Raw genomic sequence first — 1,045,749 nt, 5'->3', positions numbered from 1 at the left:
TCTCTGGCACACTTTTAATTTTCAGTGTTTGTTCTGCTGCTACTACGTTTAATGGTCGGGCTTTTAAATTGTCATGGTGTGTTTTTCTCTCCTTGCCTCACAAAAGACAAGTTTGCCGATACAAACAACTTGTGTCAGAAGGAATATTTAACCCGGTAATGTCTGCACGAGCTTTGCAAATGAATCCAACAAATCTGGAACAACAGACGGTACACATGGTGGAAGTAGGTGCTTGAAAAATGAAGATTAAGAGAGGAAGAAGTTCAAACACACCATTGCAGAAAGAGGAATGAAGAAGAAAGAGGAATAAAGAAGAAAAAGAAAGAAGAAAAAGAAGAAAGAAGAAGAAGAATAGAAAACAAGAATAAAGAAGGAGAACAAAGAAGGAGAATAAAGAGGAATAAAACAAAGAAGAAGAAAGAAGAAGGAGAATAAATAAAGAGGATAATCAAGAAGAATAATTAAGAGGAATATAGATGAAGAAGAATAAACAACAAGAACAAAGAAGAAGAAGAAGAAAGGAGAATAAAGAACAAGAATAAAAAGCAATAAAGAAGAAGAAGAAAGGAGAATAAAGAACAAGAATAAAAAGCAATAAAGAAGAAGAAGAAGAAAGGAGAATAAAGAACAAGAATAAAAAGCAACAAAGAATAAGAAACGGGAAGAGGACAGAAGGAGGAGAAAAGGAAGAAGAAAAAAGAGGAATAAAGAGGAAGAAGAAAAAAGAGGAATAAGGAAGAAGAATAAAGAGGGTAAAGAAGAAGAATAAAGAAGAAGAAGAGAGGAGAAGAAGAAGAAAGGAGGAGAATAAAAAAAGAAGAAGAAAGGGGAATAAAGAACAAAGAAGAAGAAGAATGTATCAGAATGAATATTTAACCTCCTAATGTTTGCACGAGCTTTGCAAATGAAACCCACAAATCTGGAACAACATGATGTAAGTCGCTGGTTGAAAATAAAGATTAAGGGAGGAAGAATTTCAAACACACAGCAGCTGTAGAAAGTGACTGTCGTATTTCAGAAAGTTACGAAACTTGTCAGCCGCAGCCCTCTACCAGCACTTCCTTTGAAAAGGAGGTTTCAGGCACCATTAGACAATCCATCAAGCAGTTCATTTGAAACAAACCAAGGCCTTTACATGTCATTTTGAGCCCTGCGGTGCTTTTAAACAGCATTCGATATGAATTCTTCTCTGCACTTGACACTGTGCATACGCTAACAAAGTGAGGGAGCGGGGTCCGAGGAGACCTTTTAAATTGAAAATAGAAGGCACTCCATCTCATCTGTCCACTTCACTAATGATATTAAATGATGAATCGTGAGGCAGCTGTTTGCTCCAGTTCATTGTTCAGCTGTTTGAGGTGCAGTTTTGCTGTTTTAGGTCACTGTCACTGCTCTCTGGAAATCTGACTCCAGGAGGCGGCTGTGCACTACCGGTTCAGCACCAAACAGCAAAACAACAACAATAATAATAATAAAAAAGAAGAAGAAGAAGAAAGAGGAAAAAAGAAGAATAAAGAAGAAGAATACCTAAGAAGACAGAAGAAGAAAGAAGAAAAGTATTGAGGAAGAAGAAGAAAATGACTAAAGAAGAAGAATAAAGAAGTAGAATGAAAAGGAATAAAGAAGAAGAAAGCAGAAGAAAAAAGAAGAATAAAGAGGAATAAAAAGAAGAAGAAATAATAAATAAGAAGATTAAAGAAGAATAATGAGCAGGAATAAAGATGAATAAAGAAGAAGAAGTAATAATAATAATAATAATAATAATAATAAACGGAATAAGGAAGAATAATAAAGAGATACAAAGACGAATGAACGGGAATAAAGAAGAAGGAAGAAGAATTAAGAAGAAAGAGGTATAAAGAAAAAATAAAAACTGAAGAAGAAGACAAAGAAGCATAAAGAGGAAGAAGAATCAAGAAGAAGAAAAAAAGAACAAAACAAGAAGAATAAGAAGAATAACAAAACAAAGCAAAATAAAGAAGAAGCAGCTTTAAAAACAGAAGTTACAAAGTGCTAAATCCACAAAAGATGCTCCTCTTTAAGACAATATTACAACAGAAATCCAGTCAGACCAAACAGAGAGAACAATAAAGACCGAAGAAGCAACAAAGGAAAAGAAGTAGAGCTGAAAAGTAAAAGATACAAGATTCAGAATTTCAATTTAAATAAATTAATAGAACAAACAGCATGTGCTAAAAGTATGAAGAATGACATGGCATATTACAGGAAAGAAAGAACACTGATCCCTTGGTTATGGGAAAATAAAACGATAGAAAATAGGACATAAAACGGGCAAAAATGTGAGAAAGTTAAATAAAAGAGACAACATCACATGAAAGCAAGCCTCTAAAAATGGATTTTAAGAGGTGATTTACATTATATCTGCAGATTATCTGACGAATATCGTGGAGAAAGAGATCACCCCCAGGAGTTAGTTAAGACCGAAAGTGGGCTAATAAAGAGCTGCCAGGAATATAACTCCAAATATATGCTAATGTTGTTCTGAAACTGCTGTAAATAAGCAAACGTGTGCTAATGATCTGATTCATCACGTCTACTTAGAAGGTCACAGCTTGTGTCTACTGCCCAGCTTGACAGCGAAGAAAGTAAACAGCATTTCTATTATTATTTATATTGTCAACAGTTAACAGCCACAACATTAAAACCATGTCTGATGTTGTTTAGATCCTCTTCGTGCAGCCAAAACGGCTCTGACTCCTGAACTGTTTTGTCTGGACATTGGTAGTGGATCCTTTCGGTGTTGGGAGTTACAGTTTGGGGCCTCCATGGATGTTCTGGTACATTTGATTCAATTTTATCTGTATAGTGCCAATTCACAACATATGTCATCTCATAGCACTTCACATTGCAAGCTAAAGACCTTACAAATTTAAATCAAGGAACAGAGAACCCAACAATCCAAAGTTGGTGACGGTGGGAAGGAACCAAAAAGCCCCTTTCTTTAATAAAACCAGGCTCAAGGAAGGCAGCCATCTGCTTTGATCAGTTGGGGTGACAGTGGGGATGAGGTGATTGGGGATAGCAGGATAATATTCCATGGGTGTTTGATTTGATTTGGATGTAGGTGTTTTGGATTGTAGGACAAAAAATTGAGCTCTTTGTCGTGTTCATTGTTCTGAACAAAGGGTGTATTTTGTCTGAAATGTTGTTAAGGGGGATGCTGGGTGTCAAATTGACAAGATAAGCACTGTCATTAACGTAACCTGTCTGGTTTTAAAGTTGTAGATGATCAGGGTATAATATTTCTGGGAGGCAAACCTTAAATCATTTAAAAATCAACTAATGCTGGTTTTCACAACCACTCAAGCATGGTGAGTAGACTTTTATACTTATCAAGTCGACATCCAGAGTAAAGGAATGGACTCTTCTGCGGGGAAATGAATATGCAGCCAAGCACATGTAGGTGCAGGTGACTGGGTTAATGAAGAGCACACTGATTGGAGATTGGCTGTGCAGGACGGAAAGAGTGTCTAATTGTGAAGACTATGAGTCACCACTTCCTCCCATTGTTCTAAAGCGAAGCCAAAATATCTCAGAAGTGGATGCTGCCATTCTGTGCTGCTGATTTTCAACCAGAATCTGATGGTGAAGATGTTAGATGAAGATGACAGCTTACATATAACAACATATTTTGGGCTCACCTTTGAGGAGCTGCCATTGCATCCATCTTTACATGCAGCCTGGGAACTAAACCTCATTAATTATAAAAATCACTCCTTCCTCTGTGAATGTCAAATAACCACCATAATATCATTATGAATTATTTTATTAGACTGGTTTGTCAGTTTTGCCCCCTCCTGCAACAGCTCATAGTAAGTTAATGACAAGACATGCTGTGTATTCACCCCCCTTACAAGTCTTCTTTACACTGAATCATAGTCGACATAATTGTATTTTTGTGAAAAAGACTCATTCATGTCAAAGTGAACAGAGATCTCTACAAAATAATGTCACTTAATTAAAAACACTATGCAAAATAAATGGTTGCATAAGTATTTCCCCCCTTCAAGTCATTACTTAGTAGATTATTCAGACAATGACAGCATTGAGTCTGTTTGGATAAACACATTTGGACACTACAATTATATCCCATTCTTCTTGTCAGAACCGTCACATTGTAAGAGAACGGCCCACATTTGTTTTGCGGTTCGCTTCAAGTCACCGTTCCGCTGGAAATCAGATTATCTTCTAAGTCTCAGTTCTCTTGCAGATTGCATCAGGTTGTCCTCCAGGATTTTCCAATATTTTTGTGCCTTCAATTTACCATCTACCTTTACAAGCCTTTCAGTGTCTGCTGCTGAGAAACATCGTCACATCATGCTGCACCACCGCGCTTCACATCATGATGCTGCTCCTGCCGTGTCATGATGCTGCCACCACCATGCTTCACATCATGATGCTGCCACCACCATGCTTTATGATTAACAGTGCCTTTCTCTTTGCTGAAGCTTTTAACTCCATCAGGAGTCATAGGTGTCTTGGTGGCCTCCATCACTTGTCTCCTTCTTGCACAGTCACTCAGTTCTTGAAAATTGCCAGATCCACTCAGATTTACAGAAAAACAACTGATTACTTTCATTTTCGAATAATACATTTAACTATAATTTAAGATATATTTTGTGACTTGGAAATTTCTTGACTTACAACGCTAATCAGTAACCTTTGTGGGGTAATTGCTTAGAGTGTTCTTGTGCCTTCATGGTGTAGTTGTCAGCAGGAGTAGTGACTTCCTAGTGATTGGACCTTGGAAAAACAATGGTCTTTATAGTACAATGACTAGATACACATTTATGGCACTCAGATGATCTCTATTACAACTATTATGCAATTTTTAGGACTAACTGGCTGCACTTGTCTTGACATATGCGAGTTACTTTAAAGATGGTAAACACTGACAGAACTGCTTATTTTACTTTTTTTTCCATTGAATGGTAATTACTTTGCAAAAATCTGTTTATTTTGCCATTTTTTTTGTAAATTGTTGTTTAAAAAGACAAATCAAATTGACCATGACTCAGTGATGAAAAGCCATAAAAAGGGAATACTTCCAAGGGACGTTGAATACATTTTACGGCACTGTAGCGTGTTTTATACACCAGCAGCTTTTTCAGCTAACCAAATCATCTCCCCTTTAACATCAGCTTTATAAAGCCTCCAGCCCCTTCTAAAATTAATGTCACTCCCTGCAGTGACTCCCTGACAATTTTGTCATTGAGAGCCCACACACTGGTTTCTCCTAAAAGGAAATTAATGTTCTCTGGGTCCAAAGGCTTCAATATAAAACCTCAAATATGAGCACCGAACACAATAAATGTGCCATCCAGAGGGGCTGATTTGCCTTCTGAAGTTCACTTCATGTTGCTGGAAATACAAACAAACGCTTTTCTGTGGGTAATGATGCACACCAGCAATTCCATTTTGGATACTGATGGCATGTCATCATCTCCCTGGAACTGTAGCTACTGAACGGCAGAGAAGAACGTCTGTGCAGCTTCGTTAGAAATAATGAGGTGTTTCAAAGTTGTGTATGGAAGCAGATATCCATGTCTATAAAATATGCTTCATTGTGTTTGTTTAATTGAAGTGATTGAAAAGCTTGAATTCAGGAATGCATCTGTATTCACTTGACGATGAAGAGTGTGAGACAACAATTTGTGTCTCAGTGATTTAATGAACTCACATCTTACATTCATCTTTATAATAAATAGATATTCTATCCCACTACTCACAAGCATAGTAATTTAGAAACAGCCCACCAGATTAGAATGTTGTTTGACGTGAGTGTGTTTCACTTGTTGCAAAATATCCTTAAAATCAGAGGCTGCAGTTATGCAGTTATTCTTTCTTGACTTTACTGCCTCAGTAATAAAAATTGCATGATCGTTTAATTGCAGTAAGAGTTACACTCTATGAATGTGTGTCTGCCAAGTTAAGCAACGAAAAATGCATGAACACCTGCAACTACACTGAAAGGTGATCTGAGAAGGAAGTCAAAATTATATTATAGCAATGTCTAATTTATATTTACTATCACACTGAAGTGTTGATTTAAGTGCAAGCAATGACACGGAGCAGCATGAATTTACTGAATGGAGAAAATTCCTCTTGTGCTCAACAGTATTACCGTTCTGTCAGTTAAGGTCACTGCACTTGTTCATCACGATGTGAAGCATGGTGGCAGCATCATGATGTGAAGCATGGTGGTGGCAGCATCATGATGAGAAGCATGGTGGTGGCAGCATCATGATGAGAAGCACGGTGGTGGCAGCATCATGAAGTGAAGCATGGTGGTGACAGCATCATGATGTGAAGCATGGTGGTGGCAACATCATGTATTTAAGCATGGTGGTGGCAGCATCATGATGTGAAGCATGGTGGTGGCAGCATCATGACGTGAAGCATGGTGGTGGCAGCATCATGACGTGAAGCATGGTTGTGGCGACATGACAAGAAGCACTATGGTGGCGACATCATGACGTGAAGCATGGTGGTGGCAGCATCATGACGTGAAGCATGGTGGTGGCGACATCATGACGTGAAGCATGGTGGTGGTAGCATCATGACGTGAAGCATGGTGGTGGCGACATCATGACGTGAAGCATGGTGGTGGCGACATCACAACCTGAAGCATGGTGGTGGCGACATCACAACCTGAAGCATGGTGGTGGTGACATCATAATCTGAAGCATGGTGGTGGCGAAATCATGACGTGAAGCATGGTGGTGGCAGCATCATGACATGAACCATGGTGGTGGCAGCATCATGACGTGAAACATGGTGGTGGCAGCATCATGATGTGAAGCATGGTGGTGGTGACATCATGACGTGAAGCATGGTGGTGGCAGCAACAGTTTTTAGTTAATGTGGTTAAGTGTCCACCTTAAATTGTGATTCAGACATCCAGACGAAATGTCCTCGCTGCTCTTTGAATGCATTTTGATTTGTAAGTACTGAGAACAAAATAATTATACAATCAATGCTTATGATAGGAAATGTCACAGATAAATCTGTTGTTGCAAGTTAGACAGTGTTCGGAGAGTCTGTTTGAAATTTTGCGCACTGTGTTGTAGATTTATTACAATATTTATAAAAGAAATAGGAAAATAGTCAGCTTCGAGACGCTAAAATCAAAAGGTTTCTTAGTGCAATTCAAAAGTCCGTAAATGAATAATAAAGAATTCCTTGCATTCCAATAGGGCAGGGGTCGGCAACCTTTAACACTCAAAGAGCCATTTCGACCCGTTTCCCACAGAAAAGAAAACACCGGGAGCCGCAAAATCCTTTTGGCATTTAAAATGAAGACAACGCTGCATATATCGCTTTTTTTCTTACCTCTATGCCCTTGTTAATCAGTCGCGATTACTTAATTACAAAGCCTCTAATTAGATAGATCCATTTTTAATTGTGTCCTTCCACTAATGTGTATCTTACTTGGTTAATGTCATTTTTGCTCTTGGACCTCATATGTTACATAATGTTAGCTGGAAATCAATATTTTGCGAATGCCTATTTAACTTGTAAAATCTATTTATCTTAAGCTAATAACTTTTCTCCGGTAAGTCGCTGACCTATTTTTCCAAGACGACACTCCTCTGACTCTGACCTGCTGCCTGGATGTGACATCGAGCCGTGTTCTTGCGAGTAACGTGTATTGCCCTATCATGAGTACTTTTGACTAAAGGACGTGTCTTTCTTGGAGTGGAGCTTTAATATACAGACTTGCCATTCTTGAGTACAAAGCGATGTGAAACTACAGGCGTTGCTTCTCCAGGAGTAAAATTTAAAAAAAAAAAAAGGCATGAAACGTGTGGAAATCGGAAGCTCCGTGTTGTCTCTTTGCATCAGCTTTGCGCTCTCATGCACAGGCACAGCACATCCGGTGGAGTGACACGTCAAAGTAAGAGCGGTAATTTCACAATAAAATTCTCTATATTAAAATGCATTGAAACGCACCTGAAAGGCAGAATAATGTATTTTCCAAAGTTACAGGGAGCCACGACAGAGGGCTGAAAGAGCCGCATGCGGCTCCGGAGCCGCGGGTTGCCGACCCCTGCAATCGGGTCTTTTCACCATTCGGTGCTCAGACCCTAACAAGTCTGAAATGAGAATCACAATGTTGCCTCCCAACCTATAGAAGAGCAAACTTTGAGCCGTAAGATCTTCCTCTGGGTTTGTTTTATGTCTAAATAAAATGGTTAGATAAAATCCATTAAATTTCAGCTAATGGGGAAATAATAACTGACCCATTACAGATAAATAACTCATTCTGTACTTATTATAACGACTTGTATTCTTCACAGTTATCATCATTAAAGGAGGACATATTGGATTTCCTAAATAAATTAGATATACCCACTTTGACTGAAACTGCTTAACAACAGCAGGACTTTACATTAGAAGAGATTAAAGCCACCATCCGTTCATTTCCAAATGGCATGTGGTCCTGATGAACTTGGTATTGAATTTTATAAAGCTCACATTGACAAACTTGCTCTGTTGTTGTTTCGGACGATAAATTCCTCTGTGAAAGAAGGTTATTTTCCTGAGACATTATATGACGCAAATACATTGGGTACGGAAAGTATTCAGACCCCTTGAAATTTTTCACTCTCTGTGTCATTGCAGCCATTTGCCAAAATCAAAAAAGTTCATTTTATTTCTCATTAATGTACACTCAGCACCCCATTTTGACAGAAAAAACAGAAATGTAGAATTTTTTGCAAATTTATTAAAAAATAAAAACCTAAATATCACATGGTCATAAGTATTCAGACCCTTTGCAGCGACATTCATATTTAACTCACATGCTGTCCATTTCTTCTGATCCTCCTCGAGATGGTTCTGCTTCTTTATTAGAGTCCAGCTGTGTTTAATTAAACTGATTGGACTTGATTAGGAAAGGCACACACCTGTCTATATAAGACCTTACAGCTCACCGTGCATGTCAGAGCAAATGAGAATCATGAGGTCGAAGGAACTGCCCAAGGAGCTCAGAGACAGAATTGTGGCAAGGCACAGATCTGGCCAAGGTTACAAAAGAATTTCTGCAGCACTCAAGGTTCCTAAGAGCACAGTGGCCTCCAGAATCCTCAAATGGAAGAAGTTTGGGACGACCACAACTCTTCCTAGACCTGGCCGTCCTGCAAACTGAGCAATGGTGGGAGACGAGCCTTGGTGAGAGAGGTAAAGAAGAACCCAAAGATCACTGTGGCTGAGCTCCAGAGATGCAGTCGGGAGATAGGAGAAAGTTCCACAAAGTCAACTATCACTGCAGCCCTCCACCAGTCGGGGCTTTATGGCAGAGTGGCCCGACGGAAGCCTCTCCTCAGTGCAAGACACATGAAAGCCCGCATGGAGTTTGCCAAAAAACACATGAAGGACTCCCAGACTATGAGAAATAAGATTCTCTGGTCTGATGAGAGCAAGATTGAACTTTTTGGTGTTAATTCTAAGCGGTATGTGTGGAGAAAACCAGGCACTGCTCATCACCTGCCCAATACAATCCCTACAGTGAAACATGGTGACGGGAGCATCATGTTGTGGGGGTGTTTTTCAGCTGCAGGGACAGGACGACTGGTTGCAATTGAAGGAAGGATGAATGCGGCCAAGTACAGAGATATCCTGGAGGAAAACCTCTTCCAGAGTGCTCAGGACCTCAGACTGGACCGAAGGTTCACCTTTCAACAGGACAATGACCCTAAGCACACAGCTAAAATAACAAAGGAGTGGCTTCAGAACAACTCTGTGACCGTTCTTGACTGGCCCAGCCAGAGCCCCGACCTAAACCCAATTGAGCATCTCTGGAGAGACCTCAAAATGGCTGTCCACCAACGTTCACCATCCAACCTGACAGAACTGGAGAGGATCTGCAAGGAAGAATGGCAGAGGATCCCCAAATCCAGGTGTGAAAAACTTGTTGCGTCATTCCCAAGAAGACTCATGGCTGTACTAGCTGAAAAGGGTGCTTCTACTCAATACTGAGCACAGGGTCTGAATACTTCTGACCATGTGATATTTCAGTTTTTCTTTTTTAATACATTTGCAAAAATTTCTACATTTGTTTTTTTCTGTCAAGATGGGGTGCTGAGTGTACATTAATGAGAAATAAAATGAACTTATTTGATTTTGGCAAATGGCTGCAATGACAGAGTGAAAAATTTCAAGGGGTCTGAATACTTTCCGTACCCACTGTATTTGTCTTTTATTAAAGAAAAGGAGGGATCAAACAAAATTAGCTTCTTATTGTCCTCTCAGTCTTAATAGTAATCAGAAAATTGTCGCTAAAGTCCTGGCAAATCAATTGAATAAACATATTGGTACTCTGATCCATAGTGACCAAGCAGGGTATATTCCTGAAAGGTTTGTATTTTCAAATACCCATAGACTTTTGAATATTATATACTCCAATAAGTTACCATATTCTGCTGTCATCTCCCTGGATGCACAAATTGAGTGGGAGTACTGTATATGTTTATTGTCCTAAAGAAATTCAGCTTTGGCGAGAGATTTATGGCTATTGCAAAAGTGCTCTATGCACGGCCCAGATCTTGCGTACTTACTAACAATAAGTCCCCTCCATTTTCATTACGTCGTGGTACGAGGCAAGGGTATTGGTTATCACCAATGTTTTTTGCTTTGGCGGTTGAACCACTCGCTATTGCCATCAGGGCTAACCCTGAAATTATTGGTTTTAGATATAATCTATCTGAATGCACTATCGGTCTGTATGCTGATGACGTTATTTTGTCTGATATCAGACGGTCTATTTCACCTCTTCTTGAGGTAATTAAGGAATTTGGTCAATTCTCTGGCTTTACCATAAACTGGGAGAAAAGTGTTCTTATGCCTCTTTCTGATGGTTTAGACCAGGGGTCTTCACATAAAATTTCAATGGGTCCACCAGGACGAATTGTCTGCAGGTCTGGGTCCAGGGATTTTTTTTTCGGTGCATTACTCTTGAAATATTTACTTTAATTGTATTGGCAATAACTGCCTTCTTTCAAATGAAATAAAGTAAACTTATTTTTTAAAGTCAACAATGTTTATTAAAAAAAATAAAAGTAGCATTTTACATTTGGTTGCATTTTATGCTTTTGTAAGTGGATTGTAAATAACATCAAGGCTACAAATATTTAAAATTAAATCTGCTTTAGGAACAAAATATCTTTTTAGGCAGGCACATCTGGGTTAAGTGCAAAAAAGTAGCATGAAATTCCTTGAAACAAAGTAGCTGAACTGGTACTGAATACATTTTGCTACTGAACAACTTCACAGAACATCCTCTCTATCATTGTCTCTTATTTAACTCTTTCCTATCGTCTAATCTTTTTATAACTCAATAGGAGGAGCTTGAGAGAAGCGGGCTGCATCTTTTCCAGCCAACTTTTTGAATCTGGGCTCAAAGGATGTCAGGGCCACCCTCAAACACATGTGGAGGTGATCATTAGTGAGCCTGTTATGATATTTGTCTTTGAGAATGTTCATGGTCGAGAAAGCTGCTTCGCAGCTGTAGGTGGAACCAAACATGGTCAAAGTGTACAGAGCTACTTTGCTCAGACCTGTGAAGCCTTTTCCTGGGACCATCTCCATCCAAAAGGTGGCAGGTTCACTTCCTCCAAATTGCTCTTTTAGTGCCACATCTGCCTGAAGATCAACCAGTTCCATCTGTAGAGGACCAGCTTTGGCCCATTTGAAGAGCTGTGTGACCTCCTTTGAGAAGCTCCTGAGATCAGTGATAAGAAAGGGATTCTGGATAAACAGGGTGAGCTGCTGTCCAAGAGGGAAGCTGTCAAATCGTTGGCTGAAGTTTTGACTCAGTTGATCAACAAAGTCCACAAAAGCAGACAGATCTCCCTGCCTCTGCACCTGCTGCTGCTGTACAGAAGGGAAGTGAGCACAATCTCCCTGCAGGTCTTCTCTGAACACCTCCAGTTTCCTTTGAAAGGAGTTAACTGCTGTCATCAGGTCACAAATGGTTTAGTTCTTTCCCTGTAGCTTCAGATTCAGTTTATTTAGGTGAGAGGTAATGTCTACTAAAAAAGCCACAATATCCATTTTCTCCTCTAAAAAACAAGAAAACTGAGTTGCCTTGTTGCTCCTTAGCTGTGATAAGAAAGCTCCAATCTCCTCCTGGATGGCCCAAAAGCGCTCCAGCATCCTTCCTTTGCTGAGCCATCTTACATTGTTGTGGAGGAGAAGGTCATCAGCTTCTGCCTCCACTTCACGGAGGTATTCTCTGAGGAGACAATTCTGGAGGGATGAGGATTCCCGGAGAAAGTTTATCATTCTCGGCATAGTGTCCATCAACTCAAGAGGAGAAAAAGAATTGATTGAGTCATATGTATTTGTTACCAGTGTCTGTATTATAATATTACAGCAATAAAATTAACTCAAGTTAGAGAGACAGAGAAACACACACACACACACACACACACACACACACACACACACACACACACACACACACACACACACACACACACAAAATGAGGTGCATACATTCAAATACTAAGAAAGTTGAAATATAGGCCTACCTCCTTATACTCTTCACTCAGAAGGGCACACAGCACAGACTGGTGAATGATGCAGTGATATGAGATGAGTTCGCCATGGTCCTCCTTCATCCTTGCCACTGCTCCTTTTATCTTCACTTTTTGTGCTGGTCTTTAGTGGGGTCACACCTAACAGGTCCTCACAGAACACAGTCTTCTGTTTGTTGAAAAACCTGACATAAACTAATAGTTGTGCGTTATCAGTCACGTCTGTCGACTCATCCACAGCTAGACCTACAGGTACGTCTTTGACTGCTTCATTCAGCTGTTCCAGCACGTCCTCGGTTAAAACCTCACATCTCCTTGTGGATGTTGTTGCTGGGGACTTCTGCCACTTTTTTTTTTTTTTACACAGTTCTTGTTGTTGTTTACCATCAGTCAAGGTTTTGACTATCTCGTGGGAACACTTTTTAACAACCGCACAGTCAGTGAAGGGTTTTTTGTTTTGGCCCAAAACCCAGGCGACACGAAGGGAACATTCAAGTGCGCACTGCTGGCCGGTAAAGGCACTGGTCACGATGCGTTTGGATCCATCAAAAACGGGCTCTTAACTCAAGTAAATGCTGGCTCTAAGAGTGGATTTCAGAGGGTAATCTCTCTTGAAACTAGCCCAGTGTTTTTCGTAGTGCTGTTTGATGTTGCTACTTTTCACAATGGCTACATGCTGGTCGCATAGGAGACACACGGGCTGTGTGCTCCCGGTGGGTAAAATGAACGCAAATAACTCCGTCCACTCGTCATGAAACACCCTATTTTTATTGTCTACCTTTCGGATTTTTGAAGCAGACATGATGTCCGGCTCTCATCTGCTTCTCCCTTCGTCTGCAACAATCGTCTCAAGTCTTCTGCAGGTTCTGCTGCGGTGGGCGCGACAGTTTTCAACATCGCAAGTGCTCGGTAATCTTCGTGTGCCTAGTAGGCTACGAGGTGTGATTTGATTGGGCAGAGGAGCGAGCAAAATGCAAGGGTACTGGCGAGATGGTAACTAAACAAGTGACCTTAAGCCTTGCCGAAATTACATGCCCAGTTCCCAGCTAGCGCGCACTGAAGAGACCAGAAAAGATGCAATTTTTTGCTCGGCAGCTTGACTTGGGCTCGGGTCCACATTGGCCTCTTGTCTGGTCCGGTAGTGGACCGCGGTCCGCCATGTGGGGACCACGGGTTTAGACTGAAATATTCTTGATAAATGACCCTTTAAAATTACGTCTGAGCACTTTGAGTATTTTGGAATCGCAATTCCCAGGAACCCTAAACTTCTTTTCAAACTGAATTTTATAGAACTTTTAAATAAACTTAGAGATATGATTGATAATTGGAATTTCTTTAATTGGATGAGTGAATATTGTCAAAATGATTATACTTCCTAAATATATATATTTATTCCAGAACCTACCCATTTTTCTTACAGCATCATTTTTTAAATTAGTTGACTCTATTCTTAGCCTCTTCATTTGGCCCAACAAAGTTACCTGGATTTCTAAAGTGCATCTCCATAAACCCTCCTTGGAGGGTGGTCTCGGTTTGCCTATTTTGAGGCATTACTATTGGGCCTGCAATGCTAGGGCTTTGGTTTTCTGGTGCCAAAATGAGAATGATTGCCAAAAGCCATGCTGGCCTACAATAGAATCTTATAACTGTGAATCCTCTACTGGTGCATCCTTATCGGCTTTATTATTTAGTAAACCAGACATCCCCCTGAAAACATTTAAACATGAGTTTGTTTTACACAATTCTCTAAGGATTTTGAAACAAATCAAGAGGATATTTCATCTTCCAGATCTTTCTATCTATGCACCTATATGTAAAAATCCTGCTTTTAAACCAGCTATATTAGATCCTGTGTTTAGGCAGTGGTCAAACAAAGGTATAATTTCAACTAGGGATCTTTACATTAATAATGAATTTGCATCATTTAGGCAATTGTAAACAAAGTTTAGTCTCCCACCTGGTCATTTTTTTTAGGTATTTGCAGATTAGACACTTTGTGAGACATTCTCTTACTCATTTTGACAAATTATCAATACAACATAATTTTTATGAGTTTTTGAGAAAACCTCCAACCTCCAAGCATTTGATTTCACAATTCATCAGTCTTTTTTCAAAACCAACTTCATCAAATCATGTTAACGAGGCTTGGACAAGCGATGCGGGAGGAGAGATCTCAGTTGATCTATGGGACAGAGCCTTAAGAGGTATAAAATGTAAATGAAATGACATGTAAATAAACCAACTCATAGTTTTAATCACACTCTTGACCTTGTCCTGACTTATGGCATAGAAATTGAAGAGTTAACAGTATTTCCCCAGAACCCTCTTCTTTCTGACCATTTTATGATAACGTTTCAATTTAAAGTAAAGGATTGTTTAGCAGCTGAGAACAAATATCATTACAGTAGGTGTTTGTCTGACAATTCAGTATCTAAATTTAAGGAAATAATACCCTCACTGTTTACTTCAGCAACATTTACTGATAAATCAGAAGCCAAATATTATTATTTTACCCCCACAGAAGTGGATTATTATGTTAATAATGCTTCAGCCTCACTGCGTACAACTCTTGATAGTGTTGCACCTGTAAAAAAGAAAGTTATATCTCAGAGAAGACTTGCTCCTTGGTATAATTCCCAGCTGCGGACTTTAAAGCAGGCATCCCGAAAGCTGGAAAGAAAGTGGTATTCCACTAATTCAGAGGAAGTGTATGTGGCTTGGAAAAATAGTCTAGTAATCTATAAAAAAGCTCTTCGTAATGCCAGGACAACTTATTATTCATCTTTAATAGATGAGAACAAGAACAACCCTAGGTTTCTCTTTAGCACTGTAGCCAGGCTGACAAAGAGTCAGAGCTCTGTTGAACCTTGTATTCCTTTAGCTTTAACCAGTAACGACTTCATGAGCTTCTTTACACATAAAATAGTTCTGATTAGAGATAAAATTAATCTGGCCCTTCCTATAAATGTCACAGATGCTTTTGAATTGGCTGTTAGACCTGATGAATTGTTATTTTTTTGAGTTATTTTTGACCAGGACATGTCCTTTAACTCACACATAAAGCAAGTCTGTAGGACTTCCTTTTTTCACCTGCATAATATTGTAAAAATCAGGAACATTCTGTCTCAGAGTGATGCAGAAAAATTAGTTCATGCTTTTGTTACTTCCAGGCTTGACTATTGCAATTCCTTATTATCGGGTTGTCCAAATAGCTCTCTCAAACATCTACAGTTGATCCAAAACGCTGCTGCGAGAGTACTGACAGGAGTTAGCAAAAGAGATCATATTTCCCCTATACTTGCTTCTCTTCACTGGCTTCCTGTTAAATCCAGAATAGAATTTAAAATCCTTCTTCTGACATATAAAGCTCTTAATAACCAATCTCCATCATATCTTAAAGATCTGATAGTACCTTATTATCCTAGTAGAACTCTTCGCTCTCAAGCTGCAGGCTTACTTGTTGTTCCTAGAATTTCTAAAAGTAGAATGGGAGGCAGAGCCTTCAGTTATCAGGCACCTCTCCTGTGGAACCTGCTCCCAGTTTGGGTTCGGGAGGCAGACACCCTCTCTATTTTTAAGACCAGGCTTAAAACGTTCCTTTTTGACAAATCTTATAGTTGGGGCTGACTAGGTGACCCACAGGGGTTCGGCTTGTGTCTTCATTGCACAGCTGACTCCCTCTTGGACGTCCCTTCGTTCTGCCTCTAGTCATGCTGCTATAGGCCTAGGCTGCTGGGGGACTTTTCTTGACGCACTGAGCCCTTCTCTATCTACCTTTACATTTAATATGTATACCGTTATTGCAGTACATTCACTCTGTTTCCCCCTGTGTTATTTCTCCGAGTGTCCCTGGTCCCAGAGCTGGATGCTTCAGATCTGCGGTTGATGTTCCACCAGCTGGTCCAGTCTCCACCATGTCCACTGTGGGATGTTGCTGCTGACCTTCCTCCAGCCCTCTGCTTCCAACTCCCTTTTTCCACCAGTCAACTCTGCATCGCCTTCACTATACTTGTTATGCTAACTTACATACTGTTTGAATTTTACTGCTAGCTATATATGGAGTATGTTTAATGTCAGAGCCGTACATCATAAGAGTAAACTATGAGTCAGTTTTCAATGTTAGCTTATACTTTGTCTGTGTCACATATCCTGTCATACATGTATCCAAATGTGTGTTGTGTTTTCCTTGCTTTCCCACCCCTCCCTCTTCTCCCATCCCTCCCCCTTGCCCTCTTCTGTCCTTCTCAACCCGCCCGGCCAGCAGGCAGATGGGTCCCCCCTATACAGAGCCGGGTTCTGCTCGAGGTTTCTTCCCTGTTAAAAGGGTGTTTTCCTTGCCACTGTCGCCTTTGGGCTTGCTCTGGGGTCAGACATATGGGTTCTGTAAAGCTTCTTGAGACGATTTGACTGTAATTGACGCTATATAAATAAAATTGAATTGAATTGAATTGAATTAAAATCATGTTCAATAAATGCCAAACTTCAGCTTATTCAGTTTAAAGCTGTACATAACTTACATTACTCTAAGCCTAGGCTTAATAGACTTTTGCCTTCCATTTCACTTTTGTGTGACAAATGCAAAGTGACATTTATTCTTTTTCTGTCCCTTGCTTAAAAACTTTTGGTCTGAAATTTTTCAATTGTACAGTACGGTATATAAGAAGACCATAACACCTGATGTTTTAACGGTGATAATTGGCTGTTCAGATCAAACTGTGTCATGCCCAGTCAGCTCAGCAAGCCATCATGTTTGGCATGACTACTGCAAAGAGGGTCATTTTGAGAGAATGGAAATCCACTATGCCTCCTAGTTATTATAAATGGCTGAATGATATGATGTCTTGGTTATATCTTGAGGAGATTCGGTATGGTCTGTCTGATACCCAAGATAAATTTAGAACGATCTGGGGTCCTTTTGTTGATCATATCAAGCAGAGGGGGACTCGGCCTGTAACCTCAGGGGACTGAACTGTGGAGTCTGCTCACTCTGGACCGCTGGAACTATTGCATTGTACTATGTGGATTGTATGCATTAATTTTTATATTTTATGTGAAGATTCCTTAGCACTGGCAGTGTTTGTGTTCATGTTTGGAATTTTAAATGTAAAAATTGAATAAAAATATATTTTAAAAAAATGATATATATAATCAAGTATTTGTATGTTTACTATCTGCAAGTTCACGTTTTTGTTGCTGTGCTTAAAGTGTGTACATTTCCATATATTTTATATTGTGGCTTGTGGAGCAGATTGTAGTTCAACTACATCTGCATATAGGACAGAAACAAGCAAAAGTTTGCTGTTCAAGTTATTTTTTTTTAAATAAAGATTTTGGTCAAATTCAAGTGGGTAACTCACCCATTCAGCAGAGATCCCTAGTGTACGAGCCCGGTTGTTTTTATGATGAATTCCATTGTCAATATTATATTCAGTCCATATTCCATCCAGCACAAATACTGAGCTGCTACCATTTTTAACCAGCTGTTTCTTTGATCGTTAGTGTCTGGAGAAAAATATCTGGGGAGAGAAGTTGGGCTGTTTTAACTCCAACTTCCTCCTCGCCAGCAAACCTCCCTCAGCAACCGCTAGCCATCACCTGGACGCTAACAAGGAGCTTTGTACACGCCCCAGTCCTGAAGCAGTCTTTGTTTACATGGCTGTTATTCAGAGCAGGAGCGCAAGTGACAAAAGGATAAATTGTCTCGGCCAAATTGCAAGCCCTGTCTGGAGAAATCTGATTAATGTTCTCTTAACAAGCGCTCCATGGAGGCTCTGCCACTCCGGCCACACAGGGACTCGGTGCAAATGAGGGAGTCAAGGGTAAGAGTGACCTTTTCAAATATTCTTGTTCATAATGTCCCACACCGACGCCTAAAATTCTCCCCTTAATTTCAGTTGCTCTCGAGACAGGAATGTCACTCACATCGGTCGATTAAAAAAGAGCCGGCAGTGTTGAATTTCTTTCAAAGAAAAAAAAAATAGTTTTCATGACCCCAGCTGCCCCTACAGATTAACATGAGCTCAGAAAAGAGACATCAGGCCTGATTGCTGTTCTCTCAGACTCTCCAGATGGCAAATCAGATCAACGTTATGTCGAGCAAAGTCTGAAAAGCTCAGATTCCTTTGTTCTTGAGACTTATGTGTTCTTGCTGAATGCGTCAATCTGTAGACTGAGAGGTTCTACATCACAATCATGTGTCTTATTGAGAGTAAAACACTAACACAGGACTGTCAAACATACATTACACGTTCAAAAGTTTGGGGTCACTTACAAATGTTCTTATTTTTGAAAGAAAAACTTTTTTTTCAATGAAGATAACATTAAATGAATCAGAAATACACTCTAGACATTGCTAATGTGTTAAATGGCTATTCTAGCTTGAAATGACTGATTTTTAATGGAATATCTCCATAGAAGTACAGAGGAACATTTCCAGCAACAATCACTGTGTTCTAATGCTACACTGTGTCAGCTAATGTTGTTGAAAGACTAACTGATGATTAGAAAACCCTTGTGCAAATTATGTTAGCATGTGAATAAAAGTGTGAGTATTCATGGAATACACAAAATTGTCGAGGTGACTCCAAATTTTTGAACGGTAGGGTACAGCCTGTGAGCAAAAACTGGACTGCCAGTGGGTCTAATCTGGCCAGATGACTTTTCAAAGTGTAAAAAGATGCCAAGTTCAGGACCAAATTAAACCTACTTAAGCATATTTAATATAAAATGCTGCTTCAGACACTCGTACACCCTGAAGAATAAAGTTCTGTGAAAATGAATCCTTGCTGTGGAAATGTTTAAAGACATTGAACATTGTGCAGTATGTCAGTCAGGTTTGGTGGAACCCTACTGTTCATGCACTGCTACAACTTTTTCGGGGTTTTTTTTATGTATAAATTTAGTACATTTACAAGGCAGGAGGTAAACGTAACCTTCTTCCGTAATAGTGAGTCAGTTCAGGAGGTGAGGATTACTATACAGACGTGGAAATGAACGTAAATTTGAAATAATTTCTTGATCTTGGCAAGTTGTTTTGATCACAAAGTAAAAGAATACACTGTTCAGTTCCAGATACCTGACTAAATGTTTTGTGCCTTTGTAGATAAACTGTGATCTGTAAGTTATAATGCACAAATTTCTCTTAAGAAATTTCAGATTTTTCATGGTTTGTAAAAAGATAGTGAACATTTTCACAATGTATTTTTTTGCACCAAAACAAAGAGAAAAAATACGTATTTATAGGCTATTATGCAATGATTTTACCGGTAATTTAAGATCATATTGGACTGTGTGTGATCCCTGAACTAAAATGAGTTTGAGACCCCTGATCTAACATAAAAATATCCAACTGAATGTGTGTGGATTGACTTAAAGACAAAAAGTACAATATACGATTCAGGGTGTGAGAATTTTCAGTTAAATGAAGTGTCTCTGCCCTCAAAACATTTATTCATAAGATGTTCATGTAAGACAAGGAGGCACAGAAACTCGCAGCATACAGTACAGAGATCCTGCCTCTAAACTATAGCGCTGCTAATGTCGCCCTCTGGTGGTTGCAATGGAAATAATCAGCGTTTGTAAATAAATCCACCACAGATTTTAGCATTCCTTCCAATGTGAATCCTGTAATCCTCAGGAAAAGCAAAGAATCAACGCAACTGATGCAACTAAGCAGTCAGATCACACACCTGCTTTTTATTCAAGGTTTTAACATCTCCACCTCCTGCTGATAGTTTCAAAGACAAACCAAAAATGTGAGAAAGCTCCTGTCTTAAGAGGGGAGTACACCTTATAGGCCTCAAAAAAATGAAAAAAATTTTAAGTGCTTAAACTATTCATTAGGTATCAAAGAAATGTTTAGTTAGTGACATACAACAGCTTGGCAAGTACTTGTGCATGGTTCACAATCTTTATCTGCCATTTTCTCAAAATCTGTATGTTTTGGGACAGGCGTTACATAAAACCGAATAACTTTTAATTGAGCAATCATGCTGATTTTTTCACAGATTGTTCTTAAGACAGTACTTCTTAAAATAACGGATGCTTTTTTAAATACTTTATAATCTGACCACTTAAGACTATTTTCATTCTGGGGTAAAGAGTTATTTATATTGAAATGGTTGCTGTGGCAATAAGAAAAAGAGTTATCCCCAAAGCACCCATTATTTGTTTCACAGTAGGTTACTCTATCAAAAGGTATAATAGTCATTAACCCAAAATTTATGGACTCTGAGTAGATAGCATCTAAAGATGGGTCACTGGGAAATGCGTATTGGCATGTTTATGACAACATTTTGTCCCCAGGGATCACTGCATGTAACTTCTAACTGTTAAAATGATCATTTCCAACTCATAAGCTTTAAAATGATGTATAGCATGTTAAATTGGGTCATATCAAACATTGTTAAGAGCCTATACAATATAATGGCTTTGCGAACCTGTGAAATAAGGTGTACTCCCCCCTTAACGGAGAGCAGCACCACTTCTATACATTATCAATGGATGTGGAAGTTACAGCTGAGGAGATTAATTTCAGACAGAAAAGACCAAAGCGGGAACATTGTGACTCAGTAAATCTTGATAATAATGTCCGGTTCTGGCTGTTGCTGTAGTAGAGGTATTGATTTAACTATTTATCACTGAGGCTCTAGTTTGCAGTGGTGCTGAACTGCATTATACCAAGAAGAGCTTCTGATGCTTTGGACACAAGATATTTTATAAAGGAGTCAGTACAACATCACCACTGACTAAAGAAGAACTGAGCTGATAGAAAAAGTTTATTTACAGAATTCATTCTTAAGATAATCAAGAACTGGACATTTTCATGCAACAAAATTAGAATTCTTACGTCTGATTATTCAGAAAAGCTAAAATCAGTGTTTATATTTGTGAAAATCTCCCCCAGGTCATTTAATGTCCCACTTAGGATTGAAAACAGTCCTTCACAACAGATACCTAGATTTAAAATTACTGGTCAAACCGTCATCTGCGGAAAACAACTGTCTGAAGAGGTAAATATCGTCTCTCTTGTTCAAGTGACTGACTGTAACTTCTGTACTACTAACTACTACTTGAAATTCATTTTAAACGTTATTCATTTTAAAAGTCTTGCAAGGGATTGTAACCAATGGAAACCAATGGAAACCACTGGAAACCAATGGAAACCAATGGTGTGTTCCATTTGAACCAGATAGTCAGATATTTTAACTGGAATGCCACATTTAGTCTGATTTCTGACTCAGCTAGTTAAAGCAAAGTCAGGAGGAAGCCAGGAAAGCAAAGGTTTTCCTGGCAGTGTCCATCTTGGTTTTCTAATTTCTTGTACTAGAATGTGGTCAGCTTTGATGTCATTTCTGGCTCTTCCAGGGTAAATGGAGTGCAGTAATGGACAGTGGTGGCACAACAGTTAAGTCTCTGGGCTACTGATCAGAACCCCGATGCTGCCATTGTTGGGACTTTGAGCCTTTCCTGCTCCAGGGGTGCTGTACCATGGCTGACCCTGAGCTCTGACCCCAATTGGAATATGCGAAAACATTGCACAGTGCTGGACAATGTGTTTGGGGCATATAAAATCTTCTTCTTCAATGCAGGTCAGACTCACGCTGACTGTGTTCCAGTACAAGTTGGTAAACCAAGATGGACACCTCAACTAAAAGACTTGTTTTTAGACAATTCTCAGTTGTTGATGCAGGAAGCAGGAAGGCTGCTCTGTGAGTGGTGGTTAAGGTTTGAGTAGATGTGGATTTTGGTTGGTATATTTTGAGTTAATTGGGTCAGTTCCTCAAGTCCATCCAATGTAGCCACAACTTGTTGTTTTAAGATCAGCCACTGTTGGAAATAGCAGTGGAAAACAATGCATTGCACAGTATTTTGTGAATACAAACAGTGTAGCAGCATGTCCACAGATAGAAGTAAGTCAGTACTATGTATATGACTGATTTAATGAGATACAATGACAAAAAAGTGCTACTAAATGGTACGTTACTAGTGTTGATGTGTTGAGCAGCCATTTTGGATTCTGGTGTTGGGGCGTGTGAGGTTCTTCCAACTTTTGGGGATGGAAATCTGACAACAGAAGGCATTCCAGCTGAAATTTCAGATTTAAAACTCATGAATCCTGACTCCCCAGTTCAAATTCTGACTCCCCAGTTCAAATGGAACACACTCCGTTCCATTAACTGTCCGAGACAACCATCCAGTGATCCAGCTAGCACAATACAGCTACCTGTCACTGGCAAAGCTAAAACGATTAAGGTCAGTACAGATGTTATTGATCACACCACAGCTCCTCTTGCTAGGATACATCAAGATTTGCCTTCCAGCAGGAGCTGCAGACGAACATTTTTGGAATTTGTAAGCAGTTCCATCCACTCTGGACCCTCTGTAACCCACCTGTTGCATGTATATTTTGGTTAAATCCTCTCCTAACAGTATGTAAAGACATAGAATCTCTGCAGATCATATTCATAAATGGCTGTAAGACATCAAATTGGCACAGGTAAGTCAATAAAGACGTTTCCTGCAGTATGTAAATCTGGATTTATACATTTTTTGGTAACTTGCAGGCAACAGAACAAACTGAAAGCAGGACAAGGACATTTTTTCAAATTAAACAGATTTGTAGACATGGAGATAGTCTATCTCTCATTTGAAGCCATGTTTTTGGCAACTTGATGACTGTGGGTCTGGTTTTTACAGTTTTTTTTCTTTGCTCTATGTTAACTCCTGAGAGAAAAAATTGTCTGTTTTGCTGCTAATTGGTTCGCTGTGTTCACCAGCTAGTTTCTAAATTTGTCTGTCTTTTGTTTGGTGTTGGGCCTGCAGTGAACAGCGAGTGTATCTGAGGTTTTCTGCTGGAAACCGCTGCCTGCTGGGTTGCTGTTGATAAAAACCAAATTGGGGCTTAATGAGCTAAAAGAAACTAAAAAAAAAACCAAAACAAAACAAAACAAAGCCCCAAACAGTTGAAGAGAACTACAGCTGGGTCACGATTCCCTGCAGGTTTTTCATGACAAAACCACCTCTCGCATTAAACACAGTGTAATAAACCATTTTTTAATATAAAAGCATACGAGCTTACGAGAAGGTTACTTGCAGAGTCAGATTGTTTACAGGTGTGAGAGCACATTCAGTCAGTAGAAGCCAATTTTCTTCTGTTTACCGGCATCTATATTTGGTCAGTTGCAGTTCTGGGAACCGGGAGCAGAGTGGGAAGGTTTGGCATGAAAACTGAACGTTTTAGTTCTTATGACTGGAAGTCTGACAGTGTTCTGGATCAGTCTGCTGTTGCTCACATTTACATTAAAAAGGGCATTAATTTTAGAGGTAACTCAGGGTTTGGCTGCCAGTAAAACATAAAGTAACTACTGTTTAGAGGGGTTGGTACTGTATTTCCTCACATATTGTACCGTCTTTGAAACACTCCACTGTTAGAGGTTCATAGACGGAGCAGCAACAATAATCACACATAAGTCTCTGGCTTCCCCCCTCATCTTTGTGTGGATTATTAGAATCTCCACCAGGATGTGACTTTGAATAATAATCACTCTGTGCCTGCTGGCTTTCCATTCATATCTCTGAGCTGCATGGATATATCTTAAAAATAACATTAAAAAGAAAACCAGTGGGCTTCACCAATCAATCTGGGTCCAATATTAGAAGCACACAGACAGATAATGATCATCCTCATGTCCTCTCTGATTGTCTAGTTCCTCTCTATGTCTTCCAATTTAATTTTAACAAACTATATACCCTGAAATCACACTGTCTTTCATCCAGTTATGTGTATTGTATATATCATCTATTGCGCCTGGACAACCTGCTCTCTGCCCACAAGCGTAGCACTGGATGCTACGTGCTCTGGCTCACCAAATGAATCATGCATGCCATTCTTCATGCAAATTTCACTGTCGAGTGTTTGTGGTGTTCTGCTAACTGCAATGTAAGATAAGGTTCTTGTCCATCCCTGACAGCATAAGTCTGGTGTTTCCGGCATTTTACAAAAATGTATTTTCAGCAAATCCCATGATGAAACCCACACAGTTAGCGCTCCGTTGAGTATTCATGACAGCAAGATGTTGTACGAGGGATTCGCTCAAAATAAGGCTCATTTATGTGCTTTTAATAGTTCTGTGGACCACGGTGGATCTCTATGACGCAGAAGAATAAGCTGCATCAGGCCGCACAGGAGATGTGAGAAGAAAACCTTATCCTTAGCTGTCACATCTGTCAGCACTGAACTTTCATTATTCAGATTATCCTGCATGCACCGTGACAAGATGGAAATCAGCGATCTTCACTGTTTCTTCACAAAGTTGACACTTTTACAAAGAAAGAGCAAACACTAAGCTTAGCTGCTGACTAATTCCATGTGACGCAGCCAGTACAATCCTAATTAAAAGCGTGCTTACCTTAATACTGGAACAACCGGGAGCAGGCGTGCATTTTCTCGCTCTTCTTCATATTTGACTTGTAGTTTACTTCCAGACAATGACGAAGCTGCCCCTCTGGAAGACAAAAATAAATAAGAATTATTGTGAAGACAAAAATAGTGAGTGATGCACTGAACAACAAAGCAGGTGGTTTAAAGATAGGACCAGCAGTCGGGAAAAAAATGTAAAAATAGTGACCCACCCCAATGTCCCACTTCTTACTAGTACTGATCATATCTATAAAGTATCAGAGGTACAGAGATTTCACATAAAAATGCTTCATTAATCTACAGATTTATCAGTGAATCCTTTGTTGAAAAGTGGATTTATCCATCTATTACTAAAGCATTTTCACATAGATGCATTTACATACATGTGTATATACACTGCTCAAAAAAATTAAAGGAACACTTTTTAATCTAAGTATTGCATCAAATCAGTGAAACATGGGATACTGATCTGGTCAAGTAAGTAACAGAGGAGGTTTTTAGTCTGTTTCAGCTGCTTTGGTGTTCATAAAATTAACAACAGATGCACTAGAGGGGGAACAATGAGACAACCCCCAAAACAGGAATGAGTTTACAGGTGAAGGCCACTGACATTTTTTTCCTTCCTAATGTTTTCTGACTGTTTTTCATTAGTTTTGCATTTGGCTAGGGTCAGAGTCACTTCTGGTAGCATGAGGCGATACCTGGACCCTACAGAGGTTCCACAGATAGTCCAACTCCTCCAGGATGGCACATCATTGCCAGAAGGTTTGCTGTGTCTCCCAGCTGTCAAGTGGGGCCTAGTTATTTGAGATCCCAGGAGCAACCACCACCTAAATAAAAGCTTTAAGCAAACCAATGAAAAGTTAAAATGAGAAACTATATAAGTTAACCACATGATTATGCTTATGCTTGATGCAAGAATGATTTTAATAGGCTGATATATATTCTGGAAATGATGATTGCTATAGAAGAGAATGATTTAAAATAAGTTATTTGATCATGCTAAGAAAAATGATTTAAAGAAGTGATTCAGTGTAACTAAGTGAGTTTTGAATGGAAGTAATCTGTGCTGTTCTGAGCTGTGTGCAGACAGGATGGGAAAAGCAGAAGTCTCCTCAGAAATGAGGAACTTGGAGTTTCCACAGGATGACAGGATGGGCTCAGGCCTACATTGTCAGGACAACTGAAGTGTGTGTAACAAGTGGATGTGTTAACAGAAAAGATGGAAAGAATGATGTATGCGTGATAGGAAGAAGGTTGTGTCTTAAACCTATGAATTAATTACCTGGGCGTACCTATTAGTTAGAATTGTGTGTGAAAATGTGTATGTGCTAAGCTGAAGTCGAGCTAGGGTATAAAACCCAGAGACACAGACACTGAATTCGGAGTTCTCCCCCGGAGGGGAGAGATGCTGCTCGCCGGAGCTGCCGGGGAGCATCGCCAGAGTTCTGAAGAGTCGACACCGGACCCTTTTGCCCAAGAGACGTGAAGACAACGCAGGACTTAGGCTCCAGAGTTCGCTGAGAACATCGTTGGAGGCAAAGTCTTTTTCTGACTTTGTTCAACAAGCGAAGACCACACTCTGCTGAAAGGAGAGTCCTGAGAGGTCTACAGTTACCCTGCAGAGATGAAGAGAAGACAGCACCTACGACATCCAGAGAGGCACAGGAGGAAGCAGCAGAGGGCTGCTCCACTCCAGGGGCTGGAGGACCCAGTGACCCACCACAGCCTGATGAGACGGGGGCTTTCCACCACCACCATCCGACTGAGAAGACAGCTGAGACGCCCGCACTTGTGTTCCAGCTGCTACTAAAGATAACTGCCAGACCAACGATTGGCTGTCGGGACCTCTCCACTCCCCCTGCCTATGAAGAACACCCTCTGCCCACAAAGAAGACTTCGTACCGAGTCTGCTGGTCCACGGAGGAGTTCAACTAGATGCAGGTGAAGACCGGGCGTGGCAGCTAAGGCCTGGCTGTCCGCTCTCTCTCCTAAATTTACTAATTAGAGAAGATTCTTAGGTACGCTCAGCTTAGTTTAATTTAGTTAAGTTAGAAATAATCAGAAATAATTAAATTGTTTAATCATGAATTAATGCTGTGCCCCTGCTAATAATTGCTTAATAAAACGCTATATTGCATTTAAAGAGAAGTCTAATGAAATGATTATGATTCACCTATTCTGCATAGTGGTAAAAAGTTAAGTTGATTGTGTGCATTAAATCTAATGGTTCTTAAAGGTTACTTTAATCCAACTAGTTATTTAAACATTACCCCTGAGGTTAGTTTTCCAAACCTCTAAAACGAACCTAGGAATATCAACAAGTGCCACAGTTTTAAGAGGAAAGCTGTCGTTAACAAACGTGTTCAATAAATCAATTCTACTACTTAGGAGGGCTGCTTAGTAAGAGAGTATTTATTGGAGTAAGAGGGGTAAGACGTTTGGAAGAAGACAGTTAGGACCTAGGCGAGTATTCCTCGACACCAGCTTAATTATTCTGCTGAAACTTGTTAGGTGGAATACTAATAGGCAGATAGAATCTAACCCTTTAAACGGAGAGCTGGTCCTGATTTAACCTGAGGCAAGGGTTAAAGAAGGCTATACTGGACGACACAGCACATTCTCAAGAGCATGGAGGAGATTCCAGGAGACAGGCAGTTAGTTTAAGAGAGCTGGACAGGGCTGTCGAAGGTCCTCAACCGATCAGCAGGACAGATATCTGCTCCTTTGTACAAGGAGGAACAGGATGAGCACTGCAATAGCTCTACAAAATGACCTCCAGCAGACCACTGGTGTGAATGTCTCTGATCAAACAATCAGAAAGAGATGTAATGAGAGTGGTCTGAGGGCCCAGCGTCCTCTAGTACCTGCTGTGCTCGCTGACCGGCACCGTGGAGCTCGGCTGGCATTTGTCATAGAACACAGGAATTGGCAGGTCCACCACTGGTGCCCTGTGCTTTTCACAGATGAGAGCAGGTTCACCCTGAGCGCATGTGACAGGCACGAAAGGGTCTGGAGAAGCCGTGGAGAACGTTCTGCTGCCTGTAACATTGTTCAGCATGACCGGTTTGGTGGTGGGTCAGTGATGGTGTGGGGAGGCATATCCATGGAGGGACGCACAGACCTCTACAGGCTGGACAACGGCATTCTGACTGCCATTAGGTATCAGGATGAAATCCTTTGACCCATTGTCAGACCCTACATTGGTGCAGTGGTCCTGGATTCCTTCTGGTGCACGACAATGCCCAGTCTTATGGGGTAAGAGAACTCATGCAGTTCCTGGAGGATGAAGGAACTGATGCCATTAGCTAGCCCCCATGCTCACCTGACCTGAAGCCAATAGAACACCTTTGGATCATTATGTTTTGTTCCATCTGACACCATCAGGTTGCTCCTCAGACTGTCCAGGAGCTCAGCGATGCCCTGGTCCAGTTCTGGGAGGAGATACCCCAGGACACCATCCATCGTCTCATTCAGAGCTTGTCCCGACATCATCAGTCATGCATACAAGCACATGGAGGCCATACAAACTACTGAATAACATTTTGAGTTGCTGCCAAGAAATTTCAGAAAGATGGACTAGCCTGCCACATCAGTTTTTCACTTTGATTTTGGGGTGTCTTGAATTTAGCCCTCCTGGGGGGTTGATAATTTTCATTCCCATCAAACAATGTGGCACTTTTCATTCCTAACACATTATCCAGTCCATATCAATGTAAATTTCCAGCTTATTTTCCCCACATTGAAATAATGATGTGTTTTCAAAGTGTTCCTTTAATTTTTTTTGAGCAGAGTATATCTTTGCATTTAAAACCCTTGGACAGTGTTCAGACTGCAGACCAACACTAAGCACTTACAATAACAGGAAGTAGGACTCTCTTTTGTTCATTTTTTAAATTCATCTAGTTCATAATTGTGAAAGTTATACCAAATTAAATCTCTTATCATTCAAACTTGAATTACTTTTTGACAGGAATGCCTCTGTGGGGTGGCCTAGAAACATAAAAACGAATGAATAAGTGAAAAAAAACACAAAAATATTGATTCAAAGTGATGCTATCAAACTTGCCTCTGAATGAGGGCTTCAAGGAAAACTATAATCGTAAACCAATACGAGGAGTTTAAACATATAACGCAAGACTGTGCAGATGCATGAGAGTGTAGGCTGTTCAATATCACTATTCCATCATGTTTAAGTTTTTTTAAATGTGTTTTTCTTTTTCAAAATTTAAAATTCAGTTTAATTATGATGAAATTACACATAGTCTGTTTATGCTGCTCAGAAATCAAGACGAATTGCTTAAAGAATAAATAGTCAAGTGATAAAAATTCAACTATTTCCACGTTGATGTGGAAGAATTCAGTAATCTAGCATTCAGTCTCATTCTAAAACAACTGCAGTGTTTTTCTTTCAGTTGCAACCTTGACGGTTTAAATAGTTTTAGGAGCAAGCAAAGAAAAAAAAAATCGGTAAAACATCATTCAGACTGATGCACAGTGGGCTGGGACCTGGAAATCTAGAAAACTTGACCCCCTCCAAATTGCTTTTATTTTTGTTTTTCTTATAGTAGAATAAAAATCCAGTTAAAAAAAATCAAGTCAAGTGGTCTATTCTTTAAAAAGTTAGGCCAGTAAAACAATTGATATTTGAGCTTTTCATTCTATTTCTTTTTGAGAAATTAATCATTTTTACCTGAGATTTTAACAATATTCAGGTTTACCTGCTCCAAACTTTCTTAACTGCTTAAATTTAGAAGATTTCTGCAAAGTTTGAAAAAATATAGTAAATTTTCACTCTTTTTTCTGAGACTATTTTCATGTACCACCCAGAATATTTTCACTTGCCATAAGCCAGATATGGGAAAGTATATATTTTCTGAAAGAATAGGATGTCAGGTGTTGAAAAATACAAGTGTCAGAAAATCTGGCTTATGGCAACTCTCACAGATCAAATTTTACTGAAGAAGGTCTAAGTTCCCCTATGTGGACCTTGGGCGATTGATGTTAACACGTATGTATCGAAATTGTAAGTAGTACTTCTAATATACACATACTTTGCAGTATAAAAAGACTTCTGGATGTCTAAGTGTAACAACTGCCTTCAAATTTTGAAAATGGTCATTTAAGGCATCAATTTAGGGCAGATTTCATTAAAAAATCTCCCTGCAGCCTTAACTTTTTAATATAATTTAAAGATATCTTTTTAGATGTATTTCCAAGTATATTGCGGTTGAAATGAGCCCTCAATCACCACCAGGGGATGATTTTTAGCCAAGATATTACATTTTTTCCAAAAAATAAGCCGAGCAGCCCACTGTGTGATGAGGAGACTTACGTACTTTTCCTGCAAAGGATCAATTTTACTGCAAATCATATGTAATCTATGTTCAGAAAGTGGCTTACAATGGCTTTAGAGTTTTAATCAATACCTATTTTAAGATTATATCACCATACAAATACCAGTAGAATAAAGAAGTGGCTTTGAAATCACTTGATAAAACTCTTTCTTTCCTCTCTGACTAACTGAGAATCACAATCAGTTTTGTCTTACAAATTATAATGAAATTACACTTGACATTCCTCGTAAATACAAATAATGGACTGACATAAATATATATAAAAACTAGTGCTGTCAAATGACCAAAATATTTAATCAGATTAATCACAGAGTTGCAGTGGATTAATTTCAATTAATCATAATTAATCTATATTAAATACGTTTCATTTTGCATGCACAAACAAACTCAAGAAAGAAGAGAATATACTTTACACTTCAGGTGTTTATTAAACATGTGGCTGTGTTTGAGCAGAAATGTAACCATTTTTTGTCATCTGTGCACTTCATGCTAGCTAGCATAAGATGCTACAATAACAAAGGTGCATTTATCAGCTGTGACTTAATTAGCTTCTAGCTCAGGAGTAGCAGTCATCCTGCTGTCTGTGATGCTGTGAGTGGGTTTTATTTTATCATGTGCAAGTATTACATTTTCATCATAAAATAGCCATCTTTTTTTCCCAGATCAGTGCCTTTCTTCCTTTTCATTGCCATGCTTGTTTAATTCTGCCTTCTAGAAATAAAGATGTGGGCCATCAGAATATCTAAACAAGCTTTCAGGTATACTATTTATTATTGTCGCCACCTTAGTTTAAGACAGGGGTGGGCAAACTTTTTGACCCAGGGCCACATTGACTTTGGAAATTCAACAGACGGGCCAGACCAGCATCAGATGGTTGGAGATTGTGCAAACTAATATGAACTACATGTTAAAGACAATGCAGACAAAGTAAAGAATCCTCACATTCAGTTTCAGTGGGAACAGTGTTGTTGTTCACCCTTTTTTGCCAGTGCATCAAAGTCTGGTGTCAATCTGGTCGTAGCAATTCTCAGGATTGATCTGAGGTGTTCATCAGTTAACTGGGATCTGTGGTGTGCTTTGTTGATGTTCATCACGTCTGCTCACACACGTAGGTAGATCCCAACAACACCAGCATCCTCTGTGCCGTCATCTTCACTTAGTGAAGCATAAAAGTCATTCAGTTTAAGGAAGCTGAACTTCTCCTTTCAGACGGAGTCACTTTGAAGATCGATCAGTTCCAACTGCAGCTCCAGAGGTGCTGTTTCTGGGTCTTGTGACAAAAGACATGATACCAGCTGAAGTCTTGTCAATTTTTTCAAAATCAGAGAACTGACGGCAGAATTCTCCGTGCAGGTCTTCTAGTGATTCCTTATATTTCATCACATGTCCACTACGGCCTCTGTCAGCGTTGCCAGTGTAGGGAAATGAGCGAAGGCATTTTTTCACATTTGTCTTGAGAATAAAGTCAGTTTGGCTTTGAAGGCTGTCACATTTATGTACATAACTTGCACAAATTGATCTGTCCCTTGCAGCTTCACATTCAGTTCATTCATGTGTGTCAGTTTGTCCATGGCAAAAACAAAATCACAGCCAATCTCTGTTGCACAGCTCAGAAAAATCATCGGTTTTCCCGATTAACTCCAAAAATGAGCTAATCTTGCCTTTGAGCTCCCACACTCGCTGACATACTTTCCCCAAACTTAACCAGCGGACATGAGCGTGGTAACGCAAGTCCTGGTGATCAGCATCAGTTTCTTCAAGAAACTTCATGAACTGACGATGCTGAAGCTCTCTCACTGTATAGAGTCAATGAGTTTTACGACTGGCTTCACGACATGATCAAGATGCAAAACAGACTTACAGAGCGCTTCCTGGTGGATTACACAGTGTAGGAAAATCACATCTAGCTCCTTCACCTTATTGTGGATTCTTTTCAGCAGCCCAACGTTTTTTCCTGTCGAGTTTGGCGATCCATCCGTGGTGACGTTGGTGAGTTTACACCACGGCAGCTTCATCCTCTGGATGACCCAAACATCCTGTCCTACAGTCCTCTCCATGTGTTTTCCCCTTCATGGACTCCATGGTCAAAAAATTCTCTGTTGTCTCAAAATGTTCATTAACCCCTCTAATAAAAATTAAAAGCTGAGCAGTGTCTTTTAAGCCATTACTTTCGTCCAGTGCTAATGAATATAGCTTGAAGGACTCCGCTTTTTCGTTCAGTGAGCTGGCTAAGTCTTCGTCCATTAGTTCAATACTCTACCTGCTGTCTCTACCATGCACTCTTTCAAGAACTCCCCTTCGGAGAAAGGCTTGCTAGCCTTTGCCATTTTGAAAGCTAGCAAATAACTTGCCTTCCTGCTTGACTCTTGAATCGTAGTTTGCAGAAAAAAACGTATTTTGCTGAGGGTGTAAACTGAGTGCCAGCCTCTGACCGTAGCTGTCCGTTCTTGCGCTGACTGGTTGCTAGTAGTTAGCATGCTTCGTGGAAAAGTGTCGGCTGATATTGTATTCTTTAAAAAACCGCAACGGTTTCATTGCAAATAAGACATACAGCCTTTGGACGAACTTCAGCGAAAAAAATATTTAGTAGTCCACTCCTTCTGAAACACTCGACACTCACTGTGGACTTTTCTTTTCTTTGATCCACCCTGTTACGACAGGGCTCAATGCAACTGCAAAGTAGAAGAAGAGAAAATAAACCAACAAAGGTCACTTGTGTCTGGAGCGCGCCATCTAGTGGGGACAACAGAAACGCCGGGTACTGCAGCGGAAGGCCAAATGAATGTGGTCTTTACTGTAATTTCGTCAATTCTAATATTGACAAAATTATTTCGCGGACCGGATTGAAAAGCCCAACCGGCCGTAGTTTGCCCATGCCTGGTTTAAGATGTTGCCAAGCTAATATTTGCTAATATCACTGAAGTTCAAGGCAATTTTAATAGTTGTACAGAATCAAAGTTTCATCTTGAAGATGATTTGACGTATGCATGCCAAATATCATAGCAATTTATGGAATGAAATTTAAACCTAATGGAACACAACAAAAAAATTTCAGCATCCAGGAACCATGAATATTTGTCCAATTTTGCTAAGATCTCTCAGTTTTTAAGATTTTATAGATCATTTTAAATCAATTTCTTGCTTTCCCAATGTCACAGATTAAATAAAGTCTGTTTTAATTTTGCTGTCAGCACCCTCAGCTTGCAGAATCTTTAAAGTCACCTCTTAAAGCTCATTTTTAGAAAGTTTCTGTTAGGACTTGATTTGTACCTCTGCTTGTGTTGCTTTGTCTTTTTCTTGCCTGTTGTTATTTTAGTTACTCTTGCTTTGTCTAAAGTTATTATTATTATATTAGTCTTTCTGAACCAAGGTAGACTGTCCATGTAACACCGAAATATCACCAGTTTGGCTAGAAGTTCTCAAAACAACTTCCGTTCTGCTTCAAATATTCTCGGAGCTTCTCGTTTATTCTTCTTTCCGTCATCCGTTGGTGGACAATAGTGTTTCGGGCCTCGAGAGCTGTTCTGACCTTTGTTCGCTGAAGTCTGCGGCGGTTCGGCCTGTTTGGTGATTCCACTCTGCTGCCGTCTGCCCTTTGAGTGTCGCTGATGAAGAATATGTGAACAACTTTCAGGGAACTCTCGTTGTGTGTTGAAAGTATCTTGGCCGTGCTGAATATTTTAAAAACAAACTTAAAACCTACTTTTTTAGTCAGGATTTTCATTGATTAGATAGATTTCATTCACTTATTACTCTTCTTGTAATTTATTTTTTGCCTATTTACAAATTTGACTTTTTTTTTTTATCATTTCTTGTTTTTATAGGGCTTTACCATTTTTGACTTCTATTTCTGCCTTTGTCCGGTTTTATTGCATTTCTATTTCTGGTATTTGTGTTGTGCTGCATTTTATTTGTATGTGTAAGTCTGACTGATTCATTGCTCATATGTCTTTGTTTTGCACAACAGAAAGAAGTCAGAATTAATCTTTAATGGACTAAGAAGGTACACACTTCCACTGATTGGGATTTTTCTTAAATACACTGAATTTCTGTGGTATTTTTTGTGTAGAATCAAGCACCTTTTAATCCACAGTTGAAAACAATCCCAATGACAAATGTACTCCTCTTTGAGTATTTGCTAAGAACTGTAGTGCTGAGCTGTTTTGGGATCCCAATTTGTCTTTTTTTTTTGGCTTGTTTGTAAAGATTTATGTCATTAGTAGGAACTCTAGGCTGAGAGGGCTAAAACTTTTTGCACAATTTGTCGACAATAACAAAAAAAAAATCAAATATCCCCAGTTTCATCTTTTAATTTCTCCACAGACAGCCAGGCCCCTACACTCTCCAATGTTTAATATTTCTACGGCATTTTACTTTCCTCACCAGCAAATAGCTCAATTTATTTTCCCTGGCAGACCATTAATCTCCCCACAGAAATGGCGATAAAGCACGCGGCTGCTGGATGTAATGAAGAGTCGAGGGCTGGAGAGGCGTTGAACTTTAGAGACAGTTTATTTAAACTTGAATTCATTTACAGCAGTTCCACTGGGGAGGGAAAAAAAGGGTTTCAATGACGTCCTAGCCACATTAAACCTATGGTCCTTATCTACTGTATGTACACGGAGGAGGATGCAGCTCGACAGTGCAGAAGGCACAGAGTTGGCTTAATACTCGCCTGTAAGCGCTGCTAACATGACAGAAAGGAGGAACGGGGGGTGAGTGTAACGGCAGCCGTATACTGGAGACATGTTCTCCTTAATGGAAAGCAAAGACCGCTGTGCCATGGTGCAACTCAGGAGGAGAATATGGCTCCACTGTTTTTACTCAGTGATATAGTGGTGGAGTTGGAAAACTACAAAAGCAAGCAGCTGCTCCTTTAAAAATCCATTCCTCTAAATGTACACTTAACAAGCTTTGAGCTTCTCAGAGCTCACAAGTGAGATTTATTTTTTGTATTTTTTTGTTTTGTTTTGTTAAACCGGTGTGTTTTACAATATCTGATATGTGAAAGTGAGTGAAACTGGACGATGTTAAGGCATTTTGCAATTAAAGAGATGCAATTCTGACCCAAAACAGGATATCACACGAGAAAGAGAAGGGGGGGAAGAAGCAGGTAAGTGCAGGTTACCGATATTAACGATGACGGTTTGGCGATAACATGGCATGCTTCATTCAGCTCCTTGAACTCAACACACACACTCTACCGTCCATCACCCATCCAAGAAGAGCTGCCACATCTTCCAATAAAGTCCAACTGTGGGGGCACGAGGATACAGTGCCGACAGTAAAAGCAACACATCCATGCTCGAATATGATACACGTCAGAATTAGGAAGACTTGTACTAGCGTCATTCAGTGTGAAAAAAAACAAACCACTAAACCCAAACACCTTTCAGTCATTCAGCAACATACAAACAATAAATGTAGCGTTTTGATTCAACAACATGACGAGATTCATTTTCCTCACAACAACAACAAAAAAAAAAACTTGTATGAACATCACTCGAATGAAAACACAATTCAAGTAAAGCCTTTCAAACAAGAAAATAAACTACATCATAAAATCACGTGGAATTCTTGCATCTCAGATTCAGATTATGCTGCTTATAAAAAAGTACATTCAACAGGTACATCAATTATGGAACAGAATGATAGCAGAGGTAAGTGACATGTATCAGTAATTGCTATTGAAAGAAAAAGAAATCATCCCGAACATTTAAGAAGCGGACTGTTTTGGAATTCTCCTGTTAGATTCAGACCGATAAATGCAATAACCCAATCTAATTCCAGCACTGTATTATTACTATTTATTTGTTGTTGTTCCTTATTGCAAATCTAATAGGCGCCGCTGTACATTTAGAATAAATGATTGTCAAAGTCAGAGAAAGTCACGACAAACGGGAAAGATTTCGCAGGTGGATGTTCTATAATTTCTGTGCCAGAATCTCTTAAAAATTTGAGACATTTGGGACCAGATTTCAGAGAATCTGTTTCAGAGAACAGTCGCTTTTCTTTGTCTAAATATTTCCCAAACTCACGCATTCACACAAAGAGTGAGTTTTTTTTGCACATTTTGTTGTACTAGAAAATAATAATAAAAAGTAGTAATGTAATCATAAATAGAATAATTACATAAATATAATTATATGCTAGTGTATAATTATATTTACTTCTACATGGAGGCCAACTAGTTTGGCAAACAGACTGTTTACATGTGATTTTGGACACAAAAAAAAATAAAGAAAAATCATCATCACAGGAGCAAATGACAAAATGTGCAAGAAATCCAAAGGTGCGCTAACTATGCAAACACTTTAACACGTGCAACTGATATTGATTTGCTTCAAACAAAAGCTTAAGTAACTCAAGAGCATCCCAAAATATAGTAACTCCAGGGCCGTTTGACATTTACACTAACAGGACAGACATCACAAGCTTGATTTCAAACCACAGGCTCATCATACTGGAAGAAACAAACAAAAGAAAATTAACAAAACAGACGTTTGGCTGTGGAAGAAGAATAAGGGATCGGTTAACGTGGGAAAGAGAGTAAATGAGCTCTCCGCCTATTTTCAAGCAAGCAAAAGTCCACCGTAGGTAAGGCAAGATAATGTTCTGTTTCATCCTGACTGAACGTCACTCAGAAAGCTGCTGCAGAAGCGACCGGCAGCAAATCAGAAAGACGAGAGGCAGGTGAGTGATGAAGCCACTGACGAAGGAGAACGAAAAAGGCAGAGATGTTTTCAGTGTAACGTCTACTTGTCCCGAAAAAAAAAAACACATTTTCGAACCGCATTGAACTGCAGTTACTGATAAGAGGAGACAAACTGAGACAGTGGGACTCGTTAATATATTAATGTGCAACTAAATACTTTGTGTTTATTGACAGAATATAATTTATGTGTTCAAATTGAATAAACTAATTGTGCAAAGCAACTTTGTAACGGACCGCATGAAGCGTCCAAATTCTGATCAGACTTTTGATTGCACCGCTGACTTATTTTCTTCCCTGTTTAAGCTGCAAATGACAAGTGCATACTGGAGATTTAATCTTAAATCAAGCATCTGAAATTGAATATATTCACTTAAACACACTTCAAGTGACTGAACGTCATGCTTCGTCTTCATAGGAGAGACTTTGTTTACAATCTGTTTTGAGATATCTTAACATTTACACCAAAAATGGACTTAAATCTGCAATAAATGCCACAAAATGACTTCCTTCTTTGATTAAATGACTGAATGACGGGAAAATGGCGGTGTAGCTCTCGGATGTGGCCTTCTGCTTTGTTTACATACTGCATGTTCTGACATGGCACAAGGGGGCTCAGGCAAAAGTAATAATTAACAGAAAGAAGAAAAAAAAAAGGTTTTGCAGAGAATATCAGAGTTCCTACAAATATTTACACCACAGATACAGGCACTTGTATATCTTTGGTTGGAGAAACCCAACATTGCAAGAGTAATGCATTCACAGAGCTTTTGTGTCCCTTATTGTATGTCCAGGGTTCACTAGGCAACTGGTATGTTTATTTTTATTTCTTCTGTCTCTTTGAGTTTTGTCCGTGTTACAGGTACGTTCTGGCATAGCTCTCCGACGTCTTCTTAACCTTCTGACAGCGCCACCTGCAACACAAGAGATGGAGCTTAGTGCAGATTACAACCTCGAGACAACAGAAAGAACACACATGACCAGAAACACCAGGAAAGAGCAGAGAAACCACGATGAAGGCAAGAGGACAGGAAAGAGTCTATGAATTTGCTCTCATCTGTAGAAGCGGTTCAGGTGCTAGCAGAATATGCAGCAATATTGTGCAAAGTGGTGCAAATGTGACAAGCTGTGTATTGTTTTAAGCATCTGTGCAAATATGGGGAATTTAATAAGGCATATCTTCATTTCTACAACTTCAGGAGAATCACCAGAGGTCTGTACTGTGAAGCAGGACGTGCGGTTAGCGAGCTAACTTCAGCTGTTAAGTGTAAAAGTAAACACTGTGTACGGCGTTAATGTAGTCTGAAGTGTCATTCTTGACACGACCACGAGCTATTTTCACATTATAAATGTAGTGAATCCAAAAATGATGCACATAAGGACTGCAAATGTCTTTACTAAACAGTGAAGGAGCCATAACTGTTTACTAAATGCTTTCAACTAGCAGAGCTGTTGTTTTACGGCTTCATTTTTAACCCTCTGAATCCCAAAAGTCATTGGTGGGTTTGGAAAGGATCTTTTCTTTAAAAACTCTTCAAAATTCCACCACTTGTTGGAAGTAAAAACTAGAAAAGCAGAATCCATTTTGCCATCGGTCCTTGAATTATCATCGGTGGTGCTCTGAAAACTCAACAAAATCTGTGTTTAAAATCGAGACACTTGTGCAAATCACTCAATTCTACATCTCACTAAAAAATTCACCAAAAACTAAATAGTTTACTCTGAGCAGATTCTCGAAAAAAAAAATCAGGAACTATTCAGCTGATCTGCAGGCAAAGCAAACATGGTAAGTGTATGTAAACAAATGTAAGTAGTAAAACATCTATGGTAAGTAGATCTACTACACTTTTTTAGTGTTTTTGTATTACGCATGGTAAGGTTGTTTTTATTGTTTGTACTCTTTTCATTGTATGCTGTCTCTTTTTGACAATAAAGTACATCCTATCTTATCACACGTTAATTTCAATAATCAAAATAACTCAAATGTAGTTTCTTCTCTTTATAACTTATGACATTATAAGGTTGTTAAAATGTTGAAAGTTTTGCACCATCAAACCAACCGAGGCTTTTATTGTGAAACAGCTACGGAAAATTGGCGTAATCATCTCGGCAGTCAACACAGCAACAGCATGGACCTTCTCTGCCCTGTTTAGTCAGCACATCTGTTCTAAATACTGCAGGGAGGAACAGAACAAACAAAGTCTGTTGACGCGAGCTCTCCGATGAAGAAATCTGCTGCTCAGCCTCGCCCCCACCTGCCCTATCCAGAAACTGTGTAATTTTCTCTGCTGTTTTTCTGCAGCAAAGTGTTCATAACCATCCATCTGACCTGACTCAGGCGGTGAGTCAGACTGGCCCGACCTTTCTTTAAAAGTGTTCATCTCTGAACCGGAGCAAGCTGGATCCTCGTACGGTGACAGTGACGTAAGGTGATACTTGTTGTGTGTACTGAGCAACGACAAGCAAAAGCGCAAGGAAAGACAATCTTCCATCACCGCTGGTGCCCTGGAGAGGTGAAATGCAACTGGCACCTACCACATACAGTCAAGGACACAACTATTCCAGCTTTTCTGTAGGGCTACCAACAACATATCTCAAGCTTCAATCATAATTATCAAATCAATTGTTTATGAGACTTTTTGGAAATAGCATTACTAGTTTACCTCTATTTCATAGTACATCTTTTCAGTGGCCAAGCTATTTCATTGATTAAGTAATGCAGAAGCATCCAGACAAGCTATTCTTTCCCAAGCATTTCTGAACTGTCAAGCAGAGCAGAGCTTTCACTGCAGTCTGGAATAAAACTACAGACCAGTGCAGGACACCACCGCAATACACAGACATATGCATAACCAAATGAGTTACTTCCATTTGGCTAAGAAATCACGTATTAATCAACAGTGCAGTCTACAAACACCAGCTAGCAGCTTGTGAGCAGCTACCCACTAGCTAGCGATCCATGCATGCATGTTTTTCCCTCTGCAGGCTGAAAATTCATAAAGTTAAACCTAAAAAGGTTTTTAAAATTAGCTCCTGATGGCATGCTGATGTAACTTAGCATGCTAGATTTTTCAGGAGCTAGCTTCAGTGTTACTATTACTTTAATTAACTGTACTTTGCAAGTAGCTTTCCCCACACCGATTTTTGCTAACAAAGGCAGTAATACCACGCATCTTTTATTTCTTGGTTTTAAAGAGAAAATGTGCCACAAAAATCAACTATAACTGTACAAGCAGATGTGAAATGATTCGGACAGTCAGTAGAAAATCAGCAGTGTGATTAGATTGTGTCTTTGACCGATGCAGGTCTCCCATAAGAAGTTTTGCATGCTAGTGGAGCTTAGCATGCTATGTTTTTCAGGAGCTAGCGTCAGTGTAACTACAACCATAACTCACTGCAAGTAGCTGTCCCAACACTGCTTTATGCTAACAAATGCAGCAATATTATGCATCATTTATTTCTTCTGCTATAAAGAGATAATGTGTCTTACAAAAAATAACCACAGCTGTACATGCAGATGCGAAGCATTTTGGACAGTCAGCAGAAAATCAGCAGTGTGATTAGATTGTGTCTTTGACCGATCACTGGTCAGTCGGTGTTTGGCTGAAACTACCTGTTGAAGTCATATAGCACTGCTGGTGTCTGTTGTACCTTCTCAGGGCAGAAGTCAGGGTTGGTTTGTCGTACTTTGCCAGGCCGCCCCTTTATGACTGCATAGCAGAACATAGTGATGACCATGACAAACAAGAAGTAGCTAGTGTGCATCAGGTGCAGGTTGATGAGGGAACGATCATCCTGGGAAGGAAAGAGTTGAAAAGACAGAGATTAACATCTCAGAGTAGCTGCAGCTTTGATTAGAATCAAACATCCAGACTTTTACTGGCTCACTGCACAAACCATACATAAATGTGATGTTACTGATGACAGCCAGCTCCTATCAGTGCTGTGTTACAGTGTGAAGTATGCTGCAGTACATTTCTTCTATAAACCGTGATAAAGTGTTGGGCTGAGTTAATCTTTTTCTCAAAAATATTTCTTCTTATTGACTTTTTTCCTTCTGTTGCACGTATTTGTGTGGCAATGCACCGTTTGTTTCATAGGGGATGTCTCTGACTTTCATGGTCTCAGCTTTTTCATACACAATACCAGTTATAATCGTGTTTTCATGTTTGCATTTGGTAGGGCATTGTGGCTGACCAGCAAGTCAATCATAACAATGGTCTTTTTATACTTTTATTGATGCATATAACTCCCTTAAGAAGTTTTGTATGTGTTCTCATAACAGCTGCAGGCCAGTCAATTAAATGCATTCAGCTGATATTACATACTATCAACTGAGTGCTTTCACTACATGTTTGAGCACACACCAAGTCTTTACATGTCTACTTGTCAGACCACTTAATACAAAATTCCGTGCCTTTGCATTCCTTTAAGTTCTTACTTCAGGCGTAATTTCAAATCTCGCTGTCAAACCAGTTATATCCATATAACATCTCTATAGGTATGCGCTTTAAATTGGCCTTCCTCAGGCATTAATAACTTAACGATTACACGATCAGGAGCTTTAACTTAATGGCCCACACACTGCGCTGTGCAATGACAGTCACTACCGGCTGCTTTCTGATATAATTCGATGCAAATTAATATTTTAATGCTAAGTATGTTAAACTGCACAGCAAGTCTGAATAGTACAGATTTTAAACATTGCTAGAAATAGAAGATTTCCACATTGGAGGAAGGATGAAGGCAGGTGATGGTGGTGAATCGGGCACCAGTCCTGAATTGTGTCTGTGTTCAGGTGGGCTGAGATCAGGTGACTGTGCAGGCAGCATATATTTTCAAACTGTCTCACTGGAACATTCAGGGCCCAGTTGTGGCCCGTCAAAGGGATCATTGTTATCCTGGAACAATCTACTGCCATCTGTATAGAAGTAAATGCCTTCCAGAATGGACTCTGTGTTTGGTCACATTTACTTATGAGGGGCTAAGGGAGTGATCCCAAACCCACCTGAAAACCAACACCTAAATAGTTATCATTGTTTCATTTAGTTTTGTGCTACAATGACTTCACAAAATAACATTATAAAACAGGAAATCCATGTGAATATTTCAAATACAGAGAGAAAAAAAATTTATGATCTGGAATCATATTTATTTAGATCAAAGCTGTAATGATTATTCAATTAAATGTCAACTGTTTAATCAATCAGCAACCTTTTTGATAGTAAATTAATCGGTTTCAGAATTTAGTTAAGGAAAAAGAAGGCTAAATTGTTCAACTCCAGCTTCTCAGATTTGCATCTTTTTTGTTTTCTTTCCTCCTCTATGACATTTCAGTGAATATCTTTGGATTGTGGACATTTAATCCAAACATATTCTACTTTAGTGCCTCTGCTGCTGATTACTCCACATAAATAATGTAGTTTAATGGCAATTTAATACTTTAAACATGCTGATAAACGTCTAGATCCTGATATTGAAATGAATCACCAGCAGTACTGTGATAACAAAACAGTATCATTGGCATTTACACAGCATTTATCCAGTTATGGGTTTGGCATTTTTCATCATTATCTGACATATTTTTGACCAAAAACCTCACTAATCAACATATTGTGACAATAAATATAATGGTTAGTAGCAGAAGTAGTTCAATCTTGTCCTAATTTTTAAATTCCTAAAATAAAAATGAGAAATGAATAATTTATGGAAATGAAAACAAGATTTGAAACATTTGAAAGAACCTCACATCTGAGAGAGCCTAAACTTTTGTTTCAAAGCTGGAAGTTGGTTTACAGGAGCGGCACTTTAAAGTGAGTTTGTTTTCCTAGAGGCATTCAAGGGAACATTCTTTTATTGACTCGGCCGCTTCTGTGGAAATGAACTCAGACCTCGGAATGGTGACATTAGATAACCGTGAGTCTGAATCACATTCGCTGTCAGACAGTAAGGAGGCGGTGACTCACGTCAGGAACAATGACGGTAAGCTTTGGGTTGAGAGCGTGGTACACCTTGCCGATGGCTCCTTTGTAACACCAGAAGGGGTTGTAGTCCTGACTGTACTTGGTGTCTGAGTCACGAACCGTGGTGAACACCTTGTACCAAGATGTGGCGTTGGTGTACGTCTCCGGCACGCAGTGTGGCGGCTGCCTGCAAACCGAAGCAAAGATTTTCTGTTGATTGGTGTCACAGCATGTTGGTTATGTCAGAAAACGTGAAAATACGATTGGAGAATTCCTTGGTTCACTGGCTCGGTATTTGCTTATTGGTTCACAAATGAAGCACTCGCCATTTTGAGGACCACAGAAGATTCAAAGGAAAGAGAAATGATAAGATGCAACATGGCTGCGGGATAGGAAAGCAAAGGACTAGATCTATGAAAAGCAAATACGAAGAGGGCTGGATACTTTATCAGAAACTACTTATTTATTATTATGTTTTTGGGCCATTTTGGCTTTATCTGACAGGTTAGTGTAGAGGCAGACGGGAAAGTAGGGAGAAGCATTTGTTAGACAAATATTAATATTTTTTATCATTTGTGTGTTTACATTATGCAGTTTAGCCATGGGCCACCAGAGGGCTCCAAAGCAGTATCCAAGGTAACTAATTTATCTCTACCAATTTAAGTTAGACCTTTCAGCTGAATGTCCACAACAGAAGGACAGATTCATCTAACACAACTAATATTTAACATAATTACAATAACATAATCAACACCTAACATCAGGTGAAGCTACATGTATCTGATGGGACCCACATCACACAGCTAACAGCTCTCAGTCTCCACTTCAGCAGGAGTGCTTTGGCTATTTATAGTTTCAGAGACTGACTAGACATGCTACTGCTCATCCCCGAAAGGCTCCTGAGGCGTGATTCGCCAAATTTACAACATGCAATCTGATGCGATTTGTGGCTCGATTCCCTGTTGCTCATTTTCACAGATTTTACTAATCAAAACAAACCGTGCATGAGCATGCAAGAGCCCTGCGGGACAATTTACGAGCATCAATCATATGTGAAACCTAACGCTGCCACCATGTGCAGTAATTATCTTAGATTCAGAGCTACTGTAGGAGTAGAAGATTTTAAGTGCTACATTGTTAGTGAAAAGCTGTCCTATTTTTGTAGGACTAACAAGTGGAATTAACATTTATCGAGCTGATTGGTTGTAAGCTTTAAAGAAAGAGCCTGAAAATGTAAAATGGTTTAACTACATGCAGGACATCCCAGCATAACGTCTGCTGTTAAGGAAAGCTACATGATGTGTTGTTAAGTCGGGAAATGTTGCCACATTTATGCTTAAAATCGTGACATCTCATCAAATTGCCTAATTTTAGACGTCTCTTGTTAATTGTGTTAATTTTGTGTATTAATGTATCCAAACTATTGACTGTTTGCAACAAATTCTACAGAAAACAACCAATTCTGCCTCTGACTTTGCAGATGAGCTGAGTTGAACTGCAGGAAGTGTTTACACAGAATAGACAGAGACATGTATGAAAACAAAAGTAGTCAATTATCTATAGTATGTAGAGATAGAACGTCCTTTCCCAGTATGAATACACCTGTGAGCACTTGCTGTACATGCAGATTACATTTTTTTAATAATCAAAGAAATGTAACTTTTATTTTTATGATTAATGGCAATCTAACTTTGCTGTATTTGCTACATTTTTTAGTATTCTTTTCTTCTAGATATGGTTGTGCTGTTTCCATAGAGGTGCAGAACTTTAGATTGCAGTGAAAAATGAACCCACAGTGAGTAAAAATATGAAAAGAGCTAAGAAAAACAGCAAGACATTGCTTGGGGTTCAGAAGCTTAACATAAGAAAAATATCTGTTCAGTTTTGAATCGTGATTTTGTTCCAGCCGAGTGTAAAGAAGAACACATTTCATTGTGTGTTTTGCCTTCGTGCTCACTCACACAGAAATTGTGACGTCTCAGGGACCACATTTTATCCAGTAATCATCAAATGTACCCAAAACACAGTCAGATATGAGGTGGAAATAAAAATGCAGGGAAACTGTACTTCATTTTGTCTGTATCGGCCCAATCTGGGCAGATACAAAGCTTGTTCCCATGAGTCAGGGAGGCGGTCCAACTCACACTGTGACTGGGAAGATATTGCTGGCCGCTGTGATGGTCATGCAAGTGCTGAACACCACCTGCTCGCAGTGACCGTGCAGCACGCAGTCGTCCGAGTTCCAGGACACGGGCAGGGTGAAAGTGATGTTTATTTCTTCATGGGCTTCCCGGCCTACACACAAAAACATGCGCGGACACAATGAGAGCACAACAGATTATCAGAAGATGTAAGCTTCACAATCTCACTGTCAGCTTTTCCTAATTTGCTCCACTTTTCCAGAGTTGTTTTAGGCAGACTTATGTGTTTAGGAAACCCACTCATAAGCACAATTCATGAGGTTTTAAACTGCATATCCATAAGAATGTTAAAAAAAACAACTCTCTTAGCTCTCAGGCAGCTATCAGAGCCTAGAACAGTCTAAACAGTATGCACACAACTCCCACAGCAGGAAGTCAGGGAGAGCCGCAGCAGCGATATTTGATGTCACACCAAGCTACTCCCCTGATAACGAATGACAGACTGACTTTGTAGGCTTATGCAATATTTATCAAACTGCAAAGGAGATTAGACGATTATCAGTCAAACTGAGTGGACTCCTGGGTGTGAGTAAAGATAGATGTCTCTATCCAGATGGGAACTACAATTGGGAGCCAAAAATAGTGCCAGTTCTCACCAGCGACGTCAAACAGCAAACGAAGGTCTAAAAACTGTTGAACCTTTCTTGCATCTTATCATTTTATGTGTACCAAATACACCTTGAGTTTAATTAGATTGGGAAGTAGTCAATAATTAAAATATATATAGAAACCATGTCGATATAGTATGTATTACTCTGTGTCATTTAAATAGTCTTGAGCAGTTAAACGATTATTCAAACTCACTGAGAGAGGAAGATGACAATTCTTAGGCACGTTTGTCTGTTTTCTACAGTCCTATTCAGACTGGAATGTTTGCTCAGTGTAATAAAATATTGGCGTGGCTCGTTATTTATTTGCTCATCCATCCTGGTGCTTCTAAAATGGAGACAGGAGTCCATGGCAAACAGCTCAGCCTGTAACAATTACAACACCATAAAAGCAAAACAATGAGAGCAAAAGTTTGATATTCAAAGTGTTAGGGAACCACATTTAGTTATCCATAAGATAAAAGTGCCTCAAAAGCATGGAATGTTCTCAAAAGCAAAAGAATAAAACTACAGATACAACCCATAAGAACTGGACGAATTTTAGGGAGTAGAGCTGTAAAGAAACATTTACTTGGAGCTTAAATGAATGCGATCACTGGTCTGACATCAGATGGTGAAATAGCATGCTGAAAAAGAAAGTGTTTCTACAGGAAAGCCCTTTTTTTTTTTCTTTTTTTTTTGCACTGAAACAGAATCACTAAACTAAAGTACAGTCTACTTCTTTTAAAGACTGAATCCGGGTATATATTTTTGCTGCAGGGAAGTATGAAACTGAATGTTATCTCCTCAGAGTAGATGCATAACTTTGCAATTTAGCCGATTTAAGCCGAGCCTGACGTTTAATGTTGCAGACACGTCTTCCATCCTCTAAAGTCTTTGCTCTGGGGAGCCGTACAACCAACACAGAATACATCAGAAGTGAAAGAGGAAGAAGACAAACGAGTATGTGTCATCACTCGAGACACAAGTAAAACTTCACAAACACATACATAAGCATGCAGACACGCTGCGTTCAGAAGCTCTGAGGCGCTTTTGGAATTCACTTTTGCTCAGCCTTTTAAAGCCTTTAAGTGTGAAACCTATAGGGGGGACCGATAGGGACAGCTTAAGGTTACACAACGCTGCCTCTGTTTGCTCACTATGTCTGAGTAAAGTCACTGCAAAAAGAGGTAAGTCAATACTCATTAGAAGGAGAATGGAGGGAGCTGAAGTCATATAGGAAGCACAGAAAAACAGTTCAAGTCACAACAGACTGCATTCATTTGTCGAGTAAGTAATAAGAATGTCTTTGAGTCTACGGTGCAGCTAAACATACTGTATTTGCAGAATACAATTTTGAGGTCAAATGAAAACAAGTGCTACACAACAGTTACATTAAATGATTGCAATTTGATACAGTCAAAATCATTCCTGCTTCTCTCTCGATTTCAGCCCACTGCTCTCTGTTTATGTCAGCTGGTATGAATGTGGAGTGTATTTACCACATGTGGCAACAAGGAGCCACTTTCTCATAGCTTAAATTAAGCAATTATAGGTTTTAAGACACCACTGTAGGGGCATGTTTAACAAACTGGTGACCATGTGCATGCTGGAGTTGTCATAATATCTCTCACATGGATACTTTTTAATGAAGTGGATTCATTCTCAGCTTCATGCAGACAGACACTAATTTCCTATTAAACACAAATCATTTCTTTTCTCCAACAATAGAGCAAATGAAATGAAATCTAGCAACGACAAAGAGAACCTACCAGACAGGCCCACTTGCTGCCCCAGCACTGTGGCGTACAGGTGGGTGATATTGCGAGAGTATCCTCCAAACGGGCGCTGAGGGTCCAGTGTGAGCGTGATGGGGACCGAGATGTTAATGGGACCCGAGTCCTCGAGCAGGAGGGGAACCTGGGTGCTGGATCGAGCCTGGCCGCTGGTCACCACCATGCTCTCTGGTGTGGTCGACTCGTTCAGGCCGTGCTTTATCGTTTCATTCTCCGACACACAGAAGTCCAGCTCGTTAAAGCGCAGCAGAAATGTGTTCCAGTCCTGAGAAGGAATAAGTCTGATGGATTTGTTTGTAACCAAACATCTATTACCTGATTTATACTTGGCATGTCTTCACCTGGGGACCTCTGGTAATTTGTAATAATTGCAGAGGTTATCTGTGATTTTGTCATAAAAATTCAAACACAAACTACAATATTTTGCCAAACACAGATCATATTACACTGATAATATTAACTGGGGGTCTTATTTGTGTTTTCTCTGCATCTTTCTTCTCCCTATTTCTCACTCCAGAATCATGGAGGCTGATTTTGCAATTATAAATTAAAGTCTGAAGTATTTTGAGTGTAAAATCAGAATGTTGCTACTCGGCAATGAGACCCATTTACAGCAAATCCACCCAAAGAGTGAAATCTCGAAGGATGATTATGTGGATGATATACGTGACAGTGCAGAAAACATTTGATGTTTTTCTGCAGCTTCTACAGTTATTAGGTAGCAGCAATTAATGCCACATCTGCAGCAAATTATGTCAGCAAATTGGAGTAACACACAGACTTCACTTATCCTGCACCATAATTTGTAAATCACATCAGGTCCCCAGGTGAGAAATCCTATTTAACTTTCCCATATCAAATTAAGGAACAGAATGCAAAGAACTTCCCTTGTGATATTTCAGCTAACTATTGGCAGACAAAATTAAACCTACTTGCTAAATCTATATCCACCAGCACACTTGCAATCCACTCAAGTATCATACTACCTCCAGCCTTGTTGATTTGCATGTGTTTCCTATTTAGATTCACATGCAAAGGTTTATTTCCATGTATGCATCTTCTCAATTTAAACTCGCTGTACACTATAGTAGCATGTAGCTGGGCTGAAGGCCTTGAAGCTCAAATTTACATCAGGAAATGGGGTCAAGTGGATTGTTTAACTTGCACAGCATGTTTAAAACACACTGGATTCACTAATTGTAATACTAAAATGAACAACCTTTTTTTATTTATACTCTAAAGAAAAAGTACAACATAAGAGAGAAAACATTCCACTTGTGGATGCATAACTGCAACAGCCATAAAATCACTCCCAATAAAGAGCCTATTAAAAAATAAGTCAAAATAAAAAAAACATTCAAATTAACAGGGTGAGTCTAGAAAACACTGAGTGGATCATAGTTCTAAGAACTGGATAAATGAATAACTGTGGTATAAAGCAGACAAAACAGGCCACAATCTGACATTTAGCATTAACAATGACCACAATACTTGTATTTGAAAGATACTTAAAGAGGATGACAATATAATTTCAACTCTTCTAAAGATCTGGAGGGCATACTTTACCTCTGTCAACTCTGGAGACTTGATCTCTTTAATCTTAAAGAAATAGCCTATGGTCAGGAAGGCGATGGCCACTGCACTGACGCTGATCATGAAAATGACCAGAGGTGGACGGTTGTTGATGTAGCTTCTCAGGTTCTCTACAGGATTTAAAAGGTACACCTGGACAAAGACATAATGTGGTGACATTTAAGCAACAGGTTCATTTTATAGGAGATTAATTAAAGATGACTTCAAAACCTTAATGCAGACACATCAAACTTTAGCAATGGACAACAGCTGCCTTGGCCTAAAATCTCACAATTTGAGCCAAATTAAAGCATCAACAAAGCTGCTGTATCACCAAAAAACAGCAGTGGTTCTTTGCAGCTTCACTACACTTCTAACATCTAACTGAAGTGTAAAATGCCAGCAAAAATAAATTACAGTGAAATAGGGGCTTTGTTTTAAATTCAGGATCAAGACTGCGCACATGACAAACAACAAAGAGTCTATAAAGTATCTAATGAGTGCTTACAGAGTTAACATGGTTGCAAATGGATGTTCATTTTGTCTTTTGCATAAAAAATGGGTATTATGCACTCTGCCTGATTAAGGCTGCATCAATGCACTTCATAATACATCATTCTTAGGACAAACTGATGAAGGATTAAGTCTAATCTCAACAAAATGAACACCAGCTTAGTGCTCATAATGGTGACATGTTCAAGTTTTTTTTTAAACTTATCTTGTGCTAATGTTAGTAAACAACAGCACAGTTAAATGAGACAGACTTGATAAGCAATAATGAACAATCTTGTAAATCTATTGAAAATGAGTTAGAGCTCAACAATGTTTTAGAGGAGAAAAATAAACATCACATGCAAAGATAAAATACAAAAGATATACAGTCATATACATGACATTTACAGGCAGCTGGATCCTGCAACCACTACAGAATATACAAGTATTTCTGGCAGAGCACTTTAAGGTAATTTTTGATGTTTGGAAGTAGTCTGTACATCTTGTATTTATAGAACCTAACAACAACTGGTTTAGTAAGATGCTTCAGCAGTGCTGTGATCCTTCAACAGGACATCTGCCAACAGAAATGCCTTTTAAAGCCACTCACTGAATTAATCAAATAAAGGCTTTAAAGGCCCCAAATGGTATTGATGTGGTTCATTGTGGTTTACGTTACGGATGTCAACCGACATGGCACAGACAATCTGTTATATAGTTGATGCAAAGAATTTTACACTGCTACACCAGAAGCAGAGCCGTGTCATATGCAGTATGAGTGCAGATGGAAGGATAAGAAACCTCTAAAAATATCACCCTGACTTTCATAGTTAAACTTTGAATCCAAGTAAGTTAACTGTTAATGCAAATTATTCCTGTTGTCTGAGCCATCTGTTCACCAGCTCCCTGCTTGTACATGCATTTTAAGCCACATTTCTTCCGAGTTAACATATTGTACGTCCAGTACTGCATGCAAAGGTTGATTTCCGCAGAAGCATGTGATTTTATCTTCCGCACGGTCACCAAGAAGACGAGCTGCAGCGTCCAGTTAAAATGTGGAAGTTGGGAGAAAACGGTCAATAACGTGACACTAACACGGACTCATTACAAAGATGTGGGAGATAAAAGCAGCCAAAGTAGAACACTTGGTACCACACGGGATAGCTCAACACTGCAAAGGCTGTTAAATCAACCTCACTGTTTGGCTTTCCTCATACCAGACACCGCAACCAGGTGACAGAAGCTGTCAACCTTGTAGCACGACATGCTAGCTACCTGGCCCTCAGAAAAATGTCCAGAGGCAAGTCAGCAAAATGACACATTTAGGATTAAACTCTAAAATGGATAAATAGTCTTGATAAAAACAACACAGCGGCAGTCCTCACCATTTTTTCTTTCTGGGCATGCGACAGATGCTAGCTGGGAGGGTTGATTACGGGCCACAATAAGGCAGCGGCTATGCTAGCAACTTAGCCTCTCTGCGAAGCTAGCCTGCACTGCTAGCTTGCTCGCGCTCCCCGGATCTAGTCCCTCCTGGATAAACGGCTGAAGAGCAAGAGTCGGTGTTCGGTGGAGACAGCCAGGCTTTCAGCGTACGAAGCACCGCGCATCCTCCTTCCCATTCTTCGCCCCGTTCGGTTCCCTGCGGCTCCAATAAGAAATGTACCCCCAGCCTGGAACAACGTCAATAATGTATCTGGGTCCTCCCTGCCGACATCTCCTCCGCGCACCCGCACTGCGTAGCAGAAGCGTCGCAGCGCCGCTTCTTGATATTTCCGTAGAAAATGCGCCCGAAAACGCTCGTACACGAGTCTATAATGTGGATGCGTACGTAGTTTACGTAGACCGGAGCGCATTCAGCATGTTTACAAAATTGTCGGAGGCTTTTGCTGCATTAAGGTACTGTAGGAAATATAGAAATCCAAGACAGTTTTGCTCAAGTGGACGTCAGTTATGTTTATTGTTAGTTTCTGTCATTGTGTATACATTAGAATTTCAGTTTAGAAAGCTTTAAAAAATCCATCAGTAAGCATTAACATTTATGTAACTTTTTATTCCTTGGGTCCTAAGGTTGCATTGTTTTTATTACTAATGTTTTTTGATTGTTTTCACAGTTTTATCTAATCTTTTATACACATATTTGTTTTTGGAAAGTGCTTTGGAACTCCGCTTTTGAAAGACACTGTAGAACAAAAATAATAATAATAGTAGTAATTTATTATGAGTAGTAGTATTGTTTTTATTATTATTATTATTATTATAGAATAGAAATGCTTTGTTAATCCCCAGGGGAAAATGGATATTATTATTTTATTATCAGTATTATTATTGCTAATTATTGGTATTCTTCTTCTTCTGACTGTTATTATTAGCATTGTTGTTGTCATTATTATTATTATTATTATTATTATTATTATTATTATTACTATTATAACTACTGCTACTACTGTTACTACTACCACTACTACTGTTTCTATTAGTACTGTCATTGTTGCTATTCTACCTACTACTAAGGCTACCTCGACCAATATTGCTACTACTATCAGCAATTCTGAATACTCTGTTTTATTATGGCTTATTCTACTGTATTTTGCACTGCATAATACTCTATTGTATTATAAATACCAATGTTGCAACAGTTTTTATTTTACTTTGTTGTAAATACCAATAACATTTTAGGCACCTTATTGCTATTTCGATGACCAGCATGCTCTGCATGTTAACTGCACATTCTTTTGGACATTGTTTGTCACTTCTATTACTACAACTACTTCTACTGCTACTACTATTGCTATTGTCAATACTGCTACTCTTTTTTCTAGTATTACTGCTATGACCGCCATTACTATTACGACAACTGTTTTATTATGATCATTCTTGTTCTAATTATTATTATTATCAATAAAAGGAAGTCTTCCACATCAAAAACTTTACAGACACAGGGTCCAAATTAAAAAACAACAACAACAACAAAAAAACAGACATCACACATAAGAAATGTCTAGAGCAGACAACTGTACCAGTGACGCCACAGTTCAGAATGATAGTGTGTGGCACTCATTTTGACATTAGTCAGACTCTTAATGATCATATTCTCACAGTGATTAAGCCGACAAATAAACCTGTACATAGCATTTCTCAAAACTGCATTAAATGTTTGAATCCCAGTAGAAACAAATAGGTGACTGGCACTCTCCCAACGAGGCTTCTTCAATATTATTCTTAAACAGTCATTGTATGCCACATTAAGTTTCCTTACGCTTGATTGTTTATAGTTACACCACAAGTGAGCCGTATATAACGATATACAGTATGCTTTAAAAAGTGTCTTTTTTACCTCAGTTGTACACATCCCAAACCTGCGAACAAGCATATTGGCCTGAGCATACATCCTGCGGCACTGCCGTTGCACATCTTCATCATCTGACAGTTCATCCGTGATAAAATGTCCCAGATATTTGTACTTACATTCATCATGTAAGTTATGAAGTGCGAAGTCCATTATATCTACCGTGTCCAAGAGTGTTTGAAGGAAACAATATAGTACCAAATTACCTACCAAATTCAGCTTTATTAACCCTCGTGTTGTCCTTACCAAACAAGTGTTGTTACCTTGTCTGAAAAAAGTCCAAAAATTCAGAAAAAAGTCCCCTACATTGATAAAAAAAAATTGTAAAATCTTCAGGCAGAAAATCCCCAAATTTGACAGCGAAATTCACTGGATTTTGGTTGATTTTTTTCTGAATGTTCTTAAACATTTTTTTATTTGTTTTATTCCACCAAAAAATGTTCAAAAAAATTCCTAAAAAAAAAATTGAAAATGTGGAAGTTTTCACTGTGAAAATATATACATTTTTTCCACATTTGTAAAACTTTAAAAGGGGGGTTAATCTTTTCATGCTGCCCCTAAATTAACAAGAAAATTGTAACTGAGTTCCTGATTTTCTGGATTTCCCTTTTGTACTACATGATAAAACAAAATCGATGTTAGATTTTTTAAATTACTATGCTATTAATTGACATGGATGCGTGTGTGTTTTTTGTATGCTTGTAACTTAAAAATCCTCCAACTTTCGTTTTATTACTAGCTACCCTAAATAGTTTAATCTGCTCCTGTTCAGCAGATGGCGGTAGGTCAGTAATGCTCCTTGTTTATAAAAGTCTATCAGCCAACGAGCACTGTCAAGGCACCGCAGCCTGCAGCCTAGAGATACTGTCACTACACCTTCATATCTATGCTGCAGCTCATGCTTTTAGCTGAAGCTTTTAGCCTTTTAGCTCAGTTGCGTCAAGTTATCTACCGTTAACCAGGAAGCCTGGTGGAGTACATTTTTTATGCTTTTAAATGAAGCAAAGTATATTTCCATTCGAAATAAATGAGGTACGTGGTGTTATCTACAATTGGAGGCAATATGCATATGTTTAATAAACATTGATTATTCAAAAGTTCCAGGTACTCTAAATATTAATTTAATTCAATAAATACAAGTTTCCCCTTAATATGGCTTTTATTTTGGCAACCCAAACCGGAAGTGTATTCTTTTTTCATATTATAACTGACGTTATCTTGACGCTGGTGAGCTGTTAGCTAACAATGAAGAGTAGCAGTTTAAACCGTACTACCAGAATTTCCTCAACCTCTATAAGGTACAGTGAACAAAAATATGTGTGGGGATATTAGCGAAAAATCCAGTTATTTGTGCTCGTTGATATGCAAACCGTTAGCTAGCCACGTTAACTGTTTTTATGTGTGTGAATCAGAGTTAGTACAGCTAATGCTAACATCCAACTAACGTTTGTTAGCCTAACAGTTACCTTCGTGTCATCAAACTTATCTTTGATGATACGAAATCTGCGCATTTATGTGATTAAACAGCTACGCAGTCTTTCAACATACAGACAGAATTAACAGCAAAATCGAAACTACTGTTGTGTGTCCAAAGATTCGTTTAACTAAAGTTCAACAACCTTTTGTTAGCATTTTTGTTCTACAAAAAGTGTAGTGCATGTTATGTAGTTCAGTGTGTTAGCTGGCTTAGTTAGCTATATGACAAAACTGTCTAAATGCATTCTGGTGAACTGTGGTTATATTAGCAGGTATTTCACTGAAAGCAAATAAACGATCATCTCTTTTGTCACCATCTGTGATCCTCCATTGGTCAGGATGATGTCTTCAAAACATAGATCAAAATTGGCAAATCCAAGAGACGTGCACTATTCCTGTTATTATGTGCATATCTGTCCATTTAATTTTTATTTTTTGTACTTTTTGCCATGTTATCCTCATTATTTAGTCAAGGGGTCTCAGTAAATTTCTGATATTATTGTTGATAACACAGCTGCTGTAAATGAGAAAACATGTCTCTAATCAAAATAGATTGGACTAAAAACACAGTAAAATGTTTCATCAGTTGCTTGTGGGACACGATGTCTTACTTCGTCCTATCATTCAGGCTATCTGCAAGTTTTTGAATGTCTAGAAGAACACTAATTTTAGTTTTCCCGAAGACTTGAAGGTACTAGATATATAATGCATGAAATTCCTAAACCCTGCTTCTTAACTGATACAGGCAAAGCTATCGGCTCATTTTGGGATGTTTATGTCAAGGTGCATTAACTGAAATAATATTGTTAAAATTATTTCTTATATGCTATTGAGAAGTACTACAAACTATTAATAATGATAAATGTTGACCATATTGTCCCTACTGGTTTAATAAAATACTTTAAAGTGCTTATATTATGCTTTTTGGGTCTCCCCTTTCCTCTCGTGTGTTGTCACAACAGCACATTTACAAAGCCCAAAGTCCATGTCAGAGGGACTTGTTCTCCCACGTAAAATGTTGCTCCTAACCTGCCTGAAATGCCTGCTTGAAGTCCAAGCCTGTTTTTCCACATCACCATATGTGTATTGTCTGCCTAGTGACTAGTTTGGCCATCAAAGAAAGAACAACTTCCTCACAGTCTGCTATTGTTTCCTCATAGAGGCTACTTCTGCCAGAGCTGCATCTTTCTGGCTGAACTCAGAGTGTATTCCAATATTAGATTGTGTCCCACAATGTAGTTTTTCAAGTTAGGTCTCGACAGTGAAGATAGCAATATACACACGTGGACAAAATTGTTGGTACCCCTCAGTTAAAGAAGGAAAAACCCACAATTCTCACTGAAATCACTTGAAACTCACAAAAGCAACAATAAATAAAAATTTATTGAAAATTAAATAATCAAAATCAGCCATCACTTTTGAATTGTTGATTAACATAATTATTTAAAAAAACAAACTAATGAAATAGGGCTGGACAAAAATGATGGTACCCATAACTTAATATTTTGTTGCACAACCTTTTGAGGCAATCACTGCAATTAAACGATTTCTGTATTTGTCAATGAGCGTTCTGCAGCTGTCAACAGGTATTTTGGCCCACTCCTCATGAGCAAACAGCTCCAGTTGTCTCAGGTTTGATGGGTGTCTTCTCCAAATGGCATGTTTCAGCTCCTTCCACATATGTTCAATGGGATTCAGATCTGGGCTCATAGAAGGCCACTTTAGAATAGTCCAACGCTTTTCTCTCAGCCATTCTTGGGTGTTTTTGGCTGTGTGTTTTGGATCGTTGTCCTGTTGGAAGACCCATGACCTGCGACTGAGACCAAGCTTTCTGACACTAGGCAGCACATTTCTCTCCAGAATGCCTTGATAGTCTTCAGATTTCATCGTACCTTGCACACTTTCAAGACACCCTGTGCCAGATGCAGCAAAGCAGCCCCAAAACATTACTGAGCCTCCTCCATGTTTCACCGTAGGGACAGTGTTCTTTTCTTCGTATGCTTGCTTTTTGAGTCTATGAACATAGAGTTGATGTGCCTTACCAAAAAGCTCCAGTTTGGTCTCATCTGTCCAAAGGACATTCTCCCAGAAGCTTTGTGGCTTGTCAACATGCATTTTTGCAAATTCCAGTCTGGCTTTTTTATGAGTTTTTTTCAGCAGCGGTGTCCTCCTTGGTCGTCTCCCATGAAGTCCACTTTGGCTCAAACAACGACGAATGGTGCGATCTGACACTGATGTACCTTGGCCTTGGAGTTCACCTTTAATTTCTTTGGAGGTTGCTCTGGGCTCTTTGGATACAATTCCAACGATCCGTCTCTTCAATTTGTCATCAATTTTCCTCTTGCGGCCACGTCCAGGGAGGTTGGCTACTGTCCCGTGGGTCTTGAACTTCTGAATAATATGAGCCACTGTTGTCACAGGAACTTCAAGCTGTTTAGAGATGGTCTTATAGCCTTTACCTTTAAGACGTTTGTCTATAATTTTTTTTCGGATGTCCTGGGACAATTCTCTCCTTCGCTTTCTGTTGTCCATGTTCAGTGTGGTACACACCTTTTCACCAAACAGCAGGGTGACTACTTGTCTCCCTTTAAATAGGCAGACTGACTGATTATGAGTTTGGAAACACCTGTGATGTCAATTAAATGACACACCTGAGTTAATCATGTCACTCTGGTCAAATAGTTTTCAATCTTTTATAGAGGTACCATCATTTTTGTCCAGGCCTGTTTCATTAGTTTGTTTTTTTAAATAATTATGTTAATCAACAATTCAAAAGTAATGGCTGTTTTTGATTATTTAATTTTCAATAAATTTTTATTTATTGTTACTTTTGTGAGTTTCAAGTGATTTCAGTGAGAATTGTGGGTTTTTCCTTCTTTAACTGAGGGGTACCAACAATTTTGTCCACGTGTGTACACCAACAACAGACACTTCATCAGTATTAATAAGACAATAGTTTGATGGCGTGCTTGATAACTTCACTTAAATTCATTAGATGCAAACCACAGTTAAGGCAGTTGCAACCTTCAGCGGATATACAGGGTGTCCGTAAAGTCTCTTTACAATTTTAAGAATTTATTATAAAGGCAGTTGATAAGATACCTTAACCAGATTTGTTTTATTGTAATCAGTGTTTATTAAAGTTTGTAATCACATTGAAATTTTCAGGTGTCCTGTTGGTGAAAGAGGTACTGTTAAATGAAACCCTAAAAAATGGCTACTTCTCAAGAGAAGGCACAATGTGTATCATTGTTTATTGAGACAAAATCGGATGTGCAGACTCAGCGAAACTACAGAACTAAGTATGGAAGATATCCACCATCACGTCCGTCAGTTCGTGCATGGCACAAGAAATTTATAGAGACAGGGACAGTGTTGGATAAAGGGAGGAGTGGGCGACCAAGAACATCTGAGGAAAACATTGAGTTTCATTCAGTTTCATTTAACAGTACCTCTTTCACCAACAGAATACCTGAAACACACAATTTCAATGTGATTACAAACTTTAATAAACACTGATTGCAATAAAACAAATCTGATTAAGGTATCTTATCAACTGCCTTTGTAATGAATTCTTAAAATTGTAAAGAGACTTTATGGACACCCTGTATGATCAAGAAAGTTTAAGCTTCAGGTGCAATGTCAAGATAGATCTTGGGTTATGATATGTAACTAGAGTTGCATTGCCTTCATCGGGTCAGGTGATAAATCAGAGCAGACTGGGCTTTTTCAGAAAGGGTATCTGGAGAGCCATGGCAGAGGTACTGCAGCAATATGCAGTATGAGAAAAATGATGCATTTTTTTTAACAAAACATGCAAACATATTAAAATAGAACCCCAAACTGAAATTAGAATGCACATAAAATGGGTATTAAAGTGCTTACTGGTGTTAACAATGCATTTAAAATCTTCATTTAAGTTTTGTGAACCTTGCAGAAACCCTGTTAGTGTGCATTGGAGAGCAGTGCTGCTGCTAGACTGGAGCTGCAGAAAGCTGAAATGTTGCACACAATTAGTTGTCATGAATGCAACGATTAGAGAAATCAGGTCAAACTGAGTCAGTGAACGCCTCTTTAAGCTGTTTTTTTTAGTAATGTTTGACATATCAAGGCAACATTTATACTGAACAAAAACTTACTACGTCTTTAATCTTTGTGTGTCTTTGCTTTTTCAGGTTCTAACTTGCCCACTGTGACAAACTTATGCAGAAAGCTGTTTTTCTACTAGTTCACAAGACTGTCAGTGAAGGTCTCCAACCTCTTACAACACTCGTCAGGTGTCAGCAGCTTTTGAAGGTGTGTGGAGCCTTTTCTGTTTCTTCATGCTCTACACATCTACTGTCACCTGTTCATTCGCAAAATTTTTCTGGGAAAACCCGTGATTTTTCCTCGGTATCCCATAAACACAGTCTCCTCCAAAGCTCTCCTCCCTGGATTTCCCTGCACCAGTGTTTCTGTACACAGCCAGATATGGCAGAACAGAGGTTCCTCGTGGAATATGCCAAACGCGGTACTGCAGGATGTAAGAAATGCAAGGACAAAATCCAGAAGGGCATAGTGCGCATAGGCAAGATTGTGCCAAACCCTTTCAGTGAGTCTGCTGGGGAGATGAAAGAGTGGTACCATGTGAAGTGCATATTTGAGAAGCTGGAAAGGGCAAGAGCCACCACGAAGAAGATCGAGGACATCACGGATCTGGAGGGCTGGGAGGAGCTGCAGGATGAAGACAAGGAGCTCATCAATAAACATGTTTCAGGTACAGAAACACACTCAAATATTAGTATATTTAAAACACTTATCTAATAAAATTGTCGCTCTTGTCGTCTTTTGTCTGTATATATTTTATTGTGGATTCTACGTGGTTCTAACACACACTGGAAAACTTTAACCTTTCTATTCAGAACACAAAAAGGAAGATTTTACCCATTTATGGCATCAATATTCTATCATATATGTAAGGAAGTCAGCAGTCAAAGAAACTGAGCAGAAACTGCAGTGTGGTTTTGATTAATTCACTACTGCTAGTAGATGAAGTTAATAAGTGATAGATACAAAATAAAAAGAACTCAGAGGGGCCATACAAACTACAGTATGTCTGAAACAAGTACTTCTGCTATTAATATTAATGTTTTATCCTAAATATTGAATGAGGTTACCATTAGTAATGTTTTTTATGTTCGCTTTGCTGCATCCACTGTCTGATTATCTGTTCAACCAGTACAAGCAATTAGATGGCCTAATCTACGATGAGAGCATACACAGTATTCACTGGATTTTTTCACATCAGATGAATGTTGTTGATCTTAATTGATATTTTTTCGACCTTTTGAATTATTCATTTTAAAACAACTATTTCCTATTGAGACATAAGTAAAAATGTGGTTTCCTCAAGAAAAATAAGTACTTTCAAATTCTGATTTAAAAATCTGATTAAAAAGAAAATGAATGAACAACAAAACGGCAAAAAAAATGACCGTGTAACATCATGTATAGATGCTTATTTAGACATTTAAGAATATAGAGTATGCTCTAAGTATATGTAGCAGTCTGCGTGAATGGGCACAACTTATTACTGGACCGTGGACCAGTAAACAGTAATTTTTTACTGGACCGAAACAGTTTTTACTGGACCGAATATTTTATGCACAAATGTACCAAAAGTTGATGTATAATTTAATTTTAATAATTGTTATACAAATTTACTACTTTATTAATTATGTCCCAGATACAACACGACGCCATGGGCGAAGAGAAATTACCGTTTTTATATAGCATAAACCATACAAAATTAACTATTGGATAAAGAAAAGCACTCATTTGAGATCAAAACATAAATCATGTACTCAACCATGCTAGACGTACTATAAATCACAGAGCAATGTGGCTGGGTCAAGCAGAGCGACCTTGTAGAAGCGAAATGAGGTGTGGTTTATTTATTTTCTGTTTATAGCATGCGTTTTTATCGCGTGATATCGCTATTCACACGAGAGCCTCTCTGAGGAGCAGCCCTCCCCATCCGGACCATCCGGACGGCGCGCCGCTGCGCTGCGCTTGCTGTGTGCTTTGCAATGACGTATATGTACGTCATTGGTGCTTTGACTTTCGGAGCAAGACAGCGGCGCTTCGTTCCGTTGCGCGGCGCGGCGCGATCGCATTATGTGGAACTTCGGGGTTACAGGAAAAAATTACACCGGACATGAGACCAGTAATGTAGTAAGTTTTACCGGACTTTTGGTACACAAATCGGATTTGACCGATGGTCCGACGTCATTGGCGCACACTGATGTAGGTGTATTTGTGTTCTAGGGCTGGACCCGAATATCTCAAATATCCGAATATTCGTTCGCTACGGCGGTATCCGGATATTAATTTTGGTATCCGAAAATGAGTACTTGGTCTTTTCCAAGCATTTAGGATAACCTACAGTGGCTGTCAATAGTAATGTAATATTTTTTGGGTGCAATATATTAAAATCTAAGATGATATAATTATGGCAAATGCTATTAAAACTGAAGAATAGAGTTAAGACGTGTATGAACTACATAATAATGAAGGTTCTAGTAATTACTGATGTTTTGATGATGTGTGTGAGTGTCTGTGGAAGACACACAGCTGGAAGATCAAAGTAAAACATGTATTTTTGGTGTACAGAGAGAAATGATGTATGGAGTACTCAAAACGTAACAGTGTAAACTTATGGCAGTATAAATTTTTAAAGAGGTATATAGGAAACTTAGCAATACATAATGGTATAATATCCATAAAAACTGTCTCAAGATAAGGATAAGCATACAGGAGGAGACTAGGACAAAGTTTGAACATGTCTGGGCATGTTCTCTGAAAAACATGACCTAATGATAGCCTAATGCTCATTTCCTCTGTAGAGTGTGAGCTAATGGTGAAATATGATAGCCTGACTTCATGATCTGACCAATAGATTTAGAAGAAATGACCAACTCTGACAGTATAAAAGACGGTGCACAGCTCAGTATCTTGAGTATAAATCACCGCTAAGAAATGCTCCTGGGTTTTTTGTGGACATATAAATCCTGCTGACTTCTGTTGGTTTTTTGAAGATCTTTCACCTTTGAACATCTTAGACTTCGGCCCATGATTTGGGATTGAATTTCCTCATCACCCCTCTCTGAAACCATTGGTTTGTCCATTCTGGGCTACTGTAGGAACCTGGTGGACTCTTACTATTTTTATGTAAACATAATGATTTGTACAGGCGCTTTACACCAATGAAAGCTTAATTGTAAATGCTATATTTCATTTCTGCCAGTACAAACGCCTAAATCTTACACATTGGTCCTTTATAGCCGTTTTTTTTTCACTTGTATTTTGAAGACTTAACAGCTAGCATCTCAGATTAAGGGGTTTTCCTGTTGGTTCTGCTTCCTTATTTGTTGTTTTACCTTCTAGACCTGATGGCCAAAGTTAATGCAAGTCCAAAGAAGAAGGTCCAGGCCAAGATGAACACCTCCGGTCAGCTGATGGCTCCTCCTGCTGACCCGTCTGTCAACGCTCCACGCAAGTTTTCAGGCTTCACCGGTAAGACGGGACATTCAGGGTCAAATGATTCCTGATTTATAGAAATCTTAACGGAGGAAATGATACAAAAAGCTGCTCAAACAAAAGTAATCAGTGCAGTTATTGCAATATAAGAGCAGGTGATTTCATTGAAGTGAATCAGGGGAGCATGTTTAATCACACATTTCACCGTTGAACTCTGTCAAACTGCAGACAAATTGATTCAAAGTCTACATCCAATCATTAGTTCAGATCTTTACTTTGCCACAACAAAGCACTTTTTCCCATTTCGGCAGCATTGAAACATAAATAACTAAAACGAATACATTAAAAATGCATTAAGGCAGTTGAAGACATTAGTAGTGCTGATGTTCGACTGAGCACTGAACTCAAAGCTTGACTGATAGAAACCAGCAAGAATTAGAGCTGCTTGATGAACTAAGGTGCAGAGTTTGCTGAAGTCAAATTAACATTGCACATAACATGAACAGAACCTGTTGCACCTGTAGGTCCACATCTGTGGCTGAAGGCGAGGATAATATGAATGTAAAATCTGATCTGACAGAGGTGTTGCTGCTTCCCTTTTGATTTTACTTTATCCCTTTTATATGTTACCCAGTAGGTTCCTGTTTCACATGTTCAAGTAGCCACTTAAACAAGTCAACACACAATCTGGACTGCAGCAGTAAACAACCAAAACTATTTTTAAAGTTTTAGCGACAGTGTAAGGTTGGCATAAACTGGGATTTGAAGCTTGAACAACAGGAGTGCAAATATTATTAATCCTTCAGCCTCTCCTGAAGGTGTGCCTCTGCAAGTAGGCTATTGTGTGCAAGTACGTCATTGCATTGCTAGGATATTTATTTCCATTACCCACTGAGCACATACTTTTTTAAATTGCTAAGTCATGGAGTATCTAACTTATGCAATAAGAATAATGTAAAATTTTGCTAAAAATTTTACAAATTGACTCAAAAACTTGTGAATAAAGAGAGAAAAGTTCTGCTGCAAAGAGTGAAACCTATTGATGGCAGACTGAGAAAACCTCCATGGATCTCCAAAAAGACTAAAACTTGTATAAAATTACTCAAATATTATATAACTTAAAACTTTGCCAAAATTACAAAAAATTTGGTTCATATTACTGAAAACTGTTTGCTAAAATGACAGGAATGGTTCAAAGTGACTCAGAACTTGGGGCCTATTCAAAAGACGAAGATGGACTGGAATGAAAATTTAATGGCTTTTAAGGATTTCTATCATTTCCAGATCGTCAATCTCAGCTTTTAAAAGTTAAATCAGCTCAGCACAGCAGCCCAAGCTACCGATATGATGTTAAAACATTATCTAAAATCAATGGAGAACCTTTTTAAGGTTGAATTCTTGCTTAACAGGTGCTTGATAACTCTTCATGTTCGCACGACTTCAGCTCAAGTTTCTAAAATTCAACTATCTGCAGCACGGTAAACTCCTCTACGACAGAGTAAAGTGCTACCACGAGTTCCTTAAATTTTAACGAGATAAAACCGCAACACGACTGTCCAGCTATCGACAGATTAGTGAGACACACAAGGTATCGACGTGACATGTGGGGATGAGCTCAAAGCTCGATGGACAAAATTTACAAAAACACCACAAATGTCGCTAGAAACACCCCCTTTATCCAAAAATATGCTCTTACAAATTTGTCCATCCAGTCGTAAAGTTTCTGAAGCCTTTTCTCTCTTTTTTACCCTTTTCAAAAAAATTCTCTCTACTGCCACAACTTTATAGTACAGTACATGTAAAAACACATTTGCACTACAGAATCTTATTTTTCTGTGGCTAATATAAGAAATTTGCAAGTATTGTTACGTTAAATGATGGACGATCTGGATATCCTAGAGCAGGGGTGTCAAACTCATTTTAGGTCAAGGGCCACATTCAGCCCAATTTGACCTCAAGTGGGCCGCACCAGTAAAACCACAGCATAACCTATAGTTTACAACAGTTCCAATGTTTTCCTTTGTTTTGGTGCAAAAAAGTACTTTCTGAAAATGCTCACATTACAGCAATTATCTTTTTACAAAACATCATGAACAACATGAAATTTCTTCAGAAAAATAAGTTCAGCTTCACAAACATTATGCTTCAGTTTATCATTTACACATTACGACCTACAGATCACAGAATATCTATAAAGGAACAAAACATTTAGTCAGGTATCTGGAACTGAATGATATAGTATTTTACTTTATGATCAGAATGACCAAAAACAACAATAACAAGGCAAAATATTACAAACACGAGACACAAAGCAACAAAAGGTGGACAGATGACACAAGCAAGACAAAAAAAAGACACAAAGCAGCAAAAACGAGGCAAAAAACAACAAATTAAGCAAAAGTCAAAATGACAAATCAGACAAAAAAACACAAGCGAGACAAAAAGGAAATATAAAAGGACAAAAACATGAGAAAAACAATAAAAGTCAGATAATAAACAAGGCAAAAAAAAAAGTGCAAAATACAAAAACAAGGCACAAATCGACAAAAGAACAATGAGCAATATAGTATTTTACTTTATGATGAAAACAACTTGTCAAGGTCTAGACATTATTATAAATTTACAGTTTTACAAATTTACAATTTGCAGTTAATGTCATTTCTGTAATTTTTAAACTTTACAAAGTCGTCCCACGGACCTGATTGGACCCTCTGGCGTTCAGCTTATGGCTCTCTTCCACCAGATGAATGTTATGACAGATTTTGGAAACAACCATTCCAAACTGTAGTTCCGAAGAAAGTTAAGAGAAGTTGCGTTCAAGTACAAAGGATGAAACTTCTCTGAAACCAGACTAACCCTTTGAAACAGTTCAGTAAACTATGGCCTCATGTGCTGTTCCATTTGATTCTCCTGTCAGCTGCAAAGGCTGGCAGCTCCAGCAGCCCTGGACCATCTTCCTCATCCTCCTCATCCTCCTCATCCTCCTCTACCTCCTCTTCGGCCAAAAGCAGCCAAGGCAGCGCTCTGTCCACTCGGCTCTGTGACCCTCAGCACAAAGACTGCCTCTTCAGAGAGTTTCGCAAACTCTGCGCTATGGTGGCTGAAAACAACAGCTACAATGTGAAGACACAGGTCATTGAGAAGTTCCTGAAGAAGGGCTCGGTTGGAGGTCGGTGTGTCTTTTCTTGATTATTATTTGTTTAATTATATCAACAGGTTTCAGAGCATCATATTCATCGTTAACTTCTCTCTTCTTAGATAAGTTCCAGGGGGATCTTTACCTGACCGTGAAGCTGCTCCTGCCAGGTGTCGTAAAAAGTGTCTACAACCTCAACGACAAGCAGATTGTGAAACTCTTCAGCCGCATATTCAAATGCAACCAGGATGACATGGTGCGCGATCTGGAGCAGGTCAGTCATCGTTTTACTTTTTTTTTTTTAAAGTTGTTTTTTTGGCCTTTTGTTGGCTTTATTAGATAGATTAGTAGGGAGAAGAATGGAGGGGAGACCTGCAGTAAAGGGCTGTTGGGTGGAATTGAACCCAGGTCACTGCGTCGGGGACGATAGCCCCTGTTTAGGTCAGTCATCTTTTTATTGTAACGCATGGCATTTTATGCTTTGTGAATATTCTAAAGTAGACCACATGCGAGGTGTCATGCAAAATGTTGACTATGAAAAAGCAAAACTGTACTTGATTTTAAATTTGCCTGCCTTCCCCATCAAATTCTAATTTTGTCCAGCGACGCACTGCTCCAAATGCTCTTCCAAATCTTGAAAGGATCCCTGGAAATCTAGTTATAGTCAAGCAGCTTCTTCGATTGAATTTTGAATAAATAAGAATCATGACCAAACTTTGTTCAATCTGCAGTCCTTCTCAGTCTTTAAGAAAAGATTAATAACCCTGTTCTTCACTGAACATCTGTGCACTTGAAGAAAAAAAAAAAATTCCTATTACATCCCACACTGCCTGTGGACACCACGGTCCTATTAACACATCTGAACTTGTCTTATGGCACTTATCCAGGTTGTATTCCCCTGACCGAGATCCTTGCTTGTATCTGCTCTCAGATGTACGTTGCTTTGGATAAAAACGTCTCCAAGTTATAATCCTGTGCAGCGACACACTGCTTCTAGTGCTCCTGCAACACTTGGGAGGATCTCTGAAAGTCTAGTTATGGTCAAGCAGCGACTGAATCTCGAATAAAAAAACGGCATCCTTTCAATTTTAATATAATTTTTGAGTCGAGTGGCCTCTCACACAGACTTAAATTGGGCGGATTAGAAGTGAGAATTGTGTTGTCATAGCAAAAAAACACAACATAATCCATCACAGGACTGTTTGAAGATACGTCATTCAATAAATGTACAGTTATCCAAAGCAGTCTCACTGAAAATGTCTGTCTCAGAGCCAATTATAGTGTCTTGACATTGTGTCTTGGAGATGGCAGAGGACCAAACTGTCCAAAACTCCATCTGTAAAATACAGTCTGTTTGTTTGTGCTTTAAGGGCGACGTGTCTGAGACGGTGAGGATCTTTTTCGAGGACAGTAAATCATTTCCTCCAGCCGCCAAGAGCCTCCTGACCGTCCAGGAAGTAGACGCATCCCTGACCCGCCTCGCCCAGCTGACAAAGGAGGATGAGCAGCAGACAGAGCTGGAGGACATCTCCAAAAAGTAAGGCTGGCAAGTAAAATATGACAAATATGGTAATTCACACGAATAACACCAGTGAGAGCGCCAGCCTTGTGCTTTGTAGCTGCTCCCTCCACATGCTGCCCTTGTTTTACTGCCAGCGAAGGTTCAGATAGCTCAGTAAAAGCCAGGGAGACATGTTTTGTGATTCCTTTTTGCAATATTTGTAAGTGATACTGTTATTTGTTTGCACTTGTTTTCTTGCATTGCCTTCTTACAGTTGGCATTTGTGCAGTTTTTAGATTGTCTGCCTCGGGCATGTCTAAGACACACACACACTCACATTGTACAGGCATCTTTATTTGACATTCTACCCTCCGCAGCAGCAGACAACATACTGTGTTTGTCATAAATTGCATCTTGCAAGCTGTAAGCAGACAGAACCATTATTTTGTGCTGCACTAAATAAAAGGTCTTCTTGCGTTGTATGGCATCAGCAGGGCAAAGCACACCACTTGAATTGAAATTGTATAGCTTCAAAGTTGTATATACAAGATCTTGAACGTTAATGGAGCAGGAAACAATCATCTTTTATGTAAAAACAGACGACTAATGGAGCCCTTTGTTATTTATTCTGTGCTTTGGTAACTGGTTTGGCAGAGAAAACATGCTAGTTAATGTTCGTGCATGTGAGTCCCTTCCTTTGAAACTGTCCTCCCTCACCTAACTGGAAATGTAGTCCAAAACTAAGTATTTTATTAATGGTTTTTTACCAAATTATGCACACTTGTTTAATTTAGATTCAGTGTAAGAGTCTCTACTGTTGTTTTGCTGCTTTTCTACACTTTTATCTGTTGTCATTGTGTCACTATGTATCTCTGCTGTGTGTCGTGGTGAAACAGACACATTTACTCAAGTTGACAAAAGCTTGTTACAGCAATTTATTGTATTTTACAGTGCTAGTGTGTATGTAATGGTTGTGGCTGGATTTTATACATTCAGATACATTCAAACCTAAGGAACCGATCCTGTTTTGGTGTACGTACCCTACCGTTCAAAGGTTTAGGGTCACTCAGGCAGTTTCATGTTTTGCATGAAAAATCACTCTTTTATTCATGTGCTAACATGATTGCACAAGAGTTTTCTAATCATCAGTTAGCCTTTCAACACCATTAGCTAACACAATGAAGAACACAGGAGTAGTGGTTGCTGGAAATGGGCCTCTGTACCCCATTAAAATGTGCCATTTCCGGGAATAGTCATTTACAGCATTAGCATGTCTAGACTGCATTTCTGATTCATTTAATGTTATCTTCATTGAAAAGAATGCTTTTTTTTTTTTCAAAAATAGGGACATTTCAAAGTGACCTTAAACTTTTGAGTCCTTGTACAAGTCTGAATTGTGCTAATATTACATCTTGCTATTGTGCAGCCTACAGTAGTTTTACAGTGTTTTAGTAGAGTTGTAGGTGAGCTACTGCTATGGAGGAGAAGGAGCGTGGGTGCACATTCTGGAGAAAGCAGTGGTATAGATTTATGTCTAAGCAATTAAAGCACAAAGGGATCATTTTCATGGAAACAGCTTCTAAATATCTAACTTTGACATTCCAAGATGAGTTTTTTGGAGTCCTTTAATCAGTTCTTTTAGAAGGACTTTTAAAGCATTTATCTTCAAAATGACTGGAATGAAGCAGGTTGTCTGAAATTGCACAGTTTCTGTGAATTGTTTGCCAGTAATCTTATCAGTGTATAGTCTCCACTTCAGTAATGTTATTTGGAGCCCTTAAACCTTTAGATTTCTGCTTCTTAAATGCTGTAATACTTCAGCATATGCCCTTCTGCTTTTACCCGGGTGATCATTTGCATTCCCTCTTCATCACAGATGCACCAGTAATGACCTGAAATGCATCATTCGTCTAATTAAGCACGACTTGAAGATGAATGCTGGTGCAAAACACGTGTAAGTGACTGTGTTCTATCAACACACCACAGAAAGAGCTTGTTTTTTTTTGTATTTTTTTTATACCAACCTTTCATTATTGCCTCTTTATGCAGCTTGGATGCTGTGGATCCAAATGCTTATGATGCCTTCAAGGCTTCCCGTAACCTGGGTGATGTAATTGAAAGAGTTTTGAGGAATCAGCAGGAGGCATCCAATGGTTCGGGACCCAGAAAACTCCTCACTGTGGAGGCCACGCTTATGACCCCCGTCCAGCCCATGTTGGTGAGTAACACCTTTAAACTGTGCCATATTTATATGCAGTGGTTCTTCCCCATTTCTCTCTTTGAGTCTTTATGTGGTGACATGTTTGATCCATTGTAACGTGAGGCACAGTTTGAGGTAATTTGGCTTAAAAACAGAAAAGAAAGTTTCTGACTGCGTTCAAAAGAGCTTTATAGAAAAGCACAGTGACAAAAACATTCTATTTTAACCCTTTAAGCTTCAGTGTACCGCCGGCGGTACACCTACTAATTTGCATAGGAATTTCAAGAATGTCCGACGGCTGCAAACACGATTATACAAACACTATACACCGATGGAAAGCTTAGATTCTCATGAATCCGCCGGTATAAACCACTTTCAGATGCGATTACCACAGCGGGTGAGAAAAACACATTTGTCCGACAAAAACGAATATTCATCCATCCGTTCTCTATACACGGCTTCAACGTACACAGCGCGACTCACATTTCCGGGTTCATTATTACACACAAAAAAAAGATTCCCCAAAAAACGGCCATAATCCAACCTTTTACATCCAGATGACACAAGCCAGTAAACTATTTTGTCCAAAACATGTCCTGAAGTCGGTATAAAATCCCCGAATCGGTCATTTTCAAGGAAATGCACCTCGCGATGCCCGTCCAATATTCCCTGTATTTTTCGTAATTTTTTTTATTTATAAATAGAATATTAGCGATTTTTTTGTACTGAAAACGGCTGGAATTGACTGAAGCTTAAAGGGTTAATCACTACCGTTACTGTGTTTACTTGTTTAAAAACAAGTTATTGCACAATAACCTACTGATGACATCAGATGTTTCTGACCTCATAGGTCACTTAAGACACACGAGATAGATAAAATGATGTGTTCTTCAAGCACTTAGTTTAAAGAGCTAATGTTATGCTTTTGGAGTTTTTTCTCCTTTCCTTTTGTTTGTTATAGTGTTTCTGTGCATGTAAAAGGTCTGCAGAGTTATAAATCCCAAAGTCCTTGCCAAAGAATCAGAATCAGCTTTAATGACCTATTTTGTCCACAACATGCAAGGAATTTGGTTTCGGCTGTTGGTGTCACTCCAGGAATAAGAAAAAGAGAATAATAAAACAAGTAAAGAAAAAATAGAGATATTTACTGGTGGTGGGATGTGATTAAAAAGAATTATCTAATTAATTAGAGACTTTGTAATTAATTAATTGTGATTAATCACATTTCGGCAAATAGCAATATTTGAGAATAAGCAAAATTTTTCGGTTGTCGACTGAATTGATGAATGGACATTTACGTGAACTGAAACAACAAAAATGTTAATGTTTCATTTATATTTATCTGTGGCATTTTAATTCACAGATTACTGCAAACTCAAAGTCCAATTATAGCGATTATATTCAACATTTTATCACTTTTTGGAAATTCAAGCACTTCCCAACATGCTCAATGCGGTCTCGTCTTCCTTCACTATTCACCAGATTTCTTCTGTATCTTCTTCATGGCTGACAAACAGACATTAGGTTCATTACCGCCACCTACTGGGCTGGAGTGAGCATGAGTGTTAGCAGTGTGCCAGAAATTTAACCTGGCAATAGCCAGATTAATAATTGTGTAGTACTTGATAGTACTCCACAATATCAATCTGGGACCGCTCCATGTAAATCCGTTCGGGGGAAAGAGGCACAGATTGGACAATGCAACAGTATGTCCCGCCTCTGACAGGTTTGTTTTTAGCCAGTCGCGGGATCTTCACAACGAGCGGAGCCAATTGGTAGATTAAACTCTTACCAAAACCCGTAGGTAAAAAAGCACAAACATCTTTACCATCCAGAAATGCGCAAAGCGCCTCTCGTTGTTCTTCCTTCAAAGAAGCGATAGGAGATTCAGCTAAAACTGACTTAATAGCAGCATCTACACGATCGTTGTCCTCCGTTGCCATGTTTGTTTTGATCTACTGGCGCTTGGTGTCGTCTTCACACCCGGATATCCCGCCCCACACACGAATACTGCTGCGTGATTGGCCCGTGCCAACTTGGCTCTGTACGAACAGTGAATGTGGGAGCGGTGCAAGATGGTTTCTTGAGAGATTTGTGAACTCACAAATATCGTGAGAAATCAACTTGCTGGCAAGGTTACCAGAAATTAGGGAACTGAGAAATGTGCAATTAAATGCGTTATTTTTCTTAACGGGTTATATTTTCTGTCATTTATTAATTGAAATTAACGCTTCAAAGTCCCAGCCCTCGTATTTACACATCTAAAGGGAGCTGTTCTCCCACAGAAATGCTTTGTTTTAAATCCAAGCTTTTCTTCCTTCACTTACTTACATCATCATGCAGTGCATTAGCATAACGCCTGTTCAGTGGCTAATTTGGTCCACAAACAAAGAATGAGCAGCTTCCTTGTAGCCTGCCTTTATTTCCTAGCTAGAGGCACCTCTAATAGAGCTACATGGAAACTGTGTAAACTTATAAATCTATGGATATGGTATGTAACCAACCAACGTTATCTGTTTTTCCCAGCTAACCAATAAGACCAGACATAAGACACAGGAACTAAAACGGAGTGTTTCAAACAGACTGAGAGAAAAGGTGTTACAGCCATTACAGGATGAGAAAAATGATGTGTTTTTTTCAGCATAATAACATACAAATATATTCTAGTAGACCCAAGAAATAAAACGACACACCTGTAAATGTGCAGAATATAGACCAGGGGTCGGCAACCCGCGGCTCCGGATCCGCATGCGGCTCTTTCAGCCCTCTGTTTTGGCTCCCTGTAACTTTGGAAAATAAATTGTTCTGCCTTTCAGGTGCCTTTCAATGCATTTTAATATAGAGTTTTATATTGTGAAATTACCGCTCTTATTTTGACGTGTCACTCCACCGGATGTGCTGCGGTTTTCCCCTGGGACATGAGAGTGCAAAGTTGATGCAGAGAACATGGAGAAGCAACGCCTGTAGTTTCACATCGTTTTGTACTCAAGAATGGCAAGCCTGTATATTAAAGCTCCACTCCAAGAAAGACACGTCTGGTCTTTGAGTCAAAAGTACTCGTGAGTACTAAGGTAAGCTACGGATAATTGTCTTGCTCAGTATGTACTCTTTGATAGGGTAATACACGTTACTCGCAAGAACACGGCCAGCATCCAGGCAGCAGGTCAGAGAGTCAGAGGAGTGTCGTCTTGGAAAATAGGGCAGCGACTTACCGGAGAAAAGTTATTAGTTTAAGATAAATAGATAAATAGATTTTACAAGTTAAATAGACATTCGCAAAATATTGATTTCCAGCTAACATTACATAACATTTGAGGTCCAGGAGCAAAAATGACATTAACATGGTAAGATAAATATTAGTGGAAGGACACAATTTAAAAAATGAATCTATCTAATTAGAGGCTTTGTAATTAATTAATCACGACTGATTAACAAGGGCATAGAGGTAAAAAAGCGATATATGCAGTGTTGTCTTCATTTTAAATGCCAAAAGGATTTTGTGGCTCCCGGTGTTTTATTTTCTGTGGGAAACGGGTCGAAATGGCTCTTTGAGTGTTAAAGGTTGCCGACCCCTGATATAGACTCTTTAATCGCTGATTCATAATACATTTTGTACAAAGCAGTAGAATAAACTCTTTTTGCTTTAGAGCAAGGTGCATGGCTTATCTGCTGGAACAGAGTGGTCATAGATTTCCAGTAAATGGCAGTAATTGCTGCTATACTATGTTTGGTTTCAAAGAGATAAAATGAGGTACAGATAATGAAACAAAAAATATGAGTAGTGGTAATTTAATGCATTTGTCTTTACTTTAAAGACTGTTGAACCTCTTTATTAATATTTGCTCAAAGGCTTCAAGTAGAACTCCAAAAATCCCACAGAACATTAAATTGCACATTATGCAGGAGACTTTTAATTAAACTTCATTAAAGAGAATGGAATTTCCCTGTGTCTATATTACATTTTACATTATGAGTAGCACAGCTCAATTTCCCGACGGTCCACAGTCGCACAACTTCAGTGCTATCAGTCTTAACTTTTTCTTTCCTTCACATTAGCTTCCAAAAGATGAAGAGCCACGTCACCCTATGCTGCTGTATATCCAGCAGACACATTAGGAAGAGGAAGGAAAAACAACTGAACTGAGTTTGGACAAGTGTAATTTAGCCTGGTGCTCTGTGAAATTATGTTAGCGTAGCGCGAGCAGAGCAGCAGGTGACTGTGCAGACACATTGTCAGCACAGCCATATCGATTAATGCAGCAATGCAATATTACTAGACCATATATCGGTGCAATATTGAAAGGAATTAATTAGGTTTTCAAGAACACCGACACAAACAAAAGTCCACAAATCTCATGATGAAGCATTGCTGAGCAAAGAACTGGCCTTGTTACTGTCTTGTTTATAGTTGTTGCTCTTTACTTAATGAAAAACTCAAACCTAGATGCAACGAGTGGGCCTTATTTTTGGACATCACATGCAATCTGTTTATCATCAGGTATTATCCCATCTCTGTACTTGGAGGTGGAACCAAATGTGAGCACACTTGAAATGCCCTCAATGCTTTCTTTCTGTGAAGGAAATCTGGTGAATGTGTTGATGTTACGGACAGAATGATGACCAGAGCTGGTAACCTACATGTAATAAATCTGTGAGAAGTTCAATATATACACTACCATTTAAAAATTTGGGGTTACTCAGACAATTACATGTTGTCCATGAAAATTCACACTTTTATTCATGTGCTAACATAACTGTACCAGCGTTTTCTAATCATCAATGAGCCTTTCAACACCATTAGCTAACACAATGTAGCATTAGAAGACAGGAGTGATGGTTGCTGGAAATGGGATTTTCCAGCTAGAATAGTCATTTACCACACGAACAATGTCCAGATTGTATTTCTGACTCATTTAATGTTATCTTCATTGAAAAAAAAAAACCGCTTTTCCTTCAAAAATAAGGACATTTCTAAGTGACCCTAAACTTTTGAACGGTGGTATAAGTCTGCTTTCAGGGGATTCTTTTCGTACGCATTTGGTTCTTTGCTGAAATGTTTGTATTTTCCTTTTGTGATTTCAGGCAGAGGCATGTAAATCAGTCGAGTACGCCATGAAGAAGTGCCCTAACGGGATGTACTCGGAGATCAAGTACGATGGAGAACGCGTGCAGGTCCACAAGGACGGAGACGTCTTCAGCTACTTCAGCCGCAGCCTCAAGCCGGTGTTGCCACACAAAGTCAGTCTTATCGCAGGCAGCACAAATGCAAACGCGCAGGCTCACAGCCCGTGAAGCTATTTACTCATTAGTATGACAATGCACATCAGCATGGAATGTCTTCAGGTTTTGCCCCTGCAGGATTAGCGGCTTAAAGGTATTTTCCCGGCGTGAAATTCCGACATTTCCCACAGCGATTTTCCAGCATTTTGCTTTCTCAGCATGACATCGAGAGCCTTTTACATGCGGGGATACACAGCTCCGCATCACATTCATTAGCGCCTTTAAACCACTAGATGTTGCTGCAGCGCTCACTAAACATCCCTCGCAGCGCTCTTCAAAGTGAGGACCGCTGAGAACAAGAGAGAAGCAGTATTATGGCTTTTAAACAGGATCTGCATAAGCCATCTCTCATCTCAGACGTAGAAGTTCACGCTTTGCTTTCTGTTTCTGATATTGTAAAACCTGCTCTTTATGGTGTCTCTGGACCAGTTTTAGCGCTCTGACCCGGAGGCTGCAGACATTTTGCCTCGTGTGACCAGCCTTGTAAATGCAGCCCATCAGCTAAACGGCTGATTATGCACCCTCTGCCACTGTAATTAGGCAATTTATGTTAATGTTAGGTTAGCATTCTGTGGAGGTGGGAGTGGAGTGTAATTACAACAGTCCAACTTTCCTAATGTTTTTTATTCTGATAAATGGTAAAGCGGCAGAACTGTGTAGCTCGTTCCCTAAAGACTACGAGGAAAAAGGAAGGAGGACACAGGCTCAGATGATGAAGACTCAATCTGACATTTCATCTATACTTTTTAACATTTTTAATCTGCATCAAGTTGAAAATAATGTGCCTCAGGTGTTCGATAAATTGCTTTTACAGTCTATCCTATTAGAGGCCAGTGGAGGTGCCAGTCTCTCAGATCTTGTTGGAATAGTTCTTTGAAATGCTTTTTTGTTTGTGCTCTGTAAGCAAACCTCCTGTTTGTGTGTCAACGCTGTGTTTCAGGTGGCACATTTCAAGAACTACATCCCTCAGGCTTTTCCTGGCGGCCACAGTATGATCCTGGATGCTGAAGTCCTCCTAATTGACACAAAGACCAGTAAACCCCTGCCCTTCGGGACCCTGGGGGTACACAAGGTGAGAACACCACAACCAATTTGTTCTTTTTTTCCCCCCCGGCAGAACAAATTTGTCAAGCAGCTTTTCGACCAGTCATTGTTGTCACACTTGGGACTTTGCTCTCCCTTCAGAAAGCTGCCTTTCAAGATGCCAACGTGTGCCTGTTTGTTTTCGACTGTATCTACTTCAACGGTGTGAGTCTCATGGAGAGGTAATGTCTTTTGTTGTTGCTCCACCCTTCTTTAAAAACAAGTTTGTGTTCCATTTCACAAACAATAACCCCTGATAAGATGAGTGCAGCCGTGAATAAGATGCTACGACCAAACTTTAGCAAACAGTTTGACTGAGTCATCGGTTCTGTCTTTGTGATTTTCTGTGTGTTTGGATTATGGTTTTATGTGGAGATTAGGGCTGCAGCTATTGATTATTTTGGTAATTGAGTATTCTGGCGTGTAATCGAGTAATTGGATTCTGCGTTGGCATGCACGTTACAGCATCAAAAGAGGACGTGAGCGCGCTGTGCAACAGAAATAACCGTCCTGGTGGAACATGAGCGGACATCTACAGCGTATTATACATCTATAGTATAGTACAGGGGTATTATACATCTATAGTATAGTACAGGGGTATTATACATCTATAATATAGTACAGGGGTATTGTACATATATAGTATAGTACAGGGGTATTCAACTAATCATTAAAGCCATGGGAACCCAACATGTATTCAATTGGTGATGCAGAAATCACATAAATATGTTTTTCTGTTTGGTCCATTTAAACTGCAGCTACTGCAGCTGATAGAACACAAATAAGAAAACTGATTATCAATATTTATTAAGATAATGATCCTTTATGGCTCCACATGTCAGGGGAAGTTTCCAGTGTTACAGATAATATTCAGTCAGTAACTTTATTTTCACTTTGATTTGACCACGAATTAAAGTGATTTCCTTCATTATGAGACAGTGTCAGACCGACATGCACTTCAGTAGAATATCATGTTTAAATATCTGAAGTTTGACAGATTTATTGTGCAGCTGTCTGTTAGGAATAAGCTGCTGCATTAATCAGTAAGTTAAATATATTCACGCATGTTTCACAGTTTTCTACCAGCATTCGTGTCTTACATATTTCCAGCAGCAGCTTTTTACCATCAAAAATGTTTTATGTTCCTCATTGTTGTCCATTAAAACAACCTGTTGACTGAAGCAGCTGAACACTATCATTTCATTTTGTGCAGGAAACGAGTCGAATGATCGTTAAACGCTCCTGTTTGTGTGCATGAGTTTGAAGCAGAAAGTCTGTTGCGACAAAGAAAGTTGAAAACCACCTTCATACCTGTTAACTCTGACTGAGGTTTCAGTTTTTGTCGAGTCGACTCACACAAAGAAAGCCTGACTATGTTGAACTGTCTTTGTAGTTCAGTCTCTGATCTGCTAAACGCTGTTAACATTAGAGAAGCTGCACTGGTTAAAATAGAAACATCCTGTCAAATTTAAAATCCCATTAAGTTTTTTGATTATAGGTCTAGATCTATATAGGATGAAGTGTGAGTCCAGTTAGTGGCCTAGGGTCTAGTATGCAGTGGATTAAGCAAAGCCTTGATTCAGAGAATGTGGCCTCAAAGAATTTTAGTGATCGAATCAGTCGAATAACTTGAAGAATCGTTTCAGCCCTAGTGGAGGTCCCATGTTAATTTCAGTCTATTTGAATGTATCTTTTTGCATTTTTCGGACTGATGAAAGACTTTGAGAACAACCCTTCACATCATTCCAAATTCACATTCATGTGAGAACCAGGCTTCGTGTAACAGGCTGCCTGCGGACTCTTTAAAGCCAAAATTAAATGATGAAAAATTAAGTCCCTAATCGCCCCGGAAAATTGCTATGAAGTCTTTCAATCCATCTTTTAGAGGTCTTAAAAACGCTGCAAATGCTACTTAGTTTTCATGAAACATTACTGACCCCTGTCAGATAGCGTTGGATTGCATCACCTTTGATTAGCTGCAGGCCTCGTTTGGAGAAAAGAGGATAAATCTGAGAACTTTCAGTTGTACTCAAAGTTTAAACTGGGAACATATAGAGATGGTGGATCACTTTTAGTGCTGCTTTGTGAAAACTGATCAGGAGTCTATTCTTTGTGTGTTATTTTTTGAGTATGTTGGTTAAACTTTGTGGGAGGATGTAGCTCATAGAAACATTAGCTGTGTAGCTGTAATAACTAACTTTACTGCAACTAAAACTCAGTTAAAATGATCTTGAATTAGCAGCCAGGGTGCTACAAAAGTTTTATACCTTCTGAACATGTCAGTAGAATTAAAATATGGTCTTAAAAGATTTTAAATTTAATATCTCGAACCTTGAAACACCCTGATATAAAGGGCTTTTTTATGTCTTGCTTTTAATTATTAACATGCAGTACATTCCAACCAAGACATTTCTATTCACTGAAATAATTATAAGTTGTACAGTCTGGCTCATGAACTTCCATCATGTCCCCCAGGCCTCTGAGTGAACGCAGGAAGTTCCTCCATGACAACATGGTTGAAGTCCCCAACAGGATCCTGTTCTCAGAGATGAAGCACGTCACTGTAAGTGGAACTCTGAGTTCAGTTTTCTGATGTATGTTCAGTGTACAGCTGTAGCTCACTTTGTTACATATATCTGTGTGTCAGAGGGCAGGAGATCTGGCTGAGATGATCACTCGTGTCATCAGGGAGGGACTGGAAGGTCTGGTGCTAAAAGACATAAAGGTGAGTTGCTTTATTGCTCATTACATTTCCAGTTGAGACAAGCTGATGACTGTTTTTAACCCTCCAAACACCAAGCAACCAAGCAATTTTTGGGTGTTTTGTTTGCTCCCGGTTGCTCATTTTTCACTGAAGCCCTGCACCTTGCTGTAGCAAAATTTCATTTGTGCTTTGATCAGTTGTATTTGCAATGTGACAATCACAAACAAGTCTGGGCATGACTGTTAATCAGAGCACATAATATGTTTTCCACTGTTTTAGTATGTGGTAATGTGGTGACCAGTGTGAAGCACTGACGTCTAATAACCATGAGACTCTTCAGCTGAGGATCTCTGTTGTCTTCATGAAAGGCAAAGCTGTGCTGTGTGAAAGACAGATACTATACTAAGTTTTCATTTGTTGTTTGAGTCTTGGTCAGATCTCTGAACATGAGCCTAGTGTCGGAGCTCTGCCCGTCAGCTGGAATATTCACTCTGCATTTTCCCTTCTTTATTATTCGTTGTTACTCCTTTTATTCTGTGATAAACTACAAAGACAAATACTGTTACGCCTTGACTGTTGATAGGACTGCTCATCCAGATTTCCACAACACACTTCTATAGAAACAACACAACCATGGCTAGAAGAATTTTAAGGCGACAATGGTGACTTCAACAACTGTCGCAAAGCTGAAAGCTCGTTCCATTTTTACAGTTTCCTGCTTTTCTGATAAATGGTGTCATTTTGGGGTTCATCAGAGGGTTTATTTTATTTTTGTCTCTCAGGGCAGCTACGAGCCGGGGAAACGTCACTGGCTGAAAGTGAAGAAGGACTATCTGAATGAAGGGGCGATGGCGGACACGGCTGACCTGGTGGTGCTGGGGGCGTTCTACGGGAAAGGATCCAATGGTATGCAAAGATTAAACCATCCACTACAGCAGACATATACTCGTTTTTGTTAATCTGACTGCAACTGAATGTTACAGCTTCACATCTCAATGAAGATTCTGTTCACTTTTTGGTAGAACTCCTACTAATATTTACATATTAGTTTCAACACAGCAAGCAGTCATCTTACCAGATAGACACACAGAAGTTAGGTACTCAAAGTTATGTTAAAGGATTCAGGATAGACTTTTATTTGATATTTTAGCACCGATATTGGTCTAAAAACTTTTAGACCAATATCTAAAAAGTTTTCTGACACAATCATTTTTTTCATTTACTTAGTCCTACTTTTTAAAATCTATTGCAAATTGAAATGTCCATAAAAATAAAAAGTTACTGCATACAACACAGACTTTAATGTTAGATTTTAGAGACTCACCAATAATGGAATGTAATCCAGGGTTTTAGCAAACGTTAATAGAAGCAGAAGTTCAGTTTGTTGCTTCCAGTTGTTGGTTTGCTCCATTTTCTTTTGCCCTACGGTTTCACATCTTGTGTAAGCGCCATTTTGCAATGTTGTTATAGTTTAGGAAATAATCATTTTGTTGCTGGACTGCAGACAATTGATATGTGATTGTAAAGTGAAATGGTTAAATTGTTCGACTTAACTGTAATCCTGTGAGGCTTCCGTAGGCTTGTAAATGCAGCCACGAAGAAGAACGTTGCCGGAAGTGTCACAATAAAGGAGTGGGTGGTGGAGAACCATGGTAGTTTTACCGTCATCGTTGTGATGATGTTGGTCAGTAAAACGTGTAAGATGACCTCCTGTCCCTCCTTTATGAAGTCGTTAAAGGGGAACTTCGTTTTTTTTTCAACCTGGGGTCTGTTTTCATTTGTCATTTCATACATGTGAGTGATGGAGAAATGAATTTTCCACATAGCTCCAGTATTTAGCCAGGCAGGCAGCTTCGCAGCTCAGCTAGCGAAAAGTATGGGGCAACTTGCCCCCCCCCCCCACCCCCCACCCCCCACCCCACCACACACACACACACACACACACACACACACACACACACACACACGTCAAAGTCCACCCTAACGTGCTTTTTTCCCCCACACTGACCGGCTCAGATAGTCTCAACGAGTGTCCCACAACATACTAGAGATGAGAAGTGAACGAAAACCGCCACATTACTTGGCGATTGCTATTTGTTGTGGTGTGTATCCAAGTCTCAGGACGCCAGAAAGCAAATCTTGTTCCGAAATTGCGCAATTCTAAATGATCCCTGACATGGAGACAATCACACTTTATCAACAGCTGTATTTGCATGTAGTCTTTTTGTTTATTGGGATATTATTATGCTTTATGTCCAGTCTCGCCTGTATACCAACTATTACCCATGAACTGTGGCTCTCTCTGTCATTTTAATGGGTATGTCTTAATGAAGCTATGAAGAGCATTAAGTCACCAGACTGATGCTCATGTAGCATGTTTGAAAAGAATCTGCATACATTTATATTGGCAATTCCCCTTTTCTTTTGTGCTTATCGCCTTCCTATGGGATGAGGAGTTCCAGCAGTTGTGCTATCACTGTTAATTTTTAATAATGCAGTATTATTTTAACGATGATTTGCAGTTGTGAACTGTGTATTTGGCTATTAGATGAACAAACCCTATCATATGATTGAGTATGAGAGCACACAGGGATTCTGCATGTGTTGTGTTTTGATTGAGTGAAATTAACAAGAGTGCCGCGCTATAAAACAGCATGAGGGCATTTCACGTGAAAAATGTGCGGATCCGATGTGTTGCGTAAAGAGATGACGCCACTGGGTGAAACACGCGAGCAGAACAGGATGTGCAGGAGGCTGGGTAATGAGCGTGTAACACAATGAAAGCATAACGAATGGAATAACAAAGGTACAATTCTCAAAGCGTGGCTAATGAAACGGCTCACCGCTAATAGAGCAGAAACAATGGATCAGATGAACGCTTGTTATACCATAAAAGGGACGCAGTAAAGAGCAGCTTGAGGAGGTTAGTTTTGTGGGAATATACAATGAAAACAAGTACATTTAGAGGTTTAAAGTTCCTCCTGATGCTACATGTGTTCTTCTACCCACTAGGGGGCATCATGTCCAGCTTCCTGATGGGCTGCTACGACCCAGACTCCAAGAAATGGTGCACAGTCACCAAGTGCTCCGGAGGCTACGATGACGCCATGCTGGCCAGGCTCCAGAAAGAGCTGGATGTGATCAAAATCAGCAAGGTCAGAGAGGATCCACTTAAAGGCTCGCCTGGAATATTGAGCTGATGTAATAAAATCGAAAATTAATCTTTTGTACCTCCGTGTTTGTGTGTCTTCGTGCAGGAGCCCAGCAAGATCCCCGGCTGGTTGAAAATCATCAAGAACTATTATCCAGATTTCATCATCCGCAATCCCGAGGTGAGATTTCACTATTCAGCACATTGCCGTTTCCCAGCGGGCCTGTTCTCGCAGGGCACAGCTGTATATCTGCGGGTCTGTGGACCTTTTAATGAAACGACCACTTAAAAGCATCTCGTGCGCGTCTGCGGCAATTTCTTCAAATAAATCGCCCGCAGAGAGCTGCACTGAGGAGCTGGAACTTTCTTATTTACACAAAAAGCATGAAAAAACTTGAAAGATTTTGATTAAAATGACCCCTTTTGGCTTCTGAAAACAGGATGTGGTAATGAAATCCACAAGCTGTTTTCCTTAAGCAGTCACTGTCGCTGTCAGGTTAGTGGCACAGACGTTAAGGAGGGGAAGAAGTAACTCATTTCTCAACCACCTCACGCTAAATTAACTATTAACCACCTCACCGACCACCCTTCAACACACATAATGCCCCTGTTCTTGTGCAATATTACCTCTAGAGTCATTTCACCTCTGTTTTCAGACCAACATGTGCAATATAACTTCTGTACACCACAAAATATGTGCAGTTTGCTTTCTCAGGGTATCTTACCTTCCCAGGGTATTTATTTTTAACACTTTTTGAATGCAAAGGGCTTCCTTATAATGTGTACTTGTCTTATTTTTAGAATCTACACCAATCAGGTATAACTTTATGACCGCCTGCCTAATATTGTGTTGGTGACCCATCGAGGCATGGACTCCACTAGACCCTGAAGGTGTTCTGTGGCATCTAGCACTAAGATGCTAGCAGCAGATCTATTACGTCCTGTTAGTTGTGAGGTGGGGCCTCCATGGATCAGACTTGTTTGTTCAACACAACTCGATTAGGTTGAGATCTGAGGAACTTGGAGGCCAAGTAAACACCTCAAACTGGTTGTTGTTCTCCTCAAACCTTTCCTGAACCATTCTTGCTTTGTGGCACGGAGCATTATCCTGCTGAAAGAAGTCATCAGGGAATACCGTTTCCAAGAAAGGGTGTCCGTAGTTTGCAGCAGTGCGTAGGTAGGTGGTACATGTCAAAGTAACATCCACATGGACGGCCAAGGACCCAAGGTTTCCCAGCAGAGCGTTGCCCAAAGCATCACACTGCCTCCATCGGCTGGTCTTATTTCCATAATGCATCCTGGTTCCATGTGTTCCCAGGTAAGCGAAGCACCTGGCCATCCATTTGAGTCATTTTGGACGATTGTTTATGCATTTTTGGACAAGTTTTAGTCATTTTGGACTAATTTTTATACAAACTTGGGTCATTTTGAATGGATTTCACCTAATTTTGGACACATTTTTGAAATTTCGGATCAGTTGTAGTCATTTGGAACATTTAGAAAAATATTTTTGACAAGATTTATGTAAAATTTAGACAGATTTTGAGTGATTTTGACAATGTTGTAGTCCTCAAGGACACAATTAGACTTTATTTTGGACTCCCATTTTTGTCATTTTGGATCAATTTTTAATAAACGTACACTACTGTTCAAAACTTTAGGGTCACTTAGAATTGTCCTTACTTTTGAAAGAAAAGCGACTTTTTCCAATGATGTGTGCAGCTAAAAGCAGAACAGTGCACACAAAGACATGCTATTTTTTCACCTTCTTTCTGCTATTTGCACTAATTTAGGGTCATTTCGCATGCCGGTTTTGGTCATTTGGGACAGATTTCACCTAATTTTGGACAAATCTTTTAGATCCATTTTAGTCATTTTGAACCGGGCCACCTTCTTCCATTGTTCTGTGGTCCAGTTCTGATGCTCACGTGTCCATTGTTGGTCTTTCAGTGGAGCACAGGGGTCAGCATGAGCACTCTGATTGGTCCCATACACAACAAACTGATGCTCTGTGTGTTTTGACTCCTTTCCATCAGAACCAGCATTAACTTCTTCAGCAGTTTGACTTTCATCTGTTGGATGCATCAGTGAGCCGTGGCCTCCCATGACCCTGTTGCCGGTTCACTACTGTTCCTTCCTTGAACCACTTTTGATAGATCCTGACCACTGCAGACCAGGAACACCCCACAACAGCTGCAGTTCTGGAGACGCTCTGACCGATTCATGTAGCCATCACAATTTGGACCTTGTCAAACTCGCTCAAATCCTTACGTTTGCCCATTTTCCTGCTTCGAACACATCAAGTTTGAGGACAAAATGTTCTGCTGAATATATCCAACCCACTAACAGGAGCCATGATGAGGAGATAATCAGTGTCACTGATTCACCTGTAGGTGGTCAGAATGTTCTGCCTAATCGGTGTATATTTGTCTGTTTTCTTTTTTTGCTGCTGCTCTTTCTCTTCTTTTAGTTTTCCTATGCATAAAGCTGACTCGAGGGAACACACCTGTACTGTAAACTTTATTCTATTTCTGGTTTTCTGGAAGGGCAGTCGTCACGTATTTACCAATTCATGCTCTGTTTTCTCTGCCTCAGCAAGCACCCGTCTGGGAGATCACGGGCGCCGAGTTCTCCAAGTCAGAAATGCACACGGCTGACGGCATCTCCATCCGCTTTCCCCGCATGACCCGAATCCGCGACGACAAGGACTGGAAGAGCGCCACCAACCTGCACCAGCTCAAAGTAAGATCATGTCGGTGCAGCTCGTAGAAAACGCTAAATGCAGCAAACGTGAAGGCGCCGTGGGAAATAAAGCCACCGCCGCACAATGATTACGTTTTAATGAGGGGGCCGTCATTAAAGGTGTCTCCTCAGAAAAAATCGGTCGCTCGTTTGATGCTCACGCATATCTTGTGGGAATACTTGTTGCTAATTGCTTTCCATTGTAATATATGATGGAGTGTGGCTGAGAAATGGGAGGCCGTGTAATATAGGTGAGGGGAGGAATTAAATAATTAGGCCCAGTGTTGAACAAAGCACCCGCGGGACTGCGTGAGATTTAAATGCCGAGGAGGAGGAGGAGCAAATCTGCAGTCGGGAGTCATCCTGCAAACATTGACAGATGAGATGAAGTATTGGCCGAGGCAGTAAAACATGCCTGCGCTAAATTATTGGAATCCGACACAGGTCTTCAATCTCGCCGTGACACAGAACATTACATCTCTTGGCTGCAACCCACGCTGTCATTTTCATCACTCTGCTCAGGAGCTGTACCGCATATCGAAGGAGAACTGCGACTTTAAAGTCACCGCCGGTCCGTCCAACGATGACAAGGGCTCTTCTGGGGGAGACAGCGGAGGAAACTCGCCGTCGTCCTCGTCCCACAGGAGCGCTCCAGCTAAGAAGACGAGTGAGTACAAAACCCAGCGGCACAGAGGGGAGGAGAACAACGGTGGGCTATGCTGTGGCTGCTGTGCGTTGTTTTTATTAACCCTCTGAACCCACACATGTTTCTGGGTGTTGTTTTGTGCCACATTTTTACACCTATGAGCTCATTTTTCACTGCAGTATTAAGTCCTGCACCTCTGCTGAAGCAGAACGATCACGACTGGAAGTAGAGAACTCAGATTTACGTTTTCTCTACTGACACAGTTTTAGCGGCTTCAATTATGCATTTATGTAGTAAAAAGTTTCTTTGATTAAAACCTGGAATCAGCTCCATTTTTTGGTCGACTCGGTACAAAGCTTTCAATATTTTAAACACCGAAAAGTTTTGAACACCGAAAAGTTCCAGGTTGGATTTTTTTGTGCTCCAGCTACAGTTTTATTCACTGTGAGCTCATTTTTCACTGAAATATAAAGTCCTGTACCAGTATGGAAACAGAACAACCATTAGTAGTAGACGGAACTCAAATATGTGTTTTCTTTACTGACACAGTTCTAATGGAGTAAATTATACATAGAAATCCAAAAAAGCTGAATTTCTTTGATGATTTATTTGTTTAACAAAACGTGAAAAATCTTGGAATCAGTTTGTTTTTGTTTTGTTGATTTGGTAGAAAACTTTTCAGATTTTAGCTCTTCCAACACTGAGCAGTTTCTGGGTGCTTCTTTTGATAGAGAGAATCAAATATACGTTTACTATATGCTTTCATTTTTTCCTACCTGCTCTGTGTGAACATTGCCTGCAGTTCAACCCAGAACACATGGCTACTTGTCAGGACAGCAGAATTTTATTTATTTATTCTACAATTCTACAATTTCATGTAGCAGATGCTTTTGTCCAAAGCGACGTACAACACAAGCAAGAATTCAGACATAAGGAAAAACCTGCAGTAAGTGCAAAAAGTGCAAAAAGTGCTTCAAGTGCGATTGGTCAAAGGTGTTGCCATCAAGTTGCAGAAGAATTGCCAACCACCTCCCCTCTTTTTTTTTTACTTTGTCAGCGCTAAATAAGTGCTGGGTTTTGGACCACCTGACTTATTCTACCCCTAAGGTGGAGTCAGATTAAGTGCCTAGGTGTTCTCTGAACAATTGAGTCTTCAATTGTCTCTTAAAAGTAGAAAGGGACTCAGCAGAACGCAGAGTTTGGTAGATTGTTCCACCATTTGGGAACAACAGAGGAGAAGAGTCTGGCTAGAGAAATCGAGCCGTGCTGGGCTGGAAGCACCAGGCGTCTCTCACATGCGGAGCGAAGTGGGCGTGACGGGGAGTAGACCTGGATCAGGGAATCCAGGTAGGCTGGGGCCGTTCTTGTAAATGTTTTGTAAGCCAGGAGGAGAGTTTTGAATTTGATTCTGGCTGCAACTGGAAGCCAATGAAGGGAGATGAACAGGGGAGTGGAGCTCTTTTGGGCTGGTTGAAGACCAGATTTTGCAAAATCTGTTGCAGTAGTTTTTGGCAAGAATAAAGAAATTTTGATGAAATATCACAATTTTAAACTTGGATATGGTTTATATTTCTGAGTGGATTGTCGTCACTTATGAGTTCATGCACCATCAGAATTTCTCTCTGTTTCTGTCTTCTTACAGCTTCTGGCTCTGATTGTACATTTTTATTTGTTTTCTACTAACTTGCCTTTCATACTTTGCGGGTGGGTTTTTGTTTTCAGATGGTTCAAATGTTGTGTGTTGGTGGCTATGGCAGTAATGGAAAGAAACGGGAATTTCTTTTATCAGTTATTTTACAAAAAATGAAAAAATGTGGAATCTTTTTTTTTGTTGATTTGGTTCAAAACTTTAAATATTTTAACCCTCTGAACACTCGGCAGTTTGGGGGGGGGGTTTCTTTGCTCTTGTCAGTTTTAGTCACTGTGGTTCATTTTTCACAGAATTCTAAAGTCCTGCACCTCCATGGAAAAGCAGAGAGAACTTACACACACACACACACACACACACACACACACACACACACACACACACACACACACACAAAGAAAAACCAAGTTGATTTCCTTTGATTATTCATCTAACAAACTTTGGAATTAAAATATGCATTTTTTTTAAAAAACTAATTTCACAGATGTTACAAATACTCCAAAAATGTTTGCTGTACATATTCCAGATATTTAAATTCTTATATTTTTTATTTATTTCCACACTTGTCTTTAACTCCTGTGTGTGAACACTGTCTGCAGTTCAACCTACAACTCCCTGAATTTTTGTCACAACTGTTGCTCACAGTGGATTCATTAAAGGCGTCTTTAGTTACCCAAATGACTGCAGAACTTCTAGTTTTCTACAGAACCGAACTGGCATACAAGGATTAGTTTTTTGGCAATTTTTTGAATGAGACGTGTAGAAGAAGTAGATTTTGATGAAATGTCACCATTTTAAAATTAGATCTGCTAAATTTTCCTGATAAATCCAAAAGTCACACAGGCTAATTTGAAAGACAGCTGGAAAGTGTTTTTCTAGTTTCCTGCTTGCATAAACAGTGTAATGCTGGTCATTTTAAAAATCACACGCTTTTTAAACCTGCTGACAGCTTTTGTTGTTCTGAGGGTTAAATCCTGCTCAGACTGTTAGGTGTTTTCCTGATTACATGTTTTTTACGTGTTACATACAGTCAGACATGTTGATCATAATTTAATTAGTGGTTTAGGTCAAAGATATTCATGATAAGATATTCTAAGGGGAAAAAAAGCAGTAAACCGTCCCATTAAGAGCCAGAACTGAGTTTAGTATATTTGCTTGGAAAAATGACTCAAAAATGATGAAAGGAAATGTTTTGCCTTTGTTTTTGGACATTGGTGTCAGATCAACACTCTTAAGAGGTAATTTAGCAACAGATCCGATGCCACCTTTTAGCACATGGACACTGTGGATTGAAATGTTCTCACTTGGCTCACATCCTCACTCTAACTGTGAGAAAACACAGCCATGTCAAAATGTCTCCATTATTTATTAAAAATAAAAAACCTGGTTTGAGTAAAGACATAGACTAAGCAGAGAGAGATGTTTGTGGGTGCAGTAAAGTGAGTACCAGCGCTGTTTATGCTGCAGCTGCTTCTTTATTTCATGCATCAATGATAACGTTCCTTCTCTTCACAGGCAACAGCACCCCACCCAAAGCGAAGGCGGTCAAATCCCAGCCACGTACCCCCGCCTCACAAGCTCCCAGTGCAAAGAAGGTATTTAATGCCCAGCAGACCGTCTGGTTTGCTCTCAGTGGACGACCAACTGACCGTCATTTGTGGGGTTTTTTTTCTTCCAGGTGAAGAAGAGCGAAAGTGTTAACGGCAACGGACAAACCAAAACAAAAGCAACCTCTGAGGTGCTGCAGCCGAGAAACGACAAGGTGAGTCAGCGACGGGTAAAGGAAAGGAAAGCTCCATGTACACGAAGAATCAGTCACCAGTTTTCCTCGAGGTTTAAACCACGATGAAAGCACTTTCTTACTCCTCCTGTGTTGTTTACTAGCAAGAAGCTAGTGTAGCTAGCATGTGTAGAGGCTAACTAAACATGGATGTCTGTACAGGCCAAACACTACCTCTAACTACAGTTTAGAGACTAGTCTGGACCCACATATAGAGATTTAGGTTTAGGAATGAAATTGTGGCACTTTATAAATTCATACTGGGGAGAAACTTTTAAAAATCTTCCATTTTGTGGAGGTTGGTGGCTTCTTGTCTGTCCCTTTTATCTATTAGATCCCATTTTTCACACCAGAGTAGCTGCTAAGATCGTAACAACTCATGAAACCCTCCCAGCTCATTTCATAGATTTTATTTTCAACTTTCACAAGATAAGTTTTCGGACGTTTCGACCTTTGAGGCTAAAGTTCATCTCTTTTGCAATTCATTCTCGCTTGTTTTCTCTCTTCTGGATTCAAATTTGTACCCACGAAACCCCCAGAATAATTTTCAGCTCAACAGTTGCTGCTGAATGTTTCACAGCAATCAAATTAATAACCAGACAAAGAATCTTCACTCCACTAACTTTCACTTTCTTGCAACCAAAGTTTGCTTAAATATTAATGTGGTTCCTTCATATCTAGAAGTTATTCTGCAGGGCTAAAAATATTCAAAAATTCAACTGTCGCAGATCTCGTTAAATGAAGCTTCAGAACGGAAAACCTACTTTTTTAAAATACATTTTGGCTGTCTATTTTCCCAAGAAGCACTGCTTTGTATTCCTTAAAATGTATGTGATGGCTTGGTACATTTCTCAAACTTTCACTGGCTGTAAGGACATTCAGTGGATTTATTTCATGGGTAAGTTTCTGTCCAGGTTGAAGTTTCTCCTCTGTTTTCTACCTTCAGCCACTGTCCGCTTTATTAGGTCTATCTGTGAAATCTAAGGCAATCCAATACAACACAGCGGTTTTGTTAAGTTTACGTAAAAATAGAACATCTTTAACATATCTGCAGTGAACATTAACCACAACCCTCTATGACCTGAATAATAAACATTAAAGCAGATTTGATGCTGACAAAAGCTTCAGAAATGTAGATTTTAGTGCAGTTCTGTTGTAATTCACAGGTAAGCTCAATAAAATGGACGGAAAGTTCAGGTATCACAGAGATAGAAAACCTTGCAGTAAACATAAACGCCTAGCTGTGAAATAAAACCACCAAATGTAACAGTAAAGTCAGTGGAAAATATGAAACGACAGCAATAACATTTTATTTTTAAGGTATTTAACCCTTTAAGCTTCAGTGTACCGCCGGCGGTACACCTACTAATTTGCATAGGAATTTCAAGAATGTCCGACGGGTGCAAACGCGATTATACAAACACTATACGCCGATGGAAAGCTTAGATTCTCATGAATCCGCCGGTATAAACCACTTTCAGATGTGATTACCACAGCGGGTGAGAAAAACACATTTGTCCGACATAAACAAATATTCATCCATCCGTTCTCTATACACGGCTTCAAAGCACACAGCGCGACTCACATTTCCGGGTTTATTATTACACACAAAAAAAAAGATTCCACAAAAAACGGCCATAATCCAACCTTTTACATCCAGACAACACAAGCCAGTAAACTATTTTGTCCAAAACATGTCCTGAAGTCGGTATAAAATCCCCGAATCGGTCGTTTTCAAGGAAATGCACCTCCCGATGTGCGTCCAATATTCCCCGTATTTTTCGTAATTTTTTTTATTTAAAAATAGAATATTAGCGATTTTTTTGTACTGAAAACGGCTGGAATTGACTGAAGCTTAAAGGGTTAAAGTAATCCTTGGAAAAGTACACAGTCAAAATACCTCAAAAAGTGTTTATTTCCAGCTCTGAAGCTCAGTTTTAAACTCTATTAGTACAGCACAGAACCAACGTTTAGACTCCAGGAAGTGGAAACTAGTTTTTAAATTTTGAAAATGTCAGACTCTTTGTTCAGGTTTATTATTTACAGCTGCCAAATTGCAAATGATCCTGAGGGATTTCTGGATGCTTGGCTCAGTTTCACACCAATCTGATGAAAGACGAGCGACTGCAGCGGCTCAGAAACAATGGCAGACACGATGAAAAGCTGCTCAGAGGGCTAAACTTCAAAAAGTCATCGCTTAAAAAAAAGTCAGTATCGAGGTCGGCAGAGACGCAGACCGAAAACTAAGCAGTGAACTGCCAAGGATCATTTAGCCTCCTAAAAATAAATCGATATGGGCTTAACTGTACACTATATTTAGAAGCTTTTCACTGCTTTACCTTGCCAAGAGACAGACGTTTTCTCAACCGTAGGACTCCTGTGGACTATATTATACTGCTGGACTAACAGTGTTTCTGCAGTGGACTGTATGGATGTACACACTACTGTTCACTTAGAAATTACACATGTAGTCGCTACTTTTTTCATAGGTTTTGAACCATGAGGCTTATTGAAAGGTGCGGCTGTTCTGTGGATTTTTCTTCCACCGCTAGGAGCGCTCTAACCGGAATTAGAACCAAAACAAAAAATCAATGCAACGAAGAATACGCTACTTTTTCTTTAGCAGATAGAACACGGATGACAAATTACAAACTGTTAATTATTTTCAAATCCTCGCCCCTTCATCATGGAACCCACACGAAGAAGTTCGTATGATGCAAGTTTTAAGTTGAAGGCCATCGATCTTGCTATCCAGGAAGGAAACCGCGCTGCTGCACGCAAGCTTAGCGTCAATGAATCTATGGTGAGACGTTGGAGGTGGCAGCGGGAAGAGCTCATGCAATGCCAAAAGTCGAAAAAAGCTTTTAGAGGACATAAAAGCAGGTGGCCTGAACTTGAAAATGTCCTGGAGGACTGGGTGAACACACAGAGAGCAGGTGGCCGAGGTGTATCCACTGTACAGATCCGACTTAAAGCCAAAACAATCGCCTGCAAAATGAATATTGAAGATTTCAAAGCGGGGCTGTCACGGTGTTTCAGATTTATGAAATGTAAAAACCTGTCCATCAGGACACGGAACACTCTCTGTCAGCAACTCCCCCCTGACTATCAGGAAAAATTAAAAACTTCCACAAATTCGTTGAAACAAAGATACAAGAACACTCCATCGGACCAGACGACATCACAAATATGGATGAAGTACCTTTGACGTTTGATCTGCCTCTGACCAGGACTGTTAACAAGACAGGCGCATCATCCGTGTTGTTGAAAACAACAGGCCACGAGAGGACGCATTTCACCTGCGTTCTGGCATGCACGGCATCCGGACAAAAACTTCCACCACTGGTGATTTTTAAGTGCATAACTATGCCTAAAGAACAACTCCCAAAAGGCATAGTGGTCAAAGTTAACACCAAAGGTCTAATGAAGGAATGATTAACGGAGTGCTACAGCAAGCACCCGGGAGGATTTTTTCACCAGAAAAAGCACTGCTTGTTTTGGATAGCATGAGGGCCCACGTCACAGATTCTGTGAAAGCAGCGATCAAGAAAACAAACTCTGTTCCAGCTGTGATTCCTGGAGGTACAACCAAGTATTTGCAGCCACTTGACATCTGTGTGAATCGGGCATTTAAGGCTGCACTCCGGGTTGAGTGGGAGACTTGAATGACAAGTGGTGAGAAGTCATTCACAAAAACCGGCCGCATGCGAAAAGCATCCTTTTCTGATGTCTGTCGGTGGATCCTAACAGCGTGGAGTGCTGTGAAAGAATCCACCATCACCAACGGGTTCCGAAAGGCTGGACTGCTACGCAAAGAGAGCGGCGCACCTTCAGAGCCAACTTCACCGGAGGATGATGGTGACATGGAGAGCGAGAGAGATGGAGACAGATGTGACGGAGCGCTTCTGAGGTTGTTCAACTCCGACACTGAAGAGGACGACTTCATGGGTTTCAGCGAAGATGAGTAAAGTGACTTGTGATTTCAAACACAGGAGAAATGAAGATAAACATATACTGGTTATTTTCTCTTGGTTCTGTTCTGTTTTAATCAGCAAAGTTGCTGCCGAGTTAAAAGGCACTGTTAGGAAAGAATCTGTTCTGGTACATACATGTACATTTACAGTTCAAAATCGTTCTGTACATATAGTAAATATCTCATTTTTCAACATAGATATCTGCGGCTTATACAAAGGTGCGGCTTGTATATATTTTTTTTATTATTTAAAAAAAAAAATAGAGCAGATGCGGCTTATGTACAGGTCCGGCTTATAGTCCAGAAAATATATATATATATATATATATGTAAACAAGAAAGTATAAAAATCATAGGCAAAAACTAGATATCTAGACACATTAATTTCTAGATGTACTCTACCGTTCAAAAGTTTGGGCTCACTTACAAATGTCCTTATTTTTGAGATAACATTAAATGAATCAGAAATACAGTGTAGACATTGTTCATGTGGTAAATGACTATTCTATACCTCCATAGGGGTACAGAGGAACATTTCCAGCAACCATCACTCCTGTGTTCTAATGCTACATTGTGTTAGCTAATGGTGTTGAAAAGCTCATTGAGGATTAGAAAACCCTTGTGCAGTTATGTTAGCACAGGAACCTGTTAAAGTAAAGAACTAAGAGTGTTCTAAATGTAGTGTACATCTCCATTAAAACATTCTCTTCTTTTAAGGTGTTTAAAATGTTTTGCAGCACATTGTTTGACCACTTCCTGTTTGCTTCTTTAAAATGAAGGCGTGCCAACCATCATCTACCGACTACAGATAATTACCTCATTCAGCACCACTTCACAGTAACTAAACTCTCTTTAACCAGCCTGCAGTGGTTTTTGGAGATAAAGTGAGAGCTCCTGAAAACTGGCCACGCTTCAAAACTGAGCTAAGATGTCGATGAGATGGTTTGAGTTTTCTGAAGTCGTTTTCTTTTCCAAATAGTTTTAACTAACCTGAAGGTTTGATTTTCTTGCCAATTTTAGTGCAGTCTTAGCAGCCACTGCAGTGTAATCTAAGCTAACCATTCAGAGCTGTGAAAATAAAAGATGGATGAAGCCACCAGCTGTCTTCAGTGACGGTAAAGTGGTGTATAGTTGGTATACTCCTTCAACAATGAGCCAACTGAATACATTTTAGTATCATCAATGTGACAGTGGACTGGGTTTTCCTGTTACATTGTTGATGTTTTACATTTTCTGGTAACAGGAGAATGTTTAATCTAGAGTTGCAACGAATAATCAATTAGTTGTCAACTGTAAAATTAATCCGTTTTAGTCATTTTTAGAGAAAATCAACAGCAGCATTCAGCTTCTTAAGTTTGAATTTGTTCCCATTTCTTGACCCCTCTGGGGCAGTAAACTGAATATCTTAACATTTAACAACATTATCCTGGACTTCGGTGAACACTCGTGAACATTTTCTAGCTTTTTACAGACCAAACTTGGTTAATTGAAAAAATAATCAGTGACAAAAACCATTGTAGTTTACAGCTCTATTTTAATCTAAACATTTGACAGGATACATTATTAATTAGATATTTCAGAGAATTTGTCAAAACTCTACAAAGATGTGTCCAGTTTAGTGTTTTCTCATCATCACAGGATATTTCCTCCTGTGACTGTTATGCAGTCTGAACAGTACTTAAAACCAGAGCACTTCGCTGTGATTCGGAACTCTTGAGAGCGTCTCCTCTCCTGACCTTCCTTTTGTTTCCCCTGCAGACGCTGCTGGACATCTTCAGCGGAGTGAAGCTCTTCCTGCCCGCCTCGGTGCAGGACTTTGACAAACTGAGGCGGTACTTTGTGGCGTACGACGGGGACCTCGTTCCGGACTACGACGCCGCCTCGGCCACGCACACGCTGGCCAAACCCGACGAGGACAGTCAGGCCCAGAGAGTGTCACCCAGCTGGATCTGGGAATGTATCCGCAAGAGGCGCCTCGTAGCTCCCTGCTAATAAAGGACAGACAGAAGGAAAACACATTTCATACTCTGAGTTTCCTAATCACACGTATCTGTGTTAAACTACACCGTTTTTCATTGTCTGTTTCATTTGGTTGAATCACTGCGACACCAAACAGTGTCCATATTTTTAGTTTCCACGGCTCTCAGGTCATTTTTATTTATCCCCATCGAGTGTTTTTTGCTTTTCTCCTCACAAACCAACAGGAGCAGCATACTTTACGTTTTTAATATGTGGTGATAGTCGGCCAATCTCCTGATGGTGTTTTTGATGAAATGAGGTCTCTTATGTATTGGTAGAACTTTTGTAAGAAATCTAGAAAAGTAGTTAAATCCATTCAGTAAATCATGAAATGCATTTTTCACATGAATCACTGGGCGTACTAAACCGAATCAAGAGAGGGGCTTTTAATCAGCGCTGGGCACTACCTTTTACTGCCGGAGTGGAACATTTTGTGAGGTATTAAACGTCAGCTGGTGAACTGAAAACACACTAATCTGTCTGCCACTGGGAATAAACAAAATGCTGATGAAGATCATAAAAATGTCTCGCTAACATTTCACTTTCATTCATTCGTGCCTTGGATTGCTGCTGTAAAAACAATGTCCTCGCAAATCAGTGAATGGATTTCTTATTGCATAACCGCCGCCTTCCCAAGCTGTGCGGATGATTCTGGAGAGCACTGCACATGTTCCACATTTCACAAAGATCACATGAGTGGAATCAGTCGTTTTAAAAGGCTTTGCTCCAGAGACTCTTCCCACAATCCAATGCTTCTCAGAATGGCTTTCCCTGGGATACTTCAGGATATGAAGTGGCTTAATTAAATGAACCTAGAGCAAAATCCACATCAAACCTCAAAGATTCACACCAGAAAGGACTTTTCTTGCCTCTCCTTTTCGAAAGGTGAGAAGTCTTAATGTGAACGCTGCAGTATCTAAATTTGTGATTTTCGAGGCTAAAACCCGCAGCAGCAGTCATTCTGATTGGAAGAACGTTTACACATGAACTTACACTTCTGCGGAGGATTACCGTCGCTCTCGTCAGGAATCTGTCTCATCCAGCTTCCTCTTTCTCGAGGACTCTTCTTCGGAGCGACTCCACCACCGCAAGTCAAATTCTGCTTTGATGTGACAGGGCTGTGAAGTGGAGCAGATGACGGTGTTGATTTAGGCTCCAGTTAAACACAACTCTGCCGCAGCTCGCTCTGTTTCATCTGACAGACCTCTTCTTTAACGCCGGAAGAGAAAACATACAGTTAATGCCTCTAACCCCGACCCTATGTTCAGTAGTAAGAAGCCAAAAAAAGCTGTTTAGAGCTAATTCAGTACAAAATTGGGGCTCACAGAGCATCTCGCTGTATCCATGGCAACATTTCTCCCTATTATTGCTGCACAAAAACCACATGAAGAAGTCGAAACCTTCCCGGTCAAACAAAGCAGACAATTTGAATATCAAAATCAAGTTTGGTCTGTGACCAGCTTCCTCATTTCCTGTTTTTGACTTCCTGAAAGAACAAAAAACAAGCTGTTCCATGATGCATAAATGAATAATAAAATAACTGTTCTGTCTTTTTCCCATTCTCAATTCAATATGAAAAGAAAGAATGAGTGATACACGGATGACAAAGCCTTAATGTGAAGCACTGCGTGGTTTGTATTAAAACCGCTGGTATGTACAGGCTGCAGCAGGCTTTCCTTTAATACCGAGAACGCACAGATAAGTGGGAGAATAAAAGTCTATTATGGCAAAGAAAAAAAACTAATACCAATTCAGGCTTTTTGTGAGCAGTAACCTTGGTTCATCCTTTCACAGATAACTGTTTGAAAATACCAACTTCCTTCGTTAATCCTGTAAAAGTAAACTAAGCATTTGTAGAAGCTAAATCAGTCAAACTTTAGAGCGCATTCAGGCTTTTCCATTTTGTCCCATCTTCTAGACAGACAAGTGTTCATATCTGTCATGTGCTGTTGAGCACATTTGTCGCTATTTTCAGGTTCAGCCTGTCTTCAGAAATATGAATGATGCTAAATAGTGACAGATCGATTATCCCGGCAAATGTTTGCCATTTTTCTGATTATGGATATAGAGCTTAACTGGCAATTGATATTTGTAACTGGCCAGTGGGGTGGCCAGCAGATTTGAAAGGGGTGGCCGCGGCCACTCTCGGCCACCACCTGGTGGCGCCATTGTTTACAGGAGGTCGTGAAAAACACTACAGAGCAGCTTTCTTTGAAAAAAAATCATCATGAATTTTGTCCAAAAAAACGTCATAGTATAGCATGTCAAAAAAGGGGATTTTTTTCAACATGTCTTAAAACATGCCATATGATGAAATAATGTAAAGTAGGCCATGAAAAACACTATTGAGCAGTTTTCTTTGAAGAAAGAAATCATCATGAATTTTGTCCAAAAAAAGCGCCATAGTATAGTATGTTGAAAAAAAAAAGGTGATTTTTTTTTCAACATATCTCAAAAACATGCCATATGATGAAACATCAGCAGTAAGGTAGCTTCTCTTACTGTGGTTAAGGCTACGCTAACAGCGAGCAGCTAAGTTAAAATTCTGCCACAGATCAACCTGAAACAAAGTCTGCAAAACAAAAATCAATAACACTTTACAGATATAAACCTTATTGGAAAATAAAAGCAATAGAACAGTGAAAGAGACACACTTTATACAGTTCATTTTGAGTAGGGATAGATTGATTATTATGGCCAACATTTGGCATTGTCCTGATTATTGGCGTCTGTATTTTTATTGACCGTTTATTGATAAATTAAATACTTCAGGTCTGATGCGGCCTCCTATATTCATCTGTTTCACTCTGTGGTCTCAGAAATGCCTCTCAAACTGAACAAGAAACACAAGTCAGGAAGCTAGCTTCTCTCACAGTGGCTAATGCTATGCTAAACGCTGGCAGGTAAGTTAGAGGCAGCCACAGACTGACCTGAAACAGAGTCTGGAAAACCAAAATTAACAATGCTTTAAAGATATGGACCTTGGTGGTGATGAAAGTGATAAAACTTAAAGACTAAGAAAATAGAGAAGAACAGCAGGACACAAAGTGATCAATCGATCCAACGGTAACAGAGAAGAGCCTAATTTATTCATTCCTATCTGAAGTTGTTTAAATCAATCCACTGGCCTTTAAGAAAGTTCCTTGAAGATGTTTCACCTCTCATCCAAGAGGCTTCTTCAGTTCTGGTGGTGGTTGGTGTTGCCTCAGCTTTTAAACCTCTGTGAGGTGTGTTCAGGGCTATTATTCCAACGACTGATACCAAAACTCATCTGACTACTCAACGATGGTCGTTGTGAGTATCGGTGGGGGTCGTTGAAACGCACAGATGTCACTGAGCCCTCGTGTGCTAATGGTGGTCATTAGCATGAGTCTGCTGAGTAGTTCTTTTGGGGAGTTTTGAAAGGACCTGATTGTAAATCGGCCCAGGGGGTGGTCTGCGACATCATCTTTCGGATAACCATGACCTGGATGAATGAGAACCTACACAGACATTTATTCATTCCTATTTCTATTTTACATACTTACAGTCACAATTACTATCGAAGAAGCCTCGTTATTAATGACAGCTTCTGTGCTATCACATGCTGTTAAAATATTCAGTGTAATTTTAGAATAAGTCTAATTCCTGGGTAGGTTTTCTGTGGTACAGACAAGAAAGAACCTAGGTTGCCAATGAAATCCCAATGTGAGGGATAATCTCCTTTTTCCTCAATATTTGTGCAATACTTCTGTCTCTGAAACAGGAAATGCTCTTCTAAGATGCAATTTTACATAGAATTTTTTGCACAAAGCTGTAACGTTGAATACATTTTTTTTCCCCTGTTGGTCGTTCTTCATCGCAAATAATCAGCATCAGCCCCATAAAAACCCCATACTGATCAATCAGTAATGATAAGACTGCTATTTTCCCTCTCAAATGTCCTGCTGGAAGATATTTTAAGGGAAATAAAGAGCTTCTTCATCAAACCAGACCTGTCTTAAAAAGGCCAAACACCAATTCAAAGTCTCCATTTTAACAAGATGTTTTGACAACAATAAACCCCACCCCACCCCTCCTGACAGAATCAGCAGAGAGCTGCATGATGTGCGCGTCGATGCTGTTCGTCGTACCTGTCTGGAAGACTTGATCAGCGTAGCAGAGCGCAAACCGGACGGGCTGACAGCAGCGGACGGCTCTGCTCGCTCCAGCAGGATCCTGGTTCTGGGGATGTGACTCCACGAAGCGCCGAGGCCCGGCTGCACTTCCCCGCTGCCACTTCTCGTTACATGGTTTGTTACCTGCGGGCCCAGACACCGACATATTTGCTTTTTTTTCCTTCCCCCTCTTCCTCCTCCTCCTCCTCTCTCAGGGGATTATCACACCGTTTCTTCATTCTGTTTTATGGTTTAGTACAGCTTGCCAGAGATAATACAAGCTTTAGAGGGGAGGAAAAAAAACATAAGTGGGACAGCCAGATTGTCCCACTTTTAATCAAACGGGACATCAAACAGGTCATCAAATTATCTTTATCTCACTTCAAATAAACTCATGAAGGCAAATTGTCTTTGGTGGAAGCTTTCTTACTGGGATTAGTTCCATTTTTTTGTTTTAAGCATACCTCCAGTTACCTGAACTAAAAGTTTGTTTTTTACTAAACTGAGTAACCTTTAGCTGCTTGCTTGCTTGGTTTCTCACCCCAAACAAAAGGTGAGACAACGTTTGGTTTTCATTTCAGGTCTTAAAGTAGTAACAAGAAGAAGTGGCTGGTGGAGGGTTTGGATTGACACTAGAGATGCTTCTTGCATTCAGAGCAGAGCACATCAAGGACTGTGTCATCCTTACCAAAGCAGCAACGTTGAAGTCCTTTGCCATCGTCTTAAGAACTCCTGCCACTTGTATCATCAAGGACATGCCTGCAGGCACAGGAGTTGCAGAGAGGTAAGTCCATGTATAGAATACTCTCAGTGTCTTTCAACGGTATTTTCTGAGCAATTTAGCTCGAGATACAGATATTATTGTGATATAGAAATGTCTTTAACAATCTCGCCAATGCAAATCAACATTTTTTTTACTATTTAGAGCAGACATCATGAGTGAAATAAGTAGCCATGGTTGAGGGTTTTTCGCCTTATAACTGCGGTGCACTGATGACCGTCTCCAAAACGTGGATCCAGGGTTTTGTATGTCACAAATCTTAGGAACCAATCAGCTTACAGGAGGTCGTGAAAAACACTACAGAGCAGTTTTCTTTGAAGATAAAAATCATGAATTTTGTCCAAAAAAACGCCATAGTATAGTATGTCGAAAAAAGGCGATTTTTTTTCAACATGTCGTTAAAAAATGCCAAATGATGTGACTTTCTGCATCTTTTTTCTTCTTCAGAATCAGTTTCCTGTTCAAATATACACAGGTGAAAAAAATGGTTCACTTTGGATGTGCTGTTCTCAAAAATCTACGGCTTGTGCTGTATGAAGCTGTAGAACTCCAACATTTACAGCCACAAAAGGGTTGTTTTCATGAACTTAAAATATGTAACGTTGATGAACACGGATGAGTTTGTAAAATCAACAACCGTAGAGGGACTTTAACATAGTTATGGTTGACTGATTTAGTTTTTTAACCACATTTTCGTCAGGCTGCAGGATTAACAGACACCTTGTAGCTCAATCGGCAGGTCAAAATATCTGTTTTTCCAATAGTTATAACCAAATACCCGCAAAACATCGACTTACTCTAGCGTTAATTAGCAAATATTTGTATGCTAACAAGCAAAGCTAAGCGACTAGATATGGTTACTTTGCCTGCTAATTGCTAAACCACTGCATGCTAACGTCAGGCCATGTAGTTCTTCCACAGAGCTGCTAGCATGTCTGCTCATCTGAGTCTCATCTCATTACTACATACACACTGTACTTTAGATTCAAGTACATACAAAATTTATAGTGTAGTTTTGTTTGCGAGAAGTTGCAGTTAGTATGCAAAGAAACTACTTCATGATATAAGGCTAACTGGAAAGTATAAAATATGCAACACATGCGCTGCTCAAAGGGAATTAAACTGCAGTTCAGTGTCTTGACTTGAAACAGAGCAGGCAAAATAGTACTTACCGCTTGTTTTCTGCCTAATTTTGGCACATCTGTGTTTCTGATTTATTCTGTACTGCCTTTATGCTTCTTTTTTCTCCTTGGAGCTGCTGTAATGGTGAACTTTCCCCAATGTGGGATCAATAAAGTGTATCTGATCTTCTTTCTAATGTGCCAAAAAACCTGCTTCAATTATCAGATTCATGACCTCCAAATATTGCTCTGTGCTTTAACTGAAGAGATTCCCCAAATTTTTACCTGTTGTCCAGCAGCAACAGGTAGCATCTTCATGTTCTGTGATGTTCAGTGTGTACTGTCTGCTCAGAATGATCAAATGTGATCCAAGGCAGCCACTTTAATCAGCCAAGACTGACTGATTGTGCCATATGTACAATGTCTATCTAGTTTCGTTAAAGAACAGAACACACAATAAGGTGTTTGGGGTAGTTAGCAAACAGTGTCATCACACAGTTTTTCTAGTAGAGCAGCTCAGACTCCATTGTCAACACTGTCAGCTCTGTCTGCAGCACTGTAAGCTGCTTATTTCTTTGTGATTGTGTTTATGCTGCTGGAAAGTTAAAAAAACAATGACCATGACGCTTTCCTTTTTAAAGACTGCTCTAATGTAATGTATATAAAGTACATCAGCTGATATACTGACATCAGCATCCACCCCAAAAGGTCAGAAAATGACCCAAAAAATGCCAACAATTTTGCATCTTTATTGTAAATATCAGCAATTTTTGCCCCTTGTTTCTTCGACCAGCACGATTTGCACATTTATTGCATGTTTATTTGTACAATACTTTCATTATCCATCCATCCATCCATCATCTACAATATCTTCTACCAAACTGAGCCCATTCTTTGTCTTTTTCCTCCAGTTTGGAGAAAGTCTGAATTGATTTTGCCACAATGCTGTCTCCATTGTGTTTTCGTGTTATGTTTTATTCGCTTTGCTTTTTGTATTCCACTGGACCTGCTCTGCTGTGGAGAAAACGAGAACCCTCCATTGGAAAATAACTGCATTTTTCTGTAAACAAACTCCTCTGATCTCCCGCTGGAGCCGGTCAGGTGTTGATTTATTCATGAATAAATGAGTTGCTGGTTGCTCTGCATACACAAGTGGAGTTTCTTTAAAGTGTCTGTAGCTTTCACCAACAAAAAATATATAATTAGCTCTCTTTTTGGACATTGTAAGCTTGAGTTATGTTGTTGCGTTCATTCATTTGTATTTTAGATCAACCGTTGATTTGCATCCTGCTTCTCTGAGTAACTGTTTAATTAGAATACAGTTTTGAAACCTTCTACAAACCAACTGTTGGAAGTAAAGTTGAACAAAGTGCTCTTGGATTAAAAGCTTCAGTTATGTTGACTCTCAAAAGGTCAGCCTCCAGTTTAAGCAGATTCACAGTTATTAGAAACAAGTCTACTTATATCTGAGCTCCTAATGTATCTGCAGTGGGTTTGAGCAAATATTCCGGTGTTATTTTTACACGTGGTTGTGATTGGATGCAGCTCGGATGTCGTGCTTGGAACCCTGTTGTGATATTTATTTTACGGATTTGTGGCTGCAGGTGTAAACACAGACTCAGGTATGATTGACTATGACGGACTTAGCAGAAAGAGATATCACCTTCATTGTGTTTGCCTCCCAGTAGCGGAGAGATAACGGCAGACACCGAGTCCACGATCACCGCCTTGACAGAGCCGCCGCCAACAGACGCCTAATGCCAAATGTGACAAAATCAGATTGCCCAAAATCAAAGGTTTTTCAAGGACTCTCGCAAGATTTCGAGTGTATTTTATGCAAAAGACAATGAAAACACAACAAACCTGCTGAAGGCCGCCACTGCGAAGGCCGTACAGACAGTCGAGCAAAGAGTAGACGTCAAACAAACGGAAGATTTGGATCCTCTGTAGAGCTGCCATCTGTAAGGTTAATAGTTCTTGTTTCAAATCATTTAAAATCACATCATGTAGTACAGGGGTGTCAAACATATTTATCGTTATTCAACCAGGAAGTCCCACTGAGATTAGAAATCTGTTTTATAAGGGAGACCTGGCCAAGGTAACAGGAAAACAAGATTTTAAAGTGATATAAAACAGACACGATGCACAGGTAAACAACAAACAGTAAAACAAATGGACAGCTGTTCAACGACCTCTCAAGAAAACCATCAGCATTCCTCCTCCACTCTTAAACTCATGTGAAGGTTTCTAACTTCAGAGTTTTTTGAAGATTAGGGGTGTCAAACCTACGGCTCACGGGCCAAAGCCGGCCCACCAGAGGGTCCAATCCGGCCTCAGGGAGGACTTTGCAAAGAGTAAAAAAGATGTCAAGTTTTGGGAGCAAATTACACAGTGAGTAAAGCTACTGAATGGAAAATGCTGCTTCAGATACATCCTGTGATCTGATAGGCGTAATGTGTAAATGATAAACTGAGGCATAATACCGATAAAAGTTCGCATTACAGTTCAGGCCAAAAGTTTGGAAGCAACTTCAAGTTTCTGTTCAGAATGCCTCTCTTAAAAACCAGCACGAATTCTATAGATTCTGGGATGCATTTACTGCAGACTTTGCTTTCATTGATGTGCACCATTTCCCTCTAATTTAGCTTCAGGTATACATTGACGTTACCAGACATTTGCTGAATAAATTGTAACAAGAAAAAGGAAGGGCTTAAGTTTTAGTGTTAAGAAGATTCACAAGAATCAACTTCAGTGCAGAAGTAAAAAAAAACAACAACAAAAAACAATGCATTATTCACTTTAGATCTTTGGCTTTTAAGAGTGTGCAGACAAAATCCCAATACATCTCAACTGTGTCCAGATCTCTACAACTACTACAGTAAGAAACAAATACCTGATAATTATAGTAAAAATCTATTCTGATGTGTGACTCTTCATATAATGTTTATTTGTTTACAAAGTACAACAATGAAACTATGATCTTGGTTCCACACTTTTGGCCTGGAGTGCATTTTTCTTGAGAAATTTCAGGTTCTTCATCATGTTTCATTAAAAAGACAGTTCACTAATTGTGAGCATTTTCAGAATGTACTTTTTTGTACTAAAACAAAGAGAAAAATGAGTTATTTGTAGGTTACTGTGCTATGATTTCACTGGTCCACTTCAGAGCTTATTAGCTCTATGGATCCTGAACTAAAAAGACTTTGACACCTCTGATAGTTTAGATTTCTGTCATCTCACCTGCTCTTCTGTGTTGCTTGTTTCAGTCTGCAGCATTTCGAGCAGGCGGCCGGCAGTCAGCCCTCCTGTTGTGTCGATATAAACCACACTCTGTTTCAGCTGGTAAGAAATGTGCACCGCAACCCCAAAGCACACCTGGAAGGCACGGAGAGCGTGCGGGGAATAGTTAAGAGACAGCACGGACAATTTGTGTTGGTTAAACAATAACTCAGAGAAGTATCATTTCAGCCCGAGCGCATTTCTTATTCTACAGGAGAAGAGGGAATTCTAAAAAGGGAGAATTTATGAGGCTGAAATTATCAGTGATGGAGAGGGGGAAGCTAGGAAATGTTCACCTGAGATTTGCCACTTCCTGGGCCTCCTGACAGCTCCGTTATCTCTCCAGTATACAAGCCAGAATCCAGCAGTTTATCTAAGCTGCAAGAAACAAGGCGCAATTCATTACTCACAACTGCCATCCCATGTAATAAACCATTAAGTCCAAGTGCAAACGCAGAGCCAACAGAAACTGCAGCTGGGTAAGCACAACACAAACCAGACTATCCTTAACATGTTTGGCCAGTTGGTGATTTCAGTAGGTGTGGGATTGTTTCTTATTAAGCTCGACCACTGGCTGTATCTTTCCAGTTAAATCTGAATAAATTTGCAGATACCAGAAACATTTTTGAAGGGTGGGTTTGCATGTTGGCCTTAATGAGTATACAAGTTTTTAGTTGTGGCACATCTAATAGTACTGAGGATCTATAGAGCCAATTCAAATTTGATTAAATTTAAATCCAAATTTAAACAGAATGTAGATTTCCCACAGTCTTTTATGTCAATTACAAAACATTTTACACCATCACAATACAGTTCATCAACACAAGTTTAGGACATTTCACACAGACATATTAGAGACACACAATAACGCTGCCATCACTGTACAAGTGCCTCTTGCTTGAGGTCACTGTGCAAGTATAAAACAGTTTATGGCAGAAGTTTGGTCAGTTTTATTAACTCGTATAAAAGCAAAGGGCGAGCTACAAGCGACCTCCATCAAATGAAATCCAATGTGACCCCACGTGGGAGGAATTTGTTGGCACAAAACAAGAAACCAAGTGGTAGAAAAACAACTCTGGAGCGCTAAGTCGAGGTCAGAACTCCACAGAGAACCTTCAATAGTCACTTCTTAAAGAGCTCATATTATTCTTTGTGGGTTTTTTCCCCCATTTCTTTCAGTGTGCTACAGCAGTTTCTATGCATGTAAGAAGTCTTTTCTGTGGGAAACGTTATTCTATTCCACAGACAGCAGAATTCTTACCTGCCTGAAATGCCTCGTTTAAAGTCCAGGCTTTGTTTCCACGACTTGTTGACATCACCGTGTAACATATTTGTGTAACACCTGACTAGTAGCTGGCTCGGCACACTTTCGAACACAAAAAAAGCCGTTTCCTCGCAGTTTGACACAACTTTTTTAACACATAACATTTACAGTAATTAACCAACGTCTGCTCGCTTTTTTCTAACCAGTTGCTCAATCAGAGCAGACTGGGATTTCAGGGGAGGGGATCGTAAAGTTAAAACAGAGTCTTTCTTTCAGAAGAGACGCAGCAGAAATGTTCAGTGTGAGAAAAATAACACATATTCAAAAAACTGTATTCATCCCGTAGGGGCAGTTCAAGACATGTAGAGGAGCTGCACATGGAATGGCAGCAACAACTGTACAACAGCAGCAGCAGCCATGTGGTCGTTAAAATAGCTGAATGAAAAATGGAATATGCTGAGTTATGAATAAAATATTATACTGACAACAAACAATGTATACAAAGGTACGAAAACGGTTCAGAGGATACATGCAAACTTGCTCTAGTAGACCCCAAAAGAAAAATATTGACCTCTAAATCATTACGTTCTGCCAACATTTTATACAGATTATAAAGATATATATACATCTGAGAGAATAATGCATGAGGAGTTGGATTTTCTGACACACAAGTTCTGCTAAATCTAAACTGAAACATCTAAATAACAAATTTTTTTTTTGGCTTACTATGAAATTCTGTCCACATATAAATGGTTACCCAGCAGAATGAATAGGAAACATCAAAAATATACAGCAGTGTTTAACCACAATTGTCTACTATACTGTACTGAACTAGGGCCTGCAGCGGTTTTTCTAGATAGCAGTGTTGATTTGACTTTTCTAGCTTCAACCATTGCAACAAGACAAGGCAATAGCCAAGACAAAAGCGAGTTTAAAGGCTCTGCAAAATTACCGTTCTCAAGGTCTTTTGACACTCTGATATAAATCATCTGTATCTGCCATCTTTAACACCGTCCTCTTTTTTTTTATTACTTTATCTGTTTCTTCCAGTGTTCTACACGGAGGACAATTACAATAAACTGCCAGCTGAAAGTAGAAGAAACATGCAAATGTCTGAAAGTCCTGCAGCAACAGTCAGAGATAATACTTGAATCGTCTTTATTCTCCGGGAGCATCGAAAGGTCTGTGTGCTGAAGATTTACAGCCTTGTCAGTCTTGTTATGGGTTCTTTGCTGCTGCTCAGGTAAATCTTCCCCAAGTTCCACCTTCATACACCCAAGGCCGTTTAGACGTGACCTCTTCCGGCCCAGTGTATCCGCTCTTTTTATATGTTTCGCACTGCAAGAAACTTAAGCAGTAAATCATCGGAGGTCCATTAACCTCCTATTGAACTGAGCGAACATGGGCTGGATGTGACGGTGGAAATGTGCTTAAAGATGACAGTGGACGAAAGCTTCACCAGCAGCTGTCACTAACATGCAACATTTCTGTGGTTCCTTGATATGACTTCGGTTTGTGAACAACAGCTCTGCCAAGGAAATGCAAACTAGGTGCTTGCAGCTGATCCCGATGTCCACAACTTTTGCTTGAAATACTACAGGGTTATTCCAGCTTCCACTGCAGTCCTCTGGTAAGGCTGCTCAGTCGTATCATTTCTGATGACTAAAATCTTTAAAAAATTCGTAGATCCAGACTCTGAGCTGCATCACTGCCAAATCAAGTCAATTGGTCCTTGTGTCATTTCTGACCTTCCCTGAAAATTTCATCTAAATCCGTTCATCCGTTTTGAGTAATGTTGCTGACGGACAAACAGACAGGCGGACAAACCAACACATAATAAGCATGGGCCTTCTGCTGGACCATCTCTAATCTGTTTGAAAGTGTTTTATCATACACTGTGGGCATTTAAAGCACTATCTGTGAACTTCTATATTCATCTATCAAGTACTTTCCGAGATTTAAAAAAAAAAATTGCCTATCAACCAACTTTCAGCACATTTTTTTTCACATTTTCCATTTCGAGACCATATTTGGATGACAATATATTAAAGATTTCAGCCTGTTTGATGGGATTAAATTTGGAATAAACTTGGCCTTCAAGATCAGTAAATATATATTTACAGCAGTAATTGGTGAAGACTTCAATCTAAAACATCTCTTCCAAAACGCAAATGAATTCAATTGTTCACTCTGTTTTCTCCAGCCCAGAAAATAGAGCTTAAAAATTAAAAACATGCCCATACATCTTACTTACATTTGAAGAACCACTTTAGAGAATTCTGTTCTTCTTGGACCTGGCTATAGAGCGGTATTGTTTTCGGTGGTACAGCTCGTCATACCTGCTCAATCATTTATCAAATTTCAACAAAAACAACTTATTTTTTTCAGTTTTGTGACCAAGTATTTTGAATTTAAAGTACTCTATATGTTTTGTGTTGTATTATTGTGAAATTCAATTATATATGGTTAAGAAATGACCACCATCTAATTTCTACATTCTAAAATCTTTTTATTAATGTGAGCTAAAAGATGGGACTTTCCATATTTCAACTTATACATAATTACAGATGATTTAATCAGCTTGTCCAGAATTGCAGGTGCTGAATCAATGGCACGATATGATAGCAGAAATAACCAGAAATTCCAAGTTTTTAATCTCCATTTGTCTAAATATTTAAATATTTCCAGAGATATCATCGTTCAAACATAACGTCAAATTTCAATATGTGAAAAAACATGTTGAAAGTGGGTTGATGGCAATTGAAAAAAGTAATAATAATAATACCCCTTTTTTCTGTTGAGCACTTTCCTGGGCACTCAAAGACACTTCACAGGCAAGTAACGAAAACAAAAACAGTCGGGAGAAAAAAGATTCATCTAGGAAAACACTGGATACATCTCATATATTGTGCTGTAAAAATGTCAAGTAAATCAGAGATGGCTAAATTTTGAAGCTTTGAGATGGAATGCCCCGACAGTAACACTAGTTCCAACACCTGTGCTCCATCCGTCATTACTGTCGATGTTTTGTGTCGTTTGTCAATTCTGCTGCCCACTCAGTGTTTGGTTATTTTATCATATAACAGAGCTTTACAATTGATTGAATATTACTCTTCTTGACTTCTTCTGCACTTAAATGAACATGACTGACTGCGATATTGACAAATTGAAAGGCTGCATGCGGAAAAAAAACCCAAACAAAAACCCTCCCTAAACTTACAGCTAATCATCATGTAGTGCTAAGAAATAGCTGGCGGGCCCTGAAAGTTGTGGCTGCAGTCAAGAGCAGGAGAAAGACCAGAAACCCAAAGGTCTGGTGCAGAAAGTGCAAGGCTTCCGTTGTTGGGAAGTATTTTTAATATACTGGAGAAAAGGGTCTAAAAAAAAAGATCAGATAATATGCAAACAGTACGTGAGACTTGTGTTTGTGCTGCAAATCAACACAACTAACTTGTTATAATGTTACATTTCTACATAGATTCAAGTGATTATTTAGTCAGTCTGCTTCATTTTGGACTTTGTTTACGCACCAAAGCAACATTAAACATTGATGAGTTTCAGCATGTTTTCTGTATTCCACTGAAATGCTAGTATTTCTGTCATCGCTGTGGAGGAAGGAGCGTCGTTTTTGTGCTTGTGCCTTGCATTTTAACGTTCCATCCATCTGCTCCGTCTGCATCGCGGCGTTTCGATTCGCCGCCGCTGATATTCAGGCCGGCGATGTGTGGACTTTGTGGAATCTCATCATCCCACTCGCAATGACGGATGTGACAGACGTGCAGTTAAATTTACATAGTCAAGGTCCTCCAGCCTGAAGGTTAAGCATCACTGCGGGCCCGATCGGCGGCCCTCACCACCCACGGCGCGATTGTGAGGAGAAGAATTGTTCGGAGTGGACTTATTTGCATCGCTGCTGCCTCCTCTGACATCAGCGCACAGAGGGTTGCGCCGTTGATGAAACATCCGGTCATGTTCTTGCGAGGACTCGGAGGCATGGAAGTGATTGCCCTTGAAAAGTCGCAGATCTAGAAATGTCCCGTGGGCTGCACTCATCAGTGAGCTCAGAGCGCTGTGCAGTCATTGTGAAAGCCCTCAACTTAGTGAAAGATAAGGAGAGGCTCAGATTCTGTTGTCTGCTTTTCTGTAAAGGATGACTTTTAGACTCCCGTGGATAGATATTCTCTTCCTGTGGTCATAGCCAGAACTGGAATAATAACTTAAACAAATAGCGGGAATTAGCAGCGTCTTACTTAAGGGGGCTGTAATACTTGTGTCTCTTTCTGCTTCATTAACTAACTGCTAACGCTGAGCTTCGAGGCTAAATTCCTCATGAGGAGCCTCCGACAGAAGAGAGTCTTCCAATGAGGTTTTAAGTGACTATCTTGATTTGATGCCAAATTTTATCACCCCCAAAACATCTCTACAGCGGTTTACACACAGGGCCTTAATATGATTGTGCCATCAACAAATATTCTGTAGGCTACATCGCACGCTAACGGACGAAAGCCTCCCAACCATTATCAGCCCTTATCATCCCTCCTGTTGGTATGAAAAATTACTGTGGCAGCCAGAAAAATCTGATAAGGTTTGTTTAGTTTTTTGCTCCTTTCTCTCTGCCTTGCTCTGTGCATATTATCTGATACTCTGAGTGGCTAAACAAGTAAATACCATTTATCATTCATTATCATTTTTTTCAATTATTACTTTGAAATGTGAGTTTTATTTATTTTTGGCCTGCCAAGACGTGCCTCCCTGTTGGTATTTAATGAAGCAGCTACTATTGTGGGAAGCTCAGAACTCTTTTTTTTATTACAAATATAATAAAAAAAGGCTCTATTATTTCAATTAGCTCGTTAAATTCAGAGCAATAAGCCTCTAATTCACCGTGCACGAAGGAAGGTAAGTGCCTCCACTGAGTAAGTTGAAGAAAATACACTCAAATATCTGCATGATCTGACAAAGACTGAATTCTTCTGTCAAACTGAGCTAAAAGACACAAAAACAGCAGCTACAACAGATAATTTCCCACAACTAATTCCTCGATTCTGATGCAGGAACCACAAGCAGAGATCTTCTGTCTGTGCAGCTTATCAGCCGAGCAAAATAGTATGAGACTTGGCATTAGCCAGGAAATATTCTGCATATCAAGGTCTAAAAATTCCCTAAAATATCATTGCCAGAGAATCACAACCCCCTACCAACTCTGGAGGTGGTTGTGGCAGACAAAACGTATGAATATGCTAATTAACACACAGGCAATGGCAGCACAGACAGCCTTACAACCACAATAATGTCTAATATAGAGTATTTTTAAAGTAATATCCATGTATTAACTGTATTTTGAAGATATGAGCAGCCGAACTCCACACTCTTGCTGTCACATGTAAACTTTTGGCAAGTCTCACTCATTAGACAGATACATGATAAATGATGGACTCTATGCTTGGGGTTCACTCTATCTTAATTTTGGAGAAGGCTGGGGGTTCATCGACAGCTTACATGCACATAAGGCTCTTCCATGCATTTTATCCCTTCTAAATTCAGCCCAAAAAACACCAAAAATAGTCTTTTATTTCAGAAAATGCTAATTAGGAAGCATCCTTCATGTTTAGTGGCAGTATCTGTCTGTATTAAAACTGACCTGATGCAACTGATGCTCGGTCAGAACCACCTCAGAGGTCACATGGGTACAAAAATCAGAAGTTCAATGATGCTTTTTTTTTACATTTTTGTCCATGTCTTTCTTAAATTTAACTACTGTTTTAAGCCTCTGAAGTTCACAAGAGCATTTAAATGGTATTTGATTTCAGGAAACCATCTTGCTACCCCTCTAATAGCTTACTATTTGAGCCTAAACATGGTAATGTCACATCTCATACTGTTTTTATCACCTTGCAATGGTGAAGTCATGGGTTATTTTTACAATCAGAATAGCCAAGATAGTGCTGGAACCAACTACTATATTCATTCATTTTCATATATTGATTGATGTATGTTTATTTTGTGTCAGAAAAATAAAAAAATATATCTTTATCCAGCACTTTTCATCACCGTTTTGTCTTTTGCAGGGTAACAGGTGACCATAAACTTTGACAAACACATACACATAATGTGTAGTTGAAGTAAGTTGTCCTAAGTGTTTATTTCAGTGTTATACCATACTATAAGTAGCACAACAATTCTTTACATTTAAGTGCCTGGAACAAGCAAATGTTTGGCATTTTTGCTGTAGTTTCTGTTGAGCATCTAGTTATTTTTTGATATGAATAGGTTTCCATTACAACAAACTTCAGGAATCGGCATCTCTACATTTTTATTTGTTATAGTTTAATTTTAAATTGACCTGTTTTGCTGTATAGCATGCAATTAAATGATTTGTATTTCCAAAGTTAGCTCGCCATTACATATTCTACACTGAAATGCCAGGGATGCCAATGATGCAGGGTAGTGAAACATTTCTGCAATAAGTCCAACTTTCTGCAATTTTTCTAGGCCAGTTTTCTATTCAGTCATCAAGTAATTAAGATGATGAACAGAGAGCCATTTCTAAAATTTTCTGTACTCCATTTATCATTATTATTACATCGATGAGATTACAGCAACAGAAACTTTAGCCTCAGAATTAGTCATAGTTAGCATAGCATGGTGTAGGATTGAGAGCAGGGCTGTTTTATTATTTTAATTGTATAGTCATGTTTGAAATTTAATAACTGTTTTATTTTTAGCTTTTGCCATTTGTAATTGCTTTTTTTTATTTCTGGAAATAAGCTCATCAGTACATGTTGCAGTCAAATGCTAATTTATTAGAAACACCTGGCTAAATGAAACACGTCTGAAATAAGTCCAACTTTCTGAAACTTTTTTGGACAGGTTTTCAGTTATCAAGAAATAAAGATGGTGAATAGAGAGCTGTTTCTAATATTTTATGTACCTCATTTATAATTATTATTTATATCAGTAAGATTACAGCAACAGAAATTTTAGGATCAGAAGTAGTCATAGTTAGCATAGCATGAAGTAGGATTTAGAGCAGGGCTGTTATATTTATTCCTTTATTTATTACATTTGTAGAGCTATACTTGGAAATTAACTACTATTTTTAGTTGTTAATATTTCTCATTAAAACGTTATTTGATATCTGGAAACTAGCTCATCGGCATGTATTACACAGTCAGATGCTAATTTATTAGCAACACCTACCTAAGTAACAGTGCTGTTCATTGAAACATTTCTGCAATAAGTCCAACTTTTTTTATTTAGTTATCTAGTAATTAAGATGCTGAATAGAGAGCTGTTTCTACTATTTTCTGTACCTCATGTATTATTATCATATTTATTACTTATAATATTACAGTTACTGCAACACAAACTTTAGCCTCAGAAGTAGCCATAGTTGAATCACTAAAATAGCATGAAGCAGGATTTAGAGCAGGGCTGTTGTATGTTTTACTTTTATTTGTGTAGTTATATTTAAAATTTAACAACTTTTTTGGGGTTTTGCCATTCAAAATTGCATATAAACTTTATTTGCTTTCTCGAAATTAGTTCAACAGCACATATTAAGTTGTATGCTAGCTTATTAGCAACACCTAGCTAAAACTAATGCAGCTCAATAAGCTATTCTGTAGTAAAAACCTACTTTGTTGTTTGACAGGTGGTAATTTAATTATATGATAATAATTAGGAGGCTGAGCAAAGAAGTGGTTCTAATATTTAGTCAATCTAATTTACTACTTTTTTACATCGATAAAGTTACAACAACACAGACTTTATCCTTTACAACTAACTGTAGTTATATAAGCAAATCACTAAAACAGCACAATGTAGGATGTTTCATTTTAACTTTTATTGCTTTGTTAATTTTACTTCATATTTTTAGCTTTTGATCTATTGTATATTATACTATACATTCAACTGCAAGTTTATTAGGAACACCTAACTAAAATTTAATGTTGGTTATTTTGGCGTTTACTATTTTGCACAGGTGTTGAACAACATTTACAGTAATTTATAGGCCAAACAAGGCAGCGTTTCTAATATTTTTTCAACCATATTTATTATGAGATCTATCAGGAAGTTGGCAGCATCACACAAATTGCCTCAAACTTAAGCCTCATTTAATCCACTACCCCTAAAAGGTAAGATAACCCTTTGTTTATCCATCAGTGAAAGAAATTTGTGTGTTACAGAGGCAAAGACAGTGCAAACATTTATTAGCTAAGCACAAGTAGTATTATTTCTAGTAGTATTTTAGTAGTAAAATAATTACTACTAAAAATACTAGATCTACAAATAACTTCAATAACAATTGTTATTGCACATATCAGTGGTTTTGCACAGATTTTTCTAAAGAACACAACCACTGATTTTAAGTATTACTATTGCACAGATTGACTATAATGCACAAATTGTACATAATTAGAGAACTAACAAATTAGCAGGTATTTTAGTGTATGTGGAAAAATATAAATGGCAGGTAGAATTTCTGGGAGGTCTGTTATATTAGACGGTATTACCTTGTTTGCTGCATGTTCTCAATAAACTTGTATCTAAATAAGTCCATGTTTAGTTACTCCAAAACAGAAGGAATCATTGTTTATTATTTTTTTCTGATGGTCCATGCAGTTCTGTTGGGAAAATGAACAAAATTCCAATTTAAAATCATGATATTCCATCAAAATCACTTTATTCTACCAGTCTCCTGTTTAAAGTCAGGCTGTTGCATTAGACAGCATTTCTTTCTTTGCTAGGTGTCCACAATAAACTTGCATCTAAATAAGCGCATGTTTAATTCCTCTATCTGCAGAATCTACAAATAGTTTACCTCTTCACCTTTAACTTTAGAAAATAAATAAAAAACCACCAAAATTACACCGTTTAGTAGAGCCTCAAACTGTGACGACAGAAGGAATCGTCGTTTTTCTGATGGTCCATGCAGTTCTAGGTGTCACCAATAAACTTACATTTAAATAAGCGCATGTTTAATTCCTCTCTCTGCAGAATCCACACACTTAACTGAGTGTTCAAGCTGAAACCTCACCCATCAGTTCACCTCTCCACCAGTAGAGGGCAGCCAAGACACACACAAGTCACGGCGACTTCACCCACATGGCCTATTCAGTTTCATATCACTAATCCAAAGCACTAACTAATTTATGAAAACCACTTAAAAAGAGCCACGGAGAGAGTAAAAACACCTGTGGTCATTAATTATGCCGAAACAGTGAGTTTAACTGCAGAAATGGTACCACGTCATAAATTACACTATACCGGCCCATTTCACACATTTGTCCAGAAGAGTCTTATGTCCTGGCTAAAGAACGTCTCCCCTCTCAAAGTGGAAGATTTATCCACTGTTCTCGGCGCCGTGACTGCAGACAGACAGCTGCTGGATCTTGTGTTGCCAGCACAAACCTGGGTGCCAACATTTCGGGCTCTGCCGCGTCTCAGTTTTACAGGTTAATTGTGAGCGCTGCTGTAACACGACGCCACGCCGGTCGCAGAGGGAACTTCTGGTTCCTTTCAAGTCATTAAATTTTGATTTTCTGATGCACCGCAAGAACGTCTTAAAGGACTTGTCAGTGGTGTGTTTTACTTTTTTTCTGTTTCAGTGGAAAGTAGTCGAGCAGTTGATATATCAGAGGCCACTTTAAGATGCGAGCCAAATGGAACAACAAGCAAAAGCTAAAATGTTCCTTCAGTGCAAGAAGAAGCTATTTCCAAAACACTCTGCACACTGTATTTTTAACAACGGCAGCCAAACTCCTGATGCATATTCCACCGTCACGGTTCAATGTGGATTGAATTTTTTAAAACATTGACTGCAGATAAAGGTTTTAGTTTGGTAACACAGATCGAAAAACATCTTTGGTTAATGCATGACGCTATTGACTTTACTTTATGCAGCGTCTGTACTGGTCTCCAAAGCTGTAGAGCAACTATTGCAAAAGGTAGTGTCTACAGATACGGACCCGTACCTGCAGCCTGTGGCCTACGGATACGGCACTTTCCCTTACCGTAAATATTAATGAGACGTACATGAATATTAATGAGCCGGCTGATGAACGCGCTTTGCAAAACATAATGAAAGCATCCGCTCACAGATGAATGTAATAAGACAAGATAGGATCAATATCAGTGGTTTTGCACAGATTTTTTGGTGGGTAGAAACACTGATAGAGTATTATTATTGCACATATTGTATGCAAGTAGAGAATGAATGAAACAGCATATATTCTAGTGTATGTGGGAAAATAAATATTGCAGATAGAATTTCTGGGAGGGATGTTGCCTTAGACAACATTATTCTACCTCTAAATTGAAAAAAAACACCAAAATTACAATATTTATTAGAGCCTTAAACTGTGACAACAGAAGAGTCACTGTTTTGTTTTGTTTTTTTAAACTTTCTGATGGTCCATGCAGTTCTGTTGGGATAATGAACCAAATCTAAGCTTTGCTCGGTGCAAACTTACATCTTTCTCAACACTGATTGCAGATGAAGGTTTTAGTTTGATAAAACAGACCAAAAAACATCTTTGGATAACGCATGATGCTATTGACTTCATGCAGCATCTGTCCTGATCCCCAAAGGAGCAACTACTGCAAAACATAATGAAAACATCTGCTCACAAATGAATGTGAAGCTAAGCTAAGCTAACCCATTATTCATCCCAACCTGGGGGAAAATTTGCAGTTACAGCAAAGACAGTGCAAACATTTAAGGAATGTAGTATAAAAATAAAAAAAAATTAAAAAAATACACGAGTACTAGTTCTACAAATAACTACTATAACAATATTTACTGCTTTATTCCAGTGTGTGTGGAAAACTAAATATTACAGGTACAATTTCTGGGAGGGATGTTGAATTATACAATATTGTTCTATGTCTAAACTGAAAAAAAAAACACTAAAGTTACAACATTTAAAATGTGAAAACAGAAGGAATCTTTTTTCCTGATGGTCCTTGCAGTTCTGTTGGGAAAATTACCAAAATCTAAATAACATAATAAGTAACTTTATTCTAGCGGTCTCATTTCTAACGTCAGGCTGTTGCATTAGGTGGCATTTCTTTGTTTGCTAGGTGCAAACTCGCATCTCTCAACATTGATTATGAATGAAGGTTTAAGTTTGCTAAAACAGATCTAAAAACATCTTTGGTTAATGGATGACGCTATTGACTTTACTTTATGCAGCGTCTGTGCTGGTCTCCAGAGCGGAGGAGCAACTACTGCAAAACATAATGAAAGCATCCGCTCACAGATGAATGTGAAGTGAAGCTAAGATAAATATCAGTGGTTGTGCACACATTTTTCGGTGAATAGAAACACTGATAAGAGTACTGTTATTGTAGAGATTGTACACATGTAGAGATCAAACAAAACAGCATATATCCTAGTTTTTGTTTTTTGTTTTTGTTGACGTGGGATGTTGTATTAGACAACTTTATTCTACCTCTAAATTTAAAAAAAACACCAAAATGACACCATTTACTAGAGCTTCAAACTGTGAAAACAGAAGGAATCTTGTTTTTTTACTTTCTGATGGTCTCATTTTTAATGTGGGGCTGTTGCATTAGACAGCATTTCTGTGTTTGCTTAGTGTCCCGCATAAACTTGCACCTTTGCATCTCAGCATTGATTGCAGATGAAGGTTTGAGCTTGATAAAACGGATCGAAAAACATCTTTGGTTATCGCATGACGCTATTGACTTTACATGTTCTGCAGCGTCTGTGCCGGTCCCCGAAGCTGTAGAGCAACTATCGCAAGACATAATGAAAACTGTCCGTTCACAAATGAATCTGGCACAGTGTGTAAAACTTTATTTAATGCCCTTTGACTCTCAGAGCAGACAAAATATTGCTGCCACCACAAACCAAATTAAAGACTTTAATCTGATGGCACCGCTGAAAAAGCCACCATATGAGTAAACAAGCTTGACAAAACCCTGGGGATGTGTCCTTGGGAATACATATTCGATTTTGGAGATGAGCCCTCCTTTAAGCTCTCGTGGCGCCGAGCCCACAGTTAAATCCCCCGGTCCCTGGAAGACAATGCAGCGAGCTCTGCTGTGTGTGCAGAATCGTCTTTACCTGGGATTTCCAGTGGAGAGGATGGCTGTCGAGCTCAGTAGTTCCTCATACAGATCAGCACCTGACACGGGAAACGCTGTGTGTTGGGCCAGCAGCACTCGGCGGATGGCAAGCAGAGCCTGAAATACAGAAATGACAGCATATGAGGCGACACTTTGGCTGTGCTCGTCTATCTCAACCAGAGCTGCACGGCTGTCGCGTTTTCTGCCCAATTAGGTCACTTTGATTATAATCCAGAAACAAAAAAGGTGAAATTTTGGCTTGTTTTGGTGCAGTTAAAAGGATTTATAAAACAATGGCCTCACTTACCGTTTGGGGGATATTTAAGCTGAATAGCTGAGCTTAATCTTGGTAATATTTCACCTCGTACTGCTTATATCACAAATGGTTCAGGACAGTGCTGGAATCAACTGATATTTTCACTATTTATAATCCTCATGGACTTCTGTTTACTCTGGGCCAAAAAGGGGTACTTATTTGCACTTCTTTGCAGAATAATGGGTGTCCAAAAACTTTCAAAAATACCAATAAGAAATGGAGTGTTTAATGCCAGTGTTATGTTGTAGCATTGAATACATTTTTTATTTTTTTTAATGTGAAATTTCCCGCATTCTGGTGAATCTCAATGCACTAATATTGTCTTTTCTGCCTGAATTTATGCTGGAAATGTTAATAAAAACACAATATTCAAGCACAAAGTGACACATTAAAGTAAAATGTGGATCTAAATACTCTGTAAATAATAGGTTCGGTGTTTGTATAAGCTCAAACTTCTTTAAAAATTGAGAGAAAGCAAACAAACCCGCCTTGTTTCCTCTCGGCAATGCAAGTCCTCGAATTTAAGACACTGCAAGCCAATTTTTAGACATGGCCATGAGTTTGTTTGTTTGTTTGTTTGTTTTAATACATTAACTAACTCCTCTGTTGTTGTTTTTGTTCAGCAACTAGTTTAGGAAATTCTTTAGACACTACAACGGGAGAAACATTAAAAATATTCAATTTGAAATAAAGGAAAAGTTTAAAGATTTTGTGTTTGTATTGTGTTAAAGTAGGACAAGCAGCTCCTTTATTTATTCTGGTGAACCTTTATGCACCAATTCGACACTTTCTGTATCGATTTTTGCTGGAAATATCAATAAAAACACAATATTCAAGCGCCAGGTGATAATTTAAAGCAATAATTACACTTTAAACAATAGATTTCAGTGGTTTAATCAGCTACTAATTCAAATTTTGAGGAAAAAAATGACCTGAGGCATTATTTAGTTTTTCGGTAATGGATAGAGAGGTTTTCTAAATTCTCACACTTCCCTCATGTTTGTATCACACGCATTTACAAATTCTTATATTTAAGATGTTGTAACAAGCAGACTTTTTCATAATAATTTCAGAAAATAATCAATTATTACACTAATTGTTGGTGATTCTTCTGTGCAGCAACTAATTCAGGAAACTGTTTAGTTACTGCAAGGGAAGAAACACTAATATTTTGTTTGAAATAAAGGAAAACAGAAAAGATTTTGTGTTTGTATTGTGTTAAAGTAGAACCAGCGGTCAAGCATGCTTTTTCTCCAGTATGAAAAGTAACTCTGATGAATATTTATGCACCAACTCTGCCTTTCATTCATTCTTTTACAGTGAAAATGTGTTAAGTCGTGTAAAGGAAAGCCCAAAATTCAGGCACCAGGTGACAATTCAAAATATATTGGAATACATATGGATCCAATTACATTACAAACACTAGATTCAGTCATTTTATGAACTCATACATGAATTTTTTGGTAAAGAAAAGGCCTGCCATTGCATCTATTAGCAATATTATCAAAGTTTTCCAACATTTCAAGTCTCCTGTTTCTCTGATGTTTGTATTCCCCCTCCCATTTACACTTAACTTTTGTACTAAAAGATGTTGCATGAAGAAAATAGCAGATGTTTTTTTCACCATAATTTTAGTAATTTGTCAGTTATCAATCAGATTAACTTTTGGTAACTCTTTCTGTTCAGCAGCTAGTTCAGGACACTGTTTAGATAATGAAAAGAAAGAAAGACTAAAATGTGCGAGTTTGAAATCAACTAAATCTCTAAAGAGTTTGTGTTAAAGTAGGAGGAACACTTTGATTTCTCCCAGCTACACCGATAACAAGCACTGCCCTACATACACCCGTCACATTTCCTGCCCATTTAAAACAAACTAAGTAAAACACCAACAGACAACAGATTTAGTCAGTTACAACAATATGTGTGTCGCAGATCCATAATTATGACCCTGTCAGCATTGATCTAGGAATAGATTAAACCACAGCTCACCTCCCATGAGGACAACCAGACCACAGGGGGAGTGTCTGGATATATTTTTCCCATTAGGACTGAGCTCATTGCTCCCTGCTGTAAATTTTGCCCTTTGTGAAGACTCGACAGCTGCAGAAATGAAGCTACTCTCCACACAATTGGCTGGCAAGTCTTATTAGGCTGTTTAAAGTTGCATGAGAACCGCAGTCCCGGCAAATGAATAAAAGTTGCACAAAGAAAAGTCACACATTTCTTGTTTTTTTTTTTAAAAATTCATTCATTACGAAGGGAAATACAGATCGTCTCAGGCCAACGTTAACCACTAGACTACCCACAGTGATGGTAGAGAAGACCAGGATTCATTACCTGATGGGCTTTTACACTGATAAATCCATCAGCCAACATAGTGGTGCCACAACCTCTTTCCTTTGAAGATGTGACCTAAAAACTTGGCTAAAAAAAAAATCCATGTTCTTATTCTTTGTTCCTATTAACCTTCAAAAAAAAGGAAATTATCTTTATAAAATAAATCAAAATGACATCATTTATTAGTGTTAAACTGTGAAAACAGAAGGAATCTTTTTTTATTTCTGATGGTGCTTGCATTTCTATTTAATCTAAGTGTAAAATCATATTTCATCAAAATAACTTTATTCTACATGTCTCATTTCACTATTCAGCTGAACTGCAGGCAGTGTTTACACAGAGGAGAGTACAGACAAGTATGGAAGCAAATTAGAACGACTGAGAGCAAATAAAACATGCTTGACCAACAAAATGGCTTCAAAAGCAATACACAGAGTTTAGGATACATTCAGCATGGTGAAATATCTTTCTAGAGCTGATGTGGCCAGTCTTGTGTACATAGTAGTTCCAAAAATGTCAATAATAAAATATATACAGTGGGGCCAATAAGTATTGGACAACTTAAAAATTTCCAAGTTCACCCATTTAAAAAGAGAGGTTTGTAATTTTCATCATAGGAACACATCAATGATGATTTTTAAACAATTTATTTGTGAAAATGGGTGGCCAATAAGTATTGGGCAGTCAGCTAAAGTTACTTTTAATACTTTGTAATGTAGCCTTGGTTGGCAATGACAGCAGTCAAACGGTTCCTGTAGTTCTTGACCAGATCTACACACACTTTAGTTGGTATTTTGGCCCACTCCTTTGCACAGATCTTCTCTAGAGCTGTGATGTTTGAGGGCTGTCGCTTGGCAACACGGAGTTTCAACTCCCTCCACAGGTTTTCGATTGGGTTGAGGTCTGGAGACTGGCTAGGCCACTCCAGAACCTTGATATGCTTTTTACGGAGCCACTTCTTGGTTTTCCTGGCTGTGTGCTTTGGATCGTTATCATACTGGAAGACCCAGCCACGTTTCATCTTCAGTTCTCTGACCGAGGGAAGGAGGTTTTTACCCAAAATGTCACAATACATGGCCACATTCATCTTGCCATTGACACGGACCAGTCTTCCTGTCCCGTTTGCAGAAAAGCATCCCCAAAGTATGATATTTCCACCCCCATGCTTCACAGTTGGAATGGTGTTCTTGGGATGCAACTCAGCATTCCTCTTCCTCCAAACACGGCGAGTGGTGTTTAAACCAAAAAGTAAAATTTTTGTCTCATCCGACCACATCACATTCCCCCAATCCTCCTCTGGATCGTCCAGATGGTCTTTAGCAAATTTCAGACGGGCCTTTACATGATTTTTGTGTAGTAGGGGAACCTTTCAGGCAATGCAGGATTTCACCTCATGACGACGTCGTGTGTTACTTATTGTCATCTTTGTGACGGTGTTCCCAGCTGTCTTCAAATCATTGACCAGTTCCCACTGTGTAGTTCTGGGATGATTTCTCACTGTTCTCAGGATCGTTTGAACCCCACGAGGTGAGATCTTGCATGGAGCCCCACTGTGAGGGAGATTGTCAGTGATGTTATACTTCTTCCATTTTCTAATAATGTTTCCAACTGTTGATCTTTTCTCACAAAATTGTTTACCAATTGCAGTTTGACACATCCCAGCTTTGTGCAGTTGTACAATTTTATCTCTGGTGTCTTTGGGAAGCTCTCTGGTCTTGGTCACAGTGAAGACTGGAGTGTGACAGTTTGAAGGTGTGTTCAGGTGTCTCTTATGCATCTAATCAGTTCAAACAGATGCCATTCATACTGTTAACGAGTGGAGGCCGGAATAACTTCTTAAAGAACAAGTGACTGGTCTGTGAGGGACAGAAGAGTTGTTTGTTTTCTAGCTGCCCAATACTTGTTGGCCACCCATTTTCACAAAAATTTTTTTAAAAATCATACAATGTGATTTCCTGGAAATTTTTTTTTTACATTCTGTCTCTCACGCTTGATGTGTTCCTATGATGAAAATTACAAACCTCTAATCTTTTTAAATGGGTGAACTTGGAAATTTTTAAGTTGCCCAATACTTATTGGCCCCACTATATAATATATAGCGCCATCTTTTTTGTCAAATATTAGTAACACCTGTAGGCACTGCATGTTGATTTAAGGTTTATTTGACTTTTATTTAAAAAAAAAAAAATTTAAAAATCAACTTTCATGCATTTCTGTTTCGTTTTATTGTAGTATTACTTTGTCATGGTGCACAAGACATTGATGAGTTCTATCTATCTCTAGCAGCACAAAACTTCATCAAAAGTATGTATGCATTTGTATGTTTATGGTTTACATATGTTTAATTAATCCTCTTAATGCCCAAAAAATACAAAAAATACAAAATTACAGACCCTATCTGTAAAAGCCTGTATCACATCCAGAAAACTAGAAGAGCACTCAAAGAGTGCCGTATTCTGCCAAGGCTGTTCATTCTCCCATATGGCATTGTCAGAAATGCTGATTTTTTTGTAGAAATGCAGCATCACTGCCAAAATCGAATCAATTGGTCATTGTGTCATTTCTGACCTTCCCTGAAAATGTCTTCCAAATCTGTTAGCAGATTTTTGAGTAATGTTGCTAACAGACAGACAGACAGATCAAGGTCGATCGTCACATAACTAAGCCGTGTTCCTCGGTGGAGTAACAAAACATAAGCATAACAGTTGTCAGATTTTCAACTTTCTTCTGGTCCTTGAACTAATCATGTGAGGTGTACATTCCATTGAGAAAACTGTATAGATACAACCTTAAAAAAAAAACTTTTTCATCTATTCTGCGTATTTAATTTAAAAAAAAAGTCAAAAATAAATCATTTGCAGTACCAGATTCAATACATTAAAAAAAAACAACCTCTGCACTCCTCTGTGAAACTAGAAAGCCATGAGTCAGTCAGAGGCGACCAACAGTCACATGACAAAAATTCAGGAACTACTCGGCTGAACTGCAGGCTGTGTTTGCATGGACCACGGAAAATAAATTGTCTGTGTAAAAATATGTATGATCTGTACAACCACCATTTTTCCAGTATTGATTACAGGTTTCTAAATTTTTGTAACATAAATATTCAAGAAACCTCAACTTTAATTTGGAAAAATTAGCCAACAATGAGTAAAAACTATAAGAGAAGCAACAAACAACCAAACAATGTTTGGATTTTAGGGAGTTAGTGGACCAAATATTTGAGAAAAGCCTTCTTTCTTCCCTGTTATTGTTCTATAATTACATATTTCCACAATTTGCTGGTGAAATAGTAAGTAAATGTGACTAAATGTGACTTGAGCTACAGCTGACTGTTAGCTTGTGGGCTACACTAGCTTGCAAGGAAATATGTTATTACTGGTCTGAGATCTTTTTTCAAATTTCTATATATGGCGGCAAAAGCTCTGTTTACCAAAACAGCACTGAAGAGGTCTAGTTTATTAATTTCTCTGCTGCTCTCTGATCTGAGGAGGTTGTGGGTAGAATACAATAAGACGGATCAATTGATCAGTCAGATCCTGACTATTTGCTCTCCGATTCCGTCATCCCATAAAATCATCAGCTAAATGAGCATGGTACCGCTTAAAGAACTCTGAATTAACCTGCAGTTTAAAGCTCACAGCAAAGATTAGCCGCCACTGGATCCTGCAACATGATATTAATCTACTGCACTAAATCACGGGGCTGATCTGCTCGGCATGGAAATTATACGGCAAAAAAATGTGTCGAGGAGTCCAGCTCTCTCTAGAAAGACCAATTAATGTTGTTTAGCAGACTTACACTCCGATTAGTCTCCCCTTCTGGGCAGAAAGGATTTCCTGCTCGACTTCATGCCCACCAGCTGAAATTTATTTAGGCAAATAAGCCAAATCTGTTGGGTCTCAATTAGTGGGAATGTTGGTGCCCCAATTTAAAACGTGGACTCAATAGAGAGGTGTGTTTTCACCATTGTTAGACCTTGTGCGGCTCGAACAGAACAGCAGGAAGGTGCGTCGCTCATATAAATGCGTCTGTACAGCTGACCGGCGTTGACCTGCTAGTCGTTGTAATGTGTGCACAAAACAATGGTTCAAATGAGCAGCTCATGGACCACAGGGATGCTGGGTTTCAGCTCATGGGATGCCTGCAGGCTGAAAGTGCAGCTCAGCCACTGGGATGAACCTGAAGCTGCTGCAGGTTTGAAAAACATAATGATCTCATGGGGAAAATCTTTGAAGTCCCTCTGAAGTCCGAAATGTATTTTGGACGTTGTAGCTTCTATTGGATGCTTGACCTTCGCTGAACAGGATGATGTACACGACTGTTCAAAAGTTTGGAGTTACTCAGACGATTTCATCTTTTCCATGAAAACTCACACTTTTATTCATGTGCTAACATAATTAAACAAGGGTTTTCTAAACATCAATTAGCCTTTCAACTCGGGCTGGGCACGTTAACACAGAAATACCAGTTAAGTATTAATTAACGCCGACAATTATTTTATTGTGCATGAACTCAATTTTTTTATTAATGTTATTATTGTAGTGGACTAATATTGTTGTTGGTGTTGCGGCTTCAATGTTTATTATTCAGTTCGAGATTTACCTAATGTAATGTATGTGCCATGTTTCGTTAGCTCACCTCTGATTGGCTCAGAGTCAGCAGTAGTGTGTGTGTTGAGCGAGAGAGAGCTAGGAAAGGTGGATAATTCTGGAGTTAAGTTACAAGGTTGTTGTAGTCATTTTGGTGTTGGCTACGACCAACAATAGTCTGTGTGAAGGTTCAATAAACGACCAGAGAACGAGATAAAGTCTCACTCATCCATCACAGAGGGTCACTACAATATTATTGTGAAAGTCTGTTGCTCACTGGATCTGAAAACACAGACAAACCATGGATCACAGAAGGGCTGGATGTTGATCAGGAATTGGGATGGGGGTCATCACATCTCACCCAAACTAACAGTGGAGGCTTCAGCAGACGGGTTGGATGCGGCGTGTGTGAGAAATAAGAGAAACTAAAACAAGACAAGCTAACAAATACCACAGGGAAGTAGTCAGCAATACACTACATTATGATTAGTATTGTGGAAGATGTCGGTCTGAGGAACATCCTGTAATCGCAACAAATGGCGGCACGTATGAGCCTCATCCTGCATCACTGGAAGGTTGTATGTGTGTAACGATACTAACCAGGACTAAAGCTCCCAACGCAGTGGCCACGGGTTCCAGCATATGGGTTCTGTAAAGCGTGTTGAGACGGTCTATATTGTAATTGGCACTATACAAACAGAACTGAATTGAATGGGTTCGAGTCCAACCCACAGCCATTTGCTCTTCTCTCTACATTTCCTGTCACTCTCCATTGTCCAATATATTACAGCCTAAAAAGGCCAAAAAAGAGGTACAAACATGGACTTCACAGACTAAAAAGTCTTCTGCACAGTCAGTCCCAGCTGTGTACTTTTTTGTGTTCGACCACTTCAACTCACTAACAAGGACAGCTGCTCCTGAACAGACTGTTTCTGCTGCTCCCTGATAAAAAGAAAAATGTTTCTTCTGGTACCTGTTCAGAGAAAAATTAAAATACAGATGTATTTGCTGTTGCTGGGAAGGTTCCTGTTATCATGTTATGATTGTGGCTCTCTACTCTGAGGGTAACTTGTTTTTCCATAACAAACCAGATAAAACGTTAATGTCCTTGCCGTGGCAAATACGAACCTTTGGTTTGGTTTGATGTGATTACATTAATGTTTAGGTTGAGATTTACATTAAATATTTGAACTGCTGCTGTGGAAAGAAAATACTGCTCTTTAAAAGCATTTTATTTGTTTAAAGTGTTTTCAAACCAAATGTCATTTTTGTTCCTATAGCAGTACTTTTAACATAAAAGTGTAGAATACACTACTTTTAAATTTCATTATTTAATCTGATTAATTGTGATGAATCACAATTAATAATTCTAACCGTTGCACAGCACTATTTTCAACACCATTAGCTAACACAACGTAGCATTAGAACACAGGAGTGATGGTTGCTGGAAATGTTCCTCTGTGTGTAGATATTCTATTAAAAATGAGCTGTTTCCAGCTAGAACAGACATTTACCACATTAACAATGTCTGTATGATTGTATTTCTGATTAATTTAATGCCATCTTCACTGAAACCTGCTTTTCTTTCAAAAAGTAAGGACATTTCTAAGCGACTCCAAACATTTGAACATTAGTGTACATGAATTAAAGTTGTTCTACATTAGCTAACGTTGATATTATTGGTAAAAGTTGCTCAATATCACTTAAAGTTGCTCCATTTTAGTAAAAGTTACTATATATAAGCTAAAGTTGCTCTATATCAGTTAATGCTGCTCGAAAATGAGTTAAAGTTGCTCTGTATTAGCTAAAGCTGTTCTAAATAATAAAAATAAGGACATTTCTAAGTGATCTCAAACTTTTGAACGGTAGTGTATGTTCAGACACAAGAGGGTTGTTTTCAGGTTAGTCTGCTGAAAGTTCCACAACAAAAACCTCCGGCTACATCTGCACATATATGTTTTCATTGTAGAATTGCATTTTTAATGTAATAAATATGTTCAATTAGACAAAAAAAATATCTTTTTCGGCATAACTTGTCATCTAAACCAGAAATACGAGTCAGTTAAACTAATTATTAATGTACAACACCATTACCTTGACCTGACATAAAACCATCAAATAAAAACACAGGTATAGGCTGTGTCTGAATAAAGCGTCATACAGAGGAGCAATGTTAACCTGCAAGGTGTTTTATATGTTGTTTGTTAAAGGTCTCACATAGTGAAATCCATTTTTATTGTGTTTTAAAGCTCTTCTGCCATGCCTCAAGACCACCTACATGTGGTTAGCTCACCAGCTTTTACAAGCATGGAGGAATTTGAGCCAGCTGCTGTGTAGCACATAACTAGGTAATAGTTGTCCAGCTTAAAGACGCCAACAGCGGGTTCGCTCTGAAGCAGCGTATTGGTTTTTACAACAAAAAACTCCACTGAAAACAGGAATAAACCAGGTATTATACAGTTGCAGTGAAGACACACTGTGGGGACGTGTGACACTTTAAATAAATTTGCTTTATTAAAGAAGCACAATATGGGAGATTCTCCTCTAATTCTGTGAGATGTTGTCATGCTTTGTGGGATAATATGCAATGATCAAGTGTTGGATTCAAATGGTTTATCCAGAGCTACATGAAAAATCTTTTGGGGATAATGTTTAACCTTTTCGATTAAATTGTGCTCAAATTTGTTGGTTTTCTGAGTGTTTAAGACTAATCTCAATTGGAAATTCTATTTAATCAACTGGGATATTAGTGTTTAGTCACGTTCCTAATATTAACACACCTGAAAACACCTAACATATGACTATTTATGAACAAGGGGCACACATGTTCCGGTGCAAACAGGTAGCAGAGGGTTTGTTGCATAGTTGCAGTGACTGATAAGGCCCGACCAGGAAGCAAACATGGACATCTACAGTTTTTTTGTTGTCTAAACATTAACATTGCAATTTCAGAATATCACTTCAGAAGTCAATTTTCAGCAGCCTAAAGCTGTTTTTGCAAGTGGGAAAAGAGCCAAAATGTACAGAAAAAGCACCTTTATGTCTGTGTTGACACCACCAGAGTTTGATGTTTCTACCTGCAAACAGGACTTGTGACTTGTGGAAATCTAAACACTGCACTGCAAACAATGAGGATGTAAAAGAAAACCTGCAACCAGTAGCTGAACTTGCTCAATAAAAAAATAATAATTGTGCATTCACAGATTCTGAATTTATTAAAGATTTAGAAGGTGTAGATGTAATTTTAAACCTTCATTATATTATAGAAAAATTACATATGTCAAATTCTTATTCAGAGCGGAGTGTTTGTTTTTTTCCTACATCTTTGCACATGTCTGGAGGGGATTTTAACTATTCAAACTACTCACCTTGATCAAGATCAGAGTTGGCATGGGGTCTAAAAATCACAGGAAGGCTTAATGACATGCAGATAACATGGAAATTTTCCTCCAAGTATGAAGAGAGTGCAATACATTTTACACTTGTCTAAACTTTTTCTTGTAATTTCTGAGCTTTTCAAGCCCTCGGGGTGGCAACGCTCTTCTCCTATACTTGCCCAGGTTGTATGTGCAGACATTATGGCCACAGAGAACGTTTCTCTGACTGAAATGCTGACAGTCATCTTTCTTTACCACGAAAGCTTGGGTTTACTTCGATGCCCTGTCCACCCACGCAATTATTCACTGACACACTTTTATCTATACGGCTCCCTCTGGGATTCCTTCATGATTATTTGCGCGCTTATATTTCTGAAAAGTTTTGGTGGAAAGCACTATCTATGATCTAAAAAAATAGTTTCCTGTTATCTGCCCATAAGGTCAGTTCTGAGCTAGTCAGAATTTCTTTCATGATCTCTGCTCTCTTTTTGTGGTTCCCACTGCACAATGATTTAAAACTAAGAGAGCTGACCTCTCTCCACAGGTTCAAACTGATAATGAAGGACTTTGTGGGAGAATCAAGAAGCAGGTTTTTACTTTTCTGCTAGCTAAAACTTGTTTTTTTTTCATTGTTTACTGTATGCACACTATTTCATATAAGACACTACCTTTTGCTACACAGGAAACAGTATGTCTAGCTGTAATTGCACACATAGAAGAAAATATACAAAACAGATGGGAAGCAAATGTGATCTTCAACCTTGATGTAAACCTGTAGCGTAAAACAATTTTGCCCAGCTTGTTAACCAGATGACCTCGGCTCGATTGCCATGGGAATACAAAATAAGCCCTGTAGGTGGTCAGCCTCCACTATGAGTGACTTAGAAAAAAAAGAAGTATCCCACTAGATATAAACCACTTACACAATGCTGTGTGTGGGAGAAAGTGAGCCTAAGATCAGCATGATATTGGTCAGGGCCTAATCATCCCACTCGGCTGTGTTTATGCCAAGTATAAAAATGTGGGTGTTTTCTGGTTTTCATTTGAATTCCTTCTAACAAGTGAAAGGAAATAGTTGCAACAAGGAAATGCTCTGGGTTTTAAGGGGCTTATTCCATGGCAGCATCTGGGTGCAGTGGGTGCAGCGTGTTGGGGTAACTGGCAGTGTTTACGTCCTGCATGGCAATCAGACATCTTTCCATATTTATTAAACGTAAGTCACATACCTTGTAGGACACAGAGCATTTCCGAGCAAGTTCCTCCGTGTCTGATGAGACTAGGTCCTCCACTACGAAAACAAAAAGGCACGTGTGTTATTGTCAGTCAGTTTAAATAGAATGAAGCATCCTCAAACTAAAAAAATACTACTTTTCACATAAACTGACCTGTTTTAACATCAGCAGCACGCAGGTCCCGAAGTAAACCTGCATCCAGTCCAGGACACATACCTTCTCTTAGGACCACCATGGTCTCACATTTTTAATCACCAATTCATATTTATCTTAATTCATACGATACAGCATCTATAAAAACGCAGCTAACTTTGAGGATGCTGCTAGTTACAGCTGTATTGAGCTAACGCTGCTGGTTGTTTTTAGCTTCGCGGCTAACTTTAGCAAACTTTTCTCCTTGTGTGGTCGTTGAAGACGCTGTCAGCGACTTTCTTGAAGCTCTTCCTAAAATTTAAACCGTAATTACTCAAACTAACGACATGACCAAACGTTTTCAACTTAGCTTCGACTTCGTTCACCAACTGCACAGCGCTTCACGCTGACTAGTTTTATAAACATTACGTGAAAGCTTAAGCAGCCTGTAACCTGTTGCTTGCCGTAGGAAAGTTCGCACGCACTGCCTTTCGGGTAATGTAGTATTCTTCCCTGAAAGTGTTTGGGAGTTGTTTATTTTTGCCAGTATTGCTGGGAAATATATTTTGAGTATTTCGTGTATTTTTTTTATTTCAATTAAATAGTGACATAAAGTTGTTTTTGTTCAAATTTGCAGCTTGTAATAAATTACAAAAATGGATTTGATTCTGTCAACAAAGAATAACAGCAGCAGCACACCAAAGTTTATATTTGTCAAGATATACACCCACCCAAACAAGAAAAATCGAAAAAAAACACATTTGATTCAACATTTCACATGTGAAATGAAATGAAAGAAAACAAAATAATACTAAACTACATAAAATAAAATAGCTTCATCATGTAGACAACATATTATAATAACAGTGAAAGTGCTTCCCAATAAAGAAATAATATTAATATTACAAATGTACCTGATTAATTTAAATATTATGGTTAAAACCCTGCAATTTTATACATAATACAATTTACCTGACAAATTTAAATACTAAGTATAAGATTCTAGAGTATTATTTATTAAACAAATGCATTACTCCCACTGCTTTAAGTCAGACGTATCAAAATCATTTCATTCCTCTCAAGCGAGCACTGCTGCAACTTCATTTTTAGTAAAGACATCAATGTAAAACATGAAAAATGGCAAATTTCAAGATGTCTTCACTAAAAATGAAGTTGCAGCAGTGCTCCCTTGAGAGGAATGAAAGGATTTCAGTACATTTGACTTAAAGCAGCGCAGTAATATTACTATCTAACTTAATTTGGATGAATTTAATGCAATTGCATGTTATAATTGAAGCAATTAATTAAGTTGATTCAACAACTCTCTTTTTCAGTGTACAATATAATATATAATGTAAATTTGCCTTGCAAATACAAATATTGAGGGTCAGACTCTACAATATATGCTACACAAATTTATCAGATTAACTTAAATATTCATGCTTAGACTCTACAATATATGTTACACAAATTTATCAGATTAAATTCAATATTAAGGTTTAGGCCCAACAATATATGTTACACAAATTTACCAGAATATCTTAAATATTAAGGTTTATACCATACATGAAAATCACGATAAATCCAGAGATGTTGCAGTCAAATGAGTCGTGTTAATCACTAATATTACTACCAATCACTACGTCAGCTGTCAATCAATCAATCAATCAATCACAGCCTGTCACGCCACTGCTGCGGGTGGCCTCCACATCTGCTTCCACACTTAGCGATCTCGTGCCACATGGGTCCGTGTGTTGCCGGCCTTCTCTTATAATAAGAATATTATTTGTTTCATGGTTGTAAAAAAAAAGGGAAAAGCGCTCCATAAACTAATTTGCAGTCTTTGTTCCTTGGGTCTAAAGGACTCCTGGGTTCACCTTGTCCCTTCAGAAGACTCAGTGTTATCACAAGTGCAGAACTGGTGGCAGCACTAGAGGCTGTGAGGACACTTGTTATCGAGAGAAGCCTCTAACTGGACAATACGCCGATCATAAGCCCTGACATTGATCCTCAGTGGCTCAAAAAGTCATTGACTTTGCCTCAGCCTGCCCCTCTTTAAGCGCCCTCTGGTTCAACGTCTTACCAGTTTGTATCAGTGAATTGTGATTCTGGAGTGACGGGTCGGCGTCATGAGAGGGTAAAGTGTCGGTTTGTTCCAACGACAAGCTCCTCTTCCAGCAGTCTTTTCCAAGTGTTAGCAGGGCGCTGAACCCTTCTATCTTCTTTTTTTTTTTTTAACTAATTATTTTCCTAATTCAGTCACGGGAGCTTCTTCTGTTTAAGCCTTTTGGAATTTCATTTAACTTATAGATGAAGTTGGATTTATTATTTATTCATTATCTGACATCCTGTGGAAGTTACACGAGAGAAAATATGATTCAAGGATTAATAAAGAATCCTCCCATAACCATTAATATGGTAATATAATTCTACCCAAATGAACTGAATTAAAGTTATGGATCAAGAGCTGATACTGTGTTAATCACTTCACTACGCCTGCATGTACGAGTAGTAAAACTGGGGAGCAGAAAATGTTCACTCAATTACTGAAGACTTATTTTGAAATGTTCCCTGAATAGTTCCGTGAAAAACACATGCATGTAAGCATTTGCAGCAAAACATAAAAGAAACCCCGAGTCAGCGAGGTTTACAAAATATATTACAATAGTTAAGCATTTAATATTGCATGTCATGTCATGCAGAATTACCTGATTGCTAATTTTACTTACTATGACTGGAAGTAGGTGTCAGTGTTTAGAAGTAGAAACCCTTAGAGTGACTCTGGTGCCCCTTTAATTTATACAGACAATCCCCAGCATTAATTTAATCTCCTACTGAAGTTTTTTCTAATTTTTTCATCTCAAACTTGGAATTGTCGCCCAAATAACCTCAGTAAAAGATAATATTTCTTACATGTTGCACCAGATAACATGTAATTGACACACATGTAGCATCAGCTGCTTTCATTATCACAAACTGTTTATATAAATGGATGAAACCTCATTGACCCGTGGGTTTCTTAGTCGTGGAGTTTCCTGTGAACAGCAACACAGTCATAACAGCCTGTCAAGTGTATTTCTGCCATAACATTTTAACCTGGTCTATGGGGATTGACTCACTGCAATCGTCAGCTAGCCTCTAGTGGCCATTAGAGGAGCTGCAGTTTGTTTGTTTTTTACTCCGCCAAGGAACGCAGCTGAATTACGTGACGATCAGCGTACGTTTGTCTGTGAATCCGCCTATCTGTCAGTGTGCAACATTACTCAAAAATGGACTAACGGATTTGGATGAAATTTTCAGGGAACGTCAGAAGGACCTCCTCATTAAATTTTGGCAGTGATGCGGCTTGTAGTCTGGATCCACGGCTTTGTTAAGGATTTCTCATTGTGAGATATAGCGGCCAGCACAGCGTAACCATGACAACAAGTGAACGCTGTCAGTTACCTGCTGACGATCACATGATTGACATCCTACAACACGACCAGGCCTTATCAGTCAGAAATGATGCAAGGAACAATTGATTAAATTGTGAGGGTGTTTCAGAGTCCCATCAGTTCCCGCTGCAGGCTACATATTTAGGTCACATGATTCGGTATCTGTACATAATGTGCACATGCATAACACATGCCTGTGTTCAGTGCAAGGTCATTTGTTTGTGGGTACATCTGTGTTAAATGGCCACATTCTGCTGTGATTTCTGATCATCAGTAAGTAATTGTTAAGGAATTAATTCCAGGCGTCTTCATGGAACAGGTAAACCCAACGCATCATAATTAGGAACTTCATCAACATAGATCAACAAGCAACAGTTTTCCAGTACTCACATAATACTTCACTTCTGGGTATCGGAGCACGCATCCTTCAAAATAAAAGTATGGCTCCAAACTCAATGAGTAAGGGCATATAAATTTCATGTTGCTTAACACTAATTTAAAAAATGCTGCATTTCTCCTGAGATATGCTGCATTTCTGGCAATGCCAGATGGGAATTAACAGCCTTGGTGGAGTACTGTGTGCTCTGAGTGCTTTTCTTGTTTGTTTTTTAAAACGCACTTCCATGTTGGCTTCATTTCTCAGCTTCAGATTTATAGGCCCTTGTGCCTTCATCAGTACAATAAGAAAATTACTCAAAAGAAGGTTCAGTAGTTACCTTTAAAAGCAGACCTCCATGAAAGTACAAAATAAGAAACTACAAAGTAAAGTTGCATGCAAAAACTCCAGAAGTGCTCCCTCGCTGGGTCTTATTTGCTTTGCTTATTTAATGTGTATCAAGTTACGATAAAAAGTTTAGAATTTTGTGTGTTTTCCATTATTGTAAAGTGTGTCTTGATAAGCAGGACAGAGCAAAGCTTCAAATTAAGCTGTTCTTCTCTCCTTGCCTTCACAATAGGCTAATAAAAAATATTAAGAATTATTAACACTGACTGATATGAGCAAATATTTCCTGATAGATTTATCAGCTGTATTGGCCCCTGATGAACTTTTCATTTTGTTTTCCAGACAAAAAGACAAATTAAAACAATGTTGTGATCCTTTTGTGATGCTATAACAAACCACTGCAAAGAAGTATTAATAAATGTAAAACACTTATCTGTCGGGCTGACGGGGTTCTGACAAACTTTCTGTGAACACAAGTATAAATATAAAGTTAATTAATATCAAATATTTAAATTGGCACTCTGACACAACAAAATAGGTGATGATTATTTATGCTGTTATTTTCTCATTTGAACAATTAGTTGTTGAAAACATTTTTTAAAAAGCAAGAAAATGGTGAAAAAAGTTGCTTCCAAAAGAACATCCTCAAATGTCACAACTTAAATATATTCAGTTTACTGTCAGAAAGAGGGAAAGAAATGTAAAAATATTCACATTTAAGGAGCTGGATTCAGAGAATTTTAAGGGGTTTATTTTCTTTGAAATTACTCAAAATAGGTGGCAATCAATATATTTTTCACAATTAATTATTAGATCACTGCAACTCTGCAACAAAGTTAGAATTAACAGGTTGCAGTTGACTAAATCGATGACTAATACTGTCTGAAACTGGATTTTGTAAACACTCTTTGCTTCAGAAAGACAGGAACTAGATTTAACTGCATCCAAATTGTAAAATTCATGAATTAAATACACATTTCTGGAGTCCTTGTTGTCTCTGCTGAATTATGCACAACATGTTGCCCTTATTGTGGCCTCAGTTTTTGTTTTGGTGTTCTGCTTCTTCTGTTCTGATTTGAAGGTGAGTTCCTAGAACCATCTGCACTGCTTCCAGGTAATCTCACAAGCTGCAGGTAAGTGCTGTCCGCTGGGATTGGTCAAGCAGATGTGGCGTCGCAAGAAACAACACAAACCGTTCAGACGCAAAACAGGCTGTTCGACACGCCGTTCGAAAGATGCACCAGGGGGCTTCTTAGTGTCTGAATAAGTGAATGAGTTGAAACAAAATCTTCAAGATGAAACAAGATTATAGAAAAAAAAGAAAACACTTTCTATGAATCGGCAAAGAAAACATCCACAATGTTCTAAACAAGCTCAGTTTGCAGGTTGATCTCAGCAGGAGCATTCCTAGACCCTCTAAGCGTCGGGTCGATAACATAGTGAGAAAAATGAAGAAGAACCTCTGCTTTACCTGCACCATCTCCAGTGAGCACCAGTTAATAATGCATAGTGCAGTTCAGAGAAAAAAACTTCAAATAGCTTCAACATTTGATGTTGAAACCCTGTTAAAAAGAGAAACAACCCTGTGATCTGTCAGCATCTCAGCCGTGTAGAGTAAATAATGGCTCAGGCCCATTTTCACCAAATGGAAGCAACACCGCCTCACTTATGCAGAGCCTGTTTTCACAAAAACACACCACAGACGTCCCAGTCGTCACATTTCCACCCAATTTCACGGCTATGGGAGAGTCCAGCTTGTTGTCTGAGACAGTAACAGCACAAAACCTCAGAATGGGGGATTCTTTTTCTTTTTTTGTGAGGGAATCATGTCAAATCTTTCTAGAAGAACAGCAAAGATGAAAAAGTATCCACAGCAAGAGTCTGTGAAGTTGTTTTTCAGGAGCCAAACACCATTATTTTTTGTGTTTCATTGTCCTCCAAGAAATGGGAAGACCCACTAGAACCACACAGTGTTGGTTTTTTTTAACATTTAATTGTGAGAAAACAACTTTTGGTCCGTTGTCTTGGTCCTGAGTTGTACTTAGAACCTTCTCTGGGAGGTAGAAATGAACTGAAAAGTAGTCCACCCTTTCATGCATGAATTATGATAACTTAACTCGGGATTTTTTTTTTACTAATTATTTTCATTCATCTTTAGGCATGAAAAACAAGGTTTGAACTTTACATTTTTTCTCAGGTGGACACCATGCATTTTGAGCTAAAAATATGGATTTAACAAACAAATGGATAAAATGATATACAGTGTATTAAACTGTGAGATGTGATGTGAACACTAAAATAATATAACTTATGCATAAATAATCAAAACGCCATGTACACCTGTATAGATTCCCATATTTCTCACTCATTATCCATCAACTGTCAGCCACATCAGCATGTACTGCCCCAGCACTTATAACTTACACTGAATGCTTTTATGGCTAGCTTTACTGCAAGGAAACGATTCTAAACTTTGCCAGCACATCAAAATCAAACTAAAATCTGTTTTATTAGTCAGGTAATAGCAGAAAAAGTATGCACACCACTGGCAAAACATTGGATCTGTCTCTGAACTGAGCATAAAATGACACTAATAATAATATCTTAGCAGGATATCTTGTGATGCATCCTCAGCCTCGTTTCCCTCAGCATCCTTTCTGGACTTATTGTCCTCAGCTCCACTGTCACTACTACTACTATTTACTAATCCTTCCCTTTCTGGTAGCCATTCCTCCTCACTTCTACTAGCATCATCCTTCTCACTTGACTGTAGTAATTCCTCTACTATCCTGTTGGCCTGTCTATTATGATCTGTTCTTGAGCTCTACAAAATATAAATGCACATAAACATTTAAGTTACAGTCTAAAAGCATTAAAAAAGCTTATTTACAGCCAAAATAAGTTCCTGCAGATGGCATATTTTCAAAAACAGTAGCAGTAACAGTGTAATTGTGGCCTGTGAATTGTAGTTGAAATATAGCTCGTGATGCATGATGTACACTGTAGTGGGCATGTCATTATTCATAGTTTCCTCCCAATATAAAATCAATGCTTGGAAAATTTTGCAGTTGCATGACTCCTTAGATGTTACTGGATGTCACCATATTTTTTTTCCTGTAAGGGTCTCTTTTCATAGAAGGTTTCAACAAAAGAAAATGAGCAACTTGGTGTTTCTGGCTGCCTGCCGGCCATCTTGGTTTGACTCTCTTTAAATGAATTTGTAATGGCTAACCAGTCACTGGCAGTGCATGAAATGATGCAAAAGGATCCACTGTATTGGCTGATGCCAACTATGCCATCAAAACTTATGCACATACAAGAAAACAGCTTTTGAATAGCTGTACACTGTAGTGACGTCTATGCATGAAAGGGTTTTAAAGTGGGTTCTTTTTACCGTCTCTTATGGAGGTCTCAGTAGGATTTTTGGTGTAATCTCAAACTTCCATTGAACAGACGCCTCCTACAAATCTTTAGACAGGCTTTTTTGAGGAGGCATTTCAAATTTTAAGGTTTTTACATTATCTGACAGAAGCCAAAAACATAAGAAGACTAGAGGCGTGCTCCCACTACAGGGGTTTCTAAAATCCAGACAGATATCAAGTTGCATCATAAAGACGAACCTCACTCATGCTCACACTATACGATTGGTGAAATAATGCTGCATGTTACGAAGATTATTGGGTCAAAAGAAGCAATCAGAGCGCAAAGCACCATGTCACGTGATCACAAGGGGAATCGGATGTAAACGAAATGGAGACATTGGTGCAACAACTCGCTGTCATGCTAATGATAGTTTGTGATTAGAAAAAAGAATGTGTGTGAATGAGAAGATGTTTAGTCAACACGTGACTGAGTGGTGGACTATGAAGCAAGATGAATGTTTTCTTTTAACCTACCAGATCACCATGGTGACTGATGCTGCACAGCTAACCTGGAGGATGTTCTGTCCAAAGTTGAAGATTTAATTGACTCTTCACTGTAGAGAAGTATAAAGTGAGTTTCACATGTTGAAAGTTTCACCCAACTGTGGCACTCAATGAAAAGTCAAAGGATCATCAGAGTCTATAAATACCATAAATGTCTGTTTTTTCCCATCCAGCTGGAGAACATTTTTCTATATCCAATCACCTACCCTGATCAGGAGTATTTCCTTCAATGATGTTGTAAAGTCTCAACCCGGGATGTCACGATTTGACACTATGTAAATAAAAGTGAACTGACTTTGGCTGTGAAGTTCAAATGTCATCCTGCTGGTGGCATCAAAGGAGAAGCCAGGTGATCTGCAGTCATTCCCATTCATTCCCGAGGCAACAGTCTGAGCCAATATTTGAGCTAGTCAATCTCGCAGAGATATTTGGGTGGACAGGTGGAAGTTTTGACCTGCTGGTCAGATGTGAAGAGTCTCTTTGATCCTCCTCTGGTCCTCCACTGACTCCCGGTTGATGACTTTGACCTCCTTCCTGCAGACGCTGCGAGCGCTTTCGGTCTTATTATCGCAGACAGTGAATGGGTTCTGTTTTTACTGTCTGTTCAGTCTCATCTGAAGCCAGAGAGCGTCCTTGGTTTGCCATCTTTCCGCATGAATATGACTTGTTGATGACACTTAACTGAAGCTGCATTCTTATCATGATCACTCCAAAAACCTGATTCTGAACAGGTGTGTTTTTAAGTGGTGCTCTGGCAGGAAACACAAAACTATTACAGTGATTAGAGAACGGCAGGTTGCTTGTAATTCAGGCAGCTTCTGAAAGACACAATGCTTTTCAAACCTCCCAGCATGTTTTGTGCTTCACAAATGAATACAACAAACAGGGCATAACCCTATGAATTAACACCATCTCCCCTTTGAAGAATAGTAGATGCAAAATCAGTAAATGAATTTTCTTCCTGATTCTTCGTGGACTATAGGTGAATTCTGCTCCATCAATCACTGTTTGGAATCCAGTGAATAATTTCAACTCTCTTAATATCCTCTAGTAAGTTTGATTCGTTATTAATAACTAATGCTAGTTAAAAAGGCCACTTCTAGTAGCCTGGAAATGCCCCAAACATTCATTATATATTCACTGTAATAAATCATCAGAGGAATGAAAGTGGCTTTGTTTGCTCTCCAAACAGCGCCGCCTCGGCTCTCCGTTAATTCAACACCGTCCCACTGTACGGTTGTTTTTATTACTTGTCTCATTTGTCCTGTACGAGACAGATAATCGGGTTTGGAGATTAAATTGTTGCAATAAAGGTGCTCGTTTTAAAGCGGCCACGGGGTGCAGTGAATGCCGAGGCCCTTTTTAAACCTGATGGCCTCGGTGCAGCCTGCTGGGACTGAAAGGGAGCTTTCAATGGAAAAATGAAGTCAGCAGAAAACCCACAATTCATGAGGTGAGACCCTCACTCGAGCTGAGTGAGAAACCTCCATGTGGTTTCTGGTTGTTTGTCTTTCAGGCCTACAGGAGCCTAAATACAAACACTGAATTGTCCTGATTATCATTTTAGCATTGAGCTGTGCTGATATATCCTAATGAGAGTTTCCCCTCCGGCTGCCTACAAGCAAAATGACTCATTTATCCAACCAGGACCAGTGGAAGCTCTGATGTGGGTGGCAGGTCTGTTATGTTACAATAAGGTTCCATTATGAGCACTTTCTTAAATTAATCTACGTTAAGCTTTTCTTGCACCTGGTAAATCATGAAAATGCATCATTTTTAAAATAGTCGTTCCTCCTGCAGGAGCCTGTATGAAGAAAAGAGAATCTGTCACTGGTAATAAAACAGATGTGTCAGCACTAAATACTCTGAAGCATTTGAAAGCGATAAACATTTTCTGTAAAAATACAAATCTTGGTGTCCAACTTGAGAACAAGAAAAGAATTCAGAGTGTAGTACTCCGCCAAAGCTGCTCAGTTGTTGGTGTCAAACCTACGCCGTTCTTCACATAATTCCGCTGTTCCTTGGTGGATAATTGATCTACTTTAAAGCTCGTGTCCGGAGTTTGAATCGCAGCGTCTCCCAAAACACTGTTGGTCCCTCCCTCCCTCTGATTTCGCCCCTTTATTTGTGCACGCGCGCAGTACATGAGAGGAGTGCCCAGAGTGCTGCAGCATCTCGCCTGTTTTGCTGTTTTCCCCTCTTCTACATTTAGTACATTTAGTAAATAATAAAGGAATTACGTTAGAATTCTGTATTGAGTCTAACTTGTCCTAATACCAAAATAACATGAATCTGCTAGGACGAACGAGTAAAGTTTCAAGATGTGATTACACTCGTGGATCCCTCTCGATGACGTTGTTTATCAAACTTAGTGCATTTACGCATGTATATGTGTTACATTGTTTATTTATTTCTATCTAGAGTTCAGAATTGCATGACTCCTCTGACGAAGAGTATGTCCCAGACGCCCCAACATTTTCCTCCAGAGGTCGGGCATCTAAACGAAGCCGTCAGGCGGGCTATGGAGGCTGTGGTCGGGGAGCGACGCGAGCACCCCGAGCCAAAAAACGTCCTGCAGTCTCTTGGCCTGACAAGCCGTGGGATTGGTAACTTTTCTGGAAGTTGCTGATCCCTGATGCTCTCTCCTCCACAAGCAAAACAAATGTGCGCGCGGTTGTGTAGTGCGTAGCTTGCCCACCTCTGCATGGGCTTGCTTGCTGTGCGCGTAACCGTTGATTGACAGCATGACAAAGCTGAAGCTCGAACTTGATTGGTCGGCAGCGACCGGCGCTTTTTGGAATAACATGGGGGTCTATGAGAGGAAGGCGGAGCTCAGGAATAAATTTTCATATCGCGTCATACTAACATTATATTATAGTATCGAACTAGACTAACACATTTAAGCTTTGTTAAACAGTGATACATAAATTGAAAACAAACGGAAACTCCGGACACGAGCTTTAAGTTTTTCTTGCACTTGTTACGTCATGGAAATGCATCGTTTCTTTGATAGTCTTTCCTCCTGCAGGAGCCTGTATGAAGAAAGGAGAATCTGTCACTGATAATAATAATGATAATAAAGCAGATGTGTCAAAACTAAACACTCTAAAACATTTGAAGGTGATATACATTTACTGTAAAAATACAAATCTTCATGGCCAAATTTAGAATAGCACAAACTCCAACACCAAACCTAACTGAAATGCATTTATTTATTTATGTTTTGTTAACCGTTTGAACCCCAAAACCTGCCGCTGAGTTTGAAAGGTATGTTATCTTTTTTTTAAAAATGCCAAAATTACATATTTTATCAGAGCCAGAAACTGTCAAACCATAAGATAGTTAGAGTGTCAATTTTTTATGTGAGGCGAATGGGGAAGCTTAAAATCGTGATTTTTCATCAAAATCACTTCATTCTACATGTCTCCTTTTTTTAAAAAAACAATGTTAAAAATAAACCCAGATACTGTAAAAAAACAAAAACAACAACTAAAAATTATGCACTCTTGTGTGAAAACGGGAAACCATTCATGACTCTGCTGTGACCTACAGTCTTCTGACAAAAAAAGAAATCAGGAACTATATGACTGAACTGCAGGCAGTGTTTATACAGAGCAAACAAGTGAGGGGACCTAATTTAAAATGGAAATAGCAAAATATTTATAGTACGTGGAGCCATTATTTACCTTGCAGTATCAGTAAGACTGTGAGTACTTATAAAAATACGATATATGTTGGGTGTTCCAATTTTCATGACATAATTATCCAAATAAATTCAACTTTCCTTTTGTTTTTTTAAGGATTTATGGTATTATAATTGAGTTCTCTATACCTCTAGTCATAGCTGTTCTGTTTCCACAGGGAAGCAGGACTTTATGTTTCAGTGATGAAAAATGTGAAAGGAACTGCTTGGAGTTTAGAGTTGTTTTTTTTTTTTTTTTTTTTAGCATTTATTCATCAGTGTTGACAGGCTATCATTGCTTAAGATCTTAGAGTGGCCAATACAGATATAGAGAGGTGGCTTATTTGGAAAATATCAAAAATAATGATACTGTTAATGTAAAAAAATACAGTAATTAATTTAATGACATGACTTCCAGTGACTGTTTTACAGTTTCTGCTAAAATATTTCCTAATTTTTACAATTTCTTCAAAATAACACACCTATCAAACTTAAAAGGACTCCTGTTGTCATCACAGGTCAGATTTACTGAATTTAAAAATCACAGTATTTCAGAAATATTATGATGTTAAGCTCAGGTTCAATATATTGTACTTTACTGACAGAACTTCATGTAACAGATGAGTAGTTCAGGGACAATCGGGAAGTTGACAATATAGTGCCTCATTAAGTTTTTGGCACTCATGAAAGTGGCAATTTTGGCAATTTCAGACCCAAAAGGATACCCAGTGTTATCTAAATTGCTTTTTTGTGTGTGTGCAGGGCTTCAGAATTGAAACTGTCTTTTTGTTTTGTTTTGTTTGTTTATTCACCTCCAGAGTGTTAAATTGTGACATTTCATCTAAAACAAAAGTGATATCGATGAACAGCATTTTAAATATTGATGTTTTTTCCCCAGGGTGAGGTAGCCAACCCTAAGAAATGGACAAAACCACATCATTAATCAGAGTCAGAAACTGTAAAAACAGAGAGAAGTACTGGATTTTGAACTTTCTGATAGCCCTCAAACTACTCATCGACGATATAAAGTTCTGTCATTTTAGTAAAATTCATCAAAGTTGAGCCTAAAATCAGAATATTTCTGAAATATCCTGATTGTAAACTTAACTACATAGTCAACATCTCAAAATTCTTAAATATTTTAAGCAGAAATTGTAAATAATAGTCACTGGAGGTCATTTCTGAGGCTCTGCACCCAAGCAGCAATTTAGATAATGATGTGTGTTTTTTTGGTTTTCCGGGTTTGACAGGCATTTATCTTTGGGTTCGGACTAGCTAACCCTAAGAAACTGACAAAATGACACGATTTATCAGAGGCAGAATCACTGGTTTTTGAACTTTCTGATGGTCCCTGAACTACTCATATATGAAAAGCTCTGTCAGCGAAGTAAAATTGATCAAATCTGAGCCTAAAATCATGATAATTTCTGAAATATCATGATTTTAAACTGAACTAAACAGAATTTTGGATAACAACAGGAGTCTTTTCAGATTTGACAGGTGTGTTATTTTCAAGAAATTGTCAAAATGACCACATATTTTAAGTATAAACTGTAAAAATGATCAAATATTTTAAGCAGAAACTGTAAATATAGTCACTAGAGCACCCAGTGTGGTTCCTCTGCAGCAGAGTTCACTGCTGGAGACATAAAGACGACAACAGCACGTCTTTTCTAATGTAAAAACTTAATCGATAAAGTAACTGAAGCTGTGAAACAAATGTAATGGAGTACAGAAGTAATGTTTCACTGAAGTACATTACCTCTAAATTGATCTTCTGTACAACACCTGAGTAAATGTTTTTCTACCGTACATTCTGTCCGTTGCTTCCTTAGATGATGATCTTGTGATTCTCTTCCTATTCCAACAACCTCACTTCCCCTCAAAAGAATCAATACTTTAATCATAGCCAGAAAATACTCGTCTGGATGGAATTGGCTATTTGCAACAAACGGTTCATTATTATCACCAGAGGAAGCGAGAACACCTGACTCAGACATGGAGGAGATGTTCGATGTCGCGGCTGCTTCTGTAGGAGAAAAAATGAAATAACCTACATCTCTTCTGGGGAAAAAAACCCATGAAGACATCCCGCAGGCGGTGTGGAGGTCTTCCAAGGAAGCTCAGCTGGAGGATGAGTGGGCCTTCCTCTATAGCTCACAGATGAATCATGTATTAGGTATAAATTATATAAAACATGTCTTCAGTAGTCATGTAACACGATTGCTTCACACGACAGCATGTAGAGCAGCACACGGTGTTTCACGGCCTTCACACGCAGCCAACTTCTGTCTTCTCTTGTTTCTTTAACTCGTCCCCCTGGAATAAAGCTCTACTGTTAATCTCTTTTAACTGGATTTCTTTGAGTTTCTTTGACTTTAAAAAGCTCTCCATGGTTCAAAAGTCAACTAATAAACTGAATTAAATAATTAAAGTATGAATGATTTGTTTTCGCTTTACATTTCATCTCCTAAAGAAACAGTTCTTCTTTAAATGTTTTCTCTTGTTTCTTCAACCCTCCCCTTAGAAGAAATCACTATCAGTCTCTTTTAATTGAATCTCTTTGAATTTTTGCCTCAGATAACATGGCCCGAACATGTCAAATAACTGTCTGTGGTTCAAAAGTCAGTTAATAAACTGTATTTAATAACTCAAAAATGCCTCAGTGATATTTACAGGCTGCCTTTAAAAATAAAATCACTTCACTGCAGAGGAAAATCATTAGTTTTCTCTTTACATTTCCTGGATCCACAGAGAGCAAATTATGAAATAAACTTTCTTTAAATTGAAATATTCTGAACAAAATAACTCAAAAATGCCTCTCAGTGGCATTTACATGGTGCTTTTCAAAATAAAAGCAGCCCTCTATACAGGAAAATAACCTATTTTCTCTTCATATTTCACCTTATAGATCCCTAAACAACAAGTTCTTCAATAAATTTTCTTTAAATGAGAATGTTCTGAATTAAATACTTCAATAATGCCTCTTGGCAATATTTACAGGCTGCTTTTAACAATAAAATTACCCTGTAATAGAAGGAAATAATCAGTTTTCTCTTTACAATTCATCTCTCAAGAGTATATTCTTCAATAAACCTTTAAATTAAAATGTTCTGAATTGAATAACTCAAGAAAGCCTCTTAGCGATGTTTACTGGCTGCTTTGAACAATAAGAAATCATCTCAGTATAGAAGAAAATCATTCCTTTTCTCTTTACATTTCATCTCCCGGATCCCCAAAGAACGAGTTCTTCTGTAAACGAAAACGTTGTGAATATAAATGTGTGAGGAAGCTTTTCCTTCCTGCAGAAACCTCAGTGGAAGCTCCATAGGTTCCTCCGTGTGTCCTACTTTACGTTGCTTTGTAGAGACATTGCGAATTAATTACATATGATTATGTGAGCCTCGCCTCATTAGTGCTCGTGTAGTCAGTTTCCTTTTGCTGTCTGAACCATGTTGTCCTACAATCTTCAAATAGCAGAGGGGAAAACGTGGACAGAAGTGATTATTTTAGGACTAGATGGCTTATTTATTGCTAAATGAAAGCAACAGAACAGGTCGAATCAGAGAGTCGTCCAAACATTGTGTTGGTGGAGATCAAGGAGCTTTCTAACTTTGCAGGCGTCCAGAGTTTGTGAATGTGTGACACCAGACATTTGTTTGTTCTGGTTGAGGGCTTATTTGCTTTCTTTGCATTCCCTCTCCTAGGTCAAGCTCCTACTGATGATTAAGTCGGACGTGTTGCCTCAGAGAAAGGCTCAGGGTTATCACCCTCTTGCAGAGGGCTCGCTGCTGACGGACGCCGACAAGACGACTCCCACCGAGGTTCCCTTTTTCTCAGACATTTGAGGCCGGTTGCCAACAAATCCGTCTGTGCTTGTGTGCTGCCATCTGTGTGGGCAAATCTCACAATTATAAATACTGAAAATCTCCATTTTTGTGTAAAATTTATCATCAGTTTGTGTTCAAACATTCTAAAGAGGTGACAAGTAGACGCTCAAGACTTCATTAAACAAAACTCACATAAACTACAGCAGGAATGACTTTACGTGATTGCACTGAAATGATCCAAACACGTCACGTTTATCGTCCTTTTTACCCAAAACTGCTGCATTCAATGTCATGTTTGACAAGTTCTTCTTTCAATGTTTTTTTCTCTTTTCTTTAACCCTTCTCCTTAGAATAAGTCACTATCGCTCTAATTGAACTGAATTTCTTTGAATTTTTGACTTTAAAATGCCCCAAATATGTCACACAACATTCTGTGGTTCAAAAGTTAATTAATAAACTGAATTAAATAACTCAGAAATGCCTCTTATTGATGTTTCCTGGCTTCTTTTCAAAATAAAATCACACTCCTATCGAGCAAAGTCCTTTGTTTTCTCTTTTTATTTCATCTTATGGATCCCTCAAGAGCAAATTTTTCAACAAATCTTTTTTAAATGAAAACGTTCTGAAATAAATAACTCAAGAATGTCTCTTAGTGTCATTTCCAGATCGCTTTTCAAATTAAAATCACCTCACTAAAGAATTCTTTTTTTATCTCTATACATTTCATCTTCTGGATCCCTAAAGAAAAACTTGTCCTTCAAATGTTTTCTCTTGTTTCTTTAACCCTTCCCCTTGAAATAAATTACTCCTAATCACATTTTACTGAATTTCTTAAAGGTTTTGATTTCAGAATGCCCCGAACATGTCAAATGTCACGTCAATGTCATGTCACATGTCTGTGGTTCAAAAGTCAATTAATAAATTGAATTAAATAACTCAAAAATGACTTTTGTTGATGTTTGCAGGCTGCTTTTCACAATAAAGTCACCACACTATAGAGTAAAAGCGTTTATTTTCTCTTTACATTTGTCATGCTCCGCCTGCTCCGGGCGGGGCGGTGTCACAATCAGCTCAACTATGAGCGACTGCGCGGAGAGCACAGCTGGCTGGAATTGACAATCACTGCTGCATATAAGCCTGCCTTCTTGCACAAGCTCACTGCCAGTTCATTGTTCCATGCTCCACGCTCTCACTTCCAAGCCCACGACGCACTTCGTTGGACCCTGCACATTGCTCCCCGTTATCTTCACTCGGCTTTCTGGACTCAATCACCTTTGGACTTTTTATCTGTTTCCCTGCCCTCGCCATGTCTCCCTATTTGTTCCATCTGTTTGCCCGCTTCCGCCATTTCACTCTGGACATTTTGTAAGTCTCCCTTTCCCGGTAACTTAGTTCTGTTTTATGTTTAGTTAAATCGGCCTTCTGGTCTGCCCTTAGTTAGTTCTGTTAGTGATCTTATTCCTCCCGTATTTCCCTCCAGTTTTTGTTATTCTTAATTATTGTTTCTTAGTTTTGTATTTAGTCTTTTTGTTCGGTTTTGTATTAAATCCTTATTTAATATCACCCACCTGTCTGTGCCTGCTGCTTGGGTTCACACCTCTGAAACGTGACATTTCATCTCTTGGATCCCTCAAGGGCAAATTTTTCAATAAACCTTCTTTAAATTAAAATGTTTTCTCATCTTACTTTTCAAGAATGACTCTTAGTCACATTTACAGGCTGCTTTCAACAATAAAATTACCCTATAATAGAAGGAAATAATCAGTTTTCTCTTTACATTTCATCTCTTGGATCCCTAAAGAATGACTTCTTCTGTAAATGTCTAAAATTTGGAATGAAAATTGAAAATATATCATCAGTTTGTGCTTTAATATTCTAAAGAGGTGACAAGTAGACACTAAAGACTTCATGTAAACTAAACTCACATAAACTACAGCAGGACTGACCTTACATGATTGCACTGAAATGATTCAAACACATGACTTTTATCATCCTGTTTACCAAAACCTGCTGCATTCAGTGTCATGTTTGCAGCTTGTGATAACACTTTGAACAATTCATAACACTAAGAGGGTGACACTGGAGCCTACGCAGCCTTCCAACATGACATGAACGCATCATGAGCCCAGCTGCAACTTCAAAGTGGACTGAGCTTCCCGGGCCTGCTGTGAAGGTGGCAATGGGCTAAAAACACATTTTCACCGTCTGAGAGGCAGATTTGCATGTCATTACATGGAGATGGCTGCACGGCCCAATGGCAATGGCCCAGAATTTCAGAATTTTATTCTATTTTTTGAAAAAAAACTGGGCTTCACTCGGTAGTCTGCGTGAAGTTTGGCCAAGCAGCAGCACCATCTGTGCAGATATTTTTATCGCTATTACAAGAAGTGATGAATGGGACCTGAAAGCAAAAACAGAGAGACCTTATGCAACAGACATGTGAATGTGGTTCCTGCTCTCAAACTGTGCAGTTGGCTCGCTTGCAGAACGTACAATCAACATAAGTTTGCAACTATACAGACCTTTAAAGACTTAGGTGGCAGATGAATTGGCCTTAAGTCTCCAACATCTGCCATTACTCTTATTTTAGCTGTTAGATTAAGGTGTGTCTGTTTATTACTTCCTGCTGTGAAGCTGGCAATAGGCTGAAAACACATTTTCACTGTCTGAGAGGCAGATTTGCATGTCATTACACAGAGAACGTTGCACGGCCCAATGGCAACAGCCCAGAATTTCTTTTTTTGGTCTTTAAAAAAAAAAAAACTGGGTTGAACCTGCATGAACTGCAGTATGGCTGAGCAGCAGCACGATCAGCGCAGATATTTTTACTGCTACTACAAGAAGCTAGGAATGAGACCAGAAAGCAAAAACAGGGAGAACTTATACAACAATCATGAGGCACTCAGAGAGGTCAGTACTCCAAGGCTGCTCATTGTGTCATTTCCAGCTGCTGAAATCTTTAAAAACTTTGTGGATCCAGACTATAAGCAGCATCACTGACAAAATCTAATCAGTTGGTCCTTGAGTCATTTCTGACCTTGCCTAAACATTTAATCTAAATCTGTTAATCCGTTTTTGAGTAATGCTGCTTACAGACAGACAGAACGACCAACACCAATCGTCACATTAAGGCTGGGTTATGCTTTCCACACAAATGACCCACACGGAAATCCAATCTGACTCTGCATCTCTTCTTGTATGAATTTTTGTGGGAGTAGAGGTTGAAATATCTGCGTAGATTGTGCTTTTGTGGCAGGAAATACCAAACATATAAACTTTAATTTAAAGGCTACAAGAAGAATAATTGCAGATGTTAGACACTTGAAGCCAGTTTATGCTTACACACGTTTGCAAGTTCAATTTCATCCTCCACCTTAGTCGTCTTCAGATGTTTGTTGCGTAAGGTCCCTCTGATTTTGCTTTCAGGTCCCATTCATCACTTCTTGTTTGGATTTTTGTGGGAGTAGTGGTAAAAATATCTGCGCAGATGGTGCTGCTGCTCGGCCATACTTCATTTCATGTAGGTACAGCCCACTTTTTAAATAGAAATTCAGAAATTCCAGACTGCTTCCATTGGGCCGTGCAGTGATCTCCGTGTAATGACATGGAAATCTGCCTCTCAGACGGTGAAAATGTGTTTTTAGCCCATTGCCACCTTCACAGCAGGAAGTAATAAACACATAAACCTTCATTTCAAAGCTAAAAGAAGAACCATTGCAGATGTTGAACACCTGAAACTAATTTATGCTTCCACACGCTTGCAAGGGTAATTGCATCTCCACCTACATCTGCAAAGGTACGTATAGTACCTTGTGTTTACTGTATGCTCTGCAAGCAGGCTGACTGCACAATTTGAGAGCGGGAAGCACATTCAGATGTTCGTTACTCCGCCAAGGAGGTGGATCATTGGCGGAGTAAAGCTTATTTTATGTTTGCCGCTTCCACAAGGTCTGTGTGGTCAAATTACGTCACTTTTTCAGCCACGCCCCCTCGAGCAACCCTTCTCGCATGTAAAATTTCCACGCTGCACAGAGTATAAAGCCACACTCATTCTCTCGCGTGGATTTCTGTGCGGCTCATTTCCACGTGACTCGTTCGTGTGGAAAGTATAACCCAGTCTTTAGGTGGGAGATGAATTGGCTTTAAGTTTCCAACATCTGCAATTGTTCTTTATTTAGCTGTTAACTTAAGGTTTACCTTTTTATTATTTCCTCTCGCAAAAGCACAACCTGCAAAGATATTTCTACAGCTACTCCCAGAAAAAATCTATACAAGAAGTGATGAAGAAAGCTAAACAGAAAGAGCGTATACAACAAACATCTGAATGTGGTTCCTGCTCTCATACGGCACACATCAGGCCTGTGGGGTTTGGCGAGCTTCCTGCGTCATCCCTGCAGTGACCTGACCGCCGATATGCAGGTGAGTTTTGGTCTGAACACACAATCTCGCACACATCATGGCAGGTATCAGTGAGTGGCCAAAAGCTATCTCGTTAAGCTCTGACTGTTACTTCCCTTAGCACCGTTGCAGTAGCCAAACAGACTCCTACACACTCATGTGAGCGCTCGCTGTGCTGCGGGGATGAAATGCCCTGAAACCGAGTGACTCTGGATAGATGTCAGGATGTGAAGGAACGAGCTGTCAGAGCTGCTGCTGCTGCTGCTGTGTGCATCAAACTCCAACACATACTTTGTCGTCTGAGTTATGATTTCAGGCCTTATAGGATGGGACAAAATGACAATTTTGTGTTTGGGTAAGGAGGATTAAATTTTTTATCGAGCGCTTCATAAAACATGCATCATTTGGTGAACTGTACAGTCGCACTCTGCATGGCTGCATTGTAGTTTCAGCGGGAAGAGACCATTGAAATGCAAGAAAAGTTACTGGAAAGATTCCTGTGATTCCTTTAGCTTGTACACTACAGTTCAAAAGTTTGGGGCCACTTAGAAAGGTCCTTATTTTTGAAAGAAAAGCTGTTTTTTCCAGTGAAGATAACATTAAATGAATCAGAAATACAGTCTAGACATTGCTAATGTGGTAAATGACTATTGTAGCTGGAAACGGCTGATTTTTAATGAAATACCTCCATAGGGGTGCAGAGGAACATTTCCAGCAACCATCACTCCTGTGTTCTAATGCTACATTGTGTTAGCTAATGGTGCTGAAAGGCTCATTGATGATTAGAAAACCCTTGTGCAGTTATGTTAGCACGTGGATAAAAGTTGGAGTTTTCATGGAAAACATGAAATTGTCTGAGTGACTCCAAACTTTTGAGCGGTAGTGTACATTTTCCGATTTTTGAATCTTCACACACAACAGAAACCTTGAAACTACAATTATGAAGAAAAAGTTTTCCCTCAACTTTCAAGGTTTTTAGTGGTCAAGGCTGAAGACAGGAAAGCCGTCTTGCTCACCATGAAGAATAATGGTTTTCATGTCCTTGGCAGCGAAACTGTCTTGCCTTAGCCAACAAACAAACAAGAAAAAGATTTATTTAAGAATCCACCAGCATGTCGGTAGCTTCACTCAGCCTAAGGCAGAAAGGTCAATTAAAATCCATCCATCCATGATCTATGCACCACACAATCGTCATTAGGGTCGCAGGAGGGCTAGAGCCTATCTCAGCTGACAAAGGGTGAAGGCAGGGTACATCTGGACAGGTCGCCAGTCTATCACAGAGCTGCATATAGACATATTCACATTTACACCTAAAGACAATTTAGAGTAACCAATTAACCTCAGCATGTTTTTGGAATGTGGAAGGGAGCCAGAGTACTCAGAGAAAACCCACACATGGATGAGGAGAACATGCAAATTCCATGCAGAAAGATCCCAAGAAGGTCGGGACGCAACCTGGGGATCTTCTAGCTGCAAGACGAAAGTGCTAACCACCACTGTGCAGCCCCTGCAAAAGTGTCTTTCCTTAGCAAACAAACAAACAAAAAAAGATTAATTTAAGAATCCAGCAGCATGCCGGTAGCTTCACTCAGCCTGCACAGTGAGTCGCTCTGATAGCAAAAAAGGAAATACATGCTGGAATGATGCAAGTGGAGCAGTGGGAGGACACACCGCTTTACCCAACGCTCCACAGCAGCTTCTGATTACACAGCATTTAAAACTGTGAATAATGTTGGTTACCTAAAGTGCAACGTTACCATGTCGAAGCTGCAGAAAACACCTGATTGTACTAAGGATTCCCTCCAAACTGCAGCTAGTCTTTAAGGTTTAGGAAGTATCAGAAACCTCCTGCTACAGTCTTCAGTTTGGCTCTTTCGTCTGCTTTGAAAATAAAGTCTATAGAGTTTGGATTTGTGATTCTCTTTATAGGACAGGAAGTGTCCTCTGGAGCGTTACCAGCTCTCCAGCATTTATTTATATCAAGGTTTGCACTTCATATTGAACACAGAAAAAGACACTTTACAGGATGTAGTAGCTTGTTACAGATTTAGCACCGTGTTAGTGATTAGCACAGTGGGTGGACATAGCACGGGGTTTCTGGAGAAATTAGAGCTTCCCACTATGTTTGGGTGCCGCTGGTGGAAAGCGTGGACAAATTAAAGTCCTACAGTGACAACTTCAACTGCAACTCTGTTAACGATGAAATATAAAAAAATAAATAAAATAAATTTACGACTTTACAGAATTTTGCAGAGTGAGATGGAAGATGAAACTGAACTTGTAACATGTGGAAGCATCAATTGGTTTTAAGTGTCCAACATCTGCAATTGTACTTCTTTTGGCTTTTAAATTAAGCCATATGTGTATCCTTTCCTCTTGGGGTTCTTCCTCTCCTTAATGGTGACCAACTAAGTTCAGATCTCAAATCCTCTAACTGACTAATTAATATCAAAGACAAACTTAAATGGTTATTTAGATAGCAGCTATAGTTGCCAGGTATGCCATAATTTCTTTTGAACTGCCCTCAAATGGGACACCAGCTGTATAAAAGATGGATATAGTCTTTGGTGAAATACCTTAAACCTGCATTCTTTTGAACAGCCAGCAGGGGGCAATCTGTCTGATTGTATACAAGTCTATGAGAAAAAGAGCCTTCTTCTCACATCATTTGTTGCCTTTGTAAACATTTTTTAACAGGTTTATGGTCTCAGTCAATAGTTTCAAGCCTTCAACACAGCACGGTGTTCATTTAGTAAATTATGGTTCTAATTTGAAGAAAATACACAATAAAGGAGGTTATATTTTAATCCTCGCCTGCAGGTATAGGAGGCGCGTTTTCTTAAAAAAAACAAAAACATTATTATCACCCAATTTATCAGGGTCAGAAACTGTTAAAAGAAAAAAGAATCAAGAGGTTTTCGACTTTCCCGAAGGCCCTTAAACTACCCATTTGAGCTACACGTGGCATTCAGTTGGTAAAGTTAACTAAATCTAACCAGTGTTGCCAACTTAGCGACTTTCTCGCTAAATCTAGCGACTTTACAAAGCTCCTAGCGACTTTTTTTTGTCAAAAGCGACCAGCGACAAATCTAGCGACTTTTTCTGCCGTTTTGGAGACTCTGACAGGAAAACTCGGCTCATTTTCCAGTTACTGTTTTCAACAAGCAGCAGGTGCTGCTGTGAGCTTCTCCCCCTCCCAGAGCACAGGCTGTCAGTCCAGTAACCCCACAGCAGTCTCAGTGAGGGGAGGGGAAACCCACGTCACTCCGCGGCCAGACGACAGATGAATCGCGTATGCGCAGTCCCTACAGATCCCATCCAGACTTACGGAGCCATATAAACGAAAATGTTTCTTCACTGTCATACTAAAATAAACCACAGCATTTAGCCTCTAGTACAAAAACATATTTTCATTGTTTTATACTCACCTTTTGGTCTCTTCCACAACGTTATTCCTCTCTCCTACAACGTTGATTACAATTACATGCAAACTGGGAAATATGCAAATTAGCTGATGGCGTCATTTAGCGACTTCTAGCGACTTTTAGGACAGTCAGCAGCGACTTTCCTTACTGAGGAGTTGGCAACAGTGAATCTAACCTTAGAGTTGCAATATTTTCTCGACTATAAAAACATGAGTTGCTAAATATCTATCATATGTAGAACCACCTTTTTTTGTAGTGTTGGCAACAATAGAAGAAAAGGAAAACAGTGAATCACATGAAACACTGGAATTAACATCATCAAACAGTTTTCCAAAAGAATGGATAGAGCAAAACTACGTCCTCTCTTCTATTTTTCATACTTTCATAACATTGTCAGCCTTGATGGAACGTCTCACTCTACCTCATGTTAACAGGATAAGACAAATTCTTTTTACTTTTTTCCATCAGTCAGTTTGTCCTTTTGGTCAGCAGTAACAGCTAGCTAAATATCTAGCTTCTACTGCTGAGAAAAAGCTAGCATCAGCATGGATTAGCAACCCTGCTACTGTGATTATAGTAGGGTTAGCAAACAACAAATAAAGCATGGACTAAAAATGCTACCATTGGTGTGTAAGCTGAGCCTATCAAGTCTTTGATAGTTTATTACCTATTATTGATGAATATGTAACAGAAAACTGTAAAACAGAAGGTTTATTTTTCAAAAAAACTTGAAGCTCAAATGTCCTCCAATTCTGGAGTGCAGTGAAAAATGAGCCCACAGTGAGAAAAAAGATGTGACAGGAGCAAAAAAAATAATAAAAAAAGAGCAAAAACTGCTTGAGTTCAGATGGTTTGTGATTGAGAAGTAGTAGTCAACAGGTGTCAAGCAGTGCACAGTGTTCAGTAAAATGTGAGGACAAGAACTACATATAAATTCACCTCTACGAGGTCATTTCATGCGTTTCCAGCAGTTTTAGTTAATCAGAGCCTCTTGCTAACTGTTAGCAACCAAACAACATCCTTCCTGGTGTCGACTTGTCGAGGAAAAACACAACTTGAAGTTCCTCGGTGCTCCTCGTCGTTGCTTCCCTCCCTGATTAATATTTTACACCTTAACACTGTTGGTGAGCGCAGACAGGTCAGCAGTTCACCCTTTAGTATTAATAATTTACCAGAATTACAAATGAACATATTTTTATCACTTAGGCTACCTCTGGTGGGATCCAAATGCTGCTGGTTTGTCAAAACAGTCGGGACCCGTCACTTTAATTAACACAAACTCCTTATTATCGCTTCAAAATTAATTATGATGTGTCAAAATATGTCTCTGGGATTTCATAAGTTATAAGCTGAGGTGTGAAGAGGATTAAATTATTGCACTGGAGTACTGTCACCACAGTGAAACTGTGCTCAGCTAAAAGTAGAATTAGTGAAGATGAATGAATAATGAGAGCCCCACTTCATATTAATGGAAGTCCTTAGTGTTGGTTGGCAGGGAGAGTATCTGAGGCACTCTGGTTTTAAATATGAAAATCTTTTATTAATACGGAGATGAAATGATGCATTTCACCTCAGAGAGACTTCAGAGTGTTTGATACCAACAATTTCCATTAATATGAAGAGGGACAGTCATTATTTTTTCATCTTTACTGATAACTGAACATCTGATTTAGTATTTTGTTCACTTTCAAACATTCATGTTCTCACTGATATTGTCTCAGCTTCTTTAAAAGTAATGTAAAACCTCAAAAAAGTTGAAATTTACTTTGAGGAAAAGCTACTTTTTAAATCCTGTGGTTGTCAAGGTTCAGGTTTTTGTATCAACTCATCTTCAGAACAGAAAATAAATCACTTGCACTCCTTTATTCACTAAAAACATACAGGTAGGACTGCACATTCTGTCAATGCATGAGGAAAACTAACTGAAACACATCATGCAGCGTTTTTTTTTTTTTTTTGCAATTTGACACAAAAAGAAAACTCTGATGAACATTTACTTCCATTTGTGCACAGCAAAATGAGCAAACAAAACAGTGTTACTGTTACAACTGATTTGAGAAATTAAATCTGCAACACAAATAAAGTTTTTGAAGTCATCTGGGGAAAATTCCTGTTTTTTTAATATCGCAACTTAAAGAAAATAACTCAATATGATTTTTCCCCAATACTGTGCAGCCCTGACAAGCCAATTTTATCATCAAAATCACATTTAACCAAGATACATCAGACTTAAATCCAAATAAATGCAGCATAATCAACGCTAAAAGCTAATGTTTATGGTTTCTTGATTGAAGTATGTCTACTTAAATACAGACAAAGGAACAAAGTGAAGGTATATTATTTGAGTTTTTCCATTTTCGGCAATTTTATCTGAAGCAAACAGTGGACTCTATGGTATTTAGCTACTTTTCCTGTTCTTGTGAAAGTCATGTGATTATCATTGTGTTTCAATGCATTTTTATGCCCTGTTATTTTAATTGTACAGCATTGTGCTTCAACTTGAGCTGCTTTCTGTGTGATTTATGAATAAAGTTCACTTTGAATTCTTCTGAAAGGATTGTGGGGCTTTACAGGTTGGGAACACCCCACTTCTTAACATCTAAAGCCAGTTAAAAATAAAAAACGATCCCTTTTTTAAAATTATCTGACCAATATTTTAGAAAAAATTGCCCAATCCAACAATCCTGTATTTTATATAATACTAATAATAATAATAACCCTCTGAAAAGTGTAAAATAGGGATGTTCTTCTGAGCTCATAATAAATAAATTTACAGATATGCAGTTTTTGCAGTTGGGCTCCAAACATATGATGACCTGACAGAATTGATGAGTCGCTGCAGATTAAAGTAGCCAACAGTGTATAAAGAAATGAAAATGAGCTCAGCTGAAAACATCCAGGGCAGTAAAAAGCAACATTAATGCAGCAAATGATACCCAAATGCATCATACATCATATAATAAAACACAGACAGGGAGCATTTTTCTGCAGAGTAAGTGCTTTATTCACAATTTCACTAGAAGCAAACATGGGCACTGTGGAAATGCAACTTACCTGCACAGGTCTGCAAATTTGCCTCCACGTCTGTGATGAAAGAAAGCTTCTCTTCTGGACTTTTAGTTGATTTGGTTCACTAATGTGCCAAAAAGTTTCTTCCAGATTCAGTTTCAGCCTCAGTTTTTTAAATGCGGACACCTTAGCCAAGCCATTATTGTTGTTTTTATGGGAAATGATCGTCATACGTCACTTCCTGTTGGCGTCATGGTGCGCTTTTTTAATTCACTTTTTTACTGAAACTATTATTATTGTTATTTAAGCAACACATTTATAACGACAGATTTTTATGCTTTCTAATCAATCAACAATATAAGCTCATCTGACAAACTGGTTTAGAAGGCGGAGAGCCGACAGTGACACGTTTTCTCGTATTTTTCGTGTCAGGATGGCCGAGCGGTCTAAGGCGCCAGACTCAAGGATCAAACTCCTTCCGCTGAATCGGGACTTCTGGTCTCCTGATGGAGGCGTGGGTTCGAATCCCACTTCTGACATAAACTCTTACTGCGTGTCAGGTTCTTAGTACTCATAATATACACAAGGAAAATTAAGTTATCTGATTAAACCACACCAAATCACCTGAGTACTTCAAATGATATCACTTAAATCCAACAGTTCTGTATTATTAATAATTTACCTGACTTATCTAAATACTAACATTAAGATCCAATAATCTTATGTTTTATTGTTTGAATATCCCCTGAATAATTTAAAAACTAAAATTAAGATCCAACAATCCTATTTATTTATTTTTTAACTCAACTGACTAACTTCAATGTTAACATTAAGATCCAACAATCACATATTTTATTTTCTACTTTCTAAATCATCTGACTAATTTAAATATTAAAATTAAGATCCAACAATCCTATATCATATTTTAGATTTCTTAAAATCATCTAAATTATTTAAACATTCATTTTTAAATCCAATAATTATATATTTTATTTTTTAATCACCTGAATAATTTAATAATAATAAGACTCAGCAACCCTATATACTAATGTAAATATTAACATTGTAATCAAACAATTCTGTATATTATTTAAAAAAATCCCCTGACTAACTAAAAAATTAATAATAAAATCCAACAATGATACATTTGTTTTGTTTTATAAAAATGTACCTGACTAATTTAAAAATTATCCAACAATCCTATACCGTATAAAAAATAGAATAATTTGAATAATAACATTAAGATTCAATAAATCTATATTAAAAATACTAAATCATTTCCTGACTAATTCAAATCTTGATATGAGGACCATACATCAGAATCAGAATCAGAATCAGAATGCGTTTTATTGCCAAGTAGGTTTTTACACTTACAAGGAATTTTCTCTGGTGCTCTTGGTGCAAGTACAGAAAAAATAAAATAAAATAAGATAGTACGTAAAGAGACGTAAGAAATATGGATGAAATAGACAAGGTATGTACAGTTACTACGCAGTAGTAATTAATATAGTCAACAGAGCTGATTTGCAGTGGTGCGGGCAGTGTTCATCAGCGATGCAGCAGAGGGGAAGAAGCTGTTCTTGTGGCGAGAGGTTTTAGTCCTGATGGACCGCAGCCTCCTGCCTGAGGGGAGGGGTTCAAGAAGTTTGTGTCCAGGGTGAGAGGGGTCGGCCAAGATCTTCGTTGCACGCCTTAAAGTCCTAGAGGTGTACAGAACCTGGAGGGATGGCAGGTTACATCCAACCACCTTCTCAGCAGAGCGGATGATGCGCTGCAGCCTGCTCTTGTCCTGAGCAGTGACTGCAGGGTACCAGACAGTGATGGAGGAGGAGAGGATGGACTCTATGATGGCCGTGTAGAAGTGCACCATCATAGTCTTTGGCAGGTTGAACTTCTTCAGCTGCCTCAGGAAGTACATCCTCTGCTGTGCCTTCTTGGTTATGGAGGTGATGTTCATCTCCCACTTCAGGTCCTGGGAGATGATGGATCCCAAAAAGCGGAAAGACTCCACGGTGATCACTGTGGAGTCAGAGAGCTTGATGGGAGCAGGGGGGGCTGTGTTCCTCCTGAAGTCCACCACCATCTCCACTGTCTTCTGGGCGTTGAGCTCCAGGTTGTTTCTGCTGCACCAGGTCACCAGGTTGTCCACCTCCAGTCTGTAAGCAGACTCAGACCCATCAGACCCATCAGAGATGAGTCCAATGAGGGTGGTGTCATCTGCAAACTTCAGGAGTTTGACGGACTGGTGCCTGGTGGTGCAGCTGTTGGTGTACAGGGAGAACAGCAGTGGGGAAAGAACACAGCCTTGAGTTGTTACATGGGTTCATCCTACAAATTTAAATGTAAAATTCCTACAGTAGCATATACTCCACAAATTAATCTGTTAATTTGAATATTACAGTTAGAACCCCACAACATTATACATTATATAGCTTTAACTAACTCATTTAAATTATAACATTAACACCCAGCAATAAAAGATTTAATCAAAATTTAACAGACTAATTAAAATGTTTAAATATTTTAACAGGATTTCATTACAGATTTGAAAAAAAAGGGAATGCCAGGTTGCAGCAGTCTTATAAGCAATAAGCAGACTTATTAGTGCAGAGTAAAATGATTTAAATCCATCTAAGTGAAACCAGTGACATCAATAAAACATTATATTTAAATCAGATAAACTTTGCTACCAGTTAAAGAAATTCATATAGATTTTACAAATGTATCAAACTACTGAAATGTTCTAGTTAAGACTCGAAAATAATATATTTTATATCAATTAATCTGACTAATTTAAGCATCAAGACTAAGACTCTGTGATATTATAAACATTTTAAATCGAAATTTAATGTAAGAACTAGATATTTTAATATTGTCATGATATTCTTTATTAACATTATAACCTTGCTAAATATATATTAAACTAATTTAATGAAGTCATTCATCAGGTTGAGGCCCTGTGGTATATTCTATTCATTTTTCTGAGAAATTTAAACATTCAAGTTAAGACCCCTACAGGAACATATAATATCTGAATTTATAGAACTAATTTAAAGAAACTACAAAATCAGACAATATTAACCAAATAAACTACTTTGAAATAAACATAGCTAAACGAAAGGTGAAATCACAGCTTTAATAAACATTCAAAATAGTAAAAATGCACCAAAAATGTACTTCTTTTATCGCTGCTTATAATTTTTTTTTTTTTTTTTTGCATTTTGCCCTTAAAATCAGAAACTACAGGCAGGAACTGTGAGGAACGCTCAGCCCAGCGTCATCTGAATAGGAACTTCTTTGTGGTGCTGACAGAATTAAAAAATAAGACATCTTTCAGAAACCTCGGGGTCAAACACTTAACCTGAACTAGTTTATTCTGGAAACAAACAACTTCCGATCACACTGAGACGGGTTTTGTTCTGTTAAGTGGATTTCTTTAAGAGGAACAGAAGCAGTGAAATAAACGACTCCTCCACTGCAGACGAGCAGGAGGCAGATCATTAGTGTTGATCTGTGATGTGATCTCTCTAAACCTGTGGCGGCTGGGATCTTCACTGCACTCGAGAAGTTAAAGAACTTTACTTTCTCGGGTTATCAAGCTCCCCCTGCTCCTGTCCCTCTGCTTCTATTTCAGGAGGTGATGTCTTACCTGATCTCTCAGGAGAAGGAGCTTTTACTTACAAGGATAAATATATATATGGATGGAGAACCAGCACAGCAAGAACAAGACTTTTTACCGGTTACATGAAGAGCAGTAGGCCTCCTCTAAAATGCAACATGTCTCGCCTCAGAATTGCATTGTGGTCTATGGAGGCGGCTGTCAGAGCGAGGCTGTTATCTCTGCTGCTGCTATGATGGATTTCTCCCCGTATGGCTGAGAATAAAAACTCCTCAGCCTAGAAAGAAGCCTCTCGCTTTGATTGGGGAGGGAATGACACCGAAATCTGACATTTACCGCTGATGTTTTATGTAGTTAAAGATATATTCCGGCTGTCAGGCTTCATTGTGGCCACTGTGGAAATATCTTGACATGACATCACAGCGTCTACGACTGGCCTGTTATCCGCAGGAAGAAAAAAAAAACACATCACAAAATAAGAGCAGAAATCTGAGCTGCACCACCAGCTGTCTCAAAGTGCTTTGTGATTTCTTTTTCTTTGGGTTCCAGCATCTTATATGTGAAAGGTAAGGCTGTAATTACACTAAACAAATGGCATTTAAGTGCTGCAGCTTTGTGAAAATATATGCAGCTTTTCTGAAGCAGCAGGGCTCCTCCCTGAGAGGTTTGGTGTGAATACTGGTTAGGAGGAAGTGGATCTTGATTACAGGTTAGGTATGAACGGCAGAAGGCCAGCGGGTCAAACCTGCACTTGAAATAAATGACTGCTGAACAGAATCTACTCTACCGACATGCAGCAACAGAAACATTATGCGCTCGGCTGCGTCTATATTCTGGATTCACTGCTTTACTTTCACCACTATGCATCATTTCATGTTTTAACACAGACAGGTGTCAAGTTACATGAACACATGAACAAGAGAAAAATCAAAGGAAAAAAACAAACCTAAAGATTCTTTATAAAATGTTGGACCCCGACTGTCTTTTTCACCACTTTACTTCTACTTTTAGCATCATTTCAGGTTTTAAATTCAACAAAAATCCCACAGAGACACCCATAGAGAAGCCTGTAGTGAGTCTTGACCCTTTGAAATCTGCATATACAGACTTTTGCAAACTTAAAATGCCTGTAATTGGTCCAAATATTTGAAATTTATTCACCAAATTCTTTTGACAGGACACTGTATCTGTCCTTTCACCAACACAACAGACTAGAGCAGGGGTCGGCAACCTTTACCACTCAAAGAGCCATTTTGACCCGTTTCCCACAGAAAAGAAAACACTGAGAGCCACAAAAACCTTCTGGCATTTAAAATGAAGACAACAATGAATCTGTAAATGTAGCAGACAGATAAATATAAATAACATATACTTGTGCAGGACTCTGCTGTGAAGGCGGAGATGTGCGGCGGTGGTGTATTTCAGCCCGATCTCACGAGGATTCGTGAACGAAACCAAAACAAAAATTTACGTGACAGTTTCACGAATCCTCGTGAGACCGGGTTGTGTATTTGCGACAATAAAAAGGAAAGAAATTTGAAGGAGCGACGGCTAGGATTTAGGAATGGTGGCTCGCTGCTGCTGAATGAATGTAGAGCAAACACTGGGATCCGAAGATCAACAGGACTCCAAATGAATACACTGTTAACCTTTCCTGGTCGGCTCCCGACTGTGGTCAGGAAGTCCAGGGGAGGACAGTTCTCCAGGGCCGAGGTTACTGTTGTTACTTCGGGGTTAACCCCTTCACTTCCTCAGCAGTCGTAGAAGGCAAAGACACAGGAGCCCGGCCTTATTGAAGAATACTGCAGCCTTTATTGTGAATTAACAGCGGCTGAACCATACAGTTGCGCTAACCCAGCAGCTACACACCTCTTCTCTCTTCCTCCCTGAACCGACTGTCATCTTCCTCGCTCGCGCTGCATTCAGGGTCGCTCGGACATCTCGCTCTCCCCCCCCCCCCCCCCCCCCCTCACACACACACACACACACACACACACACACACACACACACACACACACACACACACGTTTGTACTTCTATCTTAGTGAGGACATCCATAGGCATAATGCATTTCCTAGAGCCTTACCCTAACCTTAACTATCACAACTGATTGCCTAAACTTAATCCTTACCCTAACCCTAACCAAACCTCAATTCATACCTGTTCTCTAAAAACAAGTCTTCACCCTCAAACATGGCTGTTTCAAAGTGAGGACCGGCCAAAATGTCCTCACTTTGTAAAAATGTCCTCACTTTGATAGTTAAATGCAGAAAATGGTACTCACCATGTAGCAAGTACAAGAACACACACACACACACACACACACACACACACACACACACACACACACACACACACACACACACACACACACACACACACGCTGCTCTCTCTCTCCCTCTCTCATAACGGAGCCACACACTCTCATAACAACACGCAGGCCGGCGAGTGTCGGAGACTGACGGCTGGGACGCATGTTTTAACAGACAAAAATTAAGATGTTTTATTTTGATGTTACAAGATCACAATAATCTTCAAATTTAGAATTAAATTTTTAAAACTAACAAACTAAAATAAAAGAAAATTTAATTAAATAGCCTACCGATTATTTATTTTCCAAAGCTACAGGGAGCCGCAACAGAGGGACGAAAGAGCTGCATGCAGCTCCGGAGCCACGGGTTGCCGACCCCTGGACTAGAGATACTACTTATTCCTCCAATTGTCAGTAAATCCCATCAAAAAAGCAAAACTGCAAATGCATCCGGCAGTCAAGAGATAAGTTTCCTTATCTCCTGTCTGCCACTCTCATTGGGTTTAAATGGTCAAAATGGAGCATTGACATTTAGATAAAGCATGTCGGGCTACAAGCTTACAGTTTTATTTTAAACTTCTGAATGAAAATAAATATGGCAAGTCTGTTTAGAATAGAATAGAATCGAATCACTTTATTCATCCTCGATTATTTTTATATATAAGCTGAAGTCGTTTTTTCTATTTCACCAATCAAAATAAACGACCGCTGAGCAGAATCTACTCAGAAAACAACCAACATGTTGCAACATGTTGTTAAAAAAACATGTCTGACTATATCTGTATTCTGGCTTCTCCGCTTTACTTTCACCACTACATGTCATTTCATGTTTTAAATTCACCAAAAAAAAAAAAAATCATCACAGAAACTCACAGACAGGTGGCAAGTTCATAGAAAAACCAACCAAACATTTCTTAATCAGGATTTTCGGAAACCACGTGTTTCACTGCTTCTACGTTTATCATCATTTTAGACTTTAAATTCATCAAAGTAACACAAAAACACACAGACCAGAGAAAAATTAAAGGAAAACACAACCTAAAGAGTCTTAATAAGACGCTGGACCCCAACTCTCTTACTCGCCACTTTACTTGTACTTTTAGCATCATTTCAGGTTTTACATTCATCAGAAATCCCACAGAAACATCAACAGAGAAGCCTGTAGTGAGTCTTGACCCTTTGAAATCTGCATTTACAGACTTTTGCAAACATAAAGTGCCTGTAACTGGTCCAAGTATTTGATATTTATTGACCAAATTCTTTTGACAGGACACTATATCTGTCCATGTGACCAACACAACAGACTAGAGATACTACATTTTCCTCCAGTTGTCAATAAATCCCATGAAAATAGCAAAACCGCAAATGCATCACAGAGTCAAGTCAATAACTTCCCATTTCCTTATCTCCTGTCTGCCACTCTCATTGGGTTTAAATGGTCAAAATGGAGCACTGACATTCAGATAAAGCATGTCGGGCTACAAGTTTGCAGTTTGATCATAAAATGTTGCATGAAAATAAATATGGCAAGTCTGTTTATATCTAAGATGAAGTCGTTTTTTTTAATTTTGCCAATCAAAATAAATGACCGCTGAGAAGAATCTACTTGGACAGTAAATGATGTCTGACAAAAGAAAAATAACGTGTCCGGCTATGTCTATATTCTGGAGGGGATCACCATTAGAAAAACTTGTGGTGAGTCTTTACCCTTTGAAATCTGCATTTAGAGGGATTTTCAGCCATATAGTGCTCGTCATTGGTCCAAATGTTTGAAATTTATTTGCCAAACTCTTTTGACAGGACACTATATCTGTCCTGTGACTGATGTAACAGACTAGAAATACTACATTTTCCCCCAGTTGTCAATAAATCCCATGAAAACAGCAAAACCGCCAATGCGTCACAATATCACGTCAATAATTTCCCATTTCCTTATCTCCTGTCTGCCACTCTCATCGAGTTTGAAATGAGTCACATACATGTAGCAGGATTTTTCCAGTTTTCAGTCAACAACAGTAAATAGTAAAGATGCATGATTGGTATCAGCTGATATAAGCTGTAAAATGAAATCGCAACATTGGTCAAAATGGAGCACTGACAGGCAGATAAAGTCCATTGTGCTGCTTGTTTACTGTTTCATTTTAAACTGTTGCATGAAAATAAATCTGGCATGCCTGCTTATATAGAAGATGAAGTACTTTTCTTACTTTGCCAAGTGAATCTACATTGTGAAAGCATCGTGTTTTATGGGTGCAGCTGCCAGTTGGCCATCACATGAGAGACTTGATGTTCTCTGTAGTCACATAAAAAATATGTACGAATGTGGCCAAACTGAGCAAAATAATCTGTGCTTTCCTAAACAGTCACCAAAGTTCTTCAAATGCAACAACATAATGCAACACTGATGTTCTCTTTATAACTCTTCAAAATTTTGCAAAAGTATTTGCCCCCCCCTTACAGAAAACTTCTGTTTTTGCACATTTGCCACACATAAATTTTTCAGATCATCAAACTAATGTGAGACAAATATAACCAAAGAAAACTAATTGTAGGTGTTAGACAATGTTTCATATTTTTAAGGATAAAGGAAAAAGTATTTCGTTTGGCAGTTGGGTTTGGTTTCATCAGCCGCTCACATTTGATTCCTGCCAGGTTTGTTGAATCTAAACATAAATACTGTAATGTAACACTGTTAATATTGTCACCAAGCCATATGTGTACGAGATAATCATAGTCTTCTGACAGTATATTTATTTTTCATCTTTATTCTTCCTCTGTATCGTCTTGATTATTACTTTTCTGCATTTTTGTCCAGCTGCTGCCACATGGATCAATAACGTATTACAAGAATATTATCTATCTTATTTATTAGGAACTATGATCCGATGTATATTCTTGGGTTTACTTCTCCTACAGTAATGTTAATGGCAGGTTGACTCCAAATTTAGACAGGGTTAGATGGAGGCAATTGATTCGCTGTGGCGACCCCTGAAGGGAAAAGCCAAAAGGAAAAGAAGAAGAAGGTTGACTCCAAATTTACTGCAGCGCCCACATTTAGTACAAAAAAGGAACAAATTATGTTATTTTAACTCGAGAATGTGGTGTACTGATGTCTTTTTAAAGTTCCTCCTCAGCTGACACCTAAAAAACTCGAGTAAAAAGTTTTTTTTCGCGCATAAATAACACCTACCTTCCTTCACAAACCGCTCAAGCCCTTCAGCTCACCTTTTACTTTGCTCTAAGACTGTAAAATTACTGTACGTTGCTCAACAGGAAGTACAAATACTGGAGTAATTCAGCCGCATATGATTCTTAAGAAGAAAAATTTTGGTTTTAGTTTGTTCTGTATGAAACTCTGAAAGTTTAAATCTGTGGTTTTGTCAGCAGTGCACTTTGGTTTTATTGTGAAAATGTTCAATCAAGGTGCTGAATGTTTATTTTTCCCCAGTCCAGCCGATAAAAAAACAGCATATGGGATGCTAACACGGTAACAAACTTGATTTTCACCGTGTCAGAGGGAAATAAGGTGTCAATTACAGAAGAAATATTCACTTTAAGTAATATAGAAATAACTGAGGACCAAGTCAGGCATCCACTTATTTTAGGTTTGCAATTATTGCATTTTATCTGCGTTAGTGAAAAGCATTTACTTTATAATTTGTTGTGTTGCATATGAAATATCTCACATGAAGCTTCTGGTGTCTGTAAATGATCGCTGTTCCCTCAGTGCTATTTAGGGTTTAGAGAAAAAACTGCATCGTGACCTTTCCATATTACATGTGGAGGATGCATAAGCTGTGGCTGTGGGAAGCAGTAGGAGTAGTCCTCGCTATTTTTTTAGATTTACATATTTATTTTTAATCACCAAAAACAAAGCTGCAGAAGGAAGCAGTGACTTATCACATACACTTACAGCTTATTGCTTACATTGAGGACACTGTACCTTTCAGAACGGCGTCTATTTCCTTTATGAGAATGTATTTACGCTGTGTCAGAGGTCATATTAATCCGTTTTATGGGAGTTTGTATGCTGATAAATTTCAAATGGTGTGCAAATGCGATTGAGAATATGATGAACAAGACTTGGCATTTCATAATTTCTATATCAGTGATGTGACAATAGGCATTTGTATCGCATACATCACATTAAAATAGACTTCCTCGATGTTTAAAGATGGAATTTTATCCTCCGTGAAAACTTTGATTCTCATACTTTTATGCACTGACATTTTTTTTTATTCATACACGTAATGACATCCACTGGGTTATAGAAAACACATTTAGATGGTTGACAGCAGATGTAGCTGCTAACATTTAACCCGCATGTGTGATTCTTGCCATTTGATAATTGTTGTTTTTTGAAGATCGATCCAAGCTGCAGAGCAGAGTGCCGATCTTTGCTCGCAGCGATCAGATGTCAGCATCTGTCTCTCCAGCTCCACAAACCCTCTCGCTCCTCTCTAATGACCTGAGTGTCTTACCTGTGTTCAAAAGGCTTTGATCTCAGCTGCCCAAATGAAGTGAACTCAAGGAGTAAACAGTCCAGACTTCAAGTAAACACCTCTCCAAGTATGGATTGTGAAAACGGGAGGAAAAACACACTACAGCAGGTTCGTATACTCGTCTGTCTGAAGGATCTTCATGCGTCTGAAGGAATTACCAGCGAATTTAACAGACTCTGCACAGCGAGGGAGTCAGCCACAACATTAAAACCACTGACAAGCGAAGTGAATGACTTCGATTATCTTGTTGCTATGGCACCTGTCAGTGGGAGGGATTTGTTTAGATTAGTTCTTGAAGATTAACTGTTGAAATCAGGCAAAATGTGCAGCGTATGTACACTCAATAAAAAATATAAACGCAACACTTTTGTTTTTGCTCCCACTTTTTACGAGATGAACTCAAAGATGTAAAACTTTTTCCACATACACAATATCATCATTTCTCTCAAATATTGTTCACAAATCTGTCTAAATCTGTGATAGTGAGCACTTCTCCTTTGCTGAGATAATCCATCCCACCTCACAGGTGTGCCATATCAAGATGCTGATTAGACACCATGATAAGTGCACAGGTGTGCCTTAGACTGCCCACAATAAAAGGACACTCCAAGGGGCCGTTTACACGAGGACGCTTGCAGGTAAAAACGTCAAAATATTTCAACAAAACACCCTATCGTTTATACGAGGACGGCGTTTTGGGGGCTTAAAAACGCAAAAATTTGAAACCGGCCTTGGGAGTGGAAAAGTAGAAAACGCTCCGCCGTTACGTTTCCGTCTAAACAGCAAAACGCAAAACTTTGCCGAGATCTGACCACGTCGCGTACGTGCGCCGGTGCTTTGGTTTACCGGCCGGTACAAGGAAGTGAACAAAGATGCGTGATTGTTTCCATCCTTCGTACCTTCAAGCAACTCTGGCAGCTCTATGTACACTACAGGAGTCGTACCAACAAACGTACAGAATCTGTACAGATTCCATTCATGAACATTTACCGCGGCGGAGATCCAAAAAGGGAGATGGTACGCATGCGTGTAGACATGGCGGAGTTTTATCACAGCGCCACCCAGCTGCCTGGCATGCATATCCAATCGAATTCCACACACTATAGAGTCACCGTATATACGCAGATTTCCTTCAAAACCGCTCGTCTAAACGTGAAATGACAAGATGCCACTTTTGCGTTTTCTGTTAAGATGGTCCTCGTATAAACGTAGCCTGAAATGTGCAGTTTTTTTTTTTTTGGCGGGGGGGTTCTGGGGACTCAGAAAACCTAATCATGGTGTCTAATCAGCATCTTGATATGGCACACCTGTGAGGTGGGATGGATTATCTCAGCAAAGGAGAAGTGCTCACTATCACAGATTTAGACAGATTTGTGAACAATATTTGAGAGAAATGGTGATATTGTGTATGTGGAAAAAGTTTTAGATCTTTGAGTTCATCTCATAAAAAATGGGAGCAAAAACAAAAGTGTTGCGTTTATATTTTTGTTGAGTGTATCTGAATGACTTAGACAAGAGTCAAACTGTGATGACTGGAGCAGAGCATCTCCAAAACACTGAAACAAAAGCGAGTCAAGAAAAGACAACCAATGAACCAACGAAGACTAAAGACTTGTCCTTGTTTTCCGATAGAAAAAGCTAAATCCCATAGAAAAGATAACTCAAGCCCAAATAGCTACAATCTTGATGTAGCTATGATAGAATGGTGTCAAAGCACAAAAAGCATTGAAGCTTAAAAAATGAGTATTGTTGGAGCAGCTTCAATGGATTCCTTCAGTTGGTGACATGTAATTGAGCTAAGTTTATTCACATTAAGATAAGAAGTTATATTAATGCTGTAGGTTCAAGTCCGATGTGCGGTATCATTCCTCTCAGATGAACACTTTGTATTGCTGCAACTGATTTGAAGTTTCCCATTTTTCCTGCTTTGCTATACCCAAATGTAAGATGTAGAAGTGTACTGCTCTTACCTGTTCTTTACTCTGTAATCCAGAAGGTTGTAACTGAATGGCAACTGAGAACTTATGCACACCACTAATGGAGAACTAAAGCTATTTTTTGCACTTTCACTGTAATCAGAATGCCGACTAAGACGGTAGAAGACAGAAAAGTAGACTGCTACCACAGAACAAGACTAATATGTGAGGCTGAGTAGCTGCAGACCAGTCAGAGGGACCAGGCTGACTTGTGTCCATCATGGAGCAATGAAGGAAGGTGGCCTGGTCTGATGAATAGCGCTTTGTTTTACATCATGTCAGCCCGATCTCACGAGAATTCGTGAAACTGTCACGTAAGTTTTAGTTTCGGTTTCGTGCGCACCAACACGATTTCGTCATGTTTTTCGTGCCGCTCACCACGAAATGCGCACCAATGTATTTTAAACGGCGGACTTTTCGTGCCACTCAGAACGTATTTCAAAAGAATGTGTATATTATATTTTTAATGTAAAACCGTGGCGAATCCAACGCTATATTTTGCATGACATCGTTCCTAAACATAACCCTAACCATAACCATAACCATAACCTAACCATAAGCCGGTGGTACACTTACCAATTTGCATAGGAATTTCAAGAATGTCCGGCGGCCGGCGGCCGCAAACGCGATCACACAAGCAGTATACGCCGATGGACAGCTTAGATCGTCATGAATCCGCCGGTATAAACCACTTTCAGATGTGATTACCACAGCGAAAAACATTTTGTGGTGAGCGGCACGAAAAACATGACGAAATCGTGTTGGTGCGCACGAAACCGAAACTAAAACTTACGTGACAGTTTCATGAATCCCCGTGAGACCGGGTTGATCATGTACAAGTCTTTCACCTGAAAAAGAGACGGCAGCTGGATACACTTTGGAATGAAGGCAAGCTGGTGGAGGATACCGCTTCCTGTCACACCGCAAACTATTTGTCATGTTCCTCAAACCATTACTCCAAGAGGTCAAGGTGTTGACTTGGTCCCTGTTGTGGAAGTTCAGCGAGGTCGAGGGAGGATGAGGAGGCAGACACAGAGCGATTCAGATGACTTGGGCTGCAAGCAAGGTTTACTGATATCAGGAGAAGTGACACCAACAGAGCAGCAGTTCATGCAAGCAACGGCAGCATCAGTTCTGAGGATTCTCTCTGAAGTTTGGGTTTATATTGTAGTTGGGAGAAGGTCTGATTTAGATTACAGACCAATATGAAGACAACGCATCTGCTTAGTCAGGTCAGAATAGACAATATCTAATCCTGACCACAGCAGAGAGTCCGGCCATATTTTCCAGCGTTTTTCTGTCAGAAGATAATTTGGGATGATGTCAGCTAACAGCCCCAAGGAAATACCTTAAACAGGGGAAGAGTAATTTTTCCTTCACAGTTCCAAATTCCAAGATCTCACAAACAAGTTCAATCCATTGATCCCTCACGTCTGAACTTCCAGAACTTAAAAGATCTGCTGCTAACATCCTCGTACCACTGGACACCTCTGGAGGTCTGTGGAGTTCACGTCTTTACAGGTCAGAGCTGTTTTGGCAGCATAAGAGATGCCTACTTATTATTTGGCAGATGGTTGCAATGTTGTGGCTGATCAGTGTGTGGAGCATCAGCACACAAGCGAAACTGTCAGATCAGAGGCTTCATATTACATCGATAAAATAAAAAATGCCATTGTAATCACGCTCCTCCTTTCCTCGTCCTTGAATTTGACAGTAGCTTATAAAGTGACAAAGGTTTGATGTTTGTGAAAGTTAAAAGAACATATAAGCAAGCCATCATTTTCACAAACTATATAAAGCTGTTTCTTCCATATACTGTATAGATCAAACATGCTAATGTGATTTCTGTACCAATCCTCTTGAGAGACATTAAGAGCTCAATGAGCCAAAACCCTTCAAGGTCAGAGTGTTCCTTCATATATGCAGCTACTGGGCCTGAATTCCTGATATAATTCATGCTGACACACATTCGACGTTGTGCCAAATCATGGAAATGTTTGAAACATTAATAAAGAATAATCTCTTTCTTGTTAATGCTGGAAAGTGAAGAAAAAATGACACTGTGCCATTTGTGTATTGCATTTTCTTTAGTACTTTACATATAACGGGAAAATACAAGGGTTTGTCTTCAAGAGAATACAGTGCTCTGTACATTACAATATTATAGTCAGTGTGGTGGTTGCTTGGCACAGCCAACTGAGCCGTGCACGTTGTGCACAGTTCACCATGAGTGGGGCGTGGGGTGGGGATACAATTCAAGATCTTCATTTACATGTTGTAAGAAGACTAAGTTTCTATTAGCAGCCTGAAGAAAATACAAAATGAGCAACATGTGCATGTTACCGAAGCAGCATTACAAAAAAGACACCAAATGCACTGAGGAGGGGAAGCCAGATTTAAAAATGATCAAAAAATAACAACATATTTACACACTGTGTGAGTAAATCAGCAGGAAAAACCATATGAAGCTGCTATTAGACACTTAATCTGTAATGTCACCAGATTGGGCTGATCACGTCGACACTAAACACAACACAGCCAGGTTTAGTTAAGAATTCTACATTCATCCTGAGAGACCATCGTGTGAAGCTAAAACTGAAACGCTTGCAGCTGGCTGCGATTTCTCTCAAATCCAAATCATGTTGATGCTGTGGCTGAAGGAGGACGGGCTTGGACTGTCAGAAACAATATCTCCTCTTCTCTTCAGCTGCTAACACAGACTGAACATTGTTTAACACTAGAATCAGGTCATTTTTCATTTCAGCCACGTGGAACAAAGAGGGGGCATGCAGTAAACCAAATCCTTAAAGTCCCAATCCAGCATTTAGATATATCCACACAAAGAATACTGAAAGCTGTGGTTTTCTATGGGAAGTTATCTTATGGCCACTTTCTGATTCTGAGGTTTTGCTCCAATATTAACAATGTTGCTATGACCATTGACTTAGATCACATTTAACAGTTACATATAATCAATTTAGTGAACAAGAAGTTCACTAAACAAGTCCTCCAAGTATGCATAAACTAAGAGAGTTGATCAAGAAGTCTCAAGACTGTTTGAGTGGTGCATCGTGGACACATGTGGGCAACAGAACGAGTTAGCAGATGGTATAAAACGGCAATATCAATATCAGGACCTGGGTTACGTGTTTTTTTTCAACTTGTAAATGTGCATGTTCGATTTCCGTACATACTGCAAATTGGAGCAAAGAGGAAAACGAGACTTTTTGAATCAGTCAGTAGCCGAGACGACCCAACTGTCAAACTGAGGATCATCACTAGTAATGGGTCTGCGGCTACTACCATGAGAACAATTGTCACAGGAGAGGAGCCTGCAGTTTCCAAAATCATACAATCATACACATGGTTTGAAACATAAATTAGTCCCCTAAAATCAGATCGTCAAGTTTTACTCCATCATCTTGAGATGTCTGAGAACATTTGATGCAAATTACCTGAACTGTGGTGCAATGGCACGTTTTTTGGCCGCAACAACAAAATCACCATTCCCCACTTGCCCTGCTCACCAGATTTGACTTCTGTTGGCTTCTTCCTCTTCCCCAAAATGAAATTTGAGTTGCAGTTTGGATAAAGCTTAAGAGATTCACCGCTCATTCTAGATGGTTCTTGACACGCGTACATAAGAAGACTTCCAGGAAGCACCATGCATCACTGTGCAGGAGACTACTTTTATTGGATTGTTTTTGATTTCTGAAAGCACAATCTTGTAACTTTTTGATCAACCTTTTTATGTTTTTAATTTTGTCCAAAATGAAGCAGTTCTTTGTGTAACAGAGATGCCACAATGAGATGACAACAGTTCTGGATTGGGTCTTTACCAAGAGTTCAGGAGCTGGGGAGCAGGTAGGAAAGCAAAAAAACAACAACAACTAGAGCTCCCACTCATTATCACTAGAACTCGTTTACTCACAGGTTCACCAAAATCAGTCGGTTAACATATAAGAAAAAAAAACAAGCCCAAGCCCTCAGATGCACAGTACAGAAATGAAGGAAAGTAACATGGAAAGTAACTTTAAACTCATGGTTGTCTCATTAGTCCTAAAAAAGAACTTGTTTTATGTGAGATCAGAGTTGGAATAACATCAGCCTTCAAACGTCGTCTCGAGTTAGCCTCTCTAATACTACAAACATATGCTACGCTAACAGGGCAGCTGCAGTTAAAAACACTATTAGCTCTGCTCTCAGTTACGGTGCCTGGCTGCCTTGCTATGTTTTCGTTGAAGTCTCTCGCAGTCTTCAGATGCTGCATGTCAAACTGATGTACAGTAACCCATCCAATGCTTTAACTTTTTCCCGCTTTAGTGTATCAGGAATACCACTTCAGGACACATCTGCATAACAAAACTCGTCAATCACATCGCTGGCTGTGTTGATTGCAACCACCCTGACTCGTCAGTGAAGCCAGTCAGCATCCTGAGATACATTTACAGGCTCTCACAATCGCACTCACATCATCCTCACAGCTGCTTCTTTTATATTTTATTCCCCCCGCAAGAGCTACTAGTCTCATGCCCTGTTCGTATTATTCAGCTGAAGCTGATTTGTGACCTCTACATGTCGGTTCACTGGAACAGATAAACAAAATAAGGATGACATACATAACACGGAGAACAGCGTGACAGCATGGGATGGCCATGATTTAAATAATGGAGGAAAATCAATAATATATTCAGTAACCTTCCTGAACGGTGGATGACATTTCCTGCAGAGGATCTTGTGCTCAGTGAGAATGTTTCCAACTAGTACATTACAAGTTTTTTTTTTTTCTAATTTTATTTTCCCAAAGGCTGGAGGCCAGCGAAACTTGGGGAAGGGAAATAAATCATTAAAAGATTAGATCTGTTACAGTTCTGATGCATAGCAAATCCCCATGTTCAACAGTCAAACGTGATACCAGTTTGTTAAAAATCTACAGTTCTGTCATGACATTACCAAGGGGAACCTTCTACCCACCACAAGACTATAAAAATTTCAAGACCTCAACCAGCTTCCCACTCTTTTACCTCAGAGTAAGTAACTCGTCGAGCGTCGGTGCTGGAAGTGGTCCCAGCTCAGTACGGTATATACATATACTAGAGAGGAATGTCTGCATGTATGTAGGCCTGACATGGCATGCGTGTAATGCATGATAACATATTTAGTTTAGTTAATGTGTATGAATGATTATATAATTACAATATAAACATTTACAAATTTGGAGGAAAAAAAACAAAAACGTTGCTGATTGTGCCTCAAGATCCCCTTCCATGCAAAGACTGTTAGAGATCCTCACAATGCACAAGCTCTTTTCTTTTTATACCTCATGCTCGAGAGCAGCCGTAGTATTTTACATCGTCGCTCGTTACTACGCCGTCCCTAGCTATAGTGAGAAAACAGGGTGTCCGCGCTGATATAAGAAGTGAACTGTGACCATTTTTATAAGGCATTAGATTCGCTCAGGACCACGAGGACTAGTAGTAGGGCACTGCTTCTGACTACCTATGAAATGTAGAAAAATGCAAGGAATGAACATGAGTACAAATCATGAGTGTGCTGCACCGAGAACAACAATGAAGAGGGTTTCACCATTAAAAGAACACTTTTCCTACTTTGGCAAAAAACAAAATGATTTCTTTTTAAACATAGCTTTCTCGAGAGTCTTTGACAGTTATTTGTTCATCAAAGGCCTCTTTGTTTGGAATAGGTACAGTACTGCAGAGTCCCAATGAGCCACCGAGACACCACCTCTTCTGCTCTCCTGTCCATGTCAGGCTTTCTCTAGAATCAGATCCTGAAAAATAAGAGTCACGTCTGCCCATGGCTCAGCTTCCCCATGGAACATGTTTGCTATAGCCAAGATTTACAGATTCCTCCAGCGACTGAGATCCTCTGGTTAAGTCTTTGGCTTCCTTGCGTTCTCTTCTGTGTGAGTGTGTATGAGATTACAGCACTGTGCAAACTAAATGGAACAAACCCTAACCAAAACAACAGCTGGCCTTTTAGTCTGTGAAAAATTATCTTTCACTTAGGTGAAAAAGAGAAAAATAGAAAGGAACGTTTCTTTTTTTAATTTTGTATTTTTTTTACGTTTAGAAAGCTGAGAGCGGTGCTCCACACTGCACCTCTTATCTCAGGCTATTTCTTTTATTCTGCGCATGTAATCGTGCAGTTCCTCTGGGTCTTGAAAGCCCATATCCTGGCACACCCACTGAATGTCCTCCTCGTCTGCTATGGGGATGGAGTTATAGGGCAGCTCCTCTGTCGGAAGGGTGGTGAAGGTGGTAAACTTGACTCTCTTGCGCTTGGAGGTGGGCGAACTGGCGTCCTCGCCGTTCTCCTTCGTGGATCCTCCGGAGCTGCCGTCGCCCCGCCCGTGAACCTGGCTTTGAACACTAGTCTGGGAGCTGCCGCTGCTGTGGTGGTCCCCATGGCAGCAAGTCTGCACACCCTCCAAAGGGTTGCTGGGACTTTCCACCTGCTGCGGTGACAGATCGCACTGGGCCCTCAGCGGCTGGCCGTTTCCCAGGAACACCCAGTGGTGGGAATGGTCCATGTTGGCTTGACCCTCAGGCGGGATCCGCTTATGGCGGTATTTGAGCACGAAGACGATGCAGTTGATGAGAAAGACTAAGATGGCCAAGCAGAAGACTCCCAGCAGAGCGTACATGCCGATCTCAAGGTCGGTCATGTTGCGAGGTGAATGCACAAAATCATCTTCTTCCTCTTCGTCGCTGTCAGTCGGGCGCTCCTCGTTGCTCATGGTGGGGAAATTGGTGTAATCAATGGGAACGCTGGCCGGTTGCTCATTAGATGTCTCATAAATTCTTCCACTGATGTTTGGATCAATGATTGGACGCCTGGTCACGGGCACCAGTTCAATCTCGCCCTCCGTGGTCACCTCTTCCTCGGAGTCCTCCTCTGGGCCAAAGCGGACCTTGACATAAACTGCAGCAGATGCGATGACGCTCTTGCGTTTGGTCTTCTGGCAGGCCTCACAGATGGTCATCTCTACACGCACCATCTCACCAGATCCCTCCCCTTCTGCCACCAGCACAGGCCAGCGCTGCTGAGGCTCCTGGGAAACTGACACAACTTTGTCATCCAGCGTTGAGGCATTGAGGTTGTAGTCTTTGGGATCAAAGTAAGTCAGAGTGGCGGCTGTGTTGTCACTAAAAAGCATCCAGAAAGACAAACTGGCCTCCTGTCAGACAAAAAACAGAGAAACACAGTTTAGTTTCCACATTTCCACACTAGTTCCAAACATTTGAACTTCAAAACCAAAAACTTCCAACCAAAAAACATTGCATTACCTCCTCTGATTACAATATTATTTGAATAGTGTTTGAATGCACATGTGTTTTACTTTGTGTAAAAACTACGACAGCAAAGAAAACATCAGGGTCAGATTCCTTGCAGGTGTTCACATATTTAGCCAGTAAAAATTCTGATTCAGATATCTATTCAATCAGTTGTTAGATCAGGAAGAATAAGTGGTTATTTAACAATCTTGAGCATGTTTAACCTTCAATTGAAGGTGTTAGCTTATAAAAATTTAGGCCAAATCAGTGAAATAAAACTGTTTCACATCAGAACTTTCAGATCTATCCCTTTCTTGGTGTTAGGGTTAGTTAAATATCTAGTAAAATAACAATGTTTGGTTGCATAACTTTTATGTCTATCAATTTAGTGAAGGTTGTTGTAATAATTCAGGAAAAAATTGTAAAATAATGTTTCACAGTAAAACTTTAAAGCTGATTCTGATTTAAGTTTTCTTCAACATATTGAAGGCAGTTGAAAAATGTATTTAATTGAATTAAGATATTGCAATATTTTACTTTTATTTTTGCGTTTCTTGTTTGGCAGCAATTTCTGACAGTCATGTAATTGCTTAGTTTGGTTTGTTTTTCTTTTTTTGTTGCTGGTTATACCAGTAGTAGATGGCATCTCACAGATTAACCCTTTGACTTGTGGGGTTTACAATAGTGTCTCAAGATAAGAAACACATGAAGGACAGTCAGTAATGGTGTCATCAATCCAATTCCTACCTCAAGTACATCAATAATCACCAATTTTAAAAAAACAGTCAAAAAGCGGAGTCCACTTCATGCTCAAATCTCCCAAAGAATATTTCAATGCTACAGATCCTATTCTTTCATGGCATTGACCGTGATTTGAATATCTGTTCCCAACAGAGCCTTTGAAGTCCTGGACTCGCTCCAATCCCTAAATCTCCAGAGCGTTTGTGAACATCCGCAGCCGCCTGGGCTCAGTGCAAGCCTTGACATGCACACAGACGGCCGGCCTCTGATGTGCACACCAGCTAACCACTTTCAAGCTCTGAGGAGGAGGACAGGGCAGCGGAGGAATGGCTGTGCTGTCCTGAAGGCTGTAACACAGGTTTGCTCTGCAGCACAGGCTGATAAGGCGCATGCAGCAGCAGTGTGTGCTTGGAATGATGAGTCCATCTCTCTTTGTGTTAGCCGTGTGTGATCTTCTCATTTGGCATTTTCTATTACTCCTCACCACTGCATGTGCCGCCCTATAGAGAGACCAGATGAAGTGGCTCGATTCACTGACAACATTCATCTGCCGCGGACTAAAACCACAACACCGGTGTCCATGTAATCAAGGCTGCGTTTGACAGAACAGCCTTTTGTTCACAGCTTGCTTAAACATCAGCAAACCAGCCATTAGGACAGCCGACAAAGTGGGAAGATTTTGTCCCTGAAATCATCCAGCAGTTTTCAGGGTTTAGCTTCAGTCGGACGAAAAAAAAACAAAAAACGTTTGGTTCAGGTTTAGCAGGAAATTAATCAAATGTGGCAACTTTGCAGCAGCAGGAGGCTGTTGTCTCAGCACGACGGCACCGAGACAGGCCTTGATCTGGATGATTTAAATAATATATTGAATATGTTTCTATGAATTAATGCAATCCAGGCATTCACATCTTTGATTCCAACATTTTATAAGGTTTGCACTTTATGGCACCAAGGAATATGTATGGATGTAAACTCAACATAAACAGCATGGATTATGAAATATGCATAAGTAGTGTAAATATTATTGACTTGCAATGTACAGTAGATGTAGCAGCGTCATTCAAATATCTGTATTAGAGAAAAATAAGGTTCCTCTGAAGGCTCTTAAAGGCACCAAGTGAAGAACATCTTTAAGCTGTATATTTTAAGTATTAAATGACTAGCATTTAGTACTTAAAATATAAAATACACAAAGAGCAATCCCCCTACACAAAGACATTCTTCATGTATTTTATCTTTTAAGCACTAAATGTTCTTCATTTAGTACTTTAAAGATAAAATACAGGAATAATCTTTATGTAAGGGACTATTCATCAAGTATTTTATCTTTTACGAACTAAATGGTCTTCATTGTATACTTAGAAGATAAACCACATAAAGAACGTCTTTATGTAGGGGGACTGTTCTTCATGAATTTTGTCTTTAAAGTGTTAAATATCCTTCTTTTAGTACTTAGAAGATAAAATACATGAAGAACAATTCCCCTACATAAAAACGTTCTTCATGTATTTTATCTTTAAAGAACTACATGTTCTTTATTTAGTACTTAAAAGACAAAAATACATAACAAATAGTAGCCTACATAAAGAATTTATTCATGAATTTCATCTTTTAAGTGCTAAATGTTAGGATAAAATACATGAAGAACTAAATGTTCTTCATTTAGTACTTAAAAGATAAAATACATGAAGAACGTCTTTATTAGAGGACTGTTTGTTTTGTAACTGATCTTTTGCGTACTAAATGAAGAACATTTAAGTATGTGAAGAATGTCTATTTAGGGTACTGTTCTTTATATATAAAATACAAGAACAGTCCCTTAAATAAAGACGTTTTTCACATTTTTTAATCTTTTAAGTACTAGTAGTTCCTCATTTCTATTACAGTTATGTGGTGGCAGGTAATGGCATGAAGTTAGAGCTGCAATAATGAGCATTTTCTTTTAATCTGCATGCTATTTTCACACTCATTCTTAACTGGTTAATCATTTGTTTCATAAAACTTTAGAAAACAATGAGAAATGTCTGTCTCAATTTCCTAAAGCCCAAACTGGCATCTTGTGATATGTTGTTCTGTTTGGCTAACTGTCCAGAACCTCAAAATTTACATATATTGTGATGGAAAACACATACAGTGGGTACGGAAAGTATTCAGACCCCTTGAAATTTTTCACTCTCTGTGTCATTGCAGCCATTTGCCAAAATCTAAAAAGTTCATTTTATTTCTCATTAATGTACACTCAGCACCCCATCTTGACAGAAAAAAACAAATGTAGAATTTTTTGCAAATTTATTAAAAAAGAAAAACTGAAATATCACATGGTCATAAGTATTCAGACCCTGTGCTCAGTATTGAGTAGAAGCACCCTTTTCAGCTAGTACAGCCATGAGTCTTCTTGGGAATGACGCACCAAGTTTTTCACACCTGGATTTGGGGATCCTCTGCCATTCTTCCTTGCAGATCCTCTCCAGTTCTGTCAGGTTGGATGGTGAACGTTGGTGGACAGACATTTTGAGGTCTCTCCAGAGATGCTCAATTGGGTTTAGGTTGGGGCTCTGGCTGGGCCAGTCAAGAACGGTCACAGAGTTGTTCTGAAGCCACTCCTTTGTTATTTTAGCTGTGTGCTTAGGGTCATTGTCCTGTTGAAAGGTGAACCTTCGGCCCAGTCTGAGGTCCTGAGCACTCTGGAAGAGGTTTTCCTCCAGGATATCTCTGTACTTGGCCGCATTCATCCTTCCTTCAATTGCAACCAGTCGTCCTGTCCCTGCAGCTGAAACCCCCCCCCACAACATGATGCTCCCACCACCATGTTTCACTGTAGGGATTGTATTGTGCAGGTGATGAGCAGTGCCTGGTTTTCTCCACACATACCACTTAGAATTAACACCAAAAAGTTCAATCTTGGTCTCATCAGACCAGAGAATCTTATTTCTCATAGTCTGGGAGTCCTTCATGTGTTTTTTCAAACTCTGTGCGGGCTTTCATGTGTCTTGCACTGAGGAGAGGCTTCCGTTGGGCCACTCTGCCATAAAGCCCCGACTGGTGGAGGGCTGCAGTGATAGTTGACGTTGTGGAACTTTCTCCTATCTCCTGACTGCATCTCTGGAGTTCAGCCACAGTGATCTTTGGGTTCTTCTTTACCTCTCTCACCAAGGCTCGTCTCCCACCATTGCTCAGTTTGGCTGGACGGCCAGGTCTAGGAAGAGTTGTGGTCGTCCCAAACTTCTTCCATTTGAGGATTATGGAGGCCACTGTGCTCTTAGGAACCTTGAGTGCTGCAGAAATTCTTTTGTAACCTTGGCCAGATCTGTGCCTTGCCACAATTCTGTCTCTGAGCTCCTTGGGCAGTTCCTTCGACCTCATGATTCTCATTTGCTCTGACATGCACTGTGAGCAGTAAGGTCTTATACAGACAGGTGTGTGCCTTTCCTAATCAAGTCCAATCAGTTTAATTAAACACAGCTGGACTCTAATAAAGAAGCAGAACCATCTCGAGGAGGATCAGAAGAAATGGACAGCATGTGAGTTAAATATGAATGTTGCTGCAAAGGGTCTGAATACTTCTGACCATGTGATATTTAGGTTTTTATTTTTTAATAAATTTGCAAAAAATTCTACATTTCTGTTTTTTCTGTCAAGATGGGGTGCTGAGTGTACATTAATGAGAAATAAAATGAACTTTTTTGATTTTGGCAAATGGCTGCAGTGACACAGAGAGTGAAAATTTTCAAAGGGTCTGATTACTTTCCGTACCCACTGTAAATGCTGCAAGTGTTACTAAAGTCAGTGTGCCTATAATTTTCAAATTTTAGATTTTTAGTATGGATCCAGAAGGTAATTTGGGATTCTAGGGCTCTATCTTCCGCCCGATTGTCACTGATGTTGTGTTTTAATATTTTAATTGTCTGTAATTGAATGACGTAAAAAGGAAAGTTAATAAGCAACCAACAACTGTGTTCGTGTGCTTTTTTTTTGTTTTTTTAAATCCTACACCTAATTTGATTTAAAACAAACATTTATTTTGAAAACATTTTTTGAAAAACTATTTTTAAAAAGTCCTTCACTGAAGCAGGTGGTTGCACATCTTGAAAATGATTTCTCAAGAATCTATTTTTGCAAAAGCTCTTTGGAGCATCATTTATAATACCTTTTCTTTTTGGTTCTTTGAGGCACTATTGGGGGTTTGAAGAAATATTTCCTCATGGCAACATCACGAACAATCATTTTCATTTAGCACCTTTATTTTATGAGTGTATGTAAGTGAGCGGTGGATGAACTAATGTCCAGAAGGCATGAAGTTCAAGATAAAAGGCTCTTTAGAGCAGTAAGACAATGTATTATTTTAGTGTTGTGCAATTGTAGAGTGAATAAGGAATAATGCAGTAGTTTGGCCACCTCAAGAAATTTGATCTTTCAGATAACTTTTCCCAAAATCTCAGACCTTAATTGGCTTACTGGGTCTACGGCTCGTTCACAACCTTTGTTAATAAAGGCGAGATGATGCAACATTTTCCTCACAATCGGCAGCTCTGAGCTCCTCTCCACAGCTGCCTAACACGTTTAATGAAATAATTGATGGCCACAAAGCAGGAGATGGATGTAAGAAGATATCAAAGCATTTTCAGTTGGCGGTTTCCCTTTGTAAATAAGAAATGGCAGGAACAGCGGAGGTCAAATTGAGGTCTGGAAGACTGAGAAAACTTTCTCAGACAACTGTTCATATTGAGAAAAGCAAATCAGAAGCCCTGTTTGACTGTGAAAGACCTTCAGGAAGACTTAGCAGACTCGTCAGAGTGGTGGTTCCGTGTTCGAATGTGCACAAATGTGACCTTCATGGAATCAAAAGAAAACTTTTCCTGCATCTTCGTCACAAAATTTGACGTCAAGTGAGCATCTAAACAAGCCTGATGAATTCTGGAAAAAAAGTCCTGCAGTGTGATGAAGCTAAAAGCTTTTAAGCTGCAGTGAGCAAAGCGATGTTTGAAGAAAAAAGGTGCAGAATTTCATGAAAAAAAAACTCTTAAGCAAAGAGATGAATTGATCGTGGCTGGAGTGAGTGGAACAGAGAACGTTTCACTGGTAGAGGGTAGGACGGACTGAATCTGGAAACAAACATAACAGCATATGGAAAAGAGCTGAAGAGGAAAAGAGGCTGTCGTCTACAACAGGATCATGAATAGTATTATCATTAACATCACCAGAAATATGTGCATGGACCTACAAAGAGCAACAATCTTCCAAACAACAGCCTTACTTTAATTAAACAACACATTTAACTTAACTTATAGACACCGTTTAATGCTGAGTTATTTGTACTTTTATCCCGCAAGCTTGTTTCATTTAATAATACGTACTTGATTTTATGAATTTTACTGAACAGAAAGTTCAAATTATTATTTCAGAGTTTCCAGAGTTTAGACTTTCATTGTTGCAGATGTGTGTTTTCCAATGACTGTGTGAACGAGAACAGTGCAAAGTCACCATGACCATGACTGAGACGATTAATGACTTCTGGTCAGTGTGAAAGTTCAGGGTCATTGTTCAAATGTTAATTAACGCAGCACTCCTGTAGCTTTTCAATATTATGTGCAAGTATTTTTAACTATCTAAAAACAAATTTGATTTTGTGAGCTGATGTATTTTTAAGCCCGTTAGTCTAAACCATTTAAAGTGTATTTAGCTGTACTTTGGTATAGCATATTAGGTTCATGTCTTCCTCAAGTTTAAACATCTATAAAGAGGGAGAGCTTATTAAAATAACTCATTTTATTCTTAACATGTCTTTCCACACAACTTGATGCTGTATTTTTCATCTCCCTTTTGAGATTTTTGATAGCACTGACAGCGTGGAAGCCTTTTTGTGCAGTGAAAGCCTCTTAGCTGCTACAAAAAAGTGTTTACAAGCTGTGATCTTTGCCAAAGGGGGTGTTACTCAGACTGACCATGCAGGGTGCCCACATATTTCCTTTATTGTTATTTTGAAGCTGTAAAAAATGGAAACAAACTGTTAATCTTTCTTGAAATATAATAGAAATGTGAATTATTCAACCTTGTGACCCTTCAGTTCAAATCATCATTTACTCGCTTTGCTATTAGCAACAGAAATCCGCATGCTGCTGCATAATATTCCGATCCAAAAACGCCGTATTGAGTTGCGCATTTAAACAGTAAAAGTAAGTGGATCACAGCAGCAGAAATGGTTTACGATGATCCTTCAGACACCGAAGGCTCTCAGTTCGAAAAGGACTGAACTTTGTCAAGTGGAAAGGAGAATAATGCAAAGAGACCTTGATTGTCCGACTCTCTCTATCCATAGTTTATGCGTTTCATTCATTTCTAGAGTAATAGAGGACATTTAGAAAGTTTTTCCCGTGAAACAGAATCAAATGGCTTGAAATAGCTCCAGTAGTCCTCTGAGAGTTTTCGCCGGCAGAGGAATTGGCTGCCTTTTATGGCCCGGCCTTGGAGAGCACTTAGGACAATACATTACAATAATTAAATTTCAAGGTGGCCAAGAAGCGGAAAGCAAGAAAAATTGGAATTTAATGCTCGCTTCTCTCTCGCTGATGCCCGATGTGGTTGCCGTTGCATTTCTAGCAACGTGTGGGCCAATGAAAGGGCAAACCAGGCGAAGAACTGGGAGGCATGCTCAGACATCCCTCCCTAGGCGAATCAGGGCCGCCAATTAATTCTTTGCGGGAGAATTGCAGAGATTCTTCCTCCCGTGCGATGAGAACAGTGGCAAAGAGAAAGTTTTTTCCCCCCTCTCCCCTCCTACACATTTTCTCACTTGTCACTTGAGCAATAAAATCCATTTTGGGGGATGTATTTGGTCGTATCGGGGGTGTTTCGCCACACTCAGCTAATATGGAGTTTGTAATAAAACAGCAGCGAGGATACTTATTAGCTCGCTGCAGCTGCCTTTATCTGGAGCGCTCGCTAACAATGGAGGCCGGAGCTTAAAAGATTTAGCATGGCAATAATTTTATTGCTCAAAAGTGAAACTGGTGCCTGCTTGTCGATACACAGTTAAGCCACTGAGGGGATTTTGAAAATTAACTCCATTTTACCCCTCTGGAGGCAGAAATGAGGAAACAAGCTGACTGCTAAGAGAGGCCAACTCCTACTAAGAGCTGCTGAGTTTAAATATCAGTGATCATTTCCGTGTTTAAATGCATGAAAAAATCATTGCTATCAGAATCAGCTTTAATGGCCAAGAACGTACACAAGATACAAGGAATTTGGTTTCGGCTGTTGGTGTCACTCTAGGAATAAGGAAAGAGAACAATAAAATAACTATAGAAAGAAGAAGAAAGAAAATAAAACAAAAATAAAAAATGTAAAAAACAATGTAAATTAAAATAATTGAAGTAATAAAAATAGACACAAACAGAAAAGAATATATAAACACAGTAGTGCAAAACAGTAATTGCTACAAGAGAATAATAAAATATTTATAAAAAGAAAGAAAAATAAAAAACTAAAAATTAAACAAAAATTAAACAAAAAATTCTGTCAAAAGATACAAAGTAAATGTCTGTAAATTAAAAAAATAATTGTGGTAATAAAAATAAATATGCACAGATATTTACACATGTAGAACAGAATATATAAACAGAGTAGTGCAAAATGGTAATAGTTACAAGAAAAAATAAAAATAACTATAGAAAGAAGAGGAAAAATAATAAAAAATAAAATATTGTTTTAAAAATACAACAATAATAGTAGTAATAAAAACAAAAAAAGATACACAGATATTTACACAACAGAAAATATATATAAAAAGAGTAGTGCAAAATGGTAATAGCTACAAGAGGATAATAAAATAAGTATAGAAAGAAGAAAAAAATAATAAAAATAAAATAAAAATATATTGATTTAAAAAACAAAAACAATAATATTAGTGGTAATAAATATGTATACAGATATTCACAGGTCTAGAAAAGAATATATAAACACTGTAGTGCAAAATGGTAATAGCTACAGTAAGAATATAGTGCAAAAAGCAGAGAATTACTGTTCTTAGTGCAAAAATAATGTACATAAGCATTGGTAAATTGTATATTGTAGAGGTGTGGATTATTAGGGATACAGCAGTGGGGAATAATCTGTTCTCGTGCTTTTAGTGAACATGGCTCTGTAGCGCCTGCCGGAGGGGATTGGGGAGAACAGATTATGTCCACGGTGAGTGTTGTCTCTAATGATGTTCCCTGTTATTATGTTTAGATTGCAAACAGAAGTGTGTATTCACAGCTCTCAAATGATTCGTCAAATATGTCGACAGATAATCTAAGATCCAACGCAAAACAATACAAGTAACAACACGATACTCTGCAAATTCAATTCACCTGCACGTTAATATTGATCCAGCTGAGATGTAAAAGGATCTGATGCATGAAAGAAAAGGTCCAGAAGGGCCAGAACAACAGCAGTAAACATGTGCAGTGATGGGATCATCTTTTTTTTGTTTTGTTTTTTTCATTTGCCAGTGTCTAATTAGCACGACTTGTTCAGTGAAACGGAGCAGAGTCAGCATTGTTTACAGTGTCGGTGTAATCGATCTTCATTAGACACCGTCCAGAGTAAAAGCACTAACGGTTAACTGGGAGGTGTTCAGGGTCACGCTGTGAAATGGAAGCTTTGGAAGCTCTTAATGGTTGATTTTTTGTCTTTTTGTTTACCTGAAGTAGACTGGTGGTAATTTTAGCAGGGTTTGTGGTGCAACCTGCAGATTTTTATTACATACACACGTGGACAAAATTGTTGGTAACCCTCAGTTAAAGAAGGAAAAACCCACAATTCTCACTGAAATCACTTGAAACTCACAAAAGTAACAATAAATAAAAATTTATTGAAAATTAAATAATCAAAAACAGCCATTACTTTTGAATTGTTGATTAACATAATTATTTAAAAAAACAAACTAATGAAACAGGCCTGGACAAAAATGATGGTACCTCTATAAAAGATTGAAAACTATTTGACCAGAGTGACATGATTAACTCAGGTGTGTCATTTAATTGACATCACAGGTGTTTCCAAACTCACAATCAGTCAGTCTGCCTATTTAAAGGGAGACAAGTAGTCACCCTGCTGTTTGGTGAAAAGGTGTGTACCACACTGAACATGGACAACAGAAAGCGAAGGAGAGAATTGTCCCAGGACATCCGAAAAAAAATGATAGACAAACGTCTTAAAGGTAAAGGCTATAAGACCATCTCTAAACAGCTTGAAGTTCCTGTGACAACAGTGGCTCATATTATTCAGAAGTTCAAGACCCACGGGACAGTAGCCAACCTCCCTGGACGTGGCCGCAAGAGGAAAATTGATGACAAATTGAAGAGACGGATCGTTGGAATTGTATCCAAAGAGCCCAGAGCAACCTCCAAAGAAATTAAAGGTGAACTCCAAGGCCAAGGTACATCAGTGTCAGATCGCACCATTCGTCGTTGTTTGAGCCAAAGTGGACTTCATGGGAGACGACCAAGGAGGACACCACTGCTGAAAAAAACTCATTAAAAAGCGAGACTGGAATTTGCAAAAATGCATGTTGACAAGCCACAAAGCTTCTGGGAGAATGTCCTTTGGACAGATGAGACCAAACTGGAGCTTTTTGGTAAGGCACATCAACTCTATGTTCATAGACTCAAAAACCAAGCATACGAAGAAAAGAACACTGTCCCTACGGTGAAACATGGAGGAGGCTCAGTAATGTTTTGGGGCTGCTTTGCTGCATCTGGCACAGGGTGTCTTGAAAGTGTGCAAGGTACGATGAAATCTGAAGACTATCAAGGCATTCTGGAGAGAAATGTGCTGCCTAGTGTCAGAAAGCTTGGTCTCAGTCGCAGGTCATGGGTCTTCCAACAGGACAACGATCCAAAACACACAGCCAAAAACACCCAAGAATGGCTGAGAGAAAAGCGTTGGACTATTCTAAAGTGGCCTTCTATGAGCCCAGATCTGAATCCCATTGAACATATGTGGAAGGAGCTGAAACATGCCATTTGGAGAAGACACCCATCAAACCTGAGACAACTGGAGCTGTTTGCTCATGAGGAGTGGGCCAAAATACCTGTTGACAGCTGCAGAACGCTCATTGACAAATACAGAAATCGTTTAATTGCAGTGATTGCCTCAAAAGGTTGTGCAACAAAATATTAAGTTATGGGTACCATCATTTTTGTCCAGCCCTATTTCATTAGTTTGTTTTTTTAAATAATTATGTTAATCAACAATTCAAAAGTGATGGCTGATTTTGATTATTTAATTTTCAATAAATTTTTATTTATTGTTACTTTTGTGAGTTTCAAGTGATTTCAGTGAGAATTGTGGGTTTTTCCTTCTTTAACTGAGGGGTACCAACAATTTTGTCCACGTGTGTATATTTCCTATTATCTTTGCATGTTTTTGAATATCGATAAAATATGTTTACAAGAAGTAAGTTTAACTGATTCCAGCTTTTATTTTTTAAATTAAGTATATTGTCAAATTTTCAAAAGTATACATTAAGTGTATTGTTGTTTAGATAACACACAGAAAAATGTTTTTTGTTTTTTTCTTGTTCCCCTCTTACTGTATTATACAATAGTGAAAGAGGATACCATTTATGAGAAATTTAGGGTTTTTTTTTTTAAATTTTATTTTTTGATACTAGCAAATAAGCCTCCATATGTAAACAGAAAAAGGTCTGTATATGTATAGTGACGAGAAATGTATCGGTCAATTTATTTGTTTTTCTTGACAGGAATTTTCACTGAAAACAGATTTATGAATATATATATGAATGCATGTCCTTATTAAAAACAAGCTTATTTTGTACTGTCAGAACAACGCAGCTATTGTAAATAAACCACATGTGACTACAACTTTGTTGTGCAAAGTTTCGTAAAGGCTGAATATCACCGAGCAACACAAACAAGCTACTTACGCAGTAGGTTTTAAAATAATGTTGATATTGTTCTGGTTTGAACTGCAACGTAAATGTTGACAGCACATATAAAAAAAGTTTTAGCTTGTTTTTTTCTCCCTCTTAATAGTGGACATCTCTTGTGAAAAGTAAACTTTGTTTTTGTAGTTTTCATTTTTATTCCTTACCAGCATTGCATCCCAGGCAATTTCATTTGATTTATACTGACAATAATTCATTTAAAAAAAGACTATTTCATGTCAGAGTCAAAACTTTTTTCTCCAAGATCATGCTAATTCATGAAAAATATAACATTTTCATTATTTATTATTATTATTTGAGATGTTTTATTTCACTGCCAGTTAATGGTACATGTAAATGTAGATGTTATTTGAGTCTCATGTGAAACTAAATTTATATATTTTTCATCTTGTATTGCTTTTCAGCATTGGATTATGCTCAATTTAATTTGTCTTTCTTTTGACAAGAATTTACAAAAAAAAAAACATACATGTCAAAGTGAGAACAGCACCCCCCATGACCCTAGTGAGGATAAAGTGGTGTTTAGAGAATGGATGGATGGATAAAATTTAAAATTAAATTTGATTGTTTGATTGTTATTTATACATTAGATTTATTTTTAACTTCTAATGTTGCTGTTACTTTCACTGTGACATAAATGTTAAATAGTACAAACAAAAATCATTTTAGATTTTAATTTTATTTTTCTTACTCCCTTGTTAATGATGCATATCAGAAATTAATAAATATTATTTGAGTCTCATTAAAACATAGTTTTGGTAGTTTCCCCTTTTTTTGCCTTTCAGCATTGAATCATGGAAAATTTTATTAGAATTTTTAAGAAAGAGTCTTCACGTCATGTCAAAGTAAAAACAGATCTCTATAAAGTAACGCCAAATAATAAAAAATTAAAATGTAAAATAAGTGAATGCATATCTTATTTCCTTATTTTGTACTGTCGGAATATGGCATTACCTAAAACCATTTATTTTCGAGTTTATTTAAAGATTAGCAAGCTCACTTTTATCCAAGAGAAGACCTGGAATAAAAACTGACAGCATGTAGCGGTCAGGGAGTTTAACTATTTACTGTGAATATTAAGACCTCTTCATACAGTCTGTGATGGAGTCTGACATTTTATTCTAAGGTTGGATTTTTGTTGCCCTGACTTGCATTAACCTAACAGCTGATACAGTCTAGTTCACCTATACACAGTTCATTTCTAAAAAGAAAAGCGTGCCTACTGGGGTACTTGTTCGTTTCTCTTTTACTGCACACTGTTATAAATCATGCTGTACCTGTTTGGGAGCAGTGAGCGTCTGGAGGCCCGTTGCCTTGGCCACCATGGTGTGGCTGTTGCCGGGGCTGGGCTGCAGCGACAGGGTCAGGCCTGAAATAGCGTGAACACGCAGCTCCGTGATGGAAACCTTGTCATCTGTGACCGAGAACGCCGCCTCTCCCAGCACCGCATCGACTGCCAGCGGAGACTCCACCTGCAGAGGAAGAAGAAGAGGTGCTTTTATTGCTTCTGCACGTGACGGAAGGACGTCGTCTAAGTCCAGAATAGACAACGACTTTATTCTCTTTCTGAAGCTCATAAAACCCATGACAAGCCAATTTTGGATTAAAGTGCTTTGTGCTGTTGTTTGTTCCAGTGCGTCTTTGAATCCATGTGTCGATACCTCTCTGTCTATCATAGCGAAGAAGCAAACAAAAAAAAAGCCCCACTCGAGAGGGAATCCATCATCGACCAGACAACAAGGTACCATCCGAGCGCTTGCTTTCAAAGTGACGGTTAGCAGAAAACACTTGTGCCCATCGAAGTGTCATCGCAAGATACACCACAACCATTTAAAGACGGGGCTGCCTCTTCGGGTAATCCCAGGCTTTTGACAGGCCTCTGCACCCGGTACTCTGAGTACCTTTAAAATATCATCATTTCGCTTTGCAATTGCAACCAGAGGTCATGAAGGACAGGAACAAAGTAAAGAGACATTCAGGGAAGCGGTGGCCTTGTCCTCAGCGTCAGACGACGAAATCTTTTCCACCTTCAGCTTAAGTATTTTATAACTCTGGCGTCAGAAAGCGTGTAAAGCCAGAGCGGTGATGGCTTTGGTGCTCTGACAAGCTTCTCCAATCATCATCAGCTGAAACCTTGAAGCTGCAACACAGCTACATCAGTTTATACACATGCTGCGTTTCCACGGCATCTAGAAGCCTAAAATATCACCTGATTTGGGATTTGATGTGGAAATTCGGATTCAAACGGACAAGCGTGCAAACTGATAAATGTCAAATAAAATGACACGGTTCTTCACCTGAGGGAGGCTTCGTTTATCATCGTTTTCATCAGGGATTTTTTTTTTTTTGCTGTCGTTGCCTCAGATCTAAGTGCTGTGTAACTTGAAGTGATAATTCGTCATGTAATCTGTTGCAATGAAATTTTGTCATGTGAAGGCTTGAGCCAAATCATCTGCGAAAACAGATGCATCTGCAGGTGTCTGGTTTTATGAATCTGCTCTCGATACATTACGAATTCCGCTGCGCTCAGAATCGTAAACCTCCCTAATAAAGACACACATGTGCACATAAACACATGAACAGAGTCTCTGTTTATTACAGCTGCTGTAGCTTTTAGTCCTGCTCTCTTCTGTTTAGTGTGGAAGGACTGCAAGGTGCAGAGATGTGTTTTGTGCTGTTTCCATTATGGGATAAATGGATGGTATATATAATATTGTTGTCTGACGTCTCAGGTTGCAGTGCACTCCTGATCCAGTTCCTCTACACTGCTGTTTAAAAGTTTGGGGTCATCCAGACAATTTCATATTTTCCATGAAAGCTTGCACTTCTATTCATGTGCTAACATAGTTGCACAAGGTTTTTTTAACCATCAATAAGCCTTTCAACACCATTAGCTAACACAATGTAGCATTAGAACACAGGAGTGATAGCTGCTGGAAATGTTCCTCTGTACCCCTATGGAGAAATTCCATTAAAAATCAGCCGTTTCCAGCTAGAACAGACATTTACCACATTAACAATGTCTTCAGTTTATTTCTGATTCATTTAATGTTATCTTCATTGAAAAAAAAATACTTTTCCTTAAAAAAAAGGACATTTCTACGTGACCTCAAACTTTTGAACAGGAGTGTACCTTCAGGTGGTGGACCCACTGGGATTTATGTCATGTTTTTGTGCTGGTTGGGAGCTCCACTCTGAGACCTGGCTCCATGAGGAGGCCCTGGCTTCTGTTTTCTTGACGAGGTTCTGCCCTCCTTGTTTGCAGATTCATTGAGTATCCTAATAGCTCTTACAATACCGACATAGGAAGTAGAAAGCTCTCCTGAGGTCGATTTTGGACTCACTGGTGGCATTAACCGTCTTCTATTCAGTGATTTCCTGGGGCAGCAGACAGGAAGAGGCTAAACAAGCTGGTAAAAAGAGGTCGAGGCCCTCTCGACCCAGTGGAGCTTGTCGGAGGCAGAAGGATGGATCCTAAGCTATCATCCCAGTTGGACAACATATCCCACCATCTACAGGACAATACCAGGCAGCTCTTTCAGGGACAAGATGCTTCACTCGCATTCAGACTTTACAACCAGCACTGTACCCAGCAAACCTCACATTGAGAAACTGACACATTTCACGTTAGTCAACACATTCTACCTGTGCATTGTGAATATTTTGTGCATTTAAAAACTCTGCACAACGTCAGTTTTCTCCATGTACAAGAAAATATCAGAATGTTTCTACTATGGAAGAATTTGTAAAAACAAATATTTCTTATATTAGTATTTCTACTGAAGGCAGAAACTGTGCTATTGTGTATATGTTCCTCACGTCTGTGCCACCTTCTTGCTGCAAATTTCCCCACTATGGGATTAATAAAGGCTATCTTATCTTATCTTATCTTATCATTTCCCTCTACTATAGGATTAATTTGACCTGGGAGACCCTGCCTAGGGCTATTGCCCCCAGCTATAGGCTTCTACAATGACTGGGACACACAAACCTTTCCATCGAATCAGTTGGTGATTCTTTGGGCAAAGGTAGTAGGGTTCATCTGATGGATGGATGGATGGATGTCTGGCTGGATGGATCCATGGATAGATGACATCTGTAACATTTCAGGTGGTCGCTATGGAAACCATTATAGAGCACCATTATGGTCATCTTTATCAACTGTTAGGAAAATATTCCTATACGATCTCACTTTAAGGTCCATCCATAGGCTGTTTCCGGGAGTTTTAGACTGTCATCTCCTTGACTTTATGTCCGGATGGAGATTGTTCATTGTAATTAAGACCTCCCTTGTTCTCTGCTATTTTTATTCTGCTATAACAACATCAAAACTGGACTTGCGTTGTGGTCAACTCTAAAGGTTTAGTCAACCATGTTTTGGTTGGTTGTAGGAAAAAAGATTCAGTCATCATGGACATTATCTTTTCCATTGCTCGTCCCTATGGGTTGGGGATAGTAATTAGACATGTCAGGCAGGAAATCCAAAATGTGGGATCATTTCAGAGGTACAATTTCTACAATTTTATTTAGCTTCAATCCAAAGTGACGTGCATCTGAGAGTAGACACAGACTGGATAAATGCCATAAAACAAAGGGGTAAAGTACAACCCCAAGAAGATGACATGAAGATTCATGGTGTCCACTAGAAAACTTGTTTGGCCTGGCATCTGGGACTCAATGCCAAAGTCTCTGAACACACAGCACCCTGAAGGTCTGGCACACAGAGAAGGCTGGTGAAAACTTTATGGATTTCTTGACGGGCCACTGATGCGTCTTTTCTGATGGCAGGCTGACACGGACCAGCGACGGACTGATGGCAACATTAAGGCTGAGTCCTATAGTTTCTGTGATAACTTACCGAGGACGAAGTGCTCGCCGGCTGTGCTTCGTTGACCTGAGGTGCCTTTTGTCAGTAAACCTAAATGATTATATTTATTACCAAAATGTCCAGAACATTCAGAACCAGTAGCCGACTGCTTCTAATGCTGTTGCTGCGGTTCACTTTGTGCAAGTAATATTTATATTTCAAAGGCTCATTATTGACTCAAATCATTTTCTGATATCCTCCAAATACATATTATACAACAACAAATACGACATGTAATCAACTAATGGCTGGAATTGACTATTGCTCGACCAGGATGATCTTTGGCCAGTTGCAGCCCAAACATTTGTACTGTGTGATGTCCTCTGTAAGGTAACATCTGTTGTATAAAGTTGTGATTTCACACAAAACATTAAAAAATCGCCTTAAAAATATGCACACCACAGGTCAACGGTGATGTAAAACACATAAAGCAAGAACTATAAGAGGTTCCTTTTGTTTAGTCCACTTAATTGAAGTAACTCAAGGTTCAATTCTAACTTTTTCCAGAGTTTTGGACCAAACTTCACAGTGTTTGTCCGCAATATGGACTATACTCAGCTATTATTATGTTCTTTGGCCTTTTCCTGCTCACACACTTCAGAAACAGCTTCTACCAGCTGCAGCTGCACAACCTGGTGATTCATTAATGCCCACATTCCCCACTTCAGAACAAGATTCTCACCTTCAACGACACCTTCACTTCTTATTTTCAGTGTCGTGGCATTGTTACAACAGTCACACTAATTAGACGGCTCGACGACTTGTCAAACTTGGTGTTGCACAATTACAAGAATGATATAAGGCTCGCCGCTAATGTCCTTTTAACCTACAGAGGTTAATGGTTGGAAACAATTACATGCTGCTGTGTGAAAGCCTCTCTGCAGCTGCGTGTCAAAGTGTGTCCCGGACAGCAGCTCACCTTCGTTTGTTTTATACGCTGTATACTACATTACTACAAGTACTATAAAGTTATTTAACTAGCACTGAATCTTTTATAAGTAAATAGAAAATAATCCTCTGTGCTGCTAAATGCTAGCAGGCTAAAAATAGGATGGAAAAAAAAACCTTTCATGCAGCCACAAAATTCTGCAGCCAGGTTCCACTTCCATATGCATATTGTTTGTCTGTGATGGATTAATGTGCCAGAAAGGAGCGTTACGGTTCACTGGGCAACACACAAACATGTGCACATGCAACCACACACACATAGATACACACAGAAGTGTATGTGCTTGAAAAAAAAACCCTGAGGCATGATAGCAAATGGATGAACTGAAAAAGTTTTCACAAAGAAAACTCATGATGGATCACTCTCACAGCGGGAGCTCTTCTTCCTTTTTTTGCAGCAGTGACAAAATCTTTTGCATTTAGCGCGATTGTGGAACTTTTTATATCTGAGGACGGATTCAATTTGAGAGGAGAGTTAATACAGATGAAGCCCATAAGTCATGTTCTGATCGCTGACGGAGAGGTGAGGGATGCGAACAGAAGTCAGTTTCTGTGTGAAAACGCGTCTGAGCATAAATCCTGAGGAGGTCAGGCGGAGTTTGACTCCGTCTGCAAAAACTGCTTGCTTACGATTGATTTTCTGCTATTTCGCGTTCCATTCAGCCGTGCCTGATATTTTCAGGGGCCAATTAAAGCGACTAAAAAGCACATCTAACACTGTTAAAAATCAATATTGCCAACTATGTCCAAATGTCAAAACACAATTCAAAGACACATTGTACATTGATTGTATAAAGTAAAAAATGTAATCACAGAAACTAATCTCGTTCGAAGTCATGATCCAAGCTGGAACACATATTTATTCCCCAACTGTCATTTATCCAGTTTCAGCGATATTTAAGGAAAAATCTCATTGCGGCTATAAACCGGGTGCTACAGTTGAAGTTTGGTATCAGTGCTTGAACCTCCCACGGTCTACGCTATTTTTGCTGCTTGGCTCAGTATACATAAACCCTCAAAACAAAAAAATCTCATAAATCTCTTATGCCCATTATCTACAGATTTTTTACCCCAAATTTAACACAAATACTCGAATAAAACAGGCACAATCATGGAAAGCTACGATAAAAAAGGACCTATTTTTAACACAATAAGCAGGCAAAGCCACATTTTGGGAGAACAGTGATATTAATAGATGTGATGGCTCATAGCAGTTCCTGCTTACAGTTGCCAGTAGTTTAAAAAGAGGCTTAAAAAATATATTGAGAATAAATAACAGAAAAGCACACACCGTGAGTCATGATTCCTCCCTTATTATGTGAATAAAATTAAAAAAAATATGAGATGCTAAATGGATCTCAACACTTGATCTTACATTTAATTGTTATTAAGGATGAAGATTCTTCTTGATAATGTTAGTTATGGATTTGCACTGGTTGCACTGCTGCAGTCATGATGCTGTTATTGGTATTGAAGAACAGTGGTGGTAATGGCATGTGTTCACAGGGGCAGTTTTGAACGCTTGAGGTCGTGCCGCTTCCCAGTGTTGGATTCCCGATGCACGTACGACTAGGTGTTGTAATGATAGATGCTCTCTAACAAGAAACCATTCCACCCAGCTACAACTGTGCAAGTACTGGAAGAATGCTTCACCTGTGGTCGCCTGAGTTACTGAATCTGTTGTCGTTTTCTATCAAAAAAAGCTAGTCTGAAAGGTTTTCAGCAGTTTTTAGAGGTATAGAGTGTTAGATGGACACCTAGACTGTAAGTTTATGCAAATGAGGATCAGTCAACAAGTCTCTCAAAATACATCGCAATGCTCCCACAATGCATTGCATGACTGCTAACATACACAATTAATTGGATCGTTACATCCTGTAGACACGCACCATAATTTCATCTCTTCCCTATATTGGTTTCTCGATGGACGTACGACTAGATAGTATCACCATTTATCTCCAACAGAAAACCATTCCACCCAGCTACAACTGTGCAAATACTGGGTGCACCTTAACTGGAAGAACTCTTCACCTGTATTTTGGCTGCTGCTGGATTTGAAACATGGCAACTTGCTTTGAAATTTTCTCCTATATTCTGAATGCAGTTCAGCAAAATGTGTTTCTGAAAACATCTGAGGGGACAAACAGGTGGCACAGCTGATGAATCTGTCCTTGTTTTATATCAAAACCAGATAGTCTGAATGGTTTTCAGGAGTTTTTGGAGGTATTATGTAGTAGATGGACGCTTAGACTGTAACTTTATGCAAATGAAGATCAGCCAACAAGGTGTCTGCGTCCAAAGACTAAACGCAAAACTGGTTCCTGGATCAAAGCCGCCCCGGAAGTTTAAACTAAACTATTCCACCTACGGGAAAAGGCCAGAGGCAGGGCCGGAGTTCTCAGTGTTTGTGGGCGACTTGGTCACTGAGGTGGACGACTTCCAGCTGCATCAAGTTTTTAAGATGCTCAACATTCATCACAACGATTCCAGAGTGCATTGCATGGCTACTAACATGCACAATGAATTGGAAGTTTAGATCCTGTGGACAAATAATATCAATTCATCTCTTTACTGCATATTTGGGACTGTATTGATGGTATAAATCAATGTCAAAGATTGACTTAAAGGTGGTGTCTGTAACTCTGGAGAAAGATTGTTGATATTTAGCATATTTAGATAGTATGTGTCAGATTTGAAGTCCATTTCGCTCCCACAGATCCTTGAAGACAAACTTAAATGTGCCTGAGCTGAGCATGAACACTAGATTCACATGCACCAGACAGTAAGCAGACTGTGAGATGTTCACTAAACTCACATAATGTGCCTTTGATGGCAGCTAAGTAAAGACCTTTTTGCTGACGTCCACTGGCTGAAATTCCCACTATGCTGCAGTAATGCAGCATCAAACCTAAAGTGGGTTCAATTAGGAGTAATCTTGAGTATGTTCAGACATAAAAGGATCTTAAAAATCAATTCTAAAGCAGACAGGTAGCCAATGCAGAGATTATAAAGCTGGCCAATAGTGTACTCTCCATCTAATCTTAGTCAACACACATGCAGCTGAGTTTTGAAGTGGTTATAGTTGAGATATATTGTTCTTGAGGAGACCAGATAGCAGAGTAACAGTCAATACTGCGGCCTGTAGAAGCATACAGTTGCATCTCTGTACTGATACTCTGGCAGTGTTCTTCAAATGACAACATGCATTCATGGTTACTTTTCCAATGTGAGGCTCAAAACTTTGACAGGAGTCAAAAATGATTCTTTTACATGTTAAAAATTCATTAAACGATGGAGCTGCAGTTTCACCATCAGTAACCTAAACTGCAGTTTTGTCCTGATTGATTGAGGTTTAGAAAATTAAATCCCATCCATCAAAAAATAAAGTTGAAAAGGTCATCAGTCGGCTGGTCAGGTGACACTGCATCATAAAACTGGGTGTCATCAGCGTATCGATGTTTCAGTCGCTGCGTATAAAAGTTGAACCGTGACTGTTTCAAGCTCAACCATGGCGTTGACTGTTTATGCCACTCCTGATGTCTCTTCTAGCATATAAAAAAAACATCATATGGACATGCTAACGAGGAAAAAAATGATTGATTTTCACTAGAAAGGGCCTCGATGTTACTCTGCTGGCAATGAGAAAAAAAGAGAAATTGATCTACTTCCTTCCTTCTGACTTCCTACTTTGATCAAAAACAATCACTAATCCACATCTTGGTTTTGCCTGAATTTACTAAAATGAATTCATCGTGTATGAAAGTGTGTTAAGTTCAGTCACCACCCCTTTGAGCTCATTTGCACAATTCTGCTCTTATGTGCAAATGAAATAAACTCCAGTTTTTTTGAGGGCAGTTGAGTCCACCAGATCTAAGAGTGTGTATTAAGAAGCTGAAAATAGTTCAATGGCAGGACAGGAAGATTTTGGCATCAAGTTAATTGAAGCTGTCAGCTTTGAATCTATTAATATTTGGCAGAAATGCGAGGTACTGACGCTTCAGACCAGACCTGTAAAGAATCACATCACCACAGTCCCGACAGTGTCTCGCTTAAGAGGTTTATCTGTATCAGACGTCTCACAATGATTACCCAGAATATCAAATAAGGAAAAATCAGAGAACAGCTCTGGCCACTTTTATTATTTAATCTATTGGTGCAGATTAGTCTCCTGATTTTAAAATAATACTTGGGGCTGTGAACTGCTGAGACTTTTGGAGGAAAATTAAGCTTCAAACGCGCTTTTGTCACATTAAAAACAAAACCCCGGGAGGAAGGCTGTTATCAATTTGTGATGTTTGCGATGTGTTCCGGGGCGTGTTCGCTGATGAAGTGCAGCAATTTGGTTTTCATTTTCATTCAGATTGCCTCATTTTCTTTTCCCACAGTCTCTGATTTCCCAAGTTTCCCACGGCGTCTGTGGAAAACCCCCACAGAACGTTGTGCGACGTGCTGCATCCAGCGTGTGGTAATGGACACAGCATTGCTGATTGTGAAGAGATGAAAGTAGTGACTGGAAGAAGACCAAAAAAAAGCAAGATCTGACTCTAAACTCAACAAACAGGATGTTGCGGTTTGGTTGTAATCATGTCTAATTTCTGTCTGATATAATTAAAGATAATATTCATCGAGTTCTACAGTTTAGCTAACTTTAGCTAAGTAGAGCTAAAGTACAGCTGAAGCTGGTAGTCAGTTTTGCAGGAAAAACATATTTACCTGGTGGCAGCGTTGCATGAAAATTCAACCCTTTCCACCCTGCAGCTCCCTGTCCTGGTCCCAGACTCCATCTTTTATTAAAATACAACCTGCCACAGTTTTTTGAACGCTGCTGCGGGTGGTGCATTCAAGGAAGAAGCAGCAAGAAGCAGCTCAGTACGACTTAAACATTCACTGTTGTGCTTCATTTCTGTTGCATTTAATCTGCTGCAGTTGAGAATTTTTTTACGGGGTGTTTGTTGTACGTTGTTGCTGAGTTGTTGTTATAAATGCTGCTGCTATGAGGAAAACACTGGTGGTTTTAAATTAAAAATCCATCTATTCAGTCTGGCTTTCATGTGGAGTTGAATACTTTTATTGTATTTTGCCATATTCAATTTATTTTTTAATTTGGCGTCCTGTTGTTCCTTCTCTTCCTGATTGAAGCGGAAGGACTCAATGAAGAATCCCAATCATTTGAAATGGCCAAGGGCTCGACTGCAAAAATCACACTTTTAAAAACGTTTGATTCCATTTTTATTGTCAGACTTTTATTTATATGTAAAGGGTACAGGATGTAAAGTAGAAATGCATTGCTTAAACAGTCAATCAGAGCGTTCAACACGAGAAGAGTTGATTGATAGTTTTCTAGTTTTTTAAGAAAAGATGATGAAAGAGCAGATTTGGTTTTTTTAGTGTCCTGCTTGAGCTTTGTCTGTCAAAATACCATGTAAATTCTTGTTTTTAAAGGTGCTATTTAAAATATACCTATTATTGTAAAGTTTTTATCAATTAATATTATATTTTTATCAGCTTTTATGAGGCAGCTGAAAACATTTTTATTCAGACAGACTTTTGGTTGAGCTGTAGCTGCTCTATTTTATTTATTGTTTTTGTTGACGTATGTTTTACTGCACTCTATCTTGGCTGTTACTTCCTTGTTATATCAATTTATTACCTTTATTATTATTATTGTTTTATTATGACTGTAAAGCACTTTGTGATTTTGTGTCTGTGAAAGGTGTTATATAAATGAATTTTAGTTACTTGTATCGCTTGTACTTGTATTTAAAGGCACGTTATCGTTTAAACAATCACCCAAAATTTTATTATTAATAAAAGCCACAAACTGTAAATGCATAAAGGTTTGTTGGATTTTTAATATTCCAACTGTCCTTGAACTCACCCATCTGGAATACGACAATGCCTCAAAATCACTTCTTTTTTTAATGGCAAAAATAAATGAATTCTATAAAAAACAACAACAAAAAACTATGCTTGTTGGCACAACTACGAAGAAATAACTTAGATATAAGCAACAGTCATTTGTTAAAAATTCAGGGACTTTTCAGCTTTACTGGGTTGAACTGCAGGCAGTGTTTGTACAAAACAGGTATGGAGACAAACTAAAAATGCAAGTAAGTAGATGAAGTAGTATGAAGAGTTTTTTCAGTTTTGGCAACACCTGTGGATATTAAATATTGTAAATGTTGATTGCCGTTTTTGTATCTGAATTGTAAACCACCCACCCAAAATGAAAATATTAATCAAAGCCTCAAAATGCAAAAACATAAAGGTTGGTTGGATTTTTAACATTCCAACAGTCCTGAAACTCATCATGTGTTTTTCATCTTCAGTCTTCTGTCATTGCCTCAAAATCCTTTCATTCCACAAAAGTCTCATTCAAAAAACTGGTCAGAATTCAATGAATAGCAAAGGCCAGACTCTGTAAAATACAGGAAAATTCTACAGCTTTTGCCACAATTGCGATGAAATAACTTGGTCAGCTGTAAGCAACGGTCACTTGATAAAAACTGAGGGACTTTTCAGCTTAACTGGGTTGAACTGCAGGCAGTGTTTGTACAGAACATGTTAAAAATGCCAATAAGTAGACATCATTAATCTGTAGAGTCTCCATTTCCTCAGTTTTGGGAACACCTATGGACATAAAACGTTGTACATGTTGACTGCTTTTTTGCTTTTAAATTGTAAAATAAATAATCAAACAATGCAACTTTTAAAAAAATGATTTATGACATTAAATCTTGATCATACTGCACATAATAAATTAAATTAAATCTAATTCCCCTACTTCTAGCCACATGGAGGTCCAGGACTTTATACTGCAGGGAAAATGAGCCCACAGTGAGCTTCTTGGGGTTCATTACTCATCTCTTATCTTGTCATTCTAAACTGTTTTTGTCTAATTTTAAACTCGCATGTTGTGTCATTTGCTTGTTAAGAACTTCAAACTCCATTTGATTTGTTTGACAAGTGCAGGATAAATTAAGTTTGACTGACTGACTAATCAAGATGGTTACACTCTCTAATTTACAATTTGCAGTAAAAATGTGATTTTTTTTCTGAAATCTTTGAGCTCTCGCCTGGTGAAGGAGGAACAGGAACTTATTGCATTTCAAAACTCTCCCGAGTGTGTGTCTGATCCACAGAGCCCAGGTTTGTTCATTCTGACCTTACAGTTGTGGAGCTGTTCCCAACTAAATTTGGGGGATGTTTTTCTTCCTTTTTTCAGTTTCAGAAAATAGCCTGGGGCTTCAGGGGTAACCGGTTATTACAGTTCATCCCCAGAGGGACGAGCATGTCTGCACCACATTTAATGGCATTCCATCCAATAGTTATCAAGACATTTCACTTAGAAGTGCACATGTCAACCTGCTGCTGGTGCGGCTGCAGGAAAAAGTCCGTAATCACCAAAGTCATTTAGGACACATCTCTATGGAGCCTAATCGGCCATTTTTTAAATTTACCAGCAGTAATGGAGCAACCAGCCATCACTCACACCGAGCAGCTAGACGGCTAAAAATAAGTCCGATTTAAAAAATCGCACATTGTCAGAACAAACGAGGCTGAATATTTTGCAAGTGTAGCGACATGATTCCTCTCTGGCCTCGAACCTGTGAACAGAGCTGCTTGTTAAAAACATTTTACATTCTGTAGCTGCTGTGTTTCACCATTAATTTCCATTTTGACTGTGACTGTTTTCAGCTTAATTAGTAATTTGAATCTTTTGGCAAGCTTTCTGTAAGCTTTATTTTAAACTGAATGCGGAAGGAAAACTTGCATGAGTGTGTCCCTTTGACACAGAAAACACTTTATTCCTTACTGATTGTAGGTGATAATTAATGCACAACCTCCAACTTAAAAATAAAAAAGAGCCGTTTGTTCGACCTCCTAATATTATTTTTTCATCTCAGTGTCCTGACTTTGTAAGTTCTTGTCTTTAAAAGTACTATTTAAGTAAAGTTAGAATTATTTATCCATCATTTTATTTCCATTGATATTTTTTCATGTATTATTTTACCTTATATTTATTTAATAATAGAAACAATCATTGGATTTCAACTTTCCAGCTGTCCCTGAACTAATCATCTGAGACCTGGTTCTATCAAGAAAATCAACCAAATCTTTTTGTACTTATTTCATTTTGAAAAATGCCAAAAATAAGCCAATTCTGAGCCAAGACCAATTCTGACACTTTTTGGCTGAGGTGCAGGCTGTATACACCCCTGTCAAAAGTTTTGAGACAGCTTCCTATTTATTTGAATGAGAAAGTGTCTCAAAACTTTTGACAGGGGGTGTATGTCTAGTATGGAAACAAAAAAATGTAATTAGTTCCATATCTATAGTATGTAGAGACACCGTTTTTAGATAAATAAAATATATTAAGAAATAAAATCTAGTCAAAAGATTATACAAGCAATGCAAAATTCCACAAAAAATTCATTTATGAATGAACATTACTGATATTGGTATATGTTTGACTCATCGGCTTGTTAGCAGCAGGTTATGTTTTTAAAAATCACCAAAATTACATCATTCATCAGAGATACAAACTGTAAAAACAGAAAAATTGTTGGATTTTTTTGGAGACACATGGGTCCAAAAAAGAAAATCAACCAAATCTAAGTTTAAAATTGTGATATTTCATCATAAAGCATCTTTTTCTACCTATTTCATCTATAAAATGGCCTCTTGTAATTGCCAAATTCTGTAAATACCTAAAAAGTATGAGCTCCTGAACACAACTCACAAGAAATAAGCACGTCAGTTGCAACCAATAATAAAGTGACACAAATTCAGGGACTTTTTTGGCTGTATATGTCTAGTATAGAAACAAATAAAAAGAATGTGAACAGTTCCATGTCTGAAGTATGTGGAGACACAACTTTTAGATAATTAGAATATATTAATGAGTAAAATGTAATGCAAAATATGACAAAAAATGTAGCTATGAATTAACATCATTGACATTTTTATCTTTTATTTAATCTTTTATCTTTGACTCACTGGCTTGTTGGCAGCGGGTTATGTCTTTATTTAAAAACCTAATTAAACAGGGAAGAACTCTTCTACTCTACGCTATTCAACAACTACCTGAGATAATTAATACATGAACCTCCCACCTGAGAGCAAACACAGCTACTCTGACCAAACCCACCAGTCTGAGATAAAAATCGATTCACGGCTACTCCGATGTCTGCCGTGTGCGGTTTTCTAGCCGGCTCGTGGAGGTCAGCAGCTTCCGGCTTCGCTCCCGGTTCAGTTTGTCATCTGCAGGCAGGAGAAGTGAAGCGAAGCAGCAAAGTAGTCACACTTTACGTGTTCCTAAAGCAGCGGCTTGTCCGTCACGCCGGTGGAAGCACTATTTCACCGCCGCTCAGAGGATCAATAAAGCAGCAGATTGACACCGACCAGCAGAGTGTCTCCACATCATCTGCTTTATCCTTCACCTCTGCACTTCCTCTTCATCTCACATCGATAAATCACACTTTGGGGTTGTGAGGTTTCAGATTTATTCATGCAAGTTTTTCACCGGCGCCTGTGGCAGGAACACACCTGAGGAAAACAAGTCACCTCTGAGGCAGTGAAGCATCCTCCCACACCTACTGAAAGTTAGATCAGTCTGAGCAGCACCATGAACAGGATCATTAATGCCTTTTTTTCTCTCTACTGCACTGAAAGTCCAGCTCTGTTTCTTTCTTCACTTCACACCTTCAGTCAGACTTTAGAATTGTGCTTTATTACAGAAACTCCTGCTGGCTGCGAGTTAAAGTCAGCAGGATATTATGTAAAAGCTAACCGCTAATCGAGACGCTGCTGGACTCACACCATGTGCTGAAAAGTGACGCCTGATTGAGAGACTAGTGGGAGAATCACAACCAGAATGTGACATGATATACATACTAAAAGTGCTTCATATTTTCTGACATCTTTTTTTATTTACTCGCTGCCGCTTGGGAACTCGCAAAGATGTAGTTTTATGTTTGTTTTTGCAGAATATACACAGAGCTGGAAATTCACTACGAAAACAGGAAGAAAACACAACTCACAACTACTGTGTTTGTAGGTCAAATGAGTTGCTTTGCACCCGAAGAAAATTAATTTTCTACTTTGGAGCAATAAGACTGCAGAATTAATCTTAAGTACTTTAGAACAGGGGTATCAAACACGCGGCCCACGGGCCAAAACCGGGACGAAAGAGGATCCAATCCGGCCTGTGGGACGACTTTGTAAAGAGTAAAAATTTCAGAGAAAACACTGAGTGCAAATTGTAAATGTTAAAACTATGAATTTAGAATAATTTCTAGAAGATGGCGAGCTGTTTTGATCATAAAGTAAAATAACAGATTGCTCATTGTTCTTTTGTCATTTTGTGTCTCAGTTGTGTCATATTTTGTTTCTCATTTTTGTGTTTTCTTTTTGTCTTGCTTGTGTTTTTTGTTTTCTTTTTCTCATTTTGCGTTTCATTTTATTTGTTGTTTTGAGCATTGTTTGTGTCATTTTGCGTTTTATCATCTCGTTTGTGTTGTTCATCCATTTTTTTGTCCTTTTGTTTCTCGCCTTTGTCATTTTTGTCAGATTTTTGTTGTTTGTCCATTTTTTTGTCGCTTTCAAACTTTTTAGTCAATTTTTTGTTTCTTTTTTGTTTTGTTTTGTGTCATTTGTCTCATTTTTGTCATTTTGTTTCTCACTTTTGTTATCTTGTGTCTCATTTTTGTCATACTTTGTCTTGTTTTTGCTGTTTTTTGTCTGACTATTGTCATTTGTCTCATCTTTTTGTCTTTTTGTCCTTTCTTTTTGCCTCACATGTGTTTCGTCTTATTTTTCTCATTTTTTTCTCATGTTTTGTTTTATTGTCTCACTTTTGCCGTTTGTCGATTTTTTTGTCGTTTTGTTTCTTAGCCATTTTTAATGTAATTTTTGTCGTTTGTCCATTTTTTTGCTTTCTAATTTTTTGGTAAATTTTTGTCTCTTTTTTGTTCCTTGTCATTTGTCTCATTTTCTATCATTTTGTGTTTCCTTTTTGTCTTGCTTGTGTTTTTTGTCTTATTTTTCTCATTTTGTGTTTCGCTTTATTCATTGTTTTGAGCATTGTTTGTGTCATTTTGTGTATTTTTGTCTCACTTGTCTTGTTAGTCTATGTTTTGTCATTTTGTTTCTCACTTTTGCCGTTTTGTGTCTTGTTTTTGTCATTTGTGTCACCCTAGAGACGGTTGTGTGTGAAAATCCCAGTAGATCACCAGCTTGTGAACTACTCAGATGAACAACCACGCCATGTTCAAAGTCACTTCAACCCCCTTTCTTCCCCATTCTGATGCTCGGTTTACAGTGTCTACGTTGAGTTGCTGCCATGTGATTGGCTACTTAGCTGTTTGTGTTAACATGTTTGGTGTACCTAATAAAGTGACCGGTGATTGTATATAGCTCATCTTGAAGCCTTCCTCCTGTGGTTGTTGTTGAATCTTTTTTGTTTGCTAAAATAGATCTACACATGAAGCTGGGTAGGCCATGAATAAAGAAAACTCCCACCCCAAAATACAATTTACTATTCAGAACTAAATTAATCCACTTTTTATGGACTCTAGATGGCGGGTCAATTTATCCTGGTCCCAACTTTGACTTCTACACGCTCCGGCCTTCGTCTCGCAGACATGATGGGCATTTTTCATTACGCTTTCCATCGGGGTAATTAACGCTGACGAGCACAGGGATGTATCCTGCCTCTTTATGCTTGTTTGCACAGCCATGAAGTGCTTCTCTTCCGAGAGGATCAACTGATGAAATACAAACGTAATACCTCTTGAAACGCCGGCGAAAAGTGAAAACATGACACTCGCTGGCAACTTCCACCGCCCTGCAAACTTTCAGTCAATTACACGGCTTCCCACGTTGCAAAGTAAGTGGGTGCAACAGCTGCAGAATAAACCTGCGAGCCCCTCCTGCAAGGCGAAGGGTTCCCCCGGCAGCTCCTGAGCAGCCGGCCCACTGCTTTCCTAGCCACTTCAGTAAAATGACTGCCCTGGGGATGCCTTTTCGACTTTATTGGATTGGACAGATCAAAGTACACAGAGATGGAAAAGGGGGAAATGACACACGACACATCTTGGGATCTAAGTCGTGTTTTGCAGTTTCATAAAATCATGTGTCTGTTTGTAAGGGTCACATCCTGCATGCGTGTTTATCTGATGCTGTATCTGAGTATTTCATCACGTGGAGGATTTGGATGCTGAATTTGACCATTTGCTGAGGCTAAGAGGAAAACAAATAAATGAACGGATTTTTTTTCATTTTACGTATGGAGCTTCATGATTAAAAAGCTGTGGAACACACAAATTATGAAAAAATGTAATATTATGGCAGCTGTGTCTAAATAAATAAGTAAGAAATAAATAAAACTTGTGCCGTATCTACTCAGATGTGCGTTGCTTTGGAAAGCAGTCTGCTTCATGAAATTGTAAAATTGTAAATAAATAAATAAATACTTGATGAAATTAGTGTAATTTTTCCTAATTAAAATTTTACGTATAGCCTAAATTTGAATGAGATTATATTTGTGTTTTTGAAAATTATTTTAAATATGCAAATGTTATTGTTATTTAGATATAATTATAAGCAATTTTATGCTAGAAATGTAAATTAACAATGTATCGTGTAAGTACGTTAACATTTTAGTTAACATTTTAAATTTATTTATAATTTTATGCAAAAACTAATTTTTTAAAAATAGAAATTTCTTTATTTGGGATTTTATATTTTTTTAAAAATTATTTAACACAGGGGATCAATAAAGGATGCATCTGTCTAAATGTAATTAACAACGTACTTGTATAATTTTATTGATATGTTGCTCTGTTTTTAAAGTTATTTTACCCTGGAAATGTAAAAAAAAACTGTGAATTTGTGTAATTTCATTGATATGTTCCTGCAATAAAAACTAGTTTAAAATAATCTTTAAAAAACAGAAATGTCATTGTTATTTTGATTTTTGTATGTATTTTTAAAGTTATTTTACACTAGAAATGTAAATTAACAGTACATTTGTGTAATTCCATTACTATTTTACTGTATTTAAAAAATAAGTAAAATTTTGTATGAAAAATAATTTTTAAACAAAATATTATTGCTATTTTTGATATATATAATTTTATGCAAGAAATTAAATGAATAATAAACTCGTATAATTTTATTGATATGTAACTGTATTTTTTAAAAGTTATTTTACACTAGAAATGTAAATTAACAGTATATTTGTCTAATTCTGTTGATATTTTACTGTATTTCAAAGAACACAGTTAGTATTTATGTAAATTTTTTAATTGTTACTTAGATGTATCTATTTTTAAAAATTATTTTATACTAGAAATGTAAATTAATTTAATTGCTATTACATGTTACTGTATTCGAAAGAAAGATGGATGGAAAATAAAGTGGAAGAAAGACCGATGTAGATGTTATTTTGACACAAACCTTCCACCTTATTTCAGTTTAATTATTTCTATTGTCAGTAATGTATTGTAATTTTATCTTATTGCTTCTCTAGCAGGCTGATTCTGTTTTCTGGACAACATCAGGTCAAATAATTTAACTTCATTTTATCTTAAACAATGCTGCAGACCACAAACTCTTCCCAGTAAGACTACCAAACTGAGAACAGCTTGAGGAACATACCAGAGAGTTCAAATCCTTCCAAACTCCGTAGATCCCGATCTGACGGAGCATCTGCAGAATAACCAGCCAGATCCACGAAGGCAAAACCCCACGACCCAAACAATCTGCTGCCAGCGCTCCAGACGAGTCTGCTGTCGACGCTCCGGATCAAAGACGACCTACACAATACTAGGCCAGTGGTTTTAACGCTGTAGCTGCTCAGTGAACGTAAATCTGACTATGTTTAAAAGAAACGTGAACATAATTTGAAGAGCCTGACAGCACTGAATTATTGTCATTTCCATGCACTGATATTGTTGTGGGTGGAATTCACTCGACTCCATATTGATTAAAGAGTCATATTTCACCATAAAATCTATTCAGAAGAGTCAATATTCAAACAGGGATCACATTCCTGAGACGCGCCGTAAATACTGATTAAAGATTCGTAGATTGGACTCCACTTCCTGTCTGCTGCTGCTTCCGTCTGTCTCTGGAAGACTGCCTGTTTGCAGATATTAACCGAATAATCTCTGATCTGAGGACTGGCAGTGGATTCCGTCCAAGTCTGGCTTTTCACTTTGAGAAGCAGCTATTGTTGAGTAATCTCCCGGATTAAACCCTCCAACTCCCTGCAGGTTTCGGGCGGATTCTTGGAGAGTCCTCACTTCGCCCCTCGATCTCAGCATGTAAAGATACACTTAATATCTATATCTATATTTACATTTTAACCTCTGCAGCTCCGGGTCATCTCTTAAAGAGACCCGTCAAACGTAATGCAGAGAGATTTAATTCATGCAATAAGCACCGACCGCTCTGGCGGAAAGGGACAAATTAAATGACTCTCTGAAATATCGCACTAAATGGACAAAAGCTGCTTCCTTTCTTTATTCATATTCATGAGCTGGCGAACAATTTGAATGAGTCTCGTAAGACTCAGAGACTAATTCAGACCCGTCCATTGTTGAGACATATACCGTTCATTTACAGGAAATCAGCAGAACAATTTCACTGCAGATCTGCCAACTTCTTTGTGTTTTATAAGAGATCAAACATTCCTACTGGAGCCGGCAGAGATCCAATTTCAGTTTCCTTCATGGTGTTTTAACGCTGGACCTTTTCATCAGGGTTTTTTTCAGTCGCTCAGAGGCCGGAGGTGGAGTTTTAAAGCAGCTGGAGTTTCAATTTTTGTCTCAGTGGCCACTCATCATCTGACTCAACCGTAATGAAGTGACGTCCTGCTGAGAACTCTGACTTACGACAGAGTGGATGGAGAATGACATCCACCTAGAAACACACTGTCCTCATTTCTACCGGCCGTGAAGCTCTGCACTGTTTGTTATCTCATGCAGGGAGGCTGAGGTGATTTTCAGGAATCAAACCAAAGCTTACAAAGTAAAGCTGTGTATTATTTAGCAAAAACAGCTGTAATATGTCAACTAAAACCATGCTAATACAACAAATCTGACCAGTCCATGGCTTTATTTGCCACACCTTTGATCAACAATTAAAAACTGCAACTAAAACAAGGAGATGCATTAAATTTTAATTTTACATTCTCATATTTTAAAATTAAAAAGATATTTGTACAACCATTATAATAAGTGTGTATGTACAAAATAAAATTGTAGGGTTAATTAGATCAACAGGTATTCAATCTTATGTTTAAGTCGACATGTAATTGAAATTGTTTTCAATTTGGAAATGAATTTTACCAGTCACTAGATGTTAAAAATATATTTAAATTTAAAAAATGGAAAATCATATGGTTATATTATTGTAGTATAGGACATAGTTTTTTAATGTTTCATTTATATTTTCCTTTAAATACATTTAATAATATATGAGGAGGTGTATTAAACTTAAATTTGAGAGTTTCACACACTAAATGAAGAGGAAATTATCATGAAATTACTTTTCATGTGGAAATTTGAAGTGATTAAATGTGATAAAAATGTGAAATTATATAGTTATTTAGATATAGTGGGGGTCTTTAACAGTATTTTGTTAGAACTAATGTGACATCTCCTTACTGGCTGGAGCCATTCAGTATTCCATCCATAATCTTTAAAATTGCTCAAAGGATGAGGTCATTTCTTAACACCTTATTTATTTATTTATTTATTTATTGCGATTGCTATGAGTCGACGCAGCAAGTTACATCTGGTGGTAAATTGATGTATAATTATTCATACCCTTCAACAGATTATAAATGATCCATTGCTCATTTAAAATGATGGATCGGTGACTTATATCTTTCCTCCCTATCTCGCCGTGATCGGACGCATCCATCAGGCGACTATTCTTTCGCCTGACATGCTGAAACTGTGATCTCTCATGGTGATCAAAACTCTTGCCATCCGTTACTTCTCTCCGTCTCCATAAATGACCAGTGAAGCATCGGTAAATCAAAGCTGAGGAGTAATAACTTGTGCCGCTTCTTTTATAAGGACTTCTGAACCTGTCTCGGCTGACGCATTTAAATGCACTTTATGTCCGGCGGCTTCTTCACTTGAGAGACATCGACAGCTGAACACACTACAGGCAGACCGATGGGTTTTGTTTTATAATAGATGCAGACAATGAATAAAAAGTGCCGTGATTGTCCAGAGACTGATTTAACTTTAAATATAAATCTTGTTTATTACAAATGTGGTATGTAGTCTATAGTTTAGATCCTTGTATTGCAGTTAACTTTGGAGATTTGAGAACTTAGTAAAGAGGAAAACAACCAATCAAACCACAAAACAATGCAAACAGGAGAAAAGAAAGCTGAACACTAATGGATAGAAGAAGATAGAAAACAGGTGATTGCAGTAGGATGTTTCTAAATAGCGTGAGCAGAATCAAAATCAAACTTTCTCAATGACTAGAGTTGTAACAGTTCCTGATTCCCAACTGTACTCAACAGCTGCTATAAACTCAGTAAAGAACGATGAACTGTAAGTTTTTAATCTGTCTTCCTCATGTTTTTAACTCAACATCCTTCCATTATTATCCAAGGAACCTTTATAACTGATGGTATTCAAGGAACTTTGCTTGCTTGTGCAAAAGCTGCAAACCGCTCTGCTTCCAAACCCTTCAGTTGTTGTACGCTTTCTGGGTGTAACTTCTTGTTTGCTTTAGACAATAATATCACAGTCCTGACATTCTCTACCTCTAAGGTCCTTCATTTTTCACTGCTGATTAATGTGAACCTTCATCAGTGGAGTGTTAAAGACTTTACCTTGAGCACAGTGGATCCCAGCTCCAGGCCCACCAGAACCGTTCTGTCCACCAGCTCCGCTATTCTGGGGTCGGCTACCTTCAGGGAGTCCTGGACCAGGTCGGTGACGTCCACTTGCCAGTCGGGCCCCAGCATGGTGATGACCTGGTCAGTGCCCTCCGTGGACGTGGTGTGGAACTGGGTCAGCACCTTGATCAGGGCCCGCTGGAACTGCAGGGTGCAGCCTCGACTCACCCGCCGCTCGTCGTCCTCGTCGTCGGCATCGCTGTCTCTGGTGCTCCTTGGACAGAGAGAGAAAAAGAAGACGTGTAAATTTCCATCCATCCATTATCTATACACCGCGCAGTCCTCATCCCAGGTGATTTAGGGCGAAGGCAGGTGACATCCTGGACAGGTCACCAGTCTATCACAAAGCTGAAAAAGCACACTCACATTCATACCTACAGACAATTTAGAATCACCAATTAACCTCAGCATGTTTTTGGACTGTGGGGTGAAGCCAGAGAAAATCCTGGGACAACATACAAAGTCCACACAGAAAGAGGAAACATGAACTGGGGATCTTCTAGCTACAAGGCAACAGTGCTAACCACTGGGCCACAAACGCACACTGTGGAAAAGACACGACTTATGGGGCGCAAAGCGGATATACTCTGTATATTTTTACTGCAACTCCCAACGAGCAGCGTTTAGGAAACATCTTTAAATTGTAGTGTATGTTGATAAGAAGATGTTCAGCGAGTGATGCCTTTTGTCTGTGATAAGGTCAGAGGTGCAACCAAGTTAAAAAGTTAGTGTGCCTCCAGACAGTTAAGAACCACCAAATAACTTCAGCATGTTCTGGAGTGTGGGAGGAAGCTGGAGAACCCGGAGAAAACCCAGGGAGAACACGTAAACTCTATGCAGAAAGAACTGAGGTCCAGGCCGGAATGTGAACCGGGGATCTTCGAGCTGTGAAGCAACAGTGCTAACCACCGAGTCACAGTGCAGCCCTTAGAACGCTCTAGATTAACTCTTTTCAAAATATTCTTTTGGTCAAACACCTGTCTGAGAATACTGCAACTACCAAGGAGCAGCGTTTAGGGAACATCAGTAAATTGGTGTCTGTCGATAAGAAGATGTTCAGCAAGTGATGTCTTTTGCTTGTGATAAGGTTGGAGATGCCACCAAATGAGATGGTTGGTTGCACCCATGCTACCAGTGAAAAAGTAGTAGTCCAGCCTCCAGACAATTTAGAATCACCAATTAACCTCAGCATGTTATTGAACTGTAGGGGAAAACCCAGGAAGTATATGCTAACTCCACACAGAGAGATCCTAGGTCCACGCTGGGACACAAACCAGGGCTCTTTGAGCTGCAACAAATTTAGAAAGTGAAAACCCATGAAACATTCCTCTATGTGGTGTCAAAAATGCAGCAGATGGAGCTCTACCCTTAACCACTGCATTTGCCAATTTTAGATAGCCGTGAAATTTCCTGCTAAAAAAAAACAAAGAAAAAAAAGAGAAAAGGTAATTGAGGTGGCGGCGTTTAAGAAGCTCAACACCAATCACCAATCATAACTTCTTTAAACGGAGCATCTGCCGCTGAATTATGCTCGGCGTCGTGTCATGATGCTGTGTCTCAATTTGTTCCTTCTGTTCTTAAGGGTCTCCACTCGCTTTATAATTTGACATCACAGCGCTGATGAGAAACTCGGCAGCACTCCACACATATCCGTCACATTATCTGTTCTGATGCAGTGACGATGAGGAAAAAGTCCTCAGAACCGGCGGGGAGGGAATGATAAGCACCACAAAGCGGAGTTTTGGACGGACGCCCTTCTTATTTCACAGGAGCCCTGGGCAGCGAGGTTAAACATGCCAGGTGCATCCCCCACTGAGCGCAATCTGCTCCACAACAAGATGCATGAGCTACCCAAGTTCCCTTCGAAGGCTTGACAATCTGCCAGTTCCCCCTTAAAAAGCTCTCCTCTGCTTAGTCTCTGCTTTGACTTAACTCTCCAGATGACTTGGGATTCAGGAGAGGCAGCCGGCTGTCAGCCACCGACAAAGTAACCATCCCACCCATTAAGTCGGGGAGCAGGTTCGATTATTAGGAAAAGCACTTCTGTCCCGAGGTCTCATAAATGCTTCCAGCAGACCTCCCTGAACAACAGGATGCATTGTTGCTTGTGCCTTCAGACCCGTCCCACCTACCAGGCTCCATTATTAATTCATCTTAGCGCTCCACCTCTGAACACCTCATCATTCCCACCTCGACTCTCTGACTAGACTTTGTACTGGCAGGTTGCATTACGTATATAAACCGACTCGCAGGTCTTTGGAGCCTCCTGCATGAAGAATTTCTCCAAGATATCGAACAAAACATTTTTCTGAATAATCGATACAACACTAACTTCACCTAAACAAGAACATTCATTGATTTGTGACTATGATCGGATGAATATGGTTCCTTGAAATGAATGAAAACATAAAAACTGTTCGCAGATAATCAGGGTTTTAATTCAATATTAAGGAATTTATTGACTTGACGAGTAAAAACTACAAAAATGGAGGATAAATGTTGGATTATAAAGGTCAAAGGTCAAAAATATAGCACACAGAAAAACAAAAACTGAAAATCTGGCAACAACGGTGGCAGGAAAAATATGCTAAAAAATGGTGTAATATTTTAACATTTCAAAAACTGTAAAACTGTGAAAATAATGGAAATATATGTGCAATAATGATGATTTTAATTCGAATATATATATATATATATATATATATATATATATATATATATATATATATATATATGTCCATCCATTCTCTATACACCGCTTTATCCTCACTAGGGTCGTGGGAGGTGCTGGAGCCTATCCCAGCTGACTCGGGCGAAGGCAGGGGACACCCTGGACAATGAGACAACCCCCAAAACAAGAATGAGTTTACAGGTGAAGGCCACTGACATTTTTTTCCTTCCTAATGTTTTCAGACTGTTTTTCACTAGTTTTGCATTTGGCTAGGGTCAGAGTCACTTCTGGTAACATGAGGCGATACCTGGACCCTACAGAGGTTCCACAGACAGTCAAACTCCTCCAGGATGGCACATCATTGCCAAAAGGTTTGCTGTGTCTCCCAGCACATTCTCAAGCACATGGAGGAGATTCCAGGAGACAGGCAGTTAGTCTAAGAGAGCTGGATAGGACAGTAGAAGGTCCTCAACCCATCAGCAGGACAGGTATCTGCTCCTTTGTACAAGGAGGAACAGGATGAGCACTGCAATAGCTCTACAAAATGACCTCCAGCAGACCACTGGTGTGAATGTCTCTGATCAAACAATCAGAAGGAGATGTAGTGAGAGTGGTCTGAGGGCCCAGCGTCCTCTAGTGCCCGCTGTGCTCTCTGACTGGCACCGTGGAGCTCGACTGGCATTTGTCATAGAACACAGGAATTGGCAGGTCCACCACTGGTGCCCTGTGCTTTTCACAGATGAGAGCAGGTTCACCCTGAGCGCATGTGACAGACATGAAAGGGTCTGGAGAAGCCGTGGAGAACGTTATGCTGCCTGTAACATTGTTCAGCATGACCGGTTTGGTGGTGGGTCAGTGATGGTGTGGGGAGGCATATCCATGGAGGGACGCACAGACCTCTACAGGCTGGACAACGGCATTCTGACTGCCATTAGGTATCAGGATGAAATCCTTTGACCCATTGTCAGACCCTACATTGGTGCAGTGGTCCTGGATTCCTTCTGGTGCACGACAATGGCCAGTCTTATGTGGTAAGAGAACTCATGCAGTTCCTGGAGGATGAAGGAACTGATACCATCAGCTGGCCCCCATGCTCACCTGACCTGAATCCAATAGAACACCTTTGGAACATTATGTTTTGTTCCATCCGACACCATCAGGTTGCTCCTCAGACTGTCCAGGAGCTCAGTGATGCCCTGGTCCAGTTCTGATAGGAGATACCCCAGGACACCATCTGTCGTCTCATTCAGAGCTTGTCCCGGCATCGTCAGTCATGTACAGCATACAAGCACATGGAGGCCATACAAACTACTGAATACCATTTTGAGTTGCTGCCAAGGAATTTCAGAAAGATGGACCAGCCTGCCACATCAGTTTTTCACTTTGATTTTGGGGTGTCTTGAATTTAGCCCTCCTGGGGGGTTGATAATTTTTATTCCCATCAAACAATGTGGCACTTTTCATTCCTAACACATTATCCAGTCCATATCAATACTAATAGCCACTTTGTATTTTCCCCACATTGAAATATGATGTATTTTCAAAGTGTTCCTTTAATTTTTTTGAGCAGTGTATTTCAAAAGTTTAAATGTCCTTCATTAAAATTTACAAAATGTAAAAACATTAACTATGGACAATTTCTGCACATCTATGAGACTGTAAATTTTCATTATTTGCAGTCTATTGTTGACACCCCAGATGCTGAAATATCACCTTTTATTAAAATATTTTTTCACACAAATTTGTAAACATACTAATTTTCAATGTGGACATTATGTACAGTATTTTTAATGCAGTATTTACTTCTTGAATGTCAATCGAATGGATATTATGTGTAATTAGCAAAAGGGGAAAAATCTGGAACAACAACAAAAATATTATTTTTTGCATTTTTCAAATCATCTTTCAAATACTAGCAAATATCTGTAAAATATAATATTTTTTTCAGTCAAAATGTAGAAAAAAATCAAGTCAAATCTTGTAAATGGACAAATTAACAATTCTTAAAGCACAGATTGTTTGATGTGGACATGATATATAGATTTGATCTGTTTTATTACAGTGATTTTTGAATAAAAAAAATCACTAACAATTCAGAAAAAATACCCTTGAGCTAAATAGTAGGGACAATAATAACTGACTTATACACATGCATCATTGTAAACATAGAAAATATGCATACATGTGTGTATTGATGATCTGTAGCATTATCTTTAAATGACGCTTCCATGTACATTATAAACAATTATATTGGAGGGAATTTTTGAGACTAATTAAAAGAATTATGATCACTAGCAGACAGTTATTAATTCAAAAGCTGCTTCTCCTTGCATGAGTTTACAGACTTCTAAAAAGTTGCACATCTGCTGCATGAAGATTTAAAATTCAGACAGTGGCTACAGAAACACCATAAAGAAAGTTGATATCACAGTGTAGCATGTATAATTCTGAGCGAGACTATAATATCTGATGCATTTTGATTCCGGCTAAAGAAGAAAAAATCAAAACAAGGAGCAGAAGAATATCAGCATTTATTATAAAAGCGGAAAATCGACCCTTGAACTGCTTTGTTTTACAAATAATTCAGGGTAATTTGAAGTGTAACGCCATCAATTTTACACAAGTTCTGTCGTATCTGTGGCTCGTTGTTAAAAAGAAAGAAGCACAAAAGCTGAGGATGACGTTGGGGTTGTCTGAGGTTGGGCTTCGAGATCCTGTGTTATAATCTAAAGGTTTAAATGGAGGGAAGGTCTAACAAAAGGATACGACCAGGTGCATTATGGGAGTTTGATTCATGCCAGGCAGTAAAAGTGAGAATATCTCAGCCTTTTAAAGACTCTGTAATGTTACAGTTTTTTTTCTTTATTTTTGTACACAAAAATATCAGTAATATTGAAAGAATACACTGTGAATTTACATGTATAATACAATATACCAATAAAAACAGTCCAACTGGCACCTGTAACTGTAAATACCTATAAAAATTCATGTTTAAAAATGAGAAAAATAGGTTTTGACTTATATGACTAACATTTACAAATTTGTTGTAAAAGTCAGAACATCTGCAATGTGACAGAATTTTTCCTTCTAATTTCACAGATATTTTTCTGTATTTTTAAAATATACAAAAACGTCAATAACATTAAAATAATATATAATAGACATTTAGAAATTTTATGACACAAAAAATTAAAATATATACACAAACCACTGCAATTTATGTATTCTAGGTATTTTACAAGTGTAAATATCCTTAATTAATCATGGAAAAGCCTACCAAAATGTACAATATGTAAAAATTACCTGCTGAAATACTGAAACGTTATTCTTTACACGTGAAGACATATCTATAATACAAGTTGACAGTGAACTGTCTAGCTGCCACCAGTAACTGAAGAACTATAAAATTTCATTTTTTGAAGAGAAAAATGAAAAGTTTAAAAGCTGTCATAAGAAAGAAAGTAAGCAGTAATCAATTTTCTGTGCAGAGATGAAAACAGTCACCTTTTAGCTGGGAAAAAAGACACCATCACAAAGAATACACTTAAAATGCAAAGAAGAGTTCTTACAAAATCCCTGACTGAACTCCATGCACAGTATCAATCAGAGGTGGAACAGCATCTCTCCATGTCTTACAGACAGTTTGTCAGAAGGCGGCCTTTTTATATCAGAGCCGAAGGCCAGAGATAGAGATACATGTGCATGTGTAGAACATGAGAATATCCGGCTGTTGGTGAGCAAACTTGCCAAGAGAGGGATGTTGAAGACGACCAGCATTTCAGAATTGGTGAGTTTGATTGTTTGTGACCCCAAAAACAAAGCATGTATGGATCGTGTATGTCCTACGTGCTGCTTTGACGAAGTACAATTTACTGAGACGGAATGCTCTGAGGTTTCTTGGGAACAATGGGAGCGGGTAACTTCAACAGATGGAGAAAAAAGCTTTGCAAATGTTTTAAAACAAACATACACAGGGACAACCGAGGACCTAAAAGTTTTGTTCCACAAAAAGCTCGAAAATTTAGCCATACATCAGTTCAATTGGATCCACCAATCAGAAGAGTTTCACAACCTCAAACAAACTCTCACACACTCTGAAGCAGTTCTGCACATTGACTTTTCAGAAAACTATGCGTGCAAGATGAGCACTGAAATACAAGCTTATCATTTTGGAGGGAGCAGAAAGCAGGCCACAATACACACTGCTGTCCTTTATACAGTCCATGGCACAAAATCATACGCAACACTGTCAGACAGCCTCCGCCATGATGAACGGGCAGTATGGGCACACCTAGAGCCCATATTGAAAGAGCTTCGGACAACCTACCCACAGATTACAGTCCTACATGTAATTAGTGACGGACCTGTTACACAGTACAGGAACAAAGCTAATTTTTATCTCCTTAGTACTCTGCCTTTTCTTTCTGGCTTCAAACATGTTACATGGAACTATTCAGAAAAGTCCCATGGAAAGGGTGCCCCAGATGGCATTGGTGTCGCTTTAAAAAGGGATGCAGATCTCTATGTTCATCGAGGGGGTGAACTACAGACTCCACTGGACCTGTACGAGATGCTGGCCAAAAAATCTGGGTCAACAATTACTCATTTCTGGATAAATGAAGAGAGTATCCAGAAATATGATCAGCTGATACCAAACAAATTGATCGCTGTGAAGGGAACCTTAAAAATCCACCAGGTTTTTTCTTCAGAAGCAGCTCAGATTTATCAGAGGGAGGTGTCATGCTTCTGCAAACATGCAGAAATGAAGACGTGCCTATGTTTCCAGCCTGTAAAAGTAGACTTGAAGTGCACCACTGAGGATCCCTTAAGTTCCCCTGAGCCAACAAAAGAGCAACCTCTTCAAGATCTGTGTGGCAAGTTTGTCATCGTGACCTATGATGAACTGCCTTATGTAGGCCAGGTCCTTCAGCTGGTCGGAGAGGAAGTTCAGGTTACCTCCATGCGCCAGTCAGGTGAAAAGAACTTGTTCATGTGGCCACAAACACCTGATATTATTTACTATTATAAGAAAGATGTTCTGTTTGTTATTGCAGAACCTGAGCGAGCAACCTCAGCTGGTCTAAGTTGAGTAGCACAGACTGGGCAAAGTTCAAAAGTGCTTGGGGTTAGAGAAATCCCTCTAGTAAACTGTTGCTATTAGTTAACTGTTAAATTGTTAAAGATGTAAAGAAATGTTTATGTTCCGTAAACCTTCATGAAATTTTACTATAGCAGAACCTGAGCAGGCAGCCTGGCTGGGCAAAGTTCAAAAATAGGAGGTCAGAGAAATCCCTCCAGGAAACTGTTACTGTTAATTAATTGTTAAAGTGTTAATTAAAAAATGTAAAATATGTGTAATATTCAGTAAACATTTATGAAACTTTAATAAAGTCTGTTTTTGATGTGATTTTTGTGCAGAATTTCATTGTTATTTAGTAATACAAGGTCGTTCTGTCATTTGGTGGAACCAATCATCATGTGGTGCGACTGATTATAGCAATAGCTACATCAAATTCAAAATAAAATATTTAATTTCTGTAGCTGAAACATTAATAAGTGATAATATGCTTAGATGAATTTCATTTTTTAGAACATTTTTATCAGTTTTAACTGATTTACAGGAAAAATAAGTCAATTAACCACACATAAGAAGGTGACTGTGACATTGTGGAACTAAAATATGAGATCATTGCAGAAAAAAACTGAAAAGAAAAACAAGCACTTTGTTTTTAAACACTTGACATTACTGAGAACTTGTGAAAAAAAACTATTAAGCATGTTGGGAAAATGTGTTAATTCTGAGATAAATCATGGTCGCACCACATGACATTATTTAAGGCCAAGGCCAATTCATCTATATGAAAAAACACTAAAATCACTTAATTTAAGAACCTAATATTAATTCATGTAAACACAACATTCTCAATGTTTGAACAGTTGCAATTGATACTCCTACTTTTTGAATTTAAAAATTGGCACATTGAAAAGCCTTATACATCACTGACCCACTTACATTTGCAGATTTGTTGTAAAAATCTGAATCTCCAGAATGTTTTCAATCTCAGTCTCTGTAACTGCACGCCCAGCTTAAAAAAAAGAGCAAAACTAACCCACAAGAGAGTAATTTAAAAGAAAATTTAAGCCTAAATTACCCCAAAACAGCCAACCTGACCAAAAGCAACAACTGTCACTTTAAAAAGTTGATATAAAAACCACTAAACTGGGAAAATGTAACCTGAAACCAGAGAAACGATGCAGTTTTCTGCTTTCTGCTCTGACTGTCAGCTTCAGGACGAGCAGTCGCTGCTGTACTTAAAAGGCAAGTGAGTTAACTCCACAGCAGCAGACACTTAGACGGAAAACTCGCTCACGCATTCGGTTAACGGCAGAGAAAACCCGAAGAGACACCACGACTGTCAGGGAGCTTCACGACTCTGCGCTCAGGTCAGTGAAAGTTTACCTTCCCGAGTCCGCACCTGAAAATAAGGTTGATATTTTCTTTCCTCCTCCAGAAGAATATTGTCTGTTCTTATCAGAGTCTCTGACACGAGCGTACAAGCTGAAGCTCCAGTGCACACGGCCTGCCCGCCCGATTACACTGCCTTTCCTTTTTTAGAGCATGTTGCTGGATAATGCAGCCAGTGAGCAATTCTGCTGCACTGTAGCCCCACTGCAGGCCAGAGACCTCGCCGCCTACCGAGGTCCACTGTGTGTCACTTTGCAGAGGTGAAGGAACGTAAAAGACTGCAGGAAAATACGAGTTAAGGAGGAGCAGGAGGTCGTGGAGGTAAGGACGGGAGGATTCAGAGCGAAAACACAGTAATTCAGGCTAATAACCCAGATTAGCATCGAGGTTTGGTGTTATACCGCAGGCTAATGAGCTGCGAGAGATCTTGCTTTCCATCTAACTTTCAGGTGTTATTTACCCGGCTTCATGAGCCCTTTTGTAAACATCATCTCATTCATTATCGCTTCATAACGTCTGCAAACAAACAAGACCAAGGTCAAGACGAATAAAGACCCGCTGCCAGTGCTACTGTTGGCAAAAATGATGCGATGGCTTGTAAACCTCGCTGCCTCATCCCGTCCTCTTCGCTGGTGTCTTGGCACCGGACTTGATGCCGGTTTCGTGGACGATTGTTGGCTCTGGTCTTGTTGGGCTCATGTCCAGGTCACAAAGATGTTTCAAAGTCTTGACGCTCGAGTAGAAGTCGGATCTCGAGTCCTAAACTTCCGGTTCAAGTCCAAATCAAGTTTACTGACAGTTAACTGTACACCGTAAAAAGAGCTGGTCATGTTATGGGGTTTTTCCTTTTAATTTCACAGATTGTTTTTCTGTATTTTTAAAAAATACAGAAAAATATTAAGTTTATTACAAGAATATTCTGTGAATTTACAGGTAATGTAATATAGAATTAAACACTATTACTATTATAAAAGTGTTCTTTTCATAAAAATCTACCTATTTAATAAATGAAATTGTTAAATTCAAGTTTGATACTGTAAATATTATTTATCTATCCATCTGTTAGTTTTGCAATTATATAAGATGTCTTTCTTTTAACAAACAAACCGAGGTAAAATTACACAATGCATGAGTGCTTTTTTATTAATTGTCACGATTTGTACCTAATTTTAGAGTAATGCACCATGTTTGACTTGGATTGGGATAGTTTCACACACTAAATGAAAAGAAAACTTTTGTGAAATTATTGTAAATTTGTCATCTTATGTACAAGTCTAATTTCTTGAAAAATTATCTTTCTGTCAAATATATATATTACATTATGTGTCATATACATGTTAAGCATGTAAATATCCCTCAATCATTAAAAATCAACAAACTTTAAATAAAAATTCCCACTACTTTACAGCATATTTTGGCAACTCAGATAACAGAATATTACAATAAAAACATATTTCTGTTTTTTTAAAATGTACAATATACCTACAATATAAGACAACATTAGTGACCTGTAGATGTAAATAACTTAGAGAAGGTTAAAAAATGCAAACATACAAACCCAAAATACATTCACACATCTGTTGTAGGATATAAAATATGTCATTTTAATTTATTGTTTGTAATCTATTCAAATTATCATCATATATTATATGAAATTTCATTGTATTAACACATCTAAATATTCTTTATTAATTAGTAAAGAATATTCAACTAAAAATGAAATACACCAGTTTGAAAATTTTCAAATATAACAAAAAATGATTATAGAAAATGATTGTGTTTTTAAGAAATACTTATTTTTTTGGTATTTTAGTGTATTTTTCGTCCCCTAGCTGCTGGAATATTAACTTTTTTAAACGCTTTTTTGTCAAATCTGTCCTTTATCCTTTAACTAATCAAAAATTTTCAAATGCATAAAATTAATTATGGAAAATTACTGTGTTTTTATTTATGATTTTTATTTTCTGTTATTTTAATGTATTTTTTTGGGTAACCTAGGTGCTGAAATATTACCCTTTTTAAAGAAAAATTCCTTTGTAAAATATGACTTTTAGATATTTAAAATTCATTGCTGAGTATGATCAACACAAAATACACCTGAGAAATTCAGAATCCCAGATCCAGATATGCATTATACTTCTCACAGGTAGTATGTCCGTTTTCTGAGGATATTTCAGTCATTCTTCGACAGGAGACATACTGGAGAAGTTGTGATTACATGGTCAGCATCTTAAAACCCTGGGGCTACCATTAGACGTGAAATGCTTCTTCCTGACAGGACCCACATGTGCCAGGATGTGAAACTTCATCTCCAAGGTCACGGATGACGTGTCAAGTTCCACTCTTAAGTCGGCGTGGACGAGAAGTCCTGGAGGCGCTCAGAAATATCTACAAGAACATCCATGGCAAAACGAAGCGAACCCAATGGAAAGCTCCAGAACGACTGAGTGGGTGGACGTTTTAGTTGCAAACACATCATCCACATAAAAAAAATGTATGAAATTTGCATTTAATGTGAGAAATATCTGAAAGTCCCATGTGACTGTATGCGAATTTATAATGTGTGGTGATAGACTCACCATTACGGGCTGGAAATGCAAACATCTGTTTTAAAGCTACATGACCTCAACCAACACCTCTGGGCTTTAAGATACCTAAAATAGTACCTCAAATTAAACTTTTAACTACTTTCTGATGCAAAAACACAGCATATTTCAGACTTAAACATCAGATTTGTGCCTCCCTGCTGGGATACTGTTCCAGCTATGCATCAGGCAACACAAAAACAAAACATGCTACGCTGCATAAATCAAAAGATGTGTCCGACACCGCCGACAGAAATATCACCGAAAACACACAAGCCCCTGCGGGAGGGCCATTCTAGCCGGCATCAGCAGCTTCAGTAGTCTGTACGCCATCAGGAACAAGAGGAGCCGCCTTTGTCGGCAGTTTCCTGATGCGGCAAAGAACTACGGGGAAAAGTAAAGAATATTACACACTCTCAGTAAATCCAAATGACAGCATGCAAGAAAGAAACACTTCACCTGCAGTGAAATGAATTCCTTTTGGCCCGGCAGCGTGGCAATCACAGCCGCTGAAAACGGCTCACAAGGGGTCTTTGATTACTGTTTTCATGACGGCAGAGAGGAGGTTGTATACATGGAAGAATTGTTAGGATCCACGCTTTACGGAAACAAACTTTGCAATTTGCTTGAAGAGTGAGCGAGGTGTACTCCTCCAAGGGCTGCTAGATTATATACGCTACTGTTTAAAAGTCTGGAGTCACTTAGAAATGTCTTTATTTTTGAAAGAAAAGCAGTTTTTTTTTGTTCAATGAAGATAACATTAAATTAATCAGAAATCCAGTCTAGACATTGTTCATGTGGTGAATGACTATTGTAGCTGGAAACAGCTGATTTTTAATGGAATATCTACATAAGGCCACAGAGGATACTTGAAGCAACCATCACTCCTGTGTTCTAATGCTACATTGTGTTAGCTAATGGTGTTGAAAGACTCATTGATGGTTAGAAAACCCTTGTGCAGTTTTGTTAGCACATGAATGAAAGTGTGAAAAACATTAAATTGCTTGGGTGACCCCAAACTGTTGAACTGTAGAGTAATTTTTTGTTTTATTTTGTTATTCTTGATGAATAAACTGTTTAGAATTTGCACACACACCTAAATAAATTGTCTTGGAAAAGTTTACCTTTATAATACAAAAAACATTTGTGGGATAAGGCAGAAATGTAGGACGGCCACAAACATGGACCAGTGGCACTGCCTTTTTTTTTTTGGCTGCCTGTAGCGTCAGTCAGGTTCTTCTTTCTCTTGATTCCCAAAGAATAAAACTTTGAGGATCAAAATTGACTTTAAAAAAATTAATAAAAAGACTGCATTCAACAATAAGAAGCAACTTATGGATGTGAAAAGGCATGTTAAAAGAGCATTTCCTGTTTCAGTGACAGACGTATGACACAAATATAGTCAAAAATGAGGAGGTCATCCCTCATATTATGATTTCAATGGCAACCCAGATTCTTCCTCGTTTACTTTGTTTTTCCCCTACAGGATGTGAAGATGCTTTAAGCAGCTGCTGAAGTAATTGCAGATGTTTTCTGCAGGACACATTTGTTCACAAATTATCCAAGAAAACCCTTTTGTTGAAATTGATGTTTTTGAAGGAGAATAATCCTAAACTGGTCTGTCTTTTTTGTCCTTGATCTTGAAATAGTGAATGACTTTAGGTGGCTGAATACGGTCGGCATCTCATTTTATATATGATTTTAATAAAAGATGAGTTGATTGGATGTTTTCAAGTTCAAAAGTATGTTTTGCATTTTGTAGTAAGTCATGCCAATTTGTCATGTGTATACTCTGCTGTTTAAAAGTTTGGGGACACCCAGACAATTTCCATTAGAACACAGGAGTGATGGTTGCTGGAAATGTTCCTCTGTACCCCTATGGAGATATTCCATTTAAAATCTGCCGTTTCCAGCTAGAATCGTCATTTACCACATTGACAATGTCTAGACTGGATTTCTGATCAATTTAATGTTATCTTCATTAAAAAATCTGCCTTTCTTTCAATAATAAGGACGTTTCTAGGGAGCCCCAAACTTTTGAACGGTGGTGTGCATCAATATCAACTATTGATATTCAGGGAATAACGAAGGGGAAATCAAGACAACAAGTTCCCACAAATCTGCTAAAACCACGTACAGTAGAACTCTTCATCTGCAGGATCCTACTTTAATAGGCTGCGGCTTCTGCAAAGAATGAATGAATGGTGCTTAAGTGGGCATTTAAGACACATTCTGCACGTCAAAATAATATACCATCTACGGCCCATTACGGCCCATTGGGGATCTTTGAAGAATGAGGCTGTGCAAGATGTTTTCTGAGCTACTCTAGGTCATTTAAAATACCTTCATTCCTCAAACAACTCCGTAAACACGCCATTTGTATTCAGGTTGGGTAGGAATGGAATTGGTCTACAGTGATGTACTCCAGCGGTGGCGACAGCAGCCACCCGTGAGAGTGTTAATGCTCCTATTAAACATTTGTTGTGGGGTTGTGGGCCTGTTTGTTACGGCTCCACGCATGACAAGAATGCGCCGATATTTTAATGAGCCCAGTTTCCGTAACCTCAGACCGCATTCTTCATTGGGGTCCCGACTCCCAACAACCTTAATCTCCCACTGGTGCCATTTTTCCCCCCTCCCCACCTCTGAAGATGCTATTTTTTTTTTTAAGGCTTCTAGGCAACAGCTCATTCCCTATTTTATTGCCTGCTGGATTCTGGGTATTGACAAAGCTCTTGTAACACTGACACCAAGGCCAGGCAATTGGCCTTGACTCCTCACAATGGCAAAGGATGTAAACAGGACACAAGAATAAGAGTCACTGTTATGTGGAAAACACAGTTGTGCATCAACAGCCATCATTTTGGGTCGTGACAAACAGCCCAAATTACTTTTTTGTTAGTCATTATCTACACAACAATTATTCATTCTCAAAAGCTTTCCGTGCGCAAAGTCAAATTAAGTCGGTGTCTCGGACTTGTTGTACAAAATGGGTTGGCGTGGGTACGACACAAAAAAAAGCAACCTTGTGGATCAATTTGCACTTGAGAGCTTCATTTCGCAGGGTGCATTTCTGCTGTGTACCTGAGCAAGAGCATCTAATTGGACCAAAACAAGCGACTGGCCGTAAAATCCCGGATAACAGAGAGGAGGCTGGGCTGTTTTTTAGTTTCTAATGTGTAAGGCGGCAGGGTTCCGTGCACTTTGGATAATGAGTCCTCTTGTAATCACGCGCCAAAATAAAGCACATAGAAATACACATTGTACTGCGTCGAAAGCTTTCCGGCTCTGTTCCTTTTCACCACGGGGTTCAGATAAGAAAAAATAAAATAAGCAAAGGGGTTTCAGAGTTCTTCCTCCAACTGCATTATTACCATGAAATATACAGTTCTGTAGAGTTTGTAACCGTGAAGGAAAAACTTTAAATTTGAGGAAAGTTCTCTGACATCACTGACAAATTCTGGAGACACAATAAATATGCTGCAATCAGATCCAACGCCACAAAAAACTCAAGCAATCAGCCAATCAGACAGGCTGTAAGCAACCAATCAGTGGACAGTAAGCACTAAACCTGGCTTTAACAGTATGTATAGTGTATGCATTAACTATGACGAACAGTTTGGTTTATAATTTTACAGTTTCTTATTTGTTTCTTTCCTCATTTGACTTCTTCAGTGCCCTTGCTAAACCCACACATCTCAGCAGTGAATGTAATGAGTGCCGTTCTGTTGTTACAGCTACAAAAACAAGACCCCAGCTTCATGAAAATGTAATTTCAATGTGGAAACTATGTAAATACTGACAGTTGGCTGCTTATACCGTGGATTTCTGTTGTTCCGCGTTTTCATCAACATGGATCTCGTGTTATTGATGTATGAGTTATGCATGAGGGTGGTTTAATAGATTTTATTAAAGATACCATGTGCATGCTATTCTTGTCATCACCAAAGAAATGCAAAATATCATACATTTCACTCACTTTGAGTCAAAGTTAGGGGGAAAAAAACATCAAACTGCACTAAAACCTAAACCTGTGTGGTGCTGAAAGCAGGCAGCAGCTGCTATTTTTAAATGACGTTTCCAATGATTCATACTCTTATTAACCCTCTGAACCCCAAAACCTGGTAGCAGTTTTGGAAGGCATATTGTTCTGATAATGTGGTCAAATTTTCAATATTTATTAGAGCCAGAAACAGCAAAAACAAATCAGGATCATCTGATTTTCTGACAGTCAAGGAACTATTCATACTTCACTAAAATCACTTTATCCTAGAATATAGAATTTGACATTTTGCCCATAAATTTAACGTTTGTTTTAACCCGATTCTGCAAAACAAAAAACAATTCCGAGCTCCTCAGTGCAACTGTGAAACCTTAAGTGACTCAGCTGCAACCAACAGTCACAAAACAACAATTCAAGTACTTTTTGGCCCTGAATTGGGCTGAACTACAAGCTGTGTTTACACAGAGCAGATAAGAGTTAGTAGGGAAATAAATTAAATGTGTAAGTAGTAAAATATACAGTGTAAGATGGTAAACATCCCACTGGATCTAAAACTGCATCTAAAAAAAAGAGCCAAATCAATTAAAAGAAATGTTAAAATTATAAATTTATGAAGGAAAATTTAAATACTCACTGAACACAGTTGGATAATAGACCCAAAAGTGCCAGGACCAATTCATACTATGCGGAGCCACCATGTTCATTTTCTTTAAAAATCAGTAACGCTTGTGAATGCTTGGAAAAATGCCATACAATCATTTTTCTTCTTTGTTTTTTAAGATTTATTTTTCATCACTACTGCTCCCTTTAATCTGCACATTTTTTATTATGATACAATGTTTATACATTATGTATAATATCTTTAATCTTTTTTTGCTAATTGCATTTTGAAATTTTGGTACGTTTATTTTGTACAAACACTACCGTTCAAAAGTTTGGGGTCACTCAGACAATTTCATGTTTTCCATGAAAATTCACACTTTTATTCATGTGCTAACATAACTGCAGGGTTTTCTAATCATTTATTAGCCTTTCATCACCATTAGCTAACACAATGTAGCATTAGAACACAGGAGTGATGGTTGCTGGAAATGTTCCTCTGTACCCCTATGGAGATAATCCGTTGAAAATCAACTGTTTCCAGCTACAATAGTCACATTAACAATGTCAAGGGGGATTTCTGATTAATTTAATGTTCTATAATATCTATCTATCTATCTATCTATCTATCTATCTACATAGTTCGATAACTGCATTTTCTTTTTTAACATTTTTGTAATTGTATATAATGTTTTTCTTTTTTTGACAATTGCATATTTGATATGTTAACTTTATATGCTTAAGTTCTTTTTGAGCACTGATGTGGACGGCAGTCAAATTTTGTTGTACAAAAGTATGATTGCAATGACAATACAGATTTATCTCATCTTATTATCACTTTGTCAAACAGCACAAAAGACATTTTTAGTCATTCTGTCTACTTTTAGTCATGGCTGTGCTGTTTCCATAGAGGAGCAGAAAAAAAGTGAATAAAAATAGGGGTGTTAATTGGAGGAGTTCAGGGGTTTAATTAGAATAAAAGTTACAAAAGTTGTATCTGTTATTTGTGAGTATAAAAAGTGTGGGAGAAAAGTGAGCTGCCCCCCTCACCCCTGAGCCATGATATAATGTGTCATTTCTCTGCAACATCACATTACACAGCGGTGGAGCCTCACCTTCGGTCGGGCAGGATGGGAACCCTCCAGCCTTTGATGAAGCTCAGATTGTTGTCAGAAAGTTCCACCTGCAGGGGAAGTTTGGGCACCCAGACGGTCAGCTCCAGCGGGGCGCTCAGGTGCTCGTAGCTGAAGATGACCCTGGCGTTCATGGAGCCCCGCGTCTCCTTCCCGTTGACGAACACGTAGTCGCAATTCATGGAAACCTAGGACAGATCACGGCCAGAAGTCAGAGACCATCTATATGGTAATGGTTGGCTGCAGTGGATCTCAGTGATGTGTGATGATGTACGGCGTGGTATGGATGCAGCTGTCAGCGTCGCAATTCATACCAGAGCATCTCAAGGTTGATGCTTCACATGTATTTGAATGCCTGTATTTTCATTTCATAGCTTCACGCAAAAGTAACGACGACAAAAATACACTCACAGCTGAGCTCTCTGTCAAATGTTCACCTCCAACCTCATATAATGAACATGAATGAAATAGTTTTGTCACTTTCTAGATGTTAATTTATCTCACAAAATGTGGCTTTTAAAATCAGAAATCCCAATAGCAGCTTTAATGCCAAGCACATACGAAACTTTGACAAAAAGTCAGTGAGACCGCAAGACAGCAACAGAGTTAGAAGGTAATAGATTTGAAATCTAAAGTCCTAACAGATAAAACAACTAAATCTAGAGTTCTGTGCATTTTTCCAGCACTATGAGCATCACAAAGTCAGACTAAAGCTGTCAAACCCAAATTATCTTCACCGCCTTGATCTGAAGCTACAGTTTTTTTTAAACCTCTTTTGAGGTGTGTTCAGGGCTATTATTATTCCAACGACCAATACCAAAACTCATCTGACTACTCAAAGATGGTCGTAAGTATCGGTGTGGGTCGTTGAAATGCACAGATGTCACTGAGCCCTCGTGTGCTAATGGTGGTCATTAGCATGAGTCTGCCAAGTAGTTCTTTTGGGGAGTTTTGAAAGGACCTGATTGTAAATCGGCGAAAGATGATGTCGCAGACCACCCCCCACTGTTCGGAGATGGCTTCTCTACTTTGACATGGATGGCTTCTTTCACTCCTCTCTCAAACCGTCTGTCCTCCCTGTCCAAAATCTGAACATTGGTGTCCTGAAACGAGTCAAGAAGCCTCTTGGATGAGAGGTAAAACATATTCAAGGAACTTTCTTAATGTCCAGTGGATTGATTTAAACAACTTTGGATAACAGGAAGGATAAGCATGTACGGTTCCAGCACCTCTCCTGTCTGTCCACATCAATATGATCTAAGTTCAATCATCCAGACACATAACACGACAAGAAAAGTGTTTAGACAAACACATTTTTCATCTAATATGACAGCAATGTGGCATCCCATGTGAAGTTTAGCTCTCAACACCTTTAAATAAACACATTCATGAGATTATATCACTACAGCGACTACACTAAGCATGAATTCAACACACGGACGTTTCTAAATTTAAGTCTGCCGTTTTTAACTCAAAACCATTCTTTAGCTTTTCCGTCCAGTCAAATATCTCCAGCTCCATTTGAATTATCATAAATACTCGTCTGGCTCCGAACACTAAATTATTAACTACGATGGATCTGGAGGGCTTTGCTTTTGGGCTCCCCGTCGAAGATTTATCTAGTGTTGGGAGGTAGCTGGCATTGTAATCAGAGGATCTAATCTCCCGCAAATGGAGGTCGGGCTGGCCAGTCTTCTCAGGGCTGGGGATTCATCATAACTAGGAGGAGGTCTGGGTAATATAATTCCCCGCATGCAGACAGGGCCGGAGTCGGGGAGGAAAGGGGGTGGGCGGCATCTTAAAATGACAGTCTTTCCCTCTGGTTCGGTTAATGCAATTTTGTGAGGTCTGACCTTAAGGGCCGCCGCAGAATCCGAGCCTCCAGCATGCATGAACCGAGGAACAAAAGGAAGAAATAGAAGTGAGTCGACACAATGACCCCAGCCACCTTTGATTAATCACAGCATGACTCGTCGAGCGTAGAGTTGAGAACATCTGCCTGACATGTACTCCCTCCTAGCCTGAAGCCAACGCACACACAAACACAAACACACACACGCACCGGAGTGAAAATGTGCCCTTGCTGCAGTGCCACTTCAGCTCCTGCAGCTCCTGCCGCTGATAAACTTGGCTGGCTAATTGCAAGTCAAAAGCTGTTAGCAACTCTGGGTATCAGTGGCCCTGTGGGGGCTTGCTGAGGAGGGCTTTCACACACTGAGGCGCCACATGCCGTCACACTGCTGCTAATTCGCTGTGGCATCTTCCACGGTGCCAGCAGATTGCCTGGGTGGAGACGGATCATCAGGACAAGTGCGAGTGCCGCTCGCGTTCGGTCGCCCGCCGGTCACAGGATGCCGAACGGGGAGACCGACTGGGTTAATAAAGGTGAAGACACCTAAGGACCTTTCACACATTTATTCCATAACATTAACTGAATTAATTTCCAAAACGGTTCCGGAGAAAGGCAGCGGCTTCTTGTCCTTCAAGTGAGCGTCGCCTTAATGCCGTTTTATTGCGATGCGTGGCCGTTAATGTTCTCCGTTCGGCCACGTTCTGCTTTGATGGAAGTTAAACGCATTTGTTCGCATAATCCAATGTGGAACTTCAGCCATAATTTTATTGCGTTTTGAGCAGTCCGAGTGCCAGCACAGATTTACTGCCATTACATCACTGGCTCATTATTTACACATGACCCTATAAAGGGGTACTTTGGCAGCTTAGTTCTGGACTTCCACAAAGTGTGTTGAATTACAAAAGAGATTTTAAAAAGCTGCGGTCAGAAGAAATGAAGCAGAGTGCACTGGACTTCCCCGGTGACTGTATTTACAGATGGATGAACCCTATGTGACAGGTTTACCAAGCCAGTGTTGAAGCTCTATGTAGTGCCTAAGTCCTCCTAACTTACGCCTAATTCAAAACATTAGCAAAAAGATGAAGCTGAGGTTTGCCATACGATCTCTCTGAATCATGGATCATCTTCCTGCACCACCCAGTTGTCCCCTACAGCAGCCACGCCCTTAAGTTTACACAACTTTAAGCCTTAATACAATGTAAACAGGTGAGTTATATAAAAATTCATCTTCTATACAGGTGTCATGAGGGGCGAAATTAGCTGTAGAGACCAAAACCTTTTTCTGTACCAGGCTGTAAACATGTTAATCTCTACTTTAAATTAGGTAATTTTAACATGGTGGTCTATGGGGATTGACTTGCTTTTGGAGCAGCCTCAAGTGGCCATTTAAGGAACTGCTCTTGTTTTTAACATTAGCTTTATTTTTCAGGTTCTGCCTGGCTTCTGCACTTTCCAAAATGCATCTCAGAGCTTCCCGACCTAATAAACACTCACAAATTTCCAGCCCCAGTTTGTGAAATTGGCTTTGCATTAAAATAACGATGACTTCATCATCACTACAGCTGCCAAACTCCTTGAAATCTTCAGAAAACACTTACACTCACAAACTTGCACTCGCAATGTTGCAGAAAGACTGAAAACTAACCAAGTTAACTTCATCAAGCGCTTTTAAATTCAAACTGTGAGTTCTTGAGGCTGACTCCACAACGTGCACTTGTTTTTCGTAACTTGCTTGTAAATTACATTTTTTATTTATTTTTTTGCTTGTCTTTTGGAATTGCTGCTGCCAATTTTGGCTAGGACTCCCTTGAAAAAGGGGTTGTTAATCTCAGTGAGATTTCTCCCAGTTAAATAAAGGTTAATAAATGAATAACTGAATAAATAAATAAATAAATAAATAAATAAATAAGGTGGGTGGTAATGAGTGAAAGGCGCTTTAATAACCAAGACTGACTTTTTTTTTTTGGCACATAGCATTGGAAAACAAAAACAGAAGGACAGATGTGACAATATAAGATGCCGCACACTGCTGCTGAAATTCTTAATACAGAATTCCATTAATAATTCATTCATGTGAATAGAATAAGCAGGAGAATCAACAGGGAGTTGGTATGAGCAAGAATGTGTAATTACAGTGAAACAGCAGTCCCACTTTTCTCCACTGTTGATGGTCACTGACAGCAACAGCAAATATTTGGCTTTTATTAGACGGCACAGAAGGTTGCCATGGTCACATGTTATGTGGCTCTAATGTACCAGCCACCTGGTCACCACAGAGCACAGAAAGATCTTTAGAAAAAAGCAAGAAATGAATAAAACCAAGACGCAGACAAGATTCACACCATTTTCCAAGAGGTTATAAATTAAAAAGCTGAAATAAACCAGGCATGTTCTGCAGCTTCTGCTCCTGCGATGCATCTGCAGGTGATTTTATGCTCCTGCCTTCCTTCAAGTCCATGAAACAGGCGATGGAAGTGATTTTCTCTCCCACGTTTCAATGTCAAAGATAACAGAGAGCAACGTGGTGCAGATGAGGAATGGAGCTGTTGTTGTGACGGTGTTCACGTATTCACACTGCGTGCCATGTGCTGCCAAACAGAAACCACTAGTGTCCTGGATTTTATTTTCAAGTTGAAATTTTCACTAAATTAACTGCCATGACACGCTGCCAAATGGAGGCTCCATTTAGGGATAACGTATGTATCGGATCAGCGCCGAATGAAAGCTGACATATGGCTAGCATTACTGGGATTGTGTCTTGTAGCTGTTATGAAGTTTCTCTTTGTGTGATGGATGTTTGCTGGCTTCAAGAGCAGCACGACCAATGAGTTCATTTAGCTCTGTTAGCTAAATGAGCCAGCCCCCATTAGCCCGTTGTTGGTAGGATTAATGATGCCGCGTGGAAATGATCTGTTGTTCTGCAAAAGCTCGAACTTTGGGGCTTTTTGTTTGGATGTAATTTTTAAAAAAAAATCATCTTTTCATGTATTCCATACTGCAGAAATGATCAGAATCACTTAACCCTCTGAACCCCGAGCAGTTTCTGGTCATTTTCTCACATTTTTCATCACTGTGGGCTCAATTTCTACTGTAATATTAAGTCCTGCACCTCTACGGAAACAGCACAACCCTAACTACAAGCACAGAAAACTCAAAATATATCGTCTGTGCAGGTTAGAATGCAATAAATCACACAAAATACACAAGAAACTAGCACAGCTTTGATGATCAGTTTTCTTTTTTATTTAAAAGAATGGACTCGACTTGTACAATATTTTGCCAAGTACCCACAGGTCTTATGAACACTGGAAAAATAGCAGAGGTTGTACACAACCCTGCAGAGTCAGGGATTTAAATCAGTCTTTGTGTCAGCAATCCAAAATATGCAATGCCACTATTTGCATTTCTGGACTGATATGGTGCAAAAACCTTAAAAGCACCAGAATTAGACACTAAAACATGACCCTGAATGTTTATTTTTCTTGTGCAAGCTGCTAAGATGATGATGTTTTAGTTGCTAATCTAGTACTAATATGAGATTTCAGTACTCATATTTTAAACCGGCTTTCTTACTTCTTATGCTATCTGATCTTTGTAAGCACAGCCTGCAGTTCAGCCTAGTTCAACCACAAAATTCCCTGAATGTTTGCCATGTGGCTGTTGGTCCCACTCAACTCATAATTAGCTTCATGGTTTTGGCAAGAAGTGCAGAATTTTTTATTTTTATATATGGAATCTTGTTACTACAAATTGCGTATTTTTGTTGAATTTTTAAACAAGACTTGCAGATTAAAGTGATTTTGATGAAATATTGTGATATTAAGATTAGCTTTATCTGAAAATCCGACAGTTCTTTCTATCTTTACATTTTCTGGCACTGATCAATGGTGTGATTTTGGCACCTTTTATATATAGCATGGCTTTAAAACCAGCCTGTAGGTTTTGAGGTTCAGAGGGTTATAACATATACTGCATATATGAACTTATCTCTACTGGCATGGAGCCATTTGAGTAGTTGAGTGGTGAATTGTTTCTTGATTCAGATTATGTGAACAAAACTTGGTTTATGGTGAAAAATCTCAGTCACTTCTTTATTAAGGTGGAACTCTTGAGATACTAACTCCATCTAACATCAAAAACTACAGTCTGAAAGTACGTGGACACATTAACAAGTCATCCCTATTGAATCATTGGACATGTGCTTCCAAAGCCATGCATAATCTGCTTCTGTAGGAGCTTCTACTCAGTTTTAAGGCTTTCCATGAGAGGTTGGAGAACTGACTGCAGGCATTTGTTCCAATTTAGCCAAAAGAGCATTAGCGAGGTCGACCACTGGTAAAGCTGGGCTGGCAGGCTGCGTTTTGCTCCATCCCAGAGGTGCTGCATGCGGTTCAGGTCACGGCTATGTGCAGGTCAGTCAATTTTACCCCCATCAAACTGGGATAACCATATCTTTATAGAGCTGGCTTTGCACACAGGGGTGATGTCAAACTGAAACTGCAAAGGGATATTCCCCAAAATGTTGCCACAGAGTTAGTATGTTCAAAATACTACTTTAAGATTAGCCTTAATGGTTGCTAAGTGGCTTAGCAACCACATCCCACCAAATTGCCATTAAAGCTAATTCCAACCTGAGCTCAAGGAACGTTTAAGGACACGGCCCCTTGATGTTATTCACTCGGTCTCCTGGATGCTAAATTTGGACTTGCACTGAAGGTAAAATGTGTCACACTAACATGGAAGTGAGGCATGGCAGAAGGAGGAAGGTACAGTATGTGTGCAAGAGGACCACGGGCGTGAGACGTGATGTGCAGACACAAGGCCTTGTCTGAGGCTTCGGTGGGGTTATATGAGTCACAACGCCACAGGAGACAACGATCAGTAGGTGGGGGTCGGCCTCTGTTGTCTGCAATGGCCAGCGAGTTCCCCCAAACACCCTCTCTCAGCCTTTCTTTTTTGTGTGTGTGTTTTTTCCCACCTTGTGCAGCGAAGGCGCCTCCATAATCATTCCTGCACTTGCACACACACAGGTGAAGCTGTGCACACACGGTCTCGGCTTATCTGCTATAGGCTTCTGATGCACACTGCAGCTTAGTTATTTCCAAAGAAGAAAAGAACTAAAGAAATAAAAAGTGCAGGTGGAGAAAAAAAATGACAGCCTCTCACCTATTTTTACCCTCAAAAAAAAAAAAAAAATACAACAGCCCGTGGGTTGGCAAGTATCCAAATGAGAACGCTGGGCTGAAAATAAAGCTCGATTCAGAGAAGTAGTAGTTTTGGCTTAAAGTATGAGATGTGACAAGGTGCTGGAGAGCTTTGCGCGGTACGTCTTTTGCGTCTATCTAAAAAGAAAAGAAAAAACGAACAGTGCGCCTCGACGAAAACCAGAAAATCTGATTAGAATAGATCAGCAATACTTCTGACATAGAGAGTAATAGCATTAAAAACAACAACAACAAAGCCGAGCAGCATTAGACCTCTTGTCAGGCTCCCTTGAATTACCGAATCTTTTATTTCTGCGTTCTGGGGGCCTTTTTTTATTGAACTGTCATGACTGGTGTATTTCCTGGGCTTGAAGGGCTCATTTTAAATTAGCACTCCAATGTTCAATGGCAGGATCAGTGAAGCAGGCCCACTCGATATCACATGGCCCAGCGCCTTGTCTTTAATGGATAATGAAAAATGATAAATGACGTGCCGAGGCCAGCCGTCCCACAGCAACACCTGTTCTTTTCAATACAAAGCCTTCAACAAACAACCCCTACACTGGAAACTCATTGATCTGATGAGTTTAATTCATGATTCAATTTCTTTTCCCTCAAGTATCCAAGCTATTAATTGGCACTAATTTGGATACCAGATAATGTGGAGTGAATATATATTGGACAGATAGCGTCCAGTCTCGCCTGATATGATAAAAATCCTTCGTCTGACTCGGCTTCGTGGCTTCATGGCCTCAGTCTGTAAAATCTGCAATCAAATCTGCCTCACTTGACCTTCAGGAGCTGAGAGGATTTCATTAGTCTGACTTGATATGATGAGTTTTACTTTTCGACTTTCTGGCAGAGAACTGATTCAATATGCCTGAAACAGAGGAAATGAATGTGGTCAAATTTTAAGATCTCAGTCAGAAAGTAATAAGCTCGACGAGTTGATAGTGCGTCGACCTCCTGCCCACCAACGGCTGCTATTCATGAGTCAATGCGCTCATGTGCAGGTGTTCCATTAGCCACAAAACGTCAGAAATAAGAAGGAGAAATGTGATAAAAAGGTTGTCAGATTCTCAGGTTAAATCTACACTGCCTGTCCAAAAAATTAGTCGCAACTTGGATTTAACTAAGCAAACACGTAAGAGCCTTCCATTGGATTATTACTGCAGTGATGAAGACATATCCTGGGGTCATGGAAAGGATGTTGATCTGTTTCAGAAGGGTCAAATTATAGACCTGCATCAAGAAAAGAAAATAACAAAAGAGATGTGTAGTCAAGAACCATCCAATGCATCATTAAAACCTGAAGGATAGAACCATCATCTTCGAGGAACAAATGTGGTCGGAACAAACTCTTAGATGATCGTAGGAAATCAACAGTAGAACTCAAGGCAACGTTTAAAAGTGAAAGTAAGAACATTTCCACACGCAATGCAAAGAGAACTCAAAAGATTGGAACTAAACAGCTGTAACTCTAAGAAAACCACTGATCAGTGAGGCTAATCAGAAAAAAGATTTCAGTTTGCGAGATAGCATAAAGATTGGACTCTGGATCAATGGAAGAAGGTCATGCGGTCTGATGAATCCAGATTTACCCTGTTCCAAAGTGACGGGCCCATCAGGGTAAGAAGAAAGGCTGATGAAGTGATGCACTCATCATGGCTAGTGCCTACCAGCCTGTGGGGGTTAGGGTTATGATCTGAGGTTGGTCAGGTTCAGCAACGTTATGTTCTCAAGGAATGAGGTCAGCTGACTACCTGAAGATACTGAATGATGAGGTCTTTCCATCAATGGAGTTTTTCTTCCCTGATGGCACGGGCATGTTCCAAGATGATGATGTCAGGATTCATGGGGCTCACATTGTGAAGGAGTGGATCAGGGAGCATCCAACATCATTTTCACACATGGATTGTCCTCTACAGAGTCCAGACCTCAGCCCCACTGAAAGTCTTTGGGATGTTCTGGAGAAGACTTTGTCTGACTCTCTCATCATCAATTTAAGATATTGGTAGAATTTCTGCTAGACAGAAATAACCATGCCATGCTCAAAGCTAAAGGCAGTCCAGTGAAGTATTAGCGTGTACGGGCAGTGTATCTTTATCCAGAGAGGCAGGTTGGAATTCCTCGTAGGTGTTGTGACGGTTTGAAACATGTTGGAGTTGTTTGTTCAAAAAGAAACCTGCCTGTTGGGTTGTTCAAAGCGCTGTCAAATTCCCGATAAAGTGCTTGTTAAGGCAGCAAGAATGATGTTCAATCAGCGTCGCCTTTCATCATGCCACCATTGTCACCCGACAGCTGCGTCCAACATCTAGTGAATGTGGTAGAAATGTTTAAAAAAGGACACACCTTTTAGAAAGTCTTGTGTGGGAAGATAAATGGTTTTCTGAGATGAGGGTGTTTCTTTACCTTGCAATTTTAATTTTTCCTTTTTGTTATGTTGACAAAGCGTTTCTTTACTGTATGTAAAATACATTTTCTATTGTGGGGTTGATTACATTCTTTGCATTTATACATAAGACCACGTTTATCATAACATGAGACTGCTGTGAGTAAAATTAGCTTTGTTAAATTAACCAAACAAAGACAATATACAGGGGAAACCAGATGTTTACATACAGTGTATTTTTTTGTCACTGTGTGACATTACATCAGACTAAACTTTTCCAGTTTTAGGTCAGTTAGGGTTACCAAAATTATTTCTATCTGCTAAATGCCAGAATAATGCAAGAGAGATTTTTTTTTAGAGATTTTGTTAATACTCCTTTCAAAGTCAGAAGTTTACATAATAAAGAAGTAAGTAATAAAAGATTCCTTAAAAAAATCTGTCTCTCATTATTCTGGCACTTAGAAAATAGAAATCATTTTGCTAACCCATTCAGAAATGTGGGTTCTGTAAAGCGTCTTGAGACAATTTGACCTATAATTAGCGCCATATGAATAAAATTGAATTGAATTGAATGAAACTGACTTAAAACAGGATAATTAAGTCTGATTTCTTCTTCTGGTTTCAACTGTAAGTGTGATAAATTATAAGTGAACAGGTGTAGGGACTAAATTCAGTTCCAGCCTTTGTCATGATTGGAATTATTTTGGTTATTATAAAAAGAAATCCCCATGACATAATTCAATAAGTATTAAAGACACACGGTAAGTTTTCATCATGACTGTCTACAAAAACTAAGACCGTCTCGTGAGTTAGAATTTTCCAACAATGCATCCTGTAAAGCAGGGGTCCCCAAACTATGGCCTGCGGGCGGCATACGGCCCGCCTCTACATTTGGCCCGGCTCCCTGAATAACAGCAGAGACGCATTATGATTTTATTTTTTCAGCCTGGCCACGCGATCGAGACTAACACACGCATAGAACATGACATTCTACTAGAACCTACAAAAGGTTCAGTGTTTCCTCTAAGACTCCCCCCCCCCCCCCCCCCCCACACACACACACACACACACACACACAAAGATTAGATACTGAGAGCACCACAGTTATCTGGAGTTTACCTTAGTACCCGACACGGTGCAAGACTGCTGTGAAGGTGGAGACATGCGGCGTTGGAGTATTTGCAACGATTAAAAATAAATAAATTTAAAGGAGCGGCACTGGAATTTTAGTAGCACCGGGCGGCCGCTGCAGAATGAATGTAGCGGAAACCCTGGGATTAAAAGGAAGGAACACAGGACCTTTGAGACACTGCTCATATGAGTCATTTAAGTCAGAGATTCTGCTCTGACAACTAAGCTGAACTTTTACCTGTTAAGACTGTGCACGGCACAACAGAAAATCAATGTTCCACAGACTTTTTTTCTGTGAAGAACCCAGAGAGGGTAATTTGGTTATTATTTATTTCATAAATAGCGTTATTATATATTTCCTGACTTTTTTTTCTGTGAAGATCCCGGAAAGGGTTATTAATATTTGGTTATGTGTGGCTTTTTGGAAAACAATGTTTACGTTTAGGCACCCCTGCGATCATCACACTTTTACTGTTACAAACTGACCCCGGCCCCCCACCAGACAAGGGAAAAGTGATGTGGCCCTCACAGGACAAAGTTTGGGGACCCCTGTTGTAAAGTCTCCTCACATGTTAGCTTTGTTTCTTATAAACTGAATTTAATTAGTTGAGTATCACAGTTTACAGTGCACATGTTCCTTTCTAGTACCGAGATATGAGTAATACCTTTAGAACTAACTAGTCAGCAACAGGTACTAGGTCTGATCAAAAAGTTTTGAGACTGTCCTTAACCCTTTAAGCTGCAGTCAATTTCAGCCGTTTTCAGTACAAAAAAAATCGCTAATATTCTATTTTTAAATAAAAAAATGACGAAAAATACATTGAATATTGGACGCACATCGCGAGGTGCATTTCCTTGAAAACGACCGATTCGTGGATTTTATACCGACTTCAGGACATGTTTTGGACAAAATAGTTTACTGGCTTGTGTTGTCTGGATGTAAAAGGTTGGATTATGGCCGTTTTTTGTGGAATCTTTTTTTCTGTGTGTAATAATGAACCCGGAAATGTGAGTCGCGCTGTGTGCGTTGAAGCCGTGTATAGAGAACGGATGGATGAATATTTGTTTTTTGTCGGACAAATGTGTTTTTCTCACCCGCTGTGGTAATCACATCTGAAAGTGGTTTATACCGGCGGATTCATGAGAATCTAAGCTTTCCATCGGCGTATAGTGTTTGTATAATCGTGTTTGCAGCCGTCGGACATTCTTGAAATTCCTATGCAAATTAGTAGGTGTACCGCTGGCGGTACACCTACTACGCACTGAAGCGTAAAGGGTTAAACAAAATCAAAAATCGATTTAAATTCGTATGTCAGCACATTGAAGTTATTTCTTTGTGCAGCGTTTCCTGGAAGTCCTGTAATTTAATCATGTCATAGACCATCTTTTACATGGGCTGAATCTCCTGAAATGTGCTTAAAGGCAGCCTTTCGCCATGGTCCCTAAGGTAGTCCGGTTAATCTCCATAACTGACAATGCTGTAGGGTTGTAGCCTTAATAAACTCTTGTTTCTTCTGTTGGCGGTAGCGGCAGACCCAGACTGTGATCTTTGTTACCTGTTAGTAGTCATAAAATTTCAAAAAGTACTCTCTCGTATAGCACAAACAGTCCCAGAACTTTTTGATCAGCCTTACATGTGTTCATTAAAGAGAGGTTTGCAGTGTGCTTACATTTCTTTCTTCTTCTTACTTTATGTGTTGCCTTGGTAGCCACTTCTATAAAGAATTTGCTCTTCTAGGAAAGAACTGAAGACACCTCTTGGATTAAAGCTGGAATGTCTTCAAGAACGTACAAAGGAAATCCAGCTGCTTCTTTACTGAAGGACTACTTAAGTAAGGGTTACTGTTATCAGTATAATATCATTAAAATGGGATCGGATTCTCCATCTACGTCCTCTAAGGTCACATCTCCCCATCCACTGTCTATTTCATTAAAGCGACACTTCTCTCCGCTGCCTATACAATTATGCAATCTGCCTACAGTGCAATCTATTATGATTGTAATTGACTGGAGAAAATAATAACAGCGTAATCACAGCCTCTAATGTGCTCTGCAAGTTGCTGTGATCCCAATTTAATTTATTTAATCAACAAACGAGACTTGATACGATACTTGCAGCTTGGATTCCTCACGAGCCTGAGCACTGATTGCTCTGCATCCCGGGACGTTTGGCGTTTACATTCTGCCGACAGTCGTCGCTCTAAAGCGAACAAGAAGGGATGGCGGAGACGAGCAAGTAGGCCTGGTGCTTCAAAAAGCAAATAATGGCGCTTTTACTGTTTCTCTGCTGATTTATACCCAGAGTCCTATCAACGTGCATTGATTTTATCCAAGAAAAATCAAATCAGGACTACATGTGGAGCCCAAAATGAAGTTTTTATGCTTTCCTGATCTTGTGACGGTGGTGCTGTGGAGGAGGAAAAAGGATTACATTTCCTAAATTGACATCTTCCTGCCAGACACAAAGGTTGAGCAAATGAGGTTTCCTGTACCTTAACGATGTCTTCATTCGAGGACTTGCACTGCACGAAGGCCGAGACGTCGGTGACCGCCCCGTTCATCTCTATGGAGACCATTTTGACGGGAATGGCCACGGTGCGTCCGGTCAGGATGGCCGTGTTGATAATCTCGGTGTCCTGCGGAGAGACGAAATAGCCGTGGCATTCATGAAACAGTGAGAGGCAGAGAGTGATTTTCCTTGATATTTCATCAGCATTACTGATGTCCACGTTTAAGACCATTACCATCAGGGCTCCGGTGCCTACCAGGTGATACTCTCAGTGGCAGACCAGAACTCATTACTGTATACCGAGGCGTTTTTCATTGGATTTCATCAACTGACATTTTCATTTTCGAGAATACTTTCCATCCGCTGAGCAACTGAAAGCAACAGCAAATGGGGATGAAAAGGACAGGAAGTAATAACCTTAACTTTAATCATAAGGGGAAGCTTGCAAATGCTTCGTCAAGCATACATTTTCAACAAAAATCAAGGCATTTACTGTACTGATGCATCTAACCTTTATGCAAGTTTAGTTTAAGCTCTTAAATGTAAAATCAGACATAGATGCTTCACTGAAGTCCACAATTATGATGGAAGATGCAAGAGGAGGTGCTGCAGTCGCTTTGACATTTAAGAGCAAACTGTAAAAATGGATGTTAATAAAAGGACGCAAGACTAAAAAAACACCTCATATGTACCTAACGCACCTAATTTTTCTGTCTATTTAATGAATTATGCCATTATTTTAGTCTTAACCAATAGCCATGAAGGCATTTAGGTGGAAAAAAAAACGTGTTAATAAGAAACACTTGAGCAAAATAGGCATTGAGAGCAAAGAAAAAGCAACTTTTCAGATGTTCATATTCAGAAATCTGATGACATTTGATTTGTCCTTCAACCACTGATGTTTCATTTAACAAACAGCCAAAAAGAGATCATTTGTACTCTCAAAATTCTGTAAAAACTGAAAATTCTGTGCTCATTATTGCAACCTTGAAGCCATCACCATCAAACCACCAGGACTTTTCAGCTGAACTGGGCTGAACTGCAGGCAGTGTATATACAGCGTATATCATAGATAAGCATAGAAACAAACTAAAAATATAAGCAGTAAAATATTTAATTATCCCTCAGTATTAGTAACACCTGTGGGCAGTTAGAAAAAAAGAAAAAAGCAACTTCTCAGGTGTTCATATTGAGAAATCTGATGTGGTTTTGGCATTTGATTTGTCCTTGAACATGAAGAAAACCACAATTTGTAAGATACTTCAATAGACATTGCCAAACACAGACCATTTGCTTTAACAAGATTCTGTAAAAACTAAAATCAACTCATCAGAAACCAGCTCAAGAGTCATATAAATCTGAGGACTTTTCAGCTGAAATGTAGGCTGTGTATGTACAGCATAGCAGCGATCAAAAAGCTACGTCATAAAATATTTACAGCATGAAGATGAGTGATTATTTTTTTCTCCAGTATTATATAACACCTGTGGGCAGTTGGAAAAAAGAAAAAAAAAACTTTACAGGTGTTCATATTCAGAAATCTGATGCGGTTTTCACATTTGATTCGTCCTTGAACATGAAGAAAATCACAAGTGAAAGAAAAGCCTTTAACTTTTCCGTTCTTCGACTGATACACCTCCACTTGCTTCATAGAGAGCATGTCTGTTGCACTGCTGCTCACATTTTTCAATTGATCTGGATATCAAAGGGAGCTCTAATCCCCCTGCGAGCTGTACACAACGATAAATATAATCCTCGTGCTGCAATAAACTAACCACCTACAGTATATGCGTTTTGTTTTTTTTTTAAATTTCAAATGCACTGGAATGCAAACAGCCAATTAAAATACACACGAGTCACAATCAATTCATTATTCTGCCTGCGCTGATCATGTAAGAGGATAACAAGTTTCCTCATTCACGCAGCGACAAGACGAGAAGTCTTGTCAAGCTTCCAAAATCAAAAAAACAGCATATTTAAATTTCTGCCCAACACTCATCTTAAAGTCTTAATGAGGGTGCCGAGCCTGAAGGATGAGATTTCCCCCTCAAGTTTTCAACCACGAGGCTCCGAATTGTTTATGAATCAGGGGAATATTACACCCAGACTGAGCTTGGAGTTTTATGTTTTCTGTGTATCTTTCTATATGAAATAAGCATAAATGCCACCTTTTCATCACATTTTTGTAATTTTATTTGTCTGGTGCTCGTTATTTACACTACACCACCTCATGGCACCTTCTTCTTCTGCAAACGCTCAGCCTGCTGCTCGTGTGGTCGCTGCTTTGTCCTTTGTTCGGATGGAAAGTTGTTGAGTGTCTACAGGTTTCTGAGAAGCATGTGCAGCAGCGAGGTGGACTTCGTGCTTCTATTCAATACCATTTGCAAGTATATATAGTCGTATCGCCTCCTTAGCAGAGAGCACTTCCATCATCTCTTGAATCATTTATGTGAGCAGGAAATAAAAGGAGAACTAGTGTAGAACTTTGGGGGACTCCATTAAGTATGATAAGAAAGCTGGAGCCGCTGCACGCTACCTTTGAGCTCTTTCTGAAAGATAATTTACAACTTTTGTCAGACGTTTCTATGGAAATCAGCCTCCTCTTTGGCTTCCGATTGATAAAACTAACCTGCTTTCTGTCTCCGATATTAATATTAACAACTGTCAGTGCAACAGCAACTATGGATTCTGGAGAAACAACGACATTACTTTATAAACAGTTTAAATTAGTTGGTAGGTCGGTATTTGTTTTCAAACAGTATTGGCAGCACCTGAGCTCTTTCTGAAAGATAATTTACACGCTTGTCAGACATTTCTATGGAAATCAGCCTCCTTTTAGGCTTTTGATTGATTTGAATCTACTCTGGTTTCTGTCACTGATATTAATAAAAACATTCATAGCCTTCAATGCAACACTAACTGTGCAAATTCCAAATGGATGCTTCAAAAACAACAGCATTACTTCATAAAAAGTAGTTACTCTGTAGTGGTAAGTTATAAACATAGGACAGTAAGGTGGCTTCTACTAAACAGATGGAAGAAGCTCTGCGTGGGTTAATGTGGAAAATACAGCTACTCTCAGAAACTGGCATCTAAATTATCAAGGCCAGCAGCTTTTTTGTGTCACAACACTTCAAAATACATCAGCAGCCACACAATCAGCTGCACTGTGCAACACTTTGTCACATTCATGGAGCAACAGGACATCAGATGTTAGTCAAAACAAGTCAACAGAGCTTCAAATGCACCCTTCATATAGTGTGGAGCAGAAGCTTTCTTAGCCTCTAACAGAAATCCAGTCAGGATTGTAATTTATGTGTAGTAAATCCTTTAAAAATGGTCTGAAACACAAGTGTGCTCGATGCCAATCACATCATCCAGAAGCGTCTGAGTGGCAAATTCATTTATTCTGACTGAACCAGTTCAACTCTGTGTGTTTTATTTGCAAAAAAAGGGAGAAATGTGGTCAGCAATTTCCACTATTTCATCAGAAGTTTTCCTGTTTGGCCCTTTCAACCCCAAAAACAGCCGGCGGGTTTGAAAGGCATGTTTTGGGTTTTTTTTTCTAAATGCCAAAATGACACCATTAATCAGAGTCAAAAACTGAAAGAATGATGACATTTTAACTTTCCTTGAACTACTCATCTCTTCACATGCTGTTGCATTAGAAAACTAAAACAAAGCTAAGCTTACAATCATGACATTTCAGAAAAAAAGTCTTTTTTTTGACACGTCTCATTTAAAAATGTGTCCAAAATGAATCATTTGCTGTAACCAGATTCTGTAAAAAACTAAAAATTCTGTGCTCCTCGTTGTAGCCTTGAAACCATCAGTGACTCAGCTGAAACTAGAACACGTGTCACTATGAGATTGTTCAGCTGAACTGCAGGCTGTGTATATACAGTGCATACAGTAGAAAAGTACAGAAACGCATACAAAAATGTAAATAGTAAAATATTTATAGAATGGAGAGTAATGCTTTTTGTGTTGCAAAAATGTGGTCCAGTGTATTTGGTATTTGTTGTTGTCTTTTTTTTTTTTTTAAAGTAAAATAAATGCCACAGAAACGTAACTTTCGTGCATTTTTTAAATGATTTATGGCGTTCTATCTTTGTTATACTACATAGAAGAAATGTTTAAGTTCTCTGTACTTCTAGCCATAGTTGTGCTGTTTCTATGGAGGTGCAGGACTTTATACTGCAATAAGTAATATAATATAATATAATATAAAAGTAAAATGTTTATTGTATGCAGAGTAAGGCTTTTTATTCACAGCATTAGGCACTTGGAACAATGTAGTCCATGGTGATTTCAATTGTTTTTTTGTGCTTTTTTTTTGTAAAATAAATATTCACAGAAATTGAACTTTAGTGCACTTTTAAAATGACTTATGGCATTATAGTTTTGTTATACTACACAAAACACATGTTTAAGTTCTCTCTCCTTCTAGTCAAGGGTGTGCTGTTTCCATAGAGGTAAAGGAATTTATTCTACAGTAAGTAATATTATAATATAATAAAATAAGTAGTAATATATATATATATGTTTATAGTGTGTAGAGTAAGGCTTTTTATTCACAGTATTGGTAGCCAAATAGATATTGACAAAATTCAACATTTATTTTCTTTTTCAATGATTTATGCTATTTTAACTGTATCATATGACACAAAAGGCATTTTTAGGTTCTCTCTACTTCTAGTCATGGTTGTGTTGTTTCCATAGAGGTGCAGGAGTTTATATTACAGTTAAAAATTAACCCACAGTGAATAAAAATGTCACGGGAGCAAAAATATTTGAGGTTCAGAAGGTTAATTTTACACACGAGTCCCTGAATGCAGCTTTGTGTTTCTTTTTTCTTTTACTTTATAAAAATGAAGCAGATTTCTGGGAAGCGGAGCACAGCAGACCTCTGCAGATAACTGACTGGACTCTGGGGCGAAATCCTAATTGAAAGACATCATCCCTAAGCTCTCCTTGCTGTTTTGGCATCTGTTAAGTATTAACACTACACGAGACACTTTACAATTAAATGTGCGCTGCTTTGGGAGCACTAATTACGCTTACCTGAATTCAACTTGGAACCGAAATCAGTCATCGTTGCACACAGCTATCATTTCACTTAATTACCGTGTTCGGTAGGACGCGGCTAAACAGTGAGCAGATACGCTGTTTAACGGTAAAAACACTCTTTTTCAGGCATCACACTGAACTAAACAGATTTATTTTGGCTAGAGTGGGTGAATTCTAACACTATGGGGGAGCTCCCACCATCTTTTTTCATTTATTTTTAAAAAAAAGTTTCAGTGATTTTAAATTCATAGTGGTGTAACTGGAGTAAAACGCTGAATATTCTATCCCTTTCAATCAGCTGAGTCAACAAGAGGCACCTTAACCAACAATTTATGTGAAAAATGTGCAATATTTTAATTTCTACATTACAGAATTGGCAAAACGATGCATTTTTTGGGGGGCTTTCATGTAAAGATTTCCGTTGCATGTCTGTGCCCGCACGTTTTGCTCACAAATCACTTCCTTTTTGTCTAGACCGTGTTCACAGATTAGATACAGCAATTTGCTCGTAGTGATTGTCATCCCGTTTAGTGTAATCCACTGCCGTGCAGCTTAGCAGAGATTGCCCACAGGGTGTGGGTTCGACTGAGCCGGGGTTACGTAGCGTGGAAGACTTAAATGCTGCCATTTTCCACCTGCTTCTGAATATTGTAAACAATGCATTCTGCCAGATGTGTACATTCATGAGCACATAAGGATATACGTTTAGAAATAATGCGGGACTTCCAAAAGCTCCAGGGCCTTGTGCAACAAAAAACATCATTTCTTATTTAACATCTGGTAGCTTCTGTGGCACCGAGCGGCTAATGGAAATCTGAGCATAAATGCTGCTTCCCTTCCTGCTCTGTTTTCTAGCCTGCTCAGCTTCTCTTCTCTCAAAGTCACAAGAGTGTCCTGTGAATGATTCGGTGTTAATAGAGGCCTAAACTGCGTAATAAGCCCCGGGGTTGATTTAACCTCACTGTCCCAGGATTGTTTCTCCTCTCACATTGTAAATTCACCACTAATTCTGCCATTCCCATCCTCTTATCTGCAGCAGGTCAACTGTATTCGACCCTCGAGCCATGAAAACACTCCTCTTCTTCTTTTTGTTTCTGTTTCTTCAGCCTTTTTTCTCTCCTCTTTGCTCACCAGTCAGAAGCCTCTGCAGGGGTCCACTCGAGACATTCATCTCTGCTGCCTTGAAACACAAAATGTTCGTATTTTGGAGACAGAACCGACCTCCTCCTCCTCTTCTTCACGCTCAGCAGTTTTTTAGAAAGTGCTGATGTGTCGTACAAGCTGTCAACATCAGCTGAAAAGCGCCGCCTGATTTGCATCTGTCGCTAAACTACAGCAAAGAGCTGTGCGACTTCGAAGGCCGACTGTAGAGCTGCACTCACATCTGCATTTAGAGTTTTAGGTCCTTGACCTGGACCAACACTCATAAAAGCACTTGAGACGCACCGATTGATTTAATGAATACACAGTGGTCGTGTTCTCTGTGGTAATTACACCGCCAAGGAACACTGTGGAGTTATGTGACGATTGCCGTCGGTTTGTCTGTCTGTCTGTGTGCAACATTACTCAAAAACAGACAAACAGATTTGGGTGAAATTTTCAGGGAAGGTCAGAAATGACACAAGAACCAAGTGACTAGATTCTGGCACTGATGCGGCTTATAGTCTGGATCCACGGATTTGTAAAGAATATCTGTAATATTGTGAGATAACGGCACAGCATCATCGAAACCATGACAACAAGTGAACACTACGTCAGCTGACTGCTGATGATTACATTACTGCAATCCTACTACTTGTCTGTCGGAAATCATACAAGGAACAACTGATTAAATTGTGGGGGTGTTTCTGAGTCCCATCAATTCCCGCTACATATTTAGGTCACGTGATTCTGTATCCGTACATAATGTACACATGCAGAACACACACCTGTGCTCAGCGCAAGGTCTTTTTGTATTTTACATGGCCACATTCTCCCATCATGCACCATGGTGATGGAATAATCCTCAAAAAACTCTTAAACTGGAAACAGTCACATCCGTTAATGAATTTAAGAGTATCATAAAGAATACAGTGAAGGAGGAATGTCAGTGTTTTTATTGAGACGTCACTGTCCTTGAATAGCTGTCAATCTGTTTTATTGTTTAACTGTTTATTGTTTTTTTTGTGTATTATGTATCTGTTTTATATAACTTTTTAAAATCTTGTATGGCTGCCACCTTGGCCAGGTCTCCCTTGTAAAAGACATCTCTAATCTCAATGGGACTTCCTGGTTGAATAAAGGTAAATAATAAAAAATTCTATGTTGCTGTGACTTCTGGCGATCTATAACTAATAAACAAATGCATTTCTGCCAATGCCATATGGGGAAACAGGATGAGATAATCCTTCATTGCTCCCCACACCAGAAGAAATTTACATTGGTTTAGCATCAACATGAATGAATGAACAGCTTGGCGGAGTGCTGCGCTGTGAGTGCTTTTCCTGTTACAGTAAAAGCATCACTTTTTATATGTCGGTGCCAGACGGTGAAGAGCCCCAGAAATAAGCACCTGCTGCAGCGTCGCGTCCACAACTTTGGCGGCGTAATTATTGCCGCTCCGCCACTTAACAATCAACCATAATCAGCCTCGAAAACTCGACAACAAAACACAAAAGCATCCAGTTTTTGTCCTGCAGATATTGGCAGAATGCTGATGAGATTCTCTACAAATGATTTGAGAGTTGCTCATTAAAAGTGATGTGCTATGTCAAAAGTACCTCCAGTGGGTGGAAATCAGCATGAACAAAAATCAATTATGTCTTCAGTAGAGAGCGTTAATTCATGCTCTCTGCATGATCTTTATGTAATCAGCTACATGAGTTTGTTTATTAATTCTGATCCGTGAGAACAATTTCTCGTTTTTCAGAAATACGAGTCAGTCAATCTGAACTCCAAGAAGATTCTGGGTGTTCTTTTGCCCCTGTCCCAGTTTTTAATGCACCTCTACGGAAACAGAAAACCAAGACTAGAGAACCCCAAAATGTGTTGTCCACCATGTAACACAATAAAATGTCATAAGTCACAAGAAAGACAAAAAAGAACGTTGAAAAAAATAGAATCAACGTGTCCACAGGTGTTATCAACTCAGAAAAAGATGGAAAATTGTGACTCTATGTACTGTAAACATTGAACTACTTACTTCGATTTACTTACTTTGTTTTTTATTTCATTAGTTCGTTTAATTTAGTTTCTATGCTCGTCTCCTCTCTGCTCAGTGAAAACACTGCCTGCAGTTCAGCCAAAAAGTCAAACAAGATTGTTTTTGTTAATGTTTTAATTTTTTGCCATTTTTCTTTTAAATGAGGCATGTAGAATAAAGTTATTTTGATAGAATATTAAAATTTTAAACTTAGATTTGGTGTATTTTTCTGACAAAACCGGAAGTGCATTATGACGCATTCAAAGACAGGTGGAAACTCAAAATCTACAATATGTTCTTTTTCTACACTATTGTAGCGCTGTATCAAACCTAATACTTCAACCAATCAGTGTTTTTATTAATAATCAGCATCAGATCTACAATCTTTTGCAGCTTTCCTCTCTCCATTGTGAACCAGCAAGCTGGAAAGTGTGATAGATGACATGTAGGTAACAGGTTGTTTGTTCTAGAAAATAAGACAAAGGTTGTGTGTAAGCTGAGTCAAACAGGCATGTGGACATAAATCTGCAAGGAAGGACGACTATTGATGCTAACAATGCTAACATTCGCTTTGATCCCTTTCTGTCTGAACAGAAAATACAGCATCACAACAATGACTGTTCCAAATCTGACCTTACTCAACTTTGTTCAAGGCAATAGCCTAGTTAAAAATATTGAGCACAACCAGTGTTTTCTTACTTTTAGACAAGTTGACGAATATAAATCTAAGTTTGTCTGTCATTAGGATCATCCTTACAAACTGTCCTAGACCTCCCGTCTTCAGTCGTTATGAATGTTGCATCGTGGATGTCGCATCTCCTGTTGAGGCAGCTCCATCATCCCCTTTTTCTGATATTATTTACAGTACAGTCATGGGAGATGATGGATTAAATCATCATCATTCAAGGTGACCACGGCGGCTTCCCACAGGACTTAGATTTCTTAACATCTGGAAGTCAGCAAGTGTGTCCTGATGAGGAAACACTTTAACCCTTGTGTGGTCTGAACATCCTGAACACCCTCCTCGTCCTAAGCATCAAGAATGACCTGCCTCCACTGAGCCTCTAAAACCACTTTGTTTTTATTACGTCACACGTTAAAACCGTTGTCTCTTCTAAAGCAGGGGGTTATATCACTATTACTGTTGCTAAAGGTACTGTATAGGTGTGAACATTATTTGTTTAGCAAGAGGTAGTACTTGTATATCCAAAGAAAGGACTAGAAATGTGCAGAAAGTAGCTTTAAATGCTTTTTTTTTTTTAATGGAAACGCCAATAGTGTACTATACACAGATGAGCCACAACATTAAAACCACTGACGGTAACACTGATCATATTGGTACTCTGTGGTGTTCTGTTGGAAAATCTTGGATTTTGGTGTCCATGTTGATGAGACTTAGGCATCAAAGTAAACCCAGAATAAGTAAATTCCTTCATGCAAATGGAAATCCCAAATGTTACGCAGGAAAACACACCCCACCACATGACAAAAACATCCAACAATCAGGAACATCTTGAGGAACATGACAATCACCCAAGATGTTGGTTTGATCTCCAAACTTCCTAGAGCCCATTCTGATCAAGCATCAGCACGATGCAGTGGGACAAATTTGATTCCCTGAGGCTCCACTGCACAACCCAGAGCACCCAAAGGATCCACTGCCAGCATCCTGGATCCAGACCCCATAGGACATCTTGAGAGTTCTAATCCAGGCCTGATGGTTCAGAGCATTTTTGACCACATAAGAGGGACCAACACAATATTAGGCAGGTGGTCATAATGTAATGTCTGATTGGTGTATGCTTGAGTTCTGAACTTGAGCCTACTTTGGTCATAAATCCCGCGTTATTAAAGCTCTGCATGCTCAGTGGAGGAACTGGGAGCAAATTAGGTCTTACTGTTACTTAAAATCATCAAAAATCTTTTACAGGAATGTTCTTCTCTGTCAGGAAGAGTATTATTTATGGGACAAAACATCGATATGATAATATATCGTAGCTCTTTCTCTTGGGATGTATTATTGATACACTGGTGCGAGATATTGATTGTTTTCAAGGTTCCCATAACCAATTTGACCAACCTGAGTCACTAATTCATGACTGTTTGTGGTGCTGCTTGTAAAAAAAAAAAAAAAACGTAAAGAGGATGAAAGTTACATAACCCAGGAAGAAATTCAATGAGAGAGCAAATTAATTGATTTGATCCACGAATAAAATGAGATGCTACTGATAATACACTCACACACACTCTGTTTTTACACCACAATGCACTGGAAAAAATATAAAAAATTGGTGTACACTGTGCAATGGATCTTTCTGCATGGAGTTTGCATGTTCTCCCTGTGCATGCGTGGGTTTTCTCCGGCCACTCCGGCTTCCTCCCACAGTCCAAAAACATGCTGAGGTTAATTGATAACTCTAAATTGTCCGTAGGTGTGAATGTGAGTGTGATTGTTTGTCTGTATATGTAGCCCTGTGACAGACTGGTGACCTGTCCAGGGTGTCCCCTGCCTTCACCCGAGTCAGCTGAGATAGACTCCAGCACCCCCTGTGACCCTAGTGAGGATAAAGCGGTGTATAGAGAATGGATGGATGGATGTGCAATGGAATTCAACTGCAAAAACCCAACTACAAAATCCTCATCTTCTCACATCTTTTGAATCATTGCTCCCACCCCAAGGTTTAAAACCTACAACAATAATAATAAACGCAAAACAAAAACACGAAGAAGACATTCAACTCGAAATAGCACATGTATGCTAGGATGTGTGTGTGGACTTTGCAAATGTATTTCTCGTTCATGCTGGTAAACAATGACGGTGACACTCAGAGACCCCACAGTGTGAAACTCTCTAAACTGATCAAACCTGACTGTGTGCAGTTTGTTACAAATCCTTTGATTTCATTCAATTTCCAAATAAATGCAGGCTTGTTTCACTCTCACGCTGAGGAGAAAGACCAGCGATGGCCTTGAAATTCCCTGACAACTAAAATATTGAAGACGACCAGAATACCTGTCCCCTTTTACCGTTTTGTCCAACATGACTCCTGTGCTGAGAGACTGCGGCTAAAAGGCATTAAACTCCTACAGAAACATAAAGTATTTCTGCTCAGGAAGACGTACAGAGCAGAGCCCGCCTGCCGCCTCGCTTCAGGACCCAAGTTTTACAAGGCAAAGTCGCACAGGCAGAAATCTAATTCTGCAGCACAGCTAAACACATCTGGGTACAAGACGCATGCTAATCCCAAATGTCAAGGGGACCGGAGACATTAAGTGAACCTTATGTTACAACAGATGCGCCGTACACAAAGTCATAACTGCAGCTCGAGTATATTTAATGGAGCTTTGGATGCAGAACAGTCGCCATTATGCAAATATATACCAGCAAACCAAGAGTTATTATTCTGGCAGAAGTATCGAGCCTTACAAACTGTTGGTATGTGGAGAGATGGATTATTTAAAACACTCTTGCTGATGCATTGTGTGACTGACAGTAACAGCAACCTGCTACCGGATCAACACCTAGCTGCTCTCAGAGCTACGACGACGACCTTCGCCCAGCATAAACACTCAGAAAAACCTTTCAGCTGCTGCCAGACGTGCACACACCACCTGAATCCAGCCTTCTACCTTGTTTACCGTGCACGGTAACATTCAGTTACTGCTGTTTCAAAAGAGAAAGTTGAATTGCTTTGATTTGTATTAAAGTTTAAAGAAACCTAGAATCAGCATTTTTGGAAAAATAACAGAAAACTGGAGACACTACATTCTGTAAGTATTTGACTACTTATTTAGATACAATAGTTTGGTTTTTTTTTGGTTTAATTTAGTGTCTATGCTCGTTTCCAGTCTACTCTGTGAAAACTCTGCCTGCAGTTCAGCCGAGAAGTCACAAGACTGTTTTTGCTATTGTGTTCATTTTTGATATTTTATTTAAATTAGGCATGTAGAATAAAGTTATTTTGAGAACCTATTGGCATTTTAAAGCTTAGATCTGGTTTATTTTCCCGACAAAACCGAAAACCAACCAACCGTCGGAAACTCTAGAATGTACCATTTGTTCTGTTTTTATACTAACAAAAGGCTTTCAAACATGATGCTTTAACCAATCAGTGTTTTATTAACAGGCATCACCAGCTTATTATTGCTTCTACAAGATTTAGTAAACACTCAGAAAAATCTGCAGCCAGCGTTCTACATTATTTACCATGCATGATAACATTTAATTACTGCTGTTTCAACAGAGAAAGTTGAATTTCTTTGATTATTTATTTGTACAAAACGTTTGAAAAAAACCTAGAATCAACATTTTTCCAAGTGTTTACAGACAATGCCAACACACAAAAAAGACTATTTTTTATTTTTACTGCCTGCAGTTCAGCTGAAATTATCCTGAATTGTTGCCACAACACCGTTTTTGATATTAATTTTTTGAGCAATTTTTAAAATGAGGTACGTAAAAGTTATTTTTGATAGAATATGAACATTTTAAAGCTTTGAACTGGTTTATTTTCCCGACAAAAGCCAAGCATGATGCATTCAAAGGCCATCAGAAACTTCTAAATCGACCATTTGTTCTGGTTTTACATTTATAAAAGGCTTTCAAACTTGATGCTTCAACCAATCAATGTTTTATTAATATGCATCACCAGCTAATTGCTGCTCAAAAAAACCTGCATCCAGCATTCTACTTTATTTACCGTGCACAGTAACGTTTAATTTCTGCTGTTTCAGAAGACAAAGCTGAATTTCCTTGATTATTTATTTGTAGAAAAAGTTAAAATAAACCTAGAATCCATATTTAGAAGTGTTCACAGGCATTACCAACAAAGAAAATGATGGAAAAATGAGGACTCTACATCCTATAAACATTTGCTTACTTACTTAATTACTTTAAAAAATGCAGTTAGTCTAATTGAGTTTTTATTCTCATCTCCAGTCTGCTCAGTGAAAAGACTGCCTGCAGTTCAGCTGAAAAGTCACAAGACTGGTTTTGTTATTGTGTTTAGTTTTGTTATTTCATTTAAATAAGACATGTAGAACAAAGTTATTTTGATGGAATATTAGCATTTTAAAGCTTAGAAATGGTTGATTTTCCAGACAAAAGCCTATCATGATGCATTCAGAGGCCATCAAAAACTTCAAAATCTATCATTTGTTCAGTTTTTGCGCTTGAATGCATGGAAAAAAGTTAGCAAAAAAATAAAACTGGCTTTCAAACCTGATGCTTCAACCAATCAGTGTGCTATTAATATAGATCACCATCAACTGTTGCTTCTACAACATTTAATAAACACTCAGAAATACTGTTCAGTCGCTGCCAGACGTGCACACACCACCTGCATCCACCATTCTACATTATTAACCAAGCATGATAAAACTTAAATTTCTGCAAAAATATAAAGCTTTTCTATCAGGATTTCACCTAAATGACAAAATCAAAACAACAGGAGAGACAACATGAAGGAAAAAGCAAAGTTGGACTCCCTGCACCTCTTGCTGTCTCTAGAATCTGTTTACTGGCTCCACTAATCGCCACCTTTCACAAGATCTCAGATTCAAAGAGAAACAGACACTGGGACTGGTTGACTGGTAACAGTCAGACTGCAGACAGTGTAGGTGTTGAATACATTTATTCCTGCTCACTTCTGGGTCAGGACATGATTGTGGAAATGTCTGGTCTTATTCACTGTAAAGCCACAAACAGCCTGCTTCTACTTCTGGTCTTCATACAGTTGATTCTTTCACAGTTTAACTCTTTGAACCCTTAAAAAAACGCTGCAGGCTTGAAATGCATGGTGTTTTTTTTTTATCAGAGCCAGAAACTGTGAAAACAGAGACAATAGGCTGATTTTTTCACCAAATCTAAAATCGAGATATTTCCCCAAAATATCTGTATTGTACATGTTTTATTTAAAAATGATGTTGTCTTTAAAATAATCACCAAAATTACACCATTTATTAGAGCCAGAAACTGTGATAACTTAAAGAAAGTCAGATTTTCCCCTTTCTTACAATCTTTGAACTACTCAAGTGTGATGTATAAATTTCAGCAGGAAATTTCACCAAATCCAACCTTAAATTCCAGATATTTTGTCAAAACAGGACTGAAATAGAGGTCGTCTTTCCAAAAAAAATACAAAAATTGCACCATTTTTTACCAAGAAACTGCAAAAACACAGAGAATTTTCGGATTTTCAACTTTCTAACGGTCTTTGAACTACTCATATGTGGCCATAGAGAAACGACACAAATGCAAACACAAGCACTGCTTAAAAATTCACCAAAAATAAACTGTCTGTAGTAACCAGAGTTTGTATACGGAAAAAAATTCTGCATTACTCATCGTAACTTTGACACCTTAAGGGACTCAGCTGTGGCTTACAGTCACATGAAAAAGAATCAGGGACTTTTCAGCTGAACTGTAGGATGTGCTTGCACAGAGCAGACAGAAGCAAATAATACATTTAAATGGTAAACTATCTATAGCATGTCGATTCACTAGTTTCTTGAGTGTTGTTGATAACACCTGCAGGTATTTGGAAAAATGTTGAGTGTAGTCTTTCTTTCAATTTCTGTCATATGAATATTCAGAGAAATGATCCCCCAAGGTGAAATAAATTCTGCATAAAATATGTTTTCTGCTTCCAATCATGGTTGTCCTGTTTCCTTAGTGGTGAAGGACTTGAGATTATATTAGAAAATGAGCCCACAGTGAGTAAAAAATGGCTCAAATGGGCACAGGAACAAAAAATAAAAAATAAAAAAGCCCCAAAAGCCAAATTATGTCATTTTTTTTGTGTGTGTGACGATGTAGTAGGGAGCCACACAGTAAAATGTATTATTTCACAATGAATATCGCTAATAAGATCTCCTCTGTATTAGAGGAGTTGTGTTATTTCTCAATTTTGACACCAATATTTTCATTTTTTCTGGAAATACAGTTAATCTTGATTTGTAATCGTCAGTAAAATGAAACATATTGGTTGGCTCTTGTAAAGGAACAAAAGGACCAACATGATTTTGCTAAAATTCAATAAAATAACAGCCCACTGTTTGGCAGAATTCATGTTTAAAAGGAGTAAATTCTTTGCTCTTATTTTGTCTGCACAAACACCAGTCTGAAAAAGTAGTCTAACACAGTTCATTTACGAGCTTTTTCTACATTTTGTGGTTAAAAATGATCAGAAAATCCAGCAAAGAGACCTTGAGTTTAGACAATTTTAGCATTTTATACTCTCATGTATTTATTTTTGTTTAGTTAAATCAAACTACAGTGAAAAGTATCCGTTATGAAGGACCCTGAAACCACCTTGTATTCTACTGATCAGCAGTGAAAGCAAGCTGGCCTGTTTTTAGTCTCACTTACCTCAAGTATTTTGTAACATTTCTCAGGCTTTCTACACTATATCTGAAAAATAAGTGAAAATTAAAGCAACTTCTAAAAGCACTGAACTCAAACATTAGCAAAAAAAAAAAAAAGGCATTTCTGTTCATATTCTCAGTTTTGACAGCAATGTTTTGTTTCAATGGAAATGTTGCTCGTCAGTGCGCCTCATCAAGGTCAAACAAACTGAAACATTAACAAGTTTTCTCATTTTTATTCAAGGTATAGTTTTGGGAAACTCAAGGAACTTTGCTACAAGTAGGAAAAAATGCGACAAAGATCTTCCCTTATTTAGATACTTCAGTGGTCTTGTTCTTAATTTTGACCCCAATATTTTCATTTTTGCTGAAAATACTGTTGATTTCAGTCCCAAATATCAGTTATTCTTGATTTCTAATCATCTGTAAAATAAAACATGTTGGTTTATTCTTATAAAGGAGTAAAAGGAGCAACGTGATTTTGTTAAACTCAATAAAATAACTCACTGTGTTGCAGAATATGTGCTTTAAAATGAGTAAACGCTCAAATAATAGTCTGAAAAAGAAATTGAACAAAGTTCATTTACTAGCTTTTCTTGCATTTTGTGGTTAAAAGCCAGAAAAAAAAGTGTATTTCAATTCATTATTTTACAGAAAAATATAGATCTAGAAGACTTCAGGCATAAAAATGACATGCAAATTAAATGCATAATTTTCTGTTAATTCATTCAATAAATACATGAACTGCAGATCGTAGCTGGATAATGTAAAAAGTGTCGCCTTATTTAAAGATACATGTGAAGGCATCTGAATCGTGTTCCTTATGGTCGCATGAATCATTTAGATTCATGTAAATTTAGCAACAATCACTCACCATGGCCAGAGGGATGATGGCCTGAATGTCTCTCTGCACCACCGTCAGCTCCGTCACCACCTTCTCCGAGTCCGGCGGCGGGTTCTGGCCCTTGTAGTCAATGTTCCAGTTGATCCGTCTGGTCACCGACAGGCTGGTGAAGTTCTCCATCTCGAAATCCAGCTGCATCACCTCCACGTTTCCCAACACGTCCCTGCCACAAAGAGACAAAAACACCCGCAGAGAGATTCAAGATTCGTTCTCCGGTAACGAAACGGTCGACCGGACAGCCTTTAATTATTAAATGTGCCACTTTACATGCTGCCGGCACACTGTTCTACGTATGTTTTTAAAGTTTTATCCCCAAAGTTGGCTGAAGAAAGAAATAATGTATTCATTATGTCTTCAATGTGTGAAACAATGCAGCCAGAAAAGCTTTAAATCCGACATTTAAAGCAGGTTTCTTTTTAAATTAACAGGACTACAGGAGCTGAGTTGATCAGGAAATAATCTCACAGCTTCATTCTTCACAGTTTGGAGATTTCTCTCGGAGAAATGAATCAGTATTCACAAAGCTGCTCGGATGAGATCTCAGAATAAGAACTAGGATCTGGGTTGCTGCTGGAGTCGGTTTCTATCATAACGTTTCATTCAGTCATCAGCAGCATGAACGGCCTCCTCAGTCTGATTCTTATGTCTCAGATCTCCTGACAGATCCACTGCTGTACGATCTTAAAGGTCACACCGCACTTTTACAACCAGCAGCTTCCTCAATTCAGGAAAATCACCCCTTTACTCACGTACATTTTTCAAAACGGCAAAGAAAACCACATTAAGGAAACTCGGGTTTGATGTCGACAGAAAAGCTATTAAGAGACGAAGTTCTATTAGCAGCGCTGGGTAATGTCATTTCAACGCCTGGCCGTTATGATAAGTAGTTTTCAGTGTTTTGAGCAAATAAATTCAAGGTGAAGACTCTGCTGAATGATGATGCTGCAGTTTAATATAACATATTGGTGTCGTAATACTTTTGTCTAGTCACAAAAACTCCGAGCTAAATGTTCTAATGATGCATCCATGAACTGAGATAACCTGTTCTCATCGGAGTTTTGCAAAGTTGAGAAGAAAAGTTTCTCAGTCTTCTCACTTTAAAGCCTTGCAGATGAGTATATTAAACAGTAGAGCTTGATTAATGATCGGCTATTTTGCATTTTTCGACTTTATTGATAACACAGTTTTCAAAAAAATAACTGATGCCTGATCTAATTCATTTAAAAATGTGCTTCTGTGGCTCTGATGCTTCTTCTCTCTGTCTGCTGAGTTAAACGTCAAATTTCTTGTTTTCAGACATTATTTTAGTTTTTGGATTTGTTTGATAGTTATGTTTTTTTGTATTTATTTTCTCTTCTGTCTTATTACATTAAATTGTGTTGTGTCTGCAATAGATTTAAAAAAAAGATTTTTTTTAAAAATCTAGTCTTTTCTGCAATAATAAATGTTGAAACGTTCCTAAACTTAACTCCGACATTAGCAAACAAAGGCATTTCAGTATATAGTCTCAATTTTGACAGCAATATTTTCATTTTTACTGGAAATACTGTTTACATCTTCCCGAAATATCAATTATCCTTCATTTTCAGTCATCAGTGAAATAAAACACATTGGTTGATTCTTATTAAACAGGCATAAATGAACAAAAAGAAAAAACATGATTTTGCTAATATTTAGTAAAATAAAGGAGTAAAAGGGAGTAAATTCTTACTGTGTCTGCAAAAACACTCAAATAATAGTCTGAAAAGTAATTTAACAAAGTGAATTTAGTGGCTTTTCCAGCATTTTGCAGGTAAAAGTTATGGGAAAGTCGATTATTTCATCATTTTATACTCTCATGTATTTATTTTGCTGAATTCAATGAAACTACAGTGACAATTATCCATTAAGACGGACACTGAAGACACCTTGTATTCGATGTATTTGCAATTAAAGCAAGCTGGCATGTTTCTAGTCTCACTTTCCATAAGTATTTTCTAACATTTTTCAGACTTTCAAAAGCATATCCTGAAAAATAAGTGAAAATTTAAAGCAACTTTCATTTGCTTTATTGGAAATGTTGCGATGCTTGTAGGTGCATCCCGCCAAGGTCGAACGAACTGAAGCATTATCAGGTTTTCTCATTTTTATTCAAGGTATAGTTTTAGGAAACTCAAAGAACTTTGCTAAAGGTAGGAAGAGATGTTAAATATTAAAAGGCAAAAAAAGTGGAGAGAATGCACTGATTTATTAAATATCTAACTGAAATGTTTAAAGTGTTTTAGAGACAACAGTCTTGTGTCCTGTGCTCTGTTGACCCAACTATCCACCCCAACCTCCACCTTATGACCCCAGCCTGGTTGTTAATACCACCACACTGATGAAACTTCCCACAATCTTTGCAATTAATCATATACAGACACATGGTGTAGGAGATCTGGTTTGTTTTGTTGGTCAACAAATGAAGCTTTATGAAGAAAAACTCCATTGTTTGTTTTATTGAATTTTTCTGCTTCCATTCATACAGTGCCATGAAAAAGTATTTGCCCCCCTACAGAAATCTTCTATTTTTGCATATTTGTCACACGTAAATGTTTCAGAGCATCAGATTAATTTTAATGTGAAACAAAGATAACCCAAGAAAACTCAAAATGCAGTTTTTAGATGATGATCGTATTGTTTTTGAAGGTGAAATGCTGTCTCGCCCATCTGGTCCTATGTGAAAAAGTAATGGTCCCCCCTTGCTACCAATCTACTAAATGAACAAATTCAAGGAGATTCAAGAACAGATGAGAAACAAAGTTATTGACATTCATCAGTCTGAAGGGTTCCAAAGCCATTGCCGAGACTATGGCACTCCAGAGAACCACAGTGAGACATTATCCACAAATGGAGAAACATGGAACAGTGGTGAAGCTTACCAGGAGTGGACCAACGACCAACACTTCTCCAAGAACATCAATATCTAGTCCAGGAGTCACAAAAGAACCCAGAGGAACATCTAAAGCTCTGCAGACCTCTCTGGTGTCAGTTAAGGTTTGTCTACACAATTCAAAAATAAGGAAGACTCTGGGAGGAAATGGATCCATGGGAGAGTTGGAAGGATCAAACCACTACTGACCAGAAAGAACATAAAGGTTCTTCTGGCATTTACAAAAAAATATCTGGATGAGCTCCAAGACTTTTGGGAAAACATCCTGTGGACTGATGAGTCAAAGGAGGAACTTTTTGGAAGACATAGGTCTGTTCCATCTGGTGTAAAGCTAATACTGCATTCCACTAGAAGAACATGATACCAGCAGTGAAACGTGGTGGTAAGAAAGTCCACCTCTGAGTGGCTCAAAAAGAGCTAAATGAAGGTTCTGGAGTGGCTGAATCCAACTGAGATGTTGCTCTGACAAGACCTTAAAAGACATCTAATATCACAAAAACATCTAATATGATTGAAATAAAACTATTATGCAGAGAAGAGTGGACCAAAATTCCTCCATGGTGATGTAAAAGACTGACGACAAGCTGGAACAAACATTTATCAATCAGTTATGTTTAGGGGGGCTATTACTTTTTCACAGGGGCATATAATGATGTCAAAACTGTTGAGAAATGACAGTTTTCTAACGGCTATTATGATGAACTTATCCACCATGAATCGTCTTTGAATGAAAACGTCATGCAGGTCTCGTCAATAAACAATCACTGCTGCCTAATCTTATCGGCTAGCCTTCTTCTTCTTCTTCTTCTGTCTTCAGGCCTGAGAGCTTGTGTGAGGAGACTGCAAATTTTCTTCTGCCTCTCAATTTCGAATAACTGTAATTGCAGGAGCTGCAGATTTTCCTCCAACCGATCAATAGCTTTTGGTAGGTAACCTGATTATTCTCATGACACATCTGAGCAAAGTGAGGAGACTTCTGCTGGGATCTCAGATCACAAACACTCCAACGATGCAGCAGCGATAGCAATCTTCCTGTTATGAAAATCCAGCTTGTTGGGCCTGTAATCCTCGGCTTCAACAAGCCATATCGTTTCACTGGTGGCGAAGAGGCAAATTAATTCTCTCTCCACCCGTGACGAGAATCTCCCCACCGCCCAGGAGAACTTCACCTTTAGCGGATGGTGGAATTGCTCCTCACCGTCTGTCCTTCACCAGAGCAGAGACCCATCCCGCCGTTCAGTCTGAGAGGCTTTTAATGAAAGCCGGATCAAACTATCTGCGCCGTCCTCCGCCCACAAAAGGTTCCTCTCAGGAACACCGTGATGAGATCTCGGCCTATTTGTCTCGACATCACTCACAGAAAACAAACACCCCCATCTGTCTGCGACACACTAAAACTGTCATCAATATGGCCCACCGGAGTGATGCCGGTACAGCCGCTCAATACGACGCTGGAGGGAAGGAAGTGATGTTCACTATGTAGCGATCTGGGTTGGAGGGCATGTTTTACTTTGTATCAGAGCGGAGAGCAAAATTTAGAACGACAACTTAAAACATTTTCACCTCACATTTGATTCAGAGAGCTACAGTTACAGGTCAGGTTAGATAAGATAGTGGGGAAAGTTTGGCTGCGATATGTGAAAAAATACAGGAGAACTCACCAGATTACTGAATATTTATGTGTCTAAAAAGAAAAGAATTAATCATTTTAGATTGACTATAGTGGTTTTGTAGGGGAGTGTGTCTGCAACAAAGATTAAAATACATTTAAATAGCTGAAAAAATGCATTTTTACTTCACTTTTGATTCGGGGAGCTACAGTTTAGTTTACTGAGATAATATATTGGAAAAAAATTGACATTGGACATTTAGTTCTGCTGCAATATCAGAAAAAATACAAGGACATTTTGTAGATTACTGCAATTATCTGTTGGAAATGAACATAATTCATAATTTTAGATTAGTTAGGGTGATTTTGTTGTGGAAAACATCAGCATCAAAATTTTAAAAATACATTTTAAAAAAGGTGAAAAAGTAACACTTTGATTTACTTACGATATTAGGAAAAACTGACTTTAGGTCTTTAGTTTTTTGCTGCGATATCCTATATATGACAAAAATACAGGAAAATTCACCAGATAACTTAAATTATTCTGCTCAGAAAGGCCTTCCTAGTGTGAACCCTGTTTTCATCTGGCGTAGCTCTGGCAAAGGCAACAGAAATAATTGGTTTTGTTTGAGTTTTGCACAAACACACACCCATTTTTAGTCATTTTTGGTAGCCTTAACCATTTCCAGACAGCAACCTAGCAGCATGCTAGTCTATTTATCAAATGTATTCATTGTTTTAGAGACAAACTATTTAAAACGCACCTCTATGATTCAATATAATATACAGCCTGCATGTCATGCTATATTTCTGCAAATTTACAAAAATACATTAGTGAATGAAATGCAGCTCATAGAGGCAAAAAAATAAACAAAACTGCACCCAGAATGCCTCACTTGGTGAACATCCGCATATAAGCAGGCACTATAATTCACCACTGTTTCCTAAACACCTCTTATACAGGCTATGGTAGAAGCTAGCTAGCCGTCTGTGCACAGAGAAGCTTCTTGTCTTCACTCAGTTCCTGAGTGTTACACCAAAAATTACTTTAAAAGAATGCATTTGGGCGTTTTAATTTCACATTTACAAACATTGAAACTAAGTTGCTTATTTCTACATCATTTTCTTTCCAGAAGTATAATTTTATAAAAATTGTCAAAATTGCACCATTTATCAGAGCTACAAACTTTTAAAAACAGAAGAAAATCATTGGTTTCCAACTTTACGGCAGTCCTTGAACTACTCATCTGCGACGTGCTGTTCCATTGGGATATTCTAAACTTAAAACTTTGCCAAAGTGACCCTGAATGCCTCCCATACAGGCTACAGTAGAAGCTAGCTAGCCGTCTGTGCACAGAGAAGCTTCTAGTCTCCACTTATTTACTGTAGTACTGCAACTCTGACACATGCTCGACTAAAATGAGTGAATTTGGGTGTTTTAATTTCACATATACACAAGTTGAAACCAAGTAGCCTCCCTCTACATGCTTTGCTTTCTACAACTATAACTTTTAAACATTTTAAACATCAACACTGCAGTCGATCGTGTCCATTCATTTCAAATCTGCAACCAAATCCTCATTTTCTGTGTTTTATTTTTTTCCAGCCTCTTGCTTATTTTGCTGTGCACATGTGCAGCCTGCATGTCTCAGTGAAGCTAAGAGCCCTTAAATCAGAGTAAATTGTCTTCTGGCAGATATAATTCTCTTGTAAATTAGTCCTGGAAAATGAGAACCGTGTGAGTTTTTTTCCCCCTCCTGTATCAAGCTGCAAAAAAGGCTGTTACATGACGTGTTTGAGTGAATATGTTTCACTATGTATTACAATTACTGTAATGTGACTATTGCACATGCAAACAAAATGCCAATATATCATATAGCAATATAATTACATTTTTTACATTTTGACATAATTTTTCAGAACGTTCTGCTAGCTGCTTCAGATTTCTTTCCTCACTTTGTCCATATGTTCATTGTTCCCTTTATGTTTCCCTTTAAATTCAAATCCAGTCACTGAACGCATCATTATTCATCTGTATTACAAAAACAGAACGAGAGATTTTCCCTTTCGTGAGAGCGTTATATGCTGCAGTGTGCCTTTTTTTTCGAACATCTGGTATCACAGCAGTATAGGATGATCCCGTATGTTTTAGCTAATTAATGTCAGTTCAGTCATGAGGTTTCATAAAGAAAAAGAACAAATGCTCTGCAATCACAATTCAAAGAAACGGAGAAGAAAATGTCTTGAACTTTTCTTCACAGTGTTTTCATTATCTTCCATTATTAACACAATTTCAATTCTTCGTGTTGTTACTCACGATGACTCACTTCATCTTTTAAACCGTCTCGTATAAAAACAGCGTTAATGATGGACAAACAACATGAAGATTTTTTTTTTTAAGTAGTGGGCGGCGAAAACTTAACTGCGTGATTTCACACCAAAGGGAAGAGGGAAGGAAGCAAACACGCCTGGAGAAAGTCCGGCCTTGTTTCCATGAAGTTAATGATGTACTGTGTGTATAGCACAAAGCATATATTTTAAAAGCTGTAGCTCGGGGCTTTTTCAGAGCTCAGGGGGATTTTATTCTTTGATCAGAGGTCTGTTTGAACTGATTAACAGGGAAAGTTCATTGGATCAAAGCACCGCCAGGCAGGGTTACAACAGCAGAAGAAGAAAAATGGTGAACAAACAGCGCATGTTTAAGTCTACAGTGGTAGAGCACTTATGTCAATGATGGTTAAGGCGTTTCAAACAACAGGTAGGGCTTTGCTCAATTTAAAGGAACAGCTCAACAGTTTGGGGTATTCACTGTGATCTGTATGGGTAGATTAGCTTGGGATAAATACTTGAAAATGTGCTTCCCAAATCTGTTGAATCCCAAAACCTCTCAGCAAGTTTAAAACGCATATTATTTATTTTAAAATATCACCAAATTATACCATTTATCAGAGCTACAAACTGCAACAACAGAAAAAAATCAATGGATTTCCAACTTTACAGCAGTCCCTGAACAATTCTGACAAGGGTTAGACCTAGAATTACTCTAAAAAGAGTGAATTTAGCCATTCTAATTTCAGCAGTCTTTGAACTACTCATCTGTGACGTGCTGTTAAATTGGGATAAATATCTAAATCTAAACTTCATGCTTAATATTTTGCAATTTGCTGAACATCTGCCTCTCGACACAGAGAAGCCTCTAGTTTTCACTCATTTACTGTTCTGACAAGTGTTTGACCAGAAATTAATTTAAAAAGAGTGAGTTTAATTGTTCTAATTCACATTTTTGCAAGTTGAAACCAAGTGGCTTCTTTCCACAAGGGTTGCTTTCCATAAATATGACTTTTAGTTTTGAAAAATGCCCAAATTACACCATTTATCAGAGCTACAAACTGCAAAAACAGAAAAAAAAATCATTGGATTTCCAACTTTACAGCAGTCCCCGAATAACCCTAACAAGGGTTAGGTCAAAAATTACGTAAATAAGAGTGAATTTAGCCGTTCTAACTTCAGAAGTCCTTGAACTTCTTATCTGTGATGTCCTGTTAAATTGGGATAATTATCTAAATTTAACTTAATACTTTGTAATTTGCTGAATGTCTGCCTCTCGACACAGAGAAGCCTCTAGCCTCCACTCATTTACTGCTCTGACAAGTGTTCGACCAAAAATGACTTTAAAAAGGGTGAATTTAGGCACTTTAATTTCACATTTACACAAGCTGAAACCAAGTGGCTTCTTTCCACCAGGGTTGCTTTCCATAAATATGACTTTTATTTGGAAAAAAAGATCCAAATTGCACCATTCATCAGAGCTACAAACAGGAAAAAATCATTGCTTTTCTAACTTTACTACTTTTCATCTGTGATTTGCTGTTAAACTAGGGTAATTATCCAAATCTAAACTTCATATTTAATTTCATATAACTTAGAATACATCATCAAAATTACTTAATTCTTAATGTCTTAATTTAGAAGATTGCCAAAAAACCTGTTTGCTCTTACTAGATTTTGTAAAAGACTAAAAGTTCTGCACCTGTTGGCACAACTGTGAAGCCATTATTGACTTAGATATGACCAACAGTTTTGTTATTAAAATTCAGGGATTTCTTTAGCTGAACTGGGTTGAACTGCAGGCAGTGTGTACACAGACCCGATAGGAGAAAAGTATGGAGACTAACTGAAGATTTAAGTAGTAAAATATCTATTGTATTTAGTCCCTTTTATCGTTGTCAGTATTAGTAACACATTTGGGCATTTGGAAAATGTTGTACATGTTGATTCCAGACTTTTACATTTATTTGTAAATTAAGTAATCAAAGAAATTCAACTTTTAAATATTCTTTTTTTAATGCAGTTATACCTTAATGTTAAACTGCACAAAAGATGGTTGAGTTGTAAAAATGTGACGGGAGCAAAAAAACAGAGAATTTCTTGGGGTTTAGAGGGTTAAAAGTCACAAATGCACATGCTTTATCTTGTTGTGCAATCCACTGCATGTATAATTAATGATTTCAGTCAGATTTATACACTGTAATGGTTTCTGGAAACTTCTCTTCTAACAAATTCTTTACAAAACAAACAAACAAAAAAAAAACAAAAAAAAAACAAACTTAAGTATGCAAATACATCAGGAAACAATTCAGGGTTTTTGATGGCTAATAATGGGCTGTACAATAAAGATAATGAGTCTGTGGTGCCCTATTTGACAGAAATTGATGCCTTTTCCTGTTATTTCACATCATTTGATAAACAAAACTGTGTCTCATGCTTGAATAAATTAAACCCAAATTAACAAATCTGGTCAAAATTCTCCTCATTCAAAGGACAGTGGTTTTGCTTTGTCACTGGCTAAAACCACATTAGGGTAACACCACAAAGGTTCTATGCAGCAAAATCCCAGAACATATTGAGAAACTTCAGTCAAACAGCTGAAAAACTGCCAGAACTGAGTCGCTCTCTGCTCTGCTATTCCCCACACTGCAGACGCTTTTTCCTTTTTTTTTGGCACACAAAACAGACCTGCAAAGGAAGACGCATATTATACTTAATGAAAGATTTTCACTTGAGTGTGGAAACAATTTATGTAAACAACCCCAAGAGAACATCTATCGTACTAAAAACACATTTTCCTTCCCTTGCAGCTTCAAAATGGGCAAACATCAGTGATGATGGAGCAGCTTTGAAAACTTCTGAGTCCTGTTAGGAGTCAATATTTACTTCACTTCACAGTGTGTGTGTGAGTGTGTGTGTGTGTGTGAGTGTGTGTGTGGGTGTGTGTGTCTTTTCCTTGTTTCATCCCTTGTTTAACACTGAATTATTCAGAGCGCAGAAAATTTTAACCAGCCTATTAAATGATTATTTTTTTAGCTCCTGTTTCCACAGTTTCTGGAAACCATGACTAGACACAGAGAGAATTCATAAATGTCTTTTTTTACCAGTGTAATAAATGCATAATGCAATAAACAAAGAAACAAAAGAAAAACACTAAAGTTGGATATCTTTGATTATTTATTTTACAAAGAAACAAACAAAAACTGGAAATAAGATGCACAAATTTTTTTCTCCAAATGTCCGGAGTTGTTGCAAATACTGAGAAAAACATGTTGAATCTATATACTGTGGATATTTTATTACTTTTTCCTTACTTGTCTCCTATCTGTTCTGTGTAAACACAGCCTGCAGTTCAACCTAGTTTAGCTAAATACTGCCTGAATTTTTGTCATGTACCTGTTGGTCGCAGCTGGGTCATTAATGTCTTCATTGTTTTGTCTATAAACACAACTTTTAAAACTTTTTTTTAACAGAATATCATACAAGCCAATAATTATTTTTGTGACTTGCAGATTAAAGGTATTTTGAATAAATGTCATGACTTTAAGCTCAGATGTTGTTTACTTTCATACTTGGACTCTGCATTACACGACCAGCTCAAGAACGGCTGGAAAGTTGAAAATCCAGTTGTTGTTTCTGTTTTTAAAGTTTCTTGCTCTAACAAATATTGTAACTTTGGTGATTTATTTTAATTGTAAGATGCTTTTTGAACCTACCGTTGGGTTTGAAGATTCAGAGTCTTCATGGAAATGATTTGTTTGTTAATTGTTGTTATGAGCCTGTTAGTCAAAGAACTTTCACAGTTTTAAATTATCTCTCTTATCAGTTGAACCTATGAACATCAAACCAGCTCATTGTCTCCCAAGTTTCTCCCCAATAGACAAGTTTGGTTAGATTGAGGCATAGAAAAGGTCAACTCCATCAGGCTTTCTAACATTACACTGGAGGTAAACCGATCAGGCATAACTTTATGACCACCTGACTAATATTGTGTTGGTGACCCTTTTCCTGACTCATCAAGACATGGACTCCATTAGCACCCTGAAGGTGTTCTGTGGAATCTGGAACCAAGATGTTCGCAGCAGATCCTTTAAGTCCTGGAAGTTGCGAGGTGGGACCTCCATGCATCGGACTTGTTTGTCCAGCACATCCCACAGATGTTGGATTGGATTGAGATCTGGGCAACTTCGAGGCCAAGTCAACACTTCAAACTGGTTGTTGTGCTCCTCAAACCATTAGGCAGCGGGGTTAGGCGGCATGGTGAAGGGTAACCGAAGGGTTGCTGGTTCAATCCTCGGCCAGTCATGCTCATATCGAGGTGTCCCTGAGCAAAACACCTAACTCCTAATTGCTCCTGATGGGTCGTGGTTAGCGCCTTGCATGGCAGCTTCCGCCATCAGTGTGTGTGTGAATGGGTGAATGTGATGTATAATGTAAAGCACTTTGGGTACCTTGCAGGTATAGTAAAGCGCTATATAAATACAGACCATTTACCACTCCTGAACCATTGTTGTTTTGTGGCACAGAATATTGTCCTGCTGAAAGAGGCCACAGCCATCAGGGAATACCGTTTCCATGAAAGTGTTTTCATGGTCTGCAACAATGCTTAGGGAGGTGGTACAAGTCAAAATAACATCCACATGGACAGCAGGACCCAAGGTTTCCCAGCAGAACATTGCCCAAAGCATCACACTGCCTCTGCCTGCTTGCCTTCTTCCCATAATGCATCCTGGTTCCATGTATTCCTCAGGAAACCCACGCATCTTGCCATCCGTGTGAATTTCCAGTCATTACGGACAATTTTTTTGGGACATGTTTCATGTCATTTTTGAATAATTTTGGATAAACGTCTGTCATCTTGGACAGATTTCACCTAATTTTTGGGACATTTTAGGAATTTTGGATCAGTTTTAGTCATTTGGTACATTTAGAAAAAATATTTTTGCTGAGATTTATGTCACTTTAGACTAATTTTGAGTCATATTGAAAACACTGTAGTCCTTGAGGACACAATTTGACTTGATTTTGGACACAGTTTAGTCATTTTAGACTTTTTGGACAGATTTCACCTAGTTTCAGATAAATTGTACGACTTTGAAAAGGTTCTAGTAATTTTAGAATATTTTTAGGTAATTATTGACAAGATTTATGTCACTGTGGACACATTTTGAGTAGCTTTGTGTATTTACAATGATGTGTGCACCTAGAAGCAGAACAGTGCACACAAGGACATGCTATTTTTGCACCTTCTTTCTTCTATTTGCATGTTTTGGACTAATTTTGGGTCATTGTGGGCAATTTTCTAGGCATGCAAGTTGTGGTCATTTGGGACAGATTTCACTCCCCATGTGCATCAGTGATCCTTAGCCATCCATGACCCTGTTGCCGGTTCACCACTGTTCCTTCCTTGAACCACTTTTGATAGATCCTGACCACTTCAGACCAGGAACACCCCATAAGAGCTGCAGTTCTGGAGATGCTCTGACCCAGTCCTCTTGTCAAATTCCTTCAAATCTTTACGCCGTTTTTCCTGCTTCTAACATCAACTTTGAGGACAAAATGTTCCCTTGCTGCCTAATATATCCAACCCACTATCAGGAGCCACGATGAAGAAAATCAATGTTATTCACTTCCTGTCAGTGGTCAGAATGATATGCCTGATTGGTGTATATCTACTGTCTGTCTATACCAGCTCAAGTATTTTTAACTTTCCTCCATGTTTCCTGTAATGAGATGGCCTGTTGTTGTAGAATCCAGACTCTGCTTCAAGTTTTTGCTCTTGTTGTCCCGACGCCGAGTGTTTCCCATTAACACTATTTATCCAAAACCCACTGACCGCAATCAATAACGCACTGGTTCACGTAGCATTATCAACGAGCTGCTGCTAGGACGGGACGGCTCCGGATGGAAGGTGGCAGGAAGAAAAAATATGATGAATAATTCCAGCGACGACTCCAAAGTGTGATCTGATGAAGAGGGAAATCGGAGGCACGTCGGGAATACTAAAGAGGAGCGGAGTGATAAAGAGATCAGCAGTGAGTCACCTCATTTCCTCAGTCTCAGGTAAATCTGAGTAAACAAAAGCAGATGTTCAGACAGAACTCGTGCTCAGATGTGTTCTCCAATGAGATGCAAAATGATGCTGGTGTTTGTGTGTTTTATAGAGGGAGAGGGATGGATTTTAAGTGTACGAGGATGGAGGAGGCTTTAAATACTGAGTAGTAGACGAGACACGAGTGAGAACTATTGACGTTAGAAAACATATTAGAATTCTCCTTATTACTGCTTTTAATTGGGTGATTAGGGGAGGAATCGTCTTGAGACTTCATGTATTTTTGGGGCTCATTACTGTAAAGTGTGAATCTGAGCCTCCTGCAAAAAAACCAAACCCAAAAACAAATCCATAAAGAATGTGCGAGGAAATTTTCCACTCAGCGTGAAGCTCAACGAGAAAATCTGCCACCTTTCCTCAAACAAAGCGGAGCAAAATCAAACAAGACCAACACAAAGTCTGAGGCGTTTTGATGAATGACGACGTCACGCAGCAAACTCATTTCGCAGCGATAATTTCCCACATGAGATTCTCAAGAGCCGCTTTCTCTTTTTCTTTCTCGTATAGAAAGATTTCATGCTCACGTTCAGTCAATTTGATGAGGATGAGGCATCAAAAACAGCAATTCTCCGCTCTTTACCACTTCAGACGCCCATTGTTAGGGGTTTTTTGCTTCAGGTGGTCACAGAATCGAGCAGGTTTTTGACTAAATGTGGCGCGACACTCTGTTTCTCTATCCACGCTTGACCCCCTACTGGACATTTCCCACACGGTGACAGGGTGGCAAAGATTACATGACATGGGTCACTAAATATAGCAAGAAACGCTGCCACCGAGGCGCCGAGAAGTAAACAAGTGAGGAGACGCAGGACTTCTTTCCCAGGTTTGTTTTCCTTCCGTGGGGATGCCAGATATGTGGAGCAGCAGTTGCTAAAATCTGCGGCCAAACTCCCGGAGCGTCGGCGTCTAATGAATTGAACGCATCATGCGTCGTGATTTATGGCTGCTAATTTTTAGTTGCTTTCCCCACAGAGGCGGGCCGAGCTGCGGCGCCGTTAAAACCCATGAATGAAACGTGATGGATGTTCATTGCGCTAATGTGTGTGCACCTGTTTAAAGGGTCAGTTCACCCGAATTCCACAACAACAACAACAAGAAAAATGCTTCTTTTCATTGACAGAAGCATCCATAAGGACAGAGGAAAGAAATGATAATCCATAAAACAACAGGGAAAAACAATAGAAAGACTTTTTGCTATTTGGATTTTAAAATATAACATCAAAAGTTCAATTTAATTCTCTGAGCTGGTGGGTTTGTGACACATTGTTTCAAAATTTCAATATTTACTTAAGATGGTGCAAAAAGAACCCGATTTTCAACTTTTAGACAGTGCTTGAACTAAAAAAAAAACCAGCATCCATCAGGACAAAGTAGTTCAAAGCCATTGTAAACATCCAGAAATTTAGTCCTGGTCACTTTAGATCCCCAATTTAGACTGAAACACTTCCTACTAAGTAATTAGTAAGACAGCAGGTAAAATCTGCTGCTATTGGAATTATTTTTCACTGATATAAACATCAAAAGTCTCAATTTAATCCTATTAACTCAAAAACTTGCTGGTGGGTTTGTGAAACATGTTTCAAAATTAGAATATTTACTTAAGATGCTGGGAAAGTCCTTTTATTTTGTGGACCTCAAAACCTGCTGGAAGGTTTGAAAAGAATGTTTAGAGAAAAAAATGAAATAAAATGACCAAAATTACACTGTTTCTCGGAGTCAGAAACTGGAAAAACAGAGAGATTCTCTAGATTTGTAACTTTCTCATTTCTTGAACTACTCTTGTATTATCTTTGTCATATTTTTTGTAATTTTATCTGTCTTTTTTTAATTTGTCAAAAATCGGCTGTTTGCTTGAATCATATTAAGTAGAAAAAAACCCCATGTAATTTTAAAAAAATGGCAATAATTAACTAATACTTCAAAAAACGAACAGCTACATGACAAAAACTCTGGGATTTTTCAGCTAAACTGGGTTGAACTCCAGACTTGTTTATACAGAGTAACTAGGGGGCAAATACAGAAATTAATTAAATATGAAGGCCGTAAAATATTTCTAGCAAGCAGAGTCACTATTTTTCTCCAGTTTTTGTAAGCTGCTCGCACCCACATTTTTTTTTGATTTTTTAAAAATTTTTGCAAAATCAATATTTGAAGAAACCTAACTTTTATTTCCGCTTTTTAAATGATGCATAGGATAATATTTATTTTATATCGCACTAAATACATTTTTGAGTTCTTTCTACCTTTTAAATCTAATGTTTTAACTAATATAAACATCAAATGCTCTGATGTAATCCTCTTAGCTGGTCAGTTTGTGTGGCATGTTGTTTAAAAAGTTCAATATTTACTGAAGATGTTGGGAAAAAAGCAAACCCTGTAATTTTCTTGACCTAAAAATATCAAAATTCCACTATTTCTCAGAGTCAGAGAGTGTAAAAACAGATGTATTTGCCAGATGTTCAACTTTCCAACAAGTGCTGAGCAACTGATCTGTGGCATATTAGAGCAGAATTACTTTATTTTAAATGGTTTCCAAAAATAAGCCACTTGCACAAACCAGATTCTGTAAAAAATCTAAAATTCTGAGCTTATTAAGGCAAAAGTAAAGTCCTCAGCGACTCAGCTGTGAGCAACACTAACATGACAAAAATTCAAGGAGTTTTCAGTTGATCTATGATGCTCTGCAGGCTGTGTACGCGGAGGAGAGAGGAATTAAAGCTGCTGTCCGGAGTTTGAATCGCAGCGTCTCCCAAAACACTGTTGGTCCCTCCCTCCCTCTGATTTCGCCCCTTTATTTGTGCACGCGCGCAGTACATGAGAGGAGTGCCCAGAGTGCTGCAGCATCTTGCCTGTTTTGCTGTTTTCCCCTCTTCTACATTTAGTACATTTAGTAAATAATAAAGGAATTACGTTAGAATTCTGTATTGAGTCTAACTTGTCCTAATACCAAAATAACATGAATCTGCTAGGATGAACGAGTAAAGTTTCAATATGTGATTACACTCGTGTATCCCTCTCGATGACGTTGTTTATCAAACTTAGTGCATTTACGCGTGGATATGTGTTACATTGTTTATTTATTTCTATCTAGAGTTCAGAATTGCATGACTCCTCTGACGAAGAGTATGTCCCAGACGCCCCAACATCTTCCTCCAGAGGTCAGGCATCTAAACGAAGCCGTCAGGCGGGCTATGGAGGCCGTGGTCGGGGAGCGACGCGAGCACCCCGAGCCAAAAAACGTCCTGCAGTCTCTTGGCCTGACAAGCCGTGGGATTGGTAACTTTTCTGGAAGTTGCTGAGCCCTGATGCTCTCTCAGCTCCTCCACAAGTAAAACAAATGTGCGCGCGGTTGTGTAGCGCGTAGCTCGCCCACCTCTGCATGGGCTTGCTTGCTGTGCGCGTAACCGTTGATTGACAGCATGACAAAGCTGAAGCTCGAACTTGATTGGTCGGCAGCGACCGGCGCTTTTTGGAATAACATGGGGGTCTATGAGAGGAAGGCCGAGCTCAGGAATAAATTTTCATATCGCGTTATACTAACTTTATATTATAGTATCGAACTAGACTAACACATTTAAGCTTTGTTAAAAAATGATACATAAATTGAAAACAAACGGAAACTCCGGACAGCAGCTTTAAGTACGAAAACAAATAAACATGTAGGTAGTAAAATGTCTTCACTAAGCAGAGACAATATTTTTCTCCCGTTTCAGTAACACTTGCTGGCATTTGGAAGAAAGGATTTTTCAATTCTTGCAAAATAAATAATCAAAGAAACTCCACTTTCATTTTTACTTTTTAAATAATTTATAGCAGAATATTTATTTTATACTGCACTAAATGTTTGAGTTCTCTCTACTTCTAGCCACGATTGTGTTGTTTCCATTGAGGTTTAGGATTTTATATTGCCGTGAAAAATGGGCAAATTGTCAGTAAAAATGTTATTGGATCAAAGAAAGGCCCTGAAAAATTGTTTAAGGTAACTCAAGCCTTTCAGTCTTGAAGAAGAGCAAAGTTAGAAGGGAGTTTCCTCCACATGGTTTACAGGCCAAAGATCTGAGCTTCATTAGTTTCCTCTGGTTTCGCTAGACTCTGGTCAAACAGAATCCTTTACTGTCCCGACAGACACTAGATCACTGTCACTGAGTGTTTCTACTCTTTTGAGGAACTTTGGCATAATTACTGCACCCAGACAAGATCTCATCTCAAAGGTATTTTAATGGCAGCAGTGGATTCATCCGCCTCATGTCTCCACGTAAACTAAATTAGCCGACGCATGTAGCCAGACTAAACAGATAACATTTCTCCTCATTTAACTTTGTGGCATAAAGCCGAAGGTGCTTCAGTCGCTGCTTTGGGTCAAAGGTGTGTTTCATCTCGCTGGTGCAGTCACGAAGCGCTTTTAAAAGGCTGCCTTTAATCAGCCAGCCACCGCTGAAAATGAAAACCTCTTGGAAGCCTTTTGTTCGCCGTTAAGGAAGACAAATATTTTCGTCTTTGTGTGGCAGGAGCGGGGCGGAAATCAACAGCTGCAGCTGCAGTAGTTGGTGAGACAGACGCTGTGTGTTTAGGCCCGGGGCTGTTGACTTACCCCTGCTTCACTGCTTTGTTCTTGTTCACATCGATGGTGGTGATGGAATGCTTGGCGCCGGACTGCACCTCCCAGTCCACCTTCCACTGGGCGTTCTTTGACTTGGTCTGCAGCAGGTTCACTCCTTTTTTCGCTTTGACCCTGCAGGAAACGGCAGAAGGGGAGAAAGAATGGGATCAGTCAGTTTTATTAGAGGGGATGATTTACGGGCGAGGTCAGAGGTGAACGCCCTCCGTGTGCAGCAGACCTCCTCCTCGCGTTGCGTCGCAGCAAAAGCAATTCCACAGATGAATCAATAACAGAGATGAATGAGGATGACAGTGCAGTGATACATGGAAGCAGAAGGCTGGGACCACTTCAGGTCACTGCCATCACTAACACTTTCTATAAAATCTAATCTACGAGGCTTTGGACCGAACCCACCGGACATTTACGCTGTGTTTTTAACACCCGGAAGCAACTGCAGCTCATATTAACAACAGTTTCCCAAACATCATGACTGATTTCGAGGTGAAATCTTCCTTCCTTAACCCTCATCTCCTCAGAGAGAACTCTCTATAGGTAGGTCAAGGTTACCAGGAGAACAGGAGCCCTCCAGCTGACATGAATTCACATATTTCTTGCTCAAGGACACCTCAGCAGGGAGAACGTCTGAACCTGGAAGCCACTCATACACTCACACCGCTGCTTGTTAATATTTCAGGTGTTGGCATTAAATGGGCCAGAGGTGCAACAACACCAAGTGGAATACTGCAAACGCTGCACTGTTTTACTGCAACAAGCAAGGTTTTAATATTTAATTTAGATTTATTTTTTAATATATTCCCCATGAACTGTTTGAATGATTAACACTGAAGGACTGTACATCGAACTGTAAGTACAAATCCAAACTTGCAGCATCTCTCAGTCCTGCCCAACGGGGATAGAAACAGGATATGTGATGTACATGTACGCATCAATGCACCCAGCAATATCCACATGCACATACGTACACATACAGCCACACGTCTGCAGAGATTTTGCATGTTTTCATACCAAACCACCTGTGAACAGGATACATGCATAAATCCGTAGCATCTTTTCATCGTTTATGTTGCAACGTAACAGAAGTATGTGCATGTAAAGCTAATAAATATGAACTCCATACTGTAAATACATAAATAAGTGCATAAAAGACTCAAAAGATACAAGCCTTGAGTGTGATGCTGCAGTGAGGCATCCATTATGCAACAAGGACTTTTCTTTGTCAGGCTCTTATATCATATCATATTCTTAAATTATTTGTTTTTTTTAACTAAATTTGACATGTTTAGTGGAAAGGAAAGATTACTCTTCCTCTTTTCTAAGGTATTTCCTTGCAGCTGTAGGCTGTTGTCACCCCAAACTGTCTTCTGACAGGAAGACGCTGTAGGAGGAAGATGTGCCAGGACTCTGATCTGGTCATAATTAGATACTGTCTATTGTGATTTGACTGAGCAGACGAGTTGTCTCCATATTGGTCTGTAATCTAAACCTGACCGCTCTCGCAACTACAATATATACCTGAATATCAGAGGAATCGTCAGGACTGGTGCTGGCATTGCTTGCATGAACTGCTGCTCCATCTGTGTCACTTCTCCTGATTAGGGCTGGACCCGAATATCCCGAATATCCGAATATTCGTTTGCTACGGCGGTATCCGGATATTAATTTTGGCATCCGAATATTCGTCACGCTTCACTTCGTTGCATGAACACAAGACAAGATGCTGAAGACCTCCGCTGTTTGGCAATTCTTCAGTTTAACTGAAGACAAAACGAAGGCAGCGTACAAAATTTGCGTCTGGGAGACCAGACGAATGGATCTGAATACTTGGGCCGTCTCGTCTCGCCTCGTCTCGCCTTGCCTCCGTGGTTTTACAGACACATGCCATTCAGCTGTCCACTGACAGAACATCAAGCAGCAGCAACGAGGAAAAACAAAGCAAAAGCATTTTCTGCCCAGTTATTGTGATTTCAGGTTATTTGACCACAGAGCCACGCCCGAGACGCTTCCCTGATCCATGATGGGGAGGAGAGTTTCATCTGTGGACACGCACAGTCGAAGGAGATTATCGATCCGACCGGCTCATTTTCATGAAATACAAGACAGAGATGAATTATTAACGTATTGGGCTTTTGTTTGTCTGCTTTGTGCATCCAAGACTATTCATTACTACGCTGTGCTCTGAGACGCTGGGGAAATTATTCTAAATTCTGCATTAAGGCCTAAATAATAATGATATGGGAAGCATCAGACAGGATTGGCCGCTGGTTATGAAAATGTGAGTGCCAGCTTTCTGCTCTCCTGGAGGCAAAACTCTGGGGATCTTAATGATTTCTCCTTGTTTACAGGAAGACACAGCTGTTTTTCTGCTCCCGCCATGAGATCACTGCATTTCCACTCTGACAAACAATAGCTCTCTCTGAACAAACTCTCCGAAAGCATTACCTAAATCATATTTTTCCTCTCAAGCGTCTCATTTACATTCGGCAGAAAGTCGGAGGCTGCTGCGAACATCTTCCGGATCGTTCCATTTATTTCTTTGACAGATAAAAATTCTGAAGTCCCGCTGAGGCTTTTCCATTTGCTACGCTAACCTGAGCTCAGTGCATCGACCACTCAACCATGATTCGGGAAAAGCAATTGACTTTCAGCTGAAGCTGTTCAACCCTCTTAGCCAGAATAGGCACACAGCTCGTACACTATCTGTGTTTTAACGTTATCACTTCTATTCTTCGCTCTTTTTGCTTATAGTATTTAACTTGTAGTTAACTCTCTGAGCCTAGGAGCAGTTTCTGGATGTTAATTTGTTTTGCTCCTGCCATATTTTTCATCTCTATGGGCTCATTTTTCACGACAATATGAAGTTCTGCATCTGTATGGAAACAGAGCCACCATGACCATAAGTAGAAGGAACTAAAAAATGTCTTTGGTGCAATATGAAAAATGCATATTGTGATAAATCATGAACAATGATAACATTAAAGTTGGAGTTCTTTGATTATTTCACAAAAAAATCAAAAATAGATTATAAAAAATTGACAAGATTTTTCCAAATATTCACAATTGTTGTCCATACTGGGGGAAAAATGTTGGCTCTACACACTATAGATATTTTAGAATCAAAAAATCTGAATCAGAAAAGCATTTATTGCCAAATGAGTACACACAAGGAATCTGACATGGTGTATAGAGTTCAGTACCTAGCAACAACAACAGACAGTAAAAGAATATATTGCACACTGTTATTTAGGTATTGCATATGAGGTTGAATGTTGTGTATGTGTTGAAAACTGTATTTGAAGTGAAGCAGGAGTCCTTAATCATTTTCTAATTTATCCAAACTTGCCTCCTACCTGTGCAGGGTAAACACAGCCTGCAGTTCAACCTAGCTCAGCTGAAAATTCCCTGCATTGTTGTCACATAACTGTTGGTCGTAGCTGAATCATTAATGGCGTCATTGTTTTTCCAATAAACATTAAATTTGCAAATTTTTTTTTTACAGAATTTTGTTTGTACAAATACTTTATTTTTGGCCATTTTTTCTAAATGAGACTTGAAGATTAAAGGGATTTTGATCACATTTCCTGACTTTAAGCTTAGATGTCGTTAACTTTTGCATGTGGACTACACATCACACATGATTAGCTCAAGAATGACTGGAAAGTTGAAAAACTAATTATTCTGAAGGTGGGTTTCGGGGTTCAGAGGCTTCATAGAAACGATCTGTAATTAGCTGCTGTTACTAGCCTGCTAGTCACAGGTCTTTCACAATACTTTTATCAGTATAACCTACTAACAACAAAACAGCTCATTGCCTTTCAAGATTCTCCACAGTGGTTAGGTTTGGTTAGATTGAGGCACAGAAGCTACTTGGATAAAGGTCAGCTCCATCCAGTGTCAGCAGGCTTTCTAACATTATATTAGAGGTATATCTATAGTCAGTCTGCACTATCTCAACTATTCCTTACTTCCCTACATGTTGCCTGTAATGAGATGAGCCTGTTTTTGTAGAATCCAGACTCTGCACGTCCTTGTCTGTCATTGGCCCGCCTCCACAGTAACCCGGGTCAACGCCCATCCAATCGGGAGGCAGCCTTGGAAGCAAAAGATCACAGAGCATCCTTCTCGTTGTAGCATTTTCACTTTACAGCCCACCCTTTTCTCTTGTCGTGTGGGTCGCCAATTTCAAAAAATAATTGCACCTTCCCACCGCGCAGATGGCCTAGTTTTATGACTATGACTATGACTAGGTGCTAGAATTCGTCTTTAAGGTTAGAGGGAGATGCTGGTCCTAGTTGAAAGAAAGCTGACTGTCAGGCTGCAGGAAGTGGGATGTGAAGAGCAGCTGGTTGAAGCATTTGAACAAATCCTTCAGAATGCAGTCATGACAGACCATTAATTTGGTATTACCTGGAGAAAAGCTTATGACGCTTGTGGAGGTGCATAACAAGACATTTTCATATAAAAACATTATACTGCTGTGTGGTGTATGAGCACCAAGGACACTCAGGTCGTATCCTCAGTGGGAGTTTACACTGAGCGTGAATTGCAGACATGATCTTTTGGTTACTATTTTATTTTTCTCCACAAGAATAACCTTGGCTTTGCAAATGGCTCTGAGTCATCATTTAGAACGACGGGTTGAGAGATAAAAAGTGCATCCAATATTTTGAGCCTGGAAAGATCCCCTTAACCTTGGCATCAGCGTGTGTGATGAGCTCGGTCAACTTACAAGCTTGTTCAGAGCTTTCAAATGCATTCATCAGCCAGTGAAAGTGGCTCAGGTGTCACTGCTGCGACCGCTTGTTATCACACGACATAACCATCTCTATCTGAAAGCTGAGGGTGAAGCTCTGGAAAAAGCTAACAGAGGATTCCGGTTTATTTCAGTCTGCTGTGTGTCCCTTTAAAGTGGCTATTGTGGATCTGAAGGTGGTGCTAACTTTGCACTCTTCACCTTTGTTGTAGAGGTTTTGAGAAACACACAACAAACAGCTTGTGAACAGTGTTTAAACGGGGCAATTTAGCATCAGATCCCTGCAGCTTTCCAACTTTGGTTTTCAAACCGATTGAAGTTAAACACAGAAATTAGTCGCCTAGAAAGGGCATTTTTGTAAAATCGCCATCTGGGGGCATTTATCCATGCGTGCCGGTTTCTTTAGATGTGTGAGGCTGTTTTTTACTCTGAGGATGGAGACAGAAAGACATAATTTGGGAAACTTGTGGCTCTTTCTGATTGTTGCTGCAAAAAGTGGAACCTGTTGATGGCAAACTTTAATAAACCTCCACATGTCTGTGGATCTGTGGAACTGCAGCTAATGAATCTGCAGCTTTGATAGAGTTTCCTGTCCAGGAAATGGTTGTTTCATCTCCCCAAAAACCAGCGAACCGAACACTCAGCTCTCCATACGGGAAGTAAAAGCTAATGCAGTCAGAAAAATGTCAGTTCCAAGCGTCTAATTTCTAGTTTTAGACTTGAAAACAAACTCTGAAATGAAATCTAAATGTCATTTCCCTAAATCTCTACAATAGACTGAAAGATAATATGACAATTAGACCAACAAAAAGGCCCATGTGTTAGCAGCTGCAATATTGACTAAACCTATAATTACTGAACTTCAAGAAAGCTTTTCCTTTTTTCCCCCCTCGTCCTAAACATCACCTCCCTTCACAGACTGGAACCGAACAGACTTGTGTTTTACATTCAGTTTTTAAAACATTGTTTCTCGCTATTGCAGCTCTTATTTTGTTCTTTCATCAAATCCTCCACATTAGAGAAAATACAGTAATTATCTGATATAGCGCGTCAAGGGAAGATGAAACAGAAATATGTAACGTTTAAGAAACCATCCCGATCAAGCGCGCTGCCTTTGATGTGAGTTGAAAAGGGGAAACGTAATACCCTCAGTTGCTCGCTAAATGAGGTGACCCAGTTGCTACTTGATTACTGTAGCTTGTAAAAATACTAATCATAAAAGATGATAATTACACATTATTGTGGGGCATAACCATTTCCAGAGCATTTCCTGGGAAGGATGCAACCCTGATGAGTAATACTTTGTATTTGAATTCATTACCTAGCAGCTTATAAAAGCCACTACATATTCATCATCATCATCTTTTGAGAAAGTCCTCATATTGTACAGAACCAATGTTTTTAATCAGACACTCCTTTTTTTTCTTCTTGGCAGACTCTGGTTCATTTTCCCGCCGCAAATGAGAGGGGATGAAGCGCTACCCGTGGGAGCGCCACATGAGTCGAGACTCCCCGTGGAACAGTGTTAATGCTGATTAATGAAAGAGCATTGCAAATGGAGAAGCTGTACAGCAGCAAGCAGCAATATCACACGCCCAAATTCTCAGAAATCTCTGCTGCTTGCTGCTGCAGAGTGGAGAGGCAGTGTGAGCCACTTCAGCTAAGACTGAGCCATTACTTACTCATTCCACACAGATGCCTTCTGCCATGGCAACACCTATTAGACTCCGAGTCGGCTGCCGGACTGCTAAACAGGAGAGCTTTCGGTCAACACATTCCAGGCCAGATTTCTGAGCTGCCTGCTAGATCTCCTTGGAGCTGTCAATTTTTGTCTTGTACAATAAGTCCTGTCCTTGAAGACCGCTGATCGATACCACGACGTCCTAATCAGCTGCCGTCGACTTTCAGCATCTATTTTTCAGCGTTTGGAGGAAAAACTCATCACATGTTGGAGCTGTAAGGCACTTTAAATAGCTCCCCATCTGTCTGCAAAAGTGCCATAAACTCTGCATTAAAGACATAACACAACGAAATTACTCGACTTCTTATCCTAATTACAGTTTGCTTGCCTCTTCGTTGCAGCTCGCAGCGAGGGAGTTTAGATTGTTCTCCGCCGGGCATCAACGCCATGTCCTCATGACCCATTTATGACACTAGCTGCCAGAAATCATGTCAGCTGCCTCACCACACACTGTAATTTCATCTAACTGGCTGCTGTTAATAAATAAAATATGCAAACCAGGATTAAATCAAATTGTGGCTCCCGAGTCTCTGATTTTTCTTTAATGGCCCTCTTAAAGACTATTTATTGAAGACATTTGAAGAAGAACTTCCCCAATGGGCAGAGAAGTCACAAAAGTAGAATTTTTCCACTGTGTAATGAGACAGACAGTTAAAAAAAAAAGCATTGTTAGACTTTAAATCTTGATAGACCATGTAAGAATGCTGTATGAGATGTTTGTTACAAAAGAGCTATTCAGATCCAAACGAAAAGTCTGAGAAAGATGGTGAAAATGATGCTCTTTTGGATAATTAAGGTGTGTGGTTGCTTAGATGGAGGACAGTACCATCAACCCAACACCCGATGGCACGTTGTTGAGAGCGTTTAAAGAAGCCGCCGGTGTGTGGGCGTACAGTGAAAACAACAGGCATGGTGTTATAATATGTGCACTGAGGCACATGGCTTAATGATAATGCAGTATGGACATGCAGAGTCTGTAAAGATGCTCACTGGAATGCATCAAACATCTTGTTCCCAGCAATGTGTTGGATGTAACTCGCTTGAAATTCAGAGATCAATGCAATGATCCATCTCTGAATAAGGAGACAGACAGAAGGAAGTGCTAAAGTGTTCTCCTGAAATGATTGCATGAAAGGAGTCCACATTTTGCTCCTCATTGTTTCCTTTGTTGTTTGATACTGAAAGTTGTTGTGTTAACAGTGTGCTAAAGGGCGTTAACTGTGTGAACGGTGTGAGGAAAAGCTGTAGTAGTCTGCTGCGACGTCCTTCACAGCCGCTACATTCATGAACAAAAGTTTACATCCACTTGTAAAGACTTGTACATCATGGCAGTCTTGACCTTACAATGACGCCAATAACTCGACTTGAAACACAGGAATTTTCGCCACAAAGAACAAGCATGCAGTTTGGTTCTTTTTGTAGATTTATTAACGTTCTTATGGAAATAAACCAAAATCTGGTGTACGTACTTTAATGTTAACTTTTGGTTAAATGTCCCTTGGCCATTTTCACTTTAACAAGTCGCTTTGGTAGCCATCCTAAAGCTTCTGGTTGTATCGTTGAGAATTCCTCTTGACAAAATTGGTACATTGGTATATTTTTGACCCATCAGATGATTTTCCAGAAGATCTAATAATAAATATAATAAGGAACTAAAATGCATGATTGTATTTAGTGTGAAAAAAACATGGGTTGTAATGATTCTGCCATAAAAATCAGAGTTAAAGACATTATTAGAAACTCACGACTATACATGGTCGTTACAAGTGGATGGAAACTTTTGTCTGTGACTGTGGGTCACACCACACAATACTAACTATTAGACATCCATCCATCCATCCATCCATCCATCTTTCCTTCCATGCATCCATCCATCCATGAGTTCTAACCTGATAACCTCTGATGGTTGCCTTGATCTGAATCAGATGCTCAAACTACCTCAACTCTTGCGGTGATTCTATGCTAAGATCTCTCTGGATGTCCCACCTCCTTACCATATCTCCACAGAGGAAATTCTTTCTGGACGCTTGTATCCATCAATATATTCTTTAAGTTGCTACCCAAAGGACTTAACTATAGGTGTAAAGTAAGGTAGATCGACTGGTAAATCAAGAGCTCCACCACAACAGTCCGGTACAACGACTCCACCCCTAAGGATGTTGCACCAATCCATCTGTTCATCTATGGCTCCATTTGGTTTATGAACAAGATTCCAGTATATTTAAAGTAGTACACTTGGGGCAGAAAATCAGGCTAAAAAGGGCAATCCACCAATTTCCAGCCAAGTACCATGATCTTAGGTGCTGATTCTGATTATAACAGAACTAATTCGTCTGCAAAAAGCAAAAACGTGACTCTAAAGTTCCCAAAATGTACTCCCTCTTCACCTTGCTACAACTTGAGATTCCATCGATCAAAATCACAAACAGGATCGGAGACAAGTGACAACACTTGTGCCAAGAACAAACTTATCCAAACTTTAAGTTAAACTAAAAACAATCATCGATTCATAACATGTATCTGTAAAGCTGCTTTCCCCAGTTCGAGGCCAAAAAGAATCCTTGCTTTAATTGCAACAGGATGCACAGACTGGCTCGAATGTTTTGTACAGCCTGGTTTGCTGCTAATTAATACTCCAATTTCATTTAATTGGGATGGATACATATCTGAGTGTGCAGGTATTTGCCAACGGTTCTTTATTCAGCAGCAGCGGTCGGAGAAGCCAAAAAATGAATTACACTGTGAGTTCAGTCCTTAGGCTACCACACTACCTGGAACCGACCGACGGTTGCCTAAGGACACACGTCTACACGATGTTTTTTTAAAGAAAGATAATTAAAATAAGATTACCGAATATCTCAACTAGACAAACTGGACAACAGGCTTTAAAGTCAGGTTTCCTCAGTAATCCCCTTTAGCACTATGAGCTGCTCCGGGACTTTTTTATCCACCTTATTCTTCCTAAAAACATCAATAACCGCTTACACATTTCTCTGCCACTTTGCTTCCTATAGACGACAACTCTCCAGCGACAAACACCTCAGAAAAAAAGTGGCAATCTTATCAATCATCTCAAACACTTTGATATCTGTGGTGTTTATCTTCACTAGCAAACAGCTTTGAGGGTTTTTTGCTCGACGGCATCACACAGATGTACAGCTGGAAAACCAGACGGGAGTGCAAACCTGCCAGGGACAGACTTTTTAATGGGGAGGCTCTGAAAATTAGACTATGAGAAGCAGGGGAAATATCACAGAGCAGATTACAAATTTGAAACTGCAGCTGCTGGTTTGCACATGCTGGGCTGATTTATTTCCTGTATGTGAAAATGAAGCAATGCGGCGCGGTGATAAATGCGGCTCCTATGGCATAGTTAGCAAGAGAGAATTCCTCCTTATTAACAGCAAACTGTTTCCTCGCCAAACAACAAGACCAAGAACCAACCAAGTAGCTCCTGCAGACGCTCCTCTGTAATTATTACAAACAGTAAAGTCACATTCCGACACAAGGAATGAGTAAGCCAAATAATTGCAGCGGATCCAGGAAAAAGTTAAGATATTACCACAGTAAACACTGCCCTGACATTCTCTTTAAGTCTGAAGATTGATGCCGGAACATTTGTTTGCCGGCGTCCCCTCAGTAGCTCTATCCATCATTTTTGGAGTATTTGAAAATGCTGCCAGGTGATGGTTGTGATTGAAGAGAATAATAAGAGATGGAAAAAGCTTTAAAAGCATACAGGTGAAGCTTTTCAGGTTCCTAAAGATGAATATTTTCAAAATGAATATTTTATTTATAAAGCACAAATAGAGCTACATATGGTTAGATTTTCCAAAAGGGTCAGAAATGTGTGGAAACAAGTGCAGACTTTATCCAATTTCAATCTAACCAGAGGTAGAAGTGCATTCATTTATACAGATATTTAGAGTTTTCCTGAAGAAAAGTGAATGCAACACTATACACTGTAAAAAAAAAAAATGAGGACAGAAATTGGTTGCAAAGATATCCGAAAATATATGTTAAAAAAGTAAAATGCCATAAAATACTGTTCAAAAACTGGCGAAAGTAACTGCAAATGTTTGTAAAATAATGGATTTTTTTTCTGATTTAAATACAGTGGAACAGTGTCATTTTACAAAAACACATTTTATAAGAATAAATTATTTACATTTTTGATCTTGTACAGTTTTGGCCTGATTTTTACAATGAACATGTGAATTAACACCTGCTTTTTGTGGTTCTACTAAATAATTTAACAAAGCAGAGAAAGTAACAGTCTAAAAAGTGATTTAGCATTTTTCTTTAATATACTTAACAGCAAATACCTGAAAAAAATTGGCACTTTTTGATTATTTACATTTAATGTATTAATATAAATTACTGTTTATTATGGTTTACATGTGAATTTACTTTTTTCAGTGAATTTACTAGTTATTGTCTGTAAAATGACAGAGCAGGGAAAATCTGAAAAATGACAGTTTAAAGGTGTTTTGTGCAGTTTTGGTCAGTCAGTTTCAGTCAACATGTAAAATAATTAAAACATAAAAATAATTATACAAATAATATTTTGTGATTCTACTAGAAATTGATAATTTAACCAAATGGGGAAAACTGTTTAAAGTTTTTAAACATTTTTTCCTGAATATATGCAAATTTTCTTTCAAAAAAGAAAAATAACAGTTAAAAATTATTTACCAATTTTCAATCCTTAACACATTTTTTTCAAACACATAACTGCAAATATCTGTAAAAAAATATTTTGTCCTGAATTAAATACAGTAAAAACACAGTGTAAGCCAAATGTTTTAAAAGAATAATTTATTTGTAAAAACACTGAACTGTGAGTTTTGGCCAGTTTTTTATGGTTAACATGTAAATTAACACCTTTTCTGTGATTTTATCATCTGTGATGTGACAAAACAGGGAAAAACTGAGAAATAAGAGTTAAAAATTATTTGCCTATTTTTAATACATAATTTACTTTTTATTTCTTTTAAATAATGTCTGTGTTTTTTAATAATTACATTTATTTATTTATTTTTTTTTTTTAAATTTCTCATCATTATTATTTTAACCAATTTTCCATCTTTGACATACATATACAAATCATGGCAACTATTTGTGAAAGCACCAGTTTGTGCTGATTTAAGTACGGTGAAATTTTTTAAAAAACAAACCCATTGTGTTATTTAAAAGACAATTAGTTTGAAAATAATGCTGAATTGTGAGTTTGGCCTGTTTTTTTTATATTTATAATGTAAATTAACACGACCAAAATCTTCCTTCTAAAAGATCTATTCTGTGCTGATTTAAATACAGTGAAAACTAACAAATAAATAAACAAAATATTCTGAAAAGTTTTTTAAACAAATTAAAAATACAGTGAAAATAACACTGAACTGTTAGTTTTGACCGGTTTTTATATAGTTAACATATGAATTTAAAAATGTATTGCTTCTATATGGAGATTATTCTGTTTTGGACTTTCTACAGAGTCTGATTTGCAGCAGCAGGTTGCGTGACTCTGTTCACTGTCATAAAGCATTTGAACTGAAATAAAGACGTCTGGCACCGAGGAGAAAGCAGAGCATGCAGTAGAATCGATCCGTTGATGGTTTAAAGCCAGAAATCTGAGCATCTGAGGAAGAGTCTTCAAGGAATCAGCAACCAACAAGGTGGTCAAAACCCTAAAACTCCTTTAAGTTCGTATTTAACTTGTGAGAGCTTTGGGAGACCAGGAGCAGAAAATGAAGTTCAGTGTGACGCTACGTCTCAACATCTTCCTGTTTCTTCATCATATTCAGCGGCTCCCAAACATGTGGCAAAGATGCATCAGAGGAGGACTTTCTTAATTTTATTTCTATATTATTAACCACAGAGATGCTGCCGCTGCTCTCACCTTCTGAAGTCACGAATCGATGAAGCTCCTCCTCAACTTTTAGCTTCTTTATATAAATTCTAAAAAGATGCCAGTAAAGTAAAGCATCAGTGATGTGTTGTGAGGTCATTTTTCACTACCGAGGGAAATGTTTTATTAGTTACGGCACGAGAGCTTTCATCTGGGGCAGCTTTTTGATGTTTTTGGTTATTAGATTTGTAAAAAACACCAAAATGATGAAACATTTTTTGAACATTACATATAAAAGCGGTCGCTGACGCTTTCATCTTTACGAATATAAAATCATGACTGAGAAATGTTGCTTGAAAATGTCACCCAATTTTATTTATTGATTTCTCTGTGTATTCACTTATTTACATGTTTTGGTCTATTTAATTTGCAGTTTATTATTTAATTTTTTTAAATTTCTCATTCTTTTTTAAATATTTGAGTTGTGTTTGTATTTGTCTCTATTTTAATAACAAATATTTAATTTTTATTTTATTTTTTATTATATTTTTGGAAGAGGGTTTTGAAAATGTCATGACTGATATTATGCTGCATGGACAGGATTATGGAATTTCTTATTTTTCTCTGAAATTGAAACTCAAATCTTCACAATGTGGAGCAGCCAAGTTTTAAAAAATAACGCACAGTTAGTAATTTATTAATTTTATTTATTGATTTCTCTGTTTATTCTCTTACTTACATATTTTAGTCTATTAAATGCGCAGTTTATTGCTTTATTTTTTGTATCATTTCTTATTCTGTTTTTACAACAGAAATTAATTTATATTTATTTTACCTATATTTTTACCAAAACAGCTAAATCTAAAAATAAGTTCAACTTTTTTTGTTGATTTTATTGATTTATTTTTTACCAACTTAAAATCCTTAATTTACATAGTTTTCTTACAAATAATGACAAATATTTGTAAACAAAACAAAACAATTTGCTGATTTAGGTAAATGTGAAAGAAATATGCTATTTCACAGTCAGACATTGTAAATGAACAAATTACCAGTTCTAAAATATAATTTCTGTTGTTTGTTTTTACAAGTTTTTACATGTAAGTTAACAAAAAACAGGACATCAAAAATTGGTTGAAATTTATTTTACTTCATTTGAACTTTTAATCTTTATTATTATGGTTTTAAATAATTTTGATTTAATTAGATTTATTAATAATTTCTCCTTTTATTTCATTTATCTCATCTGGCGTTTCCTCCTTGTTAATGTCATATCGGACAGCGTTTGTTTTTATTTCTATTTTCTGTAAATCACCTTGTGCTGCATTATAATTGTATAAAAAGTGCTACATGAATAAATGGAATTTACACATCCAAACATTCTCATTTGCATATTCTGTCAGTTTTTTCTGTATTATATTTTATATATTTTTAGCTTGTTTCACTTGATTTTATTTGATCATACCTTCACTTTATAGCCTAATATTCTGTGTCATCTAATTGTTTACCCCTTTATTGAATATCTACGCTGCTGTAGCATCTTAATTTCCCTCCAGGGGTTAATAAAGTCGTATAAGTCTACAGTCTGACTGACTGACTGACTGATTGATTGATTGACTGACTGATGTATTTTTTGGTGTTCCTCACATCTCTCTTTGCTGTTCCTCATTAACTACGACTCCCAGCTGTGGTGTTTGTGCATTTCTGACTACAATTCCCTCAAATGAAAGGCAGATTGGACTTCAGCGTCTGACATTCACAAGCGACTTGTTGTTCGTACTAAAGAAACATTTGATCGCTTGTAGAGGCGAACGAAGCCCTGATGGATGGAGTCGGGCTCAGTCCCTTTAGCAGCGTACAAGGCAGAGTAGTAAATAAACAACTAAAATGTCAGCACTTGAACGTCTCAGAGGCATTAGCTGCACTCCCGTTTGCATTACGGCAGAAACGGGGGCTCTCCTCAGCGGCTAAATTTGGCCGTCGGAGGCAGAAGCTCCATTAGTTCCACTTTACAGACAACTGCTGCAGACACAACAAATTCCATTCCATGAAGGTATGCATAATTCAGAATAAGTGCAGATTTTCTGTCTGTCCTTGGCCTGTCGTGGCTTTGGTGCTTTTATGTGTCCAATGACATGTGATTCGATTACATACTCGGCTGTGCACAAAGTTTCAGCTCCAGCAGGTGAAGTCCTGTTTGACTCCAAATGCAGAAAAAGAGCTTTTTGAAGCTTTTCTGACCCGGTCAGTCAAACTGACAATCAATGATCAACCACTGACCTTCTATTTATACACAGAGCTTTTCTAAATAAATGTTTAGTCATACATAAAATAAATGCAACATCCTACACTGTAAAAAAAGACAAAAATCTTGATGTAAATCTATCAAAACAACAGGAAAAAATTTTAAAAAGTTTTTCAAAAGTCCAGAATTTTGCGTAAGGTTGTCAGAAAAGCTTTGTTCAAACACTGGTGAATTTTTTTGGCTTATTTAAGTACTGTGTAATTTACAGCAACACATTTTAAAAGAACGAATCAGTATTTGCAAAAATACAGATTTTTGACATTTTGTACAGTTTTGGCCTGATTGGTTTTCATTTTATTTTATTCTTAAAGTCAACATGTAAATTAGCATTTTTAAAAAGGTAGTTCAAAAATGATCTACAATGTTGTACTTAATATACATGTATTTTTTTTTTTAAAAAAAGCAACTATCTGTAAAATATCAGCATTGTTATTTACAGTTTATGGTCATGTTTTTATAGCTAACATGTAAATTAATACTTTTTTCCTGTGATTTCTCAAGTTATCTGTATAATAAAAAGAATAAAAATAGAAAAAAATAACAACTAACATTTAGATTTAAAACATTTTCTTACAAATAACAGCAAATATTTGTAAAAGACACATTTTTTTTGCAGATTTAAGTACATGAAAACTAGTGTAATTTAACAGTTATATGTTTGAAAAGGCCAAGTTATTTTTTAAAAATACAATTAATTGTAACAGTGATTTTTAGCCATTTTTTATCAAATGAATATTTTCATGATAACCACAGAAAAACATAAAAATAAAAAACAGTGTTTTTATTTATTTATTTTATTTTATTTTTTGTTTATTTTTACCAATTTCAAATCCTTAACCTAACCTACATTTTTTCTTACAAATATTTGAAAAATAACTTTTTTTTAATTTTTTGGCTGATTGAGGTACAGTAAAAACATTGTTAATAATTTATTTTTATGGTGAATATATACATTTTTTTCAGTGATTTTACTTATTATGTGTGCTATCAACCAAGCAGGGAAGACCTGTAAAATAGCAGTAAACTGTCTAAAATATTACAGTATATATTAGTGCTGTATTCATTGATGAACTCACTAAATGATTTTTGAACCACCCGATGAGCCGATTAGAAAGCACGAGAAGACTTACAGGAGTTTTTAGTTTCCTGGGGGGCTGTGAGTGCTTCATCTGTTCCAGCTGATGCATTTTCTGCTGACAACTTACTTGGTATATAAGTACAAATTTTTAAAAAATGCCGTGTAGGAACCAAACATGATCAACTGAAGCAGTAAAACTAAGGACGTCTCAGTAACTGCCTGAGGGCTGTGACATTTTTGACGAGTCTGACAGCTGCAAGCGTCTGGAAACAGTTTGCACGATAACAACGCAAAACTTGAACTGAGACTTTAAAAGGTGTTTTTTCTCTCTCTTTTCATTGCAAAGTCCCATAAATCAATCTCTGTTCTGTATGTCTGATGCAAATTTCAGCACCTCAAACTCCTATAGCGGGGGTGTCAAACATGTGGAACACGGGCCAAAACCGGGCCGCCAGAGGGTCCGATCCGGGCCACAGGACGACTTTGTAAAGACTGAAAATTACAGAGAAGACATTAACTGCAAATTGTAAATGTGTAAAACTTTAAAATTAAACTAATTTCTAGACAAGTTGTTTTGATCATAAAGCAAAATACTATTCATTGTTCTTTAGATATTTTGTGTCCCATTTTTGTAATATTTGTCTTGTTTTTGGTGTTTTTTGGGTTTTTTTTGTCTGACTTTTGACGTTTGTCTCATGTTTTTGTCGTTTTGTTGTTTCCTTTTTGCTTTGATTGTGTCTTGCGTCTCATTTTTCTCATATTGTGTTTCGCTTAATTTATTGTTATGTGTATGGCTTTGTGATTTTTTTGTCTCGCTCGTGATGTTTCTCTATTTTTTGTCGTTTTGTTTCTCGTTTCTGTCTTTTTGGTCTCATTTGTGTCATGCGTAATTTTTTTGTCTCATTTTTGTCATTTGTCCATTTTTTTGGTTGCTTTCTAACTTTTTTGTCTAGCTTTTTGTCTCTTTTTGTTTTGCTTCATGTCATCTCTCTCATGTTTTTGTCGTTTTGTTTTTCATTTTTGTAATATTTTGTGTCATGGTTTTGTCATTTTGTGTTTCCTTTTTGTCGCGCTTGTGTTGTTTGTCTATTTTTTGTTGTTTTGTTTCTCACTTCTGTCTTTTCTTGTCTCATTTGTGTCATTTGTGTAATTTTTGTCTAGTTTTTTGTCGCTTGCCCATTTTTTTGTAGAATTTGTCTCCTTTTTGTTTTGCTTCGTGTCATTTGTCTCATGTTTTTGGTTTGTTTATCACTCTTGCTTTATTTCTTGTGTGTTTGATTCTTAATGTTTTGGTCTAGAACAGGTGCACAATGCATTTCACTGTGCATTACACAGTGTGTAATTGTGTTTGTGATAAATAAAGGTCTTGAATGTTGAATTTCATTCTTGTAATATTTTGTCCTGTTTTTGTTATTTTTTTGTCTTTCATTCTCTGACTTTTGTTGTTTTGATCAGAAAGTAAAATACTATATCGTTCAGTTCCAGATACCTGTGATTAGATGTTTGTTACTCTGTGATCTGTAAGTTGTAATGTATAAATGATAAACTGAGGCATACTTTGGTTGAAATTTAATCTATTTTTCTGAAGAAATTTCAGGTTGTTCATAATGTTTTGCAAAAAGACAGCTCATTAAATGTGAGCATTTTCAGAATGTACTTTTTTGCACTAAAACAAAGACAAAAATGTGTAGTTGTGGTTATTTATGGATTATTATGTTGTGATTTTACTGGTCTGGCCCACTGGAGATGAAATTGGGCTGAATGTGGCTCTGAAGTAGGACGAGTTTGACACCGCTATCCTACATGAGCGGCAGACAAAAAGCCCAACGCGCTCGTCGTTATGGCCCAGAGACGAGAAGGGTGTCAGAGTGGATGCAGCGTCGTCGGTCACCAAGACCAGAGCAGCGATCGCCACAGATGTTCGCTTGGCAGAGCGATGCAGAAAGACCTAATGCTCATTATCAGCGTCGCATGAAAGAACGCCCCTCCGACAGTAAACGGAGCGGCCAGGCCATGCGAGAGGACTCGGCCAGCAGGGACATTATCAGCAGACTCAGTAATTCAGCCATTCCTGACTGAAATAATAAAAAAAGACAGATAGGGAGAGAAGAGAGGCTACAATGTGCAGCTCTCTCCGGCCCAGTAGTCAGGATTTGGCCTAATCTGACAATTCACTGGAGGAGAAAAAAGGAGTGGAAAGCAGGAAAATAATTCTCTTGTTTTGATGAGAGGCTTTTCTGGAGCTGCACACACAGATACTTTCTTAACTACTCATCTAATAAGTCTCTCGTTTAGAAATCGGCACCGTTTTTTTATTTTTATTAGGAAAACTTAAGAGAAAGTCCCGGGTAAGATCTTTCTGTGCCGAGCCCATTGATGTCTGCTGCCATGGAAAGGATCTAGACAATATAATAACAGGGTTTTAAGAGGCTCAACGTTCTCCTCTCAAGTTTGGGAATCTTAGAAGTTTTAAATCTCCGTCGTGTTCCTACTTGCTTTGACTGGATTCAGGCTTCTTACTGCAAAAACTCAATTACAGCCCTTTAAAACAGAGGCTGTTTGTCTCCGCAGCAGATGAAAAAGGGTGTTCTTGTCGTGGCTTTGTCCTTAAAAGAGATTCAGGGTTTTTTTTAACAAAAGTTTTCCTTTTGGAAATCTGTGCATAGTTTCTCTGCAGTTCCTGGCCACTGATCTTTGAACCCTCCATGTTGCAGTTCAAACTGACCCATTTTAAAGTTTAAAAAATCCTAAATTATGGCTGCACAGTGGAGTAGTGGTTAGAACTTTCGCCTTGCAGCAAGAAGATCCCCGGTTCAAATCCAGGCCTGGGCCTGGGATCTTTCTGCATGGAGTTTGCATGTTCTCCCTGTGCATGCGTGGGTTTTCTCCAGGTACTCCGGCTTCCTCCCACAGTCCAAAAATATGCTGAGGTTAACTGATAACTCTAAATTGCCCGTAGGTGTGATTGTGTGTCTGTATATGTAGCCCTGTGACAGACTGGTGACCTGTCCAGGGTGTCCTCTGCCTTCGCCCGAGTCAGCTGGGATAGACTCCAGCACCCCCCGCGACCCTAATGAGGATAAAGCGGTGTATAGAGAATGGATGGATGGATGGAAAATCCTAAATTATTTATTTAAACAATATTTTTGGTATGTAAGTTCTTCATCTTGGCTTAATGAGTGTAATCGACATATGCAATGCTCATGCTTAAACAAGCTTTCAATACAAATCCTCATGACTCATGAACTGTCTTGATTTTAAGTCAGTGGGTTGATTTATAAACGTCACTCCATAAAAAGACAAAAAAAACAAAAGGTAAAATATATATTTTTAAAAAATCTGTGTCATGTAAAACTTTTGTATTTTATATGCAGGTCTTTCCGATGTGCACTACCAGTCATAGTTTGGATGCACCTTCTTATTTAATGTTTTTTGTTCATTTTTACTACTTTCTACAATGTAGATACAGACTGAAGACATCAAAACTATGAAGTAAGATATATGGAATTATGTCACAAACAAACAACTCAAAATATGTCTTATATTTTAGATTCCTCAAAGTAGCCACCCTTTGCTTTGATGACAGCTTTGCAAACCCTTGGCCTTCTCTCCGTGAGCTTCATGAGGTGTCACCTGAAATGGTTTTCACTTCACAGGTGTGCCTTGTCAAGGTTCATTTGTCGAATTTCTTGCCTTCTTAATGGGGTTGGGACCATCAATTGTGTTGTGCAGAAGTCAGATTGTTCCACAGTTGACAGCCCTATTTGACAACTGTTAGAATCCATATTATAGCAAGAACCAATCAGCAAAGTAAAGAGAAACGACAGCCCATCATTACTTTAAGAACTGAAGGTCAGTCAGTTTGGACAATTGCAAAAACTTTGAATGTATCCCCAAGTGCAGTCACAAAAGTCATCAAGCGCTACGATGAAACTGACTCAAATGAGGAACGACCCAGGAAAGGAAGAACAAGAGTCACCTCTGCTGCTGAGGAGAGGTTCATCCGAGTCACCAGCCTTAGAAATGGAAAGTTAACAGCACATCAGATTAGAGCCCAGATAAAGTCCACACAGAGTTCTAGTAGCAGACACAACTCTACATCAACTGTTCAGCGCAGACTGACCAATCAGGCCTTTATGGTCAAACAGCCGCTAAGAAACCACTACTAAGGAAAAGCAACAAGCAGAAGAGTTTTGTTTGGAAGAAGAAACACAAGGAATACACATTAGACCAGTGGAAATCTGTGCTTTGGTCTGATGAGTCCAAATCTGAGATCTTTGGTTCCACCCGTCATGTCTTTGTGCATTTTAATGTGCATTTTTTTTATGAAAAATGAGTGAATTACCCTCATTGAACCATGATCTGTGAGAGATAAAGAACACCACAGTACTAAATATTGATGGATAGTATTGGTATTTATTAAGAATGAGATACAACAATGTTTATCGGGATATTTTTTCCAACACTTCTGGATAATTAAACATGGTCCAGCACCATTATTGCTTTTCCTGAGAAACGAACCAAACAGGAGGGTTGAAAGATTTTGAAAGATGTATTTTTCACACACTTAATAGACAAAATGCAAATGAGGCAAGTCCAGCAGACAAAAGCACTCGTTCCGACCCGTGTGACCGTCCAGCATGCTCATTCACGCTGCCAAATGCAAAAAGCTGCCGTGGCAACACAATGGCTCTGTTTGGCCAACTGGTAATTACGTAACATGCAGTCTAGCCCAGTCAGATGCGAAGTCAATTATCCTCCTCAATGCAGAACAATGACAACAAACAAGCACGACAAAGTGCTTAATAATAGCCGACGTTGGCCGACGTGTTCCTTCAAGCTGCTCGGGCGGTCTGGAAGTACAACACAGCCGGCGTGAAGCACGTTTCATTTAACCCTGGAGGGATGAAGTCAGCGAGCAGCTGCACCAAACATCAGAAAAGACTCACATTTAATTAAGCCGGCTGACCACATCCTATTGATGTTCCACCGAGTTTCTAAATGCATTAGAAAGCAGAAGACCTGAGGTGTTCGCTTCTTGTTATGCTGCAATGGCAAATTAACCACAAAAAGTACATTTGGGCAGCAACCATTTCCATTATTGATGAACGTCGACTCGTTTTTGATTAAATGAGTCATCGTTCGGTCGATGGAGAGGCTGAAGCGACTCAAGTTTCCGGAGCCGAAAGTGAAGCCATTAATGACTTATCAAAGTTAGTGCTGAATAATCTTTTGTGAAAATCATTTTTTGCATAATCATTTCAGTCCTTTAGGTTCATTTGTAGAGAAATATGTGGTTAAAACTAACAGAAATGTCAGATTTCAGCTCATATTTCCACATTATTTACCAGCACTTGCAACCTATTCTTCTGCTGCATCAAATGTTTAATCTCTAATATCTAATCAGCTGTATTTTGATGAGGATCTATTGACGTTAGTGTTGTGGATTTAGTTGCAAGCAGCACAGTGGCATCTCTATCTATAGAAATGTTGTTACTGTACAACTAAACTGCTGTTAAACTGCTTGCTAATTACATTTTGAGGGAAATGAACCTTCTGGATTAGTTTGAGATGCTTCAAAAACAACTTTAAATCAAAATGTCTTCATTTTGTGGCTTTGCTTTTGCTCCTTTCCCAGTGACTAATCACATATTAGCTATCATCCAAGCTAGAAAAGCTACAAGTCAGTCAGTCGATTGCATCTGATGGAATCGGTGACATGAATAAAGTTTTTCTCCCTCTGTCCAACACTGCAGTCAAAAGTTCTTTGTCTTCTAGACACATTTCTTTTTCTAGCCTAGGCGTGCTAAGACTACCAGCCCTTCAGATAGTATCAGGTGTCCATAACAACAACCAGCTGCTTTGTTGTTTCTCATCACATGTCCAGCCAGGGCAAGTCCACGTTGCCTTATAAAGTGAGCCTTATAGCGACTAGTTGGTGAGGTGTGATTTCCAGGAGATGTTATCTACCATCTGTATCATTCTGGTTTAAGTCTCATCAATTCCTTTTGAGAGTGTCTTTGTTTGTAACCAGAAGTCAGATCTATAAAGCACGATGGATTCCACTGATGACTCATACTCTGATGTTGCCATTTTAATTGGTATTACCCATATTTTTGACAGAGAGCCCAAGCTTTACCAATTTTTGTTTCTATATCATGTGCTGTGTTGGTGTAGCGTCCAAGATATAGGAAATCATCAACTTGTTTGATTTCTGACCCATCTAATGCATGCAATCTCTGTCTCCTCAGATGTTGGGTTAAGGTGCATGAACTTTGTCTTTCCAGCATTCAGGAAGAGTCCAGTCTGTCTTGATTCTTGCTCTACCAGATGCAGAAGGTCTTCTGCTTCACTGAGAGTGTTTTCCAGAAGGGCAATGTCATCTGTGAACACAATTTCTGGAAGGACTTCTTCAAGGATTCTTCTACTTCGATGACACTTTAGGGCCAGACCATCAAAGAGCAAGATTGCATTCCTCAGTGCATAGTTTAAACAGATGATGAAGAGGAAAGGTGCTAGAGGATCTCCTTGAAGTACTCCAGTGTCTATGGAGAAGAGATCTGTTGCCCTCAGGAGTCTTGACTACCTGAAAGCTACAAACACATAGTAAAAGGTTGTATTTCAACCCAAAACCTAACCAGACAAAACCCAAACCAAATAATGAAATAAAACTGAACACAAACCCCTCCATCCTCCACTTCTGCCTCTTTATATGAACTTAATGCCTCTTTCAAACTGTAAGCTCCATCACAGAGTGAAAATATGTTTGCGTCAGAAAGAAATGTTTGTTTTGAGAATGAGAATTTGGTTTTTCCTTTGTGGAGGACGGACACATTTTGGTTTTTAGGACAAATGAAAAATGAGAGCCCGCTAACTTGAAAGAGGCATTCAAAGGTGCTAATGCTAACGGAGCCATAAAATTAGGAGAAAAATGCAATTAAATCCTCCATTGCAATTATTTCTATGCAAATTAATCGTCAGTTAAAATTTGACGCCCTGTCCATGACGGCTAAACTCATTTTCATGTGTAAATGTGGCAAAGTATCCTTTAAAAAAGCGTTAATGCTACTAAGCTAACAGTGCCATAAAATTAACAGGAAAAGACCATTAATTCATTAATTGTAATTATTTATATGTCCTGACAGCCGCATCCGTGATGGATAAAGCCTTCTTTATGTGTAAAGTATGATTTAACCCCAGTAACTGCTCTGTTCGTCCACAGACAGCATCAAAGCAAAGCTTTACATTTACTTGTACTATTATGGAGCAGTTGTGCTACAGATATAAAGTCAAACACTGAGGCATGATGAACTGATGACAATACATCAGCGGATCGCAGTCAAACGGTGTTATTCATGCATATTGTATGAATCCCTCCACATTCCCTGCGTTTACATCTTCTAATGTATAGATCAAAGCAAAGACGGTGACATTTTGCTGCTGCTGTCGAGGCCAAAAAACATCCACAAATAAATCCGGTGTGGCCTTTCGCTGTTCCAGTAACACGACAGCCCCAAGAAGTGAACACATGTCGAACACGAATTGTGACATGTAACCTCAGCGGTAGCATCCCTTCCTCTTCCTGCCTCCCTCGGCCTCGTGCACATGCGGCGGGGGGATGCACATGCACGGCGTTCTTCTTCGGAGGACAATTATTCTAAGTAGTTTTCCCATCAGCCGCCGCCACGAGCACAAGACCCTTGGGTGAGCCAGAACCTTTCTGAGGAGGCAATCGGGGGAAATAGCCACTGTCCAATTTATTTGATAAGGCGAGTGGAGCTCAGACCTGCCAACAGATGCAGAGGGGAGGAAAATTGGGGGCTGTGCTGCAACCCAGTACAAATCGCTATGCATACACGGTGATTAGAATGATATTTCAGCCGGGGTTCAAGAGGAGGAAATTCAAAGTTCAGAGTGCAACGGATGACTGTTAGCTCTCAGTGTGCTGCACCGACTGGGGGATCGGAGCAGAGCGTATGGGTTACTACTACCCATTGGAGCATGAGATAGCGAGGCCGCCGCTCCTGTGCAGCAGTGATTACAACACAGTGAAAGTGGACAACCGAGCTTCCCTTCAAGGTGCCGACAATGGCGAGATTAAATTCAAAGATCCTTTTCGAGCGGAGGGGTGGGTGTCTGCGCTCCTGATGTTCTCAACTTTTCCCCCGAGGAACTTCTATTTCAAATTGGACAGCTCCGAGTAAAACTAGCTCCCTCTGGGGATCCTCACCCACACGGTGTAAAAAGAGATGCCATTCCTCTCCGGGGACACACACGAGCACTCCGGCTGACTCACCCACAGCCAGGAATTATGCCTCGGCGAGAAATAAATAAAAATAAAACCACCAAAAAGGAGTGATCCACAGCATGCTGTCATGTAAAGCTTTCAATTGATCGCGCTGCATTCTGCATTGACGTGTTTTAACCCCCCTGTTATATTGCCAATCAAATTTTGACGATAAAAAAATTGTTAAACGTACATTCTTGGTATGAATCGTCTTCTGCGTGGCTTAAGTGTAATCAACATATAAAATGGTTCATTTCACATATTTCTGGTTCAAAATCAGCTTCAGTAAACTTTCAGTATAAATGCTCATGACTCATTTGTCTTGATTTCAGGTCAGTGGGTCAATTTATCAACATCACTCCATAAAAAGAAAAAAATTCAAAATGTCATGTAAAACAACATACATTAAAAGTAAGTTTTAACATGTTTTTTATGAAAACAAGTGAATTATCCTAATTGGATCACGATCACGAACACTGTTACACTAGATATTAATCAAATTGGTTAGTAATAGAGTTAATAATGAGATATAAGCTATGTTTATTGGGATTTTTTGGTTTCTGACACATCTGGATAATTAACCATGCCACAGGAACATCATTGCTGCTCCTGGGAAACGAACATAACAGGACGGTTAAGATGCATAAAGTTTGGAAAATAAACCCCAAACACCCAATCTAACATCATAAATACATACCGGAGGCTGCCGTCTCCTTCATATTTCACCAAATATACAGCCACCGGAATACATTTGAATATATTTTCAGCAACTTTTTCTGAGAGAGCCAGAGAGAAAATCCACCCACATCAGAGTAAAGGTGGTCAATGCATCATTAAACTCTTGGATAAAAGGTTTCAGTTTCTTGTTATACCTCAGGAATCCATGAAAATGGAAGACTGATGCCACACTTACTACCTTTAAATAACCAAATATTCAGGACTCTCTTGAAAATTAAATGAGCCATTAGAAAGGGGTGATCCTTTGAGGCAATAAATTGTTCAAATGTGTCCATTTGGCTTTTTGATATTGCATAATTAAACTGTGAAAAAAAAATTAAAAGTTTGCAATCGCTGACAGATTTTTAAAGTCACGACGAAGGACATCAAAAGTTAACTACCTGTAATTTCGGCCAACTTCGCCCATTGAGAATGTAAAATGTCTCCAGAACTGAAGACATTAAGAGGATATCTGGACATGACAAAAAGTGGACTGTATTTTAAAACGAGGGTAATATCTCAAAGATGTCCTCAAGAGGTCTCAAAGTGCAGGTTGATCGAATTGACGAGGACACAAATGAACTGAAACAAACACCACATCATGTGAGCCGCAAACACTCTATGAAAATGCATGATCAATGCCCTTCACAAGCCAAAAAAACACCAGACAGACAGAAAAGAACCACTGCAGATTCATACTGGACCTGCTTCTCAGTCCTGCAACCAAGCAAAAACCATTACTGATTCACACAGCGGTGTGCCGCCTGCTTTCATGTGCCTCTCCTACAATCGATTTTCAAAACAGCCTCAGTAATCTGAGGCAAACACAACTCCTCCGACGTGGCGCTGGCAGCAGCCCTCTGAATGATGTCAATTATCCTGCAACAAATGACAGCAATACACCTGAGAATAGCTCAGAGCTTTCTGACATATCCTTACCTTGCAGATCTAGACTCTTTCAAATGCAAATCCACCTTTATTTTCCCCAGGCACAGGAATCCCTCCCTTTACACCAACGCTATATCAAATTGCTAGACAGACGGAGAGACATCCCTCAAGAAAGAGCCATGAGTATACAGTCTAAAGTAGCCAATAATACGCCAAAGAGAGACGCTCCTCCTGAACGAGATGCCTTTTGAGCTGTCTGGGCCGTGAACAGAAGTGAAGCCGGGTGCTCGAGGAGATGAGTGAAACCCTCCAGACATGAATACGGGAGACATCTTCAAGTGTTATTTCCAGAGAAATCATGTTGCAAAGAAAGTCGCAGCCCATGTTGCTGCCTTTACCTGGAAAAAGCGTACGCCGGTCCAAGTCCAGGCAGACGACAGTCTCTGGAAGGGGCTTCTGGTGTCGTGCCAGAAAGTGATCGTCTGTCAAAAACTGGATTTTAATCCACAAAAGCAATTCTCCTCGTGTCTCTGCATAAGTTTACCTCCTCTGGCTTCCACATTAATCCATTCTGTTATTTTTAACCAGTCAAACAGCTTTAAAGGACCAGGTCAACCCACATAGATTCAGTTTACTGTCAAAGGATAGAAGAAACGGTAAAATATTCAAATTTAAAAAGCTGGAATCAGAGAATTGTGACTTTTATTTCTTGAAAAATTACTCAGACAAATTAATCTGTGATCAACAAGCTGGCAAAAAATGTAATAGTTGAGAATTGATTGATTGTCCTCATGTCTTAATTTTACTCCTTTTGTGTTCCACATGAACCAATTCAGTCATTTTTTACCTGTTTAAATAGCTTTAAAGGGCCAGTTAGATTCATTGAATACCATTTTCCACTTACCAAAAAGTGACTGTCGCACCTACATTGTGACTGAGATGTTGGTTATGCATCAAAATGACTCGATTTCATTCATTGTTTTCATTGTTGATTAATCTGTTGGTTATTTTCTGGATCAGTTTATTTGAAAATGGTGAAAATGTTGATCAGAGTTTCAAAATGACGTCCTCATGTGTCTTGTTTTATCCACAACCCAAAGAGATTCAGCTTACTGTCATAAAAAATGACTCGATTATATATTTTAGATATAAAATATTCAAATTTAAAATCTGGAATCAGAAAATTTTAACTTTATTTTCCTCAAAAATGACTCAAATCAATTAAGCACTGACCAACAATTTGCGGACAAATTTACTACTTGAGGAGTGATTGATGATTCATTGCATCTCTGGTATAATGCTGACCTGATTATAACTGCAAACATTTCTTGGTCACAATTATTCAGTGACTAGAAGCTTTAAAGTCACTACAGATACAGTTATGACTGTTTGATCCACATACATGCAGCTGTAGATGTATATGAAATGAGTGGTGATCACTTTTTGGCACTTTTACATTCCTTCCAGACTTCTAAGGGTCTTGTAGAATAAAACTCCACCTGTCCTGCATGTCCTTGACTTCTTCAAAGGTTCATCTAACTCTGACTCCACACCAAAGGGCATCTTTCTATTTGAAACTGTTATTACCTCAAGGAATTTAGTATCTCCATGGGACCAGGGGCTCATTCAGTTTGTCCACTGCACTAACACGACTACATCCCTAATCCGGAACAGAAGTCCTTCTTCCAGCTGCATGTGTGACATTTTGATTTATTTTTCTACTTATGTAGCCAAAATCCGAGCAGCAAATTTAATTCTTGGGTTTTGCAAGATTTGTAAAGATCCTCACACAGATTTGTTATTCAGGATCGCAGATGGCCTTGACATAAAATTCACATGTTTTTGCTTCTTTTCTCCTGGTCAGAGCTACAAGTCCACCTCTCTCAAAAAAAAACTGACAAAAGAAAAACGTCCTACTGATCAGGCAGTTTAATCAGGTTTGCTATTCATCCAGTTCAAACAGACGCCTAAAGGAACACAAAGATTTGGGAAATTGATTGACTCAAATGTAAGGTGAGGAGTGGAATAGATAAAAACTGCCCTGTGGCATTTTGCACAATCAAAAGAGAGGAAAAATTAACCAAACATCTGAGGACAGTTTGAAATGGCGCTTCATCCCACAGTGCCTCCTTTACATCCTGCTCCTCTACATCATTAGAAAACAGCCGGCTTGTCCTCTTTACAGATCTGCCTTTGCCGTTTAAAAAAAAAAAAAAAAAATCAGATTATGTGCAAACTTTAAGCAGGTGGATAGGCCACGTTTTTCACTAGTTCTCATCCAAAAATACCAAAGTGGCTGTTATGTTATGGCAACAAACACATTTCAATACCAGGGAGAAATGGTGGACTGTTGTAGCAGCTCTGAAGGTCAGGAATGATGAGAAAAGATGTATAGAAGTGTGATATGACTGTAGGTGTAATGAAAAATTTTACAGATTCAACATCTGTCCTTCCTACCTACAACTGAATCCCTGCTGAAGGCTGTAAAAGACAGTTAGATAGTTATAAGCGCAGCTCACACGGAAATCAGAGAAACTTTGAGACATCAGTAGCTATTGCCAAAGAAATGTTGGATACGTTTTTAACTCTCTAAATTGATTTTTCCAACTACATTATGTTATGTGTCAGAGCCAGAAGCTGTAAAAACAAACAAACAAAAAAATCTGTGGATTTTTCCCCTTTCATTTATCCTTGAACTCATTGTATATGAAGGGAAATTAACCAAATCTAAGCTTACAATTGAGATATTTTATTAAGATTCCTTTGCTCTACGTATTACACCAAAAAATAAATCATGTAAATTGACTCGATTCTGTGAAAAGTCGTGCACTCGTGTAGGGCTGCTCGATTATGGAAAAAAATCATAATCACGATTATTTTGGTCAATATTGAAATCACGATTATTTACACGATTATGCCTTTGAATTTGGAACAGCATTTATTGAACAAGTTTGGAACAGCATTGAGTGAACATTAAATCTGTAAAGGCTGGTCAAACGTCCATAATAATATTAATGATATTAATAAATAAATACCACTGCAACAAACTATGGTATATTCTAACAATATAGTCAGTACAGTGGGTCGTGGTTCTAAAAATTAACATGATTTGTTTAATTTTTAACCAGTTTTCTATCTAGTCTGTTATTTTCATTGCACAACATACTTGTTGAGAATATATTTTTGAAGAAACATTTCATTTGTAAAAGTTGTTAATAAGTTAATATTGATGTAAAGTTAATGAGGTAAATATTTACTTAGAAGAAGACTGTACATTTCATTTGAATATTTGATTTTAAAGTTGTAAGCACAAAGGAAGACGTATTTGACAGCAGCATTACTATTTCAATAACATATCATCAGTAGGTTAAAACCTGGCTCACAACGGTTAAGTTTTCAAAAAAAAAAAAAAGGGCAATTAGCTTCTATAACGCTACTCCTCGTTAACTTACGTATCTTTTAACCCGATGTTTGATTTTAAGTCCAGGACCTATTCTCTTCATTTTTTTAAGGTTGTAAGACGAAGACGCAACAACATATGTACAACTGAATATTAATTAACAACGTCAACATTTTTATACGTGAGCTGTCTGCTCTGCTCCGCTCCGCTCGACACTTTGAAGGTAGCGATATTTAAGACTTGTACAATCTAGTGTCTTCACACTAACCACTTAATCGACACACATTAGGGGGATTCATACTCACCGACAACCAGGTGTAGTCTGTGCCCGAAACATTGCAGTCTAAACCAGTGATTGATCCCTGCAGCCAGGTTTATGTTGGCAGCATTGTCTGTTGTGATACAGATTAGCTTCTCCTCGTTCAGTCCCCATGCCGCTAGAGCTTCCTTCAGTCCACTGGCGATGTTTTGCCCTGTATGTCCTCAGAAATAAAGGCCGTTTGGAGACATCTCGCTTTCAAATTGAAATCAGCGTCGATGTAATGAATGGTGAGGCTGATATACGGCTCCATGGTGCGGCTAGACCAAAGGTCTGATGTGATGGCGAACTCTGCTGCTTTCCTCACCTCTTCTGCCACTTTTGCTCGGCATTTTTCATACATAGCTGGCAGAACAACTCTGCTAAAATGGTGACGAGATGGCACAACATAACGCTTATCCAAAGTATTGACCAACTTCTTGAAGCCTTCGCCTTCCACTGTGCTAATGGGGAACATGTCTTTAGCTAAAAAGTATCCAATGTCATCTGTTATTTTTTTGTGCCTTTCGGAACTTGACAGATAAGGAGTTGCACTGTACAGTGTGTCTTTGATAGACGCCTGCGTCGATGAGGAAGTTGTGCTCATCTTTCTGCCTTTTCATGAGTTGGTCATAAATTACCTTATGGTTGAGTTTGAGGTGGTTGAAGAGGTTGGTCGTGTTGCTTTGCGGTGCAGAACCCACGTTGAAGTAGATTTTACAAAATATGCATTTCTGCTCCACATCGTCTTGTTCGAATCCAAAATGTTCCCACACTAACGAAGTGGTTCTGCCTTTTTTATCAACTAAGTGCCGCTGTTCAGACTCCCCCTCTGCCATCTTCACGAGTACCGGTACTTAAATCACCTGGCTGGATCTCCACACACATGGGGGCGGGGGCGGGGGCGTCGCGGTTGAGTTTCGAATGCGCATCCAATAGCGGAAAACACCAACTAATCGTTTTTCCTCGATTACATTAATTTTGAGATCGCCTGGAGCCATAATCGTAATCGTGACAAATTCGATTAATTGAGCAGCCCTACACTCGTGTGACTTTTAGGATGAACTGCAGGCAGTGTCTACAAGTATAGACGTTTAAAAATATAACTACGAAAATCCATTTTTGTCCAGTATTAATAACACCTTTGGTCACTTTGAAAGATATTGTGCATGTTGACTCCAGTTTTTTTTTCTTTGTTTTGTTTTTCTATACATTTGGAAAAACAAGTACTCAAAGATATTCAACTTTTTTTGATCTTTTTGTTTCTTTTGTTGTGGCATATTGCATCCAAAACACATTTTTGAGTTCTGTCTACTTCTAGTCATGGCTGTTTTGTTTCCATAGAGGTGCAGGGTTGTAAATTAGTGTGGAAAAATGAGCCTACGCTCAGTAAAAATGTGAATTAGTGCAAACAAATGTCTAGAAACTGCTTGGAAGGCAAAGGTTTAACAATATTTTCTCAAAAAAATACCTTTGAAAAGTTGCATTTTGAACCATTATATCCATATACACCTAAAAGTAAACAAAAGGAATATCAGGAAGATGTTATTTTCATATCGTTTGTTATTAATTCTCACTTTTTGTTGAAAGTGGAACCAAAAATGGCACCAACAGCTTCAACTGCCATGTTTGGATTAGTCATCCATTATTCCATATAATCAAATTATGTAAGTTGTTACATAGTAAATTCTGGTTTCTTGATCTAAAGACAAAGTACAGGCAACCAAAGCCGAGTATGTCCTTTAACATTTATACTTTTAAGGAGACAAAAGTGATTGTATTCACATTTAAACTTAACAATTTAGCCAAAAAAAAGCTCAATAAAGCCCATTTATAGCCACAGACCGGCCCATCAACCCCTTTATAATGTGCCTTTTACAAGCCCACTCAGCAAGCCCAGCTCTGTTTACTCCAGCTCCTAATGACTCAGTAAAATTAGCTAATATTTAAACTGTGTGTTGTATTTAAATGCACCCAAACTGTCTGCTAATCAGCCGAAGGAAAATTACCTTCCTTAATTATGGCGTATTCGAAATGTGCACTACACCCAAAAGAACAGAAGGACACAGATCTACAGAAATTGGATAATAAAGTTGGAAGAGTACATGCATTTATACTCGGTCAGTATATAAATAGTATTCTTATAGCTATGCAAGATGCAAGTCTGGAGGGGGGAAAAAAGCTCGTTGTATGAAGAAGCCCGGTGATACGAGAGCACCTCCGCTGGGAAACAAGCTCTGTGGATTGTTGGAAGGTTAGCAGAGATCTATAACTTCTAACTTCGAAAGTCAATTAGGGACAAAGCACTCCTCTCATACAGTATACAGGCTGCTTCGGATGACTCCCTGTGGGCATCTCATTAAAATGCAAATAGTGTGATTGTGTACCGCTATCTCTAAAAAAGGGCACCATACTTTCTCTCTCCATATGCATTATCAGGAATCATGAATAATGATCAAATTATCTCCATGATAGTGGAGGTTTTGTGGTTTGAAGATAAAGATTTATCCTATAAAGTCCTCTGGTTTCTCAGTGGTTGCAGCTCCGGGTGTAAAATAGATGTTTTTGGGGTCTTTTTTTATAGTAAATTCAATACGACTGATTGTACACTTACACACAAGCAGCTCGCTCGATACAAAGAATCGTCTGCTAACGCTGGCAGCTTCCCAACTTCACCACCGGCAAGAAGAGTTTTCTTGCCTTGCTCAAGGGCAACTTGACTCATTCTGAGCACAAAGCCTCTCCTGTAAGTGTTATGTTACCTTGGTTTGAGGATTTAGGCATTTATTAACAACGGCGCAGCACTCAAAAGGGCTAAATTTACCAGCATTTCGTAATATATTATAAAAGTGCTGCAAGTAGCACTGATAAAATAAGATAAAGTGGAAAATTCACCCTGAAGGGAATTTGGCTTCTGAGAAGCTCTGCATACGTTGTAAAAATATATATAATGGCGAGTATAATAAAGGAGTGACAGCAAGGAGATGTGAAAGTAACTATTATGAACATTGGATAAAAATCGATGTCAGTTTTTCCACGATGCTACGTTAAAAATAACAGATCTGCAAAATGAATTCCAATTTTCCATTCAAGCTGTTGCTTCCTCTCACGATCTATGTTGACTCTGTTGCTCAGAGGCTTTGTCTTTACTGAAGAGGCTAAAATGTTGGACATGGTTTTTCCGTTGGCCTTTGGCTCCACGCAACCTTCTGACACCGCAAAAAAAAAAAAAAAAAATCATGAATTTAGCTCAGTTTGTAGTGGAAGAATCGAAGCTGCACAACAATCGTCTCTCTCTAAACCAGCAGACTCCTGGCAGAAAATCATAAAATACAGGGTAAAGACTGAAAATCTACCTCATGTGTTTGTGATAATTACGAATGTTTCAACATAAATGCTGCTATTTATTAACTGATGCTATATGTAGAATGAACACCAGCGTTTCGTTGTCCTAAAGCGATCTGAGCGTCAGTTATCTTCCACATTAGCTTCCACTCAATCTTAATGTTCCATCTCTCTCTATATCTTGTAGCTATCGTCATAACTGAGTGAAATAATTCTGCAGCTGCTGTTGACAGCCGAGGACATGAGGGGGCTGCTTTTCCTGTGGCGGTTGGAGCCGATGAAAAAAAATGGCATTATTTTCGTGCGGTTTATATAACTTCTCCGTCCACCTCTGTGTGCGCTCTGCCCTTTCACCAAAGAGCAGAAACAGTGATGCCGGATTAATTTCAAGAAGATATAAATGTCAGGTTGAGCACTTTTGAAAATCAATGAAATATCAGTTTCTCACCTTTGCATACTGAACATTTCCAAAGTCTGAAAGAACAGCGAAGGAGAAATCGCCACTGAAGTATTTTTCAATCACACCTGAATCGCTTCTTTTCAGAGCACAACCACACTCGGTTCTGCTTTCACATTCACAGTCTTGCTTCGGCAGACAGCCAATTCCGACTTGCTAGTGTTTAATTAAACCTCTACAAGACATGACTGAAGGCTCCTCTGTGTAATAAGCACAATAGTTTGTACAGATCACCAAACCGCTATGACGCGGCCCTTGGAATGAATGTAGCTTGAAATGGCAATGCGGTTTGTTCATCGTCTGCACTGAGCGTCTCGTGAAACGCGTTATTCATATCTTTACTTATTTACTTTTGGTAGAAAGTAAATTGTTGCACTCCACTTAATCAAATTGCAAATGGTCCACACTAGCATGGCGACTTTTAACCTTAGCTAGGTACCAGAAAGCACTTTAATATGTCTTTTTATTCACACAAACACATTTGCACCCAATACGGGGATCAAAACATTGACTTTACTGCTCTACCACCTAAACCGCAGCCACATGCAACACTGCCTAACAATGACGTTAAACCTTGTCGATGCCCACAAATGTTCTTTTAACAAGAACCGAGAAACACAGCCACATTATTCCTGTGTTAGCCCAGTTTCACCTACCCCCAATACGTTTTAGGACAGATTTTAAGATTTTACTTACCAATTGTAGGAGTAGTGGTGGCTCAGTGTTGGGCGTCAATAATCAAGAAAGTGAAGCATTATCTTACTTATTTACTTTTAGTAGTTGTGAAGTTGTTACACTATTTTGAAGCCAAATTGCAAATGGTCCAGACTAAATGGTACTTCATCAACTTTAACTAGGTACCAGAAAGCACTTTAAGATGTCTTTTTATTCACACAAACACATTTACACCCAAGACAAGGATCAAAACACCAACTCTACCAGCTAAACCGTAACCACCTGCAACACTGCCTTACAGTGACATTAAACCTTGTATATGCCCACAAGTGTTCTTTAAACAAGAGCCAAGAAACACAACTCCATTACTTCTGTTTTAGCCCAGTTTCACTAGCTCCCAATGTGTTTTAGGACAGAATTTTTGACTTTATTTATTAGTTGTAGCAGTAGTGATTGCTCAGTGGTTAAGATGACCAGAAGACCAGTGTTGTGGGTCATTACTCAAAAAGTGATGCATTACTTTACTTTTTAGTAGAAAATAAGTTCTTGTACTGCTTTGAAGTCAAATTGCAAATGGTCCACACTAACATGGTACCATTTTAACCTTAACTAGGTACCACAAAGCAGTTTAAGCTGTCTTTCTATTCACACAAACATATTTACACATTGGGTGGGAATCAAACCACCAACATCAAGATTGATATACAACTATACAACTCGACCAGAGCTGCAGCTGTCTATTCTTTTAACAAGAAACAAAAAAGACTACCACATTACTTCTGTTTTTGCCTCTTTGCGACAAATCCTAGTGTGTTTTAGGACAGATTTCAAGGCTTTACTGATCCATTTTAGGATTAGTGATGACTCAGTGGTGAAGTTTAAACCCTATGTGCTCCAGAAGCACCTTTGTGCCTGAAACCTAGCTTCCTGGACAATGGGAAAAGAAACTTTCCCCTCATTTGAGTAAATAAAAGTCAAAAGGATGAAAACTAAAGCCCTCAATGGCCTCTCTCTTGGTTGTATTTAGAATATTTTAGCCTTGCATGCACCAGATTACACTTTGAGATCCTGAAAAAGGGATCTTTTGTTTGCCTCAGGCCGAAAACTAAAAGGGACAGAATGTTTTCAGTCCGGGCCCTGAAATTCTCTAAGAAATCAGGTCGTCTGAGTCAGTGATCTCTAATAAGTTTCTCCTTAAAACATACTTTCATCGGAGAGAATTTCCTGATTTTATGTGTTTTTCTTTCCTTTGAAATGCAAATAATGTTTTAACCTCTTCTAATGCTGCATTGGTTTTATTCACCATGTTACACACGTGGACAAAATTGTTGGTACCCCTCAGTTAAAGAAGGAAAAACCCACAATTCTCACTGAAATCACTTGAAACTCACAAAAGTAACAATAAATAAAAATTTATTGAAAATTAAATAATCAAAATCAGCCATCACTTTTGAATTGTTGATTAACATAATTATTTAAAAAAACAAACTAATGAAATAGGGCTGGACAAAAATGATGGTACCCATAACTTAATATTTTGTTGCACAACCTTTTGAGGCAATCACTGCAATTAAACGATTTCTGTATTTGTCAATGAGCGTTCTGCAGCTGTCAACAGGTATTTTGGCCCACTCCTCATGAGCAAACAGCTCCAGTTGTCTCAGGTATGATGGGTGTCTTCTCCAAATGGCATGTTTCAGCTCCTTCCACATATGTTCAATGGGATTCAGATCTGGGCTCATAGAAGGCCACTTTAGAATAGTCCAACACTTTTCTCTCAGCCATTCTTGGGTGTTTTTGGCTGTGTGTTTTGGATCGTTGTCCTGTTGGAAGACCCATGACCTGCGACTGAGACCAAGCTTTCTGACACTAGGCAGCACATTTCTCTCCAGAATGCCTTGATAGTCTTCAGATTTCATCGTACCTTGCACACTTTCAAGACACCCTGTGCCAGATGCAGCAAAGCAGCCCCAAAACATTACTGAGCCTCCTCCATGTTTCACCGTAGGGACAGTGTTCTTTTCTTCGTATGCTTGGTTTTTGAGTCTATGAACATAGAGTTGATGTGCCTTACCAAAAAGCTCCAGTTTGGTCTCATCTGTCCAAAGGGCATTCTCCCAGAAGCTTTGTGGCTTGTCAACATGCATTTTTGCAAATTCCAGTCTGGCTTTTTTATGAGTTTTTTTCAGCAGTGGTGTCCTCCTTGGTCGTCTCCCATGAAGTCCACTTTGGCTCAGACAACGACGAATGGTGCGATCTGACACTGATGTACCTTGGCCTTGGAGTTCACCTTTAATTTCTTTGGAGGTTGCTCTGGGCTCTTTGGATACAATTCCAACGATCCGTCTCTTCAATTTGTCATCAATTTTCCTCTTGCGGCCACGTCCAGGGAGGTTGGCTACTGTCCCGTGGGTCTTGAACTTCTGAATAATATGAGCCACTGTTGTCACAGGAACTTCAAGCTGTTTAGAGATGGTCTTATAGCCTTTACCTTTAAGATGTTTGTCTATAATTTTTTTTTCGGATGTCCTGGGACAATTCTCTCCTTCGCTTTCTGTTGTCCATGTTCAGTGTGGTACACACCTTTTCACCAAACAGCAGGGTGACTACTTGTCTCCCTTTAAATAGGCAGACTGACTGATTATGAGTTTGGAAACACCTGTGATGTCAATTAAATGACACACCTGAGTTAATCATGTCACTCTGGTCAAATAGTTTTCAATCTTTTATAGAGGTACCATCATTTTTGTCCAGGCCTGTTTCATTAGTTTGTTTTTTTAAATAATTATGTTAATCAACAATTCAAAAGTAATGGCTGTTTTTGATTATTTAATTTTCAATAAATTTTTATTTATTGTTACTTTTGTGAGTTTCAAGTGATTTCAGTGAGAATTGTGGGTTTTTCCTTCTTTAACTGAGGGGTACCAACAATTTTGTCCACGTGTGTAAGTCTCTGTCTTTTAAATTTCGATGATTTTACAACTTGTCCGTTTTATTTTGCTGTCTTGTCAAGCAAGGGCTCTATGACTAAAGATGGTTTTTAATATTATATCGGCAAAAATTCATGTCCTTACAAGGAGGACTTTCAAAAGCTCTGTCCTTTATAGTTTTGAATGAAGTATTACCACAAAAGGCAGCAGCTAAGATGGTGAAAACCAGCCCAAAGAGCTTTTTAACAGAAAGGTGTCATGGTCAGAACAAGAGATTCAAGGTGACAGAAGCCTTTACCAATTTTCAAGTCGCTCTAAAGAAAGGCCAGGTATTTCAGGCTATACAACTTCTCTAAAAGAAGAGCAGTGAGCCATAATTGCAACTTCAATGGTCAATATAACATAAGACCTGCATTCATAGAATAAACGGTTAAATCTTACAAAAAGTGGTTAAAAAGTCTGCAGACTTTGGCCCAAACTAAGGTTAAAAAAGCATTTTTTAAACTACCTTCTGCTACGCATGTGCTTGCAACATGATTTGGTGGATGTTATCTGCCATTTTGGCATTGTGGAGCTCAGTCAGAGATATCCATTTAGGATTCTTAAAGTAGTAAATCTTTGAAACATCTCTTACTATGCTGTTTGAAAATTGCAATACAAACTTATTGCCAGGTAAAAAAAAACCCAGAGAGTATTGTGAAGAATACGGGGGAGGCGTGATATTTCAAAAATGTACAGATCGAAAAAGTTTGTCTAAAAACCACAGAGAGAAAATTAGCAGCAGGTAGCCTGCTGGTGGTCAGACAGAGCAACAATAGGAACAACAAACCTCAGTACAATGTACATTATCGCCTCTTGTGTTGCTAATTCAGTGTTTTAATTAATCAGTAGTGAGTTAATTTGCTTATATGTGTAACGACCTCCTCATAAAACCCACTAATGTAAACCAAAGACAAAAAGCCGACACTAAAGTAAATAATCTCACATCACGTCGAGCATGTAATCATTACCGCTTTCACCTCTTCACGTCTGGCTCTAATGCTGGCCGACCTGTCCTCGTGTCAACCCCACCTTAATGTACTTCCCCAGGCTCCATTTAAATCACTGCGCTCCAGTTCCCTCCATCCTCCGGACTCTTCCCTCCCCTTTGTCTTCATCTCGTTCGCTCCCTCTTCCTCTTCTGTCTCCTCACCCGGCCGCTCTAATTGCCTTGCTTTGCCAAATGAGCCAGCCAATTGTGCCTCCAGTTAAAAGCTGATGAGGATTCTGCCCTATCCAGCCCTCCAACTCGTTGGGCTTGGGAAGCTAAATAAAGAGGGGAGAGATGAATGAAGCCGGCCGCTGAATGCAGATGCCATCTCTGCATCTGCACCGGCAACCGTTGCCCACAACAGGCGGCCGGCAATCACGTTCCAGCATCCCACAAGAGTCAGTTTTTTCCCTGGCACCCGCGTCTTTGCAGTTTCAAACCTCGTGTCAGAGCTGTTTTCATGGATCAACTGATGCACATGCTGGGTTGTTGATATCTACAGGAGAGAGAATCTCATTCTGCATCTGAAAATTTACAATAAATTTAACCGTCTGTGTTGGAAACTTTGCCGGAGGACAAGCAGCGAACGAGGAAAAGGAAGAGCAAAGGACACGGTTGACACTGCTAAAGGTTTCTAACTGAGAATGGATGTGATAAAGAACTCGGTGTCTCCATCATTTTTCAGGGTCAAAAGTCATTTAAAAAACATGAAAGGTGTAAAGATGACATTTCACATCTCCAGTTATGTGCGCTGGAAAGCAATGACAACACATGGAGTTATTTATAGAGCTGCTCAGTGGCAGATTGAATTCCTGATATTTCTGCAAAATGATTGTATTGAACATATCTCATGTAAATAGCTTCCAGAAACAATCTGTTCGCATGAACCAGAATCTGTAAAAACAGAACAATTCTGTTCTCGTTGGTGTAGCTGTGAAACCATTTGTGATTTATCTGTGACCAATGGTCACAATGCAAAAATTTCAAATTGTGAATATTTGACTGAACTGCAGGTTGTGTTTGTGGTTAAGTCAAGAATGGAAAAAAAAGAAAAAGAAAAATGTGAATCCAAAAAATATCTATAGCACATACAGCCACCATTTTTTTAGTATGGAGTAAAATATCCACAGTAAGGAGAAATGTGTGAAAAATGTACATATTGATTACAGGTTTTCCCCAGTTGTGGTAAAATAACACACCCAAATTCAAATTTACTTCTTTGCTGTTCATTTTAAATTGCCATATTTAATTATAACTCTGTCAAACTGCACAAATGACATTTCTGAGTTCCATCTCCGTCTAGTCGTGGTTATTCTGTTTCCTTTATACTGCAGTGAAAAATGAGCCCACAGTGAGTAAAAACGTCACAGTAGCCCCAAAAAGGAAAAAAAAATAAAAACTTACAACACCCAAAAACTGCTTGGGATTCAAAGGGTTAACCTATGCTTCTAAAGTGATGTAAAGGGATTCTAAAAATTAAGAAACATATTTTAAAAATAATACTAAATTATATATTTCATTGTAATCAGATGTAAATGAGCAGCACCAACCAACATAATTTAAAAAAAGAAATCTAAAAATGAGTGAATTGTAGTTGTCTTTTTGGAGATTTGCCCTGTCTTTTGTACTTGAAAGCATTTTCTTGACTGTACTTAAAAAACAGTGCATTCAAACACCATTATCTATTCCTTTTCTCTTATTTCCTTTAAATGTCACTCGATTCGTTTCAGGCTTGGTGTGCACTAATTCACAGCAGCCAGGTTTTCTATATTATGCGTTCTATACAGGCTCAGGAGCTGCATGTGGAGCTGTGCTGTTTGCTCACTTCACCCTGCAGACGTGTCCTCCTTTATGGAGTCATGCTGGTGGCAGCCCTAAAGCTACAGAGCAACCATTGAACGCAGCTTTTTGAGATGAGACTATAAAAAAAGAAAAGAAAAAGAAACTCCCGACAACACTTTGACCAACTGGAACAGACAGCGCTTCAGCAAGTATTTCCCTTCTGCCTCTGAGTTCAGATCAGTCGCAGACAAACACAGGCTTATTGTTGATACCGATCCAACTCTCAGGTGAAGGTTTAAGGATTCTCTTGCAATGATCTTCCAACGTCGCTCTGCTATAAGAGATGTTTTGCAGAAAATCTGTACGTACACCCACTCCTATTTCTCCACAGTATACGAAGATTGAACATCCTGCAGCTTTGGTAGATAAGGTGTCCAAACATGTACACTACCAGTCACACATTTTTCCAGTTTTTAATTGAAATTCAAGCCGTTCAAGTCCAATGAATAGCTTGAAATGGTACAAAGGTAAATAGTGAACTGCCAGAGGTTGAAAAAAGGTAAGGCTACTCAAAACTGAAAAACTATTTTTCAGAATTATACAAAAAGGCCTTTCTCAGGGAACAAGAAATGGGTGAACAGGTTAAAGCTGTTCTGCAGCAGTGGAGGTTCATAAAGCCTTGAAAGTTGGTGCTACCAAATCTTGCAGGTGTCCCAACTTTTCTTGATAACTTACAACCCCCTCTGTCTGCATAAAGTAGTGTTGGAACACACCATGGCACTAAACCCTCCAGAGCATTATCTGAACAGTATTGTACTGTAGAAAGTAGTGCGTTGCTATAAAAATGGCAAAGAAAAGGCTATTAACAATAGAAGAGAGACAGACTATCATAACATTTAAAAATGTTGATCTTTAATACAGAGAAATTGCAAAGAAAATCAAGGTGTCAGTGAGTCCAGTTTTCTTCTCCATCAAAAGGCTCAGAAACTGGAGGAAACTCTGACAGGAAGAAGTCTGAAAGAACCAAAGCCACTATGGAATCAGAAGACAAGTTTCTGAGAGTCAACAGCTTGGTGATAGGAGCTCACAGGACAACAGCTTCAAGTACAGCTTCATAGTGGTCATAGTAAGAAGTCTCAGTTTCAACTGTGAAAAGAAGACTTGGAGTTGCAGGTTTGACAGGTGGAGTTGCAGCAAAAATCGACGTCGGAATAAGAAAAAAGAGGCTTGCCTGGGCCATGAAACACCACCAATGGACTACTGAAGACTGAAGAAGGTGTTATGGACCGATTCAAACTGTTTGGTTCACACAAGATTTTGGTACGCAAGTAGGACAAAGGATGGTTCCTCAGTGTGTGACATCAACTGTCAAACATGGAGGAGGAAGCATGATGGTCTGGGGCTGTTTTGCTGGATCCAGGGTCAGGTTAGTGAGAGATAGCCTGAACTAAAACATCTACCACAGCAGTCTGCAGCACCATGCAGTATCCTCTGGTATGTTCCTAGTTGGTCAGAGGTTCATCCTACAGCAAGATAATGACCCAAAACATCAGTCCAAGCTCTGCCAGAACTACCTTAGGAAAAAAGAACCAGATGGTGAGCTTGAAAACATGGAGTTGCAGCACAGTCTCCAGACTTAAACCCCATGGAGCTGGTTTGGGATGAACTGGACAGAAGAGAGAACGCAATATAGCCTGCATTTATGGGAACTTCTGCAACAGAAATGGTAAGAACCTTCTGAAGGATATTTGATTTCTATTGTGGAAAGAATACCACGAGTGTTCAGCTGTTATGTCTGTCAAAAGTGGCTACTTTGATGAGTCAGAAGTTTAGAATACAATTTGGTTTCAAAATAGTTTTTTTAAACTTCATTTGTTTATTTTTTTCCATGCTATTCATTTTAGAGTACAACAAAACGTTAACATGTATAATTTCCCATAAAAAAATGGAAAAGTGGGGTGTTCTAAAACTTTTGACCCATAGTGCACATACATGTGATGGTTATGTTTCCTGCAGCATCATGCATATTACATGTTGCTTAAGAATATACCCAGTAAAGTGTTTTTAGCAGGATAAACTTGCACTAGGACAACAGCAAGATGAGAGATACAGTAATACAAAGAGTTCTGGCAGTGAAATGGCCGAGGAACCCACTTGGGAACAGCAAGCACAACAGGAAGCTTTTCGGAGTAAAGAAAACCAAAAAACTATTGGACGTTCAGCTTTACTCTCCTCTTGGTTAAAAGAAGAGCAGCTATCTGTAGCTGACAGTGTTGGAGCTGATACTGGTCTTTTTATCTGACTCCAGGCAGCAAAGTGATGCTTTAAAAAAATATTTGAACTGCTCCTTTAAAGGTAGCTTTAAATCACAACAACAGCAGCTATTCTGATAAGTTCTTCTTTCATTATAATTTGCTGCTTATTTGCCATACATGTGGGTGATGCAGTAATCATAAAAATAGTGCAATTCCAGCTGAAATTATATACACACGTGGACAAAATTGTTGGTACCCCTCAGTTAAAGAAGGAAAAACCCACAATTCTCACTGAAATCACTTGAAACTCACAAAAGTAACAATAGATAAAAATTTATTGAAAATTAAATAATCAAAATCAGCCATCACTTTTGAATTGTTGATTAACATAATTATTTAAAAAAACAAACTAATGAAATAGGGCTGGACAAAAATGATGGTACCCATAACTTAATATTTTGTTGCACAACCTTTTGAGGCAATCACTGCAATTAAACGATTTCTGTATTTGTCAATGAGCGTTCTGCAGCTGTCAACAGGTATTTTGGCCCACTCCTCATGAGCAAACAGCTCCAGTTGTCTCAGGTTTGATGGGTGTCTTCTCCAAATGGCATGTTTCAGCTCCTTCCACATATGTTCAATGGGATTCAGATCTGGGCTCATAGAAGGCCACTTTAGAATAGTCCAACGCTTTTCTCTCAGCCATTCTTGGGTGTTTTTGGCTGTGTGTTTTGGATCGTTGTCCTGTTGGAAGACCCATGACCTGCGACTGAGACCAAGCTTTCTGACACTAGGCAGCACATTTCTCTCCAGAATGCCTTGATAGTCTTCAGATTTCATCGTACCTTGCACACTTTCAAGACACCCTGTGCCAGATGCAGCAAAGCAGCCCCAAAACATTACTGAGCCTCCTCCATGTTTCACCGTAGGGACAGTGTTCTTTTCTTCGTATGCTTGGTTTTTGAGTCTATGAACATAGAGTTGATGTGCCTTACCAAAAAGCTCCAGTTTGGTCTCATCTGTCCAAAGGGCATTCTCCCAGAAGCTTTGTGGCTTGTCAACATGCATTTTTGCAAATTCCAGTCTGGCTTTTTTATGAGTTTTTTTCAGCAGTGGTGTCCTCCTTGGTCGTCTCCCATGAAGTCCACTTTGGCTCAGACAACGACGAATGGTGCGATCTGACACTGATGTACCTTGGCCTTGGAGTTCACCTTTAATTTCTTTGGAGGTTGCTCTGGGCTCTTTGGATACAATTCCAACGATCCGTCTCTTCAATTTGTCATCAATTTTCCTCTTGCGGCCACGTCCAGGGAGGTTGGCTACTGTCCCGTGGGTCTTGAACTTCTGAATAATATGAGCCACTGTTGTCACAGGAACTTCAAGCTGTTTAGAGATGGTCTTATAGCCTTTACCTTTAAGATGTTTGTCTATAATTTTTTTTTCGGATGTCCTGGGACAATTCTCTCCTTCGCTTTCTGTTGTCCATGTTCAGTGTGGTACACACCTTTTCACCAAACAGCAGGGTGACTACTTGTCTCCCTTTAAATAGGCAGACTGACTGATTATGAGTTTGGAAACACCTGTGATGTCAATTAAATGACACACCTGAGTTAATCATGTCACTCTGGTCAAATAGTTTTCAATCTTTTATAGAGGTACCATCATTTTTGTCCAGGCCTGTTTCATTAGTTTGTTTTTTTAAATAATTATGTTAATCAACAATTCAAAAGTAATGGCTGTTTTTGATTATTTAATGTTCAATAAATTTTTATTTATTGTTACTTTTGTGAGTTTCAAGTGATTTCAGTGAGAATTGTGGGTTTTTCCTTCTTTAACTGAGGGGTACCAACAATTTTGTCCACGTGTGTATGTTGCCTGCTGCTCTGTAATCACACTGGCTGCGTGTTGCTGATATGTTTAATCCACATGTGCACATCCTCACACGGTGTGTCTGTGTGCAGCTGCATGCATGAGGTTTGTTAAGTATATCAGATCAAATAAAGTGTTTCCACAACCCCAAGCTTGGCTTTCACAGCAGGCAAACAGGGCCAAGTAGGGCTAACTCATTATTCATGTCGCCTCGGTTTCTCTCCGACTGAAATTAACGTGAATATGCTGCTAAAGGACATGATTCGTCAGTCCGGCCCGGGTGTCAAAATGACCGTAGTGTGTTTTTCTGCCTTGTGTGAAAGGAGGGTTAAGTAATTAGAAGGAGAGGAGGCGAGAAACGGGAGATAGAGGTGCGAGAAACAGAAGCTCAGACAGGTGAGGAGTGAAGAACAGCACCGCGATTTATCTTTAAAAAAAAAAAAAAAAAACCTTTTCAGATCGGGACAGCCGTCGCAACTGGGAAAGTGTAAGCAATTCTAGCTGATAAATGTGAGAGAAATTTGTTTGAGAGGGAGAGGGAGTAACACCGGAATGACCATCTTCCAGGAAATACTTTCAAAGAACCTTCCCTTTAGGAATTATCTTCGGGAACATGCCCAGGATTGATCTGTTGATTTATAAAATGAGGAACGTTATGTCCAAATCCACCTGCACCGGCTACTTCCTCCCGTAGTCGGAGCAGATAAGGTCAGACACAGAAACAAAGCCGATCAACTGAGAGTAAAGAGTGTTTACTTGACTTACCAGCGCTGTTAGTTTCATAAAGGGGGATGAAGTGGGACCTTTTGGTATTTAACAGCTGATACTGCTGTTTTGTTCCAACTGTTAATAGTGTTGAGGTTTGGGTGCCTTCATTACAGATTCAAGGCCAAACGCAGACAGCTCATAAACAGGAAGGAAATGTTCCAGAGGGCTCAAATATCTGGATTTTCATCTAATTTCCCCATCTATAGTCAAATTTAGTGAGGCTCGGAATTCTAAACCAAAACATAAAAAAAAGATCCCAGAGGCAGCAAACTAAGCTGCATTTGCTTGAGCAAAGGCAAAGTGGATGTAATTGTAACTGACCCTGATGATGGGAGTGATTGCTGGTCATTAAACCGTAAAATACCAGCCAGGGTAGGAGATAATAAATCTCAGACGAGAACGTGAAACTCAGCAAAATCAGCCAAGGCCAGGACTGTAGCGGCTGGAGGGGAGGGAGGGGGTTTAGTGAAGGACCGCGACTGAATTTCAATTGTGTCTCTCCCCCCAAACTCTGAATGATACACCTTTAAGAACACAAACGGAGCCACAGAGCCTCGATTATGTGTGCATAAAGCATGTTGCTATTAGCAGTGACAGTGACAATGACGGCCTCGCCCCTCCGAAGCATGAAAACACGAAAGCAGTGAGCTGGAAGAACATCCTGAAACCATCACCCCTCGTCACAGGACAATCTGAGGTCTGTGTTTCCACCGACCGGCCTCTGCAGCTGGTGGCCCGACATTTACTACTCACACTACAAGCTGTGTTTTTTTTTGGTATTCAGCAGGCGTGTGCAAAAAATAGAGCATCGTATTCTTTTGTGTACCCAGACTTCTATCAAAGTTGAGTTCACATCTCGGCTGTTATTTCCCTGCAAGGTGAAGGCAGCTAAAGATAAAAACCGGATGCCTGGTTTCCGGGCAGAGAGCCACGATCCGCATATGGCACAAATATGTACGCGTTCATTGTTCACCCGGACACTTGTGTCTGCGCTGTTCCGCGCCGTGAATGATGGCACGGCGATGCAACACACCGCTGCTGGCATTTTAACGCATGAAAAGGCAGCGGCGGTGTGCTGGTCTCGGCACTACATGAAAAGGTGATGTAGCACTGAGCCTTACTAAAAAAAGTAAGACTGTTTTTAGCTGACAGTACCGAGCGAGTTTCATTTAGTTACATAAATTACACCGAGCTGAGTGTTTGTTCAGCTAGTTGGAGTCGGTAGTCGTTGAGAATTGACATTTTCTGCTGAACTATTGTCTGCTGCGGTGCATCGATGTTAAATAACTGTTGGTAGATGAATGTTAAACACATTTGGGAACAGTCTCTGCTGTGCAGTTTGTGCCACTTAAACGATCTGTGCAGATATAATAACCTCTAAATCTAACTTTTCATGTGAATAAATCTGTGTGTCCAGAAGAAAAACAGGGGAAACCGCAGTGATTAGTTTTCTTGTCAACCTGGGTAGGAACAAGCAATCTACACAGCAATTTATGTAAAGCTTATGTGTGAATGTTTGCAAATGAGTCCACACGTGGAGGAAGTGATGCTGCAGAGGCATCACTGGACTTTCACCCACGAGTGGAGTTCATGCTCCATGTGGGACAAATATTTCTAGATTGACTTATTATTTAGTTTTTATTAATTTTGTGTCCTACTTTGTTAAGTATCATTTTCCTCTAAGCATCCCAGCTCTCAGGACCAGTGACCTGAGGCTTAAAGGGGAACTTCGTTTTTTTTCAGCCTGGGGTCTGTTTCCATATGTAATTTCATACATGTGAGTGATGGAGAAATGAATTTTCGACATAGCTCCAGTATTTAGCCAGGCAGTCAGCTTAGCAGCTCAGCGAGCAGCTCAGCTAGCAGCTCAGCTAGCGAAAAGTATGGGGCAAGTGGCCCCCCCCCCACATTAAAGTCCACCCTAACGTGCTTTTTTCCCCACACTGACCGGCTCAGATAGTCTCAACGAGTGTCCCACAACATACTAGAGATGAGAAGTGAACGAAAACCAAAACACCGGTTTTGGCGCGAGCTATCGCCTGATTTTGGAACGAGATTTGCTTTCTAGCGTCCTGAGCTTTGGATACAGACCACAACAAAGAGCGATCGTCAGGTAATGTGGAGGTTTTCGTTCACTTCTCATCTCTAGTATGTTGTGGGACGCTCATTGAGACTATCCGAGCCGGTCAGTGTGGGGAAAAAAAGCACGTTAGGGCGGACTTTGACGCGGGGGGGGCTCTTGCCCCATACTTTTCGCTAGCAGAGCTGCTAGCTGAGCTGCTAAGCCGCCTGCCTGGCTAAATACTGGAGCTATGTGGAAAATTCATATCTCCATCACTCACATGTATGAAATGACATATGAAAACAGACCCCTGGTTGAAAAAAAACGAAGTTCCCCTTTAACTGACCCAATTGTAGTGGATTGGAAATGCCTAGATAAAAACAATGCATTTCCTCTTTATTCATGCACTTATTAACTGAAATCATACGGTAAAAGCACAGTTCTTTAATTGTTTAACCTGAAACCTGACCAAGCATTTAAAACTACTAAAACAGACCCATTCATATCAGCAACAGGTCGACCATTTTAACCCTCTTAGGCACTCAACCGTTTTTTTTTTCTAATGAGGTCAGACTAAACAGTATTGTTGCTGAACTGTGTTAAAAAGCTCAGATCTGTTGCAATGTGATCACATTCACCCTTACTGATGGCTGCGCTCAGGTTTGGTCTGTTGTAGGGATCGACCAAAATGGGTTTTTAACTCTGTTGCCAATTACTGGACCTCAAGAACGACCAATAGCCGATATTTGACACCAATATACATTCTTCTTCTTCTTTTTTATTTCAAATCAGTACTGGGGTGCAATAACATAGTTCATACTTTTTACAACAAATAATAATAATTTTATATATATATATATATATATATATATATATATATATATAAGTACAAATTTACATTCCTGTGATTTGAAAAGGGGATGGAAGAAGCTTACGCTTATAAGGCTCCAGCCCCTCACTCGACATCACTCACAACAACAGACAATACAATATAACATTATTACAATCACAATCAACAAACACAAGACAATGACAGGCCCACACATACTCCGACCCCACACCCCTCTCTCCCAAAAGAGCACATGACAGACACACAACCAAAAGAAGCAGGCAGCAAAACTTGCTGGCTACTCCCTTTGCACAAGTATTTATATGTACAACATCTGTACATTACATCTGTTGTTTTAACAGCACATGACAGCAGAGGAGCTGTCATTCAAAACGAGCCTTTTTCACTAATAAGAGTGACTGTAACTGAATATGTGAAATAGAAATAGGAGTGATTATATTAGATCCTCTGTTTATAGGGGTCATCTGAGATTCATCAGTTTGTCAGTTCCATCTGTTATTCTTCTCTATTTTCTTCATGTTTCACTGTTCTGACACTTTTATTGTCAACTAAGGTTGAGCTCTTCAGGCATTATTAATCATTGATTTCCAGACTCTGTTTCAGTTTAATCTTTGGTTGCCATCTAACTTAGCTGGTAGCCGTTAGCATAGCGTTAGCCACTGTGAGAGAGTAAAGTTTATCTTATCTTATTTAATTTATCAATAAAAACAAAGATACAGATAATCGGAAAAATACTAAAGATAATTGGTCTATCCCTAATCTGTTGTACTTGACAGCCTGGGTGTAGTTACTTTTCAAAATTGTTAACTCAACCATCTTAGACATTGTTTTATAGATTGTTCTTACCAGTTAGAGAACACAGAACATTGCACCCTTGTAAACCAGAGTTTCCCTGTTTTTATCCTGGACACAGATTTATTCACATGAGAAGTTAGATTCAGAGGTTATTATATCGGCACAGATCATATAAGTGGCACACTGTTCCCGAATGTGTCTAAGATTCATCTACAAACATTTATTTAATATCGATGCACCGCTACATATAATAGTTCAGCAGAAAATGTCGATTCTCGACTACTGAATCAAACACTTGGCGTGGCGTAATGTTTGTAACTAAACCATCTTTTTTCAAATTAAGTAGTCAAGAGGTTGAGCTGCCTCAACTTAATCAAACACAAAATGACAATAATATTAACAGTACAAACTGAATAATAAGTCAAATACGTCTAAAAATAATGGTCCCACTCTCCTGTCATTGACTTGTACCTTTTCTGAATGTGGACTCATATGCTCCCATGTCATCCTGAGTCATTGGAAGTTGACTTATTTATCATCAAAATGTCTTTCAACCTGAGTTCTAGTCAAGCTGCCGAAAGTGGAGCACTTTTTTCTACAAATTCTTGCTGGGTATCATTTAAACTACTTGTGTTCTGGCACTGACGCTAAAACAAAACCTTCTGGGAATCTGAACCTGACTTTATTCTAACTTAACAAAAGTAGCCAAACTTCTCAAATGTTAAGAATAGATGCAAGTGGAACAAAAGTTAATATCCAATTCCGTCTTTTGCTGGTAGATTTCTGATGTTGTGCCTTCAGCTAAACTTTGTCACTAATTATTCCTGCTTCTGAACTTGAGCGTTAGTTAGATCAGACGTGTTTGCCCCACGTCAGTGGCGGTTAGCTGATGCTACAGCAGCCGAGCTAACAGGCTGGATTCAACCTGACACAAAATCGATCGTTGAAGTGTGGAGAATGCGGCAAACACCTGGAGAATCTACAGTATCTCAGGGGAGAACGGAGTCTGCCCGTCTTTGCTGCATGTCCCACTTGGCCAACGCGTGCATTTCCACATAAAAACTGCTGTAAAACACGACACATCGGTCCCAGGTGTTTGAACTCTGCATATACCAAACTATTCCTTCACACCAGTTATCGGCGGGCCCCTGGGGAGGCAGCACACAGCGGCCACAACACCAAGAGGTGGGCAGAGAGGGTGTTGGGAACCTGTTGTCACTTCCAATCAGTTTGCTCTCCCACACCGAGGTCCACTGAGGTAGCCGACTCCAGCCCACTTGGTTGTGAACAGAGAAAGGGAGGGGAAGTGAAACTGGAAAGAAAAAAAAAAGAAGAAGCCTCCTCCACATCCTGTCACCTCAGTCTGCTGGTTTCATTAAGCTTCAATTAAGTGCAGAAAACGATAAGATGCTGCTTAACAAGTTAATACATACGCTGCGTACTTAAGGCTGCTTTAGGATAACACACAATGTGATTGTTATTCAGACGGTTTTCAAATGACATTTTCCTTGCCACAGATATTCAGTTGTGACAGTAAGATGAGCACAAAAAATGGCATTTGCTGCACAAAGCGACTCTGTGATGTTCTGGGCAGCTAGAGTCGAATCACTACACGAGTCGCTCGCTGTGGCTGAGAGAGACTCCGAGCCGGAGCCAAACAATCCTCCGGCGCTCGCTATGAATTCAAATTCAACACTCGTGTCTATTACACATTTCAGCAGGAGAGAATAATTAACCCCCCTTCTGGTGACATGTAGCAATTTCCTTAAGTAAATGAAGTGCTAATATTCTGAACAAATGCAGCCAGACACCTTGCTGGGTTAGGCTGGTTGCCTGGTAACAGGGGGGGTTTATAAAAGAACAGTAAAACCCGATTTGATCTGAAGGAGATATGGTTTTGTGTTTATAATCCCGTATCATCTGATAACAGGGCCGCAAAAATGGACCGGTGATACATTATCTTTATGGAATTAATAGGCTTAAGTTTGATGGTATTTTAGACAGATATTGGAAAGCATTTGCAGGGAAATGTCACTCTGATTATTGCTTCTAAATATAGGCCATGTTTAGGAGAAAATACAAGACTGCAGGTTGTAGCAGTGAAGTTTTAGTATTCCACTAACAGCTGTGCATGCTTTATCTTCATGAAGATTTTAGCCATGACCTGTCAAAAAAAAGACAAAAAAAAGGGAAAAGGTATTTAAGATAACACTAAAAATCCACTATAATATTAGGATGACTGGTTTATAGGTGTTAAACATATACTCAGCATCAAACATGATGAAATATTAATGTTGACAGCTTGTATTATGTATATAGGGTTTCCCTTGGGAGCTTTTGCACTGTGTACAGGCTGTTTTTGGTTAATGCATTTGCAGTAGTTCGTGGATTTACTTCCTCAGTTTCCAGTCACTATATGATCTTACTGATGTGATTCCTCCTGCTCTGACACGTAACACTGAGGTTTCTCTCTATCACAATGTCTCTGCTCTAAAAATACTCTAACCGGGTAGCAGGAGTAGCAGTCAGTCTTTTGCCAAATGGATTATTTTCTTGTCAGAAAGATTTTTTGCAGCACGGTAAATATGACTTTGTCTGATCTCCGAACCTGAATCTCGGGGGGATTAAAGGGGTTGATGCAAATAGGGTTAAGCTATCGGCTTTCCAAGGCGGTGGCAGGTACTGTAAAAGAGAATGACAAATCACATGTCAAGATGGCGGGTGAGGGGGCTCGAGGGAGGTGGTGGGGGATCAGGATGGGGGGGTGTTTCCCTGGAGGGATTAATGCAGTATCACATATCATAATTACAGCTATTATGTAGATTTCACATCAATTATTACATACATCTAAGATAAACATGTTCCCAGATTCAATAAATGATGTTAGACAGCAAACAGACTTGTGGCAGCAGTTTTGCTTAAGTGGCTGTGGCCTCTAGTTTGTATGTTTTTAGTTTGTATGATCATTAAGTATGACATTAATTCCATTTCAACCCTGTTTAATAATAGTGAGAATCTGGATGTCAGATGACTGATTTTAAGAGGTGGAACAGAGATGACTTTCAAGACTGAATTGTCAGCTGATAGGAAAACATGAGTGCAAATGTGTCCAAACCTGTAAATTAAAAAAAGTGTGGTCTTGAAATATACACTGATCAGGCATAACTTTTTGACCACCTTCCTAATATGGTGCTGGTCCCCCTTTTCCAGACCCACTGAGGCATGGACTCCACTAGACCCCTGAAGGAGTGTGGTGGTATCTAGAACCAAGATGTTAGCAGCAGATCCTTTAAGTCATGAGGTGGGGCCTCCATGGATCAGACTTGTTTGTCCAACACATCCCACAGATACTGGATTGGATTGAGATCTGGGGAACTTGGAGTCCAAGTCAACACCTCAAACTGGTTGTTGTGCTCCTCAAACCTTTCCTGAACCATTTTTGCTTTGTGGCACGGAGAATTATCCTGCTGAAAGAGGCCACAGCCATCGGAGAATACCATTTCCATGAAAGGGGGTACGTGGTCTGCAACAATGCATAGGTAGGTGGTACGTGTCAAAATAACATCCACATGGATGGCAGGACTCCAGGTTTCCCAGGAGAACATTGCCCAAAGCATCACACTACCTCCAACTTGCTTTCTTCCCATCATGCATCCTGGTCCCATGTGTTCCCAGGTAAGCGAGGCACCCGGCCATCCACCAGATGTAAAAGAAAACATGATTCATCAGACCAGGCCACTTTCTTCCATTGTTCTGTGGTCCAGTTCTGATGTTCACGGGCTCATTGTTGGTCTTTTGGTGGTGCACAGTGGTCAGCATGGGCATCCTGACTGGCCTATCTATGCAGCTCCATACGCAACAACCTGATGCTCTGTGTATTCTGACACCTTTCTATCAGAACCAGCATTAACTTCTTCAGCAGTCTGTTAGATCGGACTACACGGGCCAGCCTTCCTCACCACCTGCATCAATGAGCCGTGGCCTCCCGTGACCCTGTCGCCGTTTCACCACTGTTCCTTCCTTGGACCACTTTGATAGATATTGACCACTGCAGGCCATGAACACCCCAGAAGAGCTGCAGTTCTGGAGATGCTCTGACCCACTGGTCTAGCCATAACAATTTGGCCCATGTCAGACTCACTCAAATCCTTATACTTGCCCATTTTCCTGCTTCGAACACATCAACACTGAGGACAAAATGTTCACTTGCTGCCTAATATATCCAACCCACTAACAGGAGCCATGATGAGGAGATAATTCGTGTTATTCATTTACCTGCCTAGCCTAGCCGCGCTAGACAACCCACGGCAACGAATTTAAAGGCATTATGGAGGATGTTTTTTTTGTTTAATTTGTCTGATTCACATAAAATGAATATACCTTTAGTGGACTTGTGTGTATGGTTTCTAAAAAAATTAAAAATTAAAAAAAATAACTGTGGACATGGCAGGACCTGAAAAACATCAGCCAATCATTGTGCTCGGACCGAGGCGTTTGCTTTGCTCCCTTTCCTGTCAATCAAAAATCTTCCGGCTCAGGCCTAGTTACATAGATTACGTACGCCTTGGACTTACGTGTTTTGTATGTGTTGCTTTGGTATAGCTTCGTAGTTAGCTGGCGACTTGTTTTGCTCATCTTTTTTACATGCTGGCAGATGAAGATCCAGGGGGACCCAGCCGTAAAAGAAAGGCATTTTTTGATGTCAGAGAAAATAAAAGACAACTGGATCACGAGAATGCAAAAACAAAAGTGATTAATGGTGAGTCATTTGGGCGATGGCGTCAGCTCAAGCAACAAATGGACCTAAAGACAGATGCCTTGGTTGCTAAATTCCTTCTGGACAGGTAAAATGTATTATTGTATTATACTGCGGCTGTAGGCAACTTCATGAGTCCTACGCAAGTTTATGGAGGGGGGCGTTTCTTCGTAAATGTCAAGAGGGGGGAGGTTGTATGTGCGCATGCGCATGCTACATTCAAAGTCGTAGGAAATAAAATCTCCTCTAATGCCTTTAATTCTCTGCCAGGAGTGGGTCTAGTTACCCTCGGTAAGCCTCAAGGTTGGATGCTCCTAAAACTGGCTGAAGAATCACCATGAAGTGTAGAGTCAGAAGGCGGGCGGAACTAAGTGACGACAGAGGCGCAATGATTCTGACAGAAACAACCGGAAACCACTAGCCTAGCCGCGCTAGACAACCCACAGCAACGAATTTAATTCTCTGCCAGGGTCGACAACAAAAACGACAACAGTCGTTGAGCTCCATTAGCACAGACTCTGAATAATCTTTCTGTTAACATGTCTGTAATATACTTGAGCTTCACCCGTTCACTGTATAAATAAGGCTTCACTGAACTCCCGCATCCTCTGATTTCTGGTGCTCTCGGAACTACGTCAGCCTATTCGTTGCGCTGATTGGTTGTATACCTACCCAATTGCTGCAGAGTGATTTGAAAGACAACCTTTTAGCCCGCCTCCCTCCCTGTCGAGAGCTCCTAGACCCTTGTGTCTTCAGACCTGGGTCTAGCGCGGCTAGGCTATCACCTGCCTGCACTGAACAATATATCATGAAAACAAACTAAAGTTGAGATATATGAAAATAATAGACAAGGTGTAGAAAAAAGGAACTCCCTTACACTAACTTAAAAAAGTAAAATAAACAAATAAAAAATGAAGCACCTTAAATTGTTTCTACTTGTTGTCAAACATGTTTCTCATCAGATTGACCTTAAGGTCAGTTTTATTTGCCAGTGAGCATTAATTGGTAACATTGCAGCTATTTTCAGATATAACTCCATTCTGCTACCAGTTCACCAAGCAGAGATGGGTATTTTCCATGGTTATGCTATAAAATTCCTCTTGAAACATAGATACTCAAAAGATAAGACATTGAACAAGCAGAGGATGCATGCACAAGCAGTACTGTCCATGCGCACACATCTTATCCACTCTGGCTAACTTTATCATAAAGCATGCTTATAATAACAATCAGAAGTAGTCTATGTGAGTCGTTTATTAACCCTCTGAACCCCGAGTAGTTCCTAGGTTCATTTGTCACTGCGATATAAAGTCCTGCACCTCCACAGAAACAGCTCAAACTAGTTAGAAGTAGAGAGAAATCAGAAATTTACGGCAGAGTTTTAAGTTATAATGCTCTAAACAATAACAATAATGAAAAAAGACAAACAAAAGTTGTAATATTTAAATTACTTATTGTATACAAAATTATAAAACTGGAATCAACATGTACAACAACTTTCAAAGTGTCCAAAGATGTTGTAATATTGGAAAAAATGGTGACTCTACATACTATATACTGTATATTTTACTGCTTACAGTCCAGCTAAGCTGAAAAGTATCTGTTTTTTCCACATGACTGTTGGTAGCAGCTGAATCACTTATAGCTTTACGGTTGCACCAACAATTGCAGAGTTTTTTTGTCTTTAACAGAAACTGGTTAGCACACATGGCCTATTTTTGACAAATTTTTGAAGGTGAGACAGATGTTGATTTTTTTTGATGAAAATATCACCATTTTCAACTTAGATTTACCAACCAAACTACATACTGCATACTCACATATGATTAGTCCAGTCTGGTAGTTCTGAATCTGATTATTGCTCGTGTTTTTACATTTTCTAGCTCTGATTAATGGTGTCACTTTGACACTTTCATGACACCGGCATGCTAATCAACCCCACCAGTGGGTTTTGGGGTGTTCAGAGAGTTAAGAATTACCATATTCACTTAAAAACATTGAGAGGTAACAAAACTACCGCATTCCGCTCTCTAGATTGCTATGAATATGCAGGAAGCTTTTTAAGTTTTAAACCTCGGGTAGGTGTCAGACTCATTTCAAATAGCCTCCACTCTGTGGGCTGTAACACTCGGTGATTATTGTGGTCCTGAGCTGTTGCTTTGTGGGTGGGCAGAGCGCTAATGGGGGCTATCTTGATGGAGTAATTAACTGTAGTCACTGCAAATACTAAGTAGTTTCAACTTCCTGCAGCAACTTTCTTACAAACTGCACATAACCAGTGAGGTAAGAAGGGAGAAATCTATAATGGTCTGTAGGGTGAAATGCAAAGCAATTAGAGGAAACTTCCTGTTTTTATCAACTTGTGTTCATGGCTTGTTATTATTTCTAGCTTATGATTATTCTTTACTGCTTAATTACTCACATGGGGATGATTCAAGAACACCTCCTTTGTCCATATCACTGAAACTATTTGAACAGAGGCATAAAACGAGCACAGAAAAACAATAGCAATGCAGGTAAGGCAGGAGAAAATGATGTGCAAAATTATGTATATTATAATAATATATAATTATATAACCACCAATTTGTTCTTTTTACTTTTGGACTATTGGATTATGAGGCACTCGACCTTTTAACAGTGAAGTTATTAAGTACAATTGCAATGCTGTGAAAATAAATTGCAAATTTCCAGTTCACAGCAACAAAAAATTAGAATAGAGGCTTCAAGCTGGAGCCTGAAATAACTACACTGCTCTCAGTTTCTCCTGGTCCCTGTGCAGCAAGATGCTTTCTAGAGCTACACAAAGAAGAATTGCTTTCTTAGACAAAACACTTCCCACAGAGGAATAAACAAAAGCAACCACAATCCCGCCACTGTGAAGAATTCTGTTCCGAGCATAGGCGTATGTTACCAATCCACTTCATACAGATTAGCTTAAACAGAGAGTTTCATGTACGCCCTTTATAACTTCGTGCTTACTAAAGCTGCCAAACATTGCTTAAAATGTAAGAGAAGGGGAGAAAAAAAAATAAATGTGAGAGTTCATGACTCAGTTTGGAGCTCTGTGAGGCTGGAGTGCTAAACAGCCATTAAGGAGCATGGGAGGGCATAGCAAATGACCATAACAAATCTGCCCTAGTTTGCTGGGAGGCATCAATTTTAAGGAGTGTGCTCAAAATTATTCTAATTTACATCAGCCTAACATAACAACCTTCCAGCAGCGGGAACCTCCACTCCGGAGCCCCAACTCCTCCCCCCAAGAAGAACAAAGAAACTGAGATGAAAGATTAAGAAGAAGAAAAAAAAAAAAGGAGGTTTCACACATGGTGGTATGAGGAGCTGTGTGGGGGAGGATGCAGGTGGGCGGGGGGTCACAGTCAGTCCTCTTGCACGGAGCCGGAGAAGCCATCAAACTGCTCGTGCACATAATAAGGACTACATAGAAATGCAATCTGCAGTTGTTATATGTCACCTCGGCGTTGTTAAAGAGATACAGGTACAATAGCCAGCGGCTACGAACGCCACAACCTCAACTCCCCTGCACCACCTCCATTACAGCATACATCATGCTTACACAAGAAATGGCTCCCACTGGAGGAAGGAACACCGCTTTTACACCTTCAGGTTGCTCTGTATGCAGATGGTGTCACCAGCAATTTTTAAAGACTTATAAGTTAATGTCAGTCTCATCTTATTAATATGTATGTGTGTGTGTCTGTTCTTCATATTTCTCCACAACCATTCGTCAGTTCTACTTCATACATGGCGGATGTATTGCTGGGGAACCGAAGAAGTGCAATGTCAGATATGGAACTGTTTGGATAAGTGTTTTTTGGGAATCGTAAAAATATAAACATAGATTAGTAGTTGGTGACTCAACAATCTAATCCTATTCAACAATGACATTTTTTAACAGCCCTGTCTCCAAAAAAATATGTTCTGTTACAACTAAACTGCTTTCTATTTTATAATTTTTAAAGAAATATCATTTAAAAGCTGAAAGATCTAAAGATTTCGTTGACATTTATGTGTGTGTGTGTGTGTCTGTTCTTCGTATTTCTCAACATCCATTCATCAGTTCTACTTCGTACTTGGTGGATGTATTGCTGGGGAAAGGAAGTAGTGCTGCATCAATTATGAAGTTGTTTGGATGAGCGTCTTTGGATGAACATCAAAAGACATCAAAAGAGAAGGCAGTGGGTTTGCATCATGTATGGGACAGCTATATGTAGATTAAAGTTTTGTTTTCAATCCTTGTTGACCTTCCATTTTCACTCAGTCTTCTGTTAGGTTTTGGCACTGAAACTATATGGCTAGCTTTAGGAAAGCAGTAGAGTTTGGGTTATAATACAAGCCTTTCACAACATGTTTGACACTTCAAACCAGTTCTATGCAATAAAGTATATGGCAAAGATATGAGGACCTTAAACTTCACAAAGAAACATAACACGACAGAAGTTTCCTCCAAAAACGTCACTGAAAATGCGGTTTATTTGTTTCAAAAAAAGGAGGTAATTTTGTATAATTTAAAACGTGAAAGTATTGGAAACAGGGACCAAACACAGAAAGGGCACTGCACTAATATATTAAGTAGAAAATCCCTAAATAAAAGCTTACCTCTAAAGCTTAAAACATGATTAATGGTACTTCTATATTTTGGAAATTGAAAGCAACATTTCAACCATTATTTCAGCAAACTCAATTGGGTTTATCACGGAAAAGCAGAAGAAGTAATATAAAAAGAATACAAACTATAATATACCAGCCAACAGCAGCAGCAGCAGGGGGATTCTAAAACCTCAATAACTAATTAAACAAACTTAAACAGGGTCATCAGCTATTTTGTAGCTCTGCAAAAATGTCTGTCTCTGTGTGGGCACATAAAAAAACAGACTGCACACACATGCCAAACTGTGTTTATGACCATGAGACATGTTGTGAGAGTGAATTTATGGTAATACTAGATCAGCCCACAGCTCCTGCATGCCAGCAGTGGAGTGATATTTACCCACGTCTGGCATTCATGGACACGCAGGCCTGGCCCGTCTCACTGCTGCAGGTTAGTCCACCTGGGAAATACTGCAGATCCATGGGTGGAGTCCAGCAGTGTCTCAGCCAGCCAAAGGTTGCCTTGCCAGTGTCAGTTTCTAGATAATTACTGTAGACCTTCATTTAAAATTCCCCTTAAAAAGACCCAGTGCGGATCCAAGTGTATGTGCCAACTGGACTTCAAGGTTTCTGGGCCAAAACACAACTTGACGTCAAACTGCACCCGGCAAAAAGTCATGTAGCTTTTTCAGTTGTCTGACATGGGAGCGAAAACAAGCTATTGTCCTTTAGTAAGATGGAAAATTATAATTTTAGGCAATACGCCGCTCCTGTGATTGCGAGCCAGAACACAATATTGGCAGGCAGGAGGTGCCATACATTGAGTGAAAAGCTCTTTTCCACTGGAGGACGTTGCTGCTGATGCTAGAATGAACACTGCCCTATTTCAAATGGAAATGTGTGAAGAGTAAAAAATGTGACAGGGCATATCATGCAGTTTGTGCCACCAGAAAGGAAGTGGAAAAACCAATTCATGCATTTACAATTATTAGATTAGCAGTCCTGGATGGCTGCCATGTTTTTTTTAATGTGCATTAACCCAATCATGTCTTTATCCAAATTTCTTCCATTGAGATTGGCTGGTTTCCCAGGTGCTCACAATACATTATTTTACCCATTATTAATTTACCATTACTCCCATTTTGCTGCACAAAAGGAGGAGATCTGCTGCCAAGGTGCATTTATATCGGCCTGGAGCAGCACGGCCATCATGAATGCACCGACTACTGTTTTACTCTGTGTTTGCAGTGAACACAAGGTTCAGAATAAACACGGTGGCCATAACTGAACAGCTCACGGTGTAAGAATTGCCGGAGCCGTCTGTTCTTTCTGGATCAATGCAAAGCAAAAGCAGCAACTTTGTTCTTCTTGTCAAACAATTCACTGTTGCTCTGTGCCTTTTTAGATTCAAGCCGACCGCACGCGACCTCTCAGGACAGCAGCGGACAGTGCATCTCTTGATCTTTGTATACAGGATTTGATGTGCAGCTTTGCAAATAACAACTGTGAAGAACACTCACTCAAGGCAGAGAGTACATCATTAAAATCAGAAGTTAGTTGTGGAGGGAAGATGCAACTTCTTCACACCACTGCCTCCTTTGAAACTGTAGCCTACTGGGCAGTACAATCCTTCACGCTGGGTAGAGCCGTGTCTATTACCGCAGATTGGCTCGGCAAATCTCTTGGCAGGCATCATATAAAAAAAGAAGAAGAAGAAGCAGGAAGGAGGGAGACGAGGGTGGGAGGGTGGAAGAGATAGTAGTAAAACCTCACCAATTTTTGTGTGAGACAACATGAAAGAGGGAGGGACAGGTAAATGGAGGCTGCCTGCGGTGGAAAATATGGCTTATCTTAGTCTTGTCCCTTAAGCCCCTAAAGGTTTTGAAGATAACCACATGAGGCTATGTGTGTGTGAGAGAAGGGCTGCTTTGTGCAGGTAGAAAAATGATCTAATGGAGGAGAAAGGGGGACAGAAATTTGATGCTGACTGAGAAATATGATAACCTCTTGCGGCAGATGCCTCAGTACCTGCCTACCAACCTATACATATTACTCACGTTTGATTTTCCACATTATTGCATTTCCCTCGCTGAATGTCAGCAAAATCTGCAAAAACTTACAGCGAGTGAACACATTCTGTCACTCATTTACTTCTTGAATAAAGTTACGCAACAGCCATTTCTGCTGCATAAAAAGGCAACTCTTCCTTAAGCTCAGTAACTGCTTACAGCACATTTAGCAGCAACGTCTGCAGCTAAACACTTCCTGATGGATTAATCAGTCTCTCCCAGACGTGTAGGGTAATTTGCTCCCTTCTTCATGCAGAACTGGGACATTTGGGTGTTTTTTTCCAGTATTAACCTGCTCATTTTATTGTTTTATTACTGTTAACCTCATGACTCATCTGTTTGGAGCAGGGGTGTGAAGCATGCGGCCAATCTGGCCCGCAGGACGACTTTATAAAGAGTAAAAATAACAGAGAAGACATGAACTGCATTAGCAAATTGTAAAAATTATCAATTTTAAATATTTTCTAGACCTTGAAAAGTTGTTTTGATCACAAAATAAAATATGATGTTGCTCATCTTTGTGATATTTTGTCTTGTTTTGTTGTTTTTTTGTAATTCTTTTGACTGACTTTTGTCGTTTGTCTCATGGGTTTAGCGTTTTGTTTCTCATTTTTGTCTCACTTGTGTTTTTTGTCTGATTTTTCTCATTCTGTGCTTCACTGTATTCATTGTTTCGTGTATCGTTTTGTGTTTTGTTATCTCGCTTGTGTCGTTTCTCTGTTTTTTTGTCGTTTTGTTTCTCGCTTCTTTCTTAATTTGTTTCGTTTTTGTCATTTTTGTCTCATTTTTGTTGCTTGTCCATTTTTCTGTTTCTTTGCGACTTTATCTATTTTTTGTCTTTTTTTGTTTAGTTTCATGTTGTTTGCCTTTTTTTTTGATCAATTTGTTCCTTGCTTTTGTCCTTTTGTGTCTCTATTTTTTAATATTTTGTCTTGTTTTTGTTATTATTTTCTGTCTTTTTTGTCTGACCTTTTTCATTTTGATCATAAAGTAAATTTTGTCTCATTCTGTTGCTTGTCCATTTTTTGTCACTTTGCAACTTTTTTGTCTAATCTTTTGTCTTTTTTTGTTTCTTGTTGGTTGTCTCATTTTTTAAAACTCATTTTGTTTCTTGCTTTTGTCCTTTTGTGTCTCATTTTTGTAATATTATATCTTGTTCTGTAAAGTACTATATCATTCAGTTCCAGATGACTAAATGTTCTGTGCCTTTGTAGACACTCTGATCTGTAAGTTGTAATGTGTAAATGATGAACTGAGGCATTGTTGAAATTGAACTATTTTTCTGAAGAAATTTCAGGTTGTCCATAAAGTTTTGTAAAAAGATAGTTCATTAAATGTAAACATTTTCAGAATGTACTTTTTTGCACTAAAATAAAGAGAAGTTGTGGTTACTTATGGGTTATTATGCCATATTTTACTGGTCCGGCCCACGTAAGATGAAATTGGGCTGTATGTGGCCCCTGAACTAAAATGAGTTTGACTCTCCTGGTTTAGAGTATTGAAGCCATTTTTAATGAGTTTCTAATACAGCAACAAATTTTCTTGTGACTTTCCAGATGATTAGTTTGTTATTTTATTGGAACACCCATGTCCAGGTCAGTAAGTGATGTTCCAAAGGAGCAATTACCAACACATCACTTTCAATGCATAAAGCCTCTTTAATTTTTCCGTCGCACACTATAATTAAGATCCTTCCCATATTGTCATTGCTGTCGCCGCCGTGAGAACATTTTAATAACACTCAGACTTAAATAAACTGCATAAATACAGTACTTTGTGAGGCTGCAGAATGGACCAACACATAAAATGCATCTCTATTCCTGGAGAGACATCACAGTATTTCAACTACTTCGGCTGCAGCACAATCGAACACATTTTTCTGGGAGGCTAACGCTGAACATAAACCTGTCCAGATGAGAACAATGAAATGTGTTTGGAAGGAGAACAAACGCATTTGGTGATCAGAAGATTTGAAAAGCATTTTCGTGGAAAATTAATTTTAAAAAGATAAAACAGTTAACGCAAGTCTGTGCGATAAAATGAAAAAACTCACTTTTTTCTTTTTCTTTTTATAGCCGGGGACTGCTTGTTTGATTAACTTCCAGACCAAAGAAATGAGGAGCACTGAGCTTTTGTCAATTTGTCTCCCAGGCTCCCTCTATAAACTAACACTGTGCAGGGGGATCTGGCAGTATTCAAATATGCATTGGAAAAAGTGAAGAAGCACAGAAAATCCTTCGATCTGTCCGTGTTTATCCATCTGTCAGACAAACAGACTTTTGATCAGCTGAGACCTACTTGCATACGAGCATATCGATACGCTGCTAAATATAGAAAAACTTAGCAGGGAAGCAAATCTTGGGGCAAAAAACTTGATACAATGAAGTGAGACTTGCAACACTGCAGCTGCCCTGAGAATACAACTTTCATTAGACCTATAATATATATAATGATGCATTTAGTCTACAAAACCACCTGAAGGAGTACAAATTACATGCACTACAGCGAAACATCTATATCCTGATGGGAGTGGTCTCTTTCAGAATGAACATAAAGGGTCACTGAATAGTCTGAGGCCTTCTCAGTAGGGATAAACTCATTATTGTGAATGATATTTGGCATTTTTCAGATTTTTTTTCTGAGCAATTGTTGATAAATTGATTGTCGCTCTAACTAAAGCAGCAAAACATTGAACAAGAAAAAGAAACCAGGAAGTAACTTCTCTCACAGTGGCTAATGCTAAGCTAACAGCTACCGGCTAAATTATAAGGCAGCCACAAATGAACCTATAACAACACAACACAATACAACACAATAACCAAAAATGGTTTCAGATATGGACCATAGTGGACAATCGAAGTGATAGAACAGTGAAAGAAACACACTTTTTACAGCTAATAAGAATAAGGGATAGTCTGATTATGGTGGCCGTAGTTTGGCTTGTTTCTGATTATCGGTATCCATATTTTTATTGACTGTTTATTGATAAATAAATTTCGCTTCTTCAGGTCTGATGCAGCCTCCTCTGTCCGTTTTGCTTTGTGGTGTCAGAAATGTTTCTCGAGCAGCAAAAACTGAACAAGAAACACAAACCAGGAAGTTAGCTTCTCTCACAGTGGCTAAGGCTATGCTAACAGCAAGCAGTTAAGTTAGCTGGAGCACCTTAACATGTTCCTAAGTCAGATTAACTTCGAAAAATCTGCTCTAACTGACAGACATGTCTTTCTAGCAGAGATACCAACTGGAAAAACTGTTCAAGAACCAGGAAGTTAGCTTCTCTCACAGTGGCTAAGGCTATGCTAATGGATAGCAGCTACGCTATAAGGAAGCTCCAAATGTGCCTGAAATCGCATCATGCAACACAATAATTAATAATGCTTTAATATCTGTATCTTAGTGGACAATAAAAGTGACAGAACAGTGAAAGATTAAGAAAACAGAGAAGAGCAACAGGAGACAAACTGATCAACCTCACTCGAGCCCCATAAACAGAGGACATGATTTAATCAATCCTGTTTCTATTTACATATTCAGTTACAGTTACAATTAATAATGAAGTAGCATAGTTATAAATGACAGGCTATCACATGCTGTTAAAACATTAGATGTAATGTATATAGGTTCAAAATATCAGTCTTTCCTGATCCAAGTATCGATGATGATCAGTATATGATCAGAATATGATCAGTATCGGCCCTAGGAAGTCCATATGAATCAACCCCTACTTCAGTCACCAGATCTCAACCCATTCGAACATTTAAATTAAACATTTTGGACCAACTAGAGGGACAGAGCCCTCCACAATCACCATCAAAATCTCCAAATGAGGAAATATCTTTCGAATCTTTTGGAAGTACACTGTTCTAGCTTTCCTGTAGAGTTCAAGAAAAACCAGGAAAATCAATACCATGGGACATTGAAGCAGTTCTGGCTGCATATGAGGTTCCAACACGTCACTAAAACACTTTAAATGTCCCTTAAATTTGTCAGCAGCCTATATATAGCACTTGAACAAATTCCCATTTCATTTAGCGGTTAATGAGGAAAAAAGTCCTGATTACACCATGTTCAGCTGCACCCCCACCCCCAGATGGCATCATTAAATATTGTTCTGTTGTTCAGTTGACGTTTGCTTCATTTTTTTTTCAACTTCCAGTTGTGTACTAGCATTAAAATTATTTCTGTGTTTGCCTGAACAACATGTTTGCTTAATAAGCCCACCCAGGGGCCCAGCATGGCTGACAAGGTTAATGAATAATAGCTAAAGTATAAGCCACTGGTCATAATAATAGTGGACAAATTAGTTGTTCCCACTGAGAATGTGATGTGTCTCCTGATTAAGCTCTCCTGGCTCACTGAAAATGAACAATATCTACAGGCAGGGTGGGAAGAGAGCGAATGTGAAAAGGTAGCAAGCAGGTAATGAGTTTACAGCTGCATCCTTGACCCACATGAACTCTGTGGGTTTACGTCGAGTTAGTCTAATTTAATTGGCTGTGCTTTGGGTCAGTGTTTGTTTGTCTCAAAACCAACAACAAACTGAGCATACTCAAAAAAAAAAGAACAACCCATCCCCAGTAGGTTGGAAATAAGAACCTTTCAAGCGAATACACAAGAATTACCTAATCAAAGTCACTCAGCTTGCCTATTCAAGGTTAGAAAGGGGCTGAATTACTTTAGTAATAGCCATGCGCTAGAATAAACCTGCATCGATATCTGCACTCTGCCGGCCGGAGAGAGAGAGCTGACACATGCAACTTTCTTTAAGCATTAAAAAACTAACTTGAGCTCAAAACAGCTCATTTCATTAAAATCTTGGCACATGCAGAACATGCTTCCTTATTTTTTTTTGCAATCTATGCCAAAGGACTTTAAGAGGAGATCTGCACACATTAAAGTTCACAATGGTGAATAGTTCCCCCTCCTGTTGCTTGATTAACCAGTTGAGAACGAAGAAAAAGACGGAGGGGAGCAATCAGCCAGTAGAGGAGGTGGTGGTGATTCAGCGTAATGTGGAAAGACTCTGGGAGCCTCTCCTGGCCTCCTCCTCTTCCTATCAGAGATGAGCACTGATAAACAGCGGTTAATTATGTCACTCGATGTGTCCTGACAAGACAGCCTGTGGCAGAGGCATCCCTTCTCAAGTCATATGATCTGAATGTGTGCATGACCCATGGTGAGAGGTGCAAACATTTACGCATTTAGACTACAAAACCATCTAGAAGACTACAAATCACTTGTCCTACGGCGAGACCTCTATATCCTGATGGGAGTGGTTGCTTTCAGGATGAACATGAATGTTTGAGGCCTTCACAATAAGGACAAACTGATTATTGTGCCAGATATTTGGCATTTTTCCGATTAGCATTATATTACTGACAGATTTTTGATAAATTAAATGCACTACTTCAGGTCTGATGCAGCCTTATCTGTCTATGTGTTTCACTCTGTGGTCACAGAAATGTCTCTGGAGCAGCAGAAACTGAACAAGAATCACTAATCAGGAAATTAGCTTCTCTCCCGGTGACTAAGGCTATGCTAACAGCTCGCGGCTAAGTTAGCTGGAGCACCTTAACATGTTCATGCTCAAAACAGCTCAGTTCATTAAAATCTTGGCACATGCAGTACATGCTCCCTTTTGTTGCAATCTGTGCCAAAGGATATTAAGAGGAGATCTGCACACATTAAAGTTCACAATGGTGAATAGTTCCCCCTCCTGCTGCTTGATTAAGCAGCTGACAACAAAGAAAAAGTTAGAGGGAAGCAATCAAGCAGCAGAGCATGAGGAGGTGGTGATTCAGCTCAATGTGGTCGAATGGAAAGACTCTGGGAGCCTCTCCTGGCCTCCTCCTCTTCCTATCAGAGATGAGCGCTGATAAACAGCGATTCCTTGTGTCACTCGATGTGTCCTGACAAGACAGCCCGTGGCAGAGGCATCCCTTCTCAAGTCATATGATCTGAACGCGTGCGCGATCCGTGGTGAGAGGTGCTGACATTTCCCATCAAAGCGTCGCGGGGAAAAGACGAGCCGACACTGACGGGCGACAGTGACACATGGGACAAGGAGCCGGGCGAGACCGCGGAGCCGGCAGGAAGCAGAGGCCGAGGTCAGGAAGTTGTCGTGTTCGCAGGCGAAAACGCCTTGCTGTGGGGGATGAAGACGCTGCTGCTGAATGTGGGTCACTCTCCCTGGATTCCGCCGCGCTTTCTCTCATCAAGCCTTTATTTGGAGCCAGGGCATCTGAATACTGCATGTTGTACCCAGGGCTCTGGAGTGCTGCACTGTTTCCAAGAGCCGTGTACAGTGCACATGGATGATGATAATAAGGATATAGTTTGTGTGTGTGTGTGTGTGTGTGTGCTGCAATGCAGCTTTGTTTACTTTGGCAAAAATGTCAGTGAGTCACCAAAATATAAATTGGCAGCTCATCATTGACTCCATTAATATGCATGCGGCGGCCGAGCTGCTGCTGAAATCCTCATTCAGGTTAAGCTACGTACACGAACCTCTTTGTATCCTGCAACTGAGTCTCATTATGAAAACACCAATAAACAAAATATTCCTCGCAGTTTGCCAGCTGCAGCTCTTTGGCAAAGCAAAGTGGAAATAATTATCATTTCATTAGCAAAAGTAATAGTTGCTGGAAATAAAAAACGCACCTATGAGTGCTCGCAGATGGCAAACCTGACAGAAACAGGGATGAAACACTTGTGTTGTGCCACATGGCACGATAAGACACATGCTTTACTCAATAAGTTTTTAATGATGCATCAGACTGTAGAGCAGCAGAAGCTGCAGTTTTGGCTCATTAAAATGACTTATTGTGTCATTTGTGCCCTACAGTCACCATCAACCTGCATCGTACGTGAATAAACTTCCCAGAGAGCCTCTTGTCATAGGAAGACTAGCTTATGTTTCAGAGAATTATTGAGAATTGAATATCGTTATATGGTCTCAATATTTGCATCTGAGAACAGAACATGGAATTTTCATGGTGTAAAAACCATTTTAGCGATTTACCAACTGCCACCAAGAAGAAGATGGGGCTGTGTAGCTACTAAAAGCTCCACTGTAAACACGAGCTAATGTCTGCTGTTTATTACAGAACAGGTAACATACAGGGAGAACATGAAAGCTTTTAAGATAAAAACTGCTGCAGGTGGAAATTAGATGCATGTGAACAGAGTTTGAGGACAAACTGAACATCCAACATTTCCATCTGAGAACAGAACATGGAATTTTAGTAGAATAAAGACCGTTTTAGCGATTTACCAAGAAGATCCCACTGTGTAGCTACTAAAAGCTCCACTGTAAAGACAACACTAATGCCTGTCTCCAGTTTATTACAGAACGGGTAACCTAAAACTGCTGTATGTGGAAAATTGATCCATATAAACAGAGTTTGAGGACAAACAGAACATCTCTACGTGTTTCACAACATATGGAGTCAGTTCAGCAACTGTTTAGATAATTTTTGACTACTAGAGCTTTGAGAAAAATATAAGTAAACATGAAAAGCACTGACAGAGCGCAGTACCAAGGCTGTTCAGTCATATCATTTGACAAAAACCTCTGAAATTGCAAAATGCAAAATTGTCAAAAGTGATCAAAATGTGTGTAAAAATGCTACTTTCATTGTCTATAATTGTTCTGACCAACCACCTATCACACATGCTGATATGAGCCTTGAAAGTCTACCCAGAATGCACCCTTTTTTCCCCTGAAACCTGTACAAAATTCCTAAAAAAAATGCACAAAATGACTCAATAGATGTCCAAAATACCCCCAAAATGATCAGAAATGTCTACTAAATTACCGGTACTCAGTTTTTGCTCAAAATGACTAAATATCTCCAAAATGGCCCAAAAATATCAAAAAAATTATCAAAATGTAGGTAAAAAAAGCTCCTTTCATTGTCTATAATTCTTCTGACCAACCACCTATCACACATGTAATCATGTGATCGTCAGCAGGCAGCTGGCAGTACTGGATCCAGACTATGAGCCGCATCACTGCCAAAATCTGGTCCTTGTGCTATTTCTGACCGTCCATGAAAATTTCATTGAAATCTGTTAGTCTGTTTAAAAGCTATGTCTGTTTTGAGCTATGTTGCAAACAGAAAAACAGACAAATGCATGCTGATTATCACATAACTCTGTCGCCTTCCTTGGCAGAGTGACTAGCATTGCATGGTCAGATCTATCTCCATAGTGCTGGAAGAATGGTCTGACTGCAAAAGTGTTTCATGATATACCAATACTAGAAAAAGTACAGCAATACTTTGCAGTTAAGAACGATACTGAATCCCATGTTCTTACTACTGAAACTTTAATTGATCAGCAATGTTTTGCTCAGAGCAGCCAATGGTTAATGCTGATGAGCCACAGTAATTCAGTGTAGCATTGTGCTTTCACTACCTGCAGGCATAGTAGGCAATCCAGGCGCTTTCATAGCCGCGAGACTTGACTGCGAATCCAAACCCTGATGCAGACTGGCCTCAGTTTGTTGATAAGGCGGCTGCACACAAAGCGAAACGTGGAATAATTTCGCCTACATAGCCAACGGTGAGGTGAAGCCCACGGACATCACAAAGCACACAAAATTTTTTTAGCATCGGACTTTCAGGAGGTTTAGCAAGGTTTGGCTTCATTTTTTTGAGCTTTGTCAAATATCTGTAGATGCAAATCACACAAGCTGCTTCATAAGTTTAGAGACTGACAACAAAAGATATAAAAGATCAACCGAATTCTTGTAGGAATAGAATAGAATAGAATTACTTTACTAATCCTCTAGGGAAATTTGGTTGTCACAGCAGAAACAGTACAGTTACCACCACCCTAAATGCAGATAAATGAGCAAAAATGTACAGTAAATAGAAAAAGTGCTGTCCAAGTGCTGAAGTATTATATGTGCAGTGCAAACAGTGAAAAAGTGTTTTACAAAGTGATTAAATCGTGCACTAAAGTTCTGCTGCATTGATCTCTGTGGATTTAACCTTTTACAAGCAGCAGTGTGAGGAATAAGAAATGCAAATATGTATAGAGCTGATCTTAATGAAGAATTTATAGCAATTCTCTGTTTTATTTGTCGCCTCCTTCTTACATCCTCCACTGCCTCACATTGACATTGTCAAAATGCTTTCAGTTCCTCACTTAACTTTTAATAAAAGTTCCATGTTCTGCTTTTTATTATTCAGCTACGTTCCCTGATGCTGTAGGTTTTTGCCTAAAACTTTTCAGTATCAGTATTGAAATATTTAAGTAGGTATCAAAGTCAGGAATTTGGTATCAGGGACAAACTAAGCTGCATGTCGTCATCATTCTGCTATAGGTTGAAAGAAAAGCTCTGGCTTGTTTATATGTCTTTTGAAAAATTACAATCAAGCTGCAAAATAGTGTCATGGCATGTAGGTTGCTTCTCGGAGGATGCCTTCATTATTGCGAAAAAGATTTTCAAATCGATAATATGCAAAAACTGGAAGGAGAGGAGAAATACTAGAGTTTATATCCAGTGAATCAAATTACAAGTGTCTGAAGCTGTGCAGGAGCTGAGTTGAAATGAGTTTAAACCATTTCCCACTAAAAAAAAATCATAGAGAGGTTGGAGTGGTACGCTGAGATTCTTGATATTTATCAGTCATTATCGTAACAGCCTTGCTGCTAGGAGCCTTTGTTTCACTTGTTAAAACTAATTCTTCTCCATTTCTTCCGCACAAAACAAATTCAAAACATCACTTTCTGTGCAACAAAGCGCTTTTATTTAGTAAAGTATCAATCTGATGATGGATAGAAAATATAGCAGATAATTACAGACCAGATTTTTGAATAACCGTTAAAGGAAATCCTTCAAAAATAAGCAGTCACCAGGACAAGCGATGCATGCCAAATCACATTAAAGCTACACATTATTGTATTGCCATGGTAACTCTCTGTCCTCCTGCATGACAATCCAACACACAAAGCATTTTTCTGACACCGAAAAAACAAGAGCAGATTCAGCAAGTGGCTCTGCTGCCGCTCTGCCCAGCATCCATCCCATCACTTGCAAAAACACGTCAAAGACCTTCAAAGCCGGACAACTGAAGAGCAGAAACATTAGGAGGAAGGAGGGAGGCCTTTAAAGGCGCTCCTTATTACATCTTTAATCATCTTCCTCAATGTGCAGGGATTTTAATTCACACCCTGTTTAGATGAGTCACTCAGGAGGCTCAAACCGGGCTTTCTTCTCTCTCTTCTCATTTTTTTCTTAAACTCTGCTGTTTTATCGCTACCCATTTCCATCCCTGCGAGGCTCAGAAACAGTTTCGCGGGATGCTAACATGGTCAGCTAAATGTTTCAAGAGGCAGAAGCTATGACAAATCCTTCCTCTTGTACAAAGCTTAACTTTTGGGACTTTGCCACATCCCACTTTGACTGACAACTTCTCAGAGTAACTGTTGTCTCTGATTTATATTTAAAAAAATTGAGAGAACCAAACATTTTACAGGATGGGGAGTCTTAAAGAGTGTAAATGTTACTCCAATTGCATACAGGCAAATCCCTAATTCCTGTGGGGTTGACACTTTGATGAATAAATGACTCACTACCAGACAGAGTGAGAATATTTTTAAATATACACACTTACACCAACTCCAAAGCATTAAATCATAAATTTCAGATGCTGTCAGCGCCCTGCTGCTTTCACTAAAGCACACTCAGAATCACTGGGTTCATCACACACCTTCCTGCAGGTTTCAAAAATGACATCAACTTGTGCTAAATGGGCCAATGATGATTGTACTCTTTTTCTAAACAAAAGAAACAGGTTCTTCTGACTGACTAGTACAACTCCATTCTGACTGACAAGCAACCAGGAAGCAACAAGTGGAAATGAAACTTAAATCGAATCATGAAATAATGAAAAATGAAAGAAACTAAGAATAAACTAAGAATAATGTCCCCTTGTTGGAAGTGAAGCCTCGGTGAAGGTCCTGTTGCCAACTTCCATCATTCCCTCTTCTTAATGTAAACTCAAAAGCTTATTCAACCTGGAAACCATTCCTACTATGTCACAGTCTTATCTTCCTTGTAAAATGAGACAAAAACAAGAAAAAAAAGTGACACAAAATTGCTAAAATTAGAGACACAAATGAGACATAAAATGAGAAAATTAAACAGTTTGAAAAAGAATTAGACAAAAATTAGACAAAAAAATTAGAAGTGAGACATAAAACAAGAAACATGAGGCACAAAATGGGATAAAAACTATACAGAAAATGAGAAAAAATGTTCAAATACAATATTTATCTGGATGAGAATGAGAAAAATGAAACATAAAACAAGAAAAATAAGACAATACCAGAAAAATGCAACACAAAATTATTAGAATAAGAGAATGAAGTTCAGTTGTATATAAACTTAATCATTGGCAGAGACGGTTCAAGTAGACACATCATGAAACAGACTGCGCTACATCGTCTATTTTACTCTCTAATATACTAATAATATACTAAATGAACTTCTTGCTGTATTGAAGGAGACCTGAAATTAGAGACTGAAACCATAAATTCACCAGAAAACATGTTTACTGAGGTAACAAATTAAGTGAAAAGTAGGATAACTTTCTTACAGACTTCTGCACAATCAGAATGCATTTGAGGTTTTTTATTGTCAAAAATGATAAAACTTCAAAGCACAGTCAGGAAGTCTGCTTCATTGTGCTGACTATCCATGAAAGTGGCAAAAAATTAAAGTCTGTGTCCCTAATTGAAGCATTATTACACCTGCATATGTTCATAAACATAAGTTTTGCTACCATTTACATTTGAACCAATATTAGAGTTGCTCTTTGTGTGTTGTGATTTCCCAAACACTTTGAATACAGAACAGTGTTGGTAGTTTCATTATTTGAATCTCTTATCTAATCTTTTCAGCGCAAAGATAAGAAAACCAAAAACACCAGCGGGACAATACACAGAATGGAAGCTAATCAGAGCTGGTATAAAGGTAGAATGTGCAAATGCATCCGCTAGCTGATATGAGGCTGCCGTTGAAAAATAATTACTTGGCGTGCCATTGGAAATGAAAAGGTTTACTCTTGCCAGCACAGAAAAACAACACTGCAGCATCTGGAAAGTATTACGGAAGAAATGTAATGCTGACCAGCTATGTTACTGATAAGATCAACCATTGAAACTGCATATGAAAGATGGGTGTAGGTCAGAAAAGCGAAGGCAACTAGGAAGTGTCTTAAACCTGCATTCTTTCTCATGGCCAACAGGGGGCGACTGCTTTGGTGATTTGCGTTTCCGATTGTGTAGAAGTCTAAAACAAAATGGTCTGACTTCTCACTTAATTTGCTCCCTCAGTAAGCATTTTCTTTGTAATATTATGGTCTCAATCTCTAGTTTCAGTTCTCCTTTAATACAGCACGATGTTCATTTAGTAAATTATAGCTCCATTTAGAGTAAAATAGATGGTGTAGCACAGTATGTTTTATGGCATGGCTACCTGAACCCTGTCTGCTAAAAATAAAGTTTATATACAACTGAACTGCATTCTTATTTATGCTTTAAAATAAACAGTTCCCAAAAGGAAGGTAAGATTGTGCCATCGTAGGAAATGTTTAAACAGGCTACAAAGTTCACATTAAGAGGACTAGTTGTCAATCTGTTGTATTGTTTATTGCTTATCGGTGTATCATGTGTCTGTTTTAAATAATTTGTAAATCTTGTATGCCTGCTACGTTGGCCAGGTCTCCTTTGTAAAAGAGATTTCTAGTATTATTGGGATTTCCTGGTTAGATAAAGGTAAATAATGATACAAGTTAGTAACCGAACCTTCACGCAGGGTTTGCTTCCAAGATGGAAACATTATTGTTCATGCTCCCATTATTCTAAAGAAGTCATGCATGAGTGCAAATATGAACAAAATGAACTTCATAAGTGAAGAGTTGTAATACAAAACAAAGATCCATTTTAGGGGTTCTCATGTTAAATTCAACATTCATGTCAATCATGAGTCATTTACCCTTTTAAACTAGAAGTGGTTTTCTATAAGCAAGTATTAGCATTACAGGTCTGTAGTTTTTCTCTGAAGATGCAACTTTGTGCAGTTTACTTTCATTATTTTATAGGTTCCACTAAGGTTTTCTACAGCTAAAACATGTAATTTTGTACTAATTATACAGAAAATGCAGGCAGTTGTTTGAGTCTAGGGAGGTTTCCAGGAAAGAAAAGCTCCACTGAAACCCAAACAACTTATTAGCTGCACCTCAGCAGTTAAATGCAACTTAATGTGATGCTAGAATTTCAGCTTCATTATTCTTACAGTTTTATTTCCACTCATTGCTTCCTCATGGCTAGTCTTGTTTGGTTGTATGGCAAAGAATGACGTTAAATTGTTGAGGAATGCAAGTTTTTGGGCGCAACAGGGCTGGAAAAGTGAAGCTAATCAAAAAATGTCTAAAGCTACGTTATTTCTAACAACAGCAGGGGGCAACTATTGTGGTTGCAAATAGAAGTCGGATTGTATAGAAGTCTATGAGAAAATTAATGATTTGTTACCTCAGTAAACATTTTCCTAATGTCTGCAAAATAGTGTCAGCCTGTAAGCTGATGCTCGGAGGTTACCAGTGGCTACTGCAAAAAAGATTTTGAAATCAATAATACACAAAAGCCGACAGAGAGGAGAATGTCACTAAAAATATGCACCAGAAATACTTTACTTTATATCCAGTGATTCAGACTACAAGTGTCTAAAGCTGTTCAGCATCATTTAAAGCATTTCCCACTAAACACCATAGTGTGGTTTGAATGGTACATCAACCTTGCTGCTAGGAGCCTTTGTTTCACTTGTTAAAGCTAATTTTTCTTTATTTCTTTCAAACAAACAAAATTAAAACTATCACTTTCTGTGCAGCAAAGTGCTTTTTTCATGTCAAGCATCAATCAAAGCACAGCAGATGATTACAGACCAGATTTTTAAATAACGTTTAAAGGAAAATCCTTCAGAAAAGCAGTTACTGCGGCAAACGATGCATGCTAAATCACATTAGCTACCACTATTTTAACTACTTCTCACTTGATATATTACCTCAGTAAACATTCTGCTAATGAGTTTATGGTCTCAAATGGTAGTTGTGAGTCTCCTTCAATACATCATTATATACATTTTTATAACTTTTGGTCTCGTTTAGAGTAAAACGGATGATAAAGCAGTTTTACAGTGTGGCTAACTTTAAATGAACACACCTCTCCTGTTGCATCACAGCACCAAGACCACGAAAGCCAAATTTCAAATTCTACAAACCACCTACATCTGCTTTTTTCTACATTCTATGTGTTAATGCGCACATTTCTTCAAAAAAATTAACAAGTCTTTTCAATCTGTTTGGGTCAGAACCTGTAGACTGTTTTATTGTGGGAAGAATTACTATTAATAAAATATTTCTGCAGGGAAAAGAAATTACACCGCTTGGATTTCAGTGAGAGCTTAATGAGTTATTGGAGCTTAATTAATACTCTGTGAATCTCTGCATCAAGGTCTGTAAGAGATTACAGCAATCATATTTACAGTGTGTTTCATCATCACTCCTCGGTTGGGTGATAGTGGCTTCCTGGCAATTCTATTCTTCTTGATGTTTTCACACCTATGAGCAGCACAGAGAAATTCACTGTCCTCCAGCTTCGTCAAGCGTAAAATAATCATTTACTCTCTAACCCTGAATATTGCGATGGCAGCCGAGCAGAGGAGAGGATTGCAGAGACCGGAGAGCTGAGTCGAGCCTCGAGTTCCCTTCGGCAGCATTTCCGCAGGCAGAGGGTCAAATTCAGAAATTTAACTCTGGCAAATATTATTTACTGAAGCAGCCATTATGGTCCTTCTGAGATACAGGTCTAATGTCAGAGAACATAAAAATGAGCACTGAAGCTCTGATAAAATGGGAGAAGTTTAAAAGCTGAAATACAAATGTGGTAAAGATGGCTTATTGTTAATGAAATGAACAAACTGATATCCGCTAATGGCTGCTTGAATAGACTTCATGGGCACAATCTCACCTCAAAGATTTTTAAAAACGTGACAAACTTTGCACACATAGGAGCAAAACAATGTAATTTAATGAGCTTTTGCCAAAATGTATGACATTTAAAGCTGGGTTATGATTACAAATCAAAACTAAGTGCTTTAATCCCAATTTGGGTTAAAATACAGCCCTTTCCCAACCTATCTGAAGCTTTTCCATTTTCTGGGTTACCATGGTGATGAGTCCAGCCCCATCTATAACATGATTGGTTGGCTGAAAAAGGAGCAACATTAGAATAATGAAATAAATGGCACCAAATGAAGTTGTTTTGGAATGTAATCAGTTAATCAGGAATTGTTTTAAAGCTGCATTATTTCTAACAGCCCGCAGGGGGCGACTCCTTTAGTTGCAAACAAGAGTCAGATTGGAATTAAAAAATGATGCTACTTCTCACTTGATTTGTTCCCTCAGTAAACATTTTCCTAATGATTTTATGTCCCTGTTGGCTGCTATTGCCAAAAAGATTTTAATGGTAATGTATTACGTTGTTGAACCTTTAAATTATGTGTTGTTCTATTTTAACACGAAAAGAAATTGTTGTAGTCGCAAATTTTGCACACATAGCAGCAAAACAGCTGAGCTGAATCTATTTTAATGACATTTTGCCAAAAATTGGGACATTCAGAACTGTATTTGACAGTTCAGATTAATTGTTGTGACAGAATTTAATGTTAAAAGCAAGTTAGATATTAGTCATTGGCTTATTTACAACACCATGTTGATGATTTTTACTTTTTCTGTTTACAAGATCATTTGTTGCTTTGTATTCCGTATGCCTCTACTGAATTGGATAACAAGTCTTTTGTTCACTCTGCATCTTTTGCATGGAATATGTTGCAGAAACTAACCGAGTTAATCTCACTGAGTGCTTTTAAATCCAAACTGTGAGTTCTTGAGGCCGATTCCACACTTGTTTTTCATCATTTGCATGCAGATTTAATCTTTTTTTATTAGTTTTTTCTCTCTTGCTAGTGTTTAAAAGGTTCTTAATCTCAGAGGGAATTCTTCTGGTTAAATAAAGGTTAATAAATAAATAAATAATGCCTGAAATAATATGTTAAATGGAAGTAATGCTAATGCTGTCGCCCACACTTTGGATTCAGTTTGTTCTCTGCTCCACTTGAAGTACCACAGTATACACTGCGGCAGGGCACTTCAGTAGTCGATGCACAACCATTACCTGGTCTTTAAACACAAACTGCTTTGAGGAGCAGCTCACTGCAAATTATTCATGCAAGAGAACAAAGAAATCTCTGGATGCAAGCCACCGTTTCAAAAGGTGAACCTTACAGCGCTGCTGCACTTTAACCCTGTCCTGTCTGCTTCATCATACCTGACTTTAATTACTGCTGGCACATCACTTGGCTCAGTGAGGGAAAAATTAATGAGAAGGATGAAATGTGTGATTACACGCTCATTTGTCTCTTCAGACCTAAAATGAACACAAATGGGGGCGCAATTCGTGTGCTTGAAGCCTGAAACGAAGAACACTGGCATTACATAATGTTGCCTGCACTTGCTCGCTCACCATGATAGGCTATCGTAAAATGCTGCAATTAATTTGGAGGTTATGTAAAAAGCTTTATCTGATTATGCTGCTTTGAATGAGGCTGATTATTAGGACTGTAATGAAGACATCCAGCGTGGTGGTAATTGTTCCATTAATGTGTAAATCCTATATTCCTTATGAGCCAATCCTCTGGGAACTTTGCAAGATGGAGCTTTCACATTGGACAGCTTTGTTTATATGCAGTCTTTCTGCCTGGAGCCCAAACCTTGAAAATATTGCAGATAATTATGTGTGAGCATAATTACGGAGGTTGATGTAAGATGGCAGTTTGTGACAGGGAGGAAATTACTCATGTTGGCTGAGATCTACCAGGAAGCAGCCGAGTAATCTATTCATCAATAATTCTTGTGTACATGATTGCATGGAAACATGAAAACCCGCAGAATCAGCCTCTGATCTGAATGTGGAATTTTTAAAATACCATTTCAGTTCTCAAGGGAAAGAAGACGTGTCGATAGAAACACATTAAACATGACACTGAGGATGGAAGCAGTGAATCAGCGCATCATGTTAGAGGAGACTTACTTGAGGGAGAACTGCTCAATGGTGGAGTTTGGCATCAAGTAGAGGAAGATTTTGAGGGTCTCTCCAGGCTTCAGTGGCTTTTCGGGCAGCCTGAGGAACATGTTCTTGTCTAACTGCTTGTCCACCAGCAGCTGCTCCTGGCTGGCCTGGTAGAGGCTGATGCTGCCGATGCGCAGTAGGGGGTGCTGTGACAGAGGTTCTCCCCTGGACGCGCCACCGCCCCTGTGACCCTCGCTGCACTCCCCATCCACATTAGGCTCGTGCAGCGTGTAGTAGAGCTCAGCCTGGAGGGTCTCGCTGGTCAGGCCGTCAAGGAGCCCGTCACCAGAGCCTTTCCTCCGACCCAGCGGGGCCACGTTGGTGTTAAACCAGGACGGCGGCAGCTCCAGCTGGGCCAAACACTGCGCCAGGTTGCCTTTCATGCGGCAGGAGGTTTTGATTTCACGAACGTCCCGGAAGGCGTGCAGGCGGACGCACGGCAGCTTATCCTGAGCCTTGAAGTCGTCCCAGTCGCGGCCGGCGATGTAGAAAAACACCTGGACAGTGGGGTTGCTGGAGAAGACCCTCGCCTGAACAATGAAGGCTCTCACCTTCCAGTTGACTGTCAGCTGGCCAGGAATATCCAGAGGACTGGCTGGCTGGAGCAGCTCCTTGGACAGAGCCTGGTCCCGGGCAAAAGGCCCAAAGCTTATGTTGATGGCAGGGAGGTCTTTTGTCTGGAAAACCACAAAACTCTCCGAGCGCTGCAGCGGGTGTCCAGTACTGGGGCTACTGCTGCTCCTACTGCCACCACCGCCGCCGCCGCCGCCACCGCCAACGGTTTGTCCTGTGATCTGAGCCTCCCGCAAAAAGAAAGCCAGTTGTGCATTGGACATTTTGAAGTTGGCGGGCAGGTACACGTTGGGCGGCGAAGGACTGGCTGTCATTGCCGAGGAACTGAGGAGGGCATCTGAGCTGGTTGGAGAGATTTTCCCTGCAAGAGCTGCGAAAGGAGAAAAGAGAAGGGAAAGATTAAACTTCTAAATATAGCTTCACTTTTATCACAAGACATGAAAAGAAAATGTTTGCGAGAATGAAAGTCAGAGACACAAGAAAATCAAAAAGTGAAACAGGTCAGTCAGCTGTAGAGGGGATAAGTGGAGGTCAACACACATTAATCAGACCATAACCGGCTGCTGTCAAGCATTCAGAGCTCAAGCTACCCGGCAAAACACTAACAAGATGCAAGACTTGATCTTTTCCTGCAACATGACAACACTTTTAATCAGTGGTTTGGCTTTTAATTAATTCTAAGGAGCACTTACAAACACACAAACCCTTTAAAATGTCAAAAAAATGTAGAATGTGCACCAATGAAGGTGACCCTAAGTCACAGAGTAACACCTTCCACATTGTTTTTTGATGCCACACACTACAATACAGAATAACAACAAGTCAAACACCTTAAGTCACTCCAGTGAAATCAAAGTAGGGCAAAAGAACAAATGGAATAAATGCGACATACTTATCAGGATTACCCAGAGCTGAACACAAAAACATAGTTGCCTGTCCCCATGGTCCAAATCATAGATTAAAAGTCCCATATTCCAAATGGTTTTATCATTGGAATCTCATCCTTTAAAAAAAATCTGGCTGTGGGGTGGAAGAAGAAAGAAAAAAATCAAGCAGATCTGTTTGAATTCCTCTTCAAACGTCTGAGCACTCCGCAGAAGTTTGTCTTCTCAGAGAATCTTTGTCCCAAAAAGTAAAAAAAAAAAAAGCCCTCAAAGAATGAATGAAAAAGAGAAAACACGCTCCTGCAGCAGCTCCTCACTTGGTCATGTTCCTGTTGCCGGCTACAAAGGTTCCACTGAGCTTCTTGAACTTCGTCTGATATTCCCCGTGGCTCGGCACTCTCGGTGGAAGAAGCGTGGCTCAGCCCCACACGGCGGCTCGTTCAATCCCAGACTGTGCATGGCTCCGGGACAGACGCTGATAGACAGCCGGAGAGCCTCCTCCCGGTTGGTGGGCCGTACGGGAAACTACAGACAAAGCCTCTGACGCCGCCCCATCTCGCCACACCTAGTCCCTGGTCTGTAATCACCATTTCAGCTCCCGGGGTCAGAGCCGAGACTCCAAACACAACGCAGCCGAGCCCTCCGAGGACTCGACCTACACCACGCAACACATGCAAAGGAATAACACTCTGCGAGCTCGATTCATTCTCCTTGGACGTGTCGAGGCAGAGAGTGTGTGAGGTGGTGGGGGATGGATGAGTTGCCTGAATGCCTCCAGGCAGGGAGAGAGAGTAAGAGAGTGAGAGGGTGAAGGGGGGGAGAGAGGGAGGGATTAGGTAAAGGTTATTGATGAATTAGCCTAGCTCCGCTTCCCTTCCTCCTCCTCCTCCTCCTCCTCCTCTTTCGTCTGCTTTTTAGCCCCCTTGAGAAAATCCATGAGAATGAGAGGAGGGGGGAGGGTATCTGCTGCTTCACTCACATGTGGCTGGAATTCCCTTAATAAAAGAGAGAAGAAGAGGGTCCACGGATCACATATGTGTGTGTGTGTGTGTGTGGGCTCCATAAACCGAACGGCAAACAAAAGGCGAAGCCACAGCCGAGGGGAAACATCCCGCACGTACAAATGAGCAGTCGTGGCCCTAAAGAAGGCCGGAGGAGCTGGAATGATGAGAGAAGCTACTCAGAGACTGTCTGGCTCTGCACCTCTCTGCTGTTTTCACTCACTGTTTTCTGTCACTTTTAGCTTCTGTAATTTTCTGTCATTGGTTTTCGTCGTTATTTTCTGTTGCTGTTTTGGTCACTGTTTCAAGTCTCTTTAGCTTCTGTGTTCTGTCACCATTTTAACTCGTAGTTTTCTGTCACCTTTTTATTTGTTTTAGTTTTTTTTAAGTTCTATTTTCTATCACTACTTTCCGCTGCTTTTTTCTGTAACTGTTTCAAGTCATTTTTAGTTTCTGTTTTCAACTGCTCTATCCTGTCACTGATTTCACTTGTTTTCTGTCATTGTTTATCGTCATTTTCTGTTTCTTTTAAATTTTCTGCTTTCTGTTGCTGTTTGTTGTCACCATTTTAAGTCATTTTTACCTCCATTTTTTTCTGTCACTATTTCATTTGCTGTTTTCTGTCACTATTTTCCGTTGCTGTTGTCTTTCACTGTTTTAAGTCATTTTTAGTTACCAATTTCAATTGTTTTCTGTCAGTGTATATTCCTTTTCTTTTTAATTTTCTGCTCTCTGCTGCTGTTGTCCATCGCCATTTTCAGTCATTTTTCATTTCTGTGTTCTGTTACCGTTTTCATTCACAGTTTTCTGTCACAGTTTTCGGTTGTTTTCTGTCATAATCTATTTTCTATCACTTTTTCATTTGCTGGTTTCCGTTGTTAATTTCTGTCACTGTTTTTAGTTGCTTTCTGTCATTGTACTCATTTTCTGTTTCTTCTTAATTTTCTGCCATCTGTTGCTTTTTTCTGTCACTGTTTTCAGTTGTTTTCTGTCATTATTTATTTTCTGTCACCATTTAATTTGCTGCTTTCTAATTCAGTTAGTGTTTTCTGCCACTGTTTTTAGTTTTTCAGTTGGTGCCTCCTGTCATTGCTTTCAGTCATTTGCAGATCTCCACCTCTCTGGAATGTGAGTGAAGAGAGCAGCTCTTGTCTCGGATCGCATTAAAAGCGGCAAATATGCACGAAATTTCTGAAGGGGCTCCTCGACCGGCTTCATTCTCCTCCATCCAAATCCTGCATCTCTTACGAGTCGCACGACAACTTCACAACATTGCTCCGGCTAATCCCGTCCTCGGGAAAAGAATCCACTGTGAGTGAGGACACATACCTAGCAACGCCTGCCAACTTGAATATCAAAGAGGTGTGTTTTTACCCCTCCACCGTTTAAAGGTCTATATGATTTTATTGCTGCATTTAAAAAGTAAGTAGACATTGTAGGCATCTATCTCACTACGTCTCGAGGCGGCGGCAGTCTGAAGCTCAGCCTTAAATCCTGCGACTTGCTGGGACTTTTTTTTTAATCAAGTGAAAGCTCTCAAACGACTGCTGAGGTGGCCTTGAGCAAGGCACTTAAAGGAATGTGTCTCCATGTGTCTCCACAAGCACCTGCTGCTGGCCAAACAGCCCAAAACAAAACACTTTCCAGCTTGCAACTGTTTATAATGGCGATTTGGCTTCAAGAGCAGTTTCCTTCCAACTCGGTCCCTCCTGCATCTGCTCGTTTAAACCCAGCGAGGCTGTAGGGCCGCATTAGGGAACTTAAGGTAAAACAGCTTGCTGACATTATGAGCGTGCGCGAGCCAATAACCGCACAGTATCTGACTGTTTGCATCATCAGCGATGTGCAATTTAACAGTCAAAGTGAATACAGCAGGAGTGAAGGGTAAATGAAGCAGGAGTTACATTTGGAGATGATGTTAAGCAATAATCCCATAATATTTAATGAATTAAAATGAAAATCACTGTTAAACATGCATGTTGTCGCTATCATAGAGATCAGATTCCGATCATGCAGTGTTTCTTACATTATTTTCAAATGTTTAAGGTCAGTATTCATGTTTTCATGTAATCTATGAGATCATCTCATCTGCTATAAAAACGCTGATTTCATCACCTACTGCCGTGATTAATGTGTGTTAAACAGTTTGGTCCTGCAGTATAAAAATGTGCCGTGTTCATTGTTTCTTACTATGATAATGACGGCAACAGTTTGCTGTTTTCTGTCATTTTCAACCACTGTTTACTGTCACTCCTTTCAGTAGTTTTCAGGTGTTGTTTTCTGTCACTGTTTTAAATTGCTGTATCTTGTCATTGTTTTCAGTTTTCCGTCACTGTTATTAGTCAGTATGTGCAGTTGCTGCAGTAGTTGTTTTCTGTCTCATTTTAATTTGCTGCTTTCATTTGCTATTTCTGTCTCTGTTTTTAGTAGTTTATTCTCACTGTTTTCACAGCTTTTTACCTTCTGTGGTCTGTCACTGTTTTCACTTGTAGTTTTCTGGAACTGTTTCTAGTTGTTTTCAGTTGCTATTTTCTGTTGCTGTTTTCTGTCATGGTTTTAAGTCATTTTTAACTTTTCTGTCACTGCTTCCTGTCACTGTTTTCAGTTAGTGATTTCTGCCAAAGGTTAAAAGTTTTTTTTTTTCCATTTCTGTTTTCTGTCTCTTTCAGTGTTTTCTGTCACTCTTTTAAGTCATTTTTAGTTTCTGTTTTCACTTGCAGTTTCCTGTCACTGTTTTCAGCTGTTTTTTGCTATTATTTTCAGTCATTTTCTGTCACGTTTTCATTAGTTGCTTTCTGTTGCAAATTTTAATTTCTGTTTGCTGTCACTATTTGCAGTTGCTATTCTCTTTATTGTCAGTATCAGTTGCAGTTTTCCGTCACCGTTTTTAACTGAAAACAGTGATGGAAAACTGTTACCGAGAATAACCGAAAACAGTTTTCAATCATTTTCAGTCATAGTTTTATTCCGCTGTTTCTAGTTGCTGTTTTCTGTCATTTCCAGTCGCTGGTTGCTTTTTGTTTACACGACAGATCTACTTGGTTTAATGTTGCCACCGAGGAAAAGACCACAGTTTAGGTTCAAAGACAGATGTGTAATTGCTAACCACAAAGCTCCGGTTGTTTTGTAGGTTGCTCGGGTGATGAAACATCTCACAACTTTACAGCCTTCTGTGTAAAAACAGAACATTTTGTACTGTGGACTAATAAAGCTAATAGACTGGGCTGCATTGTTCTGCCTTTACATATGATGACTATATAGAAAACTTCAATGCATGAGATGAAATTTAAATAAACACAGTGTTCTCGTTCATCTAGGATTGGAATAGATGAATGATTGATCGTAGAAGACGATGCATGTTGCTGGAAAAAAACAAATACTGCAAGAGTATATCCAAAAGCTCAATACTTTGTAGCCTTTGGCAAACTGCTGAGAACCGCCAACCCTAAACGACATCGACACTCTCGGCCAGAAGGTCACCTGACTGCTGCTCAGGAGACTCCTAATCCCTTTTAAATGCAATGAAAGTGTACAATGACAATACATGCCAATGAATGCCATCAAGCAAAACAAATCTTTGCCCCTTGCTCCGAAGCCCGAGGCCTCAGGACGTCATTGGAGAAGGTGATTACTGCCTATGATGCATCGGGGTGTGCTTGTCTCATTGTAGCCTAACAACATCACCATGTAGGTGGGTTTGAAGGGGAGCACGGACACAGATGGGCTTCCAGTGTGAAACCCTATCGCCTTCCTCTTCCACTTGATGTCCTATTAGACCCGGAGCCAAATTGAATTGAATTCTCTTCCTGTTGTGCTCCCATTACGTGAAACATCTGCTCTGTGTGTGTGGCGGCTGAACGAGTGGGTTTCTTGTCTGAAGGCGCTTTCCATTCATCAGATTATTTTGTCTAATGTCAATTAATGAAAACATCGGGCTGCTCTCAGGCTGAGGCGGTGCTATTCCACATCTACTGTTATGCCAATAACAGTCTGCTAAGAAAGATACTTTAGATAAGGAAACGGCTAATGACTCCGACCATGGTGCAGCTTATTTATCCAACTGGAAAACGTCATCATCAATCCACTTATTGCTTTTTATAGAACATTGAAAAACATCCCAAACTTATTTTTTTCTTCTCCAAAGCCAATGCAGGGAAGCACATTTGTCATGATTCATATAAGAAAAAAATGCAGCCGCTTTTGTTGCTGATAGAAAATTCTGAACGCAGCCTGAGGCCCTGCTGCTAATGGTGCAAAAATATGTAGGGGGGGAAAAGCCTTGCAAACACATATTCCTGGGACAATGTTTGCTATAATTGCGCAATTAGACACACTCTCAGCTCAAATAATCCACTAAAACACAACCACCTTCTTCACTTCAACCAGGTAAGCCGCAGAGTGTCGTGCATTTAAATTCTGGAGGATCTGAAAGTGGCACCATTTCATCTCCTCAAAAGCATTCAGCTGACTAAAGCGGAAAAGTCTCGTTCCATAGTTAAATAATAATACTAAAAAAAGACTTAACTGCGCTGCACATTTCAGAAGCTGTCAAACAAAAGCAAGTCTGCCAAGTCAAAGGGAAATATATAGAGAGGATGTTATGAGGAGGGCAGACATTTGATCTTGAGAAAGAGGAGTGCATAAACGTCTCTTCAAGTAAAAGGTCAGGAAAAATTGTTGAGAGGGTTTAGAGAGAGATGGAGCATCCTTACAGAATTACTAATGCTCCAGCGCAGAGGGTTTCCCTATCGATTCTTTATCTTAGCCCTCATTCCCTCCCTTCTTTTACTTCGCTGTGAGCATTAGTACACTGCTATTATTTGGAACGGTGAAATAATACCTTTCGAGTCACTCTGCGGAGCTCCACAGTCTTCAACTCGGCAAATGCCGCGCTTTTTTTTTGTTGCCATCTTTTAATTCTGGAATTCTGTGTTCACACTTTTATTTTTTCAGAGAGACTTTGTATGCAAATAAAACCCCATAATCCAAAATGGTTCACATTACCATTCAATTAGCAATGAATGCAACATAATATGCAGATGGAAAAGATATGCTAGCCCCAGGATGGAGGCTGTATTAGCACTTGAAACACTGATGCAGTTAGTAATATTTCTGCCCCATCTCTGTGGAAAGTCTGTTTCCATTTGAGTCAGACCCGGATAACCTTTGCCAACAGACTGCGGCCGGTTAATCTCAAACACACTTGAGATGTGTGTGGCTTTATATTCCATCGGTTTTCATCTATATGCATGGGGAAATTACATCTGAGCTTCAGTCTCGCTGGGGAAGGTTTGTTCGGCACATGAGTTTGCATGAAATCCGATCAATTTGATGATTTAGAGTAAAGTGAGTGAATCAGTCATTCTACAGGCTATTTGTCGTGTATTTCACTCCATTAAGCATCTCCTGAGGCGTGCGCACATGTCTAGCACATTTCCATCAGATTAAACGGATCTAAGGTGTGAATGAGCATGTCTGTGCTTCATCACATGCACCTGACCTGGCGATGAAGAAGAAACTCGGACACGAAGGCCAGCTAATAATGCTGTCTGCCTCTGTGGCGGTTATACCATGAACTGCCCACCAGTGGTGCGAATGGAAATGTGATACAGGGTAAGTAAAGGCCAGCCTGATGTTTGTTTGAAGTGCTTTTGTCAGACAGTTTTCTCATTTATCACAGTTATGGGTGAGAACATTGTGTGTTACAGCTACAGATTTGGAAACATAAATAGGCCACAGCGCTGCAACCGCATAGGTGAAAACAACAACAACAAACGCAGGAATTAGACAGGGAGGCGATTCAAATATATGTCAGATATCGATCGTCAAACAGCATAAGGCGGCTTTCAAAACATCTGGCGTATTTTTCTCATTTCGAATGTATGCACAGCGGCACGGTTTCAAGACAGAGAAAGAGAAGAAAGAGTTTTCCCCAGGCGGGGGTGAATATCAACTCACTGTCTTCCTTCAGGCCAAAATAGCCTCGGTCTGCTTCCCCTGCAAATGAAATCATATCAAAATGTGTGCTATCACATTACTGGTCCTGCATAGTCAGACCATTCCGTAGCGCTGACACAGCACTGCATAGAATGGTCTGACTGCACCTCATTATCATTTTGCTATAGGAGGGAATAAAACACTCCGGTGGTTGGTTTTGAGTTTTCAAACCAATTAAGCAAGTTGTGTTAGGTTGTTCAGCCCTTAAAATAGTGATGGGGGATTGTTTTGGTGAAATAAATGCAAATATGAAAGCGAGCATGTTCATTAAAATGGATAATTGGTAGAAATACTAGCAAGGCTGCTTTACTAGATGATTTAAATCCTCTGCAAAACTTTAAATTATACAGATCGTGGTTGTTGTGTCATGTAGTGAACTGGATTCTTAAATCTGTAACATACAGATAGTGTAAGAAGAGGAAAAAGACTTGTGAAATGTGCAGCAGAGAGCGAGTTTATACATGTAGTCTACATCTGGAGATTTAGACTAATTTTCTTCAACTATGCTCTGCTGATACTTCATAGACGAAGTTAATGGTCTAGTTAACAACTATGCTACCAGATGGAGAGTCAGTATTTTCAAAAGTCTAACTATTTGTCTGGCTTCCTTTAAACCAGCAGTCCCCAGCAGTCCACTGCTTTCAACAGATCTAAACATAAAACTCCTTAAACTGTCAAAAAAAAACCCAACAAACTGAAGAAAATTGATCCTATTTATATTTGTCCTTTAAAGCGCCTGTATGGAAGCTCCAGAATTAGAGATGCTGCCTCTTGTTAACCCAGAAATCTTCTTAGTCTCCTTAATGGTAATAAAACCCCCTATGGAAATCACTTATTAATATTCTATCCCCCATCTATCCACATACGTGACCTTTACAGCTAATTGGCATTTAATCTTTTCGAATCATTGTGTTGAGCACAGGTGGCCATATGTGCCGCATGTATGTGTGGAATCCGTTGGTGTGCATGAAGTTTCATCACACAGGGAAACTGTTTGTGGGAAACTCGTGAAATGATGGAAGATATTTTGACTGTAGCTCTGAAGCATTTCAGGAAAACTCAGACCTGACTGGTCCGAGCTACTGGAGACAAACAGACGACAAGAAGAACTGATCTAATGATCTAAGGATTGTCGGTCCTCCGGTTGATGCCATCCCAAGGGTTTTAGACACATTTTGACTTTCACTCTCAATTTTCAATCAATCACTTCCTTTGAACAGGAAATATCTGACACGAGGCCGTAGCTCGGTGAATCTGCAGGGTCTCAATTAGTGGAGATGGAATGTTTTATCTGTTCAAGTCTCACTTGGTAATTTAAGCTGATAAGAGTGGTGTATTTCCAAATTAAATTCATAGTGTAGCTTTAATGAGGCATAATTTGCAGATTAAAATGGAAGAATATATAACCAGCGTGACACCATCAGTGGAAAATGGAACATTTCATCACTGCTTCTTTATATGCGCTCATAAAATCATCCATAATTTATATTATGAGTCGTCGTGGTCCAGGAGGCTGTTTGGATGAAGCAACAGCTAAGCCGAGATGTAGTATGGTGGTCTCCTGATTAAAGGCCTGTGAAGGAGCTATCATTTAGTTACGTCACAAGCCCCGTTGAAAAGACTACGTATGACTGTTTGACATCAAATATTTACCAGGCAATTAGTCAACAGCTGAGCTTTAAAACAAGAAGCGTCGCTGTGGAAGAGACGATACGTTTTGTTTTAAGGACGCTTTGAAGAGACACAAAACATAACTGCCCACACATTTTTTCTTTTCTTCCTGCTTCCTTGTTTTGATCATGAGCAGTAGCGTGTGAGTCCAGAGTCAGCCACTGTTGTGCAAACACGAACGTGAAAAGACTGAACCGCCTGACTAATGATTGGAGGCTTTGCAGAAGAATTTCTCAAACAGGTTCCAGCGAATGTGAAGTTCACATAAAGCGCAGTAATAATGCATCACGCTGCTGTAAATAAATGTCAGCTTCTCCACTCTCAATCTTCTCTCAATCTTCTCGAAAGCTTTTACAAGCATCTATGCAAAAGCGCATTTATTCCAGATTTAAATCATGCTATATAGTTGTCATTTACTTCAGCTTTAACCTTTAAAGATCAAACCTCGTTTTAACTCTGTCAGGCTTGTGATTTCCAGTTATTTCAGTGTGGTGTGAGTATCTGTTGGCAGATGTCTAAAACCTGCCAGATAAGATACATTTTTAACCCTCTATACATCATCAGTTTCTGGATGTTCTTTGCTTCTGACACACTTTTACTCACTCTGACACTACTTTTCACTGTAATATTAAGTCCTCCACCTCTATGGAACTACAGCACCACTATGGCTACAAGTAGAGAGAACTTACAACTTTTCAAAAGTTTGGGGTCACCCAGACAATTTCTTGTTTTTCATGAAAACTCACACTTTTATTCATGTGCAAACAGAATTGCACAAAGGCTTTCTAATCATCAGTGAGCCTTTCAACACCATTAGCTAACACAATGTAGCATTAGAACACAGGAGTGATGGTTGCTGGAAATGTTCCTCTGTACCCCTATGGAGATATTCCATTAAAAATCAGCCGTTTCCAGCTAGAATAGTCTTTTACCACATGAACAATGTCTAGACTGTATTTCTGATCAATCTTCCTTGAAAAAAATGCTTTTCTTTCAAGAATAAGGACATTTGTAAGTGACCCCAAACTTTTGAACAGTGGTGTAAATGTGTATTCAGTGACTTTGTGCCATACAACATAGTTATAAAGCCACAAATCATAAAAAAAACTAAACGAAAATGTATTTGACTTTTCATTTTACAGAAATTGAGAAACATTTTTTCATATACCTAAAGGTTCTACCAATACTAGAGAAAGATTGTACTACTATGCAGATATTTTACTACTTAGATGGTTCATTTGTTTTACACTGCCTGCAGTTCAGACAAAAAGTGCCAGTAATTACCTCCGCCAGGAGGTTAAGTAATCACCGGAGTTTGTTTGTCTGTCCGTCTGTGTGTGTGTGTGTGTGTGTGTGTGTGTGTGTGTGTGTGTGTGTGTGTGTCTGTCTGTCTGTCTGTCTGTTTGTCTGTTAACAGCATAACTCAAAAAGTCATGGACGGATTATGCCATCTCTCAATTGGACATAGAGCTTCAAAAAATTCCTGGATCCAGACGGTGATTCGGATCACCTCCAAAATCTAATTGATTCTTACTCTTGCTCTTCCGGACATCCTGTAAAAATTTGGTGAAAATCCGTCCATGACTTTTTGAGTTATGCTGTTAACAGACAAACAGACAGACAGACAGACAGACAGACAGACAGACAGACAGACAGACAGACAGACAGACAGACAGACAGACACACACACACACACACACACACACACACACACACACACACACACACACACACAGACGGACTGACAAACGGCATGGCGGAGGTATGCGCTCTCCGAGTGCTTTTCTAGTTTGTCATGTGATTGTTGGTTGTAGCTGAGTTAACAGTTTCACATCTGTGCTAATAAACACATATTTTTTTTAGATTTTTATGAAATTTTTCTGCTTACATGTTTGATTCATACTTGTCTCCTGCTTGCTCCATGAATACACTGCATGCACTTCAGTTCAGTTCATCTCTGAATTTTTGTCATGTGACTGTTGGTCACAGTTTAGTATTAAATGACTTTTCGGTTGCACAGAGGACCATAGATTTTTGTTTTTGTTTTTTTGCAGAGTCTGTCAAAAGCAAACAGCTTTTTCTTGGTGAATTTTCAGATAAGATGAAGATGAATAGCACAGAAACTGTCCGAAAGTTCAAAATCCAGCAATTGTTTTTCTTCTTTTCACAGTTTCTGGCTCTGGTAAATGCTTGTTATTTTGTCCATTTTTTAAAGACGCCTTACCTTTCAAATCCACAGGCAGGTTTTGGGGGTTCAGAGGATAAAGTGTAGACTGAGTTGAAACTGTGCACTGTGCAACCTCATATTGATTATAAAGTTTTGACTTAAACCGATGGCTGGCTGCACAATTTAAACCTGCACAATAGCAGGTTTTCTTTTTTTTTTCAGCAAGGTGTGAATGCAGCGTCCACATCATCTTCTTTTAGGCTGATGTGGTGACGTGCTGGGAAGATTGTAGGACTGGTTTGGGTTTTTTTTCTGCAGAAAACAGGCAGCAGTTGCAGGTGAGTGAAATAAAACCGTAGATTTACAGTGCAGACAGCTAAACAATGCGATGATACTCATGATAAACTGCACTGGAAGAAAATGCACTGAAATTTTAAATCCATCATCAGGCTTGAATTTCCTGCAGCAGATTCTTGTGACGTTTTTGTTAATGCTTGACATTGCATTGTCAAGATGAAATTGAATGTATGGGTATATATATATATATATATATATATATATACACAGTCAAATGCATGTATCTGTATACATATAATGTATGTATCTATAGGTGCATCTATTCATGCATATGTGCCTATATACCAGGCTTTGCAAAAGTTCTGTTACACGGTTTCATGATCTTTAGAGACGTTTACATGTTGGAGTGAAAAATTCCATTAAACAAACTGAAAGTTCTACCTTATAGGCAGGTGTCATTAACACAAATTTGTTCTCCGGTGAAGTTGTATCAAGATGGAAGTCAAAAGAGTTGAGATATCTGCTCTCCTTCATGCTGGCCACAACAAGTCTGACAGAGCCAAGCAGCTGAACATCAGCCGGATGACCGTCCACAGAGTCGCGGAGAGGCTCAAGAATGGTGAAGATCTTTCAGTGATCTTTCAAGAATGGTGAAGACCTGAAAGATCTTCACCATTCTTTAGCCTCTCCGCAACTCTGTGGACGGTCATCCGGCTGATGTTCAGCACGAAGGAGAGCAGATATCTCAACTCTTTTGACTTCCATCTTGATACAACTTCACCGGAGAAAATAAAATGTATTAAGGACACCTGCCTATAAGGTAGAACTTTCAGTTTATTTAATGGCATTTTTCACTCCGACATGTAAACGTCTCTAAAGATCATGAAACCGAGTGTAACAGAACTTTTGCAAAGCCCGGTATGTGTGTATCTGATAATATAAAACATGTCTTCATTTTTTTCACACTTTTTTGTTTACTACATAATTCCAAATGTGTTTCATTCATAGTTTTGATGCCTTCGATGAGAATCTACAATTTAAATAGTCATGAAAATAAAGAAAAATCATGAAATGAGAAGGCGTGTCCAAACTTTTGACTGATAGTGTACATATATACTACAGATCAAATGTTTGGAAGCAACTTCATGTTTCTGTTCACAACATTTTTCTTAAAAACCAGTTTGAATTCCATGGATTCTGGGATGTATTTACTGCATGATCAGATGTTCCTTTCATTGATGTGCACCATTTTTCTCAGTACACCTTCAGGTATCCATTGAAGCTACCAGACAGTTGCTGAATAAATGTTAACAAAAGCAAAGAAGGGCTTTGTGTTACAGTTGAGAAGATTTGCAAGAGTCACAACCGAGTAAAGAAAGGAATACCTGATAGAGTAAAAAGGTGTTCCGATGAAAGACTCTTTATGTGGTAATCATGTTTATTTTGTGGCACAGTATACCAATGAAACTATGATTCTTTTTTTGTGCTTTTGGCCTGTAGTGTATACATTAGCGGTGGGATGCGGTTAAATGAATGAATGAATTAGAGGCTTTGTAATTAATTAATCGTCATATATGTGAACTTAAAAATGTTTGCTTCATTTATATTTATCTGCATTTTTCATGTCTACTACAGTCACAGATTACTGCAAACTCAAAGTGCAATTATAGCAATTATATTCAACATTTGAGGGCTTTGCAAACTCAAACACTTTCAATGTCTCGAAAAGTGTTCTATTATAGGATGGCTACAGTGTTAGCTGGTACCAGGTATGTCGTAGCTAACGTTAGCTTTGGTGCTAACAGCAACATGTTTGCAATGAGGTGATGCCGTCGGCTTGAAGTGCTGCGGTGATCAGACAACTCTTTGTTGCACAGTTTGCACACAACCACACTTTTATCCAAGCTGACATCGGGAAGTTTTTAAAAAGAAACCCAACAAACTCAATATGGTCTCGTCTTCCTTCACTGTTCACCAAACTTTCTGACATCACTCAGAGTGTCCTGCATACCTTCTGTGCGACTGGTAAACAGACTTTAGGTGCATTATCGCCACCTACTGGGCTGGAGTGTGCAGAAAATAGGGAACACATTATTTTTTCTATAATTAATTTGTTTTCTGTAATTAATTCAGCGAAACATGCATTAACAGTATCATAGTAGTAACATACATTATGTAGATAGGATATTACTTAGGTGTTTACATTGTATATACTGTGTATATTGTGATATACATATATATTTTTTTAAATTATTTTCTTTACCAGTCCAATGGCGAGCTAATTCAATGAAATGTCATTCAAATGTGCACCAACTAGTGTATGTTATGAGTGACAATAAGGTGGCTATTCTATTCTAACATCCAGCTGCAGTCATTATATATAAAGTTTGTTGTTGTCTAATCTTTTCTGGCTCGCTTGCTTTTGCGTCTGGTTTCTGTTTCTGGTGGAGGCCTGTTTATCTCCAAACTTCTGAATACACTTAAAGGCGTAGAAGGTTAAACAAAGAATCTTTTCAATTCAAATTCAGCTGGCAGGACACTCACCAACACCTCGACTAGTATGAGAAAGCTGAACCTCTCTTTAAAGTTGAGAGAAACACGAAGGCCAGGAGCGAGTTGCCAGCCTGCAACTTTAATCACGCACCGGCACATGAAGTTGCAGTTGGTGTAGTTAGTGTGAACCTCGGCTCGCTGCAGCTTCTAACGTGGCCCCGGCCTTCTGTTGTTCAGCTGCCAAACAGAGCCTTGTGGGCGCAGCTACTGCATGCATTAGTAGTGTATTGATGAAAGGATGCAAATGCCTCATGGCAGCGTGATCTCGATACAATCTGAGGCTGATGCAATCTATAGGGCTCCAGACAACAGGGCTTCCCATAGGGGATGCTCTGTGTGCGGCAAACCGAGCCTCGTATTATCATGGAGCTACCATTACAAAGGCTGCAGAAGAATCGTGCAAAAGAATTCATGTATTATTCAATCTGAAATGAACTAGCTTTGTATAATTTGTTGAAACGTGCTCTTTTATTGATCAACTACATTAATCTGCAGTGTGTTTCTACTGTTGTTACTATCTGCAAGTTCCCGCCGATGCATCACATCCATAAGTTAAACTTATTAAAGATCATCTGTTTAATCGGGTCAATTATTTCCTCTAGTGTCTTGTTTTCATTCGTTTTGTTGCTTGTTTTAGATTCTGTTTTTATCCCTCAGCTCTACTTGACTCTCCTGCTGAATCCCATTACTTCTACAGATGCAACAACCTAATTTCCCCACGGCGATCAATAAAGCTTCATCTTTTTTTTATGGAGCATCGTGGACTTTTTAATCTAAAATGATGACATCTCTCTGACTGAGCAGGGCCGACTTCAGAAATAAGCCGCGCGTCCGTGACCTAAAAAAAAAGCCGGGAAAAGATCCTGAATGATTTGGATGAAAGAAAATATATCAAGTTACATCCATAAAAATGAGTGCGCGTCGGGCATTACACTCAATTTACCTCCATTTTAAACCATCATTTTGACCAATCTGTCAACGGCTTTGCCCCGAGGAGTGCAAGGACAACGCTGATGCATGCAATTGACCGAGACAAGATGGCTCTCATTCTATTTGAAATATCATTCAACAGACTGAAGTTAACTTTGTGTGCAAGGTTCCTGATTTGAAAAAAAAAAAAGCCTCTCCTTTGTGGCTCTAATTTCACTATTGCAAAACCTTCCTGGCTTTTATTGTAATCACTGTGAGTCTAATTAATGTTACATTATGCTGATTTGTAGGTTATACATTGGCAGTCTTTCATTGTGTTTTACCAGATTCAGCAGCACGGCTCTAATTGCAGCCCTTTGGGGATAATAAGGCTCTGCTGAACATCGTAACGGGATACAACGCTGGACAAAGATACTTTTTATTACCATATATGTTTTCAGCCCTCTGGCGTTAGTCCATCAATATGTCTCGGCAAGATTAAAGGAAAGTCCGTAATTGAAAAAGAGGGTGGGCAAGGAATTGTAAAAAGTCAACTCACATATGGAGGTCTTTTGTTTTTTTAGCTTCTGAGGAACAGACTGAAGCAGAAGATGCTTCATAACTGATAGTCTACAGTGTGCTTTTAGCCAGCTTTACGCACACAGTAATATAAAGTATATTTATTGCAAACTATTTTTAAGATTTGGATCAATTAATCATTGGTTTTGGTCAAAGAATGATAACAGAAATATACAATATCACTAGTTTAAACATTAAACCTTAATTCATTTAATACTATATATTTGACTTTGATAAACCAGATGTGAGCGATGTTCAGGTGGGTGGTGCATGACAAAGCAACATCCACATCCATGCATGACCCTCTGTTTCATATTGATTTGTAACGAGATGATTTGTTTTATTCACTTCAATTGTCAGTGGTTTTAATGTTGACATTGACTGGTGTAGATTGGTGTTTTTTTTAAGGTAAAATCAAAAGTGAGAGCAGAATCTTTGTAACAATCCACAAAAATAAGGTAAATATGATGTATCACATTCAACATGGACATGTTTATGGGCTGCATGGGTGATCATTCTGCAGTTTATCTTTTTTTTTAGCTAACCTGAAGGTTTGTTTACCTGCTGACAATTGTCAAACATTTTGACACAACGCAAGTCGTAACTACCCAGAATTATCTCGGTTATTATTTCAGAACAAGTTTTAATGTCTGAATCATCACAGCAAGTGTCACTATGCAGAAAGCATCTCTCCTGTAATTGGAACTTTCCTGCTGCACCATGGTAACACCGCCGGTGATCTGGTGGCATCATTTTCCAGGTTGTTATACTAATTTTCTATGGAAGGAACACTCGGTGGCCGTTCCTCCGTCACACACAGCCCCCTACAAAAGCTTCACCTCCAAACACAAAAGACTCTTTTAAGACTGCAAGGAGAAAAGAAATGTGTCCTTGAGATGTCTGCTTCAGACGTGGCCTCCTCCTTTTCAAATTCAGAACATCTTTTAATTGTAACAATTAAATGTTCTTAAGTGTATAATAAGAAATAAAAATCTTGTCACAATCAAACAGGCCCGTTTGACTCTTGACTCTCGCACAAATTTCTTTTCAGCATTTGAGCTTCAGATTCTTTCCTTCATGTGCTTCTTCTGTGTTCGGATCTACAGCTAAGAACGATAAAGTCACACAACTGTTGCTCTTCATTTTTAGTACAAATGAACGATAATTTATGGGTGATCAGCTAAACCCTCCAAAGCTTTTGTCTATGGTTAATATCTCTTTTTTTTTTCACTGGCAAAATGAAAATGAGACCTCGTTTTGGCTCCTGGGAAAAAGTGGCGATGAGGAAATAAGATTGGTTTGTAGACATACATGTTATTTGCGAAGGGGCCGTAGGCAGCATCGAGGTGAATCCTCCCCACTCTGCTTTTGATTTTCCTGTCTGTGATCATTAAATTTCATCGCCGGTGGGGATACTCTCCATCCCCTCACTGGTATGCATTTCATTTAGTCATGCTATTAACATTTTTGTAACCTCTGTTTGTTCAGGAAAGCTATTAGCCAGGATGAAGACTTTAAACCACATCCTGCCTCACGCTTGAGAGCCACCCAGCATGACGACAGCCTTCTTCTGCTTCTTGGTGACCATCAAGCTGTCAGGGTTTGGCTCCAGGCATCTTGACAGAAGTTTACTTTGAAAGGAAGCGTGAGAATCTTTGACTTTTCCACACACACGGGACATGAAATGGGATCTTCCAGCAGGGTTTTACCTTTACCTGATGGGTCTGCTAACTCCTTTTGTTGTATTTTACAGTTTTGTTGTTGGAAATGACGTAAAGAAAAGACCTAGAGGAAAGATATCATGCTAATTGTTTTCGAGATTTTCTAGATTTGGCTAAATAATATAAATAATAATCCTTAATACTAAAGGATGATAACAGAAATATACACAATACCACCAGTTTCATCATTAAACAGAAATTCATTTGATTAGTACTTCATATTTGACTTTGCTAAACCACATTTGAAACAACTACAACTGTACAATTCCATGTCTATGACAAATTTTCGTTTATCTGCCAATGTTATTTACACGTATTTACATTTCTGTTGGAGTAGCATTATAAACAGTAGCTGATGGGATCATTATTCATTAACTGTGGAGCAATATATTTCACACACTAGTGAACATTTTACTGTAAAGACACCACTTGACTCCACACCACTGTGTCTCTGCTACATGTGCTGCAGACACTGTTAAGAGACACAATCACTTTAGCAGGGATTCATAGATTATTGATGCCTAGTCAGTAGGCAATTGAGTTTGTTGCTGGTAAAAATGTGTTTTGTTTGCAAATCCTGGCGGTGTCTTTGCCTATGTCATTTAGATAGATATTTTAGTCACATGGGCTAAAATGGAACTCATGCAAGCCTCATATTCCATTCATTTGACCAGGGGATTTCATTTTTTTTAGGGGAACAAAGACTTTCTTCTATTGGTGAGTTATGCAAATGAAAACTTGTTAGCGAACGACAGTAATCAGTTTTCCTTGATGAGTGGAATGGCTGCCATGGGCTCTGGTTTGGACGTTATCGGCCCATTAAATGGTCATTGTGCCAATGAAGAGTTTGTCACCAGAGTGAACGTTATCATCTGTTCTGGTAATTAATAAACAGGAAGTAGCCCTGAAAACGCAGATGACCTCTGCTTAACCCCAAACCACAGTAAACACCAAGTAAAATCCAGCAAATGGACAATGCTATAATAATGGTCTGAAATTCAAACTCAACTGATTTCCACTGATTTATACCTCCTTTATCATTTCCAATTCCCAAATGTGAACTTTTGTTCCTCTTTCTAAGTGCTAAATTGCAGCTTCACCACCTTTAAATGAGGTGATAATTTAGCAACAACTGTGCTGAGTGAAGAAGTGGAGAAGGCTCCTACTGACTCTTATGTATGGGAATAATCCACCATGATATCGGCCATTTAACAGGGTGATGGCATCCCAAAACAGGTGAGCAGATGAGTCTGGTAAATTTGTCAGTTTTGCTTTTAAATTCAAGGAAATGTAGCCACTACAATGTATGCCATTGCCATTGGGTAACTGATGAATTTCAGGTCTTTTCACCAAACACCTGACCTTGAACCATAACCCCGTGCTCAAAGAAAGTGCACTGGCTTAAAATTGTAACTATGGCTCAAATAAACAAAGGTAGTATTCCTCATAGGTTCCATCTCATAAATAATGTAATTTCAAGTGCAATGTTTCTTCATCCTGTGCAATATTAAAATTTTTACGTGCAGTATTTCCATATGACGCGTTATATTACTTCTTCAGAATCACTGCCATTCTAGCTTTTCTATTCTCGTCTTGTTTTAGCTCATTTATTTCTGTTTTCAGTAATATCTCATACTTCTGCTGTCCTATAACATTCTGTATTTGTTCTTATGTAATTTTGCTTATTTGAGCAATGTCTGACAGAGGAATTTCCCTCTGGATTAATAAAGTTCCATCTTATCTCATCTTATTGAGACACATAGGCGATGATGGGAAATTGCATCTGCCATATAATCACACTCAGCAGGGGTGGCAGGAATCACTTGCTTGTGTGCAAACTGGAGCAAACTGCTTCTAATTACACATTGACCATAAATGCAGCATTTAGCCAAAGTGTTGAATAAAGGTTGCTGAAATCAACACAGACCTTATGAAGTACAAACAGAGAACAGAAAGCTCAACAAGCCAAAGACTGCTTTGGATTCCCTATGAGGGAACGAAAAAGACTGGGATGGGGAGGGGAAAAAAACCTCTGACAGAACCAGGCTCAGGGAAGGTGGTCATCTGCCTCGACAGGTTGGGGGAGGCGGGTGTGGATATCAGGGCGTGTTGGGGTGGGAAAGGCAGGATAGCCGATTTGGACTATTTTACATAGTCCAGTGTTACCTAACTATTAATAACTACGTTTTATTTGTATTTCTGTTTGTGATACTCGTCATGAATGCAACATAACATTGCGAAAAATGGTGATACATGTCAAATTCTAAGAAAAGACTGAAAATAGGCATATTTGGACTTTGCAAACAGCTGATATATGAATTCAGCAACACAGAAATGATCGGTAAAGGCAACAGTTCTATGTCGCCACACACTGGTCCATTGGATTGAGTCTAAGATCTGTGACCCCAAAACACAAAACTGTATCAACTAAGCTCAAATCTGATATTTTACATGTCTATTCTGTCCCACAAATCTGAGCGGACCTTACGACTTTCTGCTTCCAATTTCTGTTTCCTCCCGTATAAAATGTGCAGCTCTGTGCCCACAAAGCCGACACCTCGGCCGCCCCTGTTTAAACACGAGTGTGAAATATTTTCGCATGACATCATACGCCCTTGAGTTTTGGGTCAAGAGGTTCGAGCTGAATCAACATTCCGATTTTCCCCTCACGGGACACACGACATCTTGGTTTTCGCTGCTTATCCGCTGCTTGTGATGCCTTTCACATAAACACAGCTACAGCAGCCTTTGGTCCATTGTGCTGGAGGTCCATTATACGGCAGCTCTTCATAGTGTCATGGCCACCCCGCAGCCCGTATAGAGCCCCTCTCAATTGAATGCCTCGGCGCTCTCGGGGAAGCAGAAAAGGATATCTTTGTTTCAGATTTCCTTCATATCACTGTCACACAAACGCACGGCTTTTGGTTATGTTCCCATGGTGATGGATTACACAACTCGCTGCCAAATCACCATAACAACAAGCTAAAAAAAAGGCATGTCAGTTAAAAAAAAACACAAGTAGAGGCCTGGAGTGCAAGATCATGATTCCAGCAGAGTTGCTCAGTGTCTTTTCTCTGGTGGCAGATTAAAGAGACACATTTCTTTTACCCGAACGTTTGGTCATCGAGTGGAGGGACTGGAGGCGATAGAGACCAAAATCAACACAAAAAACATAGCCGGCTGTGATGAAACGCTGGGAAATTGTGAAATTACAGCATTTTGAAGATTTTTTAACTTGCCTGGTAATATTTGTAAAGAGGCATTAACCCTTTGAACTCCAAAACCCACCAGCAGGTTTGAAAGGCACGTTTTCTTTTCTAAAATATCACCAAAATTACAGCATCTCTCAGAGGCAGAAACTGTAAGAACAAAACAGATCTTCAGCTCTCTCACAGTCCAAAAACTAATTGTGTGTGATTTGCAGTTCAGTTTGGAAAATGAACCAAATCTAACCTTAAAATTGTGATAATTGATCAAATATTTAAAAAAAAAAAAAATCACTTTATTTCAGATGTCTCATTCTCACTCAATAATTTGCCAAATATAAACCGTTTGGACTAATTAGATTCTGCAAGAAGAAAAAAAAAGAATTTGTTGCTCCTCTACACAAATGAGAAGCCATTAGTACTAAACTGTGACCAACAGTCAAGTTCCAAAAATTCTGGGTTTTCTGGGTTGAACTGCAGACCGTGTTTACAGAAATGACACAAGGAGACTTATAATGAAAACCAAACAAAATATCTATTATAGTCGTACAAGAGTCAGATTTTATTTCAGAATTGGTAAGAATTGGGCTCTAGGTTCCTGTTTTTTTTTCAAGTTTTTCCAAAATAAAAAAACCTGAAAAATGCAACATTTTTTGTCATGAAATCTGGAAATATTTTAGGAAAAAAGGAGAAAAACTAGTGGCGCAACATCATGCCAGTATAAAAACATCTAAATACAGTATAACAAGAAAAATAACACCAATAATAATAATAATAACAATGTGCGTATAGAATAATTAAAGAAATTCAATCATTGTTCCCCCCCCTTTCTTATGATTCATGGCTTTCTAACTATCATGCTGCACAAACAGTAATTTTGCTCTTCTCTCTACTTCTAGCCACAGTTGTTCTGCTTCCATCAAGATGCAAGACTTTATGTTGAAGTAAAAATGAGTTCAAAGTGAGCAAAAAATCTGCACAAAACATCCAAACTGCTTGTAGTTCAGCGGTTTAACTAACTGCACCTTTAGAAGTAACTGGAACTAAACTTCTGCGAGCTAAAATGTTCTGTTAAGTCCAAAACACACTTTTATGATAGCACGGGGCATAATCCTCAACTTGTTAAATTGCACCGGCAGTCTTCATTAAGTGTGTCTTCCTGCACTAACACACGGTATCTCTGTCTGATCACGGCTGTGAAATGCTGTGCGACAACTTGTTAAAGTCACCAAATTTGAGGAAAATGTTACGCTCCAGTCGTTGGGACTTAAAGCCCTGCATGGCACTAACTCTATCAACATTCACATTACTCTGGAAATTGCTGCAAGTAATCCTTCCACTGAACTTGGCCATTAAGCTGTCAAACAACTTGCTGGGCTTCATAATGCACAAACAATGGAATTACTGCCCGGCAATATTTTTTTCCTCGTCCACAAGGTATTTCTGCATGATGCAGAATAAATCAGTGTCCCTCTGTTGTAATTGTGCCAACTTTTCTGCAAATTGACATTTGCACAAAACGGCTCACTAATATCGCTCTGTGAGATTAAGTCTTATCAAGGTATGACTTCCTGGAATAATCTGGCTGTTTATTGAAGACAGCTGATGGTACGTTACTGCTTTATGTTCTTGATTGGATTTTTATTTTTTGCCTTTATCCTAGAGGAAGAAATTGGTACTTTAATGGCTATGTCACTGCAGGAGCCACAGACAGGAAACAGGACAGAGATGGCAGATAGGAAGGAGTAAGATAATGAGTTCTTTAAGTTTCATATAACCTTACATGTCTGTACCATAAAGCCAAACATGCCTGCTGATTAGATACCACGACAAATAGGCATAAAACTGTTATTATCATGTATTTTTACTCAATAACTTACAATTTGTTTTAGTATAGAGACTCTTGAGCATCTTCAAGCTCCTAGAATCAGGTTTCTGCACAGATTTAAGATCCAGAATTGCAACAGTAAGGGCATTTTAAAGAAAACATTGCATTTTCTATTACTGTATGTCTGTTTATCAAGTTGCAAATATATTAAAGGGATAGTTTGGGATTTTTGACATGAATCTGTATGGCATCCCCGTCAGCAGTGTTGTTCATTCACACAGACTTACCCCCCGACAGCCTCCGGTGAGCAGAGATCCGGTCCAGTTTTGGTCCAGACGAAAGTAGTCCGGCCAGTTTGCTGGGGTCACGAAAATAAAGCGTTTTCTTCTCAAACCAATATGTGTTCGAAAGAGTGATATATTAACATTACAAAACCGTTGTCCACGAAAAAGTCAGACCTCGTAAACGCTTGGCACTATTTTCTCTCCCTTCATATCACTCCACGCTGCCTCCAGCTGGCAGCCGCGCAGGTTTCACTTTGTTTACTGCTGGTAAAGTTAACAACAACATGTCTGACTACGACAGCGACCATGAATATATTGACTTCAGCATTCAGCCAAGGGGATATCTTTATGAACCCGAATATACTGAAGCCGAAATTCACCAGATGGAGTTAGAACGGGCAGAGAGAGAGAGAGAGAGGGTGGACAGAGAAGTGGAACAAGTTGAAGCTGGAGCCGTGAGACACCGGGTGACTGATAAATGGTGGTGTACTTGTTTCAAGAGCGAAATAATGCCGACAGAGGGTGAGATGAGAATGGGATCTCATCATGCCACAGATGCAAGACCTTTCAATTGATGAGGAGGCCAGCTTGCCAGCTCCTGTCTGCATCACACATCATAATGACTTCCCTGCACTCCTGAATGAGGGTGTGTTGCAGACCTTTTTCCACATTCCTAAAATAAACTGGAAGAAGCGTCCCAGGCCAGCTGGACCCGACGGTCAGTTGTCTTCAGAGTAAGTGTTGCCTCCTCAGTTTTTTGGTTGAATTTTATAACTTTATACTGTACAAGTGATCCACTTCTCTGTCCACCCTCTCTCTCTCTCTCTGCCCGTTCTAACTCCATCTGATGAATTTCGGCTTCAGTATATTCGGGTTCATAAAGATATCCCCTTGGCTGAATGCTGAAGTCAATATATTCATGGTCGCTGTCGTAGTCAGACATGTTGTTGTTAACTTTACCAGCAGTAAACAAAGTGAAACCTGCGCGGCTGCCAGCTGGAGGCAGCGCGGAGTGATATGAAGGGAGAGAAAATAGTGCCAAGCGTTCACGAGGTCTGACTTTTTCGTGGACAACGGTTTTGTGATGCAACTATATCACTCTTTCGAACACATATTGGTTTGAGAAGAAAACGCTTTATTTTCGTGGCCCCAGCAAACTGGCCGGACTACCTTTGTCTGGACCAAAATCGGACCGGATCTCTGCTCACTGGACGCTGTCGGCAGTAAGTCTGTGTGAATGAACAACACTGCTGACGGGGATGCCATACAGATTCATGTCAAAAATCCCGAACTATCCCTTTAATACTCAAACAACCCGGTCTTCCATAAATTACGTTCCCATACAACTAAACTGCATTTTCAGTTTTGTTTGGATATGCTGGATTCCGTTTGTTTGTGATGTATCAAAAATACATTTCAAATCAGTATGTTTGCCACTTCCTTTTTGCTTTACTGTCGATAAGACAAGACAAGACAAGACAAGATAATATAAAATACGATAAGATTTGCAGTGTCAAAGCAGTAGAGGGTATAGTGCAAACACGTAGAAAAAGCAGTAAAAAACATAAAAATCAATATAAGTACTCTTGATTTTGTACAAATTCTTCCATATGTTGAAATTCTGATATTGCACAAATTCTTCTCAATATGGAAAGCAATGTTTTACACATATCTATACACTGAAAAACAATGGTATTGCACAGATTCTTAGAAATACCAAAATAAGAAATAGACTCATTTTAGAAATTGGAGGAGAAGCTTCAATTACATTCAGAGAAAGTTGTATTTTAACCCAATCAATAGCATTTGCCCAAAGCTAACCAAGTAGTTTTGATGCCTCAAAGCAACAAAACTTCTAAAAAATAGTTATGTGGTGAAAATCTCAACCAAATCATGATATTTTACTGAAGATAGGAATAAAGTGTTGTCACCTGAACCTCACCAAACACCAAGTGACAAGTAAAAGTAAATAAGAGAAACAAAAACTTAAGAATAATGGTACCAAACCAATCATTCTCCCCTCCCAAAAACGTATTTGGATTGTGTAGTCCTTTAAAATAGAAGATTTTATTCCATGACCTCACAGGTGTTAGTTTGAAACGTACATGAGGAAGAAGTCTGGTTGCATTGGAATGTAGTTTTATGGAGACATTGTTGCTCGAATTTGGACTCTGAATTGCACCCGTAAATGTTTAAGGAAACTGAACTGCAATTAGATTGCTTCTTCTATTACTTTAAAATGGAAACATTCCTAATTACAAACCTTTACTACGTTTACTTGAATAATAAATGAAAATGAAACGTAAGTCTATGAAAAATGGTCCAACACATCCTAAAAATGATTTCAAGGAAGAAAGTCCCCTTCAGCTTTAATCCTTGCACAGACTTTGTTGCTTTGGAAGTGAAAAATGCTTCGCCACAGCTTAGCTTTTGAGGAAGAAGTGCATTTATATCAAAACATAAATGAGAATGCAGTTTAGTTGCACAAGAGCAGATAATTTGTGAGACAGGGTTGAATGGATGATGTTATTATTATTTTTTTTTTGTATTTTAGGATGATTTTGATCTGTTTAATTACTTAAAGACACACAGTGACTAGTGTTCCAATCAGGCAAAACATTGCAAGCATCTGGCTAATACTGTGTTGGCCCCCTTATGTGGTAAAAAAATATGGTGTCTCTGGTCACGTTGCTCTGCAACATGACTGGAAAACAATTAATTTGGGTGGAAACAAGCTTCCCAGGGTTGCTCAGTTCCTGGCGGCACTCAGTCAACTATTCACCATGAGTTGGCTTAAGATCAGCACACGGATGCATTTTTTCAGCCAGACGTTTCGTTTGGACGAGGCTAAGACCTGCTGTGGTAATTCTAAGGATTATATCTGAATGAGACGTACGGAAGCGAGAGGATTTTCTAATCATTCATTTTACACTTTGACTTCATCTGAATGGAGCTGCACACTGCAATTTCTCACTTCTTTTTTAAAAAGGCTTAAAGGGGCATTCATTGAAGACAAAACTGATTTATTATGTGCATAATATCACAGATGTGTGTAAACAGTTTTCAGTTCATTTGTCGTGACACTGAATGAGATGCAATCTGGAGGCCATTTATTCCTTGTAGTGTTAAATCTACCTCAGTAAAAAATGAGGAAAACAAATATTAGCATGGCCCTGAGCCTCAAAGACAGGAAACAATGTGGAATTATCAAGTGGAGACTGTACGGATAGTTGTTCCTAAAGAAAGATTAAAGTTTTATCCAAAGACACGACATTTTTAATGGATGATTTGAATATTGGGCACTTTGCATGTGATCTGTTTGTGTGTTTTTGAAAGCTGCACACTGGTATTGATTTCCAGCATTACTCATGAAAACTACAGTGTCACTGGAGAACTTTATGAGTTCAGAAGGCGTTCATGGAGGAAGGAGACAAATCATGAATAAACAAAGAGGCCAAAAGGCAATTTATGCAGATTGAGTAATGAATTCAATAATGTGCACAAAGATAAAGACCACAATAATCATTTAGGACAAATGACAACATCAAATCCATTGCCTTAATTAACAGTGACTGGCATGCTCTTTGACTTAATCTGCTTTCCATTAGTTAAACTTAAAACAAAAGGGGGATTTATAATAACGTGCAGGTGGAGGAATGAAGTTAATTACAGAGAATTAATTTCCTATCAACCAGATAGAGTGACACAGTGCAGTCAGTACAAGGCATGCGAGACATAGAGGTGTAATAATGTGAAGGAAAAGTCATTAAAAAGAGGTAAATATGTGGAAAATCTCAATAAATCTTATTACAGACTCTGAGTTAATGACAGAGCAACTTTTTGTTTGCTTAATACTGTAAATAAGGACGATAGATACAGTTGTTTTTGGTGTAGCCGATAAATTTCGATTCTACAGCTCAGAAAACAGAAAGCGAACCACAGAGAAGTAGCCTTTGCACAGTCGAACACAAGTCTGACGAGAAATACTTCCCCTAGAGTCGTATATATGTCATTTTTCTAAGCAGATGCTGAACTTCACTGACCTGACACTAATCTAATATTTACAATTTTACGAGCACCGATACAAAAGCCACAGCAATACCGTAATGGATACCTGAAAATATGCTCAAGAAAGATCTTTAAGAATTCCATGCACTAAATGTAATGGCTGTGCAATAGTAAATATTGCTAGGAAGTAGATTTTTTTTCTCCTTTCCGTAGATTAAAGTTGGGAAATAACGGTTAGCCTGAGGTTAATGCATTTTAAAGTACGCAACCTGATTCATTTCCATTGCTTTTTAGTCTCTTTCTGGCAAATTCCAGCCAAAGGTGTAAAAGAAGGTCTGCAAATTTCACAAAATAAACACATTTTCTTTGTATTGTACACAAAAAAAAATCAAAATCATCCACATGATAAAAAATGATAAGAATACCGTGGCTTTAATGGTTTTGCATATACTTTATCTAGTAACCATTGACACTAAAAAGTCACGCCTTTATTCGCTCTGTTGGCAAACAGGATTATAGAATACAAAAATGCATCCATACATTATGATTATGACCATAATTATATACTGCCCTGGTGTAGATAGTCTCATTAACACAGTTCTCTAACAGTGGATGTAAGTGGAGGTATAAAGTGGACTCCCATTCAGCCGCTGATGGAGACAGGCCGTAAAGCTACTGACATGCAAGAGCAGCACTTTCCACGTGGGCTTCTCCAATCCCTTTGTGATTTTAAGTGTATTGTTTCCCGGCTTCAAATGGGGCATATAAAAGGAGAACGATTCAAAGTCAGTGACGGGGAAAGATTTCCTGATCTGTCTTTAGCGATTTGGCAGATAAAGAGAAACAAGTGGTGAGATTAAATATTCACAAAACCCTGACATGTGGAGGCGCATGTTTTATTGATTGAGAGCCAAGAACAATAGGCTCAGTTTTTTTTTCCTCTTTTTTTTGGACTTTAAAAGCACTCAGAACGTGAGGGGGAACTTTTACGCACTGAAGTACCACAGTGAATTCAGGGGAAAGTGATGGAGCCCTCCCTCCAGAGCCATTTTCCCGCTACGCTACAAAGGCTAAGGTTAACACTTTGCTCGTGAAGCTAATGGAATGCATTGGAGCTCCCCACTTAGAGGCATGCACGGGGTAGCGCCCGCCGTCTGGGGAGATATTATGGCTCTGGACTTGAAAAATGAATAGGAGGGTAAGGAGGCTGTTTGTTTATGGATCAAATGGCCGAGACAGAGAACCGGGCGGATGACAAAGAGCCTTGCCATTGCGGACGCTGGTTAAGTGGATGTCATGAATGTCAGATTGAGCATTGTTCTCTAATGGACCTTGCGAGGGAAGAAAGTCTATACTTTTGTTTTCAGACCATTAAACGGGGCAGAGGCCTACCTGAGAGCAGACTGTAAAGATACTAATGGTTTCTTTGCAGGGGAAAAAGCCATCAGGGGAAATCTCAGCGAGGGGAATCCAGTTAAAGTTGAAGCTGTTTGGTTTCTACTGTCCCGAGAATGGGCTTCTGATCCATACTCTGACACCTGCAACAGCTTTTTCAGATCATCTGGTGTAAAAGGTGTGTTATCTTTAAAGAATTTCCAAAACTCTACCATTTGTCATAATCAGAAACTGGACAGATTTCAACTAATCATGTGTAAAGTGAGGTTCCATCAAGAAAAGTACCCAAATCTCAGCTTAAAATGATGACATTTCATCCAAATTGGTTGAACTGCAGGCAGCGTTTGGAAAACAATCAAAAATTTAAGTAGTAAAATATCCATAGTGTGTGGAGTCATCTTTATTTTCTAGGCAGATGGAAAAGTCTTGCCCATGGATTCCTGATGGGTGGATGGATGGATGGACAGATGGATGGAAGGACGGACGGACGGATGGATGGATTCCTGATGGATGGATGGATGGATGGATGGATGGACGGACGGACGGACGGACGGACGGACGGACGGACGGACGGACGGACGGATGGATTGATTCCTGATGGATGGATGGATGAATGGATGGATGGATTGATTCCTGATGGATGGATGGATGAATGGATGGATGGACTGATTCCTGATGGATGGATGGATGAATGAATGGATGGATGGATGGATAGATGGATTGATGGATGAATGGATGGATTCCTGATGGATGGATGGATGAATGGATGGATGGATGGATGGATGGATAGATGGATTGATGGATGAATGGATGGATTCCTGATGGATGGATGGATGGATGGATGATGGATTCCTGATGGATTCCTGATGGATGGATTCATGGATGGATGGATGGATGAATGAATGGATGGATGGATGCATGGATGGATGGATGATGGATTCCTGATGGATGGATGGATGGATGGATTCCTGATGGATGGATGGATGAATGGATGGATGCATGGATGGATGGATGGATGATGGATTCCTGATGGATGGATGGATGAATGGATGGATGCATGGATGGATGGATGGATGGATGATGCATTCCTGATGGATGGATTGATGGATGGATGAATGGATATTTTATTTTATATATTTTATAACAAATGTTATATTTAAGTAAAATATTTTAATATTTAAGAAAAAACTAGCAAGTAAATTGTGCTGGTTGAAGAAATAACAATTTATTTCAATAAATATTTAATATAAAAGGAGTATTGAAACATGATTTCAGTAATAATAATAATTTAATTCTTTGACTGTTGTGAATATCCACCCTGGAAGGTGAGGTGAAAAGCCTGTCTGTCTAATCTCTGTTCATGAACTCTATTTCTTTTGTACATTTTTCTAGTCTGGATGAGATGAAATGTGTGATGGAGCAGAATATCATAGTCTCTGCTGATGTGTGATGTGTTAGTTTTGCCCAAATCGATTAGGTAAAATGACAGATGTATGTATAGATATACAGTGTGCTTGTTGCATTCTCTATTCTTTGTCCACATCCATGGCCTTGTGACTGTGTTCTGCTGCACACAAGGGCGTTCTGAGTTCTCTCTACTTCTAGTCATGGTTTTATTGTTTCCACAGAAGTACAGGACTTTATATTGCAGTGAAAAATGATCCAACATGTGAAAGGAGCAAAACCGTCTGGAGTTCAAAGGGTTAACTGAGTAGTAGGCATCACTGCTATTCTGAATTCTGACCAAAATGTGACACTCAGTATTGAAAACTATCAAAGCTGGCATGGTGTTTAGTCCTGTTTACTCAACTATTTCCTAAAGCCAAACAAGTCTAACATAAAACAAACTTTATTTAGGCAGAACAGACGAAGGAAAAGGCCTTATAGTTTACGTTTGAGCTTCAGTCTGTAACAATGGATCAAGATGTTTCAAACCGAGCTGACAGCACTCTGCCAAACACCAATACATCATTGTAAAAGCCGGGCCTGGAAAAAAAAAGAAAAATGTCAAGGCTGCTGTTCACAGAAATGTGTCCAGGTTGCCAGTGTGTGCTTTCTATTCTAGATACGAAGCCTCTCCTCTGTGCTGCAGTCAAAGGCGTTGAATAAACACTGCTTGCAATTTTGTCAAAAGGATTACTCAGCCTGCAGAGTGCTCTATCACAACTCGCTCTCTGTCATGGTGATAAAACATGGGAATGGGAGATTAGTGGTGGCACTGCTACTCGTCCTCGGCCATCTAAGAGAGCTCCAGGAGAGCAGCAGAAAGGCCGGTAAATACATCAAGGAATCTGTGTGAATTTTTAAAGTGAGGGCCGAGGAAGTCAGAGACTACGACTCACACGACACTGACTGAAGACGTCTGTGCATTTAACGGCCTGAACTGAAATGTCAAGATGCAAATTAAGACAATAAAGATGTAGGGATATTGGCGTTATAAGTCTGGGTGTCTTTTCAGCACTTTAGTCCCAAGCACTGTCCAAGAAATGATGTTTTCCTACAACATTTTACAGGAAAAAAAAAGGTGAGAATGAATGACATTTTCAGGCACTGTTACAAGAAAACATTAATTACCATATCCAGGAAACTGCAAAGACATTGATACTGGATGTTTCTGTAATATGCTTTCTTAAGATGCATTTTTTAAACCAACATATTCATTTTTAGCAGTAAAATATCCACTTGTCTGACATCCTTATGAAATTTTTGCAAAGTTGTGTTTAACAAACTCCACCCCGACATCAGACACAACATGTTTACTTACATTTAACCAAAGCGGCCATCTTATTTTAAACTTTAACCACAGCGTTTGTGATGCTTATACCTGGGTAAGATATGCAAGCCACGATGTCTGACGTGAGATTCTTGAGCTTTGTGTGACCTCCATCCACCCCAACCACCTCCTGCCAACTCCAAATACAGTTCAAAGTTGTTCATTAAATTCATAATAAAAACACCTCAGAGCAAAATCCAGCTGCCAGTTACACTGCACCGAAAGAACATTTCAAGAAGAATCAGAATCAGAATCAGAATATTTATTGTCGTTGTCACAAGAACAACGAAATTGCGCTCGGAGCATCCATACAGCAGAGTTGATAAGTGCAAAAAAAACCTCACAGTAATAAATATCATAAATAGCCCAGTACAAAAAACCCTCACAATAATAAATACTAAATACCATAAATCACCCATTGCAACAAAGACATAACCGTTGGGGAAGAAGGATCACGACAATTCAGAATTCAGTTGTACAGGGTTGAAGTCTACGTACATATTGCAAAGCTGCTGAAATGATTAAACATTCAACACTTCACTTCCTCTTGAACTAACAAAAGAGGTCAGAACCATGTGTATTTTCAGATATAATTAATATTTGGGTGAGAAGGCTCTGCACGCTCAAGGACAATGCAAAAGCCAATCTTTTGGTCACAGTGCAGCCTTTTCCTCTCTTTAAAAGATATTTTACCTGCTTTCACCTTAGCATTGTGTTGAGAATGAGGTTATCCTGTTAAAATCTGCAAAAACATGTGAACACTGAGGTCTCCAGGTACATCTGAGGTCTGTAGATGAACTCCAATGAGCTGATTCCACTGAACAGAGGAAAAACATTTTCATTTAGACAGCAACATGAAAGTTCCACTAACGCCATCCTTTGCATTTTTGCCCCATAAGGGCTACATGACAAAGTTAGCTGCTGCTAGTGTGGTTTCCACCTTTGAGCCAGTCACAACATAAGACAGGAATCTTGTTTCTTGCAGCAGTTGCCTGAATTACCCAGTAATTTGTTACGTTTTCACTTGGGGGTCACCCAGACAATTCCATGTTTTCCATGAAAACTCACACTTTCATTCATATGCTGACATAATTGCACAGGGTTTCTAATCTTCATCATCAATGAGTGTTTCAACACCATTAGCTAACACAATTAAAGATTAATTAAAATTAGAACACAGGAGTGATGGTTGCTGGAAATGTTCCTCTGTACCCCTATGGAGATATTCCATTAAAAATCAGCCGTTTCCAGCTAGAATAGTCATTTACCACATTAAGAATGTTTTGACTGTATTTCTGATACATTTAATGTTATTGTCATTGAAAAAAAAATGCTTTTCTTTCAAAAATAAGGGCATTTCTAAGTGACCCCAAACGTTTGAACAACAGTGTATGTACTGTATGTATCATAACTGCAGAGTGTAAGAGTCAGTTCCACCTTTTTTTCTGTATGTAGTTCCATCTTAGTTTTTTCCATTACAATCCTTATATTTCATTACATTTATTTACCTTTATATTTTTTGCCTTTTTTTTAAACAGGAAGTTCCATTGAACTTTGAGATCTCTTTTACAAGGGAGGCGTGGCCAATAACATCCATCCATCCGTCCTCTATACACCGCTTTATCCTCACTAGGGTCGCGGGGGTGCCGGAGTCTATCCCAGCTGACTCGGGCGAAGGCAGGGGACACCCTGGACAGGTCACCAGTCTGTTGCAGGGCTACATATACAGACACACAATCACACTCACATTCACACCTACAGGCAATTTAGAATAATCAGTTAACCTCAGCATATTTTTGGACTGTGGGAGGAAGCCGGAGTACCCGGAGAAAACCCACACATGCACAGGGAGAACATGCAAACTCCATGCAGAAAGATCCCAGGCCCAAGCCGGGATTTGACCCGGGGATCTTCTTGCTGCAAGGCAAAAGTGCTAACCACTACTCCACTATGCAGCCCATGGCCAATAACAGCCATACAAAATTTATAAAGTTATATAAAACAGATACACAATACACAAACAATAAACAGCTAAACAATAAAACAGACTGACAGCTATTCAAGGACAGTGACCTCTCAAGAAAAACACTGACATTCTTCCTTCACTGTATTCTTTATGATACTCTTAAGCTCATTAATAGATGTGAAGGTTTCTATTTATAAAGCTAGTACCATGTATTTGATTTAAACAGACAAAAGAAAGAAGCCCCTCTGTTTTACCCCTGACATATGAAGATTTGAGTTCAGTTTACAAGACATATTTGCCACAATTAACCCTAACAAAAGATCAGTAAAACCAGTATTTTTACCTGCCAACGTGTTGTTCGAGTACTCTGAGAAATAATAAACTATAGTGACCTGCATTTTGTTTCCATATTCTGGTTCAAAAGTGCAAGAACCACCAATATTGGAAAAACAATGAGGCCATCTGAGGAACAACAGGCTGAAAGTTAAATTCAGCAAACAGACAACATTTTGGTGCATTTTATAAAACATAACTGGATCTTATTTTTGGTAGAAATGAATGAAAGCTGGTCTGTAATATGTGCAGCTTCTTGTATCCACGTGTTACGTGCCACAAATTACACAGGGCTGACGAATGACACAGAAGATTCAACAACACACGGGAAGTTTACTCGTCTCCTACTGCCAGAAGCGAGCGTTGCTGTAATGACACAGTCCTGGTCTAATTAGGAGCACCATGAAGTCCATCATCACTTATTGTGCTGTCAAAAAGAACAGATTCAATCAATTGCATTCCTGCTGTCATACATAAAGTATCGGCCTGCTTGGCAAAATCTTTTGTCCGCAATGAAAAAATTAATAGATCTTGTCTCACAGATCAATTAGCTCCTCTCCTCGCTGCACCCGAGACTGCACCGGAGGCTGAGTGAGTAATACTCAGCGCAAGGTCAGAGTGCTGTTGCCTTAGCACTTTGCAAACAATAATTCAGCTCCAGTTATGCAAAAAATATAAATAAATAAAACTGCTTTGCTGACTTAATCTTCTTGGTCATGGAAAGATTAGCCTCCGCTGTTTCCCCTCTGCCCACGATAATGAAACTGTAACACCAGCACTGAATACAAGATGAGAAAGTTGTACTGACTTACCCAAATGTGTCCAGTTAAAAGCCAGCAGGGTCCAGTAAATAACGTCAGTAAGGCAGTTTGGCATTACCTCCCCTGTACACAAACTACGTAATTTCCTTGCACCACTAAGAAGCACAGTGTCTTCCCCTGTTTTCATGATGGCAACACTGCAGGTATCTGATTGCCTGAGTTGATGCAGGAAACATCATTTAACACCAGCTTTTCACGTACCGACTGAGTTACCTCAGAATTGAAGTGGAACCAATTTTGGTTTTTGGCTGTCAAACTCTGCTCCTTTTTATCTCTTTGCTGGATTTGGCTTCCTATCCAATTTTTCATCATATTTACTCTTTTAAAAACAGCTAAATAACACCAGATTGGATCATCGGGGTTTTCAAAACCAGGATGAGGCTTAGTAATTCCAAAATAACTTATTTCTAACCTCAATTTATGATGATCACTTTTCGACTTTCTAAACTACAGGTCCCATAATGCAAGCAGGATTGCAACTGTCATCTCAGTTGCAAATGACCAAATGGAAAGAGGTATGATCAAAATGAGACTTGTTTTGTCATGTTTTTTCATCTACAAGCATTTCTTGTTGTGGATGCAAAGTATAGAAACAATAACTGGATTTCTTTTAAGCATATTAAACATCCCATATGGGGAAAATCCAAGTTTATTGCGCTTTGTGGTTGTTAGAAATGTGAGGATGTAAAGTATAACATCCGGGTTACTTAAGATGTGAGCAGCTGTCTCTCAGTCCACCTGGCTAATTTACTTCTGGATCTTCTTCTGATAATTCTACAATGTCTCTACAACAAGCAAAGTTCAATCCAGATGTTCTACCGCTGGCTGCAAGAGTGAACACGAGAGACTTCATGCACTCCCCGCATCTGAGGAACTGCAGACCCACTGGATTACTTTTATTATTGATAACACCACAACCATAGAAAATCATTTGTGTTAGCACACTGTGTTGCTAATTTGGCTAATGTCACCATTAGATATGGTCCACAGGTGCAAACTATGTGTAAATGTTAATGCTGACAGATATTTAGAGGAGGCAGAAACTTTAATTTGCAACTTGTAGAAAAGAACTGTGCTGGTTTCTGTGTTTTCATGCTACTGTTCATATCTGTTAGCGTCTCTTTCCTGCTCTCTGGGCTTACACATGTGACATTTTAATACAGTAAAAGCTGTTCTCATGTACCTTTTACTCTTTCTGTTGTCAGACAACAGAACAGCTATCAGAACAGAAATTTACAGATATCCCCTCCTCAAACTGGCATTAAATCTTTCACTATACAGCAATTCAAACATTTACATGCTCCTAGACTTTCTGTAGTGCATATTTGGATCCAGAACGGGTTATAGAAAGCTTTATTTCTTCTCTAAAGCTTTATTTCTTCTCTAAAGCTTTATTTCTTCACTAAAATGAGTGAGGCTACATGGTAACCAGCAGTCACTTCAGGGCTATTTCCACACTGCTAAAATACTAACTTCAATCTTGTTGCAGTTACTACATCATCGCTGGTTTCTCCTTTTATCTACTTGATGTTTGCTTGATTGCTGCTGGTTGATTGAATCGGTCAACCTGATGCCATGTAATATGTTGCATGCATTTTTCTCTTCTCCTGCTTGCGTTTTTTTAGCTATTCTGGAAAGAAAAAGCTGCAGCTGTTCTTCTGGTACAAACTGACAGGTAAATGAATCTGTTTAAAATCACACCAACACAAACTGGCAGATTTGGTTCAAAATTATCATTTGAACATTTGGCAAAGTACCAAAAAAAAAAATAGGACTAATCCAAGACAATTCTAAACACACAAGATCTCAAGTTGAACCACAAACAGATTAGTGTTTTCTGTCAAAGAACAGTGAGCCTATGCTGTGAATTCATTGATATTTCCGTGTTAAATGATCACTCAGAGAGAAGAACTCCTTCATATATGCTGTGCTAACAACTGTTCTACTCCACACTAACAATCATACGCAGAGAGAGTCTTCTTCCTGAAGTGGGTGGTGCTCAGTTTGCATTTGAAGCTACATAAAAAGCTCATTTAGATCAGGAGTTATGCAGTCACAGTGGAATGAATCATCTTTGTGCTATTTTGAGCTGAAAAGTTGAAAAACACATTCAGGGGGCACGTAGGACTTTCATTAATTTGCAGAAAATGGTCAGGATATGGGAAGAAGGCTTTTAAACATCATGTTTATGTGGTCGGATCCTCAGTTACAGGGATAGTTTCCCATGATTTATGGGAGTTTGTAAAAGAAAAAATACAAGTCCCACTGACTTGTGTGCATCGCGCTGACAAAATTATGACACTAAAAAAAGAAGGGTTGTAATGTTGAGGCAAATTATGTCAGTCAGGTGTAAAGGACAAAACCAGGATATCCTGAAAATCATAACCTGGATAGCTGTGTCCATGTAAATCACTCTGAGTCACCAGAGTCATCGAGATTTGAATTTGTCCACCAGCTAAAAGGAAACTGAGCCTTCAGACAGGCTGATGAGTCCCAGGAACCTTGCTATCCTGCTGGATTTTACTTGACTGTGCCAGTTGTTCCTGCTACCTAATCAAGCAGATAACACAGAGTCTTTAACGCCATTAACTGAAGAGGAAATGCACATAACCTTCAACAGTCTCATCTGTTCTTGTACGATGCATTGTTTTCCTCCGTACACCTTAAACTTCTTTTTAATCACTGCCTTCTTTGAAGCCATTTGCAATTGACACAACAATTACAATCCTTCACCTTCCCCACAGTTAAACAGCTGCCGGGTTGTCTCAAGAGGAGGAGAGAGAGAGAAAAAATGCTCAATTTGTCCACGTCTTTCAGAACTTTATTTCCATATCGATCTTTTGTTGGTAGGACAGACGACTAGCCTCGGCTGTGACAATTTGAGGACGGCGGTATAAAGCTGTCAGCGGTCTGATATTAGCGTTAGCAGGACGAAACAGTATTGATGGAGCTCCAGGTGGGACAGGTACAGACGCTACAGCTGGCGGTGTCTGCTCCGGTTTGTCCTCACATCAACGTGACGCTGCTGCAGCCTCTGCACCGAGCAGATGGGAACAAAAGAGGTAGCTGTTTGTTGAAATTACCGAGGCGCTCACATTGATGATCTCCCAGGACGAGGAACTTAGAGGCAGGGTTGAAGGAGGATGGGAGCATCCATAATTTATGAAAATGACATCAAACGGGGCACAGAAGTGAATTCATTCTTACTCTGTCTGTATTTGCAGACATTCAAGCTGCAACTATAGATCTTAAAAAAACAAAACAAAACCAAAAAAAACATCTGAATTCTAAATGTAATCAAAAATGCATTTTAAAATCATGGAATGTCATCGTGCTACTGGTTCAGCTTGAAGCTCTGATCGGTTTCCACAAAGAGATCTGCTGCTCCTTTGTGGAGCAGAAACTTGAGGCTTGATAACAGCCTCACCTCCGAGTTGAATCGAGCGAGTCTCATGTGAAAGACAGCAGATGGCCGTCACTTTGAGATGACGGTGAGATGGTTTGTACCATCCAGTTATCAGACGCAGCGTTCTGAAACAGCAACACATCACTAAACTGAATAATACCGAACACAGGACATATTTTAGTCAAACTGAGACCAGTCCTGGAGTCGAAAGCACAACAGCGCTGTACTGAAAATTGGTTGAATATACTCGTATTAGGAGGAATATTTTAGTGGACTTGGGTCGATATGGATTCAAGATGAAAAATGACATCTTTTATCTTCTATATAGTCAAACAGGCAGGGAAAAGACACAGGCCACTTCTGTAATTGTCAAAATGATATTAGATCCACAGAGCGCAGATACACTCAAAAGTTTGGGGTCACCCAGACAATTTCATGTTTTCCATGAAAAGTCACACTTTTATTTGTGCTAACATAATTCCACAAGAGTTTTCTAATCATCAATGAGCCTTCCAACACCATTAGCTAACACAATGTAGCATTAGAACACAGGAGTGATGGTTGCTGGAAATGTTCCTCTGTACCCCTATGGAGATATTCCATTAAAAATCAACCGTTTGCAGCTAGAATAGACATTTACCACATTAACAATGTCTACACTGTATTTATGATTCATTCCCAGTTCTGGCTGAGTTTCCCGTCACTGAAATATATTACCGACATGTTACCTCTGTTTCCTGCCATGAGATTGCTCTGATCATTCCTCCATCACTTACACTTTAAAACCAAACATGACCGGGCTGCTTTGGTTGTCGCACTCGGTCTCTGGTTCCGCATTAAATCTTGTCCCACCAGCGGTCATTTCAAATCAAAATGAAAGTTTTTTTAATGGCTTAAGTTCTTCCTAAAGCCGCCCAAGTCGTGTCCAAACTCATTTCTTTTAATCGCCCTGCTGTTTTATTTTGACCACTTGGCTAATTTCACTCAGTTCTCTCTTCTACTCTTTTGCTTTCATATTTTGAACACTTCTTTAATCAAGGCTTCACCTCAGCTATCCGCTTCATTTCCTCTGATGCGTTTAAATCTTTTGTACTTTGTCTTCCCTCTCTGTTCGTTTCTTGTGCTACATTTCCTTGACTCCCCTCTGAAAGTATTCTGTCCAGTGTTTATGTTCTCTTGCTTGTTGCTGCTGTAATTTTCTCTTTCCTTTACCTTCACCTGAACCAGTCGAGGCAGATGGCCGCCCTCCCTGAACCTGGTTCTTCTCCTAAACCAACCTCTTCATAGCACACTTAGATTCATGGGGTTTTGGAACGACCTGTCTGAGGAGATAAGGCTTGTAAAGTCAGTAACTTCTTTCAAATCACTTCTGGAAACCCACTTTTATAGACTTACTTTCATGTGAAGTTTACTTTTAGTTTTAATTAGTTTTAGTATTCTATTTTGCATTATGTCCTGTTTATTTTATACCTTTTCTCTTGTTTTATTTTAATTGTAGCTGCCTGCTTCTTTGGTGCGATGTCAACTCTAATTCTTTGATTCTCTGATCTACCGATTTTTAATTTTTAACTTTTAACCCTCAATCTTATTCTTCGATCTTTAAACTGCCTAGTTTCCTAGTTTGATATGCATGCTAATCTAGCTAATTATTCATTTAACTCTGTCATTTTTACTATTTATTGTAAGTGACTGCTCTGCTTTGTCTCCTTATGTCTTACCTGATTGTTTGTATTTGCATGTTTTGTCTGTTCGTAAGGTGCTGTATCAGTAAAATTATTATTTTCCATGCACAGTTTTGTGGCATCTAAACCTAATCACCTATATCTCTGTGATTATAGCAATAATTCACAATGGCAGTCCTATTTCTCTCTACTTTGGCTAAAAGGTTGTTCAGACAAACTGCGAATATAAATTACTGTGACTTCACTTGACAGTGACCTAAACTTCACCACACTTGTACGATCGAGGTGACAGATGAAAACGTGCTCTTTTTATTTGGGTAATTCAGAACAGCACTGACAGGCGAAGTCAGTTGTTGGCCCCTTGTAATACTCTGAAAAGATATGCAATAAAACGACTATCCAAAAAAGGTGTTCAGAGTTTAGCATGAAGAAAAAGTTAGTAGATATTTACTGAACTGCACAACAGATTCTGACTTCCAAACTGCACCGTAGCATCTGATCTGCATCGTTAATAACTCAGCCCCACATTTGGGTTTGTTTGCTTGATGCCTCGAAACCGAACCAAACTTCTTCCTACATCATAAGACTGAAGTAGTAAAAATGTCAAACTCCTTGTACAGTTTCTTCCAGCCATTCTTATCACCACGTTACTGCTGCTCGGAACCAGCTCTGGCTACTAAAAATGAAGTCCCGCTCATTTGGTTTGGCGGTGTCTGTCTAGTTTCTATGTCAACAGAAAGGATAATTAAATGATCTATTCAAATCTAGGTAAGAAAAAGAACTTATTTCTAACCTCAGTTTAGGATGATCACATTTTTACTTTACAAGCTACAGCTCCCATAATGCAAGCAGGATTAAAACTATCATATCAATAGCAAATGGCCTAATAGAAAGAGGTAGCTTTATGTGATTTAAAAGGGACTGTTATGTCATGTTTATCAGCTACAAGCATTTCTTGTTGTGGATGCAAAGTACAGAAACACTAACTGGATTTCTTTTCAGAACACTGAAGGCCTCACTCGTTGAAAATCCGTGTTTATTGCACTTTGGTTGCTATAAACTCAACTCCACATATGGGTTTGTTTGTCTGATGCCTCAAAACCGAACCAAACTTCTGCCCACATTATAAGACCGAAGCAGTAAAAATGTCAAACTCCTTGTACAATTTTTTGTGACAGGAAAACTCCATCCCAGCCATTCTTATCACCATGCTCCTGCGGCTCGGAGCCAGCTCTGGCCACTTAAACTGAAGTCTCGCTCATTTGCTTTGGCGGTGTCTGTCTAGTTTCTCTGTGAACAGAAAGGGGGATTTTTTTTTCTTTTTTTTGGAGACTCCAATGTTTTCAAAAGCACCAACTGCCTCGCCTGTCGAGGCCAGTGCTCTTCGGTGGAGCAGAGGAGGACATCCAAAGGACCAGATCAAAATCTCTCGGCGAAGATCTGCCACTCCATCTGTCAGAGTGGAAGACACGTCGCAGATTATTCTGCTTGGCAGCGTCTGTCTGTCGAGATGCGGTCCAACACTTGAGCAAGAGGACAGAAAAGCAGGAGGAGGAAAAGAACTCTGGTTTGTCTTACACCACGAAACCAATCGGAAAAAACTTCATAAACTTCTTCAAAAAAACCAAATATTGCTTTTCATCTAGAAGTTTTAAAACCCTCTGATCGTCCTCATCTCTTTATGTAAATGTGCTCCTTTATAAATGGGCCTATTAGCTATTTAAGAAGAGAAATCAATATTAGCTTTTACCCAGATTCACCTTATCAGTGGATTTTATCAAATAGTCCATTTTGTGGTCGATATGCACCTCGTCAATAATGTCCTTCAGGGGTGCCAAACATGCGGCCCACAGGCCAAAGCCGGCCCGCCAGAAGGTTCAATCCGGCCCGCAGCACGACGTTGTAAAGAGTAACAATTACAGAGGAGACATCAACTTCAAATTGTAAATTTGCAAAGCTATAACTTTAAAGCAATTTCTAGATCTTGACAAGTTGTTTTGATCATAAAGTAAAATACGATATTGCTCATTGTTCTTTTGTCGTTTTATGTCTCATTTTTGTAAGATTATTTCTTGTTTTTTTCTTTATTCATCTCACTTCTATCGTTTGTCTCGTGTTTTTGTTGTTTTGTTTCTTGTTTTTGTCATTTTGTGTTTCCTTTTTGTCTCACTTGTGTTGTTTGTTTGATATTTCTAATTTTGTATTTCGCTTTAGTCATTGTTTTGTGCATCCTTTCTTTTTGTTTTGTGTAATTTTTGTCTCGTTTTTGTCATTTGTAATTTTTTTGTTGCTTTGTACTTTTTCTGTCTGATTTTTTGGCTCTTTTGTTTCAAGTCATTTGTCTCATTTTTTTTTTTTTTTTACCATTTTGTTTCTCGCTTTTGTCGTTTCGTGCTTCATTTTTGTAATATTTTGGCTTGTTTCTGTTGCTCTTTGTCTATTTTTTGCCTGACTCATCATCTGTCTCATGTTTTTGTCGTTTTGTTTCTTGTTTTTGTTGTTTTGTGTTTCCTTTTTGTCTCGCTTGTTTTTTTTTTTGTATTATTTTGGTCATTTTGTGTTTCATTGTTTTGCATATCGTTTTTGTCGTTTTATGTAATTTTTTTGTCTCGTTTTTGTTGTTTGTCCATCTTTTTGCCACTTTGTAACTTATTTGTCTAATTTTTCGTCTCTTTTTTTTGTTTCGTGTTGTTTGTCTCATTTTCTATCGTTTTCTCGTTTTGTGTGTCGTTTCTGAAATATTTTGTCTTGTTTTCATCTTTTTTGTCTGACTTGTCGTTTTGATCATATAGTAATCACTACATTGTTCAGTTTCAGATACCTGAGACTAAATGTTTTGTGCCTTTGTAGATAAACTGTAAGTTGTAATGTGTAAATGATAAACTGAAGAGTAATGTTTTTGAAATTGAATTTATTTTTCAGAAGAAATGTCAGGTTGCTCAAAATGTTCTGTAAAAAGATAGCTCATTAAATGTGAACATTTTCAGAATATACTTGTTTGCACTAAAATAAAGAAAAAATCTGGAGTAACATATGAGTTATGCTGTGATTTTACTGGTGCCGCTCATTTGAGATCAAATTTGGCTGAATTTGGCCCCTGAACTGGGACGAGTTTGCTGCTTTAGAGCAACTCAAAAGTCAGAACAGAGGTTGCAATCAGATAAGAGGGACTCATGGGGATCAATGTAGGGGAGGGGGACGCTTCACAAAGAAGAATGAACATTTAAAATATGAGCTTTTATGGAGGTATACAGGGAGTGTTGAGTAATGCTACGCTACAGTTCATTTAGTTATGATATTAGCACAGGAGCTTGGTTTAGCAGGAATGTTCTCATCTAGGATACATTGACAAACATGTTGAGGTGTATCTTGGCATGTTTGGTGCCAAATGTGCGCGCATTTATTAGCAGTTAGAAGTGACACAGACGCAGCCAGTGGCGCCGATCGCTCACCTGGCTGTGTCTCATTAAATTAATTACTGACAGATGCAAATATCCATCCATCTTCCCTCCACCTCCACCTCATTCCCCCCTCGGCTGTGTGTTTGCAACAGCGCCAACACGTCAAGATTCCCGTTAATTAACCGCGGGAGCCACTTCTCGTCGATTTTTTTCTACTTCTTACGTGTTTCCAAACAGCTTGCTGGTGTGAACGCGGCCGCGAGCTTTGACGACGGAGGCCACAGTCAACCGGATGCACCAGGGGTTTAAGGAATGGAAGAATTTAAAGGCTAAGTGGAATTAATATGAATACTTGTAGAGGCATCAGCGGTTGGAGCGTCACTGACTCTAATCTTTACTCTAGTTGGTGCCATTTCAAGGCTGTCAGGGTGGAATTACAAAAATATGAAGATGTCCATATTAATGTCCACATTAATCGGAGCCGGAATCAAATTTCATTTAAAATGAAAGAATGAGGTCTTAATACTGTTCGGAACGGTGTTCGAATTTGGCCACCGTTGCATCATGAAAGACGCATTTTAATCAGGAATTTGGCAGCTCGCATGTCTAGACACTTAAAATTATGTGACCAAAAGGCCAAGTACTCCCACCTTAAGCGAAAAATAAAGCCCATTTATTTTAATCAAGCTGTTCTAGACCATATGCACATACTAGGCTGTTTAATTTGGAAATGGGATGGCGGTGGAAGATACCTACAGTACTCTGAAACTCAGAAATTATGTCAACATAAAGGAATTAGCACATTCAATAGTCACTGTTGGTTTTAAGAAGCAAAATTAATTTCAGTCATGACTGCCCGGCCTGTGAAAACAGCTGTGTGTGAGGTCTGCTGCTGCTCTGGAGGAGATCTGAGGCGTCTTAACAGTAAAAATGGTAATTTGACCAAACAATCGCACTTTAAGGTCCACTTTGTGAGCTGTCATTAAAGATAACTGAGTCATCTTCGTGACAATTAAGCAAAATCCACCAGCTAACGAAGATGACGCTGTAAACTCTATTTCCTTTAAAGTCTGCTGATATGAGGATACAGATTTTTAACAGATGTGCTTAAAAAGAGTAGGCGTGAGTATTTAGGAAGCAGGAAAGTCGCATTTTTGGAGCTTTACCACGAGCTTTAGCCTGTTTTTAACCTTAAGCGACTGAAATTAGCAACCAAAGCTACAGATGCTATTGTGTTTGTCAGTATTTACTGCAGCAAAACCTGTAAACAACTGATGAAATCCACACTAAAACGAAGCATGTTAACTTTTAGAACCACTTTTTACTCCCCTCCACTTCAGCATCTGCTAATTTTCAACTTGACATTAGCATACCTGTCCAACATGTGTTATTATTTCTCAAGGGCTCTTAGTGGCTCTCGTACATCATGCTTTTCAAACACATGAGAGCCAGTGAGACAGGAAATAATACTTGACGGCAGCCGGGGCTTATGGAGAAACACATCACAGCCTGAAGCACCTGCAAGTTGTCTTGTGATGATGGTTTAATGCATTTAGAGGCTTGTGTCTATCTGTAATTATGTGTGCTAGAACTGTAACTGCTTATTCATAGCATGTTAAAAGTTGTGTTTGCAGGATATGATGAAAAACACTGCAGTGAACGAACACATAGACGCTGCATCTATTTTGTTAAACTGAGTTTGTTGTTCCATTAAATGATGACTCGACAAGAGAATAGATGTCACGAAACAATCAAATATGCTCAATTTTAGAAATGACAAGTCAGGAAAGAGTCAAACATCTGAGATGCATAGAGTTAATGATGCTGTTAATGCTCCTAAACAAAGGTTGTCCCACTTTTCCTGAGGCGTTTGGTGAAGTTGGAAGACATTTTGAGGGACTAGATCACACCTGTAGACATCCAGAGCTTTCTGAAACCATTTCTTAAGTGACAAATGGTAATCTTTTGGACATTGAAGTGCCTGGCTATGGTTCTAACTGACATGTCTTGTTATCTGTGGCACTGTGTCATTTACACAACCGTTCAAAAGCTTGGGGTCACCCAGACAAATCCATGTTTTCCATGAAAATTCCCACTTTTATCAATGTGCTAACACAATTGCACAAGGGCTTTCTAATCATCAATGAGCCTTTCAACACCATTAGCTAACACAATGTAGCATTAGAACACAGGAGTGATGGTTGCTGGAAATGTTCCTCTGTACCCCTATGGAGATATTCCATTAAAAATCAGCCGTTTCCAGCTAGAACAGTCATTTACGACATGAACAATGTCTAGACTGGATTTATGATTAATTTAATGTTGTCTTCATTGAAAAAATTCCTATTCTTTCAATAATAAGGACATTTGTAAGTGACCCCAAACTTTTGAACAGTGGTGTGTATAAGGCTGTGTTTAAAGGGGATTTTTATGGTTGGGAGTTAAAAGGTCAATCCCTGTTCGAGGTTGTGTGTTAAATCAGAATCTGTCACCAATTGAGCAGCTCAAGATCTTTTGTGAATAACTGACTGAATTCAACCCTTTTCAATGATATTTTTTTTTTTACCTTTTCTCTCAACCATAAAAGAAGAACATTTGCATTCTGCATTCAGATTCACTTGTAAGACTTCAAAAAGACCTCCACTTTTCTATTCTGAACAGCTGATACTGAACACCACTCCTCCACGAGGTTAGCGACATGTGATTAATTTATGTGTCTTGTGCACATCCATCAGCCACAACAGTAAAACCACAGACAGGTGAAGGGAACAACATTGATTATCGCGTTACAGTGCAACATTCTGCTGGGAAACCTTGACGTCCTGGCATTCGTGTGGATGTTACTTTGACACGAACCATCCATCTCAGCATTACTGCAGACCAAACACAACCTCCCATGGCAACAGTATTCAACAACAGCTGGACAATGGACCATACAAACACAATAAAAGAATCGCTCAGAAATGTCTCAAGGAGCACGAAAACAGCCCAAGGTGTTGTCTCGACTCCCAGACCTCCAAGATCCAACTGCTATTTTAGATTTCTCCACTGTCCTGTGTGTATAAATTTTATACATTTACAAGGCAGGGGGATAATTTAACGTCCTTCCTGTACATGAGCTCAGGATTACTACACAGACGTGGAAATGAATGTGAATTTGAAATAATTTTTAGATCTTGAGACGTTGTTTTGATCATAAAGTAAAATACAACAACCAGAAAAAGACTGTATTCAACATTACAAAACCGACTTTGTACAGAAAAACTCAACGTACAAATGCATCTTAAAAGAGCATTTCCTGTTTCTGGGACAAAAGTATTGCACAGACGCCGACCAAAAAGGAGATTATCCTTCACATTGGGATTTCATTGGCAACCCAGACTCTTCCACCACAGAAAACCTACCAAGGAATTAGCCTGTGTGCATTTCCAATCCCATCTTCATTCCGGATGTGGACAATATACTGCAGCACCTTACCTTTGTGACTGAATATTCGGTGCCTTTGTAGATAAACTGTGAACTGTATGTTGTAATATGGAAATGACAATTGAGGCACAGTATTGTTGAAATCGCACTTTTTTCTGAAGAAATTTCAGGCCATTTTCAGAATGTAGTGTTTTGCACTAGAAGAAAGGGAAAATAATAAGTTGTTATTTATTGGTTATTATGCTCTAATTTTACTGGTCTGGCTCAGTTGAGATCAAATTGGGTTGTATGTGGCCCCTGAACTAGAATGAGTTTGACAGCCCTGATCTATGGGATGGAATCCATGGACCTCCACAGTGTTAGGTGGTTTTATTGTTGTGGCACACAGTAAACAACAGTAATGTCATGTATATAGGTCTGGGTGACAGTGCAGGAGCCACATTATCCACAGTCACAGTAAAGAATGCCCTGTTGGATATTAATGCTAAAATATGAAAATTGAGTGTACTGCCCTCTGGACAACCAATGTGCACCTTAAAAATTGAAACATGACTGTGTTTGGCTTTCACACTTAAAAGGCTTTGCATACATATGCAACTCTCTTTGTAAGCACCTCGCGGCGTTCCACCACTTCAATTTGGGATTCTGGAGAGCTAAGCTGGAGAAAGACACCGCCGAGGAGGGGCTCTGGAAATAAACTTCTGTATTAATAAATATCTTACATCACTCCTTAGTTTTATCTAATTAGGTAGCAGAAATCCCCACAGAATATGCGGGAAAAAAAACTGGATGAAGACGACTGGATGTTTACTACGTGAATGTTTGTCTCCTTATTTCAATAATAAAAAGATGTTTTGAATCGTTTTCAGCTCATACACAGCTTTGAATTGACACTGAAAGACTTTGGTCTGAAATGGACCAGAGAGTTTCCGCTCCGGCGCTCTTACTATAAAAGTATAATACCTGGTGGCAATCTGCGCTTGTAACTGTGCTATGGATTATGAATATGATTATGGTAGTGACTCAGATGATAAAACAGTGACACGGCACCACAATAGTAATGTTGAACAAGGATCCTTTTTATGCATAACACTCACTAAGGCTGTCTTCAGATAGGCTGCTTGTGATTATAATAATGAAAATACACCGTTGGGAAATGTCTAAACTAAAAGGGAAATGGAAAAGAGAGCAGCCATGATAAGTAATCTTAAAATAGTCACAAGCAAAGTCAGATTTAAAAGTGATACACCCAAATTATACCTCCTAAAAATACATATTGTGCTTGTAAAGATGCTTAAATAACAGTGTTTAATAAATGAGCTCATCTTGATAGTGTGACAGAGACTCGAATGCAGAATGCTGCAGAAATCAGTGGAGAAGGAAATCAGAGATTTCCTCCTGCAGACAAGGTGGACTCAGATGTGTCGCGGTGTGTTGCCAAGGACAACGCCAACCTGGGAAAAGCTGTCAGAGAAGTGCCAGAAAATCCCGGGCTGCCACCAAACATATGTATCTGTGCTGTGCTCTGATGATGAGGAAAACAAGGCTGATCATGGCCGATAAGATCCGTCCTCTCCGCGGAAATGTCTGCATATACAATGCAATGAGAGCCGACTGTTTACCGAGACAAGTGGTGTTCCAATTTTCCAACAGCCTCAACACTGTGTGACAGCTTCAACTTACTTTTTCTTCCATCTTTTACAACAACTTGCGGGAGCAAAAGGACAAACCTGAAAATTGAAATGTAACTTTACCTTCTGCAGTTGGTTTAAGTTTGGCTCCCATGTTTCTGCAGGTAAGGAACGCAATGATCATATCTGGCACAGTGGCGCCCCAACTGATGGTACAAATGCAAAACTAATTAACAGGTCCTCACACATCCACGCATGTCCAGGCGGGGCGGTGTATGTCAGGGACATGAAATGTCAAGGTGTTGAGACTTTGCTGACCAATTTCAAGGATCATACAGCGAAGGTTGTAGCAACGGTACATGCAAACATAAAGCAGTTTTCAGAGTTACAATGTGCTTCATAACGAGGCAAAAATGAAACAGATAAGGCTTAGAAGAAGAAAAATTGGTATTTAAAAGAAGATAAAGTATATTGAAGCCAGTGTAAAGAGGCTGCAATATAGTTGGAGCCAATATAAAGTGACTAAAACATACTGGGAGTCCGTTTAAAGAGGCTGAAATATAGTGGGAACCACTATAAAGAAAGTGAAACATACGAGGTACCAGTTTGACAAGGCCATAACACACCAAGAGCCAATGTAAAGAGGATGAAACACACTGGGAGTAGATATAAAGAGACAGAAATAACTGTAAGCCAGTATAAAGAGGATGAAAGAACAATGAACATGAATATGGGCATCCAGCTAATAATAGTACATCAAAGTGTAAAACATGTCCTTCTTGTTGCCAGCAGGTGGTGCTATGACTGTGAATGGATATTAGGATATGGATGTGATCAGGGTAGGACTCTGTAAAATGTAATGCTTGAGACAGACTGGAGCATGTCGAGGGTAGTTAGACAGCACTTTCACCCCTAACCCATTGGACATTCATGCGGACAGACTCCTTTTTTTTGTTATTTTTATTTTTTATCCTATTTACTCTTTTTCTTTCTATCTTGTACGTCTTTTTTGTTACTCTTCGTACCTCTTGTCTGACTGTTGATGCTGCTTTGTTTAAAAAAACCCCAAACATTTTCATGGTGTTGAAAAATAAAAAGACAGCACTTCCTGTTTCATGGTGAAGCATCAAAGTTCAGGGGGGCGCCATGGCAACGCCTTTAGACTTTTGGGGAAGATTTTGATGATATATACTGGCCAAATCTGAAGTCTCTGCTTGGACCTCAAATTACTGCCGATCACAAGTTCACCTCCAAAAATGACCCAAAAAAACCTAAAATGTCACAGTTAATCCAAGATGGCGGACTTCCTGTTGGGTTTTACGGTATGGCTCCAAAAAGCTTTTCGGTGAACCCTGACATGCTGCATATCCCTACCAGATTTCATAGATTTTCACAAATACTGTAGTGGGCGCTATGGAGCAATTTTGCCACACACATGTGCAAGTCCTTGAATATGTCACATTTTGTGCCACTTCAGATATGTGTGCAAATTTTCCATCATCTTTATCCCCTCAAAAATGCAATTTATTTAACGGGAGTAGAAAGTAAAATAATAATTCCTTGCATTCCAATAATGCTCCATTTAAGCATCTCTAACAGGCTGCAGTCACACACTGTGAAGCTGCACACATTTCTGTGAACTTCAATAAAAGAACACTCCTAGTTTTCTTTATATGTGGATATGTTGGTTTGACAGTGATGCTACAGGAACAGTAGGAGGTCAACAGTAACATTAAGGTTCAGTCTGTAGATACCAAACATTGAGGCAGTCGGGCTGATATGGTAACTTGGCCTGGACTAAAGTGTGAGACAGACAGATGGATGGACCAAGCAGCAGTTCTGTCCTCATACAGGGTGCCAGAGAAATATTAAAAAACATGAGGAAAAAACTCAGCCTTGTGAATTCACTACATAAAGATGATCCTATATTTAAGAGAAGAACAAGCAGCTCTAATAGAAATGCTAAATAATAACTAGTGGCTCCTAAAATCCAAGGTGGAAGTTGTGGTGTACACTGTAAAGAAATGAAAATGGATTTTTATGTAATTTTCACTTTCCATTTCTTATGTATGTTTTAAATACACAATACCAATAAAATTCTCAAAATAGACTTCAAGCTTACACATCTAATGTAAAATGATATTACACTGGAAGTGAAAATAACCACAAATTTGTACTTTTTTCCAAAGAAAATAGTTTTTTTTACTTGAAAAGAGTGTGAACATTCATTTACAAATTTAATAACGTTTCACAAATATTTATTTTTATTTCATAGATAAAACTGTGAAGTTCAAGTCTAAATTAGACACAATTTATGACAAATACAAGAAAAAAGTATTGGTTCTGTAAAGTTACATAGAATTGTTGTAGAAATATCCTGTAAAATTCCTGTTCTCATCAGTGAAATAGTAAATTAGTAAATGAATGTCAATACCAGTGTATAATATCTATACGCATTGGGGAAAAAAGTTTCATCACCATATCACCATAATTACCCTTTATCCTTTATGTACATGTGTGTGTGTGTGTGTGTGTGTGTGTGTGTGTGTGTGTGTGTGTGTGTGTGTGTGTGTGTGTATAGAATTTCAATATTTTTGCACGTGTAATCATCTTTTATTCTACATTAAAACATAACATTATTGCCAGAGAATGTTTTTAATTCTTAAATGTAATAAAATTTCAAAAAAATAAATACAATTGTTAAATTCAAGTTTAATAGTATCGATATATTTTCAAATAAATTAGATACATTTAGTGACAAAACCCAGAAAAAGAAAGGGCTGGTTCTGTAAATGTACATAAAAATGTTGTAGAAATATCCTATAAAATTACTGCTTTTGTTTTCACAAGAAAAATGTTAAATACATGTTCTTTTTATCAGTGTATCATATCTGTAAGCAAATTATGTGCAAAAACAGTCTTCATGATCATATATATAATTTATTCCAACATATATTTTTTTAAATATACATTTAATTTCATTATTTTTGCTCATGTAAGTATCCATTTTTAAACACTAAAACTTTCAAATTAAGGCTTGGAAATGTGCTTAATTACAGAAAATTCATAGTTGTTTTTTATAAAATGGTTATTGTCCTGTTTTTACAGTGTGTCCAAATATTACAGATTTGTTTTTGCCTGTTTGTTTTTGTTGTTTTTTAATTACTTAAATAAAATAAAATAAATAGAAATACTACAAAAAGGCAGGAATGTTTGGATGGTTGCTTAGTAAAACCTGACCTCATCCAAGAACAGAAATTATTGGTCAGAAGGGTTGAAAATGAAAATGTATAATAATAGGAAAAGCTCCAGACGAACACTAACTCTGCACTAGAACCAGCGTGACCCACAGCTGAAAAACATCGAGTAGATCCTGCAAAAGTTTCTCTTGTGACAATACAAAAAGACAGCTGGTCTCTTCTATGAGTTCTAAAGGAACTCTGGTGCAGTCGTCAAGGCTGAGCTGACAGCAGAACAGCTGACAGGGAAACAATCACAGGGTCTAGCTCTACTACTTACAATACCTCTGCTCATGTCACACCTGTCTGTTTCTGATGAGAGTGAAAAGGACCATCAGTAATGACAGCCTCGGCCTTTTCTCTTTCCTTTGCGGGGGCGTTGACGAGAGACTCATGACTGAACTATAACCCAGCTTCTGTCAGGAACAGGTTCCTGCAGAAAGACAATCTGTTCTCTACGTTCTGTCAGACTTCACATTCAGTCTAATTCATCACCGGACCTTCTGTACCATAATGAAGTCACATTTATGATTGCTGAACTCGAAATAGCTGTTCCCAGAGATTGCCTTTAACTGGGCGATTTTCATCCATTTTTTTCTAAAACGTCAAAGTAACTGGAAACACAACAACACTGTTTAAGCAAAGTCAATAAGACGCTCCGGAGAGGTATAAAATAAAGCTTTTCTCCAGCTCTCAAGTAGCTCAGTTGAGAAAAAATGGAGACAAAGTTGGGAATTATCTCCTTTAAATCGCTAGTATGGCTTCTGTTGCTAATTGTTCTCTTCCTTCCTCACCTATATGAGAATTTTAGGAGAAAAATCTAAAATCATATCAGACAAAAGATAGATAGATAGATAGATAGATAGATAGATAGATAGATAGATAGATAGATAGATAGATAGATAGATAGATAGATAGATAGATAGATAGATAGATAGATAGATAGATAGATAGATACACACACACACAGGGTGTGTCTATCTATCAGATTTTAGAAACATCTGGACACATAAATCTCATTAACTATATATATTTTTTGCCGAGACAGATAAAATATGATTATTAATTATCAAATATACATTAAATTCAATATATTAAAAAGATAACATATTGAATAAAATGTAGTTAAAAATTGTTTCATTTCTTGAAAATGTGTATTTTTGCGTGTGTCCAGACTTTAGAGACACCCTGGTGTTCTTATTATTAAATTATTATAACAATAAGAAATTTACGCTGTATATTTGCAGCAGTGTTTTATATCAATAAACTAGCAAACTTTGAGCAATGAGACTGTCCTATATTTAATTAAGAATAAATGAATAAAAAACGTGTTTTTTTGTGGCATGCTGCATTTGACATACTGGTTTGTGGTGTGCTGTTATATTTGAATGCACCTTTGCTATACCCTCAGATCTTAACTTTTGACTTTTTAAGTGGAGTTTCATCATTTCTGAAAGGAATAATGACTAAAAGTACAGAATTAAAGCCCAGACTGTGTAACAGTTGTGAGCCCCGGAGCCTCTCGGATCATCGGGCCGCCTGATGAGGCCACCAGCACCCCGATAAAGAGGCACCGGGAGAGGCCGGATTGTTCCCTGAAGTGTCTCCCTCTTCACACCACGGCTGCAAGCAGCTCGGTGTCATTTCTCTCCAACTCACAAAAGCAGTTCTGGACAGCTGCTCCGGCAGCCACGGGCCATTAGGCCACTTTCTCTTGCTCCACCTGAGACGGGACGGCGTTTCCACCGAGGCGAAGGTCACACTGAAGCACATGTCAGACGTGACGGCGGAGGAGTCGAACTGTTCAAGTTTGAGACGCGGCGAAGAGAAAATGTGTGCCGAAAAATGCAGGGAAAAGCTCATTATTTTAGAATTCACTTCCTACAAACACATTAATGAATCATTTCCATCACTGACAGATAATGAAGCAACCTGTTTAATTCCAACTACCTTAAAAAACTGAATCTCCTGTTTCTTTGCTGACTACTTCAGCCCACTTACTTTTTTTTTTCTTTTTGCTGTCACATTTTGTTTTCATGCACCCATTTTCTGGCGTATTTTGCTTCTTTTATCCACTTCTGACGGTGTCTTTACTGTCATCTTGATTGGTTCATATATTATTCATTCCCTTTGAGGTTTGAATTTTTAATAAGGTTTGTTTTGCTTTTTTCTTTTCTTTTTCTCTCCTACACATTCCATATTTCTCTGTCTGTCTTTCTTTTAATTATTTTTTATGTTCATATTATACACTGCCCATCCAAAAAAACATTTCATTGGATAGCTGTGAGAACGACACACATTCTCTGTGGCATCATTTCGATAAGCTTCTGCAAAGTCACAGCATTTATTTCTATCCAGAATTGAAATCATTTTCTGCCAAGATCTTATATTGATGATGGAAGAGTCAGACCACCACACACGTCTTCTCCAGACTTGTGGAGCTGATTGTAAAGACCTGGTCATTCAGTGTATTCAGGTATCAGCTGACCTCATTCTTTGGGAACATAACGTTGCTGAACCTGACCAACCCCAGATCATAACCCTAACCCCCACAGGCCGGTAGACACTAGCCATGATGAAGGCATCACTTCTTTAACTTCTTACCCTGGTGCCCCCATCACACTGGAACAGGGTAAATTTGGACTCATCAGACCACATGACCTTCTTCCATTGCTCCAGAGTCCAATCTTTATGCTACCTAGCAAACTGAAGCCTTTTTTTCTGATTAGCTTCTCTGATCAGTGGTTTTCTTGGAGCTACAGCTGTTTAGTCCCAATCCTTTGAGTTCTCTTTGCATTGTGCATGTGGAAATGTTCTTACCTTCACTAGTAAACAAAGGCGTGAGTTCTACTGTTGATTTCCTACCATCATCTAGGGCTGGCCCGAATAGCAGTTTCTGGGCTCCGAATATTCGGTTTGCAATGTCCGACGGAGACATCAGACAAATTGACAAGATGAATACCGTTTGTGCGACATCATCTTACAGACAGTGTGTATCTGTAAAATCCAAATGTTTGGATCTCAAAATGCATATTCAGATATTTATTTTGATCCGAATATTCGGATTTCCAGGTCCAGCCTTACGATCACCAAAGAGTTTGTTTTGACCACATTTGTTCCTCGTAGATCAAGGATGTCAAACTCATTCCACAAAGGGCCGGTGTGGCTGCAGGTTTTTGTTCCAACTAAGCAGCATCACACCAGACCTGACTCATTTAATCCACCGATCTCAGTCTCCAGACAGGTGATTGGTCAGACTGTGTGCTCTAGGCTACAGCATTTAGTTCCAACATATCTACAGCACACAGTCTGACCAATCACCTGCCTGGAGACTGAGATCGGTTGATGAAATGAGTCACGTCTGGTGTGGTGCTGCTTAGTTGGAACAAAAACCTGCAGCCACACCGGTCCTTTGTGGAATGAGTTTGACATCCCTGTCGTAGATGATGGTTCTCCACTATCCTTTCAGGTTTTAATAGTGCGTTGGGCGGTTCTTAACCTGATTTTAGTAGTTTCAGAAATCTCCTTAGTTGTTTTCTTTGCTTGACGCCAGTAATTTGACCCTTCTGAAACAGATCAACATCCTTTCCATGCCCACAGGATATGTCTTCTAACATGGTTGTTTAAGAAATGAGAAGCTCCTCACTGCATCAGCTCGGGTTAAAGAAGTTGTTGTAGCTGAAACGTATTCAGTAATTATCCAATGGAAGGCTCTTACATATTTGCTTAGTTAAATCCAAGTAGTAACTTGTTTTTGGCCAGGCAGTGTATATAATACAGTCACCCAAGTAAAAATCTTTCATAATTTTAACATCTTTGATCTCCCATTAGTTACAGCATATATTCTGCCCAGAATGCTACCTGCCCTGCCAGTTGATATTGCATTTTTAAGAGGAAAAAAAAGCTTTCTCAAAAGGCTGTAAACTCTGCATTTTTGATAGAAAAGTGTACTTTGGTTGCTGGACGTCTTAGATGTGGGAGTTTCGCAGCCCTGCTCCGGTCTCGGGTAATATGTTGTCTCCTAACTCTCCCTTTGTGCCGGCTGCCAAACTGAACTGTTGCATCTTTTACGAGAGCAAAGTGTTTGGAGAACAGCCAAATCTGAGGCTGGCATCACTATTTAAACGGAGAGAAAACGAAGGTGAAGAAATAAAAAACAACCCAGAAGGCCAAGTTAAGCATTTAGGAACTGTGATCAAGCAAATATACATCAAACATGAGAAATTAAATTAAAGATGATGCGCTTGTTTTTCTCTCTCTGCCAGTTTAGAAGCACTGATCTGGATGGAGTGATGCTGGAATCCAACAAACATCCTCACACTGCATTCATTAAATCACAGCTACATGACCCAAGTGTTCGGTTTCTCCACTTATTTATTTATTTTTTTCCCTTTGATTTGTTTGATTCATCATTAGGAATACGTCGTAATTTACTGCAGCAACAACATCAAGAACGCTTGATATGTATCAACAAATTCAAGGAAGTCACCAGTGTATTTATACCTTTGACAGTGTTTATTATGTGGACTGTGTCTGACAGTCTTCTACTGACATTTGTTGCTAAATAACCATCTGAATTACCAAAATGACTCCATTTATCAGAGCCAGAAACTGTAAAAAAAAACATACAGAATGATCAGATTTTCTCAAGTCTGACTCCTGTTGCGAATTGTTGTCCTCCTTTTTAACCGATATGAGAATTTTGGGAGAAAGATACAAGAATCACATCAGGCAAAATCAAAGCTAAAATAACAATGTGGCTCCTAAGCTATAGATGAGCGAAAATGAATCACAGAAAACAATATTAATATACATGCTAATTGGATATAAAATGAGGTAGAAGCTTTAAATAACGTCTACATCAAGAATCTGTAGTTTTAGAATTGGAAATTTCTTCCTTTACAGGATTGGACCATGCAGTTAAACTATTTTTACTGTATTTAAATCAGAAAAAAATATATAATGAAGTCACAGATATTTGTCATTATTTGAATAACACTTATTATTTTTTTCCCTTTGATTTATCTGATTCATCATCAGGCATACATTCTATTTTAATGAGCGTATGAATGTATTTCTAAGTTTAACAGTGTGTGTAATGATGTGGACTATGTTTAACAGTGCACTACTGACGTTAATTTGCTGCAGCTGTAATTGTTTGCTTCCAATAAACCATCTGAACCTCAAAAATTACCAAAACTACGCCATTCATCAGAGCCAGAAACTGTAAAAACACAAAGAATGATCTGATTTCCAGTGGTCATGAAACAAATCATCTGTGAAGAGCTATTCTGTTGAGCATCTTATCCTTACTACTATACTATGCTTAAAATGATGACATGCCATCACAAGTTCGCTATATTTTTGTGTCCCACTGGAATATTAGTTGTAATTACACACATGCACTAACTAGATTCTGTACAAAACAACATTTTGTGCGAAAATTACATTTTTAAGAAATACTTGTCTTCCACTTCAGTATGTAAATGCTGCATGATAACGTCAGTTTTTGACATTTTGGACTCCAGTCATTGGTTGGTTCAGTGTACAAGTTTCCTCAGATGGTGACAGTACGTGAGGACTGTGAAATACTACAAAACATGAAGGTAGTTCTTAGGTTGTGCAAAGGCACAGTAGCAAATCACAGTGAAATGCACCTGAAGAGAAGCTCACAGGCTTTTCTGGACCACCAGGAGAGCTATAACCAAACTAAGTGTTGTTTATTTATTAGGAGAGAGATCTTTTTCTATCTGCTAATCACACACATAAAGCTCAAAACTCAAAAATAAAATGAACTTTAATTAAACGTTTCTTTGGATTTTTGGAGAAAATGAAACTTAATCAACTAATCTGTGAAATAATCAATGGATTAATTAATAGAGAAATAGTCCACATTACAGATAAAATCAGAGTTTTTAATTACATCGTCTTATCAGAGACAAGTTGTTGTTTTACAGCAAAATGACTCCATATTTATCCACCTGTTGTGCCCATTTGTGTGATTACTCACCACTAAGAGGATCTGACAGTGCTTAAGTTCTTCTAATTCTTAAATGACAGCAGAGAAACAGCTTCTTTTTTTATACTGAGCCTCAAACTGAAACTAAATATGCATCACAGACTAGTTGTGATTCTCCAAATGTCAGACTTCTAGACAGTCTGGACGTCAGAACAAATCTTCTCTGGGCTGACGTGGACGCCGGCCGTATAAAACACATCTGCCGTGGACTATAACTTACTTTTCTTTCATAAAAACCTTTTTTTAGGGTGGCGGTTCTTTATTTTATTTGACAGCTTTACAGCAGAGAAAGTCTGTGCAACAACAAAAGCCAGAGTGAAGTCTTCACAACACTCTTCTGAACGCTGCTTCACCTTTATTGTGTAAAAAACGACCTGAGCTCAGAATATCAGCTCTAATTTACGCTGAATGTGTCCAATCCACATCAAAGCACCTCCTCAAGCTTTATTAATATGTAAAATAGCAGCATAGATAAGTTTATCATCAGCTTTGCTGCGTTAAAGTCTTGTTCTTGGGCGGGTTTCAGAATAATTTCTTTTTTCCCAGAGCACATGACTCACGCTTTGATTCAAATTAATTGGTCTTCAGGCCGTCTCATGACAACAGCGAGAGAAGAGGTCACAGAAACTGTCAAGGCAGATCGCTGTGAGATGCCAACACATAACTGCGTTAGTTTTTTTTACAGTAAGTGAGTTATTTTTAACATATATACGATGATGAAGTGGAGTGTGGTTGGGTCTGCCTTCGGACGCCGAGGAAAGAGAAGCTTGAAATGTACAACATGGCCCCAGGTTGGCTGTGTGGTAATACGATTAAAAACAGTTAATTTACGGATACCCTTTGAATGTAAGCACAAGATCAGCGGATATAATGAAGATCTGAGAGCTGGGTTCACATATAAGGGCTTCTACTTCAAGACACTGAGATTGAGTAATAATTCTGCTTTGCTTCAATCTACGGATTCATAGTCAAAGTTAATCAATTTCCCAAAAGCTACTTGTCAAACACTGAAACTTTTGGGGGTCAGTTGGAGCTTTGGATTGCTGGTAATCCAGCTTCAGGTGGAATTCATTATCATGTTTTGTCTGTGTCTTTCAGTGCCGTTACAGATCGTGTTAAGGTCACTACATTGTGGAAAAAGCTCGGTTTTTGATTTAGCATATAATATGGTTTTGTTTAATGGAGGCACCAGAAGGATTTGGGTTGAAGTTTATCCATTTAAGCCATCTGAACACCAAAAATCATGAGTTTGAAAGGACAAAATCACCAACATTTATCAAAGTCCATCCATCCATCCATTCTCTATACACCGCTTTATCCTCACTAGGGTTGCGGGGTTTATCAAAGTCAGACACTGTAAAAACTGACAGAATCGTCAGATGTTCAACTTTCCAACAGTCCTTGAACTACTCATATTTGATGCGCTGCTCAGTTGACAAACTCAGTTAAATCTCAGCTTTAAATCACGGCATCTCTTCAAAATCAGTGTCTTCTATGTGTCTCTTTTTTAAAAAAAGCCTAAATTAATTACTCTACTTAGAATATATAAAAAACAACAAAATATGAGCTTGTTGTTGCCAAAATGGGGCCTTTAGTGACTCCAACCATCAGTCACTTCATTGCTTTCAGACAATTTACAGTCATTTTCAGTCAGTGTTGTCAGTTGTTTTCAGTCATTCTTTTCAATCATTTTCAGACAAATTATATTTATTTTGAGTTGCTGTTTTTAGTCATTTTCAGTCACTGTTTTCAGGTGTTTTCAGTCGTTACATCTAGTTGTTTTCAGTTGTTACATTTAGTTGTTTTCAGGTGTTTTCAGTCGTTACATCTAGTTGTTTTCAGTTGTTACATTTAGTTGTTTTCAGGTGTTTTCAGTCGTTACATCTAGTTGTTTTCAGTTGCTCTTTTCAGTCATTTTCAATCTCTGTTTTTAGTCATTTTCAGTCAGTTTTCAGTCGCTGTATTACGTCATTTTCAGACAATATGCAGGCATTTTCAGTTGCTAGTCATTTGTAGTCACTGCGTTCAGTTGTCTTTAGACAGTTCACAGTCATTTTCAGCTGCTGTTTGTAGTTTTCTTCAGTCAGTGCATTTAGTTGTTTTCCAGACAATTTATATTAATCTTCAGTTGCTGTTAGTGATTTCCAGTCACTGTTTTCGGTCATTTTCAATCTGTTGAAATTCAGGAAATTTTCAGCTGAACTGCAGCCAGTGTTTACACAGCAGACACAAGAAAGGAGTAGAAACAAATGAAAATGCAAGTATCTCTAAAACACATCTATAGTTTCTGCTCCCAGTATCACCTGGAGGCACAACAAAATGTTGTACATGTCCATTTGTAGGTTACCAAAGAAATGCACCTTTCCATTTTTCCCTCATTTTTGTCATTATGTCCTTGTTATACTGCATACAGGACAATTCTGAGTTGTAACAGTTTTGTTGTTTCCGCAGAGGTGCAGGATTTTATATTGTAGTGAAAAATGAGCCTACAATGAGTAATAAAATGTGACAGGAGTGAAGAAATACCAGAAACTGTTTCAGGTTCAGAGAATTAAGGTCAGTGGACTTTAGTTTTCATGTTCGCAGACACACAAATACTTGCATGTCGGTAGCAAACTAGGAACAAACACCGACTTTCCATCCTGCTATAATTACTGCGTGTGCTGGAGGTCTTTTGTCACTTGAATGTAAACAGATGTTGTTTTGAGGAATTTGTTGAAATGACATGATGGTGTCGTTCTTCTTGAGAGACAGTCATGAAGATGTATGCAGCATTGTTACAGTTTACATTTCAGGGAAGGCGACGCTCCCGGAGAGACTCAGTCAATAAATCTGTTAAACATGATAAGTGAGCAGATGGATGAATGAGACTCATCTGAGGTAGAAGTCTGTGCTCGCTGGGTTTTGTTTTCCTGCAGTGCGACACAGTTTTAGCAACTTAACCAGCAACACTGCGTCGTAAAAATTCCATTCCTGTACAGCTAAACCGCTATGCCATTTACGTTCTGAAAGAAACTTACTTTCTCCCCATAAGATAAGACTATAACACAGTAGCAAAGTTTCCCAGTTTGAAGGAGCCACAAAGTCTGTATAATCACAATGGAGGTAGAAGTAAGCAACAGGATATTTCCCCCAGGAGATCAGGGTTTGTATGGAGTAGAAAGTGTCTGCAGCTGAAGAGGCTGCAGTTTCAGGACTGAAGTTGAAGGACCTCATTCTTGGAGCCTCGTTTTTCACAACAGCACCACATATTGAAGTGGATAATTACAGAAGTAGCACACTGAAGTGAACTGAAGGCCACATTTCAGAGAAAGATGGACAACAATCAGAGCAGAAGTACTGAATGTGAATCAAGTTGTATTTCTGATCTATTCAGTTACAGCGAAGTTAGACTGATGAGTAACAAACTACGATAGCCTTAAGGAACCTCAAACAATCATATTTTTTGGCTAATGATAGCTCACCGCAGAACAAACGCTCAGCCTGTTTGTTATTTTCTTTAATTAAAAGTATAGCACAGTTTCAGCAAACCCAACTCAGTGATGATGCTAATTATTGCCAGCACATTCTTTATCTTCTTCTAGATCTAGTGACTACAAAGGAAACCGCATGTGATGACATCTTTATTTTAGCTGATAGTAGCCCAATTATACTTGTTAGACCAGTTGCCCAACATGTAACTAATAGAAACCAAGTTAATTTGAGGGACAAAAGCATCCATTTCTGGAAAAGAAAATGCATTTTTAGGCACCTTACTGCTGTTTGTTCGATCACCATGGCACGATTTGCACTTCAATTGTATGCTCTTTTGTATATGTTCCTTTATCTATTGTGGTTAACATCTATCTATCTATCTATCTATCTATCTATCTATCTATCTATCTATCTATCCAGTATTTTAACACCACTAGTCACATGCTTTAATCGATTATCCAGGCTAGAGCTGTTGTGAAAAACACAAAAACTGCAGCCTCCTCAACAAAACATAGCTAATAATGTTTTTGCTTCTCGTGTGGGACTATTGCTCTCTACTTTTGTTTTTACTTATGGTCTACTTTTGATTTTCTCCCACTGAAATGAAATTCTTGGTTGATACTTTTAAAATGAGCACTACTTGTCAGACGTTTGGTTAAGCTTAGGCACCAAAATGACTTGGTTAGGTTTCAGAAAAGTATCTTGGTTTTGGTTGAAATCCCAACTTACATGTCTGAAGCATCTCCTACATTTTCTGTATTAGCAGAAAGACGAGTCCAACGACAGATTGCGTGAAAAGGAGAAATAGTAAAGCGAATTTGTGATACATCACCAACAAATCTGTCAAAAAATATGCTTGCCTTAAAGAAAAACTGAGAATGCAGAAAGACAATTTTGTGGAGACAGTGTGGCACACAGATTTAATGTTTTTTTTTCTTTTTTCATGACTATTTACAGTACATTGCAGATTCTCACTGAAGGCATTAAAACTATGAATGAACACATATGGAATTATATAGTAAACAAAGAAGTGAGTGTGAAGTGAGTCAGAACTTGTTTTCTATTTTAGATTCTCCAAGGTAGTCATTTATTGCTTTGATGGCAGCATTGCAAACCCTCTCTCAATGAGCTCCATGAGGCTGCACCTGAAATGGTTTTCACTTCACCGGTGGGTCTTGGCAAGGTTCATTTGTGAAATTTCTTGCCTTCTTAATGGGGTTGACAACAGTTGTGTTGTGCAGAAGTGAGGCTGGTACACATATGTCATATGAGCTGACCTAAACCCAGTGCAGATGGTTTGGGATGAGATGCAGTGCAGAGTGACAGCAAAAGGGTCAACAAGTGCTCAGTATCTCAGGAAACTCCTTTAAGACAGTTGGAAAACCATTTCAGGTGACTATCCAAAGTTGTTTAAATCAATCCACAGGACTTTAAGAAAGTTCCTTGAAGACGTTTCACCTCTCATCCAAGAGGCTTCTTCAGTTCTGGTGGTGGTTGGTGTTGCCTCAGCTTTTAAACCTCTGTGAGGTGTGTCCAGGGCTATTACTCCAACGACCGATACCAAAACTCATCTGACTACTCAACGATGGTCAACAATGCTAATGACCACTGTTAGCACACGAGGGCTCAGTGACATCTGTGCACTTCAACGACCCCCACCGATACTTACGACCATCGTTGAGTAGTCAGATGAGTTTTGGTATCAGTCGTTGGAAAAATAAGCCCTGGACACACCTCACAGAGGTTTAAAAGCTGAGGCAACACCAACCACCACCAGAACTGAAGAAGCCTCTTGAATGAGAGGTGAAACATCTTCAAGGAACTTTCTTAAAGTCCACTGGATTGATTTAAACTACTTTGGATAACCATGACCTGGATGAATGAGAACCTACGCAGACATTTCAGGTGACTGCCTCATGAAGCTCATACAGGGAATGCCAAGAGTGTGCAAAGCTGTCATCAAAGTAAAGGTTGGCTATTTTGAAGAAACTAAAATATAAAACAAGTTTTGACTTATTTCACACTTTTTTTTTTTTTTACTAAATTACATAACTCTGTATGTGTTCATTCATGGTTTTAATGCCTTCACAAGCAATCTACATTATAACTAGTCATGAAGATAAAGAAAAAAATATTAAATGAGAAGGTGTGTCCAAACTTTTGACTTGTGCTGTACATTGTGCCCATTAGCATCTACACATTGAGCCTGGAAATGTCAAGATTTGAGTTTGGACCACCATTTTTGATACTACGGTCAAGTAAGGAGCGCCAGAAGGAGGATGCTTTAACCAAACCTTCTTAAAATGTACTTATTTTGACTTTACTGCTTTTTTACAAACTCATAAAAAACGTCTGCTCTGAATTTAGTCGACTGTAGTTGGTACTTATTTGAGTGGATGACGCCTCGTATACTAAGGATGGACACACTAATTGGTAAGGAGTACAGATGAGTCTGTAAACCAGGTGGTTGGGAATCATTCAATTAGATAATGCAACTATATCCAGACATGTAATTTTATGCTCATCTAGGTGTAGTCCATACAGTCCATTATAGACACATGTACAGTTTGCCCCTTTCCTGATTCAACAAAAGGGTGAATAAAATGACTAAAGGCTCATGTTGGATCGTGCACGCAACACCAGGCTTGTTCCAACATTGTTCATAACGCCATCTGGAATACTGATGACCCAGCGTTCTCTAAATAGGTCATCTTAAAAGTCACAATAACACGCAGTACACTTCTGTCAGCAGAACGACACAGCGTCTCCACGTTAGCCCTGAAAACGTGTTTTAAAATAAAACTGATGAGGCTAAGCTTTGTGTGAATCCCTCAGTGTTCACACCTCAGGCTGCTGCACAGAAAAGCGTCAAAGAAGTTCTGACTCCAAATCAGGAGGTTGATTTTTTTAAATTTTGTCTCTCGGATTCAGGATGAGGAGATGTTATTTTGTTTATTGCACACGGTGCTGGAGCAGTTTTACCAATTTTCATCTCGTAAATACTTACAAAGCAGATAGTGGATGGGGAAGATGGGGAGTCATTTCTGCTCTGTGTTTTGCTCTGATTTAATCTCGCGGATGAAATGAAGGGAACGCTGAGTTGTGTGATGTCCGCAGCACACCGAGTCTGACCCCCGAAGCTGAAATGCTTAAGAATCATTTTTACTGCCGCCTTTTCTCAATTTGACTTCAGGATGCCTCATGCGACGCCGAATTCAAGTCAGTGAACTATGTCAGATGATAATACCGCCCATGCAAGCTACCTGCTGCTGCCAGAGTCATGAGCATTAATGGGAAAAATGTACCGACTGCTGTCAAACTGTGTGAAAAGGAAAGAGAAGCAATTGATAAGAAGCGTCTACAAAATCAGCCCCAGTTATTCATCAATTTCTGCTGTTTTCTGTTCAGATGCCACGCACACATAATATATAGAGAGCTGTCAGGGGAAAGAAAATATAGGAAGAGAAGAGCAATGGATCAAATCTAAGTGAAAAAATGTGGTTTCATTAACAGCAATTACTCACAATAGCATGCCGGTTCATTTAAAAAAGCACTGAAAACTAATGAAAGCCTCTCTGCAGCCTTCTTTAGACAGGTGATATTTTTGTGTTCTTGCTGACAGCTTGTGGTTTTTGAAGGTAGTTTTCTTGGCATTTTGTCTTTCATTGTCAGTGTGGAAAACATGAAATGTGGGAAGGCAGATAAGCATGATGTGTCATGAAGGTCACCTGGATGGAGTTTGGGCTTTGTGGGTAAGAGGTGCACACTCCAGTAACTACAGGCCACCAGCAAGAGTGTGTATTTCAAAGATCTTTCCCTTAATTAACCCACCGAAGGCTGACAGGAAGAAGTAGGAGTGTCCCACGATCGTTGAGCCCAAACCACAAATCGAACTGACGAGGAGCCGCAATTACATACAGTTTACTGTCAACGCAAAGACACGAGAGGATGGAAAGAGTTGGGAATCTGAACTGGGCAGGTGCAAATTAAAGCAATGACATCCACCTGGATTCTAAAATAATCAGGTAAAAATTAGGGGTACATGTTGAGACTTGATGGTTTTCAGTAAAACGCACTCTTGTTGTCTGTTTGCGTAGATTTCCTCCCATGTTTTAAGTAAAAACTTAAACAGCTATGTTGCTAAAAAATGTTAAAATAACACAAATTTTGCTTATAAAAAGTAAGTTATATTAAGTCTTCATTATGGGGATGTAGAAGGCAGTAGGGATAGTACGGATATGACCTTCTAATACTAATATCAGCAACTACTGCATTGTCTCTAGTAATACTTTTAATTGATTTACTGATATTTACAATGTTGTAACATTATATAGAGAATATTCCATTTTTTTCCCCCATAAATTTACAACGTCAATCTTGGAAATTGTTCTTTTTTTCTTAAAATATTCCAGGAAAACTTCCCTGGCTTTGTATCTTATTTGAAATTTACAATGGCCCTAATGCACCATTCTTAAATTATGTTTGTAAGTCATATAATCCAAACTAAGACATCAGTGTTGGGCTTTTATCTTTAACTGGTGGCCATTGGCAATAAATCATTTATATGAAATACATTATATAGTATTTTTCTGTATAATTTTCTTATTTTTTTGTGCTGTTTTTTGCCTTTATTAGATCGCTACAATGAAAAAAGGTTGAAAATTTGGAAAAGGAAAGCAATGAAATGACATGCAGTAAAGGTCTGGGTTGGCTAACAATAACTTTGATGATGCAATTATATTACTGTGGCGAACAATGACTCACTTATTGTTCCTTTTCCAGCTCCTTTTAAAACCCACAGAGCATCATACTGAGCTCACCTGTAACTGCACTGACACTGGGATTGTCATCATCCAACTGAATTCTCACAGATCAGCTGATCTCACATGAATTTAAATAAAACATAACATGAGCAACCAAGCTGTAAACATTAATGAGCAACATACAGCAACCCAGTATGACAGAACATGTGTACGATCCACAAGCTTTGGCTACAATCGCACAACTTTCCAAACACACCTACTCAGGACACACACTGCTGCTCTACTTCATTATTGTTAATAATTAATCAGGATGACTAATTAAACAGTATGCACTCGGGGAAGGTCAACTTTCCATGAAAAACTACTGTCTGATACAGGAAAACATTTTAAATCTTGTCAGACTTGTGAGGTGTGTTTTAGATGTTTTATGTTGCTGTTATGTCCATATTTAAGAGACAAGAGATCTGGAAAAAAAAAACAGAACCATGAGGGACATGGCTGATAAAATTGTCTGGTTTTCATTTTTAAGTCACAGGACAGATAAACGCTACACACATGATCATTGCCAGGTAGCTTCTACAGATATTGTTGGCACAGTTGGTGCATCAGCCTTTGGGGACAAATAAACACAGACTGCTAAAACATTGAAGCATTCAGATCACTTGAAATGTGACCCAGATAATCCAGTCCAAATGACAAATGGGCCATTTGTGAGTGCTTTCCAAAACCCTCGTCACAAAACTGATTCATGAAAGCATTTCCTGATCTAAATCAGGCATCTAATAGTGCTTAGTTAATGGTAGAAAAATATTTTAAAAAGTAATGTTGATTGTTGGTGAAGGGCAGGATGAAAACGGTAGACTCTGGTGTCAAAGTTAGCCATTGCTGACCCAACCATCCACCCCGACTTTCTCCTTTGTTTCACTGCAATGTCACATAACTTTTTCCTTTGATTCTTGTAGACAAGAGTCAGCCATTACATGTCTACAAGAGATTGTTTATCAGGAAATCACCTAATAAGACATTGTCAGAACAACCACCAACACCCACCTCCTCCTTATGCGATTTTGTTGGACTGTAATGCCACACTACTTTTGCTTTTATGCTGGGAGACAACGGTCAACCTTTAAATGTCTACAAGAGGTTGCTAATCAGGGAATCAAGCTAGTGAGACATTGTCAGCCTAACCATCAACCCCAACCTCCTCTGTGTGAGTTTTTGCTGCACTATAATGCTACCCTACTTTTGCCTTTGATTCTTGGAGACAAAAGTCAACCTTTAAATGTCTGAAAGAGGTTGTTTATCAGGAGGTCAAGCTAGTAAGACATTATTGGCCCAACCATCAACCCCAACCTCCTCCTTCTGTGATTTTGTTGCACTGTAAAGTTACACAACTTTTGTTTTTTATGCTGGGAGACACCAGTCAACCTTTAAATGTCAACAAGAGGTTGCTTATCACCAAATCACGTTCGTCAGACACTGACGGCCCAACTATCAACCCCAACCTCCCCCTTCTGCGATTTTGTTGCACTATAATGTTGCACGACTTCTGCCTTTGATTCTTGTAGACATGAGTCAGCCATTACATGTTTACAAGAGGTTGCTTATCAGGAAATCACCTAATAAGACATTGTCAGCCCAACCATCAACACCCACCTCCACCTTATGTGATTTTGTTGCACTGTAATGCCACACTACTTTTGCTTTTTATGCTTGGAGACAATGGTCAACCTTTAAATGTCTGCAGGACGTTGCTTATCAAGAAGTAAAGCTAGTCAGACACTGTCAGGCCAACCATCAACCCCAACCTCCTCTGTATGAGTTTCTGTTGCACTATGATATTACAGAACTATTGCTTTGATTCAAAGACACAATAATCAACTTTTAAATGTCTACAAGAGGTTATCACGAAATGAAGCTAGTCAGACACTGTCAGCCCAATCATCAACCCCAACCTCCTCCTTATGTGATTTTGTTGCACTGTAAAGTTACACAACTTTTGCCTTTGATTCTAGTAGACAAGAGTCAACCTTTAAATTTCTGAAAGAGGTTGTTTATCAGGAAATCAAACTAGTAAGACATTGTTGGCCCAACCATCAACCCCAATCTCCTCCTTATGCAATTTTGTTGCACTTCAATGTTACACTACTGTTGATTTTGATTTTAGGAGACAAGAATGAACCTTCAAATATCTAAAAGAGGTTATTAATCAGGAAATCAAGTTCTTTTAACTGAATTGATAGAAAATAATGCTGTTTTTGGTCATTTGATGCTGTAAAGACAGTTTCATATAAATCACTAGAGCGCCTATGGAACCATATGAATACAAATGACTCTTTTTTGTGATGAATTTGAAATTTCACATTGTTTAACTGCTATTTAAAAGGTATTTAAACAACAGCAAACGTGCCATCAACAGAACAGAGACCAGACTGTAGAAAATGCAAGTTTCCAAAGCTGATGATTGTGAGAATTCCCAGAGCAGGATGGTGTCGCCTTGCGTATCCCCCTACAATCAGCCTTAGTATTACATATTACACAGTGACATTCAGTGTATTTTCAAATAAATTTGAATTTCTCTCCCCCTTTATTCATGATGTAACAGAGCTAAAAGTGTCCACACAAGCCGTGGCAGCAGCCCTGCAGGGACAAACCGACAGACGGACAAAGCCACGAATCAAGTGACTGTCGCTGCCAGCACTGAACTCGGCCAAAACTTGGTATTACATAAAAAGAGGAAAAGCGCACCAACACTGACAAATAAAGTGATTTTCTCACCTCCAAGACCAATGTCACCCTATTCACCTCGGTGATACAGCACAAAAGCAACAGAAAAGAGTATATTTGAGCTTCTTGTCCAGCCTAGCGGGTACAGCAAGTCCACGCCACGCTGCTGCACCGTGACCGAGACAGACGGCACTGAGAGCATCACCTCTGAAGGAACCCGACGACAGCTGGGAATCCAGGTGCTCCTTTTTTTTATTTTATATTTATTTTATTGAAGTTCTGGAGGTTTAGTTCAGAGGTTTCTCTCTTTTGCCAGCACATTTTGTTCACAATGATATGTTATTATTCTTAAGTAATACTCTGTGACATTTTCAAACTCTTAAATCAGACTTCTTCAGAGCTGCTGCTGCTGCTGCTGCCTGGGAAAATGTGTCAATATATTTAGCTGTAAATGCCAGCAGACTCCAATCGCTTCAGCATCTCCCACACCTGTTTTTATATTTTTTCCCCACACATGGAAAGCATTATTGATCTGGAAATGTCCATCACTGCATCGCATTACTCTTCGTCTATATATTTCCCCTTTCTTCCTTTCTCTATATTGGAAATCTCCATTTCATTAGCGGTTAGCTGGAGGCGATTCCAAGAGAGAGAAAAAAACAATCCACTTATTTATCGAATACCCTCGATACAGTTGTGTGCAGTTTTCGTTTCCATCTCAGCAGCTGTGCAGACACATTAACTTGTCAGATGTATTAAAGTGAGGAGAAAATCACATCTGTTAAGGGAGATGTTTCACCTACACTGGAGATGTGGGTAAATGTGAAAATGATAAGCAGCTCTACTGACGCTCTTCCAAGGTTAAGAGCCCGCAGACACGCCGGCAATCCGTCTTTGGTCGGACATTTAGAGCCGCTGATGAAGGACTGACAAAATGTTTGCTCCTCATTATTGTCATTTTTAGTGTGATCAATGAGGTTCGAAAGAGGCACCAGGGTGTTAACTGCAGCCCACTTTCTGCCTTTCAGAATTTCTTAATGCACTTTAAAAATGCATTTTATTAAAATGTGTAGAATTAGATTTGGCTCAAGAGTGATTACAGGATGCTTCTTTCCACTCCTTAATTTTAAACTTTTCTATCATTAGAGACCAAGACAATAATGTATACAGCACACTGGCTTGGAAACCATTAGCATTATTGGGCTTATGCTCTCTTTAAAGTGAGCTGACAAGATTAATCTGCCTCGAGGCCAATTAACTTCTAGTTCATTAAACTTTTACTTGCTCAAATTCTACACATTCCTTCATTTACTGTGTGGTAAATTAATTCAACATCTTTATTTAGAAATATGCAACATGTATTCACAAAAACTAAACAAAGAGAACGGTAGCAAAATCCTAAAAATGTACTCTGAGATATGATACTAACATCAAGTAAAGTCACTAATATGCTAGCAGATATGAAATTTTATTTAATATTATTTCAATAAGGAATTGTAATTACTTCTCTGAACCCTCTGAAGCGGTTTCTGCCCCCCCCCCCTTTTTTTGCAACTATGTTCTCATTTATTTTGTGTTTGTGCAGAAAAACAAAGTAATAATGCTACAACTCATAAGAAAAGAGGTACAATGTCTTTGATTATTTATTTTATAAAAATTTGAGAAACTTGTAACCAACACTGGAAAAAATGACTCTAGCCACTCTATTTTACTTAAGTTTTTTGTTTGTTTCTATGCTTGTCTCCCCTTTGCTGTGTGTAAACACTGCCTGCAGTCCAATCGAGAAGTCCATGAATTTTTGTCAAACTTGCCTTCGGTTGCAGTTGAGTCAGTTTTCTGAATTATTAATCCTTTGCAGTTGCAGCAGAGTCAGTTGTTGAGTCACAGTTGTGCCAACAGGTGCAGAATTTTGTGTTTTTCACAGAATCTGGTGAAAGAAAATTATTCATTTTTTGCAAAATGTGAAATGAGACATGTAGAATAAAGTGACTGTGATGAATTATCACAATTTTAAGCTTTGATTTGGTTAAATTTTCCAACAGAACGGCACATCATAGATGAGTAGTTCAAGGACCCTGGGAAAACTGAAAATCTGAGGATTCTCTGTCTTTGCAGTTTGGGGTTTAGAGCAAATCTGTCAACTGTAAAGACAACATGCTTTTCAAACCCCTATTTTAGGTTTCAGAGGGTTGTATTCAAAAGACGAGACCAGACAATTGAATTTCCCTTCGGGGATCAATGAAGTCATTCTATTCTATTCTATACACACACACACACACACACACACACACACACACACACACACACACACACACACACACAAATATATATATATATATATATATATATATAAAGCCTTAACTCCCCATCTAATAATTAACACCCCCTATGTGAGGAACAAACTGATCCTGTCTTTGTTCTGCAGCTCATGTCAGGTCATGCTGTAAGTAGCTCACTGCTGAATTGGGAACTGAAACAATAATCTTCTACATCCAATATCTATGATTCACACACAACTCCTCAGTGGTATTTTTTCTCCAACAGGCTTTGTCTCACAGATAATACTTTTAGTTTGACTGAGCGACAAGGCAAAGCTGGGAGCACTTCTCTCCTATTATCATCACCTTACATTTTTTAAATACAGGCAAATTTGTCAGTTTTGACTGTAGCTTGTAGCGTAACAGGACACCTCATTTATCAATCACACTGATAATGTCCAAACCCTCTCATCCTTCTTTACTGTATGATGAAGCACATTACACTGCTGCCCAGACTGAGAGACAGTTTAGGAGCCTGTTCTTATGAATTTCATTTAGATTTCAGACTGGATAATTCAGCCTCTATTGCACCAGAACAGTGCATGTTGACACGTCGGGGCACAAATGGCCGCTGTAATTATTAACATTAGCAATGGCTGAGATGCATTTAGATGGAGGCTGACTCACTGGACCTTAAAGAGAGCAGAGCCGTCATTAGCGTTATTAGGTAGACCTGTGATTTTCCAGCTTATATGACAAGTTGAATCGTCTGGCATGAAGCTAATAACACAGATATGTTGAGATGGTCTTACACACATGCAATAAGAACAACTACAGAAGGGGAACATCACAGCTGCCACCTCCGTCTCTTTCCTCGTGGCTTTTCGTCCTCCGCCGGCTGTCAGGATGAGTGTCGGGCTCTTTGCTCTCCCAGATGTTTGCTGGCAGCGAGAGGCCGCATGTCTGTCATCAGTCAGGACAAGTGACAGCCATGTCAGCGGCCTGTCACAGCTGCCGCTCCTCAGGTCACTGGAGGGCCACCGTTGAGTCTCCACGCCTGAGACGACCCCAATGGATAGTCAAGGAAGGAGGCTCTGGTGAAACCGTTTGCAGTGAGGATGCAAATACCATCCATCCATGATCAATGCACCGCTGAATTCTCATTAGGGTAGCGGGGGAACTGGAGCCTATTCCAGCTGACTTAAAGTGAAGGCAGTGGACACTCTGGACATGTCAGTCTATCACAGGGCTGCATAGAGCGACAAACAATCACACTTGCATTCACGCTTTTCCATTAGCACCTACTCAGCTCAACTCGGTTTAGGTTGTTTTCCATTACAACTGAGTAGCACCTCATCGTGGGTGGAGTCACAAAACACTCACCCTCCTCAAACATTGTCTTGAATAATGCAGCAGCGGAGTCAAGGCCACTCTCCCTCCTGTTGCTTGCTAGTCGGTGCACGTAAATGCCGTCGATTTGGCTAAACCCCTTCCAACACCTCCAGTTTGGCCCATTTCGGCTGTTGTGGTCCTTGATGGACCGACAGACACTTTTGAGCTTTTTCAGCTTCTCCCGACACTGCCTCATTGTCCTACTGTATTTGTGGGCGACCATCCACCCGGAGACATCCTGATAAACTTTCTCATTGCGAGTCGCACCGTCCAGCTCCCTCTGTATTCTTTGGTCCGCCACCAAAGACAGAAAAGTCTCGACCTCTTCATTCGCCCAGGGCACAGGTCTTGTGTGTCGTCACTCCATGTCCAGTCAGTGGCCTGCACTCTGTAGACGTCACATTATCGGCTTGACTCAGCTCCCATGGAACCCCGGCTAAGTAGGTACTAAAATAGTACCTAGTACCAGTACTACATCCTGATGGAAAACCTCACAAATCGAGTCGAGTAGAGTCTGGCTGAGTAGGTGCTAGTGGAAAAGCGTCATAAATAACCTCAACATGTTTTGGGACTGTGGGAGGAAGCTGTAATACCTGGAGAAAACCCACGTATGCACAGGGGGAACATGCAAATTCCATGCAGAAGGACCCCAGGCCCAGGCTGGGACACGAACCAGGGATCTTCTAGCTGCAAGGCAACAATGCTAACCACCAACACACTGTACAGCGCTATTTTGCCTTAAATGTTTGATTTCATTTCATTGATTTGTGCTTAAATTACGATAAAATTCATTTGATTGGTGTAGTCTCATATTACATGGCTTGTCTTTGAGCCTGGAAGGGTATATTCTGAGTTAGGCTATTTCAGCCCCCGGGGTATAAACTGGGCTAAGCTAAAGTATACTTTGGTCGGTGGTTTAATCTGGCCTGTTACACACAGAGCAAGTCACTTTTTGTTTAAGCACAAATCAAAGACAATACAAAGAGACACTATACTGAAATCTGTCAGACACAAACAATTGAAAGCAACACCAGCCAATGTGGATGTTCTTTCATAATGCTTTGCTTTAACTTTTCTTGGTTTTCAATTCAGTTTTTCCTTTGGTTTGAACTTTTTTATTGTAAAAAGACATTCTAGTGTTCTTTCATAATGACTTGCTTGCTGAGCATAACCCTTTGTGGAAAAAAACCCCACAAAATAACAATAAAAAGTTTAACATACTTAATACATTGCATTAATTATTACATGTCAACAGGTATAAACTGGCCTAGGCCAGAGTATATTTCGGGGTATACTGTGGCCTGTAGGGGTATACTTTGGCCTAGCCCTGTTTATACCCAGGTATGCTTTGGCCAGGGGTTATTCTGGTCTGTTCTACCGGGACATGACCCGGGGATCTTCTAGCTGTGAGGCCGATCAACTGCTCAGCCAGATGCAAATACCTCTGTGGGAAACTTATTTAAAGATGCACATATTTTTTGTACTTGTTGTCAAACTTCATATCACTGTCCGGACTTTTTCCCCACTCAGATTTGTCTTGTCACATTAAAGCCGCAGGATATTAAAGCGTACGCTAATGCACAACAGATTATATGTAATCATGCACACAACAAAAGGATGAGGCATCATCACTTGGTTCTAGTGTCCAAACTAAGCACCTGTGTGCACATTCATGTGGACGAGGACTTATTCATGCAGCACACCCACGCACCGATGTCAGTTCCAACCGACCTGTAAATGTTCCATACATTCCACTGCCCAACGGTACAGTTCAATTCTGCAGGGCTTCGGTGGAACCATTATTCCAAACAGGGTTACATCACCAGCCAGGAAATGTCGTGACCCATTTTGACTGCAAATGAATCATGAACTATCTCTGTGAGTCTCATGAAAAAAGATTCTGATATGTGGTGCCTCTCGACCTGCCCGACTAAAATAAACCCAAAAACACAGATTTCTCTCCCTCAGGCCAGAATTATATCCTGATTTCCCTAATAATGTGCAGAGAATGCACCAGGGCAGGGTCACTGCGAGAACCTTTGTTGCCACAACCTCACTTGTCTTTGTCTTTTTTCATGACCAGGAGACAAAGAAATCAATTTTCAAGAAGTCAGAAAAAAGAAAACACTAGACTGATGGAAATAATAGAGCAATCCCTATCAGACTCGCTGCTAAGAATGGACCAAGTCAATTTTTGGCTCAAACTTCTTTCACTCGCAGAAACATGCATTTGCCTGGAGTAAATACACACGCTTACATCTCTAATATTGACTGCAGTAGCATCACTTGTAAATTTGCATTGATTTGAACACAACTTAGTAGTCAGGTACAGTATTTGGCAGCTTCTGAGTGGGTTGAACTACAACACTGTTTGTTGTCTGATTAGCCAAAGTAAAAGGCAATATTTCCAACAGCTTGCATCAAATATAAGTAATATTGCATCAGCTGCTGCTTTCACAATTGCACCTGATTAACTCCTCCTTTTGTTTTTCATCCAGAATGATAAACTGAAGCAACTTGAAGGCTTCAGGTCAAATTCCAGTCATAAATGTCTACTTAAAAGCTGTTGCAATAAAGTTCCAAATGCTTATTTTGTAATATTTTGAGAGCACACGTCAAATATCAAGTCAGTTTTGTGTATGAGTATTAATAAATAGCTTTTGTTTATGTTAAAATTTGTGATGCTATTTATTAATGAAGCATAGCATCATGAAAAACAGTTAGAAATGTCATATTCTGAGGTATTATGCAGCAGACTGTTCCATCATGGGAACATATAAATAGTATATTACACCTTGGGTACATTGTGCATGACATTTCTATGCATTTTATTACAAATTTTTTCACATGTTAGCGTTAAAATGCTGCAGAGTTATAACCACTGCCTCTCTAAGATGGGTTGCCTTTGTGCCGAACCATTTAGATGAAGGTCAGTCGCTGAAATGTCGCTGATAAATGTATTTTTGCAGGTTAGACAAAGTGCAGGAATCTTTTCAGAATGCCTTAAAATGACAGACATAGGGGATAATGTAAGGAAAAATGATGCAAGAAAGTGAAATGAATTGTCAGAACACACAAAGTGACTTAGCTTGCTGCTACTTCAACGTACCAGAACGTGACATAACTCCTGGAGTAAACCAAATTTTCAAGCATCATTTCATTGATTTTACAGCTGCTTAATCCTCACATTTAGTCCAAATCAGACTTGTGGAGATTGTTTAGTGGTTAAAAAAAAAGAAAAAAAAAAGACAGAAAAGCAGCCTCCAGCACACTTACTTTATTAATGACCTTTTCAGTTTTGTGACCTTTAACGGATAGTGATTGAGGACGTGCAGGACTGATGGATGGACTTGTTGGGCATCACAACAAGTGCATCTAGGTGTTTACAAGGCTTCCTCCTCGCTTCAAATAACTGAGGAAGTAGATAAAAACAACCGGTGGCTCTTGTGTCTGTGCAGCTGATTGCTCTGTGTAGACTAGAAAAAGCATAAAGCGTGTTTGTATTCCCCAGAGACACTGAAAGGTACCATACATGTGGATCAGGGCGCCGAGGGGGAGGTCAGAAGGTCGATTTCAACTCTCTCTGATCCTCTACTGCCAACTCAATATTTCATAACAAGGAATAAAGAATCTTCATTAACTTTTATAGTTTTTCTGCAGTATTATCTAAAAAAAAAAGAAAACAAGTTCCTATACAACTAAACTCCAAGCGTCTTCATCATAACTTTATGAAGTATTAAAAACACTTTTCGAATCAACACATCATTATCAATGTCCATTCATTTTATTGATTTACTATCCCTCTTTTTGAGCCAACCAATTATATGCTAGGTGAGTTGGGATCGATCGCCTTGGTAACCCAGAAAATGGTGAAGAAGCCTCAAATATCAAAAATGATTTGCACTACCAAGAGAATGCTCGGCAACATTCATTCAGTTGCGCGTCAAGAATTCATCTTCTAGGGTCCAGCTGTCAATGCTGAGTTCTACTCGGCATCTGAGGAAAAAAAGTCGGTTCAAACTAGCTAAAAAAAAAAAACAACAACAACAAAAAAAACTCAAATTGTTACTCTGCATCCACCCCACTCGCCTGATTTGTTTTCTTGCAACTTCTTCCTTTTCCTCAAAATGAGCCTCAGGCTAAAGGGTCACAAGAGACCATTACAAGAGCACGGGGGGGAGAGTGCTACCGTGCAAGGGAAGTACTTCAAAATGGACGGTGGCCAAATTTAAATTGGGTGTTGCTTCTTACAGGATCGGTCTTGAAAGTTCTTAATCTCACCTCTGAACTTCAGTGGGTACGGGCATGCACCGAAATGATTAAAAATGAAGGCTGCTTTCATGTTGGCTGATTCCGGGGTTAAGATTTAGTTGACACAACTGGCCATACTGCGATAGTTTCTATGTGTAATTAATGAAAACATATGATACTGTTCAAAAGTTTGGGGTCACCCAGACAGTTTCATGTTTTCTATGAACTGTCAACCAAAAAGCTACGTTTTCCTCAATCTAACAACATAGTGTTGGTGCCTCAGCCGAATAAAAAGGCAACTGAAAAATAAAAAGATTGAAAACTTGTCTCCTGGATGAAAAGCCTGTCAAACTGGAAGAATTTATACAACATCACAGTCTTACCTTTGTGTCAAAATGAAATGGAGCTTCTTTTAACACAAAAATGAGAATGCAGTTGAGTACTTTTACTTCGTCAGAAAACTGGCAATGTAGAAATTATCAACAGAAAACAGCATTCAGATTATGTAAGACGGGTCATATACATAAAGTGCAGACAGACACAAAGACTTGCTGAACACTCGGCATGTAATCTGAAAGAAAACACAAAACCTTAGAATGAAAAATGTATGTGCTGTTATGGCTGTTATAGAATACATCATCTATAAAACAATAGCTACTACTTGTGATTTATGAGCAAAACATGTCAGGTAAGAAGTATAAACATCCTTAAATACCCTGCACAGCTTCAGATCTTCCGTTGTAAGGTGCAGCAACAAGCTAAAACACAACAACACGCTGCTGAAATCACTGAAACCGAGAAACCGAGAAACCAACCACGGTTTAAGCTTGAATAAAAGACTACCTGAAAAATGACCAAAACGTCAAACCTATAACAAATGGAGGAGCATGTCTGGCTCCTGTGGCTTTCATTATATCCCACAACCTTTATTTCATTGGTGCTCAAGGGTTGTCGGCTCATGAAACTTCCTAAGCACACAAAAGACCATGGAACCTTTCAATTAGGAAAAATAAAGGGAAAAAAAACACACCAAAATTGGCACTGAAATGTTTTCCCAAGATGGCAGGGAAAAGCAAATGAGAGATCTGAAAGCTAAGCCAGTGGTGTCAACACTAAAAACTGTCCATACTAATTACTTCCCAGAGGGAGTTTCCGCTTTATTCCCTCTCTGTTGTCAGCAAAGTCACAGATTCGACTGCGGGAGAAGCGTTCTCACTTCCACTCCTGGGGAACGCTCGGCATCCCATTTCCATTTTGATTTGAAGTCAAAGTATAATACGGCCGTTGTCTTCTATTTAAATGCAAAACATGACACTATTCAGAGTGTGTGCTGCTGTATGTACGTTGCTGCCACAGAACTGCGGTCCATAGACGCTAATCAGCAGCGCTGGAACTGCAGGGGAGCGCCGACGACCTGCTTACACCAAATCCGATTATACTGATGTGTTTATTTATCGAAGGTGCTCAGGGTTATCATAACTCATCGGCGTCATCCCCACACCCTCGCCGAGCTGTTTTTGACCCCACCTTCCATCTCATCCTCACTGTTTTTCTGCATTTTTTCCCTTCTCTGTTCATTCCAGTCTTCATCAGTCATGCACTCGTCCCCTTCCTCTCTCTCCTCTCTTCCTCCCTTCCCTCCTTTCTATTCAGATCACTTACCTTCATTTCAGCTCCCTCCTCCTCCTCCTCCCTCTATCCTTTCCTCCCTCCCTCCTCAAAAAGCGATGGACCAAGGACATGATAGTGGTGTGATGTGCATTTGCAGAGCTTCACGCCACCCTTCTGTCAGACTCGTAATAAACGGCCTCTGTCTCCACTGATACATGGCTAATACCTCCAAAAAGTCAAATTCATCACGTTAACTATCACGCTGCAGTATGATGGCTGATGCGGTGGTGTGTACGAGGGTGCAGTGGGACTTCACATCTTGGCTACTGGCTGCTGTCTCAGCAGAGTGACATCTGGGTAATGAAGTCCTGATGATCTTTCTGGCCCACGCCATGCGGCTCTACGCAATATGAATCCGCGCTGCCATAACTTTAGGCAGCTCTCTCCGTGACTGACTCACTCGGGATTGTTGCTCATTTGCCTGCCGGCTTGTTAGGACTGTGACTGTCACTTTAAAGAAGCATCTGCTTCGTGTTCGGGGTGAAACACAGCACGGATCCTCAGAGGCTCTTCAACCTACTTTCCACCTGGCATCAACATACCACCTGGGTGATCGCATTATCATTATTAGTGTGCAGCTCGGAAGCACTGAGCATCTCATCACGCAGCCGTTTTATGAGGTGATCAGGTGCACTTTTAGTCACTTTCAGAGCAACGTGGAAATCACCTGCCGATGGAAACAAAACCAAACTCGCACATTCAATCAGGAAACCAGTGGAGATCAAATTATTTTCTTCCAGTGTGAGTAGTTGTTAAAAAGTGACGTGCTGTAACACTTGTCTTTATTGCTACGGAAAGGAATGTATGAGATACAATCCAGAAGTTTCAGGACAGAGGCTGTAAAAAAACAAAAATGGCACCTAAATTTTAATTTAGCTGTGTCTTTATAGGGGCTGCACAGTGGAGTAGTGGTTAGTACTTTTGCCTTGCAGCAAGAAGATCCCTGGTTTGAATGCCAGGGTGGGTCTGGGATCTTTCTGCATGGAGTTTGCATGTTCTCCCTGTGCATGCGTGGGTTTTCTCCGGCCACTCCGGCTTCCTCCCACAGTCCAAAAATATGCTGAGGTTAATTGATTACTCTAAATTGCCCGTAGGTGTGAATGTGAGTGTGATTGTTTGTCTGTATATGTAGCCCTGTGACAGACTGGTGACCTGTCCAGGGTGTCCCCTGCTTTCGCCCGAGTCAGCTGAGATAGGCTCCAGCACCCCCGTGAGCCTAGTGAGGATAAAGCGGTGTATAGAGAATGGATGGATGGATGTTTCATTATAGACTTTTCATGCAGTGACACTCTGCTCCCAGTGCTCCTGCCACAGTTTGAACGCTCTCTGGAAGCCAAAATCACTCCACATCCACCATATTTGCCAGATTTGTTTTCCTGCAACTTCTTCCTCTTTCTCAAAATGAGCGTCAGGTAAAAGGGTCACAATTCTGACACATTTTTAGGAAATTCAGCGTGCATCGTTGTTATGGGATGGGGCTTCCAGAGAGCTCCAAACATTACAGGAACACTAGGAACTGAGTATTACTGCACAAGGACACTACTTTGAATGGGACAGTAGACAAATTTAAATTACACTTTTTTTCCTAGAACAGGGCACAGTCTTGGAGATTCTTGATCTCACATTGGAACTTCAGTGGACATAGTGTTGTTATGATAGGTCATACTCTGATTAATTGATGTGTAAATTGTGAAAACGTATATTAATAATGATTAAAAGGTACAGGTTAAAGTTTTAAACAACCACTTGCTCAATAGAAATGGCTGAAACTAGCTGAACTATTTGGTTGAAATCAGGGGGAAAGACAATGACAATGCACATGCCAACAAATGGCCCTTATGAAAGCTGGATGCACCCATCCATCACCCCAACCTCCATACTTATACATTCTGCCTTGCACCATAACCACACACTGGCACCAAGCACTAGGACTGAAAGTAAATTTTAATTGTGAAATTGTCTACACATTTTAGTGGTGGGGTGTGATTTTAAAATTAATCAAATTAACTAGAGGCTTTATAGTTGATTAATCTTGATTATTTGCATTATTATCAAATAGCAATATTGACACAATAAGCAAAGTTTTTCAATATAGATAAACTTTGGCTGACAAGTGAATCAACGACAAGACAAATATGTGAACTTAAGCAACACAAACAATTTTTCATCTATATCTATCTGTCTACTACATTTGCAGATTAGTGCAAAACCAAAGTGCAATTAAAGCGATCATATTCAACATTTTAAAACTTTATGCAAACTCAAGCACCTAATGTCCTGAAAACATATTAATTCAAGTAAATTCCAGGTAACCTTGACCACTAAAAATGTTAAACACTACATCAAAGGCAACAGATTAATAAAAAGTGCCATTTCTACCATCGAAAATGGTAAACAACAAAACAGAAACAGTTGAAGTATAGACCCTAACAGTTTGATGCTTGATAACAACAAATCAATTTGTCTCACAATACCTCTAAAGGCTAGCCTAGCCGCGCTAGACGCAGGTCTGAAGGCACAAAGGTCTAGGAACTCTCGACAGGGAGGGAGGCGGGCTAAACGGTTGTCTTTCAAATCACTCTGCAGCAATTGGGTAGGTATACAACCAATCAGCGCAACGAATAGGCTGACGTAGTTCCTAGAGCGCCGGAAATCAGAGGATGCGGGAGTTCGGTGAAGCCTTATTTATACAATCGGTGAAGCTCAAGTATATTACAGACATGCTAACAGAAATCTTTAAGGGCTGTGGCCAAAGCCGAGTTGAAAGATAACTGTTTATTGTGCGCAGCCATCTTCTTGTCTATCCTTGTTTCTATGGTTGTTTGCGGTTGTTTCTGTCAGAATCGTCGCGCCTCTGTCGTCACTTAGTTACGCCCGCCTTCTGACTCTACACTTCATGGTGATTTGTCGGCCAGTTTTAGGAGCATCCAACCTCGAGGCTTACCGAGGGTAACTAGACCCACCCTGGCAGAGAATTAAATTCATTGCCGTGGGTTGTCTAGCGCGGCTAGGCTATCTAAAGGCTGTTTCTTCTGTTTAAGCCAGTTATTGAAACAAAGTAGTCTGTTTTCAGAGCCCAAAGTTGCCCTTTTCTAACATTGCTAACGTTAGCTCTGATGCTTTAGGTGCATTACCACCACCTACTGGCCTGGAGTGTGTGCATTAGTATTAGCAGTGTGCCAGACATTAGATAACTGACAAAGGTGTAATTAAAAGCTTTATTTTTTCCATGCGTTGCAGTCCCAGCTGTAATAGATTTACTCTCTGAGGTTACTGAACTACCCCACTAGATCTAGTTCTGGAGACTGGGACTGTTAACAGTTGACTACACTCGTGATCACAACAATAAGTCGCCCTGTTGTACTTGTGATCACACCTTCCTCTGAGTGAAAACAGCCTCAGGTCACAAAGCAGGCACAAGAAGAAAGGTGATGTGAATGAGTGGAGCTCCTTCGTAACGTAACACAATTTTCTCATAATGGTTCTCTTTTGCCGTCCTTTTGGCTCAGAATGACACGCACAGGTACATATAATGAAAGGATAACTGGCTTAGCTGCGCTAATAATGAGAAAATAAAGCGAGCGGCGGAAGAATAGCATTACCACATTCAGATTCTGCACCTGCAAAGTAATGCATTCAGCAGGACGCGTCATAATAGACAGAATAATTACTTTCTGCAACGCCGATCAGATGTCTTGTCAAATCAGAAGCAGTTTTCGACCAGAGATGCAGCAAATGAGATAAGATTGAAACAGGTCCTTTGTTTTTGAGAATGTAATAAACAGTGCAGATATGTTTTGCCAGCAGAGATGGATTTTGTTGTGCTCGTATTCAGATTCACGGCGTCCATCAGTCTCTGTTTGGGTCCACTGATTCTGCTGCTCCCTCTTTCACAGCTCTGTGGATCTAAACAATGTTTTTCTCCTTGAACCAGCTCACTTGTTTTCTCTCTGAGAATGCATACACTATATCATAAATGGTTGGGAGTACAGTTCTGCTTGTCTAAACTTTCTTTAATGTTTTTTTGTGTTTGGACCGATCTGTCTCGGCGTGTATCTGTGTGTGAGGCTATTCTGGGTGTCCGTTTTATTTTATTTTTTTTACTTTTTCGTCTTCTTCTCCACACTCAATTTCACTCGCTTCACCATTTCTGATGGAGTAAATCAATGCGACAGGAGCACTCTCTCTCTCGCCTAGGTGGCAGATTTTACACTGCCACTGTCGAATTTTTTTGTTCTCCTCCCAAACAAAAGAAAAGTGGTTGCCAACAGGGGCAAAGCAACCACATGAAACGCTGACAGTCGATACCGAGGATGACAAGCGGGAGGACTTTTTCTTCTCTATGTGCTGCAGGTAAATGGGAAGTTACATACTAGTGATTGCAAATAAACTCCGAGGCAGATTTGCAAATTGTGAAGATTAAAATGAGACACTGAATTTATTTACTCTTCCTGCCACAATGCTGAGGATTACGCCAGCTTGTTTTAACATATCCTGCACTAAGCCTGGTGACCTGCACAGGGAGTCAACATCACAGGAAAACAAAGCTGCTACTCAGCCACAGAGAGTTTCAGAGAAGTCCCTTGATCGTCACTTTGTAGCTTCCTGTCCCCGAGCCGGGCGAGACAGCCGTCCATCTGGCGACCTTAAGCTGGGAGGTGAGTTGGGGGCAACTGCAGGGCATGAATTACCACTCGCTATCTCACATTCTTCCCCTGCGCTGCCGTTTGATCTCTGACTTCCTCTCCGGTCCTATCAGGACTGTGGTAATGCTCTGTCAGTCAGCATCAGGAAACTATTTCCCAATATTTAGCTGAGGGTTTTCCAACGGTGACCTATAATACGACTGGGCAGAGCAGGTAAACAGCTACACAGCAGCTCACTTATTTTTCGAGGGACACAGTCGACACTGAGCGTCGACATCACGTAGAATATGTCACAGAAAAGTAAAACACATGAGGTTTTAGATGATGTTCCCAAGCTACCTCGATCTAGGGGTTTAAATATTAATGCTACAAACATTAATTAAGGCTGTAAACAGCACTGGTTGGGTCCTTGTATCCTTGCTGGTCAACAAATCTCAGCATGTCCAGCAGGTGGGGCTGTGAGTGTAATTTGGCCTATGCCCGTTTTGATGGTGACCTATCAAAGCTGTCCACCAGTTGGCGCTATCACTGTGAATGTATACCAACTTAGGTATGTCATCAGGGCCGGAGTCTGATCACACATGTAAAGTTTGAGGCAGATTGGAGCATGTACATGCTAGTTAGACAGCACTTCCTGTTTCATGATGACCCATCCACCAGGTGGCGCTCTCTATGTGACTGTACTTTGGGCTATGGAAGTCATCAGGAATGGACTCTGATCACAGATGTAAAATTTGAGGCAGATTGGAGCATATACAGGCCAGATACACAGCATTTCCTATGCCAAGGCAAATTGCTGAAATCCCACCAACCACCATTTCCATGCTCTCCCACTTTTGTGGATCATTTTGCTAAGTTTTCACCACCCATGCCTGGTGTACATACTGGCCAAGTTTGAGCGGTGTTGGGGTTACACTCTTTGAGTTTATAGCTTTGAAAATGTGCAACAATTGGTCGAAAATCATGCAAAATATGTTGCATAATTCAAAATGGCAGAGTTCTTGTTGTGTTTTAGGTATGGTTGTCAATTAGATTTTTGTGTGTTGTGATGAGTTATTTATGCCTACCAAATATCATAGCTGTAGGTGACATGTCCTTGTCGTAGAGTCCTACTGAGCCATTTTGGCTCACATTTATGCAAGTTCCACAAAATATCAAATTTTTCACCGGTCCTGATGTGTTTGCAAATTTTCATGTGTTTAAGTATTTTATAGGCCTTCAAAATTGTGATTCAAAAAACGAGAGACTAAATAAAAAGAAGAAACCTATGGGTTTCCTGATTAGAGGGCATTCAGGAGCAATGTGGAACTCATCTTCAGTTTGCATCATAGAAATGACTACATTACAAGACAAGAAAACAACATATTGTCAGTCATTTTGCAAAAGCTCTGTTTTGTTTTTAAAAGAATGAAGGAACTTTTCCATATTTTGAGGTTCAGTAAAATGACAGTTTCAACTGTTTTTCCATGTGTACTTCCGTTTTCATTCTAAACCACGGTAGCTGGGTTTCAAACACGTGAGCGGCTGGTTGGGAGCCTTTAGAAGCACGGACAGTTGAATGGGGTGCTGCAGGGCAACAGTTATGAATGCAGTCTAGACTACCATTACTCACAATTCAATCAAACTGTACTTGATGCTTCTCCAAGCTCACTCCAATCAATCAGTTTTCCATAAGCGGATTACGCTCCAGCAGGCCCTGAAGATCCCATAAATCACACTGCTGTTGTTAGGAGATACGCAGGTTGAGAGGTTCACAGATGTTCAGACACGGAGGCCATGAGTTCATCAACACAAGAAACAGGATTCATTAAAAGCGCTCAGAAGGTCGCTCAATGCCAGAAATGTGAAAGTGTCATTTATCAAAGAACTGCTAGATTCATACAGGAAAAAGCTGCAAAACTAAAGCACATTGGTTTAAAATTAGATTATTAAAATGGAGAGGCTCTTTATTCAAGCTTCTCATTAAGGTACAATTCTAACCTCAAAACATACCTGCACTGTAAAAACAAAACAAAAAAACTGGCAACAAGTGTGCCACAAAGGATATGTAAAAAAAACAGTGGACTGCTGTAATGTAAAACCACTAATACTGAAAATTTGTGTTCACATTTGTAAAGAACTGATAAGTATTTCTAATTATGCAGCTTTTTAAAAAAAAATACAGTCAACATCAAAATAAATACTTTACATTTTAATAAACCAGGAAAAAAAATCTAAAAAATAACATATATTTTTTTTACTATTTTTAAAAAGTTAATGTACAGATTTTTTTTTAATTAAAATGAGCAATTTTTAGTAAAATTACTATTTTTTCTAATTTAAATACATTGAAAATGGTGTAATTTTAAATTTCCAACAAGAATAAAATGAATTGTAAATAAAAGAAAACAAAAACAAAATAAGAAATAAATATTTTTGATGTGGACATAATTTACAGTTGTCATCTGTTTTTTAATTTTTTTAAATTATTTTGTGCAATTAACATGTAAATAACACTTTCCCCACAATATTTCAAGTTATTATTTGTCATTTAACAAAGCAGGGAATATCTGTAGAGTTAAAGTAATTAGTTTTAAAAAATTGTTATCAATTGTTAAGAAAGATCTTTTTGTTTTTACAGTGTGGATAATGTAAGCATTTAATGAGTAGATATCAGAATCTAACTGGACCAGCACCAGATGTGGTCTCAGCCAAACATAAATTCAATCTGCACTGTCATAAATCCAAAATAACTGCAATAGTTTTGTTGGTCAACTACACAAATGTTTTTTTTTTGTGTGTGTGTGTGTGTGTGTGTGTGTTTTTTTTTTAAAGGTTGCAGAATTGTTGCAGGCTTTATGTTTTTTTGGATTATTCTTGAACTCCCCACCAGTTGTATATTTTAACCCAAACCATAATCCTTTCTTGAACCTATGTGGCTTATGAGGCCAAAACCTCAGAAGGTCGTTATGTAGTCTAAACAACAGCAACAAGCAGAATAAAATCACTGAAAATAGCAAAATACAACTGCAGTTAAAAAGCAAAAGTCTTTCCAGCCTCCATATAAAGACTTTGTGACCCTTTTAATGTATAACGTCGAAAAAAAATGAGCCATGTGATCCATAACTTGCAAGTAAGATGATTCGATCCAAAACCAATACAGAAGAAAAGAACCAGAAATGTACAAAACTCATGAACTCGTAGTTTTTACAGCCTTTATTTTGAAATCTTCAAGTTTTTGCTGTGAAACAACAACAATGACATATTTTGATAGTGAAATTTCATTGGCTGTACAATGCCACTGTTCACAAGTCAGTTCTCAATTTGCAAGAAGCCAGATGGTGCTAGAAAAAATAAATAAGAGCTGAAATTAGAGCACAAATGTGCATATTTAGATCAAGTCAAACTCCAGGCACAACCAAGAATAATTTTAAATACCAGGCAAGAGTTAACCTGGCAATAGCCAGATTAATAATTGTGTAGTACTTGATAGTACTCCACAATATCAATCTGGGACCGCTCCATGTAAATCCGTTCGGAGGAAAGAGGCACGGATTGGACAATGCAACAGTATGTCCCGCCTCTGACAGGTTTGTTTTTAGCCAATCGCGGGATCTTCACAACGAGCGGAGCCAATTGGTAGATTAAACTCTTACCAAAACCCGTAGGTAAAAAAGCACAAACATCTTTACCATCCAGAAATGCGCAAAGCGCCTCTCGTTGTTCTTCCTTCAAAGAAGCGATAGGAGATTCAGCTAAAACTGACTTAATAGCAGCATCTACACGATCGTTGTCCTCCGTTGCCGTGTTTGTTTTGATCTACTGGCGCTTGGTGTCGTCTTCACACCCGGATATCCCGCCCCACACACGAATACTGCTGCGTGATTGGCCCGTGCCAACTTGGCTCTGTACGAACAGTGAATGCTGGAGCGGTGCAAGATGGTTTCTTGAGAGATTTGTGAACTCACAAATATCGCGAGAAATCAACTTGCTGGCAAGGTTAGGCAAGAGTATGCATGGATCAGATGCCGTTCACCATAAAACGCCTCCAGATTACATGTTAATTATGTGTAATTATGGCATTAATTAAATACAACATTCAAGGTAAAGTCATTTGAACCTCAAGCACATATGGCTATACTGCAGTGAAGGTAGGTATCATCACTCCACACAGGAAAATAACATCTCAAATCTGATTCCGCTGCTGATAATTTGTAGGCAACCCGAGGATTACTTCTGTCAGAAAAGCAGCACGTAGCAGGTGCAGCTTAGCTTCTTCTTATCGAGAAAAACATGTTATTGAGCAAGTGGAGAAGATAGCATCAATGGGCTTACAAGGTAGTTAAGGTTCTGTGTCATTTCGGCGTCTGAGTCGAGCATTCACACTAGCAGCTAATGTTCTGTAGCCGTAGGAGCTCACACCATCTGGTGACACACTTTGACACTAACGGTTTCCTTGTTTCCAAAGGCGAGCACCAGAGCAGCTGATTCAGAATCTGTAGCAGGAAAACATGAGCTCAGTTTACAAAATGTTTCCTCTAAAACCCAGTTATTCTAATTGTGTGAAGGAGAGTTACTAATGCGAAGGAGTCTTATATAGTAATGATGGAGAGACCAACTAATTGTTGAAACTTAGGAACATAATTCACAGCTTGTAGACCATTTCTCAGTGTTGCTCCATTAACAAGTTTCTTGTTTGTTTTCTTTTCAGAATGACTGCAATCAGCATTATTGAATAAGTGAGAAAATTTAGCACATTGGCTGAGAATAGCTTGTACATTATGACTGCATGATAAAAAAGTGGAAAATAACGTGTCAAATTGGGGTCAGACTAATGTTGTCTAAAGCTCATGAAGCTAATAAATACAACACATGCCATACACACTACCGTTCAAAAGTGTGGGGTCACTTAGAAACATCTCACTTTTGAAAGAAATGCAGTTTTTTTTAAAATAACATTTATCAGAAATACAGTCTAGACATTGTTAATGTGGTAAATGACTATTCTAGCTGGAAACAACTGATTTTTAATGAAATATCTCCATAGGGGTACAGAGGAACATTTCCAGCAACCATCACTCCTGTGTTCTAATGCTACAATGTGTTAGCTAATGGTGTTGAAAGGCTCACTGATGATTAGAAAACCCTTGTGCAGTTATGCTAGCACATGGATGAAAGCGTGAGTTTTCATGGAAAACATGAAATTGTCTGAGTGACCCCAAACTTTTGACTGGTAGTGTATATATATAAACATCTGTGGGAACCAAACTTGAAAAACATATCGGACATAAAATTAGATGTTCCAGATTAAAAGTGCCTATAGGCTGTGTTTAAGTGAGTTTATTATATGTCACTGTTTGGGAAATTATATTAAATCAGGCATAAATATATACACAGATAAATGATTATATCTGTATATATGTAGATAAGTGAGCAGCCTGTGTATAATATAAATTATTCATCAAGCTAATTGGTCTTTTCCATGTTTACTTAAGACTCTTCTTGTGCACAATGTCTCCTTTGCTGACCTTCGCAAATTGCCCCTTCTCAGACACGATAAATAACATTCCCTAAACATTCTGCACTTAATTTAATTTTTGAATCTACATTTACTTGTACTACATATATGGCCTGCATGAATAATTCATAGTGTCCTGCACCATTTACTGCTGCATTACAAATGTGGGCTCAGGTGCCAAGTACCATCTCCAATATTAGCCGATGCGCTAGTTGACATTCATGCGGGCCACTACCAAACCAAGGGCACGGGGCTTTCAATCACTGTCGGTCCCCGACATGGAGCCACACACACACAACTCCTGACTCCAATCTGTTGGTTTGGAGCAACAGCAGATGATCCTGGCTTAAGTTAGACAAATAACTCCCCTTCACTCCCCTCGTGAACCCTCAATCTGCTTCTGTCGATATCTGGTTGTTCTCTGGCGACTTCTCATTCCATCCCTCCATTCTGCTTGACTCTCGTCTCTCTTTGTCCTTTCTCGAGTGGCATCGCTGCGAATGATTGTGTTGACAAATTATCAATATCAGCGCAGCACGTGGGACTCTGGATCTTTCTGTGCTGTTTGGTGAAAGAGGAACTCCCATTTCACCTGAGTGCCGTCACCTCTGACACAGCAATCGGCTAACCCTACTTGACTGTGTATCATCTAAAAAATACAGGGCCTGTTCTGTTCCAAAGAGCCATTCAGAATGATTTGGACAAAGAGCTGACCTGCCCGGCAGATTGACCACTGCTGCCTATCAGCTGCAGTCCCTCCATATCAGGCCCACACACACACACACACACACACACACACACACACACACACACACACACACACACACACACACACACACACACACACACACACACACACACAGCCACTGAAGCGCTAACGTGTCAGCATAATGAAATTAGACAGCGTAGTTAGTGACGCCGCATTGTCCTTGTTCATTTGTGGCACCATTCCCACCCCACACGGCCTGTTCACCCCATGCCGAGCTGAGGGACCAGGATATTGCTAATCGCTCACAATAGAGGGATTAGCCAGCGGGGACAATGGGGGTCTAAATGTCAGAGACCAGCACCTGCCTGAAGCCCCCTCTGTCGGACAACAGTTAACGGGCAGGAGGCGGCTGGTGAACTGCAAAGTGTTGCTTGTCAATAAGTGCGTTGAAAGGGGGCGGGGCTAGAGGGGTTTCTGGAGACGAGAGTTAACACAGAATCCGGTTCAGCCAGTCTAGTTTCTCATTTGGACATGAAACCGAGATTTATCTTCTCACCCTTGATACGTTGATCCTTTGTTGCTTTAATATTGGGGCACTCTTTGGAACAGGACAGGCCTTAATAAGCTAAAGCACCATAGGAGCCTTGGAAGAGAATCTGCAAGAGAAGTCCAGTTGATTTCACTCTTGAGAGGTGAAAAGTCTTCAAGAACCTACAAGAGAAGTCCAGTTCATAATAACCTGTTCATAATACAGGTGCTGTCACCATGGCTACAAGCATGTTTGGTTCCTTAATTCTCATCAGCACACGTGGAAAAACCTATTAATCCCTACGCTTTGGGTCCAGTCGGAGCCCAGTAGTATTTCATCTGTTTCACATTTCTGTACCTGTCTATATCCTCTCAATGAATATTTTCCTAAAACGTGTCATCTATAGATACAAATATGAAAGAAACAATGAAATTACTATTGATGATTACTGATGTGTATTGCTTACAATATTCGTGTAAGAACTCCTGAGCTGAAATGAAACACAATGCAACTGAAGCAGTCATCACAAGAGCAACACAACATAAACATCCATAAATGAAAGATGCACAGTCCGGCTGATGTCTGGCTGGGTTCTGCATGTATCCCAAATTATTATTTTTTATTTTTTTATATATTCACACCACAAACCTGGTTGGAATCAGATAAGCTTTAGTGTATGTGACGGCAACTATGTGGGTGACAACTACCTAAATGGACTGAAAAATCCAACTTACAAATAAAAAATAAGACAAGTTATATACAGCATTGACTCCAGGTGTACTGATGAGGGTTAAAGGCTCCATCCATCAACAGTGTGATCCGACTCTAACTGACTTCCTGCAACCACTTATGTTTGCTCTGGAAACCAGTTTAATGGGACAGAAAGCAAAATAAAAGGACTAGATGGTACTGTATGAAACTGAATCGTGTTTTTGCAGCAGCGTCATTGGTACACTTGAGTTAGAAGATGAAAATGTTGAACTGTGGTGTTGAATGCTTATTTTGCTACATATTTGTCTCCTAACATAAAAAAACACCATTTGGAAACGCTGACAAGGTTAAAAACCTAATTTCTGATTAGATGTGGGCTTCACATGTTCAAAAATATTCTTAACCCAAAGCCAACCTATAAAAAAACTACCAACTCATTAAGTATAAATAAATTTGTCAAAAAAAGGGACTAGATCCAAAAGGGAGGAGTCATCAGTTTAAAGCAAAGCAAAATGAGATCAGTGGAAAATTAAACATAAAAAAATAAATGTAGAGAATCAGTACGGCGCCAGCTAGAGAGGAAATCGACACAGACGGCGGTCTGATCCTGCAGCAGTTAACAGCAGTTAATTGCTTTTCACAATTTTTCTGTTGCAATGAGTAGATGAAACCTGTGATCACAGATGATAGGGAGTCGGATCAGATCCTCCTGAGCTTTAAAGACAACAGGACCTTACTCAACCTGACTGTAATGGCTATAATGAAGATCCAGCCCCACCTTATGTTCCACAACTTAAATAGTCTAGTTGATTTCTACTCTGCACCTGCTGAGAGGTGAAACGCCTTCAAGAACCCACGAGAGAAGTCCAGCCATTTCTCCTGAAGCCCCTATAACTACCCTGACCTGGATGACTGAGAATCCACACAGACAAATGAGCTAAAGCTGTGATAACAGCTGATATGGAGTCGGATCAGATCCTCCTGAGCTTTAAAGACAACAGGACCTTATCCAACCTGACAATAATGAGAGTCCAGCCCCTCCTTATGTTCCACACTTCAAACACTAGGAAGCAAATGGAGCAGCGAAGACCTCAATTAACAGCACTAAGGATGTAAATGTAAAGTTTATCCTGGTGATCTGTTCCAAATTTCAAGGGTTTATATTGTTTGGATCATGATTGGGCCCAGCCTGTGTACAGGCAGGCTGTCTGTGAGTTTCTATTCAGGTATTTAAGTGCATATTGTGTCTGACAAAACAAGAAAAGGTCACAGAGATCCATTTATTTGTCCTAAGTGCTGCTTCCTTGCTTCGTCTGGTGTCCCGGTTTGTAAAAGTTTCTGCACAGAGCTCCATGAAATAACACCTTCATGGATTGAAAATAATTACAATGCTCAGTGTCACGACTGAAGCGAAAGGACAAAAGGAAAAAGCTGCTGCCTCATGGTTTAACGAAGAAGCGGCTTTCTCTCGTTTCTCCTCAGATGCCACTCTATTAATTTGTGGCCCAAACTCCAACCCCACAAAACACAATATCACAAATCCAATATAATTGGTGAGGCACAGGATTTGAGGGAGAAAATCTCGCTCGGTGTCGCCGCTGTAAAAAAAATCATTGTCTCGTAATAGCCGACTCTCGGGAGAGGAGCTAGCATTCTTTAGCAGATGCCTGTTTTCAAAGCAAGGGCAAAAGGATGCAGAAATATTGAATTTAGTGCTTTTCATGTTCGCGGCAAAAGACTTCACTTTCAAAGATGCCACACTGCTGTTTTCTCCCTCTTCAATCTCCTGCTTTTTTTGAAAGCCAACCAAAATTGGCCTTGTCACATGGTGGTAATTGTCTCACCAGTGCCATCCGAGCCACTTCAGATTCATCCTCACTTATGCGCAACTGCCTCTTCCTGCTCAGTAATGCTCGCCCTAATCTTATCAGAGCACGCCGCTTTCAGCCAGACACCCTCACCGCCTCGTGATCAATGGGGATCGCTTCATGGGAAAAATCCTCCAAATTCTGTCGTCAAGTGGAGGTGATACAAAGGCAGGTGGAGTCTTTTCAGGCCGTGTTATAATTCATCACTGTTTGTCCTAATGACACGATGAATTAGCTCGGTTAAAACACGGAAAGTATCTTAAGAAGGGAGCCGTGCCATGTCCGGAGGGTGTCGGTGCTATTAAAGCAGCTAACGTAAAGCAGCTAGCTGAGCGCATCCACAAAATAAAGCCAACAGACATGACATAATGTAACCTGGAACTAAAACAGAAGTTTGGGGACACTTAGAAATGTAATTACTTTTGAAATAAATTCAGTTTTTTTTAATGAAGATACATCAGAAATACAGTCTAGACATTGTTAATGTGGTAAATGAATATTCCAGCTGGAAACGGCTGATTTTTAATGGAATATCTCCATAGGGGTACAGAGGAACATTTCCAGCAACCATCACTCCTGTGTTCTAATGCTACATTGTGTTAGCTAATGGTGTTGAAAGGCTCATTGATGATTAGAAAACCCTTGGGTAGTTATGTTTGCACATGAATTAAAGACAATGTCATGTTTTCATGGAAAATATGACATTGTCTGGGTGACCTCAAAGTTTTGAATGGCAGTGTATGTTATTTCATTTATTTCTTGCATACTATTCCTTGGCATCCACTTTGCGTTTTGTACTGTGTATTCTTTTTCTTTCTCTTGAATTAGTAATCTCTCTGTAATTGTGTATATTTCACCTGTCTTTATTTATCGTACTCTGACAAAATGACGTCCCTCCAGGATGAATAAAGTTGATCTTATCAAAATCAAATAGTTCTTCATATTTTTTTTTGTGGTTTCTAACATGTAAATGAACTGAAATTGGCAGTCTGTGCGATGTTTTAATTATTCAGTAGGTGCAGGACCTTAACAGGACTCCAAAACATACCACATGGCTCGTTACAGACGACTTGTTGCCCTCACAGTTTCTGCCTCAATGTTCACGTCATGCAGAACATCATTACCTCCTGAAATTCATGAATTCACACAGATGAATTCATTAAGTGATAAAGAGATTGTATTAGGATGCCCACCTCTGATGACCCCAGCACTGCTTGAACTGTTTTACCCGACATCGCTGTAATAATAATTTGGAGGGTAGGACACCTAAAGCTTAACAAATGCAGTCGGAGCCGCCGCCATTAATATTCCTGTCACGCCAAAAAATAAGTTTCTCGTTAAAGACCTTGCAGCCACGGAGTCAGGCTTTATTTTTTATTTTTCCCCCCCTCAACTCTAAGCATCTTTTCGCAAAAGCGCTGTTCAGCACAATAACACGCAAAAATAAATTAAATGTCAGACCACCCCAAACACAGCGGCTTGGAAAACCTTTTGTGTGCGTGCAGGAAAAGAAAAAAAAAAGTCTCATCACATTAAATCTGTTCAGAGCAGGTCAGGCCAAGATGTGACCCATTTTAGATTCTGTAGCAACTAATAATCACTGGATTTAAAAAAAAAAAACATGACAAGAGTTTGATTTAAAGTGAGCCTCTTTGTTATATTTCAGGGTACGTCACTGACACGCATCACTTTTTTAATTATCCGCAGACCGTAAGCGAAGCTGACACCTTCATAATAAGCTCATGTGTCCTGGGAGCTCATCTGACAAGGCGATAATGTGTTCGGATAATATGATTAGCTGTCTAAACAGTCACCTGTCTATCAATCAGCACACACTTACACTGCCGCAACCTACTGGGAATGCTTGGAAAAAAAAAAAAAAAAAAAAAACACTTTTAATGAGTTCAGCACCCGCCTGAATGATGCAGAGTCGGATTAGAACAGGTGACTAACCTTAAAAAAAAAATCTCCAAGGACACGTGATTTAAATATCCACACAACAAAAGAAGGGTTGTATTTGCACATCACAAAATAACAACAAAAAGAAGACACATGGAGCAAAGGATTATGGGGGAGAGTCAACAAAACAAAACAAACTGAAAAACAAGAGCGTCCCCTCCTTTCTGTTCGGAGCAAAACTACGCCGATGATCAACCGCTTTCCATGTAAAGGAGGAAACCTATCAAGGGCCCCCCGAGCGTTCCTCTGAAAACCTGACAAGGAGGAAGGGGGAGACGGGGGAGACGAGGGGGAAGAGAGAGGCTGAGTGATGGCCCCCCCGCTGCCTCCTCACATGTACTTAGGAGCTGCCAAACCTTGTGTGATATTAATGTCATCTGCCTTTTGTAATTTGACATGGGAGTTCAAATCTTGTCTCGGCTTTGCCTCTCTCATGTCTGCAGGGTCTCACATCTCCCACAAAGAAAAGAGAGAAAAAAAGAAGAGAGAGGCTCGTTGAAGCAGATGTCAGATGCACCTCACTTCCTGCTATAAACTGGGATGCTTCTTGCAGCGGGTGATGGGAAAAAAAAAAAGGTCATTCGGCAGCGCTCTCGGCATTTCGCAGCCATATTTCTTGCGCATAAAGTGGTAAAAAACTCACAGATGGCACCACGCACTTTGGGGAGAGGGTGAGAGCTGTAAAGAGGCAGCTTTCTCTGAGGGATCTGTCACCTGATACACGTCCACGACTTCTTTGATGAATCCTGACAGCGGAAGTCAAAGTGATCATGCATGATTAGCAAGTTAGCGGGGGGGGCAAACATGCTAACTAGCTGGAGGTCGTTCATTCTTGGAAGAGAGCAATAAGCAGCAGGTTGGAAACGCTTCTTATGCCGATTTAAATAGAGCTAATGAAAGGTATAATTTTACTGTCAAATGTAGTAATGCGATGCTACTAGTTAAGATTTAAAAAACACTGTTAGAGGTCATTAAAGGAAACCTGTCCAGTGTACTAGAACTTCTCTTAGTACAGGTGCCGTCACCGTGACTACAACCCTGTTTGGTTCCTAAAGGCTCCATCCATCAACAACATGATCCGACTCTGACTGACTTCCTGTTGTTCTGCTGCTGACCTCTGACCTTTCTGTGGAGGCAAGCATCTGTTAAAAGCTGTTCACGATCAATAACAGCTCATGTTTTAGCAGGGACCATATATGTGCCCTGTATTTCCACCTCCCCACATCCTCCAATCAGACAGCTCAACCTCAGCTCCTCATCCTGATGACAGGAGAGGTCCTGCAGTCTGCTCTTTACGCCGCATTTCCATATTCCGATTCATGTTTTGGGTCCTCAAACGAGACGGTCAGCCCACACAAAGGCTTGAGAACATCAAAAGAGCCCGACTTCCGCCCTCAGATGAATATCTCAGGCTGTGAGGTGGGGTGAGGCGTAACAAAAAGAAGCCCGACACAGCAAACAGCACAAAGGCAGATGAGCCAGAAGCCAATGAGGCAGATCTGGAATTATGCAGGGAGTCTGTGTGGAAATGAAAAGGAGCTTCAGGGAATGGATCGGATTTCTGAACACGCCGACAATAATCAATAGCAAATATGACAGCTGTGACCCCAGCTGGCCACCAGACTGAGAGGAAACTGTGGTACCGACACAGTCTGCTGTTTGATGTGGCTGTTGTTTACAGCTTTTTATTTATTTGTTTGTTCACGGTTAACATAAATCTGCAAAATAATAGTGAAAAATATATATTTTTAGTTTCTTTTGTTTGTTTGTGTGTTGTTGTTTTATTTTTTACAATTTTCTTTTTTTAACAGCAATAGAAATTTTACAGTCAAATGTGGTGAAAGCATGAATTTGGAATAATGCAGGGTTTTTAAACAGCTTTGGCCAATTTTTTAGTTTTTTATTTTTATGGTTAACATGTACATTATTATTTTGGTTTATGTCATTTTACTAGATACTATCTGTAATTTAGCAAAACAGGGGATATATGTAAAAGAACAGTCAAAAAATGATTTATTTTAAAAAAAATTAAATTCCTAATAAACACAAAATAATATTCTTTCAAATGACAGCAAATATCTTTGAAATAATTAGATGTTTGCTGCTTTAAAAGCAGTAAACAAAAGTGGAATTTTACAGTCAAATACGACGAAAGCATGAATCTGTAATAACACAGATTATTTATTTATTTATTAATTAGAGTTTTGGCCTGTTTTTCTGTTGATTATTTTGTTTGTTTTCACAGTTAACATACAAATTAATTTTTTGTTTTATGTAATTTTACTCAATATCATCTGCAATTTAGCAAAATAAGGAATATCTGCAAAATAACAGTCAAGATGAATATTCACCATTTTTAAACTCATAAATTCTTAATAAACAAGTTGTTTTTATGCCAAATAACAGTAAATACCTCTAAAATAATTCCATTTTTTGCTGATTCAAACATGGTAAACAATAGTGAAATTTTACAGCCAAAGGCAGCAAAAGAATTAAATTGTAATAATGCCGATTTTTTCATTCTTATTTATAGCTTTGGCCTGTTTTTCTGTTTAGTTTTTTTTTTTTTTTACAGTTAACATGTAAATTAATATTTTGCTTTTTGTGATTTTAATAGATATCACATATAATTTAACAAAACAGGCAACATCTGTAAAAAAAAATTGTTTCAATTGAGTGCAAACATCTGTGAATAATAATATTTCTGCAGATTCATATTTAGTAAAGAGTAGCACATTTTTGACAGGGACGTTATTTATAGTTTATGCCTGTTTTTTATTTATTTATTGATAGAAACATGCAAATTAATACATCACTGAAAGTCTTTAAGTGAACAAAACAAAACAAAAATGGGATAAAACAACAGCGATAAATCAAAATATGACACTACTTCGCCATGAGTGGAAGCTGAGATCGTAACACAATCTACTAATGAGGATTTCAGAATGAATAAAGTGAAGTGGACTTAATCAGCTGTGGGGAGCAAAAAGTGATCTTTTTTTCTAGTAGTTTGTGGTCAAAAACAGGTGAAGGACATCCTGAGAGGGATTAAACTAAAGCAGAGCAACACTTCCTCCATCTATAGATTAAACTTTGTAATATTTGTAATATCCAGAATCTGACCGGGGCGTAAACCGCAACAATAACGTTTAATTTCCTTCTGAGTCCCTCTTTTTTTTTTTGCTGAACACAAGCCAATTAAGGAATTCCATTTTTTATCTGCTTGACCTTAAGTGTTGAGGTGACAAACATCAAATGATTTCGATGTAATATGTTGGCCTTTTGAAAGGCATTCACACAAAGGTCAGACTTTTCTGGGAAAATATACTCATTAATGAAAAGGTTTTGTGGAACTGACCCAAACTTGACATATTTCCTGAAATTAAAGGGCAGATAATCCACTCCATTTTATCTGTGGAAGTCTAAAAGTTAACTGGACAACTATGAATGGACAGGATTTATAAAGATGTGTTTGCGTCTTTGTGCAGCTGCTGCTTTTATTTTCAGATTTAGAGCTGAGTAAGTATGTTTTTTCCAGCTACACTGTTTTTGGTCTTTTTAGTATCAATTTAACGCACTCTCTTACATATACATCTGTAAGCAGTTTGTTGGCATCGCTATACAGCAAAGTGCATGAAAAATATCAGTTCCAGTTATGAGATGCGCTGAAATATTGATAACTTGAGCACATAACTTTGCCCTTATTGACACTCAAGTCTCAAGTGTGCCATGGTTACACAAAGCAAAGAATCACCGAGTGTTTTCACATTTATAGCCCTTTTCTTGCCATGCTACATGCTACATGCTACATGAACAACTAAAGTCACAGATAGAAATAGAAAATCACTGATATTTGACAAATTCTCTCAAAATATTTCACTTCTGGAAACTTTTGTTGTCTTTAGAAGTCTTTGTGTTGCTTCAGTTTAGCATTTTAAGCTTGTAAGTAAGCAGTTTAGGTGTTGGTTTTTTTCTTTGCTCCCGTCACATTTTTACTCACTGTTAGCTCTTTTTTTGACTACAATAGAAAATCCTGCACCTCTATGGAAACAGAACAACCATGAAGAAGCAGAAAGAACTCAAAATGTCTTATGTGCAAAACGATACAATTACCATTATGCAAAAATCATGAAAACTTTGTTTGATTATTTATTTCATTAAAAAAATGAAAAACCTCGAATCTTAAGATTATTCCAAGTGCCTACAGGTGTTCTTAATACTGTAAAAAAAAAATGGTGATTCTAGAAACTAGATATGTTTTACATTTTGATCTTTTCCGTCTCCTCTGATCTGAGCAAACACTGCCTGCAGTTCAGGTGAGAAGTCTCTGAATTTTTGCCAAGTGGCCGTTAGTTAGATCTGAGTCACTCATAGCGCCACAGTTGTGCCAACAGCTGCAGAATCTTGTGTTTTCACAGAATCTGGTCGGAGCAAGAGGTTTATTTTTGTGAATTATTAAATGAGAAAAAGCGATTTTGCTTAAATGCTGTGATTTTAGGCTTAGATTTGGTTACATTAGATGAAAATCTGATGATTCTTTCTGTTTCTAAGTATCAGGTTTAGACCAAAACGTGCAATTTTGTCGAATGTTTTATGGTAACATGCTTTTCAAAGTGCTCTTTTGAAGTTCAGAGGGTGACATTAAATTAGAAAAATAAACCTGGTGCTTCAGAAATGTGCTGTAAATGTGAAAGTGGTTTTGTTAAAATATCACCATTCCAAGATCAGATTTGGTTTTCATGCAAAACAGCACATGGTGGATGAGTAGCTTAAGGGCTGTTGGGGAGTTTAAAACCTGCTGATTCCTAAGTAGTTTCTTCCAATGATAAATGGTGTCATTTAATAAACAGGGTGCTGAGCCAAAAGCAGGCTTATACTTAGTAGGTATGATTTTGGTGAATCAATGACCGAACCTGTGCTTTCAAATTTATTTCTTATCTGTAACTTGCCTGGCATGAAGCTGCGGGAGCGTTAAAGGCTCCTTGCCATGATGTGAGCATGGGCTCGGCATTTACACATTTCCAATACTGCTTTAGTGTCCACTTTCTTTGCTCTTGATTGAATTTGTTTGCCACTGTAAAAACTAATTTAAAAAAAAAAACAACTAAAAATTGAAACGAAAATTGGAAGAAACCACTAAAAAACACTTCCAAAACGCGAATCAGGGATATGGAATACTGGTTTGGAATTATGATTTGGATTAATTAGATTGAGAGCATGGAACAAATAGTGGAACAACTGTAAGCCTACTTTTGGCTCAGCACCCTGTATATTGTCTTAGAGATAACATGGTTGCCTAGCTCACTGGCGGATTTTTGTAGGATTAAATGAAAACCAGAAAGATCACAAAGTTAAAACCTGACACGAGCCACTTTTGTAGAACACGTTTACCAAACAAATAAATTAAATAACACCAACTGTTAACTTCCTTACCAGCATTTTAAACATGTTTACTTTGCTATTTTTCCAATTTTTTTTAAACGTTCTTAACTTTTGTTCTGCACACACTGGACAGATCTTATTATCTCCTATGGATCTGTACGTAATTATGCCTTTAGGTCCCCTGTGTGCTTTTATCCCTTATTTCTGTATATTCTGTATGTTTAATATGCTGCTGGTTTCCAGAGTACCTACTGTACCTGCCTGTATGATTGAAAGTGACAACCAATGCAATCATCTCAGCATGACCTACGTATCTGATCTCATGCAATCTGCAAGAAATACTGCTGAGGTAAATCAGACAAAAATGATCATTTTAAGACCCGATGCACGTAATATGAACTCCAAATTATGCCACAGTGTGGATTCAGACAGAAGCTCCCTTTAAACGGTGGAGCAACATGTCAAAAAGTCCGTCTTATCACACAGGACACACAAACATAAAGTAGTAATTAATAGAGTTTTTCCTCCCATTTTTCAAATTTGCATCATAAATATGCAGTTCTGTGCCACAAATTACTGCCAGATGTTTTATTAATTAAGCGGTCGTTTGTCTTCCTGTGTAATCTGTCACATTCTGAACAGCTGCTTTCATGAGGAGGAACTGACTTGAATTTCAGAATGAGTTCCACCAACTTGCAGCAACAGATTGAACATTTCTGCACCAATATGTATTTATTTGGACATTTTATTGACAGGAAACATGCAACCGGCAACAGATAAAGAGGAGCTCTGCTATTATTTACATTTTTTTATTTCTAATGGAAGTACACATTACATTTTTAAAAGTAGTGACACAGCTATACTTTATGGAACGTATGAAATAAAACCGCATAAAAAAAATCATCCCTTTTTTCCCAGCAGAGTCCATCAGTAGGTTTTATTTTTAGACGCCTTAAATGGACCGAGAAAGACCGAAAAGAGCGACTAAAGGTGAAGGGGGACGCAGCACCGGTCCCTAATGGTGCTCATGTAGTATTTAAAGGAAGGGGAGAGCAGGACCCTGGAGCCACCGGGGGCCCTCCTGCGGGGTAAACACTCTGCAGGTAATGGCACTGCAACAACTCAGTGACTTCGGTATCATCGCTGCTGTCCACTGAAGCGTCGGCCTGCAGGATAATGGAAGATACGGCTGCTGTAACGCTGTCATATCGATGGCACAGGAACACAAGAACTCTACAAAAATGACATTCCTCGTACTCTGAAAACACCTGAACTGCTGTTTACTTTATAAATTATCTTTTTATTCGCATTTATTGCTGTATTTGAGTAGAAAAAAAGCACATTTCACCATCAAAAAACATCCTCGTAGGAGCAGTTCTGGTGTTTAATCCTCCTGTTAGGTTCGTTTCTCAGGAACAACAATGATGTTCCTGGGTCAGTTTGACCTGGGGCATGTTTAATTACTCAAGATAATCAAAAAATCCCAATAACCATTGCTAAAATGTCATTATTAGTTCCATTACTAACCATTTCAATCAATATTTAGTGCAGTGGTGTTCTTTACCTCTCACAGATCATGGTTCAGTGAGGATAATTCACTCGTTTTTCATGAAAAAAATTAATGTTAAAGCTTTTTAAATAAAATATACAGTACTGTTCAAAGTTTGGGGTCACCCAGGCAATTTCCTGTTTTCCATGAAAACTCACACTTTTATTCATGTGCTAACATGATTGCACAAAGGTTTTCTGATCACCAATTAGCCTTTCAACACCATTAGCATAGTTGAGAAGTCTGCTTATTATAAGCGACTTGTTTTTCTGTAAAGGCGCTTGCAAATCTCATCCGTCTTGGGTTGCAGGTTTTCTAAAGTGTAGTCATTTATTTGAGCTTGCTTTGCTGTCTGTATGAACCCATCCTCATTCTCTCCCAGTTCTCCACAACACGATCGTTTGTCCCTTTCCAGGACCCGTCCACTCCTCTGTTTCTTGGTTACCGAGGGACATGTGGCAGAAACTATAGTAAAGACTGGGAGAAAGAGAGCGCATCGTAAGACTGGATAAGACCTCAGGTGGGAGATAACTCAACGGCGTTCTGTCAATTTTGCAAATGTGAGATATGTGCTAACCATGTGGCTTTACTACAGCATGCTGGCACGGAAAAGCACAAACACACTCTGCATCGCGGTAACTCAACAGGTTGAACAGACGACTCATAAGGAGCAGCCATGGGTTTGAATTCAGATCTTTGCTGCAGGTCCTCTTCCCACTTATCAGTCTGTTTCTCACTGTCAATTAAGCTGAACAAGGCCAAAAATTAACTAAAAAAGTCCATGAGGCTTCTGGATATTGGTTTCACTACGACAAAACAAACAAATGAGCTAAAGATAGCCTGTTGCGCATAAGTTTCTATGTTAACTGCCAATTTACTGTTGCATAGTGCATATGTCTTCTGTTTCAGAGTTTAAAAATTTAAGTGATTCGAACTTTTTTGTTTTTACTGTCAATTTACTGCATACAAAAATACATATATACATTTATACTGCTTTCAAGAGGCCTCTCATTTACAACAGTTCAGCTTTTGTTTTTTTTTGTTTTTTGGGCTTTTTTCCATAGAGCTGATTGCTTCTTTCTATCAGGAGATCTGGCAACACTGACCATTAGCTAACACAATGTAGCATTAGAACACAGGAGTGATGGTTGCTGCAAATGTTCCTCTGTACCCCTATGGAGATATTCCATTAAAAATCAGCTGTTTACAGCTAGAATAGACATTTACCACATTAACAATGTCTATGCTGTATTTATGATTCATATAATGCTTCATTGAAAAAAACTGCTTTTCTTTCAGAAAATAGGGACATTTCTAAGTGACTCTTGACTCACAGTAACTTTTGACTGGTAGTGTACAGAGGAATGACCTACATATAAAATACAGTCGTTTTTCATGGCATTGATTGATTACTCTGAAGCCAAGCAGAAGAAGTTTCATACAGAAAAAATACTTTTACATTTTTTGTTTTTAGATTTTTCCACTTTAGAACGGGTGAGTTTGACCCGCAGCATAACAGGAGGGTTAAATGGCATCTATACTGAGAGGAGGCCAATAAGTCGAATGCTTTCTTAGAAAATGGAAATAAATAAGTCAACAGAACAAATGTTGTTTTGATGAACTTGAAGTGACTTACATGCAGTCGCGCCTTCGTCTAAGCTCTTATTTCGCATGACAAGACTTTGCTGACTTTCTCAAGAACCGGTGACATTTTAAAAGCCTTCAAACCCGTGTTGGTTGCACTCGTTGTGCATGTAGAAAAAAACAAGCACAAACATGGAACCTTTTCTCAGTATAGATGGCTCAGGTTCCATCACGGCCGTCTCCTTCCTCAAGCGGAGACTTCAAGACTTTAAGGTTGCAGCAGAGCTTGAATTCAGAAAATATCTTATCTGCTAATTTAGCGCAGTCAGGCCAAGAGTTCAGATAAAAGTTAAGATATTGGTAATATTTTGACATGTCAAAAGGGTGATCAAAGATAGAAGCTATGGTTTATTCTCTGAAATAGCCTCACAGCCAAGAAATGATGTGAAAACTAAACTAATAAAACGGTTTAATAGGACTTGGAGCAGCAATTAGGACACTCTAAGCATCTAAGGGTCAGATGAGTTGAAAATGTGTTACATTTTTCAGGTTGAGAAAAGGTCTCAGTTCTGCAACAACCGGTAAACTCATAAAGTATTTAACACTTGACAAACTTTCCAAATAGTGGATTGACTCATGGCCCAATGCAAGCTGGTGCAGAGAGTTAGTGCCAATGGAATTTAGGCATTATCTTTGCCAGAGATCAGTTAGACTTTCACACACTGTCTAACTTGCAGAAATACTTTTATTAGCACAGTTTTCAGTGACAGAAATTCATCTGGTCATAGAACTGATGCCTGACGAAGGACTAGCACCAAAACCTTGTGCTAATAAATGCATTTTTATAAATCTAACCATGTGCAGGAGGGTCATTTAAACTTTTTTTTTGATATGTTTGTGACTCTATTATGCAGCTGCCTCATAAAATAGATGTACAAAGAGTTCTGTTGTTCCTAAACAGGAAGACATTACATTTACAAGATTCACATTACAGCTAAAATAAAACCCAACAATATTTCGTCTCCACAGTTTGTGTATCATCAGTTTCCGATTCATGTCCACCACTTTATTTCCTGTGCACTATTTCATGTTTTCCTTTCCCAGGTGTATTAATTCAGTGTAATGTGTGATGTTTCCTAATCGTTTGCTGCCTTTTGATTACATCTGCGACATTTCTTTACCATGTCAGTGCACAGATTTCATTTTCATCTTGTTTATCAGGCACAATATCACATTATCATGTGTGATATTACCTCAGTGTAAATGCCAGCATTATTTTTCACTGTTCTATTCTAGCCTTTAACTTATGCATTTCATTCAGTAAGGTATCGTACTTGTAGTGTTTATCTACACTTTAAGTTCATATGTCATTTTGTTTTTCCAAAGGAATATCTGGCACAAGAATTTGCTTTGGGATTAATAGTATTGTTGTATCTTGTTGTATCGCGTTTTATCGTATCTTAGCATATCTATTTTAGCAAATCATATCTTATCGTATTGTATATTATCATATCTTATTGTTTCCTATTTTATCTTATTGCATGTTATCGTATTTTATTGTATCTTATCGTATTGTATCATGTCTTATCGTATCTTATGGTATCTCATCATATTGTATCTTATCTTGTCGTATATTATCGTGTCTTAGTGTGTCTTATTGTATTTTATCTTATATCTTTTCTTTTCATAACTTATATTGTATCTTAATGTATTATGTATGTATTATATATATCTTGTCTTATCATATTATATCTTAGCGTATCTTACCTTATTGTGTCGTATCGTATCGTGTATCTTATATCTTATTTTATCATATATAATCATATCGTATCTTAGTGTATCTTATCATAGCATATCTTATCTCATCTTTTTGTATCTTAAGTTATCGTTTCTTAGCGTATCTTGTCCTGTCTTATTTAGAAACCCAAAGTAGCAAACACTTTGCAATAGGAAACAACAATCTGTGGCCTCAATGTTCAGTAAAGATGTTGAGAGTTGTAAAGACGGTGCGTCTTGGAACAAAAAAACTTCTTCCCCAGTTAAGAAGACTGGATAGGACTGAATGAAATATTAAAGACTGAGTTAGTATTTTTGTTCAGTGTAACAACAATCCAGGACTTTAAAACATGTACAGAACCAGATAAGAATCTCCCTGACAAACAAATTCCACACATTCCTAATGTACTTGATTACATTACACCGTGGAGGCTTTTAACAGGTCCATCTACTTTGCATGTAACGTGATCTTCATCTAAACGTCGAGCTTTTCCTTCTCAGCATTACGTCTGCAAATCAGAGCGTTTCACCTCCGTGGACCTGTCTGCAGAAATGTGTCCGTCGTTTTGTTTTTCAGTTTGCCCTGGTCAGCACTGAGCGTTTTAGCCAAAAGGGCAGGAACATTTTTCCTTCCTCGCTGCCCATAAAAGTCATGAGACACTAACTTCTTCACTTGTCCAGTGTGTTCAATAAAAACCCTCCCTGGGCACCTCTGACAGCACTTAGTGATGCTGGACAGCAGGCAGCCAGCTATTTACCAGATGTTGTGATTATCTACTATTTTCTTCTTCTACCTTAAAAAAGCTAATTCACTATTTTAATCTCAGAATTGAATACATTTACTTTTACTCCTCATATCTGCTGGCTTAACAACAGGTGCTTTCTTTTCTAAAAATGAAACCAAATAAAACAAACGTGATTATTTGGAATCCTGAAACACTGTTTGCATTTGAATGTGTCCAAATCTCACTCTGCTGTTGTACAATGCAGAAAGATAATAAAAAAAATCTGAAACGGCTGCATTAATCTGCTTTACAGTAAAAACTGGAAACAACTTCAGCTGTTTATAGAAAGTATTGTTCGTGCGACATTAAATACCACAGTTTGGTATCTTCCCTTTGACCACACAGCACTGCTACTACTGTTTATGGCAGCTTTCTCTTGGATCAGGGGCGTCAAACATGTGGCCCGCGGGCCAAAACCGGCCCTCCAGAGGGTCCAGTCCAATGTGCGGGACGACTTTGGAAAGAGTAAAAATTACAGAGAAGACATTGACTAAAATTGTAAATTTGTAAATTTCTGCACAAGTTGTTTTGATCATTAAGTAAAATACGAGATTGCTCATTGTTCTTTCTTCACTTTGTGTCTCATTTTTGTAATATTTTGTCTTGTTTTTGTTGATGTTTGTCTCATGCTTTTGTGGTTTTGTGTTTCCTTTTAGTCTCGCTTGAGTTTTTGTCTTATTTTTCTAATTTTGGGGTACGCTTTGTTCATTGTTTTGTGGTTTGCTTTGTTGTTTCGTTTCCTTTTTGTCTCGCTTGTGTTGTTTTGTGTAATTTTTTGTCTTGTTGTTGTCATTTGTCCATTTTGTGACTTTGTAACTTTTCTAATTTTTTGTGATTTTTTTTTTGTTTGGTTTCATGGCGTTTGTCTCATTTTCTGCCATTTTCTTTGAATTTGTGTATCATTTTTGTCATACTTTGTCTCGTTTTTGCCGTTTTTTGTCTGACTTCTGATCATAAAGATACTATATCATCCAGTTTCAGATACCTGAAACGTTTTGTGTCTTTGTGAGTTGTAATGTGTAAATGATAAACTGAAGCATCATGTTGCTGAAATTAAATTAATGTTTCTCAAGAAATTTCAGGTTGTTCATAATGTTTTGTAAAAAGATAGTTAATTAAATATGAGCATTTACAAAATTTAGTTTTTTTTGCACTAAAACAAAGGAAAAATTTGGAGTTGTGGTCATTTATAGGTTATTATGCTTCAGATCAAATCGGGCTGAATGTGGCCACTAAACTAGAATGAGTTTGACACTTCTGTCTTAGATGCTCACTCTAATATGTTGTCTTTTAATGTCTACTTTTATATCTATGATTTTAATGTCTGTCTACCTTTCAGTCTTTTTTTCTGAATGTATTTCTTTGCCATTGTAAAGCACCTTGAACTGTGTGCTATACAAATAAACTTGCCTTGCCTTACTTCCTGTAATTGTGAGAAACAAATGCATCTTATTGTAAAGTCTGCAGTATTGCACTATTCTTTTCTAACACTGACATGACAGAATAATCAATTCTACATCGTGGCTTTGTGCTGGCTGGTTTTTCCTCCTGTTTCAGTAGTTCTGTGCACTTATTTGGAGCACAGCGCATCGACGAGGCCGGCACTGACCTGGCGATGCTCCGGGCCATAAAGCAGTTATGTCATAGCAACAAAGCAGTAAAAACCAAACTCCATATTATTCAGTACTCAATATCTGCTCCTCAGCATCAGTGCCAGTCTTTTATGTTATTTGTTATTGCAGATTGACTGTGTTCTCAGCCTCCTTCTTCAGCGACTGATGGCCAGCCTTTGGCTACACGCAGTTTCAAGGTAGACGACTAATCAAGATGAGTGTTGGGACACTCGGAGATGAACCGAGGGGGAGGAGGAGGCAGAGACGAAGAGGAGGCTTGCTGTATGAAGGGTCACTCCTTGATGTTTCGCTTAGCGTACAGTATTACAGATATTTCTCATCTTTTGTGTTGCAGTTTACGGCCTCCGCCCAGCAGCAGGCCTTTACTTTGTGTTTGTTTCAGTTGGTTTAAAGTAAAGAGATTCTCAGAGATTCTCGTTGCTACCAGCAATGAGGAACACTATCCCTGTTGATGAAGACGTGCAGCACATTTTGGCCCGGTGCCACATTTCAGCGTGAACACTACAGTGTGTTTTTTATTTAAAACTGGGAGATGAAATTAAAAGTACAACACAACGGAGCCATGAAGCACCTCTTGTGAAACATCATTACTGTTGAATGTCGTTAGAGGAAGTCAAGCACAGATGTTAACTTAGAGATTTAATTTAACGTTCCAGTACTTTTACCCTCTGAACTCCAAAAACTGCCAACAGGTTTGAAAAGGCGGTTGTTTTCTTTCTGTTAAAGCACCAAAATTGCACCATTAATCAGAGAAAGAAACTGCAGAAACACAGAGAAGCATGGGATTTTATAGGTTTCTGATGGTTCTTGGACTAATACTGCACATTTTTTGGTTCCATTGGGAGTATTTAATCATAACTTGTTCTATTTTTAAAAGAAATTACAAAAATAAACCATTGACGGTAACCTGATTATTTAACAAAATAAATAAATAAATTCTGCAGTCATCAGCACAACCAAGAAGCCATTAGTGACTCAGCTGCAACAAACAGTCATATGAAGAAAATTCTGAGATTATTTGGATGATTTTTTGCAAACAGGAGGTGAATTACATCTGGAAGTAACAAAATATTTCTATGTGGAGCCACTATTTCTTCCAGTATTTGCAACATATGTAGAAAAAATGTACATGTTGATTTCAGGTTTTATTTGTAATTTTTTGAAAAATATTCAAAGAAATGTACCTTTCATTTTTTTTTGGTGTGTGTGTTTTAATATTATTTGTGGCATCATAACTGCACCATACCGCACAAAACATATGTTTGAGTTTTCTCTACTTCTAGCCATGGTGGTGTTATTTCCATAGAGGTACAGGACTTTATATTGCAGTGAAACATGATTTCACAGAGAGTAAGAATGTGACAGGAAATAAAAAACATCCACAAACCGCTCAGGTTGAGAGGTTTTGGTACAACAATCTTAAATAGTAACTCAACGCTGAAACCCTTTAAAGTGTATCGTGCATACAGTCACTGGACTGCACCAAAAATCGAAGGCGCATTTTGTACTTCCTGCTCTTGAAGCACAAAACAGTATTATTGGATAATGATAGCTGAGGCTGAATAGTTTGACTACACTTGGCTACATAATCGAGCAACACAGGACGAGGTGATGACGTTGGCCTATAGCATCCCTCGCTAAATGTAGCTGCTGCAAGGAACTGTGGGACGACGTTATCTCCTGTCCTTTTGTAAAACATAGACCGCCGTATCCTACGCTAAAGAAGATAAGAAAGTACGCACTGAATCACTTTCCTAAGCATTTAAAGAGCTCGACCTGCTCTTATCATGGCTGCCACTCAAACCCTTTTCAGACATGAGATACGTCATGCTGTCTGCTTCATCAGTCTGCTAAAGTGGCAGCATCCTGTCATTCAGACATAGGTCACTTTTATGTTAATGTTCCTCAAGGCTCAATACTCACCAGAAAGAGTCATGGTGCATGCACAGTATTTGTCAGGCAGGCAGCATATCAAGTGCTGTACAATGTATATTAATGCAATAGTAAACAAAAGACTACATCTAAACATTTCTTCTACATGTTTTACAAACACTGGAAGAAATTTTGTCTCCGCATAGAAGTACTTTGTTACATGTAATTCGTTTTCTATTTGCAAAACAAAAAAAGTCCAAATAATCGCTGAATTTTTCTTCATATGACTGTTTGTTGCAGTTGAGCAACTAATGGCTTCTTGGCTGCACTGAGGACTGCAGAATTTTTAGTTTTTTGTAGAATCTGGTGACTGCAAACATTTTTTTTTTGGTAATATTTTAAATGAACCAACAGAATAAATTGATGATGAAATACTTCCAATGGAACCAAAAATCACATGTTGTTAGTCCAGGAACCATCAGAAACCTATAAAATCCCATGATTCCCTGTGTTTTTACAGTGTCTTGGAAAAGCCCAACCAGGGATGGGATGTGAAAATTAGCTTAATATGATACACTCTATACACAATATATAAAATGTTTTCTATGTTAACAGCATCAAATAAATAAAAAAAATAAATTAACAGCGGCTCATTAAATCTATCATGTGCTTTTTTATGATTCCCTAAAACACTGACACAAGCTAGAAAATAGTGCTGGTCCCATTGGTCTCCATGTTACTTCATACTACCATTACTACTGGAAAAATAAGTTCACTGTCAGGTTCAAACATCAATCAAGAACCTTGGCAGTAACTTACCATCAACAAAAAACAATGTAGAAACAAGAATTGCACAAGTGTGGTCTGCCATTCCATGGTTGAAAACTATCAGGAAATCTAATCTTTCAGATGATACGAAACATGGACTTCTTCTGGTTGTTGCTGAATCTGTATGTCTGTACAGCAAAACTACACAGGCACTTATTAAACAGCTTCAGTCTAAGCTGGATGGCAGCTACACTCAACATTTCATGGAAGAAGTGCCCAACCAGAGAACGACTCCACGGAAAACTTTCCGAATTTCATTAGACAACAAAGACTACGGTTCGCAGGACAAACATGAGCTCGTCAGTCAAGCCCTTTCTTGGAAACCAACTCATGGCCGAAGTCGCATTGGAAGACCATCAGGTATCAGCGTAGACCAAAAATCACAATGAATCGTCATGAATTGTGGCCTAAAATTGCCATGGCCACCTAAGGAAACTCAACCCGATGATGATGAAAACAATGAAAGTCCCAACCATGTGTGATGATAATCTAACGACTGCTTTGCCAACAGTGAAATGTAAAGATCTCGACGGCTGTGCTGGAGCTCAGGACTCAACCTAAAGACGGCGGCTCTAAGACTAAAGATTTACCTGCTGCTGATAAACTGTGACTCTGTTAGATCCTTCTTAGCCCTGCCTTCATGTCAGGGATCATTTATAATTATAGTAAATCATGAAGCTGTTGCTCTTGTGTAAATGTTCGTAGCTTGGGAGACGCTTGCATGGATCCTGCAGCTGTTTGAACCTGCAGATATTTAATCAAGTCAGAGGAAACAGCTGGAAGTGGCATCTAAACTCTTCATACATCTATTAGTGGTGAGTCACAATAATCTGACTTGTACTGTCTCCATCCAGGTATTTAATAAAGTCTGAGGAAGTAGTCCTAAACAGCTAGAAGCAACAACTAGACTCTTCTTACATCTATTAGTGGTGAGCCTCATTAATCTGACCTGTCTCCTTAGCAGTAAAGTTTCATTGTTGTTTAAATTGTAAAGTATTTGAAATTGTAGGAGAACGCGAATTAGGAAGCTGTTTTGTGATTTTGATTGAAAACGACTTCTCTTTTGTTGCTACCTATAGTCTTTTTGAACCAATTTCGGTGCCTATATGTAGAAGAAGAATCCGCCAAATAGAGTGTAAAATGAAAATGATAGGAAGCTAATTAGATTGATGCTGCAATTCTTATGTTAAAGTGAGCTCGGTGTTGATTCAGGCATGAAGCTGATGCATTCAGATGCTGCAGACGTTTAAGTTACTGAACAAAGAAATTAGTCCACTCAAGTCTCAGCAGAACTAGCTTTAAATTGCAAATACATCGAGAGCACTAACTGTAGTAGTTTACATGGCTGAATTAAACATTGAAGGAAAACCTATGTCCTGTTTAATTTATTTTTCGAATGTACGCTTCACACAATACACCATTCTTCAGTCTGTGTTCAATGTCAGACAGGATGCTATCACGTGATACGAGCTCATCATCAAATCTAGTTGTCAAAAGCAGGATTAAGCTGTCAGAGAAGAAGCAAGACCTAAAAACTCCTGGTAAATCTGAGAAAAAGATATATTGCAGATCCAAATTATTATTACTACTGATGTAACGCTGACAGAACCTCACGTGCACTGCTGCTGACTGAACTGCTTTTAGTGTCTTCGTTTGTACTTCCTGCAGCAGAACCAAAAACATACTTCCATCTCAGAAAAAGTCTGTGCATCCTATTGAAATTCTCATTCATATTTTACGTCTTTTTCATCCCTGCCTCCACAATAGCTCTAGTAGATCAGCAGAGGGCCCAGATCAGGTTTTTGAGGTTTGAAATGATAAGAAAAAAAGTCATCACAGTCCTCCTTCGCGATAAGACCAAAAATGACTTCCTTTATGCTGTGAGTTCCATTCTGAGGATTCCTTTTTACACTCTGATTGTTGTGCTCTACAAGAAAACTGACTGAATGTGGGTAAATCTATAAAGTAACATATTGCCAAATTAATTCTAAAGGTGTATTTTTGTTATTTTAATAGACTTTTCCCAAAATATCTTGTTACATTTGGCTTTATTCTTTCACGCACTGAAGAGCAGAGAACACAAACTGATTGGAAATTCATTTTCCAACAAGTAAAAAACTTTTTTAGGAGCTCTGTGTGGGAAAATACTGGATAGTTTTTTTGAGTGGTTGCATCATCCTCTATTTCACCCACCTGAACCGAAAACACATTCCCCGGCTGATGTGATTCTGTCTCATAGTCTCATCTTTCACTGTATCAGCGACTTCTTTACAGGCCGGGGAGTAAAACGCACAGACTTGTTTTGTGGTATAAACAGAACGAGTGAGAAATGTTAGATTTACAAGGCAAATTTAGAGCCTTGCTGTTTTCTGAAGGCCACACCAAGGTTTTAGCTTTAAAGGAATATTTCTCCATCTGAAGCCACTGTAAACTACACTACCACTCAAAAGTGTGGGGTCACCCAGGCAATTTCATGTTTTCCATGAAAACTCACACTGTTATTCATGTGGTAGCATATTAGCACAAGAGTTTTCTAATCATCAGTGAGCCTTTGAACACAATTAGCTAACACAATGTAGCATTAGAACACAGGAGTGATGGTTGCTGGAAAGTTCTGATTTATTAACATGTATGCACAGAAAAAAAACACACAAATATGAGACGGTCTGGCGCGAACTTTTTAAAAAATTTGGTGGATTAAAATGGAATGACTCATTGTAGGTGCTGACAGCGGATTTATTGTTGATCTGAGAGAAAGAGATATAGGGAATAGGGAAAAATCCATTGGCTACTTAAGATAAATGAGATGAGCAGAAGTCCTCCAGCAGAGTTTTTTTGCTGCCCAAATCATATACCAGAACACTGAATCCCAACTGTAATGTCCATTTGCTAAAGTGCTTATGGTGTTTGTTGGATCTCTTTTTGAGGAACAGGAAGGTTTTCATTCTAAGAGGCGCACCAACCTATACAGATATCCATCCAGCTAGAATAGTCATTTACCACATTAACAATGTCTACACTGGATTTCTGATTAATTTAATGTTATATTCATTGAAAAAAATGCCAATCTTTTACAAATAAGGACATTACTATGTGACCCCAAACCTTTAGGATACAGTGAACTGCTTTAGTTGAAGTCAGACGCTGTGTAAAAACTACAGATTTGCTTTTAACAAGTACTTCCATAAAGGGAAGCTTAACACGATAATGAATTCCATTCCTTTGCAGTTTTTTTTTGCTGGTTTGTTATTTCAATAAATCTGCACAAAGAGAAACAATCTTGATAGCACCAATGAATTATTCACAAAAAGGCTTTTTCATCATCAACTGTCCAACTTTCAAAGCCCAAAAGGCCCATTTAATTCTCCGGTGACTCAGCTGGAAGTTGTGACGGACACTTTGTCCTCTCATTGATCAACAGTAAACTTTACTTCATGGCGGAACCGTGTATTTTAGGATGTTTACTGCTACATAGGATTTGTGGTGCAGAGCAGAATCACATGGTGGTAGAAGAAGAAGCCAGTCATACCTTCTCCTAAAGCCACTCTACATACAGTGCAATTTGCATCTCATCAACCCTTTCACTTCTTCATGATGGAGGCGTTAAACCAGCATGTGAGGTGCAATCCAAGCCATCAGGAGCAATTTGGTGTTCAGTGACCTGCTCAGTTACAACCTGGACGCCTTATTCCCCCTGCCTCAGTCACCTTTCTAACACAGAAGCAGTCATACCACCATGTATAGCAGCTCTATTACCAGTTCAAATCACTCATCTAAGCTGGTCTTAACCCCTGGAGCCTCCAAATCTGGTTTAATCTGGAAAAACAGGTTTAAAGTGCATGTAAGAACTTCAAAATGGTTCTTGATCGACTCAAAACAAAAAGTTTAGCTATTTTATCACAATCACTTTTATCATTTTAAAAACTGCAGTGAAAATGAATACTTTGCTCCAAACCAATTCTGCAAAATACATAAGTTCTGCACTCCTATGAAATGGGTTGAACTGCAGGCAATGTCTACACTGGGCAGATAGGAGCCGTGTGGAAACAAATTAGAACTCTAGGTAGTGAACCTTCCATTAAGTTCATTCATGATTTATGGCCTTATAACTGTGTCTGACTCCACAGAGGTGCAGGACTTTATACTGCAGTGAAAATGAGCCTACAGTAAGTAAAAGAGGGTTTTAAGCTGGGCTATTCAGTATTTTTCTTTGGCATTATTGGACAAAAATTCCACACTATCCTTTCAGCATTTTGCAATTCAAGAGGTCTGAGAGGAAAGTAGATTCATGCATCACCTCCTCACTCAGTTTTCAGGGTTTGAGACCACTATTCATTTCTAATGCAACTCTACGTCACCTTCACCTCCTTGTATTGGTTGTCACTATGTATGGTTGATATCTAAGGGGCCTAATCAAGTCATATGTGCAAACTTGCAGTGAGGAAAAAGCATCCAATAATATACAAAAGTCAATGTCCAAGTTATTTAACTGACTTTAGGTGCAGATTAGTTGGTGACGTCATCATGTCTGCTGACTCAGAAATTTCTGCCATGCAGGCCTAAAGCTCTCTGGAGTGAAATGAATCACCACCTGATGTGATTTCACTGTCCGATGTGATTACATGGATCGTGTTCTTACAGTCTGGGAACATATGGACAAAGTTCACCGCTGATCTCAGCACAGCACAACTAGAGCAGCACTACATGGACCAAAAATAATAACCAGGGCTTCTGTCGGTGTACCACAGGCCGAAGAATCAGGGAAAGACCTTCATTAAATGCAAAATTCAGTCAAGCACCTCGTCCTTGATAAGTTCTATAAAAATATGGGCTTCTACCTTAATGCTGCTGTCAGACATTTGGCCACAGTGGTGTTCTGGCCATCAGATCATCAAAACATCCAAGTTTTATAGACCCTGAATGCCTCCTCTATCACTCAGGTTGAGAGCTGCAGCGAAGCACCAGCTGCTGGTTTAACAACTTCATCAATGTAATATAATAAAGTTGTGTAACACAAACTGCAGTGACGGAGCAACAACTCATTTACATCACAAAACACAGTTAAACAAGAACACAACAAGCACCTTAAGGGCCAGTCTGGGATTTGAAATCCAACATGTATGCAATTCCAGTTACACTAAAAACACACTGGACTCCTGTGGGATGGTTTTGGAAGGTTGCAGTTTTTACAGGATAGCTAGTAGCAGCAGTAGTACTCTGATTGTACCTGATGTGAGCTGGGAACAGACAGCACAGGATTTCTGGAGAATTTACAAATATCTACTGCATTTGGGCACCGCAGGTGGAAAGCACATTATAGTCAAATCTCTTCCAAAGTTCAGCAGCAACTGCGTCATCTAGAAGCTTCTGACATTTGATGTGTTCTGTTCTGCTTAAAAGTTAAGTACAATTTGTCTATGTACATTTTATTTTGAAAAGCCTGGTCAGATTCTACTAACATGACAATAACAAAAAATGGATAGAATTTAAAGTGTGACTGCAAAAAAGGTGTACAAGATATCATAGGATAACTAGATGAGTAATATTCAAAGCTTAATGACTTGTTGAAACCTTGAATTGATTTTCTACTGTAAAATCTGCCGGAGCTACAGGGTTCCAAAGATGGCTGGGTTTTGACAGTCTCTGGCCGACGAGCTATTCATTTCAGTGGGGACTTTTAATGCAATTTTTTTTTTTTGCAAATTTCCCAAAAACCATTCGAAAAATCGCTGCTAAAAATCAAAGCACACCACCCTCAGTTGAGTCTTTTTCAATGTAATATAACAAAGTTGTGAATCAGCAACTGCAGCGATGGAGCAACAATTCATATAAATTACAAAACATTCTCAAATGAAACATAACGAGAACACAACAAGCATTTCAAGGGCCAGTTTTGGCTTTAAAAATTCGATTACAATCTCACTACAACATCGAGCACAGCTAACACACTGGGCTCCTGTGGGATGCTTTTGGAAGCTTGCAGTATTTACAGGACAGATAGTAGTAATACCTTGATTGTACCTGATGTGAACTGGGAACACCTGAAAGATACACCACAGGATTACTGGAGAATTTAGACATTCCTTCTGTATTTGGTCACTGCTGGTGAAAAAAGTGCAACTGCATAAAAACCGCACAACATATGAAAACATGGATTTAGAGGAGTAATATTCAAAGCCCTGTGACACGTTTAAAGATGGCATGAAGTTTCTACTGTAAAATCTGATGGAGCTACAGGGTTCCAGAGATGGCTGGGTTTTGACAGTTTCTGGCCGACAAACCATTCATTTCAGTGGGGACTTTTAATGCAATTTTGTTGCGAATGTCTTAAAAACCGTACGACAAATTGTTGCTAAAAGACAAAACACACCACTATTAATCCAGCCATAGGTTTTGATATGTAAGTTGTGGGTTTTCTGAGCACTGTGGGACGGGTTGGTCACCGAAAACTGTGTTGGAAGAATCTATAAGAATAAACCAGAGCAATAACAATAAGTGCACTTCAGTTCTTATGCATTGGCCCAATTAACTGTTTTAATGGTAAATTATAAACAAATGGAGAACTGAACGTTGCCAAATAGTGGATTAGTCATTTGAATAGTCAATGGATTAATCAAATATTAAAATAGTCATTAGTTGCAGCCCAAATCAAATGTTTCTGAAGTTAAAAACAAATCGTATCGTTAAGCAGACATGTGGTCCCCTTGTAACCATCAAGATAATAGATGAGTGTGTGTTGTCCATCCTTAAGTCTAAATTAGATCGTTTTTAATATAATTGCTGCTGTTAAACTGCTATTTGTTTTCTATAATAACAAGCTTCTTAAAGATCCACTGTCAAGGCGATGCTAGCAATTGCCTGTAATGTAAATTTAGTGTATTTTATTTGGGATTTTGCCCCTGAAGCAAAGGAGTAAAAACATTTCTGAAAACTTTGTGAGCAATAATTGAAATATTTATAGACTGAAAACATAATAGTTGAAAATGTCCTCAGAGCCAATAAGTTTCTCTTCGTGGAGTCAAACGAGGAGAGGAAATAAAAAATGGGGCGATAGGGAGATGGTTATCCGGCCTATGGGATTCCTGCTCCAGCAATCGGTTTGTTTAGCTCCAGCTCGCTATTGTGCAGTATGGCTTCTGCAGGAGGAGATGAGATGTATAATGTGAAAATCCACCAGAGGATAATCCCGTATCAGCGTCGGCAGCCATCTATGGATTCGGCACTCTGCAGAGAGTGGCACGGTTTGATGCACTCCTTCGCACTCTCGGAAAAATTCACTCGTATTTTCATTCTCACGCATGCAAGCCGCCCGTCAGTCTGAAGGAATCCACACAACTGAAGGCGAGTCAATGCCCGACACGTGCTGCATGAACAATGCCGAGGAAATTGGCAAGATTCTCATTTCTGCTCTCGAACGTCGACAAAAGGACGCCTTACGCCGCCCGCCGTGTCTGTAGGAGGCTCATTGTACAGCAGCTCATTTAACTACGCCTGCTTAATTACAGCGACATGCCGAATACGTCGCAGTTATGAACAGAACTTGGTGTACTTTTATTGGAAAGTGGTTCTTCTTTTCATTTGATCACAGTCAGGGTAATCCAGAACATTAGGCCGTAATTGAATCAGCGGTGAATGCACAAGGCCTGTATAACTTTATTATATCCTATCGAGCCTCATCTCCACTCACCGGCCTCTCGATTTGTTACCGTTTACCAGCAATTGTTATCTGATAATGAAGACTACTCAGGCAATATGATACCCGGCAGGCGAGCGTTCGGCTACAGAATACCTGCACAATAATGGCAACCTAAGTGCAATTGTGATGAACTCAAGGCAGCGTGTCTGTGCCTGATAAAATCCAAACAAAAATAGCTTTTTGAAAAACCCTTCCGTCGACGGGGACGTTTGATCGTGTACGAAGCACGGGGGATGGTTTGTGTTTGTCATTCATCTGGTGATCGCTTTCCAGGAAGAGCGTTCAGGGTAGAATGAGTTTTTGCGTAAACGGGACGGTGGCGGTTATCAGCAGCAGGTTTTACATCAGTGATGTGGTGAGCGGGGGCTGTCATGATTTATTTTAGGATTTTATATGTATATATAATACAGTGCAATTAGGGAAAATAGCCTTGTCATGAATATACATTAATTATCCATAATTGATATATGAGCTTTTTACAACAAACAATGAAAACAACAAAAAGATCTATAATATGAAAAAATGTATATATGGTATATGTATATAGATAGAATGATTAGAACTGTATTTTGATATGTTACCAGTGATTAGATATAATAATAACTATTATTATTATTATAGCAACAATAATGGTAATAAATATTATTAATTATAATATTGATAATAATAATATTTATTATTATTTTTATTATTATTATTAATGTAAATATAAATGACCGTAGTAGTAATAATATTATAATTATTATGGTAATATAAAATAACAATAATTATGACAATATTAACTGTTGTTTTAATAATTTAAGTTATATATTGATGAAAACTGTTAAATTAATCATTTTATGAAAACTCCTGTAATTGTACAAGATATCACTCATGTAACAAATCTATGTAAAATTACAGAAATAATAGTACGTTTTCAGCATAATTGTAAAAGAATATTTACAACATTCAACTCAAATTTAATAGTTTCATCGATTAGATAAAATGGAAATGTTTATCCAAGCATGCAAAATTTGTCCTTTAATGTAAAAAAAAAAATCTCAATTTAGTTTTTTGTTCACTGTTTTTTTTTCCAGTGTGGATCAGCAGTGTGCAGCTGATTAGATGGTGCAGGAACTTCACCACCTGCCAGTCCACTGCTGAGGAGATTTCCATCTTGTCAAGGCATTTATGAGTTTTAACTCAACGTACACACCTTCCCTGTAACACTTTTGATGAAGAGGCTGCGAGTTACGTTTAATGAGCATTCAATTCCTGAGCAAAGTCAAGCATGAAGCCTTTTTCCAGGAAAAATGCATCACAAGGCGGTTACAGGCATATCAACAGGTATGTTTAGATGCTAAAAAAGACTCTAAGACGAGTAATTATCACCACCAATAATCACTTATGTGCACACATGACAGGCTGGCAGGTGCTGATGCAGTTTCTGTGGGTTTTTTGGGTCATTAGCTACACATTTCATATTACAATGCTTTTTTGTTTAAATGGTAGAACATGAATGCTCTCTGTTCATCTCGTGTAGTCACAGATGAGCCTTTGAAAACAAACTCATTTGCTTTTTCTGCTTTTGTTCTCCATTTTTCAGACACTTAAAAAGGAATTACGAGTGAAAAATACACAAATATTATACTGTTATTGGAAAATTTTAATTATATGGACTCCAAATCAATGCACCAACATCGAGGGAAATTAAAAACGAGCATGAAACCTTCTCAAACACAAACTAACACCGTCCCACAAGGCGCTCCAAGTGGAACAGAAATCCTCCCGTTGTCCATATGACTAATTTAACAAGCGGATGTTTCTACATAAGTGATGACGTACCTCACCAGTATGCAAGCTTAATTCATATCTTCCAGAATAAATGCATTTGCGAAGACAGCTGCTCAGATGCTGCTACTTAATTATGAGCGTCTTGAGGGGAAGGGAAACGGCGCATCATGTTGTGTTTGAGGAACCACGCCGTTTCCTCTGAGGACACGGCTGACGGCGTTCATCACATTTCATCTCTGACTTGTGGAACTCCTCGTTGGTCTAACTTCATGAGATTAAGCCAACATAAATCCTCATCCATCAGCGTTTGCATGATAAGAATTCATTTGTAAATAAATGGGATGACTGACGCGTCACTTCACAGGAAAGATCGTCCACTTAATAAGCCCGAACCACAGCAGGATACAAACAGAGATAGCGGGGTTTCTCCTCATCAGAGCAGCTGAAGGCCGCCTGCCCTGTTCGGATTCGACTCCTAGCTTATCCGAAAGCAGACCATGTGCATCACGGCGTAACAGCGAGCGGCATCGGGGCCAGAAGAGCGGAGTCTAAGGTTAGAGGAGCTAGCAAATTAGCGCCGGCCATTAGAAACCTGCCTGACATTCACAACAAGATGCAGGAAATCTGTCAAATCTGACAGACGGAGTATGAGCTGTGGGAGGACGGGAGTAATGATGGCAGGGAGGCGGAACAGTGTTCTGCCTCAGCTGGTTTCCCTGTTAACTGGCGACTATTCCCTGAATGCCTCAGCGGTTGTTCATGATGGAGGCAGACGCTGAATACAGGAAGGTAACAATTAGCCTCCATACGAATGTCTTTGTGCTGCCTTCATTCACCGCAGACTGGAGTAAAACACGTTCAGTCATATTCTGAAGGTCACAAAGAAAAAACTCCACAAAGGGTGACTTGTAGTACATCTGAGCACAAAAATAATTACTACTCAAAGTGAACACCTCGCCTTGTCTGATCGGTTTCAAAATATCTCAAGGTCTTTTCATGATAACAAACTATCAGAGATTACCATCCAATTACTTTCAAGAGTGGGCACAAAGAGATGAATTACCACAAGAAGTGAATAACAGGCTCCACTGATGCAGGATTTATTTATCTTCATCAAAACATCCTCTGAAATAAAACACTGGTGATACTCTGAGTCAGATTTAACAGTTTAATACTACAAAATACAAACGTCACCATTAATTAAGTACCTTATTTAGAGAGTTGATGCAACTGAAGCATTTGCATTTATTTTTCTTATATTTTGTCACTGTTGTGAGTCCCATTGTCTTAAAAAATAACTTGACAAAATTCCTCTATTTATCAGCCAGAAAGTGTAAAATCTTTCTGGCGGTCCTTGAACTGCTCATTTGCGAAACTGAGCTCAAAATTGTCATCAAAATTACTTAATTCTACATGTCTCATTAAAAAGAGACCACAAATAAACCGTTTGCTATGAAAAGATTCTGCGAAAAATGAAAAATGTTGCACTCCTCGACACAACAGCAAAGACAGAAATGACTCAGCCGTCACATGGCAAAAAATCAGGGACTTCTCAGTTGAACTGCAGGATGTTTAGTCAGAGCAGACAAGTATGGAAATGAATTAATAATGTGGGTAGCTAAATATTGATATCTCTTTACAGTACTGGTAACACCTGCGGACACTTGTGCTAGTTTTTTTTTTCATTTTTTTGTCAAGTAAGTTCTTAAAGAAATTCAACTTTTGCTTTTTAATGATTCATGACATTATAACTGTGTCATGCTGCACACAACATATTTCTAGGTATCTCTGTACTTCTAGCCATTGTTGTTCTGTTTCCATAAAAGTACAGGACTTGAAAAATGAGCCCACAGTGAGTAACAATGATTTGATCTGAGTGATTTGATCTAAGACACTGTTAAAATCCCTCTCTGGTCACTTATTAAACTCCTAAAAACTCATTTATGTGCAAGAAAATGTCTCATTATAGACTAAAAATGCTTGAATCTAACTGCCCATTGTTGTAGCTCAAGCACACCAGCTCACCTACAACACTTCTCTTCACTACACACTGACAAGTTGCGATAAGATAAGATCAATTTAGCTTTTATTAATCCCAAAGTGTGGGAATTAGTAGCAAAGATAGTGTCAGGACTATATCGCTTTTCCTGCTGATGAAACCACAGTACATACTGGACATTTTACATTCTGAATGTCATTCCCTACACACTTTTATACATTATACATTTCCATATACTCTTAAAATACAGTCACTCTTGTATATTGTGTTTGTGCAGGAAAATTGTGAAGGTATTTCCTTGCAGCTGCTAGCTGATGTCATCCCAAATTATCTTCTGACAGATAGATGCTGTGTGAGGAAGATGTGCCAGGACTCTCTGCTCTGGCCAAGATTACATATTGTCTATTCTGATGTGACTAAGCAAACGAGTTGTCTCTACTTTGGTCTGTAATCTAAATTTGACCCCTCTCCTAACTACAGCATATACCTGAAGATCAGAGAGAAAGCTGGCATTCCTTGCATGACCAGCTGCTCAGTTGGTGTCACTTCTCCTGATGTCAATAAACCTTAAACCTCTGTGTCTGCCTCCTCATACTCACTCGACCTCGCTGAACTTCCACAGCACTGTTCAATTTTTCTATATCATGGTTTACATATTTTTTCCCCTTTTTTTGTGACAATTTAATTTCCCTCCGGAGATTAATAAAGTCATCTTAACTTAAGGAAGTCTAAGTCAAACACTGAATAAATGTACTACAAAAATTTAAAAAGTCTACAGAAGTATTAGTTACAGAAAAAGCAGTATTGCACAGAAGCATTAATACTGCACAGCTTGAATGTAAAGAACAGTCAATAAAACTGAGAGAGAAAGCTTCAAGCCGACAGGACTAATTTCTTAAGTTTGCTACCTACAAAACCTCAGAAGTCTGAGTTTGTGTTTTCATCACTAGACTGCAGTTGAGTGCTTATGAAAGACACTAGTGGGGAGTGGGGTAAGATGAGCCTGTGGGGTAGTTGAGCCACGCCTTGTTTCTAGAAAACCATGGAAGAAAATTGGTCATGTGGCCAACTATTTTTGAAGAGGAATCCATTAAACTCTCCCAGTGAAGAGAAGGAGAATGTGGAGGAAGCAGTAAACACATTGTAGATAACAAAATAGGTTTTTCTGCTGTTCAGAGTAAAATATTCGTGTATATGGTTTTATGAGTGTTGTGTCAGAACAATTATTGAGACATCTGAAACTATTTCGCACTTGTGTTAGTGCATTAGTGAGTGACAATGTGAAGCTAAAGTGTTAGCATGAAGTTAGCACTAAACTGACTGGATGGTGCACTTTTGTTTTGGAAAGCCATATTTTAAAAACTGCTTGTTTTGGATCCAAACCAATTATTCGCAGGGATTCCCTACATCCTTAAGTGCATGTACAGGTTATATTTTTAGACAATATTATCATGCCTCCACTGTGACGCCACCTCAAGTAAAAACTAGCTCATTTTACCACACTCTCCCAAGCACGATGGTTGAGCCTTTTGTCTTTTCTATTTCTGAACCTTTGCAAAAGGATCCTCAGTAAAAATGATTTACAGTGACAGAAAAATGCGCCAAGGCCGGAGAGGAAAGAGGAACCTCTCTTTAAACCTGGAAGCAAACCTCCTCTTTCCTCTGCGTTTGTGTCTCCTACACTCCATCTCTCTGCCCACTCGGCCGGAGTAAAAACAACAACAGAAAAGGTCAGCGGACTTTCCATTCTGCTCCCAATACAGACTTCTAACTGGGGGAAGAAGCACGAAAATGCATCTCTGTTTCAATGTGGTGAGATGTTAAAGCTCAAAATCTCTATTATCCTTTTTGTTTATAGATGTGCCAGGATTGGAAAAAATAAAATAAAGAGCCATTCATTCATTGGCAGGGAAAGAGGAGATGAAGACGGCATGTTTGCACTGCCCACATCACCCACACCCACACTGTACCGTCAATATTTTGTACCTGCACAAAGCTCAGCGCCTGTCGGTAAACAAGACCGCCTCCTCATCCTCTCCGGAGGCTCATTAAAATTTGAGTAGCGGCTCCCCTTGTCAAACAGAGACCAGTGCTTTTTTTTTTTCTTTCAGGCCCCAACAATCACATAAATACGATGAACCTCGATCCAAACTGACTTGCGCAAACGAATCCAAAAGGGAAAATTAGACATCTTTCAACTTTAAAGCAGAAAGTTCATCACACATCACATCGATACACCATTCATTAAGCAAAAGACCAAGAAGAGATGTTGTGTAAGCAATCATCCATTAATACAAAGAACCTCGATCCAAACCAACTTGTGCAAACGACTCCTCCATGAAAGCCGAAAGCGAAGATCAGATGCCATCTATCAGCTTTAAAGCAGAAAGTTCATTGGCCATCACATCCCTCCACCCTTCATTAAGCAAAAAGGTAAAAAGAGATGTTGTCTAATTGAAGTCCTCTTAAAGTCTTCAATGATCTATGACAACTTCTTCCGTCATGACGTGGCTCCAAGTTTATCTTACAACGTAACTGATGGCACAATTTTGCCCGAAATATTTTCTCCAAAGGCTCAATTTACCCCAAGTCGAGACAAAAAAAAAAAACTTTTATTTTGGAAACAGTTTATTTTACATCCAAACCAAATATTCCCATGGATGCCCCACAACCTGAAATATATCTACATGGCCACTCATCACATCCCTTCATCCTTCATTCAGCATAAAATTTGATTCGTGGCTCCCCTTGTCAAACAGAGACCAACATTTTTTTTTCTTTTGGGGCCCAACAATGCCGTAAATACGATGAACCTTGATCCAAACCGACTTGCACAAATGACTCCTCAGAAAGTTCATTGGCTGTCACATCCCTTCACCCTTCATTAAGCAAAAAGGTATGAAGAAATGTTGTGTAATTGAAGTCATCTTAAAGTCTTCTATGATCTACAGCAACTTCTTCCGTCGTGACGTGGCTGCAAGTTTAGTGGATTCTGGAGCGCTAATTCATCAGGAGTCTGGTGTGAGCGATGAGCAGCTCGATGTGTGATCACTTATCTCCCATTGCTCTACACTAGGGGTCCAATCCAGCCCCAAGTGAATAAAAGATGCCAAGTTTCAGGAGCAAATCGAACAGAGAGTAAACGTACTTAATGTCAAATGCTGCTTCAGACACATCCTGAAGAATAAAGTTCTGTGAAAATGAATCCTTACTCTGGAAACATTTAAAGACATTGAACACTGGTGCGATATGATGTCAGTCAGGTTTGGTGGAACCGTATTGTTAACGCACTGCCACAACTTTTATGTATTTTTTTTATGTATACATTTTATACATTTACAAGACAGTGGGACAACTGAACCTTCCTCCTTAATAGTGACTCAGTTCAGGTCAGGATTACTACACTGTTGTGGAAATGAATGTAAATTTAAAATCATTTGTAGATCTGGACAAGTTGTTTTGATCATAAAGTCAACTGAATGTTGTGTGCCTTTGTAGATACACTAAGATCTGTATGTTGTGATGTGTAAATGATCAACTAAGGCATAATATTGGTAAAATTTTACATTACACTACAAGTCAAAAGTTTGGAAGCAAAGTTTCTGTTCTTAATGAGTTTCTTAAATACCAGTTTGAATTTTACAGACTTTGGGATGTATTTACTGCATGATCAGACTTTACTTTCATTGATGTGCACCATTTTCCCCTAGTTTCTTCAGGTATACGTTGATGTTACCAGGCAATTGCTGAAAAATTGTTAACAAGAGAAAAGATGGACTTATTTTTAGAGTCACAAGTTCAGTGCAAAAGTTAAAAACAAGTCACAGTTTGTGTTATTCACTCTAGATCTTTGGATTTTGAGAGTTTGCAGACAAAAATCCCAGTAAATCTCAACTGTGTCCATATCTTTATAACTACTACAGGAAGCAAACAAGATACAAATACCTGATAATTATAGTAAAAAATATTCTGAGTGACTCTTTATATAATATTCATGTACATTTGGTTGCAAAGTACACCAATGCAACTATGATCTTGATCTCGCTTCCAAACTTCTTCCAAACTCTACTTCTTTTGCAGTAAAACAAAGGTAAAAAATTACTTATTTATAGGTTATTATGCTGTGATTTTACTGGTCCGGCCCACTTGAGATCAAACTGGATCTGTGCTTGGCCCCTGAAAATGAGTTTGACAGCCATGTTCTTCGATAGTGGAGCTTTATGTTTCTCCACAGACTGATGATGAATATGAAACATGACCTGCGGTTCGTAAAAACAGTGTTGATCTGAACCCGAGCTTTTCTTAGCCTCAAACACAGCACAGCTTATTACACATGCTCCATCAAAACAACCCTCCACTGATTGCTGTCTGTATGTCATGCATACATATATGTATGCATGACATATGACATACATATATGTATATATATCACGGACCTCCTAATGAAAGTATGTGAAACATGCTGATTGCATGCCTTACCTGTGTGATGAGGATGCCGTCGGTTGCCGCAGGTCAATGGAAAAGAGAGAGGGAGAAAAAACAAACCGTTAGCTATGGCGAATTCAGTTTCACACACAGGAAGAGATTTACACTTCTAAGCAGCGCTGAAAGAAACCTCTCAGCTCCTTCCATCACCATCTTAACAAACATAAAAGCACATCTAACCAACCATGTACTCCCAAAAAGACGTTTATGGCCTTAACTATCATCTGCAGCTCTGTCTGAGCAGCTACTTCAGCAGCTTCGGTAAACTGGCTGGTTTATGCAGCAGTTGAAGTTTAACCCTTTAAACCCAGCAGCAGTTTCTGTCGCATTTTTATTCACTGTGAGCTCATTTTTCACTGCAATATGAAGTCCTGCCTATCTATGGAAACAGCACAACCACATCTAGAAATAGAGGGAAGTCAAATATGTGTTGTGTGCAGTATGACACACTTATACTGTCATAAATCATAAAAAACAAAAACAAAAGTTCACTGACTTTATACACTACTGTTCAAAAGTTTGGGGTCACCCAGACAATTTCATGTTATTCATGAAAATTCACAATTTCATTCATGTGCTAACATAACTGCACAAGGGTTTTCTAATCATCAGTGAGCCTTTCAACACCATTAGCTAACACAATGTAGCATTAGAACACAGGAGTGATGGTTGCTGGAAATGTTCCTCTGTACCCCTATGGAGATATTCCATTAAAAATCAGCTGTTTCCAGGTAGAATATTCATTTACCACATTAACAATGTCTAGACTGTATTTCTGATTAATGTTATTTTCATTGAAAAAAACTCATTTTCTTTCAAAAATAAGGACATTTCGAACTGACCCCAATCTTTTGAACTGTAGTGTATATTTATTTCACAAAACTTTATAAAAAAAAAGTGCCCATAAGTGCTACAATAACAGACAAAATAGCGACCCTACAGAATATATTACTTTCTAAAAACTATGTAATTATTTTACAGCTAACATTTTTACTTTATTTTGTTTATTTTCTGTACACAGCCTGCAGTTCAACACAGTGCAGCCAAACAGTCGTGTGCAGAATCTGATGCAAATTGTTTATTTTTGGCATTTTCTGTTACAAAAGACACATGCACTGAAGTGATTTTAATGAAATATCATAATTTTAATATTTTTAAAATTTTCTCAATTAAGTCAAAAGTTGAATAGTTTAAGGACCATTTAAGGAAAGCTTAAAATCCAACAAAACTTTGTATTTTTACAGATTGTGGGTCTGATAATAGTGTAATTGTGACATTTTTTAAAACATAAAATACATTTCAAAGCCAATCTTGAATAAATGGAGTTGGAGCAAACTTTCTTGTATATTAAAGTGAAATCTCCTCAACTTGTCTGCCATACACATCAATAATATGTCAATACAACAACTTCAAGTCAAATCAGGACTTTGAACAGGGATATATTTTGTGCATTTTCCGTTAGTTTTACTTTAAACATGATTTACAAGCTGGCATTTTGTTTCAGCACTTGTGTTTCTTGTCCAGTCTAACTACATATAGACACAAGCATAATTACAACTCATGTGGTTCATAGCTATATAAATGTGAATCTGCCTGAAAAAGGAAAAGAATACAAAGAAAGACAACAAAAGCTGTTTGTCCTTTAATGTGCCACAATCAGAGATGAAGAATTACCCCCAGGTTGGCAAGAAAAAGAAGCGTAGCAATAAAAAAGGCTCTTGTTTCAGATGAGTTTTACATTTGTCCTGCTGCTTAACAGCCTTCTGAAGACTTTAATGAGGTTTTTTAAGAGAAACCCAGACTTCAAGGATGATGGATGTTTTATCAAAGTCTCTGCATTTCACTAATAATTAGGTTTTTTTTTAGAAACTGGACTGGTTTCATGTTGCTCTTTATAGCTTCGTTTGGGTTTAAGGTAACGGGAACTTCTTTAGCTTTTCTTTGCTGAAACGCTTTGGTCGTAATCACTGCTCTGCTGTCGACTGCATTCCATCAGTTGTTCTGTTTCAGAAATAAACAGCAAGAAAACAATCCTAGAAATAATAAAGAGGTTAGGCGTTTTAGAAAAACAGAAGGCTACCAAAGTCCTCCACAGAGGGAAGACAAACTTTAGTGGAAAAAGAGAAAAATCAATCCTTGCTAAACAGGCTAAACTCTCTCAACTCCAGCTTTGACAGACATGTTTTGTTATTTTTTTAATTACCAAAATTACACCATTTATCAAAGCAAGAAAGTGCAAAAAAATAGTAAAACCATTGGATTTTTCCCAAAAAATCTGAATAAGTTTCTACACGTCTCATTTAAAAATTTGGCACAAAATAAAAACTTTGCTTTAACTACATTCTGTAAAAAGTTTAAAAAATTTTGTTGTCCTAAGCGCAGTTATGAAGGCATGTGCGACTCGGCTGAACTGCAGGCAGTGTTCACACAGAGCAGATAGGAGACATACAGAGCCCCCTAGGGGACATCCTTCGTGTTGTATTTTCTCTCCTTTGTGTTTGTGTTTTATTCCTTCGTGTTGTATTTTCTCTCCTTCGTGTTTGTGTTTTATTCCTCCCGTTTATTTTTTTAAGGAACACTTTTGTCATTTTTGCTGTTGACAAGTTGTTTTTCAAACACGGACTTCGTCTTTGGCCCAAGCAGTTTGTTTTGCCTGGCAGACCGGCTGATCATCACCCTGGAACATTACACGCCAAACGGTAAATAATTATTTTAATGAATACCGCAGTGCTTCGTTTATTGTTCTGAACTCTGCTTATCTCAAGTCACATTAGCCCTTTCTGTATTTATAGCAGTTGGACTGCTTCGGTTTGCACGCCAGCATGAAGCTACCACACGTTGCACGGGCTAGCATTACTAAAAGGAGCACTCGTTTTTGTTCACCGTCTCTACTGACCAAACCGCGACTGTTTCTCTGAATGTATAAAAAGCGCACTGCCCCCCGCGACAAGTATGGAAACTAATTTCTAATTCATTTTTTAAAAATATTTTCCGACTGATATTTATATAATCTTTGCACAAACAAAACTATAAAAACAGAACATTCTTACCTGTCAGACAGACAAACATTCTACTCAAAAATAAAAGAAATCGAGGCTCAAAATTGTGATATTTCATCAAAATGACTGTATTCTACAAAACTATTAAAAATTTACTACAAGTAAAGTTTTTGCACAAACCAGATACTGTAAAAATAAAAAAATATATTTCCCGTGCATGCAAATGCAAAACAATCAGTGACTGAGTATGGATTTTCAGTATGGATTTTCTTCTCGATTTTTGCAAAACAAATAGTTTTAAAACTTTTTTTAAAGGATTTATGGCTTTGCAACTTTGCCATACTGCAGAAAATACATTTTTTAGTCATTTCTATTTCTAGTCACGCCAGCTCTGTTTCTATAAAGGTGCAGGACTTTATATTGCACTGAGAAATAACCCACAGTGAGTAAAAATGTCCTAGAAGTCTACAGCGCTTGGGGTGCAGAAGGTTAAAGATCAGCTGGCTTAGCTAAGCTGTATTTTGGATTTAAATGTGGATTCTGTTTTCGACTACAAGAGAGTTTTCCACACATCAGCACCAGGACTGCAGTGTTTAACAGACGCTTATGAATCCCATTAAGTCTGTAATTTAATTTCTCGTTTTCTTCAGTGAAGCTTGAGCTCATAGCAGGATTAAGCTTTTATTTTTTTAAAAAAAGAGTATCATGAACTATACTTCATCAAACTAACTGAAATAGATAAATCTGAGGCAGGGATAATAAAACAGTTTTGGAAGAAGAACAGAGTTTTTAAAGTGTTCTACAGGTGTTCGCTGCTAAAAGGTTAACGAGGCTCGGCTCTCCTTATGTGGGAGTAATTACAGAAGTTTGGTAAGCTGAGAACATGAGTTTTCTTTAGCGGTGCGGCTAAACAGAATCAAAATAAGCCTCGAAATGCTAAATATTCCTCAATGTAGTTGGTTTATGCACAGATCACATGCGTTTGAAGGGCAAAACACGCAAAGAGATGTCAATCCCAGAGGCCAATCTGTGCAACATCTGCTGCAGTCTATCCACCCATCCACATGCTATCCACCCATCCACAGAGCACAATATGCTCAGAGGATATGTGAGCATGTGAGTCAGGCTGCCTCGATGTGTGAACCATCGCATGAGTACAGTAAAAGCTAAATCAAGCACACTGAGGCCTGACGAAACACACAAAAGGGAAGAGAGAGAGAGAGCAGAGTATAAAGGAACTGCAGGGGTGCCGATTCCCTGAGTGGACGGAAACGTGACGGACGGACAGTCATGCCTCGTCAATGCACCCAAACGGATGGCAGTAAAAAAGAGGGAACTATGCTGCTGTGTTTAGGAATGGAAGATGACAACCCTGAGTTACAGCACCAAAAATCAAATCAAAACCTTCAGCTCCTGCAAACACCACGTTCTGTCAGACAAATACATTAACGCTGTTCATGTTTTATGTCTTCACAGTATGAACATTTTGGAGCTGTTGGGATTTACAGCGATGAGCCACAACATTAAAACCACTGACAGTGTTTGGTTCTATGTGATGTTCTGCTGGAAGACCTTGGATTTTGGCATCCGTGTTGATGAGACTTGGACACCAAAATAAACCCAGAACAAGCAAACTCCTTCATGCAAATGGGAATCCTAAATGTCACTGGTCTACCCCCACAGGAAAATCCTCTTATAATTTACTGATTATAGGTCCTGGGTCTGGGTCCGACAGTTAGTGACCAGGGGTCTAGTATGTAATGGATTAAATGAAGCCTTGTGTATTTTGGCTAATTTTGGGAAAAGTCATGTGATTTCAGGCTAAAAGAATGACATTTAGGGTGTTTTAATTGCTGTCAAATGACAAAAATGTGCAAAAATTTGTCTCACCAGTACAATAGTATAACAGTTTAGTTTCATTTTTGTGTATTTTGTGTCACTTTGGGAAAAGATCTCAGGCAAAAAGAATGACAATTAGAATCTTTTTACTGCTGTCAAATGCCAAAACAGGTCAAATTTGACACGAAGCGACTTCAGTATACAAAAACTTGGAATAAAATCAAAATTTTTATTTTCATTTTTGTGTATTTTGAGTCATTTCAGGAAAACGTGTCCAATTTCAGGCTAAAAGGATGACGTTTGGGGTGTTTTTACTGCTGTTAAATGACAAAAGGGGTCAAATTTGACCCGAAACAACCTCAGTGTGCAAAAATTTTGAGAAAAAGTGTAAATTTTATTTTCATTTTTGTGTATTTTGGGCCTCTTTGGGAGAAGATTTCAGGCTAAAACAAAGATGTTTAGGGCGTTATTACTTATGTCAAATGGTTAAAAGGGTCTAATTTGACCCAAAATAGGCTCAGTGTGCAAAAATTTGGAATAAAAGTACAAAATTTTCTTTTCCTTTTTGAGTATTTTGGATCATTTTAGGAAAAATGCTCCAATTTCAGGCTGAAAGAATGATGCTTAGGGTGTTTTTACTGCTGTCAAATGACAAAAGGGGTCAAATTTGACCCGAAGCGGCCTCAGTGTGCAAAAATGTGTACAAAAAGTATGAATTTTATTTTAATTTTTGTGTATTTTGGGTCACTTTAGGAAAACTCCTCCGATTTCAGATGCCAAAAAACGTCAAATTTGAGTCCATACAAGGGGCACGAGTTCTGCTTAACAGGAAATTTTGCACAAGGAGAGACGATGCAGATGGATGGAGAGAATGGCTTTACAGAAACATAAGTAATGCAATGCTAGTTTATTAGCTTGAAAAATCAGGGTTTCCTCTACATATAATTGATTGTGGCGCACCGCCACGGCAAAATAAAAGCCGCCACACCTTCAGAATAATTTTTTTAACCTTGTTTTTATGTTGTTTTATGTTTATATTAATGGCGATTATTGTATTAAACATGCATGGCAATTTTCCGCGGATCCGCGGGTTTCTGCCGATTTAATTTCAAATTTGAACATTTCTGTGACTCGTCTAAATCCGTTGAGAATAGTTGCGAAATATGCAAAAATATGCGCGATTCACCTGCCGTCTGGCCGCGGAGGGATGTGTCCTCTAATCAGACACTGAGACTGCTGTGGGGTTACTGGACTGACAGCCTGTGCTCTGGGAGGGAGAGAAGCTCACAGGAGCACCTGCTGCTTGTTGAGGACAGTAACTGCAGAATGATCCGAGTTTTCCTATCAGAGTCTCCAAAACGGCAGAAAAGTCGCTAGATTTGTGGCTAGTTGCTTTTGACAAAAAAAGTCGCTAGGACACTTTAGCGAGAAAGTCGCTAAATTGGCAACACTGGCGCCGCGCTCCGCATCAGCTCGTGCTTCTAGTGTGTGTGTGTGAATGTGTGAACTGATGACGTCAGGCCGGGCGTCACATAAAAACTCACTCACAACTCCATTTATATTGGTTATAGTTTTCTCATTTTATGCGGAAATTGTGAAATCAAGCGGGACCCGCATATTTCTCTTTTTTTCGTGGAAATGTGAAATTCTTGCGGGAATTATGCGCTGTTTAGCGGGGGTTATGCGGCCTTTTGGGAAATAATTGACCCCAGCATAATCAGCGGCATTTTGGTGATTAATGCGGGAATTCATGCGATTGCATAATCGCGTTTTTCTGGAGGGTCTAAGAAACATTGAAAGAGAAGGAAATGGCTGCAAGAAAAGCCCACCAGCAGGAGTTGAAAAGGAAGGCTGTCCAGAGATGTACACAGCTTGCTGCAAAGAGAAGAAAATTGGCAAAATAGGAGTGTTACAGTGAACTGACTTGTATATAGTTACATAGTAGTATAGAACTCTTATAGATTTGTGAAATATTTTGAACTGAAGATAGTGAGAAAAGACTGAAGAACATGTAAGTTAACTTTTCATTATAATTGCTGACTTAAACAAGTCTAGTATTATTATGTTTTTAATCATTTTTATCAGTCTAAATGACTTCTATTTTATTATAAATCTCTCAGCTTCAGCCCCCCTCAAATAATTTTCAGCTGAAATCAGAATTTCCTGTTGCCATGCATGATTAAAGGGGAACTTCAGTTTTTTTCAACCTGGGGTCTGTTTTCATTTGTCATTTCATACATGTGCGTGATGGAGAAATTCATTTTTGACATAGCTCCAGTATTTAGCCAGGCAGGCAGTTTAGCAGCTCAGCTAGCAGCTCAGCTAGCGAAAAGTATGGGGCAATTACCCCCCCGTGTCAAAGTCCGCCCTAAAGTGCTTTTGCCCCACACTGACCGGTTCGGATAGTCTCAACGAGTGTCCCACAACATAATAGAGATGAGAAGTGAACGAAAACCTCCACATTACCTGGTGATCGCTCTTTATTGTGTCTGTATCCAAATCTCAGGATGCTGTAAAGCAAATCTCGTTCCGAAATCGCGCGAGAGCTCGTGCCAAAACCGGTGTTTTGGCGCAAGCTCTCACGGGATTTTGCGGGCTATCGCGCGATTTCGTCGTCGTCACCCCCCTCCCCGTCTTCCACTCGGGCAGACCTCCCCCACAGTTTAAAAAAATCCTGAAGGAAACCCTGAAAATGTCAAATTTATTGCTTCAAATTCCAAGTGTTGCAGGGAAAAATGCTGCATTCAAAAGTATGTGAGTTTTCTGTGTAGCTTAATGAATGCGTGTCATCATTGTGAAGTCCTAAATCGATACATAGCTCAATAATGCAAATGATATTGATTCATTTTACTCCAACACAAAAGCTGCTTCTGTATGAATGTATTGTAAAAATGAATACCTTGGAAGTTCGCCCTCACTCTCCACCTTGGCTTAGCACTAAGTGGATTTCTCACCTTGACCACGCTCACCCTGAACCTCTGCTGCGTTTGGCTTTTAGCTTTTTGCTGCCGCTCCGGTGTTTAAGATAAGTGTTGGAGTTCACAGTAAAGTCGTCCGAATAAACGAAGACGAAGCAGCTTTTTAAGGAAGAAAGGCTGGATTCTTTGAGTATTTACGCGTTCTCTTGCATGCTTTCTTTTTTTCCCCCTATTCCTCCATCCTCCTGCATTCTGAAGTCACTCAGGAGGCACCTATTGCTGAAAAGCTCCCCAAAATGAAAACTGTGTTTGGTTTTTTGTCATTCAAAGCTGCAGAGAAACACAAAATCTTGGCTCTATTATGGACACTCTCACCGATAACTGCAGCTGTTTTCTGAATCGCTACTTTCTCCAAACTCCTCTCTTGCTTTTCTTCTTCTTCTCTTTCCGCTGTTGACTTTGCTTTTCCTGTACATGCTATTCTTGTTTGTTTTTATATTTCATGATGCTGTTGGATGCCAGCTTCCTGTCTGACATCTGAGTGTTGTTTTTCACATACGTATTTGTCGTGATGGTGTATAGGTTGAAATGTGTTGAAATGTTTTGGAATTTTTCTGCTATTCTTTAATTTTTCATATTTTCGCCCTGTTTCCGCAAATGGTTGAATAAAAACTAACCCTCCAAACCAAAATTCCACAGGTTGGCTCTAAAGGGATGCTGTTTATGCAAAATCACTACACTCACACCGTTTATGGGACAAATAACACATAAAAACAGAAAATCTCGTGGGGTTTTGGTCATTCGTGAACTACTCAACAGTGACGTGACTTTTGGTCGGGAAAATTAACCAAATCTAAGTTTAAAATCTTGATATTTTGTTAACATAGCTTTTTCCTGCATATTTGCATAAATAACCCATTTGTGTGAACTAGATCCTAAAAAAAAAAAAAACCTTGTGGCATTCATATTTATGTATCGCATTTATGTACTTTATCTCTTATGTTTTGCTTTGTACTTCCCATTTTTGATTGGTATTTATTTACATTTTTTTATGCGACTCCAAAAAAGTCCTGTACAAGAATGTACCCTGTGCCTCGACTGTCTGTTTGCGTACAAATGGCAAATAAAAATCTTGAATTTTGGGGGGGGAATAAATGAAAATGTGATGCTGGTTAGTGCAACCAAGAAACAGCAACCAACAGTCATGTGACTAAATTTTTAGGTTGAACTGCAGGCTGTGTACAGCAACAAACTGAAAACAGAAGTAGTAAAATATCTACAGCATGAACAACCATGTTATTTTTACAGTGTTGATAACACCTGTGGGTATTTGGGAACATGCTGTACATGTTGAACTTTTTTAAATTTATCGTCTTTTTTTTTACGGTTTTAGAATTTTGTTAAGCTCAAGAAGACATTTTTGAGACCTCTCTGCTTATAGTTCTACTTTATACTGAGTGAAAAATGTGACGAGAGCTGAAAAAACCCCCATCCAGAAACAGATTGGGATTCAGAGGGTTAAGTTGTCAAATAAAATAAGACTTTTGTTCATGTTCAGAAAAGAAATATTCCGAGGTTTTAGTGACATATCACTACGCTACACGTCTATGCAATTATTATACATATAAATTGGGATTTTAAGAAATATAATGTGCTTTTCTCTTCACGAAGGTCACAAAATCCATTTAATGTTATAGAAGATTTTTGAAGAAACAACACAAGGTCATGGAATATGATTTACATGAGCATGCAGCCTTTAACGAAAACAATACAACAAAGACGCATGCACAGTCAGCTACTGCATCTCAAACAAGGAGTAAAGCTGAGAAATACAGTTCTATGGTGCCTTTTCTGTACACTGTGTCTGACTTAACATTAAACAGGCATGTTGAAACTTTTACATTAAATTGCATTTCTGATCCTTCCTTGGACAAAAGACCCGTCAGCAGCATTAAAGTGGAATCTTTAATTCATAATCTCCCACCAGTGTGACGACAGGCCACATCTGTGTTGGATATTTTATTTTGGAGGGAAAGAAGCAAGCAGAAAATATGTATATTTAGTCCGTCCCGCCAGGAACTGTGCAAATGAGTCCCTGAACGGACATAAACGTGCCTGACGCCCTTGTAAAAACGCCCAAACTGAAAACAAACAGCGTCCCGATCTAATCAGCGATTCATTGCTCGTCCTGCAGACAGCAATAGAGAGCACAGCTAAAGGACTGTCTGATTGATCATTCTCATGATTCCCCAGCAGTGCAAAGATGGACTTGTGCCTACAGCTAACTGAGAGGGAAATGGGGAATCTGGTGATGTGATAATAAATAGACTTCCTGCACGGCACGATTTATAGTTTCCTCAACGGCTCCAGCGGTACCCTTGATGTGCAGGATTGCATTTGTAGTTTGCTAGCATCCTCGCACCAAACGGGGAGAGGGGGATCTAAATTATGCTACGCAAGTTACTGCCTGCACCCAAACAAAAATAGGAAAATACATTAAGTCTGCATTTCGTCTCGAGGCACAGCAACAACCGCTGACTTTGGTGAACCTGCAGAGGTGTTGTGACAAAGCCTCCATACCCTCCTCATCCACATCAGAGTGGCTTAAGCTTGTTCTGTCCCACAAAGCAAGGAATGCACAGATTCTGCATGGGCAAACACGTCACTGCACATGCTCAGGGACACGCTTGATGCCCTATTAGAACATTTTTAGAGCATTTTCATTCAACCCATCACAGTGCTTCACTCCATCCGTTGACCCTGAGAATTTGAGCAGCGTAAGAAAAAAAAAAACAAAACGAATGCAGCTTTGTAGCAGTGTGACAGGCAATTAGGGGAGAATCTTTTCTGGTCTGCATCCATGGCTTCAGGGGCAGGATGAAGGGAAGGAACGTGAGGAGCGGGCCTACAAGACCTGGCGTCAGAGATTGCTTGCTTTGTACACTCCAGATGCTGGCCTACTTTGCCATTTAGAGAGTGCTCCCGCTTGTCACGCATGACTGAAGCATCATTGTGCTTGAGGAACGTTCAACAAAAGCGCAAGCTGCTTCCAGAATTGTCGGTTACTGTTGGTGATTTTACGTCACCTCTTGACCACAATTTGGCAAACTGTAAAAGTGTACAACCGTTAACCACTTAGACAGATTTCTTTCACGGACTGTTTCCACCTCTTTGAATGCTAATCTGTAAAATCACCTGTTTTGGAACCAAAAAAAGTCCAGATATTTGTGGCTAAAATAGTTTAAAATCATCAACTCAAACCTGAAATACACACTGATCAGCCACAACATTAAAACCACAGATGCATTTAGCGATTAATGTAATGTTCTGCTGGAAGACCTGATTCCTGACATTCATGTGGATGTGATTTTGACAGTAATTTTGCATAGTCAGATCATTCTGCAAAACAGAATCATCTTCCTGTATTTAATTGGAGGAAAATATTCATTTGTTTGTGTTTCCTTAAACCAATCAAAGTGAAGGATACAGGTATTTTCTCACAATAGCAACTGGAGGAATTGTTCTGGGACCATTTGCATACAGGAAGGCAAGAAGTGTCATTAAAATGGCTAATTCACCTTCCTGAAGGTGCCTTATAGCACCATCCAAACCTTTGGAAAAACTTGAAACTTTCATTATGTTTGGTTGCTGGCTCAGATGTTCTAGTGAAGAGGATTTTGAAAATAGTAGCATGTATATAGTGGACAAAAAGGAGAAAGATGCAATTAAGCAATGTTCTGCTGGAAGACCTGATTCCTGGCATTAAGTCTTGCATAGATGCGGTCATCATATGCCTGTATTTCATTGTCAGTCTGCTATCGGGAAAGAAACATTTTGTATTTCTATAAACCAATCACATCCATAGTTGGTGGAGCAAAGTGAAGGATGCAATGACTGCAGTGACTGGAGGAATTGTTTTGGAGGAACTTGCACGCAGAAAAGCGAGAACTATTATTAAAATGGCTAAAATTGTTGCACACAGAAAAAGCAGGACTGATTTATAGGAAGGAGAAAGACGCATTAATTAAACAATTAACAGGCTTTAACCTGCTGTCTACTATTTTGATTTTTGCTACACACCTAAATGTTACTGCAGACCGATGACTATGGCACTCTATGACAACGCGATCCGTCAAAACCTAAGAAATTGTCCAGGAAGGGCTCAAGGAACACGACAAAGAGCCCATTAAGCCAGCTCCCAAACTCTTCAGATCCTGATCCAAATGAACACCAGAACAAGCCTGATCCATAGAGGATCCACAACCGACAGGACCTGAAGGACACCCCAGGTCATCTCCAGCGATCCAATGTTTGTTACCTGACTGGGCAGAGCTGGTTTGATGGCATGAAGAGTGTGAAGGAAAAATGACTCTTTCCCCTTTCTAAGGTCATAACAGACAGGCAGATGCTGCAGGAGATTAGATATTGTTTATTCTGACGTGACTAAACAGACGAGTTGTCTTCATATTGGTCTGTAATCTAAATCTGTCCTTCTCCCAACTATAATACATCCCCAAAGATCAGAGAGGATCCTCAGAGCTGATGCTGGCAGTGCTTGCATGAACTGCTGCTCTGTTGGTGTCACTTCTCCTGACATCAGCAAACATTACTTGCAACCTAAGTTAATCGACATCGCTGAACTTCCACAACAAAGAGGACTTACACACTCTTACACAGGTGATGTTAATGTTGTGCGTCCACCTTTTTCAGTTGTCTGTTATGTAGAAGTCCGGCAGAAAGTAAAAGATTTGCATCACTACAACCATCTGGTGTCACATTTTACGCATGCTGTGTTTTTTTGACTTACACCTATGGCTTTACTGATTCTATACTGGGTTGCTATAAGAGTGTTTGTGAGAGCACAGCAGCACCGCAGCTGCACACGTTCGCTGTTGACACTAACAGAGGCCTGGAGCTGCTGTTGTGCTGCTAACATGCTCCTCTAACTGCACAGTCGGTGTAGACGACACCGTAGCGTAGAGTAGCTTTGTGAAACTCAGACACTCTGACATTTTCTCACCTACTTGCAGGTGGTAAATAGAACTGTGTCCTTTATTTTTCCTTCTGTGTTCAATTGCAAAGACATTTCTTTTTTGTAGTGCATCTACAAAAGGAAACAGTGTAATGCGTAGCTTTGTTGTTGCCATTCACGTGGCTCAAAGGCCAAAACCACCGCTTTTTCTTGCATGGTTTTACAGTGTATATAGAATAGAAGCTCCTCTGTGACTTCTGTAAAGAATAAACTGGTCAAAGAACCAACAAAAAGAAGAAATGGAATCAGTCCTGGAGAAATTCCTCTTCTGGAAGAGGTAAGAAGTGGTAAAATTACAACAGTGAAACAGAATAAGGGTCACCAAATACTAAAGCTTCCTAGCAAGTGAATAACAGAGAAATTTAGTTGCCTATGTGTCGGGTTGGATTGAAATTCTTCAGACTTGTGAGACTGGATGGGACAAGTTTGAGAAGTAATCAAACAAGCTGGGAAGCTGCAGCACCTGAAGCCAAAACAGATCACCACCTTCAATTCCAATGTCTCTTCTCAGAGACATGATCTTTCACAGGTGCAAGTACGAATGTTCTCACCAGCGTAACAACTGCACAGACAGAGAGAAAGCACATACAGAAAAGGTTGTTTCTCTGTGACTTACATGGTTGTCAGTGCTGGGCCTCAGTATATTTCATACCAGCTGTCTTATGTGACTTTTCCTCCTGAGTTCATTGTCAGAAAAACCTTCACAAAGACCTAATTTATCTGGCACAGATCGGCCCGGGCCTTTAGTCTCCTGACAGTCATCCTGATGAAATCCCCATAAAGTGAGTCCCGCTATCTCCTCACCTGCTCTTCACCCTCATCCTCTGCTCCTCCATCTCCAGGCCGGTGCTTTAATCTACACCATCTTAAACGTCTCAGCGGTCCTCACTTATCACAGTCTTAATTTTGTGGTTTGAAGGTGCATCGACACCGTGACCTTGGGACTCCGACTGCAGCTCTTTGTGGGATTCACATCCATTCATTCGTAGCAGAGAGTCAGTCTGGAATGACTTAGCGGGCGTTTTTCTTTTCCCCCGCTACATCTGTGTGGGGGAGAGTTTGTTCGCTCTCATTAGCGGAACAGTGTATGAAAAATGTTCCTGCGATTCGGATAAACCTGAGTGGGACTAAAAGGATCCAATTATGGATAACAACGTGACAATACAATGCATTAATGTCCTCTGGTCAGGATGGAATGCAGTGAGCTGAAAGAGTTGAGCACATTTTGCCGTTTTCTTCTCAGCGCATTATAAAGTTGGTAGCGACAAAACATAATACTAAGAATGTAAAACCGATTCAGTCCACAGCACCTATGACGACTTCATAAACGGTATCTTGGATTTAAAAGATTGTTGGGAGCAGGTCAGGGTTAGCCTAGCCGCGCTAGACAGCCCACGGCAACTAATTTAATTCTCTGCCAGGGTGGGTCTAGTTACCCTCCATAAGGCTCGAGGCTGGATTCTCCTAAAACTGGCCAGACCAATCACCATGAAGTGTAGAGTCAGAAGGCGGGCGTAACGAAGTGACAACAGAGGCGCGACGATTCTGACAGAAACAACCGGTGCACAATAAACAGTTATCTTTCGACTCGGCTTTGGCCACAGCCCTTAAAGATATGAAGCTAAAATTCAACTTGAAAGATAAACAAAGGACGGCACTGAAGTGTTTCATTGAGAAGAAAGACGTATTTGGACTTACGCCGACGGGATATGGCAAATCCTTAATATACCAGTTGGCTCCGCTGGTTGGGAAGCTAATGGGACTTAGCCACAATCCGCCGGTGCTCTAGGAACTACGTCAGCCTATTCGTTGTGCTGATTGGTTGTATACCTACCCAATTGCTGCAGAGGGATTTGATAGACAACCTTTTAGCCCGCCTCCCTCCCTGTCGAGCGGCCCTAGACCCTTGTGCCGTCAGAAACATGGGTCTAGCGCGGCTAGGCTAGGTCAGGGTAGTTTTTGTTTCCTTTATTTTGTATAAATGAATAAACATAAGGGATTAAAAGGTGATTTTTCCCCCAACATGAACATGTGTGCAGTTAACATTGAATTCCAAAAAAAACACTTAATTTTCCCAAAATCTAGCTTAAGCCAGTGGTGCTAGTGACTTTCAGAAATCAAACCATTGAATAATCCTGTGCAAAAAGCTGAGGTCATCTACTGTTTTTTGTCTTTAATGTATTAAATGTGTCTTCTTTGCTCGATTAGTTGATAATATATTCCGGTCTGCATGAACCCTCTGAACCCCAAGTAGTTCCTGGACGTTTTATTGTAGAGAACTCAGAAATGTCTTCTGTGCAGTACGACAGTTAAAATGTCATAAACCATAAAATACCAGACAAAATGGCAGCTTTACATATCATGGTGTGTACTCCAAACTACAGAGTTATTTTACTTCTCATATCTGAAATTTCTGTTTGTCTCCATGGTTTCCGTACACAGCCTGCAGTTCAATCCAATTCTGTCAGAAAGTCCCTGAATTTATGCCACGTGACTGTTAATTGCAGCTAAATCATTAATGGATTTTCAGTTACATAAAAAAGCACATTTTTTTCTTTTTTTCTTTTTTTTTTTTTACATAATTTGTTTAGTGCAAACAGTTTTTTTTTTGGCACATTTGAAAATGAGACATTTACAAGCAAACATGACAGATGAGTAGTTCAAGTATCATTGGAAAGCTTAAAATCAGATGTTTGATTCAGTTTTTGTAAAGTCTGTCTTTGAATATTGTGTAATTTTGGTGTTTTTTTCTATAAATAACACCCTCTTACTCATGAGAACTGTGAAGAAACGTGAACACAGCTTATTTTTCAGCACTATCACTGACCATTCTACCAGGTAATATGGTTCATACGGCCTCAGATCAAATGCCTGTTCATGCAGATGGTTGTAGAACTTAAATTTCTTCATCTGCAAAAAGCACAAAATATGCTAATAGATGCACCGATAATGGACACATACACTGATTAGCAGATACATCTATGCACGTATATATAAATATATAAACTTTGTCACCTTGTATTCACGAACTGTTCCTGTAAAGACATTACAAATCTGCTGCATTCAAAGAGCTGTTCATTAATACACGTAATTAACTCTACAATCAGACATAAGAGTGGTCAGACCGCCAGGCTCTTCACAGAAACACAGATAAGGTGAAAATCTAATCTACATTCCATGTAGCACAACGGAGACACGCACCAAGAAGGACAGGTGTTAAATTAAAATTGTGCTAAGCGAAACAGATGGGATGTAGATTTTACTATAAGCTCAGTGGACGGGAAATGAAAATAGATGTCTTTTTTCACTTTGCAAAAACACATCTGTTCATTATATTTAACACAGTATTGATGTGCGTGTTTCCATCAGCACTTTGCAGACATTTTCTGTTCAGTGTACAGACCGATGGGCACTGCAGCCCAGTTTAACTCCACAAACAATACTCATCGCTAACATTAACACGTTCCCCCGGGGCTGATTAGTCACCAGCTACAGGTGCTGCGGCTCATTTTCACCTTTTTTCTTCCACATAGACGTCCTCTGCCATGTGTAACACAAAGCGACACCTCGCAGAGCACCGCCGCCGCCGTCACACAGCGAGGCCCGCAGAGGCACATTTCTCGGTCAAAAAGCAAAAGCTACGGATGAAACATCGCACTCCAACCAAGTGGGACGTCACGTCTTCATCTTCCCCATGATCAAATAAGCCCTGTGATCTTGTTGTGACATGTTAGAGCAGTCCTCGAGTTTAGTCACTGGAGTTGAGTTGCTGCGTTTCCCGCGGGACGGGAGAAGGCGCCTGTCCGGCCCTTCTATCCTTCCCTATAACCCAACCCCTCGCCTTTTTATAGCCCCACTTCTTTGACTTTTTTGTTCTCTCACCCATGCAGCCTATTTCTTCACATTTACATCAGTCTCTTCTCTGAAGTTCGCTGCTCACTCATCCTCCGTCTCAGACTGCTGCCCCCGGGGCCCCGAGGGTGGACCATTAACACAGGACTGGGGATTAAGGGACAGGCTTTCCTCGCCCGAGATCCCGGACAACCTGGACAACTCAGCCGCTGAACAACAAGCTGCCTGCAGTCGACTGACCTGGAAGTGTGCATGACGAAAACAAGCATGCAGGGCCGAGGTGTAGAAACAGGCCGGCATAGCTGCAGACGCACTGCTCACTTCTTCGTTCGGGTTAATTTGGTGTGCATTAATTCTTCATTAAAAAGGGTCGAGATGCATCCTTAAGTTTGTGTACCGTTAAATTAACGTGGTAGGTCACCCTGGCATGAGGAGAAACTAACCGTAAAAGGATGCCATTAGTCTGGATGTCAGCAGTAAGCTATGTGAAGAAGTGTTTGCCCACCTACAGAAATCTTCTATATTTGCATATTTCACACTCTTAAATGTTCCAGATCATCGAAGTAATATTTGTATTTATTGAATATTATGCAGAGACAACAACAATAAATGTTGATTTAGTAAAGATTTACTGAAAACCTGTATCACCCCTGTGAAAAAATATTTGTTCCCCCTACACAAATCTTATATTTTTTGCATATTTCTCATGTTCCAGATCATCAAAGAATATATCTATTTAGCGAACAGTATATAGAGATTAACAACAGGTAATGGTGATTTCTTAAAGATATACTGAAAACCTGTATCCCCTCTGTGAAAAAAGTAACTGCCCCCTAAACTTAATAATTGGTTTGGCAGCAACAACTGCAGTTAGATGTTTGTTCCAGCTTGTGATTTTTCACATAGGGGGCAAGATTGACGGGACAGCATTTTTTCATAAAAAAAAAAAATATCATCTAGAAACTAAAAATCTATACCATACAGTAACACAAGACTGATGTTCTGAAACATTTACATGAAAAATTTACAAAAATAAAAGCTTTCTGACTTAGTCACACCACTGTGTATCATTGCAGTCTTGAGTTTCCAATGACTCCTATAAATCTGTATTTTAACATATGAATCTTTGTCCCGGGCTGCACAGTGGAGTAGTGGTTAGCACTTTCGCCTTGCAGCAAGAAAATCCCGGCCTGGGCCTGGGATCTTTCTGCATGGAGTTTGCATGTTCTCCCTGTGCATGCGTGGGTTTTCTCCGGGTACTCCGGCTTCCTCCCACAGTCCAAAAATATGCTGAGGTTAATTGATTACTCTAAATTGTCCGTAGGTGTGAATGTGAGTGTGATTGTGTGTCTGTATATGTAGCCCTGTGACAGACTGGTGACCTGTCCAGGGTGTCCCCTGCCTTCACCCGAGTCAGCGCACATAGACTCCAGCACCCCCCACGACCCTCGTGAGGATAAAGCGGTGAATAGAGAATGGATGGATGGATAAAATCTTTGTCACAAACAACCATCATGTATTTTGTTTCCTTCATAGATTAACTACAGGTCTTCGATATTTGATGGGGAAGTTATTTACAGTTTCAGCAACTGCAGTGAAATGTTTGCTGCAGACTATGATCAGTTTTTTACATCACCATGGAGGCAAATACTTTTTCACACCACTGTAGATGCAGCCTAGTTTTATATATCTGTACGTATAGAAACTGGATTTCATACCGAGATGCTCCTATCAGTCTGTGAATTAAAAACTGGAAAACACACACTGCGATGTGTTCAGGCGTCCTTGGATGTTTCACCTTCAGCGTAACACACAACACGGTCTCACGGGGATTCGTGAAACTGTTACGTAAATTTTTTGTTTCTTTTTCGTGCGCACCAACACGATTTCGTCATGTTTTTCGTGCCGCTCACCACGAAATGTTTTTCGTGTTGCTCACAACGAAACCCGCTGTGGTAATCACAGCTGAAAGTGGTTTATACCAGCGGATTCATGACGATCTAAGCTGTCCATCGGCGTATACTGCTTGTGTGATCGCGTTTGCGGCCGCCGGCCGCCGGACATTCTTGAAATTCCTATGCAAATTGGGGAAAAAAAAAAAAAAAAAAAAAAAAAAAAAAAAAGGTAAGTGTACCACCGGGTTATGGTTATGGTTAGGGTTATGGTTAGGGACGATGTCATGCAAAATATAGCGTTGGATTCGCCATGGTTTTACATTAAAAATATAATACACACATTCGTTTGAAATACGTTCTGGGTGGCACGAAAAGTCCGCCGTTTAAAATACATTGGTGCGCATTTCGTGGTGAGCGGCACGAAAAACATGACGAAATCGTGTTGGTGCGCACGAAACCGAAACTAAAACTTACGTGACAGTTTCACGAATCCTCGTGAGATCGGGCTGTAACACAGGAAGTGTAGCAAGAGGAAGGTAGAGTCACGGCGAGCCCGCGGGCAAACACACTCTCTGTCCCAATTTTTAGTTTGTTTTATTCATTTCATCCACATTCATCTCTCCCTCGTCTTTATTCCACCCTACATACTATCTTTCTGTCCAATAGAGTATCTATCAAGGAGTCTGATCCGGAGAGGAACTGTGTCGCTCCGGGTTCAAGAGTGCACGGCGCCGTGGCGAGGATGGAGAAAACCCGAACAATGCATTTTTAGATGCTGGGAAGGAGTGAAGTGTGCGCACATTCACAGCGCCTGTGGCAACTCTCAGAACGCTATCAAACCTGAGTGCAGTTTCCATCTGGGTGGAAGAGATAACAGGCATGAGCATACACTAAATGACTTCATCTGCACAGCCAGCTTCCCTTAAGGGGCCATGAATCCATATGCTCATTATGTATGTGGTACTGTATGACAAACCAACTCAGGAGAGAAAACATGCTACTTTGACAATTTTTCTTTTTGTTTTCCTTACTTAAAAAACACATGTAAATAGTGTATTCATTATAATACAGTTGAAGTGATGACTTCATGGATCCTCAACATCTCCTGCACATTTTAGCTTTAATCCTCAGAGCCACAAAACCTGACAGCAGGTCTGAAAGGCATGTTATTGTTTTAAAAATAAGAATAAATCTACAAAATTATCATAACAAGAAACGGTACAAGAGGATGAGTTAACCGCTTTATAACCTGTCAGTGGTCAGTGAACTAAAAGTGTGACTTTCCAGTTTGGTTTGGAAAATCTAAAAGTCTATAATTCTGCAAAATTGCTTTATTGTACACGGCACTTTTTAAAATGTACCAACAATAAACTGTTTGCAGAAACCTAATTCTATTTTAAAAAAATCAGAGACGTTTTAGCTCAACCAGATTGAACTGCAGGCAGTGTTCTCACAGAAAGGTAGACAGAAGACAAGTATGGAAACAGATATAGGGAGTACAATAGTTATATTATGTGGAGTTTAATTTTTTCTCGTGGTTGTTACTCTACCAAGGAACACAGTGGAGGTATGTGACTGTGACAATCGGCATACGTTTGTCTGTCTGTTAGCCACATTACTCAAAAATGGATTAGCGGATTTCAGTTTGATTTTGGCAGTGATGCAGCTTCTAGTGTGGAGCCACAGATTTGTTAAAGATTTCTGTATCATTGCAAGATAGCAGCACGGTGTCACTGTAACCACGGCAACAAGTGGACACTACATCAGCTGCCTGCTCACATGACTGAGATCCTACTACAAATCCACCGCAGTGGACTTATCAGGACTTATCCGTTGGAAATCATACAAGGAACAATTGATTAAATTGTGGGGGTGTTTCCAAGCCCCACCAATTTCCGCCGCACGCTATATATTTAGGTCACATGATTCAGTATCCGAACATAACGTACACATGTATAACACATGCCTGTGCTGAGCGTAAGGTCATTTATTTATTTTGTTTGTGGGTACATCTGTTTTAAATGGCCTTAGTCCAAAGTGCCATGATTTCAACCAAAAATTTTCGTGGAAAATGATACGGCTGCGTGGCCTTGGCGTAGTTCTGCGCTCTCTGAGTGCTTTTCTTGTTACACTTGTGGGGCCTTGGAAAAGCTGTACATGTTGATAGGAGGTTTTTCAAATTTTGTAAAATAAATAATTCAAAATGTAACTTTATTTTTTTCATTTTTTATGATTTATGGCATCATACCTTTGATTTATTGCACAGAAAACATTTCTGAGTTCTCACTATTTCTACTCATAGTTGTGTTTCCATAGAGGTGCAGGACTTTACATTGCAGTGAAAAATGAGCCCACAGTGAGTTAAACCTACTCAGCTTGAGCTTCAAATCAAGGAAAAGAAAAATCAACCCCCATATGTTGTGATACAGTAACTGAGTTTTGATGTTACAAGAGTCTATATCTTCATAATCCCCTTCTTGAAAACATGATACAGTTAGCTGGGGGTGGGCTGTAATCAAGGGATTCAGCGGTGAAATTTCCCTCTCATTGAGGACACCGTAACAATGGGCAGAAATAGTAAAGCGGCTTATTTCTGAAACACGTTGTGGTGGGCAACATCTTCACGGCTATTGGTTGGCTGCAAATCTGCCACTTCTGATTCCACGAGGACATGTTGTTTTCTTGTACAAGAGGGAAAAGGAAGTGCTACTGTAAAAGAACGGGGAAAAAACATGACAAAACCTTTTCCTGTACTGTTGGGTTAGTGCGGATGCATCTAAAGAGGCTGTGGAGGTAAAAAGAAGAAGTAAAAAAAAGAAGTCTTAATGGATTATTTAACAGGACACATCCGCTCTGCATGGCTGCTCACCGGCTGTTACACAGCCTGCTTTTCTCCAGTGTTACTGCCAAGTGTCTCGGTGTGACAGCTGGCACACCTGATCTATCTGATTGGATTAGTGCAATCAGTGGGCAATGTGCTTAAAGCTAACCAGGGTGATGGTGCTACGAGTGCTGGTGATGCTGCTAGTCAAAAGCTCCACACCTGTATTGTTGTTGCACCAAGTTCAGGCTTAAATCTCTCAATTAATGCCCAAGAGGTTTGGCATGAAGAGCGTGTTCACATTTTAAGAAGCTGTGGTTTAATGACTGATTTAAGCAGGTGAATGGTGGAGCTTTAGGTCTGTATGTGAAACCACAGGGTCAAAGCTCGTGTTTTAAGGGAGAGACAACATTACATGAGGACGTGAATTTGTGCAGCACCTGGAATAGGCACTAAATAGTGTAACCAGCTGTATCAAGGACATTTAGCAGTGGTTGTCATTCAGCTTTTTACTTTTGAATGAAGACAAAACTGAATGCACTGTGTTTGTACTGACATATCAGGTTTTGGTCCAATGACGTTCAGACCAACGGTCAAAAATCTTGGGGTGATGTATTTGACAAACAAATGTCGTTAGAGGTTTTTCCAGAACTGGAGGACATTTGGGCTTTAAAATTTTGGAAAAGTAGACCATTTTTTAAATTTTCTGTTACACATTCATCAATAATAGGTAATAAACTATCAAAAGCTTGACTGGCTCAGCTTACACATCAATGGTACCATTTATATTCCATGTTTTATTCGGTGTTTGCTAACCCTACTCTAATTACAGTAACAGGGTTGCTAATCCATGCTAATGTTAGCTTTTTCTCAGCAGTAGAAGCTAGATGTTTAGCTAGCTGTTACTGCTGACCAAGAGGACAAATTCAGGGATGGAAAAAAGTAAAAAGAATTTGTCGTACCACTGTCATAGTACTAAGTACCAAAGTACTGCATCTTCATCCCACCAATTAAAAACCATCAGCCCAACATTATCTGTTTACATCCTCAGTCATCCAGGTTGTGGTAATGTAAAGAGCCTCAGTGAAAACAGACTGGAGAAACTTCTTGGATTAGAAGTGAAAAGTCTTCAAGAACCAAAAACAGAACTTCATTTTCCTTCTAAGCTCTTAGGATCAGGCAGCACCTACATCTGAGATATTTTGGCTTCATTTCTGGTAAGCTGACATGTTGCCCATCTTTCCATCTACAATCTCGGGCCTGTGGTGGATTGATAATGCGAGAAATCAATGCTGGCAGGAAGATAACATCTCAGGATGTTGGAAGCAATTAGAACAAAGTTTGTTGATAGTCGGTCTAATGGTTACAGCGGGTTGAAAAAAAAAAACTCTGCTCTGAAATGAGCTCTAATGCTGGTTCAGGTAAGAGTGGGTCACTGAGTTACGCTCTTCTTTATTAGAATACAATCCTGTTCTTGTTGCTTTGAGTAATTGTTTGTAGAGGAAAGCACCATGAAGTATTTGAGGTGAACACTTATTGCAAATGGGGTTTTTCTGGACCAAAACTGGGGTTTAGAATTACTTCCTGTTAATTAACAAACACAAACATCCAGATCAGATAAAAATAAGTCCATCAAGGTCATTTGTGTGAGTAAATCATTGAAGAAAAAAACTGACAAGAACCTAATGATAAAAAAAACTGCCTCTCTGCTGTGCTTGGCATTCATTCAGCAGCTTTGCATTGTGTTTCTTCAGCCAGCATTAACTTCGGCTTCACATTTGACACCTAGAAATCCTCGACGTCTCACTGCAGAGCTTTAAAGGAGTTTATAACCATGATACGATGCTTTGAGTCTAACTGAGAGATTTTTACAATTCTCTTCTCCAGCTGTGAACAACCACATGCTAGCTACCTTTCTTTTTTACTCAGTTTCAGCATGTTAAAAATTTACCTTTTTCACCAGCATGCTTTATACTTTTACCTCTTAAAATCTCTCTCCACTGAGCGGTTGTCTTACTGTCTTTGCATTTCTATACTATAATTGCATGTTGGGTAGACTTAACTCATTGTGGGCTCATTTTTCACTGTAGTATAAAGTCATACACCTCTTTGGACACAGCACAACTATGTCTAGAAGTATAGAGAACTTAAAAACAACCCATGTACCGTAAAACACAGTTATGATGCCATAAATTATAGAAAAGAAACAATGCAAGCTGAATTTCTGTTATTATTTCTTTTAAAAGAATGGAGCAAAGCTGGAATCAACATGTAAAACAGCTTCCCTGCACACTACATATGTTTATATACTATTTCCGTTTATAATTTCCCTGTAAAAACCTGCAGTTCAGCTGAAAAGTGACTGTTGGTTAGAGCTGAGTCACTAATGACTTCCTGGCCATGCTGAGTTTCACAGAATTGTGTTGAGCAAACGGTTCATTTTTGGAGGATTTTAAATGAGACAAGGATTTGATGAGATATCATGGTATTAAGCTTATTTTTGGGTCTGATGACTACTTCACAGACCAATGGAAAGTTTAACGCCTAACGATTCTTTCTGTTTCCACAGTTTGTCTCTGATGAATGACCTAATTTTGGTGATTGTTTTAAGGACAACATGGCTAATGCTCCAGCTGGTTTTGGGGTTCAGAGGGTGAAATTTGCTGAATTTTTAACATTAATCTTGTTTTTTGATTAATCAACACTTTGGACCAACGCCTATTGTTTTAAATGCGCCGTATTCACCTTATTCAGCTCCGCCCATTTTCCAACGGGCGGGACTTCCTGTTTTGAGTAGCACTTCCGGTAACTCGATCATGCCGGTGTTTACAACTGAGAGAGTGATGTGGGAAGAAATGAAAACCTCTTTAAAAAACAGAAATGGATCAAGTCTGCCGCATCCGCGACTTATTACAGAGTGGGAGGATGACATGAAAAAGTGGCCACAAGTCATGTATGGCGAAATTTTTAACTATATCGTGTTGTCTCTTGGCGTTGATCGCTCGGCTATGAGGAATTATAAGAGCACTGAAGCCTATCAATATTTGCACAGTGGTAAAGTCGGCGCTGTTCTGTTATATCAAGAACGGGAATATACGTTTCTTAAAGCTAATGTCAGTCCGAGTCAGGCTAATACCTCCTCACACATGGCGTGGGTGTTGGTGACAGCTGATGGAGTGGTGGAGACCACGGGATGCTCCTGTATCGCTGGGTTGGGATGGTCCTGCAGTCACACTGCTGCGATATTATGGAAGGTATGTTGATTTGAATAAAACTTTATTTGATTCATATATATATATGATGTGGTTGTGCAAACGGAGGTTGTTATTGTCATTTGTGAAACAGCTCCTGCGGTTTACTGTGTTATTAGCCCTGTCACAAGCTAATGCTAATTTATCTGGAGCAACAAAAAACTGATTCTGACCAAACCGCAGTCATAACAACATTTCAAAACGGCAGAGAGTGTCTTTTTACCTCTGATGGTATAGCTAGGTCTTTAGTGGAAACTGAACTTTGGTAGAATCGCTGTAGCTGCGCTGACAGTGACCGATGCAAGCTGTGTGTTTACATAGCCATGAGCTGGTCCGCAGCATTCAGATCTAACCTTTCCGTGCTCTAAACAATTGTGAGAGAGAGAAAGCTTCATCTTTCCCCAGTTGTTGTGGCACCCACGGACAGCGCAATTGATGCCAAACATGTTAAAATCGCTTAAAAGAACAGTTAAAAGTAGCTACAGTAGCGAGAGGACTCGATGTTGTTGTAGTGCGAAGACGGTCAACCGGAAGTCGATCTCAAAAATGGCGCCACCCTGCCTCACTTCCTGAATAAGGTGAATAACAGTGACTCAACTTTCTGAAGGTGATTGCACCGACCTCTACACAGCCTCTTTATTGGAGAAACATGCACTGTTACTGCTCCACTCAAGCAGTAGAATAAAAACAAGCAAATGAGCCCGTTAATGAAACTCAACCCTCTTGAACAGCCTGTTGAACATCAGTTTTACATTAGACAACCAGCTGAGTATGTAATCAACACTAGTCTCTGTGCAGTAGCATTAGCTTGCCACAACACTTGTTAATATAGATAACAATTCCATGGTTTGTTTGCTTGTGCTTACCATATCTTTTAACGTGGAAGCAGTGAAGTTGCTGCAAGAACTTTTTAAAAAACAGACACATAATATTTTCATGATCAGTGAACTACATTGGATGGTACACCAACTGACTGTTGTAGACAGGTGCCTTAAAATATTGTAGTTCTTCAGTAAATCGTGGATTTTGGCTTGTAAATGGCCTAGAATACTCTTCATGGTGACTCAGCCACTGTTACTAATGGTGCGGTTGTTTGGAAATTGTTCAACAAAGAGTTTTTCTGATCATCGCAGCACTTCAAAACACGTTGCTGTTAGCACCAGAGCTGACGTTAGCTACGACAGTCCTGGTAATGGCAAACAGTGTAGCCATCCCATAATAGATAATTTTTAACACATTGGAAGTGCTTGAGTTTACAAAAGTCTTAAAATGCTGAATATAGTCGCTATAATTGGACTTTGAGTTTGCAGTAATCTGTGAATGTAGTCGACAGATGAAAAATGCAGATAAATAGAAATGAAACAAACATTTTTGTTGTTTAAGTTCACGTTGTTGAAGAAAAGTAAATAAATTGGTAAAAAAAAATGGTGAATTAGAATTAAAATTAAAAACTGCTACAGCAGTAAGGGGAGAATTAAAACTGCATCACAGCAAGCATTTAAAACTGCGCCACAGCTGTAGGTCCAGAGGAAGCTGTTGGAGAATGATCTGGTTGATCCTCTGGATGTCAGATGGCAGCCTGCCAGTGGACTTGGTGTTTACCGACAAAAACTAGTGAAAACTGGTTTTAGCAGGTTGTGGCAGAGTGGCAGGCGAGGTTATGTCAGGACAAGGGGGGGTTACCTTGGGCAAATATGGATTTGCTGAACTGTGAAGAGTAATAGAATTGATCTGATGAGGTTCCTCGTGGTAATGAACGGCTCTGATTGGTTGGGCAGTAAGACAATGGGAGGGATTTGGCACACCACCTAGTGGATCTGATCAACTATTGATTTTTGTAGGAAAGTACCAGGAGATTAGATGTGATTAATAACTGAATAAATGATGTAATGGTGTCAGACAAGAAGGATGGACCTGGAGGCGTGGAACCCCAGAGCCAAAAAGTATAAAAGACAGGGCATCAGAGGGCAGAGCCAGACTTATCCCGGGGTAACTCTCTGAGTGTTTTGATCTGTGCACGGAATAAACACTTTACTTTGAATCTGAAGGCGACTCCGAGCTTTTTCTCTGTTTTTCCTTGGTGAGACTGCTGCAACTATTATTTTTAACTGTGTATATTTTTCACTGATTTGGAACCTAAAATTGAGACAATATACATAATTCTGAGAAGACACGGAATACGCTACAACGTACGTGTCTATTCATCAACCAAAATTTATTTTATTTTGAAAACTTTGCTTATTGTGTCAAATATTGCTATTTGACAAAAATGTGATTAATCATGATTAATTAATTACAAAGCCTCTAATTAATTAGATACTTTTTTTAATCACAGCCCTCTGCTAGTGGAAATATATGCGCAATTGCTTTTTGCCATATAACTCTAACTTATAGAATCAAAGTACATTACATATAGAAATGCATTTATTTCTCTGTTATATATCATTTTCACATTCATTGACAATTGTTGAAGCATCACACATTGCGTTGTTACAGTGATATCCCATTGTGAAACTAAGTTAGCAGTATACTGATAGATATTCAACGGTGTCTGCCAGCTTTGGGTAATAACAAACAAATCAGTTGCTGCATCTGAAAGTATTGAATCTATAATGACGGCTTTCAAGTCTCCACTTCGCCTGCAGATATCGCCCCGGTTTCATTGACTGACAAGCTGGCGCTCATCCCTGCATCCTGGAGGTGTCAATTCAGAGCTTTTAAGGTAACAAGCTTAAAATACTAATGCGATATTAAATGCTTAACAGAAAGGCTACTGTTTTGCTCTCTGCTTGTCAATCAGCGTGCTGGATTGCTACCTTGCCATCTGCTTTTAAACGGAACGAAGGTGCAAATTTGCTCAAACTAATCTTCTAATTGAAAATGCAGCAATAACACAGAGAAAACAAAACATAACCACAACCAGGTGTAAGGCAATTTGCTTAAACTGAATCGCATATGCATAATAGTCGTCCAGACCTCCGATTTGTCGCTCCACGAGATCTGCTCAGCACCAGCAGAAGGTAATGAGGTGGAATGACCTACTTTAACCAACACCTACAGCATGGTTGGCCTCTCACATATAGGAGGCTGGAAAGGTGGAGAGAGTGACAGTAGCTTAATATAGCCGTCTGCTGCTTCATCTGCACGAAGGCCAGGTGTAACTACCGCCACTCATCCATGTCCTCATGAATCTGACATTTTACTAATAATTAAAGTCAGTCATCTGGACGCGTGAGTCCGACCTTTCACCCTGGGGAATGAGTGGACCTGATGATTCAATCTGTGAGGTCTAGAACCAGTCTTTTACACATGTAGAAGCCTCGAGTCTTGAAATGTCCGTCATTCCACGCGACTTCTTTAAGTCACGTGCCAGCGGTTTGGTATGCAGGCAGCGCTCCTGTGCTGCCTCCTGGTTTGTTTGTTTTTTTTCCCCTACAATCGTACTTTAAAGCAACTAAGGCTCCTGGCTTGTGTGCGTTCAGTTGTGATTCGATAAAATGTCAGGGGGTGATTTAGGACAGCTGCTCAGAGGTGATATTACTCTTTACAGCGAAGCAGGCGTGAGGCGGTCGGCTAAGCGACGTGGCGATGTATGCTCATGCAGTGTAACATACCTACTGCATTACTCAGCACACGCCGTAGGAGGAGGATGCTGCTGCTGATGGCGCTTTAGCAGGCGCCGTGATTTGTGGTGCATTATATGCATGAGCACACCTCCCCTGGCTGGAGAGAAAACAAAGGGACTCCCATAGACAACAAACAGCAGAAATCTGCGTGTTTATGCCAGAAAAACAACAAAGAAAAACACAGATTTGTGCGTCCCGCAAGGCACCTGATGCCCATTCAGACCTGCATGAAAAATACAGAAGAGCGAGGCGAAATACGTCTGAATTTTTCTTGCACTGCAACACGAAATGAGCATTATTTATCCACAGGGGGTCGTAGCCACTGATGGATTGTTGATTGATAACTTCGCCAAGTCCTGAAATGTATGGCCAGCAAAGCAAATGCGGCTGGTGTGAATATTTCTCACTTTTTTACTCTGTTTACTTTCAAAGTTGAGGTTAAAATGGCGCATTTCTCATATCTAAAATGTAATGCAAAGGCCGGGTGGTGATGCGCTGTGTTTGATTTCTGCACCAGTACGTTAGCTTCCTCTGCTGTTACCGTGTGATTTAATTAGCCGTGCCAATCACAAGCCACTGCAAACCAGCCAGGGACTTGTCAATTTCAGGCTCGCAGACATTTTTTTTTTTAAATGGCTTAATTGGTTCTCCTTAAAGCTTGGCTAATCAGTACCACATATAACACACAAGGCCACACCCTCTATTGTCTCCACTTGGTCCCTGGATGCAGCAGCAGCAGCAGCTTTTGGTGCTTTTAAATAATGAAAGAGGGTTGAAATTTGCTCTGAAATTTTAATTGTGGTCTGGTCTGGGGATGTGCATTAGGGAGCAGGGATGGAGCAGTGGGCGGGAATGGACCTTAGTGCTTCCCAACTGTGTAATTATGAATGGAGTTTAAGGGGGGTTAAGGTTGGGCGGAAAGGCAGAGACAAGAAACAAAGAAAGTCTGGGAAGGTCTCCATTTACTGCTCTCCCAAGAGAATCGTGTCCCAGGAGCTGCATCGAGGAAACTCCTGAAGCCAAAACCATTACTGTCCACCACAGTATTGATCTGAGGATGCGTACAGCCGCCCACTAACGAAAAGTTCTGCAATCAAGGGTAATTATGGCACATTTAAGAGACCGGAGCCTCAGAGAAGCTCATCTCTCGTCATAAGTGGTGAGGCAGCTGAACAGATGTGTTGGACCAGTAATGATGTGTGCTGCTGAATGACCAGAAGACCGTCTTATATGTATCATCACGCACTGGTCTTCAAATGTAGTAAATTTTATAGATTACAAAGTGAAACAAGAAAAGCATTTAGAGAGCACCGTAATCCACCAAAGCTGTTCATTCCCCCATACAGCATTGTCAGAAATGCAGCAATTGTTTATTAGTTATTGATGATCAGAAATCATGGCACTATAGAACCACCATTCATCCATGAAATACAGATGTACCCACCAACAAAATGACCTTGTGCCGAGCAGAGGCATGTGTCATGCATGTGTACGTTATGTTCGGATACCGAATTGCATCACCTGAATATGTATGGGCAGTGGGAATTGATGGCACTCAGAAAGACCCCCACAATTTAATCAGTTGCTCCTTGTATCATGGATAAGTCCCGATAAGTCTGCAATGTTCAATTTATAGTAGGATTGCAATCATGTTTGTCAGCAGGCAGCTGATTTTGCGTTCACTTCAATCTGGCAATGATACAGAAATCTTTAACAAATCCGTGGATCCAGACTAAAAGCCGCATCACTGCCAAAATCTAATCACTTGGTCCTTGTGTCATTTCTGACCTTCCCTGAAAATTTCATCCAAATCCGTTTGTACGTTTATTTGTAATTTTGCACACAGATGGAATAACAGACAGAAGGACAAATGTATGCCAATCGTCACATAGCTCCACCGTGTTCCTTAGTGGAGTAATTAGATATTACTGCTCACATGTCAACAAACTGCCATTATGGTCCATAATAGCGCCCAAAATCTCATCCACTTGATTGTAATTAAAAAAAAAAAAAAAAATACAATACCATTAATTGCCTCCCACCAGCTGATTTTCTATCTGAGGACATAATGCTTCATTAGCATTTGCACAAATGCGAGTCGACATATTTAAACTGCTTTATTGTTTACCCACATCGGCCCGCCGCTATGTCATTAAAGTACTTAACCCTCACGCGGAGCCCCTTCACCGGCAAACCGCACTCAGCTGGAGCACACTCAACAGTTAATGCTACTGTATACAGCATTTCAAAAATGACCTACATGTTCATTAAATTGTGTCCTTGGAGGCCCTCTTATCTGCAATGCAAACAAAATCCATTGTTGCTCCGTAAGCAGCTTATGAAAGGGAGGGCGCTGTGTGCCCATATTGGTTTAATACGCCAAACACACAGTATACCCTTATAGGTATACACTTCTGCTCCTATATGGGCCCGTGGAAAGAAGAAGTGTTTTCCAACTTAATTATATGGCACATTGTTGGAAAAAAAGATTGAATTACAAATCTGATTACACAGCTAATGTGGTGACACTGCAGAATTTTTTAATATATGAAAACCATGGTTTATATTAGGCTCAATTAAAAACAGGGAGGACTGCTGCTTGGCCTTAAGCTGAAACGCATTTCACCATATTTAGTGAGGGTGTATAGACTCAGCTGTAGTTCATAAAGCTGAACTTTGGGACGACAGTTTTCAGCACGATAACTCAGCCCAACAAGGTTGCTTAATGTTCACCACCGGCGCTCAAACTCTCCCGGTTTCAGAGCAAGATTAATTTGCCACAGCTTTTTTTTTCTCCTCTCGCCTCCCATAGACCGAAGAATCATTTATTTCCCTGCATCTGTTCAACGTGCAGGAATTTCTAGCCAAAATGAGAAGCGGTTTTAATAATAGCAGATTTAAACGCAAAGTTTTAGCATTATTATCTCAGCGGATCACCCGAATTAGCACTTGGACCTCATCGGAAACGTGCTAAAAGCATTCAAAAGTGGAATATTTGTGTTTACAGCAGGGGGTGCTGTGTAATTTCTGACCAACAAAAGCAAGAAGAAGGTTGTCATGATGAAAATAGTGGGTATTTGTAATGAAAAATGAAACCAACCGATGCATTGACCTCTTTGGGTTTGAAGCTCCAAGGCTCTCTGGTTTCAGCGTGTTCGGAGGACTCCATTCAGAAGTACAGGCAGAAAACAATCAATACAAGCAAAGATGGCTCTGAAGTGCGGTCAGGCCCACTTGTCATTATATCCAACATTTTTCCAGAATGATTATCATCATTTTTCGCTCCTGTCTTTTTTCATTTTTTTTGCCAGAAGGCAAAAATGGATTGACAGCAAAACTACTCTGAATGGAAAATGAATGTAACGTTGTCTTTTTTTCTCACACGAAACACAAATTCACACAGTTGCTGAGCTGCACACTGGATTATTTCTTTGTGTCAGGACTGAGGGTGAGGTGGTTTAGAGGACGACTACATATGAGGACCACACAGAAGTAAAAAATGCTGCATTCATTTCCATCCACCATCCCTTCCGAAATGACATCAAATGACAAAGAAGCTCCGAAAAAACAAGATCAAAGAGATGATATGGTCGGAACTACGGCTGAAAAAAACACTACTTTGGCGTCACAGACATGAGACACAACATTTCGTTCATTCGTACCTTTTAGGCGCCCTTTAGCATGCAGATATGGTTCTGCTCCACATCAAATAAACAGTTAACCAGACGGAGGAGCATTTGTGAATATATTGTTGTAATAATCTAAACTTTTACTTGTTTCAGATGGAGGTTTGGAAATATTTATGGCTGTTAAATGTGTTTAGAAACTGCCAGCACAAAGAAAAAAAAATGCATCTGTGTGTAATTGCACAAAATCCATCAGTCCATACATGATTGATACAGGTATTTAGGGCCGATAATATGGAGGATTCCATTCCTAAATGCTGCGAGCAATCAATGGCAGAGAAGATGAGAAGCAGTAATGGCTTGCCTGCGTGATGAGGTTAACCCCGCCGCCCTGTCTCAGGCCATAAAATAAAAATAAGGGGCCTGAGCACATACCTCCCAGTGCCATTAGCCTCCATCATTCAGTGCACATCTTCATAACTCCAGCAATCCTCATGAAACGATTGGGGTACAATTACACAAGGATTCAGACGTGAGGCCCGGAGCCGCTTCACTCAGACTTTCAGAGAGCTCCACTGGCAGCGTTTCAGCCGATGTCGACTGAGACGGCAGCTACGCATTGTTTATTTATAAATAAATAAAATGTATTCATTACAAAATAAGCAAATAAAGTAAATGAACAAATGCATAAAATAAAAAATCAATAAATATAATTAATTATTTAATAACAAACAAATAAAATGAATAAATAAACTAAATAAAAATAAATAGATAATAATATAAATAAATTTAAAAAATTAAAAATAAACAAATGGAATGAATAAATAAGTAAAAAATATTAATTAAAAAATAAACAAATGAAAGGAATAATAAATAAAATAATATAAGTGCATAATGTAAACTGTAGACTGAATAACAAGAAACAGATAGATAGAAAATGAACTGAAAGTTAACAAACTGAAAGTTATTGCACAAAAATATTTCACTTGACAATGATAATACTGATAGTGAGACTACGGCACCTGAAAAAAATTGCAGAAGATGTAGAAAAATCTGATAATATTGCACATGGAACAAGAATGAGTGAGGAGTGGATGTAGTTCTCTTAAGCTGGGCGAGGTCTTCTGATGTCAGAGTGGATAACGAGTGGGAAATGTGTTCTGTGGAAGCTGAGGTCAGAAAAATGACTTTTATAACAACAACACTGCTACATTCATACAGTGGTCAGATTTTAGTCTTTCAGCTTTGAACTGAAATTGTTTTTGCTCCAAACTGTGAAAATCTGCCTTTTTCACCTGATGTTCACCTTCTTGAACTAATCATGTGGATTTTATCTTGTGATATTTAATCAAATTAATTCATTTGAAATGTCTTGCTTTAAAAAAAAAATACAGCCCTTAATCCAGCCAGATTCTGGAAAAAACTAAAAGTTCTGTGCTCATTGACTCAACCAGAAAGCCACGAGAGAATCAACTGTGAGCAACAAAATATTTTCAAAATATAAGCAGCAAAATATCGACAGGCACCATTTTTTCCCAGGTATTGGTAACATCTCTGAGCATGTGGAGCTTCTTTTCAATTCATGAAACTTTTTTTTCTTTTTCTTTGTTGCGGTTCATGGCATTAGAGCTTTGCTACACTGCTCTAAAGCCATTTTGAGTTCTCTGTACTTCTAATCACGGTTGTGCTGCTTCCACAGAGGTGCAGGTCTCTATATTTGCAGTTAAAAATAAGCCCATAATTTGTGAAAACATGAAAATGACCCAGAAACGGCTTCAAGCTCAGAGTGCTAATGAAAAATAAGATATATAAGCTATTACGAGCTAAACAATCACTTCCAGCGACTACAAACACAATCAAACACGCAGCTTTTTACCCATTTAGCTGAGGGCTATTGAGAATTATCCTTGTAATGGTATATAATCTGGTCTTGTCACCTCTATAATTTCGGTTTTCATTAATTTGCCAATACAATAAGTGCTTTTATTGCCAGTGAGAGCATGACATAGAAAGTCCTTTCCACGTGAGAGGAAACAGTAATTACTAATCATGAAAAATAGTTTAAATTCCCTTTAAAATATCCAGTGTTAATAACAGCACCCGTTATTGCGTTGGTTGTTAAATATATCAGATGTATTACAACCATCACATGCCCTTCCGGGAGGAAGCCGGAGGACCCGGAGAAAACCCACGCATGCAGAGGAAGAACATGCAAACTCCATGCAGAAAGAGGAACCGGGGATCTTCTAGCTGCAAGGCAACAGTGCTAACCACTGAACTAGTCTTCAAATGTGTTTTGAAAAAGTATTTTGACAGACTTTGTGCACATGTTCTTTCCTTATGCCTGTAAAACACTATTTCTGAACCGTTTTGTTGCTCCACCAGTGGAGACCTGTGACTGAATAAACAAAAAATATAGAATAGAAATAGAATAAATACTTAATTAATCCTTTAAAGGAAACTAATTGTAACAGCAGCATGTAAACTCTCAAACAACTGTTGAAGAAATTTCACTCTTTATCCTTTGAAGTTTGCTGTAGTGGGGTGCTTATTGGTATTCTGGCATACGGTGGAGAGCATGAGTCTGTGAAGATAAGCCCACCCAGAGCATTTTGAGACTACCCATTTTATAGGGATGTCAGAGGGTGGATCAGAGGGCAGCAGGGGCTGTATGGAAACACAAGGATGAATAGTGGTTAATTTGCATATGGCTGGTTATCAGTAACAGAGGGTAAGACAAAAAGAACAAAGAGCAATTCAACCAAAGGATCTGGCAAACAGTTACAAATGGAAAAAGTGTGACAGCAAAAGTTTATTTGGGGGGGGGGGGGGGGGGGGGGGGTACTGACAGGCAGTAACAAATAACAAGGGGTGATACCATAGACTGTATATGTAGTGGACGTAGCATCTGGCTCCAGAATTGAAGCCAACCCGGAAGTGTCAAAAACTTGCAATATCCCGCCGTCCACTAGGGTTGGCTCCAAAAAGCTTTTTCTCCATAGACCCCAATTCATTTTTGGATAAAATAAAATTTGATAGACTGATTTTCTACAGCTCAGGATTTTTTTCCCGTTAGTTTTCATGGTCAAAATGAGAGATCAGGTGGCCGATCTTAAAATAAATCAATACTGAATTTTAAATAAATCGTTAAAGGTGGTGTGGCTATACTTGATAGACAGCAACAGAAGCCTCTGTGGTAAAACGTGGGCGGGATAAGAGAGTCCTCAGCCAATCCTGCCCCTAGTTACTCTCCGGTCCAGCCTGTTTGATGACGCTTTTTACGTCACTGGCTCCAAAAAATCCAAAACGGCGACCAGGAAGTAGCAAAATCCGGGCTTCATTTTCTCGCCGTTGAAACCAACGGGTGACGTCACGGTTAGTTTATGCCTGGGTGATACATGCTACTAGTAGCAAAAGGTGTGCTATTTTCTTCATCACAACCTCCACACCCGACAGAACACCAACACTACCAGGCATTAGTATGACCATATACACAGTATACAAGTTAGAAAATTTATAAAAGTTAAAAGCATATGTACAGCATATAACTCATAAGTTAAAATATGAATGTTAACTATTGTGAGTTGAAAAGCCTGACTGCAGCTGATAGGAAGGACTTCCTGCTGCGTTCACACCTGCACTGAGGGGGGCTGAACATGCTCTGTATAGTGTAGTGGGTGAGGAGCATTGTTCATAACAGAGTGCAGTTTTCTGAGCATTCTCACAACAGCTACCTGTTACACTGATTGTAGCTCATATCTGAGGCGCAACTTCCAGACCAGGTCTTCCAAATGAAAATTAGCACGCAGCGTTCAACACTGCCCTGAGGCCAGCGCAAATAAAAACCGCTGAAGCAAAGTGAAACATTGTTCTGAACACAGAACAATATAGGAGCCTCATTTGTAGAGAAATTTAAAACATTTTAAGAATCACGTAATTATTGGTAATCAATGCGCAGGCTCCTGGTGTTCCGCATTCTCTCTGCAGCTAATAACACAGTCAATGGACCTCAGCCGGCACTGTGCAGAATGAACCGGCTACAGAAAAACAAGGTGGGATGGGATGACAGGAGAGCCTGAGGTGTTTGTGCACCGCTGTGCATCAGCAGAACGGAGAAAAGACTCTGTCGCCTCGGTTCGGCCTCTCGTTAATTGATCAACAGGCGGCTCTTGCTGGGTATTTTTTTGTTTTTGTTTTTTACAAACATAATCTACAGTGAGCACCAGTGTCTGCAGGAAACAGAACGTTCAAAACAAATTGGAACTAAAATCCCAGCGTTGCATTGTATTAGCAGTGAAGCAAGTCATTACTCAGCTGTTTATTCTTTATTTATTTATCTGCTGTGCACACAGGAAAAGTACACAACAGTACACCAAAGTACACGGTGGTTTAGTGCTGCACTCCAAGCTGAAGGAAAGCAAAACGTTTCGCAAAGAAGGATGGAAATGGATGCAGCAGAATCAAAACATGCCTACACTTCCCACAATGCTTCACTGTCACACCCTAAAGTGATGCCAAATGAATAAACAGAGATGTGTTGCAGAAAAAACAATTGAATTACTTTAAAATAGCAACTGAATCAATTATAAAGTTAACCATATGCTGTTACATCCATCAACAAATTCACTATAATTTATAATATACAGGTAATAGAAGCCTTTATTCAATCTATCATGTATACAGTGTGCTATATCAAACCAGTTTCACAAAAAAGGATGGAAATGGATGCAGCAGAATCTTGATCTTTCAAACCAAGCGTGGGTCACACTCCAAAACACGCCTACACTTCCCATAATGCTTCACTGCCACACCCTAAAATGACGCCAAATGAACAAAAAGAGGTGTCTTGCAGTAAAACTAACCAAATTACTTTAAAATAGCAATAGGATCAATTACAAAATCAACCATATGTTGTTACATCCATCCACTAATTCACTATGATATATAAACTACTATTCAAAAGTTTGAGGTCACCCAGACAAATTCACACTTTTATTAATGCGCTAAAATCATTGCACAAGGGTTTTCTAATCATCAATGAGCCTTTCAACACCATTAGCTAACACAATGTAGCATTAGAACACAGGAGTGATGGTTGCTGGAAATGTTCCTCTGTACCCCTATGGAGGTATTCCATTAAAAAATTCCAGCTAGAATAATCATTTACCACATGAACAATGTCTAGACTGTATTTCTGATACATTTAATGTTATCTTCATTGAAAAAAAGCTTTTCTTCAAAAATAAGGACATTTCTAAATGACTCCAAACTTTTGAATGGTAGTGTAGGTAATGGAAGCACTTTAAAATATTTTAAAATAGCAACTGAATCAATTATAAAATACTCCATATGCTGTTAGATCCATCTACTAAGTCACTATAATTTATAATATGTAAGTAACGGAAGCCTTTGTTCCTTCTGCCATATACAGTATGCTATATTAAACCATTTAGACAGCTTTGATTGACAGTTGTTTAAGTGCTGCATGCTGTTTTACCAAACCTGCCAAGCTGCACGTAAAAGCTCAACATCATATGCACTAATCTGTGTTGTTGGACACACAAGCTCTTAGAAATTTAATTAAAATCCAAACAGAGAAGAACATACTCACTCTTTCTTAAGAAACTCAACAAGTTTAGCGAGTGCTCCGTAAGATGTTCTTTTGTTCCATGGATATAATTAACCATCTGAACCCCAAAACATACCAGTGGGTTTTAAATGCAGTGCTCTTTGCAACAGTATTCTCTGCTTTTTGCACTATATTCTCATTCTAACAATTTTCATTTTACCCTTTTGTTGTATATACATTCTTTCTAGATGTGCTAATTACTTTCTCTTGCTATTTTATTATTCTCTTTTCCTTATTCCTGGAGTGACACCAACAGCCAAAACCAAATTTCTTGTATGCTGTGTACGTACTTCGTCATTAAAGTTGATTGTGATTCTGAAAAACAACATCTGAATCTGCCTACTGAGACACAAAGAATGTCGGTGTAATCTCCTAAAATTCAGTTTTGCCACATGCCGGTGATAGTTTCATGCATAAATGTGTGTAGCAGCTTGTTAGCAGCTTTTTTTCCAGCCCATTTGAAGCACAAACACTGTGACAGCAGGTGTGCTATCAGGTATGGGTAGCAGGCAGGGTCACAGCAGCTTCCCCTCCTTTGCTGTAAAGCCAGACGTGTCCAGTTGCTCCACTGACCCACATCGCAACCCCAATTGCCAAGTTGGTAGACTGCAGGTCTTCCTGACTTACGCCTGCGGCAGAATGTGTACATTAGCGTGAAAGACGTATCAGTTTACTGAACTCTCAACTTCACCACAGAAAGCAATCCCGTTAGCGGTCCCTGAAGCTCCGAGCACTTGCAGAGTAAGGATTTCACAGCTCTTTGATTACTCTGGAAAATATCTCTGCAAAATCGATAGCATGAATGCCTGGCTGGTGGCTGGACCCCCGTATCTATTACCATAACATCAGTCTCCAGGTAACATCTGATGCCTGCTGTGGGCTCTGATAAAGTCTGCCGGCAGGTTTCACTTTCCTGTCTTTTCATCAAAGTCTGCAGGATGGTATTTACCGCACCATCCCTCAAGCTGAACAGCCCGCACATGCACAAACGAGCCCAAACAAGTGCATCGACACACATATTAATTGTGTTTACCTTCTGCACGGTAGGTAATGGATACATTTCTGGGCTGTCTGCTTTATTTAAAAGGAATTCTTCAAAGGGAGCAATATCGCACTGGGAAGATTTGGAGAAGGAATGATTTACAGAACAGATTTAACAATCAGGACCTGAAACTTCTCCGGTTGACACTCAGTGACAGAAAGATGGATGGGAATAAGCTTCGGTAATAGACTGGCATCCTGCCTTGGGGGAAGGACTGGTAAACCTTAGCCTCTTACTGCAGAAACAGGAGATGAGCTGCTGGCCTCAGAGCCAGTGGTTCCAGCAAGCCAGGTACCATTAAGATATCACATTCAACAACTGTGGCTCTTATTGTAGTTTTGTGAGCTTTTGACTTCAGGCATAGACATTCAGAATTTCACATCCATCTTTCTTTTGACAAGGTAATGTCAATTTTTTCTTTCTTGATACGTGCAAATATAAGAAAAGTGCGTCAAAAATATACCACCAGTCTCAGAGCTCATCCTCAATGTGTCCTTAAATAATTAACAAAAGCTAATACGAGGAAATAATTAATGAAAATGCCTCTTAAGTGCATTGTTGTTCTGTTTTTGGATGAGTCAATGGGCTAATCATATTTTATGATGATAAGTTGTCAACATCTCCTCAGATCTCATTATGTCAGAGTGTGTGGAGTGTCCATTCATCTATTCATTAGTGCACTGCAGGAGGATGTGTCATTTCAAAACAATTTTCTTGTTATAAAGAAGAAAACAACTGTTTAAAATTAGGACTGAGATATTCTGAAAGCGGCCCCGTCAAAACAAACATTAGTCTAATTGGTGTTTGAAAATCGTGACAGGAAGTGAATAGAAATTCTGGATTTTTTTTTTTTTTGCAAATGCACTCACTGAATACATCACTAATGCTGTTTGACCCTCATCTAACAAATAACAAGACATTATCTGTCTCCTAACGTGCCCTTTTGCCACAAACCTTAGGGACTCCATAAACAAATGCACTCTGATGGGTGAATCTTGAAGCTGCCTGATTGGCAGATACGGAGCATTTCAACTCAAACGTGACCTCCAGGGCATCCTCTGGTGGCCAAGCGCTTAAACCACACATATGACTGACATGGAGACGGTCGACGAAGGAAAAACCTGGACCTCAGACCCCCTACAGTGAGGGGATCTGCTGTCTCAGTTAAACCGCGGGGGGCATTTTGCAGCAGGGTTTGAGGGAATCAATACAAAGTTGTTCTGAGTCTTTATCCTATAATGAAACACTTCTACTCAGATGAAAGTGGTGTTTTTCAAGGATGACAATTCCAGCTTCCATGGGGCACGGGGGGTCACTGAATGGTTTGATGAGTATGAAGTGGTGTGAATCGTACGCTCTGGAATCACAGCCACCAGATCTCAACCCAGCTGAACTTGTATTGCACCAAAGTGTTGTATTAAATGAGAGAATTTCTTTTGGATCTTTTGGAAAAATGGTGTTCCATCTGTCCATTAGAGCTCAAGAGACTTCAGTGAAGTTGTTGTGGTGTTACATGGCAGCCAAACTCCCTAATAAGACACTTTATACTGTTTTTCCCTTTAATTTATGACCCATTTGTGCCACACAGCTACTCATCTTTGGTTTTATTCTGGCCGTGGACCTTTCTCACATCTCATTTGGCACAGTCGCTCTCTGCATGTTGTCTGTCGCTTGATTCTGTTAAAAAAAATTGCACTCAATCATCGGCTGAGTGAGCGCTATAACGAGTGAAGACGTCTCGCTGTATCATGCAGCCTGCGGTGCCAAGAACAGCTACGACAAGCCTTCCCCAAAGTTTCCTGACGGCTGAGGAGTCAGACGGGACTACTTTTTATGTGCATACAGCAGCGATGACCTGAATGTGTTTCCCACAGCACCAGATGTATTCATCAGGAGCCAAATTCAGGTCAGTCAGTCAGACAGCTCTTCCTCACCTCATACTGAGTGATGCTCATGTTTACGGCGGTTCAGCTATGAGTGCTGGAGTCATTTAAAAGTCGCAACAAGTCGACACCCAAAAGACAAGATGGGTCGTTTGTCAGTGCTGCCCAAAATACAAAAAAAATTCAGTTTGTGAGCATTTTCTGGGGCCTGTATCACAGAAAGTTCGAGTCAGTGTGCTTCTCTTGGGGTTATCCAGCTTCACAGTGCAATACATCCTGGATCGCCGGCATCTCAAAGCTGGTCATCAACAAGCTCAGTTAACTCTGGGTTTCATTCACCAGCAACAAACATGTAAATGAGTCAGAGTTGATAAAGATAAGTCTCATAATCAACCATGGAATGGGATGAAATGATGATTCTAGTAAAGAAACTTGGTTATACGCTACTGTTCAAAAGTTTGGGGTCACCCAGACAATTTCATGTTTTCCATGAAAACTCACACTTTTATTCATGTGCTAGCATAACTGCATCAGAGTTTTCTCATCATCAATGAGCCTTTCAACACCATTAGCTAACACAATGTAGCATTAGAACACAGGAGTGATGGAAATGTTCCTCTGTACCCCTATGGAGATATTCCATTAAAATCAGCTGTTTCCAGCTAGAATAGTCATTTACTACATTAACAATGTCAGACTGTAATTCTAAGTGACCTTAAACGTTTGAATGGTAGTGTATGTAGCAGGTGAAGCATATGCAACATTATCACACAACTGGGGCAGAAACTAAACTGTAAAAACTCTAGAAATCCTTTCCAAACAGTAATTATTGTACAGTGCATGTCACCAGTATAGTTTAAGTGAATTAATTCTGGGTGTTTTTGTATGATGTTAGCAACTATTCAATAGCTTCAATAAAAAAAACAGACTCTGTCTGCCCAAAATATTGCATTTACAATTTACAAAAAAGCAAATTAACTTTGTGTGATTTATTTCTCTCGTGAAGGACACTCGAGGGTATAGTTTTTATTTCCAATCACCATCAGAAAGTTACATTAATTTATTCAGTGTTGCAGCAATTAAATAAAAGTGTAAAAGCATGGACACTGTCGGGACTCCTTGTGCAAATAAAATTACATCAGTTTCCATCATCAAGGCAATTTTTAACTGATCAGTATCAGCATGAACCTAAGCACAATCCTTGTTTACATCTGCTGTCATACAGGTGTTGTAAATTTAAAAAATTTAACCAGAAACGCAGGACTGCAAATCAATAATTAATCACCTTAGTTTCGACGTGATGTGCTACATGTACCAGTGAAATGTACAAAACGCTATCCTTGTTGATTCTGTCTTGATTTTAAAGTGGTCGTTAAGTCGTCATTAAGCACCACAGAAGACTTTGTCATGGTGTCCCTTTACTGGCTAATATCCCCACAATGCTCCCTGCTTTCCAACACTGAACTGTCTGCCGCCTCTGGTTGTTATGGCATCAAACAGTAAGAGGCTCCACCTGGTGGTGCAACACAGTACTACAGTTACCCTTCAATATTTAAAGCATACTTTTCCAGATTCAAGTGTTTTTTGTTTTGTTTTGTTTTTTGCCATTTGCGCACAAACACACAGTGTAGGCACATTGGAATTCTTGAGGAGGCCTCTCTTAGAGTTGAGTAAAAAAAAAAAAATTAAATACGTCAATCAAAATTAATTGAATTATCACTATTTCTTTAGTTTTGGAGTTATTTAATGTGATAAATTCCACTTTCATTTGTTAGAGGCTCCATTTTAAAACTGTCGCTGCAGAAACCTGAAACAGCTAAATGATTACACTGATCCACAAAATATTGCTAGCTCTTTACTGATTGTGACTTTATTGTAAATGCTTGTGCCCCTGTCTGGACGATGGGGAGAGACAACGCTCTGTTTTTATTGATGTGACTGCTCAGTAGGACGACTACTGGCAGGTTCTGATCTGTCCTTAAGTTATCCAGCTCTGCAGTAGGTCAACCATGCAACGCAGGTTACATACTGAGCTACCTCACCAGCTTCAGGCAAACCAGAGACACAACCAAAAATAGCTGGGCAACCCACTGATCTCGCTTCACTTGGTTTTGTTCGTTTATGGAAAATGTGAGACAGATCAGGTAGTTTAACATCAATGGTTAAGTACTAATACAGAAGATAATGAGTGATTCTCCCTGGAAGCGATAAAAGAGCGTCATGACACGCAAGTTCAACTTTCACACAAAGTGTAATCTTTACTGCCTGTTTTACACATTATCTCAGTGTTGTCATTTGATTTTAGCTCATTAGCAATTCTGGTACTAAGAAAGGACTGAGTCTATTCAATGAGGGTAAACCTGCTGTCCTTGACCAAGGGTGAGTGGTGCATTTATCTGGAATATTACTACAGCAGGAGCTTCACTCTATACTAGGCGCTAAAGGACTACACAGCTTTGTTAATCAGGCTGCTGTGCTGACTGCTGTACCTTTGTGCAGGACATTTCCACGTATTTTCCTCATATTAAACTGCTTTTTTCACCACAGCTATTATGATTTGCTGTTCGAATTAAGCTGGAAGTGTCTATAAATGAGCGTTCAAGCTAAACATGGAAAACATGAAAGTGTTGATAAGAACACAAATTAGAAACATCTTTCTTGCTAATGGAAGCTAAATTATTTTCTCATTTCAGCACTCATGTGCACGTGTGAACTCATGCATATCGTGTTCCTATATGGATATCTGTACATGCTGATTGATACCGCAGCTATTGGCAAATGCAACTTTGCTATATTCATATGCAAAGGCGATCTTTTCTTATCTTAACTTTCTACTGACAGAGAGATAATTCATAGCAGAGGATATATTCAGTTGCATAGCAACCTGCAATTATGCATGCTGTCTGGAGAGAAGATACTCACTCACTGTGTCCTTCTCCATTTCCTCCCAACTACACTGGAGTAGCTCCTTTTTCACAAGGAGTGGACATGATAAACACATCAATTAGCCACGTCAAGGACAGATTTATGGCAGCCTGTCATATGACTGATAGCAAATTTAGCTGCTAAATTCATCAAATTCTAATCTTATGTAGAAAGTACTCTAAAGTCTCACACTTCAAGAGCTGACAGTGGCAAGATCAAAAGTAGAAGGGGGTGGAGTGGGAGCAAACGGCATCAGTAGAGCTCACAAGGGAAGCAAATTAAGCATTCTGCGGGGTGGCGTGTAGCATCTTGGGAACTGGCATGAAAACAGCCAAGCGAGCCGCATAAGAACCACTTCAGGGTCACCAAATCTGAAGTTTTTGCGATGGTTTATTACACCTGCTGCTAATAAATCCTGAACAAAAGGGACCACATGGAAAACCTTGGCACTGACTCAGCTGACTCCATATATCAAAAGGCTCTTCACCTTTGTGGCAGTGGTTTTAGAAAATTAAGTGCAGAGAGAAAGGGGGGAAAAAAGACAATAGGAGCAAAGTGCCAAAGAGCATTATTTGCACAGATAGCCCTCAGTGACGTCTGAGCAAAGCGGGTCCAGCTAAGTTCAGGTGTCATCGACTGCTTCTCGTAGTCCCCTGAAGTGAGCCGGTGCCTTCAGGCTGTTACTCAGGAAACCACAGGCTAAATCAAATACATTGAACCTCTCATTTATACGGCACACCAAATAGCTGGACTGACATGGACAGCAAATCCACCTCCCACCTGTCTCTGCAAGATCCATTTGCAGATAGGTTTTAACACTGAGTTGTCAAATTTTATTTCATTTTGTGTGATTGTCTTCAGAATACTGGACCTCGATGTTTGTTAAATGTACAAGTTTGGTCATTTTGAACCATCAGATGTGAAACAAATGTAAAGTTTAACAAAATCCAAAAGTGGCACAGAGCATCCTTTTCCCCTTTGTCGCTAGTTCAAAGCATTTTTACACCAGTCAGGTAGAGATATAATCAGAAAACATGAGTCAGGCCAGTGAGACAAATGATAATATCTCTGGTGTCAGGTCATGCGGTGAAAAGTACTCTCTCCGGCATGGGTGCTATTTACTGGAATAGTCTTCCTACTTTTCTCCAAAACAAGAAATCTATGAATAAGTTTGAATATTTTGACAAGAGTATAAAAAAAGCACAGATGCAACTTTCATGCTGCAGTTCCTGTACGTGTTGTCAGAGGGTCAAAGCTTTATTTTCTTTTTATGATGTAGGGATTAAAATACACAAGCTCACACTGGCTCAGGTGGTACAGTGGCTTGACCACTGATCACAGAACTGTTGGTTTGATTCCAGCCTCTTCTCAAACTGAAGTATCTTTGAGGAAGACATTGAAACCCAAAATTTTGGCTAATGGTAGGAAAGTGGCAGCTTAATCGGCATAATCAATGATATTGTTTATTTACTTTGATTTATTATAGCAAATGTTTTTCTTCTGTATAACTGCATAATTGTTGTTTTTGGCTCCAGTCCCTGATTTCAGTCAATGAGTATTCTGTCCTGGCAGAATACCAACTGTATTTCCAGACAGATAGCAAACAAAAATAGAGAGACCCAGCACACTGGACTGAGGCTGAGTTGTTTACTGAATCTTCTTTGCCCTTTACATATAATTGTGAAACTGTAACACAAGTAAAAAAGTACAATATGTTACAAATACATAAAATATCCAAACACATTTTTATATACTCATTCCCACAGGTTATAAATCAGGTAACAATGATAATTTCATAGCGTCAACAAAATACATACCATTTTCACAGGAAAATGCACTCACAGCAAGGTCAACATAATATAAACACAGCAACAGAGATGGAAATATACATAAACATCATAAATGAGGCTCCACAACTAACTAACTAGCCTTCGTAGCTTAACTAGAGACATGCTAGCGGTTAGCCTCGCGGATAGCATTAGTGTAGTTAGCACGGCTTCTAAACTTAAAATAAATGCCAAAAAACACCATCTTGAAGCACATAGTGTCTTCAGACAACTTAGATAAACAAATAGCAGTCATACACACTGCAAGGCTCAGACAATGAACTCTGTAGTGGAGCACTTAACACACATAAACACTGGTTGTCTTTTCTGGAATGTGCAATAACGCAGAAACACAACCAGGGGGACACTGACATTTTTCAACAAGAGCCAGAACAATGAGTCTGACATGACTAAATGTAAAGGTTTCCTAAGACCCAACGCTGCAAAAGTATGTGAGTATTTCAACCTATCACAAAACAAAAAGGTGTTTTTTTTACAGAGTTTGGATGGCAACACAAGGTAGAAACACCTGAAGGGAAAACACACAGCTGCTATTATCTGCTTTCTTCTCTCCTGCTCTCTGTGCTCACACATTCTGGATTTGAACACAGCTGAATTCCCAATAAAGCTGTTCTTATTTACAAATGATTTTGTTTTTAATGTTAAATAACAGAACCAGCATCAAACAGAGACACATTTCCTTTGGACTATATGTTAACCAAGTGTGCTATAAATTGAAGAAATTCTTCCATTTTTTGCTTAAAACTTCTATAAACAATTATCAAACCCAAATATTACAAAGGAACCTGGTGGGTCCACAAAGAACTATCCTCAGAAAAGTGGCTTAAGGAATCTAATTATTGCTAAATCGCCATTAATGGTGACTAAATGAACCATTTTTTGATAGTTCTTTGAGGGACATTTTAAGCTGAAAAGTTCTTTGCTTAGTAAAAACTGGTTCTTTTATGACGTCACTGCAGAAATCAGTTGGCATCTTTATTTTTCTGTATGTAAAATGAAATATGCTGCTGCTCTCCACAGATTTTAATAACCGCAGTGTTGACAAACTCACCAAGCGCACGGTTTAAATACAACTGCTGTGCTGTGAATTATGCTGTGTTTTCTTTTTCTACCACCTTCAAAGAGCAATCACACAATGAGGAGAAAAGTAGCCGCTCTTCTATTGTAAATATCCAATGTGTCAATGCTGCACTTTTCATAATATACAGACTCAACTTTTGGTTAAGGGGTGTAATAGAAACTTCTATGTCTGAGCTGCACTACTAATTTAAGTAAAAAGGCCTCTTCTGATATAACTTTTGGTTATATTTCATACTGTTCTGCATTTATAAATGGTAGTTGCTAGAGGTACGGACCCGTACCTGTAGCCTGTGGCCTACGGATACGGCACTTTCCATTTGCCAATCAGATACACGAGATCTGGTCACGTGACTCCCAGTAGACGCTGGAGGTACGGACCCATAGCATTGGTACTACAGGTACGGACCCTAAACCTGACCCTAACCCTAACCTTAACCTTTGCTTACCTTTCAACAGTTTGCAGTGGTTAGCAGCTTCTTGACTCGCGAGACTCGCATATGGGTCCGTATCTGTCTGGCAAATGGAAAGTGCCGTATCCGTAGGCCACAGGCTATGGGTACGGGTCCGTATCTGCAGCCCGATCTCACGAGGATTCGTGAAACTGTCACGTAAATTTTTGTTTCGGCTTCGTGCGCACCAACACGATTTCGTCATGTTTTTCGTGCCGCTCACCACGAAATGCGCACCAATGTATTTTAAACGGCGGACTTTTCGTGCCACTCAGAACGTATTTCAAAAGAATGTGTATATTATATTTTTAATGTAAAACCGTGGCGAATCCAACGCTATATTTTGCATGACATCGTCCCTAAACATAACCCTAACCATAACCTAACCATAACCTAACCATAACCTAACCATAAGCCGGTGGTACACTTACCAATTTGCATAGGAATTTCAAGAATGTCCGGTGGCCGGTGGCCGCAAACGCGATCACACAAGCAGTATACGCCGATGGACAGCTTAGATCGTCATGAATCCGCCGGTATAAACCACTTTCAGATGTGATTACCACAGCGAAAAACATTTCGTGGTGAGCGGCACGAAAAACATGACGAAATCGTGTTGGTGCGCACGAAACCGAAACTAAAACTTACGTGACAGTTTCACGAATCCCCGTGAGACCGGGTTGGTATCTGTAGACACTACCTTTATAAATGATGCATGGTGTGTCACAATAAGAGGCAGCTACATAAGAGGGTCATTTTCCTTTTTTGGATGAAAGTTTCATTGTTGGGATTAATTGATGAATTGATAAAATAGTTGACAATAATTGAAATTTTTGGAAGCCGAGTGGTCTGAACTTTTTTTTTTTTTTTTTTAGAAAAATGGGTTCTAAGTTTTGAGTTTTCAAGAATTGTTGAACACTGGAAGCACCACTGTAATGCCATATTTGGGTTGTGGATTAGACCGCTAAAATCTAGACTATAAAATATTACAGAAATTATGCAAATCTCAGTTCGGATTTTCTGTGGGTTAGACCACTCTGCCCCTAAAACTCTCAACTGATAGAAGTGATAGTTGGTAGCAGTCCCATCCATCACCACTAGCGTGAGTGTGTGCATGAATATGAAACACTGAAAAGTACTTTGAGTATAGTGAATTGTTCTATAAGAAAAGACTATGTGCTAATTTTGTAGACTTAAAAAAGAAGCAGGATTCATCACCATCAAGTCTGAAGGCCTCAACTACTCTATCAACATTAATCATGCAATAAGCAAGACCATTTAAACCCTAATTGTCCCCCAGCATAGTTCACCCATTCGCTATATCATGCACTACAATTCAAAGCAGTACTTTCCAAAAAATATATTAGTTTATTTTCCCTTCACAGCTGAATAACGCACACCTAAGCTGCTGACCAGCACTGGAGTTTAAAAAGCCATCGAGACATATCTGAACATCTGTTAATTAGCTTTCCTGTAATGGAGAGTCAGTGTGGACTTTATACTCCAGTTAAAATTCAGTTTTCAACACACAGGAGCATTTAGAGTCTGAGTTCTACCTGTTACATACATATTAGTTGTGTTCTCTGCTCTCGCTGCTTACTGATGGACACTGGCATATCAGTAATTAAAACTCCAGGCTGCTGTTTATTTTTTTGTCGTGCCGCTCTGCAGTTCTCGGTGCCACATGCTGAGAAACCATTTCAGTGTTTTAACAGAGTGTAATGAGGCATATATGATAGCTGGCATACGCAGGGAAAACAAATAAATGATCAGTGATGGATCACGTTTTCTGCGGCTCATTCTGATGGCTCTCAGAAATGCCTGAGTCACTGGGTAATGATGCTGCAGAACAAACTCAGGATGTTCAGTGTGAGGCCGGGAACAATGATGTCTATTGTTTTTTTAATGCAATGTTTCAGTAATGACAAACTCCTTTGCTCAGTTGAGTTTTTTATTGTGGTTATTTATACATTTCCTCTGAAAATACCAAACTGTGATATTTTAAGAATAGTCATTAAGAAGGTGCTGTTGATGTTGGAATTAGGTAGCTTTTAACACTGAGAAAACATATTTATACACATAATATGTGATTAATTAAGGAGAAATTAACCAACTCTACACTCAGAAAGATACAGGTTATTTGAAATAGTTTGATTTTACTACAGTCACCTCTGTAAAGTTGGGTGATCGGCATTTGATTGGTGCGAATAGATCTGTAAAGAAAAGTATTTTCAGAAAAATAATGGTTCTTGGATGATTCTTCAGGAGACTCTATGAAATATATGGTTAAGTAGGTCGTGAAAGTACGAGTAGTTCCTCCTTTTCATGGGTGCCACTTGGTTTGGTGACGACAGTACAAAATTACAGCAACAACCAGTGACTTTTTACTAAATGAATTGATCAATAAACATTAATTTAGTGTGAAATGTCCATCACCATTCCTTACATCCCAAGCTAGCATCTTGTAATATGTTGTTCCGTCCAACCAACAGTCCAGAACCAAAAATATTAAGTGTGCTATGATACACACGTGGCCAAAATTGTTGGTACCCCTCAGTTAAAGAAGGAAAAACCCACAATTCTCACTGAAATCACTTGAAACTCACAAAAGTAACAATAAATAAAAATTTATTGAAAATTAAATAATCAAAAACAGCCATTACTTTTGAATTGTTGATTAACATAATTATTTAAAAAAACTAACTAATGAAACAGGCCTGGACAAAAATGATGGTACCTCTATAAAAGATTGAAAACTATTTGACCAGAGTGACATGATTAACTCAGGTGTGTCATTTAATTGACATCACAGGTGTTTCCAAACTCATAATCAGTCAGTCTGCCTATTTAAAGGGAGACAAGTAGTCACCCTGCTGTTTGGTGAAAAGGTGTGTACCACACTGAACATGGACAACAGAAAGCGAAGGAGAGAATTGTCCCAGGACATCCAAAAAAAATGATAGACAAACATCTTAAAGGTAAAGGCTATAAGACCATCTCTAAACAGCTTGAAGTTCCTGTGACAACAGTGGCTCATATTATTCAGAAGTTCAAGACCCACGGGACAGTAGCCAACCTCCCTGGACGTGGCCGCAAGAGGAAAATTGATGACAAATTGAAGAGACGGATCGTTGGAATTGTATCCAAAGAGCCCAGAGCAACCTCCAAAGAAATTAAAGGTGAACTCCAAGGCCAAGGTACATCAGTGTCAGATCGCACCATTCGTCGTTGTTTGAGCCAAAGTGGACTTCATGGGAGACGACCGAGGAGGACACCACTGCTGAAAAAAACTCATAAAAAAGCGAGACTGGAATTTGCAAAAATGCATGTTGACAAGCCACAAAGCTTCTGGGAGAATGTCCTTTGGACAGATGAGACCAAACTGGAGCTTTTTGGTAAGGCACATCAACTCTATGTTCATAGACTCAAAAACAAGCATACGAAGAAAAGAACACTGTCCCTACGGTGAAACATGGAGGAGGCTCAGTAATGTTTTGGGGCTGCTTTGCTGCATCTGGCACAGGGTGTCTTGAAAGTGTGCAAGGTACGATGAAATCTGAAGACTATCAAGGCATTCTGGAGAGAAATGTGCTGCCGAGTGTCAGAAAGCTTGATCTCAGTCGCAGGTCATGGGTCTTCCAACAGGACAACGATCCAAAACACACAGCCAAAAACACCCAAGAATGGCTGAGAGAAAAGCGTTGGACTATTCTAAAGTGGCCTTCTATGAGCCCAGATCTGAATCCCATTGAACATATGTGGAAGGAGCTGAAACATGCCATTTGGAGAAGACACCCATCAAACCTGAGACAACTGGAGCTGTTTGCTCATGAGGAGTGGGCCAAAATACCTGTTGACAGCTGCAGAACGCTCATTGACAAATACAGAAATCGTTTAATTGCAGTGATTGCCTCAAAAGGTTGTGCAACAAAATATTAAGTTATGGGTACCATCATTTTTGTCCAGCCCTATTTCATTAGTTTGTTTTTTTAAATAATTATGTTAATCAACAATTCAAAAGTGATGGCTGATTTTGATTATTTAATTTTCAATAAATTTTTATTTATTGTTACTTTTGTGAGTTTCAAGTGATTTCAGTGAGAATTGTGGGTTTTTCCTTCTTTAACTGAGGGGTACCAACAATTTTGTCCACGTGTGTAGATGAGACCCAGAAACAGTCTTAAAATTCTTAAAATTTCACTTAGAATTTTCACAAACAATCATAAAATCCGAATATTAAAAAAGAACCTGGTTTGTCCACAAAGAACGGTTGCCTAAGGAACAGATTTCTTTTAAATCACCATTTATAGTGATTAAAGGAACCATTTCTTGATGCTCCTTTGAGGGATGTCTTGTGCTTTAAGGTTCTTGTGGAGCTAAAACTGGTTGTTTTATTGCACCACTGCAGAAACACTGCAGTTAGCATCACTGTTTTTCCTAAATGTAAAATGAAATATTAATACATAACGGTTGGCTCCTAATGGATTGTAATTACAGCTGAACTGCTAAAGCTCATATAAGATACTTCAGCTGATGGATTTAATCCACAGATTACTTTAATTTGCTCTGGCTGTGCACCAGTCTAGCGATGCTCATTAATACTTCCATACATTTTTAGCGTACTTAGAATAACCTCCTCCAATGCCCACCTGAACTACAACACGGCTGCACTTTCACGCTAACGCCACTCAATTTCATAATGCGGTTACCCAAAGCAGGCTGCAGGGGCCCTCAGTTATCGTTCAGAAAAAGAAAAAAGAGCAATAGTTTAATAGTTTAACCGTACTGCTACTCCCCAGAACTTAATGCAATGAGAGTTCTCGTGATGGTTTTGCTCATTAGCCTGTGTTTGCACAGGGACTAATGGCACAGTGGATTCCTCCTATCTGCTGCATATTTCCTCCATCTAGTCTTAATGAGGTTCACGTGGGAGTTGTTCCCTGCTCGGAGCCGAGCCGAGGTCAAGGGTTGTCATTTTCACTTACCGAGGGCGCTGCAAAGCTCTTAGAGGATGTGGCGATGATGCCGTGCTATACAAATTGACAAGACAATTACACTCTTCACGACGACGCCATCACCTCAAAACCGCATCGGAGGGAAAGTCTCCTAAGCGCGGGAACCATCTATGATGCGTTAAAATGGCACTGACTGGGGTGAGGGATTGCGCTGGAAGGAGGTTGTCCTTGATAAAAGGACAACATTTTAGGGACTAGTCTTAAAAATGTTCGGCTCTGCATTCTGCAACTCAGCTGTGACTATTATAAATGCAGAACAGAACTTCACACCATCTGCTTAGTCTAACACAAGCAAACAAACAGAAGCTTCTTTTTTTTCTTTTTTCAAGCACCTGATGGAAAGTAATAAAAATCTGCTTAATTTCCCCCACTTCTCGCTGTTTGCTTTGGCAGAGTCGATTAAGACTATTCAGATAGCTGCAGATGATCCTTTATTAATGTTTTTCTGCAAGAGCCACAGTCTCGTCGTGCCAGTGTTTCTAAATGTCACGTGTTGATTCCTTAAGTAATGATATCAGTGGGAAAATGTTGGCAACCTTTCCACCCAGCTCAAACGGCACTCAACACCCACCAGACAATTTATCCCGGCAACTAACTACCACTCAAACTAAAGTGTGATGAAGAGGACTAAAATGATCCAGCAGTTCCTCCTCTTCATTTAACTTTCAGCTCACCGTGTGCACTTGCTGTTATTTTGAATAAACCCTGCGAGAACATGAGGTCTTTGTTGCCTGGATGCAGCCACGTGACTCACTAATATCTGCTTTCCCTCAATTCACTTCTGCCTACCAGCTTGTACATATTAGGATATCTGCAATGGTGTGATTTTATTACAGTCACTCCTGAATCTGAAGTTGGGTGGTTTGCATTTGATTGGGGCAGACAGATCTGAAGTGTTTTCAGAAAAAACAACGGTTCTTCAAAGTACCATCACCACTTAAATAACCTTTCTATGTAGGGATTGGTTCTGCACGTACTAAAGGCTCCTCATTTTCATTGGCATTGTTTAGTTTGGTGTCAAGTGATAGCACAATAATCATTCATTTAGTGTGAAATGTCCATCACAGTTCCCTAAATCCTAAACTGGCATCTTGTTGTAACATGTTGTTCTGTCCAACCAACAGCCCAGAACCCAAAATAATAAGCATACTATAATGGAAGAGACTCAGAAATGCTGCAAATTCAAACATTTTTCTTGCTTAAAACTTCTGTAAACAATTATCAAACCTTAATTTAAAAAAGAACATGGTGGCTCCACAATAAACTATCCTAAAAGGAACCTATTTTTGCTCAATCAGCATTTATGATGACTAAACAAACCATTTTTTTTATGGTTCTTTGAGGGATGTCTTCAAGGAGTCTTCAAACAGGTCTTTGTAGAGCTAAAACTGGTTCTTTTATGCCATCACTCCAAAAAACAGTTAGGATCTCTATTTTTCTAAATGTAAAATGAAGTATTAGTACATGCAATCCCCATATTAAAAAGAGAACCATGTGATTGCTCAAAGAACCATCTTGATAATGATGGCTTAGGGTTTAGGGTGACTTTCCCTCATATTCACTTCTGCCTACCAGCTTGATGTTTGGTTTAACTGTGAAGACATTTTACTTCGATTTTCCATCTTAATGCCAAAACTCACAATTTATTCAGGCAGAGAAGTCAGTGTGACCCCAACATTAACCCTTTCATTAAGGCTTGGATACGAGCCAAGCACGCCAGCATGATGGAGGTTTCACAGAATGTAACCCCGCAACGTGATTTAAAAAAAAAAAAATCATCATTTTTTCGCATGTGCTCAATCCTTCATTATGTATTCAACTTTTTCTTCTTTTTTATGCAAATTAATTCGTCACCTAAATACCTAATGTTTCCCGGACCTTCCCCTGCCATTGAACAGATGGTGTGGGTGGTGTCTGAGCTGCTAACCCTCCAGGAATTTAATTAATCAAGGGTTTCATTTGAGGGGTTCAGTGTCCTATGATCTCCACTCTGATACCATAGAGGACTAAAGATATGTAGGTTTTATTTTCCAAAGACGGCTAGAATGTGCATGTCTTTGCTTTAATAAGGGGATGAAATTAGCAAATATTTTTCTGTTGGAATGAAAAATCTAACTTATCAGTAAATTTCTGGCATGGTCGGACGTCCACAGGCTAGAGGTTGTTCAGAGAATGTTCAAAATTTGTATTTAGGGAATAGGAGCTTCGGAAAGATTAAATTGGCACTTCTACTAAGTTAGGAGACTCGCAAAACTTTAATCCTGTGAACCGTGAAACCTACCAGCAGGTTTGAAAGGCATGTTATCTTTCAAAAATCACCAAAATTGTACCATTTATCAGATGTGGAAGTTGTAGAAACTAAATGAATCATCAGACTTTCATCTTTCTGATGCTGCTTGAACTTCTTACATATGATTTGAAATTCAGTTGTAAAATTGGAGCTGAAAATTGTAATATTTCATCGAAATCACTTCATTCTACATGATTTATTTTTGAAAGTTCTGAAAGTTAACTCTGGGCACTAACCAGATTTTGTAAAAAACTTAATAATGTTTGATTCGTCACACTATGTCAGTCGTATAATAAAAATTCAGAGACTTTTCAGCTGAAATGTTCACATAGAACAGAAGTATGAAAACATATTAAAAATATTCACCATTAATAATCTATATACAGCATGGGCCCATCACTTCCCCTAGTATTGTTACCACCTATAGCCACTTGGAAGAATCTTTATTTTTTTCAATATATATCCCGCCCCCAGGTTTAAAAGACATGTCATCCTAAAAAATAAGAAAGTCGGAAACTGCAAAAACTGGGGAAAAAAATGCTGGATTCTCAACTTCCCAATGGTCTTTGAACTGCTCACCTGTGACCAGTGTTGGGCACGTTACTTTAAAAAAGTAATTAGTTACTTCTCCAAAAAAGTAACTGAGTTAGTAATTGAGTTACTCCACTATGAAAGTAACTAGTTACCAGGGAAAGTAATTATTACGTTACTTTTTTCTTTTAAGTTTAAAAACAAAGAATTTGCACATCCCCCCTACCCAGAGCGGGTTTCATAAGCCAGGTGCACAGAATGGAACAGCAAAAACATCGGCAGCATGTTTTCAACAACATTAACGGCCTATCAGTTTGTTAAGTTCCGTCTGTGTCACAAGTTTCTGTGGAGCTGGGGCAGAAAAATCCAGCTTTGGCTGCTAGGACAGCGTGGCTCCGTGTCCTTCGTTGGCGGAGGTCACGTTAACAGCACCTGGCCTGCCATCATTAGCGGGGTCAACGGCGTTTTTAGCCACTAGTGTAGCAGAAGCGTGTGCAGTCGAGGGGTGCTTCATTAAATTTGAGTTGCTTGTATGGGACGTTGACAAACTCTTTACTCTGGGACGACATAATGTACACTCAACATGTACATTTTTTCCTTTTACCTCGATGAGGTTGACGTAGTGTCTGTATTTCCATCTTGAAAACGCCATCTTTCCTCTCAACTCCGGACTCGCCATCTCATCATAGTTTATGTGTGTATGTGTGCTGCTATGTGCTGCTGGGTTTGTGTGTAAAGCAGCACCCGCCCACCTGATGTCTCTGGTTGGCTGAACATGAAATCTTACTCTACCTTAGCCAATCATCATTACAAAGGCAGTTATCGCGCCCCTCCCTTCCCACCATCACCAAAGGAGGAAAAAAAAAAGATAAGTCGGATGACAGCTTCAATAAAGTACCGCATAAACGGCGTGTTGGTAACAGTAACGGCGTTGTAATGGTAGAGAAAGTAATCAGTTAGATTACCCGTTACTGAAAAAAGTAACGCCGTTATTCCCATCACTGCCTGTGACATACGATACTGTGCGATTTTCTAGATGTCTAAATAAAAAATGTGCCAAAAAATAAAACTTCAGTGCAAACCACATTCAGCAAAAAATTAAAAAAATTCTACATTCCTTTATGCAACTGCGAAGCCATTAGGGACTCAGCCGCGACCAACTGTCACCTGACAAAACCCACAGTTCTTGCTGAAATGCAAGATGAGCAGAAAGGAGACAAGTATGGAAACAAATGTGAAAATTATGTCGTGTTTGAGTTTTTGTGAAATAAAGAATCACTGACATTTAACTTACAGTCTTTCTTCCATGATGTATGGCCTTAGAACTGTGTCGTGCTGCAGTAGAGACAGGCAGTAAATGATGTGCAGTAAAAGACCCAGCAGATGAGTAGCTGATTCACCAATGTGCTCCCGTATGGACCCGAACCATCCAGTCACTGGGTTGCGCCATTTCCCATGTCGCTCAAACGCCACACATTTACAGTAGTTTCCAATTCAACTTCACAGAGACTATCACTCCTCATGACGAACTTCATTCTTAAAATCTGTAAAATATCAGCATCCATGTTTAAATTTGAAACTACCTATCGAAATATTTTCTGGGTCAGGTGATAATCATATTCATATTACATTCCCTTCATCGACATTAGCGCAAACAGACTCATGAATCACGAGCTTCAAAACTCGCCGCATGTCTAATGAGTGACGCAGGAGGATGTGTTCGGGTGAAATAGTCGCTCTCTAATGAACCAAATTCTGTAGTGTCCTTGCAGACATCGGTCGAGGTCACTGTTGTTTTTTCCCCCTATCAATGCCTGCCACAAAACAATGCAGCTGAGTGGGACTTCACAGTACGGTATTTATGCAGCTTCAACAAAGCCAACAAAATCCACATGCAAAACAGAATGCCCGTTGTTTCTGAAGGGGGAAAGGCTTTGTGGCAGCGACTGGGCCTATCCGCTGACTGGAGCCACATCTGCATGCATTAGGTTTTGCTGTTCACGATCAATAGTGGAGAAGCTTCAAAGAGGACAGCAATGTGCCAGAGGGCTCCGTAGAGGAGACGTGCTGGGCTAGAAAGCATCAGGGTGCGTGCATCCTGACTTCTATTGTGTTGTGTGTTTTACATTTGCCCCCTCACAGTGAGCAAGCAAACACTTCTATCAGCACCTCAGCTCTGGACATAAATAGAAGTCTTTAGAGAAAAAGGGAAGGGGAGGGAAAAAAAGAGCAAAGGAAAAGCACAAGACACGCATCTCTGAATACAGAACAAAAAGGTGCCACTAAAATTACAGAAATTATGCATAAAAATGCAGTATAATGTTTAGTTCTGGGTTTTGTTTACACCAAGAAGACTCTGAGGGAGGACAAATGTATGCAAGCACCTGAACACGTCCTGAACATCACATTGCACAATCAGTAATCTGCTGCCGTATCAGCCTCCTCTGGTTTCATGCTTTCCACTCGATTTTTTTGCAGCCCGGCTGGAAGGATGTGCTCCCTTTCAGCCACAAGAGCATCAGTGAGGTCTAACACAGCAGATGAGTGATAAGGCCGGGCTCGCGGTTGCTATTTCAGTCCCCGATGTGCTGGAAAGGGTTGAGGTCAGGCCTCTGAACAGTCCAGTCAAGTTCTACCACGCCAAACAGAAAATCCTGTGTCCTTATGGGCCTGCTTTTGTGCACTGCGGTGTTGTCATGTTGAAATAAGAAAGCACCTTCCACAACTGTTTCCACAAAGTTGGTGGCACACTACTGTCTAAAATATTGATGAGTGCTGTTGCATTAGGATTTCTTTTAATTGGATCTAAGGGGCTCAGCCAACCAATGAAAAACAGCACCAGATTAAGACTACACTTCAGGGTCTGGCTTGGGGTGTCCACATAGACATTGTGTAGGCATTAAAGGAAAGTAATGTTTACTGAATGTTGCTTTATGACTAGAAGTCCACTGACTGTAATAATAACAAAACAAGTCCAACTTCAAGCTCCCAAATGGTGAAAAGCCACTTTATTGTGTTCTGTATGTCTTAAAAACTTTGAGAATATGCAGATACTTAATTACTTTCATTCCTCTAGAGGCCGAATAAACTCGATGGCCTTCCAGTTTGACAAAGCAGTTAGATTTTTAATCACTTTCTGCGTAGAAACTGAGGAACTGATAGCTGTCTTGCTTCATGCTAACTCTAAACTGTCTCAGGCAAATCTCGCCAAATGTTCTGCAAAAGTGAACACAAGAGTCTTCATGGACTCCCAGCATATAAAAAACTGAAGACTTAGTGGATTACTTTCATTATTGATGGCGATGTCACCACAACGATAGGAAAATCCTTATTGTTGGCACATTGTGCAGCTAATGTGGCTAATGTTACCAATAGCTTTGATCATTTCCCCAGAGGTCAGAGATGTGGGAAACTTTAAGACCAATTTGAAACCAAAAAAAAGGATTTGTTTATTATGTCTCCTGTTCAGTGCAACCTACACTGAGCTGGTGTTTGCATCTGTTTGCTTCTTTCCTGTTATCTGTGTTCACATATATTGCATTTTAATACAGCTGAATTCCTAATAAAGCTGTACTCATTGACACATTTTTTTTGTTTCTGTTGTCATACAATGGAACAAGTATAAAATAGTGACTGAAATGCAGCCCTTTAAGATTACATGTTAACCAGAAGTCACTTCAAAGCAGTTTCCAAGCTACACTAAAGTACTGGTTTTATAACTTCAGTGTCATCTGACAAACTTGCCAAACATATGAGGTCAAAACAACAGATGTACTGTGAATTTGGTGATATCTCCATGCAAAATGACAGAATGATTGCTCGGGTGGAAAGTTAGAAGTGATGAAAAGTTGTCTCATGCTCTCATTGATGTCGGTTTAAGCTGCTGTGGTAGGTTGCTTTTGCTGTGTATGTGATGCATTCAAAATGTATGATCACATTTGTGTTGACATATGTATATTATTAAGCACTTGGTTTTTGTTAACATTAATGAACCAAACATTCCAGTAGTGAGATGAAACACTCACAGTAATTCATTTCTCATTTATTGTGGTTAAAATCCTCAGTTCATCAGGAAGAGGGAGAGCGGAACCAATGTGCTCAGGTGTTGTTCCGCCCAGGTTCCTTTTGCTGTGGGCTTCCACCCACCTCCTCAGAGGAATTTTGGGAAGATAAATGATCAGTTCATGTCTTCATTCCTGTGAACCTTTTACCTGAGTTGTCCAGAGAGACACCGGACCAAAAATCTTTTTGTTGCTATGATAGCAAACTTGGGGACTCCTAACCCATTCTGTCAATCTTAGATACAGAGAGAGTCTTCTTCCTGAAGGGGAGCAGCTCAGCCACGCTTAAAGGCACTGAAAATCCCATTTAAATCAGGGCTAAAACTGGGAATTTAATGGTCTTTGTGGTATTTTGAGTTAAAATAAAATAAGGGGCACGTTCTGGGGACCGAATTTGAAAAAAATGGGCACAATACGGGAATGTTAAGGCAGACAGATAGAGCCGTTACACAACAGCTTGGACCTTATTAAGACAAATGTCAGAATCGTTTGGTGCTAAATATGAGGCATCTGGCTACTTTACTAACTACAGCACAGACGATTCCAGTGAAACAGCAAAGCAGCAGAGTCATTTCTGACATTATTTCAGGAAGCCTTGTCTGGAATATGAGAGTACCTCTGATTAGAACAAGAAAAATGACAAGATAACTGCACAAAAGAACGATGTCCACGAGAAGGCGGCTGTCTCCTGGTGGAGGTGTAATTAACAGTCCTGTTTCATATTGGATGATATGAATACAGTATTTGTCATTAATAGGACAGAATAGTGATGATGGTGTTGAAAGATTGGGAGGAAAATACGACAGAAGGGGAAATTAGTTTCTCACCTATGTCGGGACGCAGATCTGAAAGGTAAGAAGAAAAAAAATCTGTGCATACTTCACAATTAATTGCTCTGCCAGCTGCCAAATGTGGACATATTTGCTTTTCAGAATGCAAAGCAACTCCGTGATTATAATGCAATCACATGCTGATTGGAAATCCTCGATGGCAAGGTGGGGAAAAAATTCAGGTTGGCTTGGGTTGGGCCTGATTACAGCTATTGAGGAGAATAAAAATCATTGCTACATTTGGCACAAATCCCACTTCCCTAGTCCTTTTTCTGAACTGTTATTTTGAAAGAACACCTGAGAGATCAAACAGAAGTCAGAGGAGGATTCAAGTCCTGCAATTATAATTTAGTCCCTGATGCAACTGACACTCCTGGGATTCAGGATCAGTTCATTGTGGGGTATCAAGGATTTTATTGTTGATGGAACAAGCGCCAATATGCCTTGAGTGTAGGTGGTAATAACACTCATATGCAACTTCCAGGAAAGTAAAACTATGCGTGGCAGAATGTAGTTTTCATCCGGCCTCCCACAACACTCCACACAATCGCAGTGTGTAGTCATTTTAGAATACAATACCCTTAAGAACGTGCAGAACGCCGCTAATGTGGTGATGAACTGAGGAAACGGTGGAACTGTGCTACAAGTCGATTCTGGTGACAACCCTACTGGAGGCAATTTTTCTAGTTATGCGGTAATGAGCCTGATGTGAGATTGACCTTGCTTAAATGGCATTGCTAATAATGCTATTAGGACCTCAATCAGGGACATTTAATCACCAGGCTTATTGCTCCTAATATCCCAGGTTGTGACTTCTTGCAATATCAGCAGCTTTTTTTCTTCCTCTACTTTTAAAACAAAGACCTGAACAGGTTAAATTGAGTTCAATGGCTTTACACCGTGTTTTCTTTGTGAATTTCAGCATCAAACGTACTTTTCGCACTTTGCCATAGACTTTGCTGAAAGCTAAGCTCTGCGACGGCTTAATCAGTGGCACATAATGCTCCTAATCCCGCCGAAATCCTTGACAAGTCGCCTTGCCAAACAACATGAGTTGTGACAGATTCCTGCCGTTTATCCCAATGCTTACACCACCCGGCATCACCCGGCAGCACCCTGCATAAGGTCACTTAATCGCCATCTCGTCCACTCGTGTGAATGGATACCAAACCCCGGCGTCCCATTTGCACCTCGGCATATGACATTAACTAATACCCACTCCTCCCTGGCTTCCGGTGCATTATTCGACGTCTTTGTGATCATAGGCGCAGACGTCTTGTCATTTGTACTCTGAGAGCCTTCGGAGTCGTCCTAATGCCTGCTCTTCTGAGGCACAAATTACTCTCTGAAAAAGCCTTTCTTCCTTGAGACAATGCAGGCAAGTGTAGACAGAGAAGAGGGGAGCCGTGAAGCCTGTGGTGGGTGATGGAGACTGTAATTGGTGCTGCACCTCACTAACCACATAGCAAAAGGTGTAACAATGGACGATGGGGTGACACACGGTGGCAGTGATTTCTGGCTGGGGTGGCAGCAACTGTTAGTACATGTGGAGCTCTGGGGAAAGTTGAATCCTGTCTAAAGGCTATGAAACCAAAGTGTCTGAAGTTGCTCAGAATGGACGTATAAATGGAGCATTTATTTGTTCAAAGTCACAGTGTGAGCCAGTCAGTTGGTCCAGCGCTTTCATCCAAACTGAAACTGATTTTGTGCAGCTATATGGATGAACTTTTTTTTAGTGCTTTACAAATCAGCAGCAAAAAAAGAAAAATTACATAAAATATCCCCGACATATATGTGGATGAAAGGTCAACATGAGTGTTACTAATTTTAAAACCATATTAACACTATTTACCATAAAAACAATTGAAATAAAAGATGCAAGCAGCATTGGTCGGATCCTCGCATCCTTACTTGTCAGCGAATCCAACCATGTCCATGTGGCACTGCAACTGAGTGTATTTCAGCCTATGTCCTTGTTGATGGTGAACTATCAACTATGTGGAGCTATCACTGTGACCCTATTTCAGCCCATCTACGTCTTCAGGGCTGGAGTCTGATCACACATGTAAAGTTTGAGACAGATTGGAGCATGTACAGGCTAGGTAGACAACATTTCCTGTCCATCCCCCAGGTGGCACAATCACTGTAACTGTATATTGGTCTGTGAAATTGATCAGGGCCAGACTCTGATCACACCTGTAAAGTTGGAGACAGACTGGAATGTGGACAGGGCATTTACACAGTACTTCCTGTTTCATGGTGGAACATCGGAATTCCAGGTGCCGGTATGTAAATGCCATTGGATTTTTGCCGGGTATTTTCAGAACTTCTGGTCACCCATGCCTGGTTTACATCCTGGCCAAAATTGTCAAAACTATGACATATAATTCAAAATGGCCAACTTCCTGTTGGGTTCTGTGTATTTGTGCAGGAGGTATTTTTGTGCATCTTGATCCGTTACATATGCCTCCTGATTTTTGTAGCTGTAGGTCAAATGTGGCCCAGGAGCTGAATTTTCATAATATTGCAGGGGGCACTATCGAGCCATTTTCTCACACACATGCAATTTCCCTAAATTGTCAAATTTTTCGCCAGTTGAGATGTGTGTGCAAATTTTGAAACGTGTTTCAGTATGTTTAGGGCCTCAAAAATGCATTTGTTTCATCCGATGAAGAATTATTGCAACACCCATGCATTCTTTGAACCCTAATTAAATTAAAAACCTCCATTGCGAATTGTTGTCCACTGAGTCAGCAGTCTAATATTTAAAGGCAGAGCACTCTATAATTCTGGGGTGTCACATCTAAAACGAACACCCCCACAGGTTTCCACAGCGACCTTGGGAATAGTTAATTAAAAGAGCAGCTGTGGAGGATCATAGAGCGATAGGGAATCTGTGATATAAGGGGGTCGTTTAGGGTCTTAAAAACTAAGAGACAGGCTTTGAAATTACTTCTAAAAGAAACAAGGAGCCAGTTCAGGACAAGGGGACTTACTCTAAAAAGTTCTTCCTTACTCACTCATAAATGACTAAAAAGTTTGACAGCAGACTGGGTCATCTGTCCTCATGGACAGCTGTGGAAATTTGATGCTGAAATTTCAACAAATGATGGATCCCAGTGATTTAGAACAGCAAAGACGCTGCCTTGGGAGATGTGTTTTTTTGATTATGATTGTAAGTTTTATTTCAGTAATATAAAATTTAAACCAGATTAGAAGTGTACCACAGTGCCCACTCCTTTCTCCGGGTGATAAAGTCAAATATTTTTGTCAGTAGTGTTGAATGATGCTCTAAGCAGGCCAAAGCAGTTAACTCATTTCAAATAATGCACTTAGCAAATCACAGAAAGCACTATATAGGATATATGAAGTATATATACTATCATTCAAAAGTTTGAGGTCACCTTGAAAAGTCCTTATTTATGAAAGAAAAACTTTTTTTTCCAAATAAAAATAACATTAAATCAATTAGAAATACTGTATAGACATCGTTCATGTAGATAATGACTTTTCTAGCTGGAAACGGCTGATTTTTAATGGAATATCTCCATAGGAGTACAGAGGAACATTTCCAGCAACCATCACTCCTGTGTTCTAATGCTACGTTGTGTTAGCTAATGGTGTTGAAAGGCTCATTGATGATTAGAAAATCCTTTTGCAGTTATGTTAGCACATGAACATTGTAAATAAGACTAAATCTGTAATCCAATGTTATTTACCTTTAGCAGAAAAAAAACTTTAAGGTTGCATATGCTGCCCTTTGTTCAGTGCATACTATATGATACAGGCCAATTTAATTATTTAATAGCGACACCTCATACATGTTTTCGCTTGTCTGACTGTCAAGTTAATGGTTCTACAAATCCTCCTCTCCGACAGTCCTGCTTTTGATTTTAAATTATTAAACCCCAGTCATGTTTGATGGTATCACATGAAGTTACACTCCATCAGGTTTCAAATCTGCGAAACAGTGGATATTGAGCCGAAGCTTGACTTTTGGAAATTAAATCGCAAATCAAATCGCAATATCTGTCAGAAAAACTGCAATTCAATATTCTTCCAAAAGTGGTTCAGCCGTAGCGCTAAGGTCGAGGAAAATCAGGTCAGCTACACGTCCACTATCAGGATTTCACTGTTATTTAAAAGTCTGACTCTCTATTACGAGTCGCTCTGAAGACAGATTGAAAATTTTTAAGACTACTGTAAAAAAAAAAAAAAAACAACTTTCCTCTCTAAAACCTTCCTCAGGCATTGTAGACAAGGGGCAGTAATTACTAAGAGAGGAGAGGTCTAAGTGTTACAGTGTATATATGGTAAATAATTCCACATGCTGTAATTTGGTTTTCATTTATTGTTGTTGGCCCAATAGTGCCCTCTCTGGAGCTATAGTGTGTAACTGGCGTTGGTGCCACACTGTCAGTTCCTGAAAAGTGTGCATAAGGTAGGCTGTGGAATGCAGCAAAAATGTTGTTTTCTTCGTGTCCTTTTGTTTATTTTATATGTATACTATGATCTACTCAGATGTTCACTGGAGTGTGTTGACATATATTTACTGTTTTTTATTTGTTTGAATATGTATTTGGAGAGTCTCAGACACTCTGTGAGCTAGCTATCCAGCAAGCATTAGCTTAAAGAATGTGTTGCACCCTTTTTAGTGTGCTATGCAAGAGACGGCCAAGCCCGCTGACCAGAGGCTTTCTCATATTTACCAGATACATACTCTGTTCTACTACCATCCATACATCTTCTTCCGCTTATCCAGGAGGCAGCAGTCGAAGCAGGTCATTCCAGACAGCGCTTGACCCAGCAACGCTTTGCAGCTCAGGAAGAGCTGGAAAGCATCTTCCCAAGGCGTTTCCAATCAGATGAGAGAGATAATCCCTTCAGCAGGTTCCAGGTCTACCCCGGGGTCTCTTTTTAGGCAGACTTGCTCCGAAAACCTCCAAAGGAAGTCTCCTCGGAGGCATCTGAATCAGATGTCCAAACCACGTCAACTGGCTCCTTTCGACATGAAGGAGCAGCGGGTCTACTCCAAGCTCCCTCTGCATGTCCCAGCTTCTCACTCTGTCTCTAAGGCCGAGTCCAGCCACCTTCTGGAGGAAGCTCATTTCAGCCCCTTGTACCCGCAACCTCATTCTTTCGGTTGCTACCCAGAGCTCATGATCATAGGTGAAGGTTGGAACGTAGATGGACTGGTGAATTGAGAGCTTTGCCTTATGCTTCAGCTCCCTCTTCATCACGACGGTTCAATACAACGCCAGCATTACTGCTGATGCCGCTCCAATCCACCTGTCCATCTCTCGCTCCATTTTCCCACCACTTGAGAGCAAGATCTTGAGATAGTTGAGCTCCTTTGCTTGGGTGTTTTATTGCCTTGTTGTAAAACTGCATAATTGTGTAAAATTCACTATCAGTTCTTGCGAGGCGTGCATGAGTGTGCTGTGCACAAGACTGCCGAGCCCGTTGACCAGAGGTTTTCTTATACTGACCAGAATAAATGGCAAACAGAAGACGTCTCAGCCTTCCAACTTCTTTAAACAAAAATTGCACAACGCAGAGTCGAGGCGTTTTGAACCAGCCAGTGACAGTGTGACTGTGCATGGTTCCGTAAGTTAGGTGTTTGGAGTAAAGGTTTCACTGTTGCGATCTTAAAAGGATTCGGTAAAATGCCATATTCATGATCCTCAGACATGATTACTTGTGGTGAAATGCCCCGATGGCCATTAGATGGGTTTCTAATGATTCTTCCGAACCAATGACTTTTCCTCAAGCATCATCAGCAGGTCACCGTCGCCACATACAACCACATTTTTGGGTTTTATTGGAATATCTCAACAACCTGTACATCAATTGCTGCTCCCGCAAGTTAATCTTAAAACTACGGCTGTCTACAATCCAGCGTGCAGCTGACCAATGAAGAGCATGACAGCAGTCGGACTCCGAATCTCTCTGACATAAAATGGAAGATTAAATCTGCCTCCATCTGAGATAAACACAGAGCAGCCAGAAGATAGAATCACTCCTGACAGGCAGCCATGTTCACTGCTCCACCTGGCCTTTGTGAAAGGTGAACACAGCGCATCAGATCTGCTCAAGTATTGTTAGATCAACATCACACGTCCAAAGCACATGTCAAAAATAGACATCCAGGAATAATATCAGGCTGCTAGTGAGCCAGAGCTGCAGTTTGAACTTCCACTATAACACGGGGAAACAACTTCAGCAGTAAACATTTGCCAATCAGTCTTCAGATTGGAGGAATCCAAACACATTTTCAGCAAAGCCCTGTCAAAGATGTCACGCCGCTGTGTTAGGAGACTTTCCAAACAAGTTTTCACTTTTTTTTTTCATTTAATCAACCTGAAAAGTGGGATTACACTTCCAATTTGTCACATTTTGACTACATTAATTCTCTGCGCCTGCATGATATCTGCAGATTACAGTCCAAAAGTGGAGCCCGACTCCTGACGGGAACTCAGAGGAGATGGGATATTACACGCATTTAACTTCACTGCAGGAGCAAGATTCAGTTTTTAGTACGGTGTTGATCATCTGCTAGACATTCAGACAAGACAAACAGCAGCTCCGAGCTTTTAACTGAAGCCCAAAATCCTGAGCTGCAGTTCAATGAGTGCCACTAAAAAAAGAGAGAGAGAAAAAGACAGAGCCGTTCTATAAGGTGTAAAACACTAACAGAACCTTCTGCGTTACTTCATGACACTCCTCACGGCGAGCACAGTGGTAAAGACGAGGAAGTGAGGATCATGTTTGTGCACTCAGACACAAAGACCTCCAGGCAAGATTCTGCTGAAGGTCTAATGAAATGAATCACAGAGCATCAGGCCATGCATAAGCTAAAGAGCTGAGATATATGCACAGCTCTTGTGCCGCGGCGGGCGATGCGTGGGCCCTGGTTTCTGGAGAAATCGTGTTCTCAAAAAGCTGTGTCCAGGCCCAAGGAGTCAGTGTTTTGAGATCAATCTAGGCTAAGTCTTTTCTTATCCTGTGCTCACCCCTTGGCACAACAAGCAGCCTCATACACCTGATCACAGGGGCTTTGGGAGGCTCAAGGCTTTTCCACGGTTTTTGAGGTAGAAGGAGGCATTTGTGCTGCAACGCAAGCCTCGGCCCTGTAACCTTCTGCACAACGTGAGCCATTCTGTGTTTGGAAAAGAAAATTCAGGAAAATTCAGCTCTAAATGAGTCTGATTAATCTAGCACTTAAAAGTCAGACTGAGGAAACAACTTTTAAGATGCAAATTCCTCTTTCAGCAGCTTGTAGCCATTATCACAATTATATATTTTCAGCAGCCTAATCTTCCCTTTAATCTGCCAGGACGGTGTTGCTTTAACTGAAATAAGCACACATCTCGAATGAGATCCCAACTCTGACCTTGATAAGTGCATAAAAGTGCCAAAGGCTGGTGCTACTCAGAGCTGTAAATATTTGGCAGTGGTAACACAACAGCTACAAGCTACTCTCTCTCACAGGTACTCAAATGTTTGGCAGACAGCCACTTTGGACAGAACAAATCATAGCAGCAGCTGCACTTAACTATGGATATTTTCTCTTTCCTCGCACAGAATGAGGTGAATAAAAAGCCAACTGTGTCCTGCACTTTCCTTCATTTTATCCGTCTTAATCATGCAGAGGCTAAACAGCACAGACACGCCTTCTGTTACTCACCGAGCTCCTGCTCTCAGCCAATATATAAGGCATTCTGCACGAGCCAACAGGTGACGAATATAATTAGAAAGTTAACAACTGCATACGTTTTCCTCCTTGTCCAAGTGTTGTCAAGTGGCACACTTGAAGATTGAATTCACACCTTTACTCCTAAGAAGAGGAGCACTGACAGAATGTCAAAGAAGTGTTGTTTCCTGATTAAGGATTCAACACTGTGGATGTTAAGGGGTTTATATATTCAGTTTCCAGAGTAACAGCAGAGACTCTATTAAACAGTAGCAGGTAGTGACAATAACATAACCCACCGAAGTGGCTTTATTTTCTGAATGCAGTCTATTGACATGCAATATTTTTTCACATTTGGGTTGCAATAGAGCACTGTCATCGACATAGATGGAACATTAAACACACTTAATTCCATGAAGGCCAGGATTAAGTGGGGTAAAATGAGACAGTTTTTACTTTTATTGCCGATATAGTGGAGGCATGACAGTAATATCTAAAAATAAAACGTGCATCTACTTCAGGATGTGGGGCATCCCTGGGAGTAATTGGTTTGGATCTAAAATAAACAGTTTTAAAATACGGCTTCCCAAAAAAGTGCTTTCTTGTCTCAACTGGGGGTAAATTGAGCCTTTGGAGAAGATCTGTTTCCAATTGTTCATCCAAGACCTGGTTTGCATATCCTGTTCTCTTCAACCCTCTTATACTTACTGTTACGGCCACCAGTATTGGTGTGCCATTCGTTCTGAGGTGGTGCTTTGTTGGGCCTTCCGTTTGGGGGAGATTTGTGTGTAGGTTCAGCTGTGGCTTGTTACAGAGCCTTTTGGAGCCCCCAGCTGCCAGCCGTTTCAGCTGACGACCGAGCTGATGACGACCTGCACTCTCGTCTGGTTCTCCCCGCCCTCCAGCCGTCCTCATTGGACCACCCTCCAGCAGCTCCTCCTCCGACCAACCAGAGGCAGCCAGGCACCACACCTGCTCACTTAAAGCACCACCATACCATCAGTCTTGGTGGCTGGTACTTTGACCAGTCCACCCTGGTGCCTCTCTGTACTGTGTGGTCTTTCGGTCTGGAAGCACTTGTGGTGGGTGCTCCAGACAATTCCGACCTTCTGTTGGCTTTAGTTTAGTGTGGAGACTGAGGCTCCACTTTTGTAGTTTGCCAACTTTGTATAGAAACCACTATGTATGCTGAGCTTTCGTAAACTATGCTCATGATGTATACCGTTTTAGAGACACCAGTTCTGTTTAGTTGTTTTGTACACATTTTGTATTAGTTTTTGTTCGGAGGTGGGTGTTGCTTCTGTAATTCAGTTTGGCTAAGGAGTTTAGTTGTTTTCTTTGTGTTTAGCTCAGTTTTAAACTCTGTTAGCCGTTATGTTTTATTCCGTTCTTTGTTTTGGCAACACCCACTCGTCTTGTGTTTCATTGTCACTTTTTCGTTCCCTTTTACTACTAAGCAATAAATCCCTTACCTAAACCAATTACATCTGGTTATTTTGTTGCATCCAGCCAGCCCCTAGAGGTTGGATCGTAACACTTACTTATTGTTTTGGGGTTTTTTTTGGGTCCATGAATCACTTTAAAGTCATTCCATCGATCTTCATCTGCCACCTGACGTATGGACTTCTCATTCTTTACTTCAGCTCCAAATCCTTAAGAGAAGTTGAGGCCCTGTCTGTCTTCCACTGGTCTCAAAATCAAAGTCATTTTGGTTGTTTAGTGTAAAAATACAATATAGAATGACAGTCATGTAATTATTTACCAATAATTATAGGTGGGAGCCAATGGATCAACTTAACCCCACTGTCACCATTTTAGCAAAAGTGCATCATCCCGTCAGTTTAGAGCTAACTTCATGCTAACACTTCAGCGTCACATTGTAGCTCACTAATGCACTAACATGTAAAAAATAGTTTCAGATGCCTCAATAATTGTTCAGGCACAACACTAATAAAGCCATAAACATGAATAATTGACTTTGAACTGCAAAAATCGGTTTTGTTCACTAAAATGTGCTCACTTCTTCCTCCATGTGCTCCTTCAATCCACTGGGAGAGTTTCATGGATTTCTCTTCAAAAATGTTTTGCCGCATGTTTGATTTCTTCCATGGTTTTCTAGAAACAAGAGGTGGCTCAACTAGCCCTAACTTTCCCCTACATATTTTGTCCAAACTGTAGCTCCCTGATGCTCATTACCAGCCCTGGAGATTCAGAAATGTTCATCAACACATTATAAATTGGTTGCAAAAAGCCTCATGACACATATTTGTGGGTTTAAAAGCTAAACTCTTCAATGTGAACACACCAGTTCCAAGTGCTCTGACTAATGAGGCTTTAGAGCGGAGCTTCAGTGTCTCCAGCCTTATTCTAACCACTGCAGGCAATTTCACCATCATTTGTGTCCAACTAAGAGTGCTGCTGCTGCTGGGGAGAACACAGAAAAGAAGAAAGTTGCAAAGAAAAAGGAAGAAATCTAGAAAACAGCACAACTTTGGCAGCAATGAAGAGGCGAAAACTGTCCTGGTGAGGTGAAAGAGTTCAACCAGATTCCATCAGATCCTCAAGTGTTTCACAAACCTGCTGCTACCGTTGAATATATCATTATATCATTAAAAAAAATTTCTTTGCTTATTATTGCTCTGCAGCAGAGAGGGCAGACCACTGTGGGAGTTCATGAAGAAGCTAAAATCAGATGTCTAAAGAACAACAAACAAAACCACAAGCAAGCAACCACATGTTGCATGTTGAGCTGCTTGGCTTTTGATGGTTAATGTCAGGATGGTTAAAGGCATTAGAGGAGATTTAATTTCCTACGACTTTGAACGTAGCATGCGCATGCGCACATACAACCTCTCCCTCACCCCCCTCTAACCTCCCCCCTCTTAACATTTACGAAGAAACGCCCCCCTCCAGAAACTTGCGTAGGACTCGTGAAGTTGTCTTTTACGGCTGGGTCCCCCTGGATCTTTATCTGCCATTATGTAAAAAAAGATGAGCAAAACAAGTCGCCAGCTAACTACGAAGCTATACCAAAGCAACACATACAAAACACGTAAGTCTAAGGCGTACGTAATCTACGTAACTCGGCCTGAGCCGGAAGATTTTTGATTGACAGGAAAGGGAGCAAACCAAACGCCTCGGTCCGAGTGTGCTGATTGGCTGATGTTTTTCAGGTCCTGCCATGTCCACAGTTATTTTTTTTAATTTTTTATTCTTTTAGAGACCATACATACAAGTCCACTAAAGGTCAGTATATTCATTTTATGTGAATCAGACAAATTAAACAAAAAAATAAAACATCCTCCATAATGCCTTTAATTTCCTCCAACAGGATGATGCACACAGAGCAGAATGTGGGTGAACTACGATATGTCTTCATACTTCTATTAAGCAACGTGACTGCAGAGATTTCAACATTTAAACTCCTAATAATAAAAATAATAATAATTCTAATGACTCTTTTTAAATCCAAGCTAACATTTGACCTCGCTATCTGCTCGTTAGTGTCGAGGCCGTCGACATATTTTGCATTTGTGTGACTGCAACAGACATTTAATTTAATGTCAGCAGGGCAAAAACAGCAGTGAGAAATGACTGCTGAGTAATTTGAACTTCAATGCAGAGAATTCTATCGTTTCTTCTCAGCAAACTGCTCACAGTGAGCTACTGTGGAGCAGAAACAGATAAGAAATGTAAATGGTAAAACATCTATGGTATGTAACATCACCATTTAGGTCAGTATTTGTAACACCTGTGGGCACGTGCACACGCTGATTCAAGGTTTATACATTTTTTATGTATTATATATGTATCATACTACTTAAAATCACAATATTTTATCAAATTCTCTTAAATCTATAAGTCTCACTTACAAATTTGCCAAAAATAAACCACTCAGACTCAAAAATTCTGCTTTCCACTTTGCAAATAAGAAACAATTAGTAACTCAGCTACAACCAGCAGTCCTTGAACTTAACCTGTGTGGCTTTCTATTTCATTGACATACCTCATTAAAAAAATCTGCAAAAAATTAAGCATTTGTACTACCAAGATTCTGCCAAAAACAAAAATAGTTTGCACTCCTTGGTGCAACCAGGAAATAATTTGAAATTCAGCTGCAACCAACAGTCGTGTCAAAAAAAAATCCAGGGACTTTCTGGCTGATTTACAGACAGAAGATGAAGGAAAAGCATGCAAGCAAATTAAAAATGTAGAGTCTGCCAGTTTCCGTGTATTGGTAACACCAAAAACATTCCCCCCTCTACTTCTAGTCATGTTTGCTGTGTTTCCACAGAGGTACAGGACTTCATAAAGCAGTGGAAAATGAGCCCACAGTGAGTGAAAGTGTGATGATGCCCACAAACTGCATGGGGTTGAGAGGGTCAACAGACACTGAAGAGCCAACAGAGGTGAAAGATCGCTTGCTGGTGAGGATGTTGTTAGCGAGATGGTCTAAATGTTGTTTTTTTTTTATTTCTGCCATCCCTTCTTGTGAGCAGAATTTAGATCAGGCTGACCAGAGAACTGGGATTTTTGCATAGAAAACTTCTCATAGTGCCACTTTCTGATACTATCTCACATCCTCCTTAGATGAGAGACAATATCACAAAGTGCCAAATGAATCGCACCCCTCTGAGGCGCTGCATCAACACTGTATGTCGATTAATAATCTTTAACATCCAGTCAGAGCTCTGTTCGTATTGTCTGTCTTCACACACTCGTTTTGCCTTTCATCACCAATCGAGCTGCTGCAGGATTTCCAAGTCAGACACCAGAGGCCCAAATGATACCACGTTCGTTTGCAGATAAATTTATGATGTCTCATAAATTTCAATTGGAATACGTCGCCGCGAAAATGTGTTTGTGTTGCTGTGAGCTGTGAACTCTCATGCTCTCGTCTCTGCTCTGGCGTTTTTTCTGACGCTCCCACATCCCGCTGATATTGCTGTGCTCTGCTTTGTAGTTACCCTCACACACAAATTTGCATTGAATTTCCGCTATCTTCAGTGTTTGGGATCATTTGCATGATGTTTGCCGTCTGACAGGGCGTGCACTTGACTGTGGCGGGACTTGAAAGGACTCGGAGACAGGGACGGGGATCACTGCGACAGATGATGCTGGATGGCAGGAGCCGGGGAAATCTGCTCCCTCCCCCGATCTGCCCATTCACCTAATGACACAATAAAGACTAATATATCTGTTACAGGGGCACAGAGCTATATTTAGCCCACAAAAATGGCTTTATCTGTGGAGGGCCGGTCACCAGGAGAGGTTGATAAAGGACAAACGCTTTGTAACAGCTTCGTACATAATGCATTCAGTACGTGTCTACATATTGAATATATTTTTATGCACCGTATACAGCAGGGCTTTTCAAAGTCTGACACAATGAGCCCAAGTCCTCAGACAAAACAGAGACAACTGCATCCTCTAACACCCCCGTGTGCTGCCCTGCATGTTGCCATGGTGTCAGTTTGGTGGCTGCAAACTTTTTATAACTCTGTATTTAGTCTGTAGACATACATTTGCAGTATATGTAGTGGTGGGAAAACGCTTTCGTCACCCTTAAAATTTTACACACTCTCAAATGTTGTGAAATATTTGTGGGAAAATCATTTTCTGTGTTTCAAAAGGTGTGGCTGCATTATACAGGCACAAACAAATGCAATTTCTGTTTTTTTTGGTTTATTAAAAACTCACAAAACTAATTTCTACCAATATGACCTATTAATCAAAGTTTCATATTTTTATGGAACCAATCAATTTGAAGTTTTTAATGTTTTTTTTAAAGGATTTCTTTATTATGATGTCTGTGATTGTATTAAAAGAAACAGCACTTGAAGACCTAAGAGTGATTCTTAATGCAATATACATGCAAATGTATGGGGTGTCCCAAAACTTTATTCCACCACTGTAAAGATTCCTAATTGGACATTAGCAGCTGATCTTTGCAATTCCCCCTATGCACAGACAACTACAATAATACAGAGGGAACTTTAAAAGGTAAAAAGACTTAATTACACATGTTTCTGCAGATTTATGAACTTTTATTTGTGATAAACATAAGGCTGGACCCAAATATCCGAATTTTCAAATATTTGGTCATTATGGTGGTATCTGAATACTAATTTTGAGATCCCAATAACACCCCCCACCCCACCCCACTTCACCCATGTTAGTAAACAGAGGACAAAAGAAGATGGAGAAACCGATGCTAGTGCTATTGCTCTTGGACTCCGACGATGAACACCCTGAGAAGCAACATTAAAGTTTTCGCAAAAATTTTCAGAATATTCGGATATTCGTCATTAATTGGACCCGAATGTCCAGAGCCCAGAAACTGCTATTTGGACGAGCCTTATATAAACACCATCCTCAATCTAGAAGTGTGTGTAACATGTCCGTGTTCAGATTAGATTTTTTTAGGATTTACAAAACACATACAACTGTGCATTTTATGTCATGTAGAATCAATGCTTTCCGACTCTTCCTCAAACTGTGAAGCTCAAAGTGCTTTAAAATAATAAAAAAATGCATGCATTGAGTGCATCATGTAAAAATAAACAGACACAGACAGACGTTTGTAGTATAAAAGTGTCCATAATTGGCTATTAGCAGTTACTTGCATAGACAACTAAAATGCAACAGAGGAAACTATAAAAAGTAAAAATAAAACAAAACATATAGTTTTGAAGATTTCGGAACATTTATTCAATCTGTCTCTTCCTCTGGGGCCTCAGTCAAACTGTAAAGCTCAAAGTGCTTTAAAGTAATTACCTGCATCGAGTGCTTCACATAAAAATAGACATACATCTGCTGTCTATAATTATACCCAGTTGGAGACTAACTTCTTCGGTGCAACTTTCTCATTCACGGACAACTCTGGAACTTTAAAAAGTAAAGTTTAGTTAAGATTTCTGTAGGTTTTATGAGTAGATTCATCAGCATTCAGTCCTGATAGACATCGTACCTTATCTGGAAAGGCATGTAATGTTGCTGAGTGTTCTGGTTGAGACTCACAAACAGACATTTGTCCATTTCGCCTCATGTAGTATCTATTCTTTCTGTCTCCTCTTCTGTGTCCTCACCTAAACCATAGAAGCATCCTTCTCAGTTAGAAAACCTGCAATGTACTGTACATACTTATACATAAACTGTGGGGCTGCACATTGCATTATTTCAGCATCATGATGTCCTCATGTGCAATAGTTACATCACTGGAGGTACAAGGTGAGGCAAGGCAAGTTTATTGGAAAATATCGTGCTACAACTTTTTCTGTTGCTTCATGCAGCAAGAAAACTTACTTTTCTCAATTTCATTGACTGATCTACTAGAGAAGTCTGATAGAAAATAGTTTTCTCTGATTTAAAGGTTCTTGGATAAGCAGTTGGTTTTTTTTCACTGTATCTACAAGACACTAAGTTTGCAGACATGCAGGCTCCGCATGTGCATGACAAACTGAGCAAAGAAGAGGTAAGAAGCCCTGAAAATGAAGATTTGGTACTGCAAGTACAAAGAATCTGCTCTTTAAAAAACACAACCCAGGTATATAAAGTTGCTTGCTTTCAATTTGGGGAAATCTGATATTTCAACACCTTATTTTCACTCTTTTCGCAGTAATTTTTCGATCATACAGGTCTGAGTTACTGTGCTGCACTGAACGAGTGGAGACAAGCTTCTCTACGCACAGCCACCTAGCTAAGTCTTATCTGATGCAAAGATAGCTCAACTGGTTGAGCAAATGACCCCTAAACACAGTGGATTAGGTTCGATTCCAGCTCACAGCCCTTTACTGCATGTCTTCCCTGCTTTCCTCTCTGCCACTCGACTGTGCCTATCAAAAATGACCAAACAAACTTTTGTTTTTTTAAAATGAGTGTTCTGTTGAGTTAAATATGACAATGCAATAAAAATACACTGCTCAAAAAATCCTTCCATAGGATAATTACTGCAGGAATGAATACATTTCAGCTGCAACAACTTCTTTAACTCTAGCTGATGCAGTGAGGAGCTTCTCATTTCTTAAACAACCATGTTAGAAGACATATCCTGTGGTCATGGAAAGGATGCTAATCTGTCTCAGAAGGGTCAATTCATTGGCATCAAGCAAAGAAAAAAACTAAGGAGATTTCTATAACTACTAAAATCAAGTTAAGAACCGTCCAACGCATTATTCAAACCTTGAAGGATAGTGGAGAACCATCATCTTCGAGGACCAAACCCTTAGATGATCACAGGAAATCAAAAGTAGAACTCTCGGCTATGTTTAATCGTGAAAGAAAGAGCATTTCCACATACACAATGTGAAGGGAACTCAAGGGATTGGGACTAAACTGCTGTAGCTTTAAGAAAACCACTGATCAGTGAAGCTAATCAGACACAAAAGGCTTCTGTTTGCTAGGTAGCATAAAGAATGGATTCTGGAGCAATGGAAGAAGGTCATGTGGTCTGATGAGTCCAGATTTACCCTGTTCCAGAGTGATGGGGGCATCAGTGTAAGAAGAGAGGCAGATGAAGTGATGAACTCATCATGGTTAGTGCCTACAAGCCTGTGGGGCTCGTGCTATGATCTGGGCTTGGTCAGGTTGAGAATTGTTATCGAAGATGTCCGGTTTGCGTCCCAGCTTTCCTGGGATATTTCTGCATGGAGTTTGCATGCTTTCTCTGTGCATGCAAGTGTTTTCTCCATGTTCTCAGGCTTCCTTCCACAGTCCAAAAACATGTTCAGGTTAATTGGTGATTCTAAATTGTCTGTAGGTGAGAATTTGAGTGTGATTATATGTAGCCTTGTGATAGACTGGTGACCTTCCTGGCCTTCACCGTAAGTCAACTGATACAGACTCCAGCCCCTCGTGAGGGTTAAGCAGTGTATAGATAATTGATGGATGGATTTAGGTTATCAAGTGAAAACTGCAGAGTTTTCAGAAAAACTAATTACTGCAATGCCATTTTTTTTTTCCAATATCGTGCAGCACTATGTACATTTTGTACACTGTGATATCCATCAGGCCTGGAGAATACTGTAACAGGCTGCAGCATTTAGTTCCAATCAAGCAGTTTTGAAGCCTGCAACATGCTCCTACCCAGAACAATCTGCTGCCACAGATGGAAGACAAGCCTGCGTAAGAGGCATCAATACATGCGATCAAGTGTCAGCGTCCCATCGCCGAGTGCTCGGAAAATGATTTACCCCTCGGCCGCTCGGCGCAGTGTCATAAACCTGAGAACAACAACTGGAAAGGCGATGAGGGATCTCATTCATTTCCCCGACGAAATGACACCAGACTGACTGAGGTCGGCTTCCATCTGCAGAGATAAAGGTGGCTGCCATTAATCTGCACACACCTTTCAGCTCCACGTCTAATTGCTGATTTGATGGAACCAAAAAAAGAGTATTCTGTTAAGGTTGAATTCTACAGATGTCAGTGGGATGTGGATATTAGCAGCAATGCTTTCAAATGAAAATGAGCTGAGAGCAGCGGAGTAAAGTGGAACAGATTAGAAGTAAAAACTGTCAAGGTGATGCATATAAAACTGTCACGCTACAAAAGATATCATCAAAATAGGAAGGTAATGTCATATACCTAACATCAAGTGGTCCAAAGTTTCTCTTGAGTTTGTCTGGACGACAGATCTTCCTTGTGTAAAGACAGATATGTGATCCAAAAAGCGGAACATTTCCTTTATTTTAAGCAAAACAAACGTCAGACTGAATGTCACTACATAGATTAAGGTGTTGTACCTCGCAGAACTTCATGTTTTTCTGTTATATTTACAGCAAATCCAGATATTAAAGACTGCTGATGAGGGATATTTACTTGGAGAAACAGAAGCTTGCAAATTGTCTGAGTGATAATAACTTCCCCACAAAACAGGAAAATAAATAAGAAGCAGCGAGGGGCAAGAAAGAGTCATTTATGTCAGGTATTTCTGTTGCATCGCTTGTAGAACAAAGAAAATTAGGTTAGGAGGGGATGTCGTTTGTCATATGAAAATCATTTCTTCTTATCTACATCGAGGAAATTACCACAAGAACGTTTCACTGCCTCACAATATTTTCCAATTTCACTGCTTTGTGCCGCTAAGGTCAATGACTGCTGTATGGTGTGGATACATCTCTCGAGCACAGAAAATATATTTTTATTCATCTAGGAAGTCATGAAGCACAGAAGACGTATAACAATGTCAGTTAAATTTGGTTTATGAGCTGCCTCTAAGGCCTCTAAATAAAAGACACTATTGGAGCAGATATTGCAATAGATCCTGGCAAAAGCCCAAAGGAAAGAGATTTGTTTTTTTTGGGTGTCTGCAGTGAATTACTGTAATAAAAGTTACTGTGAAACATCCAGTGGTTAGACAGAACTAATCCAACAAAAACCCAGCTTAAATTAAATGTCAGCATCTGCCTGTTTTGCCTCTAAACTGATTTATTGGTTGAAACTTAACTAAGCCCAGTATCCATCTCGTCGGCTGATCTGTGCTGAGCTGCAGAGAGAGCTGCCAGACTGCACGCATTGTCCGGGATCCATACCGGCCTCCCTGAATGATTGCAGAGCGCCGCTGCTGCTGCTGCTGCTGCACTCACGCTTCATCTGAGAAACCCCCAGTGAACACTCCATCATCCTCCAGCGTTTCTTCAGCTAGATGCGGCGTCTAGCCTTCTCTCTCAGACTCCACTCCTATGACTTCCTGTTTGCTTTGTGCCTGGCAACGCAACACAACGCTGCGGCAGCTTCCATATTTTGTCGCATATCACACCACAACCGCATGCTCTGTAACTAACCTCGCATGGGGCGCAGGTGCATTAAGTCCCAGTGTTAAATACTTTGTAAATGCTATTTATAGCCACAATATTAAAGAAAATTTTAATTATTAAAAATTTACATTAAAATTGAATCTTATTTTTATTATTATCAATTTATGTAATATTTAAGAGTATAAAATATTATGAATTAAATTATTTAAAAAAATTGTACAACCAAAATCAGCAGTCATAGTGTGTCAGAAAATAAGGAATATGTTGTCATAACACCAAAATATTACAGAAAATTTTAATTCTTAATTTTGAAAAAGTTACATTTAAATTGAAGTGCAATTTTTTCATGATTATTAATTTATATTGTAAATTATTGTTATTTTTATTTAATGTGATATTTGTAAATATTATATTATATAAATTATTCATTAAATAATTACATTTTTAAAATACATTTAATCATTAACTTAAAAAATGTACAACCACAATCAGAATTCACAGTGTCACAGAAAGTAAGAAATATGTTGTCATATAGACGGCTACGAATTTTAAACAATTTCCTGAAGCAACAATTTCTCACAATATCAATTAATAATCAATTATTAGTTGACATGAATGAAAGACAGCAGAGTTCTTCCATAGGCTGATATAGCCATCTTTTAATCATGATTCAAAATCAAATCAGCTACATTAGAAATTTTAGTAGCAAATGAAGCAAACACCAGATGTTTTCAACTATATATCATATTGGCAAGAACGTTAACCCAATCCTTTTACATCTCCTGCAACATGTGTTGCACTTCTACATAATTCAAGTAATATATGCAGCAATATCTGTTAATAATGAATAAACTCATTATACAAATTCATCAGCCTTTATTTTAGTCATGCACTGACTGATGACAAAGCTTTAGACAGATGATATGAGCTACAAATGGCTAGTACACAGGCCACTGAGATTTAGGAATTATATCTTAATATCAACTCAATTTATTACATGTGCACAGTCTGGAGGTCATTAAGCGTTAAAGAAGTCTTTGTCATGGTGCCCCCTTGCTGACTCAATCCTGTGGATGCCAACATGGAAGAGCCAAACTCTTCCAGGCTCCACCTGGTGGCACAAGCAGGCACTACAGCTAATCCACAATAATTGAGGGGCAGATAGTACATATTAAATGACTGAAATAAATACTAATACTTGTTTCACGTAAACAAGTATTTAGTGAGCATGCTTCAGCAAGATAATTTGGTTTAAGCTGCCACATGCATCACATGACTACAGAAACGTTTCCCACATCAAACAGGCTCATCATTTTCACCTGGCTGGATACCATTAACTGCTGCATGAGTCTCTATCATGGTGTTCCATTGTGAGCTAAACCCAGACAATAGTCTCATCTACACAAACACTGGAAGCCATTTCACTCACAGTCGTAGTCCAAACAACCACCTCTTCAGGTCACTATGGTATTAAATGCAGCAAACAAGCTGCAGGTGCATTAAACGGTAAGAGGCTCCACCTGGTGGCCTGACGAGGTACTGCACCTAATGTACAACGCTGTGTTCTGCCTCATTAGTTAATATATATTTTTAATCAGCTAAATTATTAACATTAATAGCAGATCAACGACAAATAATTAACATCCCGAGTCACATGAAATGAGATTTATGTAAAACATAAATGATGCCCCCAGGTGCTTCAGGCTGTAACAGTAGGATCAGGCTGAGAATGAATCATCAGTGTCGTCTTTCTCTGCAGCCTTCATACACACTGAAACATAAGTCTGACTAGACAAAAAATGTCTTCTCACATGTCACTGGTCCATGTAGTTAATTAACCAGGCGTCCTAACAACAGTCTGGTTATGTTTGTCTGAACGTCTTGTTAGGTGCAAACGACACTCTGCTTTCCTGGTACATCTGAGTCACTCCTGACCAAACCCAAGGAAAATGCAATTCACATATCTCTATCTGTAACATGTGGACCAGGGCCGTTTCATGTAAATCAAAGCCAAATTCATCTGATTATGAGTCCATCTCCGTCCTCTGAATTCAAATCCTCGCCCCCTTTTGAAGCTCTCAGCTCTCGCCTTTGAAAAGGAAACACTCACAGTTAGGCTCTAACTTCTGGAAGCTCGTTAATTTGTGTGCATGAACTAAGCGAGCGTCCTGATCAAAAAATAAATAAATAAGTTGGAGAAAATTAAAATCAGAGCGTTAATAAAACAAGCCGAGGGAATCTCTTGAGGTCAAATGTTGAGCCGTGGGACGCTATGATGTTTAATATTTTAACTCGTGTGGAACTGTGAGGACTGAATTTAAAAGATTAGGCCGGCGGAGGGTATTAGTGTGAATCTCTGTGCCACTTTATTGTGAGGTTATCATCCACCAGTTTTGCATAAAAGCAGGATTTGAATGCATCTAAACAGGGCAGAATTGTATCTTTCCCCTTCTTGCAGCCACTGTGGGCCTCTGCAAAACGCTACAGGAATGAGTCATGACGGTAATCACAATCTGAGAGACTCTTAGATCCATTCATAACCTTTACAAGTCAAACGGTGACAACATCAACTGCACAACAGCAGCTGCAGTACCTTTAGCTAAACTCTATGAGTCCGTTAAGGTAAGCTGACAGCTCAGGAGTCCTGAACAGCCCGATAAATAGGAAAGAGCTGCTAGCGACAGGGAGCCTGAGAGCTGTGTGATATTTGTCTGGGATTTGTCTGGTGTGAGCAAAATAAAACAACTACAGTAAAGAGGGGGAGGAGGAGGAGGACGCTGAAGCACTGCCATTATTTTGTCCACGGGAGAAAAAAAAACAGGAGTATTTTTCCTGATGCATCAGATACGGGGTGGTATTCACTTAATACAAATTAATCCTCCTGAGGACTTTGAGACCGAACTGCCAAAGACAAAATTAATGTTCTCAGATAATTGGCAACCCGCTTCTTTCATGCTAATGAAGATTAATGCTGACACAAACAAGGGAACATCAAAGATGCCTGTCACTTGTGAATGTAGCAGAGAAAACATGCGGGAAAAACGAGGCAGGATCCATCACGACCTTCAGGCACCACTTCCTGCAGCCAAATAAGAACATTTATGGCACAAATGCGGAACAGCAAAGCCCATAAATGTCAAAAACTGCAAGGAAACAAAAAGCCGCTGTTGCATTTATATCTGGAACTGTTGTGTAAAAAACACAACTGTGTTTACAGTTTACAGTGAAGCAGGGTGAAGGAATGTGCAGTCCAGCAGGCGGGAAGTATTTTATACACCAGTTGTAATCCATTCATTTCCCAAGCAGTGCGTTAAAGTGCAGCCCGCTGGTGTCATGAGCACAGATGTTTAATCATTCCCACAGCAGGGAGGCACCTGAGTGGAATTCAGTGGGTGGTAGGAGGGGAAAATGCAGGATAATGAGGTTTCTGAAGGAGAAAATATGTTTACGTACACTTCCATTATCATTTCCGACAATCAATAATGTTCATCTCTTTCTCCTAGTATCGTCTTGACAGAAACTAAACTGTAATTCTGAAATAACAGCAGAAAATGTGATTAAAAATATCCATTTAGATTAGCATTTCTTTTTTGTTGACAAGTTAGTAAGGGTGAGTTTTTTACTTTGCTGACTACATCTTCCTCAGAGCACCATCTGACATGTGATGACGTATCTTCATATTAGGTGACTGGCCTGACAAATCTGACAGATCATCAGGCCGGCCACACCCCCAGGGCCCCTTTTCCACCAAGCCGGTTCCAGTGCTAGTTCGGAGCCAGAGCCTAACTTAGCACCAGTTCTTTGTGTTTCCACCAACTAAGCACCGGCTCCAGGCTCCAAAAACTGGTGCTTAGCAAGCACCAAGTCTTTGCTGGGCCAGAGCTAAGCACGGAGTATGTCAGAGGGTGGGGGCGGGGTTACAGTGACCAACGATCAACGGTAAAAACACAGAACCGCCATTTTTAAACAGCCAAGCTAGTAGTAGTAGTGTTTCGTGTTAGTGCTTTCAAAACCAGTCAATATGGACACCAAATGAACGCAGCAGTGGTCTGAGGAGGAGACCCAGTGCTTCCTGGCACTGAGGTCATCAAGTGAAATTCAGCTGAAGTTAGGGGGAGTCTGTCGGACCAAGCCAGTGATCCGGGAGATGGCTGCAGCCGGGTACGAGAGGAGCCTCGACTGACTCTTCAATGAAGTTAGTGTTTTTGTAAGTCTTCCTGCTGTCTATTTTTCACATTCTGTCTGGTGTTCCTTTTTTCTTGTACTGAATGCTCTTCCTGTTTCTCCTGCATGACGTTACATTTGTTGTTCAGCTCTGTTTTGTCTTTGGGGTATACCAGTAGCTGTTGGAGTTTGGTGTGTGGCTATACTGCTGTTTTGATGTGTCTTTCTATTGTCCATTGTATGGGTTCTGTTATCCCTCGGATGTTTGGAAAAGTGGCTGTCACTGTTTTTATTGTCCATTTTTGTGTGTGTGTCTCGTTTTCCTTTTTATGCTCCAGATCTGTCAGGCCAGTTAACTAATAAAAAGGTTTCGTCATCAGACATCAGATGTGGCTCTGACGAAAACTGCAGATGTAGTCGAAACATGTCAGCAAGGTAAGAAAAAATAGATGCTAATCTAATTTAAGAAAAATGCCAAAATGAACATAATTAATCAACAATATCCATGTTTTCTTTTTTATTTGCCAAATCTGAAGTTGTTTCTGTGAGCATTTATACCCTTTATTCAAGATGACATGATATTATAGCCATGTACCTGACTCTTCATAAAATCTGCCTAAGTGTTTATGGTGGGTTTATGGTCTGTTACACGGAGCGCGCATTTCCGTTTTAACTGCAGGTAAACACAACTGCATGGTCCACCGTGCAGTATCTAACAGGAGGGAGCACAGACGAACCAAAATTTGCTCCAAGTGTCAAGAAAAAAAAGAAATGTGTTGACAAAAATTGAAAGTAATCGCTCACTGGGACACGATGCACCCTGGGTCATACCTGCAGTATATAAAAAACAAAATTTAACAACTGTGTGTATCGGCCCGAGTCATTCTGCCTGCTTTTAAATGCTGGTTGGCTGCCGGTGAGTTTTTCTGCCCATCTCATCGTGCTGTTTCTGAGGCAGCACCTCTGAGTGCAGGAACAAGACCTCTGCCTGGTCCTATTTGGCCTGCTGGCTCTTCCTCCTCGCCCCCGGCAAATTTTCCCCCCCACACGAAATACTACTAGAGCTGCTCCTGCCCCAGTTTTGCTGTTTTTCTCCTCCAAACTTAACCGAGTGTTCTTAAACAGACAGTGACATCGACCTGGAAGACAGGCAGCCCTTCAGCTGAGTCACACCATTTACTTTTAGAGTGCATTTATTTGAGTTTTTGCAACTATTTCTTTCATGCATGTGTAAATATCTTGACTTTGGATGAATGATAATGCTTCTTTTTTTTTTTTTAGTTTAACAACTTAAATGGATTGTAGCTGGTGGAAAATAAATGCAGAAAAGCTCAAGCTTGTGAGAAATGCTGTCTAACAGGAAATTACTTACATTGCCGGAGCAGGTGCCCGGGCCTGCTCAGTATTTTATGGAGCAGCTTTGTGAACAGAGCTGGCAGGCACAGAATTTTTATAGACAAACAAGAGTGAGAGCACTCACACAAGGCACATTTACTAAATAACACAAGGATGAATAAGAGTGGGGGTGGGCGGGCGGACTGCATGTGCAGATTTGATAAAGAAGAGTGACAGCATTTATAAAAATTTGATTTGATAACGTAGGAAGAGTGAAAGCTCAATACGCAGGTAAGTGTTTCCAAAATTAGATAAGAGAAAAGACTAAAAGCAGGATGTGCAGGTGGGCATTTAATATATTTGATAAGACACTGGAGACTGGAGCAGCGGTGGTGACTTTCTGATGATATGTGCCTCATCACACATCATGATGCACACACTCGTGTGGCTAAATTACATCTTAGGGTACAGCAAACTGCTGATAGAATGAAAAGTGTGGAGTGAAATACCGAGTCGACACTGTGGCTTTTTACTAAACGCATCAGATACCAGGATGTCAGGTTGTCAATCTTCGAGAGTGCAGCCCGAATGCCGATGAGGTCTTCAAGCAGCCAAAACATTAAAACCACTGATGGGTGACTGCTGGGAAACCTTCAGTCCTGCTTTCATGTAGATGTCCCTTTGGCATGTACCACCCAGACAACCCTACCCATAGCAACATCACAAGAAGACAGCAGAGGCCTCTCCCAGCAAAAAACAACTCAAAAGACTCAGGTACACACGTGGACAAAATTGTTGGTACCCCTCAGTTAAAGAAGGAAAAACCCACAATTCTCACTGAAATCACTTGAAACTCACAAAAGTAACAATAAATAAAAATTTATTGAAAATTAAATAATCAAACTCAGCCATCACTTTTGAATTGTTGATTAACATAATTATTTAAAAAAACAAACTAATGAAATAGGGCTGGACAAAAATGATGGTACCCATAACTTAATATTTTGTTGCACAACCTTTTGAGGCAATCACTGCAATTAAACGATTTCTGTATTTGTCAATGAGCGTTCTGCAGCTGTCAACAGGTATTTTGGCCCACTCCTCATGAGCAAACAGCTCCAGTTGTCTCAGGTTTGATGGGTGTCTTCTCCAAATGGCATGTTTCAGCTCCTTCCACATATGTTCAATGGGATTCAGATCTGGGCTCATAGAAGGCCACTTTAGAATCGTCCAACACTTTTCTCTCAGCCATTCTTGGGTGTTTTTGGCTGTGTGTTTTGGATCGTTGTCCTGTTGGAAGACCCATGACCTGCGACTGAGACCAAGCTTTCTGACACTAGGCAGCACATTTCTCTCCAGAATGTCTTGATAGTCTTCAGATTTCATCGTACCTTGCACACTTTCAAGACACCCTGTGCCAGATGCAGCAAAGCAGCCCCAAAACATTACTGAGCCTCCTCCATGTTTCACCGTAGGGACAGTGTTCTTTTCTTCGTATGCTTGGTTTTTGAGTCTATGAACATAGAGTTGATGTGCCTTACCAAAAAGCTCCAGTTTGGTCTCATCTGTCCAAAGGACATTCTCCCAGAAGCTTTGTGGCTTGTCAACATGCATTTTTGCAAATTCCAGTCTCGCTTTTTTATGAGTTTTTTTCAGCAGTGGTGTCCTCCTTGGTTGTCTCCCATGAAGTCCACTTTGGCTCAAACAACGACGAATGGTGTGATCTGACACTGATGTACCTTGGCCTTGGAGTTCACCTTTAATTTCTTTGGAGGTTGCTCTGGGCTCTTTGGATACAATTCCAACGATCCGTCTCTTCAATTTGTCATCAATTTTCCTCTTGCGGCCACGTCCTGGGAGGTTGGCTACTGTCCCGTGGGTCTTGAACTTCTGAATAATATGAGCCACTGTTGTCACAGGAACTTCAAGCTGTTTAGAGATGGTCTTATAGCCTTTACCTTTAAGATGTTTGTCTATCATTTTTTTTTCGGATGTCCTGGGACAATTCTCTCCTTCGCTTTCTGTTGTCCATGTTCAGTGTGGTACACACCTTTTCACCAAACAGCAGGGTGACTACTTGTCTCCCTTTAAATAGGCAGATTGACTGATTATGAGTTTGGAAACACCTGTGATGTCAATTAAATGACACACCTGAGTTAATCATGTCACTCTGGTCAAATAGTTTTCAATCTTTTATAGAGGTACCATCATTTTTGTCCAGGCCTGTTTCATTAGTTTGTTTTTTTTTAAAGAATTATGTTAATCAACAATTCAAAAGTAATGGCTGTTTTTGATTATTTAATTTTCAATAAATTTTTATTTATTGTTACTTTTGTGAGTTTCAAGTGATTTCAGTGAGAATTGTGGGTTTTTCCTTCTTTAACTGAGGGGTACCAACAATTTTGTCCACGTGTGTACTTGACTTGATTTGTTCAACGGTAGCAGCAGGTTTGTGAAACACTTGAGGATCTGATGGAATCTGGTTGAACTTTTTCACGTCACCAGGACAGTTGTCGCCTCTTCATTGCTGCCAAAGTTGTGCTGTTTTCTAGATTTCTTCTTATTTTTCTTTGTAATATTTCTTCTTTTCTGTATTCTCCCCAGCAGCAGCAGCACCAACTCTTAGTTGGACACAAATGATGGTGAAATTGCCTGCAGTGGTTAGAATAAGGCTGGAGACACTGAAGCTCCGCTCTAAAGCCTCATTAGTCAGAGCACTTGGAACTGGTGTGTTCACATTGAAGAGTTTAGCTTTTAAACCCACAAATATGTGTCATGAGGTTAATTGCAGCCCAATTTGTAATGTGTTGATGAACATTTCTGAATCTTCAGGGCCAGTTTTGAGCATCAGGGAGCTACAGTTTGGATAAAAACTGATAAATGATCAATCCAGCAGTAGGGGAGAGAGGGGTAAGATGAGCCTGGGGGTTAGTTGAGATGTCCCTTGTTTCGAGAAAACCACAGAAGAAATTGGTAATGCAGCCAAATATTTTTGAAGAGGAATCCATTAAACTCCAACTCGAAGAGAACGAGCACATGGAGGAAGAAGGTCTTTTGCAGTTTTCATGTTTATGGAGTGTTGTGTCTGAAAAAATATTGAGACATCTGAAACTATTTTACATGTGCTAGTGCATTAATGAGCTACAATGTGAGGCTAAACTGTTAGCATGAAGTTCTAAACTGCCAGGATGATGCACTTTTGCTAAAATGGTGGCAGTGGGGTTAAGCTGATCCATTGGCTCCCACCTATAATTATTGGTAAATAATTACATGACTGTAATTCTATATCTACACTACTGTTCAAGAGTTCAGGGTCACCCAGACAATTTCATGTTTTCCATGAAAATTCACATTTTTATTCATGTGCTAACATAACTGCACAAGGGTTTTCTAATCATCAGTTAGCCTTTCAACACCATTAGCTAACAGAATGTAGCATTAGAACACAGGAGTGATGGTTGCTGGAAATGTTCCTCTGTACCCCTATGGAGATATTCCATTAAAAATCAGCTGTTTCCAGCTAGAATAGTCATTTACCACATTAACAATGTCTAGACTGTATTTCTGATTCATTTAATGTTATCTTCATTGAAAAAAAGTGCTTTTCTTTCAAAAAAAATAAGGACATTTCTAAGTGACCACTTTCAGGCTCAATTTACTCCAAGTTGAAAGAAGAAAACACTTTTTTTTGGAAAGCCATATTATAAAAGATCCAAACTAATTTTGCCCAGGGATGCCCCACATGCTGAAGTATATGCAGGTGTTTTATTTTTAAACATTACTGTCATGTCTCCACTGCAACGACACCTCAAGTGAAAGCTGCTGACTACAGGCCGAGACACCTTCAAACTCACGAAATCCCAATCCTTTCAAGTATCAATAACATGTACCATAAAAAGCCACATTCACTGAGGCCCCACCCCACAACCCACAAGACCGAAGGATTCATTGTCAACACCCAACAGAGACCAAATACCACAGGAAACCCTCAGAAGTCGCCTGGCTATGGACCTACAGCTCAGATCCCACATGGTAAAAATCCATTTTATTGTGTTTTGTGGTTGGTATAAATGTGAAGGAGCTTCCACCACAACTATATAGCCTCCCAGTTTTATAAGCCAGTAGGAATGTAACTGAACTGCTACATACCAGCTGAGAAACCAATACTCGTCTAATCCTGCCCCTCAGTCCAGGATTATTTACTTTCTATAGCTGCTTCTGCTAATTCAAAAATGTCTCAGTCATAAGAAAAACTCATTGAATGTTCTGCTGTTGGCTTCGAGAGTGAACACGAGAGTCTTCATGCACTACTAGCATCCAAGGAGCTGAAGACCCAGTGGATTACTGTTATTATTGATAGTCTAAGATGTTTTTTAGACCAATCATCAAGCACTGGAAGAGTTGCTGTGCTTTCAAGATGCCTGTTCTGCTTCAGTGCAACCTAAACTCAGTCGGTGTTTACATCTGTTGGCCTCTCTCCTGTTCACATATATTGCATTTCAATACAGCTAAATTCCCAACAACGCTGTTCTAATTTGCATATTTTTCTGTTTCTGTTGTCAGACAACAGGGTAAGTGTGAAATTGTGAATGAAACGCAACCCAGTAAGACTACAAGTTAGCCAACAGTTACTTCACAGCCATTTCCTCTGTACCGCTAAACTACCAATTCTAGAAACACAACATTGTCTGTCAAATTTACCAAATACATCTTTAAAACAATGGCTATTCTGTGAATTTAGCAATATTTCCATGTAAAATGATGGCTTCTAAAGAAAGTCAGAAGTCCTAGTCTCACTGTACTGTCAGTCACAGACACAGAGAGAGTCTTCTTCCTGAAGGAGGCAGGAACAAAAGCAGTTCAGCTGCTTTAAATCTATAGACGCTGAAACATCCTGTTAAGAACAGGCCTGAAGCTGTAAGTTGTACAATCATGGTGAAATTAACCATTTTTGTGTTATTTTGAGCTGACAAATTGAAGTCTGGATATATGTGAGACTTTCAATAATTTACTGCAAATGGGCACAATATCCCAGAGGAAAAGAAAATTCAAAAAGAGATCTCAAAAATGTCTCATTTACTTCTCCTAGACAACTTTGAGATCTGTGTGACACCAAACTGAGACTAAGGCTTATTTCTCCTGTGTCTCATTTTTTTCTCCTGAGCAATAAGATGCACTAAATCTCACTTTAGTCTTCTTTAAAGTTTCAGAAGAGATCTCAACAAGCTCTCATATAATTCTCAGAGTTTCTCAACTTTTGTGTCTCTTTGTGATCTCAGGCAGAGAAATCAGAGAGCTCTCTCTAAGAACTCCATCTATTCTCATCCCAGCTTCAGTTCATGCATCTCATACTAAGCTCAGAGAGAACAAATGAAGAGATCTCCACAAGCGCTCATTGAATTCTCAGACTCAGATCAACGTTTTGGTTGTTTTTAATCATCTAGCATGTTGACTTTATTGTAATCCACGATATTTTTTTTAAATTAATTAATAAAGATTCAGATTACTTTATTCATCCCAAAAGGGAAATTCATTTGTCTGTCAGCTCATCTACTATTTGCTATAGAATTATAAAGCCTGATCACTGTGGGTACAAAGATCTTCTGTATCTCTCCGTCCTGGAGTCATGAGAGAGGCCCATCACGATATTATGAGTGGATGATCCGTGTTGTTTTGAATGATAAATCCAGTCAAGTGGGAGGAGAGGGTGACATGATTGAAGTCACCATATATTATTATTAGTGCCTCAAGATGTTTAGGCCGTATCCTGGCAACTTCTTATTTGTTGCAGCATTTGTAAGGTGTGTGTGTGCAGATTAATATATACATAGGGTGGCATAGCTCAGTGGGTAGAGTGGCTGTCTCACATCAAGAAGGTTGTGGTTCAATTCCAAGTCTGTTGTGCTCATGTGGAGGTGTGAGTGAGTGAGTCTCACATATTGCTCCATAGGAGCTCCACTATTGTTCATTTTCTTTTCCAGAAGAGAAATAAAGGAGCCATTAAAAACAGTGTATTGAGATTAGCAAGGTATCTCCCACAAGTCTCAAGTATGACTCCCTCTAATTATCCTGTCTCACCTATTTCTCCTAGTGAATTTTAGGAGAAACGTATGAGAAACATTGAGACAAAATAGAAACTAAAATGAGGCTGACAGGAGAATCTCAAATTTGTCTCCTGAGCTGTAGAAGAGCAAGCTTTGAGCAGTAAAATTTTCCTCTGGGATGGGACCTTTAATCACAGAGTGGCTGATGTGAATATCTAGTTTACATTAGCACATAAATATTTAATAGTGAACTATAGATATTTTACAGGTAAACAGCATATCGTATCCAACAAGACAACCAGGGGATATTAGAGGAGGAAATGTCATTGAAATTAAAGCCGCCATGGATCAAATGACTACTCTTAAAGGAAAGAGGAAGTACTAACCCTTGGCTCTCTGGAGCTCTTATTTCAGCTCATTGTTTTGGTTTTGCAGTGCACAACTTTCAGCCTTCGGTTCTCTCTCACTGACTTTATCAGCACCTTTCTCGGCTGCAGCAGTCATCTGGGTTGTTGTTGTTTTGCAGTAGCTGCTGTGGCTGCTGAACATAGGAGCATTTAGCAGCTAATGAGCCTGAAATTTCTGCCAGGAAATGGGAGACTAAAACTGAGCTAAAAGGAGAGTGAACATTGGTCTTGATCTGGTGGCCAAAAAAAAAACTAAAAAAAAATTCTAAAGGTGCACTATGTTTGCTAAGAGACAAAACTGTATAAAAGAAGAAACTTTAAAAATGTTTTTACCTTGATATATCTGCCAACATGCATAGCAACACATCTATTGGTGTACTAATGTATTGATCAGACTCTTTGAAATTCAAGATAGACTTGTCCTCCTTTGGAAGCTGTCTTTCTAAATAAATCTTTATTAAAATAACCCAGACATCCTCCTACTACAGCAGAGACGGGTGAGGTCATCCCGGCCTCAGAACATCTAACAATGCACTATAATCTGACTCCCATGGCAATCAACTAATTAGCACCAGAGTCAGATCAGATTAAAATCTGGACGTCTCCAGAATTAAATTCACTTCCACAGACTTTCCCATCCTGGAAATAATACACCTCTGGCAACCTTACTTTTTGACACATAAGCAAGTAAATACAGCAAATTGAACATAATATTACAAAATAAAGCCTGTCAGGAGCTTCGACACAAAAGGTATGAGGTGAAAAACAAACCAAAGTGTTTTTTTGAACACATTCCAGTTCTCGACTGGAAAAATATTTTGATGTCATATTTGTCTTGTTTGATAGTTCGGCGGAGCTGCCAGCAAATATAAAGTTGCATGTTTGCAGGCAGCAATAGCAACACTGTCAGTCCTGAGATACCCCTTTGTAAGGTTTGAATGAAGGAAACAGATCCAAGGTAGTATTTGGGAGATCTCAGTGATTTAGGCTGCAGCCCAAGTGCGTAATTAAACTGTCTGTGTATTCATTTCAGGTACTTATTTATTCCTCTGAAACACAAGCAGTTACTGGTTGCTGTTTTGTTTTTGCTCCTGTCGCATTTTCATCTTTTTTTCCTCACTAAAGGCTCATTTTTCTCTGCAATATAAAGTCCTGCACCTCTATGGAATCAACATAGCCATGACTGGAAGTAGAGGGAACTCAAAAATGTCTTTAAGGCCATAAATCATGAAAGAAAGAATGAAAGTTGAATTTAATTGATTGTTTACTTCATAGAAACTGAAAAAAATAGCATAACATTTTCCCAGGTGCCCATGTGTGTTATCAATACTGGAGGAAAAATGGTGGCTCTATATATACTATAAATAATCCAAAATTTGTTTTAATACTCGTTTGTTCTGCTGAAAAGTCTCCGAATTTTTGTCATGTGACTGTTGGTCACGGCTGAGTAATTAATGGCTTCCTAGTTGCATTAACAGGTGTAGAATTTTTAATTTTTTACTAAATGTGGTTTGAGCAAAAGCTTTATTTTTTGCACATTTTTAAAGAAGATATTTAGAGAGTCATACAGAACTGTATGTCACAGCTGAGCATTTCAAAGACCATTGGAAAGTTGAGAATCTAGCAATTTTTTGTGAGTTTTTACAATTTCTGATGTGCTTTTTTGGGGCTCAGGTGATTCACTACTAACCTCTGCTGAGAGAAATATATCAAGCATGAAACAAAAACAGCTAAATTTAATAATATGGTCAATGCAGATCTGCTGCAAAACCCTGATATCAGTTTCTCATGTGTTTAATTTTGCTTTGATGTGTCTCTGACTTTAATGTTGTATAGATGCTTTGACCCACTTCTACTCAAACAGCTGAGACACCAATCAAGTAATACATCTGAAGATTCTTGTCTTTCCTTGATTTTCTTCAGTGCCCCAACATGACTAGTGGTCACTCTGCATCCCGTCTGATCTCTGGCGCGCGTTTCATCCATGAAAGCAACACGATGCATTCTGTGATCTGGCTTATTTAGTATGGACGACCAGCTGCTCACATCTCGCTGCTTCCTGACACGATAAGATCAATACAATCACAAAACAGAAAACACAGCGTCACACGCATGCATCAGTCGCTACATTAAAACCACCTGCCAAATGCTGTGCTGCTCCCCCTCTGATCCGTAAAATCTACAAGTCTTCTCAAGGTATCCCATGGAATCAGGCACCAAGATAGCAGCACATCCTTTAAGTCCTGCAAGTTGCCTCCATGAATGGAGTTGTTTTCCCAGTAAATCCCGGAGATGCTCTACCAGATGGAGATCGAACACTGGGCCAGACTCTGCCAGCTTGTCGTTTTCTCACAGTGCATCCTGCTGCAATCTCTTCCCCTGGTGATCAGCACACATGAACCCAGGATGAACAAGAAGACATCATTTATTGTTAGATCAGTCCAACTTCTTCCATTGCTTTAGGTCAGATGTTAATGTGGTTGCACTTTTAGCGATGGATAGGCATCACCAGTGGACCAATCTGACTGGTCTGCAGCTCTTCTTCTTTTCCTTTCGGCTTTTCCCTTCAGGGGTCGCCACAGCGAATCAATTGTCTCCATCTAACCCTGTCTGCTGCATCTTCTTCTCTCACACCAACTACCTTCATGTCTTCTTTAACCACATCCATAAGCCTCCTCTTTGGTTTTCCTCTTGCCTGGCAGTGGGAAACTCAGCATCCTTCTATCTACTGGTCTGCAGCTACAATATGGATATGGAGCTTTATTCTCCAAACACACTAAGGAGTATTGGGTGCCAATGATTCTGTCACCAGTTCACCAGTTATGGTATGGGCCACTAGGTGGTCACATGACAGTGCTTTAACTTCAGTCCGGTAGAGGCGTCAAACCAACATGGTGGCTCTGACGGAAATTTTCTCTTCTTTTTAATTACAAAAACAGTCGGGCAAAAAGTATTTCTGAAAGCATTTGAGGCGAGAAATAAGTTGTGCAGTTGCTGAATAAACGACGGCTAATGTAGACACTTTACGAAAGTTTTGCAAGGCGTCAGACTTAGGCTCCCTGCAACAAATTTGCAAATGAACTCTGCAGCGATGAGTTGCAACATAGCTCAAAACGCATTGCAACGCAATCAGCATGTAATGTGGTGCATTTCACACAGACAATGAATGGGATGCAAGAAACTGACAGATCCTCTGAACACATACAACTGTGATTTGTGTCCACAGGGGCGCTTTGGTAGGCGTGTTACTTGTGGGCCACTAGGTGGTCACGTGACAGCCCTACAGACCTTCAGTCCAGTAGAAGCGTTGGACCACCATGGTGGCTTGGTCACAAATTTTCTCCTTTATTCCGAAAGTTGTTCAGTAAAAAGTATTTCTGAAAGTATTTGATGTGAGAAATAAGCTGTGGAGCTGCTGAATTTGTGCTCGTTGTCGTTCAATGGTGGCTAGTTTTGACGCTTTACAATAATTTTGTGAGGCTTTGGACCTTCCTACTATTATAATCCCTGACAGTTGATGTGAATAATGTTGCAGTTTTCTCCCCTGCACCAAATCTGCATAAAGTAGAAGTCAAGTCTACTGTGTGCAAATGAGCTCCGGGGCAACGTGCCAAAATGTGTCTCGAAACGTACCACAATGCAACCACCATGCAATGTGATGCATTTCACATAGATAATGAATGGATGGGTACCTAGATAGCCCAACCGCTTGAGTGACCGACCCACGAACAGGGGCTGTAGTCCCTGAATAGCAGCCTGGGTTCAATTCCAGCCCACAGCCCTTTGCTGCAGGTTTTCCCCCTATTCTTCTCCCTACTTTCCTGTTTGCTCATCTATTTGTCTAATAAAGCCAACAAAAGACTAAAAAAAAAAAAAAAATTAAAAAAGAGAATGAATGGGACGCGAGAATTTGACAGATCCTCTGGACTTGTACCATTAGCCTTCCTTGAACCGCTTTATTTGGTACTAACCACTGCATACTTGGAACACTTCCCACAACCTGCTGTTTTGGAGATGCTCCGACTCAGTCCTGGAATATTTTCTGTTTCCAACACATGAGTTACAACAACTGACTGTTCACTTGCTGCCAAATAATATCCACTCCTTGATCCCACTTCAACGAGACAATCAATGTTATTCACCTCACCTATCAAAGGTTGTAATAGCAGCAGTGGCCGATCGATGTAGGTAGCTATTGTGTTTCATGCCATTGAGAACATACAGCATGTTCAGTTCTCTTTCAGTTTTCCTCTGTTTGAGTGGTCAACTGGGATAGCCAAGCACTGTTGTTTTACGTCATTCACATAGTGTGAAGAAGATCATGCATGTGGTGTTATAGTACATCGCTGAAAAATAATCGAAAAATAACATGTAAATATGGATAGCTTGGGTTAGTATGGACATCAGACATTTTAAAATCTCACTGGGTATGAACACTTGTTTATTTATACCTAGCATGGATCACTAAAAACCAACTAATAACTCTAACCTCTCTACTGACAGTTGGCATATAATACAAAATATGCTTTAGTATATCTTATATATGTTCCTGACTTTGTTGCAACAATTGTGCTGCAAATGAAGTTTTTAGCGTTTGTAATTTCAGTTAGAAACAGTGGAAAAAAGTGATGGAAGTCGGCTTGGGTCTCATTCAAATATTTCCACTGACTAAAGATATAATGCTGAAAAAAGTCTTTATTTTATGAGTATTATTTTGTCTGATTGAATGAAAAAAATTACAATGCAGGCTTGTGACAGCTGCTCTACTGTGAATGCAGCTTTATCGACATTTAAAATGAGTGATAACAGAGACAGTTAGACGACCCCTCCATCTACCAGTGAAGGAGGATGCATCATCTGCTGACAATCTCTGGTAATGTTAACATGAAAACACACGACTGCTTGTAACACTGGTCGATGAAAATGAGTCACAGTTGCGAAAACAAGAGCACCACGATGAAGTTTTGGTTGGGTTTGGGCAAAAAATCTATTTGGTTCAAGTCTGTCTTTAAAGTAAACATCTGTGGTTACCTGGTGAAATTCTGTAAAATTTTTATTACAGTTTTTTCAATTTTTGTAAAATAAATAAAGACATTAATCTTTCACAGCCATATTCACAGCTGAGCAGTCAAACATTTTGTTCTGCACTGTTAACCACAGATGCAGAGGGAGTCTTCTTTCTGAAGGAGGCGGGGCCAGCAGCAGCTCAGCTACATTTAAAGCTAAAGACACTAAAACTGCCTCTTTAGATCAGGACTACAACCAGGAGTTAAACAGTCATGGTGAAATTAAACATCAAAGTTGTATTTTGAGCAAAAAGATGAAAAATACATTCTTGGCGATATGTTTCATTCATTTATAGAAAATAGCCACAATACGGGATCTTTAAAACACTTAAAATAGTTGAATTGTTCATTGACATTTCCTTGTAAAATCATCATTCAGAGACAAAGTTAGAGGAGATACAAAGTCCTGGTCTCACACACTCCTTTGTGACTGCTGGCTTCCTTGCATTCAACTGTTTTGCTCTGAGCTGTCAACCAGAGAGAGTTTTCTTCCTGAAGGGGGCGAGGACAACAGTACCTCAGCTGCATTTAAAGCAACAGACACTTAAAGAACCTGTTTGGAAAGGGAATAAAACCAGGACTTTTAAAGGTCATGGTAAATTGAACCATTTGGGTTGCATTTTGAGCTGGAAATTGAAAAACACATTCTGGGAACACGTGAGACTTTCATTAATTTACTGAAAAGGGGCACAAAATGGGACCTTTGAGACACGGCGATGAATAAATTGAAAATCTTTCAAAGAAAATATGCTTTGCAGGCACACATCCAAAAAACACAATGCTATGAATTTTATAGCAGATGCAAGTTGTGCATTTCAACCCAGCAGAGAAGCTGCTTTACATGGCTTACATGACTGTTAAGATGGATGGTAAATAAACTATACTTACGTGGCCCGTCTTTTATCCAAACTGACAAAGCGCTTTACAGATTGCCTCTTATTTATCCATTAACACACACATAGCTCACACTAATGATGCCCCACTTGACATGAAGAGTCTGTCTTCGGGGATCGAACCCACGACTCTGCAGTTAGTGGTGAACATGCTGTATCGTTTAAGCAGATTATGACAAAACAACCTCTTTTCTACCAAATGAAACCTGAGCTGTGTGAGGCGGCTAGACAGTCATTATGCGTGGCCTATTATCCAAATTATTAATGAAATTTAGGCTCAGTGAAGACCCACCTAATGTCTCATAACTGCCTAAAACTCCCCGGAGCTGTCAGGCAGCCACACAGCAGTTTGTGTGATTGTTTTTGCCGTTGCTAGTTCAGAAGTGAAATGAGGCAATCGCAAACACGAGCCATTTGTTAGACTGTTGGGTAATCAGCCAAAGTAATGGAAAGGTACAGAGGTTCCGTGGCTTCGCAAATTTCAAAGTGCAAACAACAGCTGTGTGCAAGGTACACTTGGTTTTCATCAGCGGAGCTTGAATCTGTCACCACGAGTTGGGTTGTTGTTGATGTTTTTGAAAATGTAAACCGAGCTCGTGTCATTGCACTAAATGTGCTGAGAATTTGTTGCATTTGTAATAAATGTGGCACCTTCAAAGTAAAAAAAAAAAAAGGATGCAAAATGAGGATGACTACCAGGCTTCAGAGACAAAATGATGCAAACTAATCATTTACCTCAGCGCTGTCAAACATGCGGCCCGTGTACCACAACCGGCCCGTCAGAGGGTCCAATGCGACCCGCGGGATGACTTTGTAAAGAGTAAGAATTATTGAGAATACATTAACTGCAAATTGTAAATCTGTAAAACCATAAATTTAAAATAATTTCTAGACCATCACAAGTTGTTTTTAATAAAGTAAAATACTATATTGCTCATTGTTCTTTTGTCATTTTTTGGCTCATTTTTGTAATATTTTGATTTATTTTGGTTGTTTTTTATGTGATTTGTCTCATGTTTTTGTCGTTTTGTTTCTCGTTTTTGTCATTTTGTGTTTCATTTTATTCACTGTTTTGTGTATCGTTTGCTTGTATTATTCGTTTTTTTTCTCACTTTTAGCTTCTTTGTCTCATTTGTATCATTTTGTCTCTCGTTTTTGTTGCTTTGTAACTTTTTTGTCGAATTTTTTTCTCTTTTTTGTTTTGTCTGTGTCGTTTGTCTTGTTTTTATCATTTTGTTTCTTGCTTTTGTCATTTTGTGTCTCATTTTTGTAATATTTTGTCTGACTTTTGACTTGATCATAAAATAAAATACGAGATTGTTTAGTTCCAGATACCTGTGACTAAATATTGTGTTCTGTTGTAAGCACTCTGTGATCTGTAAGTTGTAATGTACAAATGATAAACTGAGGCATATTGTTGTTAAAATGTAATTTATTTTTCTGAAGAAATTCCAGGTCGTTCATAATGTTTTGTAAAAAGCTAGTTCAGTAAATGTGAACACTTTCAGGGCATACCTTTTTTTTGCACAAAAGCAAAGGAAAGATTTGGTGTTGTTGTTATTTATAGCTTATAATGTTATGATTTTAGTCCACTTGAGATCAAATCCGGCTGAATGTGGCCCCTGAACTAAAATGAGTTTGACACCCCTGATTTAAAAGATTTTTTTTTAACTATTTTGAAACACAAATCCCAAAAAGTTGTTGGTTCTAGCTCCTTAAATGTGTTTTTTCTTCATTTTTAGAAAAATGCCATAATAAATGGACTATAAATTGGTTGGAAAAAGCAAACTGTTGTACATCTTTAGCCGTTGTCTGACAATCCTATAGCCTAAATGATGTATCCACTTAGAAAATATTGGCAATTATGATTTTAAAGAAGGCTTCAAAACACTAAAAATACACAATAGAAATGAAACACAGAGACACTGCTTTTCTTTAACTAGTAATAGTTCATGACATACAGACCAAAATATTCACAACATTACAACAGAGGGCACGCGTGTCTTACCTGCACTTCCATTTAGCTGTCATAATCCTGTTTTCTGAGAAGTACATTCAACATCATATCCACTTTTAAGAGCAGTTAAGCTCTAAAAAGCCCTTTGTTTTAATTCTACATTTCACTATTTCCTTCCCTCAACATCTGCCCCCTCAGTACCAGTCCATGTCCTCACAAACAGAGCAACTGTTGCTAGGTAACAAGCTCATGACTTTGTGCATTTATTAATATTTATACTAAACGAATTAGAAAAGCTCTTAAACATAACAAAAACTGGCATAAAAGCTCCACTGAATAATTGTGTTGGAGTAGAAACACATTATTTAAATTGTGTCAAGACGTCACCAGCAACGGAGAAGATGAACATACACTACCGCTCAAAGGTTGGGTGTCACTTATTTTTGAAAGAAAAGCAGTTTTTTTTTTCAATTAAGATAACAATAAATAAATCAGAAATACAGTCCAGACATTGTTAATGTAGTAAATGACTATTCTAGCTGGAAATGGCTGATTTTTAATGGAATATCTCCATAGGGGTACAGAGGAACATTTTGTTTCATTCCATGTTGAAAGGCTAATTGATGATTAGAAAATCCTTGTGCAAATTATGTTAGCACGTGAATAAAAGTTGAGTTTTCATGGATAACAGGAAAAAGCCTGGGTGACCCCAAACTTTTGAACAGTAGTGCCATTGTGGGTCATCTGCAGGCTATTTCCTGAGACGATCTGATGACATCTTATGGTTCGTTTCTATGGGGTTCATGTTGAGTTGCAGTCTGACGAGTGTGTGAAGCCGACATTGTCCCAGATCCAGCTGGAACTGAATCCATATTTTCTTGGATTCATGTCGATTGTTTATTGTTGACGTTTTTGAATTTGCAATAAGCAGCGCAAACATTCAGAATAATCTTTCCCAGCCTGTCTGAACTTAAAAACACTGTTTTTGGCAGAAAAACCAGCAAGTAGTTTAATAGACTCCAAGAAATGCAGTAAATGTCGAGTGTACATGATGCAACTTTGTTCTTGTTTGAAATGTGTCTGGGCAGGATTTATTTGTATAAAACAGCATGACCAAGTACATCAGCAGTGTTTTCTGTACTCTCAGACTGGTAGAGTGAACTCTTCATCAGTCGTACTGCTGATTGATTCAACTATATTTACACTTCTGTGATCATTCAGAGAGAACTGCATTTCGATAAAGAGTGAACTACAGAATCTACAGCAAAATCCTGCACTGACCACTGTTAATGACTGCTTTTCCTAACTAACACCAGGAAACTGGACCATAATGTGTGTGTGTGTGTGTGTGTGTGTGTGTGTGTGTGTGTGTGTGTGTGTGTGTGTGTGTGTGTGTGTGTGTGTGTGTGTGTACATACATAAAGAATCTGTGAACAAGAGATGGTTGAGCAAAAACTGTTCTAAAATTTGAATGATTTCAGATGTACTGACTCATGTTTAATTATAGGGACAATCAGCAATGCAGTTTAAATCAGCTGAGATCTGGTAAAACTGTGCATCAACATGTTTTCTAGATTCAAATCAAAGCCAATAAGGTCTGACACTATGCAGACTGCATCATGTTTACAACACCGCTGTCACTACCAGACCGTCACATCCATACCTGCATGTATGGGAAATGTATCCCCTTCATTTCAGCTGAGCTGCAGCGCTCAGATTGGAATAAAAGCTGAGAGACTCTGTACTACAGGGAAGCTGAACGCTCACGGGGAGAGCATGAAAACTGGAGACAAAACCTGTTCTGATGTACTGGTTAACCCTCAGTGAATGGGCTCTGTATCTTTAATAACATCCTTTTCCCAGACAAACAAGTCATATATATGCAAAAATGGTGACTGCGTTGGATTTTAAGTCAAAATTCATCCACAAAAACCTCATCCTGCACTTGTTTTTTTGACATATGCATCCAAAACCCTGTTATTTTTAGTGGTTAAATTGTTGTTTGGTGAGATAAGTGAGGGTGGATAAACCTGTGTTTCAGCAGTCCATATAATGGATTTCTTCCTTTCATGCAGTTATTTTACAGAAATAGTAGTTAAGTGTGGTCTGCAATAAATAAATAAAAAAACTATCACAAACACCCCACCAAAGGGCCTTAAAACACCCACACGTGTTTAATAGTTTTAAGACTGACTGAGATTGAGGTTGCAAACTAATTGTGAACAGTCAGACTTCGCAGCAGCCTGAGCACCGACTTCACACCAGCAATAATACATTTTCATCACAGTCCAAGTTAGTAAAATGACTTTTATGTTGTGTCTTTAAAAAAGTTCGAGTTTGTTCTTCATATCTCCCCAGGCATGTTGTTCTAAAGTTAAAGGGCCCTCACTGCAAAAAAAAGAAAATGCTTGATCATCTTGTCTTTGATCTAGACTTTGAAACATACAAAAGAGCTCTGTTTGAAGACCCATAACTATATTTCTGAATGCATGAGGAGAACCAACTCTGAGCCTTTGTGCTCCTCCCTCTTTAATTTGTTTGAAATATTATCTGTTCTTAAAAGTGGGACGCTGAAACCAAAAGGGAAGAAAATTAAAAACCCTTAGAAACGAGGACGGATGAAAGATTGGAGTTAGAATTGTTCTCTGTGTGAATAATTTCTTCATAATTCAGTGCAAATAAGACAATAAAAGATACCAGTTCAGGCCACAGCATGTCTCATCACTGTTCTTTAAAATTCACTCTCGGCAGATGCTTTTTAACCGGCCCGCTGGCTATTGTGGGCAAACTCAAGCAGAAATTACGGTGCAGCAGACACGAGCACCAAATTACAGAATAATGGTGCATCGACTTTCCCTTCATGTCCAAAGATTCTCTTAACTCGGGTGCGTTTCTCCAAATTCCAAACATTTTCAGAAAAATCCATGAATCCCCAGATGTTATTACTAGTGAAAGAGCAATTAACTGGTTGGCCGAATTTGCAATTTTGAGATAATCAGCATCAGCTCAGTATTGGCTGATTACCAGTTGAGGGGTGGGGGTGGGGGTGGGTGGGCCGTAAGAGATTCTACTTTGGGTTGGTCCGCACCATCTACCAAAGCCTGACAATGGCTTGTTTTCCATGTTGCAGGAGCTGCACTTGTAATTCAGCAAGCCTCGCCTCCAACGCTGCCAACATTTATTACAAATATCATTATCACCACAGGAGGCAGAGGAAAATCTAAACATGTGACACGCTGAGCAGCAGAATGAAGGGGAGGCAAAGGACTCGATGCTATCTGCTAAGCTAGCAGACCTGAGATGGTACGAGGAGTCAAAGTCTAAAAGTTGCAGGGACTGACTAGGATAATTGTGAGCAAAAATATATGTGAGGAAACAAAAAAAGTGCAGCGACAGACACCAATTCCAGAACTACAGTAGGAAAATCAGCTGATAAATACTGCTGTTGTTGTTGTGCCCTAAAACCTTTTCATTCACAAGTTTTAAGTATTTTTTGATTGCCTAAGAACATTTGTTTAGCTGACACATTTTTTTAAAATTCAACTAGATAGTTCAGCCATTTTGTGGCTCATTTATTGTTATTCTTCTGCCAAGGAATGTGGTGGAGATATGTGACAATAGTGGTTTGTCTGTCTGTCTGTCCGTCTCATAGCAACACTACTCAAAAACGCACTTCGATGAAATTTTGAGGGAAGGTCAGAAATGACACAAGGACCAAGTGATTAGATTTTGGCAGTGATGTGGCTTTTAGTCTGGATCCATGGATTTGTTATTAAATATTTCTATACCATTGTGAGATGGCGACACACTGTCACTGTAACTATGACAGCAAGTGTCACCTTCCTGCTGACGATCACGTGATTTCAATCCTACTATAAATCAACCATTGCAGACTTATCAGGACTTATCCGTCGGAAATGATACAAGGAACAACTGATTAAATTGTGATGGTGTTTTTGAGTCCCATCAATTCCTGCCACCTGCTACATATTTCGGTCACGCGATTCAGTATCCGTACATAACGTACACATGTATAACACATGCCTGTGCTCAGCGCAAGGTCATTTTGTTGGTGGTCACATCCATATTAAATAGTCACATTCTCTGTTGCCGTGATTTCTGATCATCAATAACTAATAAACAAATGCTGCATTTCTGACAATGCCATATGGGGGAATGAAAAGCCTTGTACTTAACTCTTTGAGTGTTTGTCTAGTTGTTTAAGTGTTCTATCTTATTAGATGCACGATAGAATCATGATATTGGCATATATGTCACGGATTAGTTTTGCCGCTTTCTGAATGTTTAACTGTTGAGCTTCTCTGGGCTCTCCTGTGACAGCACCTACTTATCATTCAAAGCAGCTATGCCCATTAATTAAACACAAGTCTAAGCTTTAATATAATTCAAAGAGGTGAATTATATCATAATTCATCCCCTGTACAGCTGTCAGGTTTGAAAAAATTCGCCATAGAGGCCAAAACTGGTTTTATACCAAGCTGTAAACACGCATATTTCTGTTGTAAAGTTTTAGCATGGAGGTCAATGGAGGATTGACTCGCTTTTGGAGCCTCAAGTGGACATACGAGGGACTGTCGTTTTTGGCACTTTAGACTGGCTTCATTTTTCAGCTCCACAGGTTGCTTTTTTGTAATTACACCTTGAATTTTGAACTGAATACTATTTGCAGATGACACTCTGATTATTACAGTAGCCTTACATGAACGTGGCCAAACTGGGCAATTGACCTAACTGGTGAAATTTCTTCCACTAGCACCTTAAAAATGAATGACTCTCTAAACTGAGAATCAGTCCACATGAATGTATCTGTTCCTTATTTCTCGTCACTGTACAGCGGTGTGTTTGATGAAGGCCTGTGTGTGAAAATGAACCAGTGATCGCCCCATTATACAGGGGGTCCTCGGTTTACGACGTATGGCGTTTCGTCGTTCCGTGGAACTAGTTGGGGAATGGAGCGGATGAATAAGATGAGACGGCTTTGTTTACATGCACTGGTTGTACGCCACCTTGGATTGTGCTACATTCACTAAGTTTTTGCCCTTCATTATGGCTCCCAAGCCATAATGTTGTTGCAATAAACAACATAAACATGTTCTATCTTGAGATACATTGGGTTTACTCCATGTACTTGTTGTTTACTTATTAAATGTGTATAGCAGAGATACATAAGTGTGAATTAAATAGGAATTTAGCAATATTTCTTAAAAAGTTTGCTTTCTTTAATCTCCATTATCTACCTTACCTTAATCTGAAATGGGAGAATTTATATTGCTTTTGAACTGATCTTGGCATTTATGAGAAGAAGATTGTAATTATGTCTGCAATTATCACCTTAATTAGAAGTTGAAGGAACACGGCTAATATTTAAAGTAGTTGAAAGCTCTTTACACTAAGTGTGAGAGAACAAAGACGAAGTCAGATACAAGGTAAATTGAATACGGGACCCAATCAAAACAAATTGCTCCTTACTTTGATTTGCTGCCACATTTAAGTGATTCACTGCAGAGATGTCAAGTAGAAGAAATTCAGTTCAGCCACAATCAGATCAAGAGGACTGAAAAAAAGTCTCACATTGTTACAAAGTAATGCCAATGATTAAAAATATAATCAACATGTTTAGCATTCGGCCAAACATAGCATGTAGTCTGACAGACAAAATGCTCAATTTTGGTCTCATCAGACCAAAGAACCTTCTTCCTGATGACTTCAGAATGTCCAAAATGCTCTCTGGTGAACTCTAGTCCTGATTTAATATGAGTTTTTTCCAACAGTGTTTTTCTCTTTGCTGTTTTCCCATGTCAGATCTCTGGCACCGGTGAAGCTTGTAACTCCTTCAGAGGAGTCATAGGTGTCCTGGTGGCCTCAATTCTTTCTTATGGAGTGACTCAGTTTAGACAGATTTACACATTCCTTCCCTTTAATAAAGATGGACTTAACTGTACTCTGAGGGATATTTAGTGACTTTGAAATTTACTTTTACCCATTGTCTGACTTATGCTTTTCAAGAACCTTTTCAGGAAGTTGCTTAGAGGGTTCTTTTGTCTTCATGGTGTAGTTATAACCAGAAGTACTGATTCACCAGTGACTGGTTCTTCCAGGTACAGGAGTCTTTATACTACAATCACTTGAGACACATTGACTGCCCTCAGATGATCTTCATTTTACTAACCATGTGACTTCTATCATCAACTGGCTGCACCTGCTTCTGCAATAACTGATTTTACATTTAATATTTGGAATTAATTGACATTACCTTGCACAAATCTTTTTCTAACATTTACATAACAGTCTTCTTGTAAATTTTCATCACGAAAGCCAAATTAAATTGACCAGGACTGAATTTTGAAAAGCAATAAAAGAGGAAAACTTCCAAAGGGGGTGAGCATTTCCTCTAGGTATCGTACATCTCAGTGTCATCATGTTAAAATCTTTTATGACTCAAAGCACACATGGTGCTTTCATAAGTGAAGAAAATTCCCTTAAAGGGTCGCAGAAATTCTCAGAATGATGTATATACAAAATTCACTTCCATTGAAAAGCACTTCCATTTTGCTGGATGTAAGGTTTTCATTAGAAAATTGTAGAAATCACACAAATAATGACAAATTCAATGAGTTGTGAATGAATGCACAGTTAATGATGTTTGGAGTCGATCCATTATGCAAACCATTTCCATGTTTTAAGAACGAGGACATCGTTGAGGAAAGATTTCAAAAAAGAAAAGGGGGGGAGGGGGAAGCACAGACATGACTGCTCTCATTTACAAGCAAGTCGGGGAAATGTACTGTTTACTCTTCATTTTATGTGAACAAACAAACAAACAAACAAACATGTTTTAAGTGTCTTAAATGGATGTGTGAAGAGTAATGAATAAGACGCAGAGTGTCGGCCTCCCTGTTTGCCTGCAAAACGTCCCTTCAAGACTGGATTTGAATATCAGGGAATACATTGAAGACAACCAAACCAGGTTAAAGGGATCCAGTTTGGGGATGTCAGAGTTGCATTTTTTGCAGATGATGTTGTTCTGCTTGCTTCGTGAGGCCTTCAGGACACACTGGGTCAGTTTGCAGCTGGTATTCCAGTTCTGAGGCCGTGAGTATTTCTTCTCGGTGTTGTACATCTCAGCGCTGTCATTTAAAAGTCTTTTGTGACCAAAGTATACATGGTGCTTCTGTAAGAGGAGAAAATTCTCTTAAAGGGTCACGAACTTCTCAGAATGATGTCAATACAAAAAGCCCTTCTATTAAAAAGCACAACATTTTCTAGATGTAAGGTTTTCATCAGAAAATGATGGAAATCACATGAATAAAGGCAAATTCAATGAGATGTGAATGAATGCACGGTAATGATGTTTGGAGTTGATCCATTATGCAAACTATTTTCATGTTTTAAGAACGAGGACAGCGTTGAGGAGTGATTTCAAAAGGAATAAAGGGGGAAAGCACAGACATGACTGCTCTCATTTGCAAGCAGCAGGCCGGTCGGGGAAATGTACCGTTCACACTTCATTTTGTGTGAATCGAACACGTTTTAAGTCTCTTAAACAGACGTGTGAAGTGTAATAGATAAGATGCAGAGTGTCGGCTTCCCTGTTTACCTGCAAAGCGTCCCATCAAGACTAGAGCATTTTTTATTCATGGATGGCGAGTGTAAAACAAACACTGATGAATGCGTTGTCCAAGACGGTGTAAATCATCATCGTGGGCGATGCAGTAATAAACTGTCTCAAGTAATCTGTGCAGAGTTTCATCACCTTACACCGTTTGATATTATTCTGCTGATATCACTTTCTGGGCTTTACTGGTGCAGATGCAGGTGATGACAGTGATTTTCTCCCTTTTTCTTGTGGATGCCACGCTGAATCACAGATCTGTTTGTGGGCACCGCAAAGACAATGTTTATGCTGATTGCTCTCAACATATCCTTCCCTGATTCATCTGTTCCACCGAACTGGGCGGTTAAATGATGTAATGACGCTCATCAAGAGTTCTGTCGGCACCAGACAATATATGCAAATGCCATTTAGACTGCAATAGTAAATAGCAAGAGTTGGGATGAAAATTAAATAAGTAAGAAGGGGACTAAAAGATTCAAAGCACACCATAAATATGTGACATTAATAGTTCCTATAAAGCCACATGACAGAGATGTATTTGTGCTCTGGTTCCCTCCCCCAGGCATACATTATGTTTTATTGTAATAGAGGCTGAGATGCTTTAACCCAGTGAATTACTCCAAGGCCAATAGCGAATGAGGAGAGGAAAATCATGTAGCATACAAATCAATAGCTAAAAATGCAAAGAACCTGTGATGAATCGGGAGAAAGAAATGAACATAGCCATTTTCCTGAAGCTGAAGTCACATCAGAAGCACCGTGGTAGAATTTAAAAGAAAAAAAAAAAACACAGAGTGAAGTAAAAAGCACCCTGTGATTGTGCAACAATACGAGCTATCATTTTGTGAAGTTCATTTCATTGAAGGGGTTGGTTGTGATGAAAGGTCCTAATTTAATTACTTTGCTGGTACGTTTAAAAGAATCTGTCAAGGATGTGGTTTGATAACGTCTGGGAACATGTATGAAATTCTCCTATTTGGATATCGAGGTTTAAAGGAGTCCAGTTTGGGGATGTCTGAGTTGCATTTTTGCAGATGATGTTCCGTTTGCTTCGTGAGGCCATGACCTTCAGGGGACACTGGGTTGGTTTGCACAAATCCATGCTAGTTCTGAGGTCATGGTTTTTCTACGGGAAACCGATGGATTGATCCCTGTAAGTTGGAGGTGAGCTGCTGCCCAAAGCGAAGGGATCTTGTTCACGAAATGCGGGCAAATGGAGTGGGAATTGGGTCAGTGACAGCAGATGAGGGAGCTGAGCTGGAAGACGAAGCTCTAGATTTACCAGTCAGTCTTCATTCCAACCCTCACCTGTAGTCATGAGCTCTGGTTAGAGATCGAAAGAACGAGGCCACAGGTACAAATAACTGGAAAAGGTCTCCTCGGTGTGGTGGTTCAGCCTTAGTGACAGCATGAGGAGCTTGGAGTGGAGTCGCTGGTTCTTTCATCTGATGATGAAGCCTCCTGGTTGCCTTCCAGTGGAAGTGAGGAAGAAAAAAAATCCTGTTGCCCTTTTTATCAAGAGGCTACTGTCTACATGTTTTATAATCGGATATTGCATGGAGACACTGTCCCAGACCCAGTGTCAGTCCCTGATTCCATCATCCTTTTGCTATAAATAACTGTCTCCTAGACCCAGTTGTTGTCACCCAGACCCATCATTCTCTTATCTTTTGTCATTAATCAGCCTCTATATGTAAACCAAACATTTGTCATTATTATGTTTACATACTGTCCCCTCCCTACCGTTTGACCATCTGTATAAATCTTGCACTACCAATGTTCTGGGTCAGTTACCTTCACAGACTACAGCAAATTTTTAATGATGACTACAAGTGAATTTCTTCAGAGGTTTTCTCGACATTTGGAAGGAAATCCTGGAGGGACCTCAAGAAAATGTGTCTGGACACCAACAGATGTTCTGGTTCAATGACCAAGATAACACAATATTATATTAATATAATACACACACACACACACACACACACACACACACACACACACACACACACACATATATATATATATATATATCATATTTACATGGAAATATCTCCATGGCAACACCACAAGAAACATCTTGGTCAATATGTCATCAAAAACAGTGTAGAAGGCCTATCAGAGTTTCCTGGAGCCCAAGATAGTATCTGCAGAATCCAAAGATATTTACAACAATGTAAAACAAAAGAAAAAAAAATCACTTAATTCAACAAGATGGAACCAGTAATGAGCCAACTTTTTTTTCTTTGTTATCCATTTCAACAATCAAACAACTATCAATATTGTTGGTGATTACTTTTATGTTAACTAATCAGCATAGCTACTAACCATTTCAGCATTTTTAGGCTGTATTTGGTCTGTTTTACACAGCAATAAGGAAAATACAAGAAGAGAAAGGCACTAGCATGAACATTTTGGTGTGTTTTTCCTTTTTTTGGACATGTTGCTATTGTTCACAGGGAGCTGCAACTGGCTCTGAGAGCGAAGTCATTGTGTCATTTGCTTTCAGCAGCCAGCAGCATGTAAACTGTAAACTGCACACAGAACATTCCTGTTTATTACCCAGCCAGGTCTGTTTTAGGTTTTACTTTGTGAAAGCCATAGCTGAGAGGCCCAGTGTACAGCTTTGGATTTGTGCTGCTGAGGACAGGATTCCACACATCCACATCAGATTCACTTTAGTTCAGCATATTGACGGACCAGACGACTACATTTCATGTGAACACTACAAACCTACAGCTTGGAATGACTGAGGAAGGACTGATGTTCTGTTTTACTTAGCTGACAGTACGGTGTAGTTTTACTAAAATGTAACAAAGCACAAGCTACTTTTCCAGCATTTGCCAAAACCTACTGACTACTCCTGAGAATAATTTCCACACTGTAACTTATAATTCTGTAACTTATTACTGCAACTTGAGGGTAAAAAGTGATACATGATTGTCTGTAGCATTTTAAATTCGTTGACAATGTGTAGAGAAATAAAGGTACAGCTTTGAGTCATATAGAAAAGCGAAAGTACATGCAATGAGATCTGAGGTCTGCGTGATGAGGTATGAGGTCTGCAAGCCTGGATTTATTCAGACACAATCAACACAAAGCAATCCAGGAAGCAAAACCTTCCTGACCAAAAATACATGCCTGATTTAAAATTACTGCTTTTAACTTTTGACGGCTAATGGGCAGAAATCGTTTTCTTGGTTCATCTATGTCCCTTCTTTAAAATCTAAAGAAATAGGATAATTTGCCTGGCCCTTTTTTTGTATGAACAAAGGATTAAATGGTATATGTAATGTGAAAAATGGTTAACTTGAAACGGCAAACCGTCCGTCATTACCAATTGAAGAAGAACATGTTGGCATCTTTCAAGCATTTCTTAATTTTACAGGTTGCAACTTTACTGTCCATGTTCAGTTTCACCAGTTTGATCAGCAGCAGGAAGGTGTTTTCAGCGAAAAAGGTCTTATAAACCATTTCAATGCAGACAGTTGAGCATCAAACAACACTTCTGCAACTAGCTGGTAAACGCAGGGGCAGATTTACAGGAATTAATGGGAAGAGTTGTCAGATTTTTAACTTTCAATAATCTGTGAGCTACTCTTTTGCAATGAACAGTTTCTTCTTCTAAAATAAACACCAATTAATCTGTCTGCAGCACCAACAGTATGGAATATACATGGAATAAAAAGTATAAATATTGTCAGTAAAACGTGTTTTTTTCATTAAATGCTTCAAAGGAAAAACCCTTCTGAACCCAAAAAAAACTCTCGATTAGTTCAAAAGGCATGCTATCTTTCTTTAAAAGTCAGAATTACACAATTTGTCCCAACTAGAAAGTGTCTAAGAACAGGAAGAATCACTGGGTTTTAAACTTTCTGTCAGTTCATGAACCACTGGTGCACCTTTTCATCCAACAATTTCAACCAAATCTGAACGTTAAATTGTGTAATTTTATCAAAAATACTTTATTCTTCATGTCTAAAAATAATGAAAAACAAAAGTTTTGCAATAACCAGTGTTTTCAAAAAAAGAAAAAAAAAATCAGAAATCCCCACCTGTAACCAACGGCTACGCAACAAAAATTCAACCAGGCTGAACTGCAGGCTGTGTTTAGACAGAACAGATAGGAGAAAAGTATAGAAACCAATTTAAAGTAAAATATCTATCGCATATTGAGCCACGATTACATTTTCCAGTTTTAGTATGGAAACGTTGCATGTATTGATTGAAGGCCTTTGACGTGTGTCATACTGCACAGAAGACATTTTTAAGTTCCCTCTACTCTTGTCATGGTTGTGCTGTTGCGATAGAGATGCTGGACTTTATAATGAGCCCACAGTGAATAAAACAATGAGAAACTTTAAGGGGTTTGGATTATTAAGAAATTGAAGGTGGTGGAGACCAAAACAAAGCTACAAAAGAGTGAATGCTGGACCCAAAACTCTAAATGTTAAAAATGAGACTAAGGCAGCGTTTATACCAACTCTCTGTGTTCTGCGGCCCAAATTAGCGATTGCATGTCAAGTATTGCTACATTTTTGAAAAATGTGCACTCAGAAGAAAACAACCTACATGGGTGTGACGACTACCATCACTGCAGTCTGGTATAACTACTGGTGTAGTTATCATGTTGTGATATTTCCAGGAGCCTGGAATCTCGGTGACTGAATGACAAACTGCATAACACAGTGTTTATCTAATTTGCACCAAGACAATCAGATTGAGGTTGCTGCAGATGAAGTTATGTCACTTTTCATGTGCCCAGCAGCTCACTGTGTACACTGCATATGACTCATAGGGCTCTAATTGGTTTGAGTGTTTCAGCGGTGCAGGGCAACAATGTTTTCATCTCCTGGGAGGCCAGATGTTTTTCACAGAGAGTCCACTCACCACACTTGTGGTATGTGAAGCTGACAAGTGGGCAGAAAAGCATAAAGGGGGTTTTCAATCATAATCTGGTCAAATCCAATCATACAAATGTCTCCTCTTTGATCAGCACACAGATGGTTGGATAATTAGTATATCCTTAATTGTCAGTGTTCACATTAACGAAACATCCATGTTTATTTTCAGTCCCTCCAAACGGTGCTTTCATCGTGGCACTCAAAACGAAAGCCTTGCGGCTGTGGCGGTTAATTAAAACCGGTGAAATCACTTTTTATGTGTTTTCAATTTAATGCGTTTCAATATCTGCATAATTAGATGAAAATACCGCAATTGAGCTAAACTGCTAGCAAAAAAGGGAGGCACAAAGAAAAAAAGGGCTGAAAAGGTGATTCTACACTACCACACTGAAGGAATCTTTATAAAAAAAAAAAAACAACATTACAGCTTTTTCTATTCTGACTTTGCTGTCCATTTGTGTGGAAAATACCCCGAATCTTGCAGGAAACATCATGGCTGCTGACATAATGTCATGGAAAAGGACAATTATTGACATTTTTCTTCATTAATTAACCCAGTGTGACACAAAGAACCCCTGCCCCACATTAAATGACTTTACATCACTCAGGTCTCTTATGTGCAACAGTTGTCGACAATAAGTGCAAGTTTTTAAACTTACTGATTCCCCTGATGTGTACTACTTTGAACGTGTTCTGTAATATTTTTTCATAAGTATGAGTGCATGTGCATGCAGAGTGTGAGTGGATTCAACAGTGTCCTTCAAGGTGTTACACATGCAAATCTCGTTGCGCTAAATTAGCACAATGACAAGAAAAGCACTCAGAGAGCACAGTACTCCACCAAGGCCGCTCAGTCGTTGTATGATTTTCGACAGATGAAATCTTGAATAAAGAATGATCTTGCGCTGAGCACAGGCATGTGTTATGCATGTGTACATTATGTACGAATACTGAATCATGTGACCTAAATATGTAGCAGACGGCAGGAATTGATGGGACTCGGAAACACCCACAATTTAATCAATTGTTCCTTGTATCATTTCTGACGGATGAGCCCGCAATGTTGGATTTCGATGTGATCATTGGCAGGCAGCTGACGTAGCAGTCACTCACTACACTGTCATGGTTACAGTGACGTCATGCTGCTATCTCGCAACGATACAGAAATCTTTAACAAATCCATGGATCCGGACTATAAGCTGCATCACTGCCAAAATCTAATCACTTGGTTCTTGGGACAATTTTGACCACAGGAAATCAAAAAAAGTTACAAAACTTGTGAAAAGGTTTTAGTGCACGACAATAACAGCAGTATTTATCAGCTGATTCTCCTACTATAGTTCTGGTATTGATGACTCATTGTCAAAATGTAATTACTTGGTCCATCTGACCTTACCTGAAAATTTTATCCAAATCTGTTTTTCAGTAATGTTGCTAACAGACAGACAGACAGACAAATGTACGCCAATCATCACATAACATTCCTTGATGGAGTAATAAAGATTTTTGATCCTGATTCTGACCCTTTAGCTCACAGTTTCTTTGATTTTCTGCACACACATCACCACTTCCTGTCTGGTAAAGCTGCATTTTAGAATGTATTTTGGCTCTTGAGCCGCATTGCTGTGTGGTGGATGGCTACAAACGAGCACAAAAACTATGACAGAAGATGAATAAATACGTGGACGGTGACATTTTGATGTGCGCTACAGTATTTACATATTATACTAAATTAATACAATCCAATAGCGCTGTCAAATGCAGCCTCCCCACTGAGCCATAACTCTGCCTGGCGTACCTGAACACATTGTGCCCTTTCAGCAGGTCCTGAGGTGCTTCGATCTGGAGCTGCATACAAAGTTACATCAGACAGGGCCAGCAGCAAAAAGTGTGGCAGAAAAAAAAACGACTTTAGTAAATTATTCAAATTGAAGGAAAAGAAAAGAAGAGCTGCAGCTGAGTGATTAAATCCAGTGAACGTCTTAAAATTCGGTGTTTTCTTGATTTCACTGATCGCGCCGCGAGTCTGACCTCCGCCAGCGGACGCCTTCTCGCATTTGCACATGAAAGACGGCAGGCATCTGTGTCGCAGCAGCGGACCAGGCTCTCCACTCCGGCTAAATTAGCGGTGGCCTGAGATGTGCTGTGCCGGGAAATGGATGCAAATTCGCCTGACACCCATTTCCCACGGGACACCTGTCTGTAGTGGCAAATTAACATCTCATAATTCACACGTTTTTAAGCGGCTCCATTTGGTTTCGGTTCAAGGGGGTGGGACGGCGTGGGTGTCGCCGGCTTGTCTTTGCCGGCAGAGCTGAGTATTAGTCCTGCAGTGGCAGCGACGATGACAAGCAGCCACGGTGAATGATTGCACCACTGGCTAGCTGTAAGTAAGAACCATTAATGTGATTTTGGGATAATGCTCATTGATTAATATGGCCCTGGGGGCTTTGACATTGAATGAGTGTGCTTGTCATCCCGGCTAAAAGCAAGAGAGCCTCAGATATCTCCCATCAGTACACAATGGTGGGGGGGGGGAGTCGCTGCCAACATTTTAATTTATTTTTTCCCCAAAGGTGAGGCGATATGAGATCTATGCTGAAAAGAAGATAGACAATATTGCTCGCAGTGGGCCTGATTAAAAATGCTATATTGAGAGTCAGACTATCAGTTCATAGAAGATACTTTTTTTAGTGTCAGTCACGCAGGATCATTACACATCAGCCGTGAGGAGGGTGGATATCAAGTTATCTTCACTTTCATTCTTCAAGGTTTAAGAGCATCAGCAATCTTTCTTCATCAGCTCTCGCTAACACAGCCGCCGCCGTGATGCCTTATCGCAGCACTCGGCTGTATTAATGCCGTCTCCTCGCTCTGTGTGGCCCGCCACCAGGTCACATGAGGGAAAAACTGCGTGGAAAATGAAGCACCACTGAAACAAAATCAGGTATTTGCTTTGTTTTTGTTATTTTTTTCAGAGTAGAGGAGCTTTGCACACCAGCAGCCCCAAAACACTGAGGCTGAATCTGGACGAGTTGAAATCCCGACCGTCGTGTTAAATGGTAACAAACTGCACAAAGCCTAATAACAAAGGGACAAGAGAGGCGAGAGATCAATTGTTAATCAGACATCTTTCTCTCAAAGTGCAGGAGGTTCACGAGAGGACTTTAACACTTGAAATTTCTTCTGTTTGTGGATGAAGCAGACTCTCCTTCCAGTGACCAAACCAACATTAAGATGTTTCAATGTAAGTACATCGCTGAAGAAGTGTGAAAGAAAGAAAGAAAGAAAGAAAGAAAGAAAGAGTTACGACTCTTCATTTTGACAGGAAATTACATCTTCTGGTGTTTATGTACAACGATGTGCTTTTCTGTCATTAGCATGGTTGGCACTGCTTCTATATTATTTGTTGCAAGTTGTTGTGTTGTTAGAAAGTCCGATTTGCGACCCAAATATTCCTTACAGGAGCTTAAATATAAGACTACAGATACATTCTACACAGATTATGAAATTAAGACAATATTACATATTCAGGTTTGACATCTCTAACAAACACAAAGTCAGAGATGAGTTTCCTGAAGGTCAAATTGATGATCTCAAGCTCTGCCGCCCCTTCAATTGCACATTTCTTCTCTTTATATCTCAATCAAAGCTTGTTCGGGGTTGTTCACTTAACGCTAACCTTCAGACATTTTCGACAGCAGCACTGTGAGTCATGGAGCATTCAGATTTACTTTACATACCAGAGACAGAAAAAAAACCCTTAAATGTCAACCAGTCAAGAATGTGCTTCATTTTAAAGGGTTGCTGTGGCCACGGCTCATCAGTCCTCCTTTACAAGACAAAACTTACTTGTGATTACGATCAATATACACTGCTCAAAAAAATTAAAGGAACACTTTGAAAATACATCATATTTCAATACGGGGAAAAGACAAACTGGATATTAGCATTGATATGGACTGGATAATGTGTTAGGAATGAAAAGTGCCACATTGTTTGATGGGAATGAAAATTATCAACCCCCAGGAGGGCTAAATTCAAGACACCCCAAAATCAAAGTGAAAAACTGATGTGGCAGGCTGGTCCATCTTTCTGAAATTCCTTGGCAGCAACTCAAAATGGTATTCAGTAGTTTGTATGGCCTCCATGTGCTTGTATACATGACTGACGATGCCGGGACAAGCTCTGAATGAGACGACGGATGGTGTCCTGGGGTATCTCCTCCCAGAACTGGACCAGGGCATCACTGAGCTCCTGGGCAGTCTGAGGAGCAACCTGATGGTGTCAGATGGAACAAAAATTAATGTTCCAAAGGTGTTCTATTGGATTCAGGTCAGGTGAGCATGGGGGCCAGTGAATGGTATCAGTTCCTTCATCCTCCAGGAACTGCATGAGTTCTCTTACCACATAAGACTGGGCATTGTCCTGCACCAGTAGGAATCCAGGACCACTGCACCAATGTACGGTCTGACAATGGGTCAAAGGATTTCATCCTGATACCTAATGGCAGTCAGAATGCCATTGTCCAGTCTGTAGAGGTCTGTGCGTCCCTCCATGGATATGCCTCCCCACACCATCACTGACCCACCACCAAACCGGTCATGCTGAACAATGTTACAGGCAGCAGAACGTTCTCCACGGCTTCTCCAGACTCTTTCATGTCTGTCACATGTGCTCAGGGTGAACCTGCTCTCATCTGTGAAAAGCACAGGGCACCAGTGGTGGACCTGCCAATTCCTGTGTTCTATGGCAAATGTCAGCCGAGCTCCACGGTGCCGGTCAGCGAGCACAGCAGGTACTAGAGGACGCTGGGCCCTCCGACCACTCTCATTACATCTCTTTCTGATTGTTTGATCAGAGACGTTCACACCAGTGGTCTGCTGGAGGTCATTTTGTAGAGCTATTGCAGTGCTCATCCTGTTCCTCCTTGCACAAAGGAGCAGGTACCTGTCCTGCTGATCGGTTGAGGACCTTCGACAGCCCTGTCAAGCTCTCCCAGACTAACTGCCTGTCTCCTGGAATCTCCTCCATGCGCTTGAGAATGTGCTGGGAGACACAGCAAACCTTCTGGCAATGATGTGCCATCCTGGAGGAGTTGGACTATCTGTGGAACCTCTGTAGGGTCCAGGTATCGCCTCATGCTACCAGAAGTGACACTTACCCTAGCCAAATGCAAAACTAGTGAAAAACAGTCAGAAAACATTAGGAAGGAAAAAAATGTCAATGGCCTTCACCTGTAAACTCATTCCTGTTTTAGGGGTTGTCTCATTGTTACTCCTCTAGTTCATCTGTTAATTTTATGAACACCAAAGCAGCTGAAACTGACTAAAAAGCCCCTCAGTTACTTACTTGACCAGATCAGTATCCCACATGTTTCACTGATTTGATGCAATACTTAGATTAAAAAGTGTTCCTTTAATATTTTTGAGCAGTGTATATGTTTTGGAGGGGATTTCAGAAGCATTTTCAAATACTGACATATTGAAAGTGCTGCACCATTATGATCAACCACAACATTAAAAGCCTATCCCAGCTGACTCGGGCGAAGGCATGGAACACCCTGGACAGGTCGCCAGTCTGTTGCAGGGCTACATATACAGACAAACAATCACACTCACATTCACACCTACGGGCAATTTAGAGTAACCAATTAACCTCAGCATATTTTTGGACTGTGGGAGGAAGCCGCAGTGCCCGGAAAAAAAACCCACGCATGCACAGGGAGAACATGCAAACTCCATGCAGAAAGATCCAACAAGACCTCCAACTCATACGACCACACAGGTCGTATGTAACGTGCACCGGAATACAACCCATGAGAGCGTATTTACGTTAGCGCCCCTACGGGGAAAAGGAACGCGTTACGGGATTTAATTCGCGAAACGGCTTTTCCCTCGCGAAACGGCTTTTTGCTCACTTTCGCAACACGAGTTTAGGGTTATGGTTATAGTTAGGGTTAGGGATAGTGTTAGGTAAAAGTTTGTTCATGGTGACGTTTCACCTGCAACACCGGAGTGTCGATATTTACTCAACCGCTAGAGGTCGCTTAACGTCAAAACGTAACACTCGGTCGTAATACGGGTGTGTACAGATGACCTATGTGGTTGTTTTTTCTATGAGGACAGGCTCGAAAGATCCCAGGCCCACCCCGGGATTTGAGCCGGGGATCTTCTTGCTGCAAGGCGAAAGTGCTAACCACTACGCCGCTGTGCAGCCCTTTCTTAATTCAATTCAATTTTATTTATATAGCGAGGATTCACAACACGTCATCTCAAACACTTAGCATGGTAGGGTACAGACTTTATGAATTACAAACAAATAACAGAAATTGACAATTAGAAACAACGAAGGCTTCAGTGAAGGCGATCATCTGCGTCGACCAGTGAGATTCAGTCCAATTACATTTTGTTTCAACAGCATCATTCACAACATATGGAATCTCATAGCACTTCATCTTACACATTTTATACAGAGGAACCCAACAAATCCAGAGTTTCCTGTTGGGATTGCCTTTGAGCAGCACTTGCTGACAGTGGAAAGGAACAAAAACCTCCCCTTAATAGGACGGGCAATAAAATATTTAGACACAACCAAGTTCCGGGAGGGCGGCCATCTGCCACACCAGTCGGGGTGAGGGTTTTCTAGCAGAACCTTGTCCAAAACATCAAACTGCCTCTGTCAGCTTGTTTTAATCCCACAATACATCCTACCACCATCTCTTGGCACCTTCCTCCATTACCTCATGGTCCAGTTCTAGCGCCCATTGTTGGCATATTAGTTGTAGATGGGGTCAGCATGGGCCAGTCTGCAGCTACGCAGCCTCATATCCAGCAAATTGTGATAAACTGTAACTGCAGTTTGTGCTGCAGGGGCTCCTCCATTTGATCACACCACAAAGGCCAACCTTTGTTCATCGGTTGTGTTTCTTTGGACCACTGCATACCAGAAAAAACTCATTCCTGCCTCCAGCTTCAAGAACTGCCTGTTCACTTGCTACCTAATGCACCCCACTCTTTCAAAGGTGTCACTGTAACAAGACAATCAATGCTGTTCACTTCGGCTGTCAGTTGCTCTAACGTCGTGGCTGATCTGTGTTTGTATAACTAACAAATATACTTCACTACCAATTCTCAGTTCATTTGGAGGAAAAACAGCTCGTTACTGAGCACCACGTCTTGCACTAAATCATGTTTACGCACCCAGTTTGTTTTTCTATTGACTCCTGATTGAAATGTGTGCAGCATATAAATAACTTTGTTCCTTTTCACTCGAAATATGTGAAAGAAAATTCAGCCACGTGGAAAAAGGTTTGTCCTCCAGCCTCCATCTCTATACATGTGCTCTAGCTATAAATGTCTGTCTGTTGCTGGCTTCTTTTGACAGCCGTTCAACAGATCCATTCACACGTGGTGGGTGGATGTCTGGGGGCTCAAAGAAGTGCAGTGTCGAGTGTGAAGTCAGGCCTCCTGTTTGGGCTAAAAGTTGTTTTCTACTGTGTTCACAGCACCATGTTTTTAATGGCATCCTCCTTTTGCCATTAAGAGCTTTTGACAGCCTGTAGCTTACTAATTGCAGCTCACTGGCACCATCCCATCTCAACACTAACAGTGCCAATCTGGATGCAAACTCTGCTCTTTAAGTTTGCCATTTTGTTTTGCTAATTACAAGTTGTATGCAAACGTATTACCGTCTGATGTGAAGTTGTTTTGGATGCTATCATTTGTAACTACCAGCTGCTCCAATGGGGAGGTTTTAAATGGTCTCCATATCGGTTGAACAAACAAATCAAAAACTGGCTGAAAGAACCACCAAAGCCTTACAGTGGGCTCATTAAGCAGCTTCCAAATACAGCCAGGTCTATAGGTATTTGGACAATGGCAAAATTTTGACAATTTTGCCTTTGTATGCCATAGCAAAGGATTGGGAAAGAAATGATGGAGATGTGACTGAAGTGTGGACTTTCAGCTTTAATTCAAAGGGTGCAACAGAAGTATTGAATACAAAGTTGATCTGTCTTCACAGAATGAAAAGCATTTGGGCAGCTGACTGATGAGCAGTTTTACGGCCAGATGTGGCCTATTTTTGCTTTATTTTGTGACAAATTAAGGAGAAAAAAAGGTCTGGAGTTGATTCCAAGTGCTGAATTGTAGTTTGATAGTTTTTCACGAGAACCCCCAGAATTGGTTCAAAGAGATGTTGATGCAAGTAACACCAAACAGACCTAACAGGTAGACAGTAGACAGTGTAGGGTAGGTCAAATCAACAGGTTGGTACATTCTTAAAAAGAAGGAAGGCTACAAGTGAGCCACAGAAGACAACTAAAGTGGATGAAAGCAATAAACAATGTGGATTCATTGAGGAAGAAAAATCTTTCCACAACATCGAGCCAAATCAAGAACACTCAAGGAGGTAGGCGTATCGCTGTCAAAGTCCACAATCAAGAAACATCTTCATGAATGCAAATTAGAGGGTTCACCTCGAGATGGAAAACACTGTTAAGACTCGGGAACAAAAAGGTCAGAGTAGTCAGAAAACTTAAAACAAACAAAAAAACCCTCCTAGTTCTGGAACAGGATTTGTTGGACAGATTATATTTTATTTTATTGACCTTCATTTAACCAAGAGAAATCCCACTGAGAAGAAGAACCTCTTTTTCAAGGGAGTCCTGGCCAAGATAGGCAGCAGCAAATACACAACACAGTTACAAAATTACTGTTAAAACACTAGGAAAAAAACGAATGAAAACGATTAAATTTACAAGCAAATTATGAAAAACAAGTGCACATTGTGGAATCAGCCTCAAGAACTCGCAGTTTGGATTTAAGAGCACTCAATGGGATTAGCTCTGTAATTTTCAGTCTTTCTGCAACATATGCCATGCAAAAGGTGCAGTGTAAACAAAAGCCTTTTGTCAAATTCAAATGAAACCAATAAGCACTTTTACACAAATTATTAGAAGAGAAAAGCAAGGAGAAGGAAAGGCTCATGATCCAAAGTAGGAAATATCAATGAGGCTGTCCTATGGTTTGGACATATACGGCTGTCAATGGAACTGAGTCACTGGTGTTTATTAATAATGTGATTGCTGATAGAAATAGCAGGATGAAGAATGTGGAGTTTCACTTTCTGCTCAGATTCAGTCAAGTTCCACTTAACTGTTAGAATGGCACTTCAAAGAGCAGATGGATAATGACCCAAAACAAACGGTAAAGACAACCAAAGAGATTCCTACTGGAAATAAATTAAATATCCTTAAATGACAGAGTCGATCACCTGACCTCTACCCAAGTGAACATGTTTTTCACTTATTGAAGACAAAACTGAGAACAGAAAGACCCCCAAACAAGCATCTTAAGGGATAAAACTCCACATTTCCTGATGTCGGTGGTTTCTGAACTTCAGACAGGATTTACAGCCAAGTATGACAAATGCTCCTTTAATTTGGGTGTATGTATATCAGTTTGCCCCATTACCTTTAAGCCTGTGGAAATGGAGAAACTATGTAAAAGATTATCTGGTCCTTGTTAGACCCCGGAAGCTTACACATCATTGACACAATGATTTCTTCATTTCAGATGCATTGTGGTTGTATGCAGCGCCAAAACTGCAAAACCTGCGTCACTGTCCAAGCATTTATGAACCTGGTGTTTTTGATTTTCAAAGCAAATACAGCTGGCAGGGAGGGAAGTCATTTCAGGCCCCTGAATCTCATCATGACAAAGATCGGCCCCTGTCAATGCAGAGTTGTTTGAACGTCCCAACAGCGAGGCCCATTGAATAACACAGTTTCTCGCTGGCTATTGTCTGCTGTCGCTCAGTGTGTGACCTACAACATTTAGGGAAAAGCAATATTTCCTATCGCACTATCTGGAGCTTTGAGCGACAGGACAGGCCTTCCCTTCAGAGCATTAGTCTAGACGGGTAGGATTAGGGGTAAAGAGGTGAGAAAGGGAAACCAGGGACAAGCTCATGTTGTGAAAAGCTTTTATGAATCCAACACGAGGCACTGGTTGCATTGATTGCCCCAGAGGCAACTTTAATTGTGGAGAGTAAATAAACAGACGAAAGAACAAAACCAAAGAGTGTGGATCATTGAGTTGTTAGAAGACAAAGAGTCGCATTATGTGTTCCTGAGGATCAAATAGACGTAGCCTGAAGCCATGTTGATATTATAGTGTAGACGTTCAGACGTGTGCTGGTGGAAGCAGGACTTTCATGTCTGTCTCATATTAAAACAAGTCTCCAGTGTTGCTTTGTATAATCTTCAATCACACCGTGGGGTCTTTCAAGTCAGATTTGCACATAGCCTGGACTGCAATTATTGATTGTTCACATGATTGGTAAACCTCAAGATTAATGTCTTAGTGAACCGTCTAATCACTTGATCTTTAAAATGTCAGCAAACAGTGAAAAAAGTCTGTGAATATCTAATTATGTTTAAACTGACATCTGTAAATTACTGCGTTTTTTTTTTTAGACAAAAAGTAGTATGTAGTCATAAAGGAGACAGAATCCTTTACCCTATGAATCCCAAAAGCATCTGGGAGATTTGAAAGATGTTTAATTTGCAATATTATCAAAGTTAAACCTTTTATTACAACAAAAGACTGTCAGAACAGAAAGAATCACTGGATTATGCACTTTCTCGGTGGTCCTTGAACTCCTGATGTCTGATATGCTGTTCGGTTGAAAAATGTGGCCAAATTTAAGCTTAGAATCAAGTTCTTTTTCATCAAAATAACTTTATTGTACATGTCTCATTTACAAACTCACCAAAAAATTGTTGGCACAAAATCGATTCAGGGGGGAAAAAAAGGCAAAAATTGATTTTCTTCTTTGCCAACAGGAAACGATTAGTAAATCAGCTACAACCAGAGTCATGTGACCAAAATTCTGGAAGTTTTCAAATTAACAGCAGACAAAGAAGAAATGCGAGAAGTTGAGACACTATTTTGTCCAGTACTGTTAACACCTGTAACTGGGCAAAAAAAAAATGGGCAAAAACAAAACAAAAAAACATGTATATTCCTTTTTTTTCTTTAAATATACACTACCGTTTAAGTCTTTGGGGTCACCCAGACAGTTTCATGTTTTCCATGAAAACTCACACTTTTATCCATGTGCTAACATAACCGTACAAGGGATTTCTAATCACCAGTGAGCCTTTCAACACCATTAGCTAACACAATGTAGCATTAGAACACAGGAGTGATGGTTGCTGGAAATGTTCCTCTGTACCCCTATGAAGATATTTCATTAAAAATCAGAGATTTCCAGCTAGAATAGTCATTTACCACATTAACAATGTCTGGACTGTATTTCTGATTAATTTATTATCTTCATTGAAAAAACTGCTTTTCTTTCAAAACTAAGGACATTTCTAAGCAACCCCAAACTTTTGAACAGTAGTGTAGGTCGACAAAAAATCAATTATCTTCTTTCTTTTTAATGATTATTGTCATTAGAACAGTTTGACAGCATGACATTTTTGAGTTCTCTCTCCTTCGTCATGGTTGTTCTGTTTCCATTGAGGAGCAGGACTTTATATTGCAGTCAAACTGAGTCTACATTGAGCAAAAAAAACCCTGCTTGGAATACAGATGGTGTAAAACTGAGAATCTACAACTCATAAATGTGCCACATGCTTTGCTTGAACAATTACAATTCATGGATTTCAATTTTTTTTTGTCCATCATTTTATCCAGGTCTACATACATCACTCCTGTACATTAGAAACACCCCTGCAGAGTTTTCTCAGTGTAGTCAGCCTTCTTCTTCCTCACTGCCTTTTGTTGGCACATCAATATACTTCTTGGCACATTACCTCCACAAACTGTTCATCAATGAAATAGCTCACAATGGAGAAACATTCTTTAACTCAGTTTCCATTTAAAAGACGTGGTCAGCCTTGGAGGTACTATATATATTCCCCTGTATTGCTTTTTAATTTTTGCTGTTCTGCTATTGCCTTCTGCAGTCGACTAGGTCCAAACTGTACTTTGTTTCATCTACGTCTTCAAACTGCAGGAAGAAAAAGCATCACTGAATGCTTATGCCAACATCAGGAACTCAAGGTGCTCTAAACTACAAGCAGTAGTTGAATACTAAACAGGATTGTTCTAAGAGGTTATTAACCCTTACAAGGCCATGTTTCTGGAGAAGTACATATACTAAAACATATACTAAAACCACCTAATCCATAAAAATATCAATCAAGTCTTGTGAGGTCCCATTGTCGTAGACGTTCGCCATATTTAATTTCGGCCGGTACGCGGCCCTGATAAGAGCTTCGTAATTGCGGCTTCGTAATAACGGCTCATACGACTTTATCATTTGAAATAAGCAAATTTGGGGCCAATGTTTATATCTTACCATTGGTCGACTTAAACATACGGGTGTGTGCATATTTTATGTTCATTAGCAATCATAAACAAGTCACACGTGTTGAGCCGAGAATGTTCGGTTTCGGCTGTGTGTACGAGTAAGCGGGAACGAGTATACTCAGTCCCGGCTTTTTAAGGGTTAAAGTCACCCAGTCAACATTTTCTTAATCCCGGTGAGTTTTGGAAATCACTAATCTCAGCACATAATGAAGTAAAGATGTGTTACAGGCTAACCTTGCGGCATTCTTAGTCTTTACCATTTAAAATCTATAAAGCCCTTGATGTTCTTGGAAGTCGGAAATTAATCTTTTGTTTCCCCAAGACAGCATTCATCATTAGTACGGTAATTAGGCCTACAATTAACCTACTTTTTTAATACATACTGCAACGTGACCGCATACGACTTAATTTTATTAGACGTACCTTGATCAAAAGGAAAAGCAGCATTGCTTCTTTGACTCAGATTACACAAACCTACAGTGTGCTCAGAGCTTCTGGCTACGCCAGGGTAGTTACTAAGACAGCAGAAATGAACTGTGCCTGTACAAGAGACAAAATTAGGATGTGTTATGCTGTGAGCGCTAATTGAGTCTGGTGTTTCTTCTCCAACAGCAAAAGTAAGCTCAATGAGAAAATAAAAATGAATCCAGCTCAAATCTGCATCAATCTACATCAGTTATCTACATCAGAGTCTCTTGATTGTCATACGGCTACAACATGCAGGCACCTGTTCTGTTCGAGGCGTCATTACCTGATTGTGGGTTGAAGCTGAAATCGTGCCTCAACGAATCTTTAAAAGACGTTTTCCAACAATCATCACACAGGCTGTCACATATTTTGGAAAAAATAATGACTTATTTCAAATTTAGCAGGAAAGTACAGTCATTTCTGGCTAATCTTCCACTACTTTATGAACCAAATTTGGGCATGAATTCATTCCTGTCTCCACCCTCTTGGATTTCCTACGGGATTATGGTTCATTTGTGAGTTCTCAGCAAGGAATGTGAAGGTACAGTAGCATTAATTCACACCAGCGAGCAGGGCTCGGTAAGCTTACTACGTTGACTGATATGACAAATGAGTCTTTGGATTGGAGATGCGTGTAAGAAACTTCAGCACGTCTCCAGAAAAAAAGGAGTTACCAATCCTATCACAGCTTTAGGTGGCACTCTGCAGTGAATTGTGATGTGCTTTCTGCCTGGGCTCTCACAACCAACAAATACACACCACCTCATGTCAGCTGCCAAACCCACACTGATGGCTCATTCAATATAGTAAATGGGGCAGAGAAAAGCTACAGCTATACACATAGAGTGACTCTTAAATTAATTTGCTCAACCTTGAAGCCTTGAATCTCTCAACCAGAAAAAAAGCCAATGAGATTGTCATGTTTTATTTGGAATCATATTGAAAATACTATAAAATGCTCTTACACCTCCGTCATGGATAGATGGGCCCAGAAACAGTTTTGAGGACAGTTTGTTATGTCTATAGCTTCTTGTTTGTGTTAAGGTCTGTGGCACATATTCGGCCTATTATATTATGCAGCACAATGTCACAATATTCGCCTCCACTTTCCCCACATGTGCACCTGACCTCATGACTATGCCTGGTCTGTTTGGTTGTTAAAGTTATTTAAAATGCTAAAGAGATTACAAAGTTCCAGGAGAAAGCAGTGGACTTAACAAGGATTGATGAAACATTGTACCGGCTTGGAGCTGCAGAGGACGGATGCATGCATTTTTCTTTAATGCACTAGCTTTAGCTGTTGCCTGTTCTCTGAATGATGCCACAGCAGTGAAGTTGTGAAGTCTTTCATGAGAGTCGGGAGGAATGTTTGCATCAGACAAAAGCTCCGATAACAAGTTCAAGAGGGAACTCTCAATTTTGAGAGGTCATGGCCTGTATTCAGAGAGACTGAATGATATTACAGAGGAACTGCTGAATTCATGTCAACTTTGACTTTTCCCGTTTAAAAACCTTGGAGCCCCTTTTATGGTAGGGGTATAACACTATTAACCGATCAGCTACCTACAGTGCCTTGCGAAAGTATTCCGCCCCCCTTGAACTTTTCAACCTTTTGCCACATTTCAGGCTTCAAACAAAGATATAAAATTTTAATTTTTTGTCAAGAATCAACAACAATTGGGACACAATCGTGAAGTGGAATGAAATTTATTGGATATTTTATACTTTTTTAACAAATAAAAAACTGAAAAGTGGGGCGTGCAATATTATTCGGCTCCTTTACTTTCAGTGCAGCAAACTCACTCCAGAAGTTCAGTGAAGATCTCTGAATGATCCAGTGTTGTCCTAAATGACTGATGATGAAGTGAAGTGCAGAGAGCATCATGAAGACCAAGGAACACACCAGGCAGGTCCGAGATACTGTTGTGGAGAAGTTTGAAGCCGGATTTGGATACAAAAAGATTTCCCAAGTTTTAAACATCTCAAGGAGCACTGTGCAAGCAATCATATTGAAATGGAAGGAGTATCAGACCACTGCAAATCTACCAAGACCCGGCCGTCCCTCTAAACTTTCACCTCCAACAAGGAGAAGACTGATCAGAGATGCAGCCAAGAGGCCCATGATCACTCTGGATGAACTGCAGAGATCTACAGCTGAGGTGGGAGAGTCTGTCCATAGGACAACAATCAGTCGTACACTGCACAAATCTGGCCTTTATGGAAGAGTGGCAAGAAGAAAGCCATTTCTCAAAGATATCCATAAAAAGTCTGGTTGGAAGTTTGCCACAAGCCACCTGGGAGACACACCAAACATGTGGAAGAAGGTGCTCTGGTCAGATGAAACCAAAATCGAACTTTTTGGCCACAATGCAAAACCATATGTTTGGTGTAAAAGCAACACAGCTCATCACCCTGAACACACCATCCCCACTGTCAAACATGGTGGTGGCAGCCTCATGGTTTGGGCCTGCTTTTCTTCATCAGGGACAGGGAAGATGGTTAAAATTGATGGGAAGATGAATGGAGCCAAATGCAGGTCCATTCTGGAAGAAAACCTGTTGGAGTCTGCAAAAGACCCGAGACTGGGACGGAGATTTATCTTCCAACAGGACAATGATCCAAAACATAAAGCCAAATCTACAATGGAATGGTTCACAAATAAACGTATCCAGGTGTTAGAAGGGCCAAGTCAAAGTCCAGACCTGAATCCAATCGAGAATCTGTGGGCAGAGCTGAAGACTGCTGTTCACAAACGCTCTCCATCCAACCTCACTGAGCTCGAGCTGTTTTGCAAGGAAGAATGGGCAAGAATTTCAGTCTCTCCATGTGCAAAACTGATAGAGACATACCCCAAGCGACTTGCAGCTGTAATTGCAGCAAAAGGTGGCGCTACAAAGTATTAATGCAAGGGGGCCGAATAATATTGCACGCCCCACTTTTCAGGTTTTTATTTGTTAAAAAAGTATAAAATATCCAATAAATTTCGTTCCACTTCACGATTGTGTCCCACTTGTTGTTGATTCTTGACAAAAAATTAAAATTTTATATCTTTATGTTTGAAGCCTGAAATGTGGCGAAAGGTTGAAAAGTTCAAGGGGGCCGAATACTTTCACAAGGCACTGTAGCATGTAGGTTTTCCTCATGCAGGCAAAACAGCAGGAAGTGGGATGTCTGATGGTTCCTGTGGAGTCAGGAAGAGATTACTTGGTTATGGTTGGTTGGGACTTGAATCGGGCTTGTTTTGGCGCAGCTTGCTAGATCTGTTTGGGATCTGGATAGTTTGAAGGTCAGATCTTGAGCTCTTTGTTGGGTTCCTTGAGTTACGGTGCAATGGGGCACATTTTAGTGTCGGGGGAGGCGTGGGTGTGTTTGGTCTGGAAAAATGACGAAAGTTTGTGTCAAAGTAACGTCTACATGAAAAGCAAAATATGTTGCTATGGATCAAAGAGCTAAAAGTATAGATTAGTTAATTTTAAGAGGACAGAGTCAGATTATTTGCACAATTTCTTACTGCAAGATGTGTTTTCGCTCACTGAATATACTGGTTTGAGATAAACTTCATGTTTATTTAATGATTTTTAATCTGCATCTTTTGGAAGAACGACCCAATGTAAAAGTTCCCAAAGCTGCTACTTCTTCTCTCATTTTCCTTCTCACTTTCTCCTTTCTGCTTCTGTATCTGCACATTTGTGGCAGTTTGTTGAAATATTATGATGCATCAGAATTGCTACAGTTGATTTCCACGGCTCATTTTGAACCATAACTTAACTGTGTCCTGTGAGGTCTAACTGTATTGAACCCCACCACCTACTAAAATTTCAACAAACTTCACCTGTTGCCTCACTTTTAATAAAATCTGTAAACATTAAGAGACTATTCATTAGTTTCTTAAGTTAGTAAAATAGAACTGTAGCTCATTTTCTATGCATTTTCTTCTGGGAGCTTAAGATCTTCTGAGTAATCTGATGAGCTGACTCATACTGTGGAACAAACTTCTGCCTATGTTAAGGCCCACTTCCAAAGTCCCCTTATTAAACTTTTATTTTTTTTCTGTCCCTGTCTTCTTCAGCTGATGGATGACTGGATTCTGCTCTTATGTCAGTGAGGATGTCATGAAAACACAGAGAAAAAGAGATGACAAAGGGAGCAATGAAGGACAAAGGCAAAGAAGATCGAAGAGGAACGGGCGACCAAAGAGCACTGCATGAAAAATAGATCCGTGCCTTTGTAAGCAGCCCTATTGAATGTATTGCATATTGAGTTATGCATAATGCATTCTGTGACATCTCTCAACATCTATTAGTGATGAGCTGGAACTGCAACAACATCAATAGATATTGTCTCTTACAAATCTGGCTCCTGTACCTCTCCCATCCACTCAACCTGCTCTGGCCCAAATCTGACACAAACAGCCGAAATTACAGAGAATTATCGGCCATTAGAGCTAAAAAAAAATATATATATAAAATAAATAAATAAAATAAAATATGGACTTGTCACAGTCATTAGCGTGCTTTTCTGTCCTCGACTTGGACCGAAGGTGTTTCGCAGGGAAGTCGCCGGCTCAAGAAATGAAAAATGTAAGTGGGTGGGTTAGCGGGGCTTAGCATGTGGCCGTGTGCATCAGTGTGGGCGTTTCCATTGCGCCAGAAAGTGTGTTTGAAAGTCAAACTTCCACAAACTGGTCAAGTTTTCACTGAATAATTGATCAATGACTCCCTCAGTCCCCATAGCCTTGTTATGATGATGTGCTATGCTATATATGTACATTAATTTATGCATCTTGCAGAGGAATAGATCCAACAAGGATTATTTATGCCTGCATTAAAGCTTTGCATGTGGTGTTTTTCCTGAACATACCTCAAGAGACAGAATGGCTGTTAAAAAATTAAAGAGTCTAGTGCATGTTGGATATGTGAGCTGATAACACAGGGGAACACTTTTTCAGTAACTTTGAGTTGCATTGGATATTTTAACTGATTCTGAAGGAGTTTTAGGCACTGATTTCAAATCTGAAATTAGTTTTTCTCTACAAGCTCCAGTTTGTATGCAATTTGAGGTTAATGAAATTGTACAAATGTGAACTTGCGTAACCCTCTTCCCCAGGCTGAACTGAATGATTTAATGCGGGATTTAGGTCTTTCAAAGAAAGCAGCAGAGCTTATGGCATCAAGATTACACGGCAGAAATCTTGTTGATCACTCTGTTAAAGTATCATAATTCAGAAAGCGTGACCAGCTTTTTGTGACCTTCTTTTCAGCAGACAGACAGTTTGTTTACTGCCATGACATCCCAGGGCTTCTTAAAGAACTGGGTGTACCTTACTATACAGCCCGATCTCACGAGGATTCGTGAAACTGTCACGTAAGTTTTAGTTTCGGTTTCGTGCGCACCAACACGATTTCGTCATGTTTTTCGTGCCGCTCACCACGAAATGCGCACCAATGTATTTTAAACGGCGGACTTTTCGTGCCACTCAGAACGTATTTCAAAAGAATGTGTATATTATATTTTTAATGTAAAACCGTGGCGAATCCAACGCTATATTTTGCATGACATCGTCCCTAAACATAACCCTAACCATAACCCTAACCATAACCTAACCATAACCTAACCATAAGCCGGTGGTACACTTACCAATTTGCATAGGAATTTCAAGAATGTCCGGCGGCCGGCGGCCGCAAACGCAATCACACAAGCAGTATACGCCGATGGACAGCTTAGATCGTCATGAATCCGCCGGTATAAACCACTTTCAGATGTGATTACCACAGCGAAAAACATTTTGTGGTGAGCGGCACGAAAAACATGACGAAATCGTGTTGGTGCGCACGAAACCGAAACTAAAACTTACGTGACAGTTTCACGAATCCCCGTGAGACCGGGTTTGTACTATAGTCCTGCTGAATGGAGACTCTTTTTAGACAGTTCAAAACGCCGTCTAAAGTGTGTTCTTTTACATTAAAAAATAAATAAAATGTCAAATTGCATAAAATCTGTAGCTTGCAGACAAAAACCGACTTCAGATTTGAAATCAGCACACTCAAATTGACTATAGAAAAGTCTTTTTTTAAATGCAACAAAATGAGTGTTCCCCAGTGTAATTTATTTTACCATCAATTGGTAACGCAAAGAACGGTGCTTAATTTTCAGAAATAAGGGTATACAGTATGGATTTTTTTGTTTGATTGTTCTATCAAACTGTACATCTACACAACGTTTTAAAGTTTTGTTTTGTAACCACAGAAGCTGAGTCTGACTCAAAGCAGACAGACAGAAATATGACAGGACAGTCTGGAATCTAGTGGGTATTTCTTAAAAAAAAAAAAAAAAAAATAATAATGCCCAGACGAATATTTCTTCCTTTGAAAACATTCTGGCCGGAGCTCCCGCTGAAGCCAACATGACCTTCACTTCACTTCACTTGAAATGATTAGTCTTCAACCCACAGGACCCGCATCTTTTATCATCCCTAAATCTGAGGTAAATGCATGGTCCAGAGTAATTTAATAAGCGCTGCATCGTAGCTGTGCTCCTCCATAATAATTAGCTTGTCTCGTCTGCGCTCGGCAAAAACACAGCGGCGGTGCGTTCACGGTCGCCCCTCCTCCTCGTTTGATGCATTGCCATAACAAAACCGATTACTGCCGGAGAACATCTCTCATGGTAAAATACTCTCCGTGATGAATTTATGGCTCTTCAACACTCAGCATCTGACCGATTCTCAGCCGTCTTCTGAGGCTGTAACCGCGGTGCATGTTGGGCCTCCAAAGAAACGCTAAACATGTAAATATAGAGCTAATATTAATCCTGAACAAAGTTAAGTAAAGTGATATAAAATGTAAATAAATGCAGCTGTTGACATTTTGCTTTGATCATTATTTAAAGGAGGGAGAAAGTACAGAGGACTTAGACCAGGTCATTCAAATTGAAAAAGAAGAATGCATCATTTATAGTAGCATGTTCTGATCAGACATCTTTATCTACAAGACAATTTGGAAAATCAGTACAGATTATGTTGAAAAAGCAGTCAACTTTTATATAGGGGCGGCATAGCTCAGTGGGTAGAGTGGCTGTCTTGTAACTGGAAGGTTGCCGGTTTGATCCTCGGCCCGTCGAGGTGTCCCTGAGCAAGACACCGAACCCCTAATTGCTCCTGGTGGGTCGTGGTTAGCGCCTTGCATGGCAGCTTCCGCCATCAGCGTGTGTGTGAATGGGTGAATGTGACGTATCATGTAAAGTGCTTTGGATAAAAGCGCTATATGAATACAACCATTTACCATATTCTGGCAATACTGTAATTAAGGTTTGGTTGGGTTCAGGTACAGACACAATTAGGTTTATTCATTGGGTTAAAATAAGTACTCAGGGTTAAAATGACGCTTTTATCGTGCTTTTAAAAACGGCGACTTGTTAAAGGTTTTGGAATGACCCCTTTGACATCTAGAGGTCGTCACGGATATACCAATAACAGCCACAACATTAAAACCATCGACAACTAAAGTGTACAACATTAATTTTTTTTCCACAAAAATGCAATGTTTTGCTAGGAACCTTTGGGCAGGTATTCCTCTGGATGTTATTTTGACATGTATCACCTACCTAAACCTTGTTCCAGACCAAGAACACTCCTTTTGGGTAACAACAGCCCCTCAGTAAAACAGTGTACCCCACTACACCTCAAGAACTGCTCGAGGAACACAATCAAGAGCTCAAGACACTGACAAAGCATCCAAACTCCCTACATCCTGATCCAGCAGATCATAAATGTGATGCTTCAGAACAAGTCCAATCCATCGGGGCCAAATCCAAACCCTGCAACCCACAGGACTCAAAAATCTGCTGGCTTCCTGACGCCGGACACCACCTGAGATCTTGCATTCTTGCGATGTGTCAGAATTGTTTTGGTTGCATAAAGAGCACTTACGTAAATGTTATGCCAGCGGTTTTAATAATGTGGCTTATTTTAATTTTTTGTTTTGAAGAGATCATAATGCAAAAAAAGGTGCTTAGAGTAGTTTACAGATGGTCTCATCACACAGTTAGTCCAGCAGAGCAGCTCCAACACCGTTCTTTACATATTTCTCATCTCAGTCTGCAGCACATGTAGCCGAGCATCACAGGCAGTAGAGCGGAGCCAAGTGGTGTCATCACAGTAAGCTGCTAGCTAATAAATATTGTTTGAAAACCAATATCACCCCTGTGAAAAAGTAATTGTCCCACTAAACCCAATAACTAGTCGGTCCCTTGACAGCAACAACAGAAGTTAAATGTTAGCTCCAGCTTGTGATCAGTCTTTTACATCACCATGGAGGAATGGTGGTCCACTCTTCTCTGCACAATAGTTTTAATTAGGCCACATTAGATTGAAGATTTCTGTAGGGGGGCAAATACTTTTGCGCAGCACTGTATCTGCATGAAGAATATTAGCCAATATAGCAATATCTAATGGATTCTTTTGCTCACTTAAAGTGGGTGTCAGGCCCAAAAAATGAATACCAGTCGGCCTTCAGTGATTTCAAGTGATCATGTTTGTGTTTTGAAACTACACATGATGAGCGGATCTGAATATGAACTCAAAGACACTACACATGGCCAGACAATGACAACTTTTTCAGACTATTTACCTCTAAACAGGACCATAATTAACAAAGTTAACCCCATGCTGTATTGAACGGGACGTGAAACTAGCAACAGAGACAAAAACTCACCAGGAAAACATTTAGGAAATATGGTTACTTTCTCATAGACTTCTATATAATCTGACTTGTTTTCACAAGCAGAGGAGTCGCCCCCTGCTGGCTGTTAGACAGAATGCAGATTTTTATGACACCTCTGCGTTGGCTTCACTTTCTAGACTTGGGCGCTATGGTTTTTAGATTGTATTATTATACTGTAGCCTCTGGGGAGCAATGTTGATCACGATGAAAAGAAAATAATATTGAGGAAAAGGGAACAAACACAGCCAACTAATAAATTCAAATTCCTGATTTAGACTTTGTGGCTTTAACGTAATGTTACCCTACTTTACTCTCAACACACCACATTCAGAATCACTTTAATATATGTGTGTGTTTTTTTGTGTTTAGTTATCATTGCAAATGTAGTTGTCTTTGCTAAATGTTAAGGATCCATGTTAAGGATGAAATTCAGGATCTGTGAAAATGACGAAAACTTTGAGTCTTTTTCTCAACTCGGATATATTCCCTCCCACCACTGAAGGAATGACAAAGCTTTTAGTAACTTTCTCACTTTTTTTCACATCTTTCTCTAAAGCCAAACTTCTCCCTTGATCTTACAAACTAATGACTAAATTCCCATGAAGTTTGCTGTGGGTTGTCAAAGTGCTGCTAGCATGAATTCTACTTTTTTTTTGAAGATCCCTTCACATTTCCTCTTGTGCAACCATCTGGCCAATTTTCGAACAATACAAAAGACTCACAAATACCAGCACAACCTTGTAGAGTTTTGCTGCTGTGTTGTGGGACCCTGGGCATTTTGGACATCTTTTGAGCTTTCCTAATAGATTTACAGGGTGCATTAATGGCGTCAGTCCTTGATTTTAATGACTAATGGTCTCTCCTGTGGTGCAGCCCTCATGGTAAATAAGCAAAGTTTGATTTTTTTTAAAAGCAAACAAAGTAAGAATCAATTATTATATGAAACACAGCACAGTCACAGACAGAAAAGCCCAAAGTCACTGCTTCTCAAACAAAAGAACAAATAAAGCAAGAATAAACTGCAAAATGAAACACAATAAAGTGAGAGACACACGTACCAAAGCATAAAACAGCGATGGAAGTGTGTAAAAAAGGCCGACCTATAAAGATGGGTTTTTTTAGGAGCTTCATAAAACAGTCTAAAGATTAAGCAAATCTGACCTGCTTCCGGAGGGCTGAGGCTGAAACAGCAAAGGCACAATCGCCTCCTGTTTTGCAGTTGCAGCGAAGACTGGAGAGATTTGAGGATCATAGCGGTGGAGAAACGGAACAAGGAACGAGGAAATCAGGAATATGGCTGGAGGCAAGGTCATGCGGTGCCTTATGTGTAATCAACAGGATCTGGTAATTTATTCAGAAACTTCACAAGAACCCAGTGGAGGGATGCAAGAGCATGGGCAACGTGGGACGACAGCTACTTAACAGCCAGGCAGCTGCATTTTCAACCAGCTGTAATCGATTTCGAGCAGCTTGACTGAAGCACGTGTTGAATGAATTACAGTAAAGTAGACGGGAGAGAATGAAGGAATGAATTAATGGCAGAAGACATTTCTGAGCTGAATAAAGCAGGACTGAATACGATTTAACATAATGGTCGAAAGTCATACGCTGACAGCAAGATTAGTAAACCTAATGTCTTAGAGCCCCAAGCAGTGTTTGGGTGTCTTTTTTTCTCCCGTTATATTTTTACTCACTGTTGGTTCATTTTTTTCTGCAAAATAAAGTCCTGCACCTCTATGAAAACAGAACAAAAAAACAGTTACCCGATTGCCAAACATTTCAAAAAATTCCACTCGTTGTAACCCCAACCAACTCACTGTGATGGCATCTGAAGTAATCCCCAAAACCAACAGAGGTGGCAACAGACTAAGAACTCTGGCACAAAGAGAAACTTTTTGGATTGAGACTCGAAAAGCCACCATATTCCCGGGCCTTAATGAGGAGGTTGATTTTTCAGTATTCTTATGAATTGTTGACTATATGTTATTACACTGCTTGTTAATGATAGACTGAGTGTGAATACTGCTCTCTATTGCTTCCTGATGTTTGAGATTACCGATATTTCTTTTAGGTCGACCACTTAGGTGTGATGGGTGTTGTAGATCTGTCTTATGCTGTACACAACTGTTCCATTTATAGGGCATTGTGGCATTCTTCTGGTCTCCCTATTTTTGAAGTTTCTCTTTGTCTTTAAATGTTGCTATTCTACCGCCAAATAGTGATGTCTTGTATCACGTGATGTGGTCATGTGACCTGGTTGTAGCCCATATTAACTGTTGTCCATGAGTCAATAAAGGACTTTTAGGTACCTCTTCTTTTTTGCTGGAAAAAAACATGTTGGCTCTATGCACTACAGATAATTTACTACTTAGATTTTTAATTGGTTTCCACACTCCTGTTTGATCTAAACACTGACTGCAGTTCAGCCGAAAATTCAGAATTTTTGTCATGTGACTGTTGGCCGCAGGTGAGTCATTAATGGCTTCACAGTTATGCCAAAGAGTGCAGCATTTTTAAGTTTCTTTTTTTTCAGATTCTGGTTAGATCTAACAATTTGTTTTTGACAAGTTTTTAAAATTTGACACGTAGAACAAAATAATTTTTGATGAAATATTGTGATTTTTAGGCTTAGGTTTAGGTATTTTCCCAACCAAAGGGTATATAGTTCATGAATTGTCAGAAGGTTGAAAAGCAGTTTGTTGTTGGCAAATTTTTAATTAGACACGTAAACAAAAGTGATTTTTGATGAAATATTGTGATTTTTAAGCTTAGATTTGGTTTATTTTTCAGACAAAATAGTATTTACGTAGCTCACAAACCCTTGGAAAATTGAAAATCAGTTGAAAACGGGGTTAAAGTTATACCTTTCAGACCTAATGGTGGGTTTTGGAGTTCAGAGGGTAACTATAAGAGGCAGAGAAATTATCATTAAGTGAAGCCTAAATCTTGCTGATTGTGTTACTGTGTCACCATCACTTTTGTATATTCAGGTATGTACATTTTAAACAGTCTAACCGTGTTGAAATTTATGACAACACTGATATGAACAAATCATCAGTGAGTCTTTTATAAGCTTGGCCTTCCACACGAACTCTTAAGTTTGTCTAATGTTGCATAAACGTTGCGTACATAATTGCATCCATCTTTGTAATAACACTAAGCCCTGAATCCAAGCACAATTTGTCTCAAACAAGGAGTATTATTTGTGAGTGATTATTTCACTCAGTCTTCTCCATTTCTTAAAGCTTCAGAGTTTAAGTGTGGCTTGAAATTTACCATCGCTGCCACTACGGTGTGTGCTTGTTCACTGCTGTTTGAGACATTGCTCTGCGTTTTGCTGTCAACTTTTGAGTTATCAGATCCTGTTAACAGAGAAATCAGTTCGGCGTCCCCGACAGTAAACCTTGTGCTTTAGCTGTGAGGTGTAGTTTTACATTTAAATCTCGCCCGGTGTGGCTTTACACCTTACTTCCTATTTTGCTGTCAAGACGCTTGAAGTCTGCACAAGGTTTTCAGGAGTGACAGCAACTTCTGCAGAGCCGGCCGGATAACTTGTCAGAGGTCAGATCAAACCACAAGCGATTGCATTCTTGTTTTAACAACACAGCTCCAATCAAAACAATCTAATAAACCAAAGGCCATATCGTGGCCCCTCAGGGAGATGTGTTTGACCATGTTGGCATTTCTGCCTTTTTTTCGCTATAAGACCAGAGCATCTTATTAATAGCTCCGTTTTCTTCGAGAGAGGCTTTTCCAGACGTTGATAGCACCTGCATCTGAAGGCTGTTTCATCATGTTTTAAAGTAGCCTGTTGACAGCGCTGCGAGATAAGAAACTGTGATAGATGACACTTGTCAAGTTATATGTTTCAAACTCCAAAGTCCGCTCAAGAAAAGAGCAGAATCGTGTACTTTTATCTGTCCAATACTCCACTTTGTATACAGAATGCCACTTTTTCAATTGACAGGGAAGGGGGCTCAGCTTCTTTGAAGCGACGTAACAAGATGCGAGAGCGTTTTTGATCCTGTTAACGCTCTCTCAAAAGGTCCATCAATAAAAATAGGTGCAACCGTGATGCGTGAAATAGCCTCAATCAAGACTTACGCTATGAGGAAATTATATCTTACTTTTTAGATCTACTGCAACATTTCTCATCTATTATTCACATGTTGGGCTCCTTTAAAACACCAAAGGACTTCATCCATATCCTCCATATTTCCTGTATTTTCCCTTTTGATGCCATTGTGTCCCATCACATCTGCTGCCGTGGACAGTGCGGAAGAATTGGATAAGACGGGTCTTTTGAAGATGAGAGAAGGGCGAGAGAAATTTAAGTATGAGGGAGCGTTAATAGGGCCCAGTGGCCATGTGCTACTGCCCTGAGTGGCTTTGATCCCTCCTCTCCAAACCCAGCCGATACCGGTCAGGGTGCTGACAAATGTAATTTCCTATTTGGGGTGGAGAAGGAGGGGATAGTGCTGACTGAAGAAAAACCCACTGGGATTTGGGCTTTAAAAAGCTTTACTCCATCACCGATCACAGAAGGTGATTATTTACGCCACCTTCAGGCGTCTTCTACAATTCAAATGGAAACAGAAACACCTGCAGATCATTTAACCCGCTGCTAATTTGCTTAGCTGATTAATCCTTTACTCTGTTAAATGTCTAAACAAAAAAGAGAGTGATGTTGTTAAAGCAAAAGTCCTACACAAACACAAAACCGTAAAACAATAAACACATTTATGAAATAAATGATTGATTACTAGAAGAGTTGCTCATTAATTTTCTCTTGGTAAACTAACCTTTTAAACGGTCCAGGGAATTCAAAACCATAAATCTGTAGCTTAATGGGTGTTAATGATGTACATTTTCTAGAAAACAATTTATTAAAATTAGGCCTGCATGATATTAGTAAAATGTCATTGTTAAATATTGCAATGATAATATGACTTGCAATAAATAAACAGATACTGAATGTATGAAAGCCTATAGTTTTCTGCTTTAATCCTTGAATTTCTTTGAGAATCTATTTTTATAAAAAAAAAATAATAACCTGGAATCAACATGTACAACAAATGTCCAAGAATCTGGTTGCTGCCAGTGGTTTTACTATTAGTGGATTCCTAAATGAGAAATTGTAAAATTAAGTGACTTTGATGAAACATTGCAATTTTAACCTTAGATTTGGCTACATGTCCATGGAACACCACATCACAGATAAATATGTTGAAGGATGTGTTTCTGCCATTATAAATAATGCAGTTTTGCTTCAGAGGGTCTGTACATTTCCGACATATGGCCCAACATTTATTACACATTGAATATACAGCAAATTGCACATAAATATCTACACAATTAAAAACAGCATTGATTTAACTGAGACATTATGCCGAAGGATGTCTCAATCAAGAGAGTCGTTTACTGCCGATCCAATCTGAGTAATTTAATATTTAGTATCTGTCTATATATGATAGCATTTTCCTAGATTATGCACAGTGCCAAGTATTGTAGATTAACTGTAGTATCTGTTTGTACCACCAGGTGGAGTCTCTCACTGTCTCTACTGTAGCACCTGTAGGCACTTCCATGTTGGCAGGCGGAGCCCATTGTTAGAGCTTAGCTATTAACCCTTACAAGGTCATGTTTCTGGAGAAGTACATATACTAAAACCACCTAATCCATAAAAATACTGATCAAGTCTTGCGAGGTCACATTGTCGTAGGCGTTCGCCATATTGAATTTCGGCCGGTACGCGGCCCTGAAAAGAGCTTCGTAATTGCGGCTTCGTTATAACGGCTCATACGGCTTTATTGTCTGAAATAAGCAAATTTGGGGCCAATGTTTATATCTTACCATTGGTCGACTGAAACATACGGGTATGTGCATATTTTATGTTAATTAGCAATCATAAACAAGTCACACGTGTTGAGCCGAGAATGTTCGGTTTCGTCTGTGTGTACGAGTAAGCGGGAACGGGTATACTCGGTCCCGGCTTTTTAAGGGTTAAAGGAGCACCATGACAAAGTCTTAACTAAGTCCTAATGACATCCGGCCAAAACACAATTGTTCACCCAAGCTGGAATAGACTAGGAGTGCAGAATTTTTTTATTTTTTGATTAGACAAAAAGGATTGTTTTCTAAGCTTAGATTTGTTTAATTTTTCAGACAAAACAGTATGTATGTAGTTCACAAACTGTTGGAAAGTTGAAAATCAGTTAAAGAAGGTGTAAATCTGGCATTTAAAAAAATAATAAAACTTCTGTTTCAAGTTAAGGGGCACCATGACAATGTCTTCTTTAAAGCCTAATGACCTTTGGCCAGCGCAAAACCGCTGCATCAAGCTGGAATAAACCAGTTTAGACATATTTGATTTTTACAGATTCTGATAAGATATAACAGTTTGTTTATCAAGCTTGGATTGGTTAATATGTCAGACGAAGCAATACGTACGTATTTCATAAACAGAAAGTTGAAAATCAGCTGAAAACAGGTGCAAATTTGTCTTTTTTTTAAAAAAAAAGTAGCTTGCCTTTCAAGTAAAGGAGCACCATGACAAAGTCATCTCTGAGGCCTAATGACATCCAGTCAACACACACATGTTAAATCAAGCTGGAATAAGCCACGAATGCAGAAATTTTGGGGGTTTACAGATTCTAGTTAGACATAACATTTTATTTAAGCTTGAATTTGGGTGATTTTTTTCAGATGAAACAGTATGTACATAGTTGACAAATTGCTGGAAGGGTGAAAATCGGTTGAAAATGGGTGTAAATTTGTCATTTAAAAATAAATACAACTTGCCTTTCAAGTAAAGGGACACCATGACAAAAGACTTCTCTGAGGCTTAATGATCTCTGACCAGAGCAAAACTGCTTCATCAAGCTGGAATAAACTAGAACTGAGTATTTATGTCCCAGTGGCAGATGAAACAGCCAGTTTTGCAGCTTTTTTCAAGTTGCTGTGTGACAACGGATGTAAACAAAGAATCAGGCTTAACTTCCTGCTGATATCAGTCAACACCAGATCTGAATTGATGGATCTGGTTCAGGGATAACTACAAGAAATTAAAGTTTCCTCCTTCTAAACTCAACAAAAAAACATCTTCAGTCTTCATGCTCGGTAACCTTCAGTCATCACCAAACTGACACCAATGAATTTGAGGGAAGCTGATTGCCACCTGGAGATCATGTCGATCGGTCAAATGGTGTGAATACATAGCCCACATCCCCAGAACTCCATCTGATGAGTCAAATGATTGCATGCTGAGTGGGAATGCATGGTAGCCTAGCCGCGCTAGACCCAGGTCTGAAGACGCAAGGGTCTAGGAGCTCTCGACAGGGAGGGAGGCGGGCTAAAAGGTTGTCTTTCAAATCACTCTGCAGCAATTGGGTAGGTATACAACCAATCAGCGCAACGAATAGGCTGACGGAGTTCCTAGAGCGCCGGAAATCAGAGGATGTGGGAGTTCAGTGAAGCCTTATTTATACAGTCAATGGGTGAAGCTCAAGTATATTACAGACATGTTAACAGAAATCTTTAAGGGCTGTGGCCAAAGCCAAGTCGAAAGATAACTGTTTATTGTGCGCAGCCATCTTCTTGTCTATCCTTGTTTCTATGGTTGTTTCCAGTTGTTTCTGTCAGAATCGTCGCGCCTCTGTCGTCACTTAGTTACGCCCGCCTTCTGACTCTACACTTCATGGTGATTTGTTGGCCAGTTTTAGGAGCATCCAACCTCGAGGCTTACCGAGGGTAACTAGACCGACCCTGGCAGAGAATTAAATTTGTTGCCGTGGGTTGTCTAGCGCGGCTAGGCTAAATGCATGGTGCATGTACATAAAAGTATCTTCAGATTCATTGTACTTCAGGCTGTCTTTTGCAATGTTCAAATTGCGATGAAATCAGTCAGCACGGTTAGAAATGTCACCGATTGCTGTGCATGTCTTCACCTTTGCATGATTATCTTTATTTCCTGGTTCAGATGGGGTTTTAAGCCCATTTGCCTCTGCTTTATCATGAAGAGGAGCAGGTCCAAACTGCTCCACCTCGGTGTTCCCTTTGATGTGAAACTACAGTCATTAGTGTAATAAGAGCTGACAGCAGTTGACTTCTCAATGTCTGTGAAAAGTCGGCCAGTTCAAGATTATTACAGGTGAAAAGTGCGCATTTGGAGGAACTTTTTTTTTTTTTTACCACCAAACCTTCCTGTGAGCTTCATCCAGATAGCAAAAGAAGTCAGGTCTGGTGCAAAATTCAAACAGGACACAAAGCAAACTGTTTTGTTCAGGAGGAATTTGTTACCTTTGGATGTGGTTTCATCATTTTTTGAAGGTTGCTGAGCGGATCTCTGTGTTTGTGTTCGGCACAGACAAACTTTTCATTTGGGGTTCTTGTTGGGTTGAACTTGGGTGAAGCTGCTTTGTTGTGTTTTCAGTCCAGGTCACTGGGGCTCATCGCAGTCTAATACACAGTTCACGGCTGTGAGATTTTCTCTGTTACCTTTACGCCATGTTTGTGTGTTCCCATAGCAACCCACAAAACAAGGCTTTGTTGTTTCCGTGGTTGATTTTATTTGCATCTAATTGATATGCCCATACTGCCCAGGCACCTCCACTTGCGTAAGAGAAATTATTTATTTTAAATCACTGGCGCTTTTTAATCTTCAGGTGATGTTTTCTGAAAACTTTGAACATTTTGCATTCCTTTACCGGTTTGTTTATCTGCTAATATTTGGAAATTCAAAACTTTGATCAAATGCCAGATGGAAAAGTATCAAAAAGTTTGATTTGTCGAAGCAAAAACTAAACTGTCATAACTGACGAAGATGTGAAGTACAGCTGTCAGAGGAATCACAGGAATCAAAAGCACCAATCAATCATGCTTCAGAGCTCGTCAGCTGTTTGCAGCACCAACAGTATGTAATATGCAAGAATTTAAAAGTATAATATGGTAGTAAAACATGTTCTTATTAAGTGTTTCCAGTTGGGGAGAAAAAAATCTGACAAATGTTTACACATATTTTTAAGATTTTGGCATTGACTCTCTAAACTTGAAAACCTGCAGGTGAGTTTAAAAGGCTCAAATTACACAATTAATCCCAGCCAGAAAGTGAAAAGTGGATTAACTCCTGGATTTTACTAATCTACCCATCTGTGGTGTGCAGTTTCATCAGGGAACTTCAACCATTTCTGAGCTTAAAATCATATTATTTTATCAAAATCACTTCTATTCTACGTGTCTCATTTCAAAATTCACCAAAAATAACAGAAATTCTGCTTTTCTCAGCCCAACCAGGAAGCCAAGATCCACTCAGCTGCAACCAACAGTCATGTCACAAAAATTCAGGGAATTTTCAGCTGAACTCGGCTGAACTGTAGCCTGTGTACTGTATACAGAGTCAATATTATTTCCAGAGTTGCACCTGAAGACACCTAGAAAAAATGTTGCATGTTGATGTATAAATATATTTTTAAAAAATATATTTATGCTTTGTATTTTTGTCCCAAAAGTAATCAAAGAGAAACAACTTTCTTTGCTTTGTTTATGTATGATTTATGGCACTTTGTTATATAGCAAAAACACATTTGAGTTCTCTCTCCTTTTTCACAGCTGTTCTATTTCCATAGAGGTTCAGGGTTTTATATTGCAATGAAAAATTCACCACAGTGAGTAAAAATGTGACAGAAACTCCTTGGAGTTCAGGGGGTTAAACTCTTTGACAAGAAATAGAAGCAAATGTTTTAGCTTTTCAGGATGCAGTTATCACCCAGCTGTTAAAACCACAGCATCCCTGTCATTTATCTAAATTTATTGTCAATAAATTCAACAACGTCTTCAGTATGATGAGCTCATAAAAACGTAAATAGCACTCATAACTAGTGGATTCTTGTGAAAACTACATGGATGATATAAGAAGGGAGCACTTTGTGATGCTGTACCATCAAAGGAATCCTTCACCCGATGTAGAGCGGGACGGAAACATGTGCCCTCTCTGATGCTATTCCAGGTGGATTTCACTGCACCGAATACCAAAGAAAACACAACTCAGCATGTGTGCTTTGATTCTCCTGCATGTTGCTAAGTGCACCTCCGGAGCGGTGTGGCTTACTTTTATTTTATTTGTCGACTGCCAACATTTTGCCGCAACAAGACTCCTCTGTAGTGTTTCTCTTATATGAAAGATTAACAACTTTACAGGAGGGCAATAGAAAACACAGGAAAAAAAGAAGAAAAAAAAGCAAACAAGTCTCCAATGCAAAGGAGTGCACATATCTGTCGTATTATACGCCCTTGTTCTGTGACTCACAAATTAAGCAACAATTCCAACTATTTCTTTGCAGTTATCTGGGCCTTGTCTTGTATTCTCAGCAGCTGTTTTCCAAAGGTTATGGACAAAGGTCCAACAAGTGCTTTTGAAAGTACAGACCTGATATTTGCTTATTCCCTTCACTGAGGAAACTTAGTGGGGCGTAAACATGATGCTACAGTCACAAAGCAGTCAGATTAGTTGTGCTTAAGGACTTGAAAAATGGCTCCAAAGGTAACAAAATCCACCACGAAAACCCGTCAACACTTTGTCTTATTTGTTGAGTCTGTAAAAAACAGATGTGTTAGCGAGCTGCTAGCTGTTCTCTCCACTGAGGGAGGTTAGCCAGCTGCTGGGTTTGATATTGATCGGCAGCTTGCAGACAGACATGAGAGTCACTCAGTCTTCTCCCCGATCTGTCTGCAAATGTCAAACGATTCTGTTCTGGCAAACAGGATCGAGACGTACTGAACCCTGACACTGACATGTAGCAGAGACAGAAACAAGCAAAACTCCATTGCAATTATTTATCTATGGGGCAATCTTTAAGTGTTTGCCAGTTAGTGGGTCTTAAGGTGCAAAACTCTGATTCAAATGTCATTACAGAATTGAAGGACATTTTACGTCCCACTAGGGCTGGGCGAAAAATCAAATTAATTCTATTAATTCGCCTTTTTAAAACCTGACAATTTGAAAATTTGCCAAATCGTAAAATCGAGGCGAGCTTAAATATATAATACAGATTCTTCTTCTGCCTTTCACGACTTGTGCACTGGCATTTGCTTCCGCCTCTCATCTCCTTCCACCAAAACACTCACACCCCCGTCATGGCGGACAGAACAGCAGACGAAGAGTTGGTCGCAAGAAAAGGGCCTCATGTTACATCGATTATATGTAAGTGGTTTGGCTTTGACAAGACTGACACAGAGCAAACAACAGTCATGTGTAAAGTTTCCAAAAGCACTGTGAAAACGAAGAGTAGCAGCACAACTAACCTCTTTCATCACCTCCGGCAGAGGCATCCTACAGAATGCCTAGAGTGCTCGCAGCTACGGGAGTGCGGCATGGCTAGCACTAGCCATAGCAAACAGACCGCAAAGAAGCAACAAAAATCGACTAAAATCGTAATCGTCCAAGATGACTAAAAAATCGAGATTTTATTTTTTGGCCGTATCGCCCAGCCCTACGTCCCACCCATCACATTTCAAATAGTCCAATCCAATCCAAAAAAAAAAAAAACAAGGAGAAAACAAGGTTTGAAAATATGTTCTAGTCTGGAGTACCCCAGTTTCTAAAGTGAGGGAAAACTTCAAATGACCACAGAACAACAAGGTGGTTTGGCAAAGTTTTCAATGGCAAACTGCATTAGCATTAGCATACTGCATTAACACGTTTGTTTACTTCTCTCCTGCTCTCTGTGCTCACATATATTGCATATTAACACAGATGAACTCCCAGTAAAGCTGTTCACATTTTGTATATTTTCCTGTTTCTGTTGTCAGATTATTGAACGAGTATGAAATAGGGACTGAAACGCAGCTCATTAAGATTATATGTTAACCAGACACACCACCAAAATGCTGATTTTTATCACTGAAGTATCAAGTTATTGAACACAGGAGTTAAAAACAACTGCAGAGCTGTGAATTCACCCATATATTCATGAAATTCAAAGCTACAAAAACGACACAATAAAGAAACAAAGGCATTGGTTTAGTTGGTTTGTGCTTGTAAAATATCGACCATGCCCATGTTGTGCTTTGTTTCATACACAGCTCAAAAATGTTCACTCTTAAGGTGTTTAATAGAAACTTAGACATCTTCAGGAGTTGCAATATTGACTTATCATGTCACAAACTTCAGCTTTGCACTTTAATTTGTCAATAAATCCATCGACCAAGCACTTTCCATATAAATCAAATGTAACCTACAGTGCTGCAGAGGAAAGTTATAAAAATGGCAAAAACCTTGAAGTAAAAGTACAAAAGTATGCCTTATACCTTTTCCATTGAAGTTTTTATTTCACTTTTTTGGAGGAAAATTTGTTGTGTAGAAATCACCTCGCTGGTAAAACAGTCAACAGATGAATTAAATTGAGATCTTTGCCTGAAATCCAACCACAAATGCTAACATCACCTCAAAGAAGCCTCAAATCCATCACTTTTAATCTCTGTAAAGCTGCTTTGTTATTCCTCTGTATCTCTGAAAGAATCACAGCCCCACCAGGAGCTTTCTCCATTCAGCTCAAAATCATGATCTATACAAGCTGGAAGAGATAAAAGGAAAAGCGTTGGTTCACTTGTTTGTCCAACTTGACTCTGCTGGATTACTTCTACAGTGAGCGTTTCAGAATTAAAGGCCCCATAACACTGCTAATTCCCTCCGAGTCGAGCTTTATTTGCAAAGTAAGCTTCATAAGAAGGTCCTTTACAGTCGAGTATAGGTGAAGCCCCGTTTAGTCCCATTAATGAATTCTCATATTAATCAGTCTATAAGCAAATTAACCGTGGAAATAAAGACTGATGAGCATCTAAATGACTTAATTACCTGAGCGGCCTCCATGTTTAATCTCATTGAAAGCTCATTCAGGAGGTAATACCTGCTGCAACAAATCCATGGTACAAAATTTGCATGTTTTCTTGCATATATTTACACGGAAAGTTAATGAAGTATAAAAGCAGATATTGCTAAGATTTCTTGTTTAAATCTGTACTGGTGGTTGACAGAGTTCCACAAAGGTCACTGGCTACTTATGTAACTGTAGCACAGGGGTTTTAACTTGATCTCAAATGACCAGTAAAATCACAACATAACAACCAAGAAATAACCACAACCCCAATTTTTTCTCTTTGTTTTAGTGCAAAAAAGTATGTTCTAAAAATGTGCACATTAAGGAGTTATTTTTTTACAAATCATTACAAACCTGAAATTTTTTCAAAAAGATAAATTCAATTTCAACATTATTATGCCTCAGGTTATCATTTAGACGTTGCAACTTACAGATCACAGAGGATCTACAAAGGAACAAAAAAAAGAGACAAAAAATTGACAAAAACCTTATAAAGCGACAAAAAACAGGGAAATGACAAAAACGAGACACAAAAGCGAGAAATGAAATTACAAAAAAATGAGACCAATGACACGAAACAAAACAAGTTCACAGAGTATCCTCCAAGGCATAAAACATTTAGTCACATGTGTGACTGAATGATATAGTGTTTTACTTTATGATCAAAACGACAAAAGTCAGACAAAAAAGACAAAATATTACAAAAATGAGACAACACAAAACAGAACAAAAAAATTCCAAAGGTGAGAAACAAAACAACAAAAAATAGTCAAATGTAACAAGCAAGATGAAAAAACACAAACTGACAAAAACAATACACAAAACAACAAAAAAAACACAAAATGAAAAAAAAAATACAAGTGAGACAAAAAGGAAACACAAAATGACAAAAACATGAGATGTGTTCTGCCCTGAGGGTCTAACTGTTAAAAGATGTGTTTATATTGTTATTTTAAAGTTTGGGATTGCTTAGCTTTTATTGTGAAGGCTGCAGTACACGGGAAGTAGGAAGTATGGAGCTGACTGAGAAAGCATGTCCCAGGAAAAGCATGTCAGCAACTAGATGATGTTTTGTGTTAGACTCAGCATTCTTACAATGTACGGATCCCTCAGAAAGCAATGGCTGTGAGTGTTTTACGTTCGTAATTTGTTTAAGAAGTGTTGTTAGTAACTTTAGCAGTTATACTTGTAGGCTGTATGGATTTAGCGACTTTATGCGTATGTGTTGATTCTAGTAGGATAGCTAGCTGCAATGTGTGTGCTAGCTGCAATACTTGTACTCGTTTGACTGAAACGATGTCGTTGTTAGTGCATAAACTTATCGGATGCATATCTGTTTAATTAACGGTATATTTTCAATGCATCATGCTGTTTTGCCATAGCAGTATATTTAGTTTGTGTGTCTTGTATTTTCTTTTCTAGTTTCACTCCATTTTCAATGTGTCATCTTGACTTAACCTGCTAAAAAAATGAAGTTATTAAAGGAGCAAGCACGCTCGCTTCCTGGCTCTAGAAAAGGAGTTTGGCTGGCTGTTTATTCATGTTAACACTTTGGAAGTACAACACGTGAAGAGAGCAGTACAAGATGAAACGACAAAAGTCAGACAGAAAAAGGCAACAAACAACAAAAACAAGGCAAAATATTACAAAAACGAGACACAAAATGACAAAAGAACAACAAGCAATTAAGTATTTTACTTTATGATCAAAACAACTTGTCTAGAAATTATTTTAAATTTATAGTTTTACACATTTTCAATTTGCAGTTCATGTCTTCTCTGTAACTTTTTCACTTTACAAAATGTGGACCGGTTCGGACCTTGTGGCAGGCCAGCTTTGGCCAACCCTGCTTTAGCAGATGTATACTTATGAATTAAACCAGTATGGTGGTTGGCAGAGTTCGACAAAGGTCATTGGCTGCTTAATGTAGCTTAAGCAGATGTATGCTTATGAATTAAAGCAGTATTACAACAAACAGTGCTTTTATGTCATTAAAGATGGCAGTTTAGGTACAAAGCAACAACTTGACCGTTAATCTTCAGATGTGTCAAGCATCTTCTTCACTAAATGTGTCTTCTTAGAACAATCTGTTAGATATTAGTGGACAAATAAGACAACGGAAATGCATGCTCAGGAAAAAAATGCACTTGAAAGCTTTGTTTCTGTGCAGAAAAAAAAGGGCAACAGCCAGTGACGGATTACAGCTTTAGTTTGACAGAGATTACAGGAAGCAGGATATTTGATAGAAGTTTCAAACAGTTCATTATGAGCAGCTCAAGGTCGCAGCACTCTGTATTCATAAAACAGTCCGCAGGGGCTCACAAAGAAAGCTGCATAAACGAGTGAAGTCAATTCATCCGAGTTAAAAGTTCATTTATTTATAAAGCCTTATTTATCGTCTCGAGGACCTGCTTCTTCTAACATTCATGCTGAACTTGAATATTCAACAAATGCAAATGGAGTGACGTGGAAAGTTATATATATGTTTGTATCGTTTCATGTGGTTAAATGAAAGAAAAGTACTTTAAATACAAGCTGAGTGTTGTGATTATCTCCAGCAGCTTAGAAATAACGTCTGGAAACGACAAAAAGAATAAATATAAGTGCGTACTGCAGCATAAGTCAATTAACCAATTACTAATTGATCGACAAAAACAGAAGTAATTTGATGACAGGAAAACTGGTTAAAACCCTTTTTTATCCACTTTTGAATGGAGAGATCACAGATGAGCACGACTTTCAAACAAAATCCAGAAAATTGTGGTAATTTCATGGCAGATTTTCTGCATTCGTGTTGCTTTTCGTGCGGTTCATTCACACAACTATCAGAATGTAGCATTTACCAACATTAAGCATGGACGGTTTTTCCTCCATCTGCATTTGACTGTTGTTCATTTGTAATTGAATGAATGTATTCCAGATTAAAACAAAGTTCTAATGCCCTGTAAACTATTTATCAGAAGAAAAAAACGCAAAGAAATCACCTGCTGCAGCTGGTGAGGATTTGCTTCTGTTCTTTATTTTATATAAATGCAAATGGAATATCTTCTACATATAAAAGGTGTAGCTGAAAATGAAAAATGCATGTTTAAATCGCAGCTGGATCAATGAGATCACATGTGATGACGTCTGCTCACGCTGTGATCGGATCTAAATCTGAAATCTGTCCAGTTTGACAACAGTCTAAATCTTCCGAACACGAAAACGAGCCAGCAGCTTTAAAAGATATGTGATCGTTCTTTAATCACCAGAATAACACCATTACTCAGAGCTAGAATCTGTAAAAACAAATAAATAAACAAAAAAAAAAAAACATTGGGTTTTCAATTTTCCAACATGTCAGAAAACTTACCTTTGTCCAACTTCAAATGGTGATATTTCACCAAAATCACTTTTTTTGTTTCAATTAAACCTTCATGCAAAGTAAAGCATTTGTTCTACCCAAGTTCTGTAAAAATAAAATAAAATAAATAAAAATCTGCGCTCACTATTGCTACTGAGAAGCTATTAATAATTTAGCTGTGGTCAAAAGTCATATAGAAACAAACCATGGACTTTTCAGCTGAACTGCAGGCTGTGTTTACAACATCAGTTTGTTTACAACATCAGTTTCTCCAGTATGGGAAAAATGTTCATTTTTTTTAGTTTCTTCTATTTTTATGAATTATGGCATCACTATTGAAGACATGTCTGAGTTTTCTTTCCTTCTCGTCATGGTTGTTCTGTTTCCGTAGAGGTGCAGGACTTTATATTGCAGTGAAAAATAAGAAAAGCACTCAGAAAGCACAGTACTTGTATCATTTCCTGAACAAGTTTGTGGCCAAAATCACAGTAAAATAGAATGTGGCCATTTAAAGTAGATGTACCGACAAATTAAATCAATAAATGACCTTGTGCCGAGCACAGGCGTGTTATACATGTGTACGTTATGTACGGATACTAAATCATGTGGCCTAAATGTGTAGCGGATGGCGGGAATTGATGGGACTCAGAAACACCCCCACAATTTACTCAGTTGTTCCTTGTATCATTTCCAATGGATAAATCATGATAAGTCCACAGCGGTAGATTTATAGTAGATTCACAATCATGTGATCATCAGCAGGCAGCTGATGTAGTGCTCACTTGTTGTTATTGCTACAGTGACGCTGTGCTGCTATCTTGCAATGATACAGAAATCTTTAACAAATCTGTGGATCCAGATTAAAAGCCACATCACTGTCAAACTCTAATCACTTGGTCCTTGTGTCATTTCTGACCTTCCCTGAAAATTTCATCCAAATCTATTAGTCCGCCTTTGAGTAACGTTGCACACAAACAGACAAAAGGACGGGCAAACATTCGCCAATTGTCACATAACTCCACCGCATTCCTTGACAGAGTAATAACAAATCACGTAGAAGAACACAAGTAGCACCACTGATCTAGTTCACAGCACAAATTTCAGCCCTCATATATGAAGACGTGATCTTAAAATGAGACAAGACGCTCAAAAACACAAAGGTAAGAACGAAATATGCAAATCAGGACAGCTGTGTTTAAAGCTTTATTGTGCATTTCTAAAAATCTAGTCACTTGGTCCTTGTGTCATTTCTGACCTTCCCAAAAAATTTCATCCAAATCCATAAGTCTGTTTTTGAGTAATGTTACTAACAGACAGACAGAGAGACAAACCAACGCCGATCGCCACATAACTCCGCCCTTCCTTTGGGCAGTAACGACCCCACAGTGAGTGAAATGAGGCTGAAACCATCCAGAAACTGCTTGGAGTTCAAAGAGTTAAGAAAAAGTCTACATCTATCTGTAACAAATGATTGCTTACACCACCAGCGAGTGTATGATTTTTCTTTTTTGAATATTGTTTCATCTCTATTATGACAGAAAACTGTGAAAAATGTGCATTGCCAGTTCCCACATCCCAAGGCGACGTCTTCAAATTACTTGTTCTATCAGCCTGTCTCTGCAACTTTGGAACAGATTTTTAAATTAAATTCGATATGTCATCAGCTGCTGCCTAGTTTCCAAACTTTTGCATATTGTGTAATAGCATTTATGCAAATCAAAGCGAGTCAGTATTGTAATTTAGAACAGGCAAAGCCAATGTAAACTACAGTCAGGCTGCTGTTTCCAAACCATCAGTTTAAGTCTACTGGGTGCCTCAGCACTGCATTAAATTGATAAGTGGCGGTGCAGCTGTTTTGGATGGACTTCATCTCATATGTTCTCATTTTATTGCAGCCAGATCATGTTTCAGCATCTGATCTCAACAAACCAATCAAATGATGATGATTAAGTATAGTAAAGGTTTCAAAATATCATTGAAAGAATCCTAACGTCCTGAGAATAACAATTAAAGTTTAAAATACTGCATAAACTGTGCAACAGGTATGATACTGGTGGAATCTGAAAGTATTCTGGTCAGATATTTGTGACTGCAAAAGATCAGGATCGCCTCCTTCAACGTCCGATAACTGAACCTCGAGTTCCCTTCTGTGTCAGTGTGGAAAGAGTTCACTGCTGGTTTATCTGTATACCTGGCTGGTGTTGCTCCGGTCACATTTTTAATCACTGTGGTCTCATTTCTCACTACAATATAAACTCCTGTACCTCAGTGGAAACAGAACAACCATGACTACAAGTAGAGAGGACTGAAACATGTCTTTAGTGTAGTATAATAAAACCTCAAATCAGCGTGTGCAATATTTCTCCAACTACCAGCAGGTGTTACCGATGTTGGAAATACTTGTAACTTTTCCTGGTGAGGGATCACTAAAGTTGCTTATCTTTCAAGAAAAATTGCAACTCTACATACTGTAGATATTTTACTACTGTTTTTTTAAATTAGTTTTTGTTCCTGTTTCCTATTGGCTGTTACACAGCCTGCAGTTCAACTGAAAAATACATGAATTTTTATCACATGACTGTTGGTCACAGCTGAGTCACTAATGGTTTTTTAATTTCACTGACCAGTGCAGAATTGTTTTGTTTTTGCAGAATCTGTTTCATACACTTAGTTCATCTTTGGCAATTTTTAAAAATCCAATGTGTAGAAAAAAAGTGCGTTTGATGAAATATCGAACTTTTGGGCTGAGGAGAATTGGAAAATTTTCCACATAAAACTGAACATCACACATGGAAACAAATCAAAAATGACAGCAGTAAAATATCTATAGTATGTAGAGTTGCATAAACGAAAAGAAATTTTATCGATCCCTCACCAGGAAAATTCACAACTATTTCCACTATTGATAACGGCTGTTGGTTACTTGTACAAATATTGCACATTTTTTGTTTGTTTGGTTTTTTTTTTTCAATTTCTGTAAAATAAATAATCAAAAAGAATTCTTTTCATGCTTAGTGGCATTCTAACTTTTATTATACTTTACTACAGACTTGTCTAAATCACTTCTTCTTCTAGTCATGCTTGTTCTGCTTCCATAGAGGTGCTGGAGTTCATACTGTAGTGAAAAATGTACCCACAGTGAGTTAAAAATGTGACAGAACAACAACAACAAAAAAATACTCCAATAACTGTTTGGGGTTTAGAGAGTTAAATTCAAGAGGTTTCTATTTTCCAGTTTGTTTTTTACCCACAGGACACCAGGTGTTGAGATAAACTAGTAGTGAAGCTTTCATGCAACTGCTGTTTGTGTTTTGACAGTGTGTGATGGAGAATAGCAAAACAGATTTATTTAGATGAAAATGTCACGGAGGCAAATTAAAAAAAACAAACAAATTGAAAGGCAGGAAAAATGGAAGTGCACCCGAGCAGAAATAAATCATTAAAAAAATAAAGGGAAAATAAATGAGAATAAATTTTAAAAAAAATTGACACAAGCAGCGATGCCGTAAACATGTTTCCTCGTATGTTGTGTGCATTGCTGCGTGAATTCACTTTCATATTTGTTTTGTGTGTCGTTGCCCCCGAAGCATCTTGGCAGAATGCAGAATGAGCGACCGTTGTATTACCTCCTCCCTGGAACTCTTTAAAGAGCACACGGCTCCCCAGCTGCATGTTAATGCAATCATTATTTTAGCCTTTCTTTTGCTGATACTACTTTGACCTTCAACGCATTCTTGGGCTCATTTTTCTCCGGGGAGGATGAAATTGGCCACGTAGCGGCCGAGTTCTCGTCTGGCAGCTCCTCTCTCCGGTCTGAGGTCGAGCCGCCTGCTCCCAATGAGTTTAGGGGGAAATCTGAGAGAATTTCTCTGTTTTGGCAGCGAGGTGAGAAACCCGCTAAATTATACATGCTAACAAGAGCAACCGCAGAGAGTCTGTGGGATGCTGCTGTGATGTGACTCGAATTCGCAGACTGCTGCAATCCACTCGAATGTTGGAAACTGTTACGTCCTCGGCTCGTCATGTGCTTGGGAATGGACTTTGTAGAGCCTCTGTGTATCGAGGTGGCTTGTGGAAATTGTATTGATCGTAACTGGCTGAAGACTGAGCTCCATATCCCACCTGGCAGAAATCAGAGTGATAAAAATGGAGGTCCAGACCTGCTCTCAGCCCTGGTCCGTCACCACAACTCCTCCTCCCACAAGATCCACCTATCACCACACGTATATAAACCTGCAACCAGACGTTCAGTCGGGGCGGCTGGGATGTAGTGTGACCAGTTCGCCTCTTTGCGTTTCGTCTGCGTTCGGCATGGTCTGTAGGTTCCATAGACACTGAGGGGTGGCTACTCAGAATACACTTTCTGCTAGTGGCTGCCACTATAGTTAGGAGTTACTAGTCTTGGTGAAGGTTGTAGCTCCTGTTAGCAGCCCGCTAATGTGGTGAGAAGCTACTTGTGAGTTGTGTGTTCGTATGTTTGTGTGTTGTTAGAAAATGTGTGTTCTGAGGCACCAGTTTTGCTTCGTAAAATATCCACATTCGGCACTCGTTTGTTACTCCGCCAATGAATGCAGCAGAGTTATGTGACAGTCAGCGTACGTTTGTCTGTCTGTGCGCAACATTACTCAAAAGCGGAGGAGATTTTCAGGGAAGGTCAGAAATGGCACAAAGACACATAATGACACACTTTAGCTTTTGGCAGTGATGCGGTGTATAATCTCTACATATCACACGATTTGTTATCTGTACATAGCGTACACAAGCATAACACATGGCTGTGCTCAATGTAAGGCCAATTTATATTAAAGATTTCATCCTTCGCAAATGATGCAACGACTGGGCAGCCTTGGTGGAGTACTGCACTCTCTGAGTGATTTTCTTGTATTAGTTTCTGTTGTTTGTGGTGGGTGTTGCATTTAGCTTAGGCTAAGGAGTTTCGTTGCTTTGTTTTTGTTTAGCTACTTTATCAACTCTGTTAGCCTTCGTTTGGTTTTGTTTGTTTTTTTGGTCTCACAGCATCCACCAGCCTTGTTTTCCTCGGTTTGACCACTTTTGTGTTACTTCTGTCACTGCTTTACTAAACCAATTACATCTGGTTATTTTTGTTACACCCAGCTGACCCTAGCAGTTGAATCGCAATAGAAACGAAGCAACAGTGTTCACCGCAAACCACATTTTTGCTCATTTCAGATTACGTGTCTGCAGCCCGAGGATCTTGTGCACATGCAAAATGGTTCACTGGGTGCCATTAAGATTTACAGTGAGATTCATTAGGCTGCACCGTGGAGCTGAAGAAAGTTATTACTCAGCGGGTCGGAACAATGAGATGACCCTTTTATCTCCGAAGAGGCCAAATTATTAAAAAAGAAAGAAAAAACCCAAAGCCATCAACCCGCAGAATAACAAAAAAAAGTTCTGACCTTTAGACAGAGTCCGGCTTCTCTCTCATTTTCCAAAACTGTCTATAATGTCTACAGTAAATTCCACTTCTTTGTCCTGAAACATGAACAGTCTCATCGCTGCTGACCTTGTTTACTTTAATCTGCTATCCGGTGGCCTGTGGGAGAAAATCCTTCAAGGACAGCCCAAGTGTATTCGGCGCCATAATCTCTGTCAATTTTTGCTCTGAAATGAAAATGTTTTCCACCATTCAGTCACTGATGTAGGAGCGACCTGATAACAGAAACCGAGAATAATGAAGGTTTTTAACCTCCACCCTCTTTTGTTCGGCGATATAATGGCTCTTTTAATTTCTCTTTTAATGCTTGTCAAGATAATTTAGTATTTAGATCTCAAAAATTCCCCCCCTCCCTCTTCTCTTGCCTTTTCGTTGGTCTGTTTGAAAGCACTCGGAGAAAGTTTTTGCCTTCGGTCACCGAGAAGAAAAGGATTGTGATGTTCCCTTTTCATTTGATAAGCTGCTGAAGTTGGGCTGTGTCTGGGCAGAGCAGTGAGTCATCCCTGATGTTTTGAGCCTTCGGCGGGCGACCTGGGAGGCTCTACTTCCTGTGTCGCTCCTCCGACTGGAGGCAGCTCCAAATCCAGCCAAACATGTTGGAAAAAGTAATGTGAAGCTTCTGTGGGTGAACGACGACGCCAAAGTAGACTGAAATGAGGGAAAATATCCTGGAGGTGTCAACCTTCAGAGAGGAAAACCAAGAACTCACTGACAGGGTTGGAAAGGAATGTTATCTACAAAAAAAAAAATCACCAAATATCTAAAAAATTACCAAAATGTTCCCATTAATCAGAAAAACAAAGAGGAATTGCTGGATTTCTATGAGTAATGTTCAGTTTAATTGGAAAAATTTGTCAAATGTTTTGTTTTTTTTACAGAATCTGTTTCATGCCCTTACTTTATTTTTGGCATTTTTTAAAAATCAGATGTCTAGAAAAAATGTGTTTGATGAAATATCAAGTTTTTAAAGATTGAGATCTGGAGAATTTTCCACATGAAACTTAAAATCACTTATGGAAATCCAACATTCTTCCTGTTTTTACAGTGTCTGGCTCTGATAAATGGTAGAATTTGGGGGATTTTACACAGATTTTGATGACTTTTTTATGGCTAACATGCTTTTCAAACTTGCCTTTGGGTCTTTTTCTGACGAAAGTTCAGGTTTTCAGTGACTCGTGGCGTTTCAGTTACATCAAGGAGTGCAGAATTTTGTTCCATGCACTCATTTTATGTTTAGCATATTTTTATATGAGACATGGAATTAAATGGTTTTGAGGAAATAGCGTAGTTGAATGCTGAGATTTGGTGATTTTTCCAAATAAAACTGAATGTTGCACATGGAAATACAGCGATTCTTTTAAGACTTTGTGGTTCTGATAAATGGGAAAATCTTGGTGAATTTTTATATTTTTGGTCATTTTTTTTACACCTAACATGCCCTTCAAACCTGAAAGCAGTTTTTCTGATTAAAGCTTTAAGAGAAGTTTGAGTTTTGTTGTTTGATAGCGTGCAACACAAACAAACCGACTTATTCTGACATGTTCAGTTGTCAAAGAGAAAATCCACCTTGAAACTGAACTCATATCATTGGATTGAAGTAAATTCACACATTCACACATCTACCAATACAGACGAGAGAGAGCAAGAAAATGAGGGAATTCAGACGCGTTTTAAACAAGCTCCATTAATATTACACCGCTGACAGTCTGTTTGTCGGCTTCTGTTTAAGATATTTCCCCCCAAAAATTTGCCCGTTCCATCTGTGAGTCGGAAAATGTAGCGGCATTCTGGCAAAATCACAATGGCTGTTGTCAAACAGTTGATTCATTATTCAGCATCGCCGCCACGACTCGCCTTGCCACTGCGCAAATTATGGGACTGTGTTAGAACACAAACGAAAAAGACGCAGGAGTGGGGGGGGGGGATAATATGATGCAATTTACTGTATGCCTCCTAATTTATTCCAGAAAAACAAACCCAGTGTGGCTGAACGAAGCAAGGGTTTGAGTTACAGCAGCTCAAGTGCAATCCAGGGAGAATCCAAGGACAGAGATCACAGCGCTGGTTGATCTGATTAGAAATCTCTGAGGAAGAAGGAACGCCACAGCTCTGACCAGAGCAGCGAAAGACTCCAGCAATTAGTCCGGGAGGAAAATCATTCCCATAGCCGTAAACAAACAACAGTTGAAGCAACACACAAATTAATATCATCCAGTTAAACAGATGCACACATGAATTTACGGAGTGTTTTTACACCGGTGTTAGAAGAAAGCGCATCACACTTTTTCACGATCATACGTCACATAATAGATAAAACATTTTTTAAATACTGTAACAGGTGTTTAAAATGTGCATTTGCAACCTTTACGTAGCAGTTTTGGTAAACAAGAAATGCTTATCGCAAGTTGCTACTTTCTAACCAGAAAACAAGTTGAAAAGTTCACCAGGCGCCATGGAGACGACTGCAAAGCCAACTGATGCAACGTTACATCATCATCTAATACAACGGTGTCCAACTCATTTAGTTCAGGGGCCACATTCAGCCCAATTTGATCTCAAGTGAGTAATAAAAACACAGCATATTAACCCATGCACTACCACAACTCCAATGTTTCCTTTGTTTTAGTGCAAAAAACTACATTCTGAAAATGTTCCCGTTTAATGAGCTATCTTTTTACAAAAGACCTTGAACAACCTGAAATTTCTTCAGGAAAAAAGTTCAGTTTCAACAACAGGATGGCTCAGTTTGTCATTTACACATTACAACTTACAGATTACAGACTTTCTACAAAGCCACAAAACACTGAGTCACAGTGAAACATAAGAAATATAACACACACAAAAAATGCAAGCGAGACAAAAAGGACACACAAAATGACTAAAATGAGAAAGAAAACAACAACGTAACAATGAGCAATCTATTTTTCTTTATGATCAAAACAACTTGTCAGAAATTATTCTAAATTTATTTTGCAAATTTACAGTTTGCAGTTAATGCCGTCTCTATAATTTTTACTCTTTACAAAATTGCTCAGTGGACCAGATCGGACAATCTGGCGGCCTGGTTTTGGTCCGCAGGCCACATGTTTGACACCCTCATCTAATATGACTTGGCAGAAGTTATGATTTCAAGGCGTGATGTACTTTCTTTGAACACCAGAATGTCGCCTTTCCTGCTGTTTTAGTCCTTTCTGGTGTTTCTTTAGTTACTGTTAATATAAATTCATCTCATCTGCCTTTGAGTGCAGCATCATTTTTATTTCTGTTGATTATTGGCTTTACCATCGGCTCAACTGCAGAAATAAGATGATTGACTCATATTCATGTTCAAGTTAAACTGTTAACTAAGAGTTTACACCACCGACCAACATGGAGCAGCATTAATATTCATCTGGAGTCATGTTTGTGATGAATATTAAGCACAACAAGCAAGTCTCTTTCCAGCTCAACCCCCTGATAAAATATCTGCATTTCACACTCGTATTCTCATACAGTCGACTTCAAACACACTGACCACCCGCTTTCTCACTGCGTTGGTGCAGCTCTGCAGTATTTTCTTGCATTAAACAGGAGGATTTATTTCCCTGTAATGTCACTCAGAGATGTTGAGTTCCAACTGAATGGTTCTTTAAATGTCTAGTCAGTCTTTTTATCTCCTTGATTAAACCAGATGTTGTTTTCTGGAGCTATTAATACGTGTGCTAACTGCTGCTAGCTATTAGCTACAGATCACTAAACAGCCAATCAGGGAGCAGCATGGAAACAATAATCTCGCAATTAAGGCGGCTGCAATTAAATGAAATAATTAAAATGCACATAAAACACTAACATTTGTTCATTCTTTACAGAGGACATTTTGCATTTTATATTTTTCTAATTGTTTATTTTTATTCTCTGCATTTTTTTGCTTCTTTATCTGTATTTATGGTGGTGGGAACTGCACTCTTTCTGCTGTAAGAACCACATTTCATCTCAGGCATTTCTATTCTATTCTAGAGAGCCTAAAGGCACGATGGGAAACTTTCACTCGATCTACCAGCTGATTGATTTAGAATAATATGACGTGTGATTTGGAGAGATTTGGAGTTGATTTATCTGATTCAGAAAGTTTATTCTCTGAGCAGAATAAATGCCATGTTGTTGATGGTTTGTCAGACGTTAATCGGTCAGAGGCTCTTCTCAAACATACCATCATGATGTGAAGCATGGTGGAGGCAGCATCATGATGTGAAGCATGGTGGAGGCGGCATCATGATGTGAAGCATGGTGGTGGTGGCATCATGATGTGAAGCATGGTGGTGGCTGCATCATGATGTGAAGCATGGTGGTGGCTGCATCATGATGTGAAGCATGGTGGAGGCAGCATCATGACGTGAAGCATGGTGGAGGCAGCATCATGACGTGAAGCATGGTGGAGGCAGCATCATGACGTGAAGCATGGTGGAGGCAGCATCATGACGTTAAGCATGGTGGTGGCATCATCATGATATGAAGCATGGTGGTGGCAGCACCATGACGTGAAGCATGGTGGTGGCAGCATCATGATATGAAGCATGGTGGTGGCAGCATCATGATGTGAAGCACGGTGGTGGCAGCATCATGACGTGAAGCATGGTGGTGGCGGCATCATGTTATGAAGCAAAAAATTATAAAGATTTTCAGTGTTTTTTCTCTTTTTTAGAAGTTTCTGCTCTGTCAGTCTGAATATCTAACAAATTAATAAAAACACTACTATTATTCAACTGTTTTTGACTTCTTATCAATTTTCTGAGTTTATTTTTGTAATTTGACAGCAACATGATGCTGACTTACATTAGAAATGATTTAAAAATTGAGGCAAAACCATGAACAGAGATCATAGATCACCTGCCATGTAATGAATAAAACCTCTGGAGACTGCAAACAAACTGATATGTATGTTTTAGAACATTTTGACACATTGAAAGCAAACGGAGGTCGTTTCAAGCAATCCAGTTTGTGACCGAAGAGCAGAGACTCTACAGAAGGAGCTAAATGAGCAAACAAATGCTCCCAATAAAGAGCCACAGACAGAAGCCTGATGTTTAATGTCATGTTACGATAGCAATGAAAAAAGAGCTTCATAATAAATTAATGGAATTTATCTGCTCTGGTGGTTTTTTGGTTTTCTGTGAATACGACTGTGTATAATTAGAAGAATACAAAGGATTTAATTGGGAGAAAAAGAGGCCAGACGGGGGGGATCTGTTGTCTGGAAAATTTCTGACATTATGAGAGCAGAGTCGGAGTGTCTCTGCACCAAACGATGACTGAACCCAAGTCTTGGCTACCAACAGTTAGCAGTGAAGTAAAGGACCAAAATAACAAATCTTTGAAGTGACAAACAAACACAACTGATTCCTCCAAGTGAAGGATTACTTCCATCACTGGTATAACATGAACTATTTGTGGAGGGATCTTGGTGTCTTCTACACATGGAATAGACTCACTAGGATGCACCTTTATCATCCTGTAATCATGATTACCTCCGCCAGGAGGTTATATAATCATCGGAGTTTGTTTGTCTGTTTGTCTGTTAACAGCATAACTCAAAAAGTCATGGACAGATTTTCACCAAATTTTTACAGAATGTCCGGAAGAGCAAAAGTAACAATCGATTAGATTTTGGAGGTGGTCTGGATCACCGTCTGGATCACCTGGCGGCCATCTCTGAATTGTACAGAGTCCTTCAAAAAAATCCTGGATCCAGACGGTGATCCGGATCACCTCCAAAATTGTAACAGAAATATTCTTCATTATCCCCCATTGTCCAAGATTACAGAAATAAAGATTAACAGGTAACATTTCAGCTACCAACATCAGACATGGGGAAGCAGACAAGCACTGGAATCCAGTGTACAAATGATATGATGATGGTCTATAAATTTAGATTATTAGTAGGATGTGACAGGTTTTTAGTGACAATTTTCTTCTGCCAACAAGTTCTTGCACACGATTCAGAAATAGAAGAAAGTTTCAGACGGAACAAAAAAAAAAAGTCGATTTCCGTGTGGATTCTGGTTAATGGAAATAGCCTTGAGGTTGCAGGATGTGAGGCTTCATTTGCAGAGAGAGGAGGAGGACGTCAGGTTGTTTGTCACTAAAGTCTTTCTCTGATCATTCCAGAGAGAGTTGGGCTGCACGAAAATCACAATTAGGATTATTTTTCATCAATACTTTTGTCTCAGTTATTCGGTGATTTTAGGAATAAAAGTTCTTTAATGCACTGAAAAAACACTTCCAAGTTGCGCTGCATTCCTGCCAATTTACAAATGTGTGCAATAAAATAAGGCTGATCCTTATTGACAAAGCAAAGATATGAATACATCAAGCTTTCATACTGTGCAATATTCTTACTTAGTGTGTCTAGAGTTTTTTAGATTGTTAGAATAGAATAGAATAGAATAGAATAGAATAGAATAGAATAGATGTCATTCCAGAATTGGAGGGTATTTTACATCCCAGCCATGCAGTTGTTCTATAAATGTGCTTGTCCTGAAACAAAATCTAAAAAAAACTTAGAGAAATGAATGTTTGAAAATATATTCTCGTCTGGAGTTCCCCATAAAATGACTTTTTTCTTGTCCCAACCCCCTGATGACCAAATTGAATATCAAATACAACAGTTACAATGAAATTTAAATCTTCTTTTTTGGCATTATTTTTTTCACCGATGCCTCCGGTAATTGTAGGAACATTTTTTTAATCAACATAATATTTTAAACAGTAATTGTTATGAACAGAACGCGTCCCACAGCAACCCTGTGAGCATAATCTTTTGAGCAGGTAGAGTTTTCATTAACAGTTTTCCAAAAGAATGGGTAGCGCAAAGCTATGTCCTCTCTTCTATTTTTCATGTTTTGATCACATTGTCAGCCTTGACTGAATGTCTCACTCTACCTCATATTATCAGGATAAGACATTCTTTTGACTTTTTTCCATCAGTCAGTTTGTCCTCTTGGTCAGCAGTAACAGCTAGCTAAATATCTAGCTTCTACTGCTGAGAAAAAGCTAGCATTAGCATGGATTAGAAACCCTGTTACTGTGATTTGAATAGGGCTAGCAAACAACAAATAAATCATGGAATAAAAAGTCTACCATTGATGTGAAAGCTGAGCCAATTATGCCTTTGACTGTTTATTACCTATTATCGATGAATATGGAGCAGAAAACTGTAAATGAGAAGGCTTATTTTTAAAAACCTTTGAAGCCCAAATGTCCTCCATTGTTGGAATCACCCATAGAACAGAACAGAAATACTTTATTAATCACTGAGGGGAAATTTGGTAGGGTTACAGCAGAAAGAGTCCAGTTCCCACCACCATAAACACAGATAAATAAGCAAAAATGTGCAGCAAATAAAAATAAACAAGAAAACTATAAAACACAAAATGTCCTCTGTAAAGAATGTACGAATGCTAAAGTGTTTTATGTGTAGTACAAACAGTGTGCAAGAGCAGTTACGTTTACTAGGTCTTTAGATTCAGATCCTATATTTATTACTTACTAACCCTGCTGCCATCTTGTTGTCTCACTAACTTCTTGTGTAAACTGCAGTTACAAAGACAAAATCCATGTGTGAGCTCACTTGGCAAAAAAGCTTCTTCTTTTATTTATTTATTTTATTTTTTTGCAGTTTGTGGTGTTTTGGCAATTTGCATGTGATTTCCCATTTCCATTCCCAGGATTTTTTCCTTTTCTTTTTCCACAGGTTTTCTGCAGAGGGAGTGTGTGCACTGCAGCATGACAGCTCCCCAAAAGTGAAGCCAAAATATCTCAATTGCTCCCCGGTGGCTGGCTGTTAGTTTAGGAAGCGCTTGATTCGATATCCAGCAGAGTTTTCAATGAGCAGGGTGCTCATTTTAAACTCTAATATCACAGCTGATCATGTTCATTTAATTGCGGGAAGAAGAAACCGTGAGATTAATATTCGATTAGCTGAGTGGCCCTCGCAGGGGAGAAATGAACGTTGAACCTCAGGTCAGTTTTGACAAATGAGACTCAAGAGCTGATCTAAAAAAAGAAAAAAAGCACCCCAACATCTTGTGTGACGGATTTAAACTCTGTAACCCTTAGAAACACAACTCCACCTCCACCGGTTATTACTTTTCTTAGTTGAAAGCAGTTGTGGGACGTGATTAAAAGAATGAATCTAATTAATTAGAGGCTTTGTAAATAATAATCACATTTTTGGCAAATACCAATATTTGACACAACAAGCAAAGTTTTTCAATTCAAATAAATTTTGCTTGACGACTTAATCGATGTATATATATATATATATATATATATATGTATACACACACATACATACATATATATTTACAGTGCCTTGTGAAAGTATTCGGCCCCCTTGAACTTTTCAACCTTTCGCCACATTTCAGGCTTCAAACATAAAGATCAAGAATCAACAACAAGTGGGACACAATCGTGAAGTGGAACGAAATTTATTGGATATTTTAAACTTTTTTAACAAATAAAAACCTGAAAAGTGGGGCGTGCAATATTATTCGGCCCCCTTGCATTAATACTTTGTAGCGCCACCTTTTGCTGCAATTACAGCTGCAAGTCGCTTGGGGTATGTCTCTATCAGTTTTGCACATCGAGAGACTGAAATTCTTGCCCATTCTTCCTTGCAAAACAGCTGGAGCTCAGTGAGGTTGGATGGAGAGCATTTGTGAACAGCAGTCTTCAGCTCTGCCCACAGATTCTTGATTGGATTCAGGTCTGGACTTTGACTTGGCCATTCTAACACCTGGATACGTTTATTTGTGAACCATTCCATTGTAGATTTGGCTTTATGTTTTGGATCATTGTCCTGTTGGAAGATAAATCTCCGTCCCAGTCTCAGGTCTTTTGCAGACTCCAACAGGTTTTCTTCCAGAATGGACCTGTATTTGGCTCCATTCATCTTCCCATCAATTTTAACCATCTTCCCTGTCCCTGCTGAAGAAAAGCAGGCCCAAACCATGAGGCTGCCACCACCATGTTTGACAGTGGGGATGGTGTGTTCAGGGTGATGAGCTGTGTTGCTTTTACGCCAAACATATCGTTTTGCATTGTGGCCAAAAAGTTGGATTTTGGTTTCATCTGACCAGAGCACCTTCTTCCACATGTTTGGTGTGTCTCCCAGGTGGCTTGTGGCAAACTTTAAACGAGACTTTTTATGGATATCTTTGAGAAATGGCTTTCTTCTTGCCACTCTTCCATAAAGGCCAGATTTGTGCAGTGTACGACTGATTGTTGTCCTATGGACAGACTCTCCCACCTCAGCTGTAGATCTCTGCAGTTCATCCAGAGTGATCATGGGCCTCTTGGCTGCATCTCTGATCAGTCTTCTCCTTGTTCCAGGTGAAAGTTTAGAGGGATGGCCGGGTCTTGGTAGATTTGCAGTGGTCTGATACTCCTTCCATTTCAATATGATTGCTTGCACAGTGCTCCTTGAGATGTTTAAAGCTTGGGAAATCTTTTTTGTATCCAAATCCGGCTTTAAACTTCTCCACAACAGTATCTCGGACCTGCCTGGTGTGTTCCTTGGTCTTCATGATGCTCTCTGCACTTTAAACAGAACCCTGAGACTATCACAGAGCAGGTGCATTTATACAGAGACTTGATTACACACAGGTGGATTCTATTTATCATCATCAGTCATTTAGGACAACATTGGATCATTCAGAGATCCTCACTGAACTTCTGGAGTGAGTTTGCTGCACTGAAAGTAAAGGGGCCGAATAATACTGCACGCCCCACTTTTCAGTTTTTTATTTGTTAAAAAAAGTATAAAATATCCAATAAATTTCATTCCACTTCACAATTGTGTCCCACTTGTTGTTGATTCTTGACAAAAAATTAAAATTTTATATCTTTATGTTTGAAGCCTGAAATGTGGCAAAAGGTTGAAAAGTTCAAGGGGCCGAATACTTTCACAAGGCACTGTATATATATATATATATATATACTACCCTTCAAAAGTTTGGTGTCAACCAGACAATTTCATGTTTTCCATGAAAACTCACACTTTTAAAACTGCACAAGGGTTTTCTAATCATCAATAAGCCTTTCAACAGCATTAGCTAACACAATGTAGCATTAGAACACAGGAGTGATGGTTGCTGGAAATGTTCCTCTGTACCCCGATGGAGATATTCCATTAAAAATCAGCCGTTTCCAGCTAGAATAGTCTTTTACCACATTAACAATGTCTAGACTTGATTTATGATCAATTTAATGCTATCTTCATTGAAAAAAACTGCTTTTCTTTCAAAACTAAGGACATTTCTAAGTGAACCCAAACTTTTGAGAGGTAGTGTATGTGAATTTAAACAATAAAAATCTTTATGTTTCATTTCTTTTTATCTGTATTTTTCACCTGTCTACTACATTCACAGGTTACTGCAAACTCAAAGTCTAATTATTGCGATTATATTCAACATTTTAAGACTTTTTGTAAATTCAAGTCTTGAAAAGTGGTCTATTATGGGATGGCTACACCGTTTGCCAGTACCAGGACTGTCGTAACTAATGTTAGCTCTGAGGCTAACAGCAACATATTTTGCATTGAGGTGATGGCGTCTACTTGAAGTGCTGCGGTGACCAGAAAACTCTTTGTTGCACAATTTGCACACGACGCTTTAATCCAAGCTGACATCGGGAAGATTTTTTAAAAGAAAACTTTCTGCCCAACAAGCTTAATGTGGTCTTGTCTTCGTTCACTGTTCACCAAACTTTCTTGTACACTGAAATCAGTGCGTCCTGTGCATCTTCTTGCACCCGGCAAGCAAACTTCAGGTTCATTACCACTACATACTGGGCTGGAGTGTTCATCAGTGTTACCGGTATGCCAGAAATTAGTGAACTAAGAAAAGTGTGATTAAACGTGCTATTTTTCAAGTAAAATTTTGTAAATAATTAATTAATTAAAATTAACACCCTAAAGTCCCAGTCGTAATAAGAAGTAATTGAAAGTGGGTTAATACACATACTGCGCTGCTTGAATTCATGTTTCATTGCTTCTGCGTGAAGCCTGCAGTCACTTCCTGACACTCACAACTCAATGCAAGGAAAAGGTAGCGGTGAACTGGAGCAAGAAGAAAAGAACTCCTCTTTACAGAATCTACATTGTAAGCAGTGTGTGGAATACAATTCTGCAAAAAAACAACTTTTTTGGTTGTGATGGTCATGCTTTTGTCACTTCTGAATGCCGTGTGGATAAATAGGTGATTCAGATAAACAGTGACCTTCGATCTACTTGCGGCTTTTGGTTGGTTAAAATGCTGCTCAGGAACCGGTTTGAAGCCCCGGCGAAGGAAAAAATGTGTAAATAATTGATAGTTAGAGCTGCATTCTAACTTCAAGTTGCAGAAATTAGTTGTTCTGGCTGCTTGGGGCCTGCAGATCACAGTGAAAACGCATTGCTTAATAAAGTCATAATGTTGTGCATGAAAGAAACAAATTGCTTTGACGCATTCAGCATAATTTATTTGTAACTTTGTTTCCTTTGAGCTGATGCAAACACAAGAAGTAGTTGCAAATTATACCTAACAGTTGAACCAAATATATCAATTATTGCCACACATGCAACAGTCTTCCAACAACTAACAAACTACATTGAGAGTTTTTGCTTTCCAAAATTTAAAATACTTTCTATTATTAGATTAAACATTACAACTTTAATCTCCTTTGTTGGAGAGCTCAGCAGAGACAGAAAAAGAGCGAAAATTTGATTTGATGGTGGTGGTGGTGGTGGTAGTATCATGACGAAGCATGGTGGTGTTAGCATCATGGCGTGAAGCATGGTGGTCACAGCATCATGGGGTGAAGCATGGTGGTGGCAGCATCATGGGGTGAAGCACGGTGGTGGCAGCATCATGACATGAAGCATGGAGGTGGCAATGTCATACAGTGCCCATAAGATTTAAGTTGCAAATGTGAAGTGTATATAATCTGTTGAGTATTTAGATTGGTCTTGGGCTGTTGTTTTCTTTCAGATTGTACAGTTCCATAGTTTCCAAAAAAACTGGGCTTCCTCTGAGGCCTTTTAGCGAGTGCCAAAAGCAAATTAGATTAGACATCTCAACTTTAATCTCCTTTGTTGGAGATCTCAGCAGAGAAAGAATTAGAGCAAAAAATGTTCTAATGATGGTGGCTAAGGTGAAGCATGGTGGTGACAGCATCATGGGGTGAAGAATGGTGGTGGTAGCATCATGAGGTGAAGCATGGTGGTGGTAGCATCATGGGGTGAAGCATGGTGGTGGTAGCATCATGGAGTGAAGCATGGTGGTGGTAGCATTATGGGGTGAAGCATGGTGGTGGTAGCATCATGGAGTGAAGCATGGTGGTAGCAGCATCATGGGGTGAGGCACGGTGGTGGCAGTATCATGGGGTGAAGCACGGTGGTGGCAGCATCATGGGGTGAAGCACGGTGGTGGCAGCATCATGGGGTGAGGCACGGTGGTGGCAGCATCATGGGGTGAAGCATGGTGGTGGCAGCATCATGGGGTGAGGCACGGTGGTGGCAGCATCATGGGGTGAAGCATGGTGGTGGCAGCATCATGGGGTGAAGCATGGTGGTGGCAGCATCATGGGGTGAGGCACGGTGGGGGCAGCATCATGGGGTGAAGCACGTGGTGGAAGCATCATGGGGTGAAACACGGTGGTGGCGGCATCATGGGGTGAAGCACGTGGTGGAAGCATCATGGGGTGAAACACGGTGGTGGTTGCATCATGGGGTGAAGCACGGTGGTGGCAGCGTCATGGGATGAAGCACGGTGGTGGCAGCATCATGAGGTGAAGCACGGTGGTGGTAGCATCATGAGGTGAAGCATGGTGGTGGCAGCATCATGGGGTGAAGCATGGTGATGGTAGCATCATGGGATGAAGCACGGTGGTGGCAGCATCATGTAGTGTCAAATGCAAATATATTTTTAATCACAACTTAATAATTTGATAATTGGTAGCATAAACACAAGTTTAGACATTTGTTAGACATTGTTCCAGTTTGCATGTTATTTAAAAGGAATCTTTTATGTGCTCTGTGCTTAATTACCACAATATTATGAACACAAGTTAAGTCAACAAACATTTTAAAATTTTCCTCAGTAGTTTTTGGCTTTTGTGTGTGCTTTTCTCCATGTAGTGGCTGTTATTAAATTGTTTCATTAAATCACACAATTCAGTTTTAACTCTGAACTGCAGCTGTGTATTTGAAAACAGCAAATTCTCAATATGAAGTTATTACATTAAAAACTTATCCAAATAACATTCAAAATTGGGTTTATCAAAATCAGTAAATTAGATTTATTTTGAGTAGGCACATGTCCCCTGAAACTCTTTTTACTAGTGCTAGTGACTAGTGACTAGTGCCCTATAAATATTTTAATTCTTTTGTAACTTGAGTCTGTCTCACCACAAAATGAGGCTTTTTAATGTTTTAAATTTGTTGCTTCCCAACACAGACCCGGCATCTATTAATTCCCTTTCAGGCTTTCAGAGCTTGTGTCTCTTCTTTGCTTTCTTGAAGGACGGATTTATACAAAAACAACAACCACAGCAGGTTATCTGGAGTTCAAATATTGTCGGTTTTGTCAGAGAATGCTATATGCACCCAGTTCTATACAACTCCACGGTTTCAATCTGCATGACCCCCCAAAAAAAGGTTCTGCACCTCTGCGGGGCAGGTGAAACTGGTAAACAACACAGCTGCTACTGCTGCTTCTGTGTACTGTGGCAGGTAAAAAGTACAAAGAACTATTTCTGCACAAGCAAAGCCGAAAGCAGACAGCTGAATCAGTAGCTGCAGCCGTGATGTTGTGGATTTATCGTGGATTCGTCCTTTCTGTCATCATTTACCACAACGGAAGCCGAGGGGTTAAGTGCTTATTTCATTTCATACATTTCACAGGATTCTTTAAAGCTGCACTAATCAATATTTTTACATCACCAATGCATCAAATGTGTGCTGTGTAATCTGGGATCACTTGCAGAGAATTATTATCAGTTCCCCTTTGAGCTGTAGGTTTTTTTTTAATCTATTCACTGTTTTGTTTTGTTTTTCTAACCAGCTCTCGGGAAAATAATTTCCATCATTTCCAGCAGCAGCAGGATGGTGTTTTAGAAATCTGGCAGCCTGAATGGGCCAGATGTGTAAACTTACATTCAAACACAAGCAGTGACTATAAAAAGTATTCACCCCTGTCAGAGATTTCCCCTTTAATTGCTTTTCAATACTGAATTATAGTCAATTTGACTTCACTTCCTGGACAAAAGAATGATAAAGAACCCTTTAATGTCAAAGTGAAAACAGATTTCTACAAAGTAATGTCAAACAATTAAAAATATTAAATGTCAAATAACACATTGCATTAGTATTCACCCGATTTCAGTCAGTATTTAGTCGATGAGCCTTTGACTACAGTTATAGCATTCAGCTGGATGAATAAGTCTTACACAGCCTTGCACACCTGGACCCAACAAGAGTTTTAATCAACTCTTCTTGTAACTGTAAAACTGTAACTGTGAAACGCCCTTTTCAAATGCTGCCAAAAAGTCTCAATTAGATTAAGGTCTGGGCTTGGACACATTCACCTTTTTGTCACAATGATGCTACCACCATGCTTCACTTCATGAGGCTGCCACCATGCTTCACAATGGAGATGGTGTGTTTATAAACAACCAAAAAGCTCCATTTAGGTCTCATTTAGCAAAAGAACCTTCCTCCAGTTGGCTTCAGAGTCTCCCACGTGTCATTTGGTGAACTCTAGTCCAGATTTGATATGAATTTTTTTTTCCACAGTGACTAAGTTTTTGCTTTAGGCATGTGTCATGTTACTTCCACTACTGAATGATGGATGTAACTGTACTCCAAGTCCAATATCATGTATCATCTCCTGACTTTGCTTTGTCAATAACCTTTACAGGAAGTTGCTCAGAGTCTTCTTTTGTATTCATGATGCAGTTCTATCCAGGAGTACTGATTTACCAGAGACTTGACCTTCCAGATGCAGTCTTTATACAACAATCACTTGAGACACATTTACTGCACTTAAATTATCTCTATTTGTCATACAACGAGCGAGTTGGACCCGAGCAGAGAACCACGTCTCCAAGACCAGAGGAGATGTAAAGGATTTATTGGAGGGGATGAATAATGGTGGGTGGGAAAAGCCAGGGAGCAGAAGCAGGGGGGTTCCAGGCAGGAGTGAGGCTCCAGGCAGGAGTGGGGGTCCAGGCAGGAGTGGGGGTCCAGGCCGGAGCGGGGGGGTCCAGGCAGGAGTGGAGGATCCAGGCAGGAGTGGGGAATCCAGGCAGGAGTGAGGGGTCCAGGCAGGAGTGAGGGGTCCAGGCAGGAGTGGGGGGTCCAGGCAGGCGTAACTGGTGAAGGTTTGTTGGGGAAGCCGGAGGGGAAGGAGGATGGCGTGGGATCCCGGACAGCTGATCTGAGGGAGGCAGGAGAAAGCAAGGTCAGAAGTTGGCAGAAACTTAACAAAACAGATCATGAAGGGGGCTAGAGAGCAAACCGAACTGCGTGGTTCTTGTTTAACGCTCTGGCAGGGAGTGGAAGGCTGAGCCGGTCTTTATTGCAGGGGTGAGTCGTTAGTGAATGATCGTCAGCTGTCCGGGAGCCGTGCAGGTAGTTGATTGCCTGAGTGGAGTCAGCTGAGGAGCTAGACTCCACTCAGGCACCGAGCTGTAGGGGAAAGACAGGGCAGAAGAGCGGATGGGAGACAAACAGACAGAGACAGACAGGACAGAGGAGCGGACTGTGACAGTACCCCCCCCTCAACGGGCGCCTCCCGGCGCCCCATGGACCCAACCAAACCCACCGGGGCAAACAAGGAGCAGACAGAGACACGCATACAAACACAGGGACCAGACCGAGCGGAAGGAATCAAAAAAGGACAGGAAGAGCAGAAAAAACGACGGGAGGGAGGGAAAGACGGGGGGGACGGGAGGGACAGGAAGGAGAGAAACGAGAGAGGGACTGAAGGAAACTCAAGGCTGGGACTGGACCTGGCATAACTGGACTGGGAGAGGAAATGAACATTGACAGGACTAAAGACTAGACTGAGGACAGGACTGAACTGAACTGAGGGCAGGACTGGCCTGGACTGAGCTGGACTGAGTTGAGCGAAGGAAAGGACTGGACTGGACTGAGCTGAGCGAAGGAAAGGACTGGACTGAGCTGAGCGAAGGAAAGGACTGGACTGGACTGAGCTGAGCGAAGGAAAGGACTGGACTGGACTGAGCTGAGCGAAGGAAAGGACTGGACTGGACTGAGCTGAGCTGGACAGAGACTGAGCTGATCGAAGCTGAGGACTGGACCGGACTGAACTGAGAACAGGGCAGGACGGGGACTGGACCGGACTGAACTGAGAACAGGGCAGGACGGGGACTAGACCGGACTGAACTGAGAACAGGGCAGGACGGGGACTAGACCGGACTGAACTGAGAACAGGGCAGGCCGGGGATGGACAGGGCGGAGGGTCCGCTCCGGAGGACGGACCGTAGGCTGGACAGGCCGGGGATGGACAGGGCGGAGGGTCCTCTCCGGAGGACGGACCGTAGGCTGGACAGGCCGGGGATGGACAGGGCGGAGGGTCCTCTCCGGAGGACGGACCGTGGGTCGGACTGGCTGAGGATGAGTGGGCCGATGAGTCCGTTCCGGTCGGCGGAGGGTCCGTTCCGGCGGGCGGACCGTGGGCCGGACTGGCTGGGGATGAGTAGGCCTGAGGGTCCGTTCCGATGGGCGGAGGATCCGTTCCGGCGGACGGACCGTGGGTCGGACTGACTGGGGATGAGTAGGCCTGAGGGTCCGTTCCGATGGGCGGAGGATCTGTTCCGGCGGACGGACCGTGGGTCGGACTGGCTGGGGATGAGTAGGCCTGAGGGTCCGTTCCGATGGGCGGAGGATCCGTTCCGGCGGACGGACCGTGGGCCGGACTGGCTGGGGGTGAGTAGGCCTGAGGGTCCGTTCCGATGGGCGGAGGATCCGTTCCGGCGGACGGACCGTGGGCCGGACTGGCCGGGGATGGGCAGGACGGAGAGTCCGTTCCGGTGGACGGCCTGGGGGTCGGACTGGACGTGGACGGGCAGGGCAGAGAGTCCGTTCTGGTGGACGGCCTGGTGGAGGCTGGGCAAGCCGGTGGGTCCGTCTTGGGGAACGGCCCGAAAGCGGGACGGTTTGAGAAAGGTCAGGGCGGAGGGCACGCTTCAGAGGGGGGCCTGGAGGCGGGGCCGGCCAAAGCCGGACTCGCCGGAGGGTCCTCCTCCGAGGACGGCCCGGGGTCCGGACAGACAGGCGGGGCCGCTCCGGCGGGCGGCCCGGGGGCCGGACAAACAACTGGGTTGGAGGTGGGTCCTCCGGGGGCGGAGCAGGATGGGAAGCGCAAGGCCTCTTCATGGACTTGGGGAAGGCTCCAGGGAGCGGAGGCGGGGCGTCGATGGCCTCCTCGGGGAGCGGAGGCGGGGCGTCGACGGCCTCCTCGGGGAGCGGGGGCGGCGCAGGATCCAGGGGCCCCTCCGGGGGCGGCGCAGGATCCAGGGGCCCCTCCGGGGGCGGCGCAGGATCCAGGGGCCCCTCCGGGGGCGGCGCAGGATCCAGGGGCCCCTCCGGGGGCGGCGCAGGATCCAGGGGCCCCTCCGGGGGCGGCGCAGGATCCAGGGGCCCCTCCGGGGGCGGTGCAGAAGGGAAGGCACAGAGCCTCCTAAGGGGCTCAGGGATGGCCTTATGCCCTTCTAAGGCCGCTGAGGTCGCGGGGACTGGAGGCGGGGCGTCGTCGACCTCCGCGGGAACAGGAGGCGGGGCGTCGTCGACCTCCGCGGGAACAGGAGGCGGGGCGTCGTCGACCTCCGCGGGAACAGGAGGCGGGGCGTCGTCGACCTCCGCGGGAACAGGAGGCGGGGCGTCGTCGACCTCCGCGGGAACAGGAGGCGGGGCGTCGTCGACCTCCGCGGGAACAGGAGGCGGGGCGTCGTCGACCTCCGCGGGAACAGGAGGCGGGGCGTCGTCGACCTCCGCGGGAACAGGAGGCGGGGCGTCGTCGACCTCCGCGGGAACAGGAGGCGGGGCGTCGTCGACCTCCGCGGGAACAGGAGGCGGGGCGTCGTCGACCTCCGCGGGAACAGGAGGCGGGGCGTCGTCGACCTCCGCGGGAACAGGAGGCGGGGCGTCGTCGACCTCCGCGGAGACTGGAGCCGGGGGGCCACGATGCCTCCTGGCCTCACGTCTTCGACGGCCCGGCCGCTTGGCAGGTGGTTCTATGGACGGCAGGGAGACAGGGCCCGGTTGGCTGCTTGGGGAGCCAGTAGGCGGCTCGCTCAGAGGAGCACTCAGGAAGTCACAGATGTAAGCAGGTAAGTGGTTGGCTAATCCGGGTCGCTGGCCTGCTAGCTTGCGGCCCAGGGTTATGGTTGCGTCTTGGGGATCCTCCCTCCACTTCTCCCACAACTCGTATAACGTGTTGAAATAAACGCTGTGCTCATCGCAGGAGGAGAAGATGTCCCAAGGCGTGTCTAGGGTTTGGGTCTGATTGAGAGGAACGGAGGTCCGGTTCTGGAGAGCAGAGGTCGGGGTCGGGGTCCGGTTCTGGGGAGCCGAGGTCAGGAGGATGGACGACATGTGGACAACGGGTGGGGGGTCAGAGAGGGGCGGTGATGGGGCAAGATCGCGGGAGCCACGGCACCTCCTGGTATGGTGTCCTAGGCAGCCAGGTCGTTCAATGACCGGCTCCACGATTGGCGGGGACTGGGTGTCTCCTCTCCGGGGAACATGCTGCTTCCTAGATGGTGGTTTGAGAGCTAGTCGGGTTCCCCAGAAGGGAGAGGAGGTGTCGTCGGTTAGGGTCTGGGTGTTGGCTGGGCCTGGGGCTGGTGGGGGGGAAGATGGCGCGGGTTGGGCTGCAGATGAGGAAACTTGAGTGAGCAGGGCGATGTTTTGGTTCAATTGTGCCTTAGTGGCGGCAACATCCTGAAAGGCTTGGTTGTATTGAACCAACAGGGCAGGGTCGGGAGCTACCTGGGATACCTGGCCAGTTAAAACAGTGAGTTTACTGAGTATCTTCTGGTACTTGACCGTGAGCTGACGAAAGGTTTGGTGGACTTGCCTGATGTCGGGTGGAGTGAGCCAGTCCGGCTTTGACAGCGAGTTCTCCGGGTCCATGTCTGGCCAGAGCGTTCTGTCATACAACGAGCGAGTTGGACCCGAGCAGAGAACCACGTCTCCAAGACCAGAGGAGATGTAAAGGATTTATTGGAGGGGATGAATAATGGTGGGTGGGAAAAGCCAGGGAGCAGAAGCAGGGGGGTTCCAGGCAGGAGTGAGGCTCCAGGCAGGAGTGGGGGTCCAGGCAGGAGTGGGGGTCCAGGCCGGAGCGGGGGGGTCCAGGCAGGAGTGGAGGATCCAGGCAGGAGTGGGGAATCCAGGCAGGAGTGAGGGATCCAGGCAGGAGTGAGGGATCCAGGCAGGAGTGGGGGGTCCAGGCAGGCGTAACTGGTGAAGGTTTGTTGGGGAAGCCGGAGGGGAAGGAGGATGGCGTGGGATCCCGGACAGCTGATCTGAGGGAGGCAGGAGAAAGCAAGGTCAGAAGTTGGCAGAAACTTAACAAAACAGATCATGAAGGGGGCTAGAGAGCAAACCGAACTGCGTGGTTCTTGTTTAACGCTCTGGCAGGGAGTGGAAGGCTGAGCCGGTCTTTATTGCAGGGGTGAGTCGTTAGTGAATGATCGTCAGCTGTCCGGGAGCCGTGCAGGTAGTTGATTGCCTGAGTGGAGTCAGCTGAGGAGCTAGACTCCACTCAGGCACCGAGCTGTAGGGGAAAGACAGGGCAGAAGAGCGGATGGGAGACAAACAGACAGAGACAGACAGGACAGAGGAGCGGACTGTGACACTATTCTGCTAATTGAGTTCTAGCAATTGTCCACAACTGTGCTGAATTAGAGGATTCACTTTAAACGGGTTAAATGACTTACTTTACATTGAATATTCTTCATTATTTGGCATTACGTCGTATAAATCTGTTTTCATTTTGACACAAAAAGGTCTCTCTTTTTTGCAAATTCTTGTCAAAGTTGTTGAAAAGCACCAAAAGGAGAAAACGTTTTATAAGCACTGTGCACATTCATACAAGTGTCGATCACAGTTGCGTGTTCAGTTTTGTCTTGCTGCTTACTGGTGGTTCAAAAAGTTCTTAATGCAGCTTTAAGATTGCTCCAATACATGAATTCTGAAAGCAAAAGAAAATGGGCCTCGGGTTGATCGGTCCCCAGCGCACTCATTGCAAACTTCTGTCGTGCTCTGCAACTGATAAAGCAAAACAGGGCGTCCCATGAGGGAGGCATAATTTTGATTGAACGTTCCGGTTATTTAGCCAAACAAATTGCAATCATCTGCATTGAAAGTTATAATGCAATGCCTTTTAGTCACCTCAGAGCTTTCTTTATTGATTATTTGGGGGAAGAGAGAACATTTCAGAGCTATTACCATCACTCAAATAAACAACCGGGCCTATGCAGAGCCAATTATAGTCCTATTTTCTGCTTTCACATTATGACCTCCGTTCTGTATTCTTTTGTGCATTTCTGAGGTGATTCAGAAACGCGGAAAGAAAACCAAACCACACAATGACCATCAGACATCTCATTAGAGAGGGAAAAGCCTCTGCTGTTAGTCAGAGCGATGAAGCCTTAAAAATGACACAAAGCCACGTCTTAAAGATGATTAATGTATTTATGGTTTATCAAAGCGACTGGTGCTGAGAACGACGAATCATTTCAGGCCGGCGGTAATAAGCTCAAAGGTTTTTTGTTGGAATGAAACACTAATCATATATTGTTAATAATGCAATTTTTTGACAGCGGAAAACACATTATCTGCAGCTTTATTTGTTTCATTATTGTTTTAAACCTTCACCTCCTTTTTCTCAAGAGTGTTTTGGAAGCTACTTTTTTTTACCATTTGTGAAAGATTTGGAGCTACACGGGTAAATGAGAAGAGAAGTTTAGAGGAATAAAAGTATAGCGGCAAGAAAGCTTGTGGTTTAATGGAAAGAACTGAAAAGAAAGTTTCACAAGTGCTTTACAGAAAGGTAGGATTAAGAACAAGATGATCTTTAAGGCTTGATTCATCTGCAGGCCATAGCCTCCAAAGACTGAGCTTTGGTTGGGCTGGCATTTTAGATTTTTTCTAGTTATCTGGGCTAAGGAGGAACCAATAAATGTAATAATCGGGTAATACCTAATATCTGATTATCATATTATGTTTACATTTTGGTGGTTGTTGTGGTGGTTGTTGTGTTTTTGATGGTTGTGGTTGAGGCTGTTGTGGTGACTGTGATTGTTGTGGTGGTTGTTGTGGTGGTTGTGATGTTTGTGGTTGTGGTGGTTGTTGAGGTTGTGGTGGTTGTGGTTGTGGTGGTTGTTGTGGTCACTGTGGTTGTTGTGGTGGTTGTGATGTTTGTGGTTGTGGTGGTTGTGGTTTTGGTGGTTGTGGTTTTGGTGGTTGTGGTGATTGTTGAGGTTGTGGTAGTTGTTGTGGTCATTGTGGTGGTTGTGGTCGTTGTTGTGGTGGTTGTTGAGGTTGTGGTAGTTGTGGTCACTGTGGTGGTTGTGATGTTGGTGGTTGTGGTGGTTGTTGTGGTGGTTGTTGTGGTTGATGTGGTTGTGCTTGTTGTGGTGGTGGTTGAGGTGGTGGTTTGGCTGTAGTGGTGGTTGTGGTTGTTATCTTCATTATTATTATTATGAACAATACCCTCTTTTTGAAAAAAAAATGATGTCCACATCTGTGGACGGCAGGTCTTAGGAGGATAAACATGACGTTTCATTGTTCCTCAAGTTATTCCCATTTTATGTTCAGACCAAACACAACCTGAGAAATGTAGACAAATAGACCAAGGAAGGATTAAGATTAAAGCGCAGATCAAATGAAAAGAAAACCTCCAATCTCCTAGTTTGTTGCAACTCAAATTAAAGAGCTTCCTTAATTGTGTGTCAGTCATGATCCAGATTGATGGCTGATTAATCATTTAAAGCGGACAACATTTAAATTGCATGATTTGCCTCCAATTATTAATAATTGACAGATTATTTCCACAGCACCAATGGCCTATTTTTAATTGTGCAAAAACAATACCATCAGTTAGAGTTTCTGCTTCAACTGTCTTCATTCTACAACTGGTCAAACAAATTCAGGAGGTTAAACACAAAAACTGAGAAAATGACACGCTTTTCTGAGTTACATTAATTGGATGAGACACTAATAATGTTAAAACAATAGTGGAGAATAAAGAAACGACTCATCCTGACACTTTGGCTCCAGCTGACAATTACACAAAACAGCATTCCATTGGCTGATTAGGTTCGCGATCGCACAATGAAGTGTTGCTTGGTCCTTTTCAAGCCTATTAACACATTTGCCTCTTCTGGGTCGAGTAAAACTTGTCTCGTGTAGCTTCTCGATACGAGTTTTGTCAGATCAGATGAGTGCAGGATTATCAACGGAGGGAGAAACAATGAAAGCAGCCGCCACGGCGAGGAAGTGAGACTGATGCTTGCTGTGGTTTGAATGAATGCAAATCTCAAACACATCATCAAGGTAAACAACACCTTTTTCTTGTGCTGTCACTTCCTTTGAAAAAACCAGAGCTGCAGCACAAGCTCTGATCTCGGCCCGGGTGTCCTAACCGACAAAGAGATTCATCAAAAGTCAGATGAAAACCACTGGAAATACCGTACAACCTCCACCTGTCAGGTTCAGGCCTGCAGGATTTAGTCTCCTGGGTTGTGAAACTTGACTAGTATAGAAACACATTCTTCCCACATGCTGCTACAGCATGTAAATCAAACCATTAATAATAGAGCGATTACCAGCATCTGTATTTCTATAGATTGCTGCAGTAACTGAATGAAAGCAGGATGCATCCTCAGCAGAATCCTACCTGCACAGACATTAATAAGATGTTTGAGGCTCAGAAAAAGACTCTGTGGCAGCAAGAACACAGTTAATGAAAAACACACAGTTAAAGTTTACTTCTAATAAGTTTCATCTTGTTTCCAGATATCTGAGATTCTGCACTGCATGAAACCTGCTGGGTGGAACTTTTGCGTCCCTCTTCTGGCAGAGAGAGTAATTACACAAAAATTATTATTAATTACACTCCTTATCACAGCCAAGAAGCCATTAGAGACTCAACTGCAATCAACAGTCACACAACAAAGAATTCTGGGAAATTTCGGTTGAACTGCAGGCAGCATTTACATAGAGTAGATGCAAGACACAAGGATGAGGGGAAAAATGCAAAGAGTATAATATCTCTAAGCAGAATCAACATTTTACCAAGTGCTGGTTATTCTAGGCTTTGAAAAAAGAAAATGTTTTATGAATTATCAAAGAAATTCAACTTTCATTTTTCTTTTATTGTGATTCATGGCCTTGTAACTGTGTCACACTGCACAGAGGGCAGATCTGAGCTCTCTTTACTTCTACAGGTGCAGCCACAGTGTCAGCTTGGCTCCCCTCTGGTGCAAATCAAGTATTTTTTTGCATAATTAACATGTTCGTATGATGTTTTAAATATCCTGGAAGAAATTTCATGAGCAAAATAAGCAGTAAGCGCCCTGACTTGGCGTTAATAGACTCCAAACAGACTTCAGACTTGCAGGATTTCATACACAGCAAACCAATCCAGTCAACTTCCATCAAAGGACTTCCCCTTTCTTTATTCTTCTGAATTGGTTTCTGATAAGAATGTGTATGACTAAATAACCACAATACTACAGCGTGCCACGGTCTGATCTAGTTTCACAGTATTTTAGTGGAGCTTAGTTATTTTCAGACATAAACCATCCAAATATGTGAGTTTGATACACACAGATTTCTTCCTTACAGGTGCAGGGCTTTATATCGCCGTGAAAATGAATCCACAGTGCATGAAAAAGTGTGAAGACTTCTAGAAGATACTTGGGATTCAGAGGGTTGATAAGAACCGTCTGGATGCTAAAAACAGCATTTTTTTTTATCCTATTTTCGTTCACTAATTTGCTTTTTATCTTCCGTTACCTCTTTATTATGTCAAAACATATGACAGCTGAAAATGATTTCTGAATTATTTCTGGCATATTAAAGGAAAGAACATATTGCATGCAGCATAATTTACAAATGTCTGTGTGACTGGAGGATGAAGAGGTTGGGCAGGAAAACTGTTTTGGTGAGAGAAAAACTAATTATTCAGTTTATGTTTCTGTTAGGAATCAGCCATAACTGCACAGATTGAACAAAGCAAACGCCCAGGGAGATGTAACCTTAGCAGAGAATCAGAGAAAGAGGAGTCAGAAAATAAAAAGGATGTGCAGGACCTCGATGGAAGAACTAGCCGCCATTTCGTCAACGTTTATGCGCAAAATCTAACAATGACTGATAATGTATCTGAAGCTGAAATGGGAATAAAACCCATTCCTGAGAAATGCTCAGTTTTTAATTGAACTTCAACAGCTACCTGACTGTCTCCTGGCACTAACGAGCTGCTCGTCAGGCCCATGTGCTCGGAAAAGGAGCCAATCAAAGGAGCCGAGCAGCTCGTTACGCCGCAGGAGCTCCGGCGTTTAGGTCCGGAAAATCAGCCCGTCTTTGATGAATAAAGACTGTTGTCAAAAGCTATAGACAGGAAACGCTGACAACTGCAGCACAGCGTGATATGTTGTGTGCATTTCCCCTCAATCCTGTTTCAGTCCAGAATGATCACTGGCCAACAGATCGTTGAGCGTTTGAGGAAAGCCGCCGGGGAACTCGATTTGCCGAAGTCATGCTGATCCGCTTCCCAGACAACTTTTCACGCTAATTACAGCGAAAAATCCCCCCCCCCCCATCAGTTCTAAGAACTTGCCCAAAGATTGTAAATCATTGATATTACAAACCCTGCAGGTCAGACAGATTACTGATTACAATAAAGTCAGAGATTTTATTTAATCAGAATCTGTGAGACATCAAACGACAGAACAAGTCATTGTTTTCATTGCAGGCATGTGAGATTGTTGACAAATCCAAGTCAAATATGAAACTAATGCTGCATACAAAGGTCAACTTAAGTGTATTTTCAGGGAAGTTTTCAATCTTTTCTCGTCTAATAGTGAATCGAAAGTCCAGAAGATGGCAAGTTCTGCAGTTAAAAGGGTGTGAAAGGGTTGGGAATCACAGACTAACTCACAATACGATTCTCCTGGCAGCGTTAGCATCACGATAAAGCAATTCTTCAGTTCTTTACTAAAGAATCACCTACAATCACTATATCTGTGTAATCTGGGAAGAGAAATACCTCTGAAACAGCAAAAATTAGGAATTATGTATAATTTCCAGTGCATTGTGGTGCGCTAATGAGTGTTTTATCCATAAAATTTCATTTTATTAGTGGGTCCAATCCATTAATTTTTTCTCAAAGTGAATTTCTTCTTGGTTGTGTGACTTCCATCCTCTTTACACACATTAGTGTCACGATAAAGAGATTCTGCAATGCTTTACAACAGAATTACCTACAATAATTCACTGTATCTGTGTCATTTTTGGAAGAAAAACACCTCTAAAATAGGAAGTTGTGTTTTGCTTTCAGTGCATTGTGGTGTCAATATGAGTGTTTTATCAACAATATTACATTTTATTAGCAGATCAAATCAATTCATTTCTCCAAGCGAATTTCTTCTTGGGTTAGGTAACTTTCATCCTCTTTAAACACATTTTCTGACCACAAATAGTCATGAATTAGTGACTCGGGTAGGTCAAATTGGTTATGGAACCTTTAAAACAGTGATCAATATCTGGCACCAGTCTATCGACAATGCATCTCAAGAGAAAGCACTACGATAAACTATCATATCGATGTTTTGTCCCATCAACAATACTCTTCCAGAAAGATAAGATGGTGATGTTAAGTAACAGTAAAACCTCATCTGCTCCCAGTTACTTGAATCTAATGTCCAGAACTTGGCAACTTCTACAGTTTGTACAAAAGAGTTGAAAGGGTGTAAAAGGGTTGGGAATCACAGAGTAACTCACAATATGATTCCAATGACAACATCGGCATCATGATAATACGATTCTTCACAAGAGAATTACCTACAATACATCCCTAAATCTGTGTAGTTTGGAAAGAAAAATACCTCTAAAATGGCACAAATCTGAAATTGTGTATTATTTCTCGTGCACTGTGGTGTCAGTATGAGTAGTAGTGTGTCAAATCAATTCATTTGCTCTCTGATTGGCTTTTCCCTGCAGGAAGTCAGTTTCTTCTTGGGTTGTGTAACTTCTATCCTCTTTGCACACATTTTCTGACCACAAATAGTCATAAATTAGTGGCTCAGGTTGGTTAAATTGGTTATGGTAACATTTAATTAAATAATCAATATCTGGCATGTATCAATAATACATCCCAAGAGAAAGCGCTGCTATATATTATCGTATCGATGTCTTGTCCCGTAAATAATAACATTCCTGTAAAAGATTTTTGGTGGTTTTAAGTAACAGTAAAACCTAATTTGCTCCCAGTTCCTCCACTGAACATGCAGAGCTTTAATAATGCGGGATTTATGACCAAAGTAGGCTCAAGTTCAGAACTCAAGCATACACCAATCAGACATTACATTATGACCACCTGCCTAATATTGTGTTGGTCCCTCTTATGTGGTCAAAAATGCTCTGAACCATCAGGTCTGGATTAAACGTCTCAGGATGTCCTATGGGGTCTGGATCCAGGACGCTGGCAGTGGATCCTTTGGGTGCTCTGGGTTGAGGATGGGCTCTAGGAAGTTTGGAGATCAAACCAACATTTTGGGTGATTGTCATGTTTCCAGAGATGTTCTTGACTGTTGGATGTTTTTGTGATGTGTTGGGATGTGTTTGGGATTCCCATTTGCATGAAGGAATTTGCTTGTTCTGGGTTTATTTGGGCGTCCAAGTGTCATCAACACAGACGCCAAAATCCAAGTTCCAAATTCACCAAAATGCATTTAAAGGTGCTTTCTGCACTTTTCTAGTACTTTCTTAGGATATATACTACTATTCAAAAGTTTGGGGTTACTTAGAAATGTCCTTAGCTTTGAAAGAAAAGCAGTTTTTTTTCACTGAAGATAAAGAAGGAACATTTCCAGCAACCATCACTCCTGTGTTCTAATGCTACATTGTGTTAGCTAATAGTGTTGAAAGGCTAACTGATGATTAGAAAACCCTTGTGCAGTTATGTTGGCATATGAATAAAAGTGTGAGTTTTCATGGAAAACATGAAATTGTCTGAGTGAACCCAAACTTTAACAGTAGTGTACAAATACTACCTCTTGCAAAACTAGTAATGCTCACACCTATGCAGTACCTTTACCAACAATAATAGTGATGATAAAGCTCTGCTTTAGTAAAGACAACAGTTCTAACATGTGTGATGTAATAAAAACAAGTGGTGTGGTCATCAGTGTATCTTCAGGGAAGTTTTCGATCTCTCCTTGTCCAACAGTGAATCTAATGTCCAGAAGATGACAAGTTCTGCTTCGTTTCACGTCACCAACATGCCCCACATGTCAAAAACAAATCTTCTGGAGAGAAAACTATTGAAAGCTCCATTAAGAAGCTGTTTCCGTCAGCATCCAGGTGGCCCTGTGCAGGCAGTGGGGGAGTTTTGATTACCTTCCCCACTCAATGGCTACATCTAGTCGCATCTAGCAATCTGTAAAATTACTTCTGGGCTTTGTGCTCTCATCTGCACATTTAAACCTGAGTGCCGCTATGGCAGCTTAATCTTGATTCAGTCAATCTCTCTGACCTCTTTCTTTCAGCCCTCCTCCTCCCACCCAGGGGACCCAAGGCTCGCCACTTCCAGGCAGGTTTGTGTGAGACGAGGATAGAGAGACAGCTGGTATACATTTCTCAGGGAAGTGGAAATCAGATTGTCAGGTGACCCTTCGCTCTGCTCCCCGGCTTCACGAGGCAGAAGTTCCTGTCAGTGTCGATGATGCCCTGTGGTTGATCCCCGCCCAGCACGAGACCTCAATACTCTGGTGTGAGAATCAAATTCAGATTTCTGTGTCCTCGTTGTGTTGTAGAGAGAGCGACTTCTTACCTGCCTCTAATCACATACATTACAAACAGCAGATGTAGCTTCTGCACTTCTTCTTGTTTGTCCTGCATTGTTATGTTCTCAGCAGCAAATGATAGATTTAGAAAATGTTCAGGTTGTGCAAAATGCTGCTGCCAGCAGGAAAACACGAAACAACAGCTGGCCTGTCATCTCCAGAAAAGCTTAGATTTCCCAGAAAACCCAAGCAGCCGGACACCCACCCTGAGTCTGGCTCTGTTGGAGGTTTTTACTTTGAAAAGGGAGTTTTTCACCATCATCAAAGCACTTCTCCAAAGGGGAAATTGTTCGATTCCACTCTGTAAATATCATAAGGCCTTCATTTCTCTATGTAGAGTCACATGAATGATCAAATGCTGTGATTTGGCTCTATGAAAATAAACCTGGCATGAAAATTAGGCAACTCGAATGCATTTTTTTTAACTTGTTACTGTTTTTGTGATCTTTTTACTGTTTTAATCCTCTGAACCCCAAAACCTGCCTACATATTAAAAGACATGTTACTTTATTTTATTTTTTTAAATTTGCCATAATTACTCCATTTATTAGAGCCAGAAACTGAAAAACAAAGAAAGAAATGACAGATTTTCAACTTTACAATTATCCTTGAACTACTCAGTTCAAACAGTAAACTGGTTCTTTCCAGTAAGAGACTCCTGCCTGCTGACAGTTATACATACATTAGTGAAGCATGGCATACGACATCATGGCTTGATCATATTATGTGTACTGCTGATGCCCACGATAGTATAATAGCGATGGATGTCCTGTATGGGGTTTCTATAACTGATCATATTCCTGTTTTCATGATGCTAAATGTTGGTAGTTTACCTGAATATAATAGTACAGTTAATTGTGAGCAGAGTATAAACTGAATTGGGCGAACCTTACAGAAGTTGATCTTGAACATTATAGATCACTGACTGATCGTAATCTTAGCAACATTAATCTATCTGTTGAAGCTATAATATGCAGTAATATTAATTGTAAGGATCAAAAACATATTGATGATCTGTGCGCTATGTATGAATCCATTGTGAATTGCTTAGTGAACGATGGCAAAACCTTCTGCCAAAACAGGAAAAAATATAACAGAAGACCTGGGTGGAATGAATATGTGCGGGAAATACATGCGGAAGCTAAAGAAGCTTTCAATAACTGGGTGATATCAGGGAAGGCAAGGTATGGCCCAGAATGCGAAAGAAAGAAAATAACTAATGCCAGATTTAAATATGCTGTAAGGTTTATAAAGAATAATGAGGACGCTATGGGATCTAATTCTATGGCCAAAAAACTTCAGCAGAATGAAATCTATGAATTCTGGAGGGAAGTTAGAGCAATAAGTAATAGCAAGATGCCTTTACCATCTAGCATCTCTGGTATCTCAGGATCCGAGAATGTTGTTAAGCTCTGGAGGGATCATTATTATCATATTTTTAATTGTGTTAATAACCATACATTTATAGTTGGAGATGTTCCTCACCATGCTGGTGTGGTCATCAGGGCAGGTGAAGTATGTTATGCAATAGAAAAACTGTCACTGAATAAAGCATCCGGGCCAGATTTAATAGCAGCAGAGCATCTAAAGTATGCCAGCAGCAGATTGTCAGTGGTAAGTGCTCTATGCTTCACTGGGTTATTAATGCACGGAGTTTTGCCAGAATCCTTATTAACTGTAGCCCTAGTGCCGGTTGTTAAGGATAAAACTGGAAAGATAACTAGCATAGATAACTATAGACCTATTGCCTTTGCAAATGTACTTTCGAAAGTGCTAGAAAAAATCTTATTGGACAGACTTCAACAGTATATTTACACCCATGATAACCAGTTTGGTTTTAAAAGTAAGCATGGGACAGATTTATGTATATATGCACTAAAAGAGATTGTTAGCACATATAAAAGAAAGAATAGTACAACCTTCTGATGTTTTTTGGATGCATCAAAAGCATTTGACCGAGTCAACCATGGGAAGCTATTTGCTAAACTTCAGCATCGAGGGGTCCCAATGTACATGATTAGAATATTACAGTACTGGTATAATCACCAGACAATGCATGTACGCTGGGGTACGAGCACCTCTGCTCCCTTTCTAGTGTCGAATGGTGTGAGACAAGGAGGAATTCTATGACCTCTATTTTTTAATATATACATGGATGATTTGTCTAGACAGTTGAACCAGTGTAGAACAGGATGTATGGTGGGGGAGTTGCTTATAAATCATCTGGCATATGCTGACGACTTGGTCATCATGTCGCCCTCGAGTGCAGGTTTACAACAACTGCTTAGAATTTGTTCTTTTTATGGTGTAGAATATGATATCATGTTCAATTCAAGGAAGAGTGTTATTTTAATTGTAAAAACGAAAGAGGACAAGAAGTCAGAATTTCCCTCATTCATGTTAGCAGACCAAGTGCTGGGTGTTGTTAGTGAATTCTGGTATCTTGGACATGTGATCAGAGACGATCTATATGATGATAATGACATTCAACGTCAGTGCCGTAAATTGCATGCACAAGCTAAAATGCTTGCTCGGAAATTCGGTCAATGTACGGATAATGTCAAGATTGCTCTGTTTAGATCCTACTGCACACCATTGTATACAGCACATTTGTGGTGCAGGTACAGTGCTGCAAAGATGAGGAAACTGCAGGTGGCATATAATGATGCTTTTAGGATTTTACTCAAGCATCCGAGATGGACTCGTATTAGTCACATGTTCGTAAATAGTAATGTGCCAACTTTTTATGCCATCCTGAGGAAAAGTATGTATAGTTTTATGTGTCGTCTTAAAGTGTCAAGAAATAGGGTCATTATGGCCCTAGCGATGCCTGCACTAAGTGGCACAAAATATATGTCACGCTTCTGGAAGCACTGGAATAGATGCTTATATGTTATTTAATTGGTTTGTGCTGTTTATTTAATGTATTGTTTTATTGTCTGTGTACTTTGTGTATGGACCTGAGTCTGTTTATTATTATTATTAAGTTTATTATTATTATTATTACTCACATTTGACTTGCAGTTTATTGGGAAAAATTCAATAAATATGTTTAAAATTGGGAGTTTGCATGTTCTCCCTGTGCATGCGTGGGTTTTCTCCGGGCACTCCGGCTTCCTCCCACAGTCCAAAAATATGCTGAGGTTACTTGGTTATTCTCAATTGCCCGTAGGTGTGAAGGTAAGAGTGATTGTGTGTCTGTATATGTAGCCCTGCGACAGACTGGTGACCTGTCCAGGGTGTCCCCTGCCTTCACCTGAGTCAGCTGGGATAGGCTCCAGCACCCCCCATGACCCTAGTGAGGATAAAGAGGTGTATAGAGAATGGATGGATGATTAAAATTGTGATATTTCGTCCAAATCATTTTGTTCTTTATGTTTCCTTTTAAGTTTTGCCAGAAATAAACTATGTGAAGTAACCAATTCTGTGAAAAAGTATAAATTCATCCAGGACCCCATGATTCACTCAGTGGAAACTGACATAGCTAACAAATATCCAGGAACTTTTGAGCTACACTTGGATTAACTGCAGGCTGTGCAAACACTGAGCAGATATAAGTAAGCAGACAAATTAAAAATATAAGTAGTAAATTATCTATAGCAGGGGTGTTAAACATGTGGTCCACGGGCCAAAACCGGCCGGCCAGAGGGTCTAATCCGGCCTGTGGGACGACTTTGCAAAGAGTAAAAATTACAGAGAAGACACTGACTGCAAATTGTAAATTTGTAAAACTATAAATTTAATGTAATTTCTAGACCATGACAAGTTGTGTTGACCATTAAGTAAATACCAGATAGCTCATTGTTCTTTTGTCATTTTGTGTCTCATTTTTACAATATTTTGTCCTATTTTTCTCTTTTTTTGTCTGATTTTTGTCATTTGTCTCTTGTTTGTTGTTTTGTTTCCCGTTGTTATTTTCCTTCCTTTTTGTCTCGCTTGTGTTTTTTGTCTCATTTTTCTCATTCGGTGATTCCCTTTATTCATTGTTTTGTGTATCATTTTGTGGGGTTTTTTAGTCTCGCTTGTGTCGTTTCTGTAATTTTTGTCTCCCTTTTGTTGTTTGTCAATTTTTTTGGTGCTTTGTAAAGTTTATGGCTAAGTTTTTTAAAATCTCTTTTCTGTTTTGTTTCGTGTCGTTTGTCTCATTTTTTGTTATTTTGTTCTCGTCATTTTGCGTCTCATTTTTGTAATATTTTGTCTTTTTTTGAGTCTTTTCTTGTCCAACTGTTGTTGTTGTAAGCACGACTAAATGCTTTGAAATGAAATGAATTCATCTTTCTGATGAAACTTCTGGTTTTTCATAATGTTTTGTTCATTAAATGTGAACATTTTCAGAACGTTCTTTTTGCACGAAAACAATGAAAAAATTGAAGTTGTTATGATTTATGGGTTTTTATTCTGTTATGTAACTGGTCCGGCCCACTTAAGATCAAATGAATGTGAATGTGACCCCTGAACTACAATGAATTTGACATCTCTGGTCTACACTATGCAGAGACGCCATTTTTTGCATTTTTGGCAGCACTTGTGGGCACTGATTCGAGTTTTTTTTTATTTTTAATGAGAGAATAAGCAGACATTCAATTTTCTTTTGGATTTTTTCGCTTCCTATTTTAGTTATTATAATTTAACACTAAGTTCTTTTGATGTTTCTGTCCATCTAGTCATGGCTGTTTTGTTTCCATAGAGGTACAGGACTTTATAGTGCAGTTAAAGCATCGTAAAAATGTCACAAGAGCAAAAACACCATGGAAATGCATGGGGTTCAGAGGCTAAACAGTTTAGTCTATGATTTTTATGTGTTGTTTCATCACTTTGCACTTTAAATTGCCAATTTATATAATTTACGCTATACAACCAAACAGTGCTGGTCTTGATGGGCCTGTTACAGTTAAGCATCTTATCTCCATGGTAACGAAATTAGCGCGAACATTCTCGGCCCAAATATGGCCGCCACAACACTAACTGGCGCAGATGCGCCATCCAAGATCCAGATGGGAACGTCTGGATCTTAAACATCTGTTAATTCCAAATTAACAAGTGGAATATTGTGAGTAAGCAAAATCTATCATACATCTACCAAATTCTTATCAGATATCTGGACTTAATTTTCAGTTTTCTTGTCAGATTTTGAACATCATCCACCCTTTCTTGACAACTACAGTGTCAAAGTCGTTGCCTCAAAAGTTTCATCAAACTTTAGAGTTGTATTTTTCTTTTTTCTGATGACCAGTTAAGCCTTTTAATATTGTAAGGAAGGCTTGAAACACAATAAAAGTGGCTTTATGGCAGGTCTGACGACCGACTTTCACTACAAAAATGACATATTTCAAGAGTACAACTGTCACAGAGTGAAGCCATTCATCAGTGAATAACAACCAGGTGGATAAATTATGGATTATTAATCTTTTTCCTGATCAGTTTCCTCCACCGCTTGATGTGGATGTTAATGACACTTTCAGTCAAATATCTTCATTCCAGGATCAACATTAACTCCGTCTGGGCTCCAAGTGTTTGCTAAACATTTTCTGTGGGATGTTTTCCAGCCATTTGAGGTCTCCTCTCAGGCAAAACCCAGGCAGAAAGTAGGACGTTAGTGAACAAATGAGTGACTCATCTCCTGAATGAGCTGCTGAAGGTAGCTGAGGTGAAGCTAAAGCTACTGACAGAGACAGAGCTTGGAAATAATGCTGAATTTACGGAGGAGAGGTTTCTTTGTTGCTGTTGTTGCCGTCTCACTAAAGATCAGCAACACATGGACACGGAGCCTCATCCATTAACGTTATTATGGATGAGAAGAACATCTGTAACCACGGTAACCATACACAAAGATGGCAGCTGTGGCCTCAAATTGCTTCAATGGCATACAAATATAAAAACAGACTAAAAATGTCACCAAACAACATAAAGCACACGAAGATGCTTTAGTTACTGTGAATTAAACCATGACAATAAATAATACAAACAAAGCAAAAAAAAAAAAGAAATTAAATTAAGTAAAAAAAAAATAGCATAATTAAATTAAATTAACACTGCATGATGAGCACAAAATTAAATTTGAGAACCTTTGAAAAGAAGCTGGCAATGAGACCAGAAGTGCTTAAATTAAATAAAGTAAAATAAAACCTAAAACAAAATTAGATTAAAAAAAAAACTATAGAAAATAAAGTAAAAAGAAACAAAAACAAAATTAAATAAAATCAAACAAAAATAAAACAAAAATAAAGTAAAACAAAACAAAATAATATACAACACAACAAAAAATAAAACAAAATGAAAAAAAATGTAATTAAATTAAACAAAGCAAAACTAACTAATCTAAACAAGCCAAAGCAAAATAAAACACAGTTAAATTAAATAAAATTTTACTTAATTAAAAAAATTGAATTGAATTGAGTTAACACTGAATGATGGACACAAATTTCAATTTGGGAACCTTTGGAAAGAAGCAATGGGACCAGAAGTGCTTCAAAGTGGTTTTTTTCTGCATTTTTTTTTCTACTTGCTATGACTTTATATTTAGATGAACATGTTAAGGTGGAGACAGCACAGAAGAATGTTGAAGATTTTCTTGACGTCCATAATAAAGAATAGCCGAAATGTTCCCCACCAGAGCAGTACATTTACAGCTAACCTTTCTGCAGATCATCAGGTATATCACTTTTTATACTGAGCGCAATGAATTGTACTCACCTAATTCAGACATGTGACATCAAAGGCAGGAGCATGAAGGAAAAAGAAAAAGAAAACATGTTAGCAAAGTCTTTAAAAAGTGCTTTCTCACACAAATAGATCCCATTACAAGCAGCAGCGCTAACACACAGCTTCATCACAGGTTATCTAATTACAATAACGCAACATTTCGAAGGTGCAAACATCAAAGAGTTGGTTTCCACATTTACACAGATTAAAGCACATCTCAGCTGCATGTCTGAGGTTTCTGTTTGGGCTGTAATGAGTTTACAGGAACTCAGTTCAGACTAATTTTCACATAAAAAGTGATGCACTCGAGGCTGCTAAAAGTGTCAACACAATATAAACCGAAAGCAGCATATGTGCAAACATTTCACGATGCGCTCTGCAGCATGTTAATACGAAGAGCCCTGGAAAATAAATGTTTTTCCTCTAATATTCCAGCAGCATTCCCAGCAGATGGCAGATATTTGTTTGGTTATTATTTAGTGTTTTCTGAGGAATGTTTGACAATGTTTATTGAGTCATTTGGACTGATAAAGAGAAGAAGAGGGGCAAAAAAATCTGTCAACTGATGCACATTTATTCCTTTATTTAGTGCCAGCAGCTATGACGTTTTTTAATCCATCTGTCAAAATACAGCTAAATTACGGATCAAAACCTGTTTTAATGTGGCTTCAGCAGATGTGGAAACGGATGTGAAAAACCTGATCTGTTAGGTTTGACTCCATGGAAACTATTTGATTCTGCAGAGGGTTGGGAATCACAGAGGAACTTAGATTTAGACTTAGATGACTTTATTAATCCCTGGAGGGGAATTAAGTTGTCAGGGCAGCAGGAGTATTCAATAAAGGGGCAAAAAATGAGACAACACAGAATATTAGGGTGTAAAGCAGTGGTGAAATAAAAGAGAGACTAAAAATATCACAGAAAGCACATTGAGATGCTTCAATTACTGTGATTAAAACTAAGAGAATAAATAATTAAATAATTAAATAAACTAAATTAATTAATTTAAATGAAACAATGTAAAATAAAACATATTAAACAAAATTAACCAAAACAAAACAAAATTAACCTCAACTAAATTTAAGCCAAAACACAACAAATTTTATTAAATGTTAAAAAAACAATAAACAAAAAGAAAAATAAACAAATATGTATTAAATTAAACCAAAAATATTAGCCAAACCAAGTCAAATTAACCAAAACTAAACAAGCAAAATCAAAACAAAATTAAATAACATGTAATTTAATGTAAAAAAAAAACAACAACTCAATAAAAATAAGACAAAGTAAAATTAAAAACCATCAAAAAAATTAAACTAAATTTTATTATATTAAACCAAAAAAACTGAAGCAAAGCAAAATTAAACAAGCCAAAACAAAACAATACAAAATTAAATTAAATAAAGTTGCTTTTTTAAAAATGTAGTTAAATGCAAAAGAAACAAAAGCGAAATAAAATGTTATATACATGTATGTGTGTGTGCTTTGCAGATCATATTGTGTGTGTGTGTGTGTGTGCGTGTGCGTGTGCGTGTGTGTGTGTGTGTGTGTGTGTGCGTGTGTGTGTGTGCGTGTGCGTGTGCGTGTGTGTGTGTGTGTGTGTGTGTGCGTGTGTGTGTGTGAGTGTGTATTACTTCTAGTGCATTGTGGTGTCAATATGAGTGTTTTATTAGTGGATCAAATCAATTCATTTGCTCTCTAAGTGAATTTCTTCCTGGGTTTGGTAACTTCCATCCTCTTTACACACATTTTCTGACCACAAATAGTCCTGAAATAGTGACCCAGGCCAGTCAAACTGGTTATGGGAACCTTTACTAAAATTATGTATTATCGTATGGATGTTTCGTCCCATCAATAATACTCCTCCTGACAGAGAAAAACATTCCTGTAAAAGATTTTTGGTGATTTTAGCAAAACCTCATCTGCTCCCGATCCCTCCATCGAACGCGCAGAGCTTTAATAAAGGTTCAAATTAAATCCAGCAGCTCCAGCAGTGATACAGCAGGATTTATGGTCAAAGCAGGCTCAAGTTAAGAACACAAAGCGGTTGCATTAGCCGGGACAATCGATGACATCAGTGCTGAAAATGCCAGGAAATCATTATTTTTTTAAACAGATGCCTCATATTCTTTTTGATTGTGGTTGTTATTGCTGAGTCATGACATCAGCTGGTTTTGGCTGCAGTCGTCGTTTAACTGCAGCATCAGTCCAACACAGTTCAGTAGGAACAAATGAAAGCAGTCTGGATGATGCAAGAATAAAAAAGTTTGAGTTTGGATGAAAAACCATAACAACATTGAGGCACTTTGACTTCTCTCCTGCTCTCTGTGCTCACATATACTGAATATCAAGAACGAGTGTGAAATAGTGACTCATTAAGACAAATCCTGAATTTGTACCTGCAACATCATCTAACAAACCTACCAAACAACCGAGGTAAAGGCATCCGCTGCACTAACAATTGGCTTTATTCAGAATTTAAAGCTGCTACCAAAGTCAGAGAACATCTACAGCACACAGTGAGCAGAGAAAGAGCTTCTTTTAGCAGCTTAGTGGTATACTACGTCCATTCATTTGTTAAACATAAAGCAAGAACTTATGAATATAAAAATAAATAAATAAGAAAGACATGATATTATGAAATTAAATTAAATTAAATACAACAAAATAAAAAACAAATGCAATAAAATAAAATACAATACAATTAAAAGAAATGTAAATTATTAAATAAAATTAAGTTAAATTAAACTCAATTTAATTAAATGTAATTTAATTAAGCACTGCATGCTCGGCACAAAATGAAATTTGAGAATAGCAGCTCGGTGTTTGTAAAATATTCACCATGTCCATTTGATAATTAAGCATACAGCAAGAACTTAGAAATATTAAAAATAAATAAATAAATAAAGTAAGACAGGAAAAGACATGATAAAATAAAATTCAATAAAATAAAAATAAGATTACAATAAATTAAATTTACACTGTATGGCACAAAATAAGACAACACCAATTAAATTAAATATAACAAAACAAAACATCATACAATACAATACAATCATTTAAATACAATAGAAAAATTGCTGATAGCTTAAAGTTTGCAGGGAGAAATGAATAATCAAAATTAAAGGTTTGATTGTGCTGTTTAGCTAACCAAATGCCACTTATAAATACTAAAAAATAAATTTAAAAAATAGGATAAAATTAAAACAAATGACATGAAATTAAATCAACACTGCATGTTGGGCACAAAATTCTGTTTAGTTACAATTAAATACAATATAATTACACTGAGCAGACGCTTTTATCCAAAGCGACGTAGAGTAGATACGACCGTCGTGGAAAGTTAGCAGCGGGTTAAAGCTACTACCAAAGTCAGAGAACAACTACAGCACACAAAAAGCAGAAAAAGAGCTTTGTGTAGCTGCTAAATATTTGTAAAATATCCACCATGTCCATGTTGTTAGTTAGTTCAACATACAGCAAGAACTTTACCAACTTAAGGGGTTTGATAGAAACTTGGTTTTCTTTTGCAGCTGCTTTACTGTCACCAAAGGAAACACAAATATTCATTTGAACACAGAGCAAAGATGACAATAAGCCTTCAAATAAACTCTGCTTCTATTTTAAAGCTTCCTCCTCTCAGACCAGATGTGAGACGCGTGAACAAGGCAGTGCTAATATATCTGTGTGAAAAGCTCATCGCTGAGGCCTAATGTATTCTTTTTGTTAAGTATATTCTGCTGACTTACAGAATATGATGGTGTTGTCATGCACCAGGGACTCTGGAAATAAAAGAATCTTTATGCAGCGCGGCGCCGAGGAGGAATCTCTCTAATCAAGTGAGCAAGCTCAGGTTGTGGGGATGTCAGACATCTGTTGGCATACATTATCTCAATCCACTGCATAGACAACTCGTTGGCATCCGCCTAAAAAGGTCAGCGGCAGGGAAGAAGGAGGCATCGGCGTCACAGCGGTGATGGAGTGGGCCCACGAAAGTTCAGCTTCACCTGGACTGGGAATCTTCCTGCCCTTATTGACAAAAGGTCAAGGTAGCTAACGATCTGCGGGAAAAGGTTACACCTGTCTAACAAATACACCTCGTGCCATTTACATAGCACGCCATCATGCATAACAACCGGCCCGTTAAAGAAGCAGAGTCTCCTGAATACATGAATGCTAAATGTTTGCTGGGAGATATGAATAATCCAAATGAAAGGGTTGACTCTGCTCTGTTCTCACTTAGGTACCCAAATGCCACATATAAATATTAAAAATAAGCAAATAAAATAGGACATGAGGCAAGACAAAATTAAATTAAATATAACAAAACAAAATGCAATAAGATATGACTAAATTTAATTTAAAAAATAAATTAAATTAAATAAAATTGAAAAAATAAACAAAATAGGACTAAAGACAAGGCAAAATTAAATTAAATACAACAAAAAACGTAATAAAATAAAACATAATGAAATTAAATTTAAAATTCAAATACAATTACATTTAAAAATAAATCAATTAAGCAGGATATGATAAGACAAGACAAAATGAAATACAATTAAATTGTAGCATAACAAAAACAAAACACAATAAAAGAAAAGAAAACACAACAAAATACAATAAAATTAAATTTAATACACTTAAATTGAATTAAATTCAATTAAATTTTTTCTTTAAGTTTAAAGTTTACTGGGAGATATGAATTATCCAAATTAAAGGTTTGACTGCGCCGTTTAGCCAACCAAATGCTACTTGTAAATATTATAAATAAATAAATAAAATAGGACATAAGACAAGACAAAATTAAATTAAAATAAATATAACAAAACAAAACACAATAAAATAAAATAAAATAAAATAGAATTAAATTAAACACAATTAAATTAAATATAACAAAACTAAATACAATTAAATTAAATTAAATTTTGCTATCATGCATAACAACCAGCCCATTAAAGAAACAGAACCTTCCACATGCATTAATGCTGAATGTTTGCAAGGAGATATGAATAATCCAAATTAAAGTTTTGACTGTGCCGTTCTCACTTAGCTAACCAAATGCTACAAAACACTCTTTGCATTTTATTTAGCAAACAGTCGCTGCAGCTCTGCTCGGCATTAACTATGCAGGACGTGTGATGTTTTTTGCTGCGGAATGCATTAAGGATTGTTGCCTGTGGTCAGATTTAACTTGAAAAATTAATGCTTCAGCTTTGATAGCGATGTTTGAGTGTGGGAGGCTGGAAGACGAGGATGGGATGAACCGCGGCGTTCATCAAGGAGTTAACCATGAAGGGACTTTGTTTTTGTTTTTTTTGTTTTTTTTGTTGCTTTCAGGTGCGCCGCTCTCAGTCGGGGAGGTTCACGACCGAATTCAGCTACACAGAAGTTGTCTCGTGTCGGGAAAGTGAGGATCCATGCCGGCGTTCTGCAAGCTTTTCATCCCCCACATAAACAGACCTCGAGGTATTCCGCTGGAAACCTTCTCCCCCTGGATTTGTCTCTGAGTGTTTCCCCCCGTAGCTAAACGAAGAGGAGACATTTTATTTGTTTGGCTTGTGGAAGATAATAGTTTTATTTTTTTATGAATATGAAATGTGACGGCTTTGTGGGCGCACAAATCAAATTATGTATTCAAAGGCTCAACATGCAGAAGGATTGTGGAATCTTTGAGTGAAGACGACTAAATAGAATAATTTTAAGCGGGAAGGACAAGTTATTACTAAGATTTACCAACATTTATGAGTATATTAGTGTAAAAACTCATGAAAAAATCATGCTTTGGGTGTCAGATCTCTCCTTTTGTTTTTAAATCAATGCTAATGTGATATTTGCATGAGTTAGGTTAACTTATAGTTTAATAGCACTGTAGTGTTCAATATGCATTATGACTGAGTGAAGTAGCATTTTATGTCATTTTTGTGGAGTGTAATCAGCAATATGTAAAATATTCACGTATAATTAAATAACACTACAAGGTCTTAATTTTTCACCTTGAAATGCCAGTTTTTAAAGCCAATTATCTTCTTTTACTACCGGAAGTCACTTTAATGCAGCTGCTGTCTTCTTAGATGAATGTTTTCCAAAGATGTTACACAGTCTCAGTTGTTCTCTAAAATGTGCCTAACATCATGAATCTGTAATTTACTGCGTGCAGCCATGTTTGCATGACATAAAACCCAGCAACAACTAAGAAAGCAGTCGTCACAGTTTCAATGTGGTCTCTTGCACATACTTTAAATAATATAATTTATAATTAAATATAAATTTTCAGTTCTGGATTTACGCGGTACTGCAGCTGCAAAAATAGACAAACGTGACAGTTAGCAGCGACACCCGAGGAACGTCTAAATCGATGAAAACATCTGTTCTCCCTTTTCCTCCCTCTGTCATGTGGCAGAAACAATTCATGCTTTGTGTCTCAACCTCAATTTTTGTAATATTGATGTGACATTTACATTACTTAGATTAACTTCTAATACCACTGAGAGTTTATTCTACTTAATATGACTGCAGTGTCTCATTTTAATATGCATTATAGTAAAGTACAGTAGAATTATATGAGTTTAATCCCCATTAAAATATTTAGGTATAATTACAGCTTAAATAACACTGCAAGGTCTAAACTGGAATGGTAAGCCTTGTTAGGCTAGTTCTTTTCTCAGATGATCTATATAAATGTTTTCCAAACATGCTATGAGAATTATTATCTAAAATGTGTAGCGCTGGCTATAGCTATAAGGAATAACAACTCAATCCGTGGCATAATGAGGTATGGCATTGAGAACAAATTGTCTTTGTATGCTGATGATCTTCTGCTGTTTTTATCCAAGGCGGAGGAGACTATTCCTTCTGTCCTGGAGCTTTGTAAGAAATTTGGAAGTGTGTCTGGTTACAAACTAAACCTACACAAGAGTGAATTAGTTCCATTAAACATGTCTGATTTAGTAGTAGCACAAATTAACGCTCCATTTAAAATTTCAAAATACAGTTTTGTCTATCTCGGTATAACTGTGACTACAAACCTTTGTGATCTTTTTAAAGAAAACTTTGTTAAACTACAACTTAAAACGCAACAAGATCTGTCTACCTGGTCACCTCTTTACCTCTCACTAGTTGGAAGAGTGAATGTGGTTAAAATGTCAGTTTTGCCCAAATACCTTTACTTATTTCAGAGCCTCCCCATAAACATTGCCAATACCTACTTTAAAAAATTGGATTCAATCATTTCATCATTTCTTTGGAATGGAAAAAAGCCATGTTTACGCAGAGAGCATTTGCAGAAATCTAAACGAGATGGTGGCCTTGCTTTGCCAAATTTCCGTTATTACTACTGGGCTGTAAATTTGTGCTGTTTATCCTATTTGGTATATTACCAATACGATGATATGGGGCCTTCATGGGTGGTACTGGAGAAACGGTCTCTTGGTTCTATTTCTTTGTCATCTCTCATTGGGGCAACCATTCCATTATCAAAAAATGTAGGAATTGAAAATCCCATAGTTAGTAACTCAATTAAAATCGCTACCCAATTTCGAAAACATTTTAAAACTTTTGCGGATGAGTCTGCATAGTCCTATAGCGGCCAATGGTTTTTTCTCCCCTTCTTTACAGGACGTTACATTTAAAGGATGGCAGAAGCAAGGTCTACAGTCTTTTAAGGATTTATATATCGAAAACCAATTTGCCTCTTTTGAAAAATTGCAGAATAAATATAACCTTCCAGCATCTCGTTTTTTAGGTACTTACAGGTGCAGCATTTTGTTGCCAAATCCATCCCTGGGTTCCCGAAAAAACCTCCTGATGATGCTATAGATGAGGTAATGTCTTTTAACCCCACAAAGAAAAAGGCTATTTCTTTTATGTTAGGGGTGATTGCCCGTCTGGTCTCCCCTAAAATGGTAGCAGTTAAACAGATGTGGGAACAGGATCTTCAAATCAATATTTTGGAATCTTATTGGGAAGATATTTTGAAAAAAATTCACTCATCGTCAATATGTGCAAGACACTGTCTCATTCAATTTAAAATAATACATAAAGTGCACTTAAGCAAATCCAAATTGTCGAAGATTTACCCGTCAGTAGACCCCATCTGTGATCGTTGTAAATTAGCGGAGGCTACTTTGATTCACATGTTTTGGTTCTGTTCCCAAATACAACAGTTTTGGGGAGGTGTATGCGAGGCCTTTTCAGCTGTATTTGGAATTACTGTGGTTCCTCACCCATTTTTACTTCTTTTTGGGGTTAAAGTGGAGGGTTTGATTTTCCCCCTGGTGGTCAACAGATTGTTGCCTTTTCAACCCTCTTGGCAAGGCGCTTGATACTTTTGAAGTGGAGGGATGCTGCCCCACCCACAGTGTCACACTGGATCAAGGATGTTTTATTTCACCTTAAGCTTGAGAAAACTAGATGTGTTCTTAAGGGCTCTGAAAGGAAATTCTATAAGATCTGGAAGCCTTTTTTGCTTTATTTTGATCAAGCATCGACTCAGGTGCAAGAATGACTTTGATTTATAAATTACGCTGGCTAAACTGACCCCCTTTTTATTTTATTTTTTTATTATCTTATTTTTTTCTAACTAATTGTGTGTGCACTTTATTTTTATTGTTTATTTATTTCAAAGTCATTTTTTTGTTTCTAAGTGTTTTCATAACTGAGTGACTGTAAACGCGTGTTTTTAGTGGGTGGGTTTTTATTTTTATTTTATGTTATATGCTTTTTTCTCATGTTAAAATCATAATAAAAATATTAAACACTAAAATGTGTAGCGCTGCACACAACAGGAATTATACAGATGTGTAGCATTTGCATTGTTTTCTGAAATCACCATGACCTCCAAGCGGTTCTTCTTGATGATCTAAAAATTTATCGCTGCAAGTTCCATCAAAGAGCTTCAACTGCAACATGAAAAGATGAACTCTGGTCCTGAGAGACTTTACCTGCAGTGACTTTGCATATTTGATCCCTTTAATTGTACATTTTCAGATTTCTACACTTTTCTAAAGAACCTGCGATAAAGATAATATTTGGTAAACTTTAGATTATAATCTGCCTGTGGCTACAATGAAGAGCTTCAGTTTTTGAATGTAGCTCGGTGGTACAGGCTGCTATGGTGCATAGTCAACACTTAATGCAACGCTCCATTGTCATGCTTTCTGTAAAGCAAGTGATTCTAAAACTGCATAACTGTGCCTGAGGGGAACTTCATTTGTGAGATCCCGTTCTTTTTATTCTTAAATATTTTTCATGTCTGCCAGTCTTTATGGCGGCAGATTTGATTACTCCGATGCACAGATGTACGATGCCATACGAGCCTATGGAGAAACCTGAGAGAGGTCCTCATAGATTATTATTATAGCGGGTCCTTGGTTTATGACATCCTTAAACTACAGCGTTTTGTCGTTAGTGGAGCAGATGAATAAGTAATCACACAACACTATAAGACGGCTTTGTTTACATTTGCCCGTTGTACACCATCTTGGATTGTCGGCCAACTTTTTGCAAAAAGTTTCGTGAACTTTTGCCCTTCATTATGGCTCCCAAGCATAAGTCAGACTCTTCTGATGGCAGCACTTCGAAGAAAAGGAAAGCCATCTCCATGGAAGTGAAATTAGATAAAATAAAATGCTCAATTTGTAAAAACAGTGCAACAAATTCTGTTATCTTCTTGTAAAATGACTCAAACATGCATGAAAGTTCTTGGTATTCATGACTTTTCCAAAGAACTGATCGATATTGTGATGCATATAACGGCTTTGTTTACATTTTTGCTGGAGTTCCGACTTACGGCAAAGGTTTGTTGCGTAGGAACGGAATTCCAATGTTCGTCAAGGACCCCTGTATTCTGTTCAGCTGTTAAATTTCTGCTTTGTACTTTCCTGGATTCCAGTCAGGGATCGAGGTCACAGCTTTCACTTTGTTTTCCATAAAAACTCCGGCATGATGTTTGCAGCGTTTGGGATCATTGTCAAGTTGTAAAACTCCTCTCCCGCTGATCCTCCCGAGACTGAGATTCTTCTTGTTATTCAGTGTGCAGACTTGCTATCATGTATAAATATCATCTCCTCTACAAACTTTTCACCACAAATAAGCTCAAATCCACCTTCAAGTTTCTCACTAAGCCGTCCTGTGTGTTTGTACGTCGTGGCCAAGTGGTGAGTCCAGGCCAGTTCCACAAAAAATGTATTTTAGTTGCATCTGAACGCAGAATGAGCTGCCAGTACTCCTCAGGCTTCTTTTCTTGTTCTTCTGTGAAATTTAATCTCACAGCTTTTCAAATCAAATCAAGTTTATTTGCGCGGCAGGTGTCAGAGTAATCTGAGTTGACCGAAGTGCTTTACATGTCAACAACAAAAAGATGTGTTAGAAAACAGGATTAAAACTTGTAATAAAAAACAAAATATATGTAAAGTACTAAAGGGCTACAATTTCAAGGCAAGATAAGAATTTGTGAGATGGAATTAGAAAGTAAAATAAGTATCAAAGACTTCAGTATCAGTGGAGGAGGAACATTTGATTGAAGGCTATTCCAAAGCTTCGGAGCTGCCACCACAAAGGCACAATTTCTCTTTCTCTTTTCAGTTCTGTCAGCAATGTTTCTCTGTTTGGGCTCTGTTTGTGGAGGCTGACTTCATGCAATGTTCCTTGCTCTGTCACGAAACACCAGTTTTCCACAAACACAGGCAGAGTCACGTAACCACCTGCCTTTCAATGCAAGTTTGCACGAACAGCGAGTAGCACTTGACGTAATTTTTCGAGTTTGGCCTTCAGGTAGCTGGTAGCGCGGTTCTTCCTGCACCTCCTAACCACAGCTGCAGCAAATGTTAAGCAGCCCATGATGTTTTTGAATCTTCCTCTATCTTTATTTTATTTATTTATTTTGTTTACCTTTATTTAATTTGGAAGTCTCATTGAGATTAGAAATCTCTTTTACAAGGGAGACCTGGCCTGAGGTAGCAGCCATATAACATTTAAAAGTTATACAAAACAGATAGATGATGCACAGATAAACAATAAACAGTAAAACAGATCGACAGCTGGTCAAGGACCTCTCAAGAACAACACTGACATTCCTCCTTCACTGCATTCTTTATGATACTCTTAAACTCAGTAATGAATACGAATGTTTATAGTTCAGATTTTTTGGGAGATTATTCTATGTCCATGATGTATGACATGAGAACGCTGTTTTGCCAAAGCCTGTTAGAATCCGTGGAACATTCAAAAGTAACCACTTGGAGGTGTGCAGATGGTAACTACTAAACCTGAAAGTGAGAAGAGTGCTGAGGTATTCTGGGAGTTTGCCCAGCAGAGCTTTATATAGACCCTCCAGAAAAACGCGATTATGCGATCACAGGAATTCCCGCATTAATCACCAAAATGCCGCTGATTATGCGGGGGTCAATTATTTCCCAAAAGGCCGCATAACCCCCACGAAACAGTGCATAACTCCCGCAAGAATCTCACATTCCATGAGAAAAAAAGAAATGTGCGGGTCCCGCTTGATTTCACAATTTCCGCATAAAATGAGAAAACTATAACCAATATAAATGGAGTTGTGAGTTTTTATGTGACGCCTGGCCTGACGTCATCAGTTCGCGCATTCACACACACACTAGAAACACGAGCTGATGCGGAGCGCGGCGCCGGTGTTGCCAACTTAGAGACTTTGTCGTTAAATCTAGCGACTTTCCAAAGCTTCCTAGTGACTTTTTTTGCCAAAAGTGACTAGCCACAAATCTAGCGACTTTTTCTGCCGTTTTGGAGACTGACAGGAAAACTCGGATCATTCTGCAGTTACTGTCCTCAACAAGCAGCAGGTGCTGCTGTGAGCTTCTCCCCCTCCCAAAGCACAGGCTGTCAGTCCAGTAACTCCGCAGCAGACCCAGTGTCAGATTAGAGGACACATCCCTCCGCGGCCAGACGGCAGATGAATCGCTCATATTTTTGCATATTTCACAACTATTCGCATACTTTGCAACTTCCCGAAATTTCCCCACATAAAATGGCATAAAAACCCCTCATATTTATTCGCATAACCAAGGATTTTAGCCCGCATAATCAAGGATTTTTCCCACATTTTTCTGGAGGGTCTATTTATAGATGAACATCACAGATCCTTTAAAGCTCTTTGTAATAACTGGAATGCAGTCTGAAGTTCTTTATCATCTGTGCTGCAGAAAGAGCAGATGTGTAGATGATTGTGCCATCCGCATACAGATGCACATTGGCCTGCATGTCTTAACTCATTTATAAAAATAGAAAATAAGACAGGAGCTAAAATGAAACCTTGGGGTACACCTACAGTTCACTCAAGAAAGTCTGATTTGTAGCCCTCTGATTGGACACACTGAGTCTTCCTGGTAAGTCATTTTTAAAGCATTTGAGAGTCTTGGAACCAAAGGCAGCATCTCTGAGTTTGTCTAGAAGTAGTTCATGATCCACTCAATCAAATGCTTTTGAAAGATCAACAAATAAGGCAGCCCAGCACTGTTTCCTTTCCAAGGAACCAATGAGATAATTTGTCTCAGCTATGGCAGCAGTGATCGTACTGTGACCACTTCTAAAACCAGATTGGTACTTATATAAAATGTTCTCATCAGATTTCACCCGTTTCAACTTCATGAAGTCTCACAGTGTCATTTCATACTCATTCAAGTGATTTTTTTGACTGAGTTTACATGATATGAAACCAGGTCAACAACTAAGAAAGCAGTCATGTTTACAGTGTTCAATGTGGTCTCCTGTTTATAGTTCAAATAACAGATTTTTTTTTAAACATTTTGGTGTATGATTTATGCAATAAGGAAGACAAACATGGTAATTAGCTGTGACACCTGAGGAATGTCTTCATTGAATAAAATTATCTGTTTGGCAGAAACTTTATTACCATAACTCATCCGAAAGTCATACTCTGTGTCTTAGATCTCTATTTTTCTAATGTTAGCATCACGTTAGTTAGCTTATCTTTTAATACTATGGCTAATTCCTTCCATTCAATGGGGCTGTTGTGTCTCACTTTCATATGTATTACGATTGAGGAAAATAGCATTTTATGTCAACTTTGTAGAGTTTAAACACTAACATGCAAATTAATCATATATTACTACACCTTAAATAAATAACACTGTAGAATCTTAACTTTAGTCTTGTTATGCTAGTTTTTAAGGCCAATCATCTTCTTTTATTACGAGAAGTCATTTTAATGCAGCCGCTGGCGTCTTAGATGAATGTTTCCCAAAAACGCTAGACAAATAAAGCTACAATTATCTAAAACATCATGAATATGTAATTTAGTATGTGTAGCCATGTTCGCATGATATAAAACCCAGCAACATCTAAAAAAAACCTGTCATGTTCACAGTTTTCAATGTGGTCTCCTGCACAGACTTTAAATGTCACAATTTGCTTTGATGACTATTTTTTAACATTTTCGAGGCAGCTGCAAAAGTAGGCAAACATGATAATTAGCTGTGAGGAAAGTCTCAGTCTAAGAAAACAATCTGTTCTCACGTTTCCTCCCTCTGTAATGTGGCAGAAACAAACAAACACCAAGTCACGTCCATCACCGCTGACAAAACAACAACAACAAAAAAGCCATTCTCTGACAAATTTGTTGCCTTGTCAGAAGAGGGTAATCACTCAATATAAGTACAGTTTGGAAGGGAGCACGTGGATACACAAGCGGCCTATAAAACAAGCAAAGCAGGCCCAGGAGAACGAGTTTATCTGTTAATAGATGCGGCCGGTTGTTGAGGAAAAACTTGCGTCCAGTGTGAATCTAAAACTTGAATAAGCCATCAGTCCGATTTACCGCTCGGCCACCGATACTGTGGGTTAAGATAAAATTGTGTTATCTCGGTGAAGAGCCGGAACACGTGGAGGGCTCGGCTGTATGTTCAGGAGTCGGTCCAGTTTTTAATGAGGGTAAAAGGACACAGCTCTCATCTTTTTTTCATGCCAGTGTGTACATCTGTTGAGACCTCTAAAATAAAAATAAAAAATAAAAAAATCTTGGTAATAAATAAGGCCTATCTGGAGGAGGCCTTGCAGCAGTGAGGAGGCCTAAATCAGGCACTGTTGCATAGCAGATAATATGAGGAGGAGGAGGAGGGTGTTTGCTGCAGACTGAAGGTAGAATCTGCACCATGGGAAAGAAACATTGCTTCTGTTGCCACTGGTTGTCCAGTGAGGTCCCTTCATTAGCCTCTGTATTCTCTCCATGCCTCTTTCAGTGTCCTGCTCACCCTCCGCAGAGTGATGGGGGGGGGGGGGGGCTCTCTGAATAGCAATAACCTGGCCTGCCGTCAATCCATCTTCTGCTTCATTAAGGGGGCTGCAGTGTTATTGCTGAGCCGTAATGATTCCACAGATCTCCCTCCCATAGGCTGCGTTTCTCCGGCTTTCGGAGATGTCATAAAAGAGAGCACATGAGATGTGCCAGAAATGTATGTGAATTATTAATTTCTTCAGTCCCTGGAGGAAGTTTGTTTCTCAGTGTGTGTGTGTGTGTGTGCGTGTGTGTGTGTGTGCGTGTGTGCGTGTGTGCGTGTGTGTGTGTGTGTGTGTGTGTGCGTTCCTGGCTACTGCTTTATACTTCATACAGGTTGATTCAAAATTTATGTTGCCAGCTCCTTTGGCACTGTAGAGTTATTGCAAAAAAAAGCCAAATGAAAGGCTGCAGTAATAGTAATGCGGCGGAGATGTATGGCCACTGCTTCTCATTCGGGATGGTAATGCAAAAGAGATGGAGCTTTATGCAGACTAATCCTGCAGAAACACATCAACAGAAACTGAAGAAATGAAAGAACAAGATAGGATTCAGAGCCCTGTGTATACAGACTACAGCAGGCTCATACACTCAAAACCTTTTTATGTTGGCTGTAAAAAGAAAAAAAAAGTCCTGTAAAAAGCAGCAGCTTGGAATATCCCTCTAAGAAGCCCTTAACAGTCTGATGGGGAAACTACTTGAGGGTTTTTTTTCTCTCTTGTACTTGTTTTTCCTTTCATACAGAGATTAAAATGTGTGTTTTTGTTAACTATACAGTAGATATTATCACCATGAACAAAGTTAGATAATTGTTGAGATTAGCAGCCAGTAGCTCATAGCGGTGCTATTATTACATCTCACAGAAATCACATTTTAAACTCCACTGTCAACTAAATACATACATTTTGTCGCTAGGGATTTGTGTGTCTTCATTTAAATTCTTTCTTATATGTTTCACAGAATTGAAAAAAAGGAGGTGATTAATGTAAGTTGCTGTCAGAAAGTGTTTTTTCTGTGCAAATACTGTGACGTCATACATTGACGTAAAAGTACAGATTTTCTCAGAAATGCACAAAAAGCTTTGAGCACAGCTTTCCTGATTTGCACATTTTGTTTTTACCTATTTGCTTTTGAGCATCTGGTCTTATTTTAAGACCACATATCTTTATATATGACAGCTAAAATTTGTGTTGTGAACTAGATCAGTGGTGCTACTTGTGCCTGTAAGAACTACGGGATTCATTATTGTTGTTGTTAAAACAATTACCTGTGAAGCATCTCTTATCTCTGCATGTTTGTCAGTAGATGCAGATGCATCATGGTGTTATTATTAGCATCACAAAATCTCTTAAAAAACAACTTGACACTGTTTCTTTTTAGTTCAAACACAGACTCTAACAGCTTCAGTGTCCCTGTTGTTTTACTGTTTTGTTTTCCACAGTAATGCCTTCTTATTGTTTTCAGACATTTCCATGTCTACGTATACATCTGCTGGTCATCCAAATGGCACAAAACTCTCTTTACATACCAGTTCTAGTTTCAATGTGTCGTCTTTTATCATCAATTCTAAAATGGTGAAAATCCTGACACGGTTTTAGAATTGGTGTAGACTCAGTTAGTAGTATAATAAAGACAATTTACTAAGTATGTGAGATATGGGGTGAAATACCCTTTAAAGAGGAGGTCGGAGTGTATTTATGGGCCAACAAAATGTGTAACTTACTAAAAGAGGAACACCACTGACATCCATTTTTCATCAGGTAGTTATTATTGGTTTATTTTAACCATGAACAGGCTTTTGCCTTTAACCTTAGAACTCCAAACTGTTTCTGGGTGTTTTTTTGTTGGCTCACTGTGGGCTCATTTTCACTGGAGTATAAACTCCTGCACCTCTATGGAAACAGATCAAGGACTGCAGGAAAGCAGAAAATCCAATGAATCTTTCCATTTTGACAGTGTCTGGCTCTGATAAATGGTATCATTTTGGAAAATTTTATAACCCGTAGATGCATGAGTCGTTGAACCCTACACTCTACCATAAGTGTGTGAAAAATGACCAGTATGAGAGTCAATATGTTTTTATGTAATTTTTGTTATTTTGGTTAAGAATAGCACTTTGTAATATTGTTTGTATTATATTTTTATCCACACAAGAATGATTTTATGTTTGAAATATATTTATTTTTCACTTTATGAAACATTTTGAACATTTTGATGATTGAAAAAGAAGAATATTACACAGAGCAGCAACAGAAGAACGTCAACGTCTTTTCCTCCAGCTGTTGCTACTCTCCATCCCTCCATATTTGTGCACTGTGTCACCTCTTCTATGATGAAGAGCTTGAGGAGCTTGAGGTAGTAATATGAATATTACAATTTCCTTAAAAGTATAAAACATAACTTAAAAAATTAAATGGAATGATATCAAAGATGTGTTTTCTGAGGAATAGTTGCAATATGATGTGATAAACTTTTCATTACTAAAATATTGCAAGAAAATGACCTCGCTGGGTCATTTTTGACCCACTTATGCATCTAAGGGTGAAAGTAAGTCAAATATATTTATATCGCACCTTTTTATAAAAACAAAATCGCAAAGTGTTTTACAACAAAAATAATACTGTTCATCATATATTACATCACTGTAAGGAAACCCAGAATTGGTGCACTCTGTTAATCAGACTGTAACGAGAAATAACAGCAAGAAACAGACCGTTTGTGTGCAACAATAACCCAGAAAAGACCGCTGCATCCACGAAACAATCCTCTCATAGCTTCCCATATGCACAGTGGCTTGTGAAGAGAATACCAGACTACTAGCCTAGCCACGCTATACCCATGTTTGACCATGTCAAATCCCTCTGCAGCAATTGGGTAGGTATACAACCAATCAGCGCAACGAGTAGGCTGACGTAGTTCCGAGAGCACCGGCGGATTGTGGCTAAGTCCCATTAGCTTCCCAACCAGCGGAGCCAACTGGTATATTAAGGATTTGCCATATCCCGTCGGCATAAGTCCAAATACGTCTTTCTTCTCAATGAAACACTTCAGTGCCGTCCTTTGTTTATCTTTCAAGTTGAATTTTAGCTTCATATCTTTAAGGGCTGTGGCCAAAGCCGAGTCGAAAGATAACTGTTTATTGTGCGTCAGTTGTTTCTGTCAGAATCGTCGCGCCTCTGTCGTCACTTCGTTACGCCCGCCTTCTGACTCTACACTTCATGGTGATTGGTCCGGCCAGTTTTAGGAGAATCCAGCCTCGAGCCTTATGGAGGGTAACTAGACCCACCCTGGCAGAGAATTAAATTCGTTGCCGTGGGTTGTCTAGCGCGGCTAGGCTACCAGACTACTGCTTTACAACAAAAAGGATGTGTGTACCATGGTGTTTTTAATGTGTGAAAGAGACTTGGCCAAGACCAGCAGACCTCTGTTTAGAAGGCCCAGTGTTATGAAGCACATTTGCAATATAACTATAGTTTTCCAACATAGTCTGTGTTCTCTGGGAATAAACAACCACCGACTTCCACCAAACAGGAAACCTTGGACAACATGCCTCTAGCTGCCGCCAGGGTTTGGCGTTCAGAGAGTTAACATGGTTGGTGCTGTGCTTAAATCTAAAAGCACCTTAAACAACGGTTTGTCAAATCCACAAACTGTTACATGAATCAGTCACAAGCAACACATTTGGAAGAAACAGTTAAGCATTGGTTAAAAAGCACTAATTTGTTATCTCATACCATAACACTCATGGTTCTTTTAATCTTTGCTATTTCCCTAAGTTTTGCATTTTCAGGTGTAAACCATACTAAACCATGGAGGTACCCTCAGGTCATGAAAATAAGACACAGGACCTCTAGAGGTGTCCACGGCTTTGAGATTTCAAGTGACTGGTAAATCATATTGGGATCTGAGGGGTTTTAAGGTTGAAACAACACCTTGAGCTCTTAGTCATGATCCTTGAGTCATTCCTAAGCTGATTTTCAGTGTGGTAGGGAACACAGTCTTGCTGAGGACGCCGTTGTCTTGTGGGGACGTGATTAGTATGGATCAATGTTAAGGTGGACGGCAGGTGTCAAAGGTGTCCCAGCAGGGGTCTGTACTGAAGCAAGATGATTGATGTTATTCCTTCACTGTCAGTAGTTTAATGTTGTGGCTTAGTGTAACATTTGGAGTTTGTGGGTTCATTGAGAGAAACACAAAACTGCATCATATACGTTGGATGTTCACATGCCTGGTAAATAAAGCTGAGTATGAGAGAACTCAAAGCTGCGTCAAATGCTAATCTTTGCAATGCGCCGAAGTTTTCCTTTCGCAGGCTTAACCATACTAGAATGAAAGACATAACTCCAATGCATTTATAACTGACAGAAACCAGGTTATACTACAGGTAGAGGAACTACATTTGAAAATACTCTTATGGGGTCATTTAAAAAGACAATGAAATATGACGCTTCATTTGAAGACTCCAAAGAAAAAATCAATGGGTGGGTTGGCTGCCTCTTGTTTTCTGTTCCTCTCAAAATTGCACAGGTAAATGTTCAAATCTGTGCTTCCTTGTACATAAAAATAAGACTAAGACTAGCAATATTTAGCATACATGTGCATTTAGATTTATTCAGAACAGTAATTAGCAGCTTCTGACACCAAAAAAGGATAACAAACCACCATGCCTTCATCTGCAAGGTTCCTGAGATGCTACTTCCAATGCTTCCGTAAATATTAGAGCTGACTGAGGCAAGCAAACAGTGAGGAATGTGGTCTAAGAACTGAGTAAGGTTCACAGTGAGAGAGTGGCTGGTTAGAGGGTCCCACGCATGCCTGGACGCAGCCATTAATCATAAGCATTGGCAATCCAATCAATTATCCAACAGGGAGAGGAGAAACAAAATCCATGAACTCCAGAATCAATGAAGTCAATGAACTCTGACCTTTCCACCAATCTCAAACCACCCACGCTAATCAGACAGCTGTACCTACATCGACATACAGAGACCGAGCACAGGCAAGGGAGCAGCGCAGTCCGAATACTGAAACCGCTAGAAAAAAAAGCCTCCCAAAGTCTCACACAGATTAGAAAAACGAAGAATAAAGGTGTGAATGAGAGTGATAAAGAGTACAGGAAGGCAGAGTGGGTGTAGACGCATCAACTTATCTGCCTTCCCCAAATAGATGCGTCAGACTGGAGCTACCTATGGCTCCGGAAGCAAAACTCATTTAAAAAAAAACAACAACAACAGCAACATGGGAAGCCAGGAATCTCCCAGTTTTTTCTCGGGCCAAAGTAAATAGGTGGTGAACATGGCGTCATTGATAGACTGTCGCTCCTTAGTGTCAGTTCCTGCCATCAGAGCAGTCAGTGCAACTGTCACCTCCTGTCACTGCTGTGGAATATTTCAAGAAGGGAAGTATGCAGTCAGGTGGAAGTGGTAGCAGCAGTAGGTACAGGATATCTTGTTTTCTCAACTTTGACACACCTCAAGTGAACAGTGACACAAGCAAACAGTTCTGAGTCACTGCCAAAAATATCCCATTTGTACACTCAACCTAACTTTCCCTACGGTTGTTATTGTCTTGGCACAATCAAAAAACAGGAGCTTGCACAATCAGCATGTATGCAGTCAAGTGGAAGTCATACTAGATATCTCGCTGCCTAAACTTTGCCACACCTTCAGTGAACAGTGAACTACAGCAACACCAAACAAGCAAATGATTCTAAACTGTAATCTCTCAACTAAACATTTAGCTTTATACATGAAAATACTACTCATTTTTGACAGTTTTTAGTGAGTATCAGTGCAGTATGTCCCATCTGAATAGAGCAGCTGTAGTCGAAACTGTCACTGAAAGAGTCATTTTCATATTGATTGTGGTACAAAATTACTAATGTAATGTTGAAACAATCGGTTTTCATATCCCATTTGAAGACCAAACTCAATTTTTGCCCTATGTTTGCTCATTGTTTTTGTAAAATCAGAAAAATGGAGCTTGCAAAATTGACAACTGTGCAGTCATGTGAAGGTAATAGAAGTAGATATCATGTTTTCAAAACTTTGAAGCAGTGAACTTGTGATTTACGGCAATGCCAAACAAGCAAACACTTCTAAGTTGCTCTCGCTCAACTAAACATTCAGGTTTGTGCATCATACTTGTGAAACAGTGAATATTTTTTGATAGTTTTTAAGCCAGCGTTTGTGCAGTATGTCCCATCTAAATACACACGTGGACAAAATTGTTGGTACCCCTCAGTTAAAGAAGGAAAAACCCACAATTCTCACTGAAATCACTTGAAACTCACAAAAGTAACAATAAATAAAAATTTATTGAAAATTAAATAATCAAAATCAGTCATCACTTTTGGATTGTTGATTAACATAATTATTTAAAAAAACAAACTAATGAAATAGGGCTGGACAAAAATGATGGTACCCATAACTTAATATTTTGTTGCACAACCTTTTGAGGCAATCACTGCAATTAAACGATTTCTGTATTTGTCAATGAGCGTTCTGCAGCTGTCAACAGGTATTTTGGCCCACTCCTCATGAGCAAACAGCTCCAGTTGTCTCAGGTTTGATGGGTGTCTTCTCCAAATGGCATGTTTCAGCTCCTTCCACATATGTTCAATGGGATTCAGATCTGGGCTCATGGAAGGCCACTTTAGAATAGTCCAACGCTTTTCTCTCAGCCATTCTTGGGTGTTTTTGGCTGTGTGTTTTGGATCGTTGTCCTGTTGGAAGACCCATGACCTGCGACTGAGACCAAGCTTTCTGACACGAGGCAGCACATTTCTCTCCAGAATGCCTTGATAGTCTTCAGATTTCATCGTACCTTGCACACTTTCAAGACACCCTGTGCCAGATGCAGCAAAGCAGCCCCAAAACATTACTGAGCCTCCTCCATGTTTCACCGTAGGGACAGTGTTCTTTTCTTCGTATGCTTGGTTTTTGAGTCTATGAACATAGAGTTGATGTGCCTTACCAAAAAGCTCCAGTTTGGTCTCATCTGTCCAAAGGACATTCTCCCAGAAGCTTTGTGGCTTGTCAACATGCATTTTTGCAAATTCCAGTCTGGCTTTTTTATGAGTTTTTTTCAGCAGTGGTGTCCTCCTTGGTCGTCTCCCATGAAGTCCACTTTGGCTCAAACAACGACGAATGGTGCGATCTGACACTGATGTACCTTGGCCTTGGAGTTCACCTTTAATTTCTTTGGAGGTTGCTCTGGGCTCTTTGGATACAATTCCAACGATCCGTCTCTTCAATTTGTCATCAATTTTCCTCTTGCGGCCACGTCCAGGGAGGTTGGCTACTGTCCCGTGGGTCTTGAACTTCTGAATAATATGAGCCACTGTTGTCACAGGAACTTCAAGCTGTTTAGAGATGGTCTTATAGCCTTTACCTTTAAGATGTTTGTCTATCATTTTTTTTCGGATGTCCTGGGACAATTCTCTCCTTCGCTTTCTGTTGTCCATGTTCAGTGTGGTACACACCTTTTCACCAAACAGCAGGGTGACTACTTGTCTCCCTTTAAATAGGCAGACTGACTGATTATGAGTTTGGAAACACCTGTGATGTCAATTAAATGACACACCTGAGTTAATCATGTCACTCTGGTCAAATAGTTTTCAATCTTTTATAGAGGTACCATCATTTTTGTCCAGGCCTGTTTCATTAGTTTGTTTTTTTAAATAATTATGTTAATCAACAATTCAAAAGTAATGGCTGTTTTTGATTATTTAATTTTCAATAAATTTTTATTTATTGTTACTTTTGTGAGTTTCAAGTGATTTCAGTGAGAATTGTGGGTTTTTCCTTCTTTAACTGAGGGGTACCAACAATTTTGTCCACGTGTGTAGAGTAGATGGAGTCTAAACTGTCACTTAAGACGAACTTTCACATAGATAGTTGCACAAAATTACTTTTGCAATGTTGAATACAACTTCTAAAAATTTCTAAAAACTATACTCTGCTAGCAGACCAATCTAAATTTTTGCCCTTAGGCTAATTTGCAAAATCAACAAATATGCAGTCATGTGGAGGTAATAGTAGTAGATGCATGATATCTTGTTTTCTGAACTATGCTATTAAACAGTTAACTTGTAGTTTACAGCAACAAGCCAAACAAGAAAACTCTTTCAAGTCGCTGCCAAAACTGTGATCTCTCAGCTGAACATTTAGCTTTGTGCATCACACATGTGAAATAGTATTAATCCTTGACAGTTTCGTCAATACTTGTGCAATATTTTTGTGTCCCCTCTGAGTAGCTGTAGTCGAAACTCTTTGACAAAGATTTTTGCTTACAATTACTTTTGGACTGTTGAATATGATCATTTTTCTAAAGAAAAAATAATGAGTTTGTACACCAAACACATTTTTTGCCCTATGGGTTGTTAATTGTCTTTGCAAAATCAGAAAAAAAGGAGCTTGCAAATGAACAAGTATGCACTCAAGTGGAAGCACTAGTAGTAGATATCTTGCTTTCTCAACTCTGCCACACCTCAAATGAACAGTGAATTTGTGTTTTAGAGTGATGCCAAACAAGGAAACACTCCTGAGCCACTGCCAAAAGTGTAATCTCTCAACTAAGCATTTAGCTTCGTTCATTATACATCCCGACCCAAGTGCACGACCTTTGTTTTAACATATTAATTAAGTTAAGGCATTTGCAGTTGTGTCTCAGAGCGGAAAAATACAAAACACTTCTCATGTTTGCAGAACATAAAATGAGTGATCCCAGATAACCACTTTTGGTTTTTGAACTAATTAAATGCAGCCTCCCTGATTGTATTTTCTTTCTTTCTTTCCCAGACTTAGACGTTTCACCTAAATGTTAAGTTTCTAACACAACTTTCTTTCATTACAACCTCACTAATTTGCACTTGCTTTTTGGAGATGAAATTATTCACGCAAGAAAGACACTCGCAAATTGGACCCTCGACATTCGCCGCGTCTTCATTTTACCGTTCCTCCACGCACAATATTTAACACCTGATTACACTGCCAACAATAAAGTGTCATTGGAGACTACATCTTGATGTTGCACTGTTTCTAATTTCTGTGACTACTCGTGCACTCGCTGTAGCTCCCAAACAAAATCTTTTGCCAGGAAAAAGCAAATAAATGTGTCATTCCAATAATACTGGGTGAACAAGACTATCATGTTTTTTCCTGTCACATTCCCCCTGATAGTTTCAAACAGGCCTCCCTGTGGTCAGCAGGGCCGCTGTGTTTGTAACCGGGTCAGTGTCTCCTCTCAGTGGGAAACTCTGCACCACTCAGCATCCACTCCTTATCTTGGTTGGACTGCTTGATCGATGAATGTGAATAAACTCATCTCTCTGCAGCTCCAACCCCATTGCTTCAGTCTGCAGACACAATCAAGGAGTAGCGGCTGGCAAATCAATGCGCCGGTTTAGCAAATAAGGCTGGCACACAGCGAGGGCCCCAAATTCAGCCAAAAGTCCTGCAGCCGCATTGTCCCCAGGTAAGAATAGGCAATGAGCAACCTGCGATGAGCATTTACAGGCTAATGTTCGGCTTTATTCAACCAGAAAACAGCAAATTCAAAGTGCAGGGTCGCTAATGAAGGTTCTGAACTTTAATAAAGGCAGCAAGAAAGAAACCATTCAAGGAAAATGGGATATTTATGCATAAACAACTTTGTATGAAACCTGTTGTGGTTATGTATGATAGAAAAAGCCCAGATTTATTCAAGACTACCTTTGCTGCATAGTGTGCTCCCATCTCTTACATGGGAGTCATCGAGTTGCATTTCTTTAAGCAGCTAAATCTGAAGCGGGAAAAGTAATTTAAGATCCAACCGGTCTGTGCCTATTCTCACGCAATTATCGAGCAGTCACAACATTAGAACCACCCTCCTAATACTGTACAGGTCCCTCTCAGGTCACCAAAACAGGACACAGGACCTCTGGAGGTGTCCAAGGCTTCGAGATTTCACATGGATGCTCAGTCATATTGGGATCTGGGGAGTTTTGAGGTTGAAACAACACCTTGAGCTCTTGGTTGTGTTCCTTGAGCCATTCCTAAGCTGTTTTTTTTTCAGTGTGGTAGGGAACACCGTCCTGCATGTCTCGTGGAGACATGCTTATTATGGATCCATGTTTAGGTAGACAGCAGGTGTCAAAGGTTTCCCAGCGGAAGATTGAACTGGAACAGAATGATCGATGCTATTCGCTTATGTTGTGGCTTAGTGTGATAACTGAAGTTTGTGGGTTCATTGAGAAAAACCAACGGCTGAGTCAAATATGTTGGAGGCATTCACATGCTTGGTCAATAAAGCTGAATCTGAGAGAACACAAAGTTGCTTCAAATATGGGTGTTTCTGCAAAGAAGCAACAAATTCTAAGACGTGGATGCTTCAGCTCAGCAGCACAGATGATCTATGCAACCCTCACAATTTCAGGTTGGACGCCAAAGATTAGTCTTACCAAGTCTGTTTCTGACTAGATATGAAAAATGCTCACAAATGGCCTAAAAGTTGTTTTTACAGAACTGTATACTGCCAAAGATGACCTTTGACCTTTGGATAAAGAATGTCATTATTGTATCATATTAGACTATTTTGTCCTAACTAATGTGAAAAATGTGTTTTGTGAAGGCACAGCAACCTCTGATGACCAAATTCCAGGTGCAAAGAAATGTCATTAAGTCACTCCTGAGATGTTACACAGACCAGATTAGTACATGTGGACATACAGGAAACCCAAAAACTAATCAAAAGTACCTAGTTCAACAAGTTGGACCTATTTTGTATGTTTTACTTTAATCAGTGCTTAATCTCTCATCCATGTACAGTCTTTAACCAGTCATCTTGGGACACAATGTGCAGTCTTTTGTACACGTAATCACATTCCAGTGATGCCCACAGCAGCTCAGCACTTCATTTCCAAGCAGTCAATTGAAGAGAAAAGAAAAAAATCCCTAAAACCCACATGTATTACACAGGCATTAAAACAATAACTACCGTAGCTTGGAGGATTTATTTGACCATCTGTATGTTATTAATTCTCACTGCAATCACTTCAGCATGCCGCAGGCCAGACGGTTATCATAAAATGAAGCACAAGCGGATTGAACAAAACGCACAAAACAAAAAACTTTTCTAGTAAACTCTGTTCTTGGCCTGCTGCCTATGACTTCCCTCATTTGTGATTCCTGTAACGGCTATTTGTGTGTTCTTTGGGATGTTTTCTTTGGCGGTGATTTAAAAATGTTCATTGTGTTGCTCCAGATAAGAAAAGGTCATCGCATTTTGTTGCTGTTATTGTATTGTTTACTCTGATTTTAAAGCGCTGTGCTCTTATCGTGTGAACTTTTTTGCTGGGGCTGCTTCGGTGAAAACAAGACGAAAAGCATTGGTTGAAAAAGGAGTTTTCACTGAGGCTTCGACTTGAGAGCTGCGAGCGTTATTTGAATAAAAGACAATCCTCCGGACATTAAGAAATGAGAATTCTCTCCGGACGTGCTTTCATTAAACACACATCTGCATAACACTGAGCATTAAACAGCTTTTAAGGATCCACATATGTCTGGAACTTCAGGAGAGGAACAGCTAATCCTCTATATAATGAGATGCCACCGTCTTCCTGTATGTGGCCCACCAACGGGACTTTCACACAACTTTTTCAAATGTTGCATCTCTCAGTTTGCCGGGCGTGTCGAGACAACAGATTACTGCAGAAGTTGAACATGTTATTAATTTATAACTCTCTTACTATAATGTGTTCATTAGCGGAGAGACACCAGAGTGCACTTTGTCCCACTTCTACTCAATTCAGCAAAGCAACTCTCCAAGCTAACAGCACCGGTAGTCTTTTGGGCACAATGCAAGTCACTACCTCAACTAATACCAGACAGAAAACTGCTGTATGTAATTCAGAAACAACAGTGAAACACAATGTCCACTGCTAGAGGTAGGATATTTGATGAAAACCCCAAAATACACAGTGCAGCAGGAAAAATTGGAACTCTATGATTTGTCTGTAAAATAACAAAACCTGAGTCTGACTGCCAATTTGTTGCTTTCTATTCAAACACAGAACAACTTTCAAAAGGCTTTTTTATGTCTATTCTGACTGACTTCTATTCACAGCGTTATGGTAGTGCAGCTGAGTAGAATGCTGAATTCAATAACACTTAATCAACAAAAAAAAGACAGAGCCCAAAAATGTAATCCTACACATGAATGGCAAAAACAATCTCCACATTTATTTTCGGGGCGTTTGCTCAATAAAACACAAAGCTGGAGATAACATTTTTCATTATTACCAAAGTCCCAGACAATGCATAATTGTGATTTGAACTGCGGCAGGAGGAAGGCCCGAGTCCCCTTGAATTAAATTTGCAGCACATAATGACTTTGGCCAAAATAAGCCAAAAAACACAGGCAGCACACTTAACCTTGGCTGCCTGTTTGACTGCTATCTCTGTTCTCCGCTTCACCTGGGAATTGAACTCAATCTAATGAGGAATACTGATTAATGAGAAACGTGACACAAACTGTGCGAGCTTCTATCAGAGTTTTCTCCCGGATCCACAGGAGGATAAGGAGTTTGTGTGGGTGCACAAACTAGATTTACTGCCTGCCGCACTTAAAGCCAGAACAAAACGTGTATGAGATGACAGCAACACAAACTAAGGAGCGTTGACACAGTAAATCAAGAAAGACGCAGTTTGCATTTCCAAAACAACTCAACATTCGGCAGGAAACAGCACCTAACTGCCACTGTTGTCGCCTGATCTCTCTTTTCAGGCCAGTTAGGACTGCACACTTTTGCCTTTAACTGTAGTAAATTGTAAGCAATGTCCAACCCTAATATTGATTTTTAGTGACAGCACTGTTTGCTTACTGTGAAGTAGCAAAAGCAGACTGAAGGTCTATGTTTGCCCAATTAGCACAACTCTGCAAATCAGACTCCATCCCGACAGTTTCTGGGCCACTGGAGAGCACTAATACGAGGCCAATGACTTTTTCCAACCCAGGAAATTTAGGCTCTGGCTCAGATAGGGAAAAATGAAGGTGAAGCTCCTCAAAAGTTGCTGCAGGCATCATCAGAAACACAAAATTACATGACGGTGACAGTTACGCAAGACTTACTGCAATCTATCTCGAAATATAGGCTCAGCTCGGTTGTATTTGCAGCGAGGACTTCACTGCATTAGCAGGTTACAGCAATTTAGAGTTTACAGGCTACAGGCTAAAATCAGCTTTACTCTTAGTTGTTTTTTATCTGAAGCAAACACCCGTCACTTTTAATTAAGACGGGAATGAAAAAACACAGCTTTTTGTGTACTGCATCGACTGCATGCGCCTGTTTCTTACGGTTGACTACGACCTAATGCACATTACACTGTGACATTAATCAGATTATAAGATTACAGCACAGTCTTAACTGTCAGCGTATGCAGCGATTCTCACTGATAAGGATCAGTTTATGTATTACGATGCCGCAGCAGACAACGAGGTCAATTAAACAGCGTACAACCATACTTGAACAGCTTTATGGCAGCTTTTTCACCAGGTTGTTTTTTAAGATCAGTTTATTGGTTTGGTGTCTAGGTGTCATTTTTATCAGCTGTGTAAACTAATTAGCTCCACATTTAACTCCTGGCACCACTTCCATTCTCCAGTTCAGCGCTGGCAGCAGTTTAAGGTGCAGCACAAGAAGCCATTGCCACACGTCAGACATTTAGCTTGGGTATTGTGCTGACTCCTGCAGTCGAGTCAAGACTTTGACAGCGGATGTAGCTTATTTCATTCACTCAGAACCACAGAGGAGACGGACAGTCCCGGTTTCTGTTCCAGTTCTACACTAGAAGTCACTGATTAGCAGCTAAAGAGGAGGGAAGTAATCAGGGAAAACACTTGAGTGGCGTTAAACTGTGCCAAAATCTGCACAAACCATCTTATTTTGTATTTTCTGTTGAAGATACAGCAGCTAATCCAATCAACATGCCAGATTCTGATAAATACTCCAAGGCATGATGTCCTAGCTGCTGGTACGCTGCTTTCATCAGCCTCTTAAAGTGATGTCGTTCCATCATTGAGACATCGAGTCACTTCAATATTAGCATTCATCACGGCTTCATTCAGACATACCGTGATGCATGCGCAGCACTTGCCATAAACACAACATTAGATGGTGCATCAAGTGTACGTCTACCATCTGTCTAATGTATGAGGCCAGAGTTTTCTTACTACAACATGACAGACTGTTGTGATGTGACGAGACATACCAACATCAACATCAGACCGCCGTCATCGTATGTGTTCGTATTCGTATAATCTTCTGCCATGTTGAAAGTAGTCAGATGTAGGATAAAGGTATATTCCTACCAATGGGTGCTTATTTCAGGTGGTTTTGTACCTCCTTTCCACTATTCGTGCACTACTCTTTTCTAACCAGCAACAACAACCTCCGAAAGGCAACACACCTACCACACAGAAAATGTCAAGTTTTGTGCAGGATTTGGATCGTGCAGTCAGGCAGGCCTACTAATTGCCAAGGAATGCGGCAGAGTTATGTGACGATCAGCATGCATTTGTCCGTCTGTTTGTCTGTCAATCTGTCTGTTTGTCTGCTAGCAACGTTACTCAAAAACGGACCAACGGATTTGGATGAAATTTTCAGGGACGGTCAGAAATGACACAATGACCAAGTGATTAGATTTTAGCAGTGATGCGGCTTTTAGTCTGGATCCACGGATTTGTTAAAGATTTCTGTATCATTGTGAGATAGCAGCATGGCGTCATTGTAGCTATGACAACAAGTGAACACTACAGCAGCTGCCTGCTGGCGATAACATGATTGTGAACCTACTACAAATCCACCGCTACGGACTTGTCCGTCGGAAATGATACAAGGAACAATTGATTAAATTCTGGGGGTGTTTCTGAGTCCCATCAATTCCCGCTGCATGCTACATATTTAGGTCATGCGATTTGTATCTCTACATAACATACACATGCATAACACCGCTGTTCTCACCGCAAGGTAATTTTTTATTAAATATTTCATACGTCTGAAATGATACAACAACTGAGCAGCCTTGGCAGAGTACTGCGCTCTCTGAGTGCTTTTCTTGTTGTCTTTTCGATGGATTATCCATTTGAATGACAGTCTTCCGTCTTCCTGCAGGCAAATATTCTACCAAAATAATTCCACCCATCACTATTTTTGCTTAGCTCCACTCACAACTGTTGTGACTGGTATAAAGAAATATAAACAAGTCAGAGTGGTTTTTTTTTCCAACTACAGCTGAATTATACTGAGGTGTAGCCAGACCAGGATGGTCCAGCAAAGGAACGATATATTGAAAGTGACATGTAACTAATCCATAGGTCCAACTTGGTAAGACATGCTCAGATGTAGTCCAAGCTTTAGTGACTAATTCTACAGCTAATCTAAACCACAGCAATGGACCACCTCTTATACTCCAGCCAACAAACTGACACACTGAAAATCCATTATTAGTGTATTAACAGATAGGAATCATTAATATTAGTTTTTAATGTTTGCCTCAAATATTTTCTAAACAGAAATGCCATTAATTAACTCTTCCATCACCTCCAATGTCAACATGAGCATATATGTGCTTGATCCACCCACTTACCACCCTGAGTTTCCATGGATTTTAATTGATTTATTGACAAGAGGACACAAATGAGCCATCATCTGTGTATTTTAAAGTAATGAACGAAACCTAAATTAAAAGCAGTCGAAGTGCTCGGTCAAGTGGATGATTTGTTTTCAGAGTACAGCTCTACAGATGTCATGGAAACTGCAGTGACTGAAATGTGCATCCGCTCAGTGACTGCACAGAATTAATAAATGAATTCAAATTAAGTGCTAATCATAACAACAGTGTTTGAACTACATTTCAGGCGAGGCATTTGTGTAATATGTTGATGCATACAAATCATTTGAACTTGTTCAACCACAGAAAGCTAATTCACAGACAGAGCAGGCTGTAGTGAACTGTAGGGAGCAAAAGAAAGTAGCTTCATATAGTAAGTAATATGGATTACAGCTTCTCTGGCATTTTTTAAAAGGCAGGAGGACCCACAACTAAACCAAAAACTCCTATACAGTGATGGTTGACAATGCTCTAGATCTACTCTAATCTCCAATTATTTTATTGACAGTTTCTTTTTATGGAAATATTCTCTAGTTCCAACTTCTTCATTTTCTTCTAGTTTCATCAGCTATTTATGAGAGTAAACTGGAGATCAAGTACTATACAAAACCAGTTTTCAACCAGTTTTCAGATGAGAAGACCGACAAATAAACTAAATGACTCAGAAATAGTGCCTGAGTAAATGTGTTAACCAGCTATTTGTGAAATTGCTCTACATCTGCTGTAATTTCCAATTATTTTGGTAATACATTAGTTGTTTCTGAGTCACTTCATGTGGAAATATTCTCTAGTTCTAACTTTTCAAATACATCTTCTGGTTTCCTTTGCTACTTATGGGACTAACCTGGACATTAATCTCAAATTTTCTGAGCACACACAGTTATATAGTGTTAAGAAAGTATATATTCTTGTATATATTCTGGTTTCCTCACTCCTGTTTATGAGGTAAACTGTTGCTGAAGTTCAAATTCTCTGAGCACATACAGGTATGTGGCGATAAGAACATATACAGTATGTTTAAAATGCTTAAAGATTTAAGAGGTACATTTGAGCCACTGTGTTATCTCTCGGGTCCCTGAGGAGCGTGCTGGCTGTGAACGAATCACACTCTAACCTCTTATCTATTTACAGTCTACCAAACTGAAAAAAAATACCTTAGAAAAGCAGTCAGGCAGAGAGACAGAAAGACAGAGTCAATAAATTCTCATGAACCCTCTTACGCCTGCACACATCACTGGATGAATCGTACACATTGAACACATGGACGCCGATACACACTTTCATCACGGCGACATCACACGAGGCAGCAGCACATCATCGCTTCGGCATTCCAATCCATTACCGTGTGATACAACCGCACCCAACTCCACTGGATTCATCAACAAATCCATCACCTGGTGTGACATTAAGATTTAAATGTTAAGAAAATGATAGCAGGTTTTTATCAGCCTGGCAGGTTTACGCCATTAAAAAAAAGCCAAATAAATACATAGGACCCCAACCAACCAAACTCGGGCCCATTAATAGCAGAAATAAAGTGACAGACCAAAGACTGTCCCATTAAAAAGTAAACACTAATCGGGTAAATACTGCCCCATTAGCTCCAAACAGACTGGCCCATTAGGTGCCAAGATAGAGGGACAGATTAAGACTTGCCCAATTAATAATTGAGTCTCTATAACTAAAGACAGGCTCATTAAGTATTAAATGTGGCTGACTGAAATGTCGCCCACGATATAGTAATGGAGAGCAACCACATAAAAACACCGGCCAGAGAAACATTTTTTTAATTCTAAAAGAAGGCTTTGATGGATAACTCCAGTTTCCCATCAGTGTAAGACCCAAAACTTTACTGGCATTGACCAAAATCTAAATATAATGTATAAACCTGGTCAGTGCACAATGGAGCCAGTAGCTTTCTGGAGTCTTTGTTGCCAAGTAACAGTCTAAATCAAATGAAGTTTATTTATGTATCACGTTTAGAACAACTTGGAGTTGACCAAAGTGCTGTACATGTTACCAGTCAAGCAGAAACAGCAGGCAAAGACAAGACAGAGTAAAGTCTTTGCATATCTGTAAAAGAAAATAAATTAGCATAAAAATTGAAACAAGGCAACTTGTAAGGTCAAATTCTAAGATTAGAAAATATATATACTGAAAAATATCAAAATGTAAGACTATTAAGAGTTACCAAATGCCATTTAAAACATGTTTCTCTCAGTTCTGACTGACTGATGGTGAGTCCCTGATACATAGATTGATATCCCTAAATCGCATGGCTAATGGCCAGTTATCGACCAAAGACTCACCTGCCTTTAGACATGAATAGTTGTAAAACTGACGGTCAGAGATGTCTTAATAATAATAATAAAGATAATAATAACTTCACACTGCCATTCAAAAGTATGGGGTTACTCAGACAATTTCATGTTTTCCATGAAAACTCACACTTTTATTCATGTGCTAACATGATTGCACAAGGGTTTTCTAATCATCAATGAGCCTTTCAGCACCATTAGCTAACACAATGTAGCATTAGAACACAGGAGTGATGGTTGCTGGAAATGTTCCTCTGTACCTCTATGGAGATATTCCATTAAAAATCAGCCGTTTCCAGCTAGAATAGCCATTTACCACATTAACAATTTCTACACTGTGTTTTTGATTAATTGAATGTTATTTTCATTGAACAAAAAATGCTTTTCTTTCAAAAAATAAAGACATGTCTAAGTGACCCCAAACTTTTGAATGGTAGTGTATTTACATATATAGCACCCTTAGGAACATCGTAAAGTATTAATGGTGGTGCAATTTTTCCTCAAACTTTCCCTGCGTTGTAAGTAACTGATAGGTGGAGTTCTAGAAGTCCTTCCCTGTTTAGAGATGGCAGTTCCCATTTAATGACTTCCTTCAGTCCTGTCTCAAACCATACATCTTGGACTCCCCATTGGTCAGCTAAAAACTAAAGAAGCCTCTTGGATGAGAGACAAAATGTCTTTAAGTGCCCAAAAAGAGAAGTCCAACCGTCTCCCAAGATCACCATGATCTGGATGACTGAGAATCCACAGACATTCAGAAACTCCATTTTCAGTGTTGACTTGTAGGACTGTGTTCTCGGTGTGTACTGCCGTCTCCTTTGTTTACATGAGGCAATGGTGGACAAGGCCAAAACAATGCTAGTGCTAACATGCAGGACTCATGCATATGGAGCTAGAATAGTCTCATAATTCACAAATGCACACAGAAGAATTCACAAATGTAAACTGGTATTCACAAATGTAAACTACAATCCACAAATAAATTAAGAAAGTTCACAAATGTATTTCTGCATTCACAAACTGATTTTTATTTGTGTATTGCAGTTTACATTTGTGAATTCTTCTGTGTGTATTTGTGAATTATGAGACTATTCTAGCTCCATACATGCACAGTTACTCTTCTACTATTGTCACAAAAAGAGGTGTCAGGATCAGTCTACACATCAAATTTCCTCCTTCCTCAATGCACCATTGTTGTATTTATAGTTTTAAGTAACAGTTAAGTTTATTGCCTGACATTGCTTTAAGATCAGCATTATCTCGCCACCCGTTGGTTTGGAAGCCCTTGACAACATTTCAGTTGTGTTTTTGCATCATTATATAGACTGAGATTTTTTTTTTTTTTTTTTTTTTTTTAGGTAGAGAAGAAGAAAAAAACTAGCTATGTATTTGTGGATCAGAGCTTAAAGTGGTGTTGAAAAAAATCATTACCAAATCAAACTGCAGGCATGACAGCAGCGTCAGCTTCAAACCTCGGTCAAGGGTTACATGTAAGCCTTTTACAAAAAAGCAGCTGCCAATGTTTAATGGTTGAGTGCAGTCAGTCTGAGACAGAGCGACTAAACACTGGCACATTAAATATTGAGACCCGCCGACTAAATGCTAGCAAATTAAAGGCTAAGGTAGACTGACTGACTAAACACTGGCCCATCAGACACTGAGCCAGACAGACGGACCCGACGGCACAGCATCTGTTCAGCATTTTTGTTTGAGCTGATAGGGGAGGCTCTCACCGCTTGACCCTAGAAGTACCATCCCTATCACTCTAACAGCTGAGAGAACAGCTTGAAGCGGACCTCATGCTGGTCAAAAGATTCTCAGATGCCGCGCCTCAATATCAGGGTCCGTCTGATTGCGAGAAAGTTGAGGGAGCAAAACCAGGATTTTTCAGGGGGATGCTGCGATTTTGAGGTGTGCAATTTTTCAAACCACAGGTTGCTCCTCATGTGCCTTGTAAAAATGGTGTTTAACAGGCCCAACCCTCCTCCGGCTCCAACACACACTGCAAAACAACTGCTCACCAGCAAAAACGTGGCTTCATGTGTACTATTGTGCTTTGTATCTGTGCCAGAAATGTGAGCCATCACTTTTGATGTCGCTGTCACAATTAGAATGACAAAAGCAGAAATGTTCAGAGGAGATAAAGAGGGCAAAGAAAAAAGAGGGAGTCTCAGAGTCACTGAGAGGGTAAAGATAAAAGTAAGGAGATTGAAAAACAAAGAGGCAAAAGACAAGTGAGAGATAAGTTGCTTGGAAGGAAAAAAGTGAGAGTCGAGGAAGATGAAGAGGAACACACAAGTGAAGTTTGACGCCACTCAGCCTGGTTTAGATTTAGAATCATTTCCATAACAGGACTGGTTTCAGATGGAGCTCATGTTGTTGTTTTATGCTTAGAAACTTTCAACACCAGGGGGCTGATCTATAAACGTAGGCACAACAACCACAGCTCACCTCTGATTTGTGGAAATGGAAGAATTTAAAAGATTTCATTTTCATTTATACTTGTGGTGGGACGTGATTAAAAAAATCTAATTAGAGGCTTTGTAATTAATGAATTAATCATATTTTTGTCAAATAGCAGTATTTGACACATTAAGCAAAGTTTTTCATTTCAAATCATTTTGATTAATGAGTATCTATGAAAAGACATATACGTGAACTTAAACAACAAAAATGTTGAATTCATTTATATTTATTATCTGAGTGTTTTTCATCTGTCTACTACAATCACAGATTATTGCAACTTGAAAGTCCAATTATAGCGATTATATTCCACATTTTAAGACTTTTTGTAAACTCAAGCACTTTCAGTGTGTTAAAAAATGGTCTATTATGGGATGGCTACACCGTTTACATTGAGGTCATACCGTTGGCCTGAAGTGCTGCAGTGATAAGAAAACTCTTTGTTGCAAAATTTTGACACCACCACGCTTTTATCCAAGCTGCCAATGGGATGTTTTTGACAGCATTTCAGTTTTGTTTTTGCATTTTTATGTAGACTGAGATGGGGTTTTTTTTGGTAGGGAAGAAGAAAAAGCTGCCCATGTACTTGTGGATCAGGGCTTACCAAACCAAACGCCAGACATGACAGTGTCATATTGAACTTAAACAACTAAAAATGTGTGTTTCATTTATATTTATCTGCATTTTTCATCTGTCTACTACATTCACAGATTACTGCAAACTCAAAGTTTATAACGATTATATTCATTTTTTTGAGACTTTTTGTAAACTCAAGCACTTTCAATCTCATGAAACGTAGTCTATTATGGACTTTCTTATGCACTGACATCACTGTGTGTATCTTCTTCACGGCTGGTAAACAGACTTTAGGTTCATTACCGCCACCTACTGGGCTGGAGTGTGCACCGGTGTTATCGGTGAGCCAAAAATTAGGGAACTGAGTAAGGTGTGATTAAATGCATCACTTTTCAATTTTTTTCTGTAATTAATTAATAGAAATTAACGCATTAAAGTCCCAGTCCTAATTTACACACCTACTAGTATAATAACCAAACAGTTTAGCATTCACAAACTGCACTGCAAAGTAATTGAGCGTGCACTAAATTTGATCAGAAACTCTCCGTGTGCACTGCCCCGCTAGAGGCGCGTGGTCATCACCCGAATCCACCGAACATTTTATCAATTAATTAAGTGCTGAATTTATTCTAACCTGTTTAATTGAACAGCCAACACCTTGTTCCATGTGTGTCTTCCACTCGATCGCCGACATTTCAAAGCAAACCAAAGTGTTCATCTGTTGTGGATAAAGTCACTACACTTCTGGTTTCCTTGCATTTTTCCAACCATGTCTTTTTTTTTTGCATCATTCAGCGGTCCTTTCCTCAGAATTTACAGCGCCAATATCCTCTTTTTTTTCCCTCAATATCCTCTTTTACCATTTCCATTCAGCAGTTTTTGCTCCGTTCATGATTCCAGAGCTCGAACTACCAAACAAAACACATTTCCTTTCACTGCTACCTCTCCCGGTTAAGGCCTTGGTTTCAACATTTGGAGAAGATTTCCTTCTCCTTTTCTGCCGTTTTCATTGCCATGTCTGTTAGCTGGACATGCATGCAAGCAGCGGTTTTGTAAGCAGATGATTAATTAGGCTGGTTTCTACATCACTTCATGGCTGAACATATGAATGTAAATCAGGCTCAGGGTCATGAACGAGCGCACAGTGTCACGATGATTGAGATTTATCAAAGAGGCCCATGTATGCGTGCGGCTTTATAAATCTCATGAATAGACTGCTTTTGCACTCTTCTGCCTTTCTGCATACACACAGTTTTAGTTGGGAATCTACAGAGTTTTATGCATCTGGCCCCCGGGATGGGAAACCATTTACAGGCTGCAGAAAGCCCCTGTCAGAATGTAGGGCCAGAAAACGGTTGAAAGCGTTGTGATTTTGTCAAGTCCGCTGAGCAATGTGGGGGCTTTAAGGGCAGCGCCGGCATGATAACTGAGGGGAGAAGGTAATTTAGGCCCAGCCTTCAGGGAAGCGAATGCAAAAGGAGAGCTCGTTTCAGCAACCCCAAGAGATCAATGCAGGGGGCTTACTACAGGGGAACCGCAAAATAAGCTGTAACTCAAACTCAGGATGGGCTCGGCATTGTCCCTGAGGTGGAGTCTGTAATCCATAATCGGACACCGGCTCACACAATGAGCGTGCCCGGGCCAAACACTGCCGGCTTTCTGTTGGTCCGATCAGCATATAATGGTGTGTGTGTGAGATTGGTTTAGCACTACGTGTGAGGACGGATGTTCATCTCTCAGTTCTTGTGTTCATTCTGGGGCCTAATAACAGTCTCATGAAGATAGATCGAATCTTGACAGAAGCAACTAATCGCAGTCTTGCCGATACCTCCAGTAAAGCTTGCTGGTGCTTTTTCCATAGTAAATGTACTAGCGAGTAACAAGCTGAGTCCCACTTTGCTAGACATGTTGCTGCCGTTCTTTAACTCATCTAATCTTCTGAACCCTAAAAGGTTTCTCGGCATTTTTGGCTTCCTGACACATTTTCACTCACTGTGGGATCATTTCATTGCATATTAATGAACGAGCAATCTCATCAGCTTACACAAGGTTGCAGTGAATAAGCCGGATAGCACAGGGCTAATTTCCATCTGTTGTCCCAAACATAAAAGAAAAACACACAGGGTTAGACGTATGAAAACAATATAGTAAAACAAAGACAACGATGATGAATTAATTCTGGCTGGGTTAAACCTGCCCCAAAGTGCTATTATTTTTGACTTATACTGTCTCTTAAAACTGACAAAGGTGGCACTTTCTCTGATAGCTGTAGGTGAAATATTCCAATTTGTGCAACCTTTAATAGATAAGGCCTTCTTTGAAAAGGAGGACTTTCTAAATTTTACTTCATTTTCCTGTCCTGCACCTCTATGGAAGCAGACCAACCATGACTAGAAATAGGGAGAGCTTCATAATGTCTTCTTAGCAGTAGGACACTAATAATGCCATAAATCATTGTTCAAGTGCCCCCATGGTCTGGCTGAAGAAAAATGGCAGCTCTGCATTTTACAGATATTTTGCTATGCACATTTTTAATTTGTTTGCATACTTGTTGTTTCCTAGCTGCTCTGTTTACACATCGCCTGCAGTACAGCTGAAAAGTCTCAGCAGTTTCGTAGCGTCACAACTGACTTTAAACTTTATACAGAATCCGGTGCAAACAGTTTATTTTTAGTTAATTTATAAATAAGTACGTAAGACATGTTGAATGAAGGTGTTTTTCAATGAAATACCAAGAATTTACATCATGATTCAGTTAACTTTTCCAATGCAACGACACACCATCGATGAGTATTTCAAGGACTACAGGAAAGTTGAAAATCTGACCTTTTATTTTTTCATTTTAACAGTTTCTGCCTCTGAAAAATTGTTTAATTATGGTGCTTGGTTTTTTGTTTTTAGGACAACCTGCCTTTCAAACCTACCATCAGAATTTAGGGTTCAGAGAGCTAACCTGTTAGTTGTTGCACTTAAATCTAACCAAATCTTAAACAAATGACTAGAAATAGAAAGAACTGCATGTCTTCTGGGCAGTGTGACATCTTTAATGCCATAATTCATGTAAAAAAATTGTTTATTATTTACTTAAAAAAAAAATCTCCATGTACAACATTTTTCAAGTGCCCACAGGTATATATCTCTCTTAGCTCTGGGTAAACACTGCGTGCAGTTCAGCTAAGAAGTCAGAATTTTTGTCACGTGACTGTTGGTTGCAGCTGAGGCAGTCATAGTTTCTGTTGCACCAAGCTAAAAATCCAGTGGTTTTTTTTTTTTTTTTTGGTTTTATCTTTTCTTTCTTTGGTAAAAGGTGCCATTTTGGTATTTTTTTGAGTGCAACATGCCTTTCAAACCCACTAGAGGGGCTTTGGGGGTTCAGGGGGTTAAAGCCATCTTTGCTCTTGACAAGCTCTCATCTTTAAGTCTCCACATGATATCCTCATGGCCACCACAGCTCTGACATGTAGCCACATTTTGGAGAACGGGAACACCAGCTCCAGCGTATCACACAGCGTAGCTTACATGTGGAGGCTCCGTAGATAAGCCTTAATCCCTTAAACAACTATAAATCCACTATAAGAGGACTGAAGGGACACTTTAGCTTTAGCCACGGCTACTGCAAGGTAGGAAGTGTTTTCAACTCACACCAAAGTCTCACTGTTGCTGGTACTAGAAGTTCTGAAGTTCTTAGTGACAAATTTGGTTTAAAGGAAGCTTTTAATGTAAAGGTTCAAGGTAAATTGTAGGTCAAACTGCAGTTATAATGCAATTAGGTTACATCTGCAGGGACTGAATGTTAGAATAGAGTCTTCATATGTATAAAATAGGCAAGTGAGGACCTATTTAAGATGTTTTTCACCCTTAAATGGGGCATTTAAAAGACCGGGCCTGATTTAAGGGTTGAAGTTTGAGCGTGGATTGAAATAATCCTCACCAATATGTATGCAGTTGTGGAGATTAAGGCTGGAGTCTGAGGACATGAAATGCATTACAGTCTGAATGCTGCAACAGGATACCGAACGACTTAGAACAAAACCCTGCTCTGTTTACTTGATGCAGTTTGAGCAGCGAGGTCGGCGCCGCAGAGAGACGTTCCTGTCGTTTTATCATCCCCTTGGTGTCATTACATCTGCTTTGATTTGTCATTCTATTATCCAGCCATGCGATGCGGTTGGTTCTCAGCTCTCGGCATCAGGAGATAGTTTATCACCAACTGAACACGGACGTTTGTTTTAGTCACATGTGAAATTAAATCACTGCAAAGAAATGGCCAAAACACTGTATTTCATTTTAACCTTTAGATATCCCCACAGGCTGACTCATGCATTTCCATTAACAAGAAAAAAAACAAAAACATTGCTTCATTACTTTTTTTTATTTCTGTGTATTTACACCTGAGAGATTCGTGCAGGTCTGGATTTAGAACCTATGTTTCAAATAAAGGTCACCCAGTATATTTACACTGTGCCGAAGAAAAACAAGACTGCGTCGTTGAATAAAGTTTGATGTTCACTTCCTTTCAAAGCACAGAGAGCAAGACACTTTTAACTAAAACATTATCTAAAGCAAATCATTTCTCGCTGAATCACATTTACCATGAAGGCAGCAGAAACAGGCGCTGTGAAATTAATACGCGAGAAACCATGAAAGTGTAAAAACTGTTGACAACACTGTTAAGTCACATGTATTTGAGCGTGTTACTACAGTGTGAATGTCATTCAGTGAAAGTCACACCATTGACGCATCTCTTAATGTTGACTGTGTGTTTTTAAGGTGTTAAATTACAATAAACTACTGAACCTCAGACTAGTCACAGAATAGTTGTATTTTTAACGTTATCAACGTGATGTAACAAGTGAGAAAAATAAAATCGAGGTTAAATACAGGAAGATTTTGTTGTTTTGTGGACTGTAAATGAAGATTTTATAAGTTTGGCAGTGGTCATAATAGACTAAATAAACAATAGTTGTGTGCAAAATGACAAATCTCTTGCTTTCTCTTGTAATCATTTCTGTATTAGGTCTCCTTTTATTCATGATTTATGTCAGTGATCTGGCTCTTCATGTGTCAGATGCTAATTTGCATTTTTATGCTGATGACAGTCATTTTCTGCTGTGGATCAACTCTTGCCCAGGCTGTTGAATCACTGCAGAAAGCCTTTGTTGTCCAGCACTCATTATTTTACCTGAAACTTGCTCTCAGTGCAGACAAGACTAAGCTAATATTGCTTTCTAATTCTAGGACGGGGCAACAAATGATTCCTTCAGTATCCACACTTGAGGAAGATGAATGGACGTGGTTCACGTGTAAAAATACCTGAGGACTCCCTCACTTTCAAACCAGAATCTTGTGAAGAAGCTGAGGCTAAAACTGGGTTTTAATTTTCAAAACAAGATGTGTTTTTCATGTAATGCAAAAAAAGGCGGCTAGTCGCTGCAACTTTTTTGCCTGTGTTGGATTAGGGAGATCATTTTGACATGAATGCTTCTGCTCAATGTCTTCAAATGACTGACACTATTCATCAAGCTTCTTTGAAGTTTGTTATGAATTGTGAAGCATCGAGGCCACCAGAAGGATTTGTCATTGGTATACAGGGGGTCCTCGACTTAGATCGGAATGGAATTCCGATGTAAGTCGATTGTCGTTGCAAGTTGGAACTGACACTCTCCTACACGTCAGCAAATGTAGCACAATCTAATGTGACGTACTGCCGGTGCTTTCCTCACTTCATCAGCTTCAGGTTAGGTACAGGATTGATTTGGAGTTTCTTCTATTTGTTTTCAAGTCTTTGAATGGACTGGCCCCAGAATATTTATCTGATCTTGTTCAGGTGCATCAACCCTCCAGAGCCCTTAGGTCAGCTGAACAAATGGTCCTGGACGTTCCTCAACCCCTCATGAAAACCAGAGGAGATGGAGCCTTTGCAGTTGTGGCTCCCACGCTGTGCAACGTATTGCCCCTCTCTGTATGGTCTGTGAATAGCCTGGCCATTTTTAAAACACTTCTTAAGACCCACTTGTTCACCCTGGCCTTTGGCTGAGCAGAGTCACCTTTAATAGATCTTCTATTTGTTTTATTTTACTGTTTTATTGTTTTGCTTTTATTGTTTTCTTATTGTTGATGATTTATTTTACTTTACTTTCTGTTCCATATGCCCATACTGATAAGAAAAAAGGCTTTTGTTTACTCTGCACCTTTTGCATGGAATAGGCTGCAGAAAGACTGGAAACTAACCGAGTTAATCTCATAGAGCACTTTTAAACCCAAACTGAGTTCTTGAGGCCGACTGGACAGCATGCACTTGTTTGTCATAGTTTGCTTGTAAAGCTAATCTTTTTGTTTGTTTTTGGCTAGTGTCTTAGTTGTGTTTTAAGTGTAATTTTTGTATTTGCTGCTGTCTATCTTGGCCAGGACGCCCCTGCAAAGGACGATGCTAATCTCAGTGGGATTTCTCCTGGTTAAACAAAAGTTAATAAATAAATAATTGTTCTGCTAAAAATCCATTTGTTGATATATTCCACTTTGAATTAATGTCACAGTGAGTGCCGTGTATGTTAGCAAATGCTGGTATTATTTTCGCAAACTTCCAGCTATGTTTGCTAAAGCTTTGAATGCACACCAAATCCGACTAATCAAAGAGAACGGAGAGAAATGAACAGCGATTGATTAAAACAGCAGCTGAGCAACATTTTCTACTGGCTTCCACAGTATGTTTGCATGCTGCCAGCAGTTCTACTTCATCTTAATTTATAATGAAACTCTAATGCACGGAGAATGTAAAACTTGCTTACGCTGTTTGGAAAAATGTGCACAGAAGGCCCTATAGAGTGTCAGTTTAATTGAAATGACACCAGAACTCGCAATCTGTCAATCCAACGTGACCTCGAGACAGAAACTGCTACAAACACGACCACAGGCGGCACTGTAAAGGATTTAATGTGTTTTTTTTCTCCCTTTAAGTTTCACTGCTTCTTTAGACCCGCAGTCATTATTTAAATCGGTTATTTGAAAGCGGAAACTGCAAGGAGGCTTTATGTCATTCTCTAAACAGTTTGCTTCAATAATCACAACTGCTGCTGGTTCGTCTCTAAACTCCAGCATTCAGAGCAGTCGGATAGTCATGTAGTTTTGAAATGCAAAAAATTATGAATAAAAATGGACGACAGTGACAAATTTCATCGAATACTAATCACGATTTTGGCTTCCCACAACCAGATGAACATGACAGACTGTGATGTTCATGCTTAAAATGTAACACTCAAAGATAACACAGCCCACATAGATGAAGTAACTTGGTTTTAACTTGTGCAAATCTGGTATAAGAACGTCTAATTTCACTCTTTCTCAAACAATTTTTGGTCAGTTATTGCACTGCAGGAAATGAGTGGAGACTAGAAGCTTCTCTGTGCAACACCAAGTGTCTAGCATACTTTGAATGTTAGGGACTAAGAGAAAAATAAAATAAAACAAAAATAATTAATTTAAAGAGTTATAAAATAAATGAGATACAAATAAATAAATAAGAGATCAAATAAACAAATAAAAGATAAATAAATAAAATACAAAATAAGCAAATGATGAAAATAATTAGCAAAAAAAGATCAAAATCAAGAAATAAATAGAATATAAATAAATACATAAATTTTAAAATAAATGAACAAAATAAAATAAATAAATAAAAGATTTTTTAAAAATAAGTAAATAAAAAATAAAAATGTTTAAAAATTATCACATATATCAAACCTTAAAATAACAGAACATAAAATAACATACACACATATATGCACTACCAGTCAAAGATTTGGACACACCTTCTCATTCAGTGCTTTTTATTTATTCGTATTATTCGCTACATTGTAGACTAAGACTAAAGATGAATACTTTTTTGTTTACAGCACAATTCCATATGTATTCTTTTATAGTTTTGACATCTTCAGTATTAATCTGCAATGTACAAAATAATTAAGTAAAAACCATTGAATGAGAAAGTGTGTCCAAACGTCTGACTTGTAGTGTAAATACATACATACACAAGACAAGATAAGGTGTTCCTATTTTGAATCAAAGATTTGTGCATTCGCAGGAATGTAGCACAACACAGAAGTGAAAGCAGTGCAATAAAACTATCCCTGTATTGAAAAGCTATTAATTATTTCTCTGAATAATTGTGATCTCATCATAGATCAAACGAATGACCATCAATTTGGCTGTATTTGCCTAAAAGTGAGCTCCTGTGACTACTATATTGTTGTAACTATACCTTTACCACCACTAAGATGAGGTTTTTTAGCAGTATTTGAGTATTTAGATTTGCAGCAATATAATAAAGAACTTTCATTTGTAAAGTATTATTTTTTCTGGACCAGCCTAAAGAAAACTTAAATGTTTTGTTTGTCCCACAGTCCAGACAGAACACAGCTGAAATAATTCTCAATTTACTGATTAGTCAATCGACAAAAACATAATCTGCCAGTATTTTGATAAATGGTTTGAGTCACATTTTCCAGCCAGCGCGCCAAACGCTCCTTAAACCTATTCCAGCTTCTAAATTTAGTGGATTTAGCGCTGCTTATTTCTATTTTGTGTGAGAATCAACCAAAATACCTCGCAGATTGGATCAAAACAAGCGATTATGGGGCATTTCTCACCATTTTCTGATATTTGCAGGCCAAAATGATGAACTGATAGTGGAAATAACTGCCATCAATCATGATGTAAATACAACTTCATCAGTCCTGACAGTTTAAGACTAATCTCCTGAGTGGACAGGCTGCCTGGGAGCACTACTGCTGGGCTTTAGCTGGACTTAAATGCCTCAGTGTGCTTCCTGATGGGATACGGACCTTAATTTGGCCACAGACTACAGTCTTCAGGATATACAATTCGCTCCACTTGCTCCCAACAAGGACACAGAAAGACAGCGACAATGACCAATCTGGTCACTATAGAGGGGCAAAGCAATGGGGTTAGATGAGTCTTCAAATCTCTCCTTAGAAAAGAAGCGCTGAATAAAAAGGACCAGAAAATTTGTGAGGAAATAAAAGGGAGATCTGATTCGTTTTCTTCTCGTGCACTTAGTAGGCACGCAAGCGTGTAGATTTGCCCTACGAGCACACGATGTCAACCGGATGGAAAAAGAGAGTCGGTTAGAGGAGGGAGCGAAGGAGTAAAACACTCTTTTAAATCCCATTTGGTGACATCTGGTGCTATTACATGCTTTGAATCGTTTCCAAAGTCTAAGTGAAATTAATTAATAATTAATGCTTTTCTTTTGTGTGCTTTCTTTTGTGCTTATTTGGCTAAAGTGGTGGCGTAATGATCGGGCCTGGAGCGTTGATTACATTTCAGACTATGACCCAGTGGCTTCGAGGAGGAGGAGAGGGGGGAAAAAAAAGAAAAGATTGCTTTTGTAAGTAGTCTTAAAGGACGCTGAAATGAGCTGAAACCGAAGAGAATGAATTATAAAGAGAGTCGTAAATAAAAGAACCTTGGGTAAACAGCGCTAAAACGTGTTGTACGAGTTACACTGTGACATAAAAATGCTGTTTAAGGCTCGTAAATCTGTTGCAGAAGAATACACAACTTGTTTATTACACAGTGGCCTGTTTGGCCGAGTGAAACTGATAGGTAGCCAACAATGTCAAAGGCAAAATTCATATGCGGGGCCAATCTCATCTTCCAGATCTCCTTGTCGAATTAACAAGTGCAACGCCATGTACGTTCAGGAAAACACTGTCTGCATTAATATCGTAAGGTGGTACTGAAGCTGTTTGTTTAGTTGGGTTTATTTGGAGAACATTTGACAAAAAGCTGCAGAGAGACACTTGAAACTGCTGCTTCTGCTCTCAGAGTGGAGATTGGTGGTTGGTTAGAAGGTCAAGGTCGAGGTAATCTTTATTATCCCTGCAGGGGCAATTTGTTCTACAGTCAGCAGTACACAAAAAAAACTGGTACATAATTACAAAACAGTCCGAAACCACAGAATGGACAAAAAATATGGCGATAAAATTAAATGAAACAACCAAACCTGCTACAGTAAACCCTAAAAGTGAGAGAAGAAAAGAGAAAAAAAAATGCTGTGTCCTGTTAAACCTTCATGAGTTGTAGCTGGAATCAACACCAGATAATGGAAATGACAACAAACAGCACAAAGAGTTTTAGTTATAGTTCCGGATTCGGAGATTTAACACTTAACTCTGCAACTTTATTCAGCTTTTTAGCCTTGTTTTCAGCTAATTCCTTTGGTCTAACTATAATTGCAAGCATATAAAAGGTAATGGAACAATAATGTAGTAGGAAATCTTTCCGAGCCACAAAGTCCAATCTAAGGTGACATCAGTCCAAAACAAGACTTGCACCCATAACACTGGGGTTGGCTTAAATGTGGGACCTTTATTTCAACACCTAAAGACCCCCTTTAGAGAAGTTTTTACCCCGTTAACATGTCAATATGGTGTTTATTTACATGGTGGAAGATATATCATGAGTGAAAGCCAATGCCATGGTTGAGCGTTTCCATCTTCAAGCTGCAAGAAGATGAATTCGGACTTTTGGGGGTTTATATGTATCAAACTGAAAGAATACTATGAGCTCTGTGATATCCAAACATCTAGAGCTGTTTCTGGTCCCATGTGACTCTCCATATAAACTCAGACATCTGCAATATCCATTTTTTTCTTCGTCCCTATCATTTTTAAAGAGTTAGATTATTTCAATGCAGTGCTCCGTCCGACTGGAATAATCTTCCTCCGTCTTTAAGACCTACAGTCATCTCTTTCCTTTGCTTCATGTCATCTTTATTTTCTCATTTTAACTCATTTAATTTGTTCATCGAGGCTTCGAATAACCGGAAATCAAACTGGTTTGTGGACGAAGAGAAGCAGGAGCTACACACTGTAAAAGAAACAACAGTGGAAAGCTAAATCTGGGCCATTTTAAGGCATTAAGAGGAGATTTTAATGAGAAAAAAATGCTCACTTTGATGCACAGATATGAATATATGGGTAAGAATTGGATTCATATACAAACCTTTTCCAACATATTTGAAGGTTCTCTATTTTCTGGGTTACCAGGGTGATAAGTCTCAGCCCATCTAACACATGATTATACGATTAATCATCTGAAAAGAGGCAACAGTTGGAAAGAATTGCATTAAATGTCTTAATTAATTAGCGTCTTAATCTTGGCGCAGTGATATTTTTCAGTCTACTGAGTCCTTATACATGCTGATTCCAACAGTTCCTGTAGATGTACCACCACAGTTTACACTTTTTTCTGTATGCCTCATTTTTTATTTTTAAGCTCCGGGATGCTTGAATTTTACTCAAAATCAATGTATTTATCTGTTGAAAATGCCAAAGATATGTTGATTAGAAACACATTTGCGATATGTTCTGAGCAAACAATTTGGGAAAAGAATATAGTTCTCTAAAAATGGAATTTAGAAAGCAGCTTAGCTGTACAGTAATGTAGTTTTTGGAAGACAGGGCACATGATTGAGTCTGATAAATCCAGTAAATATAAAAGATCTGATTTTATTTGTTATTATTTGGTAATTGGACCACAAACACAGCCTAAAATGTACTTCTTGCTCAATCTATTTTCTTGTGCTATACTTTTTTTTTTTTGCCTTTTAATGCACTTTTATGATCTTAATGTCTACTTTTATGTTTTATTTCTATGATTTTAATGTACAGCCATGGCCATAAGTTTGGACACAAGTACCATGACGCTTGTGAATCTTAGAAAATACCACAAAATTGTCACTTACAATATAAATACCAGTCATAGCCATCAACCAAAATGAAATACAGATATTTCCAGTGCATAAATTTGATGTTTGACAGCAAATAGTATATGAAAAACGTTCGTCAGTCAATGACAAAATTTGTGCAACAATTTGCAGTTAATATTCCAATGTCAATATTTGCTGTCAAACATCAAATTTATGCACTGGAAATATCTGTATTTCATTTTGGTTGATGGCTATGACTGGTAAGTGACAATTTTGTGGTATTTTCTAAGATTCACAAGCATCATGGTACTTGTGTCCAAACTTATGGCCATGGCTGTATGTCTACCTGTAAATATTTATTCTGAATGTGTTTCTTTGCCATTGTAAAGCACCTTGAACTGCTCTGTGTATGAATTGTACCATACAAATAACTGGCCTTGCCTAAAATAAATGATAATGTGGTTCTAAAAGGTGTCCGATTGTACGAGTATGTGGTGGCCGTCGGCTTGTTTGGAGATTTTGTTTACTCTGATGCACCCAAGTCAATAAATTCAACTTTTTCTTACATTCTGCAACCCTGACTTTCAAAATAAGATGCAGCATGGGGCTTTAAAATACAGCCAAAAGTCTAAACTGTAAAATCTTCTGTGCTTCTTTGCAGATGCCGTTTATGTAAATAGAACATGACAGCAACGATCACAAGGAAAAAGCATTAAGGTCAGAACAGCGGCTCAGCGTTACTTCCTACACTAGTTCAGCACAGCAACAATACATGCAAACATATCTGTTGCACAATGAGGCCGCTTTGCCAAAGTAAACGCAATTACATAAGACGAAAAACAAAAACAAGCCTTTTATAACATCATGTCTGAAGGAAACGCATTCGAGCCGACTGTGAAGATTTATGATGGCTCCAACTTGCCTCTTGCATTGAGAGGAGGAAAAAATGAAAGTACGGAGAATAAGTACCACGATGAAATGGGATAATAATTTAATTTTGCTCAACTGACAAGCTCTTAGTGGCTCCCCTGCCCTCCATGCATGTGATTGAAGGAGGGGGAAGATGAGGACTCCGTGTCACCATTTATTCCATTCTGAAGTCGCGCTTTCTGCGGCGAACAAAATAACAAAAAAAGTTAATTGCATCCTCATCAAAAAGCAGACAGCTGCATTTAGTGCAGTCACGACAGAAGTCCATTTGCCGCTTCGTCTCTGTCAAGTGAGACAAATATTTACTGAGCCAGGCGCTCGCAGTTACAGGCCACATTGTGGGGGGATAAACAAAAAGATCAAGTCTGAGCACACAGTAAGCCGGAGGATGTCACTAACTGGATTCACAGAGAAGATGAATGATAAATACTTAAGTGGAACATGGCATGCTTTTCTACTGAATGACAGACCGGCACAAGGGAAACCTTTGTCATTCTCCCGCACGCCACCATCTGATGTTCTCAGTATTTAATAAATGGCTGAAAGGAGCCTCATCTTTACAGTTTACTGCATCTTCGCAGTTTATCTACGAGGTGCCACGGCAGATGAAAACAGCATCAAATCACCGGCGGGAAAGATGCAAACAAGCTGACTGATAGCATCAGCGGGACGTGTAAAGTGCATCAGAAAGGCCATGGGTGGTGGAGCGCCACCGCTCCAATTTCCATAAAGAGGAGAAAAAAATCAGCAGCAGCAGTGCTAATTTTTGTGTTTAGCTCTGGAGCTAAAAGCTGAAAATCTAAATCCTGTGTGACCCTTTTTATTGTATTATTAGAGTTTGTTGCACATCGACTTTGGAGTTTGGATTGATTTTGGTACAACAGAGAAAATGAAATTTCAAAAAATGCTTTTTTTAATCATTCATTTATAAAAGTCAAATATTCAAAGCATAATTTCTACTCCAACAGATCAGAACTCAGAGGCTGCATTTTATCAATAAAAATAGAGCTCAAGATTAAAAAGTAAAACGATGCCTATTGAACCTCCTGAACTCCAAAACACAACGGTTAGTTTGAAGGGCATGCTCACTTTATCAAAAAAAATATTCCAGTAATGCCACCAGCCAGAACCTGTAAACACTGACAGAACTGTTGAGTTTTCTGACTCAAATTTCATCAAAATCACTACGTGTATCAATTTTTTTTTAAAAATCAATAAATAATAAAAATAAAAAATGAAGTGTTCCTGTTAACCAGATTCTGCAAAAACTAAAAATGATGCACTCGGGGCAACCGTCAGTAATATGACAGACATGTATTATCAGCTGAACTGCATGCAGTGTTTATACAGAGCAGAGAGGAGACAAAAATTAAAGTAAATTCAAAATGCAAGCAGCAAAATGTCAACAGTATGAAGAGTCACTGTTTTTTTTTATGTTTCAGCCAGAACTCATAAAAACTGAGAGAATTGTCAGATTTTTCTGAGTTCTCTGACGTAAATGTACACCTGTGAAATAAAAACATCACCAAATCTGAGCTTAAATTCTAAATATTTCATTAAAGTTATTTTATTTTACATGCCCCATTTTTCAGAAATTGACAAAAAATGAACTGTTTTTGACAAGACCTGTAAGTATATAGCTTAGAAAATCCAAACTGAATCTCCGTGTAATCTCCTATCTCCATGTTAGGAGATACAGGAGAATCAGTTCGGCATTGGGCGAATTGAATCGCGTTTCCCTCCCGGGACAGTTTGGTACGACCAATCATAGCACGGGAGGCGGGAGTTAATGCTGCGTCATCTTCAGCGCCTGGATTACCCATAAAACACCTGCGCACCTCCCGTAACCAAACACAAACATTAACAAAGTTATTCCTAACACCGCTAATCGTTCGGAAGGAGTCTTTTGTTGCGTAGCCTTTTCAAAAATAAGTGTTGTACTTGAGAATACCCCATGTATTTTGCAGATTTTTGTGACAAAAACGGCAGTAATCATTCACTGCGACGCTTTCTCGGCTGCATGCCATTGTTGTTTGGACTACATGGACTTCAAGGTCGATTTGTTTGTGCGTCACATCCGTGTTATGCTGATTGGTTCTTTCTCGTTCAAGCTGCATTCGTTAGCCCCTCCTTTTTGAAATCATCTCGTATCATCGCAATGCCAGGCTGCCTCTATTTGTATTTATATTAATACATAAATAAAGTCACTCTGGATTTTCCAGGCAAGTAAGTATAGCAAAAATATGTGCTCCTTGGAGAAAACTTGAAGTCATTAGTGACTCAGCTGCCACCAATTTTCAGCTGACCTGCAGTCAGTGTTTACACAGAGAAGACAGGAGACAAAAATGCAATTAAATTAAAAATGTAAGCAGCAAAATGCCAACAGTATGAAGAGTATGTAGTTTTTTTCCAGTAGTGAAAAAATGTGGTGCAAGTTGATGCCAGGTTTTTCCAATTTTTGCAAGACAAATTTTTTTTTTTCTTTTTCAGTGGATTTATTGCATTATAATTTTGTAATGCTGAACAGAAGACACATTTGAGGTTCCTCTACTACTAGTCATGGTTGTTCTGTTTCTATAGAGGTACAGGGCTTTATATTGCAGTGAAAAATTAACCCACAGTGAGCAAAAATGAGGCAGAAAATTTTCAGAAACTGACTGGGGGACAAAATAGACTAATATGAGGGATTCAAGCCTGCAGGGTAGTTTCCAAAAATTGCACAAAGTAATGCCGCCTTTCTCCATTTTTGTCAACACAGAGAACATAGTCATTTTGTTTGAGAGACCTTTATTGGATGTGTCACTGCTGAACAAACACGAGTTACGTTCAGCATCAGATAAGCACAGGCTGACTGCTCTACTACGCCTGAAATCGTACAAAACACTCCTAAAGTTCAAGATCGGAACTCTAACAGCTTCCATGGCTGCCAGGTTTTAAACAAACACACATCTGAGGTAGAAAACCTAGTTAGTGGAGTTAATATTTGCCTTGTTTTTAGAATACTGCACAATTCTGCCCCCGCTCTACTTAAGACATTTATCACGTTGGGAACGACCTGTCGGGTTAGCAGAATTACAAGCAAGAGGAGAATGCATAGTTCCTGTTTGAAAAAGTCAGTCAGCATGTTCCATAACAGCAAGAAAAAGTGGAATTTACAACCAGTGCATATTAGAGAAATCAATACTTCCTTTACTGAAACCGTGGTTTATTAACAAACAAATATGTCAGCATTAGAAGCAGCTATGTACAGACCCTTCTGTTGCATTTTTTCGTATCGTATTGGTCTGTATGCATCACTATTGTATTTCTTCATTTCTAGAAGAAGTTTTGAAGGTTGTAATTAAATAGCTGGCAACCATTTCAATCTGTAAATTTACTTTAAAATAGACAGTTTTTGAATAAAGTCTGGCCCGTTGATTAACTGATAATATTTATACTGTTAATTCATCTCTGAAAGACTCTGTAAAGTCTCACAGATTTCCACCTCAGATCATCAGTTTGTTTTTTTTATCTCTTCTGTGTGTTTTAGTCTGTGTCTAAACGTCCCACGCTCTGCTCGCCACCTCGAACGCCTCTCGGTGTACTGCCTTCTGCAGCACTAAAAGTTGCCAGCATCGACAACAGATGAAAAAGAGTCTGTAGGGTTAACTCTGGCTCCTTTACAATTATGCTCCCTGTCAAATAAATGCAAGAACAAAAATGAAACGACATGAAGTACGAGCTCCATGCGGTGGCTGTGAAGAGGGAAGATTCTGGCTGATAGACTGAAAAACGCATTGTAAATATTTATGAAAGCTGCTGCTGCTTTCATGGCTAACCCTGCTAGCATGCTGCGGCTAATGGACAACAAATGGAGCTCAGCCAGAGCACTCCAGGTGGAGCTTGAGAGATTTCATTCCGGGAGCACAAGAATGTCAATATTAATAGATTTCTGATAGTAACTGGAGGAACCAAACCAAGAAGTATTGAGGTAAACAGCTCATGATGAATACATGCACAATTATACCCCAATTAACTGCCATAAAGACTGGAAAAACCACTAAAATTAGACGTAAAAGTCTTTAATGTGTCCCCAAGTTCTTAATAAAAGTCCAAATGCTTACTGAGAGGTAAGGCAAAGAGTCTGTTGTTGAATTTTAAAATTAAATGCTGTTCTTTACTGATTTATACCGTAATTTCACTCATTTTAAATCTTATTCACTCAGTTCTCTTAAGAACTTCAACCCAAAACTATACACAGACATATTTTTACTAAGTTTATGAAATATTTACGGAATTAGACTCTCAACGGGAGGTAAAATCTGTATTTGCCCTTGTGTCAAAATGTCACCACATATGGCTTTTTAGAACCCAGAAAGCAGTGTATGTAAATTAATCTTATTCGCTTCTGGGTTTAAATCAAAGCTCAGCGTGCACACTTTATCTCCCGTCACTAAATATTAATTACAGAGCCGACTATGACGCCTCTACGTACGTATATACGGGCTCTGAGCTGCTCTTTAATTCCATTTCATCCTATAAGGTGCAGGTCAGAGCTCTGTGCAGGATAATCAAGTTCTTTCCCATAAAGCTGAGGGAAAAAAAATAGAGGTGACTGTATGTAGGATGTTAATCTGTTGAAGAACCTGCAAACAAACCTGCATTTTTGGACACCTGAAGGCAGCAGGAACAAGCAAGAAACACAAAAGTTGTATCATTAAATATCAGATTTTGCTATTTATAGATATGTATGTATGATTTGTAGATAACATGCATTAATTTTATGCAAGTTTGCAAGCACGTTTTCCTGTTTATGATGGGAATGTGCGACCATTTAGCTGTTACATGCTTGTTGAGCGTGAACCCAAATGCACTAAAAACAGCTTAAAACTGAAGGATCAAGTGATCATTTTCACTACAATCGAGCCCGCTTTCACATACGTGCAGCCGTCCACTGTTAAATATATGAACTTTAAAACATCCTTGTGCACTGCAGCATGATTTTTTTCTTCTTAATTGGAACTAAGAAGCCCAAATCTTGGAAAACAGCCAGAGAGCCCAATTAAAACCTCTTGTTTTATTGTTCTCTCCCATCCTCATAAAATAGCAAAGCATCTCACACTTTCAAAAAAAAAAAAAAGCCGAATGTCCTACACAGAACGGTCTCTTCACAATACCTTCTAAAGGTATTGTACTTCAGTGCTTTTCCTTTCAGACAGGCTGTTTGAAATGAGCACTTTAGCACCTTTTCTACGCCGTAAAACAGCCGAACCCAAGGGAGGAAAAAAGAGAAAATGCTTCAGAAAGATATTCAAGTGGAAGACAATTCTTTTAAAAAAGAGAGACTTTACAATCCTTAATCCGTCTCTCATCCAAATGCAGCAAACTCCCAAATACTTACTACCTGCCAGCCCGTTCAGTGAGGGAGTGTATACAATTCACAAGATAAGATTAGTCAATATAGCTGTGAATAAAAGATAAGTGGAATTCCTCATGTCTCGGGGGGAGGAGGAGTTGGGTTGACCTGCAGCTGAAGCTTCCTGGAGCGCTACAAGCAAAAGACGCCGGCTGATGATTTTCCTACAAATCTATATGCACTTAAACACAGCAGACGATTTGTGCCACAACAAAGAAGACAAAGAAGACGACAAGTGGAGGCTTTTGTCTCCTCAACCTGATTTTACACAAATCAAATCTCTGCACGATCACAGCAACGCGGCCCGCATTAGCGCCGCTTCTAATCTGTGATGGTTTCTGATTTGGCAGCAACATGGCCATGGCCGCCTGTCTTCAAGCTGGCACTTATCACGATACAGCAAATATTGACACCTGCTGTGTGACGTGCAGCCCAGAGCCAAGAGGAAGTTTTTCATCGAGATCTGAACCAAAAAAAAGAAAAAGGTAAACAACTGCCATCAGCTGTAGCCGTTACATTTTCCCAAGAAAGCAGGAGGATTAAAGACCTTGCCAAACAAATGATGACAACTGAAACGATCATTTTTATTACTCAAGACTAAACTTTAATTGTCATTCTGTACACTAGACATACCAGTAACATGAACATTAAACTAGACATAAAGCTAAGGTGAACATGAAAGTAAGATAAACATACAACTAGACATAAAGCCAAGCTAAATTTAAACTAGACATGAAGCTAAGGTAAACATAAAACTAACATAAACAAGAAACTAGACACAAAGCTAAAGTAAACATGAAACTAGACAAAAAGTTAAGCTAAACTTAAACTAAACATTAAGCTAAGGTAAACGTGAAACTAGACATAAAGCTAACAGAAACGTGAAAGTAGACATAAAGCTAACGCAAACATGAAACTAGACAAAGCTAACAGACACGTGAAAGTAGACATAAAGCTAACGCAAACATGAAACTAGACATAAAGCTAACACACATGAAACTAGACATAAAGCTAATGTAAACATGAAACTAGACAAAGCTAACACACATGAAACTAGACAGAAAACTCGTGTAAACATGAAACTAGACAAAGCTAACACACATGAAACTAGACATAAAGCTAATGTAAACATGAAACTAGACAAAGCTAACACACATGAAATTAGACAGAAAACTCATGTAAACATGAAACTAGACAAAGCTAACACACATGAAACTAGACATAAAGCTAACGCAAACATGAAACTAGACAAAGCTAACAGACATGTGAAAGTAGACATAAAGCTAATGTAAACATGAAACTAGACATAAAGTTAACATTACCAAGAAACTACATTCAACAAAAATATAAACACAACACTTTTGTTTTTGCTCCCATTTTTTATGAGATGAACTCAAAGATCTAAAACTTTTTCCACATACACAATATCACCATTTCTCTCAAATATTGTTCACAAATCTGTCTAAATCTGTGATCGTGAGTACTTCTCCTTTGCTGAGATAATCCATCCCACCTCACAGGTGTGCCATATCAAGATGCTGATTAGACACCATGATTAGTGCACAGGTGTGCCTTATTTGCCAAAAGATAAGACTAAAATCCTTTTTTCCCCTCCTCAAGTTTCAAGTAAACACAGTTTTGGAGCCACGTTACCCAACATTAACCGTTTTCTCTGGAAGATGGAACGTTCAATTACGGGAAAACACAATGCTTCATTCCAAAACACACACACCAGCTAACGTTTTTCTGTCATTTTTGGGAAAAGGGGAGACCGTTTTGATGACATGTAATTTCACCCTGACAGCCACACGTCACCGTCTTTTCTCTCTGCTGTTCCTTTTTACCCTTTGAAGGAGAGCAATCTCAACAAAGTGTCAAACTTGGCGAAAAACCGAGGAGTGATGTCTCGCTACATGTTCCTTCAGTCGTGCCACCATCTTCTAATACCCAACAGTATGGGCGCACTGTAATTTGTCAAGGCATGAGCGCCTCTTGTAAAACTCTCTCTCTGACACGGGAAATGGGAATATGAAACAGAGAACGTTCATAAATATGGAATAGGTGTTCTTAGCACTGACATTGCCTCTGTTTTCCCGTACAGATGCGATGTCATTCCATATTTGATGTGGCTATATAAAGCATGATACCAACGACACCTTTGGAACAACATGTAAAAAAAAGATAAAAAATCCTGCTGAGTGTTATAGCTGCTACACAATGTCTGAGTCTAATCAGTACATCGGGCTTTGAATAGTTGTGGAGATGATTAATTGATTTGTCCGTTAATCAAAGCTGACATCCTGCTCCAGCTTTAATGACATTAATCATATTCCTAAGCACCAGGCTGCTCACAAACCAACGGGATAATTTGGTTACTTCTTCCAAATGTTTTCCTGAACTGCCAACTTTTATGCACATCAAAGTCCACTGGTATGAAATAGAGAAGCTATAGGGCACTTCGGGTTCCGCCAATGAGAAAACCTGAGCAATTAAACGTGACATTTGAGTAGAAAATGCAACCAGTGAAGAGCTCTTAGGGGCTCACAGTGAAATTAACATACAAAATTCATACAAAGTGTATTAAAACAGAAAGATCTATAATCAGATCAACGTTTGGTTTGACATGGGGATTCCTGAGAACCTGCCACTGGAATCCTGAGTGACTCCATGATGTTAGAGGCTCTGTGGGGCTCACTCTTCCTTGTGACTCTGACTCTATATCTTGCCGTGCTGCAGAATTAATTTGGGACTGATCAGATGCCTCCCTGTTGGTGTTGCATGTTGAATAGGAAGCCAAACATCTAAACTGCTTAGAACTACTGCACATGTACAAACCCCAATTCCAATGAAGTTGGGATGTTGTGTCATTAATAACGTTAATAAAAACAACCTATATTGAGTTGATAAACTACAAAGACAGCTCATCTGATATGGATTGACGCAAAGTGGAAAAAATGCTGTTGTCTGACAAGTCCACATTTCAGATTTATCTTCGTAAATCATGAACATTGTGTCCTCTGGGCTAAAGAGAAAAAGAACCATCCAGATTGCTATCAGTGCCTGTTCAGTACCTGCCTGCAGTCCAGATTCAGTCCAGATTATGAAGAGCAAAATACAACAGAGACCCTGGACTGTTGAGCAACTGAAGTCATACATCAAGCAAGAATGGGAAAGAATTCCACCTACAAAGCTTCAACAATTCCTGTCCTCAGTTATCAGTCGCTTATTGAGTGTTGTTAAAAGGAAAGGTGATGTAACACAGCAGTAAATGTGCCCCTGACCAGTGTTTATGGAATATAGTGCATGCATCAAATTTAAAAAAAACAAAACAAAAAACAATAAAGTCTATCAGTGTGAACATTAAATGTCTTGTCTTTGTCGTGTATTCAATTAAATATGCACTTTTATGTTCAAAAGTTTGGGGTCACTCTGGGAATTTCATGTTTTCCATGTAAACTCACACTTTTATTCATGTGCTAACATAACTGTACAAGGGTTTTCTAATCATCAGTGAGCCTTTCAACATGATTAGCTAACACAACAAAGAGGAGTGATGGTTGCTGGAAATGGGCCTCTGTACCTTTGCAGGTTTCATACAGAAGCGTGACTGTTTGTGAACACAATTAAAATAAGTGGAACTCATCATTGGAGTCAAACTGTGATGCAAAAAGCTTCTTCATTAGTCCTAAAAGTCTCTAAATTCACTCAGCTCCATGAGCTCAAACTAATCTCTACCACATATTTCTGCTTTTGTGTGTCTTTCAGCTCCTGGAACCTTAACGTCTTTCTTGTGCCAAACCGACAACCACTCTGTTCCCTCCAGTGAAGACATTTCTCCGACCGGGACGGCAGTGAGCAGCAGTTGCCAGAGAACCTGCTGGGCAGTTATGTCACAACTTGTGCCGAACGCTGGTGTGTTTTTGATGACATTTTGGAGGTTTAAAACTGTAAAAAAAAATCAAATTGCAGAAGCTGCTGTATTTATTCAGACATATTTTGATTAATATGTTTCACCACAGCACCCTCATGGAAAACGTGCAGCACTGAGCTGATCGACAGCCGGCATTTAACCCGATGAGCCCGAGGCTGGTTTCAGGGTAATTTCACAACTTTTACTTTTAAGCTCTTACGTTGGTCATTAAAAAACAAGCCATACATGCTGTATCTAGTTACATAACCTTTAAAACTATCCAGATCTTCCGTCATTTGATATGAGAGCACCTGCAGAGTTTTAAATTAGCTTTTATGACAAGCTTATGATGAAACTTGTGTTTTTATACGGATGCCACCATAAAATGCTGATAGTAGATCATCTTTTTGTAATTGTTAAAGAAAGATTATCTGGAATTTATCAATGACTGGAGGGGTAAATGTACGACTTCAAAATTGAGAAAGATGTGGGTATTATGTCCACAATCATATCTTCAAAAAACGCTTAAACTAGAAACCTTCATATCCATTAAAGAGTTTAAGAGAATCATAAAGAATGCAGAGAAGAAGGAATGTCGATGTTTTTCTTGAGCGGTCCTTGAATAGCTGTACTATTTCTTTGCGATTCTTGTATCTTTTTTATTTAACTTTTAAATCTTGTATGGCTGCTACCTCGGCCAGGTCTCCCTCATAAAAGAGCTATCCAATCTCTATGGGACTTCCTGGTGAAATAAAGGTAACTAATCATTTAATTGCATATATATGTTGATCTCTGACCCCTAAAACCTACCAAGGGTTTGAAAGACATGTCATCTTTAAATAATGACCAAAATAAGACCATTAATCAGAGCCAGAAACTATAAAAACAAGAACAAATCACCATTTTCTCAATTTTTTGACTCAGTCTGAATTGTGATAGTTCTCATATGAAAAATTCTGCAAAATTAAACCGCTTAGAATTACCAGATTCGGTATAAAACAAAAAATTCTTCACTTCTTGGCGCTATGAGCAACTATTAGCTATGAGCACCTTAGCTGCAAAAAACAGTAATGTGATAAAAAATTACAAACTTTTCAGCCAAACTGCAGGCAGTGTTCACTCAGAGCAGTAAGGAGACAAGTAGGTGAACACACATACAGCCACCATTTGTTTCTTCAGTTTTGGTAACAATGACGTACATGCTGATTTCAGGTTCTTTTCATTTTTGTCAAATGAATAATCAAAGAAATTCAACTTTCATTTTCTCTTTTTCATGATCTACAGCATTAGAAGCTGCACAGGAGACATTTCTGAGTTTATTTTACTTCTAGTCATGGTTGTTCTGTTTTCATACAGGTGCAGGACTTTAAAATGCAGAGAAAAAATGAGCCCACATTAAGTAAAAATGCAACAGGAGCAAAAAAAAGGGGGGGGGGGTGTCCATATCTATGTTTGTGTTGTAGAAATATTAATATATCTTTGCGATGACGAGCTGAGGAGTAATTTAAACTGGAGAAATTAGTATAGATGGACTTGAGTTGTAATTCTGATTCAATTTGATGTAAATTCATGTTTGCATCATTGGAAAGAGATGGATTCTTTGAGAGCAATTCAAATGAGAAAAAGGAACATGAATTTGGACGCAAAGAGAGTCCTAGTGGTCAATGCAAAATACGTACGAAGAGAATTTGAATCCTAAACGCAACAAAAATGTTTTAAGCAACAGCTGACCTGCTTTTTCCAAAAGTTACGCTCATCGCTGGATAAAAACAGGAGGCTGATGCACGAATGTTGTCTGCTGCTAATGATAATTCCCATCACAGCTTCTCAGATCCAGTTATTTCTCAGCCTCACAGTGAGAACTGAGTCCATCGCCAGGGTGCCCAAACAATTTTTCACATCGAGTCTACAGTCTAATTTTCTTCCACATGTACAGCAAATACACTCACACTGCAGAGGTTGTTATAAAGCTGAGCAGCAGCAATGGACAAAACACAGCAGAGTACAGAAAATAATTTTAAAAAAGGAGCAGATTTTGATGGGGCATATTTTTGCCAAAAAACAGTCCATTAAAACGTTCTCTTCTCGGGACATCTTTAGTTTTAATAAATGCACATACAGAGCCATATTGCAATTTGATAGATTCATAAAGTAACTGGTAAAACAGATGTTTTAACAGATGAGCTCAACGCGTCGTGCTTATTTATTTATTTATGTGTTAATCTGGAGCTCAACTCTGAGTGAGCATTAGAACAAGAGTAAAAAAACAACACTTTTTTAGAGATACTTTTGCCATGCGCTGCATACGGAACTGATGAAGTCCCAGATGCCTTCCATTTCCACGGAGTCAAACAGAAGACTGACGAGGATCGGAGGTGAAGGGTCAGAGCTGCAGCCTCTTACATAACCATTTTCCTGTGGATCGAGTTCAATCACAGTCGAAAGTGGAGAGGAGGAGTAGTGCGGAGAGAATGACTGGAGGTACTACACTTCTCTGAGAGGAGGATTTTCTGCCCCCGCTCAAAATTGGAAGTGGATTCTGGTGTTTCTACTGGAGTGAGAAGTTCATTTCATGATTGATGAGCCAGGAAGAGAGAAGAGTCGACAGTCGGTGGATTGATGACTCGAGCGTCGGCAGAATGAAGAACATTGCCCGGTGTGTAGGAAGTGGACCATGCCCTGGAGCTATGGATCACTTTGAAGTCGGGTGTGCCGGCACTAAGGTTTCCAATTTGATAACTTTTGAGGAAGATGGCTGTGGAAGGAGCGGAGATTCTGGGATTGAAGGAGAGTTGTTGGACTGAAGTGGGTGTATTTTTAGATTCGCGAGACGTAGCATACGATGACAAGAAGGTGATATCTGACATTGAAAGCATGTTAGAAGCAAAAGTCTAATGAGTTCATCTATTAATTCATTCATTAGTAGGCCAAAGAGTCTGAGCCTCGGCAGAGTTATGTGACGATTTAAACCGAGTTTAAATGTTCTGCGATGTGACTTTTTCTGCCTCTGATGTCCAAAGTCAAAAGAAATGTTCTGCCAATGTCATAAACTCGACCTCATCCCTCAGGCAGTCGTAGTGGTAGACAATACTGTAGACAGTTGGCTTGTCTGTCTGTCTGTTAGCAACATTACTCAAAAACAGACTAACTGATTTGGATGAAATTTTCAGAGAAGGTCAAAAATGACTGAAAGACCAAGTGATTAGATTTTGGCAGTGACGAGGCTTATTGTCTGGATCGACGGATTTGATAAGAATATCTGTAACATTGCGAGATAGCGGCATGGCGTCACTGTAACTATGACAACAAGTGAACACTACGTCAGCTGCCTGCTGAGGATCACATGATTCCAATTCTACTATTAATCGACCGCTGTGGACTTATCCATTGGAAATCATACAAGGAACAATTAGCGGAATCAGCATTATAATTATACATGTGCGGTGCTGGGTCAATAAGTTCCGGGTCAGAGTTCAAAGCTACCCACCATGTCAACAAAGCCCGATAAAGCGTTTCTGTCAAAGTGGAACAACTGACTATACATTGCTTAGGGTCAATTTAGGTAACATGCCAGATTTGCACTGTTCAGTGCGTGGCTATACCAACATTACACGTGGGCTAAACAAGTGGATGGAGGAATATTGCCTTATTCACGAGTGCAATAAGGGAGCCTCACGCTGTACATGCGACCCACCATACAGACTCATCCCATTTCCAGCTGAAAGAAAAGATCCAGAACGTCGTGCTGAATGGATTAAATTGGTAAGTTTGACATAAGATCATTTATGTTATAAGCTGTTTACTTATCATGCTGACGGACAAATTACATTACCTTCTTTGTAGTTGTTAGCAAGTTTTGCTCGTCCTTGCAAATTAGATACTTATTCAGGGGGGCCATTTATTTGCTGCTGTCGACTCATTTTCCCAACCTTCTCTCAGCTCTAAGGGATCTGAAATTGTCATTTGACAGCCGTCAATATCGATCTGAAGCAGAGACTTGTAGTCAATGTTGACAGCCTCCCATTCTTGCTCTTTTGTTAATACTATTTGGGCATTTTGAAATGACAATGCCCAAGCACGGGCCGCAAGTTCTTTTTTTTTCTCTTCCCAGTAACACTGTATCCCCGTTTCTTACAAAAACCTTTCCAAACATCGACTTTACAACGCTCAAAGTATTCAATATCTGTATCGCACTCGCCCATGTTTACAGGTCTGGGGTGACCTGACCTTGGACTTGGACCAGCATACTTTCCGCGCTGCGAGATGCTGAATTTGCTTATCGATTAAATTGTGGGGGTATTTCGAGTCCCATCAGTTTCCGCCGTCTGCTACATATTTAGGTCACGTGATTTGGTATCTGTACATAATGTACACATGTATAACACACACCTGTGCTTTGCACAACGTCATTTTGTGTGTAGGTACATCTATATTAATTGGCATATTCTATGGCAGCATGACTTCTGCCACAAATTTTTTCAAGATTTCATCCGTCGGAAACGATACGACTGAGTTGTCTTGTCAAAGTACTGCGCTCTCTAAGTGCATTTCTTGTTTCTTTATTTATTAACCTTTAGTTAACCAGGAGAAATCCCACTGAGATTAAGTTACAAGTTAGAAAACTACACAGTTAAAACAAACAAAATAACAAATAAAAAAGATTAAATTTACAAGCCAATTATTGAAAAACAAGTGTGGAGTAGGCCTCAAGAACTCGCATTTAGATTCAAAAGCGCACAGTGAGACTAACTTTTTGCAACTTCCATGCAAAAGGTGCAGAGTGAACAAATGCTCTTTTACCCAATTCAGTTCCATCATACACAACAGAGAGCAACAAATGATCTTGTGAAAGAGTAAAGACAAATGTCTTCTACGTACATGCACAACAACCACACAACAAACCTTTCAGTCTGGTTTACATGTTTTACTGCATCCTATTCAGCCTGACGTGCGACTGTCCGGCTGAACGAAATCGATCCCCGTCCATTAAGTGTAATTGTAAAACGTAATTACCAATCTGTAAGAATAACAGAAAAATGTCTGTACTGGGGTTGTAAGCCATCAATTTTCTGCTCAAATTAAAAGAAGGGAGATTTGCATTGTTCAAAATTTACTTAAAACTCAATAACCTGAAATAGCTTTCAAGACGGTTTTCTCCTAGAACAGCATTTTCATTCTCTTTCATGTGGAACAACCCTCCTCTGGGGTGGAAAATTGAAATTTTAACAGCAGCAAATCACTGTCTCTACCGTCCTCTTTTCCCCTCTTCCTCTCCATGTCTACTATAATACAGTAATTTGACAAAGCGGGATGCGGAGCATAAACAACACGACCAAACTAGCAGATTTTACAATGAGGCGAAGCAGCGGAGCAAAGCTTTAACTGACGGTGGAATACAAAAACAATATACATTGCCAGTTATCAATACTGAGCTGCTGTGTAAAAGCCCGCAGGGTCTATATTCCCAGACAACTTATTTAACTTGACAAATATGACTGCAATGATATTGACTCTGTTCCTCACTAGGAAACCTTTGTGCGAGTGAAATACGAAGGCCGATACATGGCGGGATTGACACCTGGGCAGGGAAACAGATAATCTCTTGAGCTGTAATTTTTTTTTTTTTTTTTGTGAAAGTGAACTGAACAGCAACCGTGTGGGAGAAATTACTTCCAGGCATCTGCATTGATTCAATACAGATGTAACGGATCTACAGTCGGGCTAAAAGGACAAATGGTTTGGGTTAAAGAGTTTGTTTTGGTGTACATCTGGAAAAAATAAATGTGAGAAGGTTTGTTCTTGTTGCAAACTGAGGAAATGCACACCAGTTATTAGAATTAGGCATTTTGAAGTGATAATTAGGGCTGCACATTGGGATTAACTCTCCAAAAGTAGAACCAAATATGATTCAAATGCTGCTTACATGCAATTTCCTGCTGATATTTATTTTATCGGTTTTTATTTCCTTTCATTTAAGCCTCACATTGCATTGTATATATGTTGCCTCTTATGCATATGTTATAATTCTTAATATAATCTTGTTTTACATGTACATTTGATTTCATTATTAATTGTTGTTAACGTAGCTTGTTATCAATTCATCGTCCAGTGGCAGCTATTTATATTTCCGTCACGCCCCCAAGTATGATGACAATAAAGCTATTCTATTGTCCTTTATTCTATGCTATTCTATTCAAAATCTCAAGCAATTTCTGGTTGTTTTATTTGCTCCTGTTACATTTTTACTCACTGTTGACTCATTTTTCACTGCAGCACAGCCATGATTAGAAGCAGAATGAACTCTAAAATGTTATCTGTGCAGCATGACACAGTTACAATACCATATATTTAAAAAAATGTAATTAAATCAAGTAGACTAACAAAAACTTGTAATTAACACATACAACATTTCTCTAGGTGTCACCAGGTGTTAACAAGATTGGCAACAAATTTGGCTCTACATACTACAGATAATCCACTACTTTTGTTCACTTTTAATTAGTTTCCATACTTGTCGCTTACCTGTTCTTTGTGAACACACCCTGCAGTTCAGCCGAGCTTAAAAGTCCCTGATTTTTTGTACACTTTTAAATAAGAAATGTAAAAAGAAATTTAAAAATGATTTTACTGGGGAAAGAAAGGATTTTGAGCTTAAATTTGGTCACGGTGAGTAGTTCAAGGACCGTCTGAAAGTTAGAAGCTTGATTATTCTTTTTGTTTGTACAGATTGTAGCTCTAATTTTGCTGATTTATTCAAGTTAACATGCCTTTCAAATCCACATTTTAAGGTTCATAGGGTTAGTACATATTTAATAATCAATGATAAGAGGTGTTCCATCCAAAACAAAAACATTACAAATGATCAAAAACGTGAGAGAGCAAGAGACAAACACATTAAGTGTGTTGAGAGAATTAAAATATTATTTTAATAATACTTTTGTGTGATTCTGTGATTTATCAGTGTTGCTTCTGGAACCACAGAATTAAAGTTTGAATCTCTTTCGTGCTGACGAGGCATCAGCACTTCCGAAACTTTGTGTCGTCTTTGAAACAGGAGTCAGACCGACATTAGCGCCGTCGTGCCATTGTCAAGTGAAGGTGGCAGAGGTTATAACGGCTCTGCTGCCATTTTGTGTCTAACTCAGGAGATCACTACAGGATAAGGCCGGCGATACTCTATTCTATCATCCTCTTATTGTTGCCAAATCCCTTAAGACAACCTAACCCAAAAAATGTCTCTGTCCGTCCACACATTCTGACCTCTGTCTGTGGCATTCAGTCCCAGCATTAGTGGCCAAACAACAACTATTCCAAAGATTTAAACCTCGGATGCAGCGGTGTGTGTTTGTCTGTGTGCTTTTCTCCACCTGGTAAAAAAAGTGCTACAGAGCAGAGTGTAAAACAAAGCTGATCAATGGCCACACGCTCACAGACACCAGATGTGGATTTCACAGAACATGTTCAATCAATGACCCCGAGGCAATGACATCTTAATTACAATAGCTCAGCGGCGAAGATTATCAGACGGCGACAGTCCTGGGCAATTTATGGAGGTAATTTATTTAATTATCACTAATACTGTAGGTATAAAAATGAGTTTTCCTTCCGTCCTTGGATGGTTCAGGTGGTGTGAATCATTCAGCGTGAGCGATACTCAGATTCGGTGTTTCTTAAAGCTAGAATATGCAGGATCATAGAGGCAGTTAGAATCCCATTTCTTCAGGTCTCCCTACAAAATACATGAATGTGCACCGCCTGAATTCTGCTGGAGGACTAATCCACAAGAGAGTGTTGGTGGGGAGAAGCAGAGCAGTGCATTAAAGCTACCTCACGGCTAAAAACACACTAACAGACAACATCACCACATTTGCAAAACACTCAAAATAGAACATCATTAGATAAATACCACTAAATGGCATTTGCACACAATGACACTACAATTCAGATAGGCAGCAAACATACATGCAGGTAGAGGTAAACAAATGCCAATGAGACCACAACGACAAGCAGAAGAATTACAAAGGCATGCAATCATCTGGCATGTTTAGCAAAGCGAAATGTTGCAGGTTTAGGTTCGTAAAATGTGGCTGCACTTTGTCCGCCATTCTTGTACTTGTGTTTACTAGGAATACTGTCTTAGTCATTGATGTAATTAATTTAACCAATTAAATGTAGATTGACCAATATGACAGAAATCGAAGAACACATGTATTGTGGATTAGTTGTAGTATCTGGTTGTACCACCAGGTGGAGCGTCTTACTGTTTAACACTGTAGTGACCTGAGGAGGTGGCAACATGGATTATTGGAAGTTTCAAACTGGCAAGCAGACAGCATTGTGGGGGTCTAGCTAGCGAGGTGTCACCATGAAAAAGTCTCCCGTGACACTTCATGCCTAAAGTACCCTATTGCACCATCATTATAGACTAGTGGTGACTGTCTGATTCCATGTAACGTCATATATGCTGATGGATTACATTCAAAACAATTTTAGCAAGACACAGAATTATGTCCACTGAGTTTATTTTATGGAAATGATTGATCAATAATTGATTGATAAGGCTGTCATTTATCAATTAAGAAAATTGTTCAAAATTTGAACCGCAAGCAGGTACATATTTAGGTAGGTCGGCCAACCAATCATCTCATGGAGACTGAATGGAATGATTGGATGAGATTTTTACAGTGCTATGATGACCACAAATCTTTTTTTTTAATCATCAGTGTACTTGATGCATCGATTGTCATTATTAATTTAACAGATTAAAAATATATGAACCAATAAAGGCATAAGAAGAGGGACAAGCAAGACGGAAAATATATTGTAAATTAGCTTCAGTATCTGGTTGCACCACCAGGTGGAGCCACTCACTGTTTAGTGTGATTTAAGACACCAATTTGTTTGTTGCTTGCTAATACTGTCGCTACCTCAGAGGCAGTTGCTGTGACTAGAGGCACTTCTATGGTAGCAAGAAAAAAGCATTGTTGGGCTAGCACCAGGCACCATGACAAAGACTTCTGTGGCGGTTAATGGAGGTCATAAAATGAAGACAAGCATTCTCTCCTATAGTGGAGGGGCAACGTAAGTGAGGTGCTTTTATGCTGAAAGGTTACGTGTCCCTTAAATTGTACACTGTAGATCATCTATTTTAATAATTAATCCATTATTGGTTACCAGCTTAAAATTGCATATTGATTACAGTCAGAATATAAGGAGACTTTGTAGCTGTAAAATGTAACAAACGTTGCTTCTAGAATGCACTGTGTACTCTGGCTGTAAAAACCAGTGTTTACCAAATTAAGACTAATTATGTTTCAACATTCAACTTTAAAAGCACGGCTTTTACAAATGTGTTGGAACAGATGTCAAAAAAATAACACTCCTATGAAATATTAAACTGTGAGAAATGCTAGAAAAACAGAGATAAAAGGAGAAACTGAACGAGACATTGGGGCTGGGCTATGCAGGGCAATCAATATTAACAAGATCCAGTGGAAAGCACCGACCTTTGATATGAGTCACCTTTGGCATATTGTGCTGTTGGATGAAACACTTCTCTCTTCCTGCTTTAGCTTCAGTTGCATAATTACATCTAGCTCATTAAAAACAGGAAACCTTGCAAAACCTACGGCACATCGCCTTGTCGTTAGGCTCCAACTGTGGGACGCATTTAAAAAGAATTTCATTATAGAATATTTTTGCATATCACAACATGGCAAACACACACAAAGGCTTGTACACTAATCATGTTCAACAAGATTAATGCTGTTCCGCTGTTAAGGATTACAGCAGATCTCGCCATTTCCTCTTTACATTAAAACTCTTCATCAACATCTCAATTTTGGCAACGCTAGCAGCACACAGATGGTCCACAGAGTATGTACCCTCACTACTGATGCTCTGAGTTTTCCTTCAAGTGCCACTGTAATACAAAATTTGTGGTTTTAAATGAAATGTCTCAAAAACCTTGCAAAGGTTTTTCATGAAAATTGCAACAGACATTCATATGACCCTCAGGTCGACCTATTATTATTGTTAACATTAGCATTATTGTTGTTGTTGTTATCATTATTAGAAGTAGTAGTAGTTGCAGTAGTAGTAGTAGTAGTAGTAGTATTTGCATTATTATTAGCATTAATGTTATCGTCACTAATGTCATTATTGTTAGTATTAGCATTATTAGTATTGCTGTTAAAATTACTGTGGTGATCTCCCAACCTTTCCTCCAACTCCATTCTCAGGTGAATTCATGCAATATCTGGACTCATGGCGAAATACATCGAAAAATAACCGGCTATACAATGTGTTTCATGCTTATTAGCTTGCGTTAGCTTGATATCACACTGAACCAAGACAGCGAACATTGCTAGCTTGACACATGCTTAAAATTAGCATGGTAGCATTGTAACTAAGCATGCTAGTATTAGCATTTAGCTCAAAATACTGTAGAGGCTCACTTTAACTGAAGTTTATGTATGTTTTTTGCTCCTGTCACATTTTTTCCTCACTGTGGGCTCATTTTTTACTGAATATTTGAATAATGTACCTCTATGGAAACAACACAACCATCACTGCAAAGAGAGAAAACTCAAAACTGTCTTTTGTACATTATGACATAGTTATAATGCCATAAAACTTTTTTTAAAAAATCAACTTGCTACAAATATTTTACGACTTGCATTTTTACTTTATCCCTATCTACACTGCCTGCAGTTTAACCAAAAAGTCCCTAAATTGTTGTCACATGACTTTTCATTGCACCCGTAATAGCTTCACATTTGCATGAAGGAGTGCAGAATCTTTTGTTTTTTACAGAATCTGGATAACATAAATAGTTTATTTTTGGCAAATTTTTAAATGAGGCAAGTAGAATAAAATTGCTCAGATTTCCGAAAACAAATGGTTCGTGACAGATGAGTAATTCAAGGACAGTTAGAAAGTTGAAAATCTGATGATTCTCTCTTTTTTGCTTGCCATTTTGTAAAGACAACACGCTGTTTGCCTCCACTGGCTGATTTTGGGGTTCAGAGGGTTGCGTTTTGTGTTGCTTGGATTAATTAAATGTACGATGCTCACAAATCACAATACAGTTCCTCTGACTGAACCGACTGACCTCCGCTGCTGATTAAACGTGCCACCTCATAACACCATCCCATGGAAGCAGCTTTATATTATTTTATGCAGCTCTGGGGGAGATTTTGTAACCTGAAAATGTCATCAGGGTTATGAAAGACCCCAAAGATCCAATCATTTCAGCGAGAGATGAGTTCTAAGTCAGTTATTTGACGGCGTAACAAAGTAAAGTGTCCGACAGCAGCTGTTCACAAACATGTGCTAACACAATACTGCTTCATTTGCCTCCAGTGGAAAGTTATTTGGTTGGTTATGCTATAACACATTGCTCATTTTTTCTGGCCCCAAAGTTTGCATCAAGTCAAAGAAAATGTTCTTTTTTACTCAGTAAAGGTTAATAACAGTATCAGAAATGAAACCTGCTGCTAAACCGAGCTCTGCATCGGCATGACATGAATCTATGTCCAGTAATGACACAGAAACACACTTCTTATCACCATTAATTACCTGCATCATGTTAACAGAAATACCAAATCAACACAAACATATCTTGTCTTGCTTACCTTATGACTGAATAATGTGACATTTAGAAGATATTTAAATGACAATCACCAGTGATTCTGCTTCGCTTTGTGTTCAACGAATGTATCGGCTCTATAAATGTAAAAATAAAAGGTTATTTTATTATTTAAGATGAGATGAGATACTATCTACTTCATTCATTCCAGAGGAAATTACTAAAAAAAAACAGATGTATTGCACCGATGTATTGCACTATGCAAGCGTTATGCCAATTTTTGGGTTTTTTTTTAAATACAAGCTTCTGTTTTGTGCTTTATAAATGAGAAAAGATGTTTATTTTGTGCAACTGCTTCCACTAAAGGTTGCATGTTTTCTATCATATTGATCTTTAGCTGGTTTTATTACAATTGTGTGTTAATCATGTGCATGACTCACCCCTCTGCAATTCTGAAACCACAAAAAGAACAATGTGTCCTTTGTACAATATAGATATTCAGCTTTCTTCACATTTTTGGAAACCAGCTGCCATATTACAGTGTTTTCATAATTTGTCAGTGCATCTTGTCCTCAACATTTGAGCCATGCTAACATAGATGCAGCAGTATTTGTTGATTATGTTTCCTTTCCCCTCCCTCCTGCAACCTTCTCCAAACAAGAACAGGTTGTTCTGATTAACAAGAAGCATTTCAGCTGCCTGATGTCCCTCCGTAATCAGTGCGCTACAGTCGGCATAACTACTTACCCTGATGAGGTCATTAATTAAGCAAATTAATGCACTCGTTAGAAAATGTTTCAATGCCATATTTGCTTGTCTACATGCAACACATGAGAAGAGTTCCAGTCGGAGGCGTAACGAGACATCAGATTTGGAATGTAAATAAATGCAGGAAAATGCCACAAAATCTCAGTGGTTCATCCACTCTGAGCGGGAGTCTGCGCTGTAAGTCGTACTGTCAGCGTGACGCTTCACTCATGTATTATTTTCCAGTCATTATGTTCACAAGAATGTGTCTACACGCATATGACACCATGACAAAACATGTCGTACCGCCTGCCACCTAACATAGCGGAGGGACATTAAACATGGATCATGTCCTCAAAGTAGGCCACTGCAGCTCCAGACACCTCCAGAAAAACTCTGATGTGTCGCCGCTTCAGTGTGCAATCGAGCTTAGAGCTGGTGCTTGGCGCTGCTTTGATATGCCAAATGGCACTCCTCGCACATTGTTGCATTTTTAACTTCCATATCTGAAACTTATAAATGTGCCCTTTCGGTGGCGTGCCCTTCTTTTTGTTGGAGGCAGACGGAAACGCCGTGGATGTGTGCTGGCATAAATTTATGACAGAAAACTAATAGAAATTTCTTCACCGCCACACCAACAGAGCCTGGATCAGGTTCCAGGTTGGCACTGCACCTGCATTTAATTCTCTCTTCGCCTCTTAACAACCCTCACTCTTTTTAATTAGCAAAGATTAATGTAGAATCTATTCAGGTAGCGTGCTTCTCCTTTTTCTGTGAGCTGTCGCTGTGCGAAGTTAAAACAAGTAAAAATTAAGGAAAACATCTCAGGGGGCAGATCGTATTATCTGTAGCTAATTAAAGACGCCACATTACGCACATTTACAAGTCTGTAATTTCATTTGAGAGGTCTGCAAGAGTCTGTTTACCCACTTTAATGTTCAAAAACACTGGATTTGTCCAGTACTGCACAGTGCTGCAGCATCTATTCTGTCTGAAATGCTCAGTTTTAGCTGTTAAAGGCCTCCCAAAAAGCCCTGTCTGCAAAAGTAGTTGCTAGGAAGGTGTTATGGAAATGTGCTACATGATGATGCGGATAAATAAAGGGAGGAAAGTCGTAGCAGGTAGGAAGCATTGTTCTCTGTTCGCAAGAATAACTCTCTTTGACATTTTTTAGACCTTTGATATGCACGAAACATGCTACAACATACTAAAAAAAGCATAATATGTTGTTTTTTCTACATTAATTCTGCAATCTAAGTCCAAAACAACACAAAAACCATCTGCATTTACACACATTTTTTCTAATTTAAATGAGTTTGTCATAAAAGTGTAACTTTGAACGGTAAACAGCCTGCAGTGACTGAATAAAATTGCCACAAAAAGTGTGAATAAAAGCATTAATGCATGAGGAAGCATTTAATAACTAGAAAAGCGCTCAGAGAGTGCAGACCTCCGCCAAGGATAGAGAGGAAAACAGGAAACCCATGCAGTAAAGGATCATGAGCTGGAATTGAACCTGCGTCTCTGACACAGTTCTGTTTATGAATCACCTTCTTAACCAGTTGAGCTATCTGGACACCTTGCTCCAATTTGTTGGACGACATACTAACCTATGATGTTTTTGTCATATTTTGGACCACATACTAAAACACACTAAAAAATTCAAAGTGATCCAGAATCCAGGATCCTTTCCGGATTGCCACCAAAATTAAATCAGCTCTTCCTCTTAGCATAGTCTACATCCCCTCAAAAGTTCATGTGCATCTGCCCAGGCGTTTTTGAGTTATCTTGCTAACAGACAGACAGACAGACACACAAACGCCGGGTGTCACATAACCTCCTTGGCGGAGGTAACTATCGCTACAATAAATGTAAAGATGAATTATGCCTTTGAAGGACAAGTGTGAAAGATTTAGTAGCAGCTTCTGGGTCTGAAATATGAAGCAAATGACCAAAAAAAATGCAGTTCCTCAAATGGCCACTTGGGGCTGCTGCAAAAGAGACTCAATTCCCACTGACTCTCATGTTAAAATGTCTAACTTTAAAACAGAAATAAACACATTTAGAGCCTGGTGCAAAACACAATTTTGGTCTCTACAGCTAATTTACTACATTCATGACAACTCTGAGGCTGAATTTTTTTATAACTTGTCTGTTGAAGTTGTAATATAGTTATGAATTCAGGGACAGCTGGGTGCCATCATTGGACTGATGTTGTGGCTTTCTATTGGGCTGTGATGACTAAACAGATCCACTCTCTGTGGTGGACTGAAACTGCTGCCAACACAATGTGGAATAGACTTTTAAGTGTAGATCTTTACAAATACAGAAAAGCTAACAAAAAGTGAACAAATAAGCATCCTCCCCCTTGATTATTGCGTGTTCTATTATCAACATAGCTCAGCCAGCTTTGTCTCTTTTGCCATCAGATATTAAATCTGACTGTAAATGATCTTTAAAATCTGATCATTTATGATAATATGTATGGCATCAGACTGTTGGGTTCTGGAGGGGGGTGGGTTGGAAGCTGGACTTTATCTTGTCTTGAATGTATAACATGGTGTGGTGGCAATATTTCTTTGTATTGATTTATTTTCCCTTACTTTCAATTGCAATTCAGTTTATTTAAATATTTGACTCTCGATGTACTCTTAATTTGTTTGTTTTTTTAAATTTGATCCATTTATTATTTTTCTTTCTTCTTCTGTTTTGAATGTGCAGCGTGTTACAGCGGCACTATGTACCATTTCATGTTTATATAGAAAAGCAAAGCAAAAATAAATTTGCTAAAGTGATGTAGCATTCCATGAGGAGATCCAATAATGGATTCCGATTGGATAACATGCCATTGAATTAATCCTGAAAAGATCCTCATTTCTATCCTTCATCCCTTCCCTCTGTAAATTTTGATGCTCTAAAGTGAAGTATCCATATTTCTAAGAAATGTGTCATATTTTGGGCCTCGCATAGGAACGGTGAGTAAACACAGCTGAACATCCCCCCTCAGGCTTAATGCAGAGGGCAGAAAGTCAGCCCTCACAGATTATGTCTGCATTTCACTTAAGTGACACCTCGTCAACCTCTCGCCCTCTTGTTTACTCATGTTTTGCAAATGGCGGATGATAGACCGCGCACAAAGCTGCAAAAGTGAGTGACGAGCGCCGCTAAAAATACACCGACTCGGTTAGAACTTCACTCTTTGAAGGGCACCGCAACAGTCGCATGCCTTTTTCAAACGGCACCACTTATGGCCCAGATAATGTATTCCGCTAAAGCAAAGCAGTCCGGCTCATCAGTCCAGGCGTGACTTTAATGTATAATCTCAGTTTCTTGATTTTCTTTTTCACCCCCCGACTCCTCGCTCAGTTCAGACGGCAGCTGAAAGTCTCCGAATCCCAACCCGGCTTCAAAGCGCTGAGCAGTCTGGCCTCCTGAGATAGGTTACTGTTTTACAACGCATCGGATAGCATGTCACACTCCCCGCGGCAAGCCCGGAAACATGCTTCCGCTGTGCCTGTTTAACCATGCTAAATCATCCTCCACTCTTGGGTGTTTTGACATTCCAGTAATTAACCCATTTCCCCTTTTTTCTATCTGCAGCCCACCGTACTATCACGATCACATTATACTGTTTGGCACACTCAACTTGACATCCCATTGGAGTGTTTTTAAAACCACATTCCCAGACTGGAGGTTTCTTAATACCTTTGGAGAGCAGGAAGATAATAAAATATACAGTACAGAGCAGTGGAGGAGCAGAAATGCATTTCCTAAACATGTGAAATGTCTGATGTAATTTCCTTGAATATTCGGCATTATATAAACGCAGATTTAGAGAAAAATGAGCAAAGAGTAAACAGGCAGCATTTCTTGGGACAGACATCACTGAGAGCATATTAATATGGATTTATTTCCGCCACAGATGTCTCATTTCAGAAGCACTCATGACCCACAAAGGCTGTGAGCTCAATGGTCATCTCGCCGACTTAAAATGCATGATGTCAGAATACACCTAAGCTTCTTATGCTTATCTTGGGATAAAATCGCGGCACACACACGCACAAAAAAATGTCTTTCTTAAAATGTTTAAATCAGCACTTGTGGAGAGAATCATCAGGGAGATGACGGAGCAAATGATGGCTCGTCATGACTTCATAATCTCTCAGTGTCACGGGAATGTTTTGGGTTTTTTTTAAACAGAAGAAGCTGGAAACAATTTGAGCTACCTGCCAGTTATTAAGTAATTGGTTGTTTTAGGTGAGGCGATCCTGAGGGGAAGCAAATCATTAAATCAAAGCAGTTTTGTGGCATCAGACGAGGGACACTTTCAAAGTTATGAATATTAGTACCTGACATTTTAAATAGGCTGAAAATAACACTTCCTGTTTGGTCTGAGGATCTGTTTTCAAAAGCACATATTGGGGGATGGCTATAATTCTAGAAAATGCTGGTAATGAGTTCAAATTAACCACATACTAAAAAAAACCTAAATTTTTAGTTTAGTTATTTTTAGTTTAATTTTTCACCTTTATTAACCACGCCCGACGGGTACGTCGGCGGGGTTATTGCATTCGGTGCAGTATCTGGCTGGGTAAGTATGTATGTATATATGTATGTATGTATGTGGCTATGTCCGATCCAATATCTCTGCAACCGCTGAAGTCAGGATAATCAAACTTGGCACTGAAGATCAGTCTGAGGTCCCCTGCTCAGTTGTGGAGTTACAGGTCAGCAGATCAAGTAGGAAGGGAGATACGTTCGATGATCAAAATTGATACATATTGCATCCGTTGTATAGGGAGGACAGGGTTTTCGCCAGCAGAGGGCGTGGTTCTGCCCTCTACTGAGGGCTCATCTAGTTATATGTTTAGAGTCAGCTTCTCTTGGCTACTGGCATATATGTGAAAACTGCAGATATGTGCATTTTCTCCTAAAAACACACTGAGAGGTTATCATCAGAATTAAGTAGGCCATTATGGGGCCAAACTGAATCAATTCCTCATTGGACTGGTAAAGGTCTATACTGTTTTAAGGAAAATTTGCCACTTGATAGACCATAAACAATAATAAGTTACCATATGACCACTCACAAAACGCATAATTCTCCATGTATTATGTTGCTTGCATTGTTGGAAGTTACAAGTGGCTGTCTTAACTATCCCATCCATCCATCCATCTATCCATCCATCCATCCATCCATCCAGCCATCCACCATTTAATCCTCATTAGGGTCGCGAGGGCTGGAGTCTATCCCAGCTGACTTAAGGTGAAGGTAGGGGACACGCTGGACAGGTCACCAATCTATCACAGGGCTACATATAGAGACAGACAGTCACACCCACATTTAGGGCTGCAACTATTGATGAATTAATAAATCATCTTAGCACTTTATGTCATCAAAAACGGAAGTGAGTGCACTATGCAACAGAAATAACCGTCTGAATGGAGCGCTGAACACAGACTTACATCCGCGCTGATTCGTCCGCTATATCGTAGACACAGATGTCCATGCTGTATCGTGCATATATTATAAATGCATATACTATATATGCATGATACAGCACGTATGTCCGTCCGCGTTCCACGCCACGCCTGGACGGCTATTTCTGTTGCATAGCACGCTCACTTCTGCTTTTGATGCTGTAACGTGCTTAGACGATTCATCCATAGTTGCAGCCCTACTCACATTCACTTTCACATTCAATTTAGAGTCACCAACTAACCTGAGCATGTTTTTGGACTGTGGGAGGAGAGAGAAAATCCACGCATGCACAGGAAGAACATGCTAACTCCATGCAGAGAGATCCCGGGAATGTGGGGATGCAAACAGTGGATCTTCTAGTTGCAAGGCAAAAGTGCTAACCACCAATCCACTACCATGCCATTAACAAGCTGCTATATTTTTGTATCCAGGCAGATCACACAACATCATACTAGCTTTGTAGCATGATTGGCACTGGCTAATCTGCTGCATGTTGAGAACAAAAAACTCAGCGTTTTGGATAGTCTGAAGGCCCAAGATGGACTGTTTACAGCAGCTGAGCATGTTGATGAGGACCTGCAAAATACAGCAGATGACCTGAAGAAGAGGATGAGAGATGAAGCAATACATGCCAGAGGTACCTCAGTATCACTACTTAGAACGAGCCACGTCTTCAGGACGTTCAACACTGAAGGATGAAAGCAGAAGATGCTTCCTCCTGAACAGTTTGGTGACAACCTTAAGGTTCTATCAGGTAAAGGACAGGTCTGCAGTGACACTGAGCGACTTTTTCTTGGCCATGGAGCAACTCCCCTTACATTAGGTCTTTGCTGAATGAGCATCGCCTTCCGTACGCTAGACAAACAAGGATGCATTTTGAACAGTCTCTGGAAAAATAACGATTTTACTGTGGTATTTCATAAAATGCCAGTAGCCAGAAGAAGCAAAATCATACAGAAAAATAAAGCTAGGATATCTTCTTATTCTACAATAAAGACCGATTTAAACTCATTACTGGGTGTTCTTCCTTCCATAAGGCATTTATAGCCTCCTCCTACATATGTACATTTATTTCTTCATACGTCTCCCGAGCTGCTTGATCATGTTGTCATTTTTCTGTGAACTAAATGAGATGCTAATCTCTTCAAAGTGTGACATCACGGCCAAGATATGAATAAATCTTCAGATAATGTTACAGCTGTCCCGTCACAAATGGAATTGTTGCTATTATTAATGAAAAGCTCCATTTGTTGGCTTGAGGCTGCTGACAATGCTGATCATTGTTTCCTGTGCAAATTTAGCAAAGTCTACATGCATTCGGCCTCCTTAGGTTTATTAAATGCAAAAATAAGGAGGCACATGCAAGAAAATTACACTCTACTCAGTCTACTCCCATGTCTTAAATCTTGCAGCAATCTTAGAAAACAAACTGCATCGGGGGCTAAAATACATTTTCGTGAGTCTCTTCTTGTCCTCCCACACCCGAAATTAAATTAAGATTTAAAGAACAGATTTCTTATTTTTTTAAAGCCTGGCTCGACACCCAAAACAACAGAATTGGAGAAAGGCAAAAAATAAAGAATAAGCAGATTTGTCTCAAGATTATGAGTGAGATTTGTATCGCTCTTCAGATAGCTGACCTTAATACCCGCCTTCACTTAAGAGGGCAGGGCCATGGAAGAGTGACGCCTCTGAGTTGGCACATTTTCGGGCATCTGGCCAGCGACATCCAGACTGATTTGTGAGCGGAGCGGCGGTGAAATACAGCCGTGTTGTCAGCAGCGCCGCTCATAACCGACTGTACGGAGCACGAGCCGAGACAGCCAAAAAACATTTTAAATTATGACTGTCACCTCTAAACAAACTGTGAGAGGTTGTTGTCACGGGGCTTACTGCTGCCGTCTGTGAGGAGTGGGAGTTGCTCTTAGAAAGTGTTCTTTTATGTGATTTATGGCACGCGTGTCTCTGCCACGACCAAGAGAGGCTTTTACTTGATTAATGCTGCTTTTGTTGGGGACGTTTGGTGCAGTTTTTTTTAAGATTCTGGTCAACCATGACTGCACATGATGGTTATTACATCGGTGTCAATCAGTAATAATGTTATTCTAATATTGCACATTGCTGCAGCATCTGTTCTGTCTGAAAAGCTCAGTTCTAGCTCTTCAGGGCCCCAAAAACACAGTCTGACGAACGAGTCACTAGGAAAGTGTTGTTTAAGAACTGCCTGAACTGGTAGGAAGCATGTTTTCTGTGGGAAAGAATAAGGGTATAAAGGTAAGTTTGCAGACCTTTGATATGCACAAAAATGTTATAACATACTAAGAAGAAGCATAATGTGTTGTTTTTTACATTGATTCTGCAACTAATGGCCAAAACGAAACAAAAATCATCTGCATTAACACACATTTTTCTAATTTATATGATAAAAATATAACCTTGAAACCTTGAGAAAGAGCCTGCAGTGACTAAATAAAATTGCCGTAAATTTTTTTGTGACAAGAACAGAAACACATTGAAAGTGTGAATCAAAGTATTCATGCATTAGGAAGCATTTACCAACCATTGCTGCAAAAATATAAAGACTAATTATGTCTCTGAAGGACAAATGTGAAAGATGTAGTGTCAGTTTCTGAGACTGAAAAATCAGGCAAATGCCAAAGAACTGCACTTCCTCAAATGGCCACTGGGGGCTGTTTGAAAAGAGACACAAACCCCATAGACTGCCATGTTAAAATGTCCAACTATACAGCAGAAATAAACACATTTACAGCTTGGTGAAAAAACATTTCTGGTCTCTACAGCTAATTTCCTCATTCCTGACAACTGTAGGGGGAGATTTTTATATAACTTGTTCGTTTAAGTTGTAATAAAGTGATGAATTGGTGACAACTGATATTGTAGCTGATCGGTGTAACTTATGCTAACTTTGTAATGTGATGTGACTACTGACCAGATCCATGGTGCTGCCAACAAGACGCTGCTTTGACTGCCAATTTGTGTGCACAAAATGTCACTTTTAACTGCAGTTCTTTACAAATACTGCAAAATTTACGTAAATACATTTGCTAAAGTGATGCGGTATTCCATAAGGAGATTTAATAATGAATTCCAACTGGATAACATGCCACTGAACCACCTCTGAAAAAGATCTTCACTTCTATCCTTTATCCAAAATCCACATGCTACATATAGTGGTTCAGTGTCAATCAGTAATAAAGTGGAGACTTTTCTTATTCAAAAATGCATCCTGTAGAACTAGACATCCAGTTTCTCATCAGAATACATTGAGGGTATCTTTGACACCTGACAAACCATATCGCAGAGCTGCACCCGCAAGCAATTTATTCAATAAGTTGACAGAAACAAAACTAAACATCACAATTTTGATTATCAGGTGAAAATGCAAAGTTTTTCCGTGTTTCTGAGTTTTCAAAACAGAGGATTTGTTGTTTTTTTCTTCACCTAACCACTGATTTTTTCCTCTGCTCCCATCAGCAGGCGATACAGGCGCTTCCACTCCCACAGGCTCAGGAAGAGCTTCTTCCCTGAGGCGGTGACCCCGCTGAACTTCACACCACAGCGCCGAGCATTATTGCACTCCTCGCTGCACTGTCTCAGTGCCGTTATACGTTATATTTGCACTGCTCACTTTTTTATTGTTTTTTTCCTTTAGCATGGACTGAACTTCTCAGATTGTTCAGGTAGCTATTATTTATATACAGACCTCATATATCCACCCTCCTCTCCAGCTCTGTCCACTTCATCTCTACAGGGCTGTAAAAAAGTATTCACCCCCCACAGAAATGTTCTATTTTTGCATATTTCTCACACTTAAATGTTGAAGTTCATCAAAATAATATTTATATTTGTTTAATATTACATAGAGATAACCCACAAAACTGAAAAAAATTCTCTTTTTTAATTCTGGCTTATTGAAGAAAACCTGTCAGCCCTGAGAAAAAGTCATTAAAACTTATTAACTGGTTATAATACTGATCCTATTAGCCACTGTGTTTATCCTTGTGGTAAATAATTTAGTTTTTAAGCAATATCTGGCACAAGAATTTCCTGCAGGATTAATAAAGTTCTGTCTTATCTTAGCTGAGCTTAGCGGATTGTAGCTTAGCTTAAATTTTATCGACGTGTACAATGCCGTGGAAAAATTTGTCCCCCTATGGAAATCTTCTGTTTTTGCATGTTTTTCACACTTAAATGCTCGAGATCATCAAACTAATATGTATATTCTTAGAATGTTAGGCAGAGATAACCTTGAAAGAAGAAAGTAATTGCCCTCTTAACATAATGACTGGTTTGGCAGCAACAACTGCAGTTCAATGTCTGTTCCACCTTGTGATCAGTCTTTTACATCACCATGGAGGAATTTCGGTCCACTCTTCTCGGCACAATAGTTTTAACTCAGCCACATTAGATGGTTTATGAGCACACACTGCAATTTTAAGGTCTTGTTACAGCACCTCCATTGGATTCAAGCTGAGTTACATACTTTTCATGGCCCTGTATTTAAAACACTGCTCATTCTGTTAAGATAGAGTGTTTTGCTGGGAAACTAACCACCTAAATGTTGTTTTGGCACACCTCACTACCTCTGCCACAACAAAAGAACTGCTCTGGTTTAGGCTCAAGGAACATGACCAAGGCGTTCAAGGCGTTGATCCGGCATTCAAACTCCCTAAATCCCAGTCTAATTGAGCATCAATTGGAGGTACCAGAACAATCCTAATCTACAGAGGCAACCAGACGAGACCCACGAAGGTTCAGTATCCAGGCCTTGACTGGTCAGAGGTGTTTAGGCGGCACAAGAGGGACCTGCGCAATATTAGGCAAGTTTTATTGTTATAGCAGCTGATTGATGTGCAAGAATCTCTACATGTATTGTCAGTTATCTGTATTCTTCTGATTATCTGTATTGTAATGTTTGTTAACCGGTTACTGAACAATTAAATGCACTACTTTGGTTCTGATGCAGCCAGCTCTCTCTCTCTCTGGGGTCTGGTGGGTTACTCATTGCTACTACATCCAGACAAGCACATTTGCACACCAGAGCTGTATTTGGAAGGTGAAGGTAGCAGATGTGACAAAACAAACACCCCAGTCCTACACAGCATCACTGAAAGTCTTGCTGTCAGGCCTGTGGCTATCTGAGGAACCAAAACACCTTTCTAAAGTAGACTTTAGCAACCTGTTATCACTGACAGAAGTGTCTCTCTAGCAGCAACAGAACCTGAAAAAATGGAACAAGAATCACAAGTGATCGCCAAAAATCAGGAAATTAGCTACTTTCACAGCCCCTAAGGCTACACCACTAGCTTGTGGCACAGTTAGGAGGCTGCCATACATTACCCTGAAACTTTAAATGTACGGTATATCAGTTCCATATCCTGCTTATCAGGTTTTCCTGAATGGTGGATCCCTAATATGTTGCTCTCCAGCATCAAAAACACTGTACAGAGTGGAAAATATAGTGCCATCATCACACCACTTTCTTTACCTGCACTTATCTTTAAATAAGACCGTTCTGCATATCCTTGGCTTTGCACCCGTACTCTGCATAATGACAATAAAGTTGAATCTCATCTAATCCCAATTTGGACGACCGCTCAGACAAAACAAGCAATTTTGAAGGCATCACCTCGGTGCATTTTCCTCTTCATACAAACAGAGTCTTTGAATATTTAAAAACCTGAAACCTTTTATCTCTCTTTGTCTTTCCTGGCAGGTCAACACATTAGCTCCACAAACTGTCAGTCAGCAGAATAGCATCAAACTAACCATGTTTTATGCATATGCATGGGCACAATTACAGACAAAACACAGTAGTACTCGTGGTTAAAAGATGCCTACACTATATCTACGGCATGCAACATAAAAGGGTTGATGTGCAGTGATGATAGTACAATGGGTTTTAATCAATTCTGCAGTTAATCTTTTTGCTTTTCAGCCTTTTTAAACTCCCTTTTGGGTTGCAAGCACAAACTTAGAAACAGTGGGCAGCTCTTTTTAACAAAAAAACTTTGATAAACCCACTGCAAGCCTCCTACCCTGCACTACACAACACACAGCTAGTGTGACTAGTTAGTGAACTCAGTGGAGCATTTACCAGATAAGAAGCCAAATATTTCCCTCAGGAGTTGGTGGAGCCTCGATATTAGTCATGCTAGATGCAATAACTAAGCAACTGTGTGCTAACATGTTCACTATGAAACATTTAAGAGGTGATAAAGTGGCAGAAATTGGATTTTTTTTGCCTCTTCTGCTCCTTCTGTGTGGCCAAAATTCTACTAATGCAGCTTTAAATGTCCTAAGTCCTTCATTTAGGACCCATATGTAATAATTTGTAAGAAGAGAATTCATCACCAGTAATTTCAGAGTAGATTTTGACAAACTGCTCCTGGTTCATCAATATTGGCAGCAGCCTTTAGTTTATTTTAGGCCCCATGGAGCATGTGTGTTTTAATGTTCTGCATTTAATCAGTTGTTTTGTTGCCAGAAGTATTCACAGAGGTGGTCCGCGCTGGAAACGAGATATTTCTCAGCTTTGCCTTTAATAGGAAGCTCGGCTCCTAGGGGGTTATTTTACAGTATGGTTTGTTGAAAGGAAGCTTTGTGCTTTTGAGGAAAAAAGGAATAAATTCTGGACAAGACTTGTGCCAACGTTAATGACGGCTTGGAAGAGGGTGGAGGAGGGAGGGAGGCAAAAAAGAAACATCACCGCACCACTTCAGTATCATATTGTGATGAGAGAGTCTTCTTGTTTTTTAATTGTGCCGGGATTAACGGCAGACATCGCTCTGGCAAATCATACGTGAAGAGTGTGGGAGAAAATGAGAAGTAGCTTAAGTGGGTGAATGACTGAGTAAGCGGGAGAGCGATGGAGGGGGGGGCAATAAATCTAGGACAGGCAGTGACTGCAGGGTGAGGGGTGGGAGGGATAGTGAGGTAGAGAGGATTTCAGAGAGAGGAGGCAGTTGGAGAGGGAGGGAAGTAAAAGCAGAAAGAAGGAAAATCTCGGATGCACAGCGCTCATTGTGAGGATTTGACTCATATTAATCACGCAAAAGGGACGAGAGGCGTTAAATGACTTTATGCCACTGTTGTAAGACACAAGTTCATTTTGTAATGCAAAAACTGGGGCCTTACTTTTACCACAGGTTCACCAAACTGAACGTGTTTTTTCCTCCACAAGAATCGGTCTAGTGTAGATTATTTCACTCGCCCTGTGAGACCTTCAACATAGTCTTTCTTCACAATGAATAAAAGTGAGTTTGAGCATCCCAGGATAGTGTAGATGTCTCTCTCCAAGGTATTTCCACTCTCCCTAAATAAAATTGCAATGTGAGGTGGTACTGGCTTTGTTGAGAAAATTGCTCAGAATATAAAAAGGCAGTCAATACTGGCTGCTTTTGGTACAAGCACATCAGCGGTAGCATTCGGAGCTCGATTTTTCAGTGGAGTAAAAGCCAATCTCTGAGCTTTTACACCAAATAAATGGATTCTGTAGGGCTGAGTATCAAACCTTGATACTAACCAAAATGTACGTGGCACCAAACAAAAAGGCTGGCGTGAAATATCTGATGAGATTTGTCTTCTTGTTTACTTGTTCTTTCAAAAATTGAAGAGCCAAAAAGTCTGACCTGATACTATACAGTGCAGACAACCATGGAAAAAAACATTCACACTCTGTCTTGAAGGTAAAATGCTGTTTTTCATTTATTCTTTGAATATTGGACCAACTCAGATCAATTCAAGGTCTGAAAAACATCATGTGTGTGAAATATATACCAACATATGCAGGTTTGGGGACTAATTTTATCTGGAAACCATTACAACATAAACAGGGTGAAGGAGAGACGGATTAAGAAATGATGCTATAACTGCAGTTAACAATTCCTTCAGGACATTTGTTGTATTTTACAGTGCTACAAACAAATTCTGGGTCTCTGATCTGATAATAAAGTTTATATCTATCTATCTATCTACAATAAGCGAATGGCGGTGACTCCTAGGTACACAATCTTTTTGGCTGTAAGTGAACGTAAAGGGCGGATTGAAGTGTGGTTTGTTTAATTGTTATGGTTTGAGATGCTGCTGCTCTAGAAGTATCCAGCGGTTCTGAATGTCGAAACAAAAAAACTGTATTGTGTCGAGGTTGTGGTTACATCTTGTTTCAGTTGCCTCCAATCAGCCAAAAGTCATCCACAGCAGCATGTTGTTGAAATTTTAGCCAAAGTACCGAAGCCCAAATTCAACACTGGCAAATTTCAGCCCTACAGGTAAAAATTATTGGATGACCAATCAAATCCAAGAGGTAAAGTCTCTCTCAAACTAATGAATTCATAGCTGCCAACATGAGCAAGTGGACCAGAAGACTACAGCTGGTTTCTAGACATTCAAAATGATGGTAAGTGGTAAAGACCTGCAATTATGTAGCACTTTTCTACCTTAGTGGGCAAAGTGCTTTAGACTTTGCCTTTCATTCATTCATCCATTTACACACAGTGACGACAGCTGAACTGTCATGCAAAGACGTGGCCATGACAACCTGAGAACCTGGGTTCAGTGTCTTACTCGAGACATATGGAGCTTTTCTTTTATGAATTTCCTGGCCGTGACAATCGGAGTGCAAGTGTCTATAAAGGTACGTGATCAAACTACGAAGCAAGATGTAGCGGTCGTGTCAGATGAAATGCAACATGTAAATGTACACAGGCTCCCTTCAGACACAGAGCTGTTGGATTTGACTCTATGGCAAACAATTAAAATGAGAACCACGGACTGATTTTGTTGCTTTCCCACATCCCTTAATGATGAAAAGGAAAGCTCCTTTTCCTTCTCTCAAGGTGTCTGGGCCTTGGCAGTGTTGGTTTGAGCACGGTTTGTTTCCTTGTCTTAATGTCCGTCCAGCTAATTTAACTGTAGCAGTTGAGGCTATGTGGATGGCTAATTACTGGCTCGACTTAGGGCTGACTGTCAAGAGAGCACAAAGAAAACTCTTACCAAAAAACAGCTTTGGCGACTTGACTACTTCCAACTGTATTAACTTTGAGCTCATCTAGCCACAAGTGAGGAGCTGTTTTGTGTTCAGTGTGCATTTTTAACTGCCCTTGGGCATGAGCCAATCTTTATTTTTGTGTTTTTAATTGTATTTCAGATGCTTCCGTGCATAAAAAGCACTCTGCAAGCATCTGACATGATAAACCATGCCTTGTAATGTGGTTCAAGTTTGCAAAAACAAACCAAACAAACAGAATTCAAAGCAATCTCTGGAGAGATAAACCGTACTTCAGTCTCAGATCAGATCACCATCTGGTTCGTCTCACCTCCACCTATGCATCCGCTGTACAGCAGCAACCTGTGACCACTCAAGGACTGTATGGAGGTGGTCACTGGGACTAAATGACACTCTACACAGATGATTTGAGGCCTCAGACTGTGATGTTTTCTGCAAGCACCACAGAGATGACTAATGATGGATGTCGATATTGATTATTGGTCATTGAGAAAGACCATCACATGTGATATCAGGGAACCTGTCATTCATAACTAAGTTTGTTTATTAATTAGGATTACTGAAAAAATACATAAATACACTAAAAATATAGATCAAGAGTGTATGATACCAGAAAACCAGTTATATATGGCAGATATTTCTCATTTTCCGATTATTGGTGTTTTTATTGGCTGCAGAAACTGAACAAAAACACAAGCTGTTGCCAGAAACCAGGAAATTTGACTCTCTCATAGTGGCTAAGGCTATGCTAACGGCTAGCAGCTATGTTAGAAGGCAGCCACAGATTAAACTGAAACAGTCTGGAAACAATAATTAATAATGCTTCAAAATCTGGACTGTAGTTGAAAATAAAAGCGGCAGAACAGTGAAAGAGACACACTTTTTACAGTTATTTTTAGTAGAGATAGACTGATCATGGAGGCAAATGCTTGGCATTTTCTGATTATCAGTATCGATATTTTTTATTCACCGTTTATTGATAAATTAAATGCACTTCTAGAAGAGACACAAACTGCAAAAACTACATAAGGAACACAATGCCACAAAGAAGAAAGTTAGCATCTCTCACAGTGGCTTGGCTAGCAGCCAAGTTAGAGGACATACTAACTTGAAACAGAGTCTGGAAAATACTTTACAATACTTTTAAGATCTGGACCTTAGTGGGCAATGAAAGTGACATAAAAGTGAAATATTAAGAAAACAGAGAAGAACAGCAGACAGGAGACAAATTAATAAATGTCAGTTGATCTCCATAAACTCAGGAGAAAGTTCTAATTTAATGACTCCCATTTCTACTGATCCCAGATCCCTAATATATAATTAGGCTTCATCATTAATAACAAGATCTTAAACCTTTACTAATTATTGTTTTCGAGACTCTGTTTCAGGTTAATCTGTGGTTGCCGTCTAACTTAGCTGCTAGGTGTTAGCATAGCGTTAGGCCCAGTGAGAGAAGCTAATGTCCTGATTTGTGCAGATGGTTGTGTTTCTTGTTCAGTTTTTCCAAGTTGTGTCTCTGCTAGAGAGACATGGTAAAGCAGATTTTTAAAGTTAATCTGACTTTAGAACATGTTAAGGTGCTTCAGCTAGTGATGGCTGTGTCGGCAGCTACCTTCTAGCTACATCAGAACCAAAGGATTTCTTAATTTTGCAGAATTGACCAATAAAAATAATGACATCAGTCATCTAAAACAGTAATCAGCTGGGTTGATAATCGTCGATTTTTAGAAATTACGTTAACTAGACCTTTAAGAATCAATGAAATCCTAAGGTTAAAATGCGATCTACAATTACGACAATCATAAACTTTTTATACCATCACTACATGAGAATGGGACGTGACCAACAGAAAGACAGTTTCTAACAAGACAGTTCATTTTGCTAATAAGGAGAAGAGAAACATGGAACAATGGAACTAAAAAAGTTTTCAATCCATAGAACATAACTCACATGTGTCTCTTGCTTTCTTTGTTCAATTCATCCAATTCAAAACTCCCATCTTGCCAAAACAGCAACCAATTGTTGTGATTTTTGAATATGAAAAGGCCGTTTGGAAGCTCTGTAAGGGATCTCTGGCAATCTCCATCCTTTTCAACGCCCAGATTTTGTTTAATGAAGCAGCAAAATGTCAAACCGCTACAAATAATTCATCACTGTATGATAATGAATCGCGAAGAGTGAAGTTTGAACCACTGGACAGGTACATCGGGGACCTCCGAGGATACTTTTGTAATTAAAGCACCTGATTGAATGGAGGCCGCCCAGGTGATTTCAGTTTTAATTGAAATGGTGACTTGAGGGCTGGTATAATTTAATTTACATGCAGCTATTTAAATTTTTATTGTTGCTCCCAATTATTGCAATTAATCAGCATAATTTCTTCTTCTTTAAGCAGTTATGAAGACTTTTATAATCACAGGCGAATAAAATGGATTTCAGTGTTTGATGAGGTAATATCATTTGGAAGAAACTCTCATTGTGAAAGGTTCAAAGCAGCCAAACCGAGCGGCTTAAAGGAAATAATGTGTTTTTCTCAGATCCATACGTTTAAAACACTCTAGAGTTGCGCTGGGTCCATCCACCCACCACACAGTGTTTGAGCTCACTGGGGGATAAGGGCAGACAGCTGTTAATACATTTCAGACACTACTTGGTTTAAAGCTACTGCATAATTATGTGCTGGATATTGATAATTGTCTCTGACAGATAAACAAACAGGAGAACATCTGCACCACACTGATGTTTTTGGAATAAATATTCATATTTGACACATCGCTTCACGACACTGAAATACAACTTTATGACCCAATTCTGTGCACAAATGACTTTCTTTACAACATATTTTAGCCATAGTGGATCCACCTACACAAACAGGAAGGTGACTACAGCTGTAAGTATGCTACTATTATACTATCTCTTTGAGTCTCGACCATTGTAGAGCACTTTCCTGCAGCTAATACATAACAAAACTTAAGAAGACTGCATTGCTTGTTTTTAAAGCCTTGAATAGTATGGCTGCTGCCTGTATCTGCCATCTGCTACCTTGAACCGAGCCCCTGTTGTAGATCCTTATTCAAAATTTTCCTTCCAAAAAAATAAATAAAATAAAATAAAAAATAGCCTTTTCTGCCCTGGAAGTTCCTGCCAGAACACAACAGATGGGAAACTCTGAAACTGTTGCTATTTTATGTATGTAACTACCACTCAAATTCTGGTTCTTGTATGTTTTTATTGTAATTGCAAGTGACTTTGTTTTTCATTGCTGATACATAAACAAAGTTTATTATTGTTGTCATTGTTGTCTTTATCTTACGTTGTAACTTTGTTTAAGAAAAGTGCTATTAAATACAGTGTATTATTATTGTTGTGTTTTATAACTTTATGAAAAGTTTTTTATATAAAGTTTATTGTTGTCTTTGTCTTATGTTGCACCTTGGTTTATGAAAATGATATTAAATAAAATGTATTGTTGATATTTGAAAAATGTTTTGCAACTTTGTGAAAAGTGCTTTTTAAGTTTTTTGCTGTTGTCATTATTTTTGCTTTTAATTGTAAAGTATTTTGCAACTTGTTTTTAAATGTGATAAAACTAAAGTTTAGTATCATTGATATTGTTGGTTTTGTTGTTTGTGTCGTTTTTGTTAATTTTTGTAAGAACATTTTTTGTAAGGTATTTTGTAGCTATCTTTAAAAAGAACTTTTAAATAAGTTTTTTATTGTTGTCATATTTGTTGTTATTTGGAATGTGAAGTAATTTGCAACTTTGTTTATGAAATGTGCTATTAAATAAAGTGTGTTATTGTTCTTATTATTTGTAGTGTTTTGTAACTTTGTGAAAAAGTGCTTTTTAAATGAAGATTTTAGTTATTGTTGCCGTTTTTGCTAATATTTGTAAAGTACATTTTAGCTTTGGGGCTGCACAGTGGTGTAGTGGTTAGCACGTTTGCCTTGCAGCAAGAACATCCCCGGTTCAAATCCCAGCCTGGGATCTTTCTGCATGGAGTTTGCATGTTCTCTCTGTGCACATGTGGGTTTTCTCCGGGTACTCCGGCTTCCTCCCACAGTCCAAAAATATGCTGAGGTTAACTGATTATTCTAAATTGCCCGTAGGTGTGAATGTGAGTGTGATTGTTTGTCTGTATATGTAGCCCTGTGACAGACTGGTGACCTGTCCAGGGTGTCCCCTGCCTTCGCCCGAGTCAGCTGAGATAGACTCCTGCGACCCTAATGAGGATAAAGCGGTGTATAGAGGATGGATTGTAGCTTTGTCTTTAAAAAGTGCCATTTTAATAAAATTTATTATTATTGTTGTCATTTTTGTTAATACTTTGAAGCGGTTCAACTAAAATATACTGTTGCACCCTACAAAGGTTCAATGTTTAAACCATAACAACCCGAATATCACAATCCTTTTGTACAACAAATAAAGAGGTGAATACAAGTTTACAACAGAAAACACCAAATATTTACTATATCAACCAGTCCAGGTTTTCTTTAGCCCCTTTTGTCTACAGTCCAACCTGTTCAACATAAATACTCCACTCTGGGTTTTCCAACCAATCCAACAAAGAAGAATCCAAACAAGGAAGCGGGTTACGGCTGTTCTTTCCGTTCCAAAAAAAAACAAGTACTCCAAAGAAAAGCGCTGCCGCTCGGTTTGGGAATGGAGGATGAACCACAAATGAGGAAAAGGAAAATAAACCAAAACTCGCAGGTCTGTGCCGGCTTACGTGTGCGACGGAGATGCTCGAGCTGCAGCTGGCGTCCTTCAGAGCAAAGCCTGGCTTGCACCGACGGTCGGTAGCCGGACAACTTGTTCGGGATTGCGTGGGGAGACCAACACCATCCACCATCTGTCACTGACTTGCCCCCGTACGGTCTTGGAGGCTGGCTGATATGAGGAAGTCGAAGGGCCGGCTCTCCCAGCGCGCGGAACAAGCAACCACTTTACTGGCTGGAATGCAGATGGGCTGATGGGGCGTGGAGGTCAGGTGAATGCACACTTTCTCAATACATTCAATACAATTTTTTTACTTTGGCTATCGCCACAACTTGCAAAGTAAATTGTAACTTTGCTTTTGAAAGATGTGATATAAATAAAATTGTTGTAGTGGTCGCTGTTGTTTTTATTGTAAAATACTTTGCAACAGTGAATTTAAAAGGTGCCACTTAAATAAAGTTAACTATTGTTACTTTTGCAGGTTTGGCTATTGTTTTGTTAATGTGTTTTGTACAGTATTTTGTCACTTTGTTTTTGAAAGGAACTACATAAATAAAGCAGCTGTTGTCACTGTCAATGTTTGATTGTTATTACCTCTTAAAACATGTAGATAATGCTGATTCATGTTTTAAATTATACAACATCAGGAGAAAGCTACAGGGAGAAATGAACAAAATATTCACCAAAATATTTGAAAAAATAAATTTTTAGCCCAAGAGTGTTCACCACGTTATTCTTAGGAAGTTGTTTGTTTTAAGTTAATTAAGGTTCTTGCATAACACTTTCTGGTGTGCGTATTTTTTTAAAAAAAAGATGTTTTAAGTAATGTTACAGTAGATGCGTTGAGATGTTTGACTAGGCTAATGCTGGCCTTCAAAATAAATGTCTTTGATAATAAATTACTTCATTTCATTGATTATAAACATTTGTGCTCATAATATTCCCAATGTAAGACATGTTAGAAGTTAATATTAAGCAATAAGGTGGAGGGAATATGACACAACCTGAGATCTATATAATCAGTGGAATTTGTTTTACAAGAAAAGATTGGATTTTGATTTTGATAAGTCTTAGAAATTGAACTTTGAAAAATGTTTAAAATATCATTTTTATTGATTTTGTTGTAAAACCCTTCAAGAAAAAATCTTAAAAATATTCTTTAGAGGGGGCATGGAAGTTCAATATGAACAGATTAATATAATACCTTTTATTGCAGTGTGTTGCTATGTTTCGGTTGTGACACATTTTGGGAGCGGAAAAAAACATTTCAAGAACAGGCAGAAATTAAAATATGAATATTGACTGCACTATACAAGATATATGTACCTTAGATATGGTACAACATATATATGGACAAAGTTTTGGGAAAAAAAGCACTTCAAAAAAAAATTCCAACCCTGCACTTTGGACAAATTCGGTAGAATGGCCCATATAACAAGTTTTAATCTATTAACTGTGAGTCAGTGTTAGACATGCAAAGCAAACAGCTGGTTTTAAAGTAGCAGTTGTTACATTTCACCTGCAAAGATTTCATAAATGAGCTATTTAACAAAACGCTAGCATATTTACGGTTTAGACTGAGCAACTAAAGCCTCAAATATGGTTCTCACTTGGGATAAGTAATTCCAATTTTTGAAATCCAGCAGCTCAGAGCAGGGTTGAGATGTCTGAGGACGATGATGTTCACCATCTATTTATATCTGAACAGCTGCTCCATGAGCTACCAGCTAACATTAGCGCCGAACCTTCTCCTCCTCATGTGGCTCATGATGACTTTGCAATGCACTATATAGTGGAGGAAATTTCCAGTTGTAGTGTCAGACAACACTAGAAGACAGCTGATTCATTGTACTACAATAAAACCACCGGCCACATATTATGTAGATCCCACTGTGCAGTCAAAACAGCTCTGACTCATGATCTCTGCAGGATATTAGCAGCAGATGTTATGGGTCAAAAGGGTTGCAGACGGGCCCTAAATGGACTATATTTGCTCTGGAAAAATCATATGAATGCTTGGTGAGATTAAGATCTGGAGTTTTTGTACCCCAATCAACATCTTGGGCTCTTATCCAATCAACATTATTCACTTTACATGTCAGTGGGTTTAATGTTGTCGCTCAATGGCTTAAATAATGAGCGAGCGCATGTTCTGAACAGGGTCAGGGTCTAAGGTCAGAAAACACGACTCGGTTACAAATCATGACGACAATTATGTTACAAGTATTACAGCAAAGAGGTCGCCTCCAGCAGAAACGGAGCCATGTGGAGCGCAGATTATCCAACTGTTAACTCACTGTGAATTACCAGATGCTCCACTGGTTACATGACGGATACGTCTGCACGTGCAGCACATACTGTACATGAGACACTTTACAGCAGAGCAGCGCTTACAGAGGGATGTTTTGATGCTGATTATAAACCAGCGCTGTAAGAGGGTCGTAAACGAACGAGGAGGGATGTTAGTGTTGGAGAGAAATGAGCTTTTCCTCCAAATGTCCAGCTAACAGGATAAGTATCCGCAGAGGAGGAGTCTGATTATAAGCTAATTAAATGTTTTTTCATGCACAATTATTTTGTTGGGAAACAGATTTCAACAATAAAACGAGCAAAGTCTTCCAGCAAAAGGGAAAAAAACAACATGTAAGCTGCAGTAATACGCATTAATTACAGAAATATCACTCGATGCGAACGATGGATTACCAAACCAGGAGTCAGGAAACCGCAGATAAATGTAAATTTGTCAGGAAGAGACGCATAGAACCAATGACAAGCCACAAAGATGTGCAAAATACGTAACTATAAAAGAGGAGGCAAACAACTACAAGGACACAAGGAATCGCAACATAACCGCAAATAGATGCAATACAGCCACAAAGGGATAGAGAAACGACAACAGGACACTAGTACATGCAAAATACAAAAACTACGCAGACGTGGAATAACTCGCTGGCTTTATGATTCTGTCAGCTTTAGATTTAACATTTTAGAACCCAAGACCTATAAGCACTTTTAAATTGTATGGAGTTTTTTTTAAACAATTTATTAGAGAAGGAAGCTGTAAAAACAGGAATAACTGTAAGATTTTCAATTTTCTAATAGTCTGAACTATCAAGGGTGATTTATGGTTCCATCAAGTAAAAACAACTGAATCTAAGCATAAAAGCAGGATATTTCATAAAAAAAATGTCTGTATTCTACACATCTCATTTAAAAATGTGTAGAAAATACAGTATTTGCATGAACAAGATTCTATAAAATAATTAAATAATTTTTGTGTTCCTTGATGCAACCATGAAGCCATGAGTGCATCAGTTATGACAACATTTAAATGACAAAAATTCAGAGAGTTTTCATGAGAACTGGACTGAACTGCAGGCTGTGTACACCAAGCAGATATGAAACAAGGATGGAAGCAAATTAAAAATGTAGGAAATATTTATAGTATGTAGAGCAATTTTGTTGCACTACATACTATAGTAACACTTAGTAACACTTGAGGAAGTCTGGAACACTGCTAAACACATTTTTCTCACAGTTTTTAATTTTTTTTTTGTAAAACGAATAATCAAAAAAAGCTTTTCTACTTCTAGTATTGGTTGGACTGTTTCCATGGAGATGCAGGACTTTATTTTGCAGAGACAATGAGTCCACGGTGGGTAAAGAAAACGCGACAGGGACAAAAAAAAAAAAAAAAAAACATGTGGCGTTCAAAGTGTTAATGACTCAAAGATAAGAAACTCTGATCTTACGTGCTTCAGTTTAATCACCGGTAAAATCGAAACAAGCCGTGTGAAACAATGATCAGACAAACCAGCGAAAGTCCAACTAAAGAAAGACAATCCCTGTGTTCTCTAATGGTCAAATTAAGTGCCAGAACAGCTATTGCAGAACCCCCCACCCCCCCACCCCCCAAAAAAAACCTCCCTTTGTGATTTTTTTTCTTAACATGAAAAAGATGAACAGAAAGTGAGATAAAGGACAGGATGGCTGGTTGAAAACTGCATGCTCAGTAAAGCAGCGAGCTACACTCCCCACTGAGCCTCCACAGCGACACTCACACCCTCCCAGCGGAGCTTTGTGGCGGCCACGCACTCTGAAGAGCAAAAAACCCGAGGAAAAAATATTTGGCTTCTCGAGAAATAAAATATTAATGATCACATAAACTAACAAAAAAGTGATCTGCTCAGCAGTGAAGTTTTGGGTTTTGTGGATTTTTGTCCGAGCGTATTGACTCAACCGCTGACAAAAAAAAAAAAAAAAAAAGACTCCTGCTTGAGTCAGCGATCCTGACTTTTTTTGCATGAATCTTTACCTCCCCGAAGGTTTTCATTTCCCCGCCGACGACTCCTCTGCAGTGTTTACACGTGGCACATTAATTTCATCCATGTTGCACTTCTGTTCGTGTCGGGATCGCTTATTTTGACTGACTGCTTGATGGATGGCAGCGAGATTCAGGCGATCACACTAATGCGGGCTGCCGAGGCCGAGGCCGTTTCATTAGTTGATTTGAAAAAGTAGCAGCAGAGCCAAATGCGGGGTTGAAAGGCACCCCAAACACTAGCCGCAATTTTCAAACAGTTGTGTATAAACTGGAATATCTACTCACAATGGATTAACAAGCAGATGGTGCAACAGTGGATCGGCAGCCAGTCTGCATCTCATTGCCCCCTTCACCCTTTTCCCAACAACCAGGGGAGAATCTAGCCTTTTGCCTTAGTCTGAATGTTCCCATCGGTTGTTTACCGTTTAAATCTCAACCAGAGCTGCTCGTACGAATGTAAAACTGCCTTCTGTTTAATCATAAGAGGGTCAGAAGGACGGGGTTTGTGAAATGGTGAAGCTGTCGTAGCCGGCGGGTTTGATGGACAGTCGAGATGGGTTGAAGGTTTGTGGAAGTGCAGCCAGAAGTTAATTCGTTTTCCAAGACCGACCATATGGACAGGAGAGAGTCGGGGACCGGTACCGGAGAAGCATAAATCTTCTGGCAGGAAAACGAAAATGGATGCAGCAGTGTTGTGCTTCACTTCCGCTGCATCAAATTTGGTGGAGATGCATTTTTAGAACATTTTTTTTTATTGACTTTTTGAATCTCACTCTGGCCTGGTGATGTGCCAGATTCCACAATTCTGCCTCTCATCCACAGAGAACACAGTTGTGCGTTTTGGCCTCAGAGTTCTGCAGCTATTACTGACTGAAATTGGGCCGTTTGTCAGGGAGACGTTTAGAACCACAACCTCAGACTTAGAGGGTCGAACCTACTCTGTGATATTTCCTTAAAAAGAACAACAAAAAGACAGAAGTTGCCGAGCGTTTCTGTCTGCAGCTTTTTAGAACAAATGAATAAATGCAACAGAGAAATTAGCAGTTAACTACGATGGAACTTTTCTTGAAATGGTGAAGTGAAAAAATTAGCATTTATATGAACTCATTATTAAAGTCGATGAGAAAGGTCCTTCTTCTGGCAACACTGACTCGGAATCAGAAAATCTTTAATAATCCCCACGGGGAAATTGCTTCGGAGCCGTTGCTCAAGATTGTCCAAGTTGTCAATTAAACAGAGATACAAGAAACACAATGCAAAGCAAAAAAAATACCAGATAGAGTCACACAAACTTCCTGGGTGTACAGCATGGACGTAGCACACGGCTAACAGTTCAATATCTGATGTTTCTTCATGAGAATGTGCCCAGGATGCTGAAATCAGCAAACCATCTGCCTCTTTCTTTATTATATTTATTCCAGTGTGACTGAACTTCCTGATAGCCATCGATGGCATCAAAAGCATTTTCCTGTCTCTGTGAAACAAATAAAACTACACATTTAGCTCATTATTGTGTCACTTGGTCCTTGGTGCAAACAGGGGAAGTGTTGAGTTGTTGGGTAACACCAACAAAAAAAGAAACATCTATTGTTCAAAAATGTCAACAACAACAACAACCACCTGACAGAAAACACAGTTAAAGAAATTGAAACTTAAACTTCTGACCCCTGGTTGCATCCTTCTGCCAACCACTCACATTTCAGTTTATGTATGTCCATGTATGTCTACGCTCGTTTAATACACACTGCTGTTCAAAAGTTTGGGGTCACTTAAAAATGCCCTTATTCTTTTTTTCATGGAAAACATGAAATTTTCTGGGTGACCCCAAACTTTTGAACAGTAGTGTGTAAACAATCAAGACTAACCCCTAACTTTCCACATAACGCGAAAGCGCCGCGCTGCGCTCTTGAATCGTACTGCGCAGCACTTAGAACCCATTCTCTTCTATCAGACAATTTCCACTGCACACGCTGCGGAGCGCCAGCACCGCATCCCTGAAGCGCCGGCGCGCGCCACGGCGCTGGAGATTCGCTTCAGGTCTATTTTCTGCGCCGCAGCTTCAAAATCTCGTAAATTCACTGTTGTTGAGAAAGCACAAGACAGGAAGTTAAACCGGAACTTTCAAAATAAAACACAATGCACGACCTCTCGGATGTAAATTTTTTCCTATATGTTGTTATTACACCTCCGGAGGCACGAGCATCAGGTCAACAGGGTCCCAGATACAACACGACACCATGGGCAAAGAGAAATTACCGTTTTTATATAGAATAAACCATACAAAATTAACTATTGGATAAAGAAAAGCACTCATTTGAGATCAAAACATAAATCATGTACTCTACCATGCTAGACGTACTATAAATCACAGAGCAATGTGGCTGGGTCAAGCAGAGCGACCTTGTAGAAGCGAAATGAGGTGTGGTTTATTTATTTTCTGTTTATATCACGTGTTTTTATCGCGTGATATCGCTATTCACAGGAGCAGCCCTCCCCATCCGGACGGCGCGCCGCTGCGGTTGCAGTGTGCTTTGACTTTCGGAGCAACACGGTGGCGCTTCGCTCCGTTGCGTGGCACGGCGCGATCGCGTTATGTGGAAATTCAGGGTAACTCTCTGAATCCCAAAACTCAGTGCTGGTTTGACATGTTGGGCATTTTATTTTTTTGAAAAATTAGCATAATTACACCATTTATTATTCCCTGAAACTGTGAAAATACAAAGATCTGCCCAGTTGTGATCTTTCCAACTGTCCTTGAACTAGTCGTTTGATATTTCACCAAATCACTAAATAAAACGTTTGCTTCAATTACATTCTGTAGAAAATGAAAAGTTCTGCCCTCTTGGCATTAAGGTCAAAGCCATTAGTAACTCGGCGATAGCCAAGAGTGGCGAAACTGCAGCCAGTGTTTACAAAGAGCAAATGAGACAAAAACATGAAAATAATTCAAAAATATAATTAGTTTATCTACAGAATGTACAGCCAGCATTTGTTGTAAGTATACGTAACAGCTTTGGGGACTTCAAAAATGTTGAACATGTCAATTTCAGTGTGTGATATTGCACTAAAAACAGTTTTTAGTTCTCTCTACTTCTAGTCATGGTTGCTGTGTCTCCCTCGAAGCGCAGGTGATAAATGAGTCCACAGTGGGTAAAAATGCGACAGGAAGCAAAAAACTTACAAAGCGTTTAAGTGTTTAACTTCATTAAGAGGAAACTCTCTGTCCTTTTTCATAATCTTAGCCCAAAAAAAGGATTCTGATTGAATTCATAGACATTTACAACTCGGCAGGAGGAAAACCCAACAATCGCTACAGTTTCAAGCTGCGCACCAAAGATTAGCGCCGCCAACTCAGTTACCGAACAAATGTGAAATACAGTCACAGTTATGGTGTTGAATAACAGCCAGAAAAGTGATTTGCAGAACATTATGGTCTGACAGAGGAGTTGACCTTTGACGCTTTGGATGTAAAATGTCACCATTTTATCTGATTCATGTAAAAATTCTGGAAGAAAGCATGATCTTCCAGGATGGCATAGTCCTTTCTGTTTCAGGGGAAGATGACTTGGACTTTGTCTTGTGTGTAAAAGCATCAGTTCATGCACACACATAAGCACACACACACATTTCTTATCCACAGACGGGATTCTCCGTCTGTTCAGTTTGGTCCGGGAGATGAAGTGAAGGAGCACTGAAAATTGCTTGTTTTGTTGTTAGGGTTATGACCTATAACCTTTGACTGCAGATTTATGGCCAGTTTATGAGGTGAAGATTTGTGTCAAATTCCTTCTCGGTGTTCCTGAGATATCACGTTCATCACAAAACAGGCGGACAACCTGGAAACAAGACGCCTCCAGCTGCAGTCAGTGTGGAGGCAGAAAAGTTAGAAAACATAAGATTAGCTCAAGCTGTGGCGCATTAGAAAACCAAACTGATCACGGCAGGAACACGCTGATATCACAAGAGACGTGTTAAAATTATAAGCATCTCACAGGTCGCCCCTTCAGTTCTTTGGTTTATCTCCTCTCTGCGAGCAGACAAACTGTATTCTGGAGCAGAGAAACGAGTCAATGAAGTGCAAACTCTCTCCAGTGATGAACAACCTGCTGCCTTTTATATCCACCAAGTCTCCCACTGGGTCCATCTCATGAGTGTACACCGATCTCCACTTCTTCATCTTGCTCAGCTCAAGAAATCACGATGAAAAATGCTTGTTAACAGACAAAATTAACAATGCTTCAAGAGTTTGGGACATCTGAAGCAGATTTCAAGAAGAAATCATCGAATATACTCTTGAAAATGTCCCTAAAGCTCTCGGAGATGTGAAGTTCAGCTTTGTGTTCTATACGCAGCTCACAGAGAACGTAAGCCGATGTTGTGGAAACGTATTCTACTGACTGGGGACGAGTTTCAGCACAAAAACAAAAAACAAAAACCCCTGACTAGGACACATTAGTCAAAGTTATTTCATTCTGATTAAAAGATTATTTTAAACCCATTCATGCACACTATTGGTTGAGATTTATATTATTATAAAAGTAAAATAAATTAGAATAAAGTGTGGGATCACCTGACAGTAGATGCTGTGAACTGATTTTAAATAAAGCTGCTGGTTTCTATTTAATTTTTTCATTTTTTAAACACAAATGGCTTTTCCAGCCATAAAAAGTACAAAACAATCTTGTGTTTTGTTGCAGTTTTCCCAAAAGTTCTCCTTTCAAACAACAATTAATAATAAATAATCCACTTTTTTGTTTTTTATAGCAGCAGAATGGAAAAGAAACTAAATCCTCAGTCTGAATAAAGAACAAATGTCTGAACTCGGTTGAACTAACGCTCTCTGAAGATGACGATACGTCCGTTTGCGTCAGAACATCCTTCAGCTTCGGCGTTTGTTCCCTCCAGACAGACGGGATCACAAAGAAGATGGTCTGCAGGAACGTATACGGCCTGGACTCGGTGATAAACCACCAACTCTGTGTTCCCTCGATGCCCGGTAGCAACAACTGAAGTGAATAAAGTGGGTTTGAACCTCCAGGTGATGCATATTGACACCCACACACTCTATTTCCAGAACCATGGTGCTATTTTGAAGATAAATTCGGCTTCATCGCTTTATTTTTTTTTACGGATCCCATATTTTCACCTAATTTGCGGGAGATCTTCCTCATTATTTCCTGAAAAATGGCCTGTATTCAGCTGCAAATTGAAAGGACACTTCCAAGGAGCACAATTTGGTTCCAATTATGAGTTATTAAGAAGCCGCTCTTTATGTTTTGGAAATTACACATTAGGTAAACGCAAGACACCATTATCCATCATGTGTGCTACAAAAACGAACTGAAATTCTCAATTACATCGAAAATGGAGCACAGAGAGCCACTTTATTTAGCGGGATATTAGGTAATATTGTAGTAACTGGAATAACTGGTGAGTCAGTGAGTGTAATTTATTAGATTATCATCCCAGTAGAATTTCCAGAGAAGCTGAAAACTACACATAAAGACACAATTCAACCAAATTCAGCATTAATGTCATTTTACCCTCTGATCCCTAATAATGTCTTTATTGTAACGGTCAAAACTATGTTGTTTATCAGAATCAGACAGAAAAAAAACATCATAAATTTCAACTTTCTTTTAAATCTAAGCTAAAAGTCCTGACATTTCATCAGTATCCTTTTATTGTGTGCCTCATTCAAACAATTTGTGGCAAAAAAAGTTCTGTAAAAAACAAAAAATTCTATGCTTTCCTGTCATAACCGAAAAGCTATTAGTGACTCAGCTGTGACCCAAAAGAATTCTGAGATATTTTTTGCTGAATTCAGTTTAACTGCAGGTAGTGTTTGGGAATGGTGTGGAAATAAATAAAACAGATACATAAATAATAAAATGTCTACAATATGTAGAGTCACAATGATTTTTATGGCGTTGGTAACATTGGTTAGCACTTGGAAAAATGTTGTAGCTGTTTGTCCCAGGTTTTTAAAATTTGTGTAAAATAAATAATCCAAAAAATTCAACTTACTTTTCATGATTTATGTGTTTTGACTTCGTTCTACTGCACAAAAGACATTTTTTGAGTTCTCTGTCCTAGTCATGGTTGTTATGTTTCCATAGAGGCACAGGACTTTATATTCATAGACAGTGAGTAAAAAACAAAAAACACCCAAAAACTAGATCAGAGAGTGACGATAAATTAATGTTGACTGATTGTGAAGTAAATCTAAATGTGCTTTTTTCACTTATCTTCATTTTTACTTCTAAAAAACTGAAATTTAACAAAGATGTGCTCAATACCTGCAGCCATCAGTGTCTACTTTATACATTTTCAAGATATTTCTTGAAAATATCTTTCTAATTTTTATGAAGTATCTTCAGAAAGCTAGCAGTGAAATATGAAACTTAAATTTTAGCATTTGGTTGCAGGAATTCTTCTTGGTTTTTTTTTTCTTTAGCAGCGAGTGAGAGCTCTGGGGTTTATGCAAATGGAAATAACGACTTTTCTAAAGCTTTTCCAACCGTATCAGAGAAATGTTTTAGTTAAGTCAGAAGAACCTTCTAAAGATTACACCGAGGGAAACGCCTCAACCTCATTTCACTCCTCAGTCTGAATATTATACCGTCACGGAAAGCCCTTAAAACTGGCACTTGATGAATCCCATCATGCATTTCACAGAGAATTATGGGACCTGTGGGAGGTAATTAAAGCTGGCAGCCGCAAATCCAGGTGCACCAATTAGTAGCTAATAAACATAATAAGATAATTATTTCCAAGTGCATGTATGGAGGAGATCATTACGATTATGTGCAGCTATTATTGATCTGTTTTCTTTGTTTTGCTGTTAAGTTGAATCAATAATATGCAGATTTATTTCAAATTAAACCTGTGCAAACAACTCTGCACGGCTTAAATCACAATTGAACGTAATGAAAGATGCATTTCACAGTTAACAATTAGCATTTTGTAACAGTTCAGGATCTAAAAAATCCTCTTTTTTCCCCGGTTAAAAACAAAACAATACACACTGATGATATATGACAACCTGCCATCAGCTATGAGTCTCTGCTGGTGACACCCACCATGAAGCCTGGAGGAAAGAAAAAAAACATTCACAGCAAAGTCACATCCCAGCACGGTGCTCCTGGCACCCGGTCCCATCTGGAGGAACATCACCGCACCGAATACACAAACACACCGCTTTTATTTTTATTTTTGTAGAGACGTTGCCAAACAGCAGTCGAAGCCGGGCTCTTGGTCCGGAGACAACTTTCATGTCTAATCATAAGACAGTCAGGCGGGCTTTAATACTCCTGCACGGGCCAAATGGGCCGACAGATTAGTGGCCAGCTGCGAAAATGGGATTTTGATTTTCAGACCACACATTGGTTAGTGTCCCGAAACTCCATCCAGACATTATTAGCTGTGCAAACCTCTCCTGAAAAACAGATTCGGACACCTCGGGAGAAACATTCAGACGATCTGTGCACCTGCGAGGAGACGCTTCAGGTTTAAAAAGCCAACAGGTGCTCCTCATTTAGCTTTGATGACGAAAGCGAGGATTGAGGAAGCACTCGCAGTGAAATGAGACTTCAGTTTCTGATGACATGAAGGGATTAGAGGCCCCCACAAAGAATGGCCTTCTGTATCATCGCTCCAGTTGGCTCCAGGCTACCTGCTTGATCCTCCGAACGGTGGAGAGGGAATTGAAACATGGGGGCAGAGTAGAAACGATTACTGGGTTACACGAGGAACCAAGACGTGAAATTAGGTAATAAGAGTCTGTGGGTGGGAGAAAGAGGATAAAAGAGAAGCTCACGTAGAGCATCCAGCAGATATGATGAGCTCTGGCCTTTAAATGAGATACTTTGATCAGCTGGATAGCTCAATGACTAGCACCCTGGACTTTGGCAAGGAAGATCGGCGGTTCAAATCCCACTGAGAACTCTTAGTTCAAGGTCCTTAGTGCTTCCTTGTGTTGTCTCCATTCTCAGATGTACACTACTGTTTAAAAGTTTGGGTCATTTAAAAATGTCCTTTTTTTGAGAGGAAAAACAGTTTTTTCAATGAAGACAACATTAAATGAATCTGAAATCCAGTCTAGACATTGTTCATGTGGTAAATGACTATTCTATACCTCCATAGGGGTACAGAGGAACATTTCCAGCAACCATCACTCCTGTGTTCTAAAGCTACATTGTGTTAGCTAATGGTGTTGAAAGGCTCATTGATGATTAGAAAACCCCTGTGCAGTTATGTTAGCACATGAATAAAAGTGTGAGTTTTCACAGAAAATATGAAATGGCTTGGGTGACCCCACACTTTTAAACGGTAGTGTACGTCGCTTTGGATGAAAGCTAAATGGAATTGTGGAATATTTTATGGGACTTGCGCATGTGTCTGGTAAAATGGCTTCATAGCACCCCCTGCAACATTTGTAAAAAAATAAATAAATAAATGAAAATTAGGCCCCGCAGGACGTTTCAGCTTGGATCAACTCCGATCAGCTTTGGAAAACACTGATAGTCGTTTAGGATCTTTTAAGGCACTTTCAAAGAGAAAGCATTGAACATGCTCTTGAAAATTGCACAAAAGCTCTCCGTCATGCTAAAGTGAACTCACAATTTGACAGAAAATCCGCTATTTGAGGGGGTTAGAAGCAGAGTGGTCTAATCCACAAAAAAATCCGAATTGAATTTGATGTAATTTCTGATTTATAGATTTTAGTGGCAAAGTGGTCGAACCCACAACCCAAACAGAGCGTTACAGTAGCGCTTCCAATGTTAGACCATTCTTGAACGCAAAACTTTCTCAAAAACTACAGAAAGTGGTTTCGACCACTCTGCTTCTAAACTCTTAATTTATTCCTTTATGGGCATGAAATGTGAAAAAAAAAGATTTTGTGTGTTGAGTAGCACCACTTTTCTGGCCTTTTAAATTAACGTACATCTACATCTGGGATGTCAAACTCAGTGTAGTTCAGGCGCCACATACAGCCCAATAAAATCATAGCAGAACAACCTATAAATAACTAATTTTTTCTTTTTGTTTTAGTGCAAAAAGTACATTCTGAAAGTGTTCACATTGAAAAAAAATTATCTTTTTTATAAAATATTCTGAACAACCTGAAATTTCTTGAGAAGAATAAGCGAAATTTCAACAATATTATGCTTCAGATTATCATTTATACATTACAACTCACAGATCCCAGAATATCTATAAATGAACAAAACATTCAGTCTCAGGTATCTGAAACTGATGAAAATAAATAGTTAAAACAGTTAAGATAGAAGTTATGTTTACTGAAAAATTGCATTGTTTATACCTTCTCTGATTTTCACACTTTGCGAAGTCAGATTGGAGCCAGTGGCGGGCCGGATTTTGCCCATGGGCCTTATGTTTGGCACCCCTGGTCTGCACTGAGTGATTATGCAACTAATATCAGCTTACTACATGACCATCAGCTACAACTCCTCTGCTTTTGTCCACAGTTTATCCTCACACAACCGTCTCCATTTTTTTCACCATTTTTTGAAATGAAGTGCGAGCTCAGACAAACCCATCTTATCTCGCGATCTGTTCAGCTAAAAACACCTGTGTCTTCTGTTCCCTGAAGATTATTTGGTATTTTACATCTCTCTGCAAAATTTGCATTTTTAAAAAAAACTGCTCTATTAATACATTTTAATGACTTATAGTTCTTTAAATGGGACACCAGGTATGCAGTCATGCCCCAGAGGTTATGAAAAAACAAACATGACCAACAAAACTAGGTTGGATGAGTCAGTAGTTGTTTTTTAAAAATCTCTTCTTAAAGCAGGTTTTTCTGTGAGCTTTTCCTGATTTTGGTTTAGTTGTTCCTCTCTGGCATCAATTAAAGCAAAAAAACTCATCTGTGTGCATCATATTTAGAAATGTTTACCATGTAAATAATGTCAAAAGAAACATTTGCTCAAAGTCAATGTCAAAATTCATTGTTTTTAGGTTAAAAAATGGTCCACAATAATAAAAACTTGTCTTTTATTCTATTTGTTTTATTCTAATTAACTGTCATGCTGACATTTCTGAGTTCTTACTACTTCTAGTCATGGTTGTTCTGTTTCCATAGAGGTGCAGGACTTTATATTGGAGTGAAAAAAGAACGGACAGTGATTAAAAATGTGACAGAAGCAAATGAAAAACGTCCAAAAACTGCTTGAAACTCAGAGCGCTGAAGCGTGTAACTTCATTAAGATGAACAAAAGCAGCAAGTTACTTACAGCTTCTGTCCTAACTTTTCAAAAAAGCTAATGATATACGCTGTGATATTAAACGATGCTTCAAATCCACACAATTACAGCAGTTTGCAGGTGATGATTTCAAAACCATTTCTGGCCCAAATTACTCAAAATCCGTCATCCATAATAAGCCCAACTTGTTCAAAATCACCTGACATTTACTGGAAACTACAAAACAACTTCAATCATATTATGCAAAAAAAATTGCTGCATTTTCTCCATTCACCAGAAACTTCTGAAGATCTCCTGAAAGTCTGAAGAGTCTAGGACGTATACTTCAAGAGATATGGATCTTAAAGTGGCATCTCGTTCAATTTCCAACTTGTTAACGACTTATTGAAAATTTCCATTGGGCTAGAATTTATGAAAATGTTGCAATTTCAGCTACAAAATTGGGAGAAGTCAGCTTCAGAAGACAAAGATCATTCCTACAAAGTTTCAAGAGATTCTGAAGTGGTCAAGCTTCACTGAGTTGACATGGAATGAGCCATAATTATGTTCTTATTACCTCAAGCTGGCTATAAAATGCTAACAAGATACAGAAAAAAATAGGCTTGTTTGCCAGAATTTGCTGTATTCTCTTCATTCACCAGAAACTTCTGAACGTCTCCTGAAAATCTGACGACTCTACAACTTCAAGAGATATACACACGTGGACAAAATTGTTGGTACCCCTCAGTTAAAGAAGGAAAAACCCACAATTCTCACTGAAATCACTTGAAACTCACAAAAGTAACAATAAATAAAAATTTATTGAAAATTAAATAATCAAAATCAGCCATCACTTTTGAATTGTTGATTAGCATAATTATTTAAAAAAACAAATTAATGAAATAGGGCTGGACAAAAATGATGGTACCCATAACTTAATATTTTGTTGCACAACCTTTTGAGGCAATCACTGCAATTAAACGATTTCTGTATTTGTCAATGAGCGTTCTGCAGCTGTCAACAGGTATTTTGGCCCACTCCTCATGAGCAAACAGCTCCAGTTGTCTCAGGTTTGATGGGTGTCTTCTCCAAATGGCATGTTTCAGCTCCTTCCACATATGTTCAATGGGATTCAGATCTGGGCTCATAGAAGGCCACTTTAGAATAGTCCAACGCTTTTCTCTCAGCCATTCTTGGGTGTTTTTGGCTGTGTGTTTTGGATCGTTGTCCTGTTGGAAGACCCATGACCTGCGACTGAGCAAAGCAGCCCCAAAACATTACTGAGCCTCCTCCATGTTTCACCGTAGGGACAGTGTTCTTTTCTTCGTATGCTTGGTTTTTGAGTCTATGAACATAGAGTTGATGTGCCTTACCAAAAAGCTCCAGTTTGGTCTCATCTGTCCAAAGGACATTCTCCCAGAAGCTTTGTGGCTTGTCAACATGCATTTTTGCAAATTCCAGTCTGGCTTTTTTATGAGTTTTTTTCAGCAGTGGTGTCCTCCTTGGTCGTCTCCCATGAAGTCCACTTTGGCTCAAACAACGACGAATGGTGCGATCTGACACTGATGTACCTTGGCCTTGGAGTTCACCTTTAATTTCTTTGGAGGTTGCTCTGGGCTCTTTGGATACAATTCCAACGATCCGTCTCTTCAATTTGTCATCAATTTTCCTCTTGCGGCCACGTCCAGGGAGGTTGGCTACTGTCCCGTGGGTCTTGAACTTCTGAATAATATGAGCCACTGTTGTCACAGGAACTTCAAGCTGTTTAGAGATGGTCTTATAGCCTTTACCTTTAAGATGTTTGTCTATCATTTTTTTTCGGATGTCCTGGGACAATTCTCTCCTTTGCTTTCTGTTGTCCATGTTCAGTGTGGTACACACCTTTTCACCAAACAGCAGGGTGACTATTTGTCTCCCTTTAAATAGGCAGACTGACTGATTATGAGTTTGGAAACACCTGTGATGTCAATTAAATGACACACCTGAGTTAATCATGTCACTCCGGTCAAATAGTTTTCAATCTTTTATAGCGGTACCATCATTTTTGTCCAGGCCTGTTTCATTAGTTTGTTTTTTTAAATAATTATGTTAATCAACAATTCAAAAGTAATGGCTGTTTTTGATTATTTAATTTTCAATAAATTTTTATTTATTGTTACTTTTGTGAGTTTCAAGTGATTTCAGTGAGAATTGTGGGTTTTTCCTTCTTTAACTGAGGGGTACCAACAATTTTGTCCACGTGTGTAGACATCTGACAGTGGCATCTCGTTCAATTTCCAACTCGAAAATTTCCACTGAAAGAGAAATCATGAAAATGTTGGAGTTTCGCCTGGATAATGGGCAGATGACAATTCCAGATGCCAAAGATCATCCTTACAAAGTTTCAAGAGATTCTGAGATGATCAACTTGGAATGACCCAATAATCAAATACAAAGAGTGTGAGAACCCCCTTCAAACAGCGGGATTGCAGAGCTGAAATGAAAAGTACTTTATTAGAATAACTTGTATAATCAAGATTTGAATTCTGGAGCTTCCTCATTGGGAACAGATGGCTAAACAAACATCGAGAGCTCCCAAAGGGGAACCTCCGGCAGATGCATATACGCTTTCATATTATTTGCCTGTTAGCATTTAGCAAATAATCAAGCCAATTCACTGCGTTGACGACTGAGTGACGGCACAGCTGGCTGTTTGTTGTCTGTCTCAGGCTGGAAGCTAAATGTCGGTTTCATCAAACATGTGGACAGCATCTGGGAATTCATAAGCGGAGCAGCAATCTCCTTTAATCCTCATTAAAAGTATGGGCAGCCGTGATGAGTTCGCTTGGTCATTTCACCCAGAGTGCCCCATTTGTTCGGCTAACAGGCTCACCTCTAGCACGCTGGAGCTAAAGGGAATAGAGCGCCGCTATGAAAAATGACTTCCTCAACTGCACAGAGTGTCACACTGCAATCGTAAGGGCAGTTTTTGCTCTCCCAGTTTGCACCTCGTTTGATTTCCCATGGGGGGGGTGGGTTGCAGTGCTTGTTTCGGAGAGTTGGACCTCCCATCATTCATTCGGGATCATGCCGTCGGATCCTCACACATCTAAACACAACAATAAAGTGGGCTCATATGCTCTCCCGTTGCCGCTCTGTTGGATTTTTTCCTGGAAATGTTTATTACTGTCCTTCTGTACACAGGTCCAGGCAGCTACAAGAGAATATAGATTTTTGCGCAATAAGCGGTGTAAAAATAACACCTTAATAAACCAAGTAAGTGCTCAACTCCACAGCAAACCTTTGCCTGACATCTTTATTATCTCATAGGTTATATTAGACTCATGGTTCCGCCTTGAAATGTTTCAACAGGAAATCTGTAGCCGCAAAATGCAAAATACAACAGCAATGTGATCACCTGTACTTTTATTTAACAGGTTTTTGGACTGCTTCAGTGGAAGAATTAACCTATAAGCACCACTTACATCGTCTCCAGCAGCGAGAGGTCAGGATGGAACAGACAGCTGACTTTGACACGTTGGCAGTAATTAATTTATCAAGCCCCAGGTAGCACAGTGGGACATTAGCCTTTAATACAAGACTCATAGGGTGTGAATAAACCATACCCCTCAGCCTTTTTACGAACAGTAGGGGTCATTCATGATATCTCTGCTCCATGTCTTCGCTGCCAAGTCAAAGAAGCCAAAACCTTGTACAAACCGGTCGTCTATAAATCACTGTTAAAGGTCCTGAAAGATAAATGGAAGAGAAGAGAAATACATGTAATAATACAAACATTCCTGCAGCAATATTCCTGAAAAATACCCATCTCATTAAAATACAGTTTCTAACCTTAATTTTGAACAAGATTGTATTTATTACCTCCGCCAAGGAGGTTATGTGACACCCGGCGTTTGTGTGTCTGTCTGTCTGTCTGTTAGCATGATAACTGAAAAACGCCTGGGCAGATTCACATGACATTTTGAGGGGATGTAGACTATGGTAAGAGGAAGAGCTGATTTAATTTTGGTGGCAATCCGGAAAGGATCCTGGATTCTGGATCACTTTGAATTTTTTAGTATGTTTTAGTGCAGTGATTCTGAACCACTGGGCCGCGGCCCACCAATGGGCCTCTAGCGCCGACTAGTGAGCCGCAAAAAACTTTCAGTTCTGCCACATGTGGGCTTGGAGAGGGGCGCAGGACCGCAATACAGCTTCCCACCACTTGGTGGCAGTGAGACGTCAGCGAGTTGTTTACACACCCCAAAAAGAGCGACGGTAGAAGAGGTTAACTCATGGGTCAACTACGAAGGTCTCGGCAGCATTATGGAGAAGTTTATGAAATGAAAAAATGAAGATAAGTGAAGTCAACCTATCATCAAAAACAAAATGTGTGCGCAAGTATAACCCGGACTTTATTAAGTTCGGCTTCATGAATGGAGGTAGCGAGGCAGAGCCGAGGGCGCAGTGTGTGGAGTGTGGGCTTACGCTATCAAACGAAGCACTGAAGCCTTCAAAATTAAGGCGGCACCTGGAAACGAAACACGCACAACTAGTTGGAAAGCCGATGGATTTTTTTAAGAGAAAAGAGCTTGGGCTACAGATGCAGAAAAAATCTATCATATCGCTGACTGGCAGTGCTAAGTGTGCTTTAAAAGCCAGCTACCTCGTAGCCAGACATGTGGCACAGAGTAAGAAGGCGTTCACCATCACAGAGGAATTGGTTCTGCCACTGTGGACATGTGCCGTGAGATGATCGGGGAGGCTGCTGCAAAGCAGCTGATGACTATTCCACTCTCAAACGACACGATGAGTCAACGTATTGCTGACATGGCCTCCGACATACAACATCAGCTTCTGGAGAGAATAAAAACTAGCCCATGTTTCTCTTTGCAGCTAGACGAGTCCACGGATGTAACAAATGCAGCACTGCTATTGGTTTTTGTTCGCTATCGCTGGGACAGCAGTTTGCAAGAAGACATGCTCTTTTGTGGAGAGCTACCAACCCGAACTACAGCTGAGGAATGTTTCCGCTGGATGGATAACTACTTCATGGAGAACGGCCTGGACTGGCAGAACTGTGTTAGGGGGTGCAGTGACGGTGCCGCGTCAATGACTGGTAGGCACCGAGGCGTCATCAAGCAGATACTTGAGCGTGCGCCAGAAGCTAAATGGACCCACTGTTAGTTTGCACTGCTATGGTTGAACATTAAATCTGTTTTTGAGAAACTGTCAAACTGTGTGTAAGAAACACTCAAGAGACAGATTTTCAGTAATTCTACATTAACACTTACCAGACACCATTAGCGGCTACAGAAGTCTCTGTCATGGTGGCCCATTGCTAGCTAAACCCCTACAATGCGACCAGCCATACAAACATCAACAAAAAATCTAAATTCAAACATGAAACAACTGAAATAACAATCACAAAACTACACATTAAACAATGTGGATTTGAACATCAATATTTCCATGGTTCTTGGTGTTGCTAACACAAAACTAGCCGTAGTTTTTAGCATCCACTTCTTGGCCTTGCTACAGTATTAAACACAGCTAAACAGGTTGCAGTTTTCCACAATTAATAACCTGCAACATTAATAATCTCTTAACAGTAGTTTGGTGTCATAATAATCCTCACAGCTGATCTAAATGATGGAACGGACAACAGCTGGTCGGCATTAGTCCAGCTGCTACAGTAGTTTTCACGCTTTTCAATAATAAAAACTATATTTTGAAGGTTATTGGTATTAAACACTGAGTAAAACACATTATACATATCATTTAAGTACTCACCAATATTCATTTTTCATGTTGTCATTATTAGTATGAAATCTAATTCATGTTATCATGTATTGCATAAATAAGACGCGTTTGTGAAATTATGATATATTTAATAATCTATTGTACAAAAAGTGTAATTTTCTTTTTTAACAAACTAAATTTAATGGCTATTCACGGTGACATTGTTTTACTATTTTACATCAGACATGGTTTATATTTGTACTTTTATTCATATTTTTCTTGTATTTCAACCACAAAGAAATATATGGACAACAAGGAAAAATTCAATAAAATTCAATGAATTTTTGTATGACATCTCCACAATATCGAATAATTCTAAGCCCCTTTCCAGCCGGTTGTGAAATCCACTCCCATTTCCCTGCTTCTCCCAGCATGCAGCCAGTTTCCACGTCTTACTGGCAGAAGGTTAAAACCACACTGAGACTACACCAAAGCACAAAGGCAAACTCTACACACAAAGACTTTAGTTTGCCCTTTCAAATGAGTGTTTCTTGAAGATCGAGTCGGGGGAAAATGTGTTCTCAAATCTGGGATAATGGCAAAGGGAGGAGAAAATGGAGGAAGATTGCGGCCTCCTTTGAGCGAGTCTCAGACATGTCGTTTCCTTCAACAACAATCAGCGGTGTCAAAGATGCACGACAGACAAACATATGCCGTGGCAACCCCCCTTGGGCCAATCAGAGCATCTTGGAAATGCGACTGTGAGCAACAGACGGACAACCAGATGAACAATCGGACGGACGGCAGTGGGACAGATCGGGGTCAGTTCACATCCACAACAAGAATCGGAGTGTAGAGGCGCACATGTTTACTCCAGATTCAACAAACGGAGGAAGTCAGATGGTGGAATGTGGCACAACTTTTACTACGACATGGCTGCCACTCGTGCTGCCCATCTGCACAGAAAAAGACGCATCTTGGCTTTTTAGATCTTCTGAATATGTACTACTAAGGATGGAAGATGGGGGAATAGAGCTATAATATAAAGTGTTGTTATTAGTTGGTTTTACATTGTATTATGTCAAAATTCTGCTTGACCCAGTAAGTTTTAAATCTCCTGAACATGTACTACTAAGGATGGAAGACAAAAATGCTTCATTTAGTCCATAGGAGGAAAAAAAGGTGAATTTTATAGTTAGCCACCTTGTTTTGCATTGGACACTTGAGCCTGTTTATTAAATTGTAACTCATTAACAAAGAAAAACACAAAAATGGTCAATTTATACACAAATAACACTGATTGTAAGGTCAGAACCTCGTTCAAACCAGTCGGCTATAAATCAGTGTTACAGGTCTTGAAGGATAAATGAAAAGCTGCACTGTAAAAAGAAATCAATGCAGTAATAGTAATATTACTGCAGCTGATATACCAGAATCTCATAAAAATACACTTTCTAGTCTTAATTTCATACGAGACTGTGTGTATTTTCAGCCTTCTGATGCTTATTAAAGGGTGTAAAAACAATTAAATTAACTACAAATGGCCAAATATAGCTTTAATATAAAGAAACAAGTGTGATACTGAAAATGTGGTGTTAGTTGGTTTTATATTATGTCAAAAAAAATTGGGGAAAAATGCCTCATTTAGTCCATACATTGGCAGAAAAGGTTAATTTCGAAGTAAACCACCTCATTTTGAATTGGGCACTTGAATGTCTTTCTTTAAGGGCAACAAAGAAAAACACAAAAATTAACAATCTATGCACAAATAATATGGATTTAGCCCTGATGCACATTCAATAAACAAAGCAAGTAAAGCCCGGATGCAACTTTATTTCTGTATACTCTTTAAAAAATTTAAATACTGTAACTCTTGTATATTCTGTTGATTTTTTCTATATTTTAATCTTATGTCATTTTTATTTTATTATTAATTTTATTTATTTTATCTTATGTTATTTTGTTGTATTATTTCATTTTTTTTTTATTTTACCTTCACTTTCTACCCTAATATTCTGTGTTGTCCTATTGACTACATGTTTCTGTAATAACTTTTTTCCCTTCAGGATAACTAAAGTCACCCAAGTCTAAGGAGACTAAAACTCTGAGTGGCTCACCTGGAGTGCAGAGCGAAACTATTTTAATTGATTACTTCTTCGGACGTTAAAATGTCCAAAGATGGTCAAACATGCCAATCGGTGCAAGCCAAGGGTATTCAGTTTACTGGCATAAAGGAGGAGAAACCAGAAAATACTGAAAAGTAAGAAGCTAATGTCAGCATATTTGCAGGGTTTTTTCTTCAATAAAGTCTTTAAAATTAGGCAAACCTTTTAACTGATCACTAAAACAGTAAGTGATTTACTGTCGCACTCCAAGATCAAGTCCATCAGTCCTCAGGGCAGGCGATGCAGTGAAACTACCATTTTTTTTATAACTATCGATCAAATGTTTGAGCATTTAGTGTGAAAAATACACATTTATAGATCTCATAAGCCAACTAAAAGCATCTCAACATGAATTATAACAGTAATTAACAATAATGACACAGCAATAACACCGTAATTAAATGAAATCTAAGGTTACAGGAAAAAAACTAAAAAAATCTAAGACAATCGTCTTGTTTAGAAGTTAATCAACTCTTTTCTGTCAGTTCTGCTTTATCAATAAATGCTTTCTCCAAGTCTTAATAATAAAAAACAAATGACTAACAAATTTACAAACAAATTCCATCCATTTGGACCTTTTCTATTCCTTCAAAAATATTCAAACTCCTCACCAGAAAACACCATCTGGCACAAAAATCCAACATTAAACACCAATATTCCATCACCTCGGCCTGTACACCACCTTCTACAACCTGCTGTCACATCTGACCAGGATCTCCATTCCTAAGGCTTCAGATCAGAGTGGCGAGGTAGCACTTTTCAGAGAGGCCATTCATCAAGCTTTCTCAGGTAGAGTCGCTGGTGACGGCGCCGCTTCATCAGCCCAGTAAAAGTTAGTTTTCTTGTTTCTGTGCTGGATCACCACCATGAAAAAATAAAAGAATAAAATAAAGCAGCTTTTGGTTATGAGAAAGCCTGGCGTGCCTGTGTGTGTGTCAGGCCAAAAACCACAACAAAAAGAAGATCAGAGGTTTTTTTTGTTGTCTGGACATCTGGTGTTAACGACTAATTACTGGAATCATCCCCATAATCGGTCAGCGACATCATAACCCCGCAGTTTGGCAACACTGACTCTGGAGGTGGATGGATGTTGGCATCTGGAGGCAGCTGCAGGAACAGCTGATTGGGTTAATAGGAAGCAGGCTGATTAGTGACTGTCTGGCAGAGACAGGAGGAGCTGTGGTTCACTTTGAGCAGTTTACGAGTCCTTAAGCTGCCGCGATTACAAGACAAGTGGATGAATTTATCCCTGCGATGAAGAGGAACTTTGGACGTTAACACCAAATAACAAAAACGCGGCTTCAATTTCATTTAATATGACAAAAAAAGTGCTTAAATTATAACAACAGGGTGATCTGTGACTCGCTGTAGGTTATCATACAGTCTGGAAGTGACTTATTCGATTACAAGGCACTTTTATAAAGTGATATCTTCAATTAGATCTCAGTTAATCCCTCCGGCAAAGACGGTGTCAAAATTAAATTCTAAATTAATTTGAGGAAAGTCAGAGCATCATAGTTTATTCTTGTAGCAAAAAAAAGAATGTTTAATCAACCACCTGTACTTTAATAATACAAAAAATGTGGCAGGTGTTCCCTCCACCCCATCAGTACCATTAACTGTCTAAAGCCAGGAGCAGTTTGTGGGCATATTTGGCTCCTGCCGTATTGTCACTCACCATGGGCTCATTTTTCAAATCAAATCAAAACTTTATTTATAGAGCACATTTTCATACATTAAAATGCAGCACAAAGTGCTATACATATATAGCTATACTATATTTCACTGCAATATATAAAGTCTTACACCTCTATGGAAACAATAAGAGTAAAGGGAACTCAAAACTGTCTTTTATGCAACATGACACAGCTAAAATGTGATAAGGAATAAGTAAAAGCATAACTGCAATTCATTTTACAAAAATTGGAGGAAAAAATGGAGTCATCTTAAACATTTTTCTGAATGGTCGTGGGTGCTACCAATACTGAGCAGGGGGTCCTCAGTTTACGATGTCCTCGATCTACAGCTTTTCGTTCTTACATCGGAACCGGTTACGTGGAACTAGTTGGCGAGCAGAGCAGACGAATACGTCATCACGCAGCGCTATAAGATGGTTTTGTTTACATTCTTGAATTATACCACCTTGGGTTGTGCTACACTCGCTAACTTTTCGCCCTTCATTATGGCTCCCAAGCATAAGTTAGACTCTTCTGATGGAAAAGAAAATGGTGATGGTAAAAGCTGCAGCTGTCCGACTAGTTAATTAAACTCATGCTTTCAAAATGAATTGTGAGTCGCAGCAAACTTGACTTCTTTACTGTGGCTCTTGATGCACATTACAGAGTGAAAACTGCAACAGACCGAATAAATCAACATGTAAATAAAGTCTTTTAACTTAACCAGTCAGTCCAAAAATGAAGTTAATTACTTATGACATTGCCTCTGTGGCGTTTTCAAAGTAAAGAGCCATGCATCCAGAAAAGCACATAGAAGAGCTGATCTTTGCAAACCTACTCAGTGGATGGAGGCCCGAATGTAAATCTGACATCTGTGCTGTGATTGAAGACGTTTGAGGTCAAACAGCTACTGCCTCGATGGGAGGAATCTCCACCAACTTCTTGGAGTTCTTACCTGAAGATCAGTTAAATATCATCTCATTTTCAGTGTTGTGGAATGAAAGTAGGTCCACCTTAGATATGCTTCAGCGTGATTTTCAGTAAAAATCCTGGTTTAAACTCTGATCACTGCAAAAGCAACCACCAAGGAGATATCAAAATAGCGGACAGGAAGTGACAACTGTCAATAGACAACTTCAAAATAAAGGCTTTTTCAAAATAAAAGTACGGCGATAATTCTGTCTTAAGGCCAAAACACCATCGAAGATTTTTTTAAACCGCTGAGCACAGGGTGAAACACCGACGAACATCAGCATTATTAGATCAAGTTGTGAAAACAGTGTAATATATTCTGCTGTCTTCTTGTAAAATGATTCATACATGCATGAAAGTCGTTGGTATTCATGACTTCCATGAAGAACTGATCAATATCATGAGGCATGTAAAGGCTTTGTTTACATTTTCTCCGGAGTTCCGACTTACGGTAAAAAATGGGCTTACATCAATCTGTAGGAATGGAAGTCCAACGTAAGTCAAGGACCTCTGCTCTGTTGCAGTTCAACCTGAATTTTTGTCACATTACTCCCAGCTGAGTCGCTAATAGCTTTGTGGTTTTTTCTAGCGAATCAGGTTAGTATGTAAGTGTATTTTTTGGTTAGATTTTTTCCAGAAAACTTGCAGAATAAAATGATTTTGATTAAAATATGTTTTTAAGTTTAGATTAATCTCCCTAAAGCAACCACACATCACTAGTTTAGCTCAAGGACCATCAGAGGGTTAACAATCAAGCTATTCAATCTGTTTTTATAGTTTCTTTGCTCTGACAAATGGTGTAATTGTTTTTGTTTTTTTAATAAATGGGGCCTTTCAAACCTGCCTGGTTAATGAACATGTTTTTTTGACCCACAAGAATTCATCTAGAGTTTTGGAAGCCAGAACATGTACTTCATCTTCTAAACCTTTCATCTATTATTGAGTGTCATCCACAGGACAGGTGAATATCGAGTATCTGCTAGCATTTCCTGTAATAAAACTCATTGGATTCATTCAGTACTATAGGTAAACACTAACTAAGACAAACTAAGACAACTTTTAATCAAAAGACTGCTCGGTTCTGGCCAACCATTTATATGCTGGGCCAATGTACTCTTTGTCCATAGGCAGAAGGCCAGTGTTGGCTTCACATGATAATGGTTTGCCATATAAGTGAAGCAGCAGAAAAAGTAGATCCATCCAGAGAGTACTGGTCCAAGTTTGTCTTTCTGCTCGGCTAATGTAGTCAGGCTTTGTACCACCTGCCCGGGGACTGCAGATAAACCTTTCCTACTAATTATGTGGCAGTTACTAATTGCCTGTTTTCCCTGTCAAAATGAATAAATGAATATGCAAGTAAACACAGACAGATAAATAAAAACCAGTACAAAGCTTTGAGTGAAACTGCCCTACATATGTACACCAGCTTATGCTTTTAAAACCACTCTGGTGCAAAGCAAACCTCCACCGTGCCACCAAATGGATTTCAAGTATTTCAGAATTAGAGTAATGAAGTCTATGAAAAACTTTTAATTGTGTGAGCTGTTATCTGTCACTGATAGACTTGTGCATTTAGGCCAAACTCTCCTCCCACGTGTCCTCAGAGATCTCTATGACTAATTCATTATTCTAAGCCTCTTTAAGGTTGGCACTCAAAAGCTGTGTGATCACTGCGAGCAGATACAAAGGCTGGAACTTTATTATTCTTAGTTCAGTTTACTTTGCATTCACCAACCAGTTTTAACTCTCATTGTGAGAAAAATTACACATGAAAAAACCAACGCTGGCACCGTTAAATATTTATGCTTAATGCACCTTTTCAGCCTCCTCCTTATCTTCATCCAGCTAAACACGCTCAGTGATGGTTGGGAGGTTAGTCAGATGATTCCAGTCATCCCCCTTGTATCCAAGATTAGAATAACACAGATATTTACATTTAATGCGACTGTAGGAGGAATGTACCTTGATTATATTAAAACATATTCTGTTTACATTTATTTTCATATTTGCCTCGTTCTAATTAATTACAAATTCCAAACCGAGCAGCAGAGAGCAGTGTTCTGCTCTTCAAAGGGGCACAAAATGAGCAGAATCTACCCGTGACAGCTTGATATGGTGTTAACCAATACCGAGGACTCAATGATTATTTGGCCAGCAGCTGAGACTTTTGGCTTCCAGAACCAACAGCACCATCTCCAGCTGCTGTTTTAGAACCAATGCTCCTCAGACAGTAGAGCTTTTCAAGATGTTTTCGACCCAACATGGTGGAACCAAGTTAGGAGGTCCAATATTCTGCATTTCATCAATTCTGGGATCATTTTGTTCAACTTTAATCTTCCATTACATATCAAATACTCCCTCTGGTAAAGACTGTGTCAAAATTAAATTCAAAATTAACTTGAGAAAAGCTGGAGCATCATGACAAAATACTTTGAGGAAGTGAGAATGCAAGACATGGCTCACCTGTACTTTGATAATACGCAAAAAATGTGAACCCGATGTTGGTTGTAGGGTAAAATGAGGCACTCAGTGAATGGCGGTAATCCTTCGAGCACCATGCCGTTTGTGGGATTCTTTTCCTGTCACATTTTTACTCACTGCTGGCTCCTTTTTCTACTACAAAACAAGGTCATGCACTGCTAAATAAACAGCACAATCAGTACAACCATCTCCAGAAGTTGCTGTATCATTTCGTTTAACTGACTCCCAAAAAAAACTATTTAAAATGCACAACTTTGGCTCAGATGCTGCTGATTGTTTCCATCTGTAGTCGCCATGCTGTCTTTCTCAGTAACATCTGTTTCTGTCACAAGTAATCAACACCAAAAGTTATATATCGGTAAATGTGATAAGTTCTATTTTAATCGAGCATGTACAAAATATAAACAAACATTTCAATGAAGTTTAGGGTTGGAGTTTGAGTTATTCTGAAGTTTCATGTTTTCACTTTAACTGTAAATGTATGTCGGTTCCAAATATCAGTTGTCTTCTTGACTACTACTAACCGCTATCGGCCCTGATAATCTACTGTTTATTGGTCACCTCCTAAGGCAGAACGCATGCAATAATAGTGGGCTAAAAATAGTTTTAAAGAGTTTGGCAGAGCAATATAGAAAAGCGGGTCTATTAAAAATCTTTAAAAAGTAAAATATTTGACTTTAGCACCTACGGCTTTCTGCCAAGACCAGCATATTTACTGCAACCAGCTTTGGTGTTGTAGGTTCATCGTGATCGTTCCTGCACTGAATATAATATAATATTCATCCAGGTGCTGCATTTACAGCGTGTATGCATGTGCATTTGCAGTGCATCCTGAACAATACTAGACTTGGTGCATTTTTTGCAACAACCTTCTGACAGCAAACAAAAAGATCACCTATTCCCAGCCGATGACTCCACTCGCATTCATCATCTTCCTCAGCTCAGCTGCCCGTCTGTTCCATCACTTATCTGAGCATCATGACTGAGCAGAAGAGCTGCATATTGGGAATTATGAATAATGAAGTATCTCTGTGACATTGTAATAGAAGTAGAATCACATGTTTTAGACAGTAATGAATTGAGGATTTCTAAATACTGCAGCATAACGTAATGCTGTGAAACCACCTAACCTAGAAGACCAGCTGAGTCTAAGGCTACGTTCACCCTGCAGGCTAAAGTGACCCAAATCCGATTTTTTTTGCCCCTATGTGACCTGAATCTGATCTTTTCATGACAGTCTGAACGACACAGATCCAACTTTTCAAATGCGACCCAGGCCACTTGGATATGTGCTCCTAATTCCGATACATATTGGATCTTTTGCCATGCGACTTCAGTCTGAACGGCCAGGCCACATTTATCCGACCTATACGTCATTGGTACACGACAAACGTCACTATTCTACGTTCAAGCAAAACACGTCTTCGGGCTGCTGAAGATGTGTGTCTTGCCGTGAGAGTTAAAAAGAGGCGCTCACATACGTACGTAAAGGTCGCCCTTGTCATTCTAAAATTCTGAATGAAGTCCGCATCTGTGAAGCCTCTCACATCAGTATCCCACCACTCCTGGCTGTGACTCCGCACCCACACAGTTCTCTGGACAGACGTTGCTGCCACTGCCCCACAAAACGCCAGGGTCAAAATCCTGGCTCTCTTCCTTCTTGACCTTCTCCTCAAAACGATTAAGTTATAAATATGCTGGCTCCAGCTGGACAACAACTTTAAAATGGCCAGACATGCTCTACTGCTAGCGTCCATGTTTACTTCCGTAAACTCTCAACACACTCTCTGCGTGTCGTTGTTGTGTCCTCTTCTGCGCATGAGGGACGCTTTTGGTCGTGTAAGGTTCACACAGGAGATCACATACAAGTCGCATTTAATTGGAAATGAGAACGAACTCGCAAAAAAAATCGTATTTCACAAAAAAATCGGAATTGAGCATTAAGCCCTGTAGTCTGAACGTAGCCTAAGGTCATTTTATAGCAGATTTAATTAATTAAAATATGTGTTTTTATACTGTATTTATGTCTCTTTGGAATTCATTTCTCCAAACATGCTGCACGTAAGCTAAAAAACTAAAGTTGCATTACAGGCAGCATTTGTGGGTTCACCAGTAACCTTTGCTTGCATGTTGTCCCATAAAACCTTAACACGATTTGCATTTTTGGATGTGAATATTCTGCACGCTGACAATACGACATAAAGCACATCTCCTGCACTGTTCTGTTATGAGGTACACTGCTGTTTTGTAGACGCTACACACAGCTACTCATGTGGCCCCCCTCCCATGACGGTATAGATTGGCACAATATTTTTCATATTCTCTAATTGGTATCTTTTCGAGTCAATTAAAATGAAAGCAAAATCAATCAATTTCTCATTATTTCTCAGTGCCCCCGGAGACCTCCCTAATACCTCGCTTTGAGAACCAAAATATTAATCCAGCGCTAATTGAACAGGTTCTTAATGCACATCCACGTCATGAGGAGGCACCGAGTGTCCTGATGCATGTGCTCTCAATTCACATTACTTCATCAGTCAGAGGAAGCATGCATTTTGCATGGACATGGTCGAGTGCTTCGACATCAGGTTAATAGCCGAGTGGATAATATAAGATTTAAATTCACCAAAGTGGCTCCTCAAGCAGAATTTGTAAGCATGGGAGATGTAAAAATTGACAGACGGTGGGGGAGGAGGCTATCACTAATTTAACATATCTGCTTAAGGACAAGTTTAAGTGCTACAAGTTATTTTTTATTCATCAAAGACAGCAAGTAAGAAATGTTTACTAAAATGTTCGATTGAAATTCCAGCCCATGTTGAAATGTTAGCTGAACAGCAGCCGCGCAGGCCCAAAGCCACAGTGTGGAGGAGCTCGCAGCTTTTCCTTTTCCTTTTGTGTGCGTTAAATCCTGTTTCATAGGCTTATTGTAAATTTATTAAAACGTCTTTTGGACATAATATAGCATAGCAGAGGCTATTATCACAGCCAGGGATTCCTTTTCTCTCAGACCCCTATGTAACCTAATAAAGGAATTGATTACACCGGACGTTGCTCAGTCTGGCGGCAGCTCCAGGGTGCAGACCGCACAGCAAGAAGCGTAGAGAAGTCGGGGCAGAAACTTTAATTCTCTTCTATTAAAGTGTAATGTTGTGCAAACGTGCCCATGAGCAGTACTCGATACTCCAATTCTGGCCTAAACTGAGGAAGCTGCTGCTATTCCAGACCGATCCATACGAGCACAGGAGTCTGTTTTCATGAAATATGGAGAAAGTATTGTTCCCAAAAATACCAGCGGTGACTGAGTGAAGTTTTCCTACCTCCAGGCGAGATTTATTCTGGATGGGACTGGTCTCTGGGAGTGAGTGGCTCCATCAGTGTGAGTTCTGCCATATTTAGACAGAGCTGAATGGGATTTTATGGGGTTCATGGCTCAAAGTAGACGTCTTATTTCTCCTCAGGGCAGGAAAATATAAAACTGTCTGCGAGTGAATGTGTACCAATGTGCATGACATAGCTAAAAAAATGGGTTACTGTTCCAGCCTGTACGTTTAATTAGTAATGATTTTAAAGGTCAAAAATGAAATCCCGTTTTTGCCGCAGTCACAACAATCAATGGCTTACTGGTGAGATGCGGAAGTAGCCCAGAATGCCTTTTTATGTTTAATTCTGATTAATATTTCCGACTTTAAAGGGCTGTTTTGCTTCTGGATTTCAACGCTTAGCGAGTATCCCTTTGTCACCAGCAATAAGCGCGTTTGAATTATACATGAAAAAACAAACAGAGGCCCACTTCTCGTCTGGAGTTTTGTGCTCAACATGATCACTGAAGTCAGGCGGATCCAGTGCAGTCAATGTTATGGTGGCCTCATTTGTCAAGCGTTTGTTTCCCCGCGTTAAAATCAATATGACTAAGATTCAAACTGGATTTTCAGCAAATCAGCCTCAAAAGTCCTAGACACCGCGATTGATTGATTTCAGGGTTATTTTTTAGACAAGCCGAACACACAAAAAACTGCAGTTTGTGCTCTTCACAAACTGGTTCATTTTGTTTCTGGCACAGCTGCACACGGACACATGGCCAGAAATTCAATATATTCTTACAATCCTGCTCTGAACTTTGGCAGCAATTTTTAGTTCTTTTAAGGAACGCCATCATGTTTGATTCAGAGTGCCCACAGCAGAAGAAACCTGAAAAACACAGACACCAAGTTAGAAAATAAGTCACCTTTCTAGACATTTGCAAAGAAGTTTAATGATTTAAATAAAGCTGCTGTGTTAAGTGAACGCAGTAGTTTTAACAGAACTGGCGGCGCTCCAGCAGAATTAGAAGTCACGGCCAAAACTGCTTATTTGCATCACCTTCACAAGTCAGAATGTTTCCTGCAAAACAAACAAACTGTACAAAACAAAAATCAGAAACCAGTCAATCACACAGAGGAGACGGGAAAATGCAGATCCACTGTCGGGTTCAGGAGACGAACATCAGCAGCTGACAGCTACATCTAACATCCAGAAGCAGGAAACGCACGCATCAGAAATCACAACGGAAATGTCACTTTTAATTTGTTCTTACTTTCACGGTCCGAACACATCTTTATGAGGACTTAGAATGAATAAATAACAGAAATCACTGCCTTGCTTCAGACTGCTGCAATAATATCGAGTTATGAGACGGTGCAGGGCTTCAACTGATGATTGTTTTCATTGTCAAGTCATCTTATGATCCTTTTTTTTTGATCAACTGAATAGTAGTTTGGGAGTTATAATGTCAGGAAAAAAGCACAAAAAACGCGTCTCCCAAAGCCCAAGATGATATTTTCTAATGCCTTGTTTTGTCCACGACCCAAAGACGTTCAATTTTAGTCACAGAGGAACAAAGAAACCAGAAATTATTCACAATTAAGAGGCTGGAATCAGATCATTTCGACTTTTCTCAATTACAAAATTATTTGAATAGTTAACAGCTAATCAGTTAATTGATTAATGATGTTTTGCATTTTCTCCTGCCCCAATCCAACCAAATAAACCAAAGAAAACCTGCAAATCTTCATATTAAAGAAGCAGAAATGAGACAGTTAAAGGAAAGAAAATATACCAGAAAAAGCAAAGAATAATGGGAAACAACCATCTAATTAAAATAGTCATTTCCCATACCTAAATGCATTTTCTTGACCTTAGAATACTCATTAAAGGATTTTTTTTCATTAAAAGGATATTTACATGTGTGAAAACAAGGAGATTCCACATAAATTTTAAACGTTACAGTCTCATCTAATCAATAAAAAAGTCATATTTCTGAAACTATTTTGCAAATGTACTGTAGCTGTCTCTTTGGGTCAAAAAATGCCAAATTTCTGAAAAAAAAAAAAAAAGAATTCAGTCTACAATATACATATAAAAATCACTGCCTGTTTTTGTCATTTTAATTGTAAGTTTGAGTATTTCAAAAATATTTTTAAAAACAGTGTTAATTATTTGATTGACCAATTATTCCTGCTCCACCCATAGCTGAAGCTGCTTTCATTAAAACAGGTTGGAAGGCCGAGTTTTAAACATCTCTTCGGTTAAGAATTTCAAAAAACCCTCAAACTATAAATACATCGGATATTTGCTTTACCTGCACTCTCGGAATATAAGTGACAGCCAGTGCAGTGTTTGCAGAGTGTGTTGACACTTGGACCGGTCGTGTTTCTGCAGAGCTTCATGTCCTACATGTAATTACCGGCAGGAGACCAGAGGGGCAGTCAGTGGCGTCTATTTACAGTCAGACTTCCTTGACGTGATCTAACATGACATTAGAAAATGTCACCAAGTGTCTCCATAGAAATGATCATCAAACAGCAAGACTAATCTGAGGGAGCTCTTTCTAATGCACTCCCCTCCTCTGCCGCTGCCCTGTTGACAATGAGAAACAGCCGTGGACGGCGGAGGAACACCCAGCCAGGCTCGGTCAACTGCAGCAGGAAAAGCAATCCCACAGCTGAAAACAATATTGTGCCGAGGAAGAATTAAGCGTTGGCCGGCCGTAGAGGAGGAGGTCGGTTGCCAGACGGGAGCAAGTATTTCTGAGTCCTTTAGCAGATTTGGAGCGCTGGGAAATCAGTGCATGCATGTGTGTTTGCAGTGCATGTTGGACAATACTGGGCTTGATTCATTTTTGAGCCCCTTGATTCACAACTTTCTTGCAGCAAAAAGAAGACCACCTATTTCCAGCTGATGATACCACCAGTATTCATCATCTTTCTCAGCTCAGCTGCCCGTCTGTTCCATCGGTCGTCTGTATACTGTACACTATAATAGAGTGTCTCTGTGACATTTTAATAGAAGTATATGTTTCCAAACATGATGGACATGGTAAAAAACAAAGGTTGCACTACAGGTAGAGTTTGAGTGTTCACCAGCAGCCTTTGATTGCACGTTGTCCCATAAAAGCTTTACACGGAACAAGTTTTTCTGAGTACTTTAGCAGATTTGTGACGCTGGGAAATCAGTGTGGGAAACAGAGGAAAGACTGTGAGATATGCCGAAAGCTAAATATCATATTTCTTCTGTTTCCACTGCACCGATTGCAGACAAATCATTCACATGCGGCCCACTGGGAAATACTGCTGATATGCAAAGCAGGGGGAGCCAAAACTCCTGCAGCAGATGGTTTATCTGTTTTGACTTTGTTGATCTCTCCGGTTTTTACAGTCTGACAAATGATTGGATGTATATCTAATCTTAAACACCAGCGGATTATTACCTTTCATGTCTAATGCTGTTAAAGGAGGATGACTTTTCATATTTGGCCTCCCACACCGAGCTCCGTCAAGTTTCGTCCTTACAAGGAGGAAGAATACATTCATTCTGACAGATACATTAACTCTGAAGACTGCAATATTGCTATGTACAATAAAATCCATCTTTTATTAGAGTTGTAGTAAACTTTTAAGACATAGTGATCCCAAAGCACCGGATTCTATCAAAAGAAGGTGCAAAAAAATAAAAAAATAAAAATCACAAAATACTAACTAGTGGCTTTTAAAATTGGCCCTAAAGCATCATTTCTTTCTATTATGATAATAAGGCAGTGAGACGATCAGACAAACCAGCCGACATTTCAGTCAGATTATCTAACCAGGTTTGACTGGAGGTAAAAATGGAAAGCAAGGACACCGGAAATGTCAACAATAATCTGTTGTTACACAAGAAAACTGTGTGCAGAGACATGAGCAGGTCAACGCTGAACAAGGAAATCTGACCGTAAGCTGCATTTACAACAGACAGGTGCTGTAATAACTTTGTCTGTTGCCATGTTGGACGTCTTTCTGGCCATTTTATAGATTTTCAGGTCAAAAGAAGAGCACTGACTTAACCCCGTCTCCACAAAATGACACTCTAATACAACTAAATTGCATTCTCGTTTTGAAATGATGACACTGTAGGAAAGCTTGTCAGTCTGAAAGAGCCACAAAGTTTGCGTAAGTAGGTAAAAGTCAGCAACAGGATTTTGCTTTTGGCTCACTGTTCAGTCAGGTTTATGACATTTTTCCTCCATTTTGTGGGTTACCACATTAAATGACAAAGTTTATTGATTTGAAACATATCTCTGAAACATCTAAAAGAATTATAATCAGGCAGAAAATGTGTTTTCATCAAAACAGAATTGAGAAGAAGTTGCAGTCCGTAGAAACATTATTTTATGGCTAACTGAGTCCAACACCAGAATTATCCTTTTAAGGAACAATTAGCTTCTTTCAGTGAAAGCTCAATGAGAACATCCGATTTATGTATGTTTTTTATTAGGTTACAGCCGCCAGCCAGCTAATTTAGCTTAGCACAAAGACAGAAAAAGTAGAGAAACAGCAAGCTGGACACTTCTATTCAGTTGTATCAAAATCCTCGTATCGCTAATGCTCATTAAAATATTAATCTTAGGAAAGTCCTGAGCTAAATCTCAAGATCTGAAATTTTAATGTGATTGGTATCGACACAAATCTGTGCCAGAAGCTTTGTGTACATCTATTTTCACATGGAAATCTGAAAAAAAAAGCTGCAATAACAGCCAACAGATGTCCTATTGGGGTGTAGGGGTCACTATTCCACATAAAGCCAGCTGATTTTACTACTCATTTGCTATCTTGATGTCAACAGCTCTGTCACGGTGCTCCTTCACTAGCTAAACTCCCTTATTTACTCTTTTTCTTTCTATCTTGTACGTCTTTTTTGTTACTCTTCGTACCTCTTGTACGACTGTTGATGCTGCTTTGTTTCAATAAAAAAAAAGCTAAACTCCCATAATGCTCTCTGCTTGTCAACATGGAAGTGCCCGTCTCTTCTGCTTGCTACAGTGAAGAGTTGTCACCTGGTGGCACAACGAGGTACTGCAGCTAATCTACAATACCTGAAGAGTGTATTATCTATAAATGGCATTAGCAGATGCTAAATGGTAAATAACTGAGATCAAAAGTACTCGCTAAGGGCATTCCTAAATACAATCAATAGCCATAAAAGGGTGAAAAAAAACTGCATATCACTGAGCCAGACTTGGTTTTTCCTCCCTTCAGTCTCTGTGCAAAGTAAAGAAATCTGCTGACTCTGGGCTTATCTTTAACAGAGGGAGTGATATCTCACTACTCATCTAACTGTCAGCTGCTGATACCGTCAGATATTTGAATGTACAGTAAGGGGACCAGCCCAGGAAGAGAGAGAAACAGCTTCATAATCACTCCCATCCTTTTTCCAGACCTACCGTGAGGTTACACAATCTTGACTGCAAGGCCATGAACACTTTGCACAAGGGGGGGAGGTTTTTCCTCTCTTGTGGATATGTCATCCGCCATATGTGGACACAGTGTCACAAACTATTTCTGTTCCAATCTGTATTCCATGTAGTCCTCTTAGAGGAATTAAAGGGGCCACTTTCAGGGTAACCTTTCCCTCCTTGAGAAAGCTCATTCTCTTTCAGCGTGTCAGGGGAGACAACTTATTAAATGTGAGCTATATTGCCATGTCAAGACAACTAGAATTAGAGGAAAAGGATTACACCCCTGTAACACCACAGACAGAGGGGAACGTGCCATTATATCTAGACAATAAAACCTCATAGAAGGTGTTAAGCAAAGCCCGACCAGGCGAACATCTTCCCCAGAGGACGTCCGAGATCCGGCAGCTCCTCCAGAGCAGTGACAAGATATATCGCCGTGCATCCACATCCATTTTAAAGTTTTTCACTGCGATGCAAATGTGAGATCTAGGCGGCAAAATGTTCCCGAGTCTGACTCACAGTACCACAGGCAGAAGAGAAAGCTATTTCAAATCAAAGGCGCTGTGGAATCTGGGCGCGAGGTGCAGAGCAGAAGAGCTGATTTCAGACCAAACATGTGTGATCGCCTAATGCAGAGGGCTGATTGCTTCCCTGCTGAGAATACTTACAGATCTCCGCTGAGTTGGAGGAGAGCTGGAGGATGTCCACGCAATCTCCATCTCTCCGACGGTGAATCAGTGCATTTCTCGCAGTTATGAGCACATTTTGGGTAAATGTCACAGATAAATTGTCTGGTGCGAGGAAAAAATATTCTAAAAAACAACACTTTGAGAAAAGTTTAGGCGTTCAACAAAACTACATCTGTATCTGCCGCATGTTCGTCACACTATAGTGATCACCTGCCACTTGAAATGAATAATTAGCATGTGCGTCTAATTATTCGGTTCATCGTGGCGCTCAAAAGCAGAAACCACGGCAAGCAGCTGGTGGATTATTCCAGACAGAGAGCAATTATTACCAGAAGAGAGACGGCTTAATAAAAGAATAGGGAGGAGAACTTTTTGAATTTAAATATAACTCCGGCCTGAAGGAGCTGTCTGGCTGATAGACAGATAAACTGCTCTTGATGAAGTGCTTTTCGAGCGAGTTTTTCTCTCACAAGGTGTGAAGCAAATAGCAAACTATGGGAGGAAATGGTCGCCTTGAGCCTCTCTGTGAATCTATAATGCATGTGATATCTACCGTGCTTAATCTTCGCTCTTATGAAGCGGAGCTTTTTGGGCAGATTGAAAACCAAGTGGGGTGTATTCAACATGCTAAACTGAAGGCTATTGAGGCACCTGGCAAAAAAAACATGCACGCTTTCAAGGTTCAGACCGCTCACAAAAGGTCTGCCAAGAAAAGGGCTAATGCACTGCAAACAGATACTGTAATGGTTTCTGCAGGAGCTTCACCATCGAGCCCGGAGCATCTCAGGAAGAGTTCGTGCACGGGGAACCGGAGCTTCACAAAAGGTTCCTTTCACCGTTGATAAAGGACAACATCCTTAGAATTCACTACACAACAGCCACTGCAGAGCCACAATGCCTCAGAAGGAAGAGCTCGAAGCAAAGAAACTCAAGAACATTCGAGGGATTCAAGGAACGTTTCTACCACTAACAGAGATCCAGTTTGGGCTTGTTCTAACAACAACATACAGAAAAATCAACTGAATCCCACCTGGAAAATCAGTGGCAAGCAAAACAAAGATCTGTCTTTCCAGTAACAGCTTCTTATTGTTTCCAGTAGCTGGTTGCTGTAACCAGAGCACAGATTGGTTTTAGCCTTGAGCCCATCTGTCACTGAAATTAAAGAAAAAAAAAAAACTTCGCACTTCACACGGCATTTCCATTATCTGACGCCGACAGCCACAAAAAGCTCTTCCCTTAAGCATCAACTGCTAGCTAAATGCAAAAAAATAAATAAAAAGCATATGCTTCATGGGCACGACCATAAACAGAAGTGATAGGTGCACCAGCAATGATTCAACATCGGCACACTATAGAAGAACCAAAACAGAGCGGCTAAATAGCAGCGCTGACTCATCTGCAGTTACAAAGTGTCGATGCGTGTGGATATGCGGCCTGCGTTCACCACACAAAAGGATGGAAAGTGGGGAAAGCTCTTCAAACATAGGCTCCGTTTCACCACGTGTAAATCAATTAGGCCAGAACATGAGAGCTGGTGTGTCACACTGCCGCTTTGTCTGCTCTCTGTCCAGTGTTTCCCCTCAGAGATGGGCTGCTGCTGCTGCTGGGAAGGCTGCCAGCTACATGCAAACCATGACTGGGCAAACACTGCAGCCCCGAGCAACCGACTGCTACTTAACACTACATTCGCCACACCGAGTTCCACGGAACGAGTTAGATCGAGACTTTATCAGTCTGTTTATCCGAGTTAAATCAATATATTGTGTTTGGCTTTCATCCAGGAAGTTGTTCAGATCCATTTCTACAGAAGGTAACTACCTAAAACACCTATGAAACATATGACTACTGCCTCGCATCTGCTTTAGTGAAAGAAAAGATTCATCAGATCAATCAACAGACACTCAATCGGCAAATATTTTGATAGTTTCAGTCAGGATTTGCTGTTTTTTCTGATATATTTCAACAACACTGCCGTCTAAAGGTTAATTTTCTGCAAAAGTGTTTTTATTTAACTCATGGCAACAGATACGGTTGTTGTTCCTGGCAAGGTGGACCAACTCTTACTATTTTTTGCTGGGAAGGAAGCCTGACAGCTACATGCAAACCATGACTGGGCAAACACTGCAGCCCCAAGTAACAAACTACTTAACACTACATTCACCACACAGAGTTCCATGGAACTAGTTATATCGAGACTTAATCAGTCTGTTAAATGAAATATATTGTTTTTGGCTTTCATCCAGGAAGTTGTTCAGGAGTCGAGATCCATTTCTACAGAAGGTAACTATCTAAAACATCCACCAAATCTATGACTACTGTCACTCATCTACTGGAGTCAAGCAAAATAGTAATTAATCAATCAGCAGAACATTTAATCTGTAAACATATTGATGGTTTCAGTCAGGATTTGCTGTTTTTTCTGATGTATGTGTCAGTTAGCTGCATAGGTTATGCAACTGTAGGTTGAAGCAAATCAGCAAATTGGAAGGGTCAAAAAACTTTACAGAAATTACACAATAAACTGAGAAAATAAATCAAAATGAGCGGTAGCCCCATAAATAACACCGGCGTCTAAAGGTTAATGAGTTGTTTTTTTGCAAAAGTGTATTAATTTGACTGATTGAGGCTGATATGTTCCAGGTAAGGCGGAACGATTTTTACCATTTTTTGGTGGGAAGGCTGCCAGCTACATGCAAACCATGACTGGACAAACACTGCAGCCCCGAGCAACTGACTGCTGCTTAACACTACATTCACCACGGAACTAGTTAGATAAAGATTTAATCAGCCTGTTAAACGCAATATATTATTTCTAGCTTTCATCCAGGAAGTTGTTTAGGTGTCGAGATCCATTTGTATAGAAGGTAACTACCTAAAACCTCTATCAAATACATGAATACGTGTCTCGTCTACTCAATCAGTAAATATCTTGCTAATTTCAGTCAGGATTTGCAGTTTTTTTATGATATTTTTAACAATTAGCTGCATCCGTTTATCAACTGTTGGTTAAAAGGAAATCAGCAGATTGGAAGCATCAGAAAAATTCACATAAATTACACAATAAACTGAGAAAATTAATCAAAATGAGTGGTAGCCCCACAAATAAGACCGGCGTCTAAAGGTTAATGAGTTGTTTTTCTTGCAAAAGCGTATTAATTTGACTGATTGAGGCTGATATGGTTGTTGTTCCAGGCAAGGTGAACATTTTTTTTTACCATTATTGCACATAAGTAGGTAGAGATAGTGTGTTATTTTAATTATTAGGGCGGTAATCTCAAGCTCTACTGGTGGATTGTTGGTCAATATGCTCTCATCCCAAAACGAATTGTCATTGTAGAGACATTCGCTGGTGGTACTGTCATAAGAAGAAAAGCTCGACATCAGTAGTTTTCCAGGATTAATCCATTATTGTAGGCAACAGGAGGAACTGACTACACAGTTTGGAACTCACCCAACCCAACAAAGTTCCAACTTATCTGACATTTACTCAAGTGGCTCCAAATGAATTGCACTGTGGCTGCATTTTGTGCACACAGATGAACAAAAAGTCAAATGTAAATTTTGCAAACAGCACCTTCTGTATCAACAAAAAACCAGCTGCTACCTCGTCTAAATGATATTCCTCCATAATGTTTGTGCTGCGATCACCAGCTTGTATAGCTCTGTTTTCAGAAATCATAGAAATGTATGCCGGTCTGCTCCCAATCTGCTCAAAAAAAATAACCAGGCTAAAGTGATTTAATATGCTGCTAGTTTTTATGTTTATTCAGAATTCATTTAGGCTAATGAGGCCTGCAGGTAGAGTCCCTCAGCGCTCTGTGGATGATTTAGTTCATCTACAGGTGTGAGCTGACTTTATTCTCCCCTGTAGCCAATCAATTAGTTGAAGAGTAACTACGGTTTGAAGATTTATTTGGCTGTCTACAGTCTGAACCGATTGTAGTATATTGATTAGACTAGGGTTAAGTAACAAACCTCAATATGCAATATGTCCGTAACATCGAAACGTGGCAATGAAAGTCCCATTTGTGGGCACTTTCATTTATTACTAGAGCCGATAGTTCCTGTTTAAAAGAGTATTTTTACAGTTTTGGTTCTATTTAAAGCAACATTCCCATTCAGTTATTGTGCTTTGGTGAACAAACAGGTGTCATTCTATAATCCAAACTACGTGCTAATGTATCTGCACCTTAATTCTAAACCACAATGAGCAAGCACCATTAAAAACACTCTTATCAAGCTGACGTGTCCTTCAGCAAAACTCTTAATCCCCCACCAGCTCCAAGAACGCAGTGCTCTGAACCCAACCCCTGACCTCCACGTGGAGGAAAATAAGCCGCTTTCCCGCTAGAAAGTGACCAACCACAATGGCATCTTGATGCCAAATCCCCGCGAGGCTTTTATTCAGTGAGGAAAAAAGAAAATCACAATCTTTACCTCGTTACATGTCGGCCAATATATCCGAAAATATGATTTAAGGTGAGAAGAATGAGGAATAATAGATTCATTAAAGTGCCGGATTTCCCCCAGAGCGGCCTCACCATCCACAATATTGCTTTTTCACACCTGGGGATTTTGTGTCGCTCCTCAGCTCTTCATCCTGCTGCTTTTCTCTGGAGGTGTTCTCACAAATTGTTTATTTAGCATGCGAGCGCGACAAAGAAGGCAAGAGGTTTGGAGCACCGAGGGGCCGAGAGCAGGAGGGTTTTCTGAGGCCTCTTCACCAAGATCTGTTTACTTTTGACAGCAGCGCCCTCATCGTCCAGGGAGGAGGGTTACCCCCCCTTTTGCACTGAGCATCGCTGACCACAGGCGGGATTTGTGTAGGCAGAGAGTATTGCAGCAGCGAGCACGCAAGCCTGCACAGCCTTGGTGAAGACATCAAGGAAAGTATACGCTTTAGTGCACACGTAGGCGTTTCTTTTGTGTGGTAATGAAATTGAGGCAAGACTTGAGTAGGAGAGAGGAGATATTGTGCAAAAAAAAAAAAGGCTATCGGGATGCAAAGGGGTGGTTATGCAGTAAATATGGGGGGAAATTGCAGCTTTACCCGTGCAAAGTGCTCAGTGCCTAATCGAAAGTCTAAATATGCTTTTTTTTTTTTTAATACGCCTGCAAAATGAATAAACAGAGGCTGCTCTGTGAGGTGCTACTACTCAGTTTACCTCTCAGCAGTGCACTTAATCCGTGCAGTGCAATGTCACACTTTGCTCGCTGCTGGAAACAGTGCTGCTGCTGCTGCATCGATAAAAAGAGGAGTTGGATATTAAAAGGAGGATTAGTGTTTGGGAGTCCAACTAGATCACTGGGACATGTCAGGAAATCATCTCTGGGATGTCTGATTTGGTTCACTTTTGCCGTGCACGTCGCCAGGGTATGTAGGACACACTATAGGTTGTGTAAGAGGCGACTTTGAGGAGAGAAAAATCAAAGGGAGAGTGTCAATAATGTTCCCTAAAATGTTGGAATTTTCTGGAGCTCGATGCTCATGAGGACTGATGGAGTTATTTATATCTGAGGAGCAAATGATCCCAATTATGCTGCCATGAGTAACTTAACATTCTTCTTATTGAATGGGAAGAAGGTGCACTTTTTGCACACATTTTGCAGATTTCTGTGAAGATCTTGCAAAAAAAAACATGACCATAAACCAGCAGTTTTTTTCTTTCTGCAACACAGATATGATCCTGAAGGGTGGAGGGCAGGAGGAGGGAGGAGGAAGAGGATGAAGAAGATGAGGAGGAAGAAGAAGGGAGGCTCACTCACCACATGAAAGCGCCGCCACACAGATGAAGAGAGGCCATCTGAGATCCCGGACACCTGACATGGTAGAAATTCCCAGCAGGTGGATGTTAAAATCCCAGTTGTTCCAGTAGAAGATGGTGGATAAATATCTCCGCAGCCTCCAACAGTTCTTCCACGGTTGTCTTTTTTTAAGTTGGATAATGCGCAATAGACAGATCTGTGACACTGTCGAGGTCTTCCCAAATCAAACACCCGGCTACAGTCTTTCCGGAGTCTGAAGCGAACCTGAGCGACTTGTGCACGCCAGACCGAGCGTTTTCCCTCCACATGAGACGGGAAAGTTGCTGCAAATTGGTTAACTGTGGAAAGGGAACGAGGGCTGGCGTCGCCAAATCCAAGTCCTTTATTGCGCGCAGCCCCACGATCAATGCGCCCCCCCAAAAAAATTATGAATCAGTGGAGATGACGCGCGCAATGATGGCTCACAGGAACCCTTTTGTCCAAGAATTCCAAAAATAAAAAGCAGAAACCACAGTGACTAGTCTAAATGAGCTGAGGAAGAGCAGCAGAATGTGTGATTAGTCATTCCCCCACCGCTCCAAATTAAAAATTCAAAAATGAAATTCCTTGCGCAAATGGTGGGAAAGCAGCGGAGGGCAAGAAGGCATCCGCCGGATCCTCGGCGCTGCGCTTCAGCTGTCACTGACTTTCAGCAGAGCCCGACAGGAGGAGGTGGAAATCCATTCTGAGGTGGAGATGAAGGAGGTGAAACTGCAGCTGAGGAGGTCCGGGTCTGGTTCACCTACCGCAGCGTGTTGCGACAGTCAGCGGGGAACCATCGCGTTCCTCCAGGAAACATCCACCAAAACTGACACTTTCTGCTTCACTTTGAGCTGTTCAAGCCGGAGAACCGGAGCGCAGCATCGTCGCCGCTCACCGGAGTCTGAAACACCGCCAAGTCCCAGCAACTCTCCGCTTTGGGGTGGTTTTTTATTTTTGTTTTATTTTATTTTTCAGAACACATCCAGCTGTGCCACCGGACCGCGCCTTCCTCCTCCTCTCATGTGTTCTTCGTCCACAGCAGCTCTGTCCGCGTTTTTAACTCCGCTTCAAACTAAACGTGTTCACCTTAAAATGTCCAGAACCGCAGCTCCTGGACGTGAAGTTCACCGCAATGAGAACACCCTGTCTGGGAGCACTTTTCAAAATAAAACAGCATTGGAGCAAAAGATCGTAAGCAAAAATGGAAATTTAAATAATTAGAAGTAATTGAGTTAGATATAAAGATAATAAATAAACAAAACTGGGAAATTAAAATAATCAAAAATAGCTAAATTTGGAATACAGATAATAGATATGTAAAATAAGCAATAAAAACAATTGACAATAAATATGTTAGAAATCGAGGTAAAATGTATTTAAATCAGAAATAGAAATAATTAGAAATTAATGAATAATAAGTAATAATATATTCAGAAATACATCAATTAGAAATGAAGATAACACATATTACAATTACAAATTTAAAAAATCTGAAATGAAGAAAATAAATGAATAAAATTCGGAATTAAAATAACCTGACACAGAATTTGACCTAAAGATAATAAATTAGCAAAATTAGCAATAAAAATAATTAGCCATAAATAAGTTCGAAATTGAAGTAAAATTTGCTAAAATTAGAAACAATTAAAACCAAAAATAAACTTAGAATTAATGAAGATAATAAAAAAGCACAATTAGCAAGAAAAAATTACCAATAAATATCTAAAAGGTAAAAAAAAATACTTAAATTAGAAATAAATATTATCAAAAGTAAATTAATTCAATGTAAAAATAAATCCAGATATTAGTAAATTACAAACAACAATGAAGTTGAATGAAATTATTATTTATTAGAAATAAATGTAATTACAATAAGTAAATTTGGAACAACAGAAATTATAGAATAAGAAGAAGAATAAGTTTATTAGAGATTAAAACAAATAAATGAGAATTAATACTAAATATATTTGAAAATGAGGTGAAATCTCCTATTCCTATCTCCTTTCCTATTACTATTAGAAACAAAAATAGAATTATAAATAAATAAATTACAGATAATGACAACAAAGTACATTAGAAATAGAATAATTAGCAAAAAACATGCTGGAAAAAGAGTAAATTAAAGTTAAATTTGAAATAAAATAATCTTAAATAAGTAATAATAGTAAAATTAAAAATATAAATAAAGACAAGAAATAGAAACTAGTATAATTAGAGAGCAACACATTAGAAGTACTGACAGAAATGAATAAATTTGAAGCAAAAATGATGTAGAAATATAAAAAAAAAATGTTATAAATATTTTTTGGCCACTAAATAAAAATGTAGTGAGCAATGCTGTACCTTGTCATTGTTATTAATGTTATTTCAATTTTCATCAGTTTACAAATGCAACAAGCCACTAAATGTGTAGTGGATTACAAAATGGCCCAATGAAAATACTCAAACCAGACCAAAACATAAAACTAAGCAGAAATCGAAGAGATAATGAGCTGTTAGCTGCTAATTTCCACCCTAATTGTCAATATAAGTATAGTTTCATACCGAAACCCAGTCAACAGCCTGAGCTTTTATTTTCAGATCACAGCTGCTGACTTCCGGTTTGATCCCTGTTAATTATCGTGAACTTGACGCAGCTCAAACCTGGCATCACAGACCAAAATTAATCACGTGAGTGCCTTAGCCTCCTCCTCTTCATCCAAAGAGGAAAGTATCCTACCAAAGAAAGAGGCTCCTCTGCTGCCAAGTCATGGCTCCACCACAGTCCAGCCAGGCGATGCTTCTCACTTCTCACACCTCGGCTTTTATTCCAGCTCCAGCAGCTGCATGGAAACAGAGTAATCTTCGGTAGCGATGCATTAGAGCTTCCTCCTACCTGGAACTTTGACCAGATGAACACAGATGCAACTAATGAACAGTTACAAAGGCTGCATCCCATTTAGGTTCCAGCTGCAACAGGACCGAGTCATCACCGGTGTTGTTAAATGTCTTGCATAGAGGGCTGTATACCCTTGTAAATATATTTCTGAACAACTAAAATGCCTTTTAAAGGAAACTTAAAGGTCCCATACGGTGAAAACTTTAAGACAATGGTGTCATTTTAGTTCAGGGGCCACATACAGATCCAGTTTGATCTCAAGTGGGCCGGACCAGTCAAATCATAGCAAAAAACAATTGATAAATTACAAGTTTTTCTCTTTGTTTTAGTGCAAAAAAGTACATTCTGAAAATGTTCATGTTAAATGAAATATCTTTTTTACACAACATTATGAGCAAACTGAAATTTCTCAAGAAAAGCACACTACAGGCCAAAAGTTTGGAAGCAAGATCAAACTTGTACAAAAAAAGATTACAGTTTGATACTTCGTAAACATGATTATTATATAAAGAGTCACTCATCAGGATAGATTTTTACTTGTCTGCAAACTCTCAAAAGCCAAAGAGCTACAGTCAATAATGCAAATTTGTGTCTTATTTTTGTACTGAAGTTGTGACTCTTGTAAATCTTCTCAACCCCCTTCCAATTCTGGAATGACCCTTAAGCTGCAAACACCCAAACAGTGGGAACAGAACTAAATCCAGGAGTTCTACAGCAGCACTGAAATGAATCACCTGTATGGTATTTTGAGCTGAAAACCTGAAAGACACGTTCAGAGGACGCGTGAGACTTTCATTAATTTCTGCTGAAAAGAGGCACAATGTGGGGCTTTTAAAGTGGCGGGGGAACAGTAGGATCCATGCAGGAGGCAGCAGCCAATCAGGTGAGCGGTTTGAACTAATAAGCCGGCAGGTGTGGAGTCTGCAGGCCGACTCTGGAGCTTTGTGTGCTCTCTCCATGAGCCTCGGACTGTTTTCTACACTTTTGGCTCCCGTCGGATAACCTGTGGTTTTTGTCATTAGCTCTGTTTGATATTCATTTGAGGGTTTTTATTGTTTGGGTGCTGTAGGGGAGCAAGCGCCCTGAGGTACGATTCCTTCTAATCACACAACTTTTACTGTAGGTAGAAAACAGAAATGTTTGACTGTTAGCTGCTGCAGGTTAAAATCTAGCGGCTCAACGTTTGTTCTTCTACAGCTCTGTAGACAAAACTGTGATTCTTATTTTAGCTTTGATATTCTCTGATATGATTCTCAGGAATAAAGTTCATTTAACATAGTTTCTGATTAGTAAAATTGCTATTCCATTTGTAGAAATGCCAAAAAAAAAACATTTTAGATTTCACAGTAGAGTTTTTTTGCTTTGTTTTGTCTTTTTGTTTCATCTGGAGCACATTAAATGAGGTCCAAGTGAAAAACCAATGAGCTTTGGTCGGTCAAATTTGGAATAGATTGTTGTTCAAAGGTTAAAGAATCTTTAAAACATCATTTTTGATTTGTACAACCATTATTTTCTGTGTAAAAAGATAAAAACATGGACATTTTAATGCATTTTTTTTTTTTTTTTTGCATCTGGACCACTTTAAACCAGGTCCAGATCAAAAACCAGTGAGTTCAAGTTGGTCAAAGTTTTTATATATTGTTTTGCAAAGGCTAAAGACTCTTTAAAACAAAATGGTTAATTCATACAGCCATTATTTTGGGGGGTTAAAATTTCAAAACATGAAGATTTGAATGCATTTTTTGGATCTGGATCACATTAGACCAGATCCAGTTTTAAAAACCAGTGAGCTTAGGTTGGTCAAATCTGGAATAAATTGGTGCTCAAAGGCTAAAGACTCTTTAAAACATCTTTTTGGATTTCCATGACCATTATTTTCTGTGTTAAAATGTAAAAACATAAAAATTTTAACATGTTTTTTTGTTTTGTTATTTTGCATCTGGACCACTTTAGACCGGGTCCAGATCAAAAACCACTGCGCTTAGGTTGGTCAAATCTGGAATAGATTGTCAAATAAAGGTTGAAGACTCTCTAAAATGTAATTTTTGATTTGTTCAACCATTGTTTTCTGTGTTAAAACATACGAACATGGAGATTTTTATGTGCTGTTTTTGTGTCTGTACCACTTTAGACCAGGTCCAGATCAAAAACCGGTTGGCTTCCATTGGTCGAAACTGGAACAGGTTGTTGTGCAAAGTCTAAAACTCTATAAAACATAATTTCTGATTGGTATGAAAATATTTTCTGTGTTAAAATGTAAAAATATGGCGTTTTTAATGCATTTTCTGCGTCTTTACCACATTAGATGAGGTCCAGATCAAAAACCAGTGAGCTTAGGTAGGTCAAATCTGGAATAGATTGTGATGCAAAGCCTAAAGACTCTTTAAAAGATCATTTTTGATTCGTACAACCATTATTTTCTATGGTAAAATGTAAAAACATGGAGATTTTAATGTTGTATTTTTTGCATCTGGACCACTTTAGACCAGTTCCAGATACTTCGATGGATTAAGGCTGCAATAGACCACATTTTTGTACCAGAACAGGAACCCAGTGGACCTAAGGGATGATGGCGTATGCAAACGCAGTGTATATGAATTTCTATTTGTTTTATATGTTTTCATACACACATATTTCTAAATAATAGGTTTGACTAAATATTAGGAAGAGGTCTCAGTATAATCCAATACAGTGGTTTACATGTAGCTCAACTGAAGAAAAGTGGAGCCATTAGTTGAAGGTGGGAATTATCTCCTTTAAATCTCCATGATGACTTCTGTTGCTAATTGTTCTTCTCCTTTATCACCTATATGAGAATTCTAGGGGAAAAAAACTATGAGAATCACATCAGACAGAATCGAAGCTAAAATAAGAATCACAGCATCGTCTCCCAAGCTATAGAAGAGCAAGCTTTGAGCAGTTAGATTTCCCTCTGGGCACTGGCTTCGCTTCATTTTAGTGTTATTTTCACATTAGGTGTTTTAATCCTCATTTTTCTTTATTGTTCAGTAGAGAACTGGTTTTATGTTTCCTGCTTTTAGTCACGTCTCTCTGTTTCTAGTTCTGCCGGTGGCCTCCAGTCACAGGTGTGGTCGGGACTTTGTTCACTTTTGATGGTTTTGCGGCTGCAAATTTTATGAGTGTGTTGTTTTATTTGAAGCGTTTCTTGGTTGATGATGCATTGTTTTTTCACAGGTAGAGAACTCCCAGCGCTCCATCGGTGGGTGGTTGGCTTCCCGGCTGTGGTGCATCCATCTGATATCTCTGCTTTTCTTTGCTTTTTTGGAGCTTTAGCGAACATTTTCACAGATAGAAATTTATAATCCACACCAACAGTGTCTCAGTTTACCAGCTATGTTGACTGAAACAGGATTTTCTATCAATGTGATGAAAACATTCATTTGCATTTCTGAAGCTGCAAACACATTGGTACTATTTAGTCCTGTAATATTTCACTGATGTTATATTTTTTTCAGCCAGAACATCAGATCTTGCAGTACAACAGCCACATGTAGTGCCTCAAGCAACTTTATTTGTGTTATTATTATTATTATTATTATTATTATTATTAGGCAGCAGCTGGTTTTCTTTTCCTAACCTTAACCTAATTCTAGTCGGGAATCCGGGTTTCTCAGATATGAGAACTCTGCACTTTGAATGTAATCCAGTTAAAAAAATATGTTCCCTGCAGAATGCAAATAAAAAAAAAAAAATTTTGTTGTTCTCTGTAAATTCTAAGAGACAAGGTTGGGCAAATAGGACCAGGGATGTCCCAAGGTTAGAATCAATAAAGACAATTTTCAATTGATTGTGAACACCACAAACCTCAGCCTCATCATTTGGTTATGCCCCTGCCATGGAAGTGTTGTAAATTTAAGAATATGTTTTAATAAATGCAGAATTATCGATCAAAAGTTGATTCATTTGTATTGCCAATTCAATATACCTATATATTCAATACATTCATCCTGCGCTGATATTGCTGTTGAAACCCTCAAATACATGAAAAAGCCTTCAAGACATTCCTTTTTTAACACTTGTGAGCTGACCAGAGGTTATTAAGCACCACACAAGACTTTGTCATGGTGCCTCCTGACATGCTAAACCCTGAAATGTTGCCCAGATCACCTGGTGACAGAACAAGGTACTGCAGCTCATGTTTCATACTTAAATGTATATTATAGTTTCGTCATGCCCCCATGTATGATGATAAAGCCTTTCTATTCTATTCTACTCGATTCTATTGTCTATTAATAGTGTTGAATTGGGACTTGGTGATGGCAGATGATACATATTAAATGACTCTGATCAGATCGGGAGCCAAAAACTGTAACAATTATACATAATGTTGCTGGTTAATACATGATGCGGATGTTCGATAATGGCAAACACAGGACAAAAATACTACACGGGACAAAATATGTCTGGCAGGCTCCAGTGATGGATTTTTAAACCTGATTATTAGTTCTACTGCGTACTTTTGTGATGACTCACACTGCATACTTGTAAGTAGAGGACATTAAGCTGGGATTTGGACTTAATTCTGCTCCAACAAGTCCGTTGCTTGTACCTACTGTCTGATACAACTCACGTAAGCATAGGACATTTAGAAGTGCTTTTAGTTTGAAGGAGCAACACATAAAGCCATAGAGGTGACAGGACAGACAAGCAGGAGACAAGGTCTATACGTGAGACTGTTATTTTTTGTTAATTATATTTTTCACTTGCGTACTGAACCTTCACCCTAGGTGGGCTCTAGGACCCCCACAACCCTACAGAAGATTGATGGATGAATGGAGGGACCGACAGAAGGATGATAAGCTCTTCCAGAAGTCACTTGGCTCCTCATCTCCTCAAGGTGCAATTAAAATTTATATTAGTTTGATTGGTTGGTTTAGTTTTGGCACCAAAACTACTTGGTTGGATGTAGGAACAGAAGTGATAGTTGGGTTTAAAATACGCCACTTTTCACAACATAAACCACACGTCAGAAAGTTCTAATTTCTAGGATACTTGGGTAATGAGTTGCACTCCATCTAAAGGTGGAGATTTTACATATATCTGCTCACATGTCCGCTACACTAACTGCACAGAAGTATAGGTTGTGCTATGGAAATGATTTAGTCTCTGCACCACTGCATCTCCTCTGCAGCTGTTCATACGCTGTCCACAGTAGTTGCACAGGCTTCCTTCTCGGCTCCCCATGAGTCGTCATTGCCCTCAAAAAACTGCCTACACACCTTCCAGTGTGGAAGATGGCAGAACAAGCTCACTATGATGTTCCTGTGTTAAAACCTACACAACAATAGATCCAGGGGTTAGGGGTTAAGATTTTGACCATGAAGCTCAGGCTTGAGTCCATCTTGAGGCCTTTTATGCTTCACTCTTTGTCATTTCATGTAATTTGTCTCCTGCTGGAATCTAATAACTTCTTGAAATTGCCTGCATGTCTCTCTCCATCACAGCATGTGTGTCCTTTCCTGTGTGCTTCCTTGTTCCTCCTCCTCTCTATAAATATCTGATTGCAGTGTGTTTTGGAAGGATATGGAAGAGAACGTGACTAGACTCCTTGTCCAGAACCGACACTTCACTTGGTGTTACCAGGAGGACCAGTAAAACGAGACAGACAGCCAGAATACACTGTATGTGTAAAATACTAAATGTAAAATAAGATTTGGTTGCTTGTTAGTTGGTTATGTTTTAAAATTGTGAATAAATCTGGTGGAGATATTTCTCCTATGAAGACTGTCTTGTTTGATGTTGGACACAAAGAGCTAAGTCATATTTTATTAAGGACACCACACTATTAATGGGGAGAGTCTCAGTTTGGTTTCAAAACAGCTTCAGTTTCTCGTAGCAGGGACTCCACAAGATGTTGAAAACATTCCTTTAAGATTCTGCTCTGTGTTGACATGATTGCATCACACCATTTCTGGAGATTTGTCAGCCGCGCATTCATGCTGTGAATCTCCCGCTCAACCACATCCCAAAGGTGCCCTACTGGATTCAGATCCGTCTACTGGGGAGTCAGCTGAGCTCATTGTCATTTTAATGAAACCAGTTGGAGACTTTTGCTTTGTGACATTGGTGCATTATTCTGCTGGAAGCGGCATTTATAAGATGGTAAATTGTGGCCATGAAAGGCTGCACATGGTCTGCGACAATACTCAGACAGACTGTGGCATTCAAACCATGATTGACTCGAATAAAGCGTGCCAAGAAAGCATTCCCCACACCACTGATAATGCATAGATTTGTGCTGTTTAGACCCAGTTATGATTTTACCGTCTGCACGCAACAGACACAAAAACAACTGTTAAAGTGTTGACTTCATGAGACCAGATCAATGTACTATATAGTAGGATTTAGTATGTCTCAGTTCATAGAACAGTACCGTGCAGTATGCCAAAAATACCCGAAAGTCCAAGGATATCTGGTTGGATTTTGCAGTGTGTGAGCCAGTTTTCTTTTCTGGTCATTCTGATCAACAATCGTAAGCACAGTAAGGATGTACAGTGTCTTGGACAGATCACAGAGATTAGCAAAGTCACTAAATGAGGTATGACCCAGTTGTATGAACAGTTGTATGAATATTTTTGTAACGGCAGCAGTAGTACATACACTTTAAATGATATTAGGTTCATTCAGCCTAGAATTGTAAGTTCATCTGCTGCCTTATAAATGTATGTTCATCAGTTCGAAGTTATCTCAAGAGTTGTGAGTACAAAACTAGTTGGGTTGAAATGATTGAATTTGAGAAAACAAGTTCAACTAGAAAAGCACTCAGATAGCACAGTGCTCTGCCAAGGCTGTTCATTCCCCCATATGGCATTGTAGAAATGCACCATTTGTTTATTAGTTATTGATGATCAGAGATTAAGGCAACATAGAATGTGTCCATTGAATATAGATGTATGCACAAGCAAAATGACCTCGTGCTGAGCACAGGCATGTATAATGCATGTACACATTATGTATGGATACCGAATCACATGACCTAAGTATGTAGGAATTGCTGGAACTCAGAAACACCCCCACAATTTAATCAGTTGTTCATTTCTGACAGATAAGTCCCGATAAGTCCGCAGTGGTGGATTTGTAGTAGGATCTCAATCATGTGATCGTCAACAGGCAGCTGACGTAGTGTTCACTTGTTGTCATAGTTACAGTGACGCCGTTCCGCTTTCTCACAGTGATACAGAAATCTTTAACAAATCCGTGGATCCAGACTAAAAGCCGCATCACTGCCAAAATCTAATCAGTTGGTCCTTGTGTCATTTCTGACCTTCCCTGAAAATTTCATCCAAATCTGTCTATTTCTGAGTAATGTTGCAAACAGACAGATAAACAGATGGACCAACATATGCCAATCATCACAAAACTCCACCATGTTCTTTAGCGGAGTTATAAACTCAAAATATTAGCTGAATCAACTAGTCACATTCCAGTCTGACTGACTTTCCTTTTACATTTTCTAATATTAAAGAGTTTCAGTTCGTTTAGCTTAGAGAATGTGACCACAGTTCACTGAATTCATTGCTAATCTTTGTCATGGTTGGAATGATTTTGAGTATTATGAAAAAAAACAACAACCATAAACTAATTTGGTAAGACACAAAGCAATTTTTGCCATCTTTGTCTTCTAAAATGACAATAAAAATGACAGAAGGAAGGTTCTAACTCTCCAGCAAAGTATCCTGGGAAGTCTAATCATACAGTTTGCTAGTTTATCTTAATAAGTTGGGTGAACTCTCAAGTGCTCGTTTACCATGCTGCCACCATTGTGCTTCACATCATAATGCTGCCACCACCATGCTTCACATTATGCTGCCACCACCATGCTTCACATGATGCTGCCACCACCATGCTTCACATCATAATGCTGCCACCACCATGCTTCACATTATGCTGCCACCACCATGCTTCACATGATGCTGCCACCACCGTGCTTCACATCATGATGCTGCCATCACCGTGCTTCACATCATGATGCTGCCACCACCATGTTTCACATGATGCTACCACCGCCATGCTTCACATCATGATGATGCCACCACGATGCTTCACATTTGATGCCACCACCATGCTTCACATTATGTTGCTGCCACCACCATGCTTCACATTATGATGCCACCATCATGCTTCACATCATAATGCTGCCACCACCATGCTTCACATTATGCTGCCACCACCGTGCTTCACATTATGCTGCCACCACCATGCTTCACATGATGCTACCACCGCCATGCTTCACATCATGATGCTGCCACCACCATGCTTCACATCATGATGATGCCACCACCATGTTTCACATCAAGATGCTGCCACCACCATGCTTCACATTATGATGTCACCACCATGCTTCACATTATGATGCTGCCACCACCGTGCTTCACATCATGATGCTGTCACCACCATGCTTCATATCATGATGCCACCACCATGCTTCACATCATAATGCTGCCACCACCATGCTTCACATTATGCTGCCACCACCATGCTTCACATTATGATGCTGCTACCACCGTGCTTCATATTATGATGCTGCCACCACCATGCTTCATATCATGATGCCACCACCGTGCGTCATATCATGATGCCACCACCATGCTTCGCATCATGATGCCACCACCATGCTTCATATCATGATGCCACGACCGTGCTTTCCGTCATGATGCTGCCACCACCATGCGTCATATCATGATGCCACCACCATGCTTCATATCCTGATGCCACCACCATGCTTCACATCATAATGCTGCCACCACCGTGCTTCACATTATGATGCTGCCACCACCATGCTTCATATCATGATGACACCACCGTGCTTCACGTCATGATGATGCCACCACCATGCTTCACGTCATGATGATGCCACCACCATGCTTCACGTCATGATGCTGCCACCACCATGCTTCATATCATGATGCCACCACCATGCTTCGCATCATGATGCCACCATCATGCTCCACATTCTGGAAAGTCTGCTCATACAGTTAGTTTGTGAGTTGAGTGAAGTCTCAGCAATTCCTCAAATATTTACGTTAACGTTTTGCATGGGTGGGTCGAAGAAATTTTTTCTGAAAATATGGCCAAGAAAGTTGATTTGACTAAATTCCTTCCTGTTCTATAGTCTGCTTCAGGCTCTATTAAATACTCAACATACTGCACATCAGGCCCACAATCTCTTTATTCCTCATTTTCTTTTGCTTTTTCTAATTTTTAAGGAATTTTTTAAGTCTTCTTGTAACTGCACAGACTTGTGGATGTGTCTTTTTGTATTTTTCTGCCCATTTTGTATGAGCATGGAACACTTTAAATCTATTTTACCCTAAAGTGAAACTGAGCAATATCCAATTTTGAACACAGCTTATGTTTTTCAAGTCTTAAATGTTCTGGTTTTGATGAACCTGTGCCCACTGCTGCCTCAGATTTCAATTCTTGGCTGACAGGTGTGAAAGCAAACATGAGTTTTCGGCTGTGCGTTCTGAGATTCTGTACAAACTGGAGTGGTTATCTGAGTTACCATAACCTTCCTGTCAGATTTATGCAGTCGAGCTGTATTCTCTCATGAACTCTCTCCTCCAACCAGGAGTTTCTGCCTGCAGACCTGCCATTCACTCCATTTTTTGTTTGTTTTGTTTTATTGCACCTGTCTGTGTAACTCTGGAGTCTCTTTTGGTGAAAATCCAGGAAATCGGCAGTTTCAGAAGTACTCAAGCAAACCTGTCTGGCACCACAGGCAAAGTTATTGAGATTTTCTTTCTGACGCAAAACCTGAACACTAGTCGAAGCTCCTGACCTGTATTTGCAGGTTTTTATGCATTGCACGACTGGTTGATTGGATAACTGCATGAATAAGCAGGTGTGCAGCTTCCTAATAAGCTGCTCGGTTCACGTGGAAGGCCAGTTAATAATCCAGTGAGCAAGAAAAATAAGAAAAACAAAATCAGTGGACAGCAAGAGGTCGTATTTAATTTCTTCCTTGTTGCCTGCTTGTCATGCAGAAAGATGCGGAGCTCAGTGTCTTTTCTTAATAACTGCTTGTAGGAAGGGGCTAACAGGCTCCAAATCCCCTGTGCCCGAAAGCTTAACGCAGCTAATTTATCACAGTCACTTATACAAATCAAATCACTCGCAATTTTCCAGTCGGAACACCTGAGCCACAGCGCAGCAGGAGGCAGCCAGGTGAGATGGCAGCCCTGAGCTCCCATGATGCACCTGCCAGAGGCCACGAGGAGACGGGTCGCCGCAGGATATCTGTGACGTGACTGCTAATGATTCGTCTGATGCACCCAGTGACATTTAAAACAGGCTAACTGTCAAACTTTTTTCCTGCCCTTTGAAGAAACATTTGATGATCAGTTAGTTGTGCTCTCACTGGGAAGTTACCAATTCCCGAATATATGCAGGAAATCTGGCAAGTTTCAGAACAAACCATCAAAATCAAATCTTACACCTTTCTTTTGTTACCTCTCACATAAATTTTTTTTTCTCCAAATGTGCTAACAAATTCTCCTGCCAAGTGTGCGGTTCACACATTTCCATCTGGAAGCTGCTGGTTATCACAGGTTTACTCATCAGACTCGTCCATTTTCATACAGTGTAATGGATGAATATCACATCTCATTATCCTGAACACCACTGGACATTACTGAAGTGTGTTCGCCCAATTTGCCGACATTTTTTAAACTCATGCAGTTGTTAGACGCGTCTTTGTCTTTCTGCTCTCAACAAAATGTGGATACAGTTTGACGTACAGTGTCTATAAAAAAATAGGTACCCCTTGTTTACTTTGTAAAACTGTCAGGATGCACAGGGAATTGTGAGTGAACCGCATTTTTCAAGTTCAGTGACAAATTCTCACTTGATTTGAGGTCTGGTTTCTGATTCGCAACTGCAGAACGTTCACTTTGTTATCTTTAAATCATTTCTGTGTAGTTTTGACTGTTTGTTTCGGCTCATTGACTTGCTGCTATAACATCTCCACATCATGATGCTGCCACCACCGTGCTTCACATTGTGATGCTGCCACCACCGTGCTTCACATCGTGATGCTGCCACCACCATGCTTCACATCATAATGATGCCACCACCGTGCTTCACATCGTGATGCTGCCACCACCGTGCTTCACATCGTGATGCTGCCACCACCGTGCTTCACATCATAATGATGCCACCACCGTGCTTCACATCATAATGATGCCACCACCGTGCTTCACATCATAATGATGCCACCACCATGCTTCACATCATGATGCTGCCACCACCGTGCTTCACCTCATGATGCTACCACCACCGTGCTTCACATCATAATGATGCCACCACCGTGCTTCACATCGTGATGCTGCCACCATCGTGCTTCACATCATGATGCTGCCACCACCGTGCTTCACATCATGATGCTGCCACCACCATGCTTCACATCGTGATGCTGCCACCACCGTGCTTCACATCATGATCAGTGTTTCCCTTGGGTTGAAATGGCTGTGAGGTGGTGGGGTCACTTTCAGCTGAAAGTTGTTGAGGGGGGGAATTATATATACTATCAGGCCGTCTCCGCCGCAGCCACGCACCTGGACGATCTCGTCGGTCCAGCGGGTTTTGCACTGCACTTTTTTTTTTTTTTTCTTTGCTGCGGACCAGTGACTCGGCAATGTCGGCAGAATTTTAATGAGGCGGTGGCCTATACCAGCGAGGCGGCCCGCCTTGTCGGTTATATGGGAGGGGAAACATTGATGATTCTGCCACCACCATGCTTCACATCATGATGCTGCCACCACCATGCTTCTCACCATGATGCCGCCAGCAACATGCTTCCCATCTTCACCCATGACCCTGCATCCACCGTACTTCATGACGTGATGCTGCCACCGTTGTGCTTCACGTCATGACTCCACCAACAACATGCTTAACATGATGATGCTGCCACCACCATGCTTCACAGAATGACACTACCATCACCGTGCTTCTCATCATGATGCTGCCACATGGATACAGTTTTACGTCCTGAATCAAGGATAAAAATGTGCCGAGCAGAAGTGCTCTTTGTTCCACGTTGTCATTGAAAGTGATGCTATTTCTTACTGATATTTTAAACTTGAATACAGTTCCCCTCATGTGCTACATTTTGGACTACGTCCCAGATAAAGGATGTATTTCACTCATGAATCTCTGCTGTACAGTAAAATATAGTAAAACTTCTTTCTCATTTTTTTCTTTCACTGACAAACCAGACTTTTATGACCTCTGAAAGGCAAAAGCTCCAACTTTACGTCAAATTAGTTCCACAAAAACTGACGAAATCTTCTAAATATGTCTCCTCAGCTCCCTTAATAGTACTGAAAGACAGTTTTTCATATACTTAAGTACACACAAAGCACCGCTAACAAGTCCCATGCTGCATGTTCTTGCATATCTTCAGTGATCACTACATCTATTAGGGAAATCAAAAATTATAGTTCTTTTCCTTCCCAACACCCAGGGTACTCGGACCCATCTAAGGTATGAGTCACTCACCATTATGCAGTTTTATGTAAGCAGCCATTACATTCTTGAAAACCTTTTTCAGTTACCTTTTTGCAAAGAGTGATGGCTTCCTACATGAACACACATTTAACAGTTTTAGTTGTTCCACCACAGAGACCTTTCACTGGTTCTCATTGTGTACTTTTATCAAATAAATCTAAGAATCAAGGCCTTAAAATTTCATACAAATATTCATTATCCTCAGATTATGAAACTGTCTCAACAAAATGTACAGCTTCTTTTTGACAGCTTTGTTTTTCAGTGAAATATCTTTACAACTATAAGAGGAATTTGGGCAATGAATTAAAAAGATTTCAGCAAACAAGGGGAAACTTCTACTTCTGATGAGAAACTGGTGCTACATAAGTAAAACTATATTGAACTGAATTAATTTTTCTCTTGTCTCTTCTTGGAACCTTGGGAGCTTTTTCTATGCTAATGCTAACTGTTCTTTGCAGCATGCATCGGTGTTTCCTAACTTCTGCAGAGGCCTCCTCTCTCCTCGCCATTCATCTCCTCCAGGTGCACTGAAGCGACAGGAAGATTCTCCACAATGGCAGAGGGAGAATGATTTCCAGGTCACAGGAGGTGGACACGAGGAAGCATTAGTTAGCATAATGAAAAGCAGCCACAGAGGGGTAACGGCAGTCCTGAAACATGGGATGTTTTTATTTATTATGCATCCTCGTGTCCTCTCTCCTCCTGTGACCTGGAAACCGTTTGGCCTTCGTCATTTCGGAGGATCTTCCAGTCCATTAAAGCAGGGGGGTTTCTGGAATCACTGGGCAAAAAAACTTGAGCTAATCCTGAAGCACATTGTCATTTACTGGGAGGAAACTCGATTTCTTGTCTCTGTTTTGAGGCTTTAGAAAATGTATCCAATCATACTGCTTTTTCTGGGTTTGTTGTAATAGTTTAAGAGCAACAAATTCCTTAAGTGCATTGGGTCAGATGTACCAGTTGCATTTGAATGGATGAGGTTTGAATCGTGTCTTTTATCATGATGCTGCCATGACCATGCTTCACATCATGATACCGCCACCACCATGCTTCACATCATGATACCGCCACCACCATGCTTCACATCAAGATGCTGCCACCACCATGCTTCACATCAAGATGCTGCCACCACCATGCTTCACATCAAGATGCCGCCACCACCATGCTTCACATCAAGATGCCGCCACCACCATGCTTCACGTCAAGATGCCGCCACCACCATGCTTCACATCAAGATGCCGCCACCACCATGCTTCACATCAAGATGCCGCCACCACCATGCTTCACGTCAAGATGCCGCCACCACCATGCTTCACGTCAAGATGCTGCCACCACCATGCTTCACGTCAAGATGCCGCCACCACCATGCTTCACGTCATGATACCGCCACCACCATGCTTCACATCATGATACCGCCACCACCATGCTTCACATCAAGATGCCGGCACCACCATGCTTCACGTCATGATGCCGCCACCACCATGCTTCACATCATGATACCGCCACCACCATGCTTCACATCAAGATGCCGCCACCACCATGCTTCACGTCAAGATGCTGCCACCACCATGCTTCACGTCAAGATGCCGCCACCACCATGCTTCACATCAAGATGCTGCCACCACCATGCTTCACATCATGATACCGCCACCACCATGCTTCACATCAAGATGCCGCCACCACCATGCTTCACATCAAGATGCCGCCACCACCATGCTTCACGTCAAGATGCTGCCACCACCATGCTTCACGTCAAGAAGCTGCCACCACCATGCTTCACATCAAGATGCTGCCACCACCATGCTTCACATCATGATACCGCCACCACCATGCTTCACGTCAAGATGGCGCCACCACCATGCTTCACGTCAAGATGCCGCCACCACCATGCTTCACGTCATGATGCCGCCACCACCATGCTTCACATCAAGATGCTGCCACCACCATGCTTCACATCATGATACCACCACCACCATGCTTCACATCAAGATGCTGCCACCACCATGCTTCACATCAAGATGCTGCCACCACCATGCTTCACATCATGATACCGCCACCACCATGCTTCACATCAAGATGCCGCCACCACCATGCTTCACGTCAAGATGCCGCCACCACCATGCTTCACGTCAAGATGCCGCTACCACCATGCTTCACATCAAGATGCCGCCACCACCATGCTTCACGTCATGATACCGCCACCACCATGCTTCACGTCAAGATGCCGCCACCACCATGCTCCACGTCATGATGCCGCCACCACCATGCTTCACGTCATGATGCCGCCACCACCATGCTTCACGTCAAGATGCCGCCACCACCATGCTTCACATCATGATGCCGCCACCACTATGCTTCACGTCATGATGCCGCCACCACCATGCTTCACATCATGATACCGCCACCACCATGCTTCACGTCATGATGCCGCCACCACCATGCTTCACATCATGATGCCGCCACCACCATGCTTCACGTCAAGATGCCGCCACCACCATGCTTCACGTCAAGATGCCGCCACCACCATGCTTCACGTCATGATGCCGCCACCACCATGCTTCACGTCAAGATGCCGCCACCACCATGCTTCACGTCATGATGCCGCCACCACCATGCTTCACGTCATGATGCCGCCACCACCATGCTTCACGTCATGATGCCGCCACCACCATGCTTCACGTCATGATGCCGCCACCACCATGCTTCACATCATGATGCCGCCACCACCATGCTTCACGTCATGATGCCGCCTCCACCATGCTTCACATCATGATGCCGCCACCACCATGCTTCACGTCAAGATGCCGCCACCACCATGCTTCACGTCAAGATGCCGCCACCACCATGCTTCACGTCATGATGCCGCCACCACCATGCTTCACGTCAAGATGCCGCCACCACCATGCTTCACGTCATGATGCCGCCACCACCATGCTTCACGTCATGATGCCGCCACCACCATGCTTCACGTCATGATGCCGCCTCCACCATGCTTCACATCATGATGCCGCCACCACCATGCTTCACATCATGATGCCGCCACCACCATGCTTCACATCATGATGCTGCCGCCACCATGCTTCATATCTTGTGTGATGGTCAGAAAGCTCAATTTTTGTCTCATCAGACAAAAGAAATTTCTTCCACTTATCCTCAAACTCTGACAAATGGCTTCCAATGAATTCTAATTTTAATTTAATATGAGTTTTTTTTTTTCCAAAAGTGGCTTTGTTTTGCCACACTTCAACATTTTACTGTGAATAACAGGCAACAGTTATTGCATGTACAATTTGAGGCTTTTAACTATTTCACAGGTTTTTCTGGAGGAAACTAGATTGCTTGTTTCTGTTGTGAGGCTTTAGAAAATCTACGCAATTGTATGGCTTTTACTCGATTCGTTGCAATAGTATAATAGCAACATTTACATCTGTATTGGGTCAGATGGAGCAGTTTCATTTGTGCAGACGGGGTGGAACCTCAAAATGTATGTCAACTTTTAATTCACTTGTTTGTTTGCTTTTTGCATTTCCAGATATTCACCTTCTGCAGCTTTAATTGCACCTTGAGGGGCTGAGGAGGCTTGTAGAGGAGCTTAGAGCGAGGAAACACAGATGTATAAAGTTCATGGTGATACAGCAGAGCAGCACATCCTTGTGAAGTGTCTCTATGGATTGAAGGATTTCTCATTTTGCAGCTTCAGCTTCCAGTTTCCCCTCTTTTCATTCTCAGTTTGTACTTCCTCATCGTCTTCGTCCCTCCCTGCAGAGATGTGAGTGGTGGAAGACAAATGAGGAGCGAGGAGCCAGGGGATTTAACAAAATGAGACGTCCTCGCCTCGGAGCCGTCGTTTCAAAGCAACGTCAATTAAATGTGACATGTGGCACAACTGCAGTGTCTGTCCATTGTTCTGTTACAGCCCACTGCTGTACTTTATGATCTCTGTCAGACGAACATAAATGGTGGTGACAGCTCACAGTATACATTTGCTTATAATTCCTCACACAACACGGCATAATTTGACAAGAATGTATGGGTGTTCTACTTAAAAAGAAAAAAGAAATCTGAAGACAAAAAGGTGTGACACAAAAAAGAGTACTGTACAAGTAAAGAGAGAACAGTGCCCTTAAAAAGTAGCTCTTTGTGAAACTCAGGTTGCACAGGGATCATGAGTGAACAACACTTTTAAAATTCTGTCACAAATTCTCAGTTGGATTGAGTTGTGGGCTCCGATTCGGCTTCCAGAACGATCATTTTTAAATTTCTGTTTAGTTTTGGCTCCATTCTTTGGGTCACTGTCTTTGCAGAACCGTGACTTGGAAGAAGATTTTTTTTTCCATGGTTGTCCAAGATTTCTCCATACTTTACTGCATTTATTTTTTTCCTCAACCTTTACAAGCTTCCAGGGCCTGCTGCCAAGAATCCTGCCCACATAATGATGCTGCCACCACCGTGCTTCACATTACGACACTCCACCACCATGCTTCACATTATGACACTCCACCACTATGCTTCACATTATGATGCTGCTACCACCATGCTTCACACTATGACACTTCACCACCATGCTTCACATTATGATGCTGCTACCACCATGCTTCACATTACGACACTCCACCACCATGCTTCACATTATGACACTCCACCACTATGCTTCACATTATGATGCTGCTACCACCATGCTTCACACTATGACACTTCACCACCATGCTTCACATTATGATGCTGCTACCACCATGCTTCACACTATGACACTTCACCACCATGCTTCACATTATGATGCTGCCACCACCATGCTTCACATTATGACACTCCACCACCATGCTTCACATTATGACACTCCACCACTATGCTTCACATTATGATGCTGCTACCACCATGCTTCACACTATGACACTTCACCACCATGCTTCACATTATGATGCTGCCACCACCATGCTTCACATTATGACACTCCACCACCATGCTTCACATCATGATGCCACCACCATGCTTCACATTATGATGCTGCCACCACCATGCTTCACATTATGACACTCCACCACCATGGAGTGTCATAATGTGACATTCTACCATAAAGTTTTTACTGGTGAACAGCAGGCAACAGTTATTGTTTGTACAGTTTGATGCTTTTTGTCATAGTTGTCTTGGTGGCCTTCCTCCCTTGTCTGAGTCTAACTTAAAGTTGCATTTCTGTTTGATTCTGTAGGTCAACTAAGCTTTTAATTTTCCAGTTAACGTGGGCTTTTTGTTTGACCTCTCAGACTCTGACACTTTATTAGCTTCCATTTCTGCAGTGTTAGTTGGTTTATCTCGATTACTCATTTTTCTGTCGATAAATGTCATTCTGTTTTACAGTTTAAGTGTTTCAGTTGTGCTGTTCTTGTCATTTTAGTACTCTTCTTTGCAAATTCTGAGGGGAACTTGTTAGATTACTCATCATGTTTCTGTAGACATTAAATAGGTTGGAAGAAGCACTTTAAAACTTCATGCAACAGCAGAAAAACAAAATGAGAAAACTCTTAATTGCAGGGTGCCTAATAGTAGAAAGCAAACACTTCTGACCTGGTCGTATTAATATGTGTATTGGTAATAAGCCTACTAACGATCCAACGGTTATTGCAAATGCTTTCAGTCAGCATTTTTCTAAAACACCTCAACTGCAAACCTTACCTCAATCTATACCAACCTTAGACACACAGACTACGTGCTGTTTGTTTAGTTTTAGATCAATCAGTCCAACTGAAATTCAGCAGGTTATTAGTGAGCTCACTTCTAATGGTAATTCAGGCCCTGATGGTATCAATGTCAATTTTATTAAGATTGCCTCTCATATTCTTTCCTTTCCCTTAGCTGACCTTTTTAATCTATCTTTCTCTACATGTGAAGTACCTTCTATGTGGAAATGTGCAAAGGTCATCCCTCTTCATAAAGGGGGTGATCTGAGCAATATTCTAAATTATAGACCAATTTCAATTATTAATTGTATTGTGAAGGTTTATGAAAAGATTATTTTTAATCAGCTATCTGATTGCTTATCCATTAATAACCTACTATCTCCATTTCAATCTGGATTCAGGAAAAACTTCTCAACAACTTCTGCTTTATTGAAATTCACCAATGATATCTTTATTGCTTTTGATAATAATTTATTTACTAGTGCTTTATTTTTAGACCTCACAAAGGCATTTGACATGGTTGATCACTATCTCCTTTTAGATAAACTTCATTTAATTGGTCTTGACAGACATTCCATGCTTTGGTTCAACTCTTACTTGTATCATCGCCAACAGTGTGTTTTCTTTAAAGGTAGTTACTCAGATTTTCAGGTTGTAGATAGAGGTGTGCCACAAGGTTCCTCGCTTGGCCCTCTTTTGTTCACAATTTTTATCAATGATCTCCCTCTTACTTGCACAGATTGTAATATTCAACTTTACGCAGACGATACTGTAATTTACTGCTCAAAATCTGACATTACTGAAATTCAACAATCCTTCAACATGACTTTGATGCAGTGCAGCTGTGGCTTTTAAATGATAAACTTTTACTCAACCAAAAAAAATCTCATTCAATGTTATTTCGGTGGAATAACATTTGCACCACTGTCCGTGAACTTGATCTCACATATTTAGATACAACTCCAATTATACCATTAGAGCAATTAAAATATTTAGGTCTCATGCTTGATTCCACTCTCTCTTTTAATTCTCATGTTAATTCTATTACAAACAAAATCTTATATCGTTTGAAATTACTTTACCGTTCAATTAATTGCTTCAGTTTTTCTGTTCGAGAACGTGTTGTTACTCAATTATTACTTCCTATTTTAGATTTTGGTGATATAATTTATCAAAACACCACGCTTAATATTTTACAGCCACTTAATGTGGTATATAACAGTCTGTGCAGGTTTATCCTGCGCTGTCCCTTTAGAACCCACCATTGTCAGATGTATCAATATTTATCCTGGCTTACTCCACCATCTAGAAGGCAATTCCACTGGTTACTTTTTATATTCAAATGTATTCATTTCAAGTGCCCAGATTATTTAAAACAATATTTAATTCCATTTAGATCTTTATATAATTTGAGACATGTGTCTCAAATATACTTTGTTACTCCTAGGACCAATAAAGCAATTGGTAGACTCTCATTTAGTTACAAAGCTCCCTCAGATTGGAATGATCTTCCTACCTCTGTCCGCTCTATAATGTCCTTCAATTTGTTTAAAAATGCTCTTGTGCAACATTTTCAAAATGTTTGTAATTATTTTTGAATTTAGTTTTGCTCGTTGAATGTGTTTATCTATGTATGTGTGTATGTGTATTTTTTTTAAATAATTTTTGTACTAACCTATTTTTCTTTATTCAGTTATTGTTATTATTATTATTATTATTAATTTTTTTTGTTAACTTTGAGGAGAGTTAATAGCCCCGTGGGAGTGTGTGGGGGTGTGTGTGAATGTTTATACGCATGGTGTGTATGTTGTGTGTGGTAGGTGTCTGCTTGTGTGTTGGATAAACTTAAAACTTTATTTTATATGTTTTTCCAGCCCGGTCTCTGTTACAGTCTGTACTGTGCAATGCATGTACTGTCTCTGTCTTATTATTTTGTTTAATGATTAGGACCCCCTCGAAAACGAGATGATTCATCTCAAGGGGTTATCCTGTGAATAAAGAATAATGAATAAAGAATAAAGAATAAAGTTTGATACAGCTGAAGTCACAACACCATTGTGAAGCGTAGGTTTTTGTGTAATTTATGCTCAGTCTAAAGCAGTGACACCACGCTTTAAGGCACATAAAATTGAGTTTTAAAGGAAGTTTTAAAGGCTCCAGCAGCATAATTACTCTCAACCACGCTTTCACTGTATAATCCAAAATTTAATGATGTGAGAACTAAATACTTCTCTGAATTTATCACTTCTCAGTAGGATAACTCTGCTTGTATTCACGCTATACATCATGATGTGTTCACTGACTGTTTTCTGTTCCAGTGTGCAACATATGTCTGTCATTTTAACAAATGTCAGTGCTAATTTGACAAAACATGGGTGAAAACAGCAAATTTTCTCTGAGAACCGATGGGATCCATGCTGGCCTGAGCTACACCGAAACAACAATTAAAATTATCTCATCACCGGGTCCATTAATTTCCTGCAGAGTTGAGCTACCTGAGTCAATGTGTGCACTCTCATTAGGCACAAAGTCAGGATGGGGGCGGGAATCACAGATTTCTTTGCTGGCCCATCAGTGTGATTTAGTTTTGTCAATACACGTTCTGCCTGCTCGGTGTGAAATGGACGAGAAGAAGATTCTCCTTCGGCTTGAACTGTGATCTGAGGGAGTTTCCATTTATCTCAGACCAGAGGTAAAAATACGTACGAAGTCAGGATGTGTGTGAGCAACATGGAAGGAAAACTGCTGACTCTCAATAGGCTGTATTGATTTTCTAATGACAAATAGTGTGCCGAGTCAATTTAGGGCAAAAAAGCACCGTAATATATGATGATATCTAAACTTGATTTGAAACAGAAATTCATATTTTAAGAGAGGGTTAAACATAACAGACAACCTTACTGAATGAAATATATTCGTGAAATGGTAGTGGCATTGAGAAAGTTATATACAAAATGGATATTGCATTACTTCAGACTGTACAAATGTAACTGTTCAATATAAATATAATAGTAATAATAATAAATTATTGTCATGATGCTGCCACCACCATGCTTCATTTCATGATGCTGCCACCACAATCCTGATATATGAACACTGACAGAGATCATAAAACACAGCTGCAGGCTATAATTAGGGATGGGAATTTCGACTAATTTCCCCACTGACTAGTCTCAAATTTTATTTGCGTCTAGTCAACTAGACTATAAAGCCACATAATGACAGTGAAGAAACATTTTCATTTATATCCCGCTCTGTAAGTCTGGATGGGATCTGCAGTGACTTTGTGCATGCGCGATTCATCTGCCATCTGGCCGCGGAGTGATGTGTCCTCTAATCAGACACTGGGACTGCTGCGGGGTTACTGGACTGAGAACCTGTGCTTTGGGACGGGCAGGAGCTCACAGCAGCACCTGCTGCTTGTTGAGGACAGTATCTGCAGAATGATCCGAGTTTTCCTGTCAGTCTCCAAAACGGCAGAAAAAGTCACTCGATTTGTTGCTAGTCGCTTTTGACAAAAAAAGTTGCTAGGACGCTTTGGAAAGTCGCTAGATTTCGCGAGAAAGTCGCTAAGTTGGCAACACTGGTTTCTGCTTACACAGCAGACAGGCGACCTTGTTGTCATCTGCTGCGTCAAAATACTGCCAAACGGTGCTGATTTTCTTACGCAGGAGCATCGCCATATTCCCACTTTACCTCTCCAAACTTTCTTCCTCAAACTGTGTGGCCCCGCCCCCTGCTATGTGTGAGTGTGAGGGGAGGGGAGGAGGAGCAATTCTCTCCCTGGCTGCTCAGCCTTTTTACAAAGAAGCCAAGGCAGAGGCGAGAAGAACAAGGTGCATGATGCTTAATGCAGCATTTAACCGACTAGTAAAATACTAAACGTTTAATAAATGAGTAGGCGGTTAAACGATTAAACGACTAGTCGCGCACATCCCTAGCTATAACACAATAACAGCCAGATGATGCAGCTGTGCAACAAGTCATGTTTAATTGACATTGCAGAAGCAAGGATGTCTCATTTTGTTAAATGCATGTCACCTCAGCTCCTCTCTCCTTACGTCTTTTCCTCGTCTCCTCCACATCTTCGATGAGAGGAACTAAAAATGCAAGTGGAGAAAGTGACAAAAGGAATCAAAGATGCACAAACTGAGAAAGAAATTAGAAGAGGAGCACAAACTCTAAAACTGTCCCACCTTCTGTGGCTACCTTGAGGAAAAACAAGAACTTATTTCACATAAAGGAAGGGTCATGGTTTTAGTTAAATGTGAATAAACATATTGTGTCTCAAGTCAAGTTTTTGTATGAAACCAGTCTATGAACTATAAATATTCTACGCATACATTCATTGTCAGTTTGTGTCTTGGAAATATGTAAATCAACATTATTTACTCATTGAAGTAATTGAAAACACAATCAAGTTGCAGTTACCCTCAAAATTCAGCATTGTATAACTTCATTGCATTTAAATATGTGCATTATGAATACTTTGTGCATTTCAATTATCTGCGTACAATATATATTTTTATACATATAAAAGAAACTGTGCAATATCTGTATTTCTAATAATGCTACTAAGCGGATCTGTACAATTCCAATATCTTCCTACATTTAAAGCACAATATCACCAGTGTTTGTGTATATTTCTGGTCTCCCCTTTTGTTGCTCTAACACTGTAAATGTTCCTCACCGTGGGATAAATAATGGCTTATCTTGTCTTGTTTTGTCTACTGTGATGCAGGGGATGTGTCCCACTCAATATTCTCAGTTTTTTTTAGAACTTTCTGTTTTCCTTTACATTAGAGAACATCTTTACGTTCATGCATGCAGGAAACACAGATTATTGCATTAAAATTTGCCAGAATGCAGGAAATGTTGTGTTTAATGCAAAATTTCAAGTGCAAAGCCACATGTAAACATAATTTCTAAAAGACAAGGCAGACAGAAAAATGACTCAGATGTCTGCATCACATGTAAAAAGACAATTGCTTGCTAATATGTTTATCTTGTCACCTTCATGCAGTGATTATTTTAGCACATTGCAGACTTTTACTACAAATAACACTAGCAATTTTATGCAATCTCATTCCGCAGTAAGTGAGACTGTGTCTCAGCGCCTCTTATATTTGAGCACTGAATGCTTGTTTCTATGTTTGTGCAACTCGAACACAAGATATTCTTGGTTTTACACGCCAACGTTGTCACAGAAAAACCTTTAACAGTTTTGTGAGGATTCACTCTGCTTTTTCGCGCTTTACATGCATTCAACTTCCTGTTTTCATTTTGCGCAGACTTCTCTAACCTCTTCTGAGACCTCCCGGAGAGCAGGAATGTGTTAACATGTGGGAGCTCACTGCAGGAATGTCTCCAGACAATTAAAGCAGAACTGAAGTCCCCAAGGCATCACTATTGGACCAGCGTTAAAACAAACTGTCTCAGTAGATTAGTCCTCCTGTGGGTATGGAGCGGTGCGCATGCTGCTGCTGGAAGGTGGAAATCTGTAGCACGCAGTTTGAGAAGCTGGTCTGAGACTGAAATAATAGATGAACCTGCAGCCATGTGGGCTGAGAGAAGCAGAGCTGTTTCATATCCGGTCATTCTGCCATTAAAGCCAGAAACAGATCACAAACTACAGGTGGAGACGAGGTTTCCATCATCATACGGGCTCATCAGATTAGATTAGACGTGATCCATAGAGCCAATAACATGCTGGTGTTCTGTCAGTCTGACAGATACAGAGAAGCAGTTTGCAGGTCTAGTTTCTCTGAATGTATTCAAAAACATGCACATGGTTCTGTTATAAAGTTAAACCACATTAAAGGAACAGTAAAAGATCATCCGGTTTGACCTGTTAAACCTGCCAGCAGATTTTAAAGGCATGTTAACTTTTAAAAAAAACCCACCAAAATAACCCATTTTTCTGAGCCAGAAACTGTAAAAACTAAACAATTCAGCGGATTTTCAACTTTTCAAAAGGTCTTGAATGATTATATTATGTAATATGCAGTCTCATCAGAAAAAATAACCATATCTAACTTATAATCATGGTACTTCATTGAAATATGTTTATTCTAAATCTCTCATTTTAAAAATTTGCTAAAAAAAAAGCATTTGCTTGAACCTGATTCTGTCAACAAAAAAAACCCGAATAATTCCACACTTCTCAGTACAACTATGAAGATATTAGTGACTTAACTCTGACTAACAGCTATATGACAAAAAGTCAGGGACTTTTTGGATGAACTGTGTTGAACTGCAGCCAGTGTTTACATTGAGCAGATAGGGGTCTGGAAACAAATTAAAAATGTAAGCAACAACATATATATAACATGTAGAGCCACAATTTTTCCCCTCTGCCAGTATTGGGACTTGGTAAAATGAAGTGTTTATTCCATTTTTAAAAAATGTTTTTACATTATAAATAATCACAGAATTTTTTTTTTTCCTTTTCCTTGTGGTTTATAATATTCTAACTTTAGCATAATGCACAAGGACAATTCTTGAGTTATCCAAGCTTCTAATCATTGTTATGCTGTTTCCATAGAGGTGCAGGATTTTATATCACAGTAAAAAAAAAAAAAAAAAAAAAGAACCCACAGTGAGTAAATTCAAGGCAAAAAATACTCAGCAACTGGTTTGAGTTTTGCAGAACAAAGAACACTGAAATCAGCAAAGTTGCCATGACAGCTCACTGGTAGTGTTCTGCTTTAACTGTGAAGTTGCAGTTTCTGTCTTCTGAGTGGGAAATTTTAACCAAAATGTCCCATGTAGTCAGATTTACAACTAAGGAAGTCCAAAGAACCTAATCCCAACCTAAAAATTCAAGATGGCCGCTCAGTGCATCAACACTAGTGAAAGCTGCAGGAATATTCTGTTTATTAGGACGTCTATTACTTCTCTGCTGTGTTCAACTCATACAAAATGTTGTCCAATTTCTGTCTCTGGTCCCTATCTTTATACGACCGTTCAAAAGTGCGGGGTCCCTTTGAAATATCCTTACCTTCAAAAGCAGTTTTTTTTCAATGAAGATAACTTTAAATGAATCAGCAATACAGTCTAGACATTGTTAATGTGGTAAATGACTATTCTAGCTGGGAACGGCTGATTTTAAACCCTATGATGCACAGTGTGGGTCAGGAGATACCCATTTTCCATTGGATTTGGGTCACTTTTAACCCATGTTGTGCATCAAAGTGTTAATGGAATATCTACATAGGAGTACAGAGAAACATTTCCAGCAACCATCACTCCTGTGTTCTAATGCTACATTGTGTTAGCTGATGGTGTTGAAAGGCTAACTGATGATTAGAAAACCTCTGTGCAATTACGTTAGTACATGAGAAACATGAAACTGTCTGGGTGACCCCAAACTTCTGGGCAGTAGTGTACTGTGTGAAATATCAACATAAAACACTAGATTGTTACCAACAGTCACCTGTAAACTATGGATAATCAGAAAACAAGAAGAATAATAGAAAAGATCAACAGAATGACTTTATTTTACACTGTCAAGAACACGACCTACGTTTCCTTTTTCCATTACATCGTTTTTTGTTGTGCAGAAGAGAAGCATGAGCAAATTCAAGACAAGAGAGAAGTGTAAATAAACATAGATTTACAGGATGAAGTGCAACCATTTGAGACATAAACAACAGCAACAGCAAGTGCAGTCACTTTGCAAGTCAGATGAAAGTGCAATCACTGTAAGAACATCAGTCCAGTCTGTTTTCACAGAGCCCCTCTCAGACAGCACGGCTTTTCCAAACAGACTCATAGGCTTGATAGTGCAATTCTTTCAGCCATATTTAATGCTGAACTCAGATCTGAGCTTTGTTTTCGATGCAGCAGAAAATCTATCGCTCAGAGACAAGATGTGGCAAAATGATCTGTGAGTCTCCAAGACAAGTCACATCTCACTGAGATGTAAACCTTAAGATCAGCGTAGAGTTAAAGCCTTTATTATACATCCCTGTGGATGCATGGACACATAGCTGTTGTTATTGTACTACTTTTTAGTCCATTTAGAGGACTCTGTTCCATACAGTGCTGTGAAAATGTCTTTGCCCCCTACAGAAATCTTCTATTTTTGCAATATTTGTCAAAATGTAAATGTTTCAGATCATCAAACTAATTTGAATGTGAGACAAAGATAAACCAAGAAAACACAAAATGCAGTTTTTAGATTTAGATTTTATGTATTGAAGGAAAAATGTTGTCCAGCCCATCTTGCCCTATGTGAAAAAGTAATTGACCCCTAAGCCACCAGTCTACCATGTAACAAGATTCATTCATCAGTTGGGTTCAGTTTCTCCATCCACACTCACATATGATTCCTGCCAGGCTTGTTGGATCTAAACATCACTAAATAGAATCTCTCTTCATTGTGAAGTAGCAAAAGGGTCTCAAAAAGCAGCACATGATGCCACATTCTAAAGAGATTAAAGAAGAGATGAGAAACAAATTCACTGACATTCATCAGTCTGGAGGGTTCCAAAGTCATTGCTGAGGTTCTGGGACTCCAGAGAACCACAGTGAGAGACATTATCCACAAATGGAGAAACATGGAACAGTGGTGAACCTTCAGGAGTGGACCAATGACCAACATTCCTCCAAGAGCATCGTCATCTAATCCAGGAGTCACAAAAGAACCCAGAGAAACATCTAAAGAGCTACAGACCTCTCTGGCGTCAGTTAAGGTTTGTTTACATGATTCCACAATAAGGAAGACTCTGGGAGGAAATGGATCCATGGGAGAGTTGGAAGGATCAAACCACTACTGACCAAAAAGAACATAAAGGTTCATCAGGGATTTACAAAAAATATCTGGATGAGCTCCAAGACTTTTGGGAAAACATCCTGTGGACTGATGAGTCAAAGGAGGAACTTTTTGGAAGACATGGGTCTGTTCCATCTGGTGTAAATCTAATACTGCATTCCACTAGAAGAACATGATACCAGCAGTGAAACGTGGTGGTGGTAGTGTGATGGTTGGAGGACCTGGATGACTTGTCATCATTGATGGAGCCATGAATTCTGCTCTCTATCAGAAAATCCTCCTGGAAATCCACCATCAGTTCATGAGCTAAAGCTCAACGCTAATGATTTCTGCAGCAAGACAAAGACCCAAAGAACACAAGCAAGGAAACCTCTGAGTGGCTCAAAAAGAGCTAAATGAAGGTTCTGGAGTGGAGGAGTCAAAGTCTGGACTTGAATCCAACTGAGATGCTAACCAGCAGTGACTTTGGAGCATTTTACAAACTGCTGTCCTGCACCGATAAACTTGGTGAAAATGGAAAGACACATTCTGGGGACATTTGGAATTTTCAATTATTTGCTAAAAATGAAAAAATAAAGGACCCTTAATTGTGAATAACAAAGATGTAGATGGCTGAGAATCTGCATATACTGCCTCCCTGGGTAACAAGCATTTGTTTTGAGTTCCGTTAGTGTAGTCAGTGAACTTACCGTCACAAACTTTGGGCTGTACATCCACAAAGCGTAAACCCTCACAGACCTGCTTGGATGACAAAATTTCCATCATGCATACCTGGACACAGAAAGCATGAATTGCTCTTAACACTACAACAACCTCCATCAGTGTCCAGCTTTTGGCTGAATGCACTGAAAATGTGTGCAGTGAGCAGCTCCAGGTTTAATTCTTAAAGGAATGCCTTTACTTCTTTGATATTTATCAAATTGATACCACTCTCATGTCTCCACAGTATAAAAAACTACAGGAAGCAGCCAGTTAGCTTAGCTTTGTGTAAACGACAGGCAACAACAGTGAGCCCACTTCCTTCTAGAGTTGATAACTTTCTCAAAAATTAACACATTCAGCCGTCTTTGTTTAATCCATCCAAAAACAAGAGTGTAAAACCATTAATTTCTCATTTCATGGGGGGTTAGGTGCTACCTGTGGTCTCTGCTGGTTACCTGGCAACTGCCTCCAGCTAGAAAAAGTCCCCTGCAAAAGAGCAAATTGTTCTTTTTCTTACACTTTGGAGAACATGAGTGGATTTGTCGAAAGTCTCCGGTTTTGATTATGTTCTATAGACGTTTGGTTACATCACCTGCTTTCTTCTTGCCAAAATTGTGCTCATCTTCATGTGTTGTTTTGCTGAAGGAGAATTTCTGCTAACCTAAATCTCCGTTAACCTTGAAGGCACTCCGTTTAATGTTCCCACACGCGGCAGACAAATTCAAAATCACTTCAGCACTTCCTTCTTTTTATTTATATTCTTCCCCCCTCTCTGTCACGCACACCCACGCGCTGTTGTGACACAGTTTGAGAAGTGCTGCCACGACCACAGGCCCTCTACAGGAGATCTCATGAAAGGAAGACGAAGTGTAATTCCGGAGAGTTAAAAGGCAAAGCTGCTCGAGACGGCACACAAAGGACGCTCTGGTTTTTTCAAAGCATGGAGCGCGAGCCCAGCGTGCAGTCTGGTGCAAGACTGAGTGCAGCTATTGACTGACTCGCAACACACTGTGAAATTTGTGTGAAACAGGCGGTTTCACGCCCGGAGCGGCTGCTTGTGTCATTAGAGCGACATACAAGGACCCGGCGAGCGCAGGGCCGAGCGTGTTCAAACTGAGAGTCGCGCGTGGATTAATTTTCTCATTACTTCGAGATAGGAGAAGTCTTTTACTCTAAATTCTGCTAAAGGGCTAAAATCTATAACAGCTGCACATGTAATTCCAGAAAACAGACCATGGCACCCAGCATGTGACGAGCAGCCCCACTTCCAAGCCATGCAACAGTAATTTAGTTTTATAATTGGCTATTTTTTTACCGTTTAACACATTTTTCTTTGCGGCCCTTTAATCCAACTAAAAAATAAATAAAAAAAACGTGAGCTGGCTGTGGCTCCACATTTGGTCATATTAAAGCAGATGAACATGGATGAAGGAACTTGTTTTTCATTAACGCATGAAGGAATTACTGACAATTTAATGTTTCACTTCAGGCTGCCAGAAAATATGTTTGTAATCTTATTGCTGTGAGTTGCAATAACTGCACAACTTTATTAAAGGCCACTTATCAAGCAGGGGGATCCGGTGTTTTGGTCACTCACGGGAACAAAATGAAAAGTTTTCTCCACGTGGACGGAACCACAGAGGGAAGCTACCAGATGCTGCAGAGGGAATTTCTCCAGAAATTATCTTATCATTTCTAATTTGGCGAGCAACGCAACAGCTGAGCGGTTTGGAGATAAACCACACGAATCAGCAGTGAACTCCCGGTTTGATTCACAGCTGGTTGGATCTTTATTCTCCTACATTTTCTGTCTCTGCTGCTAAAAAAATTATTTGTAATTTCATGGGTTTTGCTTGTTTCTCGTATTGATTGTTCCATGTGTTGTTTTGTGTTTGAATTGTGGTTTTCTCTTTGATTGCGTTGAGGTTTATCGCAGTTTCTATGATTAATTCAGAGGAAAACAGGAGAGTTAAAGGAACAAGGTGAACTTTAATCCAAAAAAATCAAGCAGGTGAACAAACAAAAAGCAGCCGAAGAGTTCAGGATTGAGTTCTGTGATTGAGGACTTCATATTATAAAGTATTCTGTGGGTTTTGCTTTGTAGTATCATGACATACAGCAACATGCGGTTCAGAAAATATCACCAGGTGGCTTCTTCATTGCCAGTTTTTTTGTAAATATCTGCTCAAAGATGGGATTTATTTTTTTCATGCTTTAATTCACCTAAATATCAGTACTGCAGATTCTAAATCAATGCCATGATGAAAAATAATAGTAAAACGGCTAATCCAAACTTTTATTATTAATATTTTCTGCGATATTGTTGTTGAAACATAGCCTCAAATTTCAACAAAATGCGATGCAACTCGCTCAGGTGGCAGTTTCCATTTAAAATCTCATGAAGTATCATCTCAAGCTAAGATTCCACAAATACCATTTTAAATATCCATAGTTTATAATAATAATAATACAAAAAAAGTTCAAAGAAATCACAGATGGTCGAGCAGAAGGCCCAGGTATAAGAACAAAAGTGGCTAAAGGGTTCAGGAATAATTTTTGAGTCTGTACTAATCTCATTCCCTCAAGGATTTCACGGGCGTTTTTCGAAATTGTTGCGTCCTAAAATGCCTCAATTTGCGGCAGCTTTTCTAAGAAAATTGTGACTTAAGTTGCAATGTTTTCAGCTTATTTGTTGCAATGAAATTGTAGGAGACAGTGATAAATGTATTTTTTTCAGCTTTTAGAACATGTGTTAACATTTTAATTGACAATATTTATTCCAAAACAAACTCTTTGAGATGCTCCAACTCATTTGCACAAAAGCTCACATACCTTGGTGGGAAATTGGCACCAGACAGATACTGTTTAACATGAAGTGCTTGGTAGATTTAAGGCACAAAATGGTAATTTACTATTGAATGAATCACATTTGGACATGTCTGTCAGTGGCAATTTCATATCGTGGTACACAGATATTCATACACATGCTCATAGCTTGTCACATCAGTTAACAAGAAAAGCACTCAGAAAACACATCACTCCACCAAGACTGTTCATTACCTGACCCTGCACTAAGCACAGATGTGTGTTATGCATGTGTATGTACGGATACCGAATCATGTGACCTAAATATGTAGTGGGTGGTGGGAATTGATGGGACTCAGAAACACCCCCACAATTTAATCAATTGTACCTTGTTTCATTTCCGATACGTCCACAGTGGTAGATTTGTTGTAGGATCACAATGATTTGATCGTCTGCAGGCTGCTGAGGTAGTGTCCACTTGTCGCCCAACCCGGTCTCACGAGGATTCGTGAAACTGTCACGTAAATTTTTGTTTCGGTTTCGTGCGCACCAACACGATTTCGTCATGTTTTTCATGCCGCTCACAACGAAATGTTTTTCATGTTGCTCACAACGAAACCCGCTGTGGTAATCACATCTGAAAGTGGTTTATACCAGCGGATTCATGACAATCTAAGCTGTCCATCGGCGTATACTGTTTGTGTAATCGCGTTTGCAGCCTTTGGACATTCTTTAAATTCCTATGCAAATTGGTAAGTGTCCCACCGGGTTATGGTTAGGGTTAGGATTTAAGGGTAGACAATTGTCTGTTAAATGGCACAGGCCTACCAAACCCAGATAAAGGTTGCCCCTCCATAAAGGAGGGGCAAATAATAGAATAGGGGACTGCCCCTATCATGTCCAGTCCTCTCCCAGCCCAGACAATCTAAAAGAAAAGAACAAAAAGACTCACAGAAACAATAATCAACTGTGCACTCAAAGGACAATTCAACTTCCTCTGTGTGGTTTTGAACCCAGGATCTCCAAGTTGAGAGTCCGGGTTCAAACCAATGAGCTATAATCTGTTCCTTCTAGTTGTACTCTAAGAAGCAAAAGTAGTTAAGGTTAGGCTTTATCTATCCTCGTGGGGTTCTGGACATTTATTCTACTTTTAATCATGGAAGGCCTAAATAGTTAAGGTTAGGGTTAAAAAAAAAAGGGGGAAAGACAACATCTTAAAACCCAGACCCCCATCACTAATCCAGCTATCCTCACAGGGTTTTGAACCTAGAGTTCTCCACCGAAAAGTAGAGGTTCAAACCATTACACTAACAGTTTTTTGCTTCAATTTGAACTTTTCACAGGCTCCAATTAATTAAGATTAGGGTACAAGAAAAAGGTAAGGAATAGAATGCACAGTGAAGAAATAAAAAAGTAAGAGAAAAAAAAAACTTATTTTAATCAGGAGCGGGACTTAATCGAAGAGCTAGGTATTGTTCTGTGGTAAAGATTCATAAAAGTGTCTTTTGTGAGTGGGCCCTTATTGGGCCCCAACCCCGACAAAGAAAAGGTAAGATGGGGTTCTGTCCCTTGCTGTTGATCTGGGGCCAGGACAAGTCCAAAGCCCGGCTTCTCCTCCCTGGCAGACGGGGTCCTCTCCGTCCTGTTGATCCTCTGTGGTTCCCCCAGGTCCTGTAGAGGAACCCGTGGGAGGCTTGATGTCGAGTCGATCTCTCGCTGCTGGTCCGGGTGGGTCCCCGTCGTCGCCTCAGTCATCTGCGGTTCCTCCAGATGTTGTAATGGGGTCCACGATGCACCCGACAGGGCATTGGCCCTCCATTGAAGGCCCAGGGCTGGGTCGCCGGCGTCCATCGGGTTCCTCCGGCCCCATCTCCTCCTCCCTCCAATGGTTGTTCGCATCCCTCATTGCCGTCTGCTGGTCCCAGATCGTGATGCAGGCTGAGGTCCCGGATGCAATGCTCCGTGGTGCCCCACCCGATCTCCAGATGCCGGCGGCGGTAAAGGTGGCCGTCGGTCCCCAATAATTGGGTCCTGGTCCTGCACTGCCCCCGACCTAAATGAGTCTCGAGGACCCAGAGATAACAGAGGGACAGAAGGAGGGAGAGAAACCGGTACCGCAACACAGGGCTTCAGGGAAGCCTGGGGCCCAGAATCCCCACCATCCAATGGTGAATTTACAAAAGAGTCATTATTGTCCCAGGTTGAAGGAGGTGAAGAAATTAATGAATCCTCCCTAAGGTTCTGCTTAACCTCCATCAAAACAGAGTGGGCTAGCTTGTGCTTGTATCGACTCTTTCCCCAGCGGCAAGCCGTTTCAAAGTCCTGTTCAATAAAAGGCATTGGTTCATGACACTTCATATCATAGTAATGTTCATGTAAAATGTCCATAGTAGTTCTCATCCAATTGATGGTATTCTGATGTATTTTTTCCACAGTTTCTTGATTTGGATTTGCTGGTTTAATAAATGAGGTCATCTTTTTGATCTTGTTCCAAATACCCTTCGGAAACGGCTGTTCCTCGGATGTTTCTTTCAATCTATATGAGTGATGAAAACCCTGTATCATCCTAAAATAACGTTTGGCATAATTATTTGAGTCCATCTTAATCTCCAGCCCACTGTCTCCGTCAAGTCCCTTCTACTGAAAAAACTCATAAGCTTTAAAAATAACAATAATCTTTAATATCAACAAACTTAAAAGAACATCATTTAATTATTAACAAGCATATGATTAAAACATTCCTAGATAAAATATCTTTTAAGAAACAATCCTAACAAAAGAAAGAGAAAAAAACAATCCACTCCACCCAGGCTAAAAACCAAATAAGAATCCAACTGCAATCAAGTGGAATTCTGCACACCTTGGTAAGGTTTCACAAACATTTAGCACACCAGAGGCTAACAAAACAAAGAACTTCAGCCTACAATTGTAGCTTTCAAAAGTCTGAGTCAACAAGATCACTGGAAGCATGTAAAGGCAGGTTCAACAGTTAAACAGAGACATTCTTACCCCCTGAATCAGGGTTAGGTTAAAAGTCCATGGGCAGAGGGAAAAGAGGAAGAATGACCACCCGCCTCGACGTTTCGCTATTACAGCTTCTTCAGGAGGTGGTGGCCATTACTCTGGGAGCGGTACTTAAAGGGGAGAGGTGTGGGACGAGCCACAAGGGGAAAAAATTGTGGTTGGTTAACCAATTTCCCCGGGCTCACACACACCCCACCCCCCGGGAAAACACCAGTCAAGCAACACCCCCAGAGCATAGGTGGTAGACAAAGCAAAAAAGAAGAAACAAAGAAAGAGTGTCCAGGCAGGAGAAGACCAGACAAAAAGACCAAAATGTCCCACTTAGGGTTCCTAATCAAAGGGTTAGTGGCACTGGCAGGATTAGGATTGGGTTAGGGTTAGGATTTAAGGGTAGACAATTGTCTGTTAAATGGCACGGGCCTACCAAACCCAGATAAAGGTTGCCCCTCCATAAAGGAGGGGCAAATAATGGAAAAGGGGACTGCCCCTATCATGTCCAGTCCTCTCCCAGCCCAGACAATCCAAAAGAAAAGAACAAAAAGACAATAATCAACTGTGCACTCAAAGGATAATTTAACTTCCTCTGTGTGGTTTTGAACCCAGGATCTCCAAGTTGAGAGTCCGGGTTCAAACCAATGAGCTATAATCTGTTCCTTCTAGTTGTACTCTAAGAAGCAAAAGTAGTTAAGGTTAGGCTTAAACTATCCTCATGGGGTTCTGGACATTTATTCTACTTAAGTGTCCCACAGGGTTATGGTTAGGGTTATGGTTAGGGATGATGTAATGCAAAATATAGCGTTGGATTCGCAACGCTTTTACATTAAAAATATAATATACCCATTCATTTGAAATACGTTCTGAGTGGCACGAAAAGTCCGCCGTTTAAAATACATTGGTGTGCATTTCGTTGTGAGCGGCACGAAAAACATGACGAAATCGTGTTGGTGCGCACGAAACCAAAACAAAAATTTACGTGACAGTTTCACGAATCCTCGTGAGATCGGGCTGTGTCGCCATGGTTACCATGCCGCTATCTCAATGGGAAATTCTTGACAAATTTGTGAATCCAGACTATAAGCTGCATCACTGCCAAAATCTAATCACTTGGTCCTTGTGTCATTTCTGACCTTCCCTGAAAATGTCATCCAAATCTGTTGGCCTGTTTTTGAGTAATGTTGCAAACAGAGGGAGGATTCACATACGCCGATCGTCACATAACTCCACCACGTTCCTTGGCGGAGTAATAAATCTAACTTTCCTTCATTCTTTCAGTGCTCCAACAGATCTGAATGCAACAGTTTCCATCACAGTGATTTGTCTGATCTGTGGTCCGCTTGTCTCAGCCATTCTCTTGTTATGTTTCGTGGCAGAAAAGTGTTTGTCATTCGATTTTTTTTTGTATTCCACAACAGTATTGCACAGGGGCAAAACAGTTTACCTCCACTTTCATGAAGAACTTCAGTGAATTGTTTTGCAAGGTCTCTAGCAGTAATTGTTGTTGGTAAATGAGAGGCATTAAAATGTCACATGCCTGGATGTTCAAACCATAAACAAGGCAGTGAATTCGCTGACATATGTGCATTACGTTTGGCTAGGAACTGCTATGATTGGTGGAACTCATGGGAGGCGGGCCAAAATTGTGGAGAAATTGCGGTGATTGGACAAAATTGCAAAGTACAGAATTCAAAGTAACGGAGTATAGAAACACTGGGACAAGTATAGCTAAAGAGACAACCTGACAAATGAACGAGGAAACCTATGGAGAACATATAGAGGAGAAGTCGATGTAAAAACCAGGAGCAGGAGTTACTAGGAGCGGGTGAAACTAATGATGGCAGAGCGTTCAATCACAAGTTATCATGAAATAGTTTTTCTGTCTATAATCACAAGTTTAAGAGCATTATTTTAGATCCTAAGAAAAGATTCTGTGACCCTCTCCTTGAAACTCTTTCCCTTGCAGACCACGTAGATCTTCAAGTGCTGCACAAATGTTCTGTGCTTCAGTTTGAGAGAGCCTCGCTGCACTCAGACTTTCTGGATTTCTAAACTTCTCTGGGAAATATTACACCTGCATTCTTACCTTAAATAATAAAACACAGTCGAGTTGTCCTTAAATTTAATATTATCTGCATTTACGGGGCATGAAAGTACATCATTGCAAATAGGAACAGACTTTTTCCTCTTTCCCCCAAAGAAGTATAAAACTACAGCTTTTATAGTGAAACTGTTGTTGTAGGTTCGTTGTAAATAAGTTTATGATACAGTTTTTCATGTTAGAAATGCTAAGTCCACCAATCCAAGAACAAAAAACTTTTACATGTGTAAATCTATCTCCTGAAGTTGACCTCAAACCTTAGCCTCTTCCACAATTATGCTGAGCTACATGAAAGTTAATCTACTATCATGAAAGTGGTGCTCTCACTCTTGAATCTTTGAGAAACAACTAAGTCAACCCCCCCCCCCCCCCCCCAACCAATACAAGTAACGCTACGACACTGATGAAATTGTCCGTTTTTCCTTTAATAGCTACATATGATAGAAGCCCCATTGGCTTCCTGTCACCTCACTTGGAAAGAAAATTAGATTTTATGTTCAGCAGATCACTCACCACCCCAGTAGATATTTATTCTAATGGAGAAATCACTTTCTTCGCATTTAATTGGTGAAGACATATTTCCAGCCTGGTAATACATCCATGACAATATGTTCGGCTCTCAAGTGTTAATTACGCGTCCTAATGTAACACTGTCACTAGGCAACGAACTGCAAAATGGACATGTTCTCATCTCAGTGTTTGTATGAATATAGGGGAAAACTAGTGCACCAGAGGCAAAAGTAACCAGCTGACACATTACGACAGCAGAAAAATACAGTTTCTTCTTAGCTGATGGAGTCAACTCTGGTCCTTCTTGTACATCTGTTGTTGAGGTGAACACCCAGGTATTTGTACTTCCCACCATCTTGATGTCCGGTGGTGTTGCAATCTTGGTTTTTGTGTGTTTTTATTGTTTATATTTACTGTTTTGTTCTGTTTGAATTATATTTTGATATCCAGTATCATTGTGTATCTCATCATTTTACTTCCCTTTGTCTCTGTTTCCCTTCTTTTTTGACTGCTCTGATTGGTTTTATCCTTGTCTTCTCAATTAGTTTTTTGTCTACAAACAGTATTGTTCTTCGCTTGTCTTGTGTGTTTTGTGTAGAAATAGTAACTTTTTTCCATTTTTACTTGTGAGCTCATTGCGATATGTCCCATCAGCTAATGGAGGCAACTTTGGTCCTTCTTGGACATACATGTTGTGCAATCCATCAAGTTTATTGTTGAGGTGAACACCCAGGTATACTTGTACTTCCTCATGTCTCCATATCCAGTTTGTGTCATGGCCTTGGGTTTTGTTCTCTTTATTGTTCATATTTACTGTTTTGTTCTGTTTATTTCCAGATTTATTTAGACATCTCCTTCCCTTGTGTTTCTCTTATTGTTTTCCTTCCTCTCTTTGCCTCATTTTCCCTCCTTTTTTGACTGCTCCAGTTGATTTCATCTGTGTCTTGTTTCTCCAATTATTTTTTGTGTTGAAATGGTCTTGTTTTTCACTTGTAAACACATTAAGACAGTAAAGAAAAGTCGACCAGGGCATCTGTGTTGTGCTACCCATCCAGTGTATTGTAGAGGTGAACACCGAGGTACTTGTACTTTCCCAACATCTTGATGTTTCAGTCTTGAGTTTTGTTCTGTTTATTGCTTATATTTACTGTACGTTAGTGTTCTGTTTATTTCAAATTTTATTTTGCCATTTCCCATCCTTGTGTGTTTTCGTTTTACTTGCCTCTGTGTCACGCAACGGGGCGGGTGAACCCAAGCAGCAGGCAGGCAGGCAGATGAATAAATAAGGCTTTAGTCTATATACAATTTAATGAACAGAAAGACACTCAGAGAAAGAGGCACGGGGAATTAACAGAATAGAAAAAGAAACTAAACAGACCTAAAGGCGGACCCGAAGGCCGAGTTAGACTAAATATAAAACAAAACTAAATTACGGGAGTAGGGAGACTCACAGAATGTCCAAGGGTGTGAAAAGGCGGAAGCGGGCAAAATGGATGGAGCAGATGAGAGACGTGGCGAGGGTAGGGAAACAAGTAAATAGTCCAAAGGGGAAATTGAGTCCAGGAAGCGGCGTGCAGGAGACGAGGAGCGGTGTGCAGGGTTTAGCGGAGTGCGTCCTGGCATTAATTGTTGATTTCTGCCAGCTGTGCTCTCTGCACAGCCGCTCGTCATTGCACTGATGAGCCGGCTCGTTGGAGCAAGAGGGCGTGACAGTACCCCCCCCCATAAGGTGCACCTCCTGGTGCACCCCGGACCAGTAAGGGTGCCGGCAGGTGGCCTTGGAACCGGCAGGGCCCGAGGGACAGGCGGGCTTGGACCGGGTGGGTGGGAACAACGTCGGAAGATGGTCCAGGGGCTGGACAGGCTGGAGTCGGACAGGTTGACAGGACCGCTCCGGAGGACAGCCCGGGTGCAGGACAGGCTGGGGCTGGACCAGGAGCAGAGAGCCAGGCCGACGGAGGTCCTCCGGCGGCCGGACTGGGAACCGGCAGCTGGCCCGACGGGAACCTTCTGGAGGCCGGGCTGGAAACCGGCAACGAGGCGGACGGGGCCCCTCCGGCGGTCGGACTGGGAACCGGCGATGGTGGGACCCCTCCGGGGGTCGGGCCGGAATGGGAGATCCCTCCGGGGGCGGAGCCGGAGGCCCCTCCAGGGGCGGAACTGTACTCAGAATTGGGGACCCCTCAGGGGACAGGACAGGAAGCAGAACGGGATAAGGAACAGAAAGGACTGGAAGGACTAAAGGGACCGGAGGGACTAAAAGGACAGGAGGGACTAAAAGGACAGGAGGGACTGGAAAGACTGAAAGGGCTGGAGGGTCTGAAAGTGCTGGAGGGACTGGAAGGACCGGAGGTACTAAAAGGACTGGATTAGAATTAAACTGAACTAGAACTGGACTGGGCTCGAATTGCACTGGACAAAAACTGGACTGGACTAGCTTCTGGGCTAATAATCCTCCAGGGAATGAAACTGGGGACTGAACTAAACAAAAAACAGAGGATTGAGCTGTACAGAGAACTGGCGAACTTTCGGGGAGCAGAATTGGATACGGAACTGGGGAAAGGACAGGGGAGGCTATTGCTGCAGGTGGACCATTTGGAGTTGAGGTGGCCACTGCAGGGGAGCCACTTGGTGTTAGTGTGGCTTGACCCCATTCAGGGCTGGTAGGGAGGCGCTGAGCCTCTTCTGGGTTAGGGGGGAGGTGCTGCATCTCCTCAAGGGTTCGGGGAAGGCGGAACGCCTGACCGAGGCCACGGGGAAGGCAGGACGCCTCGACAAGGACGCGGAGGAGGCGAGACGCCTCGACAAGGATGCGGAGGAGGCGGGCTGCCTCCTTGAGGCTGCCAGGGAGGCGAGCCGCCACCCTAGAGCAGCAGAGGGGGCGGAACGCTTCCTAAAGGCTACAGACGGAGTCTTTGGCTCCTTAGGCGCCGCGGGGGAAGCTCTTGGCTTCTCTAAGACCGCGGGGGTAGTGTTAAGCTCCTCTGCGGGCGCCAGGGAGGCTTTACGCCTCGACAAGCACACGGAGGAGGCGGGACGCCTCGACAAGGACGCGGGGGAGGCGGGACGCCTCGACAAGGACGCGGGGGAGGCCTTAGACCTTCTCAAGACTGCTGAGAAGGCTTTACATCTCAAGGATTTGGGAGAGGCGGAGCGCCTCGGAAAGGCTGCAGGAGAAGCTCTTCGCTTCTTCAAAACTGCATGGGACGCTTCTGGCTCCTGAAGCGCTACAGGGGGAGCTCTTGGCTCCGTAGACGCTACAGGGGGAGCTCTTGGCTCCGTAGACGCTACAGGGGGAGCTCTTGGCTCCTTCACGGCTGACGGGGAAGCATTACCTTTCATCAAAACTGCAATAAGAGCCTCAAGCTCCTTCGCAGCTGCGGAAAGAGCTTTTAGCTCTTTTAAAACTGCAGGGGAGGCTGGGATCCTCAACGCTGCAGGGCCCTCATGGACCGGAGATGAGGCAATGGCCCCCTCAAGGACAGAAGCAGGGGCAATGGGCCCCACAGGAACCAAAGACGGGGCAATGGGCCCTACAGGAACCAGAGAGGGAGGCGGCACGGGGCCTCTCCTCAGCCGGGAGTGAGGCGGCACGGGGCCTCTCCTCAGCCGGGAGTGAGGCGGCACGGGGCCTCTCCTCAGCCGGGAGAGAGACGGCACGGGGCCTCTCCTCGGTGGGGAGAGAGACGGTGTCGACTTGCTCAGGGATAGTGGCAGCGTCGACCCGCTCAAAAGGTGAGCCTGCATCAGCCCCCTCTAATGCTGCGGGCGAGGTGGCACAGGGCCCCTCCAGCACCGCAGGTGAGGTGGCGCAGAGCTTCTCAGGAACGGGAGTAGGGGAGCTTCGTTGTCTTCTTGAGCCGCGCCTTCGGCGACCAGCCTTTGTGGTGGTAGGCTCAGCGGCTAACGGGGAACCAGGAACAGGTGGACTGTCAGGGAAGCGTCTCGGGGAACCGGGCAGGTTAGTCAGGGGGGCGTTCAGGAACATCAGAAGATCGCAAGGAATGTGTGGAATTAAGCCCAGCTTCTTTGTAGCCCATCTGCGTCCCTCCAGCACCGCTGCGTCCCTGGTTGCCTGCCCGGTGGCATTTTCCCATAGATCCACTTGTGAATAGAGGCCCCTAAAATAACTAAACGCCTCCCTGGCTTAAAAAAATGTCTGCAGGGAACGAGGGGGAGTCTACAGAATCAAGGATGCCTGCTGGGTTCTTGGGTGGCCGGTTCATTCTGTCACGCAACGGGGCGGGTGAACCCAAGCAGCAGGCAGGCATTCAGATAGATGAATAAATAAGGCTTTAATCTATATACAAATTAATGAACAGAAGGACACTCAGGGAAAGAGGCACGGGGAATTAACAGAATAGAAAAAAGAAACTAAACAGAACTAAAGGCGGACCCGAAGGTCGAGTTAAACTACAGCCATGGCCATAAGTTTAGACACAAGTACCATGACGCTTGTGAATCTTAGAAAATACCACAAAATTGTCACTTACAATACAGTACACAACTCCTGAGAACTCCTGAGGCCCCCGCCTCTGGAATGGCCTGCCGGAGAACCTCAGGACTGCAGAGACTGTCGGTGTTTTTAAAGGAAGGTTAAAGACTTACCTTTTTAATCAGGCTTTTAACTGATCTTTTAAGCCTTCTTATATTCTGTTGTTCTTATCATTCCTTATTTATCATCTTATGTATTTTAAGGTTTTTTACTTCCCATTATTTAGTTATTAGCACATTTATTTATTTGTTTATTTTATTTATTTTATTCTTTCAACTCCAGTGTTTCCTCAGGGGGGTCCTCCACACTGGGGGCTGTGTCTGGTCTGCTGCTGGGGGTGTTGTCCTCGGGTCTCCTCGGCTCGGCTAGTTGAGGGGCTCCCTACCTCGGTGTGGGGTCCCTGTGTCAGTCGTGGTCGGGGAGTCTGGGTGCCGGCGCCTCCGGCGGGCATGGCCTGGAGCTCCTCCCGGTGTGGACGGCCCCAATGGAGGCGTTTTCCACAATTGTCAGTGCCACGCCATGTCTTCCTATAGCCATTGGTGACGGTGTGTGTGTGTGTGTGTGTGTGTGTGTGTGTGTTCTTGTACTTACTACATTATGAGAACCATTTTCTGCATTTAACTATCAAAGTGAGGACATTTTTACAAAGTGAGGACATTTTGGCCGGTCCTCACTTTGAAACAGCCATGTTTGAGAGTGAAGACTTGTTTTTAGAGAACAGGTATGAATTGAGGTTTGGTTAGGGTTAGGGTAAGGATTAGGGTTAGGCAATCAGTTGTGATGGTTAAGGTTAGGGTAAGGCTCTAGGAAATGCATTACGCCTATGGATGTCCTCACTAAGATAGAAGTACAAACATGTGTGTGTGTGTGTGTGTGTGTGTGTGTAGTTGTGTACCTATAAGGAGGGAGGGCGGGATGGGTATTCTTATTTTAAATGTTTTTAAATGTTGTACAGCACTTTGAGCTGCTTTTTATTGTATGAAAAGTGCTTTATAAATAAAGTTTGATTTGATTTGATTAAGTTTCATATTTAAAAAAACATCAAAAGAGTTTGGTGTCATTTTGTTATTCTTACCAAATTCGGTTGTGAAAGTACTGCATTTTTTTGTTATTTTCTTCTAATATTATGTTTTGGGAACAAAGTTGTTCCAATTGTTGGAATTTATTGATAATATTATATCCCTTGTTGATTTGTTGACTAATTAAACCTGTGCTGTCAAAAAATATTAGTTATGTTCTGTAATAGACATCAAAACAGACATAGTAAGTCATGCTGTGTCCAAACTTATGGCCATGGCTGTAAATATAAAACAAAACTAAATTACGGGAGAAGGGAGACTCACAGAATGTCCAAGGGTGTGAAAAGGCGGAAGCGGGCAAAACAGATGGAGCAGATGAGAGACGTAGCAAGGGCAGTAAATAGTCCTAAATAGTCCAAAGGGGAAGCTGAGTCCAGGAAGCAGCGTGCAGGAGATGGGGAGCGGTGTGCAGGGTTTAGCGGAGTGCGTCGTGGCTTGGATGATGGAGCAATGAACCAACAGTGAGCTGTGCAGAGAGTCAGGCATAAATACTGCATTAATTGTTGATTTCTGCCGGCTGTGCTCTCTGCATAGCCGCTCGTCATTGCACTGATGAGCCGGCTCATTGGAGCAAGAGGGCATGACACTTTGTCTCCATTTCCGTCTGTTTTTGACTGCTTTGATTAATTTTATCTTTGTCTTGTCTCCTCAATTACTTTTTTGTGTATAAACAGTCTTGTTTTTCACTCTGCTTGTGAACACATTAAGCTAGAAGAAAAACCAGTCTCCTCAAGTCAATGGAGGCAACTTTGGTCCTTCTTGTTCATCCTGCATACAGCTTTCTTATCATGTGTGATGAGATACTCGTACTTCACCACCATCTTCATTTCTTGGGTTTTGTTGTGTTTATTTCCTTTTTTATTTTGGACCTCCCCATTCTTGTGTGTCTCTAGTTGTTTTATTCCTCCCTCTGTCCCCTTTTCAGTCCTTTTAAATTGCTCTGATTGGTTTTCTCTGTGTCTTGTCTCCCCAGTTAGTTATGTGTATAAACAGTCTCAGTATTTTTCACTTGTGTCTTTTTTGTGTAAATAGTCCTGTTTTTCTCTTTACTTGTGAACACTTTAAGACAGTAGAAAAAAACTGTCTCATCAGCTGATGGAGCAAACTTCGGTCCTTCTCGTACACCTGTGTTGAGTGACCCATCCAGTTTATTGAACCGTCTCGATGTCCAATTGGTGACGTGGTCTTGGATTTTGTTCTTCTTACTTCTTGCTTTATTTTTACATTCTCCTGCCTTGTGTGTCTCTTGTTGTTTTACTTCCTGTTTTCCTTTGTCTCCATTCCCTCTGTATTTGACTGCCCTCACTGGTTTCACCTGTGTCTTGTCTAGATTTTTGTGTATGAATAGTCTTTGTTTTCACTTGTCTTGTGTCAGATTTTAGTTGTTGTATCTTGTTCTTTGTTCTTGTGTTGTCTGCCTGTCTTCCTGATTCATATCCCTTTGGTTTTTGGCTGTACAAGTTGTCGTACATTTGGAATTTCTTTTTGGATAAGTTGTCATGACCTTGTATTTTCTCTTGAATCTTGAGCCATCTAATGTCTCAATGACTTTCGTTCACCGTGTGAAGTTTTGATTAAACTTTAATTTTGTTACTTTCACTTGTATGTCTGTGGTGTCTCCACTCGAGTCCTCATCTGAAACCCATGATATTTGGATCCTTTCTAATTGAAAAATGTCCCCACCAAGACCAAACTGCATGAGGCTTCTATCAACAGAATCAGACACTGAGCTAATAAGGTAATAAAAGCATGAAGTGCACTTAAGTAGTGTAAGAGAGGAGATGAGCACCATTAGAAAGCCTACATTGCTGAAAGCCGGATGGGAGTTCACTCAGTGCAGTAAACACCTTTAATCTCATAATGTAAAATATTTTCCCATATGTTTGGTTTTCCGCTCTCAAATTTCATACATAGTCTGACATACGGATTGTGGTGACACGTAATATTTTCCAGCTGCAGGAAAGCAAAGACACCTATTCTTACCGTGACCTTAGGCTTCTATCTGTGACCTGAACACTGTTTAAGCTACCTATGGAGGCCTCGGGGGAACCGCCGCAACATATCCTTTACGCTTTATCCAGCAGCAGGCTGCATCTTCAAAGGTATTTTCACGATCACACAGATGTCTACCATCTGCCTGGAATGATAAAATGTTCGCCTGGAGCCAAACCAAAGTTTTAATTTCCACAGACTGCGTCTCTCCACTCTGCACTTCATCTTTGTTGGAAACTGGATATGGTGCTGGTACACGAAGCTCCTTTCCCTCCAGTGAGAGATGTTCATCGGGCGAAATAGTCGAGAGTTTTTCAGGGTCCATATTTTGGGCATATTTACAGCATGTTAGTCCTTCTCTGGTGGAGCTGATTGACAGCATGCTTCACATCTACTGGCTGGTTCCCAACACATGAGTGGCATGAAAATAATTTACTAACTACTAGAGGCTGCTGAAGGCTGACAGCAAGTTTCACAACAGCAGAGAAAACAGCAATTTAAATAATTTTCAAAATCAACTTAACTGACTGTGGATCTCATCTCTGTCTGTCACATTTTTCTGTTTTTTTTTATGCTATTTTTTAGGATGTGAAAGAAAACAGAGATTATTAATTGTATTTGTACAGCACTTATCCCTAAAAAAATGCTGTACAAATAAACAGAAAAACACGCAATATAAGATACAGTCATGAAAGAAATACATGCACCTTTCAAACCTTAAGTCCTAAAGTGTTTTACACTGAAACAACTGAAGACTAATTTTCAACAACAGACATGTAAAAGAGGAATAGGAGTTAAAAAAAAATAAAGTACAAGAAATTTGCAAGAAAACCTTTTGATTTAAAGTCTTGAAAATGTATTTAAAAGAAGCTGAAGTTTCTCAGGTAGGTTCTTCCACAGTGGAGGAGCCCAAACAGTAAAGCCTTTAGTCTTTAATCATGAGGTGAATCTGAAGTTGCACTTATCTGTAACTTCATATTAACATTGAATCAACATACAGCATATGTAATGTGAAATAGATTATGATGAACATACACTACAATTCAAAAGTTTGGGATCACTTAAAAATGTCCTTATTTTTGAAAGAAAAGCATTTTTGTTCAATGAAGACAACATTGAATGAATCAGAAATCCAGTCTAGACATTGCTAATGAGGTAAATGACTATTCTAGCTGGAAATGTCTGATTTTTAATGGAATATCTCCATAGGGGTACAGAGGAACATTTCCAGCAACCATCACTCCTGTGTTCTAATGCTACATTGTGTTAGCTAATGGTGTTGAAAGGCTCATTGGTGATTAGAAAACCCTTGTGCAGTTATGCTAGCACATGAATAAAAGAGTGAGTTTTCATGGAAAACATGAAATTGTCTGGGTGACCCCAAACTTTCGAAAGGTAGTGTATATTTATATTCACAATGACTCTTCCTTCCAGTTGTATGAAATGGTCTTGCATCTTTGTCATACCACTGTTTCAGTTTTACTTCGCCCTGCTTTACTATTTTGACTCAGTGCTCTAATCTATCCAATTTAGCAACTCCTGGTGAATGTTATGGAGCATTAGATGCCACATTTTCCATCAGGAGTTGGAGGAGACCAAAACAGAGTTAAAAGACTCAAAAACGCAAACGGATGCATGTATACACTGGAAATTTAAACAGCTTTGAGTTAGTAAAATGCCATGTTTACAGCTCGTTCCACTGACTCAAAGTGTTCAAGTAAAAAACATAGGTTTGAACCTTGTTTCTTAGGTTGAATTCAGGTTAACATGGAACCATAAAATTCTAACTTTGGCTTATCTGTGAACCAGATGTTTATCCTCTTGTAGGTCAACTTTTATCACTTAACATTATCTTTTTAGTCCCTTTTTGTGTCTTTTGTTTGGGGAGGTAAACCTTTAATTCATGCCAATAGCAAATAAATAGTAAATTCATTTTTTGACTATACCTTTAACAGTTTGGCTCCCGTTATATACACCAATTAATCACAATATAAAAAATAAATACCTGCATGGTATTGTGGAGGAACCATTATGCTGCCAAAACAGCTCTGATCTGTGGAGTTTGATCTCTTGGTCCTGTTCTTTGAGCCGTTTCAAAGCAGTTTTGGCAGCACGGTGAAACATATTATCTTCAAGAAAGCCAGAACTCAAGGCTCACCGGCATAACAGAGTGGAAGATGATCAGTCTCATTCACTTAGGTTTCATATCATAGCTGATTGCAGGGTATCAACATTTGTTTTTTTATACAAAAACCTGCTTTGAAATATTTCTGGTCATTTAATATCAACATCTGAAGCTGCAGATGTTTCAATGCTAGTATTCAGCCACGGATGCTGATTCTCATGGCACAAACACTACAATTACTGCAAATAAAAGCATACATATCATTCCCAAATTCCACATCAGTGCCAATCAGACGAGCACAAATCATATTCATTACTCTCGTACCACTGGCTGTTTTGTCAGACGAGATACAGATGGTTGAGTCACATTCTTGCAGAACAAATGGGTTGTGAATATGAATTTAGCTCCAGTTTCTGCATAGTGTGTTAAATTGTCAGCATTTTCAGCTCATTCAAAGTGCTTCACATATTAGATCCTCTTTAATTCAGCAAAGTAAATGTTCACTTTAGGATTTGTTAAATTTCACACATTTTACTGTTATTGTAGCTCAGTGCTGCAGGTTTTTGTTACCCAACTACCCATGTTCAGATTGTTAAACTATATTAATATCAGTGTTGTTTATCTTGTGCAGCTGTGTCCTCATGGGGCATCTTTATCCAGTAAATATCAGCCCCGGGGCATCAAGATGATCACTTTTTAACCCTCCTGTTAGCATTGGCCTCATTTTACTAATCTAACCTGAGTTAACCTCTGCATCTGCTTCTATCACATAAACTTTCCAAGCCTGTCATTTTGCAGAAATTTCTTTCTTTAAAGCGGATTTAATTCTTTTGGATTTCAACATTTATACTAAATATTGAGTATTTGTTGTCTGCATTTCTTGTATTTGTTTATTTTTAAACTTAATGCCATCTAATCCATGATCACTCGCTTTTTTAATATGCCTTTAACCCAATCTGGAGTTAAGACTATAAAGACGGGCTTATCTTTAATAGCGATGCTGTATCAGATTGGAGACTCTACTGCGCTTTAAATGCTATTAACAGTGAAATGAGGTTATGGGTGTTGCAGAGATCTGAGTCCTGGTTTTCCTGAGCTGTTCTGTCTAGTAGTTTTGGGTAAAGATTACTATTTAGATCAACTTGTTTATTCCTAAACAGCATTGTTGCCATTATCAGAGCAGAAAGCAAATAATTAAAGCAGTCTTCTTGTCTGTCCGAGGCTTTGAAGATGTCGTCTACAGAAACACTTCTATTTCCACTATAAAGGTTTTGAATCCATTTCATCACTCAGCCTGACAACTATTCCATTCATCACAGTTTATTGTGTGAAAAACTTGGCTGGCCACCTTCAGCAGTTTCTGTTTGCTGCCACCACCATGCTTCATGCCATGATGCTGCCACCACCATGCTTCACGCCATGATGCTGCCACCACCATGCTTCACGCCATGATACTGCCACCACCATGCTTCACGCCATGATGCTGCCACCACCATGCTTCACGCCATGATGCTGCCACCACCATGCTTCACACCACCATGCTGCCACCACCATGCTTCACGCCATCATGCTTCTACCACCATTGCTTCACGCCATGATGCTGCCACCACCATGCTTCACATCATGATGCTTCTACCACCAAGCTCCATGTCATGCTGCCACCACCACCATGCTTCACAGTGGGGACGGTTGTGTTTGTGATGATGTTCAGTGTTTGATCACCTGTACCAATGAGGCAAGACATTGATTTCTGTTTATTTATAAAAGCACTGAATGGCAAAATGCCACAACACACAATTTTCTTGTCAGTTTTCTAAAATCAGTGTTGAACTTGCTCAAGCCTTTTTAAATTGTGTTGACTGAACTCTTGATATTATTATAAATGAGAACTTGGCTTCAATGATTCCTTGGGATTTCAATAAAAGTTGAATGAATGAAAACTACACTGACTGTTAAAACATTTTAAAAAAAAAACTCTTATCCTTGCCCTAAATTTGTTGAAATCGCTAATTTTTCAGTAACAGTGTGTTGTCATTGTCCTTTTGGATTGCTTTGCCAAGCTCCAAGAGTTCAGGTAAAAGCCATTCATTCCTTGTAGCTGGTACTACAACTCATCCAGTGTATGTTTGTGTTAACGCTACATCCAAACAGCGTAGTGATGCAATGCAAGTGTGCAATCAAAGTCTTACAAAGAGCAATCTAATTTGCTTTTTGTTCTCAGCTTGATCTTGAACATCTTTTAAAACCCTGGACTTACAGTCACCGGTTAAATTGGGACCCACTTCAGCTGCAGGATTAGCAACCCTCAGTATCAGACTGCAGATAGTATTAGCAGCCAGGAGCCGTCCACCCACCGTTTGTCTCAATCAGACCACCTGCTTTGCTGCTTGATGTCTCAACACCGCCTGGATGAAGCACCGATATCTCTGGCTCGCTTTGTGTCCTTTTAGGCCAAACCTCAGAAGTCCTGGTCCGGCTTTATGTTGGCGACTGTGATCTGTTTATCATCAAGGCCTGAATTTATTAGTAAAAAATGTTGGATAAGAAGTTTCAAAGTCCGTCACTTTTACTTCTAATCGACATCAGAATAAAAGCTGTTTATCAAACTTCTTTTGAATGAAATTGTTGATAAACTTAAGAGAGCCCCTGAGGTCTCTTCATTTGGCTAATAATAGATAAAAAGTCGCAGAAACAGAGCTGAGCACTCCTCCGTTTTCTATCTGATAATCATCACCATCAATAGAGAAGTTTTTGTCTTTGCATCTGAACATTTTCTCTCTTTTTTGGCATTTAAGGCTGCAAACAAACAACAAGAATAAATTTGGCACTGGTCTTATTCGTCATTATATCACCTACACTGCCTTTACTTGCCAATGCGATTGTGAGTTTTATTTGTTTTGTGAAGAATTTATCTGCAGAATAAGATACCACTCAATAAACTGTTGGGATTCTTAGTATAAAGTACAGTATGTTAGATGTGAGGTCATTTGGTCGCCCTGACTGGCTGCAGTCAGTCAATCATGTAACCACTTGAGAGTTGCTCTTAGAAGTTATGTTTATTCGTTCAAGAAAGTAGGAGTAAGTCGTTAGATAAATATCTGTTATTGCTGCAAATGTGATTCATTCTACACATCCTGCATCATAAACATCCTCATTTATGGCCATGAGAAGGATTGCACAATATTTTGCTCCAGCATTTGTTTTCCCACAAGTCTTGGAGCTCATCTAGACCATAGACTGTATATAAAGATGGACGTAGCATCTGGCTCCAGAATTGAAGCCAACCCGGAAGTGTCAAAAACTTGCAATATCACGCCGTCCGCTAGGGTTGGCTCCAAAAAGCTTTTTCTCCAAAGACCCCAATTCATTTTTGGAAAAAATAAAACTTGATAGACTGATGTTCTACAGCTCAGGATTTTTTTCCAGTTAGTTTTCATGGTCAAAATGAGAGATCAGGTGGCCGATCTTAAAATAAATCAATACTGAATTTTAAATAAATCGTTAAAGTTGGCGGAGCCAGGGGGCGTGGCTATACTTGATAGACAGCAACATAAGCCTCTGCGGTAAAATGTGGGCGGGATAAGAGAGTCCTCAGCCAATCCTGCCCCTAGTTGCTCTCCGGTCCAGTCTGTTTGACGACGCTTTTTACGTCACTGGCTCCAAAAAATCCAAAACGGCGACCAGGAAGTAGCAAATCCGGGCTTCATTTTCTCGGCGTTGAAACCAACGGGTGACGTCACGGTTAGTTTACGCCTGATCTAGATAAAGAAAAACTTTTATGTTCTTTTTGGTCAGTAGTGGTTTGATCCTTCCAACTCTCCCATGGATCCATTTCCTCCCAGAGTCTTCCTCATTGTGGAATTATGTAGACGGACCTTAACTGAGGCAAGTGAGTTCTGCAGATCTTTACATGTTCCTCTGGGTTCTTTTGTGACTCCTAGATTAGATGTTGATGCTCTTGGAGAAATGCTGGTCGTTGGTCCACTCCTGAAGGTTCACCACTGTTCCATGTTTCTCCATTTATAGATAATGTCTCTCACTGTGGTTTTGTGGAGTCCCAGAACCTCAGCAATGACTTTGGAACCCTCCAGACTGATGAATGTCAGTGAATTTGTTTCTCATCTCTTCTTTAATCTCTTTAGAACGTGGCATCGTGTGCTGCTTTTTAAGACCCTTTAGCTACTTCACAATGAAGAGAGATTCTATTTAGTGATGTTTAGATCCAACAAGCCTGGCAGGAATCATATGTGAGTCTGGATGGTGAAACTGAACCCAACTGACAAATGTATTTGGTCATTGGGTAAGTTGGTAGCTGAGGGGGCAATTACTTTTTCAAAGGATAAGATGGGCGGGACGGGACTTTTCCTTTAAAAAATATAATCATTATCTAAAATTTTTGGATTTTTTTGTGTTTTCTTGGTTTAACTTTGTCTTACACTAAAATTAGGTTGATGATTAGAATCATTTACGTTTTGACAATATGCAAAAATAGAAGATTTCTGTAGGGGGGCAAATACTTTTTCACAGCCCTGTATTTTGCAGCGATCATCAGCAATCAGTTCTGCATAGATCTGTCTCATCTCAAACACATCTTCTGTTCTCTTCATGTCTTCGCTCACTCTGATGAAGACACGTTACAGCTGAAACTTTTTGCTCAATAAAAGGCTGTGAATAAAGCAGTGAGTCTCCTTTTGTGCTCCAATAACCAGAGGTGCATTAGTAAAAAGGTCAAGTGCTGGAAGAGCATTTTCGTTAACCTTGACTTTTAAATGATTCAGATTTGTGGCTGAAACGAGACGTCAGACCAACTTCTCCTCAGAAGGAACAGAAGCTCTGTTCTGGGAGCTGCAGGTGTTTTCACTGATATTTCTGCTCATGTATATTCGTTCCTTTGGGTGTCTAATATATGAATCCCATTTTTAATTCCACATCTCCCACTTGTAAGATCCCTCTCCACACACCGTCTGTGTGTAATGAGGCAGACCAGGAGCTTCATTTTAGAATAACAACATGTACTTACAGCTAACCTTTGTTATACAATAAATTGTATTTATGAAGGGGAAAAAAGGTGTCAGGCGAGACTGCATTCAGTCTGCAAATTGCCACATTTACATGCAAACAACAATGTCATTATTTCTGACTCTCAAAGACAGTCTGAAGCTGCTTAAGCTGCAAAAAATGACAAGTCCTCAGTATTAATCCTGTTTACACGCCTGAAAGACTCGTTTGGACTATTCGCAGATAGAAATGTTCTTCTAAAATCACTGCACTCAGACAGTATGTTTGTAGGAAATATTGTTTTAAATATTTTTTTATGCCTACTCAGATATGTTATCAGTGTTGTGTATTTTCCCATCAAAACAAGAGACTCATCAGCTCTTTAACCTCCATTTTAGTGCTAAATTTCATCGAGTCTGTAACTTTTTGTTGCAAAGGTATCTTGAATTTTGATGATTTTAATGTTTTTAAAGGTGGATAACAAGTCTTCACTGGTTATACGATCTCCAATGATGTCATCATTGTGATCCAAATGCTATAGTCTTTTTGGTAAAATAAAGTTATTTATTACCCCCATACTCATGTGAGAAGGTTATTACAGAAACTATTTATCTAAACCTTGACGAGTGAGCTGCTGGTGTTAAATCGCAGCCACTCTGCATCCCTGTAATTCCCAGTTCCACTGTATCAAAGAGTCGCTTCTTTGACGCATCGAGCTTCAAGGTTGTAAAGGTGGAGCTGGATCCAATCATGTGCAGGAAAAACACATCCAAATCTGCATTAAAGACTACAGGTGTTTAAATACCCGGAGCCAAATATGAGCTGCAGGCACGCCAACGGCACTGAAGCATCTGAAATCTACTAATTTCAAGCCAAGTTTAAAGCTGTTGAACTTTGACCGCTGCATGCCATTGCTTTTAACGAGGCATCTTGCTGGTCCCTGAGCCGCGAAACAGAGGAAAAGCTGGCACTGTATGTGTCTGAGTTCCCTGAATTACATTACTGGGGATGAAAGCCTCTATTAGGAAATTGTTTTTTATGTAAGCTAGCATACAGGTGTGGTGTCGGTAGGTACAGTTGCATAAATTGGTCGTAAAATATGTTCTGATCTTCATCAAAGTCACAACAATAGACAAACAGTCTGCTTAAACTAATACTGCACAGAAAATCATATGTTTTCACATTTTTATTGTGCGTAACATGTAAACACTTACAGCGCAGGGTGAAAAAAGGATGTAAACCGCTAAGCTAATGACTTCTCCAAGAGCTCATTAAAGTCGGTAGCCACTTAGATGAAGATCAGAACACATTTTATGACCAATTTATGCTAAAAACCAAGTAATATCAAAGGGTTCACATACTTTTTCTTGCAACTGTATATTTGCAGTGTTGGAATTTAGGAAAGGTTGCCAGCATTACATGTTAATTTTCTATTCGATAGCTTTGTTCTAGCTTATTTATTTTTGATTTTCAGTCATGTCTTACACTTATATGTGAGCTTTTCTCTCTCACAGTGTGTCATTTTTTTTCTGAGTAGCATCTAAACAAAAAGTTTTGAAAGTTTTATTTTATCTTCTGTTTCTTTTTACTTCCCAGAAAGTTCTTCTCAAAAGCAGAGAAAGTTCTCTCCAACTGCTGTGGGAATGTTTTACTGAGGAATGTTTTGTAATGTGCTACATCAACAACGTCTCCAAAACATCCTCAGAATATCAAAAACAAAACGCCTTACCTACGTCTTAAGACCCTACGTCTTAAAACATTTTGTTGACTTTTGACATTATAGGAACATTATTGGAGATGATAAACATACTTTAAAACATTCTTTGAACAGTAGATTCATTCATTCATTCAATCAATCTTTATTTAAAACGGAGTACACTGAGGTCAGCAGTGAACCTGGACAAAAATGAAATATTAAAGGCAAAGTCAGCAGAATGAATCATTAATTAGTGCATTAAAGTTTTGAAACAAATCAACTTCAAACAAGAGCAGTTGGAAGTTATACTGGAATATATTTAAAGTTTGAATCCAAAATGTTAAAAATGAGTCAAGTTTTAGGTTGTTTTGCAAGTTATTCAGGTTGACAGTGTTTGCTTTCAAACATTAAAATTATGTGACGATTGGAGTCAGTTTGTCTGTCTGTCTGTCTGTTAGCAAAATTGCTCAAAAACGGATTTCAATGAAATTTTCAGAGAAGGTCAGAAATGACACAAGGACCAAGTGATTAGATTTTGGCAGTGATGCAGCTTTTAGTCTGGATCCACAAGTTTGTTATAGATTTCTGTATCATTGGGAGATCGCAGTACAGGGTCACTGTAACCATGACAACAAGTGAACACTACATCAGTTGCCTGCTGACGATCACATGATTGAGATCCTACTACAAATCTACTGCTGTGGGCTTATCGGGACCTATCCACTGGAAATGATACAAGGAACAATTGATTAAATTGTGGGGATGTTTCAAAGTCCCATCATTTCCCGCCGCCCGCTACATATTTAGGTCACATGATTCGATATCCATACATAACGTACAAATGTATAATACATGCCTGTGCTCAGCACAAATTCATTTTGTTTGTGGGTACATCTATGTTAAATAGCTACATTCAATGTTGCTGTGATTTCTGTCGCAAATTTTTTCAAGATTTCATCCATCGAAAATGATACCAAGACAGAGCAGCCTTGATGGAGTACTGGGCTCTCTGAGTGCTTTTGTTGTTGCTTATTTTTAAGCTTTTAAATGGGTCTTTGCCATCTAGCTTAGTAGCTGCTCCATAAAAGGAGTCATAGATGTCTTGGTGGCCTCACTGACACTACCGTTCAAGAGACAATTTCATGTTTTCCATGAGGATCACACTTTTATTCATGTACTAACATAATTGCACAAGGGTTTTCAAATCATCAGTTAGTCTTTCAACACCATTAGCTAACACAATGTAGCATTAGAACACAGAAGTGATGGTTGCTGGAAATATTCCTCTGTGTAGATATTCCATTAAAAACCAGCTGTTTCCAGCTACAATAGTCCTTTACCACATTAACAATGTGCCGTGTTTCTGATTAATTTAATGTTATCTTTGTTGAAAAAAATGCTTTTCTTGGTCTCTTTCTTGATCTCTGCTCAAAATTAGAGACGACTGAGCTTTGATAGTAGCTGATGTATATATCTGGAACAGGTTAAGAACCACTCAGGCTTCAGAAACTTTTTAAATTAAGACCAACTTTATTTTGTTGGCATTTAGTTCAAGTCGAGCTCGATCCCCTGACTCCATCTCTTACTGTTGTATTTTTATTCTTCTAATTATTTTCTTGATTGAATTTTATTTATTTTTTTAGCCTTTTAGTGTTTTATAATTCCAGCAGTATAGCGTTTTGATTCAATTCTTGTTGCTTTTAAATGTGCTCCATCAACAAATTTGACTTTGAAACTGCTTCTGATTAATATGTCGGTTTGCTGGTCCACTCCAATTGTAATAAACTTCCACTACAGATGCTATAGAAGAAGAAAAAAAAACAACCTTACATTTATGGCTCATTATTTAATCTCCAACAGAATCCAGCTGCTGGTTGTGAGCACAGCTGCAGCTGCTCTGTCTGACTGTGATGCAGAAGCTGTGGCTGAATGTCTGCTTCCTGCTTGGACTTCTGCTGCTGCTGCTTTTCAGTCTGTGCAGCTGTGGATTTATCCAGATGTTACTGCTTCCACCTGTTGAGCTTCAATGACAAATGTGCTAGTTTGTTTACTCTGCAGAGTCTGGCCTCCAGGGAAGATGCATTTGTGGGGGAAAAAAGGCTCAGCTAGCTGGTGAACTGTACACTGTAACCAAAAGATAGTAAGTTTTCAGCAGTTTGTAACTGTCTTTATTTAACACAAACTACTGCTGTCAAACGCTTGAAATTTTTTATCAGATTAATCGCAGGTTTGCTGTGGATTGGTTCCGATAATCACGATTAAATATCATTTATCTTGAATCTATATTCTTCATGTTTCATGTTTTGCATGAGCAAGCAAATTCAAGAAAGAGGAGAATATACTGTATATGCATTAAAGATGTTAATTAAACACCTGTGCTTTGGTTATAAGAAAACTCCTTCCTGTAGAGTGTGGTATTATTGTAAGTCGTTCCACTGTTTCATCTTAGGGGGGGTTTTGTATTCAAATTTCCCACCAAGAGAGCCAACATGCTGTTTAGCGCAGGAGTATTCAACTAAAATTCAAAGAGGTCCAGTCAGAGAAAATGTATTAAAGCAAAGGTCCAAAACATCATACAGTCTAACTTAATTAGTGCGATATATGTTGATGGAACCGAGTACTTTTATTAGTGTCTGCATGTAATCAATAACTGACCGTCAAATCAAATAAATTCAGTACGGTTCAAAATATTTTGACAACATTTATTAATAATTAACATTTGATATAACTGTACATCTGAACTTGAAACAACCAGAACCAACTTATCTTTAACAATGCCCGAATCTCCAAAAGTGTAAATAATTGAACACTTCCACATTTTTTTCCCTCTTTTATCACTCCCCTTATATCCCTGCTGCTTAATGGGAGAACTGAGCTGCAGCTTGTCCTGCCAGTAATCTGAATAGTGGTCTGAATGGTGTCAGGGTCATTCTCAAACACATTTGGAGCTCATTGGTCAGTCTGTAATGATATTTATTTTGGATTATGTTCATAGTTGAGAAGCTGAATCGCAGCTGTAGGTTGAGCCAAACATGGTCAACATGTGCAGGGAGACTTTCCTCTCGGTGTCAATTTATATATTTTTCTTTTTGTCTGTCCCTCACTTGTTTTCTGATTGCAGAGCTGTGATGTTTAGCGCTTGCAATGCAGAGACTTCATTGGCAGAGTAGCGTCATGTGGGATGCTGAACTCGTACATAATTGGTGTGTGTGTTTCCTGAGCTGATAAACTAATGCCGTAAACACTGGAAAAGCTGCGCTGGTAAACTAGTCAAATTTAAAATCCCATTACAGTTTACTGATAACAGGTCTGGGTCTGTGTAAGACGGCGTCCGGGTCAGGATCTGGACTGCTGTCCAACAGTTCATGGCTTCTGGTTTAGTTTTGGTTTAGTCTTCCATTTCGAGTTGCATGGTTCTGCCTCCACCGGTGGCACCAACTACCAACTATATTTGTGCATGAGCATGAGCAGCAGCATGTGCAACGGTGAGTCTATTTGGGAAAATTAGGTTGCCAGGAATGTTTCAGGGATTTTGAGTCATTCTGAGCCGCAGATGCATTAATTGCATTAAAATTTTTAATCAGATTAATCATCATGATGGATTAATCCACATTCGCGTGTTAATTTTGACAGTCCTAATACAAACTGATTTTATTGATTAAAATGTAATAAAAACGAGTAAAATCACAGGTAAAAAAAAAGTGGTTTTACGTGTTTACTTAAAAAAATGCTAAAATTGTACATAAAGCCTGCAACAAATATTATACAATATATAATGTATGATTTGTCCTTTAAGAAAATTTGATTGGTAAGTTGCACTATTTTTGACTGTATTTTAATCAACAAAAACATTATTATACAGATGTTTTCCATTATTATGGATGTTAAGAATGGAAAATTATCATTTAAATCATTTAAACCGTTATTTTATACACTTTTCCTTGTTTTGTAACATTTTGATTAATTTCTGGTAAAATTTTTAAAAATATATATTACACAGTACATACACAGTATTGTATAGCAATACCATGATAGTGACTCTTTATTCTTTTACAATATTTCATGGAAATCTAAAAAAAATTCAACTGTAATTTATTTGAAGGAAAAAAATATTTTACAGATATTTTCCATTATTTAAAACATATTTAATATGTGAATATTAAAGACTGAAAAATGCTAAATAAACATCCACTGTTGTTTTACAATATTCATACTGTTTTGTTGAAATCCAAATATTTCATAAACTCAAAGAAAAAACGTTTTAATTTGTATGTTGATGGTAAAAAACACAAAAAACACCAGAAAAAAAACAAGCCAAAACTGTACACAACATTCCCTTCAAAGCACTGTATTTTACAAATAGTCATGTGTGATTAAATTAAATTACACCATTTAACTGAATTTAAATCAGCTAAAAATGTGCTACTAATGTCAAGTAAAGGTTTCTGAAAAAATGCATTGCACAGTATTTATATTGTATAGCATAACTATTACATAGTAATGAGGTGATTTACGTGACGATTGTTAAAAATGTCAGCAAATAATGTCTATATCAAAAGTCTGTATTTTTACAAATAATAATTTATTCTTTTACAATATTTTGTAATTACCCTTTTTTCAACAGGAATTTATTTGGAAGAAAGTAATGTTATTTTACAGATATTTACGATTATTTATAACACAGAATATACATATTGGGGACTGAAAAATGGTGAAAAATTTTTTAAAATGTTTCATAATATTTTCTTTGTCTAGCAAATTCAAAGAAAATGTTTTAATTTGCATGTTGACGGTAAAAAACCCAAAACTGTGCACAACCTTCACATTGTAACACTGTATTTTACAAATAGTCATGTGCGACTCAAAAATGACAGCGTTTTACTGCGTTTAAATCTGCTAAAAATACAATTATTTTACAGATATTTGTCATTATCTTCACCGCTTTAACTGTTTTTAAACATGACAGTATTCCAGTGCTTGTTTAGATATTTTTTGGTGCCCTTGCTGCCAGATTTTCAGTTTTTTGTATTTTGTTTTTTTTACAGTTTTAAAAATTTTTTTTGCTAATGCATGCTGCTTTTCTAATGAGTATAGAATGTCCTTTACACTTTCTTTAAGGTTCCTGAAAAATTGAGATTGCAGGTGTTTCATGAGACATCATCCAAATAGCGTAATCTTCTCCAAAAAGTACTTGTTTTGTGAGGAAAAAACCAAAACGTACTCATGCATTGGAGGCAGAATTAGAATCAGTGAGTCAGTGAGAAACTGCAGAGCCGTAACTAAACTTCTCTCCATATTTCATGTGCAGCCTGTGCTGACATGTCACCTCGGACACGATGTGACACGTCACAGACACAGACAGACCGAACTGTAAACAAGATGTTAGCCATATTGTTGTGTCACGCTGGTCGCCAGCTGAGCACAACTTCTGTTGCTTTTCCAAAAATACACTCTACATTTCAGAGTCAAACTTAACAATCCTTTTAAGCTGTCAGCCTTCCTGTGGCTGCACCCGGTTGATGAGACTTTGTATCTCATCGTTTTCCTCAAAGCCAACTGTTCTCAGAAATTTGTTTTGGTGTCTCACTAAAGGGTGCGCTCTCTCCAAGTTACCCTCAGAAGTCTCTAAATCGTTCTGCAAGCTGATGCTGGAATTCTGCTTGAGTTCCTTCTGTTGAACTCAACCTCAACGCAACCTGAAGGTGCACTTGTTGAAAGCGAGTCATAAAACCAAGAGTAAAAAAAATAAACAAAGAGAGCCCCGTTTTGCATTGCTTCACGTCATGATGCCACCGCCACCATCCTACGTCATGATGCTGCTACCATCATGATTCATGTCATGATGCTGCCACCACCATGCCTCACTTCATGATGCTGCCACCACCATGCTTCATGTCATGACGCTGCCATCACCATGTTTCACATCATGATGCTACCATCACCATGCTTTACAGTGCGGATGGTGTGTTTGTGATGATGTGCAGTGTTTGGCCCCCTCAAACACAGTGTCTAGTTTGATTGCAAAAAAATTCTAAACCAACTGTTCTCTCTCAGAAATTCGTTTTGGTGTCTCACTTAAAGGTGCACTCTCTCCAAGTTAGCCTCAGCAGTCTCTGAATCGTTCTGCAAGCCGGCGCTGGGATTCTGCTCAGGTTCCTCTTGTTGAACTCAACCTCACCGAGACCTGAAGGTGCACTTGTTGTAAGCGAGTCATAAAACCAAGAGTAAAAAAATAAATAAAGCCTTGTTTTGCATTGCAGCTCCCCTGAATGGTGAAATTAATATTGTCAACTGTCGCTGCGACGCACAATACATAACATACAGGAAGTCCACCCTCATGTTTACACAGCTTCCAGGCATATAATTTTCCTCCACTGTTGGACACATTTACCCCCTTTAGTGGCAATGTAATTACAACTTATGTCAAAAAATATAATGTTTTGCATAGCTTTTGTTGGAGCCTAATATATTTGCATACGCTATTTACATACAGATGCATTTTTTGGCCTCCATTACAAAGAGTGGAGAGGTGACAGCTGTTAGGAGAGAGATGTAGACACGCAAGAAAGATGGAAATGGGATGCCTCAGCTCCTAATCGTTAACTATATACAGTACCTTTAAAAAAATATTCACACCCCCCTACCTGTGTGGATAGGTCTGCAATTTTACTCCATTCTTCAATGCAAAACTCTGTCTTATTACACTGGGATTGTTTGTCAAGTCTAGCCGCAACTTTCTCATTTGGACTGAGGCCAGGGCTGTGATTCAATCACTCCACAAAGTTCGCTTTGTTGTCTTTAAAACATTTCTGTGTAGTTTTGCTCTTTGCTTCATGTCACTGTTCTGTTTGAGAACAAATCTTTTACCAAGTCACAGTTCTCTTGCAAACTGCATCAGCGTGTCCTCAAGTTGCATTTATTTTACCCTCAGCCTTTGCAAGCCTTCCAGGGCCTACTGCAAAGACTCACCCCCACATCATCATGCCGCCACCACCGTCCTTCACATCATGATACTACCACCACCATGCTTCACATCATGATACTACCACCACCATGCTTCACGTCATGATACTACCACCACCATGTTTCACATCATGATACCACCACCATGTTTCACGTCATGGTACTACCACCACCATGCTTCACGTCATGATACTACCACCACCATGTTTCACGTCATGATACTACCACCACCATGTTTCACGTCATGATACCACCACCAAGCTTCATGTCATGATACTACCACCACCATGCTTCATGTCATGATACTACCACCACCATGTTTCACATCATGATACTACCACCACCATGTTTCACATCATGATACCACCACCAAGCTTCATGTCATGATACTACCACCACCATGCTTCACGTCATGATACTACCACCACCATGCTTCACGTCATGATACGACCACCACCATGTTTCACGTCATGATACTACCACCACCATGTTTCACGTCATGATACCACCACCAAGCTTCATGTCATGATACTACCACCACCATGCTTCACGTCATGATACTACCACCACCATGCTTCATGTCATGATACTACCACCACCATGTTTCACATCATGATACTACCACCACCATGTTTCACGTCATGATACTACCACCACCATGCTTCACGTCATGATACGACCACCACCATGTTTCACGTCATGATACTACCACCACCATGTTTCACGTCATGATACCACCACCAAGCTTCATGTCATGATACTACCACCACCATGTTTCACGTCATGATACCACCACCAAGCTTCATGTCATGATACTACCACCACCATGCTTCACGTCATGATACTACCACCACCATGCTTCATGTCATGATACTACCACCACCATGTTTCACATCATGATACTACCACCACCATGTTTCACGTCATGATACCACCACCAAGCTTCATGTCATGATACTACCACCACCATGCTTCACGTCATGATACTACCACCACCATGCTTCATGTCATGATACTACCACCACCATGTTTCACATCATGATACTACCACCACCATGTTTAACGTCATGATACCACCACCAAGCTTCATGTTATGATACTACCACCACCATGTTTCACGTCATGATACTACCACCACCATGTTTCACATCATGATACTACCACCACCATGTTTCACGTCATGATACCACCACCAAGCTTCATGTCATGATACTACCACCACCATGCTTCACGTCATGATACTACCACCACCATGCTTCACGTCATGATACTACCACCACCATGTTTCACGTCATGATACCACCACCACAATGCTTCACGTCATGATACTACCACCACCATGTTTCATGTCATGATACCACCACCACAATGCTTCACGTCATGATACTACCACCACCATGTTTCACGTCATGATACCACCACCAAGCTTCATGTCATGATACCACCACCATGTTTCACATCATGATACTACCACCACCATGCTTCATGTCATGATACTACCACCACCATGCTTCACGTCATGATACTACCATCAACATGCTTCATGTCATGATGTCACCACCTACTTTCGCTTCAGGAAGTAGTCACCATCAGGCTTCGCTTAATGATGCTGCCATCACCGTGCTTCACACCATGACGCCACAACCACCATTCTTCACATTATGAGGCCACCACCATGCTTCATGCCTTAATGCTGCCACCACCATGCCTCACATCATGATGCTGCTGCCACCATGCTTCACAGTAGAGATGGTGTGTTTGTCATGTACAGTGTTTGGTGTCTGCCAACCATAGTGTCTAGATTGATGGCTAAAAAGTGTAATTTTGGTCTGTTCAGATCAAAGAACCTTCTTCCAGTTGACTTCAGAGTCTTCAACATAACTTCTTATGAACTCTAGTCAAGATTTAATATGATCATGATCAGTGTTGACTGGTTAAGAACCTGGGAAGCAGTTTTGTCTGCACAGTTTTTCCTATTTCAGTCGCTGAAATTCGAAACTCTTTCAGAGGAGTCATAGGTGCCTCTGTGGCCTCTCTCACTAGTGTCTTTTTTCCAGAATTACTGCACGCCCTGCTCTCTACAGATTTACACATGTACCAACTTAACTTAACAAGGAATATTTCATGACTTGGATATTTTCTTGACTTATTCTCTGACTTGTGCTTTTCATCAACCATTTAACAGAGTAGTCAAGTAAATCTCCATAATTAATAATACTGTAGAGCCTTACAGTTGACTTTAGTTAGATTATTTGAATTTTTAAAATATTTGTCAGATTTTTACCATCAACACAGCAAATGCACATCATAATATTTAAGCTTTTCAGGTAAATTTGCAGCATTGCAACTTGAAAGCCTTTGTTATATAAAAAACAACTTGACTAGTCCTTGTCTACAAAAGGGTGTCTCATAGAAAAACAGACTTCACATGGAGTGAACAGCTGTTGAACCAGGATGTTTAGTCGTCTTATCAATAAAGATAAAGGTCACATGCCATTCAGCTGCAGTCATGATGCTGCTGTGAGAGCAGAGCAGCTCCAGTTTGTGAAGCAGAACTATCATATTTAGCAACACTCAGGAAAAAAATGTGTTCGGAGCAAAGTGGACAAACAGTAAAATGTGGAAGACGTGGAATTTGTTGCATGACTGGTTTGAGAAGTTTACATTCTGACCTGTTTTGACACAGCAATATTTCCTGTGAATCTTTGTTGCTATGAGGATCCATTAAGACTGATGTGAAGCCGTGTTGAATACAGCTGCTGTTCTGCATGAAGCAAACATTTCAGTCCCTTTAAAACCCATTCCATCATGTCAAAAATTCACTGTCATCAAGCTAAAACCACATGAATGCTGAAAGGTTTTTGATGCATTATTCCTTTATGCTAGTAAGCCTTCAGTCTACACTGGAAAAAAGGGAGAATAAAACGAAAAATGAAGGTAATTTTATGGAATCTTTCCTTCTTATTTTATTTGTTTTAAATAAAATGTTTGACTTACATGAAAATATCAATAAAATTAGTGTGTAAAACCCAAAACTGTGAATAGACGTGATTGAAAAATGTCATTTTCTGACACGACACATTGTTAAAATGTAATTCCACATTCATTCCCATTTTATTTACCTGAAAAAACTGTTAAATTTAAGTTTAACACTGTAACTATTTCTGAAGTTCAATAAACTTATTGGCGATCAACAGAAAAAATATTAGCTATGTACTTTTACATCGATTTTTTTTTTGCTAAATTATACATTATTTTGTGTAATTAGATGTTTCCACAACAAAAATGTGGCATTGTATATAATATTGTATAGTGTAAAAATATCTGCTATTCTCCTACATCTATACTATTATATTCAAATATATAGTATTTGACTTATATTGTTATATAATATTAATTATATTATTATTATACTTCAGACTGCTGCTGATTGATGGACGTTCCACACAAATTTAGTTGGATTTACACAATGAGAAATAAAAGCCTCTATCTCTATCTATTATTTATTATTATGAACATTTTCTATGTTTTTACACATGGAAATATCCTTCATGAGCCATTAAAAACCATAAAAATACACATAAAATGTAAAATTAAGCTTAAAAATGTATTAAAATGTGGGAAATTGTCATATTTTTATGAGATGGTAGTTTTTAGCTCATTTCTAATAGACTTTGGGGTATACTATCTGCTGTAATATTATTGTTTTTTTTGATATTTTTTTAAATAATGTAGAGCAGATAATGAACTGGCACCAACAGGTTTCCTAATCTGGGGAATGGTTACTGCAGCCTCCTCTAAAATGTGATACTTCTTCAATTTAACATTGCACTACTTTTACAAGGTTCAAATCTTTGCAGCAGGAACAAACACATGTTGTTTTTTGGTTCCTACTGTACTTTACCCTCATTGCAACTCAGCTGCTGACAGGTTTCAGGAGCCACAGGAGCCTTCATGCTCTTTTTTTTTCCCCCACACGTGTAGCAACAGTCCCCAAAACCTGTAAACAGACTTTGAAGTGTAAAGTTGTTGGAGTTCCCTTTTCAAGAGTGAAGGAAGGCCGGTCTGTCAAACAAGGATCTGAAGACGGTTCCTATGGAGACGCTCAGCGATGACGAGACGAGATGGATCTGATGGTGGATGACAGCTTCTGTTGGCGTGTTGGTGTGCCAGGAGACTCTCAGGATTTTACAGGGCATAGGATCTGTTTGTGTTGGATGAAAAAGACTACAAGGCAGGAAGTGTCAAACATACGGTCTGTGGGCTAGAACCGGCTCTGAAGGTGTCCAATCTGGCCATATGAATTTGCAAAGTATAAAAAAGATGCCAATTAAACAGTGAGTAAACCTATTTAATGTAAAATGCTGCTTCGTACACACCCTGAATGATAACATTATTTGAAAATGAATCCTTACTGTGGAAATATTTAAAGACATCGAACATTGTGCAATATGATGTTGGTCAGGTTTGGTGAAACTCTATTGTTCATGCACTGCCACGACTTTTATGGATTTTTTATGTATAGATTTTATACATTTACAAGGCAGGAGGACAACTTAACCTTCTTTCTTAAAAGCGAGTCAGTTCAGGAGGTCAGGATTCACAGATCTGGAAGTCATAATGCCATCACCACCATGCTTCACATCATGATGCCGCCACCACCATGCTTTATGTCATGATGCCGCCACCACCATGCTAGGTCATAATGCCGCCACCACCACGCTAGGTCATGATGCCGCCACCACCACGCTAGGTCATGATGCCGCCACCACCACGCTAGGTCATGATGCCGCCACCACCATGCTAGGTCATGTTGTTGCCACCACCATGCTTCACATCTTGATGCTGCCACCACCATGCTTTATATCATGATGCTGCCACCAAGATGCTATGTCATGATGCTGGCACCACCATGCTTCACATCTTGATACTGTCACCACCATGCTTCACTTCATGATGCCGCCACCACCATGCTTCATGTCATGATGCTGCCACCACCATGCTTTATATCATGATGCTGCCACCAAGATGCTATGTCATGATGCTGGCACCACCATGCTTCACATCTTGATGCTGCCACCACCATGCTTTATATCATGATGCTGCCACCAAGATGCTATGTCATGATGCTGGCACCACCATGCTTCACATCTTGATGCTGCCACCACCATGCTTTATATCATGATGCTGCCACCAAGATGCTATGTCATGATGCTGGCACCACCATGCTTCACATCTTGATGCTGCCACCACCATGCTTCACGTCATGATGCTGCCACCACCATGCTACGTCATGATGCTGCCACCACCATGCTTCACATCTTGATGCTGCCACCACCATTCTTCACATCTTGATGCCGCCACCACCATGCTTCACGTCATGATGAACTAAAATGAGTTTGACATCCCTGCTCTAAGGGGTGTTTTGTTATATTCCAATTTATCATTTTGCCTATATTCTGGGGTTTGCATTTCCCTCTTTTCAGTATTTAGGTCAACCTGTTTGTTAATGGAGAACATTCAGTCCAGCAACATATTTCACTGAGAGCAGATGTGTGAGGCTGTGACTGGGCCTCAGTAAAAAGAGCAAGAGAGAGGACTTTTCACTGATACTGATCGCCTCAATGTGGGCAAGGTGCCACTGGATAATGGAGATTGTTCTGGTCCTGTGGAGCTAGTCATGGCCTTTTCTGCCGCACCGAGACCTGCTTCCCCGAGAGGAGATATTTCAATATTTCATCCTCAGCTCAGCCTTATAAGTCTGGCACATGAAAAGTTTAATTTGAATGCAGCGGGGCTCATTCGTGTAATTGACACTATTCAGAGTGCACCAGCCCTGACCACAAAGTCTCTATAAAGAGGCAAGAGGCAGGTTTTTGAACAGTGGTGTGGAAAATTAGAGGTTATTTCAGTGCACTGTGACAACAATTCTAATTTTCTCCAGGAAATGTTGGCTAGAGATTTTTTTTTCACCAGTGAGACCCAGTGATGTAAAAAACACACCATCCAGGCCAGTTTCAGGTATCACCATTATGGGGCCAATTGTATGGAATACAATTGCATGAAATTTTCAACATGAGATAAATTTTTTTGTGTTAATTAAGACATTTATTAAAAATAGTGTCATTTTACAGATATTTGCTGATAGTTGAAAGAAAGATTCTGTATGTTAAACAAAGAATAACGGTATATAGTTTTTAAAAGTGGTGTTTTGTCAAATTATAGATAATATCTAGTAAAAATCATTGAAAAAAGTTATTAATTTATATGTTGACTGTAAAAAATAAAAACAAAAAGCATTGTTTTTGCAAGTAGTAATTCATTCTTTCACTGTTCATGACCACAAATTAATATTGTTTCACTGCATTGAAATCAGCAAAAAAAATATGTCATCGTTGATCTTTTAAAGTTGACTTTTTTTTGGGCAGCGAGGGTCTTATTTTCTTCACAAAATGTTTGCTCAAGAGACCCAGTGATCTAAAAGACACAATATCCAAGCTGCTGTCATAAATCACTATTCTGGGGCCAATTGCACGGACTTTCTAGCCTGAGATTAACCTTTCTTGAGTTAATTCCGACACTTTTTAATAAAGTTGCCAAAAAAGGTTATTTTACAGATATTTGCTGTTATTTCAAAGAAACATTCTGTATATTAAATAAAGAAAAATGGTATTTTTTTTAAAGTGATGTTTTGTCAAATTACAGCTATCAAGTTGAATCACAGAAAAATGTAGTAATTTACATGTTAATGTAATAGATTTCCACATCAAAAGTCTATATTTTTATGAATAGTCTTCAATTGTTTTACTGTAAAATTGCAATTATTTTATAGTATTAAAATAAGTTAAAAATATTTATTAATGAGGTATATACTGATATTATATGTATGTTAAGGATTGAACTGTTGGACTATTATTTAACATTTTTTCCCTGTTTTATTAAAATACAGATTATAACTGGAAAAATCATGAAAAAAAGTAATTTACATGTTGACATACTGTAAAAAAAAGGGGGTGGGGGGTGGGGGGGGGGGGGGTAGCGATTTTAACCATTCCCCACATTAGGAAACCTCTTTGTGTTAGTTCACTATCTGCTGTACAATACAAAAAAAAATTCAAAAATATATATTGTAGCAGCTAGGATGCCACAAAATGTTAGATATTAACTGAAAATAATTACCTCATAAAAATATGGTAATTTTCTGTATTTTAATATGCTCTAGAGGCTTAATTTTACAAATCATGCATATTCTTGTCATTTTCAATGGTTCATACACTTCTCCTTTGCTGAGATAATCCATCCCACCTCACAGGTGTGCCATATCAAGATGCTGATTAGACACCATGATTAGTGCACAGGGGCCTATTTCACGAAGCAGGTTTTACAAACTCTGAGTTTCTTCTACAACTCTGAGTTGATCTACTCTGAGATAGAAAACTCTGAGTTTTCGGTTTCACAACGGCTGATATGAGTTGGGTTAATTAACTCGGAGTAGTTTGACCCGGAGTTACGCGCGTGCACCGCAAGTCTGAAAAGACAGCATCAATGGAACCCCGATTCGACGAGTCACCATGGAAAAGGGGAAGCGAAAGGCTGCGTTTTTGAACTGGAAGTTTTTAACGCGCTCATATGGCGAGTTTGAACACGTTTTTAGAAAGAAGTGCAACACCGCTGCAGCTGCAAAAGAGAGAGAGACGGCATAGAGAACACTGCTGCCCGGATCAATGCGTAAGTTTAAATGTAGTCCTTTGTAATCGTAATAATATTACAGGGAATAACTGTCTGAATGGCAGCCTAGTAAGTTATTTCATTTAGGTGAAATCCCGACGGGGCAGCAGCTTAAGATGAAATATAAAAACATTGTTCAAACAGGTCAGACCTCGGCATTATTTCATGGAGGTACTTCATGTTGATCATGTTTTACATTGTAAAGTAGCCTAAATATTAAGTGGCTGTTTGACTGTGCAGTTGTTTTATCCACACATAGCCTAAATGTCTGCATCCATATCATGTCCTGCTAAATAATTGAGCCTATTTAAACTAGCATAGACTTCTGCTCAGCCAACAGAAAGAAAGCAGATGCCTGTAAAACGGTGGTATAAAATGTCATGGATGCATATATATATATATATATATATACACCTTGTAATTGTAAGTAGGCAACACTCCAAAGATTTATCCAAATGGTAGTTTAAGTTTACTGAAACATGTCACTGATCTAGGATGAAGAGGATGAAACTGTGTCTGCTGCCTTTACAGAGGGGGATCCAGAAAGGCATACAGAGGTATGTTACTGATAGTTCTCTTCTCATTCAGATTTTGGGTGGAATATAGAGTGTAACATTTAGCCTACACTGAAGTGTTGCACATTCTCATCTTTTTAACAGAGCATGGCTGGACAGCAGCAGGATGGTCCCTCAGCTTCCACTGCAGTGAGATGGATGTTCAGGAAACACCAGAGGTTCATTCTGTGGAATTCATGTGCAACTGTATAATTTAATGTCCTCTATGTATTCCCAGTTATCAGTAAAACGGATTTACAAACTGCATTTGCTGAGAAAAATCCAAAAAACAGATTAGGAGGGCAGATCTGGAAATTGAAATACTAGAGCACAAGTTAGAGGTGGTGATGGTCACAGGTGAATTATGTTAACTACTGGAACATGAACTGAACTATCTTTTATTTGTAGGAAATAAAGAAGACCAAATGAAATGTGTATCATGTCTTTATTTGCTGTGGTGGTGATGATGGAGACTTAAACTCTAAAGTGATTATTGCATACGGTGTCTCTGACTGCTCTGCTGTTCTGGATAGCTGCAGGTGGATGGGCTCATCATCTGGGTCTTCAGTTTGTAGGGCAGGGTGTTGCTCTCCTCTAATAGTGGTAATATTATGAAGAACAACACATGCGACAGTAATATCACAGGCCCTCTCAGGGGTCACCCTGAGGAGACGTAGGCTCTGGAAACGAGCTTTCAGCAGGCCTATGGTCATCTCCACCCGGGCTCTGGTCCTGCAGTGAGTCCGGTTGAAGTTCTGTTGGGGGCCTGGTTCAGGGTCAGGGTATGAGGTCATCAGCCTGGGTTGGCATGGTAACCCCTGTCACCCAGCAGAAGGCCATCAAACTCTCCTGTAATGTATAGTGGATACATCAGAGTATATTAAAGGAGGGAGACAAGAGAATTCTATTGTGAAAATCTTTATGCTGCTGACCATGCTGCAGTCTGTTGCTCAGGTTAGACTCTCCATAAATCCTGGAGTCATGAACAGACCCAGACCACGTGGCCTCCACATTAGAAATGATGTATGCAGCATCACATATGATCTGGACAGTGCAGAGAATGACAGATGTTGAACTATGATGCAGTCTTTAACATTTAGAAACAGTAGTCAGTCTACCTGTAGCCTACCTGCACATTCATGCTGTGAATGGACTTCCTATTCATGATGCGAGGGAACTGTGATGGGGAAGTATGTGCACCTATGCAGCCAATCACACAGAAAACTTTTCTGACTGTCCTTCATACAGTTGTCTTACTGTAGTGCTCTGCATCTCCGACATCATATAAAAACTTCCATTTGCAAAGAACTGCAGCGCAACACACAATATCTGCTGGATGTGAGAGCATGACTGCGGCTGGTAATGTAAATGTAAGGACGGATTAGGTTGTTTATGTAGATTATGGGCTTGAAACGATTACGAAACGTTACCGCTCAAACCGATAATTGTCCGGAAATGCAAGAACATTTATGCTCGGTCTGATAACAATCTACCGACGAATATTTAATTATCTGTGCAGTAACGCTGCTCCTTTATCCACTGGATCGTTAATAAAAGCTGTTCTACGCCAAAACTCGCTCGCTTACTGACTGAATGAATGAGGAAATGAAACAGCGTGTGTGGCTGAAAGAGGGCGGAGACGGAGAGAAACTCGAGGTTTTCTCAGATAAACCTGCTGGCGAGCAGGTTAGAGTCATAGAGTCTGTTACTGCGGTAACTGACCGAGAGTTGAAGTTACCCCTCTTTGTGAAACAGGCTCGAGTTACCCCGCATTCCCTGGTTAGAGGTACCTCGCTTCTTGAAATGGAAAACTCTGAGTTTCCCTCATTTCAGGCTTAACAAACTCAGAGTTTTCACTAAACCTGCTTCGTGAAATAGGCCCCAGGTGTGCCTTAGACTGCCCACAATAAACGGACACTCTGAAAGGTGCAGTTTTATCACACAGCACAATGCCACAGATGTGGCAAGATTTGAGGGAGCGTGCAATTGGCATGCTGACAGCAGGAATGTCAACCAGAGCTGTTGCTCGTGTATTGAATGTTTCTTTCTCTACCATAAGCTGTCTCCAAAGGCGTTTCAGAGAATTTGGCAGTACATCCAACCAGCCTCACAACCGCAGACCACGTGTAACCACACCAGCCCAGGACCTCCACATCCAGCATGTTCACCTCCAAGATGGTCTGAGACCAGCCACTCGGACAGCTGCTGAAACAATCGGTTTGCAGAATCAAAGAATTTCTGCACAAACTGTCAGAAACCGTCTCAGGGAAGCTCATCTGCATGCTCGTCGTCCTCATCAGGGTCTCCACCTGACTCCAGTTCGTCGTCGTAACCGACTTGAGTGCGCAAATGCTCACATTCGATGGCATCTGGCACGTTGGAGAGGTGTTCTCTTCACGGATGAATCCTGGTTTACACTGTTCAGGGCAGATGGTAGACAGCGTGTGTGGCGTCGTGTGAGTGAGCAGTTTTCTGATGTCAATGTTGTGGATGGAGTGGCCCATGGTGGCAGTGGGGTTATGGTATGGGCAGGCGTCTGTTATGGACTAAGAACACAGGTGCATTTTATTGATGGCCTTTTGAACGCACAGCGATACCGTGACGAGATCCTGAGGCCCATTGTTGTGCCGTACATCCAAGAACATCCCCTCATGTTACAGCAGGATAATGCACGGCCCCATGTTGCAAGGATCTGTACACAATTCTTGGAAGCTGAAAACATCCCAGTTCTTGCATGGCCAGCATACTCACCCCAGATAGCAAACTACAGCCATGGCCATAAGTTTGGACACAAGTACCATAACGCTTGTGAATCTTAGAAAATACCACAAAATTGTCACTTACCAGTCATAGCCATCAACCAAAATGAAATACAGATATTTCCAGTGCATAAATTTGATGTTTGACAGCAAATATTGACATTGGAATATTAACTGCAAATTGTTGCACAAATTTTGTCATTGACTGACGAAAGTTTTTCATATACTATTTGCTGTCAAACATCAAATTTATGCACTGGAAATATCTGTATTTCATTTTGGTTGATGGCTATGACTGGTATTTATATTGTAAGTGACAATTTTGTGGTATTTTCTAAGATTCACAAGCGTCATGGTACTTGTGTCCAAACTTATGGCCATGGCTGTATATACACACACACACACACACACACACATATATATATATATATATGTATATATACCCAGATAGCAAACTATGGGTGAATCAATGTTGAATCTATGTTGAGACCTAACGTCGAAATTATACAGAAAGCGCAAGGTTGATAAAATGTTGAGTCAACGTTTGCTTTTCAACCATAAATCACACTTTACCCAGATAGCAAAAGATGTTAAATCAATGTTGAATTAGGGTTAAGAAGGTTGAATTGTGGTTACGGTTGAAGACTGATGGTTGGATCAACGTTGATTCAACAACATTTTGTCAACATTGAAGTTTGTGTTTAAAAGATGCCATTGAATCTACGTTGTATTTTGGTTTAATTAAAATGTTTGACAGGTCAATGTTTAATTAATGTTGAATCTATGTTTGCAAACATGTAATCTATGTAAGCAAACGTTGACTCAACATTTTATCAACCTTGCGCTTTCTGTATAATTTCTACGTTATAATTTCAACATAGATTCAACATTGATTCACCCATAGTTTGCTATCTGGGTACACACCACACACAAACATATATAAATGATTATGATCATTATCAAAGAAATAGATATGTTCTGCTGCTTAGTCATACACACTCTTTAATATTTTTGTCATGAAAATGTCTAATAATTCAAGAATGTCTAATTTAGCAAACAAATCAATGTAAAAGTACATAGCTAAAAATTTTTCTATTAAATGGCATTATGTTCGACAGATATATTCCAGTAAAAGAAGAAGAAGGATCCAGACGATCCTGGGATGTTAGAGACCATTTTAAATCAGCTAGAAATGGCATAATATTACAGATATTTCTTTTGATATAGTTTTCAGGGTATAAAAAAATTGGTTTCATGATTTTTTTTTTCAATGTATGTTTTCTGGCATCCCTTTTTACTGTTTATTTACAGAATTTTCTTTACAGTCAAGCTAGGAAAGAATTTTTTACCTGCATGAAGGATGATGTTGCATCAGTCTCTTTAACAAGATAGACAGTTGGCTGCTGACATTTTGAGTGATGGCATCATGTCTGCAGAGCCGAGGCCTCTGAAGAGCTCTCATAGGATCGCAGAGTGCCAGAGAACATGCCAGGCATTCCTCCGCTGCCTCCATCTCCCATCAGCTCTGCACAAGACAGGCAGACCTCCAGGCCAACACATGCTCTCCCCGACATGCTACTCACACCGTCGAAAACTTCCCATCACACACAAGGGACAAAATCCGCGTTGCCAGATTTTTTTCTTCATTTTTTGTGATTTCCAAACTTGACAATGCAGCAGCTGCCAGGTGTGTACGATTATTAAAATGGGCACAGCTCCAAGCGCACAGCATTCCTCACATTCTGGCTGCCACCGAGGGTTCACCACTGAGCTGCATCAAACTACATCTGCTTGATGGCGGTGGCGAGCTTTCAGCAAAGAGATGACAGGAGTGGGACTGGAGCAATTATCAACTTCGGAACAATAGGCGGAATGGATTGGTGTGGTGTAAATGTAGCATTTCACTCTCTGCAGCCTGCTTATTGATTATTTGTGCCAATGACTATGGCAGCGTTATTGTTCAAGGTGCAAACAACATGACTCCTCCATTGTTGTAGACACATGCATCCTCTGAATCACCTGCTTTGGTTATTCTATGAGTGTGATTCAAAAGTTCTGCTGATGACAGTCTGTCACCATGCAGTGAATTATAGTTCCATATTGTCAACTACAGTCTGTCAGCTTCATTAGCAGGAATTAAAGGATTCAAATGAAGCAGCGCAGTTACAAATAACAACAACTGAAGTACAATATGTGGAGAAATGGGCTTTATTCTTGTTTTTGTGTCTGCTAGGGTTTGTCATTTGCAATTAATGGATTTAGAAATTGTAAATAAATCCTTTAATGTGCTGCAGATCAGTTAGAAACCAATGTTTGGATTCCCACATTGTGGAAAATCCTCCATTATTATGAAACCACTTAAAGACTTAAAGGTCTGCAGGAGCACCTCGCCTGAAATCCATTTACAAATTCCTTGTGAACATTTACAGACACAGATTTTTTAGACATCTGTACATGCAGTTGACTAGCTAACTTGTCCTTATAGTGTTGTGGAGGAGTGAATTAAAAAACAAAATCCAGACACCAGTTAAGGTATTAAAGACACAAAAAGCGTTGTTTTTTTTTTAAATTTATACCAAAAAGCCGCATTTCAGATACTAAAAACAATGGGGAGCTGGCAGAAATGAACCAAAAGCATGGCACAAATGGAAGCAAGAAATAAAGAAACACAAAAGTCTAAAAAAAACCTAAATGTGCAAACCAGAGGCATGTGAACAGTAAGTCTGACATTATCATAGATAAACTGACAAAGACAGGTGGACAGACAAGATGACTGAAACACTCACAGCTGGTTGGATGGACAAGATTCAGATGAAACTAATCAGGCCAATATAAAGGGAGGGAAAAGAGGAACAAAGAACAGAATTTAAGACACCAGGAGTACACAAGGAAAGGCCATTTCAAAATAAAACAGGAAGTAACTGAAAGCAGACACAAACAGGCAAACAGGAAACACAGAAAATCCATGACATGTGGTCCAGTAGAAACTGAGAACTTAACACCATATATGTGGTCATATTTATAACCTTACATCTGACAACTTAATATATGGTGCAAAATCCTAATGACTTACTAATGTCTGTGTAGATTATCAACCAATCCTAGGAGCTTTAGTAGAAGGCAACAAGACGTCCATTAAATTCAATTCAGTTTTAATTATATAGCTCCAGTTCACAGCATATGTCAACTCACAGCACTTCACATAGGAAGGTGAAGACCTTATGGATTTTAAATAATGAACAGAGAACCCAATGATCGAAAGCTGCCTTTGGATACAATAAACAGTCAGCAACAGTGGGAAGGAAACAAAAAAAGTTTAATGGGGAGGGGTAAACAACAAACTCTTGCCAGGGCATTGCCATCTAAAATATAATACAATAGAAAGCCTTTATTGTAATTACACAAAGTACAATTAAATTTATAGAGCTGATCCCTAAGTGCACCACCAATAATATATGCAATAAAACTCTCTAAAACACTATAAAAACACAATTGTAGTAGCAGCAGTAGTTGTGAGTGGTAGCTGAGCGTTGCACAGAAGTGAGGTGGTTATTATTGCACCTGTATAGGGTAGAGTAACTGTCTGGTTAGATGGTGTGTTTCTCAGGCATTTAGGGCTAAATACAATACCCTCAGTTTTATCCAAATTTAAATGAAGAAAATTACAAATCCAGGCCTTTATGTCCTTTAGACATACTGGGGTTTGACTAATTGATTGGTTTTATTTGGCTTCATACATACATATAACTGGGTGTCATCTGCATAATGGAAATCTGTGTCTTGTTTCCTACTAATATTGTCTAAGGAGAGCATGTACAAAGTAACTAATATTGGTCCCAACACAGAACCTTGTGGAGCACCATAACCAACTCTAATGTGGGTGAGGAAATCATCATCAACATGAAAAAACTGGAATCTGTCTCTTATTATTTAGTTTATTTTGTTTCTTTAGGCTCTTTTTACCTTCATCAAACAAGTTTCTTGAGTTCGAACTTACTGATGACAAGTCCCAGGTATTTATGGTTATGACTAAAGACTCTTCGGTCTCAAGGTGTGAACAATTTAGAAAGTACAAGGTGAGGAGTGAGATGTTAATGGTACTGAAACTTTCTAGTGAGGGACCTCAGTATTGCATCATAAGTGCCTGGTAAATGGTGCCGTAGACCACCTCCACTGTTTAGAAATGGATGTTCCATATTTACCTAGCAAGCTTCCTTAACATCTCTCTTATACTCTTCTTTGTAGAATGTGAATACTGCTCTCCTTAAAGCAGTATCTTTCATTTTTCACACATTATGACTCAATTTCTGAGTTGTCATTCATATAGTATTGAATGAGATGTTCCTAAACGTGAAGTCTGGAGAATTTGTTGATATTTAGCTAATTAGCATATAGCAGAGTTAGCATGTGCCACATTTACCATCTCTCTTGCTTCCACTGCACCCCACTCCATGTATTGTTCTTTCTACAATTGCAGTAATTAAGTAATAAAGGTTTGGCACACATTTCAGCATTTAGCCAAAGTCATTGTATTAGTTAATATTTTGTCATATAGCTGTGAATGTAAATAAGCAGTTTGCAGCCATTTTTCTAGTCCAGTTGGAGGAACAATTGTAGGAAGTGAAGGATTTTCCACAGCCCGAGTGTTGTTCTTGATAGTGGCCCAAACTAATCTGGAAAGCATCAGGAAATGATTGTTCCACCACTAGCTATGTCAATTATTGCAGGTTGAGGAGTTGTACATGTGCTGCCATTTCCAACTCTAACTTTTGCTTTCTGATTTGATTTTCCAGTGCATAAAGTGGATTTGTGTTGCCATTATTTCATCAGTTTTAAGAAGTGTGGGATCTACAGCTATCAGAGAAACCCTCTTTAAACCAAATGGCAGTGATGTCAGTGGATTATTACAGCGATACTGTGCCTTTAATATTTTTAAATGACATTTAAGTTCCATTTAACTCCACTGTGTTCAGTTGAAGGCCACCATCCTGCAAAACTTTGTATCATGGTTATATAACAAGAGCACAAATGAATGATATTAGTCTCACATTGAAACATCAGATGCTCTTTTTCCAGACCTGTATTATTACATTTGCCATTTCCAGAGTGCTCGGCATGGATTAAGTTATTGATTATGTGTCAGTTCATGGGTTAAACAGAACGCTCAATTCCCATTTGGCCACCAATTCAGACAATGTTCACACTGGTGCCAGTGCTGTCCCTTTCTATAATCACGTATGGGGATTTAATGAAGACACTTCTGACAAACTAGTTGCAGAACTGCGGCTCAGAAAGCATTTTATTGTCATCTTAATTCTCTGATGTCTCGATTTTGCATCACTTGTGATGGCCAGGATATAGTTTAGTTGAGCCTGATTTATGGATTCAGTTCACAGACTTTGGTTTTAGCTGGTGATAAATGTTTAAATTATAAACCACGGAAACTTGGTGGAACCAGGTATTGTTGTTGTATAGTTTGAAGTGTGTTTTAGTGATTAGTGAAGCACTCACAAGAAGTCTTCTTCAAATAAGACATGGGGAAAGATGAGGAGGATGGTGGGAAAAGAAGAACCTTAATTTGCACCTCGTAAGCAACAAATTTGGAGATGAGGAGGTTTATAATTGCAAAATATTAAAAAGTGATCTTTTGTTTTAAATATTTGTAGTTTAAGCACAGAAGATGTATTTTCACGATCGATGACTAAGTAAGTCATCACCTTGCACCATCACAGCGGGATGATTTATTCAGGGGTCCAGATTTCACCAAGAAACTACAAAAAAAATTTAAATTCTGGCTGATTTCTCTTCTCTGCAAATAATATCAGACTGTAGCTGAAGAATCTTTACTTTAACACATATCCCATGATATAATGGATGGATGGTCTTGAGTTGGTGATTGTTCTCACTGGTTTTCTAACAAAAAACTGATTGGCACACATTATATAAAGGGATGAATTGACATGTTGACTGTTTAAAAAAAGGGCAAAAATGGTTAAAAAAAACATCAAAAATCTGTATTCTTATAGCTATTAAAACTATATTAAATAATTTGTCTACAATGTTTGATGTTAAATTCACACTATTTTTTGCAGTATTTAAATTTAAATTATAATTGTTTACATATATTTGCTGTTATTTGAAAGAAAAATGGTATATATTATTGACTGAAAATTGGTAGATGTATTTTTTATTCTTATTTTACAGTTTTTTTCTGTATTATGACAGATAATATCCAGTAAAATGACGGGAATAATAGGATTCATTTACATGCTGAGTGCAAAAAAGGCCAAAACTGTAAATAATGACAACATCAAAAATCTGTTTTCTTATAAATAGTAATTCATTCTTTTACACCATTTGGACCTAAAATTACACTACTTTTTACTGCATTTAAATTTAAATTGTTTTTGTTTACAGCTGTTATTTGAAAGAAAAATTATATGCATTAAACACTAAAAATTGGTAAATGTATGTTTTAAACTGTTATTTTACAATTTTTTTCTGTTATTAAAGTACAGATAATATCCAGTAAAATTACAGGAAAAACAGTTAATTCACACCCAGCACTGGACTCTACAAAAGGCCATTTAAAAAAAGGATTTAAATTGTTATTGTTTTCAGATATTTGCTATTATTTGAAAGAAAAACTATATATATTAAGGATTGAAATGTCCTGTTAAGTACAGACAATATCCAGTAAAATCACAGGAAAAACAGCACTAATTTACACGTTGACTGAAAAATTAAAATCAAGCAAAAACTACACATATTGTCTGCATCAAAAATATGTATTTTTACAAGAAATGATTCATTGTTTTACTGCACGTGACCATAAAGTTACTTTGTTTCACTGTATGTATGTACACACGTGGACAAAATTGTTGGTACCCCTCAGTTAAAGAAGGAAAAACCCACAATTCTCACTGAAATCACTTGAAACTCACAAAAGTAACAATAAATAAAAATTTATTGAAAATGAAATAATCAAAATCAGCCATCACTTTTGAATTGTTGATTAACATAATTATTTAAAAAAACAAACTAATGAAATAGGGCTGGACAAAAATGATGGTACCCATAACTTAATATTTTGTTGCACAACCTTTTGAGGCAATCACTGCAATTAAACGATTTCTGTATTTGTCAATGAGCGTTCTGCAGCTGTCAACAGGTATTTTGGCCCACTCCTCATGAGCAAACAGCTCCAGTTGTCTCAGGTTTGATGGGTGTCTTCTCCAAATGGCATGTTTCAGCTCCTTCCACATATGTTCAATGGGATTCAGATCTGGGCTCATAGAAGGCCACTTTAGAATAGTCCAACGCTTTTCTCTCAGCCATTCTTGGGTGTTTTTGGCTGTGTGTTTTGGATCGTTGTCCTGTTGGAAGACCCATGACCTGCGACTGAGACCAAGCTTTCTGACACTAGGCAGCACATTTCTCTCCAGAATGCCTTGATAGTCTTCAGATTTCATCGTAGCTTGCACACTTTCAAGACACCCTGTACCAGATGCAGCAAAGCAGCCCCAAAACATTACTGAGCCTCCTCCATGTTTCACCGTAGGGACAGTGTTCTTTTCTTCGTATGCTTGGTTTTTGAGTCTACGAACATAGAGTTGATGTGCCTTACCAAAAAGCTCCAGTTTGGTCTCATCTGTCCAAAGGACATTCTCCCACAAGCTTTGTGGCTTGTCAACATGCATTTTTGCAAATTCCAGTCTGGCTTTTTTATGAGTTTTTTTCAGCAGTGGTGTCCTCCTTGGTCGTCTCCCATGAAGTCCACTTTGGCTCAAACAACGACGAATGGTGCGATCTGACACTGATGTACCTTGGCCTTGGAGTTCACCTTTAATTTCTTTGGAGGTTGCTCTGGGCTCTTTGGATACAATTCCAACGATCCGTCTCTTCAATTTGTCATCAATTTTCCTCTTGCGGCCACGCCCAGGGAGGTTGGCTACTGTCCCGTGGGTCTTGAACTTCTGAATAATATGAGCCACTGTTGTCACAGGAACTTCAAGCTGTTTAGAGATGGTCTTATAGCCTTTACCTTTAAGATGTTTGTCTATAATTTTTTTTTGGATGTCCTGGGACAATTCTCTCCTTCGCTTTCTGTTGTCCATGTTCAGTGTGGTACACACCTTTTCACCAAACAGCAGGGTGACTACTTGTCTCCCTTTAAATAGGCAGACTGACTGATTATGTGTTTGGAAACACCTGTGATGTCAATTAAATGACACACCTGAGTTAATCATGTCACTCTGGTCAAATAGTTTTCAATCTTTTATAGAGGTACCATCATTTTTGTCCAGGCCTGTTTCATTAGTTTGTTTTTTTAAATAATTATGTTAATCAACATTTCAAAAGTAATGGCTGTTTTTGATTATTTAATTTTCAATAAATTTTTATTTATTGTTACTTTTGTGAGTTTCAAGTGATTTCAGTGAGAATTGTGGGTTTTTCCTTCTTTAACTGAGGGGTACCAACAATTTTGTCCACGTGTGTAGCCAGAAATAATTTTTATTTTACAGATATTTGCCATTTTTGTCACTTTTTTATGGTTTTTAAACGTTGCAGACTTCCATATTTTTTAAACATATTTTTTGCTGCCAGATTTTTACTGGATTTTCATGAAAGTTGTGTTTACAGCCACTCCGTGGATTTGATGGGACTACAAATCCTGAGCTCAAGGTGAACGAAAAATTTAGTTATCAAGCAAATTTTATTAAGTTTCCTCAACTTGAGCTTAATTTTAACCCATCTAATGCAGAAATTTGAGTTTAAGCTCAAATATATGAAATTGCTGCAATTACCAAAAATATTATGTCAAACTAGTCCATAAAATTATATTTGCAATTTATAAGTTTTATCTAAATCAGTCAAAGTGGATTAAACAGGGCCTTTGAATTACTTTTTATGAGCCCAAAGAAGCTCTTTGGAAACTAACCAGATCAGAAATGACCTGATTTTTTAAGAATATGCAATAACACTATCATGTTAAAAAATTGTTTTACCTGTATTCAGTTCAGTGTTTTACAAGTTACAATCAGATCTGGACGGACCAGATGTAAGAGATTAACACAGTTTAGAGGGAATAAAATGTAGGAGAAGGTTTTGTTTTTCAGTTTCAGCCAACACTGAAACATGAGAACGTGGTCGTAACTGGGCTGGAAAACTCTGATGGAAAATGGAAAAATGGAGAGGCAGAAGCTGTGAATCACGCTCTGATGGAAAACTATCACACACAGAGAGAAGCTGGATGTGAGCAGAGCTGTCAGAAAACTGGAGTCATAAATCATTCATTGAAATCAATCCTGAAGCAAAGGAATCTGTAATTTAGCTGGACTCTGCATATGGACCTAACTGTGTCAGTGTAGTTCTCCAGATGGTCTGTGGAGGGCGGACGCTCCTCTATGCTGCGTATATTCTACTAAAAAACCCACCAGAAGAAGGAGAACGAAGCCTTAATGGTTGGTTCCTACAGTCGCGGTGTTTCCGACGGTCCGTGAAGGCAGCAGCTGAGGAGGAAGGATCCCTGGCAACGCTGTCACAAAGCTAAGCGTTGTTCCTCTCAGTCTCTGAATGCATCAGCTTTGTCAACATGCTCCATAATGTACATCTGGGCCGTTTAACGTCTCATCTTCACCTCGCTGCTTCTTCAAAGGCGTGTTAACGGACGTGCGATGGCATTTTTCAGCGAGCCCAGCTAGCTTAGCTAGCAGACTTTGTCTCCGTCGTAGCCACAGTCGAGCTAACCAGAACGAGTTGTTGTTAGCTCCAAACTAGCTCTCGGCGAACATGGCGATTGTGTCTGGCTCCTGTGCCAGGGTGAACGGCTCCAGGAACGGGCCCTCCGTGGCGGCTACGCCGTCGGGCTCCGTCGGACAGTCTCAGCCCATGATAGCGGTGTGGGAATGGCAGGACGACCTGGGCTACTGGAGGCCTTACAGCGGCCAAGTGAGCGCCTACATCGAGCGGTGTCTGTCACCGCGGGGCCAGAGAGGAGGGGCACCCGGCTCAACGAGCATCTGCCTCGGACAATCAGACCCCAGCCTGTCGCCCTACCTCATTGACATACCGAGCTTGAAACAGTTCCGACAGGACACAGGTGAACATATTCAGCACTATGTGGCGTTTAAAACACAACTTCTACCTTAATTTGTGGTATTCTTTTAAACCGTTTGCCTCCAATCCAGTGGATATCTGAGGCCCTAACGATAGCTGTTAGCATGCAGGGACGCTGTTGTTTTGATGAGTGTTTCCTGAGATGTAAGCTCAGATTAGCTTCACAAAGTTACTGGACTTTGGCATCATCACAAAATGAGTCATCTTGGTTAACTGGTTTACATAACCTTGATTTAACTCCTCACATAGTTTGAGATTAGCATGTTGTTGGGCTTAGAGCTCAGCTGATGGATGTTAAGTAGTTTGAATGAAGGACAAAACAGCTCATCCACATCATGTGAAGATGCTTTTAAACAACAACAGCAGCAGTAGATAAATAATTAAACCTGGCAGCCTTTAAAGATCACTTTGCATGAAGACATGAGTTATGATGTTTACACTGCAGCGTATTTGCTTTTTATTAGATATTTTAACCTGTCATTTTTCACCAAAACACTACGTTAGATTATTCATGTGTGAAAACCTGCTTGGCATTGAAAAGAATCCTGATTCTGACATATACACATACTGTTAATAGTGAGAACTGTTATGGCCCTACTTTGGGGTTTTGGCTGCAGGAAATGTGTATTGTTTATGTCTAAGATATGCATACTCTATTTTTGATTAGTTTTGTTTGGTTTCAGGAAAGACACGGTCAGTGCGTAGGTCCCTGTTCGCCCAGTCCTCAGGGCTTGGCAGTGGAGTTTACTGGGAATGGGCCAACGACGAAGGAGGATGGACTCCATACGAGACTCGAACCTCCATCCTTTTGGAGCACAGCTATCAGGCCCGCCAAGGCACGGCAGACTTGGGCCCACACGGATACAATTACATCGTAGATCTCACATCTCTGGCCCAGGTGAACAAATCGACGGGCTTCAGGCGCCAGGTGCGGCGGCAGTGCAACCTCCCCTACCCGCTGGCCTCCGCTGGCCCCCCAGCCATCCCTTCCGGCCCCGCCTGCTCCTGCCAGCAGTGTTTGAGCCACAGCAGCACAGGGCCCATGCCCAGCCGTTCACGACATTCCTTTTCGTCGGGGAGTCTGAACAGGCCGAGCCTCCAGGGGACGGGGAGGGCGGCGGTGGCTCACCCGACTTCTGTGTACTCGCCGTACCCGAGGAGACCCCTCTCTGTCGGGGGGATGTCCTGGGGCAGCCCCTGGCCTCCGCCTGCCTCTGGTAGTCAGCTCTCTGCACCACTTCTGACCAGCTCTGCCAGTGCCAACGGGTTAAGGTTGGTATCTGACATCTCTGTTGTTGTTTTGGCTTCTATTTGACACAGATAGGCGTAAAGCAGCAGCAGTAAGGTGTTTCACTGACTCAGCTCCCTCCTTCCTCTTTGTCTTTCCTGTCCATCTCCACGCTGACCCATCCAGTAAAACTGGAATGGCAAAAGTGAATGTGTAGCTCCGGTACATGGGCGGCATGTTTGCTTTGGCTCGGTTCCCATGACTCCTGTCTGTGTCATCTCTGTCCTCCCTTCTCTTTTTTTTTTTTTTTGTTCCTAATGGCCACAGAAAGCTGCTTTCAAAGACAAATCACTTACTTAAGTGGTATAATGAATGAGCAGTTCACTTGCAGTTTCTCTGGGCTCTAATTTTCTTCCACACTGAGTTTTGTGTAGTCTTTTCTCAGCCACAGGAAATTAATATTAGTACAGTAAAACCCTGCCTATTGGTCTGTGTGATGAACTCGCACTTAATGATTGTTCTTTGAGGTGTTACTTTAATAAAGAGGTGTAATGTAGTCTTGCAGCCTAATAGGCCTCTGGCTATTTAGAATTTGCATCTTTATTTACTAGAACCAAGTGGCATTTCAGTGGATTAGATTTAAAAGTTACTTCAGAAAGCTTCTACTTCCTATTATGAATAGATGCTTGCTCTCGTGTTTTGTCCTTTCTTGCACTATTCATGCCTTTCTAAGTACGTTGCATGGCTTTATTATAGTCGTCACAGCCTTAGTTTCTAGTGCTTTAAGGCGTGTGACCCACGGCTTCCCTTTAGCTGGTGTTATAGGGGGCCTCACACTATCAGCGACACATTTCCTTCTGTTGTGTTAGCTTGTCATCTCTGAGGTTAAAACATCCACACAGTGACTTTTGTGTTTTTCAGACCATGTTTTTTGCAGATATCACTTTATGTCTCGTTTGTGTTCTTGAGTTTTAAAGCGTAGAAGCCAGTTACTGCAATAATAAACTGAAACAGACTCGAAGCTGAGCAACACCGAGTTGATTGGCTGAGTTACACAAATCTGCACTCGCTGTTTATTTGCTGGCTCCCGCCTCTAAACTGTAAGAATCTGCTGCTACTCAGTTGTGCATTATTTTAAATTAAATATACATGAGTTTTGGACTCGGGCGAAACAAGTGCTTTGAGCTTCAGGGGAGCTTGCGAAGGCCATTTTCACCATTTCTACCATTTTATAGACTTAACTGCTACCAGAGAAGGTAACTGATCTGCAACAATTAAAGCTGTGGGAGACAGAATCTGGAAAATCCAAAAAACACAACTGAAAATACAGACGTTAGCCACAGGTGCAATGATAAGCCTTTGGTTATGTTTAGCAGAAGGCTAAACTATTAGCAACATACAGCAGAGACACTTTTCACCAGCTTCTGTGCTAAATCTACAAGCATAACTCAACCAAACACTACAAGACATTAAGATATTACAGGAAAAAAGCAGCCTACCTGTTCAGGAAGATAGAAATGACTGGTTCCAGCACCAATTCTATTACTGGTGGTGAAATGGGAGAAAATACACAAGCACTACAACATTTTTTTTACTTTAGTTTTTCAGTACCAACTATCAGTGACAGTTTGTTGGGCAATAAGTGTCACCTGAATGACTCAGATGGGAGCAAAATGATCCAGGTTGTGTGAGAAGGTAAATATCGCAAGTGATGAACTTCAGTTGCTACCTGCGCTCTGATTTGTTGAAGAAGTAATATGACAGTAAATAGGCTAGTTTCTTTATGTGCCAAGAGTTAAAGAGGAGGATTGAAACTAATTTAATGCCAGTATCGTACCATAGCTAGCTTAGCATAAAGACTAGAAACAGGTGAGTATTTCTGGCCTGGCTCTGCCTAACAGAATCTGATCATTTGCATCCAAAGCTCACTGATATATACAAAAAAAGTATTAGAATAGAATATTCTTTATTGTCATTATACAATACAATGTATAACGAGATTACAGAGCTTATCCTTTTCAGTGCCAGGAAATCTTCGAGAGAGTGCAAAAAGAGTCTATTTACATATATACAATTTAGGGCTGGGCGATATGGCCAAAAAAATAAAAACTCAGTTTTTTGTTTTTTTTAGTCATCTTGGACGATTACGATTTTAATCGATTTTTGTTGTTTCTTTGCGGTCTGCTTGCTATGGCTAGTGCTAGCCATGCCGCCCTCCCATAGCTGCTTTTCCCATTCTTTAGGATGCCTCTGCTGGAGGTGATGAAAGAGGTTAGTTGTGCTGCTACTCTTCGTTTTCACAGTACTTTTGCAAACCTTGCACATGACTGTAGTTTGCTCTGTGTCAGTCTTGTCAAAGCTGAACCACTTCCATATAATCGATGTAACATGAGGCCCTTTTCTCGCGACCAACTCTTCGTTTGCTGTTCTGTCCGCCATGATGGGGGTGTGAGTGTTTTGGTGGAAGGAGATGAGAGACGGAAGCAAACGCCAGTGCACAAATCGTGAAAGGCAGAAGAAGAATCTGTATTGTTATATAATTTAAGCTTGCCTCGATTTTATGATTTGGCAAATTTTCAAATCGTCAGGTTTTAAAAAGGCAAATTAATCGAATTAATTCAATTTATCGCCCAGCCCTAACAGTGAAAGAGGTAGTGGTGTATATTGCTCACTTTGCTGATTCTGGCTCCAGTTTTTAATGCGTTTGAGTCCATCTTCCTTTTTTTGGGTTGCTGTGGAATGTAGGTAGTTGTCACATGTGCTGGGATAGCAAATTTTCCTGCAGGATCTTCTGTCAATATGTCAGGACATGATGCACCTAAATGTGCATTTCTAGAACGACACCGTCTCTCTGAAAGAGCCTGTGATTGGCCACAGGCTGCATTTTTGGCCACAAACCAAGCCAAGAAGGTACAGGAGTGTAGTTTCCTCTTATACCACTCCAATCACAATATGCTGACAGGTTAATTTGGAGTTTTTGCTCAATAATGCCCTAAAAATGACCTCCTACTCTTACTTTAAAGTTGCAGCCTGGATCTGGTTCATACTTCAAGAATGACAGCTCCTCATTTCTTGTCCTCGAAGGCTGGTTTGGGATATCTGCATCAATATGTCGACCGCCAAGTCACGCTCCTTGGTTGCACCGCACACATGCAGTCAATGCTGAGTTACTGCCACCCAGTTTTAAACCCGCAGGCAGCTTTTAGGTTTCTTGTCTTGATCTGGTGTCACATCTGATGTCACATTATTTCTGAACTCTTTGTTTTGTTCTTCTGTGTGCTTCGTTGTTTTTGTTTATCCTGACTGGACGTCTCTTGTCTGTGCTTTCTGCCCTCCAGTGTTCCTTCCATCTCTGTGCAGCTGAACGGATCCACCAGCGTGAGCTCCGCCCTGGCAGGTAAACGGGTCACTAAGCATCCATCCTTAGTGTAACCTCTGCTCTGCCCGGCGCTTTCGATTCGGTAGCGGCCTTTATTCGGCGGGTGGCGTTTCAGATGCACACTTCTGTGCGTTTGTCTTGTGAGTGTCAGTCTGTTTAGGAACAACATGTCAGAAAGAGGCGAACACTCCCCAAATATTAAGCAAACGCCGGCTTCTTTCACCGCGTGGTGGGAGGAAAAAAGGAAAAAAAAAATCTGATATCATCCCGTTTGTCACAGCAGCATACACGAAAACAACCTCCACACAGGCTTGTTTTTACTGTGAGCCTACACTGGTTTTCACCGTTCAGAACAAAGCGTTTGTCTCCGTGGACGCAAAAGCATTGATTAACTTCAGCTCTCAGTCTTGATCCTGTAAGACAGCGGTTGTCCCACAGCTCCACCCAGCACTGATTTTTGATTGATGTGTCAGAGATGAACAACACAAGAGGTGGGAGTGCTGTTACTCACCAAACAGAACGTCTCTGGAAGTGGAATGCACTCATTCAGGCAGCATTTCTGATATGTAATTTGAAAGCTTATTTAAAAAAAAGCAAAACAAGGCAGCGGGTTCTTTTCATCTCTCGCGATCATGACTTTGGATAGCTGAATGTGTTGCATGTGAGTTAATTATCTGTTAAATGTTTGATTGGCATTTACAAACATCTCAGGATTGGATTGTATGAGGTTCATTTTCATAATGGCTTTTTTAAATTTAATTTAACATCCAGAATCCTAACAAGTATAGAATTTGGCATTTTCCTTGTGGCACAGTTGTCTGCCAGAAATATAATTCCTTCTTATAGCTTTGCCCTAAGCTCACACACGTGTATTTTAAACAACTCAAGGGTTCCTGCTCTGTGGTTCCTCCTCAAAGAAATTTAAATTCTTCCCAGTAAAGACAGAACCTTGTGCTGAATGTTGGAAAGCAAATTTTCGTAATGCATCGCATTCTGCATACTCATTCTGCTCAGCTCACTAGAGTCAACATAACGCAAGATCATTTTTGTCATTTCATCATTTTTAAATGTAAATCAGATCTGACAGAACCCTTATTCGAGACGCTTTACAGCGGCAGTACGTGGTAATAAGACGCAGCTATGAGCCAACAGTTTCTTCCCCCAGGCGAAGGAGTTGAAGTATCTAAGGTCTTGTTCAGAAGTCGCAGTGAGACGAACGCTAGGTCAGTGCAGTGTCGGCAGTAATTCGGGGTGTTGAGCCACACCGTCGAGGTGACGAAATTGAGGCAAAGCTCTTGATTTAACAGATCTACATTCCGACTCTCACCTGGAGCCGTGAGCTCTGGATAGCGACCAACAGAATCCGATAGAAGCTGGGCTCAGCCTTGGACGTCCCCATGGAGCTCAGAGCCCTCCTTTGCAGCAGGAGGAGGCAAGCTGACATTACTGGGTCATCTGATTGGGATCCCTTCCTTGGGAAGTTTTCCGGGTTACTGGGAGGAGACCCCAAGGTAAAACCCAGAGCGCTCTGGAGGGATTACAGATCTCATCTTGCCAGGGAACGCCTTGGGATCCCTCAGGAGGAGCTGGAAGACGCCGCTGGCGAGACGGACGTCTAGAATTCTTTGCTTAGGCTGCTGCCACCAGGACCCAACTCTGGAAAAGAGAGAACACGAACGACGCCTTAATCACAGTTTTATCCGATACATCTACATGAGTGTAAAAATGTAATTGTATATCGAGGGATTTTAATTATCTAGCGGTGTGATATTAGCTCAAGATGATGGGAAAAGATTTGTGCTGCCAGATCAAGATAATAATCATCTGAGGTCGCTACAACGAGACCCTCATTACAGTCACAGATATACTTCTTAAGGATCACAGATGTATAATTATTAAGCATTTTATGTACAAAAAGATACATTTTAATGATAGTTGCATATTTAATGCTGAGATTTTTCCTGCTCTGGTGAAAGCTGAGTGCACTGTAACCCCAGCAGGTTGTAATTGTCATAGAATAGCAAAACTGAAAGCCAGTGCTTCTTTTTTGTTTCCCCTCCCTCTGCTGCACACCTCTAAAATTCTAAGTCGGGTTCTGGGCTGTGATAAGCTGACTGAATCAATACAATCAACTCCAGAGGAAGCCAGCGGACCAGAACCTCATTAGAGAAAAGCGCTGAACCGAGACCCGAGTGAATCGTTTAAAATGGAAGGTCACTCGTGCGGGCGTTTTCTCCGAATGTACAGTTTTAATGCTCATTAGTCGGTAATGAACATTAATGGTAATCAGTGCGATGCTGTAGACACTTGATTGTTTTGTCAGGCACATAGAATAAATACTGCTGGAGGTTGGCTTCACACGTTGGAAACCACAAATCTTCTGTGTCAGTCTGAGACGGCTCAAACCAAGTAACTGAGGTGTAGGTTTTTACGTGAACGAATTTCAGGCAGCTAGTGTGAGAACATCGACTGGTTTCAGCTCAACTTTTCACTAGAATATAATCAACGTGATTCCCCATTTACACAACAGTGGTTTTAGGATGAAGCACAAAGGTTTTGTTGCGTTGCATTTCGGCCTCCTGTTTACGCAGAAACGGTATTTTAGACAACATAGGACGGAAACTTTTGAATTCCAGAGTGGAATTTTCCTCAAACACAATGGCCGCTGTCGCCTTGTGAACAGCGAGACTTGGTTTTCAGAGAGCGCGCTGACGTCACGCTTCGCTTTATCAGTGCTCGATTTAGACGGTCGCCAGGTCGCCGCGAGTGCCGGGAATCATGGCAGGTTGATGACATCATACAAAGTGGCTGCCTCCATGAAGAGAACATGATAGGCGGTTCAGCTTGATGGAGCGCTCGATGTCGATGGTCGCCATTTGCGGCTAAAAACATTGAGCTGAACCGCCTATCATGTTTTCTTCATGGAGGCAACCACTTTGTATGACGTCATCAACCTGCCATGATTCGCGGCGACCTGGCGACCGTCTAAATCGAGCGCTGTTTATGGATTAGTGTTAATTCTAGTTGCCATGCACTAACCGGATGACAACAGGAACAATGGCGGACTACCATGCTTTTATTGCTCAATCTACTGAGTTTATTGAATTTCCTTCAGCAAAATGTGCATTTGTTATGACAGATAATCGGCCCACCTCTACATCAGTGGCTTCTTCTGGTCTGTGGTGGAATATGTAGTGGTCACTTGGGGTATGCCTTTACAAAGTTGCATCACCGACTACTGACCTGGCATGCATACTACAGCATTTTGAGTGCTTCCAGCGTTCCAATGTGTAAAAAGATTTTTTTTTTCCCCAGTCTGTTACCATGTAAACCCAACAAGGAAAAGGAAACACTTTTGCATTTTTGGGTGTACCGTTGTCGTGTAAATGGGGCTTAAGTGTGCAGAAGTTGTGTCCACAAGCTGCTGTGAAATAAGGTGTAGCTTTGGGTGTCATTGGATTTTCAGGCAGCTATTGTGAGAACATCGTCTGGTTTTGGCTCAACTCTTTACTAAAATATAATCATCTTGAGGCCCCGTTTACACAACAGTTTTAGGATGAGATGCAAAGGTTTTGTTGTGTTTGGGCCTCCCGTTTACACAGAAAATGTGTTTTAGATGACCTAAGACGGAAACTTTTGAATTCCAGAGTCCAATTTTTCTCAAACGCGATGGCTGCTGTTGTTGGGTGAACAAGTAGACAGAGTTTGCTGAGACAAAGCGGACGTTACGCTCCGCTTTTTGCATTGCACTTAATTTTAGTTGCCATGCGCGAACCGAACGACAACAGGAAGACTACCATGTTGGGCTTGTGCTGCTCAGTCTACTGAATTTGTTGAGTCTTCTTCAATGCTTTCAGGTGCAGCGTTGTCATGTAAATGGGGCCTAAGTATGTAAAAGTTGTGTTTACGAGTTGCTATGAAAACAAGATGTAGCTTTTACTATTTACTAACTTTAACCGCTATGAGAATAACAGACAAAATACGGCTTAGTAAGACTCCCAACTGCACTGAATCGGGCAACAATGTCTTTTATTTGTTGTTGCTTCAAAGAAAATCATTATTACTCGCTCAAGGTAATAACTCTCACTGCAAACTTTTAGTTTACATTGCCAAGCTGTTCACAGGGATCGCTGCTGTCTGCCGTGTAAATCATTCCCCACAGTTTGCTGCCCGACTGGTGAGACTTTAAGCTTCTGGGCAACCGTCGGCGCTCAGTGAATCTTTTCCAGACTCCAAGACAACTTGTAGTTTGCACTTAGCTCATGAGATTTACGCGAGAATAGTCCCACTTGAAAAATCTGCTTTAATCATGGATCAGAAATAAGAGCCAGAAGGACTCTGATTCACAGACACAAATAAAACAGGGAACTTTGTTAACCCCTTTCTGGTTGTTTCTGTTGCTACTGTCACATTTTTAATCACTGTGGGCTCATTTTTTATTGCAATATAAAGTCCTGCACCTCCATGGAAACGGAACAACCATAAATAGAAGTAGAGAGGACTCAAAATTGTAGAATATGAAGTATGACAGTTATAAGGCCATATATCCTATTACAAAGAAAGAACAAAATTGAATGCTTTGAATATATAAAAACCCCTCATTTTTCAAGCAGCGTCAGGTGTTATTAATGCTTTGAGATAATTGTGACTGTACACACTACAAATATTCACTTGGATTTTTAACTTTATCTCTATCCGCTCTTTGTAAACAGCCTGCATTAAAACACACATAAAAAACCCTTAATTTTAGTTTAGTGACTGTTGGTCAGCTTAGACATTTATGGCTTCTTGGTCTTGCAGAGAAGTGTAGAATTTTTAGTGCAGAATCAAACTTTGAACTTTTTGGTCATTTAAACAGATGTTTAGTTCAAGGGTTGTTGGAAAGCTTAATTTTTTTTACACTATCAGGCTCAAATTGTGCATTTCTGGCTTTTTTTAATGCTAACATGTCTTTCTAACCTGCTGAGAGATTTTACTTTATGTATAGCAGATATTCACTACTTCCATTTTTAACTTGTTTCCATCCTTGTCTTTTATCCGCTCTGTGTAAACACAGCCTGCAGTTCAACCCAGTTCACGTAAAAAACCCTGAATTTTAGGCTCATGGCTGTTGGTCACAGTTCAGTTGTTTATGGCTTCATGGTCCCGCCAAGAAGCGAGGAATTTTTCATGTTTTATAGAATCAAAAAACTTATTTTTTGATAATTAAAAAAAACCCAATGAGACATATAGATAAAATATCAGAATTTTAAGCTCAGGTTTAGTTAATTTTTCCAAAGAAAAGGTAAATGACTGATGATTAGTTCAAAACTTATTGGAAAGTTTTAGATTTTTACACTTTCTGGCTCTATAAATGGTGTAATTTTGGCTTTTTTTGTGTTTAAAGCCAACATGCCTTTAAAACCTGCTAGTGGATGCTGCTTTTTGTATTGTTCATATTCACTACTTGCATTTTACACTCATTTCCCTATTTCTCTTTAATCTGCTCTGGGTAGACACAGCGTACAGTTCAACCAGCTCATTAAAAACATGAATTTTAGTCTTGTGTCTGTTGATTGCAGCTCAGTCATTTATGACTTCAAGTGTAGAATTTTCTGTGTTTTACTGAATCAAACTGTTAACTTTTTAACTTTGTGGTGATTAACAAGAAATGCAGATAAAATATCAGAATTTTAAGCTTAAGTTCAGTTAGTTTTAATATTTCCGGAGGAACAGGAAGTTGGTTGCAGCTCAGTCATTTATTTCTTCATGGTCTCACCAAGAAGCGTTTGAAATGGTTTACTTTTTGCTGATTTAAAAAAAAAAGTTGATAAAATATCAGAATGTTAAGCCCAGGTTTAGTTTATTTTTCCAAAGGAATAAGCAAATGGCAGATGATTAGTTCAAGGGTTAAACTTGATACCTGGTTTAATTTGGGTGATTTTGAACACAGATGGATAACCCACCTCCACAGAAGCGTTGTGGTTGTAATCTGAACGTCGTCTTCTGTGTCTGACTCCAATGTTTTGTGTCTGAGGGTCGCAGTGGGAGCTTCAGCTGCTGCTACATTTCTCATACCTTTGATTTGTTCCTTTCTACTCCTACATATCTCCACTTGCTCTCACCTGCCTCCCCCCATCCCGCCTCAAACCAACCCCACCCTACCTCCCCTAACCCCACCCCACCTCCAGGCATGGCCTCCATTTTGATGTCAGCAGTGGGACTCGGCGTGCACTTCACCTCCGCCCCCCTCCCTCAGCAGCAGCAGCAGCAGCCACTACAACAACAGCAGCAACAACAACAGCATCAGCATCAACCTGCTCCTTTCTCGCTTCCTCCTCCTCTCCTCCCCCCAGCCAGCAGACCCAGCAAGCCCCACAGCAGCAGCAGCAGCAGCAGCAGCAGTTCAGTTAGGAGAGCAAAGAGGCAGCACAGGAGAGGTAGCTACCACCAGCCCTGAATCCACCTCTCCATCACTGTCTTCTGGTGCACTTTCCATCACCACAGGCTTGAGGACCATTGTTCATCAGCATCAGCTCACTGTCATTCGTTTTCATTCGTGTTTCATCGGGCTGTGCCCACACTAATCCACGTTTGCATCGTGTGCAAGCCAGTAAATGTGCTCTTCCCTCACTTTTTAAAAAAAATCTGGCATTCTTAGTGGGGGGTTTTTCTGCTTCCAAAGATGCAAGAAGCATTTTCACAGGAGACGGTGCTCAAAAAATTAGATATTTTTTAACCAAACTTCCAACTTTGACAGGATTTTTTTTCACATCTAACCACATTTCTGTACAGATGGGGCACAAAGGAAAGGAAAAACCTGCATGAAAGAGAGGAGAAGCAGGAAATGCAGGTTCAGGGTGATGGCAGGAGTGGCCTTCAGTCACTAGATTCCTACAATTTAATTTAGCTTTTATCCAAAGCGACGTACACCTGAGAGTAAATACAACACAAGCAGGTTTCTAGAATAACATGTTTGATTTGACGACTCTTTTCTCAGCACTCAAGGACACCGTACAAACACAAACACTACCGAGAAAAGTCTGGGGTCACCCAGACAGTTTCATGTTTTCCATGAAAACTCACACTTTTATTCATGTGCTAACATAACCGCACAATGGTTTTTTTAATCATCAGTGAGCCTTTCAACAGCATTAGCTAACACAATGTAGCATTAGAACACAGGAGTGATGGTTGCTGGAAATGTTCCTCTGTACCCCTACGGAGATATTCCATTAAAAATCAGCTGTTTCCAGCTAGAATAGTCATTTACCACATTAACAATGTCTACACTGGATTTCTGATTAATTTAGTGTTATCTTCATTGGAAAAAACGCTTTTCTTTCAAAGGCAGTGGTAGGTAGTGTTCATTTGAGAGCAGATACAGGACTTTAATTTTTTTCCTACTTTATCTCACCTGTAATCAGAGTACATTTGATACTGCAGATTGTAAACCAGTGAAACAGTTATTTCAGAATTTTATTATTAATATTGGCTGAGATATCATTCTACAGTTCTACAGTTTAATTTAGCAGATGCTTTTATCCCAAGCGATGTACACCACTGTTCAAAAGTTTGGGCTCACTTAGAAATGTCCTTATTTTTGAAAGAAAAACATCCAGTCTAGACCTTGTTAATGTGGTAAATGACTATTCTAGCTGGAAACGACTGATTTTTCTCCATAGGGGTACAGAGGAACATTTCCAGCAACCATCACTCCTGTGCTCTAATGCTACATTGTGTTAGCTAATGGTGTTGAAAGGCTCATTGATGATTAGAAAACCCTTGTGCAGTTATGTTAGCATGTAAAGTGTGAATTTCCATCGAAAACATGAACTTGTCTGGGCGACCCCAAACTTTTGACCGGTTTTGTACATCTGAGAGTAGATACAAAACAAATAAGGATCTAGTTGGGAGAAACCAACCTGGATAAGTGCAATAAAACGAGAGCGATTCCTCCAAAAGGAGACAAAATGAAATGAGAGAACGTCTTCCCAAGAGGCGCTGAATTTAGGGTGAAACCAGGCCTCACTGAGACGCCGTATGATGAGTTTTAATTTCTTTTTGCACCGTCTGTGTATTCAGTCACGTTTGAATTTTGGTGTAGAAGCCATCATTGATCTGTAGCACCACCAGGAGCTACAGCTGCAACAGTTAGTCTCAAATGTGCCCAAAACGTGGTTTCAGCTTCAAAGCGAGACATTTGAGGGACGCCACCTCAGGCTCCAGAGAACATTTAACAGTTTTCTTTTATTTTACAGACAAAATAATTAATCTTGAAAGTAAAGCAGATTAACTAATAATGAAAACCACCATTAGCTGTAGTATAATATCAGTCCGGTTCGGTGTGTATTAAATGGACTTTGCTCGTGGATTCATTAATGCAAAAAATAAACCAAAAAGAAAAGCTGTGTGTTTTGGCACGGCTCGGCTAATTCGAATTGTCTTCCGCGCTTTGTTGCTCATCCGTGTAATGAACTTCATTTCGTCGCTGCTCTTTTTGTTTCTGCCTGATTTTTATTTATTTATTTTTTTTTCCCTTTCTCCTCCTCATCTCTGCATTTTCACGGCAACACAGATTATGTTTCTTCCTCTCTTGTCGTCTGCCACTTTCCCAACTCACTTGAAATCAACAGGGGAAAGCGTCATATCAGATGTAAAAAGCGCCGCAAGTGCTTTCTGGATCAGTGATTACATGTTTTGTTTTTTTGTCTCATTTCTCAGCTGGGAAGAATTAGCCGACCTTGTAATTTATCAGAATGTGGAATTAAATGGAGCTGTCTCGTGCAGTAACCCCAGAATGACAATAGAAGCCGAGCGTGCACTTAGCTCCCACGGTTTTGTTTCCTAAACAGACCTGACACTCGACACGTGTGCGTACGTGAGAAGGGAACGATGGCAAAATGCATTCGGTGTCTGCGTCCATCCCTCACGTTGTCTGGTTCGTCCTGCCATCTCGCATTCACTCTGTGTTTCATGTATTTGTGCGTACTTATTTGAATATTTAGCAGAAATGAGAGTGGCTTCTGTTCAATGTCTGACTGAAATGCTACAGTTAGGTTGTGAAATACTAATTATTTTGAAGAAAATCATCTCGCATCATGTCACCTAAGTCTGTCTTTTTGTGTAGCTTCTGTTGTTTGTCAGCTCGTTCATTACTTTGTGTTTTCTCCTTTGCCTTTCCCTCCTTCAGCCTCGGCTCAGAGACCAGAGGAGGTGATTCAACGCTACATGGAGGTGGTGGCCGGCGTCCCAGATGAGGTAGATGTGATGTTTATTTCCAGATATCACAGACGTAAAATTAAAGTGTGGTCTTTTACATCGTCAGGTTTTTTTTTTTACACAACAAATAAGGGCTGCAGATTGTTTTAGTCATCGAGTATTCTATCGATTATTCTGGCGATTAATCGAGTAGTGGGATTCTGCGTGAGGCATTGCAGCATCGAAAGAGGAAGTGAGCGCTGTGCAACAGAAATAACCGTCCTGGTGGAACACAGGCAGACATCTGTGGTGTATTGTACGTATATAGTATAGTACAGGGGTATAGTACATGTGTAGTATCGTACAGGTGTATTATACATATATAGTATAGTACAGGAGTATTGTACAGGTGTCGTAAAGTACAGGTGTGCTTTACATACATACGTGTGTATATATATATACATATATATAAAATATAGTACAGGGTTATTAAACTAAAACTAAGGCCATGGGAACCCCACATGTATTTAGTTGGTGATGCAGAAATCGAAAACGAGTCAAAGGATTATTCAACGCTCCTGTTTGTGTGACAAGTTTGAAGCAGAAAGTCTGAGTTAACAAAGAAAGTTTAAAACCACCTTCATACCTGTTATCTCTGACTGAGGGTTTAGTTTTTGTCGACTCGCACAAAGAAAGTCTGACTGTTGAACTGCCTTCGAAGTTCAGTCCTCTGATCTGCTGAATGATGTAAACTCTTGAAAAGCTGCACCTGGTTAAAATCAAAGCATCTCGTCAAATTTAATTTATACAGGTCCAGGTCCATACAAGATGAAGTCTGGGTCAGTTAGTGACCTGGGATGTAGCATGTCGTGGATTAAATGAAGCCTCCATTCAGAGGATTTTGCGTCGAGGAATTTTAGTAATCAAATTAGTCGAACAACTCGAGGAATCGTTTCAGCCCTACAACAAATAAATGAGTTTCTTTCTGCACTAAGCACGGCGTTCCCTGTGTCCCCTCAGGATTGTATTATCTGCATGGATCAGCTGTCCAATCCATCCGGCTACGAGACTCCGTCCACGGAGGAGGGAGGCCAGAACATCCTGCCAGACACTGTGGGAAAATTCATCAAATGTGGACACACCCTGCATATGCTCTGCATGCTGGCCATGTACAACAACGGAACGAAGGTACAGAGCCGTGGACAAACCGTTACTGTCAAAGTCACACTGTGGTGTAAAGCCGTAGATCTGAACAGGCTGTCTGTGAATTAGTCCGACAGAAGGTTAATGATGTTCAGTGGGATGGAGTCGTTGTCTGAAAGGAGTAGCTGGACATTTTAGGAAACATACGTGTTCTTTATCCTAAAACAGTATGCCATGAGACAGCTGGTAGACACAAAGGCTGGAGCTAACACTTACTTTCATTCTCTAGTTATTTTATATATATATATATATATATATATATATATATATATATATATTTTAAAAACATACAGTTTCCTAGAGCTCAAGTTTAATCATTGAATGTTTTTTCACCAACACTTCACTTTATTATAATGTAAGATAGAGTAAATCAGCAGAATTCTGCTTTTCTGTTTCTAAAAATCATCAGATATTTAGCATTTTTGCACAAAAACTGACCTTGGCAACTAAAAATTAGTTGCTGATTAATTTTTTCCGGATTAAGTGAGTCATTGTTGCACTCCTGAACGTCTGACTCATAATTTTACTCATGATTTAATTTTATTAGTCACTTTGAGGAGTTGGTAGGTTCCCTGTGCTTCTAATGTTTATGCTAAGCTAACAAGTTGCTTTTTTGTTCTTTTCATTATAGATTGATCTCTAGTTATTTTGTTGCTTGGTTCATAAAATATAAATTAAAAAGCAGTCTCCTAGAGCTACGGTTTATGCCATTGAACATTTTTATAACCAACAGTTCACTTTACTATAATATAGGATAGAGTGAATCCGCAAAATCTAACATTTCTGCAAATATAAAGTGTCAAATGTTGAGCAACATTAGCGATTGTAGCAGTAAACATAGTTGATGATTAATTAGTTTTTTAAACTCATGACTTTTCTTTCGGACTCATAATTTTAGACATGATTTAATTTTATTAGTCACTTTGAGGAGTTGGTAGGTTCCCTGTGCTTCTAATGTTTATGCTAAGCTAACAAGTTGCTTTTTTGTTCTTTTCATTATAGATTGATCTCTAGTTATTTTGTTGCTTGGTTCATAAAATATAAATTAAAAAGCAGTCTCCTAGAGCTACGGTTTATGCCATTGAACATTTTTATAACCAACAGTTCACTTTACTATAATATAGGATAGAGTGAATCCGCAAAATCTAACATTTCTGCAAATATAAAGTGTCAAATGTTGAGCAACATTAGCGATTGTAGCAGTAAACATAGTTGATGATTAATTAGTTTTTTAAACTCATGACTTTTCTTTCGGACTCATAATTTTAGACATGATTTAATTTTATTAGTCACTTTGAGGTGTTGGCAGGTTCCTTGTGCTTCTAATATTTATGCTAAGCTAACAAGTGGCTGGATGTAGCTTCATAATTATCACACTGACATGAAAGTGGAATTGATGTTCTCACTTAGCTGTCACCAAAGTGAACACATGGTTTCCCCAAATGTTGGACTGTGCCTCCAAGAAACATTGATACCGTTTATAATTAATTATTGCTACAATCTCAGCTTTCAAGTTCAACCCAAATGCCAGATAACTGCTTCAAGCCAGACATACAAACATCCCTGAAAGCTGCTCAGACAAATCGGTGTTTTGGTGACAGAAGCAACGACGAAACAAAAGTCGATCGATGAACATTTGATCAGCGCTGACCCGGTTTGTATCGATCGGTTGGGTTTACAAGGGCCTCTGCTCGTGTTTCCCCCTCAGGACGGCAGCCTGCAGTGCCCCTCGTGTAAGACAATCTATGGAGAGAAGACTGGGACGCAGCCCAAAGGCAAGATGGAAATTTACAGCATCGCCCAGTCGCTGCCGGGACACCCAGACTGTGGCACCATCCAGATCATCTACAGCATCCCACCAGGCATACAGGTATGTCCACGTTCTCATTAAAAACAAACGCTGTTAGGAGCATTTATAAAATTACCCCCTAACCGGGCCGTGGTCACTACCTTTATTACGTTGTTTTGGTGTCTCTGACCGAAGATGAACTGCATCCAGCTGATCTGAAGTTGCAAGAACCAAAATGTGATTTGTATCGAGCTGTTAGTCTACTGTTAACCATCTACAAAAGCTGTTATTAGATTATGTTATTTACTCCAACCGATGTCTAAGTATTAAACTTTATCACCTCCCATTAATCAGTCAGTTTGTGTGCTGCTCCACCAGGGTCCAGAGCATCCCAACCCCGGCCAGCCCTACACCTGCAGAGGCTTCCCTCGATTCTGTTTCCTACCAGACAACGACAAAGGCAGGAAGGTAAAAACGTGTAAAACAGCAATGCACATCAGCTCTGTCCCATGAAACCAGCACTACAGACACTTAGAGAGGCACTCTAGAGCAGAACAGAAAAACAAAAATGCAACACAAAGTGATTTACAGATAATAGAAATTTTAAAAAAAAATGCAATGAAACTGTACAAAACAACCCCACTGTTACAGTCAATCTAAAATACAGTGATTGAGGAACTGAGGAAACGCTGTCCTTTTTAACATATGCAATGAGGAAACGGCAGATGAAATAAAGTGGAATATAACAGACAAAATAAGTAATATGCATAAAATAAGTGAAATAAAATATCTGTTATTAAAATTGAGATAGGAAGTAAATGAATACATTTATATATATATATATTTTTTTTTTTGCATTTGCAAGCTTTTTTGAGAGTTAAAATCTCACGCGGTCACATTGTGTGTGTACATGATGATCATTAAACTGTTGTGTACGTTTCCAGTACTGTGTTAACCATAGCGATTAAAAAAGTATTTTTATACGTTAAGTGTACTGTAGGGCTGGACCCGAATATCCGAATATTCGTTCGCTACAGCGGTATCCGGATATTAACTTTGGTAACTGAATATTCACCCCTACACATATGTCTATGTCAGTGGTGTAGTGGTCCCTGGAGAAGTGGGTATACTCTTAATTTTCACCTTTTTTTAATTAGTACAGAAAAACGCCCTGTTTTAGAAACAGTGACATAGAAGACTATTCAATTTATTCAGTCATTTCTACTTGCCCACTATTATAAAATTATCATGACTTGATTAGGAGCAGTTTGTAGTTATTACTGGTCACACAAGCAAACTGGATTAATGTAACATGTATTCATCATGAGGCAAACATGGTGTTTCAGTTACTTTTGAACATTTATTTAAATTAAATACTTCAAATATAAAGTTGACAGTGCATCCTTGTTCATATTTCATCATGAATAAAACCTCAATATTGTTTTAGGTCGAATCTTAAACTACCTGTCCCCATTCTTGTGTTTTTACTTACTTTAAAATCAACTACCAGCCTAGAGGTTTTCCCACATTATCCCAATGTAGCTAGCTTCAGACTTGCGTTAGAATAACGTTAGCCTTTCAAAACGTTAGTCAGACTCGGCCCGACACTCAGTTTAACCCGTTGCGCTTCAGTGTCCCGTCCGCGGTACACTTTGAGATCTGCATAAGCAATTTGCTAAATGTCTGAAACTGCAAACGCGATTATACAAACACTACACGCCGATGGAAAGCTTAGATTCTCATGAATCCGCCGGTATAAACCACTTTCAGATGTGATTACCACAGCGGTAATATAAACACATTTGTCCGACAAACAACGAATATCCATCCATCCGTTCTCTATACACGGCTTCAACGCACACAGCGCGACTCATATTTCCGGGTTCATTATTACACACAGATGAAAATATTCCACAAAAAACGGCCATAATCCAACCTTGGACATCCAGACGACACAAGCCAGTAAACTATTTTGTCCAAAACATGTCTTGAAGATGGTATATGATCCACGAATAGGTCGTTTTCGAGGAAATGCACCTCGCGATGCGCGTCCAATATTCCCTGTATTTCTCGTCATATTTTTATTTACAAATAGAATATTAGCGATTTTTTTTTTTTTTTTTTTTGTACTGAAAATGGCTGGAATTGACTGCAGCTTTAACCACTGACGACAAAATATCCTCTCCTTGAAATGTGCAGTCATGTTGCCAGTAGTTTAAAACAATGATTAATTTGGAAACCACCTTAAAACTTACCTGAGAATTATATCGTCCATGAAAGTAGGTTCGCTCGATACGTGCCACTCACTTGAAAGGTGTTTATTCTGACTTTCTCGCATTTCCGCGCATCTTTCAAGCAGACCTGTCAATCAACTGGAGTGCCACAGAGGTGTTAGCAAAATTTTCCTCTGTATGACCCGCCCTACTCTGCCTCTGATTGGCTCATCCCTAAAGTTAACCAATCGAATCAGTGAAGGCAGCATGTACCAGCCAATTACAGGCAAAGGAGGCTTGTTCATGGCTTCATCAACCTTAAGGAAAAGAGGGCTACCTGGCACACAGATATTACTGAATGATGCGCACCAGGGAGCATTAGAAGTGGGTATACGCAATGCTAACTGAAAAATAAGTGGGTATACGCCGTATACCGCCGTATACCCTGGACTACACCACTGGTCTATGTGACCACCCCCTCCTCCCCCCAGACGAAAATATTCGGAGCTCGTCTCTTCCCTGCGCCTTCGGCCCACTTCGGCTCATCCCGTTGTGTTCGGCTCATCTCGGCTCATCCATTCGTGTTTGTAAACACCACCCGAATGGCCGGGTTGCTGCCGACTCTGACGTCACGCTTCACTTTGTTGCATAAACAAAAGACAAGATGCTGAAGACCTCCGCTGTTTGGGAATTCTTCAGTTTAACTGAAGACAAAACGAAGGCAAAATTTGGACCCGGGAGACCAGACGAACGGATCTGAATATTCGGGCCGTCTCCGCCACAAGCCCCGCCCCCCGTTGGACATTATGGGGCGGAACGAATATTCGGATATTTGTCTTTAATAGAGCCCGAATACCCGGAGACCACAAAACCACTATTCGGGCCAGCCCTATGTACTGCAGTAGTTATGTCTAAAATGCGGTCTTTTTGTGAAACGTGGAGCGCACCTATATGTGCCGTTTTTTTGCTCATAGAAGATAAGATAAACTTTGATCCCACAGTGGGGAGAGTTCACGGTTCCAGCAGCTCAAAAGACAGGAGTATAGGAGTAGTAAAAGAATATGTAACTTTTACCTTTGTGTACTTTTTCTTCTTCTATTTCTAATTTTATTTGGTCCTATTTCAACCTCTACATGGCTGGCTGCTGTCCACCTGCTGCACATGCCTTTAAATTGCCACCAGGGTACAAATAAATTGTACTTATTGAATTGAATTCCTAGTTGTGTACCAGGAATTCATCCTTCAGAGTTCCTTTGTACCATCCTGAGGCGTTTGATGGAGAACATTTGATGCAATCAACCTAAACTGGGTCAGGTGCCAGCGTTTACATGCTAACAACACGTTGAAAACATACAACTCCCCACTTGGACTGCTCATCAGATTTCTATTCCTTTTTTTCTTCCTCAAAATGAAATTCAAGTTGCTGCCATTTCTACTTTGAAGGGGATGTTTTTGCTTTTTATAGGTAAATAGTTTTGATTGCACCACTTCTCTACCTGTGTCCACTTGCATTGTACCAAACTGTTCACCTACAACTCATTCAGGAACAAATATTCAGAATTTAATCACCATGTGGTGTTTAACCCTCTCACAAGTGAACACGATCAATTAACACCAACACATTAGGTACAAACAGGACAACACTGCTCCGTCAGGGTTGTAATGTGTGATTGTAATGAATATTTTGTGTTCATTACGAAGTTGTGTTGTTGCCACAGTGAATTGACGGCTCATCCCCAGCTCGCCGCTAACACTTCAGTGTCTATAAATAATCTCCAATGTAATTCGCTAATGGAAAATTGGATTGAGTTATTTGTCGTAGTTTTATCCGCGCTGTGCCTCGGACTCGCTTCCATCATCAGGAGTCCCTGGTGGGATGCCGCCTGTACTGCACGGATTTGAGATAATGAAAATATCCCCAAATTGGACACACAGCCTGTCCTGCAGTGCAGCAAACAGCAGGAGCTTCACACCAGTTAAAATCAAGTAATGTTTGGGGAACACTGTACGCTTCCATCAGCGAGACAACATGTGTGTTGTGATGAAAGGTGGTTGCATAATCCTGTTTTTAGTCTCCTGTTTCCAGTAGCAGATGACGGGACAGAGCATATAAAGCTTTTGTGGGATATGTGCCACCATTCATTCATCAGGCTGGCTGGATAAACCAACACACAGCAGTGAGAAACCGTTATTTTCACCTGATTTTCTCAGTGTATTGCTCAATTCATAGCAGCTTCAGTAGAAACCAACTGGACTCCTCTAGTAGATTCTTGAAGACGTTTTGATCTCGTGAAACATCTTCAAGAACCTACCATAAGAGTCCAGTTGATTTCTGCTGAAGCTCTTATGACTACCATGACCTGGACGACTGAGAATCTACTCCAATATACCTACTAGAGAGCTTCTAAGAGCTTAAGTAGAAAACAACTGGACTCCTCTGGTAGGTTCTTGAAGATGTTTTACCTCGTGACACGTCTTCAAGAACCTATCAGATAGCTTCAAAGAGCTTCAGTAGAAATCAACCAGACCACTCTGGTAGGTTCTTAAAGATGTTTTACCTCATGAAACCTCTTCAGGAACCTGCCAGAAGAGTCCATTTGATTTCTATTGAAACTCTTTTGAGTACCATGACCTGGATGACTAAGAATCTACTCAGATATACACTGCTCAAAAAAATTAAAGGAACACTTTGAAACTACGTCATATTTCAATACGGGGGAAAAAACAAACTGGATATTAGCATTGATATGGACTGGAGAATGTGTTAGGAATGAAAAGTGCCACATTGTTTGATGGAAATGAAAATGATCAACCCCCCAGGAGGGCTAAATTCAAGACACCCCAAAATCAAAGTGAAAAACTGATGTGGCAGGCTGGTCCATCTTTCTGAAATTCCTTGGCAGCAACTCAAAATGGTATTCAGTAGTTTGTATGGCCTCCATGTGCTTGTATGCATGACTGACGATGCCGGGACAAGCTCTGAATGAGACGACAGATGGTGTCCTGGGGTATCTCCTCCCAGAACTGGACCAGGGCATCGCTGAGCTCCTGGACAGTCTGAGGAGCAACCTGATGGTGTCGGATGGAACAAAACATAATGTTCCAAAGGTGTTCTATTGGCTTCAGGTCAGGTGAGCATGGGGGCCAGCTGATGGCATCAGTTCCTTCATCCTCCAGGAACTGCATGAATTCTCTTACCACGTAAGACTGGCCATTGTCGTGCAACAGAAGGAATCTAGGACCACTGCACCAATGTACAGTCTGACAATGGGTCCAAGGATTTCATCCTGATACCTGTTGGCAGTCAGAATGCCATTGTCCAGCCTGTAGAGGTCTGTGCGTCCCTCCATGGATATGCCTCCCCACACCATCACTGACCCACCACCAAACCGGTCATACTGAACAATGTTACAGGCAGCAGAACGTTCTCCACGGCTTCTCCAGACCCTTTCATGTCTGTCACATGCGCTCAGGGTGAACCTGCTCTCATCTGTGAAAAGCACAGGGCACCAGTGGTGGACTTGCAAATTCCTGTGTTCTATGGCAAATGCCAGCCGAGCTCCACGGTGCCAGTCAGCGAGCACAGCGGGCACGAGAGGACGCTGGGCCCTCAGACCACTCTCATTACATCTCTTTCTGATTGTTTGATCAGAGACATTCACACCAGTGGTCTGCTGGAGCTCATTTTGTAGAGCTATTGCAGGGCTCATCCTGGTCCTCCTTGCACAAAGGCGCAGGTACCTGTCCTGCTGATCGGTTGAGGACCTTCGACAGCCCTGTCAAGCTCTCCCAGACTAACTGCCTGTCTGCTGGAATCTCCTCCATGCTGTTGAGAATGTGCTGGGAGACACAGCAAACCTTCTGGCAATGGCACGCATTGATGTGCCATCCTGGAGGAGTTGGACTGTCTGTGGAACCTCTGTAGGGTCCAGGTATCGCCTCATGCCACCAGAAGTGACTCTGACCCTAGCCAAATGCAAAACTAGTGAAAAACAGTCAGAAAACATTAGGAAGGAAAAAAATGTCAGTGGCCTTCACCTGTAAACTCATTCCTGTTTTGGGGGTTGTCTCATTGTTACTCCTCTAGTGCATCTGTTGTTAATTTTATGAACACCAAAGCAGCTGAAACTGACTAAAAAGCCCCTCAGTTACTTACTTGACCAGATCAGTTTCACGTTTCACTGATTTGATGCAATACTTAGATTAAAAAGTGTTCCTTTAATTTTTTTGAGCAGTGTGCTTCAAGAACCTATGAGAGAGCTTTTAAGAGCTTCAGTAGAAATCAACTGGACTCCTCTGGTAGGTTCTTGGAAGATGTTTTACCTTGTTTAAAGGTCTTCAAGAACGTCCCAGAGACCTTCTAAGAGCCTTGGTAGGAATCAACTGGACTCCTCTGGTAGGTTCTTGAATATGTTTACCTCATGAAATGTCTCCAAGAACCTACCAGAAGAGTCCAGTTGATTTTCTATTGAAGCTCTTATGACTACCATGACCTGAATGATTGAGAATCTACTCAGATATACTTCAAGAACCTACTAGAGAGCTTCTAAGAGCTTCAGTAGAAATCAGCTGAACTCCTCTAGTAGGTTCCATTGAAGCTCTTATTACTACCATGTTCTAGCATACTGAGACATACTGCTCGATTGGTGTAATTGTCAAAAATATTCACTACAAGTCCATTTCAATATCTTCAGATCATCTAACTTAAGCTGTAAAACCTAAAGAATGTTGCAGTTATGAGCATGTACCAGAAAGACAAACGCTTTAAGAAACACAGAACTGGTAAAATTTAAGAAAGAATTCACTCGCTGGCAACAAACAATGTGTTCAGATGGAGAGGTCAGGTCATAGCTTAAGAAGAAAATTTGATTTAACCAACACTATCACTCTGAAGAGTGTGTGTATTTCAATTTGTGGGGTGACTTAAGTGTTGAACTTTAGCAAAGTATAATTATAATTCTGCTCAGAAAATAGAAAAAGATGGTGTTTAAGAGATACAAGAATGAAGAAGGTGCTTGATTACCGTTATCAGTCCATTTACACGTATAATTCTACTTTCTCCTTTCCAGACATATAATGTCTAGGGAGATGGATCTTTTTTTTTCTTTACAAAGTTTAGTAAGGATTTTCTGTGTGTTAAGGATTATTTTTGCTTTATTTCCTTATTTGTTGCATGTTAGAAATGATAATATTTTAATTTAACGATGTGTCATGACAGGAATACAGCAAACCGTTATTCCATTATCTAATAGCCTGCTGATTATCTTCTCAGTAAGTTATTTTTTGGTCTATAAAATGTTATAAAATTGTGGAAAATACCCATTATAAATCTCAAAAACCCTTATTTGCTTGCTTTTCCTAACCAGCTCTATAAAACAATGAGAGATATTCAGTTATTTGTCCTGTAAGTGAAAGAGTAGTAGCAATGTAAACTGTAGAACTGAAGCCAACTAAAGAAAATGTTGGTCAACTGAAATCTGACTTTCTCTGCTACCAGTCAATGGAGACCAATTAGCCTCATGTTTTTAGATGATTTTAAGTTGTGAAGCCACACTGATGGCTTCTTTCATGTGGCGTCAGTTACTTTTGAAAACGTTAGACCTGGCAGTCTCCATTGGGTTGGGCAAGTTTGGAGTTGAAAAAAATGCAAAAATGCCAAAAATAATAGATTGATCCTCAAAAGTGATTGGTTTAGTGCTTCTCAGCTTATAAAAGTAACACTGTTGATTGTCCAGCCCATCACAGATTGGCAAGATGGGAACATATCAACCAACTTGTCTACTTGGAGACTGCAGGCTTAGTGAGGAACGAGAGTTTATTCCATTTTAACCAGAAAAGCTTGCACCTTGATTCTTGTCTCTTGTAGACATGCACATGGACACATGTTAAAATACTTTCTAGTCTGTTAGAAGTCTGTTGCCACATGCACTGAAATGTTAAGTTACACGTCCTTTCTGAAATCAGTTCAGTGATGAGTATTTCTAAAAGCATTTGAGGCGAGAAATAAGCTGCTGAATCTGTCCTCATTTTAGTTCAACGACGGCTAGTTTAGACGTTTTATAAAAGTTTTGCGAGACGTCAGACCTGGGCTCCCCGCAACAAATTTGCATAAAGTACAAGTCAAGTCTACTTTATGTCAACACGCCGCAACACAACCAGCATGTGACACAGTGTGTTACACATAAACAATGAATGAGATGCAAGAATTTGGCAGGTCCTGTGGACACGTACCATTGGCTTTAAATGATAAATCTGTGGTCAAAATGATGATTTACGTTTCATCCTAAACTCGATGCACACAGCTCACATCTACCCCTTGTCTCCCGTTTTGAAGGTCCTGGAGCTGCTGAAGGTGGCGTGGATGCGTCGTCTCATCTTCACCGTGGGAACCTCCAGCACCACCGGAGAGCCCGACACGGTGGTGTGGAACGGCATCCACCACAAAACCGAGATGATGTCCAACCTGTCAGGCCACGGCTACCCCGACCCCAACTATTTGGACAATGTTCTGTCTGAGCTGGCCTCTCAGGGCGTGACAGAGGACTGCCTCAAACCTCCAGGAAGTGGCGGCGGTGGCGGCAGCAGCTAGGCCGCAGCTCCGAGCTTCACACACTTCCACTCACCGCTAACCACCGAGTTAACCCTTCCAAACCCTCCTCTGTGACCAGGTGGACCTCCTGCAACCTCCGTCTGTTAACAGCGTCAGCGTCTACCCAAACCTCATGGAGTGAGCGAAAGGGAAAAGCGAGCTAAATAAAGTTCTGGAATCCTCTCTGGAATGAGGCTGCCTGCTGAGAATGGTTCTTGCTCCACCACATTTCTCCTCACCACATATTCCAGGAGATTGAACTCGGAGAAAAAAGAAAAAAAGGAAAAAAAAACGGGGCTCCACTTAACTCCGAGCCTCTCTCATCAAACCTCTATAAACTGGAGATTGTTTTTGTGTTTTTTTTTTTCTCCCCATCGAGCCTCATCTGTATCCTCTTGTTCAGCTTCCACAACGATGGGAGCTAACGCTGGGGATAAAAATCTCATGAAGCACTTTAGCTCTGACAGTGCATTTAGCTGAGAAGACGTATGATTTCCTGGTAAAAGGGCAGTTAACTTGTTTTCAAATTGGGAACTCGTGCAGTCCAAGTGTTTCTGCTGAAAACTGTTGCGTTTAGCACAATGACACACTGAAACTTCAAGTAGCAAAGTCAGTATATATTAGCCTATTTGATGAGAAGAGGCAATACTTTACTGTTGTAAATAAAAAAATATGAATGAAACAAAAGTATGTTTAAAAAACAAAAAAAAACACAAGTTGTGTCCACAAATGCCATAAATAAAGTTGTGATTTTAATTTTTTAACAACATTTAGCACCACTTCTAATTTGACCATGGTATATTTAATTCCTGAACACAATTTGAGAAGCAGACGTTTGATGCACTCACATGGTGATTTGTCATGTTTCGCAGTATCTTCTGCCGCCATCGTTTTTGTCACTTAATATGTTAGCGTTGACATGTATGTGGGAAGGCACAAGGTTACAGCGTATATAGCCACAGTTCTTTTTGTCTCGAACAGATGGGAAAGCACCGACGAGATGAAGGAGGGGGAAGAAATAAAGAAGAAGCTCCAGTTGGGAAAAATTTACAGTGTGACAATCAAGGTCATGGAAGTCGTCTTGATTAAACAAGACACGTGGCGGCGCGGCGAGCGTATTAATGTTCCCGCGGGCTGCAACCTCCTGTATTCACATGCATTATTCTGCTCACAGTACTGCAGTACAAGTTGCTCAACTGAGTCTTGACATGTATACTACACTGAGGAAAAAAATGAAATCTGCAATAAAGAAATAATGCAAATGAGTGCCGGGTCTTTTTCTGAATGTTGAAGATGCTCATCTACCCAGAGGATGATCTTACTGCTCCACGTTTGTTCTTCTGTAGCTTGGGAGACAAAATTGTGATTTTTATTTTAGATTTTGTCTGATATGATCCTCATGTTTTTCTCCTGAAATTCACGAGATATACTCTAAGGTGAGAAAGGAGGGGAACAATTAGCAAAAAGAATCAAACTTGAGATTTAAACTAGATAATTCCCAGCTTCAACTGTTCAAAAGTTTGGAGTCTCCCAGACAAATTCATGTTCTCCATGAAAACCCGCACTTTTATTCATGCTAACATAACTGCACAAGGGTTTCTAATCACCAATGAGCCTTTCAACACCATTAGCTAACACAATGTACACACGTGGACAAAATTGTTGGTACCCCTCAGTTAAAGAAGGAAAAACCCACAATTCTCACTGAAATCACTTGAAACTCACAAAAGTAACAATAAATAAAAATTTATTGAAAATTAAATAATCAAAAACAGCCATTACTTTTGAATTGTTGATTAACATAATTATTTAAAAAAACAAACTAATGAAACAGGCCTGGACAAAAATGATGGTACCGCTATAAAAGATTGAAAACTATTTGACCAGAGTGACATGATTAACTCAGGTGTGTCATTTAATTGACATCACAGGTGTTTCCAAACTCATAATCAGTCAGTCTGCCTATTTAAAGGGAGACAAGTAGTCACCCTGCTGTTTGGTGAAAAGGTGTGTACCACACTGAACATGGACAACAGAAAGCGAAGGAGAGAATTGTCCCAGGACATCCGAAAAAAAATGATAGACAAACATCTTAAAGGTAAAGGCTATAAGACCATCTCTAAACAGCTTGAAGTTCCTGTGACAACAGTGGCTCATATTATTCAGAAGTTCAAGACCCACGGGACAGTAGCCAACCTCCCTGGACGTGGCCGCAAGAGGAAAATTGATGACAAATTGAAGAGACGGATCGTTGGAATTGTATCCAAAGAGCCCAGAGCAACCTCCAAAGAAATTAAAGGTGAACTCCAAGGCCAAGGTACATCAGTGTCACATCGCACCATTCGTCGTTGTTTGAGCCAAAGTGGACTTCATGGGAGACGACCAAGGAGGACACCACTGCTGAAAAAAACTCATAAAAAAGCGAGACTGGAATTTGCAAAAATGCATGTTGACAAGCCACAAAGCTTCTGGGAGAATGTCCTTTGGACAGATGAGACCAAACTGGAGCTTTTTGGTAAGGCACATCAACTCTATGTTCATAGACTCAAAAACCAAGCATACGAAGAAAAGAACACTGTCCCTACGGTGAAACATGGAGGAGGCTCAGTAATGTTTTGGGGCTGCTTTGCTGCATCTGGCACAGGGTGTCTTGAAAGTGTGCAAGGTACGATGAAATCTGAAGACTATCAAGGCATTCTGGAGAGAAATGTGCTGCCTAGTGTCAGAAAGCTTGGTCTCAGTCGCAGGTCATGGGTCTTCCAACAGGACAACGATCCAAAACACACAGCCAAAAACACCCAAGAATGGCTGAGAGAAAAGCGTTGGACTATTCTAAAGTGGCCTTCTATGAGCCCAGATCTGAATCCCATTGAACATATGTGGAAGGAGCTGAAACATGCCATTTGGAGAAGACACCCATCAAACCTGAGACAACTGGAGCTGTTTGCTCATGAGGAGTGAGCCAAAATACCTGTTGACAGCTGCAGAACGCTCATTGACAAATACAGAAATCGTTTAATTGCAGTGATTGCCTCAAAAGGTTGTGCAACAAAATATTAAGTTATGGGTACCATCATTTTTGTCCAGCCCTATTTCATTAGTTTTTTTTAAATAATTATGTTAATCAACAATTCAAAAGTGATGGCTGATTTTGATTATTTAATTTTCAATAAATTTTTATTTATTGTTACTTTTGTGAGTTTCAAGTGATTTCAGTGAGAATTGTGGGTTTTTCCTTCTTTAACTGAGGGGTACCAACAATTTTGTCCACGTGTGTGTATATATATATATATATATATATATATATATATATGCTTATTGGTTTTGAGTAAACAGGTGTCATGAGTTAATTTGTGGAACTACCTGCCTTCTTAATGTCTTTGAGACCATCAGTTGTGTTGTGCAGAGATAGGATTAGTACAGAGTACTAATAACAGTACTGACTACTGTTGTAATCCATGGTATGGCAAAAATCACTCGACTCAGTAAAGACAAACGACAGTCCATCATTACTTTAAGACATGAAGGTCAGGCGATCTGGAAAATTGCAAGAACTTTGAAAATCGTCTCAAGTGCAGTCACAAAAACCAGCAAACACTGAAATGAAGCCGTACTGTATATCTGTACATATATTTATATAAAATAGGTTTGACAAACTATTAGGAAGACCTCTCAGTATGATTCAATATGATGGAAGTATACTGACAGTCAATAGAAACTTTGAGGTACAAATGTACTCAGAATTCTACTTGTAGGGGGGTTGTAATTATTCATGGTGGGTTTACTGATGATCTAGTGCCCTGGTAGTTGAGATAATGATGAGTTGTCATTTTGTCATGATTCATTGCACATGGGTTGGTCACTTTGCTAAAGTGAACCAAATACACACCAAGCAATACTCAGTGAGTCTCTGCACAATGTGAGAATGGGTTCTGAAGGCCTATATAAAGGCCCAGAAAAGGCCACCATTGTTAGTCCAGTGAACAGCATCATGCCGCGTCTATCACATGAACAACGTCTCTGGGCACTGGGTATGGTGGAGGCCGGTTTGAGCTACAGTGATGTAGCCAGGCCTATGGGCTGTTCCCAACCCACAATCAGAAGCCTGGTCCAAAGCATGCGCCGACGGATTGCTGCCTGCATCGAAGCAAATGAAGGCCATACTCGGTATTGACTGTTGTGACTTTGTGTTTGGCAGGTGCCGTTTTCTTTTGTGAAATTCTTTATTTTGAAATCATTCTTGAAACTTTAGCTTTTTGTTTCTGTATGCTAATATGCTAAACAAATGATTCATATGAAGAAAATCCAGTTTCGGGCTTCAAAATAAAAATTATGTTGAAAAATATGGTCTCAAAGTTTCTATTGACTGTCAGTGTATTATATTTGCTCACATGTAGCTCAGGTGAGGAAAAACGGAGCCATGAGTTGGGAATTATCTCCTTTAAATCTCAAGTGTGACTCCTGTTGCTAACTGTTCTCCTCTTTTATCACCTACAGTATGATTCCTGGAGAATTTTAGGAGAAAAATATGGGAAACATGTCAGACAAAATCAAAGCTAAAAGAATCTCCATGTCATCTCCCAAGTTGTAAAAGAACAAACTTTGAGAAGTAAGATTTTCTCCTCGGTACCACCAAGAATCCTTCAGTGATGTTTTTGATCCGAGGTTCAGGGTCGTGAAAAGAATATGATCCTTTAATGTGTAGGTGAATATTGTAGTGTTTGCACTTCGGGGTCCTCGTAGATGGCTTCATATTGCTGACCATTTGTGGCGATCATCACAGCTAATGGTTTCCTGTAGCGTTATAGATTAACCATCATGCACATAATCGTGTCCAGAGAAAGAACGGAGGAAATTAAGATGGAAAATTTGCAGTCGTGCAGTAGATAAAACAAGAAAAAGTAAAGTTTTCACACCAAAATTTAATGCCGCAAAAGATATCAGTAACCATTTACCACTAGCCCCTCTGAATGGATTATAGTGACTGTTTGCTACTCAAAAAGCAACTGAGGTGCTGCTATTGTAAGAAGTTTAGAGTTTCAGAGTTACAATGTGCTTCATAAGGAGGTAAAATGAGTCTTAGAAAAAGACACAAAAAAGCTTAAATTGGTGTTTAAAAAGAGGATAAAACATATTGACGTCTGTGTACAGAGACTGAAACATACCAAGAACCAGGTTGAGAATGCTAAAACATACTAGGAGCCAATATAAAGGGGCTAAAATATACTGGTAGTCAATATAAAAAGGCTAGAACATACTGGTAGCCCATTTAAAGAGGCTAAAATATACTGGGAGTCAACAGAAAGAGGCGAAAGCATACTGGGAACCAGTTTGAGAAGGCTAAAACATACTGGGAGCAAATATAAAAAGTTCAGAACATACTGGGAGCCAATATAAAAACTTAAAATATTCTAGGAGCCAGTTTAAAGAGACTGAAACATAGTGGGAACCAATCTAAAGAGACTAAGACATACTAGGAACCAGTGTGACAAAGCTAAAATATATTGGGAGCCAACGTAAAGAGGATGAAACATACTGGAGCCAATATAAAGAGGCAGAAATAACTGTAATCCAGCATAAAGAGGATGACAGAACATCAATATTGGTAACCAGATAACAATAGTATGCCAAATTGTAAAATTGTCAGGGCAGAACTCGGATCAAACATGTAAAGTTTGAGGCATGTAGAGGGTAGACAGACCACACTTCCTGTTTCATGGCAAAGCATCAAAGTTCAGTTGGCTGCCAGATTTTGACAACTTTTCATTATTAAGGCCTGTTGTAAATACTGGTCAAATTAGAGTTGCCTTGGACTTACCCCCTACACACGTGGACAAAATTGTTGGTACCCCTCAGTTAAAGAAGGAAAAACCCACAATTCTCACTGAAATCACTTGAAACTCACAAAAGTAACAATAAATAAAAATTTATTGAAAATTAAATAATCAAAATCAGCCATCACTTTTGAATTGTTGATTAACATAATTATTTAAAAAAAACAAACTAATGAAATAGGGCTGGACAAAAATGATGGTACCCATAACTTAATATTTTGTTGCACAACCTTTTGAGGCAATCACTGCAATTAAACGATTTCTGTATTTGTCAATGAGCGTTCTGCAGCTGTCAACAGGTATTTTGGCCCACTCCTCATGAGCAAACAGCTCCAGTTGTCTCAGGTTTGACGGGTGTCTTCTCCAAATGGCATGTTTCAGCTCCTTCCACATATGTTCAATGGGATTCAGATCTGGGCTCATAGAAGGCCACTATAGAATAGTCCAACGCTTTTCTCTCAGCCATTCTTGGGTGTTTTTGGCTGTGTGTTTTGGATCGTTGTCCTGTTGGAAGACCCATGACCTGCGACTGAGACCAAGCTTTCTGACACTAGGCAGCACATTTCTCTCCAGAATGCCTTGATAGTCTTCAGATTTCATCGTACCTTGCACACTTTCAAGACACCCTGTGCCAGATGCAGCAAAGCAGCCCCAAAACATTACTGAGCCTCCTCCATGTTTCACCGTAGGGACGGTGTTCTTTTCTTCGTATGCTTGGTTTTTGAGTCTATGAACATAGAGTTGATGTGCCTTACCAAAAAGCTCCAGTTTGGTCTCATCTGTCCAAAGGACATTCTCCCAGAAGCTTTGTGACTTGTCAACATGCATTTTTGCAAATTCCAGTCTCGCTTTTTCATGAGTTTTTTTCAGCAGTGGTGTCCTCCTTGGTCGTCTCTCATGAAGTCCACTTTGGCTCAAACAACGACGAATGGTGCGATGTGACACTGATGTACCTTGGCCTTGGAGTTCACCTTTAATTTCTTTGGAGGTTGCTCTGGGCTCTTTGGATACAATTCGAACGATCCGTCTCTTCAATTTGTCATCAATTTTCCTCTTGCGGCCACGTCCAGGGAGGTTGGCTACTGTCCCGTGGGTCTTGAACTTCTGAATAATATGAGCCACTGTTGTCACAGGAACTTCAAGCTGTTTAGAGATGGTCTTATAGCCTTTACCTTTAAGATGTTTGTCTATCATTTTTTTTCGGATGTCCTGGGACAATTCTCTCCTTCGCTTTCTGTTGTCCATGTTCAGTGTGGTACACACCTTTTCACCAAACAGCAGGGTGACTACTTGTCTCCCTTTAAATAGGCAGACTGACTGATTATGAGTTTGGAAACACCTGTGATGTCAATTAAATGACACACCTGAGTTAATCATGTCACTCTGGTCAAATAGTTTTCAATCTTTTATAGAGGTACCATCATTTTTGTCCAGGCCTGTTTCATTAGTTTGTTTTTTTAAATAATTATGTTAATCAACAATTCAAAAGTGATGGCTGATTTTGATTATTTAATTTTCAATAAATTTTTATTTATTGTTACTTTTGTGAGTTTCAAGTGATTTCAGTGAGAATTGTGGGTTTTTCCTTCTTTAACTGAGGGGTACCAACAATTTTGTCCACGTGTGTATGAGGATTTAACCCCTAAAAATGAGCAATAATAGCAAAAAAAGCTCATAGTTAATCTAAAATGGCGGACTTCCTGTTGGGTTTAAGGTATGGCTGCCATTGACATATCCCTACCAAATTCGGTAGATGTAGGTCAGGGGTCGGCAACCCGCGGCTCCGGAGCCGCATGCGGCTCTTTCAGCCCTCTGTTGTGGCTCCCTGTAACTTTGGAAAATAAATTGTTCTGCCTTTCAGGCGCCTTTCAATGCATTTTAATATAGAGAGTTTTATTGTGAAATTACCGCTCTTGTTTTGACGTGTCACCCCACCGGATGTGCTGCTGGGGTTTTCCCCTGGCTGGGACATGAGAGCGCAAAGTTGATGCAGAGGAGATGGAGAAGCAACGCCTGTAGTTTCACATCGTTTTGTACTCAAGAATGGCAAGCCTGTATATTAAAGCTCCACTCCAACAAAGACACGTCCGGTCTTTGAGTCAAAAGTACTCATGATAGGGTAATACACGTTACTCGCAAGACCACGGCTCGATGTCCAGGCAGCAGGTCAGAGAGTCAGAGGAGTGTCGTCTTGGAAAATAGGGCAGCGACTTACCGGAGAAAAGTTATTAGCTTAAGATAAATAGTTTTTAGAAGTTAAATAGACATTCGCAAAATATTGATTTCCAGCTAACATTACGTAACATATGAGGTCCAGGAGCAAAAATTACATTAACCAGGTAAGATAAATATTAGTGGAAGGACACAATTTAAAAAATGAATCTAATTAGAGGCTTTGCAATTAATTAATCACGACTGATTAACAAGGGCATAGAGATAAAAAAAAAAAAAGCGATATATGCGGTGTTGTCTTCATTTTAAATGCCAAAAGGATTTTACGGCTCCCGGTGTTTTCTTTTCTGTGGGAAACGGGTCGAAATGGCTCTTTGAGTGTTAAAGGTTGCCGACCCCTGATGTAGGTGAAGCGTCCTGCCCTTAGTACAGTGATCATCAACTGGCGGCCCACGGGCTGAATACGGCCCGCCGAACCGTCCAATCCGGCCCGCGACTGGATTCCAAAATTGTGAGGATCAAAGAGAAAATATCATTTGGTCCACACTATTAAAGCAGTCAGTCCAGTCATTATTAAAGGATCTGTTTTCCACATCAACTTTTCGTTTCATGGCCTTAAAGAGTGCCATTTTACCCGTGTTAAGAGGCCCTTTCCTGTCACTTCTGCGGTGCTTCTTTTTCAAGTGCTCTGTGAATAAAGTTGACTTGAGATGAGGCAAAATATCTCTATCACTCCTAGTGGTTGACTGTGGTACAGGTGATAGGAGCACTGACTCATAAAGGCTAAAAATGCCTTCAGTTTTGTAATGAAATGGAAAAAATATAAAAAATAAACATCAAATAATAATGTTATGCCAAAATTCGATTTTTATTTAATTTTTGTTTGAGGGTCCGGCCCCCAAAGTGACTGTCCGGTAAAATTCTGGCCCTCTGGCAAATATAGTTGGTGACCCCTGCCTTAGTAGATGTTACAGCTGTTGCATGGGGCGCTATGGAGCCATTTTATGTGCACTTCCCATAAAATATAACATTTTTTGCCAGTTCTGATATGTGTGCACATTTTCATGAATTTTTGAGCATGTTTAGGCCTCAAAAATGTGATTCTTTTGGGCAAAAAATAATTCCTTGCACTCGAATAGGGTTGTACACACTGTCAGTGCTTGGGCCCTAAATTAAAGGAAGATGGCTTCTAATGTGGGAGACAAAGCAGCAACTGGTCCCTGGTTGCCACTTTGGAACTTGGTGATGAGGATCTGAATGCGGCTGGAGCAACTCTTCAGTAATTTCAAGTGATAATTGAAGATGATGAGTCTGGGAAGCAGCATCAGTCTTAGTGGGAGAGGTCTGCGTCATTGCTCATAATCTCTCTCCTCTGTTTGTAATAAAAACACCCCCAATTCAGCTCCCTAAGACTTATAAAGCTGGAAAAAAAGCATCTTTAGTTGTTATTTATTAAGAGTGCAGCACAAAAACTCAGTCATTTTGCTTCTTAGGGACTGTGTGGGTGTAGTTTGATGAGATCTGATTGGCTGAGGCCTGGCAGTGTACGTAAGCATCTCAGCAAATTAGCATGAAAATATAAGTACAGGTCAAGCTGAGTTTCCACCTGCTGTGGAGTGACTTTGGTTTTGCTAATAGGCTTAAATGCCGGCCAGCCTCGCAGCGTGAAATCGGCCCTGAGTTGGCGGCCCTGTGATGGGAAACCAAGCCGCTGTCTCCAATTGCAACAGCTGTCAAGACATTTGAGCTCAGGTGTTGCTCAATTCTGATTGGTCCACTAATCCCCCTCCTGCACATTCTCGTGAGAAAAGCTAAAAAAAACACACACACAAATATAGTGACCTCTTATATATAAAATGAAACATCTCTGTGGCAGAACTGTGTCTCTGAAGGATCCTATCAGTCATAGCAAGAAGCCGATGGAGAAAATGTGCTTTCAAGGCCTTTAAGAAGAAGGCAGTGGTCACTGTTTATGTATGCCCTCTGTGTTATGACAGTTATCAAGGTGTGTGGCTTGAACCTATCGCTTCCTGCTGAATAAATGCTTTTTCTAGCACTCAAACATTTATTTGTAGAGGAAATGTTAAGAAGAGAACACGACCGCATGGCATGAAAATTCACTTTAACTCGGTCTTAATGGACTCTGAAGTGCACAGCAGCGCTTTGGGTTCAAGTTACCTGAGCAGGAAGTAAAGTGTTACGGATAATGAGGGGGAAAAACACATTCGGCAGTAAAACACCGCATGATTTCTGTGGAATTCTGATATTAAAAAGACTGGGCACCTGTAAGTGGAAAATCATGCAGTAAATGTACCATTTACTCTGCTAGAAAGTGCAGTCAGTACTAGGTCTATGGTACACTGACTAAAATCAAATCAAGTGTATTTAAATAGCTTGTTTTTAAAGAGCTAATGCTGCACGTTTTTTCGAAAAAAGAAATTGGTGATCCTCAGTGATTTTATTCATGGATTTCCTAAACAGTGGTTTAACTATGCATGGCTTTAAGCCTTAATTTATTTGAAGCAGTTTTATCAAAATTCACCCCTTGTATAGTTGTCACGAAGGGTGAAACTACTTACCTTTCCATGAAGTAACACCAACAATGAGGTCAGTAAAGTATCCAAAGGCACACAGGCCATAAATAGTCGTTCTCAAACATATTTCTTCAAAAATAATGGCGTAAAATGCGGCATACAAATTCACCCTACTCAAGTTTTTCAAACAACTGAGGAAGCTAACTGACGATAGCTTAATTAGCTAACTAACTACAGCTGATTTTTTCTGTATAACATTAAAGATTAGAAGCATTGATTTCTTTAACAGTGTGAAACTACTGTACATATAAAAATAAAATAACTGAGAATTTTGAGTGGTACTTGCTACTGTAAGTACACTATAATACAGTAAGGACAGTTGGGCTAATGCTAATGGTTACTATATTCATGAGAACTAGTATTTTTTTTTTTATTAAAACCATCTAAATATCACAAATTTAAAATCAAGTGTTATTAGTCCAGCACTGTTCATGGAGGATTTGCTATTTGTTATCCAAAATCCAAGAAAAAACTTTATAGAAAAGCAGGGACTCACTGAATGAACTACTCTATTAAACGTTAACAGACAAACTTGATCAGAAATTCATTAAGAAAACAAGCTCCCACAAAATGAAAGTGCAAGGCAACACATTTTATTTCAAAGGCCTAATTGGCGTTAAGGTACAGCATATTAAATATCGTTAGTCCAGAGACAGTCATCGCAGAATAACATACCATTCTTTTCTTTACATGATACATTCAGGCTGACTTTTAATGACGTATTTTACATATCGTTAATGTAGTGCTAACATAAAAAGGCTGTTTACTGAGGGTCTTGTTTTTACTGCAGGTAGTTACTGCTGCTATGTGAGCAGAGATTTTTCCCTGTTGGGCAAACTTCAAGTCCATTTTGTCTCCTTTAATTTTCCGACGTCTTGTCGTCGCCCCGACTCCCAATTAAGACACTTCATTGCTGCTGTTAAATTGAATATCAGCGGTTACCTGTAGTTACAGAGTGACTAGTAGCATCTGTGTTAGTGTTGATAGTTCCTCAAAGAGCTGTATAACAGAATAATATATTTTACATCCCTGCACATAATGTTATATTTCAATAAATATAATAAATAAAAAGTACAAATATCTGAATAATATGGAACCAGATCATTATCAAAGACATTGTTTTTGTCAGTATTACATTGCAACCCAATGCTAGATCCAAGACATGACTCAGTGGATGGACACTTTGTAAATGCAAGGGCAAATAACATGACTTTCGTAGTTTTTTCAGCTTTGTAGAAAAAAACAACATTACTGCCATGATTAGAAGGAAAATAAAAACTGAAAGCCGTCCCATCTGCATCGTGTGGAGGCAGGAGACGGGAAACAAGCCAAGCTTTTAGCCCTGCAACGTTTCGATCCACATACATTCTGTTGTTCCTCAACGTTCAATAGTCAAACCTGCAGCTCTCTATGTTCAGACCAGAGAGATCGTTTAGTTGTAGCACTCTGATGAAGTGTTAGTGTCGCGCGTTGGGGAAAGTCGTGAATGTTGTCAAACTCCTCCTTTAATCCCTTTGCTGCAGTCCTGGTTTGTCCTTCAATAATTGACTTTCCCGGGAACCTGCACATTCACTCCGCTGTAGTCCACCATGTACATGGGCCACTGCTGCAGGCAGATTAGAACACAGGGAAAAGAGTCAGTCGTAATGGTGGAGAAAGTGCTTTCATTACTGCACAGATACTGCTGACCTTGCCTCAAAACCAGCTTTAATGTTAGCAGTTACAGTTAAACACACAGCCGTGCACTGCAGTTCAATCACTTGTACGTCTACAGTTACATTTGCAAAAACATACTTAACGTCAATTCTACCTGTGATCAGACTTTCTTTTTTCCATGTCTTAAATCATACAGACCCATTTTCAAACAAAGTTTGTATTTATTGGACAAAAGATCCTGAGACCCTCTGATTTTATGATAAATAGTGTCAACAATAATGGGTCAAAGATTCATTTTACTTAACTGGAAAGAAGTGATGGAGCTTCCTGTATCTCCATCGGTCTACACCAAATTCTGGTTTTATTGAACACACATCACATCACACACAGAAGTCTAATTAAAACACTGACATTTTGAGCCATCATGTCAGATTTGAAAGGAAGTTTACAGGATGGAGTTGCAGCTCAGAGTAGTTAGAGGGCGCTGTTCTTCCTGAACAAAAACTGACAACTCCAAGAGAATCAGCAATGTGGATCATTAACTGGAAAATGGTTTTCACATAAAGAATTACAAACATGAATGTACTCTAAACATGTCTGTTGATCTGTTCAAATGAAAACTGAACTGATTACTGACTTTAAAATGTTATTTTTGGTACTATGTTGCCTGAGTTTTGCCACTTTTCAAGGATCTAGAGTTTGTTTTTTTTTAGAAAATTCTCCATCACATTCTTGCAAATAATATATTGTGTCTGTTACATGTGAAAGAATACTGTGGTAGCTCCATGCAGTACCCTCTGGTTTGTTCCTAGTTGGTCAGAGGTTCATCCTACAGCAAGATAATGACCCAAAACATCAGTCCAAGCTCTGCCAGAACTACCGTAGGAAAAAATAAGATGGTGAGCTTGAAAACATGGAGTGGCAGCACAGTCTCCAGACTTAAACCCCACAGAGCTGGTTTGGGATGAACTGGACAGAAGAGTGAAAGCAAAGCAACCGACAAGAACCACACATTTATGGGAACTTCTGCAGCAAAGTTGGAAGAACTTTGTAAAGAATATTTGATTCCTCTGTGGAAAGAATGCCACGAGTGTGTTCAGCTTTTATATCTGCCAAAGGTTTCTACTTTGATGAGTCAAAAGTTTAGAATATATTTTGGTTTTTAAATTGATTTTTATCTGTTACTTCATTTGTTTATTTGTTCTTTTAGCGTAATTTTCGGACCATTGAGTGCACCCGAATATAAGCTGCACCTACTAAATAAAAAAAAATTGTACACATATAGGCTGTACTTGTCTATAAACTGCAGGTGTCCAAGTCGTAACATGAGATATTTACAACGACAGATTTTTTTTAACTTTTGATTAAAACGTGTATTAAGCGCAAAATGACTGATATGAAGAATTTAATGACTGTGTTTGATTTAATTCTCATAGTTTCATCGGTCCACTGTGATCTGTTCGGTAATTTCATTGATCTGTTGTGACGAGGCTAAACGTACTGACGGCATGAAGCTCGTTAGCCCATAAAATCTATACATTGTTGTTTAAGCTTCAGAGCGTGTGAAAAAAGCAGCGGCTTATAGTCTGGAAATCACAGTATTTCAGAGTACAATGAGACACTAACATGCAGAATTTCCAATAAAAAAAACTGGAAAAAGCGAGGTGTTCTAAAACCTAACCCAGTATCAGAAGTTATGCTAAGGCTTGTGACGCCACAGGAAACTCCACTTTTTTATTATAACACTGAAGTGTGCTACTCGCTAAAACACTCCCTAAGTTTTCTTTGTGTAACACGATTTAGTAAATGGCTGAGAAAGATTTTCAAATAGCTGCTTAAAGTGACAGTTTAGTGAGCTACTCAATCATTAACTATAATGAGGAAAAGCTGCTCTCTTAACGCACCATCACTGGAATCTGATTGGTCGATACCCCCAGGTCAGAGGAGGCGGGTACTCGGTTGCTCTCCTGAACCCTCTTGCGCTTTCGTCGATTAGTGGAGGCGTCTGTTCCTGCTGTAAACACAAACTGCACACTGTTAGTCTGCAGCAGAAAACTCCACCAAACACAATCAACTTTCACATCACCCACCTGTATTACAAGCCTGGCTGCAGATTTCTGCAAAAGGCCTGAGAGAGAGAGAAAAGACGGGGGTCATTTCAGGTTGTTTTCACAGATGCAATCAAAATAACTATTCTTTCACGCTTTAACAAAACAAAAGGGGGTAATTTGCATTAGCCTGCTGTTCAGGCTGCACTTGAAAAGGTAAATTTAAGCCTTTTGCCTCCATTCTTTCATCATAGCTTAACTGCTTCAACGTCAAAATATTGTTGGCTGTTTCTTATTATTTACATTCACCAGGGAAGATTTATTCTCTGACATCTCAGAGGCTGGATTTAAATCCAAAGCATAAATAAACCATAATGAGCTTAACTACCAAGAAGCGGAACCCTGAATTCCCTCTGAAATAAGCGGCGCGGTGACAGCTACCGGGCTGCTGAATATTCAGGTGTCTCGGCACTCACTGGAGCTGGCTCTTGATGTTGAATGTTATTTTATCTGCGGCTTGGAGGATTTTCTCCAGGCCCACGATGTCGTAGGTGTTGGGGTTGCGGAAGGGGATGTCGTCTGGAAGGCCACTGACTTCTACAGACTCCGGACTGCCACGGATCAGTTTATACGGGACCACGACGGAGCGGTCCACGCCCAGAGCCTCGCCTGAACACAACAACAACAACAACATCAGCAACACAAACACATACGGTTTTCTAGCCAGCTCTCCAGTGAAAAAAATTAATTAAACACTCATTGTCCTCTAAATATAGTGAAAACTCATGACTTTGACTTATTACAGGCATAAAGTGTGTGCAGTGAGGACGCTTTTGCTTCTTTTTTTACGTCTCACTGTAAGAAAAGAGCAAGCAGAGGAGAAACACAGTGAATACATGAAGCTAATTATTCCAAGGTGCTGCTGTACAGGTTCTTAGCCTGGAGCAAGGAGCTGTTAATCACACTGCAGCATGCAGGGAGATAGTGATGCTGTAGAGTGGAAGAACATACACATTTATCGTGAAATCCCTTTCAAGTCATTGATTAAAACCCTTAAAAGTGTCTGTGTATCACATGTACATTTAGAAGGCTTGACTGCAGACGTTCAACATATTCAGGCCTTCTTTGTGTAAATCGACTCAACACAAACTAAAGTAAGTCAGATTTGACAGGTATCATTAAGGTTTGCATCAGCTTTCTCTGTCAACTCAGACTTTCTGCTTCACATAAAAGGAGGTGTTTAATGAGTCATGTGACTCTTCTTCTGCACAAAATAAAATGATGGTGTTCAGCTGCTTCACTCTACAGGTTGTTTTAATGGAGAACAACAAAGAATATAAAAAATAATGACGGAAAAATGATACAAGACAGGAATGCTGGTAGAAAACTGTTGAATGTGCATAGAATAAATATGTGCAGACGTATATATAAATTTATTAGGGCTGGACCCGAATGTCCAGATATCCGAATATTCGGTCGTTCCAATATAGCTGGTTTTTTTACATGTATATATTGGATTTGCTTTTTATTGAGAAACATTTTTTCTTCTGATGGTGAGCTTGTTGCATCAAAATTTCAGTCATAATGTGAACCAGTTAGTGGATGTTCTGGTTGGCAATAAAGTGGCTCTTCTATTCTATTCTATTCTATTCTATAACATATTTGTTTTATCGATCAATGCAGCTGGTTATTTCTAACTGACAGCTGCACAATAAAGCTATCAAACTTCAGACTTATATACACTACTGTTCAAAAGTTTGGGGTCAACCTGGCAAGTTCATATTTCCCATGAAAATCCACACTTTTATCCATGTGCTAACATAACTGCACAAAGGTTTTCTAATCATCAATGAGCCTTTCAACACCATTAGCTAACACAATGTAGCATTAGAACACAGGAGTGATGGTTGCTGGAAATGTTCCTCTGTACCCCTATGGAGATATTCCATTAAAAATCAGCTGTTTCCAGCTAGAACAGTCATGCAGCACATTAACAATGTCTCCACTGTATTACTGATTAATTTAATGTTCATTTTCAAAAGCTGCTTTTCTTTCAAAAATAAGGGCATTTCTAAGTGACCTCAAACTTTTGAATGGTAATGTATTCATATATATTTATATAAAATGGTTAAGGTTTGTCAGAACTGATGAGTTCAGATGATGCCCATAGATGCCAAATGTCTGTATAGAAGGACTGTACATTATTATATGCTGTATATATATATTATTATATGTTGTATATATATTATATTATTATATGTTGTATATATTATTATATGCTGTATATATTATTATATGTTGTGTGTGTATATATATATATATATATATATTATATGTTGCATATATATTATATTATTATATGTTGCATATATATTATATTATATGTTGTATATATATTATATTATTATATGTTGTATATATATTATATTATTATATGCTGTATATATATATATATATATTATTATATGTTGCATATATATTATATTATTATATGCTGTATATATATTATTATATGTTGTATATATATTATATTATTATATGCTGCATATATATTATATTATTATATGTTGCATATATATTATATTATATTATTATATGCTGTATATATATTATTATATGCTGTATATATATTATATTATTATATGCTGTATATATATATTATTATATGTTGCATATATATTATATTATATTATTATATGCTGTATATATATTATTATATGCTGTATATATATTATATTATTATATGCTGTATATATATATTATTATATGTTGCATATATATTATATTATTATATGCTGTATATATATTATATTATTATATGTTGTATATATATTATATTATTATATGTTGTATATATATATTATTATATGTTGCATATATATTATATTATTATATGCTGTACATATATTATATTATTATATGCTGTATATATATTATATTATTATATGTTGCATATATATTATTATATGTTGCATATATATTATATTATTATATGTTGCATATATATTATATTATTATATGTTGCATATATATTATATTATTATATGTTGTATATATATTATTATATGCTGTATATATATTATATTATTATATGTTGCATATATATTATATTATTATATGTTGTATATATATTATTATATGCTGTATATATATATTATATTATTATATGTTGCATATATATGTTGCTTGAACTTCTGCCATCAGGCAGATGTTACAGAGCTCTGGAAACAAGCACAAACAGACTCAGAAATAGCTTCTTTGTCAAATGCCATTTCTGCACTAAACTCAGGACACATTAAATAATTCTAGTGTTTAATGGGTTTATTGGATGGTTTTATGGATGTTTTTTCCTGAATGTTTTTACAGTCATGGTCGTACATATTTTATTGTTTTTTTTTTAGTTTTTTTATGCTATTCATTTTATTTTATTTATTATGCACTTTAAGGATGCATTTTTAATTTTGTTGTTTTAATACAATGAGAATAAAGACATTCTGATTCTGATTCTTCATAACATGAGTTGATCCTGTGCAACTCAGTTTAGTGTCTGATTGAAGTCATAAATCTACTCTCATCTGAACTAAAGTCTCTGTCTCATTATTTCATTCAAGGTTGCAGTTTATCATTAAACAAGTGAGATGAATTTGGTAAAAATGAAGACCTCTGCATGAAAAAGATCCTTTTCCAGTCTCTTTGCTCTTACAGGCGAGGTGCATTTAAGTGAACTTGTTTTATTAAACAGGATTCAAGAAAAATGTCACCCACGACACACTGTTGAGACGAGTTCTGTCCGCAGAAACATGACAAGTATGAAGATGTTAGTAGAAAACTTGGATTTTTTTTTTGAGGCTCTTTGTTCAATTCATATAATCAAAATTAAATAAATGAAAAATGGCTTTGCAGCTCTTTTTCCCTGTTACCAATTTCTAATTGTCTCTCGGTTAAATTACTCATTGTTCATGTCAGAAATACAGAAAAATATGACGCGGCATGCAGATTTTCTATTCCTGTGTTTGTGCTCGTGACTGGACTGTACCATTAGCGCCTGAAGAGGGGAAACCACAGCATCATGCAAGTAGCACATCTGGTCATGCAACACTTTACTGGCTCCGCTCTCTGTTAGGCTTTAATAAAATGCTGTAGTTAAGAATAACACTGTCTTGACTTTCATTCGTTTATTCATCTAACCGTTGATTCATTTATTAGCCCACAGGCTAAATTTGATGGTTTGTATAATCGCATACATGTACACCGTCCAAGTGGTGGGTCGGTTGAGAGGCCACAGAAATGAATAAATAAAGAAGGAAATATTATAGAAGAACTGCAAAACCTCAGAAAAACCATCATCAGAGTGGAAAAGCACAAGAAATGGTTTAAAAAATGAAAAATATTGACAGGCAGGCAGCTATTTTCCCACCAGTGACTGAAATGTTGAAGTTGTCAAACCAAAATGTTCCTCTTTGATAACTGGGAATCCATGATAAAGTTAGTTTACATTATTTTAGATTTCAGTTACCTCCAAACTGGTTCAGATAGCGGCTTTAGAATGTTCATGGAAACAAGTTTCTTCTCCTTTTTTGGAGAAAATCTGACTTGTGACCATTTATTACGAGAAAAATAGCTAACAGATTGTCTCGGGTCGCTAATATCTTCCACAAATCTAGTCGAGTTCTTCTTTTATGAGGCACATCCTCCTTGTTCTTTAAAAGCTGCATCAAAGTCAGTGTCAAAAACTGGAGTGGATGAATCTGTTTACCGTATTTCTTGTTGAACAGTTCCTTGACTTGCTCTCGAAGGACTACCTTCTCCCCCATGCGGTTAATGTCGTCGTCATCTGTCAGGAGATAAGAAGCCGCTCATGACAACGATCAAATTAAACCTCCTGATCAAACAGCCGCAGTCAAAGTCTGGGATGCTATAAAAACAGTTTCTCCTCACCACTTATGGAAGCATAGGCCTTCTTTAGTAAAGTGACTCGTCGAGGTGCTGAGAAAATGAATGAAAAACAAGTTAATGACGTTGTTATGTGTGGTTGTCTGAGCTGGAGGATGATTCATCAGGTTATGTGATGAGAAATTAAACTGTCTTCTTACCTGGTTTTGGAATAAGTCCTTGAAAAGGTCTGAAAACAACAAAATGACACAAGCAGGTTAAATCACTTGAAAGGATTAAACAATGAACATTAAAAAACAGTCACAGTGTCAAAATATGACCATCGCTGTGTTGAATAATACAAGAAGCAATTTCCAACAAGAAAAATGTTTTTCTGTGTGGAAAGTAGCTGCTGTCTAGAGTCCATTGGTCAACGGCTTACTAGAATCTGATTTTATAACTAAGAAGAGAGTTTTTAGTTTAGATAGATAGATAGATGGGTGTATAAATGGATAGATAGATACAGTTAAGCCCAAAATTGCAAATGTTGTCTTAAAGTTACTTTTAAATGTAAATATAAGCTGAAAAATATTTTTTCCACAATGATGTCTCTTGTATATCATCATTTGAGCAACATTTGTGTCATTTCCATTCCAAAAAAGTTGCTGGTTGAATAAAAGTAGCTTTAAGTCAAAATTTGCTTGGGGTATGAATAATTGCTTGACTGTAGATAGACTAGATAGGATAGATGGATGGATGGATGGATGGATGGATGGATGGATGGATGGATGGATGGATGGATGGATGGATAGGATGGACGGACGGACAGAGATAGACAGACAGACAGATACTTTATTCACCCCCTTGCAGAGATTCAAGAAAACTTCACTGCTCTAGGTGAAGACTGTTAGTAAACAGGAAGTGGATGTTAAAGCGATCATGTGACCGTGGTTTCCCACCTGGTGATGGTGAAGCTGATTTTGTCGGCGACCGCCAGGATCCTCTCCAGGTTCTGGGAGCCGAAGGTGCAGGGCTTCCTGAAGGGGATGCCGGGGGGAAGGCCCTCGATGATGACCGAGTCTGGATTGTTCTTGATCCTCTTGTAAGGCACTTGGACGGGGTACTTGATGCCCAATGCCTCCCCATACTTCCTGTTGAACAGATCCTGGACCTGCTCTCGCAGCGTGTTGGCCAGGTCGATCCTGGACAGCTTGGACTCCAAACACTCTGGAGACAGCAGAGAGAAACGACACTTTGAAAGCTGCTTGTTCTTTGGACTTCCTTTCACCGTTTAGTGTTTGAAGCGAGGGTGATAAATGTCAATGCACAAAGCTGATTTATGTTGAAACAGATGACAGGCGCCAGATCTGAGCTTCAAAGTGGTCAGTCAAGGTGAAACTGGGAACGTACCTGAGAATCCAGGTCTCTTGGAAATAGCCGCAGTGTCCTCTGTTAGCGGCGTGGCGTCCTTGGGGTCCAGCTCTGTGGAAAAACATTTAAAGGTTAGACTTGTGTCTTTGTCGTCTCTCTAAAGATTTACTGAATCCAACAGACGATAAGAGTCACTTCTTGTTCTAGCAGCTGAGCTTTGTCACAAATAAAAAAGTAGACATAGCTGCAGGAAAATCCCTGCAAGGACTTTCTTTTCTCTCCAGGAGAGCCGTGTTAAAAATAGCGGGTGAACTGGATCTGACCTCATAGTTTCATCTATGCAGAGGACGGTACAAATAGCATCTTTAAAGCTGCATTATGAGCTTCCAGATGGTGGAATTTTCTGCACAGTCTGCAGATACGACTTTGCTTTCAAAGCCCTTAAGTATTACACTATGTGCAATGCCTGCATCTTTACACCCTTCTGTGTTTCTAGAAGAAATGGATCGATTTAAAACGGCCAACTGACTGAAAACATTATGAAATAATTACATATTGATTACCCTAACACCTGCAAATCAGGTTCATATTTAAAAATAAATCTGATGCACTTTTTTAAAGTTTATAGAACGAAATAACCACAAAATGACTTTATTAAGTCTTCCCACCTTCCTGAAAAGGGAAAATCTGATGATGTGTTTCACCTAACATCTCTAAAAAGAACCAGACACACCTGAATCACAGACGGGGATGGAAGGCATTTCTTGTTTTACTTGCTCAGTTAAGAGCTCAGGCCTGCAGACAAACAAAAAAAACAGATTAATCCAATGTTTACGAATCCCTGAATAAATCCCTACATTAAAATGCAGCTAATAAAAAGAGCCATATGCACCTGATGTGATCTTTATCACACTAAAACACAAAAATCATGCAGAGTACTTCCTTTACGTGCTCTCACCTTTTGATAACAAACTGGATCTGACTGCTAACAGCCAGGATCTTGCGTAGCTTGGCGGCTCCGAAGCAGTTTGGCCTTCGGAGGGAGATTCCCTCCGGCAGCCCGGTGACGCACAGATCCTCTGGATACATCTGGAACTTGGAGTATGGCACCTTGGCTGGTTCGGGAAGGCCCAGAGCCTCAGCTGAGTAAAAGGAGAAGGCAAAAGAAGCACAGAAACGATGATTCCACTTGAGAATTTGGTCCTTATGTAATCAGTTTGGTCTCATTTTTATGAGTAATAATAACACTCATCGAATCACTACATAGGAGTTAGACCAGCAATAGCCAAAAAAACTTCCAAGGGTGTCAAACGTACGACCTGTGGGCCATAACCAACCCACCAGAGGGTCCAATCCGGCCTAATGACTTTGCAAAGTGTAAAAAAGCAAACAGTGAGTAAACCTACTTAATGTAAAATGTTGCTACATTCTGAAGAGTAAAGTTCTGTGAAAATGAATCCTTACTGTGGAGATATTTAAAGATATTGGTGCAACATGATGTCAGTCCGGTTTGGTGGAACCACTGAAACAATATTTTATCTATTTTTATGCATAAATTTAATACACTTACAAGGCAGGAGGACAACTTAATCTTCTTCCTTAATAGTGTGAGCTCAGGATTACTACTTAGATGTGGAAATGAATGTAGATTTAATATAATTTCTAGAGCTTGACAAGTAATTCTGATCAAAAAGCAAAATTCTACATTGTTCAGTGATTGAATGTTTTGTGTCTTTGTACATACTCTGTGTGTTGTAATTTGTAAATGACAAACTGAAGCATTTCACTTTTTTCTTCAGAAATTTTAGGTTGTTCATAATGTTTTACAAAAAGACAGTTCATTAAATGCAAACATTTTCAGAATGGACTTTTTTTAGATTAAAACAAAGAGAAAAATGAAATATTTAAAAGTTATTATACTGTGATTTTACTGGACTGAATGTGACTCCTGAACTAAAATGCCTTTGACACCCCCGCACTAAATCTATCATAAACATCCATCCCAGTTTACAGACTGATTTCCAGGACCTACGACACTTTTCCAGTATAATGCGTGACTATTACCAACATTCAGGATGTACTCACTTTCACATTTAACTGCAAATATAAATAATCTGGTGGTAGCTTGTTTCAAACAGATCCATGGACACCTTTTTAGGGCTGTCGGTGTTACTTTTTAGTCAGGTTTTTTATTTCTTACTTTTCTCAGAACTAATGTTATTTATTGATTTTGGTATTTATTTATCTACTGACACATTTCAGTCTACGTAAAGTTTATTATGTCATTTAAAAAAAATATTCTGTTTATGTTATTGTGTTTTATTTATTTTCTATCTTAATAATAGTTTTTATTTTATGTTAGTTATTTATCTAGCTTATTTTATTTCATTGTATCTCAACTTGGTGTTTCCTCATTTCATGCGTTATGAAGGAGTCTTTTACTGATAACTGGACTGTGGGGGTGGAAATGTTTGTACTGTTTTATTGCATCTGTTTTTATCTTTGTAAAGCATTCTGTGGTGCATTTTTGTTTGTATGCAGAGTGCTGTATAAATAAAGTCTGACTGAATGATCTGATTGAACTTTGCCAATACAAATTATGTCCAGTTTTGAATAATATTAACATACTGTCTATATTTTTGCTCAGGCACCACGTTTTACTGGCAGTTTTCATTCCCAGGCCGTTATTACTGTCATTTTGTCAAAGCTGGAAGCACCTGAGATTCGCACGAGGCATTCCTTAGCAGTAGAGACGCCTGCATCAGCATTTGATGTGCGGATATTTATTATTAGGACTTTTTAGAAATTGAGAAAAACCCATTAGAAAGTTGAAGAGGTGCAGAAGGAGTCACAGAATTTTGACGTTTGTGTTCAGTTTAGTTTAGTTTCATAAGATAAAATTTTATTAATGCAAAAGTAAATTCTTCGGCCAGATATTGCTCAGAGAAAAAGTGCAGCAACATGAGAAATTACTATCAGTTGTTAATTATGTAAATATTAGATTATTTGCAAATAATGCTGTTGGGAACCAAAACTGCTTGTTGTAGGCTGGAGAAAGATCCTGGTTTGGGATAAAATACACATTTTTCTCAACATTAACCAGACGGTAGAAGGAGAGCATCTTGTGAGACACCAGCAGAGAAACATTGCACTACTGGCTCTTGGTGTCTATTTCTGAGGTTCCTGGGTTTTTATAGGTTTACTGCACGCTGAAAAATGACTCTTAAGATACCCTGTGTGTTCAGAAGTGATGCCAAGGGACCCCGATAGTCGAACTTATTGATCAGCTGCCTCCTTCATCCTCACAAGAGGAGCTACAGAAACCAAACCACAGCAGGAAGTACAGTAAGGCCTGTATCCTGACTCAAAGCTTCACAAAGCTCAGTGGTAATCCTCTGAATGCAACAGCAAATTATTGTATTAGTTCTACCTGTACAGTAACATCTCTGCTTAAACTCCTCTGATGACACATTGAGATTCGTGTCCTTTAATTTGAACAGATTAATTCTGTTAAATTATTAAACAACTTAAACCAGGGGTGTCAAACACGCGGCCCGTCAGAGGATCCAGTCTGCCCGGGGGGCGAGAAGACATTAACTGCAGATTGTAAATTTGTACAACTATAAATTTAAAATAATTTCTAGACCATGACAAGTTGTTTAGATCATAAAGTAAAATACGATATGGCTCATTGATGAGTTGTCATTTTGTGTCTCATTTTTGTAATATTTTGTCTTGTTTTTGTCTGACGTTTGTTGTCTGTCTCATGTTTTTGTCGTTTTGTTTCTCCTTTTGTCATTGTTTCCTTTTTGTGTCATGTGCTTTTTGTCTCATTTTTGTCATTTTGTGTTTTGCTGTATTCATGGTTTTGTGTATTGTTTTTGTAGTTTTGTGTTTTATTGTCTCACTTGTGTTGTCTGCTTTTTGTCGTATTTTTAGCTTTTGTAATTTTTTCTCGTCTGTGTGATTTTTCGTCTCGCTTGTGTCGTTAGTCCATTATTTTTGTTGCTTTGTAACTTTTTTGTCTAATTTCTTGTCTCTTTTTTTGTTTCGTGTCGTTTGTCTCATTTTGTTTCTCGTTTTTGTCATTTTGTTATATATTTTGTTGTATTTTGTCTTTTTTTATCTGACTTTCATCATTTTGATCCTAAAGTAACATACTTTGTCATTCAGTTCCAGAAACCTGTGACTGAATGTTTTCTGTCTTTGTGGACACACTGTAAACTGTAAAATGCAATCTGTAAATGAACTGAGGCGTAATAGTGTTTAAACTGAACTTGTTTTCTTCAGAAATTTCCAGTTTCTCATGATGTTTTGTAAAAAGATAATTCCTTAAATGTCAATATTTTCAGAACATACCTTTTTGCTCAACTGGAGCTGTGGTTATTTATTATTACACTTATCATTTTACTGGTCCGGCCTACCTGAGATCAAATTGGGCTGAATGCGGCCCCTAAACTAAAATGAATTTGACACCTCTGACTGAAACAGCAATATTAATCTGTCTGTAAAAGCTTACATTTCATATTACACTACACCAGTTTGGGGTGCGTAGACGTGGAGGAGATTAAAGTCTTACTGCAGAAATGAATGCATAACTTGCTGGCCTCCTGTGAACGAGGATAAAGCTGCGGCTCTACAGGTAGCTTACCGTACTTAATGCTGAAGAGGCTCTCCACTTGTCTCCGCAGCTGAAGAATCATTTCACCGATGTCCTCCACCAGACTCCCCGCTGAACGAGCCGAGCAAATGAAAAATGAAAGAGAGTTATTGCACGAGGTCGGTGGGGTCAGACTGCCGAACATTACGGCTTCTCTGCTCGCCGACTTTATTTTGACAGATTCCAGCCGCCCTGCGCTGACCCGGTAATGACAAACTGACTGTGTCATTACCAGGTCAGTGCAGGGCGGGGTGTATTAATCACCAGCGAACATAACAACTAGATGTCGGAGAGCAGAGTGCAAAAATGGAGCTAAACAAGAAAGTTTAAATATTTCTGAAAGTGGGTAAGCCGGGTCAGAGTCGGCAGCTGTTGTGTGTTATTCTGACGGGGCTGTATGCCGTCACACAGAGATAGAAGAGGCCAAAAGCTCTGCATGCAGCGCAACATACGGCATGAGTGAGTCCAGCCTACCTTCAGAGGATCTTCTGATGCTCTGGGAGGCCGCACTGGGCGACAGAGCTTCAGCTGCAAGAAAGAAAAAAACATGAGAGAGGAGAACAGCAAGACGCATCAGCTTTGAAACATTTCTGCACCTGTGAAGATATTACTCAGGTGTGTGGTAACCAATAACGTAATAACCGCCAATAACATAATCATTTTGGCCATTTTAAATGTAATAAAGCCAAAAACATAACAACCTGCCAATAATGTCATAAAGTTTTTGAGCCAACAAAGTAATACCATTTTGCCAATCATGTAATAAGTTATTACGTTACTGACCTAGCATTTAAAAAATCCTTAGAAAATGTTATAACTGCAGCCAATAATGTAACAACACATAAATAGGCCTGCATTTCTTTTCTGAAATACACTGCCTGTCCAAACAAAAAGTCACCACCTGGACTGCAAATAGGTAAGAGCCTTCCATTGGATAATTACTGAAAACGTTTCAGCTACAACAACTTCTTTAACCCGAGCTGATGCAGTGAGGAGCTTCTCATTTCTTAAACAACCATGTTAGAAGACATATCCTGTGGGCATGGAAAGGATGTTAATCTGTCTCAGAAGGGTCAAATTACTGGCATCAAGCAAAGAAAACAACTAAGGAGATTTCTGAAACTACTAAAATCAGGTTAAGAACTGTCCAACGCTTACTAAAACCTGAAAGGATAGTGGTGAACCATCATCTTTGAGGAACAAATGTGGTCGGAACAAACCCTTAGATGATTGTAGGAAATCAACAGTAGAACTCACGGCTATGCTTAAAAGTGAAAGTAAGAACATTTCCACACGTACAAAGCAAAGGGAACTTAAGGGATTGGGACTAAACAGTCGTAGCTCTAAGAAAACCACTGATCGGTGAGGCTAATCAGAAACAAAAGGCTTCGTTTGTGAGGTAGTATAAAGATTGGATTCTGGAGCAATGGAAGAAGGTCATGTGGTCTGATGAGTCCAAATTTACCCTGTTCCAAAGTGATGGGGGCATCAGGGTAAGAAGAGAGGCAATGAAGTGATGAAGTGATGCCTTCATCATGGCTAGTGCCTACCAGCCTGTGGGGGTTAGGGCTATGATCTGGGGTTGGTCAGGTTCAGCAACGTTATGTTCCCAAAGAATAAGGTCAGCTGATACCTGAATATACTGAATGACCAGGTCGTTACATCAGTGGCGCTTTTCTTCCTGATGGCATGAACATGTTCCAAGATGATGATACCAGCATTCATGGGGTTCACATTGAGAATGAGTGGTTCAAGGAACATGAGATGGATCAACCCCCACAGAGCCCAGACCTCAGCCTCACTGTGAATCTTTGGGATGTTCTGGAGAAGACTTTGTCCGACTCTCCTATCATCAATATCAGATCTTGGTAGAAAATTAATGCAACTCTGGACAGAAATAAATGCTATGACATTGCAGAAGTGTATCGAAACGATGCCACTGCGAGTGTGCATCGTTCTCACAGCTAAAGGTGGTCCAACGAAAAACTAGAGTGAGACTTATTTTTTGGACGGGCAGCGTAGAAGAGAAATTCTTATAGAAACCTAGAACTAGACAGAAGATGACTGTTCCATTGTACTATGAAGCTCTACAAGGCTGCTGGAACAACAGTGTCTAAATTATAACACATAAAACAGTTATATGGCGAGGACAGCTGATGGGTGAAAGCCTGGATTTTTCTCAGTAATGTACAAAGTTAAGGACATGTACTGGAAGAAGTAATGTCAATTTTATGCTGATGATTTCCTCTTACTTCAATATGTACAAAATATTCTTTATTTTTTTTGAGTTAAGTACCATTATAGTGCCAGTCCAGTTATTTAAACACAGTTTTAGGTGAGGACTGAGTCTTTTATTCTTGAGAAATGTTTGAGTTTTTTTTTTTTTTACCAAAATGTTTTCCAAGAAAAAATGTGGTAAATTCATTTCATACTGACATAGAATTATGAATTTACATTGCCTGGAAAATCCAGACTGACTTTATTTATGTATTAATATAAATACAAATAAAGGCAGTCTGGCATTGTGATGGTACGAGACGATTTCAAAAAGGAGGGGCTAACGAATGCAGCTTGAACGAGAAAGAACCAATCAGCGTAACACGGATGTGACGCACAAACAAATCGACCTTGAAGTCCATGTAGTCCAAACAACAATGGCATGCAGCCGAGAAAGCATCGCAGTGAATGATTACTGCCGTTTTTGTCACAAAAATCTGAGAATACATGGGGTACTCTCAAGGTCAACACTTATTTTTGAAAAGGCTACGCAACAAAAGACTCCTTCCGAACGATTAGCGGTGTTAGGAATGACTTTGTTAATGTTTGTGTTTGGTTACGGGAGGTGCGCAGGTGTTTTATGGGTAATCCAGGCACTGAAGATGGTGCAGCATTAACTCCCGCCTCCCGTGCTATGATTGGTCGTACCAAACTGTCCCGGGAGGGAAACGCGATTCAATTCGCCCAGTGCCAAACTGATTCTCCTGTATCTCCTAACATGGAGATAGGAGATTACATGGAGATTCAGTTTGGATTTTCCAAGCTAGAATTTACATATCTAAGCAAATAAACAATATTCTAAATAACGATTTTGTAGAGGGCTACATGGAAAGTATCCTTGATGAATGAACATGACGACTATGCTGTCCACAAGACTTATTTTTGTTGAACGACCTGAACGAAAACTGCAAAAAAATCTTTTATTCCAAGGAAATTTTTAATACAAGGCCCTTCAACTAATAACCAATCAATAACGAAATAACTTATTACATTATTACATTTAAAATAACCAAATTTATTACATTATTGGCAGGAATTACATTACTGGTTACTACAAGGTGAAAAGGGCTGAAGACGTGATGCTTTACCGTTGCCGAGTTGCTTCTTTTTACAATGTTCAATGAAAGACGAGACGACGGTGTGGCATTCAGGTTTGGGGCACTAGTGTTGCAGTAATTATTACATTTGTGAAGCTTAAACTCTTTATCTAAAAGTGTCCCTCTACCCTGAGAGAACACAGGGAACGGACAAAACAAAATAAGAGGTGCACTATATGAGACGGCAATAATCCAAAGTCATTGCCTGTTGTCTTTTGGTGGAGACGTTGTGATCACACTGAATTACTGTTTAAGAAAAGGTGGTTCAAATTAATGACTGCAGGCAAACTGCTGTTGAATTGTAACAGTAGTGAAGTGGTTCTTCTGCTGTAACACACAAAAGCAGAGTGCAATTCAATTTGTATGTGCGTACATCTGGCGTATTGTGACTTTAAGCCACGCTGCCTGAGTCTTTTGCAACATAACCAAGAACGGAACATCACAAACCCGACAAAATCATTGTCTGTTTATTGTTTAGTATGGGAGGAAACTGCACGACCCTCTCATTACTTTGCTTGGAGACATTAAAGGTACAGTTTGAACTCGTTTTATTACATGTTGCATCTCTGCAAAAGATGATGTTCAACATTTAACAGACATTAAAATCTGCCCAGCTGAGTTGAAATAAACATGAACTGTTGAGAAAGTTGTCTACAAGACTACTTCTGGGTGCTGTTTATTTGACTGCAGCACTGGCGAAGAAGTTTACTGTACATTCAGCCACTAGTTTAAACTTATAATTGAGCTCTGAAGCCTCCTTATAGGTGACAAATACACTTGATGTTATTGTGTGCTTTAGTTGAATCATCTACAAACTTTTATCTTAGAAAGTTGGGCAGCCCAAACATGACACAATTCCTTTAAAAAAAATGTCCTAAAACAGGGGTGACAAACATGTGGCCCGCAGGTCAAAACCGGCCCGCCAGAGGGTCTAATCTGGCCCATGGGACAACTTTGTAAAGAGTAAAAATTACATAATAAATTTGTAAAACTAGAAATTTAAATTCATTTCTAGAAAAGTTGTTGTAGTCATAAAATAAAATACTAGATTGTTCATTGTTCTTTTGTCATTTTGTGTCTCATTTTTGTAATACTTTGTCATGTTTTTATCGTTGTTTCTCATTTTTGTCATTCTGTGTTTCCTTTTTGTCTCGCTTGTGTTTTTTGTCTTGTTTTTCTCATTTTGTGTTTCGCTTCATTCGTTGTTTTGTGTATCGTTTGTGTCGTTTTGTGTTTTTTGTCTCGCTTGTGTTGTCTACTTTTGTGTTGTTTTGTCCTTTCGTAATTTTTTGTCTCATTTGTACCATTTGTGTAGTTATTGCTCCTTTTGTCAGTTGTCCATTTCTTTGTTGCTTTGTAATTTTTTTGTCAAATATTTTTTCTCTGTTGTTTTGTTTCGTGTCGTTTGTCTGATTGTTGTCATTTCGTGTCTCGCTGTTGTAAGATTTTGTCTTGTTTTTGTTGTTTTCAGTCTTTTTTTGTCTGACTCTTGTCATTTTGATCATAACACGATAGCATTCATTTCCAGATATGTGTGACTAAATGTTTTGTGTCTTTGTAGACACTCTGTGATCTGTAAGTTGTAATGTGTAAATGATAAACTGAGGTATAATGTTGATGAAATTGCATTTATTTTTCTAGTCGTTCATGATGTTTTGTAGAAAGATACTTCATTAAATGTGAACATTTTCAAAATGTACGTTTTTGCACTAAAACAAAGAAAAAATTTGGAGTTGTGGCTATTTATAGGTTATGCTGTGATTTTACTGGGCCGGCCCATTTGACATCATATTGGGCTGGATGTGGCCCCTGTCCTAAAATGTATACAGATGGGTTATTCTGTTTTATTTGCAGAAAAAATGCAAAAAACATCAGCTTTCAAATGCTTTCCTATAGATCACTTACAAGAAATGTGACATTTGCTGCACTTACCTCCATTTTCTTTCCTTTAGTGGTCATTTGTGAAAGAAAAGAAAACTTAAACAAAGCACAAACAAATCAACAAAATAAAAACAAAACGCCTCCTGAAAGCAACGTTTTGCAAGATCGCTTTGAGTAGACTCTTCAATCTCTGTCGCACTTTCAAAATGTAAAAAAATGGCCTCATTTATATGATAATTTCATCTACGAAAAAAAAAGTCACTTTTGACATTTGGACAACCTGATTGACTGTGTGGGGTTTGAGCAGTATTAAGACGCAGGAACATGCATTTGTTGGTCTTAAAGGGTCATTTCAATAAAAATACAGATTAAAGCTGTCTGTTATCATCCCAATATAATGTTTGTGAGTAGATTCTTGAAAATCCTGCACTGCTGGCAGTTTTCATTGAAGCTATTTTCTGAATAACAATTTGAAAACTAGCGACAGTGCAGTAAATTTTCCAGAGCAACAGGGACTTTGCTAAAAGGACAAGCTGATATTGATTTATTTTCTTTAATGTAACATTTTAACACTTTCAGCAGCACAACCTGAGCATTTTACCTCCATTATATTGGGGTGGGACAGACATCTCAAAGACATATCTGCATGTATGTGGTTACAAATTTAAAAGAATCCATTTTTATACACTACTGTTCAAAAGTTTGGAGTCACCCAGACAATTTCATGTTTTACATGAAAACTCACACTTTTATTCATGTGCTAACATAACTGCACAAAGGTTTTCTAATCATCAATGAGCCTTTCAACACAATTAGCTAACACAATGTAGCATTAGAACACAGGAGTGATGGTTGCTGGAAATGTTCCTCTGTACCCCTATGGAGATATTCCATTAAAAATCAGCTGTTTCCAGCTAGAATATTCATTTACCACATTAACAATGTCTACACTGGATTTCCGATTCATTTAATACTATCTTTATTTAAAGAACTCCTTTTTTTTTTCAAAAATAAGGACATTTCTGAGCGATCCCAAACTTTTGAATGGTACTGTAGCAGCTGATGAGGCCGGTGCAGTTTAGAAAGAGAGAGTCGTCTACTCAAACGTTCTTGGTGACCTTATTCTATTTATCTAGGGTTTAATGGAGAGGAAGAGCAGAGGGGACGGATTTGGGAGCTCTGAGGAGCAGTTTATTCTCTAATACAATAACTAACTAGCTGTTTTGGGCAGTTGGACTACAGGACAACTCAAAATCTGCAAATGTGCACAATGCATCAGTCACTGAGGGCAAAAAGTTGTGGTTTAGGACTTAATGTGTCAAAACATCTGATGTATGGTGCCTTTCACAGATGAGAGTGGAGGGAAAGAGTCGACAGGAGGTGAGAGCTGGGGAGAGGGAGCTTTTCAGTTTGGGGGTTGTGGCTACTTAAGGGAGTGAAGGAGTTGGAGGTTAAATATCTGAGAAAAAAGTGGTTTCATACGTGCCGCGGCTTTTTTAGCTCCCTAAAAAATGGCCGGTGGAGTGTGAGGTGGCGGCCGAGTGACACTGAGGTGGGAGTCGGCAATCCGGGAGCTGCAGTGTGAGGAAACATAGCTGTGGGCTGATGGAGGTGGGGTTACCTGCGTGGTTTTCCATCGGGTGGTGGGTGGCCGAGGGGGCCGGAGCAGCAGCGGGGGCGGAGGGGGCGGAGGGTGAGGCCATGGCTGGACACGGTGCGGCGGCGGTGGGTTCGGCCACGGGCTCAGAGGGCTCCTCACTGCTCAGACCAGCATCTACAGGAGGGGGGCATTTGTTTGTTCTTAACAGGTATTGCTGTATTTCACAACAGCAAGTGCAGAAGTGTGCAGAAGTGTGGAGTACCACAGTACATCCAATAAACATATTACAAAAAAAGCTATAAGAATAGTACACACACTACAGGACAAAAGATTGAAAGCAAGATCAAATTTGGATAAAAAAAAGATTATATTTTCATGCTTCATAGACATGATTATTATATAAAGAGTCACTTCAAAGAATAGATTTGTTACTACAATTATCAGGTATTTGTATCTTGTTTCTTTCTGTGGTAGTTCTACAGCTCTGGACACAGTTGAGATTTCTTTAGATTTTTGTCGCAAACTCTCAAAAGCCAAAGATCTAAAGTGAATAATGCAAACCGTGATTTGTTTTTTACTTCTGCACTGAAGTTGTGACTTGTAAATCGTCTCGACTCTTTAACGAAGCCCTTCTTTTCTCTTGTTAACATTTATTCAGCAATCAGGTTGGAGGATTTCAACCAGTATAATCAGTCAGTTTGTCTCCACCCTTGAAGTCTCTAGAACTCTGAACTCCAATCAGTTTCTGTGCATTTCTGTCACATTTGTACTGACTGTGGACTCATTTTTCACTACAAAATAAAGTCCTGTGCCTCTATGGAAACAGAACAACCATGACTGGAAGAAGAGAGAAGCCAAAAATGTCTTCTGGGCAGTATGACACAGGTATGAACTTTGAATATGTCGAATTTGAGCACCTTCAGTTTTTATGCTTTGGATCTAAATTCAGGCATAAAAAACTCACATACAAAATTTCGATGAGACAAAATTCAAAGCTAGAAATTCTCCAGCCTTATGAAATTAAAAATGAGTCTAATTTGCTTCTATATCAGTTATAATGACATAAATAGTGAAAACAGAAATAATAAAGCTGAACTTCTTTGAAAAAGGACTAGAATCAACATGTTTAGTATATTTTTTCCAAGTGCCAACAGGTGTTACCAATTCTGGATAAAAATGGTGGTTCCATGTATTTTATTATTTAAATTTTTAATTTGGCTTCCACACTTCTAAACACTGCCCGCAGTTCAGCTAAAAAGTCTCTGAATATTTGTTATTTGACTGTTAGGTACAGTACAGTCGCTCAAAGTTTTACACTTGAGAAGACAAGCCCAGAATTTTTAGCTTTTCACAACATTTCGTTCAAACAAACTGTTTATTTTTATCAAGCATTTTTATATAATAATATAATAATAATAATAATACATTTTATTTGTAAAGTGCTACTTTAAAGATATAAAAACATAAAAACAAAACCAACGCATAAAATAAAAAATAATAAACTTTTCAGGGACACGATTCGTCCAGGGACTGTCGGAAAGTTAAAAATCCAGTGATTCTTTCTGTTACTACAGTTTGTGGCTTGGTGAAATGGTGTAGTTTTGGTGATTTTCATAAAAGATAACATGCCTTTTGAAACCTGCCAGTGGGTTTGTAAAAGCAGAACATAATGTTTGGAAATACTTAGAGGAAAGCGTTAATCTGAGCCAGTTCTTATCCACTACAGGAACTTAATCACTGTGATGTGGAGCTCCTAATAACCCGAACCTATAAACCCGGTGAGGCTCCTGCTTCTGAGCTCAGCTGCTTCTGGACTAAAGTATGTTCTCAGTAACACATTTTCTAGTTTCTGGCAGCAGCTGTAAGACAAGACAAGGGTCATTCCAGAAATGGAGGACACTTTGGGCTTCACATTTTTTTTGAAAAATAAACCTTCTCTCTTACAGTTTTCTGCTCCATATTGACCAGTAATAGGTAATAAACTATCAAAGCCTTGATTAACTCAGCCTACACATCAACGGTAGACTTTTTATTCCATGTTTTATTTGTTGTTTTCTAACCCTATTCTAATCACAGTAACAGGGTTGCTAATCCATGCTAATGCTAGCTTTTTCTCAGCAGTAGAAGCTAGACGTTTAGCTAGCTGTTACTGCTGACCAAGAGGACAAACTGACTGATGGAAAACAGCCAAGAAAAAAAGTCCAAAAAAAGTAAAAAGAATTTGTCTGATCCCGATAACATGAGGTAGAGTGAGACACTCAATCAAGGCTAACAATGTCCTGAAAATATGAAAATTAGAAGAGAGGACAGAGCTTTGTTTTACCCATTCTTTAAGAAAACATGTTTGGTGATGTTAATTCAATTCAATGTACTTTATTGTCCCACGTGGGGAAATTTATGTTGGACTCAAAAGCTGTGCCATCAAAGCCATCTCAACAACTACAAAATTCCAGTGTTTTATGTGATTCACTGTTTTCTTCTTCTTGTACCAGCTAAAAGGTTTATGCTAACAGGGTTGTTGTGGGACACATTCCATGCATAATAATTCTTATTTAAAATATTATGTTGATTAAAAAAAGCCCACAATTACGAGAGACTTCAATGAAAAAAAATACAAAAAATTAGATTTAAATTTCATTTCAACTGTTTGATTTTAGATTCAATTTGGTCATCAGGGGGGTGGGACAAGAGAAAAATGGCATTTTGGAGGAACTGCAGACTTATTGGTGTTCTTAAAAACATTTTCAAACTTTTATTCTCTTAGTTTTTGAGATTTGTAGATAAATATATTTACACAACATGTTTTAGTATTTTGTACATGGATTATTTGAAATTTGATTGGTGGGACGTAAAACGTCCCCCAATCCTGGAATGACCCACAAGGGGAAGCTGTAATTATAATCTCCACATTAGCTTGACCAACTAAAAGCTCTGCCTGCTCCTCAAGGACAAACTTTTGCAGCTGAGTGTTTAGGTTTCTGGTCGTGTGACACTGAATCATAAACCTGCAATACTTCAGGGCCAAGCTGTGAAAACCTGCGTCTGCACAAAGCGTTTGTATTTTTGGAAGTGAACAATTTTCACAGCTAAAGGCTACCGAGCGTGTGCCGACTTACCTGGCACTGTAACTTGAATGATTTCCCCGTCTGGAGGCTCCGTTTTAATCCTCCTCAAAGGAATGCAATCTCCTGAAGGACCTGCGGGGATTGAACAGTTCATTCAGCGCCAGTTCCCATCAGTGTGTGGCACTGTGTTTTATGGCAGCGTTAAAACAGATTTAAGCAGGCGATAGAATGTGTTGGAAGTGATCGAACTGCAAAACACGGCGGGAAAGAGACTTTCAAGGACTGTTAGAACTCATATTTAAGACTCGGGGTTCAAATCATTTGTAAATTCAGGCGGCAAAACATGATGAAGAGTTTAGAAAGCACATACCTGCTTCACAGTCAGCCAGAGGACTTACACAAGCACTTGTGGATCTGTGGAGTAAAACAAAACGTGTTGGTGATTTGCAAATGGAAAAACTGATTCACTAGAAAGCTTTTTCTCCCAGCATGACTTAAGCTTAGAGGTTTCACTTTTGCATTAATGTTTGTCATGGTTTCATCCAGACAAAGCCACCAAAGTGGTGCAGAAAGCCAAAGTATCTGCAGATTACAGTGGTGGAAAAAAGTTTTCAGACACCCTTAAATTTTTACACAATTTCAAACATTATCATGAAATACTTGTGGAAAAATCTTCTTTGTATTTCAAAAGGTGTGGCTACATTAGACGGTCACAAACAAATACAAATGCTTTTTTTTTTTGCTTTGTTGTTTACAAGAAAAACTAACAAAACTAAATTCTACCAAAATGACCCATTAATCAAAGTTTCTTATTTTTATGGAACCAACTAATTTGAAGTTTTTAATGGCTGTTTTAGGATTTGTTTAGTATTATGGCTGTGATTGAACTAAAATGAATTGCACTTGAAGACCTAAGACCATTCTTAATGCAATATACATGTAAATGTATGGGGTGTCCCAAAACTTTTTTCCACTACTGTATGTGTCATAAACACAAGTTTGGCATAAGATAAGATAAGATAAGATAAGATAAGATAAGATAAGATAAGATAAGACAAGATAAATTTCATTCATCCCGGAGTAACTTATTTTGCCAGAGTGCAATACAATAAACAAAGGCTAGTGGAAAATGCACAATTACACAGAGGTTACTAGTAAAATAGAAATAACAAAGAATACAAAGTACAAAATGCACTAATAAAAGACTAGCTCTAAATCCGCCATGCAACATGATTAAACTGAAGCTAACAAACTGTGAAAAGAACACAGAGCGTTTTTCTGTTAGATCCTGGTCGAGCCTTTCTCCATGTTGGGGGATTATTTATTAGAATAATTAACTATTAAAAAAATCACACCATTCTCAATTCTCTAATTTCTGGCACACCGGTAACATTGATCCACACTCCAGCCCTGTAGGTGGTGGTAATGAAGCTGAAGTCTGTTTACCAGGCGCAAGAAGATACACAGGACATACTGACATCAGCGCACAACAAAGTTTGGTGAACAGTGATGGAAGACGAGAACACGTTGAGCTTGTTGGGCGGAAAGTTTTCTTTTATAAATCTTCCTGATGGCAGCTTGGATAAGCGTGGTTGAGTGCAATTTGTGCAACAAAGAGTTTTCTGATCACCACAGCACTAAAAACCAACGGTATCACCTCAGTGTAAAACATGTTGCCGTTAGCACCAGAGCTAATGTTAGCTACGACAGTCCTGGTACAGGTAAATGGTGTAGCCATCCCATAATAGACCACTTTTCAGACACTGAAAGTGCTTGAGTTTACAAAAAGCGTTCAAATGTTGAATATAATCGCTATAATTAAACTTTGAGTTTGCAGTAATCTGTGAATGTAGTCGACAGATGAAAAATGCAGATAAATAGAAATGAAACAAACATTTTTGTTGTTTAAGTTCACGTGTCTATTCATTCAGTCTTCAATCAAAATTTATTTGAATTGAAAAACTTCACTTATTGAGTCAAATATTGCTATTTGACAAAAAAATGTGATTAATCATGATTAATTAATTACAAAGCTTGAAATGAATTAGATTAATAAAATCGCATCCCACCACTAGTTTTGAACAAAGTAAACTTCTATTTTCGGGGATATTTCAGTTTGTAATAGATGTATATAGGACAAAGTGAAGGAGAAAGGTCTATTGTGATTTTGGCAACTTTTGCTCTGTGTGATGTTTTTGGAATGCGACTGGTGCTAAAATAAAGAAAACACCCTCTTTAAATCACTTTACACAACTCAAAGTGTGTGTGTTAAAGCACCTCTGTGCAGTATAGACAATAATGTGTTGAAATTAATACAGAAATGTTACTAAAATCTTGATCTAGTAGGATTACTGCAGAAAAATGCGCTTTAAGACACATTCAGATCCCATCAGATGAACTGAAAAAAGCATTTCTGAATGGGGCTTTAGGTCTGCAGACATCTTTTGAGACTGTATGATAAGAAATTAAATGGTTTCTAAGCCAAATATTGGTTATTTTCAGATACTTAACATGAGTTTGTTAAATAATGCTGATTGTACTTACTTTTGCTAAGCTGAAAAAAACTAAAATTGACTGTATTGTTCTCTTTAACCAGCATTCACAAACTGCTGTTCTACCAAACTATAAACAACCAAAACCTGAAATACTGTATGAATTAAAGGCTGTAGCTAAAATTAAGCTGATCACAGCTGGCCTCAACAGAGAAACATACATTATAAATTCTGTTCCACACAACAGTCAGCGTATTTAAACTATTTAATTACTATGAGTTATGCCAGATACTAAAGCAGCACCGCCTGGCTGTTGTGTCATAAACTCCACGTTGTAAACAAAGTCTGCGGGGCGGCACTAAGATTGTGCGTGGGCTGCACTCCGACCTGCTGCTGTGAGGATTGCTGACCAGCTCGGCGGTGGTGGGCGGGATGCTCAGACTGTCGGGGAAGCTGTCTTCAGGCGTGGAGCCCACGTCATGCTTGCCCTCCTCCCTTGCAATCTTGCCGGCAGCTTCAACAAACAAGACACAGGCGATAAACAAACAGCGTATTAGCAGAGAACATCTGTGGGGCGGAAATATATAAATAAAGACCCGACGGAGCGCTGTTCTGTTAGCCAGTTACTGTAATTAATTGTCAAGATCCTGACAAATGTCATCCGGCTAAACGCCCGAGTGAAGAGCCAACATGGAAAGCGACCAAAACAATTACATTTTTACCCAAAGTTCTCTCTTGAAAATCAGTAGATCATTCCTCATGTTAATGAAAATGCGGTCTGTGTTTGGGCGAGAAGCCAAATTGGCTCTAATTTTCTCTCCACCTTTACTGGAATGTCGATGTTTGTGAGGCCCAATCAGTTGACTTAACAGTGATTACTACCTCACAAGTTCAGGGGGGTAAAACTAAAGCAACAATAAATACTACTAGGTGAGGGGGATAAGCTAAAAAAAGCACATTTGTTGTCTTTATTTTGAAAAATGGCTAGCTCGTCTTCCCATTGTGTCCGTCTGTGTTTGTTTCCTGCACTTGATGCTAAATGAAGCCGTCAATCTGCCAAAAATAATTTTAAAAAAAACAAACGTCCCTGGACAGCTTCTTTAAAAAGAGGGAGAGTTGATGCTGAGACATCCCCCTCGGGGATAAATAAAGTTTATCTGAATCTGAATCTAAATTTTATTTGTTTAAGACTCATTTTTGAAAATATTTTAAAAAAAGATCATTATCAATCCGTCAAGGAACGCAGTGGAGTAACAATGATCTCTCGTTTATCTGTTTCCAACATTACTCAAAAACAGATTCGGATGAAACTTTCAGGGAAGGTCAGAAATGGCAGAAGGACCAAGTGATTACATTTTGGCAGTGATGCGGCTTATAGTCTGGATCCACTGATCAGTTAAAAGACTTCTGTATCATTGTGAGATAGCAGCACGGCGTCACTGTAAAGGCTAGGTTATGCTTCCTGCACGAACGTGACGTGCAGAAATGAGACACTCAGAATTCACACAAGAGAACGCGTGTGGCTTTTATCCTCCATGTGGCGTCTTCTCCCAAACTGCAGGGGCCAGTGTATCACAAACACACGTCTAACTAGTCTACTCTGGTGCTAAACTAGAGTAGAAGACGTTTGCCATTATTTACACCACTTACAGCACAGCATTTTACCCAATAGTTGCATTTTAGCAGTTAGTTTTAATTTAACACCATGAATTGTTCATAACCCGGTTACCACAGTGATCTCTGTGTGATGAATCCTATAAATGCCCGTATTTCTGGATTTCTGCTGCAAGGAGCTCCTGTTCTTCTGCCATGTTTTACCACAGACTGTGTGTTTTCCACACATCTCCGTCTGCGTTGTTAGAAAAATTTGGAGGTGCGCTGCTTAAGAAGAGCCGCGTGAGGGGGCGTGGCTGCTACAATGATGTAATTCGAGCTTAAAAAGCTCAGCTATGACTACAGGTGAACACTACATCAGCTGCCTGCTGACAATCACGTGATTACGATCCCACTACAAATCTAACGCTGTGGATTTATTGGGACTTATTCATCAGAAATGATACAAGTTACAATTGATAAAGTTGTGGGGATGTTTCCCATCAATTCCCGCCCCCCGGTACATATTTAGGTCACATGATTCAGTATCCGTACATAACGTACACATGTAGAACACACACCTGTGCTCAGCACAACGCCACTTTTTTATTAAAGATTTAATCTGTCGGAAATGACACAATGACCGAGCAGCCTTGGAGGAGCACTGCGCTCTCTGAGTGCTTTTCTTGTTTGTTATGAGTACAATGACCGGTCCTTATTGTCTTGCTTAAATCCGGTCTGTGGTGCAAATAAACTGCGTATAAACATTGACAAATTAAAACCCCCTCTGCCACAGAAACCTTTCCATTTCCCACATTCTCAAGTGCAATTAGGGACACCGGTGTGAGGATAAAAACAAAGTGAATGGGGCTCTTACCAGTGAAAATCCTTTCATCAAACATTCTGGAATACAAAAACAAAGACAGGCTGTTAGTCACCAAACACCATTTCAGCTCTCAGGGCAAAAAACCTGATGCAAACATGTGGAGGAACGCTTCATTAACAGCTATTTAGGCACATTAACTGCCTCTTTAAGCAATCAGTCAAAAAATAATCAAGTAATGGAGTCATTTCTTTTGTTATCATCGAATCCCTGCGACTAAAAATAACTGTGGTTGTGATTGTCGCCTGGACCGCTTCCCCTCCTGCTGGCAGATGCTCCCACTCTGTCTGTCTGCCACCGAAACACTCAAGCCCTACTGCGATTAGAATTAATCTTTGGACACAATTGTTTCTTTAGGTCTGTGTTTACTTGCACTTGTTTGTTAAAATCATGAATCAGGCGGCATAGTTGGGCGTTTATAATTTCCATCTATAATTAATTCACCACCTCACTCACACAGTCAAATGACCTAATTTTATACTAGGTCATCACAGAACAGTCTGCAGGCTTTACACGGTGCTCATGACACCACAAAACACACTAATAATTGGATAAAATGGAGCAACATTTGACCTGGAGGTGTATAATGTGTCCACTGACCATTCAGGACATGTCTGATTTTGTAGAATGCATATTATTGGATTCTAACTTTGCAATTTGTATTTATAAGCACCTCTCCTGCTCTCTGTCGACCTAAAGATTTTGTGATTTTTGAATGACAGAAAGCAAAGGGAGGATTACTTTGGAAGATCAGTTCTTTTTCATGTATTTCTTTACAAAAGTTCATGTTTTAGTTTTGCTATCAATAGCAACAGGCCACAGATTTTTACCATGTGACAGTTGGTGGCAACTAAATCATTCAAGGCTTCACAGTTGCATGAAGGTGCACAGAATTTTCTTTTTTTTTTACAGTCTGTTTACAGTAAACGGTTCATTTTTGGCAAATATTTAAATAAGACACATAGAAAAAATGGATATTGACAAAATATTTTTATTTTAAGCTGAGTTTTCTTTAGCAAGGGATAACTTGCCAACTTGATTGCTTCCTTTTCAAGATGTAAATGTTAATAACTTAAACACAGTAATCTGTTGGGTTTGAAAGGATGTTATCTTTTAAAGAAACTGTCATTTATCACAGCCTGAAACTGTAAAAAAGGACAGTTTCTTTAAACGATAACATCCTTTCAAACCCAACAGATTACTGGGTTTAAATGGTTAACATTTACATCTTGAAAAGGAAGCAATCAAGTTGGCAGAAGAGCTACAGACTAAGTGTTGATAGTTGGACATGCACACTGTGGCATGGGATTTGTGTTTGCTTATTATTAGGAATGCTATCTTGTTAGCATTTTAGCATTTTAGCGTTCTATGTTGTCTGAGGCTGAAATTGCATTTAGTTTTTGGATATCATCCCATGTACTCAAGAGTTGGACAAATGGAAGTTCTGCTAGACAAAAAGCAGAAGACTCTAAATATATCTACCAAATTAAATCCATAGCTAATGCAGACCATATTTCACTCTGGACCACGTTGTTGTGGCGTCGTCAGCCACCAACCATGTCGCCTTTGCCACAGCTAAACCTCTGGTTTGCTCAATGAGTCTCTTTACAGGCAAATATCTAAACAAGACATGTAAAAAAAATGGAAATTGACCAAATACTACTATTTTAAGCTGAGTTTTCTTTAGCGAGGGATATCAGAAAGCTTGAAATCCCCAAATCCTCTGTCTGTATAGTTTCTGGCTTTGATAAATGGCAATTTCTTTCAAAGACAACGTCTCTTTCAAACCCAACAGATCATTGGGTTTAAATGATTAACATTTACATCTTGAAAAGGAAGTAAGTTGGAAGTAAGAGCTACAGACGAAGTTAGGAAGCGAGAAAGTGTTGATAGTCAGACAAACATTGCAGGATGGGATTTGTGTTTGTTCTGCATTATTATTAGGAATGCTATCTTGTTAGCATGCTAGCATTTTAGTGTTCTGAGGCTTTATTTTTTGGATATCATCCCATGTGCTCAAGAGTTGGACAAGTGGAAGTTCTGATGGATAAAAAGCAGATGATTCTAAATATATCTACCAAATTCAATCCATAATTAATGGTGACCATATTTCACTGTGGACCACATTGTTGTGGCGTCTTTGCTAAAGCTAAACCTCTATTTTGCTCAATGAGGTTTTCATAATTAACACAAACCAGACACGCTCAAGTACATATGGCTCTATTTGCCTACAACTTTGAAATAAAACCACTCACACCATGGAAATAGAACTGGGCCGTTATTACATCTGATAATATCTGGGAACAATTAATACCATGGCGGCTGCAATAAATTAAAACTAAATTTGTTTAAAAATGATCGCAGTCAGTCAACAATGAACGTAGCAAAGAAGCACATCGGAGGCCTGCATCTGGAACATCCCTCAAAGACAATGGCGATGTGATGTAATTCTGAATTAATCACATTTTCAATCTTTCCTAATTGTATTAACAGTAATGAGCTGCCTGCAGGATTCGTTAAAAGATGTGTTATCTCAAACAAGGCATGGTGGCTCATTTAAATTAGTTTAAACAAATCGATGGAGGAGCAGCCATTAGCGCAATATGCTGGCAAAGAAAAGTCATTTGGGACATGAATGGAAATGGTTTACCAGTCAGCGGGACACCGTGTGCGGAAAAAACAGACGTTTCACAGACAGATGGTTTGGGCTGGCTTGGTTGGTAGCTGCTTATTAAAAATCTTTTCCAAATGAAAGTTTCAGAAGCGATGCCATCCTGTAGTTTGGCGATAATTAAGTATCAAGTGGGTAAACTATGATCTGCACTCAGTGACTGAATTAGACTTTCATGAAAGTATGCATTAGTGTGTCTCCTCGAAAATCTAATATTGCGTTACTTAAAACAGTCTGGCGACACAAACGCATCCGGAAAGTTTACAGCACAAAAATGCAACTTTCCCCACTGCTTCTTTCTTTCTCTCTCTTGCCAGTTGCCGTCTTAAAGCATTAGTTACCGTTTGACTATGAAGCGGATTCCGTGGCGTTCGTCCAGGATGCGCTTGAGCTTAGGAACGCCGTACGTGCACGGCCTCTTGAAGGGGATCTGGTCGGGGATGCCAATGATCTCCACGGCCCCGGGATCGCAGGCGATTTTACGATAAGGGACAGGCACCATGTGATCCAGACCCAGAGCCTCAGCTGGGGGCAGAAAAAGGTGAACAAGAATTAGGTTTTACACTGGCACACATTGCAGATAATGAAAGAACACTGTTTAGATGTTCAGTAATGCTCTATGTCAGGAATGTCGTTCAGGGGCAATGTTCAGCCCGATTTGATCTCAAGTGAGCAGTAAAATCACAACATAATAACCTATAAACAACAACAACTCCAAGTGTTTCCTTTGTTTTAGTGCAAAAAAGTACATTCTGAAAATGCTCACATTTAATGAAACATTCTGTACAACCTGACATTTCTGCAGAAAAGTAAATTCAATTTCAACAATATTTTGCCTCAGTTTATCATTTACACATTAGAACCTACAAAGGCCCAAAACATTCAGTCATAGGTATCTGAAACTGAATGATATGGTGTTTTACTTTATGATCAAAAGGACAAAAGTCAGACAAAAAAGACAAAAAACAACAAAAACAGGGCAAAATATTCCAAAAATGAGACACAAAATATCAAAAATGAGAAACAAAATGACAAAAAATGAGGCAGACAACATGAAACAAAACAAAAAAGCGACAAAAAAATTTGACAAAAGCGTTACAAAGCGACAAAAATGGACATGCGACAAAAACGAGACAAAAATTACACAAATGAGACCCAAAAAAACACAAAATAATAAAAAAAACAATGAATAAACTAAAACAACAAAAAGACAAAAACACGAGACAACAAAAGTCAGACAAAAAAAAACAACAAAAGCTGGACAAAATATTACAAAAATGAGACACAAAATGACAAAAGTGAGAAACAAAAGAACAAAAAATGAACCACACAACAAAACAAGACAAAAAATCACACAGGACACAAGACAAAAATTGCACAAATATGACAAAAAAGAACAGAAGTGAGAAACAAAATGCCAAAAAATAGACAAACGACACAAGGGAGACAAAAAAAACACAAAACAACAAAAACATGAGACAAACGACAGAAGCCAGACAATAAAACACAAAAAACAACAAAAACAAAATATTACAAAAATTAGACACAAAATGACCAAAGAACAATGAACAATTTAGTATTTTATGAACAAAACAACTTGTCTAGAAATTATTTTAAATTTACAATTTGCAGTTAACGTCTTCTCTGTAGTTTTAACTCTTTACAAAGTCATTCTGTGGGTCGGGTTGGACCCTCTGGCGGGCCGGTTTTGGTCCGCGGGCCTCATGTTTGACACCCCTGCTCTGAGATGTTGTTTCTTTTATTCAAACAGATACATCTGATACAACGATAATTTGCATGAGGAAAAGCTGCCTCCAGTGGGACGCACAGCCCCGTGGAAGATTTACAGAAGTTAAGATAATTCCGGCTAAATGAGAAATAAACTTTAAAGGAATGATAATTGGTGCTCTGGGCTGGGATTAAAAAAAACACACAACAGATCCCATGAGTCATAATGTGGAAGCTGTACGAGTGCACCGCAGGTGGTTTGCTTGTAAGCATTCTTCGACTGCCTTCAAATAAGCAGCAAAACAATGCAAAGATTTGAATAAGTGGGCTCATAATCAGCTGGATACTTCCTCTCGTCAAGCTGCTCTTTTGACTGCTTTGCTTGTAGGAGTTCGCTGTGGTTAAAAATGCATTTCTATGTATCGCTGAGGAAAAAGACGATCAAACCACAGCACTGACCCCAATCTATCAACATCCATAGATACGCAGAGAATCATCCCTGTGCACGAGGAGGCAGAGGTACCTTTTTTAATTGCACCCTGCATGTGATAATGCTGCAAAAAAATCAAGGGTTCTCCTCACCGTATCTGCTGTTGAACAAGATCTGAACGCATTCCCTCAACGTGTTGATGTCTTCAGTTTCCCGAATGAATGAGTCCCATTTTTCTGCAAGAGAAAAAAGTCAACAGCACCTGTCAATGCTGTGAAACATCTTTTACTAAAGTTTACAGGAGCTTTAGCATTCAAATGCATTCTATTTATCGCTGTGCTCAAGGTCTAAAATTAATCTTCTTCATCTACTCAATGTCAACTCGGTAAATCAGTGAAATCGTCTTAAAGGATTATTCTTGACATCTTAGTAGCTTAGCACCTAACGGTTAAGGGTTAGCACAGTTCAGCCTTGGTTCAGTAAACAATGCCTGGCTAACGTACATGTGAGTCTGCAAATCCAAGCGAGAGCACAAGAGGAGAAGCAAAACAAAGCATAGAAAATCCTCCTCTGGGACAGCAGATTTGAATTTCTCTTGTTTGACACGAACATTTGACAACATATTATGGTCTGACCGAGACTGGAGCTTGAGGCTGATGATGATGAATGTGTATAAATTCATTTGTTTTGTTTATATTTCCACATATTCCCTTAAACTTACTACTCCGCCAAGCAAGTGGAACCTCGGTGGAGTTCTGTGATGATCGGCATGCATTTGTCAGTTTGTTTGTCTCTCTGTTCACAACATTTCTGACGCATGAAATCTTTAAAAAAAATGACGTTGTGTGTGTTATGCATGCGTATGTTATGTACGGATACCGAAACATGTGACCTAAATATGTAGCGAGTGGCAGGAATTTATGGGACTCAGACACACCCCCACAATTTAATCAATTGTTCCTTGTATCATTTCTGATGGATAAGTCCTGATAAGTCCACAGCGGTGGATTTGTAGTAGGATCTCAATCATGTGATCATCAGCAGGCAGCTGGCGTAGTGTTCACTTGTTGTCATGGTTACAGTGACTCCGTGCCGCTATCTCACGATGATACGGAAATCTTTAACAAATCCATGGATCCAGATCAGAAGCCGCATCACTGCCAAAATCTAATCACTTGGTCCTGGTGTCATTTCTGACCTTCTGTGGAAATTGAATCCAAGTCCGTTGGTCCGTTTTTTAGTAACGTTGGACACAGACAGAGAGACAGACAGACAAACCAACACCGATCATCATATAACTGCACCGTTTCATGGCAGAGAAATAAACATCTCTGTAGAATTTCTTTTAAAAGAGGAGAGACTTGATGTTGACAGAAGAAAAAGTGAGTAAATATTTAGAAATAAGTAATTTTGTTTGTTTAGGACTCTTTTGAACAAAAAAAACGATCATTATTATTCTACCAAGGAATGTGACGATCGGCGTATGTTTGTCTGTCTGTCTCTGTCTTTCTGCAACATGACTCAAAAACAAACTAACGGATTTCGATGAAACTTTCAAGAAAGGTCCGAAATGATACAAGACCTAAGTTACTAGATTTTGGCAGAGATGTGGCTTATAGTCTGGATCCATGGATTTGTTAAAGATTTCTGTATCATTGTGAGATCGCAGCACGGCGTCATTGTAACTATGACAAGTCTGAATATTTGGATCTCAAAATAAATATTCTAAATATTCGCAGTACTGGATACTGTGCTACTCTACAATCTACACTTTTCTATGTTCTTGCATGTAGTGAGTTAAAAAGATTGGTACCACTCTCTCATGTCTGTAAATATGAAGCTACAGCCGTCAGATTCAATAGATTGTTGACCATGAACAGCTTGTCCAAAGCTAACAAAATCCTCCTACAGCTCACTAATTAACACGTCTGTTTAATTTGCACACAAACCGAAGTGTGAAAACATCAGGTATCAACTTCACAAGTGTCATCCAGGAAATGACTGCACCCAGTCGAGAATAAACCACAACTTGTGTTTTTTACACTCTTTTCGTATGTTTTCCAATCCAGACATAGCGTACTAATTATTGAGCTTCAGCGGTGCAGGCGGCTCGGTTTTGTTACCACTGGACAGGACCAGCTGTTTTCCTCTGCGTTCTGTCTTCATGCTAAGCTAAGCTAACCAGGTGCTGGTCAGTGTTTCGTATAAACAGCACAGACAGAGCAGAATGAAACTAGTGTGGCAAGACAATGTTGTTCAAATGTGACTAACTACCAACTACTGATATGCTGCAGCTGTAAAAAAAAATATTAAAATATCCTCAGTGAAGGTGTGAAGCAGGCATTGAAGCATGGTGGCAGTCTTTTATGTGAATCTCAAGCCACTTGAGAAGAAATCTAAGGAAAAAATCTCTTAATGTTGGCTTGAAACGTGGTGGGAAATGACAAAAAACTCCATATATATGGAACACAACTACAAATATACCGTAGAATTTTGCGTCACAACGGATGTCAGGGGTTTTCCCGCTCAGTCTGCCTGACTTTAATTATCTTTACCGATGTCTTCATGCTGTGCATTTAAAATACAGCCAGCCACACGTTTCTAATTAGTAATATAATCAAGTTTACCTGATTTTTCATGCACGATGGAGAAGAGTAATCTCTTAGAGATGTGGATGCCAGGAGGGCTCTGACCCTGCTCACCAGGTAGTCGTGTTGTCTCATCTAAAAAGACAAAGCAAATATATCCCTCACTCATTGTCTTAACTGGCTTAATGAATTAACAGCACATGTACCAGGAAACAATCAAACCTCCTGGGTCTTGTTTGCAGTGCTTTTCTACATTTCAAACATAAGTAAGTGATTCAAATGATTCCTTTTACAGATACAGCAAGCAAAAGTGCTGCTTGAATAAAATAATGAATTGTTACAGTAAACTGACTACAAAGCACGCTGGTAAATTCAACACATCTGGAGGCACACCGGAGGCGTCGGTTGAAGCACTCAGACTGAAACACTTTCTTTTATTGAGAGCTTTTACTTTTCATTATTACAACTGTTGTGTCAATCTTGAATTTTATACAGAAACAGCCTTTTCAAATTCACACAATACTGACAGAAAAAAAGAGAGACTGATTCAATGAGTCCGTATTCCACTGATCTCGACTCACCGCTGCTAGAACAGTCCTTGACGGTGCTGCTCTTGTCTGTTCCTGCTGTCCAGTTGGCCAGTCTGTCCTTGCCCAGGTTGAGGAGGGACATGGGTTTGAAGTCCAGCTTGCCGTCTGGGTGGGGTTTGGAGGACATGGGCATGCCGTACAGGAAGTTCGACAGAACCGAGTTGCTGGAAGTGGCGGGACTCGACGACGTGACTACCTGGGCGGTCGTCTTCCCCGGCCCGTGGCTGGTCTGTGTCATGACGGTGGTGGAAGAGTTGTGATTGACATCGGTGCTCGACTTGGCTTCTCGAGACAAATCTTCTGCTTGCCTGTGCAAAGATGAAAAAAAAAAACAATTAATCAACAAAATCGCTTGTGAAATGGCTCTTGGGTTATTTTAGCTTCAGTGGCTCTTTTTAGGACAAATTTATCTGCTTGGTTCTGAAATACCCTTTGATTACCTCTTAGAAAAAGTTAAGGGTTATTATTAATGGCATCAAGGCGGTTTCTGTGCTTTTCCAAAAAAACAGGCTATAAACAGACACAAATAAATTGCAGCACAGTTCCGCACGTATTTTCAGGCTGTTTATTTAACTTCATTATGCACTAGTAACGACAGGAAATTCCCAATTTGTTGTGGCAAAAGGCATGTGACAGTTAATATCAGCGCACATATGAGAAACTCTTTTGCTTCTAATTAAAGAACACTGAAATTACACTGACAACTAAATGGGTGAATATTTTACAGCTGGGATCTAATTAGGATTTAACGAGAGCTTGTGTAAGTACAAAAAAACAAACTGCAACACCCATTCTTTTGACACGATCTGGTGATCCTGACCAGCTTTGCAACACTCCTGCAAAGTGCTGGTTTACTTCACAACCAAGGATTTGAAGGATTTCTGCCATTTGAGATCCTTTTTAGGTGTTTTGATATCAGACAAGTATTCAAATTCATGTATCTTCATGGATCGCAAACTGAATGTCTTGTTTTCATACTGTTGTTGTATCATTTCCGACGGCTGACAGCCTGAAAACATTTGTGGTGGTAGTTACGGTAACATAATGTGGCCATTTGATATAGATGCGAACACAAACACGACGACCTTGCACTGAGCACAGGCGTGTGTTATGCATGTGTATGTTAAGCACGGATACTGAATCGCGAGACCTAAATATGTAGCGGGTGGCAGGAACTGATGGAACTCAGAAACACCCCCACATTTTAATCAATTGTTCCTTGTATTATTTTTGACGGATAAGTCCTGATAAGTCCGCAGTGGTGGATTTGTAGTAGGATTGTAATCATGTGATGGTCAGCAGGCAGCTGATGTAGCGTTCACTTGTTGTCATAGTAAAGCCTGTTTTATGCTAGCCACATCTGCGAAGTCCATGCGGCTCGGTGTGGACGAATTACATCATTTTAGCAGCCACGCCCCCATCTCAGGCGGAAAATTTCCGTGTTGTGCACCTCCAAATTTTTCTCACTACGCAGATGGAGACACATGATAAACTGGTGGAATAACAGGAGTTCCAAGCAGCAGAAGTTCAGAAAAACAGGCATTTATACGATTCATCACACAGAGTCACCGTGACAATGAACAATCCTTGGCGAGAAATTAAAACTAACTGTTGAAATCCAACTATTTGGTAAAATGCCATGTTGTTTATTTTTAATATATTTAACCTTTATTTTACCAGGTAAGTTACCTGAGAACTAGTTCTCACTTTTGACAACGACCTGGTGAAGAGGCAGCATACAACAAGATGAACAACAAAAACAGGTTACACACACAGAAAATCAGACAGTATGACAAAAACCAAATACACAGAGACTCGTAAAAGCAGAAAGTATTTTAAAAAAAGCTAAAAACAAGTGCAGTGGTCCTGAAGTGTTTTCCTTCCTGATTTTATAAATGACAAGAGTGATATGTATGAGAGTTTTAGGGACTTTTGTCGAGAGTTCCAGTCACTGGCGGCAGAAAACTGAAATGAGGTTTAGTCAATGCCAAAATCTGATCACTTGGTCCTTGTGTCACATCTGACCTTTTCATTTCATCCAAATCTGTTAGTCCGTTTCTGAGTAATGTTGCTAACATACAGACAAATAGACAGACCGACAGACCGACAGACAGAGACAGAGACAGAGACACAGACAGACCGACCGACAGACAGACAGACAGAGACAGAGACAGAGACAGAGACAGAGACAGAGACAGAGACAGAGACAGACAGACAAACAAATGTACGGCGATCGTCACATAACTCCACCGTTCCTTGGCGGAGTAACAAAGCCTCCTGTATTGTCTATTGTAGGTTTTGTGTTGTCATTTTGGGGCTGACTATTCAGAGTCCATATTACACATAGAAAATGCAGTCATTGAGACAGGTACACAGAGGAAGCAGGAGAACACGGCACAAATCACTGCTTTACAGCCACATATGTGTGTAAACCACCACAAACAACTTTGAAATTGGGCTAAGAGGCATCAAATTTGGCCCCTTCAGAGCTCGACTGGCTATTTTCTATCAATACATAATATGAAAAGACTTTTTTCTTTGCAACTGCCGTTGGCAAAACACATGTGACAGCTCCTCGTCCAGCCGCTGTTAAATATAACCAGTTATTTTTCGAGGCAAACATGTCCTGGGGAGAGTAATGTGTAAGCAGAGAGAGTGTTTTTCTCCAGCTGAAATAAAAGCCTGTCTATCCAGAACTAATACACGACAGCTTGTCTGCTACCAATAACTAACTGCAGAGGATATCAAGGTAACAGTGTGCTTCCAGCCACACATAAATAAGCATCTCTGCAAAGCATTAGAGGCTAAACTCCTGTGCCAGTCTTTTGTTTCCATACTGTAGGAATTAGATGTGACTATAAGAGAAAATCGTAAACAGATATTAGACTTCACCGTCTTACCTTTTTACTGTGAACTGAATGCGGTGGCTCTGTTCCAGGATCTTCATCAGTGTCTTAGTGTCGTACTCGGAGGGCTTCTTCAGGGCGACTCCTTCGGGCAAACCGTGGGCCACAACACAGCCGGGGTCCTTCTGGATCCACTCATAAGGCACAGGGACCAGGCTGCTCTTTCCTACAGCCTCACCTGCACATCACATGATGCAGTGTGAGAACTTTTCTATGCGGCATTACCGGAAAAAAACCTAAAGTGTTATCTAAGAGCGAAAATTACACTGTGTCTGCAATTATCTTGAAGAACGGGATAATAGGTGCTTCAGTGGAGAGCTGGCTGAGTTTGCTGACTTCTTTTTTCTTAATTCTTTACTTTTCAGTTATATCGGATTTGTAGTGATGGGTGCATTCACATGTGCCAGAATGTGCACAATAATTGTTATTTTTTCAGGATTTCCCATCTAAAAAAATAAAATGAAATACAATTCAATAAAATAAAAGAATCAGAAATGTGAACATCTTTATGAATACTAGGGAGTGACAATTACATTATCTTTAAATTTTTAGACTCAAAATTAAATTGGGCTTTTCAATTTTTATATACACAACCCATTTTTCCCAACATGCTACAAACCAGTCTTGTTTTTGATGGCCATTTCTTAGTTACAGATTTGTTACTTGCAGCCAACAAAACACTCAATAAATACTTCTCTTTCTTCTCCATTTCTGTGGTAAAGATCCAAAATAAACAGGTTTTATTATTCCAAACGGAATTAAACATTTAAAATGTCTTGCAGTGCTCCATGAACATCCTTCCAATACTGTCTAATAAGTGGTCAGTCCCATAGGATATGAAATGGTTTGCACGTTAGTCTCAGTCAATGCTTCATTCTGCTGGACGAAGGTCCAACAGAGAGAAGAAGTTCCATCATAGTGTGTTTTAAATGGAGTGAAAAAAAGTTTGCTGACTTCTTACTGTAAAGCACAGTGAAGACTTCTTCCACCATCTTCCTCAGAACAAAGATGTTGGACTGGGCGTCTGACGGAGCTCTCGGTTTGCCGTGCTCACCGTCCTTACTCGATTTGCCGAGATCGCCTTCCTGGTCTTTGGTATGGGCGTTTGCTGTGGTCAGGTTTTGCAGACATGGCGCCCCTGAAGCCACATGACAAGATTCACATTACAACAACTTTCCGGTTAACTTTCTTTACTATTTTCTTTACCCCAACAGAGATAGTTCCTTGTATTCGAAGAGGGGACAAAAAAACAACGAAACACAACAGATGATGGAGAGGCTTGTTCCTGAAAGTAATGAATATGCCACCTAAAATGAATGAGTTGTTTTTCTAAAAAGTGTGTTAGAGATAAATGTAAACAAATGGCAATTAAGAAGGTGACATTAAGCCATTCCATTCAAGTGTGTCTCGTTTGTTGTCGTTGAAGGACGTAACTGAAACCATAAACAAAAGGTTTATTTCTTTTCTGTTTCTTTACTGACAAAGCAAAATTGTGGTTGGAACAATTAATTTGAATTTGTAGAGAAAGAATAACTAAATGAAACTGCGTACAGTGACACCACGGCGCCCTGAACTGGTGCGACTGGTGAGTCTGAGAACAGTATTTGCTGTTTTGCGTTACCGCTCAAGGTCAACGGGTGGAGTTTAATGTCCCAACACTGATGTCTGACACACGGCTCAGCTTACAACCTTGCATGCTAGTTTGTTTATTGGAAATAAGTTCGGAATGAAGGGCTCTCAATTTGTGTAAGAGTAGTGTTTCAAGTATTTCACCTCCTGTCAGAGCCTACTGCAGAAAAACTGCACATAACCATCATATTGTGAATGTGTAAGAACTGAGACACGGGGTCAGAAGTGCTTTAAAATCGTTGCTATGCTTCATTAGTTTGTTCAGTTCTGTTCAGGAATGACTGATTTTACCCTCAAACTGCGACACTGACTTATATTGTCTTCTTTTAAATAAATCTAAGGCGTGCTTGCTGTTCAAAAAGTACCAAAAGTGGTCAGAAGTACTGACTGCAGTTTTACAAACACAACGCATCAAACAGTTTTTCTACATGCGATGTGACAAGACAGTTTGTAGATATATCCTTTTTTTACGATCACAGGCAAAATGTGATGACTGCACCTGCTTTGTTGATTTGATTATTTCATGTTAAAGTAATTTTCTGCTGAGCAAAGCTGCAAGCTGCTGCACTAACTGAAGCTTTTCCGTGAATCTGCATTTGTGCAATCACAAAACAAAAATGACTCAGGTGTATTTTATGTAACTGCCTCACAGCTGTAGCTGGAATGAGAGTGATCAATGCTCTATCAGGATGGAATAATAAAAAGCAAAACACAGAGCAGAGCTTACGGCAAAACTTGTAGAAATCTGTCTGGATTTCCCTCCTGGAGTTGAGGAACACTCTGCCCTTTTCTGTGCCGACAGCGATCACGCTGTCCTCATGAACGGTGACGCACGCCACCTCAGCATTGAGTTTAGACATCGCCATGCACTGCAAAGAAGCAAGGAGACAGGAATCATTTAGCCATAAATCATGACCAGAAACTCTGAAGACGACAGCTGCAAATCAGAAGTTCATTAGCAAAGCTTATATTAGAGGAAAAAACTGCATTCTTACTCTCTGGGCATGAAACAAGATATTTAATTCCATCCAGTGTATAATGCATATCCACGCAAACAAGACAGACTCACAACAATAATCTATTTTTCTAATTTACTGTGATTGCTCGGAGCAGTTAATCATTTTGGCACAGCAGATTAAGATTGTGAACGTACCACTGAGTCGAGGGCAGACACCAGGCTGGTGAGGATCTCCTGTCTGGCTGACACCAGCGGGACCTGGGGCTCGCCGCGGGAGTTCGTCCTGATGCCATCACATGCCAGCTTCCTCATCTGAGCCATGCCTCTGCGGGAATCAGATGAACACAGTTCAGGCAGGCAGCCACAGCGAGACATAGACAAACCCTGTATGTGTTTGTGGATGCACTCATGTACACATGCAGCAGCAACCTGCATTCAAAGCAGGTTCAGCATGTGGTTTGACTTTAAGCAAATATAAGCTTGCATTCAGAGCTTTATCGGGCTGCTACTGGAGGCTGGGGGTGGAATTAGGTAAAAAAGGAAAGAGGCTTTTTCCTCCTCTTGGACGCTTCCATCACACACTGACAGGTCAGAGTCTACAACCACACATAAAAATAACATGATGCTATCACGCTGACAGTGCTGGAGCTGAAAAGTCACACACGGTGAAAATCTACTTTCATTGTGTTTTGTATGTCTTAAAAATTTGGAGGTGTAAAACAAATGCTGTGAGAATACAACACTTACTGCCTTTCCTTAAAATAGACGGCCTCCCAGCTTTACACACCGTCAGAAATCTGTTCATTTTTAAAACAGGAGCTGAAGAACCAATAGTTGTCTACTAAAAAAAAAAAAATATTGCATAATACTGCCCCCTCACTGCCTGCTGCTTCCAAGGTGAACCAGCCAGAATGAGCAGCTGCCTCACAGTCCAGCAGGTGGATTTACTTTCTAGAGCTGCTTCTGCTAACTCTAAAATCTATCAGCCACAAGCAAAACACATTAAATGTTCTTCTGTTGGCTGCAAGAGTGAACACAAGAGTCTGCATGCACCTCCAGCACTGAAGGAACTGAAGATCAAGTGGATTACTTCTATCTTTGATGGCAACGTCGCTACAACAGGAAATTCCTCATTGTTATATATGGCATGTTGTGCAGCTATATTGTGCTGCTAATTACTCCGACAAGGCACGCAGTGACATTATGTGGCAATCGGCGTACGTTCATCTGTCTGTCTGTGAGCAACATTACTCAAAAATGGACTAATGGATTGACATGAAATTGTCAGGGAGTGTCAGGAGTAACACAAGGACAAAGTGTTTAGATTTTAGCAGTGATGTGACTTAGATTCTGGATCCATGGATTTGTTAAAGACTTCTGGATCATTTCCAGATGGTGTCACGTCACCACTGTAACTCTGACTACAAGTGAACACGATCCTCCTACAAACTACCACCGCTGTGGACCTATCAGGACTTATCCATCGGAAATCATACAACTGAGCAGCCTTGGCAGAGTATTGGACTGAGTGCTTTTCTTGTTGTTAACATTAGCACTGACTTTTATGTCAGCGCTCTGTGGAAACTGTAATGCTGATGAACATTGAGAGACGTCGGCCTTGAAGAGCGATTTGAAACCAAAAAACAAGGGCTATACGTGGGCACTAAATCTCAGCCAGCATCAGCCCTTTACATCTGGTTGTGTCTCCCTAGTTCTTTGAAGTCACATGGACTCAATAACTTCCATCCATCCATTATCCGTTACTATAGATATCACCATCAAGTTTAGTAGTAGTGGTGTGGTAGTAGTCTTAACAGTAGTAGTAGTAGTGGTAGTAGTTTTAGACTGCCTATACCTACACTACCAGTCAAAAGTTTGGACACACCTTCTCCTTCTTGTAAGTGAATACTGAAGATCAACACTTTTTTGTTTATAACTTAATTTAGTGTGTATTCTTTTATAGTTTTGATGTCTTTAATATTATTATACAATGTATAAAATAGTTCAATAAAAATCATTGAAAGAGAAGGTGTGTCCAAACTTTTGACTGGTAGTGTATTCCCTGGCCAACATGTTCCTTGATAATACACAACTCAAGTGCATTAAAGTTGCTAAAATCAACACAATGCCTCTGCAAGACATCAAGGAAAAAATGCATTCCTGTATCCAAGCTGTTGTTTAACGTTATAAGTGGTCCTTGTTGTAAAGCTACAGTAAGACACCGAGAAAGGGTAGAGTGTGCCGATCCTCCACCAACTCCAAAAGATAGTGAAAACATGTATTCTCCACATCCATCAGCATCTATACACCGTCTAATCCTCATTAGGGTCATGGGGGGCTGGAGACTATCCCAGCTGACTTAGGGTGAAGACAAGGGACACCCTGGACAGGTCACCAGTCTATCACGGAGCTACATGTAGAGACAAATAATCACACTCATATTCGCACCCACAGGCAATTTAGAGTTACCAATTAACCTGAGCATGTTTTTGGACTGGGCTGCACAGTGGGGTAGTGGTTAGCACTTTTGCCTTGCAGCAAGAACATCCCCGGTTCAAATCCCGGGGTGGGCCTGGGATCTTTCTGCATGGAGTTTGCATGTTCTCCCTGTGCATGCTTGGGTTTTCTCCGGGTACTCCGGCTTCCTCCCACACTCCAAAAATATGCTGAGGTTACTTGATTACTCTAAATTGCCCGTAGGTGTGAATGTGAGTGTGATTGTTTGTCTGTATATGTAGCCCTGTGACAGACTGGCGACCTGTCCAGGGTGTCCCCTGCCTTCGCCCAAGTCAACTGAGATAGACTCCAGCACCCCCCGTGACCCTAGTGAGGATAAAGCGGTGTATAGAGAATGGATGGATATTTTTGGACTGTGGGAGGAAGCTGGAGTGCCCGCCATGCGCAGGGAGAACATGCAAACTCCATGCAGAGAGATCCCAGGAAGCTCAGAATGTGAACTATAAGGTAAAAGTGCTCACCACCGAGCCACTGTGCATGCCCAATTTCAATACAGCCAAACTCAAAAAAGCTCCTATGTAGCCCATTCAAAACAGGGATAAAGCCAAGTGCTGTAAAGTCAGTATGACATGAACAACCTTTGCAGTACTTTGAGCTGAAACACTGATTCTGAAGACGTGACACTTTGATTAAATTGCTGCAAATAGGCGCCTTTAATGTATTAGCATGGCGACATTAGCATGAAACACAGAGCAGAGCAGAGTCTAACCAGAGACTATTACAGCTGAAGTTCAGAGGCAGAACCAGCCCTCAAACACTCCTCTTCCTGTCATATGCCTCATGAATGCCTTCCTGCCCTACACGGCCATTTGTTCTCATTTTCCGTGCCTCGCCTGCCCTCCATCTATTCTCTCTCCCCCTCTCTCTCTCGTCTATCACCTCTCTTAGGATGCCTGCCGAGCACCGAGGCCACGGTAAAGCCATCTCCAATCCATCCCCACACATTCCAGCCACCAGATGTACCTCACACGTTTTATTGTTTTCTAGAAAGACATCAACCAAATGATGACATCTACAACAACACTATCACATCCTGTGTATAAGTGTGTGGATAAATGTGGGGAGTATGTCATCTTTATGAAGCCTGTGTGTTTGTGAGTGTGGCATTGAACCTCCTTGTAAAAGTACTTTAGAGATACCTATGTACAAAATTTGATGATGGTCCATTAAGTAACACTATGGATCATCTCCATCCCCAGAGAAACGCTGTGAGCATATCTAAAAGCCAAATCCATCAAAAATCAGGAGTCTACAGTTTTGCCTTTGTCAACTGAGGATAACAGGGCACTCAGGTGACGTCATACAAGCCTCTGTCCACTTTATTTTCTCCCTGACAGATGGCGCAGGAAAAGAGATATCGACTTTAGACGACCAAGACGAGGCCTCGGGTTTCTACCGCGACTGCAAAATGCACCTCAGCAGAAAAATCCCGTCGGTGGCAAACTCCAAAAGACGGGAAATAAAAGTGAAGAGGCGAAACAGATAGGAAGTGTTGAAGGAAAGAAAAAAAAACTGCTCGGCTAAAGCCAGGCACTATGTTCTCATGGCAACTGAAACCCGTCTCCTTGGAAACTAATCTCGGGGCATTTGAACAATGCAGCTCTGGCCTTTAATCTCTCCAGACACTGGGAACCATTATACTAGCCTCTGGCAAACCCAAACCACTGACTCAATAGAGAGAGGACAGAGAGGTAGGGAGAGAAAGCGGAGGGTGGGTGTGGTGGGGTTCAGCTGCACCAGTCTGAACATGCCAAGTCTATTGGCCATCTAAATCTGCCTCCCCTGAGGCCACAGCAAACATTAGCCCCCTCCTAAATTATTATGGCCTCGAAATAGATGGCCTCTTTCCCTCACATATTTAAAAGGCAAAAGGAAGTAGCGAGGAGGAGAACGTGGGGATAAGCGGGAGGCTCAGGATAATGCCATGTCAATTGCTCTGCGAGAGGAAGCTCAGGCATAATGTCACAGTGCTCTTATGGTTCCAGGGTTGGAATATTGAACAGTTCGGTCTGAAACTATGCTCGTAAATAAAGCAAAAGCACAATACGCACAAGTCTATTATGAATGACGCAAACTTTGTGAACTCGCCAGGACTATTCACTGTGACCTCATCCAGACAGTCACTTCAACAAAAGCTCACTTATTCTCCGAGCTCGCAAAAAAAAAAAAAAAAACATCAATCCTCGGCAGTAGAAGCTACAGGTTTTGTTGTTGCTGTTTGACAAAAAAGATTCTGTATCCTATAAAAAGGACAAATCCAATTATCTGTGAGGTATTTTTAGAAACTATTTTTCTAAAAATCTGATTAGCAGAGCTGAGGACACACAAACAGCCTCCATCTCTTTACATTTTTATCACTTGTTATGGTGAATGCATCATGGAGGGTTCCTTCTCCTGCATTTTAAAATCCTGGGCAAACTGCCCAAGTGTCATTTGGAGTTAACCTTTAAGTGAATTTAATAAATGCAGTTTAAGGGGACCCAAAACGAGCTGTAATGTGATGACGCTGTTTACTGACAGGAGTGGTAGGAATAATATTGATAGTCCCATAAAGAAAAGAGAAAAAACAATAAAAATGAGGTACCTATCGCAGCTTGTTCTCAGCATTTTATTGCATCCTCTTTCAAAAAGGGCAAAACATTATCACACGGAGCCGAAAAGGGCAAATATAACACCACCAATTATTAAGGCCTTAAGTATTTACACTTTATAGATCAATACCCTACATTAGTCGCACATCTCTAGTCGGGCACACACAGGATGAGCAGGTAATGTTGCTGAGAAGGTCAATGTATATATAATACATTTCATGATGACTAAGGCGGTTTAAATAGCGTTAAGAATGCATCACAGCCGCACAGCGAGATTTTACCCTTGAACAAGGTGCTCTTGTAGATGCTCATATGGTCCAGTATGGCTACAGGGAGCGCACCTGGTCCACCACATTGCCTCATCTCCTTGTAAATTCATCAACACGTCTTTGGGATTGCACTCGTGGCTCAAGAGGTCACTGCTATTAACTCTGCACCGAATAAAAGAGCTCGAGATGAATAAATAAAGGCCTGCAGTTTAACTCCAATTATGCTTGAAGAAATGTGCATACATGCAGCTGGTAATTGTACATCCCAACAATGGGATAGCAGTGAGAATTGAGGTGGAATTTCACTGGGACATTAAACACTCGGTTCTCACACTCACTCACAGGTGTTTCCAATTATTCTGGCTCATTAGACCTGAGCTCAGGTTGAAGGCTGAAGCTAAAGCCAGGTGAGATGGCAAACTTCAAGACCCAAAATAGTTGGCTGAGCTGCAGTCGAGCGTGTTGTGTGACGCCAGCATTTAGCGGAGATGCAGTTCTAGTGATGATGTGGCTCTACGCACATTCCTGTCCAGGGTTTGACCATCTCTATCCATCAACCTACAGGTGGGGGTAACGTGCCACCAAACATAACGAGGACACAAATGCATTCAGTACACTTTAAGGAACTAAATGCTGAGAGGAAATCTGAATGTAAACAGACACTGTTTATTTACAATGTACACCACTGTGCAAAAGTTTGGGGTCATCCAGACAATTTCATGTTTTCCATGAAAACTCCCACTTTTATTCAAGCACTAACTGCACAAGGGTTTTCTAATCATCAATTTGCTTTTGAACACCACTATTTACACAATGCAGCATTAGAACACAGGAGTGATGGTTGCTGGAAATGTTCCTCTGTAACCCTAACTAGATTCAAAATGTGTCAACGACAGCATAAATCTTGTCAACGCTTACCCAAAAATAGCCCAAAATGACTAAAACTTTTCTAAAAGTCCTAAAATGTGCGTCTCAAATTAAGTAATATCCATCTAAAATGACTCACGTTTATTCAAAATTGATTCAAAATGACAGAAAAAAGTCTTAAATGACTCAAACATGTCTAAAATAGACAAATTGTGTCCATAAAGATGACAGTGCTCTCAAAATCACGCCAAAGTAGTCTAAAATGACATAAATCAAAATCTAAAATATCCTTCTATGACTAAATCTTCTCCAAAATTCCTAAAATGTGTCAAAAATTAGGTGAAATCTGTCCAAAATGACCAAAACTTGCACTTATAAAAATTTGTCCAGAATGATCCAAAATTAGCCCAAAACATGCAAATAGAAGAAATACGGGGCAAAAAAATATCACACCCTTGTGTGCACTGTTCTGCTTCGAGCTGCACACATCATTCCAAATACATAAAGCTAGACCCAAAATGTGTCAACAATGACAAATCTTGTCAACAAATACCCAAAAATAGTCCAAACTGACTAGAACTGTTCTCAAATTTGTCTAAATTGTGTCTGAAATTAGAAGAAATCCGTCCAAAATTACTTAAACTACCATTCAAAAGTTTGGGGTCCCCCAGACAATTTCATGTTTTCCATGAAAACTCACACTTTTATCCATGTGCTAACATAACTGCACAAGGGTTTTCTAATCATCAATGAGCCTTTCAGCACCATTAGCTAACACAATGTAGCATTAGAACACAGGAGTGATGGTTGCTGGAAATGTTCCTCTGTACCCCTATGGAGATATTCCATTAAAATCATCCGTTTCCAGCTAGAATAGTCATTTACCACATTAACAATGTCTACACTGTATTTCTGAGTCATTTAATGTTATCTTCATTAAAAAAAAACAGTTTCTCTTTCATAAATAAGGACTTTCTAAGAGACCACCAAACTTTTGAACGTCGTGTTTGTCTCCAGGGTAATTTTGATTTAATCTTTTCACAGCTTTAAAAGTGTTGATGCACTACACAGATTTTCAATTTGGATTCGGCCATGACAAGCAGCGCAAATCGAGTTTTTATTTGTGTTGTTTATTACGCCGTTACGCGTTATTGTGTTTACGTGACACACAGTGACATTCATTCAGGCTGGCATAAGCGGCCAAATTAAACTAGAAACCACACCCAGCTGGATTTAAATGCTGAGGGTCTGTAGTGCACTTTAGGGTAAATGTATAATTTCTTCTGCCCTATGAAGGGCAGCAAAACTAACAGGAGGCCCAGACAGATGTAAATCAGTCTGTGTTTGAGCACACAGGCCTCAGAAGGGGTCGAATTAGGAAAGATAAGTGAGAACACCAGTTGGGAAAGTATGAAACAAATGTTTTGTTTAGAACCGGCTGCTCAATTTTGCAGTTTCGTGGCCGGGCAAATAGTTGGATTGCTAACATAACTGAGCAGCTAAATCACACTGGAATTTCCTCCTACTTCAAGAACTATATAAAGCTCAATATTCACTTCTAATAGACAGAAATGCAAAAAGGACAACTGTACTTCTATTTTTAGACTTGAATACGGATTACAGTAAGTCAGGGTGTGGTTTGACAGCTATTATCTAAGATATAATTACAACAAACAACATCATAATCTCTTTGTTTACACCCTGTGTCTGTCTGAGGCCGCAGCCTTTCGTCATTGCTGCTGTTACCACTTTTAATTGCTGCAAAGCCACGCAGCGGTAAACAAAGAGGCAGAAAATTCAGGATTACACGATTTGATATTCCTTTAACGGAAGTAAAGCTGCATGTCGGTCTGCAAACTGGCTGTTTGGAACCTGGGTGTGACGTTAACGCATTAGGAAGAGCAGCAAATATTCAGAATAACAGGAAGCGAGTGCATTATGTTAGTGTCTTTTGTTCAGTTTTACGGAAGCGCTCTGCAATTGATGCACTTGCATAGTTGCATAGTTTGAGGTCCAACTAGTCAAACTGCTTCTTTTAACTGCAATTAAATAAGAGGTTATAGTGCAAACGCCGTAGCAGTCTGTTGTGATGGGAGCTTCTTGTGTTAGAAAAAAAAGCTGGCAGCAGAATTAAGTTCACATCACAGGAGAGTGGAAAGGAATTGTTTTGGAAAGCTGGACCCTGGAGAAAAAAAACAACAACCTTGAAACCACAGGATAAGAGACATGAGGTGCAATAAATAAAAATCAAGGTCTGATCTTTCGAAAAGGAAAAGAGCGTGTGTGCAATCTGACTTCGTCTCTCTTGCCTTTTCGAATTCAAGTCTCCAGACAGTTCCAGCTGACAAAGTTTTCCTCCAGTCAGCTGTTTTCTGTGTGTATTTTTTTTTTCAAACTTTAACGCGTCTTGTTAGAAACTACAACCAGACAGCTGAGATTAAAAGGAGGGAGGAAGATACCAGTGTGATGATGATGATGATGTCTGGCTCCAAAGTCACACATGTTAAACACTGCTGTTGCTATTATGGCTTTTTCATTTCCATTATTGTGACGTTTTAACAGTTTGACAAAGACAGACCCTGTGACTTTTAGACGTCAATAAGATTCAAGTTTACTGCCCGCATCACAGGTTAACAAAGCTGGAATTGACTGTTTTATTCTTGAAGTTTGAAACCTGCTTTTTGGTATTTTAGCTAGCTGGCTTTGTTGTACTAGCCGGGTAACCTTCTAGTGCAGTAAATGGGGTAATTTAACAAGCAGACAGACGCTGTATTACACTCATAAATAAAGGCTAGCAGTCCACTGGCAAGGTTAAAGGGAGGTGTCCGTGTAGACCGAGTTAACGGCTAACTAACTGTCACCCCTTTTAGGCTACTTAACACACATCTAACTAATAAACCGCTGCTAATTAGCTAACGACAGCGTAGTAACGTTTAGCTAGCCGACTAGCTAGCTTGTTAGCGGTAGCCGTTTTTGCTAGCTCGGCGCTAGCACTTTGCTTTCATCTCCTCCCCCGGTTTTCCCTAAATTAGGTTCATAATCCGTAATTTCTCGCACAAAAAGCGACACCCGGGACGAAAACACGCCACGAAAGTCTCGGCAGATGCGAAAAGGGACGGCGAAATCTCACCTTAATTAGCGATTAAATAGCCTTGTTGCTGCTGTCAATCCCGGAATAGGTTTTATTCCCCCGTTTTAATCCATCAGAAACGCTCACAATTCCTCATCCACAATGTAGCCACGCCGTCCGCTAAAACATCGTAATCCGGAGCATGGCACCGACGACTTCCAATGCACGTCTTATTGTCTGTTATTTATGTATTTTTTGCTTAGTTTATTTCTGTTTTCCCCCCCTCTTAACAGAGCAGGGTGTCCCTTTCCCCTTTCTTTGTTCTGTAATCCAGTAAAATTGAAACTCATTCGCCTCCTGCTAATCCCAGCCCAACTCAACAACAGCATCTATTGGCTGCAATTTACATACAGGATTAACGGAGGAACCTCTGGAAAAACCCCCCTGGGTGCAACAGAGATAGAAAAAAATAATTTATATATGTTTATTCATTTTATTTTGTTCATCACTGTGACTGTTAAATCACCGACTGCCAAAAAAAATAAATAAACCCTCACATGCTACATGGAGGTGTTTTCATGAGATGCATAATTATTTTTAGGATTTAGAATCTGTCCGGAGTGGATATACAGCAGCTCCATGGATCTTGTGGCTGTGGAAGTTATGCCATAGCTGCAGTGATTGCTTAAAATAGCTCACGTCTATTTAATATAGGGTAAAGTTCACATCCTAGAGTAGAGTAACAAACATTATCTTCTAGTAAATGCACCCCAGATGCCATTTAGAATAATTTAAATCATAAATCGCAACTATAATCCCCTTTAATCTGCTTATTTTCAGCTACTTTTTTTCACCCAATCGGTATAAAACTCTGCTCCTGTGCTGCTTCTCTTCTTTTTATGCTTGCAAATAAGAAGTCACTTATTCAAATGTCAACGGCATAACCAATCTGCCCTCCGGCAAAAAAACTGGGACATGTGGATAAGACCTGACATTTGCCAAGGCCAACCAATAAAAGTGATATATCTGGAGGTTAGGAATCCAAAGATTGTAAATAAACATGCAGAGTCTGGGATGTTGTCTTTTTTTTTCCACATAAAAGAATTATTGCCTCCTCTTCTGGTCGACGGGAACTTATTTTAATAACAGATATTTGCCTCAGATGTGAGTACGATCAACAAAACACAGTTTATTTTGGCTCGGTGAATGTGTGTGTGGTTGAGAAATGGGTTATGGGTTGTTTGGGCTGAATTTCCCCAAACCGGCAGCCTATTAGCGGGCGTGAAATCCGACGCCTCTACTGTGGAAATACACCGATCCACCATGCTTTGCCTCAAAAAAATCATTAAAAAAAACCCAACAAACATTCAGAAGCGACACGAGTGTGAAAGAGTGTGAAATAAAACACCAGCAGCCCTTGCCCACATTGTTAATATTTAATGAATCAATCTCCAAAACCGTTGCAGCAATGATCCAGAGGGTACAAACCCCGCAGCTGAAAAGGCCGAGTACAATATCCGATGGAAAAATTTAGCTTTTTATCCAAGCTGACCTCCTACTGCTCACCTCCATCTCGCAAATAGCATCCCCCTGGTTGAGCTGACGAATGGATAAAACAATATTTGGAAGACTTAAGAGTATAAATACAACAGATGTCGTCAATCTGGGCGAAGGATGAGTCCATTGTTTGGGTTTTTAGCTCTTGCGACAGCCCTTCAGTAGACTTGACAAAGCAAAATCGTTTGCTTGGACACTAAAACGGGCTTCTATGTTGTACCACATGTAGTTAATTCAGATTAATGTGTGGATGGATGGCGTCCGTATTGATGCATGGCCAATAAAACAAGAGGTGCGGGGGTCAAAAAGTCCTTAAGAGAATGAAAAAGTCTGAAATAATTCACTATATTCATTCTATAAACATTGTATCAGTCTTCTGGAGGTCCACTGATGTGCAATGGCTGAAAACTCATTTAGGAGACGAGACCTTCCACCACTTTACTAACATCTGAGGAGAAGATTGGTAGTGAAATCAGCAACATTAGTCCTGAAACAGATAATTCTCCTCCAATGAGAAGACATTAAACTGTAGATGTAAGGCTGGATGGTGGATTCATGGTAGTTCAGTCGATATATATGACTCCTAATGCTCTGCACCACTGATGTGTGGTTTTATATTGAGGACTAGCCATTACAGAAGTATGAAAATGCACTCAATGGATTGTTTTTACACCGTTACCACCATTACAGCTCCATTTTTTGTCTTATATCATCATAAACTGTATATAAGCTTCTTCTCTCAACCCAACGTTCTTCCACCTTTGACATTTTAAAGAAAAACCAAACAAGCATCAATGTTTTCAATGGGTTTCACTCAGTCTAAGTGTTCTTAATTCTCAGTTTAATATCAATATTTGTCAAAAATGATGTTTGAGTCGTACAGGTATACAAATATTACAAAAAAGTTTGGGTTTTTTTTTCAAAATGTTTTGCAACCAAAATGCATTCAATCTGATCACAGTGTCGAGGTTTTTGGTTTTGTTATAGATTTATGTGGTAATTACTTGTTTTATTTTGAAGTCACTGTTAATTTGGCCTCCTGTGTTTTCTCCACTTTTGTGATCACCTGCACTAGTTTTTACACCATTAGAGCTCCATTTTTCATTCTTATATCACCACAGACTGTAAATATGCTTCTTCTCTCAACCTAATCTTTTTCCACCTTCGGCATTTTAAAGAAATCCCCTAAAAGGTCAATGTTTCAATGGGTTTTTCTCACTCGTAGTGGTTTTAATATTTAGTTTTTCATGTTTATTACATGTAGAAACTGACCTTCAATTGGTATTCTGTTTTTGGTTGTTATTTTATTTCATAAATTGATATTTTTTTTAGTCTATATCCTTCCTTTGAATGAATGAACTTGATTTAAGACTCAAGACTTTTTTCATGATATTTTTAGAGCAACTTGCTATTGGCAGTAACTATTTAGTTTGACATTTGTATTGTTTACATGACAAAAAGGCTGCTTATTATTGGTCAAAAATGGTGTTTGGATCATACAGGAATATGAATATTACAAAAAAGTTGAATTTTTTCAGATGTTTTGCAACCAAAACACATTCAATCTCACCACATTGTCAAGGTTTTTGGTTTAATTATGAATTTATGTGGGATTGCCTGTGTCATTATAAGTCACTGTTTGTTTTGCCTCCTGTCTTTGGGTTTTCTCAGTTTTTGTGATCAGTCGCACCAGTTTCGTTAGTTTCAGCTATGCATTGTTACCCAATTGATCCTTCTTGCATATTGTATGTAACGTATAGAACATACAAAGACGGATAAAGTCGATGGCACTGAACGTCTTATAGCAATGCAAACTTCTGCTATGGAGTCTTGGTTCCTGGTACCAACCTGAACACTGTTGTAGACGAGGATAGGCTCAAAACAACCTTCCACACTATAAAAACTACTCAGGAGCTGCTCGAGGAACTTGACCAAGAGCCTTGATCTGATCGTTATACTCCCCAAATCAGAACTATAAGGATATCTGGGTCATTTTGGCTGCACATGGAGGATCTACACTATGTTAGGTAGGTGGTGTTAATGTTGTATGAAAAATTTCCAGCCATTTCTTGTATTTCTGATGTTTTCCTGGTTCTAGTTTATGTTGTTGTGGATGACCTTTGTACCTGTTCCTGTTTCGTCTGTTTTCTTTGAGTATTTTTTTTTAGATTTTTCCCTTCTCTGTGTGGCTTTTGTTTGCCTGTTTGGATCTTCTTGTGTGTAATCTGTACCAGCTTTGTAAGTAAAGCTTAGTTTTTGTTACGGGTCTTCTGTTCTTTGGCCTAAACCTTTTACACAGAACCACTTTTAAACCATACAATGTTCAAAAAACAAGAAGTTGGAAGCTGTTGAGTGGAGAGAACATTTCCAATCATACTTATGCACCGTAACACAGAACGGCGTAATGATTTTGCTACCAATCCTCCTCAGATATCACATAAGAAGGTGACAAATTAGCCACATTCCCTTTGAAAACAGTTGTTCTTACGTGTTGCTCTGAGGCCAAGACAGCTCACCTACAGTATAGAGGATTATTACAAAGCAGAGGAGCAAAGTAAAAGTAATAAATAAAACAGACAAAGCGGCTGAGGCCCAGTTCTTCACGTTGGTGTCCATCAGCCGTTTTTGCTTTCAAAATTCAGAATTGTCAAAAGAGTTCCCGGCAACTCGTAGATTCAAACTTTTCTAACTACCGTAAAGCATCAAAAGTCGCCACACTGTGAGTTCTCAGCAGTTGTTGTACCGATAATGTCTCTTCATGTCCGTGCCTTACTTCCTGTCTATACTTTATAGGACTTTAAGCGGTCTTCATGATTGGCTAATAGGTGCTTTCTGCAACAACACATAAATTCACTTGAGATAGAGATTCGCTGTTTTGGTATGAACTGTAAACTGAAAGGTTCTTCAGGCGTCCATCGCAGGATCAGGACGGACGTCGGACGAGCTTCTGTCTTTTTTAATTTACTTCTGCGAGTCCCAGTTCAGTCTGAGTCATGTCAGCGTCCCAGTCGTATCTCTTCTGCTTTTATCAGTGTTGTTCCTGAAAAAAGGAGAAAATGAGGCACTTTAACTGAAATGTATTCACAATATTACTATATCAATAATGTCTAAGAATTCAACAAGAGAATACCAACATCTCGAGTGCTGCCTGACTCCTGGTGGTGAATCCCATTAGCTGAATTTGCGCCGTGCACCTGAAAAACACAGTTATAAGTCATCAGTGAAGTCTTGTTTTTTGTTTTAGCTGCATTTCATTGTAAAGGCATAAAAGAATAAATTCAACATTTTTGTGAGCTCCATTTTTTTACCTTCTTCCACACCATTAGATGAGCAGACTGATACAAATTTGTATTTATTGCCAAAAACATAACAATAGTCATAAAAAGAAACTACAAAAACAAGAAAAAATGTCAGATTTTCGACTTTCCAACACACTCTATGAATCTATCATCTATAAATCATCTGTAAAGATTTAATCATAAAAATTATCCAGATAAAAGCTTATACTTTGGTACTATTTAATCAAAATCACTTTATTCAATGTGTCTCATTTGCAACAACATCAAAAATAAACAATTTTATCTGACCAGATTCTGTAAAAAAAACAAAAAATTCTGTATTTCTTAGCGCAACTGTGACGCCATTAGAGACTTAGCTGGAACCAACAGCCACGTGACAAAAATTCAGGGACTTTTAAGTTGAAGTGTGTTGAACTGCAGGCAGTGTTTATACTGATCAAAGAGCAGAAAAGTATACTAACAAATAAGAATTGTAAGTAGTAAAATATCACCTTTTTTCAGTGTTAGTAACAACCATGGGCACTTGGAAAAACTGGTACATGCCAATTCAAGACTTTAATTTTTTTTAAATAAATAAGAAAAGAAATGTAACTTTTGTTGTTAATTCTTGACGATTAATGACATAATAACTGTGTCACACTGGATTTAAGACATTTATGAGTTGGTTGTTCTGTTTCCATTGAGGTGCAAGACTTTATACTGTAGTCGAAAATGAGCTGACAGTGAGTAAAAATGTCACAGGAGCACATTAACGACCAGAAACCACTTGGGATCCAGAGATTTAAGCTATATCCAGCAGCTGATTAGCTTAGCTTAGCACAAAAGACTGAAAACAAGAGGAAACACTGACAACTTCCAAGGTCCTGGTAGGATTTCTTAAACTTCTGGTCCGAGTCAGAGGATCTGTTTCTGTCTGCTTCCAGTCTTTGTGCTAAGTTTTGTCAGCTGCTGGTCAAAGCTTCATATTTACTGTGGTGTCAATTTAAATCTTGCCAAGAAAATCTAAATTTCCCAAAACATCAAACCGCTCCTTACACAGTCCAGAAATAAAATCCATTTTCTCTGCGTAAAAAAACATTTAAAACCGATATTGCAACCAATTGTCTTGTTTTTTCCACGTATTCAAGCATCCCTTCTGACACAGATACTTCATGCCAAGCCACCCAACAATGAAATTTGCACATTAAAACCTTTATTTATGCTGAATAAAGTCTTTTTAAGGCCCTGCTCACATCCACACTTGGAAGCTGCCCAGTAAAACCACAGTCTGACCTGCTGACCACTGAGCAGCTTCACTAGATCCATCAAGGCTAAAGGCTTTGATCAGACTTTATCCTCAGATTGAACCACTGACCTTCCTGTCACAAGCTTAACCCTCTGACCTCTTTATACACTCAATAGTTAGATTTTACGACCCTTGTGAAGCACTTTGCAACATGAATATGAAGCGCTCTATGAATAAAGATTATTATTCCAACCCTTGGTGCCCCCAAATGATCACTTATTTTCATGCTTTTCCAAAGTTTGATCCATGAAAGAACAGGTTTTTCTTTCTTTTTTTTAAATTTTCCAGTTTACCGGGCTTTTTTCTGGATGTCTGCGCATGGCCTGGACCAGCTTGTCCACTTGGTGGTTGTGCTCCAAGGCGTTCCTCAGGGCTTCCTCGGTGCTGAGCAGCCGCTGGCGGAGGCGGTTCACCTCCGAGTCCAGAGCAGACGGATCGAGCATTGAATGCCGCCGGAGGTCCGGAGAGCAACGTCCAGGACCCTGAAACACAAACAAGAGAGGAAACTCTTAACTGGATGCTGCTGGTAAATCATTCATACGTGATTAACATCTGGAGATAAAGCAAACATACTAAACCTCCCGTCAGGATCGTTCAGTTTGCAGAGATTAGAGAGTAAATTTACGACTGTCACATTTTTGGTCACTGTGGCCTCATTTTTCACTGCAATATAAAGTCCTACATCTCTATGGAAACAGCACAACCATGGCTAGAAGCAAAAATATCTGAAACATATCTTCTATGCAGTTAAGATGCCATAAATTATCAAAAATTGGAAACAAAAGTTGAATTTCTTGGATTATTTTACAAAAATTTAAAAAAGAACTGAAATCCACTCATACAACATTATTTTCAATTGCCTACATATCCATACTGAAAAAGTGCTGTCTCTACAGACTATAGATATTTCAATAATTACATCTGTTTCCTTACTTGATCCTATCAACCCGGTGAAAGCACTGCCTGCAGTTCATCCCAGTTCACCCCGAAAACCTCTGAATTTTTATCATGGTCTACTCAGAGCCAATAAAGGCTCCTTAGTTGCGCCGAGATGCACAGATTTTTATTTTATTTTATTTTTTACAGAATCTGATTAGAGCAAACTGCTTTGGCAATTTTTTTGAATGAAGTGATTTTGATGGAAATTTGCTCTTTGGTGAAGCTTCCCCCATAGAAAGGCGAATCACAGATGAGTAGTTCAAGGACTGACAGACAGCTGAAAAAAAAAACATTGGTTGTTTTTGTTTATCAGCTTCTTGCTCTCATAAATCATGAAATTTGGCTGTTTTTTCAAAGAACAACATGCCTTTCAAGCCCCTTTCCAGCTTTAAAGGTTTATGTATTCATCGGATATATTATTTTAAATGAAAACGTACACATCATACAACATCTTAGGTTTCAAAGTCAAACTTGACCCATTCATTATTTTACACATCAAAATCAACGTATTCCTCATCATTAGTACCACTTTGGCTCTGGAGGAGCTTCATCAGTCTGCATTAGTGATGTTTTGGCTGCTGCTACACCGAGTTTGACAGTTTTCTATCCGATCCTTCTTTATTAAAACGGCAGCATGGAAATAGAAAAGTGTTTCTTTAACATTGCAGGCCGCAGGATACGGCAAAGGCCATTTCAGAGAGATGCTGTTCTAGGCATTTTCTTTTCAGAGAAGAGACGTTAAATCATCTTTCCAGCTAAGGTTAACAATAACGATCTAAAAGACACGGATGTTCCTTTTAATTCCTGTTGTGCTGAGTCAGAAACTGAGAACTGATGACCTCAGCGGAGGTTTTATAAAAGCAAAATGTTGTCTGAGTCCAGTCAAACTCACATACTTCCATGTTTTCAAACTAATTTATACAACGATCAGGTCTAACTTTATGACCACCTGTCTAATATCAGTGTTTCCCCGGGGTTGAAATGGCTGTGAGGTGGTGGGTTGCGCCAGAGGCGCGAAGCAGCTAGGGGGGTCCGGGGGCATGGCCCCCCCGTAAAAATTTTGAAAATCACGATGTAAAATGGGGCATTCTGGCACAATTTGGAGCACATTTTGTTGTATTTGTAGCCATTTCCAAAAACCAAATTAAATAAAATTTTCATGTTTCTTTTCTAAAAATTAGTGATAGGGAGAAAATATGACAAATATAAACCCACTTGTCCTTGCGCTCAAAACATGTCAACTAGTCCAGTCTATTATATTCTGGTCAGATTTCCACAAGCCATTCCAAAATGCCACATCAGTTCTTATTACAAATTTGAAAAAGACGACAAAGGACTTGAATCTGGAATCAAGTGGTGACTTTTACTTTTTTTTTTCTGAAAACAACTACATGTTAGGTACCAAATTCCCACTTCATTTTTATTTATAATAAAAAGGTGATGTCATGACCTTCATTTTATTTAAAAATGTGAAAGAAAACTTCAACTCTGGGTTAACAACTGGTTTTCTGAAGGAGTTAGTTCTGTTTTCAAAACTGTTACCTTTTTGAACACCGAACTAGAATTTGAACACAGAATTTGTTTTGCCATTGAATGATAGAATTTCGGGCACTCTATAAATCATTTTATCAAAAGAAACTAGGAACTTTATATTCCGCTGAAATCATTTGTCTCGTTCGTGAGAACACGAACTCGCGGGATGTCATAGGAGAACTGAGTGTTACCGACCAACGGGGATGTGCCGTGCTGTCTTCACCCACGGGGAGAAAAGGCTGCCATTCTGACTTGTTGATTTCAGCCGGACTTATGTGTCAATGCTTTCTAATATTTAGCATTGCTTTTTTTTTTTTTTTTTTGGTGCGGACCAGTGAGGCGGCAATGTCGGCAAAATTGTAATGAGGCGGTGGCCTACACCAGCGAGGCGGCCCACCTCGTCGGTCATATAGGAGGGGAAACACTGAATATTATGTCGGTGGACTCCACAAGACCCTGAAGGTGTTCTTTGGTATCTGGAACCAAGATGTTAGCAGCAGATCCTTTAAGTCCTGGAAGTTGTGAGGTGGGACCTCCATGTATCGGACTTGTTTGTCCAGCACATCCACAGATGCTGGACTGGATTGAAATCTGGGGAATTTGGAGGCCAAGTCAACACCTCAAACTAGTTGTTGTGCTCCTCAAACCATTCCTGAAACATTGTTGCTTTGTTTCTTAAAGAGGCCATCAGGGAATACTGTTTCCATGAAAGTGTGCACATGGTCTGCAGCAATGCTTAGGTAGGGCAAAGTGACATCCACATGGTTGGAAGGACCCAAGGTTTCCCAGCAGAACGTTGCATAATGCATCCTGGTACCATGTGTTCCCAGGTAAGCCACACACCTGCCATCCATGTGCATTTTGATTCATTCTGGACAATTGTTTATGCATTTTGGACAAGTTTTAGCCATTTTGGATTAATTTTGGATAAACTTTTGTATGTATTTCATATCATTTTTGACAGATTTGAAGAATTTTGGAAAAGTTTTAGTCATTTAGAAAAATATTTGTGACAAAGTTTATGCAATTTTAGACTCATTTTTTAGTCATTTTGAGAACATTGTAGTCCTTAAGGACACAATCTGACTACCTTTTAGACACGTCTGAGTCATTTTAGACTTTTTTTTCCTGTCATTTTGGATCAGTTTTGGATAAATTTGTGTTATGCAGTTCTGTTAGCACACGAACAAACGTGTGAGTTTTCATGGAAAAAAAGAAACTGTCTGGGTGACCCCAAACTTTTCAGCTGTAGTGTAAGCCATTTTGGAAAGATTTCACCTAATTTCAGACACAATTTAGACAAATTTTAGGAATTTTAGTTAAGTTGTAGTCATTTTGGACTATTTTGGGTAATTGTTGACCAGATTTATGTCATTGTGAAAATAGTTTAGGTCTAGTTTTGTGTATTTGCAGTGATGTGTGCAGCTACAAGCAGAACAGTACACACAAGGACATGATATTTTTGCACCTTCTTTCTTCTATTTGCACGTTTTGGACTAATTTTGGGTCATTCTAGGCCATTTTCTTCATGTATTTTGGACAAGTTTCAGTCATTTAGGACAGAGTTCATTGAATTCTGGCACATTTTAGGAATTCTGGATGAATTTTAGTCATTTGGGACAATTAGAAAAATATTCTTGATGAGATTTATGTCACTTTAGTCTAATTCTGAATCATTTCGAGAACACTGTAGGTCTTAAAGACACAATTTGACATTTTTTTGGACACATTCAATTCATTTAAGACCTTTTTCTGTGATTTTGTCTCAATTTTGGATAAACTTAAGTCATTTTGGATGGATTTCACTTAATTTTGGACAGAATTTAGACAAATCTTTGTACTTCTAGATAAGTTTTAGTGATTGTGGACGAGTTTTGGTTATTTTCTACGAGATTTCGATAATAATGCTTGGGGCATTTTTTTTTTTTGTAGTTTTGTTTGCTTGCAACAATGTGCACAGCTGGCAAAAGAACAGTATACACAGCTAGGAATACCAGCAAGACTTATGAGACCAGGCCACCTTCTTCCATTGCTCTGTGGTCCAGTTCTGAGGTCCATTGTTGGTCTTTTGGCGGTGCACAGGGCTCAGCATGAGCACCCTGACTCGTCCCATACGCAACAAACTGACACCTTTCTATCAGAACCAGCACTAATTTTTTTCAGCAGTCTGTTACATCAGACCATAATGATGTCCAGTCTTCCTGTCCATGTGCATCAATGACCCTCTGTGGTCCATCACCCTGTCGCCACTTCTCCACTGTTTCTTCCTTGGACCACTTTTGATAGATCCAGACCCCTGCAGACCAGGAACACCCCACAAGAGCTGCAGTTCTGGAGATGCTCTGACCCAGTCCTCTTGTCAAATTCCCTCAAATCGTTACACCATTTTTCCTGCTTCTAACGTCAACTTTGAGGATAAAACGTTCACTTGTTGCCTAATTTATCCAACCCACTAACAGGAGCCATGATGAAGACATAATCAGTGTTATTCATTCAAGTCTGTGGTCAGAATGTTAGACCTGATCGGTGTGGATGAAGCACATGGTAGATTTCTGTGCTGACTATAAACAGGAGTAAAAGTCTAAAAATGTGACTTTCTGACAGCCCTGAAGCGGTGTTATGTTGTCGTCTCACCAGTAAAAGCAGTTTTTCTCGCAGCGTCTTGATGTCGTCCTGAAGCTTCTGCTCCTTCACCTTCCACTCGGCCTTGTGGACTTCTCGGTTCAGGTCTTTCTCCATGTCCCGAGAATGACGATGCGACTCCAGCAGCAGCACCCTCAATTCGTTCAGACTCCTGCGGCAAATGAAGGCAAGAGGGCAGAGGAGCAAACAAACAGTGTGAGTATTTCTAATTTCCATGGGGTGTTTTGGTTTTGTTTTCTATCTGGACTGCAGGTTTTTCAGAAACCGGACAGCTCTAAAGTGCAACAAGCAGAGAGGAGCGCTGCAGTTTGGCTGTGAAATCAAAGGTCTCAGAGGTCATTATTATTTAAAAGCTTATCAACCCAGTATTCAAATATGGAACCCAGACAGGCCGGTGGGGACTGTGGAGGCGGATATTCTCACTGTAGGTCAGACTGGTTGGCGCCCCATTTTATTAATATATATTTGGACGTTTGCCAATAGATGTATATTATTAAAGCACCAGACAAAGGTGTTGGAACCTTAAAACACTGACTTAAAGTGCAGGGTGGTGATCCTGCATTGCACTCATAGGAGCATTATTTTCATACAAGAATGAAACAATAGGAGCAACTTTTCAGCTTAATATTTTTACATGAACCCTCTGAACCCCAAAAATACGCCAGAGGGTTTGAAAGGCATAATTTGTTTGTTTAGAAAACTGACAAAAATACACAGATTATCTGAGAAAGATGCAGTAAAAACAGAACAAGTTGCACATTTTGAATGTCTTGCCACTGGATCAAGAAAAGTACAAATCGAAGCTTAAAATGTTGCATTTAACCAACATTTATTCTGCACGTCCCACTTGAAAAATTGCCTCAATAAACCTTGTTTTTCTCGATCCAAAACTCTGCGTTTCTCTGAGATATTTACTGTACACATGAATATTGCATGATATTTTTTTAAAATCACCAAAATGACACCATTTATCACAGAAAGAAACCGTGTTATTGCATAAAAATTACTGCTTTGTACCCGTCTTATTTAGAAAAGTACCAAAAACAAACCGTTTTCAAGACAGACCTAGATTCTGTGAAAAAATAAATTAATTCTGTGCTTCTCCACAATATTTACTATACATCTCTGTGGAGTAAATATGAAAGGCTGTTTTTTATTTTAAATTGGCAAATTTACATTATTTATCACAGAACAAAACAGTAAAAACAGGAAATGTTGTCAGATTTTGAACCTTCCAACACAGTCTGTGAACTACTCATCTATAAATATGTACTTTCATCAGAAACAATGATCCGTATCTAAGCTTACAATAGTGTTATTTCATCAAAACTACTTTTATATACCTGCCTTATTTAGAAACATGCCAAAAAATTAAACGTTTTCTCAAACCAGATTCTGTAAAAAACAAAAAAATCTGCACTCCTCTGCAATATTTACTGTATATGTCTGTAGGGTAAGTATTAACAACTTATTTTTTCCATAAAACGTACGTCATTTATTATAGAAGGAAACAGTAAAAATAGGAAAATATTGTCAGAGTTTAACTTTCCAGCACAATCTGTGAACTACTCATATATAAAGGTGTAATTTCATCAGCAAAATTATCCATATCTAAGCTCAAAATTCTATTATTTTATCAAAATCTGTCTACTTTACCTTCCTCACTTACTGTTTTCTCCATCCATAATACTGTTTTCCTCTGCAATATTTACCGTGCATGTAAATATTGAATGATATTGCGTGATGTTATTTCAAATCAACTAAATTACACCATTTATCATAAAACAAAACTGTAAAAACAGGAAATATTGTCTGAATTTTAAGTTTCCAGCGCAGTCTGTGATCTACTCATCTGTAAATATTTAGTTAATCAGAAAAATAATCCAAATCTAAGCTTGAAATTCAGCTATTTCATCAAAATCTGTTTATTCTCCATTCTCCTTTTAAAAATTGCCAATTTTTTCAAACCAGATTCTGTAAAACAAAAATAAAGTAAAATAAATTCTGTGCTCCTCTGGAATATTTATGTCTGTGGAGTAAATATTATATATATTAAAGGCATTTTCTAATCTTCTTCTTTTCCTTTCAGCTTTTCTCTTCAGGGGTCGCCACAACGAATCAATTGCCTCCATCAAACCCTGTCTGCTGCATCCTCTCCTCTCACACCTACTACCTTCATGTCCTCTTTAACCACATCCATAAACCTCCTCTTTGGTCTTCCTCTAGGCCTCCTGCATGGCAGCGGGAAACTCAGCATCCTTCTACCAATATATTCACTCTCTCTCCTCTGGACATGTCTGAACCATCTCAGTCTGGCCTCTCTGACTTTATCTCCAAAGCCTCTAACATGTGCTGTCCCTCTGATGTTCTCATTCCTGATCCTATCCATCCTGGTCACTCCCAGAGAGAACCTCAGCATCTTCAGTTCTGCTACCTCCAGCTCTGCCTCCTGTCTTTTAATCAGGGACACTGTCTCCAGACCAAACAACATGGCTGGTCTCACCACAGTTTTGTAAACCTTTCCTTTCATTTTAGCTGAAACTCTTCTGTCACACATCACACCTGACACTTTTCTCCAGCCGTTCCAGCCTGCCTGTACACGCTTCTTCACCTCTTTTCCACACTCTCCATTGCTCTGGACTGTTGACCCTAAGTACTTAAAATCCTCCACCTTCTTGATCTCTTCTCCCTGTAACCTCACTCTTCCACTTGGGTCCCTCTCATTCACACACAGATACTCCGTCTTCCTGCGGCTAACCTTCATTCCTCTCCTTTCCAGGGCAAACCTCCACGCCTCTAGCTTCTCCTCCACCTGTTCCCTGCTCTCACTACAGATCACAGTGTCATCTGCAAACATCATAGTCCATGGAGACTCCTGTCTAACCTCATCTGTCATCCTGTCCATCACCATAGCAAACAAGATGTGGCTCAGAGCTGATCCCTGATGTACTCCCACCTCCACCTTGAACTCCTCTGTCACACCTACAGCACATCTCACCACTGTCTTACAGTCCTCATACATGTCCTGCACCACTCTAGCATACTTCTCTGCCACTCCAGACTTCCTCATACAAAACCACAGTTCCTCTCTGGGCACCCTGTCATAAGCTTTCTCCAGATCTACAGACACAATGCAGCTCCTTCTGACCTTCTCTGTACTTCTCTATCAACATCCTCAAAGCAAATATTGCATCTGTTGTACTCTTTCTTGGCATGAAACCATACTGCTGCTCACAGATGTTCACCTCTGCCCTTAGTCTAGCTTCAACTACTCTTTCCCATAGCTTCATCGTGTGGCTCATCAGCTTTATTCCTCTGTAGTTGCCACAACTCTGCACATCTCCCTTGTTCTTAAAGATGGGCACCAGCACACTTCTCCTCCATTCCTCGGGCATCTTCTCACTATCTAAGATCCTGTTGAACAACCCAGTCAGAAACTCTACTGCTACCTCTCCGAGACACTTCCATACCTCCACAGGTAAATCATCAGGACCAAATGCCTTTCCACTCTTCATCCTCTTCAATGCCCTCCTCACTTCATCCTTACTAATCTTTGCTACTTCCTGGTCCACAACAGTCACCTCTTCTAAAGGCATTTTCTAACAAATGGACTAAATTACACCACTTATCATAGAATGAAACGGTAAAAACAATTGCACCTGTCTCGTTTACAAAAATGCCAAAAATAAATAGTTTTCAAGGACTAGATTCTCTAAAAAACAAAATATTCTCCAGTCTTCGGTACATCCATTAGTGTTTTATCTGCAGCCAACGGTAAAATGGCAAAAAATGAGGGACTAATTAAAAGTCACTGTCCCTTTTTCCAGCGTTGGTCACATCTGGAGGAACCTGGAAAACGTTGCACATGTTGATTCCTGCTTTTTTCTGTTTTCTTTTTAGATAAATTTGAGCGATTTATGGCAATAAATGCTGCTGCTTTTGGAGTTCTCTTTCCTTGTATTCATGGCTGTGCTGTTTCCAAAAAGCTGCAGGACTTTACATCGCAGTAAAGAAATGAAGTTTATGAGGTGAGAGACACAGTAGTATGTTAACATTATGTTCACAGCTTCTTTCTGTTGTCTCCAAGTGGCCAAAATGCTTTAATGCAGTTTTAAAAAACACAAAAAGGATCTTTAATTTTTCATGATCAAAACATTGTCAACCACTCATTCATAATGTATTCTCCCTTTACTGTTTGCTGCAACATCCACGCTATTGTTTGCGTATTTTATCACAGTTTTATCATTCACATCTTGAAAAAAATGTGATTTTCTTTTACTATGTGGCTTTCCAGTGGCAGCTTTTCTTGAGTTATTTCACCATCTTCAGATAAAAATGTGGAAAAACGCTCAAAAGATCTATTTTCTGAGGCAAACTGAGAGTCTGTTTTCCCAAAAGCATATTGCAGCTGACATTAGGGAACATAACGACGACAGCCAATAAGTCTGCTTTTTAGTGCTGCATGGCGTTTTCTAGCATCATAACCATCAATAATGTAAGGGCCGCATAATGTGGGAAGCCATAATGTGATACTATTAGACCAATGTGTGGAGCTGAAGGAGTCTGGACCCATCCATGCACCTCCCTAAAAACTTTCTTTTTGCACATATTTGGTTAAATAATATAAATTATCAGAGTTTAATTTGACAGCTTGAGTTAAAGCCACAAAAACAGACTGGAAAAGTGAAGTAAATGCTGACGATCAGGGGGAGAGTCCGACCTCTGGCTGGGTTTTCTCCCAGGCTCCCAGAAGAAGTCAGGATTTGCTGGCAGAAAGTCAAATATGTTCCTAAAGTTTCTGATACGGATCTGAACACAAACACTCATCCATCACGTTGGAGCTGCACCAATCGCCGTGTTTGTATTAATAACGGGTCAAACGGCAGCGTGAAGCATAAACGGGGTCGCTCTGAATGACAAACATCTAATTCTGCAGTTCCCCTCAGAGTCAGGCTGTAGATTCAGGGTTTTAGTCTCTTTTAGGTTGCAAAATACAATAAATTCTGCCTTAATTTATGGCAAAATGTGTCCACAGTGTTAGAAATATTAGAGATATCAACCCTCTGAACGTCAAAACCCACAAAGGTGTTTTTAAAGACATGCTGTCTGTACAAAATCACAGAAATTACAGCAATTTTCAGAGCCAGAAATTGTAAAACAAAAGCAATCATCGCATTTTAGGCATTTAGGATGAGATTTTAAATGAGGCATATAGAATGAAGTGATTATTGATTAAATATCTAGTTTTAAAGCCTAACCGAACGGCACATCATGGATAAGAAGCCTAAAGACTGTCAAAATACTACTACTACTACTACTAATAATAATAATAATAATAGTAATAATAATAATAATCATTATTATTATTATTATTACTGTTACTACTATATAATGGTTATTATTACTATTATAGAATATAATAATAATAATCATCATTATTGTTCTTATTTTGTCAAAAATAACAGTAATGTAAGACCAAAGTAATAATAATAATAACTTATATATGTATATAAGTATAATATTAAATAATAAATTATTACTATTGTTTATTATTATCAATATTTTTAATAATAATAATAACAACAACAGCAGTAATAGCTATTAGTAATATTCTAATCAATTGTAATATTATTTAAATATAATGCAATTATTATTATTTTATATTATAATGATTATTATTTTATAATCATTATTATTTTTTTGACAGTCTTTAGGCTTCTTTACAATGATGTGCATTTGGTTTGACTTAAAAACCAAATATTTCATCAAAATTCCTACATTCTTCATGTCTCATTTAAAAAAAAATCATAAAACAGAAACCATTTGCTCAAACCAGATTCTCTAAAAACCTGAAAATTCTGCTTTTTTTGGTGTAACCGTGAAGGGATGAGTGGCTCAACTGTGACCAACAGGACTGCAGGCAGTGTTTACACAATGCATGTTTGTTTGTTTTTTATTTTTTTAAAAAGAAAAAATAAATGTAACTTGATTTGTTTTCTTTTTTCTGTTTTATGGAATTGGATTTTTTTTTTAATTCTCCCTCCTTCTAGTCATGGTCGTTCCATTTCCACAGAGGTGCAGGACTTTAGAATGCAGTGAGTGAAAATGTGAGAAAAACAGCCACAAATTTCTTTGAGTTCAGAGGATTCATGTTCCACAATTATGTACTAAACCTGAAGGCATTTTCTAACATGACCATTTTTAAAATAGGAGTTTCTTGACTTTATCTACAAGTGCGTTAATTAATATTTTAATTTATCACATAATTACATTTTAGCGTAACATCGCAGAAGCCACAGTTTGCATTCCTCTTAAATTACATTTTATTATGTGTTTTTGCTGTTCACAGAACATATTTGCTCTGTGGGACAGTAAAGGTGGAAATTAAAGAAACTAAGTCATGACGTGGAACATGCTGAATCCTCGTTTCCACAGTTTCTGGACAGTTAAGTCCCACTGAGCCTCGCTAAAACACGAAGGCGATGAACTCTGAGAGAAAAGCACCGAGCTCACGCTTAGCTTACAATGCATACGATAAAATCAATAACGTGTCTCTGGCCCATTATCAGACAGATAATAAGACGCTTTTTTACGCCACGTCTCCACATACACGGACATCATTTTTCACCCGGGCCGTCCACAAAGTGCTGAGGCCGGATGGAAAATCGATAGATTACCTCTCCTTCTTCAGCAGCTCCTGGCTAATGCTGACCAGCTGCCCAGATGCATCATGGGACTTCTTGGTCATGGACTCCAGCTCTGCCTCCACTCGCATCTTCTCCCTGGCCAGAGATTCCACTTTCTTCTCCCCCGAGCGAACTTTGCTTTCCAGAGCTAGAGGAAAAAAATGAAAAAAAAAAAAATTACAATAGCAGTTTCTAGGTGGTTTTTTTTCACATTTTTACTCACTGAGGGCTCATTTTTTCCCTAAATTGGTCGTGGACCTCTATGGAAATAGAACAACCATATCTAGAAGTATACAGAATTTAATTATTATTGATTATTTGATTTACAAAAACTGAAACAAGAAACCGAAATCAATTTTTCTATATTAAAAAAATCCCACAGGTGTTAAAAATACTAGAAAAAATGGCAGTACATTTACATTGTATAGATATTCTATTTACATTTTCAGTTTGTTTCCGTGATTGTCTCCTCTCTGCTCTGTGCAAACACTGCCTGCAGTTCAACCCACTTTAGCCACATGAACTCTGAATTTTTCCCATGTGAAAGTTGGTTGCAGGTGAATCATTAATGGCTTCTTGGTTGCAATGAGGAGCACAGAATTTTTTGTGTTTTACAGAATGTGGGTTGATTTTTACAGAATTATTTACATAAGTAAGGGCATTTTAGAGAAGTATCCTGATTGTAAGGTTAGATTTGATGCAGTTATTAACGTTGTTAGTTCAAGGATCGAAATCCTGGCGATTCTTTCTCTTTTTACACTTTCTAGCTCTGATAAACTGCAATTTCTGCTGTTTATTTACCAATGACTTGTCTTGGGGCTCAGTGGGTAATTAAACAAGATGATTATTAAAACTCCTCATATTTAGCATTAATAACTAGTGTATGAACAGTTGAAGCAATTTGTTGAAAGAATATGAAGGGTTTTTGATTTTATTCATGTAGTTTTTTATTATTTATGTTCATTAAATGTGCAGGAAAAATACAATTAAATCAAATCAGATTTCTTTTGCTATGGGGACATCCAGTGATTAATACCAAATACAAAATAAGATTATTCTTATGTTAATTCCAGAAATCCTTTATTCTGCACTTATTTATACTCGTGAAACTGATATTGCAGGGTCTTAAACAACTAAATGCATCAACTTCATGCTCAATTTTCAATTTCTGTCTTATTATTCATGACTAAAACAACCTACTAGAGCATAATAAGCCTTTTTTTGCTCTTATAAGAGCTTTGCTAAGTGAAAAAATAATGACAGAAGTCTTTTTATTAAAATTGCCTTACTGCTAATTCCCAATTTCTCCTCTCTGCTCTCCTTGGATTAATTATTTGCAGCAGCGTTTGGTCAAAAGCAGCTGAAACTCCCACAGAAAGTCCAAAAAAAGATGGAAAAACTGTCAGATTTTCTGTTCATGCACTGAAAACAGCCCCATAAAATAAAAACCACGCAACTGCTCTTCACTTTGAGTATTGTTCTTTTCTCCTTTTTAAATTATTTATACTCCGTTCTTCAAAGTGTGTCAGTTTGATTAGCTGCACTACACGAAACATGCTTTTTTTTTTCCCTTTTGATGTGATGGAACTTTTCAAAAAAAAAGGGCAGATTTTCTCAGCGGTGATCAAAGAACACGGTGGCGAAGACGAACGCGGTGAACTCGGCGTGACTGGCGGAAAATTAGTCACATAAAGAGGGATAGACTGATAGAATGATACTAATGAAGGTCATTATATAAACATGAAACAGAGCAAATTTAAACATCGTGAAATACGTCACATCTGTCCAATTTTAAACCCAAACTGGCAGCAAATGCTTCCAATGTCAGGCCTGTTCTTTTATTATTATCATCAGGAATTATTGTTTTATTTTAAAAATATATAATATTTAGAAACCTCTTGGCATTTAAAAAAAAAACTTGTGGAAGGCCACTGATAGCTTTTGGACATACGAGTGACATTTACCTCCGATCTGCGATTTGAGGGCCTCAACCTGGGACGTGAGCGTAGAAACCTCTTTTTCCCTTTTCAACAGCTTCTCCATTGTTTCTGTGGGAAAGAAAACACAACAAGTCATCAGAGGTCTTGTTTGGAGAAAAGTTTCCTTTTCAGGATGTCATAAAATCTTATTAAAGCTTAATATTTAGCATAGACATCATCTTTATGGTCAAAGAAGCAAAGATTCTGTCTTTTTTGCAGCCTGTCAGTTAGAAAATCTACGTTTATTTCTTGAAAAAACAAGAATAGGAAGAACTGTTCTGTATTTACCATATTTTAAATGTATTCTAGCCTTAAATCTGTTATTGCTTTCTGGCATTTTATGCTAATGTTGATTTGACTCCCATAACAGTTCAGTAAATATAAGGCCATGCAGTAGATGGTTTTGGTTAGCTTAGCTTAACATAATCACTGGATTCAAGGGAAAACAGATAGCTACGATGGCCCGATCCAACAGGGTAAAAAGTGCAAATACAACAAAATCTACACACAAACGTCTCTAAAGCTTATTAGCTACAGCAAGTTTTTTAGGCATAGGCATACAACAGTCAACCGCAATGCTAAGTCTTAAATCTGTTTTTGCTGCTATTTATCTGCTAGATAAGCAGCTAGCTGCAGAAGGTATCCGGTTAGCTTAGCTTAGCTTAGCTTAGCATAAAGACTGGATTCTAGGGGAAAGAGCTAGCTTGGTGCATTCCAACATGGTAAAATACAACAAAATATGCATACAAACTTCTTTATATTCATATTTAACAGAGTATATATTTAACTGTATATTTAATAGAGATATAATATCACCAGAAACCAAGTAAGTTGTGTTTCCTGCTCTAAGGGAAGCCAAAAAATTACAGCAAATGAAATAAATCAGCAGTGAGAGCAGACATTTAGAGAGTTATACTGCAGCCTTACATTTAAAGGATAAATTGATTTTCTCATCTAACTCTCCACCACAAAGTGAGTAAGCATATTTCCCAAAATGTTAAACAATTCATCAACAAAATTTAATTAAATGGCTCGTAAATAGGAAAAAAAATGCATGTAATTAATGGACTTATACACATTTATACACTAATAAACTAATCAGTGCCTAAATTTGGGAGCAGAATATGTAATTATACAATGAAGAACAGAGCAACAGATTTGTTTTTATGAAAATATTAAAATAAATGTGCAGTCTTACCTTCAATATTCTGTTTCAGTTTCATCTTCTCGTCTGAGAGTTCATTATCTTCTATCACCTGAAATAAAGGACAAACAGTTGGGTCGGTTAAACAGTGTGAAGATTAAACTCCTGCAGGTTTTGGTTTTCCAGCTCCTCACATTTGCATCGTGGGACGTGTAGCGGTCGGCCTGGATGGCCTGCAGCTGGTTGGCCGTCACCCTCAGTTTCTCCTCCAGCTTCTGGATCTCCTCCTGGCTCTCGGCCTGAGCTTTCTGCAGCGCCTCGTAGTCGCTCATCTTCTTCTCCGACAGCTCCAGCCTCCCCCTCAGCTCCTCCGTGCTCTTGTCTTGCTCCTCCCGAAGCTTCTCCACCTCCGCCAGCCTCTGCTCGGCCTTCTGCAGCTTGTTGGCCGCCTCCTCCAGCGCCTGCTTCCCGCTCCGAGCTTCGACCTCTGCCCTCCACGCCTGGCTCCCCTCGGCCAGCTGCTCTTTGGCCTCCTGCAGACGAGCGCTGAGGTCCTCGCGCTCCTTGGTCAGGATGGCGGCTTCGATCTTGTGTTTGGCTTTGAGGTTTTCCACCTCCAGCTGGTGCTCCATCTTCAGGCCCTCCAGAGCGGCCCTCAGCTCCTGGGCGTCTGGCTCTTGGCCCTCTGGAGCAGCGTTGTCGCCGCTCAGCGACGCCTTCAGCTCCTCCAGGGATCGCTGGTGGTCGCTCACTAAAGTGTCAAACTTAGCCTGAGGAGGACAAAGAATTATTAAATTAGGCTATTCCCATAAAATTATCCCATCATTGATTTGCTTCAAACTTTCTTTTCATAAACTTTGGACATTTGCACACAGATTTTATTTGCAACTATTATTTATCTCATTTTGTTGTTATTCTATTTTTATTATTATTTCTTGTTTCATTTTTATCTTATGTCATTTTATTTGTTTCAGTTGTGTGAAGGGAGTTTGCAGAATAAGAATTTCATCACTCAGGGTAACCACTGTGTTTTTACTGTGTCTGACAAACTTCTTGAATCTTCAATATTTAAAATTTTATCAGTGAAATTTTAGCTTGACGTATCAAATACTTTCCATGATTTTTTTTTATTTTGTTGTTTTAAACTGCTCGCTGACTCACTTTCAACACATTTTTTTTTTTATCCTTCGACATTTGAGGCTGTTTGAGCAACAATATTTCAGGAACTTATAAAGATAAAAACCTGGAATTTTGACTGTTGTTTCTCAACATGATCATGTTTATATTCTGCTAATGTCTTCCTCACAACTTAATGTACTGATGCTTCCCAAAGAAATTACACAAAACTGTACAAGTTTCCCCTTAACCAAGGCTTATGCCTACAACGTGGGCACTAAAAATGAAAAAGACAATATAATGAATTACAATGTATTGTATTGTATTACATAATAAAATATAATATAATATAACATTATATTATATTATAGTGCAATATTATATTATATAAGAACCATTGTGAAAGTTCATAGCTCTGTTTTACTTGGATGAAGCTATCCAGAAGTGTTTTTGTTTTTGTGGTGCAACTTGTCAAAACTTCTCAATAATTTATGAGGGTTCAAATAAAATAGTTTTCTTTTGATGTTTGTGATCAAGTACTTCATATCACAGATATATCACACATATTTTTCTACATTTCCACTTTTTCATGTTGATTTTATTGCTTAATTATGTTTTACTTCTATGACAAATCATGTTTGTAATTCATTTCTTTGCGGTTGTAAGGCACTTTGAATTGACTTGTGCATGAATTGTGCTATACAAACAAACTTTCCTTGTCTACATCCACTAGAATCTATGCCATTTCATTCTACTACTTACAATCTGTGCAATAATAACAGTCTTAATATCTCAAAATATATAAAAAAATCTGTGCAACACAATTGATATGTGCAATAATGCAATGTTTCGAACTAGTACTTCTTGTATATTTTGATTTATTTTATTTCTACACTTCATCCCGTTAATGTTTGCTGCTGAAAAACTGCAGATTTCCCCACTGTGGAATTAAAAAAACAAATAGAGTTATCTCATCTTATTGTAGTAGAAAATGTCACCAATAGACTTCTACGTTATCTCGGTTTTTTGTTAATGTGCTTAAAGATTTTTCATGCAGTTTTTTAAAATGTATTTTAACTCGCCCACAATCACAGCATTTTTAACCTACTTTTCCAATATTACAGATTCTGAATCAATGGCATGACATATAACAGTGAAAACTTCAGGGTTTTGTCTTCAATACTTCCTGAGATATTGTTGTTCAAACAGCCTCAAATTTAAATGTAAGACAAAACAGTTGAAAGTGAGTATATAATATAATATAATGCACACATGCACATTTGCATATTTCTGTATGCTCTCACAAATAAAATAAAAATTAAAAATCAAAAAAATACTCACTCTTGTATATTTTTTCTCTGTTATAGTCTTTAAATTTTGTTATTATCTTATTTCACTTTATTTTATTTTGTTTAATCTTCACTTAAAACCCTAAAATTCTGTGTTGTCTTATTATTTACCCCTTTATTGAATATTCATGCTGCCGTAACAATTTCATTTCCCTCCAAGTCTAATATATCAAGTTATAATTTCACAGATATCTTTAGAAATGTCCTGATTTTATGCTACAAAAATTTCAGGTAAATCCAGATCTGGTTGAGCAGAAAGTGCTCTAAAACTGTGCTGATCTAAATGGCCTTTTTCTTTGACTGGTCTCTGTGATGTTTGTTCTCCAGTCTGCTATGAGTGAAGCTTCTGTCACTAGAAATCAGCTCCAGAATACCTTCCAGGTGTCCATCATCTCCATGTTCTCCTTGTTGGCCTGCTGGACCTTCTGCTTCGTCTCACTGATCTCCAGGTTCTGTTTCTCCACCACGGCCTTCAGGGAGTTAATCTCCTGCTGGGCTGCTGCTAACTCGGCCTCGTACTTCTCCTTCAGCTCGCTGCTCTCCTTGACGTGTTCCCGACCCGCTGACAGCAGCTGCTCCCGGAGGAGGAGGGTCTCCGGTTGGGCGTCGCTCCCCGGAGTCGCCTCGCCGTCACCGGCCTTCTGCGAGCCGCCGTCGGCCCCTCTGAGCTGAGCCTGGAGCTCCTCGATCTCGGCCCTCCGGAGGCCGAGCTCCTCCTCCAGCTGCACGATGCGACTCTGCTCCTCCACCGTGGTTTGCTGAGGAAGGAAACGACATCAGTCACCGCGTCTGAAGGGTTTTCTGACAGAAAGACGTCAGCCTTTCAGAGGAATGACTTTATTACTGCGACAGACGGAAAACGCTGCAGCAGAACGACTTCATTCCAAAGACAAGGTGACACTCAGAGCAGAAATCAGGAGAAAGGAAGGCAAAACTACAGACAGTAGAGTGCATTCCAGTGAATATAAAGTACAAATAAATACATTATCTTTGTGGACAGCAACAGATTGTTTGGCTCCTTGCTGTAGGTCTTACTTTAAAGATGATACAATGACTTTCAGAGTGCTTTCTCTTTATTCTTAACACAAACTGCACAGAATTTTTAACATTTTTGGTTGTGTGCATTTTAACCCTTGGACAATTCACCAAAATTAGACATTAAACAGAAACTGTAAAAACAAAAACAAAAATTGATGGATGTTCAACTTTTCAATGGTCCTTGAATTATTCTTCTCTGACATTTAGTTCTGTCAGGAAAATTATCCAAATTTCCCCATAAAATTGGGATATTTTCATCAAAATCGCTTTATTCTGAACTGGTTTTAATATGCAATACTGATCTATTTTTATGTTGTGTTTTATGTTTTATGATGTTCCTCTGTGTAAATGTTTGCTGATTTTATAATGTAACTATCTAAAGTGTCTATTTTGAAAAGCGTGATACAAATACATTATTATTATTCTCCATGTTTCATCTAAAAAAATCTTTAAAAAAAATAAATTGCACATAAATTTTTAACATTTCTGGTTGTGTGCATTTTAACCCTCTGAATTCTGCAGAAATGTGTACAAATTCACCAAAATGAGACAAATAAACAGAAACACAAACTGTAAAAACCAAAACCTTTGATGGATGTTCAACTTTTCAATGGTTCTCGAACTACTCATCTGTAATATTTAGTACCATCAGGAAAAATATCCAAATTTAAGCTTAAAATTGGGATGTTGTCCTCAAAATCCTTTATTGCACTTTGCCAGAAATGAACCTTCAGTAGTCAGATTCCAAAAAAAAATAAAATTAAAAAAAATTCTGGGCCTCTCAGTGCAACTAAGAAGTCATTTTATTTTGCACATCTCAAAAATAAACAGCACTGAAAAAATCCTGCAAAAAAACAAAACAAAAAAAATCACGAACTTTCCAACTGAACTGGGATTAACTGCAGCTAGTGTTTACATGGAGCAGATTTGAGACAAATGCAGCAGCAAATCAATTTTTTTTTCCATTTTTGTGACATAAACAACAGAAATTCAAATTATTTTTTTCCAATTTGTGGTATCATACGATATGGTTATGCTGTTTCCACAGAGGTGCAGGACTTTTTATTGCAGTAACAAAAAAAAAGCCCACAAACTACTTGTGGTTCAGAGGGGAAAATAAACAAGCCACAGCACATTATTTGATGAGCTGGTAGCATTTTTTAGAAGTTTAAAAGATTAAAATAAAAAAATAAATTAGTTTTAAAAACTGAGCTAAAAGGAGAGTAAATGTCAGCAGATTTAGGTTAAGTTTACAGCGTATAAAATTAGCCTTTCAACCCTGTTATTATTCATTATGCTAAGCTAAGCTAACTATCTCCAACTTCTGTATCGATTGTTACTACTGGTCAAATCATCTGAATTTAAAAAAAGAATGCAAATGAGCATTTTTCCCCTAAAGAACAAACATCTAATATCCTGTAATCGAGTTTTAAATCCAGATTTTTATTTTTAGTGGATGACTTTGCAGGTTGGTAGAACTACACTTGGTTCTTTACTCATTTGAGACTTTATTAAGATCATTATATTGAAGTAAATACTTTGGTTGACTCCAGAAGTCTGAGATAAACTGAGAATAAACGGGATAAAACACATTTTGTGAAATGTAGCAGTTTTTGGCAGCTGAAACGTTTCACCCCTGCAACATAAATGGAACTGAAGCAACATCCAGATTTATTACAGTGTATAAAATAGAAAATATCAAACAAAGACCCATGGGCCAATGGAAATAAAATGATAACCTGTGAAGATATGTTTTGAAAAGTTTGCTTAATATATTTCTTGGCTACGTGGGAGCATTAATAGAGTTGTTAAATAATAAATGTTGGCCCAATATTGAACTCTGTTTTGATTCTATTTGGTCTCCAACCAACTCCTAGAGGAAATATTTGGCTCTTTAGCAGCTGAAAACTCCACATATTCACCAGACAGTTAGTAGCTTTGCCAGCTTCTGTTGAAAATGAAGTTAATTAGGACCACTGACTGCATATAAAATATGGATGTAGTATCCAGAAGTCACTAAAAAAAAAAACTCTTTCTTCCTAACAGCCAGCAGGGGGCGACTCCTCTGGTTGTAAAATAGAAAAATAAGCCAGTTTCTCATTGGATTTGTTACCTCAGTAAACATTTTTCTAATGAGTTTATGGTCTCATCTGATAGTTTCAAGTCTCCTTCAGTACAAAATGATGTTTATTTTGCAAATTATGGTCGTTTTGGAGTAAATTAGTCGATAAACCAGGATATGTTTTAGCTTCTTCAGGTTCTTGTCAGCTCCATCCTTCACTTGTCACATCTGGTTTCAAAAGACTACGATGGCAAAAACCAAAACCACAAACCAGTTGGTGACATCATGGTGGTTACATCCATCTCTTATATATAGTCTTTTAGATTTGCAGGCTAGAAAACCAAAACAACATCAAAACAGAGCTGCAAAGTTCGGTGATATTTCTGAAAATGTTAAAACAGCTTCTAAATTACTTTGTTTTCAGGTGATGCTGATGGATTCCACCATCCTGTTTTCTAGCAGACCATGACTGCAGTTGCTCATTATTTTTGAGGAGTCCCGCCAGTGATTTGCATTTTACAGACAAACCATTATGCTTCATATTTAATTTGAACGGCTGCACTTAACTTTGTGAACCTGAAAAACCTGCCTGGTTTGAAAGGTAAAATTGTCCTTTTAAAAAAAAAAAAAAAAAAAAGCGACATTCATAGCATTTATTATGCTAAAAATTTCAAAAACAGAAATGATCATTGGATTTTTAACTCTCTGACAGTCCTTGAGCTATTTATGTGCTGACTGGTTGAAAAATTGATCAAATATAAGCTTAAAGTTGTGATATTGTCCTCAAATTTGCTTTATTGTACTGAAAAAGGTTAAAACCTTGCCAAAAATAAACCATTTGCAGATTCTGTAAAAAAAAAATTCTGTGCTTTTCTGTGCAACCAAAAAGTGATTATTGATTCAGATGTGACCAACAGTCTAGTGGCAAAAATTCATCGACTTTTAGGTTGAACTGCAGGATGTGTATACACAGCGCAGAAAGGATACTAAATTTAAAACAGAAGCAGTGGAATATTTATAGTATATAGGGCACCTATTTTTATTCCATGCATTGATAACACCTCTGGAAACTTGGAAAAATATTGTGCATGTTGATTCCAGGTTTTGCAATTTTTCTAAAACAATTAATGAAAGAAATTTAATGTTTGTGTTTTCATTTTTTTCAGACTTCTACCATTATAGCTGTGTCTTATTGCACTAAAGACATTTATGAGTTCCCTCTACTTCTAGTCATTCTTGTTCTCTTTCCATTAAGATGCAGGACTTTATATAGCAGTAAAAAATGAGCCCACAGTGGGTAAAAATGCACCATAAGCTGCTCAGGGATCTGAGTGTTAAATATTGAAGTCATTGCATCATTTTCCACCCAAAACAATGAACCTAAGGAGCCAAACGATCAATGTGTCGCTGTCCAAATATTTGTGCAGCTCACTGTTTGTGCAAAGAAGTGGAAGATGAGAGGAGAGCGCAGCCATTCTCTGACCATCTAGAAGCAGCCAAGCAAATATAGGGAAGCCGACGACAAACCTCCACAGAGTGACGGTGCACAAACACACAAACACACCGGGACCCAATCAGAGGCAAAACGAGATTAAGAAGGAAGACCTGCTGCACAGATGTTAATTTCAACCATCTGGGAAAACTCTCCAGCAGACCTCAGCGCTACTGGTTGATTCATATCAGAGATGCTGCCTGAGTAGCATTCACATCACAACACACAGGAGCAGAGCAGCGAAAGGAGTCGAGGCGAGGTTAATGTCCTTGACGGCATCTGAAGTCAATTTGAAGTCAGGAATTGAGATAGCGGCGGATCAAAGCCAAAAACAAGATCAAATCATTCTTTTTCTTTTCACCTTGGTTCTCTTACCCAACCTCAAGGATACTGCCTCGTGAGTGCATCTTCCCTGTTGGCAGAGGGAGACCTTACTGCATCGGGGAAGCCAGCGTTTCAAAGTGTTTTGTTATCTTTGATGCCTGAAAATTGAAGGCACAATCTTGCACGGTTTGATCTGCGATACAGCGGTCTATTATTACTGAGGAGACTTTTCTGTGGAAGGCAGCGCCGCGTGTCAAAGGACGTCCTCCGCCGTGCTGCACCTAAAACCACCACGATTTGTCCTGAAACATTTATCTAAGAATCGCTGGTGAATCCCATCAGCAATTCAGGAACTTCTCATGCGTTAACTGATCGCATAACTGCTGAAAAGTGAGCGCAGAGCTCGGGGAGATTCATTCTCTGGAGCTGAAGTGCAACGGTGTTATTTCAGATGATGGGTCCTGGCTTCCTAAAGTGCAGCAGGAAACCGATCCAGAAGGCGGGCTTAAATAAGAAGGGAAATCACTGTTTAGAAGAAAACTGACGCAACAGAAGACAGATAAAAGCTGAAGCAGATGAGTCTGAAGGAATGGAGGAGGAAGGAGCAGATAAAGTCAGTGTGTTAATGCGATTTTGTGATTTCTGTTTCTACCTGAATGCAAAGAAAAACTAAGACTTTGCTATAAATAATCACAAGCTGGGAATCTAAGGTGTGACGCATCAAGTTGGACGATTTTTTCATCTGTGTTTGTTCATCTGGAGGCAAAATTAAGCATCAACCAACTTCAAATTTCATAAAACTTGGTGAAAAAGTGGCCAAAGAAAGTAAATTCTGGAATTGGACTGCTTTCTCTAAATTTTTCTCTAAAAATGGGTTCTGTAAAGCGTCTTGATACAATTTGACCTGTAATCGGTCCTATACAAATAAAATTGAATTGAATTAAATTAAAACTTTGACATTTGACAGTGCGTTGGCCTTGGCTTACTTGGCACACAAGATAAATCAAGATCTGCGAATGGATACAGCACAGGATATCTGGAGATTTCAGAAGTTTCTACTGTGTTTGTGAGTGTACAGATTAAAGCAAAGCCTGACAGCCATACTTTCAAATTGGAGGATTTTTCCAGAGCTGTGTTTGTTCGTCCGTTGGCAAAATTATGAAAAAACTAGAAGACCAAATATAATGTAACTTTCAAAAGAGTTGGCCAAAGAAAGAAGCCAGTAAATTCTGGATTTCGACTACTCCTCTAAAACTTTGACAGTCCATTGGCGTAAAGAAGAAGCTTGCTGTGATGCCACATTTTAATTTTTGTCAACAAATCCAACAAGAAGACCCCTAAAATCCATAATTGCATACATACACAGTTCTGTTAACCTGGCAATAGCCAGATTAATAATTGTGTAGTACTTGATAGTACTCCGCAATATCAATCTGGGACCGCTCCATGGAAATCCGTTCGGAGGAAAGACGCACGGATTGGACAATGCAACAGTATGTCCCGCCTCTGACAGGTTTGTTTTTAGCCAATCGCGGGATCTTCACAACGAGCGGAGCCAATTGGTAGATTAAACTCTTACCAAAACCCGTTGGTAAAAAAGCACAAACATCTTTACCATCCAGAAATGCGCAAAGCGCCTCTCGTTGTTCTTCCTTCAAAGAAGCGATAGGAGATTCAGCTAAAACTGACTTAATAGCAGCATCTACACGATCGTTGTCCTCCGTTGCCGTGTTTGTTTTGATCTACTGGCGCTTGGTGTCGTCTTCACATCCGGATATCCCGCCCCACACACGAATACTGCTGCGCGATTGACCCGTGCCAACTTGGCTCTGTCTGAACAGTGAAAGCGGGAGCGGTACAAGATGCTTTCTTGAGAGATTTGTGAACTCACAAATATCGCGAGAAATCAACTTGCTGGCAAGGTTACAGTTCTGTTGCCTTAAACACACGCTAAAACTATTAGTCCTCAACAAATCCACTGTTTACTCCCATTAGAGTTGCTATAAATAATAGCTATATTGTTCATGAGCTGTTTTTAAAAACCATGCATTCAATAGAAACCAAAGCACCCGGGCACAGGGATCTGGACATTTTTAAAAGTTTTGGTCTTTTCACAGGATTTGTTGACAGAAAACCACCAGTCTTATGCTTTAAACTGCAGGATTTTATCATTTCTAGCCTGAATACTGGTTAAGTAGCTATAGACAGAGTTCTTAGACCAAAATGTAGTTTTCTGCCACAAGCAAAGTGCTCTTTGATGGAACTTTGTGCAACTATTAGCCTCGCCGCGCTAGACAACCCATGGCAACGAATTTAATTCTCTGCCAGGGTGGGTCTAGTTACACTCCATAAGGCTCGAGGTTGGATGCTCCTAAAACTGGCCGGACGAATCACCATGAAGTGTAGAGTCAGAAGGCGGGCGTAACTAAGTGACGACAGAGGCGTGACGATTCTGACAGAAACAACCGGCGCACAATAAACAGTTATCTTTCGACTCGGCTTTGGCCACAGCCCTTAAAGATTTGAAGCTAAAATTCAACTTGAAAGATAAACAAAGGACGGCACTGAAGTGTTTCATTGAGAAGAAAGACGTATTTGGACTTATGCCCACGGGATATGGCAAATCCTTAATATACCAGTTGGCTCCGCTGGTTGGGAAGCTAATGGGACTTAGCCACAATCCGCCGGTGCTCTCGGAACTACGTCAGCCTATTCGTTGCGCTGATTGGTTGTATACCTACCCAACTGCTGCAGAGTGATTTGAAAGACAACCTTTTAGCCCGCCTCCCTCCCTGTCGAGCGATCCTAGACCCTTGTGTCTCCAGAACATGGGTCTAGCGCGGCTAGGCTATGCAACTATAGCTTTCTATGTGAAATTTATTGCAATGACTCATTATATTTTTTGTTAGTGTGAAAGAAATGGTTATGCAGGTTAACCCTCTGAACTTCAAAATTTGTTTCTTTTTGTTTTTAAACTAAAACACACAAAAAAACCCACATAATTTATCAGTCTGAAACAGTAAAAACAGAAACAATCATCAGATTTTCAACTTTCCGACCATCCTTAAGCTACTCATCCACAGCATCCACTCAAATGGGAACCTTGATCTAATCTAAAATTGGGATTTTCATCAAAATCACTTTTATACACATTTTAATTAAAGGTTTGGCAAAAACAAAACAGCAAAAGTCTCAGAAAAATAAAAGAAAAATATGTTCATCTGACAAAAACTCAAGGACTTTTGCCTGAACTGCAGGCTGTGTTTACACAGAGTCGAAAGAAGGCATTAAATCATTATTTTATTATACTGATACTGTTTGCTCTAACCAGAATCTTAAAAAAAAACAACTACAAATAAAGAAAAAACAAGCAAAAAAATGTGGTCCCGTGAAAAAAATTCAGGGGCTGAAAGAAGACAGGTATGAGCATTAAATAATTATTGGAAATATGTCATACAGTGCAGAAGAAATGTATTCAAAATCAGATTATTCTACTTGTCTCACTCAAAAATTCATCAAAAATAAACCAGATGCAAAACACAGATTGGGTCATAAAGTAAAAATTCTGACTCCGCTGTGATTAAGAGCCATCTAGGAAGAATTCAGGTACTTTTGAGAAAGACACGACGAAATAATTTTTTTTTTCCTTTTGATTTCTGGCATTGTAACTTTGTTAAACTGCCCAAAAGACATTTCAAAGTTCTCTCTTCTTCTAGTCATGGTTGTTCTGTTTCCATAGAGGTGCAGGATTTTATGTCGTTGAGAAAAATGAGCCCACAGTGTGTAAAAACGTGACAGAAACGGTTTGAAGCTCAGAGGGCTAAATGCCATTATGCTTTATTGGTTATTCTGCATGTTTGTTGAAGCTCAGTTTTATATTTCACACCTGTTTGTGTCCCAACAAAACACACCCAAATTGAACTTTGCTAGTTTGAAATAGTTCTTTTTTGCATGTCTCTAGTTTTGATGTAAATCCGGACACCACAGACAGGCGGGGCATGATGTTGACCCGTGCAGCTCGGGAGTTCAGCCATCATCAACAAAGCAGCAAACAGGTGCAGAACCACACAGGACAGTGGCCACAGCCAAAGGGTTGTTTTTATTTTTAGTAGGGTTTTTTGTTCTTTTTTTACCCTCCGCTTCTCTAATTCTTTCTGGAGCTCCTCTGCTCTCGACTTTTCGAGGAGCAGACTCTGCTCAAGCTGACGAATGTGGGCATGTTCCAATTTCGTCTGAGTCTACGGAAAGAGACAAAGAGAAAGACAAGAGGAGAAGAGGGGAGAGGAAAAAATGGAAAGGCTGAAAGAGAGTCATAAAGATCAAAGAGGAGTGATAGGGATCAAAACCACCGACAACAGATGATCAAAGGGCAGCTCAGAAGACAGCAGCACTGTGGGAGAACTGAGCCGATCACATGATGGGGAGATTTAAGGAGAACATCTGAGGTTAGAGTGCATTTTCACACAAAGTGCATTTCGCAGTTGAGGAGAACTTTGTGGTCGCTGCTACACAACTGGTGAGAGCAGAAGTTTTCCCTTCAGACGGATTTGGACCAATTATTGCTTTCTGTATCCGTGTGCAAAGACGGATGTAGACCTCGAAAGCACCTCATGTCAAATTCAGTCAGAAGGGGGATGTTTAGTGGATGTTTCTGGCTAGTTCTGATGACTTTACACTCGTTATAGAGCAAAATATAGCATTGGGTTAATGTGATCATTTTAAAGATATGTCTAGATCTGTGAACAGACGTAGCACAGGATATCTTGAGATCTTAGAAGTCCCTACTGTGTTTGTCCAGGTACAGATTAAAGCAAAGTCTGATAGTATGAATTACAAAGATGTGGATGTTTAGTGGATGTTTTTGGCTGTTTCTGATGACTTTACACTGGCTATAGTAGCTCAGACTATTATATTGTGTCAATGTGATTATTTCTAAGATATGTCTAGATCTGTGAACGGACGTAGAACAGGACATCTGGAGATTTTTCAAGTTCCTACTGCGTTTGTCCAGGTACAAATTAAAGAAAAGTCTGATGGTGTGAATTATAAAGATGTGGATGTTTAGCGGATATTTCTGATGAGTTTACACCGATTATAGTTCAGACTCTAGGGTTAGGGTTAGGCTGTTTTTGGCTGTTTCTGATGACTTTACACTGGCTATAGTAGCTCAGACTATTATATTGTGTCAGTGTGATTATTTCTAAGATATGTCTAGATCTGCAAATGGACGTAACACAGGATATCTGGAGATTTTAGTTTCGATGGGGTTTGTCCAGGTACAAATTAAAGAGAAGTCTGACAGTATGAATTATAACGGTGTAGATCTTTCTGGTTGTTTCTGATGACTTTACACTGGTTACAGAGCAGACTATTATATTGTGTCAATGTGATTATTTACGAATATGTCGAAATCTACAAACGGACGTAGAACAGGATAAGTGGAGATTTTAGAAGTTCCTAATGTGTTTGCGAGTGTATAAATTAAACCAAAGTCTGACTGTGTCTACTTTCAGATTGGAGGATTTTTTCATCTGTTTTTGTTCATCTGTAGGCAAAACTCTGAAAAACCAGGCAGGCCAAATGTTATGTAACTTGGTAAAGAGGTGGCCGAAGAACAAAAAAAGCCAATAAATTCTGTATTAGGACCACTTTCTCTAAAAATTTGAAGGAGTGCATTGACTTTGGCATACATCACATTCAAAGAATAAGGTTGGTGATATTCCAGATGTTTAATTTCTTGAGCTGAAAGTATTGTACATTTTACCAATCATGCATAGAAGGTTGCTGTTCCAAACTCAGGATGTTGAGAATGGGATGCCAACACTGACTCACAGTTTCTCACAGTTGAAAATTCTAGCTGGTAAAGATGGTGACATTTATTTTCTTACTGTCAACAAATCCCATTGATGAATGAAGACAAACACTGTAAAAACTAGTGCTCCGTCAATATATTGGTTATATATTATGATATCAGGATATCGTCTGATATGTATTGATGTGTGAATATGCTGTCCAACATGAAAACTTTTTTTGAACAGAACATACTGCAGAAAATCGATGCTCAGACTCCATTGTTTACTCTCAGCAGCACGTGTAGCAGAGCAGACAGTGGTGAGGAGTAGAGCGGTGTCTCAATGGTTAACTGTTGACTAGTTTGGGAAATACATTACAGCAAAGTTAAAAAACATTTTCCCTTTTCATTATTAGTTTAAGACATATACATGCATATGAATTAAGAATATTAGCCAATATATAATAAAGCTGTCTGAGTGTCAAAAGTCTGATATATCTGATTTAGCTCGTCAAAAGAGCTCCATTATCGTCCAAAATGTAATAAAAGCCCATTGTTATCTCTCGTCATTGCACAGGATGATATTGAGTAACTAACCTACAGCACCGAATAACCATGTATTAATCCGCTACCGAGAATAATCCCAACTAATGCGTAATTTCCTCCTGTTTAAGTGATCTTTACACAAAACTACAGTGCTGCTGTTTCAGTTAATTACTTTGCCTTTCTGTCTGCGTATTGAAAGATTTACATCTTCAGTAGAAACAAATGGAGTCTAAACTGAGCGCTGCAGAGAGAATAAAGTCACACAGTGTTAAGAGACAAACTAACACACTGTTGGTTTTGGACTTTTTGTTGGATTTGTCGACAGCAAGAAAATACAGATTAATGACTGACTTCTCTTTAAAGTGGCGTGAACTGTGACAAAGTGGCCCTCAGAGTTTACCTTTCCTATCAGAATAGATAAGATTTTAATTGCACTTTGAGCACATCTTAGTCTATTAGCAGCGACGGCCTACTTTCAATTTATCTGTGTAAACGCTGCTTCCATGCTCTGCTGGATCTTTATGCTGGATTATAGGTCGTAGTGTTTATATTTGTTTTTTTATTGGTGCATTCAAATAAAGGACGTCTTGAGGGACAAATAGGGGCAAGGACACGTTGTGTACCTTATCTAATGGATTGCAGATTTTAGGTACACAGCTTCAATAAAGTCAGAAATTCATCTGTGGGGTTCAAATCCTTGAGACTTTACATGCTAAAAACTAAAGTATTTATTAACCCTCTGAACCCTAAAACAAGCCACTGGGTTTGAAAGGCATGTTATCTTTCAAAAAAATTGAATTTGATTGACTGATTATACCATTTGTCAGTGTCAGAAACTCTAATAACATGGAGAAATCCATCAATTTTAAATGTCTTGATAGTCCTTGAACTACACTGAGAAACTTAACCAAAGATATTTAATCAAATCACTTTGTCTTCTTTAAAAATTGCTCAAAATAAACCATTTACACGAAACAGATTCCGTAAAAAAACCTGAAGATTCTGCATTTCTAAGCAGAGTTATGGTGTTAACTGCAGGCTGTGTTTACAAAATAACAATGGAGGTAGTGAAACAGTTGTGGCAGTAAAAAGTATGCATTTTTTCTAGTGCTGGTGACACCTGTGGGCACTTCAAAAAACTGTTGGAAATATTAATTGCTGGTTTTTATCTAAACAAATAACCAAATAACTCTAAGTTTGGTCTGTCGTTTTTTTTATGATTTATGGCATTATAATTTTATCATACTGCAAAGAAGACATTTTGGAGTTTTCTCTACTTCTAGACATAGTTGTGCTGTTTCAGTCGAGGTTTAAGACTTTATATTAGCTTAAAACATTTTATTTTAGCAACAAAGGAACATAAAGCACCCAAAATTGTTTGGGGGTTCAGAGGGTTAAATACAATATTTATGTGTGAATACGAGTCTGTCGTCTGCAAAACGTTTCACATTCAGTTAAGTTGTGTGCATCCAAACCATCTTTCCAAAGACATTTTTACATCTTTTTTTGTTTGTTTTGATCTCCAGGATGTGCATAATGCTGTCTGGGTTACACAGTGTGAAAAACTATCTACTGACACATTAGTATGATGAAATACTGACACACATAATACTGATAAATACCTCCAGGTCTCCTTTGGTGATGGATTCTTCTTCTACTCTGAACTGGAGGTCCTCCACTTTCCTGTAAACACATCATGTAGAATGTCCACAGAAGGTTGTGAAGAACAGTGAAGCAGATTCAAGAAAAATCCTGTTTTCAGATGAGGATAATGTGAAAATAGCCGATGTGCTAGAACAGGAAGATGAAGGGAACACCTGGAGTTGCTTTGAAACATTATTTTTGATTAAAGTTCCAGCACCATTACATAAGAGAGCGGATAAAACTTTACCTTTTCTCTTCTTCAAGCTGATTAGCCAGTTCCAGTTTATCTTTCTGTGTGCTCGCCAACATTGTTTTGACTTGCTGGAGGGTGTTTTCATTCTCTGTTACATACTGCGGGCAGAAAAAGGAGATTCGGTTAGTAAACCAATCAGCTCCAACAATAAAACCACCAGACTTCTGAAAGCTTCCTGTTCTATCAAAAACTGAGCGGTTAGCAGCAGATCCTTCAAGTTGAAGAGGTTGTGGGAACTTCACGATTCAGACTTGTTTTTTCCAGCACATCCAACAGATACTGGACTTGTATTGAGATCTGGGTAATTTGGATGCCAAATCAACACCTTGAGCCCTTTGTCATGCTTCTCAAACCTTTCCTAAATCTGACAGGAAGTTTACACAAACAGGTAGGTGGGTGCATGCTTTTTCTTTCATTGAATTTTGAGGCTACACTTGAACAACAATAACTCAGGAACTACTGAAGACAAAAGCCTGAAATTTCTAGTTATTTCTCACTAAGTCTTTCATCTTGAATCCATACTGTGAGAACTGTGTTGAAACTGTTCTACTTGGAATAGACTATCAACAACTTGTCAAACCTGCTCAATCAGTCATGAAGATGCAACAAAACAACTTTTCTCTGATCAAGTATTTCTTTTTATAAAGTATTTTATGTGCTTAGTTTTGGATTATTGTGACACCCAGCTATATGTGGTTCAGAAAATATCACTAGTTGAATTCTGCGTTATTTTTTTTAGTTAAATTGAGCTCAAAGATGGGACTTACAAGACAAGATAGCTTCATTGTCATTATACACAGTGAGCAATGAATTATGGATGACATTCTCCCTTTTAAACATACAAGAGAAATAAATTAAGAAAATAAAATAACTAAATAGTGGAGTAAAGGTGTAAACAGAAATCTTTACAAAGAATGTACAAAAAATGTGCAAGTGGCAGCATGTTACATATGCTAATTGAATGATGACCTTTTTTTTTTTTTTTTTACAAATTTCATCTCAACTATAATCAGATAATTTGATCTACTTGTTCAGATTCCGAATCAATGACATGATGAGAAATAACTGTGGAAATGTCAGGATTTTTCTTCAGTAGTTGCTGAGATGTTGTCGTTCAAACAGCCTGAAATTTCAACGTGCGAAAAAATCATGCTGAAAGTGGATCGAAGGGCAATTTATTAACTTTGCCCATAGTAAATAATGAAAAAAGGTTTTGAGCAAATCAGATATTGGTTGAACAGAAGATGAAAATAACCCTATTCTAGCTGAAATTCTGTCAGTTATTTTAAATAAATACACAAGTAATGGGGCTGTGCAGCGGCTTGGTGGTTAACACTTTGGCCTTGCAGCTGGAAAATCCTCAGTTCGCCTTCAGAGGATCTTTCTGCATGGAGTTTGCATGTTCTGCCTGTGCATGTGTGGGTTTTCTCTGGGTTCTCCGGCTTCCTCCCACACTCCAAAAATATGCTGAGGTTAATTGGTAACTCTAAATTGTCTGTAGGTGTGAATGTGAGAGTGATTGTTTGTCTGTATAGGTAGCCCTGCAACAGACTGGTGACCTGTCCAGGGTGTCCCCTGCCTTCACTCTAAGTCAGATGGGATAGACTCCAGTCCCCCCGTGACCCTAATGTGGATTAAGTAGTGCATAGATGATGGATGGATGGACACAAGTAATGTTTAATCAACAGATGCACTGCGTCAAGTCATTAAATAGACTATTAGTTATTTCCTCACAGATCTTTACTCGACCTCCTCGTACCTGCACATGCTGGGCCTTGAGGACGCTCAGCTCCTTCTCCACCTCGCAGATGTGGCTGTTGGCTTTGGCCACCTCGGCCCTCTCCAGGTCCCTCTCGGCCAGCAGCTGCTCGATGTGCTGCTGCTTCTCCTTCAGGGCTTCCTGCAGCGCCGTGGTGCCCGAGATCTTCCGTGCGTAACGCGACGACGTCTCCGTCAGCTTGGAAGGCGGAAACAGGGATCAGACTGAATTCATGACAAGTTAACGTCTACGTCTCAATGTGGCTGCCTTCAGATGGAGCTGGATATAAACTGTATTTATCTAAAGATCACAAAAGGAGAGCAGCTTTCCTGCGATCTCAACTTTGTCTTATTAGATTTAGTTTGGATTTGATCACAGATTGATTACTTCCTTAATAAAACCAAAACGTGTTGCAGTGCAATTCTGATCCTTAATATACAAAGAAAACCCAGCAAGTGCGGTCTCCTTAATAACTTTTTATGCTGTTTTATATCATTTCAAGCTGTATAAAGTTCACATTTTCACACAACACACATCGCTCAGCCTTTTAAACTTTCATTCTCTTTTCATCCTCTCTGGGAATATTCGATCGCTGGGGAAACATCTGCAACAGCAGCATCCAAAACATTAAAGAGAAAAGATGTAATATTGCCTTTGACCACTAGAGTTTGCTCTCTGAAAGGATTCCTGACAGACCTGCTCTGAGTTCACTTCAGTTCAGAGGCTTTGAATAATGGTTGAAAGCCAACTTCTGTGCATAGAAAAAGCCTTAAAAGTTGTGTTTTTTGTGATTTTTTTTGTTTTATACATGATAAAAGAGTGAAAAAAGATGAAAAAGTGAGACTTTTCTCAATATAATAATGTCAGAAATAGGGCAAACAGAAGTCACTACGTATGAATTCTTGCTTTTACGCAGGCAGAAGTTTTGAATATTGCAGCAGGGGAGCCGTTTATACGTGGACTGGTGCTAATAATACTCTTGCAGCCTTTAATGCGGCGTCTAACTGAGGCTTTCACTGTTTAACTCATTGTGTCTTCAGTAAATCTGAATTTCTCCATCAAGATTGTACTTTCTCAGCACTTAACAGAATGAATTGTGGCCCGGCGAGCATCTTCAGTAATCAGGAGGTTTTGCGCAGTGTGATGAAGATTCAGAAGCTGCTGCCAACAATTAAGGTAAGTAAATGGGAGTGTTCTCCATCCAGGATCTGGCTCGCAACCAGCAGCTCAGAATCGATGTGAGATACCCTCCGATGTCTCGTTACTTTTAGTTTGCTGCCAACCACCGATGGGGACGTCGTTCTTAAAGACACAGTCCGTAGAAACGAGCTGCTGGACTTTTTCTCTCGGCTGCAGGTTTGTCACAGCAAACTGCAAAGTCAGTGAACTGGAGTCTCGAACTGCAGCAAACGATGAGCTGCTCAGCGGATCGGGGAGCGCTTCACGACGAGGAATCCATTAGTGTTTCAATTTAAAGGCAGAAAATTTCATTCAAACTGAATTAGAACAGAGTTTTAGCCTCTACAATAGATTTAATAAGCATTTTCAAACTTTGCAGGGCCCGAGCACCCTATTGGAATGCAAGGAATTATTGTTATACTTTCTTCGCCCGTCAAATGAATTGCATTTTTGAGGGGCTAAAGATGCTCAAAACCTCCTAATAATTTGCACACACATCTGAAGTGGCAAATAATTTGATATTACATGTGTGTAGCAAAATGAATCCATAATGCCCCCTATGACATTTGGAAAAATTAGCAATAGCCCTCAATTAACCTCCTGGAGCCATACCCTTAACCCAGCAGGAAGTCCACCATTTTGAGATGATTGTGAGATTTTGAGTTAGTTTGAGTCATTTTTTGGAGCTAACTTATGATTTGGGGTAACTAACAGACCTTTAATTTGACCAATATATACAACAGGCCATAATGATGAAAATTCCTCAAAATCTTTCCCAAAGCTCAAAGGGGCGTGGCCGTGGCGGACCTCAGAATTTAGATGCTTCTCCATTAAACAGGAAGTGCTGTGTTACTCCCTGTATATGCTCCAATTTGCCTCAAACTTTACATGTTTGATCACAGTCCGGCTCTGATCACATCCATATGTCAAAATCCATTCACAGTCATAGCGCTACCTGCTAGCAACATGTTTTATACTTTGATGTACTGTTGTTAGCCGATTGACCATATTATTCTTAAATGTGTTGGCATGAGCCTTTAGACACTGATGATGATTGATGCGTTTACTGTGCTTTGGTTTATGAGGTTCCTCAAACGTGCTATCTGTGGCGGCACAGCGAGGGTCCGTTCAACGCTGCTTGTAGCTTTAACTATTCTGGCCTGAGCACTGACAGTGTGTAGGACACTATTGGAATGCAAGGAATCGTTTTTTGCCCAGTAGAATCGCATTTTTGAGGCCTAAAGATGCTCGAAAATGCATGAAATTTTATGCACATATACAAAGGGGCGAAAAATTTGATATTTCACGGGATTTGCGTCTGTGTTTGGCAAGATGGCTCCATAGCACGCCCTAGAACATTTTAGAAAATAGCACCCACCCATATAAAGCTTCTTGGAGTGAAACCCTAAACGCAACAGGAAGTCTGTCATTTTGAATGAATTGTGAGATTTTGAGCTATTTTGGGTCATATTCAGGGGTGAAGTTATGGTCGGGGTACTTTGAGGTAACAGAGACCTCAAATTTGGCCAGTATATACAACAGGCCCTAATGATGAGAAGTTATCAGAATCTTCCCCAAAAGTCAAAGGGCGTCTCCATGGTGCCCCCCTGAACTTTGATGCTTCGCCATGAAACAGGAAGTGCTGTCTAACTGCACTGACCACGGTTCAATCTGTCTCAAACTTTACATGTTTGATCAGTCCTGAACTGATCAAGTCTGTATGTCAGTATTCATTCATAGTCATAGCGCCACCTGATGGCAACAGGAAAGGTTTTACACTTTGATGTACTATTGCTAGCTGGTTGCCCATATTAACCAGAACTGTTGTGACATAGACCTGAAGACATTGATGATGGTTCATGGAGAAAATGGTGACTTGTCATCAAACAGCGAAGGTCCGTTCAACGCTGCTTGCAGCGCTAATTTCTTTCAGTTTCCTACTTGATGAAACACCTGTTCTGATGTTTACTTACTCACTCATTTTTTTAAAGGAATCATTTTGGGAAATATGCTCATTTTCTCTACTTGCAAGCAGTTAGATGAGAAGATCCCTCCAACTCTCATGTCTCTCAGACAGCAGCTGGTTAGCTTAGCTTAGCATACATCACAATGCTTATAATAAAGTTCTTTCTGTAGCACCTTTCAAAAACTGAAAGTGCTGAAATAAACATCAAATTAATCCAAAAACATGCCAATGGCTGTTGTGTCAAAGCGCTCTCTAGTAAAAAGATTAGATTTCTCTTTAAAAATTGATAATAGCTAATCATAAGAGGTGCACAACAAAGGTAGGTTCAGTCAGAAAAAATGGGTATCAACTTTCTTAGTTAACTTTAGGCTTTCTGCTTTACATAAAAAGAGTCATTTGTTGCATCATTTGACTCAATTCACCTACAAAATATGGACCAGTTATGTGTCGCCTACTTTAGTCAACAGAGAAAGGTTGTTATGATTTAAAAGCTACAAGGACTATAAAGATTTATTACTTTAAAAAACACTGCAACCTCCAATACAGCAAGACATGTATAAATGAATACGTTTATTTTACCACTCAGCAACTCCCAAAGCAGATGTTTTTCTCTAATCTGATGGCTGAACTCTGACATTTTAACTTTAGTACTTTTAAAAATGAACACTTCGGTCTGACACTGTCCTATAGAAACAAATTTGTGAAAATCACTCAAGTTTTTGGTGGAATTGAAAGTGAAATTAATGCTACTGATTGAATATTCTCTGTGATAGATCGGAAAGTTCTCTAATGTTATGCTATTAGCTGTGTAAATCAGGCCAGGACCAAATATGACAACATCACCAGCTGAATGCATGCTGGGTTCCCATGGCAACACGATGCATATAGCGTACGATAGAGTGGTTTTAGTACCGTAAAAGTTCAGCATGTTTGCAGATGAAACATGCTGCCTCAGAAGGAATTGCCAGGAAATTAATTTGTTAAAGAGAGACATTTGTTAGGGCTGACTTAACTCTGAAGTTAGCTGTGCAGCATCTGTTACCACGGCAACCTAGCATGTCAAAAGACAGCCTCCTCGCTTTGCTCTGTCTAAACGCAACAAATTCTCCTCGTTAGCATCTCTAAAGCAAATTTATTACATCTTACAGACATGAGAGCGGTAACCAAGTTCTCATTCGGGTTCCTGCACGACGGTAAACAAGCATATTTCCCAAAAAGCGTCAAGTAATTCCTTTTGAGAGTGTGTCTCAACGTGTCGTCTGCAGTCGTCTTACCAGCCCAGCTCGGCTCGGTCGTCCACCCACAGAGGAGGCCACCGAGCTGACTGAACTGATGGAGGAGCTGCTGGGGCTGTGGGCCAGAGAGGAGACCCCCATGGCCACCCGTTTGCTCTTCTTGGCCTTGGCCGGGCTGGTGGACGGGAAACCGATGCGGATCACTTTGTGGATCGGAGCGAACAGGCCGAACTTGGGGAGACACTGAAAGTATCTGCAGGGAAAGAAGCAGAAGTTGGAGTGACATTTCTAAGTATGGACTGGAAGCATTTTGGTGGAAAATAATCATCTTTTGATGCCATGTGGGAACATTTCAACAAAAAAAAGCGTCAAAAACCTGGATACTAACAACCCAAAGTATCAACAACCTGGATATTTATAGACTAAGGAGTCAAAAACCTGGATATTGACATTCCAAAGTACCAATGACCTGAATATTTACTGGTCAAAGTGTCAAAAACCTGGATATTAATATTCCAAGGTGTCAAAAACATAGATATTTATTGACTAAACAGTCAAAAACTTGGATATTAACGTTCCAAAGTACCAATAACCCGGATATTTATTGACCAAGGTGTCAAAAACGTAGATATTTACTGACTAAACAGTCAATAACCTGGAAATTAACATACAAAAGTGGAAACAACTTCACCCTGGTGCAAATTGGCCTCAAAGTTCTTTGTTCACCCCTAATTAAACAGTTTACCCCTGAAATGAGCTATAAAACTGTTGCAAGATGTGCAATGAAGGCCCCACTGCAGATGCAACATAATAAAGCAAAAAAAAGCAGCTTAAAATGCCGATTCTGCTGGTGGTAAATGCACATGCAGAAACAAATATTCATACTATCCACAAAATTAGTATGTTTTCGATACTAAAACTAAGATGATTTGTCAGAAAATTAATTAGCAAACAAGCTAATAAGCTTGAAGTCATTTTCCAAGAAATAAACAGCAAACATTTGCATTGAAAAAGTCTGAATTTGGTGCTTTTCTTTGTCAGTTATGAAAGGATATTTATCCACAATATTAGTGAGTTTTAAATGAGATGATTTGTCAGAAAATTAATAAGCAATCAAGCTAACAAGCTAATAAGCAAACATATGCATCTAAAAACCATGAATTTGCTGCTTTTCTTTGTCAGTTATGAAAGGAACATTTCATAAACAAAGCAATTAAGGAATTAACTGAAAACATAATCAGCTCATTAGTCAGAAAAGAAGAGAATCAAACATTGCATCGATACTAATCCGTCTTCTAATTCTTGTTGGGATATTTTCACTACATAATCATCAGACTATTATTTCTGCAGGTTTTAATGGTTTTATTTCCTGTTGTTTTATGCCTTGTTTCTGTCCTCTACCTAAAGCTTGAGATATTATTTGATCATGTGATATTTTATTTGTATTTTCTCCTCTTATTCCTGTATCTGCCAACATCTAGCTGTTTCACATCTGTGCAGAAAGTCCTGGAATAAACTATAAACGGATGCCGTGTAACTAAATCATGTCGGTACACTGTGCTACTTTTTGCAGCTCTTTTATTTTTTTCCCATTTTTGTTTCTTTGGCTCTAAGATTCAAGCATTGCTCCAGAATGTCTGCAAACATATTTCACGCATTTTGAGCAGTTTTCTTCCCTAAAAGACAACAGAACCGAGCGCTGGAGTGAAACGAACGTCTGTGGAATCTGAATTCAAATTAAAAGCGACAAACACGAAGGGTTAAATCGTGACCAACTAATGGTGCCGAGCAGCTGGATCTGCTGCTGGTTCCTCCATTTCCTTTTAGGGGAAAAAACGAAGGAATTTGGGGGTTTTGAAGAGTACGAAGTGTGTATATGTGTGTGTTTTTGTGTACCTTGTACCAGCGACAGCACCGTCGTTCTTCCCCAGAGGCTCGTCCAGCTCCACCCCACACCACTCACCCTTAGCGAAGTCTGTCTCCCCCATATAACGAATGACTCCCATCTTAGAGCCTCCGACCTGAAAACAACAAGAGGAAGACGGATTGTTAAAATTAAAAGCCACACATGGAGTTGTAAAGAAAGAATAAGCATCACGGAGCATCGTCTATTAGTCGTCTTTGATGTTCCAATATCAAACTAGATGCAATACCATCCTGGTCGACTTTAAAATGGTTGCATTTAAGTCAAACTCTTACACAACCTTTGCCATAATCTCTTCTTTCCAGGTGGCTCATTTCATAGCTTAAGTTCAAGTGGATTCAAAAAGAAAATCTGACTGCTTTTTGCAAACTTTACGGTGTTGTAGTTTCCATTTTACGTGATAAAACTGCTATTTCAGCCATCGGTGGGTTTAAAAGGTCGATTATCTTTTAAAAATCATTAAAATTGCATCATTTATAAAAGCCACAAACTGCATAAATAGGGAAAATGTGCAGTTCCATCAGGAAAATTTGACAAATCTAAGCTTTTTGCAAACTTTACAGTGTTCCAGTTTAGATTTTGCACAATAAAACCACCGTTTTAGCCATCAAACTGCAAGTAATAACCATGATGACAAAGTTAATACATGCTTTGAGCCATTTTTTTGTTGATTTATAAAAAAATCTAACACTAAAATCCCCTGTTTCAGTTTATATTGGTAGTGATGTGTAAGTAGGATCCTGTTAAACTCATCCAACAGCATCATTTAACGGTCCAGTACCAGATAAACTCACTGCAGCTCATCTCAAAATGACTCAAAATTGTCAAACGTGACCTAAAATTGTCCAAAATTATACAAAATGTGTCCAAAATCAGACTAACTGTAATTTTTTTGTCCAGACTAACTTTAAAATTAGCAAGACTCTGAACTCTAACAGTCCACTCCTTAGGGAGGAAGTTTCTGTGCACAGCTGTGCTAATGTTGAAGAAAAGAATCAAATTTAGAATCCAAATAAGAAAAAAAGTGTCCAAAATGACTCAGAACTTACGGAGCCCCGGAAGGGACATGGAGGGGGGAAAAAAAAACAAAAACAGGAAACTTTTGTGAGATCTCGCAAAACTGTAGGTAGGCTATATATACTTCTGGATGTTTTTAGCAGTATGGAGAAACGACAACGGAGAACACCCACCCGTACGACAGTTTTACTGAGTTATATTTTGAAATCAGACTAAAATATAAAGACATTCAAGCAGTGCCTGACAAGAGGCACAGTTTTCACATAAACAACACCGCTTTTTGAGCAAGCTGGTTCCAGTGCAAGTTTGAAGCCAGTGTCTGACTGAGCACCAGTTCTTTGCGTTTTCACCAACTATGGACCGGCTCCTGGGGACACAGCAGTGGTCGGCCAAAAAGAGGCCCCATTTTGACCAGCTGCATTCCGTGATTCCACCGGGGCCCTGAACGCCACAGCCGAGCTGGAGTTGATGCACTAGTCTGCCATGCAGACCACCGATCCTGATAAGTTTATTTTTCAAACACCTGCTGTAAGCGTCTATGAATATGCTAGCTACCATAGTCCCACATCAATATTATGAATGTTTTGCCAGCTAACGTGGTTCGGACACAGGATCAGTGATCAGAGGCTGGCGGTGATTATTGTTTGCTAACCAGTTAGCCGCTGGTAAGCTAACAAGCTATGAAACAATTCCTTATAAAGCCTGAGAAAAGCAACAGCAATATTTCATTACAGGACCTTTACTCAAAACCTCCCACATTGTTACATTGACATTTCCCGTGAAGAACCAATAAACTGTTTAACATTATCATTAATGCAAGTCTGAAACTGATCCAAATGATCAAATTAACACAGTGAATTAGAGTAGTGATAATGTGCAGCTTTTTTTTCATAATTTCAAGGTAAAATGCTGATTGTTGTAGAGGTTTCAGCTTTGCAGATGTGGAAATTCAATGCATTGGTTTCTTAAACTCACATTTCTTTGGTGATTTTCAGTTGTGTCTCAAATAAAACAATGTTTTATTTTAGATACTTTTGCGAGATCTCGCAAAAGTTTGTCAGGATTCTTCCTGATTTTTTTTCCCTCCGTGTCCCTTCCGGGGCTCCGTAAAAACTGTCAAAGGTGACACATAATTTGTCCAAATAGACTCAAGATTGATCCAAAATTATTTAAAACTTCTCTAAAATGACCTAAAATTGTCGATTGTCTTACAATTGACCAAAAATGGTTAAATTAGATTTATCTGGACTCACTTTCACACTGTCATGGCTCACTGCAACATTTGAAGCCATAAAGGATAATTCTGGTTTATTTCATCCTGATTGCTGTAATATTTGCAGATCTTTAATCATTTTAAACATTTAGAGATCTCCAACTGGGAAACCTTCAAAATGTCTTCAGCCTATAAATAAGCTCCAGTGTGTTTATAGTCTATAAATTGTTTCACTAAGTCCTTCAAATCTGTTTTTTTAATGAACTTATCCTGAACAGACTCCGTAATTCTGCCAGCTCAGCTGCGATACTCTGATCTGAAAACTTAATATGCTTCTTAACATATCAGCTGACGTACGGCAGAGCTGGTAAATCTGTGATATATGAGCCGCAGTATGCTCATTTTGTCAGCGCTTTGTGGCATCACCTGCGTTCTGCAGGATGTGCAGGACTGTCACTGTTTTGGCACGGCACACTCTGGACATCCTCCAAGTTTACAGTGTGATTAGAAATACAGGAGACATGCAGGGACACCCAGGGGGGTTAAAATGCTCTTTTTTTACAATCATTTTTTTAAAAAAAGGAAAATCTTCATGTTTAAAACACATAAACTTGAGAATTTCTGCTTTTTCCACGTCTCAACCTAGTTATTCTATTCATTTTCAGTCTATTTTTTGAGATTATTTCTTCAACCTACACCAAACTTCGGATCCCTCAGGAAACGTGCTCCAAGAGGAAATCATCTGCCGACATATTTAGCGTTGTCACTTCTCACAGCTCTGCAAAATTGCTTTTCCTGTCAGGAAGATGCTCTTCAGTCCACACGGCACTGACCAGAACAGCTGCCGAATGTCGTTCACACATGTTGGCCACATGTAGGACCCAGAAAAACACTCTGACGCTCCTTAAAGAGAAATTCCTGCCACTCTAAAATCTGATTTCACTGATTCAAACTTTATTCATCGACACATCTACCTCTATTAGATTGCATTTAGGGTTTCTCTAACTATATAACTGTGTTCACATTCACAGGCTTTAGTGGGATTAATGTGTAGAATGAACAGATGTGAAAGGGCACCAGATGTTTTCGCACATCTGCAGTGTTTAAAACCGACCGCTTAATTTGGCATTTAAGGACCTTTCTCAGAAATGTGTTTGGCCAAGTCACAGATAAAAATATATATGACACACTACTGGGTTCAGAATTAAACTCATTAAAAAAGAAGTGGTGAGTCACTCTTCACATTTCTACTGTCAAATTAATATTCAGCTGCTGAACTGACTTGTGAGGCCAATGAGGAAGTCGTGCCAAGAAACACCATGTTGTCACAAGACGTTAAGCCGAGCTGGTTCGCCGTCAGTCTCAGCGACTCAGTGTCACAGTACCAGACAGCCAGTCGACATCAGCTGCATCCTGGATTCTGTTAAACTCATCCAAAAGCACCATTTAGCAGGCCGGTACCAGATAAAATCGTCCCAGCTCACCTCAAGATGACTCAAAACTGTCAAAAACGACACACAATTTGTCCAAAATAACTGAAAACGTGGCTAAAATGACCGACAATGTGTCCAAAATGAGACCAACAGGGTTTTTTTTTTTGGTCCAAATTAATTTTAAAATTAGCAGGACTCTGAAATCAAACAGTCTGATCCTTAGGGAGGAAGTTCTTGTGCACAACCATGTCAGCACTGAAGGAAAGAAACAAATTTGACTGAAATGACACCAAAAAAAAAAAGACTAATTTAGTCAAAAATTACCTAAATTGTCCAAAATGACTCAAAATGTGTCCAACATGACTAGAAAATTGTCCCAAATAATTTGAAAACTTATCTACTTCTCTAAAATGATTTAAATTGTCAAAAATTATACAAAATGTGTCTGAAATTACTCCCAGTTGACCAAAATCAGTCTGAATTTGACTAAAACCAATACAAGACGTCAAGCTGAGGTAGTTCGCTGTCAGTCTCAACGTGTCAGTGCTAAAGGATCCAGTTAAACTCATCCAAAAGCACCGTTTAACAGGCTGGCACCAGATTAAGTCATCCCAGCTCATCTCATTATATTCTGATAACGTGTTTTTCTTCAATCTTTTAAATCTCCGAATGCTTAAATCCCACCAATCCCACATGAACCAAATCAAAGCTTCAATCACAATATTTTCTCAAGATCTCTTTATTCTGCATTTACAAATTCACCCAAAACAGACCATTTGAACTGCATCCGGTCCCATTAGTGACTCAACTGCAACCAACAGCTGACAAAAATTCTGGGATTTTTCAGTTGAGGCTGTGTTTACCTTTGCAAGTATGAAAAGAAGTCAAAGATGTAAGTAATAAAAAATCTACAATATGTGGAGTAAGTATTTTTTCTAGATTTGGTAACACCTGTGTGTGCTTGGAAAATGTTGATTCCATTTTTTTTCAATAAATAATTAAAGAACTTTTTTTGTCAATTAAGGCATTACAACTGTGTCATTCAGCACAAAAGACACTTCTGAGTTCTCTCTACTTCTAGTCATGCTTGTTCTGTTTCCTTAAAGCTGCAGGACTTTATATTGTAGTGAAAATAAGCTCATAGTGAGAAAAAATGTGACAGGAGCACAGCAACTGTTCAGTGGTCAGAAGGGTTAAAACAGATACCACTTTATCCTCTATTTTATTCTAAATGGGGGCCACAAAATACCAAACAAACATGACACTGTATTGAAAGAGACTTACAATTAGTATTAGATCACAGAAGTAGTAGAGGCCTTTTATTGTAGACTTCTATTGAATCTGGCTTCTTTTTCAGCCAGGAGTCGCCCCCTATTGCCATCAGAGAGAATGCAGGTTTAAGTTTGTACCACATCGGCTTCATTTTGGAGACCTGGAGGTTACAACCACCCTATAAATACAGTCTACTAAGGTATGTGTCCACAGTTTCTCGCTTCCTATTCATTGTCAAAGTGAAATGACCCACGTCACGTTCTGAGTGGGTTGTGCCGCATTTCAAGCGATGGGACGGCGTGCTGCCTTTTAGCTTGTTGCACTTCAACTTTATGTGAATGCAGTGCGGTGAGTGGAGGTCCGACGGCTCACAAGACTTTCGTAAAACGTCTAAGCTAGCCGTCGTTGAACCATCGTTGAATGAGGACAGAATCAGCAGCTTATTTCTTGGCTCAAATGTTTTCAGAAATGCTTTTTGCTGAACCGTTTTTGGACTAAAAGGGAAAGTTTGCGACTGAGCCACCTCGTTGGTCCGATGCTTCTACAGGACTGAAGGTAAAGCGCCTGTCATGTGATCTGCTAATGACACACCCATGAAGCAGGCGTTGTTCGGAGGCAGCGTGTGGAAAACGCCTCTGTGGACATGTACTACAGAATCATCTGACTTTCTATCACCATCGAGACAAAATGCCTTTGTTGAGCACTAACACTGTAACCTACGATGGGGTGCAACAGTATACGTTCAAAACATCCCCATGTTAGCATTGTCAGTGTGAGCAGGATACCTCAAAGTATTACAACAGTGCAAACTCATACAGCAACAGTGAAGACCCACTGAAGTGGTGCAATGCTAACTTTGATCCCATTCATTGGACAATTAGGTCCATTAGTGACAGAAGGAAGGAAGCTCCAAAAATTTAGCATCCATCAGGCTCCAGTTCACACATCCATAGTCTGGTCACCTAAGACTCAGCATGTGAAAAGAATGCATGCAGAAAAATGTCAGATTTGTTTTGAAAGCTGTATGAGTAAACACTGCAGCATAGGGATGATAATTGATAAGAAATTATCGATGTCAATGCCATTGTTGATTCGACTCCTTATCGATTCTCTTATCAATGCAGCGTCACAGTGATTACATTCAGCCTTTTCCTCCTTTCTCTTGAAAAAGTGAAGCCATGCCCGCAATCGCTTCTTCCGCTCCATGGATTGTTCCCGCTGTGGGCTCTAATCTCACGACAACTGCACCCACGCAACTGAATACGGCAGGTCTCGCGAGGCTTCTTCTTCTTCATTGGTTTTATGACGGTTGGCATCCATCACTTTGGTGCATTACCGCCCCATTCTCGCAACGAGGCTAGTGACAGAGTTCAGTTTGGAGAGACAGAACGTTTTTTATTTATTATTTTTTAAAAGAATGACATACGGGCAGCAGTGAATGTCCATAGATCTGTATTTGCCCACCAGCTCTCTGGGTCCAACGTTTTAATGTATTAGTAACCTGTGTTAACGGTCGTGCGTGGAAGCTAGCCATATCATGCTAGCTCTGAGATGGAAATGAGGGTGGCGTTCAGCTGACTGTGGTCTCCAGCAGAGAAAAAAGGGAATCGCAGATGTAGCACAGGTATGTATGTGAAGTGTGGCAGAGTGTAAGTTGTTTTTAGTTGTGGTTTGGAGGTTGTTAGTTGGGAAATTCGCCGACAGAAATTGCAACGGCAGGATGAAGTGAAAGCAGTAAGGGCAGTGAAAGTGACGTCAAGGTATCAATAACGGGAACCGATTCTCAAAACGCCATTCGATTCCGGGAAATCGATCTATTTCTTATCGATGGCATCGAGGAACCGGGTCTTGATTATCATCCCTACTGCAGCATACATTGAAAACGTGTTCACATTTTATGAAATTAAATCTGGAAACCATCTCTTTAATTGCAACCATTTTGTGCTTCTACAACAGTTTCTTGCTTGTGTGAAGGAATTTCTCAGACAATTAGAGTGGCTTTCAAAACATCCAAATAAACACCAGCCGCATCGCATGCAAACCCACTGAGAGAAAACACTCATTTAACCTCTGCTGAGCTCTGCAGCAGCAGAAAAGGCCTCTGGTTAAACAGTAAAGCTGGCGGAGAGGCACTTTACTGCTTCCTGCGAGGGTTCGGGTGTCAAAGGTGCCGAGGCGAGTGGAGACAGTAATCCTGTATTTAGCCTCCGAGGCTGTTTGGGAAACAGATTTTTAAAAAAACATTCAGAGTAGCATCCTCTGGAGGCAAAGCCAAGAACATGCATCAGCAAAGTCTGACCTTGGTTCAAGACTGCTCGGCAAGAGAGCTGAAGGTTCGACGAAAACGTGCACATGAACAAACTATGACATAATTCAACACTTAGTGGAGATAAACAGTCTTCTCCTGGTGTTCACGGAGCGTAATCTGAGTTTCACAGAATTTTCTATGTTGCGATTCCAGCAGCAACATCCGAGCCACCACAGCGAGATAGATTACACGGGAGAGGCTTAGGAATTAGATGGATTCACTGATCAATGTGTCAGCAGTTGGCTTTTCCTCTCTTAAGTGCTGAAAGTAATCCGGAGTGATTTACAGTATTGACCAGCAGGATCTGATGTAACGATCCCCAGCGCCCAGCGGCAAATGGAAAGCAACGTGACCCGGGGCCGATATTTCCATGAACTGGATGCCACATCAATGAGGAAACAAACAAAAAACAGATAAAAATAATTCTCTGCAACGATAGGCCACAAAACAAAGGTTCAATAGAGGCTGGATGAAGGTTGAATTCTAGGGAGAATAAGGAAAAACACAACTAATCTCCAATATATCGCATTACAATTGCAGGAATTACTAAGAAACATGAGAAAACTCCACTACGAGTCATTATTCAATTACATTCAGCTACTCTGGATTATCTTATTGTAAAAAAAATTACAAAAAATTGTTGAATATTATACATTAAACATAAAGCAAATCTAAGCTTCATATCATGATATTTGATTCTTAATTTAAAAATTCACCAAAAATAGACCATTTAAATTACCGTAATCGGATTCTGTAAAAAACTAAAAATTCTGCACTCCTCAACACAAAATCTGAAGCTATTAGCAACTCCACTGCAACCAACAGTCGCAGGACAAAAATTCAAGGACTTCCAGCTGAACTGCAGGTAGTGTGACTATCCCTAGCACCTGTCGGTAAATGGAAAGCCATGGACGCTACGTCAATGAGGAAACAAGCAAAAAGCAGATAAAAATTATTCTCTGCAATGACAGGCCACAGAATAAAGGTTCAATGGAGGCTGAAAGAAGGGTGAATTCTAGAAAAAAACAAGGAAAAACACAACTAACCTCCAATATATCACGTTACAGCTGCAGGAATTACTGAGAAATTGTATCTAACCATCAGCTGGGACTCATTATTTAACTATATTCAGCTACTACAGTTTATGTTAATGTCACATGATAAAAAAAAATACCTTTAAATATTATGAATTTTAATTGCCAGCTTTGCTTCGACCGTGAAATTATTTATATTCGCATTTGTCACAGAGCTGGACAAGAAGGTCGGTATTATTCGCCGCAGTTAGTCTCTCCAGAAAATGATGGATGGATGAAAAATTTGGATCACTGATGATGCCCAAAGTTTCCACTGTGGTGTAAATTCCCAAAAGGAACATCTGTGATAAAGCTGCGAAGATGGAAAACGTTCCTTCTTCCTGGAATAGTTGACATGTAAACAGTCTGGGTTCTAGAAGAAAAAATAAATATCCTGCTAAACACCTGTTTCATGGCCTATTTCTACAGTCTTTTGGGATCCTCTTGCATTTCCAGAGATGTTACCCATTTTTAGCCAACTTATTCCATCTGAAATTACATTTTAACTACGGGTAAACTGTCTAACAAACCACTGTGCAGTAACTAAATAATAAGGGACAAGCTGAGCATCTTGATTCCAAATTAATGGCCGGTTTGAAAGGCATGTTGTCTTTTAAAATCAGCAGAATTACACCATTTATCAGAGCCAAAAACTACAAAAACAGAATGAGAAACTACAAAAATTGAGCCAGACACTTCAAAAACTGAGCCAGAAACAACAGAAACTGAGCCAGAAACAACAAAAGCAGAACCAGAAACTACAAAAACAGAACTAGAAACTACAAAAATTGAGCCACAAACTACAAAACCACAAACTACAACAATAGAACCACAAACTACAACAACAGAGCCACAAACTACAACAACAGAGCCACAAACTACAAAAACAAAACCACAAACTACAACAATAGAACCACAAACTAGAAAAACTGAGCCAGAAACTACGGTTCTTGAACGACTCATCCGCGACATTGTGCCGCCACAGTGAACCAACTCTGAGCTAAAAATTTTTATACATTTTACAAAATCTCCAATAATTTTCCAGAAACAAATGGGTCACTCTAAACAAATTCTGTAAAGATCTAAAAATTCTGTGTTCCTCATTGCAACTGTGAAGTCTCTAACAAGGCAGCTACAACTAGCATATCAAATTAATAAAAAACGCCAAAAATAAATACTACTAGGATCCAGCTGGACCCCAAGTGTACAGATGAAGTAGGTTTTGCCATGTGCACTGATGGGGGTTAACAATGTCTTTCTTGGTGATAAAATACAAATTATTGGACTTTTAGATGAAGTCATGACACGTTTTCAACACAATCTGACTCACCAGAACTCGATCTCCAACTCGAAGGTCCTTATCTCCACTTTTTTTAACCGAGCCACTGTCAGACATGTTGGACCCCGACTCGTTCCCGGTTTTCACGGCGCTGTTGAGCAGCCCCTCTCGGAGCGGTACCACCCGCTGGCCACCGGGAGCGCCACCACCGCCGCCCTGCTGAGTCTGATTCTGGGCCGAGTCGGTGGAGTGGCTGTCGCTTCCCTCTCCGACCGGCTGTCGGGTGAGCTTGGAGGGTCGCGTGAAGATGCCCTGCAGGGGCTGGCACTCGAAGTAGCGCACGCCGCCCACTGAACCATCGTTTTTGCCAACTAGGTCATTCAGGATCACGCCGGCCCACTGTCCCGGGGCGAACTGGGTCTCCCCGAGGTAGGCGATGACTCCGGGTTTGACACCGTTGACCCAGACCTGTTCGCCCACGGTGTAGTCCCCCAACACATCATCGCCCTCTTCGGAGATTTTCGTCGGTGTGGTGGGCTTGAGTGGAATGCCTATGAGGAAAAAAAGCACGACTGTTAATCAGACCTGACTGGAAATATTTTATGATTATGTTGCGACCACCGTCAAGCACCGAGGTCCGACAATGAAAACTAAAGCAGCTAAAACATGGCATTTGTATGTATATTTAAGTTACTTATTTTACACTGAATATTTCAAATCCTCAGATGAGGAGTCTCACAGTCTTGGTGTTATTGAACCTTGGTGCTTGACACTTCATGAGAAAGTTATTTCTACACAAAATACAAACAGAAGAGGGCAACAGTAGAGAGAAATGGTCTTCAAAGGAGTAAAACTGTTTAATTACGAGATAAACCCCCCCTTCATTGGTACGTCAAGTTGTAAACAGTGCGTACATTGTGAGAACATCCTCATTCACAGTCGGCCAGAATCGCCTTCACACTATTCATCTGGCTCCACTGTGTCATGCAGGCAGATTTTTTTTTAAAAAAAGAAGAAAAAAGTGCTTGTGTTGCAGCAACACCCGACACAACAGTGCAGTTTGTTGAAAGATGAGGCGATACTCTAATTCCTTGTGAAAAGTGGGTCAGGGGGATGGTATCTGTGATGTGCCGGTGATTAACCCCGCCATGTTTGACACATACATGAGCTGGATCTCTTTTTTTTTTTTTTTTCCACGGCAGCCTGTAAAGCGAGCAGAGCACCATTAGCAGGCGGTCTGCTGCACAGCGCCGCCAGTAAAAGAGTGTTTATCTGTGAGCGGTTGGTGCCACAACCGTCTCCCCGACACCCTGACGGAGACCCGAGGCTCCGAAGGGCCCCGACGGTTCCTGCTTTATATACTTTATGCCCCAATTGCTTCCATATGTTGTCATGCGAGACACAAATGAGCACAACTTCAAAAAGGAGATTGGACTTGACGATACAGTTTGGATGTTTTTAGGGATGTGCTGCGTCTGGAGGAACTGTGACAATTTTGTTCCAAGCAATTAAAGATGATAATGCATTGCAGGCGTTGAGCAGAGGAACCTTTTCAAAGGTGCACCTCGTCTGGTTTGTCTGAGAGTGACCCATATTGGTGTGTTTTCTGCAGCTGGGACCACAGCTGGATTGTGAGCTCCATCCAAAGCAGCAGAGATGGTTCAGAAAAGCACCTGAGAACACTTCCTGTTAAAATGGTTGCGATTCAGTTCGTTGGCACAATTAACGAGCTAAAAGATAATTTTATAGTGAAGTCTGCGTTTAGGATTGAAAAGGAACTTTGATTTGCCTTTACAGATTAAGTCTGCAGTCCCGGAAGCATGCTTGTTTTCATCAACATTAACATCTTTGAGCACCGTGATGTCATCCCCAAGGTCGGACTATCAACACAGACTGTAACATCCTAAGGGAAAATATTTTTGAGCGAAAATATTCGTTGCAAACAATGGCATATCAGTCACAACATGTTGATTATACTCGTTTTTCCACCATAACAACACAACCATCGCTCTCCACCCACCCAACACACCAGATATGACTTCCTGTGACTGTTTTGTCTTCTTCAAAATTAAATTAAAGTTGAAGATTCACCATTTTGACACAGTTTAAGAGATTCAACACTCATTGTAGATGTTGCTTGACATGTTTACCTATCAGGACTTCCACTGTGGGTTGCAGGATCACTGGGAGCTGTGTATCACTGCACCAGTACAGTTTTGTAACTTTCTGATCAACCCTTGGATATATTTGGCTCATTTTCCATATAGTATGCTTGGTAAATTCATCAAAAGATGCCGTATCTGAGTTCTACTGGAACATTCTGTTTGAGGGAAAATACCAATTGCAAACAACGTCAAGTTGTGGTGCAATGACGTATCGGTCACAACAAGTTGATTACACACCGTTTTTTCTACCATAACAACACAACCATTGCTCTCTGCCTGTCCAACTTGTAAATTTTGGTTCCGTGTGACTTTATTGTGATTAAAGTGAAATTAAAGTTGAAGATTCACCATTTTGACTCAGTTTAAGAGATTCATAGATGAGATTCATAGCTGCTGCTTGACATGTTTACCTAATGGGACTTCCATTGTGGGTTACAAGTGTTGTAGGAGCACTGGGAGCTGTGCATCACTGCACGGTCCTTGCATACATTTGCCTTAATTTCCATACAGCACGTGGGGTGACTTCAAGAGATGCCATACTGTCTACTGTAACATTCTGAAGTGTTTGAAGGAAAACATTCAGCACAAACAACCTGAGGCTGTGGCACAATGGTGTATCAGTCACAACATGATGATTACACTTTGTTTTTTCTACCATAACAATTCGACCGTCGCTCTCCATCCACCCAAGTCACAAGTCTTGGATCCCTGTGACTTCTTTGCAATTAAAATTAAAGTTGAAGACTCACAATTTTGACACACTCTTGGTGATTCAACACTCATCATAGATGCTGCTTAACATGTTTACAAGACGTCCATTGTGAGTTGCATGAGCACGAGGAGCTGTGTGTCATTACAGTGTCTTGGAACTTTTTGATCAAACCTTGCACATATTTGGCTCATTTTCCATATGGTATGGCATCAAAAGACACCATATTGTATATTACCAGAGATCTTTAAGATTATTTAATGCAGTTCTCTTAACAGACAATAATGTCTCCATACAAGTTAAGGTGAGCGTGTAACTCCTGCCCTGTCAAGCTAACAGAATTAAAACACTTTGATTTCCTAATTTCCTGTTTTTCCATTCAATATTTTATTTAAAAGCTTTTTTTTAATTGAGAAAAATATATTGATACAACTTGCACAACTTCCAGAGTATTCCATGTATTTGACACCGTCCTTTTGTTGAGTTACTGTACTTGCACTTATTCACTTACTTTTTTTTTTACAACAAGAACAGTTATGATTGATGTCGCGGTGAAAAAGATATCTAAATGTTAACTAATTGATGAAATCACATTACAAAAATCCTACATTTCCTATTAAATGCAATTTCATCATAAAGAATGGTGAATGCTGGATTTTTTGAGGCAGATGCAAAGTCCCAGAAATATGAATTTTCTAAGTAATGATTTCCTGCAAATTTTGACAAAATAGTCAAAGATATGTCAGATACAGCACTCAAGATTGACAGTTTCACATACAAATATTCAGAAGAGATGTATAAAATTATTTCTTCCAGTTTTAATCAATCCCCAAGAAACTTCTGATATTTTTCTTTATTTAGCCTCCCTAACCTGTGCAATGTATTTCCACTTCCCATTAATCCAGTGTTTTACAAAGACCGAGCCGTTATCATCCACCTCTTTTTTAGCATCTTGTTTCAGCTCATTTCAGCTCGTTTCTCAACTAACTGAAGCCTTAATATCTTGAGTTGCATAAGTGCTGGTATTGGTCTATGTGCCTCTGTGGAGCTGAGTCGCTTTAATAGAAGACGAAAACAAACCACTACCTTTAACCCTCCTGTTACGTTTGTTTCTCAGGAACAGCAGTAATGTTCCTGGATCGGTTTAATTATTAAAAAAAAGTGTCAGAAAGAAAAACTCAATAGTCATTGCTGATATCTCATTCTTAACTCCATTAGAAATCATTTCAATCAATATTCAGTGCAATGGGGTCACAGACAATGGTTCAATGGGGATAATTCACTTGTTTTTCATAAAAAATGTGTTAAAACTTCTTTTAAAAATATACATGGGAAAGATCTAAATACAAAATACAACAGTTTTACATGACATTGATATTTTACAAATTTTATTTTATATTTTGATTTTTTTTCCACATGTGGAGTTGATAAATTAACACGAGACACCACTTCTGTTCAAGGTGATTATGTGATGATTTTCATTTTATGTGTTCATTGCACTTATTGAGCCAAGCAGAAGAAGTGTCATTGCAAAAAATACTTTAGACTTTTTTTAAATTTCTGACAGAAATGGGTTAATTTGACCCGCAACATAACAGGAAGGTTCAAACACGTCACTCAGCAGCCTGACTAGTATTTGTTAAACAGCAGGACAGGTTGACGTAAGGCACCAACAACATGTGATCCCGGCTGATGAGAAGCCAGCGTGGCATTTAAAACCTGAGCTAACCCATGATTTGGGTTGCCGGGGCAACAGGGGAGCGAGGGTAAAAAGATCCTGGGCAGAAGGAAGACTGGAAACGCAGCCCTTACTTTCACTATTGTGCTTGGCCACCTCCCACCACCATCTGAATCCCACTATTCATCAGCTCGGCACAATGAAACCTCCACAGCTTCCTCCCGGCCCTCCTCCTCCTCCTCCTCCCAATTATCCCCCCATCTCGCCCCAGCTTTCTCTGGCCTCTTTAGCTCTGCTTATTTACAATCATTTTCCACAATGACTATCTCCTTCAGGCTCCAACTTGCCCTTTTTTTGTTTGTGTTTTTGTCTTAATCGGCTGAGGCTCATGCCGTGGCTGCAGCAGCTGTGTGAGCGCTGACAGATGGAGGGGGGCTGACCCCGAGCATTTTTCACTTTTGATCAATTTGAGGCTTTCAAGTGTGTCAATGCAGCGTCATTTTAGACATTAGCGAGCGAGCGAGAGCATCATAACCTACATTTGGTTGCACATTTGGGTTATTAAGCCTCCTGCTACAGGCTGCAGGTGTTCCAGGCCTCGTTCAGATCCCCGTATAGTAAAAATCCATATTTTATGTGTGGTTTGTGGCGGCTGGGAGTGTAAAGTAAAGCTCCACCACTACTAGATAGTGCCCAAGTTTTACAAGTCAGTGAGAATTTCACTGAGTCTAGCTGGACCTTTTTATAATCCTACCTTCTTTTTCCAGTTGAGTCATCCAAAATGAGCAGCTCTTCAGTCTACTGTATTTATTTACTTTCCAGAGCTGCTTCTGTACACTCCAAAATGTTTCCGAGCTCACCAAACGTTCTGCTGTCGGCTGCAAGAGTGAACACACGAGTCTTCATGCACTCCCAGCATCTCAGGAACTGAAGACCCAGTGGATTACTTTTATTTATTTATTCATTTTAATTATTTATTCAACCTTAACTGTTGAAGACCTACCACTGTCCACCAGGACATATTCTTATATTTTCACATACTGCAGTGCAATTTTTTGGACTATTTTTGTTTGCTTTACATCAATATAACCCTTACATCCCAAATTTTAATTTGCATTGACTTACGTCTTAACTACTACAATAAATTGCTTAAAAGTGTAATAAACTTTTAAAAAATAGACAGAAATAGTTTTTTCACGTTTTTCAAAATACCAACATTGTATATCTGTATCCCTCAAAATTTAAAATGTAAAAAAGTTGCACAGTATCCCGTGGTCTCATTTCTAAAGATTTTTGTTTTGTGATATGTTATTGTGTATTTTTACAAACCCATCACTGCAAAGAAAAAGTGCTCCAAGACATGGTGAATGTGTGAAATATTAATCTAACTCCCCAGATTTGAAAAGCCAAGTCACTTTATTTAGGCTTTATTGTCAATTCTTCAACACGTACATGGCATACCAAGAATTGAAATTACATTACTCTCTCTTTGTGCAACAGTTGACACTAAATAAACACTTAGATGGTTCTGAGATTTAAAAAAAAGGATAAATTAGCAATGTAATGTACAAAATAAGATATTAAAAGGCAAAAACTACATAAATTAAGAACTAGACAGCAAAAATCAGGTAAACTAAGAACAAAGGAAGCGATACTAAAATGATTGATCTATCTTATCTGGTTTAAAACCTACCGCCAAACAAAAATGAATATACAATCACAGCGTCGGCGCTGCGCTTTTGTTCTATAAAGTAAATTTTTTCAATTTTTTCACAGTAGTTAAATGATTACTTTCAGTAAGAGTGGTAAAATCATGTACTCTGCATCATTATTATCATTATATCAAGACAAAACTGTTTTTAGATATACACTACATAGTTTTTTAGTTGTCACTGTTTTTTATTTATCTGCATGTTTTTCTTATTTTTTAGTTTTGCATGTTTGCACTGGTGAGTATTTTTGTTTTACTCTGTATGCCGATGCTTACAAAAATGAGAGGATAGATGCTAGAGACTAGAAAATGAGAACATCGTTTTCATAGATCAAAAACAAAGCAAGTTATCGTCTCCTGTTGTGAGCTACGTGTTTGAACTTTTGGAGTCATAAATGTTTTAGTCCTACATTCTATACCCTGGATATTTGTGATTATGGCCGCCCATTGGTGGAAAGTCGGAGGTTCCCTATGAAGTTTCCCTACAACCTCACTGCTATCAAGATTTTTAGAAGATATCCATTACTTTTGGGGAAGTTTAGGACTGGATCACTTTTATTTTTGATGGAAATATCACCACAGTAACAGGAAAAACCCTGGCGTTAGCACCTTGTGCGGCTAATGTGGCTAATGTTAACTTTAATCCTACAGCCACATCTCAGAGTTCTGTGGAGACTGTTAACCTGAGGGACTTCCAGAGATGGTGGAAAACTTTAAAAAAAAACATCTACTTGAGACCCGTAAACAAGGACTGGGTGGGTTACTGTGTTTTCATGTTGCCTGCTGTTCTTCAGTAGCCTAGTCGCGCTAGACCCATGTTCTGAAGGCACAAGGGTCTAGGACCGCTCGACAGGGAGGGAGGCGGGCTAAAAGGTTGTCTTTCAAATCACTCTGCAGCAATTGGGTAGGTATACAACCAATCAGCGCAACGAATAGGCTGACGTAGTTCCTAGAGCGCCGGCGGATTGTGGCTAAGTCCCATTAGCTTCCCAACCAGCGGAGCCAACTGGTATATTAAGGATTTGCCATATCCCGTCGGCATAAGTCCAAATACGTCTTTCTTCTCAATGAAACACTTCAGTGCCGTCCTTTGTTTATCTTTCAAGTTGAATTTTAGCTTCAAATCTTTAAGGGCTGTGGCCAAAGCCGAGTCGAAAGATAAGTGTTTATTGTGCGCCGGTTGTTTCTGTCAGAATCGTCGCGCCTCTGTCGTCACTTACTTACGCCCGCCTTCTGACTCTACACTTCATGGTGATTCGTCCGGCCAGTTTTAGGAGAATCCAGCCTCGAGCCTTATGGAGGGTAACTAGACCCACCCTGGCAGAGAATCAAATTCGTTGCCGTGGGTTGTCTAGCGCGGCTAGGCTAGTTCTTCAGTGCAACGTAAACTCGCTACATCTGGCAGCTTCTCTCCTTATCCCTGTGCTCACATGTATTGCATTTTAATACTGATGAATTCCCAAGAAAGCTGTTCTTATTTACGTATTTTTCTGTTTTTGTTGTATGTAGTGAAATGCAGCCTATTAAGACCTTATACTAACCAGCAACTTTTTCCAATCTGCAGCCACTAAAACGCCAAAACTCACCAACACGAGATAAAAACAGGAGCTGTGCAAGTCTTCCAATGTTTCCATGTAAAATTAAACTTCAAAGACAAAGACAGCAGCAATAGAAAGTCCTCATCTGACACATTCATTCAAATTTATGTCACCTGACGTGATGTCACCGGTTTTGCTCTGCACTGTCACTCACTGACACAAAGAGAGTCTTCTTCCAGAAGGGGGTGTGGAAATTTAAAGATACCGACACTGGAGCAGCCTGTTTAGAACAGGAGTTATACAGTCATAGGGAAATGAACCATCTTTATGGTATTTTGAGCTGAAAAAGTCGAAGACGTGAGATTTTCATTATTTTGCCAAAAATGGCAACAATATAGAACCTTTAATGCACCGTTTACTAGACGACGTTTAAAGAACCTTACTGTAGAGAAGACGTTCAGTTGTTCAACTTTCACCCTAAGAAATCACTGTATATCTACAAACCCACAATTTTGAGGTACACGTTTGTCATCTATACCTGTAATGCCCAAAGGGTTCTTTACATCTTAGTATACTACAGTAGTATTACAAATAGCAAGAGAAAAGCTTTAAAACTCCATCACAGGTTTAAGACATGAAGTATACATAATGTTTCCTAGATTTTCTGGCTTTCAATTCAGTCTAGAGTCTTTACTGTATGCCATCTACTGACTGCCATCTGTCACTTGCAGCCAAAAATGATAAGTGAACATAAAACTAGCATTAAGTACAGAAAACCTTTAAGTCCAACAAATGGAAAAAAACAGCGACAAAGGCAATAGTCTGCAACTACAGCTGAGATATTTCTTCAGCAAAACCAGCTTCCAAGGTCACAGGAGACGCTGCATCGGACGAGGTGGCACAGCTCCGTTATTTCCACATCAAAAGCAGCGAGGGGGAAGGCTTCCTCCATTCACTCCCCGAAACAGTACTTTAAATTTAGTAAAGTAAACTCTGCCAACTTCCGACACAGCAGCCCCTTCTCACAGTCTTCCCAGCTAAAACCAACAAACAGATCTGGAGAATGAGGCCGGGTCAGCGTTAAGACTATCTGAGACAGGAAACTAATTCCTCCATGTGCTCACTGAGGCCCCACTTATATCTTATTAGCGTTTTACAGTCAAGTTGAGGTAGTACGGAGGATATAATTATGGGTCATTCCATGTCAACTCAGCAAAGATGGTTGTTTGACCATCTCAGAATCTCTTGAAACTTCGTAGGAATGGTCTTCGGCATTTGAAGTTGAAATCTGCCAATTTTTCAGCAGAATTTCCAACGTTTTCATCATTTTCCACCCAAAGAAGTTTTCAATAAATCATTCACAAGCTGGAAATTGAACGAGATGGCACTTTTAGATATCCATATGTCTTTAAGCATATGTACTAGAGTCTTTTGATATTCAGGAGATGTTCAGAAGTGTCCTGGGAATGGAGGGAATTTAACAAATTCTGGCAAACAAGACAACAGTTTTCGCTTAAAACCTCTCTGCTCATGCTGAGATTGATACATATTTGTTGAAATTTCAGCTGAAAATTTGGCAGATGTCAGTTTCAGATGCCAAAGATCATTCCTACAAAGTTTCAACAGATTCTGGGATGGTAAACCAACCACCTTCACTGAGCTGACATAGACCGACCCTTATAGGTAGAACGGCTTTTCCCGTTAAAACAGACAGACTGACAGGCTAACCAGCAAATAAACCAACAGAGGCACCAAAAACTGGCTATGTTCGTATCCCTTAAACCTGCATTGTAGCGAAAAATGAGCTCTCAGTGAGTAAAAAAGTTACGGGAGCAAGAAACACCCAGAAAACTTGTGGTTCCCTCCATACACAGAGTCTATGCTAAGCTATACTGCTAATCTTATATATTTACTGTACTGACATGAGAGTGGAAGCAATCTTCTAATCTAGCTAGTAGTAATAAAACATTTGGAGTACCTTATTTAAAAAATGTTTAATATTCAGTTCCAACCAGTTCAGTATATTTACAGAAAACTTGTTTTTCTGAACCTTGTAGTTATCTAAACCTTGGTTTTTCAATGCTACAGCAGAGACTTCTTGAATATCAGTTACTATAATTTCTGTGAAGGCATCTGTGAAGTTTGTTTTATCCTGAAAAGGTTTATTTATAGACGTGGAAATAAAAGTTTGAGTCACTCTGACTGCCCGTCACGTGTCTACAAATACTTATGACACATTCTAATTAAATCTGTCAAAATAAAAACTCAAGCTGTAATAACAATCTGACAAGTAAAAACCACAGCAATCACATCGTCATTAGAAACAAATGAAACGTGGAAAACTGCAAAGTGAATCTCATCACGAACAAAAGATAAAACGCCATAATTAGGACGAGTCAGAACAGGTTTGTAGACGACAAAAGCAATTAGAGACGGTCATTAGAATTATATTAGCTGTCAAAGCTGCTTACGATCAGTCACATCTTCTGCACCAACCTGGTTTTAATGGTTATTCATTTTTTTATTAATTGAAAAAACCTGAAATCGACATGTGTAACTTCTTTCCAACTGCCGGCAATACCGGAGACAAAAATGTTGACTAGATATTATAGATTTTAAACTTGTTTCCATATTTGTCTCCTATCAGCTCTGTGTGAGCTCTGCCTGCAGTTCAACCTGAAATTCACTGAATTTTTGTCAGGTGACTGTTGGTCACAACTGGGTCACTAATGGCTTCACTCTTGGGACGAGGAGCACAAAATTTTTAGTATTTTACAGAATCTGGTTAGAGCAGACAGTTTGTTTTACAGATATTTTTTTCTTTCAGCAAACATCTGTACAATAATGATTCTAACGCTAACACAATGATGCAGCTTTTCCACAAACAGTTAAGTGAGAAAATAAAGCAGCGTTTATCATGATTGTGTGTTTTCTTTAGTGTACAAACAGGATGTGAGCAAATTAATGAGTTCACGTTTGTTGGAAACAGTTTAAAACCACAGGCAGGAGATGGTCACACACGGGGCAGCGACGACCTCCTGCAGCAGCTGACTGGCTCCAGGCTGCTGCTACTTTAAAGGATTAGCTTTCTGAGCTGCTAATGGATGCTTTCGGGATGATTTCAGACACAACATGAGCTCTTCTGCCTCCGCACACACACAGAGAAACGAACAACCTCCAGGCCAAACTTAGACGAATAAATGAAAGAGGCGATTGTTTATTCTCACTCAAAATGCCTGGAAGTGGCTTTAACGAACCCAGAGAAGAATGTTGTGGCATCAACAGCTCATTATGCCTTCTTACTGTTTCACTACAACCAAAGGAATGATGCAGCTTTTAATATCTAGAAAGCTTTTTCTCATTTCTGCCAGCATAGAACTTATTCACACATGAACGAAGAGTTAATACATTTTTTTTGCTTAACTTTCACTCTTATCAGTGGATTTAATGCTTAGTTTTCTGCATTATTCCTCTTGCACTATGCTTTGTAAAGCTGAACTAAATTTTTTAGTATTAAACCTCAGAACTCAGTAGTTTCTAGGTGTTTTTTTATGTTGTTGGGCTCATTTTTCACGGCAATATAAAGTCCTGAACCTCTGTAGAAACAGCACAACCAGGACTGGAAGTAATGAAAACTCAGAAATGTCATTTTTGTGCAGTATGATGCCGCTATAATGCCACAAATCATAAAAAAGCTGAATTTCTTTAATTATTCATGCATTTCAAATTGAAAAAAAAACCTGGAATCAACATGTGCAATGTGTTTCCAAGTGCCCATGTGTTACCAATCTTGGAATAAAATCATGTCACTACATATTATAGATTTTAAATTTTTCTCCATACTTGTCTCCTGCATGCTCTGTGTAAACACAGCCTGTAGTTCTACCGAAAAGTCACAGAATTTTTGTCACGTGACTGTTTGTCACAACTGGGTCACTAATGGCTTTCTGGATGTGAGAAAGAGCACAAAATTTTTCTTTTTTTGCAGAATCTATCTAAAGTGCATTGATTGTTTTATACATATTTTTTGTTATTTGCTTTATCTTGTAAATTCATATTTTCTCAGTAAATTCACTGTCTGTAATTTAAGCAAACAGGGAAAATCTTCATTTATTTTTCTCCTTTCAAATAGCAAATATCCGATTTTTTGGCTGACATACATACAGTCAAACTGCGATTTTACAGCTGCACATTTTCAAAAAAATTATTAGTAGTAAAAACGACACACGATCAACAGTTCAACCGAAAAGTTGCTGAATTTCTGTCATGTGACTGTTGGCCACAACTGGGTCACTAAGGGCTTTATATTTGCAATGAGGAGCACAATTTTTTTGTTTTTTACAGAATATAATTAAAGTGTATGGTTTGTTATATACAGATTTTTTGTTGTTTATTTTAGCCTGTCAGTTCATATTATGTCTGTGAATTCATTGTCTGTAATTAAAGCAAAAAGGGAAAATGGCTGAATGTCATTTGCCTTCTTTTTTAATTCTTAATGTATTTTTTTCTTTCAAATAATAGAAAATATCTGTAAAATAAAGATTTTTTAGCTAACAAAAACACACTAAAATGGTGTGATTTTACAGTCACACAAATAAAAAAAGAAATTATTATTAGTAAAAATGACTAACTGCCTGCAGTTCAACCAAAAACTCCCGGAATTTTGTCACATGCCTGTTGATCAGAACTGGGTCACTGATGGCTTCATTGATGCGATGAGGAGAACATTTTTTTTATTTTTTGCAAAATGTGATTTAAGCTAAGGGTTGAATTTTGGTGAATTTTTTAAATCACAATTTTAAGCTAAGATCTGGCTACATTTCCCAATGAAACAACACATCACAGATGAGTAGTTCAAGGATTGTGTTAAAAAGAGAAAATATGACAATTCCTTCAGCTTTTTATTTATATTTTCTGACTCTGAAAAATGGCATAATGTTGGTGATTCTGCCAGCATTAATCACAGTTTACTGATTTAATCTCTAACGCTGTAAGATTCCTTAAAATGTGTCTTTAAGCTGCAACTGTTTCTTCCTTCGTCGTTCTCGTGCAGTTCCAGCACCAGCGTGAACCGAGACGCGCTCTGATAAAAGGCCTCCCTTACACGCCGATGCTAATGAGAAAGCAGCGAAGAAGGCCGGCCATTCTTCCTTTCTGCTCCTTCGGCTCGACTCGAAGCTGTAATTTAGCAGCAGCAGAGCTCAGAGACGTCATGTGAGCTAAAACTGTGGAGGACAAACAGAGCGGTCGCGTTTAAGAGCGAACAGCTGTGATTACTTTGTGCAGACAGAGGCTGCAATTTAGTGTCAGCGCCTGTTTGTAGCGGCCAGCAGATGATTTTTCAGTAGCTGCACGGTCAAATGTGTGTTTAACAAATACACTGCATGCACATTAGATCTGCTGATTTCAGATGTTTGATAAAAGAAAGAGTCTGGTAGTATTTTATACTGCTTTACTTGTCTGTAAAGGAGATGTAAAACTTTAAAAAGGGGTCAAAAAAACTATTACATTAAATACATTTTATAAAATATCTCTCTGATATGTGAAACTGAAAATCTATCATCAAGGGTGCAAAAAAAATAATTAAAAAGTTAAAAAGTTTGGACACTGTAACGTTAAAAAAAACTGTAAAAAAAAAAAGGTGGAAATAATTCAATTTTTATTTGATTTAAATATTCAAACAAAACTCCATAATTTTACATTCAAATGTTGTAAAACAATACATTTCTTTTGTACAGTTTTGACTCATTTGTTGTTGTTTTTTTCATATTCAACCTGTAAAATTAAGATTTTTTTCTGTGATTATATTCTCTCTAATGTAAGCCAACAGTGAAAATCCCAGAAATAACCACTTGTCATTTGCCTGCTGTTTTTAGTTCTTAATATATTTTTTCTTTCAAGTAATAGCAAATGTCTGTAAAATAAAGATGTTTTTTTACCTGATATAAAAGTAAAATGATGCAATTTTCCCGTTCACACACAGAGAAACAGCAAATTTTTATTAGTAAAAATGTAGAATTTGCATGTGGAACATTATTTACAGTGTAAATTTGTAGTTTTAATTTTACTAGTTATTTGAAATTTAACAAAACAATAAAGATCTGTACAATAACATTAATATTATTCCTAAAACTACAGTCAAAAACATTATTTTTTACAGTATAAATGAGCATTTACTGTGCCAAACAAATACACCCTTCACATTATATCCGTTTATTTCAGATTTCTGTAAAAAGAGTCTGGCAATATTTTTTACTACTTTAGTAAAAACAACAACTTTGGAATACTGTAACATTTGAAAACTGCAATAATGGTGAAAATAATTACCTGTTATTTGATTTAAACACTCATACAAAACTCTGTAATTGTACAGTCACACATTTTAAGACTACACCTCTTTTTTATTTATTTATTTATTTTTTTTTTTTTACAGTTTTGGCCCTTTTTTTCCACATTTAACCTGTAAATTCCACATTTTTACATGTTATTTACAGTTCTGAACCATGTTTTTAGCGTTAACATGTAAATTAGTTGTTTATTTTCTGTGACTTTACGCGTTATCATTTGTATTTTATAAAAATCTGCAAAACAACAGCACATTATTCCTAAAATTACAGTCAAAGCTGTTAAAAATGAATCATTTAGTGCAGCAGGAAGGTTTATGTAGGACAGAACCCAAACACACGACGACATGTGGCTCATTGTAATGAAAGAACAGCTCAGTAATCGTCCACTGATGGGTTTTTTAACAACAGCTGAGCTCTGCGGCTCAGAAAAATGAATAAATCCAACCTTAGACACACAAACAACACTTGCAAAGGTAATATTTATTCCATCTTTGCTGTGTTTTAACTCTCTTCCCTGCATGCAGATATTAATACTTTAACTGTTGTGTTTTGCTGCCTTGGGTCATAAATTGCATTTATTGTTAGTCTTTTGTTTTTTACTAAGAGAGATATCTGAATGTTTGATTAGTCTGCTGTTTAAAAACTATGTTTTTATTTGCTTAAAGCTGCTTTAATGGTATTTGTGGCTGCTTGGAGTCTACAAACAGAGCTGGAAACACAGATTTAGGACACGTTTGGAAGACAAAGAACTGCATTATTGGTCTTTTAAGGTCATGTTATCGGCTGCTGGAATGAACTATTTAATCTTTCAGCTCCGTATTTCGTCTCCACCTCATCCTGAAAGGAATATCTGACGCCGTAGCGGCTAAATGCTCCGTTATGTTCACCAGTTGGTTCAGTTTACAGGTTAATAAGGTGGATTATCAGAGCACTAAAGCACTAAAATGGCTGAGAGGAACTGCAGAGTGATAACTCTCTTTGGAAGTCCGTTCATATTTCAGTTCATTCTTTTTTTTAAATTCTCTGAAGGTCTTTTTTCAAAAAGAAGGTGCCACAATTTACACCGTTTATCTGAACCACAATCTGTAAAAATCATGCATTCCTGTATCTTCAAAGCTTAAAGCTGCGATATTTCATTTAAAATTCACATTATTCTACATATCGCACTCACAAATCTTCCAAAAATAAACCAGAAGCCAAAACCAAATTCTCTAAAAGAAAAAAAAAAATCTGCATTCCTTGGTGCAACCATAAAACCATGAGTGACTCAGCTGTGATCCGGAGTCATCTGGGAAAAATTAAGGGACTTTAAGAAAAAAAACGATCAATGAAATTCAACTTTTTTGTTCTTTGTACGATTTATGACATAACTTTGTTAAACTGCACAAAAGACATTTCTCAGTTCTCTCTACTTCTAGTCATGGTTGTTCTCTATAAATAAAGATGCAGGATGTTGTATTGGAGTGAAAAATGAGCCCACAGTGAGTAAAAACATAACAAGAGCAAAAGGTTCAAAGCGTTAATACAAAAAAATACTAGTATGGCATTAAAAATGAACCAAAAAAATCTATTTGCAAGAGAAACAAGTATGAAATGTACTACACTGGTAACATAATTCCTTAAAAGTACCGTCAAAAACATCAGTTTTTACAGCATAAATGAACATTTACTGTAATTAACAAATACAATGTATGCACGTTATATCTGTTTATTTCAGATTTTTGTTAAAAGAATGAGAATGGCAATAATTTCTACTACTTTACAAAAGCCCACCGGCTCCTACAGGAGATGTAAATATTGAAAAATTGGTCAAAAAATATCACTCATACAGGAAAAACAGGAATGGAATCTTGTTTTTTTTCAATATATTTCTTGTATCTTACACTGTAAAACTGAATCAAGTAAATTAAAAGCCAAAATCTACCATCAAGGGTGCAAAAACAGCAAAAAAATGTAACAAAACATAAATGGAATACTGTAAGGTTCAAAAACTGTAATAACAGTGAAAATAAGTGAGTAAAAATGTGACAGGAGGAGCAAAAGGTTCAAAGTGTTAATACAAAAAATACTTGCTTGGAGTTAAAAAAGAACAAAAAAGCATCCTTTTGCAAGAGAAACAAATACGTATGAAATCCAAAAACTGTCGAGGCTGAGGGAAGCCAAATGAAAGACTCTGGCTCAAACTTCATCATTCATTGTGTTCTGTATAAACAAACATCACCAGTGGCATCCGTCCAAACTGCTGAAAACTGGCAGGAATGAATGTGAATTGGACTGCTGGGTAAATTCACTGGAAGATGAGGCTGAATATGAACACCAACTGGTGGAATTCCCTTTAAAGAACACCGTGGATGCATGTAATCTCATGCAGCTGTGCTCTACTGAGTCATTCACAAACAAACAAGAGGTCTGAGACACTTCCGGCGACTAAATGTCTGCAAGAAAGAAACCTCGGTTTTCCACGGAGTCAGGAGACGGAAGTGACTTACTGTCTTTAGGGGCGATGGGGCTGGATGTTCCACCCGCCGAGGTCCTTCCCACCGGGCTGGAATGTTTGGGCCCACGGCCAGGGATCTTCAGTCCGCTGGACTTCAGCATGTTCATTCTACAGGAGCAGCGAGACGCCGGGACCGGAGAGCTCCTCCCTGGTGATGAAGGCTTCTGGTTCAGGCACTAGACGACGGAGTGCTGGCCGTCGCTTTCCATGTTCAGCTGCAGAAGGAGAAAGGAGGGATGAGGCTGGAAAAACTACCAGGAGATGAACGAACCGACAGAGAATCTGAGGGTGTCATCGAAACTCCAACTCAGATTTGGAAGGAGAACAAGAGCACTTTATTCTATTTTTCTATCTTTTACAGTTTCAGCTTTCTTCTTACTGTCAGAAAGGAGATAAATCAACTGTTGCTGGGGTTTTTAGAGTCCCATGCTGTGACCCTTTTTTGCAAATGTATCAAAGTCTCACAAGTTTTTCAGCTCAAAATACTATAAAGACGGTTTGAGTTCTGTTTTAGTTTTAGTGTTTATAGCTTTAAATGAAGCCGAGCTGCTGCTGTCCACACCCCCTTCAGGAAGAAAACTCTCTCTGGCTGACGTTAGTAAAGCATGTGAGACCAACAGTTTTTAGTGTTCTTAAGGTTCCATATTGTGCCTCTTTTCCACAAATTAATAAAACACGTTTCCGGAACGTGATTTTTGATTTTTCAGCTTAAAATACTATAAAGACGGTTAATTTCACCATGGCTGCATAACTCCTGGTTCTCTTCCTGTTCTAAACAGGTTCTTTAAGTATCTGTAGCTTTAAATGAAGCTGAGCTGCTGCCGTCCCCGCCCCCTTCAGGAAGAAGACTCTCTCTGGTTCAAACAAAGCAGGTTACTTTAGTAAAGTAATACGTTTTTTTTAAGTAATGAAGCATGTCCCAAGAATGTGTTTTTTTGATATTTCACCTCAAAGTACTGTGAAGATGGTTCATTTCTCCACGAAATCCTCCTCCAAATTGTCTGTTTTAGTATCTGTAACTTTAAATGAAGCTGAGCTGCTGCTGGCCCCGCCCCCTTCAGGAAGAAAGCTTTTTCTGGTTGACAGAGCAAAACAGTTGAATTCAAGGAAACCAACAAAGACATAAAGGAGTGCGTGAGACCAGGACTTTGTATCGCTTCTAACTTTGTTTCTGAACAATGATTTTACAAGGAAATGCCACTGAACAATTCAACAGATTTAGCATTTTAAAAGTCCTATATTGTGGCCGTTTCACAAATTAATTTAGCATGGCGCCAAAAAATGTTTAATTTTTTTTATTAAATACTATAAAGACGGTTCATTCTACAAAGACTGCATAACTCCTGGTTTAAGTCTTGTTTTAGTTTGAGTATCTGTCGCTTTAAATGAAGCTGAGCTGCTGCTGTTCACGCCCCCTTCAGGAAGAAAACTCTCTCTGTTCAGTGAAAAAAAAAAGTTGACTTTGGTACAGCATGTGAGACCAGGACAGTGTAATGCTTCTAACTTTCTCACCGAGCAACAAATTTACGAGAAACATCACCAAATTGACAGCAGAGATGTTTTTTTAATTAATGTCTTTGGTAAATTTGTCAGAAGACGTTGTGGTTTTAAAATCAGTAGTTTACATCTGGAAATGTAGCATGTAGCTTTAATTGGCCACATTTCAGTCACTTCACACTCATTATGTTATCTGACAACAGCAACAGAAAAATATGTAAATGAAAACAGCTTTATTAGGAATTCGGGTGTATTTAAGTACAGTATACATGAGCACAGAGAGCAGGAGAGAAGCTAACAGATGTAAACATCCACCCAGTTCTTATCAGTTTCAAGTCTGTCTTAAAGTTTTCATCATCTCTGAACGTCCCTCAGCTTTACAGTTTCCACAAAGATCTGATCTGTACCCTAATGTTAGCTCTGCTCTGTACGCTAATGCTAATGTTAGCCACATAAGCCACACAGCATGCTAGCGCTAAGGGTTTTCCTATTGTTGTGGTGACATTGCCATCAATAATAAGAGTAATCCACTAGATATTCAGTTCCTCAGATGGTGGGAGTGCATAAAGACTGTTGTGTTCACTCTTGCAGCCAACAGCAGAACATTTATTTGGTCTTTTTTGTCATTTTTTTGAACCTATAATTTAACTGTTACAAGGTGAATTGAGTCAGTAACTGATTGTACAGAGTGCAGCATAATAATAGAGGAGCATTTATCCAAAGGTTTTCAAATGTTTCCACCTTATCATGACTTGGCTTCATTTTATATTCTGTGTTTACTTTAGACTTGTGCAAGAACTCATACAGCATTTTACCAAAGTTTTGTGTCAGAGCTGCATCGAATCCTCTGAGGAGAATGTAGATAAATCTGAGCTGTTGCAAGACATTTCTGTGTTTTTTTTGTGAAACCCTGGATATTTCTGATTCCACAGACCACTGAAAATCAAACAATCTGAGAAGGAAAGGTCACATCTAGGTAAAAAACATAAACAACTGAACACTAAAGCCCACACGGGGCCAGAAGAAGAAAAAAACACAAGGAATCACTAGCTTAGATGAAATCTTGGTCACCGAATGTGGTTTTTATGCAACTTCCATTCATACGACTGGTCATCCTGATGGGGTTTGTTAGAATTTAAAAATCTGACATACCATCCTCACATTAACATCAATAATGGAGGGAAAAGAAGAAGAAAAACACTGTACATAATCAGCTAAAAAAAACTAGAATCTGTATTTCAATTATGGAAAATTGGGGGAAATTACAGTATTTTTATGAGTTGGTAATTTTCCATTATTTTCTGGCAATATGGAGGCACTTTTTAAATGTTTTTGCTTGTTTTGTTTTGACATATTTTTACAAAAATACTGAGCTGATGAAATAACCAACATTATTTAGTCAACACAGCCCATTAAAACAACGTCTGGAAGCTGAAATGTTCATTAAATTAGGATTTTTATATTGCAGTATTACTGTAAAAACAAAAAAATGGAATATCAAGAACCTTTTGTAGTAATTTTACACATTGTAACATGACTGAAATACACAACAAATGTAAAATATCATTAAAAGTAGTAACAGAGAATAAACTTTCTTATACATTGCTTTTTTATCATTTGATAGGTTAAATTTCAGTTAAATATGAATTAAACGTATTTAATATCTATTTATACATATAAATATATATTTCTAATTGTACATACAGTTACTGACAATCAAAGCTCTACATATTATATATTATCAGTAATTGAATTATTTTACAAGTGAAAATATATTTTTCTTTAAACATTAGAAAGCCAAAAAATCCATGATCACATGGAAAATAAGGCTAAAACCTTATTTAATTATGAACAATTTGGAGAAATTAAAGTAGTTACTTTCTTTTTTTTTTTTTACAAAAAAGTACTGAGTTGATCCAGTTACCAACATTATTTAGTCAACACAATCCATCAAAACAACGTCTCAAACCAGAAATGTTCAGTAAATTAGGATTTTTACACCACAGTATCACTGTAAAAACAAACAAGAACTTTTTCTTGTTTCCATATTTCTGAAATACACAAAAAAGTAAAATAACATTAAAAGCTAGTAAAACCATTACATTGTTCTTTATTTTTCCTGAAGAAAGTTATTGTTTTTGACATAGAAAGGCAGTTGAAATGCAAAGGAATCACAATTTCACAACTATTTTTCTCAATTTAATTTCAGTTTAATACTGTATTGATATATTATTATTATTATTATGTTCTCAACATAACCCATCAAAGCAACACTTACAATCTAAAATGTTCAGTAAATTAGGATTTTTATATTGCAGTATCACTGTAAAAACAAAAAAATGTAATTTCAAGAACGTTTTCTAATAATTTTACAAATTGTTTTCAATATTTTTGAAATACACCAAAAAAGTGAAATAACAATAAAAAGTAGTAACAGAAAACAACTGCACATTTCTTATATTATTCGGGAGAAAATTAAAATGATTGACATAGAAAGACTGTTTAAATACAAATTTAACATAATTTCACAAAATATTTCTTTCTCATTTAATAGGTTAAATTTTAGCTTAATACTGTATTTATACAAATTATTATTGTTATTTATATGATTTAGCCAACTTAACCCATCAAAACAATGTATGGAACCTAAGATGCTTATCTAAATGAATGAATTAGCATTTTATATTGCCGTATCATTGCTAAAACAAACAACTTTTTCTAAAAAAAAAAAACAGATTGTTCTCTGTATTTTAAACACAAAAAAATATAAAATGACAAAAAGTAGTAACAGAGAATAACCATAAAATTTCTTGTTTTTTGCAGTTTTTGACATACAAAGACCGTTTAGATACAAATTTATCATAATTTTACAAGCATTTCTCTCTTAAATTTCAATTTAATACTGTGTGTATATACATATATTATTACTATTATTTATACTATTTCATCAACTTAACCCATCAAAACAATGTTTAGAAGCTAAAATGTTCATCTATATCTGTAAATTAGCATGTTTATGCTGCAGTCAGATCTCTTAAATTACTTTTCTGCTGCCATACTACTAATACCACTACTATTACCACCAGTACTGCTGCTGCTGCCTTAGTGCCCCTGAGCAAACATGGAGCCTGAATTAAACATGGCTGCACAGAGAAACTCCCACAGACCAGAGCTGACATCATGTCTGTCTGTTTCTGACAGCAGCTGGATAACTTCAAGCATCCAGCTGCACCATCCAGAGTGTGTTTTCATCTCCACATGTGTCACTTTTACTTAACTGAATATTAATACCAAAGCTTTAGTGCTTTATTTAGACCTTTCCTGGTCAACTTAGCAATGTGAGCAGAGCAATAATATGAGTGAAAGCCAATGTAGGCCGATGCCCAAGTGGAGCATGGCCTACAAATCATGGCCCAGAGCCCGTTAAGAAGATATAATGCTGTTAGAGGCACAATAAACAGCACATCTGGCTGAGGGTTTCAAGCTGGACGCTGTGAATTAGAGGAAGATTTAAAGCTCAGCTCGATTTCCTTCTTATTTACACTCATCCAGGTGATGGAAAAAAGGGAGATTTTTATATTTTTAGAGCAATCAATCACCTCATCACACCCCCAAAGCTGCCTGGAATGATAGTAAATTAAGTGGAAATAACAATAAGGCCCCTGAAGTGAATGATGTCTGCTGGCTTTTCTGCATCAAGGCCTGGATTCGTTTTTATTCCAATCCGCACCTGATTCCGGTGAAAACACGCCGGGAGGATGAGATAATGCGCACCTCAACAACACGCACAGACACACAAAAACATGTAACACAACGCCAGTTTGATCCATTGTTGTAGCGACTGCGGCAACGTGGTCTAGACTGTCCTTCACTTCCACCCTCTGCGGGCTCCGACTGGAGAGAAAATGGCACAAAAAGGCAAAATGCGCAAAACGCACGAAAACACTCACCTTTGCTGTGAGGGAAAATTCAGCTTCCGAGGAGGCGTCGGGCAACTTTCAGCGTCCTGCCGGGGGTGAATCGGGGGGGATTTAGCTGCTGCCACTCCCTGGGATGCAAATATGGATGCTGAGCAGAAACTGGAAGGGAGAGTCAGCGTGGATCAGCAGATGATGGCAACAGCAGGCAGCAGCGCGCCGGTGATGGTTTTAGCTCGTAGCCTGCCGGTTCCTCTCCCAGCAGTAGGATGGTGAGGGCTAAAGCGGCCGCAAGAGCGGAGATAATCGGCATACACGGCCGCTTTAGGAGCCCAACTCTGGCTCGCAGCTCCGGAGCGTCTCCGAGGCGAAAGTCAGCATCAGGAAAAAGCAACTTTTTCACGCTGGTTAAACGCAAATTCCCAGATATTTCCGATTCCTTAGGCCCTCTCCTCTTCTCTTGTCGGTGTTCCCACAGTAAGTGTGGATTTGTTGCCTCCCTCTGACTCAGCCCACCGGCTACACTGAACAAAGGGGCTGGGAAGCAGAGCCTCCTGGGGGAAAGACGGGGCAGACTGCTCATCGCTGTGACGAACCACGTTTGAAAAAATGCCAGTTTAAGCTCAACCGCGTGTATCCGTGAAAATTAGTCATTGAAAAAGCACTACTTGGTGCTGTTTCCAGTGACGTGGCGTACTCTAATATTCGGCGTAAATAAAATCCCCAGAGCAACACTCTCCGCACTGATATTCAACATTTAAGAAGCTTCTCCTTGTGTTCTTTCACTGCCTCTGACAGGGCGCGTACACCGAGGAGAATCACGCGTACAAGTTAATTTTGGCACAATTAAAGAATTGTTTAAACCATTATACACATGCCGGTTTGCAAAGAAGCATCTCATGTTTTAAAAATAAGTCCGAATTCCTAAAATGCCAAGTATATTTTGACAAGAAAAGTAGGAAAACTTTAAATAGAGCAAATTCTAAATGGAGTTTGGCGTGTTTGAGGTCGACCCCCGGCAAGCTGTAGGTGCAGACAGAACACTGGCAGGTTGGAGATGTCTGAGACATTTTGTAGGTATGAAGGAATTACAAGGCCAGCTGTGGGCAACACGTGAACCCCGTGACACGCGTGGGCACTTCATTCTTGTCGTTTTCTGATGGAGTAGGCGCGGCCAGACCGATTCTGGTGTTCCGGCTGGACTCAAAGCGCTCTGATTGGTCAGCGGACCGAGAAGTGAAGTTTAAAGCAGCTATGATTGGTCAGCTCGCCCTCAGGTGGGCGGGCCCGGTTTGACAGCTGTGCCGCCAAACAGAGA

The 1,045,749-nt window shown here is 39.3% G+C and overlaps 7 protein-coding genes and 1 non-coding gene across 14 annotated transcripts; 3 read left to right on the top strand and 5 right to left on the bottom strand.

The window, feature by feature from the left end:
* Positions 1-34,831: 34,831 nt before the first annotated feature.
* Positions 34,832-51,427, bottom strand: tmem248 (transmembrane protein 248). 2 transcript variants are annotated; one of them, XM_022196522.2, is made up of 7 exons: positions 51,047-51,427; positions 49,164-49,322; positions 47,574-47,862; positions 45,158-45,308; positions 43,017-43,200; positions 40,664-40,845; positions 34,832-37,964 (listed from the first exon to the last, which is right to left on the bottom strand). In XM_022196522.2, the coding sequence occupies exons 1-7, from the start codon at positions 51,047-51,049 to the stop codon at positions 37,907-37,909; spliced, it is 1,026 nt and encodes a 341-aa protein (XP_022052214.1). In that variant the 5' UTR covers positions 51,050-51,427; the 3' UTR covers positions 34,832-37,906. The 2 variants fall into 2 exon arrangements, with proteins under 2 accessions (XP_022052214.1, XP_022052215.1); XM_022196523.2 differs by having other exon boundaries at positions 40,702-40,845; positions 51,047-51,426.
* A 2,742-nt stretch (positions 51,428-54,169) lies between these two features.
* On the top strand, positions 54,170-95,421 carry lig3 (ligase III, DNA, ATP-dependent). 2 transcript variants are annotated; one of them, XM_051937380.1, is made up of 21 exons: positions 54,170-54,308; positions 58,662-59,242; positions 61,912-62,040; positions 64,922-65,173; positions 65,263-65,414; positions 66,511-66,677; positions 68,518-68,595; positions 68,691-68,859; positions 73,924-74,079; positions 75,062-75,193; positions 75,307-75,386; positions 77,680-77,767; positions 77,852-77,929; positions 78,691-78,814; positions 80,921-81,063; positions 81,166-81,240; positions 83,655-83,801; positions 84,324-84,468; positions 87,611-87,690; positions 87,774-87,857; positions 93,607-95,421. In XM_051937380.1, exons 2-21 carry the CDS (start codon positions 58,690-58,692, stop codon positions 93,838-93,840), a joined length of 3,066 nt encoding a protein of 1,021 aa, XP_051793340.1. In that variant the 5' UTR covers positions 54,170-54,308; positions 58,662-58,689; the 3' UTR covers positions 93,841-95,421. The 2 variants fall into 2 exon arrangements, with proteins under 2 accessions (XP_051793340.1, XP_051793341.1); XM_051937381.1 differs by lacking the exons at positions 83,655-83,801; positions 84,324-84,468; positions 87,611-87,690; positions 87,774-87,857; positions 93,607-95,421 and adding an exon at positions 91,328-92,192.
* On the bottom strand, positions 93,363-128,996 carry rad51d (RAD51 paralog D). The gene is made up of 11 exons (XM_022189118.2): positions 128,552-128,996; positions 128,393-128,454; positions 116,543-116,661; positions 103,481-103,562; positions 103,146-103,280; positions 101,769-101,864; positions 101,569-101,659; positions 98,692-98,762; positions 97,980-98,147; positions 94,861-94,985; positions 93,363-93,836 (listed from the first exon to the last, which is right to left on the bottom strand). The coding sequence occupies exons 1-10, from the start codon at positions 128,631-128,633 to the stop codon at positions 94,890-94,892; spliced, it is 1,002 nt and encodes a 333-aa protein (XP_022044810.1). The 5' UTR covers positions 128,634-128,996; the 3' UTR covers positions 93,363-93,836; positions 94,861-94,889.
* Positions 128,997-155,385: 26,389 nt separating this feature from the next.
* On the top strand, positions 155,386-155,497 carry trnal-caa (transfer RNA leucine (anticodon CAA)). Its single transcript has 2 exons — positions 155,386-155,423; positions 155,452-155,497. It is a non-coding gene; the product is annotated as a tRNA-Leu (tRNA).
* A 13,938-nt stretch (positions 155,498-169,435) lies between these two features.
* tmem132e (transmembrane protein 132E) lies at positions 169,436-797,161 on the bottom strand. Of its 2 annotated transcripts, none has more exons than XM_051937379.1 (9): positions 796,023-797,161; positions 350,474-351,455; positions 273,720-273,860; positions 256,139-256,331; positions 239,632-239,775; positions 226,543-226,748; positions 209,037-209,316; positions 187,632-187,826; positions 169,436-174,568 (listed from the first exon to the last, which is right to left on the bottom strand). In XM_051937379.1, the coding sequence occupies exons 1-9, from the start codon at positions 796,081-796,083 to the stop codon at positions 173,498-173,500; spliced, it is 3,273 nt and encodes a 1,090-aa protein (XP_051793339.1). In that variant the 5' UTR covers positions 796,084-797,161; the 3' UTR covers positions 169,436-173,497. The 2 variants fall into 2 exon arrangements, with proteins under 2 accessions (XP_051793339.1, XP_022044807.1); XM_022189115.2 differs by lacking the exon at positions 796,023-797,161 and adding an exon at positions 351,978-352,824.
* Positions 797,162-878,866: 81,705 nt separating this feature from the next.
* dtx2 (deltex 2, E3 ubiquitin ligase) lies at positions 878,867-906,390 on the top strand. 2 transcript variants are annotated; one of them, XM_022220029.2, is made up of 9 exons: positions 878,867-879,527; positions 880,228-880,816; positions 884,111-884,169; positions 890,322-890,570; positions 893,324-893,391; positions 894,352-894,519; positions 896,243-896,404; positions 896,702-896,791; positions 904,871-906,390. In XM_022220029.2, the coding sequence occupies exons 1-9, from the start codon at positions 879,218-879,220 to the stop codon at positions 905,123-905,125; spliced, it is 1,950 nt and encodes a 649-aa protein (XP_022075721.2). In that variant the 5' UTR covers positions 878,867-879,217; the 3' UTR covers positions 905,126-906,390. The 2 variants fall into 2 exon arrangements, with proteins under 2 accessions (XP_022075721.2, XP_022075722.2); XM_022220030.2 differs by lacking the exon at positions 890,322-890,570 and having other exon boundaries at positions 878,868-879,527.
* A 9,906-nt stretch (positions 906,391-916,296) lies between these two features.
* Positions 916,297-968,426, bottom strand: gtf2ird1 (GTF2I repeat domain containing 1). The gene is made up of 27 exons (XM_051937382.1): positions 968,095-968,426; positions 958,916-959,045; positions 958,490-958,631; positions 957,095-957,271; positions 956,128-956,311; positions 953,219-953,535; positions 952,677-952,772; positions 950,202-950,285; positions 948,233-948,416; positions 945,215-945,240; positions 943,132-943,258; positions 940,623-940,666; positions 940,304-940,384; positions 937,209-937,361; positions 930,807-930,860; positions 930,324-930,404; positions 926,631-926,814; positions 926,406-926,467; positions 925,712-925,783; positions 925,261-925,528; positions 924,523-924,551; positions 924,368-924,415; positions 924,186-924,263; positions 919,906-920,098; positions 919,472-919,509; positions 919,286-919,395; positions 916,297-917,331 (listed from the first exon to the last, which is right to left on the bottom strand). The coding sequence occupies exons 2-27, from the start codon at positions 959,039-959,041 to the stop codon at positions 917,263-917,265; spliced, it is 3,027 nt and encodes a 1,008-aa protein (XP_051793342.1). The 5' UTR covers positions 959,042-959,045; positions 968,095-968,426; the 3' UTR covers positions 916,297-917,262.
* Positions 968,427-969,456: 1,030 nt separating this feature from the next.
* Positions 969,457-1,045,211, bottom strand: clip2 (CAP-GLY domain containing linker protein 2). 3 transcript variants are annotated; one of them, XM_022215405.2, is made up of 18 exons: positions 1,044,465-1,045,211; positions 1,039,010-1,039,232; positions 1,022,424-1,022,923; positions 1,012,750-1,012,874; positions 1,010,893-1,011,106; positions 1,006,474-1,006,671; positions 1,004,709-1,004,812; positions 1,004,440-1,004,500; positions 1,000,614-1,000,718; positions 991,939-992,322; positions 989,294-989,869; positions 989,154-989,211; positions 987,941-988,024; positions 985,968-986,124; positions 979,282-979,441; positions 974,469-974,657; positions 972,726-972,785; positions 969,457-972,631 (listed from the first exon to the last, which is right to left on the bottom strand). In XM_022215405.2, exons 2-18 carry the CDS (start codon positions 1,039,122-1,039,124, stop codon positions 972,620-972,622), a joined length of 3,102 nt encoding a protein of 1,033 aa, XP_022071097.2. In that variant the 5' UTR covers positions 1,039,125-1,039,232; positions 1,044,465-1,045,211; the 3' UTR covers positions 969,457-972,619. The 3 variants fall into 3 exon arrangements, with proteins under 3 accessions (XP_022071097.2, XP_022071098.2, XP_022071099.2); XM_022215406.2 differs by lacking the exon at positions 1,000,614-1,000,718 and adding an exon at positions 996,518-996,568; XM_022215407.2 differs by lacking the exon at positions 1,000,614-1,000,718 and having other exon boundaries at positions 1,044,465-1,045,209.
* Positions 1,045,212-1,045,749: the final 538 nt, after the last annotated feature.

Source organism: Acanthochromis polyacanthus, chromosome 17 (assembly GCF_021347895.1).
Source record: "Acanthochromis polyacanthus isolate Apoly-LR-REF ecotype Palm Island chromosome 17, KAUST_Apoly_ChrSc, whole genome shotgun sequence".
In the NCBI taxonomy this organism is placed as follows: domain Eukaryota; kingdom Metazoa; phylum Chordata; class Actinopteri; family Pomacentridae; genus Acanthochromis; species Acanthochromis polyacanthus.
Note: the sequence above shows the minus strand (reverse complement) of the source record. Positions and strands in the feature narration are given on the sequence as shown.

Coding starts and splice junctions, on each gene's coding strand:
- tmem248 (XM_022196522.2), bottom strand. Junction 45,309..47,573: donor GCAGCAAGTGGGCCTGTCTG/GTAGGTTCTCTT, acceptor TTTTGTGTGTAG/GCCGGGAAGCCCATGAAGAA. Junction 43,201..45,157: donor AATATCTTCCCAGTCACAGT/GTGAGTTGGACC, acceptor TTCGGTTTGCAG/GCAGCCGCCACACTGCGTGC.
- lig3 (XM_051937380.1), top strand. CDS start 58,690: ATGCAGAAAGCTGTTTTTCTACTAGTTCACAAGACTGTCAGTGAAGGT. Junction 78,815..80,920: donor CTACGGGAAAGGATCCAATG/GTATGCAAAGAT, acceptor TCTACCCACTAG/GGGGCATCATGTCCAGCTTC. Junction 84,469..87,610: donor CGCTCCAGCTAAGAAGACGA/GTGAGTACAAAA, acceptor TTCTCTTCACAG/GCAACAGCACCCCACCCAAA.
- rad51d (XM_022189118.2), bottom strand. CDS start 128,633: ATGGTGGTCCTAAGAGAAGGTATGTGTCCTGGACTGGATGCAGGTTTA. Junction 128,455..128,551: donor TGCTGCTGATGTTAAAACAG/GTCAGTTTATGT, acceptor TTGTTTTCGTAG/TGGAGGACCTAGTCTCATCA. Junction 98,148..98,691: donor ACTTCAACGTTGCTGCTTTG/GTAAGGATGACA, acceptor CTGGGCCCGCAG/GTAACAAACCATGTAACGAG.
- tmem132e (XM_022189115.2), bottom strand. CDS start 352,056: ATGGGACTTTTAATCTATGATTTGGACCATGGGGACAGGCAACTATGT. Junction 351,456..351,977: donor GCTCTGGGTAATCCTGATAA/GTATGTCGCATT, acceptor CTCCTTTCGCAG/CTCTTGCAGGGAAAATCTCT. Junction 256,332..273,719: donor AACAAAGCAGTGAAGCAGGG/GTAAGTCAACAG, acceptor TCTTTGTGGCAG/GGACGTGTTGGGAAACGTGG.
- dtx2 (XM_022220029.2), top strand. CDS start 879,218: ATGGCGATTGTGTCTGGCTCCTGTGCCAGGGTGAACGGCTCCAGGAAC. Junction 893,392..894,351: donor TGGCCGGCGTCCCAGATGAG/GTAGATGTGATG, acceptor GTGTCCCCTCAG/GATTGTATTATCTGCATGGA. Junction 894,520..896,242: donor TGTACAACAACGGAACGAAG/GTACAGAGCCGT, acceptor TTTCCCCCTCAG/GACGGCAGCCTGCAGTGCCC.
- gtf2ird1 (XM_051937382.1), bottom strand. CDS start 959,041: ATGGCTCAGATGAGGAAGCTGGCATGTGATGGCATCAGGACGAACTCC. Junction 956,312..957,094: donor AGTCTTCACTGTGCTTTACA/GTAAGAAGTCAG, acceptor TGTGATGTGCAG/GTGAGGCTGTAGGAAAGAGC. Junction 940,667..943,131: donor AGCAATCCTCACAGCAGCAG/GTCGGAGTGCAG, acceptor TTTACTCCACAG/ATCCACAAGTGCTTGTGTAA.
- clip2 (XM_022215405.2), bottom strand. CDS start 1,039,124: ATGAACATGCTGAAGTCCAGCGGACTGAAGATCCCTGGCCGTGGGCCC. Junction 1,006,672..1,010,892: donor GACCGAGCCGAGCTGGGCTG/GTAAGACGACTG, acceptor CCGCCTTCCAAG/CTGACGGAGACGTCGTCGCG. Junction 1,000,719..1,004,439: donor TCACCAAAGGAGACCTGGAG/GTATTTATCAGT, acceptor CTCTTTCCGTAG/ACTCAGACGAAATTGGAACA.